At 34.2% G+C, this 1,082,851-nt stretch overlaps 92 protein-coding genes, 5 long non-coding RNA genes and 1 pseudogene across 203 annotated transcripts; 52 read left to right on the top strand and 46 right to left on the bottom strand.

Annotated features, from left to right (window-relative positions):
* Window positions 1-512: 512 nt before the first annotated feature.
* LOC119076362 (formin-binding protein 1-like) lies at window positions 513-44,524 on the bottom strand. Of its 6 annotated transcripts, none has more exons than XM_037183094.1 (11): window positions 44,282-44,524; window positions 16,012-16,127; window positions 11,538-11,588; window positions 7,857-8,292; window positions 7,615-7,793; window positions 7,358-7,550; window positions 4,402-4,431; window positions 3,064-3,410; window positions 2,934-3,002; window positions 1,035-1,192; window positions 513-965 (listed from the first exon to the last, which is right to left on the bottom strand). In XM_037183094.1, the coding sequence occupies exons 1-11, from the start codon at window positions 44,303-44,305 to the stop codon at window positions 802-804; spliced, it is 1,767 nt and encodes a 588-aa protein (XP_037038989.1). In that variant the 5' UTR covers window positions 44,306-44,524; the 3' UTR covers window positions 513-801. The 6 variants fall into 6 exon arrangements, with proteins under 6 accessions (XP_037038989.1, XP_037038980.1, XP_037038963.1 ...); XM_037183085.1 differs by having other exon boundaries at window positions 1,035-1,195; XM_037183068.1 differs by having other exon boundaries at window positions 1,035-1,195; window positions 2,868-3,002.
* On the top strand, window positions 17,302-18,300 carry LOC119078110. The gene has a single exon (XM_037185567.1). The coding sequence runs from the start codon at window positions 17,351-17,353 to the stop codon at window positions 17,765-17,767; it is 417 nt and encodes a 138-aa protein (XP_037041462.1). The 5' UTR covers window positions 17,302-17,350; the 3' UTR covers window positions 17,768-18,300.
* Window positions 23,382-24,035, top strand: LOC119078087. Its single transcript, XM_037185553.1, has 2 exons — window positions 23,382-23,523; window positions 23,580-24,035. The coding sequence occupies exons 1-2, from the start codon at window positions 23,488-23,490 to the stop codon at window positions 23,967-23,969; spliced, it is 426 nt and encodes a 141-aa protein (XP_037041448.1). The 5' UTR covers window positions 23,382-23,487; the 3' UTR covers window positions 23,970-24,035.
* Window positions 44,525-47,488: 2,964 nt separating the features above from the next.
* On the top strand, window positions 47,489-50,275 carry LOC119077174 (methyltransferase-like protein). The gene is made up of 7 exons (XM_037184358.1): window positions 47,489-47,645; window positions 47,858-48,010; window positions 48,083-48,264; window positions 48,326-48,466; window positions 48,533-48,626; window positions 48,683-48,855; window positions 50,099-50,275. The coding sequence occupies exons 1-7, from the start codon at window positions 47,560-47,562 to the stop codon at window positions 50,236-50,238; spliced, it is 969 nt and encodes a 322-aa protein (XP_037040253.1). The 5' UTR covers window positions 47,489-47,559; the 3' UTR covers window positions 50,239-50,275.
* A 441-nt stretch (window positions 50,276-50,716) lies between these two features.
* On the bottom strand, window positions 50,717-70,580 carry LOC119076254 (putative phospholipase B-like lamina ancestor). Of its 3 annotated transcripts, none has more exons than XM_037182932.1 (5): window positions 61,625-62,102; window positions 61,343-61,444; window positions 52,707-53,410; window positions 51,453-52,644; window positions 50,717-51,393 (listed from the first exon to the last, which is right to left on the bottom strand). In XM_037182932.1, the coding sequence occupies exons 3-5, from the start codon at window positions 52,964-52,966 to the stop codon at window positions 50,836-50,838; spliced, it is 2,010 nt and encodes a 669-aa protein (XP_037038827.1). In that variant the 5' UTR covers window positions 52,967-53,410; window positions 61,343-61,444; window positions 61,625-62,102; the 3' UTR covers window positions 50,717-50,835. The 3 variants fall into 3 exon arrangements, with proteins under 3 accessions (XP_037038827.1, XP_037038836.1, XP_037038819.1); XM_037182924.1 differs by lacking the exon at window positions 61,625-62,102 and adding an exon at window positions 70,102-70,580 and having other exon boundaries at window positions 50,722-51,393; XM_037182941.1 differs by lacking the exons at window positions 61,343-61,444; window positions 61,625-62,102 and adding an exon at window positions 57,774-57,921.
* LOC119077140 (nucleosome assembly protein 1-like 3) lies at window positions 53,564-54,746 on the bottom strand. The gene has a single exon (XM_037184323.1). It carries the CDS (start codon window positions 54,647-54,649, stop codon window positions 53,645-53,647), a length of 1,005 nt encoding a protein of 334 aa, XP_037040218.1. The 5' UTR covers window positions 54,650-54,746; the 3' UTR covers window positions 53,564-53,644.
* On the top strand, window positions 55,991-57,004 carry LOC119078253. Its single transcript, XR_005087961.1, has 2 exons — window positions 55,991-56,128; window positions 56,245-57,004. It is a non-coding gene; the product is annotated as an uncharacterized LOC119078253 (long non-coding RNA).
* A 1,428-nt stretch (window positions 70,581-72,008) lies between the features above and the next one.
* LOC119077095 (nucleosome assembly protein 1-like 1) lies at window positions 72,009-73,218 on the top strand. The gene has a single exon (XM_037184257.1). It carries the CDS (start codon window positions 72,148-72,150, stop codon window positions 73,177-73,179), a length of 1,032 nt encoding a protein of 343 aa, XP_037040152.1. The 5' UTR covers window positions 72,009-72,147; the 3' UTR covers window positions 73,180-73,218.
* Window positions 73,219-73,426: 208 nt separating this feature from the next.
* LOC119077106 (THO complex subunit 6) lies at window positions 73,427-74,659 on the bottom strand. Its single transcript, XM_037184269.1, has 2 exons — window positions 74,452-74,659; window positions 73,427-74,350 (listed from the first exon to the last, which is right to left on the bottom strand). Exons 1-2 carry the CDS (start codon window positions 74,562-74,564, stop codon window positions 73,444-73,446), a joined length of 1,020 nt encoding a protein of 339 aa, XP_037040164.1. The 5' UTR covers window positions 74,565-74,659; the 3' UTR covers window positions 73,427-73,443.
* Window positions 74,660-75,687: 1,028 nt separating this feature from the next.
* LOC119076038 (dynein intermediate chain 4, axonemal-like) lies at window positions 75,688-78,918 on the top strand. Its single transcript, XM_037182665.1, has 11 exons — window positions 75,688-75,779; window positions 75,838-76,011; window positions 76,251-76,469; window positions 76,529-76,777; window positions 76,836-77,050; window positions 77,108-77,414; window positions 77,470-77,686; window positions 77,749-77,920; window positions 77,980-78,393; window positions 78,458-78,527; window positions 78,589-78,918. Exons 1-11 carry the CDS (start codon window positions 75,750-75,752, stop codon window positions 78,724-78,726), a joined length of 2,205 nt encoding a protein of 734 aa, XP_037038560.1. The 5' UTR covers window positions 75,688-75,749; the 3' UTR covers window positions 78,727-78,918.
* A 1,415-nt stretch (window positions 78,919-80,333) lies between these two features.
* LOC119076222 lies at window positions 80,334-103,621 on the top strand. Its single transcript, XM_037182880.1, has 5 exons — window positions 80,334-80,517; window positions 101,278-101,538; window positions 101,608-102,515; window positions 102,617-102,843; window positions 102,901-103,621. Exons 1-5 carry the CDS (start codon window positions 80,475-80,477, stop codon window positions 103,484-103,486), a joined length of 2,025 nt encoding a protein of 674 aa, XP_037038775.1. The 5' UTR covers window positions 80,334-80,474; the 3' UTR covers window positions 103,487-103,621.
* On the bottom strand, window positions 95,538-96,283 carry LOC119078064 (general odorant-binding protein 69a-like). Its single transcript, XM_037185505.1, has 4 exons — window positions 96,150-96,283; window positions 95,930-96,091; window positions 95,720-95,856; window positions 95,538-95,660 (listed from the first exon to the last, which is right to left on the bottom strand). The coding sequence occupies exons 1-4, from the start codon at window positions 96,210-96,212 to the stop codon at window positions 95,588-95,590; spliced, it is 435 nt and encodes a 144-aa protein (XP_037041400.1). The 5' UTR covers window positions 96,213-96,283; the 3' UTR covers window positions 95,538-95,587.
* A 2,455-nt stretch (window positions 103,622-106,076) lies between the features above and the next one.
* Window positions 106,077-111,363, bottom strand: LOC119075700 (FACT complex subunit spt16). Of its 6 annotated transcripts, XM_037182235.1 has the most exons (14): window positions 111,321-111,338; window positions 111,120-111,255; window positions 110,890-110,994; window positions 110,669-110,827; window positions 109,285-110,554; window positions 109,024-109,222; window positions 108,573-108,970; window positions 108,045-108,513; window positions 107,808-107,982; window positions 107,648-107,741; window positions 107,426-107,588; window positions 107,281-107,307; window positions 106,368-106,517; window positions 106,077-106,299 (listed from the first exon to the last, which is right to left on the bottom strand). In XM_037182235.1, the coding sequence occupies exons 2-14, from the start codon at window positions 111,186-111,188 to the stop codon at window positions 106,293-106,295; spliced, it is 3,285 nt and encodes a 1,094-aa protein (XP_037038130.1). In that variant the 5' UTR covers window positions 111,189-111,255; window positions 111,321-111,338; the 3' UTR covers window positions 106,077-106,292. The 6 variants fall into 6 exon arrangements, with proteins under 6 accessions (XP_037038130.1, XP_037038124.1, XP_037038139.1 ...); XM_037182229.1 differs by having other exon boundaries at window positions 111,120-111,363; XM_037182244.1 differs by lacking the exon at window positions 107,281-107,307 and having other exon boundaries at window positions 111,120-111,363.
* A 2,379-nt stretch (window positions 111,364-113,742) lies between these two features.
* Window positions 113,743-215,319, top strand: LOC119076046 (phosphatase and actin regulator 1). Of its 11 annotated transcripts, none has more exons than XM_037182729.1 (13): window positions 113,743-114,158; window positions 116,457-116,504; window positions 150,976-151,140; window positions 155,111-155,212; window positions 156,388-156,630; window positions 206,189-206,377; window positions 206,443-206,699; window positions 206,770-206,827; window positions 207,044-207,287; window positions 207,698-207,727; window positions 210,091-210,443; window positions 210,510-210,786; window positions 211,673-215,319. In XM_037182729.1, the coding sequence occupies exons 1-13, from the start codon at window positions 114,065-114,067 to the stop codon at window positions 211,686-211,688; spliced, it is 2,076 nt and encodes a 691-aa protein (XP_037038624.1). In that variant the 5' UTR covers window positions 113,743-114,064; the 3' UTR covers window positions 211,689-215,319. The 11 variants fall into 11 exon arrangements, with proteins under 11 accessions (XP_037038624.1, XP_037038632.1, XP_037038656.1 ...); XM_037182695.1 differs by lacking the exons at window positions 113,743-114,158; window positions 116,457-116,504 and adding exons at window positions 128,644-128,956; window positions 131,678-132,527; XM_037182686.1 differs by lacking the exons at window positions 113,743-114,158; window positions 116,457-116,504 and adding exons at window positions 128,949-129,067; window positions 131,678-132,527.
* A 2,551-nt stretch (window positions 215,320-217,870) lies between these two features.
* Window positions 217,871-220,136, bottom strand: LOC119077752 (separin-like). Its single transcript, XM_037185064.1, has 6 exons — window positions 219,491-220,136; window positions 219,258-219,414; window positions 218,886-219,024; window positions 218,661-218,830; window positions 218,297-218,439; window positions 217,871-218,232 (listed from the first exon to the last, which is right to left on the bottom strand). The coding sequence occupies exons 1-5, from the start codon at window positions 219,674-219,676 to the stop codon at window positions 218,417-218,419; spliced, it is 675 nt and encodes a 224-aa protein (XP_037040959.1). The 5' UTR covers window positions 219,677-220,136; the 3' UTR covers window positions 217,871-218,232; window positions 218,297-218,416.
* Window positions 220,137-223,037: 2,901 nt separating this feature from the next.
* LOC119076409 (ceramide transfer protein) lies at window positions 223,038-238,349 on the bottom strand. 2 transcript variants are annotated; one of them, XM_037183146.1, is made up of 10 exons: window positions 237,843-238,349; window positions 236,078-236,194; window positions 235,741-236,004; window positions 235,525-235,673; window positions 235,317-235,377; window positions 224,469-224,585; window positions 224,062-224,407; window positions 223,798-224,000; window positions 223,589-223,724; window positions 223,038-223,519 (listed from the first exon to the last, which is right to left on the bottom strand). In XM_037183146.1, the coding sequence occupies exons 1-10, from the start codon at window positions 238,080-238,082 to the stop codon at window positions 223,392-223,394; spliced, it is 1,761 nt and encodes a 586-aa protein (XP_037039041.1). In that variant the 5' UTR covers window positions 238,083-238,349; the 3' UTR covers window positions 223,038-223,391. The 2 variants fall into 2 exon arrangements, with proteins under 2 accessions (XP_037039041.1, XP_037039048.1); XM_037183153.1 differs by lacking the exons at window positions 235,317-235,377; window positions 235,525-235,673; window positions 235,741-236,004; window positions 236,078-236,194; window positions 237,843-238,349 and adding an exon at window positions 228,710-229,041.
* Window positions 238,350-239,876: 1,527 nt separating this feature from the next.
* LOC119076437 (eukaryotic translation initiation factor 3 subunit L) lies at window positions 239,877-242,118 on the top strand. Its single transcript, XM_037183192.1, has 5 exons — window positions 239,877-240,038; window positions 240,197-241,131; window positions 241,242-241,361; window positions 241,433-241,598; window positions 241,659-242,118. Exons 1-5 carry the CDS (start codon window positions 240,012-240,014, stop codon window positions 242,043-242,045), a joined length of 1,635 nt encoding a protein of 544 aa, XP_037039087.1. The 5' UTR covers window positions 239,877-240,011; the 3' UTR covers window positions 242,046-242,118.
* A 3,844-nt stretch (window positions 242,119-245,962) lies between these two features.
* Window positions 245,963-255,356, bottom strand: LOC119075588 (cyclin-T). 5 transcript variants are annotated; one of them, XM_037182083.1, is made up of 10 exons: window positions 255,038-255,356; window positions 253,471-253,588; window positions 253,183-253,405; window positions 252,976-253,112; window positions 252,751-252,915; window positions 252,511-252,652; window positions 250,340-252,447; window positions 249,918-249,945; window positions 248,047-248,088; window positions 245,963-247,207 (listed from the first exon to the last, which is right to left on the bottom strand). In XM_037182083.1, exons 1-8 carry the CDS (start codon window positions 255,193-255,195, stop codon window positions 249,925-249,927), a joined length of 3,072 nt encoding a protein of 1,023 aa, XP_037037978.1. In that variant the 5' UTR covers window positions 255,196-255,356; the 3' UTR covers window positions 245,963-247,207; window positions 248,047-248,088; window positions 249,918-249,924. The 5 variants fall into 5 exon arrangements, with proteins under 5 accessions (XP_037037978.1, XP_037037955.1, XP_037037963.1 ...); XM_037182092.1 differs by lacking the exon at window positions 248,047-248,088 and having other exon boundaries at window positions 247,077-247,207; XM_037182074.1 differs by lacking the exon at window positions 249,918-249,945 and having other exon boundaries at window positions 247,083-247,207.
* A 1,039-nt stretch (window positions 255,357-256,395) lies between these two features.
* LOC119076585 (KAT8 regulatory NSL complex subunit 2) lies at window positions 256,396-259,718 on the top strand. Of its 3 annotated transcripts, none has more exons than XM_037183438.1 (5): window positions 256,396-256,599; window positions 256,905-257,428; window positions 257,494-257,662; window positions 257,737-258,304; window positions 259,099-259,711. In XM_037183438.1, exons 2-5 carry the CDS (start codon window positions 256,906-256,908, stop codon window positions 259,177-259,179), a joined length of 1,341 nt encoding a protein of 446 aa, XP_037039333.1. In that variant the 5' UTR covers window positions 256,396-256,599; window position 256,905; the 3' UTR covers window positions 259,180-259,711. The 3 variants fall into 3 exon arrangements, with proteins under 3 accessions (XP_037039333.1, XP_037039324.1, XP_037039343.1); XM_037183429.1 differs by having other exon boundaries at window positions 256,397-256,599; window positions 259,383-259,718; XM_037183448.1 differs by lacking the exon at window positions 259,099-259,711 and adding an exon at window positions 258,380-258,547 and having other exon boundaries at window positions 256,397-256,599.
* On the bottom strand, window positions 259,700-262,078 carry LOC119077889 (DAZ-associated protein 2). Its single transcript, XM_037185257.1, has 6 exons — window positions 261,933-262,078; window positions 261,747-261,859; window positions 261,382-261,636; window positions 261,204-261,259; window positions 261,064-261,130; window positions 259,700-259,963 (listed from the first exon to the last, which is right to left on the bottom strand). The coding sequence occupies exons 1-6, from the start codon at window positions 261,946-261,948 to the stop codon at window positions 259,895-259,897; spliced, it is 576 nt and encodes a 191-aa protein (XP_037041152.1). The 5' UTR covers window positions 261,949-262,078; the 3' UTR covers window positions 259,700-259,894.
* A 1,100-nt stretch (window positions 262,079-263,178) lies between these two features.
* LOC119077469 (thioredoxin-like protein 1) lies at window positions 263,179-265,357 on the top strand. The gene is made up of 5 exons (XM_037184680.1): window positions 263,179-263,370; window positions 263,447-263,603; window positions 263,673-263,786; window positions 263,847-264,130; window positions 265,037-265,357. Exons 1-5 carry the CDS (start codon window positions 263,276-263,278, stop codon window positions 265,245-265,247), a joined length of 861 nt encoding a protein of 286 aa, XP_037040575.1. The 5' UTR covers window positions 263,179-263,275; the 3' UTR covers window positions 265,248-265,357.
* Window positions 265,340-266,834, bottom strand: LOC119077162 (eukaryotic translation initiation factor 3 subunit I). The gene is made up of 3 exons (XM_037184352.1): window positions 266,699-266,834; window positions 266,276-266,502; window positions 265,340-266,219 (listed from the first exon to the last, which is right to left on the bottom strand). Exons 1-3 carry the CDS (start codon window positions 266,699-266,701, stop codon window positions 265,472-265,474), a joined length of 978 nt encoding a protein of 325 aa, XP_037040247.1. The 5' UTR covers window positions 266,702-266,834; the 3' UTR covers window positions 265,340-265,471.
* Window positions 266,835-280,927: 14,093 nt separating this feature from the next.
* On the top strand, window positions 280,928-281,746 carry LOC119077906. Its single transcript, XM_037185282.1, has 3 exons — window positions 280,928-280,993; window positions 281,052-281,445; window positions 281,512-281,746. Exons 2-3 carry the CDS (start codon window positions 281,052-281,054, stop codon window positions 281,679-281,681), a joined length of 564 nt encoding a protein of 187 aa, XP_037041177.1. The 5' UTR covers window positions 280,928-280,993; the 3' UTR covers window positions 281,682-281,746.
* A 3,618-nt stretch (window positions 281,747-285,364) lies between these two features.
* Window positions 285,365-286,627, bottom strand: LOC119077563 (ubiquitin-conjugating enzyme E2 Z-like). 2 transcript variants are annotated; one of them, XM_037184777.1, is made up of 2 exons: window positions 286,418-286,627; window positions 285,365-286,259 (listed from the first exon to the last, which is right to left on the bottom strand). In XM_037184777.1, exon 2 carries the CDS (start codon window positions 286,175-286,177, stop codon window positions 285,371-285,373), a length of 807 nt encoding a protein of 268 aa, XP_037040672.1. In that variant the 5' UTR covers window positions 286,178-286,259; window positions 286,418-286,627; the 3' UTR covers window positions 285,365-285,370. The 2 variants fall into 2 exon arrangements, with proteins under 2 accessions (XP_037040672.1, XP_037040678.1); XM_037184783.1 differs by having other exon boundaries at window positions 286,473-286,578.
* A 1,572-nt stretch (window positions 286,628-288,199) lies between these two features.
* On the top strand, window positions 288,200-289,794 carry LOC119076912 (acyl-lipid (8-3)-desaturase-like). The gene is made up of 4 exons (XM_037183933.1): window positions 288,200-288,524; window positions 288,590-288,907; window positions 288,983-289,155; window positions 289,248-289,794. The coding sequence occupies exons 1-4, from the start codon at window positions 288,269-288,271 to the stop codon at window positions 289,749-289,751; spliced, it is 1,251 nt and encodes a 416-aa protein (XP_037039828.1). The 5' UTR covers window positions 288,200-288,268; the 3' UTR covers window positions 289,752-289,794.
* Window positions 289,795-291,620: 1,826 nt separating this feature from the next.
* On the top strand, window positions 291,621-293,036 carry LOC119077415 (nudC domain-containing protein 3). The gene is made up of 6 exons (XM_037184631.1): window positions 291,621-291,812; window positions 291,873-291,954; window positions 292,015-292,249; window positions 292,310-292,498; window positions 292,636-292,791; window positions 292,867-293,036. Exons 1-6 carry the CDS (start codon window positions 291,712-291,714, stop codon window positions 292,983-292,985), a joined length of 882 nt encoding a protein of 293 aa, XP_037040526.1. The 5' UTR covers window positions 291,621-291,711; the 3' UTR covers window positions 292,986-293,036.
* Window positions 293,037-293,128: 92 nt separating this feature from the next.
* Window positions 293,129-294,323, bottom strand: LOC119077621 (nurim homolog). The gene is made up of 3 exons (XM_037184840.1): window positions 293,889-294,323; window positions 293,520-293,824; window positions 293,129-293,457 (listed from the first exon to the last, which is right to left on the bottom strand). Exons 1-3 carry the CDS (start codon window positions 294,213-294,215, stop codon window positions 293,310-293,312), a joined length of 780 nt encoding a protein of 259 aa, XP_037040735.1. The 5' UTR covers window positions 294,216-294,323; the 3' UTR covers window positions 293,129-293,309.
* Window positions 294,324-295,917: 1,594 nt separating this feature from the next.
* On the top strand, window positions 295,918-299,384 carry LOC119075981 (translocation protein SEC63 homolog). Its single transcript, XM_037182564.1, has 7 exons — window positions 295,918-296,184; window positions 296,441-297,150; window positions 297,218-297,446; window positions 297,512-297,799; window positions 297,856-297,982; window positions 298,079-298,668; window positions 298,726-299,384. The coding sequence occupies exons 1-7, from the start codon at window positions 296,061-296,063 to the stop codon at window positions 298,896-298,898; spliced, it is 2,241 nt and encodes a 746-aa protein (XP_037038459.1). The 5' UTR covers window positions 295,918-296,060; the 3' UTR covers window positions 298,899-299,384.
* A 1,953-nt stretch (window positions 299,385-301,337) lies between these two features.
* On the top strand, window positions 301,338-303,618 carry LOC119076403 (histone-lysine N-methyltransferase PRDM16-like). Its single transcript, XM_037183131.1, has 4 exons — window positions 301,338-301,976; window positions 302,039-302,233; window positions 302,289-302,446; window positions 302,509-303,618. Exons 1-4 carry the CDS (start codon window positions 301,463-301,465, stop codon window positions 303,439-303,441), a joined length of 1,800 nt encoding a protein of 599 aa, XP_037039026.1. The 5' UTR covers window positions 301,338-301,462; the 3' UTR covers window positions 303,442-303,618.
* Window positions 303,619-308,606: 4,988 nt separating this feature from the next.
* LOC119078038 lies at window positions 308,607-309,533 on the top strand. Its single transcript, XM_037185452.1, has 2 exons — window positions 308,607-308,939; window positions 309,002-309,533. Exons 1-2 carry the CDS (start codon window positions 308,879-308,881, stop codon window positions 309,418-309,420), a joined length of 480 nt encoding a protein of 159 aa, XP_037041347.1. The 5' UTR covers window positions 308,607-308,878; the 3' UTR covers window positions 309,421-309,533.
* A 227-nt stretch (window positions 309,534-309,760) lies between these two features.
* Window positions 309,761-314,997, top strand: LOC119076438 (membrane-bound alkaline phosphatase-like). Its single transcript, XM_037183206.1, has 10 exons — window positions 309,761-310,131; window positions 312,975-313,190; window positions 313,254-313,327; window positions 313,382-313,424; window positions 313,485-314,298; window positions 314,360-314,415; window positions 314,479-314,574; window positions 314,638-314,694; window positions 314,760-314,786; window positions 314,852-314,997. The coding sequence occupies exons 1-10, from the start codon at window positions 310,020-310,022 to the stop codon at window positions 314,980-314,982; spliced, it is 1,626 nt and encodes a 541-aa protein (XP_037039101.1). The 5' UTR covers window positions 309,761-310,019; the 3' UTR covers window positions 314,983-314,997.
* Window positions 314,998-315,309: 312 nt separating this feature from the next.
* Window positions 315,310-318,409, bottom strand: LOC119076138 (DDB1- and CUL4-associated factor 8). Of its 3 annotated transcripts, XM_037182826.1 has the most exons (10): window positions 318,373-318,409; window positions 318,129-318,315; window positions 317,825-317,899; window positions 317,645-317,758; window positions 317,343-317,586; window positions 317,072-317,274; window positions 316,298-317,012; window positions 316,089-316,228; window positions 315,781-316,021; window positions 315,310-315,721 (listed from the first exon to the last, which is right to left on the bottom strand). In XM_037182826.1, the coding sequence occupies exons 2-10, from the start codon at window positions 318,221-318,223 to the stop codon at window positions 315,455-315,457; spliced, it is 2,094 nt and encodes a 697-aa protein (XP_037038721.1). In that variant the 5' UTR covers window positions 318,224-318,315; window positions 318,373-318,409; the 3' UTR covers window positions 315,310-315,454. The 3 variants fall into 3 exon arrangements, with proteins under 3 accessions (XP_037038721.1, XP_037038729.1, XP_037038711.1); XM_037182834.1 differs by having other exon boundaries at window positions 317,645-317,752; window positions 318,129-318,401; XM_037182816.1 differs by having other exon boundaries at window positions 318,129-318,401.
* A 4,830-nt stretch (window positions 318,410-323,239) lies between these two features.
* LOC119076288 (epsin-2) lies at window positions 323,240-332,781 on the top strand. 9 transcript variants are annotated; one of them, XM_037182953.1, is made up of 13 exons: window positions 323,240-323,568; window positions 327,430-327,688; window positions 327,952-328,040; window positions 328,100-328,270; window positions 328,336-328,832; window positions 328,895-329,030; window positions 329,133-329,171; window positions 329,269-329,616; window positions 329,678-329,792; window positions 329,857-330,071; window positions 330,147-330,242; window positions 330,377-330,532; window positions 332,361-332,781. In XM_037182953.1, coding segments are annotated over exons 2-13 (1,950 nt in total). In that variant the 5' UTR covers window positions 323,240-323,568; window positions 327,430-327,687; the 3' UTR covers window positions 332,448-332,781. The 9 variants fall into 9 exon arrangements, with proteins under 9 accessions (XP_037038848.1, XP_037038871.1, XP_037038905.1 ...); XM_037183017.1 differs by lacking the exon at window positions 330,377-330,532 and adding an exon at window positions 331,172-331,207 and having other exon boundaries at window positions 323,243-323,568; XM_037182968.1 differs by lacking the exon at window positions 323,240-323,568 and adding an exon at window positions 327,211-327,229.
* Window positions 332,782-336,612: 3,831 nt separating this feature from the next.
* Window positions 336,613-338,443, bottom strand: LOC119076999 (ankyrin repeat domain-containing protein 18A-like). Its single transcript, XM_037184109.1, has 7 exons — window positions 338,133-338,443; window positions 337,964-338,072; window positions 337,728-337,906; window positions 337,394-337,608; window positions 337,160-337,330; window positions 336,906-337,097; window positions 336,613-336,843 (listed from the first exon to the last, which is right to left on the bottom strand). The coding sequence occupies exons 1-7, from the start codon at window positions 338,286-338,288 to the stop codon at window positions 336,699-336,701; spliced, it is 1,167 nt and encodes a 388-aa protein (XP_037040004.1). The 5' UTR covers window positions 338,289-338,443; the 3' UTR covers window positions 336,613-336,698.
* Window positions 338,444-339,205: 762 nt separating this feature from the next.
* Window positions 339,206-342,195, top strand: LOC119075845 (protein KRI1 homolog). The gene is made up of 5 exons (XM_037182401.1): window positions 339,206-339,421; window positions 339,509-339,972; window positions 340,038-341,054; window positions 341,120-341,283; window positions 341,436-342,195. The coding sequence occupies exons 1-5, from the start codon at window positions 339,298-339,300 to the stop codon at window positions 342,139-342,141; spliced, it is 2,475 nt and encodes an 824-aa protein (XP_037038296.1). The 5' UTR covers window positions 339,206-339,297; the 3' UTR covers window positions 342,142-342,195.
* Window positions 342,196-345,500: 3,305 nt separating this feature from the next.
* Window positions 345,501-352,986, top strand: LOC119076642 (probable chitinase 2). Of its 2 annotated transcripts, none has more exons than XM_037183523.1 (7): window positions 345,501-345,660; window positions 347,413-347,511; window positions 347,582-347,746; window positions 351,481-351,596; window positions 351,658-351,737; window positions 351,805-351,838; window positions 351,975-352,986. In XM_037183523.1, exons 2-7 carry the CDS (start codon window positions 347,442-347,444, stop codon window positions 352,938-352,940), a joined length of 1,431 nt encoding a protein of 476 aa, XP_037039418.1. In that variant the 5' UTR covers window positions 345,501-345,660; window positions 347,413-347,441; the 3' UTR covers window positions 352,941-352,986. The 2 variants fall into 2 exon arrangements, with proteins under 2 accessions (XP_037039418.1, XP_037039408.1); XM_037183513.1 differs by lacking the exon at window positions 345,501-345,660 and adding an exon at window positions 345,675-345,857.
* Window positions 352,987-353,356: 370 nt separating this feature from the next.
* LOC119078140 lies at window positions 353,357-354,037 on the bottom strand. The gene is made up of 2 exons (XM_037185617.1): window positions 353,625-354,037; window positions 353,357-353,531 (listed from the first exon to the last, which is right to left on the bottom strand). Exons 1-2 carry the CDS (start codon window positions 353,959-353,961, stop codon window positions 353,488-353,490), a joined length of 381 nt encoding a protein of 126 aa, XP_037041512.1. The 5' UTR covers window positions 353,962-354,037; the 3' UTR covers window positions 353,357-353,487.
* Window positions 354,038-359,883: 5,846 nt separating this feature from the next.
* On the bottom strand, window positions 359,884-436,779 carry LOC119075621. Of its 3 annotated transcripts, XM_037182102.1 has the most exons (9): window positions 436,054-436,779; window positions 416,475-417,210; window positions 415,846-416,090; window positions 392,916-393,082; window positions 365,951-366,013; window positions 365,297-365,399; window positions 364,325-364,411; window positions 362,177-362,308; window positions 359,884-362,103 (listed from the first exon to the last, which is right to left on the bottom strand). In XM_037182102.1, exons 2-9 carry the CDS (start codon window positions 417,074-417,076, stop codon window positions 360,089-360,091), a joined length of 3,414 nt encoding a protein of 1,137 aa, XP_037037997.1. In that variant the 5' UTR covers window positions 417,077-417,210; window positions 436,054-436,779; the 3' UTR covers window positions 359,884-360,088. The 3 variants fall into 3 exon arrangements, with proteins under 3 accessions (XP_037037997.1, XP_037038005.1, XP_037038013.1); XM_037182110.1 differs by lacking the exons at window positions 415,846-416,090; window positions 416,475-417,210; window positions 436,054-436,779 and adding exons at window positions 394,863-395,075; window positions 397,909-398,505; XM_037182118.1 differs by lacking the exons at window positions 415,846-416,090; window positions 416,475-417,210; window positions 436,054-436,779 and adding an exon at window positions 394,863-395,188.
* LOC119078022 lies at window positions 427,703-429,064 on the top strand. Of its 2 annotated transcripts, XM_037185418.1 has the most exons (4): window positions 427,703-427,855; window positions 427,924-427,987; window positions 428,046-428,249; window positions 428,318-429,062. In XM_037185418.1, the coding sequence occupies exons 2-4, from the start codon at window positions 427,930-427,932 to the stop codon at window positions 428,551-428,553; spliced, it is 498 nt and encodes a 165-aa protein (XP_037041313.1). In that variant the 5' UTR covers window positions 427,703-427,855; window positions 427,924-427,929; the 3' UTR covers window positions 428,554-429,062. The 2 variants fall into 2 exon arrangements, with proteins under 2 accessions (XP_037041313.1, XP_037041324.1); XM_037185429.1 differs by having other exon boundaries at window positions 427,740-427,987; window positions 428,318-429,064.
* Window positions 436,780-450,705: 13,926 nt separating the features above from the next.
* LOC119078131 (lipopolysaccharide-induced tumor necrosis factor-alpha factor homolog) lies at window positions 450,706-455,514 on the bottom strand. Its single transcript, XM_037185608.1, has 5 exons — window positions 455,496-455,514; window positions 451,407-451,492; window positions 451,199-451,348; window positions 450,962-451,141; window positions 450,706-450,776 (listed from the first exon to the last, which is right to left on the bottom strand). The coding sequence occupies exons 2-4, from the start codon at window positions 451,474-451,476 to the stop codon at window positions 450,966-450,968; spliced, it is 396 nt and encodes a 131-aa protein (XP_037041503.1). The 5' UTR covers window positions 451,477-451,492; window positions 455,496-455,514; the 3' UTR covers window positions 450,706-450,776; window positions 450,962-450,965.
* A 2,418-nt stretch (window positions 455,515-457,932) lies between these two features.
* Window positions 457,933-460,574, top strand: LOC119076860 (7-dehydrocholesterol reductase-like). Of its 4 annotated transcripts, none has more exons than XM_037183877.1 (7): window positions 457,933-458,190; window positions 458,256-458,349; window positions 458,412-458,676; window positions 459,165-459,368; window positions 459,434-459,663; window positions 459,725-459,962; window positions 460,026-460,574. In XM_037183877.1, exons 3-7 carry the CDS (start codon window positions 458,419-458,421, stop codon window positions 460,347-460,349), a joined length of 1,254 nt encoding a protein of 417 aa, XP_037039772.1. In that variant the 5' UTR covers window positions 457,933-458,190; window positions 458,256-458,349; window positions 458,412-458,418; the 3' UTR covers window positions 460,350-460,574. The 4 variants fall into 4 exon arrangements, with proteins under 4 accessions (XP_037039772.1, XP_037039763.1, XP_037039780.1 ...); XM_037183868.1 differs by having other exon boundaries at window positions 458,256-458,344; window positions 458,408-458,676; XM_037183885.1 differs by having other exon boundaries at window positions 458,256-458,342.
* Window positions 460,575-461,213: 639 nt separating this feature from the next.
* LOC119075663 lies at window positions 461,214-486,281 on the top strand. Of its 5 annotated transcripts, none has more exons than XM_037182184.1 (8): window positions 461,214-461,876; window positions 466,400-466,750; window positions 469,498-469,669; window positions 470,556-470,687; window positions 481,977-484,163; window positions 484,228-484,669; window positions 484,733-485,019; window positions 485,084-486,281. In XM_037182184.1, exons 2-8 carry the CDS (start codon window positions 466,718-466,720, stop codon window positions 485,152-485,154), a joined length of 3,324 nt encoding a protein of 1,107 aa, XP_037038079.1. In that variant the 5' UTR covers window positions 461,214-461,876; window positions 466,400-466,717; the 3' UTR covers window positions 485,155-486,281. The 5 variants fall into 5 exon arrangements, with proteins under 5 accessions (XP_037038079.1, XP_037038070.1, XP_037038087.1 ...); XM_037182175.1 differs by having other exon boundaries at window positions 461,214-461,828; window positions 466,233-466,750; XM_037182192.1 differs by having other exon boundaries at window positions 461,214-461,828.
* A 1,520-nt stretch (window positions 486,282-487,801) lies between these two features.
* On the top strand, window positions 487,802-488,879 carry LOC119077792. Of its 2 annotated transcripts, none has more exons than XM_037185104.1 (4): window positions 487,802-488,015; window positions 488,085-488,276; window positions 488,337-488,419; window positions 488,460-488,879. In XM_037185104.1, exons 1-4 carry the CDS (start codon window positions 487,913-487,915, stop codon window positions 488,718-488,720), a joined length of 639 nt encoding a protein of 212 aa, XP_037040999.1. In that variant the 5' UTR covers window positions 487,802-487,912; the 3' UTR covers window positions 488,721-488,879. The 2 variants fall into 2 exon arrangements, with proteins under 2 accessions (XP_037040999.1, XP_037041004.1); XM_037185109.1 differs by having other exon boundaries at window positions 488,331-488,419; window positions 488,478-488,878.
* A 1,865-nt stretch (window positions 488,880-490,744) lies between these two features.
* LOC119078252 lies at window positions 490,745-492,686 on the bottom strand. Its single transcript, XR_005087960.1, has 2 exons — window positions 491,540-492,686; window positions 490,745-491,374 (listed from the first exon to the last, which is right to left on the bottom strand). It is a non-coding gene; the product is annotated as an uncharacterized LOC119078252 (long non-coding RNA).
* A 42-nt stretch (window positions 492,687-492,728) lies between these two features.
* On the bottom strand, window positions 492,729-507,668 carry LOC119076108. 5 transcript variants are annotated; one of them, XM_037182773.1, is made up of 8 exons: window positions 507,059-507,668; window positions 497,824-498,106; window positions 494,703-495,048; window positions 494,347-494,647; window positions 494,041-494,290; window positions 493,802-493,979; window positions 493,602-493,736; window positions 492,729-493,539 (listed from the first exon to the last, which is right to left on the bottom strand). In XM_037182773.1, the coding sequence occupies exons 2-8, from the start codon at window positions 498,077-498,079 to the stop codon at window positions 492,879-492,881; spliced, it is 2,127 nt and encodes a 708-aa protein (XP_037038668.1). In that variant the 5' UTR covers window positions 498,080-498,106; window positions 507,059-507,668; the 3' UTR covers window positions 492,729-492,878. The 5 variants fall into 5 exon arrangements, with proteins under 5 accessions (XP_037038668.1, XP_037038699.1, XP_037038685.1 ...); XM_037182804.1 differs by having other exon boundaries at window positions 494,703-494,991; window positions 507,059-507,667; XM_037182790.1 differs by lacking the exon at window positions 507,059-507,668 and adding an exon at window positions 498,236-498,356.
* Window positions 507,669-513,210: 5,542 nt separating this feature from the next.
* LOC119075855 lies at window positions 513,211-521,326 on the bottom strand. 4 transcript variants are annotated; one of them, XM_037182411.1, is made up of 15 exons: window positions 520,999-521,324; window positions 519,892-519,989; window positions 519,602-519,816; window positions 519,312-519,544; window positions 518,883-519,246; window positions 518,489-518,692; window positions 518,370-518,435; window positions 518,254-518,307; window positions 518,065-518,187; window positions 517,892-518,002; window positions 517,661-517,835; window positions 517,412-517,602; window positions 517,229-517,328; window positions 513,681-513,805; window positions 513,211-513,617 (listed from the first exon to the last, which is right to left on the bottom strand). In XM_037182411.1, exons 1-15 carry the CDS (start codon window positions 521,221-521,223, stop codon window positions 513,436-513,438), a joined length of 2,466 nt encoding a protein of 821 aa, XP_037038306.1. In that variant the 5' UTR covers window positions 521,224-521,324; the 3' UTR covers window positions 513,211-513,435. The 4 variants fall into 4 exon arrangements, 3 of the variants coding, with proteins under 3 accessions (XP_037038306.1, XP_037038322.1, XP_037038315.1); XR_005087488.1 differs by having other exon boundaries at window positions 513,479-513,617; window positions 517,229-517,342; window positions 520,999-521,326; XM_037182427.1 differs by lacking the exons at window positions 513,211-513,617; window positions 513,681-513,805 and adding an exon at window positions 513,813-515,658 and having other exon boundaries at window positions 520,999-521,326.
* Window positions 521,327-524,084: 2,758 nt separating this feature from the next.
* LOC119078202 (bladder cancer-associated protein) lies at window positions 524,085-525,084 on the bottom strand. The gene is made up of 2 exons (XM_037185668.1): window positions 524,868-525,084; window positions 524,085-524,798 (listed from the first exon to the last, which is right to left on the bottom strand). The coding sequence occupies exons 1-2, from the start codon at window positions 524,892-524,894 to the stop codon at window positions 524,586-524,588; spliced, it is 240 nt and encodes a 79-aa protein (XP_037041563.1). The 5' UTR covers window positions 524,895-525,084; the 3' UTR covers window positions 524,085-524,585.
* Window positions 525,085-525,370: 286 nt separating this feature from the next.
* On the top strand, window positions 525,371-527,114 carry LOC119076891 (DNA primase small subunit). Its single transcript, XM_037183899.1, has 6 exons — window positions 525,371-525,594; window positions 525,662-525,818; window positions 525,885-526,060; window positions 526,133-526,742; window positions 526,803-526,881; window positions 526,953-527,114. The coding sequence occupies exons 1-6, from the start codon at window positions 525,468-525,470 to the stop codon at window positions 527,055-527,057; spliced, it is 1,254 nt and encodes a 417-aa protein (XP_037039794.1). The 5' UTR covers window positions 525,371-525,467; the 3' UTR covers window positions 527,058-527,114.
* Window positions 527,115-528,132: 1,018 nt separating this feature from the next.
* On the top strand, window positions 528,133-543,917 carry LOC119076517 (mediator of RNA polymerase II transcription subunit 15). The gene is made up of 4 exons (XM_037183306.1): window positions 528,133-528,497; window positions 534,590-534,778; window positions 542,047-543,253; window positions 543,320-543,917. The coding sequence occupies exons 1-4, from the start codon at window positions 528,402-528,404 to the stop codon at window positions 543,406-543,408; spliced, it is 1,581 nt and encodes a 526-aa protein (XP_037039201.1). The 5' UTR covers window positions 528,133-528,401; the 3' UTR covers window positions 543,409-543,917.
* Window positions 543,918-546,059: 2,142 nt separating this feature from the next.
* Window positions 546,060-546,927, bottom strand: LOC119078234 (DNA-directed RNA polymerases I, II, and III subunit RPABC5). The gene is made up of 3 exons (XM_037185696.1): window positions 546,773-546,927; window positions 546,323-546,434; window positions 546,060-546,261 (listed from the first exon to the last, which is right to left on the bottom strand). The coding sequence occupies exons 2-3, from the start codon at window positions 546,415-546,417 to the stop codon at window positions 546,153-546,155; spliced, it is 204 nt and encodes a 67-aa protein (XP_037041591.1). The 5' UTR covers window positions 546,418-546,434; window positions 546,773-546,927; the 3' UTR covers window positions 546,060-546,152.
* Window positions 546,928-549,332: 2,405 nt separating this feature from the next.
* Window positions 549,333-551,899, top strand: LOC119077045 (bifunctional D-cysteine desulfhydrase/1-aminocyclopropane-1-carboxylate deaminase, mitochondrial-like). Its single transcript, XM_037184178.1, has 3 exons — window positions 549,333-549,513; window positions 549,927-550,055; window positions 550,120-551,899. Exons 2-3 carry the CDS (start codon window positions 549,939-549,941, stop codon window positions 551,107-551,109), a joined length of 1,107 nt encoding a protein of 368 aa, XP_037040073.1. The 5' UTR covers window positions 549,333-549,513; window positions 549,927-549,938; the 3' UTR covers window positions 551,110-551,899.
* A 637-nt stretch (window positions 551,900-552,536) lies between these two features.
* Window positions 552,537-553,439, top strand: LOC119080035 (hydroxylase/desaturase CTB9-like). The gene has a single exon (XM_037188227.1). The coding sequence runs from the start codon at window positions 552,537-552,539 to the stop codon at window positions 553,437-553,439; it is 903 nt and encodes a 300-aa protein (XP_037044122.1).
* A 2,116-nt stretch (window positions 553,440-555,555) lies between these two features.
* Window positions 555,556-557,032, bottom strand: LOC119077147 (isopenicillin N synthase-like). The gene is made up of 5 exons (XM_037184334.1): window positions 556,624-557,032; window positions 556,313-556,566; window positions 556,145-556,254; window positions 555,962-556,080; window positions 555,556-555,894 (listed from the first exon to the last, which is right to left on the bottom strand). The coding sequence occupies exons 1-5, from the start codon at window positions 556,924-556,926 to the stop codon at window positions 555,697-555,699; spliced, it is 984 nt and encodes a 327-aa protein (XP_037040229.1). The 5' UTR covers window positions 556,927-557,032; the 3' UTR covers window positions 555,556-555,696.
* A 1,090-nt stretch (window positions 557,033-558,122) lies between these two features.
* On the top strand, window positions 558,123-570,718 carry LOC119075341 (N-(5-amino-5-carboxypentanoyl)-L-cysteinyl-D-valine synthase-like). The gene is made up of 5 exons (XM_037181773.1): window positions 558,123-558,381; window positions 559,401-560,644; window positions 560,729-564,729; window positions 564,795-567,940; window positions 567,998-570,718. Exons 2-5 carry the CDS (start codon window positions 559,444-559,446, stop codon window positions 570,630-570,632), a joined length of 10,983 nt encoding a protein of 3,660 aa, XP_037037668.1. The 5' UTR covers window positions 558,123-558,381; window positions 559,401-559,443; the 3' UTR covers window positions 570,633-570,718.
* Window positions 570,719-572,583: 1,865 nt separating this feature from the next.
* LOC119080039 (neoverrucotoxin subunit beta-like) lies at window positions 572,584-574,852 on the top strand. The gene is made up of 3 exons (XM_037188242.1): window positions 572,584-572,736; window positions 572,795-574,424; window positions 574,479-574,852. The coding sequence occupies exons 1-3, from the start codon at window positions 572,638-572,640 to the stop codon at window positions 574,850-574,852; spliced, it is 2,103 nt and encodes a 700-aa protein (XP_037044137.1). The 5' UTR covers window positions 572,584-572,637.
* A 3,699-nt stretch (window positions 574,853-578,551) lies between these two features.
* LOC119076276 (ras-specific guanine nucleotide-releasing factor RalGPS1) lies at window positions 578,552-581,653 on the top strand. Its single transcript, XM_037182942.1, has 2 exons — window positions 578,552-579,641; window positions 580,130-581,653. The coding sequence occupies exons 1-2, from the start codon at window positions 579,079-579,081 to the stop codon at window positions 581,556-581,558; spliced, it is 1,992 nt and encodes a 663-aa protein (XP_037038837.1). The 5' UTR covers window positions 578,552-579,078; the 3' UTR covers window positions 581,559-581,653.
* Window positions 581,654-582,015: 362 nt separating this feature from the next.
* Window positions 582,016-582,123, bottom strand: LOC119080185 (annotated as a pseudogene).
* Window positions 582,124-583,786: 1,663 nt separating this feature from the next.
* On the top strand, window positions 583,787-593,512 carry LOC119078007 (vesicle-associated membrane protein 2-like). 3 transcript variants are annotated; one of them, XR_005087926.1, is made up of 6 exons: window positions 583,788-584,080; window positions 585,116-585,245; window positions 585,338-585,496; window positions 586,814-586,865; window positions 587,280-587,389; window positions 591,822-593,512. XR_005087926.1 is itself a non-coding variant. In XM_037185399.1 (5 exons), coding segments are annotated over exons 1-5 (507 nt in total). In that variant the 5' UTR covers window positions 583,787-584,078; the 3' UTR covers window positions 591,986-593,512. The 3 variants fall into 3 exon arrangements, 1 of the variants encoding a protein (XP_037041294.1); XR_005087925.1 differs by lacking the exon at window positions 587,280-587,389 and adding an exon at window positions 591,282-591,375 and having other exon boundaries at window positions 591,822-591,924; XM_037185399.1 differs by lacking the exon at window positions 587,280-587,389 and having other exon boundaries at window positions 583,787-584,080.
* A 7,873-nt stretch (window positions 593,513-601,385) lies between these two features.
* Window positions 601,386-609,311, bottom strand: LOC119077073 (phospholipid scramblase 2-like). The gene is given in 8 exon segments (XM_037184221.1): window positions 601,386-601,777; window positions 602,436-602,594; window positions 602,660-602,683; window positions 602,685-603,082; window positions 603,154-603,222; window positions 606,859-607,015; window positions 608,444-608,633; window positions 609,159-609,311. Coding segments are annotated over 7 exon segments (1,044 nt in total). The 5' UTR covers window positions 608,621-608,633; window positions 609,159-609,311; the 3' UTR covers window positions 601,386-601,717.
* Window positions 609,312-609,665: 354 nt separating this feature from the next.
* Window positions 609,666-610,701, top strand: LOC119077497 (phosphatidylinositol N-acetylglucosaminyltransferase subunit C). The gene has a single exon (XM_037184725.1). It carries the CDS (start codon window positions 609,808-609,810, stop codon window positions 610,642-610,644), a length of 837 nt encoding a protein of 278 aa, XP_037040620.1. The 5' UTR covers window positions 609,666-609,807; the 3' UTR covers window positions 610,645-610,701.
* Window positions 610,702-618,441: 7,740 nt separating this feature from the next.
* On the bottom strand, window positions 618,442-624,446 carry LOC119077922 (protein boule). 6 transcript variants are annotated; one of them, XR_005087912.1, is made up of 9 exons: window positions 624,275-624,444; window positions 622,732-622,836; window positions 622,508-622,661; window positions 621,198-621,257; window positions 621,015-621,114; window positions 620,869-620,936; window positions 620,772-620,805; window positions 619,412-619,519; window positions 618,442-619,346 (listed from the first exon to the last, which is right to left on the bottom strand). XR_005087912.1 is itself a non-coding variant. In XM_037185316.1 (8 exons), exons 2-8 carry the CDS (start codon window positions 622,827-622,829, stop codon window positions 619,330-619,332), a joined length of 531 nt encoding a protein of 176 aa, XP_037041211.1. In that variant the 5' UTR covers window positions 622,830-622,836; window positions 624,275-624,446; the 3' UTR covers window positions 618,502-619,329. The 6 variants fall into 6 exon arrangements, 2 of the variants coding, with proteins under 2 accessions (XP_037041211.1, XP_037041208.1); XR_005087911.1 differs by having other exon boundaries at window positions 620,869-620,945; XR_005087894.1 differs by having other exon boundaries at window positions 618,805-619,346; window positions 619,412-619,514; window positions 624,275-624,446.
* Window positions 624,447-626,118: 1,672 nt separating this feature from the next.
* Window positions 626,119-627,513, top strand: LOC119077581. Of its 2 annotated transcripts, none has more exons than XM_037184792.1 (3): window positions 626,119-626,306; window positions 626,432-627,186; window positions 627,246-627,513. In XM_037184792.1, the coding sequence occupies exons 2-3, from the start codon at window positions 626,446-626,448 to the stop codon at window positions 627,306-627,308; spliced, it is 804 nt and encodes a 267-aa protein (XP_037040687.1). In that variant the 5' UTR covers window positions 626,119-626,306; window positions 626,432-626,445; the 3' UTR covers window positions 627,309-627,513. The 2 variants fall into 2 exon arrangements, with proteins under 2 accessions (XP_037040687.1, XP_037040693.1); XM_037184798.1 differs by having other exon boundaries at window positions 626,148-626,310.
* Window positions 627,514-628,840: 1,327 nt separating this feature from the next.
* LOC119077512 (ankyrin repeat domain-containing protein 54-like) lies at window positions 628,841-630,650 on the bottom strand. 2 transcript variants are annotated; one of them, XR_005087822.1, is made up of 3 exons: window positions 630,205-630,627; window positions 629,461-630,007; window positions 628,841-629,109 (listed from the first exon to the last, which is right to left on the bottom strand). XR_005087822.1 is itself a non-coding variant. In XM_037184749.1 (2 exons), exons 1-2 carry the CDS (start codon window positions 630,533-630,535, stop codon window positions 629,523-629,525), a joined length of 816 nt encoding a protein of 271 aa, XP_037040644.1. In that variant the 5' UTR covers window positions 630,536-630,650; the 3' UTR covers window positions 628,841-629,522. The 2 variants fall into 2 exon arrangements, 1 of the variants encoding a protein (XP_037040644.1); XM_037184749.1 differs by having other exon boundaries at window positions 628,841-630,007; window positions 630,205-630,650.
* LOC119075836 (flap endonuclease GEN) lies at window positions 630,622-633,875 on the top strand. Its single transcript, XM_037182388.1, has 10 exons — window positions 630,622-630,924; window positions 630,984-631,047; window positions 631,115-631,227; window positions 631,289-631,436; window positions 631,494-631,647; window positions 631,700-631,832; window positions 631,893-632,060; window positions 632,125-632,287; window positions 632,350-632,602; window positions 632,675-633,875. The coding sequence occupies exons 1-10, from the start codon at window positions 630,767-630,769 to the stop codon at window positions 633,814-633,816; spliced, it is 2,496 nt and encodes an 831-aa protein (XP_037038283.1). The 5' UTR covers window positions 630,622-630,766; the 3' UTR covers window positions 633,817-633,875.
* Window positions 633,876-636,143: 2,268 nt separating this feature from the next.
* On the bottom strand, window positions 636,144-642,788 carry LOC119080047. The gene is made up of 19 exons (XM_037188254.1): window positions 642,400-642,788; window positions 642,145-642,339; window positions 641,851-642,070; window positions 641,716-641,788; window positions 641,598-641,661; window positions 641,439-641,542; window positions 641,275-641,378; window positions 641,042-641,212; window positions 640,933-640,973; window positions 640,380-640,411; window positions 639,736-639,933; window positions 638,183-638,297; window positions 637,921-638,115; window positions 637,595-637,859; window positions 637,462-637,534; window positions 637,329-637,392; window positions 637,152-637,264; window positions 636,981-637,087; window positions 636,144-636,919 (listed from the first exon to the last, which is right to left on the bottom strand). Exons 1-19 carry the CDS (start codon window positions 642,702-642,704, stop codon window positions 636,680-636,682), a joined length of 2,679 nt encoding a protein of 892 aa, XP_037044149.1. The 5' UTR covers window positions 642,705-642,788; the 3' UTR covers window positions 636,144-636,679.
* An 8,576-nt stretch (window positions 642,789-651,364) lies between these two features.
* LOC119076665 (dendritic arbor reduction protein 1) lies at window positions 651,365-713,716 on the top strand. Of its 3 annotated transcripts, none has more exons than XM_037183562.1 (7): window positions 651,365-652,233; window positions 693,043-693,211; window positions 693,299-693,789; window positions 695,362-695,487; window positions 695,947-696,280; window positions 700,500-700,559; window positions 712,868-713,716. In XM_037183562.1, the coding sequence occupies exons 1-7, from the start codon at window positions 652,174-652,176 to the stop codon at window positions 713,053-713,055; spliced, it is 1,428 nt and encodes a 475-aa protein (XP_037039457.1). In that variant the 5' UTR covers window positions 651,365-652,173; the 3' UTR covers window positions 713,056-713,716. The 3 variants fall into 3 exon arrangements, with proteins under 3 accessions (XP_037039457.1, XP_037039465.1, XP_037039473.1); XM_037183570.1 differs by having other exon boundaries at window positions 693,314-693,789; XM_037183578.1 differs by lacking the exon at window positions 695,362-695,487.
* An 11,991-nt stretch (window positions 713,717-725,707) lies between these two features.
* On the bottom strand, window positions 725,708-727,142 carry LOC119077664 (putative inner dynein arm light chain, axonemal). The gene is made up of 6 exons (XM_037184899.1): window positions 726,943-727,142; window positions 726,700-726,816; window positions 726,508-726,640; window positions 726,237-726,430; window positions 726,028-726,177; window positions 725,708-725,969 (listed from the first exon to the last, which is right to left on the bottom strand). Exons 1-6 carry the CDS (start codon window positions 727,060-727,062, stop codon window positions 725,934-725,936), a joined length of 750 nt encoding a protein of 249 aa, XP_037040794.1. The 5' UTR covers window positions 727,063-727,142; the 3' UTR covers window positions 725,708-725,933.
* A 4,541-nt stretch (window positions 727,143-731,683) lies between these two features.
* On the top strand, window positions 731,684-736,299 carry LOC119076785 (fibrinogen-like protein 1). Its single transcript, XM_037183749.1, has 7 exons — window positions 731,684-731,902; window positions 732,641-732,771; window positions 734,155-734,318; window positions 734,376-734,878; window positions 734,939-735,086; window positions 735,330-735,456; window positions 735,522-736,299. The coding sequence occupies exons 1-7, from the start codon at window positions 731,777-731,779 to the stop codon at window positions 735,658-735,660; spliced, it is 1,338 nt and encodes a 445-aa protein (XP_037039644.1). The 5' UTR covers window positions 731,684-731,776; the 3' UTR covers window positions 735,661-736,299.
* LOC119075351 (protein furry) lies at window positions 735,861-833,979 on the bottom strand. 9 transcript variants are annotated; one of them, XM_037181785.1, is made up of 46 exons: window positions 833,847-833,979; window positions 829,074-829,283; window positions 828,422-829,010; window positions 828,009-828,354; window positions 827,708-827,942; window positions 822,842-822,947; window positions 822,541-822,776; window positions 822,317-822,481; window positions 821,939-822,255; window positions 821,423-821,878; window positions 821,238-821,364; window positions 820,742-820,934; window positions 820,501-820,677; window positions 816,491-816,634; window positions 814,778-814,945; window positions 814,531-814,680; window positions 810,991-811,160; window positions 810,667-810,833; window positions 810,492-810,578; window positions 810,409-810,432; window positions 809,017-809,171; window positions 792,575-792,735; window positions 748,385-748,507; window positions 746,652-746,785; window positions 746,020-746,115; window positions 744,889-745,023; window positions 744,546-744,714; window positions 744,323-744,425; window positions 743,660-743,935; window positions 743,433-743,598; window positions 743,241-743,364; window positions 742,676-743,178; window positions 742,332-742,608; window positions 741,347-741,471; window positions 740,966-741,181; window positions 740,842-740,909; window positions 740,502-740,770; window positions 740,272-740,441; window positions 740,065-740,208; window positions 739,699-740,004; window positions 739,501-739,530; window positions 738,083-738,124; window positions 737,675-737,998; window positions 737,236-737,607; window positions 736,313-737,171; window positions 735,861-736,238 (listed from the first exon to the last, which is right to left on the bottom strand). In XM_037181785.1, the coding sequence occupies exons 1-46, from the start codon at window positions 833,899-833,901 to the stop codon at window positions 736,066-736,068; spliced, it is 9,642 nt and encodes a 3,213-aa protein (XP_037037680.1). In that variant the 5' UTR covers window positions 833,902-833,979; the 3' UTR covers window positions 735,861-736,065. The 9 variants fall into 9 exon arrangements, with proteins under 9 accessions (XP_037037680.1, XP_037037728.1, XP_037037688.1 ...); XM_037181833.1 differs by lacking the exon at window positions 833,847-833,979 and adding an exon at window positions 831,449-831,510; XM_037181793.1 differs by lacking the exon at window positions 833,847-833,979 and adding an exon at window positions 830,771-831,013.
* On the top strand, window positions 765,115-785,022 carry LOC119076931 (thyrotropin-releasing hormone receptor). 2 transcript variants are annotated; one of them, XM_037183966.1, is made up of 7 exons: window positions 765,115-765,900; window positions 773,288-773,430; window positions 777,661-777,761; window positions 777,825-777,946; window positions 778,026-778,132; window positions 780,695-780,765; window positions 783,534-785,022. In XM_037183966.1, exons 1-7 carry the CDS (start codon window positions 765,301-765,303, stop codon window positions 783,635-783,637), a joined length of 1,248 nt encoding a protein of 415 aa, XP_037039861.1. In that variant the 5' UTR covers window positions 765,115-765,300; the 3' UTR covers window positions 783,638-785,022. The 2 variants fall into 2 exon arrangements, with proteins under 2 accessions (XP_037039861.1, XP_037039869.1); XM_037183974.1 differs by having other exon boundaries at window positions 780,695-780,758.
* LOC119078310 lies at window positions 831,391-833,996 on the top strand. The gene is made up of 3 exons (XR_005087981.1): window positions 831,391-831,509; window positions 831,577-831,770; window positions 833,870-833,996. It is a non-coding gene; the product is annotated as an uncharacterized LOC119078310 (long non-coding RNA).
* Window positions 833,997-835,319: 1,323 nt separating this feature from the next.
* Window positions 835,320-836,768, top strand: LOC119077295 (metallophosphoesterase domain-containing protein 1). The gene is made up of 4 exons (XM_037184461.1): window positions 835,320-835,589; window positions 835,657-835,779; window positions 835,851-836,124; window positions 836,189-836,768. The coding sequence occupies exons 1-4, from the start codon at window positions 835,439-835,441 to the stop codon at window positions 836,541-836,543; spliced, it is 903 nt and encodes a 300-aa protein (XP_037040356.1). The 5' UTR covers window positions 835,320-835,438; the 3' UTR covers window positions 836,544-836,768.
* A 1,894-nt stretch (window positions 836,769-838,662) lies between these two features.
* Window positions 838,663-843,344, bottom strand: LOC119080056. Its single transcript, XM_037188265.1, has 5 exons — window positions 843,233-843,344; window positions 842,912-843,025; window positions 842,717-842,842; window positions 839,524-839,617; window positions 838,663-839,455 (listed from the first exon to the last, which is right to left on the bottom strand). The coding sequence occupies exons 1-5, from the start codon at window positions 843,342-843,344 to the stop codon at window positions 838,765-838,767; spliced, it is 1,137 nt and encodes a 378-aa protein (XP_037044160.1). The 3' UTR covers window positions 838,663-838,764.
* A 1,485-nt stretch (window positions 843,345-844,829) lies between these two features.
* On the bottom strand, window positions 844,830-846,311 carry LOC119077184. The gene is made up of 3 exons (XM_037184369.1): window positions 845,990-846,311; window positions 845,454-845,933; window positions 844,830-845,384 (listed from the first exon to the last, which is right to left on the bottom strand). Exons 1-3 carry the CDS (start codon window positions 846,057-846,059, stop codon window positions 844,969-844,971), a joined length of 966 nt encoding a protein of 321 aa, XP_037040264.1. The 5' UTR covers window positions 846,060-846,311; the 3' UTR covers window positions 844,830-844,968.
* A 3,914-nt stretch (window positions 846,312-850,225) lies between these two features.
* Window positions 850,226-851,514, top strand: LOC119077692 (syntaxin-8). The gene is made up of 4 exons (XM_037184962.1): window positions 850,226-850,393; window positions 850,578-850,772; window positions 850,858-851,189; window positions 851,250-851,514. The coding sequence occupies exons 1-4, from the start codon at window positions 850,368-850,370 to the stop codon at window positions 851,408-851,410; spliced, it is 714 nt and encodes a 237-aa protein (XP_037040857.1). The 5' UTR covers window positions 850,226-850,367; the 3' UTR covers window positions 851,411-851,514.
* Window positions 851,515-852,191: 677 nt separating this feature from the next.
* Window positions 852,192-854,178, bottom strand: LOC119076810 (cytochrome b-c1 complex subunit 2, mitochondrial). Its single transcript, XM_037183797.1, has 5 exons — window positions 854,018-854,178; window positions 853,713-853,855; window positions 852,815-853,655; window positions 852,533-852,754; window positions 852,192-852,469 (listed from the first exon to the last, which is right to left on the bottom strand). The coding sequence occupies exons 1-5, from the start codon at window positions 854,060-854,062 to the stop codon at window positions 852,386-852,388; spliced, it is 1,335 nt and encodes a 444-aa protein (XP_037039692.1). The 5' UTR covers window positions 854,063-854,178; the 3' UTR covers window positions 852,192-852,385.
* A 1,281-nt stretch (window positions 854,179-855,459) lies between these two features.
* Window positions 855,460-870,559, top strand: LOC119076568 (TOM1-like protein 2). Of its 5 annotated transcripts, none has more exons than XM_037183362.1 (9): window positions 855,460-855,754; window positions 858,909-859,360; window positions 859,421-859,686; window positions 859,746-859,942; window positions 860,000-860,086; window positions 860,146-860,281; window positions 860,348-860,423; window positions 861,253-861,303; window positions 867,724-870,559. In XM_037183362.1, exons 1-9 carry the CDS (start codon window positions 855,685-855,687, stop codon window positions 867,907-867,909), a joined length of 1,521 nt encoding a protein of 506 aa, XP_037039257.1. In that variant the 5' UTR covers window positions 855,460-855,684; the 3' UTR covers window positions 867,910-870,559. The 5 variants fall into 5 exon arrangements, with proteins under 5 accessions (XP_037039257.1, XP_037039266.1, XP_037039274.1 ...); XM_037183371.1 differs by having other exon boundaries at window positions 855,462-855,754; window positions 860,348-860,408; window positions 867,724-867,971; XM_037183379.1 differs by having other exon boundaries at window positions 855,497-855,754; window positions 860,348-860,390.
* Window positions 870,560-873,002: 2,443 nt separating this feature from the next.
* LOC119077992 lies at window positions 873,003-880,549 on the bottom strand. The gene is made up of 3 exons (XM_037185374.1): window positions 879,891-880,549; window positions 875,184-875,385; window positions 873,003-873,926 (listed from the first exon to the last, which is right to left on the bottom strand). The coding sequence occupies exons 1-3, from the start codon at window positions 879,900-879,902 to the stop codon at window positions 873,619-873,621; spliced, it is 522 nt and encodes a 173-aa protein (XP_037041269.1). The 5' UTR covers window positions 879,903-880,549; the 3' UTR covers window positions 873,003-873,618.
* A 4,013-nt stretch (window positions 880,550-884,562) lies between these two features.
* LOC119077824 (nicotinamide riboside kinase 1-like) lies at window positions 884,563-885,320 on the top strand. The gene has a single exon (XM_037185135.1). It carries the CDS (start codon window positions 884,626-884,628, stop codon window positions 885,256-885,258), a length of 633 nt encoding a protein of 210 aa, XP_037041030.1. The 5' UTR covers window positions 884,563-884,625; the 3' UTR covers window positions 885,259-885,320.
* An 877-nt stretch (window positions 885,321-886,197) lies between these two features.
* On the bottom strand, window positions 886,198-894,278 carry LOC119076504 (hyccin). Of its 2 annotated transcripts, XM_037183296.1 has the most exons (6): window positions 894,161-894,278; window positions 893,554-893,717; window positions 892,732-893,479; window positions 892,548-892,664; window positions 889,883-890,317; window positions 886,198-888,368 (listed from the first exon to the last, which is right to left on the bottom strand). In XM_037183296.1, exons 1-6 carry the CDS (start codon window positions 894,162-894,164, stop codon window positions 887,791-887,793), a joined length of 2,046 nt encoding a protein of 681 aa, XP_037039191.1. In that variant the 5' UTR covers window positions 894,165-894,278; the 3' UTR covers window positions 886,198-887,790. The 2 variants fall into 2 exon arrangements, with proteins under 2 accessions (XP_037039191.1, XP_037039184.1); XM_037183289.1 differs by lacking the exon at window positions 889,883-890,317 and having other exon boundaries at window positions 886,198-888,359; window positions 894,161-894,268.
* A 2,390-nt stretch (window positions 894,279-896,668) lies between these two features.
* Window positions 896,669-897,342, top strand: LOC119078053 (NADH dehydrogenase [ubiquinone] 1 beta subcomplex subunit 11, mitochondrial). The gene has a single exon (XM_037185478.1). It carries the CDS (start codon window positions 896,757-896,759, stop codon window positions 897,204-897,206), a length of 450 nt encoding a protein of 149 aa, XP_037041373.1. The 5' UTR covers window positions 896,669-896,756; the 3' UTR covers window positions 897,207-897,342.
* A 1,551-nt stretch (window positions 897,343-898,893) lies between these two features.
* On the bottom strand, window positions 898,894-901,419 carry LOC119076625 (Golgi reassembly-stacking protein 2). Its single transcript, XM_037183495.1, has 6 exons — window positions 901,252-901,419; window positions 900,853-901,137; window positions 900,554-900,730; window positions 900,075-900,215; window positions 899,625-900,009; window positions 898,894-899,532 (listed from the first exon to the last, which is right to left on the bottom strand). The coding sequence occupies exons 1-6, from the start codon at window positions 901,312-901,314 to the stop codon at window positions 899,132-899,134; spliced, it is 1,452 nt and encodes a 483-aa protein (XP_037039390.1). The 5' UTR covers window positions 901,315-901,419; the 3' UTR covers window positions 898,894-899,131.
* Window positions 898,894-933,147, bottom strand: LOC119077281 (calcium release-activated calcium channel protein 1). 3 transcript variants are annotated; one of them, XM_037184449.1, is made up of 4 exons: window positions 924,684-925,097; window positions 920,562-920,705; window positions 919,050-919,599; window positions 898,894-898,986 (listed from the first exon to the last, which is right to left on the bottom strand). In XM_037184449.1, the coding sequence occupies exons 1-3, from the start codon at window positions 924,903-924,905 to the stop codon at window positions 919,060-919,062; spliced, it is 906 nt and encodes a 301-aa protein (XP_037040344.1). In that variant the 5' UTR covers window positions 924,906-925,097; the 3' UTR covers window positions 898,894-898,986; window positions 919,050-919,059. The 3 variants fall into 3 exon arrangements, with proteins under 3 accessions (XP_037040344.1, XP_037040326.1, XP_037040335.1); XM_037184431.1 differs by lacking the exon at window positions 898,894-898,986 and adding an exon at window positions 932,714-933,147 and having other exon boundaries at window positions 918,631-919,599; window positions 924,684-924,912; XM_037184440.1 differs by lacking the exon at window positions 898,894-898,986 and adding an exon at window positions 930,268-930,410 and having other exon boundaries at window positions 918,631-919,599; window positions 924,684-924,912.
* On the top strand, window positions 904,038-913,340 carry LOC119077016 (arf-GAP with dual PH domain-containing protein 1-like). The gene is made up of 5 exons (XM_037184132.1): window positions 904,038-904,675; window positions 909,811-909,874; window positions 910,056-910,217; window positions 912,006-912,784; window positions 912,844-913,340. Exons 1-5 carry the CDS (start codon window positions 904,594-904,596, stop codon window positions 912,906-912,908), a joined length of 1,152 nt encoding a protein of 383 aa, XP_037040027.1. The 5' UTR covers window positions 904,038-904,593; the 3' UTR covers window positions 912,909-913,340.
* Window positions 933,148-946,160: 13,013 nt separating the features above from the next.
* LOC119077674 (regulator of microtubule dynamics protein 1-like) lies at window positions 946,161-947,155 on the bottom strand. The gene has a single exon (XM_037184926.1). It carries the CDS (start codon window positions 946,948-946,950, stop codon window positions 946,216-946,218), a length of 735 nt encoding a protein of 244 aa, XP_037040821.1. The 5' UTR covers window positions 946,951-947,155; the 3' UTR covers window positions 946,161-946,215.
* A 5,058-nt stretch (window positions 947,156-952,213) lies between these two features.
* On the top strand, window positions 952,214-964,114 carry LOC119076961. Its single transcript, XM_037184055.1, has 6 exons — window positions 952,214-952,870; window positions 961,510-961,784; window positions 962,741-962,958; window positions 963,028-963,157; window positions 963,222-963,465; window positions 963,598-964,114. The coding sequence occupies exons 1-6, from the start codon at window positions 952,786-952,788 to the stop codon at window positions 963,855-963,857; spliced, it is 1,212 nt and encodes a 403-aa protein (XP_037039950.1). The 5' UTR covers window positions 952,214-952,785; the 3' UTR covers window positions 963,858-964,114.
* LOC119076213 lies at window positions 964,029-968,489 on the bottom strand. Its single transcript, XM_037182868.1, has 4 exons — window positions 967,121-968,489; window positions 964,941-965,045; window positions 964,685-964,851; window positions 964,029-964,620 (listed from the first exon to the last, which is right to left on the bottom strand). Exons 1-4 carry the CDS (start codon window positions 968,483-968,485, stop codon window positions 964,212-964,214), a joined length of 2,046 nt encoding a protein of 681 aa, XP_037038763.1. The 5' UTR covers window positions 968,486-968,489; the 3' UTR covers window positions 964,029-964,211.
* A 15,925-nt stretch (window positions 968,490-984,414) lies between these two features.
* On the top strand, window positions 984,415-986,836 carry LOC119078302. The gene is made up of 3 exons (XR_005087979.1): window positions 984,415-984,558; window positions 984,787-984,897; window positions 986,789-986,836. It is a non-coding gene; the product is annotated as an uncharacterized LOC119078302 (long non-coding RNA).
* A 1-nt stretch (window position 986,837) lies between these two features.
* LOC119078318 lies at window positions 986,838-987,824 on the top strand. Its single transcript, XR_005087985.1, has 3 exons — window positions 986,838-986,872; window positions 986,933-986,989; window positions 987,747-987,824. It is a non-coding gene; the product is annotated as an uncharacterized LOC119078318 (long non-coding RNA).
* A 2,313-nt stretch (window positions 987,825-990,137) lies between these two features.
* LOC119078079 lies at window positions 990,138-990,762 on the bottom strand. The gene is made up of 2 exons (XM_037185540.1): window positions 990,545-990,762; window positions 990,138-990,482 (listed from the first exon to the last, which is right to left on the bottom strand). The coding sequence occupies exons 1-2, from the start codon at window positions 990,644-990,646 to the stop codon at window positions 990,156-990,158; spliced, it is 429 nt and encodes a 142-aa protein (XP_037041435.1). The 5' UTR covers window positions 990,647-990,762; the 3' UTR covers window positions 990,138-990,155.
* A 4,018-nt stretch (window positions 990,763-994,780) lies between these two features.
* Window positions 994,781-1,019,162, bottom strand: LOC119077374 (cytochrome b reductase 1). 6 transcript variants are annotated; one of them, XM_037184593.1, is made up of 6 exons: window positions 1,018,908-1,019,162; window positions 1,013,199-1,013,440; window positions 998,977-999,200; window positions 998,682-998,910; window positions 998,472-998,621; window positions 994,781-998,400 (listed from the first exon to the last, which is right to left on the bottom strand). In XM_037184593.1, exons 2-6 carry the CDS (start codon window positions 1,013,321-1,013,323, stop codon window positions 998,253-998,255), a joined length of 876 nt encoding a protein of 291 aa, XP_037040488.1. In that variant the 5' UTR covers window positions 1,013,324-1,013,440; window positions 1,018,908-1,019,162; the 3' UTR covers window positions 994,781-998,252. The 6 variants fall into 6 exon arrangements, with proteins under 6 accessions (XP_037040488.1, XP_037040471.1, XP_037040464.1 ...); XM_037184576.1 differs by having other exon boundaries at window positions 998,463-998,621; window positions 1,019,009-1,019,140; XM_037184569.1 differs by having other exon boundaries at window positions 998,463-998,621; window positions 1,018,908-1,019,024.
* Window positions 1,019,163-1,023,744: 4,582 nt separating this feature from the next.
* LOC119077831 (apolipoprotein D) lies at window positions 1,023,745-1,029,606 on the top strand. Of its 2 annotated transcripts, none has more exons than XM_037185149.1 (5): window positions 1,023,745-1,023,842; window positions 1,028,334-1,028,534; window positions 1,028,806-1,029,024; window positions 1,029,085-1,029,217; window positions 1,029,280-1,029,606. In XM_037185149.1, exons 2-5 carry the CDS (start codon window positions 1,028,400-1,028,402, stop codon window positions 1,029,417-1,029,419), a joined length of 627 nt encoding a protein of 208 aa, XP_037041044.1. In that variant the 5' UTR covers window positions 1,023,745-1,023,842; window positions 1,028,334-1,028,399; the 3' UTR covers window positions 1,029,420-1,029,606. The 2 variants fall into 2 exon arrangements, with proteins under 2 accessions (XP_037041044.1, XP_037041052.1); XM_037185157.1 differs by having other exon boundaries at window positions 1,023,771-1,023,921.
* Window positions 1,029,607-1,029,694: 88 nt separating this feature from the next.
* LOC119078002 (holotricin-3-like) lies at window positions 1,029,695-1,030,284 on the bottom strand. The gene has a single exon (XM_037185385.1). It carries the CDS (start codon window positions 1,030,240-1,030,242, stop codon window positions 1,029,832-1,029,834), a length of 411 nt encoding a protein of 136 aa, XP_037041280.1. The 5' UTR covers window positions 1,030,243-1,030,284; the 3' UTR covers window positions 1,029,695-1,029,831.
* A 5,930-nt stretch (window positions 1,030,285-1,036,214) lies between these two features.
* LOC119075995 (nuclear factor 1 X-type) lies at window positions 1,036,215-1,046,269 on the bottom strand. 10 transcript variants are annotated; one of them, XM_037182588.1, is made up of 15 exons: window positions 1,045,637-1,046,269; window positions 1,041,955-1,042,578; window positions 1,039,813-1,039,938; window positions 1,039,319-1,039,348; window positions 1,039,060-1,039,251; window positions 1,038,934-1,038,997; window positions 1,038,734-1,038,853; window positions 1,038,598-1,038,681; window positions 1,038,434-1,038,529; window positions 1,038,120-1,038,287; window positions 1,037,828-1,038,043; window positions 1,037,490-1,037,764; window positions 1,037,025-1,037,396; window positions 1,036,750-1,036,957; window positions 1,036,215-1,036,597 (listed from the first exon to the last, which is right to left on the bottom strand). In XM_037182588.1, the coding sequence occupies exons 2-15, from the start codon at window positions 1,042,033-1,042,035 to the stop codon at window positions 1,036,434-1,036,436; spliced, it is 2,196 nt and encodes a 731-aa protein (XP_037038483.1). In that variant the 5' UTR covers window positions 1,042,036-1,042,578; window positions 1,045,637-1,046,269; the 3' UTR covers window positions 1,036,215-1,036,433. The 10 variants fall into 10 exon arrangements, with proteins under 10 accessions (XP_037038483.1, XP_037038529.1, XP_037038511.1 ...); XM_037182634.1 differs by having other exon boundaries at window positions 1,036,215-1,036,575; window positions 1,037,025-1,037,414; XM_037182616.1 differs by having other exon boundaries at window positions 1,036,215-1,036,593; window positions 1,037,025-1,037,414.
* Window positions 1,046,270-1,048,258: 1,989 nt separating this feature from the next.
* On the top strand, window positions 1,048,259-1,060,708 carry LOC119075488 (inactive rhomboid protein 1). The gene is made up of 8 exons (XM_037181954.1): window positions 1,048,259-1,048,942; window positions 1,050,123-1,050,755; window positions 1,050,880-1,053,231; window positions 1,056,523-1,056,802; window positions 1,056,863-1,056,976; window positions 1,057,043-1,057,297; window positions 1,059,707-1,059,964; window positions 1,060,026-1,060,708. Exons 2-8 carry the CDS (start codon window positions 1,050,166-1,050,168, stop codon window positions 1,060,254-1,060,256), a joined length of 4,080 nt encoding a protein of 1,359 aa, XP_037037849.1. The 5' UTR covers window positions 1,048,259-1,048,942; window positions 1,050,123-1,050,165; the 3' UTR covers window positions 1,060,257-1,060,708.
* LOC119077154 (aldo-keto reductase family 1 member B1-like) lies at window positions 1,057,329-1,058,932 on the bottom strand. The gene is made up of 5 exons (XM_037184346.1): window positions 1,058,716-1,058,932; window positions 1,058,506-1,058,651; window positions 1,057,965-1,058,448; window positions 1,057,533-1,057,741; window positions 1,057,329-1,057,460 (listed from the first exon to the last, which is right to left on the bottom strand). The coding sequence occupies exons 1-5, from the start codon at window positions 1,058,815-1,058,817 to the stop codon at window positions 1,057,418-1,057,420; spliced, it is 984 nt and encodes a 327-aa protein (XP_037040241.1). The 5' UTR covers window positions 1,058,818-1,058,932; the 3' UTR covers window positions 1,057,329-1,057,417.
* Window positions 1,060,709-1,065,606: 4,898 nt separating the features above from the next.
* On the bottom strand, window positions 1,065,607-1,077,634 carry LOC119075934 (mucin-5AC). Of its 6 annotated transcripts, none has more exons than XM_037182547.1 (11): window positions 1,077,538-1,077,634; window positions 1,073,266-1,073,549; window positions 1,068,749-1,068,818; window positions 1,068,355-1,068,684; window positions 1,068,176-1,068,274; window positions 1,067,663-1,067,972; window positions 1,066,919-1,067,602; window positions 1,066,602-1,066,857; window positions 1,066,205-1,066,539; window positions 1,065,944-1,066,099; window positions 1,065,607-1,065,878 (listed from the first exon to the last, which is right to left on the bottom strand). In XM_037182547.1, the coding sequence occupies exons 2-11, from the start codon at window positions 1,073,277-1,073,279 to the stop codon at window positions 1,065,817-1,065,819; spliced, it is 2,316 nt and encodes a 771-aa protein (XP_037038442.1). In that variant the 5' UTR covers window positions 1,073,280-1,073,549; window positions 1,077,538-1,077,634; the 3' UTR covers window positions 1,065,607-1,065,816. The 6 variants fall into 6 exon arrangements, with proteins under 6 accessions (XP_037038442.1, XP_037038406.1, XP_037038401.1 ...); XM_037182511.1 differs by having other exon boundaries at window positions 1,065,607-1,065,883; window positions 1,065,949-1,066,099; window positions 1,077,538-1,077,633; XM_037182506.1 differs by having other exon boundaries at window positions 1,065,607-1,065,883; window positions 1,065,949-1,066,099; window positions 1,077,482-1,077,611.
* Window positions 1,077,635-1,080,470: 2,836 nt separating this feature from the next.
* On the top strand, window positions 1,080,471-1,081,606 carry LOC119077659 (trypsin-7-like). Its single transcript, XM_037184884.1, has 2 exons — window positions 1,080,471-1,081,193; window positions 1,081,301-1,081,606. The coding sequence occupies exons 1-2, from the start codon at window positions 1,080,605-1,080,607 to the stop codon at window positions 1,081,468-1,081,470; spliced, it is 759 nt and encodes a 252-aa protein (XP_037040779.1). The 5' UTR covers window positions 1,080,471-1,080,604; the 3' UTR covers window positions 1,081,471-1,081,606.
* The last annotated feature ends 1,245 nt before the right edge of the window (window positions 1,081,607-1,082,851 follow it).

Here is a 1,082,851-nt window from a genome sequence, read left to right on the forward strand (position 1 = left end):
GACTTAAGTTCTGCAAAACAAATGAAGGACAAAATTTTTGCGAAATTTTTCATCTTCATTTTGATCGAACCAACAAAACCGTTTATCCATTATAATGGAATTCCATCGGAATTGAACGCGACGGGCGGATAAATTAATCGTCTTTTCCTCGAACACTTGACCATGTAACCATTATGGTCATTAGTATTCAAGTTGTGGTGGATCTTCTTCGGTAATTACGAGCAGTATAAGGTGGTTGTGACACAGGGTCTCAGCACCTTGCCCTTTTGACCCACCGTAATTTCACTTAACACTGGTGGAGAAATAAAACTGCAATCCCGTGTTCAAGTGACCATAAATAGACGAATATTGCGCTTATTTCAAACCAAACTGCATTTGCTACTTGACTGGCGGACAGGCTATTAGTCGACTCCATTTGACGCTAGAAAATTGCGCTAGGAAGTATTACGTGTGTGTACTACCCTTCTTAATGTAAGAACTTTACACAAGGGATGAACGAATGAAAAGAGAAATGAAAATGAAATAATTTTTTTTTGTTACCCACGATTGCAATTTGTATGCAGGAAAAATAAACTTTTCGTTTAACTATATCTTGAAGTTACATCTTATCTTATCCATCCATCTACAAATCTCCCAATTCATGAGCGCTTTGTGGTCTACTATTCAAATATCTATGAATTTCTTAACATTTCTTAAAATTAAAAATTATTTTCGCGATTACATAGTCACAGCTGGTATTACATTTCACACACACACACACATGTGCATTAGGGAGACACTAACCAAAAACGGAACACCACTTTACGCATACAGTGTACTCTCGATGTAACTTGTCGGCACAAAACCTTCTTCCCAGCCATTCGGGCCGGTGCATCGTCTTACACGTGTCCAACCATCACCTTGATCTAATTCTATGACTTGTAGCTCTTCGTTTTCAGACATTGGAATGCTTCCTTCACTTGTTGCTAAAATAAAGAATGGAAATTCGATTCGTTAAACGATTTCTTGTTCGTATAAATTGCAGGAAATGTTACCATCGAACGGGTATAATGCTTTGCATGTGCCTAACGCTTGCAGAGGCTCGGCCTCATAATACATATCTTCGTTCATCACTTGATCGTTTGCACTGCCCTGACCTGAACCTGGTAGCGATGTATGGGATGTACCCAGACCACTTTCCGGACTAGCTGAACTGCTAATGAATGGAAGTGAAAGAAAATGTTAGAACGTTTTGATTGTCCAATGTTTTGTTAGCTTTTAAAAATGTAAATTAGAAGTAAGGACAAACAACACAAAGTTCAAGCAAATGTATTAGAATATTACGCAGGCAAAAATTCAACAAAAACTGTCACAGACTCAATGCATTTAATGGCACATCCGAGCTGATATGGATCATAAATTAATTGGAAGGCTCGGAACATGTCAATTTCAGGCAGTGTGATTGTGGATGCAAATGTCATGGCTGTTAGACGGTGTTAGTTGTACATTTGTGATGTGTGTCTGCTACCATAAAAACCATCTAAGACTAAGGTCAAAACTTGATATCTCAATCTTCAGTTGATTCTCACACAGTTTTGGCCTCAGTCATAGTCTTCACGGCAGCAGATACATATTTCAACAGAAGTCGCTGATGTCGACTAACAACAATGTTATTTACATGTCGCATCACACCCTTTCACAAGAGGATAATTTACCTGTTCCGAGCTGTTAAACTAATCACTGGATGTAAATGTGGACACTTAGTTATCGTTGATAAACGGAACACGGTTGGTTTGAAACGAGATTAAATAGGGACCGCCGACCACCAATAATTTTTTTTCATATTTATAATAAGTGATGGACAAGAACTTCACACAGGAAAAAATTAGCCCAAACCCCTGAGCCGTTTCTGAGAACCAGTGGATGCGACTACCACAAGCAGTCAGGTACAGCCTGAGCACATATTTTAATTGGGATCGGTAGAGGGAACAATTCTAAGATATACCGTGTAAAAATTATTTCTTTCGATCATCTGCTCTCGGAGCAATAACAGTTGAAAGTCGAAATTTCCCCATTTTCGAAGAGTAATATATCCCTGACAAAGTGTCCAAGACAGCCAGTTAAGATTGATTCTAGACGCGGTTAGTAAGCTCTTTCGAATGGCGAAGAAAGTTTTTTGAAAACGTTCTTTTATGTTACATTTTCAGAGAAGTTACTTTTTCCGCTGCCCCCGGTGAAATTCGGCCACTTCTGTTCCTTTCTGGTAGCCTTATTTCAAACTACCTCGCTTATATTGTTGCCTGAAGAATAGACTTTTCAACGATACCAAACATGCCATACTTGATCCACAACAAGTACTGTTGATGATTCAGTTTTTCAATCGAAGTCACTCGCAAATCTGGAGCACTCGAAAACGAAATTATTAAATTTCAAGATTTTTTTGAAAAAAAGTAAACTTTCATGACTTTCTGAGTCGGTACCATCAATATACATAAGTAAAAGTCATGTAATAGTGAAATTTAATAATTTCGTTTTCGAGGGCTCCAGATTTGCGAGTAGAGGTCCCTATTTAATCTCGTTTCAAACCAACCGTGGGAAAGAAACGAAATTGTAGAAAAAATGGTCACAAACTGTTGTATTCAGTAGTAAACAGAAGGTGACCGTAGGATATGAAGTTTGATTAGATGAAGCATAATTAGTTATGTGGTAATGGACGGGTTAGGTGGACATCAACCCTTCAATTACTGCTTGAAAATGATGATAAATGCTTTTAGGAAACAATCTCAAATAAACCAAAAAACCAAATGTTAAAACATGCAACACTGCACACAGTATCAGTCAATGATGGAATGGGATGCAAACGAAATATTAGAAATCTAAAGTGGTACCCATTATTGTTAATATTAAGCCCATTTTCAATTTGCGCCTGCGCCACACTACTCTCAGATGCTGACCTGCTTAAACTTCCTGCATCGTCCGGTTGATCATCACCATCCTCATTTTCACCGCTTCCGTTGGAATGTCTGCAAACAAATTCCATGAAAATGGTACACCGAAAGTGTCAACCGATTTAAATCAATGTACCTTGACATTCGTTGTCCATTCTGTAGATTCCGATGCGATTGCGGACTATGCTGAGCTATTTGTACACTATTGGCTTGTTCTAAATATTGTTGGTATTTTCGCAATTCAACTTTTAACTTTTCTAACTTATGCGCCGACTCGTTCAACTGTCCCTCCACCGACATTGGATCGCCCAGCAGCGAATTGGCTTCGTACACGCTCTTCATTTTCATCAAACCGTCATGGGCGGCGGTTTCCTGAACAATTTTGTGTTTGAGTTCGTTGATTTTGGATGTTAGCTTTTTGCGTCGTTGATTTGGCGGTAGATCACTGTAGTCTTCCTTCATGCCGTCCGTGGATAATGTGTTCTGTTGAATTGAAATTGAATTAATGAATTTGGCTTAAAAATGCAATTTGGTTGATTGCAATTGAATGAGCATCAAACAACACACATTTTAGCGAGAAGTAGCTGTTAGTAATTAGTGGTGCCTGTGCGATAAAAATCGATGCAAGTGCTATTTTGAGTGGATAAAAGAAATGTTGAAACATTGGAAGTGGGCGGCAGGTATGGTTATAATGGTACAGTTGGCGACTTCGAAATAAGTGACTCATTTCTTTCAGCTGATAGACTCTAACAAATCATGTTTACGTCTTTAAAGGCTTTCACCACTACCACACACGAGTGTGAAACTATTTCGCTCGTATAAATTGGCACTTTTGTTTGTATGAGTGTATCAGCTGAAAAACAGCTGAAACAAAATGATTGACCTACTTCAAAGTCGCCGACTGTAGTAGACATTTTAGTCCTCGGAGGTAAATAGTTGAAATCCTCCAGCGATAAAAAAAATCAAAATTGAACTGATCACAGTTCGATGAGTCATTAGTCTTAATCAGTAATAAGCAGGAATAACGGTACGACGGTTTCCCTCATGAAGTTTGACGTTCTCTTCGCTTTAAATCAATGAACGCGATTATATGTAATAGTCACAGCACCGCCTTTTACTCCTTATGGTGATGTTCCAGTAATTTGTATTTATATAGGCCTACCATTATAGCAGTTGATGGTGGTTAGTGAGCTAAGAAATAACATGCGAAGTCGAAAGCATTTAACAGAGGCAAATATCTACATCGTGCATAATCTAAAAGGGGTAATCAAATCGACAAAACCGATAAACTCCAACAACAATTCACAAATTATATCTCACCCTGGTCAAATCATCAAAGGAATCATAGTTCTGATCAAATTAACACTACTGCTTTGTAATTTAACATCAAAAAGTAAAACAAACGAAACAACAACAACAACAAAAAAGTTGACCAAACTAATTACGAAACAATTCGATTGTAAAAGCACCATACCTTCACAGTGATGCACGCTTCGAGTAACTTCTGCACGGTCGGTATGATATTGGTAAATTATTATGGGTAGATTTATATATGGGTTCGGGTGATCAAAGAGTTTGGTTTTGATATTATAGATTGCAGCATGAAAAAATAAGCAATATACAAAGTTACACAAAGACGAAAAGCGGAGACAAATAAAAAATTATTTTCTTTTTCTATTTGCAAGAAAAATATTTTTTTTTTGAACATTGATGACAATTTCAACCTAATGATAAAAATTCATTTATTGATTAGATGTGCAGAAAGTTCAATTTTGAAAAGTTGCCTAAAAAATACTACGAATTTAGCGCTGATATAATGCTTCTTTTACAAAGATCGTAAACTACAACTTTAAGCTTCAATTGCGAAACCAATAAGAAACAGAACTGTAAATAATAAATTAAATTCCTATGAAGACATGCCATGGAAGGTCACCCCACTATTTTCATCTTCTGACTGTTTTTATTTTCAGAACTCAAATCTTAAGAGCCATGGATGAGTACGCTGAAATTATAGCCTCCATTTGTGCATATTTTATCGCATTTTTGATGACCTCTTTTTAGAAAAATCCTTTTCAATAAATTAAAACCACAATATCGATCAACGATCACAACTAGTTTGCATAGTTTGGGACAGTTTCACCAGTTTTCGTGAAAGAAAGCATTTTATGCAAATTTCGGTAAAATGCTAACTGTTATCAGAGCTCAAATGACACAATTTATGTCACACAAATAATCCTAAATAATTTCGGAGTACCATCCATTCCTCGTAAGCGAATAAGTATGGGAAATTATATTCGACCAATATTTTTTGATCGACGACCATTGGAATTTTTCCTTTTACAAATATTTTAATTCTCGCTACCGTTATTATCATCAAATTGGTACCAATTAGATGGAAATATTGGTAAATGCAATTATTTTTAACGCTCAACCCAAAACTAATAACGTTCGATTATTACCATCCGAATAAGTATTGCAGAATGGCAATATCAATTGAATTTTGTAGATTTTCGACTTCAGTATCAAACCAAATAGGCTTTTACAAGGTCTTGGCATTCCTCTCCCTTTTTGGAGAATTTATTGACTTCCATGTCCTTAAACAAAAAGAAGAGCTAGAGGTCTGTGAACCTTATAGAAATGACTAGTCATCTATAATTGAAAACGACGATTGTCGATGAGTTCTGACTTTGCATCGCTTAGTAAAATGATTGTTACAACAAATGAAGTAAAAGATTGTTATCAAACACTAGTCGAAAGTAATTTCTCTAATTCTCATCAGAGATCCATTTTCTAGCCTAAATCATTTTTCATAAATTAAGTTTTATGCTTTCTGAAAACACATATTTTTCCTGATGTGATAATGACGAATTAGGAGTTTACAAAAGTGGATCGAAGATCTTGAATGTAACGCATACAGCCGAAGCAACAATTTGGAAATATTTGACTACCATTTTTGATCTGTTAATGATCTTTACCTCCCTCCAGCAGAAACAGAAAACATTTTTGTTTCAGCATTTTACTCGCTGGAATCCAAAATTTAGCATTGGACAATGTAAATGTACGGACGCTCAAAATAAAATTAAAGCATTTAAGGCACACAGCAAACAAATTTTGCATTTTTTTTGTCTTTGATATAAAATACTTACGGGTAATCGAAAGCAAAAATCATTTTTGGCAAATTTTTGAGATGAATTGATGGATGGATGGAATGGATACAACCAAATAACCAAATTTATTTTTAACATGAAGATGAGCCACAATTTTTACCAAATCATTTTACAGTAAGTTATTTTGACGAGGAAAAGAGAAGAAAATCACAAGATTTTGTAAATAAAATGTTTGAACTAATTTGATTGGAAAGTAAAAAATAACGGTAATGACAGGAATCCTGTACTACACATCTTATTAATCAGAGTTTCGTTAAGACATTTCCTATAAAACCAAACTGCATAATTAACACGAATCTATGCTATCCATTCTAATATTAGACCAAAACCTATCCGGATATCCCAATAATTTAGGCATGTTCGATAATTCATTCGATTGATAAAATATCGATTATTTCCCTGGAATCGATTATCGATATTTTCAGAAAATCTATATCAATCGAATGTTTTGTCGATAATCGATAAATATCGACTGATAATCGGTACATAACGACTGATAATCGGCAAATATAGACTGATAATTCGATTTTCAGTGGATATTTGTTGATTATCAGTCGGTATTTATCGATTATCGATGAAACATTCGATTGATATAGTATCGATTATTTGGAAATTTTATCATCGATTGATGATATTTTTCAGTGAACATTCCTACAATAACTATGCATACACTGTCTAATACGACCGCTAAGAAGTGGAGACATACAGCGTTCGACAAGAACAATTCAATACGATCCGAGGTATAAAACAACTTTAACCTTATTGAAACGGCTAGCCATTTGGTGTCGGCAGCAATGCAAAGAATAAGTGATGAGCTCATATGCAGCGAAATGTATGTTTAAAATATTGAAGTAATAGATTTTGTATCAAACACGAGCAGATTCTTAATACAAATGAAGTAATGGACTTAATGATTTTATGGCGATACATTTGCCGTCTCTGAAAGGTGAAAAGATAGATCTCTAAGTATTGAGGATGTTCTGGTTGCAACACATATGCTCATCGGAACAACTGATGATATGTTCAGCGGAGACTCAGTGATCTTTTTTATACAGTTTATAAAGGATGCAATGATAGATTGTATGTATGCTACCGATAAATTCGTCTAAAACCAAGCAATTCACTCCTGTGTCAACAAGCGATTTTAATAAAATATTTCCGTAGCCAAATGCAAATGAAATTGATTGTGTTAATCCCTTCAAACTTGACGTATAATGGATAAGTGGTGCCTGAACCTTTAAATGGATGCCTTAAGATTTTTACCTTATTACTGCTAAATATTCCGAAAATACCGGTGCGCTTTTTCAGTTTATTTGCGCCAATTGTCCCTCTATGTGTCATGTGATTATTTACATTGGTTGCACTGTGGTATTGAGAGTGATTCGATAAATCAGGATCCATTTTTGATAGATCCTCGAATGGTATGTCACCAGGTGGCAGGAAACCAGATTGATATCTGAAGAATAGGAAACAGTTTTAGCCGATGGGGGACGTAGTCGGTCGCCAGAAAATAGTCTCACTTCTCTACAGCCTTGTGTGAGTCTTCCTTTTCATCAATTGACTCAGCCGCAATAACAACACCTTCTAAACATCTAGCTATGATTGGTGCAACTGATGACTCAGCATCCGCTGCTCCTTTAATAAATTCCTTCAGTCCTCTAGTTCTTTTCTCATCGATTTCTTGTAATCTATTAAATACCTGCAATTCAATCGAATTTTTGTTAATTTAAATCGTACACAAAACGTGCTAAAATGAACTTACATCAGGCAATGCACTTTCGTAGTGCTGTTGCTGCAATTTATTTGTTTTTTGTAATTGATTAGCGTACTCATTTTTCGCATCGTCCGACTGTTGACTCTTTATCGTCATATTATGACGTTGCTTTTCCACCTCAGCTCGACTCAAATTCAAATCCGCATCGGCCCGTTGATAGTTCTCCAAAGCTTTTTCCGAATCACGATAAGCTTTTTCATAGTTCTTTTTGGCCCGGTCCAGTGCTAACACTTGAGCCGTTAGATTTTGCGTCAGATTTGATCCTTCCGTTAAAGTTTTCTTCCGTTCCTCTCGCAAATTTTTGGACAGTAATGTTATGGCATTGGATACTTGGATTTGAAGTGATTCTGCAACAACTTCTCGTTGACCGGCTAGATCGCCGATTTCTTTCAGAACATTTTTGAATGCTTGGTAGGATGTAAACCTGGAAATAAGAAATAGATTCGAATGAACATGCTGTAAATGCACAAAAGAGTAGAAATTGTGAAATTGAGAAAAAAGGGAACGTGATAATAACTAAAAGTACCTGGTCCGCACGCTTTCACAATGGGCTAAATTGTTGGTCAAATAAAACAATAAATTATGTCTCTCATTCGCGTTAAATTACTTTACGTATAAGAGTGTCTTATATGGTCAATAGACAGTTAACAATTGCTTCGTCACATTGTGCGGGTAGTCCCTGCTGATGTAATGATCTTAACGTATAAAGTTAATTAAAAATAAACTGCGACGGATTAAACAATATAATTCTAAATGATCCGAATAAGTTATAACAACTTTATATGTGGAACCAACAAAAAGAAATAGTTAATTAATTAAAGATGTAGTCAAAAATAGACTCTGAAAGTTATTGTGTGTATTTGTTCAATGATTTAATTCCAAACAATCTTTTGTGTTCGTTTAATTATTCATAATACAAAGGCATTCATAAATAATCTGTGTATTGAATTCCTGAGCACATATAAGGAATGATGACCTCTCTCACTTTACGCTACATTTTTTGATATAATGTACAAAGACAGTACGAGTACGTAGACTTCGTAGTGATGTTACAGCTAGAGAGCTATTATAACCCCATTTACAACCAGAAAAACACATCAAACGTCTGCTTAACTTTTTCCGATAGTTTTTTTTTTTATTACAAATAAAAATCATTGCGCCACGTCCATTAAACCAGAGTAAAATGTAAGTGAATTGACGGAACAGACAATTTGTCATGATATAGCGGTATGTGGTGATGATGGAGAATAGAGTTTTAGATTGTGCATGAGGCGTGTGTCAACTCAATTTGTTATCAATTAAAGAGTTGGTTTGTCGTTTGATCCGAGCCGCGTTGTACATAATATGAATTTGAAAAAAAAATGTTTACCAGTTTATTGTTAATGTGAAATGGAATCAACTGTATCAACTATATTATTGAAATGATGGGAGAAGCTAATGGTTAATCTCTTAATGCCATACCACTGATTTTTATTGGAGATGAAAATTTGAGATCAATTTTTGGTTTTAATAAATGAGAATTTAATTTCTATATACCATGTAGGGACTGATTACTCGAGCATTTAAATTTTTTGGAGGGTTAAAACACTCGGTCTGGAATGGATCTAAATATTTCTTCGTATAAGCAAGCAATATGAAAATATCGGTCTAAGTGATGTAAAGAAACTCCAATCAACAAAAATGCGTTACTTAATGATGGCGGCATATTTACAACACAAAAACTATAATTTAATATCTCTTAACCCAGGTGGGTAATATGGTAGATAGCAAATGAGCACTAAGGCCATCCTCTGTTGGGCCCATTGTCCTCAGCCGTCTATAATTCTTACACCCGATCGTGCATCCTACTTAGACTACCTAATCTACAAATCCGCATGCTTTCCATTCAGAGTACGCAGCAGTTGTATTGATATGCCGAATGAACCTTAACATATTGTTTTGCTGTCTTGTTCCCGTCTACACTATCTATTCTCACTTAGAGAACCCTCTTGAATAGCACAACAGCGCATACACATATACGATACATCTTCTAGCTCCCGATACAACCATGCACATTCGAAAAAGCTCGTATTTCCTCTATGCGGTTTGTTTTGGAATACATGAATTCAGTACCACGTCTATAGGTTTAGCGAGCCTTCGTGTTTTTACCACATTCATCTACACTCCACACGAAATTGCCAATATTTCGATACATTTTCACTTTTCGCAATATCTGCTGGACACTTTATCTGTCAAATAGTATGGAAATTGGCAATATCATGTAGACAGTATTCATATTCCGTGGCAAAGACATTGGGATTTCTTTTGGTGTTAATTATATCTCCTACATAGCCTAAAGTCTGACTCAAATATTTGTACACAGAATTCATTCTTCTGTCTACGGTTTGTTGAAGGCTCCAAATATCCCAACTACCCAGATTGTGAAACGTGGGTGGGCTTTGGAACGTTACTTTAATAATAGATTGAAGAAAAATCCTATAGAGAAGTTGCTCTCAACGGGATTGAACCCAGGATTTCTTAGTAGAAGACTAATACGTGTGACAGAAGCCATAATTCTTTTCGAAAAAAACCTCTGCTGCTAAAAATCGATTTTTCATGCATAAAAGAGGAAATAGAAAGATGGCAGTAGACGAGAACTTCACAGTAGGTGTGAGTAAAAGGCTGGGCTCTTTGGAGTGCCACTGACCGTCTATTACCTTTACAATGCTTAAAAAGCAATCCAAAGAATTATTTCTACATAACTAAACATTTTTGAAGATCTGTGTGAAGACTAATGACCTAGCACGTAACGTATTATTTACGTATTGTTTACAATATTTTATGATAAATGAATTTTGATAAATTCAAGTAAACATAAAAACGTCAATTTTGAAACAATCACATTTTCCAGCACATTAATCAGTAATGAAGGAAAAAACATCTTAACTAAAATCGCTAAACAAAAACGAAATCTTTTTTTTAACATCGCGCCAATTAACAAATTTAAAAATAAAATCAACAAAAACACGAGTGTTAGAGCTCACCTCTAAAATCACACACCGTAAAGTCAATAGAATATGAGAGTGTGGCAGCCTCAACATTTTGAGAACAAACATATTAAAATCCATAAAAAAATGTGTAAAATATTTACGGAATAGATGAAACCATAAAAATTTAAAATAAAAAAAAATATTGGCGAAGTTCCAATCAGACAAAGAACTTTAAGCGAAGAGTAAATAAAAACGAAAATTTTAATCGGTTGGAACTGATTCTTTCTTTAGCGTTTCGACTTGTTTCAAGTATTTAATTAACGAATTGTATAAAATTGAGAAGCTATTAAATTGACATGACTTTTGAAGTGGATCCCTAGGTGTGCCCATTACACAAATAGTCGTGTGTTATTACACCTGACAAAATGTGATTTTGATTACTCGAAACATCAGAATGGAATTTTTTTTAACGAATTTCTTTTTCTCAGGAATTCACTGTGAGAAACAAAAAACTTCAATTTGCATATACTCATCTATAACAAAACAGAAAACGCATAGGTTGGAATGTAACCTCTCCAAAATAATGACAGAGAATAAAATTTCACTTAATTAGTTCGGTCAGGCCTCATGTACGCAGAAAAATTGAAATCGTAGAACTTAGTTGCTATAGTAAACTCTTTATATTATAAGTAATACTTACTCATTATCATCTTCCTCCTTCTTTTTTGGTTGATAGTTTTTAACGAGACGCCTGAAAAAAGAGAGACAAAATTGAAATTAATAAAAACCTCGTTAACAAAGAAATTGTAGCTATGAACGAAATATAATAATTAAAACTCATTTGTACAGAAAAGCATGAAATAAATCTTCAATATGTAACTAGTTCAACGCCAACAATACAAAGTGGAGATGATCAGCAGGAGGAAAAAGAAAAAAAAGCTCATAAACAATAAATCATAAAAAAATTATCTCATGATTACGAATGTGGCGTTGAATATTGTATGTGGAGTACGCAATATAATAATGGAAGTAATTTGATGAAGACTGTACGTATAGTTACAGATGAAAGCATTAAAACAAGGAAACAATTATTGTACGAATCGTATTAAAGAATTATCTAAGACGTACAGTCTTCTCATTCTTTAAAAGAAAAATATTTTCGTTCGAAATCTTTTTCCATTCCCAATTTTTTATTTTAGTTTCCAACAAGTTAAGGTCAAATCGGATGTTACCTGATCAATTAGAGTTTTTGTTAAAGATTTAATTAAAATTAATAATACAAAAAGAAATATATACTTTGGAGGCACTTGTTAACATTATGTCGTTTATAATACTGGTTGGTTGCACGAATGTATCTAGGTCGGTGCTTATACATTATTTTTTGTCTTAGCCAACCATTTGTTTTTTTGGTTTCATAAAACATACAACATGATGAATGTGTCAGGTAATTGTATTTTACTTTAATAGTTTTAATGGAAGTCGGTGTTTAATTTATCAAATTAGACAACGATCGTTGTTGTGTGTATTCAGAAATGTTATTAAAATTAGAAAGACAAACCAACATTTTCACAAATTATGATCACACAACTGATGTAAGTTTATGGAACCGAAATTGTTCTCATATAATTTAGCAATCTTCGATTTTATGCTCCACACTTTCTAACTTAGCGAATAATTTTATGGATTAAACGCATTGACTAAACAATATTTAATTGATAAAATAATAATTTTGGAGCAGATAATTTCATTTGTGAAAATCATCAGAGTGAAATGCTTCGTTTAACATCAGACTAAGAGAAACCATTGCATCGTGGGAAAATCGTCTTCATATCCCACGAATTGAAGTGATATTTCAATTGCATTTCAGCATTTCAGCGAACTATTATAACTACCTCGCTCTAATTTTAAACAAATTTTCGTTTAAGAACCATTACAATACCGCATCGGACACTTTAGCATATCAGTATCACATCACAATAAAAGCGACCTTCCTCTTCATTCATAAAAAAAACTTACGACTCATTCAGATTTCATGCGGATGTAGATGATGTGGTTGATGGCACTCAATAAAATTCTGCCGTACTGTCATGCGAACATTAAATTATTAACAAATATGACGGTGAGTAAACAAACACCAGATCGTAATCGTTTTAACGATAATAATCTGAAAATTGATGACAAATGTTCATCGGATTAAATGAGCTCACGTAAACCGTATGCCCTTTTGTGTGATGAACATCTTTTTAAGGAATTCATTTTTCCTCTTTGTTTGGCAATGAGTTAAAGCGTGAACAAAGCACATTTTGTGGCACTCGTAAATAATAAACTTAAAAATAAGTTCATTCATTCCACCATAATGATGTGGGTGCAACTTACACCAAAGGAACACAAATTCATTTAACATTCGGTCAGAATGTTGAACCGCTAATAAAGTGTTACATGAAAAATGACGACTCACATAATTTTCTTGTTTAAACAAGAACATTGTAGATATTATACTCTAGTGGTTAAAGACAAGTACTACATTGTGTTGTATTCGTATATCGTAACAAATGTCTTCTCCTCCACAAATTAAGCAAAACAAAAAATTCGTTCGGTTTGCTAAGGCGTTAAATAATCTTGTTGAAAATATGAAATTTTAATAAATGAAAATTATAATATTACGCAAGAGGTCATTGGTAATGTTATTGTTGAAAATTATGTTTCAATTGCTGTAACTTAATAACAACAAAACATCGCAGAATAAGAGAAATGTTCATGCGCCATGTAGGATTTGAAAATGCCAAAAAATAATTTCGGTGATTTATTTGTTTGAGTAGACAAAATATAGGTCAGGTGGCTTATATATGAGTTGCAATAAAATAAATGTTATTTTAAGGTTGCAATTATTTATTTATATATTTCAACGAGATCTGATTTCGTTAAGTGGGCCTGGGAATGAGACCAACCATTCAGCCAATTGGAAAATACAAATTTCAATTCGACATACTTTCGACCGCCTCTGAGGGAATTGACACATTTGCAAGTCAGATGAAAAATTTGATGAAAACATTTTGATTTTAAATGGGATGACGACAACTTGGCTAATGATTTTGTTTGCATTAATACACTCGTTGCCATGAAATAAACACAAATATAATTACATTAATACCTTGCGATCAATATAGATATACAGACAGATACAGAACCGTTACAGCGTAAATAAAAACAGTAACACTTAAGCAGTGTTAGTTTGGCTTACAGCAATATTAAACCTTTAAATCTATGATGCATCACTTAATAAATCTTCTTCTATTTTGTTCGTTTTTTTTCTATTTTCTTAAAATAAATTATCGGAAACACAATTTCTCATTTGCACAGTAATCAAGTTTCATCATCATATCGTTATGTATGCATTCTCTTCTCGATATTATAGCCGGCTGTTGCACGTATTTGAATAAAAGTGAAAAAAATAATTCTTGCAAAATGAATATACATACAGCACAGAATACAGTAGCGCCTTAATGAGAATCTGCGCCTCTACAGTTTTTCTTTTTATTGTTAGAACAACTAATAAACCAAATGAATTTTGTTTCCGAGTTGAACATACAATGCACAAGACATTTTTAATTGAACATGTTTCAATGACGATTTTTTCAAGTTAAAATTGTTTATTCTTTTGTCAATTACTCCGTTAAAATTGCACTCTCAATAATTGACACCGATTCGGCTTAACTTGCTATGCAGTTAATCAATCTGCAACTAAGGTTGTTAGTCATAGACTCAATGACCTTGATCAACATATATGCTTGTGGCATTTATAATCTAAGGTCTTACAATTTAATAAGCAAAACTTCCCGTGACAAAGCTAGTTAAGGTTAAACTGAAATTTGAAGTAAATCTACGATCAGTAAAAACATGTGGAATAATGGCGCCGAATAGTATAAACATGGAAACGTGTAGTCTCTGTAAAACAAGACCAACGAATCTTACTGGAAATCAAAACCTTATTATCTTGATCTGTAATTAGGACACCAACAAAGTAAGTTTATTTTTGCGCCGAGAGATTGATTTGCCAATTCTGATTACCTGTTCGCAGTAATGAATTGAACGAGTGGAATATGTATTTAATGAAGGTATTAATGATTCAAAAACCTTATGAACTGAGATCTTAACGTAAATAAATGAGAACTGAAAAAGTCTCGTTTTATGTGTAACCCCATCCAGAATAACTCGAATAAAATCTCAAAATAAAATTCGAATTTTTAAATGACTTTGACGTATTGAGAGACTTACAGTGACAGTATCTGGAAAATTATTATCGAAAAGTTATTTTCCGAAAATTTCTGTGAAAAAAATTGTTCATCGAAACGAAAACCACAAAAAATATTCTTTTAATAAACGCAAAGCTATAAATCCATCAATCGTACACAAACAAACACTGTCTTATGAATGAATGAATCTACAAATTAAATGTATTTGAAATGAATACAACGCGAACTGAATTTTAACTGCAAGCTTGTAGTTTTCATAAATAATTTCTTTCTTAAGATAGGCACACAGAAATATTTTTCGCACCCACGTGTCGTATTATTTAAGTGTGGCATTTTTTTCGTATTTACGCATTGCAATGTGAAGGAATGTTCTTTTTTTTCGTTCAATAAAAAAAAATGACTGGTCTCAATCACGCTTTTGACTTGAAACCTGTGGTGTGTGAAGTGATAGCTCACAAAAAACCAACAATTTATGGTTTTTTAACATAAATTATTTTTGTTTTTTTGATACATTACAAACAAACGACGTGAGGTTCGAATTTAATCATTTTTTATTATCTCAATAAATGTTTTTCTACTTGAATAATGTTCGAAGCTGCAGAACAGCAAAAAAAAAGAGAAGCCACGCGAAATTCATTTTTTTACAATAACTAATTTACCGCTTTTTACGTAATTAATTAAGATAATATGGTATATGACTCCAATCTCTATATAAAAACTAAATTAATTTTAATTATCATTTTCTCACGGAACATCTCTCGACCGAATGATGGTTTTGATTTGTGTGTGAAACGAAGAACAAAATTAGACTACATATATCACGGAGAATTATTTATTTTTTTAATTGCAACATAATGTTGTAATTGAAGTGACTGTAAAATAATTGAAAACATATTTTTGTGAAGAAAAAAAACTACTCACCGTAATTTTGCGGCGTATTCTTGTTCGATGGTACATCTGTCCCGAACAAAATTTCCATATTTATCTAAGAATTCGATCCCTCTTTGCGTGTGTGATGCTAAATTGTCGTATTGATCCTGGAATAAATGGAAAACCAAAAATTAATTAAAGTGGAATGTATGGACCATAATTAATAAATCAGTCAATAAATTGATACCATTTTTCACATGGTTAAAATTGGTGCATAAATTGGTCGACTTGTTATTTCAAATATCCGTTAAAGTTATCATCTTCATTTATTATTCATGAAAATATTTCAGAAAGTCGAGTTATCATTGCATTTAAAAACTTTGAAAGCCATTTCGCATATCTCTTACATGTGATTTATAAATTATATGTACCCTGAAAGGTTCAACGATTTGAACAATGTATGGAAGACCGGTTCAACCAGACAGACAATAAATAATTCTTTCTTTTTTCTTCATCAAATATAGTTTTATATACTAAGGTGAATCTTACGTTGTGTGATTAAATTTGTTGTCAATTTGGTCGTCGGATCGGCCATGGTTTCACTGTTTATTATACACACATGCCATCATACCATTTAAGTGTTACAGGTTTACGAAATCTTTGTAGAATATTATGCGGTGTGTAACAATGTTTGATACCTTTTAGATTCAATTCCAATCGAGAAGATTCATACGTTAGATTGTGTGATGTAAGGCTACGGTCGATTAGTTAGAAAATAAAAAAATCAAAACGGCCCTTCATAAAACCTCTAACCTCTTACCTTCTAAATCTGACGCCCTACAAGTATTAAGTAATAACAACAAATTGTTCATACCTGCACTACGTAGTGATTTACGTTTAATCTATCTTGCATTAAAGAAGTTGAAATCATGTTATAGCATTACAAAAATAAGAAATGCGAGCTTACACTGAATTTGTACATACTTGGCACTAGATCGTTGAATTTTGTATCATTTCGTTAACTACGACTAAACCTAAAACTAAAAGTTCGAATCTAACCCAATATTTGACAATATTTCAATTTTACATGTTCAATTGATATTATGTACTGAACTGAAAGTAAGCAAAACAGAAGTTTGCGGATCAGATCATATAGATACGAAACCATTGGATCATTTGAAAAATAAGGAAAAGGCAATGAGGTCAACAAAAAGCTAGTTCAGGTTAACTTTGTTGCATTCAAATGAGATAATGAGTCCTTCGCTAAATAAAATTTCACATTTTTTCCAAAAGACGATAAGCAATCTAAATAAATAGACTTCCGATGTCACACTCAGTTAGTACACATTTTGAGTTTCAGCAGTACAATGTTTAATCATAAGGTCTAAAAATGAAATATTTCGTTTTACTACTGATGGTGGCTTTGGTGAATTCCGTTCACTGTGAGGACGATTACGTGCCAAAAACCCGAACTGATGCGTCTGAAACGTTTCGAAAGTGTCTGTCTACTCTCGCAGTAACCAGGGATGTATTTAAGGATACTGAATGGAGCGTAGATAGTGACAATCCTGTGGTGCAAGCAACCATAAAATGCGTGGTCAAAGACTTTGGTTTGTTCGATGAAACTAAAGGTTTCAACCGGGATCGCATGGTGAAACAATTCGGTGGTGAAGCATTTAGGGTAGGAGTACAGAAATGCATCGATAAATATCCAATTGGCATACCAACTGTGGACCACTCGGTTCAAAGTGTTATGAACTGTTTGGAAGAGGACAACTTGAAAATGTATGATAATAATACGACATAATATCTGTGAATGTGTAGACAATTGTAAACATTTTGAACAAATTATTTCGAATTGCTGTGATGTCCTCAATAGCTCGATTTGAATCGATGATTGAAAAAAATTGGCCAAAACGTGACACCTAATTTTTTAAATAAAAATTTTCTTCTTTGTGGGAACTTCCACTAATTGTATTGTATTGTAATTCTTACTGAAATCTCATTCACGAAAACTCGTTCATAAATCAACAGTTATAGAAGCGTAAGTAGCGCTGTCAAACCCCGCTTAAAATGAAAAATTATCTCTACAGATCTATTACCTGTGCTAAGTAGTAAAAGCTTTTACAGATTGTTTTAAAGAAGACATTCTGTGCGTACATTCATCATTCGGTAACCTTTAACATAAACACAATTTCACAAAGTGAACAGGAAATACAATTTGCTTACAATAAATCACAAACGTATGTTCTTCATTAAACTCAATTCAATTCTAACAAATTATAAAAAAAATACGCGATGAACTTGTCGGACCTTTGGATTATGAGTCAATCAACATATAACAATTGTCTACAATCATCCGAAATATGCCGGCTGGAGAGACAAAAAACGGTATGTAGACGTGAGTAATACTTAACAATACACCCACACCGTCACCAGTCTCTAATTATTAGCAGTAAATAAAATTATTTTTGCTTAGTTCACAAGTCAATCGATTTGGATTTAGTGGTAAATACCCGTGACTGTAATTAATAGGCTACATCCAGTTTTTTTTATTGTGTCTTTAAGTCAGTGGAACGTGATGAAGCAAGTGCCAGTTCCCTCATTTCCATTAATCCGATAATCGGTGGACAATTTGTTATCCAATTGAATGATGGAAAGTTTATATGTTAAATTGTAACCTAATGTGCATGACACACATGCGAGTGAGGACTTAAGTTTAATTTTGTACGTCTTCTGCTGATTCTTAGGCTAATTCGTCAGATCGTTTGTTTGATTAAAACAGTATTGAATTTCACATTACATAAAAACGAAAAATGGTGAAATTTCAAGCCAATCACTTCGATGAGAGTATTTGCTAATGTCGAAAAAAGGTTCATATAATCAATGAGACTCGATCGAATTTTTTTCAAATTTAACGAATTTAACGAGTTCAAGTGTTTCTTAAATTATTTTGTTTGTTTCTAAATAAAAAGTAAAAGAGACCATGTTGGCGTAGGCTCAATAAACTCTCAAACATAAATTGAAGTTAACGCAACCGGTTTTGTCCGGACACATACCACCACAACATTTTTTTTTTATATAGAAATGTACTTGATGATGATTTGTGCGGTATCGTTAACGACATTCGCGATTCTATAACACATCTCAACACTTTGTCGCCGATGCAGCATTAGATCTTAAATGATTTGTGCTGAAAATGTCCTAACAGTCAATCAATTGAAAACAATCGGAAAATCACTTCGCTTTGCGGAATATGAAACTAAAATAACATCTCCTTGAACATTTCATATGTGTGCTCAATAATAATTGTCGGTAGAAATTACAGAGTAGCTTAATACGGATTTTAACACTTGAGAAACGTTCAAGTTTTTTGTTTTCTATTGCGAAGTCTGTAACTTTTGTAAAGACTTTATTGTTTAATGCGTTGAATTCAATTTTAATGAGGTGGTCTGCGAACATGTTTCCTTCGACTGAGATTTTGTTTGGGCTTAGTAGATACAATTTACACTTTTGTTTGGACTTGACATAAAATGAGGCAATAAATTTTGTTTTAGAATGAAAAACAACTTGATAACACTATTGGTTTTGCACTTGAATTTTTGTGACTTCATGTTCTCGTAGAGACGGGGAATATGACTTTGAAATTCGAATGTTTATTTTAAGAAGTACACAAATGCTACTATAAAATTCTCATCCAGATGGTTACACAAATTATCCAACACGCAGCGTAGTATGAAAATACTTATTGTAGCTATTTTAGGATTGCGCTGCTCGGTGTTTATTAAATTAATTTTTTATTGTTTGCTGGTGGCTCGCCAATAAATTGAAAATGAAGTGTCTCTAATAATTCAATTTTATTTTTTATTTGGCGCCAAATTAACGAACGTGAATGTTATTGTGATCGCATGGAGTGAGATATAATCTGTTGCGTATCTTCTCAAAATATACTTGAATTATAAAAATGGTTCTTTCATTTGATCTTTTCAGTTTTCAATAAACCGAAACGATTTTTCTTAAATTAGGTAACAGTTGTTCGAAACGAAAAAAAAATATGAAGCCAAACTGTGTTCCACTTGTTTGCGACAGATCAATTGAATATTTAATAAACCACATCGATTTCCGCTTCAAACTTCCTTCAAATTTATCAAAGAAACGACTCTTTGCTTTGGTGATTATTATGCTCATTTTCGTGTACATTAAACCGTTTTGTGATAACATTTACAAATATGAAACCAACATAAATATTTTGAACTCATATAGGCAGAGCAAATGAGAGAGAAAAATACAACGAAAATTTTTGTTTTTTTTTTTCATTTATTCTTAACTGCAACCATAAAACCATAAATACTCGTCCAAATTTCAATGTAAATAAACAATTTTGGTAGTGAATTTGAAACTCAATTTCATAGTTACGTTTTTTTAAAATCATTATAAAACAATAACTGTATTATATGGTTGTGGAAGGCAGGTTCATTACATGACTGTGTTATTATTGTTATATTGCAAACAAAAATATAACTTTTCCGCTGAACCAAAACATTTATTTTAGATTTTCCAGTGCACACAGTCGATTCGGTATAAGTTTTGTTGATAAATCAACAATCCCATATCCCTTGCACATTTCGGTTGTATTTTATGAAATGAATAGTAGATTAGAAACCAGCAACCATATAATTCTTGTTTCGACAAATTGGAGGATTATTTTCTCAGGCAACAGGAAAGGATTTCTTTCTATTCGTCAGAATAACGTAACTACTTGGTTTCGTAACTTTTATTTCATATGTAAGCGGAAGATAAACACAATTTCCTGCTAACATAGCAGGAATTGAAGTACGGATTAACTCCTGCTAGCACGTCAGTAGAACTTCAGTAATTTTCATTTTGAATAATGAATAAAAGCTACTATACTACACCGAGTACATGCACTTAAAAATATTAACATTCTTATGAAGGAAGTCAACAGCACCAACAACAACAAAAAACATGTGCGTTACGTAGTAAAACATTTTATTTGTTTTTCTTTTACATTTTTGCATAGAATATTCGACGTAAACGTCTCATGTTTGTTTATCACTTCAAGTATACCACTCATTTCGATATAAATACAACAATAAACTATACAGCCATTTACATTAAACCGATGTAACAGACCAGCATGGATTCGATTTAAAGAAAAAAAAAAGTTCGAAAAAGTTTCAAGATTTTATTGCAAAATTAATTGATTCACTTGAACATTGATCGTATTCAATTTGAAAATATGTATCGGAAAATGTTTTAGTGTATAGGTAAAGGTTCATTCACATCGATATACGAAGTATTTTTTTTTCACTCTCTCGAATGTTTATCTAGAAAATAATTGTTTACATTGAATGGAATGTGATTTACTTAAAATTTTTGTTTCATTAATGTGTTCAAACTGAAATAGTCAAATTCGTTAAAAATAGATAAGTTTTTTTTCCCTATATTAAATTATGTTTGCTTGAGTCGTTAATATTGTGATGACGCAAATAAATATTTTTCACGGGATTCTCTATAAATATCCATGTGTCCAACTGAAAAGTGTATCTGTTGAATATCACAATGTGTTTAAACTTACAGAAGAAATTGTATACAATCTCTAATTCTGATATCCATCTTCATTAGGTCTTTCACTTAAATTACACACACATTTCTCTCAGTTAAGTGGTTCAATACAGCATTGTCCACAATGCAAAACTAAATTCAATTCAAGATCACTTGAACAGAAAACTACATTCAATTGTAGACCGAATGCTGTGTGTAAAATATGTAACTGCCGCATAAGACCTAAAATATTTTACTCAGAAAAGTTTTATTCTCAAGACAAAAATCTTCCCACATATTATTATTATTAGGCATCTTTATGTTTATTTAAAAACAATTTCAGAAAATGAGAAATACACACCAAACAGACAGTTTTTCATCCGGTTTTTTTTCTTCATTTCTTGAATAAGAGAAACATACACATTTTGAAAAAAAATATGTAATTTAAAGCGAAATTTTTTTTAACCGTGATCCATGATCAGTGCGGCAGTTTTCAAAGTCAGGTTCATCATAAAAATGGAATGTATAAACGTAACGTTAATAAACTATCATCAGCTATGAAATATCTATTTTTGCATTTTATGGTGATTATTTACAGAGTAAAAAAATTTATTAGTTAAATTGTAGCGTACTTATTTGCGGCGGAATGTATTTCATTTTCAACTGTACTTTTAGTTTTTTCTATGAAGCAAACATAAGAACATTGTTTGAGCGAAGGAAATAGTAGTATTGGCATTCTATGGGAGTAACGAACCTAACACCAAAGCTTCGTTTAGGACTATATTGCCTACGCACAAGTCACTAAGTCAGTGAATTGGACTACGATTATTATGTCCCTCACAACTCAGCGTATTTACAACTCAGTGAATTTACAACCCAGCAAATTTACAACTCAGCGAATTTACAACTCAGCGAATTTACAACTCAGCGAATTTACAACTCAGCGAATTTACAACTCAGCGAATTTACAACTAAGCAAATTCACAAATCGACTGTGGATTGTCGCATACGTTGTGAATTCCGAACCAATTATCTACGTATCTGTTATGTACGGTAGATTTTAGGCAATTTCGCGAGCTGTAGCCGCAGAACGAAGTTATTACGTATACAAATTTCTATGCCAAGGGCTTAAATTACGAGAAAAGTTCTGAAATTTATGCCCAAATATAACTTCATGTCGATATACATTATACACTAACCGGGTGAAGGAAATTATCAATTGATACAACTATTGCGATTTTTTAATTCGACCTGAAGTTCTAAAAAAACAAGGACAGCATTCCACAACCCTACATAAGACACACTTTTCACCTGAAAACAAGAATGATTCATAGAACCTAAAAAAAATATCGGAGATGTTGCGAATATAAGCAGCACGTACTTTAGTTAAAGTTTGAATAAATCTGATGCCTTAGAAGTGTTAAGTATATTACAACAAGTTGTTTATTTACACAGTGATTTACGTTTTATGCAAAATAGATGATGTTTCAGCATTACAAAATTTAAAAGAATGCGAACTTTCACTGAATTACATACTTGTATGGCTCCGGTTTTTTTATTTTTTTTATTATATCACTGACTCCGACAACAATGTAACTGATGCAAAGAGTTTCTTACTATAGAATATCAAATTGAAGATATCAATGTTTTGAATTTGAATTATCAGTTAACTGAAAATTGGCATGCAACAAATAAAAATGAAACCTTTAGATCACGTGAATAAAAATGTATATAGTAAAGGTCAATAGGTCAATGTAGAATTTTTATTTTCGATTTGACGTCACTTCAAAACAAGACATATTATAGGAAGTCTGTCTTTATTATCAAATGAGATAATGAGTCCTTCGCAAAAGTAACATAATGCTTCAGTAAGACCGCTGATAACCGTTCTAAATAAATACTTCCGACTCAGTTCACATTTTGCATTCTAGCACTAAAGTTCAATACAAGTAAAGTCTAAAAATGAAATATTTCCTATTGCTGTTATTAGTGGGCTTGGTAAATTCAAAGTGTCTTGCAAAAGAAATTGATTTTCTAAAATTCAACCAAATTAGGTTTACAGTGATGACGATTACGTTCTAAAAACCCGAGTTGATGTGGCTCAATCGTTTCGAAAATGTTTGTCGAGTCAAGGTGTGAGTAGGGATACATTCAAGAAAACCGATTGGACTTTAAATAGCACTGATCCTTTGGTACAAACAACGATAAAATGCGTGGTCGAAGATTTCGGTTTGTTCGATGAAACTAATGGATTTAACCGGGATCGCGTTGTGAAGCAATTCGGTGGTGAAGCAGTTAGGACAAAAGTAGAGACATGCATCACTAACAATCCAATTGGCACACCAAATGTATCCCAATCGGTTCAAAATGTTATGTACTGTTTGGAAGAGAACGGCTTGAAAATGTATGAAGACCAGCCAGTTAGAGTCAGCACGAGTGACTAGAACATTGAAATTTATGGATGTAAGAGAAAAGTGAAAATGAAATAAAAGTGGCCTTGGACTTTCTGATGACAGTGTTTCAGCAGTTTTAGAGGAATGTCGAGAATTAAAATTCTGTTTCTACTAGCGAGAAAGGTCAGTTTAGCATCTATTTCTGAGACTTTACAGAAATTTTTTAAGGTCCCTGAGCCTAAAACAAATCAAACTTCAAGACTTCCATGCTCTTAGCAATATGGTAACACTAAGTTCAAATATCACACATCACTTTGAAATAAATAAATTTGAATAAAAAACTGCAACCAAAAACCACTTAAGAAGAAATCTCCCATCTTAGACAGTGTTACGTCTTTTTTCGCAAATTACTTATGTAAGAATAAAGATTTATTTTGACTCCTTCAGATGAACTGAAAACATCGATCTTAATTCCAGGAATGGAAAGTTTTTTGTTCATTAATCGAACAGAAAATCGATAAACGGTTATTGTGATTCCATGTCCATACTGACGTAAAATATTTCGTGCTCTTGTTCAGTTTAGATGGTAACGTTTTTTCCTTCTTGAAATTAAATAACTTTTATTGTGTGGAATTTTGGAATAAATTTTATAGTTTAAATACCTTTTGCATTCGTAATTAGATGAAAGTATAGACGGTATATGTATGGACACATAATAAATCGTTTAAATAATCAAAAAAATAATTGCCAAATCGAATGACAAAAATAAAAGAAAATTCCAAATTAACTGGCATATAGCCTACAATTTATCGAGACATTCCGCTATTATAGTATTGGCATATTTTCAATAAAAATTTAATCAGCGAAACAATGCCAATTTAACATGATCAGGAGTATACACATTTCATAAAATAAAAATTTAATTGAATAAATATTCAAATGTCGTACTATCCGAAATGGTAGATAAACACGTATACGTGTATGAATGTAAGTATTCGGATGTAGGTTCGCCACTGAAATAAATCATTTTTATTTCTGACTTATATTAGCAAATGGATAAAATGACAAATCAGCAAAAAATAATAATAATATTTTGAATTGACTTGAAGGTACATACACATAACATCCAATCATATCGTAAACTGTCTGATTTATAAAGATCGATATAGTTTCATCCGAAAATGGATTTCGTTTTTATTTAGCGACTCGACAATTTGCCACAAAAATCAACGACGCCACACAAATTGTGATCAGAAGAAATACACGTAACGTTTGTTAAAACATTTAATTTGCATATTATAAACCGAAACTGGTTCTAGAGACAAATTGATACAAAGTTTTAAGGTAAAACGTTTGACATAAAAAAATCACTTTCGCTTCGCCAAATATTTCAAGCAGTAAGTGTGGTCGATTGGCACTCATCAAATTCAAATGTTTTCTTACAAAATAGTTAAGTCATTTTCTGAGAAATAGGACGAGATTTCTCAGAATATTTATGCTATACTAACGCATGCAAACGTTTTCCTACACAAACTTACGTACACTCAAAGACTTAAATAACGCTAGCTATTCATTTTTCATTCATTATTTTGATAAAATATTACGATACCAACAAACGCTCTTCAGAAGAGTCGTGTTACAACAATATTCCTTTATATACACAAGAATTTTGTGCGACATACACTTCAGTTATTGTTAAAATTCACGTTGTAAAGCAAAAACCACAAACAGATGCAATAGTACATTTCATGTGTCGGGGCCGAAAATGAGGGAGTTTTGAGATTTTTCTCTGGTTTTCGACCCCTTACATGAAAATTTTTTTGAGTATCTGTTTTGGACGATTGATTTTAGGCACTTTCGCATGTAGCCCTCACTTCGTTCGGGCTACAACTCGCGAAATTGCCTAAAAACAATCGTCCAAAACAGATACACAAATAACTATTGAATGACAAGGGGCGAAAGTAAAAAAATTCAACCGTGTGCGAGAGTTGATGCCCGCGCCGAAGGCAAGGGCCTCAATCGCACAGGTTGAATTTTTTTACTTTTGCCCCGAGTCGTTCATACTATTTTTTTTGATACCAACATCGAAAGTTGATACGTATCGCAAACAGCAGAACAAAATGTTGAAATATGAAGGCATTTAGCCAGAAAATGCGGGGGTCCAGGGGGCGGCAGCCCCCTGGTATATCAAAAATTTAATTATTTAGCCATCACAACAATAACACACACAAAAATTAACAAATAACTAACAAATCATTAACAACAAAAAGTATCAACTTCGTATGTTAATTTCAATAAGAGCACTGGCGCACGCTTTATTTCAATTTTGATCGCAGTACACTTATTGACAAGAGTCGACTATTACATTATGTAGTCGACTTTCGCATTATGTATATTGACTTTCGCTTTATGTATTCTTTCTTTCTCCCCGCTCAAACACATAACTTGCATTTTTTTACTTTCGCCCCGGATTTCGAGGGCGAAAGTATCAACTTTCGATGTTGGTATCAAAAAAAATCCATTGTTTCCATTTGTTTGTGGTAAAGCAACGTTTGCATGTGATGAATCGGCTAGAATAAATCCGGAAGTTTTGGAATACAATATCTTACAGTGGGATAGTTTGCCATTTCATTTTATAGTATCTCGAAAATTATTTAGTTATTCAAGGTTTGCATTCTGAGCGGTTAACATTGATTATGCAGTTTGTTGTGCACAAATTGTGTAAAATATTATTCACTTTGTAAATTTCGATTAACAGAGGCGTAGATAACAAATAACCGGAGTAAAGGTTGACAACGATAAATACATTTATTCCGATCCGTTGGACTGTTGGATTGATAATTTTTCCTAATTCTAAAACCAAATCCATAGTTTAACACCTAAAAGTTCAACGTTAAATAAAACTCAAATCGAATTTTTTTACTCATCCACCGTGCATAATAATGTACGATATTGATCCAACAACCAAAACGATAAAAATAAAAACGACAAATATAATAAGGGTGCAATCACACTATATCGTTCGTGCTGTGTTCGCACTGTGTATGTGTATATTGTTTATCGCGCACAGAAGATGAATGGCTCGACGAATGGTTTTGTAAAACATCGAATACAATGGAATACATTGTCAAGGATTGGCAGGAGACTATAATTTAATTTACGTATCCAACAAAACGCATATTGTTCGATGCATAATGTTAATTCATAATACAATCATTTCCCACTCAAGAATTATAACTCCACTGTCTATGTTTTCTTTTTCAATTTTTTTTTCTTAAACCAATTATGATTTCTATTCAAGACTACACAAATTCTATACGCAGTTCGAGTAGAATTCTTTCTCGGTGAGGTTAAGGGTAAGGTTAATGCATCAACGTTTTAAAAAGTAATCTAAACAACTATGTACAGATGGAACGCATGACTAATTATAAACAGGTAATAAAAAGTTATTTTGGATTTAATTATAAGTTTTAATAGAAGAAGGGGAGTACACGAATCTTGCCTTTCGTTTACGTTTGTGTTTGTTCAATTAAGTAATAAAGTCATTTACGAGAGTTCATTTACGTACTATAAGCGTTAGATGATGTGCATTCACTGGTGTTTTGACAATACATTTTTGTAACGCAAGCATCATACAGTACCATTATGAAGAGCCACGATATGATATGAGTAGTACTTTCGAAAGTTTCATGCAACCGAATGACTGTAATAAAATATTGCCCTTTAAAAGCAAGTGCGTCATCGTAACGAAATACAATGAGTTTATCGACTATTATAAGCGAATACCCATAAATAGCTCAAGGTTTTTAATTTACACCGGTTGCGTAACAAAATATCCTATATGTTATCTTCTACCTTATGTTGTTTACAAAGTAAATTAATTGAACAAACCTTAAAACAATGACGATGAAACTTTGCGTGAATAAATTTTAATTTTTATGGGCAGGTTATGGGCAGAGAATTTGAATACAACAAAATTCAAGAAAATTGTCTAGTAACACTGTCAATAGTGGAGATATCTTCTAGTATAAAACACGTTCAGAATAAACACCGGAACCTTCACTACATTTATGAAATATGAAAAACGTTTTTGTAAATGGTTTTTTTTTGTATGTTCAACGTGTTTACCCTCTGCTATCAATTTACGCAAGTATGCGATCACAAAAGAATTATGTTGTTAAAGTATTTTTACACGACATTATTCGAGTTTATGGATTTCGGCATTTTAAAATGTATATGAAACGGTGTCAGTTTACAGTAATTTTATTTTCCGAACAACGACAATTCTTAATCCTATTACAAAATGCTCAGTGGAGACAAATTCACGTTTACGTTGCCAATAAAGCTTAATGCTATCTATTAGGTTACGTCCTGAAAACGATTCATTGTCAGAAGATCTATTTTTTTATAATCTTTAATTCCTTAGCATTAGAAATGGTGAGAAAAATCATTTAGTAATTGACAAGCTGTTGTCATTGAAGAAGTTTGCTAGTTTTTATTGGTCAAGGGAAAAAAACTCACGACTCAGATCATGTCTGCGAAAATAATCAGAACAGTCAAAGTCTTGTAACTGATTCAAACTTCTACAAGACAGACATGTATTGCAAGCGAAAAACATCTTCATTTCTTCTCTCCAAAACAATCTGACGATATATGAAGAAAACGAAAAAAACAAACAAACCGAACGGTCTTGCCTTGCCAACGCAAATCAACCCTCCATTAAAATAAATACAAAGATTATCCACCTTCCAGAGTTCCAGAGTGTGTAATGTTATGTGCTGGAGTAGAACGATGTTCACATTGCTTGCAAGTAAAGTTTGTACATAAGGGTACTTTACCATCACAAATACAATATGAAACTGTAAGGGATAAACAACAAGCATCGTTCATGAATCACTTTCCGTCGGATGACTCATCGTAGTTCAATATCAAAATATTATTACTCATTCAATTTGTGATAAAGGCACCGCTTACGAATATCTATGAAAATTTATCAAGACTCTAACGAACTCTATTGATTTTTCATTATAAATGCTTGTATAGCTCGTTCTGTTTGCTCCCATCATCGACACACTGTGGCTGGTCGAGGACGAACTGTTTATGGATGTAAATTTATTTATGGAACTTATTGCAACAAGTTTGCCGGATATTACATAGTTTGTTTTTCTTTATTGTTTTTCGAAATAATTTTTTTTTTCGGACAGAGGAAATGATGATGTGTTTTTCGACAACATAACGCTTAGGGTATTGGTAAAACGATTCGATCCCAACGCAACATTATTCAAGCATATTGTATTTGCCTAACATAATTTAGCTTATTCTTCAATTTAGCGCTGAACATTACAAACGTGTCAGATTATTCCGAATGTAACGCGAACCATTATCAACCTTGAATGTACAACTTGTCCGTTCAAGAGAATGTTATTGCAGCAGTAAGCTGTAAAATTGCAATTTTACGTTCTAAATGTTTAATGACACTTTCAGATATGCACGTTTACTGTGTAACACGCCCAAATTTATAAACTACATGAATTTGATCCGCAAAATAAATGAGAGAAAATACGGCAAGTCCGGAAACATTTCAAAGTCTCAAGTTGAACTTAGTGAAGTTACGAGATGCAGATTCATATTACACCAGTCGCAGATGGAAAAGTTGCGTCTAAATCAAATGTAAAATTAAAGTCTCAAACGTTGCGATTCCGAAGAATTCAAAGTTTCAATAAAATTTAAATTAAGCAATTAAGTCTTTCTCTAAACAAGTTAACTAACCATGGTCACATGCGATTACCATCTCTTGCACTAAACAATTCATTATGTGTGTACCTTAATGTCTGTAAATAATTTGTAAACGAAATTCGTTACTTTGACTTTTTTTAACACTGATTGAGTTCATGATACATGAATTTATGTGAATCATTGCAACAGTGTAGTCAAATGAATAAGGTTCTAGGTCATTTTGAATATTATTTTTTTAATTTGGTTATAATAAAGATTGATTCAATCTCATTGACGTGAAGATCGAGGTATTTTTTATAATAATTGTTATTACAACATTAAAATGTTAATAATTTTGAAAGACGATTATCTAATCTGAACGAATCTTCAATCCGATAATTGTCAATAATAGCCGCTAGCATTTCAAATTACACAAACAAGATTCACCTCAGTTAATCGTCAACTATTTAAATCATTTTAATTTCGCCATATAACGGTTAATAAGAAGAACACGTGAGATTGACCGACTTACTAAACTATTTTATTAAACTTCATCTACTTAGAGCGCACCTTGCAACTTGTTATGTAAGGCAATCAATAGCAAAGGACTATGGCTGACAGGTGTAAAAAGGAGATGAGTTAGCAATTATTGAAACTTCAAATGTCGTGACAATTCAATCAGAAAAATGAGAATGAGAACGTTTGTCTTAGAAGCATAGCCCGGCTTATCTACATTCAATCAACATTGGAAGCAACAGTCGTTAAATTTAATGTTACTATAGGGATGGAATGATAAGATCCGAAAATTTCTATTGGCATACGATGTACAATACGCAAGTATATGCATGAATGGTAACGTCGAGCATTAGGAATGAATAACATGAATTGAATTGAATTTTGAAATTCATAATCGTCCATCAATTTCCCTTCAATTTTAATTTTTAATTTCAATGATTCAGGATTCAGGTTTTTCAGGCAATGGTGGCAAAGAAAATCGATACTGCGATGAAACGAAGTAACAATCGAAATATGTATTTTTCAACTACGATGTTATGTGCAACAGTTTCATCAAACGACGATTTTTCAATTATACTGAGTCAGCGCAAAAAAATCTTTCCATTCACAAACAAAGCTTGGATTTATATTGTTATTGAAGCGAGCTTTGTTAACGAACATTAATAAATAAACAAATCTACTACGAAATACAAGAAATGTTGCGCAATTGCTGTATAGCTTGTAAATCGGTCTAAAATTTGGAAATTATGAGTCAGCTCATCATTAATTTCATTATACTTTAAGGATGACACATATATCAAGTTTTTAGTCACAAAAGGCGGCTTCTATGCATTTGAGTAATCCTTATAATACAATTTTTGCTAAGAGATAAGGTTGTAAAATATCTGATTTACAGAGTGACAACACTGGTAAGTTATTGCCATAAACTTATAGAAACAGCTAGCATATCGAGCTATATTCACTAAATCTGGTACTCCTTTTGTTTCAACTATCACTAAATGTTTAATGGCAATTTTTTTACTTCATTTGTTTTAACATCCATTTTATTATATAGCGCAATACAAGCCAGGGCTCATTGTTTAATTATGTCATCGTTGTCGATAACAGATGACTAGTGGTTCGGTTCCTAAAAAAAGAACAGGGTTCGTCATGTCCTATATCGATACCTATTTTCCGTATAACATCAATGCACTTCAAAACATTTCAATTTTATGGAATAATAATTCTACCAGACAAATGTGTAAATCTTATTAATATTTTTGCTGTTATTCATATTTTCTTGGAACTGTAGCCGAGAATTTATAAGTCTAATACAGCAAAAACCATGGACTCACACACGAACACAAAACCGATGTTTGATTATTATGTTTATGATTTGGTCAAACAGGTTTGGCTCGATAGTAAAATTCCGTTCTAAACTTTGTTATTACATTTGAGTTTGAATATTTCGGATATTTGAGTCACATATGATTTGGATATGATATGCAGGTAACGAAACGATTAAATGTTAAGTAGATTACGGCAAAAGAATGAGTTTTATAAGGCATTTTTGTTGCTGTACTGTTGTAAATTTTGAATTGATACTCAATCAGGCCAATTGTAAAGTATACCTGAACTCGTTTTGGAAATGGAATTTATTGTGGGGGATTTGGAAAAAAACGTTACCTCACTGAATGCGTTCAGCTGACGTTCCAATATAATCAGTCGACATTTTCTTTTATCAATATTACTCATCAATTTATCATCGGGTCGTAAAAAAAACTTAAACCAATTCCTCTATCTTATCAGATATTTGGCCAATTTTAATCAATCGTTGTTTATTTTAGATATGGTTATGCTTTTCACAACACTGCTTGACTGTGTATACACACTCATTCTTTGTTGGTTATCAATGGGTAAACACCAACTTAACTTTGTAATTACAACAGAATTTTTTTCTATTTATTTTATTTACAAAAAATGCATTTCGAATCTATTTTTGTGGGAGTTTCATATTTCCTGGTATACTTGATAACGCATTCTAACTTTACTGGGGTAAAGACTTAAATGAATGTCTTTTATACAGCGTCGTGAATCATAAACTTTGTTACAAGGGAAACTATCAATACCGCACCGGCACCGTTAAGTGAAACATTTAGCAATCGAATCGAGATGTTGAGCCTATAATATTGTTTTATGGAAAATACCCATATGAAGGCACTACTTGTAATAATTGCCACCTCTTTTCAACACGAAAATTCATAGGAAGTATATCACAGTACTTGAACGATAACGGTAAATTCAATTCAACCTAATTTATTTACCTAATCAGGTTGTGATAAGAGTTACAGCAGCAGCTAGATTCCGATCAATTTATGTTTTCCTAACAAATAAAACTTTGTTCAGTTCATAGACATGCAACAGGGTTGTACAGTCATACATTTCTATTAAAGATCTGCTTTCTTCGCTTCAGTCTTTACATTACTTTTTTGCTATGCAGTAATTCCTTGCAACGAAATCGATAAGAACAGATAACGGAAAAGTTAAAAGTGAAACAGAGGTCGGTCTAACAACTTAATCCTTTCTGTTTGACTCGAGTAATCGATCCGCGTCTGACATTCCATTACTATTACACAATGTCAATACAGAGAAAAAAGCGATGTTGTCATTACAATTGTCTAATTATCACAAAAGATAAGGATAGCCACTTTTTCGTTCTGTATAGTAAAAGAGTAGATACATTAAATAGTATGGGTGAATCATATTTTTCCTTAAGAATGTCATGGGCTTATCAGTCCAGTTATTTGTTGAACGTGAAGTAATTATTTCACATTTTTACTACGGTTGTTTGGTAAAAATATATCATGAAGATCTTACGGACGGATAAGATAAGATATAAAAAGAAGAAGAAATTTTAACGAAACTTGAAGGATTTAAATTCAGCTTAATTCAGATTTTTATGGCTAAAAAGTATTTTATGGAACATGCATGAAATCGTTACAAGTTTGAGAAACGGCTGAACATCTGTTATCGAAAGTAATGACAAAAATAACCGATGACCTCCGGCTAACGTGGTCTTTTATAGCGAAATGTGTTTTAAAACGAATGAAGTAATAGATTTTCTACCAAACACAAGATGTTGCAGATTTAACCGTAATGTGACGATAAGCATGACGTTTCTAAATTGCGGTTTATTGCGATGATTTTTCTGTAAGATAATTATTTACCTTACTTTTTACGACCGGTCGACAGGCCTGTATGAATTTACAGTCTTGGAATTATATGATCCACCGAATTCAGGCCAATTCCTGTCATTTGTTCTACATGCAATGTCAACGTTACCGCACATACACATAGGTACGTAGGTTACTTATGTTGCAATGCATATAGAACGAGTAGAATAGGATTGACATCGCTGTATGTTGGATCGTATAATTCCGTCCCTGCAGTTTTGTACTAGCATGCCAAAATATTATTGACTAAAAAACTATAGGATTCGCGTCGCATCAACGGAAAGAATCTTACTCGACTTCATATTTATGTCTGTATAACCATAACCAAAGCGTTCATGGTTTATTATATTCTCATTTAGGAGCGGAACAGCTATCACAAGATAGTAATATTTCGTCTGTATTTATGTGTTATGCGTATACGAATATATATCGTCTCCGGATACAATGTTTGTTATGAGTGAATATATAAAAGAAATAAATAATACGAAATTCTTAACATAAACAAAATTTGACGTGTTGATGTCACCACTTTTTGGTGACTCTTTATAACAAAAGCAATACACCAAACTACGCATATAAATACCGAAAGAAGTAACGGTCAGCTCGAAGAAGAAGAAAAAAATCAATGTCCATCACATGAAACGTATGCATGTCTTGTGATTGTTTATGATATGATTCGGAAAAAAATACGTTGTCGTAACTTGAGAAAAATTAATTAAATGATATGGCTGTCGTATGCGTTTCTTTTTCGCTTGATCAGAAAAACATATCCGAACGTCTTTAATTCCATGAAGGATCGTATCTAAACAGACGAAATTTGTCACACGCTAAGCATTAGTTTTACTGAGAACGTCACATCGCATTTATTGTCTGTTTGACCCTCGAATACATGCTAATATGGCGAAAAAAAAACAAGAATAAGAATTTTTTATTGGTATTGTGAGACCTCGCCCGCACAATTTTATTCAATTCTAAATTTAAGATTTAATATAAAAACAAATAATTCCATTACATGCACACAACAAGCGAAAAATTAAAAAAAAAACTTTTCCATTTATAAATGGCAGCATCAAACGAAATTGTTTGTTATCTAGCATCCCATTCAAGTTATATTACACATCATTCCGGGCATAATTTTCTGAAGCAATGCATGTATGACATTCTTATGCAATTATTGAAATATATACATGGAGGCAACAGCACTGTTGCCTTGTATACGTGTATTCGTGTTACCAAGTGCTGATACTTGATTCGCCAACATGTTATCTATTTTAATGTAAAATCTCTTCCTCTTCATCACACACCACACAAGTGTAAAGAAAGGAAAAAAAATAAATTCATCAGAACAGAACGAATTGAAAGATTTTTTGTTGTTGTTATTTTCTGTTTGGAGTTACTTAAAACAAAATAGAAGAAACTCGCTATTCATAGACTTATTATTATGTGAAACATTAGTTGTCACATAATAAAAGCGAAGTAGAAGTTCTGTGTACACCCAAGACTATCATCGTTTGAATATATATGTAGAACTCAACTCACATTGTTGTGTATCAAAAAATTAACACATTGCTAATAATATATGCATGGTAAATAACAATAAAATTGTAGCGATCTGTTTAAATTGAATGTTTTAATGGTAGACACGAACAATTGTTTTCAAACGTGATGAAAGCATATACTTCTGGGCAATCTTCCGTTTTGAATTCAATTCGGATCTGAAACCGTTTTACTGATATTGTAATGCTTCATCGACTCGAAATTGGCCAATGAGTTAGTACTTTGGCTTGTGAATCATTTTTCGGATAATGATTCAAGTAGAACGACAATAATAAAAGGATGTTACGTAGATTGTGTTACATGTCGATCATGTGTAATAGTCAATGTCATAAGTAAAAACTTTAATTAATGAAAAGTCACGTTGGTGGTCCAACTTCAGACTTAAACTTGATAAAAGACTTTAGCACATTCAATTACTCACCGCAATTTTCTATAAATCAGTCAAAATGAACTCCCACCCTAAACAAAAGACATTTTAGCAAGAAAATAAATGTTTCACAAGTGCGTTGACATTTAAATTACTCGCCTTCCGTAACGTATACATTTATTATGCATTTTCATGGAGAATGCTATGTTGGTTGTATAATATGCGGACATTTCTTTTGTCTGTGTATTAAAATAAGCTAACAAGACGCAATGCATTAAGAGATCTTTTATCTATTTTTCTTTGCGATGAAGTAATTGCAAAATGCAAGCAAATTGAAGGAAATTCCTTCTTTTATACGAAAAAAAAACGAAACGAAGAAAAGATTCAGTTCATTGCATAAGTCAATTAATTTCTATGCCGAGACGAGAGGAATGAGGAGACATAACGTTGTATATTTATGCACTCATGCACTCAACATAATATTGGAAAAGTTGAGGCACATGTCATAAAATGTTTGGGTTTGATATTTGCTTTGATTTGACATATCGTCTACATATTTATAAGAAATTGGCATTATTCCTCCTGCATGTACATCAACTATGTAACAAGAAAAATGTACATGACGTCAACTGAAAAGTACGAGAAAGTTTCTGAAAAGATTTTCCTCGTCTACCATATCTTTCCTATTGAATGTTATATATCTCCGCCTCCGCCTATATGTCTAGCCACTCTCTACTGCACGGAACAATTTCACCTCATTTAAGTACAAAAGCGTCACAGACTGTGTAAGAAAATAGAAAACATTTTGAACATTTAATTTGACGCAGACAAGAATATGTTCTACAAGCAGTTCGATTTCTTTGGAAATTTATTTTTGGTTAGATCAACTTTCGTCGAATTTTTTGTGCATTGAAAAACAGTCAAGGGAATTACCGACTAGTTGAGATCCGACCAACACAAAAATAATGTGTCAGGTCAGTGGGTAGAGGTTAAAGTAAGATCAGTGCCGCATATTCAGCGTCCTGGACCATTAAGCTTTCTCCTTTTTCCTTACCGGCATAATTAGGCAAGTTTTTTCTTGTAAAAATTGTATTTTACCTTTACCATCGATCATATTCCAGGCCCCATTATTCCAGCTCACCTGGATCATGGTCCGATTAGTCTCTATGAAGATGCGGCACTAATTAGATTCTAAAAGTATATATGTGAGTGGCTATCTGGAAATACTTTTGAAGATGATTGTAAACGAGCACTTCGGACTTGGACTATAGTAAGATCTACCAACGATTTTGATGCAACCTTAAGAGAAATGAATTCTATCCGCATTTTCAATCAAATAATCAAATTTATCTGTCGACACTCTAAGATCATTTCAAAGATTGATCTATTAAGTGTTACGAAACAGAATGTTGTATAAAAACAATCGTAGAAAAATCAACCAATACACAAATTATGAAACAAAAACAAAGAAAAAAAAACCTAAAATAACTATCATAATGAACTACAACAGCCTGAGATTCGTTCAACCGCCCTTTCTGTGTTCTTAAATTTGAACACTGAAAGCAGTTTTTCCATACAATACTGATTGATTTGATTGAGTCAACAATAAAACTAAAAACAAATACAAAATCAGTTAAAATATAAATCGAATTTCGTGTTGTAATAATATTAATAAATGTCTCGATTCACTACTGTTTTTATTCACGCCATACACTGAAGTTGATATTGTATAGTGTTCAATTAAACACACTGCGAACAAAAAAAAAAATTGTGTTTTGAAATGTGTCAGGCGAATGCAGTGTAAGTTTAAAATAAAGCATTTATGCTTCGTTTGTCGCATTGTGTGTATTGAAAATTTAAAAAGATATTTACACTGAATGGAACTTCTGTCTGTATAATGTGTGTGTTTCTGTCTATTTGTCTTTAAACGAGAACAATTTAATTCGACATTGATGTTTTCAAAGTCGTATTTTTACAATTAGCTAAATGGAATTCGAATTTAATAAAACTTATTTGTCTTTAATTTTTCCACACACTGTGCGAATGAACCTGTTACTGGTTTTTGTGTGTGGCTTTATTTTTTTTAGGTATTCAAATATTGCGTGGCACATTCTCGGTTGAAATTCGAAACTTTCTCGTCTATTCGTTACACTTGACCTTCGAGCAATAATCATAAATTTCGATTTCCATAAAAACGTCGATAACTGGTGCAGTTTTGATAACAACACTGTCCTAAGCACAAACACGGAAATATGTAATCCAACACCATTCCATTATGTGTACAAAGAGTGTGTTGTCAATTCTTGATACGTTTTTCAGTACACAAACATCCACAGACCACAAATTATCTTCACAATAGAGATTGCGATGGATTTTATATTTCCATGCTTGTACTGAAAGAACCAATTGGAAATAAAACGAGAAGGGCGAACACAACAAATGCATTTCCCAATACCAACTTTCCATTTATATCACTAGACTTGCAGACACAATATTGTAAGGGTGTCATTGTGATGACCACTCCAATCTTTTATTTCGAATGTATGACTGACATTCAACACCATCATGAGAATGATGAAGTCACAGCCATATTATATCGATAGACCGGTGGTTCCAATGGAATAAAGTGCATAGAGGTTATGCCCTAACCCAAACAATCTACATGACGAATAAAAACATATTTCGGCAAATAAGTTATATATGTAACAGAACGGCACACGACCTTTCTTTGTATGAAATGAAAGTTATGAAGAAGGGTGCATATTTAAGCTTAGATTCCAATATCGAGTCTCACGAAGCACAATAGCCCACCAGCGAAGTCATCATCTCGCCCCTTTTATTATTGAAATTCAATGAAATAACAACACTGAACTGGGTAAATATATCGTAAATTAAACAACGAAAAAAAAATTGTTTAGTTTTATTGTAATACCTTTTAAAAGAGAGGAGGGGTCAACGCCGTCTAATGTATACGTACGAATATATATTAGTTTTCAAGGTGTGCGTCGATTTCGGTTAACTAAATATTGTGAGGGAAACCCACCACATAAAATTTGACTCCATTCAAATTAAGACGACATAGTGGTTTCGAATTTGTTATTTCTTTACTATTTTACATCCATGAAGTTCGACCACAGAAACGCAATTATTTTTTTACTTCTACAGTTCAGTAGATGTTTGGTATGCTTGAATTGAATGAATTGCATTCGCTGTGTGTTTTGAGCATTTCGTAAAGATTTCTGTGTATTATACAATTGAACATTGAGATGTGCAATAAATTTTTTTTATTTCAGTATTGTTCAATCTGTGTGGTTTGAATTTCGATGAATGGAATCTGGTTTTTGCACAGAATTCGGTTGGATTTTCGATTGACTGATCAACGGTGTTGATTCAACACACTTTCAACATTTGAAAATATTGATACGGAATTCATGTATTTCTCTCGCTTCCCACCGCCAAATGCATAAGCTCTGAGCATAATTTTATTCTTAGCCTCAAAAACATCACAAATTTCCATAAAATATAATAAATCGTTATGTTATGCAACCTGCAACCAATATAATAACCTTATGGCATGATTACACGTATTCATAAGTACAAAACTCGTATCCACTTATTAGCCCCGTACGAAGTACGAAGGGGCTTATAGGATTACGATGCCGTGTGTAATTGATGGAATTCGAAGCAGACGGTAAGGGCAAAGTGTTTGCCTATGTTTATAGATGACGAATCTGCAATAAAAATTTGGGTCCGTCTGTCCGTCTGTCCGTCTGTCCGTCTGTCCGTCTGTCCGTCTGTCCGTCTGTCCGTCTGTCCGTCTGTCCGTCTGTCCGTCTGTCCGTCTGTCCGTCTGTCCGTCTGTCCGTCTGTCCGTCACGTCGATATCTTGAGTAAATCAAATCCGATTTCAAAAATTTTTTTTTTCCCTGAAAGATAGTCAAAATAGTGAGGCTAAGTTCGAAGATGGGCATATTCGGGTCGGCCCTTCGTGAGTTAGGGCCACCTAAGTGATTTAAGGTCTTTTGGTGATATTTATGGCAAAATAAACGATGGAAATGTAAATGACACGGCAAATGATAGGTATTGTCAATACCAATCCAGGAAAAAAAAGTTTTTTAAAATCGGGTGAGTGGACCGTGAGTTAGGGCCTTAGAAGTGAAAAGCTACTAGGGCCCTATGTGTATTTTACATATAACTCGAGCAAATTTCATCCGTTTTTCGTAATTTTTGTTTCATTTGAAAGGTAATCAAAGGCCGAATAGAATGTTGTTGAAAAAAAATTAAATTTGGGTCCTCGGACTAAGGCCGCTACTAGGGCCCTATGTGTATTTTACATATAACTCGAGCAAATTTCATCCGTTTTTCGTAATTTTTGTTTCATTTGGAAGGTAATCAAAGGCCGAATAGAATGTTGTTGAAAAAAAATTAAATTTGGGTCCTCGGACTAAGGCCGCTACTAGGGCCCTATGCGTATTTTACATACAACTCGAGTAAATTTCATCCGTTTTTCGTAATTTTTGTTTCATTTGAAAGATAATCGAACACCGAATAGAATGTTGTTGAAAAAAAATTAAATTTGGGTCCTCGGACTAAGGCCGCTACTAGGGCCCTATGTGTATTTTTACATATCAACCTCCGGAGGCCAAATTTCATCCCGTTTTTCGTAATTTTTGTTTCATTTGGAAAGGTAATCGAAAGCCGAATAGAATGTTGTTGAAAAAAAAATTAAATTTGGGTCCTCGGACTAAGGCCGCTACTAGGCCCTATGTGTATTTTACATATAACTCGAGCAAATTTCATCCGTTTTTCGTAATTTTTGTTTCATTTGGAAGGTAATCAAAGGCCGAATAGAATGTTGTTGAAAAAAAATTAAATTTGGGTCCTCGGACTAAGGCCGTACTAGGCCTATGGTATTTTACATACAACTCGAGTAAATTTCATCCGTTTTTCGTAATTTTTGTTTCATTTGAAAGATAATCGAACACCGAATAGAATGTTGTTGAAAAAAAAATTAAATTTGGGTCCTTGGACTAAGGCCGCTACTAGGGCCCTATGTGTATTTTACATACAACTCGAGCAAATTTCATCCGTTTTTCGTAATTTTTGTTTCATTTGGAAGGTAATCAAAGGCCGAATAGAATGTTGTTGAAAAAAAATTAAATTTGGGTCCTCGGACTAAGGCCGCTACTAGGGCCCTATGTGTATTTTACATATAACTCGAGCAAATTTCATCCGTTTTTCGTATTTTTTGTTTCATTTGGAAGGTAATCAAAGGCCGAATAGAATGTAGTTGAAAAAAAAAATTTGGATCCTCGGACTGAGGCCGATACTAGGCCCTATGTGTATTTATACTCAATAAATTAAAATTTTAGGGCTATTTGAAATTTTTGTTTTATTTGAAAGGAACGTCGTACGGGGCTTCGTAATTGCGCTATGCGCAATTTCTAAGATGTACACATTACATAATAATTTTACTTTAACTACTTTAACCGGCGCATAGGCTTACGGTCAAAGTAGGGTGACAGACGCACTAGGGTCACGTACGCAATAGATATACGGGTTTGTACGGGGCTCAGTCGCAGCAAACGCTCCGACTGTTCTGATGGCTCGTACAATAAACAAAGTCTAAGCAGAAAATGTTGCGCCAAGTTATCGAATATGGGATACAAAATCACGACGATACAATTACGCTATAGTTTGTAAAAGTAACATACCACATCATAGAAGCTACGTATTGCGCTTGAGATTATGAATTGCAATTATGTTATTCAATGCATTGCACAGAGCTTTGTGTGCTGTTTCACTAAGACGACAATGTAGTTTTTCTCAATTCGATATATGCATTGGGTCATTAGTATGTATGATTGATAAGAAAAAGGTGTTCGCGTTACAACAGTACGGACGGTCTGTTCGAAAACGAAATCTATTGAAAAGCATAGTTTATATTTAGCAGCCAAGATTGAATTACTATAATTAATAAATAGAAGGAAAATGTATATTACGAAAGTAGTTATTGATCTCCATACAACATCCACACCAACTGTACAGCACACTTAATTTTATAAAGAAAAGAAAATATCGGTTAAAACACACATATACTTCACTGACCAAACGTTATAGTCAGCCATGGATACATACATATATATTGATAAGAAGCATTTTAATAATAGGAAATTAGGTAATGGTGCTGAGCATTGTTGAACGTGCTCACCCACTTTTTAACTAGTCTAATTAATCACTCCTCTTCGGCAAATTAATGAACTTGCATATATGTTCGACTTCCTTATTCGCACGTACAATTACCGAGTGTCAAAATTGTGCGGAAATTATCACACCGGCTGGTTTTCTTGAGTTCAAATGCACTGTATAATGAACCGATCTACTACTAACAATTACGTGCACGCGGTGCACGCGTATGAGTGCGTAGTATGTAAACTAATAGTTAATTATGAATAAGCAATTCAGGCATTAAAATATGACTCAGCTGAGAAGAACCAGCTGCTTCATAGCTGCCTTCAATTTTGACATTCATTAAAGCTGTTAGATGTCTACTTTCCACTAACTGTGTACTACTTCAATGGCTTATAATTATCTTCGCTAGATAAAATAACGTTCCATTCTACGGTAATCGATGTTAAAGCTCAATAATGTTTGCCAAATTGTTGATTAGTTTTAAAATGTCTTATGGTCCATCCCTCGTAAAAACTACACAGAACTTTAGAATAGGTTAATCAATGAATACCAAGTTGCAATAACCAAAATTGACAAGAACTCAAACTATTTTCCGAAAGTTTTCCAAAGTCACTACCACTACAAGTGCAGACTCTCCAACAATAACTCCGATGCGTCATAAATGAAAAGACAAATAATGTTCTCATGATGATTCTAAAAGCTTTTGTTAAATTCGAACAAGTTTCATGGAAAGTTTGTCATGGGACAGTGAATTTTTACCATGTCATGCATTTTATTTACGTAATGTATAGTCGAAACCGAGACGTGATTTTTTTTTCTGTTTGTGTGTATACCCCCAGACAAATTAGAAAATAAAAATATTGAAACAACAGAAAATTCAAAACTCTGAAAAAACAATTTCCTCTTGGAATTAAACAAGAATGCAGTTCTTACATTCGATGCCAATCGGCACAATATTATTTCTATTGTGAAAAGTTTTTTTTTTTTTCTTAATAATAAGCCCAACCTTTAAAAGATAATCATTAAAAATATCTGTTATACATTGAGTGGCTCTTGAAGAAAACATTCACATAAAGCACCAATGTCAATGCTTTGAAATTTTATTTACAATTTTTTTTCTTGTAAAAATTAAAAAATTTTCTATTATGCACCATGTTACACACCAGCTATAATTTGATACAATGTACATTGATGATTTTTGTAGGTTTTTCTACTACATTCAGTTCTTTTATGTTAATGATCATCATTCGGAAAATAACAGTGTTGTTGTTGGTGGGTCTGTAATACACTATAATAATGCAGAGTGTGAATTTTATAGATGCGATGTAGTGCACGATCATTCATTTATGAATATACTTTTTTCATTATAAAAGAAAGTTTCATTCATAACCGTTACGAAGAATTTCTGATATATTTTTTCTATGTCAGTTAAATTGTACGTTTTTGATGTATGTACCATATACTTTTCCTAAATTTGGCTTCTAAGCGTACAACGAACAAATTGTAAACAAAAATTTTATGGACATGATTGATGGTCGTAATTATAAGATCCTTCAAGAACGTTGCACATAAGAAAAACTATCTACAGATGTAAAAGGTCCAACAAGTCTATCGTATTCCATTCGTTCGGTAGAATCGATTCAATCCGGAGATAAGAAAGACCGGTTGGTCTATTAGCACATGTTTATATATCGTTTTCGTTAAACGTTTGACTTCAATCTTAACATCGATTGGGTGCAAAAACTCGTTTAAATTTACCGGCCGCGTTTTATTTTCAGCCATTTATCAATTTCAAAAATGGATATGTGCGATGGAGAAAATGTTGGGCGCTTTTTGGCGGTTTTGACCGTTTTCTCATGAAAGTCTGACAGTAATATTTTTGTGCACCTTTTTTGGCATTCAAAAATATTGATTAGTCATTCCCACTCAAGGGTTTTATGGTTTCACTGGAGTGGTTTATGTCTCCGTTTTATCATTTTACAATGAAACAATCATTTAAATATGATTTCAGGTCGTTGATTCAACACTGTTGATGTGTCGATGAAAACAACAAAACAAGAATAATGTTAAAGAGCTCGTGGCAATGAAACTTTTTTTTTTCTGTTGAACTATGTGTAATATCCTGAGATTAATTGCTATGGTACGTGTGTAAATTGATGACTCATCATATCAAATCTTGATTTGCGATTGGAAACTATGCGCAATGAAATGCTGCCGATCAAAGGGAAATTGTAAACGAGTTCGAATCGTAAAATTACAACTGAACGAGCTATAAATGTGACAGGCTGCAACTAAATTTTTACATCTAAACACTGATGATGCACAATTCTGCAAGTTATGTTTTGTACCATGTTCTTTAGCACTTAAGATTAGATATGTTGAATGTATATGAAAACACGATAAAAACTATAAAAATGTTGAAAATAGTGCGCAAAACAAGTTCAGACAACACACTAACACAACAGCAAACAAAAAACGATCGCTGACTGGACAGCAGCAAAATGTTAAAAATGCAGAATTCCGAGAATATTTAATTTGCGTCGCTGTTTCGTTTACAGAATACTTTGGAAATAAAATCTTTCTAGTGTTCGATGCACGAACGTATCTTTCTTTCACAAACAAATGACAAATGGAATTTAAAACAACCAACATCTTTGCATTTTTAGCTTTAAGATAACAACGGAAAACAGCTTTGGAACAGAACGAGAATATGTATTTAAAAAAAAAAAACAACATTAAAAAGGGCGAGTCGTCGCGAGTGAGGTGTGCATTTCACAGTGGAATAATTTTGTTCGACAACTTACCCAAAGTTCTGTGCCCCAATTCATCTTTAATCCGATTTCGGGTAGTAATCCAAATAGAAGTGGTAAACACAAACACAATTTAGCATAAAAACATTTGTTTTATTCACCAGAAATATTCCGTAATAATGAAAAATGATAGAAAACTTGAGCACTGACACAATAATATTATATATTGTTAAAACATGGCGCTGCGCTTTCTTCGATAAACACACGACAACTAACACGATCTGAAGAGTACGTACAAGTACAAAATGAAAAATTTCAGTCAGAATCTATCTCCCACCGAAATGTCAAACGAAAAATTTCTACGGAATCCATCTCCGATTTCAAATCAAAATTTTACTTGCTTGGCAAGACCTGAATTTATTTTAATTTATCAATAATTGAGTCGCATTGTCTTCATAAATAATAAGTTGAGTAATTTGTTTTTGGAAAAGGTAAGGGGATTTTCATTTTTATATTTCTTTCATGATTGAAAACAATAAAAAATTATTTGAACGGGGGAGAGTTGGATAAATACTTTAGTTTTTGTCAAGAGTTCTCTGAAAAGAACGCATCCACTCATAGAAATGATAACGAATTTGTAGCGTAAATTTTTAGGTATTGAAAACGGGCCCGTCGTCAGCAAAGGGTTATGATGAGGAGAAAAGGTAATAATATTTGGGTCATTCATTTTAACTTGGTCAGGAGGATATGCCAAAAAGTTAAATGAAAATATTCAGTAGATCAAGTCCAAGGTTATTCGAAATTTCAAAAATCATCCACAGAGAACCCTAACCTGGTAGTATGAATGGCTTACACATAGAGGTAAATAATTGAGCCATTTGAAGGCTATCTTTTTAACGTTGCAATTTGGCAACGGTCTTAGGAAACAACAAGTCGGAAGTAAAGAGTAAATGTTCACAATTACCGTCCGTGCAATTAACAAACATTCGTGCGGTCCATGCACAGCTAAATCGTCTGAAAGCGAGAATTCGAGCAAACCGAGAGCGAGCCAGCCGTATGACATATCGTGAAGCACAAGGGAAAGAATTAAAGCGTCAGCTGTCCTCGCGAAACAAAACGAGCAACAATAATAAAACCGATTTGTCGTAGTCAGGTCATTCAATAGGACGGAATACTCAAGGCTGTATACTTTGGGGAGGTCACGCAGATGCAGATACGCGGGTTACACACCACGTTTCATACAAAAAATTCACCACGCCATACAAATTCAATTTTGGTGACCTCCCCAAAGTATACAGCCTTGGGAATACTTCGTTTGAGTATTCGTAATTGCGAAAAGCGCAATTTCCAAGGTCTATAATTCTCTAAGAATTCGCGTAGGGGTCGTACGGGACATTGACTGCAGAATGCTGAAAAATATACCTTCTTTATTTAGTGAATGTAAAGCGCGTGAAGCAGCATCTTGTTAGTATTTCACTAATGGCTTGAAATTTTCAAGAAATTTAAACGAAACTGATGGAAATTATGGTCGATAGTGTATCGTCTTTCGAACGAGCTGTATGAATGAAGACAAACAAAAAAAAAGTATCTGGGCTTATCGTCCATAACTTCATTCCATTCATACCTGAACAACTTCCGATGTTCGGTTGCAATTAATCGATCCGATAAATTGGACTCGAAAGCTTTGATTCTAATTTCCTCTTACTGAGCGATTAGAAGATTTAACTGAGAAATTGAGTCCTCTTTCGAAATAACAAAGAAATTTTCTACAATGATAGCACTTTTGCTGGTTTCAAAGATTGGTTTTTGGGTAAACTCGCTGAAGCGATCAGACATATCAAACAAAAACATCTGCTTTACTATAAACCTATATTCGTAGCAACCAATTGAGTTTCTGTTCATTTTGTGAAGTCAAAGAAATGAGGTTTTCCACCTACTACGAGGTAGGAGTAAAGCAAAATTTTCAAGACCAATGATCACTCGGTTTAGGACAATTTCGAACTGAACATGTAATTTTGATTTAGTTTATTTCATTTCCATCGCTCCAGCCTGTTTGAAGACCAAAAACAAGTTGAAAACACTGAAAAATATGGGTCTCCTGGAGCGACAGTTTACTTCGACTAACTTTATGGCTTGCAACAGAATTTATCTGAGGTTTATTATATGTGGAACGAAAGAGGGTAAATCCAGCTACAAAACCCTATAGTCAGTTCCGCGGATAAATTCTGTTGCAAGCCAGTAGGACTGTCCAAACATTGACCTTTTTTTTGAGTCATAAGTCCAGAACGGGTGGTGGCCCATACCGATGATTATACTCTTTATGAAGGTCTGTCAAAGGCCTACATTCCTACAAATTTTCAACTTTTAAAAACATGTCTATCTTGAGCTATCACAAAAAAACTGTTTTCACCACCCTTGGACATGCTACTATCACTTTTCACGTGTTCACTCCGAAAATGGGAAAATAACCGAAAAAGTAAAAGATCCCTATTTCTTAGAATTGAAAGACGATTCAAACGAGCTATAGCTTGCCTGGATCGCCGAACCATTGTTTTCAAATTGGTTCAAGTTTTGGCGATATCACTCTTAAGCAAAGCAAAGAGCTGAAAAACTTACGCAATACAAGAAACAATTATAATTCCGCCCCTTATACATTTGAAATCTATTAAATTTAATGTTTTTGTTGATCCGCACGAAACACAAAATTAAATGGTAGCTCAAAAATTAATTTTTTTTTTAAAGAGTTTTGAGGTTTTGACTGTCAGTATTCGGGTTAACAGTTACTGGGACTTGATCTATAACATGTAATTGACTTGTCTTCGGTATTTTCACACTATCATCAACGTTCTGAAAGATTGATCACGAAGGCGGTGGCATCAAAATTTGTATGTGGCACCAATTAGGTTTGTGAAAGTCCATATGACGATTTCAACTTGACAAAACAAACCTTTCCTTCAAGTTGTTTTCAGCTAATTTCGCATTCTCATAAAATGTCAAAGTTGCATCTGCTATCAATTTTCCTTGATTGATTCAATTCAATTGAGAAAATTTAGCAGCAAATGCAAGTTTGATATTTTAAGACAATGCGAAAAGAGCTGAAATCAAAAGAAATTTTTCGTTGCTATCTAAATCAGCTAATCAGCAGTAACTTTTCAATTTTCGTTTTGAATTTTTGAGCGCACTTACGACTTCAATTAGCTAAATCGACCAATTCCGCTACGCTTGAACAGATGTCGTTACTAGGATGCGAGTTTATAAAATTACAGTGTAAAATGTCAGTCTTTTAGGTTATATTTATTTACCAGACACACGTCGCGTTGACATTCTGCAGAATGGAAGACGATACCTGTTCAAAACGTCCACAATTCGGTAATCGATTGTTAAATGATGATGACAATGTGTTCGAGCATAATGCGTGGTAAGCAGCTTTTAATTTCATTATTATTCCTACGAACAACCACACAACAAATCGACTTCCGTTGTTGTCATGAATACACTCGATTTCGGAAGAAACCGCGACTTGGTGATTGACACTTGACCGATCAAAGTCAAACATTTTCCTTTAATGCTTGGTAATTGATTGGATTGGAATTTTGTGAGTTAATTTCGATTTCTGCTTTGCTGTCACAGGGACAATGTAGTCTGGGACGATGAACAAGAGCAGCAAGCACGAGAAAATGTGGATAAAAACTCGACCGTCACCCTTACGGATGCCGAATTGTTGAAGTACGATGAGGAAGCGGATAGGTATTGGGACTGCTTCTACGACAAACATCAAAATAAGTATGTTGACCATGTTGACCATGTTGCAAAATGAGAATCAGATCGAATCTTAATTCAGTGTGTGTTGTAAAGGTTTTTCAAAGACCGACACTGGCTATTCACTGAATTCCCAGAATTGGCTCCAAACGCTGCTAATGTACAACGGGTGTTTCCAAATACTTCAACAGACCAGGAATCGGCTAGTTCATGTAGCTTGCCTCAAGAGACTTTGCCTAATCAAAAACGTGCAATATTCGAAATTGGATGTGGTGTTGGTAATGCCATTTGCTACTGCCCGAATTCTTTTTGTTTCTTATTTTAGAAAATTATTTTCAGGCAACACAATCATACCAATACTGAAATATAGTACGGAACAGTCACTGCAAGTTTATGGTTGTGACTTCTCGTCAAATGCTATCAATATTTTGAGGCAACATGAAGACTATGATCCTAAACGATGTGATGTATTTGTTTTAGGTAAGGTTTCCTGAGACGGTTCGCTATATGATAGATTCACAAAATGTTTTTTCCTTTCCTTTGCAGATGCGACAGCTGATGAGTGGAATGTTCCGTTTGACGAGAATAGCATAGACGTTATTGTTCTCATTTTCGTACTGTCTAGCGTACATCCAGATAAGTATGTTGCTCAGTCCATTGAATTAAGGTAACTGTTTCAGAATGATTATGTTCTAGGATGCAGCACGTTGCCAATCAATGTTTTAAATATTTGAAGCCTGGAGGAATTGTAGTTCTTCGGGACTACGGACGTTATGACTTGGCCCAGTTACGATTTAAACCGGGAAAATGTTTGCAAGAAAATTTTTATGTTCGCGGCGATGGGACAAGGGTTTATTTCTTTACTCAAGGTAAGTTCTGTGCATTTTGTAGAATTGTTTGATGTTTCGCTTGGATTGTTTATTTTTTTTCCTTAGTGGTAAGGGTGTTTAAGGACATGTCAAAATGAGCCATACTCCACTCATTTCCTTACCTTTACTATTTCCTACTCATTTCCATATTACTTCTTGTTCTTCTGGTTTTCTGTCGGGATGAAATTCGAACTCCATTTTATTACGATTCGAAATGATCACTTGAAAATTTGGCTGGCACAACCTTTCAATACAAAATTTTTGAATTCCATTCTTCGTCTGCCTCAATGCTTTAACCGCAACTTCGGTTTCCCACGATGTGCGATGGCTGACATATATATTCAAGCTCAATTTTTTGTGTTGCTGTAAAACCTTAAAAAATCCTCGCATAAAATTAGAGATGAATTAAAGAATTTTCCCCCCGTTCCGTATGTTCCTTTACAACAATTGATTTTGTAAACACTCAAATTTTAGGAAAAAATGACGAGGGCAGTGAAAATTGAACCATGTTTCATTTCCAAACAGTGGTGTCCTATGATGGACCTTGACCTAATTTTTATTTCCTATGGCACCACAGGCCTTTCAATATTTAATTGAAATTTTATTCGTCCCATAGGGTCAATATGGATTTCTTATGATGGATGAGTTGCTTCTGATAAGAGATCTAAGAGATGTACAATAGGCGGCCTACCCACACGGGCTATCGTTCTATTATCGTAGTAGATTAGATCTTTACAGTTCCTGGAGGGACGTATAGTATATTAGAGGAGGACGTCGATTTGCAATTGTGGTATAATGAGCTTTTAGTACACTTTTGTCGGACATTCCTTCGTTACATCATTTCTATTAGGATTCTTACGAGTAAAATGAGATTGAATTATGTTTCTTCAAACCTTTTCGCTGTAAAGCCAAATTGTTTTTCAAAATTTCGGTAATTTTCATTGAGTTCCTCTGTCACAAAACTGTCGAACTGGTATACTTTACATCAGATCTCAAAAACATATACTGTCATGACTTTACTTACTTTAAGTACCACAATAGCAAGTAACAAATTGTAGCCTAACCAAAACGCTCATACGAGAAAACATTTTTAATCATAAGCAGACCTACTTCGTAAGAGGGAGGTTTAGAACATTCTATAGAAACGAAAATCCGATGGAATAATGTTTCTCTGTCGAAGCAATCCCGACAAGTGCTAAATGTATTATCAGAATGAAAATAGCTCAAAATCTGTAATTTTCAGATGAACTTCGCCACCTCTTCGAATCAGCTGGCCTCACAGAACAGCAAAACATTGTCGATCGTCGATTGCAGGTGAACCGTGGAAAAATGTTGAAAATGTACCGTGTGTGGGTTCAAACAAAGTATTGTAAAAAGTGTTAAAACAAAAACCGCAATAAAAACAAAAAGTTAGCAAAAATCGCTTTTCCGTTGATTTTTCGAACGGTACTTGAAGGCCGCAATGTCGTACTCGCATGACGCCATATGATATTATACACGTACAGAGAAATTAAGCATTTAAATGGTAATCCAATCCCATTTTTTATGTAATTGAATATCAAACTTGAGGCTTGTTGCGTTTGATAACACCGTCTGCGAAAATTATCTTTTGTGCTGATTTTGGGCAATTTATTTTGTAATGTGAAGCCGCGGTCGTTTTTATTGTTGTTAAGTTCATTGCATGTGAACAGTGTGTTTTTATGTTGTGCGAAACGAACCGCTGAGTTCAACTTAATTTTGTTTAAATTCGACGAAAAAGATATTGTCATTGCATGACCCATTTATCATGAGAATCGCTGCTGGGAAATTTACGTGTGCGGATAGTGGGTCAGTAACGCAAATGTTCAAAAGTAAAAGTCAATTTTTGGCTAAAAAATTCAATTCTATTCGTCTATTTGTTGTGAAAAATTGTTGCTAAAAAAATTTGAAACTAAAACAGAAAATTCATTTAAAAAAAATAATTAAACAAAATTTAACTAATTACGCGGTGTCATGTTTCCATGCCCACTTTGGTGAAACAAGTTGAAAATTCCATACATCTGGATGACCATTATGTTCTACGTCCAATTCACTTTTCGACCATTTAAATGGTCCATTCAATTTCGTCATTGCATTTGCCCGTATGTCATCGCGTACGGTACGCCGCTCGGCGAACAATTCAATTTCACCGAGCTCGTCGGCTAGTTCTTTCTCGCCGTTACTGATGTTGTTGCTGTTAGACATATCGGTATTCTCCACCTGTTGGTTTTGTTCAGTTTGCTTTTGCTGCAGTTGAGTGTGCTGTATTTTATTGTTGTAATAAAGTGGTCCGGCAATAGCGCGGAATTCCATGTCACCTACGGTCGTCGTTTGCGAGAAAAGTTTTATGTCGATGTTACCGAATGCACTGGCATTTTCACCGATCAAATCGCCTCGATAGGCTCGTGTTTGTAATGCTTTAGCAACTGTTTCGAGATCTGTGATGTTTGTACTGCTTACTGTCTGTAACGACCTGCGACTAATTTCATCCGGGTCAATCAACGAAGCTTCCTGCATTTCCTGCAAATAATCAGAACAATTTAGGGTTTTACAGCAAAAATAGTTTGCTGAGGTTTTACCTTAAAGAACGGCATTCCAACTCCCGTCCACAGACCACCGCCACCAAAAATAATTTCGTCAGTCATGTCTTCTGCGTGTAATCGACCAGGTAGCTGATCAACGATCCAAGTGATACCAGACGCATCGCTGTTCGGTTTAATCAATTCCAAGAAGTCTTCAGCTTCTTCGATCTTCTGCTCTTCGGACATGTCTTCCTCGTCTTCGTCCAAAAGATGCAATTTTTTCACCTCCGACAATGCTTCGCTTAACGTGTCAATTTCGTTTCCGGCTTCTGCGGTTTGCAGTAAACGTTTCGTGTCAAGTATCAGCCATTGTTTTGAACCAAATCCCGGACTTCGAGACATTACTTTTGCCCACGTACGACCACTATGAGCTAGACGGTTTGCACTCATAACACGAGCAGCCAGAAGTACTCCATGATCGACTTCCACATTTTTCCACAGGTCCAAATTTTGATTCTCTAACCGAATGCCGGCCACTGTCAATTTAGTTTTTCTGCCTCCAATTATGTAAAAATCGTCGGAACTAGCTAGTGATGCAGGGTAGCTGGTGAAAGCAATGTCAACGCCAGACACTTCGTTCGTTTTTTGGGCCGTGCTGAAGTGGTAATGAAATTTGTATTTTTTGAGAACCCGTAACATTGCGGCATAGCTTCCTTCCGAACTGTGGCCAATTAAAACTTTTCGAGTCGTACCATTTTCACTTTCGATTGATTTGAGCAGCATCGACGCTTTGGCAGGATGCGGTTGATACTCATATTCAGATGTTACGTTCTTAACGAAATTTTCATAATATATTCGAATGTCATGGATATCCGGTGCAGCGTTAAGTATTAAAAAATCGACAAATTCAATTTCATAGTCAGCTCTAGATCTCTTCACACCTAATTTCCATCCATGTTCCAGTCCTTCCAATTGATGAAAAAATAACCGAATCTGATACCAGTAGTGATCGACTTTGCTCTTTTCGTCGGCCATTTTTTTGATGGTTTGATAATTTGTGGCCAAATAGTCGCGCAGCCAGATGCAAAATCCTTGTGTCCCTTCGTCTTGTTCACAAAAGCCTTGAACTGTGTTCAACCATTGCTTGTGGATACTGGACCACGTCAATGCTCCTTCAAGCATTCCAGCTCCGTAGGCTTGTACCCAATCGGGGTACTCTGGCTGAGTTTCTACTTCTATTTGTGACCATCTGCAAAGACAAAATTATGATGAGTCTTGTTACTTAGAATCAATCAGATGACAAAAGCTTACCCATTTTGAAAAGTTGAGTCTTTGTAACATGTCCTAGCCGCTCCTTTTGGTACTTGCGCTAAGTCATTTCGTTGACCCCAAAATTCAACTCGAAAGCTGTATTGCCTCGACCAATATGACGTTGCGCAATATGTTCCATCGTATTGAGGCTTTTCCATTTCAGCTATAAACAGAGCACATATCGACAGTACCGCAGCACCTGCTATTATGTAGGTGGAGATACGTGTTTTGAACCAAGATGCTCCGACAACCTTCAACATTTCGACTATTTCGACTACTTCTTCTCGGGTGCGTAATTATGTTAATTTTAAATAAAAACTAGGGATGAATGCTCCGACCAGTTTCAGCTACTATTCTCTTTCTCAGTTGACGTTGTTATAATTTTCTTCAACTTTTTCCCACGACGTAGGTCTTTTCAATTCGAATTTTTTTCGCGTTTAACTTCTCGATGTTTCCAAAATTTTTATAGCAAATAATTTAGATCAACTGCATCAAATACGTCCGTTAGTGATGTGACTGGGAATGACCAAAATGCGGCTACGGACGCCAGTTTCAATGACAAATCAAATACTGTCATCGGAAGTGATTTTCACCACTGGACAATGTTTTGTAGTATTTTTGTAGTTGTTTCAGACCTGATATACCGCTAGAGGACTAGGTATGCGCTAGTTTCGATGAGACCTTTTGTTGTTATGGTTAGTTTCCTGAAAAACAAAAAAGGAAAAGTGTTGTAAAAACTATCTATAACTCGAAAGCTTAAACGATGTAATTACGTCTTAAACTTAAAGCAAATTCGTTCTGGGGTTTGAATCTCAACAAAGTCTAACAGAAAAGTGAGAAGCATTAAAAAACTCGTAAAAAATTGTTGGGGGAATTTATTGAAGATCATTCAACAACAGGCGAGTAATCACAGAGCTAACATTCGATTTACATAAATTTTAAATATTTATCACGTTCACGCCGTCGTCGTCAGTGTCTTCTCCGTCAGCCGAGTCCGAATCACAACCAAGGTTGCAACCATCATGAAATTCTCCGGTATAGTATAATGTTGCCTTGGGTATTATGTGGTCCTTAATGTAGTTACCGATTTCGAAGTCATTTTCCAAAACATTCTTTATTTCATCGTAAGTTGGATCCATGACATCAGCTGGCAGTGTGGGTGGGTCGAAAAAATCTAGGAACGAAGGTTGTACCGGTTTTTGATTACCTTTCCATTGTATTTCGCATCCGACAGTTTTAAAAATTTCCGGACCCTCGTATAGCAATAGGTCGTCGAATTTCATCTTCAACAGGTATTCCTTCGTCAAAATATTATTCTCAAAATATGGATTCGCAGAGAACTCAAACTCCAAAATGAATGCGAAATGTGGTTGTGACTGGTAAATGGCACGAATATCGATCAAATGTTTTAGAATATCGTCGTCTCCGTCGTGTATCACAAAGTCGAGCATCGGATTCGAGTATAATATATGCAACCAAAAATTTGGGATCCCTTTAATGGGATTTTCACTTCCTTCCGGTTGTCCATCAATACTCAATTGTGTAATCATCGAAATGTTTTCATCGATTCGTTGCAGCAATTCTGAATCAGGGAGATCGCATTCGTCATCATTCGGCTCGTATTTACCACAGACAATATCAAATCTTTTATTCAAAATCTGTTGATGTTTCTCATGAAATGCTTTTTCCAATTCAAATTCTTTTTCACTGAATTCCATTTCGACAGCATTTGTTTGCAATTGTAATTTTCTGAGGGCGCGTAGTCGTTTGCGGACTTCCGGTGATAGCCGGGATAGCATTTGTAGATGCGAATTTCTTTGCATAACTTTTTCCACGATAAATTTGTTTTTTATAGAATAGTCCAGATCACCATCGTTTGGATCGATAGGAGTTACGGAAAGGGTTTGCTCGATGGCATCGTTTATGATTTGAGTATCGGTCATATTTTCGTGGTTTATTGGTTGGATTTGATGTGTTGAGCTTTTTGCGATCGATTTTAAATTAAAATTTTTGTGGATGCGTAACGGATTGCTTGGTTTTTTTTTTAATTTTCAGGTCGTTTAATAAGTCCTATACGAGGTCCTATATTTGAAATTAATTACCTGAGAGATGGTTTCAAACAGCCTAATGCATAATAAGCATTTAGAGTTCGGAGAAATAAATTATCCACAAAAATCTTTGTTAAATGCGTCAATACATTTGAAAAGAAACCACCCATCGAAGGTACGTTAATACACAATTGAAAGGAAGAATTCATAAGGACAATTGAAGTGAATATTTCATCGAAAAATTATGCATTAGATATCACGTGGTACCAAATTTGAAAGGTGTACCACGGAAAATTTTTAATTGTTACGCAACGTACTTAAGTCTTAAGTACATCAGTTTTGCATTTAGAGTTTTGTTTTTGAACTAACATTACCGACTCCATTTTCACATGTACACAACCCGTGTTTGTATAGACAATTTTTTTTAGCTTTTTTGGGTAAACAGGCTACAATATATTAATTGAAATTCGATTGTAAGCAAATAGAATCGCAAAAAAATATTAGTTTCGAAACTGTGTAAATTTAATTTTATTTGTTTTTGTGCAAAAAAAAGGCGACGAATTGAATGATCGTCGTAAGAATATATTAGCGAACGGACGTCGTCTGCTGTTGGTAAATTGTATTTACTTGACGTACAAGTATAATTACTAAAATTAATAACAAATTATCGTTGCAAATATTTGGTGGCTGAGGTTGAGTTTTGTTGCTAATTGCTTAGCAAAAGAAATTTCGTTTATTATTGCCATTCAGAATTTGAAATTTGTACTTTTTTTTTTTTTTTTTTTTTTTTTTTTTCATTTCATTTCATTTATTTATTGATAAGATCTCAAATTGAACATAAAAACCGCATAGCTCCAGTATGCTCAATAACAATTCTAAGGAGCTATTTTAGGTACTTAACATAAAATCGAACAAAGTATGAATCAAAGTAACATTGAGTAATAGAAAGAAAAAATTGATAAAACAAAACAGCCGGCTCAACAAAAACTAATTAATTAAAATCAACAGCAAAATAGAATAAAATGGGCAGAAGCAAGGATAGTTAGAATAGAATAAACGATGGTAGCGTTTATAATAAAAAATTCGAAGCAAATTCAAAAAACATAATCGTAATCCAGTACTAAGTCAATCGTCCGCTCCTAGATCAATTACCGTGATCTAATGATTTATCGTGCATCATTGTTCATTAAATGCAAACTAAAGTTAAGGTTAAAAGTCACTCCGCGCTAGCAAGTACGCTTTCAGTCCACGTGTGAATTTTTCGAGTCGAGTTTCGTTCTTAAGCGTCCGAGGCAATGCATTAAAAAGCGTCGGTCCAGCATACTGCAGACTACGCTTACCATAGTTAGACGAAACTAGTGGCCTCTTAAGAAGGTAGGAGAACCTCGTACCGTAGCGATTCACATTGTCGAAAAATTCCGAAGAATGGTGTTTCGAATCGTGCAGACAACAATGCACATATTTACATACTGCGAATTCATAAGTCTTAGGAATCGTAAGCACGCGGGGGAACTCAACTTCGAAAAGCTGCTTAGTAGGGTAACGCGATGGCAGCTTGTGAGCGGCTTTGAGAGCTCTTCTATGTAGAACTTGTAACTCATCTATCACAGTTTTGTTGGCAGAACCCCAGACACCTGCGCAATATGTAAGGTGGCAATGTACAGTTGAAAAGTATATAAGACGGAGAATCTTCACCGGCAGAAAACGAAGTCTTTTCATAACACCGATACCACGGGAAATGGTACCACATATACCGGCTATGTGCTCATTCCAGTTGACAAATTCATCCAACAACAACCCCAGACACCTGGCCGAGGCACTCACCTTAATCGACACACCATTGAAAAAGAGTTCAGGCAATCCATCAATTTTGACGTGCGGCTTACGGAAGTGAACCACCTTGGTTTTCTTCAAATTCAGTGTCAGCTTGTTAACTCGAAAATACTCAGCAACAATACGAAGGTCATCTGAAAGGTTACCGACGTTGTCAGAGATCAAGGCTGAAGACACGAACATGTTGGTATCGTCGGCAAAACCGAACGGCGAAGACCTGATCGGCAGATCGAAAAAGTCATTTATAAAGATGATAAAAAGCAGCGGTGAAAGTACACCTCCTTGCGGTACACCAACCGTTACGTCAGTCATTTCGCTCCTGACCCCATTACACTCTGTACACTGCTTTCTATCGCTGAGATAGCTCCTTATTAGACTGAGCGCTACTCCACGGATCCCGGCAACCTCAAGCTTAGCTAGAAGCAATCCGTGAATAACAGTGTCAAAAGCTTTTGACAAATCAATAAACAATCCAGAGACCACTTCTTTCTCATCAATCCTCTTGTTGATCATGTTGATCAGCTCGAACAGGGCAGTATGGGTTCCACTCCCCTCCCTGAAACCGTACTGACGAGAATTGAAAAACTTACATTGATCGAGAAAGCTAAAGACGGCACGCTGAACGATAGTCTCTAAAACTTTGTTGACTGCCGGTAGAATAGAGATCGGTCGATAATTGGTTACATCAAAAGAGTCATCTTTTTTGTAAATTGGAACCACCCTAGCGACCTTCAGATCATCCGGATAGACGCCGTGGAACAAACAGAGGTTAAAAAGGTCACAGAGATAAGATGAAACGGCAGATACACAGCACTTTAGGGAAGCAGCCGAAATGCCGTCGTATCCTGTCGCTTTATCAACATCCATTGACAAAATGATGCCTGCCACTTCTTCCACCGTCACCGGTTGTAAGAAAATAGATAAAGGATTCGGATTGAGAGTACTTAACTAATTCATATTGCCTAAGAGTATTTAAGTATCGAGATTGAGGTGGTTTTTTTGTCGGTTACCAGGCAAGACTCTGACTATTCCGATAATCAGAGTTATTTCTTTCGCTGCAGGTACTATTTTGCAATCTAATCTTTTTTCTAGAATTTATGTTAACGAATGACAATGAACTTGATAAAGTTCTACATCATAATCCCTTTAAATATTGAATATTAAATCAATCAATTTATTTACTCACTTTCTTCAAAGTAGAAGAATTCTAAACAGTTCCACTTTTCCAAAATCGTTCAATCAAAGTCTGATTCTAATGAGTCTATAATTTTCAGATGGAAGTTAATAAAATCCATCGACTCACTGAAACACTTCACACGATAAAAAAAAAATAAAAAATTTTTATGAGAAAAGTTTTCATAAAAAAAATAATTTTCCTTTCAATTTTTAACGAATCGATTTTATTATAAACAAATTAAAAACGTATTATTGGCACAATAATATCCGCAATTGTTTATGGTAAAGATTTCCACTAATTTATATTCAACCCGTGTTTATATGAATCGTTTACCAGAGCAACGTTAACAACATTAAATCATCTTACGCCGATGATTTTCACTAAACAGCAACGAAAAGCTCGTTATATGCGCAATGTTCTTAATTTGTGTGTGAATTTTCATTTTAAGAACATGTCCTAACGATTCGACGATTCAATTGATACTTGTTCGTTCAATTTTTTTAAAAACTGATACTACGGTAAGCTACGAGTTTTTTAAACTCATATTCATATGTTTTTCAGATAAAAAGCTACACAAGTGAATTGGGAATGATGTTAAAGTAAGTTCGGCAGAAAATTTGAAGAAATTCGCGCATGCCAACACGGTTCTGTTTGCATGATGATATGGTGAATTTTATTTGATATTGTTTCAGTATTACGATGAAGGATACATTAAAAATTTACCGATTGAATAAACATATTTCGGCAAACACTTTGTGCCAATACAAAATAAGCTTTTTATTGACTATTATTTTTCAATTATGAATATTCAATTGAAATGATGTTTATCTGCGATTTTTTTCGGGTTTTACGCAGTTCAATGCGAAAATTACTGGTTTGACGTTAGATATAGTTTAACGGGGTGTGATGTGGAAAACAAAAGTACTTTGTTACAGTCAAAATAAATAAGCTTTGCATAATTCGACGGGATAAATGTGTGCAGTTCTGTATTTTCTGATAAAGTGTCCAATCTAAAGTCAGTCATTTATAAAGATGACATTTAAATCAAGATTGATCTCACTTATAATTCTACGATTATATGTCGCATAGGAAAAATAGATCGGAAGAAAGTACCTCCAATTGCAGGCTTAGTGTCTTAACTATTTTCAAGTACGAATCGTCATACAACGGTGCAATTTTCTTTGATTGATATGCCTTCGTCGAAGACAAAGACGAAGAGAAATCATATTTGTTACTACTAATCAATTATTTGTATGCAATTATTCATTCTCACTCCTCAGATCTATACTGTTGGGATTGGAATTACTAGAATGTTTCCGAGAGTTTACTCAACAAATATTGATATTTGTATCGATATCCGGATGCAAATATTATTTATTTAAATTTGAACTTCTATCAACACTTCTTAGTATATAAGTCGCATTTTCCTCAAATATTTACTCATGACAAGTACGCCAAATTAATATGAAAAATTGGTTATTAATAACTGGGATTCTATTTCATTCCCAGTAGTGTTCACCTTGTCGTCATTATGACCACAATTTTCTTTATGAATGAATCGAAAATGAATGTTTTTGGGTTTCTCAAATGATTTTCTGTTCAACGCATTTTGGCATTTCGATTTTGGCAATAACCAGAAATTCACACAAACCTCTTGAATCGTTTTTTATTTATAAAAATAATTGAGATTAAAGTGTCTGTATATATTCAAAAGCATGTTGCTATTTTCCATCACATGGTGCTGTGGTTTGAACAAACAAGTGAAATATTTATCTATATTTAAGTGGTCGTTTATTTAGCATTTATTGGAAAATCGACTTTGACTTTGACCATTGGAGAATTTTAATTGAAAATAAACGAAGAAAAAGAAAATAATTCGATGAATTTGTGATTTATAAACAGCACTGCCAAGAATGTAATTAAATACCGCTGAGAAAATGGGGTTTTCATTCGGTTGTGTACGCAGGTGGGATTTTCCAATTGCATAGATTTGAACATTAAATTCAACAAAAATTCAAAGTAAGAACCTAAGTTATATGGCAATTTTATCCAAAGTGTTTCTATATACAAACAACATTATCAATATTATGCCGGTATTTACACCGGAAATATTTCTCTAACTTTGAATATCGACTGTCTGTATAATCAAAAGTTCAATACCGAAATAGATTTTTCGCGCGTGGTTATTTAGACTTCAATGAACTGCTCTTATTTTAAATAAAACATTGAACACTGTCAAGGATTTATTTATATTTATTTACTTATCGTAGACATTGTTTTGATTAGAAAAATGTATTTCAATTTGTTACGGTTTTAACGATCCATTAAAAGTGATAAGAAAACGGTAAGAGGCACGTTTCACATATGCAAATCAGAAAAATTTAGCTTTTTTGTTTGACTGAACGTGTTTAATAGTAGGAAGTATTTTTTCTGTTTTGTGTGTTTTTATTTGGTACAACAAGCCAGATTACGTACAAACTGGCCCTAAGATTAAACGGGCAATGCCTGGTGGGCTTTTCCATTTTTTGTATGGAAACTTTCTAATATTTTGTCCATACACCGCCTGATAGGCCGGTGCTGAGTAGAATCAGCAGATTTTAAACAGTATGTTAAATATTGTTGAATTGTAAAACAATTGGTTTACTTTGTGGTACAGACACACCAAGTTCTAGAACTCTTTGTCTGTTTACACTGTGTGCACATGTACAACATATTTTAGTAGAATGCTTGTAACAGTGTTTGGATTTTTTTGACAATCGGAAAATCTTGAATTTTCATTAAGACGTAAAACAAACTCTTAGTACTACAGAATTTAACCATTTAAAAATGTCAACCGTAGCGTATACCTAACGATTAAATCTGTTACTTCTTGTGTTGATGTTTGACAAAATCTATCCGTTGAACATACATTTCAATACATAACACCACGTCAACCGAAGATCATCGCTTATTATTTTTGCCATTGCAGTCAATAACAGATGATTAGCAGTTTCTGTAAGGTATGTTCACTATCCCAGGGTTGAACACTCGAGCAATACTGTAAAAGGCTTGGTAAAACGGCTTGCTAAATGCTGAGACGGTAACACTAACGCTAAATGTATGAATAGCAGATATAAGTCCGATCGAAAAACTAATCACTTGTCCTGAGATCATGCACTACGCATTATGTATAATCAAAATTCGTCAAGTCAATATTTAATTTTTTTTTTAACTGACAGTCCACTCTTCATACATTTAGCGTCAGTGTTACCGTTTTAGCACTTAGCTTCGAAAATTTGATGTCCTCTAATGATTTGGAAAATTAGTAAGAACCGACCGACGACGTAAGAAAATTTCCAAACAATGCACAAAATTCGTAGACACATGAATTGTGGAATCAAAAATATTAAAATTATTAATGAAATTCTTCGAATCGAATTTGTTCACACTATTGGAAAAGAAAAACTCAACAAGAACAGATGTCAGCAATCGATTATTCAGCATTCTAAACTGACCGAGTTCCGATTATGACACCGTATTCATCATCATAAACATTTATTGCTAAAAAAATTTAAAAATAGAATTTTACAAAATCTTACCTCTATCCTGAATGTCAGGAAATGTAATTCGCTTCTCAACCCATCGAAAAATAAGGAGCGATTAGGGTGGTTGATAGCACTTTCCTATTGCGTGTCCAAGATCTGAAACAATGACATAAATTTTAGGAATTTGAATTAAATTTCATTCAGCTCATAAATTATTGATGCGGTTATGCAAGATAGTAATAGTGAGTACAATCCAAAAATGGAAATGAACGTCTGTCTTAGAATCATATGACTTGTTGTTTTTTTAACATTTGCAAATTATATTTTTATAATTACTTGTTGGTATTAATGAGTATTTCTTCATCAAATTCGCATTTACGGCTTGATATATATAGACCGATATCAGATCCGGATTTCGGTGATAATTTTCTCGTTCAAAGCCATTTTAGCGAGTTTAACACAGACTCCAGTTCGACACTTTAATTTTACAGGTTGTTTCCGGTTTCGTAAGTCAATGAATGGAAAGTTACTTTTTATAGTAAAAAAATATTTTTCTCTACTAACTGTTTGGTATCTTAGTATTTATTTCATTTCGATAACATCTTGTTGTTGACTAACTGGCTGAGTGATTAAAATAAATTAGGCTTGTGACTGGTGGCTTTCGTAAATGTTATTGTAGATTTTTAGCGAACCTGACCTCAGACAACATGTTTTCCGAGAAAAATAAGGTTAATAAAATTGTTAGACAACCGTTAATGAGGTACATCTGCATAATCAACAATCGACATACGTATGAACGTATTTGCTCAGCGTATTTGACACATTTATTTGTAGTCTGTTTTTAGACGACACAACGATAGATATAAATGTTCGGAAGAAATTGACAACAGTTTAAATGTTAAGTTCAATGATGAGTCATACTAAAAAAAAAATCTTTTTTCTGCTTAAGCAGACGGAGATGTCGTTTCACTGTTGAGATGATATTTAATTTCCAAATACCGTAAAAATTGTAATTTTGGAAAACTGTGTCAATCATGACGATATAAAAATGAAACAACCGGTGCATATTGCAAACTCGATTCCATCGAACCGAAAAAGAAACAATTTCTGCAGAAGTTTCAGAAACCTAAATTTAGGAATTCGTACCACATGAAAGGTACATTTTTGAAATGACTCAAATTATATTTTTTTACCTGCTATTTTTACATTAACTTCAAATATCTACTTCAAGAAGTATAAAGGAAAAATCATCATGCTAAAAGACCGTATGAATGTGTATGTGCTGTCTACTATCGAAGTCAATCCTCGCTACTTTATACACACTTTATTTGTTCGTTGTACCTATAAATGTATGCACACATCCAGCTGCCATCCAATTTTTCGTTACACCAATCATGCCAATTGTACAGCAACTTAACATAATAGTTCATGTATAAAGAATATGAAAACATAAGCACACGGGAATAGAATCTACCATACGATCACTTGTGAATTCTTCAAAAAATTCTCTCAAACCTAAAACCCATATATTGAAAAGGGGACTAACTATAAGCAAAGTACAGGTAATCGTCATGCGCAGTGGTGAAAGAGATGCTCTGAAGTTCTTTACTATTCAGTCTCTCACTAGTCTTTGCTTGGTACATTCATCGTTTTTAGTATTTTTTTTTTATTTGGCTAAAGTTTTGTTGTGAAGAAAATAACTTAAGTTAAAAGTGTACTAGGAACGTAGAGTGTTCATATAAATTGTCTCGAACAATCAATTGACGATCCCAAATTGAAACATTTAATGAATTCATCCTCAACGCCGAAAAAAAACCTATTTTTATAACCATTTTGTGATGTAATTGGGACTACACACAGTGCTAAATATTGTCATATCGTATCGTCGGAAAACCAAATCAAACGAAGCATATGCTATATTACAGTGCTTGTATACCGGTTAAGATGCTTCACGTTAGAGTGTGAACTGGTGTGAACGTTTCGTATGGTTGTGTTGGTCTAACACATAAATTCTATGTGTAACATCAGTTGGATTGAAATGCATTAAATCTTTGCGGGAATAGTGTATAGAAGAGACGATTGGAATTTTTTTTTCTGTAACATAACCGACGGACGCTTGATTTATACAAGGAACACTATACACACAAGTGAAATAGAAAGACGTCGTCTTTTCAACTCGAAACGAATATTCTGTGAACTTTTGTCATTGCATTGAGAATATTGTCAAAGTGAAAATAAAAATGCTTGAAGAAGGTGTTATCATTTTGAGTGAAGATGAGGCAATCGAAAATTCGTTTACTACCGATGATAAGCAGGCGAAATTCGTGGAGATACTGGAGCACGATAAAATAAAAATACTTCTCAACAAGGGCCAACAGTCCGAAGTAAAGCGGAAAAAGGAATTGGCAATGAAACTCGCCTTAGTCCAGTATGAGCAAACGTTTGGACGATCGTCGAACGAATATCAGATTCGAAAGAAAATACACAACATAAAAACTGCGCTGAAGAAAAAGGCAATGGGACAGCCTAGTGTTCTGTTGAAGCCGTGGCAAGTAAAATTCATGAATATTCTCAATGAAGTCGAAGAAGAACATTGCTCCGTTTATGGTGATTCATCGATGGATCAAGTATCATGGTCTGCATTTGCACCAGAAGTCACCGAAACAACTCCGACAATAGCATCAGTATCATCGATACACCATGACTACAACGATTCACGAAAACCGGCTTCACATCAAAATGGGTTCATCTCACAGTCGAATGATTTCAAATCCAAACAAATGGCTCATGTAAAGATCGAGGGGGGACGTAGGAGACGCACACGAACACCCGATAACGACCAGCAGAAATATTTGGATATAAATTCGACGAAAAAGTTACGGCTGGAGGAAATCGACGAAAGCTACTATGAGGATGAGGATGAAGATGATCTAAAAAATCCATTCGAATTACCCGAAACAGAAAATCTTACAACTGAAGAATTGCAGCGATTAGTTTTGGTGAAACAACTTAATTTGATTAACATACAGACCGCGAGAGAGAAGATGAAATTGCAAAAACTAATTGACAACAAAGATTGAACTTTGAAATGGTACGCAAGTTTCTCATTATGAACAAGGGCCGTTGTGTCTGCATGTATTTACGTATAATAGATTGTTCCTACAATAAAGCTTTTAGAACCCCAACAGCAATTGTTTGTTTAGTCTTTCTCTCCTGATGTATCCAACCAAAATTCAACTATCCTCTAGTCACTCAACAGATTGTTTAAGAAAAATAAATTCCTAACTACTAAACTACTGTATCGTCAACCAGCATAGTAATAGCATTCAACAGATACAATTAAACAGTTCAACGGAAACATCAAAGTGCAGCTTCATTGTGTCGTCACAGCATTTCAGTTTAATCGAAATGAGATACTCGTGCTCATCAAACTGTTCCAGAAAGAAAATATATTACGAACACACGCGAGTATCACTGATAATAATCTCTCGCTTGCGTATTTATTGGTCATTCTCGGTTATGTTCAAAAAGCAAATAAACAATTAGCTAAGAACAACTTTCAGAGACGTTTGGTATCAAGGGATATCCATAATATAAACATCAGAACTAATTTATTATGAAGATATAAGTTCAGTTCAGACTAATACTAATCTTTAAATAAATAAACAAAGAATTTCATTTTTGCTATATGAAAAAAATAATGTTCGGCCGTCAGTTTGTAAACATTTTGTTAGAACAATGAACTTCGGCGGGTCTGTTTTGTTTAAGTCAATCGTATTGAGTAGCTTTTGCTCGTCGCAATTTGATATTTCGTTCACCCCAATAAAAAGGTAAGGTAAGATCACAACGTCTCGATGTATTGGTTTTGTTGTGCAAGGTCGGGTAAGTTGATACAAAGTTGGTTTGATTGAATGAAGAGGCTCACATCAGAAAAGTAAAAAAATGAAGTTGATTTTAGTAAGAATATTGTGCAATCGCATTGTAGGCCAATTACCATATAGATGGTATTTAGAACTTTTAAAGTTATAAAGTCTACTGGAAGAAATAATTTGAAAATTCTGATTCAAAAAAGGAAAAACTAATCACTAGATTATCAGTCAGAATCACAGAAAGCGAATCGGCTTATTACACCACGCACTAGAGGAGACAAAAAGTTTACTTAAATCTGGACTTTTCTACTTTTTATTCCACACTGACAAAAAGGATTTGAAAATCTTACCTGGTGCAGGTAACGTTGTCTCCGGGTAATCTATATTGTATGATACAGCTGTATTTTTTGTATGTAGAGCTACAGCTGTAGCAGCTATTGTAGTTTACCTGGAGACAACGTTACCTGCAACAGGTAAGATTTTCAGCTCATTTTTGTCAGTGCATGTCAGATAAATGACTATTGTTATTGTCAGTCAAAATAATTTGGTGTATCGTCATTACGATTGGGGGATGATACTGAAAACCGTTGATAGATCGTCACAGCATATAAAATACAATCATGATCCTTCCCACTGGGTACAAACCTCACCCTAGTCTAAACAACAAATTTCCAAGCAAGTGCGTAATTTGATATGACCAACAGTCCTGTTAACCAGCGACAATGTATCTGCGTAATTCATGGTGGAAATACCCTAATAAGCTAAATATAAATTTAATTGTTCTGACTTATTGTACAGAACCTACGTCATAGTTGTTCCCAAGTAACCACGTACGCAGTACGCATACAACACAAACCGTATCAACGGCCCAGAGGCTACAGAGGTGATAATCACTTCTGAGTTTATTTGTTTATATTTGAATCATCGCAAAAATGTTGTGTTCCGCAAAATCAATGTTTAGAGTTACCAAACCAGCGACTAATATAAAAACAAAACCAATATAACATTGAAATGTGCTAATTGGCGAACATTTTCTAAACTCTCTATGTGATTTTTCGTTGAACATTTAAATCGAAAACATATTAACAAGCTTTTGTGGCTGGACCGTATAAAACCATAGTAAAATTTATTTAAATCAATGAATTTATATAAATGAAGTCCAATACGTCAGTAAAATGGCTACTAATTGTTTTGGTTTGAGCACACATAAAATACACATCAAACACTCATAAATGTGATGATAACTTGGTTGCTTATAATCAAATGGAGTTAATTTCGCAGATGGGAATTTTGGACCAGAAGTATAAAGTCAACACTCAGAGTCATCAATTAAATTCACCACGTAAAATGGTCAAATTGATACATTGGTTTGATGAATCACATCAAATTTGAGCTAAATGATGTGGTACATACCTGAATCATCGCTTAGGCCTGTTAACATTAAAATATCAAGAAAAATCTCAGAAATCCGGAAAGAGAAAACATATTTCAGAAAATGGTACCTATAATGCAGACCAGACACATAAATCGGAAAGAGTATAACATATAACATGCAATAACTTTCAAGTGAATTTCATTTTCATATGATAATGCAACGAGCACATAAACAATAAATGTAAAACAACGGCGTCGATCGTAAAAGTTAATCGATGATAATAATAATATAATTAAAAAAAAACTATCGCCCGTTGCAACGTTTAATAAGCTTTAATAATAGCCGTGCAGTGATTAAAATGCTGATGTTAACGCTATGAACAGATTGATCACTTGAATTGCCTTGACTTTCAGTGTATTGATAATGTTTCTAATAATAATCAGATGCTATGCAGTGATTTGCAACTAATACTCTAGAATACTTGAGTACAATCTGAAAATATTTTTATTCAATTTCCTGCATTTTTAGTGATTAAAAATGTATGAATCAGCCGATCACCTTTATACGTTTTAAATAGAATGGCATGTTCATAACTTAAACGCAATAGGTTTCATAGTGGAAACTGTAGAGCTTACTCAGTCAGTTTACACATCAGAAGACGAAATTCCAAAATTAGAAGGTAGAAAAATTTCATGTGACGACGAAAGGAAACATCCGAGGAAAGATTACCCTGTCACATACTCTGATACAATGAAAGTCTAGAACAGGTATGGTCGATCGGTGAATTCATCTTAAACACACTCACATTTTATGTCAAAATAATATGAAAATGAGTGCGTTTAAGTACGAAAATCAAATTTTTATGTCCTCCCGGCGGACAATAGACCATACCTGTTTTACACTTTCATTGCTCTGATATTCATCTGTTATCGATAACGACGACATATATAATGACAAGCTCTGGGTAATATGGTCCTTCATTATAGTAAAATGCATGTTTAAAAAAATTGAAGTAAAAGATTTGAAATCAACAGATTAAAAATACTTTGATCGATGGAAGTAATAGACCCGATAATAACACTGGTCATTGTCATATGCTTGCCGTGTGTAACAGGTTAACAATTGAAGTCAAAAGATTCACAAGAACTTGCGGAAAACGTTTGAATTATATTATATCGGTTGAAGAACATTTTGGTTACACAAAGACTAATCCAACCTCTGAAAACGTGTATTGTGTCAACGCAGTGAAAGTCTCAGTGGAATTCTCAGTTAGATTCCAATCATTCATACAATGTTTAATGTACCAAATCCAGCATTTCGCTAACATAGAGTCTATAACATGGAGAAAACACTAAGCTGGGCTAATCTCTTTTTTACCATCTCTGTCGATCACAGATGACAAAGCAAAACCTTAAGCTCATCGCAAATTATGACCATTCTGTCTCGAATCTACTAGCGAGAAAATTTGTTATTGTAATTTAATTTGGAGTTTTTTTTGGATTAAAGCTGGCAGTAAAGAACGAAAAAATGTCATTTTTTTCTACTTAGTAGACGAAACTTATCAATTCTGAATTGATTATAAGTTAAAGTCTGGGTAAATATTTAATTATTTGAATTAAAATAAGGCGCAACTCATTGATAAGGCATGTATGACTTTCGGTTATTCTTTTTTTTATCGAAATATTAACTCAGTGTATCTGTATACTAGAACATGGGCGAAAGGATCGAATGATACTGAAATTCGCATCATTACTATTCTCGGAAAGTGGTCCGTTAAATATCATTCTGTCCTAATTACAGATCTGCACAACTGCGACGTAATCTGTCGTAAGAACATATGTTTTTCATGCAAATAAATATGACGGAAATTTTAAACGTAGCTAATGGTTGTATTCGGGTAACATTTTCAGTGGAAACTGGAAATTTAATATTAGCGCGTGCATCCAAAATAAACAATACGAAGAAATAGCTAAAATGCTAATTATTATGTTAATGCTACTACTAGTTGTTAAAATAAAGCACGAGTCATAAATATTGACACATATAGATAAACTATGAGAATTGCTAACCCAAATGGCGCAGGCATATATCCATAATTAAATTATTTATATTATAGTTTTGGGCACTTTAAACATTTACTTAGTAGCTAGCAGGTGTCAATGATGAAACATGGTTTGAATGTAACGACTTCTGATAGTTTGCTATTTCGAAGATGGTTGCCTTTTAAAGCAGGATGAAATTGATTACGTAGATTTAAGCATTTTTCAGAAAAATAATCACTTTAGAACGATGTCAACTCCGTAATTAATACTTCAACCTCGATTTTAACATAAAAATGTTTGGTTCTCTTAAGATAACATTTATGAGCAGCAGAAATTTCAACAAAATTACATTTTGTTTTTCGAAATAATAAAATAGGCCAAACATTTTACAAAATAGCATCAACTAAGTGACTAACTGTTGTAGTATCCAATCCCGTTTCACATTAATTTTTATGTTTTTCAAATAAAACTTTTTGTTGACTAAACTTGAGAAACGTTTTTGTTTTCAAACTGATTTTTTTTCCTCGAAAAATTCCTCGAAATCTACATTCATGAGGCTAGACTGATGGTGTCGTTGAAAAGTAAGATGTTACCGCAATTCAAACATTTGAAAAGAAAAAGAGATAAAAATATGCTTGAAAAATGCTTGCCTGAAACTTACTCAATTGAATCAATTTCATGAAATCGCGAAATTGTTATTTTACGTCAATACAAATTTAAACTAGTGATTCAACAGAACTTTATGTACAATGTACACGTCGATATACTTCAAATTAAAAGCAAATGACACACTTCAATCATCCATACAATTCTGTATCTGCGCCTATGTTAATCTACATTTTTCATGTGTATCACATCACAGCCATCAAGTTTGTGTCTACGACCTTGTTAGAGTTTAACGTTTCTTCCAAAAGCATAATCACCTCAGAAAATTGATGAAGCACTGCGACAAACGATCAATTTGCCAAAAAAATCGCTAGCAATTCGTTGATAAGCTTAAACATTATGATAACCTAGTCCGAATTCCATTGATTTATTTTAAGTGAATGGCGCTTCGATGATTAATTAAATTTTTGTGTATATATATAGGACTTGTAGACATATGTCGGACTACAAGTTTTTCTTTTGTTGCTAGGTGGATGAAAATAAACGATGATGCGCTTTAGTTGCAATGAATGTTGTTGAATGTAGTAAATATATTTATTATTTTAAAATCAAATAATTAAATAGAATTCACTGTGTGTATTACCAGCCGTTTTATTGTATAAAAGTATATAATTAAGGAACCATACCGGTTACAATTATACGAATTGTCTATTTAAAGATTCGCGCATTGCTAAATCCTGCCGAGTGAGATTCAGAATCACATTTACCAAATGATAATATTAGGGTCAGGGTACAATAGCCACGTGTAAAAAAAATTCGAACGATTGATATGGCCGATCAGACAAAATTTCAATATGTTTGCGCAAATGTTAATGAGGCTGATAGAGTAGCATGTCCTATATGTTACACTGAAATACTTACGTTTTGTAGTTGACGGAAAAAACCTCTCAGAAACACTCAGATAACACAGCGTATTGATTAGCCACAAACTATCACAAAATATGACAATTATTTGTTGTAAAATTGTCTCAGCGATCGAATAATATTTTTATAGCAAAATAAATATTTTTTTCACAATAATGGAAATTCTTTGAAAATTATTCACTATAATTCGTACAAAAACGCACGTTTTTAATTCGGTGGCTACATTGGAAACACAAAATTTTTTTAAAGAGAGTTCAGCACGGTTTACGCTTGGCTTTACTGGTTATAAATACCTACAACGTTCGGATTTGAACTGAAAAAAATATTTCTGATATGCACACACGACGCGAACGACTTAACGTGGACAATTTCACTTTATGAATGATTGAATAACGACGATTTGTAGTCTACACAAAGAGAGATAAAAACTAGTCATTGAAAATTCATATTTTTTTAAAATTTAAGCGAGGAGACATACGTCATGAACTGAGTCTGTATGGGTGCGCCAATGAATTTATGTGTTAATAAAATCGTCATCGTTTCGAATGAATTATACTCGACTATACGTAAACTATACTATGCTGTTCGTATAGTGTAGTTTCTTTACGGCGACGATAAAATTGTATGGTGTAGTAGATCCACATGGCTTAAAGGGGAATTATATTCCTGATAAGAATGGAATTGTTCTCGTGAGTGTGAGCGCAGGATGTATGTTTTAGCAAATTGGCTTGAGTGAGATGGACGGAACAGGTAAATTTCCCAGAAGTAGTAAACCGGTATCAAGACCATAAATTGGAGTTCTTTTAATAACAGCACGTGGCATGTATGTGTATTGGTTTGGTTCTTTGTCATTTTGTTGTAAGATGCTCAAATTACGTCCCGGTTCGTCTTGTTTCAGGTAATATCATTTTCTGTCTAGCCACAGAAAAAAATGTAAATTTATGCTTTCAAGGGTTTTTATATATTTAGTAAAGTAAGAAGAACAGACATAGGAAGAATCTGCAACTGGAACATTGATCTTATATAGAGGGTTATTGATCTCACAAATTTTTAGATCTGTTTGAAGTCCTGATCTTAAATTAATTTTGTACGTAAGCTGTAAGTAGCTAAGCAAATATATTTATCGAAACGTAAAGTTCTTGAAAGAGTGTTGAATAAAAAGTTAAGACAATACTGGCTATTAAAGCGGAGTTAAGACAATACCGGTTGTAACAACATAATGTGGTCTATGTAGTCTTGTTTTATTGAGAAAATGATTCCATTTTAGAGACAACATTCACTCGAGTCGCTTCTTCGTAGCTGTTACTTCTCTTGATGTAAATAATCTTTATAGATAAATGCTTCACTAGCTGGAGCACCGAGCGTTATAGAGAAATTGATTTGAATGTATCAAATATTCTGTACATTCACCAAAACGTATAAAAATACTCAAATGTCTTTGAAGACTTAAAATGATTTTAGAAACGATGGACTTCTCGATTTAACTATTAAATCTGGTATACAAAATCTAAAGAAAATCTATTACTTCACTTTTGACATACATTTCGCTGTAGACGATCTGATATCGATCATTTTTGTTGTTGCTGTCGATAACAGATTACTAGGCGTTTTTATAGGAATGTGACCTTGCCCTATGGCTATGGACTCAGGATTTTTCGAAATCCGAACGGCCCGAGGCTAGGTGCAAATAGTACTTAAGACGTCCAAGTCCAAGTTCGATTAAATTCTTCCATAAATGTTCATCCCATTTGAAATATTTTTGAATATGTGCGAATATAATCTCTCCGATGATGCGTTAGATGTTGGGATAGCGAACACACATCAACAAATGGAACAAATCTCACATATTAGGGATTCATCTTAAATCTTGTTTTACTTTCATTGGTTTTCGGGATCTACTCAAAATTCTCATTTGAAGCCCATCATAGTAACCAAAATCTTATTCAGCAATAGAAGTGTACGAACGTTGTAAGGGCTCAAACGAACTACAAAAATAATTTGATTTAAAAAAAAGATAGAAAGACACAAAACTCGTTAACAAATATGTCAGATCATATGTCCGGGGGCGACGTTGCTGCTGGTGGTTCAGAACCTACTCATTCGTCGAACACTATTCATAAACAGCTCGATGAAATGGTCCAATGTGTAGCATCAGTTCTGGAAAAGAGTACTCAATTCCAATTGCTCTCTCGGATGCCGACTGACGTTCGCAAGCGTGTACGAGCCTTACGGAAACTCCAGATGCAGACCAGCGTTATCGACATGGAATTGCATAAGAAAGAATTTGAATTGGAAAAAGAGTTCCAAGCGAAACACGAAGAAATTTTTAAGAAAAGATTCGAAATAATTACGGGCATCTATGAACCAAATGACGAAGAATGCGACGTTCCGGATCCGGAAATTTTGAAACGAATCGATGAAAATACCGAATTATTTGCAAAATTGAAACAACGTAATATTCTAAAAGATGATGCTGATCAAACGGAAATCCGAAACATACAGACTGCTGGTATTCCACAGTTCTGGTTTCACATTTTATACTCTAATCCGACATTGGATTATCTCATTCACAAAGAGGATGAACCGATTCTCAAACATCTGATTGACATCCGAACGGTGTATAAGTTAGAGCCGCATTTCTCTTTTACATTAGAATTCGAATTTTCTCCGAATTTGTATTTTGAAAATTCGGTATTGACCAAGGAGTACCTGCTGAAAATGAACCCGGATGATCTTGTAAACTATGAAGGACCCTCAATTTACAAAACCATCGGATGTGATATTTTATGGAAGACGGGAAAAATGGTTCGTCCTTCCGTTTTCGATTTCTTCGCCCCGCCGCAACTTCCGGAAGACGTGCTGGATCCGTCATACGAGGAGATAAAGAATATGCTCGAAAATGACTTTGAAATCGGTGACTACGTTAAAGACAACATTGTTCCCAAAGCTATCTTATATTTCACTGGTGAACGCGATGACAGCGATCTGGACGAAAGTTTGGAATCGGAAGATGGGTTATCCGCAGAATCGGATGTAGAAGAACAATTTGAAGGTGAAAATACATTGTCAATGTAAATTGTAAAGTAATCAATGGAATAAATCAAATCAACCGTACAATTACTTACATTAAAATTAGTGATAGCATCAAAGCCTCTTCTGGCTGTGCTGCTGTCTGTGAAGTAGTGCTTCAATTCTTGGGATATTGATCTTTCTATACTGATTTAGCAAGTTCACCTTTTTTGTTAACACGAAATCGTCATTCTCTTATAATAATTGATATTATCTGTGTACTTCAAAGAAAGAACTTCTATCCTACTCTGAATGTGAGTAATGCAAAATTTATTTGTCGTATAAATTGAGAACAATGTCCTTATAATTGAAGTTCGTGCAGATGTCCAAATTTTTGCTCGCTCCTGCAATGGACATTATTTTGAACGGATCGTTTTGATAAACGACACTGTACACGGCTGGTCCAGACACTGGTATTTCACTGGTAGTTTCACCGTTCAGTGTGAATTGGTGCAATTTGCTTGAATCACCTGCCACATACACCGAATCTTCCAAAAATCCAGATACTTGCGCTTTGCCAGGATAATTATAAACGGTTGTACACTCCAGTGATCGCAAATGCCATAGCGAAAACTTAGCGCCCCCACCGCAAACAATCCAATCGTCTGTTGCCGAGACTGTTCCAATCCACTTTCCCAACTCCGGACGTTGTAGTTTGCTGTTTTCGTATGGTTTTATTTGATCGGTGGACTGTTCTATACGTCTGTCCCAAAATTTGACGGTTCCATCTTCAGAACCGGAAAACAGTCGATGATCTGTTGCCAAGCCGTATACAGATAGAACGTAGTCTGTGTGACCGTCAAATTCTCGTTCAACTACGCCACAGTCAAGGCGAATGGCGTAGATTTGATTGTCGCCACAACCAGCGTATAAAAGCGAATTCGCTTTATCCAGCCAAAAGCTGTTCACCTCGATCCACTTGGAATCCACCGAATCCTTATTGCTTTTGGACGACAGCTTTACCTCCCATACCTTCTTTGAAATTTCGTTTTTTATCCAAGAATAGCCAGTAACGGTAGCATTTCGAGTGCCGACAATAACGAAATTGTTGTGGAATGCCAGACTGTGTATTTGGCTACCCTTTTCAGCTGTTTCGAAAATCTGAACGGGACGAACGGAGGTCTGTCGAATTTCTTGGGATGCGGATTCATTTGGCTCAGCGCATATGTGAGAAATGCTAAAAAAAATGTGAAAAACCTGTTACCAAAATAATTCCATTGAATGATGGTTGACAACAAAAGAAATTCGTCTGCAGGAATAGCTACCCTTCGAACTTACTTGTATACGAAAATTTCACCAAAATTGTTTCCAGCAAATAAATAGCAGCCGTCCGATGATATTGTCTGACACAAAATCGTGTTGTAAAATATTTTCAATCTTTCCGGAAGCATTTCGGAACGTGATTATTTGTTTGTTTATCTCAAAGCCTCGGCAATCTTCAAAACAATACACCGACGCACTTCGCCTGTGTATACATCCCATACAACACATCCAACTGTCACATTATTAGACTTTTTGAAGTAAAGAATCGAAGTTGAAAATGGCGAAATCGATATCGAAATCGATCCGCTGCTACGAAGCGCAAAATTCAAATTTTTGTTATATTGCAGATCTGACTGTACCGTTGTATCATATCGTTTAACAAATACCTCCGGTGAATGTTTTTTTTTATTATAAATAATTAAATATTTGAATGAAAATGAAAAAGTGTTGCGAAGTGAAAATTATATCTGACAACTTAAAATACGCAAAAAAATTGAATTTTCATTTTTTAAGATAAATAAAAAGTCTGCTATCGGTGGTAGATAGATGATGCATATAAGTTCATGTAACACAACTCTCAATCCACCAAAAATCTAGTTTGAATGTTTATAAACATAGCTTGTATAGTGCAGTGCATGTAAAGCATGAACTTCGCTTGGCCGAACTAGTCATGCACATAATAAAATTTTATATTGTTGTTTTAACGAAACATTTTGCAATTGAAAGTGAGTACCGTAGGGTATTCGCAATTTTACAGTTTTATTCGTGTAAAGACAAGCACATTATAAATTGGTTTTTAATTTTATTGCAAAAATGTTTTATTTATTACGGATAATTGAATATCATTATACACAAATGATTAATTGATTCAATTTTTCACGGTATGGAACGATAAGTACCTACAGAAAACGATGATTTTGAAATGAAACCTCGGGTAAAACGTTACCCGATCAACTTTTTTCGTTTCGATGACAAATGTGCACAGCTCCATAGACTCGTCTTTAAAAATAATCGAATTGTTGGAAAATTGTAGAGTATAGTTACACCGGCAATTTATTATCATTCCCGTCATTTTTGTTTCATTTTTTTTTATTTATTGTTAGACATGATGGAAGATAAATGACGTTACACCAACGACAAGCTAACAGAGTGTAAAATTGTAAACTTTTCTTGTCCGTCACCATCAGCACTCGACGTTCAAAAATCAAGACCTTGATTTTCACAACCAGATTTTAATAGGCCGTTTGGATGTTCATTAGTTCTGCTTTTAATCAATTTGCCTTACATTTTAATCAATCAAGAAGAACGGGAAAATGAAGTCTTTCTCCAGCGTTTCCAATTCAGTAATATTTAAAAAATAATCTTTGCTTTTAGAGATATTTGAATAAGTAACTCTTTCAGCTAGATGCAATCCATCTCAAGAAAAAGTCCGTTAAAATTTCTACCATTCTGCCATTCCGCGATGCATCAGCAGTCAGCGTTGATTACGATAGAAAACGCATGTCGGCGAGGAAGAGTCTTGCTTTTCAGGATAGGGGTGTGCTTGAAGCAATCAAAACACGAGATAAAGTTAAGGTAATTCGCGAATATTCCGAGTCGTAGATCTTGTATACAAAAATCTGTATAAATATGAGTCCTGAGTAAATATCATAGTTGTACGGCTGCGCTGACACGATATTTTGTTCGTAAGACTTCTGTCATTCCTCTACCTTTATAGCAACAATTAATACCGAACGCATGCATTAGAATGAAGTTATTTGATCAATAATTGACTCGGGTTGTGCCTAACCACAAACCATTCTCATTTTATTCAGATTGTTCAGAATGGTATAGACGTAACTCCCAAACATTTTGGTAAATTTAGATTTGATTTTGATATCAGTGATACGGTTCCATCGGAGGGCATATCACTTTGGGGTGTACCAGGAGAACGACGCTCTACCACATCTACCATACATGCTGATTTGTACAAATCGTCACTGTCATTTACACGAAGAACAAGTACAATCGATATGGACACAATGTGTAACGAGGTTCGAAGAAGAGTTTTCTTGGTAAATTGGTTAGAGTTTCTAACTTTTCAGTAATTTAGATCGAAATGGGTGGAGGTGTAATGGAAGACGATCGGCAATACTTTTTCAATGATGATGTCGACGAAGAGCCAGAACAGTCGTTTCTAAAAGTTATTTTACGAGAAACTGACGATGTCGTTTTATATGAATGTAACAGTACAACTGTCCCAGCGGAATCTGAGGATGCAGCAACTGTCTTGGAAGACAATACAAAATATGAATATTTAACTGTTGGTAAGGGAAAACATCGACCGACTTTGGATGCAGAAGTACGTAGTGTTTCCGTACAAATATTATCAATGGATGACTCATCACAAATTATTTTAGACTCAAACATCTCTAGTGCTCATGAAGTCTGTGGGTGCTAATACCGAGCGAATTAAAACTGAAAATGCAGCCACGTTTGTATCAAACTTTGAAATGTACGATACGTACACTGATTTGGAACGAATTACAGAATCTGTTGATCTAGACACGGAAAATACACTTCAAATGACAACATACTCCAGAGATGGTTTCAACGTAATTGACGATATGTTACGGTAACGACTTATTTCTGTTCTTAGTGTAAATGAAACGACCACAACAACTCTTTGCAGAAGAAGTAAAAATTTCAAATTTTCTTCAATGGTCTTGCAACGACTTCTAGCTTCCAATATTTACCGCGAACAACAAAAACGTTTTCGCAACATGATCATGCCAGATCCGTTAGACTTGTCCATAAAATATCTGTACCGATTAGAACCGCTATGGACCTATAAAATGACCGAGACTATTGGCAAAGGAGTTTCTAGCCTCTCTTGGTGTCATGGCAATTCTGACATTCTAGCCGTTGGTTATGGCGTTTACGATTTCGTTCCATATATTTACAGAACTGCGGGCTATGTAGCCATTTGGAGCATTAAGGTAAGACACAATACATCCATCCATTCAGAATTTATTCTATTCGAAGCTTCTCTAGAATCCGGTGAATCCCGAACGTCGATATCGATTTGATCATCCTGTAACATCAGTTGAATTTTCAAAAGAAACTCCTCAGCTACTGGCTGTTGGATTTTTTAATGGAATGATTGAAGTACTAGATATATCCGATAGTGATACCGACTGTGTTGTCGCCAGAAGCCAGAGAAATGAATCAGCAAGCTTTGAGCCAATATGGGACATGAAATGGGTGTTAGGTAATCTGATTCTATAACACACTGATAATTTTCATATTTTGCTCACTATTAATGTTAATCAGCTGGTACGGAAGAGGAATTACTAACTGTGTCAGAAGATGGGATCGTTATGAAATATAAATTGATCAATAGCCCCTACTTACTTGGTCTGAGACAAATTAAACTAGACATGGTTTTGGGCGATGTCGAAGGGCTCGTTGTTAATAATATTCGTTCACTCGCAGTGATGGATAGGTAAAAGAAATAGTTTTTTTTTGAAAGGACATTTCCATATTCTCGTTTCACTTACTTAGGCAACCGCAAGCACTTTGCATTGAGATGCATCCAATACATAAAGACATATTCTTTATCGGCACAAACGAAGGCTGTCTTCATAGATGCTCGACATTCATTCCTAATCAGTATTCGGGAATTCTTCGCGTCCATAAAGGATCCGTATCCGGAATGGAGTTCTCGCCGTTTAGCCCGAAAATATTTCTAACGTATGGTAGTGATTGGTACGTCCGAATTTGGATCGAAGGAATTACGACACCTATCATTGAGCTGAATAGTGGCTTTAAGCCGATTCGGTCAGCACATTGGTGCCCGAACCATTCAACGATAATTGCATGCACAACGAAATCGAAATTGAATATTTGGAACCTTCGGAAGTCCATTTTGAAGCCGGCTTCCACAAAGACATTTGAGTCTCCTTTGACTATATGCAGGTATTTTTAGGATGTTTTGAAGTAACATTACTGAGTTCACGTTATTCTTTTTTTCTTTTTTAAGATTCTCAAAGTGCGGCCGTTCTTTAGTTTATGGTATGTCTGATGGCAGCACCCATTGTAGTGCACTCGAGGTATTTAAAAAAAGAAGAAGTTTTTCTTGCTCTCTCTATAAAATTCCTATTATTCTTAAAGGATATGCCATTCCCTCCGCATTTTCAATACGATGTATTAGAGGAAGTTGTACAAAGTGCTGTCAGATCGAGACCAGAACTTCAACTACAAGTCAAAATTCTCGGTTTTCTTGGTTATAACAAAGACAATAAAAAGTAAATTAATTGTTCACAATACGAGCATGTAACCAGAACTTGGTGAATTAATTGACTCCCCATGTAATTCTATTTTGAAATCTTACTAATTCGTCGGATTTAATTATCATCACGAGTTGCCGTTCTATCGATGTCTTTTCGGTTGTAAATTCATCTCAGTTCATGTTCGTTTAATTAGATTAATAATTCATTTGGATTTCGTTGGTGTTTTATTGAGGAATTTTCTTGTCACTCATTTGTCTTAGGTATTCGTTTTTTTTGGTTGAGTTTGGACGATTTGAATTACAAATCCATTTTTCATGCAACACTTTTTTGGAGAACAAAGAAGAATTTCTCATGGTAATATTGTGTTTGACGTTCTAGGCTGTAGATGGTAATTTAGTTGAACTGCCACTTCTGTTATCTCATACAAATCAACGGGTCTATTTACGATATGAATGAATCAAATGAATATGAATACCAGTAACAACAGTAGCAACGCTGTGCTGACTCTTCCTAAGTTTTATTATTTATTTTTTTACTACAACTATCAATTATGAAAAGATTCATAAACCTTGTGATCACAATCCATATCAAAGTTACATTTGAATCTCGTCATCATCATCATCATAACAATCATTATAATTATTATTTTCACTTATATCAGATTGATGAGTACTATGCCGAGGTATATGCTATATTTTATGCTTCGTTTTCCATAAAGTGTCTGCACCAGGTTCAATAAGATATATATGTGTGTGCTCACCAGCACTCACTTCCTATTTAATATTTTATCAAAATAACAACCGAGTACGTTAAGCGTACCGTACCGGTAAAAATTATCTCTTTTTTGTTTGTAAATTATGCAGAGGATCACCCAACCATTTCACATGTGTATTAAGTGGGACTTTTAAATGAGCTCTTTTACTCGGTTTTATGTTGGTTGGTTTTTATATTTTTATTCAATAACTGAAACAACGAACCATTTTTTTATAATAAAAAATTTACTTTTTGCATTTTATTGTTGAATTAGAACTCGACACATTCGGATCGGATGGGTATAGCAGGAACATTCCAATTAATGTTATAATTTAAATTGATAATAAAACTCGTGATCTTGAAAAAGAAAATATTAGGATAGGATAGGACTTCTAAACAAACAGGAGAAAGACACGTGCCGGTCTTTGGTAGTGTAGAACGACGGACGTAACGTGGAAATATGTCGTCAGCCAGTAAAGCACGTCGATAAAAAAAGACACTGATTAAGTGAAAAATTTGCAGTGAAGGAAGTCCAACCGTCGTACCCGTTTAACATATGGTGCATATATGGTTTTAAAATAATAAAAAAACAATTTTTACGAATTAACGCAGCAAAGAGGAAATAATAACATAATAAATTTCGCTGCTGTGACAATATATACTTTGAGGAGAACATTTATTTCAGTGATTACACATTTTTTCCTCGGTTCGCAAACGTTTGTGAGCACATTTTTGAAATTTATTAATGGTAATATAACTCGTCCTTGTATGGTTACAATAGTTTTGAAGAATTTTTGTGCAATTTCTTTGGTGTTATGACAGACAACATTTTTCAACGTTTTTTTGCTTGAAATCATTTTTTTTTGTACACTAATGTTTCCGTGTAAATCAATTTGAAAACGGGCATTTTAATTTATGTGACTTTATTTTTATGAGTGTTGACGCTTTTATTGGCAAAAGTGATTAAAACGAGATCTTCGAATACCGCAAATAAACACATCTGTGTTTTACATCATGTTTTCGAAATTGCGTAAGAATGCAATATTTCCAGTGCCCTGTAAGTATTGTTGTTATTTGTAACGATTTGTTAGCTATTTTAATTTCTATATGGAGATGGTCTAGTTTCTTTGGGAATAGGAGCTTTTGATTCGTTTTAAAATTTGTTGTGCTACTGAAATACTGAAAAAATAAATATTTCAGTTTTATTTTAATGTACAGACTGATACGTTTTCTCAGTTTCTGCACTCATAACTCATGTATGCTCGTGCACAACGTTCGAAACATATAAAATATGAGTTTACACTCTCAAAACTTTCAAGTGTTCAACACAAAGTTTTCACATAAAATATACTTCTTGCGATTCTCGCTACCATCTAATATTATATATGAAAGTGTGGCAAAATAGATCATCAAATAAACTTTAAAAAAATCTTTCAATTATAATTAGGAAGAGGTAAAATCTTAAAGGTAGCACTTGGTTGATTTTAATTGCAACAAAATAGAATTAATTTTAATAAAGCAGAACGTGTCTGTCTTAATATCATCCATACATTCATAAATTTAATGACATATTTTTTGGTTGCTAACTATTGAGGACTGGAAGCTCATTAGCCTATAACCACGACAAATTAACCTGTAACATACGGCTATCCACCTGTCATCGACAACGACAACAAAAATAATGACAAGCTCTGGATTATATCGTCACTTATATAGTAAAATGTTAAAAAATTGAAGTACAAGATTTGAAATCTAGATTAAAAATACGTTTATCGATGGAAGTAATAGACCCGATAATAATACTGCTCCTTGCCGTATGTAACAGGTTAAAAAGCGCTAGAAGTTCCCTAACGAGAGTGGTTAATTCTAGTGTAAATCTCAGCCGTAACATCACATACTCTAGCCCTCAAAACATGTGTACAAGAAAAAAAAATATTTCTAGTTTAATACGAACTGTTATATTGTCTTAAATATAGTTTATATAACCTCCGAATTTAATGAGCTACTCAATAGTTGAGCTCTTGATTTTGTAATATCATTCAAGGAAGTAATATATATTGCCGTTTCCAAAAGAATACAAATTTATATAGGCTTTTACATGTAAGTCATTTATTGGACTTAGGTCTAGACATGAAGTCACTCGTAATTGCTAGGCCCCACCTTTTGGGTGGGTCAGGCTCCTTGACTGAGGTAATTATTCAATAGATTTTCCTGGAGTTTTTATAAAATTCCAATTTTTACGCATTTTTGTGAGCTTTTTCTATAAATTCCATTTTTTTTGCAAATTACTGAAAGCATTTTTTAAAAACTCCCATCATTTCGAACTCAGCGTTAAGGACATTTCAATTGATTTTCTGTCATAAGACCTTGACTTTCAGTCAAGGGAATAAATATAGCGCGAATACTGAAATACTTTGGCTCGTTCTGCTCAAGATTCCAGTGGGCTACATAACACATGTTAGAGAATACTCATTTTTTTCCTCGAATTTTCTATTTTAATTTCAATGAAGTTTGATCTTAAAGCTAGATGGAAAGGGAAATGTGCTTGGCTGGAAATGATTCTGCCAGTAACATTAAAGTTAAATTCTTTTCAAGAGTAATTAAAAATAAATAGAGTTTGCAATGAGTTGATTTTCGAAATTTTTCCTATTAAAAGAAATTATATGAAAAGTCTAACAGTAAACTGCTTATTAGAATTTAAATTAATGCAAACCACTCAACATTGAAGTATGTTTTATCTACCAGAGATCTTTTGCCATCTTTTTTTTTGTTACATTGCATCATTTGTATTTTGTTCCTAATTAAAAATGTGATAGAGATCTTGATTTGTGGTTTTATTATTATGCTTCGATCGTGTCTGTATCTTCGAGTATTCACTTCTTTTTTCCGGATGTAATGTGATACTTACATTTATATACATTTGTGCATTGTACCTGACATTTTATATAAAACACACATTTGCAGAGAATATAAGTAAACAAAAGCATAATTACTTTTAACCACATCGACTTATTGCTTGACACAACAAAAAAATAAATTCCGCTAGATTACGTTCATATTTTATATGCTTTCGATAGTCTTAACCGCTTACAGACCAGTATTATTATCGGATCTATTACTTCCATAGATCAATGTCTTTTCAATCTGGTGATTTCAAATCTTGTACTTCAATCTTTTTAGCATGCATGCTACTATAAGAGGACCATATTACCCACATTTTGTCATTATTTTTGACGTCGTTATCGATAACATTTGAATAGCCTTATGTGACACTGCTTCGTTGTCGTCGTTCTATCTAAAAAAAATCTCTGCAATAAAAAAGTCGGTTCTTAGCATTAACATAGAAAAAAGGCTTAAGGTTGGAGGCTGATGTTATAAGAATATTCCTTGTATTTCTTTTGTTAGCTTAAGACAAGAATTAGGCTTTCCTGGTGCGAGTTAAAACACATGCATCCATGTTTTATAATTTCGAGGTTTTTTTGACATATGACCTCTGACACATTACTTTTGACGTATGACCTCTGACATATGAGTGTTAATGTACGGAGCATTGCTATGGTCTAACACAAAATCTGAAGGTTGAGAACCGTCAAACAACAAGTTTTTCTAATGTTTTTGTGGCTAGATGGGAGTTTCGATAAATTTTTCCCTTTTTTCTTTGGATACCACGTTCTGAATGATCTTTCAATCCCTACAACTAAATACACTGAAAACAGTCCATTTTTGGACTTCTTCAACAGCTATAACTCAAACAAAGTTTTGAAAGCTAGTATTCCTTCTACATTAAAGTAGTTTCAAAAAGCTCAAATATGTTTTAATTTAACCTTGGTTATCCTCATCCAGGGGCGCCGACTTGTGTTTTGGTTGTTGGGTGCGAGATCTATGTACAGTGATTTTCACGATAGCGAATCTAGCAACTTAATTTAATATCAAGAGAAAGTGCAAGACCTGGTTCTCAGTGATTTGTAAATCTAACAGAGAAATATGTATTCTCCCATCGTAGTAATAATATAGTCGAGAAATGTAAAGCTAAGAACAAACTATAACAAAAGGGCGCATGAGTGCGTACAGAGGTTTTCCTTTAAGAAATTGCCTGTCTAAACCGAACCAAAAACTCTAGTTTTCCAGCAGAACGTCATAAAATAAGGCTACATTCGTCCAAATAGATAGGGTTCGCCAAAAAACTAAAATGAAGTGATCGTATTGCAATCAAGATTGAGTCAATAATGTCTAAGTCGTACTTGTAGAACATACTTCTTCATGAAAATATTACGGAATAACAACATTCACTTACTTTTGTTCAAGCCTTCTTTTGACAATCTAGCTTCATTTTAAAAAATATTTTGGTGGAAAATTTGAGTTGAAATTTCCGGTTTTTCATCTCTATTCTGGACATGTATGAAAAATTGCTCGTGTGCATGTTTTCCATTATGCAACTGTCGTCTAATGGTCGGAGTGGTTCAGGTAAAGTAAAACTTGAATCGGAATCTCATTTACCTGATCTTAACAGGGTGGCTTCCGGTTAAAGAAAATGAAACTTACCTGAAAAAATCAGGTTGGCTCGAAAGTAGTTTCAGGTTGACTTCCATTTTGACAACAAGTCAAAAAGTTAACATTTCAGGTTTTAGCTTATACTTACAAGTCGGACTCGTACCCAATCCAGGTCGCCCTCGCCCTGACCAAAAGTCCTGACATACTATTTCTTTTTCATGCTTGCTATGGGAACCGAAAGTAAAAATGTCAATTTTGAGGGGCGAAAGTAAACATTTTTCTACTTTCGGTTCCCATAGCAAGCATGAAAAACTCAATACGTCACATGGAAAAGTACTTTCGGACCTTTGTCCTTGTGACGTAAATGACTATTTCTACAAAAGTATTCTTCATAGCCTTTGTCATATTCTTCGTATGATTTTATTTTTAAACATATCGTCTGTAATATAGATGACTATTTCTGCACGTTTCTTCTCGGTTCTACATTAGGAAAGTGCTGACGTGGAACACCAAGCTAAGACAAAACTAATACAAAAACTAAAATTCCAGACAACTCACACAGAAACAATAATAATTGCTTGTGAAGGTCCGAAAAATGTCTGAAGGCTTTTTTTGTTTCAATTCAGAAACAGTGGCAATAATGTTAGTTTATTTAATTAAGAAAAATATCAAATATCTGTTGGGTGCTACGCACCCAACGCCACCTAGAAGTCGGCGCCCCTGTCTCATCAAAAATCCGCTGGCATTTTTAAGGTAAACATTACAGACCTAAATTTTTATCGAAGCTATGAGCGTCAACCTTTCTGATTTTGTTTAAGTTAACAAACAAAGGATTGGCGTCATTCCTTCCTCTTTTAAGATGTTTTTGTATGATAAGCTATCGTTATTCATATAAATTTTGAATTAAATTATTAAAATAGACAATGAATACTCATTATAAACATAATATGTGGTTATGCTTGGTGCTGTGTGTTGTGTGTAGTGCTATCAAAATACAATCAATCAAACCAGTTACGGTGGGATGAATCTTTGTCTAAATGCAACAATCCTGCTGCAATTTCCTTTGTTTTGCAATTCGTTTAATCTACTCAGGTGATGCATCTGAAATAAGTCTCAATGAAAGAATTACCCTAAGGGTCGCCTTTCATGAACACCAAACTCGTATCGATACAATCTTCGAATTTTTAATAGTTATTTTTGTTATACAAAGTATTTTGCTGTTTATAATTGAACAGTAGTCCGTGTTTAGTGCTTATAATGGTCATCCTTTTTTTCAAATAAAAACCATTGTTAACAGCAACGTTATATTCATACATAATGTTTTTACAATGAGAGCTCAAAAGACTTTTGCTCCTATAGCTTAGCGATTTCATCTTTCATCTCACCAGGCTTAGCACAGTAGTTGATGATGGAACTATTTGTCAGTGCAAAATCTATGACTGATGAAGGTGTCGTTTCATCCTAAACTTCGATGATGGTCGTCTATTTAGATGACAGGTAAATACATTGTCCAAAAAATAAACCTGGGCGATTAATTAAAAAATTTGTTTGATTTAATCGTCCAGGAGTTCCATCAACTTTTACCCCTAAAGACGGAATGATGATACAGATAAAGATGATAACAGTCTTGTTTACTTACTGAGTCGTATACCCTTTTTGTACGTACACTATGAATGTTATAGATAGTTGGATACGAAAAACTAAAGTAATTCAAAACGTGTCAAACATGCGCAAAATTTTAATGAAAATCTTTTCATTTTTTCTTTGGTTTTTTCTTTATTTTGATGATAGTTTTAAAGCCTATGAAGATAGGATAACTAATTCTAAAGAATTGCTCTCGTACGAGCGTACACCTTAGGGAAAAAATGAAAAAATATTTTTTTTCCTTATGTAAACAGTCTGGGTATGTAGAATCTACACTGTAGATGATATGAGTTATTAACACCAGAGAGACGACTCGTCCATATTATGTTGCCACTTAAGTGCTGTACAGTCTATTATATCTTTCTTTTTCAAAGGCACATGGTGTTGTTGAAGAACTAATACCTAACACCTTGTTAGTGAAAATGTTGGAAAATGTGTGATATTCGGATGTCTCTGAAACCAAAAGACGAGAACCAAAAGTGTTGTAATAGTTCATTGAAGACAAACATACAGAACTTTCGTAACAACGAAAAATAATCAGTTAGGCATGTAGGGGCTTACATCACACTGCAGGTTATAGTAATTTGCATAATTAGGAAATGAAAAGAAAAAAATATGAAAAGTTGGGTGTTCGTGTGAATTTTGTTGACCTGCTGTTGACCTACTACGGTCACGATCTTCGACCCGCATATAAAATGTACGTAATTACTCCTAAATTGTTTTATTTCTGCAAAAAGAATCGCGAAACATTTCCCACAAGTCCCAGATCAAAATAAATATCTCGAATGTGATGCACTCATGTGCTATCCAGAAAATTTTCTGATTCGGTTGTTCCAATGAATGTTCAAAGTAAATTCATTTACGTAACTACTTGTCCAACATTCAACCGCATCAGATCAGATCATAAATTTAAGTAAATAAATGGAGTATCGCAACAAGTGAGGTTCAAATGCATGTGGCTTGATCATATATGTAAGGTGTATATAGTTGCAATATAATAAACATCATGCCATAGAATGAATGTTCGCTAGATTGTTGAACGATTTATTGCGTTCTCAAAAAAAAAAAAAACGTTCTGCCAACTCTTTGAGCTTAAAGTATAATGTTCCACTGAAGACCAATATAAATAAATAATTTGATAAAAAAAGATTGATCGGTTTAATAAAAGCAATAAATAAAATTGAATTAGCAGATAATTGGGAGTAATTTTGTAAAATCAGCGCATTTGCAGTAAAGGATTTCAGTTTTCAATCTCACTCACTCATTCATGCATTGTTGTTTTTCTGATTTTTGTTTTAACTTTGTGTAGGAAAATGTGTGGGATCGATAGTGTCTGTTTTATGTTTCATAGGAAAATCTTAAGCCTTTTCTATCTAAAAAAAAAACGAATTCATCAGCAAGTTATATATTTTAATCCAAAGTCGTCAATCGATATCGATCAAAATACGAGTTTATTTGACCTTGTTAACAAATTTTTCGCGTTTTGGATTCGATAGCAAAGACTTAATAAAACGTAAATCATAATTCTTCTGTCTATTCCCATATCGCACCCTGTTATTATAGCGTTCAGTCGGGTACTTAAATCGTTTCGTGGATTTATAATCCGAAAATAATGATCACAAAAATGTTTGGATTCAGTTGAGCAACATATATATGGCGAGGTAAATTGTTAACAACATTTTTCGATGCAATCGGACAGAAAAATTGTTGAAGCTTGCATTCCAAAATTTGAATGAGTAAAGAAAAATTTGTCCAATATATCGATTTGGTCGCTTAAAGGTTTTTATTATATTTTGTTCACCTCGTGCAAATCATGTCCTAAACGAAAAATCGATTTGACCCTAACCAAAAAGGTTAATCGTCGATTCGCCGCGAATCGTGTTATTTTACAAAAATTCAAGAACACAATGGAATTTAAGAAAAAAGAAGTGTTGCGTTTTATTGGTTCGTAACGTTCTGAACCAACATATATATTCTTGTTGTCGAGACGATGAATCGAATTAAAAATAACTTTCCGATCATTCAAGAATTTACCGTCCATATGGTATGAAATGATTAAATCAAATTTAATTACAATTTCATATTGCGTGAGGTCATTCAAAGAAAAATTACATTATTATCAATGTGCTGATATATTTTTTTGATTTAAACCAAAATATATTTTCGAATCTATTGGACCACCCAGCATATAAAGAACTCATCTTGCGTCACAACTATGGTGTTTATATTGTATGTTTGGTCCGTGAGAACCAAATCGAAAATAAATTAAAAATATTTTCTTTTGTGATTTTGATCACAACTACTCTTGTATTTTTCATTTATCGTTCGATAATAAAGAAGAAAAAAAATTTGGACCTTGACCATATCCACACCCTTATTTTATACGAATGAAGCGTACGTTCAGCATTGAAATAAACTCACGTACCACTGCATCCTAAGTTCAACTATAAACTTTTTATGATTAGTATACCAAAGCCACTAAAGTGAAAATTCGGAATGGGGGCTTAAATCAAGAGAATATAATGCTAAAATACATATTGCAAGGGTGATATTCTATACAGACCGTACACTGTACGGCGTACATACCTATAAATAATTGCAAATAAACTCTATCGTAACAATATGAACAATGAACATGATCCCCATTCATAATATTTGATTTTCTGGCTTTTGTATTAAATGCCGTATGGTACGGATTCAACCGCTTTTAATTTTCCCATCAGACTTTAAAAAACTCTCTTTTCAAGCACCAACAATTACACCCAGCCTCAGCAGTGAAAATATACACAATTCAAGTTTCTTCGAATTCATCTCCATCTCGTTGCAACAATTTTACATAATCGCAAAATTACATAGTCAAAACACAAGTATTTCTTGCTAAACAAACCAACAACAAATCGAAAATCATACAAGCCCAGAACATGCATTTATTCTCAGACCATATACACATATAAATATATGCTCAAAAAAACAAGCCGCAAATATGAACATCGTTTCGTACCGAAAAGTTTTATAGAAAACAAATCAAGAACCGCATAAGACGAAAACGAAGATGTGAAAACATACTGAATACTCATTTATGTATATTTCACTCCGAAAGGCCTCCAGTCACGCATCTCACGATCTAACTATTAAAAATCCTCCTCCAATGTGAACCCTTTTTTCCTTTGATGTGCTTACCATCACCAACATCTCTATAGACATATTACTAAACACGATTTTTTTATTTTAAAAAAAGTTTCTGTATTATTACATGCCATTTATGAGAAATAACAACGATATGTTTCCAATGATCCATGCCATTTAATATAGACCTCATCATTCTTTGATTTTAGTGTGAGACTTTTCAGATTGAAATGCAAGTGTTATAGAAATGGCATAACATTTATGATTAGGCTGCAAGACATTAATGATAAGTCGGCACATATTTTTCCAGTTCTTCCTACTAGAATTCCATCGATACGATGATATGATAACGTTTTAAGTGTGTGTTCAGTCTGTGGTGAAATCGATTTCGTTCAGTGTTGAATTTACACATGGAAAACATGGATTATGGACTCGGTCTTATATGTATAACATATAAAAGCAAAGTATCAAAAAACCCTCGTCTCTTACAACCATTCAATTCCAATGGATTGCATGCACACGATGCAAAGAGTAAGGTCAAAGATCATAACTTGGCTTTCATCTACTAACTGCCACACGTAGTACTTTACCGCTCTCAGACTTCGCTCGGGCTCATTAATTTTCGTATTTTATATCTGATAAATTTCGTTCATATAATACGTCAGACTTAATCGGTATAATCAAATCATGCACTTTATGCATGGTTAATAATTTTCGAAGGTAAATTTCGTAAAATAAAAGGAATTTTTATTCCAAGATGCAGAAGAATTATTTAACAACATGCGTATATCCATCTATTAAAGGCTAAAATTCGAAGTAAATAATGAAACGAAGCGAACGTAAATTGCTTTTGTTATTTACTCGTACGGCATGGAAAAGACGTTCGATGGTACAATAATCAATAACCAATGTACCAACCAAATAACTTTGCAAACTATTTCATCTGTTATCGACAGCAAAGACTAAAATGCGTCAAGACCTCCGGTTACCGTAGTCTTGCATAACGATAAGTATGTCAAAGCGATTGTAGGCCAAGATTTTATATCAAAAATGAGATGACTTCAACAAATGAAGTAACAGATTTTTTCATTTCATCGTCAATGTTCTATTCTAAAGTAAATCAATGAAGTTGACATTGACACTGCGTTACGTAAATAAATTTCAAAGTTTCGTATTGGAAGAACTATAACCGATTGGACAAAAAAATGCAAAATGTAATTGCCCAAATGAGCTGCGGAAAAAGTTTGGAATGGTAGATTTCACGAAAAGCGCCGAGGGGATTCTCTCTCTTTCGGATTTCGTCATCCTGATTTAAATATTTTGAATATTTGACGGTAGCCAAATATTTCGGATATGCAACATATACAGCAAATTAACAATTCAACTTTCCATTACAAAAAAAAAGCTCAAAATGAAAAAATTATTTCGATTCACTGCTACACATTCTCTAACGCTAAAACGGGTGAAATTTCAACATCAGTGTAAAAAGAAAAGGAAGGAAAATTTAAAGTGCATAATGCACATAAATGCAAGTAAATATCTTGATGGAAATAGTATTCCATCAGGAATCACCACAGGCAAAAATGTAACGTTTTAGCGAAAAATCGCCGGCTTTAGCATATCGCGTTGAGTAAAAAATATATATTTTAAATGCAAAAAATACGGTTTTTGTAGCCGCAAGATATTATTATTATCTCCCCGAAGAGAATATCTCATCAAAAATGAAAAATTGTGTGCTACAAAAATGTGTTCCATTTCAAAAATAGAGACCACAATAGCATAACGTAATAGGAAAGTAAAAAAAAAGAACGACGAACGTTATATGTATGTACAAATAAGTCCACAATTACTATCCAATATTATACACATATTATGCATTTATACAAACCTATTCTGGTATAGGAACAAGAAATATAGAGTTCATGCAACATTTTTACCTCCTTCTTGTTATGCTCATCTACTGATATCTAAGCACACACATACACCATTTCATTCTTGTTTTCCGCATAAAATACGCGAAATGGGAAAAAGGTACAATTTAATACATAAATGCCTGAACACTAAACGCACCATTGGCAACGAAGGATTTTCAAAGTTGAATCACAACAATCCATCGCGTACACCATGCTAGTCAGTTGGTATCAAGACTCAATAGCGGGTGGAATAAATTTTTCTCTGCTCAAAAACTCTTGCCTCATCAACATTAAACCAACGTGCTTACATTCAGTCGTACATTCATTACGGAGTGCAGTGGTGGGTTAGTTGTTGACGATGCTGGATTAATACGCAATGTTAGCATAATATCTAAGAGTCGTAAGACGACTGTCGATCGTGATACATCAATAAAATATTAAAAAATGAGACATTTAAGCCGCGTGTGATGATGATGTGATGTATTGAATGCTTTTGAAAAGACAAGTACGTATTCGGCTTGAACGGTGGAATAATAGAAAAGTGCATGGAAAATTCGTGCCATTGATGTTCAAGTGTTCTTTGCAGTTGTTGAGCATTATTTGCAACATAAAAGCTTTACAACATATTTCATCGTACATGAATAGAATAAAAAAAGTGCTGGTGGAGGGCGGAACGGTGTATAATTTCGAATACAGTTTTTGTTCGCAATTTGTTAGTGGAATATTGAGTAGTTTATTTTGATTGCAGTATATATTCGAAAACGAACTAAGACTTTTCTGTAAGTGAGAGATCGATTGAAACATTTCGTTTCGATTGAGTGCAAGACCTTTAGTATTGTTCCAGATTCGCGAGCTAGTCATTCTATTGCAGTCGTTAGCGGTATTATACAGGAATAATTACAAGGGAATTTGTATATTATTTTTCTAAGGTACGACAATGATTATATAGAGTATTAAGTGTACGTATGTGCTTGTCCGAAATTTAAGGAGTTAGTTTCTTTGACTCGTCCAGATTGGTTCAATTTACCCTGTCAGAAACGGGAAACGTATCTCTGTATTACCATTGCATTTGTTACTTATTTTACAAGTGTTAAAGTGTTTAGCACAGAATCTTTTACTTCATTTGTTTAACCAATAATTTTACTATAGTATATATACATAGAAGACACATCAACCGTAGGTCATTGCTTACTTTTGTCGTTGTTGCTGATAACAGATGATTCACTGTTTCATAATCGCTGTTGAAAGATTTTATAATCTATCCCTAATAGTAGCAGAAGATGTAGTGTAAAACGACACAGACTTTTTTCGAATTACAAGCAAGTAAATTGCTTGTCACAATCTAAAATTGATCTATTCTCTGTACACACGAAATAATACTTGCAACAAAGCTATCTTGAAGAGCTAATCAAATAGACTCATTTACATAAAAATCGAATTCAAATTTGAATTAGATGAGCACATTGCATTTGCTCTTTCGTCTTCTTGTGCGAACCTGTGTTTGGACATTGAACTAATATGTTGGAAGATTACTTTAAAGTTATAAGGCTAAAATCCGGCATCAAAATTGAAATCTTCAAGGAAAGGCTTATATGGTTGATCAACACAATCCATTTAACAAAAATTAAGCCAAGAACAATTTTTTTTGTCAGACATGTTCAGTTAGCTCGATAAAAAAGTACCTACGACCATAACGAGTCAAACATATCTTGATGTGTCTTAGAATGTGATTCAATTCACGTGGAAAAAAACTATAATTGATTTAAATATGGTTGTATCTAACGATCATCAAAAAATATAAATTGCATGTTCTCCGTAGATACACACATGATGTTGTGGCCGTATAATATATTATACATTCCCATTTTCAGTCAATAAATTAGTAATTCAAATCTGATAAAAAAATGTACATAAATGTAATAAAAACAACCTTTTTGTAACTACCAAGAAGTGAATGTCACCACATTATTTTTGATGACTTGATTACGAAGTGAAGGTTGAAGAAGAACGGTTGTCATCACTAAAGTTGGGTAAAATTTAGATCAAGTTTCTAATATTTACGTAATTCATGGTTTGAATTTAATACCATCATAGAAACAATATTCATCCACCAGTACAACTTATTGCTACCTTCATTATAACTATTTCAATAGATTGGGAGAAAATCTTTCACTTCATTGTCTTGGTCTAGTCGCTTATTTTGTTTAATAGAGATGACAAGACTGTCTCCAAATTACTTGAAAGCTCAATTAAATTTTTCTTTTGTGTTTCTATTTTTAATCGATCTTTATTCTCAGCAAAAAAACTGTAAGATGTCACATACGGCTATTCATCTGTTATCGATAACGACGACAAAAATAATGAAATGCCCTGGGTAATATGGTCATTAATGCGTGTTAAAAAAAAATTGAAAATTGAAGCCTACGCTGAAATTGTAGCCTACATTTCTGCGTTTCGAAATTTTTGATCGCTGATATCTTTTTACGAGAGCCCTTTTCGAAAAATGTACGACCACATTTTCGAGTAAAAATATGTCAGCTTTGAATAAAAAATAAAATTGTCTGTGAAAGTTCCATTTGCTTTGAGAAAACTGTACCGATGCCCCAAATTTGCATCAAAGGTACACTTTTCTCAAAGCACATGGAACTTTCACAGACAATTTTATTTTTTATTCAAAGTTGACATATTTTTACTCGAAAATGTGGTCGTACATTTTTCAAAAAGGGCTCTCGTAAAAAGATATCAGCGATCAAAAATTTCGAAACGCAGAAATATAGGCTACAATTTCAGCGTAGGCTCGGAACCTCATAATGATGAATTGCCAAGAAAAATCGATAGTGTGAAGAGAAGAAGAGAAAAATCGCCAGAGTGTGAGGAAACGCCAAAGTGTAAAAATACGTTTTTGAAATGTCTCTACATTATCTTTCGTAAAATGATAGTGTCCTCGGGATCTTTTGTTAAAGTATGAATTCCCTAGGATCGAACAAGATGCCGTTACCTGACGTAAAATAAGAGTTTCCTTAGGATCGAACCAGGCAGCATTTCGTAACTTTTATAAAAGGATAGATTCACTAGCTTCGAACAAATAACGCCTTTTAGATAAATTTCGTAAAAGGATAAATTTCCAAGGATTTGTTTAATCACCACGAAGAATCGCCAAAGTGTGAAGAAACGCAACAAAGACAAATTTATCATTCTTTGTTTTTGCCGGCGTTTCTTCATCCCTTGCCAATTTTGTATTTTTGGCGATTCTTCATGGGAATCATGATTAATGACGGCTACGAGCTTTAGCGAAAACGAATGAGATGTTCCGATCCGAATCTGCGAGCGAACTTCCGTTTCGTTAAAAAAAACCTTTAGTTGAAATGATGATGATGAAGATTTCAAATGGACGGCTCTTGGTGTTTCTCTAATTTCGATTCTATATCCTGCAAAGCATTAGTTGAAGCTATTGCGTCCAGCAACTTTTTGATCATTCTTCAGCGACAAGTTTTTTTTCCAATGGTGCTCCGCACTTTACATCGAACTGATGCAAATTCCTTTATGAAGAGAAAACAAAACCACATTAACTTCACTATTATTCACAATTATTTTAACATTTAGATCAATTTTGCCGTTGAATTTAATGATCAAAATTTTGCTGGCCAGCATTCTAGATGAGACACATCAATAAACAAACGTCTGATACAAATCATGACAAGCACACAATATGTTTTTGAAGCCAATAGAAGCGATGATGGACGTAGGGTGGCTAAATGTACAATTATATTTTACGTTCTTTTGTATGTTGAGACGTACTGAACGCTTTCCTATATCGTTCACTGATACAAAACATCTTTTTTCAAACTCAAACGGTTTATATTGCATAAAGGTACTCTTAATTTAGAAGCCTGATGTAATAATTAAAAACCAAGAGAAAATGTAACCAAAACCAAAATTTAGTTTATCCACCCTATATCACATTTTGAAATCGTGACTGCAGCGCCGTCATTGTGACCGTTGTGTTAACTAAATTTAAATTTGTGGATTCCATTGTTGTGGGATAAAGTGTGGGTTAAATAAGATTAATACCTTTGGAAAACCCGAAATCTAAATTTCCTCGACTGTAAATAAAACATCACTCTGGGAGCTTACCACAGAAGTATAGAAACAAAAATACTTATACTACACTTAGTGAAAGGTGTAGATGTTACCGTTTCACTTACTGGTAGCACTAGTGGATAATTGTGCGAAAATGTAGAAGCCTGTAAGCTTTGCAGACATTTGCAATTTAACTTTCATTAGTGGTTTCATTCCTCGTTCGCCCATTTACTGGATCAATGAATAAGTTTGACGAAAAGTGACTCTGCTCTACACTACATACCTTCCCAATTAGTTTTCATTTTCTTTATTAAAGCAATGTACTTACTTGTCAGAAAATTAGTCAAGTTTTCTCTTGTTGTAAAAGAATAAGGAGAATTTTCTCACGTAATATTTCAGAAACGGCAAATCATTCGCTATTGACGGCAACGGCAAAGATAATAAACGATGATTTCCCATTATTGCGGCCTTTATAGCAAAATTTACTGTTAATAGTATATTACGTCCGAGGTTCCAAAGTTTTATTTTGACGAGTGGGAACTTTATGGCCCGACCAGAATGGGAGGGTTGTATTCCTAGTCGTCAAAATAAAACTTTGGAACTTTGTACGTACTATGCTTTGTGCTTCTGGTCGGTAAATGAAAAAAATTTACTCAAAAAATTGCATACGATACTATAAACAAAAGGACTAACAGATTATAGTCGATAGTATAATAACAGGTTATGATTGTATCGCGATACGCTTGTAACTTCTGGAAGGTTAACATTTCGTTGTCGAATGATAACTCCTTTAATTTGCTTGACCGCATCAATTTTAGAAGAGTTTTTAGTTGGATTGTGTTTATTTCTACTGCAAATTAGTTAACAAACTTTCTAGAATTTCTCGTAGCCAGCTTCTTTTGCACCATCGTCTAAACATTTGACCAGTAATGCAGCAGTCTCACAGCTAAATAAAAAAATGTTTGAAAAGGCAATTTAGGTGAAAAGTCGACACTGTTTATATACTTATTGTCATCAGATGACTTAGTTCCAACACATTTCTTAGATACTTCGTCACACGCTGCTAACACTGTATCATTGTCGATTCCCATTCTCATTAAATTCATAAAATCCTCTTGTTGGAAATTCCCATCCTCAGTCAACTTTAAATTAAGTGGGACATTTCAAATGATTTATAACAACGTTAGGCCTCTAACAAGCTTTCTGTTTACTCACACAATTAAATAGATGCAGCACACAAAAAGTAAAGCATTTTCCCTCAGGCGTTGCGGGTAACTTTTTATTGGCCATTCTAGCGACATCTTCATCGGATGCTCCAGTTTCGTTGATGCAACCTCCAGCCACTTGCCTTAACATATTTTCTTCTTCTTCCCCTGCCTAACATTGCGAATGAAAATTTTAAACGTAAAAGCGGTGGAAAATCTTTAACACTTACATTTACTGAAACCAACAAAATTGCAACTGCGCTAACACAGATAACACATAAAATATATTTCATTTTGCGACGCTAATAAGCAAATCGAATTCCGGCGAAGATTTAAAGCGAACTGTACTGTGCTTAACTTTGGTCCATTGTTTATATAGTTGATTTATTACCATAAAAAACAGACATCAGTTTGCAGCTACCTTCAACAACTTTGTTAAGAACATACTATAAAAAAAGTGATTAGATCAGAGAAGATATGGTACATGCAAAGTGTTAATGTGCATATATTCGCACGACATTATTTTGATCCGTGATTGCTGGTTATTAATTAACAATTAATTAACGATCTTAACAGTATCAGTGGAGTATAGTTTTGAAATAGTTATTTTCATAGCATGTGCTCAAATGTTAATTTTGCGCAACAAAATTTTATGCAGAGGAGTGAGATCCCCATTTTTATAACCGTCACTTTTGTGTCTTCTAATTATATTGTCACAAGTTCTTGGCTTGTCTTTAGCTACTGGTGCACAGTAAACCCATTTATTCCTTAAACTCTCAGCAATTATTAATAATAATCAGCAATGATGGATTTTAGGCTGGCGTCGTCTCTAGTTAACAATTTACTAACTACACGTGTATCATTATAATCAACCCTTAGTCTACCTCTATGAATCAACCTGTGAATAATATGACCCTTTATACAGTAAAATGCGAGTTAAAAAAATTGAAGTACAAGATTGGAAATCAATCGATTAAAAATACTTTGATCGATGTAAGTAACAGACCCGATAACGATACTGGTCATATGCTTGCCGCCTGTAACAGGTTAATGTTTGGACGTCAATAATTGGACTGGAAGGAAATGCAATCTCACCTTTTCGCTTTGGCCTGATGGTCCGAAAATCTTTAAATTCAGCGTAAAATTCATTCATTCATCTGTTATCGATAACGACGACAAAAATCTCTGAGTAATATTTTGCTTTATACAGTAAAATGCACATGTTAAAAAAAGTTGAAGTCCAAGATTTGAAATCAACTGATTAAAAATACTTTGATCGATGGAAGTAGTAGACGCGATAATAATACTGGTCATATGCTTATCGTCTGTATCAGGTAAAATTCCCGGCGCTGAGTTATAATTTACATAAATTCAGTATATGACCGTAATACACTTGTCGTTTATTAAGATCACAATCGAAAATCTGGTTAGTAGCGTGAGATGTACCGGAAATAATTCTTTATAATTATTGGCTAGTAATGGACATAAAATATTTCGCTGTTATCCATATTAATTTTCAGTAAATTGAGATGAGATATTGGCTATGACGCCGTTCATCATCATGTTTAAGAATTAAACTCAATTCGATTGTATCGTAGCATCATGATAAATGAAACAGCTGAAGTGGGCTGCTAATATTAAATTAATTAACGATATTGTTTTGGTGATATTATTATGGTGTCGTGTTGTCTCAGTTTTACAATGAAATTGAATGATTTTTCTGTAAATGTCTGTAGTCAGGAACAACGTTCGGCAAGTAGAGTTTTATATTTACATTATCATTATTTAGTATCTAGTTGAGGAAGAGCAATTTTGACCGTGGAAACGTTTTATTCATACCAGAAAGCCATAAAATACTCACTCAAACTACTCTCTTCGACTAATAAAAACTATTGTTTGTCGTTTCACATTTACTGAAAAATTAATTGAAAGTCATTGTAAATGCTCTAACAAAGAATTATTGTTCGGGCAGAGAGAAATCTATTCTATTCTCACCTCTTCGAGAACGTATGTATCGACAAGATAACAAGTAACCATGGCAGTGGATTTTCATTTATTTACATCATTTTATGAAATTCTGTGACGGAATTGAACTGATTCTTGCCTCTTTCTAATATCGTAATGAGGAAGATGATTACACGGAAAGAAGAGTGTTGCCTTTGGAGATGACCCAAAAATAACATACATCGTTAGGGGAAAAGTGCACCAGACGTCCCATGAGCTGCTCCAACTCCCTTTTCGGTGCTTCCCGTCCTCCTCTTTTTTTTACAGTCAAAATTTAAAAAAAAATCAAAAAAGATATTTGAAGGAAGTCTTTTTGATAAATAATTAAATTTAATGATTTGTAAGATTTATCAGTTTGGCTTTATCCACTCATTCTTTCAATTAGATTCCTATATATTAAATAAAAACAATCAAAACAAACGAAAACTACAAAATTCGGATACAAAATAATTTTGAGAATGAAAGATACTCACAATCTGGTGTTTTCGCCACAGACCTGGCGTTGAAAGATCTGTTCAAATCAGTTACAGAGCTTGGCATATGTAGATCAAATACGCTTGCCTGTTTGACATTTTTTCGTACTTCAAATTGTCGCACGAAAAAACTTCAAGAATTCACAAAGCTAATTGGAGTCCAGAGTTTGGAATTTCCGAGTTATCACGACATTCGATTTGCTCCACATTTCTATAATGTACTAAAATCTGGGATTCGGGACATACCAGCTTGTCAGAAAGTGTGGTGCTCTATTACTGATTCCGTAATTTTATTTAAGCACAGTAGTCTGATTAACTGGGACCCATTAAAAATTTTAGCATGAACATAAACATCAGCATAATCAATCTCGTTGTCGAATTTAAAAATTAGATGAAAATTATAAAGTTTTGAATTTTTAAATAAAATTTTTTTAGTTTACATCGCTCGCGTTTTGAGCTTATTACATCAACTGATTTAATAAGACACCTTTTATCAACTGGAGCGTTGAATCTAAAAAAAATTTCGCCCGCTTCGCTCGCGTTACAAATCTTAAATGAATAAAACTTTGGTTCGCTTTGCTCGCGTTTTTTAACATGTATCAGAAAGCACTTTTCTACATTGAATATGGTATACCTTATACAGTCAGTCTGGCCCTGGGTTACACTGTACCGTAAGATTTAAAAAAATAAATAAATATACGCCTTTTTCCCTTAACGTGCGTGTCCTTTCAGTTTAAAATATGAGCCTTTTTGTTAAAAGTGCACCCCAGTCGAAAATCCTTACTTTACGCTCTGCTTTGGAGTGCGAAATGGTTATTTTCCTAACGCATACTAAAATGCTTTTTTTCAGCGAATGAGAGGTTTTCAGCTCGAATCAGAGAGACGAAGTCGCAATATTTCAACACTAATTAGGAGAAAAAAAAACTTTTCCTAACTAGTGTTAAAGTATCGGTACTTCTACGCTTATTTTCACGTCATTTAGGAAAAACGTTGTTCCTAACTTATGCTAAAAGGCTTTTTTAGCGAATTCGATTCCAGCGCACTCGCTTCCAGCCCAGCATACGTTATGACAATAACTATTTTCACACTAGTCTCGGGTTGACAATCGACATCTAATGCGATAATATACCTTCATACGGTTCTGGTTGCATTAATGAGTAACTGCCGTGCATAAAAGCTTCGTCTCAGGTTATCATATATTTTCACATGCGAATAAGATGTGAATCGAGACACCATAGTTCATAGTTGAATGATAGAGGTATCGTAAACGAGTAGATGTACCTTATTTCGAATCCTTTGATTACTGTTGATTAATCCGACTCAATAGTGATGTGCAAGTGCAATGCAAGTAGTTATGTCTTTTGCAGCCAACCCTATCTCGTCAACTATGTCGTCGTGAGTGACGATTTTTGTTCTAGGAAAAACAATCCATCTGTGATCGACATCGCTGACGACAATATCTACATGAAGACCCTATCTAATACCAAGCACTGGCCAAGTATTCCAAATATTCGGGAGATGCTCGAAGGGCTCATCATTTTTTGTATGAACGAAGTGCAATAAAAGGCTTTTTACAAATTCTCTTTCTCACTAAGGGCTTTTTCGAACCATCTTATCTTCTTCTATATTTATTTCAAAACGAATATTAAACAAACGAAGTAAGGGAATTCGTACTGAAGGTGATACTAAACAAAAGAAGTAATAGATTGATGATCACCATACGCTTAGTTTACAACCAAGACATCTGGTGCTTTGTTACAACTTAAAAATTATTAAGAAGAAATCGAAAGACATATCAAAGAGAATGTCGCACTTTCGGTGATATTTTATTTATTTTAAGTTTTAAAATGACAACCTGTTCAGTCGTTCACCAAAGATCAATTTATTGTAATTTTCACTTTGGTAACGAATATATTTACGTATGGTATGGTATACAAAGTAAATAATACTATTTTTGCATATCTTAAAGACATCAAGTAATTTATTTATTGCTATTTTTCGCAAATAATCCTCCTTGGGTGGTGTGCGCTTATTGAATTACAGAAAAAAAAAGTCTTGTCAATTTTAAATCATTAAGCAGTATATTAAACAAGCGTCAATTTCTGCACAGTGTTCATATCTGTTATGTTTTAACGGATTGTAAATACCATCATGGCATATATATCCTACATATAATTTGCAAATAATTATTCATTTCTCGTAACAAGAATCAGATATAGCAGCAATGCTAATACAATATACGATCCACTCGCGTACAAATAATGTTTGTGGTTTATTTTACGGCAAATTATTTAATGTTAAACACCTCTAAACATGTCTGTTTAATTTACAATATTCCTAAACGTGACAACTTTATTGGTTTTCTGGTAAATATTTTCAAAACTTATTTATGGTAAAAAGTCCTATGTTTTTTTGCAAGATAAAAGCAATACCAATAATGATTGGTTTTTATGACAAATGAAGATTATTCTCATCGCAAATTAGCTACTTGTGGGTATTTATTATGTCCATAATAAAAAGATATTTACGAACATTTCATTTTGTTTGAAGACATTTATCGTGTACCCGCTTCGTTTAATGATATTATAGAAAGGATGTCCATTTTAAGTGTAAATATTTACTTCACAGATGTTGTACAAACTGAGGAAATTTATCAACTGATTTTGATAATAAAAACGTCTACCTACAATGTGAACTATACTATAATGTGAAAAGTAAACATCAACTATTTTAGAAAAACGATTAAAAACATTGTAACTAAATGTTGTCTCCTTCAAGACGAGCAATATTTATTACCCTTTGACAATGTAATTTACTTATAATGAGATCGGTGACACCAGTCTGTATAAATTAACAGAAAAATATATTTTTGATATTTCAGCTCCAGTAAGACCGTCAATTCCACACTGTCAAGTTCCGATTCGTACATTCCAAAGGTCTCGATCAGAGCAGCGACCATTGCCAATAATTCCTTTAGAAGCTGAACCAGTGAGACGAGAACCTACCAGACAATATTCTACGTACCACAACCGTGGACATAACCGAGTACGTGTACAATCACCGGTGAATAATAATTCATCTACTACAAGCGACAGCGACAATAATGATATTGAAAGGGACCACCTCAATTCTCATTCATTAGGTAGGTCAAGAGGTGATTCTCTATGATTTTTTTGCCACAATAATGATAACTCGTCGTCTTATCCAACAGTTAAGAATCCATTCTGTCCAGATCTCTTACATTCTTGTCCAGCCCATTTAACACAATCAACTTCACCAGCCGACCCACATCAACCAAAATCCGCACAACTGCACGAAGAGGACTATGTGGAGATCGATGAAATCCGTCAAACCGTGTCGACGTTAAGCATCGACAATAATGACCCTTTCAACACAAATTCTACCAATTTTCCAAACCGTTTTGCTGAGGGAAATGCAATATGCATAGATCCGATCGAGCCGCTGAAACAGGCAATGGGACAAAGTTTGAGCCAACGTAGGCCAAAAATTTCATTAACATGGGTTCTGCGAGGTGAACAGCAACCGGCCAATCCATCGACAATATTACATGTCGATGGCCCGGAGAATCGTACACGCGAAAAGAAAAAATTTCGGAGTAAAAGTAAAGACACTGGTGAACGTTTGTTTAGTGAAAAATATGTTACTGAAGTTGAGAAGATCGGTGACTCTGGCCTGAACAATAATGGACAACGAGTTGTTAGTGAATTGTTGTATGTCTGTAGCAAAAATACCGGTGAAAGTTCGTCAATTGATGGATACACAAGTGATCGTTGTGGTAGTCGAAATGAACGGTGTCGAAGGAGTGATAAGCCGAAGATTTCGTCGAAATTTTCGATGATCAAAAATAATTTAAATCATTTTGCGCCCGAAAAAAGTGATCATTTTAAAGATAAAACAATTGCTCTGAATGGCGAAAGTGCATCTCGCGATGGAAACCGGAGCGATGTTAATATTAATGGAGAATATATCAAACCGACGTATTCAGAACCATCGCTGTGTACTGAAGGACAGAGTCGTCGACACAGACATCGGCGAAGGAGGAATAGATCACAACGGTTTGGATACGAAATCAGAAATGTAGACGATTTTTTGTCAAAGGTACAATTTCCAGCTTAGCGATTTTGAAGACTCACATTCCGATCGAATTATGGAAATAATTCCGTCGAAGTGGAGGCTAACGTCGATTAATTCCGTTTCAGTGCTCCTTGTCATCACCAGGGAACATTCCTGTCGTTTTGTCATCATCGAGCACTTTATACCAGACAAAGCCCGGTGGATATCAAATCGAAATCCCATTACCATTGGGGATGGTTGTGAATGCAGTTTTCAAAAATCAAAACTGGTTGTATGTTCAAACACCACATGCAGAAGAGGGATATGTGTGCTACAAATACATCATGCCGTTGGGGATAATACCGCATATGAGGTGATTTACAGATATTCTCTTTCACGACATCGACAACTAATTTCAAGAATTTTTCAGATCAACATCAACGGTTAAGCCTCCGTGCTGGGAGACAAGTGGATTCCCGAAACCATGTGGTAATATGACTGACAGTGAAAAAGAGATTCGATTACGCGGTGGAACCAGAAGTGAAGGTGCTCGTACTCCGCGGCTACGCCGAACTACTAAGCAGTGTGGCGAGAAGAATGTCGATCTACTGTATTTAAGAGCAGCCAGTCAGCCCAAGCTTCAGGAAAAGTCTTATGCCCAACTCAAATCAACCAGTAAAATGTGCAAATCAGCGACTGCATCCTCGGAGAAACCTAATGACGATTATGTGTTACTGCAACACAAAAAGCCGCCAATCTATCCGCAAAATAATATCAAACCAATTATCAACACACGAAACAGCACAAGATCTCTCCGGCAAACATTATTGGCCGTGACAGAGAATTTTGTTTCCACAGCTATATCAGTAAAGAAAGGAGATGTGGTCACATTGTTGGCTTGCAAGCAAATACAAGATAAGCGGTTGCAACAACCGATTCAATGGTTCTTTGTTAGGTCCAGAGACGGACAGGAAGGATTTATTCCGGCTGAAGTTGCTGGTCACGGATTCTTATAGTTGTTTTTTTTTACCAAAAAGAAGTATTACATTTAATTAACGCATGCACGAATATAACGAGTTATTTATAGGTGTTGTTAGAAAGTTTTTGCTAATAAAGTCTCGGATTAACTGAATTCCACAAATTGTAGAAATAATAAATTAATTTAATTTAACGTTGTTTTATTGCTCAGCAAGTCTGAATTGTTTGTAAATGGTCGACTGAACTGTATGTTTCTAAACATGATTCTACTACAGTGCTATTAATAATAATGCAAAAAACCGTTGTGAAGAAAAACTAAAACTTGCGTCGTTCAGTTCCTGAAACTGCAGTAAAAAGTAACACGATATCCATGCGTGAGCAGTTAGTGTTTTTTAGATGATATAAGATCGCCAATAATTTGGTACATACCTATGCTAGATGTGTATGAAATAAAATCCATCCACCACCAACAACTGCTATGTGATCTATCTGTCGCTAGTATAAAAACAAGGTAATGTATTACGTTGCGTTGGTTGTTGCTTGCACATTTATTATTTTGGCAAGTGTTAGGTGAAGTAACCTGATAAGGTAGACGCAGAGCCGTAGCTACATGGGAGCAAAGGTGAGCTGAGCTCACCATTAAAACTCTGAATCTCACTCTGAGAAAGTTTATTTACTCACAGAGCTAATACAGACTTATATTTCTGCTATATCTTTTATGAATTTTCGCCTATGCTGCAGTTCCCAATTACCTTCTTTCTTCTACATCACATGTAAGCCAGAGTGCCATGTTGATTCAAAAGCCCTTTTTTCTTCTCAGGAGTAAAGAGCAATCTTAGTAAAGATTACAGACAAATGGCTGTGACCCAGTGACAGTTTTTTCACAAAAAAATATCACGTCCATATCTAGCTGTTACCACTCTCCCTCTCCCTTCCTCTGATTTTTCTCATTTCGTACGATATTTAAAATGACAAAACCCTTGCAGAAATCAAGAAGAACAGCTCAGATACGTAGGTGGGATTTTTACGTGTGCAAAACAGTAAGAGAGGTCCTTAGCATATCCTCCGTTTTGCGACTTTAACGACCCTGGGAACTTCTTTAATTTTTTTTTTTATTTTAAATGTCAAACGTGGTAGGCACTCATACTTCTAGAGCATTCTTAAGCATTAATAGTAGATTACTACACCAGGGAAGTAATTTTTGATATCTCGTATCCAGATGAGTAAAAGTATTAGAGGTCTTCAGGCCGAGATATTTTTACACATCGTGATACGAGATATCAAATTATTTCCAGTGTGCAGTATGCTATTTTACTTTACTAGCTAAGTAAATGGCTTTCTTCATAGAGGGAATGGCCGTATTACCTCCCTAGTACAGCAAAACAATACAACACTTCAGATCAATGTTAATTCCCTTGAAGAAATTTATGGGAGCTGAGCTCACCCTGAAAATATGCTGTAGTAATGGCACTTGTAAACGGAGTAACAAGAACGTCATATCGGATTTTCAATAGTTATTTGAAAATTCTTCTACTTGCAGCACTCTGCGAAAATGAAATTTCCACGAGTGGAACACCGTTGACACGTGCTATCATTTTCACAGGGCTTCGCACGTAATTGTTTGGAAATTGTTATTTTGCCACGAGGGATTATAGCCCTTGCCTTCGGCTAAGGCTACAAACCTCCCTCTCGGCAAAATAAAAATCTCCAAAGAAGGATGTGACGTACTATTCATACCATCAGATTCAGTGATAGTGGTAGTGCCTATATTCACGAATATATTTCCATGATTTTCTCAAATTTTCACGATTTTCTCAAATTTTCGTGAATTTTCGCAAAAAGTTTTTTGTGAAAAGAGAAAATCGTAAAAATTTGAGAAAATCGTGAAAATTTGAGAAAATCGTGAAAATTTGAGAAAATTCGTGATTTTTTTTTAAGGAATATAGGCACTGGATAGTGGTAAGAACGGTTTCCTTGCTATTGATAAAAATAGGGATTTTGAGCTGGTAGCAATATCTGACCAGAACTTTAAAATTATTGTCCTGATTGCTGCTAAAACCCACTTTGAATCTCAAAATTGATATTAACCTTTCACAGACGACTAGATAGTTTATCTGTTGACGATAAAAATAAACGACTAACCTCGGCTAATGTCGACTATATAACAAATATTTGTTCGAAATTATGAAGTAAGATAATCTGTTTAAAATGTTTTAAACGTTTTCGATCAAAGGCAGTCATAGATAGGATAATTATAGTCTGGGGATATGCAGTATAATACGGTGTTGAGGAATTTCACGCCGCGTCATTCACAATAACCCACAACGTGACATTTTCCTTATACAAAATGTGTCATTTTCTCAATTATTGTGAATGATGGGGCGCGAAATTCCTAGCAGCCAAAACCGTCTGTCATAAAGTTAATGATGGGAAATAATTTTTTGATTCATGCAATTAATAGCCTTAAGGTTTCCATAATTGCGGTTAGCATTATTACTAGCCACAAATTGAATTCGTCGCGACAATATTTCTTCGCTTGAAGTGTCAGCAGACAGTCTCAATTGTGAGTCAAATTTACGTGTTCTTAAAACCGGCTTTACTGATTGCGAAAATTTACAAACGACCACGTTATGGAACATTATTTTCTTTTATTTTCTTGAAAAATTAAGAGTAATTTCTGATCATTTTCATTTCCTTTGACAATTAACAAAAATAGCAAACATAGGTGGACACATGATGTTCTGATACTAAGTTGTTTCTTAATATATTTGCAGTTTGAGTTACAATTATGGAATTAGGAGTTTTTCTTGCCTGATTAATTCAATATTGTCCAAATGATTGAATTTATTTCCTGTGAGAAAAGAATTTTGTTTTCAATCAAAAATCCATCATCAGAACAATTGCAATTCAAGTCATTACCTTGATTTCTTCGGACTTCGATGATTAGAGTCATCTTCACGGCCTCGTTTCCGATCATTATGATGTGACGAAGATGAGCGACTTTTATCTTTGTCTTTACGACTATCTTTGTGGTGTTTGTCTCTGCTGCTGTTGTGTTTGGATGGGCTACTGTAATAAATCAATTTGTCGAATTGGTTAATGTTATCGATGCCGCATAATGATTCGTATGGGATTTTGGATAAAAAGCAGTTGCGTGTAGAAATGTTTACTTATATGTCACCGAGTGATAAATGTTTTTTCTAGGACCTACGATGTGTTCATTGTGACAATACACATCGTGTGCCTAAAAAAGCATTTAGCATCGAGTTGCACACACAGTTTCCCTTAAAATAGATAACGAAAATTTTGGCTTTCGTCTTTGACTTTAAAATTTTTTTCAGAGAAATGATAACAGATGGCGTTGCTACCTCCTCGCCCTCATCTGTTATCATTTCTCTGAATTTTTTAATTTTCGGGTTCGTTTCATATTTACATTCCGTGATTACTTTAGCTATCATAGCTTCGACATATTTGCATCGTGTGTTTTCGAAACGTACAATTTCTTTTAAGGCCAGGTCAAGATGTCTTACATCGCAATGTAAACATTGTGTAATAGTAAACGCCTTAACCTGCCCTTAATTATAACATAATCAAAGTAACACAAAAAAGGGAATTTATGTCTTGCCGTCAAGCTTTGTTCTTAGAGACATTTTACTGAGTGCAAAATGCACAAAAAATTAATTCAAATTAGGGTCAAAAAATTACGACAACAGCCTGGGATTTAAGATTAATCGGTCAATTATGTAACCAAAATGATTCGCATTATTGGTAAAGGACTTCGAAGCAACACAAAGCAAACGAAAAAAGATTTCTGTTCAATGTTCAAACAAACCTTTTCTTCTTCTTGTGAGCATCACGACTATTGCCCCCATGATAAAATAGAATAAAAGAGAGAAACAAGTGTTAAGCATACGTTCGGTATTAGAAAGTGGACAAAAGACGAAAGACATTGATGCCAATTGACGACAATTCCTTACCTGTGGTTGTTTTTGCTTTTGTGTTTATCATGACGATCTCGATCGCGGTCCGACTTTTTACTTTTGTGCGAAGTGATAGCGTATTCATCTTTGTTATCTTCTTCGGCGGCCTCGCGTTCCAGATCGGACCAATCCTTTCCGGATTCTTCTTCACTTCCAAGTTCTACGAGACATACGATTTGAATGAACATGAAGTTCAAAGTTAGATTTTTTAAAACTTACCTTCACTTTCGTCACTGTCATCCTCCGAGGCTTCTGAGTATTCAGAGTCATCATCAGAATCTTCTTCGCTATCCATATCTGAGGGTTCATACGCCTGTAATGTTTCGATTTGTTAATTTATCGATCGTTGACAGCCCATCACAATAAAGAGTTTACTTACGTCATCCTCTTCAGATTCTTCACTTCCAGCATCACCGTTTTCACCATCCGATTCAGGGTCCAAAAATGTCCATCCACCACTCTCAAAAAAGCCTTTCGGATCGTCGGTAATGGTTTTCATGATTTTGGTCCAATTAAGCGATTGAACACCTTCCGAATAGCGAATGTCACATGAGCTAAAAGCAGGATTAACCAACCGTTAAACAAAAATAATCTCGAAATTAAATACCAAACTTACTTCAACCACTCCTTCACATGATCACACATATTCATTGGAATGGCATTCACCATTGCAACCTTTTGATTGTAATTCTTAAATACGAAGATCATGTCAAAATTCCTTAAATGGAATTGAACTCGCTCGAAGTGGACCAATTCCACATCTTCCAATGTGATGACGAATGGTGGCCATTCGGTCAAATTCACCAAACTGCCCGATGTCGGTTGCAACAGTACCGTACTGCGGAACGGAGCACCGGGAAATCCGAGTTCCTTGAACGGTGTATCGAATTCAACCTGTTGCTTGGTCATCGATTCCACCTTCTCGCAGAAACTTTTGAATGCGGTCTTAAGTCGATGTCTCAATTCGCGTTCAGCTTGCTCAGCAGCTAAATCGTCACGGTCATGCATGTGCTGGTGTTTACCCAAATCGGTTGTAATCTCTCCGACTTCCGTGTAGAATTGAACGTCGACGTGCTTCTTTTTACCTAGAGAAATTTCCATTCAATCGAATCTCTTTTCAGGCAAAAACCGACGAACTTCTTACCAAACATAATAGCGTGTTTCAGATGAAAGTGCAGCAAAATGATCATTTCCCCATCGCACGGTTGGAAGAACGCACTCTGAATGTTATTGTACAATATGTCGACCTTATCACCTCGAACCGATGTGTACCGGAAACCATTTGTGTGTGCTTCCAATGAACCAGTCATTCGTTTTGTCACAATGTTCGGTCGGATGAACAGATCCTTCAATTTCGGATTGCCCTTGTTTGTCGACAATACCAGCGTGTCCTGCTTGACTAAATCTTCCTTTTCTCGTTCCTCAGCCTCTCTCGTTTTGAACCGTTTCTGCACATCTTTGATCAGCCGAAATGCTGTGTTCAGATTAGCCGATGGTGGAGTTAATTCACCCGGCTCCTTTGTGTTGATGCTTCGGTACGTTCTGTAAACAGAGATTTTTAGTATTTTTTCGCTGGATTTGGATGTAGCACTTACACTTCTTTTACGAAAGTAGCGTCTGGTTGCGGATATAATCCTCCCTCATTTCTGCCCATTGTAGCTCCGGGATGGAAGAAATTTATACGCAAGTAAGTGTAGTCGCCCTCAATGGATTGCGAAATATTTTTGATTGTGGAAATGTGAAACGGAACAGGGGCGCCGAACACTGGCATTATGACTGTCTCGTATTTTTTGTCTGAAATCGAAAGTCAATTTGATGACAAAATGAAGTCGCAAAATCGCCAAAAAATCACCTACCGACATACAACTTAAGGTCCTTAACTTCTGGCTCCCTTGGCATCTGGTTCACACTTTTGTACGACACCATGTTCTTTCGCGTTTTCTCGGCCTCCTTAACATCGCCCTGTTTATCGAGTCTCTCCTTCGCCCGTTCATTCAATTGAATCGCCAGTTCCTTTTGATGTTGCTTCCGTTTCTCTTCGGTGCTGTGTTCAGATCTCAATTTACTGTCCAATACTGTTGTGCGCTTTCCACGTCCGACAATTTCCTGCGGTTTTTCCGCTTCATTTTGATCTTCATCGTCTTCTTCCTCGTCGTCCTTCACAAAAATGCCGATATTTTTGATTTTTTTCTTCGATTGGGTCAAAACAGTCGCCGCCGTGTCATCATTCACAAGAACCGTGTCACCGATGAACAATGCATAAGTTTTGCCTTCTTTGTCGGCTGCTTCTTTATTGGTTAACGGGGACAAACCGACGTAGACGTTGAAAACCATTCCTTTCTTCACAATGGCATTGCATCTGGGTCCAATGATAATTGAGCTCTCTCTGAACTCGATTCCCATTCCGAAGCCGAACATTTTCGTCAATGAATCAACCAAATCGGGTTTTTCCTTTTTAGCGAAATTCAAACCGGCATCGTAGACATCGCAAAGTTTTTTGCCTGGCACGAGCAATTTCAAAAGTTCCTCCTCCAAATTGAGTAAGAAGTTGTAATTCTCTTGGATTGCATCGGTTGGATTCACCAATAATGTGCGAGAAATATTCGAACAGTACGATTTGTACCGGGCACCCAGTGAACATACGATCGCTCCGAAATGAATGAAGTTCTTGTCACTAGTCACACTAAATTTCAACGAGTAGTTGCCACCAGATTGGATAATAACGGGATAACATGTGTCCAAGTGATTGATGTCCACACCGCTAACATATCGTTTGTCTGCTAAAATCTTCTCCACATCTTCAGACAGTTTAGAATGTTTGACTTTCTTGTCGGCATCGATAATCTCCATGATTTGGTCTTTCAAATACTTCTGGAACACATCAATCGTTACCATGCAAGCTTTCTTTATAGTGACCACTTCCGATTCCTCTTTCGCCGACATAATGTAAGCTAGGGCTGGGCTGACATCCACTTTATCAAAATTTGCATCTTTGAAAGCTGCTTTCCACGAATCACAGAAGTCTCCCGGAAAATTGTCCTTAGCAAAAACGCCAACTGTCTTTCCCTTTTTGGCCTCTTTCATGACATTTAGCAAATTTTTGAAATTTTCTTTGTCTTTGTCAGTCTGTGGAGAAAACGAGCAAGAAAAATCGAAATTACATCAAATTCGTCACACCTAACCTCACATTTTGTATGTATTCGATAATTTCATCACGGTGTGCAATGAAATGAGACTCACCCGATCGCGAACCGTCAATTTGATGGAGGGAACGTTTTCTTCTTTGTGATTTTCCAGTTGTCTCAGTAGTTCTATTTTCTTTTTGCTGGCCAGAAAATGAACTGCGTCTTCAGTAAACACGGTTATGGTGTCCGTCAATTCATAGCCAATGAGCCATTGCTTATAAAGAATGACAAGAATTGTAGATAGGCGAAATGTAAAGTCGCTATCAGGCAACTTACCTGCAAAGCAGTTGATTTACTGTACAGAATTTCCTCATCGGCTCCGACTGCACACATCAAACAATCGATTTTGGTTAGGGAATCATCATGACTTATCTCGGGGCTCTGAAAATCATTTCAATGTAAAGTAACGGTGTAATATGTTATGCAATAAGAAAGAAGTAATCGAGGAAACTTGCAGGAATACAAAGACTTTAGGGCTGCAAAGTTGCCGTCGTTAGTGCACATACCTTCCATTCAGAATATAGTCTCTTTATTCGACGGAAAAACGCCTCTTTGTCTAACACCACGTTCGCCATTTTATCGCAAAGATTACCATTCAATTTAGAACGATTTTATGTTAAATGGAATTACTGAATTCGGGAACTTCGTGGATAAAATGAACAAATAAACCATTCAAGTCGACGAATATGGCGTTATAAATACTTCACCTAAATTCACCTAAACAGAGAAAAGCGCGGTATTGACAACTCGTGTATGTTGATGCGCTTAGTGTTTCCCGATGATAACAACACTGCATAATCGTCTGAGAATCCACCAGAGAGATGCGTACGGTTTAAATGAGGAAGTTATGCCAGAGAGATGCTAATATGACGGCTGGTACGCCGTTTTAACCAATGAAAGTTTCCACTTTCATTGGTATTTTGCAAGGCTGTATACTTTGGGGAGGTCACGCAGATGCAGATACGCGGGTTACACACCACGTTTCATACAAAAATTTCACCACGCCACACAAATTCAATTTTGGTGAATTTGTTTGTATGGAAAAGGTGTGTTCCCGCGTATCTAATAAAATGGCGATCTGCGTGACCTCCCCAAAGTATACAGCCTTGGGTATTTTGTGCCACCGAGAATTGAAATACGACAGATTTCTATACCGATAACTAGATTTAAAAGTCGAAAATTTCAACATCAGTTTAATGGGACATTTCAACACTCAAAGCAGTGTTGTTATGGAATTTGTATGAGTTATTACAGCATTCTTTTAAAAAAATGCAAAGCACTGTGATCGATCAAATTTGAAGAGTGATAGATCTCTTCGTTTGGTGAAACTGATGACGGAAACGTGAGGAATGGTGGGGAAAAGTGTGCAAACTAATCGAAACCAACTTCACAATTTCACATAGTAATGAATAAGTGAGTGCGTCCAATTCTTTGAAATGAATGCAAATGAACTAAATACGGGGAATTCCCTTAGAAGCAAAGTTGGCTGTCATTAGTTTGCACACAAAACCGAACAATCGATCGTCACGCCAGCGCTCATTTTAGTGATCTATTGTTTACAATGAAAATTATGACTTTTTGGGCATTTGTCTATTTCAATTCTCGGTTGGCACAAAGCATGATGTGTTACATGTATTGTAATGAGATTTTTTCAGCACACCACCCAATTTTCTTGGGTCTAGTGCTCAAAAAATCAACATTACAATACTTGTAACACAACATACTATTAGGCACTAGATGTGTAGATCACCCTGACGTGCGAGTTTTAAGTTATTTTGTAATAAAAATGAAAATGAAACGAGTGCGTGGACTTGAAGAATGTAGATTAAAGCATTTATCATCGAGTTGTATTCAACGTTCTTCGCAATAAAGACAACGGAAAGTCCTGATTTTCGTCACTTGTTGTGAAAACATGCATTTTACCTTGAAGTCAATGTTTGGACCAGAAAAATGACGACAACAGTTTGGGATTACAGAAAATTAATCGGCCAATTATGTCACCAAAATGTATCGCATTATTAGCAAAGCTTTCGAAGCAACACAAAGCAAATAAAATAGTATTTTTCCTAACGCATGCTAAGAGGCTTTTTTTAGCGAACGAGAGGTTTTTAGCAAGAGCCGGAGGCGAGTGCTGGAATCGAGTTCGCTAAAAAAGCCTCTTAGCATAAGTTAGGAACAACGTTTTGTTTGTAGTCGCTATATTTCAACACTAGACAAACAAAAATATTTCTGTTCAATAAATATTCAAACAAACATTTTCACAGCGCAGACGAGAAAATAGGTATTTCTACAACGGCGCTGCGAAAGTGAACTTTCTCATGCCTGATATGGGAGATTTAGACGTTTGTTTGGGTTTGTTCCAAGTAACTGTAATCACGAACTTTGACAACCGAACAACGACAATTTCATCCACAGAAACGTCGCTACGTGATGTTTCATACAAATCGAGCAACGTCGCCTACGCAATTTACACAGAAATATTATTGAGGTTATGGTTCTTTTAACAGGTTCTTTCAGAACCTTGCACATTTCCAAGGTTTGGAAAGAACAGTTTAAGGCAACTCTGAGTTGATCACGAAGGCGGTGACACACAGATTTTGACAATCTAGATACATTTTGTTGAACACACTCATTACAGATTATTCGAAATGTCAACTTGATAAAAATATTTTTTTTCTTGAAGTTTTCTTTTCATACAATTGGTAATTAGTGTGTTAAACAAAATGCGAAACAACATGTGTCTACTTGTTAACATTTGTGTGTCACCCGCCTTCGTGGGTATTAACCAAAGTATATGAACACTGAAGGTAGCGCAGTCCCTCAGGGAATAGCAAGAAATACGGATCCCGACTTTAAGGTGAATTTCGTATGACGCCAATACATATATTTACAGCATGTTGTACGCATGTGTATTGATATACAATAAATTCACTTCAAAGTAGGGATTCACATGTTTTTGCGGATCTGCGCTACCTTCAGTGTTTATATACTTTGGTCTTAACCTGTTCTTTCAGAAACTTGCACATTTTTACGTTCGGATGTGTCCAATCTCTCTGGTTTCGTCGACATAGCAGTCACCGCCAGACCGCCAGACACACTCTTTGTTGTTCATTAAACGCACCCACATTTAAATAAATGACATTTCGCATTTTGTTTGACTCACTTTTATTTGCAACAATTAATCTTTTTGTTAATTTTTCTTATTATTTGTTGAAACGCAACAATCACCTAATTAAATTACCTACTTGCAACGGCAAAAGAACACTACAAGCATTTAACGGTTATAGTTTTGTACGTGAATCTTTACTTCTTAAAATCATGCCTCGAGCATCGAACAAGTGTCGGAATAAGTCATAAATCGAAAAGATTAAATTGCAAACTACATAATTAGATTCCGTGTCGTTGATGGGATTTTGTACATTTTTGTGTGTGTTCGCATTTCAACAGTAAAATGGAGAAAATTGAGGATGAGGATACAAATAATGCGAACAGAGCTAACAATACATTGCCGCATGATGAACATGACGAACAGGATGATGACGAAAGTGAGTTTTTATTAATACTTTGCAATTTATTTTTTATTTGTTGTTGCTTCCGTCCCATTTTGCATCCCTTTTTTTGGTTCGATTATTTCTAATTTGATTTTGCATGTTTTATTACAATGATTGAACGTTAGTAGGCACTCATCTCGACTGTTTCGCTAACGAAACATGGAAATTCAACAGGTGGTTGAGAGATGGTGAATGTTAATATAAGCTGTCATGATTTTTTTTGTTGTTTCTTTCTTTCCTTTTGTTTTTTTTTACAATGATTGTGTAAATTACCAGAGACTCGTACGTGAATCCAGAAAATATATCAAAATATTGGACATAAATTCATCTTTCCTCAGAGTATAGATCAACCAAGTGACTAAGATTAGGGAACCCTAGATTTGCTTGATATTTGCTCAAGTAAGGCGCGTGTTTTTTTTTTTTTTTGATGGATAACATTGAGTTCACATGGTTCACATCAACAATTTCTGAAGTTGAATTTAATTTTTTTAAATTCAATTTGTCGCATGAAACAATTTCTTTATTTATTGAAAATGACAAATGATTGTCAGCAGCGAGAACTGACCGCAAAAAATTAAAGGAAATATAACAATCGTAGAAGACTATGTTATGACTCTAGTTATTGTGTTGTTCTCGTGACAATTACACAATATTGATGTTATGAAGAATTGATAATTATCTCGTTCTCATTTTGTTTATCAGTAGTGTCAGTAACACCTACGCATTAGGTTATTGACTCTTCAAATTCAATTACGTAAGCTTTCGAATATATTTGGTCAAGCTGAGTGTTATTGACTTCAGACTCTTTTAGCGATCCGAACGCATTACCGTTTCAAATATAATGTACACACACCCTTTAGTGTGTTGTCTGAAACGTCATACAATTTCTTCCACAAACCCTTTCTAAACCAGCGTCTTCGTGCGAGTCTTCGAAGTCGATTTTTTTTTTACTTTTAATTCGTTTTATATGTGTGTTTTTAACCGCTCTTCATATCCCGAAGCCGTCTTGATGACACAGGATGTTTTATTTCAGCTGTGATGCGAGTTAAGAACCAAACTACTCCGAATATGCTACTGTTGGAAGATGGCACATTTGATGAACTTCCCACTCACATTCATCGAGCACTCGAATCTTTGCGAAAAAATCGACCGAGTAAAATGCATATTCTTAGAGCGCTTGTCTATATTGTTTCACTGGAATCCGGCTTTCACACAATTGACGACAGTGAACCGTTTAATATCGCGTCCGGATGCTTCAACATAGATAACATCAAAAAGAACATCGGATACGTTAGTGAAATCTCGCAAGATGATACGGTGTTAATGAAACTCTCTCTGACTGAATCTTCCACTGACGACAATTACAAGCTGATGACGCGAGAGATCGGTGATGCGTTGTGTATAACGTTTTCCCATCGAGGCCAACCCGGGAAAAGCATTTACTTGTCAGCTTCTCGTTATGTACTTAACGCTAAACTGATGGAACCAGCCAAATGTTTGAATAATCTCAAAGAATTGTCAATGAAATTGAAAGATTTTCTGTTCACACCGATTCGAAACCGTCACTCCGAAAGCAATAATGAATTATTTCCTAGTTTAAATGGGCTACCGCCCGAAGTTGTATGGATGATTTTTAACAAACTAAATACATCATCGTTACGCAGTTTGTCAATGACCTGCTTGCGAATGAACAGTGAAACTAAAAACTATAGACAATCTCGAGGCTATGTTTAAATTGAAAAATACTTGAAATACACACGATTTTATAATGAAAAATTACTTGAGTTTCCTATACATCGACTACCTACGGGATAAGCTACATCAACAGTAAAAATCGATCGATGTTCAAAGATAGTGTTAACTGAAGATGCTCGTTGTTTTGACTATATCGTTGTATTGTTCAAGTTGGCGATGGTGATGGCTCTACTGAAATACACACACGAATAAAATTAGCAATTGCATTCCAAACCTAACGTTTCTAACAAAAACTTTTGAATCTCGTGTTTCGCAAATGATTATACTCAGCTTTTTGCAAACAATTGTCGAATCAGCTTCAGTGGTAGTATGTGCATATATATAATTTCTGTAGATAAAAGCAAATTTGTTCTTCATAAAAAAAAAACTTATTTTATAGAAGCAAAAACAAAACTGAAATCAATAAAAGAAAAACAAAAAGCAATTTCGTTTCACCTTCAAACTATTTAAAAATTAAAAACTTTATTTGCTCCTTTTATCGCTCCATTTTAGTTATATTTCTTTTTCATTTTCTGTTTCGTTTCGATTTTATTTCAGGTGTTGCAACGGATGACTCGTCTATAAGTAATTCTACACTGCCGACAGGTAAATATCATCGTCGCTCTTTGTTTCTTAAACGAAAATTCATATTTATATTAAATACAGACCGTGTACTTGGCGGAAAAATGCCATGTAATGCAAAATTTTAATGTGAAATTGTTTGCACTCAGCAAAATACTCCTAAAACTCTAAATAGGTCAACTGAAGTCAAAAGACGGTTTGACCTGGAAGTTCAGGTCATTTATTGTTGAAAAAGAACCTGGCGTGATTTGCTGATGTTTTCTTTCAAATTTTAGAGATGAGGTCAACAATTTTCATACACATCTTTCAGGTCGCCTGTCAGGTATTTTCATCACAGATTTAGGCATAGCACTATAAACCATGAGTTACCTGATTTGTTTAGCTTTAACTTCTTGTAAACGGCAGTCACGATACAATTAAGTGTCGTGTTGCATTTTATAACAAATATTGTAACTCTTAGAGTGATTCTTTTGACTACTGAATCAGAATCATTTTCCAGTGGAATTTTTTATCAAAGCTTATGTGGCTAGTTGGAGGTGACCTGTGACCGTGACATATCAAGAGCTGGTGCCTGTGCACACACCCAGTAGAGTTTGAACGTTGAACCACTGACAGTTGGAGTTATCCACTTGGATCCCCCTTTTTACTCTCCGGTTCATCGTAAGCGTGCATTGTATATACTAAACAAATCACGTTTACCGTGAACAGCGCTGGATCGCTACTCGAGTTATGTTGAAACTTAATCTAACAACAATCACCGTCGCTCGACAAAGTGGTCGGACTAGCTACTAAATGCGGATGTTATTTCATTTTTGTCTTTTGTCAATTACCTCTTGTCTGACCACAGCGACGCATTACCTGTTTACTTGTATCTCACACATTTTCTCATTCCTTTATTTTACTCTATCCTCAATCCTCACTCATGCACAATTATCCCACCACACGAGCACAATAGCACAAGATATGTGGGCCTCCAACAGTCACTCATTCCCTCGAACGTGCTGCTCAGCTCGTACGAAGATGAAATTGGTTCAGATGAGTCCAATTGCTCGAAATCAATGAACTACCAAGTCCAAGCCACGGGTGCCTCCAATGACCGCACACAGATTTCAGATCTCTAATCGCATCTACGATGAGATATGAGAAGTTGAAATTTGTAACCGATTTCATCTGGAAATTTTTTGAAGTCATTAGAAAGGTAATTTCATGTTCTTTCATGGCAAATAGGGTCTTATTGAGATTTAGAAGCATCTAAGATGAAAGTGTTTAAACTAAACGCTCATATTTCATCGCAGGTGCTTCCAACGACCATGTACGTTTAGTGTATCTGGAGAAATTTCCATAAGAAAAGCGCAAGTTTTCAGCTTTCGGCTCCGCACAAGCTTAGAAGAATTTTTTTAAAAATTGGTTCTAGTGTCGAACACCTTTCTAGGCACATAAAAAAATTTGTAAAAGGTTAAATAATTGAATATGTTATCAGTAATAGTTACTGAATAATCTAGAACTTAGAGATTTGAAGTGAAATTATAGGAGAAATTGAATCAAGGAATTTAAATCTGAAATAAAATTTTGGTGCCACGACTGGGACCCGAACCCAGAATCTCCACTTTGCCGGGGTGTTGCTCTAACCAATTGAGCTACCGTGGACATATTAATTTCAGATCTAATTTCGAACCGTTGTTACATTACTAACCGCATGTATATGTAGCCAAATCGTGCATATTTTATGCCAGTAATACAGGCCATTGTGCACTGATATCACTTGTTTCTAGCATTTATACACGTTTCGTGCCACCTACACATACATGTGTCCGTTGTATTCTCTTATAACTCAGTGTCCATTATTTTTGTATATGTACTGAATGTCGACATCAATTCGATGCCATCTAAATGTACAGTGATACCGCTATCAACACATGAATGCATTGATCGCATAGGACAACGAGAATACCTCGAATGATTAAGATAATTGAATATGTTATCAGTAATAGTTACTGAATAATCTAGAACTTAGAGATTCGAAGTGAAATTATAGGAGAAATTGAATCAAGGAATTTAAATCTGATTTTTTTTTTTTTTTTTTTTTATTTCAGATTTAAATTCCTTGATTCATTTTCTCCTATAATTTCACTTCAAATCTAAAAGGTTAAATCTTCTCGACAGTTTCGCAGGTTTGTACACCTTCACGTTTACAAAGAAAAATACTTCCCTTTCCTTTTGTTCAATTATGAGCAAATGAACACTAAATGGCTTTGACGCCCAAATACACCCAGTAAAACTTGCGAAACTGTTGCTTCGCATTATTCCAACAACACATTAGACCAAATGAATTTGTTCCAAAACATTTGAATAATGTGAAAAATAATCTCACACATTTATCTTTAATTCATTCACCCTTAATTTGACTCATATATTTTAAACATACCTCAGAAAGCTTCTGGAAATCTTCCGACTGATATTAATTAATGAAGTTTTGAAAGTATTTAATTCTCCAGCTCTGAATAATACATTGTTCTTTGTTGGATGTTTGTTTTCACATTGTATTATTGTGGGCTTATGAACTTATATGGAAATATACATTGTTTACGAATTCCGCACACCAAGGGTTGATTTATTACAATTATTCGAGGTCACACATTAACATTATTTAAGAATTGTCTATGTTTTGAGTTATTGACATAATATGGGAATACTCTGACTTAGATACAAATCTAAAATCTTTCTTTATAAGTTTTGTGTCTTACGATTTATATCATTAACCAGCAACAACAATTACATGTTGATTTATTTCTACTTCACTTAACCACTAGATCTGTTACTTCTGTTATTCACCTAGTTTTTCTTGAACTTTCAAAATTTTAAATGATTCTTTCCATGATTTCGACGACAAAAATAATATGAGTAATATAGTCCTTTATGTAGTAAAATGGGTGTTAAAAAAATTGAAGTACAAGATTTGAAATCAACAGATTAAAAATACTTTGATCGATGAAAGTAATAGACCCAATCTTTTGTTTTTCGGTAGAATTGTCTTTCATATTTGAATCTTTTCTTTACAATATCTCGGACGGTAAACTTTCAAGTCTGTTAATTCTTCTATAAAAAGTATTGCTGTAATGTTTGGTAAATTTCCATTATTTCGTTTCTTGTAATGTATTTTACTTGCAGAACCCCGCGAGAGTGACACTAGTTTGAAAATTATTACTTTTGCCTAGTGGGATTATCCCCTTTATATAGATAGAATAAAGTTTTGGGATCCTTCCGTTGAATCAGGAACCCACATCAAAGACCCTTTGTTTCCTTCTCCCTAACCTTACTACTTCCATCAAGGCTACAAACCTTCCTTCGGCTCAGGCTACAAACCTCCCACTCAACAAAATAAAAATTCCCAAACAGGTACGTAATGTGCTATTGGTATCAGGTGATGACGATGAGTTATGTAGTTTAGGGCTTAATTTTGGCGTCATTGTTGTTAACAAATTACTTGCTATTATTAAAAGAAAAATCGATATAACACCGAATCCTTGAGAAGTATCCGAAAAGGGAACAAGCGAGAAAATCTATGTTGCGTTTAAGTTACTCACAAGTAACTATATCCATCTTTTATGTGTGAGAAAACATATTTTTCTCAAGCTAAATATCTTCCTACTTATTGTAATTCTGTGTATTAATATGTCATTTCAACAAAGACGATGATTCGAATCATGTCTATCCATCAGAAAATATATAATCTACTTGCAACTGAAATCATACGTATATAAAAACAACTAACTTCAACTAAATCCAACTAAACTTCAACTGTGTACGAAAAGCACAACATCATTCTGTATATATATAATACATAGTGTGCTGGTTGGTTCATTTTCCGCTTTTCTCGTTTATGCCCTTGTCGGATAATTCACATGGAGTCAGTTCTATCTTGATTTTCATTTCACGCAGACGTTCGCGTTGAGTATATCGAAATAATAACATTGAGTATAGTGACCGTTTTCTTGAAACAAAGGATGATACACGAATTTTAATCGATTTGAAATTCAGTGGTTTAATAGTTTTCAATTTAATATTAAATGCATTTGCTGTGTAGAGTGCAATATCAAAAATGTGTATTAGATTTATGTGATACACATTTTGTGATGAAAATTATTTATGATTGCAATTTACCAAAATTGTGTGATATCAAGTAAACAAGCTGAATAAATCACTTTCAGCCAGTGTTTGGTTAATTATTTAGTGCAAACAGAAATAAATGAATGAAAAACATAAATAAAGCGTGCAGAACCCAAAAAAAAGTAGGAAAAAAACGGGAAAATTATGCAAATTTCAGATTCGTTTTTAATTTAATTCAGCCTCAGTGGGATGTTTATTGCGAGGGCAGAGAATATAAATTCGAAATTAAATGATGAATTCATGTGATTGTCTTGGAATGGATTAAAAAACGTTTTTCAGTGGAGATACATTTTCATTAAAATATACATTTGAACTGGATTCGACGTTAGGCGCGTGGGTACCATTAGCAGCTTTATCACTTCCATCACCTCGATGTCGTAGTCCAATGTTGAGTCATAGTCATAGTGATGGAGAATTTCCTGTCAAGCAAGGTGAGGAAACTAGCAATGAAACTCTTTTGATATTTTTTACATTCGAATTTCTGGTACTCGTATATTGTAGTTTATTGTAAAGTTAGTCGACGATCTGAATAATTAGGGAAGAGATGTAGCGATTGAACATAATTTACTTCTATGTATTTAGTTGACAAAATAACAAGTGAACTGATCTAAATAATATGGTTCCAAATGTTTGAACCATCACAATTTATATTATATTATGGCATCCTCAGCAGAACATCAAAAAATGGTTCGTAAGATACCAAATTTTACAATAAATCTAAGGCTTTGAATTAGAGTGCTGCTCTAGGATATAATTATTTGTGTACGGTGATCTGTTGAAAAACAACCACTTGAAATGTACTATCGCTAATGTTTTTGCTGACTTTGTTAAAAAGGAAGTGAATTAGGGCTAGGGGAGTTTTGGATGAGCGCCAACTTGATGGGCGTATTTTCTCATAATTTTTTCAATACTTCTTTTCAGCTCAATTTCTTACAACATTAGAATTAGCATCAAAAACAAACTAACTCGTTATAACGAGTAATAACCCCCCCATTGACATTCAGAAGTCATAAATACATTTCAATTCCAGCAAAAAAAAAACCAACCGCCCAATCTGAAATCAATGCACTTAAAGAGTTGATTCCACCGAACATTGGTTCGTCGATAAAACATTTTCAAAAAGTAATTGATTCGATTGTAAGTGCTTCAAAAACATCGTTGACTAACTGTTTTATTGCCAATATCACGGCGAAGTATTTCCGATATATCAAATACAACGAAAACTATAAAATAAATCTCATTGTTTGGTGCCACCGTGTCTGACCTCGAGAAAAATCCTCTCGCATACGAAGTATATATTCACTGTTTTTAGGGATATATTTTTCCGTTGTGAATACAAAAAAAAAAAAAAAACTGGTGACCCGTTTATATTTACAAATATAACTTGTGAAACGTGTATAACTGAACCAATTTTGGTTGGAATCACATAGTTATATATTAAATTTCTATATTTATATTTGATGTGCTTGCATACATACATGTTGGACTAGACATATTAGATACACAAATAAAATATAAAATTCAGTTTTATGAAGTATTCGGAATCAATAATAGGCTCTTCCTTTATTTGTGTATCTTTGAATACAGATATGCTAAGGCCGGATATTATTTTTGGTAACGTATCCTTTTGTGTTCAGCAGAAAATATGAAAGAATTTTCTATTCCTTTTTATTTGCTTGACATAAGTAATAAAGTGTACGAAGAAATACCTTTTTAAGTGACATTTATGTTCCAGTCTGTTAAACAGATTTATGATCATTCCTACTGTCAATTTCGTTCAAACATGGGTTCCTATAAAGAGATAACCTAGTCTATTACATTACTTAACACTATCAACAGCAATCCTTTTTGGAATAGAGAAGTGTAGCGAGGTGGTTGCGGAGGAAGCGTACGTGTTTTATTATTCTCAGTTTTTATCGTATATTTCATCAACAGTTTGAAAAAATGGAAAGTTGTAGTATTGAGGAAGTGTAGATGTAGCTGGGACTTGGTTTTTGACCTTTTAGTAACGGCTAGAGGATCGTCATATTAAATCTGTTGTTCTTTTGTTGAAAGTATCTCTGAGGGGTCGTACACAAATGACGTCACGCTTTTCAGCGCTGTCATCAGATTAAAACCACTAATAACTCGGCAAGTGCACCCCCTAAACGGGAAAAAGAAGAACACTATTAACTCTAAAAAGAGCATACTTGTCGCCGACAAGTTTTCGGGATATTAAATTTTCTTCTGATGACAGCACTAAAGCAGCGTGACGTCATTTGTGTTCGATCCCTTAAGTGTAGCAGATTAAATCTTTTACTTCATTAGTTTTAACATTCATTTTAATACGTAATAGCTCATTAAAAATAAGTCATCGCTTATGTTTGTCGTAAGATTACAGATGATCAGCCGTATCTGAAAGGTTAACACAAATATTACCTCTAGTTTCACTTCATTGAGTTAATACCTGGTTCACAACCGCAAGACTTTTATAGAACTGAAAGTAAACCTTATTGCTTATGAGTTTATCCTTGGTAGTTGAAAGTATTTAACAATTCGATAATTTTGTCGAACGTTCATCTATGGGTTAGAAGTGCCCCGAAATGGCGCATAAGTAATTTAGGCCAGGTTAAAGCGGTTAACTATCGCAATGTTTACATGCGATGTAGGCGCTTGAACCGGACCTTAATTCTATAAAAAAAAATTATTAGAAATTGAGTTAGACCATAAAAATTGACCTGCCTGCCTCTCTGAAATATTGTCAAAATTGTGCAAACAATATTTAGCTTGAATAGAACTAATTTATCCGTCAAATTAAACAACAACCGAGCCAAATAACAACATGATATAACTTTTATATCATCGGGGCTCCCTTACATAAACAATTAGTGCAATAAAAGCAACTTATCTCTGAATACACATAGCAAAAATAAAACAAACTTTTTTTTTTCAATGAAAATCCATTGCTCACATGTAGAAATCTGATTCGATATGAAAGATATCAAAATGGTATATAAATAGAATGTTCATTCGTTCATATCAAAGAATTTCATTTTAGTAGATAAGATTATGATCAAAGGACCTATGTAGCTCGGCGTGTGCTGTTCGTCTCGAAACAAGACATTCTCAGCTATGGTTTTGATAAAGAGTAGTGCATTGATTCGAAATTTACCTTTTTTTTTGCTTGGTGTTATTTCTATGAATTAGACGGAAACCAATGAGCATAGTGATTAGTGTTACATTAAATAAACCTCGTTTTTGCTGCTGTGGTTGACAGATACTATAATGTACGGTCTGAAACTTTGAAAAGAAGATAATTGCCTTGTGTTCGGAGTTAACCAGAAATTTAATCAAAACACCATACAACATAAATTACTGAATGAGCGATTCATCAATATGTCCCCTAATGAATAGTATTAATAAGATCCGAGGTACTTATTTATGTTGGTTTTTATTTGGTTATAAATATATTAAGCATTGTATTAAAACGTCCTATGACGACAGGTTATACTATTAATAACATCAAAAACATAGCAGAAAAAAGCAGAGGAAAACAATTTCCTTACTCAAGGCCAATAACTCTCCGCTCTATTGAGAATTGTTCGAAGAGTGTATCTACATGCAGAGATACTGCCCATCTAACTTAGATCCATTTCAAACAAACGAAGAGTAATGTAGTTTCACATTTTCACAATTTTCCACATAAAAGATATGATTTTTTTTTGCTGTACCCTAACCATATGGAGATGTGTATACATAGAAGAAGATATGTTTCATGTGGAAGAAAGGCATATCGATCCGTTTGTTCGGTTATATTTTCCGTACATTGTGGTGGTTCATGTGGTAGAAGCTTCAGACATTTTTCGCATAACAACAAAATGAGCTTAAAGAGGATATGATTCAAATGGTTTTTTGTTGTTGAACTTTTGGTTTTTAGTGGGGAAAATTTCAAGCATTTGTTAGTATTGTATTCTATTTACATAACAGGGTGTTGCTTCCGGCAAGTTCCTAAAAATTTCCACCGCATAAATTGTTTATGATGGGTACACGTGAAAATTTGTCGACTTCTTTTTTGTTTATTTTTCTGAGAACGTTCATTCGTCCAAACAGCAGTCAAACCATTTTTAATATTTCATATAATGTCTTTGATATTTTTATTAGTTTTTCATTAAAGGATATACTTTATGACTCTTTGTCTATACATTCATAGAGACTTTCATACAATTTTCCCTCAACGAATCATCATTTATCAATTATAGTCTTATAAACGGCGACCCTGTATAGGAATAGAGTATGTATAACCTAACATTAAATCAGGATGTATAAGAATAAAAAGAATTTGAGACAGACAACGATTCTTTTTCCTCTTTTGTGCCATATTACAGTAGAATTAATTGTCAGGTTGATATAGAAAAGTTAGGTAGTCAAAACTTTTGTTTTACCAAAACATTTATTGCTTGAAGAAATCTTTCTGAGATTTAAAAAAGATTCTTTTTCTGTCTATTTTCGGAATTGGAAAAGAATACCCGCAATTTTTGTGCTGAACACAATTACACAATACATTATTGTGTTCTCTCGTATAGAATACTGTGCCAAATATTGGATTAGAAACAAAAGAAAACGACATAAAATTATTGTGCCATTACTGTTCTTTGCTTCAACATTTCATTTTATTTATTTTAACCTTTTAAAAACAACCACTGTAATCTTTGAATCTGTCACTGCTTGGCTGGCTCGAAAGCGCTTCTCAGGGCTAGTTATTCATTTAAAAAAAAACTTAAAACTTAAAAATTTTCATACAAAAATCCAGAAGGCTCTTCGGGAATCGCCCGAATACGCACAGTATTGCCAGTCTAGACCTGTATCTAAAAAATCTTTTACTTCAACCATTTTAACATACTTTTTATTTGCTATAAAAAAGACCTCTAGTTTAGTCGATAACTATTCTTGTCGTCGTTGTCGATAGCAGATGACAAGTCGTTTATGTAACCTTATTTAGATCTGTACTCGACACCCCGTACGTTGCAGTTACGAGTTCGAAAACCTATGGGTATTTTTCCATCCTGACTATAAATCCCGAAAAAATAAATTTCTAGGACGTCTGGATCAGGAGCCAGTCCTATTTTAAGGTAGATGGGAATTCAACTGGTGTGATCGAGACAAATATTGTTGTCTCTCTCACACTAGTGGAATTCTTATTTAACCGGGTCTCTCTCCTGATCCAGACGTCCTAGAAATTTGTTTTTTCTGGATTTAGAATTAGGAGGGAATTAGGAGCGAATTAGGAGGAGCTCGTAACTGCAGCAATTTTTTATTTACCATCTGTAGAGTAATTTAGTTCTAGATTCGTGTAAAAAATCAATATAGTGTGCAGCAGTTTTTTTAATTCTACTGAATTGATTCAATGAAATTGGATATCGAATCAATAATTGAAATGTTATTTATTTTGTTAACAACAAACACACACACGTATCCTAACTTCAGCTGAAACATGTACATCCCTACTATGACCTTGACTTGGAAAATTTCTAGATTTCGTATCCAAATCAAATCGAATTTTCTGTGAGACATTTCTCATTTACTTATTTTTCGTGATAACATTTCTGGGGAAGAAATGGCTTATAGAATCTTTTCCACAACAAAGGAATGCAAACACTTTTGATCTACAAATCATCCTTATAAACTAATTTATTCAAAACGCGAAATTCTCCGTACGAAATTATAAAGCAAATTTTATTTGAATCTTATTTTGGCACATTATTAAGTTTGGTTGTAGCATTGCTCCACTTTTAAATAAAGGAGACTCAGTTTTGAAGAAAAAAAAATCTTTTGTTATTGCTTCTTCCATTAAAGCGTTATGGGTGCTCGCTTAGGAATCCTTTAATATCTTGGAATTTTGTTTTGTTTCTCTGCTGAAGATATTCGTAAAAAGAATATTTTCAATTGACGATAGCATTGTATTTCTCGAGAGTAACACCGAACCGATACTAATGTGTTACAAAAAGAAACCCATTTTTTGTTTGCTAATGAAAAGGGGATGATAAATCTATTTTCGCAATTGTGTTTTTTTTTTAAATATTCATGCCGCGGAGGAAAAAATAATGTAAAAATATGTCAAAGGCTATATTAACTCATCGATTTCACGTATCTGTGAAGCGTGTTTTACACACATTATGTATATTGGCACATGTTATAGATTGAAATCATGTTTGAAAGTACGGATACTTTCCCAATCTCTGTTACACACGTTCAATGCATATTGTGACACGTTTAGTAGATTTTCATTTTCGCATAAAATACATTTGAGCTGGCAATTCAATTTGGGATTTAAATAGACGAAAGACGTATATTATACGTACACAATGGAATCGAGGTAATCAATTTCATTTAATCAAGAACTCTTAGTGGTTACAACCAATTTTTCACGGTCATAATGTTATCGAATCCAAAAGGATTTGTATTCAATACTCGGAAACCATAAAATGCATAGCTTTTATATCATCAATTAAGTTTGAGCACGAATAACGTTTTTAAAACCACAACATAATGCGGTTTTTAAACACACCCAATAAAATGTGAACAATGTGAGCGCTTCCATAGTGGAACATCCATTTTCACAATTTGCTAAATTAATCAACTTTCTTTATTATAGCGTCCAGATAAACCATCATTAATGAGCTTCTATAGTTACATTAAGCTGCCATATCCAGTGTTATATTTGCTGCTATATTATCACATTACCATTTTAGACAAGTGGATAGTGTGACAACTTTTGTCAGTTTAGATAAATTGCCAGTACAGTTTTGATGGAAATTAGCATCACAAGTGTTGAATCAATAAAAAAAAAATCTTCACAGTAAGAAGAGACTATACAATTATCACCAACGTAAAATAATTTTATGCAAAGAACTCTTTATGAATGCAATGGTAATGAAATATTATTCTACCCGTAATAAGATAAGCGCGCTATATTCATAGACTCAACGGAAAAATTGCAATTTTAAATTTATTTAAAGCGATCCTTTGTCGACCTGGAACCGCAATATGCCCCTGTTTCATTTCTCTGGAAAAAAGGGTGTACATGATTTAACACGTCAGAATGATTCAGGACGTAATCGATTTTTGAAACACGGACGATGATGCACATTACGTAAAAGACATTAATTCTGACTCGGATATTTTTCTGCGGAAGGTGAGAGAACATTTTTGGGCGATTGGTGACTATCAAGAATGGGATGGGACAGTCATTGCTAATTGAACATTCTTTTATTTCCATTTGCATACGACATGGAAATAATAAGAGAAATAGCCAAATAAAGGCAAAATTAATAAAATTAAAAACTTTTGATGGATTAACTGAAAATGTGAATTGAATGTCATATTCATTCTACACGCGAACAATAGTTCCCATTCACTGAATACGATGACTATCTATCTATTGCCACAAAAATTGTAAAGCAAATTCAATCACAAAAGCTTCACAACAAACAACAAAAAAAAGTCTTTGATTGAAGAGATGTAATTCATGTGTGATGTGTCCCATACCATTGTTCATTTCGATTTGTTAGAATTTCGACGAGTTTTACGATAAAGCGCGCAATTTTAAAACCAATACATGCTCTTCATATGAAATTCATAGATGCTTCGTTAGAGTGTACACTTACATGCATATAATCAACTTGGATGTATTGAAGTTGCAGTGTTGCATTATATTTGCACCTTACATACATGAAATAGCGATGCATCTGTACTCTAACATACAACATAACTAACTATTTTCTGAAATGCACTACTACACCTTAATTGCATCTTCGAAATTCCAAAGACTAGACCATATTAAATCTCTCTTTTCTCCACTCATAATACGATTTTTAGAGAGCCCCAACTGATTCCACTCATACTTGTATGCTGTTCGCCGTATACATGTGAATATTGTTATAAAGCAGCTTCCATGACAATATACATACCGTATATACAGCCATTATAACACAAATGAGACTGAGAATGAAAATTTTTCAGTCATTCGTGGTGTCTAACACAAGATGGTTTCGCGTTTGCGTTGATAAAATTTTATATTTTTGTTGTTTTTGCTTGAAATAATTTTTGTGTGTATTTTCTCCGAATCGAAAAGCCGCGACTATTAGAAAACACCGAAATTATTACTTGTGATATTAGTGCATATAGTGAGCAAATTGAAACAATCAATGATTCAATGACAGTGCTATAAATGTGATAAAGAAATATTTTGATTGTTGTTTCGTCCATCTGGATTATAATGGACCACAAAACGTTCGAAAAAGCCAATTCAATTCGTCGACATTCTATATACGGTAGCTTTGTTTAACAGACATTGTTAAAGACGAGGAAGGAAATTCTCATCTCCCATTTCGTCTGTGATATTTTTTTGACAGTGTATAGTAATGTTGTGTGTCAAATTTTCCGTAAACATTGCATTTATTTTGCTATTTTAACGTTCAGCGTAAGACTGGTTGTAACAAAAAAAAAGCCGATAATGAGATTATTTATTATGATGATAAACGTTATTATAAACATTGGTTATTAATTTATGAATCAGTTCTCTTCGCACTCCCAAGTACTTTATTCGCATAAACACTCCTTGATCGCATATTCCGATCATTACATCAACCATAGTAAGACCCACATAGCCTCTATATACATTTTGATACGCAAAAATTCTAGACATCAATTTGTACATAAATGTATACGTAATCGTTCGGAAAATTAATGGGCAAATCAGACAGAAATATTTTCGTTGACTTCCATTCCTTGAATTTCATCTTATTCATAAACGAATTTATAAATAGACGTATGACTGTAATTACATCACACAACATATATTAACTGATTATAATACATAAATGTGGATAAATGTGGCAATTAATTTAATTTCATGCTACACATTCATTTTGCCATAATTTCGTAAGTTAGAACTTCTCCGAAAAGATATTAATTGTGATTGTTTTTCATCGTTGTTTTATATGTATGATGGCAACCATTGATACAGGGCAAAAGAGGTTCGTGTTTAAGTTTTCCCGTCAAGTTTATTTTGTCTGCTTCATAACTGTTATGGTGCTATATCCATGGTGTTCAATGTTTCATTATTAAAATGACTAGAGAAATGACGCTTGTATGGCGCCTTACGAGTGATGCGTGACTTTTTTCAAGTTGAAATAAGTCTTTGTTGTCATCTCTCGTTGTGGTAGCTTTGCATGTGAATATTTGAAACATTTCAAGTTTACCGGTATATGATTATGGGCTCTAGTATATACATGTCAAAAGCATATTTTTATGCTATGAAAGCATGTAATCATCATACTATGTGTATGTACTTCGACGCATGACTCGGCGTAATCAGCAGTACATTCGATATTAACTCTTAATAATGTTAGAGGAATTTTTTCGGTTAAAATTCTTATCTGATTGCGGTCATAGCTTTTTCTTTGGCAATATTCCAGTCAAATCATCCATTTCGTTGCACCCATATGCATTTTATTTTCATTTCATTATTCACTTTCTTAGCCGAATTTCATTCTACACTCGTTGTTACATTAATGTCTGCCACAAGCAATTACAATTATTTTTTTTAAACGTATGATGATTCTCCCCTTACAACAGTTCATCGAAATGCCAATTTGACACTTTATAAACTCGCTTTAGACCTACGCCCATGTCAGAAAGTTGTTTAACGAACATTCATTTCGGGATTAAAATACAAAAAATTACCTGCTTTCTGTTTCCTCATGAGTGATATCAAACTATATACACATACATGATGCAATGCCGAACAAACACAATAGTTTTACAATATTCAACCCATAACCATTAGTTTCAACGACCCTTGGTTTTCAAGTCCTCTTCTCAACAAAAATGGTTTATAATCATTTACGTACACATAGATGTATGTGAATATATGTGTGCAGCAATGTACATTCAAAATATCACATCCCTATACCATTCCATCATTATACAATAGTTCGATGGCAGGTGCTTTTTATTCAGCCAAGTCTGAGCTCAAGTGCTACTGTCGTTACCCTCTCTTTGCTGGGTGGTTTCTTTTTTATTTATTTAATAAATTGAGTGAAAGGCTATTTCTCTGTAAGATCACAGTTGGTGTATGATAGGGTTTATTGGAAAGATTGCTTGCACTTATTGTCTCTTTAGTATTTTCAACGATTGAGTAAAATTAATAAAATATTCAGATGACGGAGGATATTTATTGGAAAATGAGAAAATGAGTTTTTCCCATTGCTTTCGAATATTTAAAAAAAAAAAGTATTCAGAGGATCGAAAGGTCATCTAAAAATAGTTTTAAATATTCAGCGACTGTCCGGCATGCCATTTCCCTAACAAAATGAGAATAATATAACACAAGTTAAACAACTGTTGACAAGTCGATTAGGAATTCACACTAAAAAGCGTCTTACAAATAAGAAAGAAACGATAAAGTCTACTGAAAAACCAGTGCTATAAAAACGTTTTTTTTTTTATTATAAACTTGAAGGTCAACTATCAAACATCACAATTATCTACGATTCTACACTCGTATTTTAACTCCATCGAATCATCAAAATGCTTTGCAAATATACGAAAGAATTTATGTAAAAGAAAAAAAAAATTGCAAATCGTTACGTCTTCAATACATATGCGAATAACATCATATTCAGTTGACATATATACTACCTATATATCTGGATATGAACATAAAAAATGTTTATCATCATACGAATATCATTATCTACAAGATTCTATCGTGCGATTGTTTTGAATACATGGTCTCTAACAATACATTTTTTGCTACTACTTTGAAATCGGCAACTAGTTTTTCATTCGATTATTAGTCGTTGATTGAAATTATCTTAAAAATTTGTAATAAATTTAAATGTCCGAATCGTATACATATAGAACCTTGGGTTACTAATTCAAAACCATCATCGGAATAATTGTAAACGGCACTCCGATTGAATTCAATCGGTGATATCATCCAGTGAGATGAGTTGTGTTGGCTAATTATTTTCATATTCTTTTTACAGTGTGACTGTAGTTGACTTGTTCACGTAAAAATACCAATCATACAAAAAAAAAATATTGGTCAAATTGACCTATTATCTGTGCCACTGTGTTAACCAAGTAAACGGATAGATCAAGAGAGAAGAAAAAAATTTGGTAAAATGTAAATATTGAAATTTGTGCTGTTTGCCAAGTCAAAAAAAAATGTTCGACGTTGTAATTAATAAGTGTTTTGAAGGTTTTTTGTCGTGCAAAAACAGAGTTTTTTTTTTTAATTCATTCAATATAAGTCATTAATGGGTATAATACGAAAACGTCATTTACGATTTTTTATATGTGTGGTGTGTGTGGTTTTATAATAAATATTTAAATTAAATTTTACGTGCCATATACTTACTTTACGAAAATTACGTCTCGTCCATGAATTAGTAAATAAATAAAAAAAATTATTTAAAGTATGTATCAGCCATAAGTGTGATTTACGTTTACAAATTATTTACTGTTTGTTTAAGTAATTGATACAGTGAAAATACCAAAAAGAATATGTGTGCTCAATCAATAATTTGTCCGATCAAAATGTGTGGAAATATCTCTTCAATGAATGCTATCTGAATCAATTTATTATGTCCATGCGAAATCAGCATAATCATTCGAATAGCAACGGTCATCATCATCATCATCAGGATACAACGGCTGTTGTCGCTATGCACAAATCGGTAACAATAGTGACAGCTCAGCGTAGCAATTCGCTAGATTATTTAAATTTCGAAGAAAAACGTCAGCTGATCGCATCGTCTCTGTCGCTGTCAGAGATTTTATGTGGTCCGGCTGCTGTACATGCGGCAAAAGAGGTAGCCGTTAATACTGTCATCGGTGAGTTGGGATTGTTATTCAAAATTGCGCGATGAACGTTTTCGATGGGATTGGTTAACAGTTTCGATAGTTTTTGGGTTTTATTTGGGAGGTTTTTCCTTTGTAATAGGTTTTGAAATGAAATATTTTTATGACACACAGAGACGTTTTAGGGTTATTGCATTTACAAAACTACAGACGTACCTAAATTATCAGTCAATTGAATCACATTCTGTTTATTCTAAGAATTATGACAGCTAATTGAATGTAAAGTGGCACCTACAGATACAATAATTCCGAAAGATTTTTTTATTGAAATTCCTCACCAGAAAAACTTTGTTTTTAATTAAAATCAGCTTTTAATTATACACTTCACACACAGCTATATAGTTCATGGACTACTTCAAAGAATCTCGATAAAAAATTATTTTTTAATGAAAATAGAAATTAATTAACTAAATTTCGTCAATAAATATTCTCCAATGGAGTATTATACACAATTGATTCCATTTCGTGTCGAGTTCAGTGATACGTCAGTATAGAGAATCGCAGTGTAAATTTCAAAGGAAAAGTAATAACGAAAATGCTTCCATACAATTTCATTCCTAATTGAACGTTAATAGGCCAAACATTAACCTTTAAATCGACAGCATGTAATACCATTGGTTCATTTAAAAATCGAAACTGATTTAACACAAAGACTTTAACACAAAACATTAAACTTAATTAAATAATCAATTTAATATTCATACCCAAATGAGGTTTATGAAAGTCATTTCATTATGCGGGTAAAAAAAAATCAAATTCTATAAAAATACCAATGTTAGGTATATGTAATCTTGTATATAGTCAAGGTAAACCAAACAACAACGAAAAAAAATAGCGTCTCAGATTAAGTGAGTTATCTGAAACTAATACAATTAAAGCGGTAATTTGGCTTTGATGTGCTGCACATTACGAGATTGTGAATTTGAATATAATTTTTTGTTAGATGTGAACAGCAAATACAATAATTAATCACAAATTTGTTAATTAATTGTTTGTGTGATAATATAATCAGTGTGAGAAGAATGAGGATGTAAAGGCTCTCAAAACGAAATCTCAATTCTTTCATGAGTCCACTAACTTTCTCGTTTTTAATAGACAAATTCTTTCTGAGAATGCGAAGCTCTACACTCGGACAAGGAAAACATACCGTATCCTGGTAATCCCAAAAATTTGTATACCGCGAAATCAAACCTTCACCGAACAAATTGTCTGAGAATGAATGGACCGGAAAGTCGGTTTTACTTTTCTCCGTCCAATATGAAAAATACTATTCGTACCACGAACTAATAGTACATTTCGTACCTACTACTAAAAGTCTTTTTTAGCGTGTGAGAAGTTTCCAGACAGAGCCGAAGGCGAGTCCTAGGTATGAAAAAGTCTTTTTTAGAGAATTCGATTCCAGACCTCGCCTTCGGCTCTGTCTGGAAACGTCTCACCCGCTAAAAAAGACTTTTAGTCCTAGGTACGAAATGTACTATTCTTGTTATAATAATATCGTTCGCCGGACTATAATATCGCTTTTTGAGATGAAAATATGGTTTTGTACGTAACATTTTATAAAAGGGAAAATTATTGTTTCTGTGACGATGATATCGTCCGAGTGACAATATTATCGCCTACACTCGGCGATTTTTCCCGTCACCGGAAATTTTGACTTAATTCCCGGGAAGAAAACATTATTTCCAAATTTCCATGCTCATCCACACTCTAGAAGTTCTCCAAGTTCGGACAAGAAAATATAGGAAAACTTCTAAAAGTAATTGCGTCGATTGCATCTTAAAAGCATAAGTTTTCTTGAATATCTAAATAACATCAATACACACAGGTATTCCCAGCATTCACTATTTCTTTACTTAATCACGTCGGCAGAGCTTTCGAAAAACTTTTTTTTTTAATTTTCTTTAATTACACCAAATTCTTGGAAAGTTGCCTCGACGTCGTAATGAACTACGTTATGGTTCAATATATTAATGCAGATTATTTGTATTTTTATAAGAAAAACCTGTCGTATTTTTAGCTAAACGACATTCTTTGAATGTAATCAAATACGATGGATGTGTTTTTAGTTCGAGTTCATTTTTGGAATACACAATATTTCCGCCTTCGAACCTGTAACGTTTATTTAAAAATTGTTGTCTAAGCTCGGAATTTGATGTTTTCGATGTCTAGGACATTACTAAAACTATTGGAGAACATATTTTGCCGCTTTCGACCCGTCGGTAACGTTTATTTAAAAATTGATGTCTGAGCCCAGAATTCGATGTTTTCGATGTCTAGGACATCACTACAACTATTTGATTATAGTGCTCATGAGAACCAATTTCTTTGTCTATAAAACACTCGTAAAAATCGATGTTACACGCGCATCACGTTACGACGTGTATTATATTCACTTCAGGTAGCATTTGTTTATCCATTTAACCAAACAATACACAATAGTTGTATTTACAAGTTTTTAATATACAAAAGAAAATTAAAAGAATGTGTCTGGTCACACCTTTTTCTCGTTCTAGATTATTGTTGATTTTTTTTTTTGTTTCTCTCGTCTTGCTGCAACCTATATGTACTCTCAATATAAACGTAAACAATATCAAACATACAATCTAAATCATTTAAGAAACAACAGAGATTATAGTCAGTCATTTACGACATCGTTACGTATAGAAATACCAGGGAACGATTTGAGAATGTTTTTTAAACATTTTTTTTAGTCAGTCATTTTTTACTTGGAACATATTTTTGTAGTTTGAAACCGGTTAGGTTTATGTACCAAAAAACGTATAATCTACCTATGTATATATGGAAACAAAATCATAATTCTCTTTGAATCAAATTATACTCATGCTCACATTAACAAAGCAGATAGTTCTTTTACTACAAATGAAAGAGAATTCAAAATAATGTAGTAAAAATACAAACTTTTTTTTTCTTCTTCTTCATGGTATACCTCATTTACCCACGTTTTGTCTACACTCATACCGTGTAAAAAGAGTGAATATGTATACAGACTTAAGCAGAGTGTTTGGTTATACCATAATACAATATTGGAAGAACGTAAAGAATCTTACAGGTTTTTCTTTCCATATATCGAGTTTCACATTTTATACACATTGGTGTTATACATTACAGGTAAATGTCATTGATACCAGCGCGAATCGAAATAGAGTCATGTGTGTGATCGGATTGCGTATACACCAAAAAATAAAAATATTTTAAATAATATGTTTGTGTTTCCAGCTTTGATGATAAAACATTTTCATCGTAGATGACAGTGTTAAGGCATACATTTAAGTGAAACTTTATTCATTTAATTTATCTGATGAGTGTAAATATTATGAATAAAATTTGTCTCACTTGGATGGTAATGATAATCGCTTTATTATTTCACCATAACAACGGAGCGTTTTTGGATGCTATTTTAGCATCCCGAATTAGATAAAAGTTGTTGTCAATATTTACATCCTTTTAGCATTGATTGACGTCATGAGTAATGTTAATGTATCTCTTAGCAACAGCTTCAATAAAATGAGTATATTAGGAAATGATACTTAAACATCTTGTACACTAATTTTTAGCGGCCGTTCTTCATTCTTTATATTACTGTTGTGTATCAATTTACTATCGAGCAAATGATGTAACCGCAATCGTAAATGTTACAAAAATAGGCCAGTTGAAAAGTCTAATCCGCTATTACCCTCAATTATATCCGCAAATTTATCTAAGCCTATCCTACTCAGCAAATCGGAATGTCTACTGTCTGAAGTGTGATAGAATCTATTATTGGGAGTGGTTGACTATTATTAATCGGTATTACTAGTCTTCGTTCCATCATACTGCTCTGCAACCTTAAATTAATGTCTTGATTAATTTTAGCAACTGCGAGAAAAATCGCTTGACTCGTTGTTTTAGGTGCCTACCATTCACTGAAATCAAATCATTTATTTGTTATTTCACGACTCATTTAGCTGCGTGAAATTTGTGTAATTAGCCGAGCAATAAAAAAGTTTAACGAGGAACAAGTTTTTTTTTTGTACAAATGTGTCGTGTTGATACACTTGAAAAAAAAAGTTCGTTTAAACGAATTTTATAATCGAAACGTAAAGGTGAGATTAGTAAATTGCTCAATCAAATACTGAAAAACTTTCAGAAATTGCTGATCAATTATCGATAGCAACGACTACATATGTTACACACGAAAATTTATTTGTAGAGGAGGGGGCAGCGTGTATCTCGAGCCGAAGACAGGGGATGTAATCCTCCTTAATTTTTTTTTCCCTGGGAAACATACTTTAGTCATCAAAGCAATAAATCACAAAAACAATTCAAATTATTTAATGGGTAATGATCTTTTAACGACAGTATCCAAAGGAAAAGCGATGAGCTGCGGATAGTTTGAACTTATAATAGTAAAACGATTGTTAGAACAGATGAAGTAATAGATTTATCGATCTGAATGCAATATGACTAAATATATTGCAACCATTGCAAGCTTAAATCAAGTAATTTCTTCAGTAAATTATTCATACAAAACCATGTACCCACACGTATCCATGTAACTAAAAAATTGTAATGCTTTCAAAAGGACAGGATAACAGTCTGTCATATTTTTGCACACCGCCCATTGGGGGATATAAAAAATTGATTATATTTGTAAAATGTTAAAATCATCTAGCCTAAGGTCAATGATAAAATGTCAGTTATATTTTATGTCACTAAAATATTTCTTACGAAAACATAAAACTGAATATGGTAGTTACCTTCGTCATTTTTGGAATCAATAGCCATAAATTTTCGCATTTATACGCTGTCCATTATACATGTGTTTTTATATTATAGATGGGAGATGGTACACACAGCATTTCAATATATAATATTCTAAAAATACAAGACCTCTTTGATGCGAAATATATTATACGTTTCAAGTCCTACATTTGATTTAGGAATTCAACAAAGCACTTTACAGCAACTCCATCAAAACAAAAATATCAAAAACTCGCGTTACAACAAAGGAAAACGTTTCCAAACATATTTTCATTGCGTTCATTGAATTCTTCTTGAATCAATTTATTTTCAAGCACTGTTGAAGCAGACGCGCTCCGATTCAGAATTTAATAAATTGAGTCTATCACCGCCTATGCGAGCAGAATTCTTTTCTCAGATGAAGTTAGTCGATGCAAAAAAAAATCCAACCTGTCACATATTACACAAAGTCAACCAAATCGACTTAGGTTTAATGGCAAATTACATACTTCTCTGAACGGCTCTAAAATCTAAAGCAAACAAAAACGAACATTATATCCACTTTATCTGTTTGAATTCCCTTTAGGATTATAGGTTGTTTTCTTTGAGGCTGAAAAAATTATATAGCTTTTCTGTTATGTTGCTACCGGGACTATACGTACCAAATGTATACCAGCTACCGCTTTTCGGTTCATTTATTCTTTGACCACCTCTATATTTGTGCTATAATTTGGCACAGATTACAGGTTCAAATCCCACGCAATACACATTACCTTATAAATGGTTGTTTTATAATGCAACCACAACGAATCCGTAATGGAAAACGAGAGTGAGCTTTTTACGGATTAATATGACAACGTAATGAGATTATAAAGTAGATGCTTCTTGTGTACCCGATTGATCGCTGCAAATGAAATGGCGATTTTGGGGTCCAGTTACGTGATCTAAGATTCTAAATTTTGGTAATATCCGTTCGTGCATTTGGAAACACTACGTCATAGCCAAAACAATCGTTAAATCTGTCTCTTCTTTTGTTTAAACTTTAAAGAATAAATTGACGAATCTTTTACTTCATTCGTTAAAACACATATTCTTCAATATTAGAGAACACCAGCTAGCGCTCATCGCTTATTTTTGTCGTCACCGTCGATAACAGATGACTAGTCATTTATAAAAGTGGCTGATCTTTGAATCCGCAATCTATAAACAATTTTCAAGTATGTCTGAGTGTATTACGTAGTTTCTCATCGTGGATTTTCGTACGGGTAGTGTGATAGCTACAACACAATATTGCAGCGAATGGAAAAGGTGTAGTTTCCGTAGTTAACAAAAAATAAAAAATGTTCTGTTTTCTAGTCACATAAATGGTTGTCCTGCACCTGTTACAAATCAATAACTCACCGATACATTATTTTTTCCTCGTTCCATTCAATACCGTTTTTCGGGTATTTAGAAGTTGGAATAAACGTCTCGTGTCTACATGTTTATCTCTCTGTAAAAAAAAGTGATATAGCAGACATTTTGTGATTATTAATACTTATTTCGAAATTAATTTACCCGCGCCGCAATAAGGCATTGTAACAAGTACTTTAGACGGATCATTGTGTATTATAAGAAGGATATTAATATTTGTAAATATTATATGAAAAAATTTGTGTAGCGATACAACAGCTTAAAGGCATTAAAATTTCATACTGTTTGTGTTTAGAATTTATATTCATATTTATGTTTATGAGCATAATTTTCTTTGCCATTTTCACATAATATATGAAAAAGATGAAAGAGAAAATTTATGAATTATGTGACATTTAAATGAGTCAAGTAAATAGAACGGCCTTTTAAATTTCTGTTGTTTAAAACAATTGTTTAAAGAAAGAAAAACTGATTCATAAATTACATGTCTTCCAAATTGATTGTCTATGAGTGTGAGTAACAGTCACCTGTTTCAATTTTAGTTAGCTAGCGATAAGCATTTCACACCAGCTTCGTTTATGGGTTCAAGGGTTGCCTCTAGCTCACTCGAAAATTCAGTTCAGATTAGGGTAACAATTCGTTTATTCAGAATTTGATTACTTGTCTTGTTGTTGGCTCTTCTCATAGTTCTGCAAATATTCATTAAATCTGTTACCACATGTGAGTCTATATAGCAGTTTTTTTGTACCACAAATAACGAATCAAATCCATTTGTGCTAACTTTCAACCCCATTTTCATTCTCGGCTGGCGTTTCAAGTCCCTCAATTCGGCATACATGAAATTTTCAGATGATCATTAACAAAACAAATGATCCATACAACTTCCTTCAGTCTGTTACATAGCTATCTATACGCCACATACTATATGCATATTAATTTTAATGGAAATTTGATGATAGAGAAATGATTTATTATTAATATTGAAACGGAATCGTTTTAACTGATGTAGGCGCGCTTGGGTGAATTTTGTTTTCGTATAAGATCTACTCTACTTATACTATGGGGGTATAACCTAAATTTTGAATATTTTATAGGAATAGATGTTACAGCCGGTGCGGTGTTGCATATTTTTTGCCTTGATAAATAACCGTGACCTTTCAGATTTACTAAATAGGTTATCAAGGTAATGATTACGAACACACTACTGTAGAATAATTTTCTACGATTTTGCATTGAACACTTTTTATTTTAGAATCTATTCAACCCGAAACAAATTGATTTTAATCCTGTTTGAATATGCATATTATTGGGTTAATGCACTAAGTCCATTAACCAAAAAAACATCATTAACTTTGAATTCGAAGAGGTCAATGCATCGATGGCAGCTAAATCAATCAATGCATTTTAGCTTTTATAAATCGTTTCACGAATTTAAAATTGTAGCGCTGTGTTTAAACTGAAATTTTTTGGCTCATCACCAATCGTTGGTAATATAAAACTTGAAAAGAGTTTTTCTTCTTCTAAAAATAGACCTAACACCTTAATCGTCCAATCGAAACCTGATTAGATAATAGTTACGCTCAAAATATTCTTCCATATCGAATATACCAGCAACTTGTCTGTAAAAGAATCATCTTAAATGTGCATGTGCAGACAATTTCAATTGAATACCTTGTTGACTCTAAAATAATAATTTTTTCATCGTTAACCACATGAGTTAGTCATGTAAAAATATTCGTTTGGCTACAAGCCAACAACAAATTGAGACAGGATATGTCAGAAGAGGTATTTATTAAGTGACTTAGTGTTTTGATAACATTATAATATGGGCTTGAAAGAACTTTTTCTTTATGGACTTGTCTCAATTGCTTTATGGGCTACGGTTTTTTTAATAATCTTAACTCGATAATATTTCTATTTGAGTTACGATGACTATTATTGGAAAGATTATTTTTAGAACCAAAAGTTTAAATTTTATTTTCTTAAAATTAGGGTGAATTATTTGTATTGAAACGAATGATAAATTTAGATTCCAACATCTCATTCTAAATTTGTTCATTAACAACACTCTGATCGTATAACTGAAATAGTCAATGTTTGTATCAGCTCGATAATAATTTAAAAAAAAGGCACATGCGTCCGTGTACCAACTGTCCTCCATTATCAACTAATCTATCCGTTCTCTTTCAGCAAAATTTCTTTCATAAAAACTGAACCCAATAAAAATTAATTTTCACCAACAAAACCTAACCTTCATCAGTCATCACGTTGTCATTCTATAAGACGTTTTTTTCTTCTTCTTTTAAATAATAACGAATAAACATTTTTATTTTAGTGTCATCGTGTTGTATACATTTTTCATAACATGATAAAGCATAATTCCAATTTAAATAAGAATCTTTCTGTGTAGATAGTGTCATTGATGAGACGGAAAACACTTTATTTTCTCTTATTTTTGTTGTTCATCACTCTTCAAGTCTTCAATCTTTTTCAATTCGATCTCGTCTGCAGATCAGCTCGAATAAATGGTAACGATTCTCAAACGACATTAAGTGTATGGAACAATACTTCACATGTTGCAAAATGAAATAAAAGATGAAATTGTTTAGCAAAATAACATCGCGTTATATACCAGATCCGAAACCGAACGGAGTAACTTTCTCATTCTATACATTATGTTGATATGGTTTTGTCTCGTTAACCATGCCTGATAATAAATCTTTCTGCTGGCATTGGTGAAATAATGTTGCCATCTTTACAACGAGTACAACTACAACACTATTGTGGTTTGCAATGATTGAACTAAATTGACTCTTTATGGCAAGCTGCACGGTTCTGATAAAAATGAAATTTATTGTCTATGGAATGTCATAAAGAAACAGAAAGAAAGAAGAAAAACAATACGCGATTAAGTTTCTACCAGACTTTCATGAACTTTTTAGTTTTAGTTGTGTGTTGGTGGAGGCTACGCTCGTTATTATTTTGATCAAATTGTACAAATGAGGAAAATTTATGCAATTGCGTAAGGCGTCATACACAAAAGATGTCACGATATAAGGGTGAGTGATATGTTTTAAAAGACGAGAAGTTTCTACTGTGAGAGTTTCAAATGTTCAAAGAAACAGTGAGACGTTCGGTGTGTATGACCCCTAACATCAAATGATCTGCCAATATTTGTTCAAAATAAAAACATTCTGATACTATGACTTCCACCCATAATATTCCTGTAACCATATACTATTCAACCGTATTCGACATCTCGACACTACGGAAAGCTCATTGGCAAAATCATAAAAATATCTTTTGAAAACATGAAAAATGAAAAAGTAAACTACATAACCGATTATCGTTTGCTCGTTTATCTCAAAGAAACAGTCTGTTTTTAAGGGGAGCATAGCGTATAATTGTTGTCAAGGAAATTCCAAGAATACGACATTGAAGGATATCTGTAATGTAATTTCTATTAATAGCAACGAAGCATTGATCTTTCTAAACAGTAAACATCTACTAATGTGATGGAACTAATTATAATTCATTGTTTAAGTCCATTTTAGGTGTAGATATGTGTAGCTAACTTTATTTGTTGATATCGACGGTACACTAAGTCTGTTAAAATGTATATACCTCACTATCTCTCAATTTAGTTCAAAACAAATATTGTTCACATAATACACAACATAAAATCGATAATTTCCTTTAAAGTTAGTTGGTACATGCCTAATCTAATACCCAAATGAAACGGTTTTGAGAAGGGTTGATTTCGTTCTAATTATCTTAACGAAAGCGGCTGGGTATATTAGGTGCCAGTTATGGAACCGTTTGCCTTAAAATATGAGATAGGTTATAATTAGGTAAATCATTTTGTTTTCATAATTTTAATAAGCATTTTGTTCGCTCATATCATTTACACGAGATGAGGTCGCATATGTGTGTTACAATGAGATTACATACTTTCTGTGCTTCTAGACGGCTTTTTAAATTGAATTATTTTCAGAAAGTCATTAGTGAAACTGAAACGGCTGCTTCTTCGTTCACTTATCAATGAGTTGACTAAATCTTAGGCATTGCTTGTTCGTAATGTATCCGAACATAATGATATTATGTCTGTCGTCATTTTAACGTGAATATAACAACGTGGAAAGAGACATTTTACAGTGGAATCAACAGATATTTCAAAGCCATTTTCAATTTGTTTAACCTAGCGTGCAGTCTAAACAGCATTAAAATAGGCATAACACGCTAACAGAGCCAGAAAAAATCGATATTCAAAAGTTACTCAACTCGAACTTGAACCTTTTACGCGCCCATATGTATTTTTAGCTCTATTCATCGGCATACCATTGCATAATTCTATTGATAAAATTCGAGTGACATGCAAGGCCAAGCAAGACTTTAAAATAGCGCGTTTGATTAAATGCCAAATAAATTTCTAATGTTCCTTAACACCATCCATGGCACGTGTAATTTTTCCAAACGCTACTCAACCATGCTAAAAAGAACCACGACTGCATGAGAAGACTTTTCAGGTATATTTACTGCTTCTTTAAAGTCGTTTTTATTTTACAAATAAATGTATATTTGGCATAACCTCAATGACTTTGTCTTTTTTACACGTCTGTGTAACTGTTAAATTTTTTTTTAAATTAGCAACTAAACGACAATTACTCAATCTATTCAGAGGTGGTTGTGTACCATATAATTATCTACAAAAAATGTTCCATGAATGTTTCTGGTCTGTAAAGTTTAGTTGACTTAATTTTTGTGTAACCGGAAATTCACGAAAGTCAATCCGTGACAGTATAAACATTTGAGCTAATAGTCAAAGGTATGTTCGTTACATATTATTCGCAATATGCAAATACGTTCATGCATCGTACCAGGGCCTATTTTTGGGAAATTGAATTTTCCAAATTTCCTAAAATTTGCTAATATTTTCCAAAATTTTCCAGAACTTGCCAAATTTTTTGATAGCAAATTCTAGCAAATTTTGGGAAATGTTGGAAAATTTTAGCAAATTTTGGCAAATTCTGGCAACTTGGAAAATTGAATTTCCCAAAAATAGACCCTGCATCGTACTGCACTTTCAGTTTGTTTTTTATTTGAAATTTTCGTTTCGTTGAATGTTTATACGCTAACAATTTTCAAGTTTGTAATTAACATTAGTGTGTTTAATGTTAGAAACACATAAAATTCTATCTAAAAATAATTCAATGCAAGCATTTCCTCTGTGATTTAAAAAAAAACATTCAAAAACCCCACAACTCAGAGACGTGTTCGTCTATAAAAATATCATAAATTTTCATTGTTTATTTATGAGAAAATCCGCTACAATTATTATCAATGTCAGGTTCAATGTGAATATCTAACGTCGAATTGATAACATTGTACAATTTGTCATAGTGAAGAGTGTTGTGTAGCGAGTTCTAGTTTATTTATGCGAATTGTCGTGTGTATTGGTTCAATTGTAATATAACTAATAATAAAAAATGTGTGTCGGAAACGGATGTTTCATGTCATTGTTACGCACACGAGTAGTTCGAGGGCTACATAATATTTTAAAAAAAAAATTATAAATAAAATGGCTCTGAAAACTTGATCTTGTTGCTAATAAAAGTGGTTGTGTAACGAAAACAGCTACTTTGAAAGAGCATCGACCATATACCTCGGTATCACTTTTAATTCCGAAAAGATAAATGTAAGAAATAGCTTTAAATATTCATACCGAAATGTTTATTTACATAATTTATCAATTATTTTCGTGTTGTCTACGTTTGAATTGTATATTTCCATATGAAAATAGGTAGGAGATAAAAAAAAAGAAACGTTGATCATGTTTCGAAGTCGTAGCGTAGGTTTGGGAATATATGGAAAATGTGTATTTATTTGATGAGATTGGGCCCATATAGTGCAGCAATATTAGTAAATCATAAATTAGAATGTTCAACTGTTTCTCAGTAATTAAATTTTATGGACAGTCATTTACTCTTTGAACAAGAAATGTTTGTATAATGAACTTAGTCGATTCCTCTAACACACAAGAGCGATTACATTAATAGGCAGCATAGCATAGCTCAAAGATGAATTTTCCGTTTTGGGCAAATAATTCTTTTTTCGATTTCAAAACCACCTATGAATTCGATGGAAATAGATTCTCGTAGGAATATCAACAATTTATCTGATATATACCTAAATCCCAAGTGTGAAATATGAAAAAAAAATATATTCTATGAAATAGACGGCTACATTTACACAATTTACAATTCAAAATTGTGGAGTATACTTCAGTCTATTGACTGCATGCATGCACAAAGCAAATATTCATCTAAATAAAAGTACCTTTGTGCATTGAAATGAACTTAACTTACGTAAATTGATCAAATATTTGTATTTCTTATGGAGATATTGATATCGTATCACTCAAATGGTGTGAGAATAAATATTGACCCGGTAATCATTTTGAACTAATTCATTTCTCGTGTCGGTTTTATTGTTTACAAATAAACAATAATTTTACCTGACCATACAGACGAAATATTGCCCTTCCTTATTATTGTCGTTGTTACAACTTCGAACAATCAGAAATAGTAAAGAATGCACACAATTTCCTTTAAAAGGCACTAAGGCAGCTGTCGTCCTTGAATAATGATGAGTCCGGCTGATAGAAATATAATTCCTACACAGAAATGTAGAGTTAGATTTAAACCTTTCAGAGATTAACAGTGGGTGACTCAATCCTTTTTGGGATTAAAATTTAATGCCAAAGGAATTACTTTCATTACATTTCGAGTTGGTAAAATTAAATTTTTTAGTTGAGTCGACATCTAATACGTTTAACGAGGAATTCTTTTATTTATCTGAATGTTTGAAAGTTTTTCATAATGATTTTTGAGCCCGATGAGACCTGAAGCACCCGTGTCGCCTTTTCCATATGGGTAAAATGGGCAGCTACCCGTGGCGCCCGAAGTAGATCAAAAGAAATTGGCGTTCTTGATCCCGTCGGAGTTTATTTAGAACCGTTGTTGTTGAAGAGAAAAAATTCCCCGTGAGAGTAAAATACGGTGCCTAATCCCTTACCGTCCCCAAAAAATCGAAAGCAATCCCACACGGATCTATTTTAATCCCAATTTTTTATCTGTGAATGTAAACGAGTAAACCGATTTTCATTGACATTGCCCATTATCCAAGAAAAAACTGTAAAGTCCTTGAATGATGACTGTCTAATGTCACCTTTTATACATCTGATACATATATTTTCTTCCATTCTAAGCTTATGCTTAGTAGCAACTGAGTCTCGTCTCATTTTTTATTCCACATAATCCATCCAGAACTACCATCAGCACTCTTAATGATTATCTAAAATATGCATGAAAAAAAACTTCCACTTCTATTCGTCAGTTACAAACTACTTGTATCTAAAAATTACACTGCCATGGATGCTACATATTATGTTCAAAGTGCATAAAAAGTGTATAGAGCGCTGTGTATACATTGAAAAGGATATATTATAACAAGGTGAATCAGTTAGAGAAAATATAAACATAGTATCTTTCTGGGTGCTTCATCTAAGCTAAAAGTTGTTTGTGTCAGTTCAACACATAGATAGATATATTTAATGGTTACATTTAAACGAGAATGGGAAAAATATCAAAATACATTACGATAATTTGTACAAACTTTTTCAATCGAAACAGTTTTAACTGTTTTTACGTTAACTGTGTCGATCTCATCAATTTGCTTTTTTATATAAATTATAAGTGCTGAAGCGAAATGATTCATAAATTATAAGTGATTAAATACCGTATACTTAACTTATAACCACGATCGTGCATTTTCACTTTTTTGTTCACCGAATAGCACATGTTTTTCCATCTCAAAAGTGTAACGCGCTATTATACGTTATTATGATGAATTACGAATTGCTAATTCCCTTGTCAGATAAGTCAGATTTGTGAAAATTACTTATGCTAAATGTGAACGAAAACCACAAATAATCAGATGCAGTCGTCGGGGGTGTGACCCTGAACGATGTTTCCATTATGATGTGATGACAAATTTTCCCAACTAGACTGTCTGGTCATTTAATTTTGCGGCCTCGTAACAATTATACCACATTTTTAAATGTCAGGAGACTACGTGTATATATGCACATGTTGTGAAATGAAGCAGTAATTTGTTTTGAAGACATTAAATTATCCTATTGTGTGGGTGTTTAAGAATTGAATTATTTCAATAGATATAGAGATGAGTGTAAACTGTAAACACTGTTTACTAAATAGCACTGTAATTTCGAAAAGTCCATATGGTCGATTATGATTAATTGTTTGTTTTCAAAATTCAGTGGGGGTAAGTAAGTCAATTTCTTAAACTATTGATATTTCTCCCATACATCAAATATCAAAAGTTTACGAAGTAGACTAACTTACGAACTTCACGAACCATATTAGTTTACCCCTAGTGTCTCAAATAAAAACTCCAATCTTTTCGTTCTCTCAATCCAATTTACGTTACGAAATTGTGTTATTTCTTCACTTCCACTCCAAAATCGTTTGGAAAATTCTTGGAAAATTTGGAAAAAATATGAGAAAACATTTTCTCAAAAATTGTTCCTGGGAGAAAATGGTTCGTTCACTGTTCATGGTTCAAAGTATTAATATTTGAAACACAGGAAAACCCGAGGGGCAAATATTCATAGAAAATATTTTGTCAGCGATGAACTCTCATAATGACAGTCTTTCTCTAAATTTCTTATTTCTCTTACTTCTCTCATATTTCTATATATTCGTTATGAAGTAGTGAGAGAAAAAAGAGATTTAGAAAAAGGCGGTCATTATTACCGAAAATCCTTTGAAAAGCCATCAAGAATAAGTAAAACGTTTTCTGAAAATCCTAAGAGAATTGTCTTTTTGAAAATCCTTTCTTTCACAAAACATCACAACTAAACATTGGATGTATTTGTGGTCTCGAAAAATTGAGAAATTAATATAAATTCTGTTTGTAGCACATTTAGTTAATATAGTCACATCTTGATGGTGAATGTGTCCCCATACACCATATGGTCGAAATAAGAAAAGTTTCTTTTCATAATATTAAAGTTCACCTCTTTCCAAGTATAGATAATTTCTCTTCAAAAAATCAAAGATTTTATCATCCAGTCCAATTAATTACAACCATTCTTTCAGCACGTTAAATGCTATACACAACAAAAATGTTGTAAAGCTTGGAACAAAGTTCAGGCATGATTCTTATTTGATGTTTTTTATATGAACTTCTCTCTACCTTTTAAATTATGGGTGCAATTGATGTGTAGCATAAAAAAATAAAAGCAAAGGCGAATGATGTTGTTAAAAAAATCAAATTATCATATTTCACTACTCATCACTATTAATATACAATGTTTTTCATTCGCCTTTCGTTCATCATCCATCTCTAATACTCGGCGGTGCGGCATCATATAATTAAATTTATTAATTTCTATAATAATACGATGCAAGGTAAAGTAAAAAAAAAAGTTTATTTACTTACATCATGGTAATAAAATCAATGCTGTTCAGTTTCCTGAATCTCCATAAAACTAATTCTCTTACATAATTAAAATGTAATTTCAAAAAACACTGAAACTCAATGATATATTGACTTCCAACATTATATACAGCACAAAGCAGAAATGAAATACAAATTTTCCCGTTTTCCCATAGATAAATCAATGTGAAGCTCACATCAATGTGTGTTTATTCCGATACGGTCGTTGTTGTTTGATTTTCATTTGTAGAGCTAGCAGACTCAATGATCGTAGAAAATTTTCATTCAGAACCGGAATCGGATGCACTTTTTTCTGTAAAAATTTAAATTACATTTGTGTGCATTGTACTATAGCATTCGTTCTACCTCATTGCTTACGCGCCCATAGTTCGTACATATAATGCAAAAATGTATCTACACTTTGCATGGCATAACTACTTTACCATCTTATCTGACTGAATTAACAGAAATTTGTAAACAATTGCCCGATGTGTATGTTCAATGTTCATTATGTACTGCACCCATTTCTGTATTCACATCTTACACTTACGATAGTATATGTACCTCATCAAGAAGGTAAATAGAATGCAATTTGGTTCGAAATGAGCAAAGAAAGTATTACACACACTGGAACATGAGCAAAGAAAAAAAAATGAAAACTAAAAGCATATCTAAGTAGTTCTCACATGTGGCTACGTTTACAAGATATATTCCATATGAGTTTGAGTATAGTATGTTGTTGTGTGTCAATTTTTATTTATTTTTGTTATGAACATCTTCTATATACATGAATATAATACGAGAGACAACAGCAGCGGTGCAATGAACTTTATAAATGAAATGAATTGATAATTTATTAAGATTTATTATTGGCAATGTTTTTGTTGAGTGGTCAAACTATTCGCTCGTTTATATCGGCTTTAAGGGGATAATAACTTTTCTTGTTTCACTTTTCGTTTAAGATTTTTAATTAGCAAAACAGGTGTTACAATAAAATGAGAATTTTACGATGAGTAGCACGTGCACTGTTTTAATAGGTAATTACGTGAAGTGAAGCTTACTTGTTTAGTTAAATTAGATGGTAACATGTTACAAACGGCCAACGTATCACAGTACAGTGTATTGGACAGATCTTTACTTCTGTTGTATATAGAATCGAGATACCATTTAAGAGTTCTGGTAGAATAAATAGGTTTTACTTACTAAGCAAAAAGGAAATGAGTCAGCGGTAAAAATAATTTCCTGGTGGCTTAGTGAGTAATAGTACATTACTGTCTTGCTGGGACATTTTTGTGGGAAGGTTGTATTTCGAGCCGAAGGCGAGGAATGCATCCCACACGCCTCAACAAAAAATTTCAAAACTTCGTTGTCTTGTGACCAGAAAATGAAAAAATTATTTTCCGATGTTTGATAGCAAGTCCTTTACGTCAATAGATTTAACACACTTGTGGGTTTATAAAAGGACAAAAACCAATAGTCATAGCTTATATTGGTCATCATAGTCGATGACAGATGATGAGCTGTTTCTAAAAGATTGACTACATCCAGTACATTTAGATGGTTTTGCCTTCAAATTACTGAAGTTATTAGGAGTAAAAAATCCCAAAGGATTATTTTGAAGCATTCAGAAAAAGTTTGCACTAACATTACGTCTGCGAATGGGAGTGGTTGTACCCAATGTAATGTCTGATTATGTAGCTGTTAAATCTCACTTCATCTCCATTCTATGTTTTCTTATAAGCAAATTTTCAAAATCAATTTTCAATCGATCAATCAATCAAAAACTTACTCGAACTTAAAGACGTCCTGTGAGGAAACTTTTGTGCTTTCGTACCGAAGGACAAAATTGCAAAACTTTGTGCTACATATTCGCGTATAATTATTATGATTCTACTCCAAAAGAACGACCATATTGTGAGCTTTTGAATGTTATTCATAATGTGCTCATGAACTTTACATCCATTTCAGACGAAACAAAAACAAAATTCAAAGAGCTGAATAGAACACACGTGTCAGCTATTTTCCAAATACTTTACATGAATTTCTATGAACACAGTATTTATTAAAGCTGTGTAAGTCTATTCAGAAATTGTCTTGTTCAGGTTCTTATGGATAAAACAAGTTCACGACAATATGTTATAGACATGAAGAAAGGCAAGCACATTCATTTTATCATGTAAATCAACACAGATGAACATAACCAGAAAAAACGGCGTATTTTAGAAGTTTTCTACCATTTTATAGGTGCTAATAAATGTGAAATATGTGTTGAAGAAATGTTTATGTGAAGTACCCCATTACGTCATATTTCAGTCTTGTTATTCAGATCCACGGATCGATATAAGAAAGCAATTTCAAGGGAAATCTAATGAACTCTAATTCTATGTAGATGCAAATGTGTGAGTATAGTGTATCACTATCACTCTTGTGCACTGGGTGGTGCGAGTAATTGCCTTAACCTCCTCGAACAGAATGTTAAGTTGTAAGAAGTGTAAAGAGTACCTAATGTATTTCATATATCTTTATGAACCAAAGTTAATCGCACGAATCTCCTTGTTTACCTGTTTTACCTATTCTCAACGACATTCCAAAACAAATCTGTTCGACTCCCCATGTCATTCTACTAATACTCAGCTGTCATCTTTCTTTCTAGCAAATCTATTTTATCTGAAAGCATCTGTAGCAAAGTATAATGTCGCAAATATTGCAGTATGTTGTCATTAATTTTATTCTTTTCTCTTCTTTCCAGCAAAAAAACAAAATGGTGCTGCATTACGAACAAATAGTCTAGGTACTGGTATACGAACACCACCATTAGAGCGAAAAAGCAAATTTAGTGCTTTAGGACGATTTTTCAAACCGTGGAAATGGAGAAGAAAAAAGAAAAGCGAAAAATTCGAAGCCACATCAAAGTGTAAGTGAAATAGATTGGATTAAAAAAAAACATAAACATTTTCTAATGTTCCGTACTTGTTGGGTTAATTGTTCACATAACACAATGTCACATAGTTAACATAATTATTTGAGATAAATTGTTTAAATAGTTGCCGAAGCGTTAATATAATGAATTCCTGGAAAACACTTGAGGCTGTATGCTGAACTAAAAAGAATTTAATTTGAAATATCGTTCAAATTGTATGGAAACGAACAATTTTGTTGATTATTCCACATTCTTGTTTTTTATGCATAGCTTTTCGATGTAGGTTAACATAACTATGTTAAACTATAATAACACATTATTAACTTAAACTCGTTACAGAATATGATATGCCTCGTTCGATTTTCATTAGAAGATCTCACTATTGACACCAAGAATTTATTTCCGCATTTTTAAGTTTTCAATGTTCGTACGAACACTATATTCAATCAATAGTATTTTACTTTCGAAAGCAGGCCAGTGGCCATCAACATAATCAAGCTTGATTAGTCTTTTAGAAAAGGCAAGAGGGACGTTATGTTATCATTAGGTCTGTTACTGCTTTTGTACCTTCATATTTATTTGATGAAAAATCTTCTACTTCATTTGTTTTAACATTCTTTTTACGTTATGAGTCCAGAGTAACGAGATTGCTTATTATTATCGTTATTAACGATAACATAGCGGTTTGAACGGTTTTCAGCGAAGGTGAAGGAGTAGCTCGAATTGTAAATTGCATATTAGAGCAACGCAGACTTCATATGTGTCTTGACGATGAATGAAAAAAATGCATTGAAATGAAACGATCAAAGTGTTGATGTGATTTCTTTTAGATCATATATTAAGGCGGAAACAACACTAATTGTGATTGATGAAAATGCCTGAAGTGACTTTCAAAATTTTTAAATATCAAATCAGTGAATCTTAAATATTTTGAAAATATCAAGAAAGTAAAGAATTGTGTGCATCAAACGAATTTCTAATTGAAGATGACAGTACCGTAATATACCGTAATTTACGAAGTAGGTACATGAATTAGATTTTTATCTGATCTTGAGTTAACGCTTTAAATTGTCAAAGACCATTTTGACCAGTATATCAATTGATAGTTGTGTTTCTTGTTTTGGGGCCGAAAACGAAGTTTTTTTCAAATTCGTTCTCACCTTAGCTGAAACTTTGGGAGCCTTAAAAAAGACCTCGGGAAAAAAGGAATGAAAATTCATTTTCTCAGGTAAATGAAATTTCCAGCGATAGTAATGAGGGACTAAAGTAAGGAACAAGTGTGTAGGCAATTGGCGCAGTGCCCCTCAAAGTGGCGACATTGCCATCGACATTTGCCACCATGGAAATTTCACTGTATCTTATGGCGAAACGGTTTTTCTAACTGAGGAGCATATTTAACGCGTTTGACTTCCCCCTATGGCTCCAATCACCATGCAATTAATGCTTCGACTGAACTCAAGAAATTTAACCAATAAATTACCAACAAAATTTGCGTCACAAATGGGAATTGTCCTCAACAATTTGGAGAAAATTTTAGGATAAAGTAAATTTAAAGACAAAAATCGAATCAATTGGTTAAATTTGTTGAGTTCAGACGCAGAATGCGACACCCTTAACGAGTCATGAGTTCGAAAGTTTGAATGACCATGCCAAAATTCTAACTTCAAGTTTGCAGACATAATGTACCTATCTATCTAGATATTTCCCGATCAGTTCTTACCGCTGCACTGATAGAAACCTCGTCACCAGAAAGTTTCAACCCGATGAATTATTACTACTTCTGGTCAGAAGATTCCCTGTAGGCTGAACAAATCTAGGAATTCAAAAATTTCGCATTCTGTTCATTTTTCCTTAGAGGTACTAATGGCACAAAGTGCGAATAGTCAAATAAAGACTAATCGCGCTCTGTGCGAATAGCCTTTTCGTAATTATTTGCTCGAATCAGAGATGCATTTATACTTTTAGAGTTGTGAAGTTTCCTATTTTTGCATCATCAAAAGTCAGTGTTCCTTTAAAAAAAAAAATCTGAAACTTGAGAGAATCTTTAAAATTTGAAATGAATCATAAAATGACTTCGCATTGACCCTACGGAATGATCTATCGAATTCAGAAAATTCTTTTGTCAAATCTTAGAACCATTGAGTTACACGGTGAGCTTGAAAAAACTTTTAGTCGAAAGTATTTACACATGGGATTTTTTTCCTGAAATGAGTCTATCGAGGTCCCAGCATTCTATTTATGTGGAAATTAAAATCGCCGAACCGTATCTTTTTTGATGAAGTGCTATTTTTCTGATGAAAATGTACCCCGGCGAACTTTGGCGACTTTTGCCGCCTGTGAATTAAATGTTTTTCGATACAATCAATCATTTTTAGTTAGTCCGAGGCCAGAGCTCTCCAACCATACCATGTACGACACATACCGAGTGGAAAAGGTTGATCTGATACCTCTTTAAATGTGTTGAATACGCCCTACTCGAAAGTACGAGAAAACCATCAAAATTCTAGTGTTTTCTCGGTTAAATTGTTAATGGTTTAGGTTGATTATGTGCTCTATGATTGGTTTTGAGAGACTATAGTTGAAATATGATTATATCAGGGGACGAACTCAGTTTTTAAATGAAAATTTATTGGATATGCAATGCAAACTAACAATTCAATTTCAACAAGGATAATATATTTTCCAGAAAGTAACGAAAAACAAAATATAAAAAATCATATTTCTTAACTACAAAACAAAAATCAAAGTATAACACTTTATAACATTCTTTTCAGGTAAAACAATCATTTCATTCAATTTTATTTTAGGGCTCGTTACTTGTGTAAGTTTTAAGATAATAAAATTAACAATTTAACCGAGAAAACACTAGAATTTTGATGGTTTTCTCGTACTTTCGAGTAGGGCGTATTCAACACATTTAAAGAGGTATCAGATCAACCTTTTCCACTCGGTATGTGTCGTACATGGTATGGTTGGAGAGCTCTGGCCTCGGACTAACTAAAAATGATTGATTGTATCGAAAAACATTTAATTCACAGGCGGCAAAAGTCGCCAAAGTTTACCGGGGTACATTTTCATCAGAAAAATAGCACTTCATCAAAAAAGATACAGTTCGGAGATTTTAATTTCCACATAAATAGAATGCTGGGACCTCGATAGACTCATTTCAGGAAAAAAATCCCATGTGTAAATACTTTCGACTAAAAGTTTTTTCAAGCTCACCGTGGTTAAGGAACATAATCAAAATAAAGTCTGCAACCACTTGTTTATTCGCCTAAGATGAATTATTTCAAATTTTGTGTTACAAGTTAGATTTGGCCCTTTCAGGACAAAAACATGCGCCCTGACAAGATATGGCTACACCGAAAAAAAAGTCCTTATTTGTAGAGATTTCCTGTGAATTTAGTTGATCCGAGACGAAGACGAGGTCAATGAACACACAAAAACGAGACTTTTCATTTTTATCCCGAGTGTATCTGTTTTGAGTATCTATCTTTTCGGTAAAAGTGGCTAAAATGAGTTGTCCAAAACTGATAGGCAAATAACTATTTTCTCAAATTATTTTAATATGTGAAAAGTCCAATGAGTACTTCGATCTTCCAAATATTCTCCTGAACACGAAATGAGATTCCATTTAAGTACAAAGTTGCATTTTTCTTGGTTTGTTATGCCCTATTTTTGACTGAACAAAATAATTTTTTTTTTAACTGAGTCTTTAGATAAACTCTTTAGTAGTAGTAACCTCTTATTTTAAAGTTAAAATTAAAAGCAATAAATTCTTCGGTTTGCGTAAATATTAATTTTAGCTATAGAAGCTATAGTCATTGAAGCTTTAGATAACGATTATGTAAATTTTGTGATAAAAATAATTTTGAAGAGACTACAAACTTCGTATAATAGAAATATGTTACGAAGCAAATGTCACATTTTTTTTGCTAACCAGTTTATTTTTACCTAATTGCAGCACTAGAAAGAAAAATATCAGTACGTGCCAATAGAGAAGAACTCGTCCAAAAAGGTATACTGCTTCCTGAAAGTCCAATTTCAACCATTCCTGAAATTTTTGGTAATTACTTGTTACATATTCTACATTCAAATACTTAAGTGTGTAGCCTAGATTGTATGATGATTTTCCCTGCAATTCGTAGAACTGTATTTCATTTGAAATACACATGAAATTATACCAACTTCTGAATTGTCTCTAGTTAAATCTAATAAATCACATCATTCAGTTCAATAAACAATTGTTGATGTTAACAGTCAATCTCGAGTTGTCAGAAAAGCTTCTCGAAGGAACAGTGATATGCGTTCTATATTTATGTCTGTAATGAACGTGTAGTCTCATAAAATCTTTGACTAGAACAAATATTTTGATGAGAATGGTGTGCAATAGCTGTGTAATCATTGAATCTTTTACTTCATTTGTTCAAAGAATTCCCTAGTAGTTAATACTAAAACTTTTATTTCATTCCTTTTTAACATACTTCACACTATATACTAGTTCTCATCAACCAGACATAATTGCTTTGTTTTAACGTTTCTGTCGACAACATGATTAGCTATTTCTAAAGGTTTATTTCATCCTTAAAGTTTATTATTCTGTGGACTAATCTGAAAGAATTCCCACTAAAGCTATATAAGATGAAAAAAACTTTCTCTTTGATTATTGTATGTATCAGCAAAAGATTCCTTCCTTCCTTTTCAATTAATGTAATTCGTTTTTTTTTTTACTTGCAAGTAAAATTAAGTTCACTTCCCATTAAATTTGCATGCATCAAAGAGATATATTCGCTTCAAGCTATTTTCCACATTCAAGGTATTCACAAACAACATTTCACACACAGTAGAATAACCACAGTTAATGCGCGCGCCGGCATCCCGGAATCCATCTTCCAGACTAATAAAACGTAGAATCTCTCTCCCATTTTTATTAATGCTGAGACTTCACTTTCTATGAAATCCCTAACACTAGATTCAAAATGTGTCTGGAGATCTCGTCATGCCTCAATAATGGTAGCGAAATTTAATTACTGTTCAAATGTCCGTTTAAAATTTGAAAAATAAAAATTCCGTCGTCATGCTTCGTTCACAAAGCTCAAAGCATTCTCGTTAAAAAGCTCAAACTTGATAAAATTTCAATAAGATGTCGCCATGCATCACTGAAATGTGCTTCAACAATATAACATCGAAAGCTCTGTTCACAACATTAATCGGAAAATTATTTTTGTTTTTGTTGTATAGGCGAAACGAATTTCACCGGTTTGATAAATCAGAACAATAACTCATCTAATTCCACAAATGTGTCTTCTGTCGGTACATCTGTGTCGGTACAGCAAATATGCCAATCAAATGGGAACAATAATTTGGTGCCACATTCTTTGTCCGCGCATGAAATTGGACAAGTACCTCTAACACCATTAGCGCAACATCAACAAGCTCTGCATCAACAATTACAATTGCGCTTTGCCAACAGTAATAATTCAGGTGAGTGGATTTTTATTAATGGAATTTTTTCGTCTTCTCTCCATTTCTCTTTCGATCATTTGCAATGTCAACATGGAAGTGACTAATTTATATAGCGGAAATATTTTTAATGTAGTGCACAGTGGGGTAATTTGTATAAATTACAACGTCGTATATTCTCACTAGAATTTTGATTTAGTTTCACTCGCAGTAAATTTTATTATTATTCAATTTTAAGTCTCGTTTTTAGTCAAGTGCTTATGTAAAACATAAATTTACTGAATTTTTCTTACGATAAGTTATATGTTGTTGTGTAGGTATCACTTCAATTTTTCGCTTTCATCCTGCCAGTAAAGCAAGTCTCGTGGATTCTTTGATTTGATTTTATAAAATTTATTTTTAAAACGCAGGCGAGACGTATCGCTTACCATTGTTGTGAAAAACGTTGTGTTTAACTCGGGAGAAAAGTTGGCTTTTGCATTTTATCGGGTACCCTCGTAATGAAATTTACAACTTTTCTTCCCTCGTTGAATAAACAACTATTGTTTAGTGCTTGGCGATAAAATGCCTACTCTCTGACATGGACGTGACAAGAGCGCGTTGCTATGTACATTATTTGTTCCTTTAAATCACTTGTTACCAGTCGAAAAATCAAATAATCTAAGATATGTGAATCGACTGAAGCGATCCAATTGTGTTAAGACTAGAAACGTAAAACCATTTCAATTTTGAGTGACACGATTGTCGAATAATTTTCTGATTGTATTACCGAGCTGGTATTCATTATTAGATGAAATACTTGAGAATATTTCCTGTACAGTCACAAATTACAACAAAACGATTTCCTCGTTCCAGACATTCTTGAATCGATTATTAATGTTGTTTGGTTTTTTGCTTATGATTTCATTTGCTACACGACACGTTAATTGAATTTAAAGTATTTTCCAAAAATCCACAACCATGGCCTAACCATAAAGAAAATTTATTAACAACGTACTGTGTATACGGTTCGTTCATTCAATCCATAAATACAGTTTAAGTGTGCAAAAAAAAAACAAATTCAATGAAATTCAATGAAAGAACAACAAAATACCAAAAAGAAACAGAAGCACGAGTTATTTTGAAAAATAAATAAACTTTTCTTTCTTCTCATGCACACAGTATAGATGAGGTTCTTGTTCAATGTTCATCTTATGAAATTAAGTAGTTGTGCAAAATTATGAATTTAACGCCGGTACAACGAAATTGAATTATAAACCATTCCCTGGGTGGAAAGCGGATGGTAGTTGGTGTAGATATATTAGATTCTATATTACACTAGACTATATATATTAGATTGGAGTGCACTTGTTGTTCGGAAAAGCTAACGGTACTTCGGTGTAATTTATGGCATGTTTTCAAAGAGAAAAATTGTTTGTAAATTTCCTTTTTCTACAATTTATGCTGAACAATTTTTTCCATTTTTTTCTTTAATGAGACTGTAACTGAGTCAGACCAATTTATTTATTAAATGGTGCTGATGTTTTCGATGAATTTAAGTTATGTGGATAATAATTAAAACGAGCAATTAACCTTTTAGAAGCGGTTACTTTGTCGGTTGCATAAAATGTCGGGGTGGTTTTTAGAGATACTTAAATTTTCAAATTACTTTGATTTTCCTATATTTTGAATCTGTAATCAAGACCTGGTCATTGGTTCACCTTTAATAAAAATGATTTTCGATTATTCTACACAGTCTTTCACTATATTTTGCATGAACGATATGAAACACTAGTCGAATTTTGAACAATAAAAGTAGAAGATTTGAAGATGCTGTTATATGTTGTTATACGTTTGCCGTCTGTAAAAAGAAAATTGAGACACAAAGCAAATAATATGTTAATACAATCTGCGTCCCGACTCCCGACCTTCCTATTTTAATATAAAATTTAAGATATGGTATCAGGGGTCGTACTACTCCTTATTTTCCTGATTTTCCTTATTTTTGTAAAAACCACCTTATTCCTCCTTATTTTTGAAAAAGTTCCTTTTTTTCCTTATTTTTCAATAATTTTGACGAGAAAATTACATTTTTGGATAACAGATAATAAAAAAAAATCGCTGCGCGGCAGAATACTGAGCAATAGGGTCATCGTAAATCTTCCCCCGATCTCCTACTGCTAGTAAACAAACCATAGAAATGTAGTTCCTTGTTGTCGATTTTACTGAAGAAAAATATCCACGTGGATTACAGTAATTTTGCTACCTTCCCACTCAATGGATTGAAGAATTGAAGGTAACGGACGAATGTTTGGAAAGAATTGCCTCTGTCTCACGCTAAAAAGCGCGGTCATACTAAGTCAGTTAAAACATCGACTTTACAAACAGTCAGTCTAAGAAACAATCTAACAACTTGTGTGATTTTTAATTATGAGCCTAAAAAAGCGTGCAAGGGGTTGTGCGTATAAAAAATCATCAAGATTTTTACCCAAAAATTTACTTCCAAGCTCCTTATTTTCTCCTTAATTTCAACCGAAAAATTCCTTATTTTCTCCTTATTTTTTTAAAAAACCTCCTTATTTCCTTAATAAGGCACGCCATTTTTGAGTGCGAGGTCTGTATGGTATAGATGAAACATTACTTTGCTGTATACTCGCAGTATCTACTTTTGTTTCCTTTTATCGATTCATAAGGCTGAGAATTGAATAAAGGCAACACTGAAGTTCCAACAATACTCAACAATACACATGGATTTCTATTTTTACATTTTGTTTTGTCTGCAAAAATGTAACAACAACTAAACTGAAATACATTTTCACCTAAAGCATTTTTTAAGGAAAGTCTGAAGCACAACCAAATAAACCAGTGTCGTATCGTTGCTTTCCAAAGGTTAAATGGACGACATTCAATTAACAACAAGCTGTTTATTACCTGAAAGCCTTTCAAATCTAATTGGTCACATATTGTAGAAGTTACACAATAATGCGAATGAATTGGCTTTGGTAATTGAACGAGGCAAAATATTGTCATGATAGAATGTGGGTTGAATGTATCTGATCAGGATATATCATTTGAAATGTGATAATCACATTTCATTGAGTGAAATCAGTTAAATATTTTGGATTCAGTAAGTCAAAATTGATAATGTCTTTTCTTCTGACTGAACTTAACGTATAAAAAAAGATGAAGTGTGTGCGGTCGACCGAACAAATTCCTTTTATTTTGCTCTTAATTAAAAAGAAAGTAATCCTTTCAAAGGATGGTAGGCTTAAATTTTCTGTTTGTTCATTGAACCTTAACTTGACGTTCGAGTAAACTTAGACAGTTTGTAAAGTCGATTTCAAATGAAAAATTTGACAAAGTCTGAATACCCAGTTAATCTTCCACATACAGTAAGAATATTAAGTATATCGGATCAATTACTTCATTTTATCTGAGTTTTTCAAAGAGTTTGTTGTGAAATCTATTACTTCATTTATTTAAACGTGCTTTTTGCTATATAAGACATCCATTAGTCAGAACTTGTCATGAAGTCGTTACCGATAACAGATATTTCCGTAATTCGTCTGTGTTTTTGTTCATGAAAGACTCATGATCTCAGATTTTTTTTTATTGTACAGTGATTTCACACAAATCAAAGAGTTTTTCACTCCATTATCCATCAGTTTTTTTTATGGTTTCAATTCGCATATTGAGACATTCACATGTGCGAGATTCATTGAATCGTTTCGTTGTTGTCAATATTGTGGTTCATCATTCCATTTCTCATGCGTAAAAAATCCTATACGTGTAGGTATCATTCGTGCCAAACGATTCGCATGTTTAAATAAAACGATAAAAAAATCGATAAGCTTGAAATTAGAACGATGACCTGCACTTAGGCTAATTCTTTTTCAGTTGCAATGCATTCACACTGTGTACAGTGTTTCTTTAACAAAATGTTAATGCATCAAGAAACGTAAATCATGTTAAAATAGGCTTGAGTTTCGACATATACGTTAGTAGTCCCTTTAGTTATTGTATAGCAATTTCAAAGAGCGTTTTCATAGGTACCTCTACTTGGGTACTCCAGTATTCTTAGCCTTTTCAATTAAAATATTAAACTTACCCATAAATCCAGTTTGTCAATTTGTCGACAGAATTTGTTGATATAGTAGACCAACTTTTGTTATACAAGACGGAGCAAATTCCATTTAAAGTTAATACATTCACTGAGTCATTATTTACCATCACCGCCAATTTAATTTCCTCTTTCTTTATTTGCTCAGACTGGCGAAAATTTTAGTACACAAATAAAACGCTTTCAAGTTTCCATTTACTTTTTACAAGAAAGCTATCAATTTCTCAATTATTTACTCGATCCTCTTATTGACCTAAAAGTTTCCGAAAGTACTAACCTCAAGCCTCGTTGGAATGTACAAACATTATTTATTCATTTTAGGAAGACCTTGAAACTATAACGAATACGACTTCGAAATTCAGAAATTGTTCCTAATTTATTTGCACGAGAAAGGGACATCATTTACTTAAAAGCTATACCACCCAAAATCAGTTGTTACTTAAACGACCCAAACACACCAACAAAGTACGACAGATGTTTGTCATAGTTTAATTGGCACAGAATTGTAAATGCCATAACATTTTAAATTATTCATGTAAAACCTAAATTTTCTTCGCAAACCCTTTCGAACATTGATATTGATAGACGATGTGTATTAAAACAGAACATAAGTCGAATGAATACCTCGATTTATAATACCAGACAGTGTTCCTTTCGTTATCTGTATATGTATGTACTGTATACACACTACTGGATTCTAGTACAAAACTTATCTTTGCTATTCGACGTATGCTGTAAATGTTCACATGAAACCGATACACTCTAAAATCAGAGTTCCATCAAATGCCAAACACACCAAATACTTTCAGCACCAAGTAGATATTTCACTTCGACCGGCACTCCATGCGCATGTTCCAGTAATATTGTGTATGATACACCGTAGAAAACAGTGTAGGTCAGTGAGTCTAGTCCATCGGTTGGTAGTAGTGCGTTACAGATGGAATTTTCTTTTTCGCATACAAAATATTTCCCATTTTTCATTTAAATTGCTGTAAGAATCATTTTCCATTTCCATTAAATGTTACTGTTTGTGTCACGGTACTGATTGCTGACGGTGAATAAAATCAATTCGATTGTAATCTGTCATCGCGGTGGAAAATTGCACAACGCAGTTAGTTTGTGCATCGGAAAATTATAACTTTGTTTGCTATACAAGTTAGTTGTGTTACATTTTGTTGTGGTTACGCCATCATAACCTTTATAGATCGACGTCGGTGTATCGTTCCGTCTCCGTAGTGGCGGATTATTATAAAATGTAAATTTTTTTAGTGGATATGTGTGGTGTGAAGATTGTGCGACATTGTAAACATACAGAAATCTTACGAATTTTCTGAAATTGCCTCTCTTTCATTGAACGATAAAATTTATTTTAAAAAAAGCGTTCACTTGATTCATCATATGCGAAAATATTTTATTGATCTTCAACTTATGATTATACATTTTTGTGTGCGAATGATATCAATCTATAAAAAAGCCCATTCACGCATTACATGTTATGTATTCTTCCAGTCCAGATATTATTGAAATATCCAAAATTGTAGCTAAATAACTTGTATTGTACATAGAATTCTTTTGTTTAGATTATTTGAGTGTACGGATCAATATATATGGCTTCTAGCATTGCTTGCAAAAACCATAATAAAAACATCAGACCAATGAAACCATCCCATATCCTATATCCCAGACGAATACACAATATCCATGCATACTGAAAACAAAACAAAAAAAACGTTTTTTTTCATGGTTCATGTTATATTTCCACAACCCCAGTAGAGTGTCGGTGATATTTTAGGGATTACTAGGCATGCAACACAAAATCCGTAACATATTTCGGTCTGTAAATGATGTACATAAACACATATTTAATGGCCGCAAAAACTGTGTGCTTCACACAACACAATGTGTGCTCAAATATTTTCATTGTTGGAATATGTCCATTATTTCATTTAAAAAAAAAGTCAGACGGATTACAATGCCTTTATCAACTATTCGCTAAAATAGTGGTCGCTAACAGTTTTTATCCTGAAGTAATGGTCAGTTTTAGTGAAGCCCTCCATGTACACGTGACGGCTCTTTTTTCTTTCGGTACAATACAAGAAATCGTGTGTGACTAATCGAATAATATTGTGTACCTTCAGTTTCCATCAGTGAAGCTTTCCCTATGAAGTCGGTGGGTCGGTTTTTACATCTGAAAACTCAAAAATTGCAATATTTGAAACGAACAGCAGGTCATACAAAAAATATGCCAAAACTCTAAGACACTTCATGCTGCATAACTAAATCGGGTCACAAAGTTTACATGCTTTTGTTGATATTTAGAAGCACATCTGACATAACAGACAAGCATTTTTTTTATCAAAAATTTTCCGACCGGATGCAATCAATTTGTACCGAGTGAAAATATGTTTTTATGCATTGCGTTTTAACGACAATTTTTCGTAATCAACTCTGTAATGTAACCATCACCACATACTTGTGATGTATATGCTGAGCTCATTTCTTACGTCGTCGACGTATTTCTGCGATATTTCTTTGTGTTAGATCTTTATATTTCAAGGTTCTCCATAGCTTTGTTTGTTTATTTAATTATTAATGACTTTATTAACGAGTACAGGCAGCACATGCATGTACACACAAGCTGTCGATCGTAACTCAAACGAAATACTTATTTCAAAGCGAATTCGTTGCTGCTTCAAAACGTTACGTGCTTATAAATGTAGGTACGATATTCCTCTCAAAATCTACACTTAGTTTGGATAAATATTTATGGGAAAATAGCATCAGGTGTAGTGAAAATTGACTCTATGCTTCACTTAGCAAACAACGTCCATTAGAAGCCGTTCATCAATGATTCTCAAATGTGAGTTTTCAATTAGCCAGACCATTTCCAACTCCTGCAGATGTTTGCATTGACTTGTTTTGCTTTTCCTGTTTTTCCTGGAAAATTATTCTGTACAATTTGTAAGACAGCATACTGAAAATGGTTAATATCGTAAATCGATAAGCCGGACCATGGTATCGGAGAACTTGTGTCTATATAAATGATATCGCTGCACCATTTTTCTGCTACAAGCTCATCTGCTTTTTAACAAGCTACAAATTTATTGCGAGTAATTTATGGCTAATTTTTTTTTTCGGCAGCCTGCTTGAAGATGAAAATAACTTTCTGCCATTAAACAATGCAGTGATAGACGACTCCTCGTGAAATGTCCCATAAACATTTATATAGTTTCCCATAAAATCACTCAGAAATTATTTCTTTTTCGCCAATAAAATCGATTTATGAACACAAAGTTTCGAGCGAAAAAAATCATTTACAACAACAATTTCATGCTTAATTTCCTGTATTTTACCAATTGTGCCAATAATCCCCGAATTTTCGTTATTGTTTCAAGTTATTAATTGGTTTCTTAATTACATTGGGGAAAGTTGTTTAAGAAAATTTTGGTCTGTAACTTTTCTAATATTTTTTCGGTTTCATAATTCTTGTTCGATGGGTTTTTTTCGTTACTTTGCCGGACTTCTTAAATCATAGTTTCACTTTACGATCCAATTGGCGCGTGCTTAGGAAACTGGGAAACCGCTTCATCTGTTATCGGCAGCGATTACGAAAATAAACGATGAGCTCAGTTATTCTCTTATACAGCAAAATAATGCGGTTAAACTAAAGAAGCAAAAGATGTCAACAATAGAAGTGCTAGATTTAATTTTCAATAGTTTTCATGACAAATTTTATAGTTCGTTGCCGTTTCAGAAAGGTTCCGAAAGAGGGGAAAAAAGTTTTGCAAAGATCGATAGGACTACTTACACTACTTAAAAAAAACGACGGCGGAAACAGAACTACAAAGTGAAAAGCTTTCTTTGTTTCCGTTTCACTTCTTCTACTCCAGCGAAATTTTTAAATTTTTTCTTCCAAAGTCTTTCTCGTTTTTCTACTATTCGTTCGGGAAAGCGATTTCTATTATCACATTTCAATCAATACTTCGTCTCCGTTTTAAAATTGTAATTAATTATCATAACGGTATTGTTGCTTCCTCTTGTTGAAAATGATTTCAAAAATGTCACGTCATCCAGTACCTTATTGTCATTAATAATCATAAATTCAATATTATGACATAATAATCAACGAAAATGATACAAAGAATTTAACCTAAGCATTTAAGTAGGTCAAGTAGTGGAACGTTTAACGAATCCTTTATAGCCAGAACTTGAATATTTAAAGACTACTATGGGTAGGTTTGAAAACAGCATAACCATAACATGAAGTTCTTTCTATTCATAAACTCAACGGTTTTTTTTATTTAAAGATTCATTAGATACATACGCTATACTGTATTATATTGTGGGAGGAAGTGAGAATGAACACACAGGAACTAATTATTTACTAAATTGTTTATATAAGGTGTTAACATGAATGGGAATATTATATACAATTTTTGCTAAGCAAGTTGTTACGTTGAATACGTTATTCGATGTGAGTTGGATGTCATGATGGTCTTATGTTTTATTGGTAAATAATTTCGAGCTTATTATTGTATCGGTAAGTCATCAAAAATGGAATTCGATGGAATTTTTGCAGACTAGGTAACACACGTTCGTGCTAACTGCTGTTAATTGGTTGTATACCAACATGTATCGCATTTTTATTACATGTTCATAATCGATTTCAATTGACTTACGTTAACGTATTCACTGTCCTGAGACACATCAACTCACTGAATTCCGTCGCCATAATACCCCAATTTATTCCAACTCTTTAGCAGAGGAAGAAGGACATCAACATAAATATTTTTCAGAAGTTTCTGTATGCACCTGTGACAAAACAATATTAATGTCACATTTAAATCGATCCACTATGAAATACCTGAGCGGCTCACTATATTTTATTTGTGTAATTTGTAGACAGTTGATTGATTTTCATGTTGTAAGACTTAGGGGGAAATCTCCGCAATAAGTATCAATACTTCATACTTGGGTGTGTATTTGAAAATAAGTGGAATTATTATCGTCTTGATTTGAGACATGTGTGTGGGTTATGTATAAATTGTGAACAGACTTTACGGATATTAAATATTATTGTAGCGAAATAATCACGATTTCGGAATTGAGTGTTACGATAATCTAATCGCAATTTTATAATTGAAGTATGTGCCTTATGTGCATTTATCGTGCTGTCTCACAATTATTCAGATTTAAAATCACACAATATAATTTCAAGAACAATTGAAGTTGTGTGCATATTTAACTCCTGTAACATCCCGCGATGACTTAGCCTATAGAAGAAAGTTAAGTTCAGACAATTCAAAACCCAAGTCATTGCAGAAAAGTATGTAGAACGATAGGGCAAAAAAATTATTTATTCCCGTTCCCCTGGTTAAGGTTCACAAACACACCCTTCTTAAAACAACATCACACATTTTAAATTAAATTATGGAAAACGTCATTTACATTAAATTCACGTAAATTTGTCAAAAGGTAAGCTTAAAGCTTTGAATGTATAGCAGGCAGTGATTCCTCAGTGAACAGGTAGATTTTCCTAAAGTATACAATACCAGTAAGTAAACGTTTACCAAAACAACGGGGAAATATTTAAGAAAGAATTTCCTTTATATTGTCGGTGTTACACACCCAAGCAAGAATTAAGATTTGTTTATGTATTAAAATGAAAATATTTTTTTCACGTTTGCGCTTTCCCGATTATTGGTCCGTACATGTGTTAGTGTTTCATCAGCGTAGTAGATTAATGCATAGAAAAGTTTATGTACTAGAATAGTTCACAAGTAAATATTGACGTTGTGTAATTATTAATTTTGTGTTTTGTGTACATCGTGCACATTTAACTAAGGTCGAGTACCTATTCGGATATTTGATATGATGTAATGTATCATCCGTTCACATTTTGTATCCAAGTTTGAGAAGTATAGTGAGTGAAGCTTAGAGATTATTTTTTGGTGCGGTTTTCCGTGTCTCCAAATAAAGAAGAAAAATTTGTTATCTCAGCACAGCACGTATTCAACTATTCAATTATGTGTGGTTGTGAATTGTGAAACATTGAAAGCATCTTTCAGTTTTGTCTAATGTAAACATTCTCCAATCTTTGAGAGACAATGGGCATCGATATATAGTGAAGTAACATGTTGTGAAAATATTTTTATCTCCGCTTCTTTTAAATGCTGGAAGAATATTTTATTATATTCAGGCTGTGTACATTATATACCGCATTGTTCGAAAGTATACGGAGCAATTATAAATTTTGCCAGTTAATTGGAAAACTTTAGCAATGAAAAAGCGATTTGAATGTCTATACCATGTATTATAGCATGCTTTACGCTCTAGTCATAAATTACTATGATTCACTCTATTCATACACCTTCCTATTTGTTCGGTAAACAGCCCATTAGCTATAAAAGACTTTGTATTATACTTATGTAGTCAGGTGCATAACTGGGGCAGTGAGTTGCTGACTAGATAAAAAAAGCAATAAATCGAATAATAAGGAGAACGAACGAATGTACAGTCAACTAAACCTAATTTTCGTACCACTTCTAGGTTTAGCAATCTATCTTGAATCCATAAAGTTTATAGTTCGGTTTTGCAGTTTCATTGACATATTGTTAACCGAATACACTGGCAGTTTAATATGATAACTTTGTTTCGACATCAAAATGGGGAAAATGGAATTCATAAAGTACCGAGAAAATTGTTCAGTGTTGCTGTCGTTTCGCATTCATGCAGTCTCTTCGACTCACAATTTTACGTTGCTATGCACGTACAATTCGCTGGAGCGTACTTATTCGTTCCGAGTTGAAGCAATTATGCTAAACTGAACAAAATAAAACAAAAATTTGAAAATTTATCTTCATCATTCTGGTTGACTTCCCTTTCAGCTTCGTTATGGTATTGATGAACCCATCCGAACGAAGATGCTATCACTTACACTAAAATATTTTCCAATTTTCAATTCGTAATCGTTATTCTTTAATGGAAATGTTGAGCTTGAAAGGGCTTGAAAGGGCACTATGTCACTCCTTTAAATCATAAATGCACGTAGCATTTTCCACTTTTTTGTTGGATTATAATAAACATCCACAAGCAATAAACAAACAAATAAAAAACTTCTACCACCTGGCGAAGCCGACCTGCGATTTACATAATTGTAAAAAAAATCTTAATCTAAGAAATTTTTAAAAGCCACAATTGATACGACAAACAAAAGGTATTTATTTTCCAAAAGAATGCTTTTGTGTGTTGGTGGCTTTAACTTTTACTTCCACTTCAGTAAATTGTTTTTGTGTTTATAAGAAAAAGTTTGAAAAACTTATCTTTATTTACACCGTAACTTTGAAAGCCAAGGTTGATCATACCTACTGTTCTTTATATATAAGTTTCAGTACAATTTAAATATAATCTATGTTCATACAATTAGGTTTGCTCAGCTCGGTAGAGGCATTTACGCGCTCTTCAATTTATATTCCAAAGAAAAAAAGACGGCTAATATGCGTAGGATTTGTGAGGAAAATAACTTTCCGTAAACATGTTTAAGCTGCTCATTTTTTATCGATGAAACGTTTTCTGGATAAAAGATTTGTATGCAAAATGCTGCAAAATCTTCTTCTCTATTTCATGAAACTACTTCTTGAAATCGAACACATTTAACAGAACCAATTTTCCATATTACAACACGACAATCACACACGGTTTAACAAAAAACTTAATCAACGCTCTTCGTTTATGATCATCACTTTTTTTGTAAATAAATATTAGTGATAGCGTATTATCACGCCCAGAATGACTATCACACCAAGCGAATTGAGTGTAAAACAGGGCCTTGGTAATTTGATTTACCGAAATTAGCTGAAAACTTACCGGAAATATACTGAAAATTTACTAAATTTACCGAATCTGCGCCTCCCGATCACCTAGTATGGTCAGTTCGAAACCTGCGTCACATGTTGTTATAAACTCTATTTTTGATGCTCTTGTTTTTCAAAAGATCGATTGTATTGGAAACTAAGATTAATTATCAATGACTGCACAAGAATCAAAACAAATCAATGACAATAAATTGTTAAGATAATAAAACATAATAAATTTTATTAAAAATGAAAAGTGTTGTGTAAAAAAAAGAACAATAAATGAATTTAGTTTGACGTTGACTAAATAATAAGCGAGCAAAAGAAATAATAATTTTAGTTTAATTTAACGTATGCATTGTAAAGTGCGCATTTATATGCGAGTACTGCCTATCAATCCAGTACGAACGGTTGTCGAGATAGTTGTGGTAAATTTCAATTGACAGACACGGCATACTACAGGTTTAATTCCGATGATGGGATACATCATGGGCTGTGCTTGTTTCAAAGGTAATATCATTCCTAAAAAGTAAAATTCTCTCAAAATTCTTAGATTTAGGAATTTTAAAAAATTTCTTGAGTATGAGTTTGAGTCGTTTGAGTTAAAATTTACACTGTTTTTCGTCACGTATGAAGACGATATACAAATAAGGCTCGGAACAGGTCGATTTTCGGGACTTTGAAAATAATTTCAATTATGGCATGCGACTGTAAATATATGTGCTGGTGGGAGGCAGAGGCTTTCCGTTCAGGAGTCAACAGTAAAGACTATCTGCGGTGAGACTTAAAGCTGTAAACAGGTCAACTTTAAATTGATGTGACAGATTTTGATAGAAGTTTTCAAGTTTTGAGTTTTAGTCAAGCCTCACAGATAGTCTTCACTGATACCGACTAACAACCAAGTAATTTCTGTTTGCTGTCGCACCGGTTGACAATTGAATTCACCTGAGATTCCCGAGCCTTACCCAATTATTTGTACAACCTATTACAACAAATGATGTAACAAAATAATTGATTTTTCTTACTTTCGAATATTACGTTGTTCAGAATGAATATGACTAAAAATAATATTTACCTTTATGACTTAGTATGTAAGAATGGTTCACATTTATCAAAACATGAATTAGCTACATTTACTATACTACTTCTTATTTGGAAAACTTATTTTATTGATTCAAAAATAGCATTTTTGTTGTGTGCAGTGACTGTATCGAATCGAAATAACCCCTCTGTTTCGTGTATTCGCTCAATTATTCTCGAAATAAATTTTTATATTTTCGTTTCATATTGCTGGTACACTTTTCTGACTCCAATCGAACGATATTGTACTTAAGAAATGAGTTCTGAGTTTCATTGGATCATATTTTCGTAACACACAAACGTAAATAAATAAAGGTGTCATGCATTTTTCACACGAATCCTTACGTATTCGACTAAATTGTATGTCAATATTATGTCAGATAACGTACAGAATAGACTCTTTTAACCAAAGTAGATATGAAGGCAAATCCACGAATACGCATGGAACGATTTCAATTTTTTTTCCCGCAATTTCAACATTTATGCTATCATATTCACCAAATTCCATCAACTTTATTGAAGTCATAAGCGCTTCACTGAACGAAATGTGGCACTGCACTGATTTCAATTCACTCGAAAGTACGATTCCGTATTTTTTGTGATCCGCTGAGGGTTTTCATTACCTTCAGTGTTTTGCTTTTAAGTAATAGTTATGTTGTTAAATTGCGTTGCATGAACGTGGATTTTATCGGTCGTCTTGAATTAATTTATTGGTCAAATATCCATAACCCAAACTAAATTGCTGCTTAAAAAATTTAATTTATTTCGTCTTCTTTCTCCTTCTCTCTTTCTTATTCTTAACAGAATCTAAAATCTGATATGAAAATTTATTATCTCGATTTCTGCTACATTTAAATGTTTGAGCGACAAGATTTCAACGGAGGAAATTTTTGAGAATGTTGTTGTAAAATGTTATTGTACAGAATTTACAATTATGCTGAGGTAATGTTCAATCAAAGCCAATGGTTAAATAACCGAAAAATGATAAATGTTGTTGACTCAAGGTCAATGGCCAAACAATCAGAAAAAATAGATTAGTGCTAAATTGCAAATGAAGCTAGAAAGAACTTGCCCCTATTTATGTTGCAAATTTTTTGTGCAACATTTAACTTTCTAAATTCACGTTCCCAACAAATTGCTCCGCTGAAATCTAGTTTTTCTTTGTTGCCGAAATTTAACTCACTTTCTATTATCACACTGTTCGACATGTTTATTAGTTCTAATATAATATTGCATTTTTATACAACTTCTAATTTTGAATGCTATGAAGGCGATAAAACAGTTACCCTTAATGTATATCTGAAAACCTCCCACGTTGTTGAAAATCCAAATCTGTGACAAAGTGAAGTAGTGATGTGTAGATAAGCTCTCGGTCTACCAATTTAAAGCAGCACCAAATTTACCTTAATTCGAAACAAACCTTAACGTTTCGACTTTAAAGTCAACTAGTACACGTCCCGTATCAGTGTAACAGTTACTATTCTTTTAGATTCAATTTTAGTTTTGCCAAAAAGTACCAAATCCAAATAGCATTAAAATGCGTAAGTGTGAAAGAGATGGATGCAATTCTTCAAAAAATTGTAGAAAGAGAAAGAAGTTCATTGGATTTGATACTTTTTGGAAACGATCTACTCGTTGAAGCGAGCTCTGTTTCCATTAAAAACTGGAAATAGTACAATGCCTGTCCAATGTTGTCACATCGCCATATTTTATCGTACAATAAAAATCAATCTCACATCTAGTGAGCAAAAGAATGCCATTTACCAACCAGTTAGCAAAATCATTTTCTTAACAGAAACTCACTAATTACCATTTTTACGGAGATATTTCATTTTTACTAAAATTCAATATGGCGATAAAACAGGATAAAATCTGACACGAAAAATTATTCTCTTGATTTCTGCTACATTTCAGTGTTTGTGTGACCAGATTTCAACGGAGGAAATTTTTGAGAATTAGAATCTATATTGTAAAATGTTATTGCACAGAATTTACAATATATGCAGAGGTAACGTCTATAATGAACAGACGATTAAACAACCGAATAATGAAAAATGTTGTTGACTCAAGGACTGAACTAGAAAACTATACCAATCGGAAAAATTAGAATAATGTTAAATTGCAATTGAAGCTAGAAAAAAACTTGCCTCTATTTATGTTGCAAATTTTGTGCAACATTTAACTTTCTAGATTCACGTTCCCAACAAATTGCTATGCTGAAATCGAGTCGTTTTTTGTTACCGAAATTTAACTTACTTTCTATTATCACCCTTTTTGACATGTTTTGAGCTCTATTATAAATAACAGTTTTCAATACTTGGAAACGTTTTTATCGGTTCAATATAATATCGCTTTTTTATACAACTTGTGCTTTTGAATGCTACACGAATGCGATAAAACAGTGAGACTTAATGTTATATCTCAAAACCGCACACGTTGTAGAACACCCAAATCGTTGACGAAATGAAGTGTACGTGAGCTTTCGGTCCACAAATTTAAACCAGCACCAAATTTATCTTTATTCGAAATAAACCTTAACGTTTCGACTTAAAAGTGAACTACTTCCAGTCCCATTGAAGTGTAACAGTCACTATTCTTTTAGATTTAATTTTAGTTTTGCAGTCAACAGTTGAAGCGAGCCGGAAGTAATACAATGCCTGTCCAATGTTGTCACTGCGCTATATTTTATCGTACAATAAAAATCAATTGGTTTTAATAAAAGTAAAATAAAGTTTTTTGTTGGTTTCTCTGCAACAAAAAATGTATTGATAGAAATTCCTTTTGTTAATTGTTAAATATTCTCGAAAATATCACAAAACTTTCACACTGCCTTTCCCGATACTAGTTTAGAAATTTCCCATTTAAGCAATATTAAATGAAATAGCACGTGCAGTTGGAAAACCTTTTTCCCCACTTTCTTTATTAATCTTTTTTGAATTGAGAAACTAATTGGATACACCATACGCAGCCATTTGAAAGACGTGTTCTTTTCATATTTCTATAATATTGCTACTTCTTTCTAAGCCATACTCAAAATGCTTTCACATTTTTGTTAGTTCTGGATAAGCTGCATTTTCCTACACATACTTCACGATATAGTGAATGCTATAACTCGTACCAATTTCATTTATGTGCATAATGCATGCATTAATATGCCTTCAGCCTTCCGCTGCCATTTAACATATTTGCTCATTAAAAATTTGCATCAATTTCTGAAATATGTATTCAGTCTGATTAGAGTATATATGTTCGGTAGTAGATTCATCGGAATTAAAATTTGGGTCTTGGTAGTGTAAAGGAATTTTAAATAGAGTGGTGTTTGTGGGATAATGTGGGAAATATAATTGTTTTATAACATTTGGAAACTATGAGGGTTTGTGTTAAGGTTTCACTGTACACATTCTTCAGCACCCCTGCAAATATTTATTTATTTTTTTTTCAATTTTCTTTATTACACTTAATTAGCAACATTTTCACGCACACAATTCATTGGTTCCAATTTTTATGGCTCAAATCAGAATTCTTCAAACCAGGAAAAATTGGGTAATTCATCGTTACATAAAATATACGGTTACGGTATACATAATCTCGTAGTGAAAAATATAACCGCCTTAGGGCGTAAATGAAAATCTCATATCCATATATCAATTTCCTCATAATATGTACGGCATTTTCTTTACACTCGTTTCATACATAAAATATATATAAAAATGAATTGACTTTAAATAATATGCGTTGGCGTTATACATGTGCCAAAATATCATAAATTTCTTCTTTTTTTTACATTTTGTGATATAAAAAATCGCTCTCTACAAATCATTGAAATTCCCTACAATTTTCTTTTGTTTCATGTTAATGTACACATTTTTCTGTTTGTGTTGAACATATACGAATATTGTGAAAATAAAAACGTGATTATCGTCTAGACATGGGAGCATATTTAAAAATTTGCGATTTAATACAGTATATGAGAATGGTAATGCACCATTCAAATGAATGGAATAAAAACGTTCTCGGACTATCGGATAGTTCAATAAAACCTTTTCAAATCTTTATTTACGAATATGAACGCAAAATAATAAATCATATTTTTACATCAAACTCTTTGCCATAATATAGCACATCAACACGCCACTATCTTAAAGCTATAAAATATGCATCGACTGTTTAAATATTAAATTTATTTACATTTTCCGAGAGCCGGGAATTGGTTGTTCGTATACAATTTTTGATTCCATAAAAGTAAGCACTGAAAAATCACAGACACTACCAATAAATATGAAAAGCTAAAAACGGGAAACTTATATAAATAACACATTCGATACTGTTGGATAGCCTTGGTCAAATTTTTCGCACGCAGGACTCGAAATTGCTGACATTTTACTTTGCTAGATTACAGCCATGGACACAATTGAATCATAATACCACCAAAGTTTAACGGGAAACCGATATCTGAAAACAAATCACTGATGTGCAAACATAGTCGACCCATTGATTTCCTTCTACGAAAAATTGCTTTTATTCGTTCATAAGCAATAATAAAAAGAAATTTGCCTCTTGTGTTGGTACGAGGCTGAAAAATTGAAGCTTTACTATGAAAATGGAAAAAGTTTTTACCCTTCGGGCATATTGGTCTGCATAGTGCTTGTATATGAGTGTACTAGCTACCTTCATATTCTATGTGATATTGTGGAATATTCATGCAAACTCGTTATGAAAAGAGCGGGGTCGACAAACCTTTTTTGCTTCAAGTATTACCATTGATGTCGCTTGATTTTTGATATCGTCTGGTTAGTTAAATATTTATTTGTGCCCATAAAAGTATTAAAAAAAGTGGAGCCTTTCAGTTAGTTTTATTTGAATTGAAACCGGAAAATGTTTGTTGGCTAAAAGTCACTTAAAATCATAATAATGGGCCAAAATCGTAATTTTCAAAGTGAATTTATTTTGAGAAAAACCAAATCAAAAAGTGAAAATCTACGAAATGGTTTTTTAAACGGACTGGCTATTTGTCGAAATCGTTTTTCAACGTCATACAGTGTGATGTTAATGGAAAAATGAAAATGATGAATAATTGGATTCAAATTTGTTGGTTTTGCATTGAAAAATCAATTCTAGTCAGATCGGGATCATGCAGATTATGAACATTATTTTACGTCTGTTTCTCCGACGTAACGTATTATTTTGTTGATAAGAAAAAACTAACTTTGAAACCCAGTTGAGAGCCGGAAAATAAATGCAGGTCGGAGATATGGCTTTTTTTAATCAAGTCCGGACCTGATGCTCGTTATTCACTTTTGATAAACTTTTTGTCAAAAGACCAAAATATCAACATTGGTTGAGGGTGGAAATAAATGGAATTATTTTCACCACGAGTCCTAATTGTGATTGCGAAGTTATTTTACCATACCATTCGTCCATTTATTGAAACACAGTCTCACACCACTGAAAATTTAGAAAAGCAAATACCGTTGAGTAGAAATATTTTCAACTTAGAATAATTATTCATATTCAAATGTGACGCTAATTCATCAGGGATATAATGCAGTGATGATTAAACCATCATTGTTCTAATGGATTGAGTATTTTCAATGTTCTTCCTTCTATATTTAAGTAAGTCTTGTCTTTGGATAAAATATATTTTATTTTGACGAGTGACAACTTAATGCTATGGCATTAGTGAAACATATTTACTCGGATTACACATTGCTATACGTTCTTTTATACTATAACTATGTAAATGCCATCACTGTAAGAAAATTTCGAAATGAAAAATTATTGCATTAAACTTTGTTCATTAATTTTCAGTATTCTTTCTTTCGAGTTCTTGGTGTAGAGTGTGTGCATAATTTAAACTCAATTTAAGGTTATATAACTTCTACAGCCAAGTTTAACAACTGCAAAGAGTTCGTCGTTAAAGATGGATAGTTCTTCTTCTTTTACTTTTTTCTCATTTTCGGTCTTCTTGGAATCCATTGCCATTTTACAGGAATTTATCTTTAACATAATACAGTTAAGGCACCAAGTGGCAATGACTTGTACCAGTAATCCATTTTGATTGCATAAAGCGTTTTTGTCCCTTTATCATATTCCTCTATACAATTTGAAAAGCATCACATAATCTCCATCTATACGATTCTCAAGGGAGCGATCAAATTTATCGCATGTTAGCATATTATAATGTTACCGAGAAAAATATTACACAGAAAAAAAGTAGGCTCGGTGAATTATAATGGTACAGGTGTGACAATGTTGCTTGTTGTTTTCACGTATTTATTTTTATGGTGCTGAGTGCCAACCGAAGAGGCTTGCTATTGCTCTCTGCTGAGATGAACGAAGTATGTTAATTTTCACTCGCAATCGTATTACATTCATGTACATACGGTACTGCCTAACAAACTAATATTGATTATTCTTACACGTGAAGCTTCTTCTGAATAACCCTTCAACTTATTGTACATAAAGAGAGAAAGTTTACAGATTTTCTTGCACATAGAGCAAGATTATTTTTTTTTCATTCGTTTTCTCTCCTGCTCGAATTGTGCTTTGTTCAAGGTTAAAGAAAAGCTCTTCGCACTCTCGTAAACTTGCAAAAGCTTTACGCATATTATATACATTTATATAATGGCATAAGCTTGATGGATATGGTAAATTTGACTTTAAAACGATGGAACACCGTTATTGATGTCTTCATTACTTTCGACAAAATTTTGAATGTTCGACACATTCAAATGAGTTTTATGTACGCAAATTTACCACCATTTGTTTATGTGATTTTTTTTAGTCAAAATGCTAAATTTGGTGAAGAAATATCAAATCCTCCTAGAGTAAAAGTTCGGTTTATTCTTTTCGTTCAAAAATATGCGAATTCCCAACGCACGTAGATATCACTTTCACTCTTCAAATGATTTATAGCGTTCATTCTTAAACTAAATAAAAATGAAACAAAAACAAATCGCCTAGCATAAATATTATTGTTTAACTCTTCTCAAACCAAAAATAAACATCTTAAAATTATTTATTTAGCACATACATGCCGTAATTAAACAACATTAATTCAAAAATTTCATTAAAAAAAATCGAATCGAAACAACGATAATTACACATTTTTCACTTAATTTGTTTCGTTGAATAATAACCTGATGGAGCATTGCCAACGGCCAATAGATGTGTGTGTAGTGTATGTGTAATTGTGTGCTGTTCTTTTCCCAGTTCAACATTGAAATTTGAAATAATAACAAATAATTTTCGAATAAAATCATATCACATGTTTACAAAATTGTGGAATTTTTGAAAGTAGAAGTTTAGTTTCTATTTTTAAATGGAAATTTTATTCGAAAATTTCTTCGGTCACACAGCAAATATGTAAGGATAAAATCGTTACGCGACTTATTAACGTAATACGCTTTCCTACAATTCTGCATTAAACCGGAAGCCTGTGTGCATATCAGTCCTTTATAACAAAATGATTTGAAGACTTCTATGTCAATTTGTCACAAACAATGACACACTTAAACGACCGATATTTTGGTTTACAAACCAGAGTATCGAAAAATGTTATTTGTAATAGAGCTCAAAACATATCGAAAAGCGTGATTATAGAAAGTTAGCTAAATTTCGGCTAAATCTAGAATATGAAATGTTGCACAAAAATTTTGCAACATAAAGAGAGGCAAGTTCTTTCTATCTTCATTTTCTATAGTAGTAATCTACTATGTTTCATTTTCTTTTCGATTGTTTGGTCGTTGGCCTTTTTTCACCATTTTTGAACGTCTGTCCATTTTATAGACTTACCTCTTCATATATTGTGAATTCTGTGTCCTAACATTTTGCCATATAGATTTACATTCTCAAGAATTTCCTCAGCTGAAATCTTGTCGCTCAAACTTAGAAATGTAGCAGAAATCAAGAGATTTTTCGTTATTTTAAGAACTGCGGGAAGCTTCAAAGACTGTTTGGACACTACTGTGAGACTCTTTTGATCACAGTTGCTGTTCAGCGTGAGGTCTAAGCTTTACAACGATACCAATTATGATATTCATGACTATCAACAAACATCTTTTATGAAGCAAAGCCATTCTACTGCGAATTTTAAAGGCTTCATCACACGCGTGTAATCTCTTTTTTCTCTCAAAAAGTAATTTTAGTTATTTTGGATAATTTCAGGGTAAATGACAAGAAAAAATGTGAGAAAATAGAGATGATAGGCGTATGATACAGTCGAAGAAATTTAGTTTTCGGGTTTTCCAAAGGTATTAATCTTATTTAACCCACACTTTATCCCACAACAATGGAATCCACAAATTTAAATTTAGTTAACTCAGCGGTCGCAATGACGGCGCTGCAGTCACGATTTCAAAATGTGATATAGGGTGGATAAACTAAATTTTGGTTTTGGTTACATTTTCTCTTGGTTTTTAATTATTACATCAGGCTTCTAAATTAAGAGTAAATTTATGCAATATAAACCGTTTGAGTTTGAAAAAAGATGTTTTGTATCAGTGAACGATATAGGAAAGCGTTCAGTACGTCTCAACATACAAAAGAACGTAAAATATAATTGAACATTTAGCCACCCTACGTCCGTCATCGCTTCTATTGTCTTCAAAAGCATATTGTGTGCTTGTCATGATATGTATCAGACGTTTGTTTATTTATGTGTCTCATCTAAAATGCTGGCCAGCAAAATTTTGATCATTAAATTCAACGGCAAAATTGATCAAAATGTTAAAATAATTGTGAATAATAGTGAAGTTAATGTGGTTTTGTTTTCTCTTCATAAAGGAATTTGCATCAGTTCGATGTAAAGTGCGGAGCACCATTAGAAAAAAAAACTTGTCGCTGAAGAATGATCAAAAAGTTGCTGGACGCAATAGCTTCAACTAATGCTTTGCAGGATATAGAATCAAAATTAGAGAAACACCAAGAGCCGTCCATTTGAAATCTTCATCATCATCATTTCAACTAAAGGTTTTTTTTAACGAAACGGAAGTTCGCTCACAGATTCGGATCGGAACATCTCATTCGTTTTCGCTAAAGCTCGTAGCCGTCATTAATCATGATTCCCATGAAGAATCGCCAAAAATAAAAAATTGGCAAGGGATGAAGAAACGCCGGCAAAAACAAAGATTGATAAATTTGTCTTTGTTGCGTTTCTTCACACTTTGGCGATTCTTCGTGGTGATTAAACAAATCCTTGGAAATTTATCCTTTTACGAAATTTATCTAAAAGGCGTTATTTGTTTGAAGCTAGTGAATCTATCCTTTTATAAAAGTTACGAAAAGCTGCCTGGTTCGATCCTAAGGAAACTCTTATTTTACGTCAGGTAACGGCATCTTGTTCGATCCTAGGGAATTCATACTTTAACGAAAGATCCCGAGGACACTATCATTTTACGAAAGATAATGTAGAGACATTTCAAAAACGTATTTTTACACTTTGGCGTTTCCTCACACTCTGGCGATTTTTCTCTTCACACTCTATCGATTTTTCTTGGCAATTCATCATTATGGTTGATTTGTTAAATCAACAAGAAAAATCGCCATAATGTGAAGAAAAACCAAGAAATATCGCCAAAGAGTAAAGAAACTCCAAGGATCATAGAGAATTGAAAATTTGTCTTTATGGCGTTTCTTCACACTTCTGAGACTTTTCTTGATGATTTAACAAATCAACTAAATATGATGAATTGTCAAGAAAAATCGCCAAAGTGTGAAGAAACTCCAAAATATGACAAATCGCCAAATAATACAATATTGTCGATTTGACTATAACTTTTATTTAGAAAAAGATTGTACGGGACAGTATGTACTGCATATCATATAATTCCTCTCTCTTGTGTTTATCTGTGTTCTACGAAGCCAAAATATAATTTCGGACTACAAGTAAACCGTCTCGACTGCCCAGTAGTTATTTTCCTAAGTTCCTAATGAGTGCAAAAAGGCTATTTCAACATTAGTTAGGAAAGCATAATTTTTATGTGAATGTTTCTGAGGTTTTCAATCTTAATATTTTCATGAAGTTACAAATAATCCACAGAAAATTTTATTACCCTAGAACGAGGTCGGAAATCAAATAAATCAAATAGAAAACAGACTTGGAAATTGTTATTTTGTCTAAAAGTTGATATTAAAATTCTTTGGAAATCGTAAATCGCATAATTGTATGAGCAGGCATCTCAGGATTATAAATCAGGAACTTTGAAGTTCGTCATATATTCATATTCTTATCTTATTCCTGACCAGATTCTGTTTTCATGATTGAGCTCAATCATGAGCTTCACTTATACAAAGAATTTATTTCCTATGCCAAATTGTAATTTGGCGAAAAAGAATGTTCCGAATCTGCGTTTCGTTTAAAAAAAAGCCTTTAGTCTAATTTTTATTCTATATCCTGCAAAGCATTAATTGTAGCTACTGCGTCCAGCAACTTTTTGATCATTCTTCAGCGACAAGTTTTTTTTTTCTAATGGTGCTCCGCACTTTACATCGAACTGATGCAAATTCCTTTATGAAGAGAAAACAAAACCACATTAACTTCACTATTATTCACAATTATTTTAACATTTAGATCAATTTGGCCGTTGAATTTAATGATCAAAATTTTGCTGGCCAGTATTTTAGATGAGACACATAAATAAACAAACGTCTGATACATATCATGACAAGCACACAATATGTTTTTGAAGACAATAGAAGCGATGACGGACGTAGGGTGGCTAAATGTTCAATTATATTTTACGTTCTTTTGTATGTTGAGATGTACTGAACGCTTTCCTATATCGTTCACTGATACAAAACATCTTTTTTCAAACTCAAACGGTTTATATTGCATAAATTTACTCTTAATTTAGAAGTCTGATGTAATAATTTAAAACCAAGAGAAAATGTAACCAAAACCAAAATTTAGTTTATCCACCCTATATCACATTTTGAAATCATGACTGCAGCGCCGTCATTGTGACCGTTGTGTTAACTAAATTTAAATTTGTGGATTCCATTGTTGTGGGATAAAGTGTGGGTTAAATAAGATTAATATCTTTGGAAAACCCGAAAACTAAATTTCTTCGACTGTACAACCTTTAAAATTCGCGGCGACCTAGTATAGAATAACTTTGCTTCATAAAAGATGTTTGTTGATAGTCATGAATTTGAATATCATCATTGGTATCGTTGTAAAGCTTAGACGTCAGGCTAAGCAGCAACTATATTTTTGTGATCATAAGAGTCCCACAGTAAGGTGCAAACAGTCTTTGACGCTTCCCGCAGGTCCAAAAATAACGAAAAATAGACCTAATCAAAACATTTCCGATCGAAATATTTTCTTGTTTTATTGTTCTTAGTCGTGGTACTGCACTCTACAAAAACCACTAAAAACATTTCTTGTCCTCGAGAGGTCGAAAAAATAAAGAGCTCACCGAAAATCTATTCTCTTGATTTCTGCTACATTTCAAAGTTTGAGCGACAAGATTTCAGCTGAGGAAATTCTTGAGAATATGAATCTATATTGTAAAATGTTAAGGCACAGAATTTACAATACATGAAAAGGTAACGTCTATAATGGACAGACGTTCAAAAATGGTGACATAACCCCAACGACCAAACAATCGAGAAAAAAAAAGAAAAAAATTAAACTTTTGGTAGATTGCTATTGAAAACGAAGAAGGAACTTGCCTCTGCAATTTTTTTGCACCATTTCACATTCTAGATTCACGTTCCCAACAACTTACTCTGCTGAAATCTAGTCTTGCTATGTTGCCAAAATTTAGCTAACTTTCTACTTTCACGCTTTTCGATATGTTTTGAGCTCTATTACAAATAACATTTTTCGATACTCTGGAACGTATCCATGGGTATAGTAGTTCATTACTTTTTATCAGTCCAATATAATATCCCATTGCTAGACAACTTGTTCTTTTAAATGTTATGAATACGATAAAACAGTGAGATTTTAATGTATATATCTCAAAGTAAATCCAAATCGTTGACAAAATGAAGTAGTAATGTGTGAATGTGTTCTCGGTCTACAAATTTAAACCAGCGCCAAATTTCAAGAAAATATTTTTTCTCGAAAATCGGGAAGATTTAAGGAAAATCATAAAAATACTTTCCCGAGAATTGACTCCGGAATGTATACAGCTCACTGATAAAGATTTTTTTCGTACTGTACGTCATTGATCAGAGCATTATGGTGTTATGAGACAAAGAAGCTTACATGATATTTTCATATTTTAATGATGTCACTAAACGTTTTAACTGATAGTAGAGTCGTTTGTTGAGAAAATGGTTTCTGCAGGGGATGCATTTCTTATAAAAATAGTTAATCGTCTTTCTGTCATCATAATTCAGTGTTGTATATAGTCAAATTTACCAAAAATTATTCACATTTTTGCGCTTGAAAATGACAAATAAAATATTTCGTATTCACAGAATCATGTGGGAGAATCGCATTTGTTGCAAAGAAACTATATATTAAACGTGACTCTGTACTTCTATATTGTGCACACTCGAATAGAAAAGTTGTTCAACTGAGAACGTTGAAAATACAAAAGTGACAATGTAGCTTCTGAATAGCGTTAAAAAGTAATTTATTCAGTCGCTTTATATGCATACGAATTGTAACCTTTACCCTTTTTCATTCAAACCAATTAACCGATGCAAAAAGTTTTCGATTGTAAATCTTATGCGAATATGACTTAATTTCAAGCATGTGAAGATGTATACGATACTAGTCGTTTAACGAAAGCCATGGTAGCTGTAAATCATAAATTTAAATTAGTTTGAAAGTACTTCGACACCTGTTCTGCTTTTGGTGCAAATAAATTCAGTGTGAAATACATAATATAGGGAAGACCGAGACTATGATTATTTGACTGGATAATCGACATGGAAAATACTTCCTAGAGATCTGAAATTTGATTTGGGAAGTTTTTGTATTTAAATGGAAGGACTAAAGTTGAAAAAAAAGTTTAAATTAATTTTATTTACATTGTACCCACCTAAAAATATACTTTTTTTGTGAAAGTTTAAAACTCAATGCCCAATTTTCTTTCTTTTTTCAGGTAAGCGAAAATGCATTACATTAAACATAAATAAAAGATGAACGCAATCAATCCTCGTGTATACAATAGAAAGTGGTATGTATTATAAATGTTCCAATACAAGAACAATGATATGTTACACGAAAAAAAAGTGCCCTAAAGGAATTTTGTATAGCAAATGTATTTCGGTATCATTTTTAGGATTGATGAAAAGAAAATGTTATAAATTCAATTATAAAAGTAACATACAACCTTTCATTTCCTGTAAAATGTTCGTGGGTGCAGAATGTTATGAAAATATCAAAAGCAGATATACTGGAAAAGATTATAGGATCGGACAGGACGTACATATTTTAATAATATTGGACTGGGGGTTCCTTTCTCGGCTGAAATCGGAAGAGTAACCTCAAACAATGTTTGTTTTTTACTAAACAAAATATTTTCATTCGCTTCATCTGCTTTAAACTAATTATGTTCCAACCGTACCTTTGTTGGTCTTTTACTAATTCTCTTATTTTTTACCTCGGCATTCCATAAGAAAGTCATTTATTAAAAGTACACTGCAGAGTGTCGTCAATTATTTACATTTGCACCAGTTGGGAATTATGCGATCTATTATACAACGCGAATTCATCCCGCTGACGAATTGTTTTTTTCGCATTGGGAATACGAATAATAAAAAAGTTTAAAAATGAAAAGAATTGTAGAATATTGTTAAGACTAACTTGTATTTAATACGACTGTATGTAGTCTGGCTCAGTTTGTATCAGATACGGTCGAATGTGAATTGAATGTTATAGTAAAGTAAAGCCATTAATGCAATTTAATTTATTCGATCAGTCGGTCGATTTTGTAATATTCCTTTCCACTTTCTAAATTAATTTCTTTATTATTTCATAAGTGAAAACACCGACATAGCTATATATGATGTGCCTGATGTGCTACATAGAAAATCTATCGGTCATTTTCACAACATTGCTCCATTATCACATTACCATAACGTTTTTACTTATCAGCATGTATTCCATCTGAATAAAAATCAGCACAACACTCCAATCTTTGGAATAAATCACAATTATTGTTCGTTGTAGTGTCACTGACAAGGGTCTACGTATTCGGTTCTCGAAAAGAAATAAATGGCAAATGTTATTCATTAGCGTCAACCCAATCCAAAGAATCGATTCATTTCTGAAAATGGGAAATGCCAATCCTAGCAATTTATTTGCCAACGATTGTGACAATAACAAAAGGTGGTGGCATCAGGTTGTGACGGAGCGATAGCTTACATTGTTTCAACGGTCTTAGTGTCTGAAAAATTCTGATTTTTAATTCCAATTATACATTGTGTATACTTTCACTACACGCCCTTCCATTTACTTTGTTATGGAGGTATCTTTTTTTTCCCAAAATTGTCCTTACTAAATTGCTACTGGCAGAGCTCAGAAAAAGTATATGCGAAAATCATAAAATGAAATTCTTCTCTTATTCCAAAAATTAGTTTGTATTAGGTATTCGTTGTTCCTTTCGGCTCACCCCAAACACAATGCTAGCAGCGCAACATACCATTGTACACAACCAAAATAACATTATTGCGAATTTCAAAGCTTCAGCATGACGTAATCTCAGTTAAAATATTCAACATAAAATACTTGAACTGCAGAATCCGGGTGTTATTAAACTGAATTTTACCCGTTGGGATTCGAGACAATATGCTTTTAATTTCGGTTGAACACATGTAGATGTGCGTTGGGCAAAGTACTATTTAGCAGGATCAGATACAGATTTCGATACACGAGAGTTGACTTTTCTCTACGAATGGCGAATGTGAACACTCATACTGTATTCTGATTTTTTAAATACAAATCAGTTCCAAAAACTTTATCTTCCAAACATCAAAGTCAAAGTTAATTTTGCCTAAAAATTTAACAGAACTTCCTCTTTCATCCTCATAACTAATTTACGAAATTTCCAAGATGCTCTACACATCACAACTGCATGTTTCACCCTTAAAATACATTAATGAAATCTTTCTGTTTTCAAGTGAAACCATATTAATAATGCAGTAATCTGGAATGTTACGTAGGCGAATATGTACGTGCTTTCGTACAGCATTTACCATTATTTTGGTTGAAATCTTGGCTCTGCTTCATTGTGTAAATCGGGTGACTTTTTGCTGAAATAATGCAACAAATTAAAGTAACTCAAAGTTTGAATTGATCGGAGACATGGCCTCTTTCGAACTTCAGCCATATAGTGTCGTTACTGTTGACAACAGATGAATAGCCGTTTCAGAAAAGGGCATCTTTAATCATGAACAAGTTTTTGTATTTGTAATCTTTAGTTGCCGATACCATAAATTTCCACGTACGAGTACATTTTACTACATTCAAGCCAATTTTACTATTCATCGCCATATTATACTATGCGCTTGCTTGTATAATTTTGATATTTGTAATCATTTTATTGTAATTTCAAGGAGAACATACTATCGGAGTTGCGTTTCTGTAACGTTGTCCTGCATCTGTTAGGATAATACGCTTGCGCAGTTTACATAAAATGCCTGCAAATATCACAGTTATACAGGAGAATAGTATAACATGGCCGTATTTGGTAACATATGCTGGAATGTAGTAAGATATGCTCGTAAACTAAACTCAGCATAAGTTTTTGTGTACTTCATGAATCAACAGTTTTGTTTGCTCCACACAACTTTCAAAGCTTTCAAAACTGATACAAAGACCACGCAGCGTGCACAATTGAAATTACAGTGTAGCAAAAGTCGTCGAGGTCGCCTTTTAGAAAATTCTTGTCATTTGTTGTCGACAACAAAGACAAAAGTAGGTGTTGCCTCTAGCTAGTGTCTTCTTGTATAGCAGAATGTATGTTGAACCATACGAACTAACAGATTGTGTACCGAATACGAGACGTTCATCAAAAGAAGTAGTAGATTTTTTAAATTACAATCCATACGATTACTGTTACTGTATGGTTAACAAATAACATGTAGATATTGCATCACAATTTCTAGAATCTGTAGCAGAACTGTATTATTAAAAGATTCCGAGTGTGAAGTGTGTGTAGCGACAACAGTTTATTCGTTAATCTTCACTTGGCAAAAGAACTTAAAATGAAATTCTTCAACTATTTTTTTGTTTGATACGTCGACAAGAAAGCTTAAAAAAAACAATTAAATGTTTCAAAAAGAATACGTCGGTTACATAGTCCGGTTTTAATTACCTTTTTAGCCCCGTACGAAGTACTGGGGGCTTATAAGATTAATATGCCGTTTGTAACACGTCGAATTAGAAGCAGACAGTAAGGGCAAAGCATTTGGTTGTGTTCATAGATGACGAATCCGCAATAAAAAAAATGTCCGTCCGTCCGTCTGTGACCCCTCTAGCTTGAGCAAATCACAACCTTTTTTCAAAATTCTTTTTTTCCCCGATTGGTATCGACAAAAGTAAGGTCAAGTTCGAAAATGGGCATGGTAGGGTCGGCCCTTCCAGAGCTAGGGCCCTATAGGTGTTTTTCAGTCTTTCGACGATATCTACCGAAATACGCACGCAATAGCTGCTTGTGATATGTCAAATGAAAGGTATTGACGAGTAGAACAAAGTTGCTGAACATTGTTTTTGTGTAGGATGCAACGCGAGCTTGTTGGGAGGGCTCAAAGGTCGTTACTCGGCCCTAAGTGTTTTTTGCACATAAATCGAGTAAATCTCATCCGATTTTGCTAGATTTTGTTTCATTTGAGAGATAATTGAATGCCGAATAGAATGATGGCGAAAAAAGTTTAAAATTTGGGCCCTTGGACTAAGACCGCTACTCGGCCCTAAGTGTTTTTTGCACATAAATCGAGTAAATCTCATCCGATTTTGCTAGATTTAGTTTTTTATGGAAGGTAATTGAATACCGAAAAGAACGTGGCAAAAAAAAGTTTCAAATGTGGGCCCTTGGACTAAGGCCGCTACTCGGCCCTAAGTGTTTTTTGCACAGAAATCGAGTAAATCTCATCCGATTTTGCTAGTTTTTGTTTCATTTGAGAGGTAATTGAATACCAAATGGAAAGTTGGCAAAAAATTTTGGATTTCTAAAATAATGTCGTAAATTGTTGGTTTTATTTGAGAGGTACTTCGTACGGGCTTTCGTAATTGCGCTATGCGCAATTTTAAAAATGAACACTTTCAGTAAATTTGACCATGCCCAACTTGATTTGCATTTTGGTAACAGACGCATTAGAGGGTTGTAGACGTATTAGGGTTCCGGGCGTATTACGGCTACGGACATATTATGGTTACGGACGAAATAGGATTACGGGTCGTACGGGGCTAAGTCGCAGCAAACGCTCCGACTGTTCTGATGCCTTGTTTTTATCTAAAATTATGAATTTCGTTAACTGACAATGTCGCAATGCAAGTCTGAATTAAAGCTAGCTAAGAATCGGAAAAATAATTTCCTCTTGAATTAATGCGCGAACATAAAGTGGCTCTATAAATACAAACATTAAATTAATGGTTCTATTTGTTTAACAAAACAAATGAATCCGAAAAAAAAAACAATCCGATTCCGTTTCGTTGATTTAAGACACAAAAAATATCCTCCTTTTTTCACGTCGCCGTATACACAGTCGTCATACGGTATGCGGGATTTTGGTTGATATCATCATCATAAAATATACTTCTTACATTTCTGAATAGAGTTGAACGCATCATGATGTTGCTTATATACACATTCCCATTCCGCAGAAATTTCTATATTAATTCTGTATTAGCGACCTGTTCGATCCTCTATTTCTTTGAGTATATACCGCACATAATCGCTTCTCATCAAGTTCTAGTTTAAATATATATATACATTCCTATTGGATAATATGTTCATGCGCACAGCTTGACTTTCAAAAAGTATGATCGGTGTGGCTATATCACACAGCCGATTGCGTACTTTATATACACAAAAAATTTCTAAACACATTCGCAATATGAAAATCACTTTTTCCCAAGTTCAAAGAGAGAATTTCACTGTAAATTTTTCATGCTCTTTCTCTCATGGTAAATTTGGTACTATTGACGCTGTTATGTAGTAAAACATCCGTGCATCCTTGAAATACAGCAGATTTTCGTGTATATATGAAAGCACTAATACTGTTATGTTAGCAGCATCCACATAAGAGGAAAATGTTTGGTTCCGCCACAACTTTTATTCAGTTGTTTCCCTGCCTTCGTTACGTTTTGTAGCATCAACTGAAAGATGTTGCGTGCCAATCAAATTTTGAACTTTAAATTATTTTTAACACAAGAGAAACACTTGAATATTTGAAACCTTTCCTCTTAGGTTTTTTTTTTCATTATACCACTTCGTCATGTTTTGACGAACATAATTGCTTGTCCTCCAATATTATAAAAATAAATATTAAAAACTATAAAAAGAAACTTTATAAATGAAAATAAATAAATTCTTTATTTTGAAAGTTCATTAAAATCAAAATAAATGTTTGTTAAAGTAGTGTGTAAATGTGTACAGAAAAATTAGTGTTGTTAAGCAAAAAATAAAATAAAAAAACTTTAATAATGAAATTAAAAAAGAAACTTTGCTTAATTTATTGTTATAAAAAGCTTTAATTGTTGTTAGTATCACACAAAAAATAAAATGCCACAGGAATTTGTTGAGTATTCTATAGATTCAATTTTTGAACATAAAGTAATCATTAAAAATTGCATTACAAAATATCTGCATTAATTCTGAGGTAAATTGAACGGTTATGGCTAAGGTAATACACACACCGAATACTGAATTCTTTTCTTACAACTTTATCGTTAAATCACTCGTAATTGTTTTGGGCGTTTCGATTTCCGGTCAATAAACATTCCCCAATAAACCAATTTGTATTTGTCCTGTTTGAGTGACCTTGAGATGTGTTCTGGTGTTACGATATTTTATTCAATTTATTTTTTCCTGTTTTTGTTTAGCTGTTCTTATTAGAAGACATCAGCAAACATTTATTTTCTACGTTCAATTAGAGTGGCTAATTTAATTTTATTTTTAATTAATGGTGCTTTGCCTTCCATTTAGAAGATTTTCTTTATTCGTCTCAATTGTCCTTGTTTTAATGAATTTTTATCATTCGATTCTGTTTTATTTAAAAAAACGTCTGGTTTCTGCTATTTCTTCAATAGAAAATCCTTTCTTAAATCTAAGAAAGTGCAAGCAATATAAATGAATAAAATATTGTAATGTCAGAACTTCATTCGATTCATTCGCCAGTTATTTTTATTATCTCAATATTCCTTAAGTGAAAAACTTTTACATAAATCGTTCCAAACAATAATCTCCTTTACAAAACATCGAACACATCAATGCAATGTAAATTACCATTTTATCGTAGATCATTGCAATTTATGATAAAACATTTTCTCTCGTATTTCCAACTTTTTTTTTGTCTGAATTAAATCAAATTCATTTATTTGCCCATAACGGTTCACTAAATATTTCAATTTCCAAATCGTTAACTGAACCATTTTCTGCATAATGTTTTATTCGATTCTTCAAAGGCTGTTCTACCCCGCCCTACCCATGTATACATGTTCGAACGTATTAATTTAATTTAATTCCTTTTTTCTCCTGTGAAGTATCAAGGACACATCTGAATTTTATGAGCTTCAAGTTTGTAATATCAATCGGATATTGGCTCGTGTCGGTTAGCATAATTCAATTTATACTTTTCAAACGAAAATTCATCAAAAGGATGTTAAAAGCTTTCAAAAGGTATAACACAAGTACCAGCCGTTTTCCGGGTTCGTTTTTCTTTTTCGGAATTTAAAATGTCTCTAAGGATGTGCAGAACTTTTCTTTTCGCAATCACATTATAACAGGCCCGAATAATTTTTTCTTTGTTGATTCATTCAATATCAAAAATGTTTGTATACGATAGTTCACAAAGCTTCGTCCTTTCTTTCCGACGAATTTTGGACCCCATGTCCCGATTTTTTTTTTCCACTTTCATCGCAGACGTGATTTGCGAACAAGTTTTCTAAATGGAAAAGTTTCTGTTTATGACTGGTGTTTTATTCATCTTTGTTTTCAAAATTGATAATTCATCATGTCATGTCAAGTCGACGTAACTTTTTTCAATGGGTGGGAAATCAATTAGCTACGATACAGTAAATTATAATTTTTTTCCCATGGAAATGAAAGAAGCAGTGAATGTGTTTTGACTATGGTTGGAAGTTAGCGAACACACGAGGAGATTGTGTGTTGCCAACTCCCTGAGGTACAGAAACATTGTTTCGCATACACTTTTTGCCATTATTTATTTGGAGAAGCAATGTTGAAACAATACCTCCAGTTTTCGTATGCCTAAGACATAATTTCTTAAAACCTCAGACCAAACCGCCTACAGTTAAAAAATAAAATTCTTACAGATATCGACATAAGGCTACCTGTTTTTTTATTATAATATAAGAACAAAGTCTGTCCATTAACATAAAGTTACTATTGATGCTAAATCTGAACTCATCCTAAAATTTAAAACAATAATAACTGTTAAAAATACAATTTGACTGAAATGAGCGGTGTTGGCTTTTTGGCCTCCGTTAAGACTTTAACACCGAGTATACGTCGTCGTCGACGTTGTGAAAAACATCATCTCGAACTATACCGTGATCAAAACAATGTTGTTCCTTGTTGGGATTCGATGCCAGCACCACCAATAACCCCACCGGCCGCATTTCTTCCCACTGGTTTCAAACGTTTATCGGCTCGAGGTGAGACTTTTCATAGGATTCCGTAATAATTTGGACTTTATATTTTGTTATTGTTAGACTACCATACAATATGACGCTTTTGTGTTTAAGAAAAAGAAAATATTGTTGCTTCACACTCCGGAAGTTTATGTTAGGAAGAAGAATCTTTTCAGCAGATAACGCAGCCAAAAAAAAAACTTTTCAAGAGATTGGTATAAATTCATAGTACGTCTACAAGATACACACGAACTTCGAAATTTGATGTACTTTATTTGATATTTCAACGGAAGTACATCGAGGTATATAAGTTCTTGGCCCTCTGAGACACTCTGATATATAATACGATGTTTATTTCGCTCTATATGTAAATCGAATTTTTTTGTTGTTAACGAAAATGTATTATTATCACGAACACAAAGGGATTTAACGGATCCAGTTGAGACGTGTGTAGTATATTGTCTTCAGTTGTAAAAGGTAAAAAGAGATAATAATCAGGACACAAAAAAATCGAAATGTTCCGGGTACCCCTTTCTATATCTCCCGCGCACATATAAAATGTAGTAATCCTATGTGGGTGGACCGCAAAGTTTTGTTTTATTTTACCGAATTTGTTTTCAATCGCTATTTAATTTCCAGTTGATTTGAGTGGCTTTCAAAATTTTGCAGTTGGTGAGAAAAAATTCAATAATAAACCATTTATTGATCTACGATATATGCACATTATTTGATGTCACTAGCATCATGATGATTGACCATGACCGACCAGCATGTGCGGTATTTTATGAAAGCGTTTTAAAACGCTCAATAAAAATGGTTTATTTGCACAGTGTATACCGATAGAGATGTGCACAATATATTGAATACCAGCAAGGCCATATGTTGCTGATATAGTTCTCTGCAAGCTTGTTATGGTTTAGTTTAGTTCAAACAGATTGGTATTTGGTGTCCTGTTACCCCATGTTCATTAATGAAAATATTTTGTCAGAAGTTCAAAATATACGGTAGTCTATGCTTCTTGCTCTGATGTCATATCAGTCAATATAGTCACAGTCTACATATAAATCCTTTCAATAATATGTCTGTCATCTCAAATCTATTTTCTAAACGAGACACAAATTTTACGTACGCCTAAAACTCTTCTCGTAATACTTGATTCTCTTACCATCTGTCCGAATCTTGCGTACATACCATTTACATTTCTAATTATTTCATTAACAAAATGTCTAATTTTGATATTTTTGTTTTCCTTTTGCATATTTGCATAATTACCGGAAAACGAAAAAAAATGCCGCGCTCTTATGTTTTTTTCTGTTTTGAAAGAAAAAAATGAAAATGGTTTTACAGTCAAACATTCAATAACATCATCATTATTAGCAAAATACATCTGATGGTTTCAGCCGAATGGGACGTAGGCCAAAAATGTTTTCGGCTTCGTTCTGTGATTCATAATATATTGGAATGCGCATCGCTATTCTATGGCAACTGACCAAAATTAGATTGTTTTTGTGTTTTATATTTACACGATATTTACAGGCACAATACTCCTTTTGTTTTAACAACAATTTCATTAATCACATTTTAATGGACTTTTGCTGAATCCTCATTTTTTGAATTAAAATTTTATTAGGCTGAAGAAGAAAAAAAATCTGAAAAATAAAATAATTCCTGAAATAATTACTTAACGCTTCACTTGTTAGCATAATTCACCAGTGACTACTTAATAACGCATCAAACGACAGCGAAATATTTCTCAACCGACATTTATATCGGGAAACGCCGTTTTTATTTTTAGAATCGAATATTATTTTGAATTTGGTTAAATGCTTGCAATTCTTATTGTATTATCTTTTGAGTAGTTTTACCCCATAAACACAAAAATAGCCTAGCCCGCCCATGGGAAAATTTTTCGAATTTTTCAAACTTTTTTTTGTCTTTCGTTTATTTATACATTTTGTTGACGTCTGGCTCAACAAAAATGTTGACTGAGTCATCATATTCTGTCGCAAGCACGTGCACATATTGACAATTCGTTTAGCACTTGATCGCTTGACTAAGGGTCATTAATCAATTGAACTGCACCGACAACGAAATTAAACAAACAACCTTTTGGATATAGTCTACACATCCTTTTACGAACGGAAATCGTATCATTGGTTCATCATTAATTCTATTACCTCTGTTGTTAGGATATTTGCAAACGTTCTAATTTTTCCAAAAGTTGACTTCATGCCAATTTCTAGAAAGGCGGGTACCAATGGGTGTCTCTTTCAAAAATTCGACTAAAACTCGAGACTAAGTTCGTTGTCTCAGTTCATCGGTTTATATTGATCTTAGTGATCGATAACAGATGACCAGCCGTTTCTTAAAGGTTGAAAGTTATTTTCATTTGAAACAGACACAGTTTGGAAGTTATTGACTTGACTATTAACAGTTTTGTTTCAAAATTGCGACTCCAAATTCTTTTGCCATAAAAATTGCAATATACATCAAAACCAAAAATAACTAAAAAAAAACGTCTTCGACCGGAATACAGATGTGCAATTTAAACGATGATTTAAAAAAAATAATCGCAGATCCGAGTAAATGTCCTTGGCTAAAATATATTGAACAGGACGGACGAGAGAGTATCAAAAAAGCATCCATAAAGAAAGTCGTTAAACTTTAATAAATATTAATTGCCTTCCGAAAACCAATAAAATACAAACATAAATCCCAAACAAAACCATTATTCAATTCAACTCATTGATATGTGTGACATAAAATATGCGATTAATTTTCACAATATTATATGCCAATGGAATATCTATTTGAGATTGGAGAGAGAGTGTTTGTGCTTATGTTAAGATTGTACGTATTATATTCCCTTCTGAATTTCATATAGCTACATATTGGTTTATGTATCGTTTGCATTTTAGACATAACACATTCTTTACCCAAATATTTATTACCGATTTCAGCTGAAAATATAACAAAAATCACATTTAAAACTTTTATTGGCCACGTAACTGACATAATCTTACATTTTCCTTCAATGCTCCCGTATAGTACGAGCATGAATGGATCATAAAAAAATGTGAAGAAAAAATTTAGTTATTTACTTTCGAAAGCATATAAAAACAAATGAATTATATACACCCAGAAAACATAAAAATGTGCCACAAACGACATGGGCAATCTTCGCAAACATGAGATGTGAAATTGAAAATATAAAAACTATATTTTTCCTCGAGATTTTTCTATTATTATGTTATTTATATATACATAAAAAGAGTGGAGAGCATGGTGACCGTGACACTTTGAAAATATTTGTTTTTTTCGTCAAGAAAAAGTAGAAAGAAAGAAAACTCGTGTAGTAAAGCAGCGAAACCTCTCTATTTTCAGCATATTCCGAGTTAGAAAATGTATTTGGTGAATGGATTCTCCTGGTAAATTCTTAGCAAGTAGATATGTGGCAATCAAGGTATCATATTCGAGCTTTGAAAAATATAAATAAAATAAAAATATTTCAGGTTAAGGTTAACAAAAGGGACAGTGTCATGTGAAAAGTTTTTCGTTTTGGATTTTTTGGATATTTGATTCCAAGTCACAAGTCTGAAATATTTTTATGTCGACCTTTTTCTTACTCTTTGAATATATCGTCAAATCTAATGAAAGTTAAATAGTTTTATAGTGTGGGCGGGGAAAGGTTTGAATTGAATTACGTAATAGATAAAAGTTGGGAAGGAAACATTTTTTTTTGTCATTCTATGCATGAGTTTCAGACTATTTGATAAACAAGAATAAGAATCCATTTAGTATTTACAATTTAAAAGTTATTAAGTTTCTCTTACAGTGAACGACATCTCAAATGTCTCACTGTCAAATTTTTCTGAGAATTTTATTGTGTCATTGCAAATTCACAATGACATTCTCTGAAAAAAATGACAGTGAGACATTTGAGATGTCGTTTACTGTACTCAACATTAAATTTTTGAGAATGTGTGCCTTAGCATAAATAAAAGGAAACATCCATCAAATTAAACAATAAGAACATGTCTATTAGCCGGAATGTCACTTCATCTGTCCTCAATTTTTGCACCAAAGACACTTTAATTAATTACCGAAATAACATAAAATTGCGCTCATTTATTTCAATTAAATTATTGTCCGACGGTACTATACCACACCGTTAAGATGTGTCATGTTAAATTAAAATTTATCGGTCACCTTAGCGCCATCACATACATGCACCATGCTTAAGTTGTCTCAAACTATCATAATAATATTTGTTGATTTGTTGATCTTGTTGATTTAGTCGTGATTAATTTAACTTTATTTCGGTGTGTAGTATTATGTGCGGCTCACTCGTATTATTTTTTGTGACACCATTTTTCTTTAGTCATTCAACTGAGAACATAATTTAAATTGAATGGGAGTCTTTATTCTTTGCTGAAAAAGACACCGTGACTCATGTCATTAAAACGAGCGACGGTTTTATGCTAAAAGCCAGACGATGTCTATTTTGTTCAAGAAGACAAACCTACTCATTCCATTAAAAATATTTATTAGTAATTTAAAACCATTGGCTTTCAACTAAAATGCTTATTGGTTTGCAGGTTTTAACAATTTTTTCTTCTTCTAATTTTAGAGACAGTGTGAATGACTTATGTCAACGCAGTCATTTGACTCGATTTGCATTTTCAATATTTCAATTTTTTTTCCTTTACTGTTGTGGTTTTCCTTTGACGTCGTTTTAATTTAAAAAAAAAATATTTTCGCTGTACATTCGTATCAAAAATCATTTACAAACAGAGCAAATGTTTGAAGAAAAAATCTCAATTTTAATTCTTTTACTTAAGATCCTTTTCAATCGCAAGCAAAACCGTTTTCTTATACAGTTAGCTTTTGATTAAGAATTAAATCATAACAAGTCCGATGGTAAACACTTCACACCTCTTTTCACAAGAAGAAAAAACGATCCGAAAAATACTTCAACTGATACCATAATCCTGGTAGCTGGCTGACAGACACACGCCGACGTAATCTTTATGATTAATTTAGAATTTGTGGCGATATGACAACGGCAACATATTTTGTGTAAATAAACGATTACCGACTATTCCACAATGTAATCAACAAAATGATGACCTTTTTCTATTATAATTTAAATCCACCTGTTAAAGACGAAGGTCACGTCTTCACACCCTCACACATAATAAAATTTTAATTTCTTCGTTCATAAATTCATAATTACCCTTTTCCCTCTTTCATTTCGATTTTACTTCATGTCATGTATTTTACTCGCTGCTACGGTCTCGTTGCTCCAAATTATAACTTTAAGCACAACAGACATGGCATAAGTTTATCCAGCTTTCAGAGTTTTAAAATATTAGTTAAGTAATGAGTGGGTTAGGTAATGTATGTTTAACAATTTCAACCATCTTAACCTAATCTTTCTCCCCGAAAAAAAAATAATTACTTTAAGCCTCTAGAGTCGTTTGAAGTGAATGTATAGACATAGACAAACATGAAGAATGAGTGAAAATGTGAGTGGGTGTACTTTTTCCCTTTGTAATCTAATAAGCGTGCAAAATAAACGAGGAATATCTTAGATTACACGTCTTCGTCATATTATATTATTTTGACTAAAATATTTGAATTTTCCATTTCTGGCACACAGAGGCACACACACTTTCAGTCCTAAAGAAACAACCATGAAAAGCAAAAAGACACCGTTTTACCATTCGAAACATATGCGACCCCATACTTACATTTGGTTAAAACACAATAATAAATCGAATTATTTTTGTGCGGTATTTTTTAAGAGGACCCCCAAAATTTTTTGTGTCTCCTAAGAAAAATACATTTTATTTCGGTGTTACTGTATAGCATGAACATTGAAAACAATGTATACATTACACGTTTGCTGGATAAAGAACGATAAGAAATATTTTATACTGTAGAACACTTTTGATTTATTGCCATGTTCAGAATAAATATATTTTGTACGGTCGCCTCTCTATAATGTTGATAATGTAGACATATACATTGTGTATCCGTACAGATGTATGAACCAAGCATGGTATGGAAGGAGAATAAATGTTCACTTTGTGGTTTGGTGAGGCACAATATGGGTGCTATATGCCATTAATCAAACATGTGAAGTTTTTTGAGAAGGAGGGGAGTCGGGATTTTAAGGGGCACGTGGTGAATTATATTATGGGAAAGATATATACAAACAAATTTACTGTGGGCTTACGAGAGTGCTTGGTGCATTGACCGATTGTGGCTGCTTTTCAAAAATCAAAAACTTTAAATTCAATTACCAAAGTTAATTTTCGGGAACTCTCTTGGTTTTCATTGCCACTTTATCTGAGCTGTTAGATTTCGTTGAATGATTTATTGAAGCCTATACATTCCACGTTGATTGTAGAACATTCGCAAAATAGCCGACAGCGTACATTGTGACCAACGAAGCATCTATATACGAATGTTGTGTGAATGCGTGGAAACGACAATAATGTTACGATTAAGGAGATTATTATTAATGTTTCGGGTCAGAATAATGTGGCAAGCTATAAGGTCAGGATTAAGACCAGAAAAGGATAATTTTGTAAACATATAATTTTCGTTGTTTATTTCGACGGTAAACAGGAGAACGATGTGTTTTATGCCACTGAAAAGGGTATTTTGTGGATAATGAAATTGAATTTTAAAGGTTTTTCGAACGAATTGTTGTGAATTTTAACGAGATTCGTATTGTATATGCTACAGATTTCGGATGCGGTGTTTGTTGGAAATTTGAGCCACACACATACACCGTGGGGGAAATTAAATTTCAAATGGCATTTTTATCATACCAGTCAGCATAAAATAATATTTGAATAATATCAGCATAATATTGCCAATTATTTTCATATCTTTATTCGAACACTTGCGCTGTGTAATAACATCTATGAGTTAGACTTTGTAACGATAAAATGTAATTTGATATTTTTGGGTAAATTAGCCAGAAAGAAAATATATTTTTATTACCAAAAAGCAGACGAGAAAAAAAAGTCCATTTTACACAGCAACGAATTTTCTTACATTTTTTTCTTCTTCCATATTTGGTTTTCCTTTTTGCGTGTGTGCTCACTGCTTGCTTACGGTACAAATATAATATCCTTAATGTAATCCAAATAATCGTAACAAAGGCAAAAAAATATTTATTTTTTCGCTCGCAATCCAATGTGGTTTTCGGTTAAAGTCAGTTTTAAGATGCTGAACCTGTCGGTGTTGCGTTGCAAACGATATTACATGTAATGGAGTTGGAGTAAATAGAATTCTGGGGCTTTAAAAATGTAATGATGGCGTACACTTTTAATTAGACTTTATATTCGACACACCATTATTTTTCTTTTCGTTCTATTTTTTGTGTGTATGTAATGAATACGCGGCGTGGAATTCGGTTTGGTATGTTTCCAAAAATAGCAACATGGAAACGTTATCTAAAACAAAATTTTAACGTTTTTAAGAAACTATAGCATGGGAGTGAGGTGGTTGAGCTTTTCTATTCGGAAAGAAACAAAAAAAAAACCGGACCTAAATGCTCGCTCATATAACTTTATACGTTTCATTTTATACAATCATTAATTATAAAATGTTTTTTTTTTGCGAATTATCCCCAGTCCATTAACCTTCCATTAGAAATTCTTCGAGCAAATTTTTTTTTCCAGTTTGTGAATAAATTTTAAAACATGCTAAACATGCTCAATGCCCATTCCAAACCATTCGCATTTCGACAATGTTCGCATTACGTTCAACCTTATTTCATTAGATTTTACCACAGGCAATAATCAATTTTTGTGTACGAAATTCTTCTGACAAACGATAATAAACTTCGAAAATTTGCTTGCCGAGTCTGAACAGAAAATTGTCTGTGTGTACTCTTAAACAACTAATTAAACTTCATCAAACAGAGTAAACAAAAGCACTAATAACTGCCTGGAAATATGGAAATATTGTTTTTTAACTCTATCCCAACGACTCCCCTTAAATGATTCGTATATTTTACAGTAAATATGAGATACAGCTGTAAACATCGTAAAGAAAAGCTCCTTTGTCACAGCACTGTGGCAGTTAAAAGCTTCAAAATTGCTAGGTCTGGAAACCACACATCTACCGAAAGTGTAACAGTTACAGGTTTGTAATGTGGCTATTAGCATTTGAATTGGTAGATTTTCGAGAGAAGGGCAATTTACAATGATTTATGGCATAAACACCCTTAGCAATACTTTCGCTAACAAAATGGCTCGTATTGTTGAGAAAGCCAATGAACGTTTCGTTTCATTATTTGTATATTATTAAGTGTTATGAGTCTCACGTTTAACAAAAGTCGTTGTTAACAGTGGTGTGAGAACACTGTAAGTATGTGTTAAACTTCAGTCATTGAAAATTTCATTAAGTTTTTATTTAGCTGGGGGTTGTTTGAAAAGCCATTTTTGATTCTTGAGGATGTACGAAAATGTTGCCATTTTTACATACAAAGATGTTTTTAACGACCGTCAATTTTATTACAAATAAAAGTTGTTGTCAATAAATCGTCTTCTTTGACAATCGTCTATAGAAGTATATACCAGACTAAAATTCCTAATTTTTGTTTCATTTCCAATGTGACGGTAATTGTATCTCGAATTAATTTATCGTTATGTAAGCTGCATTGTTTAGTCTTCAAAACATTAAGAACCCTGTGAAACTCAGTCATACGAATAAACACTGTGAAGGGTGTTTCTTTATGAAACACTTAAGCTGTAGTGGTTTTAAGCTTAAACTCTATCAAGTCTTAAGACGCTACGCCGTCCTAATTTAATAATCGAACGTTTTTCATAAACCAAGAAAAACTACATGTTCATGTTATCTATTGCCGACCCAAATCATGAGCTTATACTACACAAATAGATTAGATTAGATTAGATTAGATGGGAGGGTGTAAGCCCAGCACCTAAGCCTCAGATGGGCCTGTTGTGCTATTGTACAAGTCTCTTGATCATATGGACTGTGATTTTACATCATATCTCTCCCGACTTAGATTGTTCACAAATCGACCGTGTGTTAACGTCCCATACGTTGTGAATTCTCCAAGCCGTGGGTGGTATGCGAATACCACAACCATCACTAATTGACCTGTACATTTTCCCAAAGATGGCGCTATCAACATTGTCATGTTGTAGCTCTTTCTACTATTGACATTATGTCGATATGGTTTCTTTTATGGAGAAAGCGAATGTTGGGTTTTTTGATATTTCCGACTTTGTTACGGTTACGGCTATTAGTTTTAGGTAATAGCAAGTGTCTAATCACCATAGGCCATGAGTTGCCTCTTCGTATAAATCGCCATGCCACCATGTGACTGAACTCGTTCTGGCGTTGCAGGTTGTAGCGTTTGAATGATTCGTATTTCGTCATATCCCTTGACATCCATACAACGTATCAATCAATAGATCTGTTAAACCTCGCGGTCATTTTGGAGTACAAGATAGTTTCTGTATCTTGGGATTGTACCACAGCAAATTTGTAAAAATTTGCTATGTGGTTTTGGGGTGTCAAATGAGAACCCGAAGCGTTTGTACCTTACCTGCACTAAAATTGACTGCCAGATGCCATACGGCAATGTGTCATTTTCGTACATTAATCGAGCACGTAATTTAGCATTAGCTTCTGGTAGAGTCGATTGTTAATCCGTAAACCGACGCCACGAAGCACATGTTAAATAACAAAGGAAATAACACAATTGTTGATATCGCACAATGAGGCGAGAACGACTTTATTGATCAAAGAGAAAATGACCTACGAGAACAACACTTTGACTTCGTTAATAAAACCTTTAAAATAATTTCACCATTTAAACATTACAGCAAAATAAAAACACCAAAGCCGTAAAAGTTGGCACAGAAATTAGACAAAATCGAAAATGAATTCACACACAGCCACACAAAAGAAACACTTTTAGAGAGCAACGCATAAACACGTCCGTTCTCTGTGACTGCCGTTGTCCAACCATATATACTACACAAATAGTAGTAAGGTTTCACGAAAATAATGTTGAGGATTACCCATTCGCTTTGGGTTGTACACGATTCTGCTGTGTACAAAACCTCTTAAAAAAATCGTATACGATGCTTGTTGTACGAAAATTTTTATATATTCAAGGAACACTCATTCATCTTTAAATAATAGGTTGTTCAGACTATTTAAAAGTAACATCCATCTTCAAGATAGGGAAGGTTGCTCTATTTAAAAAAAAGGAAAAATAAAATAAATGGTAAACTGTCCGACCAGAAAATAAATCTAATCTTAAGACTAAGCTTTTTTACGGAAAAATGCTTGAACTTGTGCTCTGTGCTGTATTTGAATAGGTCTCATGTAAAAGCATCGATTCGATGGATTCAATTTGAATTGAATTTCCATATTTTTTGGTCATTACGTATTTGAAAGAACATATAATTGGACTGTTTTGGATCGCCTAAGGCATTGTTGTTGGTATCCATCAGACCTTCCACTTTTGTAAGCTCACATTTCTAGATAGACAATAGTCTCCGTAATAATTTTCGTTAAATTGTAGTAAAATCTCAATTTTTTAAACTTTTGTTAAGCTGAATCATTACACAAACGGTTTGTTCGGTGATTACAGTCAATATTACTTCTTAGCTCGCATTTTCCGAATGAAAAATCGATCATTTAAATTACTTATTTATTCAACCTTTTTAGTATGATAATAAACGGAACCGGAGATTTCTCAATACAAAATTGAAGCTATTGTCTAAAAGTATAATGTTGATTTATTTTCAGCAATTACCGATATACCCAAGATCCCATTGATCCCCGTCATAAAACCTACCATAAAATAGTTTTTTTTTGTTGTTGTGGTTGTTGTTGTTGTTTTTGGTTTGTAAAGCATATTGCAAAAACAGACGAAACGATATTTGTATTCGTTTGCCAACATCATCAATTTTGCAATTGGAAAACCAATATGGAAACAATATACCATTCTATGCTCCTTCGAGATGTTATCCAAAACAATTGCCCTGAAATTCATTCAACGGAATTGATTATATTTTATTGTTTGGGTTTTAACGAGCTTTTCCTAGATGAAAATTTCGATTTTTATTGTTCGATTTTGCCAATTAAGAGTGAAGACTATGAAGACGTTTCAATCAAAATACCATGTAATGAGCATCGTATCGACTGGATGTTTATTCGTACATATTGTGCATATTACACAAAACATTGTTGGTTGGAAGCACATTATGTGCAATCAACGGAACGCATGCTCCCTGCTGTGCTGCGATTGCAGTTGCGTTCGAATGCATATTTCTCTCCCTTATAAGAAATGGAATAGTTGTGGGAGTTGATTCTGATTGCGAGCTTTTTGCTTACGTAAATCATGACCAGATAATTGGACGCAACTTGCAGCAAGTTCATGGCCAAGAGATTTGACAATGACTGGGAATTTTCAATGTTGTTCGGTCGAGGACGTCTGACAAAACATGTTTATATTTCATTGATAGTTGATGGTGCAATTGCTGATAGAAAATGCTTCGCTCCAATGTCAGAGTCACAAATTAAATAATGTGTGCGGTGTTTCTTCATGTGTGTAGAACATGGTATTTTAAATCATCTGTCAGCTCCTGCTAACTGTATTGTACACCCACGGATCCGGGTCTATATAAATCGTAATGTTGATTTTTGTATCTGGTAAGAATGGCTGCAATATTAAGGGTTGGAAATTGGCGCATGTTTTGAATGTTAATTTAATATCGTATGCTCGGCAGCCTTCGAGGCAGGCATGACCATTTTTTTCTGTATATATATATATACAGATTCCTTCCCTTGGGAGAGGTGAAGGTTGCGTTAGAGGTGATTTGTTGATTGTGGGTTACATCTACTCCGTGGTTGGTTATTGAATTTTTTTTTTCGTTTTTGGTTTTGTCAGTGTGGAAGAGATGTTAAAATTTGTCGCAACACATTCAGTTGGCCTTCACAAAATTTCCACTCGAATAAACGCACAATTGAAATAATTCCAGCTTCCAATATCAACATAAGAAAATATTTTCAGATGAAAATATATCGAAGGTCCTTAGTTTCGAGCGTTCATTATTTTTTGTCATAAATATGAAAGCTTTCAGACACTTTCGACATTTATTGAAAACTCATATAAATCTTCTTAAATTTGCTTCTCCAAAAGGAATACATGCTACACGTAAATCTATGCGCATTACGTCGAAATGATTTGATTGTACGATACCATCTCTAATGCCATTGTTTGTTACAGTAAATATAACAATCTTAATCAAAATGTGATTCCGTTGAAAGATGAATTCTATGTGAATGAGATGTCATGAAAAACATGATTTTCCGAGAAATCCACGTCTTTCGGGGGGGATTATAATACAGAAAATGATGCGAATAACATTAGTGATTTGTGTGAGGTATTTTGTCTATGACAGACAATACAGTCTGTGATACAAATGGATAATAAAATGGTGATAGCAAGTCATTGAAAACATTTAGTTATCCCATGTGAAAAGGGTCCTATAAAAACGAAATGGAAATTGTATGGAAAATGTGTGGTTTCAGTGCTCGTTCGAATTCTTTTATTTATATTTTTTCTGCTGCTTTATTGGATTTTTTTCCTTACAAGACGACAGCAGAAAAAAAAATCGGAGCTCGCATAAGTGGTTTCGTTATTGAAATAACTATGTAAATCGAACGCTGATTTACATATTCTGAAAGTGAAAGGGTTTTTTCTGCTTTTCCACTCGTAATTACTTTTCTGCTATAATTTCAAAATCTGATCTTCTTGTTTGAATTGAAAATTGCTAACGTAATAAGAAATCGAAAAAGGATAATAGTATGCACGGTTACAAAAACCGTACCCGATGTAACTCTGATTTTTTCTGTGTTCATTTGGTTTACCATAACGTTTAATCTATTTCCACCCCCAACTCAATTATTCAGAAATCTTTTATTCCACAAGTGCCTGTACGCTTATGCTTACAATATATTTCTATCTTAATCTTGACACTATCAATCATTCAACATATAAAATGGAAATCATGTATTTGCGACAGCATTAGTGAAACATTTTTCCATTAAAATTGTATCGACATTTTAATTTCATAACCCTTCTACCATCATATCAAAACTCTCAACAACAACATCGACAGTGGAGAAGAAAAAAAGCGTCGAAAACTTTTACAACATGAGTTAACACTTTTCGCATAACCAATTTTCACAGCCTTTTTTTCGGAAAAAGTTTTAAATATTTTTCATGTTAAAATGCTAGTATAACTTCATCAATCTGACTGGGTATATAGCCTCAGTGTGATTTGATGTGTACACGATAAAGTGTATATGGAAATTGTTGTATATAAAATTCAATGTGCTGAAAAAGCATCAACCGTAACACATCTACATTTATTATATGTTATATGGAAATGGTCACATTTGCTTAGTGGGAACAATGAATTTGAACCCTATATATTGCTTATATCAACAAGTCAAAATCTATAGAAACCACTTGATGGCTTAACATTACAAGTTTATGTTGAATGGAAAACAGTGGGTAGTATTGTTTGGGGTAGATATAGATTTATATATAGAATTGTTTGTATTCGTTTCACTAGATGAAACTTCTAATGCTTTTCAAAAAAGTCGCCTGTGGTTTTGTTACATTCATTATCAGCAGGCACTTTTTCATGCACCACTCAATTTTCAATGTTTTCGGGCAGAATTGATTCTAGTTAGACGGAGTGGTGTCGGTTAACATTTTCGTTAACATTTAAACCCGAACAGCGATACTTACTTGAAGGGCTCAACGCTTATGATTTGCTAAATGAAAAATATTAAAAAAAAACGATTTCGTTTTTAATTATCTCGACGCCCACGTCACTCGAAGCATCGCTGTTAAACCAGCATACACCATCATATAGTTACATATAAATCTCTCGGTCAAAATTTGCGTTGTGTTATCCCAATAGTAAAAGTGTGCTGGTTACGAATGTCGGTATGATATTGTGATAGGAAAATTGTGTAGAATTAAAGTTATGAATGAAAATGCCAACGATCTCAAGTGTAAAAACTTCATTATCCAAAGTTTATTATCGGGGTGGTTGATTATAATTGTCATGCTATAATCTTACAGTCTTATCACATTCTACCTTTTTCATTGTGGTACAATCCAATCGTTTGTATTCCCTGAAGCTATAAAGCTATTGAAGTACTACACATAGTCCAAAAAAAGGTCCATCAATCATCGAGATAGTTTTCCTTTCCTATTCTTAGAGATGTGACAAAAAAGAAATGTTGTTTTGTATTTCGAATTACGTACCACATCTGAGGTTTTCTAAACGATGAATATAACAAACATGGATTAGTCAAATGCATCACCGGCCACATGTAAACAAATCGGGGCAGGTCCAGAAAAAACGAAAACATTTATTTAAATACGAAATAGCGTCACTGACTAAAATACACTGACGTCAACAGACTCTCTCTCTATCTGCTCGGAAGCAAGTATATAGAGTCATAAAGACCGAGAAAGAAAAGCCATACACTACGCCATGGAAAACTAAACGGAAAAATTTCGGAAAACATGCCAATGGCGTATGGAGAGAAAATGAAAACAAGATAAATAATAAAATAATATACAACACTGGTGAATGGGTATAAAAAGATAATATTATGTGAAGAACGACATTTTTTTATATTAAAAACGAAAAACAAAAAAAAAAAAGTGTACGGAGATCTGCACGGTTCGTGTCATATCTTCATCTGCCGATTTTTGTCTTGTTTTATTTTATTCTGTGGGATTTCTGTGTTTATATTTATACTGAAGAATACATATTTTCATTCTAGCATAGCATGGAATGTGTTATATGTGGGTATTATTACTACAGGAACAAATATATTTTTTTTTATTTTCCAATTGACTGTGGGTATGCTTGTGGTACTTTAATATGAGTGTAAAAGTTGACGAGTCAGTGAACTTATTATTATACTTTGTAGGGTGTATGTACTATACAATATATAATTTTGTGATATGAATTTTTTGTCGAGTATAAGAATATTTATTGTGATTCATGTGATGAGATGGAATGTATTTAGTGGTATTTATTGAGTTATTCCAAGAATTAAATTCGTGATAGGCTTTAAATAAATTTTGCCGGATTTACGATTTATAGTCTTAAGCGGATTTATGTGGAACGTTTTCAATTTTCGTTCATTTCGTTCATTCGGGGTCAATCTTGTGCTATCTTTATGCAGTTTGGCTTCATTGCATCTAGGAGATAATTCATTTTTTTGCTTGACGATTTCCTCTGTTTCAACTTTTTAAGTTCGGACAATTTAGCACCAAAACTAATTATGACCGCTACACAAAACTCTTCTTTGCAATTAAGATCTACTAAATTCCTCTGATTAAAAATAAGTTATTGTCTCATGTCCCGCACAAATGTATCAAAATGGCACAAGGTCAGCCGTCCGATTCGTCTAAAATGTTTCAAAAATTGTTTTTATATTTTTCACACTTAACGAATTAAGAGAAACAGAAGGATATCACAATTCAGCATCTGAGTGAAATAAATGATTTCGCTCATTTTATATTTATGTAAGAGGAATAATAATTGCGTTCATCAAAGAATGACGACGAAAAACACACACTGCCAGTGATAATATCGCAGATTTATACAACATTTCGTTGTTTTTTTTTCGATTAATGACGTTGGTTGTTTGCTTTTTTCATTTCAGAACCACGAAAAGAGAAGACTGATGTTTCGTCGGGCGGCAATGGAACGTTGTCACCGAGCAGTGAACAATCATCACAGGGTTCACTGCTGCCTCCGGGTGGAGGCAATCAAACACCCAAATTAGAAAGACCGAATTCGTTGGGACAAAATAAAGTGTCCCGACGAGTTATATGTTATCATGGTGACCATTGTACGTTCGAATGTTCATTTGTCTATTTTCGAATTTGTTCTAATTCGGGCAATTTCCAATTACAGACGAAGGTACTGGTCCGCCAGGTAGTACCCCACCGCCACATTCTTCAGATGGTCATCATATGCATCATCAAATGCCTAGCCATATATTATTGTCGGAACTTCCAGAACCACCAATACCGGTTTCAGAAATCGGACCTATTCCACCTCCGCCAATGTTTTCAACACCGAGTCCAACAATGATGACTAGTCGTCAGCAGCATGGTCCTATATTACCATCGTATAGTGCAGCTCAGCAGCAACTACAACAACAGCAACAGGTTAGTGTCGTATAAAATTGTAATCGTCTCGAAATGTATAAATTCTATTTTTACTGTCTCATTACAACAGCAACAACATCAACATATGCTACAGCAACAGATGAATTATAATGACTATGACTATGACGGTAAGTACAACCGAATCAATAGCACTTTGTTGTGTATACCACCATCGTATTTATCAATGAAATAAGTAATTTTGTTGAATACACTGAATTTGATGTCAGTAATAAACGGAAGCGGATTAGCATAGGTCGTTTGTAATTTGTTGATATTTGTATCCGTTGTGGCATCCACAGAAAAGCGTGAACGCAAATATGATACGAATTCGAAATATTTTTCAGATCAAGACGATCCCGATCAGGATGAGCTAGACTCCGAGGAAGAATATATGTTTTCAATGCAACAACCAAATCCGAACATCGATACAATGCGTGTCGAAGAGATTCCGGCTAAAGAACCAGTATTTAATGCAGTGCCGAAAAAATCGGCACTCAAAAAGAAACCTAGCTCAAATCCTGGCACGCCCACACAGGACACGATGAACCGACCGTTGATTGTACGCCAAGACAATAATTCAACATTGAAGTAAGTGAAGGAACAGTGTTTTCCCATTTTGTATAATTAATTTTTGTCTTTTGGTTTTTGTTTTCTTTACAATTTTGGTTTTAAGTGCGCGTTTTATTAGTATGAGACTGTACACATTTTGTAAAATTGATTGTCAATCATTTTCATATATTTTCTAAATTGAAATTTGGTATTTTTTTTTATTGATTCGGCCGTAATTGGTACATTGGTGGTTAGTAGTTATGTGAATTTTATCGATTTAATTTTACGCTTTCGAGCTATGTGTTCATGATGGTTTCATTGGTTATTATATGGTTAATGTGTGACTTTTCTATTATTTTCTGAGCAAAAATTCTTCTTCCGTTTCTCTATTTCTTTGTTTGGTTTTTTTTAATGCAAATTGTAAAAAAATTTGTTTCATGTAATTCTAGGCCAATTCTTCGACCGAGGATTAGAATATGGTAATTTATTGAATTTTCATGTTTGTGGATAAAAATTTAGTTTATGGATCACCTCTATGTTTTGCATGGCATACAATTTATTTAATTTTCTTTCTTTTCTGGTTTGAAAAAAAAAACGCGCTAGACTTTTCAGTTAAACAGTTCGAGAGAAAACCAACATCTATCTTTCTTACATAGGTTCTGAACCTGATTGATTGTTACTAGTGGACACTAATTTAAATTTGACCCAAATCAATTTTGTGCGAAACGCTAAATGACACTTTAAACAAAAGAAGTAGCAGATCTTCGAGTTTTTTTCTGTTAATAACTATGACGAATGACATCATCCAGAACAATCACCACTTGCACCACTAAACAAATCAATCTTTCTTGCAAGAATCATAATATCATCAGTGCTTCAATTTCGTTTTCATCGATTTCTAACCTTCCAAACGTGTAGAGTTTAAACATTCACAGTGTCTAGCTACAGTCTTAAACTTAACCCCTCTGCTCGCAAAGCCAGTGTATCGAATGCTGATGCTCGACAGGTTACCATGCGCTACGTTACAGAGCTCTAAGCAAAAGCTCTTTAAACCACCACATTTCACACATATTCCAAAGTCAATCCAATTCGATTTCGATTTTACGATTCCATGAGAAAAAAAATCTTTTCAGATTTATCCCAATCCGTTTTGGATGACGAACCGTAAACAACGAAATTTTTATCTAATTTTTTCAACACTTCAGTTAATGCGCAGGAGAAAATCCATTCTGTGTTAGGCAGGGCTTATTTTTGCAAAAATATTTCCCCAAAGTTATCAATGTTTTCGTGAAATGTTTCCACATTTTGTCAGTCTTTGGAGATCTTTAATTTTTTGAACAAAATTTAGAGCAAAAAAAAATGGAAAATTATTTCACTTGAAATAGGCCCTGTTTCGTATCAACCTGCCACATCCATTATCCCTTTTTCTCGAAAAATGAAGTTACATATTTCGCTTGTATTTTGATTTACCCACAACACTTTCGAACGTAAAAAGCTGTATTGTACATCGCTCCAATGTTGGTTACTGTTTCGTTTTAACCCAAATCAACGAAATCGTCCGCTATGTGTACAGTCGGTGTCCAAATGCCAAAAATGAACAATAAAAATCATACACAAAAATAACAAAATAATTTCCGGTCCTTCAAACGAAACTGCTCTCTTTAAAGAAGCTGGTAACGAAAATGATAAATGTTCTACGGATTGTACAACGTTACATAACTGTGTGTATATAAGTCTTAATACGTAGACAAACAAATCGACGATGGAGAAAGAAAATTCGATTTGCTGGAAATGTGAAAGCATTTTCATTATACAAATAACATCCAATGTGTATTTTACTTTCGCTTATTGCTTTACTTTTGCAAAAAAGAAAATTTCATGGATTGTATTTCGATTGACTGGACACGTTTCTGTTTTCACTTATCTCTAGTTAAACAACGATACCATTCGATGTGTAACATATTGCTGTCGATTAGTATTACAATCTAAATATTTTTTACCAAGTCCATGATGTAAGATACTCCTACGATACATCAAAAAGATGCTGGATACAATGACAACAAATATGACTTTTAATCAAAAATACTAGTCTTTGCTCAACTCGTCAACCCATCCTGAGAGATGAAATCTTGAAAAAGTCTTCCCTAAATTAACGTCTCCGTTTAGTCATTCACTTCCCACGCAAAGCAGAAACTTCCAAGACCATGCAGTAAATCGGGTCTAACGAGAACAAAAAAGTTCTGACCGAGTATTGTCTTCAAATTAATGCTGCCGAATCGAATTTTCTCTTCCCACCTTTTTCCACTTGGTTCGGATGGAAAAGTTGAAATTAATTGGTATCGTATCAGATCAGAGTCTTTTTACCGTCTGTTTCATTTAATTGTATTGGAATTCTTGACCTCGGACTTTGAATAATAAATGGTTCAGTCGAATATATCTGTTAATAACATTACTTCAGCCTATCGTCGAATAGTATTTGTGTTTGTTGAGGCTTTCAGAAAGTATGCAAATATCCGTATTGTATCCACTAGTGTTGTCTGATTATATGGGAACAAGCAACCAGTACATTGAACCTAATGAAGCATAAGACGCCGCAATCTTTTGTTCAAAACAACAAATTCAATCATTTTTATGTGATTCTTTTGCCATTTTGACAAAGGTCAATCCAAGTATGATTGCATGAGGATAAATTATCCGTTCATGTATGTATAACGTCCATTGTATCGCGGACCAATGAACTAATTTTCCTGTTGACAAATTGGCACAACTCACCCCACATATAACATCAGCCAGATAATACTTCAATTAGACACTTCAATTAAATTTCGCGATTTTTTTACAGCAATCGACCGATTCGTTTTGCCATTGGCATACCGTCAACTCTAGAAAACAAAGAAAATGCCCATCCATACGTAATACGCGAAGACAACGATAGTGATCAAAGTGATGGACCCATTTTGTACCGTGATGAAAATTCCTCCGATCGTCAGACGAAAATCGCCAGGAAGGAAAGTCTATCGCAAAAGTTAGCATTAAGACCGAACATGGATGAGCTGATCAGTCGTAATATATTGCATATGCAATCTGAAAATGAGCGGCAAGAATCGAAAGAGGCTATCGGGGCACGACTAATACGACGGTTAAGCTGTCGACCGACGCCTGAAGAACTAATAGAAAGAAACATTCTGAAAAGTAGTAAAATATCTTATCGTTTGATTTATGGTAAAGTCTAATCAATGTTGTCCAAAACCCTTTTTACAGCTACATCGCCAGCGGAAGAAAAGAAGCAAATGGAAGAAAAGAAGCGCTACCTACTGCGAAAGTTAAGCTTTCGACCGACCGTTGACGAACTCAAGGAAAAGAAAATTATCAGATTCAATGACTACATTGAAGTGACGCAGGCACACGATTACGATCGACGGGCTGATAAACCGTGGACGAGACTGACACCCAAGGATAAGGCTGCTATACGCAAAGAGCTGAATGAGTTTAAAAGTTCGGAAATGGCTGTGCACGAGGGAAGTCGACATTTAACTAGGTATGTACGGTTTGGATATGATGACCATTTTATCTTGTCTATTCTCGGCTTTTCTTGTTTTATGATAAGCTTTAAACTAATATCTGCGATTAGGATTAGAGGGCTTAAAGTCAACGACACTATAGAATTTGTTTGGAACCAATTTATCAGAGTTCTAACGCGTCTAAGTCCAAAAATATAAGTATCTGACATTACTGTTTTGCACACGTAAAAAGTCTCACTGTCGTACATAAAAAACCGAATTTATATCAGCATTTTGGACTGCTGCGTCGTGGAGCACTAATATTTAAATTCTGTTCTTTTGCCTGTTCTTCAAGTGCATTTCTCTGATTAATCCAACGCACTTCAAGCATGAGTTGTACTCAAAATAGAGTACTGAAACTTCACAGTGTGTCACACAACAAAACAATGTAAAAAACCATTTCATACAAAATAGTACTCTATTTGGCAGCTATAGACTATGATCACTTTTGCTTGAAGTGCGTTGATTACTCTCATTTGCAATGTAAGAAATCAGAGATACGTAGAGGAAAACAAAGTGGGATTTTTTACGTGGGCACTTTTTTTAAACCGATAATTTAAGCATGAGTTTCTGAGACTTCAGTTCCATTAAAGCATAACAAAACGAAACTTTACGAAAATGTGAGACATGGGAGGGTCTATTGCCAAAGTAACTCCTGGAAACTGGAGGAAAAGCGAAAAATCTTTTACGAAAAACATCTAATTAACTTGGAACTGTAGAGGCGAATACTGAATACAGGAAATACAATTATGTCCCACAAGTCTCAGAAATGGGCCAAATAAACTCGTCTGTCAGCTTAGAATTGCGATCTACTAACTTATTATCGTAAACATTACCTCAACTAAAATTGAATTCACTCAACAGGTTCCATAGACCATGACGATTGCAATGGAACAATAGATTTGCAGTAATAAAAAACAATGTGACTGTCGCAATTCATTCTTCCGCAACAAATTTCGATGACAGTAAAACTGTTTTCACGAAGCGAGCTGCTGTGATAGACCTGTTGACGTTATTAGAAATGTTACCTAAAATACTACTATTATTTACTATTTAATTACAAACAAAAAAAAAGAAAAGAAAAAAAACAACAAAGAATTACAAACAAGATAAGCAAAATCGATTTTTTATTTTGATAATTTGTTTAGTGAATTTTCAAATTTTCTTCTTTTACTACTTCATCTTTTGTTAATTTGTAAAGTTTTGTATATATTACAGTCAGGCCTTGTGTTTTTCTTTGTAGAATTCTGACATAAATTTCCCAATTGTTTTTATACTTTGTCATTCAATTTATGTTTGTAAAATAAAATTTAAATTACCAAAATCTAAAATGATATTGAAAGGAGCGTCAGCTGCATTTTGTTTCACCTTTTTTAGACTAATAAAGTTCTTGTTTCCATTTTTTTCTTTCTTTTTTATTACAGTTGATCTCTTAACCAAATTTTTTCTAATTTTTCTTCAGCTGTCTTACAAGCTGGTCCACTCATACAAACAAACTTATATGTCCTTATGCTGGTTTCATAGTCACACGCAAGAGCGTGGTAGTCATAAAACCGTATGAACATAATCATTTTGATTGTATAAGTGGACCATTAGATGGTAGAACATCTGAAGGAAATCTAGACACAAATTTGGTTGACATTGACTGTATTTTGTTTTTTTTTTCTTTATTCACCTTAATACACTTAATTCAATCAAAAAATGTGAAAGAAATTAATTAAATTTAAATCACAATTCCATGGATTAATATGTATAACCAAACATATATCCAAAATTTAAATATTAAATTAATTTAAAAGAATTAATTAAAAAACATGAAACAAGTAAATGAAAATGATAATTATTCACAGAATAAAAAGTAAATTTAAAAAAGTGGAAAAAATAATTAATTTTAATAAAATAATTTTAAAATTAAAATAAAAAAAAACTAAAAAAATATTTGAACAAAAAATAAATTTAGATTTAAATGTGTAATCAAAGAACGTTGTACATATCCCGTCAAAGTAAAGATTGTTAAAATTATAATTTTTTTGTTTTCATTTTTTCAATGTCTTATTTTGTTGATGATAAAAAATAGAGAGAAAGAGAATTGATTATCGGAATTCATTCGATTTTTTTTATGAAATTCGTATACTTTTAAGCGATCAGATGTAAACAATTTTTTTTGTTCATTTAAAAATTTTCTATTTTGTATAAAAGGTAAATTAACGCAAGGTTGCGCGCAGTTTAAACCCGTTTATTTCACCAATAAACAGAGAGCAATGAATTTGAGTATTCAGTAATCAACAAACAAAAATATTATTCAGCTTTTACATGTACAAATAAATGTTGCGGTGTAGTTTTAAAACAAACAAACAAAAAATAAATTTAAATTAAATTTTCTATTTTTACCGCCATTGATCGACAAATTTTCTTTATTCTAAAAATCAAGAAAAAAAAAACAAAAAAAAACATAAAAATTTTCATCTAAGGTTTCAGCAAAGCTATAAGACTATACCGTTTTCCAACAAAAAATATTTTCAACTTGATCAATTTGTTGTTTGAGACTCTAAAAATACCAATGTTACGTACTTACACTCAAAAGAAAGGAAGAGCTCGACATTCAGGATGCCTGGACGTTGTGATCCCTAGCTATTTGATCGGAGTCCTTATTTCAATTTAGACAAATGTTCATCTTCTTCATCATTTATTTATTACTGGAAAACGGTACCTATTCTGGCCTCATTACTTTGGAAAATTAGCTCAGTGTCAGTGACTGAACGGCGTGATTTTTAACTGTGCCGCTATTTATTTGACCTTGATGTTGCTTGGAAAAGTGATGTTGTTTATGATCGCTTTGTTCAACAGACAATGCAACCAATTCATGATTTTATGGTAATGTCAAAACTTCGATTTAAATAGAACTCGTATTTCTGAAATGATGTAGATTATCCTTCACTGGCTGTGGCATAAATCGTTTCTGTTTCGTTCACCTTCGGTTGTCTTGAGCAAAAAAATATTTGTCTCGGCCGCAGTGCCGATGGTTACCATTTTTTTTTTCTAAATTTCCAAGCACATCGATCATAAACAACATTGAGATGAGGACATATAGCGAAAAATAAACAGAAAAAATTTGGTCAATAAATTTTTTAAAGAACATTTTTCGAATAAGCAACCGCATTCCCATACTGAAACACATTAAATTTTCGTTAACCTTACAGATGGCAAGCGTATCAGGGTGTTGTGGTTCTTTTACTTTTTTTCGACTAAATTTTCAGCTAGTGTTTGATAGAAAAATAATTTACTTCATTGAGTTCACCTGCAGTTTGTTGTCTGATAGTGGTGACCGAGGAGCGGATAAATTCATGAGTGACACTGATAATTTTTTTGAAAGTGAAAACATTTTCTTTGTAGAGTTTTAAGGATTTCCTTTAACGGTTGAGGGTTTTTCTGGATATTTTTAGATTAAAAAAAAGAAGAATATTCAGCGACTTTCTTTAAAGAATTTTCTGTTTTCTTACAGTCAGAGGCGGTGAAATTCCCGCAAGAATTTTTTCCAGCTGTTTTTCAGCTGATCCACACATTCAATCTAAACGGTTTATACGGCTGAAGCTGCTACACGCACGTGCGTAAAATCGTATAGACAGTTCTTTTTTTTTGTGGAAAACAGTTGAAAAACAGTTGAAGTAAATTCATACTGAAATTTCACTGCATGCATGGACATTGTATGGACATTTTTTTGAGTGACAGGATTCTCTACGTTTATGTGCCCTCTGCGACGAGACGACAGATTTCAGCTGCTGTCTTTTACAACTAGCAAAGGTAATGTTAAAACTAACGAAGTAAAAGTTTGTAATATCAAACAGCAGCAAAACCGACAGATTTTATAAGTTCTACCGTGGTACGTTTGTGAAATATTAAATGTGTTTTCCAAAAAGATGCTAATTGCATTGTGTTCTGGAATTAGTTGTTTACAAAGGCAAAGATTAAAATTAAAAATTACAAAAATTAAATTAAATAAAAAAAAGAAAAAAACAAAAAACGCTTTGTACAGTTATATAAAGAACAAAATAAAATGTTTGAATGAAAATATGTTTTTAGTGTAAAAGTATTAATAATGCAATAGCGCTTAGATATTAAATTACAAAAGAAAAAAAACTAAATTTAAGAAATATTTAAACTTGAAGTAAAAAACAAACAGAAAAATTGCTAAACAAAAATTATAAGAAAAAAAAAGTAAATTTAAAATAGAGAATGGAAAATTATCACACAAGAACAACAACAACAACAAAAAAACATTTCAATGTAAAAATCATGAAAATTAAAATTATATTTTGTTGTTATGCACGGAACATTTTCATTTCAAGTAAGACGAGTTAAAGAATACTTTTCCGATTTGTTTCCAAAGCAAAAATACCAATCCCTCCGTAACCAACCCTCTACTTAAAGATCCCCCAACAAATCCATTTAGCAAATACACTACACGCTTTACCGTTTAAATTTGTTTAATTGGCAAACACTTGTGGATGAATTTGAAAAATAAAACTCCTTTTTTGATTTAATGTGTAATCTGTAATCAATTATTAATTACTCAAAGACAAATCTGTAATTTTTTCTACTTGATCAAAATAAAAAGTAAAATCATTGAAACGAGTTTATCATTTGCAAAATTTTGTTATCGTCATCAACGACTCAAATTAGTGATGACCTCGAGCGGGTAACCTCTGTGGATTTTTTGGAGGTCTTGGAACTTAGTGGAATTTTTGGAATTAAATGGAAATATTGGCTGACCTTGATTCCGCTTCAATTTAGTGGAATTGAAATTTTTGAGACATATTTTTTGCCAGTAGCTACCCCATCGAATGACCTCCGGTTAATATAGTCCCATTAAGCAAAACGAAGTAAAATATTTTGGGTCAACCAATAAGTAACAGATTCAATGATTTGGAAATACGTCTTCCGTTTTTAATAGGTTAAGTGTTTTAAAGGAAAACATTAAAAGTGGCAAGATCTGCTGATCGCAAAGTACCCTCCTATCACAAAGCTGTAAAGAGGAAACTACTTTAAAAAACGCTGTGCCATGACTTTGTGACTTTGCATAAAACTGAGAGTCAAGCTGAGCAAATTACTGTGCCTTTACGCGTATTTGTATAGTGTATTTCCTGAGCAGTTTTCCGCTCGTATCTCTGTGTACAATTATATCTTTTATGTACGTTGGTGTTTAGGCTTTAATACAGTTACAAAGGATTCAAAGTTGAAAAGTCCAGTTTTCGGCCTCGCCTCGGATCAACAATCACACGAATGCGTGACATGCTGTGAACTCCCAAACCACACACGATTACGATCAACGGGCTGATAAACCGTGGACGAGACTGACACCCAAGGATAAACTAAACTCAAAACTAATTTAATTTCAAAACTAACTGGAGAGAAAGCAAATGTTTCAATTATATTTTCCAAAAAAAAAATTGAATAAAAATCGGATTTGAACAACATTTTAGTGAAAAACCGAAACAATCGGTAAGTTTTCCGTACAAAATCTGCAATTTATTAGAGCCACCAGTCATCGGTGGGTTTTGATTTTTGATTTTTACAAGTGCAGTGGTACATTATACCCCCTGAAACTTCGTGCTTTCACCTACGTCATAATCACAAACTAAGCGAGCTAACCTTAATCTATTCGTATCCCACGGAAGTCGTTTTGTGTTTGGTCTATCCTGAAACTTTAATCTTGTAGAGTCCAAAAAGGTTCCAATCGCAAAAAGGTTATGCGCCCAGCATCTACAAATTGAAGAGAAATGCCAGAGAAAGAGACAACATCATCATTCAACCAATAACACCTTCCTTTTCGCCTTGTTTTGTAAGCCACGACTTGTATCAAAAATAACAATTCAGGCTCTTATGTCGACCGATAATGCTGATTCTGATTAGTCACAACCATCTGAAGCACAACGACGTTGATATTCAGCCAAGACCTTCTGTTGAACGAACGCAAAATTCAGATCATCCTCATCCCTTGCTTCCAGTGCCGTCATGAGCATATCATAGCTTTTGGACAAACTACATAGCAACATCGCGACGTTCAATGACTCTGAGGTCTCTTATTCGCCAATATCGAACAACTTTTGAAATAAATCAGACACAGAAAGACGACGTTGAATCGATAACACGTTTATTTACATTGCATTGTGATTAGGGAAAGGAAACCGGAAGGCTTTTGGCAATACCGGTTTTCGGTAATACCGGACACTGTAATACCGGTGTTACCGGTTTTTCATAGAATTTCTCTTTCTCTATAAATCTCAAATGTAGTCGAAGAATTTAATGTGTAGGATCATTTCAGACTGTTGTAATGCAGATCACTATTTTGAATACTTCATTCAGTTTGAAAAATTACTTTCATTACTGCAGAAGCGTTTACAAAATTGATAGACATTCAATGAAATCAAAACATCTCTCAATTCAAATTGGGTCTGAGTACTCATTTTTTCTTACAAAAAATAAACGAGAGAGTTTATCTCATATAATTTTCAATAAAAAAGGACTTTATCTGACACAATTTGTATCGCTACTCTAGAAACGCTTAGTTTAAATAAGATCAATGGTTTCAACTTTTCCAAAAGTCCATAATCGCTTACATTCCGCAGCTATGTATGCGGGACGAAATTTTTAGTATGTTTTTATACTTGTGAAATTTTTGGATAAATAGAAACTGTGTACTGGAAATAGTGGATCACTTTTATGTGAACGCCTCTGACGGAACTGACGAAAAGTTTTAGTGAAAGCGAGAAATAGATCTACTCTTTGTAAATGACAGCACCATAGAAGTATGTAGCTTCAGAAGACCTCTTAGACTGTTCGTCATGATAATTATTAGATATCATCAGAGATCAAATCTTTTTAGTGTAGAATTTCTAGTAAGGATTAGTTGAAGTTGAAATTACAATATCACAACGCAAAATTTTAGACATCCTAAGATTTTAGGTGACTTCATTTGAAATTAGCAAAGGGCTATCACTCTTATACACCGAAATATTGTGATACAGGTACTTCTACCAAATTGTAAAGGCAAAGTTCTTCGTTTTTATTCGTTTATTGATATTTTTCAAGAAAATTACGTTGGTTTCGACAACTTTTACTATTTCTGTAAAAAACCGGTATTCAAGCTAGTAAAACCGGTGTTCGGGATCCCGGTATTACCGGTTTTACCGAAATCGTTTTTACCGAAATCCCTTCCCTAATTGTGATGGTGATCATTATGATTCCATTTCGTTTTTCCTATTAATCCATTCGAACTGGTAAACCGCGATGACACAGTATGGCACGAAAGCAGATCGGAATGCTGCATCTCTGTCTCAACTGTGAAATAACGTTCGACAAATATGGCGAATACTTAATGAGGCCGGTTTCACCACCTGTTGTGCCTGTTAAATTCTTCTTTAAAACTGCAAAAAAAATATTTTTTTATGTTACAGCCACATACAGCGAACATTCAAAGCTCAGCCTTACCCTGTCTCCAGTAATGACTATATGTATCCCATATATCATCACTCAATTGGGTCACGTTTGAAAACGACTTTCCCAACATAAGACTTAACAGTATCGTTCCATAAATTGAGTACGTTGATGTTAAATGACCGATAACAGCTGGACTGCAAACATAGAAAAGATCTCGTCAACAATCGAAGTTCAGATCGTCATTTACGAAACGAAGGACAACATGTTTTCGCGTGAAACGAGACTCTTGATTTAGAATCCCGTGCTGACGGCACCAAAAGTAGTACTTGAAGCATGTAATGTATACGATTTTCTATGCAAGCACTGATGGAATGGATTTTCAACAATAAAGCGTCGGTCGACATTGACAATTTACCTTTTCGCAAAATGATAGTAATGAGATGTGTAACAGTCGCAAAACTGTACCCGCAGTGAGAATGGAAAGCTACCGAAGAGCATCCTATTAAAAAAACAACAGCGCTGGTGGACAGTTGACACGTCTCGTGGGAAGATATAAAGTGAAGACCGCTACCATGGCCACAGTAGCTGAAAGATTGATTTTTATGTAGTTGAATTTTCCTTTCCGACTGAAATAACTTACACATAAACATCCGAGTTGCCAAGCATCGATTTAAGATCCGAAAATGTTGGTTCTATATCGACCAAAAAATTGCAGGAGACAGTGGGTAAAATTTTCATAACTGGGACAGCCGTCGCTGCAAACTCGGGCACCGTACGATCTGTGATACAAATTAATTTGAATTTATGATTCATCTTGGATTCATTGATCAGACCAACTGTTTAGGGATCAAATATTCTAGGCAATACACATAGTACAAGATCATCCCGAGAATCATCCTTCGGATCAGAAAATTCAGTTGCAAGATACTATATGCAGTGGCCTGCTATACACTCAGCTTAATCTATGTTAGAAGCACCTCTGCAAATGGTTTTCGTGTAATATTGACTTTACCTGGATTCACAACGGCCTTCTTTCCTTTAACATTGAAGTAACCTTCAGAGATGTTTTCTTGATGGTGGAAAAATAATTTCAGCAAAAGTGTTATTGAATCAACACGAGTAAATTCTTGGTGCACGTTACACATTTCCCAGAACATGAAGTCGATGTGCTGCGAAAGATATGAGACAATTTTTGTGCATTATAGTATGATCAATCCTGAGTGGACGTAACGTTATCGAACTCACCTCGTCGACAACTAAAATCACAGGATAAGAATGCGGATTAGAATTTTTGCTGGTTCGTTTCAATTCCTCAAAGAAATCCCATAGATCCCAGTATTCGTATTTTGTTTTGGAAATGAACAGCGCAGCGTCCTTTACATTCTCCTTAGTCAACATATAGATACGACGGACGATCAAGCAAATAAGCATAGCCTCGATGAAGCGGGTTTTTCAGCGGTTGGACTAAGCCTAGCCCGTCCTTTACTTCTATATACTCAGTGAAGAGTATAACCTGAAGTGAATCACAGCGAGCTGGCGTTCCCCTTCTTCATCACACAGCTGAAATGCCTATCTAAATGAAGCTAAAAACAAATAAAATAAAATAAATTAGAAACAAACAGAGTTTAAACACTCTTCCCTTACCCTGGACTCACGTTAAGTGAATGAATTAAGAAAAAGAAGGCTGTTTCGACCTCGAGAACTAGCGGCGGTCCAAAAGCCAGAGTGGACTGACTATCTTCAGTTGTTTCCGCTAGCCTCTTACACAAGACAGCAGTAAATCTTTCAATTGAACTGTAGCGTTAGAAAGTTTACATAAGTAATTGCCATCTGCTGATGGAAAATCGGGCGTCAAAGAAAGCTACTCTGAAACATTCCCAAAAAACGTAGCACCAAAATAAGAGTAAAAATGTAAAAATCGAGAGTAAAAATTCACACAATAACACCACTCAAACAACAAAAACAAAACACATACCACCGCACAAACTCAGACTCAATCTCGTTGAAAAACTCCGTCAAGCTCCGTTCGTTACGTCAGAAAAAGAAAAAGTGAAAGCCTAAAAGGTGGCCTTCCAGCCTCCTAGGCAGAACGAACTAAACAAAATGTTTCCAGCCTTTCCAGTGAAGAGAATATATTTGCACTCTCCAAAAAGCAACTTTTCCCAAAAAGTATTCGTGGTTATATTTCACTGTGCTCCACTGGCGATTTTTTCCAATAAAAGTTCGAAGGTACAACTACAACTTCAAATCAAAATCAGAAAACAACAGATTGAGAGAGTAAAGTGAAATCATGGAATTTTTTTTTAGAAATTTGCAATTTGAAGATTATCTATCTAGAAGTTCGAAAGTTCAACTCAAGCCGTTTTGTTGGTTCCTATGGAATTCATCCTTTTACGAAAACGTAAAGGAGTTTAGTTCGTCTTTTTACGAAATGAATACCAATTTTTATTGCACATAAAAAGTGTTTTAACACGCCGAGCGATCCGGCCCATTGCCCCATTGCCCATTGCAATGCGAGCCGGGCGCCGGAACGGTGTCGGTAACTTAGGAGTTAATTTTTTTTTCTCGCCTCGTCCAATAATTAGCCTGTGTAATTTGTTTTTCATAAAAATTAAATTTACAAAACCAAATTATAGACGGCAAATATACATAAAAACAAATTGGACAATAAAAGTTCGATGGTTCAACTGAAAATGATTTTTTCCTTGCATCTAATCACTTTTATGCACTGTAGTGCGCATATGTTCATTTTGCGTGCGTAAATATGCATTCGATGAAGTGTAAAATTGCTGCAGTACATAAAATCTTGTTGCTAACTTGTGCCTAAACTGGAATTTTGCGCATACGATGTGTTGTCAACCTCGGCTTCGCCTCGGATTGACAATCGTCACATCTATTGCGCAAAATTTCCATTTAGGCACATGTTAGCAAAATAGCTATTATCTGCATTCTCAATTTTCTTTTACTTGTTATACGGAAATTATTTCCTTTTCAATTTTAGAAATCAATTTTACACAAAAAATAAAAACAAAAAATATTACATCCAATCACCGATCCATTGCTCAGACCAATCCTTTCCCTTAAAAATATTCCCTTTCATTTATTCACTTTTATCTATTTTCTCAATTTTCTTTTAGTTTTCATTTCTAAATTTCTCTTTGCAATCAATTATTACCATATTTTCTCATATGTAGAAAAAACAAGTATTTTTTAGTTACTTTTTCTTCAACCGAACTCCTTATATACTTAATCAAAACTTTTTTTTGAAAACCAAAATTCTTTATATACTTACAAAACTTTTTTTTGGAAACAAAAATATTTTTTGGAAACAAAATTTTTTTTTGAAAAGATATGCTAAAAGATATGCCAAAAAAATACCGTGAACGCCTTATAGAAATTGTATGCTTCGGAAAAACGAAAACAATCAACCACCTTACTGACATTCACCAATTATTTATTGAGAGCGAAAAGGCACTTACTTCGAATTGCTGGACCATTGACTTTACTCAGATCTTTAACATTTTCCAAACAACTGAGATCGATCTCAAAATCAACAATGTCAACGGATTTTTCGAAGGGTAGAGTGGTTAAACCTTCGCACAATGTATTTTCCAGATCGGCAAACATTTCCTCATCAGATTCTGCCATCCTGATTCGAAATGAAATTGTTGGAAAAACCAGTAAAATAAATCAGCAAAAAATAAACAGAAAGTTCGTTGGAATGGTGTTGTGATAATACGCCGACACCGCTAAATTATAGGCGCAATGAAAATGAACTCTGACATTTCAGTTTGATGTCAACAATTCGCGCCATCTGTCTGAGAATATCGTTATCGTATGCAGTCTTAGAGCACATTTTTTGAAATGAAAAACAATTTTCATATCTAGGACCCGAAAAATGCGACTTCGTCACACTTTTTCTCCGTCCAATATGATAAATACTATTCGTACCACAGACTAAAAGTCTTTCTTTTTTAGCGTCTCACACACTAAAAAAGACTTTTAGTCCTACGTACGAAATGTACTATTTTACCAATTGATTTTCGATTGAGTTGTGCAATTTTGTCAACCAAACAATGAAAGCCTAACGCACCCTTTCGGTGCTCCAAGTCTCCCAAGAGCCGGACAAACATGAAATTTTCAAGAATTTTTTCGGAATTGATTTTATCTTGTGAGCCTTACGCTTTTGAAAGTTTCGCCAGTGGCAACTCAATTCTGTCTCTGTTATCAAAGAATTGACGCCGTAAGTGTGCCTAAAATTTGAATTTTATAAATGAACGATTCGATGAAAAAGTGAACCGAAAAATACATTTCAACGCTTCATTGTGTGAAAATGACGCTACGTTAGAAAGACCTCCGCACTTTCCCAATTGGGAAGTTAAAAATAAAAATTCAAACACGACAAACCATTCGATCAATCATTGATCATAGGCTAGAGTCTAGCTGCTAGACACCGCTTGATACTTATGCCGAGGTGGGTTAACTGGATGAGTTGGTATGGTTTTATTCGAAGTAGGAAGTGATGAATTTTACAACCAGTTGAATGTCCTAACTCATTTTGATTTCTAAATAATCGATACAATATCAATCGAATGTTTTATCGATAATCGACTGAAAAAAGGATTATCAGTCAATATTTATCGAATTATCGATAAAACATTCGATTGATATTGATTTATTGAAAATATCGATAATCGATTCTAATGAAATAATCGATATTTTATCAATCGAATGAATTATCGAACATGCTCAGACGAGACGGAGCAATCGGACAACAATATTAAAACACACATTGAATTAAATCATTAAGGCATCCACTTTAATCGTCCTATAACAAAAAAAAAACTTATTTTCACATTATACTCTCCGTTTTGTTGATTTTTTTTTTGTATTTCAATAAAAAAATATTTTTGTTTTCTTAGCTACCATTTTTAAGAAGTAGAAGTTTTAACAAAAACTCAAATGGTTAAATTAGAATTTATGGCAGACACATTAACATTACTCATTTCCTTAAACATTAAAAATAATTAGGCTGTAAGGCTAAGACTGAGAAAAAGCAGTTCATCTTTATTCTCTTTCCCCATTCGGCCAAAGTTTTGATTTTGGTTTCATCTAACACTAAAACCGATTTCGTATCCATCATCGCTTAAAACAGAATCGGCTTATTTTTACATTGGTCGACAACATAGGCGGTGTATCGCTTCAGAAACTTTGGATATTCCTTTTTGTAAATGGCTCGCAGCACAGAAGCCGGTGCCCAACCACCCGGATTGACTATTACAGTAAAAGAGAAGTCATTAGACGAAATATTTCTAGGTCCTCAAACAACAAGCTAAAACTTACCGACTGAACAGTATGTAATTTTGCACGACAAATCGTTTCTGGTTATCTTATGACCATTCTGGATTGGTGCTACATAGGTTTGACAGACCAAAATTACAGTCAAAAATATCCGAACACATTTTCCAGTGTTTGCTGGCTGTGAAATACACATAACATATTCTCGTCAAACTTCTTTTATTCAACTTCCTCAAAAGCAATATTCAACTCACCGGGTAATCGTCACGTTCAATTGAATGATTACACACAATCCATGTGCTGTGGGCATCTTTGTCCACGTTATCTTGGACATTCTTCATATGCGACCAAAATAAAGCATCTCGTTGACTAGCTGGCCAAATACGTTTGTGCGTTTGCAGGAAAACCAATGTATCAGGCGATACTTTTTCCAATATTGTCATATCCTCGAGAGTAGCTGCAAATGCGATTTATGTTTTGAATGTTGACAAAATTAGCTGGTCCTAGCAGTAACTCACTTTCCCAATCATTTCGATATTCGGGCATAAAAAAGTAATGGCACATCTCTCTAGCCGACACACCCTTCACAAAGTGGCACGCTTTCAGTGGATCCACAACCATTCCATCGATTTCCTGCTCTCGACGATACATTTTCATTTCACCTTCGTCGGCAAATAATTGCCACCCATTGCCACCTTCGCCGACACCTTGCCTTGCATAATGCAACTGTTGTGTGCATATCTCATCGATTTGTGGCCAGAGGCGGTGATTGCGAGCAATGCCACCGGTTCCGAATTCATCACTTTGATTCGATGAATTTTCTTCGGTGTCTTTGGATACGCTGCTAGCTGTACTGATTTGAGACTGTAATTTAAGGCTGGTGGTCAGTGTGAAAAGAAACGGAAATTTATTTTCAATTTTTCACCTGTTGAGACTGTAATCGTAATCGGGCCCTCAACTGTCGATCTTCTTCTATTTTGTCCAGGCCAGACTCCACAGCATCGAAGAATTCATCCTCTGGAAGAGTTGAATGAGGTCCTTCCTGTAAATTGTAAGAAAAATTCAAATTATTTTTCAGGCGAAAGACAGTTAAACGATTTTTAATCTGATATATAGGCTTGACTCGAATAAATGTTGAAATTATGTGACTGAATTTCAAATCGAAAAGCAAATAAAGAGATTCGTGTCCATGAGGCAAAAAGTTCAAAATATTTGCCAATGCACTTTATACCACAAACAGTTGAATTAGTTAACAGCAAGCCAACGGCCAGTTAAAATATGTTTTTCAAAAATTCAGAAAAAGTTAACGAAACGAGATTGACTGTATTTGCTGAACTAATTATTGCCAATTTAATGTTCGCTATAAAATAAACCATTAGACGATTTAACACTATACGGTATTATGTCTATTTATTAATGAAAATTACGTGTGACAACAACAAAATCTCCTTTGGAAAAATTTCGGCCATTTGAGCACTTTGAAAACTTTTGGTCGAGTACAATATTTGCATATAGTGTATAACCACGTCAAGTAGAGGGTACATTATTTGTAGGTAAATTTTTACTAATAGAGGATTACGGGTTGCCCGAAATCTTCACACCCGAGCAAGGACGATCGGTTTGACTCCAGTTTTATATTTGTCGTGGTATTGTCCTGGATCAGTTGTTATAAACTTTGTTTATGGCTTTAGTTAAGTAGATAACGTACCTCCATGATAAATAACACTGAACACAGACCAAACTGTCTAGACTTAGCGAATTAGCGTAAAATGATGGCGAATACGCGCTTATAGTGAAACTTTCGGAATAATATTTACTGACTTCTTATAAATAACATTCCAGCAGTATGCCAAATAATAGTTCTTACTGGTTTCACAAGAAATTACATATTGTAGTTTCCGGACGATTTTGGTTTACGAAAACAAAATTTTCTGTCGAAAAAAATCATGACCCGTACATCTCTAACATTGCAATAATATGGCGTAAACGAAAAAGGACAACATACATCTTTAAACGTCCATTTCAATATGTTAATATACGCACATTTTTCTGTTGGACGGGTGTACCTTTTGAAAAGTACACAAGAAACAGGTAAAATATGAGAAAAATGTGACGATCTAAAATTTCATCCAGATGTCTTTCTCAAACTCAATTGCAAACGTTAAAACTATCGGACAACCAAAGTTGTAAAACATTAATGGACTGGACTTTCTGTGTTTCAGTTATTTTATGGTTGGCTCTCAATTTCTTTTAAGCTGTTAAGTGTCAGATAAATTGGGTTGGAACGGGTCTACTTAAATTGTGAAGGCAAATACCAGATGTTTGCCTAAAAGTTATAAATTCACAAAATCACTGTTCGCTGTTGAAGAAACAATTCAGAATCCACAGTTTTATCAAGAACCAACAAATCGTCTCATTACTTTACAAAAATGCAAGTAATTGCATCTCAATCTAATCACGAAACAACTGAATGAAAAGTTCCTCTTTATAAATTAAAACTCCATCGTAATTGATAGTGTTGCTCGTTCGGTCCGGAACGTTTGAATTTCAATATATCTATAAATTTATTATAGTATCACATCAATGGACAAGGGCAGACTTTAGAACTATGTAATTATTGTGTATGTAATACACGATCAATCATGCGATCTTTTTTAAACAACAATTGTCAATAGGAGCGAGTGATAACCTTTATGATATTAAATGATCTTGTATCGAACATAACAATGCTTCCGGAATGATTTTATTAATGAATATCCAAAAGAATTTTGGCTAGTTTGATTTATTAGTACATTACGTCCGAGTCTGGTCGGTAAATGCGAAATATGTACTATAAAAATTGCATTTACCGACCAGAATCACTTAAAATTCGATACATTCATTGTACCAGGCAACACAGGCTTTGTACAACCATGGCGACATAGTGCGTTGGTAGGTTTCCTGAGTACGAAACACGCATCCGTCGGTCCCAATGACGTCTGCGGTTCCGCTGAAGCCACTTCAGAAAAAAATTGATAAAACAATGCGAACGGTGGAACAGGAAACTGGAGTAAAGTGAGTTCAAATAACCACTCCAAATGTCTTTACTACCTCTCGTCCCGTTCCCATTATTATTTTTTTGTGAAACGGCTGCACTTTAACCTCACGTTATCGGAATCAAAGGATGCGTCAGAACTGCGGTACCTACCCAACGCATATGTCACGATGTATACATATATATTCCTAAGTCTAAGAGATTGTTAATTGACAATTGAGTGACGTTGTACCTAGTTCGTCAAACGAATAAACTCGGGTCATAAAAATTCGCTAAAATTTTGAAAAATTAAATTTTGTGTTTCAAAATAATTCAAATTTTAGCACAAAATTAGACTAACAGACGTACTATTTACATCTATAATTTACTCAACAATTCATCCATAATACTCATCTACCGATATTGCTAATTGTCATATCTCCAAACAAACAAAGAAGCGTATGTATGTATACCCATTTAGTGTGATCGTATTTGTCTTGATTGTTTGGCGAAAACCAAACTATTTGTTAGATAATAATAATTGTCTTCCACTCTACTTTGAAATATTATACTTTGACCCAATATTATGGTCAATATTATGGATTTAATGGCGATTTGTTGTCGGCAATAAATCAAGTCTGAGTTTGATGGTTACATTATAAATGCCCCCAATCTCCTGATGCTTCACAAAATATGATATTGGTAAACTTATAACTCGAAGTTAAAAAAGTTTACTTTAGTTTTTAAAGTCACATGAGCAAATCTTCTAACAATAAAATAGACAAATAAAATCGCCTCATACGATTATTTTTTGCTTATACGGTTAAATACATCCAACACATTCAACTCCTGCTTCGCAAATTATAAAAAAAACGAATTTGTTGGTTTATTTAATTATATTATTTTCAGTAGGTACTACTGTCATGTGTTAATTTCATTGAGGATGTTAAATTGTTTGGATGTGTGTTGTATAAAAGATGTGTTGGGAGAAGCAATACATAAGAACTTTTTTTTTTTAAAGAAAAATAGAAAATGTTAGTATTCGGTTGTTATCAACGCTTGGAAAATAAAATTCAATCGTATGCATATGCACAGAGCTAATATTTAATGGTTTCAACTCATAGCCCTCACTTCGAGTCATTTAACGACAAAATCAAACGACAAGGGTGGTAGCAAGTATTAGAAAATTAGAATCTTTTGTTAGAGATCGCTAAAAACGAAGTCTATATATGGCGAGACAATTCTTGTTTGTTAAGTATCAGCACTTTGATGGGCTTTTATGCCAAGAAGTGCTTGTAACTCACTCTTCCCAGTTTACTCTCGCCACTTTGGGAACCTTTTGCATTCATTGACATGCAGAGCTTAATTCATTGCTCAGAAAAAGATATTTTTGTCGATTGTAATTGTAGCCCTTTGCTGCTCAGCAACGTCTCTCACTCTCTGAACATTTACCTGAATACATAGCAGTGCAGAAATGATCTAATAAAAATTATTACAGATTCGAACATTCCGATAAGGTATAAGGTGGGTAATGAATGTTTCGCGTTCACCTTTCATGTCAACCAAAAGTGGCTATTTTTATCAATGAATAACAAGTTATATACGACCTATAATGCATTTCAATTGCACTTCAATTCAATAGCAATTTGTTCAACGTCTTGTTACATGTTTTTATAAAAATGATATAAAAATAATGTCCCGACATTACGCACCGCATTCCTATATACTCCATTTTTCGTATAATTGGAAATTCTTATCGATGTACAGTCTGTTCTCACAGGTTCTTATCATCAATAGCGGCGCGGCATGTATTTGTAAATGTTAACTAACTTTTTAAATTAAAAATATTTCGAATTTTCGGTATGAGTTATTACGATAATGCAGATCTAAACCGGTATCCGTATCCCAATGTTCAACAAGTAGAATTTGTTTGACCTCTCAGAACCATATCTAATGAATTTTCAAAGAAACACTTTGATGATATCAAATTGATAAAGCTGTTGTGACGAATCTTCAGACATTTTCATTTTTTGCAACAAAAAAAGAAGTAACAAACAACACTCGAAGCAACACTACACTGTATTTTGTAACAACAATCGTCGATTTTGTACACATTAAAATTTAAATATTTACAATCATAATCATAAACTTACAAAACGCTTCTTCACTCCTCTGTAAATCAAAGCTAATGAAGACGGCATATTTTACGGAATGAAATTCACAAAAATAAAAAAAATGGTTTACGATCGGTGTAATACACTAAATTTACATCACATTTACGACCGCACTTAAAACAATTTCTTCGGTTACGAACACAATTTTTCGCTCTAAAACTGTTTATTGATGTTCATCTACTAATCCTTACACACAACAAAAAAAAATTAAACGAAGCCTTCCCATGCGGTTTTAACCTCGACGACGAGCAAACTAATACTGAATGAAGTAATAAAATATATTTTTTTTGAAGTAATACCAATTAAACGTCTCTACAGACATTTATGTATATATAATATAAAATAGGATAGAATGTGTGCCATATACAATAACCTCTTCAGCAGAAGAGACTAACGTTACTGGTTGTAATCGTCGTTTTGAGAGAGTGTAAATAAATAGTAGAGTTGTTTAAACAAAGAAACGCATTTCAATCAATTTTTAGAAGTTTTGGAGAATGGCATGAACGTATAGAAATAACATTTACTGTTTAATGTTGGGAAAATGATTTAAATATTTGCACTATTTTCAAATGCTAAATATTTTCCACTATTTTCACTTGTTAAATGCTAAATATTTGAAAATATTAAAGAGATTTGTTAAATTCTAAATATTTGAAAATATTAAAGAGATTTCAAAATATTTTTAATATTTTCTACTGTAAGTCCTCATAAACATTTTCAAAAATCAACAAAAAAAATTAATTTTTTCCACAACTTTAATATTTTCAATTCAAATAAATAATCATGGCCCTACGTTAGTGAAGGGCCGTGACGCAAGTCCGTTCACACTGAAAAATTTGACAAAAATTTTTCCGCAGGACTGAGGAACATATATACACGAACTTTTTGACTTTTCCCCCTTTACTCCTACTACCCCCAAAGTATTCTATTCGCAATCTGGGCGTCCATACGAGTTCAACGAGCTATCACACGCCTCATAAGGTTAAGATTTGGCCGAGATATTACATTTCAAAACTTGGAAATTTGCAGAAATTTGTATGAAGAAATTAATTTTCATACATTTTGAAATTGATGAATTTTACCAACCTTTGTTACTTTGTTACTTTGTTACAACGAAACTTTTGAATTTACCGGTGAATTTGGCTGAAATTTTCAGGGTATGTTAAGGACGTAATTCTAAGAAACTAATTTTAAGGAATTTTTATAAAAGCTTATAATTTCGGAGCTATGAGCGTGTTAACCTATTGAGCTATGGGACCTATAACTCGGAAAATATGGCAGATAGAAAGTTCGTTTAAAAGACAAATTTATAGAGTTTCAGATTTCATTTGACACGTCTTTCATGGTTTTCCTAAAAGGTCGTCTATTTGGGAGCTATGAGCGTTTTAAGTGCGAGCTATGTCAGCCATAACTTGGAAAATACTGCAGATAGAAACCTCGTGTAAAAGACAAAGTTATAGAGTTTTAGATTCTAGTCGATACGTGTTTCATGGTTTTCCTAAAAAGTCGACTATTTGGGAGGTATGAGCGTTGTAAGTGCGAGCTATGTCAGCCATAACTCGGAAAATACTGCAGATAGAAACCTCGTGTAAAAGACAAAGTTATAGAGTTTTAGATTCTAGTCGATACGTGTTTCATGGTTTTCCTAAAAAGTCGACTATTTGGGAGCTATGAGCGTTTTAAGTGCGTAAAATTTTCGATTTTCGTCAAATTTTCTATTTTTATCAAAGAGATCAAATAGAAAGTTATACAATTATGTAAGAAGAATATTTTCGTTCAAACTGCACAATATGATTGTCTATTATCTGCGACCAAATTCTAAAAAAGCACAACTTACAAAAGAGCTGATATCGCCCAAAACCACTTACAGTGGAGGTGTGACGCAAGTCCTGTTATCCACTTACAAAAGAACTGATATCGGTGTAGGTGACGCTTACAGGTTCGACACGCAAAAAGGTATGCGTCACAAATGGCAGCTGATGAGGAAAGTACGCGAAAGTTTTATCAACAAAAATTTACCAGAAAAATTTTAGGAAGAAAATTCTAATAAAAAAGTTTGCGTCACAAGTGGCAGATGTTGAGGAAGGAAAATTTTAAAAATTGTGAAATATATTCCTAAAAATGGAATTCAAACGGAAGAAAGCCGAATCATCTGCCACTTTTTGACGCAAACTTTTTTATTATAATTTTCTTCCTAAAATTGTTCTGGTAAATTTTTGTTGATAAAACTTTCGCGTACTTTCCTCATCAGCTGCCATTTGTGACGCATACCTTTTTGCGTGTCGAACCTGTAAGCGTCACCTACACCGATATCAGTTCTTTTGTAAGTGGATAACAGGACTTGCGTCACACCTCCACTGTAAGTGGTTTTGGGCGATCTTACAATTATAAAATGGTATTACTGGTCGTCGACCATTTATATGAAGTGAATATTGGCTGAAAAGAACATTCTAAACATAAAATGCCCTAAATAAAAACAAAACTGAAACAAACTACCCGAAATTTAAAAGACGTCATGAATTCAACAATATATTTGAGAGATTCAGATTGATTTTCAAACAAAATTTTGAAAGTCTTACTTATTACTTACAGTCAAAGGCAGTCAATTTTCAGCATAAATTTGATTCAGCTGTTTTTCAGCTGATCCACACACACAATCAAAACTGGTTTTCCTTGTTCATACGGTTGAAGCTGCTACAAGCACGTGCATGATAGTTGTAAAACCGTATAAAGACGTATAAACGGTTGTGATTGTTTGTATGGATCAGCTGAAAAACAGCTGAAGCTAATTTATGCTGAAAATTGACTGCCTTTGACTGTAGGAGGCTGTACAAAATTTTTACAGGACATTTGTATGACATAAGTCCATACTCTATATACGAAACACAAGGACCGAAAGCGTAGTCTCATTTATAAATTATCTGCTAGGCATTTTATTGCAATGTCTTTTATTAAAGTGATGAGCATATCTTACACCTAGTTATAGTCTTTCAAGGCTTTTTTCTTTATTAAATATGTAAGATCGGGACGCCAAATCGCTGAAATAAACTCTATATGAACATGAACATTGCGTTCCCCAAAGTATATGACAAATGGCTGAAACATGTCTAACGTTGACATCGGGGTTACTGCTTTTGATATAAATTAATTTTTTTGTAAACCAAAAGATTTTTTAGGCTCATTCATCAAAACTCTCATGAAGTTAAGAATTATTAGAGAAGTAACCTCGTATAAAGGGGTCGCTTCGATCATCACGATTCGAACTTCCAGCACGGTTTTCGCTTTGCTCAAATCTTTCGTTGTCAATTCGGCCGGTCACTTCGATGCTTGGATTGCAGCCCCCCCCACTGCTTCCAAAATGGCTACCATCAATTTTCGGCATTTTCTTTACGACAGCAAAATGACTTGCCACATTGTTTCCCTTACGTTTTCGGCTTGGGCAACTCGTAGTTAGATCACTCGCACTAAAACATAAATATTTCGGCTTCTCCTCGAACCATTTACCATTTCTCGAACATAAAATACCCTTTACAGTTCTTGTAGTATAAATAACTATGAATTATTTTACTTTCTTCTCCTTTGTCTTATATTAGACCAAAAAGAGAAAATGCCTGCAACACAATATAAAGTAGTACTTTAAAAGTACATCATCCCAAAACTCTAAAGAATGGACAGCATCTTTTGCGCTATGTCGCTCATTCTCTTTTAATGTAAATATTTCCAATTTATTCGAAAAACACATTGGCGAGTAATAACAAAGTAATAAGTAAGTAAGGCCTTATGAATTTGAAATGTAATTAGATTTCTAAAATAAATAAATTTGATTATAGAAGCGAACTATAGTAGCAGAAGGACGGAAATAAAATTTAAATTCAAAAATACAATCGGCGTTCTGTGAAGAAAGCCTAAAATGGAATGAATGCTTAAATGAAACCAATGAAACGCTGATATATAAAGAATTCCTTTTTTTGAGCGTATCTCAACGAAACAGTATAGTAGGTAGAAGTTTTAGCGATAAGACAATACAATTTGTTTTATGTAAATTTGACCTTTTTTGGCATTTTGTTTTTATATCTTGGCCTTTTTGCGTAAACAAAAATGATTCACAAAAGAAATTTGGTGAAGTTTTCGTTTGCGAGTCAGAGGTGTTCGCTAGAAGAAAAAAAGAATTTTTAACGTGTTGTCTATTTTGAAGCAAAGGATGACAACGTGACTGATTTTTTACAATATTTATTTATATGCTTTTGTTTTCCCTAGAGTCGAAAGTGGCTTATTACACAACTAGGGAAAATAAGAAAACTGGTTTAGATTGCAAAAGCATGTAATACATATGAAGCACCTGTGTTTGTTGACGTCGGCTTCGCCTCAGATCGACAAAATTCACACGAAAACTCTACTTTTAAACTTTTATCCCTTGTTAAACACACTAAAACAAGACTTCTCATTTCTACCCAACTTATGTGATATATGAGGGCGTCGAAAGCAGTGCTTTAAACATGAAAAAAGCGTTTTTCGGCGCATAAATGACTACTGTTGATGCAAAGCGTTGATGCAAACAGATGTATCGTTGTGATTTTTCAAACAATAAACAAAAACAAAGAACTCTGTCGTTCGATGCAATAATATTTTTTCGTCTGCAATTTTTAGACGCAAAAACGACACCTTATCTGTCCACGATACATAAGCCAGAAGCCACTTAATATTCAAAGAATACACAAAATTTGGTTGACTTTGAACTACTAAAGTGTGCTGTTACGTTCGGAATTTCAATTTCGTATATATTTAAGCGACTTATGCGTTTCAGTTTGAGTTATTTAATTGCTCAATCGTTTGGGCAACATAAAGACACGATTTAAACGCAATATCAGACAAATTTAAATTCAAATTTTCATTGGAGACCGATTTCAATAAATTGTAATTGTGCCTGTAATTGTGTGAATATCATTTGACTCGAAACTGAACGTACTGTAACAACCTTTCTAAGAATAGTACCTATGAAGAAAAATTACATTTATTTTTGTCTTCTGATCAAAACACGTTGATTATTATTAGTGTAGCAATCTGTAATCTTTGTAAGGCTAGGTCATTCAAAGCTATTTAAAAACTAGGTCTATTTCTGTTGTTATCGATATAGTAAAGAGATATAGTACTCCGAAAACTTGTTTGAAGTTACGAAGAAGTTAGCGATAAAGTAAACGCAACAAAATACCTATCACAGTACGACAAAGTAACGAGATTATTATTAGATCCACTGAACCAACATTCGTTAATTTTCTTCCACAAATTCCCTCATAAACCATTAGACCGATCAGATGTACAATTTCGATTTTTTTTTCAGGAAAAGACTTATTGAAATTATCTCTTCGAAGAAAGGTGAATGCTCAGCCAGACCTTTTTTGATGATTTAGCGATACTAGCGATAGAACAAAATCAATAGTTCACACTAATAATCTGCATGAATAGTTTTGAATTCATTTATGTCGTGACCCGCAAATCATACATAAAGTTTCGTGTCTAGTTACAGTTTTGACATGGTTGTCGCTCAACTAAACTAAACTAAACTTTAACCTTCTAGAAACGGCCAACGGAACATTGTATAATATGATATTATTAATATCTAATTCTACTATGAATCTTCTTTTCATATAGTTTGGATACAGAATCTAGTACTTTAATGGTTTTAACAACGCGCTCACTAGCCAGAGGAATCAGCTTGTCATTGTCGCTGCTGTCGATAACATATGATTAGCCGTGTGCCGTTTCTAAATTCAGAAATGATTTAATAGCGAAACGCATGCATAATGATCGTAATAATGATGATGATGTGTACACATAATGGTAGAATGTCTAATAAAAGTGAAAGTAGTTCAATGTCCGTACGTTGTTTCCATTATAATTAAATTTGGAAGTATAATATGTGTGCTGTTTGTCGTTATACATGTGGATGTATAAATAATTGCGTGTGAATTGAGCAGTTACGGAAACAGAAACAATAGATTTCAGGAAATAGTGAATTTGAAAAGACATTTATGTGCTAACTTTCTGTCTGGTCAAAGTTTTTTGGTTTAAATATTACGGATTGTGTGTCATGACAATTTGAATGTATAATGGGTTGTGTCATTGTTTTATTTGCCCAACTGATCAGTTTGACTTCAAGAAATAAAATGTTTTTGTGAACATCTATGCCAAATTTGGGGCCATTGACACCATATTAGTGTCAAGATATACGATGAAAAGTGTGAACGAAGCCCATAAATACTTGAGAAATAAATTTAGAAAACGCGACAACTTTGGATATAAGGATCTTCATGTAAATTTACGTTTCCTCACAAAAAATGATTTCATCTTTTAGAAAAGGTCTGGCTTTTCATCTATCATTTATCGAAAGACTAACTCAAACAAAAATAAGCGATGACCTCTGTACGGCGATACGTACTCTTGTAGTTCCTAGATTCAAGACTCTAGAATCTAGAAGGTACAGACGCCGTACAGTCAATAGTGGCCGTAGTGGCAATAATATACCAGTCATATGGTACGTTCATCACAACTTGTCACTCTTATCTTTAATTTTATTTAAACGACTTACCTCCAAGTCTGGTCCAGGAAAGGAAGAATTTTGTGATTGATTCAGCTCATCTTTGTATTTCCTGAAAAGATAGGGAAAAAAATTGATCCAACGAAACTGCTTATGTGCGACTTGTGACGAAATAGGGAGAAATGCTCGAATAAATTCGATAGCCCACACCGACTTAAATTTATCAACAAAATGTTCATGGTCAACCACGTCCACTTACTTATATAGATCCTCTGTCTTTCTTCTTCGTTCGATTTCCCTGTCAAATTTCTTCTTCCAACTCTCATCTCTTTGGTGAATAATATCAAGGCAATGTTGCAATGTGGTCAAAACACCAGCTGTTGTTTCTCGAAAAGTTATCGATTCGCCCTAAAAGTAGTAAAATATTCATTAACCACAAAGAACAACGGAATGTAAATTCCATCTCCAATTGTACCTTAAAGTCAATGGGTTTCAATCCATCACCTAAGTCTAGTGTGGTGCCATTTTTCTGATTCAATTCGGCACACGCATCGAAATAGCGCTGTAACGTTTCCACCTGACCATACAAAATGTCTTTGAATGTTTCAATTTCATTGACTTTTTCCCGTAGACTTCGGTTCGCTCGCTTTAAACTGCTCGTCGACAATGTATTCGATTGTAACGACACATTGCTATCGTGGCGTCTAAGTGATGCGCCAATTGTGTTTGTATTTGATGTCTGATAAGTGGATGATTAAGTAGAAAAATTTACTGTAATGAAACAAGACCCAGATGGCCAGATAAATTCTTACATTGTATGATTGTAGCACTTCAATCCAATTATCTCGATCTTCGGTGGATTCGGTACGAAGATACCAAACGCAATTATTAACCGACACATCAAATCGACAATCGTCGAACTCGTGAGTCTGAAAAAATAAATAAATTTCAATTGGCCGAGTGTCACTATTAGATACTTTTATACAACGAATGTGGTCAGCTCGAATCAAATCGATCTAAGCTCGTTAGATTCCATCAATTAATTAATATTTATGAGATCTGTTTCAGTGTCGGATTGATGATGTAATTTAATCTACAAAAATTAATGTAACAATCAATAAGCATTTCTGAAATTCCTCAGTGTTCTCGTTATTGACCCAGCAGCCGGTACATTCCAATTCTAATATATTTGAACACTCAATTACATCATCAATTCCGACACTATCTTATAAATGAATATTTATTAATTGATGGAATGTTTCGAGCTTAAATACAATCGATTTGATTCATAAATTTAGAACTGTCAGCAAGAACGCTGATGAAAATGAACGATTGGTTCTGGGTACTGCTGATTTTTTTACAAAATTAATTTTAGGACCAATGGAATACAAGATATTGGATCAAAACACAAGTAATGGTTGCAACGATAGAAGCAAATTATTTATTAAACCGTGATGCCGATACGATTGATGTTTGTTTTATTGGAGGGCTAATTTCTCCGAGTCAGTTATGTGAGATTGTAATTAATATTCTCTAAAAAGGAACGGCTCTTGATGCTGTTTCAAAGATTTTAGACTTTAACTCGTCCGACTACTGAGAGCGAATAATCTTTGTGATAAGCAACGAAATTTTAAGTCTCAATTAACTGGTTACGACAGACAACCGCTCAAATTTCGATAAAATTGCCGTAACAACTAGCAACGGTTTTATAATAATCATACTGAGTTATTACCCAGAGAGATAAGGTAATTGAACCATCAGATAATTTTGAAATAATCATTTTGAATAGGCAACAACGACATTATTCATTGAAAAACGTCTATCGAAATCGTTGTGCAGCTCTGAATTGTGTTTAAATATTCAGAAACAATTCGTAGAACGAAATATAAGTGGAAGTTTCACGAGTTTTTCTTTTTCATTAACGGTCATTATAGTTAGTTATAGAACCGAACAATCAACCCTATTTTATGACCCTTTACACGCTAGACGTGCCTTTGTTAGCCTTCAGAATTTTTTATTTTATTTTATCTCAATGTAATGTATCTCTGAAAATAATCAAAATAAACAAATCCACAGCATTTTTATCCAACACGCAACGTTCACTGTACATTCCCATTTTAACATAAATAAGAAGTTGTTTGCATGAGAACTTATACAATTTGGTATAATAATTCGATACTAATGGATAGAGACATAATTGTACATTTGTTTATATATACGTTTCCCCTAATGTCGATTACGCGATGTTAATTTTGGGGAATATTTTCGTTAGTTGTTGGTGTTGTTGAGGAAAAAAAATGATTCATCGAAGCAAACGCCTCTATTTTAATGACAACCAAATCGGATTCACTTGAGTGCAGTAGTACCAGTATGTTTTTGTTGTAAACACAAAATAGAAAAAGAATTCAAGGCAAATCACCGATTGAAATTTATGAATAAATAATTAGTTGGTATAGTCACATTTATCAGACAATTTTATCAGACCTGTAGCACTCTGTACCCAAGATTGTAGGTTTCATAACGAAAAAGAACATTCACTAACACGTATCGATTGATATAATCAACCACTTATAATACCTTAATTACAGCTTTGTACAGGCTAATTGCACCTCTGCACCCCAATTCACTTTCTTGTTCACTTTTGTAATATGACAATTGTGCATTTTTCAAAACAATGTATCTCTGCTGCCAGCCATGGATGTAATTTGTCCATTTGCTCAAGTAGCCGCGAAGTTCGGCAATATATTCAGTGTCCGAATCGTCACTGCTGGTTGTGTGTGCATTATTTTGTACAAAATTAATTTCATTGCCAGCCATTTTAATCCGAGCTAATATCCAAGAATCACTTTTGAATAAACTTCACAAAATCGAGTGGTTAATTAATTTTCGTTTAAATGTTTAGACAACGACATTCATGTTACATTAAATTTTTTCACGGGTCTGACATGAATTATGAACTTCGTAACGTCGAAATGAATCACTCAACTTTATCGCTGCAAAAGACTCGGTCACTAATCTTATGATTTTTGTTAATAAATAAGTTCTTATTCGCATAGAACGACACAAACAATATGTTCACTGATGGGTCTGTCAATAGTTTCAGGTGAGGCAACCAAACAGAATTGTTTTGAAATCGAGAAACGCTTACAGTGTTCACAGATTTTTTTTTTTTAGATTGAATTTGGATCGAAAAAAATAGATTAAATTTTCGAACTACAACCGCTAGAACACGCAATGCAAGTATAGAGTGTTCAAGTGAGAGAGATGGCGAAACGACAACATATTGTCCATCTCGGGGTCTGCTGTCAGATGCTTTTGTATTATCGATGACAGCAGACCCCTTGTTGATTTTCCATCTCGCTCTACTTAAACACCGTATAACACAGGTATAGAGTGTTATGATGAAAGAGAAAGAAATAATTTGACAAGTACCCCAAGGCCAGTTATAATTAATCGATATTTTGTAAACACACTCATTTTTACATTGTTTTGACATAAATTGTGAGTGCGATGAGAATAAATCGACCTGCATTATACTTTTATTGATAACACGGACACAAACACTGAGAACATCTAAATCAAGATGGGACTTTCAATTAAATGTTTTCAAAAATTAATGTATGTCCTTCTATGGACTTGTATAGTTGAACCCAAGGTAAATATAGTGAGGCGGTAATACCATTTACACGCGCGGTCTAGCACATAAGTTCGATGCAACTTACATCTTTTTTGTGGATACTAAATGTATTTATGTCCTTACCCGCTCTTTTGGAATACTCATTTGCTCTGAGCTCCAGCCAGAACAAATTTTGTCATTTGGCCATAGAACAAAATTTTGACCAGTTACATGTTTTTAAGAAAACAGTTACATGGAAAATTGAATTAAACAGTTTCAATAAACAAGAAATGTTTATATTTGAAGTCAAGGAGAATAGAAGCATTGAATTGCTCGAAAAAATGTCTAAAATTTCTTGCTGTAATTGCAGAATTTAAATAATATTTCGCTTTTGTGAGATTGGCTATGATTAGTTTGCACACAAAATCGTCAAAGTAATCCACTGCACTGTGCTTTCCTGTCATCAGTTTCGTAAACCGTAAACCACAGTGCGATCCAAGGTTCTGAAAGAACAGGTTAAGACACTTCTGAGTTGATCACGAAGGCGGTGACACACAAATTATATAAAATCGCTATTTCCTCCGGTTTGTATGGACAGACCATACCTGGTTTGTACATTTATTGGTTGTCTTAACCTGTTCTTTCAGAATCTTGCAGTGATCTTTCAGAACCTTGGATCACTGCAAGATTCTGAAAGAACAGGTTAAGACACCCACGAAGGCAGGTGATATACGCATTTTGACAAAAAGATACATTTTGTTGAACAAACTCATTACAGATTCTTTGAAATGTAATTTTGAAGAATTTTTTTGTCAAGTTGACATTTCAAACAGTTTGTCATGAGTCTGTTCAATAAAAAGCATCTGTTTGTCAAAATTTGTGTGTCACTGCCTTCGTGATCAACTCAGAAGAACCTGTGCTTTCAGAACCTTGCAATGATCTACACCTAGTATAGTGCCTAGTGTATTAAATTCATTGTTAAAAATAAGGCGGCTGGCAACACTGTTCTGTTTTTTGACATTTTAATTTCGTATATCTTTTTTTTGCCGAGAAGTCACATCGACTTAGTGTGCATTGTAGGTTTTTTTAATTTTAATATTGGAGTAAAACAAGATTAGTTTTTACCGACAATGTATCAAATCGAATACGAAGATCAGGTAAATGTTAAATCGAAAAAGTTATTTCAATGCGACCAAAACTATGGCAGCAGTAACGAAGCATTTAATTTACAAGCTATTCTAACCTAAAAATTCTTCGCCATTTTGTGTCGTGGACGGTCATACAAATGTTAAATGAATTTCAATTATTTTTGTAGGACTATGCATATGACTACGATAGTCATACTGGCGATCCGCAGCTGGATGCTGAATACAATTTGTACAACAGCCATCACAGCAAGCGTGCCATACCCGATGAAGTGGAAAAGTTTATCAAGCACTTCTGCATCGCTATACAGAATGGCAATGTTTTTGAAATCCAGAACATGTACGAGAATTTGTTTCCCAGCTTGAGCGAAAAGTATTTCGAAAAGAATGATTGGCCGTCCGACAAGGATATCAAATTCATCAACGACAAAAACTTTTTGATTTTGTACAAGGAGCTGTACTTCCGCCATATTCATGCTCGATCAAAGAATCCGTCGCTGCAGATGCGCTCCAATTCGTTCCTCAACTACTGCGATCTGTTCAATTTGATTTTGTTGTCGGAGACACCGGTTCAATTGGAACTACCCGACATTTGGTTGTGGGAATTGGTCGATGAGTTTGTTTATCAGTTCCAAAATTTCGCCTACTATCGTGCACGTTTGACCGACAAATCCGAATCGGACAAACAGGATTTGAACACGAACGCTGCCAAGCACTGGAACATTTTGTGCATCCTGAATGTGCTGCACTCGCTGATCGATACGTCGAACATTAAGATTCAATTAGAGGTGGCCGAATCTGGCGGTGATCCGGAATCGGTGGCTGGGGATTTTGGACGTCATTCGTTCTACAAAATGTTGGGCTATTTCAGCTTGATTGGATTGTTGCGATTGCATTCGATTCTTGGAGATTATTATCAAGCGATTAAGGTCCTGGAACCGATCGAGATCCACAAGAAAAGTCAGTTTACGCATATTCCGGCTTGTCAGATCTCGACGTCCTATTATGTAGGTTTTGCCTACATGATGATGAGACGTTATTCGGATGCTATTCGAACATTTTCGTCGATTTTGTTGTACATTCAACGTACGAAGCAGCTTTACAGGTATGTTTGATATATAGTTGGGTTTGATGATCTTGGCGCTAACCGCTGACTTAAGACTGAACCCAAACCATAGGTCCACAGACTAAATCCATTTATGTTTCACATTGCAGCTCTCGTTCGTATCAAAACGATCAAATCAACAAGCAAACCGACCAGATGTACCATTTGTTGGCAATTTGTTTGGTTTTGCATCCACAATGCATCGATGAATCCTTACAACAAGTTTTAAGGTAAAGTTTTGGATCAATTGCTGTGCGAACCGTCAAAATGTTAATTGTGCTCGTTTCGAATTTCCTTTCAGAGAGAAGAACTACCATGAAAACATGTACAAGATGCAATGTCGCGACATGGATGTGTTCCGCAATTTCTTCATTTTTGGAGCACCAAAGTTCGTTTCACCATGTCCACCACCGTTGAACGGTGAAATTGCCGATTTCCACAAAGAGCCCATTGATCACCAAACTGAGGTTGGTTGAAATGAGACTGATCCGCATTGATGGCATTTAATTTGGCAAAATTTTGATTAGGTTTTCCTTGAAGAAGTCCGTCAACAAATCGAATTACCAACAATTCGATCCTACTTGAAGCTGTACACAACACTGCCATTGGAAAAGCTGGCTGCTTTCATGAAACCTAACATGAGTGAAGACGATGATCGATTTGTGTCGAACCTTCTGATTAATTTGCTGTGCTTCAAGCATAAAATGAAAAATATTGTTTGGACCAAGGGACCCAGCGGCTTGGCTGGCAAATTTCAATCCGGCTCCGAACTTGATTTTTACATTGACAATGAGATGATTCACATTGCCGATACGAAAGTTTCACACCGTTATGGCGACTTCTTTGTGCGAAAAATTCTGAAATTTGAGGAATTGAATCGTAGGTTGCATCAACTGCAACAACCTAAAATTTAGACGGTTTTATGTCGGTGGGTTCGATAGAAGACATTGTAATTTTTACTTGAATAAAACATCCTTTCAATATTGACATGCCTGTGTTGCACATTTCTTAAAAGAGCATGAGATGACCCGTCTGGAGAATCCTGGATTTTCCGTTTTGATCGTCGATTTATTGTCATTTGACCTATTAAATAATGGAATAAATGGGCAACACCATCCAAAGACTGAGGTAAGTTCAAATAGTATCACGTCCCCAACTTGTTTTCATTAACTTCGGCGCACTAATTTAACCAATCCACTCTGGTGCAAATAAATATAACCCTCTTAGAAACGCCAAGCCTAACAACATCATTAAAACTATCACTTCATTTGTGCAGCGTGTCGTAAGAATGAATTTGCCAAGGTATCGAACAAGAACAACTGAGATTCAAGCCACATCCGATCCGAATGATCGATGGCTCTATAGAATCGCTAGTCTCCCTTGACAATTTTGTGGAACAACTTTTTTCTTGTTGTCTTTTTATTTTTGGCAGTAAAGTTGTAAAAGTGAGCTGTGTCGCATGTTGAAAAATATTTATTAGCGAACTTAAAGTTGAATTATTTCACCAATAAACAGACGATTTATTTGGAACTGTGCAGGTTTGTAGTGCTTGGAAAGACGCTGCGATACATACTCAAAAAAGGTCGAAAGGTCCGTGTGTGGAAGCGCTAGACATTGTAAATCAGTATATGGTTTTCGGTTTCGGAATCTCTTGTACAGCAGCGACCAAACAAGTTTGACAATTGATAGTAGAGAGTAGTCCACCAGGAGTCCAACGATCCTACGGAAGCCGTTGGCCGTCGCTGTCCAAGGTTGTGGCAGGAAATTGACAAAATTTGACAACGCCGGCGAACTTCTAAGGGCTCATCTACCGCATCTATAAAGCAGCTAAAAAACGAAGAACATATCAGACCTCGTTACTACAGGTCTCTACTTTCCAACGATACCAAACACGCGTGGGTGGAGACTCGACGAATGTATTTTTTATTAGTAAATGTGACTGTTTTTACTTGCAACACTAACGACTCTTCGTAGCCAACGCAAACAGTAGATAGCTAAAACTTAGTTCCAAGGCTCAATTTGAAGAGTAATTTACTATTTAATCACGTTCAATGCGAAAAAAGTGGATTAAGACTGTCGGAATGAATTTTTTGGCATTTTTTTTTCCTCTTCACATAGACGTACTGAGTGTCACATTTAATTTTTTGAAAAATGAAGTTGTGCAGCCACACCGTGAAAAGTAAATATAGTAAACTTTGGCTCTGCAGATATATGTTCAGATAAAATAAACAGTATATTGCGGATAATTCAGCTTCGTCTGCTCCTAGCAGGATTATTACTCTTAATCACTCTTAAGTCCTTAAGTTTGTTCACGGTAATGTAGCATGTGGAATGAGAATATCCGTCACTTTGATCCTGAAGAACTGCTTTCTGTTTTCTATCGAAATTCTTTAGAATTTATTGAATTTTGAGAGTCTGAGTCTTGGATTATGTTGGTGTATCCTATTACATAACTATAACTATACTGATTCTTGAAAACTTTTACTTCTACATCATCGTCGAAGGTAATTGGCATTGGGATAGGTGTATAAGACCAGTGAAATGATTGAATATCTTCTTCAGCAACGGTGACCATCATTTTGATTGAGCAAGAAAAATGCACATTTTCAACTAACCAATACACTCCGGTTGAGTTTGTTTAATAAAAATATATATATAGGTCATTAGTGCTGTACATAATTTTACAGTTTCAACTTATGATTTTATGTTTAATGTTACAAGAATTTAAGAAGTTATACAAATTAAATTATGGTTGAACTATTTGCTTTTGTCGTGTAGCTAATGTAATGTAATTAAAAAAAAAACATTGCAACTCATTGAAATTGGTGATACAGACCACATTTTCGGAACGATTTTTTTATTGAGATTTTAAATTACAGGCTGTTTACATGATGCTGCCAAACAGCGTAACTTTCTTCCGTATGTAAAATATTATATTACGTTAATGTGTATTGGTAAACATTCGTAGTGCAACAATGTCGTAAATAGCTCATTGTGTACCTGCTTGAAGATATTTTAATGTGAGACTTCTTAAACAAGCCGAAACTGTCACATTTATTTCTAGAAAGATAAATAGATATTTACGTCAAAAAGAACGAACAGTTGAAAAGTCGAGCTTTCGTGTTAGGTCCGATGATCCAAGGCGAAGCCGAGGTCAACAATCACCCAAAAACATGACTTCATTTTTCGTCCGAGTTACGTAAAATATTTTACATGCTGAGCACACCGTAAAAAATGATTTATTGATTAAATGAACGGTTATCGGTGATGAAGCATGCAAAAAATATTCCCGAGCAGGTATACATGGATCGTAAATATCCAACTCTTGCATCAGGAATTATTGTTTTGATAGATCTTAAAATAGTTTCGATTAAATTACAACGTGTAAACCTACGCATAATGTTATGCTTAATTGTAACATCAAAACTTTCTTTTTATTCATAAAAATATGTTTTGCCTGATCATTCGCTTAAATAAAAATAGAAAACGAAAATGATTTCGCTATAGAAAAGTTTATTCACTTAATTGCGAATGCTTCATTTGACTTAATATGCATTAGCATTTAAGCAATTAACGACAGACGATGCAAATAAGTGTTGAATTCCGCTCAATGTCGTCTTATAACTTAACAACATTTTTGATTTCGTTTCGATCTCTTTAAAGTATTTAGATCAAAAGAAGTAATAGAATCGGTTATATTGATGATAAGATTGCCGTTAGTGAAAGGGTAACTTCATTGCATCTGATTTTAATCATCCAGAAACGGTTATATTCTGTTATCCATAATAGACGTTAAAAATGAGCGCGCTTTAGCTTTGACTTCGAATGTCTATAATAATAGTAATTTATGCAACCGAGCAACGCACTTCAAGCAAAAGGACTTCGAGTGAAAGCTGCCAAATAGAGTAGTACTTTGTATGAACCGAGTGATAAATGATTTTTTAGGCAAACATGTGCCTTACAAATCATTTATCACCGAGTTAAGTCACTGAGTATGTTAAACAATTGCAGACAAGATTTCGACCTTGACGATATTTATGTGAGCAAAAGAAGTCATCGACCTAATGATTACACCACTTGCCATTACTAAAAGGTTAATTTCAATCCAACATTTGTTGAGGAATAATCCGATTCTAGTAGACTCACCGAAATTACTCAAACAAAATAATCCCGAATAATAGTTCACCGAAGTATTTTAGATAAGAATGGTTAAGATTAGAGAAAACGATTTTTTTCAATTCAATTCAAACCAAGAAACAACTCAAGTACTCACCAAGTGAAATCGAAATTATACTACTGATTGAATAATCGTAGGACCGAGAACTGTTACAAAGTCTTTGAGTTCTCGATCTGCTTACGTGTCATAATAGGGTGCTATGTCTTCAGGGAAGAAGGGACGGTCGGAAGTGTAAGCTATTCAAATTATGATCTTTTCAACAAACATTGTGGCGTGCAGTCAGGTCTGATCTAAAATGACCATTTTAATGTAAATGTATGTATTGCAAATGGCTTCTCACGACGAGGTTCCCTTGAATTAATTTGTAATTTTTGGTTATCTTTATCTCCTGCTGAGAGTACAAAAATATTAATTGCACCGAAGCCTCTGATATAATCTTCAGCCTAAAATTCATAAATGTGTAGCAGGACAATCTTTCGAAGGACGAACCATGCTTCTAAAATTTTTAGCAGACAATGTCGCAGTATTCAGATGTACTTTGAAAAGGAAAATATTATTGGGCCGGGAAATGTTGTGACAAACGAAGGCGAACGGTTTGTGGAACGGCAGTTCGAAAACGTTTGGATTCTTCCCGCAGTCAAGGACAATCCTTTATGTAGTATTTATGTCGTTCAGCCCACCCTGCCCCAAAAATACCGACCTCAAACAAACTAACGAAAAATCAATAAAATTTTTTGTTTTGAATTATTGTACAAAAATACGAATTATATTTCTATAAATTTTATGTTTTTTTTGTTGTTTTCGTTTAAATGCTAAATAAATAAATAAAATCCCAATGTTGTGAGACCGCACTTTTGATAAATGAAAAGTGTGTCCAATGTGTCTAAAATTAATGCAAATTTTACATAATTCTGTTTTTAACAAAAAAATTTATAAAAACTTAATAAGAACTAACTACACAGTAAAAATTGATCGAATGTAATCCATATTATACGTTGCGATAACATTGCGAAAATTCACTTGCTTTCATCTCTTCGATGTTTTTCTTCTTTTCATTTTTGCAAATTAAAAGAAAGAAAAAAAAACTTCCTCTCTTTGAGCAATCATTTCGTATTATTTATGAAAACTCTTGTATAAAGACCGTTTATAGTTAACATCAATGTTTCTTCAATTCAATTTAAGGCTAAATATTCAACTAAAAGGATCGATTCAAGAAACGAATAATTTTTTTTTTTGTTTCTAATAAAGAGGATTGTCTTTATCCAAGAAATATTTATCTCGTTGTCCACTTAAATAGTTTTAGCGAATGATTTTTAGTTTTTTTTTATTTATTTTTTTTTTTTTATTTTTTATTTATTTTTCCATTAACTATTATGTACACAAAAGTTCAACAAAAAAAAATGAAAAAAAAAATTCTTTGAATATATCTCTCGAGTATATTCACATCCTTTCATTAAATGCGCTCAGGCAATAACATTTCAATTTTCCTTAACTAAAATAGAGAAAAAAAAAGAATTAATTCTTCTTGTTAACATTACTGTTACTACTATTGCCTCCATGGTAGAAGTAATTTGTGTTGCCTGCGAAAGGATAATGATTCGAATATTTGGTTGCATCAATCATTGATTGCTGGGATTGATTTAATTGTTGCTGCAGCTGATGCTGCTGATGCTGTTGTTGCTGTTGCTGCTGCTGTTGTTGAGGCTGTTGCTGTTGCTGAAGTGGTTGTTGCGGTAATCGATTCTGTGGCATTTGATTGACATTGCTACCGGAATTGCCCGTATTGTACAGATTCGATGTTCCCATATTGTCACTGTAAACTGGCATTTTCTGTTGCATGTACTGAGAATGTTGCATGTATTGCGTTTGTGGATGAATGTTGTTATATTGAGGTATCATCTGAAATATATTTCGATTTGTTTTCTATGGAGTTTTTCTTTTTTGTCGATATTTTTTTTGGAATTTGGAATTTTAGTTCGTTTTTTTCTATCTGAATAGAGTTTCGAAATTTACTAAAACAACAGTTAAATTGAAGTCAAACTGAATGTAATTAATGTTTTACATAGTCCATCAGTGAAATTGATTTTAATGAGTATGTTAATTAGTTTAATGTGAATACAACCCCTGTAAATTGCTAGTATTTAATGTCTTCTTCCTATTATTATATATAAATTTCCATTAACACCAATGCCAACGATATAATTTGCTTCAAATTCTACGATTTCTTTGACTTAACTACATTTTTAGTTTTGTTAAATGTTAATGTTGCATTCGAAACTATACATCGACATAGCTCAATCGATGAGAAAGCGAGTAAAATTTGATTGTTCAAAAAATATGATCGAAAATCATACGATCGTTTTTTTTAGCTCTAAAGCGGATGTGTTATACGGCCATATAAAAAGAAACCCCCGACCGACCCTTAACAGTTTTTTTAGGAGCGTCACATGCATTTATATTTTAGGTTCTGTTGAATGTAGAGCCGCGTTAAAGGAAACAAATAAAGCTGAATTGATGCATAAGTTTCCACAGTCAACATTTTAACAGAATCATCAGTTACAAACTCCCATTTCTATTGAGCTATATCGAAGCTCAATTAGTTCGTGTAAAATACAAACTTTTTCTTTTTAAATTTAAACTTTTTTTGTTTTACATTTTTTGAATAGTTTTTTTTAATTAAAAGTTTACATTTTCGTCTGTTTATCATTTCGTATTAGTTGCCTCATTCATGAACCTACCTAAATCAATATTTTTATTTATCACATATTAACCCAAATTTCCTGAAACCAAAAAGAAAAGAGAATATTTGTTCGTGAATTATATGAAATGCTGTCGATTTTAGTAACATCGATTTTAAACGCCAAAAACCATGCAAAATTGTGAACGATTCTTTTTCCAAATTTTTTTTTTTTTGAAACACTCAAGTGACAAGCAAACAAATACATAAATTCAGAAGAAAATGAAATTAAATCACTCTGTAGAACACTGGCAACACGAAGCGTAAAAACAACTTTCGCCTGAAAAAGCTATCTCGACAATTAGGTGAACACTATTGCAATTGCGGGGATGAGAAATCATGTTTTGCATGAACAAATTAACAGAGCTTTTTTTTTGGGAATTTATTTTGAAAATTCTAAAAGAATCAGAATTTCCAGAACTTAAAATAAAATTCTCAAAAAATAGGTCCTGCATATGATTGCTAGACGAAAGCTTTGGAATTTGAGATGACACCGAGCATTTCCGTTTTGTATTCTATGAAAAACAAAATAATTTCTGAAAACTGAAATCAAGATCTTATATAAACTCGGAAGTGAATGAAAAACGTCGAGTTACTTGCAAAAGGTTTGAAATTGTACCGTGATTCGGTTTGGCACGAGTTAGGAACAAAATTTTACGTAGTAGGATCTTCATTTTTGACAAATGTCACTTTTACACATTAGCGAGTTAATAAACATTTGAAATTGATCGCACTATACTGTTCATAAATGGCTTTTTAGAGAAAACGAAAAAGTAATGATACAGTCGAATTAGGATTGGCAAACTACAAATGTGGATTCGTCGTGTAATTTCTTTTTTTGTGTAAATATAACTTTCCTAACTAGTGTTAAAATATCGCGACTTCTGATGTCCTTCAGGCTTAAGGAAAAAAATCCTATTAGCATGCGTTAGGAAAATAATAATTATTACCAGTAGTGCGTGATACCACTAATCAACTTCAATCGAAGTTTTAAGATCGGTTCGGTTAAAGTTTTCTGTCTCCAAATGGATTAGGAGGCATGCAGTAAAGAAAGAAAATTACAAACAGAAATAACAAACACCGAATCGTAAGATTTATTCAAGTACACCGTGACATACTGCCCTAATCTATAGATTCTGAAAGAAGAGGTGGCGGGTGGCATCAAATTTGTTAAACGCACTCATTACATATATATGTGGAAAGTCAACTTGAAGAAATAATATTTTACATGATAAAAAGATGAAAAATGGAGTTTTCCTGTGAAGTTTGGTGATCCGAGGCGTAGCCGAGGTCAATAAACATACGAAAACGAGAAAATGTGTTTTTTTGTTTACTTGAAATTGTCATATAGATTTTGAAAAATGTAGTTGACGCCACAGATAAATGTTCATGCCACCGCCTTCGTGATCAACTCAGAAGTGTCTAAGCCTTTTCTTTCAAAACCTTCATCCATAGTCACTGATATCATGACAATGATGCCAGTGATTAATAAATATCGTTGATGAGAACAAAAGTTAAAGAAAAATTGAGAAAAATATTTACACATCAACGCTTACATTGGATTATTTCCTAACAATCTATGAACATATGTGTCCTATGTGCATCACCATACAAGGACTTTCAAACTTTTCAAATCTTCTACAATCATTGGTCATTTGAAACGAACGAAAAATAGAATTACGTGAATTAGATTAAACTTATCGGATCTTATAATTCTCACGAAATCTAAACAAAATATATAGAAAAGTCAGAGTAACACGGACACGGACAAAGCTTCCTCTAAGTGGAAAAAAAAAAGAAAATTCTAAATTCTAATTTCTCAGCATGCGAGCTACACAAAACCAAACACCGAGTACTTATCAGTAAATTTACCTTTGATCTACATGTCAATCTTGTATTTCTGTCAATTGAAGGTAGAAATATATTTACAAAATATTAGAAAAATATCCACAAAATGGAGTTAGGAATACAATTTAAAAGCTCTCCGTAGACACATTGATCGCTTTGCCATCAATATTTTGTCGCAGTAACACATCTCATATTAACGGATCGATAAGTTCATAGCAAGTTCTAAGCAAGACAACAACAACAATTAATAAAGATGGAAAAGCGATCGCGTCAAAATCATTTGCAATTTTTAATCATGCCCCATCTAATGAGAAACACCATTGGTATGCATCGGAATTGTTTTGGGATGAAAAAGCTTCAACACTTTCCATCTAACCTTACGACCGCTTACGATATATATTTTGGACCGTTACACATAAACGAAACAGTTAGCGAATTAGACATACCTTATTTGAATTGGATGATTGATTACGGCTGTTGCTGCTGTTGGCACTGGTAACCGTTGCATTGCCGCCGTTGCTATTCGAACCATTACTGCCATTATTACCGTTTTGCTTGGTAAAATCCAAATGTTTTGAATTTTTCGACTTTTCGCGATCACGATCTTTGTCCTTTTTCTTTGACGAATGCGAATGACTGTTGCTATTGTTTTCAGCGGGATTATGTTGCTGTCCACTGGCATAGTCTCCGATCAAGTCCTTGGATATTTTGATTTTTAGCGACGCCGGCGGTGGTGCTACGGGTTCAGGTTTGATACGATCACGGGGAATTGTTATTTTAAATCCACCGGGTGCTGTTTCCTGGGTCGATATTAACTTATCTCGCGGTATCGTAATTTTCAATGGATTGTGTCCATCGCTAGCCGGTAAATCAGCTGATCGTTCGCGATCCTTTTGTCGATCCTTATCCTTCTTGTGCTTTTTCCGTTCTTCGCGGTCTTTCGTTTTATCTTTGTCCTTGTCCTTGTGCTTGTGTTTGTCTTTCTTCTTTTTCTTTTCCGATTTAGTGCGCTGACCGTGCTCACTTCCAACCTCTAATTTTATTTGCGTTGGTAACATTGGAGTTTCGAATAATTGCTGTGGCAAAGTGGCCGAAGGTTCGTACGAATCGTATTTGGAAGGTTCTTGCTTGATCAGACTCTGCGGCAGCGCTTCGTGCGGCACAGTAGACAAAGATGAATGGAACTTTGTGTCGGTGCACAGGCTCTCCTTCAGCAAACTACTAACTAAATCCGGATTCGTTTCGATTCCATTAAACGACGTTGTTTTCATCGGATGGTCGTAAGTGGGAACGTTCTCGGATGGGTATATCGGCAATTTTGATATATTCGGTTTGACATCTAAACTGGGTTTGCAATCTAAACTAAATGACGGCGACAACGGTTGAACAACATCGAGTTTACGTTGTTTGGCTTCTCGAAAGTCGATTCCATTTTCTTGTTTAATCGTATCGTCGGGAAGCATCCTTTTCAGTCCAGCATTCAAATGTTTTGACATTGTTGAAGTGGAATCGAACGGTAAGGTTTGCTGTGGCACGGTCATTGCGGGCATACCGGGCTTGGCACCGTTTCCACGTTTATCTGAATGGCTTGGTGCCTTATTGCCCAATTGGCCTGTGGTTAAATCGGTTCGCTTGTCCTTTTTCGGTGTTTCAGAGCGATGCTTTTTCGGACTGTCACGATTCGATTTGATGTTGAGACCATTATTCGGCGGCCGTTGTGGCACCACATTGACACTATCATTCCATTCAGGACTGAATATTGATTTGTGTTGTTTTGGTGGTGAACTTAACTCCTGACCGTCAACCATTGGGCCACACTGATCATCTGTTAGCCTGAATGTAGACTCAGCCGTAGGGTGTTTAAGTTGATGGACGGATGCATGTTCTGGCTGTGACTGTTGTTGTGGATGATTTACCTTACGACTGGCCATAGCTTGATTGTAATTCGGTAGCTGTTGTTGATAAGGCGGCTGTCTCGATGTACTACTCATTCTCTGCTGATTTTCATTTGTAGGGTACAAATTGCCACTATTGTTACCGCTATTATGTTGCTGCTGTGGCTTTGCTTGATTCTTTGTTGGGTCAATAGGCTTCGGTTGTTGTTGGTCTTTGCCATGTTGCCTTTGCTCTTGTTTCATATTTTGACGTTGCACATCAGGAATTGGTTGTGTCATTGGATTCATTGGATTTCGATTCTTGTTTGCTTGTTGCTGATAATATTGCTGATCGTGTGATGGTTGACTTGATCGCTGCTGCTGCTGTTGTTGCAAAACTGTCGCTTGCATATTACTACCAGACTGTGTCATATTGTCGATGTTGCCTCTAGTTAATGGAGGCAAGGGACCCTTCGTACTGCCAGCTGTTCGTTGCGGCGCAGAAAAATGTGGCTCTGGTACAATCGGTCGTTCAGCACGATCTGGTCGCGGTCGACACGAATTCGATGCCATGGATGACGACGATGCTGAGGCGGACGACGATGGCGCCACGTTTGCATGAGGTTGAGGTTGTTTGGATGGCATTTGACCTGACGATGATTTTGAGGGTACATGTTCCTCTGTGAAAATCGAAATTTGATTAGCAATGGCATGATAAGGCATTGTTGTTTCGTTCAACTTACTTCCAGCTTGCCCGGCATGTGGTATCTTCTGATGGTTGGCTCTCTGATGACTAGATGATTGGGATCGGCTGTGTTCGCCGGCAGGATGAGAACGGGAACTGCTAGATGGTTGAGACATTGGCCGTTGTTGCTGCTGTTCAACCTGATGTTGAAATTGGAATGAAAGATAATTTTGGTTGCAAAACTGTACGGTAAAGCAAAGGCAATTGAGAGCGAAGAAGAGTGGAATGATCAACTCACCTTGTTAAGTACCAGTCCTTTACATGAATTTAATTTAGTCTTTAACCGTGCTGGACTTTTTTCATAAATCACAAGGAACTCTCGCGTCAATTGTTCCAATAAATCCAAATTTACATTCGTATCTACATAATGAAACCAAAATTTACCCTCCGTGGACTGTGGTATCTGCGAAAGATGGGAACATTACGGTAAACCGTGCAAACGAATAATTCGTTTTCAATTTACCTCCCAACCAGACCACTTGCACGCGAGGTATATACAAAAACAGGCTACCACTGTCGGCTTGTACTGGAGACACATTGTTGTTAAATGAAGGCTGTTTGATGCTAAAAAATACGATGTCTGTGCCAAATCCTTACAGGCTGCAACATAGAGAAAACACAAATTAATACCACCGTAAAAAAGCGAACGTCTGTCGACTGAGCATCTAACCTTTTACCAAGTGACATGTTTTGACAACATGTGTATGCGGATGATCAACGGCAACATCAAACCCTAATGTTTGCAATAAAACATTTTCGTTGAATACCAGATCCTGAGCTTGCTCCTGATAGCTCTCCTTGGATGGATCTGGCACCTCATTGAATTTCGACGATGCTGTACAAGCATTCGCAATGTGTATAACGGTCTCCAGTTTCCTTGGCTGCTCTTCGACCTGATTATGTTACAAAGCTGTGTCACATCAACGAGTAAATGCGATTAGTCGATTTACGATATTACCTTTGCTGCCAAAAATAAGCTCGCCGCTGCTATACCATTTCGGTGGAAGTAGGTAAAGGAATGATATGCATAAAACCTATGCATGTATACTATAGCTGTGTTTATACACAATTGCGATCTGAAATCAGAAAAAAATGTTTTTTTTTTTTTGTTTATTTGAAGAATAACATCAACCACGACAGTCATTTGTTCTGTGACAATGTTGCAATGTAAAAAGTAATTTTGGCGCGCAAATATGTTGGATTTAATGGCAGGCAATAATAAGTGTATCAAGACAGCAACCCAACGGTTGACTTCTTCTACTTTAATTACCAGAGAGACAAATTTTGGGAAAGTTCCGAGTCGTAGTAAACCTTGGACATCACCAATTAATATGAGACTCATTTCGGGATCATTCAGTGTTCCATGTTCCATTTGAATTCCGTGGCAAATGCATCGGTGGTCGGAGCAATTCTTTTAGATTTTACTTCAGCCTTCTTGATCATATCAAATATCGGTTTGAACGAATGCATGAGAAATTTAGGACGAATCGAAAATTTCATGTCTATTGTAATTTCAAATAAATTTGACCGGATATGTAACTCGACTATTTCCTCCTTCTAAAGTATCGGTATGAATCAAGCTGCAATTGTGAACAGATGGAAATGAACATTGTGGACTAGCTAAAATACTTGCTTCCACTGTAAAAACATCCAAAGAAATCTGAAATCTGAAATCTGAGCAGATAGAAGGAAAGAATTTCGTTTGAATAAACAGACTCTGGTATTGGACTATTAAACTCCACTTGACCTCAATATGTAAACAGTAGCAACATGTGAGAATGTTGTTAAAATCGGAATGTACAAAGAATTCGTTTTTTCTGGCAAGGTCAGTAGCCCCGCGAATCGAATAAAGAGGGACATTTATAAGTCTCCGGCAATATTCGCCAAAATGTTTTAATGAGAAAAAATCGAACGTCACTTGAAATCCAAATGTTCAATGTACAATTTTTGAACGACGTAATTAACAGTAATTAATTAAGTCGCATGAATGCTGAAACCGTCCCCGTCTGTCTGTATAGTGTAATCAGAATGTTTTATCTTTCTACCAAAAACATTTTGTTATTGGAAAATTTGCGGCCAAAACACATGAGTCAATCGTAATTCGACGAATACAACGTATTTAGAAGAAAAAAGTGCAATATATATGAGACACGGATGTGTAAGCGGCAATTGGACACACATTTTGTATGGAAATTCAACTTGACAAAAACAACGCAAAACATCGCAAAAAACAAAGATGGAGGACATGAAAACCTATTGAATAACAATTAGAAATTTTGTCTTGTTTACAGCCAAACGCAGCATTTCAGTACACAAAATTTCAATTAAACACTGCCGCCGGCACATTGGCACAATTTGGTCATAAATTTTCTCGGTTCTATTCAGCAAAAATATTTGAAAAATGGAATTTTCTGTGGTAACTGTATCACAATGACGGCATGTCGTCACTATACGAAATATTTCAGACAATTTACATCGAATGCTTCGAAATTCACTTGTTCGATAAATCAATGTTAAATACTTACACCCGAAGCCGTTGACCCATATCCTGTATCAAATAGGCTGCATTTTGTCTGTGGTTCAGTTCTTGGTCCTGGTCCATGCCACATCTTCTGCTTGGTGAATTTTGTAGTTGCTCTGCTGTTAAATACCATCGTGAATCTTGTCCACTAACACTGGCCATTTATCTAACAAACGACGCGTTTTAACGGCGACTGTATGGCAAATTAACGCCAATATTTTCTATTATTATTGATAATTTTATTCGCACAAAATTATTAATTTATTTTTTTGACAGCGCGATCAAAACACATAGCGGTCGAAACGGCACTAAACTAAAACATCGGTCTAATCGGTGTAAACAAAAATGGCCACCGTTTTTACGATGCCAAAAAATGGCTGCAAACTTAACGATACGGTTTTTGTAGGTGGCGTTTCAGTCATTAATTTCAAATGTGTGGATGGAAATTGTAAATAGCAATGGGGGATTGACGTTTTTATAAGTTATTTTTAATCGACATAAAACATTATTCCAAACGAAAAAATGTTCGACGGTATGTCTCTAAAATGCACTGATCTTCTTATAAGTTCGTCTAAACTTCGAAACGTACAGCCGCCCGTAAGATTTTACACTGTTTTTAGAAATTCTTTTGATCAGAGTTGTTGATACCCATTTAGATCTTGCTGCAGAACACCATACGCATACTTATTTTCATCGAGACTGGAAACGGCCTCAGGCACATTTTAGGCGGCTGACAAAATTGGGTCGATTTAGGGTCGTACTTTGTGCATTTGGCTTTTAGGGTCGAATAACTTTCTGGACACATCTAAAGAAAACTCCACTGAGTCCGGTGTGTTTATGACTGAACCTGTCTTGCCCGTTTCTCTTCTATATACTCATTGAAGAAATTATGGGACAAGTGGGTTGGCCGGTAGAGGCGCCACATTTTTTTCATAGTACTTCATTCTCTGCAGAGCTTATTTTCATGTGAACCAACTTCACATTTGTCATTACAGAACAAATGTCGCCATATGAAGTTGGTTCACATGAAAATAAGGGCAGTGACAGCAGTAATTTTATGACAGAATGTACTAAAATATGGGAAAACTCTATTACATTTCTTATTAGTTTCTAAACATCATTCTCCTATTCTACCCGTTACAATTTTTTATACAAAACGTATCAGATTTTAATTATTTGGAGAGCTAGACGTTAATTACGACAATGACATGGTAATGTACCATCTGCCACCGATTCGAAAACGTTTCTGTACATTCGGTATCGGTATGATCGGAAAGATAATTACCGGTACTACACAGTTTGTATATGGAATTTCAACCTAACAAAAACGAAAAAATCTGCGAATCGGTAGATACATCAAAAATTGTGTTCGAAGTGTCACAGAAAAAAATGGCTGATATTCTTTAAGGAGTCATTTCAAATATCAGTGCGAATTTGATCAATAATAAATGTAACAATTCCAATTCAATTAATATAAAAAATCAATCCATTTGAGACGACAGCATCATTGTTTAAGAAACCGAATTAAAGTTTGTCGTCTGAAAACAAATCCAAGCTACTTTAGAGGTAATTTGTTTAATTTTGAATTTCGCCATGTTCACAAATTGCTTTTTTGAATACTTGTTCTATCCCGATATTTCAAAACAAAAAATGTGAGCGCAATTTAAATTGATTTGTATGCAAAAACCAGCTCAAAACCCAAAGTCGTGGAACAAATGTTGTTGAAACGTTTAAATTTTATCGGGTGAAGACAAAATTGCATGTCTGTCTTACTTTTCACTATCCGTTGGAACTCTAGCGTTCAACGTTCTCCAAATATGCCTTTCGATTGCTCCTAATGCTGCAACTAAATGCTGATCTTTGGATTTCAGAATGACGACTGATAATTCGAAAATTCTTACGAAAAACACCAATCGCGGATTTCAAATTCGTGTACTGCCTAAAACGACTGCTGAACAGGAGAAAGCACTGCGCGAACAGCTACATGCTGAAATTGAAAATAAGACCAAAGCCTGCTCGAACATTGTGTACGACTGTACGCTACCACGAATCGAAGGTTTCGGCTACTGTCTAAAGCACATACTCCAAGATTCGAAGGCACCGTACAAACAATGCGCATATTTGTATCCAATCAATGGGAAACGATGCACCCAACCGGCACCGAAATACGATCCGAAGAAGGACGTTTTCACCAACTATTGTTTCGAGCACAGTCGCTTGTCACAGCTGACGAAAACTAGGAACACAGTCGGAAAATTCCAGAATGTCGAGACAAATGAGACATTGCTGCATGGATTGGCACATCACGTAAATGCTGGCAGAGCAAATCGATCGCATTTGCATGATGATCGAGAGAACGATGTTGATATTTCGAAGCCATATATCGATCCGTTCGGTGAGTGAGATTCGATTTATTTCATTTGATTGAGGCTAATTTAGCGTGTGCATTGCAATTTGCAGTCGACATTGAGAGTGTGCTGAAGAATGACACAAAACTTCACATCTTGGACTATGCTTCCGATAGTTCATCGGATGACGACATGCCGACCGTTTCAAATACGTGGAAAGGAGCCGACATGGAAGGGTCAGACAATGAAAGTGTCGATTCATTGAACGATGATGTTCTGAAGTGAGTATACAAATTCGGTGAGTCATTTGACGTAGAAGTCGTTTTACAACGCGGGCATTTCTTCTCGCAACTAGACATGCTGAGATCTACACCACCGAGGAGGCGACAATGATCACAAAACAGAAAATGGTTCGCCTGCAGTCCTTGTATATCGACCAGATTCACCGGTTACAATACATACTCAAAGATCGCCGACGAAAATATCTGCAAAATTTGAAAATCGAACGGGAATCACTGTGCAGCATTCACGATCAGGCTAAAGAAACGCTAGCAGAGAAACGAATGTACGAACGATTGAAGGCCATGAATAAATTCCACAAGCGCAACGGCGTCGAAGCTGTGCTACATCGTAAATTCATTGAAAAGCGGCTGAAAGCGACCGAAGGCTATACGAATCGACCGCTATCGTTCCATACCAAATGCACATACACTGAAGGCGGCGTCAAGTGTGGCGAACGCGTTTTGCCAGCATGTAAATTCTGTAAGAAGCACATCCTGGAAGACAAGAAGCAGATTCTGTTTCGGCCGTGCTATGTGGAGAAGAGTGGCGTTGTGTGTCAGGAGCCGGTGCCGAATATCTTCGAAGATTCAACATGCGTGCTGCACATTGAATTGCCGCCGATGCGTCACTACGAACAGAAGGTAAATTGGAACATTTTGTTTCCGAGTAGATTAAATAGTCGATCGAATTTACTAATAAGCACACCGTTCCCCCAGATCTCAGAGAAAATTCAATGAATCAAAAGAACAAAGTCAAGAATTTCAAATTTTGAACTTAAAAAAGAAATTATTTTCCTTTTCATTTACTTTGCTTAATTTGGATCATTGTGCATTCAATAATTATTATTGATTTATCAATCGCAACACACTGTTGACCGTTGCGCTGGCTGTTTCTTATTTTATAAGTCGAAATTGATATTGTTCGGCGTACAAATTGTTTAACAGAAATTTTTCGATGTTTTCGTTGTAATCTTAAGATTCCATTGTAAAAATATCCGAAGAATATATTGAACTGACCGAATACTGCTGATGTGAACAAGATCAAACGAAAGATCGACCACCTTTCGCACCGACTACGGCAGACCTGTAATCTGGTTTTCATTCCGTACAATTCAAACAACCCAAGTCCAAGATATTCGTCAGTCTGAAAAGCTATTCATGAAGGTTTTCCATCCGTCTCATCAACGACGAAACCGATTCCAGACTGAGCGATTATCAAATATTTTCTGATACCAGTGTACCAGGGTTACTCTACGAGGTCAGTTCAAGAAGTCCGTCAGTCTGCTAATGAAGCGAGTTTGAGACGATGCCATCCCTACATTAAATCCTACAAGGTCAGTCCGTCAGTCTGCTAATGAAACGCTGTTGAGTCAGAATTTCCAGTTTCCAAACGTCTCTTCAAGGACGAAATTACTACCGAACTGGAGCCTCGACAGTGTCGTTTCAGGTGCCATCGCTACGGTAAATACTACGAAGTCAGTTTGGATTTTGGAAGCGACTGTGGGAAGAGGTTTTGAAGAGGTCAACGCTCTGAATTCAGACCGAAAATGAATTAGAAGGGATGGTACTGACTACTGACATCCCGTGCACGGTTATTATTGTTGCATCGAACCAAATTAATCATCAGTAAAGAAAGACTATTGGCATTTAAGTGACGACAAATCAATTCCAATCACATTGAATTCATGAATTGCCATTTTTTCTCACATTTCGTTCACAGAAATTCGAATCAGATAGTGAAGAAGATGATGCAACTGTAGCATCGCCCGTGGTCCATGTGAAAGAGGAATCGTCGGCAAATGAATCCGTAACGACGAACGATGTAGAAATGTTTACAGCGGAAGACGTTGGAAACAATGTTACCATTTGTCATGACACCGATGTGAACGAGAGATCCGATGCTGAAGTTAAAGTCGAATCAACGAACAGTGACCAGAATATGGGATGATCGAAATAGGAATTGAATGTAATGTTTATAAATATCGTTCGATAAATGTGTAAAAGGTGACGAAAATACATGTAATAAAACCAATTGGATTTTGTGTCTTTTTCCGAACTTTTTTTTTTATTAAAACAACAAACTTATAAAAATAAACACAATAACTTCTGGTTTAAGACAACGAAGTAAATCTAATTTAAATTTTTATTTTCTTCAGCTTCAGCTTCTTGCGATGTATGTTGTAAATTTACTTTAATTTTTTCCATTTTATATGCACGATATTGATCGAGAAACTACCAAAAGGTGACTCCGCCTCCCTTACCGCCAGTAAAGAAGTTCTCCTCTTTTTTCTCCATCATAACCTGGAACAAAGAGAAGTCAAAAATTAAGAGTTGGTACGCCAGATTCTCTTTTAAAAAACAAATTGTCCGGTCAAAGTCGTTAGGATCGGAACAGATCGGTTTCAGGTCTTTAGGAAATAAATTCAGTTGCTGTTTACCGAGCACAACGGTGGAGTTAAAGAGATAAAGTTGTTAGTCAGCATCAATACCTCTTCATTTCATACGGTACTGGAGACTATCTATTCGAGGCTGTAACTCGAAACACGTTAACTTCAACTTTAATCTAACTTTAACCTGGAGTAAGAGGTGAGTGGGCTGCCAATAAACGTTAGCTGTCCACATCCATGGGCATGTCCCGTAATTGTTAACATACGTTCAATTGAACACTTCTAGTTCCCATTTGATTTAGTAGATGGCAATGGGTAACTGTTTCGGTCCTATTGGTCTTGGGCATGGGATGACATTCTTTCAGAAAACTTGGGCATTGCAAGGAAGCAGTTATCGCTCAGCACAAAATGACGCCTGCTCACCTGTACTGATTGTTTTGATAATCGATTTATCTCAAGAAAAGGGCACGGAAAGCTTAAGCTCTAAGAGCAATATTCGACAGCTTGTTTGTTGAATTGTTTGTGAGAACAATTTCCAGCACTTTTAACATGGCAGTCGATAAATTAGTAACTTAGTAGTATGGATTTGAATGCGATTTGATTCTCATCAGAGCCAGTGACAGTATCGCAGGAACGATTGAGAAGGTGTAAGACGTGAAAAGGAGCATGCACCCTCTGCAGAAATATCTTCTCTTGAATTTGATTTTATTTTAGAGTCGGAATCCCTGTTAGACCCATTTTAAAACCATTGTCATGACTGTTGAGATTGATATCCGGTTACTAAGGCAAGTCATAGAATAACAGGGACTGAGAAAGTGAAAATCGCCTGCGAATCTGGATTGCTCCAATGTGAGGTAATTAGAAATATTAAATTTGCTTCAGTTGAAGAGATACCAGACTTCTCACGTGTTCTAGCTCGCCTCTGTTACTTTTTAAACGCTTTCAAGAATATTCTAAAGTCAGTATAGTTGTGATGTTGCCGTTTCATTTTTTTAAAAACAAAAATTCACTTACCGTCTGTCCTTGCATAGCAGCAATCTGTGCTGCGTTTGGTAAATAGCCTGGGGGTGGGGGTGGAACGCTGGAATAAAATAGAGTTTGAAATGAGCGAAATTGTCTGTATGATGACTGTGTGTCGCTTATAACACACTTACCTCATCGAAGCTCCACCTTTTCCGTTAAATCTAGCACCAGCATCAAAAACGGCTTTCTGTGAAACCAAAAATATGAAAATGTTAATGCCAGCATCTAATGCGTTCTAACTTCAAAACAAAGACAAGCGTCAACTATCACAAAAAAAATGATCGAACGCAGTTTTAATGCGTAGCGTACCTGCATGGTGGGATCACTATACATCACATGTTGTTGCATCGGTTGAATCTGTCGCTGATATGGAGGAGCTGGACAGTATCCAGTAGGATATTGAGGGACACCATAGCTCGGTGGTGGACCCTGTTGAAAGGCTACCTGTGGTGGATAAATGTAATTTGGTAATGTTGGCGGTAACATCGGAGCACTTTGAACGTATGATGGCTGCTGCACCATTGTGTACGAAGGCGGTGGAGCCGAATGGGGACGATACAGCATCTTTGTGAAGAAAAAAAAATTTAGACAAAGGAAATTTCATTGAGGGTTGTCCTTGGAAAAAAAATGGACTGCGCTCAGGGCTAACAAAACTATTTAACATGAAATATTACTTGTGGGGCTTGTTGTGGAATTGGATAGCTTGTTGGATACATTGGCTGTGACGTCATATCGTAGTTCGATGGAGGAGCTGAAGGATGCTTTTGTTGATGATGGTTGTAATCACCTAAACGAAAGGATTTTGTTTGAAAAAAGCGTTGAATCAATGAGAAACTACGGAGTTCAGCTCCATATTTTACCATTTTTTGGATACATTCTAATGCAACAGTTTAATGTAAAATTACACGAAAAACCAACAACTTTTTCTTGATAAACTACAATATAATGTTAATCGCAATGCAGCTTATGTCAAATTTTGCACTCTACTCTGTGTGGTGTTTTACCTGGCATAAAATGCTATCACTGATGAAGACGAAACACCAAAAATACAAAAGGAAACCTTTTGTATAAATCAGAGAAATGGTCGTCTAATTGTGGTAATGTCATTTCTCTGCTTTCGGCTAGAGCGGCTGCGTTTAATGTATAACTTCTATTTATTTTTTAAAACACAATGAACACCTTAAATAAGGTAATAGTATGTTACGTCACTGTTTGTAAATATTTGTTTAGGCAAGTGTGAGGTTTGCGGAATGAGCCGAAGGCGAGTGGAGTAATCACACGTGCCTAAACAAGCATTTACAAGCAGTGACGTAACACATTTTACGTGTTACGGCATGTTTCATTTTCATTTACATTGCCTAATCACGTAAAGCATTGTACTTACGAGGTTCCAAGTTGTGTATTTGACAAGTGGGGAATACAGCCCTCCCCTTCCGGGTCGGGCTGTAACACCCCACTTATCAAATACACAACTTGGAACCTCGGAAGTAATATACTATTGGTAAGTGCATTTTCCCTGTCACAAGCAGTGATGTAAAGTGCACTTTACAGTGCATAAGCGAAGCATGTAAAAGATTGTTATTCAGATTATGGTCGCATGTGAAGTTGTGCATTTTATAGACAAGCTTTATCTCGATGGCAGATCGATAGAGAAATCAACTACCACAAAATACACGGATCTACCTTCGAGGTACATCTTGCGAAATTGCTTAAAATGTACCGTCCACCACAGATACGTCCACAACTTTACATGCTACATGTGTCGAAAACCGTACTTTTCATGTTTCAAGCACTTCTTTCGACGCCCTCAGCATGTAATATACTATTACATGCACAGCGACCAAATTATGAGAAACATTCTGTAATTTTGTCCCGTTGGCCGTGTCATGAAAATGGAAATTCACCTGTACGATACTCCACTCAGTTAACACGAAAACTCGATTTTAGATATAAGGAAAGACTGGATGTGCGGCCCTTAGAGATGTCCTATCTTAGTTTGTATACCCACTTTAGTGCTTTTTATTTTGAATCAAGTACGGTTCATGTCACGACATCACGATGACGGTTTTGAAACCAAGTTTCTGGGTGACATTTCGAACCAAACTTCACACATTCTGCATTCATTCAAATTCGCTGGTCATTCCAAGTTACATATCTCATCGCAGTGAGAAGCGATCAGAATTTTTACGATCAACGCAATACAATGAGTGTTAAATCAATCAACGACGAATCACATTTTCAAGCGGAACTTCAAGCCGCTGGCATAAAATTGGTAGTAGTGGATTTCACAGCAACATGGTAAGAAAATTAGCTTTTAACCTCGAACCACCACTGAAGACGTATTCGTAATGTCACTCCATCCATGTACGAAAAGGTGCGGGCCTTGCCAAAGAATTGCTCCTCATTTTGAGACGTTTCCCGGCAAATATCCTAGGGCGATTTTCTTGAAAGTGGATGTAGATAAGTGCCAAGATACTGCTGCCAATCAAGGCGTTCAGGCAATGCCAACATTCATATTCTACAGAAACAAGGTACCGCCGAAAAGATAACCTCTGTCCATCAACAGCGCAATTTGTCAGTAATATTTTCGAATGTTTCAGTCCAAGATCGATCGAGTACAAGGTGCATCGGTCGAAGCACTCGAGGCAAAAATTCAACAACATATTGGCTCGGGAGGTGATGATGAATCCGGCGAAGAATATGGACATGGACTGGTGTGTTTGTCGCGTACATTATTAATATGGAGCCAGATTTTGTGATTCTTCTGTTTTCAGATGGATCTGAACACCTTCATATCGAAGAATGAATGTGAATGTCTGAACGAGGCTGATGACCATCCATTGCAACATAGTTTAACTAGCGGCGGCGGTTACTTGCAGTCCGATTGCGATGAACAACTTATACTGTCGATTACATTTAACCAGGCAGTGAAGATTCATTCGATAAAGTTCAAGGCACCACCGAATTTGGGTCCGAAAAATTTGAAAATTTTCATCAATCAGCCACGAACAGTTGACTTTGATATGGCAGAGTCTTTTACATCGGTGCAGGATTTGGTGTAAGTAAACGAACGAAACGAATTAATAGAGATAAGAATATTGTCGGTGCATTACACGCTCGAAATATTATGTGTTCGCTGCACTTTAAACGAACGAATCGAAGAATCCCTTGTCTCAGCTATTGATGACCTTTCTGATTCATTTCTCGTTAGAAATTTTTTATCTGGATTTAACGTGGTCGGTGTGTGAATATTTTCGGATCAATGTTAAGTAGTGAAAGGACGAGAAGCAGTTCATTGTCCAGTGACTAACGAAACTTCAAATCGTATTTGGTGCGCGATCTATAAGGCTTTTCTTAGAGCCTCTTGGATTCTCCTCGATTCGGTTCATTAGTAAATGAGATTGAGTTCCATGAACGTTTCTATGAGTCCAAAAGTTCAATCATTTCGACCATTACGGAGACGCGACAGAGGTCATGTAATTCGCCTCAAGCTGACATGAACTTTAATAATTCCTCTAAGAAAATGTCCATATATTTTGACCATTACGGGGACGCAACATATGTCATGTAATTCGCCTAAAGCTGGCATGACTAAAAATTCAAGACTTTGAAGTTTAGGATGTCGTTCATTTTTGGTGGTATAAATCAGGACAACTAAGTTTGGACAAAGAACTCATTCAAACGCTAGCTCCTCAGGCGTTCTATTTCTAAAACCCAATATTCTGTCTAACTCTGACCATATTCTCGCTCATTGGAGGTTCATGTGTCTGATTAAGGAGCTATTTTTCATACATTGATCTAATCAAAGAATTATAACCATCGGCATCGGCTACCTCTTCTAGAAATATCAATCCTAAAATAGTGCCTATGCCCCCAGCACTACTGTCGCCATTTCGATCCTATAAACATCGAATTTGTAATCCACACAAAATACGGCCAGCTAACAAAGTCATTTCTTTTCTAGACTCGAACCAAAAGATTTGGAAGGAACTCCAGTGAACTTACGCTATGTGAAGTTCCAGAACGTGCAAAATATCCAGGTGTTCATCAAGGACAATCAGAGTGGCGGTGAAGTGACACAATTAGATTACATCGGCTTCATCGGATCACCGATCATAACCACCAAAATGGAAGATTTTAAACGCATCGCTGGAAAGAAAGGGGAAAGCCACTAAAAACTCCCCCCATCCCTTTTTCTATATTGTGTTAATTTCAACGTTTCCCGATTTGATTTTTCTGTTATTCGATAATAAAAAAAACTTGGAAATTCTTTTGATCATAAAAATCTTTTTATTTCCAAATCGGTTCATCATTGGCGTCATCCGATCAACAGGCCAGAAAAAAAACATTCTTCAAAATTGAATAAAATATTTTCGGTTTACCTTTACGCACAGCGGACTTAGTCGAACATGTAGTCAAAATAGCTTTGATCAAAACTCTGCAGTCTAATGAAACCATCTTCACCACCCGTTGCATAACTATGCCCATCTGGATGGAATGACAAACTGTTTATCGGTCCGAAATGACCCTTGACGCGGGCAAATTCTTCCTCGTAGATCAAATGGTAGAACCGCGAATCGAATTTACCGGCCTGTGTTGATGTTGTTGTTACTTCCATAGCGTCCTGTCCTCCTCCCAAAACGACGTGCTCCAATATTGGACTAATCGACGCTGAATTGACGGGTTTTTCAGTTTTGTACGTTTTCAGGCACACCAAACTTTCGGAATCGAATAATTTGGCCGACGTGTCCTTCGATGCGGTCACAAACATGGTTCCGTCCTTGGACAATTGCATATCGTTAATGGTTGACGAGTGATCTTTTACGGAATTCAACTCCTTGCCAGTTCTCAAATCGAATATGCAGATCATGCCGTTTTCGTGGCCAGTTATGATGTTATTATCTAAATTAGCCCAGAGCATCGACGTTACTTTCGACGATGAAATGGGAATTCGCAGAATGGGATCGGAAGTGGACAGATTTGAATCGGCATTTCGAACATCAATAATTGTCACTTCACACGTCTGTCCCATAGATGAATCATTCGAATAAGCAGCTTGATTGCCGGAATAACTGAATCCACATGTTCGGCCTGGCGATTTGCACGAAATCGTTGCAATTATTGAACCATATTCCAAATCCCAGAGCCTAAATGAAATTGGAATTAGTTCACAGAGTTCCAAGATGCACAGCTAGTTGCATACTTCACGCTCATGTCACCAGATGCTGTTAAGAATTTGGTTGACGTCCAGTCAACATCCAGACACCAAATAGCTCCCTGATGTCCGTTGAATGTTCCCAATCGTTCACCATTCAATGAAAACCAAACATTCGCCTTTGAATCTTTCGAACTGGAAAACAGTAGATCGCCTTCACGATTGTATTTTATGTGCGTGATGGAACGCTCATGCCCTTGCAGCATTATCGGTTTCTGCAGGGAAAAAAAATTGCACAACGAAATTGAAACATCTTGGATTGTTAAATTGTTGTTGAGTCCGGTTGAGTCGGACTATTTGAGGTTAGTATACAGAAAAATCGAAAAGTCATATTTTGTGGGGAAATATTTACTAAAACTTTGCCCACTATGGCACAGCACTGAAAGCTCCATAAAAATTGCTCTTTCTTACCATTTTTAAGCCGGTTTTATCAGATACGAGCACGATAGAAGTGAAATTATGCACACGTTTTGGTTTTTGGGTTCAACTCAAAAAAATTAATATGACGTTTAGGGCGTTTAGATGCCGTAGACGCGATCTGTCATCATGAATGACATTTTATGCGTTTGATGATAGCAGAAATAAATTGGTAAAAATTATGCGGGAAAATTTCAATGTTAACCGAACAGAATTAGGCAAATTAATCAATCATAAACATATTTTATCAACGCATTTCAAGCATGAGCACGGTGCGCCTTTAAACCAACTTTAAATAGAAGTGTCGGATAACAAAAAATTTTCTTTTGTAATATTGACGAGGGGTGAGTAAGTAATTCATTTATTTATAAATTAGCTCGAACCGCTGGGAGATTTTTGAGGTCGGGATGCAATGACTCCTCATGACCACCCATGGTCCGTCGAGTCGGCATTTGGTGACGTTGAAAATGTATATTTTTTTAAGACGTTTCGTGGTTGTTAATTGAAGATCCGGTTGATTGAAGATCCTGTACTCTATATAGAAGTGCGTTGATTTTATCAAGGTTCTGAAAGAACCAGGTTAAGACAACTCTGAGTTGATCACGAAGGCGGTGACAAATTGTATTGTTTTGTTACATGAAATGGAGAAACCTCGTTTTGCGTTCAGCAAATTGTATTGTTTTGTTACATGAAATGGAGAAACCTCGTTTTGCGTTCAGCAAATTGTATTGTTTTGTTACATGAAATGGAGAAACCTCGTTTTGCGTTCAGCAAATTGTATTGTTTTGTTACATGAAATGGAGAAACCTCGTTTTGCGTTCAGCAAATTGTATTGTTTTGTTACATGAAATGGAAAAACCTCGTTTTGCGTTCAGCAAATTGTATTGTTTTGTTACATGAAATGGAGAAACCTCGTTTTGCGTTCAGCAACTTCTTTAAATTTGTTACATGAAATAATCGGTTCAGTTCGAATCACTTTATTTATTTTGCATTTTAATTTCGGCTAATTGTGTTCGTCGTAGAAATCTGTGTCAATACTGATTTTGCCTTGTCCTATGAACCTGTTAATACAGTATTTGAAGCACGTATTTTTGTAACAGCCGAAAATTTTACCACTGTGAACAAATTGAGTTCAACGGCTACGGAGGTTATATGAAAAAGGCAACGTAACAAAAACAATATTCCGAATTTTGCTAAAATAAACATTTTCTTCAATATAATTTCACACACAATCTGTACCGAGTGCTTTTATCGATTTCAGTCTCACCCGTCTCAACCTGTTCTTTCAGAACCCTTTATTTTATATGTCTCTGTGAGGTAAGAATAACATTATGCATCCAGCTACGATAGGGAGTTTGCTCTTATCTTTGCAGAAAATGATATGCACCTTTGTCCAAATACGGCTTAGCATTACAATCACTCAATCACTTAATACTTATTACACACTGCAGTGCGTCTACGCAATGAAAGTAAATAGATAGGTATGGCCAAACGTTCAAATTTGTTCTAGCCGGAGCACATACGGATTTGCATGGCGCCACTTCAAACGAACTCATTTCTAGTGCAAATTTCCACTAGAAATGAGTTCGTTTGAGGTGGCGCCATGCAAATCCGTATGTGCTCCGACTTGTATGGACTGGCCATACCTACTTATCTACTTTCATTGCGTCTACGGAGATAATAGACATTTACGTCATGTGCATGTCACAAGGATTGAAGTCCGAAATTACTTTTCCGTGTGACGTAAAGTAAAGTAAACTTTCGCCCCTCGAAATGGACCGGAGAAGAAAATAAAATGAAGCATCAGTGCAGATACACGGGACACTGAAAACATCCACAGCTGGAATGCCTACAGATAATTTGCTGAATGAAAATCATAACAAGCGACAACAAACAGAAATCTCAATTCTCTTCCCCTCATGGCTCATGGAAAGTCAATTTTGAGGCGAAATTGGTATTTCGACCTCAAGTGCTTACATAGGTCAATGGTTTGACCATCCTCAGTTGCTATGTCCACTGTCAACACCCTTCGCAATACATTTCCGAATCTGCAAATCTTGAGCTGTAGTGGTATGTTTGGGACTAAGCCTAACTTGCCCATTTCTTTTCTATACTTTCTATAAATGGGCAAGTTAGCCTTTGTCCAAAACATATCACGGATTAGCTTGAACTTGAACACTACGTCATTCTGCCAAATTTTGTTTTGTTGGTTCTTCGTTTTGTTGCTTAAAATATCTTACGTTTCTGCAGAAAAATTCGTTTATCTTGGAGTTGGCCTTTGGAGCGGGATGGAAGCTTCCTCCTCCGCGATAAATGAATTTTTAAATACGTAATACATATTATAGCCTAGGCAAAAAACCAAACTCCTATAAATGATCGATAATTCATTGGATTGACTAGTCTCTTATATATCTTACTCGCTGCTCATGATCAAAACACTGTGGTAAACTCAAAAGGAGATACATCCGAAGCAGCTAAAGCTGCCTAACCATCCTCCTAGGTTTTCTTTATGGGACAGATAAATAGCTTTAGAAAACTTTTATTCAGACTACAGATATTCCTGTATTACTCACTCAGTGCAAAAACTGCAGTCTGTATAATCTGTTGGAATCAAAGATTGACTTTGAACATTTATTCAAAATTAATCCTCCTATATAATCTAATTTTTGTATACGACCTTTAATGATTCTACATAATAACAAAATTCATCCCGACGACGATCATCTCGGTAGGTGAATTATTTGTATTAGAATAAGCAATAATTATCATCAGATGTTGTGTGTCACTCGCGTATCTTTCGTTGGATAATCTCTCCATAATTTACACCTCTAACGAAAATGGACAACGAAGATCATAGCTCTTTCTTCGGAAGAAGTTTTACACTAATAGCCGAAGCCTATTTCAATTTTCAATGAATAACGGGAAACGTTTATTTGGTAATCATTTATTTAAGATCCGTTCGAAAGTAGCAAAAGATTTTTAAAGGCGTAACTTAAATAAATAAAAAAAACAATCACAATCGTCACGTGACAATAATCCCACGACATCGATGTTCGGCAAATTAGCGAAAAAAATGATATTTTTTACATATCAAAGTTTGCAACGTTCGAAAAATCCAAATAGTGCGTACAACAGTTGTTACTGCAACTTAAATTTATTGATTCAATGACAAAATATAACAATCAGTTTCCCTTTGCACGTGAAGTTACGAACATGAACTTTTAAAAATTTTAGCGCTCACAAAAAAGCGTACCATTTTTGACACCTTTTGATCTAGTACGTTTAGCACTACCATTTTGACGTATATCAATCAGAAACATTGTTGATGTTTACAAGCTACAAAAAGGTTCTTTGATGCAATTGGAATTTTGTAAAGTTTGAAACGAAACTCGAATATTTTAATATAAATGTTTAGTGTTTGATGACCAAATGTTGTACAATTGATAGGCCTTATCTTTTCGCAGGTAATTTAATTCATAAACATGCACTGATTCAAATTATTATTTTCGAAAAATTGTTTTAGGAAAATGATCCAGCATCAACTGCTTACATTAGATAAGATTATTGCCGGTCCGAACTTTAGAAAACAGTTTCCTTTTTATAGAATCGATGCGTTATGATGTGTCTGCGTAAACACGAAATTTAAGCGACACAAAGATCTCAACTCCAAAATGACATTTTGATGCCGCCCCTCCAGGCTCTTGGAACATCGTGTGACTCCAAATCTTAAATCGGTTTGCAGACCTCATGCATAAAAATTTTGTTCTAGGACACCCCTCAACTTTCATTTTTGAACATTTGTTCCGAAGAGACCAAAGCTCTACGACGCCATCTTGTGGGCGTACCAACATGAAAGTTGGTCCCCTTTTTTGGCACTTTCTTTCACTTTTCTCGGAAACTAAACCATGGAATCTATTGATATGCACCTTAATCGATAGGTATTTTCAGTGGCTATCTACGATTTCAGTTTCATCTAATCCTATGGACACGTTTTCGAGAAAATTGAGAAAAACCACCCAAAAAACCACTTTTTGGTAATTTGCGGTGGCTCACATGCATGTGGCCGCTCTCAAATGTTTTTGTTCGGAAGCGCCGACCTCGAAAACCCTTTAGACACAAATTTCACGCCAATCCATTAATTTTACGCGAAATGGCAGCCAGTTTTCGTTTCAAAAATTCCGACTTTGAAGCCACCTAGCGGCCAAGCGACGCATAAAAAAATTTTGTGACCCACATTTCCTGAATCAGCATCAAAAGCTCTACCGAAATCAACCGTAAAATCATTAGGTCCGAGGTACGGCCTCAGTCCTAACCTAGGTCCGAACTCGACTTTTTCCCATCTCGCCACCCTAAGAAACGCTCCTATCTACTTTTTAGATTTTTAGAAAGTACGATGCCCTGCGGGCATCGTGTAATAGATGCCGGGACAGTTACTAGTCTCTTTTATATATTTAACGCCTCCTTCAAGCATTAAGCACTAAACGTTAAAATAATTGGTATCAAACTGAAGCAGCTAAAGCTGCTTAAACAATGCTCCTAGTTTTTCTCCGATTATGACCTTTCAAATGTTGCTAATGACAGTAAATTTTAATTAGTTGAATGAAATGACTCAGGAATTACGTGTTTTGAAAAACAAAAAAAAAGGAAATTTGTGCAATCTAAGTTTTTAGCGTTGGAGTGGCCATCAACGATTTACACCGGCTTTGGACGATCACATAATGTAGACGGTATTATGTGGCTGTTTTACCACCGGGTGATTTCTGTCTTTCAAAGTATAACTACTTCATTAATTTATTTTCGTTAAATTTTTGCTCAGTTTGTTTTAACTACTGCAAAATAAAATCACCCTCAACAGCATCTCTGGTGGTAACCTTCACAAATGTTTCTGGTTTTGTTTTTTAGATGCGCTAAAAACTATTGAAAAATTTCTTTATGTACTACGTTGGGAACGAAAACATCGTCACATCCAGGTATTAATTTCCCCATCAGTGCATCCGATATAACTTGAATTAACAATCTTTCCTTTGACCGGACACGCGACAAAGCTACGTACAGTTGACCATGTGCGAATGGAGCCTTCCTCAAATACACACCTACGTAGTCGAACGTTTGACCTTGAGATTTATTTATGGTCATCGCAAACGCTAATTTGACTGGAATCTGAATTCTTTCCAGTTTACCGCTAAGATCGCTCGAGTCAGTACTCATGCGGCAACGTGATATCAAAACTTCTTTGTCTTTGTGATCTCCACTTAAAATTTTCGCGCGAATGCATGTGTCATACAACTTAGTGATAATCATTCTCGTGCCGTTACACAATCCTTCTTCAGGATTTAGGTTACATAACAGCATCACTATGCACCCGACTTTTAATTGTAATGTATGTGGCGCTAAGTTGGGCGGAGTCAACATATTTAGCGTGGCTATATCGAATGCATTGTCATCATTCGGATGTGAGTCGAGGACACTGTCAGTACTCAAGTATGTTTTTTCAGTTGAAACTTCTTCAGTAAATCGACTATAAATTGCAGCGTTTAGCATATCTACGTCCTCGTTAACGGTACTGAGTATTGCATATTTACAATAATGATCAGCATCAGCTAATGAAAAAGTTTCCCCGTAAATTCGATCAATTAACGAATGATTTTCAATACATTCTTTCGGTAACTTAACATAGCTTTTATAGTATTGGTTTCCGGGGAAGTCATGTACCTTATCTTGTCCGATATCTAGTAACCATGCAGCAAAGTCTACATCATCTGCTTTATACAATCGAACATTTGTGCGTAACTGACGCTTTTGTAGAAGTGGCCAAATGTCACTTCTTTTTACTGTAACACTTAATAGATCATATTTCGAGCCTTCCTTTACAATCGGCAAAATTTGTCGAAAATCGCCTGTGGCAACAAAGACTTTTCCACCGAATGGAAGTTTATTTCCCATAAGGTCTTGAAAGAAAACGTCAACTGCGTTAAGTGCATAACTGAGGCTCATAGAAATTTCATCCCAAACGATCACAGTAGATGAACGCAATTTGACGGCTAAGTCAGAAAGTGTACTCAAATGACATCCAACTGGACCAGTCATGTTCAATGGTAACTTAAAAGTCGAGTGAACTGTACGACCTCCTCTCAACAATGAAGCTGCTATGCCTGTCCAAGCAATAGCAGTTACATCTAAGCCATAACCAATTAACGCAGTAATGAGTGCGGAAAATAGAAACGTCTTTCCTGTACCGCCTGGCCCGTCTACAAAAAAGAGCCTGTTTTTACTTGGGTCGCCAGGATGTCTTGCGCTGTCACAAATTTCTTCAAAAATGGAACGTTGTTCACTGTTAAGCATTTGTACCAACCGTTCACCCTCAATCATAGCGTCACTCTGATTGATGTTCCGACTGTCAAACATGTCTTCCTCTTCACCAAGAGACTCATCTGCAGGTTCAGGCAAGGAATATTCCGTGTTACTTTTGCCTGCTGCTTTTAGTAATCGTGATATGTGTCTAAGAGCAAAGTTCAATGCAACGGTTTCGGAACATCCTCTGCGAACGTAGTCTTCGTACATATGTTTTTTGTACATAAGCCACAAATTAGCCGGATCAGTCGGGGTGTTAAAAAGGAGCATATTAACAAATAAACTTCGAATGCGGTAAGGCATTTCTGCATGAATAATTTCCTCAAATGTTTTTATATGCAGACTGTCATCTTGTAATAGCCCCCATGCAACAGCAGCATCACGGAAACTATCATATGGAATACCATTCACAGTTCGTAAATCTTCAAAAGACTGTCCGCCTTTTACCGTGAGCAATAACAATCGTAGCGAATATAGTTCGACATTGTTATAATTCACCGTATACATACGGCCGAGTGTTTGATTTAAACGTCTTTGACGTCTGTGCCACGCTTTCTTTTTTTTGTCATAGACATATTGTAAAGGAATGTCTGTATAAAGGTAATTTCTGGCATTTACGTCAGTTCGATTCAATTCGAAGTACGCAGTTAACATGCTGCCCGCGTGCGTCAGAGCACGTTCAGGGCAGTTCGGATCAAAGATCACGTTCTGATAATTCTCAAGGTGTACTGGTAGAGAGTAAATGGTATGTGATTGGTAAAACATTGGAAAGTCGTACAACTTCCAAATCGCTTCACCAGCACTTAAGTATCTGCAATCCAAAAAGTGTTCGAACTCATTGTAAACTTGGACATTGTCAATTACTTTGATGTTCAAGCGCGCCATATCGACACCTTTATGCAAATATTTGAACAAATATTTGATGCTTTTCAAACTCGTAGTTATTTCGACATTAATGTGACAATTGTATTTGAGCAACAGTTGAGGATTGTAAGGTACTATCCAACGATTATCTATCTCCTGGTTTTTCGTAGAAATAAATGTGCGACCGTTACGTCGTCGTCTATAAATGGGATAGCTGTTCTCAATTAATTCACTTTTGTCTGCAAACTTGCGCGGAAAATTTTTGGAGCATTTGTAGCAACTGCACTGATCTGTGCTGTCTCCCGCCCCACCCAATGGCGAGTGCCGCGGACAATGAAATTGTCCAGTTCTAGGAACTTGGCACGATTCTTTTCTTGTTGTATCATCACATCGATGGTGATACATGAATGTAGTCACACCCTTATATAATCTGGGTTGTTTAACTGGATTAGGAATTTCAGCCGACACGAAGTTGTCAATGTCGATGTGATTACCTGGTCGATCTTCAGGAGAATTGAATGTGACTAAATGACAATGAGGTAAACTTCTCTTTTGCCATTCAATCACTGCGACATAGGCCACACATTTTCCCAAGACATGCTTCTTCGAAATATCCTTTATCAGCTCTTTGACCTTTGCTCTAAATATACGCGCGACAATATCTGGATGATCAATTGCGTTCGAACCTCTCGGAATTTTTTGTTGAATTTCGTCCCACATTGGATTGCAGGTCATTGTGACGAAAAAGGTCGGTTTGCCGTATCTCGTCACAAGAGCCAGATCGTCTTGATAACGGTTTTTCATATACTGGCGAGAACCAATAATGTCGTTTGGCATAACTATCAGTTTACCTGGAATGTCAGGTTGAAAAAGTTTTTTTCTCTCAACGTAATCCCTTAACGCACCATAAGTTTCAGCTCGAATCTGAGCTTGACCTTGATCCGACTGCAAGTATTCAAATGTGTTATCCTGAGCCCTTGCATATGCGTCAATGATAAATTGTTGTGACAATTTTCCCGCATTAAGCAATGGGCTAAAGACCGACCGAAGCATTAGAATGTAGCAAAAAAATTCGCGAACTGTGATTCGCTTTCTTGGTTTCGTTTGTCTTACATGTTCTTGAGTTTCTTCTTGGTCATTTTGTTCGTTCTCGCTGACGTCACCAATTTCTTCAATAGGAACAACGTCGTCTTCATAGAAATTATTTATTTCAATATTTTGCAGTGTACGCTTACGACGCATCAAACTGTAAGACCACGTTTGTTCACTATAAGGAAAAAGAAGAGGGTACATCATTGCGTCACGATTCGGATCATGAGATGCAATCGCAATGCCATCCTCTGGTGAATGGTCGACTGGAAAAACTACAATGTTTTTAGTGTTAGATGAAGGCAAGTGCGTATAGATAGCCGCAACTTCATTAGACGTTGGTACACCAAAGTCTCCGCCATGATTTTGACGAATTTTTATTTGATCTCTATTTCTCACAATTTCTAAATGTACATTGGTGTTGGCTGCATTTGGTCGACGACTTATCTCGTCTAAAACGTCTTTCAACATCCGGTATGCATTTGCCAATGGGTTATTTGCCCGCATATAGTTTTCTAGTTGTATCAGTAAACTTCTATTCAATGTTGTACCAACGCGAGACAGTCGCTCTGAAACTGCCGCATTACTATCGATATAATAGAGCTGAGCTACTGGCATATCTGCTCCAGTGCTGTTGGTTCGGAAGTGTTCAGCAATGTGGTAAATCATACCTTCCATTGCAATAACAGGACCGATACTGCCAGTAGCTGTTAAGTGGTGAACGTTGGTAGTTCCCAGTGAAGCGAAACTCAAAACATTGTTATATTGCATAATGTTTTCCATAAAATGCCTCGACAATGGGGACTGACCCGTTAAAAGGTCACGTAGAAACTGTGGATATGTGTTGGCTTGTTGCTCTGGTAAAATACTATGTACTTCACCAAAGTTACAACATGTACGGAAAACATTTTTGGAATTACATTCCTCTTTAAAATACAGGGCACCACAATGAGGACATGTCTGATCAAATGGAGACAATTTGTATAGTTCATATATTTCATCGGTCTCTACGATATCTTCATGATTGCCGAATGCATTGAAATGCGTAGGAATTAGTGCATTATTTTGCATACGCAATTGGTTCAACTGTTCTGACTCTAAGTACTGCTCGAGAGCGCCATCTGCGGCTCGAATCAGTTCGTCATCAGAGCTGTCGTCTACTCTCAAGGAGTCAAAATACTCTTTATAACTCTTAAAGTCTGCAAACCGATTGACAGTGTGCGTACGTTTAACTTTTTTTCTGTATGCATCCCATCGCAGACGTACTTTCTGCTCGTATTGTGAACTAAGCGCAATTCGACACTGTTGTATCTCATATTGTGTTCGACGACGACGACGTTTGTCTCGCTTCGTCGCATTATTAGATTTCTTTGCAAGAATAGGCATTGATTTCATCGAAGATACATCCGAAATTTGACTAAACTCATCTCTTTTCGATTGTACAAAGTGAATAAGTGGTACGTCATCGCTTGGGCTCCACTCATCCATAATTTCATTTAATGGAATATTATCACTGGGTAGCCAGTTTGGAGATTCCGCTAAGGGAATATCATCCATACTGACTTGACTTATTTCGTTCAATCGAACTGCGTTTTGGTGTAATGTGCCATATCCTCGTGTTCGATTAGGAGCATTTCCAACATGAGTAATTTCAAATGGCAACAAAATGAATTCACTTATACTGTTGTATCCGAAAGAACATAAGCGATCGTAAAGGGAATCAATGTTGTGAAAAATAAAAATGTTTGCAGTGCCATTGAAGTGCATTACACCATCTGTCGTGCGTGCGTGTGGGTCGAAAATAATATACATATTGTTTGCTTTATGCAGCGCAATTGACAATTTGCAACAAACAAAAATACCGTCAGTGTACTCAGCAAAGAAGCGCGTGATATATATTTTTGCGAATTTTTCATAATTTCCTGAATACTCTACTTCTGTTAATGGTTTGCATTTAACGTTTACAATTCCACGATTTAAGCGATCAACACTGACGAAGATATTCTGTACAATTTCGTGAGCAGCCAGAAGTTTGTCTATTCTGTTCGGTTGACGTTCCATAGCTTCTCTATAAGACACTGTGTAGATATAATCACCAAGCTGTAGTATTGCATCAATATCACAATCTTTCCACTGATCTTTAACGACAGAAGTGAAAGCCAAAAAAACTACAGAATTGGCTGTGCACTGAACGTTTCTAGAATTCGTGTCAAAACGTAAGTCGCTCTGAGCAAATGTTCCACAAATAACTCGGGAAATGGGTCCGTTTTTGTCAGCAATCAATGTAAAAGAAACAAATTGCAATAAAAATGGATACTCATCCTCATTTTCGAGCAAAATGAAATCATGAAATTTATTCATATTTTCAAAGTATATTACAGCTGAAAAATTACCTTTCTTCGTACCGTCGTTATTTCGACCATGAACGTCAAATAGAACAACTGATCGTGAATTGGAACATTTGCATATTGCATAACTGTTACCACATATAGTTAGAAGTGCATAATTATTATCAGCAGATGAGTAGAACATTCGTAATGCTTCTTTAAGCTGTAAAAGGTTACCTTGACTACAAATATTTAGCGAAATATTGTATTGATCACCGTCCATATAAATGTCTTGAATATACTCATTGAAATTTGGAGACATTTCAGTGGTATTTTTCGACTTGTAGTAGTTGTTGCAATGGGTCTGATATTCTACTCCACAGGATAAACATTCCTCTAAGTCGCTATCAACCCAATAATCTACACCATTTTGATGTGCATAGAAGATGGCAAAAATAGAGGAAGCTACACAATCTTTATGCATGAAGCCGCTCTCTTCGATTTCTTTAAAATCAGCAGTAATGATCTTAGAAAAAGATGTTTTAACTGTAGATGTCGGTAAGACTTCACTGGTAAGCTCCACTGGAAATATGTTAAACGTAGTTCCATAACCAAGCTGTCTTATCATGAAAGTACTCAGCGTATCGAGACTGTCAAAGTAAAACACCGTTGCATACGAACCATTAGGCTCACCTGTGCCATGGGAGTCGAAAAAAACGTATGAAATAGCATTGTCCAGTTGCAATACTGTAATTCCGTACGATAAGTCATTGACAATGAAAATACTAAATGTAATATCCATCGTCTCTAAACGACAGAAACTTTCAAGAATATCTTTTTTGTTTATTCTGCCTTGAAAATCCAAGTCTACTACATCTATGGTAAACAAAAAGTTTGAATATGAAACATGTCCAGCAAGTTGTTTTGGATGCAGACTCAAAACTTGTTCAAATACACGATGTCGTCCGACCTGTTGTTCATAACGTTTTTGGTAAAACATATTTCCAAACAAAAGAATATCTTTTATACTATCTGCATTCCACATCATCATATCGTGCAATGTCGAATAGACAAATGAAAAGACCACAATCCCCGAACATTGATGTTGGGAATGTGGTGCTGGTTTCAAGTCATATTCGCAGAGGTCACCACAAACTATGTTAAATGAAATGTCATTATTAGATTCTACAGAGCCTGTTTGAACTCTGTCTGACATTCTATTCGGTTCTCTTTCATCTCTTTCTACTCTCACAACATGGAATGGAACTAAAAGGAAAGTGGAAGATTGTGAGCCTTGTACAGGAAATTTCCATTCTTTCGAAAAGAAGTCGATAAACTTATCATAATTTTCGAAAAACAAAATAGCAGTCCGCCCAACACGTCTTGGTTGTGGAATAATCTTTACACCGTCGTCATTTCTGCCATGCGAATCGAAAAACACGTAATAGTACGTATTGCTGCATGTGTTTCGATGACGTGAAATGGCGTAGGAATACGAATTGTAGGTTATTATACCATAGGCGAAGCAATTCAGCTCGAATTGCCGGAACGCTTCAGATAAAACCTCTCTGTTTTCATATCGTCCACCAAGACATTCCTCTAAATTAGCAAAAATCTCAAAGTTGTGTGACTCTATCGTCAAGTTTTCATTCAAGTTAATTGCTTCTAAGAATGTATGCGTATCGCGAGGATCAGTCAAACGTTTATGAGTAATACATTCTTCGTAGTATAATTGGCCGAAATGCATAATTTGATTCAAGTCGTTTGCATCCCAATCAACAATATCTTTCAATGAATTATATGTCAACGCTACAGCTGCCATTGCAGTGCATTGATGATGCGGTTGTGGGAAAATGGAAGAAAACTGACAGAAATCAGCTAAAACGATTTGAAAGAAAGCTTGTCGTTCAATAGTGGGCCCCATAATATTTCTTGAAGAATGACTCTGATTGTTGACGTGTTCTTCAACCGAGCGCTCATACAAAGAAATCGATGCAATGGATGCATCAGTTGAATCAATCGTTTCTGAACAAATAATTTGACTCTCAGTTTCATTTATCCCAACCGAATGCGCATCGGTTGATATTGAATCTGAAACAACTTCTGCTACAGCAGCAGTAGTTACTTTTTCGACTGTCGTTTGTTCATATACGTTGGAACAAACAGGGCTAAACCCGAAGAATGGTTCATTTTCTGAAATAGCTGCCAATTCCATATCCAGTACAGTCGAATCCGTAACAACTTCTTCTGTAGCAGAACATACTGCGGTTTCCTTAAATTTTCCATATATTGGATGTACCGGACTGAAACCAAAGAATACTTCATCGGCTGACGAAGCTATCTCTTCAACTGACTTTCGCTTAAGTGTTTTTTCAGTTCGTGGTTCTTCATTGGAAAGTGGAGAAAATGAACCGATCTCAACAACGCCACAACGTTTCTTGTTGAGGTGTTCAACCTTTTTAAGTAGTTTTTGCCTCTTCAACGCTTTCCCAAATTTACCCATTTTTATCGATACTCGAAGTAAACAATAAAATGACTAAAGAATAAAGTGTCGATTTGATTGGTTTTGTTGTGCAAGCTGCTATTTTTATTCAAGCGAGCACCAAACTGTTCAAATTATATTAAACGGTTTGACGCTCAAGCATTGACAAAAAATGCCAGCTAATTTCGGCGAAACCAAAGTCTCAAGCCAATGCTATGTCAGTGTGAGCAGACACCTGTGATGATATTTGTGAAAGCTCCAACAACAAAAGAATTAAAGAATAAAGTGTCGATTTGATTTATTTTGTTGTGCAAGCTGCTATTTTCATTCAAGCGAGCACCAAACTGTTCAAATTATATTACTTAAACGGTTTGACGCTCAAGCATTGACAGAAAATGCCAGCTAATTTCGGCGAAACCTACGTCTCAAGCCAATGTGTATTATTGTCAGTGCGAGCAGGACACCTGTGATGATTTTTGTGATAGCTCCAGCACAGCCTATAATTTCTTTGTGTAAGCAAATAACCGTTACAATTACAACAATTAAGAACTGTTTTGCACTCAAAGAAAACACGACCAAATATCGGCTGAGAGCATGATTATTTAAGACAAATGAACTCTCAGGCCAATTCGATCTTAGATGGACTGATGATGAAGAAACTCACCGAAATATAGGTCTGAAAAATTTAATGAAATTATCAAAATGTAGAGAGCTCAATATTTTGATTGTTTGCAATAATGGCGTTAATCGCGAAAAGGAAGATTTAAAATCATAAGTTTTCTTATATTGGTATCTTTGAATGTGTTGCGGACCAAATTTCTCTGGAAATCACAAAACATTGGTTTTTTGCCTTTTCTTCTTTTCATTTTCTAAATCAACAGCGATTTGTGACTAATGTAACACAAAAATGGTATTAGAGCTCCCCACAATTATATCCTTATAATGTGAATAAACTATAATCAAATAATAATAAAAGAAACCGCACGTTGAAATGCATTACCGTCATTTCTCTGCACTCTACCAAGTACTTTGACGTCTTTGACGCGTGACAGTGTTGGTGACATAAATCGTATTACATCTGCACAGGCTGCTGTCATATCATTTTCAAAGCGTCCTTCGATACAAACGTTTCTAGTGTGCATGCTGTGCTGATCTTGTCTGTTTACATTCAGAAAAGTGAGTACATCTAGTATACGAATCAGATTGCTGTGATAGTCGATGAAAATTGTTTCAGATGAACCCATATTATTGCAACCATTACGGAATGCCGCCCAACATGTTTGGGCCTCAAATGTACAGCCCATTTACGTTTCCTCCGCCGCCACCTTTTCATTCAAACATGGATCGTTTATGCCCAGACACAGTGGCATCGACAACGACTGCAGAAGTCAAAGAATCTGAAAAATCAACGAATTTGCCAGCAAAAAAGGAAATTAAGCGGCAACGCTCGACAAACCGTCGCAGATACCGCAAACGATCAGAGGACATAACAACACGAACACCACACTCAATCCATGACAAATCTCCGGTGTTGTCGAAACACAAATCGTTGCATGTGACGCAAAGTCGTGTGACTGCTTCAAAGAATGTTGAACAGAAGAACAAACGAAACCGTCGAAAGGTTAAAGGTGACGCAAAGCGATTGTTGAATTGTGAGTTGTAACCTAACCTAACTTTTGTTACGTTTATTTCAGCACCAACAAACAATCCTATAAATCAACAGCTAGGCCAGAGTACAGTTACTTCTGGATATGAAAAACAGAATCAAGACTTCGTCGTGGCGGTGATGGCCATTGCAATGGCTCTGCAGCCAGAAAAACGTTCTGGACTTAAAGCCGCTCCTGACGGCATTGAATTGGATTAACAACTCGCTGTTCTAATATTGTCTATGCACTGATGCTTGTGAAAATACATGTATGGCGTGGTATAGATGAGGATTTTTATTTTCTCGAAATAGAATTGATTCACTGAGGATTATATATGAGCAGTCTCTTAACCAAAGTCATAAGCTCCCAAAATGTCAATGAAAAACGCCGATGCCATCATTTGGCAATGAAATATTATACCCATTCATCCTAATCTTTGCAGGACAACAATTCTTGTACGCTTTCTTATCTCTCCAACGATGAAATGTTGTTAAAATGTAACAAAAATCTAAACTCTAAAACGCCATTTTGTTGCCGCACCAATATACTATATCAAGTGACTCAAAATCTTAAATCGGTTCGCTGACCTCATGCATAAAAATTTTGTTCTAGGACACCCCTCAACTTTCATTTTTGAACATTTGTTCCGAAGAGACCAAAGCTCTACGACGCCATCTTGTGGGCGTACCAACATCAAAGTTGGTCCCCTTTTTTGGCACTTTCTTTCACTTTTCTCGGAAACTAAACCATGGAATCTATTGATATGCACCTTAATCGATAGGTATTTTCAGTGGCTATCTACGATTTCAGTTTCATCTAATCCTATGGACACGTTTTCGAGAAAATTGAGAAAAACCACCCAAAAAACCACTTTTTGGTAATTTGCGGTGGCTCACATGCATGTGGCCGCTCTCAAATGTTTTTATTCGGAAGCGCCGACCTGGAAAACCCTTTAGACACAAATTTTACCCCGATCCATTAATTTTACGCGAAATGGCAGCCAGTTTTCGTTTCAAAAATTCCGACTTTGAAGCCACCTAGCGGCCAAGCGACGCATAAAAAAATTTTGTGACCCACATTTCCTGAATCAGCATCAAAAGCTCTACCGAAATCAACCGTAAAATCATTAGGTCCGAGGTACGGCCTCAGTCCTAACCCAGGTCCGAACTCGACTTTTTCCCATCTCGCCACCCTAAGAAACGCTCCTATCTACTTTTTAGATTTTTAGAAAGTACGATGCCCTGCGGGCATCGTGTAATAGATGCCGGGACAGTTATGAATTAAGGCGCAGCGCTGCGCGCTGCGCTTGCAATAAAATATCAATTATTTCCTTAGAACCGATTATCGATGTTTTCAATTGATCAATATTATTCCCTTGACTGAAAGTCAGGGTCTTATGAAAGAAAATACCCTTAAATGTCCGTAACGCTAAGTTCACTATGATATTTTGAAAATGTTCTACATTGGCAAAAAACGTTAAATACAGAAAACGTCCGTACACTTGTTCCCTCGATAACTCGAGTAATTCTTAACCGATTTGCAAAATTTTGGTTTTAATCGACGGAGAATGAAAATCATGAGGTTAAGTTCGTAGATGGGCAATATTAGAATAATGAGATGGGAGTAATTCTCAATAGAATTTTATTCCTTGTTACCGCGATAACTTCCCTAATTCTTGTCAGATTTTCAATTTTTTTATGTTATTCGACGAAGATTGAAATTCTTGAGGTTGAGTTTGCAGATAAATAATGTGAGTACAACGAGATACGAGAAATTCAACACAGACGTTTTTTCTTGTGGACTCGATAACTCGAGTAATTCTTTACCGATTTTCAAAATTTTAATTTTAATCGACGGAGAATGAAAATCATGAGGTTAAGTTCGTAGATGGGCAACATTGAAGTAGTGAGGTGAGAGTAATTGTAAACACAACATTGTTTCCTCGTAACCAATAAATTTTCACACACATAAAATTACTGAAAGACGAACAGAGATTTAGTTAATGATACAAATTGTTCGTCATATCTTTAATAAAGACATGGGCTTAGGTGGTCTGTGGTTTGGAGGTACATTGGGCTTATACCTCGTCTTTACAAACATCCGTCCTTCAGATTCATTCCTTTGAAATATTTCCGTCTTGAACGACAACTTAATTAAATTAATAATGTCACACACCTGACGTAAAGTCGTCCTCAGAAAAAAATAGCTTCCATTCCTTCTCATCAAAAGTAGTAATTCAATGCACTACACCTAATAAATGGATTTTGGTGTTACCACCCAGAATCACAGCCTTATAAAAAACAACGCACCCATAGACGTATTCCTTCTGTCTTCTCTTTTATAACTTGACAAAGTTCTTGTAAACAAACTCAAGAATTTTAAATAAAACATTTGTGCTACAGTAATTCCCTTGACTGAAAGTCAGGGTCTTATGAAAGAAAACACCCTTAAATGTCCGTAACGCTAAGTTTACTTTGATATTTTGAAAATGTTCTACATTGGCAAAAAACATTAAATACAGAAAACGTCCGTACACTTGTGGACTCGATAGCTCTTGGGACTTTATTGGACTGGTAATCTGCGATATACGACAATTTTTGCGTGAAATCCGTATTCGTAAAAGAATTTTTTTCGTTCCTAAAATGTTTGAACGAGTGTGAACTTTGCGTAATTCACACGAGTTTTATTTTTTTCAAGAGAGAGGCAAGAAATACGACACCTTTTCAGCGCATTTAGTAGACTATATAGGAGACTCATATTAGGTGTTAAACGTACCTCGCTGGACCTTCCACTCATAGCGTATGTTTTCTGTAATTTGACACTCATAGCGCTTTTTAGGAGACAATATAGGAGACTCGTAATAGAGTAAAAGAGTATAACATCGCTCGCTGGACCTTCAACTCATAGCTCTTTTTGTTTCTTCAGGAAATTAAATAAATATGAGTAAAATGAAGCATGTGATGACTGCTGTTTTCTGCACCTTTTCATGTGACTTTAATTTTGTGATCTCAAAAACACCACCTCATTTAAAAATGGTTAGAAAACTAAGACTGGAATTATAGAAAAAAAATAGCCAGTCAAGGGACCTGACCCACCCAAGAGGTGGGGCCTAGTGTCGATAAAATCGGTAAATATCGACCGATAATCGGTAAAAATCGAATTATAATCGGAAAATAACGGTAAAAATCGACTGATAATTCGATAAATATTGATTGATATTTCGATAGTCAGATCAGTCGATATCTATCGGTTATCGATAAATCATTCGATTGATCCCCTAGTGAAAATTGAAAGTCTCGAAAGTTCGAAAGGCGTATTCTCATGGTCTCAGTTCTATTGTCTTTTGAGACCATCAGAATACGTATTTCAATCTTTTGAGAATATCATTTTCACCCAGGGATGTTCGCTAAAAATAATTTTCTATAAAAACTTTTCACTCGACATTAGAGAAAAAAGAAAACGATGACGTAAGATATCCTTTATGGGTTTTAGGTTGCGGCTTAAGTTTTATTTCCTCAAAAGTTACACAAGTTAGAACAAAATTAATTCGATATCCTAGTGTCTGTAGTTTGGAGTAGACGTTCAGTTAAATGGATTTTAAAATTATTTGTCGAACAGAAAAGAAGCTAGTTCTGTTGATAAAAACCTAAAGATCATATCCATTAGTTGTCCTTTGTTCCTAGAGAGCTTGTCGAAGTTCGATGTTGGGTTAAGACAATCAAAATACAAAGAAAAAGCGTAGCTTCGACTTAAAAAAATTCTTTTATCGATTTATTGCCAGCCATATTCACTTACTTACTTCATTTACTTATCTTCTAATATAAAAATATTTCCATTGCGCTTTTTAAATTGGTCTATCTATATTTAAACGGAATTTGTTGTGTGGCACTATTTAAGTATTTTCCTCCTAATTTGATTGTTGAGCGGTGTCAGCGATATGTTGCTGTTTCAATTTTTCCATTTCTAATTTTAATTTGTTGTATTCAAATAAGCCTCTCGGCTCATTGAAAGGATCGTGCATAGATTGCCCGTCCAGATGAATATTAGCATTGATAACTTTCTCGTAGTACGTAATTTTGGTCTTGAAGTAATTTGTTACGAATTCTTTTAGCACAGATGGCATATTTCTCGTGTCAAAACTATCTTGCATCATACCGATAACGGCAACGCGAATCGTTTCGTGCAAAACTATGTCATTGTAGCTCTTCACCGGATCGATGGTTGGATACGGATATATCGATACACCTGGCTCATTGAAAAACGGTTTATCGTTCATGATCGATTGGATGGACAATAGGACGCTGGAAAGTGTACTCCCCGAAGACCACTGAGGACCCATCCATGTATTCAGGATACTCAAACAAACTTTTCCATTTTTATACAGATTCGGATTGAATCGGACGGTATTTTGATTCGTTGTCATTAGTGTGACCACGGGCGGTGAAAATGGGTAGTCGTGCGGTAGTTTGATGTAAAAATAGAAGAATCCTCCCTCGTATGGCGTTTTTTCCGGACCGATGATAATTGCATGCGAAACTAGTAGATTTTCCGGATCTGGACTGAACATGATGTCTGGTATGGGGTCGGTGAAAAATTGCCGTATGTCTTTGTATATTCTGTTTGCGTATAGAGGTTGTACATCCACTTGTTCGGATCTAGTAGGAGGCACAGACTCGGAAACCGATTCCGACGGTCCAGGCGATGCTTTTGACATTACAGTGTTTGTTTTGCCAAATCAACAATAACTTTCGCAAATTCTTTTTGTACTTATCTTTCTGTGATCGTTATTTGTATGCCTGCAATCAAATATAAATTGTTGTATAAGTATGAATCGGAGGCTATAACTCTTTAACATTTTCAAGTGTAATGTTAGTGAAGGTGAATGAAGAAAAACTTAAATTCATCAACGAAATGACTACATTGGGTGTTTTAACAATATTTAATAAGATTTTACCTGAATAACAGGCCAAATATCTAACCAAACTTCGAAAAACTTATAAAGAAATTACCAGGTAATATAAAGGGCCTGAGTGAGATTTTTGTTTACGTTCAGTTTTATCTGTACTCTTCTCTGCAATGAGTTTATGTCTATCTGGTTTTTCGCACTCACATAATATGTTCGGTTTGCCATCGGTATACCATAAATTATGCCACTACCACGACTACCAATGAAAGTAAAAGAAGTGCTTGGTGTTGTGGATTTAAACTCACTCATCTTATTTTCTGCATTTTTAAAATTGAATTTAAATTTCTGGGAAAGGGAGGTAGGTGAATGTAATAAGATACATTGTGTGCCAAAAAAAAAGAAGGTAGCCGCATACAACATTTTTCTCAAAAAAGCTTACGAAAGTTGTACTTTTCGTCACTGAGTTAAGAAAAGCTTTTTTCATCCTGGAGTACCAAAAACGTCACCAAATTTAGTACCAAAAGAGCCACTTTTCATTCCCTCATGTCATTTTCGTTAGATTGTTCGGAAAGTGTACTCTAAGATGAAAAAAAGTCAACATCACTCGGATCAAAAAGGTGTGTTTTTGACCACGGTTATGAAAACGTCAAGGGATGCGACGGAAGCCTTTTTGATGTAATATACTATTTTCGTTCTGTTGAAGATATTGAGACCAAAATGCGTAATGTATTCACCAATATATTGGCGATTGGCTTGTGTGAAAGAATATTTATTTATGACGGACACAGACGGTTAAATTTCCTCATTATTCGACTATTAAAAATTCTAATTTCTTGATTGTAATGGAATCACCAGTTGTGTATTATTGAATGTAATTTTTGTATTAATTTGTCTTTTACTTTGTTTTTATTTTCCTCATACTTTGTTGTTCATTGATGTACGACGGATATTTGAATTGCGATTTTTTTATAAATTTGAAATTATACAGCCACTCGTTAATGAACCTTTGTAAAATGCTGTGTCTACTGATTATCATTTGTCTTCCTATAAAATACATAGTTCCAAACAATTATGAACAATGGACCCTTTACAAATTTGTAGCCTACATTTTGGCGAAAAATATTCCTTTTTGATGATTACTTTGAATAGTACATTTCGTACCTAGGACTAAAACTCATTTTTAGCGTGTGAGAAGTTTCCAGACAGAGCCGAAGGCGAGGTCTGGAATCGAATAAGCTAAAAGAGACTTTTAGTCCATGGTACGAATAGTAATTTTCATATTGGACGGTCCTAGGTATGAAAAACCTTTTTTTGAACAAGTGAAACCATTAAATGCAAAAATGTGTTACTTTTAAATGAAAAATTGGTTTGTCGGTGGTAACTCACTTGGAGAAACCGAAACAGTTTATGAAAATTTTGGTAAACTGCACACTTTTCTCAGAGCTGGTCAAACGACTACAACCAATTTTTATTAAAAGCTAACACATTTGTGGTCGTTATTGCGGTCCAATATTTCATCAGAATCATAAATATCATCACAAATGAAATACAAGACACGCAAATTTAGGCTACAATTTTAGCTAAGCATCGATGCCTCTTAAGTACATAACATTATTGAGCAATGTAGAGATATTATATTAGCAAAGCCCCTAACAATTATATTATTGCCAACACGATCAGCGATATCGAGTCAGGCGCAAAAAATCTGAAATTTTTGATGATTTTGAGTAACTATAGTATATGTCACAGTGCCATTTTACGAGCGTACGGGTCTCGAAAAATAACAAACTGGATGCTCGTTTTTGTGCATGTTACGTTTGAAACAACAAGGTATAGTACTTATTGTAGAGCTCGCCGTAGAAAACGTATTCTTGTGTTCAAGTATAGCATGTCAACACGATGATGACAGAAATTAAGGAGAATCACTTCAGTGAATGCATAGAAAACGACCTTAGAAAGGAAATTTTATTTGATGGATACTTTTACGATGTAACCGAATTTGTTCAGAAGCATCCTGGTGGAAGCGTTATTGAGTATTACACGGAAAAGGGTGAAGATGCTACTCATGCCATTCAGCAGTTTCATAAACGATCTAAGGAAAAGGTCAGACTAATGATGAACAGTTTGAAGAGGCGACAACCAGCTCCGAACGAAAGTGATATTTGTTGAAACCAAATGATCGTTTTCCCATTTTACATGAAAATGTTTTCAAATTTACAGTTGCCTTGGATGCGGAGACTGTGAAAAAGAATCGTGGCCTCACTGAAGATTTTACTAAACTGTACATAGAATTGGAGTCCAAAGGATACTTCGAACCATCTTATTTACAGGCGTTTATACGTCTAGCAGAAGTGTTTGTGTGGTTCGGAATAGGATTTTATCTGGTTTGCGTTAGTCAAACGACTGCGTTCAAATTGATTGGAGTCGCTCTGATTACGTTATCGAGAGCACGAGCTTCATTTTTTGTACACGAACTAGGTCATTACTCATACAGTGGGAGCCCAAAAATAGACCGAATTGTCGATGTTACCGTCCATGGCAAGTAAACACACGGCTTGAATGCTTCGTATGATCATACGACAAAGTAAAATGTTAATATTGCCGTGAATGTAGGTCTGATCATAGGACTTTCGGCAGCACGTTGGAGGCGACAGCATAACAGACACCATGCCATGCCTCAGAGGCTACATCATGACGTTGATCTTGATACTATGCCATTACTTGCTTACAATGCAAAAGTTGCGAAGAATTCGAAACAAGGAAAGGGATTTTTGATTAAGCACCAGGTAATAACATCTTCCTTCGACTGTAAAATGCGGCGCTAAAAAAGTTGCTAGGAACGAGTTTATCATTTTGCTTAAAAATATTTTAATTTTAGGCTTCCTTGTTCGTCTTTGACACACTGTTGGTAATTTTAGTATGGACGCTGTACCAAGATCCAAAATTCATTTTTAGACGCAAAATATACCTAGAAATGGCTGCACTAGCAGGACATTGTGCAATTTTTTATCAAATCGGCTTTTGGCCATGGCTATTTTCAACCTGGGGCGCGGCATTGATTTTGTTTACTACTTTTGCAATGAACCATACATTTTTGCCGGTAACTACCGAGCCAACGCACTGGGTTGAATATTCGCTTCTTCATACCGCAGATGTGGTACACACTCCATGGGCCGACTGGACAACTGGATATCTGAACTATCAAATCGAACATCACTTATTCCCAACAATGCCAAACTTTCGACTGCCGTTTATTCAGGACAGAGTGAAAGCTTTAGCTGAAAAGCACAATTTGCCATACATTATACACTCTTATCCGGGTGCTCTTTCGAAAGTATTCGAAAATATGTCCAGTGTATCGAAAGAACTAAGTAATTCGTAAAGCGTTGAGTTGATTTAAATATAAGTTTTGTTTTTGCAAAATAGATTGTTTGGAAAATTAATGATTATTTCGTGGGCGATTGATTTCATTGTCAGCGTTAGCCGTTCACAGTAGACAAGCATATCAACAGTTTTACTATCGGGTCTATTACTTCATTTTCTTAGCAGTCGTCTTAGCTCAGAGATTGTCAACACATACAAGTGCATACGCATAAATATATCAAAATTTAGAGTTTCCTTCCCGACTGCAACGCACTTCAAGCATGAGTGGTACATACTGAAACAGGACAGTGTATCAAACAATTTTTTGCACTGTAAAAAAATATGGAAAATTTTTCATACTCTATTTGACAGCTGTCACTCGAAGCACTTTTGCTTGAAGTGCGTTGCGTATGACATACGAGTGTTAATGCTAGGAGCATTGCTATGAAAAGGGCAATATTTGAAAAGTTATAGATTCTGCAAAGCACTGTTCCATCAAACAGAATCTTATATAAATCAAATGTTACGTACTTCCCATCAGGAAAGCCTAAACAAACATCGTTTACGAGTGGAGTGGGATGCCTGCTGTTTTTAGACCCGTACGAAGTACTGGGGTCTTATAGGTTTACGCATACGTTTGTAACACGTCGAATTGGACTCCCTGAGTAAGGGGAAACCTATTGTGGTTGTCTAGAGATGCCAAATCCGCGAAAAAAAAATGTCCGTCTGTCTGTCTGTCCGTCTGTCCGTCTGTCTGTCTGCACGATAACTTGAGTAAAACGCATCCGATTTTGAAAATTCTTTTTTTTCCCGTTTGGTAATGTCAAAAGACAGGCTAAGTTCGAAGATGAGTGATTTTGGATCGACCCCTCCCGAGCTGTGGCCCAATAAGTGCTTTACGGTTTTTCGAAGATATCTCCGGACATTTAAACGTTAAACTTGTAAGTGATACGTCAAATAAAAGGTATTTACAATACCGATCGACAAAAAAAAAGTTTATGGAAATCTAATGACCGACTCGTGAGTTAGACCCCTTGGTGTGAAACAGGCACAGGGCGGCAAGCAGTTTTTGCTTGTAGGTCGGCCACATTTGACCATATTTCGTCTGTTTTAGCTTTATTAGATAGGTATTGACCGTACCAATCAGGGAAAATTTTTTATGAAATTATGTTCTCCGGAGCGTGAGCTAGGTCTCTTGGAGTGAGCTCTTATCTGGCTACTCGGAAGTACAGTGAACGTGGTGTATTTTGACAATATCTCGAGTAAATTTTGACCGAATTTCATGAATTTTTTTTTGTTTGAAAGGTATTAACGAATGTAAAGCGTCGGTACTATTTCCAGTCTCCTAACAAAATGGCTGCCGGCGGCCATATTGGATTTTAGTAAAACGATATAAAGTGGGAAAAATGATGCTTAGAGAGTTTCTGTTAACATGGAAATAATGTGTTAAGTGTGAGGGGTTTCAGGGATTCCATATATGGACATCTATATATACCTATATACAGCTATATTGAGCTATATACAGACATATAGAGCTATATAATAGCATATTACTCTGTGAAATGTTTATTTACAGTGAAATATAGGTAAATATAGCGGTATATAGCTGTTTAAATAGGAATTTATGAAATTTGACTTCGTACGGGGCTGTCTATATTGCCTCCGGCAATTTAATTGTATATGATAACAAGGCAAAGAGTGGATAATGTAAGTGATTTAAAAGGAAGAATAGTTTTTCAGCAGAGAAGAAAATGAAGTAAGAGAAATGAAGAGTTTCACATTAAAGGCTTTTGATACGAATAGGTGTTTCGTACGGGTCGGCGTTAGCTATGTCTACTTACTATCTTCCCGTTTTTTTTTTCTCTTAAATTCGGCGGTCATATTGTTTGTTTACACTAATCGCAGCAACTGTCACTTTCCACTCACCTTCGTGTTGTCAGTTGAATATTTTCTTTGAGTGTTTCCATGAAGAGGTTGAAATGAATTCTGAACGAACTGACGCTATTTTATCAGAAATTCTAAACGAACATGAATCTATAAGCGGCTTCTTCGATTCCATATTTGGATTTCTATCCAGACGGTAACTAATTTTTGTTCTTTGTGTCAGTGGGAATGTCTATAATCAAAACCATTTCGATAGAACTGACTTCTACTGTGAAATACCGTCTCCTTCCGACAAAATTGGATTCCCACCCGGCGTAAACGAGCAAATAGTTTTGAAGGTACTGGATTCCAGAAACCAAGTGATAAAGTCGAATAAAATCGAAATCTATTCCATTTAGACACTGCGGAAATGGAAGAACAATGTCATCAAAACAGCTAATGAGATTCCCGTTGCTTATGAAAAGGAAATTGCAACTTCGATCGACGATGAATTAGCCACATCCTCAGACAACAACGTGCCCGACGACAATGATATCAGAAATGACGAGTCTCGCCCGATATTCGAACCATCCGAATTTTACAACGGTGCCTGTTTTCCGAATTATTGCTGGTCGCAGACTATTAATGAAATTGGTAAGTCCATTCTTAGTATGTCGGGATTCTGGACTCCAGATTAAGTTTATGCTTTTTTAGAATTATGCATTCTTGTACCTGATCATGTCCGAACTTCAAAGCATTTACGTGTGAATATCGACCAGTCGAATGTAAAAATTATTGATCAGTCAACTCAGGCTGTTATCTTGGACGATACGTTGGCGAGAAAATGGAAGGCATCGGAAGCTAACTGGACATTGGCCCGTAACAAGTTACAAATTACTGTCGGTAAGTTTTTTTTTGTTAAAAGAGCTAATCTGATCGGTTGTTAGTCCTTCTAAGTTGAATACTTGCGTCGTTACAACAGTTATTACATATAGCCCAGATCCCAATTTGCTCAGACCGAAACTTTATTTTTTCTACAGACAAATTGGTCGAGGCATGGTGGGAGAAGTTATTTGTTAGCGAATCTCGACTAGACACTACCAAATTAAACTGCACTCGGCCCATTGAAGATCTTTCACAAGATACCCAGGCAATGATACGAAAAATGCAGTGGGACAATCAGCAGAAGCAATTAGGTGAGAGAGTAGTGAAATTAGAGCATCGTTGAGTGTTTGTAATGCTGTCTTTTGTTTGACGAATTTATTGAACAGGAAATCCAACATCAAAAGAACGAACGAACCTTGAGATGTTGCAGAGGGCCTGGAACGTTGAAGGAAGTCCATTCAAAGGCACACCGTTCGATCCAAATGTAGTGACTTTTCAGAATTAGAATTGGAGTGTTGAGAAGCAATCATTTCTATAAACGAAACTTTAAGAGACACATGTATAGTTGTCGTTTTTGTGCTATTAGTTCCATATTGCAGCTCAATGTTATTGGATGAACACTGGTAATTACATTGAGGATGCATTGGATTCGATTTAGTTTCTTTTATTATAGAAAAATGTCTCATTCCACCAGAAATAGAATTAATTACGGACGAAGGAGGTAGGACGGTTAACGTAAAACAATGAACACAATCTTATGATTAAAAAGTTAATGTTGTCGCATGCAGCTGATACACGTCCAACGGCACAAATCTATCGAACGTATGTGCTAATACCGCGAATATCTAAATTGACTTTTCAATTCCAATTTCTTTTTTGCCAATTGCGATCGATGATAAATCACGTCTTGGTCGTCTGTGTTCCAGGCTACGTACATGTAAGTAGTCCACAAGAACGCTAATATGAGACGATCCAGGCTGAAAACGAATTGCAAGTTTCGATGTAATGGAAAACTTTCAGAGAGAAATTTGCGTTGTACCTCATTAGATTAAATGCCCATAAAATGACCGTCAATGCAAGGAATGAAGGATGACGCACACGGTGTATCAGACGTCTCAGCTCGGACGATTTGTATGCTATAGGTGGTAAACAGTTGTTAACATCGTTGTAAACTTGGCTTAAACCAAGCAATTCCGGCAATTCATATAAAACGCATCCACCGCAGATAACACTCCATGCAAATATATGCAAAATGACGAATGCCCAATAAACTGATGTATTGTTCTCTACGTCTACGCTCCACAAGTTGAAAGCGGGTACTGTTTTCCAATTTTTTATCAGAATCTGGAAACGAACGGTTCGATTTTCGGTGTTCTTGAAAAAATACTTTAAACTAAAAAATGCATACCAACAACGCTCCCGATGTAGCAATGTTGTAGATACTCCGTTCAATGGTCGACAATCCAAGTTTGTTCCAAATTGACTTCACCAAATTGGATCGCATTAAACTGTGTTGAAAAATGAATAAGATTGCCAGGACCGTGTCCAACGAGATGGGTAGCAAGGAAGCCTCGAATCTCGATGGATTATCCAGTATGTTAAGCAGCCAAGTGTATTCTTTTTTGATTTTATTTGGGACCGACAAAAACCAGATTAACTGTCCCACTGCATATAATGTGTAGGCGAACGAGAACAACGATACTGGAACTGTGACCAAATGTCTAAATTTAATCATTTTTTATGATTGGAAATTCACTAAATTCGAAAAAAAAGATGTGCAATGGTTTGGTGGATTGTTTATTTTCTGTTGCTCAAGAGAAGGTTTGATGACGACATAGTCTAAATTTAATTTTTGGATGAGTACTTTCAACTGTCTTTTTGCGATATGATTTCAAATATAAAAAAGTTGTTGAGAAGAAGACAATGCGCATATGGTTAGGTGTAGATTATGAAGATTGATAAAGGTATTAAATGAATTAATTACAATGAATGTGAATTACACAGGTATGGTCATATGTCACCGTGGAGAACATAACGATCTCCAAAACCGATTCTAACTCACTCATTTTCATATTATTTTGACAAAAATAATGAGTGCATTCAAGGCAAAACGACTAATTTAACAGAATCGGCCATACCTGGTATGATAAATTGGACAGATCTTTGTATACATTGGGAGGCATTCTTTTGAAAAACAGCCGACCGAAATCTGACGCATTTTCCTGTGGAATTTCTTTATATGTTTATCAAAAAATTCTTCGACGCTTGTGTAGCTACTGTGAGGTGATCAAAAACCGAAAACATGCACTTTTTTTACAGAAATTTCTCCAGTTACACGAGCCGTACAGGGTCGTATAGGTTGTCATTAGAAAGGTACGTGCATTTACTTCCTGACAAATGGGGTCGTATTGGGTTTAGGATCCATCCACCCTGAGATATGTGCAACCTTTTTCTGTTGAAAACTTCAACACTTACACGAAACGTATACATGGTCGTGTGCGATGTCACTAGAAAGGAAATTTTATATTGTTTCAGGGCAAGTAGAGTCTACGATGAAATATGTTCACTTAAACATTTCAAGTTCTCATATTTCATCGTAGATGCTTCCAAACCCCCATAAGACCTTATTGCCCCGAAAGTACGTGCAATTACATATAAAAAAATTCCATTGGAAAATACGTCTGATTTCGGTCGGCTGTTTTTCAAAAGAATCCCTCTGGTCAGTTTCAAAAAAAAAAAATAACCTTTGAAACCAGTGAGCCAACAAAACCTACACCTAAATCTAAAGTTTCGCCTACAATCCTTCTTCCTTTTAGGTATAGTAAGCCAAAGTTCTGAACAAACTCGAATTCGAATGTGTCTTAACCAGTTATTTCAGAACCTTGTAGTGAACCCCTTTGTTCCCTTGTACGATTTGAGTAAAAGCCTAGGCAACCTTACTAAAGTATCCGGACTACAAGGAGTTCAAGTGCATGTTCTTGTTTTTTATCGAATTCCCGGGAGTTGCTCATTTTTCTTACTTTATCCTTATAAACTATTGAACTTCATGGATGATATTCTAGACGTTTCTAACATATATTACACACTTGTCACGAAGAAGTCGAGGCTTGCCGAGACTGATAGTGACAAGTGTGTACTCAATTTTATCACATAAGTGAAAACGAGACAACAACATAGGCCTGAAGTGTAATTTTTGAATTATTCTTCTAGGTAAGTAATTTTGACATCCGAACACCGCGTGTATGTGAAAAATTATGAACCGTTTCACTGTTATGATTAGTGTTGTATATTATGTGTGTTTTAATCGCCCAAGACACAACAACTTTGTTTCAGAACCTTTAACTTTTGAACCTTTGTACTGTACATATGTGCACTTCAAGTTGAGAACTCGAACCAGAAAATAGTGAAATTTAGCGTGCCTGGGATGCATTCTTTGACATTCTTTGACAGCTAATATCAACCTCAATCACCTCAATTGATGATGTGTTGAAAAAAAAAATTATTCTCCGCAAAAGAGCAAAAGTCGCAGAAGTTTTTTTTATTAAATCAAAAAGATTCAATTAAAGATCCCGAATAAACAATGGCTGGACAGAAATTCCAATACGATGAAAGCGGCGGAACATTTTTCTACTTTGTATTATCATTTTTAGCGTTAATTTTGATACCAACAACTCTTTACTATTGGCCGAGAAAGAAGAAGGAAGGTGAGGTCGAGCACTTGTGTGTTGCTGTTTGCAACGTTTGATTTAATCGTTTTCAGTGATATAGTTAAGATTTTATGGTCAAAGTCTGTTGAAACTGTTAAAAACATGGCGAAATAATCAGCAGACTAAAAAAAAATTTTTGTAGTCAGCTGAACGGTTCTTGACAGTAATTGAACCGAATCATTCGTCATACTCCACGTATGCCGTAAAAAAATGTTTTTTTTTTTTAAATGTGTTTTGTTTCTGTTCGTTTCAGATCCAGATAAGTATAAGGACGAATGTCACTGTCCTGGCTGCACGGATAAGCGTATTTTAATTGCCAATTCCGAACCATACAAGAATGTGAAGGCGGTGCTGATAAAACTGAGCATAGTCTTCGGTTGGGCGCTTCTCATATATTTGACATATCGCGTATCGCAATTCGACTATGAAATGTCCAATTTTGATCCATATGAAATCCTCGGAGTACCGTTGGGCTCGTCACAACAAGCAATTAAAAAAGCTTACAGACAATTGTCATTGCTTCTGCATCCTGACAAGGAAACCGGTGATGAAAAAGCTTTCATGAAATTGTCTAAAGCATACCAAGCGCTTACCGACGATGAAGCCAGAAAGAATTGGGAAAAATATGGCAATCCTGACGGTCCGGGTGCAATGAGCTTCGGAATTGCGCTACCATCGTGGATCGTGGAGAAAGAGAATTCCGTGTGGGTACTCGGACTGTACGCTTTAGTTTTTATGGTTGCTATGCCGGTTGCCGTCGGAACTTGGTGGTACCGATCGATCCGGTTCAGTGGTGATAAGGTGTTGCTGGACACAACACAAATGTATTTTTACTTCTTTCATAAAACGCCACAAATGGCTATGAAACGGGTCATTATGATATTGGCAGCTAGTTTAGAATTTGACAAACGACACAATTCGCAAGTGCTTGAACGTCCATCGGATAACCTTGAAGTTCCTGCTGTAAGTTACAATTTCATTGCACGTCTGATGACATTGTGCGTAACAAATTCTTTGCTTGCTTCAACAGCTTATCAATAAGCTTCCGAATTTGAACGAGAAATGTAAAGAAGTTCCGCTGAGCCGTATGTATTCGGTAAAAACTCGAGCTATCTTACACGCACACCTAGGACGAATAGCATTGAATCCGGAAACATTAGAGAAAGATCGACAACTAATCGTGCAAAAGTGTCCTTATCTTATACAAGAAATGGTGTCCTGCGTGAATCAATTAATTATGTTGGCGTACGCTCGACGAAGTGAGTTCTTTGAATAACGCAACATCGTCGATACAATTTCTTAAAATTTCTCCTTTTTAACACAGTTCCAAAATTACCGAAAATCGAGACGATTGAAAACTGCATGAAACTGTCCCCGATGATTTTGCAAGGACTGTGGGAATTCAAAAGTCCGCTCCTTCAGTTGCCATTCATCACCGATGACAATATTCGCATGTTTTCGAAAGCGAACATCAAAAATCTTCAGCAATTGGCTAAACTGAATGCAGATGAATCGAGAAAGGTCATGAAGCATTTAACCGACTTCGAACGTGAAAATCTCATAAAGGTGCTGGGTAAAATGCCACTGATAGACTTCAGCCATCGTTGTGAAGGTATAGTCATTTTAAGATGGATTTTCATGCGTCATCTTAACACCTTCGTATTTTAGTTATCGATGATGAGAACACAAATGTTGTTACCGCCGGAGCAATTGTAACTGTAACGGTGACGCTGAAACGCAACAATATGAGCAAATTGTTCGGCGACTCATTTGCCAAGCTTAAGGATGAAATTCGGTAAGTGATCGAAAGAAAATGTTTTCAAGGGCCGTTGGTCATTGATGCTTGTTAGTAATACGTTTTAACGGATCCAAAAATTTCACACATTTACAGGGAAGATATAGAAATCACAAACAACGAAAACGGCGAAGCAGTAGAGGAACCGCCTCAAGTGAAGGAAAAGAAGTCGATGTGGAAGAGTATGAAGCCTAAACGTGGAGGACCGGGAGCGAAAAATAAGCAGAAAGGTTCGAAAAAATCGCAGCCGCAACAACAAGTGGTGAAACAGGCGGAGGTTGCAAAAGAGGTGAAAGTGGCTGAAAAAGCAAAGGATGTGGCGGAAAAGGCAAAGGATTCCGAATCGGAGGCAGAAAGTGGTGACGAGAGTGACAATGAAGAGAAGGAGGAAATGTCAACGGATGATGAGAAGAAAGAACAAGTCGAATGGGAGAAAATCCAACAGAAATTGAATAAACGCGAAAAATTAGAAGGAAAATCAAAATTGTCCCATAGTGTGCACTGTCCTGGTTTCCCAGAAGACAAACAAGAATACTGGTGGACGTACATCTGTGATCGGAAATCACGAACGCTACTGACTGCCCCGTATCACGTCACCAATTTAGTGGATACCGAAGAAATTCAGCTTAAATTTACAGCACCACGATGGCCAGCGATTTACACATTTTGTGTATGCTTACGATCGGGTAAGTTCCATCAAACTTACAGCTTTGTAGTTTTGATTGTAATTCGAATTTCCGTAGACTCATACATGGGAATGGATCAACAGCAAGAACTGAAATTGGATGTGAAAGAAGCGCCGGCTGTACCGACCGATCATCCTCAATGGGATTTGAGTGAATCCGAGTCGGAAAAAGAGGATCCACAGGCCAACGAAAGTGAATTCACTACCGACACATCCGATGATGAGGAATGAATGGGGGGGGGCTCGAATCGTGAAAGAGGAACTCAATTATCATTTCGGTGTTCAAAAATTTCATTTCGTTTTCCATGGATAAACATCATCATTATCATCATTGTCATTCCTCCATTGTATGGATCGAATAGATTTCGTTTCGTTTCAAATGAATTTCTTGTTTTATTTTCCAATTAATTTTCAAAGTTGATCAAAAATATTTAGAATTTAAGTTCCAGTCTGCTTGTGGATGGATTTTCTTTTTTTATTATTATATATTTCGGTTGACCCATTCGTTTTCCAAATTAGAATTTCGAATATTTATGTTCATTGTAACCGAGACAATTTTGTTTTTCTTGTAAATATTAGATCAGGATTTATTATTAGTGTCTAGCTTAAGAATGTGGTGTAACTTTTTTTATAAATGTAGTTTTCTTCTTCTCTTCGGTTAGTACACATTTTTTTACACATAAAATTAACTGATACTAGGGCTTCGTAACGAGAGAATAAAAATTGATAAGAAAACTGGAAAATGAAAACTAAATTAGAAGCTGAATTTTATTCTTATAAAAAATCTAGAGGAAAAAATGGGGTGTATTTTTGTCAATTTGAGGTATTTTGTTAATTTATATTGAATTGGAAATAAAATGTTAAGAACATTTCGAATGAACTAAAAATACAACTCGTTTAAATTGCAAATCATCATGATAAAAAACAATCGTTAAGATTCGAGTTGATGGCTCGAAGTTGTTAAATCATTTCCGTGATCCACTTACAGATCAAAAAATATTAAAAGATTTTCCAAACATGAACCACTTGTAACCTATACCGTTTACGTTTTGTCTGTGATTATTCGTTTGACCAAAGCACCTAGCAGGGTAGTAGAAAAAAATAAAGTTGTACTTTAATCGAAGTATGCGAATATTTCCATACCTTTTTTTTCATAATGTCATTACAAAATTACCATTAGGGCTGCTAATGGTATTATTGGTATGAAAATACTACTCTATTTGACGTGGTAAAACCTCTATTACCCTGCTAGGTGCTTTGGTTTGACAATTTCAACCGAGATATTTTCCATGTTTTAGTTTAATTTTGGTAAGCCTCCAGATGCATTTTTTCTAAAGACGTCAGCACTGTTGTACATTACGCAGCGAAGCTGAACCTTCAAACATTTTCCATATTTTTGGTCCTATCCATGGCTGTCCTTACATCAAGTGGTCCCTATTCTTCACATGTTGGTTTTTTTAAGGCCGACATTCGGAGAGAATTCCAATGATTAAAATTACTTATTTCTTGCGTTTTAGTCGCGTTTTAGCCAAAAACTGTTTTCATGACACTCTCACATATCTTTACTTTTGACCACTTTACACATAAAACAATTAATTAAAAAATAAATCTACAATTGAAAGTCGAAGCCAACGAGCTTTCACTCATTTAAATCGTAGGTTTCTTGTTCCACAACCATCTGAAGATTTCTCTCCTAACAATTGAAATCAACAAAGTAAATAATTTTGACATACTATTTTGACACTATTTTGATACTATTTTGACCTGAACCTGTCACTACTTGTGCAAGTGGGATATCACTGATATAATAAAGACGAATTGAAAAAAAATTGTAAACGTAGGTTGAGCTTGCGCCTCTATCAGGACATCCACTTATCTAAAAATAAACATTCGCCAGATGCCCAGACATCACCTTTTGAAGCTCTTCAAAATTTCCGGCATTTGACTGAATCATTATTTTTTTTTATTTTCGAACATATTTTCGTATATTATAGGACATGTAAGATATCTGTGCTTGTCCCGTATCTACTGTACAATCCAATGAGCCCTCACACATGTATGTCCATAGCTTGCAGCGGCAGTGAATCACGGACAAAGAAAACCCATTTTCGACATTTGGTAGAAGTTCTCTAGCTGATAAAAGAATATTAACCTGTTACAGGCGGCTGTTATCGATAACGACAGCAACAATAAAAGACAAGCTCTGACTAATGAGCTCTTATATAGCAAAAAGCATGTTTAAAACAAATGAAGTAAAAGATTTCTGAAATCAATCTATGAAAATCTTCGATCAAATGAAGTACTAGATCAGATAGTAAAACTGTTATCATAGCCGACACTTCGACAAAAAATATATATATATGTGAAGACAAGGCAGCTCTCTAGCACTGTACGATTTTTCGCCTCCTAATTTTGTAAACAATTGGTGTGATATTGCTAGAGAGCTGCCTTGGTGAATAGAGTCACACCCGTGTAGCAACCATAGCTAGTTTCATAAAGTTGTTAGAATTTCAGCAGGATGTGATACTACTTCTTCTGCATACCAATGGTACACGATGTTTGAATTTTTTTGAGGAAGCCCGCTTTGAGCTCTAACATAATATACTGTGTGGTACGCTCACTTTATAACCAACAAAATGTCAGTGCAATGCGTGAAATGTCAAAAAAATTACCGCGGTGGACGATTTGGCAGAAGAAGAAGAAGAGAAAGTGTCGTAGGTCCGTTAAAGCGAAAAGTGAGATGTAAACAAAAATAAATTAATTGAGCTTCAAACACGAAAACACTTCTGATCAACATGTCCACCAAGTGTCTTCCAAAATCTAAATTGAAAAACGTTAATTTCAAGTCTTCGTATCGGTGTAGAATATGCAAAAATTCGTTTAAAGAGTTCATTATATTCGAGGGACATTTTGCTTTTAATGTGAGCTGTCGAGCAAGGAACGGATGGTTTATACAATGCTATATTTGTGGGCAAAAGCAAAGATATTTGGCTGAATTAAAGTATCACTTGCGACTACACGCGATTCAAAAAAGTAGCCCATCGACACAAACCGATTGCAAAATTATTAATCGAGCCATTAACAGCGAAAATGGAGATTCTTGTACTAATGGCTATCAGTGTGAAATTTGCCAAAGAAATTGTACAACAAAGTTCTACTTGAACGAGCACTTGCTATCTCATTCGAAAGAAACTACTACCAAAAAGTCTCCTAATGAAGACACGCATGCTAAAACTGTGGATCAATTGCCGTCGTCTACATTTAAAATTGCAAATCACGAAATTGTCCACGCAGACAAGGCGGAAATAGGTGAAGTTTCCAATAATTAATTTCATATTTACTGTAATTCAGAATCTAATTCATTGATTTAGATGAACAGACGACTACTCACCCACAGGGACTCAAGTGCGAAGCCTGCAACCTTCCTTTTACAACAGAAGTTTCATTGAAGTTCCACCGCAAACTCTTTCATCAGAGCGGTACTCCAAGTACTACTGGCAGCCCGAAAGAAAATAGTCTTCAATGTGATATTTGCCAGGCCAAATTTACATTCAGCGGTAATTTAAGTAAGTCTTCTTATCACAACATTTTGTACGGCTATCACCTCATGGAGCATTTCAGAACGACATAAACTCATGCACACCAACGGAGATGTGGAATGCAAAATTTGCCACATTAAGTTTACGAATAAGGCTCTGGCAGTGCATGAAAAGGCTGCACATCCTGAATTACAAGACGACGATGCGTTGATGCCCGAAGTAAATCAACCAAACGATAAGGTAGTTCGGTGTTAAAATTCATTGTGCCTTAGCAGATACACCAACTACCGATACTTTCGCAGATCAGTACACCGCCAATTACATCTCAAATTATTGCACCACCAATCGTATCTGATAGTGTTACATCGTCGAATGAATCTGAGGTTTCATCAGCACCTTCCATTTCCGCATCCGAAACACCACCAGCTGCACCTCAAATCAATTACGTTTGTGGTCAATGCGGCAAATCTGTTTCATCGTCTCATCACCTACGTGCTCACATAAAGTCACACCGTCAGTTCTCGTGCTGGATTTGTTCCAGAATATTCAAAAACAGGACTGGTCTGCGAAGTCATTCCCGATCACACCGTTTCGAATGTTACATTTGCAAGACGAATTTTCCATCGAAGAACAGATTAGTCACTCACATGGGGAAACATCAAGTGTATGAACAATGGATTGATCCAGCAACTGTGTATCTATCCAATTGGAATCCCGAAATTTCTCGAGAAATACTGCAGAATCAGCCGTTGGTACTGGTGAAACGTGTAGACGTTAACAATACAAGTCTGACTCACCCAGTCATTTTAGACAAATCAAACGAAATTGACTCGAATATGAAGGTTAAAAATGAACCTCAAATTATTGCCAATAACACTGCCGTTCCGCCAATTATGAACGGTGAATCTGAAGTCGATGTGTTCGAGGACAGAACAATTGCCGAAGTAAAATATTCCGATCAATTCAACATATTAAGGCAAATCATCAATGACAAGAGGAACGCTCAGCCCGTAAACTGTGTTGACGATCAACCAGCCTTATCATTTGACGATGACGAAATTATAATCATTGAACGAGAGCCTGATACTACAACTGATTGTGACAATGTAATAGACATTTCGTCGGAAAGTGATATTGACGAGATGGAGTTGTACCATTGCTACTTCTGTAATGAAACATATCGTTCATTAGAGTCACTCGGTGTTCATGTTAAAATATGTTCATATTGCCCGTGACATATTAGCGACTTGTGTAAACATTCAAATTTATTATTTTTATTTCGTACGACTAAGGTAGGATGCAATGAGTTAAAGACTCCTAGATTTTAAGTATTTTTCGTTCCATGACCAATGAAATTTTTGATATGAAAATGGCCTGCCGATTATTATTTTTGCCAATAAATTATGGATGAAAAAACAATTTGTTTTCCATTGGTAGCGAAAGTTAGTCTGTACCGGACCGTGGCTCAAAGTGTCTGGCAACCTCTTCTTCCGTCAAATCGTCACTTTTCACATTGTGGTGAATGGGAAGACGATATTCGATCTGTAAACAGTCTTGTAAGGACAACGTTTTCGCCCTCAGCAAACTCCTATGTGCAACTTTTAGACTAACCGGAGAGATTCGATTGAGCACTTTTGTTGTCTCGTTCGTATATGTTCTCAACTGTTTCACCATCAAAACATTTTTAGATTTTCAACATAGTTTGTTGCCAATTCAATTTTTTTTAAAACATCGAAACCCTTAGCCTGGCTTCCAGTTAGTTAGTTCAATATAAACACCGAAAATATGTTTTAGCCGAGGTAGAAAATATGTAACCGTCGCATAGTAGCCCAACGATGTTTCAGGAATAGCAAAAACCGTTCTCTCTGTAGCGACAGAATATTTTCCCAGCACGCGTTAGTTCGTACCATTGTTAAACTGTCCATAAAAGTAATAAATGGTTTATTTTATTCGCAATCACGTTCACACTCCTATATCCGTTTGTATATCCGGCAATAAAATCAGCTTCAGGCACATTTAAAATTTGTTTTATACTCACGGAATTTTGAAAACCGACACACTGTTTCGTGGTTTACTGGTTTTTTATGAATTTTGCATGTATTTTTATATGGAGAAATCAGAAACTCAAGTAAAACACAGAAACAGAAAATGTGGCGGTTTTCAAAATTCCGTGTGTGTATGTCCTTTGCGCCTTCCAATTGAACCCATAATCGGTGAATTGTTCTAGGAAGAAATATAAGTCCATTGATAAGTCACAATTCCCATACTCAAAAATTTCCATATTTATTGCGTTGAGTGTCTTCGGTCGGTTTAGTTGGACGACGCCAGGTGTTTTCGATTTATATAGTTTAACGAATTGGGATATGTTAATCGTACTAATGCATCGCTTTAACATTTTATTATTTTAGGGGATCTTAGGAACATACAGATTGATAAAATTCACCGTTTTTGTATATACCTTTTCTACGTTGCAATGTTCCTTTATACTGACAAAAGTACGAAAAGTCTAGCATTCTGCATGTCTTATTTCTCTTGATTTACAAAGAATAGATGCATCATTAAACATAATACCAGAAGAACGTCACATTCAAGAAAAGGTACAGATATTTACCGATAAAATTTAGCAGTACAGATGTTTCTGTGAGATGTCAAAATTCGTCATATTGTATGAAAAGAATAATTTATGGCGATTTTTGTACCTATTTATATAGTATAGGATTTTTCTTCGCAATGTAGACATTTAGTTAAAAAAGTAAATAACGGTCAATGATATAAGTCATCTCTTCCATTGTTAATATTCTCTCATGTTTCGACCCACTCAAAAATAGACAAAATAGACAAAGAAAAGATGTATCATTAACATAATACCAGAAGAACGCCACATTCAAAAAAAGGTACAGATATTTACGATTGTCAACGATAAAATTTAGCAGTACAGGTGTGATATGACAAAATTAGTCATATTGTGTGAAAAGAATAATTTATGGCGATTTTTTTACCTATTTTTATAGTAAGGTTTTTCTTCGCAATGTAGACATTTAGTTAAAAAAAAGTAAATAACGGTCAATGATATAAATCCGAGGGGCAACCGACTCGGGTAATTGACTACACACCCTTAACGGAATTGCCGGAGGATCCGGTAAATAATTGTAATTGATGGAAATACGAAAAATTGATGGAATTATAAGGAATTGACCGGAATTGGGTGGATATACGTTAAATTGTAAGGAATTGAAAGTAAATAAGGATAAGTAAGATGATCGGAAATTCCTCGTATTTTTTTCCGATCATCATACTTATCTGTATTTAGTCTTTAATTTACTTTCAATTCCCTTATTTACAATGTATTAATGTATAGTATATCCAGTCAATTACTTATAATTCCATCAATTTCACGTATTTCCAGGCAATTCCTCATAATTCCATCAATTTCAGGTATTTCCAGTCAATTCCTTTTAATTCCATCAATTTTACGTATTTCCAGTCAGTTCCGGTCAATCCTTATAACTCCATCAATTTCTTGTATTTCCATCAATTACAATTATTTACCGGAGTATCCGGGAAGCTGCAACATAGCTGTTCCAAATTTTAGTTTCGCAGAAAGCGTTTCAAAATAATCTGTTCAGTACAAAACGCTCCTTTAACTTTACATTAGTCCCTATTTGACAGCTATATTTATAGTGAGTCACCAACTATTTCCTACAAAAAAATATGTCGCAATGGAATTGAATAATATCGGAAAATATCGTGGAACTATTTCGAAAATTCGTGGAATTGTAGAAATTAATTGGAATTATAGGAATTGAATGTCGAATCCGGCAAGTATAGGTGTTAATCCGGTAATTGAAGTAATAAAAGGAATAATAGCAATTAAAAGGAATTAGTAATTGATTTGCCACAATTTCGGCCAATCGGTTACCCCTCGTATAAATCATCTCTTCCATTGTTAATATTTCTCATATTTCGTCCCACTCAAGTCGGGTCAAGCTTATATTCGATATTCACATATTTGATTTCACGGATAATTGTGTCACTGCATTTCGATTTTAATATTGTCTTCGCCAAATCGAAAATTTACAGTCCTGGAATTATAAGAAGTTACATTTACAATCCAATTCTCCTTATTCAATCCACATGCATTGCTAACGTTACGACATTTACGTATGTATATGTATTATAACGTGTAAATTGTATGTGGAATGAATAACGTCGATTGGATTGTAATTGTTGAAAATGTAACTTCTTATAATTTTTCCACTGTAATGACAAATTAGCGAACTACAAATTAAATATTTCATCCAACGGGGAGGGAATGTTCCCATAACAGATGCTGCATTGTTAAATGTTTTTTTTATAAATCTCGTTTATTCCTGGAATTTTTTCATGATTTTACTTTTCGTCATAAACAAATAAGGTTTTGTTTCTTAAAAAAAAAAGAAACAAGTAAGACGAAACTATATCATAAGCTATTTAATACACAGAAATTAACATGACACTCAGTCTTACTGAGTTTATGATAAGATTATCTTACTCATCACTTTAAATCGACTTCATAATACTTATATTCGTTGGCTAGACCCTTTTGACCATATCGGTTAAGTATTACAAGTAGCCCATAAAAGAGTGATTGCTTACAACATCTGGTAAACATAAGATATACTATGGAAGGCACACACTTCAATGATGCTGGCTCAGCTTAATTTTATCTCAATTCAACAATAGTTTAGGAATAAAAAGGAAAAATTAGGTAAGTTTGAACTTAATTTGGATCAGTGATAGGCATACGGACGTGGAAAGGATATTCGGCAGATAGCGATTTTGACTTATAACTACAAGTTGACTACACCCAGATAAAAATGTGAACCTAGAGCTGTTTTGAGATTAACAGCACGCGACCGAATCTTTTTAACAACTCAAAAATGATTGTTTCATCATAGTAATGTGGGTTAGTTGACCGTTAATAGTTATTTGTTAACCACTTTTCCTTGTGACGTATCAGCTAAAATAGCGCCTCTCACAGAATGACAACAAACGTCATATTCACAATGCATCGCTAGCATTAAATAGTACATTTCATACGTAGGACTAAAAGTCTTTTTTAGCGTGTGAGAAGTTTCCAGACAGAGCCGAAGGCGAACTGGTCATTCGGGTCCTAGGTATGAAAAAGTAGTTTTCTTTCAAATTTCAATCTTAAATTTCAAATATCTTTGCTATCTTTGTGATGCCTGAATTTACAAACCGACTAAAAATTATTATGCTTTGCCTGGTATCGCAAGGCGAAATAAAGCATCGGTAGTCCCATTAAAAAAATTTAACACCAAAATAATGTGCGCTTTAATCAACTATTCATACACAACAATATCTTGTTCGTAAATCGTCTTCGAATGAAATTAACACATTCGTGTGATTTCAAGCGAGACAATCAAATTTTGATGGAAAATTCTTAGCATCAGTCAGTATCATCGTTCAATTCCCAATATTATCTTTCAGTCATATTTTTAATCTCTTAAGGAATTACATTTTTTTCAATTTTTAGCAGAGATTCCAGAAAAAATTACTTTTTGAAAGTAATCCCCTCTGACCTAAAAATGTTAATCCCATATTTTTATCTGTGCAATTGGAAATTTCTAAGTATCTTGCTTGCTCTCAATATCAACTTAAGTGAAACTCGATTTATTGCATCGCAATTTGACTACAGGAAAAAATATTCCTTTAAGAGATGATTTGAGAATGGAAATGGTTTTTAGCTTAATTTATTGGACTGATGGATTTGACGGAAAAGGTGTCCGAGCTATACTGGAATTGAGAACGATTTTAACGTGTTAAAGACGGTAAGCATATGACCAGTATTATTATCGGGTCTATTACTTCCATCGATCAAAATATTTTTTAATCTGTTGATTGTACTTCAATTTTTTTAACATGCATCTTACCATATAATGCACCATATTACCCAGAGCTTGTCATTATTTTGTCCTCGTTATCGACAACAGATGAATAGCCATATGTGACAGGTTAAACTGAACTGGAGTCGAGTACTCACTTTCGATGAGCAAGTATAAGAAATGAAGTATAAAGTTGGTCAGTGCTAATTTAGCATGGGGATCGTTCACAAGGTTTGCCACGCGTGCGAAAGAGATGCAATACATGGTTGAAAATGTGTTAGAAAGAAACATATATAGTCGTCACCCGAGACATAATTTATTATTGATCCAAAAGCCCACTGTTTGATCGAAGATATGTATGTATGTATGTCGCTTAAAAGTAGAGGGCGTTGTATAAGAAAGTAATAAGTAATATAGAGTTTATTGTTTACACGTGCCGAAATTTGCGCAATCTAGGGACTTGAAGATATGATATATTTATTGCACAAAAGTTAAAAGTTATTCTGAACGAATCAAATTTTATGGATGAAGACAAACATGTAAATTTTTTGTTACAGAATATGCTGCTATTTGCTACCTTATCTTGTCTTATCAAACATGTAGTATTATTAATTGCCTAGCTTGAGACACGCAATCGTGATCGTAAACCATTCATTTATTTCCTTATAAATTCGATTGTCTTTTCTTTCAATCCCATCAGACCGTAGGCGCGACGAATAGATCGCATGTATAAGAAAAGCATCCATCCATTAGCTGGAACTTTTTCTGTTTCTTAAGTTTTGGTAAAATGACTTCGGCGAAAATATTTTTTATATTTTCTTTCTTGACCTGTACTGTACTGTCTACTCGTAAGTATAAATCAATTTGAATAAAAGAATTCATTTTTTGAACTTAACACTAAAATTCACAGCAATACCGACATACACAATCGACTACTTCCTGGTAAGAAAGGCACTGCAATATGCTCTTCAAGATGTTATCTCCTACAAAGAAGCAACCACATCAAGACTAGATCCACTTCCTAATCCACCGACAGATGCTGAGAACAATATCCTTTTTGTTTTAGACGAGATGCGAGTGGTAGCCTTTTACGCCTATAATAAGCTAATATTTTTATCCAATTCACAACTGCTGACTCTTGTTTATGCCACACAAACATTCGGATGGTACGAAAGAGCATTCTTTCATTTTGTTGGTCGGATCGAACTACTAATTCCATTGATTCCTGATGATACAGTCAAAGTGGAAGTTCAGTCGCTGTTGGATCAAATAGTTTCTCAAACTAATCTACACCATTACAATATACAACTACTGTTGACGACTCTTTAAATTGATTCAAATTGCAAACTAATGATTTATGACGATGTGAGTGTTGCATATATATTTAAAGACTTGTTGTAATATCAGTTTGAATGGAATCGCTACCAAAATCCAAATATTTGTGTTTTTGTGGCGCTAAATGCTATAGTCGAAACAAAAAGAAACTTTCGCATCCAAAACTGCACTCGGTAAGAATTTCACAACAAAAAACAAATTCGTTGTAAATACTTCGGTGTGAGAAGAGCACCGGAATACAACAGCTTTAGAAGCGCACGTAAACGATTGTATAAACAGAACGTGTCCAGAAGAGTGAAATTAAAGTTTCGCTCCCCACTTATCAATACAATACAAAAGATCGACAGAAAGAGTTCTTTACGTCCGAGTTAATGTTTTATCAATCAATCAGTTGAAAATCAACCGTCAATTTGTTCAGATTATTTTTATTCCTGTCTGTAATTTTATTAATAATTTTTCACCCAAATTCTCATTGTTCACAATTGTGTTCGTCTCTATATTGAACGGTTGATATTTTTATTGTTTTGTGATTTTAAAGTAGTACCATTTGTTACCCAAAAAAATTGTATTTCTAAACGGAACACGTGGAAAAAATGCAATTTTGGACGAAAAACTCTCTGCAAGTAATCGTTTTTATACTTCTTAATTATATCGTGTCTGGAAACACTAGGCCAGATGATGCATTTGAAATTCATTCTAATCCGTGTGAGTATAAACTCTGTTATTTCTGGTCTTATTCAAAAAACAACAATTTATTGGCCCCCTGATAGTGTAATCTGCGTGGAAATTGTAAGAAACATCATTATTCGGACTCCGAAAGCTTTTGTGTGTAATTACTAAAACGTTCATTTTATTTTTTGCAAGGAAAATTAATCGGAATTAATTGAGCTCATATTTGCACAATATTAAATTATGTATCGAAAAATAGCAGTCTCCAACAGCTGGATGAATAAATTAATATTAATATTAATTATAAATGGGAGAATGGATTCCAAATTTCTCAGGGCTGTACCGTTTTAGGGAGGTATACATATTCGCGTATTATAATACCCAATTTTTCATAATTATATGTCGGCTTTTCATACAAAAAAAATCCTCCCATTGTGATTGGTTTTGTAATTTTTTTTTATGTATGTAAAAGCCGAGGTAAAAGCATCAGGAGTGGTGTGTCACTGCGCATCTACAAAAATGGCTGTTAGCGTTACGTCTCCATACCCAATAAAGTGAAAGATTACCTTTGGGGCTATGAAAACTTTATCCGAGCAGTAACGGCATACATTCTTGAATTTTTTGAAAAGTCGTGACACGAATAAAAGAAATCCTATTCCAGCATAAGTAAAGCGAGAGGAGAGCTACTGTAAAAATAGATGTTGCTGGAATTCTCATTGTTATAGCGGATTATGATCCATAATTTCTAATCCGACAATATTGCCTCAGTGTTAATTGCAATTGATACGTGCTGAAAGTTTCGTTAGATAACCTAAATGTTCTACACTGGTCGTAGCGAATCTACCCTAAGTAGTTCCATTGACTCTGTAAATTCAAGGAATTTACGTCAGAAAATAGGTTTTAAAGGTCAGCAATGTACTTCAAGCAACGGTGATTCATAGTCGACAGTTTTTTTACAGTGCAGTTGTGTTACACACTGTCAAGTTTCAGTCCCCTATTTGTGGTACCACTCAGGCTTCAAGTGTGTTGGTTGTATCGGTTTAAAAAAATGTAGTGTTTGCGGAAAAAACGGAAAATACTGAAATGTCTGTAAAGCTAACGATAGCTAGAGTAATTCTGGACCGATTTTCAAAAATGTGACTTCAATCGACGAGAAAAAAAATTCGCGACGTTAAGTTCACAGATTCGCAGATTCACAGATTCGTTAAGTTCACTAATTATCTGGGAGAGTTTCCTAAAAGAAATTTCGACTGTTTTTTGATGCCACGATAATAACTTGATTAAAACTGAAACAATTTTGGAAATTTTTTGAGTAATGGGCATTCAAACTTATACTACCAAAGCAACTAGGCCATTTGGTTGGGTCAGGTATTTTGGCTGAAACAGTGATTTGGAATGAGTTATAAATGGCGTTTGCATTTTAAGCCATCAAATTTACGTCAGTTAACACAATGTAAAATTGTCTGTTTTACAGAAGAGTTAAAAATTCCAATTATTTTGGGATGTTGTCCTCTTCCAGTGATATTATCTCCTCACCTTTGCCGAAGATTGTACTGAAGATTGATTATTTTTGATTGTATTGTTTTTCTCTCTGCATTTGTAAAGTTTGGACTAAGTACGGCTGCTAGGAATTTCGCGCCGTGTCATTCACAATAATTGACAAATTGACACATTTTTTATAGGGAAAATGTCACTTTGTGGATTATTGTTAATGACGCGGTGTTAAATTCCTCAACGAAATTTTGATAACTTCAACAGCCAAGGGACCTGACCCACCCATAATGTGGGACCTAGTTCTGATCTGTATCTGATCAACTGTGTAAATTGAAAAGGACAAATCAGTTCATTGATATATTGCAATAGATTTTGCGTATTTAAATAAGTTTTACATGAACGTTCCAATGAAATTACGTTACGTCTGTTGAATTTATTAAACTTATTAATTACGAACGATTCATTTAGGTGTTTTGTTTGTGATTAATTTCGGCGCTTACAGAATTTTAACATTGTTATTGGTTAAAATCAAATGAAAAATCTTGATATCACGTATCATACACACATTCAACTTTTTCCGGACTATTTAAGAATTAAGTCTCGTGTTAAATATTAACTCAACTTGATATCAAACATGCAACGTAAAGACTGCATAAATTCGAGAAATGAATATTCATTAGAAAAGCGAATGATGAAATTGATAACATCACACGTAAAACGTTTATATCCCAAATTGATAAGATCAAGAAACTAAGAAAAAAAAACAAATGAAATTTTTAAACAGGATTTTGCAATAGAACATTACTTATCTCTGGGACAACTGATGGAAATGGTACCGCTTGTGAGAAGTTTACAGGTCTGAGGCGAAGCAGGGGCCAGTAAAAATACAACAAGAGGTTTCCGTCGTTTGCCCCATTTACAAGTGAGATATTTGAATCGAAAACTTGGGGTTAAGATTCTCAGCGGTGAATAAAATATCACTTTACCTCACGGTTTTGAGAAGAGGCTATTCTTAGTAGTTGAAAAGAAGCTATCCATGCTGACCGAAAAATTTTAGTTTTTTCTTAGTCTCCCTGCTGATTTTGATTGCACATTAAAATGATGGAAATGGCGCTCCTTGTGAGATATAAATAAAGTCAAGGGTAAAGTGAAATTGTATTCACGGCGGCAAAACTTTACTTTGAGTTGTTGAGGCATTACGAGACGATAACTGACTTAAAAAACTAATGAAAGTGATAGTCTTTTATTAACCATGCCAAAGTCCGGTATTACTCTTTTCTACCTAATTCGGTTGAATATCCTATCCTAAAAACTAAACAAAATCCATTTTCGCAACTGCACTTCTTACTTTCCCCAAAGGATAACTTGTAATTCTAAATTTTTAGACCGTGACAATGAAGCATCGAGCCATAGGACGAAACGATCGTCAGCACAAGATCACAACACAGAAAACGAAGAGTTCTTTTGGAATTTCGGAGCACAATTGACTTTGCAGGATCGTTTATCGATTCAGATGAATCGAAATATTGCCAAAAATATAATCTTGTTCATTGGAGACGGAATGTCTTTATCGACTGTAGCAGCTGCACGGACATATTTGGGTAATGGTTAAGTTTATCTTTGAAAATATGTAGCTTACTATAGTAAACTATCTACGACATTAGGGCAATTGCAAGGCAATACCGGAGAAGAAACCACATTATCGTTTGAGGAGTTTCCGAATATTGGTTTGTCTAAGGTGAGTGTCAACGTATAAGAAATGTTATCTTCAGTATAAAGTATTCTCCCCTAGACGTACTCTGTAGATGAGCAGATTGCTGATTCAGCTGCCACAGGTAAAAATAGTTTTCCACCATTTCGCAACTTTTATAACGTTACCTAATGTACCATTTAAGCCAATGCATATCTGTGCGGAGTAAAAACTAATTCTGCAACGATTGGTGTGACTGGTCGTGTAAAAAAGAATGACTGTTTCGCGGCGAATAATTCAAAAAATCGACTGACCTCCATAGCACGATGGGCTCAACGCTCTGGCAAATCTACTGGAATAGTGACAACGACAAGAATTACACACGCAAGTCCAGCGGCATCGTATGCAAATGTAGCGAATCGAGACTATGAATGTGATGCAGATGTGATGAAATACAATCAAGATCCTGTGGAATGTGGAGATATCGCAGCCCAACTAATCAATGGGCCAACTGGGCGTGAATTTAATGTAATTTTGGGCGGTGGTCGTTCAAAATTTTTGCCCATAGATGAGTGTGACGAAGACGGTAAACGAGGGCAAAGATTGGACGGGCTAAATTTAATCGACGAGTGGCGTATGGAAAAGGAAAGTATTGGAGGTGTATACGTTCACAATCGAAGTGGTTTGGTGAGCTGCGACTTCAACAAAACCACTTTCTTGCTGGGACTTTTCGCATCGGACCATTTGGATTATCATTTGGAAGCGAATCATGACAAACAACCGACTTTAGCCGAAATGACTGAGGCGGCCATTAAAATTCTAAGCAAAAATAAGAATGGCTTCTTTCTGTTCGTCGAAGGCGGCAGAATTGACCATGCACATCATTCGACCCAAAGTAGGAAAGCTTTGGACGAGACAGTACAATTGGCGGAAGCTGTGCGAGTCGCTACAGAACTAACAGATTCAAGTGATACACTCATTGTAACTACATCGGATCATTCTCATACTATGACAATGAGGTAAAATAATGAGGAAGGAGTCCGGTGACTGGATAAGTTTTCAACTTAACTTTCTTTCTAGTGGTTATTCGTCCAGAGGGAACGACATACTTGGATTGAGTACATCACTCGGAGGGGGTGAGTTCAAATAACGTTGAGTATTGAAATATTTAGTGTTAAAACGACTTCTGATTGATTTAGATAAATTAAAATACTCAACCCTGTCCTATGCAAATGGTCAAAGAAACTACATGACTTCATCGGGTACGCGACTGGATTTGACTAAGTTGGATATGGGTAAGACATTAGAATACCTTTTGTTACTTAATCAAAGTGAACACGTCTCTTTAATATCTTTAGAAGATCCGAACTTTCATTTTCCATCAATGGTACCTCTGAGTAGTGAGACGCATGCAGGTAAATTTTTTATTTGTTCCAAGCTCGCTGAATACTCAGTTCTTCCTCTTTCTCTCTCATTACAGGTGAAGATGTAGCAATTTACGCTTCAGGTAAGAATTCAGCAAAATTCTATCTTATAAAGCAAACTTTCACTCAAAAAATATTCTTTACACAGGACCATGGTCTCATCTTTTTAGCTGTGTTATGGAACAGAATGTGATTCCTCATATGATGGCCTATGCTTCATGCGTTGGTGATAAATTGACTGCCTGTAAAAAGAATTATAAGGAGCAACGACAGAAATAAAAACCTTTTTAAGACCAAGCGGCAATCGACTTTCATTGAATGACTGTTCTGCCTGTTCTCCATGTTGATCGGCTGGATGCATCATGTCTGTGTCAACTGAAAATTTTTTGTGATAAGCTCGAAGAATCCTAGAAGAATTCCGATCCGACAAAATTCTGTTCATCGTCAACTGGAACAAGAGATTCGCAGGGTGAAATAGTCAGTTTGCCAACTTCAGGCTTTCATCTTTATTTCGTGTCTCCAAAGTCCATCCAAAGACAAGAGACTTTTGGGAGGAATGTGCTAGGAATAGCCAACATTCGCAGAACCGATGGCATGACCATGACGTACAAAAGTATCCAATACGTTTCCATGAAAATTATTGTTTATTGGTAGAACTGTTCACATTGTACAAATTTTTGATAAAACACCTTGCATTATACTAATGGCGTGCTACATGGAACACAGTCCCAAAATGTTGCATTTTGTACGATTAGGACGCATTGCAAGTATTAAATTGACTGTGATCAAGATCACTGTCATCATCATCGCTCGTATTATTCGTCGGTTGACTGTCTGCATCGCTACCTTGACCCTGTTCCTCGTCATCCCGATTTTCAAATTGTTCCTCAGCTGTGCGCATACGCATACGCTGCAGTATAAACTGAAATATGTCAATGCCGCTGTTTCGATCTTGCCTATTCAACTGAATATTTATGTTGCGACTAACGAACTTCCTGACATCGCTCAAATTCGGGTCCTGCAAAATTGGACAGTTCATTTCTCTCTTCGATTGTTAATGACAAACCGAAAGTTTACCTCATGTTTGGACGGATGCCACAGTTTTATTTCATCAGCAAGTCCACTTGTTGCTATAATTGGTACGGATGGATGTGGCTCCAAGCAATTGACTACACCACCATTATCGGCAACTATCATTTGAACAATTGCTTCGGTTTGTTTTTCCCAGAAGAAGACATGACCTGGATTTTCACTTCCACTGACAACAAATTCAGATCTGGGACCATAGAAATTCACTCCTTTTATTGTGCGATTATTTCTGCAAATAAGACGAGAAGAAAAATAATTTTCTCTTCACTGAGACAACGGCCTCTCGAATCTCCTACCTATGACCGGAATATTTATGCAAACAATCTCCATTGCGACTGTCAAACAAGTAAACACTTTCGTTGGAATATGAGGCCAAGATTTCTGAGCCAACATAATTGTACACTGCACTTGTCACAGATCGAAATTGGTCTCGTTTCTGGAAGAAAATTGTTATGATAATGTCGTCGAAATGGTTTTGTTGCTTTCTCTTTCCAACCAAACTTACATTAACTAAATGCTCCGGACAGAGTTCTCGTATAGTCGATTTAATACTACGACGATCATAAACTCTAACGTACTGATCTTGTCCGCCAACGCAGAATTCGTTTGAATCTAGGGGATGACACGCTATACTGTACAACGAACATTTAGCGCGAACCAGTCGTCTTGCACTGCCCTCTCGTAAATCTATTAACATCACACGACTATCTTCTCCTGCTGATAATACCTCGTACGGACGATTTGATGGCAACCCAAGTTTGTGTACAGCCCGTGGACTGCCATGTAAGAGTTTATCAGAACGCACTGAACCGCAAGGTCCTACGGAATAGTGTCGTACAGCACCACTTTGATCGCTGCTTACTAATTCGAAACCGTCGTCGTAGCCATTGTGGTCGATGAATTTCGCTTGGAATATATTCGATATGTGACTAGTGTTTATCGTGGCAATTGCTTTCTTTCTCGCCCAATTCCAAATTTTTATTTTCAAGTCATCTGATCCGGAAGCCAACAGTTTACCAGTTTGATTGAAATTCAAGCAATTGATGCAGCCAAAATGTTCAGATAGTTTGCACAGTTGTTCTAAACGTTCGACTCCGTGCAGAGATCCTCGAACATTAGCCTGGAAGTTGTACGGAGTATCGGCTGTGTGTCGAAATCGTTTACCTGCACTAAATCCATTTTGACGGTACATTATCGACGAAACGGAATTCCAGGTGTATCTGAAAGAGATGGAATTGCAAAAACATCGAATGTCGGGAAGGGTTAATGCATTGATTACTTTGACTTTTGCTTCTGCATTATTGTCTCAACAACACCGTCAACTTCTTCATTCGGTTCAAACCGGAACCGGTCGTTACTTTCAAATGTTGAATCCGAATCTTCAACCATCCAATCAGAAACGGACTCACTACTTTCGGAACTTTCCGATGGTGCTGTGGGTGTACTGGGGGAGCCGAATGTTGAATTCGAATTATTTTCGTCCTAAACGAAGCCACCGAATTCGGAATTTAGCCAAAGTATTTTGTATGTGAAAAAAGGTAATAGCTTACAGCATCAACTTCCGCCGATCTAGGTGGTAATGAAGTTGGTCTTTCATTTCGATTGGTAGACTCCTCGTCTGACGACGATTCGTCCACAATTCTGCGTCGATAATTTCTTGAAAAATGTGACAGCCGAATTACACTTGGACCAGCAGGTTGAGCGTCTGTATCACTCGGTGTGTCGTCAGAATCGATTGCATTGGAAAGATTTGATTTTGTGCACGACGGCACAGGATTTTCCGAAGTAGTCTCGCTAAAAAATCCGAACAAATTTAAGAACAAAAACTCACACAGTAATTGGTGCCACCTACCAAGCCTCGACAGCTATTTCGTCTTTGTCGACTTCATGCTCTTGGTTTTGTGTAGAAGTAACTCCAGATGTTAGTACACTGTCCAACAGATCATTTTTGGGCGGCGAACTAACATTTTAAATGGAAATAATTTCCATTAGAAAATGAAACAAAGGGACGTAGGTGATGTAGGCAACTTACCTAGTGAGCGACAACAGAGTATCATCATTCTCGATAGCGTGGGACGAGGACATTGTCAGGTCCTTGTTTACATCGCTAAAAAAAAAAAGGAAACTAAATTTATTGTAAACTTTCTATCATGGGTAGCCGTAGCCTGCTGTGTTTTCCATTAGTTCATAGACTTCATTTAAATTTGAATTGAAAGAGATCTATTAGGACATTTTTTTCTTCAAATAATTGAGTCGTCACACCTTGTAGTATTACATGAACCACAAAGACAGTCAGCGGAGACAATGGATTCTGGACTATAAATGGGAAAACATACCTGTCCGAAGTATTTGTACAGTTGATTGATTCGTATTCCATATCAAATTTTACTCTCTTAGCATTACTCTGTGGCGAATCATTCGATTCTTCCATTCTTCTTAATAGTGCCTCTAACGGTCGATTTAACCTTAGCAATCCCTTCCTGATTGATTAGGTTTTGTAGTTTCAGATGTAAAAAGCTAAGTCTTAATAATTACGATATTATTCAAGTGACAAAAAAATTATTTATCTTTTCTTCTTACGTTATTCCATTTGACAAAAACAATCAAAAACAATAACATGCAGTGTCAGAGAAAAACATATGGGACAAACCGGTATACAATTTTGGCTGCAAGCTTTTCAGCAGAAATCTTTTTCGAACGATTAAGTTTTAAAATTTTGCAAAAGGTAGCAAGACCAAAAAGGCCATTAATTAAGTGTGATTCATAAAATAGTATCTTCATATGTATCTGAAAGTGATGAAAATTCAAGATTCTAACCGTTCGACACCCACGAAGACGACTGACAATTTATTGGCGTAATGTTGTTGTACATGCTTCAAATCCATAACATTTTGTAAAGTAAACAACATAACGATCAACTGGAGACAACATTTGCTTGTGAAAATAGATTTTAAAATTTGTCTTTAGAAACGTACAGTCAATGTTAGTGGAATTTAAATGCAAATTTGCGCCAGCTGTTCCACTCATACAAACAAAAATGATTATACGAGTTTCCCACTACCACAAACAAGGTTATGAAAGGACAGTGTAAGACACTTACGAAGACGGGTGAGATTGACAATTTAGACATGTATATTGTCTGAAAAGTCAACTGGTTTTTAGACCCGTACGAAGTACTGGGGTCTTATAGGTTTACGCATACGTTTGTAACACGTCGAATTGGACTCCCTGAGTAAGGGGAAACCTATTGTGGTTGTCTAGAAATGCCAAATCCGCGAAAAAAAAATGTCCGTCTGTCCGTCTGTCCGTCTGTCTGTGTGCACGATAACTTGAGTAAAACGCATCCGATTTTGAAAATTCTTTTTTTTTCCCGTTTGGTAATGTCAAAAGACAGGCTAAGTTCGAAGATGAGTGATTTTGGATCGACCCCTCCCGAGCTGTGGCCCAATAAGTGCTTTACGGTTTTTCGAAGATATCTCCGGACATTTAAACGTTAAACTTGTAAGTGATACGTCAAATAAAAGGTATTTACAATACCGATCGACAAAAAAAAGTTTATGGAAATCGGATGACCGACTCGTGAGTTAGACCCCTTAATGTGGAACAGGCACAGGGCGGCAAGCAGTTTTTGCTTGTAGGTCGGCCACATTTGAACATATTTCGTCTGTTTTAGCTTTATTAGATAGGTATTGACCGTACCAATCATGTTCTCCGGAGCGTGAGCTAGGTCTCTTGGAGTGAGCTCTTATCTGGCTACTCGGAAGTACAGTGAACGTGGTGTATTTTGACAATATCTCGAGTAAATTTTGACCGAATTTCATGAATTTTTTTTGTTTGAAAGGTATTAACGAATGTAAAGCGTCGGTACTATTTCCGGTCTCCTAACAAAATGGCTGCCGGCGGCCATATTGGATTTTAGTAAAATAGAAATATCTTGGGAAAAATGATACTTAGAGAGTTTCTGTTAACATGGAAATAATTTGTTATGTGTGTGGGGTTTCAGGGATTCCATATACGGACATCTATATATACCTATATACAGCTATATTGAGCTATATACAGGCATATAGAGCTATATAATAGCATATATTTATCTGTGAAATGTTTATTTACAGTGAAATATAGGTAAATATAGCGGTATATAGCTGTTTAAATAGGAATTTATGAAATTTGTCTTCGTACGGGGCTGTCTATATTGCCTCCGGCAATTTAGTTGTATATGATAACAAGGCAAAGAGTGGATAGTGCAAGTGATTTTAAAGGGAGAATAGTTTTTCAGGAGAGAAGAAAATGAAGTAAGAGAAATGAAGAGTTTCACATTAAAGGCTTTTGATACGAATAGGTGTTTCGTACGGGTCGGCGTTAGCTATGTTTTTTTGGTAAGTTGAAATCGTCATTAAAAATTTTCCAAACCAAGTTGGCGCTACAGGAACATTTTGATTCCACCGCCTTCGTGATTAACTCGACAGTGTCTTTCAGAACCTTGGAAGCAAATTCCCATCGAAATTTCGCTTAAATGTCCAGTGTAACAGTACATTTTTTCCTTCTTTCATTTTTTACGTGCTGATTACCATTAACACAACAATCATCACTTCTCGATCTAATGAAAATATCATATCAAAAGAGTTAACGGATTTGATATTCACTGAGGAAAAAGATTTGAAAACTACAGCTGCAGTAGGTAATAGATCAGCTGTAATTGGTAATGTTTGGAAAAATTACCCACAGAAAGTAACGTATTACCTGTGGTGAGTAATTTTGGAAAAAGTTACTCAATGACGGCTACGGCTAATGTTGGGTTTTTCGAGCAGTTCTGAATATTCAGGAAACGTTTTAAAAATAAAAAACGAAATCTTTCGAGAAAATTGGACAACAAAAATTAAGATAAAACTTTAACACGACTTATTGCATGTATTGCTTATAGAAATTATTAATTAAAAAAACGCAATTGGCGGGAGCTAGTTATTGGAATAGACTCCACGCTGCAAAATATGGAAGTCATTCGATCTGATTCTTCAGTTCAATTTTATTTCGAAAGTTCTTTTGAATTTCGACATCCCGAAATCGGTGCTATTTTTTCCGGGACTTATATTTAATTGCATTAGTGAGGTCACAGCCCTCGTCAAAGTTCACCGATGTTCCATCAATTCTGAGAAATTTTTCGGATGTCATATTTTCGACCGTTTATCATCAAACTTTACCAAGGTAATATTTGCTTCGAGGTACTCGACCTCAGATTTCCAACGAGCCCATGCACGTCCGTGTCCTCACTACCTTACGGAAATGAAATCCGGACTACGAAACCTCATTTTTCGACTTTCAGCCGCTTACCACCAGCCAGTTATGGAAGATCAAAAATATATGAGAATGGTTCTGGGGCCTAGGCACCAAAGCCTAACTAGACATATATAAAAAAGTCCAAGAAAAAATAGCGCCGATTTCGGTCAGTCGAAATTTATTTTATTGAAAAAAAAAACTTTGTCTTCCAGCCGGCTGAGGCAATCTAAGAACAACCGGCGACTCGGTTGGGTGAAAAAGTGTCGGCGGGTCTCTAGCCTGCGCTCGTTGAACTATTTTTCGAGACTTTAGTCTTAATATTTTGATTTTCAAAATGATTTTAATTTTTACGTGAATCAATGTTGTCGCAATAATTTCTTTCAATTATTAATAACACATTACGTGTTGTATACACAGTTTTCATATATGTATTTCATGTAGGTAATGTTAGACCCACAATACAGCTACTACAGGGATGTATATTACCTATCAACGGGAATATGCGTTGTGTAGCTTACATTAACATAATACATGTGTAGCATACATGTTCCGTAGCTCAGGTGGATTATTCTGGACTGGAGATCGAGAGGTCCCGGGTTCGCGCCCCAACAAGGCAAGTTTTATTTCAAATAATTATTAATAAAAAATCAATTTCGTTTCATTTCAGCTAAAATTCAGTTCAAAATTAACTCGTCGGATGTAATACAACAGAATATCAAAATACTTCTGAGTACTGTGAAATATAACTCCGAAAGGCCAGAAATATTTTCTTTATGAATTATTGAGTTAATTTTGAACTGACTTTTATCAGAAATGAAACCAAAATTATTTTTATTTATATTATTAAAAAAAAACAGGATCCGACATGATTCGAACCCGTGCCTATCGATCACAACATTTTGATTGTAGGCAATCACACAGCTATTGTAGATAATCACAACTACAGCTCTGATAGCAAGTAGAAAAATACAGCTGTGACAGCTACGGGCCGAAATATTTTCTGTGACAGCTGTATTTTCTCAAAAACTACAGCTGGAGACAGGTCGCAGCAGTAGCAGGTAACTACTTTTTCCTCAGTGTTTAGCTCGAAACCTTTTAGATTTTTCATAGAGCATTATTCACTCTTCTGAATTCGGTCCACTAATAAAAAAAGACCTGTGAACAAGAAAACAATGAAAGTATAAAGTATACTCTATAGGTATGGTCCAATGTCAAAATTTGTATGGAGCGGATGTGAAATAGTGATTTCAAATAAACAAAGTCACCTAGGTGAAAATCATTGAAAGGTGAATTTTTTTTATATGAAATCCCTATTTCCTCCGGTTTTTTTGGACAGACCATGCCTGGTTTGTACTTTCATTACAAGAAAGGTCCTTGATCATATAAAAACGAAATGAAGGTCATCGCTGTCTTTGACTTTCATTTTATATACTAGCGCACGGCACTGCTAGCATGAACACAATTAATTGACAAGTGTCAAATTTGGAGGCTTTAGTGATAAGAGCTACAACTTAAAATTGCTTGTATTGTAGGTTTTAGCTCATACAATGAAACCAAGTCATCTGTCTACGAATATTTTCTGTGTTCATGCTAGGAGCAGTGCTGTGACTTTCGTACCCCAGTCGTACCCAAATTCCTCATTACATATCTTCTCAAATTCAAATGTAAAAGCCGCTGTCTAAGGTTCTGAAAGAACAGGTTAAGACACGTACACACAAATTTTGACATAGGCGAGATGACAGTTGGATCTTATGGGAGAGAATGTAAGAGAATTGCATACAAATTCTCTCACATTCTCTCCCATAGGAGCCAGCTGTCATTCACATGTTCCTTCTATCTCGTCACAGTTGCACCAACTTATCATTTCTCTGCATATAGTATGACTCTATGGTTTCATGTGTGATCTGTAATGAGTGTCTTTAACCAAATGTATCTAAATTGTCAAAATTAGTGTGCCACCGCCTTCGTGATCGTCAGAGAAGTGTCTTAAATTGTTGTTTCACAACTTTGGTACAATCGGTTAAAGTATCCGAATTCTGTAAGTTATTTCTCAAAGATTACAATTTCAAATACCGCGCCACAAATGAATTGAAAATGAACCCATTTTCGAAACGGTTCAACACAACCGCATTTCCAAAAAAAATCATTCGTCACTTATTTTCGTCACGTAAAATTTTTTACGATATGTCATATTACTTTGTTACTTTTTTATATAAAACAATTTGTCTCAAAAATTTTAATTATTATTAGTGACTTACGCAAATTTTAAGTATCTGAACCGATAAAGAGCTACTCGCACATTCAATCTATCGATAGTAATATTATAAATTGTGCAACAGAACATCTAGGGAAAGAAATTTGAGAACTGGATTGTGATTGAATAGAAATTTTTGTGTTATAAAAGTGTAGTTACGAAGAGGGAGTGGACTCATTTAAATGCCTGTATTTTTTTTGGTAAATAAATTGAGGATTTCCTTCGGCCACTGTTGATTTTATTTGGTGAGTTCGTGTTTTCGTTTTTGTTATCAAATAACTATACCCAATGCACCCAGTGCTTGCATTTTATGCTGCTGATGGACAAATTGATGAGTCTGAGTGACCCCATAACGATTTGCCTACAAGTTTTTTTTTTCTTCTTCTACTCATAACAGTTTTGTGCAGTCCACACACAATTTGTTTTCACAACCATTTCATTGACTCGGCATATTTTTTTAGTGAATTAATTAATCAAGGGCAACAAAACAATTTCACTTTATATATTTTCTTACTCTTTCGATGCAAAGTGTTTCAAATGAAAACCGGTGTTGTTGAAGATGTTTGAGCACAAAAATATTTTTGTCTCTGATCGTTTAGTCTAGCGAATGCATTACGGTCTCGTGTATAGTTGAATCAATCTTAAATAGTCAGTTCTAAGCTCATAATCGTCTATTATTAAAACGAATAGTGCGTTGTAAAAGGTGTAAATAAATCCATTCATTTTGGTTGTGTGTATTATGAAAGAGTTTCGTTAATATCAATTAAATGAACAGGTTTGTGGGGACCGAGTGTAAAAATATTGAAATCAGTTTTACGTGAAATGTCCATAGCATTATCTACATCAATGACTCAGTCTCACGTGACAATTTTACTCCAGGATTAGAATCAAAACACTTCTTTTTTTCAGTTTAATCGAGAATTAGGTTTACATTTTCGTCAGAGGCTTTATATTTTACGGATTCTTTATGAGACGCAAAAAAATGGTTTCTCTCGTGTATAACGCAGAATTTGTTTTTCTCCGGAAAACCAAAACATTTTCGTATATAAAGAAAAACCATTTTCGCGTAGGGGTAAACGTCTTTGTATTTTAGCTGGTGTGTTTGCGGTTTGTTTTGATTGTAAATATATATGCGATATATCGAAACACTATATTGAATGTTAGAGTATTGCTTTCCTGTTCCATTCGTAAACTATTATTGGCTCGTTTAGTAAAAGTTGATCGGAAAATCGACTCGCACATAACAATAACAATTCAAAAAAGTGATAAAATGAGAAGTGTAACGTGACACAATCATCAGAATTATTTTTACTTTACATGAATAAAGCTTAGCAATGTGTACAATGCCTTCGGTAAACAGGTATATTTTATCATGCGTTAGAAAATCATACGGTGCTATTAGCCATGAAATGTCTTTATGTTTATTGTTAATATCTGTTCAATAATCATTCCTAACGAGGCAATCAGCTCTCATATGCATAATTTATTTTCCGTACTAATGTGAAAATGAATTTTTTACGTCTCGTCGTACGTTTTTATTTAATCGTAGCGTCGTCAATTGAAATATATAGAAAAAAAAATTGTTATCACTTCACTTACGATAAGAAATTTTATCTAATCGATTTATCTAACAGAGGTAGAATTTAGGAATCACTTAACTTACAACAAAACAAAATCGAATCCAGAGTTTTTGGCTTTGTCGCAATGATAACGAACTACGTTGGAATTTGCGTTAGTGACAAAAAAATCTACGAAACGAAAAATCTTTTCGCAAAAAGAATTTATCCAGCGACCGAATACCGAATTTATTTTTCTATTCAACATTTTATAATCAGTTCATTGTATTTTTAATATCGAAATCATTTTATCTTCAAACATGCTCTGTGTTGCAGACAAAGATCCATAAAATAAAGTCGTCGACGGTTCGGTATATAGTTTGTTTACTAAATAGCACACGAATCATAATCAACAAAATTTACAGACGAAAGATCACATGTTCGTTCTTTATAAATATAAAAAAGAAACTGGAAAAGAATAATGTAACTAAAGGGTCATGACCTCGGGAGTACTTTTTTTTTAAAATATATTTTTATCATAATACAGTAGGTGTTCATTTGTCGGCTTTTATTTTTCTTATGAATGAATACATTACTGACATGGTCATAGAGTTGCATTACAACAGTATTATTGTATGTGTTTCTATTGGATTAGTGGAACATTATTCTCAATCAATTTTTTCCTCGCGATGCTATAGACTATTAAATTGACAAAGTTTTTTTTTATAACGACAGGATAGGTCAGGAATTGAGTTACTCGTTTTTTCGCTCAATATTTTCCGTTTCAGTTAACACGCAACATGTCTGGATAAAGAAATTAATTATTCGCGACGTAAATTTGTGTTTTAAATGTTCAATGACATCAGTTTCATTTTTCAAATCAACACTGAATGTCTGTAGTGAGATTTGTGGTCACTGCCCGATGCGTAATTCTAATAAAATATTTTTTTTTTGTAAATGGTGGGGTGTCAGTATGGGTAGTTTTTCAAAATATGTTGCAAGGGTCTAGTGCTTTGGTGTGAAAATATTTTATGAAAATTGCATTTTACATTTTTATTCAACAAAATAAAATGCTAGTTGGGACTTGACTTGACTGTAGTCCAACTAGGGACTATTCTTGGGAAAATATTATCCACATTTTCCCGAATTTTCCTTCATTTTTCCGATTGGCCATCACCGAAATTTATATGTTGATTTACTTCAACTGGTCCACTCATACAAAGAAAACTACTTATACAGTCTTAAAAGAGCGTAAAAACAGGGGAAAAAACCAGTTAATTTAACTGCCCTCGATGGGTGATACGTCACAATTTCTACGCTCTTTTAACACTGTGTACTTGTATATAGAGATTTCAAGGAGGGAAAAAGACCACTTATTCAACTGGTCTCGATAGGTAATATGTCAAAATTTGTGTGTAGTTTACTGGGACCAAACTAGTTTATTTAACCGATGGGGGCACACTCTTTTTGACATTTTCTTTTAGCACTCTATACGTATGGAGAAGCCACAGCTGCATTCCGAAAAATATTTTTTTGGAAAATTAGAGAAAATTTAGGTAAACGTGGAAAAATCCTAGAAAACATGGGGATATGCTTTCCCAAAAATAGTCGTTGAGTATAACCATAATCTCTTCTGAAAACCTTCCCATGAGAACACTATACGTTAGGACTTCAGTAAGGTTTTTGCACTTGTCGTAATTCCCCTTTTCGTTCATTACATCTACAGAGTCGTCGCAACTTTTGTATCATGAATAAAATGAAAATCAATGGTGAGCCCACTACTTCGTCATACTATTCGAGAGACCACAAACTTATATGATCCTTTCGAGTGTCGACAGCGAATTGTTTCAAACTCAAAAAGTTTGAGCTACATTTCAACGTAGTTTATCGCACGATGAGTAATTTCAGTATAAGAGAAACTTGAAACTCATCACTTCTACGGAATATTATCGCATATCGCGAAACAGCAAAACAATACCAGCTCACAATTCATTGATTTTTTCGTGTGTGTCTATTTTGCATTTTTCAATGGCATTGTTAATCCTGTTGTATAAACAATATTGCCCTTATAGTGCAACCTTTTGACCGTCAAACACACAGCTCATTGAGTGTTCACGTATTACTACAGCCATAATATCTTTCATATTTTTAAACACTGATCGATGGATAAAAATATAAACGAAAAAGTACGACAAGCATGTGAGTGCTGTGCTTCTGTATTTAATTTTGTAATTTGTGACAGCTCTTTGGTGGCTTCTTCGGACCTGCACAAATTAAATTAAATTTACTGCTCAGCGTAGTATTATCTGGAATAACAGTTGTCATTGTTTCGCGGAAATTTGTTGTCTTTGTAAGTTTTATCAATCAATAGTTTGTCGGTCGGCCTACCGTCCTTATCTTGCGTTCACACACAAAAAAAGTTTTTTTTTTCTGCTGAATCTGTATAATACTCTTACTGCCTCTGTATGTTTCAGTGTGCGCAAAAAACTTTATTATTTAAAACAAAAATATGAAAACTAAATACGAAAAATATTTCTATTTTATTTAAAGGTGTTTTGAGATAACGTTTGTTTGATTGATTTGGCTTTGTCGTGTTAATTGTAACGAACCAGACTGCTGTATACCGTGTGTGCTATTGTAATTACTGATGCGTTATTACCTCGCCACAGAAGCTTTGTTTTAAATAGCTTATCCAACATTTTGTACACACTATCAACTGATTTACGAAAGTACCCATAAGTAACTGCATCATTGTGTGATCACTTTGTTTATTCATCGTTAGTTTGCGCATACATTGGACGAATCAAAAGTAAGTCAATTTTGTATACATTTTCTTTATCGAATTTACTTCTTTTTAACGGAAATTCGCTACAAACTTGTGGATCTAATGAATTGTCGTCATTACTGTTGTCAGCGAAATAGCGAAATAAAATCACGTCATTCATTGCTCGGTGATTCAATATAATTTCAACAACGAAATAAAGAAAAGCCCATCGCTAACCGTGCCTTTATTCACACTTTTCATTTATATTACCTCAATATGAAATTCATAAATTATTGTTTCGTTATCAGTGAAACGCCAAAAGGACGATATGCAGGTGAACGTTGCTGGATTTCGACGTAACATCAAAAATCTAGCCCACAACTATTCAGATGCTCAGGTAAAGTGAATTTGTCGATAATGCAACGAAAAACACGAAACTGATACATTTCGATATAGATAAAAGTCCGCGAAGCAACATCGAATGATCCATGGGGTCCGTCAGCAACCATAATGGCAGAGATTGCCGATCTCACATACAACGTAGTGGCATTCTCAGAAATTATGCAAATGATATGGAAACGTTTGAACGATCATGGAAAGAATTGGCGACACGTCTACAAAGCATTGGTAATCAAATAATCCGATTTGAGTACAGAGGGAAATTCTTTATCAACCATTTGGATTTGTTGCAGATACTACTTGAATATCTAATCAAAACTGGAACTGAAAAAGTGGCCCAGCAATGCAAGGAGAATATCTTTGCTATTCAAACGTTAAAAGAATTTCAGCATTTAGAGGAAGGAAACGATCAAGGACTTCGCGTGCGAGACAAGGCAAAACAATTGGTCGGTTTGCTGAAAGACGATGAACGCTTGAAAAACGAACGAACAAAAGCACTGAAAGCAAAAGAAAGATTCGCTCAAAATGCTAGTGGCTTCGGCAGTGATGGATCAATCGATGGCCCCACACACCGTGACAGTCCGTCATGGCGATCCGATGGAGCGGAGGCGCCACCAAGAACTGCATCTGAAATAGAATATGTGCGACCGCAAACAGTTGGCGAAGAAGAATTGCAATTGCAATTGGCCATGGCAATGTCGCGTGAGGAAGCGGAACAGGAGGAAGCGAAAAGACGCAGTGACGATGTACGGTTGCAATTGGCGTTGAGCCAAAGTGAGCAGGACTTCAAGTGAGTTTTGTAAAGTGATAAAGATAATTAGTGACTGGCTAACATGAAAAATTAATTGTTAGGAAAGGCACTGAGCCGGAACGACCGAAACCACAACAGAGTCATCTGATGGATTTGCTTGATATATCGCTAGGTGCAACAACAATCAGCTCACCACCCAATGATCCGTGGGGAATGTCATCGAATAGTCGGCCTCAAGTGAGTCAACTTTTTTTTTGGCTTTGTGCTCATAACACTTGATCCATAAATTTTTACTTTTTTTCTTTCGAAATGCATGCACTTTTGTTACTTTTAAATTAGACCTTGAACATTAAAGTCGAAACGTATGACGATGACACGGTAATGCTTTCGATAATCCACTTAGCTATGCTGTGTTTTCAAATCGCCTTTAGTGTCATCGATTTTTTGTTAAAAACGTTTGTTTTCATTATTTTAGCCGAATGTCGATCCTTGGTCACACACGGCTTCGCCACCTCTCGATCCATGGGCAGACACAACACCGAAATCATCATCCATTTCCAATGTTGAGGGTTGGCTGTCGCGCAATCAATCTACTCCTTCGTCGAACGATGCATGGCTGCAAAATGGAGCGTCGGCAGCAACAGCAACGAATGGCAATATGAATGCATTACCAGTGGATCCATGGTTGTCGAAACCACAACCAGCCGTCGTTGATCCTTGGCTCAGTAAATCACAACCGTTGGGTGACCCATGGCAGCTGAATTCGAATACGAGTAGCATGGAGCAGAAATCAGCTGATCCTTGGGCAGCACCGACAATTGGGGTAAATAAACAAAATGTTATTTTAAAGTTGAGTGGAACTGATCTTTTCGTTTAAATAACAGTCGAGACCATCACCAATCGGTGCCCAGACGTCTCCAAATTCGGATCTTGATGAATTTGACATTATAACAAATCGATCGAAGTCAACGCCATTGAATGGTTCCAATAATAACAATTGTAAGTATTGCATGCCCACATCCATCACACTGTACACCTAACTAAATTCTACATTTCTGTTTAGCCTCACTGCTAGACGACCTCGATCCACTGTCAACGAAAAAACCGCAGGCAAAAACACCTCAATCATTCTTAGGCGAAAATTCGTCTCTAGTTAATTTGGACAATTTAATTAAGCCAGCAGTGCCGAGTTTAGGTCAGCAACCGCAAGCCGCATACAATCCGTTTGGTGATATGCCGCAACAAAGAACGAATTTATTTCAACAGCAAACACAACCGGTTCGTCAGATTTCTGTTGAATGATAATTTCTCAATTCAAATTGACCGATCAATGCGTTTCAATGAAATTCATAGGTTCCGTCCATTAATCAGCTGAAACAATCACCATTTCCATCAACATTGAATCAAGATCCCTGGGCTCCAGTCTCCAGTAGTAATGCGGCAAATCAAGTAAGTAAAAGAATAATCTGAGCGAATTTGAATTGTAGGACGAAGTCGCGCTCTGTGACGAATTGTTTGTTCTTCGTAAAATGAAATTGATTATCTCTACTGTTTATTTCTCCTTCAATTTTATCTGCATGCAGTACGATGATAAGATGTTGTTCATGAATTACGAATCGTTTATTTCAAAAAATAATGACAACAACAACTGCAACAGCAACGAAAGCAATCTTAACAATACAAACTGTCGTATTGATTTTGATCAGTTTAGCGATTATCAAAACTTTCAAAATTGCATTGTAAGTAAAAATGGATTGGAATGACACCATTAACACTGATTGTGCGGACGTAGAGTGTTAATTTGTTCGTTTTTTGTTTTAGTTTTATATTCTTGATTTTCCGCCAGAACCTGTAGATTATTATGCATTTAATGCGTCGTCACCGTTCATTTCTAATTCATGTCACAAAACACAATTATAACGCAAATTTGTCTTTCCTAATGAATATACGGGTCATCAGACTGTTCAAGTTTGTTAATGCCAACGATTAGATTTCTTGAATTGTTTATTGTAGGTACCGAGCGAGACAACTAATCGAATGAGACAATCTGTTGTCTAATCCAATTTTTAAAAAAATATGAAACTTGAATGCTCCGTCATTTGCATCGAATTGTGCAACACGCTTTAACCATTTTTTTTCCTTCTATTAAATTTAATTGCCTGGTTTAATGTTCCTAACACTCTTATGTTCTGCCAAGTGAAATTAACATTCCTCTTCGCCTGAATTATTGCCGATGATCCGTTGTTGATCGACATGTAAACCGTAAAAAATCCTAATTTGATTCCGATTGGAAAATAAAGGCAACTTACAGTGCGCCAAAACGCGATCGCATCGCTCTAATTTAATAATAGAATTAACATTGGTTTTCGTTTTGGTAGCAATCGATGGAAGCTTGGACGCTTAAATAAAATGGGGTAAATTGAAATGTAAAATATTTATGCATGCGATTACCTGTTGCTGTTTTGATTATTTTGTTTTTATTAACAACTGACTTTATTGACTACTGACTCTGTAACTAACTTTTTTATTATTATTTAACTGCTTCTTTTGGATAACAGAAGAACTAATGATTGATTGAATGCGATTCTTTAATCCGCATAATAAGCAATTAAAAACTAACAAACGAATGCGTAGTGATTCCTGTCTCTACTACATACCTGTTTTGAAGATCAAAGGGATTTATTTTTGGTCAAAAATACGTCAAATCAAATGGAAAATAAATTCATTAACCTACAAACAGCAATCGTATCACGATATGATCATTCTACAGTCTACAACTTTGAAAGAAGTGACATATTTTGTTTCAGCTGATCCACTCTTACGAACAAAAGTGCCTTCGGCGTCGTGTCATAATTAAACATCTAGAGCCCAATAAAGTATTTTGCACTCGATGTCATAAATGATCATTTTGCAGCTCAGCATCATAATGTTTAGAGACTGCAAACCTTAGATGTCTCTATTGCATAAAACTTTGTATGCAAATCTGTGCAAAGTGCTTTATTAGGCAAACGATGTGTACGCTTTGCCACTCTGAAGTCAATGTCATAAATAACTATTTCTTGTATGAGTGGATCAGCTGAAACGAAATGAGTCACTTATTTCAAACTCGCCGACTGTAGGCTCTAAATTTTGAAGACCGTGAATTGTTTCTTTTTCTTGAAATCTACGAATTCCACGAAAGTTTCGAAACCTCCGTCAGTTATGAGGCCTCAAGAGAATTAGAAGCCGTTGAAGAAGCCGTTATGGGTTACAATAATTGGGATGGTCCCGATTACTTGGGGTAACAGAATATTTTCCCTGTCTCAGTACTTCGAGGAACTGTAGTCCACTGATTTATATGTAATGCAGTTCGAATGCTGCTACAAACATTTGCTTCCAAACTGAAGCTCACATTGCACCATTTTTGAATTTCAAATCACAATCACAACGTTTTAGATTTGCTCCATTTATTATTTATAATTTCACGTTTATAGCTGTTAGAGCATTGCTTCCCGATGCACATGTTTTTGTTTTTGTTGGATCAATTATGCCGAATCAGAAATGCTAATTTATTGTAACAAATTTCAGAATATGAACAACAACAGCAGCAACAACAATAACATTGCACCGTGGCTGAAACCAGAAGCAGCAGCATCAAATCCATTTTTGTCATAAATCGAAAATTTGAAATGATTTTTTTAGTTGACGGTGTTGAGTGAATCAAAAGAAAAAGTTTTTGAATTTTTCAGAATTAGAAAACAAACACAAAAGAACTTGTATTACACGTTAAAGTAAAACTGAAACATAAAAACAGAAAAATTATTAGATGTTACAAATAACAAGCTTTACAATATTATGTAACAAGAACAACATCAATAAGATTTTATAGCAAGACGAGGCGCAAACAATATTATAATGTTGGAGACAAAACGGAAAATAATAAACCAATTTTATGTTGACGCAATTGGTGCAAACTAATTGTAAATTGTTCGAAACAAACACCAAAAAATAAGTTTGACTCAGTTTTCCCAATACATAATCTTCTACCTCCATCGCCATACATTGCTGGGCATACTATTGGCAAATTTATTTAACGAATCTTTTGAAATTTTCCAAGGATTACTGAAATTTAGCGAAAAATTTACTGAAATATCGGTAAACTTCAGTAAATTTCGGTATACTTTCTATTACATTTTTGAAGACACATCATACCCAGTGTACGCTATGGAAATTTCGACAATTGAACAAGAAACCTTTAATCCCATCAATTTTTTCAAAAATCAGTCGCAACGAAATTATATTTAAGTGAAGAATGTGATTCGGATATTTTATTGCCACGGCACTATCAACATCGTTAGCACCTGTGGAAAAAAGTATTTATTTTGGCCTAATTTTCCCCTTTCTATTTTTCAATTAGAAACTGAAGGAAAGTCATTATCCAATATGGGAATTTTGATTTTTAATTCGTTTTTTGTGTCGACCGTATCGGTAATCTGTGCAATTCGAACCTACGGTTGAACGTACTTTGGTATCGATATTTCAATTTAATGTTTTAGATCAACGTCTACTTTCGCTAAACACAGAGGCTTGTTATGAAACGTCTGCATAAAAATACTGTCGTCAATTCATTATTTTACATAAACATTTCTGCAGGAAGTAAACTGATTATTAATATTTATAAATTATTTATTTTTGAATTGGAAACTTATGACAGGACTTTGTACTGATACTAATGCAATGATTTTATTTGAAAAAGAACGATGGATAATCGTAGTTTCGGTGTAAAAGATAACCATGAAATTACTTAAATTCGCTTTTCATGAGAATGACTGTCTGATGTTGACAGTAACGACTGATGACGAAAACATGAAGCTTTTAGATAGCAAAATGAAAGTAACAGTTTATCTATCAATCTAATTGAAATACTTGGATGACGCAATAATTACACTGGTGATATGCTGGCCCTCTGTGAAAAGGTAAAATGAAACAGAAAAATTGCTTCTTTCAATGTATCTAAAGTTACAGAAAAAAATGCCCCGCTTTAAAGCCCTTCAAACAAAGTCAATATTCCAGTTCTAATTAACATGAAAACATAGAAGATCATTATTTCTAAATTAAAATTACATTGCTCTACAACTATGGAAACGCTAAAGAATTATAAGTTTTAGTAAGAAAATGAGGAAAAATAAAAAAAAAAAATATTTATCAATTCAAAACCTTATTACCACACACATACATACATTTACTTCTTTTAAAATTAATTAATGAAAAAAAAAAATTAATTAGACGAGAGAGATACAGAGAGAAAATTAGATCTAAGTGAAAAAAAAATATATTTTTATGATGTGCGTAATATTATACATTGGGTGAAGTAAATCGTAATTGTACATTTTTTTATATTATTAAAATGATTAAATAAAATTCCATTAACATCATTTCGATGAGGCATTTTCAATCAATTAAATAATTAATTTTAAAATCAAGTTAATAAGAAAAATCCCACTGTACTGTAACCTCGCTATACACTACAGCAATACTGACGTATTAAGCCAAAACAATTTAGATTTATCAGTTTGGGACGATCATTTAAGATCTCGAAACACAGATCTGTTGATCCTTTGTTTCCATTCCCGGTCATCATGTAAATCATGGCAGTCTTCCTGTTGCCGATAGGAACCTGTCTAAGATGTCAGGTCCTATTACAGCAATTTCCGAAGGAACCACCTCATAGTCTCCGAGCATCCTGCGTCTTAGTTGAAGAAATTTGGGGCAATCACATATCAAGTGTGCACCCGTTTCTTCTTCTAGATCGCAGGAACATCTCGGAGTGCCCGAAAGCCTCAACTTATTCATGTGCCGATTCAGCTTGCAATGTCCCGTAATCGCTCCTACTGCTCTTCTAATGCGATTTCGGTCCATTTTGAGCAAATCTTTGGCCCATTTTTTGTTAGGCTTAGGGAAGAAGCATTTCGTGTGAACGCCTCCATTATACGCTTCCCAGCGTTCTGCGTGTTTACGCTTAACCCAGTCTTCCAGTGCTCTTTTACACTCTGACTGGGGAATCGGAATGTACGGTTCTGGCCCGTTTGCCTGAGTCGCCGAGCCTTCTTTGGCCAGCTTATCTGCTTCCTCATTTCACTCCACGCCGGAATGTCCTGGTACCCAGACCAAATTGATCCGATTGGTCAGACCAAGAAGGTTCAGGTATTCCTTACATTCCTTCACCAGCTTGGAGGTGACTACGGGCGATACGAGTGCCTTGATCATTCCTATATTGTCAAGACATATAAGGACCTCTTCGCCTTGCGTCCCTAAAGGCAGAGTTTCATGTGCTCCCATGAGTGCCGCATAAAGCTCCGCCAAAACAATGCAGGTCATTTGATTATTACCTTTGGAGAGCTTCATCGGAAATGTGGATTTTCTTGTTGGAATGTAAAAAGAAATTGAGCGGATATCGATTGGAATGGTTGGATTTTCAGCTCATGGCATTGAAAAGATCTTGATTTTCGGACCAAAAATAGTTTCTGATTCCGTGGTTGGAACGGACATTAAGTGCACTATCGTCCAGAATTTTTCGGTTTCGGGGAATCTCGCACACGCGATCATAGTATGCGTCCTTTTACGACATGTAACGAAAAGTCATGACTGTGCGAGATTCACCACTTAGAGGTGAATCTCGCACACCATGAATTTGTGTGGTGTGCGAGATTACCCTACCCCAATTTTTCCTTGGTGGCAGCCTGCAAGATTTATCGCAGAGCACTTTTCCACGTTCGGTCCATTACATTACTGTGTAAAGATTACGCTCATAGTGAGACACAAATGTAGTTTATAATTTCTTGAGGAGCGAGTTACTCTTAGTAGACACAACAATTTACCAAACACTTTAAGGAATATAAGTGCAGAAAAGATTGCATGTAAAATTCCTTGAATAGAGAAAATTGACGTTTTAAAACATGCCGAACTGCAGGCAAAAAATTAAATTGTTTTTAGAAATGAGAAATTTCGGTATTTCTGTTCTCTTCGAAGTTTATTTCTATGATATCTGACTGGGCCAAAAAAAAAAAAATGAATAATCAAAATCTTAATGCATTCCTCCTACCGATTCCCGACAGTTCTTTAGTGCTAATTAAATTATAGACTTAGCAGTTCAAGCAATGGCTCTAAAATTTTCATCGTTAAGCTTGACCATCAGAACTATTTTTAATAATGAAACAAAACATTCAAAACACAAACAACAATTGATGCGAGGGGAAACTACTACAAACTGTACCATGACTTTGTGATTTTGTATAAAAATTTAGAGTCAAGCTGAGCCAATAACCTTGACTTTGAATGTATTTGTATAGTGACTTTTCTATACCAAGACTTTCTGGAGCAGTTTTCCTCGTCTTGCATTTTCTTTGAGATCGTTCTAGCACATAATTCTGCCTGTCTTACTGGAACAGTTTTCTGATCGGGTTAAATATTTGAAGCTAGAATATGATGGACCTTATACATACCTCGAAATACTACGGTTTCGTTGCGTCGCACACCTGTTACTAAAATTGGTAACACTTTTTACTACTCTGTTGCTGGTTGAACCCATTAAAGCTTTACTTTTTTCCTTTGATTTCTTAAGGCAAAAATCTATGCGAGTATTTAGAGATTTTTGTGAGTATGAACTGGCCTTAAGCGTTTTCGGATTTGGGAGCAACTATGCTTGTTTAGGACGTAATATTTGAATTAGGAAATAAAGTTAAGAGAATTTAAATGGCCAATTCTCGTGAACAGTTATATTCTTCATCTGGAGGTGATGGTCTCTTATGAAGGTGTTACTCTTCAATTTTCATAAAAGATGACTGTCGATGCTTACAAATATTTATTTCACAATCTGTTCCCAACGCATGCACATTTTTTTTATTTTATCTGTTCTGTATCTTCTTCCTAAGTGTTCTTAATGTGGTCGATAACTTGAGAGCCCATTGCAATTAATTCCTTTTGAGTTGCCTTCAATTTTTCGACCTTCAGCTCTAGCATTTCGAATTTTTTCTCCAAGTCAGCGGCCGTAACTGAACCAAGTTTGCATTGACTGTAAACAATAAACAATTGTTAATCCTTTTACCGTTCACTATTGAACAACGTTGCTCATACCTTTCCATTTTCATTTGTTTGATCTGACAAGTTTCTAATACTGAGGCTAAATCGTTCCTTTTAATCGACAACTGGGCTTCCAAAGACTTGATGCTTTCTAGTAGCTCCTCACGTTTGGCAACTGTATTTTCAATTTGATTTCGGAATTCCTTAACTTTATTCGTGAGCTCGGTAAGATTTTTTATTTCTTCTCTGTAATCAGAAACGATTATCGATATACGGTGTACTAAGATGGATCACAGTCAAACACTCACCGTTCCTTTTCGATCAAGCCTTCGATGCTACTCTCATTTATATTTGCAGATAATTCATCAATTTCGCCTTTTAATCGACTCATCTCTTGAGAAAAACATTTATTTTTGGATTGGATGTCCTTCTCTATGGCATTCAGCTCAGAAATGGCAATATCGGTAGTCTGAATAGTTCTAGGGCATAGAAGAATTTCAATATAAGACAAAGTGGCAAAAAATTTGATTAAATGGTCATACTTGCTCAGGGCCATGAACTCATGCTCCGTTACAATAGCCGGCTCCGCTCCATCTATTTGGGACGTTAGATCAATATTTTCGACTCGAATATGATACACTTGTTGCTTGGCTTCTTCTGCTTCCTTGGTTAATATGACGTTTTTGGCGGTTAGATCTTCCAACTGTTGTTTGTACTGAGATATCGAGCGCGTAGTTTCCGTCAGCATTGTTTTTTTCTGCAAATTCAAACCATTTTTATGATATTGGCTATGTTTGGCATTATAAAGCAAGGAAGACGGGTCGTCAAACGTCTTTTCAAATCAAACGTATCGTCAGTTCACGTTCTTGAACGTACCAGCTCCGATTGAATTTTCGCCTCCTCCCGATGAAGTTGGAGTTGATTTTTCTTCGCTAGCCACTGATTGTACAATTCAATTTTACCGTTTGCCGTACCGACGATCTCCGTTTGAACAGCATTATGGAAGTGATGAAAATTGAGCAAAAATCGCAATATCTCCAAGACTTTTTTCGATTCTGCAAGGCAAAATTGTACAGAAATCGCCAGAGGAAGAAAAACTGTGAAGCATTTACCTGGCTTGAGCAAATCGCCATAATAAAGTGGGTAGCATTTCGGATTGCAGGTTCTGAAGAAATCATTGTAATACCTAACCAACCATATTTTAAAGTGACGTTCACCCATCTAAAGTTCCAAGCATTTCAGATGTAAATCGTGCATTGTTAGTTGGTTGAATTAACTTACCGTTGCTTTCATCTTATCACAATCGATGTGAATGGTACCCAGATAGAAATCGAGAATCCCACACAAAAATGATTGTGTCGGTTTCTTAATATCACCAACCGAAATTTTCAATTCAAACGAATCGTTCCAATCGCTCGCAAACTGATTGAGCGCCATTTTTGTAGACAAAATTTAGTTTACCTCAGTCTTCCAAACAGTAGATACTATTGAACACAAGGAGTTGAACACATAATCTAAAATTTCTTTCTGATGTTTTTCCCGTTGCTTTCGGGTCGATTTTAAAACACAATAACTTGAAAATACAATGAAGTTAGTGACAAACAGTCGATGCCGTTCCAATCATCAAGCCATTCACATCGCTGTTATGAGTCAGTCATTATCGTCATTATAGAGTGTTAAAAGCAATGAATGTTACAAACCAGGTATGGTCTGTCCATACAAACCGGAGGAAATAGCGATTTTATATAAACAACCAAATCATTGAGAGGTGAGTGTCTTTATATGAAATCGCTATTTCCTCCGCTCCATACAAATTTTAACATTAGACAATACCTACAGAGTATACTTTCATTGGTTAAAAGAGAATGTCAAAAAGAGTGTGCTCCATCGAGCTCAGATTGCATTCAAATTTAAACTGATCGTACTCTCCAGCGTTTTATGAATTCGTGAAATTTTTTACAGCTGACTTACAGAATAGATAAAAAAATAATAAAATTGAGTGACATATTTCTTGCCAAGACATTCTTCAAATCGATTTTTTACCATGAAGCCATGATGGTTCATTTTTTGCCAAATGGAGAAAAATGAAGATCTGGTTGTGTTCTACATTTTTCTCCATTTGACCAAAAATGAGCCCTCATGGCTTCATGGTAAAAAATCGATTCGAAGAATGTCTTGGCCACACATATGTCACTAAGTTTTATGATTCTTTCACTGGTTTCCGGTCACTGTGAACATTCTAATGGGTGTTTTCAATACATTGATGTTTTACCAACACGGCTTGCACGGCTTCGAGATTGTAGTATTCACATCAACAACTAGGCACCGCTGCACTTACACGATGACAGCAGTGACAGTAGCTGTCAACCAACATATTCACGTTTTTCAATATTTGCCTTCTTGAAGTAAACGTGTGTTTCTGCCTGCGAATTATCAGTTTTCATCAATGAGCAGCAAACAGTTATTTGACAATGATTCCGATTCGGATGAAAATGGATCGGGTTTCAATACCAACAAAGAATATGCCAAATCATATAACAAATTCCGGTCGAAAGAGTTACTGAAGAAAGGTATGTGCACACCTGAAACTGTTCTTAATGAGTCGACGTTCCGAATGTTTTGAGATTCAATTTGATTGAAAATTTTCGCAATTGCAGTGAAGGATCTGGCACAATCAACAAGCAACAAAACATCCAATTTTTCTGATGATTCCAGTTCCGATTCCGACAGCACTGACAACGAAACTGTCGATCCGAAATTTGATGAGGCATTTTTCCAAGCATTGGCCACATTAAAGAAAAGGGATTCGTCCACGTACGACGCCAATGTAAAATTCTTTGAAGACTTTGATGATGTAAAAATTGGTGGCGAAAAGAAAGGTCCGAAGGCATTGACTGTCAAGGATTATGAGCGAAAGATTCTGTTGGAAAAGGGAGGTATTTATGAAGATGAAGCGGACGATAATGACACAGATTTAAGGCCATCGTCACCGGCATACAACCAAGAACAAATGAACATAAAAAATGCGTTCAAGAAAGTAATAGAGGAGGATGACGACGATGATGAAGACAATGAATGGGGTGGCATTTTCCGGAAAAGAGAAAAAACAAAAGAAGAAGAGGTAAGTGCCCGTGATCCTTACTTTGCCGGGCAAAGGAAATTTTCAAAAATCCAAATTATTTCTAGGCAACCGAAGAGGAACAGTACACCAAATGGTTAGCAGGTGAAGAAGCGAATATCGGTACGAAAGCTCAAGAACTTAAGCCGCTGAAAGAGTATTGGAATAACCCGAAATTGTCCAAAGATGAAAAGTTCCTGAGAGATTACATCCTCAGCAATGGTTACAGTAAAAGTGACAAAGATGACGTTCCCACATACGATGAAATTGTTGGCGATGAAAGCCTGGAGATATCGGAAGATGAGGCCGAACTGGAACGGCAGGCCGAATTCGAGCACAAATTCAACTTCCGTTTCGAAGAGCCAGACAATGAATTTATCAAACGGTATCCGCGAACCATCGATCATTCGGTTCGAAAGCAGGACAATCGTCGTAAGGAGAAACGTGCCGAGGTCAAGGAGAGAAAATTGAATGAAAAGAAGGAGAAAATGAAGGAACTGGAAATGATCAATGCGATCAGAAAGCGAGAAATTGAAGAGAAAATAAAAAAATTGAAAGATGTCACCGGCGACGACACCATTCCATTCGACGATGACGATATTGATGGTGATTTTGATCCGGATGAATATGATCGGAAAATGAACGAGATATTCAACAACGAATACTATCAGGTGGACGAGGGTGAAACGAAACCAGATTGTCCTGACATCGAAGACCTCAAGGTGGACGATTGGGACAATTACGATCCGGTGAAAGATGATGCCGACGACATCAACGACGGACACTGTGAAGACGACGACTTCGTTATGGATTGTGACTATGATCCCGAGCAGCAGAGGAAATCTTTACAAGATGAACTGATCGAGAACAGTAGGGACAAGCGAAAGCGTCGGAAGAGGCGATCAAAGTTTGTGGAAATGTTGAAAAAAGAGAAGCCCGTTTTTGATCCGGATGATGAAAAAACGTATGGTGAATACCTGGACGAGTACTACAAACTGGATTATGAAGACATTATTGGGGATACTCCGTGTCGGTTCAAGTATGTGGAAACCGTACCGAATGATTTCGGATTAACTGTTGAAGAGGTTTGTTTTGCTAATGTTTTGCCGTTGATGGTACATTTTTGTACAAAAAAGTTTCTCTCCTTCAGATTCTGTTGGCGAAAAACAAGGAGCTTAATGCCTGGGCCAGTCTTAAAAAAGCAACACAAATCCGACCCGATCACGTTGAGCTAAATGAAGTGAAAACCTTCAAAAATAAGGCGAAAAATGAATATTTGAAAAGGAAGATTCTGCCCAGCTTGTATGGAGAAGGGTACGACAGAAGTCTTTAATTTACCTCTTATACCCTAAGGCGTTAGAATTTATTGTTGAAATTGTTCGACATTGACTCATTCTTCTGATATTTTATCCGGCGACTGACGTATTCCTTTCAGCAGAAATTAAGAGATCTCTTCTTTGTTACAGATCCGATGATGATGACGATGAGGACGGAAAAGCGGACACTGCAGCTGAGGCAACTGTTCCGAACAGAAAGAGGAAAATTTCGGAAGAAAAAATTGAGAAATCCACACCGGAAAAATCAGATGAGAAGATCTCCGCACAAAAAGAGAGGAAAAAAGCGAAAACTGAAGAAGTGTCTAATCCGACCAAAGTGACTGGTGATTCCGGTAAAACAACAAAGGGACTTAACATAGAAAAAACGCCTGATGTCGCCGTCAAACCGAAAATGAAAGAAGTTTTGAAAACTGAAAAGCCGAAGAAACAACCGGTAAAGAAAAAGGCAAATATTTTGATGCCGAAAAAGGTTGTCAGTACGAAATCGACCGTTCACAAAAAAGAAGCCGCAACCATTCCCAATCAGCAGCGAAAAACGAAAAAAGTTAACTCAGCTCTGCTCAAAAAAGGTGGAATAAAAAAGAAAACCGCAAGGCCTCAAAACAATAAATCTTCAACGTCAACCTTTTCCAAGAAACCGTCGATAAGTGACGAACGACTTCGAGCGTTCGGTCTAAATCCGAAGAAATTCCACAAAAAATTGAAATACGGCAATAAGTCAACAGGAAGTGCAACACCAACTACTTCTAAGAAGGAGGTCACTAAAAATAATAAAGTAGAGAAACTGAATCAAAAGAAAATCAAGCAAAAACTCTTGAAGGTTTTAGGAAGTTGAACATTTGTTTCGTTTTGATTTTGTATAAATAAACATGTCATCAGTTGAGCGATTTAAATTTGGCTTTTACTTATCGTGTGCGGCACTCATTCTACAGTTTCGGTCAGAGCCTGTAATTGTGAAGAGGTTCTCGCGAAATGTCATGAATTTACTCTAACTTTGGGGATCTCTAAATGTTAAAAATGCTCTCTGCATAATTTTAGGAAAATCTAAGTTAGCATTGTATTGTCAGATTGATCTAGAAAAGTATTTTCGTTCAAACTGCACGATATGATCATCTATTATCTGCGACCAAATTCTAAAAAATCACAAGTTACAAAGGAGCTGATATCGCCCAAAACCACTTACAGTGGAGGTGTGACGCAAGTCCTGGTATCCACTTACAAAAGAGCTAAAATGTCTTCTATCATCAACTGATCGTTGTGGGCGATTTAGTTTCAAAACTAATAATTTTCAAGCTCTAAAAAGTCTTCTTATTTGATAGATAGACTGATTTGTTATAAATTGTTATAAATTTAAAAATAGTGGAAATCTATGAGAATTCACAGTCGCTTTTTCACCATTGGCTCTGGTGTCTAAATGTTGGCAACGACAATATTTTCTCCGAATATTAGTCGCACATTCTAAACATAAAATAGGTTACTAGGTTACCATCGTTGAACATGTCTTCCTATTCAAATGGCAGATGCATAACTGGTTGAAGGTATTATTGTATAAAAAATCGGATTGAACCGAACCGAAAACTTTGGTTTTGTCGAAAAACAATATGAAATGAAGGCAGACTCGTCAAAATTGATTGATTTCATTATGAACTAACCAAAAAGAAGTAAATGGAGCAATTGCATGATACTTTTATTAAGAATTGAAAATCTCATAAGCTCTTGTCAAATTCGTTTTCTCACAAAAATCGCATGCAATTGCTCCATTTACTTCTTTTTGTTTAGTTCATAATGAAATCAATCAATTTTGACGAGTCTGCCTTCATTTCATATTGTTTTACGACAAAACCAAAGTTTTCGGTTCGGTTCAAACCGAACCGAAATTCTCGGTTCGGTTCAATCCGAACCGAAATTTTCGGTTTTTCGGATAACCGATCCAACTCTGATTAATTTCCGTAACGTTGAGCTCACTATGATTTTTTAGATTATTCTACCTTAGTAAATACGTTACGAGTGAATTCGTGAAATTTTCAAACAATCGAGATTCGAGACATCTGTGATCATCTTCATGAGTTCTGAGTTCTGAGACTGAAGGGACTGGAAGCACTGACAAACATATTTCGACAGCAAAGGCTATAAAAACTCGATTATATGAAATAATGGATTACGTCCTTGTTTGGAACTTTTTTATTCCGCCGGTGAGTTTGCATTAATCGCAAAGTTGTTTCCGAAGTAATGAAGTACGTAGCAGTATCCAATGTATTCTGGCTTACGACCCGTCCCCATGCAATAGTGGATTTCCACATAAGAAATTGGAAAAATTTATCGAAATTAGTCTACATAGTACTGTGACTGTGCTGATTTCGCTAGCCTCTAGAGGAAATTAACGCTAAAAATATGTGGAAATCAGCTTTAATCGACTCCAGATACACGTAATTATTGTAAGAATTGCTTCAAATAACGTAAACCACTTATTTATGAAAATTGCATAACAATTCCAATCATTCTAAAGGAATGGGTTCGGGCACTTGAAGATAAATTGAAAATTTCGTCGTAGAGTGACCTTGCTGCAAACAAAATGTCTTAACAGATACTTTTTGTGAGGTTGGTATGGCAAGTATGATATCGTTGTAAAGCTTAGACTGCAAGCTGATCAGGCGTTATTATTTTGTTGCAGAAAGGGTCAACCTGTGTATTACAGATGAGTCCAAGTTTCGCCGAGGATGGTGAAAATATTTTTTTTTTCAAATATTGTACAATTCAAACATATTTTGTAAAATACATTCTCGGCGTGTAATAGAGCATGGAATCCTCTACCAATATCGCCATTCAAAGAGTTTCAAACTTCTTCGTCTTGGACATATCAACATTCAAAGATGCCGAATTTTCGACTTTAGCTGGCTGTAGCTACGTGATCAAGTTGTCGAGGGGAGGCATTTCAACACGAATTAGCTTATAATTAGTCTCCCTATCCGTTGCGACAACAATCTTTATTCAAATGGATCCGCAAACTTAATGTGGTTCCTTATAGTACTCGAGTTCCTCAATAAGAACATGAAAAAAAAAAATCAGAGGTGGTGTCGCGACTCTATTTAAGTTTTGTTCAACCCTACCGTGCAATGCCAAAATGCAAAAAATAAAAATATTTTTTCTTAGGGAAACTTTCAGAGTTTTGAATTATGAACAAGAAGTCTCCAAAAATCTATCCGCTACGGGGAATCGTAAAAACCTCAAACTTTTTTTGGTTGCCAGCATGTGAAATACAGGGCGAGCCATAAGTTCCGCCAAAGATGACACATGTCAAGGCACTTCAAGCAAACAAGCAAAAGTACTATTAATGACACCTGCCAAATAAAGTATTATTTTGTATGAAAAAGTTGCCCGAATTTTTTTACTTTACAGTGCCAAAATTTGTTTGGTACACTGTCCAGTTTCAGTACCCTATTTAGAGAACCACTCATGCTTGAAGTGCGTTGCACATGTTAAAATTTTAGGTTTATTCAACGATTTTTGGTGTAAATTTCATTGTAGTTGAAACTATTTTTTCGTATGATCTAAATCTTTTTTGTTTTTGAAGCTTAGAGACGTTGTGGTACAAGTTGATTCAGCTAGCTGTCTATCTGTCTTGTGAATGAAAATTGATTTCGCGTGGGGCAGGTAGTAAATCAGTTTTAAAGCTCAGGCCAATGAAGTACTTGAGGGGGTGCTATGAGTAAAATAAGATTTAATTCATTCATTATTTGGATACATAAGAAAAGTCTGCGACGCTCTAATATGTGTGTTACAATTCGAAAGAGCTACTTATCATCAACACATCGATAAACAGAAAATTGGCTTCATTCGAACCGATGAAAACGTGAGCCCAACAAATCAATAAACGAAAACAATAGTATTGAATTTCATCAATCAAACGTGAAATCTTTCGACGCTGGTGGTATACCATCAACATTACATTTTCTTCCACGTTCTCACTCAACAAAGTTTCATTTTCGCTTCCGATCACCGGAACTGAGACCGACCGCAAAAATTTACTTTTCGCTCCTGATTGTTATGTGCTCCAGTAATATGGTTTTTTACGCAAACAACGAAAGCGTAATACAGAATTATAGCATCATCGGGAGTGCAAAACACAAACTCAAATACAATTTTCAACAGATATTATGTTACTCTTGCATGGGATTATACCGCCTGTTTTAAAACACAACGAACAGAAACTCTCTTTTTTAGATGTGCTACTCGACTATAAACCACTTTTGTAAACCTACAAATGTTGCATACCCGCGATGTATATGTACATATTTGTGTATCGCAACGTATATATCAATGTTGAAAGAAACGGTTTATTTTTCTTGACTTTGTGGTAAGAGGTAACAACAACGAAGACATTCACTTTAAAACAGTCACTCTTTTGAGAGCGAACGAACGCAATCAATTTATTATATTTGAACGGAAACATTTCATAATTATTGGAAAGATTTTACGTATATATCTTTCCACTAGCCTCGCAAACACTGAAGTAGTTTCTTGTGAAAGGTCATGATTCATCAGAGTGCATAAGTGAGTGGGCCTTTTGTGCATTACTTATTAAAAGTGTCATGTACACCTTGATATCGGAAGTAAAACTACTTCATGCATTAATTATTGATTGGTGGTGATCGTCACACATTAGATTATTAAGTATGGCTGTGTCTATATTGTTGTTATGTTGTCTTTTCTCATGTCTATTTTGTGCATAAAATCTGATTTAATTTAGATTCTTTTTCGTTCGTTAAAATTTTATTGTTGCTGAGCTGGCAGCAGAAGTAAAAGATTTGATATGCTTGCCGTCTGTGAAAGGTTTAGAATTGAAGACATTTTAACCTAAATACTACGAAAAAAACCACATTGAATTTTGCGTCTATATACTCAAAGACACCAGTTATTATATAGCCAGATGGTGGAACGTCCACTCACCAGTGTCATATAGATAATATCTGCTTTTATTTTCGAGTAGAACAATACAATGAGCAGCATATACGAGGATAAAGTGTAACCGACAAAATTATATTTTTTAAATGTCTGATTAAAACTGCTGACAAATTTAAAATATTCAATGAGTAAGAGCGGAATTAAAATAGCAACAGTTCAAATCGCAATCGAAATGTTATGATTAGAGTGATTCACTGAATATTATTATGATTTGCATGTGTTATGTTTATTCACTCATTATGTTAGAAAATATATAAAGCGCTTCGAAACCGCTTCGAAACAACCGTTTTTCAATTTTGTAATTCACAAACTCACTGTATCGTACAGCAGTTATAGCCTACACACCCTACGGTTTATGTAAACTCATTTTTACAATAATTGACTTAACTCGTTACAGATATGCCGGTAGTGGAATCGTCTCATTTAAATTAATTTAAACTTTCCCTTGATGAGCATTTGTACAGTTCACAGAGAAAGTAGTAGAAGAACAAATCAAACAAATTGCAAAGCCCTTCTCAGGATGTGAGTTGAATCATTCAGTAGAACAAGAATGCACTATTCGTAGTTACTCACTCATGTCTCAAGGAAGCTCTAGCTATTTAAACAGAAGGTCATAATCGGTCAGCTGACTTTAATCCGGAGGAATATTCTTTGCAAATGTTATCAGAGTAATAACTGCAGTCAAATCGACTCTGTTATTCTGTTGCTCTGTTAACAGTTACAAGGAATATTCTAGCCGGAAAATAGTTTAGTTTCAGTTTTAGCTTCATCGAAAGTCGTAAAGTTTCAAAAGTTTAAACTTAATAGCTCTGAATAAGTGGTCGGTAATCAGTAAATGAAACTTTATTCGGGTTAGCCTGTCAAAATTAATTAAACAAATGAAATATGTGGTTAAAGCTAAATCGTGATGACTGATATTTTCATCTGTTATCTACAGTGACGACAAAAATAAGGGATGAGCGTTGGCTATCGCGGTTTTTAATAGTACAATGCAAATCGAAACTAAAACTAATGAAGTAAAAGATTATGTACCTCGTTGACTGTTGAAAAAATTGTAGATAAGAAGAAGTAGATTCGATCATAAAATTAGGGATTTGGTTTTGCTTGCCCGTTAATCAATTTAAACCATAACTTGTTGTTTCAGCACCAAAAAATACCAACAAAAAAACCAAAATGTCGCTAAACCAAATTTTAAACTTCATGTGCTTTGCTGTATGTTGCATGGCTGTAGCAGCTAGAACGGGTACATACTGTTTTGTCTTAATTAAACCGTTTAGCAAATATAAATATCATGGCTTTTGCCCACATTTCAGGACCATCACACGACAAAGTCGTTGTATGTTATTTATCAACATGGGCTGTGTATCGCCCGAACCGTGGTTCTTACTCCATCGACAATTTCGATCCGAATTTGTGTACTCATGTCGTTTATGCATTTTCCGGTCTGGATTCTAAAACGGATACTATCAAATCACTTGGTAAATATAATTCTTTTATGGTTTCGTAAAATTGTTGTGTGAAATTTAACCAATGTATCTAATGGTATGGGGTTGTAGAAAGATGCTCGTCAGTGTTGGTTGTTTCTTTTATAAATAGCCAATACGAAATATTCAATCATTTATATGATAATCTTCGCTATCGGTTATATTATCCATCTTATAATGCATGCGAAAACCAATGAATTCAAAACTTTATTTATGAATCTGTTTAGAGCAGAAGATTTGATAATGTACTCTCGTGGGTGATACCTCTTTATGAAAAGTTTCTATATCGACATTTTCAACCATTATTCGGTGGAATTCAAAACTAATCTTATTCGAGCCGATGAATATACATTGTTGTGTGCCATGACATTGTTTTGTTCCAAAAATCTGATTGTTTTACAAACAAAATCAATTTAATATAGTCATAGAACTGAGTTAATTTAATTTAATTGAGTATTTTTGAATAACATTTTGCGAATGTCGACATTATGGGGGTATACGAACATGGAAAATCCATCAACAATCTTAGTGCAAATGGTAATGATAACGTTTTACCTCTAATCTCTAAATGACATATAGATTCGCTTATCTTTAGGTAGAACAATAGGAAAATGTAAAGATAAGAAAATTTCCCACGTTACGAACAGGTTTGTTTTGTTAGTCAACGCACAATGAAACGAACTAAAGACGTACATTAAAGGAAAATATTGCATTGATTGATATTTATCTGTTATCGATAACGACGACAAAAATAATGACAAACTCTGAGTAATATGGTCGTTTATATAGGAAAATACATGTTAAAGAAATTGAAGTACAATATTTGAAATCAACTGACTAAAAATACTTTGATCGATGGAAGTAACAGATCCGACAATAATACTGGTCATATGCTTGCCCTCTGTAACAGGCTAAGGAAAATATCCGTTAAAATAATCGATTTATTGTCAAAAGATTTGTAGGCTTGCGCCGTCGTCACTAAATTTTATAATGGTCCAAAATAATTGTCTCACTTCCGACTTAGGTACTAAAACTGGCAAGTTTGACCGAAAGTGTATTTGAAATTTGGTTATTTTGTCCTGTTTACTAGCGGTATTCGCTCGATGTGTTCTCAAAGAAACAATTAATCGACTAAAAACACAGAAATAGAAGAGATTATGATATGCACTGACTGAATTGAAATTAGAGAGAAACTACGTTATGAACGAAAGGATGAAATTTAAGACATTATCGTTTTGAAAGATGTAAGTCCCTAATTTATAATATGAGAGGCAATGCGGGCTACATCTGTTGGCGATAGCCACAACCAAAATAAATGATAAACTACTAAGAAATACTAGGAAGTAAAAGATTCCATAATCCCATAAAATAGATTAATTCTTCTAACTGATATGGGAAGAAATTTATATATATTACACACTTGTCACGAAGAAGTCGAGGCTTACCGACCTGCTCCTGCACCTAAGCCTCAGATGGGCGTGTTGTGCTTACCCACAGTTACTTAAATTCTCTTAGACTTTTTTATGAATTTAAGGATTTCTGTTGAAGCAATACTCCAAATTGATTTTTAATTGATTGTATACGAGCCTAGATGTGATGCTCTTGGTTTGACATACGCTGGACAATGACAGAGGAAGTGTTCTGTTGTTTCAATATCGCCGCACATATCACAGTACGGGTCAGTCGATATACCTATCGTGTGAAGATGTTTTTTCAAAGTGGTATGATCTGTTAGAACGTTTGCGAGTCTTTTTATATTAGATTTGTTGAGCGATAAAAGATACCTAGCGTTTTTGTTGTTTATTTTGATTCAGTTTCTGGCTTGTCACAGTGTTCAAAGAATTCCAATAATTCTTGAATTTTTGAGCTTTCCAGTTCGACGTTATTCGTTGGAGAGTAGAAAGTGATACTGCGGTCGCTGGTTCGGGACCGGTGAAATGAGTGCTAGAAGCTAGTAGCTAGTGCTAGTTCATCTGCTTTTTCGTTACCGGTAATTCTTGAGTGACCAGGGACCCAAGTAAGTGAGACTTGAATGGAATCCTACAGTCTTTGAATTGTGTCGCGACATTTAAGTACTATTGCAGACGAGAATTTATATCCTTTTATAGCTTTAATTCATAAGACCGCGCCGCGTATGTGATAATAAATTTTAACTCAATATATTTTCATAACCAATACTTTCATGTCAACATTCACTCCATCCATGAATCGTATTTTCACATACGGTACATAAATTACGCATAGATCACGAAACATTCAATATAGAATATTTGAAAATATTGAAATTGGTCAATTTTCTGTGGCATACAGTCAATTAAATTCATTTGAATATTTCATATTTAATTTACCACAGTTGACACAGTCCCAATGTACTGGTACACGTAATTAGTTTTCTTTCTCAACTAGTTGAATGTCGAATGCTCAATTCATGCCACATCATTATGTCGGACCATTGATTGCAATTTTCGTAATCAAAATTTGGTGAAAATCATTAGAATTGGAAAATGTTCCAAGTGAAAATGGTTATTTACGAAAAAAATTGATGCCGCTTGTCACACTCACAACGAAGAGTTGAAAATCTTACCTGTTGCAGGTAACTTAACTCCAGGTAATCTATCTACTACAGCTGTAGATTTTCTATGGAGAAGGTGAGCTACAGCTGTAGATTGTAGAAGCTATTGGAGACAAAGATACCTGCGACAAGTAAAATCTTTACACTTTTTTGCTTGCAAATTTTGCAAATTATGATGCTGAAGTGCATAATGGTTGTTTATGACATCGAGTGCAAAGTACTTTATTAGGCTCTAGTATGTGTGCAACAGAGACATCTAAAGTTTGCAAATATTTCACATTATGTAAAATAATGTGGCCTTAAATTGGACAGTGTCCGATTGCAGACTACGTTTATATTAGTGATGTGCGAAATACAGTGTAATGAAATTTTCATGCGACTTTGATAAAACGCATTGAAGGACTTTTTAATCCACTGCATTTTGAAAGGATATAAGCAAAAAATGTCAAACACACCAAAACGTAGAAAATTAAAAATCCGTTTCACTTTGGTGCATCGTTGCATATGAATGCAGATTAATTCGTTATGGTTTTGTTTGCTCTTCAAACGATTCTGATCTGCTCTATCGTTAGTCATAAAACTGCGCCTTTCTTCTGCCGCAAGTGCATTCACTGCGTTACACAAAAATTATTCAAACGAATTTAATTTCAGAGAAACGAAATTTTGCTTTATAGTTTCACAAAGTACCTATACGTACGGCGGCGCAGCGTTTTAAGGGAAATATAAATTTCTATTCGGAAATTGTGTTAGCACGATACAACCGTCACGAAATAATATAACATACGACTAAACATATTACACTACATCCACCCACAAATTGCATATTAAATAGAATCTCACTGAATATTAAAGACTGAATTCGCTAACAAAAGCCGAGGAAATAATATAGGTGACCGCTTAGGATCCAACTCAGCAGATTCGTCGAATTGTGTATGTGTGTCAGTCTTTATTAAATGATTGCCGAAAAATTAAATTTCATAAAAGATGAGCATAAATTTAATCGAGTTTGCCGCTATACAAAATTGCATCTGCGGAAAAGTTTTCGCTTTTGAATTTTGTTTTAAATTATTAATTTTGCAAACACTCAATGCAAGGCAATGATGAAAAACGGGATAATATTAATACTAACATGTCACCCAATGAAATTTAATTTTAGATCCATGGCAGGACCTAAAGGATGACTATGGCAAGGGTGGTTATGAACACTTGACATCGTTGAAAAAGAATCACCCACATTTGAAAGTTACGTTAGCCGTTGGTGGGTGGAACGAGGTATGAGAATGTGGTTTTTCGCTTTCATATTTCGTAATTATAAATAAAATTTTCAATCAAGGGCTCTAAAAACTATTCGATAATGGCTGCTGATCCGAGTCGAAGAACGAGATTTGTTAAAAGTGCGCTGGATTTCGTAAGGTAAAACTAGCAACGAACACTGAAGTCTGAAGTTGACATTAATTAATTTACTTACCTCAATTTTTAGGAAATTTAATTTCGATGGGTTGGACTTAGATTGGGTGAGTTGAAGTACACTTACAAAAATTTCAATCAAATTTCAGACTATGATATTACTCTATACATAGTGTTGTTGATGTAATCATATCTCCCAGATTTATTTGTAATTTGTTTAAAAATTAATTCACTAATTTACAGGAATACCCAACTCAGCGCGATGGCGAACCAGAGGATCGTGAAAATTTCGTTCATTTAGTAAAAGAGTTGAAAGACGCACTGAAGCCACACAATCTGTTACTAACGAGTGCCATTGGTGCATCGAAAAAAGTCATCAATGAAGCGTATAATGTCCGTGAACTATCAAAATATTTGGACTTTTTGCACATTATGTGTTACGATTATGGCGGCAACTGGGACAGAAAAATAACCGCAAATGCTCCGCTTCACAGTGACGATGAACTAAACGTTGAAACAACCATCAAACATCTGATAAAATTGGGAGCAAGTCCGTCCAAAATTGTAATGGGAGTGCCGTTCTATGGACGCACTTTCATAACGGAATCAGATGGAAATTACGGTGATCCATCTTCCGAAGTGCCATTCCAAGGACCATTTACGCGAGAGAACGGTTTCTTGGGATATAATGAAATTTGTGCGTTGCTAAGCAATCGATCGGCTAAATGGACCACCACGTGGGACTCAGCAACATCGCAGGGTATCGCTCGATTCAGAGATGAAACAACCGGTGAAACTAAGGTGGTTGTTTATGATAGTACGCGATCCATTGCCAAGAAGATGAGATTCGCAATGGAAAATAAATTGGGCGGAATTATGACATGGTCGATAGACACCGACGACTTTTTAGGTGATTGTGATATGGAAACAGAAACGTTTGACGATTTCGGTAATGCGGCTGGTGTTAAACTGACGTTCCCCAAACGAGTCAACTCCAATTATCCGTTACTGAGAACGATAAACGAAGGCATTATAATTGCATTGGATGAAATCGATCAAGAAAATGCAATCAGAGAGAGTGAAGTTGATAATGAAATTTCGCATGGTGATGAGAATGGTAATGGTGGAAATTTGTGTAGTGCTGTGCCAACAAATGTACTTGTTGTTGTTGCTTCTCTATCGTGTTTTATGTTGTGTCGCTTTTTATAAAGGAAATAGACTTTGAGAATAAATGGAAAATTTTAAACAGGGAAAAGGCTTGGCGTTTCTTTTTTGTTTGCTTTAAATTCAAATTGAAAATTATTCATCGCGTTGATGCCAACAGAATAAGTTTAACTCACTTTCGTTTTAACGTTGCGTAACTGGTTATTGCTGTGAAATAAAAATAAGTCAACCGGATTGCGACGTGCAGGCGATTAAACCGAAGATTTCCTTATGTGTTTACAAATAAATGCATTGTCTAAATACCGAACAACCTTGAGGTGCTGTCGGTTCTGGCAGAAAATCACTAAATAATCACCGTCTGTCGTCAGCAGCAGTAATGACACTATGAAACATATTCAATGGCCCTGAAAGATCAAGGTCGTATCGAAAATTCTAAATTATGAAAAGTGGTCGTTGAGACATCCAATTGAACATATAAACGATTTTATTGGCTGGTTTTACAACACCCAAGCAGCACACACTCATAATTTTGTTTACATGCAAATACGTACAATTCAATCGAAAGGTTATCAGTAAAACACTTGATAAGCCACTACACTTCAAATATCAATTTAATCCCAACACGATATTTTTCACCTAAACCAAGTAACAGCCATAGCCAGTCGGAAAAGGGAAAATCCAATTAATAATTGTGTATAAAGTGAATACTACCACCGACTTTCGATTTACCATTTTGACCGAATTCGTCAATATGTTGCTGATACTTTGCATTGCCATCGAGACGTGATCGTCCGTCAACACTTTTCCAAATGTTAGCTTCTAGTGCGGCCGTTATATCCGTTCCAGTATCGTCTTCATGATCGACCGAGAGATTGAAATCTAATTGTCGCTTTATCCGCCTATCCAATTCTTTATTTTGATCCTTGTCATGGTTGTGTTGCACGATCGCGTTATTTCTTCTGTGGCCATCGTTTTTGTGATGAATTGCGGGCAGTCCAAGTGTTAAATAAATTGATGCCAATATGACTAATAGTTGATACAGAAAGTGCAGTCGTAAACAAATCATTTTTGTGACGAAAAAATATGAGCAACTCGAGAAATGTTATCGGCAAGAATTTTGTTTGGAAACTGAAATGTACGAGAACGTAAATCATTTTATTATCACAAAACTGATGTATGAGCATAGGGTGTCAAAGATTTATATTTCCGACTCTGCTATAAATTTTCGACCAAAGCAAAGAGAAATAGTTTAAAACGACTATCACACTTCATGTATTAATTTCTGCCATTTTCCATAAACTTCCACATACTAAGCTTGAAAAAAGAATGAAGGAAACAAAAATTCTTTTAGAAAAAAATTCCGAGATCATTAGTTCAATATTGTTCAGCTCTGAACTTGAACCCAAAAATGTTATTTTGATTAAAACCAGAAGTTCCAAAATTGTTTCCGGATTTCTCAAATTATCATCGTGCCATCACAAAATCAGAAAAGAAATATTTTGGGATCCCACGAACTTGACCCCACGAATTTTATTCCTCGTCGATTGGAACCAAATTTTTGAAAATCGGTAAAGATTTACTCAAATTATCGTGCCATCAATTGAATCGAGGGAACTATTGATTTATGAATTCAGAGAGATTATCACCGAAAAAATATACTTGCAAGGATATCGATAACAGCTCTATTTTAGGTGTTTTGTAGAGAAGTTAATTGATTATCAAAATATCATTGCGTCAATCCTAGATTCAAGGTTTGAGGTCTGAAAGGCTTTAAGATTTGTTTATAGTAATCTTTGCCATATAATTTTTGTTGGGATTTCGAAGTGATTTTTTCAATGCTACTGCTACGGGGGGTCCAAAATTGTATGAAAAAGCAATCGCTTATACATTTTTTATTGTTGTGCGATAGCCCTTGGCCCACCATTTCCGAAACTTTAATTTTTAATGACAACGAAAAAAATTAGCGACGAGTTTTGACTGTTTTTCTATCATAAAACAAAACGAAGTAATAGATTTTGTATCGAACAAAATGAGATTTAATGAATATAATTATCACGCTACGCATATTGTTTCGGTAAGTTTATAATCTGTTTTTCAATTTCTAGCGAATTCGATTTGTTATGACGAAATGGACTTATCAGCAAAATGTTTTTGTTTTTGTTCACAACTCAACAGTGTAATCATTTCTCAGTATAATTTTATAATTGCCGCTGGATCGTATGGCTCGTTTGTTGCCATTTTGTTTTCAGAGTAATAATCAAATTAATGTTTTATTAATTTATGGAACGGACATTATTAAAATTGAAAAACCGTTCAAATCACTTTGAGGTACATTTTTATTTTATTTTTCCACTTCGATTATTTTAACAAAAACATGTTGAAAACAAAAATTGCTGTAAAAAAAAATTTAACTATACAATAGAGGAGCATTGATTATCTATATAATGGATGAACGGAACGTATTATATAATATATTTACGTATGTGTACTATAAAATCGAGACTAAAATGAAACAGACAGGTTCCATTGTAAGGTTGAGATTTTCTTTCTTTTTTACGATAATTTTACAATTCTTTTATTTTAATCTACTTTGCTAACTGGAAAAATTTACATGGCCTTTACAAAACACTGTTATTGAGGAAGCGGAAAATCAATCTGATCCAATATTTTCGAAAAATGAAACAAACAGACGATGTTGACATGATTTTTAATTTGCCCATTCCGGTAAACAGTAAACATCGATATTAATGGAATGGAAAAATGTGCCCATCCCATGATGCCTTCAGACATATTTTTTTAATTAGTATTCACAAAATTTGTTTGAATTTGTATTTTATAATAAAATAAATTATTAAGAAACAATCATCCAGTTAAACTAATGAAGTAAAAGATGTTGCATCCAAGCTTTGTGAGATAAACTGAACAAAATAAATAACAGATGGTATGAGGATATGGTTTCTGTTACCAAATGTTAAATTGTAGATAAAATAATTTGTGTTGATCTGATGGAAATACTTACACTGAAAAAGTAGCGAATTTGATAATTGCACTCTTAACCTTTTTGAAACTAATATGGACTACTTCCGCTTCCCACACACTCAATGAAATTCTATTTTAAGTTTTTTCTTCGTCAAACAGCTAATAAATCTCAGCTCGATAGAATTGAGTTTATATAAAGTTTCGGTTTGTTTTCTTCAATGCGTTGTCAAAGGATCGAAAATAAAGGTCAGAGTATGTAGTGCAAGCTATGATGTTCAGACGACTAAAATGAATTTCATGACAAAAAAAATGCTGAAGGTGAAATGATGGAAATGGATGCGACCGTTTTTATTTTCTATTTCTCAGACGAACCACTTATCTCATAAAGGAATTCTTACATTTGAACCTAAACGAGGAATGATTAATTTAATAAGAAACATACACATGAGTTTCAAGAGAAATATCCCATTTTTTGCTTTTTTGGGATACCTTTTTTCTGGAAATGAATTCCATTGATGATCTCTTGAGACGAAAAGAATATTATAATGAAATCGGTTGTTTATTCCGAACCCGAATATTTGTTTCATTTTTTATGAGTAATGGATCAGTGAACAACAAATTGATCTTACAACTTGCAAAAGGAAAGGTAGAAAAAAATGAGAGATACATTAACCGAGTCTGGCTAAAATTAAAATCACCGGAGAAATAATTTTTTCGTTTTTATTTCGCTTATTGTCCACTTAACATTTATAATCTCTTAACAATTTTCCTATATATCCATTTGTTTTCTTGTATTGGGTTTGCTTTATTTTTATAATTCATAAATTTCTTCTTTTTAAATAAATCAATTTACTTACATTCCATTTACTAAACATTATACTCAAATACTCATACATTTTCTTAATCATTAAACTTTTCTTTCTCCAAAATTTAAACTTACAATCTCGCGTATGCTTTAATTTATATTTTTGTTTGTTTGTTTTTTCTATGAGTTTGTTTTTTTTCTTACAGTTTGCGATTTTCATAATTATTTATAGGCCGGTTAAACTACAAAGGGTCCACTGAGGAATGGAAACATGTATACATTTTATTTAATCTTTGAATTTATTTTATTTTATTTATTTCGCTCTCTCTCTCTCTTTTTCTCTCACGTTGATTAAATTTATTTCTCGGATAGTCAGACAAATACTTTAAATGAAAATTTCACATGAAATAGGTAAAATCAAACTCATCATACAGAAAGTTCTACGCTCTAATATGCACCGAGAATTTTCAGTTAAAAGTGATACAAAAAGAAAATGCGCCTTTACATCTACCTACAGATTACAGTTATGAATTTTTCAGTTCATTTCATAGAAAATCTACAAAATGAACTTGCTTATCATTTCTTTGAACTCTGCGTGCTCTGATCTCGCAGTGAGCTGTCAAAATTTTATGTTAAATAAACCTTTCGAGTAAAACCAAATCTATATTTTAGCAACAGAACCGTCACACACACGATCAAATACTTTTATGCAACTCAGCAGTATAATGTGCATAATATGCAAGCTTTAGATGTCTCTGTTGCATAAATCGTTGCATGAATCTCGGTGCAAAGTATACTCTATTATGTTCATGATGTGTGTTATGACACATCTAGAGCCTAATAAAGCACTTTACACTCGATGTCATAGTAGTTATTTATGACATCGAGTGCGAGTGCCGCAGGCCGTGTGTCATAATACACATCTTGAGCCTAATAAACTACTTTGCACCGAGATTCATACAATGTTTTATGCCACAGAGGTATCTAAAGTTTGCACATTTTGCATATTATGATGTTGAGTGGCATAAATAACCATTTTATACCAAGTATATGAAAAAGCGTTAACAACACTGTCGGAAAGGTAATCCATAGACGAGGTAGTTTTGACATCCCTCTTCCGTCCCATTATATATTCAGCTTTGAAAAATCGCTACGACACTGTCGGAAACTGTACTTTCCTCTTTCATCCCATTATATACCGAACATTTGAAAAATCGCTAAAAACACTGTCGGAAAGGTAATCCATAGACAAGGTATTTTTGACGTTCCTCTTCCGTCCACTCTTTTTGGTAAAGAATACCGGTAAAATCGTAAAAACCATTCAATCAGTCGATTAAAATGAATTTGCTTTTATTAATTGAAAGTTCGAAAAAATTGAATCCCGGGCTGTATAAGTTTACGTTGAATGGTTATCAACTTATGCAAATCCACCAGATTACACGAACCTTCGTCGGAAAAAAAATATATCTAAAAATCCCCACTTAATAACAAATAAAACCAAAGATAATCCTCAAAACATATCGAGCTGTTCTTTGCATGAGGTTTTAAGGATAATTCGCATATAATACACGTTTTGTCACATACATATACACCATACGCCATCTAGTTATGTACACCATAATGAAAATGTATATCTTCTATATAGTATATAGGTGCTTGTGGGTATCATACAGATTAGTATATGTTTTATGGTGAAAGCCTGTAAATATTTAAGTTATCAGCAGAGCTTATATATTGTGTGCACGGCCATTGATTTTGATTGTGAAGCCGCTGATTTACCATTTCAGATCCCGTAAACAACGCAGCGATATGAATCCTTTCAATAAAATCATAAATATTCCGAACGTTCCGGCGGCTTAACCACAGACTATTCATATGTAGTATTATACTTTGATTGCAGTTTTTCAGAAATTTTATCTATTCCTTTACATACAACGGTATGATACGGTGGAAAAAAATCTCTACAGAAATGTTTGGCAAGAACGGTGAAACAGAAATGGTAATTCAAAAAGTTATTAGACTGAAAGCAATTTTCTAATTAACTTAACAAAATCCAATTCCCTTGAATCGATAATAATCACAAATGTTTCGCAAGGAGATACATTACACGCCCGTGGAACCTTGAAATCGACTGAAGTGTGCTTGAACAAAATAAAGAAGAGCAAATAAAAAAATGGAGAAGCATATGAATATACGAACAGGATATCGAATTATCATCACATTTTCGTTGAAAATTATTTTCATTTTTGTTGTTGGCGTTTTTTCAAGGAATACCTTCGCTTTTATTTACGATTCACAGCTCCACACGTAACTTTGATCATACAAGAAAAGTATTTATTATTTAATCAACCCCACGGGTTAGAAATTAAGGCATTATAGGGCAAACATATATTTACTATCTGCTCAAAATATATACCGAATATATACCGTAAAATCGTGAATCAGTTGCCATATATATATATATGTTATTATGCAGAACGATAAAATTTATATGGGAGCACAGTTTTGTGACGGTGAATTTGTGGAAAATTATTAACACCAACAAAAGGATGTTTAAACGGAAATGAATGTATTTTACATTCGTATTATTTCTACTGAGTATATTTACCATTTCCAAAAGTTTTACACTTCATGTTCGGTGGGAAAAAAGTAACCCATTTATCTATTGAAGGCAAAGGAGAAGAGATACATTCGAAGGAATATAGTATAAATATGTGGTGGATGTGCATATATGTATACACATGTGTGTGATTACGTTGAATTTAATTACTTAGAAGAGATGAAATTTATGAACCGTAGTATAATCTTACTACAAAACATTTTCATATACGTAACGTTCTAAGTGGGTAACTCATTTCTGTTGAATTTATCGCAATCCTTACGTATAACATACAACAGCATCGCTGATTTTAGAGAGAATAATTAAATTGCCAATTTCCTGGTTGTATTTTAAGTAGATTATACGGAGCCGAATCGTTGCACCGATATCAAGAAGAAAAATGAAGCTTGACTGGGAAATATAAATTGGACTTGGGAATTAGAGTGTTCCCTTTCACATCGAAAACGGAAACAACATTATTGTTGTGTGCTTTTTGGAAAAGGCTAAAATATTCATTTAAGGTTCACATATATATATTCGTTCCGACAATTTTTACATTATCCTTCTAGTGTTCTCACATCTGCTACCACTTACCCGAATTTTTCGGAACAATTTCATGGTTTCGCTCGTAATTATGAGTGTGAAACGCTGATGAATTCTGATGCTGGATTGTGTAAAATGATAAACGTGACAAAATTCTAATCTGTTGGGTTGATGTTGGTGACTTTGTTACATTCTAATAATACAAACCGAAAACATTCAGTTAAAGTCATACATTCGCCGCTATAAATTCTAAACGAAAATTTCGTCTCACAGTCGTCGATCGCTATGATCGGACCATTCGTTATCGGAAATCGTTTTACTCTTATTGCTAATACAGTCTTGTGTTTCCATAATACTATCGTTATCACGTCTGCCATCCGGATACAATAAACCACTTCCACCCAAATTTTGAATAATTGCACTAATATTGGTGCCCAGATTTTGCCGTTTAATCGGACTGCTGCCACTAGTTTTCGGTGATTTCGGTATGTGGAAGTGACTAGACTGACTGTTGAATGAAATATCATTGTCGTAGTTAATCGATGAGCTACTGTCGAATTGATTTGATTCGGTGATTATCTCGTACTGTGCATCGGGTGCGAGGAACATTTCTTGGATATTTTTGGTTGATCGTCGATGAGCCTCTTGACTTTGTTCGTTGCACGGGAATGAAGCGACAAAGTTCGAGCCACTTGGCTCGGAGAAGTCGGGTTTTTTGTAGTTGGTTGTAAAATGTGTCCTAGACTGATAATGGACTTCTTGATTTTCGACTATTGTGTAGTTCTGTCCGAATCCAGAGCCGGGTGTTGCCGGTGACAAATCGGTAAAATCCGTTTTCTCGCCTGAATCTATTGAGCACATGCTTTGTCGCGAAACATCCTTGTGTATTAGGGATGCGCGTGGAGCCACCAATGGAATATGCATTTGAGGCTTTTCATAATCCTCCGGTATCATCTGGGGAAACGGAATCCGACTCCTAATGGAAGCTTCGCGTTTGCCATACCTTTGTACTAAATAGTCCTCGCTTTCTTCCTTCCCATACTTTTCCAGTCGTCGCTGATTTGTTTCATCGTAGAAATTGTCATTTTTAATTGAATTGTTGCAGCAGCTACTGACGTCCGCAAAATAAACTTCTGATTCTGTAGGTTCTAATTTCTGGTCGTCACCAACTTCTGCCGACATAAATGCACAATTCTCAACACCGGCTTTAACACGTCTTTGTTTCGGTGGATTATGATTGCTGCTACCAGCTTCAATGCAGACATTCGTTACAGCACTATTGTTGCCAGCGTTTCTAGCGTCATGATCGTGATATTCTCGATTAGGTCCATTCGTTGCTAGCTGTTGCTGACTTGATGTAGAAAACACATTTTGCACATTGACTCTGGATGATGGCTGATTAGGTCCTATGCTTTTGGCTCCTATCTCTACTCGTTTCTTGGTTTTTCTAACTGGAAGAGTATTTGAGAATCGATCTCTCGGACCATCACTGTCTGAAGGTGTATTCTCATAGTTGTCTTTTGTTTTAAATCCTTGTCGTTTGATGATTGTTCGGTGAGTTTGTTGTTGTTGACAAAAAGGCTCAATAATATTGTGATTGTCATTGGAAGAACTATGCTGATGGCATTCCAAAAACGCCAAATTGGATTGTTGAGCCGGTATATTGTGATCGATCAACTGCTGACATTGTGACGGATGAATGTATTGATATCGTCCACGTCTAGCTGGACTGTTTGGATCACTGTATGGTGGCGGTGGACCCCAAACTCCATAATGTGGCGGTCCAATTACTGTGTATCCTCCTGGACCCGCTGTCTGCTGTAAATTGTTGGGATCTGGACCGTTTTGTGAATTGGAAAAACCATATTGGCTATCCGGGCTGGATGGTGTCTGGCGAAATCTCTGTGGATCGTTTCGTGATTGCCATGGCAGTCGTGGCCAGCTCCAGCCAGGCCTCTGATTACGAATGGGTCCACTTTGTCTGCTAGACACAGTTATATGTTCTTCTCCGCCAGGATTCGGTGAATAGAAATTTCCAGCGGCTCCCGGAGCTGGTGTCCAAAATCGATTGTCTCCATCCCATGGATATGCCGATGGTATGATGTTCCTATGCGAATGACATTGTTCACAACACCGGCAAGGACCGCCACGTGGAGTTCCAATTATCGAAGGTCCGCTAGACACTTGTGGCGGTGGCTGCGGTCCTGCGTAGAGAGATCTACATCGAAGTTCCAATTGTTCCCAATACATTTTCTTTCGCTCATGGCTCAGCAGTTGGTAGACTTGAAAATGTAAATGCGTAAACAGTAAATACAAATTGCGACATTCAACACATTTTATTCAATAGAAAAGTACCTAGCATACAGCTGAAAACGGCGACCAATACTCCAGCAACAGATAAACCAAAGACTGCCCGTAAGCATGAGTACAATGCACTGTGCACTATTTCGCATTTATCGGATGAGTCAAAGACGAAACGAACAGCAACTGAAATTGAAACAAAAAACGATGACCTTAGTGGAAAAGTTTTCATTTCATTATCCAATTTATGTATTCGGATAAATTAATAGAATAAAAATTTCTGTCGTGGAAAATAACAAAAAAAGAGGAAAACGGAAACTCCGATTATTATTTTGAAACTAACTTTTCGTCACTGTCCTCCACCTACGTTAGATTAACTACACGAACTTGCGTCATTTCCTTCCCAATAACAAAAGTTTCTTCGACTTCTACTTCTTTTCGATTTGATATTCTGAGGCAAATAATACTCTCATGTCGGTCTCCATAAATGTGATAATAACTTGAACTTTCATAATTTGATATATGTATGGGATATGGAAAAAGTGCTTCTAATATCACTCAGTCCCTTTGTTTTTGTATTCAATACATGTCTCGTAGTATTTTAACACTCAGAAACAAAATTATGTAAAAGTTCATAGCATGGTGAACCTATAAAGTTAAACAGTTTGTGGTAACCTCATCACTTAAGTAAAGTCTTCAAAACAAAGAAATGAAGCTACGTTCTGCAAGTTGATAATGATTGTCTTAAAGACACTTTAACACTTTCTACATCTCACATCAACTAAATATATTTCTCACGAAATTTCCTTCTTGTTTTTCCATAATAAAGTAACTGCAATAAAACGCAATAAAACTGATGGACCATCGAGCACAAGGTTTGAATTGAAAAATACTAAATTTTCACCATTTTGTCAACGGTTCGTATGAAACTTATGCAATCATGAAGCGAACAAATACATCTGCGGGGACATTATTTTTTGGCACGGTGCATGCTTCAATCTGCTTTTTCATCCAATTCACGTCTTTGTGTTTATCAAGGAAAAAAAGTGGTTATCTTCTCTCTCTCGAATACCTAGTCTCACGTCTGTATCAAACCAAATGGTTAAATACAATTTTCTGCACGTGATTTCGTAGCCCGCACCATACCAAAAAAAAACGAAACCAAGTCACAAAATTTAATCAGTGACCTATATTTGGGATAAAGTTTATGTCTTTTGTTTGCCCATAGCGTGAACGTTTCATCACTGGGATACAATATAACTGTTACACATATCAAGCGTACATTTACTTCGAAACTTTTAGATTTTTGCACTGAACGAACAACAAGCATAAAATAAGGAAATGATGTAAATTACGCAAATTCTCGAGATGAAAAGTTGTTACCATGCATGGTATATGTATAATGTATAAACACACCAATATAAAACAACTGTGTGACAAGCTCAAATGAGCTTTGTTAAGGATTAAAGTTTTTACTCGCCTTGGCAATGTTAAGCTAGAAACTTTGTAAATATTTGCGCAATTAAATAGGAAAAAGGGAAGTATTCTCTCGTCAAGTTTTTAACCCGCCGCGAATACTCATGCACACTGACTTTTTGTTCATTTATTATAATATCGCCATCATAAAGATAGATGATATCAAAGAAAATGTTATGCTTGTTCATCTCATCCCCCCACAGATTATAGAGAGAAATAAATAATAAAAATAGGAAAGAGAAACCCCCGAACATCATAATACATTACACATAATAATAAATAAATAAATAAAAGAAACAGACCGAATACGGGACTGGGTATCTCGAACCTAAGTCAATCATTTCCAAAACATTGAAACAGAATCCTGAAAATTTTAAATTGGCAGTAAGAAAAAAAAGGAAAATAAACTTCATGGAACTGGGAGAGTAAGAAATACCCGCAAATTAAATGACAAAAATCTTGCTTGACCTCAAAGGTATAAGTAAAATTGCTCGTAACACTAAATCAAACTGTCCTTTTCTAATTGCATTCATCAGAAATTGATAAACATTGATGCTATGAAAACCTGTGAAACCTTCCTTACTGCCAACAGTAAGGGTCTAACAATATCATTTGAAATTTGAGACAAGCAAATTTCGCTCAATACATTTATATGGTGAATGGTTAGTTATACAACTAGAAAAAAATAATAAACAGAAAATAACACAGTGATAAAAATACACTCACCCTCATCCACCCCATCGTCTGACTGGTGCGGATCATTCACAATTGGATAGCACGTACATGTTCGAGTTTTCATGGTGTATTCACACTCTGTAAAAATAAAAGAAACTTTGATGATTATTCCATTTTACCCAAAGTTGTTGGTTGGTTGATTGATTGATAATTCTGATGTCGGAAATCATTCACTGCTCCTCGTTTTTGTAAGAAAAAAATTGAAATTATTTATTCAGTTCTGCAATGATTTTAACCTTTTTTCTTGTTCAATAATTAAATACTACGAAACGGAATCTTTAAGTATTCAGAACAAAATATGAGAAGAGAAAAAAATGAACAATAGAGAACGACAATACGACGAACGTTGCTGCATAGTACTTTACGATGTAAATTTTAAATTTTTCACAGATGAGCACACAGCTGTTTCTTCTCACATTTTCTATGAATTTTTGTCAATTAGGAAATCATTTTTCAATAGAAACATTTTAATTTTTTGTTTTATCTAAGATGTAGCGCTTTTCAGTCTCAAAATGCCTGAAGTCATGTTGGACATTAGACAAATTTACAACTATTTTTCAAAAATTTGATTTTACACGTTTTGAAAAGAATAAGCTAGAACCATGAGAATGAGTGGCTGCTGCTGGACCAAACGTGAGCCTCTTGCCGATTTGGAAGAAAGAAACAAATCCACGATATATTAAGCTGTTGAGCATTAAAACAATTCCCTTCTCAACCTTTTCAAATTTTATCGCAAACAGCACTGAACTTTATACTGATCAAACCATAAAGCAATATAGTCCTTAATCAACTCTAATTCTACGGAAATTTCCATAAAAATGTATGATGTCGTACCAAACACACAAAGCTTAGTGATTTGCTTCAAGTCGAATTTCCTTCCAATCATTGGTAGTACATATAATAACCACTGACTAAATATATACATACCAGTGTGTAATTTTAGCTAATGTTTTGTTTATTTACCTTTGAGCGCTTGAAGTCGACTCATATGTAACACTGTTGTGGTAACTGTTACCAAAGCACACGTCAACGCCGATGCCAATCCACAAGCTCCGGATAATTTAATCTGAAAAATGTTTTATGTTGCATATAAATAGCACGGAACTATAGTTGTATCACCGTCATTACGTTGATTAAAACTTCTATGAAATGTGAGTAAAAGCGGAATTTTCTTTGTTCGCTTTTTTTTGATGGAATCTGGTATACTGCTGTCATGTATGATTTTGATTACAAAACCAATCGCAGGACTCAATTTGAAGAATTTCAACCGCCACAGATGAGCGTATACCATTCGTCGTAGCTCGTAAAAAGAATTCGTAATTTAGGTCATGTGAGGTTTCGGTCATTAGTTCCGAGGTATTATCAGTGATGGTATTATTGAACATAAAAGTTTAAAATTTGTAAAGACTCTGAGAAGGAGTCAATAGAACATGATTAATTCATGGTACAATTTGGATTTTTAATGAGATCAAAACATTGTAATTCTTTAGATTTCAACGGAAGTTAGCAAAGACCCGCGAAATTGATTCTTGCACCATTAAGTTTGACCGTCCCGAAAATTCTTCAACCGCCTAACAATAACGCAAAAATCGTCAATTTCAAGTTAACCCAACTCACCAAATAACTGTAACGATTTCGACGCCTTGCTAAACTCATTATGCACAGTCCAGTTAACATGAGCTGAAAAAGAAAGAAAAAGAATTATAGAAAAAACATTGAAAATATTATTATTCAAATCAGTGTACGGCATGGGGTATTATGTGTTAAGATTCATGGTATTTATCACAGATCCCCCATTGTATTTTTAGGACATGGCCAATTTTTTTTCATATTTCATAGATGAATGATGAGGAAATGAATAAATTTGGTTTGAGTAAGTTCGTTTCAATTTTTTTTTTGTTAACGTTTCCTTTTGTGATCGAAATTCAAATCCCGGATAAAAAAAAAAATTATAAAAATCCTTTTAATGCCATCGATAAGTAACAATGGTAGATAAGCATAGCGTTCTATTTATGGCGTATACATTCTATGTTCATCAGAGAGTGAAGAGAATGTTGCATACAAATCAGTACAATGGAAATTTTCAGTAGTTCGTAAAAATTGGAGAAAAAAAAAACGCAAATCGATACCACGTCTATATACCTTCGTGGTCTTGTTTGTTTTTGCATTGACAACTATTAAATTGGAACGATCCGTCCTCTCCAATTTATTTAAAACAATATGCTGAAATGCATTTCCGATGAATGTTGGCCACAATTTTTATCTTCACTTTATATTTCGAGTGATTGTATCACTGCATTCAGATAAACACATTCATATACTCTCGATTCCTACAGCCATCCAGTAACTACTTCTATACACTAATTTCCACGAATTTCCTTATCATAAACAGAAGGAACATTTGTTAATTGCAACTGACTTGCTAGACCACTATTAACGATTTATAATAAGTTTATGCAAGAACTTATTCAACGAATTCAGTTTTTTTTTCTGCATCTTTAATCCATTACCGGTTTTACTGCTTTTGATGTTCGCTAACCTTTCTCGAAACTATGTCAAAAACTTGGAAAATGCTTGCAGCAATATATTTTGGCTGGTTACTATTTGTAAAACTTCCAATATCCTGGATGGGATTAACATTAGCTTTAAATACTTTATAAATCGACTTAAACTGTAGACACATATATGTGTGTACGTGTTATTTTGTGTATATGCAACGTAATGGTTTGCCTATAATGCGCACACGACCCCATATTATCTGTAGCCCTTATGGGTAGAAACTTGAATATATATGGGAATAAGTTTAGTTCGAAACTTTTGGTTTTTCGTGAAAATTAAACGGAAAATCCTTTTCCAATATTTCTATAACGTAGAAATAATCACTTTGTTGTTACTTTACAAAGTTTGTTAATGCATTTACCAGTGTTTTGTACGGAATTGAATGAAGATTCACAAAAAATCGAACTTTAAGCAAATCTGCAAAGTATATATTGGGCGGTAGAATACGATGAAGCTTGCCGGAAATTTCTCAAGTTTCTACTGCATTGTAGACACCATAATGAAATTGAGTAAAGTGGAAATCGGCTTATCGGATTGGTCCTAATTAATTCGAGTATCCAATTATCTATCGAAGGTATACCCATGTCTAAGAACACTTAGGAGTGTGTTTATTATAACTTCCGGAAAGTTGAGAAAATAAATGTAAAACAATGGATGAAATATTCTTTAATAACTCAAGCCACTTGAGATGGACAAGTTAATACCTTTACCCGTTATATAGACGATAGAATTCTTAATCAAATTAAAACTTTCCATGAAAATTAATTTCAATCGAAAATTGTTTTAAGTATAAAATTGGCACATAGATTGAACTGGAAAAACACAAATTTACAAAATTTTGATTTCCATTTAGAAAAAGCCAGCTTACACAAACCATAATGTTTTATGGTGCTGTAAGAACTTGAAGTTTGTTTTAGTTCGGTTATTGCTTGCCGAATAGCGTTATGTGCAGCACAACTTAATATTAATAATTTAAACTTTGTTTCCGTAACTTTTCACATGTTGAAGAGAATTTAATAAATCCGATAGCTTTTTGATTGGGTTATTGAAAAACTATTTCGTATAACAACTTGTAATGCATTAAAAAAAAACAAATTTGTTGAGAAAATTATTCATTCCACTTTATTGAAAGATAACAGTATTTTGTCACTGTATTGACAGGCGAGTCGACAATTATTTTCTCTCTCCTACCGCCATCCGTTAAACATCTATTATCACAGTTAACTTAGCAGCTAAAATAATAAACCCACATCACTTCTGGCTAGTAACTTCCCACACATCAAAGGAATAATTTGAAAAAGAAAATTACGGACCATCGGTTCCCTCGAAGAGGAATGATAACAAATGAAATTAAAAAAAGAATTCCTTCATGCCCACGCAGATGATTTAATTATAAATATTTGTACAAGAGATTAATTTAATCAATATGAAATTCGGGCCCTTTCCCCCGTCGAATACGTTCCCAACAAGTGGGTTGCAACCATACGCAACACTCCACAAATTATTTACATAAAACTCGTATCTATCATTTTCATATCATTTTCACAAAAAAAAAGAAAAAAATTGTCAGTTTATGCGGGCTGCGATAACCACCGTTGTGTCACGATAATCTTGATAAAAAGCGAAAATTTAATAATCAAACTGAAACAAACCCACCATTTTCAAAATAAACAACGGAAAATTTATTCATACAGCGCACGAAAAAAAAGTGGAAGTAAAAACAGATCACTCAATGCTTAATGACATAACACAATAAACCCCATCATACCCATCAGGAATCGTGTTTATATAATATAATAATATATGAATGCGTGTTGAAGTGAAAACCACCATCAGGATAACATGAAAAATGAAAATGAAATTTTAACACAAAGTTTACTTTAATTTGAGGCAAAGATCCTGCTGGTGTGGCGCCTGGCTGGATATAATGTAAAATTTTATATTAGCAACTCAGTTAGAAGCTATTATATTTTGCATTTATTATATAAAAAACCTCAATAAATAACACATCACCAGACCATAATTAATTCACAACAAAGTAAAGTGAAAAAGAAAAACAATCCTTCATTATTCCCCATCTCCCGAATTATTCGAAAATGGTTTCTGTTCTTCAAGCACTAAAATATGTATATATAATAGCGACGGAAAAAAAAGAGAGAGGAAAGACTCACAGTGTATGCCAACATAAACCTTACCGGTAAATTGATTCCCTTGAAACAACAATACACTCATAACTGAATTTCCCTTCAGATTCCCATCTGATATAATGTTTATAAACGAAATATGATTATCATCATCATGTACCAACCTCTGTACTTTTACATTGTATTTTTTGTCTGATATAGGTACTACTTTATCTGTATTTTCCGTGGTTGTAAAATAAAATTTTAAATTAATTTCGATTGTTGTACATTGCGCTTCATTTCATCCATTTCCTTTATTTTTCATTTTCCGTTTAGTCGATCGAAAATAGAGAAAACGAAACATTGAAACCATTTCAGAATGGCAAAAATGCTTGGAATATTTGCATTCGGTTACTGAACGAGACACTATTACGATCATTTCCACACAATAGCAATTGTAGAGTTCACACTTTATTCCCAAAAATTACTATTTCCCCACACTCACCCACCGTTCGCCATCCAAAGACGTTCATATTTACTACACATGTGTATAAATAGCACAATATATCTTCCTGGCGGGTTGTGAATGATTAATGATTTATGTTGCGTTTACGCTACGTCTGTTCTATAGGCTTTCCGTTTTAACCTTTCCACCCATCCATCACACTGAACCATGTTGTTTGTGTACGTTGTACACGCCACGGCTCTCGTAGAGTATAGTAATAGATCTCAAAAAAAGTGCTCGTCGATATGTACTCCCAGGGTTTTCTTAAATGTGTATGGCTCGATGCTGGAGTGTGATTTATATGGATACATACTACGTGTAGTGTATGGAATTTCAGGACGTATTTATGAGTGAAAATCTTTTACGAGCGTACTTGAACATGAAGATGAACGAACACGGTGTGTGTAGTTCTGACTGTTTGATGTTATATGAGCCGGAAGTCGCAAATAAAGCATGTCAGTTTGACTTAACTTCTATGCGATGGCATCTGGTCGTACAAATGTGATTTATGGCTAGAACTGAGGTACTACCGCTATGACTATACGAGAACAGCCAAGCCTTTGTTTATTGTTGTCGAAACATGCAAAGTATCACTCCATTTCGAAGTTAACGATGCGACGCAGTTATCTCATTTTATGTAATCTGAAGTGGCATCACTTACACTTTACAAACTTATTAGCTTGAAATTAAAATATGTAGGTCAAGATGGGACACAAGTAAATATCGCAGCAATGTTTCACGAGTGGGTGAGACTCTTCGGTTACCTAGTTAAATTAATTTTGTGTAGCTGCTTACTTGGAAGTATTCAAACCCAGATATACCCAGATATCCTGAATGCATTGTTTTCATTCAATATACCCACACGCTATATATGTTACTGCCACTTCACAATGCACTAACTCATTGTTTCTGCACGTCATCCATACGTATAATATTCTTGATTACAAAGAGTAATTGTTTCATCAATGTATGTGGACGAACACAATGTATAATATTCCCTCAGCTGAACAAAAATAAATATGATTCCCTATCCAACTGCTATAGCAAGAGGAGAGCTAGTTTCATTCAAATATATAATTGTTTGATGGAAAAATAGCAATTAAAATAGGTCTCATCTGTATTATTTTTTGCTTCGTTTTTATTATCGGACAGTGTGAGTTGTGGGTGGTTGGTTGTGGTTATATAAAACTTTTGTTATATTTCTCAAATTATTGTGGTAGTAAACGTGATAAATATTGCGATAACAATATTAGAAATATGATGCGAAATTAATGGAAAATGTAATTTCATCTACTGAAATCAATCGTTGCATAAGCACAGGATAACAAGATATTGAATCCAAAATCTGAATTTAAACACATTGTAGGTAGGTCGTGTAATAAAATAGATATTATTCCACGAACACATATATCATGATGCACATAAAACCTCCAGTACTATTATCCAACATCCCATATGTAAATAAAATTGTCAGAATTTTTGCATCAAAAAATAATTAATAAAAAAACGCATTGAAAAGGCTCTTCCTGGCCATGGTTAAACCCACGACAAAGAGGATATTGTTCTATCTGCTGGCCTGTCACGGGAAAAGAGAATGAAATCAATTATTACCATGAAACCATTTGAACTTGTATCATAAAACCCAACCAGCTAAAATAAACCGCAATTTCATTAAAAGCGTGGTCAGCGATGAATAATTATTTGTGCATTGAAAGTGAAGGTTTTTGTGTGCAACTGAAAATGGCTCGCTTGTATAAATAAACTTTGCTAAAAGCGAAGATTTATTTTTAATTAGACGAGTATTATAGTCATAAAAATTCGCTTTTATTTTAAATTCATGGAAAAAGGTTTCGTTGATAGAGTTGCAGGTATATTTTAATATCACTGAAGCGTATATGAGCTGAAACGGAGGTATGAAAATTGTTATGGATATAATGAGTTATTTATAGTTAGTAAACACTCTCTTTGAGGGAAAGTTCAAATGTCTGCCAGGTTCAGAATAATTACTTTTTAAATAAACATTTTCGTTAGCTTGGTAACTTCGCTAAGTCTTCTACTCAAATTTTTATTCTTAAAAAAAACGTAATAACTGTCCCCTCTTTCATCTTTAAAATAATTCTTATGCGAAAACATTGAAACGCTGATTTCGATGTCGTTAAATGATAACAGAAAAAAGTCACTCACTGGATTTTTGTCGAAAGTACGATGCGCTTTTATAAACGATTATGATGTCGACCAAAAAAAAAATCCGATCACAAAAGCTCACTGCTGTAGGTATTAAAACCGTTTTATGTCTTATTACCCGAATCTCTAATCGAATTCCGTTCACATCAAATTTTAACAAGACGCGCCATAAAAATATCGACATCATCATTGACATTTATTTGATACTTAAATTGTTGTTGAATTTAATTAATTTCAACTCCATCCGATTAGCTGGCAATAAAAACATAAAAAAAGGTCTCAATTTATGATGAGAAAATTTTGATCATAAACAACATTCGGGGAGCAGCGAACGAAACAGAAAAAAAATAAATAGAAATTCTATGGGGAGTTCATCGTTAAGGCATGTGCTGCACGATACGTTTCGATTTCTTAAATAAAATTACAATTTCAGATATAATACTAGATGTGTATACGAACGTAAATATTTATATGTCATATGTACCCTTTACTCCACAACGATTTGTGTATATCGTTTATACGGAAAGCTTTTATATTTGTTCAAGAATCGAAAAAGATAACTTTTGTGTCGTATACCATCATCCAAAGGTTTGGTACACATTTTTCTTGTCGTCTGAATTTCTATAGTAGACGATCCCATGTGTATCATAAATTATACTTGAAACATTCGACATAATACAAACGTACAAGATGAACTTTTTTTTAGGTGACAAATATAGCCGTAGTCACAGCAAGTATAGGACTTCAAGCCAATTGTTTTTATTGTTGTACTCTGGCTTGTAATAGTTTTTTTTTAGGTGTGTGCACATAGAAACATCTGAAGTGGAAGAAAACTAAAATGGTAAAATTACGAAACTCTAAAACACCCCATCAGATAACCCCAATATCAACAAAACCGTCTGAAATTACCCTATTGGCAAATTCTTCCATTTCAATACCTCGAGACTTCTCTCAGCCATGTTCATTGATGCTACAACACAACAACCTAACTTATATGTAAAGTTAAAGTCTCCCTATTCTATTTCTCTAACAAACAATACACTTTACGAACTCCCATGTTGCCAATTTAAATATTCGCAGAAGGATTTTATGTGCACCGGTACTATAGCGAAGAGAATACCGTATATGAGCAAATATGGGTGTTTCGTATGGCAGACGAAATGTAATGTAAATGTGACTCTATTAAGATTAGGCTACGGTTAAATAGCCGAAAAGTAGTGAATTTTGAAAGGTATGTGCTCGAGAGTGACACTCTCAGAGTGTAAGTAAGTTGTGGATATCTGTAATTGTCGGTTAAAAAATATAAAATCGCTTGCGATCACGATTCGTAGATTGCATAACATGGGTAACAATCCCCATTTCCAATTTTTAGTTGAAACATGTTTCGCACATCGATTTAAGTATATGCCAGACTTCTTTTTAATGGCTCCGAATGTTTGGAATGTTCTTTAACGAGCCATTGAGAACACTCCAGGATGTGTCATGGAAGGTAACAATTATTTTGAAAGTCACTTTTGTGCACGTAGCCAGCATGAATTCAAATAATAAAAGGAAACCTTTTACATACAACGTCAACAATTGGACGTAAGTCCAATAAGAGTAACCATCAAAACATAATACGGGTGTGATATTGCACACGTACATGAGCATATATTTATGTAATGCGTACAACGTTGAGCTACATCTCCTGCAAGGCAGTGATTGAAGCGATGGTGTTCTTCTGTTTGATAAATGAGGGATGTCGATTTAATACTTCATTGATCTGATGAGCAATGCATATAGGTTGTTTGCTCATGTAAATCATATACCGCAGCCACTAACCTCTAACCAAGGGAAAATATGAATTTCTATGATAAATATCTTACGGTATAAACCATTTTGACAGCCTAAAGTACACAATAAATCGATGGTAAATGGAAATGTTGAATACTTATTAAGTTATGTGTGTCCCACAGCGTAAGAATGACTATAACACGTATTGATGATTGTAGAGAATACGTACTATATGAAATTCATTGTTTTGGTGTATATAATGCTGTACGTATATATATTGTGGGTATGTATGCTTAAGTATTATTAATAAAGTCCTTCCACTTTATTCCGTGTTTTCGGGGTAACACTGGGGACTGAAGTGTATGAACATAACATTTATGTATAGTATACTATGGGAACGTGCTATGTAATATGAATGAATATTGAAACCATAAATTATGTACAACTTTTAATTAAGAGATTCATTCTAGCATTCTAAAACCTTTTATAATATATAATCATGTTTTCTCTATATGTTTTCACATGATTTTCCTCACCGACATCGGAACACACGTAAAAGTTGTATAATATTCATAGTTTCACAAATAGTTGGTTTGTGGTTCCTCTCAACACTGAAACGTTAAACAACTTATAACATGGACATAAAAACGACTGAAATATATAATAAAATTGTAAGAGGTACGAGATCTATATAGAGGTAGTCGGTGGTGTACCATGCGGATGATAGTGTATGTGTCTGTGTGGGGGAGGTTAAATAAAAATGTATTTTTAAGGTTACCGACTATGATATCGAAAACTTTTCAAGTACTTATTTTCTAAGAGAACTCAGGTATAATATGAATTAAGAGCTTAATGAAAGTCATATTTCTTACAGAATGGATTTGGAAAATAAGAAAATTTTAGTTTTACACAGAGCCAGAGTATAGTATAAGGGTAGCGTACAAGGTATGTATAGCATTTCGAAACAGTCAAGTTGAACTCGAATTAATAAAGTTTTTGACAACCGTACAAATTACAGTTTATGATGATGATTAATATTTATGGTTGATTTGCTGGGTATAAGGATTGCGAATTAGGGATAAGAAATTAGGATCGTTGCGATGGAGCGTAAGTTTTGGAGATAAGTTTTATACTTTGTTTTAAAATGTTGTCAAGATCTCTGACTAATAGCATTTTGAAAATATAATTATTTTCCATTAAGTTAAATAAGAAGCACAGACAGACGCTGTTTTTGTGCATATTTTCGGTTTATTATATTTGTAAAATCATCGCAATTTATTATTGTACTTTTTGCATTTTAAGCAAACTGTTAGTGTTTGAGTTTGAGGTACCATTTCGCTTCACCATGCTTCGGAATTTAACAAAACATTCCGGACTCAGATGTTGTTGAAATCTTTATTTCCAGAAGCAAAACTTGCGACACATAAAGATTGATGGAAAATGCTTTCACTGAATTATTGAAAATAAAATATTGTGTGGTCATGGTGAGCTGTTTCGTGTATAGTATGTATATTTATAGTCTATGTATACGTATATATTCAGTAAAAAGATCAATGCTTTTTTAATCATCGTAACCTTTGTAATAGTTCTCGTCCCAGGGGGATGTCAATGCCATTGTTGTTATTTGAAAAAAAAAGAAAAAAGGAAAAGAACTAAAAATAAGCAGAGCTGTAATACTCTTCATCAACAAAAGAAGACAATGACTTAATGAAGAGTATTGCTACATTACTTATCTCAGTAATTGTATGGGAAGTAAATGGGAAAAGTTTGTAATTTGGAAAAAAAAGGGCATGCCTTCAAGGTATATAAAAGAAATAAAATTGTCAAAGTCTCATTTCATAATCAAAAGACGAATCACAACAAAATTTATTATATACATACATTGAGTGTGTCTAGATATGGTAATAGTCAAAATGTCAAAGAGGAGAACGGTGAAAATCATCTAAAGTTACGTACTTTACTTTATGAAAAATCGAGGCTATAGGCAATGTTTTTTAATGATATATACATCAAGAAGCAGAAAAATTCAGCACATTTGGGGAATCATAAAAAATATCATTCTTAAACTGAAAATAAAAAGGAAAATGTCTTGGTGTCAGTTCGTGTTTAAATTGTTAATCTTGTAAAACAAAAGATTTCTTCATTGAGACAGTCAGTGTGAAGGTAGTTAGTGGCTTCAAACCTAATAAAAAATTATAAATACGATAAGAAAGTAATTTATGTCAGAAACACTTTACAAAGTTTTGGTCGAATGTTTCGTTGTTGATTGTAGCTAGAATAAAATTAGAAACCGTAATATGTACTTTGCTTCGTTATTACTCTTCTTAACGGATTTTTGGAAAATTGTGTAATTCTTGACAAATTGTCAATGTTTAAAGTCTATATCGAGCACTAGAGTTTCATATGTTATCAACAAAAAACGAGCAATGATCTCCAAACCAGCCATATATAGCAAAATGTATGCCAGGTAAGGACTAGGGATGGGAGACGTTCAAAATTATCGATAATATCAATCGAAAGAAATTATCGATAATCGATTAATCATATCGTTACCGATAATTTGATAATTATCGATAATTATCAAAATATCGAAATTCGATAATTATCAAAATATCGATATTTTGATATTTATCTGAAAATTCATGATAATATACTGATATATCGGAAAATATCGATAAATATCGGAATTTCGGACCGAAATATCGATATATCGAATTATCGATATCTTGATAATTATCAAAATATCAATAATTATCGATTATCGACATTTTTTTGATAATTTTCGATAAAAAAAAGTCGATAATTATCATTATCGCCCATGCCTAGTAAGGACGAATTAAATAGAAGATTCTGTATCAAAATCTTTGAACAAAAGAAGTAATAGATTTGATAATTATGTTGTGATACGTTTCTAGCGAAAATAATACATTTGGTTTAAAAAATAACGAAACCCAGTGTATGATTAACAGGGCAGAAACTATCAGGACCAAATGATAGAAAATGTGCACGAGCAGTTTGTTTTTTTTTTTAAATATATGTCCAATTATTTTTGATGTATCGAAATGGAAACTTCACTCTTGTTTGGCTCATTAATTTTTATTCGATACGAAAATTCCAAAATAAAATAACTCACCCACAATATTTCGTTCACATTTTTGTGTAAAATAATGCCCGATGAATTTTTTTTCCATAGATGAATATAGTCACTTGCATGAATACGTACAAATTTTCAATAAGTCAAGTGATGCACGAATTTTTATTCAAAACTGAAAAATCTAACAAATACCGATTTTTTTCAGTTCATCTCCACACTCCAGTTGACTGTGTGGCAGTGTAACTATAAAAATTTATCGGACGCAATATTGAAACATTTCATATCAAATCTATTCCAAGTATTCCATGAACGTTTTACAGACTTTTTGAAACGGCTATTCATCCGTTATAGCCAACGGTAACATAAATAAGTGATCAGCTTTGTCTTCTGTTCTCGTACAGAAAAAAGTTCAGGCAAATGACGTTAGTGATTTTGTAACAAGACAAAAAGTCGTAAATTTAGTAATTGATAGAAATAATCCTGAATTATTCAAAATTTCAAAATATTTTCACCTTCCAAAAATAAATTTTCCGCAAAAAATATTTTCACTCGTCAAAAACATTCTTTCTTCCGTCAAAAATAAATTTTCCCTAAAATGAAGTCATTTCACGCATCAAAATTGTTTACCCTACCTACCCGATTAGAGAATGCATCTTAGACGCGACGAAAACGCACAAAAAATTTCATGCGACAGAATATTGCAATTGAAAAAAATGCGCGTTAATTATAACTTTCCCTCAGCAGTCGGTATGCCAGGTTTCAAGTCTCTAGGACATGTCGCCTGAGCTCATAGTATAGAGAGACAAACAAACATTAATCTTCATATTTATAGATATTGCTGTTCGAATAAAAACTAAGTGAGCATCAAATCTGATCTCTAATTGATACAAATAAACCATTTTTAATTTGTCGTCGCTTGAACAGGTTTTACCCTAACCTTTTCATGTCCAACAATTTGACATGACCCTGATTTCGAGTATGCATCGAATAATTAAAAATAAAAATTTAAATGTACAGCACATTAATCGAAATGCAGATAACGTAATGCCAACCGATTTATAAATTTTTATTTCCATAAATCATTAATGAAGTGGAAACTGGAAAATAATTTTATTTCAAATTTCAAATTTAGTATAGATGTTCACGGCGAGCTTGAGAAAATTTTTATTCTACGTCTCCTGGACAAGAAATGTTTTTAATGGTTTTTGTAGAGGGCAGCAGTAAAAATAGCATAACAAAAAAATATTTCGATGGTAAAATTTTTAATTAGATCGATTTTTAGTTTTTTTTGGACCTGTGGGAAGCTTCGAAGACTGTTTGGACCTTACTGATGACTCGTTTGATCACAAAAAATATAGTTGCTGTTTAGCCTGATAAGAGGTCTAAGCTTTACATAGATACCAATCATGATATTCATGACTACCAACAAACATCTTTTATGAAGCAAAGTCATTCGAATAGCTGCGAATTTGAAATACTGTATCATACGTGAACGACTTCTATTTTGTCTCAAAAAGTATTTGTAGTTAATATAAATAAATAATAAATTTCACACACATCCGTGACATCGCCAGATTCAAGGCTCTCCAATGTAACGAAGCAAATGCTTGGCTGAACGTGTATCCTTCCAAGAACATTGACACTTTGTTAGACAATAACACCATAAGAATCTGTATGGCTTTACGCCTTGGTGCACCCATTTGCCGTCCGCATATATGCCCGTGTGGTTCGTACGTTGATGAGTTCGGCACTCATGGTTTAAGCTGCCGAAAAAGCGCCGGTCGCCTTGCAAGACATGCCGAGCTGAATCGAATTCTGTGTCAGGCACTAAATGCCATCAACATTCCATCAACATTGGAACCTCCCGGATTATTTCGCAATGATGGCAAGAAGCCAGACGGGCTCACACTCGTTCCATGGTTCCGAGGTCAACATCTAATTTGGGATGCCACTTGCTGGGACACCCTTGCGGACAGTCATGTAAGAATGTCTTCTATGAAAGCCAGACGCACAGCTGAATTATCATCACAGTATAAGCACGCAAAATACAGCGAGTTGAAATCGAACAATTACATTTTCAATGCATTTGCCGTTGAGACCCTGGGTTGTTGGTCCGCCGATGCCCTCTAATTGATCAATAAAATTGGACCACTTCTAAACGTCGCAAGCGGAGACTCGCGCTCTCATAGCTATCTCGTCCAGAAGATTTCTCTAGCCATTCAACGCTCGAATGCCTCTTCAATGTTGGGGACTCTCCCACCATCAACGAAACTTGATCAAATATTTTACTTGTGATCCGGCTAAGGATCGCCTTAATTTTTGTTAAACCGTTATGTAACCTTACATTTGAATAAAAATAATTGTCAATAATAAAGGTCGAAAGATGAGGTTAGATTTCATTCTGATATTATCTTTGCTAAAAAATGTTTGTTGGTAGTCATGAATATCATGCTTGGTATCGCTGTAAAGCTTAGACCTTAGGCTAAACATCAACTATATTTTTGTGATCAAACGAATCACCAGTAGGGTTCAAACAGACTTCGAAGCTTCCCGCAGGTCCCAAAAAAACGAAAAATCGATCTAATTAAAAACATTTCTTGTCCAGAATAGGTCGAATAAATTTCTTTCAAGCTCACTGTGTGTTGTATTTAATTACTATAATCATTATTAATGAGTTCACGTACCGAATGAAACGGACCGCAATGCTTTTTAAAATATGTATTCATAATGGGAATAAAACTAGTGTTCTAATTCTCCTAACAAACGAAAAACTCGAATCATAGAATGTTAAATTAAATTCTGTATTGCGTGCAATTCGAAACATGGTTTATGTTTTCAGTTCAACATTTAGCTCAAGTCACTTAGTCACACCAGACTGTTCATCTGCGTAGAAAATTTTGTTGTGAAATTTCAGAACTTATCCCACCAATATGAAGATAAATGATATTCCTCAATGCCGTTGAGAAAAAAAAACAGAAGCTAAACTGTCTGCAAAATTATTTAATTTGAGTGAAGTGACGAGAGCCGTTAGCGGGGGTGTTGAAACTTGACATGAGTTTACACAAAAATTAAAAGATTCTAAATTTAGAAATTCGTTACGTAACCGGAGAAGAAACAGTCCATACCGTCTAGACATTGTTCAAGTAAACAATAAAAAATTCATTAATTCAATGCTTTGTCTTTGTGTTTCGTTAAGTAAGTTCTTTCGAAAAATATTGAGAAATTTGTAGAATAATCACCATAATGTCAGTAATTAAAAGGTGGCAGACGTTAAGATTTTAATATTTATTGAATCCTTCTAGGATATCAACGATATCAGGATACGTCGGTTTGGAAATTAACTTGGCAGATACTGTTGACATTGGTGGGTCGAGCAATATATACATATACATAACCAAACAGGCGTATCCTTATCGCAAGCAGATACAGAAAATCACATTAAAAATAATGCAAAGAAATAAAAATTGATTAAGCGAAAGTCCTACAAAATGATCCTTTTATTCGCTAAACCACACCTAAAATATGAAGGATCAAAACAAAACCCTTACCAAACACACAAAAATCCTAACATCATCACTCAACAAAGAATAATAACAAGAACGATAAAAGCTATAAATTACATTTTACCCTATATCACATTTGTGCGACCAAATGCTCCATATTCGCCTTTTACCTTCTTCCCGTCTCACTCCAATAATAATAAAATGTATAATCTTGTATATTGCTTACTTGTACCGTTGTATATTAAGTTACCCTTCGAAGAAAATCGGGAAACATTTTCATGAAACGATGATACAGATAATGATATTATCAACCCCTTTTTTCAGCGCAAAATGTATATAGATGGTAAACGGTTCTGATTGAATAATTCACAGAAAGAAAGTTTTTTTAGTTGAAAATTAGTTCAATTAATTATTTCGCAACCAGTCAAGATACGAGACCGGAGGTTCAATCAAAATTATTCGTAATTAATTTGATTGCCTACAACCAAATTTGATAGAATAAGCTCTTGTATGACTACGACTACTCGCATACAAAGCAGCAATTACAATACAAAATCGTTAAAATTACTTAAAATAATGAACCTCTTCAAACTATCATTAAGGGAAAAAAAATAGACGAAGCTTTAAAGGAGCGTTATTCCAGTTCAAACTACTTAAAGCGTTCCGTTCATAACATCCCAGTGCCGGTGGTTTAATAGCGAAATAGTATATTCGCAAAAATACAAATGTTAGCATCAAAAACCCCCCCTAAATGAAAAATGTTGAGTAAACGTAATGCATACATAAAAAAGATTCATTGATGTGATGATGGCTGAGTGGTGAAACTCTATAAGCATAAAGTAAATGGAAGTAGTAACCCCAACCCCAACAACAATTTTAAAAATGTATATTTTTTCACTTCTACATAACACCTTCACATGCATTTTCTGATTACATACATTTTACGCTTTTACATTGCAAAGTTGTGGGGGGATGAGTCAGTTAGCTAACTTTCGGTATTATTTTCATGATTTCAAATATTACAACGTATCTTTTCACTCACTACGTAACCTGTATACATAGCAGGGCCTACTTTTAAGAAACTTTTAGAGAAAATCGAGAAATTCAAGAAACTTTGAGAAATTCAAGAAACTTCGAGAAATTCAAGAAATTTCGAGAAATATTTCTTGAATTTCTCAAAGTTTCTTGAATTTCTCGAATTCGAGAAATTTCAAGAAATTCCAGAAAATTCAAGAAATTCGAGAAACTTCGAGAAATTCATGAAATTTCAAGAAACTAATTTCTCGAGTTTCTTGAAGTTTCTCGAATTTCTCGAATTCGAGAAATTTTAAGAAATTCGAGAAAATTTGAGAAATTTCAAGAAATTCAAGAAATTAGTTTCCAAAAAGTAGGCCCTGATACATAGCATTAAACTTACACTACACAGCGGTGTCCCGAAAGACCTGTACATGACAGAAAGTACAGAATATTTTTCTTTTGACGTTGACTGGTCTTTGAGTTGCTACAAAAAAAATCTTGGAAACAATATTTTATGTCTGGATATTAGATTTTCACAAATTATTGTTCATGGCAACATAAATGACATAATGACAAAGGGTGACATTTTTTCTCCAAATGAATCGTAGCTGTCTCTACCCACACAATTCGACACCAACCAAGGTCGTCGGGATCGTGCAAGTTTTCCCTACGTTTGACCAATCCATTTCAACTTTTCTAACATTTCAAAAAGATTTAGCTATCGGTATGGGATATATCATATGCCGTATATGTTCAATCCTCTGAACCACTTTCAATATATATAAAATGTACAACACAATGAAAGTGTAAGATGATGATGATGATGAAGGAATTAACAATGGAAATAAATAAGAGGGTGAATTTATCAGAAAAACAAATATCTTTCTTTTCGGTTATACGACGTCGTGGGTTAAACTAGGTAGCTATCTGAAGTATAAACGTGCACTACATAGGGAGCGTACCAGGTTTTTTGGTAGTCAACGTACATTATTTAACTAAATTGATGGGTTATATGCTGCACTGAATTTAAATGAATTTTGTTTATCCAATTTTTAAAGACGATTGGTCATAGACGCAAATGTGATTAAAAATAATGTCTCTTAATTTATGAGGGGTAGACTAAAGCCGAATATTGATTGGTGAGCTATTTAGTTATTCCAAAAGAGTGTTCCGATATTTCGATTTTGAAATCGTGTAACAGAAAATTGGATTAAAGGGACATTGTATGTACGTAGTATAACAGAAAACAACTCTAGAGATTGAGAAATAATAAGACGGGCAAAATGGCATGTTGTGAGCCGCGCCCACTTTCAACAGTTTCAACTGTCTAGGTTTTCAATGCTGCAGTTATGGATTTGAAATTTTGATATGTAAGTGAATATTAAATCTTATTATCACTACAGTCAACGTCAGTGAACTTTAGACAATAATTTGCATCAGCTGTTTTTCAACAAACAAAACTGTTCATATGTCTTTATAACAGGGCCTACTTTTTGGAAACTAATTTCTTGAATTTCTTGAAATTTCTCGAATTTTCTCTAATTTCTTAAAATTTCTCGAATTGGAGAAATTCAAGAAACTTCAAGAAACTCGAGAAATTAGTTTCTTGAAATTTCTTGAATTTGTCGAAGTTTCCCGAATTTCTTGAATTTTCTGGAATTTCTTGAAATTTCTCGAATTCGAGAAATTCAAGAAACTTTGAGAAATTCAAGAAATATTTCTCGAAATTTCTCGAAGTTTCTTGAATTTCTCGATTTTCTCTAAAAGTTTCTAAAAAGTAGGCCCTACATACGGTTTTATCAATATTAACCACATTTGTTGCTGGACCAACTGAAAAACAACTGACGCAAATTTATGTGTAAATTATCTTTAAATAAAAATTGAATTCGTGAAATAGTGATAGTATGACAAAGTCATAACACCCTCCAAATCATAATTCCTAATAGATATTACGAATTAACAATCTTGATTCATTCAATGAATTTCATTGTATCTTGTAACCTTTCCGCAATGAAACCATTACATAAAATCTCTTTTTAAATCTATCACAATAATTAGATAACTACAAAATGATTATGTTCGATGTCAAGATAATTTTAAACTTTCAGAAAGCCATATATGATATTATAGGATTAGATTAATGCGAAATTCCTGCGAATTTCAGCAACATTGAAAGCGGTTTACAGATAGACGTGTTATTTGAGCAGTATGAAATTTCTATAGTCTCTTAAAATAACTTGGAAATATTAACACGTTGATTTCAATGATATTCCACCTTAATAATTTTACAGAACGGAACGATCCCACAGGAATCCATTACAATAAACACAACCGTATACCATTCCGACGCAAAGCAATACCCTTTGCTAAAAGATTAGAGAGCTGAGCTGATGTTGTGTGTGTGTGTGTGTCTGTTTCATGTTAAGTTATTAATCACACGTTATGTTTATCCTCATCACGTATAATATAATACGATCACATGAATATTTTCATTTACGGTAATACACACAAGATTATGGTACCGCATGGTTTTGCCATGTAAATGTGGATGGGAAGTCCACGGAGACAGACAATATTGAACATGAACGATAATGTATTCGATTGTATTAGGTCAAGAAGGAACTACAGTTAGTGGCCATGGGGTTAGCGTAATCGATAGAATATCCACATACAATTAATTCACCTTGCTTTATCGTACCCAAAAATGTTCGTTCAATTTCGGAATACTTATCGCTGGTAAATAGTTTGAATAGCATCCTCTGAGGCATTGTTATAATGGTATGCATAAAATATATAGCTGTTGTAGGATGTTAACGAGAAACTTGGCCACAAAGGAACATTTTAAACGAGTGGTACTTCAAAAAGTTTGTAAAGTTTGCAATGAAAAATTTCATTCCATCGCTCAAAAGTCTCATAACATTTTATATTTTTTGAACATATAAAAAATCAACAAAGTAAATTTTTTTTGTCGATTTTCAATTTTATTTAAACTTTGTGTTGCACCCCCCAACCTCCCAACGACCACAATTCATCACAGTGTTGGCGCTCTCTATTGATCTTCACTTCATTTGTGCTCTCATTCATTATATGGTGAGCTAAAGTGCACAGTCCGAACCACGATATTTCAGTGGCACTTTCACACAAAAAGAAGGTGAAAGGAAGCGCATAGTGCCCATAGTGGAATAAAAATTGTAAAAGCTGCCGGAAATAATGTTAAAAGTCCATTAAAGCATCAAAACTTTATCTTTCCTACATTAACAACATTCCACCGAATCTTGAAACATCAGAGAAAACAAAAAAAAAAAAAAAAAAATAGAACGAGGACGTCAAAAGATTTAGTAATTCCTCTGTCTTTAGTGAAACAGTCACAATAACAGGAAAAAATAATCTTCTTTTTATATGAATACGGTACACCGGAAGATATTTTTTATGTCGTTATTTTTAATGATGAGACTTTTCTCTATGCCACACAGTAAAGTGGGTTAAATGGTCCACGAAAATATCGCGTTATTATGTCGATAAAAGAGATTGTATTGTCAGTTTATTACGAACATAGTCAATGGCCAATGTGTAATGAACGGGAAGATAGCATTAAAAAAAAGAAATGATTCTTTTGAGTTACGTGTGTCCTTTATTTCTTTCGAGGTTCACTGTTTTTTAACTAGTTATCTGCTATAAAATTCTACAGAAGAAAAAAAAATCTTCCTCCAGTAAAATTATGAGCTTTTTTTGTTGAATCGGCACACCTTAATACTTCCTGCGAATAAATCATTTCTTTTTTTCTATCTTTCCGTATTAAGAACATTTCCATTGTTTTTCTTTAAGATTAGCAAAAAGAGCATTTAATGCCACTCTTTTTCCGACTACTATATGTTTTGCGTTAAAAGCTTCACCTGAAAGTGGGCATTTTGCCATAAATTACTTCTGTATTTTGAGAAGACTATAATGAAATACCGGAGGCGATGTAATGTTGGATTTTAACATTTTTCGGTTTGGTTTTTCACACCTTTTTCCACTCATTTATATAAAAAAAGGAAAATGTTTAATTGCCAACATTAATGCTGTATACGTTACGTTCGTGTGTAAATAGACATTTGTGTAACTTTTTTTTTCATTCGGAATTTTGACCATATTAATCATCTAGATAATGTCTAATTGAATTTTACTGAAACAAAGCGTTTAAACAATAGCTGTGGAAGCCAATATATCTGTGAAAATTTTATCAGATTAAGCTTATAATACGCACAGCAATGCTGTTCACCAAACACATTTATTCCTCGCCATGATTAATTGATTCTCAGTGTCATTAAATTGAATCGAAAGCCTGCAGATTAAAATCGAATAAAATAAAATCAAACAAACAAAACCAATGGTCAGTGCACAAAATAAATGTTCGGCAAATGGTACGGACCATTTCACTTTTAACCACTTAATAATTTTTACAAATGGTATATTTCCAACCCAGAACCGCATATATATATATATATCTACGCCATAAACAATGAGATAGGGCCCTCATTAATGTCAATTCACGTAAATTACGGCTATTAATCATTTAATAAATTACAGGTTTTGTTTAGGTAAACTATAAATGTATTTTGGGACAAAGTAGTAATCCATTGTAATTTTAGAATCCGATTCCTGTGGAAGGGTAGTTCAGTTTTATTGATGTGATGTGAAACAAGTTATCAATGATTCACGCACTGAAGACATCTGACAACGATTACAGAGTTGCGTGTCATAGTAGTATAACTGAACACATTAACAGTCAAGGGTTACATGGCAATCGTTAAGGATATAAATTGTCGACGACGTTATTTGAAATGGAAATAATTACAGATTCTTATCAGACAAGGACTGGCTTGTTATTGGCTTCGATACTGATTGATAAACAGAAAAAATGTAATTACTTAGTCGAACTAATTGTTTATAAAGATATTTTCGAGCGCTTCAGTTACAACAGACAACTTGAACAGTCATGAAATGGAGAAGATGTCAATATGAACCACACAAATATATAATAAAATATAAAACCCTTCAGAACCGATATAATGATTAAATCTGTTACAGTTTACACTATCGCTTAGTATTGCATACTTCATTTGTTGATATTTAAGAGAATTCATGAATGATCTGATCATTTAATATTATAAATGACTAAATCTGTTACATCTATTGTTTACAGTATCGCTCAGTATTTCATTCAAAATCTTTTACTTCATTTGTTTAACAGTATGTTTTGATATTTAAGAAAATTCGTGTATTTCCGGATTGATGGCTGACAATATCAGATGACTCTCTATTTCAGAAAATTTTTAAATAATAATTTGCCTTAACATTGTTAAGTTAACAACCCAAGAACGACTTTGGGCTAGATCATTACCATGTTAGTTTCGATGCTTAACGTTAGCCTCTTTGACGCCATGTCATTACCAAAATATTTTCTTGTGCAAGCGGTGAGGTAGGGGCATCTGTGATTCACTATAATTTATAAAATTTGATCTCGCCAACGAAAACCACATGACTATGATGACTATATCTCCAAAGAATTAAAAATGTTTCCATATTTCCAAATTGCTTATCCATCCAAATAATAGAAAATTACTCGTCTAACTACCGTGAAACATGCGACAATGGAATGAGGAGCAAAAATACTTTCATTAATTGCTCCAACAAGATTAGGGTTCTATAATCTACAAAAATTCAGATATATAAATGTTTTAAAAGTGCAACCCCATGGCATTTTGCTTTTGATTTCGTATAATTTTCCTATAAAAGCCACTACTGCGGAAAATGATATCAAAATGATGTCAACCAGAATGCAATTATACACTCGACGTTTTAAAACTAGATCTAAATATCCACGGCAATCCTACGGTTTAGTATGCTATAGTTTTATATGTGTGTGTGTAAAGGCGGATTGCGGATGCATAGATGTAGTCACATAATAACATGTTTTGTTAAAATTGAAGCAGTTTTTCGCATTCACGGTATAAAACTATTTTCATTTATGTATGAATGCATATATGGTATACAACTGCACGGTAATAGTGTGTTGTGATCGAATCGAATTCAATTCGAATTGATGTACATTTCGTTCACCAAAAATCCGTTCTAAATCCGAAATGTCAATAAAATAAGCGAAAATTTCTTTCTAATTAAAATGGAAATGTAATATCGCACTGTCGTCTGCATAAATGATATGCATGTATGTACATATATTTATACATGCCAATGGAATACGTTTTTTTCATTAATACGAACGCTGAACATCATCAGGTACAGGAGGGATGTTTTTATGGATACATCGATGGTACAGAATAAAAATGGGTTAATCAAACACGATTCAATAATAATATTCGAAAATGTTTCAATTATTATTCGAAAATACTTGTTTAATTTACAGGAAAAAACAGATCACGTTACACAAACAAACATTGAACGGTTATATACACAGCAATTTAATACTGTTAACGTTAAAAAAAATCCATTTCCAATTATTTTCCATTGACATTTAGCGACAGTTATTGGTGCTGCATCAGGAGAAATAAAAATCTCGTTTTTTTTGCCTCCGTGTTCACACCTTCCTCTATTTAAATAATGGAAAATCCATTTATTGTGATGCTTTGAAATGCTTAAATGGTGACACATGTCGTAATAATTTCTTATGCATGATTGGATTAGAGATTTATTTATTCGATATGAATGGTTGTAATGACACTTTCTGTTATCATAGTAATATTCATAGGAAATATTGGATTTGCTTTTCTCACTGTAGAGTGTGGATAGGATGCAAAAAATGAAAATTAGTATATCTTATTGAATGTTTTAGCATGTGTGGTATATGGTAGACGTTGCATTCATCACTGAAAAAGTTATTGTTGATGGGTTGCCTCTTCTGTGAATACTACAACACCAGTCTAAATCCCAACTAGGACCGTGTTTACTCTGGCAAAAGGGAAATTATTCAACAGAAAATACTGAACATTTTCCCCAAACTTTTCTAATCAAAATGTAGTCAGTGCTTCATCTGGAAATCTTCACCTCTCACGTTTTCCAATAAACTTTAACAAAATATCTAATTAATCAATGTCCTTTGGCTTTGCAATAACAAATCAACAACAAACGTAAACTCAAGGGAACTACGAAAAAAAAAAAACGATTTCGTTGAACGAGAGCACCAGGTATCCAAAATCGAAATAAACAAATGTTCACTAAGAACGAATGTGTACCAACGTTCAATAAGAACGAACGTGTGTGTGATCGAATTTGTGTTTGTGGATGAATTAACATAAAACTTTCGTTGGTTCCATTTTAGGTTACACGATATGGGCGGAACTAAGAAAAGCATCGAAATGTTGCAGATTCATCGTTTTCCGGTTGCATAATAAATAAATCAGAATGACGTTACTTTGATTATGTCAAATATAGGGTTGACCGGATGATAGCATGACTTGAAGATTTTCTATTAGAAAGTCTGCAGAATGTGTCAATGAATGATTATGTTAACTTCCAATCTAGACACTGTATCTATGACATTCACCCCAAAATAATTGTGTAATAACAGTCAGCCAACAACCAGACCACAGACGTAATAATAATCTCAGACATGCATATGGGAATTGGCAATACGTGCTCTGAATTTTTCTCGTCAATTGCACGACTAACGAAATTCAAATTTTATGTTCTTTGTTTTTATTTTTAACCCTTGAACATAACACCCTCGATGTTATGATAACGTAACTTTTGATTGAAGAATTTATTTTTCTTTTGCAGGATTCTTAACTGTAGAATTTTTGTCTTTTTGTGTTTCTCTTCTCTCTTTTTTTTGCTACTTCAATACCCGCCGGCCAAAGCAAATAAAATAAAACTCTTTATTTGAAAGAGCCACCACAAATTGGTTGGGACTCGGGCTGATTTCAAATATATGTACGTATAAAAGCCGCAGGACATAATGTATATATAAACAAATAAAAAAAATCCTTTCTTCAGAGACATTTAGAACTAAACTACATAAAGAGTCGTAAAAAAAAGTTATTTCAAAAATGAAGGGTTTCGGATTCAATGAATTAGAACGGAAGTGATTTGTTCAAAACGAGAAAGATTCTAACGAGTCAATTTAAAAGGTTTTATTTTCAAGTTCATTATTCGATTTAAGCAGGACTAAACAAAAATAAATTTCCATTGAAAGTTTACCATTGATTTACGATAAAGTATGAATATATGTAGACTCCCCATACACAGTGTTGTTCATGTACTTTGTGGATAGATGCGAGATATATAGCGACAAAACTTTTAACAGAAAACAATTTCAATTTTCTTTTAAAATTTAATATGAAACAATTTGATTTGATGAAATAAGTTTTTTGTAGTGTGTTTGCTTATATACTTGCAGCACGAGCTACATTCTACCTTAACCTTAACCACAAAAAAATAAATTGAAAGAAATTTATGCATAAAAGAGGTAAATTTAAAAAATACTTAAAAACTAATAAAAAGTATTTGGAAAACCAATTCATCAAATTAAGACATTTTCATACTGATTTGTATGGGCACGTGGTGAAGTAGAAGTTCTTGAAGTACTAGAATTTGTTGAGGGAGCAAATGGGATAAAAACATTTAAACATTAAAACTGAGGATGTTTCAGCTAAAATAACCAGAAAAAATCACTAGAAAATGAAAACATTTATCGGTGGCTTGAGACAAATATACATCAGTCACATGATTTAGACGGATACAGATCGGTTAGAGGAAGGTGAGTAACCATCTTTGGTGGCGACACATCTACTGTTATCGACAGCAATGGCGAAAATAAGCTGTGACCTTGGATGATGTGGGTGGTTCTAAATAATATAATGAATGGTTATATGATTGGCCAAATGAAGTAAAGGAGTTTGAGTTCAGCAGCAAGTGATACGCTAAACAAAAGAAGTAACAGATTGCATGATTAAACCGCAATATGATTGACGGTCAAAAATTACTTGGTTTGACCATCTTCATGTCCTTGTTGCGGACGGGTTAGAAAACGATGATCATTTAGACAATATTTTACGAGTTTAGATACACTGACTACGAAAAAATTAATCAGCAGCTGAAATTGCAGCAAAGTTAAAAAAATTTAAATAAAATTTTCTCTGTGATCTGAATTTTTGAGTAGTGAAACTAGACCTCAAAACACTTCAAAGCCAGATTCATCGATACACATGCATGTTTGGTGTCATTAGAAAGCTAAGACCAACAGCAGTTACGGGAATCAGTTTTTTTTTTGTGGCTCTTCGGATGGAGAAGAACCGTCAGAAGTTCGCCCAAATAATCAAATTTTTCCCATACTCTCAACTGCTCGTAACTCGTCATTTACCCTCAAATAACCTATTTGCCCCGAAAGTACATTCAATTACCTTCTAATGAGACTTCACACGACATTGTATGTGTCGTGTCGGCGCATAAACATCGACGAATTTTCAAAAAATATTCTTGCTTTTTAGGGACATATAAAAAAGTGCACTGGAAAATGAGTCAAATTTCGGCAGTCCGTTTTTTAAAGGAATCCCTCTTTGTATTCGGATAAATCTATCCATCCATTCCGTTATGACACTAAACTAAGATATTTACAGAACCATCAACGAAAAAAACTCCATTGGTGGGGTAGTGGATATTAGAATAGACTATCGACTACCAATGGACTACATTCATTTCTCCACACGAAAGTTTTAAATGATCTGTCAGTCAAATGTTGGGAGAGGTATTTTTGAAAAGAGAATATTAGGGATTTTCACATTATCCTCATCAATAATAGATGAATTCGCAAAGGCCTCTTTCTATTTCGGATTGCAGAATAAATCGCTTTTATCAGACATGTTGTGAAGGTTTGGAAATAATTTAGTATCGGTTCTATTTTGAAGACCAAAATAATTTATTGTAAGTGGTGAATGTCGAATGTCCGAATTGTTATTCGTAAATCAAGCAATTAATTTACCGTCGCTTGTTAAAATATGTTCATGAAATTGTTTGTGAAAATTGGGGTTAGGTGTATTACATTTGATGTTGAAGGTGTGTGAAAAATAGACTCGTTGAATAGCCAATTTTAAGACAAGCAAAATTAATACGGAAAACAATTCTCGGAAACGAAACAATGCCAGGAAACGCCAACGGATCGATTGTCTATAAAAGAATGTAACCAACTTAAATACATAGTCAACCGTTCTGTGCTAATATTTACCAAAAAAAAACTTTAGATAAAGCAATTCCAAATTAAATATTCAATAAAAACTAATGAGCACTTAACGGGGGCTTTTATGTCGGGAACAAAAACTCGGAAATTAACACTATCCCTTTTTGTTATGATGATTATATTATAACACAACAGAACAACACAATTAATTTAAGGCGAAAACATGAACCGAAATACGAACCACCATGGTATCCATTCACGAATTTTTATCAATTAATTTTGGTTTTTTAATATGGCGAAGCTCCCTTTCTCGTTAACAAGATGTCATCATCATTATAATCTCTAGTTTTGAATTGAAGTGGTTCATAGGGAATGCTAAAAAGCAGTGGAAAAGAAAGTATAAGGAAAAGCCACACATAATGCAAAAGCTTTCAGAGACCATTAGTCCGTGTAAAATTTTCATAAAACATTGTCGATATCATCAGAATACGAGCGTTGTGTTTTTTAGCGTAAAAAAAGTGTTCTCTTTAATGAGATTTTAACAAAAGCCTTTAGTAGATGGATCCGTATACATTTGAAATCTCTGTCCTTGCGTTAAGGGAACATTAAACAGATTTGTTTGTCACTTGGCAACAAAATTGAATTTTAAAATTTAATTAAACATACATGAGGAATATACACTTGATGCCATACCGTGAAATGTTGGTGTAGATAATTGAATTACGAATAGAATGCTACAAGTAGTTGTCAGCTCTATCGTTTCAACTAGTAAATGTAAAGAACGACAAATTGAAGAGATGAGAATGTAATTAAGTGTATGTGGTACCGGTATGATTTTAAATTATGCATAAGATCGTATTCGCTACCAAATTTGTGTTGCATTCTTTCAACGAAACAAACGTTAAAGTGACCTGACAACCCGTCATATTTGATTTAACATCAACTGATCAGTACTGTCTCAACATTTCAAAAGTGACCCTTTAGCGTTTCCTAATAATTTCCTCTCATTTTGTAAAGTAATTGATTCTTACGACAAAATCAGTTCAAAAAAAATCTAAATTTCTCGAACGGATGTCACTACACACAACGTGCGAAAACCATATATAAAAATCATCAATCAAATTCATACACTTGTCTCGTCGGTGATGCTCTTGTCTCATCTCTTGTTTGGTATACATAATACCCATTCAACAATTTCTACAACCTGCTCGCTTTTGAATCTTCCATAACGAAATCAACAGAAAAAAGGGCTTCAGGGTTGAATAAGTTCATGTTTGCAAAAAAGAGTGTATCCGAGAATTTCATGGGGGGTTTGATTGCGTAGAACATTGCAAAGGGATGTGTTTATGCACAAGCAGGAAAAAAATGTACATTAAAATTGCTGGTTGAGAGAGGTGGGTTAAAAAAATTGTTGAACTTATTGATGAATAAAATTTGTATTTGATTTTTATGTGATTTTCAATATTTTGAACATTTTTTTTAATGGGTTCGTACCCGTAATCGGATCATCAATGTAAATAATAGAGTACATCTACGTCTGATTTATTTGTAATTCCCATTATATATTCATTAATAATTTGTTTTCCCATTAAATTTCAATTTTTTTCCAGCTCATGAATTAACAATCATAATCCGTATTTATTTTTTACTCACCAAAGTAGCTGGAACGAAAGTGGGAACCGTTTCGAAGTATCCCACCGTGCTGGTGTATGAACGAACTAGGAAATATACGCCAAGGAACATGATTCCCAATAAACAAGATATGCCACCACAAATCAGACACCATACTACATATTTCCGTACTCCAGTACTATGTGTACCTGAAAAATAATCAAAAGACACTTCATCAACTACAACGAATTCTCATGATATAACTTAATTACAATCCTAGATTCAGGAAGAAATTTATTATCTATTAATAGTCTCAGAATTATATTGGTATCGACCGGTGAGTTTATGAACAGATTCTTTTTGAAAGTTTCAAAGATCTAAATTTAAGAAATGGCTAAATTTGCAAGGCTCTGAAAGAACAGGTTAAGACAGCCACGAAGGCGGGTGACACCGAAACTGGTAGACACACTCAGTACATATTGTGTGTGAAATCCACTTGAAGAAAATGATTTTTAAGAAAATTCGAAATTTTGGTTTTGTTCAGCTTTTCACATAAACTTCGGCCGCTGACGAAATCTGTGTGTCACCGCCTTCGTGATCAACTTAGCGTTGCCTTATAATCTGTTCTTTCAGAGCCTCGAAAATTTGAAGGTCTACAATTAATCGCAAAATTGTAGCTCGTAATGTTGCTGCACATGCCAATATAACACTGATTAGAGTCAAACCACATCGAAATTTTCTGTCGTGAAGTGACAGTTTTGACATTGACATTTTTGACGTTGTCATTTTTGACATCTGAAAAATTTCGTCATAACCTCAATTTAAAACGTGAACTGAACACTAAACTTATCTTAAAACAATTAATTTTGAATAATATTACAGTATTATCGTAAATATTACAATAAGGATACGATAACACTGTAATATTATTCAAAATTAACTGTTTAAAGACAAGTTTTGTGTACAGTCCACGTTTTCAGTTGAGGTTATGACGGAATTTTTCAGGTGTCAAAAATGACAACGTCAAATATGTCAATGTCAAAACTGTCACTTCACGACAGAAAGTTTCGATGTGGTTTGGCTCTTATTTATCTATAGTGTGAGCAACATTACCGATACAGTTAGAGGCATTGAAATATCAGCATGAATTTGCTTCAGCTGTTCTTCAGCTGATCCACACAGTTTTGATTGTATTTTTGGATCTGTTAAAAAACAGCTGAAGCGAATTCATGCTGAAATTTCACTGCCTCTGACTGTATCGTGACAAATTTCATGATTTGTTTAACTTAACAAATGAGCATGTTTGCATTGCTGCCAAAGTGAAAAATTGTGGTATGCGTAGCCTGCTTATATGTCAAGGTTCTGTCAGAACAAGTTCAAAACTTTTAGGCCTTATGTTGTCATCCCTTTGAGCTTTTTGTTATTGAATCCTCTTTCCGTCTTTTTGCAAAAAATAGTTTTATGACAAATTACTTTTGCCAATTTCCAGATTTCTCGTGATTCTCAGAAGTTTTACAACTGACATGGACTTTTATTAATGTTCGACAACAACTTATTCATAAAATCTGGCCCCCATTTTTTGTCACTGAATAGATTTCAAATATGTTTTCTTATAGCTTTCGATGATAACGGAACATAAACTATAAACTTAGTCCAATTAATTTTTTATTTAGTCCAATACGTAACGTTGAACGTTGATGCCTTCAAAAAAAATCTAGAATTTCGATTAAGAGATTAGAACTTCGAAGTGGTGAAAAAGTATGCACAAAAAATCAACCTTTATTGAACCTCACATCTGAAAATCTAAATAAATTTTAGAAAGAACATCGTTAGCTACCCCAGCCAAATTTATATATTCTTTGTATTGCTACTTACAATACATAATGTAACATCCGAACGTTTAAATCAAGGAAATGTTAAAATAAACAACGAAAAACGACGTTCGGAGATAACAAATAAGTTAAATATGTAGTAAAAATAAGCTCATACCAGTTGATGGTGGACGATGTGTGTCTGTTGGTGGACCCCATGTGCATGGTGGAACACTGTATTGCACAACTTGCATTACGGGATAACCATGCATTGTTTATAAATTACTTTTTCTTTATGTGATTATCTTTAAACTACACTTTCCTTTAAGACGTTTATATAATCTCATTTATCCAACATTCGTACAAATCGAAATGCTGTCCTATTTCTTTCCTAATGTAATAGAATTAGTAAGTAAATTGCTTCTGTAGAAGGTGATACCATTACCACCACGAAATCGATTAATTTTTTTTTCTGCCTTTTAAAAATAAATAATTCATTAAACATGAAAAAGGAAGAAAAGGAAATGTGTTTTCCATCCATAGAGGTTGGGTTCGTAACGTTTTCTTTTTTCTTCTCTTTATATATTTTTTTTAAATAGAATTTTGACAAAATAATATCAAAGGTAACAGATGGTCTTCCCTGCTGGTTTGATGTAAATTTATTTGTGTGCGCCAAAAGGAAATTTATGTTCAAAAAGAAAATGTTTTCTCCGACACGACATGGATCCGGGAAAATATAAGGAATGAGTTGATATATTTTAACTTAAAAAAAAGAGTAGAAATGTATAATAGATACTCGATCCTCTTTCCACGTATACTATGGAAATCATAGGACCGGTAAAATAAAATGGAAATGTTACCTGTATGGAAATTTGTTTAGGATGTGAACGAAAGTATATTATACCCTCAGTATAGGAAGTAAAATTAAATTGTTTGTTACGTGTGAGTGGGTTTTTGTAAAACGAAATCTATCGATTTATGTTTCCAGCATTTTTCTGAAATTAATTATGGAAAACATACATTCTATGTAGTAAAGGTAATGTTTCACAGGAAACAAAATTAGACAAGCAGACAAGTAGACATTCAATTTACAAATCGACATGGTTATGAATATTGATAATCAATGGTAAATTAAAATGTCAAAACGAATTTCTCATTCAGATAACAGTTGCTGTACTTCATTGAATAATTTATTAATTTTTTGAAATGCGGAACTGAATAAATAAGAAACCCCGTACTCATTTCGCTACGGTTTTGTTCACAAGGATAATATGCTTATATCAAAGTCGATTTGCATATTAGATATGATAAATTCATCCTGGAATTTCATTTCGACTGAGTTTATGTACATTAATTTACATATAAAAAACGAAGTCTTCATTCGACCCATCAAATGCAAGATAAAGAAAAAAAAAATCTTAAAAATAGGCCATCTTGTTGTAGGACTCAATCGGATGAAAACTGTTCTGAAATTGAAATCGCCACGGTTAACATATTCTGCAAGTTATGTATATATGATGGTTTGCAGAAATGAGATTTTAACTTAAAATCTTAAAAGTTTTAAGACATCTTCTTGATGAAAGAAAATGTGAAACGTCTGAGATATTTTATTGAATGACATGACGTACTAGATTCATATCGCTATACGATTTTTTACCGTTTTTAACAATGAAAGTATACTCTATGGATATGGTCTGTTTGTATGAAATCGCTATTTCCTCCGGCTTGTATGGACAGACCATGCCTGGTTTGTACATTCATTGACTTTTAAGAGATTGTTTCAACAACAAAAATATTAAATCTTTTACTTCCTTAATTTCAACATACACCTTGCTATATAGCATGTATTGGTCAATCAAATACCTCTTTCTCAAATAACAGAACGACATAAATCGTCAACAAATAATGTTCAAGAAATATATCTTGTTCAGCATTCAACCACCTATAACTTGGGGCAAAATTCTACTAAACATGTCCCAACGTTACATGCGCCATAGGTCATGACGACGATCAAATTACAATATATACCAGAAATTAGTCTGCGGATGGAACAATGAGCATTAATCAGAAATGAAGCATACAGCACCGACGTTAACATTGCATTGTGAATAACAGGTAAACAGGGTAGTACAATCTTTCCGAGCCAAATTAAGTTAGTTCCAATTACAAGGATCACGAACAGAATTATGGCGAAGTTCAAAAGGGTAAATAAATATTCTCCTTACTTGGATTTATGTTTTGTTTCATTTTATGAATATTTTATTTAAATAAATTGGTGTTCTTAATTCGCTGAAGCCGTATAAAGGTTAGAATAGGTGAAAGTTGGTTTGTTCATAAAGAATTAGTACCCGTCGGTATAAGTTTTCTTTAAAACCGATCGATATCTACTCAGTTTCAGTTTAATTTTTTAATGAGCCCATAAAATATTTGTAATCAAAAGGATATTGTTAAACGCATCGATTCATAGAAGGAATAAATGAATATGAATCACAAACACAGACTATATGTTTTTCCCTAATTCTCTTCGATCCATTTTCGCAAACAACTAATAAATCAGATGCTTCAAAGTTTTACATTTCAATATAAAAATTTTGTCGGAAAAAAGTTTTTTTTGTCTCGTGACCGTCGTAATTCCCTCATTTATAATCCTAATCTCTGTTCCCTCTAGCAACAAAATTGATATACATAAATTCGTCTTCTCTTTGCGTCCGTATTAGATTCATAAAAATAGATAAAACAAAAAATTCCATCAGTTAATTTCCATGACTATTTTGGCGGAAAATGGAAAATGCCAATGAATTTTTGTTATATTTACAAAAATGTCGTGTTGTCAACATACGAATGTATAACGAAAAAGTTTTGATTTATTTGATGTTTGTTTATCTGTTTGTCGGATCCTTTGGATATGGAAACTTGCAGAGTGTATATTTATAAAGGAAAATATTTACAGAAAAAAGGAAGAAAAAAATGGAAAAAAGGTTGATTTAAATTGGAGTTTTTCTTATTTGGGTTGTTTGCACATAGCTAAACGAGAAAAATACGAAGATGTCCTACACATCAACGTACAAAAATGTTTCCAGTCAAATAAGATGAATATTTATTATGTGGTACACCGTACACGTCTGACCAATTATTATTATTATGTGGGTGTAAAAGACTACCACCAAGGTTGCTCTCAATCTAAACTAATTGTCGTAAAAAAAGTTATTTATTATTCGAAAGACCTTAACCACAGTCACCGTTCGGATTCATAACTTTCCCTGCTTTATATTGTTATGCTATTTCACAATAACTTTCACACATGCGTTATATGTATATTATGTACTTAAGTAGGAAAAAGTACATTTCCAATAACAAAACAGAGCAAATTATTCTCATATAGAACTGAAATTCACACACACACACAATGACTGAACAGTTTTTCCTTAGTAGAAAGCGATTAAATCCGAAAAGAAAAATCACACTCCGCAACAATAATAGTGGCTATATTCAATGCGGCTATTCTCTGTCATTTTGATTTTTCCTTTGTTAAGTTCACATTTTCACGCCTTAAGAAACATTAAAACTGAACAGGGAATTATAGCTTATTCATTGTTTTGTGCCATTTCACTGAAGGAATCAATTCTTCTCTCGACAAATATTCTAATAACAATGTTAAATACTGACGAACAATACTTTGAATATCTGTGAAACTGCTCTATTTCCCGATTACTATCATCGGTATGATTATTTATTAACTTCAACTAGCTGTCTTACGAAATTTTTACGGCATTGCCGTCTCGTGTTCAACCATCGAAATGTTAATCTAAATGTGGACTGAAGTTTATCGCTTCAAAATAAAGTTGTGTAAGGTGAATTTTATAACATTGCGAGAGAAGGGTAGCTCTGTGATGGTATTAGTGTACGGAAAAGCGCACGTTTTACTTGACAGATGAGTGTTTTGTATATGCTTTTGTGCAGAAAACTCAGCGAATGGTTAACTCAGTGAAATTTACTTTTATTTTTTTCGACATTCAGTGACATGAAAAGGAGTATTGAGACTCACAAAGACTCGAAACCGCACATCTCACAGATATTTCATAATTTCTTCATCCATAGAAACGTTTAACAGAAATTCTGTGAAAATTTTCAATTTCACACTTATCACAGATTCGCCAAAATGTAGCAAACTTTCGCTGAAAACAGTCATCATCCCTCAAATACCGATTACAAATACAAAATTCTCTCGCAAAGAGTGACTTTATCACAAATCTCCACGCATGCGTTTTCCATTTGAATCAATATATCTTTCGCAGCTGATAATTCACTGACGAATAAGGGGAAAACCATGAAAATATTTAGCTAAAACATGAACATAAAATAACTTCATACTATCGGTGTTTATAGCTATGAAACATAGTGGTTGTTATATGAACGAAACATAAAATGAATGCAAAGTGAACATAAAAAAAATAAAGCAGAAAAATCCATTACACTGTCATCGTAAACGTATTATATGTACAACATTCGAGCATTTTGGAACAATATATTATATGTGTAGCCTGCAGGAGAAGCGGAGTGAGCATTCAAGAGATTTCTGTTCATCAGATTGATCATTTCCTCATGGATTTTTGTAATATTTATTGTGTATCATAATAACCTCTATATGTTTAACAGTTGGATTCTGTAAACTATATCTGATGTTGCCTACAATTTATACTCACAATCATTTCGACAGATATTTCATCAAGCAGTAGGTTGAATTATATTAAATATAATAAAAGCAAACTGTGTATATAGCGAATAAAAGACAGTGCTCTGTGCTGCATTTGAAATACCTACGTGAAATATGGATGTCGAAAATTCCAATTGATGTGTAAGAAGGTGACATCGATGCCAATAATTGATGAATACTTCTTCGCATAATAAATTAATGGTTGGGGTATCAGTGTACATAGGAGCTGTGGGATCGGGATGCCACATGGTATGCTGTGTGTGTATACACATAATCATTAAATATACAGAAACTTTTGAAATATCGGTGGAATACATCATTTTCATGTTACACTACACTACTGTTTTATGTATCCATTGAGTGTGTTGTATATATAAAATATAAAACATTTATTTCGCTGTTGTTGTTGGGACTATTATGAGATTCTGGAGAAAAGGAATGAGATTTTATTTATGCTCGTTTGTGTATATATCCCACTAACTATACGTATCATATAATATGAGTTATAAGGACAATATTTTAAGGGTTTTCTTGTCGAGCGCATACCCCCGTTGGGAGAATTTTACTCCGGTTAAAAATATAAGTCCTTGATATCCCCGGCAGAAGGTTTCGCTTCGTCTATATAACACACGGCTATCATCATAAATGAATTAGTTTATAAAGTTTTGACGAGTCATTTTCTTTTCATTTTATATGTCGGTACAAGGGAGACTCAATGGGATATTGAAGGATACTCCTCTTCGTATGAAATGACATCAACTTTTTCAGATTTTTGAAGTTGAAAAGTTTTGACAAAACTTTTTGTCGAATATTTTTGAAACAATTTAAATAGTCATCAGTGCTTAAAAATTGTAAAGTACGTCTTAAAATTAAAACTTTGTTAGCTTTCGGAATTACGGCCGGGAAGAATGTGGTTTCAGTATTGCTGGAAAATTACTTTTATGTTGAGTGTATCATTTTTGATTAACTTCTTGCGTTTGTATTTAATAGTACATAAACAGAACAATTTTTGTGGACTTTTGAAACAAAAAGTTTGCAACAATGATGTAGGCAATGTTTTTCGCAACAAGAACAGCCAGAGCTTTAATTTTCGTTTACGGCATTTACAGCATGTATATCGCCATATACCAGCTTATTCTGCTACTGATCGCCTAATATCGAATCTATTACTTCCTTAGTTTAAATCTACTTTTTGCTTTATAAGAAAATATTGGCCAGAACCGTCCGAATATTTTTGTCACCGTTTTCGATAACATATGACTACAATCTCAAAGGTGTTACGAGTATTGTTCTGTTGATGTACTAGTGCGTTCATCTTCCAAACGATATAAGTATCTCTCCGATTGCCTTCGGGAGATGAAAAACGATTTATCGGAAATAATAATACGAATTCTGTAGATCCGACCCAATTCGACCTTAAAAGTTGAATAAATCTATTTTGAATAATTTCACACAAATCCTAAATAAAAGAAAAACCAGCTGAAGATAAATTTGCCAAACCATTGAAAATCGAGCATTCTTTCCATTCCATACAATCGTGTATTATTATGTCTGGTAAATGGCATAAGGCAATAAGAGGATGTTGAGAAGATGTGGAATGGTAGCATCAGCTTGTGTTAACATAATACATAAATATACATACACACACTCACCTCTCGAAAAGATTCCGAAGCAAAAGAAATTTATCCACACGCGTTACTTGAATATAAAATATGCAATTCAATACGCGAATAAATGGAAGCCATTGTATGTAAATTGTAAAATTCAAAGTTATTTGGTATAGTCAGAATTACCTGAGAAAGTGCTCGCTTTTATACGTTCAAAAATGTAATTTTCAGTTTTCCATCGCATAGAAAAGAAGAAATATTTTCAAATTCTTTCAACCATATTACATACCATCCATCCCTACTGTAGAATATTACATAAAAACACATACGAAACATCATCTCTGTATGGCATTTGCATGCACTAGAAATATATAGGTTGAAAATACTCAATACCTATGCTATTACTTTAGTTAGACGTATGTAGTTACTCATATTAACAGGACGCAGACATATTGCTAGAAAACCCTCGTCATATTTTTTTTTCCTTTTTCTCTTAATAAAAATGGTTTTATAAATCAAATTGAAAGTAAAGAATTTTTCCTATATATCATGTAACACAGCCATATGACAATTTCATATTTTTGTCATGGATACGACATTTAAGTTGCTTGAGTTAAAGGTTGCATATACTCACATACACTCATTCTATTGTTAAAGAGGATAAACCGTAGCTCGGACAACATTTTCTGGTTTTCCGGTATTTTGAAGTTCTACAACAATATCAGGAATGTTGTTGTTGAAAGTGTAGCACATCATTGCACAGCATTCTTGCAGCTTTTCTACTGTTAAATGTCAAAAATATTCGTGTCATAATCGGAATGAGCCATATACGCACAACGTTTTATTGGCAACATTTTGCAGCTCATTATGATTTTTTATAGCCAACCAACTATTCGGTAAAAAAGAGGCCATCTCATGGAAAATTGAATTGAGAGAGAAAAGGTTGTTCAGATTAGCACAGAAAATGGAAATTTTTTTTTTTTTTTTTTTTTTCAAAAACACCTTTTATTGGTATTAATAGTACAATCTTAACTTCCGTTAATTTATTACTACTGATGAGATGTACTGACTGTTATAGGGTAGAAGTCAGTAAGACGTGTGAGGGTTTATCAGTCCAGTGATTGATTCCCATGATTCTTCATTCTTCAGCTTTTGTGAGTTCCAGTTCCACTTTTTCCAATCGTTTTGAAAGCGTTTCGATGTTATTTTTGAATTCGGCTTGCATGTTGATGAGCATTTTTACAATATCTCCAAGAGACGGCTCGCTCGATTCTGGCAGTTGCGTGTCGTTTTTTGTCAGTTGTTTTGCATTTTTCGTAACTTGCGCATACGAAGTTCCTGTATTGTGATGAGTCGTTGAACTAGTTGAAATGTGGCAGTGTGTTTCACGAAGGCGATCCACTGCTGTTTTTGCTGGTTGATTTTGACTTTTTACCTTTTTCTGGTATATTGGACATCCCTTGTAGTTGGCTGTATGACCTTCTTGTTGGCAAAGGGCACATTTTGGAGTTGCATTTCGCTTTTTGGTACAAACGTTTGTTTCATGCTTTCCTGCACATTTGACACAGTTTGGTTCCCTAGTGCAGAAATTTTTTGTGTGGCCCAGCTGTTGACACTTTGTGCATTGTGGTATTCCTTTTATTTTCCTAGGAGGTTCCACGGTAACCTTGCAATGGAGTAGGTTTTTGACTTTATAGATATCTTTATTGTTTTCATTTTGTTTCATGTCTACGAAAAACATTGGGAATTTTCGTACTATTTTCTTCCCATCTTTATTGATAACTTTTTTTATAATGTTTGTGGTTTTCACAATTTCGTGACCAATTTTTTTTAGTTCATCAGTAATCTCTTGCTCTTCGCAAGTTGGAGGTAAACCTCTGATTACTGCTCTATAATTTTTTTCACTTTTCAGTTGATAAGTGTGGTACACTATGTCTGATAGATCATCTCCTTCTATCGAGGATAATTCCTCTAGGATCTTTTTTGTTTTTCTGTAGTCGTCTTCGTTCGCTACAGTGACTTTTATATCGTTATCTGAAGTAGCTCGAAATCTGGCTGAGTTAGCAACCGATAAGATTTTTTCACTGAATTTATTAAAATTCGTGACGTTGCTCACGTAAATTGGTGGTGGTGTTGGTGGCATTTTTATTTTTTGTTTTTTGTCGTTTTTTGGAGATTCATCTGGTATCGTGGAACCTTGGCCAACCTTTCGTCTCCGTTTTGATGATTGTTTAACCGTCTGAAATTCGTTTTCAAGTTCATCTTCATCGGTGATGTATTCTATACGGTGTTCAGTTTCCGCATTTTTTGATTGAATTGATTTGATAGAGTTTTCGAGCTCTATTATTTTTTTTGCATTGTCATCATTTAACTTTTTAAGTTGTTCATTTTCACTAACTATTGCACATATATTGTCATATTCTGTTTTGGTTAATTTATAAACATTGCTGACTGATGTCGGGCTTGTTTTTTGTTTATCTTTTTTTGTGAACATTATGTCTGTTTGTTTAATTAGTTCAAGAACATGTTCAATTTATTGTTAACTTTTTCACTGCACTGTTATGATATTACTTAATTATGTAAAACACTTGCACCTGCACTTTGAGTGTATGCATATTACATTATTGTTTTGATACTTTTTTTAAATTTTAAATTAGCTAACTGCTTAATTTTATGAGTGATTACAAAGCACGTCTGTTCACTCCGACTGTTGAATGATGAATGACAGAAAATGGAAATGGAAATATGGATCAAATGATAAAGGTTATGACTGAAATTGGGAATTGGTGTGAATGATGTAAGTATTATAAAATCCTTCTCTTTTTGAAGTGCATGCAATAGTAATACGATAGGTAATCCTCAACATTAGTTCGTGGCTTTCGAACATCCAATCTACTATCAATAGGATAATTCAACTAATTTGTTGCTTACTGGTTGAGCTGAAACTTCCCATTAAAATTATTTTAAAACATCGACAAGCGTTCAAATACATTTTACGAATAAAATCTGGTAATTTTCTGCTATCATCGGCAAAAGGATCAAATTGATGTGATGTTCATAATATTTGCTAATATATTTATATAGCAAACTGTTGTGGAAAGCTCTACTGTAAATGATGTTGATTCGAATAAAAAAGAAATTTAATATCCGCTGTAAAAGACGTTTCGTTCACAACCTGATAACGCTACACGTCTGTCAAAGGTTTATGCAAATAAATTGTAATAACATGAAAAGCAAAACTAACTAAATAAAACTGTATTCAAACTTTCAATATCATTTTGTAGACCGTATGTACGTGCATGAAATGTCCTTCCTGATGATTATATTGAATTTCAAACAATTTCATTCACATAATATAGAATAGAGCGATATTCACACACACACACAGACAGTACCTTATACACTGTGTATACTGGGGAGTAATACGTTTAACTAGAAACGTGCTGATGATTGGATGTATGACATAAATTGTGTATTCGCCATTCAAATAAATTTTCCCGGATGTCCTGTTTAAACGAAGTCGAATATTCTGAAGTTGGAAAATGTGTGTGCTGTATGTTAAATGTTTATTTGATTTTAGCACATTACGACAGATAAACATGGGCATACGAGTGGTTTTCAAGTAGCTTCGGTGTCACTGCTAAATTGATTCAATTCATGAATGGTTGGTGGGAATGCACATTACACGTGGTACGACCAACATTTTTTCACTCAAACCGTTTTGTCAGTGAGACAATAATTTCACAATTTTCTAGTTATTTTCGTTGGTACGTACAAACCACGGTATGAAAGAGTGTATGAAAGAGGAAAATTTTACTTTCAATTGCAATTCGCACTATGAAGAAATATTAGTAAGAAAAAAGTTATGGGATTTTGGGGACACAAGGAAAATTTGGTAAAAGCTTAAAGATGTGTTCGGAGCTAAAATAAATTTATTATTTTCTAGCTATGCAATACAGACATAACTGATTCATAACAATAGCAATTTTACAGGCGTTCAAAAAGTGGACAACAACAGCGAAATTTTCTATTTTCCTCCGATGTGAACACAAAGAGGGATACTTTTGAATTTCGACTGACCGAAATCGGCGCTATTTTTTCCGGTGCTTTTTTATAAATGCCTAGTTAAGCCCAAAACCAGTCTCAGATATTTTTGATCTTCCATACCTGGCTGGTTGTAAGTGGCTAAAAGTCGAAAAATGGGGTTTTGTAGACCGGACGTCATTTCGTTAAGGGGCGAGGACACAGGCGTGTATGGGCTCGTTGGTCTACTACTAAATATGGGTATCGGTGTAAAGCTGAGGTCCACATTCATAATAAGTAATAATTTAATCAAATAATTGCATTAGTCAGATCACAGCTCTCATCAAAGTTCACCGAGGTTCCCTAGATTCTGAGAAATTTTCCGGAGGTCATATTTTCGGCCGTTTATCATCAAATTTCTTGAAATTCATATTTGCCCCAGGAGTACTTTACCTCAGCTTTCCAACGAACCCATACACGCCTGTGTCCTCGCCACTTTACGGAAATGAAATCCGGACTACGAAACCCCAATTTTCGACTTTTGGCCACTCACAAAGAGCCAAGTATGGAGGATCAAAAATATGTGAGACTGTCATATATAAAAAAGTCCCGAGAAAAATAGCACCGATTTCGGTCAGTCGAAATTCAAAAGTATCCCTCAAAGTTTTTCACACCACAGACGAGAAAATACTCATTTTCTCCCCTACACTGAAACCTCATGTTTGCCACGAGAAAAAATTTGGAAATTGCATTTCCTCGGTTGACAGCACCCACGAAATGCAATTTCCAACTTTTACTCTATCAGTCAAGAAATAGCTATTTCATTTGCGCGCGGTGCGAATAACCGTTTTTCTCGACGTCAAAACATTAATTCGTTAAATAATATAGTATTTTTCGTACCAAGACAGGAAATGACGATTTTTTCAGCACCAGTCCTCGCTTCGCTCGTAAGGAAAATTAGGACGTGTGCTGAAAAAATCCATTTCCTGTCGAGGTACGAACAACGTTTTGTGCATCGGACAACTGAAATAGACAAAACACATCAATTTACTTGAAAACATACACACTTCACATTCACCATATTAAATTTAATCAATCGTATAGTCATAGAAAAATTCATGTAATTCTTTTCCCGCACTATAAATCGTAAAGAAATGAAGTTTTTTCCAGCACGATATATAGTTCGGGAAAAACTGACATTTCTTAATGAAAAATCATGGCAAAATAGGTCGTATTTCAGTTGTGGGATGCACAAACCTTATTTTCTACACTATAATTCAGTGAGAAGATGGCACTTTGATGACGATCTCTCTGATGACACTTTAGGTGAGAAATTTTTAATCTAATGTTTCTCAACTTCTAACAAAAGTTTTTTTTTATATGATCCTATATGAAAGTGGATTATTACAACCATAGGGATGTAAAGAAAACTGAATTTAAGCTCAATTACATCGCCTAGTTTTTGTTTGTTTATTGACCTCAGCTTCGTCTCGGATCAACACCAAATAGACACTTAAACTCTGCTTTTCATCGCTTTATTTAAAATGTTTTTGTTCCGTGGAAAAGTTATGGGTCCGCCCCGGGGACAAATAACAAATTCCAACTAGTATCGATCTGGCCACAAAATTTGGTTCTGTTCAAACTTTTTATTCTCTTCCTTCAGTAAACAAATAACTATTAAAAACAGAGCGACTAAGCAGGTGAGGAAATTTTTATCCATCATGACATTGCAGAGAAAGAGTTGAAAAAGAAAACATGAACAAATTACCATTTTAAATGGAGAAAATAAGGTAATTCGCATCGCACTCATACCATAATTACGTTGCTCTTTAACAAATGTAAAGAAATTCTAAAATTTGATACATTATATTCATTATACTTCAACTTCATCGTATTTTAAAAAACATCGAAAACGTTTTTGAAACACCATCATATCAAGTCGAATCGTAATATTTCTCCATCGTCGATATTTTGATTTATTCAAAGTCAATTGGATATCGTATTTATATTGATTGGAAAATATTCAACTGCCCGTGTTACATTTAATATTTCCATACTACTCTCTGTGAAAATGTATATGTAATGTGGAACATAAAACCTCCATGAAGCAATAATTCACGGAACACTTGAACTATAACAATATTGCCACTTTAAAAATCCATAAATATCATTGTATCAACTCGTAAATATTACATGAAAAAAGAAAACTCAGAAAGCGTTCTGCCATGTTTCATTTTTGGAATTTCTCTATATTTTTAACAAATCTCTGGGGTTTGGAAACGAATAAATCAAACTTGCGGTGTTGGCTATATCAATTGGATTCGATGGAGTCGTATAATAAATAAATTTGTATCTAATACTAATACTGGAATTGCTTCAATATTCTTCGTTGTATAGTGACTTACAAAGCTATGTATAACGGTAGGTGCATCTTCGTCACGAATATATAATACAACAGAGATACGTTTATGATGATCACGACAAACATCGTTAAAACGTTCTTTCAAAATTGCAAAAAAAGGAAGAGAAATGTTAGTATTATATACGCGCATCTCTATATCATCTTGTTTTGTTTATACTCGTTCTCAAATCATATTCTTAGGTACATATATCTAGTGCATCCTTTTAACGTGTTGTACAAAAATGAGCAAAAACATTTTCATTTCGAAAAATTTTCTTAGTCGATCCATGCAAATGAACGAACTCTTTCTGGAATATGAAAAAAAATGTGACACGAAAAACTTCTGCGTTACACAAACTACACTCGAAAAAGACGTACGTTTCAATGAATGGAGAAATTGTCAAAAAAGCGTACATTTTTGTGAGGCACTCATCCCTCAAATTGGGTACGTAATTTGTGAATGTCCTCATAAAATAGTACCGGATTTTCTTCTAACAATTTAACCATATGGACCACGCAAAGGAATTCTGTTACGATATATGGAAAATATGAGGCGAAAAACTGCTTAGTTAAATTTCACTGTAGCGATATATAACAGCATTTTCATCACACAAATGTTACGAAATGTCTCCAATTCCACAATTCCACAATTATTTTGTTGACAGAAAATTTATTAAATCAAAAAATGCAAACGCACACAGGAAAATAAGTTGGATTTTTAATGCGGTTGAATAAATTCATAATTTGCTGGAGGGTGTTAACGAAAGGAAAACTTTTTAATGAAGCAAAATCTGTTTTTCTTTGCACTGACACACGACCTAGAAATGCATACAATGTTCTGTTATTTACAAATAAATAAATTCTTGGACGAATTTTAAGTTAACTTTTCTGTAAACTCATTTATTATGCATTTAGTAAAATGAAAGTTGTTTGACTTCGTAAAATTCGTAAAGAAAATTTCTGTTTGAGTTGCGATAGCAAAGGAGCACATCTGTTGGTCATACATTGAGCATTATGAAAACTATCTGCTGTGTTATAGAGTTGTGTTTTTTTTATAAAGTTCCTGTTTTTTAGTATATTTAACTTGCTGGGTTGTTATGATATAACTTATTAAATAAGGAAGCGAAGTATGTTAAGGCTTTTCAATTTTCAATTTGCATTTCTATGCGCAATTCAGTTTTAACTCCACATTTTTTCTTATCTTAATCGACTGTGTTGGTAATGCTATTAAAACGGAAGAGAGAAGAATAATTCGATAACTATTTTAGTAGCTTGTGTCGTAGTTAGTCTAAATGACGTTGGGATGGAGTTTGTTTTTAATTACTTTCGTCAACTCGACATTTCCAAAGAAAATTGCTGAACAAAGTGTGTAATTTAAAATGTAATAATATTCTAATGATTTGGCTGAGGTCTGTGGTTTTAGGCAGAAATATGGAAATGTGCGCAGTGTGCCACAATAGCTAATGATACTTACACGTATTTTATGCAACTCAGCAACATAAAGCGAAAACTTTGAACTCTAGATGCCCCTACTGCATAATCGTTGAATGAATCTAGATGCAAAGTACTTTATCTGGCCTCGTGCAATACCCGCTCTAGCAACCTAACTTCATTCATTAAGGTGATAAAAATGCAACGTAACATTTTACATGTAAAATTAGAAATTAGTCTACTAACAAAGTGGAATTTTGACAGCGTCAAAACGAAGTTTGTTTGCTAGAGAAGGTATTGCCTCGTGTCATAATGTCATAAACAACCACTATTTACAGTAATACGATCAAAGTAGAGCGTAAATGGATTTTCAAATATGTATTTACGCACTAGTGCGTTAAAGTGACGTTTGTAAAAACAAGAATCCCACTACTCTACGTAAGATCTGGTTCCTAACTTGTGCTGTAATTGGAATTTTGCATACACGATGTGTTGTCAACCACGGCTTTGCCTTATATCTACTGCGCACACGTTATGAAAATAGCTATAGAAAACACAAATGCACATTACAGTAAATCGCCCCCGAGTCAATTTAGGGTTGCCATACCGTTAAGAATGTTTGCTTTCAAAACGACTTAGTCATCACAAATCCTTTCGTAGAATTTAAATATAAAATTTAATTTTATAGTAGGGAAGGGTGTCAGAAAACTGATGCACACAAAATTTATCTTTACTGTATGGAAGAAAGTAGGGAAGGATATCACAAACGTCAAGAGAGAGCCAAATTATCACTAAAGATGCTATTGGCAGGCGCCTGCCAATAAAATTTTTCCTTTTACAAAGACTATTTGCAGGTGAAATGGCCTGCCAATAGCATCTACGTAGAGTTAAAATAGACCCTCATTAGCAGAGACTATTTTTGAGAAATCGGATTTCTCAAATTTCTCAAAAATAGTCCCTACTCATTAGTGCATCTACTTTATACTGCAGGACGCGAAAATTATGGATCTTTTGTCCGAATAAAGAAATGAGGACAAATGTTCAATGAAAATAAAACGTTTTCTCAAAGTTTTAGTCCTGGTACATACGAATTTTATGTGACAATGGAGTCAATTTTAATTTTTTTGAAACTTTCATAAAACAATGATGTAAACACAGCAAATGTTTTAACATAGTTCAAGCGGACAGCTATAGTTTGTTCAATTATTGAGACTATACGTTGCTATCGTTACTACTTAATTAATTGAAAGTAAAGTCGAACACAAAATATGCAACAAAGTTTGGCCACCCAGAAAAAAGCACTTGCAATTTTTTTTAAAAGTCTTTCATTGTTTTGTGTCCCTTGTTGACTTTGTATAATTTAAAAGAGAAAACATAATCCATTCACAAAGTTGAAGCGAACCAAAAAAAATGTAAATGAGACTATAATGAACTGAACAAGGAAGCAAAAAAAAACATGAAAATATTGTTTTCCTTGTGATAAACTAACAAAAGGGAATTAAAAAATTAATTCTTTTTCATGTCGTCGTTGCTGAAATTCGAAATTTACATCTGATAATTGCTTTGCTTTAAATGTCCTGAAGGACACAATAATAAAAGAAAACCGGGAAAAAGTCTCGTTTCGCAGAGCCAAATAGCGTAGAAAAAAATATTCAGAAATATGAAAGAGCCTCGGAAAGAGCGGAACAAAAAATGTACGTAAAAATAAAGTAATTCAATCAAAACAGTCAGCGCTGTGCGCTATTAGAAGATGGGGACTATTCATATGCTAAACAAAAAGCAAAAGTTTGTAGACGCACATAAACGTATACATAAACGTATAGACGTGTACACTTGGTGACGGGATGTTGTGCGGAACGGAGATGAAGGCACTGATCTGTATTATAAGATATTGTGTTTACATAAGCTTTCGCTTTGGTTGCCGACTAGCGAGTAGGGAAAAGACTGTTAACAATCAGAAAATGTTACGAGGGGGGTTGGATTTTTGGGGTGTGAGAATACGACATTTCCAACTTATTATTAGGTCTATCCATGCTCCTGGATAACATATACATTATACATATTTTTATATGTCAATGTTATATTTCGTACACATACAACACGATTTTGTCTTGATGCTGAAAACAAAATATTTATTCAACAAAGGTTGTTTTCCACGTTCTATGTTCTATGCAGAATAGAACACAAAATTTATATGTATATTGTGCTCGTGTTTATACGTATTTTGTGTACATAAAAAGCTGTATATAAACAGTGTACATTATCCATACACAGTATGTGTTGTTGATATGTGTAACGCTTAGAATGCATTTAAAGTATAATACACAACGGGCTGTGTTAGATACCCCACCAGGCATATTTTGGGCGGATGAGATCTTTACCAAAATTTATTTTCATGTTTGTGATTTTGAGTGCAGAATAATATTCACGTCAATGCTTGCTTCCATTTCTATGTATCCAACAACATTGAATGTAATTTGATATCCTTTTGTTATGTATAATATTAAATAGATGGTTTTGTGGGAGACACCAGACAAACAGCTATACACATTATTTTATGTTTACACAGACAATTCAATGCACGAGTCATAAGAAGATTATGGGTTAAAAGAGTTAAAACAATAACTGGGAAGTTCAGAAGAGTTTAATGTGTATATGGTGCAATTGACTTTTATTGTATTACATGAGGTTAAGCGAACGATAATGATGTGTTCTGCCAAGAAATAATTGCACTCATGTAACGTATTTATGTACATTGACTATTGCAGAGGTTGCACATAAATTGGCTTGTAATTTATACTGTAGCGAATTAGAGTCTCTGCTTTAACAGCATGTCGCGGCTAGATGATCTAACACTCTTTTAGATTGTTATTTTGAGCTATGTATATTCTGAAGATCTCCTTAAATGCAAAGGTTAGACTTTACAGTAATAAGCTACATCCTCACCACTTTGAAACTTTCGCAAGTGTTTCACGATCACCATCAAATCTGTGACTTAAAAGTATCATCTAGGTTTAGATAATAGTTATTTACGTATTGCCGAAAACCCGAGATAATCTCTACAAAACCATGAAAAATCTTTTACTTCATTTGTTTTAACGTATCTTTCTCTAAAACACTTTCTCGGGTCATCAGTTATTTTTCTTGCTGCTGTCGTTAGAAGTTGAATATGTGGTTCTGAAACTTTCAGGCTTTTGATGTTAGATTAGACCTGAACCTATAAGTCAATCCTCTACAAGAAAATTAATTCTGATGACCAAATGATTTTGAAAATAAAAATTCAACCAATTTCATCAACGAAACCAATTCGTTTCACCAAAATAGCCCTCATTTACATTCAAACCCCATCATCGTTGCAAAACCATCAGACAATCAGACAATGCCAAAATTCCATTTGAAAAAATACAGGAAAAAAAAATCTCATAAAAATCAAAAATTTCACAAAAATAACCCCAGTGTCGTGTCCGTGAAACCCTCTCGCCTCAATAAACTTCCAATTTGGTTTAATTGAACCGTTTTATTGAATCCCAAACATTTTCATAGATATAAAAAGCAAAAAAAAAGGATGAACTCCACCAACCCAATTCAAACGTAGCAACATATAAAAATTCATCGTTCATCATAGAATATTACAAATTTTACGTTTATAACTATTACATGAACGATCGTTCCCAAAATAAAATTGTTCCTTTTGGTTATCTGCCAAAAATAATCTCACTCATGTGTATTATGCCCTACACGACTGTATAAACAAAATTGTTTATGAGTCCGTGTTTGGGGTATTCTTTAAGTACATTTTTGCCGAGATAGATAAAATAGCGTGTTCGCATTGGTATGCATACATGAGACTCGTTGAATAGGTGTACACGACGGCATACAAGTTACAATTCTGTTGTCCTTTTTCGCATTTATTTAAATGTAACCCATAGAGGATTATACTCGTACCGCACGTACCGTATTGTATGTAGTTATGGGCTATTGTTTTAAACTTTCTATCTACGAGCCCATTTTCCATCCACCAAAAATATTGTTTGGTAATGCTCGCTACCCACCGGATATATATAGAGAAGATGTTTCATACACAATCCGCAAAACATTAAACCTATGTTATAATCCCCATAGCATAATGGTTGGGTATATATATTGTGTGTCTACTTTAAGCGTTTTCATACAATAAGTTTTCGTTGAAAATTCAGTGTCGGGAGTGAAATTTCTCAATAAACGGCAAAGTTTTATTGTTGTAAAAGGTTGTGCGGAATTATTGAAATTGTTGGGTTGTTCTTATGTTTTTGGGGGTTTAAATTTTAATTGGCAATGTTTTTCTATATTCTTTTTTTTCTCTTGTTGTGTTACATTGGGGTGAGATATAATTGAAGTGGTAAAGAAAATTAATTAATTTGTATTTACAAAGGTATATTACGACGAGTAAACGCAAAGGCCACGGGTGGATGGGGAGATGGGGTGCGGTTTTTATGTTTGTGTAATTTAATTTCGGTGCTTTACTTTCGCACAAATAATTTTATTACAAAAAAAAGGATGCCTTGTGAATTGATGGCTCTTTTATTCAGTCTTCCTGGGGAATATAGATCCTTTTTCCAATTTTTCTCTTCTTTCTATTTGTTAAGTGATTTGTGTTTTAAGGCTATGAATTTTCTAATCAACTGAAACAAATAGAAAAGGGTAAAAGATTTATGGGCACATTGCGTCGAGACGTTAGACACTTTATGATTAAATAATTTTCTTATTCAACTTTGTAATTAAGTACAGTTGCCAGTAAAAGGCTAATGCAAGTAATTATGGCTACACCAACAGACACAAACGGTGCGTTAATTGTAGATTACGTACCGGTTTGGAGGTTTTCATATTGACGCCTGTAGCGAAACAACAATCTTCAAACCATTACGTAGTGTGTCTTGAAGCCCTGAAAAAACGAGTCAATGTCAACGTGTAATGATAAGTTTTCAAGGGATGTTGCGAGTAAAATACAATATCTATTTGCTTGGAAATTGTTGTTTTGAGTAGTGGATCACAACATTTACCTTTGGCTCGTGCACTCCCACCTCCTACTAGTCAAAAAAGTGAAGTATGACCAATTTTTGTTGAAGTAGTAAACTTAGCATAAATTCTCTCATAAATCAAGGCAAATCAATCACATTGGCACAGTAAATTTTCTGTTTAGTCGGTTTAAGTCAGTCATTGAATAAAGAACAACTTTTGTAAAGCTGCTAAAACTGCATTCCTCACCATAAATTGGAACCTCTAACAGGTTATGGGCACAGATACGGAATATGGTAGTTTAGAAGACAGGTCGAATATTTTTTGTGGATTGAGTAAATTGAATTAATATGCTGTTGTGTGGAATGAAATTGTGTTGGAAAAATAATGGCAAAAGAAAGGGGAATGAATACGGACTATGATTTGGATTTGTGAACAGGAAGAAGAAAATGCTGACGACAGGAATGAAAAAGTGACAAAGATTGGATTACGAGTATAGTAAATGCAAAAAAAAATATTCACGGCACGACCTCAGCAAAGTTTATTTGACAAAAGAACAGAAAAGAAAAGTGACGAACAAGATGAAAATATTGAAATCTTGAGGTAACGACTATGGACATTTTACGGCATCGTAACCGGCATCGTTCCATAGTAACCTTACGGCAAAGACCCTGGCAAAGTTTAACGGTCGAAAGAAAAGAACAGAAAAAGAAAAAAATAAGATGGAATAGAATTTGAGCAATAGAGCATGAGCAACAGAATTTGATTAGTACAGTTTGCAATACAACTTGAGCGGAGAGCAACAAAGTTTAAGCAGAAGAAGAAGACAAAAGAAAGGATGAGAAGAAGACAGAAGAAGGAGTAGGAACAGGAGGCGGAGAAAAATGATAAACAAAAGAATAACAAGAGGAAGAAAGAAACGTAGACGGAGAAGATGAGGGTAAACAACAGAATAAGATTCAAGGCTAAAAATGTAGGCAGAACACGATGATGACAAAGAAGAAGACTTGATATTTTCTCGATCGATTTCGATTGTCACAATTCAGAAGAAAAACGATTTTTTTAAGTGGTAGAATTTATGAGAATGAGAAGAAGGGTTGAAGTAGTAAACTTAGCATTCTCATTAATTCTATGTAAGGCAAATCAATCACATTGGCAAATGAAATTTTCTGTTTATTCGGTTTAAGTCAGTCATTGAATAAAGACCAACTTTTTTAAAACTGCCTTCATTCCTCACCATAAATTGGAACCTCTAACAATTTTCAGTATAATTCACAATCGTAATGACGCCATCTGAATCATGTAAAAACTTGTCAAACTCGTTTGACGTGACCTCAGATCAATTTGATTTTCTAGTAATTATTTTCTATAACTGGAAAGCTAATCACAGTTTAATCATTGAAACTGTACATTTTGTAGCCTTTAGAATTTTTATTTTTGATTCAAAATCTTGTACTTCACTAGTGCTAACACTAAAGTGCGCTTTGCTATAAACTAACAACACGAACTGAAACAGCAATCAACATTGCTAATTGAACGATGTGCAACAATGTACAACACTTCAACGCTAGCTCGAATCTCTATTTTGAATCGTTATAAACCGTTCCAAGTGTTTAAATTGTTAAGTCAAATAAAAGCCATAAATTAGGCCACTCTGACACTCACAGATCCGACCCGATTCCTGTACGGTTATTTACAATTACTCAATTATCAAAATTAATATGTTGAACGTATTGTAATTGTATAGTGAATGCTAATGCTAACACCATTCATTTATGTGTATGAGAGATGCGAATAACATAATTTATTTGATTCTAATTATTATCAACAAATTTTGCCTCTCGTTATCGCTCAGCAAATTAGCCAAGTAGCAGTTACGTTATGCTAATGCCTTATTATCCTTAGTTAAATTAATGCTATTGTTGTGCACGTATAATATGTTTAGTTCCAAGAATTTCGCAAAACTAATATTAATCTAACAATTACGTACCGTTGTCAGTCGGTGGAACAGTTCTGGTTCTGGGTGGTGGTCTTGGTGGCAGGGGTGGTCCAAGTTCTTCTTCGGTTAATATATCTACGTCAGTGGTTTTTATTGCAGCATCAACCATATCACTGTATCGTTCGATTCGATTGATACATTTCATTTCATCGGACCTGTTTGAGGTAATTCTGCTGGCTACACTATTTTCGATTTGTTTGTTTTCTATACCAATTCGCTGCTCATCGTTGGATATCCTGAATCAAATAATTCAAATTATTTTTAAATGACTAGAAAATATGCAGATAAGGGAAATAAATTTGGTTTGCGGCTTATTTATGCGCGGTATAAAATTGACTATGAATAAAATTACGGCATGTAATTCTTTGAAAGCGCTCGCGCGAAATTAGTTTAACGTTCAAATTATCTGCATTCCAGCAATAAACTTGTAGTAAACTTGAAAGGTGGATAAACGAATTATTTATATGCCAAGATTGTAGTCCCTTGTTTGAATGTATTTTATTACAGTCCTACTGTTTTAGATGCAAATAACTTAACCATTCAGCAGTTTTTTAACGGACAACTCTACATTGTCATTGTAATAAATCTTCGTCCTAAATTCAATCCACATTTTCACTTACTTCTTTATCCGGTTAGAACATTTTCGCCCACTGTCCTCCGACCCACTTGGATTATTTTCATCAGTGGAAACGATTCTAGAACTCCTTCCACTCTGTTCGTGAGCACCGCATTCACAACTTTGGCATACATTCTGTGAACTGGCACTCAAATTGTATGGAATATATGAATGATGACCCACATTCGAATGATGTTGAGATGCTAACATATGTGTCTCGGCGGCAGATTGATTGGGTTCATTGTTTTGTTCATGTTGTGCTGGCTGTGACATTTGATGTTGCCTGGATAGTCCAAATCCTGCATTTTGCGTACTACTGGATTGGTTGTGATGATGATGATGATGGTGATGGTAATGTTGTGGTAATACGTTGTTGGAGATATTGTGATGATGGGTACATGTGCAATTGTGTTCTGGTGTTGTTTCTATGGATGAGGTGTTTGTCAATTTAGCAGCTGGTGGTGGAACTGGTCTGGTGGTGGCTATTTTTGGCACCGGGGGTGATATTGGTCGCTGCATTTGTTGATTATGCATACAGCTATTAAATGTACTCGCTTCACCCGCGGCTGAAGCTGATTGTGAACTTCGACGATCTTGTAAAGACATTTTTATGAGCAAAAAATAGCTGTCGGATATAAATTTATGACATCATCCATCATATAAAGGGTAGTTTGCTAATGCGTGATATATCGTTTCGCTTTAGTATACCAGAATGCTAAAGATGTATATGCTTGGGTAATCTGTGAACGAGAAAAAGATGGTTTTACGTTTTTGAATATGCTGTTTTCTACAAAAAAAAATTATAAAAATTTCTCTGCTATAAGCATTACTTATGCACATGCGGAGGATAACAACAACAAAGATATGCTAGCATCAGCTCTACGATATGGTGAATGAGATCTTTTTATATTATGATAAATTTGCGTGTTTTTATTTCGGTACAAAGCACATCTTGTGTGATGCTATAAAGCATTCTTGTACGTTCGAGAGAATATGGTATGTGTAAGAGGACTTACATATATGGGAACGATAGCTTTGAATAGAATTTATTATTACAAATTCCTAGTAAGATTAAACATTTAATATTGTGGCGATATTTACTTTTGGCTCTAGAAAGGATTCGTAGTATATACGAGGCCCTTAGTGGGTCATACAAGGGTAATTGTTAAATTGAAATTCACTCAACAATTTATGATTCCTACGTCCCGTCTTCTATTTTAGCAATATTTAAATCCAAGTGAAGGAAGAGAAAGCGTCTGACAAGAATACAAAGACCCTAAGGACATTTTAGTGACATTTTTCTGGCCGTTTCTCCAAAAATGTGAATCATGGTGTCTTCTACGTCACTAAGTCCTACGTGTATTTTCGATTATGAGGCCAGGAAAATGCAGCCAATATACTCCGTATTGATATTTACATTTGAGTCTAAGACCAGTTGTTTGTATTAAAAGAGTCTCCGAAACGAGCTGGTAAAAACCTCCCAAGATCATGATTGAAGACAAGTTGAATCCATCCCAATCTAATACATGATGATTTAAAGATAAAAGATGTGATATTGAACAGACTAAATTATAAGTATTTCCAGTTCCTGAAATTCTGTAGTACGCATGCATATTAGTTGACAACTGCTTTTTTTATAAAACCCAATCCTAAGTGTTCTGATCTAGCAGTTTAAATTCCCATTGCTCACAAAATAAAACCAAAAAATTTACGGTCAGATCAACATAAAAACTTATCATTCTGTCAAATGATAAACATATTTCTCATGCTTTTCAACAATTTATATATTTGGTTTATATTTTGCTCATCATCTCGTTCTTATAAAGCAGCTATACAACGTCACGAACAGAAGAGCAGAAAAAAAATTTAAACCTAATAAAAACTCTGATCATATCAAGAATTTTGCTTGGTCGAGAAAGATATTTATCGCATCATTCTATATACGGACCACTTAAATCCGTTGATAAAATTTAGAATGAAAATAAATTCTTTACTCAAAGCGTATAAAGAGATGTGAATAAAAAAAAAATTGTTGCGTATAATATATGGTGCAGAAATGATGATTGAAATTGTAAAAATTAAACAGGTTTTCGGCATTTTCTTCTGATTTAAATAAGAACAGTCTGCTGCTGCATATTTGAATTAAGGTATTTCGTCGTTTTACATCACTGATATAATTGCTTTAATCCTCACATTTAATTCTTATCTTTTGAATTCACACTTCGCAGTCTGAAAATAATTTATTCTTTCGAGATTGGGCTAACGTAATTGATAGCTTTGAGTTTAGACAGAGCAAAAATCTGAAAGCTTAACTTAACGAAAGCTTCGGAATGGGGTGTGCTTTTCATACAATTTGGTTGATCAGACATCAGTTGTTTAGTTTATTGGTTTATTTGCTTTGTTGTAGCTTCGATATTCTCGTAATTTCTTTTTTTTTGTACCCGCAGGGTAATATGTGTAAAAACTAAAGAAGTAAAAGATTTTGTAAAAAAATTGATCAAATGGAAGTAACAGATTCAAAATTTCTAATGATACTGATAGATTCAATAGATTTCGTCAGTTTGAGCCGACCACTTCTGATCGATACTGATGCTTGCCGTCCGTAAAAAAGGTTGCTTGATATCAGAATAATGAAATTAAAATAAATTCAGCTTCCATTAATGGAATCTGCAAATAGATTTTATAAATCTTCGAAAATTTAATAATAATAAAACAATATTCCAGACGCGGTTCCATGGTATGAACAATTTTTATTATCAAATTGTGCATTTATTTCAAGTTAAATTTTATTTAACATTGTAGTTCATATAAAAGCACAAATTGAATGAATGAAAGTGCACGAATGTCGTAAAATACAACTAAACCGACGAAGAAAAAAAAACGAAACATAAAAGAAGGAAAGAAAAAATAAACTTAAAACGAAAAGATGATTGCACAAAGGTTTCGTTTCAAATCATGTAGAAAACAACTGCTTGTGCTTCTGCTTGAGATAATAAAAAAATATAATATTTACATAACCATAAAAAGTAATAATAAAGCGAGCGAATTCTCTTCTGTTGATTTTTTTAATAAACTGAAGATTCAGATATGTTTTTTAACATAACTTCGTAAATTTTTTAACTTTTTCGATCTTTTTTTCTGTTGTAACGAAGCCGTTCGGCGTATCGCATTTTTATAAATGTATAAACTGCATATGAATTTGAAAATAATTCTTCCCTTTCATTTAAGAAACTATTTTCCAGTAATTTTCTGCACGCAAACTCAAAACCACCATTGAGCAGTTGGTATTTTAGCCAACCGAAACGAAAGGAAAAATAGAAACATCAGTCAAAAACAATTACAAAACTTGTGATGTGTGTCTTCTTGCCTGCAATTATACTTTCGACTTCTTAACATTATTCAATAAATAAAGAGGAACTTAAATTACATCCTAATCTGTTTATATTTCTCGTTATAAAAAAATTTAATGCGGAACGATGAAACCTTAAATTGAACGTGTATTTAAATAAACGAGCGTGGGGTTGTCCGTCGACTATAAGTTAAGTGCTTATCTGAATTTGTTTATGAAAGTTTTAAAAGTCTTGCATTCTTGTTTCTTGTTACATCGAGATACATACATTGCATAGTTATAAGAACTTTTACTATTTTTACTTAAAATTGTAATTTTCTTCTGATTTTTTTACAGCAAATAACTGTTACTCTTCGTTTACCCTTTCAGAAACGGCAAATCATCTGTTATCAACAACTCTGATAAAAAAAGAGACAATGATCTACTGGTCTGGTGTGTTCTAATAGCAACAATTTTTGTTGAAACTAATGAAGTAAAAGATTTTATGAATTATATCGATACACTACATGTTTTAAAATGTTAAGCTTGAACATTTGAATGACTAATTAAGTATGTCTTGCTCCGGTAGGTCTACAGAATATGACGAAGAAGGACAGTTGTCAGCTCGGTTGTCTCAAGCTCGATTTAAAATGCATTTTGGAATGCGGGGAGTCTGAATGCTGATTCTGATCGATATATTTTACGAACACATCCTCATGACGGTAAGAGCTTGACGTCAAAAGGTATTCGTAGCAATAGTGCCAGATTTATAGGCCTCAATACAACCGCCACGCCTAATAACAAAGTTCCATTACCTGAATTTATTTATTATTCCATCATTTTGTTTTCTCATTTATTATTCGTCGTAAATCCATCAAATGAACTCACGTTTCTGATTCGAAGCATAATTATAACGAACACGAATTTATTTGTGTGGAAGAAAACCAACACCACCTTAGGCGCCCAATTTGCTCTCAACAAGCGCACCGTGTAACCATTTAAAATTAAATTTTTTATTATGTGTGCAATGAAATAAACGAAATTATAACGCAAAATCCCATCAAATTTCGGTTGTTATTTTATCTGCACCAATAAAATGTTGATGGATGGACATGAAGGCCAAATCAATATGTGAAAAAAATAAACGAAAAAAAAATGTTGACTGACTGAAGTTGCGAATACAAACCAAATATTCAACCGATTAAATGAATTGTTGCGATACGACTGCTAAAATATTTATGATCTTTATTAAATCTTGCAAAGTGTTGAAGTTGATAGTCAATAATTCATTCGAAAGAATTCTAAATGGATACTGTCATGTCCTGAATTTATTTTTGCTTATATAGATTGTTTTAGATGGTATGCCCATTGGGGAAATGTTTTTATACAAATTGAATATATGCTCGTTATTTTGTTTGTTTTGCTTTACCACACACTGCAAAACGTTTTTATGAAATATTCGAATTCATTTTAATGTTCGCTGGAAGAACAAGGAGAAGAAAACTTTATAAAAACAAAATTTATTCTTAGGCGTGTCGACAACGCATGTTTGCATCTATGTTAAACATTCATTTTAAACCTAATATTTATTTCACCGATATTTAACTTTTGAAAAATTGTCAATTATTCGATCGTTAAGCACGGCTATAAAGAACAGACTTTCCAAGAAAAGTTTTTCCGATTTTTTTTCCTCGTAAGTTTCATACAAAGCTGTGTACGTTTTATACCTTCAGTAGAGCACAATTTGATATTCTAAAAAAGGAAAAGAGAAACGAGCACTTCCATAGAATGTCTTCCATCGAAAGTATAAATTTCCGGATGTAATGTTGCGTGGAAAGATTTTGTAAACGCCACGACATTTTCTTGTGACAATCGAAAAGGATTTACTGGAGTAGTACAGAAGTGATGTATGTTGTGTATTTAAAAAGTAATTTTTGTATTTTTCATTTGTCGAGATCTTTAGTTAAATAGCCTGTAATGGTGATCTGTGAAGTTGCAGTCTGTTATATTGTTCATTTATGACCTGGCTTTTAAGTTCTGTGAACAATTTTTCTGCAAAACCATAGCACTCTAGCTCCAAACATCAATACTCCAATGGGAGATGTAAAATTTGGAATCTATTATACGCATTTTTAATTTAGATTTAATCAGTTAGGGTGATCATTTCTGATATTATACGCATACTTGCATACAAGGATACAAAGCTGCATGTGATCGCCGAGTATGTAAACTACAAAATTACAAAAAAATTAATTTTAACAGAAATTGTAACGAGTCATCATTTGTTATCGACAACGAAGACAAAAATAATACTTTGCTCTAAATATCATTCTCTTATATTGAAAAATGTTTGTTATAACAAATGAAGTAGAAGATCTCCTATCGAACATAATGTAATACTTTATACTTCAAACATGGAAGTAACAGATTTAAGGAATTCTTATTGCTTATTACTTATTGTGTTAAGAGGGCTCACCCCTTTTTCATAGCACAAAACCGAAAAAAGTGTCTGAAAATTGCAGTGATATATCTTAGGGTACAATACAATGAGGCTTATGGGTTCTTTACACACTTAACTTATACCTTTTTGGATGTAATAATGGTTTCTGATTTTCGGAAAAAAAATTAATTTATTGTTTTTTAGCCTTCTAAAATACCTGTTTTCAAGCGAATTATTCAATAAATTGCACATATTTCTCTTCACTTCACACAGCAATTTTCATAATACAAATGCTTACTTCACAGATTCTTGTCCATTGAATCTGTTGCTTTAATGATTTCACTTTTGCTAATTTTATTTTGTAGTTCACAGAAAACAAATAAAAATAATTGAAACTGAAGCGAACAGACAAGATTGCGGCAGCCATTTTTATCAGTTGAGCTGAAATTTGTTTTTTTTTATATTTCACCTATTCAACGTTAGGTGGCACCATGATTCGGTTCTTTAAAAAACTAAATGGATGTAAACTCTTAACAAATCTAAAATGACATGGTGAAGAAAGGCTCGTTCATAGAGTAAAATAGACATTTTTAAAGCATTCCCCAATCCTCTATCCTATTTTCTGTCTCTCACGCAAGGGAGGAACCTTGGACCATTGCCAATTTTATGAATACCCTAGTAAACTAGTTGATAGTCGCAAGAATTTAGTTTTTCATTCGAGAAGTGTTTGCGAAATTGTTTAACATAGAAAATTATCACCAACACAATTCATATGTACAAGAGTTAAGCTTGAAAATCACCTACTTACATCTTGTCAAATTGGATGGATGCTGAATTGTACTCGATTTTATGAAATAGTAAAATATAAAAATAAACGAAAAGTGAGGCACTAAAATGTACACTTCACACAACAAGAGGAAAAACTGCAGACCCATAAAACAACTTAAAGCTTCAATATTTTAAGCGACGCGCTGTGACAAGTTACACATTACAGATCTCTATCTGCTACAACATAAACACAATTTCCTTGTTTCTTTCAGTCTGTGTGTTCATTTTTTATCCTTATTTTTTTGATGCAGGTAGGTACATATTTTAAACATACCGTCATTTTGGAATTTCGTTTTATTTTATTTATTTTTTCCTTTTATACTTTTTCTAATTTACTTGCTTTTGTGTGTCACAGCTAAACAACAAACAAAAAGGTTTCTTTGAAGTTTTTATGTTAGTAAAAGAAAATCCAGTCTGAGTATAGTTGACGTCAGCTTCGAAATTCGTTCAACAATCTTTCATAAATAAAAATGAGAAACGAAAGCAGAACGGTACAGAGTACATCGTACGGTTTCATTTTTTAATCAACGACTCTGGCTAACATATTATTCCAAACAAACCCAAAGTGACAACCTTCAGGGTTATAGAAAGGTCGTTTGTGATATTCAATCAAAATGAAACAAATGGGAGTTCAAATCAACAAGTATCACTATTTGTTCTATTGAATGGATAAATGAAATTGTAATAGCGTAGTAGTGACACACTAGACCTATAAACTAAAGATCTTAATTTATATTTTGTCCACTCAGGTCACAATATTCGGGTTGAAATATTACCATCGTTGGCCCTATTACCCCATAAATAATTCATTTCTCTCTTTTGCAAAGTTTGTCTTCAATTTACTCAAAAAGGTACCATAAAGAACCAAAAGGCAATCATGAAAAGAGTAAATGAACAAACATTCAGCATATAGTCGGACAATGTATGTTCAGCATCGACAATAGCAAAAAAAAATATAATAAAAAAAAAATTCTCCCATAAATTCTATCCTTGCAATACAAAATAATGAAATATCAGTATCTATATATTCGTCACGTTTTCTAATAACATATAACAAAGTTTTATTTAACGTTGTTACGTGCATTGTTAGCCATTTCTATTATGTTTTATGTGAAATACTTCAGATTTGCTACCTTAATTGATTAATTTTTGTTCCCTTTTCACTCTTTGATCGAACAATTTATTTAGTATATTCGGTGCTATTAGTTAACGCAAGAAAAACTGCAGATAAAAAGTTATTTGAACTCTTTATGTGGCCGCTGCGGATAGTAAAATAGCTTTGAGGAACGACTAATCATTTTTACTATAGACAACAGCGACAAAAATAAGTGATGGTCTACATACCAGATGCTCTTATATATCAAATAGCCATACGAAGTAAAATATTTTGTTTAATGCATATAACAAATGAACATCACGATACGTGTCCCGTTTCTAAAAGGCATCTAAGGCATTTTAAAATTAATTTTTTAATATTTTCTTAAATTATTATCAAACGATCTTTTCGATACTTAAACTGAGAACCATCGACAACAAAAATCTACGATGAGCTTTAACTGGCATAGAACAACAAAATCCTATTTTAAGGGAATTGAAGGCATCGGGGAATGTTTCGGGGAAACTTTTGGTAGCGAAAAATCGTGTGCGAGTTCACCTTTTACGTAGTTGAAAAATGCGTTGTTTTAGCAGCGTGTGCCAAATTACCCCATGCCGAATTGAATTCCCTACATTCTCAAAAAATCCTTAAATTTCCCGAAAATTCCTAAATATATCTTAAGATAAGAAATATTATTTAAAATTAATTGTCTGGCTTACCAAGATCAAAAACAACTAAAAATCCACAGGCTCTTCAATATGAGGTGAATAAATAAATAAAAATTCTAAGCAATGATGGGATTTACTTCTCTTAAAATAGGCCCTGAGGGCAATAAAAAAAAATAATCAGCGACATTTTAAACAAAAAAAGTAACAGATTTAACTAATACGCTTGCTGGTGTTTCTTACATACCCTTCCCCCTTAAATCTGAGATAAAAATATTCATGATTCATTTTCCAACTATAACACAAACAAACCCTAAACTTCTATTTCAATTCAAATTAATCAATATAACGTTTCACTGTGGCGAAAGGTTATTTTCTATATCATTCTGCCGTAATTGATTTTCCCTGTTGAGATTAACGATAAGTTGCTATCCAGTGGAAGAGGTTAAGGGTTCGTGAAAGAATATGAATACCTAACGTATATCAATTGTGCCAATATAACCATTTCTTTGTCTCTATATTACGATATATAAAGCAAGAAATGGTTATTCGAGAACTTTTCCTTTGGTCGTTGACAACTTATCAATGACAAAATACATATAAAGTTGATTTATAATTGACTGAATAAAGCCACAAGTACCTAAAATCAACTAGACTTTAGACGAAAGTATTCAATACCGAACATTTTTAATTTGTGGTTTATGTTTCGCAAAAGACCAACTAATTGAGAATTTCACTGGCGATGCTATTCAATAAAATGAACATTTCTTTGGCTACACAAAATGAACAAAAGACAAGACGTTATCCATCTAAGTTTCGCCAGTTTCACGTTTTGCCAGCACCAGACACATGAGGTAGAAACTGGGTTATCGATCCCAGAAAAGTGAATGTGTAACATTATATCGCTTATCGCCATACTATATATAGTTTGAGCAGAACAAAAAGTTCTGATTCAAGTAAAACGAACCGAACAAAGAGATCCTGATGCTTTTCTTGCTTAATTTGAATGAATACGAAATTTCTTGCTCATTTTATCAAGATCAGATTCCTGCTTTATCCATTCTGTATTTTATATCTCAAAATTAATGTTGAAGAAAATCAGTTTCTTGTTATACTAAGTATTTTCTTTGAATCGTTCACTCGTTGTTAATGAATATAAAGCTCTGAATGTAATTATTCAATGCCGAACAATGTCTACGCCACACACGAAAATACAAAGAAAATTTTGGTAATCAAAACTTCCATATCAATGACTAAGCAAAACGTTTAAGAGTTGTTTTTCTTTCGATGTTCTTTGTAAATAATTAAATACTGTACGGTACATTAATTGGATCCATTGAGCTGTTAACGAGCTACCGTATACAGAATCGAAAAGCAACTTGAACCAAAACTTTCATTGCTCTTCAACATGAGAATTAAATTTAAATTTAAATTAATTAAAAATCGGGATCGACTATACGGAACGAAAATATATTTTTATTTAAATAAATAATTAAAAAAACTTTCACAACGAGGACATTCGATTTTACTCTTCCAGTAAAACTTTCAAAATATATATCTTAATAGGTAGTTTATAAGAAGAGTCTCCATAAAAGTTTTGATAGAAATAATTCATTTAAATCAGCAATTTGTTTAATAGAACACACCGAAAGTTTAATCAGAATTTATAATATCCATGGCAGATATTATGTAGAAGTGATTTGTTGAAGTGATCTCGATGTACATACATAAATGGGAAATATAAATTTCAGCGCTTTGGCTTAGTGCCGAATATTATTTTCCCTATTTAAAGTGGTGTTTACAACTCGTTCAAAGAGTGGAATTGAATATGAAAGGTTATTAATTTACTGATCTTCTATACCATACTACAAGTAATATAAATTTTCAAGTGTCTGGCAAATAATTTATGTTCGCATACATTGTGTATAATGTTGTGCTTGCATGTGTGCTTTATTGTTTGGTACATGCTGTCGTCTTTTTATGAGATTAAGAACATTAAGGAAGGTTACATCCTTCCACATCGACAGTTTTTCAATATTAATTTACGTTGTACATGGTACTAAGCAGCATGATAGCAGAGCTAGTCATATTTGGAGCAATGACGGCAGCAATTTGTTGATAAATCGTACTGTTCGTTCAAGTTGGAACAAGGATTTTATTTGACGTAGAAACTAATGTTTTTGCTTAACAACACCATATCAACCGAAAATCCAAAATTTTTAAAAATTAGCATGTACCGCCGCCATATCTTAGAGAAGAACATTACATATGTAGGGTAATCGTACCAATGCTCGGACAAGAATGATTCGTCGGACACATTTTATTCTCTCATTTATAAAAAGTCTTTGAATGAAAGAACATTAGGTGACCGATGAATCATTCTTGTCCGAGGATTAGTAAGCTTACCCTATCGATCGGTTATTTTTAGAATAAATTTTAAATAGAAAATATTATTCTCTAGTGCCTTTCAATAGCAGCCGGACGATAAAAATATTTCGATTTCGTGCTACTATCGCAAACATTTCGATAAATGAAAATATCAACGATGATGTTACGGCAGCTAAAGTAAAATGTACTAGAGAGTAAAAACTAGCTACCTGAATTGGTCTTCGCGAATTTTTCTGATTTCATAATTGATCATCCATAGACTAGACATATATTTACATCAATAAGCTCGCAATATTCATAATTGGTGTTTATGGCCTTCAAAACCGAAAAAAAATCTTATGGCGTGGTATACGATAGATTGTGACTGCTCACACGACAATGAAAAGTAAAGCGAATTAGATACTTACGATGTTACGTAATAACAGATGAATATTTTTACGTAGGTGCATCCAACAGTTTTGACCTCGACATTAGCATTCTTACACCTTACACAACTCCGAATTTATCAATATTATATCAGAGATGTGAATGTTTACGAACAGAAAACATTTTGTTAGAGAGACCAAAATAGCCGTCACACATTTGTGTGTTTAAATCAGTTCAAGTCTAACGTTCTAAATAAACGAACGACGTTTGGCTGGTAAAATTTATTTCGCTTGAAATTTGATGAAAATAATTGTGTTGTCGGTGTAGCAGTAGCATACATAGTTTAACATGTCAACCCAAAGTCTTGGTTTGGCTTTGTTGAGCCTGATGTTAATAGCATCGCAAGGTCGGTGATTTTCGTTAAATATTTTAAGAAGTCTTACTCTATTGTACCATCATCATAGCGTTTGCCTTAAAATGCTGGAGCTGTCACTCAGATTGGCCAGATTCAGAGTTTTGTCAAGAAAAACTGGATATGTCGTTACTAACATCACAGCAAAGACACATGATTGTTAAGGAATGTACTCCACCAAAAGAATCAGTAATTGTTTACGGCATATTTTACGCTGAAAAAATGGTGTCAAGGTGTAGGATACAAACTGTGAGTGGTAAGTATTTTTCAAGGTCAACTTTCATTCAAGTTCAATATCAATGTAATGGCTTGTATTCGATTCAGTCAATGGGGAAAAAGTGCACTCCCGTGGTTGTGTGGTTGAAGCTGAAAATGCAAGCCGTAATGACTGTGTCGGACGAAATGTTTTGCCGGGAATGAAAGTCTTAGCTTGTGAAACCTGTCAAGAAGATGTTTGTAACGAATCGTTCAGTCCGCCTTCAGTCAGTGCAGGCATTAAGACAACACTTTCAATGCAGCTCGTTTCATTTCTTTTCGTTATTGTATGTTTGTTGTTCTGATACAAGTGTAAGTGATTAAAATACTGGAAAAATGGTTATTTATGACATTGAGCGCAAAGTACTTTGTTAGGCTCTTATAAGGCCTAATAAAGTATTTTGCACCGAGATTCATACACCGATCCAACAGATGGCATTGCAGTTTACAAATTTTGCACATTATGATGCTGAGTTGCATAAAGTAACCGAATAACATTAAAATTTTGTCAGCAATATAAATACAGTGTGATACACTTAAGTGACAGTGTGATAACTAGTCAGTTGTTAACTTACGAAATTACTTTGAATAATATCCGAATTAAGACAAGTTCATAAAAGCTGGAAATTGAATAAAACTTTAATTAATAAATAAATTTAAAAATTGCTTTTCACTAAATGAAGTGCCGCAACTCAAACTAATTGGACTCATAGAGTTAGTACATCTGTCGTTCCATTTTACCTTATATTTTACAGACACCTGTATCGTCTGTTATCCACAGTAACGAGATAAATAAACTCCGACTAAGATGATTTTATATGGCAATAAGTACCATTAGTAACATAATGAAGTAAAAGATTTTTTATCAATCAGCTGAAAATATTTTGATCACACGAAGTAACAGATTCGTTAGTTATGCCTACTCAACGCACTACAAGAACTGTGTTAAGAGGTTCCGAGCGTACGCTGAAATTGTAGCCTACATTTGTGCGTTTCGAAATTTTTAATCGCTGATATCTTTTTACGAGAGCCCTTTTTGAAAAATGTACGACCACATTTTCGAGTAAAAATATGTCAGCTTTGAATAAAAAATAAAATTGTCTGTGAAAGTGTGCTTTGAGAAAACTGTACCGATGCCCCAAATTTGCATCAAAGGTACACTTTTCTCAAAGCACATGGAACTTTCCAGGGCCTACTTTTTAGAAACTTTTAGAGATAATCGAGAAATTCAAGAAACTTTGAGAAATTCAAGAAACTTCGAGAAATTCAAGAAATTTCAAGAAACTAATTTCTCGAGTTTCTTGAAGTTTCTCGAATTTCTCGAATTCGAGAAATTTTAAGAAATTCGAGAAATTTCAAGAAATTCAAGAAATTAGTTTCCAAAAAGTAGGCCCTGGAACTTTCACAGACTATTTTATTTTTTATTCAAAGCTGACATATTTTTACTCGAAAATGTGGTCGTACATTTTTCAAAAAGGGCTCTCGTAAAAAGATATCACCGATCAAAAATTTCGAAACGCACAAATGTAGGCTACAATTTCAGCGTACGCTCGGAAGCTCTTAACTGTCATTTGACTTCTTATTTTGTATTGAACGTCAGTAACGCAGTTGCTCATACCAACAAAAAAAAACTAAATTTATATCAGAATTGTGTACTTCTGCGTCTCATTTAATTTCTATTCTTTTGCATGTTCTTGGAGTGCGTCTGTAATATATGTGCTAAGTTATTATTAATACTCGTGCTGGAATTTCATTATCTCCGTGTAACGTTTATATCGAGGGGTTGCTCACTTCGCTGATTAACATGATTAACCACTTGTTAATCAAGTGATTAACCACTCAATAGTCAAGTCAAACGTCTTAAATCAGTTTCTAATCATAATATTTAAATAAACGAGGAATAGCGATTTATCAAGTGTAATCAACGAAATTTCACTGATTAGACGAGATCCAATTTTTGCGTAATCAAAGTGAGCAACCCCTCGGTTTATATAGTTAAAAAAGGAATTTAGCGCTGTACATTTTTGGTTTTACATTTTTAATTTTCTTATTTTAAAGAAAAAGTGGGCATAAGTGCGAACTCGATTTTCAGCATTTTTCGACTAACTGAGAAGGATTCTTTTGAATTTAGACTGACCGAAATCGGCGCTATTTTTTCCGTGCCTTTTTTTGTACCTTGGTGCTTAGGCCCCAAAACCAGTCTCAGATATTTTTCATCTTCCATACCTGGCTGGTGGTAGGTGGCCAAAAACGAAAAATGGCGTTTCGTAGTCCGGATTTCATTTCCGTAAGATGGCGAGGATATTGGACTGGCGTATATGAGTTCGTTAGAAAGCTGAGATCAAGTACTCCTGGGGCAAATATTAACTTTAAAAAATTTGATGATAAACGGCCTAAAATGTGACCTCCGGAAAATTTTTCAGAATCGATGGAACCTCGGTGAACTTTGATGAGGGCTGTGACCTCACTAATTCAATTATTTGATTAAATTATTATTTATTATGAATGTGGAGGACCTCAGCTTTACAGCTTTACAGCCTAACCAGGCATATCTAAAAAACTCCCGGAAAAAAAGCGCCGATTTTGGTCAGTCGAAGTTCAAAAGAATCTATCAATATTCGAATTGGGTGCGAACTCGATCTTGGGTACTTTTCCACAGACTGAAAATTGGAAATGGGTGCAAACTGCGAACTCTTTTTTTTCCATTTGTAGAGCGACAGAAAATTGGAAATAGTTTCACCTTAGTGGAGATACCTGTATCCCTGATATAAAACTGTATCCCTAGTATCTTGTAAAAGGAAAATTCATTCCTTCTATATCTTCGATACAAAGTGCTTTATTGAATAGTTCTTAAAATTTTGAGCACTTTTTGATAAACTGAAAAAAATGTAAAATCGAAATGTATGGGATCGGCACCGTATACATAAAGGCGGATACTCATAACCATCTAATGCCAGTTGAGAATACTATATTTCGTAATATTTAACGAAAGAGAAAATATGGTATTCTCATTTCATGCGAAATATGTAGAATTGCAGAATTCTGAATGTTCAGTATTTTGTCGATTCTCATGTCAATTTTTTTCATATCTTGTGCGTCATATGTTCTACACATCTAACTATCGTATCGTTCAGTTCAATATCGTCGTATTTTTTGGTGCAAAATTGTTGGGAATTGTTGGGCTACGTTCGATAATTCATTCGATTAATAAATATCGATTATTTCCTTAGAATCGATTACTGATATTTTCAAAAAGAATGTAATTGATAATCGGTAAATATCGATTGATAATTCGATTATTAGTCGATGTTTATCGACTATCGATAAAGCATTCGACTGATTTTGTATCGATTATATCGAACTATTACCATCGATTGACGATATTGTTCAGTGAACATACCTATATGAAAGGAGTTAACTTTGGGAGTACCACCTTTTTGTTTACAGTAAAGGCTCAATTGTTTTTAGAGTCTAAAGAGATGTTGATTATCATTCAATAGCTTAATTTAGAACATAGATACATGTCGAATATATCAAATCTTTTACATATCGTTGAATGAGGTGTGACTCTTTAACCATTTTTTTGTAATTTAAAGTTTTAATAGAGTGATATATCGTTTCGTTCACACATTTGGGTTTGGGTTGACCATTATTTGAAGTCAAAAAATTCATATAAAATTAAGATTTATGTGATGGCAATTAATTACATCTTTTTTTCGGTAATATTTTATTCGGTAAACTTTCAAATTCGAAATGACTTTAAAATTATTTGAAATAAATTACCAGATAGGAAGTTAATATAATGTTATATGACTTGTACTATGAGAAATTCCAGTGATTGATTTTGTAAACGATAACTTGCTGTTATAAATAACAAACGTATGTTTTAAGATATAAATCACAGACATGTTCTCAGCCGAAAAGTTTCAGTCCATATAAATAAGTCCATTCGATCTTTTTTTTACTCTGAAATATTGTACCGCTTTGATATTTACACTTTGGCTTTTTCGAAAAATCATTGCTGGCTGATAGAATTTAGATTGAAATTTACAATGACTTTTAAAAAGTGAGATTTACGAAATATTGCTTTATTGTTGAATGTATCGAAGCTTTGCTGATCGCTTTGAATAGCTAGAGTGATTGGGTAAAAGAAATGTTGAACTAAGATAGAAATAATTTGAATAAATCACGCATTTTACGCATTGTGCTATTGTGCAACGAAGCGGATGGATAAAAGGTAGTCTTAGTCACATCCATCGGACCAACGCAATTCAAGCATGAGTGGTACTCTAACAGATTTTGACATTTACCTAAGAAATTCGTTCAGATTCGTTCTTCTTAGGGATAGCACCAAATGTGTAACATAACAGCATTACGTACACGCATGACTTTTATAAACTCGTTGTTTTTAATGTGCTTTGATTGTTGATTGTATATTATACAAGTAGATTGTGTTTGATGATCACGAGAGTTAACCGACTGGCCGAAATGGTGGATTAACACCTATACTTGCGTATACTTTTTTGAAGGAAATAGTTGGTGACTCACTATAAATATAGTTGTCAAATAGAGTAAAGTCAAAGTTAAAGGAGCGTTTTGTAATGAACATATTATCTTGAAACGCTTTCGGCGAAACTAAAATTTGGAACAGCTATGTTGCAGCTTCCCGGATACTCCGGTAAATAATAGTAATTGATGGAAATACAAGAAATTGATGGAGTTATAAGGAATTGACCAGTATTGACTAGGAATATGTAAAATTGATGGAATTATGAGGAATTGACTGGAAATACGTGAACTTGATAAATTTTGAGGAATTGACCGGAATTGGCTGGAAATGAGTGAAATTGATGGAATTATAAGTAATTGACTGGAAATACATTAATACATTGTAAGGGAATTGAAAGTAAATTAGACTAAATATAGATAGGTATGATGATCGGAAAAAAGTACCAGGAAAAAAGCATATAGTCACTTTAGCGCAAACAATTTAGCGATTGTCGGGTGGAACCTCCTATTTGCGCTACAGTGCCTATTTGCTTTTTCCAGGAATTTCCGATCATCATACTTATCCTTATTTACTTTCAATTCCTTACAATTTAACGTATTTCCAGCCAATTCCGGTCAATTCCTTATAATTCCATCAATTTCTCGTATTTCCATCAATTTCTCGTATTTCCATCAATTTCTCGTATTTCCATCAATTACAATTATTTACCGGATACTCCGGCAATTCCTTTAAGGGTGTGTAGTCAATTACTCGAGTCGGTTACCCCTCGGTTGATCAGCTGTTGCTGATCAAGCACAAGCTTTACGTTTAATAATTGTATTACTTTGGTCGTACATTTTGATATAAATGATCATATTAGCCGGAGCAAAACGTTGATTTCTCATCGAAGTCTATAACAATACTATGGCTAGCAACATAGGAAATATTCGGAGGGCGATGAAATCGCAATGGGAGTGGACTCTACGCTCTACGTTTCCCATTTTAATAATAGAAATAATCAATGGGAAGAATTCAATTTGATCTGATCCCTATTAACATTTTGTAAAAGGAAAATGTCAATCGACTACAAAAAATAAAGAATTGATCACTAAATAAGTGTATACTATATATGTGCACTGTAGTCGACTGTAGTGTATACATATGGGATCAATATGTGGATCAATTCTGTATATTCTGTGATCAAATCAATCTTCATTTTCGCAGTCATTTCTTATTCTAGAATTATCGGTTTAAATTCTTGCCATTATATCAACTCATTATTATTTGAATTAACATATTTTATGCGGTAGTGAAAGCCTCCAAAGTCACTTGGTTGTTCAGTGCTAATTTTGGGAGAATGAGAGATAGGCTCTTAATGGTAAGGTCAGTATCGTATAAGAAATGGATTCAATAACTGCAAAATTATTTGATTGTGTTTTAGACGCTCGCGGGTCGATAATCTTACATCTCATCTAATTATATCAATTTTAGATTCAGGATGTTAGGTATCGTTATGATTCAGCTAAAAAATTAAATGTTTCGTCTTGAATCAAACACACAAAATCTTCATCAAACTTTGTCACCCAGGCCCGGACTGGTCATACGGTGAATTCGGGGGATTCCCGATGGGCCTTTTGGATTTTTGTATGAGAATTTTTAATTTGTGGGCCTTTTTAAATTGAGTTGCATGGAGCCCCCGATGGGCTTTTTCGAGCCAGTCCGGTACTGTTGTCACCTCCGTTATGACTACTTCTATTAATACTTATTCTACACGAAGATTAGATTAGATTAGATTAGATGGGAGGGTGTAAGCCCAGCACCTAAGCCTCAGATGGGCCTGTTGTGCTATTGTACAAGTCTCTTGATCATATGGACTGTGATCTTACATCATATCTCTCCCGACTTAGATTGTTCACAAATCGACCGTGTGTTAACGTCCCATACGTTGTGAATTCTCCAAGCCGTGGGTGGTATGCGAATACCACAACCATCACTAATTGACCTGTACATTTTCCCAAAGATGGCGCTATCAACATTGTCATGTTGTAGCTCTTTCTACTATTGACATTATGTCGATATGGTTTCTTTTATGGAGAAAGCGAATGTTGGGTTTTTTGATATTTCCGACTTTGTTACGGTTACGGCTATTAGTTTTAGGTAATAGCAAGTGTCTAATCACCATAGGCCATGAGTTGCCTCTTCGTATAAATCGCCATGCCACCATGTGACTGAACTCGTTCTGGCGTTGCAGGTTGTAGCGTTTGAATGATTCGTATTTCGTCATATCCCTTGACATCCATACAACGTATCAATCAATAGATCTGTTAAACCTCGCGGTCATTTTGGAGTACAAGATAGTTTCTGTATCTTGGGATTGTACCACAGCAAATGTGTAAAAATTTGCTATGTGGTTTTGGGGTGTCAAATGAGAACCCGAGGCGTTTGTACCTTACCTGCACTAAAATTGACTGCCAGATGCCATACGGCAATGTGTCATTTTCGTACATTAATCGAGCACGTAATTTAGCATTAGCTTCTGGTAGAGTCGATTGTTAATCCGTACACCGACGCCACGAAGCACATGTTAAATAACAAAGGAAATAACACAATTGTTGATATCGCACAATGAGGCGAGAACAACTTTATTGATCAAAGAGAAAATGACCTACGAGAACAACACTTTGACTTCGTTAATAAAACCTTTAAAATAATTTCACCATTTAACCATTACAGCAAAATAAAAACACCAAAGCCGTAAAAGTTGGCACAGAAATTAGACAAAATCGAAAATGAATTCACACACAGCCACACAAAAGAAACACTTTTAGAGAGCAACGCATAAACACGTCCGTTCTCTGTGACTGTGACTGTGACTCCTCACACGAAAGTCCTAGACTGATTATCTCGAGGACCAATATAGTACAATGCACTAGTTTTGTTAAAATCTAATAATGTAGGCCCTTCACTCTGCTGCATAAGTGAAATAGTAACGAAGGATTCCGTATGCACTATATACATGCCGTGATGCATCGACAATAATGGCAATCGCTACACAACCAGCTTAGCAATTTTTTAGTCTATTTTCTAATCCATAAATGAAATGCAGTTTCCAATACAGTTATGAATGGAGATGGAGAATTGGTACAAATAAGTCTCTTCAAATGAACGAGATAAAAGCACACAAATATTTCTTTGTCTCTCATTGAACAAGAATTCTAAGGATTATACATTGTAACATAATGATGCTCTTATTTTTGTTATGTCTTTCTGGCATTATGTTAAACTAAGTATAGTAAGAAAATGTAACATTATTTACCGCTTAAGAACTCGTTCATTAATCCAACAAAAAAATGATGAGTAATGTTGTCTTCGATCATTAATAAATCTCGTTATTCTCACTTATTGTTGCGGACATTATACACAGCATCTGCTAACAAACATAAAAACATAAAAGGAACTCACTAACAACCGTCAATTATTTATCATTTTAAAAATGACGTGTTCTGTAACCAATTTTCGTTTGAATCAAAACATCTCATTCCAATTATTAAAATCACCGAACAAATTTTTTAAATTAAATAAAAATGTTTTTCGTTTGTTCCACAACAATAGACGATGCATGTAAACGCTTCATTTGTAAATTAACATCGAATTATCACCGAATAATTTAACCATCCAACTAATAATATTCAAATTAAATCACTGAACGATCTTAAACCACATTATATGTATATTCTTCTATCAAAGCACTTTCATTTCAATTTCTATAATGCATTTCAAAACACAAGAATTTCCATGTTAACTTTCTTCATATTCGACAGCACAAAAATATTACCCGAACCAGACCACGAACCATTTCATTCAGAAATCACTTTCAAACTATTTGCTAACTTCCTCGAAGGTAAATTATACTGTGTATAGAACCTTTCATTGTAAAGATACAAAATTGTTTAACCATACACAACATGAGAAAACGTATACACATGTATATGCAAGGCTTTTTCAGTTCTTTGCACATTCACACATTTTTATAGTTTAAAATCATTGTTGATTTAGTTTTTTTTTCTCTTAGAGATCGATTCATTCGTTGGTGGTTGAAACGGAATGTAATATGCAACAGTAAAGAAGTCGATGAATTTAATACACATACAAAACAGGTACCATTTCTTCACTTAAACTACAATGCAATATCGACACACTAGAATTTATGATATCCAATTGTTGAATGTGTATGTACATTCACTATATCGATGTAGCAGGTATTTTTTTTAAATTCAGTTTATACCCGCTGTAACACAACTTAAACAGAATGCAACAACGAATATCAGCCACTGAGCTAAGCCGGTAAACCAGCATCTCACACATCATACAATTTGAGATATTTTATATTATAGCTCTAGCAACAGAAAAACGTAGAAAGAGAACCGTACGAATTGTGTATGCAATAGATACTTGTCCATCAGTCATTTGAAACAACACCGCACCTTTAAGTCACTTTAATAGTTATTTATACAACCGAGTGATAAATGCTTTTTTAGGCACTAGATGTGACAATACACATCGTGTGCCTAAAAAAGCATTTATCATCGAGTTGTATACAACGTTTTTCGAAATTGATTAATGAAAAGTCCTACTTTTCGTCACTTGTTGCGAAAATAACTATTATGTACTGTCCCACTAAGGCTAAGGAATATGGCGATCGTCGGCCATTTTGACGGTCATGGAGGTGATGAAAGTTGTAAATTTACAAGTGCAACAGCCCTGAGTAACAGTTATTTTCTTTCCTTTCTTGGGTCATTACATTTACCTTTCAAAAAATTACGACAATTTCAATAATAAACGCATGAGCCCCGAGTACTTCGTCCAGGTCTAAAAAGGTTACAAAAAATAAAAAGCATTAAACTGTCTTGCCATGTTCATGGTTGTGTAAATTTTGATTGCGCCTCATTCTTACGAAAGATCTTTTTATGAGTTTGCCGTGGTATATGTGTGTGTTTATGTGTCGGAAACGTTTAAGAAGGTAGGCTCTTCTAGAATATTTTATTTTTCTCTTCTTTTTTTTATTAAACATGAAATGGAGATATGGATGGGCTGTAGAGATTTCGTCGGTTTTTTTACAGCTTTTTTTGCGATGAGAATTATTGAGATTATTAACATGCCAAGGCATTTTAACGAAAAAAGAATTTTATGAACCTATGATATGTTGAAAGAGCAGTGTGATGGAAATTTTGGCGAAATTTAGAGCAAAGGTTGTTGAAATTATGATTCGGTTTCACTTTACATCTTCGGAAACTTGTCAGGTTGTGTGGCCTGACAATATTTATTCAACGGCTGTCTGTACAGTGCATAACATGTTAGATACAGAGTATATTATTATTTTAAGTGAAGAGGTTGCAGTCTGAGAGAACAATGGACTGACAGAATCATGTCATCTAAAATCAAACTTTACTCAAGATTTTTATTTAGGGCTTTAAAAAGTATGAACTAACCTGAAAATATCCGCTTTCACGTTAGCTGTAATTCCACTAAATTGTACTTGTCAGAAGGTGAGAATGAGAAATAAAAACACCGAAGGGAAAACTGTATTTTACTGCATCAGTCTGATAATCAGTCAAAAACAATGTCTTAACTCAGCTCAAAGTCGACTTTATTCAATAAAACACATTCTATCATGAAACTCATTAAAATTAAGGCACTGACTGTGCATCAGACATACCGTTTTCTAACTGCTGTCACTGTTGGATAGTTATATTTAGAGTGGTGAGGCATACAAAAATAAATGTATTGAGTGATTTGTTAACCTTTGAGTAATGGATCGTCTTCTGGTTTTACTGCTGACATCGATCAAAATAAACGATGGGTTCTGGTGAATGTTACTAAAAAACTACAAAATGTAAAAGTTTACAGTAAATGAAGTAAAAGATTGTGTATAATACTTATCAATAGTATATTACTCCCCTTCGGGTCGGGCTGCCCTAGTAAAAATAAAAGTCTCAAAGGATTTGAGACCGTGAGACGTCTCTTTTCGAACTTTTGAGACTTTCATTTTTACTCGGGTGTAACACCCCACTTATCGTGATTTACGTGATTAGGCAATGTAAATGAAAATGAAACATGCCGTAACACGTAAAAATGATTAAATTAAACAATTGAAGTAGCAGATTTAGTTTTTTCAATTTGATTGCTCGGAGTTTGTGAAAGGTTAGGATGGCCAATCATTGACATTAAAAATATCATAGATTCTAATTAAGACTACTCGCAGTACATCAATGTAACTTTGTCCGTAAAAATAAAAATTAATTAATTGCACTCGTCTACACCGATTGGAGCAGATATTTTAAGGAAAGAAATAATGGACAGGAGGATGACTTATTCAAATTTATTAAATTATAACACCCAAAATTATCATACCACGCAAAATTGTAGACTACAGTCATAATCAAACTTAATTAATGTGTATCACAGTGCAAAAGTGAATGAGTGATTAATGAATATAGAACCGAATCCGATGACTTGAATGGAATACCCACATCGAGTGCTTTTAATTTATTAAAATTGTCGAGCCGTGTTACAAGCATATAATTATCCGTAATTATGTTCTGCATCGTATACACTCGATCATATAATACCTTTTACTAACGAAACCAGATGGAAAAAAATGCGCCAAGCAATAAATGGAAAATTGCTGGGTCAGTCAAAGCATGGAATGAAAGAGCAAAATGAAGTACATTTTTAAATTTTAACTGTTTTTGACAAGTTTTTTTGTTGTTGTTGTTCCATGAGGAAAGAATAAAAGTAGAATTGAAAACGCAAAATGGAAAAATGGAAATTGTTTTTTTTTACAAATCACATATCAACGATTGAAACCAATTGCATTTTTTCGGTTGCGTTTCTAGCAAATAAATAGCCATTTGAAGAGGGAAAAAAAACATTGTACATGTGGAGTTTGTATTCTACACCATCATCCGCCAATGTAGCTCTAGAGAATACTAAGAAAAAACATATAAATCAGTCACTCTGCACAAATTGCGTTTATAAAACGAGACTTGAAGATTGGCATAGACAGCTAATAATAGCCCCATTTAGTCTACTAATTCAAAGTCTCTCATTTAATGCGGCATTTGTCTGGATTTATGTTGAGAAACGCAGTTACGATTCCGTATCTAAGTGATGTTTTACAATTAAAAGTTTTTTTTTTTGTACATTTCGTTTGCTACTTTAACAGATTTCAAAAACTTGACGTTGTTTAACAGTCATACTGGATGCAGGCACATAAGCAATATTTTGTCAGTAAAAAAAACCAACTCCGTTGGGGTATTTTCATTTGTTTTGCATAATATTCCTAATTAATTCTTTTGACTCGCAGTTCCTTTGATTTCATTTCGGTGAATTTTTTTTTAGAAGAGTGAAAGAGAAACATTTTTTTACAGATAATTAAGATTGGCTTTCTCCAGAAAAATGTTGTATTAGTGCAGTTGTACGTATCTACTACATAGTGCTACTGGTGCTTACACTTATAATGTTCCGAAACAAATTGGGTAAATACTGAAACGAACTTCATACATTATATTGTAGATGTTTTATTTATTATGTTTGCTTTGCGTTATGGTTTTATTTATATAGAAAACATTCATGAAACACATTCACCCAAACCCAAGCAGATTTTGTGGACAAGAGTTTATTTTCGATTTCCATAAGGCGTGTAGGAGGTCTTTCATGTTCATATATAGAAAATGTTTCTTTAACGAAATTATATCGCCTGATATAATGTTTGTGGTATGATGAAATTGCATTTTTGTTATTATGCGATTATTATGCGGGTTATTGGTACGAATTGTTTTCATTGTCTGATCGTCGTAAAATTTATTCAATGCTATTGATTAGATGATATATGGGGCGGTTTGAATATATTTTTATGTGATGCATTTTCATTTGCTGACTTGGCAACGGTTGGATTTTTTTTATTTCCATTGCATGTTCCCCGATTCACATAAATCTCTACTGATGCGAGAAAATTGGAAATTGTAGTCGTGTTATTGCTTGTGTGAAAATCAAATTATTGTGTAGCCTCGAAATGAATTTTGGCAGACAACGTAGAGAGAAAGTATGGAAAAATCGGATGCAAGGTCTACTGTCAATCACATTCGTTATTCGTTGCTCATTTCTGCGAAAAAATTATTATTTCGGTCAACGAAATATATGTTTTGTTGAAAGAGTTGCATGCGAAAAAAAGAGTTGCTGAGGAATTACATGGTAAAAAAAGAGGTGCAGAACTTGAAAAAGAATTCCATTAGAGAACAAAAAAAGAGTTGCTCACGAAATAAATAAATTCTAATGTTTTTCAAGCGATTACCAGAATCAAAGATTCTGAAAGAACAGATCAACACACCCACGTAGGGGTTCTTTCTTTTCATGCCTTGGGCATGAATTACAGAATTTTTCTCTAGATTTAGGCCATCAGCCATCATAAAAAGTTTTATACGTACCTGTTATGGACGGTTGAATTTAAGCACTTTCGCTTGTCGATCTTACTTCGTTCGGGCTACAACTCGCGAAATTGCCTAAAATCTACCGTCCACCACAGATACACGGAAAATCCTGATATGCGTGTGAGAGCTATAAGTGGACTTAGCACCCCCATTTTTTGGCATATAGCTGTGTAATGTATATTGCGAAGACTACAGTTAAAATAGCTGTGTAACTTATATTATAGCTGTGAGCCACATTTCAAATCTATCACGAGAAATAAAAAATTTTCCCAAACTTTCATGAATTTTGCGGTCACCCATCTAAGTACTAACCGCGCCGATTGATGCTTAACCTGAGAATCCGACCATCACATATGCTGCTGACGTGCTAATTTTGCTTGTGCTTTTACATGTTCTTATTTCGAAGCGTTGCTACGGCAATATAAATCCTGCAGATGTGGCACACAGCCTGATTCAAGTCTGTAGTTTTTATATTTTACTTTTGTGAGTTGTCACTGCAAGGATTGTTCTAGGTTCTGAAAGAAAGTGAATTGAAACGAGTTTGATTTTTACGATTTGGCTAATTAATTAATTCGTTTCTAATGCAGTGAAATTTCGGATATTCTCATTCGTCTGTGTTTCTACGGAATCTGACAATATTGAAAAGGTATTACTATAACCTGATCATCAAGCTTCATTACAATCAGCTAAGATATTTTAGAACAGTTTTTGTTTGTATATTAACATTGAGTCCGACCAGCACGAATCATGACTTGAATGCATGGTCCCATACATTTTCTCATATGCAGCACACAGCTTTATTTTTCATACGTCAAATATGCGTTACACAGCTATGATATAGAGTACACAGCCACAATATGCAGATCCTAGGTATAAAATGTGTCCACGGTGCATAATGTAGCTCTGTAATCCATAATATAGTTGTGTAACTCATATTGAATGTAAATAACCAATATTAACAGAATATGCGTTTAGTAGCTATATTTTTGTAAGTCTTGCAGCTATATTATACAAAATACAGCTATATTATAAGTTATACAGCCTTTATCGAAATTCACGGATTTTCCGTGTAGGTAAATGACTAATCAAGTGACACTTAACATCATAGAGTTACACTCGAGAGAGATGTCGCATGGTGGGGCTGATGCTAATCGGCACCAAAAATTTACATGGGCACCCAGACATGTTTAAATATGACAGCGCCACCATGCCATCCATCGAGTGTATCTCTATGCTTCATATAATCTGTATTGAGTGTACTTCATCGAAATCGGTAGTTTATTTTTTTGATTTACGAAAAGTTGCACGGTAAAGTTACCCCTCGGTTTTGTGAAATTCAAAAGTAAAAAATTCCAATATTTACGTGACTTCCTTCTATCGAAATGTTATCAGTTTTTTTTTTGGCGAAAGTGTTTTCTTGAAATTGTGCACATATTCGATAATCTGTCACATACTGCTACTCGTCTGTTATCGATAACGACGACAAAAAAATAATGACTATGGTCTGGATAATATAGCCGTTTAAATAGTAAAGTGCATGTTACAAAAATTGAAGTACAAGATTTGAAATTAACCGATTAAAAATACTTCGATCGATTGAAATAATTGATCTGATAATAACAATTGTCATATGCTTGCCGTCTGTAACAGGTGAATCGTAAAAGTAGCAAATTTCGTGAAAAATTGGAAAATTGGATGTATAATGGAACCCTGGTTAAGAGGTAATGAATCATTTCAGTAGGGTACTGCAAATACGTACAGCTTTACGACATATATTTTTTTTTACTCACTTTTCACTGAATGCCTGAACTTCATTAAAAAGCTGAAAAATCAAATAATCCATTTTTATACGAACACTAACAGACTAGAGTTGCCAGAGTAGTACTATCTAGATTTTATTTATAATAAAAGCGTACAATCTCCTTCTGTCACTTTATAAATCCGAAATTTAATATCCTCCTGCTTACATCACTACAATAGCATATGTAAATATAATACTTTGGTTTACCAGCAGAATGTGTGTATATATACATACAACTATGCACATCAACAATTTGATGATAAGGCATTCAATAATATTTTATTTTCTATCTCAAAAATTCAAAAAAGGTATATAAAAATATTTCTGGATAAATCCCCAAAGATATCCAACTACCCAACCAATTTCGCATCACCAATCCATATAAACCTCACGTGTTCATGTTAAACTAGAGTGAAGGCTTTTCTAAGTGATTGCTTTATCGAATATATTTCAATTTCAATCAATATCAACATTAAAGTATCTCTTGACTACCTACATTTTCCGAAAGCCTAGTAAGGAGTAGGCAGCTGCTATCTACATGTGAATATATATTTGTTATATTGACAGAACAACAACATGCACAGACACAAATCGTGCTTTCCAAGGATGTTGTAGTATGTGTAGAGCCGTAATAGCTTTATACCTCGCATTGTTACGCCGGTTTTAGATTTCAAGTTGTTTTAGACATTCCAATTTTTCAGCCCAAACCAAGAAATATATATGGCTATTTGATGAATATGTTTAGCAGAAAATTTTCCAATAAAATAACTGATTACCATATTACAAAAGGGGATTTCCGAGTCGTCGATATTGGAAAATGAAAGTCGTTTTAAGAGAAATATCGGTTTTAATGTTTTTTCCCTATAACTTGGACGATTTGCAAGCAAACTTTTGGATGGAAGAAGTGAGGACAGAGAGGTGGTGGTGTACAACACATTATGCTAAAATGCTAATGGTAAAAAAAAATTTGGAAAGCTTTTAACGAAATGTCAGAAAATATTTGTTTTCTATTTCCAAATACGAAACTCAATAATGGATTGAAACAAACTGATTTTTTATTCATATAAATTTGTTGTGTCATCAGCTAATGACGAACAAGGAGCTCAACATTCATTTTTATTCCCCTTATCGATTCTATGTACAGTCATTTCTCGAATTTACCATCCGTTCATATATTTTTACATCGACACTACTATTACTATGTGCTTTGTGCAAATGACATCTACTAAGTAAACTGCTATCGCTAGTGTTCCACATCCACACGTGCATTAAGGAACGATAATATAACTGTTGAAAACCATGATAAAAATGTTGAAGTAATAGATTTTGTATCAAACTAATATATTTTGCCGAAATGACGTAATGACAGATTTAAGGACATTCTTGTGACACGTTTGCCGTTTCTAAAATATTAATACAAACGCCTTACTGAACAGTGTAGTAAATTTGTTTATGCAACTCATAATCATAATGTTTCGAAAACTGCAAACCTCACATCCCTATGTTGCATAGAACGTTGCATGAATCTCAGCGCGAAGTACTTGATTAGACTCACGATGTGTATTATGACACGCGGCCTGCAGTCTAGTGTCATAATTACACATCTATGTGAAATCCGAGGAACTTCTGATCGTTGTAAGTTTTCAAGCCAAAAGCCATATTCCGCATATCTGGATATACTAGAGGTCATTGGTCATTGAGACACAATCTTCATGGAATTTTTGAAGTTTTTAAATGTTCACTTTGATCTTCGAGACTAACAGTTTATTGAATTTCGGTGCGTATCCTTAAGACTTTCTTTACAATTTAAAAAAAGGTGAAAATAAAGTAGTCATTTATGCAAGCAAGTGATAAATTCTTTTCTACAACTGCTGCTGAGGTGCCGTAGGCTCAGTGTGACAATATAAATCGTGTGCCTAGATAAGTATTCATCACCTACTTGCATACAATGTTCTTTTTCTATAAAGGCAACACAAATTTCACTTTTCGTCACTGATGAGTTAAGAAAATTTCATGACAAGAGTATGGAGTACGTACTCTTTAGCCTAACCTGCTGTTGCACGCTTCGTTACACACTTTCTGACCTCTCCCCTACGCTGTTTTTTGACGGCTTTTGTTCTTCATTATTTATAGCCCAATGGGAAGCTGTTGTATTCTCACTACTTTACTTCGTACAAAACGTTGCCCGATCCGTGTATGTTTCCAGTATTTTCCACGTTTTCTCGAATTTTCGTAAATTTTTCCAAACACATTTTTTGGGAAAATGAAAGAAAATATGGAAAAATATTTTTCCAAAAGTAGTCCTTGCATTTGCATTTAGGGGTCGCAAAAAGCATGAGATTCAGACTACCCTAATATTCACATTGATTTATATTTCTATTTAAGTTAAAACGTGCAATTTGAAAATTAATGCAAATTCTCATTCTCATTTCATCAGTATTTATTTTATGTTTTCAGATTGTAAAGCGACTGCGGGTACGAATGGAAAACATTCCAAAATTCTTATTTTATAAAGTTAATGGTTGAAATTTTAATGTATTTTGAATTAGCTATCCTAATTGATCGAATGTTTTCCGTCTAAACTTGTGTGCGTTAGATACAGTTTCCCAACTCCCATTAAATTATTAATTAAAATGCTTTTGAAGATGTTTTGATATCTTCAATTATTACCCATCTCGATGCATCAAAATATCGTCTCAACAAGTTGCATACCTTTTCACAAAATTTACCTATAACCAACAAACCATATGAATCGTGTGATTTAGATTTTACGGAATACGCGAGATATATGTGAAGTGTATGAATTCAACACCCAGCTAGTAGCGTTGAAAGTATGTTGATAATGCTCAGAAATTGGAAGGAGGATAAAGTCACTTCAAACAATATAATTGTAGTTTAATGGAATTATACCAGTTTCCTCGATGAATGATTGTTCACTCTTGCACGTAATGACAAGTGAAATCCCATTTGGGTGTGAGATAGAGTGCCCTCCATTGTAGAAAGGTGCATGAAGTAATATTCAAGTGTGGCTGTTACATATCGTACAATGGAGCGTGTACGGTTGTTAGACAATTTTCGAAAAATGAAAACTCATTTCGAAACTTTCGTTTTTACTCCCATTAAAAAGTAATTTATAGTCGTGAATTTTGAGTGAGTCGTTGACACAAAAAAAAAATTATAATAAAATGATGTTGTAGACCAATTCCTCTTTCCATCTTTGCTTTTGCTTCCATAAAATTGGAAAATTTTCCTTTTCCGTTATTAACATTTACGACCCTGAGGATAAAATGTTATTTTTCTTTTCGCCATGACACTAATTGGGACATTTAGTGGCTGGATTTAAATGAACCTTTTCCGTTGTTGTTGCTGAAACCATATACGTGTATGTATATTGTATATACAAACGAAAATATAATAAAATGTCAAAAACTTTTACCAAATGTCTAATCTCAAATGGGATGCGGTATTTAAATTAACTTTGTTTTCAGTAAACCGCATAACCTTTTTTGGAAACATTTTACCATAACATGATTCCTCTTTTCTAGTTGAATGTTGATGATTTTTGATTTATGTGAAATAATAAAACCATTCTGTGGGGCTGTGTACTGTACAGTGTACACAGCAAGAGGTTTCATAGTTAATCATAGTTCTACCTATGTTACATCGATCATTGCATGAAAAATTCCACAATTTGAAAATTACAAAGTCGTAATAGGTGGAAAATCACCCAGGGTTCAATTATTAAACTCACTCCATTGAAGAACTAAACTTTGCTGATTTTGACTCTCACTTGAAGCAGAAGTGGTACTTTTTCTGGCAGCTTTTACTACGATCTCCAATCTCCATGCTTACAGCGCGTTGTCACTGTTCATTTTCGGCAAGGATATCACCCGTATTACGGTATGAGAATCAGATACTTAACTTGGCTATTCATGTGTTATCGATAACGACGACTAAAATAATGACAAGTAAATGCATGTTAAAAATGAAGTACAAGATTTGAAATCAACAGATTAAAAATACTTTGGTCGATGGAAATAATACAACCGATAATAATACTGGTTAAATGCTTGCCGTCTGTAACAGGGCCTATTATGTAGAATTAATTTGCAAAATTTGCAAAAAATCACAGAAATTCACAAAAATTTGCACAAATTTACGCTTCATTTTCAGCACATTTTGCAAGTCTTTGCGTTCTTTTGTCTGTTTTAGTACAATTTAAAGTGAATAAAGCAATTAATTTGACTTTGAAGGTGTGTAGAAGTTATTTTTTGAAAATTTTTGCAAATCTGTGGAGAATTTTGTGGGAATTTTTGCAAATTTAATTCTACATAATAGGCCCTGGTCTGTAACATGTTAATCTATCTACTTTGAGTGTATATTTCTTGCTCAATAATTGTAGGTAACATTGCCAGGCCCGGACTGGCCATACGGTGAATTCGGGGGATTCTAAATGGGCCTTTTGGATGTTTGTATTAGAATTTTTAATTTGTGGGCCTTTTTAAATTGAATTGAATGGAGCCCCCGATGGGCTTTTTCGAGCCAGTCCAGTACTGCATTGCATCCAGCTAAAGTGATTCATTACACGAGGTAACAATTTTGTGATAAAATCAAAGTCCCAAGTGTTTTTTTAAGCAACAGACAAGTTGATCAAAAACACCCGAGTCTGCGAGTATCACAAAATTGTTTCTAAATTAACGAATTACGTAGCTTCTAATGTTTTCTGTGTTGTAGGCAAAAGTTGAATTTCATAAAAAATAAACCAAAAAATACCGCTTTTCTCAGAGCTGCAACCAAATCGAACTCTATTTTCTGTTGGAAGCCAGGATTCTGGTGGAAAGATATCATCAAAAGTAAACTAAAATTCAACATTTAAAAAAAAACCCAAATGTATGCTTTTCAGCGAAGTATCGATGACTCTTAAGGGCAGTTTGACCAGCTCTGAGAGCCGGGAGTCAACATTTTTGAGAATAAAGGGAACCAAAATGAAACAAGCCTTACATTTCCATTTAATGTTCTACATATTCTCTTATTTTTAAGATATAGTAATGATAGCTTCAATGCTTTGTATCATACATTATTGAAAATAAATAAGTTAATTTCCCATTTACGAAGCACGAACAGTTCATCTTTTACAGTGCAGTAAATCTAATTGTAGTTAGGCTACATTTACAGAAAAGTGAGGCTTTCCTCGCTTTGCTCTTCCATGCAAATTACCGAATTTTTTCAATTAAAATTTTCATTTTAATTAAATTTTCTTTGTGAACCATTTTTTGTTTGTTTATTCAAATTTGCGCATTAAATCATTCCAAACAAACTTAAATTTACGTTTTGTTTGCATATTATGCGCATTAAATGCAGGCTCATTATCCAAGGTGAACATTTCCCTCACTTTTCCAGAAATTGGAGTTAGTTTAAAAACAAGAAACATTCATAAAACAATGCTATATATCATGGTATACGAATAAATACAGAATAATAATGCAAACACATTAGTTGCCATATAAATAATATTTTTAATAAGAAAAATTGCATTTGAAATGAGCGCGTATTCCACTAACAAAGACGAGAAAGAACACCTTTTATATTTATTCAAAATGCATTTATAAACAACGCAACCAACACCGTATATATCTATCTACAGTACACACAGTCTCTTAATTTTCAAGAAGAGTGGCAACTTATTTTCCATTAAATAAAAATGAAAGAAAATAAAGGATTTTTTTCTGTAAATTATACGACAGTTCCACGGACAGTTCATTATAAATTATAAATTTGTTCATTTTGCAATGTAAAAAGGTGTTGATTAAACGTATATGAATTATGAGCACGTTAGCGGGCAATTGTTGTTGCTGGTGGAGGATTCAGCAAAATTGAATAATTTATTTAAAATGCATGCGAGAGCATAATAGTAGTAATGAATGAAAGATAAACTATTGTACTGGATGATGACGCTTTTGTGGAGGTAGCTTATGTTTGTTACTGTCAATTAATGTATAAATTCATATTTTGTGCCGGGCAATTGTAAAACCTGCATATGTTTACGGATCGCTCGTTGCTTACTAACTGAATTTAACGAGTCCATTAAATTGTCTGCAATTATTGTGGATTACTGCATAGCCCGGTTGTAAATTAGCTTCAATAACTTATATGCATTGTTTGCGTTGCAATTTTTCTTAACCACACCATCAATTTTTCGAAAGGCCATTCAACGCGAATATACAGCAGTTGATCAATTAATTAATTTAATTCAATGAAAATAAATTAATTTACAGTCAATCATTTCCTTCTGTTTATGTCGTTTATTATGTCATTTGTACGAAACAACATCCATACATCAATATTCTATCACAATAATTGTCCTTGTATGAATTTATTGATCCAACGATTCCACAATAAATAAAACCAACGCAAACCGGACAAATGTTATTTTACAAACAAAAATAATTTGAATTTTCACAAAATTCCAAGCAATTTACAATTTACAACAACCCAGCCGTTGTTAATATGCATGTTTTTGCCGGCGTTTTTTGTGTAAAAAAAAGATCCGAAATGTAATTACTCATGTTTATATTGCAACGACCGGTTGCAAATAACATGCTGCAAACTTTTAAAATACTTTTTTTCTTCTCTTTATTCGCTATAAGAAATTCAAGTTGCGAATATCAACTGAACGTGATGTACGGAGAGAAGTTGTTGGGAATAAGGATTGTAGCAAAACCTAAATTTTATAAACAAAATTGACTTGTCGTTTCAAATATGCTCGCAATGCCGTTTCAAGGAAGGCAAAAATTTATTTGATGAGCTTTGGCCTCATAACCGGATGTGTCTGTATGTGCAAACAAATCGTATTTTTTTTATTAATTTTATGTGTCTGATGTAGTTTCAACTAGTAAATACGATTTTTATTCATTTCCACCAAAACTTTACTTTTTACAGTCAACTTTTGAGTAGTACTCGTAGGGAATATGCTTATGTGGTATCAATAGAAAGGTTACTCTCCAAAAAATCTATGTTTTGCTGGTGAATCAGTTTCACGAGGGCCCAAATTTTATGAAAAAAATATGTATCTCAAAAACCACAGTACAAGCGATTTTAATTTTTATTGGCAAATAATGAGGGGTAGTCCTCTACCATAAACAGCAATAACAATTTGATAGATCATTCCGTAGGCTCAATGCGAAGTCATTTCAAATTTTTAAGATTCTCTTAAGTTTCAGAATTTTTCCTAAAGGAAAAGAAATAGCGAGCGGAGCGAGCAAAATATTTTTTTATTGACTTTTGATGGTCAAAAATAGGAAACTGCACAACTCTTAAATGAATCTCTGATTTGAGCAAATAATTATTTAAAAACATTTAAAGGAAAAATGCGTTGCAGGCGAAATTTTTGAATTTCTTAGTTTGTACAGGGAATCTTCTGACTGGAAGTAGATATAATTCATCGGGTTAAAACTTCTAACGAAGAAATGACCGGTAAATATCTAGATAGATCTGTATATTATGTCTGCAAACATGAAGTTAGAATGTTTGCGTGGTAGTTCAAACTTTCATGACCGCTAATGGTGTCGCATTCTGCGTCTGAACTCCATAAATTTAACGAATGATTCGGTTTTCGTCTTTAAAGTTATTTTATTTTATCCTAAAATTTTCTGGTGATTTTCTTTTGTAATCAATTCAACTTGGCCTGTAATTCTTTTCAAATTTATTTCAGATATCACATTAGCAAACCTAAACATTAATAAATAATCTCTACGTGCTTCTGGTCAGTAAATGCAGTTTTTTGAGTAAATGTTTCGCATTTACGGACCAGAAGCACGTAAAGAACTGTACGTACGAGGTTCCAAATTTTTATGTTGACGAGTGGAATACAGTCCCCACTCGTCAAAATAAAAATTTGCAACCTCGGACGTAATGTACTCTAAGTGTACTATGTATTAATCAGGGCTCAAACTTTCCTAAGTATGCGTGGCATTGCGGACAATAATGATGAGCATCTTTGATTGAATTGGATCCGCAGTAGAGCCAAAGGCAAGAAGGAGGGTTGGATCCGTGCTCGTAAACGACTTTGGTCTTGTTTGTGGCGAAGCACGACGGGCAGGTGATGACGGTTGGGTCTGAAATATTTTGGGAATTCGTAGGACGAATTTGGGATGAAAGTGAACTGAAATTACCCGATCCAAGATAGTAAATCGCCTCCTGGAACTCAACGAAACTCGCAGGTTGTTGCTTCTGATATTTCTCGTTTTGCGGCTGCTGTGTTTGAATCGGGAAACTGTTTGCTTGCATTCTCGGTGCGTAGTTTGGCATTGGACCGCTAATACCTATACAAAACAAGTATAAATTAGAGCCTTTTCGATTCGGATGTGACAGAGAGTTTACCCGCGTTGGTCATCGTTCCTGACACAGTGTCAAAACCCACTTTTGTCACCACAGCTGCTAGGACAAACATCTCGCTTCTCTGTAAGCTTCAAATAAACTGGATGTCAGTTTTTTGAACAATCAACTTTCATATCTTATCACGTGATTCGTTATCGCTGATAAGTATTCAGCAAAATAATTTTTCTGAGCGCTTCACTGTCGAAACAACGCAGCTCAATGATTGAAATTTTCTAGTTGTTTATACAACTCAGGGCCGGACTGACTACTCAAAGCCTCACCGGGCGATGTATGGGAAAAATTTGAAAAAGTCCTGAAATGTAAAATTTGCATACAAAATTGAAAAAATCCCACAGGGCATGACCAGTCCGGGCCTGGTACAGCTTGATGAAAAGTGTTTTAGTAAACACTGATTAGCTGGTAGGTGAAATAGTTGGTAGGTGAAATAGTTGGTAGGTGAAGATAAATTTTATGTCTTTACCCCCAAAAGAGCTATCATCTGTTGAGAACGGTCATCTGTTGTCGTAGGCGGTCCAACTAATGAGCCATTATAAAGCAAAACATTTGTTGAAATTAATGACGTACTAGATTTACATCTTTGATAATACTTAGATCAACTGAATTAACCGATTCAATAATTTCCAAGGTCGAAGGTTAACACATTAATGCTATTTATAACGAGATATGTTAATAATACGTCTTTAAATTGGCATTCGAAAAACTTAAATCTCAAATCAACTAATTAACAGGTTCAAAAAACTAATCGCATACAAATTAGAACAATGAATTTCGACGCAAGAATAAACTCGTATTTTCGAAAATTAAATAATCAAAGCCTCATGCACTCAATACAAACAACCGTTCCAAATAAATAGGCGCCATCGGGTTTGTGAACTAATTGAAAAATTAAGTTGTTCAAAGTATCTCGAGAAAAGTTTTTACAAACGTTCGACTCGGTGTTGTTTTATAATGTGTACGGTTGTGTGTTAGCTAAACTTTTATCGAAACTGAACTCGTAATGTGAAGTGTAGTCATTAGATTTGAAGTTTTAAAATATTTATAGTGTTAAGTTTATGTTTGGCATGGTTATAAAGTTCCTTCGAGCTTTGAAAGACAAATTAATTCTGCTCGACGTAATTGAGTTCAGTGCAGTTCAGAGTGTAACGATTTTTTTTCTTGTTGTGACCATTACCAGTATTTTTGAACCAGGTTTTAAATTTTAAAAATTTAATTATAAAATACCTTTCCATTGATGCCGCCCAGCGGCGGAGCGGCGTCATGATTTCCGTTTTTAATGAGTATTGCTTTACATTCAACGCATACGAGAATACGTTACTGAAATTGGAAACTCAACACACAAAACATCTTTCCACAATCTAACCATCAACAATAAAAAATCTTTAAATCAGAATTTCTTTCCACATTACAACTTCGTAACATCCCAATAATTTATTACATAAATACCATCAACATAAAACAACCATAATTACTAAAATACACAGTGCGAAGAATCACGCAGAGATAACATTTCAAATAGCCCTGTTAAAAGTGTTGGTGTTCGGTTGGTGTTAATATCACACAAAAAAACCAACAAATGTTTAATCATCGGTTCAAACATTCTGCACGCAACCACCAACAAATGAAACGTACAGCAAAAAAATAGTATGGATGAAATACCACAATTTTGCATCCAATTTAATAACAAACATAAAATATGCTAGATGGTCCTTTTATGTGTATAATATGCTACAATACTGTTTAAACTATATACACACAAAATGAAATTGCACATTATCTTCAGTACCAGAACAAGAGACGTGATATGATACGACGTTACCGCACAAAACGTGAAATGGTAATCACAGTTCATAAATTTAGCAGTATAACAACTGCAAAAAAAATAGCGCACCCGGTATTATAAAAGACAACGAAAACCAACTTTCTTTTTTTTTCTTCTCTCAACTTCTACACCATTTGTGTTTGTTAAAATAATCACGTAGTTTTTCATTCTTAAAACCATGATCACATTATGTGTATACAGCGCCCTACCTATGAATTCAGATTTTCGGAAGTTATCACATATCCCCCAATATATCTCATGCCATTTTGGAACAATATCTGGTCATGCAAAGATAAGCGGCTGCAATGCGGCCTATGAATCAATTCTGTTCTTTTCCAGATTTCATGTGGTTGGTATTACTTACGAAGGGCCACTGGACGATAAATTCTAAATATCTGTTTATCCTCTAAAGTACTAAAACAGCTAGAATTAACTCGGCTGTTACATCTATTATCGGGATTAAATAAATCATTTTCTTTGATTTATGATTTTACGTAGATAATATTGTAATTTTATTCCAGATCTATATCAACTTCTCAATAAGTTGAGTCAAATTTGTCACTAACAGCTGATCAATTTAATATGTTCATCAACATGCAACTAGTATTTTAATCAAAATGTTTGAAGGTTCTGAGTGTTACCGTCTATGTCTTCCAACAAATTTATAAAAAGAAACGTTATTTCAAATAATACCAAATTCTATCATAGAAACATGATTAGTTTAGTGGTCTCACCGCATTTGGTGAAAAGCACAAAGCTTTTAGCTGCTCAATGTTTTGGTTCGAGACTCAGCTAAGCATATTTATCTACTCAGCGAAAAATACGTCGGTTATGTATCGGTATAATACCATAGAACGTATGGTATATAGGAATATGCATGCAGAATATCTTCAGTTTTATTTTTCCAATGTTGGAATGATGGAATGTAGTGTGCTTGTGGACATGCAATCAAAAATCTTCACCTTAACTTTTTATAGTAAATAAGTCAAAGATCTTGACGATGATCAATCTCCAAAGATTTCATGTGGAATAAAACTACGGTAGAAGCAATATTTCTTTCACAAAATTACGTTCTTCAACTGTTTGGAGAACTTGCACTTAATCAGGATTCTTCACAAATTTCAGTTTAATTTATAAGTTGGCAAAACCTTGCCTCTCGCTATTGCATAATAGGAGTTCTATTGTAGGACATTACCTACCTGCTTCCATATTTTTATTTTGATCAGTGGGAAGTTTATAGCCTGAGTCGAAGGTAAGAGCTATTATCCTACGTGCCAAAAGAACAATTTGGAAGTAGTTAGGTACTATATTTTATCTGCGTGTGCGAAAAATGACTTTACCGCCCTAAAAACTAATAGGTAAGGGAGCCATTACCTATCTGATTTTCGCACTAGCAGATAAAATACATTTCAATGCATTATGTGAACACATGACAGCTTTTATCAAACCTTCATAAGTTCAAACATATCTATGTGCCGTGAGTTTTGATTCTTATATAGATTTCAACGCAATGGTACAAATGATAGAAAATGCCAATAATGAAATTATTGGCCAAGCTTTCACATCAGATCAAGGAATATCACACAATTACCTCTATTTCCATTATTTGTCCCATTGATGTGTAATACATACTGCTACTGAATAAAACTGATAATAAAACTAAATTCAATGATAAATCAATGAAACCCGTAATAATTAAAGACACAACATCACCATCTGATGGAACAGAACGCATCATGATTGTAGGCTTTCATGCAAACCAACATACATATATGCAGATGTAGCTCCACAAGTGGAATTGTTTTTCTCGTTTCAAAAGTAATTTATTGCGAATTATTATAGCTTGACGGTTGACATTCTACACAAATCCGTTATTTCTTGCAAAATAATACAAATTCAAAACTCATAAAAAAATGTCATTATTCAATGCGGAATGACAACAACGAACGAAACGAAATACCATGACAAAAATCGCATGCATTCGTATACGCATATAGATTGAATGGCATATTATAAGAAATTTCCTCGAACTACTCAAACTCTATTTGAATAAAATTACGACCGTTTTATAACCATACATTCACCAAACGTTCACCTAATACCGCAAATGTCTTCTTATTAGCATTCTCTTATCGCATAATGAATGAAAAATCTGGTAACATGTACCATTGATATTGTAATATGAAATGATGCGACAGAAAAGACAGATAAAAATGATGATTATTCCTTGACGATCAACTACGTCCATTTACCTGATATCATTACCCGCTCTTATTTCTCTCTTCCAATCAAAACGTTATAGTCTCGTTCAAATTACCTTTATATTGCCGCAGTGTGGTAAAACCGCATAACTGACCGAACACTCGTTGACAAAAGATGCGAAACATCCACAATATCCCCCAAACGATTTTAGCATTCATGTTGAAATGCAAGTCAACATCATCAATAACATAACTATGCAAAACAAATAATCGCAAAATATATAAATAATAAATGATACACGATTGATCTGCAAAGGCAAGCACTGCGTCGTGTCGTGTGCATGGTATAAAATCTAATGTCTATTCAATGTTAAGGCCATCATCAATCGTCCTATATTGTTTATATTATGTGATGTTGTCATACGTTTAGTATTTATGATATGCGTGAATATTTGCCGAAGAGAAATGCCATTTACATTACCTTTACTTGGGTATAAATATATATACCACTTATTCTGTGAATTTCTTTGAGATTTGTTTGCAAGTTGTGTATCATAGCGCAGGGGAAATGATTTGTGAAAATTTTCTTCGTTTTTTACTTTTTTTTAAATTGATATAGATAAATGCTCGGGATTTACCTTTCCGTTGTAGATCTGAATTTAATGCTGACAACTATCATTTTCTCATATTGAGAACATGAAAACGAAACATTTGTTGAGATGCGTACATACGTATATATAAATAGTATGTATACACAATGTCGAGAATATAACTTATCGTATTTATTAACAATCGCTCTTCACTTGAATTGTATGAAATATTTAACTAAATTGTTTGAAATGTGTTTTATTCAATCATGTGGCTAGTTTATTATTTTAGCATTCTATCGAAGTTTATTTTTCCCATCGATCAATTCACATTAATTGTCTCTAAATTCAAGCAAGGGACTCTTTTGAAAAACAGCCAACCAGAAATCGGACGCATTTTCTTTAAAAGGTATTCAACACTAGGAGCACTAAGACCACTATAAAAAAATCTTCGTAGTTTGCGCAACTAGTGGGAGGTGATTAAAAACCGTAAATGGGACTACTTTTCTTATTGAAATTTCGAAAGGTAATCGGAATTTAAGGGTCGTGCGGGGTGGGGTGTCATTGCAAGTACTTTCAGGGCAAATAGGGTCTTAGGTACTTTTCGTGTACCTCGAAAGCCACACAAGCTTCGGAGAATTTTTCAAAAGTGGTTTTGAATTCTTGGGTCGAACATCTTTTGAGGCACATTCCACTGGAAAATGTGTTCAATTTTGATAGGCTGTTTTTCAAAAGAATCCCTCTAAGTGTTTGCAAAACCAATCATCAATAAATAGTCCAAACGCAATATTTAGAATTAAACCGTTTCACAAACGACTTGTGGAAGCACAAAGCACAGAATTCATTAGTTATGGCATGCATGACCAGAGGAGCACTCGCATTGCAACACACTCTGTCATCATTTGCTATCGACAGCGATGACAAAAAATAATAAATGGTTGATTTCGTCTTTATAGTTTACATGACATGTAATACATGTATGTTAAAACGAATGATCATTGATCGAATACAAAGTGATACTTTGAACCAAAGAAGTATCAGATTCAGAACGCTTGTTTGTCTTAAAAGGCTACAAAAATATAAAGAAAATTCCGCAGATAACAAGTCAATAAGTCCGCATATTTCACAGGGCGATCATCATCAAAATTTCCCTAATTTTACAGGAAAAAATACGGGATCCAAAGTCCCTAAAATAAAATTTATTCTGATAACTGCTCGACTTTACAGCTACTCTAATCGCTCAATTTCCAAACAATGACCTCGCTTTCCAAGAATTCTGCGTAAATGCGATTTTTTTTACAAAAATATCTGTCGAAAAAAATATGAATAAATAACAATTAAAAAGCATGATAACTGAATGACTGACTAAGACTTACAGAAGCGTTTGCATCGCTGATACTTCGTACTTATAGTAAACGCAAAATGAGTACATTAACGAGTTCAGTGTATTTGCGATCAGTTGAAGGTTAATTTGTAATAAATGAATACTAATTCTCTCTCTATCTAGTTATTGTTAATGTTATATGAAAACTCGCTTATTGTCGTCTATAATAAATATAGTTTCAAAACCACGACACGACATACCCGATCGTACTTCACTGTGTTGGAGTACCACAATTTTTCCTTGATAGTGAAATATGGTGTCTTGTTGTAAGGTATAACAAATTGTTGCGGAAAATTACAACCCCAGCAGGCACCCGTTGATCAATAATAATTTTCGGTATTTTCTATTACAATGTGGTTCATTCAGAAAAGTAAATTTTGATTTGAGAAACTTTGTGTCATTCAAATTTAATTCAAATACGTACGGGCATTGTATAGCTGACAAAGTTACGACTAAGTCTTATTTCCCACATTTATCTGGCGAAAAGAAAACAACTATTTCATTGAAATTTTAGTTCTAATTCACTTTTCAAGCGATAATTGCTATGACGAGATTATAACATCGGATTTAAGTGAATAAGTAGAACAATTTTATTTGCGAATATTACTAGTTTTATTGTTAACATCGCTATAATTCGTGTGGTATGTGCTCACAGTAGCAACAGTTATAGTATAGTAAGATTAGAAAATAAATTTGTGTTTTATCGATTGACAATTGACTCTGTGTTTTGTACACCTGTTTGCTTTATATGTTCAAATGTACTCACATTCAAGAGGTGTTATCTTTTTTTTTGAACTTTTCAAGTGTTTCCAATTTAAAATCGATTGTTTATTGTTTCAGAAATTAGTTAACGTCCATTACTCTACGGTACTGTACTGCTGTATGATTAGTGCCACGGTATCTCAATTTGTCAGTGCAGTGAAACAGGTTGAAAGTCTGTTTGATATTTTAGTAATCTGCAATTTAAATTTACAAAACAATATGTATTCCTCTTAGACACAACATGCCAAACAATTGGATAGAGTCGGTTAATCACAACATAATATCACCATTATTTTTGTTGATATTTCCCGTCGCTGTTCAATATCTAAGTGCCGCAGGAAATCCCGACAAACCGTTTCAAACGTCGTTTTTATTCGGAAATCTGTTAGCATGGAAACTTATAGGAGCAATGATAGTGTGGGCTCTGGTGTGGATGTTAATTCCATCGAAAGTGTTTTATGGACCGACCACAACTTTTGGATACACTCCTAAGTATCAGGTAAAATCAGTGACTATTTTTAAGCGAGCATTTTCCCACGTTTCCCAATTTTTTTTCCCAATTTTCACTTAATTTCAAAAAAAAAATTCTGGGGAAACCTGGAAAACTTCGGAAAATTTAAGAAAATATGAGGAAATGTTTTCCCAAAAATAGCCCCTGGGTAAAGTAACACAATGACTGTTCAAAATACAAGTACACCTGGAAAGTACATAAGGTAATCTTCAATGTAAATCTCAATATTTTCCGTCGCTACAATCTCTTTTATGATATAATTAGATTTCATTACCTAATTCAACATTTTTTGATTGTTCTGATTAAATTTGCACTTGTAGAAAATGTCGTGCGATATCTGGTTTGAAGAAAGCGCGAATTATTCGCTTTTATCTTAGTGCAATTTCAAATTTAGAATTTTTTTATCAACACAAACAAATGCAGTGCAGAATTGCCGATTAAAATTATTTTTACTGAATTTACTAAATTTATTCCAGGCAAATGGTGAACTTTACTATTTTGCATCAATGATAGCATTTGGAATAGTTACCTATGTCAGCCCGCAGCTCTGGGTATCGGTCTATGACAATTTCGGGCCCATTCTCGGTGGATTGAACGTGTTAGCTCTAGCTTTGTGTTTGTATCTTTTAGTACAAGCGAAAATGAAGGAAACCGAAGAAGATCCATACTTAGTAAACAACGTAGGTTAAAACACCATCTAAGACACATTTGAATCAATTACTAACAATATTTCATTTACGTACAGAAATTTCCGATTCTACACGAGTTTTATCGAGGAATGGAACTGCATCCGACAATATTCGGAGTCCAAGTGAAACAACTTGTGAATTGTCGAATAGGTCTGATGATATGGCAACTGTTAATTTTGATCTTCTTTTCGGCTTCATACCAAACGCGAGGATTCGATTCTGGCCATTTAGTTAATGTTTTATTGCAAACCATTTACCTGTACAAGTTTTACCGATGGGAGACGGGGTGGGACTTTAGCAATTCTCTGTTCAATAACCATATTTTCTGAGAAAAATATTTGCTTCAGATACTTCGACACATTGGACATTACCTTAGATCGTGCTGGATATTACATTTGCTGGGGATGCTTAGTATGGGTGCCTGCATTCTACACATTCAGTTCGTACTATTTCGTGTATTATCAACCGAACTATGGACCGTTCATCTCAACAGTATTTCTAATTCTTGGAGTGCTGTGTATTTATCTGAATTATGAAGTGGACAGACAAAAGGAAGTATTCCGGGCCAATAATGGTAAAGTGAAAGTAAGTTGTCCTTCGAACCATTCCAATTAGCGTCACCATTCTGTAATCGTGATATATATTCAGATCTGGGGAAAACAAGCAAAATTCGTCCAAGCATCTTATACAGCAGTAACCGGAGAGAAAAGGGAAACACGTCTGATGATTTCCGGTTGGTGGGGCATTGCCCGGAAAATAAACTACACATTTGAACTGGCTGCAGCATTTTTCTGGTCAGCTAGTGCAGGCCTTCAGTATGGCGTTTGGCCGTATCTTTATTTCATTTTTCTAGTGTGTTTGTTAGTGCATCGAGTATTCCGAGATGAGACTAAGTGTCGTGATAAGTATGGAAAATATTGGACTGAATATTGTAAAATTGTTCCTTACAGACTAATTCCATACGTTTTTTAATTAATGTTTAAGTTTCTTGTAAATAAAAAAAAAACAACAAAAATTTTAATCCAATTAGCCTACATTTTACTGCAACGAACGTCTTGTCGACTTTTCCAATGTAAATTATGCTCACATGTTCGAATTGTCTTTCCTTTTTCTTATCACTAACCTACATCTAATTCTAAATTACCATAGCAGATCAATCAATATAAATTGATAGGTAGAAATGACGAGAGAGAAAAAACGTCAATGAATTACTTTCTCATTAAAAGGAACAAAATTCCAACTATTTCTAGCATCGTTATTTTGTCCACACAAAAACAAACACTTGCGCACAGCATCCAGTAGAATGTATATATCAAATAAAACGTCATACATGTATATATATCTAGTGCACAAATAATAAATAATAACGAAAACAGTTCAGTTCCGAACCATAAGCTAGAATGCAAGGGGATCTTCTAATTTCGAACTTAATTTTGTAACATTTCTTTGCATTATACCATGCATATACCTGTAAAGATGATTCCAGATAGAAAACATTTTACGAACGGATCTACACCTGTTGTGGACAATGATGAACAAGAGTAAACCTTTTGCTACGCTGCTTATAAAATAAAACTTCGACTCAACAAATGAAGTAAAAGATTTTTTATAACTTTGTTGAATTTGGTCAGCTCAAAAAAAGAAGTAATAGATTCGATAATAATACTCATACAAACAGTATAATTCCCTTTTTGCAGAGCTGACAACCTATATCATGATAAAAGTATAGTTGAAAACAATCCATGATCTAAATTGGAAATTTGTAATATTTATCTGCTCCATTATCCTTCACATACTGCATGTAGATCACCACAAGTCTGTTTATTTATACACATTTTCATACATTGATACAAAATCTTTTACTTCATTCGTTTTAACACATATTTAGCGATATAAGAAAATCATCGTCAATTCTTCCCGACAACGGCGATAACAGATGAAATAGCTATCAACGCATATGGTTGACAATTTCATCTTCTATGTTCACGTTAATATGCGGAAAAGAATATTCCGCGCGTCGAGTATATTATTTGAGAAAGAGGTTACACCATTCAGTCAGAACTTCTTTATACCTTCTCTGTACTGTTCGCATCGTGTACATTGGCTGTATGAAACGGCATGGATGAAAAGTATTTATATTCCGATATATATACACATACGGGATGGATGATGGTAAAAATATATAACTAAAGTACGGTATTATTCCTCATGAGTGTTTAGTTTTGATTTGACCAGCGACCAAGATGAACGTACTATAAATAAAAACTGTGTCTTTGAACAAAAATATAAAAGTTTTCCCGATATATCCACACACAGTTTTGGAATTGAAAACGTTTACCGGTTTTTGTCGTTTATTATTTTTTTTTATTTAATTTTTTCTTTCCTACAAAAATTATGTGTATTGATGAAGTGAATTCGAGAGAACACTACACAGTTGCCCATATATAGATGGTACTGAATTGATTTTGAAATTAACCGTTATTGTGGAAATTATTTTTGGTATTGTTATGTGATTTGTTGTTAATGGTACGGGATGAATTGAACATTTAGCATTGATCTTGATATTGTGATGGTCAATTGTTCAATTGCATCTGTTTGATGGTTTTCTATCGTTTGTGAACGGAAAATATTATACCGAGCAGACAAAAGTGATTTTTTTTGTCATTTAACCTTATTTTTGTTATTGATTTGGGTGTAATGAAGCCGAACGTCGCTTCATTGTAGAGAGAGAAAAAAAAACCGTTGAATTGTCTGATTCAATAAAATTTTATGAATGAAAATTTTCGGCAGACTGAATATTTTTGCATACAAAATTGATTGAGAAATTTATGGTGTGTTGTGTGTAATTTTTTATTTAAATTAATTTTTCGCGCTTCATCAAAATGATGATGATTTTTTTCTTCTTCAGTAAACGACCATCAATGTAATGTGAAAGATAACGGTTGAGATTTATGTGAGATTCTTCTCGCTGTTAATTTATTTCAGCGTGAAATAAAAGTGAAATATGAGAAATGAATTCGTTTTTTCTTTCGTTCTCAACGTTTAACACTTTTACACTTCGATTATTGAAATTTCATGATAATATCGGCGACCCATAATCCAATTATTATGCAATGAATTTTGCTAGACATTTTTTTCTGTTCAGATTCTTATTCGTGAGAATTTAATTAGTCTACCGTTATGTAGCTTGGTGATGTATTGTGGATTATGAATAATTCGCTAGATACAGTTAGAGGACTGTAATGTGATGTTAGTTTAGTTTCGTTTTTAGTTTGAGTCGCAGAACCTTAAATATGGTATAATTACCTGTTATAGACGGCAAGCATGTGACCAGTATTATTATCGCGTCTATTACTTCCATCGATCAAAGTATTTTTAATCGGTTGATTTCAAATCTTGTACTTCAATTTTGTTAACATGTATCTTAGTATGTAAGAGACCATATTTACCCAGAGTTTATCATTATTTTTGTCGTCGTTATCGATAACAGATGAATACCCGTATGTAGTTAAGTAATTCTGATCGATAGAATATAGTTTTTGGCTTATCATTTCAAAATTATATTCTTTAGGTATATTTAGGTAAAAGCCGTGCTAATAAACCGACAATCAAAAACTACGTAAGTCTACCGGTCGATGTTCTTATAACTGCATTCAATATTATATTCCCACCTCCCTGTGTCGAAACTTTTGTACGAAAAAAGTTTATCTGAAGATTGTTTCGGCTCAATTTTTTCTCTATATGCAGTCAAACAAGGATTTTCTACTAAGTCTGTTACAGAGTTCATTTTTGTTACACTAATCGGACAGATTATTTTAGGGGACATCTTTAACCAATAGATATTTGAAGAGAAATGCCTTGTCATAGATGTTAAAAGCTTTCTTGATTGAAGGTTTTTACTAACGACATTTTTTTGCGAAGTCGATTAATTAGTTACTTGTGGAAATTCTATAGGTAATAAATTTGTCATTTTCCACGACTCCACTAACTGTTCGAAGTTCATTGATTTTCCATTAATAGCTAATTTAACGAACAACGGAGGAAAAATTTCCTATTTCCGTTTCGGGTAAATTCAGATTGACAATTCCTTTTTAAAATTGTCGATTTTAATTCAGTTTATGTGTCTCGTCTAATTGAGTCAATAAATTGGTTTAATGCAGGTCTAATGGAAAAATCATTAGTTTAATTTGTGTTCTTCATTTGACCCACGCTAGACATTAGACAGCATCGATTTTTGTTATTATGTGTCATACAGGATATAAGAGGGCATCAATGAACAATTTATGTAAAAAGAAATCGGTTCCTTTTTGGGGGGATGCTGCAAAATGTGGGTGGTTATTTTCTACCGCTGTGCTACTTTTCATTAGTCTATAGAGTACTTATGTTGAAAAAAGTATATTGCGCGACCGTACATCCCGTTTTTGTCTTAATTGCCAAATGTTAGCATTTTACATATTCTCAAGCTCTTAAGTTCTTCATTAATTTAGTCCTCCAGTTCTTGAGATTTCTTACTGTTCCTATTTCCAGCTTCCAGCAATTTAACTCACTTCACATCAAAAATGAAGGAAGTGTTGAAAAATCAGTGAAGGAATTCGTAAGGAATTAAATAGAAAAAATAATGAAAAAATAAAAACTAAAAAAAGGACAAATTAATGACGAAGGAGAGAACATGATAGGTTAAATTACTTACAGAGTAAATAATCGATTTTTTTTGTATCAAAGAATTGTAACCTAATTGTATATATCATTCATTATTATGATCGTAAATAAATTAGCCTTAACTTTATTCTTCAATGAGCCAGGACCGATGTTTTTCTTCTTTTTTTGCAGTGTATAGAAATGTACCATTTATTTTATATCGATCCACAAAGTCTAGTCCTTCTAAATACAAATCTTCGAATTTTATCGTTTTCAATTTTTTATCGACAACAATTTTAATCTGAGCAAAACATTGTTCTATTGTAGTGCTCAAAACGTTACTTCTTTTTACGTCAAATAAGAAAATATTAAGGGAATTCACGAAGCTGAAATAAGCAGAAACATACGCTGTATATTCCGTATATCTTGTATATCTCGTATATTTCTGTATATTTCTGTATATCTCGCTTATTTTGACAACTGTCAACAGAAAAATAATTCAATTTCAACTCGACGGATTTTGCTCAAACAAACTGCCATTGCGTAGCGCGCGATCTCAGGAACCTGGAAACGTAATTAGTTTTTCAATCGGTCTAATATTTACCGAGCGATAAGACTTTGGAAAAGTTTTTTTTTGATACTGATCACATCATGATTTCAAAGTCTTATCGCTCGGTAAATATTAAACCGATTGAAAAACTAATTACGATTCCAGGTTCCTGAGATCGCGCGCTAAGCAATGGCAGTTTGTTTGAGTAAAATCCATCGAGTTGAAATTGAATTATTTTTCTGTTGACAGTTGTCAAAATAAGCGAGATATACAGAAATATACGAGATATACAATATATACGGAATATACAGCGTATATTTCTGCTTATTTCAGCTTCGTGAATTCCCTTATTAAAAAAAACGGTTTCTTGGTCCATTGTTCATACAATAAATTTTGTTCGGAGAATCCAACTCCTTTTGCTTCCACATGTCTAGAGAAACGAGATGACTCTCTCAGAAACGGCAAGCTTATTGCAACAAAATCATTAAATCTGTTACTTCATTTGTATAAGAGATCTTCTCGTTTTAAATCTATTACTTCTATATTTTAAAGTAAAATTTGGATATATAGTTATTACAAACCAGCGCCCATCGTTTATTCTTTTTGTCGTTGTCAACAGCAGATGATATCTTGATGTTCATCTGCTGTTGATTGACAACGATTGTTTTCTAGATGGTTTTCTAATTGGAGTTCCCATTTCAAGACCAAACATTAATGGTGACATATCTTCAAGAAATCTTATCTTTGAAATACATCATTCAGAGCTAGTACTACTCGTAGGTAAAGTTATAAAAAAATAATTAAATGAACATACATAGTAACCTACTCCACCTTACCTAAATATTTCACCTGATTAATATGCATTTAGTGAATAAAAAAAAACGAACATAAACTAGTTCCCGAAAAACATAAAATATACATAAATTATCAGACGAAAATACTGGGCCAAACGCGTCTCATTATTAATAAAAAAAAAAATAATAAATTTACCTTCAAAATACATCTGTCAAAATGTCAATATTAAATAAAAAGATAAGAGACAATTCGAAAACCGAAAGAAGTGGAAAAAAAATGTTACTGGTTAATCGGCACAGAAATGTATATTAGAACATTAAGTCGAAATATAACCAAATTTCTCCAATATATGCATTTTAAATGCATTCGGTTGACAATAATTTATTCAAAAATATATTTTCACGTGCGCTCTTTTTTTCCATAAATTTTGTGGAAAGAAAAAGTTCAGCAGCATAACACCTTAATTATCATAATTTATGATTTTATTAAAAAAAACTCCATTTATTTTAATATTATTATCATTTTAAAAGTTACAACAGAAAGTTCATTAACCAGAGAATTCTGGTAAAGAAAATAATAAAAAAAAATTATTCATTGCACAGTCAGTACTCGTTTCTTGGTGCGCCTAATATCAGATATTCTTGTAAAGTAATTCTACGTGTACCTGCCGTGGTGCTTTGGTTAATTCGAGACATTGCACCGAGCAAATAAATGCCAACCAAACCAATATGTATGTAGCATATAAATGTGTACATACATGTACAGGCTGCAGACGTATATAATTTCTTTCTCTCAATGTTTTTTATAAAATTCTTATGCTAATTTGTCGAAATCATTTGGAAAAAAAATATTTTTTTTTCTTTTAATATTAGTTTCACCTTACACTCTGCATATTTTGAATTATTTTTTATGAGCATAGAGTGATGATGATACGTAGACGTTTATTGCTAACAATCATAGAAGACCATCAAACGAAAAGTGTTTTATAATAGACGGAATAATAGTTGCAATATAACTATTTCGTAATATAATTTTCAAGTGAAGTTGTGAGCTGAATTGATTATTTATTTGCCTGGATAAAAAAAATAAGACGGAACATTATTTAAGTTTAAGGCCTCACCTCACCACAGGCATACACTCGATGCTATATAGTAATTTCATTGCCCGAAGAAGATTGATGCGTTTTCAACAAATTGTAATTCCACTTTTTTATGGACGTATGTGAAAAATAATTTATTTTAAGTGCTTTCGACTTGTTGACTTGTGAGTGAAGATCGGAATAATTTCACGTGGAAAATTCGATATTTTTTTGGTATAGCCGTGTTGCTGTGAATACTGTTCGAGGAAATTTATTAAAATGGCTTCAGTTTGGAAGGTGTTAATTATGGTGGTGAGTACAGAGCAAGTTAGTTTATATTTCTAAGAATATCTTACTGTCCGGTCATACGAAACCTTTAAGAACGCTAACGGAAAACTAGAAAATAAATTAATTTCGGACCTTATCAAAACGGATAAAATCAAAAACACTGCATTGAATCCAAGACACAACTCGTCCCCCCAATAAAACACCGAAGAACTAGAATTCTCTGAAAAGGACATAACAAAACCTACGCGATAAAATTATCTATTGCAATAAAAGCATCCTTTTCTACGCAATAAAATAAAAATTGATATGAAAAAAACATGAGCCACACGCTTTGATTAAGCTGTTCACAACACCATACATAATCACAACTAACGCCGACTGCCGTATCATCGGAAAATTTTCGTTTTATATTCAATTGTCATAAAAAATCATAAAAGTCACCTCAACATTTATTTTTTTCGAGTGCACACTCTTGCGTGCTATGCGTACACGATATCCTCTCATCTCAACGTTTGTCATAAACATAACTTTTTCCATTTACATTCATTAGGCAGATCTCTGTTTGTGAACAGTAAATTTTTATGACTTCTCATTTTCTAGGAACAGAATGTGGATTTGTTTATGGAAATATGAGTTTAATGATGCTTGTAATAGAGGTTCATCATCCTTCCTTATTTTATGATTATATGCACACTGTACACCAATTAGATTTTGCCCTTTAAATATGGCTTTATTACGAGAATATTGTTGGCTGGTTCCACGAGTGGTTAGAAAAGATTTTCAGTAGCTTAATAGTGTAAGTTGTCTGAGCGACATGAAACTTTCGATTTTGGCTTAGAAAAAGGAGCAATACTCACACTTCTCACCTGAAGATACATTCAGCACGATTTAAAAAAAAACCTGCACCAGTAACATCTACTACCCGCCTTATATTCTCGTAGTAGTAAAATGTAACAATTTCAACAAAACAAAAAAGGTGATCTGCTTTTTCCTACAGTGAACTGTTACAAAGTTCAGTTGAATTTAAATACTTTGCTTGTTATTAGTTTCTCAATGCAGAATAATCCAAAAGTCGTAGCGATTAAACTCTATTCAATTCGCTTATCCACACTATAATCTCCCCTTACACTCACGTGCCATGCAAGGAAATATGCTCCAGAAGTCATTATACATAAACATCGTGTATGCTTCGCTTAGCACACCTTAGCCATGAGGCGATAATAAGAGGAAAGAATTTCGATTCTCCCATTAAGAAATACACATTATCTCGTGATTGACCTAATTTCTGTCGATTACAAAATATTGTTGTATTCATTTGGCGAAATATCTCGGTATGTGTTTTTCTCGTTTTTCTGCTTATCTCAAATCGCCGAATGCAGTGCTCGTTTTCAAGCACAGAACAGGTAAAAAACGACTGAACAGAATTCTGGCCGTTTGATTACATCAATGAGTTACATTGCAAATTCATTTTTTTCCTGTATTTCTGTTATTAAAGGTTAAGATAATGAAATGTTTGCACGCTTCACTGCTAATAATTATGTTGAAAAATTTTTACCGTACCAAAACAAACGAAACCACAACAAGAAAACAATTAATCTTTTTCACATTGATCGTCCCTCAGTCATGATCTGTGTGATCCAATGCACCTTATACTATGTACATTTTCTCATTTAATCTTTCAATTCAATTTGAATCAATATTTTCATTGCTGCTCCATTGCTCTAGAAAATAAATCGAATTACTTTAATGGCATGGTATGGAGATTAACATGCTTGAGCGTTCTGTACACCATTGTATGGTTGATTCTTTCATTTGTTTTTTTTCTTGCACGTGGTGGATTTATTTTCAATTACACACGAGCTTTGGAATTAGACGAAAAATAACTGTGACAGTATACAATTGTATTTCTGGCTGCAAATTTGTAGTACTTTGCGTGAAGTTTACGTGGTTGAGAAATAGGAAACAATCTTATGTTGTCTACAACAATGACAAAAATTAACGATGACCTATGCTTGACTTTGTATTAAATAGTAAAATATATTGTAAAATTAATGAAGTAATAGATTTTGCGCTCTAGCATTAACACTCGTTTGCCAGACACGTCAAAAATCTTCCAAATTTTGATACATGTATGTGTTCTGTGCTTTAATCAAGGACTATTTTCGGGAACATAAACAATAGTGTAGTTAACCGGCAACCCCAAAAAATAGTCGTTTGACTGTTCCAATTAGTTAAAAATGACTGAAAAATGGATAATCAGCTAAAAAACCGGCGCGGAAAACCAAAATAACAAAAAATCCCATTTATAAAAAAATTGACTTTGCCTTTATGCACCATCGACACCGGAAAGGGGATTCTACCGAAATATATTTTACCGTACTTTTTCCGACATTTTTCAAATTTTCCTAAAGGTATTTTTGGGGCATATTAGGGAAAATCTAGGAAAATGTGTTAAAATATGGGAAAATGTCTTCCCAAAAACAGTCACTGATTTTAACTCACACCAAAAAAGCATGACTTCCGTCGTAACGAAAGAAATGCAAAGCCTAATCTGATACCATCATCCTCCAAATATTTTGTATGTTAATGATAGGAGCAGTGCTATGGCCAAATACTAGGCTTTACTTTGAACAAAAGAATTACGTAAATACTTGTCGTTTCTTAAAGGTTAAAGAGTATGTTAGACAGGTGACAAAAATTATGCCAATTTTTACACTCACTCCATAGAATGTTTTTGTTAATACTCAAAATATGAACAATTAAACTTACAGATAGTCTCGGTGAGTCGAATAGCACAATCTCAACTAACAGTGGAGCTCGGCGCACGATGTAACCATGACATGGACTGTACAGATTTTGTGAAAGGAAGCGTTTGCTCAATGGCTGGATACTGTGAATGTGCACCGTATTTTGTCCGTTTGAACGAATCGACATGTTTACAATGTAAGTATCTAAACGAAATAATAAATATTTGCATTGGCTCAATATGCAACCAAAAAAAAAAATTGTAATCCTTGATCATTGCCGCCTTTCAACGACTTGGATATAAATTTTCACTTTTTTTGTTTACAAAAATCTTACTATAAACAATCACCTGAGCTAAGAAAAGGATACCACTTTGCATTTTAGTCAAGTGTGGTGGTTGCATTTTTAAATGTGGAAATATACTTAAAATATAAATGATAAGTTCTTGTCCGTTTTTCACATCATTTGGATCAAATCTGAGTTTATTTACTCAAAAATAAATATTTATTTTAAAATGCGTCGAGAATTGTTTGCTTGAGAGACGCTCAGAATTACCTGGTTCGTATTTGGTTTCAAAACAAAACAGTGATTATCATTTTATGTTTACCGGCCAATGGCTTTTCCTTTGTAGTTTAACGTTCAGCAACACTACTACTTTTTCGAGTGGATTATATGGGAAGAATAGTCCAGGATTCGGGGGCTATCTTTGGTTAGCTAGATCGGTTGTTAAATATGTCTAGGCTGAACACCCACTAAAAGTTGAAAAATACTTCAACCTTTCGTAATCGGCAAGTCATTGGATGCCATTGAATTAAAGTAACGTCTCGAGATTGCTACAAAATCTTTTACTTCGTTTAATTTAATATATAATTTGCTATTTAAAAAGACACTACAACTAGAGCTCATTGTTTGATTTAGTCGTCGTTGTTAATAACAGATGCCTGACCGTTTCTAAGTGGTTTATTTACTAGCTTTTCTTGCCGGCAATTTAACCACCTGATTCATAAGGCTCTCAAATTATCAACAATAAAATTCTACTTTTTAGTTACATAATGTGTATTGATTGGTTAATTCTCGTTTTTAGCCCAACTACTTGGCAACGACTGTATTCTACCGGAACAGTGTTCATTGAGAGTAGCCAACAGTAGCTGTTTAGCTGGTGCATGCCGATGTGTCGAAGGATTTCTACAGTTCCGTAAACACACATGTCTGCAACGTAAGTGTTTAATTAATTTAAATTTGAAAAAAAAAAAAAAATTCAATTAAACAATCTCATCTGCACGATCGTCAATGAAAATTAACTTGTTATTTATAACGTCTTAACATCAATAAATAAGTCCAACTGAATTGACCGTATCCGATATCATACGTATACACATGCGACCGTTCTTACAACCAATTTAATTATATGGTCGTCCATGTGCAGCGTATACACGTAAATGTTTTAAACAATCTACATCTAAAATCTGCCATAGGGACTTCGATTTTGACTTCGATGGCTGGTTTTCATGCATATTTCATACGCCAATCGAATTTCATTATCATAATCTTGCCATAGAGGACTTAGTTTAATGCAAATAAATCACATCATTTGCTTAAAAGAAATAAATAATTTAATTGGCGCCATCAAGTGCACCATTGAATTAATAAATATTTTCAGAGGCGAATGATAGGCTTGCACGGTGCTTCGGTCTGAATGAAGAATTAAATAAAATGCTTACGCGACAGGTTCAGGGGACAGTTTAAGACTATTGCGTTTCAGCATTACATTCGCATCGATGTTTGTTAAGACCGATCTTATAGAAAACGTTTAAAAATTTGTAGGGATACGTAAATAGCTTATGGCAAAATTTAAATAGAAAAGCGAGATCTTGTTGCCACCTATCTAGTAAAACCTGAACGCAATATTTACTTTCAATTTTTGTATAAATAATATTTGTAAATCCTCCTTCAGGGCCATTTTCATATACATACTGCAGAAAGTAAATTAAATAGGAAAGTTCTGTGTCGGTGGCTGCTAAAGTTTTGCAATTAAAAATGAAAAGTAATTTAAACATTTATAACGACTAATCTTATAAGCGCTTCATTTACAACTTTATTCTTCCGTACAATGTTGCTTTATATCATCCGAAAGCTGGCAAGACACATAATGTACAATGTATGTGCAGTGTGTGCACTATACAAGTAAATTGCATTCTTTCAAACTTTATAATCATTTGCAATAAAAAAACCAGTGTCTTGACTTGTAAAAAAAGGCATTTTACGACCATCATATTTGATGTTACATCTTCGCGTACACTGTACAACCGACTCACATTTATTATGTTGTATTACATTAGTTCCAAGATCAAGACCTCACACAAGATGTAATTTAATTTTTCTTTCATATTTTCATATCATAAATATGCTCGAATATATTGTATGAAAGCTTTAAGATAATAATTTAAACAACAAAAGGACCATCAAATCATTATAATAAACCGTAAAGTCGCAAAGTATTTAAAATACCAAAGAAAATAACCAAACAAGAGAAACAGTTAACCTTTTCTGAACAGATAAGACCATGTGATAATCTGTCCGATCACATAAGAAATCAGATTTTTAGGTCATTTATCTTTTTTTATTGAAATTTTTAGAAGAATGTTGATCTATTTGGTCTGTCTCTGACAACAAAAGAACGAAAAACTAGTACATGAACTGAACATGACGAATAATATTCTTGCAGAATTTTAAATGAAAATAATTAATTTGGTAATGAAACGGTCCCATATCACTGACATTATTTTTTTTTCTGTCCACATCATTCATTCGGTTAACGGTTTATTTTAATGAAATTTATTTTTAAAATCGAAAATCAAAATGCGTTCCATTAGAAGCGAAATATATATCAAATTCGATTGACTAAATATACGCTTTGCATTTTAGTTGGCCAATATACAATGTTGTTAACTAAAAATTGTGGTTCAAGAGTGTGATCAATATAAAAAGAATTGAAAAAAAAAAGAAATTTATTATTCTGGTCATGGATGGCACAATCTTTATCTCTGCATACGGTCTGACCAAATTATTTTTATTTTGTTAAAAAAAAACGTATTATATGCCCATGAAGTGTATGATGATGTATTGAAGACACGACCGCTCTCTATACATTGTATTCGGTGTAATAATATTTATTCCATTCTAGAATTTCATGGGAAAGTTTTGAATATTTTCAAAAGAATTTTAATGTTTTTTTATGCAAAATATGTTAAAATGCATCTCCAAAATTATGGAAATGGTTTTCGTCTTTTTTTTTCTACCAAAAACATTAGTGACTACACATTAAAATGTACGTTGGGTCCTAAATCTAGGTTAGATGTTATATTATTCATAAGTTTAACTATATGTGGGTTAAGAAGATTTCTTTTCAACCGAAAGACAAATGACATTGAAGTATTTAAGATCAATCTACGGAATTTTAAACAACTTTCTCCTTTGTCCAAAAAGATGCACAAATCAACGAATTATAAATTACCGAAATTATCATAATATAAATTCGGTCAGCACATTAATCAAACCGGACTACACAATTAAATGGTCAATTTGTTGCTTTTTAAAACTATGTATTCGTAATGGATGTGTTAAGAACACATGTGTAATGTGTATGTTATATGCCATTATATACATCCCTCGCTCATAAATTATAGCCTTGACTTGGCACACATTTTCATTAGAAAATGCCTGCATATGAACGTATAATATTCCGTCGTACAACCATAATCAGAAAACCGACATAATTCACTATTCAATCTATTCAATTAAGGTTCGTAGCTCAATTGAAGTCTTTCGTTCTAACAATTTTACCGTGCCGCCACTATATGGTTACATGTAAACACACATATCAATTTTACCAAACAAGCTAACCATCAAATTCAAATTAAGAAATATAATTTTCTCTGTCAACGATTTTCACGCTTTAAATCACTCACGACAAGCCTGAACAAAACAAAAAAAAGTAAAAGCATTATTGCCCAAATAAGTGTTTTGTTATTATTCAACACATCGCATTAGATACACTGTGCTGCACACGATCTTCAAATCTTCCTAAACCGTATGCAGTCATGTTGATAAGATTCACTGTTGTTTAGTCGCGTGCACGCTCTCATGTCGGTAATAATTTTTTGTCGTTGTTGTTGTTTTATAATAATCATTTTGGTTCTATATTATGTATTATATCATCTATGCACGGCTGATATTCTGGTTGAATTTGCTGTTTATACAAAATATATAAATTCTTATCGAATCTTACTTCTGCCGCATAAATAAATTTATAAATTTAAAATCGAATTTTCTTTGATATCGTAATTTCAACAGAATAAACCTCCTCGTATACGAACCGCACCAATACACCATGGTTATGTGGTACATTTCGTTTCGTTGTGATGTGAAAATTTATTTCGTTTAAAAATATTATGGGTTTTATAGGACATGTGGATGGGTGTACATGTACAAATAAAATGTGCGAGTATGTACCCGGTTCGAGGGAACCGACTTTAACAACTTAACAGAAACCGTTATGTTGCCGCTATTTTACACAAGCCGAAAGAAACTTCTTTTGTTGTGTATAATGTGTGTATAATAATTTTGTTTGGTTTGATAAGTAAAAGACTGACTTTGGAATTCACTTTGCACGTAATGACAAATTTGTGAAGACATTGTACGAAATCAATATTTGTTTAATTATCATCTTTTTTGTCCATTCTGAATGTAAAGTCATTCAAACGAAATGAGTACTAATTTTTTGTTAGAGATAGACGTAGGTAAGCATGGAGTGGCTGACTGGATAATGACAGTCGTGCTAGAACCTAGTACAAATATTGATTTCATTTACATCGAACATCAGAACCGAAAAAGACCTGAAGCATCGAGTCAGGCAAATTCATAAAGACAAACCTGACTTGACCTGACCCCGAACCTGATTTATACAAAACTGACATACTGACAGATAATATTTCAGTTTTACCTTACGTTTTCAGGTAAGCCAAAAAGCCAAGAAGGATTCTTTTGAAAAACAGCCTGCCGAAATCGGGCGCATTTTCCAGTGGACTTTTTTGTATGTGCCTAGAAAGGACTTCGACCCTAGAAACCAAAACCACTTTCAAAAAAATTCTTCGAAGTTTTTGTGGCTTGTGAAAGGTGACCAAAAACCGGAAACTTTCACTTTTCTTACAAAAATTTCTCCAGTTACACGAGGCGTACAAGGTCGTGTAGGGCGTCATTAGAAAGGTAATCACATGTACTGTTGAGCCGAATAAGGAGTTACACTGTTCTTACCGAAATTTCTCGAGTTACATGAAAGACCATGTACGTTTACTGTAACTCGAGAAATGTCTGTAAAAACAGTGTAACTCTTCGGTTGAAAACTTCAACTGCACATATTTCAGTGTGGATGAATTTTAAACCCAAGAAGTCCCTATTCGGCTCAATAGTACATGTGATTACCTTTCTAATGACACCCACACGACCCTGTACGGCTCGTGTAACTGGAGAAATTTTTGTAAGAAAAGTGCAAGTTTTCGGTCACCTTTCACCAGCCACAAAAACTTCGAAGAATTTTTTTGAAAGTGGTTTTGGTTTCTAGGGTTGAAGTCCTTCCTAGGCACATATAAAAAATTCCACTGGAAAATGCGTCCGATTTCGGTAGGCTGTTTTTCAAAAGAATCCCTCCAAAGATTTAATCTTAGATTTTGATTAATTCAGGTCAGATCCCAATTAATCAGATCAGGCTCAGCGCTAAGCAGGTTCAGGAGTTTCCGGGTCAGGTTCAAGTTCAGTTGTTCCAAGTATTACTTAACAGTTGATGAATTCATCATGATTCGGTTTAAACTCGCAGGAAGTATTTGCACAAAGAGTACAATTTTGATAACATTTCTTCTCGAGATTAGTAGAGAATATGGTTTTAATATTGTTCTGGTTCAATTCGGTGACCACTTTTTGTGGCTCAGGCCCTAAGAGTTTCTTATTTTTGGTCATTTCATCTAAATGAAGTCCAATGATAGACGTTTTACGAAGAATCATAAAACTTACTGACTTATTTCTGGCCAAGACATTCTTTAAATCGATTTTTCACCATAAGGCCATGATGGCTCATTTTTGGCCAAATAAAGAAAAGTGTAGATCTGGTTGTGGTCTACATTTTTCTCCATTTGACCAAAAATGAGCCATCATGGCTGCATGGTGAAAAATCGTTTTAAAGAATGTCTTGGCCAGAAATATGTCAGTAAGTTTTATGATTCCATACAACGCCCGAAGGGTTTTTTCGAGCCAGTACGAACCTGCTGTGGCTTCCGTGTCTGTTAGTAATGAAGCTATTTATAAGATCCCTTTGTTGAAGCAACTAGAGATGTGCGGGCCGACCTATTTTCAAAACCCGACCCAGCCCGGCCCAGACTAATTTTTAATGCCCGAGCCCGACCCGACCCGAGAATTTTGTGGTGAAACCCGGCCCGGCCCGACTCGGCCCGTATATTTTTTATTGAGCGAAAAAACCTAAAATTGGCGCGCCTAACAAGTGGAAATCGTTCGGTTAGCTATCGTTATAATAATGTAGTCTCACAAATCTATCGAACACTTGAAAGGAAGCTTACTATCGGACTGTACTATAAATTTTCTTTAAATCTTCAAGTTTTCACATTTTTTTAAAAGACGAACAAAGTCGGACCGGCCCGAATCTTTGTTTTTGAAACCCGAACCCGCCCGAGCCCGACTAATTTTTGAAATAGGTAGGTGAATTTCGGGCGGCCCGCACATCTCTAGAAGCAACCATTTTCCTAAATGTATTTACTTTAACTGTTCTCCAGTTTTCTAAGAATTTTCTTCAAGAAAGAATGACAAAAAATAAAAAAAAAGTAAGTTAAGAAAGTTTTTAAAAAATCATCGAGAACTGCGAGAAAACGAACTTTTTATAAACGACAAACATAGGTCGGTAATAGGCATATTTATAATCTAATAGCCTTGAATACTAATTTTAGTAGCTTGGGTCTTAGTCACAGCTCTTTTAAAAGACCACAAACAAAATTACCATTAATCACCCATGTACGGTTCTTGTGCTGACAAAAGATACACACCATTCTTAGCAAATCGAATTCACGATTGATGACAAAAGTCCATCACTTCTCTAATCACAAATTCCTGTTAAAGTTGAATGACACATTTGTGTACAATGCATATACACACATTTTACCTTTAAGTATAAAACAAAGTTAAATAACTAAAATCAAATAAAACTAGATGTTATCTGCACTCTGTACGTATTCATTATATATCATAAACGTTAATTAGCAAAATTGCAAATTTGCGATCATTAACGGCCAGAGAAGAGATGAGGAAAAAAAAAGTGATGATGAAAATAAAGTTAATGAACTTGCCGCGCTTTACATAAAAATAGAAACTAAATCAACAGGTGATTTTTCATTTAAAGAAAAATGTAAAATAATCTTCAATGTCAAGTTGATGTGTTGTTAAATAAGCGAAATGTTATAATTTTTGTTGGCTTTCTCATTATGTAACTTCCACAGAAATGATGACTTTCATATTAACGATATGGTGTTAATTTGTGAACTAGGTACAGTTTGGGTGAGTCAGTTGATCTGTTCGTTTGACTAAAACATTTACGACAAGAACTGCATCAATAGGTAATTGCATTTTTGTTGATATAATGATAACAAGTTGTATAAGCTCATGACGAGAAAAATTCTTGGTTGGGCGTGTCCGGTCAGGCGTTAGAGTTACTGTTCAGATTTTGTTTATTTTTTAATGTACGCCTCTTCGATTGATTGATGAACTAGACGACGCCACTCAGTTATAATACAGAAATATTTTCTTCAATAGAAGCTTGTACGATCAATTTGCACATCAAAAAGGAGTTTACATAAATTACATGTCGTCGTACAGTCTCAATAATTTCCCATTATTAATTTCACCAATTTGTATCTTTTCAAATTCATACATACGAAAGTGCTACTTTCACACAATGTGCGATCTATCAATGTAACGAATTAGATTCGGTATCATATTTTCACAAAGCACTAAGTGCGATGCAACCCACTAAATTTTAATTAGAATAAATTTATTTCATGGTCCACATATATAACATTTCAAGTAGGTAACGCGCCGCATTCATCAAACAGCTAATATAAATTTACGTCAAGCAAATGTACCGTTCGACAAAACGTCTGCGGTTAATATCCATAAAATGAATTAAGTCAAAACAATCAGCAGCTGAGTTAAGTGTTCTGATGCAAAAAAAAAGGTACCACCAACTGTGCGTGGGTATCTCTTACATCAACAATGATTGCGAATAGAATGGCTGTACGGAATGAACAAACGAAATGTTCTTTCGAATTTTTATTCCCATTTAAATAGTACAGTCTATACCATTAGAGAAACGCCATTCAGTAGTAAATGTTCATTACCCATCCTCTCGCATCCACATAAAGCCATTGATAATGCTGCGAGATAATACCGTTGATAATTCACAAACGAAAGAAGAAGAAAAAATGGGAAAACCTGTGGCATTATCATTCCATTTGTATGTTATATGTTTAACTTCATACCGGGCGAAGCATAAAGCCATTTCATATATATATATATTGTTTAACTACGGTTACAGTGTGCACACAGATTTATTGCATATTATACTTTGCGGCTATATATATTGCGCACAATATGGACAATCTAAATTTCATATTATTCTATTTAAATCCACGTAGATGATGTATATGTTGATGCTGCTCCACCGTTTGGTGCATTTTCAGATAAACTAATGTGACACACAACCACAAATAATTCACGAGCATTTTACCAAAGTATTGTTTCACATAAGACGGATGGTAACGTAAATGCGCTTTTGTTCCATTTGCAGCGTGTTATCGGAAATATGTGTAACGATGGGAATTTCTTGAATGGGCCGAACGAATATATCTACTTATAGAAATATGTAATGGATGCGTGTAAATATTTCACTCATACAGCATTTTGAACCATCTGATCTATATACTATGATGCTTAGCGGCGATGCGAGAGGAGAACATTGTCACGGTTAAGTGCGCATTTATGTATGTTTGTTTAACATGTTGTAATGTTCATGTTCATTAAAGTTGTTATGGTGATGATGATAATGATGATGATGACGATGCTGCGGTAAAACAATCTAGCTTCTTGGCTTGATATCTTGATTGAATGCATTTTCGATCAATTCTACTGTGTGAAAAAATGAAAAGAAATTAATTTTAATGAAGATTGCGGATAGAGAGGAACTAATGAATAACAACAATTACGAGGACTTCAGAGGTAATTGTGTGAAGGTAAATCAGTGCAGCTAATAATGATGATATTGTCATGATTAACGTAGATTTTAACGAGATTTAAAAGAATTCTTGATAAAAACAAACTAATTTGCTGTTGATTGGCACCTGCAGAGTAATGGAATATAATTAAATTAAAGCGCCTGGCTACATAAAATAAGTCATTTATTAGAACACTTGCATGAGATGAGATCGTATAGATTCCCTTCCTTGATCTAGGCATTCTTTTCAAGTTCAATGGAAGGTTTAAATCGTGTCAAATACGAGTCTCATAAAACGACGGGAACTCAATACGATATCCTAGTTAGCAATCACATTTTATGGATACAGAAAACAGTATAACATACTTCCAGCAAAATTGTAATAAAATTTCGCTGACTACATCCTGCTATATACTTACAAATTACAGCCTCAGAGTCCAGTTTAATCCTCAAAAATTACGACTTGCTATATCGGAATAACATTAATCATATGTAAGCGGCTTATAAATCCATTAAATTTAATAGGCGAATTAATGTGTACCACTAAATCTGATTTAATTATACACTCACCTTTTCCGATTCGGGTGGATCAATTTTGTAACTACGTATTGAATCGAATGAACATTATTAATGGCAAAAAGCATGCATTGCGAGATACAATCGGTACGGTATACGTTTTTCAAATAAATATATACTTGCAATTAATTTACGGCTGTTCGGCCACATGCGTGCAATTTTACATTGTTGGCCTAGCCAATTGAATTCGGTGGTCTTATAGTTAAATACAAAATAAATTTAAGGTTTTAACAGCTAGAGATACAAATCAAGTGTACGAATTATGAAATTGAATTTAATTTTTTTTTGTGAATAACGACTCGGAAGCGCTACCTCTAAATTGTTATCACATTTTCGTGGTATGATTAACAATTTATTAGCTAACAAATATGCGTGATTCAATGAAACGGTACTATGGTAATATGCAATTTCATATATGTGCGATGTGCGTTTAATTTCCGTTCATTCATCGCTATTCTTATGCTTTTATAATTCTGCCATAAAATATATTCTATAGAGAAAAACCGTCATTGTTTTGATGGTTAGCATGCATGCATTCAATTATATACATTTCAATTTGATAGTTTTAATTAAAAATTATTATTTTTTTAAATGCAAAGCTAATAGAGAAGTTATAATTAGAACGTGGAAATGAAATGAAAATTGAACAGAATGCCATAAAAATGTCAATGAGTCTCATAGGTATGCATGACATTATGTGGAAATGATAATACGAGTATAGATTTAACTTGTTGCTATCATATGTTATCAATAACGACGTCAAAAATAAACGACTAAGATATGCCTAATGTGGTCTTTTATAGCAAAAAAAATCATGTTTAAACATTGAAGTAAAAGATTCAAAATAAATCTATCGAAAAAACTCAGATCAAATGAAGTAATAGATCCGATAGTAAAACTGGTGTGCTACGTGAAGACTTGCAAATTGTCAAGGTTAATTACATTTTGGAATCAATGTTGGAGTTAATAGCGTGAGTAGATCTCAGAGAACTTCCCACTTTCTTGTTACTGCCCGATAAATTGTCGATTTTTAAATATTTTAATTAGTCTTTCTTGTATCGAAGAAACAAGCCCACTGAAAGGGTCGTGAGAAACATCTCAGCACAGTTTCCTTTAAATTAAGATTAAAATGTTTCATTTATGAAACTAACTTTGTTTGGTTTGGATTCATTTAACATGAACAACAATTAGTCTTTAGGTAACCCACTTACAATTTAGCGAAACTGTTGTTCAAACAAATTGGTATGTTAAAGCGAAGCGATAGGCACAATTATACACGCTGTTCCATGGCTTGATCCAATTTTGCTATTCTCTTTTTTGCATGTTATGTGTGTAAAATCAATGTCACTGACCTCCATCTCGTAGCGATAACATAAAATAATGTTTAAAACATTTACCGATATAATACAAATTAATACACTTGTACGTCCGATATTATATTTGCAACGAATTCTCTTGGCAAGACGCACGTTTTTTATTATTAATAGACGCTCATCATCAATTGAGTATAAAACGATTGATATTAAGAACCTTAAACAATCCAATTTGTTTGGTCTGCATAAATTACGTTTTCATTAAATGAAGATTGTAAACGAAGATTGGCTTTTTTTATGGAAAGAATAACGTATAATATACACAACACTCTACGATATGATGTTATTGCTTTATGAATACGGTACAGTAAGTTTAATTGATTGATTTGATTAATGATATATAATATGTTTCGCTGTTTGGCTAGAATACGCAAAACGCATATCTAAATACTCGAGCCAGTATAGCGTAAATTTCACGATTTGATAAGCAGATGAACTTATTTATACTTAACTCATTACTGGACACTTTATACGATAGAATCATTCATTTCCTCATAGATTTTTTGTGGGAAGAATATTGTATTGGGTTTCCATACAGCTAAACTAAAAAAGACTAAACCGCCAATGTGTAGCATATAACGTTGAACTGTATGCTTATCTGGAAATTATATACAGATTTATTGTAACGGCTCAGCAAAGCCGATTTAAACTATTCAGAGAACTTTAATCGTTGGTAAAATGGGAAAAGAAAACTCAAAACCTGAACATGTGACAACTAACTTTCTACGTTCTTCGTGGGTGCAAATTAATTCAATGTCGTAAAATCTCATTAAAGAATTTAATTCGTAGGCTATTACCATACCATTACCATACTCAGTAATATTCAATAATAAAAGTAGAGCTTATAAACCAGTCAAAATTGGCTAGATCTTTCCTGTATTTCCCGAAGTATGTTATGTGGAGTGTGTACGACATAGCAACTTTAATAATAGATGACTCTTTAATGATAAAACTTATAAACACTTTTCATCGAAGCAGTCGAACAAGTCCATCCGGATTATCTTTACGATAAGATTAGACCTCATATTCGTTTCTTTTCAATGTATCTTTTAGCTTAATGTACTAATTTACAACTATCGCGTTATGGCTGTAGTAGAAATGCAATTAAGATGCCAATTTGCTAATAGAGTTGAGGTTCATTTATGAAAAGTTATCAAAGAATTTTTCCGACTACAAACAGAATTATTAGTTAAATTTTAAGAAAGTAATGGATATCATTTTATCATTTCAGCCGCTCGTCCAGGTATGGTTTGCTACAGTAATCAACAATGTCGCATGTGGAATGGTCTCAGTCACTGCGACTTTCTGATACCAAATCTATTCGGCCGATGTCAATGTTCAGCCCCAGCACGACAGGTGGGAGCCTCATGCGTTGTGGAAGATGTAGACTTCGAAATGGTTGATGATGTTGTACCTATATTCGAGAAGCCACATCAACAAGAACCATTACCAGCTAGCGATTCGTCTCGAGTTACAGAAAATGATTCAGTAATTGTAGAAAGTGTTACAACTGAAGCTCCGAGTATTGTCACGGAAGTGCATAGTGCAACTGAAACCATCCATGTTACAGAAGGGGCTACTACAGAACCACCAAATGAAATATCTGTAACCACTCAGGTCATACCTGTGGAAACTCATCGTCCAGAACCGAATTTATTGAGTACGGTCAATGCTGTAGATATGACAACGGAAATGATTTCGCCTAACGGGGAAGAAACCCTAGTAATCGAGCAAGAGTTAACGCAGACGGATGATAGTGAAAACGAACATGAAGCAACGGAAAATGTGATTGCATCGAATGAAGAGAATAATGATGTTGATGTCAGCGAGGATGTGACTACGAATGCAATTATTGATATCGAGCCGGATGCTGACAAGCACGGCGAACTTGATAGTGAAAATGAAGGCGTCGAGGACACTAACAGGAAAGACTCGGAAGAGAATCAGACCACTGTAAAATATGAAGCTGTTCAAGAAACACAAGACGGTGGAAGTGACGATGAAAGTATAACAAATAATGAAGAAACGTTGAATGAGTCCAATGAAGAAACATTGAATGAGTCCAATGAAGTTTTTGAAGAACAGCCTAATGAATCTACCACTCAAAGCCATGTTAATCCTGTTGTGTTCGTTGAAGACAACAAAAGTGAAGATTTTTCAAACATTAGTGAGGACAGCGACAGCGAAGAAAACTCCTCTCCAATTTATTCTACTGAGGAAGATAGTAGCGATAAAGACTCTGATGAAGAAATTAGCAACGAGAAAGAGTATGACGAAGATACTAGTAGCGAGGTAGAATCTGGTGAAGAAACTTCAAGCGAAACAAGTGATGCCGACTCAGATGTTACCGGAAACCAATCGTCAACACAAGAGGTCAATGATGTTGAAAAAGTAGAGGAACAGCCGGTGAACGAAAAGGAACCTGAAGTTTTATCGAATGAAATACACTCAGTAGACACCATTCCATCTAAAGAAAGTGGTGAACAGATCGAGCAGGAAACTGTAGTTCCATCAACAATTGAAGAATTTGAGGTTCCACCGTCAGTGATTACTATTCCACAAGAACAGCCTGATGTGTTGAATCAAATTAAAAACGAGCCGGTTATTGTTCAGGCTACAGATGACACGGCGAAACCTGTTGAGTTATCTAGCGTAGATCAGAATCAGAAGCAGGACGAGATAACAACAGAAATTGAAGAAAATCATGACACAATTAATTTGATTGATTCCGATTCTAAGATTATTGAAGATACATCAGTCATTGTACCATTGTTTAACAGACAACCAACACCTCAGGAAATGATTGTACAAAGTGCAACAGAGAACATTGATGATTCTAAAACTGTTACTATGGTAGAGGTGCCATCGACAGAAGCGGAACTACTATATACGACAACAAATGATCCGCAAAAATTCGAGTACCCAACAACGAATAGTAATGAAAACATTGAAGATATCTCTACTACATTAGACGAGGAACATCTACCACACACCACGGAGCTGGAAAACGTAATAACCACGGATGCTGGTTTTTCCACTAACTCTTATATTGACTCGACTGACGGAAAAACTGAGGAATATACAACACAGACGGAGGAGGTTCAAGTGTTATCTACGGAAAGTGCTACTCGTGAAGATGATGTTCAAGTAACTGAAGATGATTTATTAAAACACCACCACCCATATCATACAACTACCGATGTTCCCATTGAGACTACAACACTGCAAGCACTAGCTAGTCGAACAACTGCCATGGAACCGAACGCTCCAATTTCTACAAGACTTCCGGTTGATTTTACTGAAACACAAACTGTTACCGAGCCCTATACAACGCCGTTCGTGGATAGGAGCGAAGTGCCAACAACTACTGAATCTGTCCGAAGTTCTACAGTCATGAACCTCAGAGCTCAAATACAAGGTAAATTGGTCTTATATCGTGAGTCTTGAAATCAAACATTTTTTAATTCCATTCTTTCTCTCAGGAATTCGTACACGTGTCGACCTTGGCCATGGACCAATATCTTTGGGACTAAAATGCGAATCGGACAAACATTGTCAATTGGCCGATCCGTACACTTACTGTAATGCAAACAAACGATGTGACTGCGCGCACTCAAGTGATAAAGATAGCAAAATATGCAATGCCGAGCACACAGGATGTTCACCCGGAACATTTCAATGTCGATCGAGTGGAGTCTGCATCAGCTGGTACTTTGTTTGCGATGGACGACCAGACTGTAGTGACGGATCTGACGAAGAGTGTAATTTCAATCGCATTCGTGATAGTTCAAAAGAATGTCCGAAAGAAGCTTTCAAATGCCAAATGAGCGGCCGATGCGTGTCGAGGGCAGCCCTATGCGATGGTAAGAAACAGTGTTCTCACGGAGAAGATGAAATGGGATGCAATTCGTTACGCTCGGGAAGGTAAACTGATGATAATTTCGCTCTTAACTAGCATTTAATTCTGAAATAATTTGTCCGATTTAGATGTCCAGAACATACATTCCGATGCAAAAGTGGCGAATGTCTTCCGGAATATGAATTTTGCAACGCTATCATTTCCTGTCCGGACGGAAGTGACGAGCCACCACATCTATGCGGATCAAAGTCGGTACCGAATTTCTTTTTACGTTTGCTAACCGAACCGGGTCAACGTGGAAATCGCTATTGTCCGCTGAGATGTGGAAACGGGCGGTGTCGATCAACGGCTATCATTTGTTCCGGACGAGATGGATGTGGTGATGGTAGTGACGAAGAAACTTGTGGAGTGTGTCGTAAGAATATTGACCAAAAAAAGGGTTGGAATTGAAGTTATTTACAAAGTTTTTTTTACGCTAGGTTGTCCAGCGCCAGTGTACAATGATCAACGATCTCATGAAATTCACAGACAATCATTAACAGTCTGGTAAATGGCAGCGACGACACGTTTAGTACAATTTTGGTTGAAGATAAATCTCAAACGGCATAACAACTTCAAGTTCATTTATCTTGATGAATAAGTGAACAGAGAAAACGATAAAATAATTGAACTTAATAGCTGTGCACCGTATCTCACCAGTGTATCAATATTCTCACTCATCGTTCAATTATTGGAAAGCGTAATTTGACGTTTTCCTTTAGTCAGATTCCCTAGTGCACTATATCTCACTCATTGTTCGTATTTTTTTTTGGAAAGCTTGGTCTAACGTTTTCCTTTTGTCAAACTATATCTAATCTTAACAAGTAAAGGCCCAGTGTGCAGAGGTTGCTTTTGGTAACTTCTCAACTATTTTTTTTTTAATCAGTAAGAGTTAAAAAACAAGCTAACTCGAAAACTGGTGTTCAACCAACGCAGTACATTCTGAGGAGTGTTGGTCGACTATTAAACTGTTCTTAAAAAACAACAGCTAACAAACAACGTATTGTCCATACTTTAATAACAGGGATTGCTTCTGAAAAGGTATTTCCTCAAGCTTCCTTACATTTTCGAAATTTTCTCAATTTTTGCTGAGCTTTGAATGATTTTAATGAGCTTGTGAAAACAATTTCTCAAATATATTTTCTGCTCTAAAATTGCTATCCATTCGACGATGTCAAGGAATCAATAATTTATTAATTTTATCGTAATTGGTGCCTTGTTCGCAAAGGGGTGTGACTAGTAAATGTTTGAGTGAATCATTTTATATATTGCAGCACTAATAATAATAATAATGCTGATGTATAAAACCTGGAGATTAATTTAGTAGTAACATGGAATTTTATTATCGATGATAATATGAGTAGTTTAGGTAAATCTCTCTTCCAATTTTTTTTTTACTATGTCACCCCTTTGGTCTAATAATGCTGCCAATTGCTAAAATATAATTTTTATTTATATTTTCATTTTTTTTTATTGAAAGCATTTAGTACTAAGTGTAATAGGATTGTAAGGATACAGCATAAGATTTCCGATGACGACAATTTTGTGAAATTGTATTTTTGTACTTTTATAACCAATTTCTAACAAAATATGGGACAAAAATATTAATGTGTAAATATAAGCCACTTAAATTATAAATTGTGTTTGTGTTTCTATACTGTCTGCCTAATGGGGAAAAGTCCAATGAAACTATACATAATTTTGTTTAACCTGTTACAGACGGTTGTCATGTGTTATCGTCAACGACAGCAAGAATACACGACAAGCACTGACTAATGAGGTCTTATAGCAAAAAGCATGTTCAAAACAAATGAAGTAAAAGATTTCTAAAATCTTTCTCTGAAAATCTTCGATCAAATGAAGTAATAGATCAGATGGTAAAACTGTTAAACATTTTCTTTAATTCACGCCTAAAATTTGAATTTCGATGAAAAAGTGAATCAAAAAATACAAAGATACAGTACTTTAAGACGTAGCCTCACTTAATTTTCGTTAAATGTTTCGTTCATTCATTCATTTGTATTAGTTATTTGTGTATCTGTTTTGGACGATTGTTTTTAGGCAATTTCGCGAGTTGTAGCACGAACGAAGTGAGGGCTACATGCGAAAGTGCCTAAAATCCGCGAAATTGCCTTAAATCAATCGTCCAAAACAGGTACACAAATGACTATTTTTTAACGTGGATGGCATTTTCTAACGTGTATGGCATTTCAAACGGCCTTGATGATCTATTTGATGTCAAATGTTTCATTTTCGAAACATCAAATAGGAAACCTAATACACTGGATGAAAATGAACTCAAATGAACACTGACATAAATTAGAAAATTTTGTTCGCAAAAAATATAGGGCTACTAGATCAATCAGGTCCCTTGTCAAATCAGCGCTCCTGCCTAGTTAACTTTACTCTGTCGTGTCGTGGTTTTAGCATGCTCTAATTAAACAAATGTTTAAAGTTTCCAATTTTCTGCGAGTGAGGTTTCGTTAAATGCATTTGTTGAACTCGATAAATTTGATGAAATTTAATCGAAAACTGAGTTCGTCTAAGGGTGAAATAAGAGAAGTCGCTATTTCCTCCCGTTAGTATGGACAGACAATACCTGGTTTATAATATCATGACAAGTCAACCTTACAATATCGGTTAGACATCTGCTATCGACAACGACGACGTCAAAATGAAGTAAGAGATTGAATGATTTCTTCTTGCGATACGATCGCAAGTTGTAAGAGGTTAAGAAGAATCAGAAAGCTTATATTCTTAGACCATAACACGGGTAGCAAGTAAAAGACGAAATATTCAAATTGCGCAAATACAGGCGTTCTGAAAAAAAAAATGTTTTTTCTGATTGGGTTATCAAAGCTATATAATTGAGTGTAGAATCAAATGTTCATGAATATTCGCTTAGATTTATTTTTCTATGTTTTCCAAAAAAAATACTGAAATCGGAAAGTTCCTGTTCCGGTTGAAACGATGCAGATACATTGTCATTGCAAATTATAAAACAATCGGAGACTATTTACTCGAAGTGTATTCAAGAAATGAAGCAAAAGTACAACTCAATTTCAAAATTTGGCGCTAAAAACACAACCGTGATGGTAATGTAGTCGCCCCATTTTTTTTTTAGAATATGTCAAAGTGACAACCAGAATTTAATTTTGTTTTGTTTACATTATTAAATGTCGATCTAAGATGTACTGGTATGCACGTAAAAAGCCTGTAAAAAGTATGTAAAAGTCGTTTCAAACAGATTTGTCAACAAATCGAAGAAAATGGAAATTGATGTGATGTATCAGTTTCACTCGGTCAAAAAGGAAATTCTGGACCCACCTTCGGATATTGCTTATGAAACAATTAAAACGGAACCAATAAAAGGTATAGACACCGAATGGAAAAACTATCAAAGCGGCTACTTTGTGTTTGGTTTTGTTAACTTATTTTTAGAAAAACTTTTGATTGATTCAGGTCATATCGTACCAGTCGACTTCGATAAACCCGAGCTAACTGCTGAGAAACAAAGTCAAACTTATGTGAAAGAACCATCATATATGTGCCACTTGATTCCGATAAAGAATGAATGTATAGAACCGCCATTAGATATAAAACCTGAATTTGTTGAAGAAGAGCCCCGTATCGGTAAGACCTTAGAGATATTATCGTTTTAGCATTAATCTTCAAACGCAAACGCTGGCATAGACATGAATGGGACTGAAATTGACCCCTTAAACACCGCAGAATATGAGATCGTTGAGATTGTGGAAAACAAGAAATGTCGAGCCGTAAGTAAATTGTTATTCAGATTCTAAATTATGACTTTAGATGGATCCAAATGTAAAGGTACGATCAGACTATGGCAGGACCCGGTTCACATCATATAATCTTTGGAGCAACGAAAAGCGACAAGAATTGCTATCGACTCATCCTCATTTAAACTTCGGCGGCATTTCTAGTAAATTGGCGGAGATGTGGAAGAATGAAAAACCAAATATAAAATACAATTTTAAGCGACGAGCTAAACGACTAAATATAAATATTAAAAAAATTTGGACGAATTGTGAGGATGTACATGCTGAAAACTGAACAATTTGATTTCATTTTCTATATTGGTAAAGTCACTAAAACGGATTTATGAAACCGAGAGATAAATGAACAATTTGAATACATAAATCATTAAATTCGTGACGAGCCTGTTAAATATACATACTTAAGTTGCTTGAATAACAAGAGGATGTGTTTCGAATTAAAAAGAACTTCAGCCAAAAGGAACGGTTTAGAGGGATTCTTCTGAAAAACAGAAGACCTAAATCGGACGCATTTTCTATTGGAATTTTTTATATGTGCCCAGTAAGGTATTCGACCCCAGAAACCAAAACCACTTTCAAAAAAATTCTTCGCAGCTTGTGTGGCTGGTAAAAGGTCTTTAAAAACCGAAAACTTGCACTTTTATACAAAAATTTCTCCAGTTCCAATTCCTTGTGGGAAATGTTAAAAAGATGAGTTCTTGAAGAATCGGCGACTACTCACTGCTTATTCAGTAACTTATCATTTCTTCAGAGAGTTGTCGTTTCTCTGCCGTCGACTTTTCAGTGCAATTTTCGACTGATGCAGTTTTTCGGATGAAAATTATACTTGTAATGAAGGGGCGAAAGTGAATGCTTAACCTGTCACATACGGCTATTCATCTGTTATCGATGACGACGAAAAAAATAGTGATAAGGTCTGGGTAATATGGTCCTTTATGGTCCTTTAAAAGCATATTAAAAAATTGAAGTACAAGATTTGAACTCAAACGTTTAAACGTTTTAAACTCAAACGTTAATAACACTCATATGCTTGCCGTACCTATGTAACAGGAGGGATGATAAGCAACGGCGAACTGAATTTTGAAACACGACACATTTTCAGTTTTGTGGTTTACCGTTTTTTTGTGAATTTTGCTCTTGTTTTCACACATGAAGAAGTCAAAAACCCAAGTAAAACACAGAACAGAAAATTTGTTGGTTTTCAAATTCCATGCGTGTACCGCGAGACCTGTTTGATCTGTAGCGCTCGGTAGAACAATATGGCCAGTCCGAAGTAAAGTGGCATCCGATTAACAGTCAGGACGGAAATAAAACAAATTGACAAATCGATCATAAATAGATGAAATGGAAACCAGGTATGGTCTATCCATACAAACCGGAGGAAATAGCGATTTCATATAAACAAACTGACAGTACCTGCTCAATGAACCTCCTAACGTGTGTCCTTCGACTGTGACGAATCTTCACCACTAGCCAATATGAAAATTAAGTTGTTTTAGACTATTCAGGTCCTGGGATGTTTGGGCACTCACCTTTAAAAATAGCTCCGACGGGACTACGTCTACTTTCAAAAAAAACCCCACCTAGGTTGTCAATTATGCGAAGAACATAAATGTCTTTGTGGTAAAAACGTTAAGAAGGATGGCTTACATGGTTTATCTTGCAATAAAAGCGGAGGATGGATTCCTGGACATGATGAAGTTAACAAAATCTTTTCTCATGCATTTTCTTCTGCAGGGTTTCCGAATTTAGTACAGCCTCCGGGAATTTCAAGATATGACGGGAAGAGACCGGATGGTATACTCTAATTCCATGGAGTCATGGTAGATGGTAGACCTATTTTGTGGGATGTAACCATTAGAGACACCCTAGCCCCTTCTTATGTTAATCAGTCATCCAAAAAAGCTGGTTCGATTGCTGATAATGCCGAAAGATTTAAGCACAATCATTACATTTGTTTAAAAGATAATTATTGTTCACAACTATTGCTTTTGAATCACTAGGTAGCGTGGGTCCTGAGACAAAGACATTTATAAAGAAATTGGGACCATTAATGCAAAAGGCTTCTGGGGAACCGCGCTCTATGGACTACCTGCTACAGAAGGTTTCCATTGCGATTCAACGAAGAAATTCTAGTTGCATTTTAGGGACCTTGGGACGTAATAGAATTGATGATTTTTATTTATTGTAAATATTTGTTTTTTTACTGGTTGCACTTTGCAGCCCTTTTTTCGCTTTTAATAAAGAAAATTCATTACCCCACCTTGAATTTGATAAAAACTAATTTGGTTTGCTTTTTAAATTTAATATAATATTCCGACTTACAAGTCAAATGGCTAGAAAAAAATCAATGCTCAATATGTTTACGAAAAGGAAACTAAATGTTGAAACTTAAATCTTTAGCATCACAGAATATAACAATATTTTTTCTTCATATTAAAGAGTAGTTTTGTTTAGGTATATATATAGTTTCTCTAGGATCTAATTATCTAGGATTACAAGTTGTTGTTTATAGTACATTCTAATAAAATATACTCATTTCTAGCACAATAATAATATCAGGTTCAAGTTTTTTTCTTTTCTTTTTAAAAAATAAAAGTTTTTTCATTATTTTTTTAGCACTTCCTATGTTATTTTTATTGTCTCTCGCAACTTTGTTTATAGTGCTTTTAAGGGACATTTTATTGATCTTTCATTTACTCACAATTTAGCAATTATTATAGTTCTTTCAATATGTTTTTGTCTTTTCGTTTATAAAATTTATGTTGTTCTGGGTTTCATTAACCTTTTAGAAACGTCTTGTCTTATATGGTAGGACAGTGAAGATAAAAAATAGGCTCTAGCTAGAATTCTTTTAGATAGCGTTCGTTAAAACTAATGAATTAATTGTCATTTAAATGCGTTGGTTTCTCGTAGGGTCGAAAATGGCATCTTATATACTACATGCGTCGAAAACTGTACTTTTCATGTTTCATGACTTGGAAATAAAAATGAAAAATTTCATTTTCGTATGTTTATTGACATCGGCTACGCCTCGGATCAACGCAATTCACACAAAAACTTTTTCACCTTTTCCACTCTAGTCATGTAAAGTACTATAACAACACCAGAGACAACAAGACGAATTGAGTTAGGAAAATAAATCGAAATGTAGTAATGTTTTTGCGTGATTATCAAGTTTGGCTCAACATACTTGTCGCGGAAATAGGACTTTTTCAAAAATTTCCAGTTTTGTATGCCTCCAAAGGCGAAGTCAATCACACGGGAACATGACTTCATTTTTACATGCTAAGTGCGTCGAAACAATTATGAAAAATACTGTTTTCAACGCATGCATGTAGCAATGTAGCATGTAAAATGCTTAACACATTACATGCGTTGAAAACAGTACTTTTCTCAACCCAGTGACGAAAAGTGACATTTTCGTTGCGTTTTTTAAGAAAAATGTTGTATGCAACTTGGTGATAAATGCTTTTCTAGGCACAAGATATGTGTAGTCACACTCGGCCTCAAGTGACAACCCACAAATAACTATTTTTTGTTTCGACCACTTTTCTCGATACATAACTCGCGATAAAAATGAAATGTCTCGTTTTCGTGTTTATATTGTCATCGGCTTCACCTCGGATCAACAAAATTAACACGACAACTCTACTTTCTATGCGTTTATCGCTTATTATTTACACTATTATCAATTCTAGAGATACTTTAACACAAAATACAGAAGAAGTTAACAGATTTCATATTTATATCTCGATAGAGCTTTGTCGTTTTTCAATTATGGCACATTTTCGATCGGTATTTTAGATGGACACCATTGAGGTGGTAGTGGCAATAAAAAATCGAAGAGGAGAATTCAAACTCAAAACAGTTTTAGTTGTTTAATGTTCCCGAGGGGCATTAACTAACTGACTTAACTCTTTGAAACTTCATATTTTCCCTTGTATGATTGCAGCTCTTACCTTCGGTTCGGGCTGCACCCTCATACTCGGCAAAATAAACGTTCCCAACTAGTACGTAATCTACTATTAATCACACAAGCATCACAAAGTAAGGAACCAAGTTTTTAACCGAGATTCCACGACGCATTGTTCAAAAATTAAATTTTAATGCAGCGCTTGCGGTTCAGTTATATGTGACAATTCTGACCATTTCCCAGTTAATTTTGTAATAATTTTTGGTACTATGAGATTGCTTTGCACAAATGCTTCATTAATATTCATTGAACTACGGACGCAAGAAAAATGGGCAGAGAAATTGTTTTTGTCAGTGGACAGTATATAACGAAAGAAATTTATTTACCAAACGGTCGTCTTGTCAAATCAAAAAAGCGTTCGCTTGCGCTACAAATATGTTTAAAGAAATTTTTGGCAGAGTCACATTTCCTAAGTCGCGTTACATGACTGGCAACAGATCGACTGAATTTAATTGTAAATCACCCCCCTTTCGATGGTTTGAGACAGTAACAAAATTTTTTCAAATTATCCTTTTTGATGCAATTACTTTGACTAGCGTACATATTCAGGCGACTTACCGACCCGGTTAGTTCGAATGCCTTACTCTTGATTGTGTATTTAACAGTCGCTTCGAATATTCCGCCACTGGGCGATGCTTCAAAAACGAACATGTACACATCGTACGGACTATGAGCGTGCTGGTATTCCGCTTTACGTGCGTAAGATATTTTTTTCAATTTCAATTCAGCACACAGCCGATACGATCCATTCGTATATTCGTTCAGGTCACTGTTCATCAAATCAATCACGAATTTCACGCCCCTTTTTACGACATCATCATTTTTGTCATTTGTTTTGTACGGTGAACATGTGCACCAATGTTCCGTGATGGCCGAACTTTTACACGACCGGTTCCATGGCATTTCTTGGAATAGACTTTGGCACGATTCACAGCTCGTCGCTGGTGGTAATTTCGTTGTTCGATCAGACAATTCCAGTATGTGCTTCAAGGTCATATGCAAATCGTACGGATTGGTCAAACGATTTCGGTTGATCTTCAGAGCTTGGACAATTTCGGGGTGATCCTCTTTAAACCATTCGGGTAACCAAATAAAAATGAATGGCAAACGCTCTTCCAACCTGCGTATGAACCCGCAATTAATTTATATTTGAAAGGCAAATTTTTCACTCAAAACACTTACCAACCGGTGACCAAGTGTCTAACGGGACCGAATCGCAGTCCGTGATCGCTAAAGAAGACGACCATGCTGTTGTTCAGTATTCCTCTTGTCTCTAGTTCAACCAAATATGATTTCACTTTAGCATCCATGGATGACCTAATGATACAACAGTTGAAGTGTTAACGATTTCGCTTATGTTAACCTTTTCTAATTTAACTCACGGGTCACTGATGTCGTTGTGGCTGAAAGTGTTGGTCCAGAATAAACCGAATGAAGGGTCGTCTTTATATGTTGTGGCGAAATCTAATGCATAGTCATACACATGATCTGCAGAATGTTTGTAGCCAAGACACAGTGTTAAAGAATGTTTGTGTTTCACGTGGAGGTTCTTTTCAGCAGCTAATTAACGAAACAGTTAGTTGTCACGAATTTAATCAGGTCAATCAGTCAATTGCCTCACCTAGCATATATGGACGAAGATAGAAATCTGTTGGAGGGACTACGAATCCAGTTTTGTGATAATTAAATGTACTTATATCGGCCTCGTCTTCACCGTACGCAGTAACATAGCCAGCGTCACGGAAATTTTTCCATATGAATGGACACGATTCCAGTTTTCCAGGTACAGTAGGTTGACAGTCATTGTAGGCCAAGGAGCTGTTATAACCGACCAATATAGCCATCAAATTCGGAAATGTGTTGTCATCGATCTATAAATTACAACTTTCCAAGAAATGTTCCACCATTCGATTTAGTCACACAAAACCTTATTGTATCCTTGAAGTTCAAACCAACCAGTATCGTAAACGTGCTGAGCGGTCATAGGCATTGCCCGAATCAAATTCAGTCTCGAAATACTGTCAATAGACAACATAAGTACACTTAGAGGTCGCTTTTCGCTTTCTGATTCGTATTGGTCTAGTGTTTCGCGTATCTCTGGGCGATCACGAACGATGGCATGGGTATTTGTGTAAGTAGCCTTCCCACCACTTTTACATCGAACCAAAAGAAATTCAATCTTTGGTGGCAACTCAATGGTTTTGTCGAAGTCGATGCAACGCGATAGGCTGGAAATATAAACAGTTTAACATCTGTAGCACATCCTGACGCATTTAAACTCACTTAAACTTCTCGTCAGCTTTTTTGTCGGTTCCAGATCGGATAATCTCCTGATAGCAACAATCTAATTTGTTATTTTTGTTGCCCTTGTAATAAAATGAATCCCGACGTTTTTCGTCCAAAACCAAATAGGCAGTGTCCGTTGTTCGTTTCCGGCTGATTCGAGTCAGCGGCTTCACATTCGAACATTCCTCATACTTTTCTTTATTGAATAATTTCATCACATCGGCTGCAAGTGGTTCCAGCGATGGCATTTGGCACTCGGGACTCCATACCAAGAATCCCGGTGGGACTGATTCATTATATGTGGGTCGTAGGGTGGTTATATTATTTAGTTGTGCTTGGAAACCTAATTTGTTTGTCATCAAAGTTGGAAGTTGTACATGGATTATGAATATTTTTTGTGGGATATTCTATTTTGTAACAATTTTTTTATGTTTCTTATTGAGTATAACCATGTGTTATGTTTTTTTCTGTTTGATATTAGACCATCTCCATAATAATAGTATGTTACTTCTAGGGAAAAGAAGAGACCAACTTCCGACTTTCACTCCAAAGAATTTCCTAAAAATATTTTGCAAATCCAAAATTTAAAAACAAAACACGTGCGAGTAGGGTGAGAGTGTAGCGGAAAAAGCTCAAAATCGAATTAGTGACCGCACGTATACCTAGAACTGCAAACTAAATGCGTTTTGGAGGCGAATAAAGTTTGGCAAGTCATGCAACATACAATTTGTAAAATGATTGAAAGCTTCCAATTGCGGTGGTGGTGGTACGTTTGTTACTATTACATGTCGTATTAATGCGCGTACAAGAAAGTCTTTGCGGTTTTTCATTTATATCAAAAGTACTGTATAAGGAGTACTTAGTAAGGACATGTGAATAACGTTGCATTCGTAACTATTATAGTTAAACTATATCGTACACGATAATGTCGCATTTATAATGCTGAATTTGTCGTCGTTACTGAATACCATTGCCCTATTTTGCTAGAACGACTTTACGAGTGCATATAGTGCTATAATGACGATTATCATAATGTCATACCAACTTGTAGTAAAAGTTTTCTCTTTGTCTTCCAGTTGTGAAAGACTAGGAAAAGTTTGTCTAACTAATTCAAGAAATTAAAGCAGACGTTAAATGTACAACTTGGGAAACGATATTAAGTAAAAACTTGAAAAGTGGCATATGTAGGAAATGGCATGTCTGGATCTGTAATTCATTTTAACAAAAGCAATGGCAACAAATTGTAAATTTAAATGTTGTATCGAGTGTGTGGTAAGGTATTGATGGGTGGAATAAATTTTCAGTTTCAATTATTGTGGCATTTAATTCTTAGCAAATTTGTCATTACAATTTGTTCATAGTTTTTTTAGACTTTTAGAGGTCCACAATGTTCCTAGTCAATTGAGTGCTTCGCATTCCATGATAATTTGGCGCAAAATTTGAATTCGTTGAGGCGTACTCAAATTTTGCGCAAAAATATAATAGAATGCGAAGCACTCATGTGAACAAGGGAACATTGGGGACTTTTAAAAATTCTAAAAAAACTGAAAGATGTTCAGAGCTAAAAAGCCGCTCTTTAGTTAGAAATGGAATTAAATTTTCGAGAAAAAAAAATGCTTCTTGGACACAGAAAAGCCTTACTCTCTCAATCCGAATCGGGCAAGATAGGTTTAGTCCGAGAATTGATTTAGCTTAAAGGGTGTAATTCACGAGTTCTTACTGGCTAGTATTAGTATATATAGAAGTGTTTAGTGGAAGCTGGCTGTATATTTGCATTTTTCAAACCTCTAAGAATTTTAGTTATCGTACGCCTAGATTAAGGCATTAATGATTAATCATCCCGGATTAATGACATAGCAAAGCTGACATTCAAGTAACGTCTTTTTTACAATGACAACAGCTTTGATAACATCCATTTGAAGCAGTGAAATATCAACAAACGCCCTGCTACTTTTCCAGAAATTAACAAAAAATTGATTTGAAGAATGAAAGCGATAGCAGTTTTTCGGTTTGCATCGTTGCAATGACTTTCCCTTCCTGGCTTTCCCATCATTTTTCAAAGTCAAAGCCGGCAGAAAGTTTTTTTTAAATATAATATTCAAGAAAATCTGTTCCCACATTTCTAGATTAACTCGCAAAATACGTGGAAGTGACTGTCAGCGTGAGCAAATTGATTTTTTTTTTTGAAAAATATTAGTAGCTTTAATCAAACAAACTGCGAAAGTGATTGTGTGTTAAATATTTTAATTTGTGGTGAGGAAAAACAATCAAAACCAAAAGATAAAATCAAACAAATCATAGAGTAAGGTTGGAAAATGTGGAACGGTTTGCTAATGTGGCATACCATCAATTTTTCGTAAATGGTTTTACGTGTTACGGCATGTTTCATTTTCATTTACATTGCCTAATCACGTAAAGCATTGTACTTACGAGGTTCCAAGTTGTTATTTGACAAGTGGGGAATACAGCCCTCCCCTTCGGGTCGGGCTGTAACACCCCACTTATCAAATACACAACTTGGAACCTCGGAAGCAGGGGCTATTTAGTTGAATTATTAGCGAATTTTGACGAATTTTGGCGAACTTTGACGAATTTTTGCGAATTTTTGTGAATTTATACATGATTTTAAAAAATTTCAAAGAATCGTAGAACTTAGTTACATATTTTTGGCCAAGACATTCTAAAAATCTATTTTTAACCGGGAAGCCATGAAGGTTTTTTTTTTGGCCAAACGATGAAAAATGTCCTAATTTTGTGAATTTTACATATATTTGTGAATTTGGTAGATTCTTGCATATTTTTGTTATGCTATATCACAAAACTAGCAAAATATTCCAAAAAACATAAATTTGGAAGAAAATTTTCAAAATTTGAATTTTTTAATTTGGGAGAATTTTGGCGAATTTCGACGAATTTCGGCGAATTTTGGCGAATTTCGGCAAATTAATTCGGCTAAATAGCCCCTGCTCGGAAGTAATATACTATTACTAATATGATGGAAATGTTAAGAGTAATATTACGCAATTGCTATTACTGTACAACCCAATGGTGTTCCACATTATAAAATCGTTCCATATTTGCCAACCTTACTCTATAAAACCAGTAAAAATATACACACCCATAGGTCCAGGCAACGATTCGTCATTTGGCGGTATATTAACAACAATTTGCGGCCGTTGTTCGGGCCACGTACCCATGGCAAAGCAAACGTAAATGACGAAAAACAGACATATTGAAATGATGCCGAGCCTGATGCGTCCCCATTTCTCAGCATGTATTATGCGCTGTTCACGTCGATTGATAGCAATTCCTTTGGCACGTGTTGTTGGTCTGATTAATGGATCCAAGTCGGGATCATGGGCGGAATTTGTCATAGTGTTTCATTGGTTGATTAACCATGTCTGCAAATGAAAGAAGAAAAAATCGTTATTCGAACTTCTAAATAATCGAAGGAAATATATCAATACGCTGAGTCAGCAACAAGAAAAGTGTGAGTGCAAGCAGAATTAGTGCTGTACAAAATTACTTACAAGCAGTTTTGATTGGGATATTAGACACCGACTATAACTCAGTAACAATACACTGTTATGAGCTTTACTCGCATCGCTCACTTGATAAATTGCACATTTTTTGTTTGTTTATAAGTAGAAGTTTACAGTAGGTATGGGAATCGCTTGATACCGAGAATAAAGTTAGCCATTTTCCTTATCAAATTGCAATTTCACTCTGAACCTTATCATAACTGAATTTTAATCTACACATTTATATCACCTACCATTGTAAAACAACAGAACATTCCATTAACAATTTAAATATAAAAAATTTAATTCATTAAAATTTTTATCATGAATTTAGCGGATGTTATACGATAAACTGAGGAAATTTTCAACGCTCATATTCTCGCATAAAACTATAAGTAACTATACAAAAACGACAATGAATTGAAAAATCTAAATTAACGAATTATTATGACTGCAAGAACACAGCAGTAGAAAATAGAGCAACATTCAAGTCGGTTCGTGTGTTAGATTAGAATTGACATATGACTTGCCTGTTTCATTATTGATTTGTCATTTAGTGCTCTTTGACAATAAATGTAAATCAATTGAGATCAATAATGCAAATTGCTAAGTTACATTTTTGCATACAATGGGAGAGGAAAGAGTTTCATCATTTTTGCACAGTATTGTTGTAATATATAGTAATGCTGTTATTACAGTATATATGAGTTTACTGTAACTTCCTCTTCGCACTATTTTTGCTTAACAGTAAGAAAAAAGTTGGATGCTCGGATCAGGTTGAGGGGAAATTTGTTTCTGAAAAATACTGAAAATTCCGAATAATTCAGGGGGAAAATTCCGAAAGAGAAATTCAGCATATTTTCCGAATAATTCGAAATCTTTAAAAACAGTCAATGTAATTATAATTTTCCAGATGTGAGGTCAAAGCGTTATGCATTGCTAATGTTTATTTTGTATGTAAAAGCGCCTTAACCTGGTAGTGTTGAAACTTGTGTTGAAATATCACGACTTCGTCGCATACTTTCATCGTCGTTTTTGAAAAACGTCGTTCCTAACTGATACTAAAAGCTAATAGTATTTTGTGCCACCGAGAATTGAAATACGACTCTTTTCAGCACTCATTTTAGTGTTGTAAAGTGACTTATTTCAGCACCCGTTTGATGTGATATTACAACACTCAAAGCAGTGTTGAAATGGAATTTGTATGAGTTGTTACAGCATTCGTTTGAGAAAATGCAAAGCAATGTGATCGATCAAATATGAAGAGTGATTGTTTACAATGAAAATTATGATTTTTTGTGCTCTTGTCTATTTCAATTCTCGGTTGGCACAAAGCATGATGTGTTACACGTATTGTAATGAGATTTTTTCAGCACACGACCCAATTTTCCTTACTCGCTCCGCTCGTAAGGAAAACTTGGGTCTAGTGCTGAAAAAATCAACATTACAATACTTGTAACACAACATACTATTTCGTTACGAGTGATGAAAAGTTGAATTTTTCAGGACTAGTCGTAAGCATGTCCTAACAAAGCGAAGCCGACCTCGTAGCATTTTCCTTTTTCTCTGTCGGTATTCGTTTTTTGATCGAAACATTGGGAAAAGCAGAAAAGCTCAACTCAATTTTTTTGCTACGACCGAGAAACTTACCACGATTTATAAATTTTGGGTACCAGTATTGCTGACAATGGTACTGGTACTGGTACTGATACTTATTTCAACAGTTTAAAATGTTAAGTGTCAGTAGTTTCGTTACTGGTTGGTTTTCCTACTCATACGCGAGCGCATTTAACGAGGGCAGCCGTGTTCAATGAATGATATTTTGATGTTTTTACTTCTGTCGATCTAAGTATTTTTTATCTATTGATTTCAAATCTTGTACTTCAATTTTTTTTAACATGCATACTATATAAAGGACCATACTACCCAGAGCTTGTCATTGTCTTTGTCGTCGTTATCCATAACAGATGAGTGACAAATTAAAACGCTGGGAAATGTCAAAATTATTAAAAACTTTTTCTTAAATTGGCTGGTTTTAGAATGTTAGTTACTGTATGTATATTAAGGAGGTTGTGTTGAATTTAACGTAATGACTCACTAAAATTAGCCGAAATGAGTTAAGTAGACAAACTTGACATACCATCGGAAACGAATTATTTTTTCGTCACCCTTCTAACATTGGTAATTTTTCAGTTATTGATGGTATAATACCCATGAAATGTGTTAATTTAACCGATGACAACAGCCAAACCAAGCCGCACTTTTATAGGCGTTTAACTCAGAATATTGAATGCAGGAAGTATAAATCTGCCCTCGCACCATAAATAAAATTAGTGCCACAAAAAACGAGAATTCCGATGAAGATTGTACCTCATCAACTTCTGTAAAATTAAGTTGTGATTGTCAGTTTATAATGATTTGTGTAAACATCAATCTTCGTATTATGATATCCATCGAAGGAGGTATATCATCACCTCATCTATTGATTTTTTTTTGGTTTTGTATATATACGACATGAATTGGAAAGATGTACAAAATGAAGGGGAAAAAAATTACGAACAATATTTTTGCATTGAGGTATCGCTAATAATTTTCACACATCCATTTCCTTGGTTATATCGATTTTAGATTTTATTAATCTTTCGTCTGATTTGATGGGCGGTATGATGACTAAGGTGTTAATTTGTGTAAATATATCAACCGAAGAAAAATTCAACGAACAACGATGTATTAATGACTGGGCGATAAGCTGACGAATTTCAGTGTTCGGATATATTTCAAAAATAAATTAGTGCAGAAGGTGAATCTATAATTACAACTCCCCATGCGAACGACATCGATTACATAAACATCTTTTCGCTTAAAACAGTTCACCTAACTACATCACAATATAGACGCAACTCTAACAGGTGACTATATAAATATCACATGGGAATTACTGTTTCGTGCTGCCATTCGTTAAATGGACTGTGTGTAGGTTTATGTATCAGTATCACGTTATTTAACTATGACGATTTGTTTTTTCACTTGAAATTAGTTTGTTAAATATTACATTAGACGATGTAGAGACGAATTAACCACTAATTGTACTTAATATAGACTTTAATGCAATTCTTGTTCAGTCAACGGATGAATTTGTTTGTTAGGATTAGGAGTGACACAGATACGCTTTACTTAAATACTGTGGCATTGTTGGGTGTCACACCCTTATCGTCGACCTCAACAAGCAAAAATAATCAGCAAATGGATTGCTTCTTTATTGCTTGTGGAGAGGTTTCAATTTCGTTGTGTGTGAAAGTTGTTTCGCATATCAAAATTAATCGATATGTTTGCGCTAATGTTCACGACACAACCCTTTTTTTGGTTCAAAAGCATCCACGTCACCGATTAATACGCCAGTGTTGTAATAAAACAACGTCTTTATGGTAACATCCTTTGGTTTACGTTTAATTATATTTTCATACTACTCGACCTAGGGGGTTAGTTTATTAAAAGCTGCGGGAACCGGAACACTGTATGCAGTGCCACTTATATATTAGTCTTGTGGATTTATGCGTGCAATTTATTGATTTTAGCGTTCTATATTCTATGTGTACATACATTATGAGAGAATTTGGTTTTATTAATAATTTAATCATACTTTCAGAATCACACCCAAAATTAAACAGAGGAGTGTTTTATGTGGTCAGTGGTGCACGCTTTTTTCTAAGTTAACAATGTAAATAAATAGTCTGTGATAATTGGTGTTAATTCAATTTGAAAAGCTTTTTGCAATATTGTGAGACCAATGACATTGGACATTTGGAGAAAGTTGAGCAAATTTTGTAGGTTACGGAGGAGCATGTAGATCTCATTTCTAAGCTATTTGGAAATAATCAATAATCAATATTTATGATCTCTAATTCCACACTGGTCACAGACTTGTGTTAGACCACAATACACTAGACTAACAAATGTTAAATGTTGCTATTATATTTCAACCTCTGCAAACAGCGATCGTGAATATCCATAAAACCCGTTCCTTTTTTCACATGTATTGACCATTTTATTAGATTTAGGTAGCACACATTTTACTATAAGATAACATTAGCCAGAGCTCGACGATTTGTTTTTTAAATCGTCGTTGTCAATTTAGAGATGTTTTGAAAAGGTAAAGTTTCATTTATTCTCTTTGCCATAATAGTCAACGAGACGCATATTTTTCTTAACAAGACTTGGACCCCTTTTTGCAGATTGTGGAATGTGATAACAACAATTACAGGCAAAAAAGTGAAATTCGACATGTTTTCTATATTGGGAGTTGTTGTGGTTTTTAATTGATTCCACTTGTGGAATTTCGTTGAACAAATGAAAACCTAGATTTTTTTTCTGAATTTATACAAATTTTGCGGGGAATCATTTAAAAAACGACCAAAACTTCCAAAACAGAAAACATGTCGAATTTCACATTTATTCGCATGCAATAGAAGGTTGTTGTAATGGTTAGTGTATCTGGTCAAGAAAAAAACTTGCCCTACCAATGTAAAAGTCAAATTTTATGCTCTTCCGAGCGCGTTCCATAGTACATTAGCTATTGGCCTAAGCGGGTAAATTAACATTCTCGCACCCGGCTGACTATTCAACGTACCACAAAAAATACAAATTTCATTCAACTCCTGTTGAAAACGAACTTAAAAAACCAAATGTATTTTAATAAAAAAAATGATCACATTATGTCTTGAAAAGAAGTTTATTTAGGTACATACCATTGAAGAGCCGAAACACAAAGACTATGATATTGATCTTCAAATTTTACACATTCCAAATCGTGCCAATTAAAAACATTAGTTATGGCTTTTTGGTTGGTTTCTTTTTTTTACATTTGACATTGAATGGATCATATTTGTGTACTTAATTGCACCATTATCTTATGCTGCTATGCTTCTTGTTTAACACAAAAAGATTTATGTACATTGTACAATGAGCTAAAATGGTATGTCTGTTCACTAACAAATTACGTAATTACTTTTTTTATTATTTACCTACAACATTTAGCACCGACTATAATATAATCGTAAAATAAAAACATGGGAAATCAAAAATGTTATGTGCACAGTTACCACCATACAAAAGCCACTGCGATATTCTTCGATTAGCATTTTACTGATGTTAACACGAACGGAAGACTTCATTGATCATTCATTGATTTGAGAAAGATTTTAAAAACACAAAAGATAATTACCTTAACCCAGTCAACGTCGTAATGGAATAATAATAGCACGATGTAAGCGAGTTGAAAGTTAGAATAATTTACGATCCACACAGCTGCATAGTGTATCGATTGAGCAATGAGAGATAAAAATTGAAATTTATTCATTCGTTCAACGAATTTCGTTGGATAATCTTCAATGAAATCGAGCGTATAATAACTTGCATTTTCAAAACGTAGATCATGTGCTTGCACGTCATCTCTTAATGCTAGTATATAAGCAGTAAGCATAATCCATTTTTGGGATCTCAATGAAAGATTGAAGAATTTAGTTAATACAAGTTAATACAATTCATTGAAAGACATATTTTCGGTCTAGACAAAAACCTTAGAGTACTCTAAGACAAAAACAGTAAAGTGCATTATTGTAGTTACAACAAGTTCTAGCGTCTAAATACGAAGCTCTGAAAAGAATCGGATAAAACGTTCGGATCATTTGTTATCGACATCGACGACAAAAGTAGGAAGTCAACTCGAGCTAGAGACTTCTTAAATAACAAAATTTTTGTTAAAGTAAGTTGAGTAGAAGATCTTGTATCAAATATATTAAACAACACTTTAAACAAAAGAAGAAATAGATTTAATGAATAAATCGCGATACGATGCTAAAAAGTTGAATAATAATCTAGGTTGTAAGTCTTGCGTTAGAAAACATTATTGGGTCTCAGTGACTGCACAAAATTTAAATTTTTAGCTTTTTAGTGAAATTGCAGAGATTACCAAAGAAGATTGTTATTATTATTGTCTATTATTGATTCTACTTAGTCATGTATAGTATCAAGACTATACTGCTGAATTATTGATGGGTTTAGCCATAGGAAATAATCCATAAACGATTATTCCACACAACAAGACAACCTTGAAAACTTCCTTCGTTAATTATTTAAAATTCAATGTTCTCCTTTCGTATTCTATATTCGTTTTTCAAGTAAAACTTTCTGTTGTGTTGATGCATACCCCCATCAGTGTATTTTCACTCAAAATCGATAGTTCTACGAAGACTATTCATACGAATGGAAAAATTGATTTTTTATTTAAAAAAAACTTTTTTGCTTTAATATCTCTGAGGAAATTGTTAAAAATACAATCTGAATGTCGTTCGTGGATTTATTTGGATTTTCTTTTAAAGTTTTGAACGAAAATGACTTTGGGGATTTCAATAGAAAGATTTTCAAATTATTTTCGATTTATCTTCTTATAAATTTGAACATTGAACGATAAATTGGGATTTGGTTAAAATTGGCTCAGATGTTATTGAACACAGCTACTGGAAAAACCTACGAACTATCTATATCTGACTTAAGCTAAATATAATTTTCGGTACTAGCAACATTAATACAAACCTATGTTCAAAATTTTTGCGTTACTAAGATTCTTCCTGCAATAGCATGATGTAATTCAAGGTACTTATGTCACGTTGGATTAGTCATAATATTATTTACTTAAAATATTCTTACGATAGACAGATACCTTCCTGCAATTAAATTATGCAAGAAATCTCAGTCGTAAAAATAGAAACATGAAATAAACGTGAGAAAAACGAAGAAACAATTCGTCAACTGGGGGTCACAACTTTTAACACTAACTATCAATTTCCCTTGGAAATTCTATGTTATGCGAAATGACTATGTTTCCCTCGACAATTACTTTTGGTTGGTCTCTTGAGTTAACCAGACTGCGTAACAAAAAACATGCGTTGAAAAACCGGCTTTACATTCACGCTCTACGCATCAAATTATCTCCCATTCAATATTGATGTGATTTTTCTAAGTTCAATAGATTACTACACGGAGAGTAAACTCTTATTTGCGAATTTAATATGTAGAAAAACTAAATCCATCAATGATCTGATCACATTGCATGACTAAAAGTAATTTTATGTTATTAACTCTTCAATGAGTGTGATTAATAGCAAATTATCAGAATGGTTCTAGAATCCTATATCATTGTGTCATTCACATTATTCTATCATAGTTTTGAATGTTGTCAGCCAGTGTAGAAAAAGTGATGAAAATATTTTCTGACATTTATTGAACGTTACCTGTAAAAAGCTTGAGATCTGCAAGTTTAACATTTGGTAATGATAAATATTTGGAAACGAGGTGTTAAGGTTTAAATCCTGGATCAACTTGGTTCAATGCATCAAGGGGAATGGATGTTTTGTTGAAAAGCCTACATTAGGGCGTTCTTTAAGTATTGTATTTTCTTACAAAAATCTCATTTGAAAAATCTAAGACGACAATAACCACAACAAATGCTTAAGCTTTTAATAAAAAATAGATTTGTTTGTAACAGTTTGTAACCATCTCTGAGAAAACACTAAAGTTTATGCAAATTAAGGCAAACTGTTGACTTTAGTCAGAACTGATCAAACTACTACACTCAATTTTTTAAAGGTATCTTTAGTGTATCCTTTACAGGACGTGTTGAATTGAACTGTCCTGTGTCTGTTACCTTTAATCGTAGAATTAGTAACTTATTTTTGGCAGAGGTTCTTCAAACTTAATTGCGATGATGGTACCTTTTTGGCCAAAATGAAGAAAAGTATAGATTATTTCGTAAGCTACGTTTTTTCTCATAATGGCTTCACGGTAAAAAATACCAAAATACCAAAATGAAAAATCTAGATTTTCATTTGTTAAACATATTTTGTGTGGAATCATTTACAAACCGAAACCACTCCCAAAACAGAAAACATGTAGAATTTCACGATTTCAAAAATAGGTCACTAAATATTATGATTGTTTCTTAAACTTCCACAGCAAGAATTAACAGTAATTTTCTAAGATTCACTAGATGTTAATGACGTTTTTCACTCAACTTTACCTGTTCCAGATCTTGTACTTCAATTTTTTTAACATGCATTTTACTTTATAAAGGAATATATATATTAACCAGAGCTTGTCATTACTTTTGTTGTCGTTTTCGAGATAACATATGAATAGCCTAATGTGAACTCATTACCTTAGCCAGTCATTTCCTTATTTTGTTTAAGACAGAATGGTGTTCATTTAAAAAAACACGTAAAAAATATAGACAAGCTTCTATAGATCTACCGAAATGTTCTAACTACCTTCTTAAAGAACAAAAATGAAACATTGCGCAAATATGGCAAACCGTGATAATAGGTCAGTAATACTCTGAAATTCTCTTTTATTTACGTTCAATATTTGCCATCATCTTCAATACAACTCCAAAATGTGGTAATTTTTTTGTGTATTACACCCGAAAACATTCATGATGGTTTTAATCCGAAATTTAAACGAAAAATATTGATTTACTATAAATACCAAATACAGAGAATTATTTATTTGGTTGAATTAATTTGAATAACATTTTTAAATATACTAACACCGGAGCTTCCGTGAAAAATGTTTCGTTAAAATGTTAAAAAACATGCGTATCTACAGACCATAAAAAATAATGTTGTCATAGGTATCAATGAAGCACACAAGAAGGTAAACATCATTTATAATAATAATAAATATTTTCATTTCCTATAAAATACGGTAGTAGTGTCCGATTACTATTGCTGCAAAAGTTCAAAAATCAAAATGCTCGTTAAAATTTCTTATCCGACTTACCATTTATAGAAAGTGTTTGATGATTTTCGTTTATTTGGAAACACAGTCTGAACACCCAGCTTTTTTTAATTAAAATTTCTTATTCTATGTCCATGCTGTATTGTCTAGTTGTCATCACACAAAAAGTGGCTTGTATTCACATCAGGAGCTTAATCATGGAGCACTTTTAGCATTTTTTTTTATCTATTTTCATCACAAAATTTTCATCTCAGTTCTCAATGGGTTGATGTTATGTATACCAATATAGTGCGAACAACAAATAATCGATAAAGTGAGATACCAGTCGCTTTAATGCATTCAACACTTAATCACAATTAATTCAATATTTTTTTATAATTCATTCAAAGATAAATAACGCAGAACAATTAGAAACATATGCTTATTTTCCTTGAATATCACAAAGCTATCGGCGAAATATAACCAATGATCCATTCACATTATCTCAATATATTTGGAGTTTATTATTTTTTTAAATGTTATTCAAGAAAGGCTGTTTATTTTTCTCAATCAATTTTAATTCACTGATTTCCAAAAACAGACCTATTAATAGGATCGAGATGTTGCCATCTTATCCAACAATGTGAACATCTCAAATGAAACTGATAGACTATATACGAATCCTCATTGCTCTGAAAATGCTATTGATCAACAATAGAGTGGGATTCTTATAACGAGTAAAAGCAACACAGTGAGCATGTCTCAGAAAATAGAATTTAAATTTTCATTATTATGCGAACCAACAACGAGAGACTAAAGGCAAATATATATTCGGTAAGTTCTAAAAAATTTCAAGTGGGGAATTATTCTGTGACGCAATGATTATTATTTGGCGCTAGACATTTTGAAGGTTTCAATGAAAGTAAAAAAAAAAATTTTAAACAATTATTGCCGATGATGCGGTGGTTTTGCGCGGTTTCAAATTTATTACAGTAATTATGATTCTAATGAGGCTGGTTTTTTTAGTGCAACAATATTTGTTTTAAGGTTTTCGACGAGATTCAAATTATTGAATGGTTTCGGTACATGCAAAAAATTTTCGGCTTTGAAGCACTTCAAATTGGAATCCATGCACCGAGTATACAGAGCGTCTGCGCTTGGAATTGGAGAACACATTTCATTCACAGTGCTTGTACACTTCGACGTGGAATGTACTGGTAGTTCATAACTTCTTGCGATATCAGCTAAAATGTTATGTGTGTTTATAGTCAGCATTTATATAATGAGCAATTTTTACTATCTCTTCTTCTCGCTGATATTTAAACTCTGCGTTGCATAATGTCTACTGTCTGCACTGTACTGTTTCATGATGTGTTCCACGAAATCAAAAGAAATTTCCCTTTCAAAATTGTTACAGCTCAGGATTGATAGTAATAGGTTACGTTTTGATTATCCTTTCACAGATGGCAAGCATTTACCATTTTACTTATTTTGGTCTTAGTATTTTCAACGGATTCGATAGATACAAAATCTTTTACTTCATTAGTTTTACCATTTTTTTGATAATAAGGCGACAATAGCAAGAGGTGAAATACTGGTCTGGATTTTTTTTTTTAAATTGAGTTCGTACATAACACTTCTTTAAGATTAAAATGAAAAATTCATGGAGTATGGCTGCACAGTAATCCTAAACACAAACCAACATTTCTTTAAGTTTGTTATATTCCGCAGACAACTAAATGAATCTTGCGCGCCCCTAAATATTTAAGACAATACTAAACAGATGTTTTCACACTTTCTCAGCAATTTTAAGTATTTCAATTTTACTTTACTTGTCAATTAAAAGAATTTCAAACACAAAATTAATGGACTCCTAAGCCTTCCTACTGGTTGTTTTAACCGAACAATACCATTTACTTATAAAAAGAGATGATACATAACGAAAATTATTAGTTTTTGATTGAGCGTTAAAAATAATTCAATTTACCAATATTTTCATCGAGTCGGTACTAAGGATACGTGCATGTTTCCCATATCAACGAACGGAAATTAATCCTTAAATCGTGACACCCATCGAATATGTCAGACAATCTTCACTTACTCCATTTTCATTTTACTTGAACAAGCCTGTAACTAAAGTAGTCCCAACACCCATAAAAATCATTAATTTTTAGTAATCAGTAACTTCTCTACAAAACATTCCGATAAGTGCGAATGGCACCGGAAAGAATCATTTTGTTTTAAAACTGTTTAACATCTTAGAGAAGAGAGACATTGTCACAAAATCATCAAGAAAGCATAACTTTGATTTATTTTAGATAGTTGAATGAAAAAACCGGATTTGCACAGTTCGAAACCACCACAACCAACACCGAACCGGCTTTATACCTAAATTTTTGTATTTATCATAGGGGATCAGAATATCAGAAAGTCTACGTATAAAATGTCATGTGTACGTTCGTTCCGTCGCACGGCAGCGTTTAAAGTAGCTGTTGTGTTTATAGTTAAGTTTTCTTTAGCGATTTATAATTCGCTTTGCTGAATGCAAAAAGTAAAAACCAATACAATGGTCAGTTTGATAATTATTGTGTTTACTACCTGCATGTCACTCACATCTCAACCCAGCAACAGAACCGTCTGAAATGAACTTTACGAATAGAAAATCATAACTGAAGAGAAGATACTTTTTCGTTCAAGTGCGGCAAGCACCATCAAATAAAATAGGGTACTGAGTGTTTCCACAGTGTTTGCATATTGAAATTCGCTGTTACGATTCTTATTCGACTTCGTTGATAGGAAGAGGAGTGCAACTTTATCATAAGGCTGGGACTACTAACTAAACAATGCGAAAAACTTGTGTTCTGAAATATGATGTCAGTGTTGTCCCAGACGACACAAAAACATTATTCCATTTGATGTGCGATTATAATTTCTAATAGTGATTGGGACAATGTTGTAGACCCACTGGTGAAACCATCATTTCTCCAGTCTAGATCGTTCACATTATTTTACGGCGTACCAAACGCTTATGTCAAGCAAAAAATCGACCATACCGAAAAACTTTAAAATGCTATTGGAATTAAACGAAACACAACTTGGGAATAAAATTTCACACAGCCGTATGCGGCAAGCATAAACATTGAAAAAAGTTGAATATACTTCCCCATACGTTCTGAATGTGATGTGTCTTCGGTTTATAGCGAGAAATGTTTATTATGAACATTTTTTACACCGATTTATCGGGAATTCATACTTTGCTAATGTCCACTCTGAGTCAACGTTCAATCGTAATCAAAATGTCCGTTATGCCATCAACAAAAATATCATTTTCACACCGAAATCATAGGGATTCAGAATAATGTTTGGTCACACTTACAGGCAGATGATTGTATAGGTTTCAATACATAGAGATTCAACTTCCTATTGTACGGGAACAGGATATTATTTTTAGTCCTTTTCCTTTCCATTCCATCCATTAAACGGTTTAGACCAAAACACAGATAGTTATGCCATGTTTGCAATATTGTGGATATATAATTTCCTTCCGAAATCGCAACGGCGTGAGCGGCTCTATAAAAAGAAGTTCGGAACTGTTCACACCACCATCCAACTAACAATATTTACACACCATTCCTACCAGGACTGCATAGCATTTGCCCGCTTCCTAAGGTTGAACTAAACACTCGCATTAAACGTCTTAAATTCTCCTTCTTGTTCCACCACATCCATAAAACAGTTTATTTAATTTCCCTAAAATATATTTACACATCGTGGTAACAGAATAGCAGAAAAGCGAGAAGGGCATTGCTAATACTAATGTTAGTGAATAGGAACACTAAGAAGTACCCGACGGTTTTTTCGAATTGCAGATGAGAGCTGCTCACGCACATTCTCTTTTATCTATTCGCAGTACTATTAAAACGATAAGTGCTCCCAATCCTTCATCATTACCTTCATCTATAAGCGATTAACTCATGGATTGATTATAAGTTAGAGATATGTTCGATAAAGTACGAACAAATGCAATGGTAAATTTAAAACTCACACTCTTTATGCGCTTCACGTTAGCGGTAATCAAAATCGTATTCCACTCTACTTTCCAGACGGAACAAATTCGAATAAATCCCAACTCATCACGAACAAAGGAATCGAATCAACATTTTCTCGATGAAATACCAGGCTTCGATAACTCTGTTAGAGGTATATAAAAAGAGTATTTTTTACTGTGTAGTGTCGCATGGTGTGTAATGTATCCGTCGTATACCAACGCAACACATTTCTATCTCTTCTTTTTCAATGTTTTGAAGGAACGTAACAGTCGCACAGTATAAAATGCAGTTTGTGTTGTAAATATGAGAATGACTCAGGTTGTATCTCAGGCGCTTGAAAATTAATACAGAATAGCAAGTCTTTCACCTACAAAATGGGCTCACTTAACGAATGGAAAAACAACCTTTTATTCAAATGTTGTATTATTACCAAATAATCGGCATCCAAAAGTTCGCATTGAAAAATTACGGGGAAACTTACCTCAAGCTGTTACAACGACAAATCTCTCCATCATGAACCGACTTATATGTAAACATAAAAAAGTCACTAAGTGTCAATTCGGTCAACTCTCGACTTAATCTAACAAGAGTGCATAGAGTGAACATTATTTTAATGAATTTCTTTTCGTAATTTCAATAATTTATATCGAAACGAATCGCATCGTTTATGACTGCCTGATCGAATACTCTAAGCGAGTATACTTTCGACTCGATACAACCCGAAAAGCAACTTTTTTGTTGTAAAAGTGGGTATTTCTCTGATTTATCTTTCGGTTATTTTAATTGCAATTTTTGTTTATTTTTTGAGTAATCAATCTGAAATATGGTATGCATTCCGTATGATCTTAGTAAAAAATCGAATGTACCTAATAAAAAGTATGAAATTCAATTGGTTGGTTTGTTATCACGACTGTAGAATGTGTTACTATCAACAAAATAGGTAAACTGTACACAACGAATTCCCCGATCGAGGCCTCGAGCGACGTCTTGGAACATTTTATAATACCAGATATCATTATTATTGCATGGCAACGATTTTTGTTCACATTTCAGCAGCTTCTGAATCCCTGTTCAAATAATAAATTTTTTGGTACCACCGTTAACTTGTTAAATTCGAACGATTTGCAATTTAATTCGTTTCGTCGCAACTAACATCCTTTTGTTGGATAGCCCTAACACATATATTTTAGACTCGTAACTTACTTACCATACTTGCATTCCAGTAAAGGTTGTTTGTTTCATTACGAATTTCCTTGGTTGAGGAAGTGAGTAGCGCTAAGCTGAGCAACTGTTACAGTTACACAATATTTCGTTGAATTTAAGCATAGCCTCTAAAGAACAAAAATTGTGCTTTTTGATAACATTTCCAGCCGACGAAAAACCTGCATATAAGTTGTTTTACATTGACGTAGTGTGACGGCAATGCGCGTGACAGGTTTTCTGTCTGTTCCATGACAATGAGAAATGGAACGAAATTTTACTAGGCGCACAGAATGCTTGAGATGACAAAATACTGTATGCGAAACAGTATAATGACGATTGTTCCGGTCTCGGAGGCATAATAGAGGAGCGTTCGCCATTTTAATTCATTTTCATCATTTCGATTTTACTTTAAAAACAAAGCATGTGAGTTCGATGTTGGTAAGTGGTTTTTTTTCCCACAGACGAGAATCAACGTTTTCACTTTTAATTACCAGGAACCGAGAATCGGTATGAATGTACGAATCATTTTTATGCGGGATGTACAAGTTGGGCGCGATTTATCAATGCAAAGTTTATTTATCGTCAGTTGAAAGAGAGTTGTTGTTAGTTTCATTTTTTGTTACTGTCTTTATAACCACGATATTTACACAGAAATAATAAGACTTCAGAAACGTAGGTAGTATAAATCTGCTAGAAAAGAAATGTTTTATTTCTATGGGCTACAGACATGAGTGTTTATCGGTAGGTGCATACACATCGGAAATATTTTTGTATAAACATCTTGTCGGTTAATGTCTGGACATTACGTTTACAACAGGAACTTGAAGATTGTATTTTTCATGAAACCATTTTCAGTCCGACCAAAGAATACTTCTTGTCCTCATGCAATCACTATTTTCCAGATTTGGAGCAGAAAAAGCCTTAAATTAAATGATTTTCTGGTAGAAACAGCACAACGAGCAATTTTTGTTATATTATTTATTTGGATTACATTGACTTTTCTTTATCTACATATATATGTCTTCAAATTTACTAAAACTTTGCATATTCGCAATCATAACCTTTTATTCACAGACGGAAAGCATTATCATCGCTAATCGAAATTATTATTTCTTGTTAGGAAAGAGATTGATGCAACATCTACTACTACAATACTTTTAACATAAGTTTTACTGCATAAGCCGTATCTTATCTTTTATCTACGTCGTCGCTAACGGATAGCATATTCGTCCGCAAACAGTTAATCTCTTGAAAAGAACTGTCCGATACCTCACCCGATTCGTCATAATTGAAATTCAGCCATAGTCTACGAACCCGAACCCTCTCATTCCATAAATGTTGTTGTGATAGATCTCGCGGAGAACCAATTTCTGTAAATCGTAAATGAATTTTATATTGAAACTATGCATATGCACAATTATTTGAGGAAAGACCTGTTACAATTGATGGACACAAAACGGAGGAAGTTTCCATTGCAGTGTCATCTCGAAAATTTTCTATCGAGTCTGCTTCGAATATTGGAATAAGTTGACCTGCTATTTCCGATTGGTTGAACGTCCTTAGAAAAGGAGAAACTTGAAAAAATGCAATGCCCAAGAAAATCTAGATATTTCGTTAATAAGATTGCTGGCGAAACGTCTTTAACGAAAAATTTCCGTTGTATTTATCGCATTCATAACATTTCATGAAGTTTTATGGCACATTGTTTCCATACTTTTCTTGGCATTTCAAATACGCCACTATCAAGAGCTCAGCATTTTATCTCATTGCGAACAATTTTGTTTCCATTCCATGCATACCTCCCATAGCTGCCATAGCTTTGATAGAATGTTATTGGAATGTGATACAAAAGAAATGTTTTGACTCAAAAAAGGCGATCAACAATTTTAAACCATTTTCTTCTCTAGCAGAAGTGTGTCCTGGACGTCCTGGATCTCAGACCAGGTAGGTTAATAAAATGTGTGTCAATATGACTGTTTAAATATTTACCACAGATGAAATTATGGATAAACGGACTTGAAATGATGCTATTATAGCTGAGGCTCAAACATTTGTGAGCTTCGAATTCACCTGAATTTAATGACCAAAATTCATTTACAAAATGAAGTGCTGTACCTATTACTTAATGTAGCTCCAATGATAAATCTTAATTATCCGGTTAATTCGCTGTGTAAACTCAAACAACAACCAAGATATACCACTTTTCATTATGATCGGAATTACCCCATTTTAGTGAATCCGATTGCGCCATACTTTTCTTGGCATTTCAAATATACAATTAATAGGAGCACATATTTACAGCAAGGTGGAAAAACCGAATTGTTGAAATTCCTTTCATTCGAAATTTCTGTTCTATTTGCGAGCCCGGTCAATGTTGCATCCAATTTTTTACGTAATTATCAGGGTAGAAGAACTTTTAGGAATAGTTCACATTTATAAAATTGTTACACATAAATTTTATGGTAGTCATCCGCATAGCATAATCAAATATAACGTAATTATACAATATTTGTCGTCAGCTCTTTGTTCAACGGAAAGTTGAATATACTAAATCGGTCTGTGTTCTCTATTTCAGTGATTGGATTCCATAAATGTTACAAGACGGTTGCTCCGGCTTTGATAGAAACAATTTTCTTGTGATAGGACTTGCTTCGTCAGTAGCATGCGCTGGCGAGGGAGTTCATAAAAATGAGAAATTCCGAAAGTACGGTTGGTTAATGGTGTACGTTCAATTTATAAATTACGGTACGTGTACTTCAGTGTACATTGCTGTCAATCACATCACTTTTCTTTTGGAAAACCAGTACGATTTTACGAAATAGTTATCGTTAATTTCGATGAGAAAGATGTGCTTCTATTGCAAGAATATGAACATTTACCCACTTTAGACTGAACCGAACAATACATCTTTTTCTAGTAAATTTTGAAGTGCACCCGAGTAATGAGATTAAGTAATGAGATTTTGGAGATGATAAATAATAGTGTAAGATCAAAGGCAATCCGGTGGTTGTGATATTAATTCGGAAATTCGGTAGTAGACTGGGAAGAACATTCAGGCCATAAATTTTTTAAATTTTTGTATCCATGCGTTCCTGTTCATAAAATAAATTGTTTGGTACAACAACGGTACTCAGATAGGAACATAAGGTGGACGTGTACACAATTTTGTACTTTTTTGATTATCACAAACAATTTCTTCGGAGAATGTTGCAGATATTCAAGAACACATTTGGATTATTTATCCTTTGATCTAGAATTTGCCGAAAACCCCTGCTCATAATTTTTTGAAACCTCGGAGCCCAGAGGGTTCCTATTTGTAGACATTTCCAAATTGTACCAACGTTTTTCCACCTAATCTATACGAATGTCTCGGTACATTCCATTCCAATAACTGTCGATGTTTCTGGTTTCCTAGTAAAAAGTAGTGTGGTAACGAAATGTGGTAGCTTTCCAAGTACAAAATAACAAAAATTTCTCTCGTTAGAAAAACGAGTATGTACTTTTCAACTTGAACATTGTCTGTGTTCAATTAATTGCTTCAGTGAAAATGAAGAAAATTGTATAGTTAGCCCAGTGAAAAATTACACACAACAATGCGAAATATGTACGAAATTATAACCAAAGAATTCATAGAATTCGAATCAAGTTCCTACAACATTTTACATTACGCGGCTTACAGCAAAGTTTGCGCATCGAATGTATACACGGTCTGGTGATTGTTTGAATGACTTTTTGCCGCTAAAATAAAAATAAAAATTATCATCAACACTACACCGATGTTATGAGTTACTGGTATAATATAACGTTGCGTTTAAATTTCGTGTCCCACATTCAAAAATTTGTTCAACTTCAGTTACTGGGGATTATGTCATATGGATGCAACGACGATGTTATTTAAATGCCTATCTGGAAATTATGTCACAGATTTTTGACTTAATTTAAAGACGCTGTTAAATAAGATTTGTTTTGGTGCCGTTGCTGTGTTATGACGTGTCTGCTTAAAAGCTCATTCAATAGAAAAAGATCGCTGAATTTTGACCATTTAAATAAAAAAAAAGTAAAAATTTCTTGACGTAAAAGCTTAGCGTAATATTTTCGGCCATGAACAGAATCTTTATTTTTGTTACGACAGCAAGTTGCGGACTCTTTTTTTTTCAATTTGTATCCTGAACGACCGACGAGTGGAACGAAATTTTTATCATTAGTGCGGTATTTTTGAATTTTGTGAATTCGCTCTGGACACAATGATAGGAAAATAATTTTGTGACAATAAAAATCGAACGAACAAGAAAGATGTGTATAGGTTGGCCGTCACGTCGTTTTTGCACAAATTATTCTGTATTTTAACAGGAGATCATAAAATGTTGGACTGTAATGAACATGGTATCTCTACATTCATTGTACAGAAGAATATTATCGGTCTGGTAATAATGTATACGTAACGAAACAAACGAAAATAATTCAATGTTTTGATTGAAATAAGTAAAATTATCGCTTATGTAAATTGTCGGATCGGTTTGATCATCAAAATTACAGACGTCGCTGTTTAAATCAATTCAATTCAATCTTAAATATTCAGAATATTCTGAACAAATTAATTTTATAAATATTGAATGAAGACCAAATATAACTAACCCCAATATAATAAACAGACATAGCCAAGTGTTACCAACCAATTGTATGGATTGGTTTCTGAAATAGTAAAAATTTTTGTACTTACGTCTTTCTTGCACAATCAATTTTAATATAGGACAGGCGCACAGAATTGGTCAGAATATAAAACTGTTGAATTATTTTCGAATAACACTTCATGACTGTTGTGCGATAGAGTGTGCTATGGAAACCCTCAGCTCGCTTTGGATTTCGTTTAAGATAATAGACGAAGAAATTTAAAAATGTTCGACAGTGTTAGACGTTTGCTAGTAGCGCAATTTCTCGATGCCTAGTTTAAATCAAACTTAAATTAGGAACCAGTCCTTACCCGGTCGGCTCGTTCGAACTCTGTTGATTTGTCGTATTCTGGGCGACACACCGTGTCTGATATTCGTTCGAGTTTGGATTCTGATTTTCCGTTGCATTCTCTGTAAACAAACGTCTACAATTTAATTAGTTAATGAATGCCAGACACACTTGCACTTTATAAGCAATAAAAAAGAGACCGTACCCAATATGCATGCTGCAATTAATTCGCCCTCAAGTCGACTTAAATATGTGTCCGAATTCATTGGATGTGGATAATGCTCTGGATTCGGAGATGCGCTTGCACTTGGTAGCAATCCCGTTGATGATGTCGGAGTTTCTGGAGGTAGAATGACTTCCGAATGTGTGTTGAGCTCATAATTAGGATTCGAAGTGCTTTGAAAGAAGTATTTTGTATCTCAAATGGAAAATGACGTAACTAATCGAATCGAACTTAGGATTTGTTGATCGACCTTTACTTTTCCGCCTGCAAGATTTTCTACGAGCTTCCTTTTTATTCATCTGATCATCCATTACTCCCTTGATAATTTCATCATAACTGGGTGGACCGTATGGCTCATATGGCGGTGGTGTTTCCGGAGCGATTTCTTCTTGACGCGATGTATTGTCTTTGGAGAAATAAATACTTAATTTGTGATGTACATTTGGATCTGCTAATTGTCACCTAAAAGTTCACTAATCGTCTGAAGATGGTTTTGTAGTTCCCGTTGATGTCTTACTCTTGTACTGGTTCTATATAGCAAGACGACCAGAGCTGATATCAATCCAATAAGTCCTTTGAAGTAGAAGGAACTGGGTTGGGTATATTTCCTCAGAAAAAGGCTGATTTTCTATTACCTAAACTGCTAGCAAAAAACACAATGGTAGCAGTTTTCAGGTCTGGATACCTTTCTATTTTCGGAAAATAATAATTTGGTGTATGGGAATACCATTTCCGATCATAGTCTTCGTTCGATAGTTCTACAAATTAAAGTTTCCATTGAGTTTAATCATATTCCTTGAGAGACATTGCAGATTTGCAATTACCCATTATGCATGAATCAGGTTCGTCAGATTTGTCACCACAATGGTCGAATCCATCTGTGAAACATCACAAAAATCAATAAACATCCTCCAAGATCGAAAAATGCGATTAGAATTACCGCATTGTAACTGAACAGGAATACAACGGTGATTTTGACAAAGAAACTCTGAACCCACGTAACAGTCTGAATGACAAAAATGGTTACGTTATGCTAGTGTATCGTATGTAACAACTAACTCATGTAACTGAACGTAGTATAGACCAAAGCCAGCACAGACTCGTGGCTAAACGCACCACGAAGACTAACATAAAATCCGGATGTGATCGGTACAAGAAATGTTTTTGCTGGTAAAGAAGTTGACTGATGTGATGATATTACGGTTTCCATATCTGGGCGATCAGAAGTCATTCCTTGTTTTATTGTAAGAATTGACTTGGATCCTAGGCAAAATATATTTTTATCTCGACGAATTGTCTGTTATATGGATAGTATAGCCTTCAAGCGCCTTTGGCAACTAAATGTAAGTGACATAATGATATAATGTATAGCTTCCAACAGACTCTGAATCATTTCATGATCATTTCATGGCATGATTAGCGAAGCATATTACTAGTCACTACAATAAGCTACCCATCTTATCGAATGATTCCACTCTTAACGAAATGTGTGTTTTCAAATGGGAATAAATAATGGGTGGCCGGATCAACCAAATACAATCGTATAGTCGCGGTAGACTGTCGTTAGACACCATCTTCATCATGGTAATAGCACCACCCATCATTTCAACATGTCCACCACAATCTGTATCTGGCTGTATTTGAGCGTTATTTGCCTGTGATTCTGTCAAAAAATGTACTAGCGCTCGGTATCCCATGCCGGATGCTCCATTAGCATTGAAGCGCAACAGCAAAGTCGGTCCATGACTAATAAGTATCGGTGGTCGAAAAAGGGTCCCAGTGAATACATCAAGTTGTTCACCATTGTAATCTTGGATCTATTGTGAAGTAGTAAATTGTTAAACGATTTACACTGCTTAAATCATCCGGAAGTGATACGTACTTCGAGAGTAGAGTCTAGAGCAATCTGGAAATCTGTGAAAATAACGCGGATACGACATTTTTCGTCTGTTCCATTATTCCCTACATTGCAATGAATGGAATGTTCAGTTGCATAGTCTCTAGGATATAAAGCTGGGAAAAATGGCGATGACAATGTGTGGATAGAATTGGTAGGTTGCTCAAACGGATTGAAATTCGATTGATTCAAAGTTCCAGCAATTTCCTCTTGGTTTCCTTTGATATTATAAATTTAAAAATTTGATATTTGGCACACATGACATTTGAATGTACTTTCAGAAGTGTAGGTCAATTCGAAGACATTGTTATTATTCGTCCGATAAAAATACTTTATCGATAGGGTTCGCGTTCTTGTGGCGTAATGGTTAGGCTGACCACAAATTACTTTTCCAGATGCTTCGTATGGTGGTTCGGATAGGTGTAAATAGTCACACTTGCAGGCAAAATTGGGATCCATTGCGTTACAACTTCGTGAAAAGTTCATTGAACTGAATATGGTTAATCATAGGGATTGGATTAAAGTAAATTAAAAGAAAGAAATTATCTTAATCATAGAGACGCACCGGATTTCCACTTTTATAATACAGGATGGACATGTGACGACATCTAAAGTACATTGAAACTGAATCAATGCTTGATTCGTGTCATTCTTCGAAGTTTTCTGAAAAAGGTGAATTAAAACCTTTGTTAGAAACGGTTAATCATGAATTTCTCCTAAGTAAAATTTCTCAATAATTCATGTAATCAAACTGTCAGGTAATAATTGACGGGAATAACTAGTCATCAAGTCTTAAGTAGGTAACTCATCAGCATTCCTTCTCATTGAATTTTAGTGACCAGTGATTATTGGGGCTTTATAGTTCTTGCTTTAGATTTATTGTTGTATTGCTTGTGTTCGACCTTTTGTTGGTAAAACAGCCGAAGGCAAAGGTGACAAAAGCGTATATACTTAAACCAGGGCCTATTTTAGTGAATTAAATTCCATTCAAAGCCTAAAAACGTAAAAACAGGCCATAAAACAACAGGGACACCTCGATCTTTCGGTTCTCTTTCGGTTAGCATTTCTCTCATTTTCCGACATTTTTCCATAAAATTTTTGTGGAAAAATATGTGAAAGTTGGAAAAAAAATTAAAAAGCTATCTTAAAAGTAGTGCCTGGTAACAGGGTGAACGACGACCATCCGCCGGAACCGGAAATAATGGTGTAAAGTTTTGGAACAAATGCGACCCACTGAAAAATATCGAAGGACCCTCTTGGCTTGACCTCTAAAACTGCAGAGCTTTGACTCTCGCAATATTTTGCAGGTCAGACATACATCTATTTGACGCCACAGAAGAAAGATTAACCTAAAGTCTGAACTACAGTTCTTTCTCAAATAACGAGCATTGTAATTTCCCACGAGATTTCCGACGCAACAAGGCAGGAAACGTGCCTAAATAATGGTTAGAGTAAATCACTAAACCATAAACCCACTCTTCGTAATAATTTCACTTGCACTAGAAACCCAATGCCAATGGCATATTGGTATGAAAAGTAAAAAATCAATATAAACGTCTAAGCACGTATGTTAATTTAATCCAATTACTTTCTCTCATGAATAATAAAAATGTTGACTCAGCGAACCTGATGTTTTCAATGTAAATTGAAAATTGCGACAAAATTGACTTACGTTGTTCGTAAAAATTGGAGTGGTGATATTTGTGGCTTTTAGGACCCCTTTGTCGCCTAGTTCCAAATAAATCCTTTTTCCGTTATTAGCACTACAAATTTCATTGCTTCTTAAGTATTTAGTGATAGCATGAGCTTCATGCGCCACATTTATTAATAACAAAAAGCACAGCGCTGTATACACCCCGGATTGATCACACATTGCGCAAAGGTATTTCATTTTCATTACAAATTACAGAACCTCCGTATTTGTAATCGACAGGCAACTGTCTTCGACTGACAATATCTATGTTTAAGGAACCGCGATTCATATTCAACTGAGTCGGTGAATTTAACAGTTTAAAATATGCAACAGCGTTCTGAAGCCATACAAAATAGAATTATATTGCCAACCTGTGTCACAGAAACTTTGACTATTATTTTGTATAATATGGTTTCGAAGCAACTGTCTTATATGCATATTTTAGTTTTAACGTTTATAGGAAATGAAAGTTTTGCACTCTGAACTAAATAAGTGAAAACGGTTGAAAGTGGTAATGAAAATTATCAGGTATACAAGCGACATAGCTTTTCTTTCGATACAATTCCTTTTATACACCAAATAATTCACACTTAGCACGAATACGGCACTAGTTGGCAGAGGAGATAACATGAGATTCGAAAACGATAAGAAATTACGATAACTCCATTCAAGGTCTAATCATCCAAAAAGTACATAAATCTCCATTTCATGTGTACGTCCACTGCAGATGATGTCGTTGACTGTAACTCTATATATATTCTTCCATCAGAACAAACCAGGCCAAATTAAAATTTGTAGCAAAACTCGGTGATATTTTATCGTATTAATTTCATTTTATTATCAATCGATTCGTAACAATAATTAAATTTATTATCATCGTGTTTTGATTTGTAACTTATAACACTAGTTTTTCGTTGAGTTTTCTTTTTATTATTTTAAAATATTTACAGGAGCAATTTAAAAGCACTAAATGTTTTAGGTTTAATTGCAAAATATAATCAAAAATTCAATATTAAATGGAAACAGTTTGACCGTAGTTGGAACTTTATTCTCTCCTAGAGCTTTGAAGTGAAGGTATTGGAAAGTCGGTTTGGCATTTTATTGGGAAAAAGGTTTTTCCAGTTAGATTAGCTCGATGATTGTCTAATACGTTTGTTGCGCAATGGATGAAATCGTTGGATACATTTTGTTTGAGCTTCATAGAATGGTATGTTTTAGTGATTTACTAAAATTAAGACATAACACGAGTAATGGATTAACAAACATTTTTTATTCAGTATTTAGAAGGGACTTTTTTTTAAGATACCAGTTTCTCAGTTTTCTCAAATTTTCCAATGTTTTTCTCAATTTATTAAAAAAAAAATTTTAGAACAATTTAGGAAAGTGTAGAAAAATCTAGAAAACATGAGATAATTTGGTTACAACGCTTTTGGATTTTTCTTTAATTTTTTTGATAGATTTTTAATGCAATGTACAGTACATGTAGAATGCACATAGGACTTATATCCAAGAAAATTATCTTAGACACTTCAATTTTCTCTTTTAAAGGATCGGAACCGGTCAGGTCCAACTGAAACTTGACGCTCAGATTACCTGAATCTGGTTAACTGAACCTGAATTGAAAATTTTTACTTGACCTGAATTTACCTGAAATCTGAGACCAATAAAAATGAAGATTTCAGGTAAATATGTGCGATTTTTTCAGGTATACCTGAAAACTGACTTGATTTACCTGAATTACGTTTTATTTCAGATTTCAGATAAATTTAGGTCAGTTCAGCTCAGACTAAGATATTTTAATTGCGACTAGAATTTCAGTTTCAGATCAAGTGATGCCTGACCTTTTCCTGTTCAATATTCACTTGGCTTCAAAGAACTAGATTTGGTGAAAATATGTTGTTGCGCCATTTGTGCCTTTGTTCTAAGGTGAATCTAGTCCTTCAAAGTCTTAAAACACATAACTAAATACTGGAGTTGAGTGATACTTGTGGAATTTATTGAAAATTAAAAAGGTTCAGTTAGTCGTGTTATTCTTAATTTTAACACTGAAAATTCTGATAATTCGTCACAGAGAAAATTCTTCAAATTCCAAAGATATGTTCGAAGAATTTCAAGGGCGATTTTTTATGAATTTTCAGATGTTTTGAGAATTTTATGAATTAAAATTCTTGACTAATGAGTTACAAAGTTCAGAGTTCACCATTTTTACTGACATTTTCTAGACCCTAATGTTTGTGATGCCTTTAAACTAATCCGCTTTACATGACAATTAAACGTTGGAATATTATGTAGCACAAGATTACAGTGTGAGAAATTGAAAAAGTAATCGTATCACCGTTATCAGTACGAATTGTTCCATATGCGATGTTCTCGTTATTAAGTCTTTGTTTTGTATAGAAATACGGACATTGCATGTGGAATGAGTAATATAAATTGGGTGAATTTGGTCCGTTCATATAACTCTCACTACTCTCACTCAGGGTCTATTTTTGGAAAAAAAATTCAAAAAATTAATTTCCAAAAACTCCGAACTTAAAAAAAATGAATTTTTCCATCATTTCGAACGGTTTTGGCAACTCCAAAGCTCAGCCTTGTGTTTTAGCCCTCTCATCTTTCAAATTAATCATGCTCGACTTCATTTGAAAGCTGATAGTGTCAAGAAATAATCAAGAGTCAGCTAAGACGCAACGCTGAGTTCAGGAGTTGCCAAAACTGTTCGAAATGGTGGAAAAATCTGGTTTTTGGACGTTTGCAGCTTTTGGAAAATTTTGGCAATTTTTTGGAAATTTTGGAAAAAAATTTCCAAATATAGGTCATGCTTCACTATTACAAATCTTTGAGATACAAATCCGTGGAGTACGGAGCATTAGGTGAAACTTTTTTTACCTAACCCTGGAATGGTTCACACATCCAAACCCATAAAGTTTAGACAAGGTCAAACTGTTTACATTTAAAATTCGATAACTACAATTAATCGATTTGATGGACTTAGTAAACTACCGCTACTTTTAATTGGCTTGGGCACAAATATTATACCACAGTGTAAAACGTGAGAAAGATTTTTGTTTACCATTTTTTATATGCATAATTCATAACATTAGGATTTTCCTTTTTTTGTTCTAAAAAAAAGGAATTTGGTGCGTCTACAAATTTTTGGTAACTCAAAGTACGTTAACTTTAAAAGAAAAAGCATTAACAGTCAAGTTCTTAATTTTAACCGAATTTATGTTCAGTAATACACCATTGCATTGGTGTACAGTTTAGCTGAACATCTTGGACAAAATTATATATCTTATCGACGACAGACGACACATGTATGGGACTATATGCGTCGAACTAAAATCAATAGAGCAAATTTATTTCAAATAATAAATGCAAACATCAAACGAAAAAAAAAACTCATTCTTCAATGATTAGTCATTGGAGCATCACTGAAAATTTACGACCTTACCGATTTAAGATTACAAATTTTAATATTATTCTGTTCTGATAAATATTCATTATAACCACACGCATATATTGAGTTCACAAACACGGATTCAATCCGAATTAATTAAAACAATTCACTATCCATTCTCGCAGATGTGTCCTTCGCAATTGCCCCAAAATAAACAATTTCCAACACCACTGTAACATACTAGGAACACTGCCGTCAGAAATACCAAACTACAGATCGGACATGGTTTTCGTTCCAGGAAGAATCCGATTAGGTATAAGACGATGAACAGAACGTGCGTCTGTTGTGAAGCTGGATTGTTGGGCTTTGGAAGTAGTAGTACCTTTGGAAAATTGAACGGAATTAGTATTTTCTTTGCGATCTCGAAACATGCACTTTAGTAAATACGTACGGGAATCAAACACTGTAAACAATACATGTCTCGGGGGGTCGGTTATCTTTGATAAATTTTGAAGAATCTGCTTCCCGTTTTCCTATTTAATTGGCAGCTGACGGGATACTCGTTCTGTACGATACACTAGCATTTCTGTCGCGTTTTATTCTGAAGTTTTTATTGTTCGTGCGTAATTTTGCCAACAAATTTAGAATTTTTATGACATCTGTCATTTCAGTACTACCAACACCATAGTTTTGAATGACAGACAAACAAACGGCAGACAGTGCTGAAATCACTCAGCCAATAATTTCAAAATCAAAGCTGGAGGCAAATATTTGGAAGTGTAGTTTTTACCGTCAATTTTTACTCAAATTTATATTTACAATGAAATGCACTGATTGTACGAAATATCCAAAAGATTTGTTCTGAATTTCCATCAGCAGCTGAGGCTGTGAAAATCTATGTTTACAACACTGACTAATCTATGCAATTTCGACAAAATATTTCTTCATCACTGCTATTCACAAGAAAATCGCGCCAACTTAAATGTCACAGTCAATCCGTTGTTTACTTTCTACACTTTGAACAAGAGAATTTTTTAAAAACCTGATAGAAATGAAGGAAAAAGAGTGCCCAGTTCAACAAGCCTACGATCCGGAAATACTTCCCGATTTGCTGCCCTTGTATTATAAGCGATTGTTTCCTCATGCACCATACTATCGGTGGTTGTCTTATGGGAATGGTTCGTTACATTGCACCAATACCTGATGTTGAACAAATACTTTACTTTGCTCTATTTACCTTCATAGTTGACTCGTCTGTTTTCACACATCGAGAGTTTTCATTTACGCTGCTGGGAGACATTTATCTGAGATATCAATCGTTCGAAAATCAATCCGAATTTATGGAAGAATTATGTTCAAAGAATCCTACAAAATTTGACATAGGTCCTGTGATGACTGTTCGGTACATATAATAAATGGAATCAATACTTGACAACAATTTAACTTTTGTAATTCTTTTAAATTGTAGTCCACGTGATCATAGATCCGTGCCGACGATGACACCAACCCAACGTGAACTGGTTTTCGATATTGACATGACTGATTATGATGAAGTACGAACGTGCTGTTCTGGTGCTAATGTCTGTGCAAAATGCTGGAAATTTATGAGTATTGCTTGTCGAATATTGGACATTGCTTTAAGAGGTAACCCAAATCACAATATTCCCTATCACCTCACCTAATCACCATTTTGTTCCCTCGTTTCCTTTGAAATAGAGGATTTTGGATTCGAGCACATTCTGTGGGTGTTCAGTGGTCGACGAGGTATTCACTGTTGGGTCTGCGATGAAACCGCACGACGCCTAGACAACAAAGGAAGATCGGCTGTAGCCGAATATCTAACATTGGTGAATTCGGGAGAAGTGTCACGGGTGAACATTGGCGAGAAGATGCATCATAGCGTCCGTCGGGCATATCGGATCGTCGAATCACTGTTTGACGAGGTGATCCTACACGAACAAAACTTCTTCGCAACGGAGAAAGGACTCGCATTTCTGGTGAAAAGTGTAACGGACGACGAAATACGAAAAGATTTGGATGTGAAATTGAAAGCGCAGGAAAATAATTCGCCGGCGATTTGGAATTGTTTCGCAAATTACATGTCTGGATTGAAACATCGTGGCTCTCTACCGCGTAAACTGCAAAATATCGTGGAAGAAATACAAATTGCGCTGCTGTATCCGCGTTTGGACGTCAACGTTACCAAAGGGATGAACCATTTGTTGAAGTCACCGTTCTGTGTCCATCCTGGAACTGGTAAAGTCTGTGTTCCCATCAATCCGGCTGCGGTCAGCAAATTTGATCCGACCAATGCTCCAACGATAACGTAAGCTATTTGCACCGATTGTCAGCAGTTGGAGTTAAAATTGATTTTTATTTTCGGCAGACAAATTCTTGAAGAAATTAGTGCCTTCGATGAGAAAAACACACAAACGCAAGGAGCAGCGGAAGCAAATAAAATCAAGGTAGAATTTCCCTTTCAAAGCTGTTTCCTCTAATCATTTGTTAAATTCACCCAACATTGACATTATTTCAGGACTATAAAAAAACCAGCTTGTCAAAGGGCCTGTTTGTTTTTGAAGAATTTGTGAGAAAATTGGAAGCGTCTGTGAAACCAAGAACTGCTCAAGAAGAGTTTTGAATTTGTATTGGATTCTGTCACATCTGCTGAAATAAATGCAAAGTTTTTCTGTCTCAATTTCTTAAAATTTTTATTTTAACTCAATATCATTGATACCTTTACAACAAACCGATGATCTCCAAAACGTTCAACTTTTAACAGACGGTAATTAACAAAAAAAAAATTTGGTCACACTGATCACACTGATACTACAGGTATGTCGGGTTTCTTTAACGTTACGACTTGGTCAAGGACCAATTAGACAAAATTGGAAAACCGTATAGCCGTGGCTTCCCTTGCCCTTCTCTCTAGCTACGTTTAGTGAATTTTGATAGATATTAAAATCGAAACGAAGAGGTCGGCCTTGGTATACTACGGCGGCCCAAGGACAGTATAGGACTGTCCATCATCAGTTGTTCCGTAATATACTTTCGCAAGATAGAATGAATGCTCTCGATTGAAGAACTGATGCAATCTATTAACAGAGGAAGCCACAAAAGCCCATATTCACAACAAAAGTCTTACAACTGAAGGGAAAGAAGAAAGAAAAAGATCTGATTTAGTCAACAGAAAAAAAAGGAAATTTTGAAACGAAAATACAAAAAAAAAATATCCGAGGAAGGAGCCAGCAACGAATTCACATACGCGTTGGTGTTTCAAAGGTAATTTTCAACCAAAGCTCAGTCTCAACTTGTCCAAATGTTCTTGGAAAAGGACTACAATGGCAGCACGATGAACCTCAGCCGTCGGAGTACAACGGGGCTTATCAAGGTCTGTTCCTTCATTTTCAACAGATGGATTAATTGAATTTTCCCTTCCACTATATAAGACCGTATCAGTCATAACTCATCACTAATGAAAAGCCGCCGCCGACGACGTCATGATTCAGTATCACTCCCTAATAACACCTCAATAAAATGAAATTACAATGCATCACAAACGTCTGCCCTTCTGTTTACAAGTTGTATTCACATCGACCACATCTTCATTAAAATCGAAAGAAATAAAAACTCTCCCACTTGTCCATTTAAACGTCCCCACCACATCAGCACTTGAATGAATATATTTGAATACAAATTTTATATATTCAATCCATCAGAAAATCTTTCTAAAAAATAACATAAAATTTATACTCAACAGTTGATACCTTTCAGTAAGTGTACAGACGTTGAACGACTACACACTTCTGGTCGGACTGAATATTTTAATTTAATATTTTTTTTTAAGTTTTCATTTAATTGCTTCTTTATTTCGGTTGTTGTGAATATTATATTGCGCGTCCGTTGCATATCCCCGTTGTTTTGATTTATTTTTAAAAATAAATACAGCCAGTGTGAAGTACTAACTGTTTGGATTTATTAAACTATGGAAAAGGAGCCAGATTCAATGGCAACAGTACAAATGAAGGGCGACTATGCAGCCAGTGAAGTTTACAGCACAGCTGGTAGTGAAGCACCTCCGGTAGGTTTTTTATTTTATTTTATTGCAAATTAAAATAAATACAAAATCAGAAACCATCAATGCACTTTCACAAAATTATATTCAAAATATGGTTGGGTGATGATCCCAATTCGTTGGAAATCTTCTTTTTCTTCTGTCACGACAATAAATGTATATAAATACACGGTAGAGAAGATTGTTAATTCTGTTTTTAAAGTGTATTACAGTTGAGCAAACATTTTATTTTCGAGGTGCCTTTTAATGATCTCACATTATGTGACCATCATCCAAAATTTTCATTTTTCGCTTTAAGCTGCTTTGCATGTATACACAAAAACTATAGTCATCATCTCGAACAAAAACAGAAACAGAATTAATTTAACAATAACACAAAATAACGTCTTCAACACAACACAATCAACTTTTAAAGAAAAAGCAAAACAAGATATTCAGGTCAAAATAGAGTGGCAACTGTAGAGCTACTCAATTGATGGTTGATGATTTTGAACCAAGTTTCATGTTTTGAATTTCGCTTTTACTTTTCTTGGTATTAGTTGGAGTTGCTTCTGAATATATATCAAGACTGCAGTCTACGAACGCAGAGAAAATATATTTTCCACTCACCATTTGAAAAGGCTCAATACAACAAAGTTTAAAAGTTAAAACAAACCAATTAAGTCAGTTTACAGTACGATGTATGTGCTGAAAGATAAAATTCACGAACCACGAACAACGACATCATCAACAAAAATTTAATGTACTTTTCACATATACCGAAAGTTCAAAACGTCAATAACCCCTACCTCACAGTCATATGCTGTATATTTCAATAATTTTCTTTTTCTAAAAAAAATTTTTAAAGAAAGGTTCGGTTTGGTGCCATTAAATTCAGCCGTACGTATAGATCATTATGGTACACATCGTAATAAACGCAACTCTTGCGGCATTTGAGTAAATAGCTCTTTTTTCGATTGCAGAAAAACTACCAATGCGGTTATATAAACAATCTAATGACAAAGTCTAATGTCCATGTGTGGTATATTTCTGTAACCAATTTTGATGATTTATACGTGCCTAATCGATTTAATCATTTGAATTTTCTAAAAATAAAAAATAAATTGAGATTTTAACTGTCGATTTGTACGATGTAGCATAATTGGAGTCGATTTCAAAATTGGCATTATTTTCCCATTGTATTAGAATTTGAAATGAGACCGTATCTTCATTTCGAAAGCATTTTGAATCTAGAACACGATTCACCATTTTAATTTAGCGTTTCTTTCGTCTTAACCATTTACATAACACATAATTTTCTTGTCTTCTGCAACTGATTAGCTTAAGACAAAACTCAACAACAATTATGCTTCATCTATGAATGGAAATATTTTTTCCAAACGAAACCATCTTGCTTGCAAAATGCAGAAATTTTAAAGTCTTTCATTTTGGAACTTGTAATTTATAACTTTATATTGTCATCTGCATGTGTAGTCACTGTATGAAATTCGACTTATGTCACAGTTAGCTTCGGTGCTAGAGAGAATATTGGCGATACACATATCTGTTGAAATAAACCCTTTTGTTCACAGTTCTCGAGGTTAAGCTGTTATTTTGTTAAATCCGATGAATATTCCTAAGTCTAAAGACTTACCGTCACGTAATAGACTCGTAAAATATAGTCGTGATATGCTATCCGCCTGTGAAAGGTTAAAATCCAGTCACGGAAATACATGTAATATATGAAACTTTTCAGGAACTGCCAGTCATCTGTTATCGCTAACGACGACAAAAATTATATGACCTCCGGCTAGTGTACTCTTACATAACGAAAAGTAAATTAAAAATGAAGAAGTAAAAGACTGTCCAAGACAATGCATTAAACAGAAGAAGAAATAGTCTCAATCATAAGATACGCATAGGCTCGCTTACCATTTTTGAAATGGTAAAGGGTTGAAATATGAGAATGACGATCCTAAGATTCAGTGGACGTTCTATTTTTTTACCGAAAACTTTGAACGCTTGAACACACCTAAAGTCATTGTTGACAAATGACTATACAATTTGTAAAATGATGATCATAAAAACCGAAAAAAGTGTCTCAAAAACCAGTTGTTTGAAAATTTTTAAAACCGCACAAAAAAACGTTGTCTTAGCTTGGAAATACGCCATGAATTACATAATTGTATTATTGTGTGTAAACAAACGTACATACATTATAATGCCGTCCTGTGCATATATAATATAGCGATACAATCTATTCAATTTTTGAAGGTGTGTAAACTTAAGTTCTCCATCTTGCCATTTTTTTTTTTATTTCTTTACTTCAATTTGAAATTCTCGTCACGCGCATTTATAATAATTAATTGTGCGATTTTTAAAATTAAAGATTTTGTCACGACGTTTTTTTGATTATACTTTTGAATTTTGAAGATTAAATTAAAAAACGTGCGCATTATGCTACCATCATACATACCATCAGAATTCTACGACCTGGATTCGGATCCGGGATTCAAGTTTAGATGTAATAATTGCCAATCGTGAAGACGTTTCCCGTAAATTGCTTGATTAAGTGCAATTAACCATAAGTCAGATTAACTACCTAGTTGTATCATGTTAAATGTCTATAATTCATGATTCAGCCATAATAATGAATTTTCAATATTCACAGAAAAGTGTGTGATCTCAAGGTTAGACAGAGTTCATACAATGTAATTTCCAACAACCTACGATTCTCATTGAATATTGCATGTGTTTTGCTGATAGATAGCTTCCCATTCTATTATCTAGTTAGATTCGAATGATAATAATTATTTTCTGATTTAATGACGGGGGAATGTTGTAAAACATTCAGTTTAACGATCATATTTTTAGTATGGCTATCTATTCAACAATATATCCGTACATCACATAAATTACGGTTTTTGTATTATCTGACAAAGAAACTGATTCCGTAGCGTACAATCAAACCGCATTCACGTACTTCGATCATTGTCCACCGATTTACTCATTTTACAAAGGTGCGAAAAGAAAATCAAGAACAGATGTTAGAACTGGAAATTGACATGAACCGTGGCATCGAAAGTCTTTCTTTTATTATTCAATACCGATTCGTTCAAACATAAAATGTCCGTTGGTTAAAATCATATCTCTTGCAAATAAGAAATTACATAAATGCGATTCAGACCTATCGAACCATTACAAAATATTGCAAATAATTCAAATATAATGACAAGCATACGTTATTTTTGCCAGTTTCATATGAACAAATATTTAAATGAACATCCGCTGTGTCCGGTCAAAACGAATAATAAATTTCCCATTATTGGCCTATGAAAGATTAAAATAAAAAAAATAATGTCGCTTCAAACAATGTACATTACATGCTATTAGCGATAATTTCGAGAATGTTTTTATAATATGTTTCGATTGTAAAATGTTTTTACAATTAGAATGTTATGGACAAGCAAAGTAATGTAGTTTTCTATCCATTTATCAGACACACGAGTCAAATAGTTTTCCATCCATTTATCAGACACACGAATCAAATCTACATTTTCCGAAGCAGTACAGTGAACGACATCTCAAATGTCTCACTGTCAAATTTTTCTGAGAAATTTATTGTGTCATTGCAAATTCACAATGACATTCTTTGAAAAAAATGACAGGAGACATTTGAGATGTCGTTCACTGTAGCATTGCGTTTTCAATCTTTTAGAAACGGCAAGCTTATGAAAAAAAAATCAATCTGTTTCTTCATTTGTGTAAAGTATACCCTAGTGGCTAACACAAAATCTATTACTTCCATATTCTATCATCATACATTTCCCTATATCAGATGCCACTAACTAGAGTTCATTGCTTATTTTTGTCTTCTTTGTCGATAACAGATGAAGATTCGTATTTGATTATTAGGGTGCTGCAGTTTTCCCGTTTCTTGGAGATGATATAATCCTTTAGAATTCAATACAACACAAGAACAACGACACAAAAGACAAAACTTATGCTTCGAGTAGGTACTTCCGATATGATTTCTACTTCCTATCGGAATAATTAAAATTAAAGTTAAAATTGAATTTAGGAGTAATGATCTATATCACAACATCGTTGGTGCACAGCACACGTTTAAATAATTCAATCATGTCGCTATGCTCTAGAGGAAATATTCATTTCTGCGAGTACTTTCCACAATATCAGTTTTATTTTTAATTTTAAATTAGCTTTTTATTTTAAATTGCTCATCTACGACTTGATTATCAATCATGTAACTCAATCACGCATACGTATTTAAATTTTCCTCCTTTAATTTCACCAAGGAAATGTATATGTGTGTGCAGATACAAGATCTTTAGATGTATATTTGAACATTCGAAACCAGTTTTTTTTTCTTACGAAATGATTAATATTTTTAGTATGTCAGATGATGATTCAATACAATAATAAACAAAACCCAGCACAAAAATATTGTTGAAGGTATGGTGTCAATCAGCAAATAAATATCAGTTTTTGCGTTGCGGTTTATTTGCAACCGAAAGGAACATCTTTTTATCGCTTAAATATTGATCTTTGTCGTTTGATTTAAGTTAATTTATTAACAGCTTTTTTTGTGTAAAGTTTATGAATAGATTTCATTTAAATGAGCAAGGAACAAAAAACTAATTTCTCAATTTGCTGAATCTAGCAACAAAAAAGAAAAAGAAATTGTTTTGACATCGTTTTTGAATATGAATTTTCGGTTAGAAAAAACTGCATTGATACGAAGAAATGGAAAGTTTAATCGGAAAGCAGCTTCACATTTAATCTAGGATAAAATTAGAAATTTACATAAACTCAAAATATTGAGTAAAAGAACAAAAAATATTAAAATTTGAGCCGAATGGCGGGATTTCGCAATTTTCCATAGTCCAGCTTCGGCCGAGTGTTGTAGTGAAACTAACAACAAACTGTCAATTTAAAAATTGATAATAAAATAAAGCTGATGCTGGTAAGCTTTCACAAATGTCTCTTTCATCTGTTAACGACAGTGACGACAAAAATGAGAAATAGCCTCTGGTTAATGCCGTCCTATTAAACAGATTAAATACTAAAATTACTAAAGTAATAGACTTTACATCAATTTATGAAATACTTCAAACAAAAGAAGTAAAAGATTCGATAATTTTAGTGGCTACATGCTCCGAAATCTTGAGGGAATTGTACACTGCAAATAAAAATTGTTGCAATAAATGCATAACTAAATGTAGATCTTCAACGCGATAAATAAAATGAAGAGAAAACCAAAACTGATGATTTCAATTTAAAATTCCAAAACACTCTTGTGCTGGTCAATTCTGATAATACATCAAAGTCAGTTTGCTCATGTCACAATCTTCAACTCAGAGGTTGATAACCCAAAACACAGCAAATACTTTAAGTAGATTAAGGTCGAATTAATTTTGTTTTGTTTTCAAAATAAAATTCAACAGATTCATTTTGATGGTCAACTGAAAATTTCAGCACAATAGCAGCTTCGCAACTGAAAAATACGTGCATAAATTGTAGTCACAATAAACTTTAAAGTGATAACATGAATTAAGTGTGGTTCTCGTTGATTGCCCGAAGAAAAAGAAAAAACGCGCTTGTTTAACGACTTTAAGTTTATATATCACCTTAAACGATCGTGACATGCTAAAACAAATAGTAAATATTCCATCAAATTAGCAAAAATTTAGACACGAAACTTTTCCAAAGAATTATTCTCTTTAACAAAGCCATTCTTATTGTTTGAATTTAACATTTTCTCAAGGTTAAGACATTAGCTGGTTTGTTTACGACAATCGATGTAGTTTTGCTGTGTCAGGCGAATTATATCTTTTCATTTACTTAAGTATCAGCACTTGAATGCGAAGATGACGTGAACGTGTCTTTTTTTTCGTGTTGCAGAGATTTCTCTTTGTAATTTAAAAGCAAGAAAAAAATTATTTCAAAATTTAATAAACTTTTTTTTAGAAATCCATTTTTATTATTAACTAACGAACGTAAACTATTATAGATTGTGCATTCACTCACGCAATTAAAAATACTTATCATTATTGTTCTCATAATAACGAAAAAAAAAACTATCTTCCAATTATACACAGGCGTACCGACATCATTCGAGCTCTGTTAAAATTGCAAAAATAATTGCACTCACCGTGATTGCATCATCCTTCATTATTGGATCGTTTATTTTGGCATCGACTTACTTACAAGCTAGAGCAACATGCGATCAAATGCAAACATTGGACTCCGTTTTGGAAAGAGAACTGATGTTGGAAGCGTTGCAACAGGTGAGACATTTTGTTTATTGATAATTATATTGAGTGGTTTCGATAAGATTCAGGATTCTAGTAAAAGACAATCAAAGGAGGAAGAACATAACGTTCTACAGAGTAAAAGTATTCGCGGTCCATGCAGACATTTTTCTCATTAAAAAAAGTATTGCCAAACTGTGCCCGTTCTTACATAGTGGGTTATTGTAGTTAAAATTCGTGGTACTTACACTAATCATTATTTTCTATCATTGAGTTGGTCTTGTTCCAATGAATGATTCGATTAATAGAATGATTGTCGGTATTGTAGCATTGCTGCAATTATAAATCACATCCAACACATTCCACGGAAATGTAGCGCACATGAGCACACCAACTTGAAACAATGTTTCTATTGTTTTTTTAGCATTCCGTTTTGTTTAGCAGAGACGTTTACTGGATGTTGATGTCACTATTATTAACGTAATATTCTATTGCAAGTGAATATCTTAATCCAAGATAAAAAAAACAACCAACTCAGCTCGTAAAACAATATTTTTCTTTACATAAATTGACTTCATGCATGTCGAATTTGATGATTATAAATGCAAACATGTGTTTAGCTTCAGTGGGTGATATAGATGTTGCAATTAAGAGACAGTAATGTAATACTTCGTGTTTAATGACTCCTGTGCGTTATACAGGCTGTTATATTCAATATTGTCATGTTATATTATAAAAAAACCACGGTGCAGTAAAACAAAGTACAGCTATTGACACGACGAGTTGGAATTTTTTATATGACACCGTACAGCTTCCTAGGTTCTTAGAAACACATCTTTAAAAGATATAGATCTGAAGATGAGGCTTCCTACTTACTTTCCTTTTCATGAATCATCATTTAAATATCCGTTCAATATTTAGTTTAAGAAAATAAATGCAAATGAGCGCAGTGAATGAATCGACTCAATTAATTGCTACAGTACGCACGATAATAAATGCTGCGTAGTGCTGCATAAAGCATAATTTGATAAAAGAAAATGTTTCAGTGAATTATTATCGATTATTATCGTTTAAACTGAACTGCCGCCTTTAATAGACTTTTCTCACAATTGAATAACATATGCCAACCAAAAACCGGCCAATAATACGAAAAACCTTTCACATAGAGTAATAGTAATTTAATAACACCATTGCCATAAATAGACGGGCGCATTACTCTATGGTATAACAGCATTATTCGAAAACTAGTTTTTCTTCTGTCTGAACCCATAGTCCAACAATATTGTCTCTATCCTGAATTTTAATCATGATCATGTTGTAACCGAGCATTATTCTATTCACACTATAAAATTAATCGTTTGACTGAACAAAAAAAAATCGTGAGTTTCTTTTCAAACACGCTCGATTCATTAAAGTCTTGATACATTTCAAAGAGCAATGCTCAAACTCAAGCCACTACAATGCTTCATTTCTCTAGTCTGACAAATGTGAAAAATTATATTGTCTATAACCGCTTAAGGTTTGATAAATCTTTATTTTATTAGAGCAACTCATTCAAATCAATTCACATTTCACTCGTAGCGAATAATTTCTAAAATGACTTTGATATGTTTGAAAAATGATGAAAACTTTTCAATCTTATCACTTTTCTGCCGCAGTTTGTATTCCTTTTAGTTTAACCTTTCACATTGCATTTAGATTACGGGTACAGTAAATGATTGGTTCGTGATTGAAAACTTATGACGTTGTTGATTGGTACGGTCTTTAAAAATTTCTAATGAACACTCGATTAACACCTAATCGTAATCTGTGATGATCAAGAGATTGCAGAAATCAAAGTTGTGGAAAATGATTTTATTGGAATGCATTTCAACATTTGTGTGTCCTATTGATGTCTTTTGTAGGCGTTAAAAATGGATGTCTGCTAAAATATTGCTAGTACGACCATAGGCCTGACGAACTATTTAACTTTCAAATTGAATATTTCTTATCTGGCAACATCACAACAATTACATTAAAGTAACAATTTGTTTGTCGACCTTTGTTGAATGAATTTCGGTGACTTATATCACTATCCATTACGATTGTTGGTGACAATCGATTTTTTACAGTAGCTAAGTAGCTGTAAGACACATTTTATTTCTAATAAGAAAAGCATTGTCGAAATTTGTGTGTGTACAAACGGAAATTAGTAAATTGTGTGTAAGCAATGGGAATTATGCATATTCTATGGTTCCATCATGAAAACATGAAATGCAAATTGAGCTCCTACACACGAAGCAATTGTTTCACATTATCTTCTTTTAAATTTTACACCTTTTACCAAATACATTGTGTACATATCATATGTATGTTTTGCAATTAAACGTATGCCAATAAGTGTACTTTACGTGAAAAACACTTTAATATTCATAAAATTCTTACTGAAGTGAAGATCCCATTGTATTGTAATATGCACAGAAAAAGTGCGGTATAATTATTATTCCACTCTTTTGCTGTGCCAGTCAAATAAGTCATATAAGAAACAAAGCTTTCACTTTTCTTGAGTTATAAATTTCCACTATGAAACATAACCAACCGACGATGGTTATTTTTTTCTACGTTGAACGGAATACAAACAGTAATGGTGAATGTTTCTTTCGAGAGATTGTGAGTGTGAGTAATAAGTTACTAACCTCTTACATATTGCTCGTTAACCGAAACTTTAATGCACTTTTGACTGTTTGTGGAGATAAACAAATTTACGGAAAGTTCAATGAACCGGAGAAATTTCATACGACCATAGTTTGTTGAACTTGTTATGTGGCGACAACATTTTGGAAAGGTTTCGTGTTTAAAAAAAAACAACTCAACTATATCTACAGTTTGAATAATTCTACACCAAGTTAGTCGACCTTTAATTTATCATCTGTGCGACGAGCTCTTTCTTATCGATCAAAATTTATGTCAAAACTGACGAAATAAATGATTTTGTGTCAATCTCTTTTAATACAAATAACTAAGTTCAAAAGAAGTAATAGATTAGGCCTTCATACGGGTGATATGTGAAAGAATTATTGCCTGTTCGGTGTGGCATCGTCACATGGCTGTTATTTCTAATTTATGTATGAAAACTACAGAAACAGCAAACAGTAGTCTTGAAGGGTGAACTATCGAATTGGTGATGATTTAGTTAGCAATATTTATCAAAAGCTTATTAAGATGAGTATACTACCAATTCAGTAGTTCTAATCTAAGGATTGAAGCAAATTGTACCTAACAACCAGCGCCAGATAATCATCTGCTATCGAAAGAAACGACAGAATGGATGATCTCTGGTTAACTTGGTCTTATACTATGGTAAAATTCATGTTTAGGCTAGAGAAGTAATAGATTTGTCATCAAGACATAACAGATTTAATATTAATTTAGCGAAATGACATTCGAAAAGGTTAATATATCTCTTTTAAATTGGTGAAAATAAATTCAGATATTTAATGTTACTAAACTCTCAGTTATTGGCTAACTGAAACTTCAGGTCAACGTCATTAGCTTGAGTCACGGTATTTTCCCAAAGTTAATGTAGAAAATCAATAGCGTCCTTACTCTAAATTACAGCCAATAATTCACCGCTGAAACGTGAAAATAATTCACAATTTGTTTCTTCAATTTCTTTTCCACCGTTTTATTTAAATTAAAAATTTTAAATACTTCGGTATGATAATTTGTTGATTTTTGTTTTTATGAAATCGTATTGAATCGAAATTATTTCCATTGAATCCGAATGCGTGCACTCGAACATTTTAATGGACGTGGGCAAGTAATTTGCTTAACAGTATTAAACCACATTTCTTTTCTATTTTTTTTCAATTTAATTTTTATTTACAATTATGTGCTCGAGTAATTACAAGAAATGTTTCCACTTGGAATAACTAATAATCACAAAAAAGTCTTATACATACAATACACAAATTGTTACATTTTCGCATAGCATAAACACTGAAACAATAACATAAAATTAAATTAAAAAGTGAAATAATTGCGGCAAATAAATTCAAACAACGAGATAATTTCAATTTGTTTTCGTCGAAAAATTTCTTATTCGACGAATTTCTGTTGTTTCATTCAAAATAAAAAGATCATCCCATCATCAGCAACTGTGTACCTTTCAGAGATTATTATCAATGGTGGAAATCAACATTTCTAAATTACTAACATTAAAATCAACCGTCAACTACTGTCCAAATATTCATCGTTTTTTTTTGTTTGTTATTTTTGGAGGTATAATTTTCAGTAAATTATCACACCATTCAGCTTGCGAAATTAACCATGAATCACTGCTTTGGAGCACTTTAAAGAGGCACATCAGAAATGGTGAAAATATTGCAGTGAGAAACATGCGAAAGTTTAATTAAACTGAGTTTTATTGTTGGCTTAACAAATCTCACATTAATTTTTGGATATGAATATTAAAAAGAAAGTAATTTCGGAAAAGGTGACAAATGGTGTGATGCCATGTTAAGTACACACTGTGTATTACACAGTAACGCTCGTATTACATGGTATTGTTACCAGCAACGAAATTGATACGAACTTTTAACAACGCATTTTCACATAACGAATGGTAGAAAAATATTTAATTGCTTTGCCATTCACACTTTTCAATAGTTTAATCACATTTTCGAGTGATCAAGTTTCAATGTTTTATAGGGCTGTCCGTCGGTCATCTTTAGGATTTTAGAATTTAGGATTAGGATTTTAGGATCAAAGTAATCTGATGTGACCTCTAACAGTGTTCTCAAATATTATTCTTTGTTTCCTTGTATTGTTAACAATTCCTGCTATTTTAAATTTGCGATTCACTGAAAGAAAGACCTCTAAAATTTCTTGATTAAATTTCTTTTAGCATTCGAACGTTAATTTGATTTAGATTGTTAAATTGGTAATTTGATAGAAACAAATTTGCGACGTAGAAAATGTTATTTACAATAATTGGGAACCAATATTACAAGAAAAAAGCTGATAAAAGTAAAAAAAAGTAGAAATTTTTTTGGTAGCTGAATTGCTCATTAAAATAAAATTACCGGCCAACAGGTGAGTGATGGGTGATATTTATATTGTAGATATGAAAACGTTGGCCATAACGACTCTCATTTCAAAATGTTATTTTTGTAAATACAGCAGTTTCTCAGACGTTTCAAATTTTAGTAATTGCTAAAAGGAATGGTCGTAATGATAAAATATAATTGTCTCGTCAGCTACAATATCATGTTAATTACTAGCTTACTTCATGTTACTTATCGCTTTCAATGTACATCCCTGTAATTATTATCAAACCTCTAAAACAACTTCAAGATTCGGGTTCGATAATTGAATTATTTATTTTGTTCACAAAAAAGAACCTCTGACTCAAAATGCTGTAAACTCCAATAATTTGAAGGTGACCCTACGTTTATTAGTACATTGTTGTTCACACCAATTTTTTTCCTCTTGAATTTTATTTCTAAAATTTATGTTTTTTTAAGTGATCAAATTGAATAGAGCTTAATTTTCATAGGTACAACAGCTATACAGGTTTTTTTTTTCTTTCGAAAAATTATTTATCTCGTTGAAGGCTACATTCGATAGAATTTTATACCAAGTTGTTGTTCAAGAGAATATTTATATTGGTTTTGTTCGGTTAACGTGAAAAATATCATAATTTTTGTGCCGTTGATGAATGAAACACTGTGTTATTGTGTTAAAACAACACAGGCACAAAAATTGTTATTTTTAATGCAACGCAATTTTTTTTTGTGGATTATAAGCATGTCAAAATCATATTTTGAAATCATTCTTTTAATGATCTGTGTACATATGTTGTTTTGTGATGTAGCATGAAGCAACAGTTTTTTTAGACATTGTTATTACAAGTGAGTTTGTTGCATTATTAACCTTTCGCTATCTATTGAATCTGTTACTTCGTTTGTTTAAAGTATAGTCCAGACTGAAAATCATCTACTTCTTTACTATGCGTTTTGGTATATTTTAGAGAACACTAGCAAGACCTCATCACCCTGTCGTCGTAGTCGATAACAGAGGGCAAGCCGTTTCTAAAACGTTATAAATGTTTTTGTTTTAAGGTCTTACTCACAGCCTTTTTAGGTTGTTAAAGGTATATTCTTTGAATATTCTGTATTTTTTAAATGTTCTCTACAAATTCAAAGAAACCAATGACTCACTCTCAGTTTCTTATTTGGTTTGATGTCATCGAAAAAGACATTTCACTTCGCACTTTCCTACTTGTACAGAACCACATAGCCCCAGACTTAACAATGTTTTCGACGAATGTTGCAGAGGTATTTTTCTTATTTCTTTTTATTTTCTACCGAGAACTCAATTGTTGCAGTAATCAATAAAGTTACTTTTTGTTTCATTTTTCTTTCGCCAAAGTTATAATTAGATATTGTGGTTCAGTGAACTGCTTCTGCGGTTTTAAAAATTTATTGAGCAACACATTCGTTACAATTTCACAATAAGTAACGCACAGAACCGACTCGAATTCAGAGTCAGTAAGATATAAATTGACAGAATTATTTTTTAAATTCAAAATATCTCTCATTCCAACGTTGTAAACACTCTTGGCATAATATAAATGCCGTGGTTTGTGCATACGACTTTTAGCTACCAAGATATACCAATATAGTATGTGATAACATTGCGAAGATAAACCTAGTTAGGTACTTCCATTTTTGGTGGTCAATCGAATGCTTTATGGATAAACTAAACGATATAATATACATAGATTATAACATGATTTCACAATTACGAAACAGATTATTGTAGTTTCCATTAAATTGAGTAGATCTCTCTGCGCCACACATCTTGAAATAAAATGAAAAATCCATGAAATTTATGAAAACAATTTTTTTTGCCTTCCGTCTCAGACTTTCTATACGTATTATAACTGTGGATGAGTTGATAAATAAGGCACTGGGTATCGTGCTTACATTAATCAATCGCTAAATGGTTATGCCAATCTCATTACACAATATTGAGGTTTATGACAAAAAAAGAGGAAATTCGAGAATGTGTTAACTAATTGATTATTTACGCGAACCTCGTACGCAACTAATTAGACCGGCATGAAAATAATGTGTAATCAGGTATATCGTTTAGTCACATCGAAACGATTTAAACAATTTATGTCCTATGTTTATAAACAAGTTCTACTTCAGATGCTCTACAAAGATTTTCGTGATTGATTAGAAGACCTGAGTCATTATAGATATAGTTAGGTGGTGATAACGATAATTAAAGGTTTTTTTTTATTTTCAAATTTCCAGGAATTACCAAACGCTGAAGCTCTTCTACAATCCAAAACTGAAATTCACGACAACGACATCAGCAAAGATCAAAAAGATGAGACTGAAAAGAAAGACGAAAAAATGACGGAAGCACCACAAACATCTGACAATGAATCGGAAAGCGATTCGTCATTCTCAGATAGCGATGAAAGTGGTGAAATGAATCGTGTCCATATCAAATTGCCTCTGGAGCTAGACCTTAGCGAATTGGCTAATGCTATTTTGGAGAACAATCAAAAGTCCAGAATGAACTGTGTTGTTGAACGTCGTCGTGCTGAGGAATTTATCGACGCACCATCGAAAACTATGCAATTACCATTCGGTGTAAACTTAACGACTGACCCAAAACGTAAACGAGTTACAGGAGAACGTATGGCTATTTTCTGCGAGAGTGGTGTTGAGCCGAGACAAGAGCAACAAGCCGAACAAATCCCACAGTTTATGATGCCACCTCCTCAACGCTATCCGATTTCTTTCGGAGCAATCCCACAACAAGTACCATTGACACACATGCCACACCAAATGCCACCCCATATGCAACAACAACAACAATTACCACAATTCGCTCCTCCCCAGTTCATGATCCGTCAAATGCCTCCACAACAGCAACAACAACAACAACAACGTCCACCACAGCCAATGGTACACCAAATGCCACCTCCAATCCATCAGATGCCACCCAATCTACCAGTACCAGATCAAGTTATGCAAGCACCACGACCAGAGCAGCCAGAAGTTCGCATTCAATTGCAACGTATTCCATTCCCGATTCGTGGTGAAGTATCAGAACCAATTCAACTTCGTGAAATTTTAACTGGACGCGATATGCCAAACATGAGTCCTCAAGTACAGGTCCAACGAGTCCCCTTATCGGTGGCCCTACAACGAGCTGGTATCACTCCAGATGATTTACGAAACATTCAACGCATGGCTGAAGAACGTATCCAACAAGAATTGCGTCATTTGGCCGCCGAAGATAGTAGCAACCAAAGTAGCGGAGACTCTGCTGATAGTTCCGACGACGAAGAGGAGTCAAATTCACAAGACGAATCCGAACAACAACCACAAATCTTACAGATTGGACGCGGTCCATTCGCTCGTAATTTAATTACACCAGTCCGAATTCCAGTCAATATGATGCAACAAGAAACACCAGAAGAACCAGCCCCATCAGACAGACCACACTGTAAGTAGTCCTTATATGCTTGTTTCAATGAATGAGGAAAATTAATAAGTTTTATTCCCGAAACAGTCGTTCAACCACGTTCGGTACGAAGCGTTGACAGTGTCCTAACTGGAGAAAAGCGTGTCAAACGTTGCGCATGTGACTGTGCTTGCTAGTCACCATAAATTCGTAAATTAAACAGCCAATAAAAGCATCAATCTTCTAGCAATAAAATCCTATGATGCTACCCTCTCTCAGCAACAAGAGACGCGCAAAATTGTGGCCAGTGAAATTCATATACTTGTCACGTCCAAATGGTTTTTGCTTGTGTATAAAAATTTACCGAATAAAATTTTTGTTTAGATTTATTTTTTAGAATGTCCCAAACGTACATATACAGAAAAAGGAGTCTTTTAATTGAAAAATCTTGTAAAGTTATAGAAAATTCTATTCCTAAATGAGAATAAATTGTGATTTTCGTTGTTTTCAAACAAACCGAACCGAGTTATAGAGGAACTCAACTTTTTTTTTTGTTAAATAAATGTGAAGTCCACTTTTATGTTTTTGTTTTGAGTATTTTTAGCATTGTACTTTCATTCACATAAGATACTTATGTGAGTTAACATTTTTTTTGCTATAATTATTATTGTATTGGGCCCGAACAGTAATAAAATTATATTTTTTTTGTCAATTATTACGAGTTTCATTACATTTCCCTTTCAGGAACGACTAATTATTTGTTTTATCGAAAACAAAAATACAAAAAACATTGATAACTGCATGTATGATCTCAGACGTATGAAATAAAAGAATTTCTATCAAATAGTACTTTGAACAAAAGAAGTAGAAGATTCAATGATTAATATTCATTGATCAGACGCCAAACGTCTGCCGCTTCCAAAAGACGCTTTGTCTTAGCATGGAAAATCGTAGGTAAAGACACGTTTTCAACACTCATTATCAAAGGACAAAGTTATAGTACTCATAGCATTTAATTCACACCAAACATCTACTGCCTATATGTTTGAGGTCGCTGAATTAACTAGGAATGGTTTTTCTCGTAAGTTATATCGAAGTTCGAAGACAGTAGTCTAGTTTTATTTCATAGACTTAGACTAATCATACCCAGACCGGTATTCCGTATGATAAAATGTGGGCCCGACGCCAATCTGTGTAAGTTTTACATTTCTTCCAATTTTACATAGAGTTTTTCACTAATACCTGTAGGCGTTGAAAATTTTTATGGTTGTCAGGTTAGTACGAGCTTCAATTTTGGGATACCAAAGTAAAGAGGTCAAGAGCAATACATTTTCATTTTCCCGGTAATTTTATGCTCATAATAATTATCAAATCTATTACTTCCTTCCTTTGATGCAAGTATTTGTAAGACATATGGAAAATCTCTTCGTTGTTACAATGTACAATGAATTTGCGGGTCAATTTCGCTTATTTTTGTTGTGTTTGTTGATATCAGATGAATTAAAAATCATTGAGGCACATTTTCGTGTGTTATATGACCTCGGCTACGCCTCGAATCAACAAAATTCACGAGAAAACTATACTTTTCATATTTTTATCCCTAGTCATGTAATAGTTATTTGTGTACTTGGTTTGATCACCCCGTTCGGGCTACAACTCTCGAAAATAGCTTAAATACATCGTCCAAACCAAGTACTCAAAAAAAAATTCATGCACAGGGGGAAAAATCGAAATAAATTTTCCAAAATTGACCTTGACCTTGGTTTTGGCCCCAAAGCATGAAAGATACTATGAGGCACCCAAGGTGCACTCTCGATTCGATTATGAATGTTTGTTTTTGTGTGACGGTTCGTCTCTGTCAATAACAGATGACCAGTCACATCTAAAAGGTTGGCCTTTATATGTGTGCAGCTACCGGAGGCAGCTACACACAGGCCACCTGACGTATACAATGTGCAATGTAACGTCAAGTTGGAATGTGTTGACTGAAAATCAAATTGCCATTTGTATCACTTGCACCAGATAACACTTAGTGAATTTTAAATTTTATGAAATTTTTATGATGATTTTTTGTTGGATTTTGGAGAGTGAATGTGTGAATGTCAGAAGGAGGAATTCACTTAACGTCAGAAATATTTTCATTTTATGTTCTCTCAGTCAATCACTTCATATTTCTTTAGTGATCTTTAGTTACTCAGTAGGTTAAAGCTTTAGGTGTAAATGTAATACATTACTGCCTGCACATAAAAAGAAAAATAAGAGGAACTGCAACTTCCAACGGATTCTTGTTGGACAACGCACTCCAAGAACAGGCAAAGATTTTTTAACTGTAATAGTCGTTTTTCACGTTTCACGCGATGACGATGTGCATTCGATCGTCGTTTTATTTGTAGAGCGTAGATTGACCATGTGTTGAATTTTTATAGTAGATCTGAGATCTGATATGATCAGTAATTGGAAGTTGCAGATAATTAACGACATTGTCTTGCCTAGATATCTGGATACAAGACTTGGTAGTTGGTTCGACTGTAGGTCCGAGCATCGACCTAACGTCAGAGCGGATCTGAAGGTAGTTTGTCATGAAGAGCATTTAGACAAGTTCACCAAAAACTCAACGGACAATACATTCAGCTGAATGGAAATGATGCAACCAGTTCTGAGATGTAAAGTCTGCTCTTGAGACTAGCCGTGAAACATTTTTTGATTTGGATTTAATATACCTCACCTCACGTCAAATGGCCTAAAAACGTTGATGTTGTAAGTACTTACCGCCAACAATCTTATTATGACAAGACATAGCAACTTCGTTGAAAATTCTTTGAGATTTCAAAATGACCAAAAGACTTTCTATGGCTTCAGTTCGTCAATGTTCTTCCATAGTTTTATTCAAATTTTTTCTTTGTACACAACATAATCACACCGGTCGAAACGTTAAATATTCTTATTTCTCCAATGGGGCATAATTGAGCAGCTTTTCAATCAAATCAACGTGTCCCAAAAGCATTCTTCGGCAACAGTATCGTTTCAATCCGAGTGCATCGAGAGCGTCACTGTAAATAATTGTTAACTTACAATTTCATCTGGCCCTTAATTGTTTGATCGGTATCTTACCCTTCTGTGTATTCAGCTTGTAGTAATCCGAGATATGCTTCCCATTTGTTTCCAATAACTTTTCCACATGTGAAACAACGAATTGGAATAATCATTTTGTGTTTGTTGGATTCTGCAAAAGAAATAGAGAAAACGGTCAAGTGGTGCGTAGTTTAACTATTGCACAAGAAAGTCAATCCGACGAAATAGCACCATTCACTTAAAGACCTGGATCACAATTGGATTTGCAATGTCAAAGTGAAATTGTTTACATCCCAAAGAGATTAAAATCAGGTTTCAGCTTTTACAATTGATTCCAGATATTTACGTTGACCGATGTTTATTCCAACCAATTAAAAGTTGGGTTATATGCATCAAACTCGAACTAAACTTCAGATCTAAATGGTATTTCAATACAATGTGCAATATTGCAACATTAATGTTCTCAAACCCGCAACAATTAATACTTACTGTGTAACGATTCTTCTTATAGATATTTCTTAAAATAATTCACTTAAATGAATATACTCGGCACTCGGTTACTATTTTATTTGTTGTTTGACTTTCCTTGCTTCCCTTGCTTCTGTCACTGATGACACATCAGTGTTGCCATAAAAAACCAAGTTGTACTAGATTCTGTTATTTTTCAAAAGTGACAGTTAAAAAAGGTAATGTCGGACTTTCTTTAGTTAACTTCCTCTCTTCTGAAGATAGTATTTTCTGCTTTAAGTATTAAAGCACATCCACCACCTGCTGAACTGAAAACTGCTAAACTGTTGCTGAATGTTAGGGCTGTTTTATATATAATTTCGTTTATTGAAGACTTGTTTTTATAATGTTTACAAAGTTGGATTATGTAACAAGCTTGGTCAGCAAAATAATGTTGCTTTTGAAAAAGAAAAAGAAAAAATGTTAGGCTTACGGCTTGATTTCAACTTACAAAAATTCGTTATAACTTCGTGAAGGATTTTCATTGGTTAAACAACGATATAGACTAATTTCAACCAGTGGAAACCGTGCAGGGTAGTGCTCTCGTACGAGCAACATTTCTAAGTAAAAACCAGACTTTAACTTTACACTAAAAATTTGTCCAGAACGAAATTCATTAAATCTTATCTTCCACTATAGGAAAAGGTCGTTTTGAAATTAATATACTGAAAAGTAATAGGAGTTTCTCTCAAACTATTACATTTTAGTACGTTTTGTTATGTGTCACTGAATTATATTTTCATGAACGAACTTCACTGCTGTGAAATTTCATGGGAATGAATCAATGTGAAGTTGTTACACAAAAAAAGTACAGTGCGAATGAAGTAAACATGATATAAAAAATGTGGCGCCTCTACAAGCGAACCGACTTGGCAAATAGGAAAACAACTAATTCGGCAGTAGTTTCAGTATTTTCAGTTTGATGTAGTAAACAATAGGTAAAATTTACTGGAACTGAAAGTAAATGAAAAGTCTCCTGCCACAAGGGGCTGTCTTTCGAAAAGTGTGAGTTGTTGCTTCGCAATCCCTGAGTTTAGCTTCTCTAAATAGATAGTCGAAAATGAGATGTACACTTGATCCGTACACTGCTGTACGATTGATCTGTACTTGTCAGGTAACAGTTGTGATTTCTATATTTGACACGTGAGACGCCTACGACACTGTATATCATCAAACAAGTTAACTTTGATGTGGTTAGCCAATGCTTAGATTTGTTAAGTAAAAACTATTTGCTGGCGGAGCCAAAACGATTCATAGTGTCGTGTCAGTTACCAATACAAAAGTTCCTTTTTATAGTTTTGGCCGACCTCGATCGGTAATTATACGTTTGATTAGTTGGGAAAAATTCAATTGCAGAATAAAACTTTAATAAAATTTAAAAAAATCGAAAAACAATTTGATAGAAACTGAAACTTAAAAAACACAACCATGTTACTGGAGCAATCAATGGCTCACTTTGCTTTTCAACCGTACATTATAAGGTGTTCGAAATTACATTCACTCTTCTCAGCAGCCCGTTAGTTCAGCTAGTACGTCTGAGCCTGGCAAGTAAGAGGTGCAAGGTTCAAATCTAGTGCAAACTTTTTAATTTTTTTTAATTTTTGCTTGTTTTCTCATCAAAAACCATAAAAGCAGATGATATGATTGTACCATTACGAATCATCAATTAAGTTGAATTTATTTTTTAATACACATTTAAACGTCTGACATTTACTGTACGTTTTAAATGTACATTACGGAACGGATAAGTAAACCATTGGTCTTATCGTGTTTTTGGGCGATTGAATCGTAGAACTTTTTTTTTGGGTGTATGTGAGTGACAAGTGAAATATTTGATTTTTGTAGGTTGAACCAATTCTACCTCTATACCAATTTCAGCATTTCTTTCTAATCTTACGGTTCATGTATTAACGTTTGCTTATGACGAAGTGACCATATCGTAAAAACGGAGTCACTTCGAGGACATTTTTACCATAGTGGAGTGGCGCCTCTACAGAACAACGGAGTTTTTCAATTTTCAACGACGATGAATGTTATATGCCATATATCAAGACATATAGCACAAACAAATGAATTAAGAGACATAACTTATTTTAAGCAAAGAAAGAAACATCTGAAATACTCTAACTTTGCTACTACCCGTCGATGAATACTAGGTAGATTCAGCAGATGGCTCATTGGCCAAATAAAGAAAATTGTAGATCTGGTTGTGGTCTACATTTTTCTTTTATGATTCTTTCTGGGAATTTTCAACTTCCGGAATAACGTTCATTTTTTGAGTCCGAATGTTATGTTAGTTCACAGAACGATATTTTCCTAACTAATTTAGTCACAACTTCGCGCAAATCTAGCTCTCAATAATATACTACTGTAATCGAAGTATGAGCAGAGCACAGATACACAAATATTTCCTTACAACGAAACGAAAGAAATACGACAATATTTAAGATTTCGTTTACAACACACCATGAAGATCTTAGAAAAGGTAATTCCCGCGAAGATATATTCATAGCTTTACTTATAATACATATTATATTATACACACATGTTGTACCGCTTACGTTGTATTGCAACGTCTATTCTATCTGTTATGTTTCTGCTTTTTTTTCAAAGTTATTTACAAAATTTCGCTCATAAGTTACGGACGGTGCTATATCACACAAGTTGTACTATAAAGTGTGTAGTATATCAATTCTGAAATAGTGAAAATTGTAATCATCGAGGTGAGATACTCTTTGTTTGTCAACACTAATGAAACGATGCCCGAAGTTCATTGAAATTTAAAATTACTAAAAGTAAAACTGTAAAGTGAAGTGAAACTATCCATACAAAATGTTATTTTATACGGCGCTTGTAATGTTAGAGAAAAGATTCAAATTAAGATCACTTCTTTCAACTAGTATAGTTATCTTTAAAACTCTCGAAAAGTTTCTACCTAACGGCAATTTGTTGAAAATTCCTAGGTCAAAGAAGTAGTAGACTCTATAATTACATGATATGATTGGTAACTGTGAACGTTGCCGGTGGTCAATACAATGATTTAAATATTCTAAAGGAATTTTATTTTAATGAACAAACTGGACATCGAATTCGATCAACCATTTTCGGACGTGTATTTAACATCCCATTTTTCTAGTTACTTAAACACATGATGCAGGGAGCAGTTGCCCATAGTGTCTCTTTCAATCACCTTTTGCAACCATATGACCATTCGTTGAATTCACAAGCAAAGGATCTGAGCTGTGTTCCAAAACAGAGACTAATGGTAACTCATCGTTTGATGATTTTTACATCATACTAGCTAAAATGGGAATTTTCTCCTTTCGCAGTTTGGTAACTACCCTACGCCTCTGCAAAGTTGGAGATTTTCTTGGAAAAATCAGCATTACAATTTTTGGATAAAACGGGATGATTTAACTGATATGGCAGCTAGCGGCAATAAAATACGAAAATTGGAATTCATTCTTCCGGAAGTGATGAAAGGAAATTACGATTATGTTCTTTCGCTGGGGCCGTTGCAATCAAACTCCTGTCGTGTTCTGTCCGCGATAGCACCTAGACTCGGACTGAAGAGTGCCCATGTTCTCGTCAAAACATCTGAAAAAGATGCCGGTTCATCCGAAGGCAATTTATTCTTTCATAATCTGTTCGGTTCGGAGTTGTTCTTTGTAACAAGAGAAGAGTACCGACTGAAGGGCCAGGAAACGATATTACGGGAGACCAGAGACAAAATGATCGCATCGAAAATGGCAACCAATCCGTATATTCTACCAATGGGTGGCAGTGTAATTCAAGGCATTTTCGGCTATGTCGAAGCTTTCAAAGAAATCGAAGATCAAGTCCTTGATGGTGATTTAGAAATCGACGAAATTATTTTTGCGTGTGGAAGTGGCGGTACAGCTGCCGGTTTATGTGTTGGTAAATACTTGTCTACCAAATTGAGACATGTTCAACTAACAGGGTATATTGTATGGGATTCGGGAGTCGATCACTTTTATGATTATGTTAACGATGTACTGGCTCAACTGGGACTGCAGACAAAAGTTAAGGCTCAAGAACTAATCACGTTCGTCGAAGCTTACAGCAAAGGCTATGGTGAGTCTACTGATGATGAATTAGATCTGATGAGATCTGTGGCGAGATCATCGGGTATTGTACTGGATGGCACCTACACCGTAAAAGCACTAAAGAGTTGTTTAGAATTAAAGAATGAAAAGGATTTAGCCAATGTAAATTGCTTGTTCTTGCATACTGGAGGTATGTTTTCGTTAATGGGACGAAATGAATATCTAGAACTTAAGTGCTCGAACAGTACTTAGGACACTTATACAAAAAACAAGTTTTTATTATTGAAATAAAGTTTACATCGAAATTCAAACGATTCTTTCAATTGTTAAAGAATTTTAAAAACTCCGTCTTTCAACTGAGGACAGGTATTTGAATAGAGCGAGTCCAATAGCATCAAATCAGAAAACGCTCGCAAATTAAACTGTAACGTCTTGGGACTATACCTCCTCCACATAGGCATCGTGTCCTCAATTACAAAGTAATCGCCTGTCTTAATGATATCGCTAACAATTGCGCACTTTAAAACATTGAACGTGTTGCAATGGGCGTCATCAATGAACAAAATTGGATGCTCCAATTTTCCGAAATTAATGTTTTCCGGAAAATTGCAGTCACCCGTTATCAACTTAATGCCACTCATGTCGTCTTCCTGAATTTGACATCTACTCAAGTCAATATCAACTCCGACCACCGTACAACTAAATCCGAATGCTTTGGCTAGATCTCGAAACCACACTAATGAACCGCCAGAATAAACACCCAGTTCAACAATTGTTTTCGGTTTCAATTCCCACAATAGGTTATGATATGTCGCCTGTGTCTCAGGGTCTTTTAGTAGCCTCAATCCTTTCCAGCTCACTGCGAAGAAGTCATTGTAACCCATCGTGTCTGGAAATGGTTGAAATCGGTTTTCCAAGATCTGTTGATGATAAACTGGATCTTCTCCAAGGCCTCGAAATCGATGCAGGTCCGTGAAATTTGTATCTGATAGTTTTTGAACGACTCGTTCTCGCGATGTTTGGGAATCCATTTAAAGAGTTTGAAAAATGAAATTGAAATAAGACCAACAATACTACGCACTCTAGTCTTCTTCAGTAGCGACGATACAACTAATTTGTAAGACTTATCTGTGGCTCTATTTATTTAAGTTTTCGCATAAATCTTCTACCTTTTACATTATCAATCTTGCACTCATATCAATAAATTATGCGGAAAAATCCCCTAACTTATTATACCGTTTGCGGACTAAATTTTGTAAACAACTTAAAGAGGTACTTTCCACACGAAAAATCAAAACAACTTACATGGATGTTTTATTCAAACGTCGTACAACGGAAAAGTCCCCTTTCATGGTTTCGTTTCCACATAAAGTTGTTTTATTTGTGATTCAATGCTTATTAATTAGACGAGATAGCGTTCAGCAAAACTTTACGTAAATTCAGACCAAGATTTGAATACTTTGCAACAAGCTTCTAGTGGGTAAAACAAAACAAATATTTTGTGAGAGAAGCAAACGATTGATTGCAAGAGTCGAAAATCTGAAACTCTGAACGGCCTCTTACTACTGACGAGAGTACATAAAGAGATTGGGAACATAGGTCACAGACTCATTTCAATTTTCATAAAGATCGGGTGATAAGTTCAGTGAAAATTTTCGATTCTTTTCTGCTAAACTATAATGTCGGAGCAAAAACCACTTGACGTTGCAGCAACATTAAACTACAGCCGATCTGTGAACAATCATTCGAACGAACGTTGGTACATTGACACTATTACCTGTCCAAATGGAACGAAACAGTCGAATTTTGAAAATCATACGGTCACAGTACCGGTAACCGATTTAAGAGCACGTGAAAATCTAGCAAATTTGGATACTACAGGATTCCAAACTCTTGTCGCACCCACTTCATTCAATACTGAATGCTTTCTTTCCGATGACAACGAAGAGGTCATTGCATCGTATTACGAAGAAGTGGAAAGTCTTTTACGGGACCTAACTGGTGCTGATGAAATAGTTATATTCGATCACACATTTCGCAAACATAATCCAGCGTGTATCGAAACGCCATTGCAAAGAGAACCGGTATTAAGAGTTCATGTTGACCAAACACCTGTCAGCTCGCATGATCGAATTCGTTACCATGTTAACGACGAATTCAGAAACTTTAAAAGATTTCAAATAATAAACGTTTGGCGACCGATTAAAGACATCGTCTACGATTATCCTCTCGCTATGGCCGATTTTCGAACTGTAAATGTAGCTGAGGATCTTGTTGCTACCGAAGTTAGATATCCTCCTTGGCTCAAAGACCGGGAAACGTTTGCGGTGAAGTACAACCCAATGCATAAGTGGTACTATTGGTCTCATATGCAGCCCGACGAAGTAATTCTGTTCAAGTGTTACGACAGCTTCAGCTCAAAGTTGGCTAGAGCTAGGAAAAATTATATGACAGTGAAGGAGAACTGTTTACAGGACGTTGCTGGATTCGCACTACACACGGCATTTTTAAACGAAAGTGAGGCTGACTTAAATATTAAGCGACAATCCATTGAAGTTCGCGCTATTGTTCTGCACATGTAAGGTGTTACAAACTACTATCTCTGAATCATAAACGATTTCGTAATAATTGATAGAAAATTTAGAAATATAATAAAATTATTGAAGAGTATTTACAAGTATTTAATTTGCGTTAATCAGATGCGAAGGATACGACTGGAAAAGAAAATGATAGACAGCCGAAATTTCAGTTTAATTCCACTTTTCGGGAAGGAAAGAAATTTATAAATTCCTTGACGTGACTATTGCTAGGTTTATTCTCAGGCCCGTAGCTACGGGGGGGCTAGTGGGGGCTGAGCCCCCTCTGGAATTTCCAAAAAACCGTTTTTTTTATTTTTCCCATACAAAACATTTTTTAACGTCGTTCAGCCCCCTCTGGGATGTCTGAGAAATGGTTTCTAGCTACGGGCCTGTTTATTCTTGCGTCCCAATTTGCATCCCGAAAGACTAAAAGTAAACGGTTCTGCTAAAATCCAGCAGTACGAAACATGTTCGAAACAAACTGTCTTATCTCTAGTTATAATCTCTTCAAATTTTCAGATGCTTACGATGTTGAGCAAACAAACATGAAATGATATGATTCATTCATGTTATCATAAACATCTTAAAACGTCGACTTTTAACAGCTCCCACACTCAGAGTTTATTTACTCAGATCAAATTAAATATTTATATTTATCGTCTTATATGATTAGAGAGGTGGAGAAAATCATTTTTCCGATCACATTTTTCCATTTTGGTCATAAGACAACCACATACCATGAAAGATGAACTAGTTTATTATACTAAAAATTGACATTCTGTCTCCGGCTTTTGCACAGAACATCATGAAATCTGTAAGTTCCTGTACAAATTGATGCTGCATTCATTGTGTATTGACAATCCCCTCTCTAGCAACCAAACTAGAGAGAGTATTGGTATTGATCAAATCTAAAATTCTACTATGCCTATTACTGAGAATCTGCCTTTGCGCCTGGAGCACTAGACTTAAGCGGACATAACATACCTAACTTTTTCTACCACAGTCCAAGGCCCAGCCCGAATTATAGATGCCCACTATTAGATTAAATGACCAATTTTAGAAAAGCCTGGACCACAAACTGTTGCTAACAACCCCCAACAAACAATTAATGCGATACTCTTTGCTGTGATATCGTTATTGTTAAAAATTGATTGATTGGCTGGAAGGAATCTCGCGCCGGCTTATATTACAAGAATTTTTTTTAGCAAACAATAAATTTTATTGAATAAAATAAATGTAAAATCGAACTATATGGACATTAAGATCAAAGGCTCACACAACACAGTTGTGACCTTTTGTCCCCTATAGTCACAATAGCACAGAATTAACAAACGCGTCCCTTGAAGCGAAGGGTTGGGCCATCTATCACTCAGCTCAACGTTGAGACGGCATCATACCTATTTGATTGTTTATTTATTCCAACATCTAACTTGATGATGTTGTTCAACAAATAAACAATCAAATACAATGCCATGCCGCATCAAGGTTGGGCTGAGTGATGTGTCGTAAATTCTGAAGTTATCTAGCTGCTCAGAATCCACGAGACCAAAACGAAACAAAATATTTTCCTTTATGGAAAAAATCCATCGAATTTTACGCAATTCATTTAAAATCACGCGTATGAATTAAAGAGCGAAATTCCTAGAACCGTGGAAAAGTTTAATTTTGAAAGGAATTTTTAGTTGAGTTGATTGATTATAATTGTCACCAACGAAGTGATAACGCATAAATGCAAATGATAAAAACGTTCTGGTGTTGTCGTCATGTAAACAACTCACATTCTCTATGGTAGGATTGGTCTTTTGATGCGTAGCTTCCATGATACCTATAAATAGAGATGGAACGTCTCGGTAATTATAGTTCGGCTTTTACCATTTAACTCTACCTTTGTTGTGGTTTTTGCAGTGTATTGCTCATTTGAAAGAAAAACTTACTCTCAAAGATCAGTTATAAAATCAACAGAATTAACTCGCGAAAAAATTCAACTCCATACTATCAAGGTATTTATAGTGTCTAACATTATTTACAAAGCTGTATGCCTCATCACACAGTAAAGTTTCAATTCGTATTGTGTAGAGTGTTGTGGTGATAGAGCTATAAATGTGAATTAATAGCAGGATTTTCAGTTTTTATTTCTTTATTTCATTGCAATACTTCAAAGTTAACGTTGCCTTAATATTACGAATAAGGTGCATCGATTCAGGAATTTTAGTCGAATTTATTTATTTACTGGTACACAGTCTTCACAATCGAAGAGTTCTTACGTCTGACCATTGCTAACTACTAGATCAACCCGCGCTTTTGAGAAATAATCTCCATAAGATAGAGCTGGTCTCTTTGGTTTTTCATCCGGCTTGTGAGGCACAAAAGGCTCAACGGTACTATCGTAGCCCAACATTACGAAATATGGTAATGAAAGTCGCTCAGCATTGACCCATTTAACTCGATGAATCGGTGCCTGTGTAAATGTTGGTGTTGTTTATTGTCAATTCGCGAGTTTGTTTTTGCTTAAATGCACGATTTACCCTGTAATAATTATCGGTTATCCAAGCCATGTATCCACCAGCATTGACAAGGAAGCAATCATCTGACGACGGAATGCTTTTGTAACCGTCTGGCATCTCAACTTGTAAGTTAGCCACAACTGTATAACAATTGAATGAATCGTGAGTCATTTGAAAAAGAAAAATCTGATGAAAATCACTTACATGGTTGATACAAAACTGTTATAAGGGATGCGTCTTCGTGACTTTCGAAACTAACTTTTGTTCCATCTTTTGCCGTTTTTACTGGAGGATAGTTCTCTAAGTACGGGTACCTGAGACCATTAAAATGATTAGTTGTACAGTTTCAACGAAAATTCCTAGGTTTTCAACCTAATGAGACGAACTGATGACAATGTATCTTCCTTCCTGAAATGCTCATCGAAAAAGGTTTCTTCTTTACCCAAGGCTAAAGCATAACCCCGAAGTATAGCTGCAGAGACATCAAACAATTTCCAGTAGAAAGATTCATTGAATTCCTTAAAGCCTTGATGCTTCTTCGAGTCTGGCCAAATATTTACCTCGTGGCATGGTACTTTTGCCTTAATTTTTGGATGTTCGGATGTAAATGACGGATTCAAGTAGCACTACATACATTGCATTAAATGAAATATTTTCTTTAAAATTTAACTAAAAGCACTAACGTATGATTCGACAGCTTTCTTTCCCTCGATCGGCAAGTAGTATCCATTCCGTTTTTGCTCAACATTCTCCTTGTTGTAAGCTACAATGGCTAGATTCCATTTCTCTTCTTCGCTAAGACTCTGATGGAATTTTCTTGTAGTTTTGACCAGCTCGTCCAAAACATCGACACCATGGTTCGAAGCGAAGAAAAATCCCGAAGATCTGCTTGCCTTATCAATTTCTGCGGCAACTTTCCGTTTTGCTGGAAGATCGTTACCGAATAGGGGTGAAATATCGATCGTTGGCACAAGGTCGTCTTTCATGTTGCCACTTTTTATAACAATAATTTGCAGATAAATTCGAGAAAAAATATTATGAGTCTTGCTCGGAACACCTTCTAAAACCAACTGTGCTGTTGTGGTGATATTTACCACTATTTATATTGAGTGTTTAAAGTGGAGTTTGGATTACGTTCAACGTGTTCAGAAAAAAAAAATCCTCGCTCAAGTGTTATCTCTTCTTTATGTGTTTAAATATGTAAAGTGAGATGAATCATTGATTTGTTCGTGTTGGGTTTAATAACTTTGTATTTTATCACATTTTGTTTTCTGTAGCAAGAAACAAATTGTAACAATTTTGGCATACACCGAATCTATCGTGAGTTACTATACGTAAGACACCAACAAACGTGATGTAGGCAGAACGTTCTCTTTTTATCAATCGTTTATTAGCAACGAAAAAAAAAAATGAAAACAAACACAAATGCTAATCGTAACTCGGGGATTTTTAGCATCTATTATGTGTTGCGTTGCAGTCATATACAGATTTATTGACTGAGTAACCAATATATAACTTTTAGAAATATAACAAATTAACGACACCAAGCCAATGGTTTTGGGACCCGTACACTTGTAATGTTTTAATCGACGAGCTTTTAGATGGACTGGACAACGATGATTGAATCAATAGTAATTACCTCAGTTAAGACTCTTTGTCACCGTCCACATTATTCTTCAAAAATTTGGCAACGTAATTATCCTGAAAATACTTAAAAATGTCTACTTGAATGAGACGTGAGAGCTTTTGAAATAATTCTGGTATAAATTGTCAATGAAAAGGATTCAATTTTCGAACAATAGCTCTTCATCGTTTCGCTTGGGATATACGTATGGGTGGCTGCCGTTGATTTCAGCATGAGGATTCACCTCAAAATTTTCCACAATAATACAGTCTTACTAAAAAAATGTACATTTGCGTAAACAATGTTATTTTTGGACTATTAATATTAGAAAAACTAATAGACTTCATAACACGCAAAGACTTGGGGTATTTTTTGCTAGAAGAAATGAGTATTTTTTTGTTATTTGAATTAAATGATAAGAATTCAGCTGTTCTTCCCGGTGTATACAGTCAAATACGACAGAAGTCAGTTGTTTGCAAGGTTCTTTTTTTTGTTTTTTTATCGAAAACAAATTAATGTTATGGAAGCTCGGGGGTTTACTTTACTCTTCATTCTTTTAAAAACAGACGACAAATATTGTATAACTCAAAACGTGTAGTCTTACTGGTGCAAATACGCGATTATTTTTTTATTTGTGGGGTCGACGTGAAACACATAAATAGAGATGGAGGCCGCAATAACGAAATAGTTCATTTTCTATCGTCGAGCGTTAAATCAGTTTTATAGGAAAACGGAATCAGTGAAGGAAGATAATAATCAATTGCGTACATAAAGAAAGTTTTAACTGTTTTGTTTTATAAATTAAATCCATTAAAAGGTAACCACCGCAAGAGATTTTGAAAGAAATTTGTAAGATTTAGTTGCATAACAAACTACAAAAGAAATAGTGTTCCATAACTCTTTCGTTAAAATTCCTTGTCCGTTTTATTTAAAAAAAGAAAAAAATGAATTTGAACAATGTTCAGATAAGATCTAAACTTAATTATTACTTGAGGGTTTACACGATGTGATGTTCTTGAATGGACTTTATTTAAGCGTTTTGCGACAAAAATTATATTTTTAATTTCGACCACTTACCCGCAGCATAAGTGCTATGCAAACACCTGCAGCGGAAAAAATTCAAAAATTTTAAAAATCTCCTCAATATTAATTAAAATAATCAGACTCGAGATCCAATGTGTCTAGCATCAAATACTTAACGTTCGAATGTTTGTTATGCGTATAATGAATAAATTGACTGGCATTCTGATAATTGGTCAATAATGATATGCGAACAAATTGATCGGTACGAGCATCGTACAGTTCGCCGATTTTAGCCACTCTCCCAAGAGCCGAAACGGTAACCGGCTCCACCTAAACGGACGGAACGAGAATAAAGAAACAATTTCAATAAACCTAGTTCTTTTAACAGATCAACAGATCTAAGCTCTGTGATGAAGACAAAATGAGGAAACTCCCGAACAGCGAAATCACTAGTAACATTTTCACTTTCACTTTAATGTAAACACCGAAGGTTATCCATTTCAAAAAGCGTTTTTATACCAATTCTATAAACAAAAAATTGTAAATTAAACTTATCAAATTATTATCCATCTCAACAAGTTGCTACAACCTGATCTTAAGATCTTAAGCCGGAAATCAGTCGGTCAAGTGCTTGCATATTGTTCTAATTCGCTTACGATTTGATTAAATTTTAGATTAAAAATCTATTTCCTGCTAACTACGACATCCAATCACAGACTTGAACACCCAATCTCTTATTTTTTAGGATTTCTCAAACCTAATATTTCCCATCCAAAATTACCATTTTCGTTTAACTGTTTTCTTGACTTTCAGAATTATATCGTCGAGTGACTGAACAAACACTAAAATAAAAAAAATGGAATACTGGAAATCGAAATGGGAAGAATACACCGAAAGGTGTGATTTTAAAGGACTATCGAAGCCAGTTAATAAACCTAACGAAAGTATGAAAGATCAATTTTCGTATGGTCACCGAAATGCTGTGATCAACGGTTCCACCTTTAAGCAACTTTCTATCATTACCAATAAATCTTACTTAAGGCTACCGGCTTTTATAAGCTTGGCTTGGCACAAAACGTTACATGTGTATGGAAACGGTACTCATACCATCACGGCAACGAATCTAGCATCGTATAGTCGGCAGTTGGTGCCGCATATTTTGGATCATTCGAAACAAGAACGGGATACATTGAAAGAAATTGAGATGGAACTAAAGAATTCGTTTGCTGAGAATTTAAGCTTGGATCCATCAGAATTATGGGATAGTTTCTGCGATAGTCTAATTCTTTGGGGTGATGCAGACTATCAGATCAACTCGAATGTTCCACTGATTTTGAATTTGAGAATGGGACATAAGAACGAAGCGTTCGACATAAAGATTTCGTATCAGTTCAATTTATTTGAAACCACTATCATTGATGGAATCTTGGATTACTTTCGAACAGTCGTTGAAAGACTGGTATACGGAGAGGTCGATAATTATTTGAAAGTATCATCAATCGATTTCTTACCGAAACTGCAGAAAGATCAAATCGATAAATGGAATGAAGAAACAACTGGTGATTTTGCAGAAACAAAAAGGCTGCATCATTTAGTCGAGGAAGCTGCAGAAGCGACACCAGAAAAATTGGCTGTAATTTGTCAACAAACTTGTATATCGTACAAGGAACTTAATGAGAGATCTAACCAATTGGGTCATTTGCTTCACGTGAAGCAAGAGGTCAAAGCAGAACAATTCATTGCTTTGTTCTTAGATAAAACTGAAACTCTGCTAATGACATTACTGGCTATTTGGAAATGTGGTGCAGCCTACATACCTATCGATCCAGCTTATCCAGATGAAAGAGTCAAATTTATTTTGGAGGACACAAATGCCCAAATGATCATCACCAATGGGCGCCATAAAGACAGACTGTTGAGTGTTTTTGCTGATGAAAAATTCCAATTGAAGATCATGGATGTGGAGAATCTACTAGCGATTGCTGAGAAAGAACCAGTCTGCAATTTAAATATATCATTGAAGAGTACCCAATTGGCATATATCACTTACACCTCAGGTAATTGTTAAACATTATTTCACGTAGTCTTCTCAACAAACCAATTCAATCATCAGCAATATATAAATTCTGTTCCCTTTACAGGCACGACGGGAGTTCCGAAAGCAGTTTACAAGGAGCACAAAGGGGTAGTTAACAGCATTACTGATCTTTCGATACGCTACGAGATGCGACAAAAGCCCGAAGTTGTAGTTTTGTTCTCCGCATATGTCTTCGAACCTTTCATACGACAAACATTGATTGCTTTAGTAAATTCTCAACTACTGGTCATAGCGGATGATAATGAGAAACTGGATCAGACCAAATTTGTTGAATTTTTAAACACACATCAAGTAACCTATTTAAATGGAACCGCTTCAGTGCTCCAAGAATACGACCTCAGCAAATGTGAAACATTAACAAAACTCATTCTAGTGGGTGAAGAATTGACGAAAAGCCGATACGATAATCTGCGGAAAAAGTACAAGGGACGAATAATCTGTGAATATGGCTTCACCGAATCGGCACTAGTAAGTTGTATGAATAGTTTCGACCTTGGAGACGAAAGAACCGATCGGAGTATTGGACGTCCGTTGAGAAACGTGAAGGCGTATATTGTTAACAACAACCTGCAACCGTTGCCGATTGGTGCAATTGGCGAACTATATATCGGCGGTGTCGGTATTTCCAGAGGCTACATGAATCGGGATTCCTTGACAAAGGAAAGATTTTTGGTCAATCCTTTCCAAACTGAAATGGAAAAAGTGAAGGGTATCAATCGCGTAATGTATAAAACCGGCGATTTGGCACGTTGGCTCGATAATGGTCACATCGAATACATTGGACGAAACGATTTTCAGATTAAGTTGCGCGGAAACAGAATAGAACCTGCCGAAATCGAATCTGTCGTGCTTCAGTACGAAAATGTTACGAAATGCACTGTGGCAGTGAAGGAATCCAAACTCGGTGAAGAGTTATCCTCAGCCTCATCCAGACATCTGGTGGGATACTTTGTGGCAACTGAAAACATCACAGAGGATCAACTAATCACTTATTTGGAAAAGAAACTTCCAAGATATATGATACCCGTCAGAATGGTGCAAGTGGACAAAATTAAAACGAATATCAATGGGAAAGTGGATTTGAAGGCTCTGCCGGACATAGAATTCATTCGTCAATCGACTACCGATCCAGTTTGTGCAGCAAGAAATGAAGTGGATTTAAAGTTAATTGACATATGGAGCGATGCATTGGGAATTTGTAAAAAGATGATTGGTATAGAAGACGATTTTTTCCGGCTCGGTGGTCACAGCATAACATGCATTCAGCTAATTGCAAGAATTCGACAAAACTTTGGCTGCGAAGTAACAATCGAGCACATTTTTTCTCTGAGAAGCATTCAAAAGTTGTCGGATTATATTTCGAAGCAAAACGGCAGACAAACTGATCAGAAGCAAAATTCATGGAAAAATCAACAGCCAGACATGTACGAAGAAATTCGTGCTAACAGCCTTCATCAAGGTCTTGTTTATCACTACTTAAAACAAGGTCAAAATGATGATGCATACGTAATGCAGTCCCATTATCAATATTGTGAAGCCATCGATAGCTCAATCTACAAGCGAGCATGGGAAGCCGCTCGTACTAAATTTCCAAGTTTGAGGCTGAACTTTAAAGTACTGAAAGAGGTTTACCAAGTCTTTCAGTCTTCATCGTCACCATTGGATTGGAACTTTGTTGATATATGCAGCAAAAACGACAAGCAAATGGAAGTCGATAACATCATCAAAGCCGATAGAGAAAGACGTTACGACTTGGAAAGTGGAAACCTATTTCGGGTGTATTTGGTGAAAGAAGAAGAGTACAAATATTCCATGGTGTTCAGCTATCACCACATTATTTTCGATGGTTGGAGCATTCCTATTCTATTCGACTTCGTTCATCACGCATATGAAGTTCTATTAAAGGGAACGACAATCAATAATTTACTGACATCAACTGATACAGCCTACATGCTCTCTCAAAAGCATCTTGAACTCCATCGCAACGACCACCTTGATTATTGGACATCACAAATCGAACGAATCGATCAACGAGTGAATCTTTCAGGACTGCTCAAAGATGAAATCAAATATAAAGTGCAGCTTAACAGTTACGATCACATCGAAGATCAAAAGCAATCCACTCAAGAGATAAATTCCGAATTGGTGAAAAAGCTCCATAATTTTGGGATGGACAATGGAGTAACATTGCACTCCATTTTACAATTTGTCTGGCATAAAGTTCTGTTTGCATACGGTGGTGGAAAGAATACTGTGGTGGGAACTACAGTATTAGGACGTAATATTCCCGTCGATGGTGTGGAAAATTCAGTTGGTCTTTTTATCAACACACTTCCATTGGTTGTGGATCATTTGAACGGAAATGAATTGTCATGTGTTGAGGCAGTAAAAAGAATCCAAAGGGAAATGAACGTTATGAATTGCAAGAGTAATGTGGAACTTGGCAAATTGGGCAGCGGAAATGGTGAATTGAAACACTCCTTGTTTGATAGTTTATTCGTATTGGAGCCGAAAATGGACTGTGAAAAATGTCTCGGGTTTACCTTGGTAAAAGACTACGAAAAATTGGACTATCCACTTGCAGTTATTGCCAGAGAGCAGATGGGAATTTTAAAATTTACACTTTGCTACGCTGGAGAATTATTTGAGGACCAAATCATTACTGATATTCTTGACTTGGTGGAACACGTGTTAAATCAACTTGTTTCCGATCCTGGACAAACTGTGAAAAACCTGCATTTAGTTCTACCTAAGCAAGTGGGTCTAATGGAAAAATGGAACGAAACGAAGAAACCGTTTCCTGTCGATAAAACTCTCCATGAAGTATTTGAAGAGGCTGCAATGTCAAACGCAAATAAAATTGCCCTAATTTACGAGGACATAAAGTGGAGATACGTCGACGTTAATAAGAAGGCAAACCAGTTAGCAAATCATCTTCGGGCGTTAGTCCATATTAAACCGGATGACAAAATTGCATTGATTTTGGAGAAAAATGATTTGCTCATTTTAAGCATTGTTGGAGTGTGGAAATCCGGAGCCGCTTTTGTACCAATTGACCCAAGCTATCCAGATGAAAGGATCCAATTCATGTTGGAAGACACTGAGGCAAAGGTCGTTATTGTGAATAGTCGGAACAGAAATAGATTGGAGAAAATAGTACCGGAAACAATCAAGTTTGTGAACATTGACGACACTGTTGCGAACGATTTAGCTAAATATGACGATTCCAGCCTGGCGAGAATTTCATGTAGCACAAACCTTTGCTACGTAATCTATACGTCTGGAACGTCTGGCCGACCAAAAGGTGTAATGACTGAACATCGAGGAGTCGTAAATTTGCATGACTCATTGTCGACAATTTTCGCCTTAAGATCCGGCAAAGACGAGGTGCTATTATCATTTTCGAATTTCGTCTTTGACCATTTCGTTGAGCAAATGACTGATGCCATACTGAGCGGTCAAACACTGGTGATTTTGAATGATGACATGCGAAGTGATAAGAAACGGTTGTACAAGTACATCAAAGACAATAAAGTCACCTATTTGTCCGGTACTCCGTCCGTGCTATCTCTGTATGAGTACGAAGATTTGAAGACCATTACACGAATAGATGCGGTTGGTGAAGACTTTACCGAAGCACTTTTTAACAAGATTCGCTCTAATTTCAAATCCGGAATCGTGATCAACGGATACGGGCCGACCGAAGTCTCGATCACAACGCATAAACGAATTTATAGAGAAGGTGAAAACAGAAAGAATAAGAGCATCGGACATCAGGTTCACAACTCAACGTGTTATATCCTGAACGATTTTGGGCAAAGAGTACCCATTGGTGCTGTTGGCGAACTGTATCTTGGTGGCATTGGAGTTGGCCGGGGATACTTGAATAGAGACGATCTGACAACAAAAGCATTTGTACAGAATCCATTTGCTACTGACGAGGACAAAGATCAAGGAAGAAACTTAAGGATGTACAAAACAGGAGATTTGGCCAGATTTTTACCAAACGGAGAAGTTGAGTGTCTCGGCAGAAACGATTTCCAGGTAAATTTCATTGTAATCTGATATCTAATTGAAAAAGCAATGCTTACCATGGATATCATTTTTAGGTCAAAGTTCGTGGCTTACGTATAGAACTAAGCGAAATCGAAGCGGTTATTTTGTCATATCCACAAATTACTCACGCTGTAGTAGTTGCACAGAATCATGAAGAGTCTTCTGCCAAATTTCTCGTTGGATATTACACATCGAATGCAACTCTAAACGAAAAGAGCATTCTAAGCTTTCTGCAGAATAAATTACCAGCATTCATGATGCCAAACAGAGTGGTCCAAGTGGATGTCATTCCCGTAACCATTAACGGAAAATGCGACACTAAGAAATTGCCCAAAGTACAACAGTTCGTAAAAGATCGAAATCTGAAAGATAGTGGAAACCTCAACGAAATTGAAACCAAATTGAGATACATCTGGTCGGAACTACTACGATTGCCTGCAGAGCTCATTGGAGGTGACGATGACTTCTTCAGCTTAGGAGGCGATTCGCTTTCTGTAATATCTATGACATTCATGATCAACAAAGTTTTTGGCAAGGTGGTTGGCGTTCCGCAAGTATTTCTTAATAAATCGATAAAGGCGCTGGGCCATTTGATCAACACAAGTGAACATCAAGGTGAATTATTAAAAATTGAGTCTAATATGGCACCTGCATCTCTGGCACAAGAACGATTATTGTTCATCGACGAAATGGAAAACGGCAGTGCAGCATTCAACATACCTTTCGTTTATAAATTGAGGAGTTCCAGCGACGTGGAAATGTTAATGGAATCGTTAAAGTTAGTAGCAGTGAGACACCAATCCTTGAGAACGCTTCTAATCAGGTACCAAGATTCGTGTGTACAGAAAATTGTTAGCGGCAATGAGTTTGAATACCTGTGGTCATCCTGCAATGCCACCAAAGAAGTTCGATCAACAGACGAATGCAACAAAGAAATTTGGTCATCAGAAAACCGCATCTTCCTGCTGGACAAACAACTTCCTTTCCGAGCGCTGTTTTTGAAGAACGTTGCAACATTGGAAACACTCGTCAGCATAGTTTTTCATCACACATGTTTCGATGGATGGTCTTTCGCTATCTTCCAGAGGGATTGGTTATCCTTCTTCAACCATCTTCAGAAGGGCGATACCGAATCTTTCAATTTACCGGAGTTGAACTACCAGTACAAAGAATATGCATCGTTGCAGAAACGCATCTTAAGAGGAAACACACTTGATACCTTAAAATCGTATTGGCTCGAAAAACTTGCGAATGCTGAACAATTGAATCTGCCAGCAGATTTCGAGAGACCGTTAACATTTTCATATTCAGGTTATGAAATTATCCGCAACTTGGATCGGAATATTGCGATGTCTTTGAAAACTACTGCGAAATCTTTGAAGACCAGCTTGTTCAGCATCTTAACATCAGCATTCGCCCTAACTTTAAACATCTACTCAGGTCAGGAAGACATATTGATTGGAACACCGGTATCTAACAGAATGAGATCGGAATTCGAAAATGTTATCGGATTTTTTGTGAACATATTGCCATTGAGAGTTGCAGTGAATCAAGAACTCAGCGTAGCCGAATTTGTAGAATCTGTTGGAGATGAAGTCGTTGCATCACACGTGAACCAGGATATGCCTCTTGAAAAAATGGTTAAGGACCTGAAAATCGAAAAAGATTCATCACGTCATCCGTTGGTACAAGTTGTGCTGAATTTTAATCCTCTTGTCGGCTCAATGACCGAAAGAAAAGAAAGCGAGCTCGTTTTGGAAAAGGTTGACCAGGAGTGTAGCAAAGCGACAACTGCAAAGTACGATCTATCAGTGACTGTGACGGAAACGAAAGAAGGATTGAACATCAATTTCACATTTGCTAAGACATTGTACCGTGAAAGTACTGTTGAAGGATACATGGGAACCTTTATGCAAATTTTGTCTCTGTTGTCGAAACCTGATACAATGAAGAAGAAAATTAAACAGTTGGATTTGCTTAGCAACAATACTCATGCCAGCAGCAGTTTATCATATCCGGTTATCAATGGTTTTCACACGAGTGACGCAAATGAAGACACTACTCTGCCGAATATGTTCCAAAATATTGCTGCACAATGTGGAACGGAGACTTGTATCGCTTACAAGGATCTTCATCTAACATACGAAGAGCTTAACATCAGATCAAATCAGTTCGCACGAATGCTTCGAAACATGGGACGCAAGAGCTTAGTTGCAATTTGTATGGAGAAAACTGACTGGATGGTCAGTAGTGTTCTCGGAGTTTGGAAGGCTGGCAGTGCGTATGTACCGATTGATCCAAATTATCCCATCGAAAGGATAAAATTTATATTAGAGGATACAGAAGTGGAAGTCATCGTGACAAATCAAGCAAATGAAACACGTTTTAATCAAATTTGCAAAGACAATGACAAAGTTCAAATAATTGTGGTCGACTCGATAAAAACTGTGGAGAATCTGAAACAATTATCGAAGGCTAACTTGGATATTGATTGTAACGAAAATGATTTATGTTACATAATCTACACGTCTGGGAGTAGCGGAACACCTAAGGCGGTAATGGTCAGCCACAAAAATGTTGTTTCATTCAGAGAATCTCTATTACAATACCACAAAAGGAAAGAGACTGTACTCCTGTTGTCCAATTTCGTTTTTGATTTCTCCATCGAACAACTGATGCTTTCGATTTTCAATTGGGGAAAACTGATAATAATTGATGAACTGCATTCAATCGATGACCAATTTTACCAATATCTCAACCAAGAATACCTTACTTATCTGAGTGGCACACCAAGTGTGATAACTGCGCTAGATTTGTCGAGATTAAAATATGTGAAAACCATCACTGTAGCGGGAGAGAAGTTCCAGCAGTCTCATTTCATGAAAATCCGAAAAGAATTCAATGGAAAACTTATCAACGCTTACGGAGTCACTGAAACAACCGTTTATAATTCGATCTACATTTTTGGAGCTACGGACCCGTACAAGAACTCACTCGGACAGTTTTTCAGCAACACAACTCATTACGTTTTGGACAAAAACCTGCGACGCTTACCGAAAGGAGCTGTTGGTGAACTATACCTATCAGGCTCTTGTATTTCTCATGGATATCTTAATCGAAAGGAAATGATGAGAAAAAATTTCTTGGCCAATCCGTTTTACTCTAAGCGCTCCGACGATGATTCTCCAGTGCTGTACAGGTATAGCCTCTCTATATATTCAAATGAATTAAAAATGTAAATGCATAATCTTTATAGGACTGGCGATTTGGTTCGTTTGAATTCCACCGGTGACCTGGAATATCTTGGACGTAATGACAATCAAATAAAGATTCGTGGCTATCGTATAGAGCTTGAAGAAATCGAGTGCGCCGTTCTAAAATACCAGATGGTCGAACAATGTTGTGTAATCTTCGAAAACAATGCCTTAGTCTGCATCTTCGTGAAAAAGGTACCTGAAACTGCAGGCGAGTTCAGCATTGGAAAATTGAAATTATTTTTGGAATCCGTTTTGCCAATGTTTATGATACCACATTTAATGCAATATAATGGACCATCTCTACCAGTGACCAGTAACGGAAAACTTGACGTAAAAGCTTTAAGAGACCTTTACCGAACTTCAAATTGTTCGTTTGAAATCAAATATTCTGCACCTGAGGACAACCTTCAGAACGATCTATGCAAAATATTCAGCTCTGTGTTAAATATTCCAATCAAAACCGTTGGAATCGATCATGATTTCTTTAATCTTGGCGGTGATAGTATATCGTCACTTCTATTGGCTGGAAAAATTCGAAATCAGCTTGGCATACAATGTAGTGTGAAGAATATCTTCGACAGCAGAACCGTCAGACGATTATCTGCTGAGTTTCGGTCCAAATGTGAGACAATCGTAAAAGTAAATGGAAGTTTCACAAATGACCAAGCCAGACTTAGTGGAGTAGTGGAATTGCTACCAATTCAAAAGTGGTTCTTCGCAAAGAATTTAAAATATCCTCATCAATGGAATCAAACCTTTACGATTGAAGTGCCATCGAAATTGGATGTCAATACGTTAACCGAATCATTGCGCAGCTTGGTCAACCATCATGACGCTTTTCGACTCAGATTTCGAAGAGATGCTGATGGATACACTCAATATTACGCGGAGATGATTGATAATTCGAACATTAACTTCCACACACTAGATACAACTGGACTCAGCGAAAATGAAATCAACCAGAAACTTTCCGAGTGGACAGACTTGAATATTTCGGAAGGACCTATGTATACGGTGGTTTACTTATACGGCAACAATTCGCCATGCAAAATATGGTGGTCAATTCATCATTTAATAGTGGACTCAGTAAGTTGGCGCATTTTAAAAGATGATTTGAAGACACTATACGAAGGAAGCAGTTTAAGCAACAAGGGAACTAGTTACAAAGAATTTTCCTCGGCTTTGGCTGATCAGTTTTTGCCTGAGAAAACGTATTGGGATCCTATAATCGACAACGTTCGTTTGTACAATGCACGCGTTCCGAAATCGCATAAAGTAACACGTAAATTCAAATTCACTCTGGATAAAGATGAAACCCAGCGGTTGATCTGTGGAATTCAAAGAGGGGCATCAAAAATCAACCGGATCAACCTTCAAGACGTCCTACTAACTGCAGTGGGTTTCTCCTTGAAGAAACTAACAAATTCTGTCACCAACTACGTGACACTTGAAGGACATGGTCGGGAACAAATCAGCTCACATTTTGATATCAGCAACACAGTTGGATGGTTTACCACAATGTATCCAGTGGAAATACACACGGATTCTTTGGAAAATCTTACATCGACTGTTAGACAATTGAGTCAATCACTTAATTCAGTTCCCAACAAAGGTATTGGCTACGGAGCTATTTATGGATACAATGATCCGCCAATGCCATGTGTCGCATTCAACTACTTAGGAAGTTTTGGGAAAACTGCTGCAATCGATTCAGACTGGAATTTTGGTGATTTGTCGCTAGACCTTAGTTCGGACGAAAATGAAAAAATTAACAGCACAGTCGTAGATATTACTGGCGCCTATAATCAAGGATGTCTAACATTCTCCATAGACGCTAGCCTGGATCCAGAACAAAGCAAAGAGTTCGTCAATGCCTTCCACGGTACGCTGAAACTGATTTCAAAAAATATTGAGAACATCGTTCCGCCGCTTCCTTTCGGCGACTATGAAACCCTCTATGAATTCCCTTCCAACAAAAATGCAACAGAGACGTTATTCATCTTTCCACCGGGAGAAGGTGGTGCTGAAAGTTACTTCAACAATTTAGTGCCCAATTTAAACCAATTCAATCTTGTGGTGTTCAATAACTTTTATCTGGATCGGCAGCCAATGGAAATCAGTTTCGAACAACTGGCATCAATGTATATCACATACATAAAGACGATTCAAGGACCCTATAATTTCCTCGGTTGGAGCTTTGGAGGCGTATTGGCACTAGAGATCTGTCGTCAGTTGAGTAACGCTGGGGATTGCATCAATAACTTGTTTTTCATCGACAGCTACTTAGATGTTACTAAAGCTCTGAAAGATCTCAATATTGGTGAGGATACCGAAATCATTGATAGAATCAACCACAAATACAACCCTACATCGATAGACTTTGAGAGGATGTGTTCCGAACTGAAAAACATTGTTCTATTCAAGGCAAAATTACTAAATGAAATGCATAAATCAATAGATCAACGCCGATTTTATGAGTATTACCAGAATTCGTCATTCAATAATTTGGATAATTTAATTCATTCACAATTAGTGCAAGTCATCGAGTTGAAAAAACACTCTCACAATACCTGGGTGAAAGATAAGGAACAAGTGAGGTCTATTGCAAATTTTGTGGCAGATAAATTACTGTGAATATATTCCCACGAATAGGCTTAGTATTAACTTTATCATTTTAAATCATAATTTACAAAATAAATGTTCTAATCATTTGAATCGAAGATGGTGTTTTCTTTGAAATTAAGCTTTTGCTTGAACTGAAAAAAGCTTCGTTTTTCTATCTCCTCTTGATATATTATTCTTCTCATGGCTCTATCACATTAGTGATATGTCTGAGAACTAGACTTGTAAACTCATGTGCAACCTTCAACGGTATTTTCTCTGTATCTTTGTTTAGTGAAGAAAAAAATCGAGGTAATTTGATGGTGTGAGGAGTGGGTAGCACAAAAAAAACGGTTGTCGACCTTTCATTCAAGATCAAGTCCCTTATAAATCAGCGGATCAAAACCTATACCAAATTGTTATAGCCTGATACGAAAATACTTTGTTTAGATTTGTTTAGAAGATGAAGTAAGCCATTTTTCTTCTTCAATTTTATAATTTTAATTGCGACAAAAAAGACTGCTCACAATAGTGGCGCAGCCAGTAAACAATCGATCTTTTCATAAATATTTTGTGTCATCACAAAAACTCGCATCACAATCTATGATATTTTTGTTACAACTACAAAAATCTATTGAGAAAATTTAGTCCACCAAGAGGTGGGGCCTACTTAATTTAAAATTTACAACTAATAAATTGTAATAACTTATACTACTCATCAAGGCAGTGTCAATCCAAAAAAGCACAAAAACGACGACAAAACCAACTCAACACCATGGGTCCGCGGATGACTTAGTAGTATACTTTCAGGTGTAATTAAGTAGTCGGTTAAACCATCTAAATATCCTAATATTCCAGATGATTCGGCTTTCTTCCGCTTGAATTCCATTCTTTAAATAAACATATTTTACAATTATAAAAATTTTCCTTCCTCAACATCTGCCGCTTGTGACGCATTTTTTTGTTATAATTTTCTTCCTAAAATTATTCGGATAAAATTTTTGTTTATAAAACTTTCCCTTACTTTCCTCATCAGCTGCCATTTGTGACGCATAACGTTTTGCGTCTCGAATCTGTAAGCGTCACCTACACCGACTGATATTTTTTGTAAGTGGATAACAGGACTTGCGTCACACCTCCACTGTAAGTGGTTTTGGGCGATAAGTTGTGATCTTTTGTAAGTTGTGATTTTTTAGAATTTGGTCGCAGATAATATTGTGCAGTTTGAACGAAAATATTCTTCTTACAAAACTGTATAACTTTTTCTTTGATCTGAACCTTCCAGCTTTCATTTTACGAAAAACGAATATTTGACGAAAATCGAAAATTTGACGAAAATCAAAAAGTTGATAAAAATCTAAAATTTGATGAAAATCAAAAATTTGACGAAAATCGAAAATTTGACGAAATTTAAAAATTTGACGCGCTTAAAACGCTCATAGCTCCCAAATAAGCGACTTTTTAGGGATAACATGAAACACGCATCGACTAGAATCTAAAACTCTATAACCTTGTCTTTTACACGAGGTTTCTATCTGCCGTATATCCCGAGTTATGGCTGACATAGCTCGAACTTAAAACACTCATAGCTCACAAATAAGCGACTTTTTAGGGAAACCATGACGAAAACTAGAACTAATGCGGTAATGCGAAAAATTCTACTATTTAAGCAATTTTGAGCAAAGACTTTTATATTTATCATTTGTTGAAATCTGCTTGTATCTGTCGTGAAATCTGCTTTTCAATGGCTCTTTTGAAAACATTTGCAACGACCTAATTTCAAAAAACCAAATTTCTCCGTAGATTATTTATTTATGATAAATGGAATGATATCTACCGTATTTACGAATTTTAATAATCAATAAAGTCATTGTTCTGTTAATCTTTGCAATAAAAGCACAAGAGATCATCTTCTGCGATGGACCGGAAATAGTACTTCTAATGATAACATTAACCATATAAAACCGAAGATATTAAAACAATTCACTTAATAACCTGCTCAGCTCACGTTCAGCAGTAACGCGAATCAATAAAAAAAATGAAATTGTCTGTAATTTTGTTCTGTTGTGTTATAACCATATCATCATCAAAGGAACTGGCTCTGTACTCAAAATTGGGCGAATCCTTACAGAGACAGGTAATGTTTTTTGGATGAATCGATATCATATTTCATTGTTCAAATTTTGTATTTTCAGATCAATGTAGATCCAATTATATTGGCAGCAGTGGGCCGGGTAGCTACATTGGGTGAACTATACGACGCTCGAACTGACCAATTCTTTCGCATGTCGTTGATCGATGGCAATTACTCATCGCTTATTCAGTCAACAGATAACAAATATTCGAACCTCAAATATTTGAAATTGAATACTCTAAACGAAAAACTACAAAATTTGAACGTTCAAGCTGGATTCAAGCTTAGTGTGTTATTTGGCCTAATTGAAGTGAGTGGGTCAGGCAAATTTTTTAGTGACAAACAGCAAAGTACCAGAAGTGCAAAAGTTTCTGTAGCTAATTTTGTGACTACTCAATTTGAAAAAATTGAGATTAGTGGTGAAGCTGGGAGAAAATTTATTAATCAGGATATACTAAAGAAAATTGACGCTACTCATGTGGTAGTCGGTATCGAATGGGGAGGTAATGTGATCGTTTCTGTTGAGGACTATAATTCGGAGAATAAAGACAAACAAACTGTGCAAGGTAGTCTTGGTGGCAAACTTGAAATGCTAGTGGGATCAATTAGTGTAAATGGTGAAGTAAGCATTGATGAGCAGGAGTTGAAGCAGTTTAGTCAGTTCAGTTTCGAGTTATACGGAGATGTTTTGCCGACTGAACTGCCAACAACTCTTGTTGAAGCAATTGTTATGATGAAATCAGTACCAAAATTACTGACACAAGGTAATGATGGCAAGGGAAAAGCATTGGCGTACCATCTGCTACCCATATCGGTATATAGGCAGTTGCTCAGCCTCGAAGCTGAAATGAACTCTTTGGTGGCGTCTATTGATGAATCCACTATTAATTCCTGCGTAAAATTGTTTGAGGAAATTGACATTATTGGACTCAAAATTAAAGATTTATCGATCGAGGCGAATAATTTCCAAAACTACATTAGTAAAGACAAAATGGACAAAGTGAATATGTTTGAGAACAGCTACCAAATTTATCAGATTGAATTAAAGCGTCGATTATCGGAGCATTTAATTCTTGTTAAATCAGGAAATGAAACTGTAAACCAAATTATTAACATTCTAAATGAAGCATACATCCATGACCTGTCCCCATACAATATTGATTTCGATCAATTTTTATCCATGCAAACAGAATTCAAATTCATAAAGCTCCTATTTGATCTCGAAGTTAAGGTACTGGATAAGAGCACCAGCATTAATGAATTTATGTCAATGAATTTGAACAAAAACGTTTATGCATTTTTCTATACAGTGGAGTTTCCTAACTTAGCTGATGAACCGATGATTGCGTTCAGAACCATACTGGAAACTAGAGAAGAGTTTGATTCGGAAGGAATTTTCGTTGCTATAAAATTTGATGTCCTCAGAGATATCGAACGTGAGACTTACTTTAATTTTGCTGCACCAACTAGATTACGCATGTATCGAAATGGTATTTGCCTCATTGACGATTATTCAATTTATTCCCATCCACCCAACGAGTCTGAATCGCCCTTATGGTCATTGCCTTATATACAGGCCCAAATTGTTCAGTTGCAAACTGATACGATACAGCTGAAATCCGATACGATACAGTTGAAAACCGATACGACACAGTTGAAATCCAATACGACACGAATGGAAAAAAATCCAGGTAAGAAAATGTTATTATCAGACTCAGACAAATTTAACAGAATTTCGCTTACAGTTCCAATTTATTACACCTACGTGCAGTACCCCGACATGCCTGAACCAAATCAGTTATGGCCCACAGTTACTTGGTTAGAAATTACGTCACGATATGCAGGCTTATTTTTTAGAGCAGTAGGTGGTAGTTCGAAATGCTTTAACTGTGGAATACAAAATGATATGTCGCCGAGGATAACTTCAGTTGCAAGAACTAATGTAGACCAGACACAACAGGCATCGCTCAGTCTTTCTTATAACGATAATCCATGGACTACCCCTTGGTTGGGTTCAGGTGGTACACAAAATGGATGGACGTCAATTAGATTCACTACTCAATACAAAGAAGTCATACCAAAAAATAAATCAATTCGAATTTGGGAAAGATCTCCATGATTCTGAATCTAGAGATTGACCAATATTTTGTGTAAAAATTAAACAGAGTACTAGAAAACAATCCAAAAAATCCGATGTAAATCCACTAAACACATAGGTTCTAGAACCGGGAAGAATGTGGATCATCAGGAAATGACTGTTAATTTATTACAATTCATGTTGTGCAAATATTAAAACGATTTTAACACAGAAACCACGGCATTGACAAGTTTTTTTAGCAACAAACCAGTATATGAAGGTAAAACTGGCTCAATTGCAACATTGTTCACGCCAACAATGCTAAGAACAATTTGGAACCGCTTTTTGCAAATTCTGTGAAAAATAAAAATTTTTGGTTTTTCTCGTACCATTTTCAACACATTGGAAGGTCAATGAATCTGCAACCCTTGAAATTCCCTTTAAAATGAGCTACGACACGACTATTTTGCTTCCTAGTCACAGATTTTATAAAGCTTTAACTCCAAAAAATTTCTGGAAAAGTGATGGTCGGGAACACTTTTTGTAATTTTTCATCGGTGAGTCGATTTTTTTTAAATTTTATCTGTCTAGAACGATAATCTCGAGCTTATCCCTCTAGGGAGTTTTTGTTTATCTCGATATATCTATTCTCGACAGATAAAATATGATATGCACCTATTGCCAACTGTTATTTTGACGTGTAGGCATTATGGCCCACGCCTTCGGCTAGGGCAATAATGTCCCACACGTCAAAATATCAATCATGGCAACAGGTGCATAATATATATTAAAGTATGCCAAATTGAAGTCACAGTCTCTACGATTTAAAGTTGACCTAGTGGAAAAGTGATCTTAAGTTGTCCGTGTAAATTTGTATGGAGAAAAAATTATCGGTCAACTCAACATTCAATAAATCGTGATATGTCCTATGACTTTTGTATAGATAGGACAACTCACGATTCAATGTGTTTAAATGTGAAACAGGACCACTCACGATTCATATAGGTCAACTCTGCATTTTAGTTAATTCATTAACTTTGTTAGACGAAATCGGCAATAATTAATAAAATTTATATTAATTAAGTAAACAAAAGATAAATCTTTAAAATAAAAGTGGTTCCATGTGACATAGTTCCAAAATAGGTCAACTTTCAATCAGTTACCTTACACTCAACAAATTCGTTTCAACACAAGCGGCAGAACAGCTCTCACTATGGCTCTGTGACCAAGCTTCGAACTTTATTTTTTTTTTGATATTTTCGTGATCAGTGGACTATTCTACATCGAGCCTACCCGCAGGCCTTAATAGTAGATTATTCACCTCTGTCCACATGTCGCCTTCGGCCCATGCAATAACTCCCCAAGTGTCTAAATAAACATGTGGACAGAGGTGAATACGCTATTTTATCTACCGACGGCGAAATAATAGCACTTTTTCACTGCTATTATTTCACCTAGGTAGATAAAAAAATTAAAAAAAAGACTACAAAACGCTACACCCTAATATGTACATAATAAGTAATTCTCGATTTGTCTCACATAGCAGTAAAATACTATTATCTGTCTAGAACGATAATCTCGAGCTTATCCCTCTAGGGAGTTTTTGTTTATCTCGATATATCTGTTCTCGACAGATAAAATATGATATGCACCTATTGCCAGACTGTTATTTTGACGTGTAGGCATTATGACCCACGCCTTCGGCTAGGGCAATAATGTCCTACACGTCAAAATACCAATCTTGGCAACAGGTGCATAATATATATTACCAACGCACTGTCAGTGCTATGTTTTTACGTTATTTTTCAGAATTGAATCACTCTAATTAACACAAAAGTAAAATTTCGAAAAAGTCATTTGCATCACGATATATTCCTTTATTGCATTGCTATATATCGACATTAAACACTGTTTTTCAGAGTATTATACCAAACATTATTTCTCTCAATTATTCCATTGATATGACGTCATTATTATTTATCTAGGTAAATATATCCTACATTAATATGTCGACAAGTTGGTCGTTTCCGCAATACAATAAAAGAAAATATGATACCGGAGAATATTTCACGCGTAATACTCTCTTGTATATTACACAAATACTCGTTGCACTCGTACTTTGTGTAATATACACGAGTGTATAACGCTGAAAATATTCTCCGGTATCATAATCTACTATTAAGTTTTTAATACAAATGGCTTTTCCTGCCGGAAAATCGATTGCCATTTCACAGAAAAAAAATTAGTTACAGTTTGTTCAAAAATGAAATGCACAGTTTTTAGTATTTCGAGACATTTCAAAATTGCAATCTGTCAGATAGTAAAGGATGCGTTTAATTACCCGGCGCATTAAAAGATTTGAAATTTGAATGATTTTTTCCACAGCTACATATTTTTGCATGTTAAGTTTCTTACATTTTTTGCAGATAGCATTTTAATAGTAGGAAACTTAGATTTCGTAGGAAGAATTCGCGGACGGAAAAGTGTAAATTTATTTTTAGTCTGAGTATTGTTCTACATCTATGATTTCTCTTAGATCGTGTTTCTATTCAAACAAATCGATGGTCTTTGAATACTCAAATCTGTAAAAAGACCGTCTGCTTCATACATTTAGCAAATTTTTTACAAGCACTTGAAGTGACGATATTGGAAACACGAATAAGCATCAGGGAAAAAAATTGTCAACAATTATTTTCTACAAATATATAAATATTTGGCACAAATATGTAAATATTTGTAACAAATAAATTCGCAATTTATTTGTGACAAATATATAAAATATAAAATAATTTTAAATTATTTGTTATAAATATTTTAAATTATTTGTTATAAATATTTTAAATTATTTGTTATAAATATTTTAAATATTTGTGACAAATAAATTCCAAATTTATTGTGACAAATATTTAAATTATTTGTGACACATATTTTATAAATTTGCAACAAATATTTAAATTATTTATTAGAAATAAATTCAAAATTATTTGTCATAAATATTTTAAAAAAATTGTGACAAATAATTTAAAATATTTGTCACAAATAATTTTGAATTTATTTCTCATAAATATTTGAAATATTTGTGACAAATATTTAAATATTCGAACCAAATTTTCAAATTTGCTTCGAATAATTGAATTTTTTTCCGTGATGATTTTTTGCTGCTAATTGAAGTTGAACAGTTAGCCGCTGTACACACCATCGATTTCTTTGAATAAAGACACGATCTAAGAGAAATTATAGATGTAGAACAATACTCAGACTAAAAATAAATTTACATATTTCCGTTCGCAAATTCTTCTGACGAAATCTAAGTTTCCTACTATTAAAATGCTATTTGCAAAAAATGTAAGAAACTTAACATGCAAAAATCTGTAGCTGTGGAAAAAACCATTCAAATTTCAAATCTGTTAATGCGCCGGTTAATTAAACGCATCCTTTACTATCTGACAGATTGTAATTTTGAAATGTCTCGAAATACTAAAAACTGTGCATTTCATTTTTGAACAAACTGTACACAGTTTTTCATTACAAATAACATGGGATATAAAAAAATCGGAAATCTAAACGCAAGCGGAGCCTTTTTTCTGACACAAGCCCCTGGACTAAAATGTAGATTCATGTTTTTCATTGTATCTGACGATAAGTCAGTTTTTCATCGCAACCATCACCATCACAACCTTTCAATACACCACTACATACCTTGCAAAAGAAACTAAGGAATTTTTTTGTTTCTGAAGTTGGCATAACTGCTCGTCAGCTGTCAGCGTTTTTTTTTTATCTACTCCATTTCATTCAGTAATCTACACTACACACATCAGTTTGTTCGATCAAATATTTACATAATGAAATTAATTAGATTTAGCTATTTATGGTCTAATTAATGTGCAGTGAATTATTGGTATCGACATTATCAGTATTTTGAGTTTGACTTAGCACGCAAACACATCAAGTGCTTTACGACGAAATTTAGTGAAACGTAAACTACAGTGGCCACCCAAATTCCACCCACACATAAGAATTGTGATTATTTTTGAAAATTTAAATTGATTGCAAAATGAACAATCTTTGATAAGATCTTGTGAGTTGAACAAAGAAAATTTATCAATTCAGTTGCTCGTTTCGTCCAATTGCCACGCAGTGTAACAGCATAAAGTGAGTTGTTATTGAACACAAACTACTGAAAAAACAACAACAACAACATCGTTTTCGCACCTGGCTTTTTGTTGGAGTGTTTTATCGAACTGCACCTGGCGAATATTTCTTTTTGTATGGGAAATGAGTTCAACAATGCATTCATTGCCATGATGCGGTACTCTGAAATTCCTCGTGATTTCTCGTCGGACAGTCTTCGATTTGTCGAAATCTCCGAAGATCAGCTCTGTCACAACCTCATTGACGAAACACCGTCGCCAAGCAGCGAAACTTCATCATGTGGACCTGGCCTACCACTGATCGCCGACACCAAACATCAGAACTATGCAAAACCGAATGACATCAAGAGCAAAAGGAAAAATTCGGATGGAGCGCAATTTGTGGGCACAGTGCATTCAGCGAATGGAAGCTACTACAACGACTCTATGACTGACTCAGTACCACCGAATAAAACCCAAAGTTTACCCATTAATGCAACGATCAACGGCCTAGATTCGATTATACTCAGTGCTCTGCGAGTATCGGCTGAAGAGCTGGCAGGACAGATTACGTTGCTGGACTTTCCGGAATTCGCTGCAATTCAACCAGATGAGTTGACCAGTTGTGCCTGGACGAAAAAGAACAAACATGTGGTCGCACCGAATATCGTCGCCTTCACCAAAAGATTCAATCACACGAGGTAAAGACATTTTTCCTCTAAATTTTACATTTGCGTAGACAATCGAATCATCGACACTACGTCGTACGATCGAACATTTGGAGTATACGTTACACGTTTCGATGCATATGGCTTATCGCTTAAAATTAATTCATTAATAAATAGCTATGATGATTTCCCTCTTACACATGTCTCGTTATGAAATATGATATTCAGCATCACAGCTGATGAATAATTGTTTACACAGTCTGGCTTGATTGACGTTGTTGTTTTTTTGGAAAATTGAAAGTTTTTATTCAGCCCAAAGATAGACTGAGTTTGAGTTTATTTTCAGAATAGATATTGAAGGCAATTCCGTTGAATCGACGTTGATAAATTCGATTTTCTAGAGCACACAAAAAATGCAAACAATGTAGTGTCGATTAGTCTCGTAGGCGGAACATGTAAAATTCTTATGCTTGACTGTGACACATTTTTTGATAAATTATTTTTGTTCTTATCAATTACAGCTTCTGGACGGTACAGGAAATACTCAGCGGAAGTACACCAAAGCATCGAGCAGAAATTATTGCTCATTTCATCAAGGTCGCCAAAAAGTTGTTCGAATTCAACAATCTCCATTCACTGTTCGCAATTGTCTCAGCAATGCAAACAGCCAGCATTTTCCGACTCAGCAAAACGTGGACATGTCTGTCCAAAAAAGATAAGCAAACGTTCGATCGCCTTGCCGATATATTCAACGAAAAGGATAATTGGGCAAATCTGCGAAAATATTTGGAATCTCTGAAGCTACCGTGCATACCGTATTTGGGTCTGTTTTTGACCGATCTGGTGTACATTGATTTGGCACATCCGTACACATCTGGCTGTGGCCTTGAATCAGAGCAGCGTCGCACTCAAATGAACAACATTTTGCGAGTCATTTCCAGTTATCAGGGATCGAATTACACTCACATACCGAACATCCCAACGACACAGAAATATCTTCAATCAGTTCGATACATCGAAGAGTTGCAGAACATTTTTGAAGACGATCAATACAAGAAATCTCTGAAATTGGAACCTCAAACAGTTCCATCATCATCATCTTGCAGTTCCAAAGAATCGGTGGTTGCACCACAGCACAACAGCTATCTGGATCCGTCATCTTTAGCTTCATTGAACCTATCGCCGGTGAAATTATCAGGATCTGTACGACTGTCAGCGACCACTGCTGCAAAGTTTATTCCGTGCCACCGGAAAAGTCGCTCTCTTGGCTCCAATTTTCGGAGCATTAGTCTACCCAGAAACTTTCATAAAAAATGTCATTGTTCTCCTGCTGCGGGATCCTCAGTGCCGATAACCCGGTGCAAGTGTAGCATTTTTGGCAAAAATCACTCACAAGTCGGCGCAATCGAAAGCTACGATAATCCGCTTCATCAGTCAAGACATTTGTTAGACGATTCGGTTATCGAAGATAAGTGCGGAGCGGGTGCTGCCGGACCTGCGGACGGATTTACGATTCATCAAGCTAGCGGCGATCACTCTCTATCAACTCCCGTCGGATTCCAAGGATGTGTCCGTCGGAAGACCATGCTGAAGGACGGTCGAAAACCAGCGGTAGCATCATGGCAACGATATTGGTTGCAGATCTGGGCAAATTCGTTGGTTTATTTTGCACCAAAATCATTCAAGGGTACAGAACGATCTGATTTTAAGCGTGAACCGTGTAAAGTAAGCTCGTTGGATGGATGGTCGGCACAATTGATGGACAATTCACAGCAAATGAATACATTTCAATTGATTAATACGTCACTTGGCACCGTCTACAAGTTCCGTACGGGTTCAGCGAACATGACATCGTTGTGGTTAGAATCATTGGGACAAGACAAATCGGATAAGACTCAACTAGGCAATACCAAAAAGCAATTACCAATCAATTTAATGACATTCGAATAAGTCCCCTTGCTAAAATATATTTGTACTTTGCTAAATTAATGGAAAAATAAGTCACAAAAATTATTAATTGAAATAAAATTACTCGGTCTACAGATGTTCCTTGTTTTACTTCATCGATCATGGTCTAGGGTGGTAACAAATAAAACTAATTTGCCGAAAAATATTCTAACTGGCTTCACGATAAAACTTATCCATGGAACCGCCTTCCACGGCGTCACCCAGAGCAAAATAGCAGAAAAATCCTGAAAAACCGTTTTCTACAAGGAGTGAAGTCTACCACCTTTGTTTCTTTCCCGGACATCACTTAAATCACGGTAACCTTCCACTCGCCATTAGGAACTTATCCAGAATGACAGTTCACAAGGCATCGGAAGAATTTTTCTAAGTCAGCTAGCGTATGCTCGAAGCATTCTTCTCGAAACGGTTATGTGGCAGGACATATAACCAGTATCTGAATATGTGTATCTTGAATACAGCTTCAAAAACTCACGAAACGAATTTTTCCACGGAAATCTTTAGTAAAAGGCGAAAGATTTATTCGATATCTGAAGAGACGCCAGAGTGATTATTATGCTTCATTTAATTATAATCCGGTATATTAAGCGAATTTTGAGATGATTGGCTGGACCTTTATATTTATGGGAAACCCTAAGCGTAATTCTTAATTTTAAGTTCTATCTAGTGACGAAAATCATTTGATTAAATAAATAAAAAGGTAGAAAGCCATGTCGTCAGAGGTTTCAGATTTTTCCACGACTATTTTTTCTAACATAGACTCTAGTGGAACTAGGGTGTAGCGGTTTTTACAAAATGTTTTATTTCTTTTAAGGCTCAGCCAGAAATCCACTCAGCCGGTCCATCTGATCATTTTATGGAAGAAAAAAAACTTTCAAACTTTAATTTTGTGCTGCCGCCAGATCGATCTTTGAAAATTTCGTCAGTTTCAGTCCACGTCACATATATCGACTTTTTACATAAAAAGTGTCGATATGGTAATAGGTTTGTTCCAAGGCGATATGAATTGTCAAATTTCATCCACAGAACCATAACCTCAATAATATTTCTGTGTAAATCGCGTAGGCGACGTTGCACGATTTGTATGAAATATCACGTAAGCGACGTTGCTGTGGATGAAATTGTCGTTGCTCGGGTTGTCAAAGTTCGTGTTTACAGTTACTTGGAACAAACCTATCTAATCTCCAGACTTCACAGATTATTTTACAAGAAAGATCGAACCGGATCGAACCAAAAAAATATTTTTTTAATTCGTGGCTGACTGCCAAAGTTCCCCGATGGTGATTTTTAGACTTTAATCTCGCTACAAAATTTGATGAAAATGTGCGAAAATGTAAATTAAACGTTTTTTGCTAAATGGACCGCTGTGAGTCAAACAGAACATCTGATTTGATTTGGGATATCCGAGTTATTTCCGGCTTAGCCCTAAAAGAAATAAGACATTTTGTAAAAACCACTACCCCATAATAATTACTGCTGTGCATAATTATGGATCTTATAATCTTTCGAAAACTTTAATCCTAAGTCCTATAGATTGCTACTTCTAATGGTTAGCGATCAGACAGCAAGCATCTATTGAAGACATTAACATTAAACATAAGCGTTGAGTTCTGGCTAGCATTTTCTTATACATCCAAGCCAAACGTATACATGTACGATCCACAGAAGAAATAATATTACTACGATGAAATCCGTTAAGTAGAACCAACAAAAGTCGGTCTAATCCATTTTGATTTTTTGTTTCATTTTTGTCAATCCACCCAACGTAATAAAAAGAGACAACGCCCTCTCTTGAGTTTTGACGGCTATTATTTATAAAGTTTTTGTACGACTAACTCGATCGTCTGATCGTGATTCAAAGCAAATCTCTCGACCTAAGTCTCGAGGAAAGATAAGAGAAATAACAGAACAACTATACCAATAATACGGTACCCGAACTAACATACAAAGCTGATTAGTTGAACGATTTATCTTTTACAAGAGAAAATTTTAACAAAGGAAGTAACAGATTTCATGATTATAACGCGATATGCCCAGTACTTCTAAAAGGTTAATACAACCTCCACCACCGACGCCGCGCTTTTACATTTGGTAATATGTCTACACAGAAAAAGCTCAACCTCGAATACATATACCAACTGGTTTCACACCCAGCTAAATTTTAATCAATGAACACAGCGCATGCCTTCTATAGATTTTTCACATTTTCCAAAACTTCATTTTCTCGGTGGTTGTGGGCCGTATAGTTCAGTTATACGACATTTTCTCCCTTAGAAAAAGTCGTGTTCGAACCACTTCTTGGGCAGAATAATTGCATTCAATTTTAACCGATCTGCCGAGAAAACTGGCTGGAAATTAAATTCCATTTCGAGTGAATATTCAAACGCCAACGTATCTGTGGAATTATTCAGTGGTTCAGTGTTTGAACAGCCGTGTTTTTTCGATCGAAGAGAAATTTCTAAATTATCACTTTAGTTTTCGCACGGGGCGGTAGAAACATTCGAAATGTAAGTGCAAAAATGAAAAATTAACCAAATAAAATTGTGACGAAACATTTTGCGTATTAGGACATTCCGATTGGATTTTCTTTTGTGCTATTAATATTGATTTACTGTCCCACAAAACGAGCAAGTTGTTAGTTATGGAAAAGAACAGTTCACCAATTTTGAGATCGATTTTTCAAACCTTTTTTTTCATATTCAATTGTTCAATTGGCTGTGTATTGTTAGAGTCGATTGGCTGAAAATGGCCAATAAGACAGTAGCTAACATCCATTATTTATCGATAATTTCATCAATTTTTCAAATACAGTACGGATTCGATCGAAATGGAATGAACTTTTGGTTTATTATCGATTTTCATACATTGCAATTTTTTCTCTCGTCATTATGCATGAAAATGTGGCGCTACCGTCTCTCAAAGTTTATTATAGTAGTTTAGTTTCTGTAACAAAAAAATGTACATTCACTTCCTACATGTATATCGACACAGACACATAATATTATATTCGAGAGCATAAGCACATCTTTGATTTACGATCCATAAATTTTTGCATTACTCGAATCGCAGGACTAATTACTTTATTGGAATAATGATAGATAAAAACAATATATCAACATCAAAAAGTAGAGTGTAATTTATTCACTCAGATCTCAGATGTTTCCAGCCTATAACTTTTCGATGAAACAAATTCATTTACTTTTGCATCTGTCTATTTGATTACCACCGATAAACCGATGTCGTTTGCCGTACAGCATCTCACATTTTTAAATGTAATTTCAGAGAAATGAAGTTTTCCAAATAATTCGATTTAAAAAACAATTTGTTCTTGTACATAGTATCCAGAAAGGTGCTAGTTCGTCAAGCAAATTTAAAGATTTTAGATTCTCATCAGATTCCTTTAATTTGTAATTGTTTCGAGATGTCTTAAATTTTACTTGAATCTTTTGAAAATGTTGATTTGACTGCGACAATTTGTTCATTGAATGAGCTGGATAAAATGAGGTAGGAAAAGCTCTAATAGATGAAAATATAAATTGTAGGGCTGATGGACTTGCTCCGAATGCGCCAGGTGGCGAACCTAACGAAGATGGAATTGTTGGCGGTCCACGAACCCCTCAGCAAATTGCTGCACAAAAACGATTGCAGCAAACACAGGCCCAAGTCGATGAGGTAAAATATATCTGAGAGAAGTTGACTCCCTTACCATAGTACTGTTGTTGTTCCTTTATCCTTTTATCAATTAATTTCATTTTGGTGTGCAGGTGGTGGACATTATGAAAACAAATGTAGAAAAAGTACTAGAAAGAGATCAAAAGCTATCTGAATTGGACGATAGAGCTGATGCATTACAACAAGGTGCATCACAGTTCGAACAACAGGCAGGAAAACTAAAGAGAAAATTTTGGCTACAGAATTTAAAGGTAAGAAACCCGATATTATATCAAAATTATTTGCTTTGAAACATTTTCGAACATGAAATTTAATCGAATCGTTAAATTACTGTGTGTGTTTATATACACACACCGATGGTTGCATTTGTAAAAAGCGTTGGAGTAAAGATCAAAGGTCAAAGTTTCAAATGAAATTGCCATTGAAGCGTTCATAAACTGAGCCATGTTTATTTACCGTTAAGAAGCTATATTGCAAATCCACCCACATACGTTCAGAAAATAAACATTTTTCTGCTTTAATTTCCACATAAATTGAGGAAAAGTTATGTTGAGTGAATCAAATTTTTACTGGGGTGACTGTTATCGGTACGGGATCATCGTTATGACTTTCGGATCTTCATTGAATTTAAAATCCTTTTACGGTCCAGGTGCAACGAAACAACGAAAACAAAATTAACAATGAGCTGCAGCTAACGTCTTTTTTTAAATATAATGTAATATAATGTTTAAACAAATGAAGTACAAGATTTTATTACAATTGGTCGAACTTGTTTCGTTCAAATCAAGTCATATCGAACCTTTCCTCATTGATATGATTTCTCGTATGTGGTAAATGGAATAATACGGTCTGATAAACTGCCGAGTTATCTGATATTCAAAGACAATAGAAAAATTTCTTCGTTTTGCATAAAGTTAAATTTTACCTTTGTCTATCAAATATAGAGTCTTTTTCTCGTTCTGCAAGTTTGTTGTGCTAACGTTGTGTTACTAGCTTTTACTAACTTTTCATATAAAGTCAGACTCCTAACTTGTTACACGAATTAGTTCTTCAAACTTGTAGGACGAGAAAAAGACTATATTACGCAGAGCCCTATTTCTTTGTAAATAGCGTCAAACATTCACCATCACGTTCCCTCTCCCAACCGTTAAAGGAAACGACAGAGACACTAGATTTCAATATTAATACAGGATAGTCAGTGCACCGAAAAATGAATTTGAAGTTACATTTTACGACGATCGTTAATCATCAATGTTAACAGACAATATCGATGGAAAATACAAATACATTACAAGTAGGGTAAGCGTACCAATCCTCGAACAAGAATAAGTCTTCAGATAGGGGGTTCTTTCATTCAAAAACTTTTTTATGGATAAGAGAACAGTAGGTGTCCGACGACTCATTCTTGTTCGAGGATTGGTACGCTTACCCTATATTATGATTAAAAGCGACTTAATTATGCAAAATTGAACGTCAAATCGAAATTGTTAATTGAAGCATAAAAACTATACAATTAATGTGTTCGGACATGTTGGTTCAATTATAATTGAAAATGATAATTTTTTCAGATGATGATAATTATGGGCGTCATTTTCATCGTAATAGTCGGGATAATCGTATGTAAGTAAACGATGCATTTATAACAGTTAATTTATTTTGTGAACGAATTTATTTATTTTTTTAAACTAAACAAAAATTTAACTCTTTCATAATTTTATACTGATGCCAAATATATATTCTTTAAACAAGAGAAACTATATAACTTTTATGAGAAACGCATAAATAAATATATACCAACTGTACTATGAAATATTTTACACCATCCATTCAGATATGCTCAAAAATATAAATCATCACAAAATCCCTCCAGAAATTCAGTTCAGTTACATGAAATATTCCGTAGAAAATGCACCAATTTAACAAAAAAAATTGACACACGATTTTTCTTTCGTTTTGAGACTAAAAATGTTTGACCAATTTGATTTTCAGAAAATTTATCTTAATTTATTTGTATTTTTTTCAATCCCATTTTAGCAAACTTCATGTAGACAACTAACATAAAATTCGCCAGTTATCGCCTAAAAAATTGATTCTCAATAAAAATAAAAAAAAATTCTTTAACAAAAATAACAAAAAAGTAAAAGGTTCGACGCTTTACGTAAATAGAGTTTATATATATATATGAACAAAATTAGAGAGTAACTATAAATGTCGTAATTTTGTTATATATATTTTTACAATTATTTATTTAACCTTTTCATTTCTTTTTAACGATGTTTTCACTGTATAATTGGACATTTTTGACTGTTTAATTGGCTTCAAACCGATTTGTTTTGGTGTTTTCTATTTATTTCTTATAATCTTCTAGAGACAAAACATAACTTTTATGAAGACGTCTTCTTCTTTCTGTCTGTCATATCTACAACAAAAAAGCTATAATTGAATTAAGGCTAAACATTTGAATCATTGAACTCTAGCTTCAAAATTGTCTATATTTAAGAGATTGCTAAACAAATTTGATTCACCCAAAAACAAGAAGTAAATTGAAATTTTAATACAACAGCGAAAATTTACCTCAAGTTTTTGAATTAAATACATCACTTATTATTACGACAAATGATGATTGTGTGATGATCGAACTCGCATAAGATGTACTACGTCCATTATTTATACCATCGATAAGTAGTGTATTATTGCCTCAAAGTGAATAATAATTGTTGATGTACCATGAACTGTAAATGGGTATATTCTATGTTTATTAGGACTTAGGGCTTAGGATCATTTAAAAGGAGGCTAAGAAATTTCTGCTTGGATTATTATGTTAGGGATGTGGCATTTAATTGCCGGATCATAAAGAAAATTTTACTCAGCCCAGTGACGAAAAGTAAAACTTTCGTTCCTTTATTGAGAGAAATGTTGTATGCAACTCGATGATAAATGGTTTGTTAGGCACACGATGAATTTTGTTACACTCTGCCTAAAAATTATTTATCGCTCGGTGACTATATAATAGTTATTTATGACATCGAGTGCGAAGTACTTTATTAGGCTGTGTAATTGTAGATAGATAGATAGATGTGCCGCAGGCCGTATGTCATAATTCACGCCGTAAGTGCGGTCGAAATTCAAAATGGAAAGTGCGGAGGTCTTTCTAACGTAGCGTCATTTTCATATAATGAAGCGTTGAAATGTATTTTTCGGTTCATTTTTTCATCGAATCGGTCACATAAAATTCAAACTTTAGGCACACTTATGGTGTGAATACACATCGTGAGCCTAATCAAATACTTCGCACCAAGATTCATACAAATTTTATGCAACAGAGTGATCTAAAGTTTGCAGTTTCCGAACATTATGATCTCGAGTTGCATAAATGACTATTACAGAGTCAACGTCAAAGAAACACACTAAAAAAAACGTATAATTAAAAGAAATGGGCGGCGGTTCTCTTCGTTTGTTTATTCTGTAATTTCTAAAGTTTTTATCGAACTATCTTTTCTGAAAAGCATTCAAGTAAACCAAAGTAACAGTGACAGGTTTTGTTAGACACTCCAACTCAACCACTGGTTGGCAATTTTTGAAAAACGAAAGGCGTTTTGTAATAAGTTTGTGCAGTCTTATATATAGCAAAATGAGGGTTAAAACAAATGAAGTAGAAGATTTTGTAAGTGACTTATGCAATATGACTTCTAGAAGAAATAGATTTAAAATTGCGAGGAGATTGTCGAAATATACTAGTCAATTCAAGCAAAAACATAAACCAAAGAACCAAAAATATTTTAAATTGACGCTTTTTAATGCCCAAAATTAAAACTCTAATTAATATAAGATCGCCTTGAAAAACTGATTCACTAGGTGACACACTATCAAATTTTAAAAGGAACCAACTTTTCTCTATCACCTCGAACATTTCATACTCAGATCGACTCATTTTGAGAATTATCTCTAATCTCTTCCATCCTTGAAAAACTGATTCACTAGTTGACACACTATCACATTTTGAAAGGAACCAACTTTTCTTCTATCACATCGAACATCTCATACTCAGATCGACTGACTCATTTTGAGAATAATCTCTTCCATTCGCTTAATTATTTTTTATTTTCTTTTGTTGTTTAAGCATGATTTATATTAAGTAGGCACCTCACCAGCACTTAGTATTATTTCTTTTATGGCTTCGATTTGAATTAGTTAACATAATTTTCGGTATATCTTGAGCTATTGATCGTGTAGAGATTGTTTTTAAAAACATATATAAAATATTTTGCTATAGATGAGCACGGTGATCATGCATGTGATCATTGGCGATATATATAAACAATTGCTAGTTGTGTAAAAGAATCACCAAACAGCACAGTTGTCTTATTTTTTTTACATATTTCTTTGCAATCAACATTTTCTCTTATATCACTGTTTATCTATGAATTTTGGATCTCAATTTTGTGTGGAGTTGAGATTTTGGTTCAGCTGGTCTCAAGGTTTGATCCTAAAAAATACTATTTTCCTTATCTTTATGAACTGATGGAAATTGTTTATGAGTTTATATGACTTGAGTTTATGTAAATAAAGAAGTTATGCAGCCGTGAAATTATAACATTTGACGCGTTCAATCCAATTATGATTTCACATGCATAGACATTCAGATGAATCGTAACGTTGTACTTATGTCGTAGCTCATTTGGAATGCATAGAATTAGAAATAATGCAATTATAATACACGGTGATAAGTGCAAAGATACCTCATTTCTCATGCACATATGTACGTACGAAGAAAATCACAGGTTTTGATGAGAATCTGATGAGCAACTGCTGAGTGTCACTAATTTAAGGAAGTCATAAAGAGCGTCTCCCCTTTTCAACCTTTCAGAAAGGGATAGCTGTTATCGTTGATGATGACAAAAAAAAGCCATGAGCTTTGGCTTATAAAAGACGTTATAACAAAATATGTGCTTATAAGTGAACGAAGTAAAAGATGCTGGGTTACATATTAGGTATTGAATAAAATAAGACAAAGAAATTTTTTTTTCGAGTACGAATGAGTCGTAAAAGTTCAAAACAACGGCACCCTTTAAAATGAATTTTGCTATAAAAAAATATTTAGGAATGAAAAATTTACATATTTTCCATAGATTCTACACACTAGGAAATTAAATTCAAAATTTAGTAAAATAAAGCTCCTTTCGGTGAGATTCGATTAGCTACTGAAGTTCCCTTGAATGTTGCTCACTAATTTAATTTCTACGAGTGAATTTTGTTCCCAATTAACGTTGCAAAAAGACCGATCGATTATGTGAATGTATGAACAAAGCCAATGCTTCAGTATGAACAAACGTTTGAAGTGTGGACGTCGGTTACTCATAGCACCGAAATGTTTTAAGAAACCATTTTTTTTGGAGGCAAGAAGATAAAGGGCTAATTGTTCGGAATTTTCTTTCTCAAATTAAAAACAAAATCTAAAAAATTCACTTAGTTCTTAAATTTCAGAAATTTTCAAAACTTCTTTAAATTCTTAGGATTTCTTAGAATTCTTAAATATTCCCAAAAATTCTTAAATTTAAGATTTTTTAAGTTTAATTCTGAGAATTTCTAAAAATTCTTGAAACCTAACCTTTTTTAAAAATCCTTCAAATTCCTCAAATTCTTAAAAATTTTCGAAAAAAAATCCTAATAATAAGCCCTGGTCTCACTATTAGGCATAACTTTATTAGGTACTTTTGTAATCTATCCTATTTCTTATACCTTAAACTGTCCAACTATTTACAAATTTTCAAACTTTTTTTTTTAAAAGATTGAAAGTCCATTTTGCAAAAGTGCACTTAAATATTTAAAAAAAAAATCAATCAATTTATTTAAAGAAAAAAAAAACTTAAGTTGGTTGGTACTCTATTGTATCGACGAATTCAAGGAAGAACAATTTTATTAATTGGAAATAAACAAAACAGAAAAAAAAACTTTTTTATAATATAATTTTTAATCAGCAAAATTGTTTTCATTTTATTTTAATAAATTCAATTTATTATTATTCTTCCAATTCAGCAAAATACCAATAAAAAATATAATATCAACCAACGAGAATCAACACATCTATACAATATCAATGGATACCTTCTAACTCAACAAAATTGAAAAGGTTTTCTATTTTAACCAAAAACTATCTTTATTAGTAGGTGTACTTTTGGGTAGAACAAAGTATTTGAAATAAACAAAAAACAAGCACCGTGTGTATTTTTTATAATTTTAGAATTCTATATAACGATGTATGTGCGAATACGTATGCTAAAGATGTAAATTTTCACACTATTTCAATTTATGACCATGTTTTTGTACCCTCAATTCCATACGACAACTTCTACATAGATTTAACCACCTATCTCAATAGATTGATAACTTTTGATGTGCTTTAGAAGTCTATTAAAGTAAATTTGTTTTTATGGATGTGTGTGGGTGCGAGTGCGGATATGTGTGTGTGTGGGCTAGTAATATTATTAGAGTGTTTGCTGGTAATCGATTGTAATTGTTAATTGAATACTCACAATTTATTTTTCTTATCTTTTCTTTCTTCTTCAACAATTAAAGTAAAATTCATGCCGGAGGAAAAAGCGCAACCACAAGAGAAAATTGTTTATGCCCCTGCCCCATTACCAGATCAATCAGGAGGACCACCACAAGCACCAGCAGCACCTGCAAAGGGCAGTAATTCTGCATTCGTACAGGACTCATTTTGGAATCATAAACTTTAAATTAAAACAAAAATAAAATAAATAAATATTATTTTAACGGAACAGAAGTAAAAAATTTGAATTATTATTAAACACATTAATCCCAACATAATACAAGACACAACGGACAGATATTTAGTGAAAGATATCAATAACAAAGATATTATTGAACGTATTTATAACAAAAGAAATGGGAAATTTTCATTTCTTTTTCACATCATCGAAATGTGTTGAATGAAAAATTTTCCGTAGTTTATCAATGGATATCACATTGGATACAAATGATCGAACATATTGGTTGTTTTTTTTGTCATTCGAAAATATAAGTCGAATGATCTTTCTCCAAAAAGGATAACATTTTCCAAGTCCTTCGTATCGTAGTTTATATTCATAAAAAAATTCCCTCAATTACTTTTTAGACCGAATTGTAAGAGTGTAGCGAAGCAAAAAAAAAATTATTTCAAAATTAGGCTCTCTCTGTGTGTCTCACATAAAATATTATAAAATAATAACACCAACATCTCCACATTTTAAATTTAAATTTCGATTGCAAAACATATAAAAAGAATTATGTCAACTAACAAAAAGAAACCGAGTTAAAATTAAATTAAACGAGTAAATTTTGAAACAATCTCTTGGACCTGCGGCCAGGAAGTTATAATAAAGAAGAAAAAAACATAAAATAAAACAACTATTTTGCCTAAGTAAATGATTTTTTAGATAGCAATCACAATTGATTTTTTTTTTCATTTTTGTTGAACCAATCCCCCAATTAATGTCAAGAATTTCTCTTTTTTGCAATACAAGAAATTTTCAGAATCTCCTATTTCGAATGGTTTTATTTTTATATAATGGTTGTCATTACATAAACAGAATAGTTAAGTAGTAAATACCGGAAACTCTTTTTGTTGTTGTTATACTTTACTGTAAATGGTTTCTACTGAGGAATGATACCCACTTTGTCTCAATTCCCGTATAACATTCCGAAGTGTATTTTTGTTCGTCAATTTGCCCAATATAATCAACGACAAAGCATGAACATGGTAAAATGGAATTATGAGTAGAATTTGTTGGATAATGGAAAATGGGAAATTAATTTAAAAAAATAATAAAGAAAAAAATGAATAAAACACAATAATGAAAATATTGAAAAATTGATCATATAAACCGTAAGGCTTTTCATTATTCAAAACTATTAAATATGTAAAGAAATATATATAAATTGAGAAAGAAAAAAACAAACCAATTAAAAATTGTTATTAAAACCTTGTTTTCATTATAGGAAATGTTATAAAAAGAAATTCATTAGGTCAGTTTTGTTAATTCATTTTAATTTGAATCGCTTTTATTAACCGAAACTTGCTGTCAACAACAACAAAAATGACGAAATTTGACAAAAGAAATGTTTTCCAGCAAAAGAAATAGTCACTTTGTTATTGTGAATCGACTTCGAGACGATTAAACTTAAAAAGAAAATTTGAAAGGAAAATCATATACGAAATATTTGAATATCATGAGTTACAGAAAATTAAATTTAATTAATTAAAATCTAGAAGAAAAGACAAAAGTAAACCGTAAAACAATAAATATTTTTTAAATTTAATGAAAAGTAACTAAAATGAGATTTAAAAAAAGGAAAACAATTGTAAAGTTCTTAAACAGAAAACAATATTCAAAAAAATAGATTAAATTAATGAATATAAATAATTATAAATTAAAAACCAAAAAACCAAAAACTTTAAATTTATTTCTTAATTTTGAAATTATATTATTCTACACGTAAGTAAATGTGTATAGTATAATGTATTGGGAAAATAAATAAAGTTTAGACAACAACAAAAAAAAATAATTTTGCGAAATAATATATTACTAAAAATAATAAATAAAAAAAAAACAAAATAAATAAAAAATACATTTTAATTATAATTATTTAAATATAACATGATTGTATATGTGTTGGGCTAATAGTATATATTGTATGTAAAAATGAAACATATATACGATAAATAAAATTGAAAATTTGCTGCACCAACACAATATGGTTTTTTACTTTTACTTTAGTTTTTAAATCAAGCACTTCGTAATCAGTATAAAGTATAAAGCTCTATCCGCTCTTCACTCCGTTTCACTGTTTTCAAAAATACAACGAAAACTTCTCGATCTCTCTATTTTTCTATAGATCGATGCAAAGAGAGGATTCGTTCAGTTCCTATATATATTTAATCCACGCCATTAGTCGTATAAATTTATACGTCAGAGAGAGCTTTTTTCTCCTTTGGTGCGATCTGTCAGTTTTTCTATTTTGCGATTTAGTATGGAAATGAAAACAAAAATTGATTGTGATAAAAACACATTTTAAAACATTTTGATCCAAAAAATATGAAAAACCACTTAAAACAGCAAAGATATCTCAGTTTTAGTTTTCATTTCCATACTAAATCGCAAAATAGAAAAACTGACAGATCGTGACAAAGAAGAAAAAAGCTCTATCTGACGTATAAATTTATACTACTAATGGCGTGGATAGGAAAGAATGAAACACACGAATATTATTTTTACCGTACATCGGCAAACGAAAATTACGAAAATAGCTCTATCCCGGCAAAAACTCTTTCAGAGCAAAGTTGGACGCAGTCTAGAGTCTATATGTGTGATAACTTCTAAAACAAGTGATATCGCTAGAGGTGACGCTGTCAGCGTCGTTACGCAAAATTGAATTTCACAGCCAATAAATTAAGATTGGCTCACCTAGTTTGTGTATATTACGTAGGTGGAAGCACGGGGTTTCAGGGGGTTTCGAACATTTAGTTTTTTCATGTTGCAGATATTGCAGTGTCAAATTCTGTCCAAGATGTGACATATTTGCAAGGTATTGCCCTTTTTCACAAAGTATAATCAGCGTAACCTTCGTAAAAAGAATCTTAAATCTGACAAGAGCACGTGTGCCAACGTGTAAAAAACAAATGTTCAAAACCCCCTGCTGAACTGTGGCGATCCTCTTGTCAAACGGACAGTACATAAACAAATTCCATCATTTATTAATTGAAATTAGGTGGCCTAGTTTTTAAACTATTCGACAATCAATTTTTTCAGAAAAAATTTTAACCCACAGAATTTTGACCGAAAAATTTTCAACAGAAAATTTACCAAAAAAATTCTGCGTCGCATGTGGCAGATTAAAGTTCTCGTAGGTTTGTCGTGAGCATATGCCGCTTTGCGACGATTTGAAAATTTGACGAAAACCGAAAATTTGACGAAATTCGAAAATTTGACGAGAAAAAATCTACGAAATTTGAAAATTTGACGAAATTTGAAAATTTGACGAAATTTGAAAATTTGACGAAATCAAAAAATTTGACGAAGAGAGTAACTATCTGCAACCATTCAAGAAATAGCTCTAAAACCCTAATTGACTCATCCATTTCTAATTTTTGACATTTTTCACATATGCCAATCTGTTCTACTCGTAAAACTCTGAGACTTTGCCGAAGAAAGTAGCTCTTTATCGCTCAATCATCACTGTCAGTATAGGCAATGAAAGTGTAAAACAACGCACTTATTTTCATATTATTTTGACATAAAATGTGAGTGCGTTTAAGACGAATTCGGCGATCGACCACACCTGTTCTCTACTTTCATTGAGTATAGGTTTCTTCCAAGGTCGTTCAAAATGTCAATCGTCATCCACAGAGAAGCCAACACAGCCTCACTTTGAAGTTTTAACGAACAAATTTGTTTAAGTTGCTTCTGTGGATGACGGTCGGTTGTTTTCGGCCTGTCAAAATTCGTTTTTACCGTACGATGGAAGAAACCTATACCGATCGATTTACTGGATCGCATGATCATCATTCGAACGGTTCCATATTCCGAGAAGGAGGTCAAAGAAATTTTGAAAATTCGTTGCGAAGAGGAGGACTGCACGATGAATGCTGATGCGTTGACTGTATTGACACGGATTGCAACAGAGACCAGTTTGAGGTAAATTTTGATTTAAAATTGTCATTCTGAGATAGGCACTAACTTTGCATATTTTCCCGCACAGATATGCCATTCAATTGATCACAACTTCCAATTTGGTCAGTCGACGACGTAAGAGTACGGCTGATGGATGAAAGTCGTTCCAGTCGCATTCTCAAAGAATTCCAGGACGAGTTTATGTTCAGCCAAGTGACCGACAACAAATCAGCAGCTATGGATTGCGATGAGAATTAATTTTAAATTAAAATGTACGAAGTTCTTGGTCAGTTTATTCAATAAATGTTAGATTCATACAAATTCTAGAACTGCGAGGGTAAAGGAACTAGTAAGTTTCATCAACTATATCTTCGGCTCGATTGTGTTTCCTTCCACACCATTTTTACTGCATCTTATGCGATACTTGTCCAAGAGCTGATTTTCAATGCTTTCTGAACTCCATTTGATTTTGGCTATTTTTATATTGGCAGCTTCTTGAATATTTTTCTTGTCAATCTCTGCTTTTTCCTTTTCAGCTTCAATTACCATATCGATCACACGTTTGTCTATTTCAGCTTTTTTTTGGCAGCGTCCAATAATGCCTCTCTTCGGGATATGGCGTGTTGGTCACGTAGTCTTTTTATTCGTCTTACTAGTTGCTCGCTCAGATATTTCCCGATAGTATCGGAAGACAAACCTTCGTTTTCAAATGAATTCGCTGGTGTATGGTTGGTGTGGCTGGCTTCGTTCCGTAGTGTTAGCAATGCTGCTGCAGCAGATGTTTCGGGTGATTGTGGAATCCCAATTTCGCCCTGCTGGCTTCCATCGACTCGCTCAATCGGATCACCCCCCGAAATTTCTTTACATTTAATTTCATCTCGTACCTCAGACGCAGAAGAGCGCTGCGGGTCAATCGTACTGCCGGTGGAATCACTAAAATCTTCAATTCGGGCTTTCTTTTGGTTGGTACACAGGGTTTCATTGGACTCCTCCACTTCATCACTGCCTAAACTATACTTTCTGTCCCCATACTTTGGGTGGACTTTGGCTGTAGGTCGTAGTGGTCCTGGTTTACTGTTCATTCGATTTGACCGGTTTATTTCTGCGGAATGATCCACTGTAGGATTTGGCGGCACGTATTCGTCGTCGCTTTCATAGCGCTTTGTTCTGTTGCTTTTCCTTGCTGTCTTTCTTGGCTGTTGTGTATTTTTTTTCGTTGCTTTTCTGTTCATTGTGTTTTTGTTGTGGTTTTTGTTGTGGTTTTTGTTGTGGTTTTTGTTTTTGTTGTAATTTATTTGTTGTGTTTGTCGTACAGTTTTGATATGACAGGGATTGCGGACGCAAGGGACGTAAGGGACTGACATTGGTAGCATTGTAATTACCTTTTGGAGAAATAAGTTAGATGGCACTGTATGCAAAACTACCAGCATTTTGAATAAAAGCAGCAAACTTATTGCAGAAAATTTGGTTTATTTTGATTGGTCATTGGTCTTTGATAACCAACACAACCAACCAACCACAGCAACTTCGTATCCAAAAGATGAAGCCATTCAATTGACTGTATCCTGTTTGGTGTTAAGGAATCTCGCGCTGCGTCATTCACAATAATTCACAAAGTGACATCTTCCTTATACAAAATGTGTCAAAATGTGAATAATTGTGAATGACGCGGCGCGAGATTCCTAGCAACCTCCTGTTTGTCGACCGTGTTGACCGCTGATTTAAAACCGTCGAAAATTGGAATAGGAATCTTTATGTCTTTCGGGTACTCACTGAGCGTAGACTTTGTCGATTGTTTTTAAAAGAATCAAAGTATTCTGTTTAGGCTTAGATAGAACTTTGAATGTATTTCAAGAAGGTGTTCATTCTTTCTCATTTTAAATTTGGTGTAAGAAATCGTTCGGGTACCATTAAAACATCCAATTAATTGTATACATAATTATATTTTATTGAATAGCACTCGTATTATTATTAAAATATATAATTTTACATGTTTGCACGTTCAGAAGCAATAAAAACATTTCTTAAGTTTGTTGGAAGATAAGTGAAGGCAGTTAAACTTAAACATTTGTTGAATATATTTCATTTTTCGAAATCATTTTACAAATAATCATTTCTATTAGGCATGAAATCTTCTGTATATTGATTGCGGTTGCAGTAAGATAATTTTCTTTAACAAATAACCTCAATACAAAAACAAGACTCTATGGATAATGAGCGTAAGTAAAATAAAGCCCAAAATTACAATGGACCGAAATAACCTTCTTGGGCGCCCAAAAATCTAGTAAAATTTTGACTCGTTCGGTCTGCTGAAGAGTCAGTTTTTGCATTGAGGCTTAAATAAATTTTAAGAACATAACATTGGTTAAACTTGAAAAAATTAATTGTTCAACTGGTTATCAAAAACACACTGAAAATGAGATAAAATCTTAAATAGTTAACATCAAAATCGTTTAAAAGTTCGATGAAAAGACAAATTCTACATTAATTTATTTATTCATACTAGGTATAAAGAAGCGACATAAAATTCTCCCAATTTTCAATTATGAATAAAATGTATTCAGTTTTATCATTAAAAGGCATTGTTTACAGCAATAGGCTGTTACCTAAAATTATTCATTTATTTAATATAATTGTTCGTAAATAAAGCAATAAATTCAAGACACTGTAAAATTTTGATTTAAGAAATTGGCAGGAATTTAATAAAAGAGAAGGACAGATTTTTAATATACCATCATCACTTTGATTGCCTTTTACAAAGTAATTGGTTGTTGCCTGAGCTTTGATTGGGTTTTACGTGAATTGAAAGATTTGTTTAAAAACAGTTTCAAGGCTAAAATAGAGCCCAATCATGGAACTTATGATGGAAGGAAGGCTAATCAGTTGTTGAAGATGTGAGAGGTTTTTTAAGTAACTTTATCAACCCCTTATTGTCATTGACATCAGAAAAACTTGATCGGAACAATTTCTGTAATAGGTTATGGTCTCCATTTCTGTTGAGATTAGTTGCCGTTAATTTGCCTGATTTATCGACAAAACCGAAATGCCCAATAATTCCCTTGACTGAAAGTCAGGGTCTTATGAAAGAAAATACCCTTAAATGTCCGTAACGCTAAGTTCACTTTGATATTTTGAAAATGTTCTACATTGGCAAAAAACGTTAAATACAGAAAACGTCCGTACACTTGTGGACTCGATAACTCAAGTAATTCTTTACCGATTTGCAAAATTTTGGTTTTAATCGACGGAGAATGAAAATCATGAGGTTAAGTTCGTAGATGGGCAATATTGGGGTAATGAGATGGGAGTAATTCTAAAGGGAATTTTATTCCTTGTTACCGCGATAACTTCCCTAATTCCTATCAGATTTTCAAATTTTTTGTATTATTCGACGAAGATTGAAATTCTTGAGGTTGAGTTTGCAGATGGATAATGTTAGAACAACGAGATGGGAGAAATTCTACACAGACGCTTTTCCTTGTGGACTCGATAACTCAAGTAATTCTTTACCGATTTTCAAAATTTTGGTTTTAATCGACGGAGAATGAAAATCATGAGGTTAAGTTCGTAGATGGGCAATATTGGGGTAATGAGATGGGAGTAATTCTAAAGGGAATTTTTAACTTGGTACCGCGATAGCTTCCATAATTCTTATCCGATTTTCAAAGATTTTGTCTAAATCGACGAAGATTGAAACTCTTGAGGCTGAGTTTGCAGATGGATAATGTTCGAACAACGATATGGGAGAAATTCTACACAGACGCTTTCTCTTGTTACCACGCGATAACTTGAGTAATTTTTACCCGATTTTCAATTTTTTTGTTTTAATTGACAGAGAATGATATTGAAGTAGTGAGTTTGGAGTAATTGTAAACATAACTTGTTATACCACGACATTTTTGCAACGGATTTCCAGAAAAATTTCTTATCTGACGAGTTGTGAAATTCTGGATTTCTGGTCTAACAATTAAAAGGTACTTCCCAAAAGAGTTTTTGCTTGCTTGCTTGAGAAACCGATAGCTCGAGTAATTCTCAGAGGCTTCAAAAATCAATTTCGACCAGTAGCATAATTCATGTGGTTAAACTCGAACATTGGAATTTAATTGGACTAGTAATCTGGGATATACGACAATTTGTGCGTGAAATCCGTATTCTTAAAAGAATTTTTTCGTTCCTAAAATGTTTGAACGAGTGTGAACAAGTCACACGAGTTATATTTTTTCAAGAGGTAGGCAGGAAATACGCCAATTTTAGTAGACTGTAAGTTTATAGGAGACTCATATTAGCTGTTAAACGTACCTCGCTGGACCTTCCACTCATAGCGCATGTTTTGTATGTTTTCTGTTATTTGACACTCATAGCGCTTTTTAGGAGACAATATAAAAGACTCGTAATAGAGTAAAATAGTAAAACATCGCCCGCTGGGCCAGCAACTCATAGCTCTTTTTTTTCTGCAGAAAATTAAATTAAATTTGAGTAAAATGAAGCATGTGATGGCTGCTGTTTTCTAAATAAAAGAGACATTGATTTTTCATGTGAATATAATTTTGTGATCGTTGTTACAAGATATGGGAGAAATTATACTCAGACGCTTTTCCTTGTTATCGTGATAACTTCAGTAATTTCTACCCGATTTTAAGTTTGTAGATGGATAATATTGGAGTAGTGAGGTTGGATTATAATTGTAAAAAAAAAAGTGTTTTCGACCAGTATCGTAATTCATGTGGTTAAATTCGTACATTGGACCTTATTGGATTGGTAATCTGCGATATACGACAATTTTTGCGTGAAATCGTGTTCTTAAAAGAAATTTTTTCGTTCCTAAAGTGTTTGCACGAGTGTGAATTTTGCCAGAGCGAAGCGAGGGCCGTAATTCACATGAGTTATTTTTTTTTCAAGAGGTAGGCAAGAAATGCGCCACCTGTTCAGCGCTTTTAGTAGACTATATAGGAGACTCATATTAGGAGTAAAACATCGCTCGCTGGACCTTCAACTCATAGCTCTTTTTGTTTCTTCAGGAAATTAAATAAATATAAGTAAAATGAAGCATGTGATGACTGATGTTTTCTTAATAAAAGAGACATCACCTTTTCGTGTGACTTTAATTTTGTGATCTCAAAAACACCACCTCATTTTAAAATGGTTAGAAAACTAAGACTGGAATTATAGAAGAAAAAAACAGTCAAGGGACCTGACCCACCCAAGAGGTGGGGCCTAGTAGACCCTGGTACCCAGAATGATAAGCTCGCTTTTATCCCTATAGTGCAAAACAGTTTATCTCAATATATCTGTTCACCTTCGGCTCGGTCCATAACTTTTAAATCGTCAAAACGAACATTTTAGACAGATGTGCTACTATTATTTTCCACAAATTTGCTTAAAAATCAAGAAACATCTGGATCCTCAAATAAGAGGAAAGAAGTTGTTTGTATATGTTTGTTAATAAAAAAGAAAATATGAAAATACATCGACTTTACTTATTTAATTCAAAGAGAACACTCCATCACAAAACAATCCCAAAATTGCATTTTAAATGTAAATATTTTGTGTTCCTAATCATACTTTGTAACGAACAAAAAAAAAGAATAAAAAAATAATGAACACAGACACACTACTTGACCACCAACAACGAACCCATATTTGACTATAAATAGACTACTTCTTACGTTTTACAAAGACATGGAGGTACTCATATAAGACATATAGGTTATTGTTGTTTCAACTTCGGCTTTCTTGAAAGCTCAATTCGTAAGTGTAAATATAAAGAATGAATATTTGGCGCCGATTAAAAATAAATTTTTAGAACATTCCTGGTCTGTCGTTTTCCTGGTTTCCAGATTTCTCGAAGAACATGGCATCCTATTGAAGGAAAATGTTATTAGTAGGGATAACACCCAAATGTAAACACGTAATACATTCGACGACTATTCTAATGAAAAAGTGAGGAGCTTTCTTTCAATATAAAGCACCAACCTAACCGTATTTGTAAACGAACTTTGCTAAATTTACAGCCGGCTATTTTTACATCACTGTCTAGTCTAGTAAAAGCGAATGTGCTATATTCAAAGATGGCAATGTCGCTAGGTATATTTGTAGCCTAACGAATGTTAAACAATTTTCAGACGGAAATCTGTTTCATATTTCAACAGACGTCCATAGCCATCATAGACAAATAGCGTTCTTTTGAATATAGCCCAAAAGAATTCGTCTAAAATATTAGACGTTGCAACAACATCGAAATTCGAAGAAAATATAAAGTGAAAACCTTCACTGACACACCAGCACTAACGAAATACAAAATAAAGTTGAAAATAATACTCTTAGAATAACATGAAGTAAGAGGTAAAACTAATGCTTGTGCATGTGCAACAGGCATTTCTTCGTTTAGCTTTCGCGAAGGCACTCTTAAATAATGAATAATAAAAGAAAAGAGAAAATGTTTATAAGGATTAGTAGTACGGAATGCGTTAACTTCATGCAGAAAATGAATTTTAGAGTTCAAAAACAATAAACTTACGATTAAGAAACATGCTCCAAGCATGGTAGCTTTCATGTTAACATCTAAATCCATCGGAAAAGTGATGCCAAAGAAATCAGCATCGGTGAACATTTCTCTCACCAGTCCACTCCATTGTTTGGAAATTTTTCCCACTTGATCACCATTTAGTGTGACGATCTAATCGATCCAAATTAATGTGAAATCAATGGCCAAATGGTTTTAAAATGTTCAAAAAATTGTACCTTAAATTCAATTCAATTCGCACAATGAAAACGTACAGAATGGTCCTTCAATACGTAGCACAACTTCACCAGCAGCATTCTTAATCCGAAACGACGGACTGCATATCGACCATTCTTGTTCAATCGTACCAATGTGGCTTCCCGGTGGTGCAGACACTTCCATCGTTTGCAGGCAACACGGGAAGCAACATTTATCGCAAGCCAGCGGTCTGTTTAAACTGATAACGGTATTTTTGTACGTGTCCATAACTTTCATTTCGAATGGACGTGCTGGACCACAACAATTTCGAGTGCAGCAATCATTTTCTTCGACAGCCCAATAAACTTTCTGTCCCAAACTATTTTTTATTGTAAATTTGTTATTGGTTTCAAAACCAGTAAATGCTTCGAGCAGTTCGACTTTTTGCTTGACAAGCAATTGATCTGTGAATACAGGTTTTGATATTGATTGATGAAAGATGTTCGCTTTGTTCATTAATGATTTCAGTTCATACCAATAGTAGTAAGATATTCCAGGCCCGGTGGACAATTGGGGATGCCGTGCGGAATACTCATCCAACCACCTTAAAATAAAAGAAATATTTTCGTTAAAAATCTTGCAAAATCATCCAGAAATATTATTTTCAAATTGTTTTCTTATGAGTATTTCACCCATAAAACCTAAGTCTTACTGGTTGGTTAGAGCAACACCCCGGCAAGGTGGAGATTCTTGGTTCGGGTCGCAGTCGTGGCACCAAAATTATATTTCAGATTTCTCTTATAATTTCACTTCAAATTCTAAGTTCTAGATTATTTCAGTCACTATTACTGATAAAAATATTCGATTATCTAAGTCTTATTGGTTCTATAAATACTAATTTCTCTATTAGTTTTAACCTCACAGAGTTTATGTTCCGAAGAGTTTCAATATTTGAACTTAAATTTCCCAGAATTTCCAGAATAACTTTCTCCTTACTTTTCAAGAGACACTAGAACGTGAATTTGTCAGGGTTTACATAATTGACCGACTGCTGAAATTTTACTGGGCTCTCAAAATTCTATTATCGAAGGATTTTTAACTAAAAAATTTTTTATCTCCTAAAGTATTGACTTAACATTTGTAATCCTACAGAGTCTCTCAAACTTATAATCTATCATAGCACACTTATGTTAGATATGAACAGATCAAGGATTTTCGAAACTCGATAACCCACAAGTCCGGCAAAATTAAATCGGGTTGGGTTAAGGTCTGGCAAGTTTTTTTACCAAGTTCGAGTCAAACGCGCTCATCTATCAGCTATGTCTATATTTCCAAAACATTCCTATGTTTATATTGCATCTGCATCTGCATGCAAACCATCACAAATGCATCTCTTCATATCGTCACTAACATATTCGATATCAATTCTTTTTACGTACAGTTTTTATTATCCGATTTTCTCGGTAAGATCTTCAGGAATTCGCGAATGTGGCTTCAACATGTGTACAAAAAGAGTTGAAAAGCGTTACCTGTACCCACAAAAGGGATTTTTTTATTGGACATCTTAATATTACACTAGGCAAAAGATGTCATGTACACGGGTGGTGACATAATGCGTTGGATAGGTCTCGTTGCCCTGAATATGGAACACAACTCCGTCCGTCCCACTCTCGTCTGTGTGGAGAGGTAGTCCACTCGAATATAAGACAATGAAAGTGCACCGATCCGGTCGGCCGTTCGTGTGGTAAGGTATTCGGACCTCCTGAGTTCAAATAACAACTCCATTGGTCTAGATCGCCGATCTGTGGTTCAGACCAGAAAAAATTTCACCCACACAGTCAAAAAAATGGCCGTTGCTAATCGCACCAGGTGTAAATTTTTGTAAAATTTGTAATAATTCTTGGGAATTTTGGTAATTTTTGAGAAATTGTGAAAATTTTTGGAGAATTTAAATTATCGAAAATAGACCATGTCTTCTATCGTTTCCAGTTTCGTTCGATTTTATTTACCTTTTCTCCTCATCGGTTATTAATTTTCCATATCCTTTGTTCTTTGGCGATTTGCCAAATCCTAATTTTCTTCTAACTGTTTTTGCACACAGTCTCACATCGTTATATTTGATGCGCTTGCACTTAAGTTGATTGATTTTACATTCTATGAAATTAAAAAGACTTTCAAGTCGACTTTCTTTACTTGGTTCCTTTTTCGGAAATTTCACTTCGAACTCGTCGGGTGACTTTGCAGCTTTCGCTTTTCCTTTCATTTTATCCGAGCAATTAATTTTTTTGTTTTATAATTCATTCACAATAGCGATTCTAGAACACAGTCTCATATCACGGTTACTATTATCTTTTAATTTGTCTGATAGCGACTGATTTGATTTCTAAATGCTTGATTAAAGTTTACAGAGTTTGTAGGAGTAACTGAACGGAACGCTATCAATGTGTACATAAAATCTCTGGATATCACGACTTCTCGTGTCGTTATCTATACGTTAAGTTTTAAATTTCAATTTATTGACACTAAATCACTCACGATTTGAATCGAACGTTTATTGTGAAACAAATGAGTTGGGCTTTACACACCACATAACAACATACGATTCAAAGCCGCACACGCAAACCCTCACAAAGAGTGCTTAACTTCGTCTGATCCAGAATTGAAAAACAATGGAAAGTTTATCAAATGTCCGAAAGTCAAGTAAATAAAAACACAAACAAATATATGTTATTGGTCACAACCATTGACCATGTATGTACAGCAATGTCAACATTCAATAAACTGATATCTGTAGCCTTCTTCTCAAGTGAATTGTATATAGAACAATTTGAACGGTTTTCGTTTGCACTGAAGTCATAATCGCACAACCTAATAAAGCGTACACAGTAAACTGATCTCACAAATTTTAATTGAATTTAAGTAGACCCCATTTCCGAAACTAAATTTACAATGGTTTAAGGTACAGTAGAGCACACTAAACAAGTAGCTCTCTGCTACTCATTGATGAGTTAGTAAAATTTAAAAACAAATTACGTTGATCATACTGTGTACATTTGCAGTATTGTTGCTGTTGGATGCGGTTAGTATTGAGTCAATCTAACATAATATTCGAATGCATTTTTCACCTTTTTATCTCGTCATTCGTAGACGCAATGTATAATATTGTAACAAATTCGGGAAAATGTTTTTTTAAAATGATAACCATATGTAACTTATCATTGTTGCATGTGCCCTTCTTACAATTATTGCTTTTCGGAATCGGTTCGATAAGCGTTTGTTCAATTTGGTTTAAATTTACAGCACCTCGAATTTTCAACAATGCGCAAATTTGTTATCGTTTTATTGTAGCTCTTGTGAAAATTATGTAAGTTCAAATTTTTCCTTTCTAGTCAGATATTGCTTGAGTTCGAAGTATATAAAAACGCTTTCTTAAGAGTATGTTACTCGTATAGTAACTCATTCATTAAATCAACGACCTATATCACTATATAGCGATGCATAACACTATAAATCATTAATGTAGACAGTTTTGTTGTCTTGCTTGGACGTTAACATCATCATTCAGTTATTTAAAATGAAATATCTCAGTGTTGAAAATAGTATCCTTCACGAACTACTATCGTCAATGGAATATCCTTTTTATCATTAAGGCGGAAACTGCTCATGAAAGTCATGTAACGCGGTACAGGGCCCCTGCAGGGGTGACTACAAAAGTCACTATACAATTACATGTAAGGTCACAGTCCTTGGCTCAGCTTGACACTAAGCTCCATATAAAGTCACACAGTCATGGTACACGGTTTTTCGAATGAGAAACCGAACATTTCTTAAATGTTGTGGTACAGATAATAACCGGTTAATTTATTGGTTTGTGTAGGAGACTTGTTATGCTTGTTTATGTAATGCCCATCGAGCTCATTGAGATTGAGGTTCAATAATGCTGTGAACAACATCATTACAAATTTTAAGAATTTAAAAATTTTAGGCGACTTTGATCTACTGTTACCCTGTTATCCAACAACCAATCTGTGGATTTGGCTAAACTTTTTTTTGTCAAAGTTTCGATTTATTTCAAAGCACGCGCAAGAAAAAAAAGTTGAAATTTCGGCAACCGACTGTATCAAATTATCCGAATGTCTAAACAGATCTTCCAATTCATTTGTTTTGCCAATTAACACAAAATTAGCACTCGTACTTCGAGTCCCGCACGACTCAACACCATGTATTCAATTTTACTCACCATCGCCCATTTGTGGTTGAGAAACAATTGGTTGTCCAGGCTGCTGTCCTGGATGGCCGAAGCCTCCTCCATAGGCCATTGGTCCCTGTGTCTGTGGTGGAGGATAACCAGGTGGAACATATGATGGTGGTTGTTGTGGCGGTTGATAGCCGTGATCCTAACATTGAAAAACAAAACCATTATATTGCGTTGTTAGAGTAGCGAATTCATTTTAGTTAAACACTTTATTCATGTCTGCTGTAGAGGAGCGGAGCACTGCTTTCGTTTGATTGAGCACAGCAATTTACCAACCAACGTTTTAATGTGTTATCGAATTCGAATTTTTGTTATCATCAGATCGTCAGTAATCAAATTTAGTTTTATAGATCCAGTTGGTAATTGAGTTGAGTGTGGACTGTTATTTAGGAATCTTCGTTTCTGAGAAATTTGAGTCAGTAAAGTTTCTCGTACGACTATATTTGGAAGTTAAAAATCTTCGATCTTGGAACAATCCACACTTTTATCGGCACAACACATGTACTATTTCGTAGTTATTTTTTTACTGGGTAAAAAGTCGGGTGTCTGATTATTTACTAAAAAATTTACCATCGACTCGGCCGTTATAATAAATTATGGCACAAGCTATGACAACATTGGAGCATTATATGAAACAAAAATACCGCGAAATCGTATTCGATAAGATAAAAATGCGTGTAACGATATCAATTCGGGGTATAATTAGGCCGATAAACTTATTCGTTTAATTCGTATGACTGTCAACTACTAAAGGCTTAGAGGAGTTAATCTTTTAATTCAGTTATCGGTTCAACAGTAATTTAATCGTTTGTGGATAGACTCGAGAAAGAACAATAACTGACGAACGAAAAGGGGAAACCGTTCCTCTACTTATCTAATCCATTATCAAATACATGTATAGACTAAGTGTGTCAACCGAATCCAAACAACGAAATTTGGGTGCAATAGGTTCACTTCATCGAGAACACACACTTGCACAATTCTGCAACATCCTCATAAAAGATTTTAACAAAATTGTAGTTTAACTGGTTTAACTGCCTCAAACCTTGAATACAAATAAAATGGACATCGACAACTTTATGTTGCATGGATGATGATATAAGTGTCTGCCAATAATTAATCGGATTGCCTAGTTTCGTATGGAACCTGTATAGAACCTGTGCGTGTGTTTTAATATATAAGTTGATAGACGCGTTGCACAATGAATTAGGACTCATCAAACGGTGAACATTAATGAAGACATCCCGAATAGAAAAGTGGAATTCGAGAGTTCACTACGGTTAACTGACTGTGCAAATATTTAGTCTCAATTTAGATATACTATGCAGATTAACATTTCGTATTTGAACTTCTTGAACTGCTTTCTGATATTTAACAGAGTTTAACAGAAAAAAATGATAAGAAACTCTATGTGAGAATGGTGAATTATTAAAAGATGTCGGGGAAAACATTGAGCTAGTAAACTGTAAGCACGTCTTTCTTCAGTAAACAAAATATGAATCGAAAAGTTCCGCAAAGATTTTCTGATCCAGCTATGAGATAAGTCTATCAATGACCTTGAAATACTTACACCACTTTGATGAGGGCTATAGCCACCCGGTTGCGGTTGCGGATAAAGTGAAGCATTCGGATTAGGCGGTGGATAGCCTCCGGCTGGTGGAAAATTCGGTGTATATGCATTCGTCCCTGGATTAAAACCATACGGAGTATATCCGCCAGGCTGCGGCTGCATTTGCTTATTGTCCATTGCAATGTATTTTCTATGAAGAAAAATAGAGAATACATTTCGTTGCACCCAACATGACCACACACAACATTTAACTGTTTATCTTGGGCGTTACAGGAAATTGTTTTAACATTTTGATTACTGTTCAATGTGAATCACCTTTTTATGTGAGCATTTTTCTATATTTATATTGAATGTGTTCAACTACAAGCACTTAGAATGAGAAAGAATGTGCCTCACCATTTTGACCTAATATTATTGAAATGAAAAATCCGAAGAATGTCAAATGTACGGTTCAAATTACTTAATTTTACGACTCAATTCATTCGCCGATTCGACTTTCCTGACTATCGACAACAAACTAATTACCAAATTCTTTGTGATGCATAATATATTTACCAAAACAAGAAACTATCTGAGATATAAGTATATACGTCTGGACTTCGGAAACTAGTTCTGTAAAATTAGTCTTGACATTGCCACAACAAAATGTTGTCAAGTCAAAGGAAAGGAAAAAGACGAACACAATTCATTTGACTTTTTGTCCAATTACACTTACAGCTGATGTATTTGCTGGTAATTTCTTTTTTATTATCACATGTAACACAGAGGCCGAAAAATTTTATGATCGCCCAAATTACGTCAATCGCGGTGTGCGTACGAACACATAAATGTTGTTATGATGTCACACGTTATATTTTGGTAGTTCGATACAATATGATCCATATATGCAACGTCTGCAGCAAAAAAAAATTACAAAAACACGAAAACCTCCAGAGATCGTTAAACATCGAACGCATACATTTTCGTTTTATGAAAAAAGGGGATGTGTCGTAAAAATGTGACTTGAAGGTCGCCTCAGGGCATTATTTTTTTTTGAACGCTCGCCCTGCCGCTAACTTGTTCAAATAAATTTTAGATAAAAGACTCACCAAATATTTGAATTTGCGTTGTTTTTCCAGATTTTGAGTAGGTAAATGCTATTGAATATTCAATAGATTTATACGGAATATTCTTCTTTACACCCTGTACTATACATACTGTCATGTGTCATACTATCATTGACAGTACACATGACATTTTGATGAATTTGTATACATTCAGTCAGGTACAGCCGTTCCTTACGAGAAAATGTAGTGTACGAGTACCTAGCTTTGTAAATAAACCTTGCTTCCTTCGCAAACCGAACAGGACTTACAGTATTCAACATGGCATCAGAAGAACGAGTTCCATGGAAAAAAGTTCTTTATGGCAACAAAGGATACCCTGACAATTACACGGACCCGTCATTCCTAAAAGAACTCCAAAAGAACAAGAACGTTAAAATATTTGAATTCACAGAGGCTTTCCTGGGTATAACAAAATTAAATTATCAACTATCAACGGTCACAGCGTTCCTGTTAATATTCCATGCAATGTATAACGAACACATAGAACCTAATGTGGTTCTCATCTATTCATCCATGGCAACTTTACTCGGCTACATTCTCTACATTCGAAAAGAATTTTCGTTAAGAGCATTTAGTGATCATATCAAAACTGTCCTGAGCGTTATAGTGTTTGGCTACATCAGCTCACCGTTGTTGCACACTTTAACCCAAAGCATCAGTACGGATACCATTTTCACAATGACATTTTTCGTAATGTTCATTCATCTGATATTCTTCGACTATGGTGTTCCGGCTTTTATGGTGTCTACGGCGATATCATTCAATGCAGCTATCTTTGGTGCCATATGCTTGTCGTCCCGGCTGTCATCATCATTCCACGCTTTCACATTGCTTATTGTGTCGTCAGAGTTTTTCGCATTACTACCATTGTTTATGGAACGCTTCTGGTCACCGTTGTGGATGCTAATGATAGCAATTCTGTCGTCGTATTTCTTGTTAAATCTATCCTTATCATTGTGGTTAACGTACATTTTGATTTCGTTTTTTGTAAATATAATTTGTCCGTACGTTTTTGTTGACCAGCAAAAACATAAGAATAATATACATGGACCGTGGGACGAGGCTATTGTTAAGGAAGATATGGAACCATTTTAGAATACCAAAAAGAATTGTTGAATTTATTAGATTAAATAAATTTTTTATCTTGTGAAATATCTCGTACATTTTTTGATATTTACGGTACACTGTCCCTTTTGGATGTCTTATTTCTTACGTGAAAGGATAAGAGGGATTCTTTTGAAAATCCACCTATCAAGATCGGACCTATTGCGTCTGGGATGGATATATACATGGTTTGAAACACTATTTTTCCAACTTCGGAGATCTTCCACCAGCAACCAGGTGTGGCTCGAGACTGTGTGAGGCCTGTTTTGAGGTCTACTGGCAAAGACCTTTCAAACCATGTATATATCCATCCCAGACGAAATAGGTCCGATCTTGATAGGTGGATTTTCACGCACGTAAGTTCTGTAAAGCTTTCAATATTCAATTAGAAATGTTTTACTAGATTTTCATGTTTCGTATATGCATCGTTGAATTTATCTTGTCGTGAGTGAAGTCTTTGAAGTGTACAAAGAAAATCCGTATTTGGTACCCTGAACTGCATGAGGCCATAGCGTTACTGATAATACACTCTTCTTGGCAAAGAAACAGATTTGCAACAGCGTTAAAAAAAGGATTGTAATATTTAGCGGCCTATTTTAGGCCGAGACATTCTTTCAATCGACTTTTCACCGTGAAGTCATGATGGTCCATTTTTGTCAAATAAAGAAGAGTGTCGTTCATATGTTGTCTGATACAACTTTCTTCATTTGACCAAAATGTGCCATCATGGCTTCACAGGGAAAAGTCGATTTAAAGATTGCCTTCATCAAATAAAAGCAGTGACTTATTTTCCCGAGTTTCCTTATGTTTTCCCTCAGTTTTCCATATTTTCACCATTAATTTTTATTCGGAAAATTATTGTGAAATGTGAGAAAATTGAGGAAAACTGTTTCATAGAGGTAAAAGTTCTTGAACATGTTAAATTTGAAGGTGACTTAAGCCAACCGCACAGTCTTTCCTATTCATGGACTACACAGACTCGTTGAACAGAAAAACACCAGAAATTATCTTTTTGATTTATTCGTAATTTTATTATTTTCAATTATAATTCTAACAATTTTCTTTTATTGTTCAATCTTTTTCTTTTTTTTTTTCATTTAATAAATATGTCTTTTTATTAGTTCTCTTTCATTTCGTTATTTACTTGCCTTGTTGAAATTCTTTATTATGTGTAATTGACTATAGCTAATAAAGAGTTAACAATGTTTCTTGTTTTCTTGTTCACATTAGTTTTTTTTTATTGATCGGAGTGTTCACTATATTTTTTTTTGAGTTGTTAGAGCCATTTTTCATTTCACAAGTGGTTTTGTTGTTCACTTAAATATCAAACTTTTTTATCTTTCGTTAATGAAGTGTTTTTTTTTGTTTTGTTTAGATTTTATGTTATAATTAATTAATTTAATTTTTTTTATATATCTTAGACCTTAGGTTACTAGATAATATTGTGTATAATTTATATTTAATAGCTATCACATATATTTAATTTTTTTTATTTTCTTTTTATCTTAATAACATTTCTTTCAAATGGACGAAAACAAAAAACAAATTGACGTTTCCCTTATTCAAAATTAAAATATAAAAATGAAACAAACGAGAAACTATCATCAATTGACATATAAATTGAAATTATCGACTGAAGAGATGGAGATGAAGAGTATGGACGAAAAATGATCAATCAAAACTGATTTTCCTACGATGAATTGAATGGCAAGTCAAAGGTAATACATAAAAAAACCAACACTATTTCCTAACGCATACTAGAATACTTTTTCATCGAGTAAGAAGTTCCCAGCAAGTTTTGGAATCGAATTCTCTGAAAGAAAGTGTTCTAGCATATTTTAGGAACAAAATTTTCTCGAACGGTAAGCACCGTAAGCACTTAGAGTTCCAGTTTTTGAGTAAAATAAGCTACAATATCAATGGACCTACGATGGTATTGATAATAGGAAAATTGCGATTTTCACTTATAAGTTGATGTAAAACTACTGATTCCTAAGTGGACTCCTATACATTTTGTATGGAGAAGTCACTTATAAATTCCGACTTTCAGTGCAGTGTCTAACCTTCTGAGCGCCCTGGACCATCGTAAGTTTCTTTTAAGAATTCTGAGCGCTCTATTTCTGCTAGCGCCCTGGACTATGGTTCATATCGTGGGTAACATGACTTAAGGGCGTCATACCATTTTATAAACGACCATATCTTTAGAACCATTGGTCGGATTTCGATAACCTTTTTTTTCTGGAAGCTGTCAACATTTGTAAGATTTTGAGCCCTGTATAAAGTCAATCCAACTAATGGTTCGAAAGATATAGTCGTTTAAAAAATGGTAGTCATGTTGCCCAATTAGTGTCCCGATATAAAGGCTGCACTGCTGCCTTAACACAAACTCAATAAAAAATCGCAATATCCCTAATGCATCTTGTGAGATTTACTGGCCTCACTTACACGGCCGGCGAGAAATAACAAATTTCAACCTCAATGCTTGATTTTCATCATTTTGTCCAACAGATATGTAGGAGCAATGTTATCTACCTAGAGAGAAAGCATTGGTAGAAGTCTAAAATTTGATTAAAAAAATATCGTGTTAACTGTTACATCAATTGTTTTTCGTACAAATGAAAGAAGGATAACAATTTTTGTCGGTTTTTTGTTCTCTTTTACTTCACTTAATGTTTCACTCGTGTGCGAAATGACACCTCAACAATAAACAACGTTTTTTTTTCTCTTTTAGTTTCTTAAAAATATTTAATTTCGTTTTATTGATTTTTCTTTTATGTTTTTAATTAATCCTTACATCTTACAGCAATGCTGGATTGATTTTTATTATCGTTGGATAAAGACCAAAAGTTTGTGTGTATGTGTGTATCAACATTCTTATGGTTTGAGGAGAAAAGAATTTTTTAGAAGCTTGTCTGTTAATTTGGGACCAGAAGTTAATTAAACGAAAAAAGGAATTGTTGAGTCTGTGCTAGGGCAAAAAAATTCAGTTTAATACAGTCCCAACTTACGTTCGAAAAAAAAATAGAAATCGTTACAACTAATTGGCAATTTTCATCAATAGACCGAGATAATATAAAAAAGGAGTAAAGATCTAAATTATCAAGTAGCGGTAACATAAACAAACAGTCGAGGTGTCACCACTCTTAAAGAAATTTAAGTTACCAGTGTGGTAACTTACCATTACTTTATTATACCAACAATGGCCTATTAGTGTCTAAGCACCGATTCGATGTAACTTCAACACTAACTTTGAAAATTTGAATGTGTTGCCTCGATAAAAGGATTTCAGAAATGGCATATGGTAAGAAATTCTTTGATAGATAAAAAAAAAATCCAGAAGAGTTGAGGATCCACTGTCTTGAAAGTGAAGAACAATGGCAATATTTATAGTAAAGTTGAGTTTCGTACACGAATTCAAAAAATGATAATTTTACAGGTCTGGCAAGGTGGAATTATGTTTATGTTTATTTCGTTTATAATATTCATTCAATTGCTTAAATAATATATTATTATGTAATGTGTAGTCATTTTTGTTGTTGTTGTTGTTAATAACTGTGTAATATTTAGGTAAATATATTTTTATATTATGTGTGTATCATTAGGTCTTTAGTTTTATGTATCGATTATAATAGTTTCAATCAATTTTCTTGGGTCACCGTTTGTCTGTGTATTTCTGTATGTGTGTCTCTCTCTATTTAATAAAGTTTACCTTATGTTATTCGAAACCATTTTGTTTTCTCTACAAGTATGTGCAAAGTCGATTTTTGTTTGTCATTAAAATTCTTATCACATTTTCACTAATGCACAACTTTTATTTAAAAACACTTTTGGAAGGGTTTTATGGTAATGTGAAGCTCTTACGAAAAGCGAAGGAATTTTTCTACAACTTAACAAAACTCATCGAAACGTAGTACATATAAAAAATGGTTTGTTACAGGTGTTATCACATTTGATATTGAAATATTTATAATTTCAATAAATAAAAACAAACTACTGTTTCACAAGGTTACTGATGACACGAGAAGCATTTCTACTAAATATTTCTATTACAATGACTTCACAAAAAAAGAAGATATTTTCAATAGGGGTGTTAGATTCAACTGACGGTGACAAGAATTTGCGAACTGTATTTTGTTAAATATTTCAATCAGTAGAATAAATAAAAAATCTGAGAACAAATCGATCGGAACAAAACCAAAATTTAATAGAAAAAAATTTCACTTTTCCTCAATAATGGAGGACAATTGTTTCAGCTGCTCCATGGTACTTTAAAACATTTATTGTGCTTTCTACCCATCTATTATGAGGCCGATGCTTTAATAGTCGTAGTTTCTCTTTCATTTTGTTTAAGTTAAACACGTGAGAGTAACTATACACGCACAATTAAACAAACAAGGAGAATCTATGGACATTGGATGTATAATACCTCAGGTATTATGTAATGTTATTGAAATTAGGTACAGTAAATTTTTATAAATGATATTGTGATGAAACCAATACAGATTTAAAAAGAAATGCAATGGGTAACCGTAAGGAATTTGTTCGAATCAAAATCTAAAACTACAACTTTACAATTCAAATTCTTATCACCCAGAGTGTACGCAAATGAAATGTTAAAATATTTTGTTGTCCCAGTTTGACGGATAAAGGGGTATTTGAGCCGTAAATAGTTTCCCAAAAAACTTGATTAAAACCACAAAAAATTTCTACAAAAGAAATGATCAATGTCTAAAAATATTTCATTTTATATTTTGCTAAGCTGTCCTTAATTTCATTTTAATTACGTTTTTATTCCCTTAATATTAATATATACGTTTTTTTTTGTTGAAATTTTAATTAATTTTCTTTTCATTTTTTCTCTTTAATTATTATTTTAAATTATTTTTTTTAATTAATTTAATTATTCAGTGTCATTATTATATCTAAAAAATAATAACAATCTCTTGTCATTGATTTAAATTTTACGTTTATTTCCTCTTCTTCTTCTTGTTTTTTTATTACTTTATTTTATATAATTTATCTAATCGTAATTTGACACAACCGTATTTTCTAAGTAAAAATATTTTGAGAGAGTTGCATTTTATGTATGAGTTTGACAATGACTTTAAAAATAAAATTCTATTTAATGATTTCTTTTTAGTTGTGCGATTTGTTTTTATGAAGAAATTATAACAATAAATAATTTTAATTTTAAAAATAATAATTTAATTTAAAATTCAATAACGTGTCAACAAAAATGTTTTTTTTTTTTGTGTAAATAATTTCGATTAATTTACTAATTTTGTAACCACAATAAATAATAAATAATTATTTTGTTGAAAAGAAACGAAAATCTTTTTAAATAAATAAATTATATAATCTGAAACAAGGGTATAAAATAACAATCGTATAAATTCTCTTAATTTTCTTTTGTCACTAAATTAAGTCTTTTTATTTAAAATATACAAATAATTGTTTTAAAAAAATCAAATTTTCTTTAGTAATTTGGCAGTATTTATTTTAAAATATTTCTTTTTGAATATAGAGATAGTGATTTGATTGAGGCCTATTTTCGATAAGTAATTTGCCTAATTTGGTTGACATTTCCAAGAGTAGATTACGTGTTTCTTTTAACTTGGACTTTCCTATTTTGACCATTGCATTATTATCCCACTAATCAAAACAACAAATGTCCATTGTCCAAACAATTACGTAAGCTATCGCGAAATCCCCCGTAAATTTCATCAGATTACCGAATCATTTTCGTGGGGTGGTGCGAGAAAATTTATATGTGACTTCTTACATAAGTGTCAGTTTTGAACAAATTTGGAAAACATTTCTTGAAATGCTACATGCGTTAAAAACCGTACTTTTCATTTTTCAAGCACTACTTACGACGCCCTTCAGCACGATACATAACTCTGGATAAAAATAAAAAGTCTCGTTTTCGTCTGTTTATTAACCTCGGCTACTCCTCAAATCAACAAAATTTACACGAAAACTCTACTTTTCAACTTTTTATCAGTCATGTAAAATGCTAAGATGTTATTATAGAATGTGAAGTGCGCTTTTAAAATTGTGCAGTCCGACAGTTTTCTTTTCTTTTGTCAAATGTCAGAAAATGCAGTTTTAAAAGCATAGAGATTCAGGAGACTATTTTTGAAAATGTAAACCATTTCAGCGTTCTTCAATATTGATTTTTGAGATAACAGTATTATTTAACTAAAATTTCTATTATTGAAAAGAGAAATGTCAAGCAGGTAATCCATGTAAACGTTTCAAATCAAAGTTAACAACCGCTGAGGAAATTAGATCGATTCCTTTCAAATGATTGGACCGACTATATCTATTTATTGCTCAGAACTTAGGTGATCAATTAAATATAGACTAGGGATTTGATTGGTTGTTTGGTGAAAGTTATGAAAATTATTTCGGACATTGCTTTAGAGTTCAACATTCAATCATAAATAATCGGCAAATGAAATTCTTAGAACAAGGAGTCGGATTAACAGAATTTCTTCTCTTTTTTTCACTTTATCTAAATGTAGAAAATCTAAATAAATTCACTGATTTATAAAAAACAACATAATTTTCACAATTATATTTTTCCCCGTATTTCTCATCTACCATTTTATCTCGTTTCATCACCGTAATAATATAGAAAGAGAGCCCACATGCATATCAGTCCTCCATAAGGTCACCGTCTGACACCTATTTCACATTATTTCACTACATGACACTAAGAACATTATTTCTCTAAGACTGTCATTTTTAAGTCCTAGAAGGCTCCTATCGAATGTGGGTCTAGTGTATATCTCGGCTGTCACATGTGGTAGAAAATGAAAACTTCTATCAAAATTATGGGTAACGAGAGATCATTGTCAATGTCGTAAATGTTTGAAAAATTTATTTTTTGAGGTTAGCTGGATGAATTTTACAACTAATTTGAGAAGAAACCACTATTATAATGATCTATTGAAAAAAATCATTTGGTTTTGTTATTGTTGTCTTCCTGTCATGCCTGACAAATCCAATGTTTGAAGTTTCGACTTGTCATCGTAAATTTTATTTTCCAATTTCATTCGTCATTTTGATCGAATGTCTTTATTTTGATACTATTTTGGATAATTTTTTGTGTGATGAGTTTTTGACTGAGACATGCCCGAGAGTTACCCCGTTCCGTTAGGACACAATGTAAGAATATGACGTTGGTTTCAAATCGTGTCCTTATGAGAGACTGATATGCATGTGGGCTCTCGGTCTACCAGTTAATTCAATTTTTTTGTTTTATTTTATTTATTTTTTTATGATTTATTTATATGAGAAGATCATTTTTTTCACTTGTGTTTTTAATTTCTTTTCTTTCTTTTTTTTTGTTTTGTTTATTACTTTAGTTAAGATAATATATATTGTTCTATTAGTTATTCTTATTTCCATTTTATTGTTTAATTTATTTTTTTTGTTTTTTTAATAATTTATTAAATATTTTTAGAACTAATTAATAGTTTCATTTTCATTTTTTTAATAATATATAATATAATAATATAGTCGTCAACAATTTTTTAGTTTTTTTTTATATTTTATTTATATTTTCCCAAAATATCACCGACTTTTTTTTAAATATTTACTTGTTTTTTATTATTATATGCATTGTATTGCTTATGTTTTAAATATTACATAATTGTATTTTAATATATTTTTTATGCATTTTTTACGTTTTTTTTATTTTATTATTTATTTTCACTCTCAATAGAGAATCTACAATTTTTTTGTTTTTTATTTTTAATGTTTTTTTTTCTTCTTCCTTCAATCTTATTAAATGTCACATTTTAGTTGAGGCTCTGTTGACAAGAAAGTCAATAAATTGTGTTTTTTCATTCGTGTGTATTTATCGTTTTGAAAGATGATTTTTTTTCTCAATTTTATAACAACGAATTACAGTAATAACAGAGTATATAAAATGGTTTTCCTAATAAATTAAAAAAAATGATTCAATTTTTGGTAATTAAAAAAAAATTGGAATAAGTACATAAAAAATGGTCACTAATTTGTTACAAACAAATGAAACTTTACGAATAAAATTCTTCGCTACATTATCGCCGTTTTTTTCTCACTTTCCCATTTCTTTTTCTTCTTCTTTTAAATTGGGAAATTTTAATTAGTAGCCCCACTATTTAATATCGTTTCTCATTTAAGTCATCTTTCATTTTTTTCTAATTATATAAATTAGTCTATTTGATTATTTTCGTTACATTTCTGTATAATATAGTTTGAATCGTACAAGTAAAATAGTTGCAATCAATCTGAATAAAATAAAATAAATGATACAGAACCGGTCTTCTTGTTGTCATAGTTAAAAAAATTGTTAATTTTAACCACAAATTTGTTCGCGTTTTCATTTTTTGCTGTTAATTATACTAATTTATGCACGCTATGAGTACGAATAATTGTGTTTTCCTCGTGTTTCTTTTACGTTGTGTGATAAATATTTAATTTTTTCCTATCCATTAGTTTTGTTTTACATATTTTTTAATTGTGTTTTTTAATTTAAATAATTTAAAAATTAAGTTCTGCTTCGTAATGAACAAAAACCAATTACACTCTTTGGTGTAAGCCTCGTTTGCTTTAATAATTTTTTTTATTTATCATTTTAATTGAATAGAAGTTTTTGTTTTTGTTTGTTTATATTTTGTTGATCTAACATGGGTAAATTCCTGCAACAGAAAAAAATCATTTCCTTCAAAAACTATTGGCTAAATTGATATCAAGAAATGGTTACCAAAAATTTGTGTTTGTTTTATCTTGTCCTAATCAGTTAGTTTATCTTAAGACTTTACCGTAAATTCCTACAGCAGTTTATATAGCGTTAGAGGCATTTTCGTCTAAACTAAAATAAATAAAATAAATAAACGAAAGAAAAGAAATAAAATTTAATAAATATAAAACTAAAGTAAATAAAAAATGGGGGGAACTCTGCCAGTTATGTTACGCTGCTTGATGGCAGATTCGATTTCATTCGAAGGAAAAGTTTAATTAAAAGAAAAATTGGACCTGAATTGTTACTAAACGTGAGAATTACAATAGTCGGATAAGTGCCAAGGAAATGGCAGGTTTACTGGCCAAATTCTAAGAAATATCGAGTAAATTTAGAGAAAATGTGGGATTAACAGTCGCATCGGACTTATGGAACAAAGACACATTATAAAGATAACGAGGCGATAATGAAACTTGACAAAAATTTCGAAAATCTGATCGGGCATCGTTATATTGCTGAGTAAGGCCACTCCGGACCTGCATGTATAGTAGTGAATAAACGGAGCAAATACAGCATAGACCACCAGCTTAACGTGACTTCCAAACCACGCCTCGAAGTATGCAAATATTCTATGAGTGAAGTTAGGTGCTAAATTGATGTCTCGCCTAAATGTAGGCTAGACGTCATACGAGTCATTTAGTGTGTACATCGTTGCAGCCACTAAACACACTGCAACTACCTATATAATGAAGTTTGAGTGAACTTTAGGACGTTACGAATGCGACATAATCGCTAGAAAAATTCCATGTGGAATTGTCTGACACTGGATTCGAACTCGGATAATTTTTGTGTAGGGCTAGTACGTAGCCACTGAAGAGCAAACGATCAAGAAAATTTAGGACATTGTGGTTTCAAACACAATTAAACACGAAAAGTAGATTCGCATCTTGAGTTGTACTGAATTCGGACCGCTAGTAGATGGGATAAAGATTCATGATTCATGAAATTTCGTTCATCACAGGACAATGCTCATGTAATTGCCATATTCCGATGTAGATTATTGTAAACAACAGAGACTCTAGGTCTTAGATTCAAAAATTTACAATTGATTTCATGAAGGAGATTAAGTTCAAGAACATTGAAACAAAAATTAAATTAGTTCGAGCATTCTGCACAAAATTAAAAGAAAAGTAAAATTATTGAATTCTAAATATTAAAAGTGAGGCAGCCTTAAAAGTCGACGACTTAATCAATAAGTTATTGCGAATCAAATGACACAAATAAAATTTCACCAAAACAAAATTCTCCTCCAAAAACTGATTTTTGTGCGGTGAACTCAGTATTTTTTCGAAAAAAGGACGATTTTTATATTAGAATAACTCACCTTGATAATTTTGAGGCCAGATGGTGGGTACATTCTGCAACAATAATAAAATATTTTCAATATTAAGCAATCTGTAAATTCCACAGAAAAATCTTACCATTGGCACACTGTAATATTGATAGTATGGCTGATACGGCATAGTAGGTGGGTATATTGTTGGCACACCTTTAAAAACTTAAATAAATTAAATCAAATTTTACAATTTAGGACGGGACTGGACATAGTCTTATTGAAAACACAAACCTGGTGGATAAACGGCTGCAAACTGATCAATTGGAATATTGCTCATTGGAGTTTGTGGAGTGGACGCATAATATACAGCGCTGTTAGTTGGACATACCGCCTAGGATTCAGAGATGTGGGCCAGAGTTTATTAAAAAAAAAAATCACAAGAAAAAGCAAAGTGGGTAGGCGGAGAGGCATTACCTGTTTTTTAATGGCCGGTGCGATATTCAGCTTTCGATCACGCAAAACGACGCATTCACCCTAAATGAACGAAAAATGTAAGAGGAAATTAAACGAAAGCTCTAACACGTTTGGGTTAAAAAAAACGTTTCAACGATTGCAACCAGTTAAAAGGACGAGCTATGAAAACGTGGCAACGAAATCAAAAAGAAAATTAAAAAGAAATTAATCAACAATATCAAATTGAATTCATAATTTTAATTGTAAACGCTAAACGCCGTTTTATAAACTCACTCAAAGTGCGATAACAAAAAGAATTGGCATCCATACACATATCCAAGGAATAAAGCTTTCAACGTTTTTCTTATCAATCAATTGAAGTTTGGATAATTTTCTGGAATCTAAGCTCTCAACTCACTTGCATATGTATGGGCGCCAATAAGAAAATCTAACAATTCGGTTCTATGAAGGACAACAAAATAAAATCAGAAAAAAAGGGAAAACGAAATGTCTACATAAAAAAGAATAAAGAAAAACAGCGAAGTGCGAAATAAACAATTTTCGTTTGAAATTCCAAAAACAATGAAGTCGGAGCGCATTTGTCTTCGAATTTTTTCTTCGAATTTAGTAAATGATTAGTGATAACTACTTTCAGATTAACTAACATCTGTTCAGCAGACTCAATAACTGGAAATTCATATTTTATGTTACAGTAAGAAGGTTGCGCTTATCTCGTACACTTATGTTTATCTAATGTAGTTACTGTATGGTATTTGGCACATTTCATAGTTGGCCTAACTCGCATTCGCAAATTTTTTTGACGAATAAAAGATTTAAACCGACTTAAAGTTCTGTAAGAAATATAAAACACACAAGCTTTACAATCCGCTCCAGATTATCTCAGATAGGATTACCTGTCGATATCAAGTTCAAAAGCAAACGAAAGGCTAAGTCCATGACAGGACCACTTGAAGATTATTTTTGTTTCTTTATACAAAATAAAATCCCTCTGTCAAAAGCTCATCAAAATTGGCGAAAATTTTGAATAAATCAAAACAAATCTGAACAAATGCGCTCTACAACCAACGAAAAGAAACAAAAGTAAAATTAAAAATTAAAAGAAAAATGGAAATGAAACAACGAAAATAGAATTCTTCCCTGAGACATCGTCATCTCGCACTTGAGAACTTATAACCAACCTTCCTGAATAAGACAAATTAGTCACGGTTAATAAACATGTTTTGTTGATGTTTTTTTTTAGTTTTTGGCTGTTGTTTTTTTTACATTTTCGTGTGTTTACGGTATAAAAGCGAAATTCAGATTGCACTCACCTCACTCTGCAGCCGTTGTGCTTCCTGTTCCGTTTCAAAGGTCACAAATCCGTAACCCTTGCTAACACCAGCCCGATCCACAATGATTTTCGTCGATTTTACATTGCCATATGCTGAAAATACGCGACAGAGTTCTGATTCCGTTGTGTCGCCGCTGTTTTAAATTGAGAAAACCGAATTATTGGCAAATGCTGAAATAGGGCGATGGCCAAATTGATTTTTACCTGATACCACCTACAAAAATCCTATTTGGTATGAGGGTTCCATATTTCGGGGCAGATAACGGAGCTTCCAGTTGGCCAGCAACATTAGGAATAGACATTTTGAATCTGCAAAAATGTTACGAATTAATTCAGTTTTTGTCGTTGCACCAAATAAAACATTTTCATTGAGTCACAAGATACTCATTGGGCGCCTATCACACATTCATGTACCGATTGTATGGGGTCTTAACCGATGACGACGATTCCTATCAATTTCTTTAACAGTTACATGCTGTAATCAGTACAGTCACGAGGGCAAGAGATGATTTTATTTAGCCTAGTTATTCGAAGTGAATTTGGCGATTTGGCATGTTTATTGGGATAGGTCTAGTGAGAATAATGGAAATGACCTTTTTCGTTCGACGCGATTTCATAACGGACTTTGACAATGTTCTGCTTCTGCACAAGAGAACGAACGATGACACAAAGATAATTTTCTGATGTGTACAATGCATGGCATTTCTGACCATACTCTAAACATGACCGAATAAAGAATTCACTTTCTTTCACTCCAAATACGATTCACATTAGTTAACACGGTTCAGTAGTTAATTGAACGGACATACGAATACGACACAGGTGCATGTCTAAGTCCAATACATTAACCATGCAATTCTAATTTTCCTCGTTTGTCTTTAATGAAATTCATGCTAATAATGACGTTCGATATTATTATGTACCGTTTCAAGTAGAATCTAAGGTCTAGGTGAGAGAGAAAATAAAAACAATCGATTTTGCAGGAAAAAAACAATATATTACAATCAATGACGCGTAATTATTGGAAAATATGAAAAATCTAATTAAGAATTGTCATCACCAGAATCATTAGGTGTATACAACACAAATTTCAATAATTGCAGCCTTTGTCGTTGCATTGTATTAAATGTATAAACGTGCGAAAAACGAACTGAATTAAAAACAAAATCTTTTCCTCACAGTTTTTTGTGCTAAAAAAATGCAATAGTTATTTGTGTATCTGTTTTGGACGATTGTTTTTAGGCAATTTCGCTTGTTGTAGCCCGAACGAAGTGAGGGCTACATGCGAAAGTGCCTAAAATCAATCGTCCAAAACAGATACTCAAAAAATTTTTCATGTAAGGGGTCGAAAACCTGAGAAAAATATCGAAACTCCCTCATTTTCGGCCCCGACACATGAAATTTATATTTTTGGCACAACATCAACATGAAAAAGACTATACCAAATATAGGTTAAAAATAAATTGCAAATTTTCTTTTGCCTGCATTGATTTCGTGTTTTTTTTTTGGAGGCACACAAATTCGTCGAAAAAACTTTTAATTAGCTAATCACATCACAGTCACATCAATTGAAACAACCGAAATCGGGTTGTAATTTGATCAGGGCACAAGAGTTTCGATTTTTTTTTTCATTCGTACTTTTTTTCTTCTGCTCTTTGACTATTTGCAGATGATTTCAACTTTGCGAACAAAACGGAAATGTCACAAAAAAACGATTTTACCTACTTACGATTCGCACTGCACTCACCTGAAATTATTTCGTTAACAAATTCGAAGCACTATTCCGTTGCAATTAGTGGTTGATTTTTTAGTTTTTCAGGTTTTTTTTTAATGTTTTATGGTGAAAACAAATTTTCATTGACTTAGTTAATCTCCCTCTCCTGCGAAACAACTGAAAACTGGTTGCATTGTGAATTGGTCTTTTGTGTAAAATTATCTCCCGAGACCCGAATGATAATCGAATGAAAATGAGTGCGTTCGTTGTTTTGTTGAGTGTGTAGTGTAAGTAGTGTATACAAACAGAGAGACACCAAATATTTGAAATATTAAAATAATCTGAAAATTGTTATGTTTCTTAGCAACGATTTTTTAAATTGTAGTTGGTAGTAACTGTCACTACGGATGATAATTAGAATTTGAATGGATTTTGAATTATATTTCCTTTTGATAATTTTTCTTGACGAATTGGTCACTTCACTAAACAAATAATAACAATCGTTGTCGTCGTCGGTTTTTTTTTCGAACAATAGAAGAATAGTCTGGCCATATACGGTGTTTAAGTAGAGCGAGATGGAAAATCAGCTCGGGGTCTGCCGTCATCGATAATACAAAAGAATCTGACAGCAGACCCCGAGATGGAACAATAGGTTGTCATCTCGCCATCTCTCTCACTTAAACACTCTATTGGCATAGCTAGATGATTATAAATTACAAATATCGTACACGCATTCGTGTGTATACTTCTAAAGGCGACGAAACTCGAATTGTATAGTTTTCATTTGCTAGCAGTTACGTCAGTTACGTTCCTTTTATGTTAATTCAAAATACATTTGATGTGAGAGGCTTGGGCTGCTTATTCGGTAATATCTTGTCATATTTCGAGCGAAAATTTTGGAAAGCTGTTGCTTATGACTTCAATAACATTTTACAAACTCGCGCCATGTTGTGACGTGTGTCCAGAAAGGAAAAATGTAGAACACAACCAGATGTACATTTTTCTACATTTGGCCAAAAATGAGCCATGATAAAAAATGAATGTCTTGTCACTAAGTTTTATAATTCTTTGACATATCGAAATGACCTTGCAACAAACCTATACTTACATTACTGCAATAGGTTTGTTCCAAGGCCATATGAATTGTCAAATTTCATCCACAGAACCATTACCTCAATAATATTTCTGTGTAAATCGCGTAGGCGACGTTGCTCGATTTGTATGAAATATCACGTAAGCGACGTTGCTGTGGATGAAATTGTCGTTGCTCGGGTTGTCAAAGTTCGTGTTTACAGTTACTTGGAACAAACCTATAAGGATGAGTCGTGTTGTCATACGAGCGCTTGCGAAAGGCTCTCTTTAGCACACAAGTGTAAATTTGTCTCCTCTCATATACGTCACATAATTTGGGATAAAAATTAAAAGTCTCGTTTTCGTGTGTTTATTGATCTCGGCTTGGGCTCGGATCAACAAAATTTACATGAAAACTCTACTACTCTTAATTATGCCTTGTTATATAAAATACTTTTTATTTAATTCTAAGACGACAGCTTTGAGTACTCGCTGAAACGAGTTCATTAATCTGACCCTAATAGCAGTTAGAGTTCGTTGCGCTATTTCGATTTTAATCAGACTAGTGCAGCCACTCGTACAACTGAATCAATCCATTTTATTATAGAATTCATTTAATTAGGTTTTTGATGTGGGAGATTACAATTTTTATTGGTGTAACATCTTTATTTATTAAGAGTAATGACTTACTGGAGTGTGAAAGTTTTTGAGCACTAGTTCGGGAAAAACTGAGGGGCAAACCACTCGATTTGCAACTCATTTTGAGCGTGCAACTCTGGTGCAACTCTTTTTTTTCGCACTTTTGCACCCTGTGAATCTAGTGGACGGTTTCATTCAAATCGTATTATTGTGAGATCTGCGTTTGGGTCGACCATTACATTTTAGTAATATTTTGAGTACTGTGGTGTCGCCGTTAAATTTATATAATTTTTTATATAACAAAACGAAGCTTTCTCATCGACCATCACTTGAGAAAAAAATTGTGATTATTTACGTAGGTGAAATTCTATTCTAAACGATTTTGTTGAGTTATTTTCTCACCCATGCGGTTAGACATAACCATACCATTTTCATTGCGGTTTTGCATCGAATTAACACAAATCCAAAAATTTGTTTCAGATAAATTGATCAATATGCCGCATTTAGTTCATTCACACAAAGGGAAGCATTCCGATTCTCTAAAGCGGAAGGCGGATAGGAAGAAAAAATTCAATGTGATTATTCAGGATATTGTCATTGATTACAACCATCCGAAAAATCAAACAACCAAACCAAAGTCGGTACAGAAAAGAAAACTACTGAACGATGATTGGGACTGGGCGCCATATCCCAGAAGATTCAAAACACAACGAGACGATGTGTTCGAAAACAGCGGTTATTTGTCAGATGGGTTGGACGATTCGCGAATTGTTCCCGGCTGGGAAGATAATGAACAGGACAGCAACGATCTATTGTTCTGTGCAGATGACGAACCTACGGGCTCAAAGTCTGCAGACATTCATATAGTAACAATAGATGAAATCATTGAATTCGAAAACTCAAAATCACCTGATCATGGCTTTGAAGAAGCACCAATTTCTTTCGATATGGAAGAGTTCTGTGAAATCGTTGCAACTGAAGAAGGGAACGGAAATGACATAAAAATCGCTAGACAGGATGAAGCTTTAAATATGTTACTGGCATTTACCAACAACCCTCGACTGGTGGTTTTTGATGAAAGTCCTCCAACATTGAAAGGAATCAAACAAATGGAACCAACCGCGGATTTGTGCGACTCAAATGAACCTGCCCAGGTTGAAGTTACAAATGAATTGGAAAATGATTGCCAGATTGAAGAGTTTAAATTCGCTCGATGTTTTAAATGTAGACGAAAGGTTTGTGATCGCATTAATAGTTCTTGAATTGAACGAAACTAACGAAATCGTTCTTATAGGTCTACGTCATGCAAGATTGTCCACGCCATATTATGAAAGGAGCAATTGTTAAAAATAAGTGATTATCTAGGCTGATAGTGCTGATCAGACTGTTTGTAGACAAAATGGTGTATTCTATGTCGCCGTGAATTTCGTTGATAGTTCCTGCCGTATGTATTTATGTAATTTATTTAAAGGAAACGCTTTGATTGATATTTTAGTATTTATGTGAATGAATTTTAATTTCTTAGTTAAGATATTAGCGAATAAAGAAAAAATCTTTGGAAATGACAGTCTTTACATTTCAAAGAAAATCTATAATATGTATACACGAATACGAGTAGGTATGGAATGCGAGTGAATGTAGTTTTGTGTTCGCATACATAAATCGCACATTTTTGGCAAAATGGAAATATAAGGCGTGCCAGTTTCCAGTCAAGGTGAAATTGGAACACAATGCTAAAACAAAGGATTTTTAGACCACTTAAAAAGAGAGCTCGTACATAATTTCAACTTTCGGAAATTTTGCAAATGGACAAATCAAGTGTGACAGTACTAGCAGAGATATTTGAAATTTACTAAATGATCTACATCCAAATTGAATGTGCAACTTTGTGAAAATTTGTTTCAAAAATGCATATCTTTTTGTTTGATATTTTAGAATGCAGACAAAAACTACTCAGAAAATGTAAAAAAATAATCTAGCGAACCGTAAGTGACTACCTAGTAACGAAGTAACGTAGCATTTTCATTTCATTCAAAATACAAAGTACTTAAATCCAAGGTTGTGAAAGAACAGGTCAGAACAGGTGAGTTGATCACGAAGGCGGTGGAAAAGGCAACTTAACAAACAAAAAATTCAAAATTTTTCTTTAAAATTTTTTCTTCAGGTTGATTTCACACACAATCCTGTACTGAATGCGTTTATCAATTTCGGTGCCACCCTCCTTTGTGGCTGTCTTAACCTGGTCTTTCAGACCCTTGCTTAATTCGACTAACATCCATGTAAATTCTCTAGTTTGAAAGACCCAGAATTACTGACAATTTACTGCTAACTTAGACAATTTCGAAGTTTACCGCATATGTTTCCGATTTTCGATGATATCTTTTCACCAGAATCCATTAAACGGCTACAAATGTGTTTGACCAGCCCTGACAAAACTTAACGTACATCAAGACATCGTTAGTATGCTAACTTTTCTCAGAGCTGGTCAAACTGTGTCAGCAAATCAATTTTCTATTGAAAGCTAAACAATTCGTAATCGTTATTGCGGCCGGCCATACATTTTTCAAAAAGGATTCTGGAGAAATAATGAAAAATAAAATGCGAAACATTAGTACAAACGTAGGCTATAATTTTAGCTAAACATCCAACACATTTAAAAAAATGTCAGTCAAGGAACCTAAACCATCCAAAAGGTGAGACATATTACAGCAGAATGATTGCTAAAACTACTGAAGTAAAAGATTTCGTATCAGATAGTAGTCAATACATCAAACGAATGAAGTAATAGATTTAATATTTTGGTTGTTATCCCCTTGGCGTTTCTAAAAGGTTAAATTAAACATACACCACTTCTTGTCGATCAGAGGGCACAGCAAAACATTGAGGGTGTAGAGTAGTTATATGATAATTTATTACACCATTTTGTTGATTATATTTTATACAAACTCTTTATACAGTACACATTGTTACAAAATTGGCAAAAAACACGATTTACGACCATTTATTTTGCAATTGATGCACTTATATGTATAAATCACTAAACTTAATTCTAATTTTTTCGGTTTTAAATTCTTTCTTAGAAAGTATAATGCAGTTAGTAGCATCATCATGATGATGCTAAGGACCTGTGCGGTCCACGGGATTGCAACTAAGAATGTCCAAAAAAATTTATTTTCCAATCAATGAGGAAATAAATCGATAAGAGATAAAATTTGATGCATATCGACGATGAGATTATGTAAACAGTTGAAAATAAAAGGATGGGAAAAAACCGGTCAATTGGAAGTCCTAGTCATTCTAATCAGGTATTACTAAGAAACCAAACAACTGTGGCATCTACTAATTACTCTCATTTCATCGGTAATGAACTCATGCAGAAACCGCATCTGGGTGAGCCCGAATATTCGAAAGATAAAATCCTACTAATCATCTGTACCATCAATGTGCATCAAATTTTCGTCATACGATTCGTTAAACGATACAATGAGAAGCATTAATTGTATACTCACCGTTACTGCAAACAGTAATCAATCCACTCGCACTAACAAATCAATCCAGTAAAGAAAAAAAATTAATTTTGCAATTTCAGCATTTCGACTTTCGCTAACAGTTTGTCGGCCTCGTTCTCCACTTCCTGTGTGCTCAAATTCTGTAAACGTTGCTCCAACGAATTTATTTCGAAATCGTCTTGTTGCTCGCGCTGATAATGCCACAACAGAAACGCGGTTAGTATTGACATGTCCCGTAAAATTTTATCCGATTCCGGATAATCGCATCGTCGACGGCGCATCAAACTAAGTTTACTGTTGGCCAGATCCAGTGGATTTCGTCCCATTTTGTCGGTGCAACGAACACTCGATCCGTGATTCAACAGAATTCGTACGGTCATGTTGAAATTGATGGAGCTGGCTGAACAGACGGCCAGATGAAGTGGAGTATTGCCCAGTAAATCCTTCTGATTCGGATTGGCACCGTATTTAAGTAGTTGAGCGACGATGTCAGTGAAGCCACGACTGGCCGCTAGATGCAAAGCAGTACGTTGAAGTTCGTCACAACCTGTGAATGATTAGAACAAGTTAGTATTCGTTCGGTGATGGCAATGAGACGAAAATTTTGATGAATATTCTCATGGACGTTTCAAGGCAGCAGAAAGGTCAAAGAATTAGTTAAAAAGTTCACTGCTCTATGACTGGTGGATGGATAATCGATCAGACAATGAATCAGACGTGAAAAGAGTATTGATCAGAACATACCATTCGGATTGACTCCAGTTTCAAGGTATTTGGTCAATAATTCCACATTCGAAATGGAAGCGGCTACACGCAGTTTTCTTTCGTTTAGTCGAGCCCGAAAGTACGGCAACGATGCCAGTTTAATATTCTGTTTCGACATTTTCATCTTTCCCGATGATTGCTGCCGAAATTGACTGAGCATGCTATGTGGTTGTTGGCTGGATGTTGACGAGTTTGGGTTCAATTCGATGGGACTTGTAAAATCTTTAAAGTCTTTGAAAGCAGCAGGAAATGTCAACGTAAAATCATTGCTATCGTTGCTGTTCTCAATTCCAGAATCGTTGGCTGACATTTTGGATTCGTTTCTTGATTCTTGAACCCCTTTCGATTTGCGTTGATTTGTTTATTTTTTTTCTTCTCTTCTTCACAGAAAACAAATACAAATTGACATTGACATATTCTGCAGCAAATGAAAACGTTTGATGCCACCAGAGTGAAAGTACTCGGCTCACTCGGCTGGCTTTTATATTCGAGAGAGTTGTCAGTTTGTTTTGAAGAATTTTAAAAGTGGACGGTATAGACGATGGGTATCAAGGAATTATGGCCAATCTTACAACCATTCGCTGAAAGAAAACCTTTGTACGAACTTGAGGGTAAAATTGTGGCCATCGATCTAGCTGGATGGGTTTGTGAAAGCCTCTGTGTTGTTGATTATGTTGTTCAACCAAGGTTTTACCTTCGGTGAGTATTGTTATGAATTCTCCTATTGATTCGTCGTCTATAAAATCCAAAATTCTCAGAAACTTGTTCTTTCGAACGTGTTATCTTCTGTTGTCCGGTGTGACTCCCGTATTTGTACTCGAGGTAATGGAATGCATTGGCCTGTCTCGTACACACAATGAATTCAACAAGTTTTTAATTTAACGGTTAGGGAGACGCTCCACCTTTGAAGTACGGCGTAATATGCAAACGTAATGAACTGCAGTTCAGAGGAGCAAAACCGAGAAATGCAGTAACACAGACTGAATCGTCACAGAAAGCCAGGTAATGTCTTCCGAACGGAATTATAGGAAATCGATCAAATCCACTACTCTTACATTGACAGCCAAGCCATCAAGAAGCCAGACAAAGGACGAAGTCGTTTCAATTACGTCTTGAAACAATGCGAAGAGCTAATTGCTAGTATGGGATTGCAGTGCGTTCAGGGTCCTGGTGAAGCGGAACAATTTTGTGCATTTCTCAACGAAGACAAGGTTTGAACATTTTTATCGGTTGTTGATGGCACAATCTAAAAGTCTGCGTCACTTCAGATGGTCGATGGTGTTATCAGTCAAGACTCTGATTGTTTTGCATATGGTGCCCGTCGAGTGTATCGTAACTTTTCGGTATCTACACAAGGTGCATCAGCCGCACAAGGTGGTGCTGTCGACGTTTATGATATTGATAACGTTCAAAAATCGATGGGTAAATTACGTCAAGTATTTGAATTGCCGAAGCTAATTCATTTCCTGAACAGATTTCGGACGGAACAAGATGATTGTTTTGGCTTTGCTGTGTGGTTGTGATTATTGCCCTGGAGTAAATGGTGTGGGTAAAGATGCTGCTATGAAATTGTTGAATCGATACAGTGAGAAGGAGATACTGACAAGGTAAAATGTTTCCGTCTTCTTTGACTTCGATGAAAGAAATCCATTTTTTTCAAATTGCAGAGTAAAGTCATGGCGTTCCATTGATCATAAATATACGTCCCTTGAGGTCAAGGTTGATGATAAAAGTTACTGTGTCAATTGCGGTCATCTTGGCCGAGCACAAAATCATTCGAAAAAGGGTTGTGGTGATTGCCGATCACAGCAAGGATGTGATGCTACACTTTGGAAGTAATGCGGAAAAATCGTTCAGTGTAAAGAAGATGACCGTTGAACAAATCTATTTCATTTTCAGGGAACAGCGGTTAGCTCTCAAGTCCGAGCTTCAAATAAGAAAGAAAGCAATGACCGATCCAGAGTTTCCATCACAAAAACTTATCGACGAATTCTTAAATCGACCTGTCACTCTACCCAAATTAGACTTGAATTGGAAACAGCCAAGTGTTGTCAAATTTTTGGTAAGATCTTTGTGTAGCATTCACATCATCCGTGTGATCAACTAAATGTCTATCACTTGCAGAAATTCATGAGTCATCTGTTGCAATGGGAAGAAATTTATTGTTTTCAAAAGTTCCTACCACTGTTGACGAGATGGCAATTATTTCACTATGGCAGCGGCAGTAAAAGTGTACCGCTGAATGGGAATGTTTGTCCAGATTACATTAAAAAGAAGAGAACACCAAAAGGAATTGCCAGCTATGAAATCATTTGGAAGGATGAACATAAGTGCTTCGAGGGATTGATACCAGAGGAACAAGCGAAAGTATTCATGGGTGAGTTTTACCGGCGGTTTCGGGGTTTCCTTCACCTTTCGATTAACTGATTATTTATTTCATTTTCCCCAGAACAAAACTCAACTTTAGAGGTACTATGGAGTACTGTTGAACCAGTCGATCTTGTTCAAAAAGCGTATCCAGACCTTGTTAGCACCTACTTAGACACTACAAGTGCAAAGACTAAAAAATCATCAAAGAAATCGAAAGCCAAAGCGAAAGAGCCGATAGTCAGCGACAAAAATAAGGAAAACGACAAGCCGATCAGAGCGAAGAAGATATTAAAGACTAAAGAGGACGGACAAGCCAAACAGATTGATGAATATTTCAAGAAAGTAAAAAATGTACCAGCGAAAGTCACACCGAAAACCAAACCAAATCCCCAGCCACCGAAAAATAATCCGCGAACACAGTCACCGAAGATAGAAACCTGTTCAACACCACTTGGATTAGTCGAATTGTCGTTCGACTTCAATGACTCGAGTGATAATATTCACGACCTATCGGACATCATCCAACATATCGTCTCAACTTCACCCAATATCACCAACATATGTGGAAGGAAACTTTACTACGACTGTGGTAACAAACAGCCAGAACAGCGTGAGTCGATTCCAACCATAGATGATGAGAAAGATGAAACAACGGATGAATTTGATATGATTGTCGCTGGAATGAAACCACTTTCTCGTGAGAATATCACACCAACAACTTCACGTAAGAAACCTAAGAAGCGGCCAAGTCAGACCATCTCAAAGTCTCAAGATGAAAGGAATAAAAGCCCATCAACAACTCCTATTATAATCAAGAAATTTTTCAAACGTAACCAAATTACGCCCAAAACATCCGCACTAGCATCATCGACACCTACAATCTCACCTGAAAGTCCACCCGTACTGACATCATCCACACCAACACATTCACCTGGACGCAATGAAAGCTTTGCGTCGATTTCATCGCCTAAAGAAGGCAAGGAAGCGAACGTAAGCTATTTCTTTGGTGATTTCACCGAGGAAAATGACATTTTCGAGAAACTGACCGATTTCCGGAACATGGACGATGAATCCAACGGCGAAGAAGACAACGATGCTGTTCGCCAAGGTGATGAATTGCAGGATATCAATGACTCGCCGCCGATTGAATTGAGTGAAACATTTGATTTGGACGACTATGTACCGGTAGGTGCAAATTTAAGAAAACGAATAGCTTCTTAGGTGTTTGTTGTACTCAAAATAATTTAGTTTAAAGTTGAATAAATTGGTGATAATTACAATTTTCCGTCCTTTGTATTTTACTTATTAACACAGACGTAGGACACAGAAAACCAACGGACCCATCTAGGGAATGTAAACCGATTTGAACCGGTTAACAGGTCATGAAAATCCGCGGCGTTTTAGTCAGTAAAACCGGTTTAACAATTATGTTTGTTCTGAAAGGGTTTATTTTAGAATCGATTGAATTTATTGGCAATTTAATTAAGTGTCACGGAGATGAACGCTTTTCTTACCCATTGCTTTCATGTTATACTACAATTAGAAATGTTGTGGCGCTTCAACTACTGTCGAAGCAGGACACAACTCGTTGATTCTCTGTTCCCTAATTACAAGTGCTCAATTAGTGCACTCCTAGCAGGGATCAAGATTTTCAAAATGTCGAAATAAGAGACTGAAATCGGTAAATGACATCAATAAATTATCAGAAAGTTGACAACTCCATACAAATTGCACTTTATTTTTCATCATTTAGTATCATTCTATGATCGTTCCGGGAATGTCAGTGAGAGGGATTTTTTTGAAAGTGGACCAGGCTCCGTCGGGGCTATTTTTTTGCGACGGTTTGTTCATATGCGCAGATAGCCCTTGGTCCCAATAGTCCAAAACCGCAGTCGTTTAATTTACATGTTTGCGTCTTGGCTGGTGGTGAAGGTGCAAAAGTCGAAAAAGGGTGTTTTTTATACGTGATTTACTGCCGCTGCAGACGATGGACACACATGTGTGGCGGCGTGTTGGATAGGTACTGTCCAGGAGACCCAGGGCAAAGACAGATATCAAATGTGTACTCAAGCACTATTCAAAAATAACAAAAAGTATGTATCAGTCAAAGGCCGGAAATTTTGATGAGCTTTATTAGGTGATATTTTGTACCTGGTGACTGTTGTTGTACAGATCAGTGGTTGCCCTGATAGAGGCTTAACCCAGCTCTCCAATTATACCTCAATTGCCATAGAAGTGAAAGGTTTCAGGATACTTTTTTGGGTATAAAGCACATGTCTTCCTTCACTCGAAAGCAAAATATTGATTTTAGAAAAATACACGAGTTATGCTGTTTTTGATGTCTACATCCAATGATCTAACCATAAACATTCTCCAGGTGCGAGATATCACCTAATAAAGTTCATCAAAATTTACGGCCTTTGACTGACACAATATTTTTGTTATTTTCGAACAATGGCACAGAACATGTAAGATATCTATGCTTGCCCCGGTTCTCCTGGACAGTACCTATCCAACGAGCCGCCACACATGTGTGTCCATTGTCTGTAGCGGCAGTAAATCACGTATAAAAACACCCTTTTTTCGACTTTTGCACCTTCACCACTAGCCAAGACGCAAATATGAAAATTAAACGATAGCGGTTTTGGACTATTGGGGCCAAGGACTATCTGGGCATATGAACCGCCGCGAAAAAATAGCTCCGACGGAGCCTGGTCCACTTTCAAAAAAATCCCTCTGAAACGTTTCTACGTTTCCTATAACTTGTGCTTAAAAGGACAAAAAGTTCACATAAAAATCGGAGAGACTAGCAGAGACTAGAGACTAACAGAAAGATTTCATTCTTAGACATCTCTGGGCACATTACACTGACATAAATATCAAAGAAGAAATTTCAACATATAAAACTCTTAAGTTTAGTGATTTTGAAATCGTTCCGGATACCCGCGGTTTTTGAACGAGAAAGAATCGAAACCGTGGTTTCTCAATTCGGCCCCAGTTTGCATTCCCTATACCGATACATTTCGCTGCATAATTTTCTTTCAAAGACTGATTACTGTAGCCAACGCACTTCAAGCAAAAGTGATCATAGTCGATAGCTGCCAAGTAGAGTACTATTTTGTATGAAATTGTTTTTGTTGTATGCCACACTGTCCAGTTTAGGTACCCTATTCAGAGTACCACTCATGCTTGAAGTGCGTTGTACCTCATTATGAACGGTGAATAATTGAAACAACAGTTACGGTTAGCTTAAAAAATGTATTTAAAAAAATCAATTTTAGTGAGCAAAAACTGTTTCAAAAGAAAAACTTTTCTGTTAATACGTTTGTGTACGTTTATGTTCCGAAACTTAAAAGATTGTACCAAACAGTTTTGTATTTTATATGATCAAGTCGTGATTATTCCAAACAAAAGTAAAGAATAACGTCCATTACACAAGTACCGTAAATTGTCTTCAGTTCCAACATAAATTTTCGATTTCAATCGAACAAGTACAAATTTGTTAATTTATTTTCTCAACTAAAAAGAAATGCTGTGTATAATTGTGATAGGGTAGTAGTTAATGTGTATTTTTGCTAGATAACGTCTGTTTAGTAGCCTTCGATTCGTAAAGTCTCAGATAACGTTTCAGAGTTGGGTTTATTTGTAGTCGGGTAAGTTATTTGTTCGTTCAGTTTGTTATGCTGTGAAAAATAAACGTTTTTTGATTATCAGTAGAAAAACGCGTGTATCAGGAACTCTTTTGCTTCACTTTAAAACTTGTTAGTACGACAGGCAAAAAGTAAAAAAGTCAAAAAATTAAAATTAAAAACAGAAGCTTTAAGGTATGAGTTACATCTGAGGGTGTTTCTGTAATTACCGGAACGAATATATGTTTAATAAAATGACGGCATAGATGAATTTAATAAAAGTGACAACAAAGGTGAAACCAAACACCCTCAGTATGTAGCATAAAAAGAAAATAATAGCACCGTAACCCACCAATGCCAAGTGAAAAACGAAAGCAATCCCAAATCGAACGTGAAGTCTCTGAAATTCGAATTAAAAAAAAACAGACGCCAGATGTGCTCAAACTTACGTTCCATTAAGACGAATCCAGATTATCGTCGTATCGTTTTCGCTTAGCGTCTCGGGGCTCTTCGGCTTCCATGACCTTCAATTTAACGCCGCAGATCTCGGCACCATTCAATACTTTAATTGCATTCGATGCACTCTCTTCACTAGCATACTTGGCGTAACCACAGTTTTTGTTTTGTAACATATAAACGTCCAACAGATCACCGAAACGACAGAAGATGTTGCTCAACATTTTCGATGGCAGGGCCTGTACGAGAAGGTATTTCTTGTTTGATTTGTTCAATGTCTGAGCAATAATAATCGGTTACCTTAGGCACACAAACAATGAAGCATCGCTGGGCACATGGTGTATCAGTTTTTGCTAGCGGTGCCACTGACGGAAGTGACACACTACAGAACAAGTCTTTTGATGGTCCTATAAAAGTTAGTCATTCTCGTTAGTCGTCAATACCATTCCTGTCAGGCACAAGTTGTTTTACCTTCGAAGGGAAATAACTTTTCCTGGTTTTCTTTCTTCGCGGTTGTTACTGGAGCTACGGGTCGGATTATTATTCGTTCACCGGGTGGATATTCGAGTCCATGTAATTTTTCTCTGTAAAATGTCATTCGAAATTCGTTGGAACGTTCCGAAGAATTTAGAATTCTGAGTAACTAACCTTGCATATATGGCAGCTTCATTGTTATTATAGACAGCTGTGGCATAATTGCTATTTCGACCACCTGAGACGAACAATGAAAAATTTAATTTAATCCATCGGTTTGGACTAAGACTACATGGTTACAACTTACAATCTCCTGTGATCTGACAGAAATCAAGCCCTGGAATGATGTCGAACAAACGCCACAATTGATCTTGATTGATCTGAACACAAACAACGATATCAACCAATCATGTCAACTATGTCTTAATGAATGATCTTACCGATGAACTGCAAATAATGTTCAATTGAGCTTCGGATGAAGTTGGGGCAACACTTGCCACTATAGGCATAACAAACGATCCATGAGATTCATTTCGACCGAAATTGAAACTGGAATAGTCATCATAGCGCGATGATCTTGCTTCACGGGAATCAGATCGATCCGGAAAACTGCCTTGCGTACTGCGCGATGACGATTTCGGTTCGGCAAACACTGCTTTGAACTTTGATCCACAGCTTTCAAAAGCTTCGGCCGCATGTGAAAATCTTGAATGGAAGTAAAAGTGAAACTAATGATCATGAAGGCAGACACTTCCACACAACTGACTTTGTGTATTTGATGTATGCGAATCCTTTTCTTTCCTTTGTTACTTTGTCTTTGATTACTGAAATATTTTCAATTTCTCCGTATTTGTCGAATTCGGCACGAAGATCGTCCTCGGACATATCTTTCGGAACAATTACGAAGAGGCGAACGTATTTCTCTTGTTCATTTTCTTGACGACCAGATCCTTGATTGCGACTGAAATTTCAAAAAGTGATTGTTGCAAATTCGTATGCATCGACATATTGAAAACTTTGGAATATACCTCGACGCAACTAACACCTTAATCGGTCTGCTGGAGTTTGGTAAAACTTTGCCATTCATTTCTTCAAGAGCAAGAGCAGCTGACGAAGTTTTGTTGAATTTAATGTAAACAATCCCTAAAAAATCACGAAAAATTAATTAACCCGTTACCGACGACTGTACATCTGTGATCGATAACAAACTACAAAAGTAAATGATAATCTCAACACGGTCTTATATGAAACGAGCCGTCAGAACAGTCGGAGCGTTTGCTGCGACTGAGCCCCGTACAAACCCGTACATCTATTGCGCACGTGACCCTACTTCGTCCGTCGCCCTACTCTTACCGTAAGCCTATTGCGCCCGTAAACGTCGTAAAATTCTTATGCAATGTGTACGTCTTAAAAATTGCGCATAGCGCAATTACGAAGCCCCGTACGACGTTCCTTTCAAAAGTAACACAAACTACACTTCCCACTGATCAGTGATTTTGGAATTATCATTTTCACCTATTTATATTGATTTTACAAAAATCCAAAATAGCGGCCGACGGCCATTTTGTTAGGAGGTGGAAAGTACAACGGCTGCTTTACATTCGTTAGTACCTTTCAAACAAAAAAAAAAATTCATGAAATTCGGTTAAATTTTGCTCGAGATATTAACAAAAAACACCACCTTCACTGTACGGCCGAGTAGCCACATATAAGCTCACTCCAAGAGACCTAGCTCACGCTCCGGTAAACCGAATTTCATAAACTTTTTTTCCCCTGATTGGTACGGTCAATACCTATCTAATAAATCAAAATCCATCTAAATCCGTTCAAATATGACTAACCTACAAGCAAAAACGGCTTGCCGCCCTGTACCTAGTTCACACCAAGGGGTCTAACTCACGAGTCGGTCATCCAATTTCCATAAACTTTTTTTTTGTGGAGTAAATACCTTTCATTTGATGTATCACTTACAAGTGTAGCCTTTAAATGGCCAGAGAAATCTTTGGAAAACGTTAAAGCACTTATGGGGCCCCAGCTCTGGAGGGGTCGACCCAAAATCGCCCATCTTCGAACTTAGCCTCACTATTTCAACTACCTTTCAGGGAAAAAAAAAATTTTTGAAATCGGATTTGATTTACTCAAGATATTGACGTGACAGACGGACAGACGGACAGACAAAATTTTTATTGCGGATTCGTTATCTATGAACATAGGCAAACACTTTGCCCTTACCGTCTGCTTCGAATTCCATCAATTACACACGGCATCGTAATCCTATAAGCCCCTTCGTACTTCGTACGGGGCTAAAAAGCATGTTCAAACAATTGAAGTAAAAGACTCGAAATCAATCTATCGAAAATACTTTGGTAGTTTGGAAGTAGTAGCCCCGATAATGACTGTCGTCTGTGACAGGTTAATTGTACGTTTAAGTCTAAGTGAGAAAGAGAATGGCGAAACATCATTCATTTCTGCATCAAAACACTTGTTGTGACGTTAAACACCCAAGAACATAATGCAATTGTTTGATCTAGATCTCATTCACCACAATAACATTTCATGTAAACAAATCGAGAACACGAACCCTTATTATCGCCTGTTGTTTTATCACGAACCACCCAAACCTCTTCGATAGTGCCAAACTTCTCGAATGCATCTCTGAAATCGTCTTCGTTTTGATTTTTGTTGCAAATAATAAATAATCTTGACATTGGCGGATCATCGGCCCGTTTGTCATCATCACGATTCGAGTGAGATCGATGGGAGGACATAGTTGCCTGAACTTAACTAATTGATATCGTTAGTGCACTAAACAAGTCTTACGATTGGAATGGCTGCTTTACAATTAGTGTTGGCAAATATTTGACAACCAGACAATAATAATAGTTGAGCCGTTGCCGCTATTTGCAGAAGAGTTACCTTGGATTTAATACGTTTAATAATACCGGTCTGCTATAAACATTAATAAAAATGAAACAATTCTTATGTTCAAATCCCTTTATTAATTGAAGGTAATGAGGTGAATCAAATGAAGTATTGAAGACGAAACCCAAAATTTATTCACAAAAATGATTTAATGAAGCCCAGAAAAATCACAATTGTCTTAGAGACAAGAATTTCACTAAGTCCTCTATACCATTCAGTCGTTCCGTAGTCTGTTTGAAGAAGCTTCAAGTCATATAATATAATACACATAGATTTCGGGGTGGTCGATCGTGTTGTCGGTACATTTGTCCTTTAGTCCGATTTTCTTTACTGAGCTGTGGAAAATACATTTTTGATTAAATGATCTGACCAAGTTCTAATACTCTTCACCTGTGACCATTGCTACAGAAGTACAGAACACAGAATTTAATTTAATCGAAATATTTTGAAGTGAAAATAACTTTCATGAGTAGGTCAATTTTGAGTGGAAGCTTCCACCACAAGATCTTGACATTTTTGACTTAATTTGTGATATTATTACTGTGAGATCTTATGTTCCCACTCAGCTATTGTTAGGCGGTATGATTTGATCGTCGGCTTTCCGTTACATATTTTTTTACCACCGTAATACTATCAGTGGGGAATTAAAACTGTAAACAGGCCTTTGGCCTCCAGTGACAATCTACACTACACATCGTGTGCCTATAAAAGCATCAACTCATTCAGGTGTATGTATATACACAATGCATAGGTTCCGAAACCAATCCAATTCTCACTGCACATCCAACTCATCAAGTCGCAGCAGCTCATAATCTAAACTTGACTCACCTATTACAAGAGCTAATCATCCGAGTACCGTCGCTTAAAGCCTTGCTGCTGTTCCTCTGCTTCCATTACCTTAAATGTTCACAAAAGCTAATTTTAGTTCACGTAAAATAGAAATGTAAAACATCCAACACACGCACCTTTAACTTAACACCACAAACTTCGGCTCCATTGAGTGTCTGTATGGCATTTTGAGCGCTTTCCGAATTTGCATATTTGGCATACCCACAACTTTTATTCGGTAACATGTATACGTCTAATAAGCTTCCGAACCGACTGAAGACATTGGTCAGTATGTTCGACGGAAGTGGCTGATGGATATGGAGAAACAGAATTGTGAACAAAAAACTATGTTCAAGGTTTCAAACTAAACCTTTTGCATGCAAACGATGAAACAACGTTGAACACATGAGCTACCAGGTTCAGCTTGTGGCATCGGAGCTGGCAAAGACACTGAACATACCAGTGGTCTAGTTCCTGGAAAAAAAAGCAACGAGATTTCAAAATTGAATTTTAGTTTAGGATTCTTCCTCCTACCTTCGAAAGGAAAAATATTTTCGAGATTCGGTTTGATGTTAGCTACTAGTGGTCTAATCATTATTTGGTCGTCTAAAGGATACTCGAAGCCATGTAACTTATTTCTGTAAATAACAAGTTGAATAAGGAAAAGCGTAGGTTAATCTGGTACATGACTACCTGGCATATAAAGCAGCTTCATGAGTTGTATATTCGGCAATAGCAAAATTTCGATTGTCGTCACCTGAAAAAAGATTTACGTCTCAATTGGCAAACCCAGTTTTGAGGCAAGACATACATTCTCCTGTGATTTCACAATGTACTAGGCCTGGAATGATGTCGAATAAACGCCATAATTGTTCGTAGCCAATCTGGAAGAGATCCACTGATCTAACGTTTTTCATACTTAAATAAGGTAAAGCCAAAGAACTACCAAATGACTGCAGGTAATGTTCAACGTAGGCTTCGATGACCCAGATCTATGATTTCTTCCTCTTGATTCAAAACGGTTATTGTAGGAATAATCATCAGAGCGTGAGAGGCGAGTATCTGAACGGTCCGATGTGGCACCACGTCCGGACGATTTTGGTTCGGCAAACACCGCTTTGAACTTTAAGCCACAGTTCTCAAATGCGTTGGCTGCATGTGAAAACCTGTGTTCCAAATGGGTATTCAAAATATCAATTGTTGTTAATTTGGAGTTAACTTGTGTGGTCGGTTCACGTACTTTCTGTATTTAACATAGGCAAATCCTTTTGGTTCCTTTGTTGCTTTGTCTGTTAACATGTCGACATTGTCTACCTCGCCGTAATTTCCGAATTCTGTCTTTAGATCATTTTCTGTCATATCCTTAGGAACAATTACGAAAAGGCGAACGTATTTTTCATGTTCATTTTCGTGACGACCAGATCCTTGATTACGACTGAAAGTACCTCTACTAGTCAAGTCTCAGTGTCAATTGGACATCAGAATGATATTCTACCTTGAGGCAACGATAACTTTAATTGGCCGGGAAGATCCATTTATGACTTTCCCGTTCATCTCTTCTAAAGCATTTGCAGCTGATGACGTCCTGTTGTATTTTATGTATGCAATTCCTTTATTTTCACCGCTGTACTTATCCTGAACCACCCAAATTTCTTCGATCGTGCCAAACTTTGAAAATGCTCTACGAAAATCGTTTTCGTCTTGTTTTTTATTGCATATTACAAATAATCTAGACATGGGCGGATTTTCTGCAGTACTATGTTGTTTGTGGTCATCTCTACCATCTCTACGAACTGACATTATTGTCTATTTTGCTTGATAAAAATGAAAATTTGAATAAACTATTAAACAACAGCCAAACAGTCTGAGTGAAATTAGTAATGACAATAACAATAACAATCTGTCACCGCCCGTACACACAACACACACAACTGCTGCTATAGCTGCTATAGTACGTTTCAAGTTTGGTGCTGTTTGAGACATGGTATGGTAAGGCGTAAAATTTTAAAAATTTACTTAAATGTTTGATGTGAATAGTTTCAGCCATAGCAAGGAAATGTGTTTTTACGTTCTACCCGAATGTTATTAGGAGTTGAACATCAACCTGTCACAGACGGAAAGCATATTAACAGTTTACTATCTGATCTATTACTTCATTTGTTTTCAACATGTTTTTGCTAAGACCTAATTAGTCTAAGCTTGTCGTTTTTTATTGCTGACGTTGTCAATAACAGAAGAAAGCCGTCTGTAACAGGTTAAGGAATTACAGCTACTGATAGTATAGCTGACGATAGCACTACTTTCTGCTATCACCAAAATTCATCTTTTTATCGCTAGTTATGTAAACACTAGTGGTGGGGCGAATCACCGAATTGAATGGAGCAATTGCATGTACCGAACTGACCGGAGGAACTGTAATATCCGAATTGACTGGTGGAACTGCAATCGTCGAATTCACTCGTGTACCGTCGACATAATTGACTGGCTCAACTTCATCCATTTGTCCAACCACCGAATTCTTTGATATCGACATTTTCCTTAATCATCAATGTTCCACGCAGCATTGAATACGTTGACCATGCAGTGGACGATTTTAACGCTCCCAATTTCTTCGAAAAATACAAGGTAAATATATGGGCGGAGGTAATGCCATATACAAATGAATCAGATGTGCAGTGGCACGAAAGTTTGCTATAAACGCCATCTCTCTCTGTCTTTAAAATAACAAAATTGCTTAGAAACCTGGGCCATCTGTTTTGTGATAGGCACAACATTTTGTGAAACACAAGTAAATCATAGTCAACCATTTTAAAAAAAGATGTCAGTGGCAACGAACTATTGTGCTAGGTCGCGCGTCTGAATGGCATTACCTCCTCACTATATTTACCTTGGAAAAATACACTAAAAGCGTCTTTTCATCGACCACAGACAGTGTGTTATTCTATTAACACCAGTCTTTCAAATTTTTGTACACTTTTTCGTAAATTGGTGCTGATTTTTCAGGTAAAATGTTCCGAATTACTATCTCAGCCTCCATCTCAATATCGAAAAAGTCGTCTTCGGTCTCGGATCCGCTCATTTTGCTTTTTTTTGCAACACTAAATTATTTTACGTAGCCTTGAGTCGACTCGACACTCAAAATTGAACTAGAGTGTTCATGCGTCATTTACAATTATTTGGTTTCTGTGCAACATTGATTTTTACATGACGGCCATTTTTATTTCCGTGGTGATTTTCATTTTTATTTATTTTTATTTAAATTTGTGTTTCGTCTCATTATGATCGTCACATTCGTTTGGTACTCGTTTTATCATGTTCGTATTACTGACGTCTTTTAACACTTGTGTGTATTCTCTGTGATTTCGGAAGCGCCTTTCCAGAAGCAGAAAACCTTTCGACGTTCGAAACAACCGATTACTAACTCAGAAAGAAGGATTGACTCGACTTGACTTGACTCGAGTAACCAAACTTGCTCCTTCGGCAAAGTGTTTATCCTGTGCAAATGATACCTCACAAAACACGTCCGTTGGCTGTTCATAGGCGAATCGACTAGCAGTCATTCAAGATCAACGCAAAACCCAGTTTGGGATCAATATCCAAATAATGGTAGACGCGGAGACTCCAAACATGGCACTTCATAACCGAGGTGACCCAACTGGATGGATCCCATTCTAGGTTGCAGTGGGGAAATGAACCGACTGCTTAATGCCGTTACTGTTATAGGAGAATGGAGTTTAGAAACTAAGGGTAAAATCTACTACAATTTAGTACTTTTCTTCATAAAAAGACTGCTTTCACTGAATTATTTTTTCATGAACAAACTTCAGTGCTGTGATATTTCATGGGAATGAATAAATGTGAAGTTGTTACACAAAAAAATAGTACAGTGAGATTGAAGTACTATAAAAAAAATGTGGCGCCTCTGCAGGCCAACCGACTAGGCGAATTGTTTGAAATGTCAACTGTCATGTACACGGAGGCAAAACGGAGTGAAGATGAATGCATGTGAGGCCCACTTAATTAAATATCAATTTACCAAGCAATCATGAACTTAAAATTTAGACTCCTAATTACCACTGTTTCAGGCGCGTGATTGATTTGGCACAGTAATCACCAAGTGATTTAGAGCATTTACAAATTTTAAAAACATCTTCCGTTGTCAGCTACAATAGTTCAAAAAATTCCATCTAAATTAAAGAGCAAATAAGTCTGTGAAAGTCCTTCTTTGTAGGAAACCCTCTACCGGCCAAAGTCTAGGCAGAATGAAATACTAATAAAATAATGGGTGAGAATAAAGTATATCGATTTTTCATGTTCATCAAAATAGTATAGTTAAATGAGTTAAAGCCATTTAAAGTAACACCGACGCTCATAAAAAAGCAACATCTAACTTCTATATATTTATGAATGAAACTATACTCTCTACGCATAAAATACACAACTGAATGGTTCGTACGCAAGTATATCAAAGAGTTTACATCTAATATAAATACAACAATCCATTTGCACCATGCGTGTAAAAGAGAAAATTCTATGAACCATGTTATGCATAACAAACATTAACAAAATAAAGTTGCACTCAGTAGAAACCGACTTGATTCCGAAAGAGACAATCAACATTTGTGTTGAAGAAGAAATGCTATTGGTTCCACGAATCTACCAATGAAAGTCGGCGTTGGAAAATGGTGTGTGTATGGTAGTGTTCTTGGTTATTTTGTGGATGTAAGGTTAACTAAAATAATTCAAATCAAAACGCATGACTTTACGCGAATGTTAGACATGTAAATGAAATTACATTTGCTTGATTAGTTATTTATATTGGTACAGTAAAAATGTTGAAAAGGGAAACTTATGTCATGGGAACTTGCGGAACTAGATGGATGGTAAATTGGGTGATTATGATAATTACATTAAAAATGTAGATGACTTAACAAGTACTTCAAATTATGTTTATATGAAAGTGAACAAATAGAAAGGCTCGCATAATTTTGTTTCTCGACCGCACGTTCTTCTTCGTCTGTCATTCCTGCCGCGGAGAGTCTGAAGAACACAGTGTTCTTTATAATATTTTGCATAATGGCTTTATGAGTTCCGAATGTACCTTTAGAATCTACTTGTAGAATTTACTGGAAAATTGAAAGTAATAAGAGAGTGTACTGTACTATTTACAAGCACAGTGAGTATCATCATTACCGACTAATGTTGCATTTAACATAAAAGCGATATTTCATCAGTAGAAGACACTTTATTCGACTCATTTCACTTACATCAAACCAGAGCCTAATGTTTGGGAATTATTTCCCTAAAATTCTCAAAAAAATTTCTTTGCTTGGTCATAGTTTTTGAACTTTTCCTGATGTTTTACGGGAAAAAATTTGGGAATTTTAGGGAATTTTTGGAAATTAATTCCCAAATATTAGGCTCTGCATCTAACGGTTTTTTTTTTACATAAAACATAAAGGCTGTGCTCCAATTCTAGTTGAAACCGTACGCATGTGTCAATCTGTTTCGCAATTTTTTTGACTTTACTAAGCGGAAATGTTTTTTAATCTTCAAGCAGCAAATTTTTGAAGTTACAAATATGGTGGCTTGATTCAATTAGACATTCGAAATTGGTCGGTGGGTTGCTATGTAGGAGTGATACACCTCAAAATGTTCTACAATTTTATGTAAAATCCTAAACTAACTGTGATCCTTTCTGCCTTAACATGTTACAAACGGAAAGAAGACGGTCTATTACTTCTATCTATCAAAGTATTTTCAATCTGTTGATTTCAAATCTTGTACTTCAATTTTTTAACATGAATTTTATTCTATAAAGAACCATATTACCCAGAGCTTGTGATTATTTTTGTCGTCGCTATCGATAACAGATGAAAAAAAAACCTGGAGGAAATATTCTGTCATCCATCCGGGGTAAGCCGCTCAAGTACTGATCATGCAGATCATTACATACATTCCCGAGTAGCATTTCTCGGATATGAAATGCTGCTCGAGTTATGTTAGTTGAAAAAGGAAAATGTTAAGCAAGCATAAATTGCATCTTACGAAGGTCCAAGTGACCTTCATTTTCTTATTCGGAAAATTTTTGGCACTAATTGGCACCGTTGGCATGGTCGCCTTAACCTGTCACAGATGGCAAGCATATTAACAGTTTTACTTCATTTGATCGAAGATTTTCATAGATTGATTTCAGAAATCTCTTACTTCATTTGTTTTTAACATGGTTTTTGCAATATAAGACCACATTAGTCAGAGCTTGTCGTTTAAATTTGCTGTCGTTGTCGATAACAGATGACAGCCGCATGTAACAGGTTAATATCGGACGCATGCATCCATTGTAGCCACTTCGTTTCTATGTTTTTTTTTGTAGCCAGTGGCTACAATGGTTTACAAACTTTGCTGAAAAAAAGAAAATTTGAATTAATGTTTCAACAACTTACACTGACCAAATCTTGAATCACCACATACTGTCGGTATGGTGGGAGAATTTTTTTACGTTCACTAATGTTTAAAGAATTGGACCTCATTTTTATATATAATCATCCATTGTTTCAATGAAAAGGGAATTACCAACGCACTTCAGTGGTAAATAAAGTATACTGAAACGGACGAGTGCTATTACAAACATTCACAAGTAAATTAACTTTTAGGAAACAACAGCGTCAAATTGAATCTTTTACTTTATTTGTGTTAAGTATAACATCATACTTACCGTCCTCAAATTTTTTTTAAAAAAACATTTTTGGTAGTGGGCTTGCGTCACGCCCGCTTACTAACGTGCATGATCAATAATTGTGTCATGTCTTATGCAATATAATGGAACACTAACCGGAATTCATTGCTTATTCTTATCAACTTTGTTAATAACAGATGACTGGCCATTTCTATAAAGTTTACTGACTCGTTCTACCTTTCGAAGCTTAGTGAATTTCTGGCCTACATTAAGTTTAAATATGGGCAAAGACCGAGCCTGAAACAAGATTTTATCTGATCCGATCAGACCTGTTTTATAGGTTTAAAAATTTAATTGGAAAATTAAATGCAAAATTGAAAATTATGCCTGTAACTACAGGTCAGGTCAATATTATAAAATCAGGTTTCAGGTCAAGTCCAAATCAGATCAATCTAAAGTCAGATTTGAGGTTGACCTGACCTCTTTCGTGCCTTAGCCTTTTCTTAAAATTTTGTTAATTTCAAAAATTTCCCTAGATTCATAAATTCCTAATTTTTTAAAGTGTCCACTAATTTGATAGATCAAGGCAGGTTTTATAGATTTATTTACGAAGCTTTACGGAAATTAAAAAAAGAGAAAATAATCAAGAAGTAAAAATTGTCATCCCATATTGTACAATTCATAGAACTGTAAATGCATACAATCAATTATTTACTGTCCAGTATCAAAGCCGCAATTTTCATTCAATTTACAATTTTCAATAACCAAATCCAATAACAATCAAAGAACAAATTTCAATTTCATTCTATTTCCGGACAGAAATATATTGAATTAACTCAAAGTAAACATTCTTCGTTACCATTCATAAAAAATATATGAGAAAAAAAACCGTATTGGTTTATCGATCGTGTGTCTTCAGTAGCATATATACTAATAACGAAACATCAATTTTAAAGATAATAGAAACCTCATTTTCATAATCTTATTAATATGTTAAAATCAAAAATCTCAATTCCAACTTGTCTAAGTAAAACCTATTGTTACATCTGACAAAAAGATATGAAATCTAAAAAAAGGCACACACAGGAAAAAATGTCAAACGCAATATTAACATTGCAACAATAAAAATGACAGACATCAGTCTTAAAACGAGTAAACAAATAAAACTAAAATTTGTGACAAATCGATCTAAATAAATCACAAGTAAAAATTGATTTATAAACAGAGATATAAGTGCAGTCATACGGCGATTCTTCAATTCTATGAACCACACCGAGAGCTACCTGATGTTGATTTAGTCATGTAATTCATATATAAATATTTTTCAAAACGCTCATATATATACACAAATTAAATGATCTTTTTATAAGGGGTATAATGTACACGAGCTACTGTCACTCAGTAACTTATAACTTACAAGAAGAAAAGCTTCATCTCGTCAATTCTTCAGACCGTCGTGTTGCGTGTTATTGAGCTTATAGAGTCTACGTTCTATATACTTATACTATACAAGTACAGTCATATGAACTGAAGAAATAAGAGAAAAAAATGAAGAAAAATGTATGATACTTGAATTACAATAACAGAAGTTCAAATCATTCAATTTTAATATGGGTGATAACATCTCCCAAGACTTCAGCTTATTTATGTTTTTTTAATAGGATTTGAATCTTTTTCTTATTAATATTTTCTGTCATTTTCAATTTGATGGATGAAGACTTAAAGGATAACATAAAATTAATCACTTTTATATTGGATGGTATAATGATATTGTTATTGTTAAATTGCAGTTTTATCGAGGGGCAAAGCAATGTCGTTCATCAATGTTTCGAAGCTAGAGAGATTTTTGGAATATAAATGTTGAATTTGTCTATTTACACTTGACTATTGATTTACCTCGAATTTTTACTCACTAAATTGTCCATAAATTTTTTAATGAAAATGTTTATTTCGTTACGGGACCCAAAACTAGTCCAACGGAAATTGTACAACCTACAAAAGTCTGAGCTTGACTTCACACACTTCTTTTATTTTTGAAATTTAATTGTGGACATAGATTTAACTAGTGTCTTCCCCCCGTATCGTATAAATACTTACTTGAGACTTACAATAAATATTTCGATTATTAAAGCAGATAAATTGCATGCAATAATATTAATGCTGTAAGCCGTGCATTTGTTATTTATATTCACTTGGACGGTGTGGATTGTTGTCGTATTGAATATTGTTTTCGTTAATTTAACTGCTTTGGGCGCCTTCAGATAAATTGTCTCTTTTAGCATAGAGTTAGGCTGGTTAGGAGTGAAACTATTACGTTCGGAGTTTGGCACAACTTTCTTCTGATGATGAAAGTGTACTATTGCAAATTGTGAACAAAGGTTTGGGTAAGTCCAATTTGCGATACTTAGGTCTATCATCTGTACAAAACTTTTAATAATCTGCTAATGACAACGATGACAAAAATATCCAATTATCTGTAGCCAACTTCATCATATATAGCAAATTTTGAGTGTTAATCCAGAGGAAGTAAAAGATTTCGATGTGTAGAAAATACTTCGAATAAATGAAGTACAAGAAAAAGATTCGATTTTCAAAGTTCTGTGTGTGTAATCAAGGCTGTAAACGTGGGGCCTCAAGTATACAGCCTTGCGTGTAGTAGATTCGATAACTATCCTGATGCGATAACTTGTCGTCTTTGAAAGATTAAATTATAGCCGGTCCTACTTCCTCTGATATTTCCCATTAAACTTTAAGTTCTTATCTAGGATCAAGTGTTTCGTGCTTTAAGAAGCCTTTGCAATTTTATAAAAGTTTCTTCTCATCCAGCACTGCTCATGTTCGCTGGAAAAATGATCGAAAGTGTGAAATTTGTTAATCCGGGCCGAGAGCGAAGCCATTAATATCAAAAGGTATATTTTTGTCAAAGTCAAAATTTAACTTTCGTCCCGATAAGTTATCACAATAACCGCTACTCTATTTGATTTTTTATCAAGCTAAGAACGTTGTTCGGTCAAAAATATTCGACACACGTCGATTTAATAGTACGTCCACCAATCAAGGTAAAGTAACGCTTATTTTGCTCTGAAATATACCAGAATCTATTACAACACTTGAAAACAGTTAAGTTTCGTTGGTGGTATCTTCCTTTTTCTAGCTAACACAATGCATGTCTTATATTTGGTATACGAAGTTCCTTATTCTTATGCTGTCCCTATTGAACGGCATGATTTGTTAATGACCCCATCACATTTCACTGTGATGCGAGTCAATCTATAATTATTCCTCGCAACACAGTCTTTGTTCGTGTCGCGATTTTCTACATTTTCGCGTTTGAGTTTGAATAATAAAGGCATTTTTAGTCGAGTTCTATGCAACGTAATATTTTCAAAAACCAGATCTAATTTTTTTTTTGTAGGATCTTCGTGATACACACACGAATATGAGCTCCAGTCATGACTCGCGTTAACAATTCATGCATCATGATCAATGAAAAGTAAAAATTAAAAAAAAAACCATTCAGGTGTTTGTACATTCAACAAATATGACCACGATTATAAACCATATTGTACCTTGTCACATGTAATCACATAAAACATTTAATTCATTAATCAAAAAAAAAGAATAGTAAAAAAAATTAAATTCGCTCCCACCTCTTTCCAACCAATCCATTTGTCCCGCTTTAATTTTTACCTGTCTTTCACTATATCTTCTAAAGTTTATCCATTCAGGTGTTTCTCTCATGAGCACAGACCGCGAAGAAATCAATCAGTCTCGTTATGGCTATCAGAGAGTCAGCATTAAACGAAAAGGCCCCTATATAAAAAAAATATTAAAAATAAATTCGTGAAGCGTATCAATAACGTAAAAAAAGTATTGGTGTATGTTCATTTAAATGCGATTACGCATGTGTAGTACATCGGGGCATTGCAAGAGCATTTTGTTTGATTATCAGTTGTTGTAGAGGTTTTTTTTTTTTGATGAAATTGTTATCAAAAATGTCATTTATGACATAATTAATTACTGGATTTTTGTAATCATTTAATCGGTTTTCAGTGATGAAAAATGAAATCAGACTTTTGTTGTGATTAGTTTCCATTTGAAAATTAGATTTCGATTGAAGATTGTTAATTCGAAAATTAATTTCTAGTAGCGTTACCCGGGTGGAAGAAGGTGAAATATAAGTGACTATTACATGATTATAACTTGAATGATAGATTTGCGCGATTGATTTTCATGGAATGGTAATACTGATTAAACTTGTTATACCGTAAAATAACAATCAGATATAATAATCTGAGTAGATTCTTGCGTGTAATAATGTTCAGTGATTGATTGATATTTGGCATGATGTTATATGGATTAAAGTTCAATAAAACGACTACGTTATCAAAGTAACAAAAAGAATTTTGTTAGTTTTAATTCAATTATTCGGATTTGTGATCAATTTGAAATCGGTGTTTCAGACTAATAAATAATGCGACCGATTTAGTTCATTCGATAAAAGTGATATAGTAAATTGAAGGAATTCGACAAATCACGGACTCTTTTTATCGGAAAAGATTGTTTGGTTGATTTTTTTTTTCTTTATTTCTAATGTATACGGATACTATAGGCGATCAAATTGTGCCGTCATCAAACTTTTGGGTAATGCAGGTAAGCAATTAGTGATTATGTTGTCATAGTTAAATATAGTTAAGTCTTATCCTGAAATCTAACGGCCTATAGTTGGGGTCACGCACTTCCAAGAGTAAATGTATTTAGTGGAAGCTAGGTATCAACCAATTTCCGTTGTGTTATGTTCCAACGATAAAAAGTTGGTAATATTCATCAAAGACTATTAATATGCAACTGTCTGTATTTCGGAGCCTCTACACAAACAGATATGGGGTTTCAGACTTTGTATTCAATGAGGAACGGAAACTTTTCTGTGCCTTAATTCAAATTCCCCTAGTAATTACTTGCAACTCTACGCCTAAGTCCTGAATTTAAATTGTTAGGTGTAATGACAGTTTACTTGTTCTGAAGCAAAGGGAGAGATAAGAACCATTTACGTAGAATACATACAAAAATCATCAGAGACGTAAGGTGAATCGCTTCAAGAGATCGAAAGCTTGACAGTAAATAGTGATTGTACGAACGGTTCGGTCTAGTGTAATCTAATAGGCATATTGAATAAAATACGTCGCTCGTTGGTTATAGTGAATTTGTAGTCGAATCTCCACACTGAGCTGCGGCGTTATAATTTCTGTCTGAGCTTATTTCACTTGAGTTTCTGACAGATTCGAATATCTCAAATCTCTAGCAAAGAGTTTCAATGGAACAATTCATTTGGAACATAACGTTCATATTTGAAATAAATTCCACGAACACCTAAAATTACGGTATCACATGTGTAACTGAACCCTCATAAGAGATTTGCTACAAACAACCGACTCTCATGAGTTTTTTTGTACTTACGTTTGTTGACTTCCAAACTTCTTTCCTTGAGTTCCTTAGTGTCAGTACATTCCACATGAAAAACATCATCGTTATCGAAACTCGCTATTAGACGACGAACTGCAGAAAACAGATCATTGTCTTTGGTTAATCATTTTTATCTCGACTTACAATCTCCAAGTTCTCCAAGACATTTAACATTTTAATCTTAACATAATTCTTTAATAGAAATAAATAATGTCTCAACAGCCACACATTGCAAATTGTCATGTTTTTCAACGGAAATAATTCTGCCTCTTCAACAGCACCAAATGTCTTTGGCTTTTCGTATACGACTTTAACATCACATTTTTAAGTCCATCTTCATGTTATTTCAAATAATTTTGTGAAATAAATCTTTATCTAGACACCATTCAGATAGTGTTGCTTGAATACGAACACCATGAGCACCGTCAATTAGTGACCATACTTATGTTAACCATTCAAATTGATAAAAATTAAACTCTCGAAAACATATCGTATATATCGTCTAATAGATTCGCACAGATTAAAATTGAATTGATAATGTTGCAGATTTGTGTATTTCCTGTAATTGTAAATGATAGAATTCAGATATTCATATCAATGTGTATAGTCAAGGCCCTTGTGTCAGAAAAAATGGCTCCGTTCGCCAAAATTGTACTGAACGAGTAGATTTTCGAAAAAGAATATGTGTAACTGTTAATTTTTTGGCATGTAAGTTAACTGGAAAGCTTGAAAAAGGGACGCCACTATTAGGAGGTCTCTCCTAAAGAAATTAGTGACTAAAATTAACTACATAAATAGTTGATAATCTGAATTTTTGTCCATTAACCACATCACAAAAACGACAGCAGCATTCAATATCACCATTGTTAGTTATTTAGTTGAAAGTAATGCCTAGTGTTTGATAGAAAAATGTTTTGCATCATTCGTTTAAATAGGAAGTCATTGCTTACTTGAAATTTCCGTCGATATCTATTATCTAATTCTATCTAATTATCTACTCCGTTTCTAAAAGGTTCCATTGTTCAAATTCTAACCGTTTTGGAATATACCACTTAGTACGTACCAGCTTGTCTTGAGACAGTACTGAGAATTCAAAGTTAATCCTTTATGTATTTGCGATGGCAAGACGATAACATAAAACAAGCATTAAATTTAGATGGCCTATGCGCAATTACGACCAAAGTAGTATAATGTGGTGCAGTTTCTATCGTTGTTTACATCTATTTACATCTTAGAATCGCTATAGGTGGTACAGTCTGACTAATTTGCCATCAGTACAATTATATTTGACCATAAATATTGTTTAACGAAACACTTCAAGCATACAAGTAATAAAGAAGACGAAACAAACGACGAAGTAATTTTATTTTATAGGTCAATCAATATCCTTAAAACTAAACTTCAGTTTATTTTCCGAAATAAATTATATTAATGGACAAGCACACACAGCGTTTATTCAAGAGCGAGAGAGAGACTTTTAAATAAAATCGATTGAAACCTGGGTAAAACAACATAAATTTTGAAATGAAAAGAATAACAAAAAGTGGAAGAAAAAGTAAAACTAAAGCAAACAAATCTATAACTCTATAACTCTTAGTGTGGTGTTTTTTAAGTGTAAATATAAACTTTTCGATAAAATTTATTATCCTTTTAAGACTGACTTACGGGTTGTTTGACTACAACTTAAACAACATTTTTATTATCGAATCCTTCATGTTAATTCTTTACATGTTTATAAATGTATATTCGCGTAGCTTTAATTCAAGTTTGGCATGAATCGTTGTTGTTTTATTACAAAAAAATTAAATAAAAAGAATTGGCAAAATATCAAATTAGATTACTTTTTGAGTTTTAGATGTGTTTTCGAACTTGTTTTTATGTTGCGGCGGTAATAAAATTGTCTGGCAAATTGATGTTCGATGGACACTTTTTTATCTGTTCTTACAAACTTATAGATTGACGATAAAGACCTTATTTTCATTTCCATTTACTGAAATTCAATTCAACCAAAAATCAGTGTTTACATTCTCGGATCCAAATGTTTTAAAATGCTCTTACATTCAATCCAATAAAAAAATCTCTGAACGGTAAAAATGGTATCTAAAATATTAAAAACCATAAGTACTTAACACTAGGCAACAAAATAGTAGTTTTTGGAATGCGTGGATATGGTAGAATGGAGTAAGACAGTCACACACGTGAACTTCGCCTCGAATGTGTTTCAGAATCAACTAGTCATCTGTTATAGACTATGACTAAAAAAATAAAATTTGAGCCTTAGCTACAGTGGGTTCATTTTAGTTCGGAACATATTTGACATTTTTGAGAGTTCTAAAAGTCATCGATGTTCCCAGTCAATAAAGCGTTTCCAGGTTATGATATTTTGGCACAAAATTTGAAAATCCCATAGCGAATTCAAATTTCGCGCCAAAATATCATAGACCGGGAAGAACTTAATTGACTGGGAACCTCGATGACTTTTAAAACTCTGATAAATCTGAAATTGTTCTTTCTAAAGATGAACACACTGTAGTGTTCTCTTATATGTAAAAACGTATAATAAAGCTAAAGAAGTAAAAGATTTTCAGAAACAAACAAAAACATTGAACATATAATCATTCCCATCGCATCAGAAATTGAAATTTGAAAGGTGGAAGTACTAGATTTAGCATTTACCAACGCGGACATGTCATATCCTCTTCATATCGGCATGAGGGATTGAAACATCTAAATATAACAATTTCTCAATACAACAATCCGAAAAGCTATGTTCATTGTTTTAAACAATAATAACGCTACAAGCAAATCAACAATTTAATTTCCGGCCGAAAGAAATTTAAATTATCACACACTACACTGAACAAAAACGCAATTTCATGATATTTATGAGTAACCAGAATAATCGAAATGAGAGAATAATTTTATTGTAATTAACTTGCTTTTTTTTACTACGTCGATTGCTGTAGACCAATACGCAGCATTTGTATATAATTTATATCAATAAAGCTATCAACAATGGCGAATACAACCAATAACGTATATAATACCTACTCGGAGTTATTCGGTCATAACATTCCGTCTACTCATACTCTGTAGAAATGTAAAAAAATCTATTATTTCTATTGGTTCCATGGAAAACATTAAAATGAGTGGATTCGGTTTTTTTTAGTATGTTGTTGTGAACAACACAAACGTGAACCACGTACCGGAAAACGCAGAACCATTAATTTATGAAATGAAATCAAAACTGAATTTCGTAATTTGCGGGGCTACAATAGAAGTATTAGAGTATTGCCTCGACAGTTTACAATGGGAAGTAACCATCACGTAGGTCTTAACACTTAAATTCGGCACATCTTGGCGCTGTTTTCATCTATCGCTTGTGTCTCTGCATATTTAACTCATAAATTCGACAATCCTCTTTTTACGAGGCACTCTTGTGAGAATGATAAAGTAAATCTGCAAAGGAACCTAACATTTCCTATTCGATTTTACAGAATTTCAAAGAACATCCTAAAGTCGCCTGAAGTAGTTCTAAAAGAGGTTGCAAAATTTGTAAAGGGGCAATCTTTCCTGGAATTTTTTACAACAAATTTTGGAATTACAAAAGGCACTTTGTGCAATGAACTTGCTCTGTGTAATTTCTCAGTATTCCCTGTAGCCTATGAAAGCCTTTAAGATTGAACTTATGTTTATCCAAACTTGCAATGTATAAAAAATGTTTTATTCTTCTCGAGTCATCAAGTCGCGGTTCCGATACGCAGCATTATATATAATTCATCTATAAAGCTTTTAACAATGGCGAATATATATGTATAATAATACCCAGAGTCATTCGTTCATAACATTCCGTATATATGTACTTACTCATGAAGATATAGATACTATGTAGAAATTTAAAAAAAATCTATTATTTCTATTGGTTCCATGGAAAACATCAAAATGGCTGGATTTTAATGATTTGCGCATGAGCGATGATTCTGTATTTTTTTTGTACGTAATAAAAATCGATTTACATTTTTTTTTTCATCCAATGGAAGTAATTACGGTTGTAAATAAGACGATGTAAATAATGTACAACATCAGTGCATGTATTATAGTTCCCTCAAGTCTGTACGATCAATGAATTTAATATTTTTATTTGAATAAATTTGATTAGAAAATATGGAATGATGGAATGTATTAATCATTCAACCGAAGCTCTACTATTCCACAGCGTCTCACAGCAATGACAGAACAAAACAGAAAAATTTGAACTCAATAATTTACGTTCAAATTTTCCTTATTTGCTTTAGACAAACTAGTTGTCATATTGTTTCTTTTTATGTAAATCAAATATTTGAAGCAATATCCTCATTATTATGAATGAACCACGGCACTTTTGTATGAAACATCATGCTTACCTTACGATACTAAGAGTCGCATTGTTTATACAACTATTTGAACTGTAACTAACAGTTTTAAATAAATGCCCAGGAAATCAGATAAAAAGAGTGCAATAAATTGTAGTTTCTAGTAACAAAAATGACTAATAATTTTTATGTTTCCTGGAAATGATTTTTTATGTGACAAATATAAACATAATTTTGATTTCGTTGATGATTTTTTCGGCTACAAAGACGAAAATCCGATTAGAAGATAACGCACATGGAAGATGATAAGACGAGGTTTTTTTTTATTGTTTTATTGATTTTTTAAATTTAATTTTTTCTTCTGGATTATCCCAATCGTTAAATCTTTTACAAAGTCATTAACCAAATGCACAATTTTATGAGTTAATGTTTAATAGAAACAATAAGACTGATGTAGAGAGAAAAATAGAATAAACAAGCGAATCAAGCAATGCTTACGGGAGAGAGTGTGAACCAATCAGATGATAGTATTTACCTTACATGAGAGAAATTTCTCGAGTGTTCATTAGTCTTCGCGACTTGAAACTCTTGAGAATTGGTAGATATGAAGAACTTTTTACTCTGGAAGGCGCAAACTTCTCCAGAAATTACTCGGTTAGGCTCGTACTATGAGCCTCATCGCCTTGGAGGATTTATAAATGTTCGGAAATCATAAGTTTCGGACATTCGTAACGCTCCACGGATCGTAGCTTGCAAGAACTAAAATCAGTAGATATGGAAACTGCACTGTACGTGAATGAATGTTGTTAATAAAAATGGAAAAATGGATAAAAGAGATATGGAAACTACATATATGGCTAATGAGGTCTTATGTAAATACATGTTCAAATAATTTAAGTAAAACATCGATTAGTTGAACATACCCCGATCAAATGAAGTAGTAGATGCGAAATTTGATAGAAAAATTTGAAAAAACCTAAAAATATCCTTTAAAACGTTAAGACAAGCATCTGGCGACAAACTTTGTCAAACAATCTCTTACACAGACAAGACGTATTTAGCATCAAACATCGGGAGATAATTTAAACAAAGCATGTAACAGACTTAGTAATTATAATGGTAATGCTTTTGCCGTTTGTAAAAGAATAAGACGTTCGAAAAACAGGTTCGACTTACATACACTTTCAATTCCAATGGATAAGTAGTGACACACAAATTTTGCTCAGTTGTTATCGTCTTACATCGAAAAGCTCCCCAGTGGCAAAATTTAGAAATAACATTTTGTAATAAATTAGAACTGCAATTAATACACTACACATAAATCGCTTTAAATTCCATTTAATCCAACTATTAGCTATCAATTAAACTCTGTGTGTCGATTAACAATTCGAAAAATGTGTGTGTAATCAACTGTTAATTAAAAAGGAAATTCCAACAGCTTTTCAAAGATGACGAGAAAAAAAATCAACAAAATAATTTAATTAAAATAATTTATAAATTCTATGTTCCGAATTGGGTCATTAAATAATACCTTAAGTATTATATTGGAATTTCATGTAATCAACGAATCTTGCTGGTTTTTTATTATTTGTTGTGAGGCACTTCAATAGACTCAATGACTACTCGTCACAACAAAGCGCATATGTGAGATTCTTTTTTTTTACATCAACAGTAATGGTGTTATCATTTATTGTGTAAATAAAATTTAATTGTGTTTGCATTTTCATGATGAAATAAAAATGCGTGAACAAATTTTTTTCCGAATGCGTCTATTATTAGATATACTTTCTAATCAAATAAACGAATGAGAGAGATTTCTGTTAGTAAGATGCGAGATGCTGTTCGCTAGGTGTTGCAGTGATTGTAAAGTTATCATAGGGAGTATACATCAGTCTGACGAGTCTTCTTGTATTTTTTTAAATATTTTTTCTACAAAATAGTTCAACATTTTTTTATCAGATAGAAACCGGCAAAAAATCTAGTTCTTCACTCTTTGTTAACTTGCTTAACTTTATAAGGCAAAATACTGGTGGCATATGCACAAAAACCACATCACATGGATTACATTCTCCGATTGTTTCTACACTATTTATTCTTTCAACACAGACTGATCAGTTTGTAATGCGTTATAGCATATCTTTTAGCCTTTTAGAAGCTTTCTGTAAACTATCTTGTAATGCTTAATGAAAAATCTATTACTTCAATATTTTTTAACATTAATTTCGCTGATATAAGGGAACACTTGCTCTTATTTTTGTCGTCGATAGCAGATGACTAGCCGTTACTGTAAAACATAAATTCGAAACTAAGTATTATGAAATGTGGTCACAATCTGGTCAAGAACTAACTAGATGTAACCAAAACCATACAATACTGTCATAGCAGCCACTCTTTATTTTGTACATAATAAAACCATAATAAAACTGTTGAAATTATAAAATTATTTGATTAACACACAATTGAATGATTGTGCCGCTTGGAATACTATAAAACTGACAATTATTTACCTTAAGTATGAAGACTAAAGCACTATACACATTTTGTGATTTTGTTAGCTGCAACTTTGTTAACTTTAACAATCATTTCAGCATCTCAGAGTGGATGTATAACAGATCTTATCTATCCCTCACTATCGATTGTATTGTGGAAAGTAGTTAATATTTAGCACATAACTACTAAATCATTTAATTTACTAATTTTCGTGACTTTTCGTTTCACGTCAACAGTCTAAGGGGACATGCACCGTACATTTAGTATCATTTAACCCCTCTATATTCCGATGATAACCATCGGAAAGTGTGTAATCTATTTCACAGCAGAAATATGAAATAATATTAAACTTTTCCACTATACAGACAATTCGTACCTCTAATGATTGCGTGATAAATTTCGATTTGAAAACGGTAACACCATTAGTCAAAATTTGATGTTAATTCTTTTTTTTTCTCTTCTTTTCTTTTTGACTCATCCATACCGCATTATGGAGTATAATAAAGAAATATGGTCAAAACATAACGTGTAAATTTGCTGATTATTTATAACATGTCTACGGGGTGAAATGTTACGTATTATATTTTATGTACGTTCATGAAACAGATGGTTTACACTTTAATTAGTACTAATGGATGAGTAGAATTGATTTTTTTCTTTTATTACTTTGGATCGGTGATTCTCGTTTCGTATCACATTTGTTATAGTTGATTAAAATAAACAAAAAGTTTTGACAATGACTTATACCGAATTATTTTATTCATAGTTTATTTCGCAGAATTTGCATGCGTTCCTGCCATTTTCTTTAATTTCATCAGAATCATATTCAATCAGTCTGTCGAAAATTTATGAATCAAAAATTAATATGAATCTCTATCGGCATTATAGATTGATAATGCTCTCTCGCCCATCTATTACAATTAGTACCACATGGTAAATATATCTCATTTTTTGTATAGAATAATTAACTAAATGCGATCGCTTGTGTCAAAACGCTTGACATAATGTTTTTTATGGTAATTTTCTAAAGCCAAACATTTACCTTCAATTACACATAATAACTTTAATAAATGCAACATGTCATAAGCGTAAGCATTACAACAAAATGCTCTTTGAAAATATGTGATACACACAGACCTCCAGACCATTTAAGATTTTTTTTTCTGTTATTTAATATTTTAATTTGTATTCAATTATACTTCATTTCAGGAATTAAGTTAATTACAATGTTATTATTACTATATTATTATACACATATATGCGTACATGGTATGGTATACATATATAGATACAATGCATTGTGAAGAGAATGTTAACGCATTGACACAGCTTTCATTAAAATACAAATCTAATATGCGTTGATGTTGTAATTGACAACATTAACAGACATTGTGTTTTGATTTATTTGAGTTAATATTGGGCATCAAGACCTTAAATATTGATGTCATTTGTTATACATATATGAGATTTGGTTAATCATGTGCATAATTTGTTTTTAATAAATGGCAGGATGTAGGTTTTGTATCGTTTGAGGTTACTGGAAATATGGTTTAGCAAACTTTGGATGACAACGTAGACCTGTTTGCAATGAGCGATGAATTCAGTAGATGAAGTAGTAAATAAAGTCTATGACTTTGCTCACAAAACAACTTGCAACTTAAACAGTTTTTAAACCTTTCATAAGCTGCAAGCAGAGTTGGATTGGTTATCCGAAAAACCGAAAATTTCGGTTCGGATAGAACCGAACCGAGAATTTCGGTTCGGATTGAACCGAACCGAAATTTTCGGTTCGGTTTGAACCGAACCGAATACTTTGGTTTTGTCGTAAAACAATATGAAATGAAGGCAGACTCGTCAAAATTGATTGATTTCATTATGAACTAAACAAAAGGAAGTAAATGGAGCAATTGCATGCGATTTTTGTGAGAAAACGAATTTGACAAGAACTTATGAGATTTTCAATTCTCAATAAAAGTATCATGCATTTGCTCCATTTACTTCTTTTTGGTTAGTTCATAATGAAATCAATCAATTTTGACGAGTCTGCCTTCATTTCATATTGTTTTTCGACAAAACCAAAGTTTTCGGTTCGGTTCAATCCGAACCGAAATTCTCGGTTCGGTTCAATCCGAACCGAAATTCTCGGTTTTTCGGATAACCGATCCAACTCTGGCTGCAAGTGTACATTTTGCTATTAGCATTAAATCTGTTACTTCTTATGGTTACAGTAACGCTTATTGGAAATTCCAAATCTTTTACTTCATTAGTTTTAGCAACATTTTGCTGTAAACCGAGACTCGTCAGATCTATATGCTTATTAATGTCGTTAATGTCGATAACAGATGACCATCACTCCCACTCCCACTACTACTCCCACTCCCATATCAAAATAAGAAGTTTCAGTAAAAAAATAAAAAAAAATCTTTCCAGAAAAACGTAACTCAGAGAATTGTATACGAACGAAATTAGAGGGTTTGGGAGAAGTGTACTGTTTAAAGAGGAGGAAACCTTTACTTATCGAAACTTAATCACTAATAGATCGTAAAAACTATATGAAAACTAGTGGATGATTGAAAAATTACCACACACGAACAATATCCTCTAGCTTTTTGTTTAAAGATTTTTCTATTCCGAGATTTCCTTTAAGACACACCGTGCGTACACGCGAAATGAAGTAAGAAATAATTAGTCGACCTCCACTTTGGACACATTTTTTTCACGGATAATTACGCTCGATTTCGCTTGATACTCGAAAGCAAGGTGTTCTGCTGCAGTATTATATATATTTCTCGGTATATTTATATTTTGTATGTATAATAAACTATAAAAATAGCGAAAAGTGTGCCTATAGTCAATCAAAGCAAAATATTAAATATTAAAATTCAACAATGGCTGGCAGAACGTATTGTAAAAAAAAGAAATAATTTATAATATTCATAATATAAAAATTTATCAGCATGAACTTGCACATACATTTGTAATATGAAAATTTATTCAATGAAAATTGGTTTTTTATTAATTCAATTTGTGTGTCCGTTTCGTCATATAACCGCAGGTATAATTTTGATAAAGATAAAAATCTCCAATTTATGTGTATGTTCATATTAAAATAAAATTTCAAAAAAAATAAGAGTTCGCTGAAGAATATTGAAAACGAAAAAAAAGAAGACAAAAAAAAGAAGACGACAAGATTGCATCCATTCCATATGAATGTTTTTGTGGATATCGTTTGTTCTTTTTCGTTATTGTTGTTGCTTTTTTATATCTTTTATTTTCGTGGTTTGATTGTGTCGTGAGTTTTTTATTTTAATTCAATAAAATTTACGATTTGTTCCTCAAAGTCAATTAGAAAAACCAGAGAGACCTAACACCTTCATTCGGAGATAACAAAATTAAATTTATTGTTTCTCAGCTTTCATTATTAAAATTGGTTTTTATGGCATGTTGGAATTCCTAAATGGCATTTTGTTGGTAATAAATTACTTAATAAGCATTTGAGTTAGAGCTCGATTTATTTCGAAGCAAATAAATATATTCACACCGGCTACAAAACTGAGTTGTCAAATGTGATATTGGGGAGGCTGTGTGTCCTCTTAGTTAAAATAGGAAAATTATTAGGATGATCACCAAATTGTTAATTGGGATTTCACATAGAAATTAACTGTACAGAAAACAATAACGAAAAACATGAGACAGGAAATTGCCTTTTTCGTTAAAATTGTAAAATTACTCAATACACAAACCTTAAAACATCTATATTTTGTAAATTGATTACAAAACGCGTTTTAATACTTCAGCAAACATCATAAATACGTTGATGTCGAATATTAAGATATCGAGGAGTTAAATGTAATAAAAGCTGTACGAAGATATTAACTCGCACAATATAATATGAAATTTAAAAATAAATAAAAAGCTAAGTGTAGATAGTAATAAATTGTATGTACGGTTTTTTTAGAAACAAGTCTATATGCATGCATGTACGTATCATCACATATACGCAGGGATATAATGTGTATAAATTGGCATGTGAAATGAATATACCGCATTCAATTCGTATTTTCGTATTCGTAATCTAAATATAAATAATTTAATTTTTTTTTTAAATATTTAAAATTTTGTTATCAGAAAATCAATAAATTTAGCTAGTTTCTGAAATCATATCTGCAAACATGACAATGTTTACAAAAAAAAAATTGTATTTTTAACACAGAGATATTTAATTTGTCATCGACCAATTTATGGAACATGAAGGTACAGGTAATTTTAAATTGTCGATAAAAAAAGCAATGAGCAAAAATTTTCTTAAACGAAAAATCACCTTACTTTATGCCAATGTTTATTATCAATGTGTAAATAAGACTTCGATGCATTTTATCAATGAATAAACAAGTTTTTTTTTCTGTTTAAATCCAAGAAAATATCCGATGTTTGTTTCGTTCAAAAATACACCGCAATGTGAAATCATATTCAACTTGTTTGCATGAAATTTTTTTTATGAATCGAAAAAAAACCGATTCTACTCGTACTCATATCTTATTTATTTACAATTTAAATTTTACGTCGAAATTGCGAAATAAGTAATGGCTTTGGAAGAGCTTAAATTATTTTAAACTTTTTTTTTGCTGATTAAAGAAATTTTCCATGTTTTACATTGAACACAAAATGAGACTAAATATCTTTCCAGTAAATTTCTTATTGGAGAAAAAAACCTTAATTTACATACAATTGAATTACGAATTGAACAGAGAAAAAAAAAATTGAAAAAAAAATCTGGTGCTTACTCTTTATGACACACATGTATTGTAAGGTGAAATTATAATAATTGTTTAATGAAGACTTTTTAAAGACTTTTTTTTCTGCAGACAGATTAAAATGACATGTGTCATAAAAATTGATTTATTTATGATGTTAAACGTCAAATATATTAAAATTTAAATAATTTTTTATTTCGAAATTGGGTTAAAAAATGAACAGTTACAATTTTTGTAGCTAATCTCTTGCTACAATTCGATAAAATCGTATATAGACAGCTGAGACAACAGTAAAGAGATTTTTCTCCACCAGGCTCTGATTCATATAAACACCGAAGGTGTACATCTGATAATTACAGTCAGCACTAGTTAAGCAAACTCTCTGACATTGAGAAACGGCGAGCGTAATGATTAAATCTGTCTTTGCTTCTTTTGTTTACGGTATAGTCTAATCTTTTACTTCATTTGTTTAAACATAATAAGAGAATATCACCACCATGTCCAGGAAAGAAATACAAGTCGCCAATAAGGTTTGAAACATGTTTCACATTATTACACTAACCGACATGAACAGCATGATTGTTGCATGATTTCTGCTTTTAAGCGCTAGAAGTTCCTCGTCAAGAATATAACTTAGCAATTTAGAATTTGGAGATAACATTTCTACTCATGAGTCATGGACATGATCATTAAAACTCATTTGCTGGGGCCTTCGGCTGCATACCCTCATAATTAAAAAAACAAAACAAAAATTGCAGACAGTTTCCTATTACACTCAAAGGTCGATCGCCTCAGACAAATTAAATTTGCAACTCGTCTGGCACGACAGACCTTTTACCAAAATTTTTATTTTTAAATATCATTCGTCATTTGGGATCAATACCATATTTTAATACATTTAGCACTAATTTGAATATCCGTGGCCTTTTGAGGGAGTTATATGCACACGTTTATCGGTCTATAAAGGAACATTCGCACTTTTGTCAACTTTTATTTGAAAAGTTCTGATTGTACACAATAACAACAAATCAATGAATGATACCATTATATTGCACTCTTTTTTAAAATAATAAAAACTTATCTATAACACCATATACAAGCATACTCCTTCATTTCTTTCAAGAAATTTAAACTGTAATAAACTGTAAAATGGTAAGATAACTGCAAACCATATAACCGTAATTTTTCTACCATAGATTATGATTCCAACATCACATACAATCAAAACAACAATTTTTTATGTAAAAAAATGAGACACCAAAAACAAATTCAGTTGTGATTCGAATATTAATTTCGACATGACGAGAACAACTTGTGTATAACCGAACAATTTATAATGTATTACACACATGAATGTTACGCTTTATAATGTTCACGTAGATTGAATACTCAAATGTTTGTCAACAAAATTTTCAGTTAATTGAGATCGCAAGGTAATGAGGAAAAAAAATGTTTATTAGAGACAATGTCGAGTCAACGCTGTACATACGGTGTTTATGATGCTCAAATTGAGTTGCAATCGGTCTACAAAAAAAAATATATTTCGTTTCATTATCGAATAGTTTGAAAAAATTTTCATGGAAAAATACTTACCTTCAAGTCGATCAATATTTCACAAATGTGGATGGATAAATAATGATGTCACTATGAGACGTTACAGAAGCACTTCACAACCCAGCTGTAAATAGATGAATCGAAAATTGGATGACAAAGATGTCGTGAAAATAGTACAGGTGAAGAGATGCTGGACAACGATATCCAATTAGTAACGTATAGTCGAAAGAAACTCTGCTAACATCCAATCGTGTTAAATTTAACAGTTGTTAGCACGTTACCATTCTGATTGTAAAACCAACTAATTAATTTGAAATACTGTCATATTTAACAGTATTTTACAAACCTTTAATGTTCGTAGGATATGTTTTTTCTTCAAATTACCGATTAGAATGTAAATAACATCGAATGCCCATGTGATAATCATCAAATATTCTCTCTCGATAACAGCTCTTTAATAACAAATACTTATAGTGCTACGAGGCACTAATATTGTTAATTTACTATGGTTCTTTTTTCGTCGACTTCATAAAAAGAAACGATTTTAAGTGGTCAACCATATAGAATTTTTTACCCACAACATGGAATATAAGAGTCGACTAGCTGTGTAAAGTTGGCTTTTTTTTTGTGTGGGCGAAGAAAGGTAGTTTACAATAAAATAAATTCACATTTAAAATATGCAATAAAAGATAGCGTAATGTTAGTAATGCGGTAATGTTTAATAAAATTGAAATTATATTATTTGTAATGTGGTTGTGCATTTTGCGGTGGAAGGAAAATGTTTCATTAAATGTCCGAACATTATGATGCGCTATAAAATTTTCAACAGAACGAATTAGCCATTGAAAGTTTTCTCATATATGTGAAATTATTCGTTTTTTCTTCTTCTATTTTTAATGAAAGAAAAAACTTTTTTAATTTAAAATATGAGTGATAAATATAGATGAGCGTAAATTGTGAATTTATAAAAATTCCGATGTAATTTAATGATGATCGATTTCAATAATTTCTCGAACATAACGATGCCGATTGAAACAAAAATTAAATGCCTCTTCTAACAATTAATTAAAAATGTTAATCATTTGATTATAGCCCGACTGATCAGCAAATGTCTTTCATAGATAACTGTCTTAGAGTATAGTCAGAAAACACACAGATGTATTCATAGGAAAACACCAGTCCAACTCTCTAATAAAATTAATTTTTTAATTTGGGAATTAATGTTGTCTTCAATGGAAAGACACACTTTTTTTTTAAATATATTGTACTTAACATAAAAAGCTCCTAACTAATATAAATGATCTATCGAATTTGTCATACAACATTACTAAATACAATCACCAACTCATTTCTCTCGACAGTTTTTTATATTTTCTTATTTTTTGGTTTTTATACGATTTCCAAAACATATATCTAAACACAGAAAACGGTTCGAATGTTCAGACTCAGTATAGTGCTACCGGAAACCAAAACTAATTCATCTTCTTTCCTTTTGGTCAGAGAATCGTGTTAAATATTTTTTTTTATGTGTTTCTCCGATCATGACTTGTTTTCTTTTATTCAAATAATTTAAGTCTATTTTTTATCTTTTTATTATTAATAATGGTTGTCTTATTGACCAATCATTTATATTATTGTTAAAGAGACTTTTTCGAAAAAATAAAAAAAAACAACAACAACAACAATAAAACCATATAAGTAAATGAATTTTTTCGGCCCGAATGTACAGAATGTTGTACGTAATTTATTACGAAAACGAAAATGTATAAGCATATATTTGGGTGCTATATACCACTTTTATATATGATTTATTGACATATCCAATGGAAAAGAGTTTGCAAAATTGTTTATTTTAAAGGTTAATGGACCCCCAGACAATTATGTTGGCATTTTTGTAATTCTTAAGGAAAAGATTTATTACTCTTTATAGATCAACAAAGATGTTTTTACGTATCATCGTGTAATCTTTTTGAGAATAAAAGAAAAGTGTACTCGATCGTTCATTTGTCAGATTTTATGGGGCGGTTTTTTGATCTGATAAACGAAAGTCAATTTTTTAGCATTAAACGACTGAATTTAGACTGAAACTTGACATTGCTGATTTACATTATTATTTGTTGTACTGACATTTCTTGGAATTTTAAAATGTATGCTACTATCCAAGGCGTTTCTAGCAGTAATCTAGACTAATCTAGACTAATCAAAACATTCATGAGGCTTCGCTTAACTAACTACATTTTCATTGTCAAATCATACGATTTCTATAACTTGCTTTAACAACTCAGCTGACATGTCTAATAATTACCTAGGAGTGCTAGGAGTGCGTTGACACAAGCAGTGTCCAATAAAACTAATTTTAAATGTATCACGGAGACTGTGATGTAAATTTAAAATTATACGTTGACGTCAAAGTAATAATCCGGAAGTAGATTTACCACTCAATTTTCATCGACTAAAGAATAAAAATTCTCAAAAGTGGGCCCTGCTTGATCATGTTCCCATTCTGAAATTATTTATGAGAAAGTGATTCTTTTTTAAACTTTCATGTTGCTTGTATTGGACATGACCAAGAGCCATAAAATACATCGATTAAATGCATAAACCATGCATTAAAATGCATCTGAAAATAATGCTCTTTTAAACTGTGATCATTCATATCGACGTTTAATGATTTTATTTCAATTTTTAAAACGAAAAATTATTTCCAAATTACCACAAAGTCTGTAACGTTTGCAATTATTTATTACCTCACATTCAGATGTTTAATCTTGAACGAAATGGCACAACATCCCATATCAGCATTAATGATGTAAAGCATAATATGTTTATACAAAAATACAATGTAACATTTAAGCGACATTAAAAATTCCAGAATAACATACATTTATTATAATAATGTTTAACATGTGAAATCAAGACCTATGGTTTAACATTTAACGTCTTTAATTTTACATAATCGAGGAAAATATTATATGCATTTTAAGCTGGTGTTATCTGAACACCAACTTCTGCAAGCAATAGCAATAATTTCAATGAAATAACAATAATAATGAATTACCAAAACAGAATGTAAATAGCTTTAATAGTTTAAGCCAATTAATTTTAATATTTTATCTGATGGTCGCAAAGCTCAAGAATGTTTCTCACCATTTGTTCTGCCGATATATATTGAAATTGAATTAGAGTAGATCACAACATTAAAAATTGCTCAGTTTCATAACATCTAACTCTAACATAAAGAAAGTTTGCATAAGACCTGCATTTTCCAAACAGTAACCCATCTAACTTTTCATAAAATCTATTACTTCATTTGTTATCGCATTTTTTGCAATATAAGACCACACACTGAAAATTCGGCAAATTCGACATTTGTTGTGTGCTGCATATATTTGCTGCAGACTGAATAATGTTCCCGTGTGTTGTATTACAATAAACATGTAATATGAATATTTTCAAAATATAGTTCCGGCAACAATATTATTCAGCTCGTAGGAATATTGTGAGGTTCCCAGGTATATATTTGCTGTGTGCTGAATTATATCTTCAAATTAGTTGTGGGATGTATTACTTAACTTTACCTGCATGCCGAATATTGACTAAATGGTACTATCGAACTATACCTGCATGCTGAATATTGACTAAATGAATAAAGTCGTCTGTATTTAGAATGGACTATGCAACAATAAATTTATTGTTTTAATGAAATAAAAGGAAGATCTCAAGAACATACGCATAAAGATGATTATCAAATCTAATTTTATTCCTTCATTTAAAGTTATTTCTATTTTTACCGAATTAATATGCAATGATAATGTTACATTTATGTATTTCAATAGAAATTTTGACGAACGAACTTTTAAATCCATTTTCGGTGTTAAAGGCTTTTGAAATGTTAACAGAAATAGTTGGTGGTATTCAGCGTAATAGATGCTCACTATTAATGTGAACAGTTTTTTTGTAGAACGATTGAAAAAACCTCTAATTCAGAACCAGGCTCAGAATTAAAATAATAATATCCGATGACATTGCTTAGTGGGGAGAAGTACTACATTTCATAGAAAATAAATTCAATTAAATGTTGTTGCATAACCCATTCTAAATACGGACGACTTTATTCATTTAGTCAATATTCAGCATGCAGGTATAAATATGCCTGTGTGCTGCATAAAGCAAAGTAACAACGGTTCGAAATAAGACTGCCACCATATGCAAGCAGTATAGCAGCAGTGGTAAAGTCGTTGGCAGTCAGAAACTGAGGTTAAGCATCGATGGTCGCGGTCCGTACTTGGGTGGGTGACCGGAAAAAACGTAAGCAAAAAAATTCTGTTAGCAATTTAATATGATGAATTTAAATATAAATCTACGGCTAATAACAAATAATAATAATAAAATTGAAAATAAAAAAAAATAAAAATTTGAAAAAGTTTTTTTGTTTTTTTTTACTAACGCAAATAAAATTGATAAAGTTAATTAAATCAATTTCTTCTATTAAACGATAAATTAGGTTGTTTATTGAATTGAAAAAAATTGAAAATACAGCTAAGACCTGCACGCTGAAAAATAATATCCAGCACACAACAACAATATTCATTAGGCGGGCATTGTATGATCCTCAGATCAATATGCAGCACACAACTAATGTTCTATAATCGTGAAGCTGTTCCCGATTTCTTCGTCTGGGGTGCATATATGAGTTTTCCGTGCACAGTGAGAGTTTTTTGATTATCTTCGTCGTTGCTGTTGATAGAGCCTAGTCCCCTTTTTTCATATTTAAAAGACTATTGCCATTGCATCTAGACGAGCTCAGATCTTTTTTGACGCAATCTTTTCTTGAGTACATTGATGAAAATAATTTTTAGAGAATTTGAAACAGCAACTGATTTTTATTCATCAGTATAAAAAAAGTTCACAATTCTAAAGAAGAAGCACAGGAATTAATGAATGAACAAAAAATAAATATTGAAAGACATGAAAACCAATTATTTTCGGATATTAAAAATTATGTTGTCAAAAAACATAATCAAATTTATTTCTGAATGATTTCAAGCGAATCTTTTAAATTGTAATTTCCTTTATGCTTTCAATTTCAAAGGGCAATAATTATTTAAACATTTTTTTCCTATCAAATCGCTGAAATTAACCTAAATGCTCGTGCAATAAAAAAAAATCTTCCCAAATAACCATAATATTAGGTATAAATGTTACAATTCAAAGCAGTCAAGTCAATGGGTCCCCAACTTTGCTATATCATATTCAATTCTAATAAAGTGTGAATCCGTTTCTACTATAGAAATTTATTATATTTCATGGTTCATGTAGTTCACGGATACGAATATTTAATATATTTGAAATAAATATATTTTTAGTCTTAGGCAATAACTTGCAACTTGAATGATTTCAGTATAATATTAATAAATGCCCCCTTTTTTCAATATAAAATAAAATAAAATTCTCATACATTTTTCGTTAGTTGTGTGTAGTAATATGCTTATGAGATGTAACCTATAGGATAAGCATAGAGACAAAAAAAAAACGAAAATGTATGTTCAATGTGTGGAAACCATTTAAATTATTTTATTTTACTATTTCGTTTTCATTCATTTATTATTAAAAGTTGAAGATATTGGTTTTTATGTCGTCTTTCAAAATGCAAAATAATGCAACACACTTGGAACTATACTCGAATTTTCAAAGATTATATTCCTACCAACATTTTATTTACACAAAATTATTCAATTCCATAAATTATAAATAAATTTATTATTTTAATACGTAAAATGCCATAAATCCATTACAAACAATTACAATAATTAGCGCATATATCATCCTTTTAACGATTTCGATTTCGAACCACGCGATTCAGCTCTTGGATTTCGTAACACAGAATAAATATAAAAAAAACCTATCCACACTGGCAGCGGTTTAGTGTAAAAAGTTTGCGATTTTACGAGAAAATGAATTGTTTCAAGTTGATCGAAAGACATGTATGTGTACTTCTGCTTCAAGAAAATTGTCTGCATCATGCTGGTTCTATTGTACACTTTGAACAGATACATCAAGGAAAATTGAACATTTTAAAGCCCCCGATGCAAACAAATTTTGCAACAATTGATTTAAGTGTGAGTTATACGATGTTGGTTTAGTATTATAAAAATAATTTAATGCTGTGTTTCCATGCATAATTACTGACTGTATATTTTCAATCAATTTTCATACACCAACGTTTGAAAAAAATATTTTTTTTTTCGAATTTCATTTTTTATATTTTAAAGAGACAGTATGGTTTTTAGTCATGCCATTTTGTTCATATATACATATTCCATCACAAACGATATTATGAATAAATTTCTTGATATTAGGTCTTCAGAAAAGGTGTCTGGATATTGTACAACTATTTTAATATTATGTGGGAAATTGATTTCATTTCGTATATAAATATAAGCAATTAAATTATCCATTTCGTTTTACATATCAATTATAATTTTGATGTTTGGCAATATAATAAAGTCGATTTTCGTTTGTTAATGAATATAAATATAAATTTTACCGTGAAATATATTTATATGTAGGATAAAACCATAGGCTTTCGGAGAGAGATTTATTGAATAATAGATTTTAATTCAACATAATGTAGACGTTTAATTTATTTAATTTGATTATTTCATTTTCCACGAGATGATTCAGTCATCAAATTGAGTAATTTTCCGATGGAATTGCATCATTTCATTTTTTAATGAGTCGTTTAGTGGCATGGGAGTGAAGAATATTAATAAAATTTAGAAAGCTTACGTAGCATTAGCGTACATTTAAAAATATTCTATTCAACAGAGATTCAATTTCAATTTTAATTACATTTTAGTCAAAGAGACAACGACAACAGTCTAGCCTTGTATTAACGACCACATCATCTGTTATCAAAAAAGTAGACAAAAATAAAGATAATCTCTGCCTAACTTCGTCTTATAAATATTAAATAAATAAAAAAAAAACAAATGAAGTACAAGATTTTACTGCCACATGTCGAAAATATACTTAGATCGAATGAAGTAGTAGATAACGATAACTACCCCACCACAATTGGTATGTTTCCCATCTGTGAATAGTTAAAAACTGCATCCAAGAATGATTCCAACAAACCGTTCGTAACAGCATGTGAACACTGTGAATTTATTCAATAATATATAGTGGTCTAACTCGAGTGCCTGTCACTTCCTTATGACATGCTGACAACAAGTGCTGAGTGAATATTCCTCAGAGAAGAAAAAACCATTTCCTTGATGAATTTCCTTACATTATCTGATGGCATGGAATAAAATGCATGGCAGAATTATCTATTTCATATTGTTACGCATACACGTTGCATAAACGAAAACAATTTGTAAAACAACATCAAAAAAACGAGTTTAAACATATAAAATTAACTTGATCAAAATCATGGAGAATTATAATATTAAAATGTTTCGTTTATCGTATTATGCTCAACGGAAGTTCGTTTTTTTTTCTCTGCCATTTAAATGGTCTTTTTCATGCTCAATGAACATTTAACGAATAAACGATGTATAGGGTCCTAATTAACAACAATATATGTAGAAAAACATACTTACACAAATATATTGCAAGTAATTTGATATTAAATTGTTGTTTATTAGTGACATGGAATAGCAATAATGTAATTGTTTGCTTGTTGAATGTAACAAACAAAATATTCTTCAGAAATTGGATTGATTTATGAACTAATTTTCTAGTTTACACAATAACTAAATGAAAATAGAAAGAAACCATACAGCCATAGCAGTAGGAAAACCGACAAATTTTTTTGTAATACAGTTTTGGACGATTAGTGCGTTACGTATTTCTGGTTAATAATCCACCTATTATCATTACGCATAATTATTCGAATCTCTTTAAAATATTAGTAGATTATAGTAGAGTTTGCATATCCGAGCCGAAGGCGAATCTATCATAGTCTATCACTTCAATCATTTTGGCTTACATCTCATATAAGAAAATCCTAGCCAGAACTCTTATTTTGGTCATCGTTGTCGATAGCAGATGACCAGACCAGCCGTTTCTATATAGTTAATGAGATGTTATATCATTTTTTATCTCCTTTTGCAAGTCATTTACAAGTTTTTTAAGCTACGACCCCGTGCTTAGTTTGCGTAAAATTTTACCTGGAATTCCCAAATGAAACCAGCAAGCATTGTAAACGACAATTCCTGAAAGTAATAATCATTTTTTCGAATTTTATTTAAAGAACCATACAATTTTTATGTTAAATAATAACCAACAGTTTTCTGAACCAAATTTCATTAGCTAATTGGTTTCCATCCATCCAATCCTCCCCCACATAGCCTCCACACATAATATTGAGACATGGAAAATCCCTATAAACCACAATATATTAAGTATAGTATATAAAAAAACCAGAGAAATATTACTATCCAAATTGTTAAAGTCACGGAATGGTAATGTGTTTTTACGGGATTATAATGTGGAATGGGTACATTTTCGTGTGATGGGTTGTTAAAGAGGTTAAAGTGTTTAATTATTGAATTAAGGGTAATAGATGTTCGATGTTAGTATTTTCGTATTTTTCCTTCACTTGAATAATGAGCATGGAGTAGGTGAAGTTATGCAAATTATACATCTGTAATAAATCTCTTTGAATTTTCGGACATGCAATAGTCTATATATTTATCATCCTATATAGAATCAATATGAATGTATATATATTACGTCATGAATGGGTCATATAACGTTGGGAATGTGAAATATTTGAGTTAATTAATAACTGCGGTATGGTATATCCCGTGAAGAATGTGGTAAAATATTTGACTATTTTATCACACTTTATTTAAACAATTTCTTTGATTGAACATGATGACTCTTCGCTTCTTACATTTATTCGGAATATGTATTCATATAGGGAAAAGAAATTAAATATGTGATGTGTAAAGCCCTTTTTCTGTGAAACTGTATTATTGTTTTCATTTCATAAAATGCGGTACTTTGTTTACGCTATGCGATAGATTAATATTGACACAATTTTTTTTTAATTTCAATTTTTGTTTGCTGTCGTATAATTTTCTCTTCCATATAGGTTGTACGTACGTATATTTGTGGGAACTACAAATAACATTGAAACTAGAGTATTTATCATTGTTTTTTCATCTGAAATATTGGGGCAATAAATTAAGGAATTTTTAATTGAAATAAAGGTAAAAAAAACATTTTCTCATTGATTCATTCAACGGAGATGCAAATCTATTTTTTAATGTTATTTGTCGACTCAGATATGAAATTAACTTAATAAATGAAAGTGACCTGACCTGTAACTTCTGAACCTATCGTTATAATTTTGAAATTTAACATATTTTCTATTTCAATTCCAATATGTTTTGAGTTATGTCTCAAAGAAAAGAATGGTCACTTAATTCCAGACAGATTTTATGAGCCCTGATGTATCCGATAGATAAATTTATCTCTGAAAATGTACTGTCCTGAGCGAGGTCCCGAGTCAGTTAAATTTAACAACTATCAAATTCTAAAGTTGTTAGACAGTTTGCGCAAATGACGAATAATTTATGAGTCAACTTATAAGTTGGATATTATAAGTAACCTTCCAGAACTTCTTGTATGAAGACGTTACTTACATTTTCCAACTTATAAGTTGACCTTTAAATTATACGTCATTTGCGTAAACTGTCTATTTACTAGCCATTCACAGATGGTAAGCGCATCATCAGCACTATTACTATCGCTCTATTATTTCGTTTGATCAAACCATTTTTAAGTTCTAATCTTTTACTTCACTTTTTCTAACATGCATTTTGCTATATAAGACTCTTATAATAAGAGCGCATTTTGTCAAAGCTTATCGTTTATTTTTGTCCTCTTTATCGATAACAGATGACTACGGGTTAGGCTCTAACATTTTTTGAGATGTATGATGGTTTTTCATATATTACAAGTCTAGGGAAGTGATGGATTTCTTGTTCTGTATTTTATACTCATTTCGAAAAAAGTTAGGCGACAATTCTCTTGCTAAAATATGTCAGTATTTAACTAATCAGCTTATAATTTGACCACAAATTCAGATAATTAAAAACTTTCTAATCAAATTATTTCTGATTAGAAACTTTGTCACAAAAAAGGTTTCTCACCGCAAGTACAAAAACATCAGTCCCCAAATTTAAAGTAATGTACAACATAACGCTATTTACCTCAAAGAGAATATTGATCATGCTTCTAATAGAAAATATTGATCTTGCTTCCGGTCGTATTTTCGTTTAATACTAAAACTAACAGTATTCTTCAATCAAAAATAATTACCCAAAGAAAGTCCGTCCAAAAACACCCATCCGACTGAGAAAAATATTGAACTAATTCATTCATGATAGCTAGCAGTGAAACAATTAATCTTTTTCTGTGAAGACAATACACAAACATCGGTTCATCACCCTGAAGAATCAATTTGCTATAGTTATGATCTCACAAATAAGAAAATAAATTTCTTGTTAAAAGGTTTAAGAGTTTGGTTATATTTTCATTGATCACTTCTTTCTCGTCAAAGATCGGTATCATTACTTTATGGCTGTGTTGTGCACGTTTTTACATACTATCTCTTCGATTGTAGAACTCTTGTTCCATATATAACATAAACAAATTTTTGTTGTTGTTGTTGTATTATATTGAACCTTTATGTACATACTTTTAGCATTTTGATATGAAAAAAAAAATCTGAAACTGAAAAGCCCCATACTAATATAAGATACACTGAATGTGGATGACTTTGAAAAAAATCAATTTGACGTGGGCGTTGAATACAAAATACTTGCTACATTGAAATACATGTTTTTATCTGATTAAAAATTAATTCAAAAACAATTTAACATGGCTGTATTATGACTATTGATGATGTGAAATAAACATAATTTTTTGTTTTGTTTTGTACATCGGAGATAGGCTCTGGATGTTTCTTTTAATTTAATAAACATAAAAGGACACGAAATGTTGAAATTAATTATTCCTATCATCATCTGGATTTCTTGATCTGGTAACCGAGACAATGACTTTTCATATTGAATAGAGGTTCAATTAGTTCTAATTATAATAATTGCTAGTGTGTTACGCATTTTTTTGACTATACAACGTAGAAAAATTAGTTGAATGTGATATTGTATTGGTTCAGTTGATGGGGAGACCTTCCGATGGTAAGATTATGAAAAATGGCGAAATGATGTCAATTCGAATAAATTACAACGATATAATCTTGCAAAATTAATTTAATTTATTAACGAAAAGCTATTTAATTCAAGAAATCTTTGTCTTAGTCAGAGGTATCTGTTGAATTTGCATTTCGGTCGAAACATCGAACATTCAATGTCAGGAAGAACTTTTGTTTCCGTGATCAAGAGTTTGGAGAAAAAAACAGGAAAAGATCTACGCGACAGTGGTCCAAGTACGAAAGGCAAGATGGTCTCTCAGCTCTCACATATGCTTCGTCCACTTTGCGCTTCGATAGCATAGGCAGTCAATAGATCTGTTACTTCTGTTGTCTCTATGGTTACTAGTGGTACACCAGATGCTTGGAGATGTGAGGAGATTATTTTTTTTATAGAAAGTTGGATGTAATCATCTCCAAGCATCTACCTACCATCATCTATAATCTCACTATCCTGTGTCCAAAGACTTTCTATACTTTCTAGTGTATCAAACAAAGCCATTTCTTCATCAGTTTTACATAAATTTGTCCATGTGACAATTATTTTTGACGTCTTTCTAGATAACGGATGAGTTCGCAAAAGGTTAAATTAAGAAACATATTGCACAGTTGACCTATGCACTGGCTGATAAACATCAGAAGTAATAGATCTACTGCTTTGCGATATTTAGTTCCATGATAATTCTCAACAATTAGAGCAACTAATGCATTTAATAATATAAAATCAAACAACCACTAGGGTCAATGTGACTTTCTCATACATTCTACAATGCAGTAAAATTACATTAAATAGCGTCAAATCTTTACAATAAATCAATCTCTTATTTTACCTGAAATTTCTTCCCTTACTTAAAAACGTGATCGTAACATGCGATAAACTTTTAACACCAAACATCTATACCACAAAAAAGCGCTCTTCATTCGCTTTCACAATTACATTATTAATCAGCCCCAAATATCAATAAACTACACACAGCACATTACATCCCATTATGATAGATAGATGTTTACCTTTTAATTCCATTTTCGTTATGTGACTTTTAACCCCTGTATGTTAAACCCCTCTTCATATATTGAGGTGATGTTTCGTAATATGACGTTGCAGTAATTTGATAACGAGCTGCGCGTGTTTGTAACACGTTAGACTTAGAATGGGCTGAAATGAATTTATTGTTCATGAGCAAAGGGGTTTGAATGCATTTAAAATAGGAATTTGAATAATGTTGGTTGCGACTGTGATGGTTAGATTGTCCGCGTGTTCTGACCGCGACCTTATGAAGAAAGGGAGAAAATGTAAATTAAAAAAAAAAGAAACGAAATCCAGATGCGAGGCTTACCTGGATAATTTATGACTTTATTCGTGTTTTCTATGAAGTTAAAATATTTACAATCAAAAATTCTAAACATCATTTTATACCGACAACAGTGCTGATCGATTAATTTGATTATTTTTGCCATTTCATCTAGCTCTGTAATCAATACATGAATGGAGATGATGATGATTGGTAATTGAACAAAATGACTAACAAGAAATAAATGTTCATTAAAAATTAATCAATAAATTAATAGCTGAAATCTTATTTTCACTTATTGGCTTTTTTTCTTGACATTTCCAAATTCGTGATCTTCTATTTCCACGACTAGGTGGTAAATAATCTTACAAATAACATTCGGGCACTTGCATGTATTTACATTAAATTTTAAGAAAACGGAAATGTGCTTACTCATCGGGTTTTTCTTCAATTTTGAAAACATTGAACAGTTGATTTTATGCGTCAACGCTTAATTTGTAAGTCAACTTGAAATTGACAATGAAAACGAATTGACTCGATTAACTAATGAACATTTTCAAAAGCGAACTTTCTCAGTACTTTCGTCATGTAAAACGTAAAGTATTGATACATAACTAAAAAAGAGCCGTTGGTGTCACTCCGGACTTTGTAGTACCATACAACCGAAATGATGGAATTCAGATCATTTAGTTCATTTCGTTTATTCATTTTTAAAGTAATTATAATTGACTGATTGAAAAAGCCATTATTTGCCAGTATTATTATGAATTCGATAATCGAATCTACTACTTCTTTCAATTATCGATATTTTTGTTACTAAAACTGTAAAACTCGACCTTCATCTCAAACCGGGATACCGTCCTACAATTCTAGTAGTCCACTTTACTTCAAATCTATTACTTAATTAGTTTTCACATACATTCAATTATAAAGTACCAGAACAGATGGAGCTCATCGCTCATTTTCGTCAGCGTCGTTGTCGATAACAAATGACATAGTCGTCCGTAATAGGTTGCGTTAAGGCGCTTGAGGCTGAACCCGAAATTTATAAATGATGGTTGAATTGGCTAAGTTTGTTTCGAATCATCAGGTTCAGATCGACCTGAAATTGAAGAACAGAAACGTCAACCTGAACTTAATCTGACCTGAATTGATCAAAAACATGCAATGATAAATTTCAAGTTCCGATTTATCCAGGTTGAACCGTACCTGAGCCGAATTGGGTTTTATTATTTCAGGTTTAGGTCAAGTCGCACCCGAATCGATATGGGATTACAAAATTTTACCAAAGTCACGCTCAGATGATATGTCACACATTGTAAATTTATAGCTGTTAAAGGTCCTACGCTAGAACGAGGTGTGATATTTGATGTGAGCAAAAATTTAAATTAAAAAATCATAAAATTGATGACAACATTAATTTTATGAAATTATTGACGGCTGAAAACTGTTAAAATTATGATGACGGCTTTTATTACATAAAGGAAAAAAAAAACTTTAGCCACCCGATACTGTTTTTTTTTCGTCAGTTTTATAATTATAGTGGAAAACACCTAAACGAGAAAAACAAGAACGTATCGGCTTCTTTGGAGGTCGCTGTTGCAATTAGAAAAAGAATCGTTGATGTTCGATTTGAATTATTAAATTGATAAAAAGCGCTGTTTGTGTACCAAAAATTTAATTGAAATTTTATGAAACTTGAAGAAATTTCGATAAGATAATCATTAATTAAAATAAATGTGTGAAAGTAAAATTGCCAAAAAAATAATAATGAAAAAAAAAACCAAAAAAACAAAATAATCAAAAACAAACTTGTTTTTGTTTTAAAAATATGCCCGCAGGTCCATTTATCGGCGACAGATATTGATGATTGAAATTTCAAATTACAATATTTATGAGCAATAAACTAGAGAATTTTACAAAGATTTTCATAGTCTTGTCCGAATGCTATTAGTGAAAAAAAAATTGACAATATTTTGAATTGTAAAAATAAAACTTCACTTCGAAATTGAATAATATTTAGGTGTTAATGGTGTTTTATAATGAATGAAATTCATGTATTTGATTAATATATTGGATCCAATAAAAGCCAATTTCGATAACAAAATTACCATTTTATCGTATATGTTAATGTCAAGCCAATATCTCTACATAAATTCGATTTCTTATAAAACACCAGATATTTTCCAACAAGACTATTCGATTTTTGTCTACTCTTCCCCAAGTATTCTTATATTTTATATGTATTGAGACAGCATTACTATTGGCATCTACAATATTATAAATAAGCTGAAAATGTCGATTTTAATGATATGCATATTGACGCGTGAGTAAACTATGCAAGTGTTCTTGAGCCGCAGGCTATTTTATCGATCAAGGTCTGTATCTATCAACACAAGAAACGGCTATAAAGAAACATTTGTATTTATATCAATAACAAAATGTGGAATATCGAATTATACATCCTTAATGTTTCAGCTAATTTTGACCTTTGTTAGCAGATAAGATATTGAGTCACAAATAACTATAAAACAGTATCCATTCAAACGTAAAATAGGCGTCGATAATCTGATATTTTCAGCTCAGCGATGTATTTTCATTTCAGGTATCGGGTAACTTATTCTATTTGGTGTCTTGGGCTGTCTTAAAGATGGAACTATTTACGATTTGAAAAAATAAAATTTTAGCGACTTTTATCGTAAAAATCAAGAAGTAGATGACGACTTTTTGCTCAGATATTACGTCTTCACAAATATCATTTCTTTACCATAGAAACTATGTTCAGAAGACCAAAATCTGTTGATTTCTTATAATGACTTACTGTCTGATATTTCTATATAATGTGTGTACACATTACGAAACAATTTCTCTTCATTTGCAGTAGAATGAAATGATCCTCGACACATCCACCATATAGTCAAACCATAGTAATTTGAAAATTAGTTTGAATAAAAAAAACCTCACAGTTCATTGTGCAATTGTGCGCGATTCCTGTGCATTAAATTATTACATTTCTGTGTAAACTAACCATTTATCTGCCATAAAAGTTAAATAAAAAAAAAATTATGCATTCAATGTGTTCTCTTTTTTTCCACAACGATTCCCCATAACACATCTAATAGGTATACGCTTTGAATGAAATTATATGTGGAACACTTTGTACACTTTTACAAAGCAATAAATTTTATGTGAACTGGAAGCTTATAAGGGACAATATAATAACAAAATAAAATTAAAAGGTTCACTGACCATTAATATACTACGGTTATAACAATTGAATGAGCATTAAGAATATGAATTGAATATATTAATAAATTTATTTTATTTGTTGACTTTAATGAGTTAGGACTGGAAGTTTTAGCGCTCACTTCTTTTTGCACATACCTGGTTAATGATCAGTGAAAATATTTGCCTAAAATTTAGTCTGAAAATTTGTGGGATCATTTAGTTCATGTCGTTGATCATTTTATTATTAATTATAATTGACTAATTGAAAACCACCCTTTCTGACGGAGTCTAACGTATTATTTCCAGTATTATTATGAATTCGATAATCGAATCTACTACTTCTTTCAATTATCGATATTTTTGTTACTGTAAAAATCTACTTCGTCTCGAACCTAGATACCGTTTTACAGTTCTAGTAGTGCACTTTCCTTCAAATCTATTATTTAATTAGTTTTTACCTGCATTAAGGACCACAACAGACAGGCTCATAGCTCATTTTCGTCATAGTTGTCGATAACAAATGACATAATAACCATTACACTATTGAAACAAATGTATTAATTATACAACCGTAAAGGAATCATCAGTATTCGTCAAGAATAAGCAATTATTGAACATTCAAAAATTATCATTACTACTTACGTTAAGTGGAAAGAAATCAAATGACTTCAATGACATTGGCAAATGTCACACAATTTATGCATGTTTTATTGACGAAACATCTTGCGAATCACGCAATCTGGCTGGCAGCCACGTATACATGACAAAGAAATCGATAGGCTAGGAAATGCTGTGCAGTTCTATTTTGATTGTTGTGGTTAAAATTATCTTTCTCTCCATCCATGCTGTGCAGCATCACACAATTGTGATGATTTACTTTGTGATTACGTGTGTATCTCGCTTAGTTAATCGTAACAACATGTAATGTCCACACGAAGTCAACTTTCATAAAGCAATCGATTTTATTACACAACAATTCTATTATATTTTCAGAAAAAGTAATTTTACTTTTCAGTTTGTTTTTTTCTTGCTCTCTCGATGTTGTTGGAATACTGTTTTCAAATAGAATGTACATTTGCCAAATGGAACATTGTCAACAGAACATTAAATATTATACTCCTTTCCTTAATCTGAATCAGAAACTTTTGCTAACTAGGCTATATAGACGTTATTGTGTAAGTGTTTCATTTTTTACACTCTTCGTGTAACCTATCGAGATACAATGGAGGATCATTAGGTCACGATTTGTCACGATATTCCTAATGCAAAAAGTGAAATATATTTATAAAAAAAATATCTTCTACGAACATATACATTTTAGATACACCACTTATTCGATTACCTTACCATGGAATTCGTATATAACAATTTCTATCAATTTTCAATGCTGACTTTTAATTCCTAATATTATATTAAAACCATTAAATCGATTTGCACCCGTGAGCTATAATATCTAATAATGAAATAAAAAAAAAACTATACCGCGATTTCATGACTATAAACGATAAAAATAATCATATTATTTATGAGTCTACAAATAAATGTTAAACTTAAAGAAAAAAAAAACACTCAAAGTATCAAAAAAAAAAACATTCAAACAACAATTAATATCTCTGTTGAACACCATACTAATAATTACCCAATTATTTTCGATTTATTTTATAAATAAAAAAAAAAGATTTTGTAATATAATTAAATTTAAATGATTCACATAACATGATGACGTTGTTTATTCGTATTCAATTAACCACTATAAAGTCGTTCATGTTTAAAATGTGTATGTTGAATTGGTCACGAATTTGATATTTTGTTTGAAAACATAAAGTAAATGAACTTTTTTTCCGCGCTTAACAACGAGTCTGATATAGCTAAGAGAATATATTCCTCAGCTTATGCAATGGACCACTTTTTTTCTTTCTTTGAATGGACCGAAGGTTATCCATAACATAAAAGGAAGATGGTACACATATAGAAATATCGACTACATTACGTTTACTACATTGTCCTTATTCGACTAAAAGCGAGGCTAAAATTAATAACGGTAATAGATTCTAATTGAAATTTCCATCAGACTAGCAGCACGCTTGGTATATTTAGTAGGAGAAGGTCAAAGTATATTTCTGCCACTGTTCAATTCGCTTTTTATTAAGACAAACCGATCTCAATATTACTACTTCCTAAAGAATCACTAACTTTTGACTCTTCGACCATTTTTAGGCTCTTTCTCATGCATGTTGAGATGTACTAGAAGGATAATAGAACTTAGTGACATATTTTTGACCGAAATCATTTTTTTTTACTATGAAGTAATTTTTGGCTCTGCCAATTTTTGTGCAGGTGGAAAAAATGTAGAATACACAAAAATGAGCCATCATTGCTTCTTGGCAAGAAAAAGTTTTGAAGAAAGTCTAGGCCAAAAATATGTCACTAATTTTTATAGGGCTTGTGTTCCACTCAGGAATTAGTAGGAACGATTAATAAGGGTTTATTTAAAAAAGGGGTTTTTGTAAAAAATGTCACCTCCATATGTACACCTAAATGCAATGGCTGAAATTGAAAATATATGCAACGTAATCTGTTGTGTGCCCTGCTCCCCTGAAAATCTTGCATACAATTAGAACGATTTCTTTAAAAACTTTGATACTTTTTTCCAAATAAGGTAAAAGCAAAATAAAATGATCGAGTCTGGTTTTTGACAATTGAATTTCAATTGTCAAAAACCAGTCTCGATCATTTTATTTTGCTTTCATTTTATTATTATTTGTTCGTCGCATGATGCCAAAGATATACTAAGCTTTCGTCATTATGCTAGTATAAAACTTAACATTTAATAAACGACAAGCGTACCGCTATTGATTCATTGAATCTGTTACTTTTTTCACTCAACATATGATACAAAATCTTTTACTTCTTTAGATTTAACATACACCTTGGTTTTTAAGAGAACACTATCCAGAGCTCATCGTTGATTTTTGTGTCGTTGGCGTCGATGATAACTGCCAGCCGTTTCAATTTGGTATCTTTGTTCAAATTCTGCGCGATCCAACCGCAAAAGAACCACTCTAATTTTCCGTTTCGTAATTTATGGGTAGATAAGTAATAATTTACATGAGTCATGTACATATACAAAGTTAAATTAAGTAATTACTTTCTGTACTGCGTTAGCAATATTTTATTTAAAAAAAAAATTGCTTGCTATTCGAAGCAACATAGATGAAACGCAATTTAATTCGCTGGAATATACACATAATACATACAATGCACACAATTTTGACTCATGAACAAGATATTAAACATGTTCGAAAATTCATTTTCCAAACGAAATGTATTAGTGAACACGTGTGACTTGATCTGGTTAGGAGTTTATGTCGATATACGAAAATGCAATAAGATTTGTATTATTTATTCGTAATCTTGAAGTGATCATGCCATATTTTCGCACCACATAACATCAATGTAAATATGTAAATTATATACCTATTGCATGATTAAGATCGTAGAGCGTTTTTGATCATTTTATTAGATTATTATTGTGTGTACCAGGAATGAGACACTGGTGATTCATTTTACCGCATAATATGGTGATACACTCGCGGAATTTTGAAAACCGACACATTTTCTGTTTCTGTGTTTTACTTGAGTTTATGATTTCTCCATATCAAAATACATGCAAAATTCACAAAATACGAGTAAACCACGAAACAGAAAATGTGTCGGTTTTCAAAGTTCCGCGAGTGTAGTTAGATAGAAAATGATTTTTTTTTTGATACGATTACACGGCTGGTTTCGTTTTTCGTAGAGCGAAATCAATTCATTTTGTCTTTGCTCGTTGTTTTTATGGAATATAATGTAGCAAATATAGAAATGAATTTGAATTAAAGTAAGGAATAAAATAATATGCAGAAATAATAATAATACATAATTCGATGCTCATATTATATGTATTTAGCGGCCTATACATTTTTGTATAGGCATTTACTAGCCATTAAGAATATAATTTACAACAATGTACAATGGCCTTTCTTCGGGTTGAGTTCAGAAATTTTATAAATATCTCTTTTTTTCCTTTACGGTATTATGTATGCGATCAAGTTTACTAATAATAATATTTTAAACAAAGTCAAAATATAAAAAATATATTTACCATATAACATTCATTGAAGAAAATTTTAAACGCCTACAAATGTGCATTGTTGTCTTATGCAAATTTACAGGTAATTTGAAAAATATTGTTTAATGCCATTTTTATTTTATACATTTTGGATGCATATACGTCAATTGCATTTACAAAAAAAAAATTATTTGCATCAATTTAAAAAAAAATTATTTAAAATTCTGAAAGAGTATGGGTGAAATTGTTTACAAATTAACTGAAAGTTTACAACGAAATTTCTTAAATGAGCCATTTAAAGAACGTATTATGACTAATATCTGAAGCCTTCGAACAGAGATGAGGTCTGAAACTGACTCATGAGCGCCTGAAAAAATTGACAATGTGGACCCAATAGACAATGGGGAGAACATCTAAAACACTCTTTAACACCCGAAACAAATCAGTGATGAGTCCGACAACATAATTGCAATTTTCCACATGTAGGACATCAGGATCCAAAGATATACATATTAAGATTGCAAACGAATACAACGAGGAGTTAGGCTGCAAGATTATTTCACTATACATATTTGAGATACCAAACTACAGTTTATGCTCCCTATTCTATATCGAGAAAGCAAAGGGACAGATGTTCGTCGTGTGTTATCAGTCCAAGGAAAATCCTTTGGAAACTAGAAAATCGTTTCATCAGAAAATCCTCAAAATCATAAAAGATCCTCAGAGGAAGTTTACAAATATCCGCCCCTCGGAGAAAGTCTTAAAAAGTGAATACTGAACATCCGAATGATAAAAGTTTAAAGCGCGTTTTGATAAAACACTCTTTCGTACTTATAATTATAATCTCGTATTTTCTACGCATATTTCCTAAACTCGTTGCATCTACTTTTCTCAGGCCCGGACTGACCATTCTAAATTCGGGTGATTCCCAAAATGCTTATAGGATTTTTGTATTTTTATCCTGAATTTCCTCACGATAAAAGTCTTCTTTTGTGTTACAAAACTGAAAGCAGAAAGTTTACTTTGGTGATGAGCAAAAGAACCGTAAGGATTGTACCCGCCGGAGGTATTTATTGCGATAAAGGGATATTTACAGTTACCGTAGAATAAGGGGAAGGGCCACCACAGTTACGTTAACATTATTTCTGAATTCTATTTAACCTGTTACAGACGGCAAGCATTTGACAAGTATTATTATCGGTTCTATTACTTTCACCGATCAAAGTATTTTTAATCTATTGATTTCAAATCTTGTACTTCAATTTTTTAACATGCATTTTCCTGTATGTATGACCATATTACCCAGAGCCTGTTATTATTTTTGTCGTGGTTATCAATAACAGATGAATAGATGTATATGACAAGTATTGTATTTGACAGGTTACTATCGTAAGCCATCAACCATCAATATTAACTTACTTGACCAAGCTATGTCATAGATGAGGATGGACTATGACTTTTTTTAAACAAAAAATTACAAATTTTATTGATTGAGTCGTGGTTGTCAAAATGATTTATTCAAATGATCTTGATCTAGTCCATTTTTCATATCTAATCAAAACTAATAGCAACAAAAAAATCTTTTCCCGTCTAATTCGTAATAGCCCAAATGCTATACGTTCTTAATTACCAACTCTTACATTAATTATTTTTTAATTTAAAAAAGAAGCAAGTCAATTTATCACAACAGAGAAAAAACTTATTTAATTGACGCATGGCAGGTATAAATAAATAAAAACATAAATATCTTAATTATATATTAGCGTTTTATATGTAGTTTAGAGACTTTGTCATGCATACACTATACACACATATATAGGTGTAGAGAGAGATGTGTACTCCAGTTCTTGTAGCTAATAAAATGTAAGCGTAACAATTTGTCTCTAAAGAAGGTTAATTCATTGTTATGTCTGCCACGTTACTTTAATGCCTATCTAATATTGGTATTAATTTATTGTTACATTTATTATTAGATTAATTTGTTAAAGCATACAAATTGTAATTTTATGCTCAATTGGATGCAATTTTTCGGTTTGAATTGGACTTCGTTTTTTATGAGTCTCTTACAGTTGATAGTTGATAGGTGCATTTGATTTAAAAAGGTGGATGGTATTTATAGAAAAACAGATCCGATCTTTTAGAATCGGCTAGTCATTATGTGCCTTTGGCTTTTCATACGTAGCAAAACATGTAATGTTAAAACTGATGAAGTAAAAGATTATTTTTAAAAACAATCGCCACCCGATACCATATTGAATAACAGAATGCCATGTCAGCAGGATTAAACCTCCAACATTATATTTCCAACTCAACCTCATTCGGAATGTCAATTCAATGCAGTTCCATTCCAACTTATAGCAAAAAATACATACATACATGAATCATTTAACTTTCGGTAGAATATATGAATTTTGTAAAAGTTAAAGATTTACAAACAACAAATTGGAAACATTAACAAAACTATGAATATTTATAATCAAAGTTAAATATTTCTTCTGTTTCGATAAATAATAGCGTACTGTTCACTGTTGTATGGAAAACGATGCAGAGTGCGATAGGTTGTTGTTTTTTTTAATAAGATAACCTTAAGGTTCACAAAAGGCTAAACCGGAGAAATTTCATTATTAACTTAAGTAAAAAACCTTCACTTTTCACTAGGACTGGTTTATGATTATAGGTAGTCAGATCCAGCAACTTCTCTTGATTCATGTTTCAGGGTAATTGACAATTTACTTGAATATGAGCGCACAATTGACACAATGAAATATGTGCAAAAATTCTTTTTTCTTTAGGTCCAATTTGCATGATATTATTCAAGCAAAAAATATCTAGAAAAATGTATAAAACTAAAATGTCCAAAAAATCGTGATATGATGCTCTCTTTCTCAGCGTACCTCCCACACATATTCTTAAAAGAACATCCCGACAACTAAAATTCAATAAAATTTGATGGAACATCAAAGACAAAGAAAAAAAAACTGACAACATTGTCTAAGCTTAGTATAGTAACAAATTTGTGTTTTTAACTTTCATTTGTTCGTTATTTGAAAAATGTTATGACTCTTTTCACCATTAACAAGTCAAGTCAAACGGAGGCACCTAAAAAAGTAAGCTGAAAACCAATGAATAGCAAATATTTTCTCATCACTTTATGGGTTCCATTATTCATATACATATTCTACATATATATCGCACACATATTTTTCCACAAAATTGTTTATGTTTTAATAATATGTTTGTTTAATTTTTTTTTTTTTTTCCTCAACGCGTGTGCTTATACCTACTGTATTTTTTTTGTTAAAAAAAAAAACTTATTTATTTCAAACAATTTAACCGTCCATCAATTTGAGTTATAAATGCGATATATGAGTAAAGAAATCGAAGATGAATCAACACACGTGACCGTATTACATGCAACCGTTCTCAGACCGTTTATTTTATAGAATTAAATTACGTTAAAAAGTGGATGAATATAGTTGGTTGATTGCATCGAAGTGAAGTTATTAAATTCAAGTGATTTATGTCTTTCGATGTTGCATAATGTGTCAATTTAATAGAGAAGCGCATGACATCGTTGAACAATATACGTTTAATTATTTCCACGACGGTTTCCGTGGTATACTTTTTTGTGTCCTATCATATGCCTTTTAACGGTAATTTTTCACATAGAAACTCAAAAGAGTAAAATAGTTTTGTGTTAGATTAACCTTTGTAAACGACAATTCTACCACAATAAAATAATCGAATCTATTACTTCTTTAGTTTCATAGATTTCTTATCTTTCGATGCCAAATCTTGTACTTCTTTAGTTTTGCAATACATTTTAAATATAAAGATAACAATTATCTGTCCTCTACGCTTATTTTTGTCCTAGTTGTCCAGAATTTCGTATTTATTCGTAGCCTAAGACAATTAGTGAAGTTAATGTGATAGAAAGTTCTATCAACATACGATACTAAAAAGAACAGTTTCATATTCTTGAAGAGAATAGAATTGTGATACTACAGCAAAAGATTCGGTGACTATCACATTTTTATTCATAGAAATACAGTTGACAATACTCTCATTGAATTGATTTTAAGTCTGATTTTTACATTGTTTCACTGTACACAGGATATCTTATTTATAAAAAGCCGTAGATAGGTTTTATCGGGTACTTTGTCCGACATATGTAGTGTCCATCTACTATCCTTTCGTTTTTGTGACCTGATTTTGAATAAATTCTTTTTTGCGGTTTGAAACTTTTTCTCTAAAACCTCGTCGACAACAAATACGGAATATTTACAGACACAATAATTGCTTCTAAAAATAGATGCTTGCTTATCTGATGTGAGCAATACGAGTAAATAATCTTATAAATTCTTGCACCGAGCTGCAATATTGCACATAATATAATACCTAAATGTGTATGGTTATTTCGAAAAGTGAAAAACACAAACAAAACATTATCGTTTACGATATGCCTAGTATTAGTACTAGGATATACAATGTTTATCAATTGAATATATCCAATGTTAAGCATTGTATGCATGTGCAATTCACACATTTTCCAAACGCTTATTATTCGCCTACAAATTGTCAATAAATAATAAATGAGATTATTATTAATCATAAAAAGCAAACGCACAAACAAAAAAAAAGTAGGTATACCTCACTGTTATACGGTTCGGTATGTGGCTATAAACAATATTGCACGTTAAATTAGTTGGATACACAGAAAAAAATTGTGTAGCTATGCATTTTCAACGAGTTTTCACTTTGTATCAAGATTTTCAACGCTAATAATAAATATAAATTTTAAAAATCCCACACTTAGACATCGCGGCTGAAAAGTTGCAGATATAATTAATGTTTTATCGAGTGACAAATATTATTAAATTATTTTAATTATTTATGTGAATTTAATGCAACTTATAATTGAAATTATGTGCAAGCGCAATTTTAGGATTTTTCAATTTCGTTTAATTAACCGTTTTCTAATCGCTTTTGTGTGGGACGATGAAGTTATTATTAGTCAATTTATGAAACGATTTGTATTCATTTAGCATGGATGAAAAATCGATTGCAACTAGCAGACTGTAAGACTGTTACACATCACTTGTCTTGAAATTTTTTATTGCAGAATGAGTTATGAATCAATTCGTAGGTAATTGGAAATAAATTAAATGAAACGTGAATTTTAATCAACAATCTTAGAGATGGTCGGAGGAAGTTTAATGAATTTCAATAAAAGGCAGAGATTTTTGTAAATATTTTTTTTTTAAACTAGTCAAACATCCTAATCACTAAGACCAAGACATTTTCCCATAATTTCTTAATTGTTCCCAGATTTCCACATATTTTCCTTAATCTTCCCAAAAAGTATTTTCAGGAAAATTTGAAAAAATGTAGAAATATTCTGGAAAATTTCGAAAAATTTGGGAAATGAAAATGCTTTCCCATCCGTTATCGACAACGAAATAATTATTTTCCTAATACATGCTTGAAGGCTTTAGCGAATGGGAGGTTTTCAGCACGAGCTGGAGGCGCAGGCTAGTTATGGAATCGAATTCACTAAAAAATGCCTTTTAGCATAAGATTAGAACAACGATTTTCCTAAACGACAACATTCGCCAGAGTTGGTGGACTTATGCCAAAATGTTTAAACTAATGAAGTAATAGACTTTGTGTCGATTTGTCGAAAAAACTTAAATCGAAAAGGTGAAAATATATCACATATTTAAATAGCCTGACTATCACGAGTTGATTATATTTAACGGGCCTAAAAGCTACCAGCAACTGTTGATCACGTTTTAATCACTATCAACTTTTAAATAGAAAATACATTTGCAGGTTCACCAGAGTTTACATTTAGGATTAGTGGAAAAATATGTAAAAAGCATAAATTAAAAAAATAATAATTATTAGATATCGTCTATGCCAGAAATTACTCATTTGCATTATATCTTCCAAACGCAAACATGCTGTTTCTCTGTTTATATTTGATGATATCCCATCAGTATATGAACGTTTTTTTTTTTTGGGGAATTAGAAATAATACCAAAAATAATCAACTTAAGAGGCTTTTACAAAATAAAAAAAAATTGTACAACGACATCTAATTCATCAAAAGGGCTTCATTTATCATCACACAGTCTGGAATATATAAACGAAATCTTGAATGCTCTCGGAGAAGTGAAAAAACATTAACATTATACGCTTACATGTATTTTTATTTAGTGGACAGTAGCGTAAGTGGTCATTAATTTAACAGTTTGCCTGAAATTTATTTGAAAAATTGTTCATCTCTTCAATTTTTTGAATGTTTCTTGTCATAAGTTTGGTGTAGATGGTGTCTATATGCCTTTTAATACTGTGAACCTTACTCTTTTTTACGAACAACAATTTATAATATGCGTGTGATGATGTGAATTATTTATAGCTGCCAAAGATTTCACACTTCTATACCAGTTTTTTTCCCTTCTTATTTCACTTTTTTTCGGATATTATTTTATTTCGTTGATAATTTAAATTTTAAATGTTTGTTGAAGATTTTTTTTCTTCTTCTTAATTTCGTTTATTTAAATAACATTTTTTTTATTATTAATCTGAAGACGTATCAATATTCGAAATTTATCTTATCTTGTTATGTGTGAAACTTGTGAAAAAAATGAAAATATTTAGCAAGCAATCATCATCAATTATAGACGGATAGTATAGTAATTTGAAGAAAAAAAGGGTCATCAACTTATGTGTGTACTTCTGCATATATGCTAATTACAATACGATTTATGAGTCATTGAGTCCATAGACCTGAACCGTGAGTTCTGCGTATACGCTCCAAAAGAATTATTTGTTCAATAAAAATAAACGCTGTCGCTGGGTCGTTTAGAGAAAACATTGATTGTAATTAGCAGACGGTGATCTGTTCATTCACATATAATTATATGAACTAAAATATTGTTGAGCTTGATAATTCGTGATACTTATTTGTGTTTATCTTCTCTTCCAGTCACCAGAATTGGAGTATCGAAATGAGCTGATGGGGCGACTTCACAAACTAGACACGGAAGTAGAACTAGAAATCATACAACATCAACCCTCACATTCACCGTCAATATTAGGGTGTGGTTATACCAATAATCATGTCTACGATGGCTATGGCAAAGAATATTATTTCGGTAATGACAGGAAAATTAATTTTTAATTTTATTAACCAAAAAACCAAAACCAAAAAATCCTTTTTTTGAAACTACTATCACATTTAGGTTCCAAACATAAAGAACTTCTATGCTCAGACGTCGATGACACATTTATGCGGCCGCCACTTTGGGAAGATATCACGAGCTCAATACAAAACATTGACCCGGAGAATGCAATTATGTTGGGCACAATAGCAACGCAAGTGAAACTAGAGGCTTCCGATGAGAATCTACTCGAACCGCTATCATCGCCACTACTCAGTCCACTCGAAATAAAAACGGAAAAATGTCATCTATCATCGTCACATGCGACGCTACATCACAATTCGAATGCATTACACCAAAACAATAACAATAGCAGTAGTAGTAATAATAACAATAATTCATACCACATGTCGGGAGGCAATTATCAACATCAGCATCAAAATAGTTTGAATGGCTATTTGGGTGGAACGAATGGCAGTGGATGTATGACAATTCATCACGGTCAACATCAAATGCAGAATAATGGAGGCAATTCTAGTTACTATAATAATAGCTGGCAGAATCATTCGCAGGTAAGAGAAAATGATGGCTGAGAATAGTGTATAAACAATGTATCTGTTAGGATACCGAAGATAGTGCCGTGTAGAGTAGAAATCCAAATTCTATTGTCTGGAGAGATTGCTTACCGAGAACAAGAAGCCTAGTGCAGGACATTGTTTCCCACCTACATTTTTAATTAAATCGATTTATTAGCCGAAATCAAGATGTATCCAACCGATCAAACTTTTTCATCTGTTATCGAGAGTGACAACAAAAATAAATGTTGGGCTCCGGCTATGCTGTCTCTAATAGTAAAATATGTGGTCAAACTAATGAAGTAAAAGATTACGTTTCCATTTGTCACAAATACTTCGATCAAAAGAAGTAACAGTTTGGATAATTATGGCCATGCGTGCAATTCGTAAAAGATTAATTGTGAAATGTACCACTGATTATCCAGTGCCCAGCTTACGTTAGGCCGATTTAATATTTCTATTCCGGTTTACATTTCTTGATGTTATTGCCTCTGCCGCGCCGTAACTAACTATTTTCATTGATAAATCGATCAAGTAAAAAAATCAATCTAAAAAAGAATGAAACCAGAACGTGACTGCTTACTCCATAGATAGCTAAGCATTCGAAACTCCTTTATTTAACAAATTTCAATCAAAATGCAGAATTTTCTATCATTGACTAAGCAGGTCACTTCAAAAACGATTTCGCAGACACTAACCTTTAAATGCAAGTTATTCTGCAGCTATTCCGTGTTGTCCGACACCTTTTCAGTCGAAAAATTTTTTTGAGCACAGGGACGAACAATATTGGTCGAAAACGCTTTCAACTGGAAGGAGCTATAAATCGTTTTATTTAATAATGTCAAAAGAATTTTATTATTATTTATCATTGAGGCGACATTTTCGAAAGTTTCGTCATCGACGCTGAATGTTCAAGTAGTTTAATATTGTTTAAAGTCTACAGTTTTGCGCGTCTGTATAGAGAGATGGTATCTGTATGTCTGTATGGAATATTTGATTTTATTTTTATGTTTGTTTCTTTTATTACTTTATGTATACTATTTTTATGAATGAAATTTGTGAATACCAAGATTCTGGTCCATCGCTATTTGATTAATAAATTAATACACTAGCTGATTAAATATTTAAAGGCAATAATGAAATAGAGAAAAAAAAATTATATTTCTTTTATGTCAACATTAATTTCGAAACTAGCTGATTTAGTAAATCATGACGATATTGAACACAACGCTAAAAATAAATGTTTATGAAAAAAAAATCCACAACGATCTACCGCATAGAATTCTAATTCTTTTTTTTTTTTTAGAAAAATTTGTAAAGAAAACAAATTTGCATTCAAATGTTTTAACATTCAGATATTTGTTGATTTATTTATATATTTTTCGAGCAAACGTTTTATCGAATTTATTACTCTATAACAATTTATCAATCGTTTGAATCACACTCGATAATTTATGCGACACTTTAGCAGCGATTATATCACTAGAAACATTTTTTAATACAAAAATTCAACTTTTTTTTTGTTTGTTTTTACTAAATTGAGAAATTTATTTCTAAAAAATATTCCAGAGTTACCATTCAAAATTCCAGTCACAAAATTCCAATTTATGTCCACAAATGGCGTCTAGATTAATGTATGTACCACCGTTAACCCCACCTAGTTCCGATCCAGGAAGTCCGAGTAATTCTCTACAGGTAAAATAAATATTTATTTCTTATAATTTGTGCCAGTCCTTATGAAAAAAATGTAACAAAACATCATCATCCGATTGACGTATCATTACTTTTTGATCAAGAAATAGTCAAGTTTGTAAGCTCTAAACAAACTGAAAGAAAAACTAATTTTCCAACGTTCTGAAAAAAAAAATCAAAGTTTTTGAAAAGGATCTACGATGGAGGTGGGCCCTATTGATATTTAAATCATCTGACACTCAATTAATAATTCTTCATTTTCCCAAAGATTTTCTTCAACTTTCATATTTATTTCGATAATTTTTGAGTTTTATTATCATCTTAAGAAATTAAAGATACAAACGATTGGTTAAAATTGCCTTCAGAACACACAAGCGTGCAAGTTTGATCTTTAGTAAATTACAATCGCTTCATATAATCATCATAGTCAACAATAAAAGCATTAAAAAAAACATTTTCCAGGGACCACCGAGACGAACACCGCCGCCACCATACCATCATCAACAACAACAACAGCAGCAGCAACAACAACAACAACCTCCTCCACACAGTTCATTAACTTGCTCTACAATATCGATTCATTCGAATAGTAATAATAGTCATCATCAAAACCAAAATATCTCCATTACAACATTAAGTAATAACAATAACAATTTAAATAATAGCAACAATAACAGTAATAGTAGTTCGGTGGTATTATCCAATACGTCGACGGTTAAAAATATGTTGGCTCGATATAATCGAAGAAATAATCCAGAATTGGAGAAACGAAGGATACACCATTGTGATTTCTTAGGTGAGTCTATGAACTTTTACTATTTTTCGTTATATTACATTACAGACGAGACTTTAACTTAAGTTTTTGAGTAAAATACATCACTTGTGGGACATGAGATGGAAATCATTTCTTAAGTGTTTCACACAAGAAATACCATTTTCATCATTTTTCCCATTTGACAAATAATGTACTATTACTATTCATCTCGTTATGTAACAACTCAATCATTGAAGACCAGGTGACCCATTTTTTTAAAAGTAAAAACCAAAGTAATATCGTTCGTACTGATCTATTTTTCAAATTAGACTTAAGTGTACAGGTCTCAAACATTTTATGCAAAAAGCCACATTTTCCGAACGATTTCTTCAGAAGTGAAGATCGATGATGCGCACAAGCGACACACGCTATAAATAATAGCGTTCTCTGTTTCCAATATTGATCATCAGTGCACCAGACTTACTTTATTCTATGTAGGAAGTAATGTTGTGAATATGGCGAATAAATCGATTCACGACAATATAAACGGAATGAAAAAGAAAAGAAAAATTAAATTAAGTCGACAATGAATCCAGATAGGTGAAACACTGTAAATTCTTATTAAAATCTTTCAAACGTACATAAAAGCTATCTCACTATGACCACTGCACGAATTTTATTACGATGAGCACGGATTGTGTTTTTGTGTTTGTGGCCTAGCAGTTTGATTGGAAATTTTTTACTTTTTCAAATGTGTAATCAATTCGATCAATTTATTAGAAGTAATTTTCTCTTCGGATATTATTGTATATGTTAGTTGGTTGAAGCTGGTGTCTAGTGTAGAGCTTGTGTGTTACATAAAATTAAATTAGAAGTAAAGGTAAATTTAAAAAAAAAACATTTTTTTTAGTTTAAAGCTCAGAAAAAACTTCCAATGTTACATAAATGACAAAATGTCAATGATTTTTTGAAACAGAAATGTACACCCGTCATCGTCAATCCAAATAACACAGAAAATGCTTCCGTAATGTCAATGTGATACTGTTAACGAGTTTGGATATTTTTTTTACGATTATTGACATTACGATGTCTGACAAACGGTTTCTCCAAATACAGCATTGAAATGTTTCATTTAACTTTTTTTTTTATTATATTAATCAATACTAATAATGTAGACATACTCGCCGATCGGTCATCAACTTTAATGAATGAGATCTCGTTTTATGCTTTGACTTATCTATCACCGGTCGTGTGAAATACTTGTTGATGGGTGGAATGAAATGGAGGATGAATGGAATGAAATTCTCAACAGAGTTGATGTTTTTAAGACGTTTTTATAATTAAAATAATAGATTACAGAGTAGCTACACATTCAACTGACCTATAATTTCCCATCGTCACGGCCATCATCTTATATGTTCCTCATAGCAAGATATAAATTTTACTCGAGGATTTACTTCTACAGCAAGTAAACGAAATGCTAAGTCTTCCATTGAGGACAGTTCATCGTGATCTTATTTTATTTCTCTTTTTCTCATTTTTTGCAAAGCGATCGTTCACGATCTATATTTGCACCATATTGATTGCAATATGCTTATCTCTTCGCACAGAACATTCAATTAAAAGTTAGATACTTAAAGCCACCTACATACAAATATAAATTGTGATGGACAAGATAAGTGATCTGCGTTCATTATATATCATGTCACCGAACCGTAAAACTGCGATAACTTCGACTGCACACAGAAGTTGACAATAAAATAATGTAAGAAATTGTGTGTATGGTTTTTTCGTTTCCCGGTGTATCGACAACTTATTGGCTTTCATATAGCAAATTGCCCTAGAACTGTTATTTCACGATACACATTTATAGTCTTAAAGAGTTGAGACTACTCGAAACAAAAACATACGTACGCGAAATTCCATAATCGATGCAGACAAAAAGCCATATATATTGGAAGAAAAATTCCGCGTTAAGCTATGCCGCGCCGCTTATTAATGCAAAAAGGCATAATAAGGTAATAACAACTAATATACATGTCAATATACACCGAGTTTTGTATACTGTTATACATTTAATCATAATATTGAATACATATGTAACCCAGGTTTTGTTGTTGTATCATACGCGTTGTATTGATTTTATAAACAACTGAATATTTACGACGATTCGTACAGGCAGAATTTAAAAAAAATTACTGCCTTGTTTCATATTCGGTGCACGTTCCTCTTAAAGAATTAAAATATTGTTTCATATAATATAAATGTACTGTACGTACACCTTCTCGTGAAGAAATTTCTAGTTATTTTTAGTTTAAATGCATTGCAATTTTCAGTATTGATAATTTTAATTGTTTTTAAGAAGAAATATTGAGAAAAAGTGTGAAATAATGGCTCGATGGTGATGTGGCGGAATGGCGCAGATCCGTATATTACTATTGAATGGAAAATGTGTGTCAATACTCAAAACATGAGGAATAATAAATTATTGTATATTATTGAGCAAGACACTTGTACTTATCTTGATCTTTGGTTTGTCTAGTAATTATTATTGATTGATATTTCATGCAGTTCGACAATGGTATTCGATATTATAACTAATGTGTCTTTTTTCGACTTTTACCAAGGCAGCTTTCTAGCAAAATCACACAAATTGTTTACAAAATTCGTACAGTGTCCGCTTGTAAATTTCATTACACTTCTAAAATAACGAAATTTACAAGCGGACACTGTACGATTTTTGGCCTCCAAATTTTGTAAGCAATTGCTAGAGAGCTGCCGTGCTTTTACATAATGGAACAAAATGTGATACTTTAGTGAAGTTATTATGGTCGATTAACAATATCCACGATCTTTGTTTCAAATATAACTTCAAAATACGACGCAGGTTTGAGATAATTATCAAAGATTTCTCTAAATTCTGCTTACTATTCCAATTTAATACTCGGAGCAACCCATAGACATCAGAGATTCAATTCAGATATCCAATGGATTGTATTGTTTCTTTAACCTGTTACATACGGCACGGCAATCATATAACCAGTATTAACCGATTTCAAATTTTGTACTTCATTTTTTTAAACATGCATTTTACTTTATGAAGGACCATATTACTCATAGTTTGTCATTATTTTTGTCGTCGTTATTGATAACAGATGATTAGCCGTATGATCTTGTTAGCTTCATTAGTAATGTTCAACAATCACTTTCTACTCTAAAAGACAAATATTGCTTCATTTCTGTTTAGTTTTTTTCTCACCTGCAACAATGGGAACAGTTACAGATTTTTCTTAGGAGATTTTAATGGGAGGTTTTAGGTGGTAATAACACTTCGGATCGGAACCTACGGCTTTGCCATCGTCCAGCAGTGTCAAATTAACCTGTTAGAGACGGCAAGCATATGACAAGTATTATTATCGGATCTATTACTTCCTTCAATCAAAGTATTTTTAATCTGTTGATTTCAAATCTTGTACTTCAATTTTTTAATATGCATTTTACTATATAAATGACCATATTACCCATAGCTTGTCATTAATTTTGTCGTCGTTATCAATAACAGATGTGACAGAATCTGATCACAGTTTCCTTTGTTGATGGTCGTCTTCAAAACCAACAACAAACTAAATTTTGAAACAGTCAATTTTAATAGTGAATAACCTTCAGGATTCAAGTTTCTTGAAGGTTAAAATTCAGTTCAGATGATAATCGTGTTAAAGATCTGTTCAATCTTTAAACCAGCATCACTAATCAAATCTGTTATATCTAATATTTAACGCATCACCTAGCAAGTGATGGGTACAAAATCCTTTACCTCATTAGTTTTACCAGAATGCTGGAGAAAGCTAATCTCATATTTTTAATGCCATCGTCGTCGATAACAGATGCCATGTCTACAAAGGTTAATGTTAATATCTGTTTATCTGTTTTTGCGATAATTTCGAGCAAATGTAAGTCACCAGTATATTATGGTAATCACAAACAAATATACTAGGCTCGAAACAAACAATAAGAATTCGTGTCGGATTTCCGTTCCGGGAATTGTTGACAGTAATTATGAAACATAGTCTACATTACAACGCATTGTTTAACCAATTGCAGCAGTATGTGGAGAGTGATTGCTTAAGGAACGTTGACTAAAGATTTATTAACATAATTTGCTTAAGAAAAGTAACAACAACAGACGTACTTCACTGACCTTTAGCTTACCTGACACGTTTTTTACGTACGGATAATAATTTAGATTTTTCATGTTTTACAGGTTGTAGTAAGGTGTACACAAAAAGTTCGCATCTAAAAGCCCATCAGCGGATACACACAGGTAGGTTTTCATTTCATTTTACCTTAAAATTAATTTAAAATATTTGCAAACGAAAAGCGAATTAACAATTTCTTTTTTGTCGTATTATTAACTGCTCTTATTCTCCTGGATTTATGCACAATGATGAATACGTACAAGTATAGATAAACTGTGGCAAAAAACCTTTTTTTTGTGAGTAAATGTTAAGAGTCTGATGGAATGATGAATGAAATTTGAGAATACGAAAAATGTAATTTAAAAATCTCAAACCGGTTCTTATGTTGACTGACCTCATCCAGGCATACGATGAATGTATATTTGAAAAATGTCGCACAAACATTTTTTTATCCGATGCGAGTGAGATAGTCTGATTCGAAATAATTACCAAAGGTTTATTAATAAATGGCAATGTCTATTGAAGCGAGATCTCACATGGACCATTATATTTTCACCTTACACATAAAGACTTTACAACACGAACTGTAAAATTAATCTTTTACTTATTTAACGCACATAATTATACACATACCTAATGTACCTTGAAAAATAAAAATAATAAAAAAAAAACTAAAATTCAAAATCTGCAGGTCCATCAATCATCTGCACATGAGACATGTAATAAAAACGAAATCATGCTATGTCAAAAATGTTAAACATTAAGTTTTTATGATTTATTTTTTAACACAAATATTGATAAAATTCGAAAGTCGACTACTTCACGTTCGTATACAATATGTGAAGAACGCATATATGTGTTACTGGTGTTGCTTCTATTTTTTTCATCTTTGAATGGACTGTCCATAAGACGTCAAGTAGCAAGTTTATACAATGTGAAACAAATGTGCGTACAGAAGAAAAAAAAATTAACTGTGTACTTGGTGTAACCTAACCGGTACGTTAAATATATTCATTTGTGAAATTTATTCTTTTCCATTCATTGTGCAAATTTCGGATCAGTAAAAAATACGCGTTTTTCGGGGTCAGGTTATTATCATATTAATGAAAAATTATTTTCACTTTACGATGAAATCTGAAAGTTTCGTGTCGATGGGTCTTTGATAAGATTGGCGACTAATTTTGTTGTCAACGAATCTCAAGATTTTAGATTATGTAAAAAGAAGATATTTGACCATCTAACCACCACGACTCGTCAACGCCACTTTTTGAAACGGCTCTACATACATGTCTAAAGCTCGAAAGATTACACTCATAAACTGCTCTAAATTTAAATTTTTTACAAGATCAGGTCAGCTTGAAATCTGGTTTCAGGTTAGGTTAAAAAAATAATGTCAATATCAAGGTTTAGGTACGACATGTCCAGACAATCAACAAATCTGTTACTTCTGCTGTTTAAAACATTTTTTGATCGTTTATACAACTCTTTTACTTCATCTGGTGCGACATACATTTCGATATATAGAAAACTCCAGCCAGGCATTATTGCTTAGTTTGGTCGTCGTTGTCGATAACAAATGTCCTCTTAGGTCAATATTTTATTTGATTATTGACTTTGTCAAATCTAGACATAATCTGTCTGTTTGTAGACCATGCAGTAAAAAAAATCCACCTACGGCGCTATACAAGCTTGCCAATGATTTTATTTTTAATTTACAATCTGCAATAAAATCGCTTTGTTGTATTCAGCGATGTGATTTCTAGCCAGATGAAACTTTTGATCAAAGTGCGAAATTTTATAACGCCTTTCACATCACGATAAACCTTAGAGGTCCACCATTTTATAATTAATAGTCAGTGGTTATTTGAATCTGGAGATTTCTGTGACAAGCTTTCCAAAGCAATATTCTGTTTAAAAAAAATTGTGGACAAGAATGATTATGATTGCTTATAAAATGAAACCTGAGTTAAAATTTGAATAACATTATGAGGTTGTGTAGTTAATCGGTTAACACCTCTTGAGATTCTTGATCCTTTACATCATTTGCTAATAAAAACGACTTCGTGTCTCTGCTTCTTTTCTTAATTTAATATATGATCCGATCACGTACACAACAAGCAAACAAATGCGAAAATTACATGTGTCCTTTCCACAATTATTATTTTTTATTGTAACTTCGAAGTGTCTCATAAATTACACTATAAAATGTCAAGTGTTTTACAACGAAAATTGCATAAATTGAAAAAAATAAAACCTTTTCTTTTGTGACATATCATTTATAATAAGGCAAAGAAATATTACCTGGCATACATATAACACCGGAATAATGGTAAAGACAAACTTAAAGCCACTTGGAAATGTAAAAACCTTTTTGAAATGATATGCTACTTCTCTCTTGAATGATGCGTGACTTTACAAAAGAAATTGCATTCTTTGGCAAACTTGTTGAAATCACTTTATGCAAATATATTGCTTAACAATTTTCACGAATTGGCAAACTCTTGGGTATATAACCGCTTGAAAAATGATTTCTTATTAAGTCATCTTAATGAGATGATGAGCATCTGACTCATGACATATTCAATGTATATGAGTATTGTACAATGTATATGAAGCATGCATTTATACGTTCTACAATTTTAGCCAATGAGTTGTCATTTCAATTCAACTATGATAGATATTGTTAATTTCCATAAATTAAATAATATGCCCGAGATGGTAAAAAGCTATTATACTAACAGCAACAGCACAGAGACGCATTTATATGTGGTAATACTCGTTTGTTAAGAAGTCAAACCATTTACTAGACAATAAATCATCTTTTATAGTAAAAACAAAATTGCATCACCTACCCAAAACGCCCTCAAACCAAAATCCATATCCTCGGAACATGCATCGCAACATATTGCAATTACATTTATATCCGTGTGGCAGAATATTTATATATTTATACGAAACCATCATAATGCGGCTGCTTTTTTTCGTTTCGTCGTTGTCTAACTGTTTTTATTCAATTTTGTTTATATAAATTTTAATAAAATCATATTTTCACATAATATCCAGCCAACCATAACAAACGAACCTAGCGAATTTAATTTAAACAGAAATTTTCTATTTAAAATTTCAATTACCACTATGCGATACCACACTAAGCGTCAATTGACAAAGTGGCAGAATGATAGATTTTTTCATATTTGTAAAGTTTTTCTTGAATCGAAAGAGACGCACACTTGGAAAGTCGAACGCAATGGGTTCTTTACATTTTCGTTTTACATTTGTATTATTGTAATACTTGATTGTCGGACGAGGCAAAAACTTTTTTTTGGAAAATTAGTTGTTGTTGAGAATACAGAGTCCGATGCCATTTAAAAAAATACATTTTTCACATTATTTTTTGAAATTTTCGCGCATTTTTCTAGATATCTAGATTTTTTATAAAAAAAATGAAAATTTGGAAAATTTTGAAAAATGTATGGAATTTTGGGAAGATTTAAAAAATGGGAAAATGTTTTCACAACATTAGTACTTGGCCCAGGCCCAAGTACACTAAAAACCTTAAAATATATATTAAAAAGACTTCATAATAACAGTTCCATTTTGTTATTAATTTTCATTGATCATTTGCAGACTGTATTCCGAGTCCGAAAAATCGTTAGGGCTAACCAAACGTCGCTCCTCTAACGTTTTTTTTTTCCTCTTTTGTTTATTTATTTATTTTATTTCGTTTTTAAATGATTTTCTCAAATATTGAAATTAATTAATAAGATGGTGTTATCTTAAAGTGGGCTACGAAGAATATTATGCTTATGCATAAAAAAAGATGAGTTACTAATTTGTGTGCATACAGTTTCCATACAATAATAAGATATGAGAATTTGTCAATTGGAAATTTACTTTTCCCACAAGTTAAACGGACACACATCACCTTGTTATTGTTCGGAATTATTGATATATCAGTTAAAAAAAGATGAGCTAGTCCGATAGTAGCATGATTGCCTTTGTATGTATGGCTATCGAACTCAATAAAGTGAAGTGTGAGGATTTCATGTCCCCCGTTTCACTGTGATACTGAACCCAATTAAAATTAAGAATATTTAAGCAGCTACAGGGTCAGAACAGTGAAACGAGTGAAAATCAACATGTTTTCTGGTTTAGTATTTGTCATTAGTTTAAAAAAGAGAATCTAGATGCGTGGTAACCAAAATTTAGAAAAAATCTAGGTTCTCATTTGTTCAACGAAATTCTTGTAGAACCAATTACAAACCACAACAATCTGACTGTCGGTGACACTGCTTGTAACTTGTGAGTTAATATAATTTGTTTTTTTTTTTTTAAATATTAATCAATGATCTCGACGTCTCCAGCAAAGCAAATTCGGTTATCTTGTCGAATTTAAATTTTCACAGTACAAAGAAACAGTAAACCTTTGCCATGTAACCTCGCATGTAACGTATCGTTCATCAGATTTTATTTTTAGCTCGGCATATCATATATTTTAACATGTGTAAGGTAATGATAAAAATAAAATAAAAGAAGGGAAAAAAAATTGTCCACCGAACAAATTATCATTGATTCACAATGAAGTGTAAATTTTCTCGTCTTCATTCATTTAATCAACATAGCCAAAATGCATTAGCACATTTATCTATAAAGACCATTCATAAAACGTGTGTGTCACTTCAGACTTATTGACTTCTATTGGATTCAACGTCAAAAGACGAAGTGAACAAAACGAAGAAAAAAAAAGTAATAATAAGAGAAGAGAGACTCGATAACACTTAACATATAACACCACACGATTGTATTTTGAAGATAGTATACTTAGCCGGTTATATGAAATACATACTATGTACTCGTATAATACGGCGATGATGTCCTACATATTTACATATATTTAATTTAAAATAAACAAATCTTCCGAAGAATATGTATATATATAAAAATGACGGAGAAAAAAACAACCGTCTTCTTAAAAACATTTTTCATCTCTTACTGAACCTGAAAACGATCCAAAGGAACAAACAGGTTTTTAGTGAATAATAAAATTATTTAAATTTTATTCAATATAAATTGTTGAGTAAACAGAAATTGATGTAACTCTTTTTTCCAGTTTATTGTTGGAGTAAATTTTAAGTACTTAAATCAGTTATTAAATTCAACTTAAGTACGTGTTCAGAGTCTGTATCAGGGGGTATCGCTATCATTAATTCAACATAAAATTGAAAAAATTAAATAAAAAAAAATCATTACGTACAACAGGTTAATGTGTGGCAATGACCAAATACCAACAGTCAAGCCACGCTAGTCAGGATCGTTCTGCTATGCTTGCGCTTTGAAACGTTATAGACCTTCGTCTGGAGTTAACCCAGACAATCCTTCAAATCACAACCGAAACATTTACATGCTCACAACTTCTAACTACAGTGAGGATTTTGCATGTAGGCGTCTTGTATCCGGTAAGCTTCATTGCTTTCTGTCAATGAGCATCGAATGTTGTATTACCTTGTGCGCTTGTATATTGTCAGTGCAAAGCGAATGCGACGACTTGTAACTTATCGAAGGGTCGATTACCTAAGCAGTTTGTGGCGACATAAAATTGTAAATAATTTCGAGTAATTGCACTCAGACCCATCGATGCTTTCCTTTGAAAACGAAAACAGTTTTTCATAATGACAATAATATTTCGATTGAGGAACAGCGAATATTAGGACAGATGAAAGAAATATCTCTCTGTGTATACCATACATGGTCATCAATGCCAGAGTCGGAATGCATTTTATAAATACTGACTGCCTGCAGTGATTAACCTTTGTAGCTAAACAATCCACTTATTATTTAATAGCCGCGTTAGCGTACCGTGTTGTTTAGTTGCAGTTTAATATTACAGTTGCAGGAACGTTAAATCGAGTTCAAGTACACAGCATATAAACAGTCAACACACTCTGCCGTACTCTATGATTTATGATAATTGCCTCATCGTTACATGAGTATTGATTACCTTTAAATAGCATATGTCAAACTAAACAACTGTAAGCATAAAATTCATAAGCACAGTGTGGCTGTGTATTGTGTGTATGTTGTACCACGGCTTACATACTCTAATTCTAATTATTTTCATTGTAATTTTATAATAGGAAAAAGACGATCGGTATTGATTATATTGCGAAATGAATACCGAATTGTTATTAGCTAAAATGTTGCAAAAGCAAGCGAATTTCACTTCGATACAACAAACAGAAATTTCGTGCTGCATCCATTCAACTGGTGACTACAGCCACATATAACGTAAATCTTGTGCGTAACTTATTTCAATCAATTTCATCGGATCTGCCGTGTCTGGTTGTTTTAAAAACGTATAAGCTACACCTATAATTTATTTTCATTTTTTTTTTTCATTCACATCGTTCATTCATGTTTTCTTCTTGTGTAGCTTTCATTGACAAAGAGTCTCGCTATACTATATATACAAATTTGTTGCATCGAGATGTATCATTAAAGTGTATAATATATACCTCTTCCTCTTCGGCACTTATGTATACAGAAACATTGCTATATCAAAGCTTGTATTTTATTCTGATTCTATTTCTCATGTATCCGTCCATACATTTTACACGATCAACATTAAGTCTAGTATTAAGCCTAGTTGATATTTCATGGAACTACTTTTATACTCAATATATTTTTAAAACCATTTTCACTTACAGTATAATAGAATTAATTTATTGGCCACTTGTGTGAGTGTTAAAATATGTTCTTGGTCGGTTTTGTAAGTGTTCTTATATTCTTTGCCTTAATCGCTTCAGGAAAGAAACACATAAATTGTGGAGTATTGTACGATCATATGGAAAAGAAAATAATAAAAAAAAATCGAGAAAAAACAAGACGCGTGCTGACCCGTTAAACTGGTTCTAATATGGGGGTTTATTATGAGTGCGTATATATTATGGTAACCATGCTGTCGTGATCAGTTTTTCTACAACCGAATAACACGTGCGATCTAATTGGAATTTCATTTACTTTCGTTTCGGAAAATATATTAAAATAAATTGACGGATAGCAATTGGACGAACTTATTTTCCTTCATTAGGCGATCGTTAGATCCATTAAAATTGCTTCAATAGCTTTAACGTTTGACAAGCGTAGATCTGTAGACAGCAATGACGGCAGAAATAAGCGGATGGTGTTCTGTTATTATAGGAAAATTCAAATTCAAATATTTTGGATGAAATACAAAGAAGCAACGGGAGAATTCGAGGCCAGTTCGGGCCGGACCTGAATTGGTTCGACCTGAATTTTTACTTTCGGGTTTGACCCAAACCTGACGTGAACCTGAAATTTCCAGTCAGGTTCGGGTAACTTAAGATTTTTGAATAAAAAATCACAAATTTCCAGGTTCAGGACCTAAAAGTAGACGTTCATGTTCGGGTATATAAGCAATTCAGGAACCCAAAATCGAAAACAGGTCAAGTCAAGTTCGGTCAAAGCTGAAATCTTATATCAGGTTAGAGTTCTGGTCTTCAATCTCTTTTAAATCACTTTTTCAATAGCGAGTGAAGTTGTCTATAAATACTGTGTACCAACACTGTTGGCCCAACAGTTTCGAAAGAGATCTATTACGATTTCGAATCCAACGCATTAAATGCATTGCATCAAGAGCAAGTGTAGAATTCTGTAATTTTTATGAACATTATATATTGGACTTGGTCGTTGGAGATATTTTCATATTTTTATTCATATTTATTTATTGTACAAGAACTTGCTACTATTCAAGATTTTTTTAACCATAGGTGGCACAAGACGTCATTGTAAATTAGAGGATTTAATAAATAAACGAGCGATTCTGAAAAGTTTTATTAAAAAATTTGAATAATAAAATTATATTTTTAATGCTATTCAGGGTTTCTTCTGTGATGTTTATTATAAAAATGATTTTTTTTCTTTTTCTCCATTTTTTTTCTTTTTTTCTGTGCATTAGTCCAGAAGCGTTTTTTTTCGATTATTTTTATTTGAACATAATTTATGGCTTTTTATTGGTTGTGACATTTTAAATAAAAATCAGATTTTTATTATTATTTAATGGCATTAAACTGTAATATTAATAATTTGATCAGAATTTATTCATTTTCATTTAATAATGCGTTTGGTGCAGTATAAATATTATATGCTCCACAATCGTTTATTTCTTACGATAAACTATACGAGCAGAGCTTCCGCTGAAGTTTTCATCTTGATGCACACATTGTTGACTTTGAATAATAAAGTGCCTCTTACGCTTCTGGTAGTTGTGTGCAATCGATCTCTAAAGTTTACAGACACTTGTGTTTTGAAATATGGTGATGTGGTAGAATTCAAAAATTATGACGCGATGAAGCATTTTTCATTTTCAAAAGGAGACTTATAGATAACTTAGGCAGAACACCTACTACATTGTCTATTATTAGATAGTTATATTTCTTGCCTAAAGTTTTTTTAAATAAAAAAAACCTGTTCAACAACAATGAACTTGCAGATTCCAGTTATTACACAAAATATTTCAATTTGCGTCATGATTGTTCCTATAGTTATTTATGATGTGACGTTCGAACATCAAAATAAACCAGTAAGCACGCCAGAGTGAAATAAACCAGGAACGAGAATTTTAATTTTTGAAACGTCGAAGAAAGGACCTAATACACTGTCACTGCCGTAGACTTGGTCATTAAAAAAGATAGAATGAAAAAGCCCACTTCTCACCAAGATATCACACTTCATGCATATAATAACATTCAAAATTCAGATAAATACAGAGAAAATTTATTTTCATCAGACATGGAAATGGTAATTATAAAAGTGATTTTCAAATTAGTCATGCTCCAACATGATCTGTGTTGCTTGTTACAACACATTTTTTCCATCGTCATAATTTACGTAAAAGCAACAATTCTAATACATTAATTCAGTCTATTAACCGGTCGCATAAATACCTTCAATTTTAATTTATTTTACCAATCTACATATAATTTAATAAAAATCCCATAAACATACGGAACGATTGAGTCACGTTGATCCATTCAAAACAAAAAATGTTCGCAGCTAAAAACCATTTTCTAACAGTTTGTCAATAGACTTTTCCAATATAAATGCAAAATTGCTGTTGAAATCCTTCTTTACTTCTTTATATGTAAATCAATTTAAATATTTGTCTCGCACTTTGGCTAATAGACATAAATAAAGTCACATACAAAATAAAACGATCAATCCAATATATGTGTAGAATGGTGAAGCATAGGTTAATATAATATAATACACACGGAGAGCGTCATGTATTTTATAATATGGTTGGTTGGTTGGTATATATATATGCACATCGATATTCGATCAATATAAATATTCACCAACGCAAAGAAATAGAATCAAAATTTGAATTGTGAAAGGTGCCTGGTGTTTCACATTATAATACGAGTTACTCTGGCGGCTGTTTTAAAATTGACTTTAACATTAATGGTATAATACCATCGATACCGAAAACTATCGAGGATATCCACATTCCGCATGTGGTAAAAGATCAAAGTAATATTAAATGAATTTCCATTATGTGAAAATAATGAATTTTTGTATTATTCGTGTATTTCAATACACGTTACAATTTACCGCGTTTTGTACTGTATGTATCTGTATCTGTATCGATCGATCAATAAAGCGAAATAAACTTGATCTTCAATTATATGGATTTTATAAAAATATTTAAGAAATAATGGCCACGGAAATCCTTGAACACTCGGGGTAGTTCAAGGGTGTATCAACGGGATAATTTCCTCAATAATTATGTTCAGTTGTAACAATACTTATGAAGTAGATAAACCTTTCACAGATGACAAGCATATAATCGATAAGACGACAAGCATAGAATAGATAAAGAATACATTGCTTGATTGCATCTAAGTTCTAAGTTGAAATGAAATCTATTACTTCATTTGTTTACAACACACACATATTGAGCTATATATGACGAGGTTGAAACTGTGTGAAGAGTTGCTTGACGCATTGCAGATTCATCAAAAAGAAACCTTATAGTCCTCATCGATCGCTAGAAAAAATTAACGATCCGTGAACCATTGATTTCAAATTTCGGTAATAAAATCGCTTATCAACATTGTTGTAAACAGCACACTCCACTTCTTGTTTCTCTGCTCTTTTAATTCGTTATGACCGAGTTGTCCAGCATATATATAGACAAAAAGCACCGCACCGCTAATAAAATCTTAAACTAAATGATAATCACGATGTTTACATTATAAAATGCCTTCGATTTATAACTTTAAGTGAGTTAACAAGAAAATTATGTTATCAACAATCAAATTATTCATTTTTCCATGATCGCTTTTTTCCAAACCATTTTTAAGTGTTTGCTCTTGCTGTGTAACGTGTAATTTTGTATTTTAAAATATTATTAAACCAATTGAATCATGTAATCAATCATTTCCTTAAGATTATAACATTTTGTGTATTAGAATGTTATATGATGATGTTTTTATGGTCATTTAATTTGGCATTTTGAAGCATAATTTTATGTTGCGATGGAATAATGGAACGATAATGAAGACTGGGTTTTAGAATGTGCTTCAAGACTTTAAGTATATACCGTGCATACATATACTCAGTCGTGATTGACATTGAACGGATGTAATTGCTCTTTTAAAATTTTCACTATCACTTCAGATTTCAGATTTTATTTCAATGAACAGTATTCAGCTATGGAATTAATTAGATACGAGAAATGAAACAATTTTGTCGTGTCTATGTTGGATAAATTAGCGGAGCCTTAATGGTATTAAGGGTCAAACTAACAAGGACATAAATATTATGGGGAATCGGATCCATTCATGAATAATAGTCCGATGAGAATCTGTTGCTAGTTCTATTCCAAAATATAGGACGTGTGCTATTAATATCACCTTATGCAACGATGTGCGGCAGGGTCTCTAATTGGTAAATTTATTTACCAAAATTTACCAAATATTTACTGAGTTTATCGAATTTATCTTATTCGAATTTTCGGTGAATTTTAATAGATTTTGGTAAATTCGTTAAAAAATTTTACCAACAAATGACCTTGGTGCACACAACATATTTTGCAATTGACAAATACAATAGAGAAACGCTAAAAAACAAGATCGGAATGCAGTTAACCCAAATGTCTTTCATTTCGATACAAGTGCTGAAAAGTATGTGACCATTTCGTTACAAGTCCAAAAAAGTTTTTCAAATAATTGGTACTTACCAATAGGTGCCATTGGTACCAGCATCATCTAATGTTGAAATGATCAATAGTAAAATAGACGTAAAAAATTTAGAATAACCTTTTAGTTGCACACTAGAGACAAAGATTGCCTCGCACAAAAGCCAACATTTGCAAACCGCATGTTTAATGAAAATTCCTCACACCGCAGTTATATTCAAATATAAACGTTCACATACCATGTGTAATAACACAAATAAAAAAATCCTGTCGCGCTAATAATTATTACCTCAAATAAACTTTAGCACACATAAAACTACTTGGCTATTAATACATGACACCAAACAATTGCAAACTTACTTGAGAATTCAAGAAATGCAATTTTGTGGTCAAGAAATAGAAAAAGTACAATTACCTTCTATTATCATATAAATTTTGTGTGGTATTCAAGTACTACAGTATGTTTATTCAAATTCAATAAGTAAACGGCTTACAGTTCAAAAGTGGAACAAGCATTACTCGCATTTATTGTCGGGTCCGAAGTGACACGTATTTTATGCAAAGAAAAACGATTTATATCTAAATGAATTTGAGGCCATATTGGTGATAAATTTTACTCAAAAATATTATGTTTTTTAACAGTCAAATGGACAATGTTTATGGTTTATTATAAATATAGTACAATGTACATATAGATGTGAGTGTATATGGCAATGAGAGTATAAACAAATTTTCATAGTTTCCTAATCCTCTTAACGATCATTTGAGTACTTAAAAACATTGATCATTACTACCTATTCATGTAGGAATTTTAGTAGGCAAACAGTCACACAATAATTATTTACAATAATATTTTAATGGCAACAAGAAGCTAATGCAGTGTCAGTGGCCTGAGAAAGGCTGTGAGCTGTTTAATTTTGAATTGAAAATCGTATTCAATTAAGAATTTTCACGGATAAAAAAGCTCACATTTAAGACCTAGTTTTACAATCAATAATAATATTAACATCAACTTCCGCTAATGAACCTTGGTCAAGGTTCCACCTTGACTCCTTAGTTATTTTGGGTTCATTAAGGAACGTCACATCCAGAAATCACATCTTGAAATCTCTAAAATCTTATGATTTAAACTGACCAAATTATTAAAGTTTTGCTGAATTGAATCAACAATCGCTACCACGTAAATTAATATTCGAAATTCTATTTATTTTACAGGCGAGAAACCATATACATGTCAATGGCCGGATTGTGAATGGAGATTTGCACGCTCAGATGAATTGACACGGCATTATCGTAAACATACTGGCGCTAAGCCATTTAAGTGCATTGTTTGCGATCGTAGTTTTGCACGGAGTGATCATTTAGCGTTGCACATGAAACGACATTTACCCAAAAATAAGTAAAGAAATTTTGTTTTTTGTTAATTTTTTTTTCTTCTTTTTGTTTCTACATTTTACAATAAATATATTCCAATGACGCTGTATAAGGCATATTAGGTTTATGAGATAACCAAATAAGTTTTGAATTTATATATAGGAATTTAGCATTTACAATTTCAACAATATGACAAAAAAAAACAATCTCTCTGTAAATAAATTATATTGAAACGACTATACAGCACTATTGACAAGATATTTTCGTATTAAATCGTAAAGAAAATGGAAAACAATTAAACAAACTTAGCTACACCTAGCAATTGCGACAAAACCTAAATCTATTTTCGCGCCTGAGACAAATCCGTTTTATGACTCATTGGACATGAGTTATTGAGAGCAAAGATTTTGTACTCTCTCGATTGATTATGTTGCTTCGTTGAGAAATTATTCTATCTTCTTGTTTCTCTTTCTATTTATTTATTTATTTATTGTGCACAAATATACTAGTTTGTTAGTGGTTCCAGGTTTCAGTTTAAAAAAATATATATTTGGTTCGTCACTAATCCGTTGCAATATACAAATTAAAACTAGCATGATTCCTCAAAGGCATCCGGTTAAAGATTACAAGCCTGAAATTTTCAAATTTCTCATCAATTATCGACAATGAAGACAAAAAAACATAGCTAACGCCGACCCGTACGAAACACCTATTCGTATCAAAAGCCTTTAATGTGAAACTCTTCATTTCTCTTACTTCATTTTCTTCTCCGCTGAAAAACTATTCTTCCTTTTAAATCACTTACATTATCCACTCTTAGCCTTGTTATCATATACAATTAAATTGCCGGAGGCAATATAGACAGCCCCGTACGAAGTCAAATTTCATAAACTCCTATTTAAACAGCTATATACCGCTATATTTACCTATATTTCACTGTAAATAAACATTTCACAGAGGAATATGCTATTATATAGCTCTATATGTCTGTATATAGCTCAATATAGCTGTATATAGGTATATATAGATGTCCATATATGGAATCCCTGAAACCCCTCACACTTAACACATTATTTCCATGTTAATCCAATATGGCCGCCGCCAGCCATTTTGTTAGGAAACCGAAAATAGTACCGACGCTTTACATTCGTTAATACCTTTCAAACAAAAAAAAATTCATGAAATTCGGTCAAAATTTACTCGAGATATTGACAAAATACTCCACGTTCACTGTACGGCCGAGTAGCCAGATAAGAGCTCACTCCAAGAGACCTAGCTCACGCTCCGGAGAACATAATTTCATAAACTTTTTTTTCCCTGATTGGTACGGTCAATACCGATCTAATAAAGCTAAAACGAACGAAATATGTTCAAATTTGGCCGACCTACAAGCAAAAACTGCTTGCCGCCCTGTGCCTGTTTCACACCAAGGGGTCTAACTCACAAGTCGGTCATCCGATTTCCATAAACTTCTTTTTTGTCGATCGGTATAGTAAATATCTTTCATTCGATGTATCATTTACGAGTATAGCGTTTAAATGTCCGGAGATATCTTCGAAAAACCGTAAAGCACTTATTGGGCCCAGCTCAGGAGGGGTCGATCCAAAATCACTCTTCTTCGAACTTAGCCTGTCTTTTGACATTACCAAACGGGGAAAAAAAGAATTTTCAAAATCGGATGCGTTTTACTCAAGTTATCGTGCAGACAGACAGACGGACAGACGGACATTTTTTTTCTTGCTGATTTGGCATCTCTGGACAACCACAATAGGTTTCCCCTTACTCAGGGAGTCCAATTCGACGTGTTACAAACGTATGCGTAAACCTATAAGACCCCAGTACTTCGTACGGGTCTAATAAACGATTAGAACAGTCTTATGCGGTCTTTTGTAGACAAATCCATGATGAAAGAATTGAAGTAACCGATTTCTCATCTTCAAAATTAATAGATCAAAAGGAGTAATACATTCCATAAATTATGAGATTTTCTCAATTTCTTCTAAGATTTGATTTGATTCGGCTTCTGACATACCCTCAAAATATTAAAACACAAACTCTATAAGTCCACATATTATACAGTTTGCGCTAATAACGTATAATTTATAAGTCAACTTATAAGTTGGAATTTATCTATACAATAAAACCGAAAGCCCGGGTGACAGTGCTAGTAAGTAATATTGCAGAACTTCTTGTATGAAGATATGACTTGTAATTTCCATCTTATTAGTTGACTTATTACTTATAAGACATTTGCGCACACTGTCTATTGTACATACCTGCCATTTCAAATCCGTCCATAGAACCATTACGTTTCCTCAGCAAAAATATAGATATTTGATTTGTCACAGCTTCGAAGTTTTCCTTTTTTCACACATTCAATTGCACTTTTATTCGCATAAAATGTATAATACTGAACGATGTAGTTTAACAGTTTTGAATGAAACGAAGCAAAAATGGTTACCAAGCTATTTTAACTTAAAGTCTCAAATTTAATAAATGAAAATTGAAAAGAAAATATAAAAAAATTTAAAATGAATAAAAACGGAATATAGTTATTTAAACGTAACTATTAAAATCTGTAGGTTATTTATAGTTAATAAGCATAATTAAATTGAATATAAAATTGAACATAATTAATAATTAAAATGTAATTTATTTCAAAATTCGCATATTTCGTGAAATTTATTTTATAATTTTTTTATTTATTTTTTTTTTACATAAAAGACACCCAAGTGTGAGTGTAGAGTTTGTTTATTTTAAAATAAAACTAACGTCGCAATTTTTATTTTTATCTTACGTTAGGTCTTTTTAATTTTTCGTTAAAACTTTTTATAAAAAACAGCAAAAAACGTGTTCTTAGTTGCCATTAAGTTGTAATTTTTATATCACAAAATAATAATAAAATTGAAATAAAAAGTATTATTTTATCGTTAAGTTCGTTTAAAAGAAAAATTTTTTTGTTTAAATTTTTTCCCCGTATTTTTTATGCATATATTTAACAAAAAACCTATATAATGTAATATTTGTGTAGCCAAATAAGGAGTTTTTTTTCTTGAAAAGTATTGTAAATTCTGATAAATTTAAATTTTTATCAATTATATAGTGTTAACGAGAGCATAAATCTTAATCAAAACACCATCAAAAATATAAATTTCTTTCCTTTTAATTTTTAATTTCAACAAAACAAATTGTATAACAATTATGTCCTATGCAATTGAAAATATTTTTTTAAATTATAGATGTGTCCTTTCCAGTATTGATTTAATAGTGAATGAGAATTCAATGTGTGTTTTGTAAATTTAAATAAGTTTTGTTCTTCTTTATAAAAAACATTATAATCTCTTGTGAAAAATAAACAAAAACAAATATTTACGAAAATTCCAATGAAAAGCAAAATATAACAAAAAATTGTTCAATAAATTTACAGCTTTCGTGTTTCTATTTCCGCCACACAGACATTTAGAACTCAGCAAGGGCATGGTCAAGATTCCTTACAGAAACAACTAATCGACAAAGATAACCAAACGATTTTTGATGGCTGGGGTTATCGTATATAGCCAAGAGTGGTCTAAATCTAATGAAGTAGAAGATTCATTGATGGTACCGTGGTATGTTTGCCGTTCCTAAAAAGATAAGTTGATCATCACCATTACGGTACTTATAAAATGCAAACTCGGGTATGAGGGTAACAATTTTGGGATTAATTTCGTGTACTCATAAGGATTCATAGGTGCACAAACGATCATTTTACTTTAAAAGAACATCTAGCGTTAGTCTTTTTGTATCCAGCCAATATTAAGGGAAAATGGTAATGTGAGATTCACGAGATCCGTCAAAGGCAACCAAAACAAAAGATGGTTGATGGCTGGTGTTCTCTTATATAGACAAGTGTGTGGTAAATCTAATGAAGTAAAAGATTTTACATCAAACACTGAAAAATACTTTGCACAAACCGCGGTACGTTTGCCGTTCCTAAAAAGGTATGCTGATCATAATCATGATGTTCAATATAAAATGTAAACTCGGGTATGAGGGTAACAATTTTGGAATTACTTCTGTGGACGCATAAGGATTCATAGGTACACAAACGCTCATTTTAGTTTAACGGAAAAACTGAGGTTACACTTTTTGTATCCAGTTAATATTGAGGGAAAATTGAAATGTGAATAGTTTCATCAAGCATTACTTCCTTATTCTTAAGCATATTCATCCAATTTGCTATTGAATCTGCTGTCCTCTTTCTCTTGTTTTGTTTTTTTTTTTTTTTTATCGTGTATTTGGTCATCGTTGGTCGTTGCTTGAATTGTATCTAATTACATGCATGAGGTAGATCCATTCATGAATTCATCGTTTTATTTTGTATTTTGTATACTTCCTATTCAATCTACGCACAGAAGTTCATTCAGCCAATCAAGTTCTCATCAAACAATTCGCACAATTAAGTTCTTGAATAAACTAGATTTTGCTGGTAGTCATTCAGGCTGGCATCGCAAAGAATGTTCACCAGTAGTCAAGAAATTAACAAAATCTTCGAATAAATCATTTTGCTGTAGGCATTGATTCATGTCGTTAATTATGAATATCAGAAATAATTTTTGCTCTTTTATCGGGGACTAGTTCGAATTGCCTTCATTTATTTCCTACACTTGAAAGCGAGCAAAGTGATTACGATGCCAATAAATAAGTCGAAATGTCAATTTGAATAATATACGAGAAGCAAATGTGTAGCATTGCAAATATAATTAATCGACATAATGTGTCCCGAGTATGCAAGTAGTTTAATACTCGAAATATATTATCAGTCTGTTTACAATGTGAACGGGAAATGCCGAAACACTTTGTAGCATTCTACGAGCTCATGCTGAAAAGTCAGCTGTTTCGGACAGCGGCGCAAAAAAAAAAGAATTAAGCTGTGAAAGCCTCTTAAGAATATTTTGAGTAAATGAAGTAATAGATCCTGTAGGTAAACTGCTGATATGTCTGCCGTCTGTGAAAAGTTAGGCCTGGTGTGTTTTTTTAATAGTTAGAATACTGTTAAAACCAATGAAGAATGAGATCGAACATAGAATCACACTTAAAACAAAAGAAGTAACAGATTTCACAATCACAATGCCGTTTAAAGTTCAATACAAAAAACGTTTACTTGAAGAAACGATTTTTTTTTCTAAACATGATCGAGTCGATCTTAGATACAATGCCAGAATCATTTTATTCAGTGGTCCAAGGTGAGACGAAAACAATCTTTATACCGAATGCACACTTCAGTTACGAAATGTTTGGTTCGTTTACTAATGGCTCTGATCGCTTTCGGAATATTCGTCAATGGTCTTAGATACCACAAAATATTCCATTCAAAAATATTAGCATCTTTGCAACGAATCATTCGTTCAATACAAAGACAAAAATTTACATTTTTCGGTACTCCAATAGATAAGAAAAACCATCAACAAACAAGTTAATAAAATTCTAAAGTCGAAATGCACCGATAAACGAATAACCGAAAACCCGCGCAAATCTTCTAGAATTTGAATAACAATAAACAGGAAAGAGAATTAAAAATCGATGAAGAGAAGAAAAAAAAAACGATTTTCAGATTAAGTTCCACATTTTGTGTATTATTTGTTCGGTGACACAATTAATGATCGTTTTCCATGCTGAGATGCTGTCAAATAAAAGTCAGTCAATATTCGAATTTTTTTCCTATGGTGCGTTCCTCATTTAGGAGGATGATTAATTAATATGGTGATGAACTTTGAAATGATAAAAAAAAGTTTTTTTTTTATATTTCCATATATACGAAGTGCCGCTATAAATGATAAATAAAATTATTTAAGTGAAGAAAAAAAAAAGCATAAATGTTGTGACTAACACTGTTCGTATTATTATATTATAAATGGTATGGTAGATATATGTATGGTGTAGATCACTAAACAAAACAATAATAAACATATTTTTGAAAGCCACCATAAAGAAGAAAGATGAAAACGTGAGACTTGACACCGCAAACGTAGAATTGCGTCATGTTAATTTATGATGTTCTATAAAAATATTTTCTCATTTCTTCTGATTTTACAATTTTAATTTTTTCTTTTTTGTTTTTACCGAAAAACAAAGTATGATTTCATCGCCATACCGAATAGGTTACCGAGTCATTTCGAAAAGGAAATTACAAGTTTGCACTTCCAAACATACAATTATGTGCAAAAAAAAAATGTCAGTTCGTCTCTTACCGAATTTCAAAACTCCTTTTTGTGGAACTAAAACAATTTGGTGTTAGACCACACAGCAACGAACATCGTGAGAATTACCATGTTGAAACGTAACACCAATAAGGAACGATAATGATACACCAACCACCCCAACAAAAATCTTAGATTCTGAATTATTCATCAAATTGAGACACTTTCGTTCCAGCGAAATTGAAGTTACTTTGTCATAGAACAAGACAGAGCCTTTTCTAATTCCGTATGCACAAGCGAATTTTTCTTCTGCCAGTGTCCCTTTGGATTCATTTCAAGAAACTAACTCAAGCGAGATAATTGACTAATTCTACACTACGCGAGATAATATCCAACGGCGCCTCCGCTAAATACCATATAAGTTTATAATACTCATGCATTAAGTCATTAAGTTTTCCTTTGTAATATATTGTGGACGTACGACATTCTGAATTTATAAACGAACAGCAACAAAAAAAAAATTGTCTAAAATCTCTCAACTTTTTATGATTGTCCATAGCATCAATGTACAATATTATTGTGCTCACATACTTAAAGTCGGATACAATAATTTGTAAAATAAATAATTCACGAAAATTATACGTGTGTATATCTGAACAATTTTGTACAATCGAAGGGAGAATTTGACGATGATATTTGAAGTAGGTCCACTAAACTTCTTATGTTTCACAATTCCTTTTACGATCAAACCGAGATGATGAAGACGACACGATATTCGTTTTTCATAAATTCAAGACAATTTTGAGGAGATATATATATATATATAATAATAATAACATGCATTGGCTGTCATCAACCATCGAAAGCATACAATTTTGCATGCGTAAAAGCAACGTTTGCCAATGATGATAGTTATACGGTTTTTTTTTTCTCTTCATATTCTTCTTGCAGATTGTTGGTTTATGCACAATGAATGTTTATTTTATGCAGTATAAAGTGTTTCGGGGAATTGATTGTGGGATGCACATTTAGTTACAGATAATAATTTTAACGAGTGGGCAACTAATATTGAGTGTATCAGCTTTATAGCAATACGGAACGTTCCGTAGCAAATTTTCGACGTTTAAAATCGAGATAGGCGATTCTAATACTAGGGGGAATTCAATTAAAACGATAGGAAATCGTGGCGATCAATGACAAGATCAGCAACTTTATCTGACTCGTGTTGGTGTTATAGGTGACTTACAATGTGAAAAATTGAGAGAAGCGAAAAGTTAGCAAACGCAACTTATTTTCAATCCAATTCTAAATACCCGATATATCCATTTCAGAATAGTTTCACATTACGTTCAAACACAACTTGTTTAAATCTCATTAAAGGAACTGTATTAATATACCAAAGATCATAATCAACAACAACAATGGTCACTAATCATCTGGTGCATTAGAAAATCTATAGGCAAAATGGAAATGCTACACACACTGGAAATGATTAATGGAATGTATATACTCTCGGTATAACATGCTTAAGTCAGTGTAATGTAAGACCCGTAAAGTAAAACGGCAATTATACCAAAGTACACACGGGATCATTAAAAATTAACGTGCAATTCACTTTATAATCATAATTTAATGTTTTGATCGAATAAATATTCTCAACATTCATTATAATACCAGGCCACTTATAAACAACTTGATATTGTAGTCCGTTTACAAACGAAAGGAAAACAAAGAAAACGGTGAGAAAGTTAGGAAATGCAGAAATCCGGAGAGTGAATCAGAAAATAAAGAAAAGAGCTGATAGGTAATAGTCATTTTATCACTTCAGCTCAAACTTCGGGAGCCTTTGTTGTGAAAAATGTGCTGCTTTAAAAAAAAGTTTGAAATTTCATTTTCTCGGATGACTCGTGGGCCCTTTGCGCTGGCAACACCACAGAAATGAAATTCCAATTTTTTTCTACTCAGTGAACAAATAATTCCCAAGTAGCATTTCAGAAAAAATAACTTATTCGTTAAAATAACGTTGTAGCAACGTTGCCACAACGATTGTGCAACCGTTGTTGCCCGGTTATAGTTTAACCTACGTCAATTAACCGTTGGATAACCGTTAAACAACGAAAAAGTTAAAAATTATAGTTGCTCTACCTTAAATTTTTAACTTTTTCGTTGTTTAACTGTTATCCAACGGTTAATTGACCTAGGTTAAACTATAACCGGGCAACAACGGTTGCAAAACCGTTGTGACAACGTTGCTACAACGTTATTCTAACGAATAAGTTATTTTTTCTGAAATGCTACTTGGGAACTATTGAATTGGACCAACACATTGTCGTACTTGACAGTGCTATGATTGGACACTTAAGACAGATGTTGTGGTCTCAAGTCCTAGTGTTGCTCACTGTTCTCGACCAACAACTTTTGTGTTTGTTGTGTTTATTGTCTGCCTTGTATTCGAATCACCTGAGTCATCTTCAACTATTGAAGATATTGATGCCAAATCTGTTACTTCACTTGTTTTAATACACAATTTGCTAACATTTCATTTACCGAAATTGGTTATTGTTGTCGTCGGTGTCGACAACAAATGAGACAATTTCCTTGCAAGTTGTATTTTTCTCCGCACTATGTATTGCAGTTTTCTATCATGTATAACCCACAGAATTAATTTAGAAAATGTTGAACCAGTGCTAGACTATTTATCAGCAACAACGAATTAACAACAATACATAATACCATCGAACATAGATAAAAGGTAAGATACTTCATGGAAGAAAAAAAAATGGTATAAAGAATGGTGTGGGTGAACATTAAACTAGTAGTCCTTGAAATAGAATTGCTTCCAATCATTTAAAAAATAGAGTAATTTAAAAGTCAACGTTACACTGTATGCACACAAGAATATGCTACACTCAATCACATTCTTATTGTATGTATATTGTATAAGCCACACATTTTGAATTCTTGGCTATTTTACCTTTTGTTGCGGAGAAGTGACTTTTCCAAGTGGTCTACTCCACACTTAACTTATTTCTTTAAGAAAATTGAATTAATTTTAGATGCAATAGTCGTACCCGTTTCTGTAGTATAGTAAGTATCAGCTGTGATAAATATATGTAATAAACTCGTTGTCAATGTACGGCGAGCAATCAACCTATTGATGGAACGTAAAAGTCATGTTAATGATCGACAGTGTGTATAAATTTTATTTTATGCAATTTATTGAATAAAAGTTTGTGTCCAAAGATTTATGGGAAATATAGAAAACGAAAATTAATTGACACATTCAAACGCAATGCACACGAACGTTTATCATATTCGATTCTTTTGGTTTCAGATTTAATGACTGCGTTTTAATGGCTTAGTTATACAGATTTTTCGAGTGTGTAATGTGAAATTGGTTTCGCCGTTTCATTTCGAATGCAGGCAATAACCGCTTGCGCTGGTAATCATTTTTATTTTTTTATTCAGTGAATTGGTGTTTTTTAATGAGTTTCAGTTGGTCGAAGTGGTTTTGATTTGATTTGATTCTGGTACAAATTAATTGACACGTCATGCAGTCGGTATGATGAATAATAAACAACACTTCGTAATAGGTGGTTGTAATACGAAATACGATTTTTTTCTTACTTTCAAAGTTCTTAGCGTATATTCTTATTGATTGGAACGAGTTGAAGTAAGTGTAAGTAAGATTTTATGTAGGAGTAACCGTTGTCAGCAAAATTGTTTTTGTCGACCGCGGTCAAAAATTGTATGAACGGAAATTTCACGTCAGGTCAGATTTTTGCTATGAAGCAACCTGACCTGACCTGACCTGAACCTAAATTTATCAAACCAGGTCAGGTTTCAGGAGGACCTGAAAGTTTTAGTTCATAACGTCCGAAGTTCCAAATTTTTATTTTGACGTAACAAAGGGCAGAAAATTTTAACATTTAACGTTTTTTCATCACATTTCCATTCATTTTTTATCATTATGGGAGGGCTGTATTCCCACTCGTCAAAATACAAATTTAGAACCTCGTACGTACAGTGATTTCCGTTTCATATGAGTGAAGCGCCAATTTGCATTGCCGTATCACGTAAAATTAATTTCCATACAAATTGGTCACAGATTCTGGCTCCTGATCATTAAGATCAGGTCAAAATTAATTTAATCCGATTTCAGATTTAATAAGGTAAAATTCAGGTTGTCCTAACCTGTTCCAAGCCTTATTTAAAAAAAAAAATTGAGCAATTTTTAATGCTAAACGAGAAGGAGAAATTGTTTCCTTATTACCTTCAATGATTTCTTAACAAAACTTTCCGAATACACGGCACACAATGATCATGATAAAGATATGATGGTCAAAAACAAATCGACAATAATTTACCTTACAGACCTAGTTCCATATTTGGTAGATATAATATAGTATCAGTAAAGGAAACGAGTTTCGAATCAGTGAACGCAACATTTTAATTGAAAACCAAAAAAGAAATGAAAACTCATAAAATTGTAAACCATATTCCCCAGTCATCCCTGTAGGTCTTTCTGTAATATTCAATCACATTTTACACAAAATTACGATTTGCATTGTATTTTATATAACATCAGCGAAAAGACAAAGGAAAATCTATCGATTCCGCCTTTATAACGACACCTTTATGTAAATTCTATATGGAATATTACCTAAGATCGCTTATAACTTTGTTGAGCAGAGTGTACGAGATGATGTTGGTCGCTGCAGGGGCTAAGAATTATTTTAATTTTTTAAATGCAAAGAAAAACGAATGAAACAAATTGTATTAACAATTGACTACATTAGCTTTCATTTTGTATAAATTACTTTTCGTTTATTTTTGTGTTAATTTTTTTTTTTTTATTATTTGCTTCATTCAACTTCAACAACTTTGAATTTCTCAAGAAATTGGTTATTTATTGTGTTTTTGTGATGTTATAGTGCATTGTTATCAAAATTAATGTTTATTTGGTAAATTATACGTTCGTACACACACTCTTTTTTTGTATTTTACAATAAAAGCAAACCATCCACACAAGTCCTTTACATTTATTGATGGTATAATATATACTATCCTTACAGAGTCGCATTTGATTGTCCTTTCTATTGTAACATCATCAACAATATGCTAAAATTTAAGATTCTCAAAATATACCTCATCTGTACAGTATTATATACACCACGAAAGTTATATGCGATGTTTAATGTAAATAAAGCGAACCATAAATTCGAAACACATCATTACCTAAAAAGTCATGTCATGTTATTGTTTATAGTTAAAGATGGAACAATGGGGAATGTGTTTATTTATAATTCTCTTTTTTTTTCAAGTCTTCGTAAAATTCAAATTAACTTTCATGAATAAAATTATGTTTGGTACCATGTCGGGTTGAGTGGGTGTTGAGTTCAAAAATTAACCTCATATATTCGAAGTTTCATACAATTATAATATGAGAGGATGATTGAGCGTTAGAAGATGTTACTCATTTTTATAATTTGTCATCATGTGCACATATTAATGTACTCTTGTGACGCAAAATGTCAAAATGAAAGTCAGAAGAATCGATCGTTATCGCGTCAGAGACTTTCTTTTGTTCATCGCAAGTGTGGAAATAATAAGCACTACTTGATAGGACGCTGCCCTATATCAAATGAATCGTATCAAATTGACGTTATATGAATATCTCATCTGTTATCAACGACGACAACAAGAATTAATAATAAGCTTTAGTTAAGATTGTCTTAAATAGCGCACAAACTGAATTTCAGTGACTGAAACAAATGAAGTAAAAGATTTTATTTCAGTACGTCGAAAGTACTTAGATCAAATGAAGTAATAGATTCGATAAAAATTATAAATCATATATGCTTGTCGTCTGCGAAAGGTCATAAGGCTTCGTTTAAATTGTCAATGAAAGACTAAATCCAGTAAGTAGTTTGTATAAATATTTTCAGTGGAAATGTCGACAGAATCTACTTCGAAATAACTGCAATTTGTTGGATCATTTCTCAAACAAGGGACAGACACTAACTTTCGATCAAGTGAACAATAACATTTTTATTGACTCGTCGATATTCTGTGAATTTCTATGTCTGCGGTGGGTACACATTATTATACTTAATCATCCTCATAATCGACTCCATTCTATCCCATTATTGTGAGTCCTTATTGAATTCAATTTGTTTAGAACACACTTAGGACATCCATTGTAAATTTTATTACTTTGTTCCGTAAGCAATAAATCTACACGAGAAAAATCATCACAAAATCAATTTATCAAAATATAATTCTCTCTGGTTTTCGTGTTCATGTTGCATTCATGTTTTGTTGGGACGTTTTTCTATTGTTAATGAATTGAATATGCCTGCCTACACAATGGAAAGGACTTTTTAAACGAAATCTCATTTTGATGTAAATTTGATTGACAATGTTTGTTGCTTGGAAGATAGGTTGGTTAATTCGGAATTATGATAGTCAATTAAATAAACAATCGGAACGTTGCTCCTGATTAATACGCCAGTTTTACAGATTTTATTTGGATTAAATTCAGACAGATTATGAATGTGAACTAATTCATTGCATCGCGATAGGATTGAGAATTTAATTTGTAAACAATGAACAAACGACAGAACTAAAATTTCTTGCTCAAATGCTGAAATTGTCGAAAGGCTTTTGTTTTACATCAATTTCTTCAACTGATAACTGAATGAATTACACTGCAAATTTGAAATATTTCATTTTTTCGGTGCAATAATTCCTTCCAATTGAGACTGAAAAAGAAAAAAATTCTAAATTCTCCCGGAACAAAGCTACACATATCTCGACTACCTTCAACTGAGCGTTGGTTTTCTTTAGGAATGCAACTTCCTCTGTGTGTTTGCGTTCCTCGGAAGTTTTTTCTTCCTCATATCGACGTTCAGTTTGACCAAATGAATATTTCATATCGGTGATCTCTTGTTTCAACGCGGCACATTGACTCTAACAAAATAGAGAATTGAAAAGCTACAAAGACACTAGATTGGCCTGTCTCGTAGTACCTCAAGTTCCTTAACCTTTGCATATAATTGTTCCTTACCCTCTTGAGATTGCAATGCTTTTCTAATGCCGAATGCTGCGGAGCTACAGTATAAAGTCTCGTATGCTTCGATAGTCATTGCTATTTCGTCACGGATTCGAGATAGAATAAACCCACGCTCAGCACAAACTATGGTCACTTGTCTGATTATTTCATCTGTGATTTAACGAAAGTTGAAAATGAATATATGGATGAACTAACTGTTTGTAACGATGGACGACGGATAAACTTACCAAAACACTGACTGAAAAGTTCGCGACGCATTGGACAAATACCAGTCTCTCGGGCTTGAGTTTCTTGTAGTCGAGCGTCGAGTAATTCTTGTAAGTTAGTCACATCCTGACGAGTGGCTGGCACACTAGACACCTGAGAGAAACACGGTTAACAGTTGCAATCTACTATCTACGCAAACATTATCAGTCTACCATCTGAATCCACAGTTGTCCGTCCTCTTCCCAGGATCTCGGTGGAAGTATTTCATTTAAAATTTCTTCAGTTTCCTTTCGCGCATCGCTTCCATCGACAGATTTTCCACTGGTTGCCTGTTAGAAATTTGAGGAGAATAAGGATCATCATTATGTTTACCGACAGATAGACTATTATATTGAGATCCGAATACCCTTCTACAATTCTATTAGTTAAATAATTACAAAGCAGAAAAAACAGACCTTTCCGGCGTTGCTTGATGAAGGTTTTTCCGGATTTTTAACTACTAACACTGGATTACTGTATTTGACCAAGGTGGTCTCATCGATTGCATTTTCCTCACAGTCCATCTGTTCTGACATTTTAAGGTTTTTATTTTACTTAATTTTATTGATTAATCTTGTTAGATTTTGCAAAATTGATGTATTCTCTACTTGATTTGCAAGGAGTACTATGCTTTGTATGTTTGTAGTCATATAACATAACAATCAACAATATTGTACAGACTATGTCATTTGCTACCAACAACGACGACACAAATAAGTGATGAGCTTTAATGTTTTGTTATTATAGCAAACTTCGTGCTAAAGCATGAAGTAACAGATTTTGTATCGATTTGCTAAAAATATTTCGATCAAAATGAGTAATAGACTTGATAACAATTTATACTGTGGTAAAATGTCAATTAATCTAAAGCTAATTTAGATACAGCGAAGCACTGCAAGCATGAGTGATCGTAGCAACTACCAAATAGAGTTGCTATTCTATATGAAACATTTTTCCAAACTTTTTACATTGCCAAAACTTGTATAATTTGCTGTCCAGTTATAGAACTCTATTAGAGTACCACCAGTACCACTTATGCTTGAAGTACGCTCGGGTTGGATATAGATTCCCAGTTAATGGACAGCAAGCCTAGAAAGTGTGTATCCCCTATTAAAAACAGGCGACGAATACAAAATATCCGACTCTTTATCTATAATCGTGTGAAGAGTGTGGTAATTTTCTTAATGAATGTCTCCACCTAACAAGATAGATGTCTTAATATTTTACGTTCAACGCGATAAACGATCATGTGTGTAATTATATCAGACACATAAAGAGAAATTGCAACATCGTAAATAGAAAAAAATTTCTTTTCAGTTCAAAGTTCATCTAAACAGTTTTTCGATATTTTTTATGGAAATTTACTTTAATCAAAAAATCATAACAATAAAACGCATAATAAAATAAATTAAATTATAATTTAAAATAATAATAAAAAAAATGTTATTAGCTTAAATGCCATATATATCATGATAGACAGAGACACAGTTTCTGAATAAAATATCTCTTTTAAAATTTTAATTTATTATTTCCAATGATGTAGGAGTTGTGGAATGTGAATTTTCATTATTCATATTCACTCAATTCAATTTATGCATGCGCAAAGATATTAATAAAGTCGGAGGTATCAATCAGTGACCGCTACAATTAAAATTTACCCGAACGAAAAATGGTTCGCGATCTGATCTCAATAAATTAGATAGATCTGCGCACATATTCTGATGCGTTAACGAGAGAAAAAAAATCAAATATTGACACACAATGCTAGTAACAAGTCATCTGTTATCGTCAACATGAACAAATATAAGAGATGATATCGAGAAAGTGTTATCTTATAAAGCAAGCATTATAGAATAATTAAAGAAGTACAAGATTTACAGTCAGATACTAGAGGATGCTTTAAACAAAAGCGTAACAGATTTAATCGTAACGTTGCGAAGCCTTGTATAAAGAGGAAAACTAACTGTTCTTAATAGATTGTACTATATTAGGTGTATGTCAGTCAATATTATGTTAATATAATCATGGATGCCACAACCAGTGACAATCTCCAGTTGTATGTGCATCCTTATATTAACCCATATGCTACACTATGGCATGTGCACCATTACCTGATGCAAGTTGATGGAAGGCACGATTACCGATTAGCTGCAGAATGCTTAATATGTTCAACACATTTCACAAATGTTGTGTAAAACTCAATTAATCAAATCCAACTCGCCGGTCTTCACTTATGAGAACTGTGTCGTTTCTGTTGAGTTGTTTAATTATTAATAAATGTGTTATCGGTGACGGACGTCGATACTAAATGGAACAAATTAGATATTGATTTATGAATTTTATGAGACTTAATGTCTTCAAATCGATTTCAAGTAAAATTGTTGTTTGATATGTTGGCAGTTCGATCGAAAGTGTGATGTGTTATAACATTGAAAACTAGTCACAAACAAATCACAGTCAGACTAAATTGTCCTTCAATATTTTTGCTGTGAGGGGTGGTCACTTCGTAGCTAACGCCCAATATTGTGTATAGTTTTATTAGCTATAATCACACTGACTGAGCCAGTGATATAACAAGAATACTTAATGAGCAATTAGCAAAGAATTTATAAAAAGTTCAGTTTCTTGACAATTTAATAGCCAGCTTGTTCACAGATCTGACTATCACATTGAAATGAAGACACATAAAATGACAAAAGAAGTTTTTCTCACAATTATGATAAAAGATTACGATATGGATATATTCGTCCCATGTCCCATCGTCGGACGTAACTAGCCCAATCGTAAAGCAAATACAATGTCTCCGATTTGAAGTCAACATTACACATACATTTTGAACTGTTTTATGTGTCTAATAAAATTAAACATTAAAATTTTGCACACTTTCCGGAAAAAACATAAAATATTTTATATTTTTCAGCTATAAACACTGTTCATACGTTCTCGCAGGCAATAAAAATGCGTGAATGCGAATCTTCAATCAACAGTGGTAAATCAAGCATATCTTTATTCTTGTCGTGATACCACTGAGTTATAAGATCACAGTTCAGTGATAAGCTCATTTGATTAACACAGAGTAATGGGTCAAATTGTTTAACTACTTTTTTTGGTTGCATTTTTAAAGACAAATTGTACAACGAAAATGGTTCTCATAAACCGACTTTTTAACGAGTTTTTTATTTGTTTTAAAATAATTTGCAAGACTTTAAGACAATATGAAGCCAGGCATTGAACTTATAAAAAAAGTGAACGGGGAAGATGAGATAGTAAATATTTTGGTGTTTCGAGTAGGTGTATAAAATGACCGAAATGCCTAAATAACGAAGTGTTCTAAAAAAAATCCTGGGTTGACAAAATCTGTGCATTGAATTACTCGTTATGAGCAAAATATTTTTGACTTTTAGTTGTTTTAAATCCAACAAGTTTTAAGAAATTGATACGAAGTCTTTAACTTCATTGGTTGCACCAGGCAGTTCAGTTTGATACAGGGAGATAAAAGTGAAAGTTGTTTAGCAAATGAAAATCTGGATTGGCTAACAAATATAAAATAGAAATCTAGATTTTCATTTATTCAACGAAATACTATTATCTGTCAGTATAAAAAATCTCTCATAAATCAGGGGCTGATGTTTATTTTGTCGTCGTTATCGATAACAGGTGAACCTGGGTAGCCTTTAGATAAAGGTTCACCATCGTAACTAGTAACTCCTGAATTGTAAAGTTCATGAAAATCTCGCAAAATTACCCACAATAGTCCAAATATATATTTTTCAATCATCACCTAGGGGGCCATCTATTAACGAATATATGTAGGAGGTTGGTATAACAAGAGTCTTCGATACCGCTTTCGTCTGTTCAGCATCGAGTATATTACCTACGAAAGCTTTCTCAGGTAAGAATTCGTTTTGCAATGAAATTTATACAATGATATCGAGGTGAAGAGAGTAATCATAAAACGTTAGTACTCATATGTGTAAGTTGTAAAGCATAAAGTCTGTATGAGACTATCTGCAATAAAAAATTTATTTATTCTTTATGCCGTGTCCCTTCAATGAACCCCTTCTTGGAGTTGATTTATTTTTAAACTTCTTGTGGAAAAAGATTCGCCTTTCACAACTTTACATCCAACCGGTTATAGAAGGAAGCTTTTGTTGACATAAATAAATTTATATGCAGTTCCATCGGCTATCGCTTAATTTCCTCTAAATTTAAATAATAAAGCGATTCGAAGCTGTGCATATAAATAATCTCAATGTAACCAAGCATCATAGACGGAAATCCCAGCATTAAAATGTGTAAATTTTCACTGCAATTAATCAAATAATTTTTGTTATAATGACCGGAGCACTATCGCCAAATTTCACTATTTTCAATTAATCGTGTTACACAACATTATATGCTTTGAAAGCATCGCTTTCCGACGCTCTCCATAGGTCATAACTCATTACAGCAACAATAGCACCAGCTGATCAACAATTTTGATTTCGAGTGATTCATGTGGCTCAATTTAATAAGAAACGCATACCAACGTAAAATGTACGATAAAAGTTCATTGATGAGAGCCTCTTCATCTGTATACGTATATTGTATATGCCAACCTATGTGGAAGATCAAGAAGTCATAATAACAGCGGAAGATACGAACCATTCTTGGAGAGAGATAAACGTAAAATTTGTTTCTTCGACTTGTCAAGTATGAGTAGCTCGCAAGATCATTATGAAAATACAAATAACTCGAAAAAGTTGTGCTGGAAGTGCTGGATGCTGAGCCTAATATATAATTGAAGTAATATAAATACTTAAACAATTATCCTATCCAGGACTTAGTGATACATTGGTTGTGTATCTGAATTTCTGACACTGAATGATTTTTTTTTACTTCCGTCCGATGAGAATAGATCTGCAAAAATTGGTTTTATAGACGGATACCACATACAAAACTGGGTAAACTTATAGTGTAGTTGTAGTTAAATGAATGCCCACATGATGCATGTCTGGCTAAAACCAATAAACTTTATTTATGGACTGCACACAAGATCTTGCGGTTGTGTGCGGTTCACATTTTTTTTTTACAGAAAAATTATTTATTTTTGCAAAGAATATAGTTATACCTAACTAAAATTTTGTTGTGTATATGAGGATTCCGTATGAGTACGGAAGACGCAAGGCAGCCAGTCACATTTAAAACACCGGTAAACGAAGTTCGTTTTCATTTCGTGTGCTTTGTTTTGGCTGAAGAAATTAATGTAAAATGTTAATTATGCATTCAGTATCATTGATAACGTTAACATTAGTATTTTTTGTGATAAATGTTGAAGGCCAGGTGGAACAAGTCGTTCAACATAGAAATCGTATACACCAACATTCAGAGCCAAGGGTAAATTCTACAATGATTTTTGAAAAAGAAACTTGAATTGACAATATTATGTTATTGAAGAAATGTGAATGTTTATCTGAAAAAAGATGAAACAAATGCTAACATGTCGATCGATTTGAAATTGTTGTGGGTGGGAGCTCTCAGTCGAATTTCTATCAGATGAAAGAAAATGTTAGTTGGATGTGTCGAGTTATTTCTTTGTGAATAAAACTGGATTTTATCGTTAGAATAGAAATTCGTTGCATGTGAAGATTTACTGAGAATAGAAATTTTTTCATGCAAATCAATGCATAGTTGAAGAGTAAACAAACATGTTTGTCGGGATTTGATAAATTAACAATTTTCCGCTATTGATTTCAATTTTAAATAGAGAACACCTCGGAGAACACTTCACGCAAATATTTATTATTATTTCCTATTGTGCAAGACAATTAAAATTACAATAAAATTGCGCAAAATTTGTTAATTACTTAATTAGACTCTGGAGGTTCCACAAACTTTACCGGATCGTACGCGTAGATATGTCTTTGAAAAACACTTTTTTTCAAATATCTATTCTCATCTAAGTCCATAGAAAGCAGCAAGTTTGATTACGTAATTTCAAATGTTAATTTAACTGAAAAAAATACTTAGCGAATTTAACATAATCGCACTTTCGTTAACTGCCGACTGCCCATCTAACCATACAAGTGATGTCTCACGATTTTTTTTATTTCTATTGTTTTCTACATTAAACAGGTAGCGTTAAGTGCACAGTCAACGGACAACAAATCAATTGAACATGCACTGGAAAGTATCAATGACAAATTATCAATATTGCAATCTCGGGACGAAGAACACATTAAACGATTAGATTCCATTGAATTGAGGTAAGCATTCGGTTTGCATGTCGAAATAAGACAAAAATTTCTGTTTACTGCTGAAGTGTACGCGGACGGTTTGAATAAACAATCTGTTCAAAAATAACTCTTTTATGCTCGTGTGTAGTTAGACTGTAATGTAGCGTAGAATTAGAATTGATTGAATATTATTTAATAAACAGCTAATTTAGCAGTAAGTATCTTCGAGTGCCACATCAGTACGAGGTTACACGTACGTGTAAAATAAAAATTATTCAATAAAATGAAGAGATTTTCCACATTCTATCCTAATTATTCCTCACGATTAGTCGGGTCGATCATTTCAAGTTTCCGATGATCATTCAATTTGGATGCGCCTCTTGTTGATCATTATTAATTAAAATGTTAATCTGTCCACGTTTGTCCTTCATACGTAAAGTTTTAACAACAATGTTTGGACTAGTGATCAAGTATTACATTGAACTGTTTTTTTTATCGTACATCAAACAACACATTCATTTCAGCAACATCTCCATACACGATAGAAAAATAGATAAAATGAAAATTTAAAAAACAACACCTCCACCCATACATAGTTAGAATATTCAGCTTTTTGATTGATGGGCTTTGAGTCATGCGTGTTCAATTGAACAGAACTTTTTTTTTGTCGGGTTAACATGACTAAAATCAAACAATTTCAGCAAAAAAGACATTTTGAAGACACGTTTTTGCTATGCTTATTTGCTTAAACGAAATTGTTACGTTTCTTTGACGAGCAGAACTAAGCACTACATAGCACATATTACCACACCTCGTCTTGTGTGGGGTGTGAACCACGATGTAATATGTAACTGTGCTGGTTAGTGTACACGGGCGAAAGGTGTCGAAAGTTTTAACTGTAGAAGGTAGCTTTGTCTCCAGGTAATCAACATCATCCACAACTGTACCTCCACATACAGAAAGTTCAGTTGTGTCAAGATTACTTGTAGAGAGAGTAATATCAAGAATCTCAACTCGTAGCTAACAGTTTTTTAGGAATCATCTGTTATCGACAACAACGATAAAAATAAACGATGAGCCATAGCTGGTGATCTTTCATATAACAAAACGAATGTTAAAATTATTGAAGTAAAGGACATAAAACATGAAAAAGTAGATTAAACAGAAGAAGTAACAGATGAAGCGATCATTCATGTAGATGGTGCTTCTAAGCGTAAAGTCTATTGTGCCAGACTAAACCGACGAATCGCTAGAAACCATTTCTATCAGTTATCGCTTTGAAATTTGAAGTATTTTAGTCGAAGACGAGTAGTAAAGCTCTTTCGCGGTGAATTAATTTAATGTTTATCTCACTTTAGAGTAAAGGCCTAAAGCTAGGCACGACAATTAAGCCCACGCAATTTTATTTTACAGAATAAATCGAGTTCAGGCTGCAAATAATGAAAAGACAGAAAGCATCCGGTCGGAGCTACGAAATTTCGTTAGTAAATTCGAGGCCGTTGCGTCGGTTATAGGTAATATTGACGCAACGCTAAATCAAATCAAGTTAGGTGCCGATGATGGAACTATAAGCTCTGGTAACGAACGTTTAAACAAAAAAAAAGTGATCTCAGACTAAGTATCTTCGATTGTAGATTCTCATAAATTGAAGTCACGATCGGTACCATCAGATGATTTGGATCAAAAACTCGAAGCACTGGCCACGCTTCTAGCGTCAACACGAGCAGCTGTTGCCCGTGTTGAAAAAGGAGTCGCACAGTTACAAGGGAATTTTACTCACCTTCAAGCATCGACAAAGACAATCCATCATTTCCAGCGTCACATACCAACCAAACAATTCCTAAATAACATTCTTCAAAATGCCCGATCTCAGCTTCTTCCATCAAACAACGACGATACTATCGCTTCCAGTTGCCATGATATTGAAGACCCACAAACTGGAATTTACCAGATTCAGTTACATAGCGGAATGAAACCATTCTATGTTCGATGCGAGGAAACTAGCGAAGATAAGTGGACCGTGATCTTGAATCGATTCAATGGAGCCACCAGTTTTTACCGAAATTGGGTGGAATACAAAAATGGTTTTGGTAATATTGCAACGGAATTCTGGATCGGTTTGGACAAATTGTACGAGGTGAGTGGTGGGTTTTTTTTTGGGTTGAATTAGTGTTGAAAAGGTCCAATATATTTGCAGATAACAAATTCGAAACTTCACGAACTGTACATTGTGTTGGAAGACTTTGATGGTGACATAAAACACGCAAGATATTCTCAATTTTCCATTGGCAGTGAAAAGGAAGGTTATCCTTTGAATGTCCTGGGAGAATATACCGGAACAGCTGGTACTAATCAAAAGCACTGTCAGAGGCAGTGAAATTTCACCATGAATTTGTTTCAGCTGTTTTTCATCTGATCCACGCATACAATCAAAACTGTTTGCACGGTTGAAGCTGCCACACGGAACAGTTCTGATTGTTTGTGTGGATCAACCGAAAATCAGCTGATGCAAATTTGTGCTGAAATTTTACTGCCTCTGACGGTTTCCAACTTTGGTTTAACCTCCATGAATACTTTCTCTTGACCAGGCGATTCATTGTCATATCACGCTGGTAGTAAATTCTCGACTTTCGACGTTGACAATGATGTATGGCTTGAAGGAAACTGTGCTCAATCGCATACTGGGGGATGGTGGTACAACTCATGCGATACGTCGTAAGTGTCTTCGATGTGCTTTACGTGAACTAAGTGCCGTAATATTTGATAAATCTTTCAACCAGAAATTTGAACGGGAAATATTTCAATGGAACCGTCTCTGAGCTGGCCAGATTTCAAGGCATTTATTGGAACGATTTTCGTGGACCGACTTATTCACTGAGAGCTGTTAAAATGTTGATCAAGGCTATTCAATATCAGTAGACCAAGTCGGGTGTGTCGAATGTTAAAACGTAGTTCTTTGTAATCAAAACATAAATATTGCCTGGACTCCTGTAGAAAAGAGTCAGGCTTTCGAACGCTATGATCTCTTCTTCTTCCATCTCTTGTTATAATTTCGAATAACTGGAAGTAACTACATTCTCTCGTTTGCATTAACCTTCCAATCAAAATACCAAATTTTTTTACATTTAAGTCTTTAATTTGAAAAATTCTTACTTCTTAGTATTGTATACAATGTATAATAGCTTCACGTACACAATATTCTATAGAAAAACTATTTTTTTCACATGCTACAAGTATACGCATTATGCATTCAGTTAATTAACTCAATTTGCTAAATTATAAATGTAAATCGTGGCATAGCAACTGTCGCTAACGCTGACGATCTTAAAGTGTAGTAATTATGTCGACTATGTCTTTCGAAGCCACTGGCTGAGAGTTTCCTCCTTTCAGCGACATCTCCATGTTAGTTAATGCACCGGAAACGTGGTACACATTTTCCATCAATATCGTTTGCGTCTCAATGAGATCATATTCGGTGCGTGAGGAAATGAAGACGTCTTCAATTGACAATAAATTTGAATTTTAACAAAAATTTGACGAAATAAAAATTTGCTAAACGAAAAACACTTACCGATTCTGTCTTTGATCAATCTTTGCGAGTAACAGGTCAAAATTAACGATAAATCGTCGGTTAATCCCAGCGTGTGTTCATGAGTTGAAGTTACTCCCAATAGGGACGACGGTCCGACGAGTAAATTTAACGATGACATGCTGGACAACTTCTTATGCTGGCGAACGTGCGAAATGGCGGCTGACCACTTTTGGCCGTCAATCAATTCGATTAAAACGTTCTCGTATTCTGATTTCGACATCGGAATACCGGGCGACGGAGTTGGTGTTACTTCGCCTTCCGTAGAGGTAGACGTGTCTAGAGATTCGACGTCTACATCATCGATGCATCGTAAAAGTGCACCACGAACAGCCAAATAGTTCATGGATAAATCTTCCATTCTGTCATTGTTCTGCAGGGTGTTTATGACGCTAATTGCTAGTTTGTGATTTGACTCAATAAGCAGCAACAACTGGAACATCAATTTATAGACACTTCGACCTAGCTCAATTAGAACTTCGGACGATGTTGGGTCGAATGGATTGGTTGTTAGGTTGCTCGTTCCTTCGTGAGCTGACTCAGTATCACTGAATAAAGCCAATTTCGTGGACGATTTGATCGTTTCCAAGCATTCCAGCACATGATCTTTACGATCAAAGTAAGTTTCCAGATGCTCTTGAATTTCTAACACACCAAAACGAAGTGTTTCCGACAGTCGAGGCGTTGTAGGAATCGCCTGATTGTACCATATGCGAGGCGGTTCTTCCTTCGATGATAGTAGGTCTGATAAAACGGAGATTCGATTACCAATGAGTATACCGGCACCGGTAAAGTATTTCATTGATTCTTTAGAGATTGAAATGGACTTCGCGGTAACGTCCTGTGGATGAAGAAGTGTAAACGTTATGCAAAATCAGTTAACACAACTTTCCAGTCCAAATTACCTTAATCAATTTATACAATTGGAATAACAGATCCGGTGCATGTCCAGTGGGCTGATCGACAAGCAAACTCTGCAAGTTACGTCTCCAGATCTCTTCACTTTCATCACGAATCGGTGGAGGACGAAATGAAATCATGCCAGGCAAATGGGGCGACGCATTACATGGAGTGATGTCGCCCAAATCACCAGCACTTGAACCACTGGTGTCACTGCGAGAAACAGAATCTCGACGTTGTCGACGTTCACGAATACTTAGTGTATTCGGAGGTCCACCCAAGTAAATCGACTTGGAGAAAATTGGTTTCTGATACTCATCCAGCGGGGACTCAGATTCGATATCTTCGTCGGACGAATCTTCTGGATTGTGACGAGGCTGAAAGGGAAAAAATTGTTTGTTTTTTTCAACAAATCTTTCTCGGTAATTTGTTAACAGAATTTACCCGTCTCTTGGTCAGAATCGGAGTTTTCTCACTTAAGCTTTCCTCTAAAGCTGAATGACCTTTCGATCCAGTTAACGGTTCACTATCGCCCTCAGATAACGGTCGACGACGAACTCCCCAATTGAAGTTATCGGTCGATTCACCCTCGATGCTCTCACTTTCATATTCCAAGAAATCAAAGTCTTTGAATACACCAAAATCTGGCTGTCCATCGTCGCGACGAGAACCACCGCTAATGTCTTGTTGTGCACCAGACGTTTCTTCGGTACTCGAAGCGGCCGACGATTGTCGTTCCATTAGATCGGACGATTGGCTGAATATTACCTGCATTTGTGAAATGAACGTTGCATATTTAGAATGAGTTTAGCGAGACAAACGATCGAAATGAATATATGGTTAGTGTCTTACAGTGTGTAACGTGTGTACTGATCCTGTGGACATGCAAAACGACTATAACCATGCAAACAAAAAAAGTAAATACAATTTTTTGAGACATTAGACAATGTCTTTAACCGGTGCACTGCAAAGAATTCTAAGCTAAGAAAATTTTGAAACGAAGTCATGAAGTGATCCCTTCCGTCTGTGTCTGAAATTTTTAGTTCTACTCTACAAATAATAACACCTGCAATACACTAAAATACTAGTCTTTGTGTGAATGTTTGCCATCTTTGAGCTACGGTAGTTTTTTTTATAAGATGAAACTGTAACCTTTCATATAAAATCAGATTATCAGCGATGACCAGCAGAGAATTAGTTATTATGCAGCAACATATGTGACTCAAGTTCGAAATTCATGAATGTGCGAAGATATATAGTTTGCACAGGAGAGATTCTTTTCGAAAACCGAATACCGAAGTTGAACGCATTTCCCGTTGGACTTTTTTATACCTGCCTAGAAAAATATTCGATCCTAGAAGCCAAAAACACTTTTTAAAAAATTTCTCGAGCTTCCGTGGCTTCTGTGGGAGGTGATCCAAAACCGAAAAAACTCGTATCTCGAACTGAAACACGAAACATACAAGGTGGTGTGAAGTGTCATTAGGTACTTGCGGGACCTTTATAGGGGTCTAAACACAACTTCGATGAGATGGGAGCAGTTGAAGTTTTCGGTTTGTAAATTTCTCGAGGTGCATGAAACGTACAAGGTCGTGTGGGGTGTCATTAGTAAGGTAATTTCACACACTTTTAGGACAAATAGGATTTTAGGGGGGCTTGGAAGCATCTACGATGAACTATGAGAGTTTAAAGTGTAGATACTTACAAGTTCCCAAAAGTTCGAATTGCCCTGAAAGTACCTGAAGTACCTTTCTAATGACACCCCACACGACTTTGTACGTTTCGCGTAAATCAATCAATTTCCACATAAAAAGTGTGTGTTTGTTTGAAAGTGGTTTTTTGGCTTCGAGGGTCAAATACCATTCTAGGCACGTGTGAAAAAGTCCAATGGGAAAAGCGTTCGATTTCGGTAGGGGTTTTTTGAAAGGAATCTCTCCAGTAAATTGATGGAAAGTTAATATAAGTGACATTCAGGCTGACAACCAAACATGTACAGTAATCCTCATCGACACATTTTGACCGATTGAGTTACTTGAAGACTTGATTTCTATTCTGTAAGTTCTCCGAACATTTGTGCTGAGAAATTCATTGTTACTATCATCATGCCGTCCAATTGTTTTCGTTAATATTTCACATTAAGCATGAAAATGGTCAGTGAAAGATGTGTCACCAATTCCATTGGTCTAATTCTAACACGCTGTGCGTGGTCACAATATGATGAAGATCACAATTTCAAATGCTTATTGATGAATACTCAAAAAACCGTTTACCTTAGTGCAAATAGGGCATGTTAATTGGTCCTTAAAAACAATGCAAAAATTAATTTCTGGTTCAACACTAAAAACTTATTCTTTCATGAATTAAAAAACTGTCACAACTTAACCCGGCTACGATTTTACAACAAACATGCATCAAATTTCTTATCCTACAATCAGCGTATACGAAACGAACTAGAACGATAAACTTACCGATGGACTCTTCGGCAGTCCTACTCTTTGGCCACATGTCGTTAGTAGATTTACCAAGCATTCACGAACGCGTCCCTGTGACATCCATGGTCGTTTCCATCCACTCAGTGTAGCTGCATCAGCCGGTGACAGGCTAGCGCTTCGTCGTGGTGAATTGGGCGTACCGTGATGGCTTAAGTAGATTGTCTGACCGCCACGATTTAGATTTTGATTGGAGCTCGAATCTGACTTCAATAGAATTCGACGGCCGATTAATGGTGTTTGAGACACATCGAATGTAAAGTCCATGGTTCGGCCAGCTAGTTCCTGTTAAATTTTCCGTTTCAACCATTTTTCTTAACTCTCAGAAGTAAATCCGTTGAATACCTTTTTACAAAACACTTCGGAATCACTAAAACTGCCATGGTAGTTTTGAGATGTTCCGCTGGTTCCTTGTGGTACAACTTGTAAACTGGAACTTCGAGTAACGACCAATTTCAAAATTTTAAGAGCTTCTTTCCAGTAAGAGTTCTAAAAGAATCAAATCGTTCGATTGTAAATCGTTAAACCTAACCAAACCGTTGCTCCACTTACATCTAAGTATTTGGCAATGACCCTGAGTAAATCACCGCTTATCGGTTGGGCTTGTGGAGACGACAAATCGATGTAATGCAGCATACAATGTAACACGTTCAAGACGGGAACTTGAACTTGTTGCATGCCTTTTTCGAGCACCTCAATCAAAAAGGCCAACATGCGCAGTCCTGGGACATAAAAATTTGTTTAAAAAGGAAAAGCCATTTCGGGAGAAGCCATAAACATACCCATGAACGCGTACGTGTCGTGTAAATATTTGACAACACATTTAGTCCACTGAAACGATTCCTTGCTAAACGTTTTACGACTGTACAATGTCATCACTGTACCGAGATTTTCCAGTTTCGATCCCAATTCCGACGAGACTTGTGCGATATTTTCGGCGCTCCGAATGCATACTTCATTTGCATCCTCGTAGTGAAGAAGCATGTACGGGAGCAATGCAATTACATTCATCGGAAAAGCACACGTTCCCGTTGGATCGCATACTGGAAGACTGCAATCGATTGGAATTGTGTGTTTCATTAGAATACTTTCTTTCATCTCTAAATATCAAATTTGTCATACCTCAAAAGCGGTGCCAGTTGCGACAACAACGTGATTGTCGGTTCATACGTCACGGAATGTGTACAACCCTAAAAATGAAACAATTCATACAACGGTTCATTGAGAGAATAAGCACAAAATGTACCTTCAACAGTAGCGAATGGACACCCGGATAACCAATCCATTTCAATTGTTGCTGCAACTTTTCCACTTTATCTCTTGCATCCGGTCGATCGAGAGGTAAGCGATGCAGAACTCGAGTTAATAGACGACACGCCAACAGAAATTCATGCTCATAATCACTTTCCAATAAAGAAACAGCCAACCAGAATAGTTGCGCCAGTATAGTCATTTTATCATCCTATGGACGTACGGTATTTATAATAGCAGATAATTGAAACTTTTACGATTAAAACTTTTCAACCAGAAGTTGGTGTAATAAGTTTGCAAAAGTTATGCTTTCGGTTTAAAGCATTAGAGGTATAAGATATGTACATAAATGAAATAAATTGCTGTGTAAAATCACCTGAGTAGCAGTGTCACCAAGTAATTTTAAACTTTGTGCACTTCTTGAACGAGATAGTGCGGCCGGTCCAAACTTTGTTGTATTTCGTTCCAATTCTATGGCCGTTGCTCTGTTTCTCAGCTCCACTGAAAAATCCAACACATAAATTATTTATGAATATGCTGAAAGTGTGGAATGTGCCTGCAGTCTCTTCCACTGTAATGCCATCTCACAATAATTAGATTCTCATTGCATAGTGAAATATTGTCAATGATGGCGAGGAGGAATTCATGAATTCGAAAAGTTGAAATTGAATATTTTTAGCCAGGAAAGTTGGTTTTCATTTTCACTTAAAATTGTAAAATGGGTGCGCATAAAATGAATGGATTAAAGAAACTGCATTTAAAACTTTTGTTCAAATTGCCAGTTATGGCTGGAAGGTACGGTTTTGTCCTTTATAAAAAAAATTCTCATCCTTCATGCAACGACGAGCTATTTAATGAGGGGGGTAAAAATTAATGATAATAAGATGAAATGAATGAAGTCTTCGCCTGATTGTAAAGATACCGACGACCGGTTATTTTAAATACATTCTTTTGGTTTTTTATGCCAGTCCCGTGAACGGAGGTATTTAGAAATAAAACGGTAATCTCCTCTTTATAACAGTAATTCAACGTCTATATAGATTACTGTTTGTGTGTAATTTAAGGTAGCATTAAAAACCTTCGTCTTTGCAATACTTAGCAATGTTAACATTTTACGTGTCTCTGAAACGCGGACATCTAAAGGTGAACGGATAATAAAATATTTAAATCTGAATTCAGTCGAGACGAAAGGACCGAATCGATAAAATGAAAAGGAAATTTTCATCAACTGGAAACGTTTTTATTTTACAGGAAATCCTGAATCAACAATCATTGAAGCAAATTTGAAACACATGCCGTGCTAAATTGGACAGTTTGATATAGAAGAATAGCGGTCAGTAGACCTTTATTTCGAAACTCACCTTGTTTGTCAATAGGTGAATTACTTGTCTTCCTGGTGCAGTACGAAACTGAATAGCTCGTACTTCTAGCATGCTTATTGGAGACCATGTGGCTCGGAGCTAACGGAGCAATTCCCGAAGGTGATTTTTTGCAACCACTGGAGACATTTGCTCCGTCTTTGTTGTTCAAATTCGGCGTACTTTTAAAAATATCCTTCATTACATCGAGAGGACGGAAGTCTGAATCCAGACTGTCGACAGCTGCTTCAAGTGTTAGCAATAGTTCCGTAACATAGCCCTGTCAAAACAGTTACATTTATTACGTATATAATGAGAGACCGACTGACTGGATGAACTGTACTTACTTGCATATCTTCACCCTGTTCCGCCACAGTTTCCACAAGTCGTGATAGAATATCTGACAGCATTCTTGAATTGATCGGAACATTGAGCGCTCGAAATACTTGCAAGCTCCGTCCAGCATAATGTCGAGACGAGCAACTTAGACCTAGTTGTAATGCAGTCTGAGCCCAACGTTCCGTCAATTTCGCATTCGAATAACTGTCCGAATACACTTTCAGAATGTGATGAAGGAAACATGTCAATTGGTCGGCCGACTTGATGGTCCACACTTTCGCCGTAATGTCTTCGTAATTCCACAACGGTTGGCCAGTTTCTTGTGACAAGAAACGTATTAAACTTTTGATGACATGGGCGGTAGGCATAGCAGGCCCAGGCTGAGGTGCTGCATTTTCTTCGGTTACAATCACAGGCACTTCAGTGAATTCGTTTGTTCCATTGCCAGGAATCGTATTGGGAACGATCGAGGCGGGACCGTAAAGATAGCTATCGAATTCTTGATCTGGTTCTATTGGAATATGAATACGAAATGAACGAACAAATCACAAATGAAATGCAATCTTAGCCTACCAGTAAAATTATGGACAATTACAGCCAATTGGGGAATGGTTAGTCCTAAGTCTAATTTAGATGTATCACTGTGTAGGATTATTCGAGCCACAGTCAAATGATCATTGTGTTCAGTCAATGCGATCTATTTGGAAATTCATTCAGTTTAAAATACAAGTTTGTGATCTGGTAAGACTGTTAAGACGGCCATACCAATAAATTGATCAGTAATTGTTTGCAGTGATCTCGTACAATAGGTCTCGTATGATCTAGTCCGACGAATAAAATGTGCAACATTAACGGAATATGAAGTGTCCAGTCCAAATCAGGAATTCCATCAACCACGATATCGGTTAGCAACATAACAGCAACGTTGCACCTAACATTTTTTTGCCATTATTTACCTAGAAAACTCGTCAATTATAGTTGCAAGTACTCACCGATGAAATCCGCTAATCGGTAAACTGATGTCGGGAAGATATTCCGTTAAAGGTGCGAAATAACCACCATATTCTGGCATCGGCAGTGGATGTGGTGCCAATGGTGGGTCGGTTCTCATTTCAAACGAATCATCCGGTTGATCTGATTCATTACGAATCATATCTTCTGTTCGTGGAAATACTGACGGACCAGACGAGGCCCGGATTTTATCACTACCTCTTGGTGGCCGGAAATTGGAATTTATTGACCGTAAACCACTGTCTGATTTACACGTGCTGCAATGAGAAACATTTGGCAATTTGATTTATTTATCTGGTTTGTATTCCTTTCGTTTAAGTGGTTAAAGTGGTTTCCCTGCGAAAATGTTTGCATATTATATTCTATCAATTCAATATTCTTGACTGAAAGCGAAAATTATAAACGAAAAGTAAAAGGAAGAGGAACACAGAATGCGCAATGATTAATATATATTTTACCCACGTAAAACCGACCTTGAAGACATACTTAATTAATTATCATCATTCCAACAAAAAGGTTTCGGAATTAATTGTGCATCAGTTGAGGACTTGATTTTATTACAGTCATTAATTTGTCATATCTTTTTGTTTCCTTTTTTAAAAGCAAACACAATCAACGCTTTTCCTCAAGCCAAACACACTTACCCAGTCTTAATTGGATCTTCTCCGCTATGTCGTTTTGTGTGTATTGTTCCTTTTTCAACGGTTAAATCCTGTAAACGCGAATCATTTACACCCGTCGCTGGACCTATATAGATATGATTGCAATATATATTTAGAAAATTTTACCCACAGCAAAAGAAAGTAAACAAAAAGCTATTTTAAATTATTCACGGAAATGTTAATCAAATTTATTATTCGCTCATACCATCCGAATGACTTGAAGCTTTCCGCATGCTGGTGAGACGATAAAAAGGTGGTGTTTCGGTGCGTTCGATAAGACAATTCAACGTTTCCACCGTCTGCAGTTCATTCATTAGTTCGTCGATGAGTCTATCGGGACACGTTCGTGCCATATACAAAGCGACCCTTTTCGCCTGAGAAAAAAGATTTTCATTTTTTTTTCTCTATTCTTTTCCATCGGTAATTAAATTCTTTAAACGTAATTAAAACGTTTTCATCGAACCTTTTAATTGATTCGAAACACGCGATCAAACTTTTATGTTTTTAAAATCACACTATTTGTAATTTATTATGTAAATGGTACTTACATAGGGCAACAGCTCGTTCGGTGCCATACCAGCAAGTATAACAAGATATCTCAAAATAACTTTCAGATTGTTTGGCCAGCATCGGCATAATACACCCCATAATTCCTCAACTTCTCGTGGGTGCAGATCGGCGAACTAAATTAATGATGTTGAACTATTAAGTCTGTATACGGAATACGGAATGTTTATCATGCATACAGGCAAGACGATTATGTATAGTTAAATAGGAAAGTTAAATAATAATACATTTTTCTCGGAAATATCAGTCAGTGGCACAGTTAAATCCAAACTTCATAATGAATTTCAGATCAAATAATTTAGCATGTTGTTTGTGCTCCTGTGATTAATGGCTTACTATTTCTTCATAAAATGCAGTTGAATGAGATTTTGAAACTTAATTATTTATTAAGGCACGCGTTTTCGACGGTCTTTTAATTAATGTACATTTGTACAGTGCATCTCATGTTTAAGACCAAACAATATTATGCGCAGCGTAAAAACCCATTATAAGGCTAACAGTTTTTCTTAATTGGTGCTTGGTACGACTTCTTGAATGTTGTACCTCGAGCCCGATTACTTCTGCAATGTGAAGATTGACTTTTTATAGCTCTTAAGTAAGCTAAGAAGATACGCGTGAGTTTATGTTAAAATGATGATTTGTTAAATGTTAAAAAGTAACGAATAAAAACACAAAGAAAACTGTTACGAACAACCTATTTCAAAGAAACAGTCCGCTTAATATAGGGTAAAGGGTTATTAAAGAAACCCGTTTATTGCAGTTCTGAATGAAAAATATTTTTTTTCCAAAAAACTAAATATTTTCAAATTCTTTCCTTTACGGATTATTAATATTTGAGCATAAAATGTGCATAATATTTTTGGCCAGAGGGAGGGTTTTCCTTTTTTTTGTCTTCCATCCAGTAAAAACACACACAAAAAACGAACCAAGACAACTTTAATATTTTTCCTTCCTCGAAGGCATAAAAGGTTTATCGTTGTACGAGAAATGAAAATCTGAAAATCATTCGGTGCTGATGTAGTCACAAATTCCAATAATAACCGACATTCCGACATAAAATTCTAATCTATATTCAAACCCCGGTACGTTTTCTTCAAAAAAAAAGTTTTTACCTTTGTGGTGATATAAAATAAATTATTTAATATCATTTCGGTTGCCTCCGTTGAACCACATCCTTCACGTCGACCTCTGGCTACACTTTCCGGATACTGCACATAAAACAAAAAATTGAAAATATTACCCAGGTGTGCTTAAATATTGCAATGAAAAATAGATGAAATTCCATCCTTCGAAAATGATTTTTCAGATTCTCGGAAACTGAATAAACTATATGAAATTACCCATGCAACTGCAACATTATTTCATGTATTTGCAACGCAAATATTTTCATTTTATTTCATCAACTAACGAATGAATGAATTTTTCTCTTAAGTTGTTTGTTCCATTCTGATAATAAGCAATTTTAGGACAACTCTGAACAACAAGCTGTTCTTTAGGATAAAGTAAATTGACATAAAGTTATAACATAAGTTCATAATCCATCTTAATTAAGAAGAAAACAACAAAGGGATGCTGGAAGAATATTATCTAATGGATAAAAACTGGGCTATGTGTAATACCATGTAATTCAGCAAACACTGGTCATGTTACTAATTTCCTCCTTTTTTTCTAACTAGCAATTCAGCCCATTAAGTGTTTCGTTTCTTTGTATTACCTTTTTTCAGTAAATGTATTATCGACTCACCGTTATGTATGATAATGGTGTAGGGGGTGGTACGCTTGCTGCAACTAATTCCATATTTTCCAACCACGGTAATAGACATTGTAATAAAAGTGCCCGAACATCTACTCTAGCGGTTTGAAAGCGGTGCGTTATTTCTGTGGGATGAAATTAATTTATTATGGAGAGAATGAAACGATTATGAATGAAAAAAAAACGGTTGGGTTTCGGGTTGGTATGATAACTTTTTTGTGGTTCAAGGTACAGTCATTCGTAATTATTCTTGTGGAAATCACGGTAACTGAATTTAATGCGTAGATTGTATAAAATACTTCAGATTAAACATTTGATTATGAGATAAACTTTCAGCGATACAAACTAAGAAGATGAATTCTCTGAAGGGAAATTCTTTTCTCTAATTACATCTCTAGCGGTTGTAAGGGCAACACCATTAAATGCTTGTATTGGCGGGACAAAAACAGCTTTAAAGTAAATGTGAGATTCTCAGAAGTGATTAAGCTTGAAGTTGATGTAATTCACAAATTGAATTTTTTGTTATAAAATAGTGAAACAACAAAATGAAACTAAAAGCCACGGACCTTTTTGAAATGAATTGAATGTTTAATTAAATATAAACCCGGCTATATTGACAAGCATACGTAATACTTTAGCTGAGTTTACATATAAAGAGCAAGTTCCGTCTAATGAGTCTGATTAAAAAATATATTTGATTAAAATTCTCGGAAACTTGTTCACCCGTACGTTCCATTGCAACGAATCGTTATCGTAATATTGGGTAAATACTTGCAAAGAGGATCGTCGTTTCATATTAGGTTATACGAATTATCGTTCCATAGCGTAAAACCATTCCAGTCTAATATCGTTAATTTTAACATGGAACGACCGTTGACGACAATTTTATCAGTGTGACCTATCAAGAATAAACGTTACGTGTTGGACATTATTTCTACGGATCTCTTTGCATCAGCAATTCCGTAACCCAAGCTCCATTGTGGAGTGAAAAAACTTCAGATAAGTTCCAGTTGTGTATGTTCCATACAATTTCAGAGAGAAGCATATTCGTTCAAAGAACTTTAAATTGCATTCGAATTAGAAATTACTGCATTCTATGTTCTATAAAAATCTTAATGATGAAACCATTTGCAACCATGTACATTTGAAACCATGGACATCTAATTTTTACCATATGCTAAGTACTTTATAGAGAAAAATATGGACAGAATGCGATGAGACCAATAATATCAAATGCATTGCCATATGATTCGCATCACGTTTCCATAATTCGCTTCGACTTTATGCTCTTCTGCACTCATATAGCTATTGCAACAAATATTAAACATGCATGCTTCACTTTCCCCTGTAACTATTACAGCTGTATATTCTCTCATAGATACAACTATAACTATTATCTTAACTGACACACAACCAGTTTTCTGCATTAACAAGAGTGAAACTATACTACAGCTGTGTAACATAATGGAGCACATTGTTTTTAGCAGCCTGTGACTTGCTACTTAAGTTACGTTGCCAAAAAAAAGGAAACCCGTGTCCACAAAACAAAGCTAATGGCTTTTCGGAAATAAATAACGAGCATAGAATATGCTGACATTAAAAATTTAGATATAGATCATAAATCCAATGGGTTTTTTCGGCTTATGAGTTACGAGTCTATAGAATTATTTTACCATTGTAGTGTTAATACGAAAAATAAGCTAAACTACATCATTCTTATTTACCTGAAAACATCGGCATCGTTAATTCTGGCCGTAATTTGGCCATTTGTTTTGACAAAAACATATGAGATCGACAATATGCGTCACTCAATACAGCATCTAAAGTTGTCTCCACTTTGTCTTCAACTGAAATGTAAAGATAAAACAAAATATTAAAATGCGAATATAGTACGACCAAAGTAAAAAAAGGGAAAATCACGAAAATATCATAGAGCTGAACATAAATATTTCTGCGAAGAACATTTCACGTCGGCAGCAGGAAAACAACTAAAGCTGTATTCCATTGAAAGCGTTAAAATACGAATAAAATAGAAGCTGAAGAGAAAATAGCAACTTTCTCTCATTTTCCTTCGACAACCACGTGCTTTCCATGAGAAAATAAATGCATCCAATCGTTTTTGTGAATGAAAATCAGAAAACGAAAGTGTGTTGTGAGAGATTCGAGCAAGCAAAGGGATGAGACCACAGCTATTGGGAAAATATTACTTGTATGCTTGGTATTTTCTTGCTTTAAAATAGAAATGCAATTTTCTTGTACGTTAGTCGGTCGGGAAATGCTATAAAGGCTGGTAACAGATAAACCAATGCGTACCAAAGTTTATGAAAATTGTTTATGAATAATTTCTCTTTTGATAAAAACAACTTGTTTGTGCATATCGCGAAAATAATACTGTGATGATTGACTTTGATATTACTTTGATAATTTTTATAAAATAGAAAAAATTTATTGATTTATGAAATGGATTATAAGTGTGCAACCGGTGATTGATAACGTGATAAAAAAAAATTAATAATAAAAAATAGTTTCCGTTTTGTATGCATACAAAAATAAAGTTTGTGGCGAAAGTGTTGCTACTGAAAGCATTTATGAGATAATTTGATATTAATCTTTATTTCTGAAAGTACATCCATCTAAAATTGAAACGACAAGTCTTCACCCCAACAAGTGAAGAGGAAAATGTGGTGATATATTGAGCTCATGCTATAATGTAAAATTATTGAAAAATATTTCTTATGCATAGGAGTCTGAAACATTCACTGGAAAGACAATCTAACATTTCTGTGCTAACCCTTGAGTCTCAAACCGAGTTTATTGAAATATTTAGTTCATCTTCTGTTCACAATTAAAAATAGTTGCAAAACAACAACAACAAACTTAATGAAGATGCAAAGTTTTGCTTGCAGTAAATATTTACAATCGAAAATTCCACTTTATCGGAACATTTCTGCGTAAAGACTGGAAATTTAATTATGACCTGACAACCCACATAACTTAGTTTGTACCCATATAACTCTTTCAAACTTTTTTTATTTTTTTTTCTACGTAAAAGACATATTGCATGAGGTCATCCGTGTTGTTAAATTTAATTATTTTTATTAACTGCACCCCCCGGAAACTCGTTTTCCGTTCTATCAATGACGCGTTATATTTCCAGGGGTGATCGCGAATAGAATATACTAAGAAATGGTTTGGAGATTAATACTTTGACTTGTGCTGTTGTATGCTTTCCTAGACTCGTTAAAAAATTAACTCCAAACCTGCATTCACCAACGTTAGGTAGAGTTAATTTTTATTCAAGGCAGTCTGCTTCCCTCGAGATTTTTTTTTTAAATATCTTAATTGAACAAATGACGGAAATGTCTAATTGTGTATTTAATGACCTAATCTTCGGCTCGGATCAGTGTTTCACTAAACATGCCATTTCCATTATGAGCTCCATTGATTTAGAAGGAACTATGTTTCGCGTATAAATTTTTTTTAAAGACGTCATTGTGTCCTAAATGTCAGATATGATATATCATTTCAAATTATTCCAGAAAAATTGTTGTTTCCCCTTTTTTATAGATTCTGAAGAATAAAAGAAGTGATTTAGTGGAGGTGACAAAGAATCATAAGATCGTTGATAGATTGCAAAGGAATTTCATTGTTTGGTTTTGATTATATATTTGACAGAAATTATATGTTCTTGACAGTTTTAACAAATTGAGACGGTTCAGTGCACTGCAAAAAAAAATTCGATGAGACAATATTCTTCACAAACAAATCAATTCAACTATAATAAGAAATGACGTGTGGAATTTAGTGGACAAGAAAATATTAAGAAAAAGCGAAACTTTCGAAAGGGGGTGGGGGTTGAAGTTGAGAGAGGGTAAAAAACATGAAAAAAACGTTATTGAATCTGCTCTGATAAATTTACTGAATCACATCAAGTGATTTACTTTCGGCACGTCTACCAAGTTTTTTTTGTCAAACTTTGAAAATTGTAAATTATCAATGTCATCCATAATAAGAAACATCTCCATTCAGGCATTCAGATAAGCTGTCGGTATAAATCAGAATAAATTATTTTATTTAAACAGGCGACTCCAAAGAACTTTTTCAAGAACTCTGATGTGCTGGGAAATTATGATAATTTTGGAAAGCAAATTAGTTAATTCCATTCGGATGTCAATGGAAACAGATCAATGAAATAATAGAAACACCACCTGTGTTTCACGAAATCTGTAATTTTAATAAGAACAACATTTAATGAATTTTCGTCACCACCTCACTACGGCTAACACTAATCAGAATCATAATTATACTTCTTCAAAGTGTTAAGGAAGTTGAATGAAGACATGATTAACTAAATTAAAATTCTGTAATTGAGAAACTTTTTACCCTTCCTATGGGAATTCGAATAACTTTAAAATCAAAACGCTTGTGGCAACTGAGTTTTGAGTTTACTGCCAGAGAGAAGTTGTGTTTCGTGCACACACAAAAGAAATAATCCAGATTTTATATACACCACGAAAGTGATAACAAGTTTAAGTGGATTACAGCTTATGCTGTGCTTTCAACAATATACTACCAGGCTATAGCATAAACACTTAAGGACTGAATGGATTATACATTTAAGTTTAGTTTATCGAACTAACAATTAAGCTCAATTAACGAAAATTCAGTTTCCTTGAACACAACTCATACTGCAAGCAATAAACAACAAAAATGCGATCAATAATCCCAGAGGTGCATCAGGTGTAAACGATTATTCGCTTCAGATAGCATACCAGGCAGAAATGCAATTTATTATTGAGTGGATAATGAAAGATCAAACTTTTTCATCTCGTTTACTTGTTTGTTGTTGCTCAAATTAATTGCATTCGAACATTCTTTGCCTTTTACAACAAATATTAGAACGTTTTAATTTGTAGTCGCTAGCGGCTCTGATTAAATTTTATATAAAGTACATAAATAGCCGTGCCAATCGATGTGCTTTTTATTTGAAAATCGTAACGAACGTTAGGGATAAATCTGTTCAATGATAATTTATGTCTGCATTCACAGTAGTCTGCAATTTTACCGAGGATGGTGAAAATAAAATTTTCAAATATTGTACAATCCAGACAAATTTTGTAACATCCATTCTCGGCGTGTAATAGAGCATGGAATTTTCTACAAATATCACCATTCAAAGCGTTTCAAACTCTCTTCATCTTGGACATATCACGATTTAAAAACGTCGAAATTTCGACTTTAGCTGGCTGTGGTAACGTGGTCAAGTTGTCGAGGGAAGCCATTTTAACACGAATTAGCTTAGAATTAGACCCTCTATCCGTTATGATAACAATCTGTATTCAAATTGACTCGTCGGTCCTGCACGGCCATGAGTGCCGGTTCTCCGAAACGGCTGGATGGATCCTCCAACTGAATGTGGTTCCTTATAGTACTCGAGTCCCTGAATAAGACCATTAAGAAAAATCAGAGGTGTTATCGCGACTCCATTTAAGTTTTGTTCAACCCCACCGTGCACTTCTATTATAATTAGTTAGAAATTAGACTGTTGATTAAAATCCTATCCGAAATTCATAAGGCAAGAATAACAATCAATAATTTTGATCGTCTCTCACTAGCTTTATTCGTGGATCAATATATGGATTGTGAGATAAAATGTTCGCTCAACATTATGAATTATTATCAATTGTATTGAGTTTGTTTGAGTTTTTTTCTTATGTGAAAAAGGAGTGCTCTTACGGATTTTGTACATTGGGCATTTATTATGAAGAATAACTTAACAAAAAGAAATTTTAGAATTAGATATACTCGAAATATTATATGGATATTCGAGATTCGAATGCAATCGAAATACTTCTACCGTACATTTTTCGTAAGTAGCAGAAAAATAAAAAGTAGAGTTCTGAAACTTCCAGCTGACCCCCTCAACAATATGTTTATGCATTACAAACAAAAAATACAAGGTTATCTTAAAAAAAAAAATGAAAAATTGGTTCTGATTTTTTACGACTTATGTCTGCATTTTAAAAATTATTTGCTTGTTATCTAATTTTTTTTTGCAGTAGTGAAAGCATAGTTATTATTCCACCAAATTGTTCTCAATCCCTCTCAAAATGCATTATATGAAACTATCAATAAACACCTGTGAATGCATCACATTTCACATTTCAACGTCAAGGAGAAGAAATATTCATTGGAAATTTATTTCAAATATGTCTTCTCCTCGGCACTGTTCCCATTGACAATTTGCAGGGAAAGACGTGACCGGAAAAAATTACATCACCAAAAAAATACAAACTGTACTTAGACATTGGGGACATAAGTGAATAAAAATGTATAATGAAGTGGTACACTAGGGGGGTCCAAAAAATAAAAGTGTCGATGAAGTTGGCGGACCCCTGGGAAAATAAACCTTTATGGCCTCCTGATAAAAATTGTCTATGGGGCCGATGCGATCCGAGTTGGTTTATGGGTCGCTCAAGGACGAAATGTGTGAAAAAACACTGAAATTCTCCATACATTTTTTCCATTACTTTGTATGAGAAATTTTTTTTAACGACAATATCAAACTTTTTTGGTCCAGACAACTTAGATTAGATGCAAAAGCAACAAAAATGCGTTGGTTCCACTTTTTGGAATTTTTATATCGTCTGGGCACACCTAACAATATCGATATAGACAAAAATCGACATATAATTTCCAAGTAATACAAAGTCAGGCGAGGTCACTATTTAAATTAAGTGTTAGGTGTCGTTGTAAAGATAATGACAGTGGCTTTCTAACGAGCCCACACACAATAAGTTTCAAGTTGGTGTCTTGACGTAACAGTCATTTGAAAATTGCCTGAGTTCACGACCCTGACATTTTTGCACCAAAATCGATTTCTATATAGCTTCAAAAAATTGTTTTCGAAAAAATTTCTTTTTGCAATGAAAGCTTATGCCATAAGCTCTCGTTAGACATGAATATATCCGATGCACATCCCATAAATGTTTTGGAAGAACCCAAAGACTGGGTGAACAGATTACGAATCTATGACTGACTTGGGAGCTGCGTATGCACTTACAAATCATTAAATCTGTCTCTTTGGATTATTCTGAAGTGAAATAATCCAACTCACCTTAAGAAGTGACCTCAGCATCTGTTAGTTACGTTCAATTTTTCATTAACCCTCATTTTCGTGGTTTTTCACATATTTCGTCATTGCGCGACCCATAAACCAACTCGGATCGCATCGGCCCCATATATATTTTTTATCAGTGGGTCATATAGGTTCGTTTTCCCCGGGGTCCGCCAACTTTCTCGAAACTTTTATTTTCCCATACGATTCTGGACCCCCCTAGTACACACACAAGTTGGCAATAAAAAGAATTCAACGTTTGAAAATAATCGGTGCATTTTAGAGGTTTATTATCCTAGAACAATTTCCTGCTTAGTTGTACGCGCACAAAATTTTTAAAACCACCTGTTTTGTGGTTTACTGGTTACAGAAAATGTGTCGGTTTACAATATTCCGTGCAGGCACGTTTATCAAAAATAAATTATCAAAATTACAAACCTCCATTGGACATTTCCACACTCAACATTATTGTTTTCCGCTTATCAAGACAAACGATTGAGCCTACTGTCTATGTACACTGTACGTTGTACATACAGTAGGGAGTTTTCCTTTGTGGGGATAATGGTTATTTGTTCACGAAGAAGAGAAAATATTAAATTCGCTTGAGTTAGAATTTCCTATTTACCGTTTCTATCCACGAAACAACACATCAATTGGTTTTTTAAATCAAAGTTACAGTTGCAACGAAGAAAAGCCCCATTGGATGAAGAACAGTTGAAAAAATAAAAAATTTCTCACCTGAACCGTCATCAGAGAGGGAGATAGAGCGTGAACAAAACGCCATATTCTCAGCGCATTTGAGTTAAGAAAGTAAGGTTTTTCACGTCGCACGGATGACAAAACAAATTTAACCGCTCTAACCAGCGTATTACAATAAATAATTGAACGAATACCTTACTCGAAGGTGCTACAATATTTTTGAAAATTATAACGAAATACGTGTCCGGTCCATTTGAACCATGTCAGGTTAATTTTTTGATTTTTCTCAAGAAAAAATCTCAAACAGCTTGTTTGATGATGTTACTTTTTCCAATCATAAGAAATATTACCAATTGAGAAAGTGCATCAACACGAAACGTATTAAAGACACAAAACTTTCGAACTGATAACGATACAATCTATATTTAGATGTTGATGCCATAAATTATGTTTGCGAAAATGCCAAGCTTTATTTTTTGTTATATCTCCGAAAGACGAAAGAAAAACACGACTAGTTTATTCAAGTAAATTCAACTAAGAAGTGGCAATCCACCCATGCATGAACATCAACGTTTACATAATAAACAAGCAACTTCCATCTCCTTTTCAAACTTAAAATGTCGAAAAATAAATAAAAGTAGATCTACCTATACCATTTCATTCAACTGTACGAGAAAAGAAACTTTTTAAGAATACCATTCAGATATTGGCTACTCTAACTTTAAATATTGAATTAATGATTGCAGACAGAAATTTTCTGGGCATCTCCCATTAAAAAATAATAAAATCTCATAAGGAGGACAAAGAAAATTATGTTTCATTAGGGAAATTTTCTAAAATATAGCTTCTAAAAAGGCCTCTGTGTAGTTAACATATTACTTTTTACCAATTTATCCTACAGAGCAATTTTAATTCGCAATGTGGCGCCCTTCTATGATATTACAAATCCGATAACTCGATTAATTTCAATTTTTATTAAATATCAGACAACATAAACTTAACAGAAACGTAGTGAACAAAAAATAATTTATCAGACAAACATTTTTACCTGAAAACGTGTACATTATTACCACACGCCACACATTTATAATTTTCCAAATAAAAAACAAATGGCTTCACACAAAAAATTCCGAAGGAAATAAAGGAAAAAATGTAGGGTCAAGGTAAAAAAAGGGCAATTCGGTGTCGAAGATCTAATCTCAAGTTCATAAATTAAAGCTCTGCGTTCTATACGAACAAGTACGTAACATTAGCAAACGTTTCTATCCCAGAAAAGATATGCGAAACAAAATAAATGATGATGCGTCGTAAAAGCTAAAATACCAATAATCCTTTGTAAATAATGACATTACGAAAAGCGAAAATGAAACACGAAAATAAGAATGGACACAAAAAAAAAATTGTACAGAAGTTTGTAATTTAACTCTCTGAAACAAAACCATCCTTTGGCTACACAAACACGCTCTAATTTTTTTTTTCGCTTTCGATTTGTGAACATTTATACACAAATATTTTTAAAACATGTGCCACCACTTATGTATTATACGACAATGCTAAAAGCACCCACATAAAAATGTGAAGAGCCACATGATACAAAATGATTTCAATCAAGACTTTTGTAGGTTTTTTTTCCAACATGAATTCTATTGTGATGAACATAGTGTAATATCATGTGTATTTCGTCAAAGGAATTTACAGAACGAAATACACATTTAAATGATTTTGCCTTACATGTAAGCTTCTGGAAATCATTTTTTTCCCATAATTGAATAAGTGAATTTCATTTGAGATATTGTCAGAAAATTTCAACAAAAATATTGTAAATGCAAATTAAAGGAGAATGCGGATAGATAGCAGTATATTTTATAGGGGTGTTCTTCGTTGTGTCATATCGCTATGCATGGCATAGGGATGTATATTTAATGTTCAGTTACAGAATGTACAGAATTAAAGTTCAGCAGACTGATAAAAATCGAAAACGTTTCAAGCGTACTTAGCGGAACAGTACAAATTGTCCAAACAGTCTATAGTTTTATGCAACAACAAGGTACTTACAACACTTTAAGTTGCACAATATAAGCCCTTGTACTTATAGCATTACGGTCGCTCTAACGTATAAAGACGGGACAGTACTAATCTTAAACGAGATTGTTTACCATATATGCTAAATTATGTCGTATAATATAAGGATAAACTCTGACGTTGACAATGTTCTGCAGAAAAGAAAACTCTTTTTCCAGTGCAACATTCCGAAAACAGGATTTCTTCCTAACTTGGTTCTGGTATACTTGACCTTACGGTTTACCCACAAATCCCAACCATCCCGTTTATTTCCACTGTTTTAACATGAATTCAAAAACAGTAGCAAAAACATTGTCGTCTTTGTCAATAGCAGATGGCTTGCCCTTATTCTTTTGATCTGAAATTTGTTTATTGGACGTACCACATAAGTTCATTATTAACGGCTGAAAACGTTTGCTTTGATATGCGTAAGCATTCCACATTCAAAGGAAATTGTCTCCAAAAGACCAGTAATTTAACAAGAAGTGAGAGTTAATGTCGCGCAACTTTATTTCTATTATAATAAAAAGGCAATTTTTGTAGCATGGAAGAGCACCTTATTCGCCAAATTGAAATACACAAAAAAATCATTTTGTAATTTGAAAGGAACGGAGAAGAAAACAAATGGCAAGTTCCTAGTAGGATGACTTTGTACATTTTGTGACACACAGCAAAAGCATTAGAAAATTTGTACGACAAATTTTTCCACCATGAATCATAAGAATTTTTTATGAAAAGAAATAAATCTACTAAACAAATGGCTATATGTATAAACATAATAGGATTTTCTTAACAGCTTTGAGAGCATTTTTTGTATTATTTTCCTAAGTCAATTATTTGTTTTTTCCTTAAGAAGGTAAAACATGGTACAAAAGACATATACGAACAAAGACATAGCTGAGTAGAAAAGTAGATCTACCCAAGAAATTGCAATGGTGCTATAAGTCATCTGCATAACCCTTCAAATTAGATAACGGCCGTCAGCGATTTTTAAAATACATCAGTGTTTTCCATGTATTTTAAAGAGTCTCTTTCGAAAACTTTGACTTTCACTTCAAACTTCAAAGAGTAGTATTCGTCTTAACTTTTGTTTCTATTTTGTAAGAATCTGTCATTTCCAATAACTGTTATACATTGAAACGATTCGGAAACTTTTCATGTTTCGAAAAATTACGGAAAAAAATGTTTGTGTGGGACGAAGCAAGAAGCTATTTTGAGATGAACAAATGAACATTTTCCGACTAACTTATTATAATGCTCCAGCTCCCGTGGCACGACAATACATAATGTTTGTATACCTAAAGTAACAACAGTAATTTTTGATCAATTTTTTTTACATTCTTTTCGAAGTACTGCATGCTGTTCATATGAAATTACGTTCAATTTTAAGGTCTCAGTCGTTGTGAATTAAGACCAGAATGGGTTGAAAATTGAAACGACATGATTAGATATTGTTGAAGTTTTGGTAAAATGACTATTAATTATTAACGGCGACAATACACAGATAAAAATTCGGGACTAAAATTTTAGGTCCGGGTGGGATTACTTTCGATTTCTTAGGGACGGTTCAAGATTAAAACGCGTATTTTAATCCCACTGGGATTAATTTCTCTGTAACAACGGTTCGAAATAAACTTCGCAGAAATTAAGAATGCAATGGCTCAGTGTGAAGATGCTTGGCTGGTGTGCAGTTAGGTCCCGGGTTCATATCTCGTCAGGTACATTAAAAACAATTTCTACATAACATTTAAACATTTCTTATTACAGATAAATGAAAAAATGTCTCCTTCATTACCCTTATCCTTATTCTTACCCTTATGCGGATAAGATGTCGACACATCTAAACAATTTAATTTTACCCGATAGAAAAAAAAGTAATTTATGGGGAATTAAATTTAAATTCCACAAAAGATTCGGTCGCGTACTGTTAATCCTGAAAAGATTTAAATCTAGGTTCATATTTCTATCTGTGAGTACCTTCAATTCACCAAATAAAATATGTGTCAGAATACCAAAGAATTCAAATCATAAGCATAAGTATTGCAGTGTAGTTAGGTACAGTGCTTTATTATATGTATGTAACGAGTTGTGGATATAAATCTTTCTCACGAGTGGTGCTGAGCATTATACATGTACTGTACCTACATTGAAATTTCGGGAAATAACCTCCTTTTCAGAGTAAAATATTAGCTTGCAAGTTACTGCAAAAAAATCTACGTTTTTCATTCTTGTAGACATACTCAGATTGACTTTAATCTACCTTAGAAGCAAAGTCCAAGTTGTAAAACTGGCAACGTTTCTCAACAGGCAAAATAATACTTGAATTTAAGGTAGTAAAATGTTAGTCCGTGTGGAAATGTTTATCACAGATAACTCATATCTCATACGTTTAAATTGTTACGACAAATGTGAAGAAGAGGTCAGGGTACATTAAATAATTTCACGAACGTAACTATAACTATTAAACTATCCAATGAATTACAGGTATAAACAATTTAATATGATTTCCCTTTATACAATATTTGTTCAACATTCCCTAACATGAACATATTTGAGATACCGAAACGCTTCCGGGCGAATAGTTTCAGGTCGTCTGAATCTTCAGTTCAACTCACTATAAGTGGAGGATGTATAGAAGGAATGACTATCACAACATACTTATGAAAATGTCGGTACAAAGTCCGTCCGCACAATTTAATTTCTTATTTATGTGGATTGTAAGTAACTGATGGCGATTATAATGGTAAATTGATGGAGATTAAAGTTTTGTCCGCACAACATATACTTTAAATCAGTCTGTATAATAAATGTATAAAAGAGACGGAGTCCTGTAGCGATAAATCGTTTCGATAAATTAACCCCGCAGTGAGAGGTCAAGTAGATGAGTCTTATAATATGTGTACTCATGATTCATAGTCTCATTATTGAAAAGTTCCAGCTGACTGGCGATTTTCAAATAGGAAAACAATTGAGTTGGAAAATTTTCAATACGAAGAAAGCATTTACAGCTGAACCATTATTTTGATGACCACAGATTAAATTCACAAAATTTCATAAAAATATCGTTTGACTCAAGAATGAAATTTTCATTGTGACTAATGTTATAATTCTTCAGAAAGAAGAAGAATTTATCCGGATAAAAACAGAAATTCTTCCAATTTTTCTGTGGCGTGCGGTGGGTGCCTTTACAATATCTTTTGCATCGGATAATACTTGTGCTCATTTAAGACAATTATCAATTTAATTGACAGTATGACGGACTTCGTAGCGAAAAATACTATTTTGATAGAGGTAGATACAAAATAGTGTGCCGAGAAGAGATAAACAGTTTTGGTTTGTACAAGGGGTATAAATGTGAGATTATCGTTCTAGGAATATAAAAAGGTTTATAGCTTCACGTAAGACGAGTATACATTATCGATTGTTATTGCTTCTTGGAAAGGAAGGGAGTCGTCATGTAGTTATAGTTACGGTGCCCGTAATATTGATATTGGTTGTTTTTACAATCATTTGCAAAGTTTTCTATGCGGAGCAATGAGAACTGGTAAACAACTTACAAAATATTGTTGTCAATATTTTTATTACACGCATGAACTCCAAGTCAATAATAATAATCACTCACAACACTGGTCTTTTGTAAGAGAACAATGCAACATAATTAGTTGTAAAACTTTACATTGTTAAAGTTTTTGTAATTTTTCCACTTCTTCTCTTGCTTTAGACTTACTAATGAATTGCTATTTTATGACAATATGGTGACAAAATTGTACGAGTAGAGACGCTTCGAAATGAATAGTAAACAAATTATGAATGTAACGTTATCATAGTATAGATTCTCATCGGATCAATGCATACCTAATATCATGAATATGTGATGAAGTTTAAAATGAATGTAGTAAAATATTGGGGAGGAGATAGCAAAAAATATCAGAAAAAAATCGGACGTCCTCAACTAACAACCGTTTCGCCATTTTTACTTAAGACGCTGGAGCTTGGAAATGTGCCAAATCCTGACATTTGACAAAGGCAAAAAATCTACTCTCCAATTGATCGCCTAAAGGTAAAATACTTGTCTTAAGTATCAAATTCTCGAATGTCAATATCATAACCCATAGTACCTTTTTTCTAAAATTAATGTTTGCACTCCTACAGTCGAAGAAATTTAGTTTTCGGGTTTTCCAAAGGTATTAATCTTATTTAACCCACACTTTATCCCACAACAATGGAATCCACAAATTTAAATTTAGTTAACTCAGCGGTCGCAATGACGGCGCTGCAGTCACGATTTCAAAATGTGATATAGGGTGGATAAACTAAATTTTGGTTTTGGTTACATTTTCTCTTGGTTTTTAATTATTACATCCGGCTTCTAAATTAAGAGTACCTTTATGCAATATAAACCGTTTGAGTTTGAAAAAAGATGTTTTGTATCAGTGAACGATATAGGAAAGCGTTCAGTACGTCTCAACATACAAAAGAACGTAAAATATAATTGTACATTTAGCCACCCTACGTCCATCATCGCTTCTATTGTCTTCAAAAACATATTGTGTGCTTGTCATGATATGTATCAGACGTTTGTTTATTTATGTGTCTCATCTAAAATGCTGGCCAGCAAAATTTTGATCATTAAATTCAACGGCAAAATTGATCTAAATGTTAAAATAATTGTGAATAATAGTGAAATTAATGTGGTTTTGTTTTCTCTTCATAAAGGAATTTGCATCAGTTCGATGTAAAGTGCGGAACACCATTAGAAAAAAAAAACTTGTCGCTGAAGAATGATCAAAAAGTTGCTGGACGCAGTAGCTACAATTAATGCTTTGCAGGATATAGAATAAAAATTAGAGAAACACCAAGAGCCGTCCATTTGAAATCTTCACAATCATCATTTCAACTAAAGGTTTTTTTTTAACGAAACGGAAGTTCGCTCGCAGATTCGGAACATTCTTTTTCGCCAAATTACAATTTGGCATAGGAAATAAATTCAACTCTTTGTATAAGTGACGCTCATGATTGAGCTCAATCATGAAAACAGAATCTGGTCAGGAATAAGATAAGAATATGAATATATGACGAACTTCAAAGTTCCTGATTTATAATCCTGAGATGCCTGCTCATGCAATTATGCGATTTACGATTTCCAAAGAATTTTAATATCAACTTTTAGACAAAATAACAATTTCCAAGTCGGTTTTCTATTTGATTTATTTGATGTATTTCCGACCTCGTTCTAGGGTAATAAAATTTTCTGTGGATTATTTGTAACTTCATGAAAATATTAAGATGGAAAACCTCAGAAACATTCACATAAAAATTATGCTTTCCTAACTAATGTTGAAATAGCCTTTTTGCACTCATTAGGAACTTAGGAAAATAACTACTGGGCAGTCGAGACGGTTTACTTGTAGTCCGAAATTATATTTTGGCTTCGTAGAACACAGATAAACACAAGAGAGAGGAATTATATGATATGCAGTACATACTGTCCCGTACAATCTTTTTCTAAATAAAAGTTATAGTCAAATCGACAATATTGTATTATTTGGCGATTTGTCATATTTTGGAGTTTCTTCACACTTTGGCGATTTTTCTTGACAATTCATCATATTTAGTTGATTTGTTAAATCATCAAGAAAAGTCTCAGAAGTGTGAAGAAACGCCATAAAGACAAATTTTCAATTCTCTATGATCCTTGGAGTTTCTTTACTCTTTGGCGATATTTCTTGGTTTTTCTTCACATTATGGCGATTTTTCTTGTTGATTTAACAAATCAACCATAATGATGAATTGCCAAGAAAAATCGATAGAGTGTGAAGAGAAGCAGAGAAAAATCGCCAGAGTGTGAGGAAACGCCAAAGTGTAAAAATACGTTTTTGAAATGTCTCTACATTATCTTTCGTAAAATGATAGTGTCCTCGGGATCTTTCGTTAAAGTATGAATTCCCTGGGATCGAACAAGATGCCGTTACCTGACGTAAAATAAGAGTTTCCTTAGGATCGAACCAGGCAGCATTTCGTAACTTTTATAAAAGGATAGATTCACTAGCTTCGAACAAATAACGCCTTTTAGATAAATTTCGTAAAAGGATAAATTTCAAAGGATTTGTTTAATCACCACGAAGAATCGCCAAAGTGTGAAGAAACGCAACAAAGACAAATTTATCATTCTATGTTTTTGCCGGCGTTTCTTCATCCCTTGCCAATTTTTTATTTTTGGCGATTCTTCATGGGAATCATGATTAATGACGGCTACGAGCTTTAGCGAAAACGAATGAGATGTTCCGAACCGAATCTGCGAGCGAACTTCCGTTTCGTTAAAAAAAACCTTTAGTTGAAATGATGATGATGAAGATTTCAAATGGACGGCTCTTGGTGTTTCTCTAATTTTGATTCTATATCCTGCAAAGCATTAGTTGAAGCTATTGCGTCCAGCAACTTTTTGATCATTCTTCAGCGACAAGTTTTTTTTCTAATGGTGCTCCGCACTTTACATCGAACTGATGCAAATTCCTTTATGAAGAGAAAACAAAACCACATTAATTTCACTATTATTCACAATTATTTTAACATTTAGATCAATTTTGCCGTTGAATTTAATGATCAAAATTTTGCTGGCCAGCATTTTAGATGAGACACATCAATAAACAAACGTCTGATACATATCATGACAAGCACACAATATGTTTTTGAAGACAATAGAAGCGATGATGGACGTAGGGTGGCTAAATGTACAATTATATTTTACGTTCTTTTGTATGTTGAGACGTACTGAACGCTTTCCTATATCGTTCACTGATACAAAACATCTTTTTTCAAACTCAAACGGTTTATATTGCATAAAGGTACTCTTAATTTAGAAGCCTAATATAATAATTAAAAACCCTGAGAAAATGTAGCTAAAACCAAAATTTAATTAGCCACCCTATATCACATTTTGAAATCGTGACTGCAGCGCCGTCATTGTGACCGTTGTGTTAACTAAATTTAAATTTGTGGATTCCATTGTTGTGGGATAAAGTGTGGGTTAAATAAGATTAATACCTTTGGAAAACCCGAAATCTAAATTTCCTCGACTGTAAAGAAAATAAAAACCAAAAAAAAGTACATCAAACTTATTTAATATTTATTTCTTTGCGACACGATAAAATACTTTAAAAATTGGCAGATGTCTTGAAAATTATTCTCCACTTTTCAGTGTGACACAGATCAATTTTCACATAGAGCAAAGTTTTGTATAAAATTTTATCACTCTTCAAAACGTGAGGTTCTATATTTCGATTTCAATTCACTCGAAACACGTGCTATAATACATATTTAACGAAACATATGGATAGGTGGAAATTGGACTCGCAGCACAACTTTTTGTTTTCCGTTACTCCGTTGGATTAATGTATTATGCATTGTTGGGATGTTGGGAAATGAAGGAAGTGATACACACATAAAATTGCATTGAAAATTGTGATAACATGTGGTCGTCAGGTTTGGGATGTGCAAAAAAAAAGACAAAACATTTTTTTGTAATAAAAATTTGAATTGAGAAATTTATGTTCGAAATGTTTTTGAAAAAATGTCCACGAGTAAGTATTTTAATTTGGACGCTCAGATTTATACGGTAACAAAACGTATCGTACCCCACGCATAAAGCAACACAGCAAGGATCAAATAAAACAAAAGTTATAATGAAATTTTTCAGACACCATTGGCATTGAGAATAGAATAGATAGACCCGTTATATATATATATAGGAGAAATAAAATGAATAAAAAAAGTCAATAAACACAAAAAATATGAAAAAACTTTTTTTAGGAACAGAAAAACCAGAAAACAAATACTCGAACGAAATGGAATAGGAATCTGTTATGAATCAAAAGTATTATTCTGTTTTCTTCATACTAACATATTAAAATCCCAAATAATTTATACGATTTTTTTAGTAATCCGTCTCGTAAAAAGCATAGGAAGTATTTGGATAGCAGATATCTACAACAATGATTTTTTTTTCTTTATTTATTATTACTTTTGGAGGAAGCGCGATGGACGAAGAATAAATATAATTCATATTAAACACAGAGTCCCACGGGCTCCATTGTATGGTTGCGGATGTAGATTAGTCTAAGATTATTAGATTTTGCAAAGGCACGACTTTTGTTTTCGAGCGGTAGAAGTGCTCTAACGAGGGTAGTCTTAGTGTGTACAAAACATAGATTGGTATCAAAATAAAGGCAATAGAACCAAAATGAAGAATGGAACTCAAAAATAAATTTTTTGTTGGAAGGTTGCCATACATAGCTGTAACTCAAAAAGTATACATTTAGGGGGATTTCGGGAGTTGGTCCTACATTTTACATCTCAGAAGCGCATATTTATGAACTTATAAATAATTTGAAACCTGTATGTCCCCATAATTGACTTTGATCTAGTAAAATCTAACAATATTACACCAATCTCTATCCGAGATCCCACAAAGCACAATCGAAGAGCTCGGAGAGACAATATTTAACCTTTTAGAAACAGTAAGAGTCTTACTCAATTTTCAAGCAATTTAAAGAACCCATTACGTTAAACTAGTGCACATTACTTCCATTGAACAGACAATCCAATAAGCTTAAGAGAATAAGCTCTAAAATCTAATTAATAAACATCATCGATGCAAGCATAATACGATACATGAACTAATCATATCAATCGAACAATGTTATTAAAGATCTAAATGGTAAAGTGTAATGTTAGTAAACCGAAAGTGTTGTGAAAACAGTAACAATGAATGAAACAGTGGAAAAAATTACGGATTCACCAGCGGAGCTGACTACATTTAACTATGAAACGACGACGAACCAATCAATAGCGAGCAATGAGACATGGGTGACGCTGTCGGAGAGAATAATAGATACGGTTATGTTTTACTATTTGCCATTGCTGGTGCTGGGAGGAAGCATTGGCAACATATTATCGGTGATGGTGTTCTATAAAACAAAATTGAGGAAACTATCGTCGAGTTACTATCTAGCTGCGCTCGGTGTCAGTGATACATGTTTTCTTTTGACATCATTTTGTCAATGGTTCAATTTTGTCAATAATTACAACTTGTATAATCAGAATATATTTTGCCAATTTTTTACGTACTTGAGCTACTTGAGTAATTTTCTGTCGGTATGGTATGTGGTAGCTTTTACAGTGGAACGATTTATAGCCGTACTGTATCCATTAAAACGGCAAACAATGTGTACGGTTCGTCGTGCGAAAATTGTTTTGTGCGGATTAACAGTGGTTGGGAGTGTAATTAATTTTCCCATGATTGTCTATTCAAATGTGGTGTACACGGAGAACTCTACTACATGCGGTCTAATGGACGAGTATAAGGTGAGTACACTTAATATATGGAAAATTTTGTTGGAACAGTTATTACTGCAATTCGCTTTAATTTAAATTGGTTCAAGCAATGAATTTACATATAGATAGTGTAGCGTGTGTTTGATCAAAGATTATGTATTGAATGACATAGCTTTATGTTCATGTTTCAGCTATAATCTCTCTTTATTCACTTCGGTTCAGGTAGACAATTTATTTCGGGGATTTTGTAGGTGAATCTGAGATCAGTAGTTTTATTGATGCGTCTTGTTTGAACAAGTGTATGAGGCGAGATATAAGGAAAATATCAGTCATCTAAATCGTATGTCTTCCCCCTTTAATAATTTCAAATGTCGTGGGCTGATCTAACTTTTCATAGATTAAAAACGTACGACTAGACATGCTTACCAAACAGATTCTACTGGAATGAATTTCCTTCGGTATTTTTATATTAAAATCAATTTGTTGCTCACGACGGCACAGCAAATTAATAAAACAAACAATCAGCCCCGAAATTGCAGCGAGGATGTTAAATTGAGAAAAAAGTATTTTTTGAAGAATTTTCCCCGCATTCTTTTGTACGTTGATTGAATTACGTACGGAAACAGTGTACTTACGGAATTATTGAAGACGTAATAAAACGTAACAAATGCGCTCTGTTCACCAAAACGAAACAGGAGTATTTTTCAAGAGCGTACGCAAGCTATGCATATAAATAAACAGCATAATGCTTCGTGGCACATACAAACGAAAATAAACATAAAACGCAATGTGGAGATTGAGGGGAGGCAGAACGGTGATATAAAATGATAAATTTATTAATGATGTAGAGATCAAAGTACATAATTCGAGTGCCAACATAGTACAAATATACGACCATTTTCTTGAAGCTTCTCTACTGAGAAGATTTCATCAAAAAGAATTTAATCGAAAATCTTATATTATGTGAAAGAGGTAGTGAAGTAAACCGTACTCAATTTAAATCACATGTACTTTGATCAATATACAAACGTACAATAGTACTCTAGTACACCTAGTGTAATTTTGTCTCAACACGTTTCGAACGAAATTTTTCCCCCTAACTAGCCAAAAAATAACGCGACTTCGTCGCATTTTTCCAGTGTGCTTTAAGAGAAATATTGTTCTTCGATTCCAATAGTCATTTCGTGCTAGAAATCTCCCATCCGTTTAATCTTATGCTTACGAAAATAACTATTGGTTAAAACCGAAAAAATCGAATCATAAATCACCGAAGAAATTAATATTTTAGAGCTTTTCTTTCAAACAAACGAGTACTACTACTGATTCGAACGAAATTCAACCAAACCATGGTTAATAATTCCTCTTATTCGACCGCATAAATAAGATGAAAACAAATAGAATTAGATTAGCTGTCATAAAATATTTTTGTTGAAGCGCTCCCTCAATCTAATAACGAAAATTAAATGAATTACCCCTCGAGGCAGACGGTAAGATTAAATACCAACTTTGTGTTTTGTTTCACATGCCACGTCTAACATAATAAGTGTTTATTAGCAAAAAGGTGTATGCGATTTACGTCTATTCTTAGCTTGAAAGTGTCTGCAAAATCCCTTCAAACTGACTGATACACAAATAATGAGACTTTCTTGTCCAATTTTTCAGTCATCTGAAAGGAATTGACGATTAATTACACAAACTAATAAAGATTGAAACGTTTCGTAGGTAATAGGATTCAATGACCCTTCTGGCTTTCTGAATGGTATATACACAGGGAATTTTTGACTTTTTCGCTTTAGTGCTGACTTCCATATTAAGTATTTTCCTTAATGATAAATCGAACACAGGAGCTGTATTTGTCACATGAGAAGAACACTTTAATTTGAAGAGAATTGTAAAGCTAAGACGTTATGAAGTTATTCAAGTTAAACTTTTGATCTTTTCTTGGTAGAGTTGAAATACCAAAAACCATGCCATAATAGATGCACTTACAACAATATAAACCCTTAAATGAAAACTATGAAAACTAATCATTTGGTTTCTTGCTTCAGTTCACTAAAACGTTACACAACGTTAAATATACACAAACTTGTCTCAAAGCTTATTGAGGAAAACCAGCAACAGAGACTGAATAATAATGAGTGCAATGAAAGGAACACAGATGTCCTTAACGTAATTACGCTTATTGAAGTATCAAAGTTTTATTCATACCCTCCGGCCATTTTTAGTATAATTAAAGTGGGATACACTTCACAGAAGAGAAATTTGGCGCTTGAAAAATACTTTGTCTGAATAACTGTTGCACCTCAGATGGTTTGTGTGAGTCTACGAATTGAGAACCAATTTAAAGGAATATTTTACTGTTCCCTATGTAAACGTTTTTCTATTTTTTTTCTTTCATTCCTGTCATCATCATTAAAAACTTATTGAACATCTCAGCGAAGAAAAAATCACTTAGATACAATACAAAAATACAAAAACCATTTCGTACGCTGTTGTAAAAAAAGCCTTAATTACTGCACGTTTGTGTAGGAAAAAGTGTGTAATCGACGCTTTGGGGAAGTGGATCGCCTTGCATGAGAAAGGTATTATTCACAATCGTCTGATCTACAACAGTTAGCATGCGAAACAGTTAATGTGATTGTTTCCAGCCGCTTCACAAAAGTACCGCAGTGTTTAAGTAGTGTTATGTGCTCTTCAATTGAGTTACAAACAATTTTTTTTTATCGATGAAGAACCTAATTATAAGACACTTTGTCTCGTATCATATGCCAAAAAAAGTTACAACTTTTTTTTATAAATCATTTTGAAAGTCACTGAAAACACGAAAATTCGAATCGAAATACAAAAATTTTTGATGACATACTGTATTTCTATTCGAATTTTCGTGTTTTTAGTGACTTTCAAAATGATTTATAAAAAAAGTTTTAACTTTTTTTGGCATATGATACGAGACAAAGTGTCTTGTAATTAGGTTCTCCATCGATAAAAAATAAAAAAAAATTGTTTTGAACTTACTTGAGTGAATAAATACCTTCATAAATGGTCGGTCACACCCGCACCCGCGAACGAAATATAAATTATAAGAATGACATCCCAGTTCAATTTAACACTTGGAGTCACATAATACTCACCTGTACAAGAGAAGAACTGAAAATTGTCGAAAGAATTCCCAAATTGGTCTTACCTGAAAAAGAAGAAGAATAATAATATAGAAATACATGTGGGTTGGTGTTGGAAATTATTTTAATATTATAGAGAATCGTTGTAGTGAATGTCGCTTCACTTTAAAGGAAATATTCCTTTCCGTTTGATTTAACAAATATGTTTTCGAGGAATGTTTATATTTACCATATGAAACATTATTATTGTTCATACCATAACATATACCGTTACAGTGGAACTTTAATAATAGTCGACTTCAATTTAAAGCTTTAAAACGAATTGTTCTCCAAATTAATATCATTAAATTAAATTAATGTTGAAAAGGTAAAACTTTTTAGGTTATTCAAAAAGCAAATTGGAAGGGGTATACTCGAAAAGTTATCGTTCGAAATTTCACTGGAAATAAACTTGCAAAATACCCGGCGTTAAGTGATATTCGTTCACAACATTAATGGTATCGCAAAGAGGTCGTTCAAATAGTGTGCTCGGTACAAATTTTTAAGATAAAATATTTTTTAAAAAAAATCACATTTTAATGATAGCATTTGTCTGTACATCATAATGATTTTTTAGGATCAGTGAACACTTCCCACCAATTTTTAAACGTTCGAAATCAATGAAAGTAGAGAACAGGTATGGTCGATCGCCAAATTCGTCTTAAACGCACTCACATTTTATGTCAAAATAATATGAAAATGAGTGCGTTTAAGTACCAAATTTTTATGTCCTCCGGGCGGACAATAGACCATATCTGTTTTACACTTTCATTGTTCGAAATTACCCGCCGCGCCAGTTAAGAAGAAAATATAAATAATGTCAAAAAGCCAAGAGTGAACCGAGTGAAGCACTACTTGAAATGGGAATGACAGTTAACATTAACACATATTATGCAATAGTGACATTATAGTGAAGTGATCTTGAAGAAACTAACTTAATCTGAGCCAGTCTTTGTTACACAACAATAATTGACACAAGTACAAATTAAGTCGACGACTCAAGTGCCTGTGCTGATGGTTTTACATTGCGAAATGGCTAAAATCATGAATACAGAGCTGATAGAAGTTAAAGTGAAATGTGAAGATCCATTTGAAGACGATCTCATTGATGAGCCCCAAATGCCAAGCAGAACAATTATTTGCAGAACGGAGGAAATCAACAAATCTGAAATAACCATCGAAGACACCGAACTCATCGAATCGAAGGGATGGATGCTACCATCGATTGTAAATGAAAACATTATCAGAACACACGATTGCAAGGAATGCTCGAAAACGTTCAAAACGGGTCTCATCCTAAAGCGACACATGTTGACAGAGACTTTGAATGCTGGGAACATCCATTCAAAGCAATGAAAAAACTAAAGCACCATATGATGGTTCACGCCGATAGCAGTCCGTTTGACTGCGACCATTGCAGGAAAAAATTCTTTTCACTTGACACGCTTAAGAAACATATTCTTGTTCACAAGGTATGGAAACCATTCAATTGTACGGACTGTTCAAAAAAATTCAGGAAAAGGTCGCATTTAAGACATCATAGGTTTGCCCATATCAGCCTAAAAGCCATCGACTGCGATCAATGTCCCAAAAAATTCAAATCACATGAACACCTTCAAAAGCATATTTCGTCCGTCCATGCTGTTCGTGAACGATTCGCTTGCATGAAATGTCCGAAGATCTTTAAGTCAAGCAATGGGCTAAAGTGGCACAGTAGTATAGTATAGTAGTAGTATAGTAGTAGTATAGTAAGCATTCAGACAGTAGACCCTTTAAATGTAAAGAATGTGACTTTAAATGTTGGACTGATGTAGGTCTATAAGCTCATATACGCGTGCACAAGGAAAGTAAAGCATTTATATGCAATGTTCACGTCAATTTAGTTCCAGATCCAATCTAAACAATCATCTTCGTGTTCATACAACAGAACAACGTTTTGCTTGCACTGAATGTCCAAAAAAATACAAATATGGCGAGTCTTTGAAGAGACACTTGATGACCCACACTGACACCAAGCCATTTCACTGTGACATTTGTTCGTCTAGGTGTGCAACGAAGCGTGATATCGGGCTGCACATGGGCGTACATATGAAAAATGAGAAACGTTTGAAATGTACGATTTGTTCGTATAAATGTTTTACCAATGAAAGGCTAAAGACTCATTTTCGGGTCCATACGGGAGAGCGACCATTTGCCTGCAAGGAATGTCCATATCAATCAAAAACGAGAAGTTGTCGATTGAAACACATGAAGAACGTGCATGAACGTAAAGAAAGACTGTTTGAATGTAACGAATGTTTAAAGAAATTCACAACATCCTGCATTCTAAAGCTTAAAACGTTTTTCTACTAAAGGAAATTTGATGCGACACCTGTCGATACATTCTACAACATCAAATGGGAGGCCTGCTAGGCCGTATATGAGATACATTTCTGGCTTGTATGTGATTGCTGTTCTGAGAAGCATAAAACGAAAGCAGGTTTGAAGAAGCATATGAAAATGCACTCGTGCACTATTGTATTGAATAAAATTAAAACTTTCTAGTCAATAAATCATATAAGTAAGTGAAACCGCGTGTGGAAATTCACGCTATCCGCGGTATCCTGGATACCGGGAAGTTTTCAGAAAAATTCTTTAGATACCGGGAAATCGAAAAAATCGCGAAAAATATGTGGCGAAAAATGAAATTTACGATTTTAGATACCGGGAAATTTTACTCGGATACCGGGAAGAAAACAAAATTTCCACACGCGAGTGAAACCATCCACAGTTTTTTGCAGATACATTCTTCATACGGAAAATAAAGCAATGGTGGATGGCAAAATTCGTAACCTAAAGTCATTCACTGTGTCCCTTTCCGCCGAAGTCCAATTTCATTCTATTCATTTTCATCCAGTCCAACACTGTTACTGTCACCAGTCTAAATAATCTTCCTGTCTAATATTATCCAATCCACTCCATACTCGTATTCAACTGGTCTGTCATTATTTATTCGAACATCAATCATTTCAATATCGTCCATAATATATGATTGAGTGCAATATTATTGTCGATCCAATAACATTTTTCTGAATATCAGTATGGTCTAGTCCAACATCATTCAGTCCAATATCGTCCACTTCAATTTTATCCAAGTCATTTGTGCTAAAGCATTTATGCTTTTACGAAATGTTACGCAAAGATGTTCCGGTCGTTAACTTCGTAAGGATGGCGCAGGTTGTGAAACCTTAGAGTAATTATACCTAGAGAGGAAATTTGTACGACGAAATATGGTCCCAACATCAGTTTGTATAAGATAATTCAATTTGCCATCTTAATTAAGAGGGCAAACACACATACCAATAAGAATTTCGTATTTGATGTTGGGACCACATATTTTACGTAATTTTGTTCGAAATTTACTCTCTAGGTATAATTACTCTTAGCGTGAAACACTGTTTCACTGAAACAGACAAATAAACAAGCGAGGTAGGTTGAGGGCCAGGGCGGCACATTGGATTGGACGATATTGGAAGGGACAATATAAAACTAAATGAAATTTCATTGACCAATCATTCACAACATCAGTGAGTACAACTAAAACATGAATGTGAAACAAAAGCCCGTCGAATTCAATATCCGTTTAATGGAAAGTATTGAACACATCAATGGCATATTTTGCACAATAAAATTGCGTAGGTCTAGAACCGCAATTTGTTCCAAGCTACTTTTACCTTCACATAAAGGAAATATGAAATTGTTCAATATGTTGGTGTAATGGGCCATATCTTACGCCATTGCGAGTCTTCTCGGTTCGTGTATTTAATACAATCTATTTGTAAAAAGATATGGAAGACACGTGGTAATAATGTGGCGGAAATAAACATTGATGACGAGACACTTGAGCGTTGGCATATTCTTCAATGAAAAGACATTTTGTACTAAAGGACATCACAAACATCAGTTAACCGCCTACATAGAACTACAATATTTTGCTTTGTCGTTCAACCTTCTTTCCCCATTCAAAACAATATCATTCTGAAAATTACAACCCATGAACGTAGAATAATAATAATAAATTCTCTGCGTCACGCATATTAAGAATCACACTTTTCATGCGATAACTTTATGAATGAAAATATTTACTTTGGCAAAGCTTTATTTGGCAAGTTCAACACAAAGTTCAATTTATTTAAATCAGAACAATGATTCGAACTGTAATAGCAATTTATCAAATAAGATAATTATTTTAACATTACGTTCCTTTCTTTCGATTTCAGGATGACATGAAAATTTTCAATTATGTGGATACAGCTGTAGTATTCGTTATTCCTTTGACGTCCATAATCATTTTAAACACATTTACGGGCTATACCGTGTGGCGCGTCGCTGGAGTAAGAAGAACAATGACAACACACAAAAGGTAAAGTATCAATAGGTCCGTTCATAAACGCCTCTCTTTTCCAAAGGCAACGAATTAATGATGAAAAGTTTTGGAATGTCGAAGTAGATGCTTTCATTTAACCTTTGAATTATTTATTTTCCATTTGGTTTTTGAATAATCGGTACGTAGAGAATTCAAGTTTAAATTTTTGACCGAAAAGTAAACTCATCAAATTTTAGAAAATAGTTCGCAACGTATCTTGTTGGATAGAAAAGGATATCGAATTTTTGAATATTTCGGACGACAAACAGTGATCTACTTCGATTTCTTTATTCGTTTCGCCAAACATGATACCTGTTTCTCATCCCCTAAATATATTTTCAATTTAACCTAGCAAAATATTCTCGGAAAAAACTTTCTATTTCCAATCTATTCAAACTTTCTTTTGAAAAGTTTAAATACAAATCGTCTGCTCGACTTTGAATGTTGGAGCCGATGTATTCAATAGAAATAAAAGAATAATACGATTTCGAGACACATTTGTAGTTATAACCGAATGTCTCACATTTTTTTTCCCTATCTACGATAGAAAAGAAATGTAAAATTCTTGATAAAAACCACACAGATGAAGAATCAAACATAACAAACGAAACACCTTTCAGAATAATTTATTATTTCAAAAGCTTGGAATTGAAAAGCCGTTGTTGTAAAATGCACATCGGAAACGTTTTTCAAAGAAAAAGCGACCACTTTATATACTCAATTTCAACTAAAACCATACAATTGAACAAGTGTACGATGGAGTGTATGCAATATGCACTTTGCAGCAAAGACAATGAAAACCAATAATTGGGTGACCGGTACATTTATGTGAACTCAATAAAATCCGAGTATGTGGTCTGTTTGAAATTAGGCTTAATTTAATGTTAGTGAAAACATCCGTTGACGAAAATTGAATGCAAACGAAAATTTATGTCGATATGAAATATTTACCGTGTAAAGTGCCTCAAGTTACGAGATGTGTATGTAGAGATGCAACTTATTGACATATCGTATTTGATTGAGGGATAGGAAATGACATAGAACATGGCACGGAAATATTTATTGATGCTTGCTTACATCAATAAATATTTCCGCTCCATCTACGTTTGACAACTACGAAATTATTTTTCGATCTATTGTACACAACGAGAATTTCGTTTTCAAATCTGCTCTGCTAGATTCATTTCAATGAATATTGACTTTTCATATAGGTAGCATAGCTGTTACGAGCACAAGTTCTTTTCCATAATATCATGAAATCATCTCAAAATATATGCAAGCATCTACTGTAATATAAATCGACTTACTTATAGTATTGGTTTACAATGAGCATGCAAAAAAGATTATTGTCAGGTGGAAAGTGATGTACTCGTCTAAGGCGTAATAGCATTATTGTGAACTAAAAATGTTCACCTGGTAGAGTGGAAGCAAATAATGTTACAAATATCTCTCTTTAATATTCCTACTTTTACAAAAGCAGAGTACTTTGCCCATTCTATTTTTAGACCCGTACGAAGTACTGGGGTCTTATAGGTTTACGCATACGTTTGTAACACGTCGAATTGGACTCCCTGAGTAAGGGGAAACCTATTGTGGTTGTCTAGAGATGCCAAATCCGCGAAAAAAAATGTCCGTCTGTCCGTCTGTCTGTCTGCACGATAACTTGAGTAAAACGCATCCGATTTTGAAAATTCTTTTTTTTCCCGTTTGGTAATGTCAAAAGACAGGCTAAGTTCGAAGATGAGTGATTTTGGATCGACCCCTCCCGAGCTGTGGCCCAATAAGTGCTTTACGGTTTTTCGACGATATCTCCGGACATTTAAACGTTAAACTTGTAAGTGATACGTCAAATAAAAGGTATTTACAATACCGATCGACAAAAAAAAAGTTTATGGAAATCGGATGACCGACTCGTGAGTTAGACCCCTTGGTGTGGAACAGGCACAGGGCGGCAAGCAGTTTTTGCTTGTAGGTCGGCCACATTTGAACATATTTCGTCTGTTTTAGCTTTATTAGATAGGTATTGACCGTACCAATCAGGGAAAAAAAAATTTATGAAATTATGTTCTCCGGAGCGTGAGCTAGGTCTCTTGGAGTGAGCTCTTATCTGGCTACTCGGAAGTACAGTGAACGTGGTGTATTTTGACAATATCTCGAGTACATTTTGACCGAATTTCATGATTTTTTTTTTGTTTGAAAGGTATTAACGAATGTAAAGCGTCGGTACTATTTCCGGTCTCCTAACAAAATGGCTGCCGGCGGCCATATTGGATTTTAGTAAAACGATATAAAGTGGGAAAATTTGTACTTAGATAGTTTCTGTTAACATGGAAATAATGTGTTAAGTGTGAGGGGTTTCAGGGATTCCATATATGGACATCTATATATACCTATATACAGCTATATTGAGCTATATACAGGCATATAGAGCTATATAATAGCATATATTTATCTGTGAAATGTTTATTTATAGTGAAATATAGGTAAATATAGGTATATAGCTGTTTAAATAGGAATTTATGAAATTTGTCTTCGTACGGGGCTGTCTATATTGCCTCCGGCAATTTAGTTGTATATGATAACAAGGCAAAGAGTGGATAATGTAAGTGATTTTAAAGGGAGAATAGTTTTTCAGCAGAGAAGAAAATGAAGTAAGAGAAATGAAGAGTTTCACATTAAAGGCTTTTGATACGAATAGGTGTTTCGTACGGGTCGGCGTTAGCTATGTTTTTATTTTGATTCAGTTGGGCTGTTGGAATTATGATTTTCAGAAATAAATGCAAAAGTGAAAAATACCTAAACTAAGATAATGCGTGTTTCATTTTATCCGTTCACATTTATGCAACACGTTCAAATTGTAAGTCATATCTTTGGCATTGTTTCAATAAAAAATGTTTTCGGTAAACAATTTTTGTTGAAATTGAATGAAATTAAATCACGTTCAAGTGAATCTCAACGTTACATGCTTATGTACAAAATGAAAATGTCTACAAAATCAAGCAAGTCTTTCCAGACTTCAAATAATTTCGTATATAAATTTGCCTGTTCCTCTAGTCGAGCATGTACTTATATTCTACCATACAAAGATTAATATATCGTCAAAAGACAGATTATCAAAGATGTACATCCAGGCCAGTGAATGTGAAATAAGATATATTTCGAATGAAATATGAACTGAAAATTTGACTTTAATGAAACACTATTGTTCTACATCTACTAAACAATTCGGTACGAATGACTATTAAATTACGTAAAGCATTAACAATGATGATCAATTTGCATATTAGGTAAGTTCAGTAAATGCATTATCATCTTATTAGTCAGGTGAAAGTGGTACTGTTATAATAGCCAGTATAATAGGTGGAATTATAATGTATTAAGGAAGCTTTTAAAATTTAGATCCATACGCTGTCAAGTCTGAAAATAAACTGAGCTTGAACAGATAATAACACTTTCCCTCAGTCTTTGTCAGAAAGGGAATGATAATAAACATTTTGATAACAATTTGTGATGCTTAGTATGATGCGGTTAGTCAAGAATAGCAAAAACGACAAATATACAATTATTCCTGCAGTTTTCCATTTATGTATCATTAGTCATTCCATAACAAAGGTCTTACTGTAACTAAGTCAAAATCGAAATAGGTCTTGAGAAAATATTTTCTTGAATTTTCTTACATTTTCTTGGTTTCCTAAAAATTACTTGAAAATGCTCTTTGAAAAATTCAACATAAAGTCGGAGCATTATAATTTGATCGATTCTACTCATTCAATTCATTTTTAAATAATTGTAGTTTTCGAAGAAATCATTTCGAAAACATTACAGTATAAAAGCTTAGACACGTGCATTTGAACGGATTACCCGCAGGTATACCGCGAGTAAACAGCTCTAATGCGCATGTGTAAGCTTTTATACTGTAATGTTTTCGAAATGATTTTTTGAAAAACTACAATTATTTAAAAATGAATAGAATCGATCAAATTATAATGCTTCCACTTTATTTTGAGAAAATAGATACATTTTAAGAAAATATTTATAAAAACAGGCTCCCCATATCCAGTTCGTTTCGAATTATAATTACTCAAATTTAAATAATTCGAATTTATTTCATCGGAATATTTCCACGAATTTTTATTATTATTTTTTTTAAATTATGTTGATATTATGAACCGACGACTTGGGTAAATATGTTGTTGGATTTAATTAATTTTTTTCTATTATTTACAGAAAAACAACCAGCATACGTGAAAATAAATTGCATCCTTCGATTCAAAAATGCACCCACCCGAATGGAAATCATAGCACGAAACAATCGTGTCCAAAAACAGGTAAAAATTGAATGGATAGTGTTATATGCATCTGGAACTTATTAATGTACGATTTTGTTGCAGTTCGACAGAAAATTACCAATTCTTCGCAGATGAAAGTGACAAAAATGCTGTTGATAATTTCGTCGGTATTTGTTTGTCTCAATTTGCCGAGCTATGTGGCGAGAATGTTGGTATTTCTAGAGGTAAGAGATAGGATGTCTGTCTAAAGGGACTCAAATACCATAATTCAATGTTTTCTTCTTATTTTATTTTTACAAACAGAAAGACTCTAAACCATTCATCGTTCTGCAATACTTTGCTTACATACCATACTTAACGAACTTTGGCATAAATTTTATATTATACTGTGTGAGCGGCCAAAACTTTAGGTGAGTAAATAAAATAACAATCGCAGCACATTGAAACTACACCTAATCGTTACCATTATCTTGGTAAAGTGTTCCTATCTCGTTCATTAATAGTCTCCCACAAAGTGTTTTAACGTCTTTCAAATGTTGGAAAAGAAAATTAAATTTGAAGAGTAAAGTCTCATCAAATACAACACCAAGGGCTTTTCATGTAAGACCACGAATGGTTTTGAAACTTTTCAATTGTTTGCTTTAACAAACATTTTCTTAGTATTTCGAGTCTTCCTTCAGAATCAAGAAGAATATTTTTTTTTTTGTGATTCGATGAAACAAAACTTTGTTGAACTCTTAACGTTTCAACATTGGACAACGAAAATGGGAAGTCTTGAATTTAATGTTACAGAACAATTGCTGGTTCTGTGGATATACGATGCTAAAGATACTAAAGATAAATATGGAAGGGGTCAAAGGTGGTAGAAACTTTGTATTTAACTTGAAATTTTCGTTTATTATGTTTCATTGCTTTATGCCGATTATGCGATGTATTACGGAACATGTGAATACACAATCCTTCAAGATTGCAGATGTCTGCTTATTCCTAAAATAGAGCATGTACGAAAAGTACTTTAAAGATTTAAAAGTTTGTAACTCCGATATTATTTTAACTAAAAATATAAAATATTGGTGGAGAGATGGTTTGAAAAATGAATTCTTGTGAGCTTAAAAGTATTTGAAGTATTTATCTAATATGCACTTTCGTAACTTAAAAGATTAAATTGGGAAAGTTTTTTTTTGCTATGAACATGATTTTTCTTTTTGAACTAATGTCGATAGTATTACGTAGCGGTATGCTACGTTGTTGAATCGGTGAGGATGCCTCTGTCTGCAACCGTTCTCACAACAAAAATATTCTTAGCAGATATTTCATGAGTTCTGCCCGAAATTTGATTTGATAAATCATCGAGTGCTCTAAGTCTTCCAGAGTAACTCACCGAGAGCTATAATCATTTGATTGTAACTAATTTTTCAGAACTATCTATGAAAGGGGCCTAAGAGTCTCTACTATTCCAGAGATACGAGAATCTTGAAGTTTTATTAATGCTCGAAATATATGAATCCTTGGTAATTATGTATTGAACACGCAAATTATTCCATAACAATCATTAATAAAAGCTCACGAAAAAAATTACGATACTTTCATGTACCACCATAACTTAACGAAATGAACTTCTGTTGTTGAAACCTTTCAAAAAACTTCCGCTGATGATTACACGCTTTTATTTGTCACAAATATCACAAATTCCATAAAAATTTTATTTAAAATCTATAATATGCAAATTTAAGACGTTATTCTCACTCTTCTCTCGTTTAGTCTGTCTTATTCCGATTTTTGTATTTTTTTTAGAATGTTTCGGTATTTTTATCGCTTTAGCAACGGACTTTTACAGTACATATGAGGGCGTATGTCAATGTAGGTTTATGACTGTCTTAAGATGATGAGGAGTGTGCTAATGGACATGTAACTTGAAATGAAAAATTGGTGCACGAGTGTGACCCGAACCCACGACCTTCACCTTGCCGGGGATGCTCTAACCATTTGAAATTATGTAGAGTCATATTGTTTTTACCATTTCCGTTTGATTTGTTATCCCCCGTCGGAATAAGACAGGCTAAACGGGAGATGTGTGAGAGAAAAGCAAAAAATGTTTTTGAGGAAATCGCTTGTTGTGTGATTATCGACATCGATTTCGCTCGCATTAAAACAAAGGTTCATTCCATCGTTCTATAACTCACATTAACATACTTTAAATTTCTAAGTTCTTATTATCAGGCCATTGAAACACAATAATAATTTGTTTACATGAAACATTTGCGAAGTATAACTATAATCAATTTACCGTTAATGTCATCGTCGTCGTCTCACCAGCGTACCGTAACATTTTAACAAAATAGATCCATTCAATCCAAATTATCATTCAATTACTCGCACAAATGCCAAAAAAAACTAATTAAGCAGAACTCAGGAACCTTTTCGCTAAAAGCATAATCATAACATTGATGAAGCCGACGATAAAACTTTTATGCCGAAATATCGAAAATTTATGGGAAATAAATAAGTTTGTCTGGATCGTTCGACAGCGCTTGTTTTCAATTCTGTAGACCAGAAATATGTGTAAGGATGAATGAGAAAGTTTAACGAATATGATGGCTAACATATGCAACACTTATTTTAATGAATTAACTTGATTATTGGGATGTTTTTATGAATCAGACATTTTTATATAGATAATAAGACTCGATTTTGGTGCACTTGACTCTATAGAATCTATGGTCTATCAAAATTGGCGTGTAAAAATAGGAGTACGAGCGAACGTGTCTGTTGTGCAGCTTCAACAGTTTACATAGTGAATAAAGTCTTATTATCTGAACTGTCTCTCATAAATTAAACTTTGCTAATTCCGTTAATTATTGAACTGAACATTAAATTCCGATAAAATGAACTCAAACTGAGAATATATTATGCCCCCTTCGCTTTACAATTGCTTACATTTCGTTAATCATTCACTTTCAATTTATTTGCAGAAAAGCAATTCTAAGCATGTTCAGGAAATCAACGACGCAGAGACAGCAAGAGGGTGTGACGCAGGTAACAGGTATCAAAATTTAAAATATTTATGTTGTCGACATAAAGCATGTATTTTAGGTAGTTTTTCACGGATATTAAATGGTTTTTAAACTAGAAGCCTTATCTGTTCGAAATTGTCAACACGAAAACATAGAAGAAAATGTGATAATTTTTCCACTTAGAAAGCTAATTTAAATTTTAACTCTACAAACACCATAGAGGTGTGAAATGGAGCCACAATGAAAATATAATGGTGGAAAATGTGTTTTAATGGGGGAAACACATGTTAGGGAAAATCAAGAAAATTACAAAATGGGTCTTGCTTGAAAATGTCAATTTCAAAGCAATTTTCAGCCAATTTTCAAGTTCTTTCACGCTATTTGGATCCTCTTTCAAGCAGAATAACCTAATTTACTTAAAGTTCTTCATCAAGCCCAGCCCATGAACCCATCGTAGAAAACACTTGTCCTATACTCATTTTTATTTATTTTATTTCTCTACCGAAGGAGTCATTAATTTGTCACCCGAAAACCGCACGAGACAAAATATAAAGCTCTTGCTTCTGTAGAAAATTAATGATTAACATTGTATCCAATGAGTTCTTGTAAGAGAAAAATACAACAAACGGTACAACACAATAAATATACAGAAATTTACGAAAACTGTTGGTAAAATAATGTTGAAAATGTGTGCTGTGTATACCATGAAGTTGTACCGAAAACCTGTTATGATTGATTGGCGTGGGATGAGGTGTGTTTAATGAAATTTATTAAAAGAACGTAAGGAATCTGTATCTTCTTAATTCTGTAAGCTTAAGACTTTGATATCCATCATATTTCGCAACACAACTTTCTATTGCCACAAGTTGTGTGTGTATGTGTGTAAAAATCTCATTAAAATGATATGGCTACCGAAAGTTTTGAAATAGAAGTTAAATTTATAATGGTAAATAGTCGGTGTGCTTTGTGCAAACCATTCATTAACATAATGTGCAAATTAGCGTAATAAATCTTCAGACCGACAGTCATTCGCCAATTAATACATTTGAGTTAGATTATGATCGGCTACAAATACAAATTGATGACAAATTACAATTTCTTTTCGGTTTTAACTCAATTGGTTTCACAATTAGTGCCGTTTTCTTGTATTTAGAATCAATTTCAGTGACAACCATCCATCCATAAATTATACAATTTCACAATCAATCGAACTCAATTACTCAATATCGCTATCAATTATCTCAAAGTCAAGGTAATATTTACACTAAGCCACTAACAAATCAATTGGTAGTGGTGGCGGTGGTGTAGTTCACACCGCAAACATTGGATATCGCTTTAAAAAGAAATGTTCTGGTTCTTTATGGATTGTTTGGTTAGAAATTTTATATTTCTGGTCGCGTTACATTGAAAACTCGTTTGAGCAAACAAAAATTTAATTGAATCATTCAACGCAAACAAAATGGGTTTGATAATACGGTATATTGATAGAATTACGATATTCATTTCTGTTATGTTTTATCGCGAAAATATATTCAATTTAAGTTCATGCCTAGAATGTATGGTAAATAATAGTTAATTGCAGACATAATCTAGTGTAAACGTAGACAATGTAATTAAGTTTAAAAGGACCTCACCAGCGAAGAAGACGAGATCAGCAATAATTATTCATACACAGTATGAACTGTTTGCTCAGCAGATTACAATTAGCAATTCAAAAGAAAAATCAGTAGACAAGAGACTAGAAACTAGACAAGAAACAGGTATCTACATCGTCCATATGTATGAGAAACATGTAAGAGAAGTGATAAATTGAGTTCATTATTCTGGTCGAGACGGGAGTTCGTTAGCAAAAAGACGGCAACGTTGTTCAAGTTTTTTTTTTGGTATACCTTAAACATTTGGTGCGACTCTTCTATGCAATTATAGCTCCGGGAAATTCGTACACCTACAAAAAATGTAATATATGCAACGATTTTGAGTTGTTCATGTGGAGGGAAAATTATACAAAGCTTTGCTGGAAAAGGGGGTAACTCTGTATAAATAAGTGACCACGTAAATACAAATGACCAACAATTAACATCACGAACTCTAATTGCAAAGAACATGTTTTAAATTAATAAAGCAACAAAGCGAAACGATTAGGATAAGCATTTGACCGAACATTTTCCACATTGCGTTTATTATTTTCCTTTCACCTTCGCATCCCATATACACCTTTTCCATTACGTACAAATTTGTTTTATTTCGCATCAATATATTATTACTTTCCTGAGTGTATCCATGTTGTGTAGATTAGATCTAAATGTAAATAATTTTTTTTTGTTTTTTTTTTCTAAACCGCATAAATTAGCGTAAAAACCGAAACGTTGAATAGAATTTAATTTTACAATGCTCCACGCTTTATTTTAAACACACACAAAAAAGTAATCACCATACACATGAGGGAAGCATAAAAAGTGTTTCGAGTGGAACGAAAACTTTTACCTTAATAATTTTCTAGAAAAATATAACTCTGAGCAAGAGCGTGTGCATCACATCACATGAATATAAATTAGATTTTCTGCACGAGCTTAATGTTGTTTTCCATTTATTCGAATCCACCCATACATGATACAAACAAAATTACATTAAATCGATTCAGTAAAATGTATGTCATCATACCCAATCGTACACTTTCGAGATATATCATACTATAACCCTGTCTTCGGTTTATCACACTTTTAATGAGTGAAAATCCAATATATTCCGCAAAACCACGTTCTATATATAAAAAAAAGCTGAATCCCATTATCAATAGTTTCAGAATACATACGAAGCACCGGATCGAACGCATCTCGCCGACGAACGGTCACTAGAAACGGATCGTGGAACGAAGTGCACGAGTTACATCCGATGAAATGAAAACCAGACGTGGATGACGATGAAGGACTATTGATTGTGTTATAAAGTAGCCGTGGTTCAAAAAGGTGTATGTTTGTTAACAGCAAATATATTGGAATCGGACGATTTTCTGCAACCACTTTATCTGAGTTTAAAGGCAGTCACCCGTCGGTCGCATCACAGCTTTTATATGTTTCCAAATATTATTTTATAGCGTAATAATAAAATGGGACGTTTGTATTTCATTTAAAATTATAAAAAAAGAAACATCGAATTAAAGATAGGAGTTCATTGCAATATAACATCGCACAAAACGAATGCATTGTGACGGTTGAATCAATGGTTTATGTTTGGTTATTTATATATCACAACATTAAAAGTCTGCAACAGAGTTTATATCCATCGCATATCATTTCGTTTCTATCTGATACAATAACATTTTTCGATCTCAAAATGTATCAATAAAAAGTATCGAGTTCAGCAATTTGATTTCATCTGAAGCTACTTCATCGTCCAGAGAGTATCCAATTTTTTGATCATAGACCTTATTTTATTGTGCATAGCTTGCGAATGGAATGCATAATCGAGTTAGTTGGTCGTGTATCGAACGTTTTATTGTCGACTATGTGTTTTGCAAATCGTTTGCAAATTTTCAAATACTTATAGTCGAATAGGTCTGAAGTTTTGTGAATAACGGTCTAACGAATCAAAGGGGAAAACGGTGAAATTTCACAGATGTAAGTTTCTGAATAAGCCACTAACTAATGAACGTAGAAAACGATGAAATTTCACAGATGTGGAAGGAATTATTATTCAAATAAATTTTGAAGTAAAACTTACGAACGCTCTGTTCGAAACATAGTAGAAAACTTTATGAAATTCTGTATTTGATTCGATTTGAATATACATAAAATAATGTTGATTTCCATGTCATATTTTCCACAAGAATATAAAATGTCAATAGTCATCATCAGACAAACATAAAAATAATTCAGTTGGACGAATCGACGAGGTTCGTATTGCACACAGAATCATCAATATAGTGAGAAATAAATTGAAGTATCAGTGTCGTATAGTGATTGTTTCACTGTTATAGCAATGAATTGGAAATAAATGAGAGTATACAACCTGTTGACCTATGATACCGATATTCAGCAGTTTTCGTTCAATATAGACATTATAGCATACATGCATGTACAGACAAATCCATCTCAAAAGTTGGGAAAGGTGAAGGACGGAAAAGTTTTCGGTATACAAAAAGGCTCAGAAACATATATTCAAATATCAAACAATTCAGAAGAAATAATTTTGTATCTTTGATGGGATGCTGTTTTTGTTTTCCAACAAAAAAACAATTCGATAACTCTCAGCAACTTCAACCGGCTCAAGAGACAAACGGGAAAAAAATAAATCTGTTGGATTGACATTATTGCAGGGCATTATTTAAAATGTATTTCGATTTGTTGAAATAAGCAAAGAACAAAATTGATAGAAAGAAAACGAGTGGCAAAAAAAAAACGGGGAAGGAACCATTGAAAGTCAATTGAAATTTTAATGTTACATTTTAAAAATAATTGTAATTGCTACACATATTTTCTGTCACGTAGTACTGTAGTGTTGAATAAGAGTAAATTAAACAATAGTTCGTAATTCCAGTTAATTTGGCAGGTCAGACACAGATTGATATCAGAACGACGTCCAATAAATGCCATTGACAATGTAATAACACATAATAAACGAGTGAAAGGACTATGTGTTGTTAGCTTTGATAACCATAAAAATATATTTGTGATGTTCTTTAAGTGATAGTTTGTAATAAGAAATAAATATAATGTTGACAATGTCATTGTTTAAGAGATAAAAATACAATTTACGTTATACAATAGCATTTCAAAGAAAATTTTATGTTTTTATAGTAAAAGGTTTCATTATTTGAAATAAATATAATCATAAAATAAACAACGAATTTTCTCTTGTTATTATACATTTTAAAGCAAAATGGTTTTAAATTTGAGAACTAAAACTACACAATAACCGACAATAACGAATTGAGCTTATTTCTACATGAGACACAAACGGATTTTTATTTCAGAAAATATTTCTATTGCTAAATCCCAGACGATGATAAATTAAATTTTAGTTTTCTTTTCGAATGCGTTCTTTGAAGCGAAAACAACCGGTTAAAGAAACTTATATAGACTTTACCGGTACTTCTACTAAATCTTTGAAATGAGATTTTGAAAACGTTCATTAAACCCATCTAATTTGCTTTGAAGATACCTATTAGCACTCAGATTTTAACGATATTATCCTATATAAGAAGCCAAGTTTTTATTCGTGAAAGTAGAATATCTACTAAAACCTTAAAGAAGTTTTTTTCATTATCCTACAGCTTTCGTATGCACAATGCAACTGTGCGCAGTCGAGACGGAAAAGTTTGCCTTATCTCTTTTTTTTACTTTTCACGTACCATTTGGTAAGCCTGTACATTTATTAGCATTATACATTCATACTCAAATTTAAATTCCGAAAACGTCCAACGAAATGTAAGACACCATCAGTTGGAAAATATTTTCATGAACAAACGAAAAATATTTAATGGCAAAAATATTCAAAATATTTATCAAAAATCATACCAAGAATTTTGATATTTCCAAAATTAATGTACACCCATGATACGGCGTCCTAGTGCATAGATCTATATTACATAGCATTCAAAAAATGGTCCGATAAGGAATTTCGAATTTAATATTACCGAAAAAAAAAATATCGCGAACCGAGCGGATAAATTCAATTATTTAAGTAAAACAGAATAAAAAACAAGGGAGTGGATTTTATTACGTCGTACCTGCGTTTTTTTAAAATGATAGTAATAAATTGAAGATATTGCCCATAAAAGAACTTGATGTTATTGCTTTCAGATTTATTTTGTTATTTTGATCTGGAGACAGAAGATTGTATACGTCTACCGTCTGGTACAGATAAAAAACATTTTTAATTTCGTTTGGTCAAGTGGGGGGGATGTTTGTTTTACGCCATGATATAAGTATATTTTTCGACTGCATGCACTGCATGCATGCATACCCATCCCATATAAAATATACACATCGCATTAAATCATTTTTTGCCAATTAAATTTTATCAGCGAAAACCTGGATGCTATAAATGAAAATTTATTTCGAAAAATTCATAGTTCACATAAATTGTTTTGCACTATCAACCAGCTGTGCGATTCAGACTGAAAGATATAATTGAATTATATCGATACTCCTGAAACCGGTGAAAGTTTTAATTGCAACAATGTTTGGAATATAATTTCAAATTTTGGTTAAAGCACATCGTCTCATTATCATAAATAAACTGAAGCTTGCGTCGATTAGGCAGCTAATCAAACATTTGTTATTTCAGTTATAGAAAATTGGAAAATATCTTGATCACACTAATAAATAATTTTACTCTACCAGCTTTATGGTGTGGATTAAATTCGACAGATGAAAACGTAGTTAATCTCTGAAATTCATACATAATTTTCACTTAACTCAAGATTTTTTGTTGTATACAAAAGATTATTTCCCATTTAGTCTTACTCGTTCAATAATGTAACACAAGTTGATTTTCAATCAATGCATACGAATAAAAGTGGAGGAGAGATTTGCATAATATCAACTGTGGTAAGTCATCTGCTAGAAACGTCGCTATCGCAATTTTAAATTTAGTAGCGATACCGAGAAGCGAAGTATTACAAAAAGTAAATATGAGTAAGGATCAGACGTTAGGCTTCCTCTTTCCAAGGCTTAATATTTTCACTGATGCGGTATGCGGCCTAAGCAGATTAGGTCAAGGTGACGACAAAAGTTTAAAACTTCAGCACATCAGTCCATTAACGGAAGTTGGAATGAATAAAGACGTTTTTGATGTGATGAGAAACTCAAACTTCTTATTGTTTCAAGCACATCAACTATTTATAGTGGAAAATACAGAAACCATTAAAATAGACTACAGTGACTAACATTTTGAAATCAGACCCTATTTGCAATTTTTTTTTCAATGTTTTTGATGTTCCCAGTATTTGACATGTCTAATGTCAGTTGTATGTTTATTGGTTTTCCGACCCATACTCCTTCGTCTGTGAAATGGACATTGAACAACCGTATTGAATTAATGTGCGTTGACGAAATGTCAAAATGATTGGCTGATTTTAGAAGGTTAGTCACTGCAATAAACATTCCATATAATTTTTGAAATGTGCAATATTTCAGTGATAAAGGCATCTTTCTGAAAGTTGTGAAAATTATTGCATTCACTGTATATTATAGCAGTTTTCAATCGCAAATAACTACATCAGGTGTGAAATCAAGTAACACCCCGACTAAAAAGCCCTTTTGAGTTTATCTGAATGTAACAGCGGCAAAAATCCATCTCGTAAAAATATTTCCGTGCATTCTTCGAAAGAAACATTTTAAATATTTAAAAGGAATTCTTGTCCTTGTGTAGTTGTAGTTGTGACAAGCTACAGTATAAGATGAAATGGTAAATATTTGTACCCATAATGTTTCCTTGGTTCGGAGCTGATATAGTGGGAATAATCTCCTGGGAATTCGAAATAAAATTACTTTATCTTGATATGCTTTACTCGGAAATTGTTACAATTGAAAATAATTTCCAAGGGAACGAAATGTCTGTAGTCGAGATCGAGCAAGGGTATACGAACATATGGACAAACGTGAAATTTCCATAATGCGACGAAGTAATTTTAATTATCTTTTAGTTATAATTACAGGAATTTATTAATTTATCAGTCAAAACTAATATTTATAGTAGGCAAAAGGTTTCAAATTAATCATATTCGAACCCAACGAAAATGAATTGAACACACGAATTCACAAAGCAAAATATATTGCAATAAACTGTTCGTTCAGCGCGAGTTCAGTTATAGTTATACGAATACTCTTTGTTGATTCGAGCTAATGGTTGGATAATGGCAAAATAAATCGGATAATCAAAATTTGAATGCAATTGCTGCTGGTCCATTAAAAATGACCAATAATAAACGGCATCATTCACTGACCCGTTTGAGCTTTTAATTATGTTTCCATTAGGATATTATTGATTAGAAATGTTCGGTATTATTAATTTTATTTGAATAATAAATTCACCGTTTACGTGTAATATGATGACTTTTTGATTTTTTTAAAATAATTAGTAGAGGAAACATTGTATCAAACGGATAAATAGTTGAACGCACAACAAGTTCAACAATACCAAATACAACAATGGCATCATAATCGGCTTAAAAGTTAATTTCTCTCCAATCAAATTTAAGAAAAGTATTGTATGAAAGATTCCTAATTAGTAATGTGACAATATTGTAACTACGAAACATCAAAGTAAGACATAGTCATAGACTCGTAGAAGGTAATTTACTTTCTGTGTCTATGTTGCTTTCATGAAAGAGGAATGTTCAATTGACTGAAAACAAACTGCTTACACAGCTCATATTGTTTGATGATTAAATACGAAAAGCACTTTCTTATTCACAATGTCTTTAGAATTACGTTTTCTTCAATTATACGTACCAAACAAAATGCACTAAACTTTGAAAAATAGGCTTGAGATAGCTATAAAGCTGTTGCCATTATATATTTTAAAATAAAGATGGAAGTAAAATTTATTGAAATCCTTTTTATGTCACTTTTAACCTTTTACCAACGCAAACATACCACGATAAATAATCCTCTGTTAAATCTGTTGTTCAAGCAATATTCTAAAGTATGGTACAAAACGAGAGCAAGATAAACTTAGAAAATCGTTTGTCAAAATGAAAATATTGTTGAATAGTTTTGGAAACTAGCAAATCATCCTCAAAAAGTTCCTTAAAGGTCCTTAAATCCGTCAAATATAGGACCGATTGAAAAACTGATTACGGACCTCCCACGCCAAAAATGAGCTCCTTAATTCAGGAATAAGGAGGAAATTTTTTAAAAATCAGGAGGATTCAGGAGGTTTTCATAGTCATAAAATAAGGAGATTCGTGACTGTTATCAAAGAAATGAACGGCAAAACTATTTAAAAATTTAAAGAATTTTCGAATGACAAACGATACAGTTATGCATTAATATGCTAAAGGTAAATTGTTTTGTAGAGTCGTAAAGAAGAAGGACTAAAACAATAATCTTATTCTCTTATTAAACGTTCTAGCTTGGCGACAAGCGACTAATAATCTGTTTCATTAGACGACATTTTTAGAAAGTTTACTCATATTCAGCTTGAGTCGTAAAATTTGTATGCCCGTTTTTAAAACAATCATTATTAGAGTGGTTTTGACAATAGTTTTCTTAAAGTCTATGTAGGAATGTAAGGAATAATGAGGAATTTTGAAAAAGAAGGATGTGAATTAAGAAGGTTTTGATTGTCGTGAAAAAGTAGGTTCAGAAATACTGAACAGCTACTTATGCTAGAGATGAGTGGGCCGCCCGCAAAGGCAGTTCATACTTCTTTCTGTACACATACTTTGTGGTCTGGGCCAGCGCCCATGAGCATTTATCTTGCGGGCATTGGGCCGGGTATTGGGCTTTTTTCTCAAATGATGGGCATAGTGGGCATGTGGGCACAAAAATTTGCTATGCCCACTCATCTCTAACTTATGCTAAAAAATGCACAAAATATTTAAGGCTCAATTGTGAAAAAATCGAATGACTTGTGTTCACTTTATTCTTAGTTGTCTTCGTCCGAGCTTCATGTATGTGTCCACAGCCCGTTGCCAAATCGAAACGTGAAAAAAAAACAGAATCTGATTTAATCTGCGAATCTTTGTAAAATATGAGATTGAAATGCGATTCTATCGGGTAATACAGTCTTACATATAGTGTTAGATCTAACCGAGGCGAAAATCGCGATTTACATGATTTACGTGATTTACATGATTTACGTGATTTACACGTTAATGTAAATCAGTTGATTTCACTACAATTACCTGGTAGCTTCTGTTAATTTGAACGTGTTTTATTTTCTCCTTGTTGGTCTGAACATAATCGACATGATAATTATGAAAAATCCTTGATAAATGTAGAGAAATTCAGTGATTTGCAATTCGTGTAGATCACGTAAATCATGTAAATCGTGTGCAAATCGCGTGTAAATCAAAAGAGTGATTTCCCCCTCGGATCTAACACTTATAAGCTGAAAGATCGCTTCCCACTTGGAAGAATTAATCATGCTACTCTGTATAAGGGGCCATTCATAAAGTGCGCACGCAGTGTGCGGTCATTTTTTTACCCCCTCCTTCCCGTTTCGCACGCGATTTTCCATATAAAAAGTTCCAATTTCAGACCCCCCCCTCCCCCCTTAAGTGCGTGCGCACTATTTGAATGGCCTCAACTAGAACACTGTTGTATGGAGTTGCATGCTAAATATTTTTTCAGATACAAGATCAATTATTTGAATCATTGAGTTACACATTGAAGTCCAGCGGTTGAACTCCTTGCATTTAATAATTCATTCGCCTCGATAGAACTATTCATATCACAATGATTCTCTCTAGGTCTAGCTGATACAACGACATTGAAAGTGTTCTACTGTTCTAATCAATAATTGGTACCTGTTTGGTACAAGTTCCAGCCAATAAATATGCATAAGCTTGTGTCGATAATGAGGTAATTTTCCTATGTTCATTTGTTTCTTGTAAAATAGGACAATTTACTAAAAAATAAGGAGGATTAAGGAGGGTTCATCAAAAATAAGGAGAATAAGGAAAATAAGGAGAAGTGGGAGGTCTGTGATTACTGTTCCGGAGTCCTGAGGGTATGGGCTATACGACGAAAAGTATTTGTCTCTTCTCTCCTGTAAACTGTCCCTTTTCTGTAACTGTTGAAGGTCTAAAAATTACAGATCTATTTCTTAATTCACAATAAAACTGGCATTTTGATACGCACAGTAAAGTTTTGGTGAATTTCAGTAATTTCACAAAAGGGCCTAGCTATTATGCTCGATTATGCTAAATACAATCGAGCATCTAAAAATCTGATTCGCCCAAAAAAAAAAAGAAGCGTAACTTTGAACAGTATCACAACTGTGAACTTATTCACCATCTTGTCTCATTAATATGTGAGAGCGACAAGGAAGTAAATATGTTCAAAGTATACAAAGTATACAAAGAAATGTTTAATCGAAACAGATTCTCAATTTCTTGTACCTATGTATTGAGCATAAGAAAACACGGCATCGACCCGAGGTAATTACATGGCTAATGTTTGTCACCATTGCCGATAACAGATTGATCTAAATTGGTTTTATCTTCAAAATATTTAAACAACACTTCCCCTACGTAAACTAATTCCAATTGAATTCATCGACCGAAACACTTTAGAAATCTGTGCAAAAAATATATTGTCAAAATGAAATTGAATTTACCAATTTTCAAATTCAATTTCAATATTTCTTTACCGTAATGTAACTTATTTGTATACAAAAATCTTAAATGTATGTGCATATATTATCCCCTCATGATATCTTGAAGAAATGTTAGATATGCTTATGCTTGAATACGCATCACATCATAAGAATTATTTAAGATGAAATTTGTGAGGTGGATACACAAGTTATTGTCGATAGATTCGTTCGAAGAAAAGAAATCGTGTTTATGTTAAAAAAGACGACATTACAATTTATGGAAATTGATATATTGTTTTGTTATTCAAAACAATTTCATTAGGTACTAGAGCCCCATTGATCGCCAGGGAAACCATTCCAATGAGTAACTTTTTATTAAGCTTTTATAAATGGCAACCGTATCGCCACATATCGATTAAATCTGTTAGGGTTGTAGTATAGCTGTGTGTGATATCAAATGTTTTACTTAGTTTAACTAAATTTTAGCGAACGCTGATCGAAGATAATCACTTATATTTGTCATCGTTTCTAGCCGTTTCTAAAAAAAATCACACACAATGGGTAACATACCTTTTTCACCCTCAGCATGCAACGGTCCAACAGTACCGAAGAAACGTTTATCCAATACTTGAAGCAATTGAATGGCTGTTGAATGTACTCCAACCCGTGGACATCCAGTCATTAAAAGTGTAACATTAATCACTGATGTGTAATGATCGCAGGGATATTCTCTGAAAAAAAGGTAAAATAAGAAATATGAGAAAAATAATGTTGAACAATTCGCTTCTTCGAACAGTAATTAATCCGGACGACTGGTAGTAAATATTAAGATGAAAAATATGTGTAATTTCTGTTAACAAGATGTGAATTAGTTGATATTGTTTTTCAAAAGTTATTTACTGAGAAATGTCTAATTATATATAGTTACCATGCTAACCGAATAAAGCAAATCTGTAGTCGCAATGTTATTACAATTTTCTTCTGTAGCAATTAATACCGATGAACTGATAGTAAATAAGAAAAATTGTGAGTAAGATGTGAATCAGAGCGATGCCTTTCAGACGTTATTGAAAAGTAATTATACAGTTTCTATGCTGACAGATTTTTAAATGTAGTTGATTTTGGTCTGAGAATGGTTGAGAAATCATAGAAATCATTTTTCCATTTTGTCACCAAATTATCAAAACAGAAAATCTTACTACATTTTCATAGCCTTTGGTGCTTGAAAGGAAAAGTTTTTTTTTCTTTCGATAACTTCGTAACTGAATACCTAATTAAAGCCTACAAGAGGTTTATTATTACAAAACCCTCAATTCGAATTCATTCGGCTAAGATGCCTAGAAGCAATTAATTTAAATGAAAACCCCCGATTGATGTTTAATGCATAAATATTTTTTTTTAATATAGGAACTCCATCGCCAAGTCAACGTTTTCATTGTGATTTCACTTGTAATTATCTTTTCCCCAGTGCTTAACCGAAAAGGCATAAATCATTATTTTCGTTATGCGGTTCATAAATTGCTTATTAAGTAACAATAACATAATTTTAATCCATCACGTGCAAATTTAATACTTTTACATCAAATGATTTATATATCACCGCAATATATTATGATACATCACCAAACATCGCCTAACTTTGGCAATAAACACAGCAGAAAAATGTTCAACAGAAGTCGACAACAAAAATAACAGAAACAGCAGAGTCGCAAAAACTCTGTTACGGTTATACCACAACACAAAATTGTCTGAGTTAGTATTTGGTTTTGAATTACTTTCGGCGAAAGTTCGTAAAACAGCAAAGAAACGGAGCCACTTTTATTTAAAGCGAATTTGGGGTGGGTGGTTTTTTTTAAAGCGGGCGTTTTTCAATGTCATTATAATCCAATATGATGAATTATCGCATCAACAAAAATTGATGTCCTTATTCGTTATAACTTTGAAGTTTAAAGACATTTCAAGGCAAGTACTATGCCATTATCTGTGAATTCGTAAGAAGTATAGTCATGTACAAGTAATACAGTAGATATTATCATTGATCCTTCGTATAATTTTTATATTGTCTCGCGGTGGTACATTATTAAGGAAACTAATCTTAACTCCATGATTGCTAATGATGAGAATTCAATTAGTTGAAAGGATGCATGAAATAGGTTCATTCAATCAATAACGTTCTGAAATTATAGCTGAGAGACATCGCCTTGATAAACGTATTTATTGATTCTAACCCCGGTCTATTTAAGAAAATGTCTTCGCTTAAATCCACATCCGCCTCAATCGGATATCATTTCACGATATTGCTAGGTAGAAATTACCTTGGCAGTAGTTCTAACTTCCGTTTAACGATAATAAGATTTCCCATTCATCCAAATAGTGTGAGTCAACAAGTGCTCGAGTATAATGTGATAAAGGAAATCTAAAAGAAACACAAAATCCACTAACAAGACAACCTCGCAAACTTAAATAAACGATAGAGACGATGTACTTTATTCGGAAACTTTCTCTGTAATAACAATATCGATTATGGTTGGTCGTATAATAAAATGAAAGCCAAAAGTAGTCAATGCGAACTCTTTTTATTACTGCTGTGGTACTATTGTTGAAGATTTAAGTAGTTTTAGAATTATTGATCAGATTGAAAAGTGAGCTTCGAATATACATTTTTCACGGTAAGCCTAAAACATTTTGTAAGAAAACATTTTGACAAAATATCAATAAGTCGACTGAAGGAATATATATTGGAAATTTAAACGTATTTGTGTAACACACGGGAATGGTTTGGGGATTTACATAATGTTATGTCAAGTGATGTGAATATTTATTTAATGTAACATGCCAATTTCGTATTTTGCTGCGGATTTAGCGGGCTGCTAAAAAAAATGTTGTGTTGATGTGTAAACTAACTTCTATGACCTTTTGAGTTATCGTTGTGATTTTACGTAAAGGATTTCTCTAGTCTTTGAATAGTTCAAAAGAAGAGCGGATGACATTTAGACATTCTTTTCATTCTCAGACAGTGGCATTTCAAGCGACGAAATAAAAAATAAAAACTAAGGAGAGACAAAAGGCAAAATATTAGACACACACAGATTCCGAGATTTTTGAAAATCATAAATCGTGTTAATCCTTCTTGTCAAAGAAGTCAAAAAGTCCTTTTAACTTCTTTGTTAGTTGCCTTCTTTTGTTTTTCATCATTTTTTTCTTCTTTTACAACTGTTTTAACACTGACACTTGTGTGCAAGACATGGTAAAAACAAAAATCTGTCTCGTCTGCTGTGTAAATAAACGTACGCAATACAATAATGTCGTTTGGAAAACGAGCTCAGAAAATTCATAAAATTCAACTTCAGACTCAGGTTTATTCAATTCATTAATCAAATTTGAAACGCTGAAGTGTTTGCATTGCATATAATGGACGAATCATTGAGTGCTATTTATCAATTTCGTATGCCTAAAGATATCAGAAACTCAATATATAATATTGAAAGCGATGATTGCCAACATCCAATTCCATTAGCTGTCGATTTCAGACTCCTTCCAATTTTTATAATATAAAATATTATCGACAAACAAAACAATCCTTTATTGGAATACGAAATGCAAAGAAAAAAGATATAAAATTTATTTTAATAAATCACACGACCGCCTGTCGTCATGCTTTTGCTTGCTTGATTGATTGCCTATATTATTTGTAATAAATGTAATAATATTAGCAACAAATTTACTGTGTGTACAAAAATGAAAATGTTTTCCGGTAGCTTTTTTTCACAAAGAAATCAGATACAATTTCCGATGTTTTACTTTACAACAATAAAGAAAAATCGGAGAAAGAAAAAATCTCTCTGCCGTAGGTAGCTTTATAACAGGAGCGTATACACATTTAAGCAATTTTGTTATACTTGGTTGAATGCGCGACAAAGCGAACGAAATTTCGGTAATTGTACTATTTACGTGGATTATTTTGCGGAACAATATTTTCTCAGCGCGTGTTCAAAAAAGGATACCTGTCAATTTGACTCATATTGTTATTGCGTCCTAAACGATCGATTGCTTATTTGTGCCATTCATGCGATTAAGAAGATTTTCTTTTTTACATTCATCTTACACAAAAGATTTGAAGATAAAATTTAATCCGATTTGATATTTCCAACCATGTATGGATAAGAGTTCATCCATCAACTTTTTACGAGTTTACCGTTCAAAATCAATAAACTTTAAGGAAATTATTTCAAGCATGAATTTCGTACATAAAAACATCAGAGCGGCATGTAGAGCAATTGAGTTAAAATTCGTTTAACGAAAAATAAAACTTCCGTAAGCTTAAATGTTGTATTTCCATGCAAAAGAAATTTGAAATTGAGATATCTCGGCACTTGCGTCCAAACAAAATTGAAACTCTTTGCGATTCTGTTTTTTATTGCTCTACAAATTTTACATGTAATTTGAAAGGTACCCGAGGAAATAGCACAGACAGCTAGTGTGTAGCGCATGATCTCAAGAATAATCCAGTAAAATAATTAGTTTTTCAATCGGACAGTGAGCTGTTGAGCGATAAGACTTTGAAAAATTACATGTTGCTGTTGTTTTTTATACGAATTACATCCTTGATACACTCGAATATAAAATCGAAACAAGCGTTATTAAATGAGTACCGCAACCACTGGCATCTTAATCATCAATTTTCACATAATTCCGGATAATTCGGATTTTTAATCAACCATTCGAATCTGAGTATTCTTATCCCAACTACCAACCACCTTTTCAGAAGAAACGCCACTTAATTGACATCATGCTCGGGACAGACTGCTGTATTATGCAGAATTTCCCATTGTCTTCACTATTTGCAAGTTTTTATAATTCAAAATCTTCAAGATTCGAGTAATTCCTTAAATGCAATATCTTTATACCAAAAATAAGAGACCAAATAAAATGAAAAATAGCAAACGCAAACGTTGCAAATTTATGTGTTGTTTTTGTCCTTGTAAATTTAATTGGTCTTAATGATATTTATAGAACAAAATGAAATAATTTCGCCCTTTCTCTATTTGCCCGTTAAAGCAATAAATGCAATTTGCTGTAACACTCATTCGTATAGATATAGTGAGCTAAAGCACGATATATATAAGCAGCACACACAAAAAAAATTAATTCGCAATGTAGAGAAAACAATGTGAAAGTAGTTGCAGAGTACAGGTGCAATATACGCGATAATGGGCGAAAGATTACATGAGATAACCAAGTGATTTTTTTATGTTTATTACCCTCTTGACACACGCTAAAATGAAATTAAAAAAAACTGTGATATTAGAGAAACGCAGATAGTTAAAAAAGAAAACAGACACAAAAGCAATAATTACTTGTGGAAAATTAATTGATAGCAACGTTGAAGTATATCCATGAAATTTGTACCAAATTGATTTTCATTTTACCTAAGCCAATAAAGTATCAAGACGAATATCAGAAGTGAAAATGATTTTCTGAGAGAAACGGAGCAAAACTTTAATCCAATCACAAGCTCAATGGAATTTAGTTTGTTAATTTTTCAATATTTTAACATGCATAAACATCGTTTGCTTTGATAGCTGGTCGAGAATTTCAGATAGTTTCGGTAATCCGTTTTGGATTTTAGTGCAACTCTTGCTATATCTTTTGAAACCACTCTCGTCCAACAGGGATATTTGTTATGTCTGCAAAGACTGCGACAAATTTTAATATCATCATCGACAATGTACATACCATATACTATCTATATACATCTTGTTGAAATGTGATGTCATGTATTAAGAAGACCGCAGGATGAATCCTCCTGGAAGTCATTATGATTTATTGGGTGAAACATAGAGAGAAATTGAAACTTCGTGTCCTTGTTCCCTTGACTGAAAGTCATGGGTTTTACAAAAGAAAATACATCGTACGTAACACGTTCACTATGATTATTAATCATTGATTAAGAATGTATGGAAATGTGATGAAAAAATGTTAAATCTTAAAACTTTGTGCCCTTTGTCAACACGATAACTTGAGTAAATCTCAACGGATTTTCAAAAACCTTTTTTATCCGATGAAGTATTGAAATCCTCAGGTCAAGTTCGAAAATGGGCGGTCCCGGTTCAACTATCTGGTAGTAGTTCTCGAAAGAAGCCTTTTCTGCTCTTTGTTAACACGATAACTGGAGCAAAGTTCAACAGATTTTCAAAAACTTTTTTTTATGAAATCCTCAGGTCAAGTTCGAAAATGGGCGGTATCGGTTCAACCATCTCGTGGTAGTTCTCGAAAGAAGCCTTTTCTGCTCTTTGTTAACACGATAACTGGAGCAAAGTTCAACAGATTTTCAAAAACTTTTTTTTATTTGACGATTGAAATCCTCAGGTCAATTTCGAACATGGGTGGTATAGGTTCAACCATCTGGGAGTAGTTCTCGAAAGAAGCATGTTCTGCTTTTTGTTAACACGACAGTTGGAGTAATTCTCAAACGATTTAAAAGAAAATGTTTGGTGGAGAATGGAATTAATTCCTGAGGTTAGGTTCTAAGATAGATTATGTTGGTCTAACGAACAAGCTGATGTTGCTAACAGAATTTTTGTATCTATTTCAATAGTATTTTTCTTGTTATATGACTTTGCCTTGCAAACAAAACCGAATAAATAGAGCAAAAATTAACGAGTGTGAGTTTAACGAGTTTAATTTTCATTGAAAACATGTCTCATTTTAACAAATAGATGTACTACTTTGTTGAAAACATTTATTACAGTTTGTTTGAAATGTCAACTTGGAGAAAAACAAAAGTTTTTATCAGGGAGCTGCGGGGATTCGGTAAAATACCAATTTTGTGTAAAATTATTGAATTCACCGACGTTTAATTAGAATAATTAATTCTTTACTACTGTTACAATCAATTAATAAATTTCAAATCAAAAATAACCAAAATCCCATTTTAATCGTTAAATGACTGTAGTTTCCCGGGAAATAAATGTAAGTTCTTCGGTTTGAATACTTTTCTTTTGTCTTTTTTTGAACAAAAACAAAATGTTTCGGTTACCACAACACAATAATCGAAAACTAATTTCGACCAAATTATGATTTATGTTTTTACACACAATCGAATTACCAAATACTTAATTTTACATTGAACCCGAATACATTATTTCATCTGAGACGATTTCGTCGTTCGAAAATATTCAAACATTGCGCTAGTAGCCTTTGCCTCGTAAATCTAATCATAAATTGAGTATATTGAGAAACCTGAACCTAATTTGTAAACCATGTGCAAAACGACAATGTTGGCAACGTTGACAAAAATGAATTTCTTTTGTTTCTGTGAAATGACAAAATGTTTCAAATTGAAGTTTTCAGCGAATATGCTAATGTTTTAAATCATTGTTCCAGATATCGATCGGAACTTAAACGTTTCGTCGATTTCCGCATAAAATTTATCGGCGTTCTGTCAGTAATTCGCGAAAAATATTGTTTGAAAACCTTGAATTCAGGTAGAATTCCGGCAGTAATTCAAGGTTTTCAAACAATATTTTTCGCGAATTACTGACAGAACGCTGATAAATTTTAAGCGAAAATGGACGAAACGTTTGATTTATAATCGATATCCAGAGCGATGTTTCGAAATATTTCCTTATTCGTTGCAAAACTCAATTTGAATTATGTTGTCACGGCAGAAACACGAAAGAAACGTTTCAAACGATTCTGCGACGTCTTGAATTTCGCATGGTTTACAATTTTTTTTTCTCAATGCGTTCAATGCTCTCAAAATGTGCGAAGTGTGAATTTCTTACAGGACACATTGACTACGAGCGCAATGTTTGAATGTTTATTTCATCGTGCATTAATTAATAGTTTCGTCGAAATTAATTTTCGATTATTATTTTGTGGTGATCTAGAAAGTAGATTTTTGTTTTGAAGAAATAAATCGAAGAAAATAAATTCAACAGAAGAACTTACATTTCTTTTTTTGACAACTGCTCAATTAACGATTAAAATTGGATTTCGTCTCTTGTTGATCTGAAATCCATCGATTAATAATTAAAGTAGTAAAACATAAATTATTTTTTCTGTATGTCCGTGAATTAAAAACTTTCACAAGAAATTGAAATTTTATCGAATTCCCGCACCTCCCAGGTTGACATTTCAAACAATCTGTAATGAGTCTGTTCAATAAAAAGCATATGCGTGCCACCGTTTTAGTGATCAACTTAGAAGTGTCTTAACCTGTTCTTTCAGAACCTTGCGAAAATGGTTGGTATCGGTTCAACCATCTGGTAGTAGTTCTCAAAAGAAGCCTTTTCTACTCTTTGTTAAAACGATCTGGAAACTTGTTATTTGATTTTGCCTTGTAAACAAAACCGAATAAATCATTGCCAATAAAAATACTATTGAGAAGCTCAGACATCCAAGGGATCTGACCCACCCAACAGGTATACTATAACACCTTTACTTGCCGGATTCGACATTCAATTCCTATAATTCCAAATAATTTCTACAATTCCACGAATTTTCGAAATAGTTCCACGATATTTTCCGATATTATTCAATTCCATTGCGACATATTTTTTTGTAGGAAATAGTTGGTGACTCCTATAAATATAGCTGTCAAATAGAGACTAATGTAAAGTTAAAGGAGCGTTTTGTAATGAACAGATTATTTTGAAACGCTTTCGGCGAAACTAAAATTTGGAACAGCTTTGTTGCAGCTTCCCGGATACTCCGGTAAATAATTGTAATTGATGGAAATACAAGAAATTGATGGAGTTATAAGGAATTGAGCGGAATCAGACTGGAAATACGTAAAATTGATGGAATTCAAAGGAATTGACTGAAAATACCTGAAATTGATGGAATTATGAGGAATTGACCGGAAATACGTGAAATTGATGGACTTATAAGTAATTGACTGGATATACATTAATACGTTGTAAATAAGGGAATTGAAAGTAAATTAGACTAAATACAGATAAGTATGATGATCGGAAAAAAGTGCCAGGAATTTCCGATCATCATACTTATCCTTATTTTCTTTCAATTCCTTACAATTTAACGTATTTCCAGCCCATTCCGGTCAATTCCTTATAATTCCATCAATTTCTCGTATTTCCATCAATTACAATTATTTACCGGATACTCCGGCAATTCCTTTATGAGGGTGTGTAGTCAATTATCCGAGTCGGTTACCCCTCGGTTTCACCGAGGAGTTCTAAGAAAAAAGCGTAACCCCGACACAACAAAATTATTTAAAAATCCCTTAAGCTTTGGCCACTAAAAAAACTTACAACGAACTCTTTTATTCATTTAGTTTTTATTTTCTGTAGAATGTAACGTCTGATTTTGTAATACCTAGAAGCAAAACTTTTTAATTTATCTTATGTTTTGTTGTTGTGTCAAATAGTAGTTAAAGTATTTTCTAACTGTATATCTCTTTGTTCCATTTAAAAATCTTCAAAAACTTTAAACTCCATCAGTTCGAAGAACATAGTAAAACTTCAAGAAGATTAAAAATTAATTAAAGACATAAGATATAAGAGAAGGCAAATTGTACAGATGAAATTTTTGCTATTTGTCGTTAATGTTAAAATCCCAGTTGTACAAATAATGGACAGTGCAGGTGCGACCTGAAAGAACAAACTTTCTTGCACATTTGCAAAACACCATTTTAAAGAAATGAACATACCGAACTAACCTAACACAATAACGGAAAATTACATTTGTACAAGATTGTCATGCTCACATAGCCACCACATGACTATAATGGTAGTTGAAATGTGAGACAAAAGTTACTCTACTCCACCCAGCCCAACGGTGTATTATAGCTAGAAAGCGTATTGTTCACGTTCACGACATCCAAAGTTGTTCATAAAATATATTCGAACAAACCAATAGAATATTAAGTAATGTGTACGCAAATGAATGTAATTTATCTCTTCCATTCTTGATAACATAGAACCTATAAAATATAATAAATCTCCTTCCGTGTTTTCCAAATGACGAAAAGCTTTTTCCGTGGTGACGAAAGTAGCAAGAAAGAGGAAAGAAGACGACAAAACAGAACTTCTGTATAACAATGATATATTGCTTGAAAAATGCGCCCTTGACCCTAAAATCTTTTGCATTAGTCCATCGTGATTGCGTTCTTCATTGTAACACTTTCTCTTAGTTGGACTATATTCAATTAATTATGGAGCCATAATGAGTCAAGCGATATGGAGTAACGAATATGCTTGCGAATCATTTAATTAAACTGAATTGTGTCAGCCAATTATTGTTAGCAGGGAGTTCCACGTTCTGGCTTTTTTACAGAATTATTCTTTTTTTCTTTTGCTTAAATCAAATTGGAAGATAATTTTGATGAATTGATTTTTCTAAGAAAATTTTTGTTACTTGAGAATACTGTTAAGGCAAAAATACCTTTGACCAAAAATATTATGGTGAACTGATTGAGTTAAAACGTATTGAATTTCAAACTTGATACTCTCTGTAATAAATGGTTACAAAGTCAGCGATGGATTGGTTTCGTTCGTAAATTTAATATAGACATTACTAATAGGGCTATTAGGCAGATTGGCATTGTTAATTATTTAATTATTAAAATTTCATATCAGAAAAATAACAGAAAATAATTTATGGTAAAATATTTGTTGAAGATTTGATATTGTTGGGTGAGAGCTTCAGGTCTTTAAAAATAATTCAATGAATGAATATGTCGTCTATTTCAAATAAATCCAAACAGCTAATTTTACTTGAGTGAGACAAAAAATTTAAAAACTTTCAGTTTTACTTCAGTAGTTTTAACAACATGTCCGATCAACTAAATGTTAGGCACTTGTGCTAAGAAGATTTCAAGAAAAAAATCGATTGGGAGTTGAAATGCAAGAATATCAATGGGAAACGATTTGAAGAATGCCATCAATTTAGATCTCAACAACAATGAAGCATTTGAATTTCCTACACCAGCATGTTTAGCAAGATATTGGCTTCATTGGTTAAATTCCATTCCGACGAAGCGTATTGATATAATGTTTGACAATACCAAATGTTTTTCGAACTTCAACACCTGCAGCTATTAAATTGGCATCAGAAATATGTTACATATTATAAGTATGTCTTTCAACAGCAAACACAATAACTTCTCTTCAACCATGTTACCTATCTTAAGGTAACAGAAGGGGTTCAGATAGAGCTAAATTAAGTAAAGGTCAATGGATGGTTCGGGGTGTGATTTGTGTCAATACGCCAGCAAATTCATATATCAATTCACAACGAGTCAAGAATTACATGAGGAGCAGGTAAAATGAAAGCAAACAAATGCGAAAAGTTGGAAGAGAAAAATAATTTGATTATAGTATTTGCCGTTGTAACTCTTGTAACTCTTGAACAAATTACATTTCTTTTTGTGTGGAAAATGTAAGCATTGCAATTAGTGTAGTAATGCTCTCAGTGAAATTGTATCCTTGCAGCGAATTTTTGAATCATTGAATAAATTCTCATTATAAGGTTTGTTTTATGCATTTAACATTTTTCATTCAATTTTCTTTGCTTAAAAACATCAGAAAAATTTTATGAAAAGGAAAATATTTGGTTCATTCTATTGATGCAAGTTCGTAATTTATAGTGAGGTCTGTCCTTTGATATTCAGTTTTAATTAGTTAATCCAAATTGAAAGAACAATGTTCACTGGACATATAATTTAATTAGTATCCATGTACGTTCATCAATGTCACAGATTCATGTATTGTCAAATGTTTTCCGGGAAATAGTTTTAATTTAATTATAATTAAATTGGATTGGACTAAAAACAAAAGTTACAATTGGAATGGCAGCATAAATTTGTCAAAAAAAATCCTTAAACTGAACTCAGTGTAGGAAAGTAAATTTTTTGCTGTATTTACTGATACAAACGTTTTATGCAAATCTGTGATAAATTCTTTTATGGCACAGTATTGTTATAGGCACTAGATATGTATTTTCTACCTAAAGCCGTAGTTCGAGTGTGACAAATTGTTGCATAAATAATTATTTCACAAATACAGTGGCGAAAAGTAACCCTTTTAGGCTTAATTGTGAAAAAGCTTGGTAAAAAATGCTTCTTAGGCACAATATGTGTATTGTCGCACGAAAACGCAAAGCTTATATCTCTTGCTTGTAATATGAAATTCAAGATCAGACACCCATGGATAGCTGAAGCGAAAAAAAATTTAAAATAGAAATCAAAATTCTTATTTTGTAGATTAGGGATTGGGTCTGTTCTGCACCCAACACCTCAAACAGAAGTCAGTTTATAACACACTATGAACCCCATTTCGTCTCCTGTTCAGCATTTGATATCCTCTATTGTTTTATTGTCGAATACCATGTTCCATAAATAACTATTTTTTTTTGTATTATCAATTTATCAAGGTAAGCCGGGACTGAGTTTTGAAAATTAAATTTTTTATTTCGTGATTCGATTCCAGTGAGCTAACGTTGAGAAAACAATAAGAGAAATTTACTTATAGCTACCGAGATAAATGTTCGTCTGGTGGAATATTCTATTGCATCAAAAACGCAATTTAAAATTGAAAACTTCAAAGTTCATTCAGCAAATAATTCTGGTAAGATCAAGTACTTAACTTTGCTGATAAATTTCACGAGTTAAATTAGTTTCATGAGGGAGGCATCTTTCTTATCTTTTCATGGTATAAGGGATATATCGTCGAAGCCATATGATATTCATATTACATTCTTATTAAGCGATATGATCCACGGAGTATTATACCCTTTATCTGGCTTGTAGAGCGTTTATAATAACAATATTTTGCGTATAACATACCGATAATATTGGTGAAAAGAGACGGAATTGAATACACACACAATATTATTTGTAAGAGATGAGTTTATTGGGTATAATAGAAAATTTTAGCGAGTGCTCATGTTCGGGACATTGATAAAATAATGATATTCGTTAAACAAATTGGAAATTAGAATTTGAAATGAATACGTCTATGGTAGAATGTACGGGAAGCGTCGGAAGGAAGTAAATATATATAATTATTAGGCATAAATATTTTAATTTCCGAGCGAAGATAACGTATTTTATTTATTAAATTATGAAGCCTGTCACGTAAGGGAATTATTTTAGGCCTAATACTACAGTCTTGTAAAACAAACAATCAGGAGCCGAAAGCAGTCACTAGATATTATTTATGCCAATATCTTTCAGTATTTGTTTAATTTAATGTGATTAGTAAATATCAAAATCCGAAGATTCAAAAGAAACTATGCAGCTGGACAGCTATGACCCTTTAAATTTTATGTTCTTCTCATTTTCAAACTGTCAGAGTCAGATGCTCGGTGTCAGGTGATTCAAGGAATATAACTAAGAAAATCTTCGCTATTCTGTGTTTCAGACGATAATACCTCAATATTCACAAGACATGTCTCATGTCCCAGTCCTACAGTTTTGAAGCTATAGCGACTGATTGGACAATAAGACCCAGTGGCGCCGACTTCAGTGGTGCCCAGAGGCTCGGGCACCACCCTCAGCAAATTCATCGAGGCTGAGCGAGCACCACCCTAAATCTCCAACACTTTTTTCAGTAAAACGGTCTTTTTGTCCTTTTTTTCATGCAAATATTTAGTTTTCAGCAAATCTTTACAGATTCGGTATAAAAAAAAAAAATCGCTGCGCGGCCATATATTTGTCGATACTTTTATGAAATAATAAAATGATTCAAATGAATCATCAGCGAAGTGGTTGAAAACTATTACAAAATTGTATACTTTCTTGGAAATTTTCAAAGTTCAGCTCTAGTGCTTTCTTGAAATGTAGATATTTTTAGAAACTATCCAGACGTTAAAACGCACGCTACAAATTGAGAAAAAAAATGTGCTCGCTTCGCTTCGCTACATTATTCGCTATCATTCCGATTGCAATTTTCTGTAGCACCTGAGAAAATACCTGAGAAGTACGTTCATGAACCCTATGTGCATTCATCAAAATACAGTCAACTTGTGTATGTGTAGATCTTGTCTAAAATCATTTTTCCTTAAAAAATAAATATTTCTAAAACATGAAAAATTCGTGTATCGTAAAATCTTACAGTGAACGACATCTCAAATGTCTCACTGTCATTTTTTTCAGAGAATGTCATTGTGAATTTGCAATGACACAATAAAATTCTCAGAAAAATTTGACAGTGAGACATTTGAGATGTCGTTCACTGTAGATCAACAATATTTTCTTTTTCTTAAATTTTTTCAAAAATTTAAGTCGGCGCCACTGATAAGACCTACTCAAAATAATGAGTAAGATTGAAGATTTTAAGATTTTACCGTTTGTTTTTACAAAATTCTCCATTTTCCACTTGAGGGATTCTTTTGAAAAACAGCCTACCGAAATCGGACGCATTTTCTTGTGGATTTTTTTTTAAATATACCTAGAAGAGACTTCAACCCTAGACACCAAAACCACTTCCAAAAAAATTCTTTGAAGCTTGTGTGGTTAATGGGAGGTGATCCAAAACCGAAAATTAGCACTTTTATTGAAGAAATTTCTCTAGTTGCACGAGCCGTACAGGGTCGTGTGGGGTGTCATTAGAAAGGTATTCGCATGTACTATCCGAATAGGCACTTATTGGTTTTAAAATTCATCCACACTGAAATATGTGCAGTTAAAGTTTTCAACCGAAAAAAGACTGAAAACCTACACTTTTCTTACAGAAATTTCTCGAGGACACAAAACATGCATGGTCGTGTGGGTATCATTTAAAAGGTAATTTTATGTGATTTTGTGCCAAATAGAGTCTTATGTGGTTTGGATGCATTTACGATGAAATAGAAATGAAATGAAATGTTTAAGTTGAAATTTTTTTGAAAGTGGTTTTGGCTTCTAGGGTCGAATACCTTTCAAGGCGCTTATCGAAAAGTCCACTGGAAAATGCGTCCGATTGCGGTCGGCTATTTTCAAAAGAATCCATCCTTGTCTTGCATTTTTGAAATTTGAAATTTAGCTTAGCGAGAACTTCTTGTGTACTGATGGGACATCAACCTTTTGCTCGATTCGAATTACAATATTCGCTTTATACATCAGCAAAACATTTTATCATCGATTGTACGTGATGAGCGAAAAATGATTTTTCTTTAAATAGACATTTCATGTTTTCATGGAATTAAATGTTTCTATACAAAAGTTTTCTAAAATCCTGGTATGACTAAAGGAAGTCAACAAAATTTAAAGCAAACATGAACAAGGAAATGTATTGATGATTCCGTAATTTCTTTTCTTCTTTTCTTTTTTTGCATTAGTTCGAAATAAATATAGACACAGCATAGGAGAGAGCGAAATACTTTTTTTAATCAAAAATATCGAGACTTATGTTCATAATTCGCATTCAATCAATTTTGATAATGCCCTGTATCATTTAGAAAGCAAATCATTTCACAGGAATATGACATCATACGTTGATTTATCAATTAGAATTATTATTGGGCAAAATATTATTATTCGCATTATAGGCAACATAATGATGCTTGTAAGCTAATGATATTATAAAATGTAATTACTAATATTGAAAATAACGAAGGTTTGGCATTGCATAGGATTACACAAAATGAATGAAATTATTTAGAATCCCTGGTCAAATTGTTATTAGATTGTGTCATATTCTATTATTTCATTTCCAGTGTCATTAATGCGGTATATGCATAACTGCGTGTGTTAAAATTGTGCATATTCTGATTTGATTTATTTGTTTTAAAGTTATCCAGAAAACTGTTCACATCTGCAGCAAAATTGTTATGCGGAAAATATAATCACAGAATTAATCTGAATAAATTTGAAGGTACACTAACAGAACAATCGATTAATTTATGGCTTTAAATACCAGTAGTGAATTTGAGTGAAAAAAGTTATTTGTTTAACGAGGGAAGAAAATAGAAAATTCCAGTTTAACAGGGTTACACAATTTTATCAAAGCAAAAGGCGACAGTTCAGGGAGAGAAAATGTCTATTTTCTCCTCTCTAGTGTTGACAGTGGAGAATCCTTTGTTTTTGTTCGGTGTAGAAAATATCTATTTTCTCACCTGTCAAAACAAGAGGGAAGAAAATAGAAAATTCCAGTTTAACAGTGTTACACAATTTTATCAAAGCAAAAGGTGACAGTTCAGGTAGAGAAAATGTCTATTTTCTCCTCTCTAGTGTTGACAGCGGAGAATCCTTTGTTTTTGTTCGGTGTAGAAAATATCTAGAGGGAAGAAAATCGACATTTTCTCTACAGAAAAATCATCAGAGAAATCGTAAACAGAGCCTCATTTTACCGTTGAAGTGAAGGAAATGAGGTTCATCACACCGCACATATTAACAGTATATTGTTTTGTCTCCGCAATTTATAGCCTTTTATTATGTGGGATGGTATGTTTCACAATATAACAATTGTATTTCTTTCGTACATTTGAACTACCGCCTACAGTGTTGATGTAACTTTTATTTACTAGACCCTAAATATGTTCAACACAATTTCATTTGATTTCTCGTACCAGATAAAGCTCACAAGGACGGTATACTATACATGTATGTCTTTTGACTAACTGTCATCATCTTTCGTTTTTGTTTTCAAATTTACGTAATACGTTCATACTCAGGATAGCTATACATTCATAACGAAATGGAAAAAAGGAAAATTGTTTTTTGCTGGTTAAAATAAATCCGATCAATCAAAGTATTATGCTCCCTGTGACAGTTTCCGACTATGAATTTTATTTTCGGTTTTCCCTTCATATGGTTGTGTCATTCCACTTTCACATAAAGAAATGCTTGTTAGAATTTCAGAGAATATCCGATTAACCTTTGAGAAACGGCTAGCACATATACAATGTAATAATAAGTCTCTTTAGTGCTTTTGGTACGATAGTAGATTACGTATTGGTGTTGGGTTGGAGATTTTAATTTGAGGAAATGGAGTTTCCGGCAGGTGCAAAACCATGTAACCAGCCGTTTCTAATACGTTTGAGAGATGAATGAAAATGAAACTTACCTTGCACTGAATATAGCTGCTAATGCCAGAAAGCATGCATCTGCTTCACGTGGTGCAGCAGTATAGCACCGATCGATTACCCATTCCAGTAATTGTCCAATGTCTGGATTAGATTCCAATAGCAAAACAACAGTATCCCTGGCTAATTCATAAATCTGCAAGGAAAAAAATGGAAAAATAAATTCTCTTTTGACAGAAAGCAATTTCCCTGCTTTTGAGATAAACGACACACAAAATGGCTCTTCATTCCGTTTCTGTACTTCAAAATAAAATGTGAGGCTAAAAAAATATAAATATTTTTGAATGGTAAACTCTCGGATTGGTCTTAATAGGAACGCTTCGATTATATTTGATTTTTCTTCTTTGTGTGCACCACGAGCATTCCTCGGTACCTTAACACATTCAAGCGGTAATCTAAATGATAAATTTACCCAAAAATATCAAAATTCTGATTTATGGATTCTCTTTTTCGTATGAACATTACGTTATTGTGTATAACAGAACAACAATGGGAAATTGTGTTATGGTTTGAAAACTGAATTTCTCTTGATCGTCTTCTACACTCTTTTCGGTTGAAAAAGGAAAACCATTGTATGCATTGCTATTGAAATCGTCCATATGTTTGTAGTCTAGATTTCATGCTTGTATTTTACTGGCAGAACTTTTCCTATAAATAAAACATTCTTCTTCGGTTGTTTGCAGAAAATATGCAATTCAATTAGAAGTGAAAATTTATTTTTTCAATCTCCTCCGACGAGAATGTTACCTTTTTGAATAAAACATTGGTGTAAAAGTCATGCAAAAACTATGCTGTTGAGCTTAATTAGTACATAAAGTGTATACGTCTGCATTGAAACAGTTTAATTTTTTTTTTCTATGTTACGGCATCATCTGTTTAAACGATAATATCGTCTGAGAGGCTTTCAATTTTACGAAAATTATTCTGTTAGCCGAAAACCATTTACCGGACCATAAAGAATTTTTTTTTATCAGAAACCTCTATGCAATAACCGTAACTCTAAAAGAGAATCTGATATTCGTTGGCCGAATCGTTTGGACCACCATTTTTTCTCGTTACTTTGCAATGAGGTGAAATAATAAAAAAATATATAAAAAAACAGAATGGAATTTACAGCAGATTTATTGGTGAATTTGGTAACCCACTCAAAGCTATCATACGACCGAACAAATATGTTGTTGTGGCGATATATCGGAATATATTTAACACATTTTCGGTCGAGATTTTGAGAGTGTTTGATGCTGTAAATCATTCAGCTTTGTGGTGAAGATGGGAAAACCGAATCAAGTGAACGTATTTCTATAAGACATTCTACTTTAAATTGTTATTGTTGAGAAACATAAGGTTAATATTAACAAAGGTTTTGTACTTACATTGTCTTGAGTTGAGGTTAGCATCTGAAAACAAAATTTATTTATTTTATCTAAAAAAGAAAATTTTGTTCAATTGAATTTACCAAATCCAACCATGGATAAATGATGCCTTCTTCCGACAAATAATGTGGATCAAAACACGGTCCACAGCACAGTAATGCTGACATTGCCTGGAAATTTACACATAAATAGTTACACTATCGAAAACAAGATAATTGCCATGTTCTTTTAATAGAAGAAAAGAAAAGAATATCGTACCATAAGTGCCCCAAACTGTAACTTTCCCTCTTCAACGGAATTATTTGTACCACCCGCATGATATGATCCAATGCCCAACGGTTTAGTAAAAGGTAATCCCCACGACGCAAAAAGATTGAACAAATTACTTTTCAGATCTCGTGATAGCAATGTAGCACAACTTTCCACTAATGTTTACGACGTATATCATAAGTAGGTATAGAAAGAAAAGATAAATTGATTATGGTTAATATAATTATTTCTGATTTACCATAAAAAGCATAAGTGTGGTGGTCCTTTTCATACACAGAAAATCATTTGATGAAGAAAATGTTATTTACTTACAAGAGAAACTTTTTATCATAATTCGTATGAAGTCGCAAAAGTGCTTTTTCACCTCACGAATACTGGTGTTGTCTTTATCTGTTTCGGTTTCCAGATACAACCGAGCGCCTTCTATGTATTCACATAAAATCGGATGTAGTGCCATTGTTTCCCTTTCGATAACACATGAGCTAATTAAAAAGGAAACGTAATTTGTCATTAGTGTTACTACGGACGATAACAATTTTATTGTTTTAGGAGGGAAAATAGAATTCATTCGTGCATAGCGAAAAGTTAGTGATGTAACCGAAAAGACCGTATGTAAATTTAGATAGCCAATTGTATGAAAGATTTCTGGTCGAATTACGGAAAACATAAAGAGGGACGAATATGTCATTTGCTGCTGGAACATTTGATAACATTTCCTATTAACTCGAAATAAGTATTGTAAATGTTAGGTCTGTTCAGTATTCTCATTTAAGTTAAATTACTCGGACAATATAAAAATGTAACTTGTTTGAATGATACAATAAGAATGAAATTCTCCGAACGCCGATGCTTTGTTGCTATTACATATCTATTACGTGTCTAAGCTATTCTAGCTGTTATTCTCAATTTCTCTGATTTCTCTCAATTGTCAGTTGAACTCATTACGAATGAGAGAAACCGGTGAAATAGTAAGAATTAGACTCGAAAGTGTCAGTATTTACGTGTCCAAAACAGTAAACAACAACAAAATTCCCAGCACACAGTATAGTGTACGTCTCGTTGTCGATTTTTACAGTACACGTCCTCAAATATAGAACTCCTAATTTATTGACGAGTGCTACAAACGTCGACTTTATGAAGCACAATAGATTATTTCATAATTTGGGTCTCAATGATTGCCGTGTACACAAGATGTATTATCAAGCTCGGCGCCGTTTCGGACTTACAATTTTCACATTTTATCTTTCCGTTATCCACATGTTGGGAAAACAGCCAGTTTATTGAATTTTGGTTCACACGGTATTGTGCGAAAATGTGAAATGACACTGATACACTGTCACTATTTGGTCCACTATTATTTTCTATATATTACGATGCGATGCTGTAACGATATTGCTATTCAACACGAATAAAAAGGAGAAAGAAAGATTGTAAGTATTAAAAAGGTATACGATTCAACGTAAAAATGTTATGCGAATAAGCGAAAAAAACGTTGAATCGTTTTTCATCTGATTACAACGTGCTAATCTACAAAAGAAAAAAAAATTAGCAAAAGGACCATTTTCTCTGAAAATAAAAATTCATTCAACAGAATTATGCACAAACGTTATACATTATGAATGGCTAGATATCTCCTTCATTATCAGTTATTATATTGGGCTCAAGTATTAAGACTCATATCGCGAATTCTTTGAACAATTTGTATGGAGGATAAATTTAAACGTATCCAGCTATCCAGATTTTTGAAGAGTATGGTACCCATCGAATCCTTGCTTCATTACGAGTTCAACGAGGTACATCTGGTCTCTCGCAGAATTGTCATTTTCGTGATAGAGCTGTTGGAAATATCGGTGGGTCTCAGGTGGAAATTTTTTCACCCTAATTATCTCGGGTAATAAAGGGTCGACCTCGTTCAAATTTTAGGGAATTGTAGTGCTTAGGCCGATCACACAAGACATCAAATACGTCGAACCGTTGGCTGTACTGGCTTCAGTGACTGTATTGACAAAAACGTTTCTCTGACTAGTGACGCCTGCGCGCATCAGCGAACCCGACGGTTGAGGGTTTCATTGAGAGTGGGTGACCAAAGTTCCCGATGGTCACTTTCTACAAGAAATTTTCGTTTACTACTTGTATAAATGGAGAATTAAAATGAAAAATATTGTTTTTCCGATTTTTACAACTAAACAATCGGAAAAACAATATTTTTCGTTTTAATTCTTCATGTACAAGTAGTAAACGAAAATTTCTCGTAATAAGTGACCATCGGGTACTTTGGTGAACCGCTCTCATGTGAACTTAGTTTTCTTGGTACAGCAAACTGTTTCATAATGTATCCCAAGGTCTGAGGACGTTATCGCACGCATCTAACCATCCCGAAAACTCGGCTGTTTCAGAAAAGTAAACCAAAATCTCATTTCTTGTAAGTAGTAAAGTCGGGAAAATCATCGTTGGAAAGCTGAGGTATCAAGAAAGTAAGTGGTCAACAAACCGGTCGAAATTTCTTCGGAGTACTAAGTGACATTTTAGAAATTGCCATATCTCTTACAGCCAATAGTCCCTCCAGCACAGTAGCGAGTCTTTGCCTTCCAATGAAACCCTCAACCGTCAGGTTCGCCGATGCGTGCAGGCGTCACTGGTCAGAGAAACGTTTTTGTCAATACAGTCACTGAAGCCAGTACAGTCAACGGTTCGACGTAATTGATGTATTGTGTGATCGGCCTAGTCTAACACTACAATCCCTTAAAATTTGAACGAAGTCAACCCCGTATTACCCGAGATAATTAGGGTGAAAAAATTTCCACCTGAAAACCACCGATATTTCCAACAGCTCTAGCACGAAAACGACAATTTCATGAGAGGCGAGATGCACCTCGTTGAACTCGTAATGAAGCAAGGAGTCGATAGGTACCATACTCTTCAAAAATCAGAATGGCATGGCAAGCCGATTGTTCGAAGATTTCGCGATATGACTCTTAAAGATTTAATAAGCCAGGAAAGCGTTTGGATTTGTCCTACTTGACATATAAACGTTGAGGTTGAGAGTCTGTAGGGAGCTGACTGTGCATGTTCATCGGAAGTAAAAGCTCACTTCATCACACATTTAATTTGATTTATATTGATTGCGTCGTCGGTTAGTTTTCAAGTTTATCATAGTCAAACTCCCTATTCAACTTAGAGCATTGTAATGTCCCTGTTAAAGGGTTATTAAAATAAATGTAATTATGAGAAGATGTATGGTTTCTTGTTTAAGTTGAATGTTCATTCGTGACGGTAGGAAGGGCATCCCTGAATTTATAAATATTCTTCAGAATTTTGCTTTTATATTTTGTCTTGAAAAGGAAGTTAAACGAGTGGTGCATAATTTTGTATAACAAGTCATAGTATCGAGCCACACGTTTTTTTTTTTTTTTAAATAGAACAAAGTACAAATGGATGAAATATTACAACGCTTCAAATTGTATGGTATCAGTCATCACGAACTGATTTTATTTAATGCATCAACAAAGTAAATTGCTGTGCACAGTATTCCAGCAATATATTATAGGGAAACCATTAGAAATGAAAAACTAACGTAAAACAGGCTTGTAATTTAGCAGAAAAAAAATTCATTATTTGATAAATATGTATCCACAATGTACATAATCATAGATAAATGCAGAAAAACCCGAAGACAAATGTTGGTTTTCTTGAAAATTTAAGCAGTTTTACAGAGCGTGTAATATTGTTTGCTCACATTGTCGTGCAAACAGTAAAACAAAAGCACATCAAAATTGTTATTTTTGTTTCTCTAAATATATTCACATTCATGAAAAACCATCTCAAAAGTTCAGTATAAATTTACGAACTTACCTTATGCCAAACGTACAATTTGCTGCAATATTTTCCAACACTTTAACCAATTGCAAACGTAAAGCATCCCTGCGACGCCTTCGTCTCATATTTTCTTGTTTACGATCCACAGCTTCTCGGATATATATAACAAGCTCATCCATTAAGTCTCTGGAAAAAGAGCAAAACACCAAGAAAAATATTTATTTTATTTTAAACAAGAGGATAACGGTCTCTCGCCATGCAATATAGAAAATGTTGTACTCACTTCAAAGCATCATGATTAATTAATCCCAGTGCATTGACGGCAGCGTCGCGTACATCAGCTACTTCACACCGTAGTAATGGTACAATCAATTTATACAAAGCCACTGGTGATGCTGCAGCCGCTGATGATTTGTCACTTCGGTCGGCTGTTAATGAATCGGGAGAGGAGCTGTGGAAAATTGGTATATTAATTAGACGTGAACAATTTGGTAAATGTAACGGTGCTGAAGGCGATTTGTTACAACGGTTGATTTTAATTACAATATGGTTGGGACAGAACAATTTCTTTTATGTACAGCCTTTCGTTTGCATTTTTAGTTCTCGAAAGTGAAAGCGAAACTCAGACGCACCGAATGCTGATTTGTAATTAAACTAAGCGGTGTGCAGCCTGAAAATGGCGTACGTGTACTTTTTCTTAAACTGTAAATAATACGACAGTACGCTTTACATTCACGTAGAAAACGTTACGTACACCCGTGAAGATAGCTTAAGGAAAATGCTGATGAAGCGTCGAAATGATATTTACAAATGGACTTTAAAGAACATAAGAACATAATGGCAAAATGGCATTTTCACTTTGTTCAAGTCAATTTAAATTGCAGCGAATTTTGTGACCTGAATTTTAATGAATGCAGAGGAAAACATGAACTCCATTAATTCAACAACAGACGCTGAAAAATAAGCAAGAGAAAAGCTTGGTTTTACTTAACGGTTTTATAAGAACATCGATGCTATCCCAGCCTTTAATGAATTAAAAGCTCGTTAAATCTCTCCGTGAATTGCGCATTAAAAAAAGGGTCAACCGATTCTATCGGAATGGCATTATTATCACTGGTTAGGATAAAATAATTATTTTGGCAAGTTTGATTTTAATTGTACAACTTCACGCACGTTCAAACTTCCTGCATTCCATGCAAAACATATTTTTCAACGCCACAGTTATTCGTTAGGGTGAAATAGTTTTAGTTGTGAATAAGTTATTCCCAAAAAAATTCGATCCCTTTTTTTGCTGTCAATGCAAACCTAAAAGGCAAGTTTTAAGTCCTAGAAAAAAAAACACTGCGACTGCTAAAATGTGATTAAGATATTTTCCCGTTCACCATATAGAAGTGCTGTTGTGAATATTGAAACCGATAGAGATAAAGTTACATTTTATTTATCAATATATATCAACCTAACGTATGCTTTCGAACATTTCGTAGTTCCTTAATATTATTTTCTAACTTACCTGGTATATACACCTTATTGTAATTCATAGTACAGTCAACCTAACCAATTTAAATTGATTTTGAGTGACGATTTGAATTTTAATTTTTTAATCCAATGTTTGTGTCCATTTTATGGAATCATGCGACACTGACTGGATAATAACTGAGGGAAAGTTGGAGAAAAAAACTCAACTCAAAACGTTTTACATGCTGAGCAATACGTAATATTGGTTCGACTTGAAAAGTCCGTTTGTACGCTATACGACGATTGGTTGACTGAACTATCAAATGTTTGTTTTGTAATAAATAAAATAAGTTTCTAGTTAGCACACATAATAACGTTTACCTATATCCCACATTGACATACACCAGATAGATTGTGCGTCTAGTTCTATTATGCTTAAAGACAGAAGATCTTAAGTAAATGAAACACTAAACTATATGACATACAAAACACTCTAGCTCTAAGTTTGTGTTGTTTTTTATAAAACTTTATTTGCATTTACCCAACTCGCTTTTGTCGAGCATCTTTGCGGCCATACGAAAGTGGCAAGGTGAATCTGGTCACAATTCCTTCGGGTCCAAATACATTCGACGGTATATTGTCCAATGAATCGGACAACGAACGTGAATCCGAGTTGTCATGCATACTAAAAGTGTTTTTTTGTTTTGTTTTGTTTTCGATTTTATATTTAAATTTTCATAAAAACAATGGGAAAGAAAAAAAAAACATTTAGAAATTGTTGATTTAACTAGAAAATAAGATATATGCATGCGACGATAGATCGATATGAATGTGTAATGAAAATGTAGTAACAAAAGTTGATTGAATTTATGAAGAAAATCGACCAGAACATCTATATCGTTATCTGACTTTCACTCCAAATTTACATTATGATCATTGAACTGTAAAATAACCTCGCCTTGCACTTATCAATAAGTCCTCGTTTAAGCCCATTTCTCGTCGCATTTTTTTAAAATTTATTATTCTTTCAGTCTCTACAACAAAGGAAAACTTACTCCTACGTATTATTGAACAATTCAATAGAGCTCTTAAGAATTAAACGGGGTTGAAAGCTTAAATACCAATTTCTTGGAATATCATTACTTTTTCTCTTCTTGTGATAGAAATGCGAATAACCATTAACCAGTGGAAGGGGTTAGTTTCTATTTCAAGCGGATTTATTGAGTAATAAATTAAAGCGGTAACACTGTGGGTATGGGAAGCATAAATGTAGTTTTAAACATGAATAAAATTATATTTCGTGTCTAAAAATATTTTTAATCGACGGAGCGTATAATACCCGATTTATTTTCAGATTTGTAGGCAGACAAAAGAGTTTTTAAAAATTCATCAATTATGGAAGGATTTAATCCGACAAAACAGCAACAAAAACGTTTTTTGATGAATGGAGTCAACTTTGTGTTTCTTATTTTTCCGATGAGGTGATTTCAGTTTTAAATTGCTCATCTGCATTGAAAGTAAATTACGGATGGACGGTAAAATGTAAATTGTAGAATAATAACAAAAACGGTGATGGTGTTCTATTAATCAATTGGTACAATTTTTCATGAACTCATTTCCGTTAAGTGTAATAAATTTGATTAAAGTTATAGCCGGACCTGAGTGATGAGTTGCTGAGCATTACTGTCCATTTGATAAAGATTTGTTAGCCTTTCGGTAACAGCTAATCATCTGTAATCGACAGCAACCACAGAAATAAAGGTGGACCGACGATTACAGAAAAATAAATGGTTAAACAAATGATGTACAAGATTTTGGGGTAAACACCTAACTATATTTTATGAAACGGCTCATGTAAATAAATTGACTTAATTTTTACATATAATCGCAGCCGTAAGTTTGAGCCAGCGATGAGTTTCGGTACCACTCGGCCACTGATACCAATAGGTATTTGTTTACCAAGGGTAGAAAATAGAAGGTTACAAGAAGATCGAAGTTTGCGACCAGAGTGAATTGAGTGCCACAATTCGTTTGAGTTGGAATTTCCAATTTCTCACACGAGATGAACATATAGTTTTTCATCATTGCGTGGTGTAAATAACCGTTTCTATCCACGAAATTAACACATCAATTCGTTACACCATTTTTCTAAACCAGAGCAAAGTGACAGTAAACAAGATAGAAAATAAAAAATTTTCCGCACCTTAACTGTCATCTGAGACAGAGCATTTGAGTGGTGAAAATAGTATTACTCACGCCGGACGGATGAAAAATTGATTTCATTTTAGCTCGTTAGCTCGACTCATAATCAAGAGGCAGTGGATGGTTTCAGCCACTATTCACGGTATTCACATATATTTTTTGTTGAAGTGTCTAGGGAGCCAACTTCCCGGCGATCGCCTTAGACACGAGATACAAGCTTACCCTTTGTAGACAACGAAATTTTCCCTCAGATGTGTAATGTACTATTATTTAAGTTTAAATTCGTGTATCGCTTCATGTTATTCGCACTCGACTAATAAAGTCAAAAACACAATTTAGCTTCCAGTAAAAAAAAAATTTAAACCACAAAATAATCCCGACTAACAATGCGAATTGATTGAATGGCAGGTTTTTTAAAGCTTTTATCGCAATCCATACAACCCAGGGAGAGTTTATTAGCTTTTCAGTTTTTGTTATTTTTAATCCATTTCCATTTTCCCGCTAGCGGAAGAGTTTAAATAATAAACCCACTAAAAATAATATTTGCTCTCACTGCAGTCAATGTTGATCCATCAATGTGTTTACAAACAAAATTAAACCTGTAATTTTACATGAAGTGTTTTCCATTTAAATTATTATTTTCCCCGTCGAAACCAAAAAGTAGAAGTTTCGGTTGTTGTTTTTTTCTCTGTCTCACTGTCTGTCATTTTGGTTATCCCACGCTTAAAGTGGTAGGTTAAATAAAGCTTTCAGGATTATAGTCAGAATGTTTTTGACAATTTAATATTGTGAGATACAATTTGATAAAGGTAACATTATAATTGACACAAATGAAAAAAGCGAATTAAGTTTTTTTTCTGTTGGAAAATTGATCGGATTTTTCACAACTATCAACAGCTCAATTCAATGCATTTTTATACAAAATCAGGACAAATGAATTTCGTTTAATTCCATAGCAATTTAAAACGAATCTTTCCACCGATAAATCAATAACTGTAGCATTATAAGAACGAATCAATCAAAAGAGTCGCAGACCGTTACCGACATTTTACACCGAAGCGAGTATGAGTGCTATTTTATCGTTAATCTTGTCGCCTATACCCATTTTCCAATGGAAAGTCTCCTCATGTTTTTCTTCTTCTTTAGCAACCAAAACTGGCAATTAAATGTTGAAGGTAAATTGGAACTGGTTGGATTTATTTATATCAGACTTTAGTGTCTTTATGCCAAGATTCAACGATAACCTTTGTATTATGTTTTGTTCCAAGTCTATCGACTAGTTTTTACTTGCGAATCTGCGACTATCTCGAGTAGAAATCGTCTGTGACTGTAATACAATTCCTCAACGGATGTTTTTATTGAACACCGTACACACCCGAATCTATTGTTCGATAGGTTACACATTTGTGGCTAATGATATTATCGGTGGTCGAAGTAATCAGCTGTCACATGTTCATGGAGCATATAAAAGCTACTTTTCGAAAATATTTTTCCTCTACAAATTTCTTTGAACGGAAGCAGTGATGAAGAAACCTAGTGAAAACGTGTAATCTTTCCGTCGGTTTCACATTATATTCACAATGGTGATATAACCACTTTACACACGAATGTGCCTTGTGCGAATATGAACTGTAAGTAGAACAAGTCAACCAAATTCACGTTCGAGACTCGTATAATGTTTCTTGAAGGAAATTTTACAGTAAATATTGAACATGCTATCAGACGATGTGAGGAAATAACCGTCATCGTCTGTAATATAATGCGGTTATTATATTGTGTATATGGTTGTAAGAAACTATAAACGAAGTACATTATTTATCTGCTGCGTTAAAGGGAAACTGAGCCGACTAACCGGGAGGAAAAATCTATGTCAGCATGTGGTTTATATTTCACTTTAAACACTAACACAGGACAACATCCACGTATTTATATGGTAAGTATCCGAGCAAAAGAATGACACAGAAATTGGTAGCGTAGTGCAGAAAAACAAAAATAAAAACTTTCATCCGTACAGCCAATACGTTAAAAACCATTATTCGTAGCCTTAATCATGCGACACAGATATATTAAATTTTGCAACAAATAAAAATTATTCCATTAACAGTGAGTGATAAGAATGACCTTAATTTTGCGGAATCAACAAAAAAATTAGATTTAAAATGTTCAAATGGTTGATCGGAACAATCCCAATGAAGTTGACTATGGCTAATGTAATTTATTGAATTTGAAACGATGAAAATGATAAAATACGACAGCCATTTACGACTTTTAAATTGTTTACGAATTATGGTGAGTCCACAATGGATGTTTAGAAAAATCAGTTTATCGGATTCATAAAGCTCCACGTACCTGAGACTCAAATCTGGCGATGCGCATCGTATAGCCACACTCGGAATCTGCGGCACCAATCTCATTATCATCGCCACTTGATTTCGCCACAACTTAGACAAAGCGTCTCGTTGCGCTTCGGATGGCGTTTTCTTTGGTGGCGCTCGGAGCAACGATGCTCGGTTGTCCGAGACGGGTCTGCAATGTCGAAACAATTCTTAAGTAAATTGACAAACAATCGACAAACCATTAATAAACTTACGTTGGATCAATGATGTTGAACAGAGTAGTTACGCGATGGTAACAGATCGGCCATGCTTGCGTTACTACCGCTGGACATTGGCGCAGTACACGGCTTCGTTCCATGAAGCCGAACAGACAAACTGCCCATGGATCACAGGATTGTCCAGACGTTTGAAATAGATTTAAAGTGGATGTAGACGATTTCGTTGAATCTGTGAATAAAAAAAATTGAAATTCGTAACGAGCTCAAGCGATACATATCGACATTATGGAAACGGCTAGTCATCTGATATCGACAGCAATGACAAAAGTAAGCTTTGAGCTTTGACTAGCGTGCCCTTGTATAGCAAAACGTTTGATAAAATTATCGAAGTGATAGATTCGCATTTTGTACCACTCATTATTAGGAGATTTAAACAAATGAAGTAACAGATTTAACGACTTTGCTACGATACGATTGCCGTTTTTCACACTTCGAAACAGGAAAATACTAAAAAATAATAGAAAATACGCACCATCCATATGACTGGTCGTCCAAATTCCACTCGTTCTATCAGTTATCCACTGCAAGTCAATGACATTAGCATTAAGCATCGCCACTTTTTCAGCTTGCGGTAGCATAGGAAGACATTTTTCCAAAACCTGCGAAACATTTCGATGTGTACCTTACAGTGTACAAAATCAAATCTAAATTTATTACCTGAGGACAACACTTGTCAATAACATCAATCAGAGGTGGTTCAGTCTCTGGCAGCCCTAAAGCTTTTATCAAATTTTTCACTTCCTTAAGAATATTTACAGCCAATTTCCGCGGATATGATCGACAATTGCATAACATGACCAGTGCGAAGCCTTGCACATAGTGCATTGTCGTAGCAAGCGGCTGCTCGTTCTTCTTCGGTATTTCTGGTACATGTACCGTAGTCGCTTGAGTGATGCTAGAGATTCCACTTGAGTTAATACTAGATGTGCCACTGGAATTGGAATTGATTGTTGATGATGGTTGGGTGGGAATGTTTGGCGTTATTCCTGAGTCCATTGTCGAAGTGGCTGTCGTTTGAGATTTGAGGATGACAGATTGCGGAGGATTGTTTGCCAAAGCGCTCCGCCATATATTGATAAAAACAAGTAGCAAACGAGTACCTCCATCCACCAGCTGAAGCGTAATTTAGGATCAGTAAAAGTTGAATCAGATAAATGGAGTTTAATCGCATACCTGTGGGAACGTATCAATGACGTCACGCACCAAGAACTGGGTATATCCCTGAATGATCTCTTGGCGCCAATCAGGAAAATCAACCACCAACGTTTGCAACGACTGATGTGCTAACGTTCTAAGTTCTTCATCCATGTGAACAGTTAAACGTGACAACATGTCCACTAATTCATGCATTGTCATTGTGTCAGGTACCAGCCGTGGTACCGCAGCCACACAAGTACGAAATAAGTCGATTCTCGGCTTTCGTTCACCTGTTAACATTTCATCTGGCTCTTTATTCAAATTCTGCATGTTCGTCAGCATCAGTGGACGACCTATGGATTGACAATCAATTTTAAAAACGAAATTCAATTTCTACTTCCCATTCAACTGTACCGTAGTGTACATCCAGCGCACGCAAAATGTCAACGAACACCCTTCTCACATGAGGAAAATAGCTCGATAACCCAATGCTACGAGCTGTGTCATTTGTTAACATTTTATTGATGTAAGTCTTCTTCACGCGTAGTGTGTTTCCTGACGGTAGCACTCCGACGGTACCTACAGATAAAAACCATATGAAAACATATAACCCAACAGCACTGCATGCCTTAACATACGTGGCATTGGTGGTTCTCCGTCTTTTTGTTGAAGTGAATCGGCAACAACCAAGAAAGCTCTTAATCCAATGCTCATTCGCTCTGGTGTCATAATGATTTTGATCGGACGGCCCACACACAATAGCTCGAAAACGATTTCTCTCATCGCAAAGTCTAACCTTTCTTGAGCGATGAATTGTATGATTTTTACGAAAATATTTAGTGGTGTGTCACGTGGTACAACGGCTTTTGAACCTCTGTGGGAATCAATGCAAGGAAAAATTAGTAACTGATGGCGATGACAATTTTGTAATTGACGTACTTTGGAAACAGCGAATTGACGATACTTTGAAGTCTCGATTGCGTTGCAGAATTCGATTCGCATTTTATACGGATCATGTACACCCATAACAGACGATAAAGTGATTCTGGAAATGAAAATAGAAATTGAATAATAAATTAGAAACGGCAAGCTCATAGCAAATTGAGTATAATATAGAATTCAAGGATATTTAAAGGATTCTTTCATTTATTTAAAGATGTCATTGAAGTGGAATGTTGTGCCATTTAGTTTATTGAAGCACGTTTCTATTTGAATACCGCTTTTAAAATAGAACACCTTTGAGTGGTTTGCATCTCGTGAATTCTGTTTACTTTCTCCGGGCATATTATCACCAAATTAACAAGATAATGCAATTAGACATCAAAACCAATTTCAATAATTTATTTAAATGCGATGTGATTTCCAATCGTACTCATCAAATACAATATATTATGCAAATAATTTGATTGGGATAGGGTCTAAGAATTCTTTACTAAAATCGATTTTTGTTTGAAATTCTTTGATAGAAACATTGAATTCAGCGGTTTTAACCATGACTGTTAACGACAGTGACAACGACAGTGATATTGATATTGACGATTTGCAACAAAGGGCGAGACACAAAGTGAGCGACATGGTGGTGAGAAAAACGCGTAGCATTATACTAAGAAGTACAAATCATATATAGAAAGCACAGACATCTGTTCATCGTGATCACCAATAGATCGTGGATTTGACTCTAACTTTAAGATACTATCACTGCGAGGCGCTCAAAGTCGGTCTTCTGCCACTTTGATTAAAAAGCTTTTGATGTTGTTTTTGCTATATTTTTAAGGTTTGAAGCTCATCTTATGAAATACCAACTAGCCGACAACGACGTCACCGCAATTGGCGTTTAAAACTTTGAATTTCTTTACAGAAAGTAAAATTTTGACTTGGTTGAGTTAAAATTGCTGCCAATTTGTTGTTGCTATTTAACTTGCTTAGGATTTATAATAATCAAATAAATCTCGACTCTAGAAAAAGAAAAATGTGAAATCGTAGGTCAATGACCTTCGCTAATACTGCGAAAGTACGTCTATTCTGGTAAACGACAACATGATATTGTGCCGTAAGAACAAACGAAGAGATAAGTTTAAATTTTTATGACTCTGCGAATGGGAGCCTATCAAACTACCAAACCGATGCTCTGTATTTTTTGGACAAAATGCTCAGTTTGTCATTGTCTCAACTGTCGGATTTTCGCAACACGTCTTCGAATGTTTTGGATTTGGTTTTTGTCAAAAATTCAAACGAATTCAGACTCAGCAAGGACAACTTCACTATCATCGAACAAAATCAACAAGATCCAAGCCACGTACCTTACGAAATAATGGTGGATTACTATGCTAATTCCTCTGTAAAGACCGAAGACGTTACTGTGTATCAATATGCACGCGACCACTATGATAGAATGGAATGCCAACTGAATGCGATCAATTTCCAACACGAATTTAATATCAGAGATGTTGACGCAGCATACGAGTTCTTCGTTCAGACCATTAAATCTCTAATCGAACAAAACGTGCCAAAGAAAACAGTCAGAAAATACTCGAACGGTGGTCTCCAGAGTTACAGCGTCTTAAGAATCGTCGTGACAAGTTGTTTAAACGAAAAGCCAGAAACGAATCAACAACGTTGGAATATGAAGAGGCACATAAATTATTCAGTGAGGAAAGCGACCGTCGATACAACGAATATATCCGCCAGACACAAGAAAATATCAAATCGAATCCAGCTGAATTTTGGAAGTTTGCGAAAATGAATGGTGGCATCGAAAAGTACCCTGACAGACTAAAATTCGGTGATAAAATTGGCAATACAACGGAAGAAGTGGTAGACTTGTTTGCTGATTACTTCGAATCGATTTACGTACCTGATGAAGAGAATTGGGATTTTGACGATATTTACGTTCCGATAAGTAGTGCTGAAGAAATTAATGTCTCGTTGTTTGACATTGAAGCAGCGATTCATACACTGGAATGGAAGAGTGGAGCTGGACCAGACGAGATAAAACCATCGGTTTTGAAAATGTGTGCATCATCAGTTGCATGGCCAATATGGTTGCTGTATCAAAAATCTTTCAATATTGGTAAAATAGCAGCCACATCGAAAATATCACGAATCGTTCCGGTATGCAAAAGAAAGGGTGACAAAGCAGACGTAAAGAACTATAGAGTCGTAGCCATCCAAACGATCGTACTAAAAATCCATGATATTGCAGTGAAGAAGAAGATTAGTGAAATTATTCAACCTCAACTGAAAAGCGCGCAACATGGATTCAGGAATGAGAGATCAGTTGTCACCAATCTGCTAGGTCTATCAATTATGGCTCACAATGCGTTCGAACGATCATGTCAACTCGACTTGTGTTACGGTGATTACAAAACTGCCTTCGACAAAGTGATAATACGTTTGTTAATTGTGAAATTTGCGAGATTTGGTATTGGGAAGAAAACAGCAAGGTGGATGTGTCAATATCTGGTTGGGAGGACCAATTACGTTCAAATCAGCATTTTTAAGTCAAGATTGTACGAATCTACATCTGGAGTACCGGCCGGAAGTTCTCTTGGCCCACAAATGTTCACAGTGTTTATCGATGATGTAGTCGACGTTCTTGAATTTGTGTGCCCTCTACTATTTGCGGATGACATCAAGTTGGCGTCCATTATCTTCGATCACAGCGATATACATCGAATGCAGCGAGATATCAATAACGTTAATAGATGGAACACAGAGAATCGTCTTCAATTCAACAAGGACAAATGTTACATATTCAGCATTTACCGAAGTGAATCATCGTTCATCAAAGCCGATTACACAATGGGTGATCACGTCATAGAGAGAGTCGAAGAAATGAACGATTTGGGATTTTTGGTCAACAGGTGGTTTCACCCGGGCAGTCACATTGAGCATATGGGAATGAAGTGTCGCCAGATGATTGGATGCATTAAACATTTTTCCAACGGCAATTTTACCAAAGAGACACAACGTATACTCTATTTGGCTTATGTACGTCCAAGGCTGGAATTTGCATCAACAATTTGGAATCCTGCGGCGCAAATCTACAAAGACGATATTGAATCTATACAGAAACAGTTCGTTATCTATTTGCTAGAAAGCCGTAGTAACGCAACGACATACAGGTTGGCTCCTTACGAGGATCGATGCAAGCAACTGAAGTTACAAAGTTTGGATACTCGTCGAACAATAACTGATGCAATGCTTGCTTTTGATTTGTATAAAGGAAACGTGACTGATGATATTATCTCGCCTAGATTTGTTCGAAGTGAAAGTGTTTACGGTTTTCGAGAGACTACTATGAAATTGCTGGTTGAGCCACGGTTTTCGAATGTGTATTTATCAGAACAACCGATCGTTCGGCTGATTAGACTTATTAATAAGCATAAAGCGGTTGTGTCTAAGTGTGAGAATAGAACGACGTTTAAAAGTTTAATTTTAGAGGAGCTTGGTTTTTAGTGTTTGACGGAAGTAGTCTTAAGTATTTATGTTATCTACGTTTGTATATTTTGTATATTTTGTACATTTTTATATTCAGCCAGTTTTTTGGCGGTGTCAATAAATTCAATTCAATTCAAATAAATCTCGACTCTAGAAAAAGAAAAATGTGAAATCGTAGGTCAATGACCTTCGCTAATACTGCGAAAGTACGTCTATTCTGGTAAACGACAACATGATATTGTGCCGTAAGAACAAACGGAGAGATAAGTTTAAATTTTTATGACTCACGATCATGGAAAATCATCAGTGTCTCCCTAGGTAGTTACTCTTAACTCCTGTTCGGTTTAAACTGGCTTTGACATTTATCCTTAACTTACGATCAAAATTATAGAACTTCTAGCCTGGAAGTAATGAGATACCGAGCAAATGAACAAAAAAAATCTCGAATTTTTAATGCAAATAGGTATTGGTCATTCAGATAAGATCTAAGTAAAATCTGCAAAAATATTTTTGGTCATCTAATACACATTGGTCTTACTAGTCATCAATCAATTCAAAATTTTTTAACATCTTCATCGGTTTTGTGCAACCAAAATTAATTTCAAACATATTCAAGTACCGATCTAGTTTCTAGCTGACCTAAAAAGTGGTTGCGGATCTGCAATGTAAACATCATAACAACTCGTATCAAACACGTTTCACTGAACATGTTTCATTAAAAGACTTGTGCATTGAACGAACACGTTCACCGTTGACAGTAACCTTGATCATCCTACTTTTGTTCCGATTGCTATTAAAGGTTACTTATGATTATCACAACTGATATTAATCAAAACTTTTCGTGAATCAATCGTTTTAGTATAAAAAATCCAGCACCAAAGGTTACACAAGATGGCCCTCTTCAAGACATTCTTCTTTTTAGGTAATAATAGTTTGTTGAGGTTGTCGATTACGTTCGAGATTTTTAAAGTAAAGTAGAGTTACGACATTCACTTTGTTAAACCGTTGCAGCTCTCTTCTTTGTCTATGTCACAGCAGCTGAAAATAGGCCACCATGCAGATACAATTGTCCTGATAGTGAAAAACTTATTTGTGGAACGCTTAATGGAGAAAATCGTACTTTCTTTAACCGATGTCAATTGGAATTGTTGAATTGCACGACACGGACGAGTGAGTTTAGAGATCTCGAATAAATCATTATTGATTCACCGAGTCAGTTACGACAATTTTGCGTTCATTTTTTTTTTCTCGTACAGATTGGCAAATTGTTAAACGAGGCGCATGTGACATACAACAGTGACGTGTTCAGCATCCGAATATCGATTTTTGTAAAATAAAAATTTCAATTAAAAATTTTAGACTTACCTAAAGCAACACGGCTCATTTTCGAATCGCGATTCTTTAAATTGCTCAAACACATCGCCAAAAAGTAGTGCCAATTGTTCAAGAAAAATGTTTTCTGCGATACGCATAGCAAACACGTAACCAGTGGAAATAATGCCAAGCGATGTTTTGACTTAGCACATGCGTCCAACGTTTGTGCATACAGAAGATCGACAAAATTCTTCACGCATGGAACGTTGACTTCGTTTTTCACTGCCTAGATTCGAGCAAACACAGATCGCTGAGTTTTTGTTCTTCAACGTAAAATATTTTGAGAACCTACCGCTGCGACTGGAACTAATATTTCCACAAACAATCCAGCCAATGCGTGTTTGATGTCCTTATCTTTTACTTCTAAGAAATATTGAGCACATTCGTGCATGAATTGGAATGACGCTTCGAACTCTTCGATTGGCACCATTTTAATGCGAAAGAACTTCATTCCCATGAGTAAGCTAATAATACTTTGCGTTGTGTGTGGGCTGGCCTCCTTCAGACGCAGTTCCTTCAATTCGCTCATAAAACGTTTTCGTACAGAACTGAAACGACTATGTGCCAGTACGCCAGTAACTTCGGCATATAAGTCGGCGATCATGTGAATGTTGTGAGCATTAGGATTCGTTTGAAGTCTGTAAGAATTGTCGAAAGATTTCGTAAAATATGTCCACCGGATACAGGATAGCAAAGAGAACTCACCCGTCACGATATTTAAAATGTTTAAATGCCAAATTTTCGAAATTCTTAATAATGTCCTCGTGTCCTGGATGAAACTGTAGTTGTTTGAGTATTTCAATTAACGCCAAACAAAATATGAATTCAACAGCCGATTCACGACGTTGCAGTTGAAGCTCTAAATCCACATTTGACTTGGTAGCCATTTTTTCCATTCTCTTAAGGTCGACTTTTATCTCATTATCGGATAATTGTCTCTTGTGCCATGCCAACAGTGTCAATAGCAATGACGGCAAACAGTGTTCAGCAACAGTGCCGAAAGCACAAAGAAGTTGATCGAATTGAGGATCTTCGCCACGTTGCAAGAGCTTCGAAAGATTTTTGTCGGACGGCTCCAACATAACACCTTCGATTTTCTTCTCTGCTTGTTTGGTGAAATCGGCAAACAAGGTTCGCATAACTATTTCTCCGGGTCTAAGGTTTCCGTCCGTCAGTGACTGCATGTCGATTAATCCAGCTGCTGCAGCCATTGATGTACGTGTCTGTATTCCCCACGGTAAGAAAGCTGATCTTGTTGACGTAGCCACCACACTTGGACGATTTGTTTCCAGATCTTAAAGATTTATGAATCATTGATACATGTTTGCTGATATAGAGTTTGTATCGCATTGCTTACCTAAATTGATTGCCGTTTGCGATTCGCCAAATGAATCAGCCGACATCGGTCCACATTCGGGTGATGATTCCGATTTCGATATATGCCGTGAATTGCGATCATTTGGTGAACTGGTTAGGTTGGTTGAATGTCTGAAACTGGGTGATGTTTGTCGACTATCGACAATCGGTTCGGATATGTTGATGGAATGATCACTGTGTTGTGGGTGATCTGAATTGAAAATAACATTTTATTGAAAGAAGTTATCAGGAAATTGTAAAAAAAAAATAAAAACAAACAGACGTGTGCAGTGTCTTCATTGAAACTTCAGAATAGGCTTCAAGGCGTTGCTTTGAAAACTTCAAATTTTTCTTGAAAAAGTTAGCAACCGAAACGATTTATACCAATCAGCTTCAGCCTAGCTAGCATCTGTTATTGACAATGACTTCAAAACTGAACAATGATCTCAGATTAGTCACATAACGCATGTATGTTAAAACTAACGAAGTAGAAGAATTTCAACCGAACGCTATACTTTAAACAGAAGAAGTAATAGATTTTATGATCACATGACCGCTAAAAGTGTTAGATCTGTAAAAAGATATGAAATTTGTGGAGGGGTTAAACTTCTGAGATTGACTTGAAGGATGGAACCTAGATAATCCTTTTATTCATTATTGACATATATATGCAGCAAAAATGTGAATCGTCCACAAAGTGACAGAAATGCATCGAGAAAATGAAAATTAGCTCGGTCAGAATGTACACGTAACTTATTTTTTGAAAATGAGAATAGTATCTGACAAGCGTATGATTAAAACTACCACCTTGCCTGTTGTGTGAGTACAGCGTATGACAACGTATATCAGAACCGACACGTTCTGATGATGATTATAGTGTGTTAGCAAGGCACAATCAATATTGTCCTACAAAACCGTCGCATTAATTTGTTTCTTGATATAAATATCGGTTAGAATTGCTTTTTTTAGCAAGGAAAATGAAGCATGAAAAACTATTATAAACCTGTTGAAACCGGTTTCCAAAGTTGGGAAAAGTGATTTCGATTTAAAAGAAAATCAGATTCGATACTGGTTGCTGTATGTTGTGTAGGTGAACATTTTTTATTTGTTTTCAACTCCGATCAATTCAATTTTGATTCCATTACTAATGATATAACAAATACGCCATAAATCGCATGAAAGGTGATGATCGAATAGGTTAGCGATTGCTAATGAATAGGCCAAAGGTGTAAAGTTTAATTTAGTAGAAATTAATAAATGTTCAACCATTCAACGATGACGTTAACAAAATATTTAAGAAAAGAAAAAAAAAAACGGCATGTCACATGTTATTTTTATTAATTTGTTAATTTGTATATATACAACATCAATCAAAACGAACGCTCCAAACATCTTTGCTTCAAAATCAACAAGAAAAAATTCCAATTTTTTTTTAATTCGTCATTTACTTCGATGAATATGAAAAACTCTTGACCACATCACAAAATAATTTTTTTTTATTAATCGAACAGCGCTGAACGACCAATTATAAACATTTCTAATTTACAACTAACATGAAAAATTATGAAAAAAATTCTATTTTGGCAAAATTGAAAAATATTTATTTTACATAAAACATTTTTTTGAGAGCACACCGATCACAACATGTCATTTTTTAAAGGAAATGAACAAAAAAAAAAGTTTTAAAATACTAATTACGGGTAAGTGTAAGTATACGGCATAGGTCCATCCATTTTTCATCTGTTTAGACAAAAATTTTCACAGTGAACTTCTATAGACATATAGACGTAGTAACACAATCCAACACATCGTAATAATCTTGGCTCCGTAACAAAACAATATTTTGGTTTAAATATATACAAGAGAAAAATATTGAAAATATAGTTTTTCAATTTTCTTGTCTTAACACAAACAGTCAATTTTATCTATCACATTTTCTTTCACTAAAATTGTGTGCTTTTTTTACGACGAAAAGTGGTTTTATATTAGTCTTTTTCCATTCAACCCGGTTGTCGGTCAAATCACAATGTGTGTGAAAAACTAATGTGTTAAATTTTCACTGTATGATAAGTCGAAACGTCGTGTGTTATTCCCGCTCTATGTGTATTAGAAAATATATATTTATGAATGTACAATTTCATACGAAACGTTACCTACGCGTAAGAAAATATATTTTTAATGAAAATTCAAACGAAATATAATTTCAAAAGAAAATTTTTTTTCTTTTAACAAAAACATTGAATAAAAACTGAATGAGTGTGTTGGAGCATTGATCGTAATAAAAAGAATTTGTTTATTATTGCAAGCACAAAAGCCGAAAAAAAGAACTGTGATGTTGAATCGATTAAAATTTCTTATTCGCTTGCTTTTATTTACCTCAACGATATGTTTATGCATGAAAAATTATGAACATATTGTACTTTGTACAACTATAACAGTAAGTGTTAGTATATCTAATAGCCAAACGACTGACTGAACTAGAACTAATAATATTCACTACACAGAAGGCATTTCAGTGTTGTAAAACACACAAAAAAAACGAGTCAAAGAGTCAGTCAAAAAGCGCAGTTCATGTTATATTATTGAGTACACACACTACCGAACTTACACACCATACACCGTTTACAGTTAATATGATTTTAAAATTATTATTCTAAATGGGATTATATTGTTGAAAATGTGAAGTGTTGATGTCATGGTTTGTAATATTTTATGTTTTATGCATAAATTAATGATTTGTTTGTTCAACATCGCAGAAGACGATTTGAAAATTGGCTCTTTTTGGTACAAAATAAAAAAATAATTTTTTTGAGACACTTCGGTCGTGACTTCATTACCCAATCGGCTTGATATAATCGAGTTGTTTTCGTGAAAAAAAGCTTTAGTCAGAATTTAAATGTTAAAAATGAAAAGTCTTGTTCTTTTCGATTTAGTCTCTCACAAAATATGGATGTGTTGATCATTTTTATGAAAGTCGAAGCGTTCGAAGTGTGTAAAAAAACCAAGTCATTTTTAAGATGCACTATTATGCACTATTATGCTGTAAAGATGAGGTTCTCCACATTCATAAAAATAATAATTTGATCATAATTTGAGCATTAGTGAGATCACAGCCTTCGTCAAAGTTCCATCGATTCTGAGAAATTTTCCGGAGTTTATCATCAAATTTTTTGAAAGTAATATTCGCCCCGGTAGTACTTGACCTCAGCTTTCCGACGAACCTCATGTTCTCATAACCTTACGGAAATGAAATCCAGACTACGAAACCCCATTTTTCGACTTCGACCTTGGGACGCTTACCACCAGCCAAGTATGGAAGATCAAAAATATCTGAGACTGGTCTTGGGGCCTAGGCATCAAGGCTTAACTAAACATATATATAAAAAGTCACGGAAAAAATAGCGCCGATTTCGGTCAGTCGAAATTCAAAAGAATCCCTCAAAATAAGAGTCTCAAAAGTTCGAAAATCGTATACTCACGGTCCTTCGTCTTTTGCGTCTTTTGAAACGTGAGTATACGTTTTACGATTTTTTTCCCGGGTTTCAGGAAGTAAGTAATGTCTATCCCAGTCCTCTTTTTCTGACACCAACCACTCTTGTTCCCAACTTTTCAATTTATTAATACGACAAAGTCGACATATTTCTTTATGTAGAGACGACCTCTAGTCAACACGTACAAATATCTGCTGACATCAAAATGACCCTGGTCTATTGGATTAGCATCAAGTAACGTTTCAAAATCATTTTAGTTCAAACTGATTTGAGTTGTAGTGATACACCGTCGAAAATTTGACCTCAAGTAACGTTTCAAATTCATTTTAGTTCAAACTGATTTGAGTTGTAGTGATACACCGTCGAAAATTCGACCTCAAAAGGACTATATGGGTTTTGAGTACGATATAAATAAAAGGAAATTTATGTATTTTCTCCCGATACCGCCACCTTGTTTACGAATTTTCTAAGCATTTCGGCTTAGATCATATCATTTTGACCTAATTGAAGGAGTAGATATGAGGAACTGAATAAACTTTCTGGTAACTAAGGAGGTAGGCAGCAAAATCTGCGAATCGTGGTTTCTATTAATGTAGATTCATCTATCAAGTCAATCTCTAACAACTGGTAAAATACGACGAACTTTATGAAATTATACCACTTATCATTGAGGCTGTCAAAATTGTGTATATCGGTGGAACTATACGCTACGCTATTGCAATACATTGTTTGGTGTAAGAAAATTCACCCATTAAATAACAACAAACTCCTCTTGCTCATAATAATTTCGAAATAACAATCGATTTGTTAGATTTTAGAACTCTCTGGCAAAGGAAGGCGTACCATGATAGAAAAAGTAAGTTAACTACTTCTGTCGTTTGAAGTATTTGGATGTATTTGTTGATTCAAAGTCTTGCAGTTCAAGCCCTAAATAATAGAACAATAACCAGAATTCATCGCTTGTTATTGTCGATGTTGTCGACAACTGTTGATTAGCCAATTAACGTTTACTAGAGAGCCATGTAACTTCGCACAACGTCTCATTATCATTGTAATTAAGAACGGACGCGAAGAACTAGACCGCACCCAGAATAACGACGAACATTGTGCGGTACTTCTATTCATCTAAAATATTTGATATGCATCATTCGTCATACAACACTGAATTTTGACCCGTTTTCGCAACAGAAGTTCAATGAATTTCCGAATTAACATAAAATAATTAATTCTACTACGCAAACCTAACCTCCATTTTAATGTTATCGAATAAAACAGTTACTCACCGACAAAATTTTCATTTTCACAGGGATCGTCTGGCACTTCGTCTACATTTTCCATATTTGCCGCGTCTTGTGACACGGATTTATAGTTTATATCAATGTTTTTAGTTAATTTGTTTCTCTGTCGTCTTTGCAATCAATAAAATTTCTTCGAAAAATATAATCTTTGTTTGACATTTCATTCGCCAGGATTGTATTCAGTAAGTTGCTTCAGTGGAAACCGTACAAACAAAACTATAAATTATTTCAATGATATTCGTATCAAAATTGTTTATCAATCAAATTCAGTAGTTCATAAAGATGAAGAGTACAAGACACCAACGTTTAGTAGTTTCCTTTCAACGTAATTGTTGTTATTCGAATTTATTCAAGTAAATCATTATTTTGTGTAACTTTTTCTATGAATGCGTCCCTGAACTTAGTGAAACATATGTTTTGGATCGTTGTCTTTTGTTGATAAATAAATCAAAATCAGCTGAGTGCAGCATTCAATTTTACGCTGGTGCCGTTGGTACTATTTGTTAGCGATTTTCAGACCCGTACAAAGTAATTTAAATTGTTAGGATCAATATGTCGTTTGTTACACATGGAATTCGAAGCAGACGGTATAAGGACGAGGTATATTTTTCTACGGTTTTGGTTATATTATAGACGTTTGTCCGTCGGTGAAGATGAAGAGCATATCTTGAACTATGACTAATGTAGCCTAAGTGTCTTTTACGAGTTTCTGTTTTATTTGAGAGGAGCTTTGCATCTTCATGATGACTACTTTTTGAGACTTTCGGTTAAAGTTTCACGTTTCAAAGGTAGTAGGGCTACGGTACCAATAGGTTAATGCAAACCACCTTGGTATGTTTAGGACTGAACCTATCTTGCCTGTTTCTCTTCTTTATACTCATTGAAGAGTATAACTGGTATAACCTGAAGTGAATCATAACTCGCCAATCAACAAAATAATCGTCTTTTCTACCTCTTTACACATTCATTCCAGGACCCAATACCACATAGGGGTTTACCTGGAATAAGTCCGTTTTCCAGATTAAGAGGTTCCGAGCCTACGCTGAAATTGTAGCCTACATTTCTGCGTTTCGAAATTTTTGATCGCTGATATCTTTTTACGAGAGCCCTTTTTGAAAAATGTACGACCACATTTTGGAGTAAAAATATGTCAGCTTTGAATAAAAAATAAAATTGTCTGTGAAAGTTCCATGTGCTTTGAGAAAAGTGTACCTTTGATGCAAATTTGGGGCATCGGTACAGTTTTCTCAAAGCACATGGAACTTTCACAGACAATTTTATTTTTTATTCAAAGCTCTCGTAAAAAGATGTCAGCGATCAAAAATTTCGAAACGCAGAAATGTAGGCTACAATTTCAGCGTAGGCTCGAAACCTCTTAAATAAAATTTTGTACTACCGCTCGACAAAAAGGTGTTTTTGGTTCGTGCGGGCCTTATGTCTCAGCGTCTGCTATGTTCTCCACTAATTTTTACAGAAAAACGTCGCTCAATTTGACACTCAAAGAAGAGTAAACTCTCGTAACCACAGCATTGGAATAATTATTCGAAAATTGAGGATTTAATCGACAATTCAAATCAATGCCAATTGAAGTACACCATCTATCGCAAGATCCGACTGCGGCATGGAAGGCCATCACTACCGAAAAGTCCCAACGTGTCATAAAAATAGCAATGAGATCACCGAATGCTGAGATACCGGACAACAAAGTGAGGATTGTCTGTATGTCGGGTAAGGCTGGTACATTTTTGAGTCATTACACAAAATGTAAATGAAAATCTTCGTTGTACCGTTGCAGACACTCATAGTTTAACGCCATACATTAAATTCGATGTGCCAGATGGAGATATATTTATTCACGCGGGTGATTTCACAAAATGCGGAAAAATGGAAGAGGTTCAAGAGTTTAACAATTGGATTGGTTAGTAAAATCTATACCCAAAACGTATCCCTTATCAACAATGAAATACTTCTAAACTTCGTACCACACAGCACAACTACCCCATCGATACAAAGTCGTTATAGCTGGAAATCACGAGCTTAGTTTCGACAAAACATTCACTCATCCGTTCCAAAGCAATTCGAATGAACGTTGCGTACACACAGGAACCTCAATTCTGGATAAAATACCAACGTTGGGAAATACAAAAGAGAGTATGACGGAAGCGGTTCAAGTAGAAAATGTACGTCAGTATTTGACGAATTGCATTTATTTGGAGGATGAGAGCATCGAACTCTTCGGTTTGAAAATTTATGGAACTCCATGGTAAGGACCCCATGAATATAATTTTGTTATCCTTCGGTATATCTGACAAGCATTACTCTTGCAGGCAACCAGAATTTTGTAATTGGGCGTTTAATGTACCTCGTGGAGAGCAATGTCTAGCGAAGTGGAATCAAATACCCGACGGTATTGATATTCTGATAACACATACACCTCCTGTCGGCCATGGAGATCTGTGCTGTTCTGGAGTCCGAGCCGGCTGTGTGGAACTATTAGCCACAGTTCAGGAACGGGTCAAACCGAAGTATCATGTTTTTGGACACGTCCACGAAGGCTACGGTATCACATCGGATGGCAGAATTATTTTTGTGAATGCATCGACGTGTGACATCAACTATTTACCGCTAAATCCACCCGTTGTGTTTGATGTAACATTGCCGAAGGGTAAAACTAAAACATAAAAATGTTTCTGGGGCGTTCTATAATCTGGATCTGGTCAATACTCAACTTTGCAGGAAGGGGACGGACATCACCGACATCAATACCATCGAATCAAACATTAAAAATACACTTGCGATCGACTTACCAAGTGTATAAATCAATACTTTGTAAATTTTGTAGCTCGTAGGCATAGCCGAGGACATAACAATTTGTGATTTCTAGTTAAACAAAGCTTTCCCGCACAATTCTCAGTTTTTTTTATTGATATACAAATGAGGTCAGGATTCTATTTAGACTCAAAAAATGTCCAATATAACAGAAAATTGTTAGCACGACATAATGTACGGCAGCATGGACTGGACATGGAACATCACAGTTTTTTGTGTTGTTTTTCTTGGACTTAATCACAGTGTCCGTAGGAATTTGGCATTAACGTTCGTTTCCAATTATAGAACAATGGTTTTACATCACCTGAAGGAGGCCATTAAAATGTTATTTATATAATTTGCGTTCCCATTAGTGAGGCTGCTCCTTCCTTATAAAAGTTCAAAAGTGATACTTTGATTGTAATCAGTTTGCGAAGGTCTATTATGCTGTAGATGAGCTTTTGTAAAAAGACTACTTTTAGGCTGTAACAGAAGGTTTTTGTTGAAGATACGTAAAAAATTTGAACCTTGTAGAAACGGCAACTGTTACATCATTTGCTAAGAGTATCTCCTAATGACGTAATGAGTGATACAAAATCTATCACTTTATTTTTGTCTTACGTTCCGCTTAAATAGTCTCAGGAGAAGCAACACACTCTACAAACGCACTTCAAGCAAAGTGATTATAGTCGATAGCTACCAAATAGAGTACTATTCTGTATGAAATGGGTTTTTTCGCAATTCCGGTCCATAATCATCACCTTTCCATGCATCCATTTAATGTCGTTTTGAAGGTATTTATTTCACTGTATTCCCGGACACAGCGCAATATGAACTTTTTTTCGCACGCAGTGCGTTTTCAACTTTTTTTTCGCACGCAGTGCGATATCAATTTTTTTTTCGCACGCTAAAGAGCCTATTACCTTCAACGAAGGCTAAATTTTTATAAATAAAAATCTTGCATTGACCAGAAATCGAACCCCCGACACCAAAAGGTTTTTGAGCACAAAGCAGCGACTATAGCCATTCGGCTATAGAGTCACACAATTATACCGAACGTATTGTTGAAGCGTATATACTAAGCATTGACTACTCGATTTCATTCAACGCGTCCCTTTACATCACATTGCAATGTGTATGATAATGCAGCCTTCTTGATCGTTCAAATGAATTTCTGTATACACAAGAATTTTGGATGTTTTGCATTGGAAAGGTGATTATGGCCCGAAATTGCGAAAAACGTTGTATCTACCACGGTAGGTATGCCGGTATTTTTTCGCACACGACGTCTTGTCGACCTCGGCTTCGCCTCGGGTCGAGAATCGACATCTAGTGCGAAAAAATACCTTTATACCTACCTTGGTAGATAAATAACTATTACAGTGCCTTACAATTGTATCACACTGTCAAGTTTCAGTACCCTATTTAGAGCTTGAAGTGCGTTGACTCTACGCATAATAGCGGTCATTTTTGGTAGATTTTGACAAATAGTTCAGTGAGCCGGTGGGCCTAAATGTGACGCATGAAAGGTACCAGTTTTTGCATTTCACTAATGCAATTTTATCAAATTTTTAATGATCCATCAGATATCAATGCAGAATGCATTTATGGAAAGTCCAATACTCGAGTTCAAAAAGTGGAGAGTCAATGTTTATGATAAGCCTAAGCTGTCGTTACAACTTTTTACGAAGTTGCCAGCAATAAACGCCGTAAGTGCGCCTTCTATTTTAAAACATACCACATAGCGGGTCATTTTAACGCTTAGTTTTAGACATTTATTATATGGCGTCAGCGTTGTTTTGTCCCACTGTCAGTTGTAAATATATACATTTTTAGCCCAATTATGGCGTGAATTTTTAGGGACGAATCTGTAATTTGTTGACGTAATTGAAACGACAGCAACATCAGTTAAGCAATATTTTATTAAGATTTTATTCGTCTCATTTACATTATAATTCAAACGAAATTTGGCAACATTATGGCACAGTAATAAATTTTACAAAAAAAAAGAAAGTAGCAGCGCAGCTCAAATAAAAAATTTCAACCCGTGACCACTAGCTCTGAAATGATTTCGCTGGTTTTGCTGTCTTCAATACTAAGTAAATAGGTACTCTTTAAGATGTAAAAAATTAGGTATGATGGGTGGTACCGGAACAGTGGCTAGATATCTGTTCAAATGCAAACATTTCAAATTTTTAATCGATTTTAAATGATGAAAAGTCTTATCACCGGTTTCAATGTAATCAATTTTTAATGAATTTAATGTATCAATTTCAGTGAGAGTAGCTAAAAGTGAATCGATATTCTGAAATCGTTTCGCCCGATTCATTTTACTGTAATAAATTCCACTTTTTCGAATTTCTAAATTGGTAATATTCTTCAAAAGAGGCAAGTACTTTCCAAATGGCATTGAATTTAAAATGTTTGATGAATCGATCAGTTTTAGCTCAGTCAAATTTGGGCAACACTTTAGCAAACAGTCCAGCATTCGAACATTTAGCCCAGATATCACTACAGATCGTACATCGTCTCCGATTTCTTCCAGAACCAATGGCAGTTCGGACACATCGACTGACGATTCACCAAATGAAATATGAGAAAATCTGATGTAGCTCTGCTTTGCAATTGACTTCATTAGTCTGCTTGTTTTGGCCAAATTTATTGTGTCCAGCACATCCAAGAACGATATAATATGCAACCAGGAATGAACATATAATTCCTTCAATTTAGTTGGCATTGTAGTATATTTCGCTCCGACATCCGCAGACTGAAGTTCGGTGCTGGTTCTGCAACACAAAGGATTCCATTTTTATCATCACTGGAAATACAAATGTTTTTGTAACCTGAATCATACCCAACAGACTCGCCAAAAAATTGGTTTTCCAATACGATAACATTTTTTGGTCGATCGTTCTCCACAAAGGATCTCCAAACCTTAACCATGTCGACTCAGGATTTGGAAATTTATCGAAATTAGTGATTAGCACGCGCGTGTAAGCAAACGTCTCAATAGAACAATTATTAGGGGTAGACCATTATGCCTCGTAAAGTTTGTAAGTAAAGTGAGTGAAATTAATTTCACGAGATTTCGTAAAATTCTATCTTTATTCACATATAAATTTTCACTCACAATTACCCTTTACTGTTCTTGTGGCATAAATAAATATTACGAATCCAAAAATATTTACGCAAGTCTTGAGCTGCGTAAATGTTGTAAAACGGAATTCGTATGATGAAATTTAGAAGTTGGATGAATGAAAACTTGAGCTTTGAAGTTGGCTTGGGTCATCGTAGCAAATTCTCGAAAACATTCACATAACAGCAGATGGGTATTTTCACACAAGCTTTACGAAATGTAAACAAGTGTGCACCATTCGCTCTGGTTTTTTACACACAAGCCGTTTACATGATTCACTTACGAATCAGGATACGTACGAAATTTACAAATCATATTGGTTTACCCCTATTAACATTTCGATCGTCTCATTTAACGAAGTGACTATTCGCAGTCATCTGCATATAGTCAATATTGATGCTATTCGCAGTCAACTACCAATAGTCAATATTGATGCTATTCGCAGTCAACTGCCAATAGTCAATATTGATGCTATTCGCAGTTACTAATTTGAAAAATTGTAAATAACTAAAAATATCTTCTAAAATAAAAGTAGAGCAGGTTGGGAAGATTGTTGATTTGTTACTTAAATCAAAACAAAGAAAATTCGTTCAGTCAAAAAATTAGAATTATTCGATAATTTGTAAAGTACGAGACCCTACATATATTTTAAAAAATACAACGAAAGAAGCTGATTATCCATTGTATACGCTTTGGAGACTGTTGGTGACATATACAAACTGTAACACTAGGGATTGGTCATCCCTTTTACTAACTGTATCATTACGGATTGTTGATCCCTTTTACAAACTGTGACATTACAGAATGATGCTAGTTTTTAGAAACTGTAACATTACAGACTGTCGCTCTATTTTACAAACTGTAACATTACATAGTGCAGGTACCTTTTAAAAACTTTGACGACATTACAAAGTGTTGCTTCCTATAACAAACTGTAACATTTCAGAGTTCATATCCCCTTTGCAAACTGTGACATTACAGACTGTCGCTATCTTTTTACAAACTGTAACATTATATAGCAGGGCCTACTTTTTAGAAACTTCTAGAGAAATTCGAGAAACTTCGAGAAATTCAAGAAATTTCAAGAAACTAATTTCTCGAGTTTCTTGAAGTTTATCGAATTTCTCGAATTCGAGAAATTTTAAGAAATTCGAGAAAATTCAAGAAATTTCAAGAAATTCAAGAAATTAGTTTCCAAAAAGTAGGCCCTGTTATATAGTGTTGCTCATATTTACAAACTGTAACATTACAGACTGTTGATCCCTTGTACAAACTGTGACATTACATACTGTTGGTCACTTTCGCAAACTGTGACATTATAAAGTGTTACAGGTAAACGGTACAAACGGCAACATGGCAGAGTATATATCCCTTTTACAAGCTGTGAGATTACATAGTGTTGATCCCTTTTACAAATTGTGACATTACTTAGTGTTGATCCCTTTTACAAACTATGACATTGCGTAGAGTTGCTCGCTTTTACAAACTGTAACATTACAGACTGTCGATCCATTTTACAAACTGTTACTTTACAGACTTTTGATCTCTTTTAGAAACTCTGACATTACAGAGTGTTTTTCCATATAACAATAGTCATTTGTGTACCTGTTTTGGACGATTGATTTTAGGCAATTTCGCGGATTGTAGGCCGAACGAAGTGAGGTCTACAAGCGAAAGTGCCTTAAATCAACCGTCCCAAACAGGTACACATGTGAATTTTCATGCGAAGGGCAGAAAACCCGAGAAAATTTGAAAAATTTGAAAAATTGCCCTCATTTTCGTGAAATGGTTATTTATCCTAAGTAAATTAAGATGCAAAAAATTCGGTAGCGATGGGTGGTATCGGAGCTGTGGCTAGATATCTGTTCAAAAGCAACCACGAAAAATCTTGTATCACGGTCCACATTCGCAACTCGTCGCTCATACTCTCTACCACGGCAAAGCAAAATAAACTTTACTTTAGTTAACTTAGTTAACTTTACTCTGTCGTGTCTCTACTCGTTCGGTCATTTTCTTCCTCCGTTCCTTAATTCGCTTCATTCATTTAATCACAGTTTCTCTTCATTCTTTGATATTTTCAGTTCGTTCGGTCATATTTTTCTGTCGTTTGTTCAACTCATTCGCTCATATTTCCCTTCATTCGCTCTAAATTCGAACTATGCCTGTCCCACCATTTGCTCTTATTATTTTCTCTTCGTTGCCGGGATAATTCAAAGTTTTTAAATAAAACTTGGGTTCACAGTTCAAAAGTCTTTATTTTAGTGGCCGTGGACATTGATATTCTTACAAATAATTAATAGAATTGTTAAGTATTAGCATATAGACAGGATCAATAAGTTTTAGTTTTAAATTGATGCTTTACAGTTTTAGCAGAAATAATGTTTAGATTTTTGTGTAAATTCTTGTAAAAATGGTTTTTCATAATTGTTTTCGCCACAAAACGTTTTGCACTAAGAGGGCAAAAATGATTGATGGCTCTATGAATTCGGTTACTTTCTTCCATCATATTTGTTAGAAGAAATACTCAACGAATCCAATCAAATCTTTCAACCATTTTTTTTGTTGCTATTTACTCAGCTTTTGCCATACCAAGACAAAAAAACTTGAGTGATTGATGTTTCAAAATATAGAAAGCGATTTCAATTAATTTATCTTGAAATGCAATGTATGGACTAAACATTGGCAGGTACTTCCGTAGACCTAGATTTCCATTTAACCATGCAGAATGCACAAGCTTTGACAAAGAAAATTAAAAGAATTGTCACTAAGATCACGGCAACAGTTAAATATACGGATGTAACCATCCAAAAAGCGAATAGGTACAAAGTTTTATTGCAATCTCTCCCATAATTCGGTTCGTAGATGTTGTATATCCAATAAGAACCAATGACAAACCAACACAACAAAAAACAGTTGATGAGTGACGCAGATTTCGATGAATTGGCCATCAGAGCTTGACGCAAAACGGTTTGCTCACTCGGATCGCTAGGCACTCCAGTACGAAGACTTAGTAGAGCTTTCAAAAGTCCCATTAGACCTAAAACACTCAAAGAAATAAGGAAAATGTTCGTGAAATATGTAAAAGACCGAGGTAAACGACACATACCTGTTACTAGTAAATAGACCGGAATGTATGCTCCAACAGGACACTGTTTCATGTACATTGATCCTATCACTATCAAGCTGACGGATACTATTGTTAGTAAAACGATTTTGGCAACTGGAAAATGAAGGGCAAAATTTTTGATTACAATTACGTTCAGACTTAAAAAAAAGCAAATAGAAAATTCCTCCTCGGAAAAATGTAATAATTAATCATTAGTGTCCTGGAGTTGTTAATATACCAAATTTGACTATCGTTTTCATTCGAAGAATACACAACAAATCTATTTACTACGATGAGAGTATAAAATCGAAAAAAAATTACTCTGTTTCGTTGAGATATTGTCTGTTTCACTATTCGCATGTGATAATCTGTCTTTCGTATCGGATGTACTGGGAAGACTTAAATTTGATCTATTCGATTGGTTGATCGACATTGTAGAAAAACAAAAGAAATAAACGAAACAATGAACCAAAGCAACAAAAATATTTAAATATTCAACTACACTACAGCTACTTTTCTGCAAAACAATTCCGAATAGAGTGAACCACGAAGAAAGATTTTGTAAATATAAACATTCTGGAAAACCACACATCTTTTCTGCGCATTGTTTTCATCAATAGAGATCGCCAGAACGACGCCACTGTATCGAATCATATTTTTATTTTACATTCCCACAATATATGAGTGTAACTAGTTGACGGTAGGTCGTAGGTCGCTCACTAAAATATATGCAAAATATAGAAGTATAGATTTTCGTTAGATCATTTACTGTAACGAGAGATATCCATCACTGTTGACCAAATTTTTATTTTTACTCATTTCGGAGTTGTACCTTGTGCTCTGAACAAAAAATTGTCAATCAGTTTAGACATGAGTAAAATTGTCGGGCTAAAGCCCTCGGACACTTTTACTCATCGTGATACGAAATAACAAATTACTTCCCGAGTGTAGTATGACGTTTTTTTTTACGAAGGAGGGAAAGGCTTTTCCCTAGAGATGGAAAGTCCATTTTCCCTCCTTAGTAAAGGAAACGATTGATTTTAGGTATAACTTTGTGTGTAATGGCTTTGCTCGTGTTATTTTCCCACTTAAAAATATTCAAAATTAATTTTCACTTCAGAAGTAATACTTTCCCTTCGGTTGGGGACTTTCAATTAATTTTTAATTGCAGTCGAATACTTAGTGGAACAATTTTGGATTCTGTAAATCTTAATTAACAATACTGCACTATTGAAAACATGCCGAATTTCAAGCTTTCCTCAGGGTTAAAAGAATTTGTTAAGCTTTATTTTCATGTTTTTATTCTGTAGATACAAAATACTTGATACAAGTAGAGTAATACTGATGGGAATATTGTTCCATCGACTTTACACACATGTAAAAGGTGGATCCGGATTCCTAAACAAAATCAAGTAAAGTAAAATTGTGATGTGTTAAAGCATAGCCCTTCCCCCTTCTCCTAGCATTAACATAGCAAACATTTAGAAGCTCATGGTATCAGAATAGCCTTTGCATTTCTTCGTGTGATTTAAAACACACCACACATGCAAGTGTACATGTATCAAAATCTGTGTACTTTTTGACGTCTGACATACGAGTGTTCATGCTAGGAGCCGTGCCATGGTTTAAAAATACCTAAATTAGTGTAGAATCTACGTTAACTAAACCAGAAGTAAAGAAGAAATCTCAGAAATACGAAACTTCAGATTAAGTGGCTTCATTCAAATTCCTCTTCAAGTCATCAATGTCCCCTTTCCGGGCCGTCTGTATGCTATAATGATGATGCCTTGTTTCCAATTACATTGTTAGGCAAAAAGATCAGGAAAAGAATTTAAGCGATGCTTAATAAGCGTTACTGGGTGCTTAGGTCTAGTTGCTGGTGATTCAATTGTACGAAGACCGATAAAAGAAATTCTCAGTTCATATTCGTTGTAAAGTTTTTTTTAATTATAAATTTCAATTAAAAGAAGAGCATATGCGATGCCACAAACTTTGGCGTTAAAATAAATTTCTAATAATTAGTCGCAGTCATCAGAAGTATTTTACAAGGCCTACGGTTACTTAAACAAAGAGTCATACGTTGGCGGACTGTCCGTGCTGCTTCCAGCTTCACCATGTGTATTATCAGTCGTAGGTGTCGTAGGTGGAACATAAACATTTTGATACTCGACAGTAGGACCAAGAAAAGCATTTTCGGTAGCCATTCCGATACCAAAATATCGATAACAACGCTCATATGCCTTCAAGAAATACCATGACATTGAAATGAAGAAAATTGCCAATATCAACGCGGAACCAATAAATAAGATGTGTCCCTTTGGTTGGATAATTGCAGGACTCGTGCCGCATTTCCTGTAGAATCTCGGTTCGTCTGTACAAAATGGTGGAATGCAATTGATGACTAAATCGTTATACAGGTTATCCGATATGCATTTGCTGTTGGTACAACGAAATTTGTAGGATCCGGTACAATCTATTCGAAAAACAAGAATGAATTACTTAATGCGCTGAACATCACCAGTATTGTCGATAGATTGCATACCCTCAAATGCAGTAAATGATAGTTTCATATTGATTTTATTCGGTTGCGTAGTGTGCGGGCCAATGTGGACGACGACCTTAAGAGAATCGCCTGGTATTTCAAAATAATTTTTTTCGTCTAGAAAGTCATCGTCCTCGTATACTGTACCACAGATTTTGTGGCTCGTCGGCGCTGTCAGGGTATTCACTTCGAAGATAACATAATCAATGCATTCACCGTCTGTATTTTGGCGGAAATTTAGTTGTCTAATTGCTGCGAATAATCCACTGTTTGCTTCCTGCAGCCATTTACTACGTGCTCTAATGTTAAACTCGCAATGATGAAAATGTTTGTATGACGAATTGTCCCATACATGTTCGATGAGAACGGAAGACTTTAAGGGTTGGTCGTGCAAATCAATCGTAGTTGCATCTTTATCGTGGTAAACACTTTCAATCCATGTGTTGGACTTTTCTGGTGAACATAATGTGTGAAGGCTGACTAAAAGTTTACAAAATGCAGTCATTTGCGCCAAATTCGTGTACGGTTAAACTTACATATTCTGTACTGAGCCGTATACGATTGATTGGGCAGCAAAAACAACAAAAGAGCAATGAAGAATGCCATTTCTAATTCCGAGAAGCAAGAAACAAATTTGGAGAACTCTTTAACGTTTTAGATTAATTGAGTTGAAGTTCATTCCTTTCCGGTATTATTTCTCCAAATTAAATTGTGTGTAATGTGACTGTTAAAATTACTTGTCGATATCAGTCTCAACACAGACGAACAAAAAATACAAAAACAAAAACCGTTGCGTGAGTAACTGAAATCTAACCCTTTTTCGTAGTATCTACTGCACACGGTATTGTAGTCAATATAAAAAGCAAACAAATGACAAAATTTTGCGTTCAATGGATAGGTGTGCCGAAAAAACAGTGTTGCATGATGATAAGAAAGCATCGATAGATAAAGATAGATTAGATGTAGATAATGAGACACGAAGAACGAAATTCCGGAAATATAGCACACATACAAGTGCAAAAAATACGAATCACAACACAAAACGAAGAGAAAAAGGAAATTGAGAAATGCAGAGTTTCGATTATTTTCAAATATTTCTATGACATTATTTCGCGCGCATTCTCAAAGCGTAAGTTACGTTACACATACATCTATGTGATCTTTCCACATAAAGTTACTTTGACATTACTTATCTACCCTATATTATATCCCACAAAAACCTCAAAAGAGGAAAAGGTGACGCTAGTGTAGTAAAAATTAAACTTCCAAAACATTTGATATCGGTTTTGGTGACGCATTCTGCGCCTCAACGTAATCAATTTTTACCAAGAAAATTTTAACAAGAACATTTTCAACGAGAAATTTACCGATGAGATTTTAAAACGAAAGCTTTTACAAAAAAAATGCGTCACAAAGTGGCAGATGATTATTGTCGTATGAGGGGTAAAACTTTCGTTGTAAAATCTCATCGGTAAACTACTCGTTGACATATTTTCTTGTTAAAATTTTCTTGGTTAAAATTGATTACGTTGAGGCGCAGAATGCGTCACCAAAACCGATATCAAATGTTTTGGAAGTTTAATTTTTACTACACTAGCGTCACCTTTTCCTCTTTGAGGTTTTTGTGGGATATCAGTTGTTTTGGAAGTTTTGGGTAATACATAGAGTTAAGCAAGCTCTACAAGTGACAATTTATTCCAAGTCTACATACCGTACAATTACAGTGGGCTATTTTTGGTTCGGAACATTTTGAGACATTTTCGAATTTTAACAGTCATCGATGTTCCCAGTCAATTACAATTGCTAAATTTTTCTCATATGCAGAATGACCACCAGCTGAATATCACCAGCTGGTGTACAAACAAAAACACTTTGTATTGTATACAATTCAAAGATAACCTACACACAGTGCATTTCTACGTTAACGTCATCTACGCGCACATAATACGTATGAATGAAGTAAACACATTGTTAAGAATGTGTTTTGATTGTTTATCATACAATAAGTGCGTGTTAGCGGATCCAGCTGATGATATTCAGCTGGTGCTCATTCTGCATATGAAAAATATTTACAGGCTGTAAGTTGTTTCCACTTATGATATTTTGCGCCAAGTTATCAAACACTGGAAATCACTTAATGCACTGGGTGCGTCGATGGACATTAAAACTCTGATAAATGATCTAAAATTGTGTTTTCTTAAGTTGAACATGCAGTATCGCCGAAAATATTTCAAAAATATGAAATTTCAAGATAACCGCCGTATTCTTGAAATGTCGATAAAAGTTTACCGTCAACGAAACTGTACAAGTGACACTTTATCCCAACTCTCTACATGCCGTACAGTCGGAAATATCTCAAAAATACGAAATTTCAAGATGGCCGCCATTTTCTTGAAATATCGAAAAAAATGTTTTCCACCAACGAAACTGTACAATCGACACTTTATCCTAACTCTCTACATGCCGTACAGCAGGAAATATCTCAAAAATACGAAATTTCAAGATGGCCGCCATGATCTTGAAATATCGAAAAAAGTCTTCCGTCAACGAAACTGTACAAGCGATACTTTTCCCAACTCTCCATAGCCGAAAATATCTAAGAAATACGAAATTTCAAGATGGCCGCTATTTTCTTGAAATGCCGGAAAAAGTTATCCGTCAACAAAACTCTATGTTTATCAATTTACTGCAACTATGTATGTGCCATATAGGCCTAAATACAAAAAATTCAAAGAATTTCCAAGATGGCTGCTTTCCACCATTTTGTTGGACATTCTAACCCTAAAACAAATTCCACATTGAAACCTGAAACCTGAAATTCCATAATGATCCAAAAATTTTGCGAACAAACAAATTTTTCAAATTCATAATTTCGCGCACCTTTTATATGAAGCACGGCAACACCTAACTACTACACAATCATTACAATAGAAATGTAGCTGTCATATGAATGAAATAATGGCTTTCATATAAGTGTGTTTTTTGGTTTTTTGCATGAAAATGTTTTAATTAAATTTACAGAAATTAAAGTCGAAGCATTATAATTTGATCGATTCTATTAATTTTTAAATAATTGTAGTTTTCGAAGAAATCATTTCGAAAACATTCCAGAATAAAAGCTTACACATGCGCATTAGAGCTGTTTACTCGCGGTATACCTGCGGGTAATCCGTTCAAATGCACGTGTCTAAGCTTTTATACTGTAATGTTTTCGAAATGATTTCTTCGAAAACTACAATTATTTAAAAATGAATTAAATGAGTAGAATCGATCAAATTATAATGCTCCGGCTTTAAGTAAAGAACTTCAATAAAATTTATTGATTTGCCGATGAAAAAGTGTTAAGATTGAATTAATATAATTTTTAGCAAAAGTGCGAGCGCAGTTTTCGCAAACAGATGTAGTGGTTCGATACGTATATCAAACCCACATGAAACATTTCTATTAACTCGAATATGGAAAATGTGCTGAAAATGTATGAAGATGCTTCATTTCAAGTGATTTTCAAGTGGTGTTTTCTCCGGATGTAGACCACTGTTTTTAATGATCTATAGCTCGTTGAACTCGTATTGACGAGAACTTTCGTTTGAACATAATTTTTTTTTTAACTTGGTTCAGTATGGAAAAGTTAAAATGTTCGCCTATATATAGGTTCCTTAGTCTCCCGTTGGTTGTTTTCTTTTCTTAGGGAGTCGACTAGCGTCACGAACCTCCGCTATCGCTTCGGTTCATGATCGATGTAAGAAAGAGATATTTTCATGTGTCGGGGTCGAAAGTTGAGTGAGTTTTGAGATTTTTCTCGGGTTTTCGGCCCGAATCTCAAAATATCTGATGCGAGTCGCCTTTTGGGAATTAAACACAAAGTGTCTTTGTGTCCAAATCTCATAACATCTGATACGGGTCGCTACATATGATCATGTTTACTTACATTGAAATATAATTGTTTCTCTACCAACTTGTGTACAAGTCCCAAAAAGCGACTGGTATCAGGTATCAGATATTTTGAGATTTGGACACAAAGACACGGTGTGCTTAATTCCCGAAAAACGACTAGCATCATATATTTAGAGATGTGGACACAAAGATACTTTGTGTTTAATTCCCAAAAAGCGAGTCAAGAAGAGACTCCCACAAAGTTATTTCTGATTTGGACTATCTTTTAGTACCATTCGTATGGTGCGAGGGGGACCGCACTGAATTTGCAACTCTTTTTTCTTGTGCAACTCTGTTGCAACTCTTTATTTTTGCGTGCAACTCTTTTTTTCAGATTGCAACTCTATGCAACTCTTTTCAGAGCTGGTCCCCCTCGGTAAGGTGGTCATTAAGCAACTTTTAATGAGTTATTTGACGCTCATGATATTTAGATGTATAAATGAACCTCATGTAAAGGTCTGACTTTGATCATGTGAAAGAACTGGGTTTTTTGTGCCGATTAATCAGTAACACCATGCTAGCTTTCGAGTATAAAGTATAAAGTACTCAATGAAAAGTACTCCGTGAGAGCAGTGGGAGAGCGAGCTGTCAAGTAAACAAAGCAAAAATTGAAAAAAAAAAATTTATCTCTCACACGGAGTACTTTTGGTAAGTGGAAATCAGCCCTAACTATATAAGTTAAGAATAGAAATACTTTCAGTTCTTCACTTTCTACTTTCAAAAAAAAAAAAATATTGTAAGATAAGCGAAAAAAAGACTGCTCAAATTGCACAGCCAGTAAAAAATCGATCTTTTCAAAAACAGTAATTACAATAAATAATTGCGGCAATGTAAAAAGCTGACATCGCTGTTCATGGTTGACAGCTAAAGTTTGTGTGTTGGTGTACAATGTACATAATATACTATACTCTGGTCTAAACAAAATATAATATTTCTCAAATATTTACTTTAATTGAACGAATTGTGCAAAATTACTACAAAATGTCATTGGTAGATATTGATACTTGGTGCGTATTTTTACCACTTTCATCACAAAGAAAAGGGGTTGAATCGAAATTGCAATCTAAGACAACGCAATTTTGTTTGCTCCCATCGTTGATAATAATTTTTATCTACTGATTTGAAGCTCTAAATATTTGAATGTTATCATCATGTGAGTCATGGAATGTATTCATGTCATTTCCGTTACAGGATTACTGAATTTGAGGCTTCGGAGAGACTCAGTCGGGATGTTCAAGCACAGATTGTCTACAGAAATAGTCAGGCAAAACTATCTGCAGAATATGCCAAGCTGTCAGCAACAATCCGTATCCGTTTGAAGCAGCTATCGGGCGAACTGGAGCAGTTGGACCAGAAACTTGAACAAAATTCAGTTACTGGAAAGATGTATGCACATCGTACCTAGCATAAGACATAACTCCTTTTCAAAACATAGGCAAACTCAATTCCTTTTTACTTTAACCGAATACAGGACGGTGGGTGAATCAAAACGACGTAAATTTCAACTAGAAACCTTACAATCCAAACTGATTGGATTGGAAACACAATTTCGAAACGTTGATGGTCCGTCCAGTCGCTCTCAATTGCTTCAAGGTACTTCGAGTCTGTGGGACGACGATGATGATGATGTTCCAATCATTAATTCAAACCCGTCGACCAATCCACAATCGGTTCAAAGTTTGCGCCAACAACAGATTCGTATTCTCGACGATCAGAACCAAGGCCTCGAATCGTTGTCCAAAATCATTACACGCCAGAAAGATTTAGCGCTGAAAATTGGCGATGAAGTCGATCTTCAAAACGGTTGGTAACAAAAAACGTGCAAAATGTTCAATTGGCGTCAATTGTGTATGTAAATTGCAGATATAATTGATGACTTGGCTGTTGATATGGAACGTACTGATGCGCGTGTAAATAGCGAAACAAGGCACGTTGGTGTGGTGACTCGAACCGACTCTACTTGGGGCTATTGGCTTACAATCATTCTTTTATTTGTTGCCATTATAATCGTTGCATTTTTGTAGTCGCATTGGCAAGTTCTTTTGTTCCAGTGGTACAGGTATAATTATCGTTATTTTGTCAACCCAAAGTTACATTTTTTAACAATTAAAATTGAGATTAAAATCTATGTGTTGGTTCTTACCCTGACAGATGTCTATCCTATATTCTGTTATCGATATGTTAACGATAAGCTCTGACTAATACGGTCTTATATAGCAAGAAGAATGTTAGATGTTTAAAAATATGAAAAGGTTAATTCAATTGAAGTAATAGATCCGACAGTAAACCTGCTGATGTCCTTGCAGTTTGTGAAAGTTTAGGTTCGTATTTTTTAAATTTAATCAACCGGAGCCTGGTTGCATTAAAATACATCACTAAAAGAATTGGTGAAGCTTCAACCGCCATTGCGAATATCGAAAGGGGAACGTTGCACGAAATTTCAACTCAACTTCAACTCATGCAATGCCGGTCTGGCCATACTGGGAGTGCGGGCGTCTCCTGAAGGGATTTTTCCATTATTGTATGAAAAACTTTGATTTATGGACTTTTCGTTGACTTCACGAGCCTTTCTCCGATGGGCCTTTTGATAGCCGTTCGGCACTGAGTTCATGTATTACTAATTATAGGCGTCGGTAGGCGATACTGAGGCAATTCGCGATACCATTAGTACAGTTTAAAGAGGAAAGAACACCAGCTACCGACTGAGTCACAAAAAAAACATATCTTCCACTGTCTTCGTGTACATTATGGAATTACTCCGAATTTCACGATCACACTTTGAAGCGTAAAGCTAAAATAAAATTGAATTTACACAATGTACGACTGGTGTAATTTATTGAACGTTTCATTTTCTCTACAGATTTTTTTTTTAAATCAATTAATTCAAAAACGCATAAAAAAACCATACCAGCGCCTCGTCGTCATACACTTCCAAGTTATGTTGCATTTATCGATCGATGGTAGTTTATAATTAAATTTAATTTAAAGAAACAAAACATTTACAGCTGATTGGCGTATGGTACATTTGCCAGATATCCCACTGCTCCGACAGACCAATTGCCTGATGCAACTTTCTTAGCGGCCTAAACAAAATTTGTTCGGTCAATTATTTGAAAAACTTGAAACTGAATATGTTTGATACTCACCGCGTTAACATCGCTTGATGTGATGGAATCGAGTAGTGAAATCACACCGGATGGACTTGTGACGCTTCCTGCTAGCAAAGCTTGTTGACCAAGGTCGGATAGAATGCCACTATCTGTGTCGTATACCGATAGATAAGCTGATCTCAGTTGTTCTTTAGCCCTGGTCACATCAGAATTCGATACTGAGCCTTGTTTCAATGCCTTAACGGCAGCTTCAATAGCCTACAATCAATCGGTCGATTAAAGTCACGAATAAATTCGAGTCATGCGTCAAGTGAATACCTTTCCGATATCGCGACCATCAGCTGTTAAAACGAAACCGAACAATCCATCGTCCGAATACGAAGCATTCAATGCGGTGAATCCGAATGGCTTGTCTCCCAAAGCGGACGAAACGAGTTTTCCCAAAGCGCCACCATAATTGCCACGCTTAGTTGCTGGTCCTGTTCCAGCTACTTGTTGCAAAACTGCAAATGCTAAAGCTTCCTTTGGATTAGCCCAACCAGCTCCCTGGGTACCAACAGCAACATGAGCTAAATCGCCTGACTTGTCTACGCGCAAATCGCCTCCGTAATATTTGGAAGCATTTTGATTTCCAGCGCCAGAATCAACACCCAAATTCTTAGCGTATCCAACCAATAACTGATGGTCGACGCCCACACCAACAACAGCAGCCCGGTTAGTTGTGTAGTTTGATGCTACGTAATGTTGCAATGTTTCCGGTGAAATTTTGCCGATATGATGTTTAGCACAGAAAATTGAATTTCCCAATCCAGATCGGAATGCAGCCCGATGTAATAGATCAACGGCACGGACTTGTGGTGTCACTCTAGCTAAGTCTTCTTTGACACGATATAAATTGTCGGAGATTTCCCACGGCTTGAAAATTGTGTGGCTTGACACATCGTTCAAATATTTGAGACCAGTGTCGAGCTTATCTCTTGTCAATTCAACGTTGTATTCAATGGTTTCACGGTCAGAAGTGACAGACAGATTTCCGCCAACTTGCTGAATGTTTCGGGTTAAAGAGAACCCACTGGAATTGCTAGTGGATAGCCCAGCTGTAACTCGAAGCAAATGGGTTGCGCCAAGATTATCGTAATTTTCATTACGTGAGCCAGCACTAAAATGATACAATTTTGAGAAGCAACTCTAAAGTGTAATGTAATCGATTACCAACCGAAAGAGAACTGATACACGCGAAATTGGTGAGTTGGATTCAACGGATGCAACAACTAGCTTATTTGGTAAAGTTGTCGTTTCAACCTCGTAATTCTTCTTTGAGGCGACCTTAGCACCAGCTTGGGCAGCATATCCACGAGCCTGAAATCACAAAACACGGCAAATTGTAATTCTGTTGAAAAGATACTGCTGCATGCAGATTTGACAAGAGGGACCTTTACGTAACATCTTATGTACAGTACTTTGAAATCGTTTTCTGAGACGGTTCTTTGATAACAATTCACTGACAACAAAGATACTTACAGCAACTGTTCGTAGAAGTGGAGTTTTATGAGCAGTGCATGCCATTTTTCCGCAGTTTTAATCCAAAAAAATCTTTTTTTATCGATGGGCACAAAATCGAAAAAGATGTGATAGAACACTCTTTTCACAACGAAAAGCGCTGACAACTTGACGGATATAATGTCAGATCAGTGTTGACGGTGTCGCCGGTAAAAAATTTAAAAAAAATAATCGAGTAACGCATCTCTACAAAATAATTAAAATGATGACATGATCACAAAGCATAGTTTTGACATTAGACTCAACCGTACCGTTTATTAACACTCGTCGCAGCTTCATCCTTCTCTCCAATCAACGTCAATCAACGAATACAACAGACTTAATTCCGAGCTGCGACAGTGCAATAACATTGAGATTTTTCGATCAAAGGTGAAGCTTAAAGTGATGAGTGAAACTGATTAGTGAAAGTGATGATTTTGCAGGCCCGAACTGGCCATACGGTGAATTTATGGGATTCCCGATATGCCTTTTGGATTTTTGCATGAGAATTTTTAATTTGTGGGCCTTTTTAAATTGAGTTGCATGGAACACCCGATGGGCTTTTTCGAGCCAGTCCGGCACTGTGAGTTTGGACCGGTGTCGCCCTATTATTTTATAAACTGAGAACGATGACTTAAACTGTGATGTCTAACTGTGATGTGACCCCAGTCACAATGCTTCTTTCTTTTTTGTTTCTGTTAAACCTATTTAATCTTATATGACCTGTGATATCATCATCAATTGAGTAATGACGTAATGTAATCTTTCTATTGTAAGAAAATTTGTTAATCTGAGCCCTTTTTTGTACTTCAATTTTGTAGTGATAATAAAGAATTATTTATGGATGTAATGTTATGATGGTAGTGACTTATGGCCACTAAACACTAGAAATGTAGAGACTACAATTTCATTGAATCAATCCTCAAAACAAAAGGATATTGTCATTGTTACTTGTTTTTAGAAGATCCGAATGAAGATGATTTCAACTACTCGTTTGAGATTGGTGCCTCTAGAGTAATGTTAGTAACATGTGACTATTGTAGACTTTTAGTTTTAGCGAGTTTCCTTTTCGATCTGGCTTAGTGAAACTAAACTGAAATTACGAGATCATTGAAGTTGGTCACGAAGGCAGTGACAACCAAATTTTCTAGTGGCGCCTTTGAGGATTAGGATTAGAAAAACTAAAATTAAAATTAAAAGTTCGAAACACAAATCAAATCAGCGTCATGTATGGGTAATTCACGATGATCTCATATCAGAATGAGTTGAAATTTGTTTTTCAATTCACTTGTTCATCCACTGATTCAGGTGATTCACTCAAAATTTTCTTTTAGAACCAATTTATCTACGAATGAGTTAATTTATCAGCTGCTGATAACTCGATTTGAACACAGTTGACTGGGTTCACTTTAGCAAATTCAGTTGTAGCCAACTTGACGAAAATATCTATGTCATCCAGACTGAAACGTCTCTGAATTATTATAATTTTCATGTTTGACAGCGAAAAAACAAGATATTGCGGTCTGACGTTCAACTGTGTAAAAAAAGTTAAATAAAAGATATTTGTAAAGTGCATTTTAACCGGAGACTTAGTGGAAATAACATAAAAAAATTATCAGAAAATTAAAACAACAAAGTGACTAATCGAAATGTCCTCATTCTTCAATGTTAGTGCATTGGGGGGTAATCCATTTTCAACCCCCGTTGGACAAAGAATTGGTAATTATTGAAAATATGCTACCTAGTATCGTTGTCAATGTGGATGTTAATACTACGTATTACTTTAGGGTATAATGAGATGACTAAAAAATGTTGAGTTGTGAAAAATTATAGTCCCTAATCCACAGATAATGTTTTTTTTTCTCGTATACTGTCACAAGATAATAAAAAAATGTTATGATTCAGCCAGTTTCAAAGGTGTATCGTCGGTCGCCTGGTTTGCGCTTTGACTTCTTTTTTTTGTGATTATTTATTTGGTGTTATTGCCTTGCTATCTTCTGTTTTAATTTAGATAAAAAATACAAAAAAAGATATTCAGGTTCATTAGAGGTTGATGTATTGTTTGTTCGTGCAAATAATCGTTAATGCAAAAGAAAGAAACCCTCCAATGTAATTGATATAAATATGTAGCCAATAAAATGTAAACGAAAATAAATTGGAAAATTATAACTGATTGGTATAGTAGAATGTGTATAAGCCATATCGATGAGTAGTTTAGTAGACGAATTTAAAGCATGACTCAGCAGGTAAACAATTCCACACGTACATTGCGTTATAATTTTAAAATTGTTGTCATTCGTAATTTTAGGATGGGTTATTTTCGTAGGAGGATTTACATGTGCACGTCTGTTGATCTGTAATTTTCCATTTCTTGGGCAGACAGTTACAAATTGAAACGTTCAAAAGCTGGATTTACATTGTCATTATCAGCAACAACGGGTATATAACGAGATTCAAAATGTTCTCGCCGTTCTCATATTAGATAACAACTTTGAAATTTCTCCCACAACTACGTAGTTTATACCTATTTGAAGCAATAAACACTAGTTTTAATTGATGACAATATCTCATATATCAATTCATTACTGTAGCAATTGGAGAATCTATTTTACATAATATTATGTTCTAACGATTAGTCATTCATTTCGACGTAGAATAACTAAAACAGAGATGAGAAGTCCGAGATGAGAAGATAAAGAAACTTCATATTAGCATATTTAAACCCACTTCAACATTTATTGCGTATGGTCATGAAATTTCAGCTAAGTCTCATTTTATATGTATGTATGCATGTAAGTACGTATGTACAATCAAAACAAACATTTTCCATACAGTAAAACCGGTTGGTTAATAAAATATTGTTTTGATTTTGTTATGATCATCATGCCATCATGCTCCATTTATTCACTATAATTTAAAGAAAAATGTATTCTTTTGTCTCTCTTGAAGAAACGTAATTGAAGTGAAGAAAATTGTTTTTGTTATTATTGTTGTTGTGGTTGTTTTGTTGTTACAATTCACAATTTTCGATTTCACCAACGGAACGATAATTGGAAAGATTGCACAACAAACACTTAAATGAATTTCTTTCGATTCGGTGTAAGACAATGTTAATTAAACGTTTGTTTGGATTCATTATCACAAAAAAAGAATGATGAAAATATATATTCTCGAGTGGTTTCCATAAACTTAAATATTTACATGGCATGTGGACGTTCCATTGTTTTTTTCCCTAGCTATCCACACTTTAAATGAAAACAGAAAGAAATGCTGTCGATCCATAGATACAAAGCTGTAAATTGTGTTGTTAGTTTTTCAATGATTGTCTTAAGTTGTTTCAATAATTTAAAAAAAACCCTGAAGCGTACCACGGCATAATTATTATAAATCTGCGACTTCTTTTGTTTAAAGTATCACCTAGTGTTCGATACAAAATCTTTTACTTCATTCGCTTTAACACTTATCTTACTTCTATAATACGACATATATACCCATAGGTCATTGCTTAGTTTTGACGTTGCTCTTGATAACAGACGTTTAGTCGTTTCTGAAAGGTTAGATGCATGACTCCTTGAATAAGCTAACTTTCCTTATCCTATATTACAGAAGCGGAAATCTGAAATTTATTACAAAGGAAATTAGATTAATAATAAATTATAGATTAATTGTGCCGTTCTTTTCGAAAAAGCTTCTTTCGATTTATTTGCAAGTCGTAACTAGTTTATCCTAGATATATGCAGTAAAGGCTCACCTTTTTGGTTTAAAATACATATTTGGTCACAAAATTTTGGTGATAATTATTAGGTCAAATATCATTCTTGTCATAATTGATGATTTTATCAAGTGTTCCCTCTTGGTAGTTATGCCAGTACTATCTTCAAGATATTTCAGTCTGCGTTTTAACTAAAAATGAGAATAAAAGCTCCATTCAAAAACTTTATTTTTCGTTGTTAAGAACGGCAAGCATCGTCCATGCATGCTTCGTAAATTATCACATGAACAGAAATAGTTATCGAGGGGAAAACTACGCGAGCAAACTCTGTCCCACCTGCTTCTATTGGCATACTGTTTCCTTATTTTGGTGTACTTTTTTTCTTCTATTGACGTACTATTTCCGTGTATTGGTCACCAATAGCAAATAGTACCTGTCCAGTATTTGCTCGCGTAGTTTCCCCCTCGAGAGTTCTCATATTTTACTCCGAAATGTATTTGGTTCGTGAATTTTTATCACGTTGAATACATCTAACAAAAATCAAATATTTCCGATTCTTTAGTTATGGCGCTAGGTACTTGTTTGCCGCAAAGTTTTTGATCGGTTTATTGGAGATAATTGTTTTTTATTGCAGTACTTTAATTGGATGTTTGTTTGTTGTTGATCTGTTGCGTTATTTTTTCAAGAGCCTGACTCCTCAATACAAAGATATAAATACATGGTCTTTTGGGCATTGTACGTTTGACCTTATAACCACGAACGTCGAACTATGTTAAGTAAACGTCCTGAGAATTAATTCGTACTTTGTTGGCAGGTCATTTCTTCTCATTTCATTTATATAAAATCAATATAAAATAATTAATGCAAACCGCCGTTGAAATGTCTGACAATGTTGCCGCGTAAGGCTTTTGAGAGACTATGAGTTGATTACAAATTTAAGAGTGGCGTGTACAGTAGAAATAAGTGAAAATTATTTACGGCTGGAGGTTGTTGTTAACTACAATTTAGTAAAATTGACTTTTTAATTATAAATCGATTAATTTTATGTCCACTCGTGTCAACGTAATACTTATACATATATTTCCAAACCATTGAACAGAAACACACCCATCTAACGTAGATGTATTGAAATAATTGATGAATTTATTTTCGTGTTAACAGAACAAGCAACAGATGCATCGTTGGCGTCTGAAAACTGGGCCTTGAATATGGAAATATGCGACATGATCAATGAATCTTCCGACTCAGCCAGGGATGCAATGAAAGCGATCCGAAAGCGATTGACACAAAACGCGGGGAAAAACTACTCAGTCATCATGTACACGTTGACCGTTTTGGAGACATGCGTTAAAAATTGCGGCAAAGCGTTTCACACTCTAGTCGCCAACAAGGAGTTCATTCAAGAATTGGTTAAACTAATTGGTCCGAAAAATGATCCACCGACAGCTGTCCAAGAAAAAGTTTTAAATTTAATTCAAATATGGGCTGATGCATTCAGAGCACAACCTGATCTGAACGGTGTTGTTCAGGTGTATCAAGAACTCAAAAACAAAGGTATCGAGTTTCCAGTAACAGACTTAGATGCGATGGCTCCTATTTATACACCACAACGGGTGAGATAACATAACATTTTCGTTTTCAATTCAATGGTCAACGGTTTTTGGTTTTGTCAGAGTGTGCCTGAAGCAACGCCAACACCACCAATTCTTCTACCGACATCACCTCAACACCAACCAATTTCGCTGCCACCGGGATCTCCTGCAATCGCTGCTACAGGACCGATTGCCACAACACCTGAACAAATTGCTAAACTTCAATCTGAATTGGACATTGTTTCGATGAATATGTCGGTGTTAGGAGAAATGCTAACCGAATTAAAACCAGGACAGGAAGATCCATCTGACTACAAGTTACTCAATGATCTGACTCAGACATGCAAGTGAGTTTTTCCATCGAAATAGATAATGTTTAGAGAATCTCATTCGTCATTGATTTCAGGGAAATGCAAGGACGAATCGTTGAGTTGATCGGGCGTATAAATCACGATGAAGTGACAGCTGAATTATTGCGCTTAAATGACGAACTAAATAATCTGTTTCTGCGTCATCAGAGATACGAAAAAAATCGTGATCCACAACATGCTACCACACCATCAGCGATTTTAGGCGTTGCAATGGGCGTACCGATTTCAAATGGTGAGTTTTCTGAGTTCTTTGAACAGAACAGACATTATTCAATCGCTAATGTTTTAGGCGAACGAGGCAAGGACTCCTTAATTGATTTAAGTGATGAAGCTGTTGGCGTGTCTGACGGACTACCAGCGAAATTCTCTGGATTAGGTTCGATGCAAAACAATTTCCTGGAAATTAGCCCGATTTTAATAGTAAATTTTCCACAGGCATTGGAACTGCATCATCTCAATTATCCAGTATTAATTCGGTGTCAGTTCAATCCGGCGCCCAGGCCAAAGACGTTGACGAATTCGATATGTTGGCCCAATCAAGAAATACAAATATCGATGCAGCAAAACCGTCGTAAGATTATTAACATTCAAATTGATAGTCAGTGTCGTTTTTAAGTCAAATTTTCTTTCTTCCCAGACTCATCAAAGACCATACGCCCGGAGCATCGGCACAGAAAAAAGTAAATTCATCGTCTGAGGTAGTTAGTATTCTAGTAAGTTTCCTATGGCTTGGGTCCATTTCATTTGTAAATATTTTTTCGTTTTTTTCTTTTACGTTTTTATTCAATTTTGTGTGCGTGTGTCGCAAAAGTAGAGTGTGTCGTGGTTTGCAGTATACATTTTTTAAGTTGCAAGCACTCCACTCCAACAGGTTTTTCACATGCTATCGACAGCAGCGACAAAAGTAAGCGATAACTTCTGGTTAACGTGGTCTGATAGCTAAATGTGTACTAAAACGAATAAATTAAAAGATTTTGTATCAAGCACTGTGTGGTGATACATTCAAGTAACCGATTATATATCTTAATACGCTTGCCAATTCTTTCATAAATGACGATCGTTTTTCTTCGTGAATTTATTCGCTTTATTCTACTACCATGCCGATCCACCTCTTAAGACGAGCTTCATTTATGAATGATTCCTTTGAGCTGAAGAATTTCAAACGGAAATATGTTTTGCAAAAAAATTATGTTTTCAATACGGAGAAACTCGCATTATATAAACTGACTGCATCTAAGTTGTGCAATTTTTTTTTCCGGAATGAATCGTTCGAATGACCCATCCTCTTTCTTATCACACTTCTCAAACTACGTGTGGCTGCAAACTAAAGAATATTAAACGAAAAGAAAATCAATTCATGGCTGGCTACTTCCTTAAACCCTTTCCATTGCTATATGTACAAAAAAGGTGGCGTTATAAGGTGCTATTTAAAGGTGCTGTGACATTGTAGTATTTTTGTAATCTTATTTATATTTTTCTTTACATTTTTGTATCTGTTTTCACTTTTATTATTTTGTGTTTTTTTTGTGACTTGTCCCGCAGAATGCCAATGAATCTGATTTCGACGAAATGGCTGCATGGCTCGATAAAGACGTAAGTAATCGATGTTTCCATATTATTTTTTTAGTAGTTTTGTTCGTTAGTTTCAGAATGTTTTTCTCTCCCTATTTTGACTGTCATTGTGTTGTAGATTTAGGTCAGCTAATCACTTAGAAACGTCTAGATGCCAAACGATAGGTTAAACAAAAAAGTAATAGAATGAATAAATCGCCTGCCGTTTCTAAAAGGCTATACTAGGGGTGATCGATTTCACAGGACGCGAAAGAAACCGGTCCACCAAAAATTCTAGTTGCCCATAGAATCTGAAAAACCCATTTTCAGACTTTGGTCCGGAACAACTTCAGGTAGCAATAAATCGATTACTGAAAATTTGCTAGTAGGGGCACATTGGACCATTCTCGACTTTACGAAAAAAAAGCTTTACGATATTTTTGGCCGGTTTTTTGTTTTTTCTACTATATAAAGATATAATAATAAAATAAAAAGAAAATAAAAAAGTGAAAATCTGACTATGGCATGTAGCCAAAGTTCGCTGACGTCGATTTTCAGAGAAAATTGTAAACTTCAATAATTCCAAATTACACTAAAAAATCGGTCGATTTTGTGTTGTGATGGCTCATTTTAAAGTTAGTTAGATAAGAAAAAAAGATTTTGGAATTTTTTGTATTTTGATCGAGTTATTACATTTTTACTAGCAAACTTTCAGTAATCGATTTATTGCTACCCGAAGTTGTTCCGGACCAAAGTCTGAAAATGGGTTTTTCGGATTCTATGGGCAATAGGCCTGTTCATTTTAGAGAAATAGTCTCAAATTCATCTGGCATGGTGTCCATCTGGTCCGGAAGGCTAAAATATTGGACCCGTATTTTTTTTAGAATTTTAAAAAATAGTTTAGATCTGGGGAGCGAAGCATTTGTTCAAATGCACGAATGCGTTGATTAGAAGAGTAAAAAAGATATACACCATCATTCTCCTCTCTTCTAACCAATGCTTTCGTACATTTGAACAAATGCTTCGCTCCCCAGATCTAAATTATTTTTTTAAATTCTAAAAAAAATACGAGTCCAATATTTTAACCTTCCGGACCAGATAGACACCATGCCAGATGAATTTGAGACTATTTCTCTAAAATGAACAGGCCTAATGGGCAACTAGAATTTTTTGTTGACCGGTTTCTTTTGCGTCCCGCGAAATCGATCACCCCTAGTCTATACTTATAAATAAATAGTGCTGTGTTTACGTAATTGAGAGTAAATCTAGACCTCTACGATCAATTGATTCCTGAGGAGTTTTAGGTTTACTTTCTACTTCGCAGTATACTACACTAACTTTGCTTGGTAAGACAAATCGGTAGTTGCAGATATATTATTTCCGACCCCCGCATTTCGTTTTTTTTTTTGATTTTTAATTGTCATTTTCGCTTTGTGGAAGCGTGCTGGGCCCATAACCTGTTAGAAGTAGATATTAAACACTCGATGGTTTATGCTGAACTTATAAGGTCGGTTTACTCTTCAGCAGGCACTCTATTTGAATTAACTTGACCTTTAGACTTAATAGTTATTTATGTGCTCATGGTCTGGATTGGTCTGGAGTGTTGATATCATGTCGTGTTTTCTGTTTTAAATATCATTCAACAGGTGCGGCAATTAATTACCTTTGGTTTCTCACGACCGAGATTAATTTCATTCGACTATCGGCATGAGATACTTCATTCTCTTTTAGGGTTTTTTTTCGTTCACGCATGTATCGTTACCTTTAGAACAAAAAATTTAAAGTTACGGCCGGTAACCAGTAACGTTATTTGTGCTTGTAACTATGTAAAAGCGTACTGAATGATTTTTAGAAATAGATTCGTAGCGTTTTCTTGTAACGTTAAGAATTGTAACGAACAGACAAACATCTAAACAATAACGTCACAACTTGGAACTTTTTGTTTAAAGTTATAACGTTAAGGATGCCTGCTCTTTCAGCAAACAATTCTGTAACCTTATGAACTTCGGTTACAACCAGCGGCGCCGACTATGGGGGGGCAAAGGGGGCGATTGCCCCCCATGGGAAAGTTTGTGATTAACAAAAAAATAAAACGTTAAAAAATTATGAAAATAATCTTCACAAATTTCTGAAACACACATTTCAATGAACGCAATTCTGATTGGATGATTTAACTCCTGCCAATTACGAGGGGGAAACCACTGGGCAAAAATCTGCCACAACAATTCCAATTTGGCAATTCCTAAAATACCATTTACTTCCAAAAATTTTCATTCAATTCCAAAACTTCATCAATTTAAAAATTCCAATTTTAAAAATTGTAACAAAACTTTCGAAAATCAGCTTAATTTTGTCTAAACTCCAAAAGTACAGTGAGCTAAACTCAGAAATTCTCATATTTCCATTCAATTCCACTCGAAACACCAATATTTCCATTTAATTCCAGAATTTCCATTCTATTCCAGAAATTCCATTTATTTCCAACAATTCCATTTCTTATTTAAAAAATTCCATCGGCCTGTCCCAACAATTACACTAATGGTTTCCCCCTATAATCTTTTTTAGTTAATAAATTCAAATCTGAAACGCCGACCCGAATGTATATCGGAATTTTGATAACAGATAGCTCTTTCGTCGCATTGTATTCACAACACCGTTTAAAACTACAATAGACTAGAAAACAATAGAAAAGAATTTATGAAATCTAATCAGATCACAATCACAATCGACACAGTGATTTGACGTGCATTCGGGACATTTTACTGAAAAACATATTTTTTCGTAGTTTTGTGTAATTGAACGGTTGTGAAAGTGACACTGTAATTGAATGTGTTCGCGAGTACCTAAATTAAATTCGGCCTCTTGGTAAATATGGACAAATTTGTCGAACAGTGGCGCAAAAGGTCTGGAAAAGTTTCAGATTCATGTCAACCTTTAGAAGGTATTTTTGTTTACTTTGAACTTCAAATTATTATTCGGATTAGGAAATGAAATCAATCTTGCCTTTAGTCGCGACTGAGATAGTTACTGGAACAACTTCGCCGATTCACGAAATAGATTCAACCAACACCGTGGTATCAGTCGTAGTCGATGATTTGAACGAGGCATCTTCAGAAGTTCAAGGTCTGTGAAAATCGACATAAAAATAACCAACGAAGAAATGAAACACTTTTTGTTTTCTGTAAAACCGGAGCAACAGAGCTTGAATGTATTTTTTAAACACTTTTACAGTTTCCTCTGCGTCGGCAGCATCCGGAAGAAAATTTTTACCTCGGTGGATCAGTACATATCCATGGCTACAATACAATGAGCGTTTGGAAAAAGCTTTTTGCTCGACGTGCACAGAGTGTTACCAGCAATTAAAAATAACACTTCCAACTACAGGCGTAGCTGATCGAAATGCATACAATGCGTTTGTCGACGAAGGATTTGCTAATTGGAAAAAAGCAACCGAGAAGTATAAAGCTCATGAAAAGTCCCCTATTCACCGGCACGCTATTCAGTCAGTCGTGTTTCAAAAAACGAAGAATGTTTCGGTTATGCTATCAAAGCAGACTGCACAGTCCCGCATCGATGCTAGAGTTTGCCTAACGAAAATTTTCGAATCGATTAGATTTTTGGCTACACAAGGCCTTCCGTTAAGAGGACACACAGAAGCCCGCTCAAATTTCGTCCGATTATTGCATTTACGCGCAACTGATTGTCCGCTTTTAAAGTCCTGGTTGGAGAGTACAAAAAAGTATAAGTGGACCAGTCACGACATAATGAATGAAATGTTGACACTCATGTCGTTAAAAGTTCAGAGGCAGCTATTAGCAAACATATCTAAACAACCTTTTTATGCAGTTATGTCTGATGAAACGACCGATGTTTCTCGTAAGGAACAAATGTCGGTGAATTTTCGTCACGTTGATGATGAACTTGTAATTCATGAAACATTTCTTGGCTTTTACGACACTCCACTCGCGGATGCTGACACATTGTTTAACGTTATGAAGGACGTTTTGCTGAGATTTGAATTGCCATACAATAAGTGTCGTGGACAATGTTATGATGGAGCAAGTTGTGTGAGTGGAGCAATTACAGGATTACAGACTCGTTTCAGAAAGCTCGAACCAAGAGCATTGTATACACATTGTGCTGGCCACAATATAAGTCTCGTATCACAGGACGCAATGAGTAAAATCCCTGAGATCGCAGATTTTTTATCGGTTATGCGGGAATTAATAACTTTTGTTCGTGCGTCGGCTAAGAGACTTAATATTTTTAAAGAAATAAAATTTCAATTCGAAAACGACGAGGAGCAGGACGAAAGAGATGAAGATCAAGACGAAACTCCAAAAAGAAAATGTTCCCTAAAATCGTTTTGTTCAACGAGGTGGTGTGCTCGAGTTTCATCATTAAAATCTGTAAAAGAAAATTATCCAGTCATTTTGGAATTTTGTGACCGTGTTGGGTTGGAAACTGGAGATGCTGGGATAAAAGCAAGAGGTTTTTCAAAATATCTCCGGAAATTTGAAACTCTTATTTTGCTAAATATCTCAATAGTGACATTGGAAAGAGTCGAAGCTTTAAATGAAGCCATCCAAGCAACATCGATTAACTTCAAGAGCATCTTGCGACGAGTAAACATTCTTAAATCTACTTTAAATTCACTTCGTTCAAGTGAAAAATTTGATGAAATTTACAAAGATACTGACATTACTGCAGCAGCTTACGGTTTGGATGAGCCATTTCTTCCACGACAACGCGTCCCACCGAAACGTCTTGATTTAAATACAGCTACTGCATATTTTCCTGCAACGCCGAACGAGAAGTATAGAAAAATTTATTACGCCGTCATAGACCAAATTTTGACCAGCCTTGATACGCGTTTCGATTCCGAAACTTACGAAAAACTATCGATGATGGAGGATTTCGCTACGAACAATTGTGAACTCGAAGAAATCCGAGACTTTTTGGTTTATAACTCGGAATGTGATTTTGACTTGGACCGGCTTGAGTTGCATCGCCAGATGTTTTACGAATTGAATGAAGTAAAAGAACGGAAATTTAAAAACTTAACGGATATTCAAATTTTCTTGCAAAAGGAAGTCGACATTCGTGAATTTTGTTCAGAATACACTAAGTTCATTCGGCTTCTTCTCACGTATCCTCAAACCGTTTGTATTGCGGAGAGGTCTTTCTCATCATTGAAACGTTTAAAAAGCTATCTGCAGGCGAATCTGGGACAAAAAAAGTTGAACGATTTGGCAATTTTGTATGTCCATCGGGAAATTGCATACACCATTGACATGGAAGTGATAGTCGACGAATTTATTAGTCGAGGTGGAGCTGTTCGATCAAATACTTTCGCTTTTATGAATGAATGTAAATAAATTGGTGTAATTTTAAAAATACGAAAAATGAATGAAATAAAAATTTAAAAATTTTGAAGATCTGGACGACTTTGACAAATTATTATAATTTTCGCGAGATGAGTTTAGAAATCTTTAATAAATGACTGCGCAAAGAGGAATAAAAGTCTGTACAAAATGAAAAAAATTTAGTATTTTCAAATTCACAAACTAAGAATGCTAACACATGAATAGGAAGTTTTAGAATATTTAGGATAGGGTTTTGAGTTTGAAAAAGCAAATCCGTTTAGATTGCACCAACAAAATCCTAAATATTATAAAGATTGTACGTGTTTAGCTAAAAAAAACCTCAGTCTAAAGTTTTTTACAATTAAGTTTTAGAAAACGAATATTGGCTAGCGAAATTCACCCCTTTCAATGAAGGAAATTCATACGGAAAATTTCGCAGGGATTCGATACTTTCAATGGTACTGTTGGCTATTAGTATCGATTTAAAGGTGGGACTCATGTTCTGTGATTGAGGTATAAAAATATGAAAAAACTTAAAATCCATCACTGGCATGCGAGAAAATTGCGTGTTGAGGACGAGAGAAGAATATGGGGCTTGAGGACAATTTAGTTCATGACAATCAATATGAAAAAAAAAATATTCTGGAGGAAACTCAACTCATCTCTTCAAGTATTTCTGGAATATACACAGATGAAGAAAATGTTCGGAAGTTTTTGGCGAGACAGAATTAGGTACAGACTTTAGATTAATGGTAAATTTCCATACATTTTTGTGCAAGATAAAATTAAGGGCGCTGGAAATTCTACACACAACATCATTGATTTGATCTGATTTACTATATAATTTAACGAATTGAACATCAAAACAAAAAATAATCTTGCCCCCCATGCGAAAAACACAAGTCGGCGCCTCTGGTTACAACAATTCAAATTATTGTGACTATTCACACTAATACTTCATTAGGCTTAAGAGTACTAAAACTTGGTTATTAGCGTTTACTGTTTGTTATAGTCATACTTACGAAATGTAAATACAATCGAGACAATAGGTCATGCCAGTGGAGACTAATTACTTTCCTTTCATTTTTTGAACCAGAATGAAGATGGACCGGAAGAAAGTTTAACAAGCAAAGAATTCGATCGTTTCTTAGCTGAGCGAGCTGCATTTTCCGAAACATTACCCACAATAACCAGTCAGACAGGTTCAACCAATAGTAGCAGTGGCACACCCAGGCATAAAACGTCGAAAAAAGACGAAGAAGCCAGTCTAATGGCACTGTGAGTGGGAACGATAGAATGATGAGACAATGGATATACATAGAATAGAACTTAGGTCTTGTTTGGGGTAAGAGATGTTGTTTGTTAATTAATTATTGATGAATAGTCTGGCATGAAAATTTACATTTTATCGAGCGTATTGCGGATTTGTAGTATTTTTTATGGATTTATTGATGGAAAAAGTCGGTTTTTTTTACAGACAAGAAAACTAATAATTATTGAAATTAAGCCATAATAACATATATTTGTATTGTACGTGTGTACCGTTATAATATTTATGATTTGTTATGATTTTTCAAATTTTATCAGCAAAATTATTTTACGAAAAAAGAAAAAAAAAAATTTTTGGCTATGTCGTAAACTTCAAAATGATCCTGAAAAAAAGCAGCTTAACTTTCTCTCGGAACATAATTCAAATTTTGCGTCTTACTTCACTTCCTCATTAAATATACTCCATTAAGAAGCTGCTTCTTAGAAGCAAGGTCTTGCATTCCTGTTTTAGATTTTCTGCCGTAATTTGCATAAGACACTTAACTTTGTTGAGATTTGAGAACAATAGAAATTCTTTTGTTATAAAAAAACACGTTAACTTTCTTATGTAAATTACGGCAGTTTTTGGGAAATTTTCAAAATTGTCACACTTCGTATTCAGGGAGAGAAACACAAAAACCGAGTATTTCGATCCAATTCATACTGTTGGCTATTCATTCCATTTGCGACGTCGATGTGACTATTACTATAACATAAACATAGACGTGTGTCGTAACTGTAATACAGACCGTAATATAGTTATCACATGGCAGGTCATGTGTAAACAGAAAAAATGGCTTTGCAATATTCCTACTCCCATGGATAAATCTCTGTCATCATCGAAGTCATTTTTCAAAAACTTTCTTTAAAATGCTTGTCTTTACATAAAACCCATCCCACCCTTGTCCCTTAAAGGAGTCAGTCGACTAATCCTAACACCCGTCCCTTCATCTAATGAATTTCATTCTATAAGTCGGCTTATAAAATGGATTTACGCAATCGTCGAGTCGATCCTTCCTTCCTTTACCTCGATATAGCACTCTTATAGTTTTTTTTCTTCTGCTGGCAGATTCAAACAATATTATTTGATTGTAAGATAACAGAAAATTTATGTGTCCTCCTATTCTTTAACAAACCTTCTCACCATTATAAATCATGTAAAGAAAAATTGAAAAAGTTATTTCGGGAAATTTTTGTTATGAAATCGAAACGCTATACCAATAATAATTTAAAGAAAAATAAAATCAGAAATTCAAAATTACGAAAGAAAAAATTATATTTTCTGTGATTAAAATATTTTATTAAAAATTAAGTAATTTAAAGTAATCTTAACGACTTTCATAACCATATATGCAACAAACAAAAACACTTTCGACAGAATTATTATTATTATTATTATACACATTTCCCTATTAAAGTGTGGTTTGGTTGATAGCTATGATAAAATCGGGGCTTATAAATAGAAAAAGAAAAGAAAACAAATATTTTTAGACCTAAAATTTTGTAAACAACAAAAATTGTAACTAAGTTTAGTGAGACAGATATTGAGCTTAAACCAAAGTCCATATATCTTGCAATTTTTTTCAATGTGTAGATAGTGGAAAAACGGATTCCAAATTAAAGAAGTGTTTAATCAGTGAAGAATGATGTCCCTGTAAACACCAACCAAATGCACTTTTCTTGTTGAACGTTTCAAAAATTTGTTTAAAACATTTGTGATTAAAATGGACTATACTTTCTCACACAACTTACCATTGTGCAGCTATTTTAAATGCTTCCAAGCAAGCAGCTGGACATTTTTCGTAATTCCATAATTTTATTCGAGTTCTTTTATTCTCGCTTTGAATGTAAAATTTGTCTGAATGTTCGGTTGGTATATCTTATTGCCATTGCAAATGTTAATCAATATTTTACATTCTCTACACGTCATTGCTCAATCAAATATTTTAATTGTACAACGTTTTTAACAAGCTCTTCAGTATAATAACAGATGTGAAAGCTTTTCCGCAAACTTTTGATTGTCGCTGATATCCGTCCGGTCGGATACAACGATGATATTTTCCTCGTAATGCTTTCGTTACCGTTTTGTTTTATCTTAAATGAAAGTCAGACACGCAGAACACATGTTACCAAAAATTCAGTCGATCTTAAAGTTTCATTTCCTGAAAATGACGCACTGGAACATTTCAAGATGAACAATTAAATGTGCCGATCCATTTGAATAAATTTTCTAGTCGATGTCGACAAATAATTGTTTACAAATCAACGGTACAATTGGAAATGAATTGTGAAACAATCATAATATAAACTTTGTGGATAGTTTTCCTTACGGTGAATGTAACTTACGACTTTAGTCCCACTTTTGTTTTGACATTATTGTATTTTTGGTCGGCACAAAGACTTTGATGAAACATTTTCTTCCTTACGATACACTTTGATTTGTCAACCAATATTTTATTCATTTGATTACCAATAAATCGATTAAGTTCAACCTAAAATTCTGCATACTTTTAATGTAACATTCACAAGATGTAATTGTGCACGCAAAAAAAAACATTAAGAAAAATTATAAAAATAAACTACTTGTTCATACAATAAACTATACTTGTATATATACATCTTAACAAGCAGATATGTTTTTATTCTCCTCGTCAACTCCTGACAGCCTGATAAATATCTAACCAACTGTGAACTGCGAGTCCAGCAAAAATCTTTCAATATTGGTAAAATAGCAGCCACATCGAAAATATCACGAATCGTTCCGGTATACAAAAGAAAGGGTGACAAAGCAGACGTAAAGAACTATAGAGTCGTAGCCATCCAAACGATCGTACTAAAAATCCATGATATTGCAGTGAAGAAGAAGATTAGTGAAATTATTCAACCTCAACTGAAAAGCGCGCAACATGGATTCAGGAATAAGAGATCAGTTGTCACCAATCTGCTAGGTCTATCAATTTTGGCTCACAATGCGTTCGAACGATCATGTCAACTCGACTTATGTTATGGTGATTACAAAAATGCCTTCGACAAAGTGATAATACGTTTGTTAATTGTGAAATTTGCGAGATTTGCTATTGGGAAGAAAACAGCAAGGTGGATGTGTCAATATCTGGTTGGGAGGACAAGTTACGTTCAAATCAGCATTTTTAAGTCAAGACTGTACGAATCTACATCTGGAGTACCGGCCGGAAGTTCTCTTGGCCCACAAATGTTCACAGTGTTTATCGATGATGTAGTCGACATTCTTGAATTTATGTGCCCTCTACTATTTGCGGATGACATCAAGTTGGCGTCCATTATCTTCGATCACAGCGATATACATCGAATGCATCGAGATATCAATAACGTTAATAGATGGAACACAGAGAATCGTCTTCAATTCAACAAGGACAAATGTTACATATTCAGCATTTACCGAAGTGAATCATCGTTCATCAAAGCCGATTACACAATGGGTGATCACGTCATAGAGAGAGTCGAAGAAATGAACGATTTGGGATTTTTGGTCAACAGGTGGTTTCACCCGGGCAGTCACATTGAGCATATGGGAATGAAGTGTCGCCAGATGATTGGATGCATTAAACATTTTTCCAACGGCAATTTTACCAAAGAGACACAACGTATACTCTATTTGGCTTATGTACGTCCAAGGCTGGAATTTGCATCAACAATTTGGAATCCTGCAGCGCAAATCTACAAAGACGATATTGAATCTATACAGAAACAGTTCGTTATCTATTTGCTAGAAAGCCGTAGCAACGCAACGACATACAGGTTGGCTCCGTACGAGGATCGATGCAAGTAACTGAAGTTACAAAGTTTGGATACTCGTCGAACAATAGCTGATGCAATGCTTGCTTTTGATTTGTATAAAGGAAACGTGACTGATGATATTATCTCGCCTAGATTTGTTCGAAATGAAAGTGTTTACGGTTTTCGAGAGACTACTATGAAATTGCTGGTTGAGCCGCGGTTTTCGAATGTGTATTTATCAGAACAACGGGTCGTTCGGCTGATTAGACTTATTAATAAGCTTAAAGCGGTTGTGACTAGGTGTGAGAATAGAACGACGTTTAAAAGTTTAATTTTAGAGGAGCTTGGTTTGTAGTGTTTGATGGAAGTAGTCTTAAGTATTTATGTTATCTACGTTTGTATATTTTGTACATTTTTATATTCAGCCAGTTTTTTGGCGGTGTCAATAAATTCAATTCAATTCAACTGCGAACTGCGAGTCCAGCAAATTTGAATTTCCCAATTTACCTGATTTACCGACGAAATTACCTAATTTACTGATAAAATTACCGAAATTATTTTTTAGCAATTTTGCTAGTAGATAATTGATAATTTCGGTAATTTCATCAGTAAATCGGATATATTTGGTAATTGAATTACAGGCTCTGAGTGGGTCTTCGACCTTTAAATCTACTACTTCATTGGAGTTTTTCGAAAAGAAAGTCAACAATCAGCGAATCTTTTTTTTGAAATCAACTAAAGATGCTTAGGGTCACATTTAGATTTTTAAATAAACCAGGAATACACTGAGTTCCTCGCTATCGTTTTTTTAAGTTTTTTTTCGGCGTCGGCGTCGTCCATAACAGATACACAGCCGTCCATAAAGGGTGTACCGACAATGTTTATTACTTCGTTAATGAATTACAAACCTTTCTGAATACGTTAAGGAGTTAAAGAGTAAATTCGCTTTTGGTATACACGGAGATCATTGTGACGCGGAATCAAGATTTTCATATTCATTTTCGAGATCTGTTGTCAGAATCTCCAAGGAGGATTTTACAAACCTAATGTAATAATATTCGGTAGTATAAGTTTCAGGTTATCACATCATGATATCAGTTTACCATAGAGTTGCTGGTAATTGTTAGAGCTGTGAGAAAATTATAATTTTTTCCTCTAAAAATGCATCTGTAGCCATCCGGTAGGATATTTTTAGACGCTATATAACTGGAAAATATGCAGTATTTTCACAAGTCACTAGCGCCAACTTTAAAGACTAAAGGTTCCACGAATTTACTCTTCCGGAACTTGTGAGTATAGAAAAACAAATTATTTTTGTTTAATGAAAAATAGAATGTTTATATCCAAATCGCAAACAAAACAGAATTTAATTAGTTTATTAAACAATTTACTAGCTAATAATACAAAATGTGCAGTAGATTAATTTATGATCAGTAAAATCATTCAAAAATATTTTACAAATTTTCAAAAATCATTCCTACTTAATACCTAAAAAAATTCGTAAATTTATTTGTCATTTTTTATTGCTACATACCTAAATCCTAAACTAATGTGAGCAGTTGCAGTTTGAGTGATGGATTCTCTTTTTGTTATGGATGTGATGATTTCAAATAAATAATTTTTTTTTAAATACTAAATACTACATTCGAACAATAAAATTATCTATCTAGGACACGAAACTCTATGGCAGTAACATTGATCGGTCGCTCGATTGTTTTTTTTTTTTTTTGGACGGCTTAGTACTTTCGACGCAATTCATTCTTGATGATGTTTGAATAATAAGAAAAGAATGTTCTGCGACAATCAACACTCCAACACTAAAAATAATTTATTTTCAGTAAACGAATTTCATATTCGCAATTAATTCAATGGTCTCACGAAATAAAATCTAAATTTCGACTAACTGATCCATAAGTCCGATAAGTTTTCAGAACTCACACAAATCGTACGCTCTACAATGGTTCGAACAACAATAAGTAAAATTAATGGTTTTCTTATTATCCGGTTGATCATCATGGTGACGTTTGCGTCTCCTATTTATTATTTCGTTGTTCATAGTGTTATTATCCGCTTCATGTGGATAGTGTCTCTTTGGAATTCGGCGGTACATTGATGGATAAGAATGCCGCAATATTTTTGCATACAGTTGATCGACGACTATGTAGCCACTATCAGGGAAATTGATGGTCTTAATTTTTAGATGAGTAGGACGAACGTGACGACTTTCATCATAATCTGTAAAGTTACAATAATATATTAAAAATTGTCCATTAGCATACAGCAGATCGATGAGTGAACAACAAAATTACAATTATTTTAATACGAATAGAGTAACGGATGCTACAACGGATGTTAAATGCAACATTTTATTTCCTTAATTAGAATTGGAAATTTTTGCAAAAAAATCTTAAGGACATTCCTATATTGCTGATCGTTTCGTTTCACTACCGGCATAATCGGAACATAAATATTTGAAATTTAAAAATCAAAACAAAATAAATTTGAATTTATAATCGCTGACATTGTATGAGGTCGTAACTGATCAATGCCTCTTTCACTTATAAAACGATGCTTTTCGATTATAATTATGAAACCAGCGCGAAACATTTGAATTCTTATGAATTAACGTATCAATTCATCTAGCTGACACTTTTATTTTATATTCATTCATGCACATAATTGTCTGTTATCAATAAAAAAAAGTCCACTTTACACGTAAAAGTTCGTGATTAATATTATTCAAGAGTCAAGACCAATATCGATTAATATTTACATCACAGACCCTGAATCGATCTGATTTTCGTTGATTTCCTTATTTTGATTTCCAATTTAATGTGAATATAGTTAAAGATAACATGAACAGTAAGTGCACGTGGCTAGTACGTTAGATTTACTGCAAAAGTTGTACCCGACAAAAATGACCAAACACTGACTAAATTAATGTTAATTTTATTTACTTACTATCCCCGGGAAATCAGTCATTGCTTCATTGACATGAGCGTTAAAACTCATTCCCCGCGGATTTAGTGAGTAAAATAACTTATGTAATGGTTTGGTACTTTGTATTCTCTTGGGATTGTAGCTCAATCCGAAGGCAAAATAAGAAGTTCCAAACAAGGACGTAGTCTACTGTTACATGTCCAGTAGTTCAACATTATAACATTACAATGAACGATGAAGTAACGATGATTAAAGGACAAATTCGGTCATCGATACTGGTTGTAAATTTAATTGTAAATAAACAAGAGTGGTCCTTGGATTAAAAAACTACTTTTTTCGAAATTGTGTATTCATCGGATGACTAACAATAACGAAAAGTTTTAAATTTTTACAAAAAATAGCAACAACATTTTAGTGGTCAGGTTGAACTTCACATTTGTTTTTAACGGAAGAAATGGGTAAAAAAAAATCTGTTTTTATTATTAAGTTCAAGGAGTTCGTTTCAACGTCTTTTTAATCTTTCAAGTTTTGTTAAATTAATCTTATACTTACGGCTATTGTTTCTTTGATTACGATATTCAAAGATTTCTCTCTTGAGCCGTTCATTGTGCGGATTCAAATCACTTTTCAATGCATCGATCAGTAATTCACACGAATTCAAAGCAAAATGTTTCATGTGATCTAAGTGGCATGATTCCGTTTCGTAGATCTGGATGCAGAGAAGATATATCGCAGATAAAATGACGAATTTGAGCTGAAAAGGAAAAAAAAAAAAGATTTTTTATGGTGGTCACGCAACTAGAAAATAATTGTAAGATTTAGAGGTTAAAAATCTTCTTAATTTACACATACAAATATTGCACGACATTGGATATATAGGTACATTTATTTGCCTAACATGTGAGTTCAATAAAACATGTGAACAAGATATACAAAAAAAAATCTGCCAACATACGCAAAACACATCGGCCACGTTCATGCAGGTGTTCATTAAAATATCACTATGTCATAATACCTGGAGACATACGATAATTTTTTTTAATAAATAGAGTGTAAATTCAATAGTGTCTAACGAGTCTAACCGTTCTCAACTTAAACCCGACTTATATAATCTCTCTTCTATAGTTTACTGCCAGGTAGTCTAATCTAATATTTTTTGAGACAAAAATAAGGTGTTTCTCAATTAAAATTATTTTTGTACAGTCAAGAAAAGTCTAGCAAGACCAAGACTACTGTCGATTCTGAGACGAAACAGATTATTTACTTTTTATGTCGTCAGTATGCAGATTTTTTGTTTTGTAATTCAAATTTTCATTAATTTGATTTCACTTCGTTTTCAGAAACACATCTGTTCTACATACTAAATATACGTATTTAAAAAAAATCCGTCTCTGATGCACTGCGAAATCTACTATTGTTGTGTGACGCTTTGTAGACTTATGATATAATAAATTCGCTGGGATACATGTTGGTTCAACCAACTTGGCTGGTATATGAAAAACTGAGATTAGGAAAAAATTTAAAGAAATCGATGATAACAACGGATGAAAGAACTACAAACTGGAAGTATGACAATAGCAGTGTTATTACACTCCACTCGAACTCCACTTCAAAATGACACAAAAATTTGATTGATGACGTAATATTCGCAGTCCAAATTATCGTTGTTTTCACTCGCAAAATTACTGTTAATCGCTTTTTGGCTCACATTTATCAAAGATGTGACGTGCTCCTCATTCAAAACACTTAAACTATATCGATTGCATAAAACTCTGATAAGGCCTAAATTGCTCCACGAGGGCTAAGGCGTGATTGATAATTATTTTGTGGAATCTAATTAATGATTTAAAAGTAAACAAACTTTGCAAGATGGAGCAGAGTTTATCCAGTACATGGCGACGTAAAGGGATAATTCAACCTTGCTGTGCTTACAGTTTCCGAAATATTCTATTTGTAGCTTCTATTACAGATTACATTTGCTTGGTCGTAAGTTCAATTTTATTATGCGACCTGTTAGACTCTTAAACAGTAGACAATCCATCTAGATAGTAAGAAAAGAAAACAATTTCTGATTTATATTAAAATTTTGTTGTGAGTCTAAAGTTGAGAAAAACAATATTTTAGATAAACCTTTCCTAGACTAAATTCGTCGATAACCACTACAACAGAAAACAAAAATTAATCTTCAGGTTCTCTTACGTAAAAAATAAAACATCGTTGCGCGCGTCAGCTTGATCGACGATTGGAATTTGACCGTATGACAAAGTACAATCAACTTAGTTTCTACGTCATTTTATTTATCAATTCTCGGAAAAATGTTTCCTTCAATTTCAACATAATGATGAAAAGTGTATGTTGTTTCCGAGATGTCTTCTCTTCATTCATTTTTTTTCCTGTTAAACAATTACTCAGAGAAAATTTACTGACAGCCATGAATTTTGGATGAAATTAATTACATTAAAGTGTCATTGCATCCATTTTTCAAGAGTTTTCTAAACACCAATTTACTATTTTGAATATTTGCCAATGTCGACACATGAGTAATGTGACAATTTAATGACGTAAAGTTGTCGTTTTTTTTCTCAAGAACAAAGCGTATTTTTGTACATCCGTAGCATATACATCCAGTTCATTCATAAAATCATTCATTTTTACAAACGTTATCGACACTTCAATTGTGTAACTTTTCACGTCTTCTCATATAAAGTGTGGCGTACGTGCGTGCCAATCATTGGGCAAAAAAAAATTATTGAATTTAACAAGGAGATAATGCTACCATTATGATGATGAATTCTGAGAAACTTCAGAAAATGATTTGATAGACGTTCTTTTACCGGGGACAGCGTACTCATCCATTTGATTGCGCGAGAATATGAAGCGTGAGCTATTTAGAAGATAAATTTAGCTTCCGTATTTAAGTCGGCCAGCAAACGTTACCTTTATCAAAAAAATCGCATCTCTTGACAACTCACGTGAGAAATGTCATGACATCTTGACCAATATTCTGTTCCTAGTTTTTTTTTGTTTTAAATAATTTAAATTTGAAAAATCCCAACCACACAATTCAGTACAAAATTTATCACGTTTCCTGCTTGGAAAATTTATTTTGAGATTTTTAATAAATTCGACAAAACAATTCGTGGAAAAACTTGATGTTGATAAATGGAACATCAAAAAAACAATGATACATGCGGACTATATGTATTGAACATAAAATAGTTGTGACCTATTTAAAAAGAATTCGAGACGGATACGTGAGACACATTATTACGATAAAAAAAATAAATTAATGGATCTAAGAAATATGGTTTTAGCATTAATATCGTCATCGGAATATTAAATTAGGCATACAAAATGACGAAAACACAAGAAAAATTTAAAAAATTTGAAAATTCCCAATAAAGGAAAATGAGCAAGAAAATCAAGCAATTTGTCTTAAGTGAAAGAGCTTAATGACAGTAATAGCCTTACATTATAGAAATTAACTGTTATTTGCATACGCTTCCTTTTCGTCCGTGCAGCGTAAATAAACACCGACTTCTTAAACTTTCCATTGTGTCTTAATGACCTTGAATGGTAAAACCATTTAATGGATATATCTGCTGAACTTGAACCTTCTACTTCAATATGAGATAAACATTCAATTTATAGCTGATAGATAAACTTTTATGGAACTAACAATAATAGACTCTACATTGTAGCAAAAAGCTAAAAGAAGAACCGTTAAAACCGTTTATTATTTAACGATTCCTCTAATCTGCAATTATGCACATTGTTTAATCTACCATTTTTCCACCAGTTGACACCTATATCGTTTGCACATATATGTGTATAAATGTACTTCCGAATAAATTATTTCAAAGTCACACGAATCTATTTATAAATAGAAATTGTAATTTGATTGCGCTATACTATGGCAATATATTTATGTTCCATTTGATAATTTATTGTTCATTTCATTAACAAGTTGATATGTCTAACACCAAAACGTGTTGATCAAGTTATCAGACAATCAGTTAAATCAATACCAAAAAACTACAAAAATAAATCAATTCAGAAAAAAAACGATTGAAAATACATCTTCCCAAGCATTTACAGAATAATCGATTTCACATGATTTTTTGATAAGATGAGTCGGTCTTATTAACTCACTATTTTATTAAAGCAACTTATCTTGTAAGCTTAACGTGCGATAATATAAATGTTTTGAAGGTTCTAAGTGTAGGAATGTAGGAAATTGTATTGTAATGTGGTACGATTTTGTTTTTATCTGAGTTACCACTTGAGCTGAAGGTAGAAAAACCCAGAAAAAAAAACAAAATTCACTTATTGTAACATCACATGGAGTCAAGCATTCATCAGTGCTGTAGATGAGGAGAGCCATGTGGCTAGATTTTTATCAGTGATTGTTTTGCAATCAGTGACACGCCTTCAATTTTAACATTTTTGTACCGGCACACGTATTGCCATATATAATCATTAAATCTGTCACTTCTTTTGTTAAAAGTATCACCTAGTGTTTGATACAAAATCTTGACTTCTTTTGTTTTACTATACGTTTTGCTATTTATAAGGGTATGCTAACAGAAGATCATCGTGTATTTTTGTCGGTGCTGTTGGCAACAGATGTAACAGATGATATAAACTGTATGACTGAAGAATGGTGGTTATGTTTAGAACATTCTAATCAATATGTATAAAAAAAAATCTCGATTCACTATGACTTTGATGTACCAAACGAAAAAAAATTTCACTTCAATTAAATTGAAAGTGATCTATCGCTCCGGTCTGAGAGGTAAAACTAAAAGAAATTTAAAAAAAAAAGGTACATCCAACTGACCTCTACCAACAATCGGCACAAAGTTGAATCACACCAATATAATCCACCAATCCTAAGCTAGCTTGCAGTTTAAAAATAATCGAAATTTTGGAAACATTATTAAGTCCGAAGGTTCATAAAAAAAAGTTTTCTTTTTTTACATTTTTGATAATTCTACATTGATATGAAATAAAAAAAAATTTCACGCTTTGACACCGTGGCCCGTTAAAAATCGGAGTCTTTTATGGACGATTATAGGTGTATTACTTTATTACAGTGATATATTGTATGTAATTTTGAATCAGAATGGTATAACAACTTTTATGGCCGATTATTTCATTAATTTTTATCAAAAATTCACTGATATTTTGGGCAAGATATATAAGGATAACAATTTATGTCTTCTTAAAGGAATCAAGAAAAAACAATGTTTAACTCACCTTTAGTGTCATAGTTCTTAGTTTTTCACTCTTTCAGTTCCAGCCAAGATAATATCGAATCCAGATAGTCAATTCACTTTTAAAACTTTTTATTAATAAATTATTCTTTGGTTTATATTCGTTTATTAAACAATTGTAACAGCCACGGACACAGCATGCATTTAGTACCTTCCCGATGCATAAGTACTAAATCGCGATGAGCACTCAAAAAGTTAATGTTTCACACGTTGTTTTCGTTCAACTGAAAAAGCACTATTGAACACTATTGAATAAGCGTAACGCATCAACCACCCGAAAATAAGATTTAAAATTAAGAACAAAAAAAAACTCTTGAAAAAAATAAATAAGATAAAACCAAGTAAATCCGTAACGATTTACCAAAAATAATCTTTCAACTATTTTTAAATTTGCATATGCGAATCGATATATGCAGTATATTGACCAACTCATTCATATCTGAAGACGAGAAATGAGAGCGGTAAGTAATTGATACGCGTTTATATAGCACAGCGCACAGCGTGTCATTTCGGTAGACCAATATTATTATATATATATATGGAATTCAAATTGAATGTAGAGGTAAACACTACACAGTGTGTACATAGATCGTAAAATATAACGATATTTTATTTATATTCAGCGTTCTTTTTTTTTAATTCTCCACAATTCTTAATTCGTTTATTTTTACGTTGATATCACTCTGCAAGCTTTGACCTCAAGATACTGAATGCTACAGTGGCGGTATATGTACCTGAGAGGTCTTTAATTTTCAATTGATAAAAGGAATCGAAATCGAATGTCGAGTATAGTAGACAAATGTAAATATATGTAAAATTGTCGCACGTTCCAGAGTGACTATGAATGAATGAACAAACAATATTTTTGATACTTACATTGAGAAGAGAAAAATATATTTCAGACAACGACTAATTTGTATTCTTTTCGATTTAATTTATTTTTTTGTCTTGAGACTGTTCGAAAATAAATAAATAAATACTTTTGATGTTTACATAACTATAGAAGTCGTCGTTATAGGTAAAACTTATAATCGTAATCGAAAGTAGAACAATTGAGTTATTAAAATACGTTCTACGCTAAACATATCATTGGGGCACTCCTTTCGTCCTCTCACTGTATTTAATAGTAGATTACGTAACTGTGCGGACATTTTTATTTTGACTATAGGTATTATGGGCTCTGCATTCGGAGCCGGCAACAATCTTTCCACTAGGTGAGCTACTAAATTTCCAAAAATTTAACATAATCTACTAATACATACAGTCTGTGACTAAGGTTTTTATTTCGTAGCAGCTGATCCACTCACTCAAACGAAACAGATGATTCCACCACAATACGCGGGGCTGCAACTTTTTCACCTGAATAAAAACTTTTACGTGTTACGGCATGTTTCATTTTCATTTACATTGCCTAATCACGTAAAGCATTGTACTTACGAGGTTCCAAGTTGTTATTTCACAAGTGGGGAATACAGCCCTCCCCTTCGGGTCGGGCTGTAACACCCCACTTATCAAATACACAACTTGGAACCTCGGAAGTAATATACTATTGTTTGTGTGCATGGAACAGCTGAAATTGATAACTGATTTAAAAGTTCATAGCTGTAAGTCAGGATAAAAGGTAAAAATCAGATTATCTTGCGTTTGTTGACTGCGGATTCGTGTCGGATCAACAAAATTCTAATGAAAACTGGACTTTTTAGCTCTACTTACGTAATAGTTATTAAAACAGTAGAATTTTCGTGTGAATTTTGTTGATCTGAGGCGAAGTGGAGATCAAAAAACACACGAAAACAAGATTTTTTACCTTTATTGCGAGTTATGCGAGCGCAACCTGTCACACACGGCTATTCATCTGTTATCGATAATAAAATCGATAATATGGTCCCTTATATAGTAAAATGCATACGTTAAAAAATTGAAGTACAAGATTTGAAATCAACAGATTAAATAGTACATTAGTATACAAGGGAAGGAATTTGATATTTCGAATCCAGACTCATCGTGATACGAAATATCAAATTATTTCCCGAGTGTAGTGTAACCTTTTTCTTTTCCTTTAAGAAATAGGGATAGACTTTTCCATAGGGACGGAAAGTCCATTTTCCCTCCCTAGTGAAGGAAAATACTTTACTATGCTGGTGCATGTAATAAGGCTATTACATGTATAGGCAATAACCTTTACATCACTCGCATAGTAAAACGCCGTACTACACACGGAAAATAAAGTGATATCTCGTATCACGATGAGTAAATGTACCTCGGGCTAAAGCCCTCGGTTACTTTTACTCATCTGGATACGAGATATCACTTTACTTCCCTTGCATAGTAATGTACTATTGATCGATGGAAGTAATAGACCCGAAAACAATACTGGTCATATGCTTGCCGTCTGTAACAGGTTAAAACTTAAACCAATTTTCTGGGGAAAACAAAAGCATGTATCCGAATCCAAATACAAGACATCTTACGCATGTACAAAACTTTTGCATGCAGCCTAAATAGAGGCAATCTGGGAATACCTGGTATCTATAAATCTTATCAGCTGTTTTTACCTACTTTTCGTTGAATTGTGGAAGTCCCCTTTAATTTGTCATTTTGAATCAGAATTAGGCTAAATTTACTAGTGTACTAGTAAAGGTGATTTGCAGAACGACAACATGTGTGGTGATTTGCAGAATAATACCATGTGTATAATGATTTGCAGAATGATAACGCGCGTATGTGTAAATCGATTTATGAGTGGATGCTAGTCGATATCTATTTTGACCACATGACTCATGTCGTCACATTGACGATCAGATTTACTGAAAATAGTTGCTCGCTTTAATTACATTCATGTAAACACAGAATACGTTGTTGTAAGCTTTTTTTTTCTCGAGTGAATACATCGCGGTAATTGCATCCATGGTAACATTTTCGTAGGCGGATTGAAATAAATTCGCGTCATTGTCGTTGAAAACTTTTAACTTAAAAAAAAATGAAAATGTAGAACGATTTAACGACCTTCTCATCTCTCAGTATACAAATTTTGTTGCAAGGTAAACCTAGCGAACCAAAATTGTCTAACAATATTTTACTTTGTTTATTACGAAATTGTAATGAAAAGATTTTCATTAGAAGTGGCATTTATAATCTATATTGTACACACATAACTCTCCTCCCATACATACATTCTCATTTTATTCAATTATCGGCAAAGATTTATGTTAAAGCTGCGTTTGGTGTACAAACGTTACAGAAAAATGCTTTACTATTTACTTAAAACCACGATCGGGTCATTACGAGATTATGTGAAACAAAATTATCTGAATTATTGCACAGCAAAGACAGCAATGTATTTCAAAATTGACAAATAAATTTCTGATTTTATGCTTTAATCGACGTTGCTTCATGCTAACATAAATATTATAAAATATTTTTGTTTGGCGTCCGTCGTCTGTACCAGTGTATATTCTCCTACAAATTACTTCAAATTCTATCAGATAACATAGTGTACTTTCCAAAGAAGCCATTCATAATCAATGAATAATCGATAAATTCCATAAAGATTAAAGTTTTACTAAGAAAACCACCTTTTACACAAACTAACAAGAATCAGTCGAAGGCGAGCAGTATCTAACAGCTACATTTGGATTTTTGGTATAATTCATCAACCTGGAATCCTCTTTGATGATCAGTCACATGCTCTATATCGTATACCATGTGAGTCGTGCCAGCGGCTAGACTTCGCGTTTTTTCTTTCAAATAAATAAATTTTAGTTTGTTGACTCACGTATAATTATAACAGGGAATTATACTCGATTTTTTTTTTGAACTAAGTTTTTCGGCTGCGAATTTGGATTCGAGGAATAAATCAAGAAAACAATTAGAAATCGATGCAAAAATGCGCTTTGGTTGTTGACCGGAAATTACCACAGAGATATCGAATTAAATTGGTTTTTCTTTCGATGTGTCCGTTTACACGCAATCCATTAGATAGTGAAGAGGATTTCGGGCAATGAACTGTAATTTTTTTTACGAAGATGATTCTGTGTAGGAAAGAAAAAGTTGTTGGTGGTCAAGATACACGATGAATGTATCAATCTATAATTAGCTAAAAAGAAGAAGATTTTTCGCCTATTTCTCAGAACATATAAAACCATGAGAAACTAACACAGATAATGTACTGCCTATATAGCTATCCTATAACTACTAATGTCGAGGATGACATGCGTACATTTTGCATAAAAGCAAAGAGTTTTACTAATTTGTCTTATGTACAACTTTGAATGATTCGCTAGGTCGTTGGTTCATATCTCGTCAGATAATTTACTCTGCAACAACCATAAAAGTAAGTCTTAAGATAAGGTTAATCGAATATTTGCTAAGATCTCCTTTCAAATGCGGTTACTAATAAAAAATCTTCTCTTTCATTTAAAGCGAATCGATAATTATTACCCAAGATCTATAATTTATTATGGCTCCTGCAATACTGTGTTTCAACAGGTTCGTCACATATTTTCACAATAAAGATTTCTATTTTAAATGAAACTGCTGACAATGAGTCATATCTTGTCTTGCCATGAAACACGAGCTTCACGTTTTTTTTTCATGATCTCTGCATTTTAATCATAATGTAAATATGCGGACCATCCTGTTGTTCGATGTGACAGTGTTTGTCACTTCTACTCTTTTTTTTAATCAGAATTGAAGCTGTTATCAGTTTAAGAAAAAAAATGTCTTGGCTTGTAATCGGCGTATCGGGTGTTTCTTGCTCCGGAAAAACTAGTCTGGCTCAATCAATTGCAAATGTATTCAGTGATTCAGCTTTAACCGAAAAGTTTTATCCAAACCTTAAAGTTGGACAAGTGAAATTGGTTTGTCAAGATGACTACTTCTGGCCGATTGATCATCCGAAACATGAGTGGGTCCAAGTTAACGGAGTTGACCATATCAATCGTGAACAGCTAAGTGCAATGGACATGGATAAAATGAGCGATGATTTGATGCGTATAATTGGAAATGGGAATGTTGTCTCAAAGGGTTCAATTACCGCGGCGGCAGCATCAAATCCGCTAAACATTCTGATAATTGAAGGATTTATGATTTTCAATCACAAACTAACTGCTGAACTGTGCCAAGTGAAAATTTGTTTGAGCATTTCGTTCGAAAAGTGCTTCGATCGACGAAAAGTGCGTGTATACAAACAACGAACCCCGCCTGGCTATTTCGAGAATTATACATGGCCGTTGTATGAAAGTCACTTCAATGAATTCAAAAATATGGAAGGCTTAATCATAATTAATGGAGGTGATACCATGGAATCTTGTACCGATAAGGCTTTGTCGTTTATCAAAATGTATTTATAAAACAAAGAGGTCAACGAACCGTGAAATTAAAACTTTATTAAATTTCGTTTATTCGGAACAAATTCTGTTTTCTTTTCCCAAGTGTTCGGTAGACTTTGTGCCAAAAAAAAATTCAAAAAAGCGAATGAACCATTCGAAAACATCAATATCACTCTTGGATATTCCGACGGCTGAACAAATTTCATCGCATTCGCCGTATTCACATTATCACTTTGTTTATCCGAAATACAGCAACAATGCAGTCATTTAACAAACAAAATTGTGAAAACATTTCCATTAGGTATACCTTTTTCAATGCGCTATTTCCATACATCCGAGTTTGTTCAGCCAATTATTTGGTTTCCCTACATGTCGGAATGCACAATGCATAAGTGTTGTTTTGACAAATAAACTGCATTTAATCACAAATTCTTGATATTACCTGTGCGTTCTGTTGTTTTTATAACGCCTGTCGTAAATTCTTTGATAATCTGGTAGCCCGTTGAATCAAAACAAATAAATAGAATAGAACGCAATTCGTGTTCTAACAACTCATTCGCAGAACTCAGTTTGGATGTTGTCGTCTGGAATCTTCCAACTGACTTGCAGACCCCAGTTTTGATTAAGTCGCATATAATTTCATATTTGTATTGCTTAGAGACGGCAAGCCAGTGCCGCACTGGTCATACTGTGAGTTCGGGCGTTTCCCTTTGGCATTTTTTTATGAACATCTTTTATTTATTCCCCAATGGGCCTTTTCGTAGTCGGTCTGACACTACGGTAAGTCAATACTATGAACTGAGATCTGTTAGCCGGCATTTTACCAAAAAAAACCACTCAAATTGACTGTAATTAATTCTGAACCACAGGAATCACTATAACGTAATGTTGACTGAGAAGATCTTCTCACAATTTTCTGACATTCATTGCAAAAGACTTCCAATAATAAAAACTCATCAATTTCAACTGTCAATATATTAATTTAATTCATTTCTCAATAATTACTTATTTACATTCCTCTTTAAGTTCCATTTCCATATCCTATTTACACATAAATAAATTCAAATGTTTTAAATTGCTTTGTGTATAAGACGATAAACCAAATGCTCCATGATGACTTAAAAAGCCACAGGACATATCAGAATGCGTAAAAGAGCTTTTCTTTTTCTAGCAATTAATTTAATTGAATGTTTTACAATGCAAAAATGAGACCAAAGTTTATTAGTAATTTTGTCATATGTATCTGTTCGCTAATTGCAAAAATTGTATCCTTAACTCGCTAATAACCAACGTGACGATCGAATAAAATAAATTCTTATTCTAGTAAAATATACCGTGCTGTATAACAAACAAAAAATCTGCGACATTTTCTTCGAAAGGAACCAATTCATTAATAATATCCCTAGCATTATAATGACCAAGCGTATAAGATGCAAAATTAAAAAAAAACTTAAAGTTTATTGGCGGTAATTTTGATAGTGTTGGAAGACCACAGGTACAGAAGCCGAATAACAATAATTTACAATCACAAACGAAAATAAATTTAGAAAAAACGCAAAACTTTTTCACTTCCCTGTTGATATATTATTGCAGAAGTGATCAACGCATAATGCTAACGAATTGCTGATAATGACTTTAAAGCTCAGAATAAATGTCACCGCGGTCAAAAACCAGTCTGACCTGAAACTTCTGGTCAGGTCGGGTATTTAAAAAAAAAATTGCCAGGACTCTGAAAAGCGTTAAGCTGACTTCCCAGTACATACATTCCCTACTGATTTGTTCGATTTCCCGGTTACTATGTTTACCGAATTATATCCAGCCCCGATTGACCCAACCACACCTTCAGCTAACCCCTCACGTTTGATCTCAATATATTCACGTTCAAAACAGGTTAAGTTAAAGGTGACCTGTTTCGATCTTTAACTTCTTAATTGAATATACAGGCGACTTGTCGTTTGTCAAAACTTGGCAAATATACAAAGACCGTTCATTTTGTAAAGGGAAACTGTTTCGTAAGCAAGGATTGCATATCACTTTCACTACTGTATTATCAATCTTTTAGAAACGGCAATTGAATCTGTTATTTACTTCATTAGTGTAAAGCATAACCTAGGGTACAGAATCTATCACTTCAAAAATTTTTATCATTTTTACTATATAAGGAGAACTCTTGCCAGATCTCATGGCTTATTCTTGTCGTCATTATCGATAGCTGATGACTAGCCGTTTCTATAAAGCTAATAACGCCAAATTAGCTGTCGGATAATTATTTATTAACTGCGACAGCTCGGACATAAGTCCACATAATTTTCACACCAAAACATTTTATGATAAACCAATTTGAAAATGAAATTATGATAAAACCAGAGTTAAGTCACAGTGACAAGACGGATCACTATTCCACCAACCATATTAATATCTTGACTCATTTAGAACTAGTTATGTATAGGTTGAACAATATATTATATACCAGATATACACACACACGGAATACTTATTTTGTTGTTTCAATCCAAACAATAATTTTACCGAAATCTATTGAAATATCATCAATTAAACTTGGCTAACCTGCATATGCAATTGCTTAAATTCAACTGTGAGCGAATTACGCTGAGTACCGATTGACTCGTCTGGACTGGTCGTTTCAACGGAATCCGATGTATCTAAACTGGTATTATGAGATTCTGTTTGCATTTTATCATCAGCATTCGCACCACCATTTGTTAATGATTGCATTGGAACTATTTCACCTACTAGTGCACCATTGATGATGTCATTGCTGCTGTTCTTCTGTTTCAACGGCGGCAGCTGCCGGTCCAATCCATCGCCAACATCAGCACTCACTTGATTCGAAACGCGATTGGTCAGTTTGTTGATTAGACTTTTGCTCGGTTCTTTTGTCATCGATTCGGGTATCGAACCATTTCTGGTGGTAACATTTTTCGCTTCTTTGTCCTTGGACTTTTTGAATCCGGGGAATGGGACCTTGTGTAGTTTTGGGTTTTCTTTACTGCCACGATGGGTTGTGTTACGGTTAGCGAGTGTCGGTTCCGTTTCCAATTCTTCGGTGATGGCGAGTAATTGAGACGGATCGTCTTTAGCTCCTTGAATTGGAATATCATCTGGAATGGGGATTGAAACGGTTCGGTTTAATAAGGGAATATGATCTTAAGCATTTTACTAAAATCAAAATTGAAGATAACAGACACACACGCTCACTCACACTCACGCATTCATATTATGTAAAATAATTTCCTTTGGAAGTGTGGTCGTTCACGATAAGGGCTTAGAATTTTCGTATAGTCCGTAGCTATACATTAAGTCATTCATTAGAGACACTTTATCCATTTAACCATTTAACCGTTTTATTCATGTGACTCAATACAAACTCTATTTATGGATGAACATCAATTGGAATCCCAATTTACTTCTTGCTAATTATATTACGTCGGTAAATGATTAGTGCAATTCATGGTGTGATTTAACGCTTGCAATATTCTGAAAATTGCAGCTCCAATGTTAAAATAAGAATCAATATTTGAATTTAACTGGACCGCATTCGGCTAGACAAGCAGTATTAGATGTAGCGCTTTTCAATCATTCATTGTTTTATCGGAAAATTCATTTTAATTTTCGCTTTTCTGCAACTATTTTCGTAGTCTAAAGGAAGTATCGACTAATTGTCCCGAATGGCTTATTAGTAGTTTGTTTATGAAATGAATTTTAAATTTAGCGTTGATGAAACTAAGCAAACAAAATGTAAACCGTGAAATGACGATGAATTGTGAGAAGGTGTACCATTCCAGTAAAACTAACAAGTCGAACATTATCCCCACATCAATCGCATGAGAAGAGCGAAATTCTTCGAAATTAAAATCCCATTATTAGACTTAATTGCAAACAATCGTGTTTTATTGTGTATTAACTTAGAACAATACGGAAACAAAAACACAAGAACATTCTCTCGCATACCTGTTGCGTTTACAAACGTTTCGAAAGTTACAGTGAATTGTCTTCCGCAGAATAATATTGAACGAGATAAATTGACTATATTCTTAGTTAAAATAGTTAAGCGTTTTCAGATTAATTTCTTTTTTTGTTTAAGTGTGTACCCGCACGAGGCATTATTTAACTATACAATTTAGTTGGTTTGTTTTCAAATTATTTTATTATTGAATTGATTTTATAAACATTCTTATGTTGCGGTGCTTTTGCTTTTACAGTAAATTCAAGCTTGTCGTTTTAACCTTGACCGACTGATGGTCGCTTGATATAAGGAACAAGCATAGAAGTAAAGAAGAACAGATAGAGAATATATAACACAATATCAATGTACCACAGAGTACAGTATATTTGGATGCAGTTGAAGGAGTTAATTATTATGAAATCATGCAGATGTAGTGTGTATGTTATATTGCAATATTTGGTTGGGACAAACTCGTTCTTACCACCAAGTAGCTCACTATTTTATACAAATAAAATGAGAAAAAAATCTATTTGAATAGTTGATGAGGGAAATAGCTTTTGATTTCCCTGAGGAAAAAAAAAGTTCGTGCGGGTATGACTTGACAGGTACTTTCGAAAATAAATAAGCTTCGATTCATAATGAATTTATCTCTTCACATTTCGTTTTTCAACAATGGCTTCGAAGGCGACATTTGTACAATGTGTACACTAGCTGGTCGTCCATTCACAAGCAATGCTTGCAATTCATCCGCACAATCGTCCTGACTTTCGTCTAACAATTGACACAAACGAGCACCGGCACTCGACCGGATATCGGTCCGATTGTGTGCCGTATCGTTCGGTGATTGTGACAATTTGCGACGCAACGGCGATGACAAAAAATCCGATTTCTTGTGTTTCGGTGAACTGTTCGGACTTGAATGGCGCGATGTGTTCTGCTTGGGTGAATCCGGTTCCTCTTCAATACTGGATGTTTTACCGCCGGGACTGTACTTCCAACCCCAATTCTTCCAACGTTTCTTTTGATCATTTTTTCGATTCTCTTTCGGGCTAGCGCCATTTTCAATGGGACCATTTTCATGCTGAACATCAATGGTGGCCACTTCGATATCGTCTAATATAAACCGATTATGACACAAGTTTGAGTGTTATATGGTGTTTTGTTTTGTCTTTTTTTTTTAAACAAAATTATTGGAAGAAACGTTAGCGATCAGAGGAAAAAAGTGGCTAAGCGAGAAAACAATTCAGCGAAAATTAAGAAAGTAGTTTGTGTGTTCTTATGTTGGTGATGGAAAATTGATGCATTTTCAATTTCATAGAAAAATTGTTTAGTGAGAGGTGTGTACGGTATGCAATAGAGAATGTGTTTGTGCGCTTAAACTAAAATCACTACAGAAAAATTTGGCGCATTTGAAGCGAACTTCACTTAGACGTATTAAATACAGTCAATGTCAACCAAATTTGTATCTCAATTTACTTCACCCATACAAGCACACTGCGTACGGCTTACAAGGCTTTATACGGTATTCAAAGTCCTACGAACGCGCGTGGTAGTGGTGGAACCATGTAAGCACGCATAAGCATAAAACAGCTGAAGCAAACTTAGACACAAATTTGATTGGCATTAACTGTGAGAACACAAAATTTAAACTCTATAAAGCACTAAGTGAAACAATGAGTTATCATTCAGTCTAAGTCTGAGTTATCTATAACTCTGGAAATGAGAGAGATAGATAGAGAGGGAGAGTACTTTACTACTAATGAATAACTAATTACGTCTTAAATTACTGCGTTTACTAGACCACAAAGATATTGCTTTGTTAGAGGACTCTGCGCACTTACTACATTTAGTTCTCCGTTAACTTGACAGTTCGTTTAAAGAAAACTCCGTCTCTTTTCTCAAGTTTAAACAAACTGTCACGTAAACTATTATAGCTATACGGTGCAAGTGCGCGGAAGTTACTTAACAATGGAACTCATGATCAGTACCAAATTTTAGATCAAACTGTCTAACATCTATAAAAAACGTTATGTTCAACAAACATAATAGTTTCCGAAATGAAAGTTTTCATAAAACACCTTCGAATGTTCTATTTACGTTTCACTTTCTAAAACAAGCTAATTCAGCTCAGTTAAACAAGTACCAACAGCTCCAAGACACACCTACAATCTACAAAAAAGAAAGGCTAAACCAATGTACTAGAATAACTAGACAGTAGAAATTAATATAGAAATTAAATCGGTTTGTTTCACTTCGTCTATAATTTCCAAACATTTTTCGATTTTTTTTAAATAAAATTGGTAACTTTTTCATGCATTGGATAATTGGAAGATGGTTTGTACATCGTTAGACTCTAGGATTTGCTCTGTAAAATTTGTGAATTTAAAAAAATTAATATGGTTTTGAAAAGCAAATGAAATTTCTATTTCAATGATTTGAATGTTGCAGAGCACTACGTCTTTAAGGATAAAGTTGAAAAAGATGAGAAATAATTTTCGTAAGCGATGACATAACATATGACCATTCAAAAAATGATTCCGATGCAGCAATTTCTCCCCGTTCAAAAAATATTTTCAAATTTAATTCAGAATTTTAGTCTGAGTAAAATCGGTGGTGTAGTGAAAACTGATAATCATATTTTCCCATTCCCTTCCGTTTATAGATGTTGCAAATAAAAATCCAAGTAGTTTTATTATACTCCGTCACGCGATGTATTGATCCGCCGATTGTTAACCTTTCGCAGACAGCAAGCATATTAATCAAATCTATTACCATCCCTTGATCGAAGTGTTTTGAACAGGTACCGAATCTTTTACTTCACTTGTTTCAAAACTTATTTTTGTCATCACTGTCTATAAAACCGATGACATGCTATAAAGCCGTGTGCAAAAGGTTAAACTCATCATAAGATTTAAAGGAAATCGCAAAAAAAAACTAAAGAAAATTTACAAAACAGCCTTCCATTAATGATATTCAGGTTAACTCAACAAAAAATTAAACGGTGTTTGTCCACCCATCACACAAAATTTCAGAGCTTTTTGTTGTTCACAAATTTTGTACCAAAAACCTTAGATAAGCAGCAAACGATTCGAAAGACTTTTAACAAACTGGACATCATTGATGGAAAACGTGAAACAGTTGGTGCGAAGAAAGGCACATTATGTCGCAATTACAAATTAGTAAAAGCTCGAAAATTCATTTAGAATTAGTGAAGTTCTTAGGAAAGACTTTCAATAAACTAAATCATTGCACAAAATTACCTACTCTGAAAGCACACAATTGGCGCTCAAATTCGTAAGCGTGTGAATTTCATTAAAAAATCTAATAACAAAGACCAACTTACCGGGCAGCTTTTTCGTTCGAAATGATGCATTTGTAATCATCGATTTTGATACAGTAACTGTTGATGTAGTTGGTGTCAATGCAACACTAATGCCCATCGGACCATCGCTTGGTTGACCTATTTACAGAAATAAATTTAAAAGATTTTTCATGAAAAAAAAGCCACCAAACAGTCAGTCACGTACCTGATGGATTAGCGTGCAACGAATTCTTAATCGCATTCGTGACCAAAATTACCTCCGGAAACAATTCATAGCAAGCCCGATTGTGTATGTCATCAACGCTTTGAATGGCTATCGATCCGAATTCATTGAACATGGCAAAATAGACCGCATGCAGTAGCTCCAGCAGAAATTGCGCTGACATCGGAATCCTACACAGTGGTTTCGGCACAATTGCATTGTTCGGATCACTTCCATACGACGAACGATGAGCGTGTCCCATTTTCGAGAATCCCTGGTTAGCCAGTTGCGATGAAACGCGACACAGATGCGATAGAGCCGATTTGGGCACCAGGCTCAATTGCTGATTGTAGACAAACATTAGTGCGGTCACCACTTTGAGCCGATTTTGTGCATTTATCGATTCGACTTGTTGCAAGGGACCCCAATTCACATCTTTGTTGCTGTTTTCTTCCCAGCGCTTTAAATCACTTGCGTGCAAACTCTTCTCTTCATGATAAATTGAGGCTTGTGCTAGCACTGGCATTCGGAACGAAACGGTTTTGGCTTGTCCATCATCGTTTGTGATTTCGATATTATAGACACTAATTAGAAGTGTTTCGACGCTGCGACAACTCTTTTTATCCCCTTGTGCAACCGAATTCAGATAAATGTAAATTAAAGTTGGCACAAATTGCAATGTGAATTTCCGTAGAACTGTTTCTGTTGACCGATAAAAGCTGTGGAATTGATTACAGATTGAGTGCAGTAGCTGGAAACAGAACAACAACGAAATCATCATTTTAGCTTTATCTCAGTTCCATTTCAATGCTAAACATTGCTTACATCTGGATACTTTAGTCGTTCATTTAAAATCGTAAACAAAGCGTGTGCAATTTCATGGTTGTGTTCATGTTGCGAGGCAAACGAACGAATTTCAAATTGTTGCAATGATGCATAGTCTGATAACCAATCGGTAACTATTGATTCGGCCATAGCTCTTGTTTTAACTGAAAAGAAAAAAAATTCCAAATGTTCATTCAAATCGGCCATGTCTGCGGCATTCAGAGTCATTTTTGAATTTATTTTTCTTGTTGAACTTGAAATTTTAAATGATTTTAAATGACCGAGCTACTTTTCTGTTGCTTGAATGCGTCATATATCCACCCGCTTTATACCGAAGACATTAAAACTCTCTGCATCTGTCTTCCTTCCATATTTACATTTCCAATTTAACCTGTTACAGACGTCTAGACGGCAAGCATATGACCAGTATTATTATCGGGTCTATTACTTCCATCGATCAACGTATCTGTTGATTTGAAATCTTGTACTTCAACATTTTAACATGCATTTTACCATATAAACGACCATATTACCCAGATCTTGTCATTATTTTTGTAGTCGTTATCGATAACAGATGAATAATTTACAATTATTTGGCACGTCTTACTCATGATCAACCTCCATAAACTTTGTCATTTTCTCTGAGTAATTTAAGCGGAGATGACTTCACCACATCAACACCTTACATCTTCGACTCGTTAATGATAAGTGAAACTTACAGAAAAGTCAAGTAATTTGAAACACGTCCCGCCCTGATAACACGTTTCAGATCAAATGTGACAACTACCATAACAATTTATGATAAGATGTACGAGAGATAACATAGAAATACAACGTTGTATAAAGACTACGAAGACTAATAAAAATCGTAAAACTTGTCTAGAGGCAATTTGTACAAAACGTTGCATGGAATATCATACCGAATAAACTACATATTCCACTTATTCACAATCAATTAAAAGGCACAATTAAATCCAATTACAAAACACCAAGTTGAGGTTGAATAATGATTTTGCAAAACATTAAAAGAAAACTTTGTAGGTCACAAAAATTGCAAAAAAACGAAGAGCGCAAGCACTTTTCAGTTCTACATTTCCATGCTAATTTTGAAGTCCACACTTGCAATTGGATCTGGTTAATTTAGCTCACCTAAAGTTGTTGTTTTCAGTTGTTTTTACACATTTTGCAAATTTTGTGAGCTCCTCGAACATTTGAGTTTATCGAAATTTATTTTGTAAAATTGTATTGCTGGATGAAGGTTCTATGACATTTAATGGTTGTCACTTTATGCTTTATCTGCTACATTTTTCTGTGGCGAAATTGTACTAGCAAACTAAAGTTTTGTGGGTTATCATTTAAAAATACTTATTTACGCAACGAAGAGGTAGGCCGAAAGTATAGTTTAGACATCACGACTAAGTTGTGTATTCAATGTTTCATGCCTTCCGAATTTTTCCCGTAACCCAAACCCTTGACATGAAAGGTGTAAGTAACTGTTGTGGACGGTTGATTTTAGCACGGCAGAGTAATGTAAACAATGTAAACCAGGCAGTAGCGCTTGATTTGACTAGGGACCTGAATTATCTAGTAGCCTTACTTTTTTACGAATAAAATTTTTTAACTTACGTCAGTGTTCATTTGAGATTTGAGTTCATTTTCATAGGGTTTATTAGGTCCCTTATTTGACGTTTCAAAAATGAACCGCTCGCCTGGTTTATTTTACTCTGCCGTGATTTTAGGCACTTACGCTTGTCGCTCTCACTTTGTTAGGGCTGCAACTCGCAAATTTTCCTCAAATCTACCGTCCACCACAGATACGTAAATAACTATTACGTCACAAGGACGATTGAAAAGTCCAGTTTTCGCTTGAAGTTTGTTGATCCGATCCGAGGCGAGGCCGAAAACTCGAGTTACGTACAATATTTCTTATGCTGAGAGCACCGAAAAAATTCTTCATTGATGAAATGAATGGTTTTCGGTGGAGAAACATGTAAAATATCGGTGCTCGACTCTAACATAATAGGGTTGTGTGAATACTAGCGCCAAATAGTCTAACCTTCTCACATATATTTTGCTACAAAAAAAGAAGTCAAACTCTAAATAAACGTGGACGTAACATTACAAAAACGATTCAAATGTAACGTTATTATCATAACGAAAAATTTAATGGTACATATGTTACAGTTACACAATCTAAAACCGTTTTTGCTAACGAAATGTTTTACGGTACATCTCGTAACGTTACGAGAAAACGAAAATTTTTCCGGTACATCTCGTAACGTTACAAGAAAACGTAAATTTTTCCGGTACATATCGTAACGTTAAAAGAAAACGAAATTCTTTCCGTTACATTCCGTAACGTTACCATGAAACGGAATATTTTTCGAGAAATGAAATAACGTTAAGACAATTAACTGTACCAACACAGTCTCTTGAAAATGACAGTAATAACATTGTCTAAATGAAGGTTTATACGAATATTTTCTATCGTAAATGTTTTTTTATTGAATTTTGAAGTAATTTAATTATAAAACGAAGCATTTATCATGAAATTTTTGTATTTTTATTATTTACAGCTCCGGAAACCGCAACTTTTTTGTCACCAATTCTTTGTTATTTCTGTAACGTTACAATCTTTCCAAAAACGATTTCGTTTCTCTATGTAACGTTAAGCCATACCGGAAATAAATTCGTTTTACTTCGTAACGTTAAGGCATACCGGAAAAAAATTCGTCTTACTTCGTAACGTTAAGCCACACCGGAAAATATTTCATTTCTCTTTGTAACGTTATGCTATACCGGAAAAAATTTCGTTTCTCTTTATAACGATACCGAAATAATTTTTCGTTACATCAATTTCGTTATGAACTGTACCCAAAAAGCAAAAGTTCTATTTCGAAACGGTACGAAGTGAAACTTTTATGATAAAGTTTTAACGTTAAGGAACCCTGGTTTTTCAAGCTTCTCTGTGAGCTTGTACATTGCTTTGAAGATATAACAGATAGATGATATAAATTTAAAAAAAAAGATCAAAAACACGGTGCAAGTTTACTGGGACTGCTGGGGCTCCTACGACTGCTAAACTATAGCAGATTTCGTTCAGTGGCTGTCATTTTGACAATATTACGTTTCTTTGACAGCGAAGAAAAAAAAATATTTTTTTCACAATATCGGAGGTGCAATTTTGTTAAAAATATCATCAAATGGCTTCGATAATTCGCCTTCAAAACTCGATATTATCAAGATGCATTCTAGCCAACGCTAGTAAGAATTATCGTCTCATTTCAACATCACCGAAAAATCGAGAAACAGCATCCATAGCACCGAATGCAGTGAAAGAGGAGGCTAAAGTTGAAACGAAAAGTAAAAATTGGGTAAGCTATGGCTTCAGCTACACCGACAAGAAAGAGGATCGAGATACCACGCGATCGTCGTTTTTCTTTGCGGTCACTATGTGCATAGTGTGGGGTTCATTCGTTTGGGCATATTTACCCGATACACTAATGCGTGATTGGGCTCAACGACAAGGCTACTTGACACTGAGACAGCGTGAAGCCGCAGGTGTGGAACCGATAAGCCGTGACTTAATTGATCCCAGCCTGATAACACTGCCATCCGATGAAGAGCTCGGTGATACGGAAATCATTATCTAAAGATCGGTTTCTGCTCCAGTAAAATTTAAAAACAAAAGTTTCGGGTTATGTAATGTCGTTTATGAATACCGATTCTGTAAATACATTTAAAAGTGTGAACATCAAGATGAAAATAAACGATGATTTGATTGATTAACAGACTGTATATTGCTGATTGGGGTCAGAAATGTCCTGCTTGCAATGCAAAAATTTTTCCTCTTGAATTTAATGTGAATAATGAGTATATGCCGGCCGATTTAATCGATTCTGAATTCGCTAAGAGACATTTCGTAATCTTCCAACACTGAGCGCCTGTTTTGGTTGTGAGGTAACGCTGAGAAAGTGTTAATGCAAAAACTTGACTGCGTGAGACAAATAAATTATTTCTGAGATCTGAGGATTCAGTATTTTTAGTATCACTTTCCCTAAAAAGTCACGTCGCTTCGCACTCGTTTGGAGTTGAGTGGTATTTACAACACAGAATAGGTCAACCTCGCTTAATTTTAAAATCACTTTTGTTTGTAAAACGACTTTCGGAAAATTTTCTTGTGTGTTGTATATGAATTGGTGACCTAGTGAACACCAGCATATGAAGAGATCCATGACCTGTCCAAGTGACCAACTAAACATGAAACGAAATTGTCTCGAAATCTGATAGACTTTTCTTAGATTATTTTGGACTTTCTGAATTGAGTCTACTAGTAGATGGAGTTCAAATTTCGTTCATCATGGGACAGGTCATGGAATCCGCCATATAAGCTGCAACATGTAATTCTCATGGATAGATCAGATTAAGTGGATGATGGAAGGTGATGTACAACTTTTATGTTTCGTTTGCGAATTTCTCTTGGATCTTGGTTATTAGCGTCTCGTCTGGACAGTGTCGCCTTCTTCATTTGGGCGACCTTCGATCGATGGAGAATTTTAGTGTCTGTAAAACATTGTTATTACTGCTGTTGAAGAATAGAGTTGATGATGGGTGTCAGTAGAATCAAAACTTCGTTAGAGCATCACATAATGGAAGGGGATAAGGCGTGGCAGAGCCTGACGTCTTTTAAGTAGCTTACTCCTAGATTAAAAATATGTTGTGAGTCATGACCCAAACAATATTGAAATTGAATATTTGCTTTCAGTTTACCTAATTAATTCATTTAGGCTAACATTAGTTGAATGTAAAAATAGTTGTTTTAGGTCTCTTCTGTTATAGCAACGCACTGTCTAGCACCGAAGCTGACTTTGACGTCACTCAAATAGAGGACTGAACCAATCTAAGTTGGCTATTCTTTTTCATACAATGGCTATCAAAAAATTTAAAAAAATAGTCAACAGGTGCGTTTTTGGCCTTCTAATTGAGTGATGTCAAAGTCAGCTTCGGTGCTTGACAGTGCTCTGGTTATAGGAAATTTGACGACGATTGAAAAAAGTGAGGAAGTGTGTTAGATGAAGATTTGACAATTGAAATTAAACAAACAGTTTCACTCAACAAATCGAAAATTCAATGACATAAATAACGCCATCTTTGAGAAGATCTAAATACTATTCATCTGACGAGAAATTGTGGAATTAAATTTTAGCCATGAGTCTACAAATGTGAAAATTCCAAGAAGCATACCCGAGCACTTAAAGATTTGCCCTTTTTTTTCCTTCCATGGCTCGAAAAAGCTGATCTTCCAATTTCTCATCAAACAATTCCAAACAAGGCGTCGGCTTTCTCTTTAGTTAATATTGAAATAATTTATTTTAAAGTCGCAGAACAATGATGGCTCGACAACACGAAACACGTAAATTAGAATAAATTTCAACAAAAGAAAATACATACAGCAGGTTCATGATCGTAAATGCTTATTTACACATTGAAAGAAAAAATCATTCCTTGCCTATCAACGCATATATGAATCGACCAGCACCATTTCCCGTCTCATTATGAACCTCGAAATCATTTCATTTCAATTATGATGCGAAGTTAATGGATTGAATTGCATTCCCTCCAATTGTTGAGGCGGTATGGTTGTATTTACTGTAATTGGTGGCATACCCGGCAACGAAATCGGCGTTGTTATCGAACTGGATTGAACTTGCGGAAATGAAGTGAAAGTCGGCGGCGATTGATATGAAGCCGTGGCACCGGGCGGTTGCGGTTGAATTTGAGAGGATTGTGTGACTGTTGGTTGCGCGAATGGATTCGATGGATAAGCACTCGTATTGTACGTTGGTATCATAAAATGATTCGGATCGGCACCGGCCGTCTGATAAGGTTGGTATTGTTGAAATGCAGGCAGACTCGATGGCGGTGGTACGTTGGTAAATTGTTGTGTTGTGTTGTACATCATTGGCTGCTCGCTTGGAACTATAATTAAGCAAGAAATTCAATTATCTTCATTGAGTCAGGCAATTCGGTGAGAGATTTTCATTTGTAAATTGAGGACAGCAAAATCATACCCGATACATGCTGCTGAACACCTGCTGCGTATTGGCCATACGATGTTGATGGTGTTTGAAACGATTCAATCATACTGGGTGAAGCTTTTGGCGCAGGAACTGATTGAAATAATTCGTTCACGTTCGATTGCACCGCTTCAGGCTTTTGAACGTCCTGGGATGCAAGCGGCGTCGATGTAGTTGTAACAGCCGATGGATCATAACTGTTAGCATTTGGTGTTTGATCCAATGTAACTTGAGAGAGACCAGCTGTTACGTCAGCGATTGGCTGTGTGGGTGGCGCTTGAGGAGTTTGCGTTGGTAGCGGAATATTCGGTACGAAAGTCAAAGGTGGTGTATAAGGAAATATTGGATTAGCCGGCACAGTTGGTGCTGCTTGTTGCATCTGCAAATGAATTAATTGAGTTGAAACCTAAAAACAACAAAATTTCGACCCAACTGACGACTTACATTTGGTGTCTGCGATGAACTGATTAACGGTTTCTTCTCGTCCGGTAATAAACGAACGGGTATACGATGTAAATAACCATATCCAATACCACAACCTAAACTGCCTTCACCGCCCCATTTCGAATAGGGCTTAATGTTCACCTGAAATATCCAATCAGAAAACGATGTAGCAAAGTCAGCCAATTCATCAACATGCATTGAAATCGACTCATTTTACGTCAACATTAATCTTCAAAGTTTCAAGATTACAACATTTACAAAATTAGCTACGTAGACGCAAAGCTATGCATCGTTTGCGCAATCTCTTCATTGCGTCATAGTTCTTACTTAAAACAATTGAACGTTGAAATATTTCAACGTTAAATGCTACGCAAATTACAATTTCGATCGGAGAGTTACTAATTATCACTAAATCACAATTTAAACACTAATTTTCACAGTCATTAAGAGCTAGAGTAGAATAATGCATTCATAATTACCTCTCTGCATGTGTCATCATCTGTATTGTACACGTACATTTTCAACGGTCTGTCTTCGTGTGATTCAATCAACGTAAACAGATCCTCACTCTCATGCAAAATCGAATCAGCACCAATGATATAATCGGTAAATGATCTCAAACCTGCGGTTTCTGCTGGAGAAGATGGATGCACTTCCTACAAAATTATGTCACGTAATCAATGTCGACAAAAAATGTTGAACTGAACCGTAGCACTGCTCCGAATATTTTCTATGTTTAAATGCTAGGAGCAGTGCTATGACTGGACTATAGACGAACCAAAACATGCCAAACATTTTCATTGGCTCCTTCAAATGAACAAAACCGAATACTGACACCCAACAATCCCTGACCACCCCAGGTTTGTGACGGTGTTATGTTTACTTCGCGAACGGTTTGTGTTTTGCTACTGTAGATTGTCATCTTGATTGAATTCTCTACATTCTTCTTTAACAATTCCTTCAACGTGTCATTGTCCTGATCCAGTCTTGTATTACCAATAGCGACGATAAAATCGAAAAACGCCTCTAAACCAGCTCGCTGACCGGGAGAATTATCTTGGACCTGTAAAATGAAACATTTTTATTCGATTTGTTGTGGTTCGTATTGTGTACTAAAAAAAACACGTCAGCTGATACGGTGAAATTTGCCGACAATTATTTATTTGTTAATAATCACCCTCAAGACATGGTATCCCTCACACCCGCCTCCAGGTACTTCGATGCTTGTTGCAGATCCCATCACGACGAAAAGTGAATTATTTTTTAATAAAAATCTTAGTTTTGTTGCCCAAGTTACGTGGCACGTTACTTATATTATTATAGCAATTTTCTAGCAGTGTCGGTCTGGTAAACAAATTCGTTATTTGACAGTTAGCAATATAGGGTATTGTAGTCAGCACATTACTTTGAAAATTGTTGTAGAGTGAAAGATCCTTGCTGGGCTTGTTGTCGCATCAGTTTATAATTGACAGAAATTTTTGTTTTCTGAGTTTTTCCTGTAGTTAGGGGGCATTTCGTCAAAAAAAAAGCGATTTGCGTTTCTATTGATTTTAATTAACAAAAAAACTTTTATAGGATATTGCGCGGATCAACAAGCTTTTTTAACGAACAAAATTTTGAACGCCAATATAAAATCACTGGTACAATGTAAACAATCCGTTTCTTCGGCAACTTACCATTATTTTCAATGGTGATTCTATATAAAATGTAAAACCCACTAAATAAACGCGACACATAAGTGTAATCACCACCGAAAAGTGAACATTCGCGCAAATTGTTAACGTAAGTACAAGATGAGCCAAATACGATTTCTTCTTCTTTTTCTATACGTCCAAAACAGATACTCAAAAATCTAAATGTGGTTTCTTCGGCAAAGTTGTGACGAACTTACTCCTACATAATAAATTTCAATTTCTAGAATATATTTTAAAAGATATTTAGGTTTAGACTTAAATTTAAGAGCAATGGACCCTTTGCAAATTTGAAGCCGGAAAAATATTCGTTTTTCCATTAAAGGGGACGCTAAAAATGTTACTTTTAAAGGGAAAAAATTGTTTGAACACACTTGGAGAAACCTGTGCAGATTATATAAAATTACACAATCTGCAAAGGTTTCTTCAAGTTGGATCATTAGAATATAATATGAGTGTGAATGAATAAAAATCATCTTGCCCAGACGCTAATTTGAACAAAGGACCTCTAGATTATGAGTCGAGAGCTCTAGCGCTAAAGCCACGGGTTCAGGTAAAATGATATTCACTTAGAACGCTGTAAGTGAATAAGCTCGGGCTGCCGCCCTCGGATACTTTTTCTCATCTGGATACGAGATATCACTTTACTTCCCTTGCATAGTAATGTACTATTACGTGTTACGGCATGTTTCATTTTCATTTACATTGCCTAATCACGTAAGCATTGTATTTACGAGGTTCCAAGTTGTGTAATTGACAAGTATGGAATACAGCCCTTCCCTTCGGGTCGGGCTGTAACACCCCACTTATCAAATACACAACTTGGAACCTCGGAAGTAATATACTATAGAATGCTAGATTGAATGTGTAGTGTATGTGGTCTTTAAGTTAAGAGGCATCGGTGCTTTGCTGAAAAGCATAAATTTGGGCGTTTCTTAATACTGGATTTTCGTTTACTTTTGATGATATCTTTCCATCAGAATCCTTTTTGAAAAATTAACTACCGCAATCCCGGCCACGAATGTGGTAGCTTTCAACAGAAAATACATTTGGTTGTAGCAATTTGACCGGCTCTGAGAAACGTGAGCAGTTTATGAAAATTTCGTTAGACTGCTCACTTTTCTCAGAGCTGGTCAAACGACTCAACCAAATGTATTTTCTGTTGAAAGCTACCACATTCGTGGTCGGAATTGCGGTAGTTAATTTTTCAAAAAAGATTCTGATGGAAAGATATCATCAAAAATGAAATATGAGGCACACAAATGTAGGCTACAATTTTATCTAAGTACCGGTGCCTCTTAAGTTAAAAATATCGAATGTCCTAAATTCGCTCTTCTCGTATCACACGAAGTTCTTAGAATGATATGGATCCGTTTATTCTTCAACTGTGAATTAAACGTTGCTATCATATGCGTTGAATACTTCGTTCACATTTTCACTTCGTTATTTGGTACAGCAGTTATGATGTCATCAACAAACCGTACAAAAAGCGATAATTTGTATCCTAATCTCTTGATGACGCCATCTTCCAGAATTTCCAAAATTAGATTAGCGGATGTAGGTGATAATGGCGAGTGTCGAAAAATTGCTGGCAAATAAATAAATGATTACTGAGCAACATCGATCAATATTTGAAATATAATCTTATACGAATAATAATTAATTCGTTGATTACTTTCTCTACAAAGCAACATCATTTTTACTTGTTCTCCGTACGATCATCGCACTACGATGTATTTGCTAAATTGACAAGTCGGACCTCAGGACCCTAGTACAAGAGTTCTGCTTGCTCCCTAATAACATTTTGGGGATAGACTTTCTTTCAAAGGTATCGGCTAGTACTTGTCCAGGAGGAGTGAAAGGTTGAAATTTCGCTCTTCAAGCTACGAAAATATTGTCAAGAGTAGGAAAATGTCTATTTTGTTATAATTTATAGTGACTTTATAGTTACGAATTCTTGAAGTTACGAATGTTACGAGAACCGTCGCTGTTATATGGAAAACAACCTAATAATTTTATAACAAAACAGTGTTTTGAATGTGGCCGCGAAAAATTTGAACGTGAAACCTTTTCTCGTTATATTTTAACCTTTTAATGTTGTCAACATTTATATTATGAACTGAGTTCTAATATGAGAGACAAGAGCTGAAGAGAGAGTTTCCATTGAGTGTTGAGTGTAACGTACTCAAACAAATAGTAGAAATTAAATCAAAATACAAAATCGTCAATGAAAGTGATGATTATTTTCGTATTCAGTATTATTGTTCAGTTTTAATTTAAAGACAATGGAATCAATAGAAAAATGATATCGTTTACTTCACTTGCTGAAAACTAAATCCATAAGACATCTAGCGGATGTTAAATTAACTGATTATTTTGGGTATTTATGGTAGACATGCATGCAAGATTCGTACGATGCAGTTACCTAATATCGTTAAGTTACATAAGTTAGAAAATTGGACTCCGACTCGATTTACTTAAGTTATGCTAGAAAAGGGACGGACATCAGAATCGTCATTTTTAAATATTTGTGACTGTTTTAATCAATCATCCTTACTCTGGTGTCAAAATTCCTCTGGTTACGTTACTATAAGTTATGCTATGAGACCCAGGTACTTTGTACGGGTCTAAAAACAAAGTGTCATAGTACGAAAAGAAAAGAGAGCAGAGGTTTTAGTAGTCATTCAAAAGTTGTATCGTCAAAAAGTGAAATAAGTTTTGTGTGATTTTCGGTTTCGTTTGGAAAAAAAGTCAGCATGTGAAAAGGTTTATTTATTTCGGTGGAATATATTGGAAATAGGATAAATTGAAAACATTAAAACAATACAATGGCTGATGAAAATGAAAAGTTATTGATGACTTTATTGAAGAAGAGTGGAAATAATGTGTGTGCGGATTGTAACAGTAAATGTGAGTGATTTTTCAAAACAATATTTTTACCAATAAATTTCAAAACATCTTCTGAGTCAAAATTTGAATCGTAGAAGAATTGATAAAAAAAATGTGTGTAGTTCATTAGAATAGCCTTATTTCGTATTTACGCATCAATATTCAACCTTGGGGGGCAACAAAATTCGTCACGGAGATTGCTAATAATAAAGTATTTTCATTCTTTTACGCATCGAAACCATCAACACGAATCCGAATACTTCGTATATATATGTGTGTTGTGTGTATAGTTTTTTTTACGTCTACGCTGAAAACAGGGTGAATGACACTTTGTACACACTCAAATTTTGATAGAACTTGGGACAAAACATAGAATTTTTATTTTCAAACCAAGTTGGTTTTTCTTGTACATTATTGTGGTCTCAGAAGTTGTTGCTCTGTGGAAGTTAAGCGACCATTAATTCGGACAACAATGTTTTGTCAATAAGGGATCTGTCTCGGGATTTTTATTTCAAATATTTTAATATTTTGTTGCTATTTGCCAAAAAGACAATTTATTTTAAAACTGATCAGATGATAAATCGTTACGTGTCCCAGAACGAAATTGTAAAATCGAGTTAATTGTGGCTCAATGAATTCAGAACATGAACAATTTGTATAGCATTAGAAGTGTGAATGACACAAGAAGTCTTGTCAATATAGGCTCTCGCGTCGTCGTCGTCGTTCAGGGAATATTGTACTTTATATACCTATTCATAATATATGGCTCGATATATGTACACTCACCTACTTGTTATATAAATTTTCTATATATATTTATATACGAAAAGTGTAGGATAGTGTACGTTTTGTGTATTTTATCGTATATATTTATACACCTCTCGTACGTACGATGAAATTGCTGAAAAGGTGTAGCGAATACATTGCCGTCAAAACAAATCCACGACCTCGTCTTCTGTGCTATATAAACAAAATATTTTTGTGTTTAGATAGTACAATCTACCTACACTACACGGACATGTTTTTCAGATCAAAATAGAGGAAAAAGAACACCGTCGTATTATTTTTATCAATTTTTTCTTCTTCTTCCTTTTTAACGTTTGTTTTGTTTCGTTATAATAATTTCTTTTTCATCAATTTTTTCTCTTATGAATTAACATTGGGAGGATTGCATAATGTAACCGTATTTTATTATTCTGATGCCGAATTTAAATGATATTCGTATTGTAAAATTAACTTTTTTTTTTGCTGTTCTGGCTTAATGGTTTCAAAACGGTTTCTCTGGTTTATTGGCTTTTAGAATGAAATAGATTTATCGATGTGAGAAAGAGCACATTCTCCGTTATTATATAGTAAATTTAGATTTTGTACGTTGCACGACCCATAGTAAAAATGTTTCGCAAACGTAGGTTAGAATATTTTCATTCAAGTATAATTGAGACATGGTTTTCTGCTATTGATTTTTAGTGGTTTTCGAAATGGGTAATTTGGGTTGGAGTGTTATGTGTGAAATTATTTTTTTTATAATTCTCTGAGTGTAAATGTTAAAGTAGGTCAAACTTTGGCACATTGTGTCTGGCGTAAAAATAGAATTTTCATTCCATTCATTTTTTTAAATTTCTCTAATAGTTTGTCTCGTTTGTTACTTTTGACATTATTTATAGTCTCGGTCTATAATTATCGAAAAACTAATTACACTTCTGTGAACATTTTTTTAAACAAATCTGAGAAAATTGTCTACTTGATTCCGTAGATACTATTTATTTTAGATAAGTTTTTAATTTGGTCAGTGGTATTCCCACCTGCCAAAATAAAAGTTTGGAAGCAGTTAGGTACTACATATTATCTGCGTTTGAGAGAACCCACTTTACCTGTCTAAAAATCTGTTTTTCGCATTATCAGATAAAAATCATTTCTTCCTAATAACGGTGAAATTTGGTTAAGACCATACAATTGTCTAAGTTAACCTTCATAGAAGCAGTTGGATATTTTCTTCGACTTTAAGAAACGGCAAACGTATTACGGTACAGCTCTGTTAATTCTGATGTTGAAAGTATCACTTATTGTTTGATAAAAATCTTGTACTTCAATTGTTTTAACATTTATTTTATTATAAGATCACGTTAACCGGAAAGCTAATCTTTGAACGATCGTCATGACAAAAATAAGGTATTACCACCTGTACTATCGTTAACATTGAAACTTCGGTATCCTTCTTTCTTCCACTGTTGGACCTGAAATGTCATAAATTTAAAATCAGTGACCTCACCATTTTTGTTATTTTGATCTCGACCGAATATTTTAGTTATAAACAGCGCTAAGCCTCGAAAAAAGTCAAATTTTGCTCATTTAAGATTAACTCAAGCGCCTTGCAGAGACATATAGGCAATAGATTGTTGTTAGTAATGTTGGTAGTCGACCGAACTATTGTTTCGGCTGGACATGTTGTATCCTGGTATCCTGTATACCGGGAAATCTAAAAAATAAGTAGGAAACGTATGGACCGAAAAGTATGTTCCATGTTTTTGGTTACCGGGAAGAAAACATTATTTCCATACCCGTTAGGTGGCCCCGTAAGTGTTTTACTAGGCAACACATAAAAAAGGTCTAATCTCCAAACAGGTTAAGTTGAAACCTCAACCTGAAATGTACCTGCTTCGATATTTATTCAATACAGCACCACGGATTTTGACATGTTCCTCACCTTAATCAGGACCGTATTAAAAATTTGCAAAACAATTAACCATGCAGTGCATACCGCTGTGTGTTTTGTCAGCTTCAGATTTAGAATCCCTTGCACTTTTGACTCTTAACCAAGTATGAAAATATTTCCAAAGAAATATGCTTGTACCCTGTGCTCTAAGATACCAATTCATTCATAGAAAATTGTAAATATTTATGAGAGCCCTACACACATCTTTTTTTATCTATTTTTTATTTAAAAAAATATAGAAATCAGTAAGCAGTAAGCTAAATACAAAACACAAATTTATTAAAACAAGTTGTAGCTGATAAAAATGCGTAAAAAATATTTTTTTACGATTAGTGGACCAATAATATTTTCCCGAAGATAAAGATATCAATGACCAGTCCGGTTAAAACCAAATTTTCGGAATTTCCATCAACTCAGTTGACTTTTTTGTTGTTGAATTAATGTGAAAATTAAGTGAAACATGTCTGTGTTCAAAGACCCATACGCACAGAATATGTACTGTGCTAACATAAACTTTCCACGAAGTTGATAAGATTCTCTAAAATAAACACTTTGTGCATGTCGTCGTCACTCGAAAGTTTAAAAAAAATGTCACTACTTATATTATGTCTTGTTGTTAATAGCCATACATACATCTTACGTATGTACACATAACGTTTTACAACATATTTTTATTTCTCATGGTCGAAGTAACACAAGGCGCCATACATAACATTCTACAATTTCATTCATTGATAAGATAAGCCAAAAGAATTTATGATCGATCAAAATTACTTATTATTGTTTCATGTCAACCCATTTGGATGAATTTGATGGACGCATGATTCATCAAAATTCAACGATTTTATGACAATGATATTGAGATTTAAGAGTATGTTTCTGTTACGTAACGGTGTGTGGATTGGGTTAGCATAAAACTCATTTTCATGGATGTAACAATAGTGATTTTATGACTAATAAAAAAAGTTAGTGACAGCTGCAACTATAGTAGGATGTGTTTTTAATTTCCCCGTATTGGCTCGCTTAAATTTGTTTTTGGTGGACTGGCCTATCATCAGTAGAAATACTGTAGATTTGGAGGCTATTGTACACATATCGTCATCGTTTACAATAAATCTGTTACTTCTTTTGTTTAGTTCGCGGTATATTACGTCACTCGTAACTCGTTTGAACATCTAGTTTGGTGTATTACCCAAGATCAACGACTACTTTTGTCAAAACTGTCGATAGCAGAAGAGTCCGTTAAAATTGACACAATACAATGTGTAAGTCTTCTAGGTTTTCCTTTCCAAAAAATTAATTTCGTCAAGCACCAACGTATACAATTATTTAACAAAACAAAACTGTTCTGAAAAGAAAGAAAAAACATTTGCGCGGTTTCTTTTTTGTAGGTAATTTTACACTCTCATTCGAAGAAAATTACACTGACCTTTGTTGTATATTATACAACAATGAGTGTATTAGAATATGCGCAAATTGTTTTGTTTATTGTATGATTGTGAAACGTCATAAAAGCTGAATTACGCTTGTGGAATCTCATTAACCTTTTTGAAATTTGTTTTTGTTTATTCGCTCTCTGTTAGGGACGGGTGAAAAACTATATTTACGTAACGTATTACGTCTGGAAATACCGGTCGGGCCACATAGGGAATTGGACATAAAGTTTCAGAGTGTCTATCATCCTTGTAAAATTACATTTTTAGTGCATGACCTAGCCTCTACCACTCATAAAATGGGCGGTAAATTTTAATGGTTAATAATAGTTAGGAATAAGTTTTTATTATACTTTTTGAGCACAGTTTTATCCGAATATAAAAAGTCGAAAAAAAATAGGAAGTACATGTAACTCCAGCCCGTGTGAAGCTCTATGTAATATGCCGAAAAATAATTCCCAATGGACTAGAAACAAACCGAAAACGAAATCTACTCAGCAACGTCTTCTGGTGAAATACAAAATTTAATCAGAATTTCGATGTGACGCAGAAAGGAATAAATGTAGATATAAATTGACGTAGTTGGAAATGAGAATTTATTTTCTTTTGTATTTTCAATTGTATAACGGCAAACATTCTTCCGGTATCCAGACTGAATTGGATTTTTTTAGTTTCATTTGTTGTGTGCCACATTTTTAATTACTTTTTGTTTTAATATCTTATTTTGTATATGTGTAGTTAGTTGATTCAGTCGTATGATTTAGGATAATGTTTAACCGTTTAGCAAGCACAGTAAAATCATTATGTCGGTCTATTCATCTATTCATTTAACAAAATCTATTACTTCAGTATTTTTATCATATCGCTCATTCCTGTCATAGTCGATACTAATTCGTTACATACGACTGAAACTTCATTTTTATGAGTCTAATGATGAGTAACTGCTTAAGTAACAAAATCTTATCGTTCCATTGCCATAATTTGACAAAATCAATTTTTTTTATTTGCAGACATCGAATGGGCATCGTACAACATTGGCATTTTTCTTTGCACCAGATGTGCAACAGTTCACCGGTATGTTCAAATGAATAGAGAATATTCTTTAGCACACATTACTTGTTTTGGGAGATTACGAAAAGTTGAAATTTTCAGTCAGATGAGAACTAAACGAAATTTGTTATCTCCCAAACAGTGAATGCATTTGTTAGATAATTATGCTGAGCCAATCAATGGTAACGTAAAAAATTAATTACAGTGCAATGGGATCGCACATATCAAAAGTCAAACACCTGAAAATGGATAAATGGGAAGACAGTCAATTAGAACGAATGAAAGATATTGGAAATCTTAAAGCCAAAATAACGTACGAGAAAAAGGTGCCAGCTTGCTACAGACGACCTTGCGAATACGATCCACAGTAAGTAGAGACAAATTTTATTGGAAATATTAGAATAATCATCGATCAGGATCATCACTAAAGTAGAAAATTATTTAGACGAAATAATCTAAAATCGGTAAGGAAGCACCCAAACTCTGATAACATTCCGAGTTTATCTTTTGTTTGTATTTCGATTTTTTTTCCCGTATCGCTCATGTAATTGAATAGACTCACAATGCAACAATGTTCTGATGATTATTCCAACGATCAACAACATCAATGACATTTTCGTATGCCTCATATTCCAACAATCACACAAATTGTTGTTTATTTATTCCATCGAAGTGTTGTTATGGTTCAATTAGTTCAATTAATCTTCACGACAATCATTACACATTATGAACGGAATGTTATGAATGAACGTTGCGATACGTTCAAATATAGAGAGCGTTGCTTGTGTGTGATATGTATAGATATACTTTCAGGCTGGTTTTATGTGTGTGACAAAAGGTCATAACCGAACCGGATGAAATGAAAAGTATGAATGGGTGAGATGCTGTTGCTATATATCATTGTGCCGTTTTAAATACATTTTGAAGATGTTTATGACTTTTTTTCGTGTAAGATTTGTGGGCTGTTATTTAAAAAAAAAAGCAAAAGAAAAAACAATGATAACGAATTCAATAACAGCCAATGTCACTCATTATTTCGATGATTATTCATTTTGTTTTGAAAGATATTTTTCTCAATAAAAACTTAAAAATAGAGTTTGAAGAATGTCGATCATGTTGTTTGAGAGCGTATATTTAACGACGAATAGCTTTTTTATGACCATCAATGGAGGAACACGATTCTTGACATTATTTCAAAATAGACACACTGAAAGGTTTAGTTTCTATTCATAGTTAGCACTGTAACCAGGCTACTAACGCATAAATTATCGCTTTTGGCGTCATATATTCAGAATGTTCTTCATGTTTTTTTGAAAGCTTATATCCTAGTTTTATAATAGGTCAAGCTTCAATTTCATTGTTTGAACAAGAATATTATAAAAATCCAGTGCGGCGAACTGTTTTAGACCATGTACTGAGGACGACAAGAAACCTACCCTTCTTCACGTTTTTTTTAAAGATATTTAGCTAAAAACCTTCTGCTGGCGTCACATGACAGTAAGACAATTACTTGCAAATTTCAACCCAAAACTTTCCATTTTACAGTTCACTTAATAACAAACGATAATAAATCAAATGTCTTCTAAAGACGGTAGGCGTGTTTCAATATAATCAGTGAATCTATTACGTCTTTTGTTAAGCATGAGCAAGTGTTTGATACAAATCTACTACGTCATTCGTGTCACCATACATTTATCTATATGACACCGAGCACATTAATCGGTGTCATCATTGATTTATGTCGTTGCTATCGATAACAGATGATCATCCATTTTTCAAAGGAAAATATAGTTGCTTTTGCACTTGTACTTCGGTAGAAGGCGCGATATTCCTCCTGATTAACCTGTTACATACGGCGTCATCTGTTATCTACAACGTCAACAAGAATAATCGACAAGCTTTGACTAATGCGGTCTTATATGATAAAAAGCATGTTCAAAACAAATGAAGTAAAAGATTGCTGAAATCAATCTATGAAAACCTTCGATCAAACGAAGTAATAGTGTGAATAGTAAAACTGTTAATATGCTTGTCGTCTGTGACAGGTTAATACCCGAATAAAGTCGAACTTCGATTTTCTGTCCTGTTCAAAAATCCATTCATCCGTCATATCATCCATATTCAAACGTATTATTTATATTTTATTTTTTTTCAGAGTTCTCATCGAACAGTGGATTCGAGCAAAGTATGAACGTCTAGAATTCTCTCAACACGAACGACCCAGCTACACATCCGGTCAGATGGAAGGTTTTTTAATGAAAAAGGGAAAAGAAGACAGTCGCTACCAGCCCCGTAAATTTGTGTTATCAGAAACCGAAGACACTCTTAAGTATCACGTCAAAGAAAGTCGCGAACCGAAAGCAGTTCTCCGTTTATCCGAGTTAAATGTAGCGTTTGCACCACAAAAAATTGAGCACAGCAATTCGATGCAATTGACCTACATGAAGGACGGCTCTACGCGACACATTTACGTCTATCACGATGATCCGGAATGCATAAACAATTGGTATATGGCGATAAGATGCGCCAAATTGCACCGGCTTCAGATTGCATTTCCCACCGCACACGAATCAGAACTGGTGAGTCTGTTGACTCGAGATTTTGCTCGCGAAGGTTGGCTATATAAAACTGGACCGCGTCCTTCTGACGGATACAAACGGCGATGGTTCACATTGGACAATCGTAAACTTATGTACCACGATGATCCTCTGGATGCGTACCCCAAGGGGGAAATATTTTTGGGACATCAATTGGAGAATTATAGTGTTCGAGTTGGTGCTCCCACTGGAGCCAAGGATCAAGGCTATAGTTTTACATTGTTCACACCGGAAAGGGTTTACAACTTATCAGCTAGCAGTGAGCAGGACAGAGACGATTGGATGAATTTAATACAAAATGTGTTAGAAAGACCATTAACGCCTCAGGATAATTCGAGTAAGTGACCGATTTCAGTAAAATATTGTACGTTGACTAATTGAAATTCTTGTTTACAGTATCTGCAAAACTAATACGAAAACGAACCGGTACCAACGCTATAAATATTTTCACAGGTAGATAATAGATAATTTGGATTTGTTCGGTTTTTAGACAAATGAAGAGAATATTTTAGTGACAATTTTATGGAGAAAAAAAAATTAATTGAAAATTTGTGTAGAAAAAGAGTTTTTCTTTTCTTTAGTCTATTTTGATGTTAATTTAGTTAACAATTATTTCGAACCAGACGTATTCACGATGAATTCCCACTCGGGCGAAGAAGAAACAAAAATCAACTCACAATGACAACGAACGATTAAAAGCTTAACGCACTTTAACCGATTTGTTTTCTGTAAGTTTTGATTTATAGTCGACGGAAATTATCGATGAATGTTTTACTAAAAATAGAATTAAACGAAATCCCAATTGATTTCATTTAAAAACAAAAAGTTTCATTGGAAATAACAAAAAATGAAGAACGAAAAACTGTTGACGAAATGTTAAATAAATTATTTTTAATAAATAAATTAAATGAAGAAATTAAGTTAAAAATTAAAAACAAAAAAAAATTCAAACACAAAATAACATATCAGAAATAAAATGAAAGTAATAACGGACCTTGCCAAAAATATTTAATTATTAATTGAATTTGAACAATACATATATATATATATATTTATGTAAATAAAAACAAGTGAAATGTAAATAAAAATTCAACATACAGTTAAGACTAATACTTACGTTTGTGTGTTTTCTTTTCTCCTTCACCTGATCGCATATACAATCGTCAATTCTAATATTCATTCGTCTCGAGTGGCGCTTGGTTTAGATTGCTTCCGTTTCATCGTCTACCGATTGAACTGCGCAAGGAGATCGAGAGGTTGTTTAATTAGAAGTAGGCTAATTTCTCTATACCGTGAGTGGAATGAACGAACACTCGATACTAAAAAAAGTGAAAGTCTGACAAGGTCGATAATAGGACCAGAATGTATCGAAAAACTTGTGTGTTCTGTATATATTACCCTAGGGATGTTCCAATTGCAATTGGTAAATTTATTGTCTCGAGAGATTTGATAGAGATGTATTCCTAATAGCCAGTTTGTGTAGGATGTGACCTGGGTTTCTGCAAACCCATTAGATAGCTACATACAAAATCGTATCCCGTTCTACTGACGAATTGACAAAGCTAAAGAATTGTTCAGCTTTGTTCAGCAACAAACATTAATTTCTTCATACAAAACTTTTAACTAGGTCTTGCACTTAGAGGAAATCATAATCCTAGGGGGAACGAGAAGACTTCTTTGAACGCTTGAATTGATCTCTGCTGTTGTGCAGTGGCTAAAAAATAGATGCATGAAATCATAGCATCTGAACCAAGCACTAGAACAGATTTTTTTAACGGAAATTTAGCCTCTCTAATATGATCTGCCACAAAATAAACAACATTTTTTGAACCGCCACAAATATAAATTTAATGAGAGCCTCCAAAGTGGCACAAATTTAAAACCTTTAGTTCATTTTAAATCATAGACAAGTAGGTAGAAATTCGCACAAATAATTGTCAAATGTTGTTCTTTGATGAAAATAGGTCAATAAACCAATGAAAGTCTAGAACAGGTATGGTCGATCGGCGAATTTGTCTTAAACGCACGCACATTTTATGTCAAAATAATATGAAAATGAGTGCGTTTAATTACGAAAATCAAATTTTTATGTCCTCCGGGCGGACAATAGACCATACCTGTTTTACACTTTCATTGCAATAAATAACAGATGCAACATTTATTTATCGAAACCAAAATACTGTCAACAACTAGAGCATGTGTGTCCAATATATAGTAAACCGGCAACTCTGCAGGCCCCTCTCGGAAAATCTGTTCTGCTGCTTGGTTCAGATGTTATGATGGAATTCGTTTCTTCTTCGTTTATGTTGAAGATACAAGGGCAACGAAGTGAAAATTCAAAAGTGTGTCGTAGTGTCTACCAAAAACAAAAGGAAAAAGTTTCACTGAACTATTCTGTGTATAAATTAAGGGTTTGGTAATTTTTTTTTTTGTCTAATAGCGGCTTTTCGACAAATAATGACTCGATAATTTGTTAAATTTCATTTAAGATTTCTCTGCTTTCCCAGGTTTGGAAATTTTGACGAAGTTATTGAAGCTAGTTGACGAAATATGCTATCCTAATGAAACTATGAAGGTATACAACAGTTGTCTTCATCTATGATTTCATAACTTAAAGTACTAATCAGCAATATGGTCTACCTTAATGTTTAATTAGAACAAACAATGAACGTTAGAAACTTTGTTCCTTTCCTTCAAATTCTACCTTTCGGAAGTTTCTGCCCTACTACGCTCTCCTACCATATTTAGTCACTTCTCAATAAGAATGCACCGAATTCGGCGGTTAGTTTAAAAAAGCGGTCATCATGTCCATCTAAATTCTTTTGGTTAACAAACCTTCATCTATATCTACAGGGAACAAATAATTTCGGTGTAACAGCTGGTTTTGTAGCTGGTACCGATTTCATTGATAGTACGAACTCCATTTATCGTTTGTTACCCGTAACACAAACGCATATAAATAAATAAATAGAACAGCATGATAAACACAAAGTAAACAATCGCTACAATGTTCATCAACTGATACAAAACCAGGTGTTGCTAGATAGGCAAACCGAAATCATTTATTCACTGTAGTTCAAGGTTAGTGAAGTTTCTGAAAAAGCACGAGTTAGAAACGTAATTTCGAAAGAGGTTCAGTGTTTTCTGTAATATGATTTGAGTAACAATCCTCTCAACTCGGGCCACTGCTCGGATTTATTCCGAGGAATTGTATGGTTGAATCATTTGATGACTCGTGAGAAATTCCCAAGATTTTGATTCTGTCCAAAAATAATTTTTTATTCAAGCTGCTATTCCAGTTAGTATTATCTGCACTCTTCGGTTCTTATCTTCATCGGTACTCGTCACATCCACACCACACGTATATAAGGAGATTATCTGGGTAAACTCAATATAAGTTAGATAAACGTTACTATTTTGAGCAAATGAAGCAAAAGCAGCTGTTACATGAAAATCATTTTAGGAAAAGGCAAATTAAATCAATACATGCTGAGGTACTGTGCCATTACTAGCTTTTCTGCTTTGAATTTAGGCAGGTTCACTGAAAAATATCATCAGTCGATGATAAAATTTCCAAATAATCGATACTATATCAATCGAATATTTTATCGATAATCGAATTGTCAGTCACTATTTGTCGATTTATCAGTCGATCTTTTCCGATTGTCGGTCGATATTTACCGATTGTCGGTCGATATTTACCGATTGTCGGTCGATATTTATCGATTGTCGGTCGATATTTATCGATTATCAATAAAACATTCGATTGATATTGATTTTTTGAAAATATCGATAATCAATTCTAAGGAAATAATCGATATTTTACCAATCGAATGAATTATCGAACATGCCTATTTGAAATTAGTTGAATGATTGGATGTCAATTATTTATGAGACTTTCGACTAATAGAACAACTACATCTTCGAAGACGGGAAGTAGACAGGTCTTTGTACGGTTTTCCCTTTTTTGGGATTTTAGATTCAGTGAAAGCGAAACCAAGCCATTCAAGCAGGATGATTTTACGATCTCACTTGATTTAACCTCATATTCGCAAAGAATGTTTTTTTTATAAACTTTAACTATTTGACTTAGAACCTTTGGGTTTGATTTTTGCGAGCGTAAGAAAATCTTGAATTTACCTAGTTTCAGCCTGTGAAGAAGTTATTTAGAGGTTATTGGGTGAGTATATTGATTCAGAAATTTTACAGTAATGGAGGTGACAAGAAGGAAAATTCCGTATACGGTCTTGGTATATGGTCTTGGTCTATGGTCCGTACTAATTCTGACTAATGAGAATACTAACCTGGTCGTGGTCATATTACTCAAATTTCTGGATTACTTTCATAGATTAGATAGACTATCTGCTGAGTCGTACATGAATGACATCACGTTTTTTCAGTGCTGTTATCAGGTTGAAATTACTAATAAATCGGCAAGGATTTAGACAATAGTAAGTTCTTTCACATCATTTAAGGGATGTATATGGGGTTAGGACTAACTATTGACATAAACACTTACATCCCTGTCGAATTATTACTGATTTCAAACTGACGACAACCCTGAAAAACGTGATGTAACTCTTGTACAACCGCTAAATTGATTGATAATCAATAATATCAAACAATTCCAGCCAAATGGTCCAAATAGCAGGCCTCTCACACCTCCTTATTTCCTTATTTTTCCTTTATTTTTATAAAAGCCTCCTTATTCCTCCTTATTTCATTAAAAAATCCTTATTTTTTGCAAATTTCATCGACGGAAATCCAAATTTAAAAAAAAATCACTGCGCGGCAAAAAAAAACAATTTTTAATATTTAACACAAAGAACTCTAATAAAGAGGTGGTGTCGTAGCTCATGATCGTTCCAACATGACTGGTTTAACATATATTTTTGTGGTTGTCTCAGACAATTCAAACAATTCAAGGTTTTAGCCTTATTTGCACTTACTTCTTTCAAATTTATAATTTTATACTTTCACCCGAGGGGTAACTCACTTCTAGATTAAATGGATTAAATGGATTAAATGGTATTAAATGGATTTAATGGATTAAATGGATTAAATGATTAAATGGATTTAATGGATTAAATGATTAAATGGATTTAATGGATTAAATGGAATAAAAATTGGATTAAATGGATTAAATACGAAAAAACTTCATCTTACAAAATACTGTAAAAGTCTTAAAAATTGTTGATTTTGATCAAACCACGTACTACAACTCATACTACAATGTTAAAAAGCGAAAAAAATCCACTTTTAGGAGTTTTTGGTGTAAAGTGGATTAAATGGATTAAATAAATTTAATACCATTTTTAACAAAAAAAAAATTTCCTTTACCTCACGAGTACTTAAACGAGCTGGGGATCGTGCAAATCTATTTTTCGCAATTACTTTACAAATTTTTCAGGTGGGTAGCCTAATTATTTCGGTAAAACTAAAAATTTTTTTTTGGATTAAATGGATTAAATGGATTTAATGGATTAAATGGATTAAATGGAAGTGCGTCACCCCTCGCTTTCACCAATTTATTATTTTTTCGAAATTCCAACGGGATAACAGACAACAGTGAGATCAAAATCTAATCCAGCAAGTTTTAAACTTGAGGGTGGGTTCAAGTAAGAATTGACGCCGTAAGTACGTCTTAAATTTCAAAAATTTTGTCGCATCGAAAACTGATTGAAAACTGCCACCCCACAAAAACGATAGATATGTCAAAATAAACAGTGATGCGTTTTATTTTGAATTTTGAAGCGCACTTACAGTGATAAGTGGTAAAGCTAAGCTTTGCTAAGAATCTAATTCAAGCCTTAAACGCTCCCAAAATATTCAAATTTTCATAGTGATAAAAGTGAATTGCACGATACAACTTTACAAAAACGATGCGTCAATAATAAACAATAATGCGTTTTATTTTAAAGTTGAGGCGGACTTGCGATGTTAATTGCTGTGTCTTAGTCTTAGAATAATTTTGATTTTTATCGAAAAATTTCTCGTCATTTTTCCTTAACTTCAATCAACAATTTCCTTATTACTCCTTATTTTTGTGCGAAATCCTCCTTAATTCCTTAATAAGGAGTCCAAATTTAGAGTGAGAGGGCCTGTCCAAATAGACTAATTTATTGAAAGTCGCTAATGAGATTCTTTATGACGAGATTTTCATTTAGAAAAACGTTCTTCTCATCAGTTGAATTCATTTTTTTTGTTTATTTTATCTAGTTAATTGGAATTTTTTTCATTAAGAAATATTTTTATATTAATTATTATGTTTATGTTACATTGTATTGTCTCAATAAATTGCTTCTTATGAAAATAATCATTTTTTACCTTTCTCATCAACAATGCAATATTAGAGTACATAGATCGTTCTTATCGTTTTTTTTATATCAATTAAGAGAAACAAAGAGATAAAATTAATTATAAAAATAAATAAATTGTACAAATATGAAGTAAACGTATCCGCCATTAAGTGGTTGATTTAAAAAAAAATCATTAAAAATTCATCCACTTTTTCTTTTAAGATCACATTATTAAGATTGTTAAGACAACGTATAATATGGTGTCAAGGGAACAAAAACAAATTTGCATTTAATTCATTACAATTCGATTCGGTTACACAATTTCACTGCCCGAAAAATTCATACCATTCCGATGATGTGAGTTAAGGTTATGATGTTCCATATGATCGTGTTCCATTTGTTCCTTTAATATTTCCAATTCTCTTATACCGGACACCGTCACTTCATATTTGTGTGTCACCAACGAGCGATAGAAATGAATGGCAAATGCCAAAAACACAATTAATACTGGTATCAGCACTATACATGCTGACCATGCAGCCTCTTTGCTTAAATCGTAAAATTTAACCCAACATAAAATGGCTATCTCTAACAAAAACAATATCAATCCCAAGAGTGTTGAAAATGCCCATGCAGTTTCTATGTACCAGTGTAGTCGTTCGTGCGGAGATTCGTGAACCAATGAAATGCTGTGGAGATTACACACCGTTTCGATATTCGGCAGTATGCAGGTACTTATCATAAGCGCTAACATATGGACGGCTACGAGCAATGTTGTGCAAATGGCGAATGCTATTAACATGCCCGGTGGCACCTGTGTGTCATTGTTCAATTGTACTTCAACCATTGCTACCTAAAAAAACATTTTAATAATCGAAATTAATTCTTTCCTCGAGACATTCGGTGATCTGATGATATTATCGGGCAGACACATTACTAACGGCCCGACGCATTGATTCACAGCCATCAGTCAGGGGCTTTATGTTCTAATTAAAAAAAGCAGTTGGCACTCATGTGCTAAACAGTTAAAATAGTTGTTGTACTATGAGTAAGTATTGTTGAGCTAGAGTTTATTCTTCGACGATACCATCATTGGCGTTGGTTGATTTTTGTGATCAAAGTCTCGAAATCTGCATTAAGCACAATAAACAAGCAAGAATGTTCATCAACACGTTCATTTTTTACGTGACATACACAACGAACTTCGAAAGACACGTCTGGTTCATTCATAATTTATCGAAATTGTCTGTGCCGTTTTGGCAATAAAACCAAAACATTCTGATGTGAATTTTTTATGCGACACGACACCAACAACAACCGACCAACATCAGTTCGTAATATACAAATTAAAATAATCACCGGTCGTCGTAGATTTATAAAAACGACGAATATTTAACATCAATAAAATAGCCATACTGTAGTGTAACAACAACGACTATGAGTATAGTGTGGTGCATGTAGTATACACCAATGTGTATACCTTTTTCAATGAAAATATTTAAATTATTTTATAATAAAATTGGCGATGTGCAAATGAGTGTTTAAATAACAGAATTTTCATGAACGAAAAAATTATTTATAAAAATTCCCAGGGCATCGCACATTAATTTCCTTTGTGCTTTCAAATAGAATGAACGCTGTTTGGTTGTATTTATTACAAAACAAAAATGCTTTAATCATTCTGGTCATTTGAATAATATTGAAAAAAAAATCTTCTCTTTGTGATAAGCCATTTGAACACAAATTTGATCAATGATTCGTCGGAACAAATTAACATTTTTGTTTTGCTTGTAAATTACTAATAACTACACTTACCATGGCAAATCCTGATAACAAAGCCGATGTTTTGCTTGATGCTTTCAATTTGGCCCGACTCAGCTGCAATTTTCTCCATGACAAATAGCTGGGGGAATGTAAATCTTCACCGGATTGTGACATACTGCTGGCTCCTGATCGTCTCTGGTTATGAAAGAATCTTCGGTTATTTCGGATTGATCTTGTACAATAATCACAATATTTATGGTCGGCTGGCACTGGCACGTAGTCACGTGAATTTATGTGTAAATTCGATCGCGAACAGCCAAGACTAAAATGCATCTTCAGAAAATGTGTTTGAGATTGCCGATTATTTACGTTTAGGTTTTTTATTGCTCAATTTGCTTAGAAAGTGGTTAAATTCTGTAGTTGTGTTGCTGTCTCGGTTCTCTAACACACATTTGCGTTATGTTATGATGTTTATCGAAATTATTAAAATTTTGTGTATATTTGCATGAACGATGTACACAATTATAATATTTTGGTGTTTGCACAATAAACGAGTCGATAGCAAATAACCGAAATTCGAAGCCGGCTTTAATTCGCTGATTTTATCGCGAACACAGTTAAAAGATTTTTCGATTAGATTTTAGAGTCGTTTAGTCGCTTGCAAGAAACGTACTAAGAGCATCACACTTCACTCTGCGTTATTCTTCACCAACTTTATTATGCCATCGTTAAATTTAATTATAAGCAAAAAAAATGAGGAATTTGAACTATGAACATAAAACCGAAAGGAAATTTTGATTTTGAACAGTGAATATTGTTTGAACAGGAACTTGAAGCGTATGGTGTCTATCACAGTAATAGCCATAAAACGACTGAACGATAACAAGTTGTTGAATTCATTTGAAAATGTGTTATTTATAAACGATTCGCGTTAGAAAAAGTGTTTCACTCATGTAACGGTGTGTATCAATAAACATAAACTGTTTCATTCGAAATGATTTTTCTGATTTTTTTTTCTTGTTTGTTGAATTAAATTCAATTTACATGAAAAGTAAATTGTTCAGCCGTGACAAAAATACCCGACGACGAATTTTCACGAATTCTTCATTATATTGTATTCATATACTTTGCGCTTGCTATACAATCAACCAACGACGGTTTGTTGGTTTGTTGTTTTTTTGTATTTATTTTTGTATCAACAAAGTTGATTCAACATGTTCGGTTTCCTAATAAATTTGGTTCTTATCGCCAGCAACAGATAAAAATAAAAATTCGGTATATTATGCATAGTTAAGTGACTGTTATATCAGCAATCGCAACAAGTTGAAACCAATTTATTTTAGGCCGAGAGCCGGCGTGCATATTAGTCGCTCATCACGACGTGAAACCTACGAAATATGGTCAGCATAGCTGAGACAAATAATGTTTAGGCAATGCAATGTTGACTGAGACATACAATAGGCCTACCCATGTCAGGAGTACCTAGCGTTTGGCAACAAAAATCGTTGAGTAAACATGATTCGGCTTAGGTAGTGTTAACGATGTATACATACTGAATGATGATGAATGACGTAACCCAACCACGATAAACACATAATAAATCTAGCCTATATTTAGGCGACGTATCAAATTAAGCATTTAAATTTCGTCAGAGAGTATTTGCCTACTTCAAGGCGTGATTCTGAAGTGACGTCAAGCCCGTCGCCCTAACTGAATTTGTTATTGTCCGGAAAAAGCTGTTATTGAGGTCACTAATTAAGCTAATTAAGCAAATATGGCAAATTTTGCTAACAGTAACCTTATAAGGAGGAGAAATAAATGTGGTCTCTCGCTCTCAGTCTATTTTTTGTGTCAATATGCAAACTTTGACTCATATTAAGGACCGGTAGATGGTACAGAATTGGTAGAGAAATATAAGAGATAAAACGAAGCCACTTAATACTCCTTCTACAATTGTATCAAGTACTCTAAATACATTCTCAAAATTGCTGTAAATCCACTTCTTTATGTAGGTTGAGAGATGTTTATATTTCACAGCGGAAATACTTCCATCTAATTTCTTGTATATTGTCACTGTTGTATGCAAATCGGAGGTATACTCAAAACAACATAAAACATTTCATAGTTCAATTATAGTGATATAGATGATGTTCTTTGTTCAAAGGGTAAATCATGTCGTCATTATGAATGATTATTAATAAATGAATTATTAAAATAAAACGAGTTGACATACAGCAAATACAATAAGCATGAATCCATCCGTTGAATATGTAACAATATATCCGAGTCATGCATATTGTACGGTTTTTTTTATATAAAAACGTGACAGATTTTCTTCGGCAAAAATAACCCACTAAGCCAATTTTATGTGTGTTTTCTCGGCGCTATATAGTTTATAAATGTGCTTGTTCAGAGGATGAGTCAGTAAAAGAACAATAAGTAATGTTGACAAGAATATTGACTTTATAGGTTTTCGTATCAATTCCCGAGTAGCATTATTGGAAACAAAATTGTTCAAAGTAGTTTGTCGTCAAGTATCTTCGTTAGAAACATTGACATAGTTATTTAAAGTAAGGAATAGAGAAATTGTTCCTGACTGAACTTTTACGGACCAGCTGTTGTAGGTTTGTTCCAAGGCCATACGAATTGTCAAATTACTGTCAAGTTGCATCCATATGGACATAACCTCATCAACATTTGTATTCAAAATCGCGTAGTTTATGTTTCTGTGGATGCTGTTTAAAAAAAAAATTAAGGAAGTACTAGACTCGATGTTCATAGTTCATACTGATGATAAACTTGGTCTTTGGGAAAGTTTAAATTTCAAAGTAGGACATGCCATCCTACTATCTTAGGTCATATATTTGTATGTTATGTATATCGTTAATCTGATATACCAGATTCGGGGAGCAATGTTATTGGTAAAAATTGAATGGTCACAATTGAATGCGTAATTTTGACTGTTTATAATTATAACAAAGAGTAAAAATCAACATACAAGCACCACGTTCACGGGCTGACTGTTAAAAGCAAGTATCTTTTCTCAACAATACAATGTGATGTGTGTAATCTTAGCTATTATGGCATCTTATACCAAATCAGCAAAACATGCTGTATAAAATCCAAACACAAAGATAACGCGTCACTCAGACTAGTTCACACGAATATGCCGGGTATATTATTTGTTAGTAATGTGACGGTAAAGTGGAGTACACCGGTAAATCAATTAGCTTATCAATTGGACCAATATTGTTTAACATATTGATCACCACATGATTTCAAAGTGTTATCGCTCGGAAGATATTAGTCCCATTGAAAAACTAATTACTTTACCGGAGTCATGAGATCATGCACTATACACTAGCAGTTTGTTTGACCAAAAACTGTCGAGTCGAAATGTAACAATTTTTCAGTCGATGTGTTTGTCAAAATCTGACTATTTTAGTCTTTTGATAGTTTATACTCGAGAATAAAAAATAAGACTCTGGTCGGGAATACCCTTGATAAAAGAGACTCCAGCATCAAGAGTATGTTTTCTATTCCACGACTATTTTTAATCAAGGATTTCAAAGATGTTACCATTTGTGGTGAAAATATAAAGAAATCTAATTATTAGATTCGTCTAACGCACTTCAAGCATGAGTGTTACTCTAAATAGTCCGTTAACAACCATTTCATTAAAAATAGTACTCTACTTTGGCAGCTGTCGTCTATGATCACTTTTGCTGGAAGTGCGTTGATTCAACATTTAATTTAAATTAATTTGGGGATTGGGGATACCAATTGGACATATGTTTCCGGAGCTCACACAACATAAATAGGTTGTTACGGATTATCGATTGTGTACTTGTATCTGAAAAATGTTATTTGCTCAGTATTTTAATTGAGTAAACAACAATATACCATTTAACAGCGACTGAAACTTATTGAATTGCAAACGAATTTAATTGAAACGTAAACTGCTCGTATTGCGATAATGTAACCATGAAAGTCTATCTCACTTCAATTTACGTAATAAAACCGAAAAGAAAACTTGAGATTGGACATAAGTTTTAAGTGTCATACCATATGCTTTACATAACAACTTCACAATCAAATATAATGTCAACTTTAACACCAAAAATGGCATGCAATCATTTTCTAAAATTTCAAAAAAAAACAAGTCGAAATTACCTTCTGCTGATAACCTGCTCCTGAACTGGGTTTGTAAACAAATTGTGGTGCTGTCGGATTTATATAAGTATGATGTCCTAAGTGTGTACTGCCGCCAAATAAATTGTGTCCAGGTTGTGTGGAAACAATGGAACTTGACTGCGATCCTTTAGATTGAATACTTGTTCCAAGTGTGGCTAAGACGGTTTCTAGACCAGACGTGCCAGTGGTCCACACCGACATTCTTGAGCTGAAACATTTTGCGACGTCATTTTAGACAAATTCAATGCAAAAACAGAACGTATCACAGAATTTTTAAGTTTTTTGGCAAATTGTCAGTGTAAATGGAAAAAACAACTATTAATCAACTCGAATGTGCTTAGAACAATAATTTCATTCTCTATGTAAAACGACTACAACAATTCGTAAAATGAAAATAAACACAAGAAAAGTGACTACGAACTGTCACACAGCCAAAGCTTTTATTAGTTCCATCTATGCGAATAAAAGCGAACTTACCAAAATAATCGCGCGGCAATATTTCGAATTTCTTAACTTTTTGTTTTATATAATATGAGAATATACATACTTATAAAGACGTTCGAACGTTTAAATTCTAACAATCATCACAAACTGCAACAAGAATCGTCATTTTATAGGATAGGTATTTTAATGAACGTAATGTGTCGAATATTTTTAGCGGCGATAAAACAGTAACGTTCATACGCCTTTCAATCGTTCGTTTAATTTCATTCAGAATCATCAGCTTAAATCGCACCTAAAAATGCATCCTACTTTATTCTAACAATGAGACACATAGGAGAATTCGGACTTCGATATTTGTAGTCTCAGTGTTTGAAAACTTACATTTTTAGAAAAATTGTTGAGTGTGTTTCACTTTCAGGCACTTGTCGTACTAAATATTGTGTTATCAACCACTACTAAACCTTAATCTGTGCATTTATCAGTGGGTAATATCACATAGAACTGCTCGATAGACACAAATGAAACTAACATCAGTAACGATAAAAATAAGCGATGAACTCCGGGTAAAGGTTACGAAATGTATACCCTCTGTTAAACGTTAAATTTTCACATTATGCCCATTAATATAGATTTATTAGCTTAAAATGCCCCAACGAGCTGCAATGTGACAATCGAAGGCATTGATAGCTAGATAATATCGCAGGAAATGGACCAACATCTACATCGGTATTTTTAACCCCTCAGTGAAACGTTAAATCTCCACATTGTGCCTATTAATATAGATTTATTTGCTTTAAATGCTTTAGTTCCAACTTTGGCGAAGTGTAGCAGGGGACAGGGTTCGCTGGAACCGGATTCTCGATCAGGCCAAGGCCCACAGGTGGCTGTAGCGCCGGAGAAGAAGAAGAAGAAGTTCCAACTTCCACCGCGCTGCAACAAATTAAAAACGACTATAACGGCTGACATAGGATTTAGCCTGTCACATACAGCTATTCACCTGTGACGGATAACGATGACAAAAATAATAACAAGATCTGGGCAATATGGTCCTTTATATAGTAAAATGCATGTTAAAATGTTGAAGTACAAGACTTGAAATCAAACGATTAAAAATACTTTGATCGATGGAAGTCATAGACCCGATAATAATCGAGTGGTTTCTCACTCTTTGTGATTAGCCTGATTTACCAGTGATTAACCATTGATTAACCAAGTCAAACATCGTAAGTTAGCTAGAAATTGTTATAACTCAATGTAATACAATCATTTAGCTCAGTAGATCACGGTAAATCTTCGTCTTAATTTTTGGTAAATCAAAGTGAGCAGTCGATAATAATACTGGTCATATGCTTGCCGTCTGTAACAGGTTAAAGCATAGGTTGGGAGATAATATCAGTGTCCAAACAATAAAATAATAGTTATTTTTAGCATTTTGCGGAACCTTAAATTTATACATTTGGATTTATTTGCTTAAAATGCATAAGCCCAAACGCGCAATGAATTTAAGACCCAAAAAAAACTATGCAATCGAAGGCATACAGAATCTGATCTAGTACTATTTTAACATTCCTTGAGCAGATCCATTCGTCCAGTATAACATTCGTGAAAAAATGGATTTTGCAACTTCAAATTAAGAAAGTTGATAAAAAATTGATTAATAAAATGAAAGAAAGTCTCGTCCGTCCAGTGACCCAACCCACCCAAATATTGGGACATGGTGGTCTTACATAGCAAAATATAGTGTCACTAAAGTAATACCCGTTCCTTCAATATGTGGATCTATGATAAAATAAGTGAAAGGTTCGATCCGGCGTTGGTGATATGCTCGTAGTCTGTTGAAGGGTTGAAAGGTTGAAGTAGTATAGCCCTTTAACACCAAAATGTTTGAAGTAAATATTACGATGTAAACATAAATACATTCGCGACTACACGTTAGTAGAGGTCCTTGTAGAACAAAAGTCATAAAAATAGTTCACTTTATAGTAGAATGGTGAGCTTTGGACCAGTGATTAATATTGGTAGCCTGAGTCCAAAAAGATTAACACCCCTCAAAAAACCCCACCCCACACCCCAACACCCCTCACCAAAGATTTTAGTGTAAGGGTCACTTCAATGAATTATTGTGAAGCGCCTGTCAATGCTAGACTGTCGATATGGGGCTTAAACGAAAGGTAAAGGTTCATACTGTTTTTATATGACCAAACGCTTTTCAATTTTCCATTTTCCACAACAATTTTCCGAGTTTTCCATGAAAATCTATGAAATCTCAAATATAAAGGGTGGTGAATAAGTTAAAAAAGTTTTTGTGCATACTTCCTTCTGCAATATGGTTCTTCAATGACTTCTTCGCTAATTTGACGAAAAAAAATTAAATAATGTGTCATAGACTTGGAGATAAGCTCAGTTTTCCACCGCCGGAAAATTTCATTGAAATACTTTTTTACATATAACTGATGAAATATGCGAGCTGTGTCATTGAATTTGCGAGATTATCATAGGATAGTTTATTGACGCATTTATTGAACTCTAGGAGAAGCCAATACACCATTAACCTCAAGTCACCCACCTCCCACTCTCCTATTATTGAACAAATTGTAGAAAAATTTTAAAATAGAGAGCAGACTATTTTTGAACTTACAAATTTACGCTGTAAATGTTTGGGATATTGCCTGCAATACCTTTTTCAAGTGGACAGTGGAAATAATTAAGAGTAAGTATGTAAGATACTACATTTTCAAATGAATATTTGATTACACTGCAAAAATGCTGCAGTGGCAGTTTCTGTCTAGGCCGATGCAATTCGACACCGTTGCATGCATGTTGTGTGGCTGTTCGACACCGGATGCGAATAGCCAAGCAACACAGTGCATCCTATTTGACACCGGTGACGAATAACCAGACAACACAGTGCATGCTATTTGCATCTGGTGTCGATTAGCCACGTAACACAGTAGATGCTAATTGACACTGGTGTCGATTAGCTAGGCAACACAGCTGATGCTATTCGACACCAACCTTTGAGACGCAGAAATAAATACCACATTATCTGGTTTAATTATTTTGATATCTTTTGTAAATGAAGCTTCTGGTAGCACTACTGCAATTTAGTGGCGGTGAGCCTAGCTCCCTTTCTATTCTCTTCAAGAATTAGGAAGTGTTTGCGTCTAAAAGATTCATATGTCGAGAGCTCACGTTTAATTTTTAAGTTTTTTAATTATAAGTATTAATAACATCCTCTTTATTTTATTTACAACTGACGTATTGGAACATTACCATTGAGAAGCTCGTTACTATCTGATTTGCTCTACAATCAAAAATACTCGTCTGATACCCATCGTAATAAAAGTATCTACATTTTCATAACAAAATACGTTAGATTATCTTGATTCTGGACACTCTGTCACTCTCTCGCCAGTGGCTTTTGTGCCAGGCTTCGGCTGTTATGTTGGTTCAATGCAGAGAAACGTTACGTTCGGACAGGCTAGTTTTTGAAATATAAGACTGGACTAAATGTTACAGGCTGTGTCAATTTCAATGATAGGGACAATCTTGTCTTACCAGCTATCAATAGTGAAGACCTAAGCCGTCAGCCATCGCCTTAGGACTGCGAGGTATGCTTTTAAGGTCCTATAGATTAGCTAGTCATAGTATGACTGTCATACGTACCCATTTGCTCGCCTGGAGTAAGGCAATGGTTTTAGTTTGAGATGAGCTGTGGGTACTAGTGGTACACCAGATGTTTGGAGATGCGAGTAGATTATTTTGTTCATAGAAAGTTTGATGGAATCATCTCCATGGTTGGTTTTGTTTATTGGTCTGATGCGGCAAAATTTAAAAGAAAGTTGATTGTTCTACTTCGCTATAATCATCTCCAAGCATCTACCATTTTCAAAAGCAGTTAAGTCCACTGCCCATATAGACCGTGAGACAGAAAGGGACAACTATATTTCCTCTACCTACGTTAGAAGAGTTAAGAGAATGGTGGACTTTACTGCTTTTGATAAAACACTCTTCCTATAATCTCACTATCTAATGTCCAACGGATTCAAGATTTTTAGGATGACAGGGTAGTACAAAAGATCACAAGATCTGTGTGCATCGATCAAAAATGATTGGTAAATCTAACATATTGACTCATAAATGATATCAAAATAATTAAACCACATAATGTGGAATGTGAGTGATAATTGCTGAATGTGGGACATTTAAATCATTTTTACTACGTAGACAGAAACTGCCTCTGGAGCATTTTTGCAGTGTAATCGCACAACAATATTTATTTGAAAATGTAGTATCTTACCTTACATACTTACTCTTAATTATTTCCACTGTCCACTTGAAAAAGGTATTGCAGGCAATATTCCAAACATTTACAGCGTAAATTTGTAAGTTCAAAAATAGTCTGCTTTCTATTTTAAAATTTTTCTACAATTTGTTCAATAATAGGAGAGTGGGAGGTGGGTGACTTGAGGTTAATGGTGTATTGACTTCTCCTAGAGTTCAATAAATGCGTCAATAAACTATCCTATGATAATCTCGCAAATTCAATGACACAGCTCGCATATCTCATCAGTTATATGTAAAAAAGTATTTCAATGAAATTTTCCGGCGGTGGAAAACTGAGCTTATCTCCAAGTCTATGACACATTATTTAATTCTTTTTCGTCAAATTAGCGAAGAAGTCTTTGGATAACCATATTGCAGAAGGAAGTATGCACAAAAACTTTTTTAACTTATTCACCACCCTTTATATTTGAGATTTCATAGATTTTCATGGAAAGCTCGGAAAATTGATGTGGAAAATGAAAAATTGAAAAGCGTTTGGTCATATAAAAAAAGTATGAACCTTTACCTTTCGTTTAAGCCCCATATCGACAGTCTAGCATTGACAGGCGCTTCACAATAATTCATTGAAGTGACCCTTACACTAAAATCTTTGGTGAGGGGTGTTGGGGTGTGGGGTGGGGTTTTTTGAGGGGTGTTAATCTTTTTGGACTCAGGCTACCAATATCAATCACTGGTCCAAAGCTCACCATTCTACTATAAAGTGAACTATTTTTATGCTAAGGACCTCTACTACGTTAGTTGTCTAACTTGATGCTTTTAGGATTTAATTTACCATTTTATTACGTTATTCCATTTATCACGTTTTTTGCGGTTATTAGAATAAAACAATCAATGCACTTTTCTCACAATTATTGAAAAGTTGTTAGAACTGTTACTGCTACACTTTGAATGGGAACTTTGTGTATGAAATTGGAAAATTTTCAGTATTACACAAAATGCATTTTCACGCTCACGTGACATTATCTGCAACTCTTATTTGATATTTGATGCATCAATCATGCAATTACCGATTTTTAATTATACAGGAAAATTATTTGAAAAGACCTTCTAAAAATTAATGTAGTTTTTCTGTATCACGGATTTTGTTATTGTTACAACACTATTCTTTGTACAAAAAAAGCGAAATCTCTATTTAATACAAATGCATTGTTGTGGTTTTTCATTATTTATTGACTGCACATTAGTATCATTGTAATGTCACCAAAATGGACCTTTTTTGCATTCCGGATACGGAAAATTTGTCGGATAATAATTTATGTGTACATTTTGAACAGGTGTAAATCATTTTCCTTTTTGATGCGGAAGGAATGTAACAGCTTCAATGCATAAAGTTTCATTTTACATGCCGTACTTTTCATCATTCAAGCATATCACTTGTTTCGATTCGCTTAGCATGAAAAATTTCTCAATTCAATACTTACTTGATGACATTTCAGGTATTTTTTATTTACGTGTGGCTTCACGAGTCAAAATGATTCAATACCTGAAGACGTTCGCGGTACTTTTTATTTCCGTGGGGCTTCACGGGTAAAATAACTTACGTAATTCATTGGACGTTGTTATTTCGACTGGTGTGGGATTACCATTGCCTTCGCAACGATCATATAATACCAGATTCGTTCATACAACGTTATTAAAACAATGAGTAAATTGAGCTTAGGAAGACGCAAGGAAGATGATCCGCCATTTTTTTTCGTCTTCACCAGTTTATAAAGGTTTTAGAAGCGGCTAGTCATTTGTTATCGACAACGACGATAAGAATAAACGATATGAGACACTCTTAACAAAGGGAGTTACAGATTCAATAATTTTATTGTGGCAAATGTCCATTATTAGATGAAAATTGTGTATATTTAGGATTTTTGAAATAAAACCATTTCAAGCGTAGGTAGTTCACAGTTTAGATTGTATTCGTTTATAAAGCATATAGAAATGGCCAGTCATTTGTTATCGACAACGACGATTAGAATAAACGATAAACTCATGTAAACGTTATATCATATAGTGATCTACCAAAAAGTGAATGTGAAATGTATACTTAAACAAATGAAGTAAAAGATTATGTTTTAAAAACTATGAGGCGCTTTGAACAAATGAAGTAACAGATTCAATAATTTTGTTGCGGCAAGCGTCCATTTATTAGTGTCCGTGGGAGTTTTGAAATGGAACCATTTCAAGCATAGGTTTACAGATTACAGTTACATAAATCAAATTCGAAGCTCATATCAACAATTGAAAAACTACTAGACTGAAGAATAAATTACTATGAATCTATTATATCCGCTAAAATATCAATATCGATCGCCCGATTGAAATTTAAAAAAAATCTGTTTGAAAATGGCATATAAAACAACAGTAGAGAGACTCTTTAATGTATGAAAAATAACTTAAATTCATGACAACAGACGATTCCCATGTAAATATCTTGTCTAGTCTACACCTACGACAACGAAGGTTTTCAAATGCACAAAAGTCTTCGTGCATTTTAAGTTTAAAAAAATATAATAATCAAAACAAGGTATGATGCGCATAAAAAGATGTGGGTGAATTTGATTTCCCTGCTAATATATGCAAAAAAAATTAGCAAAAACATTATTGAAAATTTGCAATTTACTGAATAAGACTTTGTTTTATTATAATGAGCTTATAATAGAGAATTTAAAGAATTTTTTGAATAAAATGTAGACGCTCAAGAAGGGCTTTTGTTTCGTTTAGAAGTTTTTTTTGTTTATGATCGCGAAAAACTGGTTTGTTGTTGTTCACAAGTCGACGAACTTAAAGTGTGTAGACTTCCATTGACTCAAAAGAAATTAATTTTTCATTTATTTCTAGTAGAATAGATGTCGAAATATTCATCCCGAATTGTCTCAAGTAAATAGATAATTAAACCTAAAATATTTGACGAGTTTCACTGAGTCAGATAAATTATCAGATATAAACAAAAAACAGACTAATGTTCATATCGAATTCACTGACAAACTGGTGACTCAGATAATAGGAACAACATTACATTTGAATTTTAGTAATTCCTAACTGAACTATTTGTCTTCTTAATTTAGTCACAGTCAAGGTATCAAATCCATAAAAATTTAATACAAAGCGATAGTTAAGCTCAATTCAAATATTGACATTTCTGATATAATATGTGTCTAGTCTAGTCAGACAACAAGAACAAATAATTTTCATAGCACTTTAAGTAGAAACTATACTGAAATTACCTTCAGCAATTTTTCGTTTCACAAATCTTGAATTAAGAATTGGTAATGATTATCCAACTGTCTGTAGCTTTAAATGCAGATTGTTTTAAACAATTCACTTCATATGGTCCACATCTAATTTATTATAAATGTAACGAAAAACTGTTCACTGATGATCCGCTCTTGTATAGACATCACGTTGACTTTATAATATTTCGAAATTAAATGAAAATTCACTTATAAAATTGGTCTTTGAAATTATTCTGAATTTCACTACAAAAGTCTTATTGGATGAAACCAATATTGTGTTTCAATAAACCGCCAATACACAACCGCATCGTAAACTATCCATTATATTTGTAAAGCGCGAAGTATATTCTGCCGAGTCTAAACAACGTTTAAATTTTAAAAGTTTACTTAACGATCGTCGTATGTTCAGCAACACTAAAAAATAAACGATAATTTTACGTTGATCGTCGTGCTTACAGAAAAAGAACCTATTTATATATTTTGTTGTTATATTTTATTGCATATAATTTGTATATGTGTCATATTTTGATCGCAATAGATGTATGTATGGAGCTTAAGTAGATATATGATTATGATAAGAGCAAATTTGTCGACGAATTTGACTCTCATCTGTCTGCAGTTTCTTTAAAAAAAATTGATTCTCAATTTAATAAACCTTGCAAAGGTGCGAAATCGTTGGTAAATGTTTGTAAACTTCTTGTGAATCTGAGCAGTGACCAGATGTAAATATGGAATTATTTAGAGTAACCAATACTCTCTCTAGCAAACAAACTCTCAGCTCTCTGTGTCAAATTGACACCTTGTATTCTACAAACATTATTCTACGTTTTGACTGACTCCACTGTTATTTACATGTAAATTCCAACGGTTACTTGATACTTTCACCACCTTAAAAAAAGTAGTTTGATTGCTAGAGAGAGTATTGGAGTAACTTATTATGATCTGTAGGATGTTCTGGTTTTGAGTAAGTAGAGTAGAGTAAGTAATTAGTCTTCTAAGTGATAAATAAATAGTACAGCACCTTGAATGAAACACTGTGTCAGGGCCTATTTGTTGGATTAAATTTACTTAAAATTTCCAAAAAAATCGCATAAAAGTTAGAAAATATTCATACAAATTTTTGTGAATTTACATAAGTCGTCAGTGAAATTCAGTGAAAACGTAAAAGCAGTTTTGTGCAAGTGGACCAGCTAAAAAAGAGGTGCTTCATGTCTAGATTTTACTGACGTTCCCTGTATTTTTTGTAAATTTCTTTCTACATAATAAGCCCTGGTTTTCGGCGCATAGGTGATAACACATCGTACAATAACCTACATAACAATATCGACAAACAAAATACAAAATATCCATGGAATATGATTCTAAAAGTGTCCATGACCACTTCTGCGAAAACTTTTGTTATTTTTACTTTAAAATAAAACCTATCGCTGAGAAATCGATAAATAAATAGGTCGTGAAGAGTTGAAGGAAAAATCCCAAAATATCAACATGTGCAGCATGTTTATAATGTTGCGTCAACACGTGAGAATTAGAGCAACGAAATTTTTATTTCAAAAATCTACATCAACGGATCCGTTGATGTGCTATGACTAACTTTTGTCACTCATATCAGACAAGATGATGATTAAACCACCAGCAAAACTTTAGGCAAAGAGAGTACCGAAAATTATTGGTGTAATTGCGATTATTCAGTCAGTACAGTTAATAGTACGTAAGTACTGAATTGACACACTGTTGGCTCAAACAATGAAATGGAAATTTTTCGATAATGGTAGTACTATAGCGTCAAACAACAGTGTAATTCGTATCTTGTAAAGTCTGAGCTCAGTTATGTTTTATATCGTCAAATAACCATTAAATCTATCACTTCATTTGTTGAAAAAAGTGAGATTACTTCATCAGTCATAATGTACGTTTTGCTACATAAGAGATCATAGTCTATAGCTCATCTGTTATTATTGCTTCTTCAAAGTCATTACTTATAGCGAGCGTATTATGATAGGAGAATGAGAGTCAAAAGAACATTTTATCAAAGACATGTTGCGATATGTCGACCCTCAAAATTTGTATTTTTAAGCGCTACAACTAACACAAACCGATTGACTCTTCCTAAATTTATTTTTATTTCACTAAGTAGAACTGTAGATAATAGATCGAACTGTTCCCAAAATTAAACGAAATTGGCGTGTTTGCATTTATATTTAGAAAATACAACAATCGATGATCACAATAGACACGCCGTGATATACTGGCTAGATGTAAATCGTTCATTGAATATTGCTGTACCGTTCTGAATTGCATCTGATGAGTGATGATTAAGGGTCAGTTGTATGTTGCATTGTTGCATGCAGCATGCCACACAATTTCACATCACGCTAACATTCTAGTTCGACAGATTTATAAGTTTGTCATTAATTGTTATGAATTAGAAATGCATTTTGAATGCAAGTTATTGCTGTTAAGGAATTAAAATGTGTTGCAATATAATAGGAAATTGTTGACAATTAAAAAAGAATACATATTTGAATAGCTCGACAGAAATCTGTTCGATTTTTACGAGTCGCGACTCTATAAGTCTCTCTGCTATCAAAAATCACATCTCATTTCATTAATTAAGTAATAAAGATATAATTAGCGACTATTTTATCACATAATTTAATTGCATTTAAGTATGCACTTAATTATACTTAATCGAAATTTTGATACTTATCATGCTATCAGCACCCAATCAACAATATTTTCCACAATTTCAGCAAATTTTTAAGATTTAGGAAATTACGTTATCCATCGATCTAACTACTTCTTTTGCGAATTATTAGTGGAATTTACATAAATTTATATTTCTGTCACCAATTGTTTGTCATTAAAAAATTTTTAATTGAATTTTTTCTAGCAAATGAAGTCAAGAATCGTCTTTATTGATTTATTGAGTTATCGAGTGCAATCCATTTTACAGACTGTTTAGTCGAGTTGGCAATGTTATGGCTGAGCACGTTTCAATTTCTTTGAATCTTTATCGAGAATTTCATGTTTTGCACGACTAGCACAGAGTTTTTTATTGTTCAAGAATAAAGTTAATTGAGTAACTCAAAGTAATTTTATTACCTACTTACCTATTTGCATTATAGCTTTTATTATGATGAAGTGCAGTGACAGTGTTTAGTGTGAAGTTTTATAATTGCTAGTCTATATGCTATGCAAGCTGTCTTCAATTAACAGTCGTGAGAAAATGATTTACATTATCTACTTGAATATAATTCTTAGCGCTCTCTTCAAATACAAATGTATAATAAACTTAACGCATAGATATAGTAAGTACAAACTCCTCGAAATGTTAAAACGAATAACACATTAGCGTATACTGAAGAAACAATGGAAAAAACAATGTACAGCAAAAAATCACTGTCTATTTTCAAAAAAAAAAAAATCAAGACGTTCTTATTGATACGGTTTAATTGTAGACACTGTGCAATGAAAAACATTTTCTTACAATCTGAAACAAACTTCCCTTACGATAAAATTATCGGTAAAATAAAACAAGCATAGCTTCATTCGGCTTAGAACACAATCAACGTGAAAAGCTAATTAAACTTTATCTTCGTGGTAAATATTGATTTTGAGCTTTATTTATCGGATCACACTGTGGTAGTATTGTAGTTGAAGAATTTGTATTATAAAATTACGCACCAGTACAAAAAATTTTGACTAAGAAGTAACATCCTCATCCTCGTTGTGTCTAGTGCAGTGTAGTGTATACATAAAACATAATATATACATGAAGATAGCTCTTAGAATTACATTAAATTGAGCCATGATGACATATCACTTTAAGTTCATTTGCATTTTTATTTTCGGTAAATCCCAATTTATTTTTAAATATCTATGTTGATGGTATAAGTATATGTGATGTGCAGAAACAAAACGGCAAGCGTTATTTTACTTTCATTAATTTTAACAAATAGTTTGTTGTATAAGAGAATAGTAATAAGTTCATCGTTTTTCTTGTCGCCGTCGTTGTTCTTGTTGACAACAGACCAGAATTTTTCTGATGCTACCGCATGTTATTTTCATACAGTATAATGGTTAAGATTATTATTTATGTAAATCACAAAATGTGAGTGCTAAAATATCATTAGCATAATATCACTGCTGATAAATTTTCGAAAACATTTTCTTAAATAAACGTTGATATGTAATTGAAATGTAGCAATGCCAAGCTTTCAAAGCAGCAAAGCTCTAGTTATCGAAACCTAGCAATTGTTTTATTCGTCTCAAGTATTTATAATGTATGAATTTTAAATCAACATTTGCAGGTGGTAGTGGTATACTTAGCTTTTCTTTATCTTTTACGTTGCAACCGGGGATGAAATAAATTCAAATGAATTTTAATAATGGTTGCACAGTAGTAAGCACTGCAGCCTTGTTACTGCCACAATTATAGCCATTCACATTACGAGAAAAAAGAAGAATTTAAACTGATAACACTAAAAATAATTTGGATATCTGCGTTTCACTGATATAAATCCTTGAAACAATATTTGATGTCCTTGTTCCAACAAAATATTTTGATATATATATTTGGAATAACTAGTAGACCGCCCGCTGCGGTATTCCCCTGAAACGTTAATACCAGTATTAACTAGAAAAGGTCTACGAATTATAGTGAAGTCGAACCTGTATTTATACCTCTCGACGTCATCGTTTTCGCAACGTAAAATCATAATTTAATTCAATTCTGACAATGAACGCACAAAATCTCCACACGACGATTACAACGCATAGAACCAGAGATATCGGCCCATCAGTTCGACTGTTACAAGTAAATGTGGAAGGCATATGTATGAGTAAAAGCGACTTCCTTTCACGCCTGGCAACAAGTCATAAGGTGGACCTGATAGCAGTACAAGAATCGCACACGGCTGATGAACTACAACTGGCACGGAGAGGAACCATTAAAGGCTTTGTCATCGCCGGAGCTACGTACCACGGTAGTTATGGAAATGTGACTTATGTTAGAGAAAATATCGACAACTGGCTGCACGTGAACAGTACCATTTGCAACGACATTCACATAGTTACCGTCAAACTGAATGATTTAACTGTCGTCAATGTATATAAACCTCCTAGGATCGAATGGCCAGACACGGTACTCCCAGACATGACCCACAACACAATTTTCATCGGGGACTTCAACAGTCACCACACTGCCTGGGGCTACAACAACGTGAATAATGACGGTGAGAAACTAATTAACTGGATGGATCAGCGTAACTTGTTCCTGGTATACGATGCGAAAGACCGTAGGACGTTCAGATCGGCCCGATGGAACCAAGACTACAATCCGGACCTTTGTTTCACAACGAAAAATTCAGACGATCAAACTCCACATATTAACAGAAAGGTGCTCGAAGGTTTTCCGCGAAGTCAACACAGGCCTGTTATCATCACGTGCGGTATTCAAATTCCTATCATTGAGTCAATCCCCAAAGCCCGTTGGAACTTCAGAAAGGCGGACTGGAAAACGTTCGCGAAAAATTTAGACTCCAATGTGAGGTGGATAGCACCAAAAACTGAAAACTACAGCAGATTTCTTAACGTCGTCAAGAGCACGGCTAAAAAGAGCATTCCGCGCGGATTTAGGAGAGAATATATCCCATGCTGGACCCAAGAAAGTACTCGGCTGTATGAAGAATTCGAAGCGAGTGGTGACACAGAAGTTGCTGCAGAGCTCCTCGATTCACTAGACAATGCCAGGAAACAGCGGTGGATAGAATCGGTCGAGAACATGGATTTTAAAAAATCTAGCAGGAAAGCCTGGTCTCTTTTGAGGAAAATCGGCGCCAGCGCAACTCCGAATGGACATAAACCGAATATAAATCCGAACCGCATCGCCAACCGAATAATGAATCTCTCCAGGCCTGCAATTGACAAGAATTTAAAAAACAAAATTAGGAAGCAGCTCAAAGTACTAATGTCCAATGCAACAGTAAGAAACGAACTAAGCAGACGATTTAGCACCGATGAGATAAATTCGGTCCTTTCCCACATCAGCAACGGTAAAGCAGCTGGTCCGGACGAGATGTTTCCTGAATTCTTAATCAACTGTGGACCGAACACAAAGTTGTGGCTGGCCCGTTTTTACACCGACATTCTTAACAAAGGAAGAATACCTAAAGAACTTAGGAAGACAAGAGTCATCGCTTTGTTAAAGCCTGGAAAAAAGGACGACAAGGTTGAAAACTTCCGCCCCATTGCACTACTCAGCGTATGCTACAAATTCCTGGAAAGACTCATTTATAATAGAATATTGCCAATAATAGACGAAGTCATCCCGGTTGGACAGGCTGGATTCAGGCCGAACAGGAGTTGTTGTGATCAGGTGTTGGCACTAACAACCCATATCGAAACGGGATTCGAAAAAGGACTGAAAACAGCCGTGGTGTACATAGATCTTACAGCAGCATATGATTCGGTTTGGAGAGTGGGGCTTATGTTCAAACTCGCCCAAATCATTCCTTGTACATCGCTCTTACGACTGATAAACGACATGCTGTGTAACCGACAACTGACGGTGTATATTAACAATGAGAAGAGTCGTACGATAATGTTGAACAATGCCTTGCCACAAGGATCTGCTCTCGCTCCGATTTTTTTCAACGTGTACACAAGTGATATTCCAACGACAGTCTCACGTAAATTCGGCTACGCGGACGACAATGCGATTGCATTCCAAGGAAAAACCTTCAACGAATGCGAGAATGTACTCACGAATGACCTCATAATCCTCGAAAAGTATTTCAAGACGTGGGGGCTTACTCCGAATCCAGACAAAACCGAATGCACCGCTTATCACCTGGTAAATCAATTAGCAAATTATAAGCTACAGATCCAGTTTTGCGGCAGGCTCATCGAAAATAACGCTCATCCGAAATATCTTGGTATTCCACTCGACAGATCACTTACGTACAAAGAGAGTCTGAAACGATTGGCGGCGAAGGTCAAGACTCGCAATAACATTTTGATGAGACTCAGTGGAACTACATGGGGTGCTGACACAACAACTCTCCGAACGTCAGCACTGGCATTAGTCTACTCAGCAGCGGAATACTGCTCACCTGTATGGCTGAACAGCGCCCACACTAAACTGGTAGATACGGAACTGAACAGGACGATGCGGATGATTTCTGGAACGATACAGTCAACTCCAACAAACTGGTTACCTACACTGTGCAATATAGCCCCGCCCCATCTACGTAGACAAGCGGCACTAATGAGAGAGCATCGGAAGTACTCTAGCAACCCTGAGCTTCCCATCAATAACGATATCGGTCACGATCTGAGATTATCCTCGAGAAAGCCAGCATGGAAATCCGCAGATAATTTGCACATTGCGAACTACAATGTTACCGATAGTTGGAACTACGAATGGGAACAAAACAATCCGGACCGTAATAACTTAATTGACCGAGCATCAAACAAACCTCCGGGTTTCGAACTCCCTCGAAAACTATGGGTCAAATTAAACCGTCTCCGGACTGGACACGGCAGATCTGGTCAATTTTTGCACCACTGGGGTGCTAATGACGACCCGGCTTGTGATTGCGGCCATCCAGTACAGTCCATCCAACACATAGTCGAGGACTGTAGCCTGAGAGCATTCAATGGCGGGTTTAAAGACATTCACGAAGTTACACCTGCAGCAATCAGATGGATGGAATGCTTGGACATTGCTATTTAGTCGAACCGAATTATTTTATTTTTTTTTAACTGTGAAAACTTTGTAAATAATCACATACGATAAATAAATAAATAAATTTTGATATTCTGGCAAATTATATTCCAAAGAACAAATTTTGATTTCACAAAATTTGATATTGTCGAAATAGAAATTTCAAAACAAAGAAATGAAAAGTGAAATTACTAATCCCTAAAATTACGGAATAGTTATTGGTTTTCATGAGGAGAGAATAGAAAATTCCAACAAAAGTTTCCGACAAGAGCAAAGCGACGGTGCTTATCTATTTTTCGATGTCTTTTTGTTCGTGCGAAAATTATGAAAAACCAAATTACAAAAGAATGACGATCTTTAGTCATTTAAGAGAGTTTCATAATTCAGATGGAAAAATGTTTATTTTCCACCGCTCTTCTTTTCTGAATTGTCGAATTTATATATTTAGAGGAAAACATTTAGGACAAAATAAGAATTTTTAGAGAATTTTCGAATAAAAATTACAATTAAGACGAATCGACACATGGCTAAATTGTTGCCTACATTTCCGGGCAAAATTATTATTATTATGATGATAATTTTGGACTCGCATCCTTTTTGGAAAAAGTACGACCATCGTTTGGTATTAAAATGTGTTAGCTTTCACTAAAAATTTAAATGTTTATGGTGATGATCCGAGAAAGCTTAAAATATGTGTTAATTTTCGCGAAACATTGAGTTTTCTCAGACTGAGGTTACATCACCACAAACATTTAAATTTTAACTGAAACCTAACACATTTTAACACCAAACGATGGTCGTACTTTTTCCAAAAAGAATACGAATCCAAAATTATCATCAAAATAATAATAATTTTGCCCGGAAATGTAGGCAACAATTTAGCCATGTGTCGATTCGTCTTAAGGTAAAAGCAAAATAAAATGATCGTGTCAGTTTTTTGACAATTGAAATTCAATTGTCAAAAACCAGAATCGATCATTTTATTTAAAGATTTGGATGTGCAGAACTAGCACCAGCTGATCTACTAACACACATTTCTTGTATAATAAACAATCGAAACACATGCTTAACAAACAGTGTGTTTACTTCAATCATACGTGTTATGTGCGCGCATAGATGAAGTTAACGTAGATATGCACTGTGTGTAGGTTGTCTTTGAATTGTTTACAATACAAAGTGTTTTTGTTTGTACACCAAATGGTGATTTTCAACTGGTGCTTATTCTGCACGGCCAAATCTTTTAATAATTGTAATAAATAGTAGGGAAAAAAGAAGAAAATTTTCTTCATCCGAGGCGAGCCGAGCAAGCGAGTTAAGGCCAGGTTAAGACGCCTTACATGTAAACATTTGCGATAGTAAACCGGCCTAATCTGGCCTTAAATAAACAACTTTTAATTTTTATCCCGAGTTATGTATTGGATTTTACACGCTAAAATAATGCTAAAAACATGAAAACGCATGGACATGGATCATGTAAAATAGGTATTTGTGTATCTGTTTTGTACGATTGATTTTAGGCAATTTCGCAAGTTTTTCATCCGAAAATGCCTAAAATCAATCGTCCAAAACCGATACTAAAATAAAATTTCATGTCGAAAACCTGAGAAAAATCTCAAAACTCACTCATTTTTTGCCCCGACAAAAAAAATTGATAGTCCTAGCATATAGTATTTTATCTTTTACACAATCACTTGTCTAGAAAATACGATACGATTTTCTCTTTGGAGGGTTGTATTTCAGTTGTGAATTTGTTTTTCGTAACGTCTGACCCTTCATTCACGCAAAATAACCGAAAAAATCTATTACAATAAAAATAAACGTCTCTAAAATACCTACGTTTCTTATTGTGAGAGATAATAATCAAAAATGATTTAGACTACCCCAGTTTGAACCAATTTTTGACCAGTTCCAGCATGAAATATTCCAGAATTTGTCTTCTAACTTACATTACTCAGAAAAGTCCCCTGACTCATTTGATGCCTAGCTTTTAAAAATCGCCAATGGCTTGTTTTCAAGATGTTTGAAGTCATTTTTTCCATGCCTCCAGAGCATTTAAATGTCATTCTTCAAAAATGTTGCCGTTGCGAATTTTCTAATAAAAAATGTTTATTTATCAATTTCACAATCGCCAACAAAATTACTAGGAGCATTATGATTCAATAGCGTAACTCACGTAAAACTCTTTTAATTGTTTTATGGTTTTCTGATATTATCCACTTGTAACCAGTTACACTCTTGTATTTTTACCTTTTAAATAAGAAAGGGATTGAATTACAAATAAAAAAAATGTGGCAAAAATTGCAAGCTTTTTGGAACTTCAACGACTGAAGCAAGAAAATGATGAGCATAGGGCTCATGAGCAATCTGAGTAATTATATTAGAATCAGGGTGATAAATTGCCGTTTATTAAAGATTAAAAACCAAACCTATTGTGACATTACCATTACATCTGCTACTTCTTTTGTTTAAGATATTGCTTCGTGTTTGATATCAAATCCTTTACTTTATTTGGTTATGCATACATTTTGTTATATAAGAGGATACTACTTAGAGCACATCATTTGTCATCATCGTCGATAACGGATGACTTAGTCATCATGACTGCTTAGCAACCTAAAATTTTCATACGTATTTATATGTTATCCTATGTGTAAAATGTATGACCGACCCTCAAGTACCCTCCTCGCGTTATAACTCTGTCTGACAACACTAAATTGCGGACGTCCATTATGAAAGTTGGTCATGACAAGGCCAAGTAGGGCCCTTATCTAAGTAAAATCTAGCCGTCATACTACTTCACCTAAGCTGTAGATCACTGGTTATTACGATCAATAGAGTTTTTTTTGGGCGAATTAGATCTGGAGTTGTGTTCTAGGAAGTAGGAAGAGAGTTCGGTAAGAAAACCCTTTATCGTAAATTTTGAATGAGATTTCTTTAACGGATGTCTTCAGCTCATCTAGGAATCCTATCGTATTTAATGAACCCAAAATGTCATCAATCTTAAGCAAACGCTCCCTGGTTATCAGAATGCCATACTTGAAAATTATTTGCGTGTGGAGAGCTTCAAATGATGACAATATTTATATCGAGACAAGATAACAAGAATCAATTGAATGTCTGTGAATACGTGACTGTCTTACGACTGTAGTGACGTGCATTCGATTTCTCTTTGATTGAAAGGTGATATAAAAGTTAAATTTAGAATGACGTCTACAAAAATTTCTTTCGAATGACCTGATAATCAAAGTTAAATTTAGAGTCATTGCTAAAAATAATTATTTTCGAATACCCTTCCATTAAAGCGATCAATCCATTTATTTGTTTCTAGATAACGGTAGGATGATTCGTATACAATTAAGTTGACCCATTCATCAATAAAATTAGAAATAACAGAAAAGTGATTCGGAAAAGTATGAAATTTTGAAATAATTTAGAGTGTGAATGAATGGTGCTTACGTCATTGTTTGGAACGCAACACTTATCAAAATAAAAAGTTCCAAACAAGTGTACGTAAGTTATTTTACTCTCAAAGCCACCCGGGAAATGATATCTACCGCTAATGTCATCGAAATAATAACTCATTTCCGGGGTTTAGTGAGTAAATAGCACATTACTGTCTTACTGGGACATTTTTTGTTGAGTGGTGTGCACCCCACACGCCTCAACAAAAAATTTCCCAGCAAGACAGTACGGTACTTTGTTGTATTGTGACCAGAAAATGCGAAAAACCAGTTTTGAGCAAGGCAGTAATGATATATTTTCTGACCGCGAGACAACAAAAGATTTTTCGATTCCTCCATAATTAATTTATAAGTAGTCTAGGACCTATGTACGGAGCATCTTTCAATAGAATTCTGGATAAATAGCTTTACTGAGCGTGTTTGTGCAGAGTTTGATGTTCTATTCCAGAAGAAAGTTTTCTTCTATTACTACTGGTTCTCTCCATATAAGTAAAAATGTGTATAGAAGCATGGGTTTTGAGATGGGAGCGGTGCTTTCGCGAAATTGACCTATGTACATACTGAACATTTCAGTCTATTAGCTGAGCTTTTATTTATCTGGAAGTCGAATACTAGTAAAATATGCTTTCATATGTTTCATGTGTATTGGAATCGAAGTACTAGATTTAGATGTGTGGATGCGTGCAGACAGCGTATGTGTTGTTCTAGTACTTCAAAGTTATACTTTCGAACAAATTTCCTAAGAGCTTCTCGAATTAAATTTTTAATCAAATAATCAAACTAGAAATTAAGAATATTCGTGAACATTAAAAAAAATCTCGAAAATAGGTCCTTAAGGAGCATTGGTCAATGTGGGTTGAATTTGATAGACAAAAAAATCTACCGAAGTATTTCTAGGAGTATTACCATGTATTACAAATCTAATCATGGATTGAATATTGAATCTGATGCGATAAACAATGACTTGAAATCTAAATAATCCATCAGCGAGAACAGCAAATAACAACACTTTAACGCAACTGATTGAAGATCTTCATCACGCGGATTTGCGTTGCAACCAAAAAATGATTTACGATCTTCCAAATTAGATTTATTTATTTTGGTTTTTCCTAATCAAAATTCAAGATTCAAAATACACTATCTCTCCTCATTTTGTAAAAGATCTGACGTGCATGATACTAGATTCTACCACTTGCGGTTAGTACCGTTATAGTATGTAAAGCGTAATTAGCGATAAAGCCTATTTAATCAATAGCCATAAATTGTTCGAATGACTTCAAAGTTTATCATCAATTTACAAAGTGATTATAATTTCAAATCTATTTCGCATGTCGCGGTTCGATTTTCAATGTATTAAATGCGAAAAAAATTCACTGCAGAAATTAGAAAACCAGAAAAAACTAGTACTGCAGAACGATTTAAGTTATCAGTATTGTACTTTGGAAATGAATGATAAAAAAAATTGCGAACGGTCTTCGTTAATGTTTTTAAGCGAATTTTTTCATTAGCTTCAAAATTATGCGAGTGTTCTGATATATCGGAAAGTGTAGAGCATATTGAAAACATTGAAAAAGAAGACCAAGTGTAATGCATAGGATTCATAGGATTAATGTCGCGAATCTTCGAAAGACTTCTTTGCTAATGTGTCCATTTCATTTCAATTTTCAACCAAAAATATTTTTCTTCTTTCAAACATCAAGATGAAATAAATTATAAATGCAAGTAATCAGTGCACTATTTCGCAATTTTATTACATCCGTCTCCTCCTTATCTACCTTCGAATCAATTAGGAAGAGTTCTATCGAGTGCTATGATGAAACCGATAAAGCATTTCAGACTTCCTGACTTCGCATATAAGTCGTCATCTTTGTTGTTATTCTTTTTTCTTTTGAGTGGGTTCGAGGCTTAACGTAGGCGGCAGTAAACCCTTATCTGGCTTGAAAAGTAAATAGTACTTACAATTGTACGAGTTAACGTTTTAACCTTTGTTTGTTATTCTCTTATCTACAACTTTCACGAAATCTTTCTTTGGTGAAGTTTCTAATATTACTACTGGTGGTGCTTTATGTCACTAATAATGAGAAAAGTCGATTCGTTTATCGCTTCCATTGTATGTTAATTTTTATTTGTATACGTACAGGATTTTATCAATATTTCCTCGAATAGCCATATAAAGAAAGTAATAATTCTCACATTTCGACGTTACTAATACTTTTGGCTGAATGCTTCACTTTAAAAATAGACAACCATTCGTAATTAAACATTTATTTATAATTCATATTTAATTGCACAGCTGCAGTTATCTATCTGTACTTTGCATACTTTTTCTCCAATTCAACAAGCTCGTCCGACACTATATAATCTTCATCCACCTCGTTCGGCAGTTTCATGGCTTTGTCTAAATACTCTACTGCTTCTTTGTACTTCTTCAATTCGATTAATGTTTTTGCGATGTAAAAGTAGTTTATCTTCCAGTTCTCCTTTAGCTCTTCACCTTTTTTAAAATTACGCAGCGCATCATCATTAGTTGCCTCAGGCGGTGTACCAAACACAAGTTTAGCAATATTTCTTTCCACCCAAGATAGTTTGGCAACTTCAAAACACCAACGTCCGTAAACGTGATACAGATACGCTTCGTCCGGTTGAAGTCCAATGGCCAGCTCAAGATGCTTTTTGACATCTTTACCTTTCTCAATCCGTTCTTTTGTACTGACAAAGTCAGCAACTTTACCCAGTATCATAGCCATCCATTTATGAGCTTCAAAACAATTCGGATTTTTTTCAATTGCTTTGTTGCACCATTCTTCAGCTTCGAACAAAAGTTTCTTCTGAGTTTCCTTATCTTTTTTCCGTTCGGCCAAGCAACCGGCTAGGAAGACAGCTCTTGCAATTCTCCACAGTAACTCTACATCCTCATCGCCGTTGAATTTCTTAAATCCGTCTCTCGTTTTTTCCAAAAGTATCTCTTTGTCGAAGGAAATGTCTTTGGCACAATTATCGTTTTCAATTTTCCAATTTTCCAACTCTTCGTTTGTCATTTTGTCACTCAATGTTTTTCTTAACACGTATACAATAAGTTCGAAACACAACTGTTTTCATTAATCGTGACCCAGCGATGCTACTGTATTTCTTGATATTCTGAATGTGTCTGATAAGCTGTTGATAGTAATAAACAGACCGATTAAAATAACCAGTCGGTACTTTTCGGTACTATCGGATTTATGTTGTAACAGCTTGAAAACCAAATCGATCTTATTATGCCGGCTGCTTTCGAGAAAATCCGAATTTTACAATCTGAGTCGATTTGAGTAAATATTTAAAAAACGAGATGACACACGAACAGGCACGTAATTCGATGTTGCATTCCAAGAAAATATTCTCTGTGATACTGCGCGAGCTATATCGTCTAGTGAAAATATTTGGTTGTTTTTGGACTGTGTCGTTCACTGTAAAGTCATAGATGTTTTCCATTCTCAAAAGTCGAAATGTGACTGACACAAGTCTTTACGTTGCGTGTGGATTAATGTATTTTTAAATGTTTAAAATCACACGGTCGAGTAATAAATTTTCTTTTTATAGCTCACTGTGCATTACCCAGATAAGATAGATTGGTATTTTAAGCATACCATTTCGAAAGTATACAACTGCATCGTAGTATTTTGTTATTATCAGTGACACACATTCAAATAACCGCCTTCGATCATTTATGTTGACGTTGACACATAGGGTAACTTAACTTTTTCCATACACGTTACCAATGCGTAATGGCGTCATTACGGCCAGGGAGTGGTACTGTAGGAAGATTTCCTCAGCATTTAATAGTACATTACGTCGGTGGGTCCAAATTTTTAATTTTTATTTCGATGAATTGGGACATTATAGCTCGACCCGAAGGGGAGGGCAGTATTCTTACTTGTCAAAATAAACATTTGGACTCTGTGAGTACGACTCACGCTCGTACTTTACGTGATTAGGCAATGTATAAATGCATATTTCATGTGAGCGAAGCGAATTTAGATTGCCGTAATATGATAAGTACTTGTTTGGGAAATGAATGTGGTTTTTTTAGTAGATTATGGCCCTTTTCTACGGCTAAGGCCAATATCCCACCCAACAACCAATTTCAAAACAAGATGAGTGTCCTCCAAAGATCACTTTAGTACAGTTTATTTGTTTAAATATTCAATCTGCTAGTGCAAGGAAGCGAAAAACTGATTTTTTGCTTACAGTGAACGTCAGAGAGCTGTTTTTCAGCTGGGCCACATAGTCCACGACCGTTGTAGTTTTTAAAATTTCCCTGTTTAGCCACTATTTTGTAAGAATTAATAGTGAACATAAATAGTTCTTTACCTTATTATTTAGAGCGGTCCAAGAGCTACTAGAATCAGTAAATTTGACCCACCCTATACTTAAGCTACTATTAACAGAGACCTTTAAAAAAAAACCTCTACATCGTAATAAAGTTCAATGTGAGTTGTGATTGTGAGGTGCTGTTGTTGTCTGCAAATCTCATTTGAGAATTTCAAGGAAGACGATGTGACGCCAAATTTCTATTCTCATTTATTGATTCCGTGTGTATGAAAACATTGACCACCCAGCAGCAGGTCGGAACTATTTCGTTTTCTGCTTAAGTCTTAAGTTCGAAATATTTGAATTCATTCGATGGCATTTATCAGAGGATAAAATGCAAGCTTAATTATTGGAAATTGGTTGTGTCTATCTCTGAAATGATTAGTCGAATCACAGATCATCAGATTAGAGTGACGCAATAATAAGCCAAAATGTGCGAAGAAAAATATCTGAAGTGATACAAAATCAATTTTTGCACTTGTTACCATACCATTCTATATCAATAAACACAACAAACCGAGTGAAATGTTTACGTTACGTGCGGTACGGAAATATTATTCCATTATTTGCAGGCTAATAAAAAGATAAGAAGTGAATGGCCATCGCCATCATGCCTCTGCCCTCAATAATCAAGCAGAAAGTGAAAAAAGTAATAGCCAGCGTGGGACTACATATTATCTGTTATCGATAGCGACAAAAACAAGCGTTGAGCTCTGGCTAATTCATTCTGTTATAACAAAAATGTATGCTAAATCTTTTGAAGTAATGGGTTTTGTTTCAACACTGTCTGAGAATGGAAATAAACTAAGAAAAAAAAATTCATTGCTCCCTTACAAGGAACAATTTAGTTCTAATCATTTGTTATGATTTTCAACTAAATTTTAAGCCAGTTCTCGATCTGATAATGCAGACATTGATTGCATAGGTGTTATACCACCGATGGAATTGTTTTTACATTTTACCTTCGTATAAAAAATAAGTAAACAATAGAAATGATGACTTAATGGCTTTATATATTATGTTCCCAAGGTATGGGGCTTTCCATGACTAAGGCTGACTTGCCGAATCGGTTAATCGGTAGAAATTCAACAAGAAAATCCAAATTTAATCGGATTGTGATTAATTATTTTGACTCAGTTTCAGTATTTTGTGCATGATGCCGAGAACAGAAGCTTTCAACTCCTGTCCATTCGCATGTACACACCTTTAAATCTTATCTTCTCTTCGATCAGATAAGCTTCGTTGACAACACCTATAGCATATATGTCTGTTACTTATTTTACTATCGTCACGCTTTTTATTCTTATCATTTATCCACAATATCCACGGCATATAAGCTGAATTTTATCAATTATTATTAATAAGAGTACGTAAATTCGAAGAACTTTATTTCTAGTATATCTGTGGACGGTGAATGGTCGACATTTAAAATACGCAAACAGTAGTGATGTGCGGTCTGATAATAAATATCAAAACTCGAGCCATACCTACTCTGCAGTAAAATTATTTGTTCTAAATCATGTACCTCATATAGGTGAGCCTAACATTTCAACAGCAAAAATATAAATTTAACATTTGAGCTATGATTTCATTAAATATTTACTTATTTATTTGGCAGACACATCCAAAAGTAAACTGACAATTATGGACATTCTAACAGTCGTTTGGTATTTTTCAACTTTTCTGGTTTTGGTTGCGTTTTTTGCTGTTATGGCCTGCTCAGATAGTCATTGTGGCCGTACAAGAAAGCCAGAAGTACCAGCAGTGACACCACCCCCAACACCAGCGCCCAGTTATAGGGAATTCGCACCTCCTAGCTACGATAGTGTTGCAAATGGAATTTTTATTATCTCAATAGACGAGAAAGCGAACATCGAAACATCTTCCGAAATTATCAGCAGCCAGCCGCCAACAAGTGGTCAAAGTGATATTTTTGTGCAAAGAGTGTGATGAACTTAAGCAGAAAAATGTGAAATTTAACTAATCAAATATGAAATAATCAATAGACGAACATTCCAATAAATTGTTTTGATGAATGTGTGGTAAATGGGCCGTAAGAAAATGCCAACAGACAAATCGGTAGGGGTTTTCTTACGGCCGGAACTTATCAAATTCAAATAACGGCGATTGATTAATATTCTGACAATCTGGAGTACACGCTCAGTGTTATTAATAGTTATAAGCATAGTTAAACGAAAGTGTTTGCTACATTGTGATTTGTTGAGTCGTAAGAAGACTCAATTCAAGACGCATATAAGTCGATTATTTTCGACCCGTAAGTTAATTATTTATTTTTTTTTTTGTAATTATAATTGTACAAAGATAATGATAATGATAAGAAAATTATATTTGATAAAACAAAAACCTACAAGTGTTTGCAATATATTTGTGCAGGAAAAAGAGAATTATGATTTAATACAGCGTTTAGCCGATGGTGAGTTTACACTTTTGTTTTCTTTGCAAATTAATTTGATTTCCCATAAAATTATTAAGTCTATTGACTGACCGATACTAGTAAAATTTAGGTTCATATAAAGCGGTTATTATCCTTATGTATAACAAGCCGAAAACAAAAAGATGTCATTCCAATTATATTCGTCGATACGTTCGACTTTCCTGCTTCACTTATGGAACAACGTTTGTATTTATTATCTGTTGTGTTAGTGCTAGTGCCCGAGTAGCTCGAAAATTGGTTTTGTGTTAGAATTTTCGAATAATACTTTCTGATTGAATTTAAAATTCATTTGTTCGCCATGATGCCCTGAACGAACAGTTACTATATTTTCCAGTTAAAATTCTCCAAAAATGATCCACTGAGCAATTTTTTAAAAACTTTCTCGAAATTCTCTCGAGTCTTACCAACAGCATTATTGGACGCGAACACACTTCAAAAAAGTAATTTTATGTCAACCACACTAGACCTTGCGCAAATGTTAACCAGTCAGACAACTTTGTTGTCAGGATCACATTCCTTGACCTGAGATTAACAGAGACTGCAACATGACAGTCTGCTCGTCACTGATTCAGTGCATTCTTATATTTCGAATGATAAGCTCGTCTGAGTGCAAGCTTTCTCTGTAGTTAGCCAATACAGAAGCCGAAGAAGCCCTAAATACCACTAGCACCCGATGAAACCCGTTCTTATACAAACTTATACAAACGTTTACAAAAACTTCGGAGCACAGAGTTTTCATATTCTGATTACAAAAAATCAGGAGTAAAGACTAGAGCCTCTTCAATCATCTTACAACAAAAAGTTAAACGAATTCTTCACCAGGTAACTATTAGATCATCAAATGGAAGAAAATCGAAAAATATCCAGTATTAACATCGGATCAATGTATAAGCAGACATTTCAATAGTAATATATTAAAATTAAAACAACAATAACATCAGCGGACTATTAAAATGCGCTATTTCAAATACCCACAATAACAAACAAACACACATCTCATTACACCTAAACTACTGTAATGGGCACCGCCGCTGATTGTATAACAACAAAAGTAAACGAGAAAATTCATCTCAAGTTCATCTGAATTCTCTCTTTCTCGTTAGAGGTGTGCACGTCGCCCGAAATCAATAGACCCGGAACTACGAAAGCCTTTTCCAACTATAAGTTGCGGAAATATAAGATACGTTATTAGATGTCTTATGATTCTCATGATGAGCTTAGGGTAAACTCTTCCACATTCACAAAGATTACACGAGAATGAGAATTGAATGCATACCAACTTACACCCGTTCTGAAATTGATTAAAAGAAAATTAATAAAATTGTGAAGACCCGACATTTTTCTTGAGTTACAAAATCCCGATTCTAAGAAATGATCCAGACTTATAGAATTTGAAAGGATTATGATGAAACCGACAAAATCTCGACCAGCACATCTCTACAACGAGTTGAGATATTAGATTACTTCACTAAATTGTGTGTGTGTTGGTATGTGTTCATGCCGTTGAAAAAACACATGGAAGACACCTATTCAGTGAGAGAAGAGCATTATAATGCTGCGACTCTTCTATCGTTTGGTTCGGTATTAAACACATTGTTGAGACCTCATAACAGTATAGTAAGCGTAGTCATCAGATACAAAGCAGTGTTGAAGAATTTAGTCTTCGTTTGGATGTTATATGGTATTCCATATTGAATTCGGTAACAAAAAAAAACGATTTCGTTAGAAGTTTTATTGTTTAATATGACTGACACAAATCAGTCAAATATTTTAGTAAAAGTTTAACATTCATATGACACAGCGACATAAATCAGAAACTGATTTCAAGTGACAAAAAATTGTGGAAAAAAAATCGTAAAAAAATTTGCTGATATAGCCGAACATTTTGTTGAACAAAATTTGATAAAAAATTTAACAAATTTTTTCCATTTGTGAATCTAACTGTAATTATATCGATTTTGTGATAAGTTCTTTTTCAAGGAAAGAGAAGAACTTAGTTTTGCTCAAGTTTTGTCATCAGTTTGTCACAAACAATAGTAAAATTAGAGTAATCACTGCTAGACCAACAATGGATATGTACAAATTGATGGTAGTGCATTGGTCTATATTCACATTATCCATACAATTGATTTACTGTGCATCAGTTTACTCAAGTAAGTACTAGATTCATTCAATTTTGCCAATAAAAATGTTCTTCTTTTTTGAACAATTATTGTTAGAAAAAAGAACAAAAAGGTAGGAAAACATGTTCTGCTGTTTTCAGCAAAAAATCATGGTAATACAATTTGTTGGTATTATTTAAGCGGTAACTGTGAATTCAAGTTTTTTGTTACAAGCACTCGTCTTTCTATTGCATACATGAAATAACATGAAAAACCTTAAAACCGTTTTTCAACGCTGTAACCTCTATTTTAAAGTTACAAGTAGAATGTTTTATTTATTGTTTGTCCAACGATTTATTTTTTATGCCGTATACTTAAGTACACTACACACAATTGCATGAATGTGGAAATAACATAATTTCAAATACTTAAAATTTTATTTTCGGTATGAATTTATGACACACATTTTATAATATGGAATGTATTCAAATAATATCGCATTGTTCTACTTTAATTTTACTAAATTACCGAATTGACTGGTCGCTTTAATTGTGCCGGAATTGAAAAACTATGACTGTGGGACATTAAAAACTTTATTCGGTGTTGGATTGGTACATTTATTGTATGCGTGAATAACTTTTCTCTCTGAGGGCTCAATACCGTGCCCATTTTTTTCTATTCCGTATTAAATGAATTGTACGTTGGCTGGCATAGTGTAACATATTTAGATATCGGATCAACACAAAGCAAATTTTTCTTTAAAGTAATGTGACTGCACAGCACATTCAAATGAACTTGAATTTTCATGTTCGAAGCATTAAATGCAATACAATACTTTTTGTCTAAGAACACAATGAGGCTTTATATTGTAACTTTTCTCTGTAACCTTTGTTTGTGACATCGCCATCAGTCACAGTATTGATACGGCAAATTATTATCATCATTCGTAATGCAAATTGATAAATGAAATTATTTTCCAAATAAAGGAAATAGTTAGTCAGGTCTTTATAACAGAGCTGACTCAGCAATTCTCTGTGAAAGTTCAGTTCGAGAAGTAGCGAAAAAAATCATAAAAATTACCGTTAACGTCAGTATTGTAGTAAAACCACATGCTTTATGAGTGCTGTCTCCTTTTATAATGAATGAATGGTTTTTATGGCTGCTATATTGTGCCCCTGAGAAATACTGGTGCATGGTTCTCATGCTAATATAGTGTGTTGTTATGAGATAACTTATTGGTGTCGACATAGATGTTTAGGTTCAACCTATTTACGTTCCTTCTAATCTAAACGTGTTGCAAAGCAATGACCGGTATTTCGTGCACTGTAAAATATTGTCACTGCATTTTATTCATATCAGAAATATATTATCCTTCACAATGTCGACGGCACGAAATATTTTTTTTTTGCATTTTTCTTTAAAAACCTGCGTGTATACGATAACAATATTGATACCTGATAACAGGCATACTCATTTCAACTTACATCCTTAAATGATATTTTTTGTTTAAATTTTACATTTCCTTTGTTATTCCCAACAGTTGTTTTCTTAATCTTTTTTGTGTTGATAAAATATTTGTTAATTTTGTGGTTGACACGGACTAACAATAAATTTTAGGTTCTTACGTTTTGACTCATTTATATCTGTCCGTTCAATAAATAATTTTCGTTATTTTAAGTAGCACAGCCGACCAACAAAAATTAACGAAGACGAAAAAATTTGCCCCAAAATTTATTCCAATAAATTGTTTCCAATTAAACCAAGTTGAATTGTACATAATTTGAGTTATGGCGACAATCTTCTTTTTTCTTCTTCGTGTGTCATTCAGTATTACTATGGGTGAAAATACAGGAGATTGAGCGAAAAGAGAAGATCTTACTACAGTGTGTAGTGTCTTTTTACACATTAATTTCATTTATTAAAACAATATTGATGAACAAGGAAATGAATTATAATTCCATGAATGAGTGTCTCATCTACCCATATCGAGCTATAAAATCGTTAAGTTGAAATTAATTGCTCTGACGATAAAGAAGACTCTTTGTAATCAGAAGTGGCACACATTATCAATATTCATTCTTTATTAGCACTTGATGCCATAAAATTACGAAGCAACTTTCAGTTTAAGATTAAGTTATGTGTTTCGGGAGTGCAATTTTTGCTGGATATTTTCAATGCTGAAATATCGGAAATCAATTTGAAATGTGTGTGCACTGTGTGTATACCTACTCACTTTTCCATCAATGACTTTCGGTAAAGTTTTATAGGCCCGATAAGTTTTGTTGCTAATGTTTCGTCATGCTACTCATAAAAACTTGTTCGTGGGAATTTACGTGTGTATTCGTTGTTGTTGTTTACTTTTGTTCAGTCCTTCAAAGTGTGATATGGTGATACTAACTTACCTTCTTGAAGGTGTATTATTGCATCATATTCTTGAAATTATTAATTTCAAACGAGTCTTTAGTGTTTGAATTAGTCGGTACGATTGTTTGTAGGTTTGTTGTGTTTGCAGTGGATTAGCACAGAGGGAAAAGAAATTGTTATTTCTGTATTGAGCAAGCTAATTAATTAATCAAAAACTGCAATTGTTTGCGTTACATTGCATTAAGCTTACACGGCATAATATTTAATTGCCGACTTTGATACTGGTGCATGTAACTGATGACTTTGTTTGAAACTTTTCTACGTTTGTCATTACTACTGATTTAATCCACATGATTTCTGTGATGAGCTCATCGGAGTTTAATTGGTCGTTAATTGTCATCAGCCTTATTTAGCCCCTTTTTCTAATTTATTTTTCATTAAAAAAGTCTGTCATATTCAACATTTGCATATTATACGGCTAACAACGAATTAAGTAAAGAATTCCTTTTAATTTACATTTTCAAAGTGTAATGCAATGTATACGCGTAACAAGTGAATATCCAAAGTGCATTAACCCTGTGTGTACACATCCAACCAGTTTTTCTCTTCTTTCTAATTATAGCATAGAAATAATCTTGACTCTATCGCTTGTCGAGCCATAAAATTTACCTTAGTTTTGTTATGGTTTTTTTATCAATTCTCTGTGCACAACCACATTACAGATTATAGCAAGAAGTAAGTAGTGTAACGAAAACAAAATGCTTATAAGACACACATTTGTTTACGTATGTTCCCATACATACAATGCGGCCATCACTCACAGACGGTACACACACCCATCCTTTAAATTGGCTATTGAAATGTCTTCACTCCTTCATTTTTCTTGAATTATGTTTAATAACCTCTAGTCGAGTATTGCGGCCGGTATACGGTCTATCTAGATTGATTTGATGGGTTGTTGTCTTTTTTCGCTGGTTGTTTTGAACGACAAAACAACTGATATATTCTTTGCTCTGTTGCTTAGGAACCTATTTTGCAAGTAGCGTTAGTGAATTGTATCTATGTTAACTGATGATTCAAGAAATTAACAGAAAATGTTTTCTTGTTATGCAGTTATCCAGTTGTGACGTTGAGAAATTCTGTCAAACTTTAAATGGTAAGAGAAAAGTGACGATGTCCAAATCAAATTAATTTTAATAAAAGAAAAAACATCATCTCTTTCGAACGAGTTCCATGACTCATACGGTGTTTTTTCCGATGTTAATAAAGTACGGATTTCTCCTGCTATATGGTCAGGTTTCGTTAATTCAATCTGAAGATTCTGTATATTTGTCATCACCTAAATAATTGATTTATCCGCTTGGACATCACCCATGACTAATAAAATCCATGTGTGACGTCACAAGACAATCAGAATGAATTTAAAAATTAATCTCTTGGGTGTTCAAATTTTACGCGTCGTCATCGTGGGGTCTGTATTGACAATATTTTAGAGATCTGGAACCGACTGGTAACAAACGATAATTTGAATGAAATTTCTTATTACAAAATTAGTCACAGCATATTTATAGGTTTGCATATATATGTAGACCATCGCGGATGGTAGGTGTTGTGTTTGTTACTTTTGTGCGTTGATACCACTTTCATTTTCACAACTGTAAAACCATCTGTTTGTATTTCGGTATGACTCGAGACGAGATAGGTATTCGATTTATAACTTGTTTCCAATATTGTTAACTTTCGAGTTCACTCAGAGTAACACCAAATAGCAGGGTCATTAATGATTGACTTTTCAAAATACCGACTCTTACACTCTGTATAAATCAAACAAATTTCAGCTGTTGCATTGACATAGAGTGAAAGAAATTGATTGTAAAATTGAATTATTTAGATTGAATGCAAGGAGAAAATATTTCAATAATAAATGCAGATTCAAATAACCTAAGTCTTATAAAGCAATATTGCCTCGTCTATTGTGGAAGTCATGGACATCGTATTCGTAACAGTCAAGAGCTCATATTGATTTATTAGTTCTGGACATAAAATCAGAGATGACGCGACACCTAGACCTACAGGAAATGTAAAATAAATAGATGAAAGAGTAGAGACTTCCTTCAGGGATTTTTATAACGTTCAGGATTTTATTGAATTGTCTTACACAGTCCATCGATTATACTTGTAAATGGATTCATTGTATATATAGTACGTAATGTAACATAAGACTGAGTGACGTTTCTTCTTCGTGTTAATTTTAAACGTAAACAAATTTGACCTTGATGCTACAGTTTAGTTTTAAGTTGGCGGGCATTTTCCTATATAAATTTACAATTTACAATGAATTACTAAAAGCTTTAAAAAAATTGCTGCTGTTGATAACTTGACTTTGCCATTATTGCTCGACTGTTTTCTAATGAATATTTTTGTAATTTATTGGAAATGCTAAAACCCAAGAAAATATATAATTTGCGTAGCTGTTTTTTCCTCAAATAGTCGTCAGTTGTTGTTTACCTGGCGTCTTGTTTACTTGATGTAAATGATGCTTTCGTCATCGTTAAGATATTACTTAATTATTTACATTCGATCTTGCTGGAAATAATAATCAGTTGGAGGTGTGTCGGTGTTTAGATGAAATGATTTGCAGGTTTTTTGTTGAAGATCCCATCCTCATCACAAGTAACAAAAATGTTATCGTGATATCCAATAATACCGTCAAGGTCAAATCAGGTGATGAGACTTCTAGCTACCCAAATTTGTCTTCATTAAAAATCTAGTTTTCAGCTCATGGAATGAATTAAATTTCGGTGAGCTCGTGTAAACTATGTGACGAAACGCGTCGTATGTTATTTGTTATTTTAATTAGAACTACATGAGCGACTGCACGTACCTCTATTGAGGTGGTTTGAGGTCAACATCTCGTTTTTTTTTTGTTAAAAAAATTGATCATATATAACGAAGTCCTACAACAACGAAATGAATCGTTACGAAGATTGTTACACTATTTTTAGACATTGGGGAAAAATGTCTTTTGCAAAATGATGATATTAAAATAACATTAGAGAAACCAGTCTCGGCGATTTCTTCTGTTTTTAGTGACTTTAGTTTTTTTTTTTTGCCAGAAAAAAACTGAATCCAAACGACAGTGGAATATTTTGAATTTTTTTGTCATTCAAATAAAACAGAGATCACATTCTCACGTTATATTGCAAAAATCAAATATTTATCCGCAGAATATCTTATTTCACAGAAATACATTGGAAAAGTTTTTGTTAATATAAACGGTGAATAAGCGGTACATTTGAGTGAATCAATTTCATTATTATCAGTTCAATCGTTGTGAGCTCATTTGATGAATGAAAATTGTGTTGCTTTTTCTAGCATATGAGATCCCAGATCCATACATCACATCATGGACGAAAAAAGAAACAACAATACTTATGTTGCATGTCGAATATGTTCATTATTGTCTATTCACGTTCAAGATATTAATTTAAATAAATTTATAAAGTGTAATATCAATTTAAACGGGTCACCTACTAATGACCCGACGATATTTTTATTTGTATCTATCAATGTTCGTATATGAACGAATACGTTTGTGAATCGTTTGTGTTGAGGTTTGCGTATTTATTTTGGATGAATCGATTTACATCAATCATTGTTACATTGTTTGTTAAGCTTTACAACACTGAGTATGAAGACGATCCGATAGTTTTGAGAGTCAGGTTTTTAGCGAAATAAATTTATTGATTGTTTACCCTAATTAATCTATTTTTCTTTCAATTTACAATTTTTATTGTTGATACAGTGAACACCATACAATATTAGCTGTTGACAGATGAGCAAAGAATGGATACGTTCATTTATCTTCAAATATTGCCCTGGAACAAATCTTTGATTTATTAGGCCAGTGGAGGTATTTTGTTATTAGAAAATTAGAATAAAATCTTTCGATTTTAGAAAGCATCTCTTCCTTAGTCCAGTTTTGTTTCCCATATTTGATGTCCGAACAGTTAGAGGGAGTGAAATTTCAGCATTAATTTGCTTCAGCTGTTTTTTTTAACAATTTTACCACTATAACGCGCGTGTATGTAGCAGCTTCAACCGTATAAACCAGTATAAACAGTTTGTATGTTTGCTTGCATGTGTCAACTGGAACAAATTTATGCTGAAATTTCACTGTCTGTGACTGTAGATATGACAGAGTGAATTAAGTCTCACTCTATTGAGTTTTAAGAGTGTGAAGCCTAGTGGGATCATAACGTTAAACGTATCGCTACACAATTTGCAAAATCTTTTGTTAATATTTTACTTCTTTTGTTTAAAGTATTACCCAGGACTTGGTAAATAGTATATTTCAACATACCCCAATACACACAAGATGTGTGTGCACGCGCGGGCGAAGCCCAAGCGAAAACACACATCGAGTGTGTATTGGGGTATTTTGAAAGTTATTTTTCTGTAATAGTGAGAGTGTGTTGGTGCATTCCTTCCCAACCGTTACTTTCCTTCTCGACCGTTTACTTTCCCTACCAACCGATTCATATCATAGCTCACCAATACACTCTCACGTATACAGAAAAATCTATTACTTCATTCGTTTTAACATACGATTTGCTATACGTACAAGACCACATTACCCAGAGAAGAACGCTTATTTTTATTGTCGCCGCAGGCAACAAATGCTTAGTGGCTAGCTGTAGCTGTAGACAGCTGTTTATTCTCACACTTTTGCTTTAAAATTTTATCTGAATTGTAATCGCTGGTGGAAAAACCTTTTTTCTTCCCGCGAGCCAAAAAACTAAGAAAACTTTCCGCTTGTTATCTTGTTAATAAAGACAAGATTTCCTGATTTAAAGGGTTTAAAATGAAAACATTGCTTTGGTCGAAATATATCAATATTGGGAAATCTTCATAAATAAAAAGAATTGGTCGGGAAAGAAGACAGAGATATACGGCCCGACTGACGATCTAGTTGGCTCAAAAAATTTCCCGCGAGCTTAGCGCCAAAAAGGTAGGTTTTTCCACCAGCGTATGTTATGTTTAAAATTCAGAACCACTGACACCACTCGTCTATAAAATTGATATTAGATAGAGCACGTTGAACATTTCCGGAGCATAATGGTTCGATATATTTTTACATAACTTGTTCCAAGAATATCAAATAGAATATTTAGAAGTAGAAAAAACTCGATTTATTTTATGTACTGTTTCCATTCACATGTTTCGTCGCTGGCGTGTACGTTGATTTAAGGATTGTCTACGTCTATCACACACAATGTATTTAGCGTCGAGCTGCAGCCAATTTAATAACCATATTTGATTGTAATATTGTGGCGATAATTTTTTTGACTACAGTGATTTGTGGTTTTCACAATGCCAATATTTTGTTAGTTAATTAAACGAAGTACATGTTTGTGGCAAATCACTTACAATATATCGATAAAAGTATTCTAATTTCTATAACATGAAAAATGTAATATATTTCACAGCTGACCGATAATTGACGGCGTAAAGAATTGACGATATATTTATAGCATTTAAAATTATAACCTATTAGCGCTCGTCTATTAGCGAATAAATTCGATTTGATCAGAATCATTAATAATTTAAGTCGTGCGAGATATTGTAGCATTGACACAATAAATTTTATATGTAGATGTCAGATATTCAAGCACATTTTTTCTACTCTGAGTTAGATCATGCCCCTTTTTTTCAACAGATAATTTGATTTGATTAAAAGCTCGATCGCTGCTTTTTGCTACACATTGACTTTTGCACATTGTGTGATTATTAACAAATTAAAAATTGTACGAAACGAACTTAGAAATGTTTACGTGTTACGGCGTAAATAGCGCTTCTCTCATATGAAATATGGATTTACATTTGCCGGGCTATAACTCGGCAAAAAAAATTGAAACCACTGACGTTATGTACTAATTTTGTGTTCAGGAAGAGCTAGCGTAGTGCAATATGATAGCAAAATCAAAATCTGTTACTTCTTTTGATAAAAGTAACGTCTCGTATTTGGTACAATCTTTTACTTCGTTTGTTTGAACATAAAATTTGACTATATAAGAGATCAGATCAATGGCTAGAACTCATTGCTTCTTTTTGTCGTCGTTGTCAACAACAGATGACGAACCGTTCTTTCAACGGCTGTAAAGAAATTCATCATTGTTTGGTCTAAAATTGGAGTTTTAAAATTCTGAACCAACTGACTTTCTTCACCCAATATTTCACCTTTTGCTAATCAACATTGTGACCATTACAAATAAACCAAAATTTTTCGATGGCGTCATTCAACTATTTCTTTATTCAATTTTCAGATGTCGATGTACATGCACAACCAACGGAATCAATATGTAAAACAGATCTAAAACAATATGTGCAAGAACGAGAAGTTGAATCTAGTCTAATATACGATCTACATCCTGGAGATGTGCCATTACCATGCAGATCAGTTCTATCTGCGCCGGAATCCAATGGCTTTATCGTTCGATTGCATAAGCCGAAAGTGAAAAAGACGTACGAAACCACTCACAAAAGTAGTGGTGAATCAGGACGGCGGATATGGAACGATACTAGTTGCCCATTAGAAATTGTAAGTTAATATTTACTTGGTTGCTTGTAAAACTGTTGTTGGCTTATGATATCAACATCAATTGTTAGAGTTTGTGTTCAGAAATAATTTTTCCTGTTGGGAGATCTATCAGATGTCGTTAGCCTCGTTTCGATATCATTTACGGTTTGAAAACAGTGACTGCAATAATGAGAAAGAAACATTTTCTTTTGTATGCATTACCATTCCATTCAACGCAACATTAGCTCAACTGAATAATTATAAAACAATCAAGGGAGTGTTATCTGTCGAAACTCAATTAAGGTAGACGAAAAGGTAATTTTAAAAACCAACTGTAAATTCAAGTTGCGCTACCGAAAATCTTGACTGTTACTCACATTACGAGATTGATTTCTCGACCTATATTCACTTATCTCTTTAGGGAATGTGGTGGTTATCTCACTGTGTCAAGTAATGGGCTCAAGACCAGAAGTTTGTTATTAAAAACGAGCATAATTATTGAGATTAGCTCAATAGTGTTCCAAGTAAGTGCGCAGTGTACACCATATTGTCGTTAAATTCAAATTAAATATTCTCACGACAAACTTTTATTCGTTCCGTATGTTAACTACAGCAGAAGTTAGTATACTGTGTATTCTATTCATGAAAACGATACAATTAAAATTCTCAGCAAGTAACCACTTGAAACCACTGAATTATGCATGACTTGAATTTTCAATAATTTTCGTGAATTGAAGTCTCATCTGGTATGAACACCAATTTTAATTTTACATATAAATCAGCGCTACAACCGACAAAGTCACATTTTATTGTACAAAGACGATGAAATGGCATTTAAAAAAAAACCATTCATGATTAGTCGACCTATTTCACAGCATAAGTCTGCATATGATGCACTTTGCGAATGAGGATTGATCTTAATTGATCATCACCATTACATTAAGTAATTTCTCTTCAATTTTCAAATTTAATTTCAGATTTCAACAAATGATCAGCTCATTGCACCTTGGAAAATTGATCCATGCCAATTGGAAACACATAGAATGGTAGACGAACCGGTGCGTTTACTGCCCGGTCGATTGAAGATTACCTGGAATCATTATGGAAATGTGCCTGCTTACAAATTAATTATAACCGTATTAGGGAAGGGATATCATTGCAATCAAAAAGGAAAACATCCTTGCCTACGTTTCGGGTAAAAAGAAAAAAATTGGAGGAGATATTGGTTCAATTGGAAAACTTTGTATTTTATTTTCATTTACAGGAGTGAAGTTATGCTTTGTGTGTCAGATACATTAGTTTGCGATGGAATTAGACATTGTCCCAATGGGAATGAATATGATAGTGACGAGGATCCAGAATTGTGCTTGAAGCACAAAAACAACATGGATTTTGTAAGTGTAACTGTAATTAAAGGCTAGAAAAATTGAAGTAATAACTCAGGTTCCAAATTCACAGAGAAAAAGTGGAAACGTTTTCCAACACATCGCAAAAGAAATTCGAAAAATTTTCCCACAAGAAGAGAATGTATCAGTTCTGACACCGCCACCAAAAATGACAATTATCACAACGACCGAATTAGATCCGAAACGAGAAAATCGTCCGTCATTAACGCGTGGCCTGTCACGATATGGACCGTGGGGCTATTTAATGCTGGGAATGCTGCTGTGCGGCGGTGCTTTGTTAATTTGTGGACTATGGGGTAAGTTTCAATTGCATTAATTACAGTCAGTCGACTCAAAAATTGAACAGGCTTTAGCGATGTAGTCAGTGCATCCTTTAATCTTGGCTTTGGCTGTCTAATGAACGTTCGATCTAACCCAAATTTTTATAGAATGCTGTTGTCGCCATAAAAAACCATCAGTGCCCCCAGACTTTGATGCTTCAGCGAATGCATATTCAACGTCAGATTTTACAACCACAAATTCATCACCAGTTGACCAACAATCAGCCCCACAAATCAATTATGATGAAATCGATCCACCACCCAGTTATGCAGCTTTATTTCCAAACCAAAAAACTACAAACGAATCAAATGGTATAAGTTCATCTGCAACAGGGGATGGACCGCCAGCCACGCTACCGACAAACTAAAATATTCGACTGATTAAATTAGTTTTAAGGAGGGTCTTATTATATAGATTTCCGTTAAGTTTAGCTTTAATCGATAGAAAACGACACTTTGAAAATGATGAATTTGTGAGTCAGTATGTATATAGGATAAGTACCAGCAATGCTAACAAAAATGTAGAAAAAAGCCGTTCATCATGTTTCAATTCAAATGTGATATATTTTGTGTTCGTTTGTAATTTACGAGCATTTTGTAATAATAATTTTTTTATGAATTAGGACGAATATTGAGTTTTACTGGCGGAGGTGCATCGAAAATAAATTAAAATTTCGTAACAACGAAAACAGGGAAAAAATCCATCCAACCCCCCGACCGTGTTAAACAAGAAATGTGCGCAAATGCGGGAACGTTTCCCATGCCATTTGTTCCTTGAACTTCAATGCAGCGTAAATTAAAAACGGCAAATCGGGATACGTTTCGAGAACAACACTAGTCTGTTCACAGAACAAATACGGATAGTCCTCCCGCGATGCGACCAAAAATCTCAGCAAATCAATCGGCGAATCGGCTCGAGCTCCTTTCGAAATGGCAGTGCAGGGAAAGTTCATGAACATTTGCGAAATCCAATAAGTTTTCACATTCTGATGATGCCATATGGTTTCCAAGTAATGGGACAGAGAATACTTTTGACGCACTGAATAGTCCAATGACGATTCATAACTTATGGTTGCAATGCAAGCCAACAGAAATTGCCATTTCCGTTCTTTCGGCCAAAAGAAAATGTGTCTGTCGATTTGAAATTTTTTTTTAAAGTTTTAAACAAATGCTTCGATAAGTTCGCTAAATTTACTTGTGTATTTCGCTAACGGTAGGTCTCTGCACCGGATCGTGATGAATCATTTGTTGCAGTAATTGCAGTAATTCAATATTAAAGACATTATCGAAAATTTTGATATCTTTCGAATCTTTCGGAACCATTCCGTTGGAGTAAATAAAAAATGTGAGAAGGCCAAGACTCTGGAAACATTCGTTATTCGTTAGGATAAGATGTCTCCGATTTTTTTGGCGCGAAACACTTATGGGAACGTAAATGAATCTCTACTCACGTATATATCCGACATGGAATTACAATTTTTTTGCAATGAATCAACTTCATTCGGTCTCCATATCTTATCGGCTTCATTGATTTGTCTGTCGTTATCGTATAAAAACTGTGAAAATCAAAATAGTAGTTCATTAATCGGCCAGTCATCGGTTCGATAATCGGAGAGACATTACACGTTTAAATCGATCGATTTTGGGTAACAACAAGATGATTTCGGTCGATAACTCTTAATTATAGGTTGAATACCTGTTCAGTTCACATACGAGTCGTACTTCCTCAACTCATTCAATGTGATTGATCTTTAAGCAAAAATTTAAAAAAATGGAACGAGATTGACGTTATTTATAGCTCGACATGTCGTCATTGTATCAATGAGGTAAAGGTACAATTTCTTCTGTATTAGAGCATTTTCAGGCTAAATTTTGTCGCGGATCTATATACTAGGACGATTATTCCGCTATTGTTCAAATTACTGCAAATAAAAGCTGATATCAATACTCTCTCTAGCAAACAAATTACAATTATTAAGGTGGTACAAGTGTCAAATTTGGAGGTTTCAGTGATAAGAGCTACCGCTTAGGATTGTGTGTTTTGCATGTTTTAACTCATACAACGAAAATAAGTCTTATCCTCACAAAAGAAACCTCAGCCTCCAAATATTTTCTATGTTAATGGTAGAAGCAGTGCTGTGTGTAAAGACGTTTGTGAATCTTGGCTACGGTTTTTCACACTTTGTTGAGAAGCAGAGTTTCTCGAACTCATACTGCCCCCTAATTCGATTTTCTCAGATAGTTTATTTTCTAGAGAGTATTGTCGTCAGACTCTTAAAAGTCGTGCGACGAACCATTGCGAAAAAGTGCGCTAAATTGCGATTTCTTTATTAATGTTAAATTATCAGGCGATGAATGAATGGAAAGATTCGACTATCCAACGAATGTTTAAAGACGAAAAAGTAATGACAATTGCGGCCGTAGCGCATTTTTTCGCATTTTTTTTTTCAAATGTTCCAGTCGCGGAAATTTAGAGTGTATATAAAACCATGTACCGAAAGAAAAGTCGTAGTAGGAACGCTTAGGCCATGCCATCTGTAAATACCTAAATTTTCCAGATAATAACAGACTCGATAAAATTGTACTACTGTTAGCCGTCTGTTCAATGTTCACCAATTTTTTTTTTTTTTTTTTGAATGCGTTTAACCAATGTTGTTATTGTGGTTGCTAATACCAAAACCTTATCGAGGTTAAAATTGTGAGTCGCAGTACCCGTATTAACATAGAAATTACAAACAGCGACACACAACCGACTCTTATAATAATGTCTCAGCCAATCTTACCATTTTCAATGAAGTTAAGAATGATTTAAATAACCAGCCTTAAGAACGACCCAATTTCACCGACCTTAATCGCAAATCTTCTATTGTATAATAGTCCTTGAAATACTGACAGTCACTTTAATCTAATCAATCATCGTACCCGAGGAAATGAAGCTATCCACAATTATTCCGTTAATGCATAATAATGTAAGCGAAAGCATCATAAGCTCAGTATAGTGATTATTGTTTGGGGGGCGTTTAGGTAGATTTTCAGAACTTAAAAGAGTACGTCAATCAATTGTTGTCCCGCTTAAAGCCTGATTATTGTAATACAAATCTTATCGCGGCTTTGGACAAATATTTTATTCACAATTTGTGTAGACTAGACAGATTGTGTGACGTTATTTGTATAATCTCCATACTAAATCTAATAGCAGCTCTAAGTTTAAGCCCAGATTTTCATTTGTTATGGTTTTTTTCCATAAATTATTTGAATACGAAACACAATTTCAGTCGGGTGTAAAGTCAACGACTCAACAATATGAATCACACATTGAACCGTAAGGTGGACGTTGGCCTAAATCAATCATGTTTTGGAGTATTAAAAATCAGAAATGCGACTCAGACGAAAGACTCTAATTTAAAGATACCCCCATCAATAAACCGGTTTTATCCAGGAAAAGGCGTGTTACGTATTAGTTAAGACGGTTAAGACCTTAACTCTCGGATATCTTTGTCAACAGAAAGACATGTAGACTGTAGAGTAGAGCCAGTCGGTGCTATAAATTTTGGTTCCTGATTGAAATTTGGATTGCAGTCGCAGATCTACAATACGACTTGTAAGCTCAAATTTAATTAATTTCACTTACCGCAAATATTCCAAATTCAGCCAGTTTAACCACACCATTTTCGTCTATTAGAACATTCGAGGGTTTCAAATTGCCATGTACAATGATTGGAACATTCAGATGTAACGCAGTCAATCCTTTAACAATTTGCAGAAAGGTGGATAGCTTTCGTTGCGCATTCCATTCAGTGATGTTGCTTTTCATGTGCTCAATATAATCGCAAAGATTATATTCACAAATACGGGACGATAAGAACACATAGCCCGCCATGTCTTGAAACAAACGACTCTTGTGCAGATTTTCGCAGGTCAATTCACTGAAGCGACTGAGAACCGATTGCAGCTCGTCATATCGACTCGAGCAGAAACCGTTCTCGGTTAATCGTTTCAAAGCGATACCATGATACGTTCTGGACAATCCAAATTCTACATCGCCAAAGCTTCCTCTTCCAATAACGAATTCCTTTCGGTAGATTGGAAAAACAACGTACATTCCGTTTGACTCCATGACACCTCTCTGGATGAGCCGTTGTTTTACAGTTGACCATCGACTTTCTTTCCAAAGTTTCGAAAAGTTGATGTAGCATATTTGATTGTTGTGCAATGGAATAGCAGTGGGCGATGTTATGCTCAATGAGTCAATGTTGTCCAAGTCTTTGAAACTTTTATCGATCACTTTTAAATTGGAGATACTGGCATTAAATGGAGGAAGTTCCAGGCTGGTAGGCTTTGATTTATTGTTCATTTGAGGAACGTTTTTGGTGTGAAACAGGAAATCGACGGAACAAATGCTGTTTAGTTGATTGTTAAGCTTTTCGTCATTCATATCGTAATTGACAAATATATAAAAATTTGTCAATGAATTCAGGACGTCTGGATTGTTGTTCAATGTGCACAGTGAATTCGAAACAGAATTGGCTTCACATTCATTTAATTTGAGATTCAATTCAAAATCCTCTTCGCGCAAACCAAATTCAAATGGAATTGTTTCTTCGGGACAAGAGTTATCCGAACAACTTTCAGTTGCAGTACTTTCAGGATAATCAGAAATTGGAGTCAGTTGTTTTTCAATTCCTCTCAAAATGCCAAATAACTTTGAATCAACGTCCGGTTGAAAGTCCCAATTCAATGTTTCCAATTTGTCTTCAATTCTGCGCCAATGAATTTCCAAACAATTTAAAATATAACTTTCATGTTTCGGCAAAAGTTTACATAATTTCTTTCCGATACCACACTGTTTTACGCTTGTTTTTACATAGTTAGAGTCTCTGTCTTCTTTCCATTTAGCCTCGTATCCATTAATGATTTTAATTACCAATTTTCTTAAAAGTTCGATTCTCGTTTCGTTCAAGAAACTGAAACTAGTGGCCTCCTTTTCTTTGTTCATCGTATTTCTTAGGACAAATTTAGTAAACGATTTCTGTGGTAAATCTGATTTAAGAGTGATATCGCCAAAACTTGAACCAATTTTGGTGAAAATAAATACAATGGTTCGGCGATCCAGGCAAGCTATAGCTCGTTAGAATCGTCTTTCAATTCTAAGAAATATGGATCTTTTAGTTTTTCTGTTAGTTTCCCATTTTCGGAGTGAACTCTTGAAAAGTCATAGCATGTCAAGGGGTGGTGAAAACAGTTTTTTTGTGATAGCTCAAGATAGACATGTTTCTAAAAGTTGAAAATTTGTAGGAATATAGGCCTTTGGCAGACCTTCATAAAGAGTATAATCATCGGTATGGGCCGCCACCCGTTCTAGACTTATGACTCAAAATATGGTCAATGTTTGGTCAGTGCTACTGGCTTGCAACAGAATTTATCCGCGGAACTGACTATAGGGTGTTGTAGCTGGACTTACCCTCTTTCATTCCACGTATAAAAAACCCCAGATAAATTCTGTTGCAAGCCATAAAGTTAGTTGAAGTAAAATGTCGCTCCAGGAGACCCATATTTTTCAGTGTTTTCAACTTGTTTTTGGTCTTCAAACAGGCTGGAGCGATGGGAATGAAATAAACTAAATCAAAATTACATGTTCAGCTCGAAATTGTCCTGAACCGCGCGATCATTGGTCTTGAAAATGTTGCTTTCCTCCTTCTTCGTAGAAGGTGTGGAAAACCTCATTTCTTTTCCTTCACAAAATGAACAGAAACTCAATTGCTTGCTACGAATATAGGTTTATTGTAAAGCAGAGATGCGCAGCGACTCTTAAGTCATTGTCGAATCAACCGTTCAGAAGAAATCTGTATTTCTAACCGGATGAGACTCTAAAAGTAATTCTTGCAGTTGCGATCAGCGTTAGACTCTGCGTTCATAGACCAAATTATTATATGTCTTGGCATATTAAATTTCTGAATTTTGCATTACCTGCGTTCAATGCAATGGAAAAATTTAGATGAATATAATGTCTCGTCAGTGCAGCGTGAATATTAGTAGATTATTCACCTCTGTCCACATGTTTATTTAGACACTTGGGGAGTTATTGCATGAGCCGAAGGCGAATGGTATAACCCCAAGTGTCTAAATAAACATTTGGACAGAGGTGAATACGCTATTTTATCTACCGACGGCGAAATAATAGCACTTTTTCACTGCTATTATTTCACCTAGGTAGATAAAATCTCTTTACCCTTGGTAAACAAATAACCATTGAAGAGCAAGCTTAATGTGTTTAATACAATGTGTAATAGAACTTTTCACAAGTTTTTAATAGACGCAAAACATCATGCCCGCACGTTAGTAAGGGGGCGTGATGCAAGTCTACTACCAAAAATGTTTTAAAAAAATGTGGCGACGGCGAAGCATTTTTACAGCAACTATTTGATTTCCCCTCCTAAACTTCATTTTGGGATGACATATGATTCCTCTGGCACTATCTAACTTCCATCGGATTTTTCAATTGATTTGGGTTATTTTCGATATAAAAGTGAGGTGTTCCAAGATTGGTTTCTAGATTTTGAGATTCAGACTGATTTCTCTTGAATTTTTTAATTTCCATAAGGTTTTTTGATGTTGTCTAAATGACACACTTACAAAAGTGGTGATATCAGTCAAAAAATCCTTAAAGGGTAAAGTGACGCAAGTCCCTTATCTTGCTTACATAATAACTGATATCGCTGACGGTGACCCTTTAAGGGTGTTTTGACTGATTGTTGTAAGCATAAAATTGCCAGACTATTTTACAAACTTATTTGAAAAAAAAAAAATATCCAAAATGTAGCTAAAATCGAAATATCAAAACAGGGACGGTAAAAATTGCAGTTTTCCAAGTGAACATCTTTCAATTTTATATTTTAAGCTAAAAGGCAACTTGTAAGAGCCTAGAAGTTTGTTGATAATACATTTGGCCTCCGTAAAATATTTGGCGGCTGTTCGTTCCAGGTAACGTTAATTTTATCAATTAGTTTTATAAAAAGATAGGTGCATTTTAGAGTACAACAATTCTTTTACCTAGAACAATAATTTACGTTGATTAAAAGCAACTTGTAACTTGATTGGTTACATGTCCCCTTGAACACTATCATTATAAAAACTTCATTTCAGCAGTACGACAAGTACAAAGACATCATTTTTAATCTACTGACAAAAAATAATTGTAACTACAGTTTATGTCTATGGATATTATAGGAGTATAAAGAAGGTACGTGTCGAATCGGCTATTTTATCGTTTTGTCTTATACACACACTAAATTTTGAAAGCCGACACATTTTCTGTGTTTTACTTGAGTTTCTGATTTCTCCATATAAAAACACATGCAAAATTGTTGTATACTTTATTAATAGCTCTAGACCTCATTAGTTGGCGGCAGCACATGACACATACGTATACGTATTCAGAAGGGTTGTGTTTTCTTTAATCATTAGGTTTTTAAAATTTGTCAATAATTTTACACAGAGTCTAATTTAGACCTTTTCATTGGCTCTGTCAATACCCTCTCTAGCTAACAAACCTCGTTTTGACGCTGTTATTCCTTTGTTTGTAGAATCATATACTGTTGACGTTGTATTTTGGAATGAATGTAAACCTTAATAAATGTAGTTAGCTTGCTAGAGAGGGTATTGCTTGTGTCTTAATTGCAAACATTACGTTATCTTTCGCGTAAGAAACGAAGATTGTCGAAGAACTACGGATTTTTCCGAAAGTTCTTAGTCACCTCGGCATTGATTGACAAATCACATAACAAATGGCCCATTGAAACCAGTTAGATCGCATCAATCGTGGCTATAGTTTTATGGAAAAACCTTTTCTTTTCTCGTTAACATTCCATTTTCTTTTTTAACAAAAATTTAAGACACAAAAATGAATGCATTTATCAAGGCATGCAGTGATGGTGATTTTGATGAAGTTATGTTGATCTTGAAGAGACATAAAATTAGTGCTCCGTGGCTTCTACGTGTAACTGATGCAAACCGTGGTTGGACTTGCTTACAATGGGCAGCGTGGCATAACAACATAAAGTGTTTGAAATTTTTGCTGAAATATAAAAACGTAAGCGTTGATGTTAGAGACAGCTCTGGACAAACGGCTCTGCATCTATCACTGCAGTCACGAGGAGACCTTATGGAACGAGACGAACGGGGACGTATTGTCTACCCGCTTGAACCGACTTTCGAAATAATCAAATTGTTGCTGCAAATTAATAACAACTTTTTTGTCGGTTGTTATAAAACACAATGTGCGAGAAATATTGCTTCATCTTTAATGTGCCATCAGCTTGAAGTTATAAAATTGTTAATAAACTGCGAGTCGTTCGTAAACTTCTGCAAACATATTTTATGGCACACAGCCGCATTGTACCAGCGAGTAGATTGCATGCGTTACCTACTTTGTAGACCTGAATATGATCTGAAAGTACGAGATAATTTTGGGTTTCAACCGTACTTTATATTCTTTCAAAGAATTGTTAGAGACACTGTGGTACCACCACAAGAAGATATTGAATTTCTCTTTGAACTGCTGTTAAAAACGGTTGAATCACAGGCCGACTCAGTTGAACTGTATTTTATGTTAATCGATTGTTTCCGATTTAGAGGCCACAGATTCCATAACAAAGCTCACGAAATTTTTACAGAAGTAGTGAAAATAATATTACAGCATAATCACCCGAAAAAACAACTTGTGGAAAAAATATTGTGCGCAAAACTGAACAGCGATTACAGCCTTGTAATATTGATTTTATACGACGGTATCAAAAATTACTTTGAAACTTGTAAATTAGCCGCTACTGTTAGGGAATCATACTTGGGGTATCTGGAATATGCAAAGGATGGTTTCTTCCTAGAATTGTTCACGCTATACTCGCTGAATCAACCGCTTTTCAAAGAATACATCACTGATGCAGTCGAAACGAAGTGGACTTTCGATAAATTGGAACTGTGTTCGCTGGCACCCGTCATTCCCAGCTATTTGATCACTGAACTGACAATGCAACATTTATTCAACTTCACAAAAACATTGATTTTTAATAGATTTGATTTCGTATTAACTTCAACCCCTCCGCCAACTCGTAATATGAATATTATTTTCGACTATTTATTGAATATTTTTGTGCCGCTATGGAAATGTGTGAATGTTCCAATCGAGTTAATGGCATTACTTCGATTCGTGAAACCTGATTGTCATTATAATTTTAATGAAACTGGAAACTGTATTAGCGATTACCAAAAGCTGTTGGAGAGAGATGCCAATCAATTTGAAGTAGTTTCACTGAAGAATCTATCTCGAATGTCTCTCAGAAAGCACCTGTTCGATAATTTGAGTCACTATGATGCTCTGTCAACGATGTATTCTTTAAATGTACCACCGTTAATTAAACGGTTCATATGCTACAACCACGCAAACTTAAAATTTTAAAAAAATGTCAGTGTTTGCATCGTTTGCATGCTTTTAATTGTATTATAATTGTATTTTAATTGCATTGCAATATAATAAAATCAGTAAATCGATTACCGTTAGGTTCTTGATACGATATCTTTTATTTGGTACACCTATAAAAAAAATATTTCGGTATGGTAACTGTGCAGTTCTTTTTACAACACAGCTGAACATTAGTTTTCAGCATATCTGTATATTGTACGTAATTGCTGAATGTTGAACGTAATGAAAGTACTATGCACAGCTAAGATGAACTACTGTTCTGTTACGTTAACAAATGTACTGCTACGTTAACAAATGTACTTGTCCCGAATTTGTACAGCAGCGCAGTACATGATTTGTGACAGATTCAAAATACCATGCAGATGTACAACGTACAATATAGCTGAATGAATGCCAGCTTGAATGTAGAAGTCGTGAACCATAATATTAAGATATACTGAGAGACTAAACACAATATGCAATTTTGAGACAATTCAAGAACTATACGTAATTCAACTGATCAATTTGATTGATTCAACTAATTCAACTTGGGATAAAAGTGAATCATGAAAAATATTCAGTTGTGAAGCTCATTCCAATTCTTCTGCTTGGTGACAACTTAGGATTGAACACGATGATGGGCTTCGTGCAATGTTTTGTAGCCAATTTCTATTGCCGAATATGCAGAATGAACAAGTGTGAAATGGGAAAAGCTGTTTTGTCGTTTTGTGCGAACTCTTACATGCCTTCATTTATCGACACAAATACTTCACATTGGCCCAATTCAATAGACGGTTAAAACAGCACAAATTCGGACCAATCAACAAAAATACAAACATTGCACCGGTTACCGAGGAAAGAATTGCACAACGGAAGTTGAATACTTCCGCTTCTGAAATGTTGGTGCTTTTTACAAGTTTCAGTTTCATGCTTCAGAATGGAGTGTTTACTTAATAATGCGAGAAATCATAAGCATTGTGTTGCAAAAAAAAGTTCACAAAAACACTCATTGCTTGTTGAGAGACCTTGTTGCTGAACACCATACATTGTTCCAAAAAGTTTTCAACAAGGAGTTGACCCCAAAACTTCACTTTATGGTTCACTATTTGAATATAATGAGGCAGATCGGACCCATAAGTGGCATATCTTCAATGAGATTTGAGTCGTTTCATCGAATCTTCAAAAACATAATTAAAAGCCTGTTACAGTCATGTTTCTTCAAAATAAAAATGAGATACGCCAGCATTTTTTTAAAATTTCAATCTATGGCCACATCAACGGTGACTGGTAAAAAAATAAAGGTAGCTTCTGCAGAATTGCTTAAAACATTTGAGTACGACTTTCCGCCGAACGAATTTGTATTCACCACCAATTACGTTGAAACAAGTTTTATTAAAGTAAAAGTTGGTTACGTTTGCCGTATCCAGAATGAAGCTGACGAAAGTCCAGTTTTCGGGTTGATTAATAAAATAATTGTAAATGAATATAAATTCTATTTTGGATATCAACAACTTAATTCAATTGGCTTTCTCAAGCCCTATAATGCCTATAAAGTTGTTCTTGACGATGTATTTCTTATTGAGCATGCAAACTTTAATCGAAAATTTTCATACATTTTTGAAGGTGTTAAAAATTTACAATTAGTAACATGGAATTGAATAAAGTATTTGTAACGTTTCATTTATTGATTATTTTTTCTTGAAAGACTTCTTTCTTGATCCTCCAATAACATTTGGAAATTACAATACTACACCTCAGTATAAGAATATGAGAACTTTTGAAGTTTAATTTCACAATACTGTTCATCTGAACATTAATGTTCAGCAAAACAGTACAACAGAAACGTACGACGTAATAAGATCTCCTTCACATAATATCTTCTAAAACGCAAGTACTGAGTTAGCACATAGGTAAGTTGGTGGATTGGAACGTCGGAGGTCGTGAGTTCAAATCGCGGTCGGCCCATTTTTTTATTTTTTTTATTTTAGTTAACGTAAATAAACGTACTAAATAGAATAACCATGAAAATGTGTGAATTTTTAATAATATTTTCTGTACAACTTTTATTTTTCGATTAGACAACCAATGTTCGCCAAACTGTACATTGATACAGCTGTACTGTAAATATTACTGCTACGTTAACATAATGTACTTGTCCCGATTTTGTACAGTACATTCGTAAAACGACTACAGCTGAGCTGGACAAAATTTTTATAGGTGTACGTATATAAGAAGACACTAGATGAGCTTATTGTTTTATTTTGTCGTTGATGTCGACAACAGATGATTAGCCGTTCCTGAAAGATCGATAGCAGTGTCAATTGTTAAGGACTTTGTCACATACCTTTGTAACAAATAGGTAAATAGTTTTTTAATTGTAACAACCAAGGTACATATAATGGGCGGAGGTAATGCCATAATAACCGAATCAGATGTGCAGTGGCACAAAAGTTCGCTATAAACGCCATCTCTCACTTTCTTTAAAAAACAAAATTGCATAGAAACCGGGGCCATCTGTTTTGTGATAGGCACAACATTTTGTGAAACACAAGTAAATCCAAGGTGAATGTATGGGCGGAGGTAATGCCATACAGACGCGCGGCCTAGCACAATAGTTCGATGCAAGTGACACCTTTTTTTAAAATGGTTGACTATGTTTTGCTTGTGTTTCACAAAATATTGCTCCTATCACAAAACAGATGGCCCAGGTTATTTCTTGGGACGGTTCCCGTTTTACCCTACCATGCGACTAGAAAATTATTTCGACAGTTTTGTTTCGACTTCAGAAACAGTTTTTTTTTATTTTGAACTTGTCCAAAAAACGTTATTGAGCCGCACCGTGTGTAACACACGGAGCTCCATGCTCCCTTTTACAAAATGTGTAACACAAGAAGCTATTGCTGCCTTTTACAAAATGTGACACAAGAAGCTATTGCTCCCTTTTACAAAATATGACAAGAAGCTATTACTGCCTTTCACAAAATGTGACAGAAGGAGCTATTGCTCCCTTTTACAAAATGTGACACAAGAAGCTATTGCTACCTTTTACAAAATGTGACACATTGAGCTATTGCTGCCTTTTACAAAATGTGACACATGGAGCTATTGCTACCTTTTACAAAATGTGACAGAAGAAGCTATTGCTGCCTTTTACAAAATGTGACACAAGAAGTTATTGCTACATTTTACAAACTATGACACAAGAAGCTATTACTGCCTTTTACAAAATGTGACAGAAGGAGCTATTGCTCCCTTTTACAAAATGTGACACAAGAAGCTATTGCTCCCTTTTACAAAATGTGACACAAGAAGCTATTGCCACCTTTTACAAAATGTGACACATGGAGCTATTGCTGCCTTTTAGAAAATGTGTAACACAAGGAGCTAATGCTCCCTTTTACAAAATGTGTAACACAAGGAGCTAATGCTCCCTTTTACAAAATGTGTAACACAAGGAGCTAATGCTCCGTATTACACTGTAGAACTCCTTTCCAAACTTCGATCTCATCAGATATGCAACTACATTTTGTAATAATGCTATTGGTTTATAATTGCAACTGTAAAAATCAATGTTATATAAAACAATCTGATTCGATTTTGCCGTAAAACCTACATACTAAGGCGACACCTATCAGATCTGGTAAGACTATATGATTGATCAGGTGAAGTGCCCTGCAAAGTACTGGAGAAGCAAATCTAGTACTGTCACCTGACCAATTTTGACACTGTAGCAAGTTGTTTGTGATTTTATTGAATGCTTGTGGTTTGAAATAAAATTCATTATGGATCATCGAAAACATCGCGAAATAATAGTCATTCAACAAAAAATTATGGAAGTATTGGATGTGGATATCAAATGCCAACGACAAACCATCGAAGATTTGACGAACAAATTGACAAATCACCCATCCATTGCCGGCCCGTCTATAAGCAGCTTCAGCTCGTCCATACGGCTATTCATCTGTTGTCGATAACGACGACAAAAATAATGACAAGCTCTGGGTAATATGGTCCTTTATATACAGTAAAATGCATGTTAAATAATTGAAGCACAAGATTTGAAATCAACGTTTTTTTTTAAATGACTGTAACTAATAAATCGTGCTCTTGACTTGTTTCTTATATCAAAGGCAGTAAAAAAACGAATCTTTTCAAACGCTTTTCAACGCTACAAAATTGCATTAAATTGGTGTATGTTAACAGCGCTTTGTGCTCTACTTTACATTAAAAACAAAAGATTAATAACGCGAAATACCGGTAGCAACCAAAAATGTGCTACAAATGTAGATTTGTAAGTTCTCACTCAGCGTGGAAATTGCCGAGGAAAATGTTCTTGTGAGGGATTCTTTTGAAAAACAGCCCACCGAAATCGGACGCATTTTCTATTGGAATTTTTTATATGTGCCTAGAAAGGTCTTCGACCCTATAAGCCACAACCACTTTCAAAAAAATTCTTCGAAGCTTGTGTGGCTGGTGAAAGGTGAGCAAAAACCGAAAACTTGCAATTTTCTTACAAAAATTTCTCCAGTTACACGTGCCGTACAGTGTCATGAGAAAGGTAATCACATGTACTATTGAGCTGAATAGGGACTTGATGGTTTTAAAATTCATCCAAACTGAAATATGTGCAGTTGAAGTTTTCAACCGAAGACTTACACTGTTCTTACAGAAATTTCTCGAGGTACACAAAACGTACATGGTCGTGTGTGGTATCGGTGTGTGAGAGATTTCTGTAAGAACAGTGTAAGTCTTCGGTTGAAAACTTCAACTGCCCATATTTCAGTGTGGATGAATTTTAAAACCATCAAATACCTATTCGGCTCAATAGAACATGTGATTGCGTTTCTAATGACACCCCACACGACCCTGTACGGTGGGGAACGTATTGTTAGGAAAAAGGTTGGAAAATGTACTAAAAAGAATTTAAACGAAAGAAAACCGAATCATCTGCCACTTGTGACTCAAATTTCTTGTTGTAAAATTTTCTTTCACAAATTTTTTGAGTCAATTTTTTGTTGATTAAACTTTTGCGTACGACGCACAATGCGTCACCCTCAGCGATATCAGTTATTTTGTAAGTAAGATAAAGGACTGGCGTCACATTTACTCTTTAAGGGTTTTTTAACTGATCAATTTATACGTAAAATCATTGAGTAGTGAACATCTTTCATTCCCCGGGTAAAAAAAAAGTGAATGTGAGACCCCTTTCGAGACCGTTTTTTTTGTATGGAGGTGAGACGTCTCTTTTCGAACCTTTGAGACTGGTTTCTTCTCATATACTGATGAATTGATGATGATGATGATAGCGAAACCGATGTTTTAAATGTTTTAATAGACTGTATGAGACTGACTGAGTGGTCTCTTCTTCTGTATTTTACGAGACTGACCGAGTGGTCTCTTCTCCTGTATTTTACGAGACCGACCGAGTGGTCTCTTCTTCTGTATTTTACGAGACCGACCGAGTGGACTCTTCTTCTTTATTTTACGAGACTGACCGAATGGTCTCTTCTCCTGTATTTTACGAGACCTACCGAGTGGTCTCTTCTTCTGTATTTTACGAGACCAACCGAGTGGTCTCTTCTTCTGTATTTTACGAGACTGACCGAGTGATCTCTTCTTCTGTATTTTACGAGACTGACCGAGTGGTCTCTTCTTCTGTATTTTACGAGACTGTCCGAGTAGTCTCTTCTTCTGTATTTTACGAGACCGACCGAGTGGTCTCTTTTTTAATAATTTGCGAGACCGACTGAGTGGTCTCTTTTCAAAATAGTTTACGAGACCGACTGAGTGGTCTCTTTTTTAGATTTGACTATGTGTGAGACTCAAAATATTTTTGAGACTCTTTGAGAAGTCTCATTTCAGTTTTTTCTAGATCCTTTTAGAGGCCATCTGAGAACTCTCACTTTCTTTTCGACGTCTTTTGAGACTATCTGAGAACTCTCACTTTCTTTTCGATATTTCTTGATGTTATTTGAGAAGTCTCATTTTAATTTTTTTTCTAGATCCTTTTGAGGCCATCTGAGAACTATCACTTTCTTTTCGACATTTTCTGAGACCATCTGAGAACTCTCATTTCCATTTTCCATTGTCTTTAGGCTGTAGTTTCTTCCCGCATTCACAGATGGCACTGTTTTTTATTTTTTATTTCTTGAAATGAGACCACTCGGTCAGTCTCCCAAAGTCCAACGAAAAATAATCCAGGAAAGACCACTCGGTCGGTCTCTTTCATTCTCGTAAAATGTTCAAAAACGAGACTTCTCGGTCAGTCTCCCAAAGTCCAACGAAAAATAATCCAGGAAAGACCACTCGGTCGGTCTCTTTCATTCTCGTAAAATGTTCAAAAACGAGACTTCTCGGTCAGTCTCCCAAAGTCCAACGAAAAATAATCCGAGAAAGACCACTCGGTCGGTCTCTTACATTCTCGTAAAATATTCAAAACGAGACCACTCGGTCAGCCTCCCAAAGTCCAACGAAAAATAATCCAGGAAAGACCACTCGGTCGGTCTCTTTCATTCTCGTAAAATGTTCAAAAACGAGACTTCTCGGTCAGTCTCCCAAAGTCCAACGAAAAATAATCCGAGAAAGACCACTCGGTCGGTCTCTTTCATTCGCGTAAAATGTTCAAAAACGAGACTTCTCGGTCAGTCTCCCAAAGTCCAACGAAAAATAATCCAGGAAAGACCACTCGGTCGGTCTCTTTCATTCTCGTAAAATGTTCAAAAACGAGACTTCTCGGTAAGTCTCCCAAAGTCCAACGAAAAATAATCCGAGAAAGACCACTCGGTCGGTCTCTTAAATTCTCGTAAAATATTCAAAACGAGACTTCTCGGTCAGTCTCCCAAAGTCCAACGAAAAATAATCCAGGAAAGACCACTCGGTCGGTCTCTTACATTCTCGTAAAATATTCAAAACGAGACTTCTCGGTCAGTCTCCCAAAGTCCAACGAAAAATAATCCAGGAAAGACCACTCGGTCGGTCTCTTTCATTCTCGTAAAATGTTCAAAAACGAGACTTCTCGGTCAGTCTCCCAAAGTCCAACGAAAAATAATCCAGGAAAGACCACTCGGTCGGTCTCTTACATTCTCGTAAAATATTCAAAACGAGACTTCTCGGTCAGTCTCCCAAAGTCCAACGAAAAATAATCCAGGAAAGACCACTCGGTCGGTCTCTTAAATTCTCGTAAAATATTCAAAACGAGACTTCTCGGTCAGTCTCCCAAAGTCCAACGAAAAATAATCCAGAAAAGACCACTCGGTCGGTCTCTTACATTCTCGTAAAATATTCAAAACGAGACTTCTCGGTCAGTCTCCCAAAGTCCAACGAAAAATAATCCAGGAAAGACCACTCGGTCGGTCTCTTACATTCTCGTAAAATATTCAAAACGAGACTTCTCGGTCAGTCTCCCAAAGTCCAACGAAAAATAATCCGAGAAAGACCACTCGGTCGGTCTCTTAAATTCTCGTAAAATATTCAAAACGAGACTTCTCGGTCAGTCTCCCAAAGTCCAACGAAAAATAATCCAGGAAAGACCACTCGGTCGGTCTCTTACATTCTCGTAAAATATTCAAAACGAGACTTCTCGGTCAGTCTCCCAAAGTCCAACGAAAAATAATCCAGGAAAGACCACTCGGTCGGTCTCTTTCATTCTCGTAAAATATTCAAAACGAGACTTCTCGGTCAGTCTCCCAAAGTCCAACGAAAAATAATCCAGGAAAGACCACTCGGTCGGTCTCTTAAATTCTCGTAAAATATTCAAAACGAGACTTCTCGGTCAGTCTCCCAAAGTCCAACGAAAAATAATCCAGGAAAGACCACTCGGTCGGTCTCTTACATTCTCGTAAAATATTCAAAACGAGACTTCTCGGTCAGTCTCCCAAAGTCCAACGAAAAATAATCCAGGAAAGACCACTCGGTCGGTCTCTTAAATTCTCGTAAAATATTCAAAACGAGACTTCTCGGTCAGTCTCCCAAAGTCCAACGAAAAATAATCCAGAAAAGACCACTCGGTCGGTCTCTTACATTCTCGTAAAATATTCAAAACGAGACTTCTCGGTCAGTCTCCCAAAGTCCAACGAAAAATAATCCAGGAAAGACCACTCGGTCGGTCTCTTACATTCTCGTAAAATATTCAAAACGAGACTTCTCGGTCAGTCTCCCAAAGTCCAACGAAAAATAATCCGAGAAAGACCACTCGGTCGGTCTCTTAAATTCTCGTAAAATATTCAAAACGAGACTTCTCGGTCAGTCTCCCAAAGTCCAACGAAAAATAATCCAGGAAAGACCACTCGGTCGGTCTCTTACATTCTCGTAAAATATTCAAAACGAGACTTCTCGGTCAGTCTCCCAAAGTCCAACGAAAAATAATCCAGGAAAGACCACTCGGTCGGTCTCTTTCATTCTCGTAAAATGTTCAAAAACGAGACTTCTCGGTCAGTCTCCCAAAGTCCAACGAAAAATAATCCAGGAAAGACCACTCGGTCGGTCTCTTACATTCTCGTAAAATATTCAAAACGAGACTTCTCGGTCAGTCTCCCAAAGTCCAACGAAAAATAATCCAGGAAAGACCACTCGGTCGGTCTCTTAAATTCTCGTAAAATATTCAAAACGAGACTTCTCGGTCAGTCTCCCAAAGTCCAACGAAAAATAATCCAGAAAAGACCACTCGGTCGGTCTCTTACATTCTCGTAAAATATTCAAAACGAGACTTCTCGGTCAGTCTCCCAAAGTCCAACGAAAAATAATCCGAGAAAGACCACTCGGACGGTCTCTTACATTCTCGTAAAATATTCAAAACGAGACCACTCGGTCAGCCTCCCAAAGTCCAACGAAAAATAATCCAGGAAAGACCACTCGGTCGGTCTCTTTCATTCTCGTAAAATGTTCAAAAACGAGACTTCTCGGTCAGTCTCCCAAAGTCCAACGAAAAATAATCCGAGAAAGACCACTCGGACGGTCTCTTACATTCTCGTAAAATATTCAAAACGAGACCACTCGGTCAGCCTCCCAAAGTCCAACGAAAAATAATCCAGGAAAGACCACTCGGTCGGTCTCTTTCATTCTCGTAAAATGTTCAAAAACGAGACTTCTCGGTCAGTCTCCCAAAGTCCAACGAAAAATAATCCGAGAAAGACCACTCGGTCGGTCTCTTACATTCTCGTAAAATATTCAAAACGAGACCACTCGGTCAGCCTCCCAAAGTCCAACGAAAAATAATCCAGGAAAGACCACTCGGTCGGTCTCTTACATTCTCGTAAAATATTCAAAACGAGACTTCTCGGTCAGTCTCCCAAAGTCCAACGAAAAATAATCCAGGAAAGACCACTCGGTCGGTCTCTTAAATTCTCGTAAAATATTCAAAACGAGACTTCTCGGTCAGTCTCCCAAAGTCCAACGAAAAATAATCCAGGAAAGACCACTCGGTCGGTCTCTTTCATTCTCGTAAAATGTTCAAAAACGAGACTTCTCGGTAAGTCTCCCAAAGTCCAACGAAAAATAATCCGAGAAAGACCACTCGGTCGGTCTCTTAAATTCTCGTAAAATATTCAAAACGAGACTTCTCGGTCAGTCTCCCAAAGTCCAACGAAAAATAATCCAGGAAAGACCACTCGGTCGGTCTCTTTCATTCTCGTAAAATGTTCAAAAACGAGACTTCTCGGTAAGTCTCCCAAAGTCCAACGAAAAATAATCCGAGAAAGACCACTCGGTCGGTCTCTTAAATTCTCGTAAAATATTCAAAACGAGACTTCTCGGTCAGTCTCCCAAAGTCCAACGAAAAATAATCCAGGAAAGACCACTCGGTCGGTCTCTTACATTCTCGTAAAATATTCAAAACGAGACTTCTCGGTCAGTCTCCCAAAGTCCAACGAAAAATAATCCAGGAAAGACCACTCGGTCGGTCTCTTAAATTCTCGTAAAATATTCAAAACGAGACTTCTCGGTCAGTCTCCCAAAGTCCAACGAAAAATAATCCAGGAAAGACCACTCGGTCGGTCTCTTTCATTCTCGTAAAATGTTCAAAAACGAGACTTCTCGGTAAGTCTCCCAAAGTCCAACGAAAAATAATCCGAGAAAGACCACTCGGTCGGTCTCTTAAATTCTCGTAAAATATTCAAAACGAGACTTCTCGGTCAGTCTCCCAAAGTCCAACGAAAAATAATCCAGGAAAGACCACTCGGTCGGTCTCTTACATTCTCGTAAAATATTCAAAACGAGACTTCTCGGTCAGTCTCCCAAAGTCCAACGAAAAATAATCCGAGAAAGACCACTCGGTCGGTCTCTTAAATTCTCGTAAAATATTCAAAACGAGACTTCTCGGTCAGTCTCCCAAAGTCCAACGAAAAATAATCCAGGAAAGACCACTCGGTCGGTCTCTTACATTCTCGTAAAATATTCAAAACGAGACTTCTCGGTCAGTCTCCCAAAGTCCAACGAAAAATAATCCGAGAAAGACCACTCGGTCGGTCTCTTACATTCTCGTAAAATATTCAAAACGAGACTTCTCGGTCAGTCTCCCAAAGTCCAACGAAAAATAATCCAGGAAAGACCACTCGGTCGGTCTCTTTCATTCTCGTAAAATGTTCAAAAACGAGACTTCTCGGTCAGTCTCCCAAAGTCCAACGAAAAATAATCCGAGAAAGACCACTCGGTCGGTCTCTTTCATTCGCGTAAAATGTTCAAAAACGAGACTTCTCGGTCAGTCTCCCAAAGTCCAACGAAAAATAATCCAGGAAAGACCACTCGGTCGGTCTCTTTCATTCTCGTAAACTGTTCAAAAACGAGACTTCTCGGTAAGTCTCCCAAGGTCCAACGAAAAATAATCCGAGAAAGACCACTCGGTCGGTCTCTTAAATTCTCGTAAAATATTCAAAACGAGACTTCTCGGTCAGTCTCCCAAAGTCCAACGAAAAATAATCCAGGAAAGACCACTCGGTCGGTCTCTTTCATTCTCGTAAAATATTCAAAACGAGACCACTCGGTCAGTCTCCTAAAGTCCTACGAAAAATAATCCAGGAAAGACCACTCGGTCGCTCTCTTACATTCTCGTAAAATGTTCATAAACGAGACTTCTCGGTCAGTCTCCTAAAGTCCTACGAAAAATAATCCAGGAAAGACCACTCGGTCGCTCTCTTACATTCTCGTAAAATATTCAAAACGAGACTTCTCGGTCAGTCTCCTAAAGTCCTACGAAAAATAATCCAAGGAAGACCACTCGGTCGGTCTCAAAAATCTCATAAAATATTGAAAAAGAGACCACTCGGTCAGTCTCGTTCAGCCAAAGTTCAACAATCATCAAAGAAATAAAATATTGAGAATGAAATGAGACTGAAAACGTAATGAGACTGAAATGAGACCGTTGATCATGCTCATTTTACAGTCTCACTGAGACCTTAATTTTCACCCGGGTCTTTACACTTAAGCCTTGTAACAGTTTAAAAACTTAATGTTTTATAATTAATTTGTAGAGATATCTAACGAATATGACCGATTCTTCTAGCTCGCCGATGCAAAAGTTGAAAAACTGAAAAAACTGAGGGTCGATGAAGTCCGACAATTAAAAGAACAAATCGACGCTTTGGAGGGTTCAAGAATATTTTACCTGAAAATTTACAATGGTGAGTAACATTCGAATGCTATTTTGTTTTAGGACGGGAAATTAGAACGTTTGAGTTTTCTTATCTCTGTATAAACAAATTTTTCTGCAACAATGAGAAACAGATCAAACCGGCAGAATAGTAAAATTTGTATAATAAAGTGGTCTACCGCCGAAGTTCACATTATTGTTGCAGAAAAGTTTTGAGTTGTTCTTAGTTCGCCTTTTACTGTTTTCATTTAACAAACAGATGCAAGGAAGCAATTGTCACTGAAGCCGATCATCGTCGGTGAGGAGCAATCGGTGAAAATAAGTGCAAACATGTCAGTGGTTGATGAAGGTGACTGTGATTTTGATGACGGTGAGTGCAATGTTGAAAACATGTTTTTTCTGTATTGATCTAATTTGCTCGGAACAAGTCAGGTCTGACCTGACCTGAAACCTAAACTTGAAAAACCTGTACCAAAATTTCAGGTTGAATCTGACATGAATTGACCTGAATTAATTTAAAATGGATATTCGTCGTGAAATGATGGTGGTTTAGTTTAAATTATTTTTTTTACCTCGTTTTCGCAAATTTAAAATCTATCGGAAAGATAGAGTTTTACTGTAATGCAACTCAGTATCATAATCTCCTCAAACATTGAATGCATCTGTTGCAATATGTTATAGCACGGGCCCTTAAAATGAAAAATCATATATTTGAATGAGTGTGTGACAGTTCGTGTACAGACAGTAAAAAGGGACTCTTTATGTCAAAAGTAGAGGGAGAAAATAAAGCAAAGTTGACGTTTTCGTGTTAGTGGTGTGTGTGACAATGAATGTACAAACCAGGTATGGTCTATTCACACAAGCCGGAGGAAATAGCGAATTCATATAACAAACTCACCTTTCAATGAAAATCATTCTCTAGCATTGAAAAGAGCTTAATTCGAATTTAGAATTGATGAAGAAAATTCTGGTCATCTTTTGTAGCAACACTCAGATTCCTTCTTTAACTTATGAAACATATATTAAACATCTATTTTTTCTAACATTTGTAGAAACTCAAAACGCATCGATCGGCACTCCGGTAGCACAACCTATGCACACTGTCCATGGTAAGATTTGTTTTACTTTTATTCTTAACTTAGATTTAAATTTTGCTGTATTGATCAAATTTTGCGATTGTTCGTGACATTTTTGCAATTCTTATCTAAAAATTTCTTCAAATTTATTCAAAACTAGCACTGTTACCCGGCCTTCCGCCGGGTTTTACTGATTATATTAATGCTAATTTGATTTATTGACATTTATTAACTGCTTGGATTTTCAGTTTTACATTTTTCTGCTTGAAATTAAAGTCCCTCTTTTCCATTGGTAAGCGTTAAAAAATTTAGAGCGAACAAAAAATATAAGGTTGATTTTTTTAGAATATAGGATTAGTACGTAACAATTCACGCCGTAAGTGTGCCTAAAATTTGAATTTTAAGTGAACGATTCGATGAAAAAGTGAACCGAAAAATACATTTCAACGCTTCATTGTATGAAAATGACGCTACGTTAGAAAGACCTCCGCACTTTTCATTTTGAATTTCGACCGCACTTACGGCGTGAATTGGAGCTCAAAAACGATTTGTCTGTTGTACGTCTGTGCATCCATATGTATATACGATAAGTTATGTGAAACGCATCAGATTTTACATACTTTTGTTTTCCCTAGAGTCGAAAGTGGCGAATTACATCACTAGGGAAAACAAGAAAATTGGTTTAGGTTTCAAAGGCTTTACCGGCGGATTCCAAGTAGGCCGTTTCTGAAAAACATCCTCGGGGATCAGCTCCGCTAATACGTCTGAGGTCGATTCTGGAAAACACCATCGGATGGATGGCCTTCAGAGGCCGTACTGCACAGAGGTGATGCGTGGTGCATCGAGATGGCGCGTGGTGCACCAAGGTGACGCGTGGTGCACCGAGATGAAGCGTGGTGCACCGAGGTGAGATGAATTGTGTTTGTGTTTTATATTATAGAGTTTTATATTATAGACAAGTGTACGGTAGTTTGACAACATATATCTAACAATGTCATTTACAAGAAAATCTTCGAAAAATGTAAGACAAAAATTAACAAATCCAATTGGTTTGAAGCGAATTCATTTTTAATCGTTCACTTAATTCGAATTTAAAATTGATGAAGAAAATGCTCGACAGACTCTAATTCCTTCTTTAACTTACGAAAGAAGTATATTAAACATCTATTTTTCTAACATTTGTAGAAACGCAAAACGGTTCGAACCATTCGATCGGCAATTCAATTAGAAATCCGATGGCCTCGTCGACACAGATGATGAATGATGACGGTAAGATCTATTTTACTTTTATGTATATTCAACGTTAAATGAAATGAAATTAACCCACAGATAATAATGACAGCATCGTTGATCTGACGAATGATACTGTGTTGCAGGATGATGAAGGTATGCACAACTACGTTAGAAAATAAGGCTTTGTTTAGTATTATTTTTTCAGCACACGTCCTAACTGTCCATGAAAAATTGTAAAATCAACATGGGTAAATCCAAAAAAAAAAAAAACAGTTTTATACACTTGAATCTTTCTCGATTTTATCAGCGTATACTGTAGTGTGTGCAATAAATAATAACTTAGTAACAACCATTTTACATTACATTGTCTAGGTCCATTTTCCACACAAAATACTTGCCGATAAACGTTGATTCCATTGTGATTTAAGCTTCTTTTTACGAACTTTTTACGAATATTTTGATGAATTGATTGCGTTTTAAATTAATTTGAATATTTTTAATTCATTTGACTGAAATGCGTAGCGATAAAAAATAGAGTTTTAGCAAAAGAAAAAACTGCAAATTTGTGTTTAGTTTGAATACAGTCGGAGAAAGATAAGTTTCGACATACTCCACGTACTCAGCGATGTCATCGTTTCTCCAGTTCTCTCAATTGCTATTTGAAATAACACTCAAAATGAGAGAATACAGAAACGATGATATTGTTGGAAATGTCGAAAGTTATATTTCTCAAAGAACTTATTTTTCACTGACTGTAAGAGAAAAATTGACTGTGACGTACTATCATTTCGCTTCGACACACACAATGATCTCTTCCGCTAAAAAAGACTGTTTTTACTTAGAACTTATCCCTGAATCGGTATGAACATCCATGTGTTGCTAACAGGGTTTTTGCTTTTCATTTGTACAGATGAAAATCAATCGGGCAGTGGATTGGATGCAACTGGTGCCAACAACAATCCCGTTGAAAACGAGTTATCAGATTCCGGTAACCTAATATTTATAATTTAAAATTTTGTTGTACAATTCACACTTTCACCATTGCAATATTGCATTGTTCTGATGTGCAAATTATTTTCACAAAACCCCAAAGTTAATTAGTTATTTTTGGGTCGAATAAAGTGAATAGTCAGGATATATATACACAATCCCACTAGTCCAACCACAGAAGAAACACTGTGTTTGCACGCTAAAAAAAGGGTTGGAAAAAAATTTGCATGTAATTAGACAAGATCGAAGTAAAAAGAAAGAATCTTCCTTGCTTCTTGAAAAGTCTTCCTTTTGAAAACACCCTTTCCTCTTAGCTGTCGTGATTCATGGATGTCTCATGCATGTTCAAGAAATTTTTTTTTTCATTGTATTTATCACAAACAATTCTATAAATTTTTAAGACACTCCAAATATGTCATTTATGCCGGTCAAAATTCCTAGAGAAGGTAAACATCTCACAACATATTCGTTTTTCCTTGTCACTATAATTAAAACTCATTGTTTTCAGCATTTAACGTTCCCGTGGTTAGGGTCGACGGATTCTTGAAAGACGGTGACGGCTACATTTACACGAAATCAAATAAAAGCTCGTTTGCAGGAAAGAACGGGCGACGATGGCAGTGTTTAGGCCAAGACAATATTTATTGTCCAACACGGGCCTACACTAGACCGAACATAAAAGATATGGCGTACATTTCAGTGAGAAGAAAACATAATCACAAAGCTCCAGCTGCAGCGCCGGAAGAAGGAGGAGGGAATGATTTAAATTAATTTGCGTATTTGTGTTTTGTAAAAAAGCGTGCGAGAGACAACTCGGCTGGACCGATGCTAATTGTGATGTTTTTATGTATTTATTCTCGCACGTTTTTCAGTTTTCATTGTTTATTTGTTTTAATTTTTGTTTACAAAACTTTTTTTTTACAAGAAATAAAGCGTTTACAAAATATAAAATATCTCGGACGTATCGTTTTCATTGTCATTTCACTAATTTTGTAATTGTAATGTTTGAGGACGTACAGAAATTAAATTGTATTTGTTTCACTGGCGTTAACTTTTTTCGCTCAGTTAAATCTGTCAAAGTTAACTGTGAGGTTAGATTCTTCACGGCCTATTTTGTTCGTGAAGAATTAACTTGTCAGTGAAACTTGACATTTTTGATGTAAAAAGGAGTTTGGTTGTCGTATTGATGCAAAATAATTATTTTTGAGCGGTGACATTGTGTTTAATTAAATAAAATCAATGAAATAATTTGTGCATTAACCGAGCGACGAAAAAATTGATTTTCTGTACGGCACGGCCTCTTTAATTGTAATTGACAAAGTGTTGTATTGCTTTGACTTGTATTGACCAAAATTATTGAAAAAATTTCTTTTATTCAACGAAGAGCGACGAAACGTGTTACCGTTTACGATTCGTGACGAAACATTTTACCGTTTACAAACATAGTGCGGACGAACAACAGGACAAACAATGCTAATTTCGGCGTATCACGCCATCATCAGTGCACCCATGTCTTGCGATGACTATGTGCATATCAGCACGACACAAACTGAAGTGAGCAATCACTTCAATTGTACGAGCATTATATACACTATTTCGTCATTTGTAAAAACTCTTTGAGTGATTCTTTTGAAAATCCACCTATCAAAATCGGACCTATTTCGTCTGTGATGGATATATACATGGTTTGAAAGGTCTTTGCCAGTAGACCTCAATACAGGTCTCACACAGTCTCGAGCCACACCTGGTTGCTGGTGGAAGATCTCCGAAGTTGGGAAAATAGTGTTTTTTATCCGAATTTTTTGGCCGTTATAAATGATCGTTCCGGGTGAGAGTGGGCTCGTTGGAAAGCTGAGCTTAAGTACTTTCGGGTCATGTCTAGTTTGATTAGATTCATTGATATATGTATGCAACAATTTGCAAGAAAAATTTTCAAAATCTGTGTGAACTTTAGACAGGTCTGGGCTGGTACTTATGACGCTTCCGTTGATACCTCATTTGCAGTGCTGGTGATTGCCGACATAACATAATTTTATGTTAGTACAACCGCTACTTGTAAAACTCGCCAGCAATCACCAGCACTGCAAATCAGGTATCAACGGAAAGCTTATGATAATTGGGAAATGAGTTAAATAATTTAACTACGATCGTGACCATTTTTGGATGTTAGAGATAGTATTATTATTTCCCAGAGAGCCAGAGAAATAATGCCACTAGAGGATAATCAGCCCGCGATCTCCTAGTGCTGTTACCATAGACTGTTACAAATACAAAATATAATGCTCTTTGAGTGGATTTTAAGTTTCAAATATGGACTCACAACTTTTATTTATTTATTTAAGGTGAATTTAATGTCTTCACAAATTGTGTCTGCTTTGTATGTAACGTTTTTGCATTCGCCTTTCTTTAACGTTTCATCGCAATAGTCTTTAGACATAACGTTCAGCAATCCTTGGTAGTATTTTTCCTGTTTTTTATTGTACTCTTTGCATGGATGTGGATCGCCACCATAAATGCATGATGTATCCCAGACGACAACTGAAACTTTCTTTTTCTTCTTTTTCTCGATAACCTCTTTGATCTCCGTTTTCTTACAAATTAGACGAAATTCCCTTTGCGTTCGATTGTCCTTTATTTCAACGCCTTTACATTCACACTATAAAAAATAAATTACAATTTAACAGAATAACATGGTTATTTAAAAATAAATGTTCTTACGTTTCCATGTGTAATTGGTCCAACTTTTATACCTGTGGCAGCTGATGACACCTTGACAAGTGCCAGTATAAAAACCGCAGCGATCATAATTATTAACTTCATTTTTAGGATTTAGGATTAGGTATAGGAATCGAAAGGCAGTTATAAGGTTGACGATTAATTTCCTTAGAAAAGTTATAACGTTTTTCCTTGCTGATGATAAATGGATAAAGCTTTGTTTAAAATACAAACTGAGGTGAAGTAAAATCTTGGTGTTGTATTTATACTCAATTTATTTGTTTGTTTAATCTCATTGAACAACATTCGTTTATAAAATTGAGAGTGTATCTGCTATCATTGAAAATTCATTTTACAAGCTGAAACAATATTTTTAGTCTCACATATAGGTCAGTTGGATATCTATATGTATGTATCTCATCTTATCATCTGTTGAGTTATATGTTGGTGATGTCACATGCATAATTATGTAGAACCACGGAATGAATGACTCAATCTGCTTGAATAGGATGGGAACAGTCCACACGTGTAGCTATATGGTGCAGTGGTTGAAACATTCTACTACCCGTCAGCGGACTGTTACCTATACATACCCTAAGCAAAGAAAGCAGAAATCGAAACCAAATCAATATCCACGTCTTGACGAGGATGATGAAGGCGATAAGAATGATGAGGAAGAGGATGATGAGGACGGTGAAAGCGACAATGATGAATGATTTTAGATCTTGCGGTTTTCTGTTGTTTTTTGTTTCGTTTCTTTTTTCCTTTCCCTGTTGAATTATTTGTGGTAAATAAACTTCAAAAAAAATGTCTTCATTCGGTCGTTAGATTGGAACTACCTGACATTTAGCCTCCAGATTCGGATACTTAGAAAAACTTTTAAAATTTTGTCTGTTGTAACGCAGCAGCAATAAGATTCTAGTACAACAGTAGTTAGACTGTAGTAAAACTATAGTCCGACTGTAGTAAAACTGTAGTACGACCGCAATGAAGCTGCGGTACAGCGATTGTAGCTCAGCGGTTATACAACAAGCGGTAGTACAACAGTAGTACACCAGCTGTAATGTAACTATAGGGCAGCGGTGGGACAACTGCTGTACAGAGATGTACAACTGCAGTACAGAGGTGGTACAACTGCAGTACAGAGATAGTGCGACTTTTGAAAAGCGGTAGTGCGACTGTAGTACAGAAGTAGCATATACGTTGCATCCATTTCCTGAGTTGTTCAACTTTGATTTACTTGCGGTTGTGAAGCAGTTGAAATACCAGAGATTGTTACTTGGGACACGAAATCGCGGTGAATAATTTTCAATGAAACCAAGAAATCTTACCTGAGCCTATGCGTTTTTTCGGATTTCTTTTAAATGACATACCTTTTAAAGAGTGGTCCCTCAGTTATTAAAGTTTAAATTTTGTATTTGGGAAATGTCTTTTTGTGACGGTTAGTGCATAACTCTCCACACTATATTCACAAATACCGACAATTGGCACAAAGATAAGGTAAAATTCTTGTCTATCCATTGTCTGATCCGAAATCCAATTTCTGCGAGTTCACTGGCTTCTGATATTCCATCACTTCGTACAAGGTTTTCTTCGATATCAAGAGCAGTGATTCGATAGTATCATGGCCAGCGCTTTCAAGTCGCGCTACATCAACTGCTCATCACAGCACAACAACACAAAAAATCTAATCCTATTGTATTTTGCACAAAAAATGTAACAAAAAAATTACAATTAGCCTACGCCAGTGACGTCACTCAGATCTTGCGAACGCGCCGCTATCTTTGATGTCACTGGACTGTGTACAGTTTTTCCGGCTCTTCAAAATCTGTATCTCCTCAGAGGGAGATTGTCCGATGCTCCTTTCATAATTTTCTTCAAAGTTCTAATAGTTCGATTTTTTATGCCTCTAAATAGTTCGCCTTTTGACGCCTAATGTACCTTTTAGTATTTGCCATTCCGGATATATGCCCGTTACAGCAATTTCCATGACGTCTTTGACGCCACCGACCGTCTAGATTTCAATTTCATCCCCAATTGCAATTTAACAATCAATCCATCCAACAGAGCATATATATACATACTAATACCCTATTCAACTGTACATCCATAAATTCAAGGTTCGTTGATTTTCGTAAAAGAGACCATCATTGTCGAAGTTTTACGAACCCTAATTGACATGGACCGATAACGTTACCTCAACAGTTATATTTCGTCAACCAACACGGAAGTACAAGAAATTTGTTTTCTTCTAAATAGGACCGTAAAGTTTGTGAAAGAATGAATTCTTTTTCGAGTGCTTGTAGCGCGGGCAATTTTAGCGATGTTATGGCTACGTTGAAGGCCAATCCAACAAATACGTCTTCACTGCTGAAATTAGCCGGCGATAATGGATGGAATTGTTTACAATGGGCAGCATGGCACAGTCACATTGAGTGTATGAAATTCTTGTTAAAATTGAAGGAGTTGGACATTAATGCAAAAGAAACTGGTGAAAGGACAGTTCTGCACATAGCATTGTTACCCAAAATACAGCAAGTGTTTAATTATGTAAGTGGACGTTTTGAATACCCGCGCCATCCGTCGTATGAAATTGTGAAAATGGTACTAGAAGCAGTAGTAAAGAGCAATGATGTTAGTTGTTTTGATGGAGAATGTCCTCGCATCCTAGCTATTGCTCTAATGAGGCATCACCTTGATGTTGTGAAATTGTTGATCGATTGCACTGCTTTTCTAAGGTTTAGTAAAGAGGTTTTCTGGCACACGGCTGCAATATTTCAGCGAGTTGATTGCATGCGTTACCTACTTCGTAAACCAGAAAACGATCTAAAAATACGAAATACTGTTGGCTGGCAACCATGCTTTTTATTCATCCAGAGCCTTCTAACTTCCGATGATATACCATCGAAAGAAGACATCGAGTTTTGTGTTGACCTATTGTTACTAACAGTTGAATCACCGGTAGACACGGTGGAGGTGTACTTTATGATACTGGATTGTTTTAGATATAAAGATAGAAACGTTGACGACCGAGCTCGCATTATATGTACGGAAATAGTGAAAATTTTAATGCCACATCTTCCGATAGCGGAACTCATTGAAAAGATATTACACACAAAGCTACAAAGCTTCTACACTGTTGTTACCCTCATTTTGTTTGAAAAAATTAAAGGGAACATTCAAAACTGTAAGTTGACCAAGCCAGTTGTGAACAGTTACCTTCGAAATTTGCAAGACATGAAACTCTTCTTTTTGCAAGAATTATTTATGCTTTATACGGCGAATGAATCACTATTCAACGAATATATCGCAGAGTCAGTAGAGATGGGATTGACTTTCGATAAATTTGAACTAGATTCACTATTTCGTGTGGCTTGGACGCAGCAAACTACTAAGCAGGATTTATTCAATTTCATGAAAAGTCTGATTTCAAATAAATTCACTTTCATAACTTCAAGACCGTTACCACCACCACCGCCATTCCTTTCATCATTACCGCAGTCAGTGCTAAAATATCGTCTACGAGTAATGCACGAATTTTTATTGGATGTATTCGTGCCGCTATCGAACTTTGTGAATGCGCCAATCCACCTGATGAAAATTCTTCGATGGGTGAAAAGTGATCGTCGATTTAATTTCAATGAATCTGAAAACTGTGTGGAAGACTATGTTAGGCTTATTTCAGAGAGAAATGCCACTCAATCTGAAGTGGTTTCATTAAAGAATTTATCTCGAATGTCCGTCAGGAAGATGTTGTTCGAAAATTTGTCTCACTATGAGGCTTTGTCAACGATGTATTCTTTAGATATACCGATGATGCTTAAACAATTTCTTTGTTACAATCACTCGAAGTTAATGTTTTGAGAAGATTTCGTTTATCATCAGATGTGGGAAGTTTTAGTAATTTTTCTGTCTTTAAAATTGTATCTTTCATAGAAAGTCTGAAAAGGGAAAAAAAGTTTTTGGATTGAAAATCCATGCTTTTAAAGATAGCTGTAGATAACAAGTATGGCCTTTGGAAATAGCAAATCATTAAACTTGTCATTTATTTTAGTAAAGTGTTTCAACAAAAAATCTATCACTTCAATATTGTCAACATATTGTCGTATCTGTATTTTGAGAAATTGATGTAATTGAAATTTAAATATATGGTGTTTGTTAAAATGGTGAGATTGCTCGAGAAATTGATTTAATTGAAATTTATGTAGTGTTTCATGGTTAAATAAGGAACATAGTCAATTTATCTCTACTAATAATGAATTTTATTTTTAATCTTTTTTTTGTTTGTAAGCTACATCCACTACACACATTGCTACTTAATTTTCTTTTTTTTATGAAATTTTTTCCCTTACTTTAATTTTGTGAAACATTCTACGTCGTTATTACAATATTTGTCGGTAGAAATATTTCGATTTTCTTATAAAATACATTTTTCTTGGCATTTTGCTATTTTCTTGATTCAATTTCAATTTTTTTTTCAATTTTTACATTAAACAAATATTTTTACTTTTATAAGTAGTAGATTGGTTACACGACATTCCACATTGTACAAATTACCGATTTATTCGAAAAGTTTCATTTTCTTTTAGTAAATTTTTATTTTTGATTGAATATATCAGAGTATCATATTTTATCGGCAATCTTTTAAGTTTACTTATTAATCTGGATATTTTAATCAGATTATTTGATTTAATTGTTTTTTATTATAAGTTATGATTGAACATGAACACTTGATAATAGATAATTTTATAGCATTATACGCATTTGTAAATAATTAATTAATAAAATTTGAAAAAGGAATAATTTTGATTTAATTAATTTAATTTTTTTTTGATTATTTATCTATTCAATTTTTTGATTAAATATTTGAATTAAACAACAGTTAATTAATGATTTACAAATAGAAAAGCATTTTTTGTATGTAAAAATTTATATATAACATTTGAAAATATATTATTACCTAAAATTGTACATTTATTCTTATTCATTTTCTATCAATGTAATTTGAATGAGAAATCAAAATGAGACAAAACTGAAAAAAACGAAAATAAAAAAATTCAAAAAATGATCTCCTACGAAAACGTTTTACTTTTACGTATTTTCTTTTCGATTAATAATTTGGATTTTACGATATACAAATAGTCTACAAAGAATATGAACACATTTAAAAGACAAATTGAATTTTTCTTTTGTCAATACAACTTTGCTTTTGATATAATATCGAATTAACCACCGGGCATCCTTATAAGCTTGAGTTTCTTTCAAAAAATATCCTTTTTATCAACTCAATTCCACCAACTCTTTTATCGTGAATATCTGTGAGCACTAATTGAATTTGAAGGAAATGAATTGCATTCTGAATATTAAGTCCGATTCAAATTTTAATGTTTCGAAGAACGATGGTATCGATGGTATCAATAAAACCTCAGTGAGTTCTCCTATTAACCTCGAGTTTAACATTCATGTCAATAAAGTAATTACTCGAAATTATTCCTGGAAATGATTCATTACCAACAATTATAGATTCTTTCATTCTAATAGTCTATAATATAGTTTTAAAGACCAGCAACGCTGCCTTTTGTTACCTTCACCTGCGGTTCCGTTCATAATCTCTAACAAAAATGTACTTGCAGTTTCATTTTGTGAAAGAGCCATACAATTTACAACTGACTTATTTGCCTGTCACATCTCAGTTGCAATTGTGTGCTTTGTTTCAAGGTTTCAAGACAGGTGTTCTTTTAGACAGTAGTCAGATTATAAATGCAAATTCGCACTGAAATCTACCTGACTTTCCGAAGGTAATTTGGAGAAATTACCTCAATGAATACTTACAGGTGTACCATTCCTTATATTTGTAGATTTTCGAAGATAAATGGGCGCTAAAGAAATATCGTAGAGCTAACGTTTAATTTTGAATTTCTACTGAAATAAATAAAAGAAAATGTGATGAATGAGTTGACGAAGACTTTTTTTTATAAAATTTCAGTGTAAAAAGTGTTTCTATCAAAATTCATTCATATTTTGTTTTCGTTTCGTTTGTATAAAGTCTCATTAATTTGTGTGTTTAAGGTCTGCTTGATGTATAACTAAATCGGTTTGAGTTTCATGCAGTCTATCAGACATTGTTTTGTATGAGTTTTTTTGTATGAATTTGTATTTTGTTTAAACTTCATTTACATGCTACGCGCATCGAACAATGTATTTTTCATAAATTATGCACTTCTTTCGACGCCCCTAGCGTGTAAAATCCATTACTTAAGTAGGGATAAAAACGAAAAGTCACGTTTTCGGCTGTTTTTTTTAATCTCAGCTTCGCCTCGAATCAAAACAGTTGACACGAGCACACGAATTTTTAACTTTTTGTCCCTTGTTATGTAAATGACTATTTGTTTCTTTTGATGTTGTTTCTTCAACAATGGTCTATGTTTTGCATATGTGTGTGGTGAGGGGACACATCAGCAGATCAACATGTCCTAATTGTATATATCTCCTTCTGCATCCTCAATAGCCCTTTCACTTAAGCAAATAGGTTTATTTCAAGGCCATAGGAATTGTCAAATTTCACCCACAGAGACATGACCTCATAAATATTTATATGAAAACCGATGTCTATGGATGAAATCTTGTTCGTTCGGCCAGTGAAAATTCGTGTTTACAGTTATTTGGAACAAACCTGTAGAGCCCAAATACAGTGCAAAAACGCATCTATTCCTTTCCATTTCTATCTATTTCTATAGCCTGACTTTTCGTTAGATCATTGGGTTCCAGAGGCGTAAGGGCGGATCTGCTTGATAGGTGCCTAACGGCTCAAATTTTCGTTGGATAAGAATCGCTAAAACAGCTATTTGAATTTGAACCCGAACGGCGTATAGGCAGTGCGGACCTCATTCTGTTGTTGTTGCTTGCTCTGCTCGCGCTGTGTCCACCTCAGTGTGTGTTTTGTTGAAATATATACTTTTGTTAAATAATCAATCATTTACTTCTGCTGGTGCTACGTCTACATTTCTATGATGGTCGAAATTGGTTTAAAGATATCTATTTAATCATTCATTTGCATTAAACGACTGAGTACATTTCTCTGGTATTTATAATTAATTTTATATTTTAAAATGGCAAAAATTCGACTTAATTTCTTTAAGTTCTCGAGAATTAGTTTTTGTTTTGTCTTAATAAATTTATCATCAAAATACAAACTGCTTTTCCATGAAAATGTATCAGCTACTTAGCGCATCCTACTTGCTTGTTGTTTCTCTTTTTTAAACAAAAATTAAAATCGTTTTGATAAATCATACAATTGTTAAATAGAAATATTGTACAAAACATTACATTGCGCACATTCAATTTTGGTCATTAGTTAAACAAAGATTTTTCATCATTTTCATTTACTTTAATTTCTTTCGTTCTTTTGTTTCAGGTGTAAGATTGAACCTGTTAAAAACTCTTTTTAGCTTCTTAAGTTTACATATAATAATTTATATCAAATAGTACTAATTAAAGTAAATTCATACAAAGTTCTTTTTTCTTCTTGTAAAGTTTATTCTCCCGTCGCTTCGGGTTCTCCATTCATAATTTTTTGTTGTTGTTGTTAAAAAGTAATTTTAATAATTTATAAAATTATTTTCAATTTTTTTCGTCTATTTATTGCGTCGTTTGATGTATATTTTATCGTGTATTTTTTTGTTGCGTTGATCGACTGATTGATACGATTTACTTAAAGACGTTCGGTCACATAAACTTTAGCTGTCGCTGGTGCATTCGATCTTCGAACAGCGAATGAAATGATAATGCCGAGTGCAACAATCGTAGCACCGAGTGCATTGATGACAATACCCTCTTCTGTCCATTCGGCATAAGCAGTACTATAAAACACAATTGATAAACCCAGAGTCATTAAACGGTCGAAATCTTTCGCATTTCTTACTATTCATACCCAAGTTTCCATATTGCTTTTTGTGTCAGTCCCGTCAAGCATGCTGCACAAGCGAGCATAAATGTGACCAAGCCGAAGCTGGCGTGTATCGGAACCATGGCCGCACGGCAAGAGTAGGTGCCATTCTCACAGCATAAGCAGACAAGGAATCTGAGAATTTTAAGATTTTTGGTATTAGTTTCTCTTTCATATAATCGGTTTGTGTCTTACGTGAAAAATCCGAACACGAATTGCAAAACAAACAGGCCCATGGTCACCAAACCGATCCATGAGTGAAGTGTGTAAAAGTTTGGAATTGGTGGATTTGCCAGATTGTGCGAGTCAAACACAGCCAAGAAACCGATCACAACACACGGTATGGTGCATGCATGGAAAAATGTATGGGCCAGCTTAACATAAATATGTTTCAAGCATCTACAGAGTCTGTAGAACAGAATGGCTGCAACATACAGTATTATTCAAATCATTTTTGTCCACAAAACCTATAATCCGTTTTGCAACTTACAAAAGCCAGATAGTGTGATAAATCCACCGACCATCAGTACAGGATGAAGGTTAAACTGAATCTCTGGTTTTTCCGACCATGCAAATCCACCTCTGTAGTAGATTACCCAGAATAAGGTGAGCACCAATGCGCCGATCAACAAAATTGTTGAGAGTATAACTACGACCAAATATTCGAACCATGATGCACATCCCCATGAGTTGTCTCCCTCGTCTTCATACCTCCTGCAATAGAAATTACCATAAGTTATTTGATTACACTGCGAATGTCTTCTTAGGCCTAGATAGTCAACCAATTGATGTTAATGTGAGCACCCTTTAAGGGTTATAATAACATCATGAAGGGGAGGAGGAAATCGAAACTGTGAGACTGTTGAACGGTTTTTACCCTTTTTGACCTAAACTATCAATAGATCTTATAAAACTTGATTAAACTTAAAAATCATATTCGTCTTGTCCCTGTCGTTTCGTTCAAGTGAAAAAAGTTCATTTGCCATTTATCAAATTAATATCAAATCAAGATCGTTGGTAGGCTAATTGTGACTAAGATCTCATTCGTCGAATGATTAATGGAATAATAATGAGCGGTAAGAAGAACTTGTTCCTAAATTTCATTAATGGAACTAGCCGTACGGTCTTACGACATTAACTCATTCGTACACAAGACAAAGAATCATTCTTAGACGAACACAAAAAGTAAGCAAATTAACTTGTTAATTAAGTTTAAGTGCCTTGTTTAAGAGTTCAATAGGTTAGTTAAATATTTTTATTAAAACATACGCCGATAAGATCTTCTGTTTGAGAAAGTACAGTTTACCTTTTTTCATAATGTGTTCGCTGACTTACGAGTATTTAGTTAAACGTTAGATGAGCTAATAAATGCATCATCCCATCCAGCCAGGCCAGACGTTATTTTCCTCAAGCTAATTTATAATTTTCCTATAACATTTTTTCTCTCTCATTCGTTTGCATTTCACCATAATTACAGTTCCATCCTGTCATTTATATGTCCACTTTCATGAAATTTATCACAACACATAGTTGCAAAACTTTGTTATTCAAATCTTTCAACGTAACAAGAGTGAACTTCATAACTTTATAATTACATTGCCTACAACGGAAGCAAGAAAATTAAAGTTTTCCTGCATCGTCTATGCGTATCCACTGAAGAAGGAAAAAAAATCAAAAAAATTATATTTGCTCATAGATCATCATTGAGAAGTAAAAACCACTTCATATGTTTATTACATTAAATAACTGCTACATCAAGATATAATGCCAACAAATGATATGATTTGAGCTGTCGTTGAGCAATGGCCATTAATTGAATCTTTGACTAGCTTTATTAATTTACATTTTCATATTTTGATTTCGCTATAAAATGATGTGAAGACAAGCCATTAATACAGAGAACTTATTCGATGGTAAAATGTGGTATAATTGTTTTTTGTTTAATGTTGTGTGTCATCTTGTGTTTCATACAAATTCTTTAATCGCATTAGTGTTAACGTACATATATTTGCTTAAAATGCGAACACTCTTTTGTCTTTGTTTTCATCATTTTTTTCGCTTATAGCTACCAAGCTAAGATCTGCATATTTGTTAACATCATTATAACACAAATTATTATTGATATAATTGCGAATACATCGAAACCAGAGCCTCTATATCTCTGGGGCCCGAAGCAGCAATGAGAAAATAATTTCTTGGCATGACTAACCATGACCAATCATCATGCAAAATGTTTCATATAATTTTGCTACCTGCCCCATACGAAAGATGATTATTACATGTTAATGTACCCCCTGCGAAAATGATCCATTACCTGTGGACTATTTACGGTTCTTTTTTTTTTAATTTTCCTTTGTGGACATCAACTTTTGCATGGGTCAGGTAGTAAACCAGAATACATTGAATGCTTCCACATTCTTCGTTTCTTCGAAAAAACTATGTGATAAAAGCAAACTCACACGTGTGTTGTTGAGCAACAAGCTTCAGTAACTGTTTTTCGACAAGTGAAGTTGTATATCCGAGTCGAAGGCGACTTGTCAATAAGACCGAAGTTTTATGCTTAACAATACACTTGTGAGTTTGCTTTTATCACGAAATTGTTTCCTCATGTAATGAAATACTTTCGCAGCAAAGGCCTTGAGGTAGAACTACTAAATATAACAAAAAGTTCTACTCCATTTCCAACTATAGTAACAACATAAGTTGGGCGAACATATTGAAATTGTTACTGGTTTGTTGTAAAATTTCGGAGACGGGCTCTGGTACTAAACAATTACTTATTTTGTATGTTCATATAAGTCAAGATTAGTCTTATTATTCTCTAAGTTAATTGCCAATTTTCGTCGATTAAATCGTTAAATTAACAGTTTTCACTGTCAAATTTTTCTATTTTCGAAAACGAATTTTATTCGTTCATTGGTAGAAAATAATAAATTTTCGTTTTATTTCAGCTTTCTTTTGCAATTATCATAACAATTTAATTGAAAAAGTTTTATATTTTGAGATGCATTCAATAAAAAAAAACAACCAACCAACCAACATAAGAGCACAAGGTGAGCGATGCAAAATTTTATGTGAAACTAAAATTTTAATAATGGAATTTTCAATTGACCATATCCGTTGCATGTGTAATTAAACAGAAATGCGTTTTGTTGGTAATGAAACCATTTTTATTCCCCGGGTTTGTTGACGATAATTTATCAAGGTTTTAATTGGGCGCACCTTTGAATGTTTAGCTCGTTAAGAACAATACGGTTGACATGAACCTGGAGTGATATTTACGCTAGTAAATCTTGTCACAAGATATGAATGGGAATCTAAACAAAATGGTAAATAGGTTGAGCAAACGAACAAAAAGCTTGCACGGACGATTTCACTTAGAGAGTCACTTCTAAATGAATTTATTGGGTCGCTTATTTTTATCTAAATCTTTCGGTACTTTCGTGTTGATCTTAACGAGTTAAACTTTTCCGACAATCAGCTCGTGATTTCATATTTTTAAATTTATTGTTAAGATTTGGTAAAGAAAAATTGATTAACGAACCGAAGCCATTATTATACCAGACAGATTCAATGTAGTTTCCATCTGGTAATTATCTATTTTTTGTTGTCGTTGATGTCATAAAGATTGATAATTAAAAATTGATTACAGCTAAAAGTAAATGAACAAAGAAATCCTGAAGAATGATCACATCTTAAAAGTATTTTTTGTGTATGTTGAAGTACACTTTAATGTTTGTTTAGAGATTACTTTCTAATTATTTGCGCACCGCAGCATCGTTATTCGTGTATCTTTGCCATTACACAGATATTTATGATGGATTGAAACGTAAAACGATCCGGAGATCGATTAACCGCGAATATATATTGAATCCAACAATTATGTGCTCAATCACTTATTCACCGTTTACGCTGAAGGTATCATATATATATGTGATTATAGGTTTATAACTTGATATTGTCGTGTAAAGTGCAGAGCCCATTAGCAATAATATGCAAGAAGGAGACGAAGAAGTTTTAATGGTTCAGATTGGTTCGTGTGTGTGAAACATGTAGTAACAAGTGGATGATGTGCGGTGTGCATTTCTTGGGCTGTACTTTTAGGTTTCTTCAATGAAGTAAAAGTGATTTTTAGTTGTGATACAAAGTGAAATTTCTAAACGTCGAAATTTGAATGCACATTAAGGTTGCCGCAAGATTCACGTCTGCCGGCAATGTAATATATATAAGTTACAGTATTCATAACAACAAGTCATACAATTAATGAACGTAATAAATAATCAAAAGCGAACACCACGAAATCGAATTATGTGTAGACACCGCTTTTCGATAAACCTGACACGACTAGAACGTAATAATAAAATTGATTTCTATTATATGTATAATACACGTTCAGTTCAGTTAGAGAGTGTATTTGAAACAACGATATACTTACTGTATCATGTTGATCTTTTAAGAATGAAATGGTATTTCAATTAATAATAATGAGTGAATTGATTTATTGACAGTGTAATTCAACAAAAATTCTGACTGAATATGCCACCACAACTATTCGTTTATTACCAATGGCTCAGTTATTTTTCATTTCTTTTTATTTAGATCTTCTGAATGTTACGGTGTTTTTTTCATTTCGGGTGATGCGGTTTTCTTTTTAATATTTTTTAGTTGTTTTTGTTGACGTACATGTATGCAGCAGCAAGCAGCATATAATATGAACAACATGCATATTAACGATAAAATATGAAACGACAACATGTGAATGTTTGATCTTATGATGTGAGAATGGTATGAAAATGTATAAGAAGAGTCATTCACCCGACGACGTTTCGGAATTAGTGATAATTAAAGAACGTATCGTATCTTAAAATTATATCCAAATCAGGTTTATGTTGTTGATTCAATGTTTTTTTTTCTCTTTTAAAACATTTCCATACGGTTGCACTGGAGAGGCAAGAAATTGTGGGAGTTCGAGTGCCTCATTATAACGTGGCAACTAATTTCGTTGATAGACACTCACTTCAATCGATTTACCGTAAAGAAGTCGACTAGATAAACTAAGGTAATATGATACCTCTCAAGAAAAGCAGGATTTTTCCTTTCGAAAAACAATTCATTTTGATATTTTATAGCAGTCATAATGATGCTCATCCAACGCAGTTAAAAAGCAAAACATTATTACGTCTTAATTACTATTAGCCAAGTGTAAATGTGAGATGTTTTGTACAAGTTTCAAATGCACGTACTTATTCCCATAAACCGATAACAACATCATCACAGAGATATTTTCGAAAGTGTATCAAGTGAAAATACTTAGAGCTAACAACAGCAAATAACTGTTTAGGTATTGTGCAACATGCTCCCAAATGTAATTGTGATTCGACTTCTTTAATTTCTTTCTGAAAACCCTATTTGTGACTTCTGTCCGCCGCTTTCTATGCTGAGCATTCTGAAGAAATTGTATTTGTAGAAAACTCAATTGCATTTAGTACACAAAGGAAAAGTTTTACAGTTAAATAAAATGTTCGGAAATGTTGTTGGAAACTATGTAGAGTCTTTTAACGTTACGAATATGTATAGTATGTACAGTACATTAGATATATCATACGAAAAATCTAGACATCCTCCTCAACCTGGACACAAAAAGTCATAAAATATGTTTCCGTAACATTTTGTTAAACATCAGAAAATGAATTACGTTACAGAGTTGCGTGTTTCTTCTCCGTTTGCCGGGACTATTGATAAATGATAAAAATGGTTGATTATAATTATAGAAATGGTATAGATAGACAGGCAAACATATTTTATAGTACTGATGTAATCATCAGTTTGCATATTTTTTTGTGAAGATTCCGAACCAAACTTTACATTTAAACCAATTATTTAACTTTGCAAAGTTTCTTTAAAAAAAAAAGTTCTAAGTTTGAGCCGGTTGAATCATTTTTGCTACAACTACCATCTAAATGAACACAGAACCGAATAGAGTTCTTCCATAAAATTTATTAACAACAGGTAAATTTATAGGCAAATTTGTGGGTATATAGGTCGTTTGATGTGCTTTAATCATCTTAATAGGAAAAACTTTTCGGGCTATTAGAATTTTCTGTGTATTTTTTTATGAAATTGATAAAACCGCTCCTATTTACCATAGAAAACGTATACATGCGGGCGGAGTGTATATACATGTTTAATATCCTGAAATGCTCCGATATTCGTTGGACTGTATTATCTATGCGCTGCTCAGCATTTTTCTGTATATCCACGCAAATATAGAGTAAAGAGAATTTGTGCAATTTTAATCGGCTTGTTGACCTAGTCTCCGTTGTGAGGAATATTTAGCGAATTTTAATTAAAAGAAAATAAAAGTTTAGTTCACGGGAAAAACGTTTCTTTCAAGTGCATGAGAGCTTTTTTTGCACTGACATATTTTTTTATTAACGAGTGTCTAACGACTTTTTAATTAAATCTTTTGTTGTTATGAATTTTCTGGTCGATGTTAACATTTAGGTCCTTTAAATAAACGTGTATGCCTTTTCCTTATTCCGATCTGTTCATAGTCCGTTTAACACTGACACACGAAAACATCCGATGGTTTTTGTGTGAATTTGACGTCATAAAAGCTACATGATCATTGACCTTTACTTGTTACACAAGAGTTTTAACTTACGCAAATAGTGAGAATCATCAAATCTACTACTTCTACTGTTAAAAGCATCTGTCAATGTTTAATGAAAAATCTTCTACTTCATTTTTTTAACGTTTTACTACATAAGATCACAAGAACATTAGCTGATCGTCTATTTCTGTCCGTGCTATCGTTAACAGATGACCAGTCGTTTCGAAAAGATTACTAAATAGTTTGTCGATTGACTCGGCTCCGAAACACTGCCAAACTCAGGTTTATGCTCATGTGGCAGTGTTTTTTCGATATTTGAATTTTAAACAAATCAAACATCTTTGTACTGGGTCGTTTCGCCAATAGATTTTGTAAACCAAACCTTTTTTTAATTTCATTTTTTATTTGTTCAGAACGTTAATTCGTACATTAAAACGGTTTGACATTGCATGCATCGTAAAATGCATCATGAAAGCAGTCGTTAAAATGTAGTTCAAAGTTCGACAATTTCAAATACATTTCCTCAACGGAAATAACGACAAAAAAAGTCACTTCGTTTATTGAGAGTATTTAACGCAGCAAAACATGTGGGTGCCTTATGTATCACTTAATTTCGTCAGACATATATTGTACATTGCCTTTTTCGTTTAATCATGTACGAAGCGATCATTATAATTAATGTAATTAACCATGATGACACATTATGCTCGCAATGAAAGCACTCATCGTTCAGAAAATATTTTTCACATAAAATATTATAAATGAGTTGCTAATGTGCTGCTAATGCTGAGCTGGTGTGCAATTGAATTGTCTATTTGAAAAATTGTTTCCAGCTAAATGCAGCTACGTCAAATCAAACACAAAAGTACAGTCGATCGTACATAGTTAAGATCGCAAATTTCAGAGAAACATATTACTGCAGCGGTGATCGTTGAAAATAATCAATTTACATAATCCGTACAGTATGCCCTCATAAATGTTTAAAACTTTAATTTCCTAGATTTAGGTATACCTGTTGAACTAATTCTAACTTTGCAGCACCATATCCAAATGACTGTTGAATTAGTCATTTCAGAGTCTTTAAAAATCATAAACATGAGCTCTAGCTATCGTACAAGTGACTAACACACAAAAATTGTCAAAATTTACGCATTGCAGATGACTAGTCAAGGAATAATGTATTAGTTTGGTCTATACACAGTGCACGTATGTGTAAGCTTATTAAAAATGGATTATTTTACGCAGCAGGTCAAATAATATTTTTGAAATGGTGACCATAGTTAATTATATGCTGGATAGGACATTTTAAAGATTTGTGTGCGGCAATAAATTACTTTTTATGGAACTATATAGCAGTAGCTGCACTCGATCACATTTCTCTGAATTATATGAGTATTATTTTGGAGACAACACGAGAATGATAACCCCTCAGCTTTACAATCATTTTTGGTAAAGTAACAGCCGCTCAACACATTTAATTCAAAAACATCTGTTTAAAGAATTAGATTACGTGGACCTCTGTATTTTTGGTACACAGCAAAAGAATGTGAAATTGAGAATGTAGTCCGATCAAAAATATCAGAAATATTTTCGTTGTGTAGTCATTTCTCTTTTTAAATGGTATACAAATTCACCGAAAAATTTCACTATCAAATTCTCTGTCTAAGTCGCGGTAAATCCATTTTGCAAATTAAAAAAAAATTAAATTAAAATATTTTTCTATAGAATCGTTATGTATTTGTGTCATATATGGTTGTTGTGACTTTTTTTTATAATAAAATGTTAACAAAAGACAATATCGTCACATTAAATTTTTCCGTATGAGATGATAGAGACATAATGGGTAAATTTATCACAATTATGTGCTTTGGAAAGTGTTGCAATCAAAAGCATATGATTTCAGGGTCATGTTTGTGGAAAACATTTCTCCTCTGTTGGGTGACAGACAAGCGGAGACTTTCTAATTAAATTTCGAAAATTAATTAATTAATTTCATAAATTTAGAACTCGTTTCAATTCCCAGAAAGACAGATTTAATCTGAAGATGTTATCACCTCTTATTACAACTATGTCTTTTATTATCATCTCCATCATCATCATCCATTAATTTAGTCATTGTCATAGTTCTATTTGCTCATTTTTATTATACCTTTTATCTTGATCATTGCTTCAGATACCATTGTAACAGTCTTCTTTCAGTATACAATTTTGTTATTTGCGCTAATTTAATTTGTTACATAAGAAACACATCTTTTATTATTCTGCCCTACAATGAATAGAATGTGATTCAGTCACACCTACAGTCATCACGCGCAATTTATCTATATATGTAATATACTCTCTAGCGTTCGTCTTGATCAATGAATATTATTCGCAAATTTGCATGTGTTTAAGAGATAATTGACCGTGTTTTTTTTCTGTTTTGCTAACTTACGTTGCACTTGATCCCCTGGGCATGTTTGATGAATAAGTTTTGTGCATTGATTCGTAATCCAATAAAAATGCAATCACACTATACAACTAATGTTCCACAATGCACTGTGTAATGTAATTAAATATCGTCACGATTCTTATTTATATTTTCAATGCAAAATTATTATTTATCCAACGTGCATACAAAACACATAATTTTCTAGATTTTTTTTTTTAAACAAAAATATTATTTCTCTTGCTCTCTTCACAACTATAAACTAAACTAAACAATCAACGGAAGAGCATCCAACAAGTGTGTATTCGATTGAAGGTCTCGTATCAAACTAATTGAACGATATGGAGAAACACAGTCTGGAACAACACACCGCGGCTTTAATATCTTTCTCAAGTAAAACCACCACACAACACTTGATTGAACACACAGACTATATGAAAATGAGAATGAAACACGAGAATTTATCATTTTGATAATTGATAGTGCGGGGAAAGCTCCGCTACATGAGTTGTATATCGGGAGGCATTATAATATTGTCTCTTTTTATCGCGTATTAGAGATCTTCATTTTTTCACTAAGTTTTTTTTTCCATGAATTGTTTTTTCGTTGTTTTTTTTTTCATATTCGCCGCATTGGCTGCTTGTTTATGTTCAAACCTGTATTTATTTACCTTTTTATCAGAAATTATAATCACTTTAATATGGTTTAGTGTATGCAGTCGGTCAATAAAGCAGGATTTTTTCCTTTTCGAGCATTTTATTTATTTTGTGGAAATATGTTTGTAACCAGTTTGGAAGGTACTACTACTACTGTTGATTTAACACAGGGTGTAGGCATAGCACTCGAGGGTGTGGGACACATTGTAATATATAGAATTCTATTCCTGCGGGAAATCTATACAATTAGGCTGAAATGTATAGACTAGACATTGAACAATGGAACAGTAGGGTCAATAGCCGAGTAAGGAATGAATATGGTAAAATTGGTTATTGCAACTTGCAACATGGATTGTGCATTTTGTGCAATAAGTGAATGTTCTGCCTTTCTATATACCCAACCATTAATTAATCCATATTGTGATTTGAAGGGTGACTTTTTTCAATATTAATAATTGAGTGCTCTGCAAAGTTTTCTATTTCATTGTAGTTGTGCAAAATTGTTAGGTATGAGTAATGTTGTATCAGGGAAAAATTTGATTTACGGATACAACAATTTACATCGTCAATGTTTCCTGAATAGACTGTGCTTCTTTAAGTTCCTACGTAAGAAAGCAAAAATTGATAAACAAAACTTTGCTGTTCTAAAACTTCTAATTTGATGGGATGTGGGTCACCACATATCAATACACAGTAAAACATCACGTCTGAAAGCTTTTCACATTCAAAAGTTTATTTCATCATTGGCGATTATAGCGCATTCTGTGTTCATCTTGAGGTCTTTTATAAAACTTTCGAGTATAATGTTGAATGTCTTGAAAATAAAATTTGAACGGTATACTCGACTCAAGATATGTTTCGTCTGGTATTCGTATCTGATGGAATTTAATTATATTCTAGAGTGAAAGAAAAATGTTATGGGCACCTTATACGCGCGCCTTACATTATTTATGTCTTAACGACAATGTAAATATTTATATGAAAATCGAACACCACATATAGTAAAATGTCATCGAATTAATAGCGTAATTTGAGCTTCGGTGCGACATTAACGCTTCCGTGTAACCCTAACGATAAAAATCGGAAAACCAATTAAGTAAAATGACAGGTGGTGAAGAATTGGGCGCAATAGAAAAAGTGAGCTATATTTACTTCATAACGTAATTTAGAGGCATGATATTGTGCTTGGCGGGAAAAACTTTTTCGTGTAATATCTCTTCAAAGGGTACGCTTTAAATATTAATAATGAAAGAAAAGGCTCGATTCTAAAAATAGAAACAATCTAAACTTGTAGGGCAGATCCTTACCACAAATAAGCTTTCTGCTTTTGTTGGAATTATGCAATCGTTGTCTATTTTGTTCTAAAACAGTATTTCTTTTCCATATTATTCACATTAGCGTACAATCTACTCTTTGTAAGGACAAATATCAATTAGTATTACGCAAAACTGTTTTTTTTTTGCCATCTCGATTAATTGGATTGCTCCGGCACCTATTTTATTCATTACTCTCTTCATCATTCAATAAACAAATATTCGACTTTTCCGTCAAAGAAAGTCGCAATGCATGCAGTCTGTTGTTCAGTAAATTATTCAAACGTAAACCATTTTGCAAGCGAATTGTATTTCTGAAGTATTTCGTAACGGATGTTGATTTAAATAGTTCAACGAATGTAATTCAACTTCTGCAAACTCCACGGAAAATGTATTACATAAACAATGTTTCCAGCAATTTTACCATTACGGGCTATATTTACCTCTACTAATAATAAAACTGTGTTGGCTCAGACAAAAGCTTCTTTCAAACTTCTTTGTTCGAAAATTGTGTAAAATTGAGTTCCTCTTAATATTTAACCAACGTTAGGCAATGAAAACCTGTTGTGGAAGTTCCCACGATCCATTTCATTTTCCATTTTCATAAATAAATGAGTTACTACCCTGCGAATGTGTTCATCACAAGGTAATATTTTGAAGCAAAAGGTGGGTGAAACGAGTGAATGCAAACCAGCCATCAATAATACATATTGCTTGTACTTAATAATTCACATAAAAGCATTTTTTTCATTAGAATAAAAATAGAAACCGAAAAAAAAATCTTTTATGTGGTCATTCACTCCACAATCTTAATTAAATATTCAAAACACCTTATCCTGTTGTGGATGTCGTGGGAGTATTGTATGATTAGTCATTGGTAGTTTGTGGTCTATTTCGATATTAACACATGCTCTAAGTCAATACATTGAACAGTCAAATAAGGATGGTAAGGATGGCTGAATACCGATCTTGAAAGTGAATTGTTTCGAGGGTCAATCAATGTATTTTGAGGATTGTCGGTGGGTGAGTGAAATATTGCAGGATTTACGATTAATTTAGTATGTAGTTGATTGTCATTTTTTCCGTTTTGTCGTTTGTTCACTGTCATTAAAACAACCTACAATGACATCTCTCTGTCAACCTATTTATTTATGACCATTTAGCACGCACGATTTAATTGCAATTCTAATTGAATTGAATAATTTAATGTGAACTCTTTCGGTTACCTCTTTGACTCTGCAATTACTCAGAGAGACCTTTAACAATATAACTTTAAATCATTTGTTTCAGGAGAAACCCATAAAATTTTAATCTTTCTATGACTTTGGTGACTTGAGCCCCTAAAATATAGGGTTCAAGCCCCGGCCCTTAAAACACCAAGACACGACACGTTTTCAAACCATATCGATTAAAATAAGCAAGTTGATTATAACTATGCATATTACAGTCCCGAGCGAGACAAATTTAATTTGGAAAATGAGAAAACAACCAACAAACGACGCAATTGATTTTTGATTGTACCCTATGGATGGCAAATTTATTTATCTTATACCAGCAATGCCCGACCGTAAGTGTATGCATTGTATAGCCGCAATACATAAACAAATTTACACAAAATATTATCCAGGGGGTGAAATTACTGTTATTGGTTATTGTCATGGTATTTAATGTTGTGATAGTAATGGGAACACGTATATATATGCATAATAACAGTGTGCGAGAACGTTTTTTTTATTCTTGCGACTATTTCCGGAAAAAAAACATCTAATTGTGAGTTAGGCGTCATTAGTAATTAATCAGTCGTGTAGTATTATTTTTGCTTCAATTTAAAAAAAAATAATCGATATTTGTATGTTGTCCGCACGATAAGTTCACCAAAGCGATTATTTTTTATTGCGCTCAAAGTTTAAGGACATTCGTTGCATAAAACTGTAGGGTTAAATGCATAGTTATAATACCACTTTCTACTTGCAATATGAGTACAGTATAATACAAATTGAATAAAGAACGGATGAGAGTAAGTGTGTAAACGGACTAACGGTTATACAACATGATTCTTTTATAAAGTTTCTCTGCACATATATAATGTAATAGAAAGAAAAAGAAATTGCTATTTACTGCATATGAAGTACCATAAGAACACTGAGTGTATAGCTATGTAGTGTGTACTTCATTGTGAAATTGGTACTTTTGCTGCTTGTGTTTGGCAAATCCCTTTTTTAAGAGAAGAAAATTCAAATTTGAGTCAAGACGTCGTTGCATAATCTGAATCAATATTTATTAGAAGCTGATCTCGACTCAACAAGAATTAGTGTCTTCAATCAAATAAATTTGTAATCACATCATCACCATGTAAGTCACCATAGCGCCGAATAAAATAATCGGAGAGAATTAAATTAATCAATTGAATAATTTTTGTCGTGCGACTGCTAGGTAGGTACTAGGTTAATATATACCACATTATTCATTATAGAGTTCTGATGACTGAAAAAATGTTGATATTTGCCATGCAAGACCTTTTCAATTTGATTGTAAATTCAGTTGAATCCCTTTTCATGTTGTTTAATTTTTGTTTGTAGATTAGGGTGTGTCTCAAATCTATGGAGATAATTACGACCTCAAAATTTGTAGGTCTTACCGACTCTAATGGTTTTCTGATACGAAAAAAGGTTTTTCTTTTTTTTTTTACAAAACCCTTTTGTAGTCGATTTAGGGTAGTCGAAAAATCGTCGAAGCGAAGAATCACAAATTTTTTTTGCGTCATTTGAAATGTTCCATTACTATGCAGTTCAAAAATCGTATTTCTCATCAGGTCGTGGCGACAGTGGTTTTTCGGACTTACTCCAAGCCACACAACCGTACTTTGCGACACTCTTACCAACACAATTTCACTCTTGCTCCACATAAACGCATTTTAAAAAACTTGTTTTTCGTCTCAAAGGACCGTCTGAGAGGGTACGACCTAACAAATTCAGACTTTCTTGTTTGAGACACACCCTAGTAATATACAAATATACATCAAAGCCTCTACATTCTCTCAAAATAATGACACCGACCGAAAATGAAAAACGATTCCAGACCGGACGGGAATGGATTATGAAACGAATATAAGGGACTTAGCACGTTTTAATAAAAGTTATTTTTATTGGATTTCTCTGCAGGAATTTGATAATTTCAAACGAATAAAAACATCGCCTTTATAAGCGCAACTCTTTATTTAAATTTGAAAGCTTTTTTGTTAGAACTTTTTCATACTGCCATAACAACATAAATTCCCTCAAAGCCATTATATCACTTGACACCTATCTATATCTAGCGGGTATAAGCATGGCAGAGCTACGATTTATGACACTTCATAAATAACAAATTACTCACATCCCATTTGATTTCTTCCAACATGGATGTGCTATATTATGTGGTGTGCTAACAGAACAGCAGTGAAAATTTGCTCGTACAAAGTGCATTATTTTACACTACTTATAAAATGTGTATGCACAATACAAATCGTTTGAGATACCTACTTCATTTTAATGTGTACACTTTTATCAGTAAGTGCATAAAGTGCGACAAACATTACGCGATCTTACAAGTATATAGTTTAAAGGGTTTGCTTTAAAAAAAAAACGTCCCCTTAACATGACAAACAATTTTTGTTGGAAATAATTGTACGCATAATGTTATGTTTGAATAAATTGTACTTACTTTTCATCTGGTGGTGGTGGCATATCATGGCCTGAAGGACTTCTAGGTGGAGTTTTTTCATTGACTTCCATCATAGCGAGCGGCGCTTCCGGCGGTGGAAGGGGACTAACACTATTGCTATCCATTTTTGATTTAATTTTGGCGGTTTTTTTTTATTACAGTTAAACGAATTAAAGTTTTTTTTTGTTATTTATTTCGTTGAAGCACGACGCGGTATGCGTTTATTATTGAATAAATTGCTTCTGTAATTTAATTAGTTAATTAAAAAAAAAAATGGACTTGATTGTCGGCTTCGTATTGTATTTTTAATGAAATTACATATTCAGCATTGGATGGTATTACGGAAATTTGACATTTTATTGTCGATAAACATGTGTGGATATGCAAAATATTTGGCTGTAACATGACTACAAATAACTGTGTGATTTCATTTTAAATCAACCTCCATTCAAACTTTTCACATCAATAATTACTGTAGCCGAGAGGATTCCATTTATTAAAATTGGGTGTAAAAAAACATAGTGGAAATCAGATAACACGTAAATAGTATCTATTCAACCTCAAACTCAGTCTGCAAATCTTCAAAATTAAAATCGATTAAGATACTATCAATGTTTTTATTTCCTTTAAATTGAATTATTGATTTGGGGCGGTAAAAATATGTCAAAGATGAACATCTACACTCCTACCATGAATCTTTTTCCGGTATTCTAACCATTTTTTTCATATCATGATTCTACTTTCATGGATCGTCGACATTGAAGCGTTTGAGGACATGTAGCTGATTCCTAAAATATTTCATTTTGAAAATAGAAAAATGTAACAGACGAACATGGTTGTCCAAATTCACATGTTTTCTGCTTCAAATTGCAATTCCACTCAAGACTATTTCATATAATAAGAGAGAAAGGGATGGAATGATTTAACACAAAAACACAACTGGTCGGCCCAGGGATAAAGTGTTTTCGTGTTTCTGAAAGTGTGACAGGAAAAAGTTTTCAACAGCAGGAAAATATAAGAAAGTGATAAGCTTTCTCTGATTTATTATGATACACAAACCGTCACTGTGACTAAATATGAGTTTTCAGATTATTTTCTGTTATAAAGAACTGAACTTTTCGAGAAACTTTTTCAAAACAAAAATAAGTTCTTATGTTCATCCAAATCCAAGCTACTTAATTAGGGAAGTGAGTATTCATCAGCATAACATTGTTGAACGTTGTTGTCGAGTATATTCTTTCCATATTTACCTAAATTATATACAGGGACTATTTTTTGAAAAAACATTTTCCCATATTTTCCTACATTTCACAAGTTTTCTAAAAATTTATCAAAAGTTTATATCAAAAATATTTTTTTGGAAAATTCAAGAAAATATTGGAAAATGTTTTCCCAAAAATAGTCCCTGATTATAATGCTAAACAGAAAATTATTTATAACTCACGAAGTGGAAAATTTTATCAAAAATTTAAAGCTTGAAAAGTTGTCGGAGTCGAACATAAAAATAAAGAACGTGCACTTGCTAACTATACAAAATCGCTCCCAGTCAAATTGTTAGAGATTCCAAGTACCGTACCTGTAACAGTCAATGAAAGTGTAATTCGCAAGTATACTCAAGAGATCCGGTGATTTGCAGAAAATATTGATATTCATTGCCAATTATTTTCCTTATCATTGATAAGTGCCATTTTGAGTTCTTTTTAATTTCATTTCTTTGCATTGTGGAGTGTAAAGTAAACTCTCAACGGCAACTTGAAAAAATTCTGTTTGGAATGCATTTTGAATTCCTAAATCGAGTAAAAATAATTCACAAGTACCATCAAATTGGTCACTTCAAACGAAATTTGGAAAAGCTTTCCATCCGAATTCCGGAAAACCAATTTTAATGAGAAAATTTTAATTGAATTTTCCATTCAATTTAACAATTTCAGATTTAAAAAAAAAACATTGAATCGAACTAAATGTAGCAAAACATATAATTTCAGTTACAGAGAGACGAGACTCTCGTCACGAGAGATGACTACAGGAAAAAAAGAAACATTTTTCTTCATTGACGTACAATAAACACGTTTCAACCTGCCGAACGAAATAACCATTTCTGTTTTTTTATACATTTTTTTTCGCATAATATCCATTGTTTCGTCTTTGTTTTCCTTAGTTTCTGGAGTGTAATATTCAGATGTATAACAAGAAAAAGGTAATGAAAATTATGTCACTCTTGGCCTCTAGGGAAATGAGTAAAAATGACAATAATCTGTTCTGCATATTATATTATGTAGTGTAAGTATATAGCTGCGTTATTTGTTTTCATTTTTGCAAAAGTCGCTATGTGTATCAACTCTTTTCGTATTGTTTCTTACAATTTTTTTTAATTATGTGTATTTACACTGACGACTTAGGCTAAAAAGATTTTCGTTCGTAAGAGTTTTATTATAATCTTTGTAATTTATAAGGGATTGTGTAATGATTAATACCTATCCTGAGGCACTGTACACGTAAATGTGAAGGTATACTGATAAAGGTGAGTGGGCCGACCAAATTTTTGTTCCCGCCCGTCCCGATGTTCCATTTTTTTTGCTGATAAAAATACAGACATGCCTAAGGACTGGAACAGTTTTACTCCTATCCTAAAAAAAATTCTGATCTGTGGATACTCGCGCTTGCTCTATCTCCGAAATTTTGAGCTGCCCCGCAAATCTTTAAGATATACAAAAATTTGGACGTTTTAAGAACAATCTTGAAATGTTCTTCTACTGTAATTACTGTACCCGTAAAGGTGTACTGGTGTGTTCATATTTAAAAGACAAAAATATTGATTCTATTTTGTACATGTCGTTTTTTCATCAGACACTTCAAAACAGTTGAATCACCGAACTGAATTATTGGCTTACTTGACTCGCAGGTAGTCGATGCAAATTTAGTGATTTATTGACCTGACACCTAATTTGTTCAGATATATTACTGTCGCTACACTCTAAATTTTCGCGACTGGAACATTTGAAAAAATTGCGAAAAATTGCGAAAACGAACGTTTAAGGACAAAAGAATAATAAAAATTACGGTCGTAGCGCAATTTTTTCAAATGTTCCAGTCGCGGAAATTTAGAGTGTAGCGACAGTATTGTTCCGAATTTTTTTATTGTCGGCACAAATTCTGGATGGTGTTTTCTACCTCGCTTTAAACAGAAGGTGTAACGGATTCATCGGCTATATCGAAACACATTTGCCTCTTGTAACAAGTGGTGATGTAATGTTTAAAATCCGAAATCATAAAACTCAAAACTGAGGTAATAAATCACTGTTATGTACACATTTCTGACAAGATTTTCAGATGCGTCAAATATTTATCTAAATACAAATCATCGCGCCTAATATGATACACATGTATGCAAAAAAACAAAAGTTTAAGTAGATAATCCACAGTAATTAAAATTCGACAAGACGCATAGCGTATAAATTAAATTACTCTAGAAAAAAATGGAATCTAATCAAACAAAAGTGATGTATTTAAATTACACTTCGGAATACCTCTCGTTTTACATGAAAAGCACGTAAAGTAAATATGATTCAATACAATTATGTATCATGCGGCTTTTATAGCGTATTATAGTAGCTATAACTACAACATCTTTTATCTGAAATACGTACAACGACGGTAAACAAATTACCACATCTCAATAATCTAGCTCTTCTGCTTTCAACACAATGACAAAATCAGCAATACCGTGAACAAAATGTTACCCGGCATGAAAGTAATTTCTCACCTGAATTCTTATCTTACACTGGTGACACATTTATTAATGTTTCGTTCTTCGAGATAAGATTTGTAATTTTAGATGATTTTTAATTAAATTATTATGTTAACCTTCCCGGGACTACAAAATTCGCTTGGTTAAATATTCTAGAACAAGTCAGTAAAGGCACTGTTTCCTGGAGTATCTATCATCTTTTTGAAATATTCGGTTTTAATATAAACTAAGCATTGTTGGTCATTCGAAGACTCGACCATTTATATGAATACCAAGTATTTAATTGACAAATATAAGTCTTTCTTTGCTAGTTTTCCACTTTAATTTGTTAACAACGACGACAAAAGTTTCTAATAAGATTAAAGATTCCTGTATAAAGACCGAATTAATTGAATGTAACGTACTCTTGAACAAGAACAATGAAATATTCTGTTTTTCTTTGTGTGGGGGAAAGAAGTCAGATTTTTGTTGTTTAATTGATACTAATGAATCTAACAATAAAATGTTAAAAATAGCGGATTCACGTTGCGTTCAAGTATTAGAGATGATTGATTTACTTGTTGAGTAAGTGACTTTGGTCTTTTGTAATGGAAACACTGACCTGCCCTTTTTTGATATTAGGAAATGAACTCAGTCTACAATGTACCGACGGTGACAGTGTGAGATATTTAGAGAAGTATAGAAGATGATATGATTCTTCTTTGTAAGAGAAAAACAACATTTTAGAAGATTAATTAGCTAAACAGACATCGTCGAGATTCGGATCGCAAGTATGCATCAGCAATTAAACTTTTAGAAACGAGAAATGCCGATATTATAATTGAATCTATTACTTTAGTTGATTAGCATTGAAACGTATCGAATTTGATACAAGATCTTTTACTTCATTTAATTTAACGTTCTATTTTGCTAATCCTACTTCTCGTACTATTTCTAACATCTATTTTAATCTAACACCGGTAGACAGGTAAAACAATACAAAAAAATGAATGTCTTAATTTCGTCTGCTCAATACTTAATTTATGTTCGAGTTCGTTGTTTGCGTGTTTAGTATTATATTGCTTTCGTATCGGTTTTATGACACCCCTCATTAGTCACTTCATATAACTATTTCATCAAATAGCCGCCAATTAGTTACTTGATCAAATCAGAACACAATCTGAATAGTCAATTGACAAAGGAGAAGGAGAACGATGATGGTAGCTTTACCATGCTAACATGAGTTTTTTTTCATTTTCCATCTAACAAAATCGCATCTCTATTTTATCTTCTATTACTATAGCAAGCGTGTTTCGCGCACGCCTGCGGACATCTCAACCGCCCTAAATTTACTATATGCAATTTGTAGGAAGAAAATCACAAAAAATTATTTTGAATATTAAGAGGAAAAGTTAGAAGATTTGGCGTTAAATGCTTTTTCTCCTAAATTATAATTGTAACGGGAAATTGATTACAGTCTTAGGGTTACCGAATTGAGTTCATCGCACTTATTTCCGTAGAACTTCTAAAGAATTATCTGAGCATTGCAATTGTTTTCTTTGAATTCAAAGTAAACACACCCCAAAACAAAGCGTATCTATTGTACTACCACTATATGGTTGATGAAAATGCACAGCATCAAATTCATTGAATTACATACGTACTACATGTGAACTCAACCCCATTTAGTATCTATTATATAACTTAACCTACAGCTACAGTTAAGTATATGAGTATATCGTATCAAGGATGCTGTGAATACCATAGTCATTTAAGCTTTGTAAAGGGTTCGCTTGTTTTTTCAACCATAAGTAAATTGCACTTTTTATACTGAAAGAGGTATTCAGATAAAACCACCACCAAACCAAAATCATGTAATTTATTAAAAACGAACGCAACGAATCGAAATCGAATTAGCCGAATTTACAGATTTTGATCTTAAAAGTTAATAACATAAAAGCTTTTTTCACAGAAGAAAAAACCTGTTTTTGTTGTTTGAATATAAATTAAGGGTGCTATCGAAACAAAATCAATTTTATAATTGATCAACGCGATTGTCGGTGAACAGCTTCAATTCACTCACAGAAAACGCAGTTGATGAATAAATTCAATCACAATTTTGAATCACAAAATATTTTCAGAAAAATTTAATTTTTTTCACACAAAGTTCTTTACTAAAAACGCCCGTCTGTTTGATGAAAAGATTTGATAGCACACATACGATGAGCGGAAAACTTGTACTGAATCGAATGAAATTATACCCTCTCTTAACACCCACATATAATACAATATATGCCACAAAATCATACATAATAACACAAAGCTCTATAGTGAATCAAGAGCAAGTGGAAACCGTTCATAGAGAAAGTAAAACTGAACTAAATTCTCTTTTATCACTGCGCTCTTTCTCTATTTTATCAATGAATAGAAAATGTTACAATGAACTCTCGGCTGCTGGGTGGTAAAAAACAATTTTTTTTGTCATCGTTGCGACTGTTCGTAATGATCTGATTTGTTTCGAGTATTTAGGAGAAATGGATGCTGTGTAGATTCGGGTTGATTGGTGGTTGAGTTACACGAAGTTTTAAGATAAGAAAAGCTTTGTTGTTTTGATGCTGAACGTGTGCTTCACATTTTCCTCTCTGTAAAATGATGTGGGTTAACTGCTGAGTGGCATTTTCGTTACTAACGAAGAAAATTGGAAAGTGGAAATGTTTAAATCCATGTAAATATACAGACCTGATACCGTAATCATACAACTTTATTTGCCGTTGAAAATCACATAAATATTTTTAAGCTTTCGTTGACAGCGTTGGCAAATTACGGACATCATCTTTAATATGTTTATAATTTGTGTAAATTAGAAAATACGAAGCATAATACGAGCAGAGAGATTGACCTGACTCTGTTTGCAAATTTTAGAGACACATGAAGAGCATCTTTATAATATCCGTGAAAGAGATTTTCCTTTGAAAATAAACGATGTAAAATCATCACGGTTTCGTTCTGATTAATTTTTGGGATGCTAATAAACCTTCCAGTAAATAATTAAACATCTTCGAACAAAAGTAATAAATAGCCAACAAATATCATGTCCAATAAATAATTAAACAATTTTCGAGACCACCGTATCGAGCATCTGCCTTCCTCACCGCCTTGCGCTTGTAAGATGAGTAAAAGTGTCAGAGGGCTTTAGCCCAAGGTACTTTTACTTATCGTGATACGAAATATCAAATTATTTCCCTAGTGTAATATGACGTTTGCCTTTACAAAGAAGGGAAAGACTTTTTCCTAGGGACGGAAAGTCCATTTTTCCTACCTAGTAAAGGAAAAATATTTCTTCATGGTATTTCTGTTGGAACAACGCTTGAATTTTTCTACAGTGTCTCTACTGGTTGTTGGTCTATTACATAATATTTAGAGACGAATGAGTCGCTGAAGAGCGCTCACCCCTTGGCAAATTTCTAGCCTACATTTTTAAGCAAAAATCTTCGTTTTTTGATGATTGATTTGATGATTTCTTTGAACGAAAATGTTTTACTTTTTCAAAAAAAGATTTTCGTTCAGAGAAATCATCAAAAAATGAAGATTTTTGCATACAAATGTAGGCTAGAAATTTGCCAAGGGGTGAGCGCTCTAAAGTCGAGATCCCAAATTCAACAATATCAATTTAATTTTTTTCGACTATTTCTGAATCAATTTTCTTTCTTATTTTGTAGAAAAATGAATCCAAACTAAGGAATTTCAAATGGCCTACAGTTGTCCAATTGCCACAAACAAGGTTTTTGGATTTGAATTATGACTGTCTTCTCCATTATCTTAATGTTCAGGATCTGACCAGAGCATCAGAATCATGTCAAACTATTAAATACGTAGCATGTGAAGCATTCAAATATGAGTGGAAAGATAAAATGATATCCCTGAGCACCGATTGGTTCGACTATCAAAAAGCAACTCCGGAAATTTTACGCAACTTCGGCAACCAATTGCAGAAAATTCACATACTTTTCAGCGAAAATTGGAACGATAATTTCGGATGATAGTGGAAAAATGCAGTAGTGTTCAGTTAACCTGTCTATATCGAATGAAAAAGTAGAACAGAATTCGATATGGGTGGATATGACACATGACAGTGACGTAGCGGATTTTATTTGTCATTACAAGGAAGTGAAAAAATTGGCACTCCATCACATCGATCAGCCATTGGACTACAAAGATCTGTTAAAATTGAGCGAACATTTACCGAAATTGAAGGAGTTCGAGATCAGCAGTAGTCGCTCCAATCTTAATCATCAGGCGATCGTTAAATTTTTAATGGGCAGTAAGCAGTTGGTAACACTAATCATTGACCGTAAATTGGAAAATGTTTTAGAAGTAAGTGAAAAAATACAGAGGAAGCTGGCACATCAAAATGGATTGTTGATTGTAATTTTTCGAGAAAGAAACTTTTAATTCAAAAAAAAATTTAATCAAACATGAATTGAAATGGTGAGTCTCACTACATCTAAGGCAATTATTGTAGAGTAAATTTGAAATAAAAATTTTAATCTAAATGTCTCTGCGTTTATAATAGCTGAAAGAAATAGCCACACCATGGATTAGGTTATGGGCTCAAAAACGCTTGAATCCGAATCTTCCGGAAACGCAGGAACGGTACGAACTGCGTACGAATTTGTTGTTTCACTAACTTTACAAGCCTCACTCCTCATTTCGACAAATTAAGGATTTTTTTTGAGTTAAAACAATTTTATTTTTTTTATTTGATTATTTTTCTTTATCACAGAACATATTTCATATAATAGTTATTTTCGCAATTCCTTTCCATAATCATCACCTTTCCATGTATCCATTTAATTTCGTTTTGAAGGTATTTATTTCGCTGTATTCCCAGAACAGAGCAATATGAACTTTTTTTTTCGCACGCTAAAGAACTTGATTGAGATGCGTTGCAGTAGGAAGTCACTAGATCTTACCTCGCCCGTTTTCCTTTTCATAATTTTGCCCAGCTTCCTTATAAAAATTTCAGTCACCGGACCAATAGTACCAAAGGTCTCAAAAGCGAGCGGTGTTAATTCGTACTAGCGTTTCAGCTCAATGTAATTGTTGTGCTTTGACCGTTCAGCCTGATCTGCCGCCGCTCTGCATTTGATCGAGATTAGTTTTAGATAAGAGCTAGTGGTTGTGTTGACTACCGTTTCATCCCATATGATCCTTGAGACCATAAGGCTCAAAACAATGGGTTCGACAATATCAATAAGGAAAGAAAATTAGCGTACCAGTGCCTTTTGATTGTAATAACAGTGGGTGCTGCGAAAGTCCTTCGTTACATGAGGGATCAATTTTTATACTATTTTTGATATTATTTTGCAAAGGTAAAGTCTACATAGCCTAAAATCTACCGTTCAAAACGTAATAGTAATTTGCGTGTCTGTCTTGGGCAGCGGGTTTTATACTTTTTTGTGTGTTGTAGCCCGAACAAAGTACCATTGGACCAAATTACAAAATTTTTCTCGTAATTTGTTCACTCACGAAAAGTTGTATACGCACCTGTTGTGGACTGTAGGTCTTATTCACATTGGGCTACAACTCGCGAAATTACCTAAAATCTACCGTCCACAACTGATACGTAAATAACTAATGTGTTACCATCGAAGAGAAATATGACGGTCAAGAGAACCACAATATCCTTCACAACCTACTCACCTTTTATTATTTCTAAGGTAATATTCAGCCGTCCTGTAAAATAGTTGTGCCCAGTTAACATCCTAAAAAAATCCATGTATTAAGTGTTTCAGTGCATTGAGCTTGCGCGCGCACGTTTATAATACGAAGTCGAGCTTATGCATGTGCATGGTAATTGTTTACAGATAATAGTAAATTATTCACCTTTGTCAACATGTTTATTTAGACACTTGGGGAGTTATTGCATGAGCCGAAGGCGAATGTTATAACCCCAAGTGTCTAAATAAACATTTGGACAGAGGTGAATACGCTATTTTATCTACCGACGGCGAAATAATACCACTTCTTCACTGCTATTATTTCACCTAGGTAGATAAAAACCCTTACAAATGTAATAACAACAGTTCAAATCGTCGCATCGGTATGTAAGACTTTACTGGCTTTCAAATCACGTTACACTTGATCATTTTAATATAAATTTATTGTAAACTATTTGATGATTATTTTAATTATTGGACAGAATATAATACAGTCTTTAACATTTAAAATGTCTCACATAGAATTCAATTGTGTTATTGCGAATTCTCGATGACATTCTCTAAAAAAATGACAGTGAGACATTTCAAATGTTAAAGACTGTAACCCTTAAATTTTGTAAAAATGGAAATCCCACTTATTGCCACTGATATAAAATACCAAAAAACCTGTCATATCCTTTCAAGGTAACAATTTTTTTCCAATCGCCATTTAAATCAACAGCAAAATACAAAGTCTTCCAACACTCAACCTATTATCATTCGCAAGGAAATATTTATTTTGAATGCAAATGCGTATATACCACCGAACCGGAAGTTCAATTAAGAGTTCAACATGACACACTTAAATGAAGCTAAAACAACAACTTAACTTTTAGCATATCGAAAATATATGCCAAATTTCTCTATCTCTCTCACTTCCGAAGAGTGCCGATTTCGGCATGAAACTTTCAAAGAAATGGCATGTACTCGTTGTCATTTCATACTAAGATATAATATACATGCACATATAATATCAGAATATAATCGTTTTATCGTTAAGCAGCTGTACAAAACACTGACTAAGTTTGCTTTGGAAAAAAATTTAAAAAAATAAAAATAAAAATTGTATAATTTTCCAGCTTTGTAGTTCAGTACGGTTGAGGTCGTCGACGTGAATGCATAACCACTAAGCCATCCATAAGTTCGATAAAATCGGAGGTAAACATTTTAAAAATTTAAAGTGTCGCGCGCAGTCGTTGTAAAATTTATGAACGCTAATTAGTCTGATCAGTGAATGGTACGAGTGTTTGAAAACGAATTGCTGCGGTTATAATTAAACATTATCATAAAATTGATATTCAATGCTCAATATCATTGACTTCATTTCGATGATTTATGGTAGTACGAATCGAAAGTGTGGACAGTTAATGTTTACGAGATAGGTTTGCGAAACGTACTATGCAAATCAGTGCATGAATGCATCCACCATTATTTTCATCGAATGAGAAAGACATTTAATCGGCTTTATGTAACTTATCCGTAGATGCTCATGTTAAATGAAAACAGTAGCCGAATGCAACTGGCTTTGTTAAAACATTTGTATAAAGAAGATAAAACCTTAAATGTCATCACAAAGATTGAATAAGAGTTAATAAATGTTGAACATGGCGCTATCTAACCAATCAAATATTATGTTCATCTCATAAATACGCAACTTGATAAAATATTGAAATTTATTGACAAACATCCTCTTACTGAAGAAATATTTTATTTCTGAATGAGTTGCGCAATTTAGTACAATTTAAATCTGTCTGTTTTTGAAACCTATTATCGTACTGTTTATAACTGAATTTTAACGGTGTCTTTCAACATTTCGCATCAACATAATATTGGTATAGCCAACAAATGAGTAATTTTTACATTTTTAACTGATTGGTCGAAGCAAATTGCACACCCAATTGTATGTACAAAGTACATTGAACATCTAGATGTCTAACCGGTAGTTCAATACAATTAAGTGACTATAGTAACTCTGATTCAAATGTTCTTATAAAGGTCACAGTCATAAATATAATAGCAAGAAAAGGACCCATACGGAATATGATGATGCATTTATGTACCAAAAATTGCCTTCGACTTATGCATTAAACTTTCGAAACAGCAAGCGAATCGGATCGTTTACATCTTTTTTTGAATGTATTGGCTAGTGTTCTACTTCTATACAAATTCTTTTAGCTCGTTCGCTTTAACATTCACTTTGATATAACAAGAACACACTGACGTGGACTCATTGCTTCTTTTATATTCTGTTGGTAACTGGTCACAAGCCGTAAAGAAATAATCTCCATTGGGACTATTTTCTGGTCATGTTCCTAATTTATTTATTGACTATTCTAATTAGTCGACAGTCGGACTTTTAGAGGTCACGTGAAAAGTTTCAAAAAATGAACTGGGTATAATACACTCAAATCATTTGTAATTACTTCCTGTTTGGAAACGTTTTGGTTGAAAGTAACAATGGATAAAACGTGAAATTATGATGTGACATGTTCTTCTTTGTACCTGAAACATTGAGTGTCAGAGAATAATAACAATCAAATCGCACCTCAACTTAACGTCATTAAAATCATTAAACCCACTGAGCAAAAAAGTTGTTGAATTTTTGCTCAATTTTTAAGTTGTTAAAATTAATGACTCGATAATATCTAGAACACCTAAAATCCCTGGAGTGTTTGTATTATACTAATTGGAAGAAATTCAAATGCTCTTTCCAGTATGGTACGGAATATTGAATTTTTTTGTGTATAATGTTGTTGGGTACACGATAATACAATCATGTTATATATGCAGTATTCAATAACCAGTACAATACATAAATAATAAAGACGTTGAATTACTTTTCGTTCATTGATTTCAATTTAAATATTAATATAACATTTTTTTGTAATCATTTCTTAATTATTAATGTTGCGTTTTTGTTTCTTCAAGCATTTCCATTGTAGCTTGCTGATAAACGTAAACATATCACGTCATATTTACTAAATCTGCTACTTCTTCTGTTTAATGTATCGCCCAAAACCACTTACAGTGGAGGTGTAACGCAAGTCACAAAGTGGCAGATGATTCGGCTTTTTCCGGTTTTCCTTTGTTTCAGGACGAATTTTTCCCTATTTTAACAATTTTCTTAACAGTACTTTCCTCAGCATCTGCCAACATTTTTTTGTTTTTTTTTTTCTAGAATTTTTTCGGTAAAAATTTTGCTTTTCTTTTTGCGAGTCGAAGCTGTAAGCGTCACTCCACCGATATCAGTTCTTTTGTAAGTGGATAACAGGACTTGCATCGCACCTCCACTGTAAGTGGTTTTGGACGATATCAGTTCTTTTGTAAGAAGAATTTTTTGAGAACTTGGTATAATCCAAAACTATAACTTTATCTTTAAACCGAACTGTATAACTGGCATATTTGCCATGATATAGATCACATAGCTTACGGTTAAAATGCTCATAGCTTCCAAATAAGCGACTTTTTAGTAAAACCCTGAAACAGTGTCGACTAGAATCTAAGACTCTATAACTTTGTCTTTTACACTAGGTTTCCGTCTGCTGTATTTTCCGAGTTATGGCTGACATAGCTTGCACTTAAAACGTTCATAGCTCCCAAATAGACGACTTTTTAGGAAAACCATGAAACACGTGTCGACTGAAATGTGAAACTCTATAAATTTGTTTTTTAAATGAACTTTCTATCTGCCATATTTTCTGATTTATGGGTCCTATAGCTCAATAGCTTAACACGCTCATAGCTCCGAAGTTATAAGCTTTTATAAAAATTCCTTCAAATTTGTTTCTTAGAATTACGTCATTTATATACCCTGAAAATTTCAGCCAAATTCACCGGTAACGGTAAATTCAAAAGTTTTGTTGTAACAGAGTAACAAAGGTTGGTAAAATTCATCAATTTCAAAATGTATGAAAATCCATTTCTTCATAGAAATTTCTTCAAATTTCCAAGTTTTGAAATTTTATATCTCGGCCAAATCTTAACCTTATGAGGCGTGTTGAACTCGTATGGACGCCCAGATTACGAGTAAAATACTTTGGGGTAGTAAGAGCAAAGAGGTAAAAGTCAAAAAGTTCAGTCCTGCGGAAAAAATTTTTGTCAAATTTTTCAGTGTGAACGGACTTGCGTCACGGCCCTTCACTAACGTAGGGCCATGATTTAGTGTTGGAAGCAGGTGGTTTCTTTATTTTTGTCACAGCTTCCAAAAATTTCAGAAAATGGTTCTGCAATATAATGTCAATACAACATGTGTGAGTTACTGTCACCTTTGAACTTTTGAATTGAAAGGAAGGTTAAAAGCTAGGCTTAATTGCTCACACTCTTTTGAAGTCCGACTTCTATTTACCAATATCCTTCGGGGGGAAATAGATACATCACGTTATAATATAGCTATACTAAACTTGGTTGGCTATGAGTACACAATTAGTTCGGTATTCTAAATTGTAGCAATAAAATAATATTAATTATTATTACTGTAACAATAAACTGTAGCCATATATTAAAGACCTTCAGTTCATTAAAAATAGTGTGCATTGTCAAGAGACATTCGCACGACAAAAATTCTATACAATGTTATTACGGAGTATAATCTAGTCAGATTAGGTTTAAATTCAGCCAGTTAGATGCATCAAAATAATACTGAACTACGAGAAGTTCACGAATTATTTTATTGGAAGTAGAAATGTAATGTATGAAGAGAAAATTTTCACTTAGAATTTGCTAGTCATCTGTTACAGTGACTAAATATTCCAAAGGCAATTTATTCTGAGATTTCACCGCGTTTAAACCAAACCAATCAAAGCACATGTTATTCACTAACCGTCACAAAAAGATATTTCCCAAATGAAAATTTATCGGTTTATGCATATCTCTCCTCATTTAACCTGTCACATACGGCTATTCATCTGTTATCGATAACGACGGCAAAAATAATGGGTATTACGGTCCTTTATATAATAAAATTCATGTTAAAAAAAATGAAGTACAAGATTTGAAATCAACAGATTTAAAATACTTTGATCGATGGAAGTACTAGACCCGACCATAATACTGGTCATAAGCTTTCAGTCTATAACAGATTAAGATGGAGTAGGTTTCAAAATTTATGTGCCACCGTTTTCATGATCAACTCAGAAGTCTGTCTTAACCTCCTTCAGAACCTTCTGCGTATCAGTAAGATAAAACACACTAAGCACTGACAATTTCCATTTCAACACTGAGAGCATCAAAAATATTGAAAAATAGTAGGAAGTAATTTGCTATCTCGTTTCTAGATGAGTAAAATTGTCCAAGGACCTCAGCCCGAGTTACTTTTACTCATCGTGATACAAGATATAAAAGATATACTAGGGTCTTCCCTAGGGGCGGAAGAGTCGTATTACCTAGTAAGGTAAAATTTCATAGTCTGTGACTGATTTTAGTACGTTAGTCGCTGTATCAACTTCGACGCCAAGATCTAAAGAAGTAAAATATTTCCCTTCAAACAATTAATGACATTCTAAACAATAGAAGTACCAGATTTAGTAATCATAGCTTAATATAAACGTTGGCCGGAAGTTTTACATTTTTAAAATCCGTTTTAGTAACTAGAATCTCTTATAACTCTTATATCTCAATCTGTCAACTATAGTTTTATTATTAATTTTTCAGTACACAAGGAAAGCAGACCTATGTTCTGTTTGAGTGGATTAAAACGTGGACACATAAAAAGCGAACATGAAAAGAACTTATAGCAACGGTTGTTTTTCAGTATGTTTGGTGATCATAGCCACCGTACACTTTGCCTATTCTTCTGGTTTCGGACGATTATGTCCTAAGTATCCATCGATGCCAAAATTCAATATTACAATGGTACGTAATGTTTGCTAACGCTTCAAAGTTTCTTTTTGTTTTAATCGCAACAATTTAAGTAAATTGAAAAAGTTTAGAATTTTGAAACGCAATTTCGTAGAACATATTAACACATTCAATCAAAACCGCTTTAATGTAGTGTTATTCAAGTAATTTTCAGCGACCTTTTGAATAATTTATTGATTTTCTTTTCTGATTGAACTCACGTAAAAATTATCATAATTTATCGTGTGAGTTTTAAGTGATCGTTTTGCTTTTGTATTTTGTACAGTTCTTAGGAAAATGGTACGAGGTCGAGCGTACATTTTACTTACCTGAAATCGCGTCTAGCTGCACAACTCTCACATTTGATCAGGATAATGAACGTTCCGACTCTGACAGAACATTGGATATTTCAATTGATTCGATAAATCAATGGACAGGCAGTCCCTCTCAAAACATTGGCCACGCATCACGTGAATCGGAAAATTCTTCGATTATGGACTTTCAGGTTACCATTGTATGAAATAGAAGTTTAAGATAGAGAAATGATAAGATTTTGTCTTTGTAGTTTACATCACGATTACCAAATGCCATATCACGGTTTTTGCCTGGTGCAGGACGCTATCAAGTTCTATTTACGGATTATGACAACTTTGCAATATTATGGTCTTGTTCATCGTTCGGGTCATTAGGATATACCGGTAATGAAAACGGACTAATGAATTTTAAAAAGATTTGGTTTTTAATTTGAAATTGTACACAGATCAAATTTGGCTATTGGGCAGAAATCGAACCGATTTTGTTCTGGATACAAGAACGACGATACACGATTCTTTGATCCAGTTAGGATTGGATCCGGAGAGATTAGTGTTAAGTAAAAATGATTACTGCCCCGAATTGTAGGAGCAATAATTGACAAACAAACCGCTGAAAGCCTAATTTGCTCACTTTGGAAATTTTGTGTGTGAAACGTTAGAATTTCATAATGAACTGTGATAGAAATTGTAAAATCAATTTCTCAATCAAATGAAATGTAAGTAGAAAATTTAAATAAAAATCTGAATTAATTATAAACTACACAGCCCAGTCACAGACCTCAGTGTTTTGCTTTCAGTCGACTTCAAAAACTACGACTCACCATCACCACTCACTATCAAAATGTATTGTCAAAGCACCGATTAGTCGAAAAACTATTTATTGTAAAGTTTGAATGATCAAATAACACTTAAACAGAACATTTTTCAACCTTATGTTGTATGTTGTATGTCAACTTTGCCCTGAGACATCGATAACAACTGACCACATTAGTCGATTTTTAGTGATGTCCATGACCTCCATGACCTGACGATCCATGACCAGACGATCCATGACCAGACGATCCATGACCAGACGATCCATGACCAGACGATCCATGACCAGACGATCCATGACCAGACGATCCATGACCAGACGATCCATGACCAGACGATCCATGACCTGACGATCCATGACCAGACGATCCATGACCTGACGATCCATGACCATGTGTTTCGTGTCCATGTCCATGTGATTCGATTTCGTGACCATGACCATGGGATTCAACTCCATGACCGTGAGATTCACGTCCATGACCATGGGATTCACGTCCATGACCGTGAGATTCACGTCCATGTCCATCGTGTCCAGGAGCACCAAAGACTCCAACGATAGCAAAAATGCACAGAAGTAATACGGTGAATAGATTCATTGTTAACTTATTGACACTTGAACTGTGTATAATTAACAACAGAAAATGCATTCGGCTTTTATACAATGCAAAAACAATTACCGATTTGCATGAAGCTCTGGGGCCTATCATGCACCATCTATAAATCAGGTTTGTTCGTTTAGGTAAATTTGGTAATTAGTTTTCGTTGAATTTATCATCGCACCTGTAATCTGGATTTTTGAGTTAGTAATTTTTGGTTGTTTTTCCCAGCCAAACTTGATTTTAAATTTCGACGCGACTGCTATTTTCGTCGCTGATAAACGTATTTAATTACGTTACACATCGCGTTTAACATTTATTTTTAGTTGTTGTCAGATTAATTTCTGAGCTGAAAACAGAATTTTTTTTTGAATCATATGCCTATAAAGTTTCGGGTTATTTTTATCATTTTGAAAACATCCGAACCTTCTATCTATTCTAAAACCTGTTATTTAAAACATTCTCTTATTTTATCTGCAAAGCTACCTTCTCCATTCAAAACGACTGTAGATTAGATTAGATCTCGGATTAGATTCGGGGTGTGGGGAGGTTTATTCAAGTGGAGGCGGAAACCCAGATCCTTTATTTCCTACTCCTAAGCACTACTACTTCTGTTTCTTACTACCGGTTCTTCACCAGAATTCGTTAAGGCGCTTTTCATCTAAAGATGACAAATGCTCATGGCAAAGTTTGCAATATCAGTAATATTGTTAAATGTGTACAATAGCAAGCTTGTACATTGTGTTTGCTGACATGAACTTAAAATGTATTCAAAATAACAATTCAGCACCTGACCCACCCAAGAGGCCTAATTACAATAATTTAGTAAACTTTAGAAATAAATACCCGTTGCCATGAATCGAAATATTTCATTAGTTCGATATTGCCCATCTACGAATTTGTCCTTAGAAATCTTATTACTCGTGGATTCAAACCGAATTGTTTCCGATTTACTCAAGTTATTGTCAGGTTAATATCCAAATCCAAATCGGTTCAGAATTACTCAAGGTATGATGCCATCAAGCGTTACAGACATTTCAGTATTGTCATTTTTCCGACATATTTTTGACCGAGAAATTCTTCAAATCTCTTTTTTACCATGAAGCCACGATGACTCATTTCTGTAAAAATATACAAAAATGTTGAGCACAGTTTCATGTTGAAAAAAATTATTAAAAGAATGTCTCAGCACTCAGCCAAAAAAACTTCACTGAGTTCTATGGATCGTTCAGTCATTAATGACTTAACTCGTTAAGAAAGCATGTTGACCGTGCATCGATATCGATTAAGCTATAAGTTGAGCTAATTGAAATTAATTATATCCAGCAATAAGTAAAACACGGTCATGGTTCTATGTAAAAAAAAAACAAAATTTATTTTCCATTTTTTTCAAAAACTTTAAATTCAAACTAAGCACTTACAGTTGACCAGACTTGTTTATGGTTAGTTAAAATTAAAAATTTTTCTTTCATGAAATCGCATGAAATCATTCGTATTAATTATTAATTTGCATTTATGGTGCATGTGACCATTACATGTTTTTTAATGACAAATTTCTGCATGGAACAAAAATGGGATGGAAAATAGTTATCAGAGTAGAAAGGGTTTAAGATGTTCGTTAAGATTTTGAAAAGCAGTTGCAAAAGAGAATGAACCTTCAACTTAGATGGACGGTAAGTCCGAGTACAGTTTGCTTATCAAAACGGAAATATTTTTGATTTATAGCACTCCAACAAATAGTCGCAAATTCTTGCATCGGTGGTATGATTGATGAGCGTGTCATTATTCTTGTTTCAACATTTTTTAAAAGTATTTTCACATACATTCAACAAATGTCAAAAATGGCAGTCTTCTGCCTTATTCGTAGAATTCTTTATTCAAATAGAAAAACGCTCTAGAGTAAAATTTCGGAAAACTTAATTTTATGACCAGCACAACCAACAACAAGAAAATCCATCTAGGACTTAAAGCCTGTTGAACTTTGTATGCCACAATTATGAGTAAGAACAATTATTTTGTATAAAAGAAATGTGGAATATGTGGAAGAAACAACTTTGGGACGTCAGAGACATAAAAAGTTTTATTGCGATGATTGTAATAATTTCGCTGATAATTTTCTCCGCCATTTCATTCCATGCTAGCTTTTTCAAACATCAGTTCCATCGATTTTAAATTAAACAAAAACAAAAATTTCGTTCACAATATGTGTGAGATTACAAGTGAATTTGTTGACCGAAAAATTCTACAAGGCAATATTTGGCTATATTTATAATTAATAATCAATGCTTTTTTTTAATTATATATGTAATTATATATGTATTATATGCATATATAAAATATCACTATTTTATTACTTATTTATTTATTCAACTGGTATTCAACAAACTGGTGTGTGTGTGTGTAATTATTGTTTCAAATGAATTTGATTTCGTTTTGTCATGTCCGTTCTTCTTAATTTTTTATCTTGTGTTAGTGCGATAAAATTTTTAAATTAAATTTTTTTAGAAAATCATTTAGTCTGTCCAATTTAACGACTATACTATTATTATTTTGTATTCTAAAAAGCTTTGGACTTGCGTTTCAGTTTCACTGATACTTTTCACTAAACGAGATAAATCAACTAGAAGTTTTTATGACTAACTCAACATAAAAATAAAAAACCTAAATGTGCGTGATTTCCCTCTCAGCTCTTTTTCTAACTACCTTTTTCTGATATTTTATTGTTCGATTCTATAGATAAGTAGTGTTTGAGAACAATTAACAATTCTCAGACGACAAGCCTACCATTACAACAACTATCGAATCTATTACTTGATTTGTTCTAAGTATTTTCAACACATTGAAATAATAGAAATTACTTCCGAGGTTCCAAGTTGTGTATTTGATAAGTGGGGTGTTACAGCCCGACCCGAAGGGGAGGGCTGTATTCCCCACTTGTCAAATAACAACTTGAAACCTCGTAAGTACAATGCTTTACGTGATTAGGCAATGTAAATGAAACATGCCGTAACACGTAAAATCTATTACTTCATTTGTTTTAACATGTATAAAAAGGTGTTAAGTGCAGACTTTGCTACTCATTAGATCCTAGTTGTCGATAACAGATGATTAGCCGGCCGTAAAAGGGCAACTTGTGCTTTTGTTACTGTGCATGATTCTATGTTAAATATGTAGAGAATCATATTACATTTTTTAATAAATGTGATTTCGACATTGTTTAACAATGAGTGGTAACATAACTGTATGCCTATTGAGAATGTAGTGATAAGACCAAATGTATAGTTGGACCTAGGCCTATCCATTGTAACTATAAATAAATAAAAGATCTAGTTGTTTGAAAGTAGCAGTTTGGTAGTATCGTCTTTCTATTCCTTTTGTACGAAGTTCTGAATTTTTCCCTCAAATTAACTAATGTAACAGCTGAAGAAGAACGCCAAAAATTTTCATGGTTATTAGTTCATAATTTAGATTCTTAAAAAATGTACCTATTTATGCTGCTAGAACCGAAGGGTGACGCACTACTTCATTTATTCCATTTAATTTCATACGATTCAGTCGATTTGGTACATGCAGTCCAAGCAATACGTCACCCCTTAATTGGAACTGTAAAATGGTATCACGGATTAAGGTGGAGTACGTTCTACCACTCCCAAATCCAAGATACCATTGAACAATTCAAGTAGCGTAAATATACGTTCTATGGACCGGACGACTGAAAATTCACTGAATCAACAGTAAAGCACATTTTACAGGCGAGAGGCATTATAAAGACAATTTTTACTATCACGTCAACTAAAGTGGTTCAACCAAAAGCAGTAAGATTTTGTTTCTTCCTATTTTCAGTAAATTTTATTTCGTAACTAATGTCATCACTCTGCATTATAGTAGTTTTAGTTCGTACCAGGGAAACTCGTTAAATTAGAAAATAGTTAGCTTGTTGAAAGAAAATTTGCTGTTTTTTTGTTTGTTTTAAATAGAATAAATAAAAATAAATTAATTAACTTAGCTAATTACAAAAGTATCACTAAGTTCTTTTTGTACAAATTAGTGAAAATGAAAACTTTTTGTGCAAATTATTTAATGTTCTCGTATTCTTTTGGTTTTAAGTTTATTTTACTGGTTTTTTTACCTCTAAATATAAGTTTTGTATATATAAATATATAATTCTTCAATAGTTTTCTCACTTTTTTTATTCCACTTTTTAATTTATTATTGCGTTTATAGGACTGACTTAATTTTTATTTACTACTGCTAAACGTTTTTTCGGTAAACGACCAATTTACTTATTTTGTTTTGCCGTAACTGTATTTTTTTTTCATTTTGTATACGTCTCATATTTTAATCTATTTATTGTTAAATAGTAACTATCTATTGATTCTAATTTTCAGTTGTGACCATTTTAAAGAATTCTTCAAGATTTTGTATATAAAAGTTGAAACGAAAAAGTGCATCGATTTCTGAAATATTTGTTTATTTGTTGCTCGAAAAATCTCCCATTTCATACTACAGGCACTCTGACCTTGAGCTGAGTGTAGTACGAAATTCTGTTGCACGTTTGTAAAATTTAAATTTGGTTACACTACAAAAAAAAATAATTGAAAATTAAAGACTGACTTCTTTCATCAAGTGCACTCGCTAAGCAGACAATAATTAAATCATCTTTCATCAGCCCACAAAAGAAGCAGACAATGATTAATTTGAGTAAATGAATCCATTCCGAAGTTTAGTTACAGCTCATTTTCGTTTGTATTTAGCATCTTAGATCAACTGGTATTCGCACTGTAGTAAAAATAATTTTGTAAAAAAAAATTGCTACCCTAAAAACAACCATCCTAATCTACTGGTAAAATGAAATGACCAAATAATAACAGAAATACTTGACGTTGCTTTCAATCTAAATCGAGCTGTACGGCATGAAGTAAAATTTGATGGATACCTGATCTGGCTCATGAATTTCGCACCCAAAAATGGATTCAGAAAACGTTTTTCGTAAAGAAAATGACCAGTCTTCTTAACTAAACGAGTTCGTTAACTATGTTGTTACGACCATATGACTTCATGCACGGCAGAGTTAAGTAGACTAGGCAGGAGCGCTTGATTTGACTAGGGACCTGAATTATCTAGTAGCCATTGTGTTTTGCGAATGAAATTTTTCATTTTATGTCAGTGTTCATTTGAGTTCATTTTCATACAGTGTATTTGTTCCTTATTTGTCGTTTAAAAAATGAACCACTCCTGCCTGGTTTATTTTACTCTGCCGTGCTTCAAGCGGTTGGTGCACATAAAATATCTAAGAAAATTGTAGAAATTTTTGTCGAGATTATTCGAGCTTTTAAGGTATTGTCGAAGAAATAATCAACACATTTTCCTCGTAATGTTTTCTGACCATCGAAAACAACAACGAACTTAGGTAATGTGATTTTTTTTCTTCGATTAATTATCATTGTTTCTTTTAAAACTCAATTTTACATTCGACCAAAAACGTAAAATTAGAGTTTGGTATTTAAGACCTGTCGACCTGTATAAAACGTCGAAAAATTCTTCAAAACAGTTTTTTCTCTAACATAATTTGGCTTTTCGAAACAAATGAACAAAATAAATTCACGTTTAAATTCATGTTGTCGTTTTTTTAATGTAAGTTTGATTTTAATGGCGCATTTCGTTTATTAAATATTTATTATTATCATTATTGTGACTGTTTAACGACCCTAACTTTCTTAAATAACGATTTTCTTCATCTCATATTTTATTTTATGCATACTAAGGCACATTACCTTAGGCTCAGTATAAGTTTTATTTAGATTTTTTTTTAGCATCACTAAAGTATATGTTTCCTACCTATCTACAAATAAAAAATAAAACTTTCAACTTAGAATGTACAAATACAAATTCACTACTTTTTATCTACAATTTGATACAAGTTTTAAAAATTACGATTTTAATTTTCTTCTTCAGTTTATTTGGCCTTTTTTTGTAATTCGATCACATCGAATTTCATCTAAATTAGAGTGTACTCCGTTCGAATTAATTTATATAATTTACACGAAATTTACAATCGGTTTCCATTTTCCATGGATCTGCTGTTATCGTCGCTTTACAATATAATAAGTTTAGTAAAATGGGCGGGAGAGGAAAACGAACGAAAGAAAATCACACAACCTTTTTCTCTATGAATTTGTCCAACACAAAGATTACAGAACCTCCGATTTACATGAAATGATTAAATTATCCGATGACTTATTGGCTAATGTTCCACTTTCCGGATTTATTACGGATACGTGGTCACGTGATACAATTCCATGGGAAATGTCCATTGTGGTGTCCTGTGGTGCGCTGTTTTGGTGGAAATATCTATCTGAATGAAAAAATATAAAATAAAAAGATGGGAAAATAATAAACAAAGAGTAACAGTCAAGGGTACGCCATTTGATACTAATGAATTGCAAACAAAAAACAATATGGGAAGACTTGCTGAGAACCCACCCTAACCCAGTTATATAAACTTACCTTCTTCCATTAGAATTACGGAACTTGTGTCTGGGTAATTGTTGGACACAGGATGTGTAATCATGTTGTTAAAATCGTCCTCGAGTATAAATGGTGGGTTCCACCTCGACCGCGGCGTTGTACGAGATGTGGTAACAGGAGATGAGTATAAACTTAAATTTGTTGGACTTATGACACCGGACATGGTTGAGCTAGAGTAACTAAATAACTGTTTCGCAAACAAACGAGCATAAGTTAACACATCCGATTCAATTGCTTCGATTGAATTCAATTACCTGAGCAGGTTGCGTATGGAAATGATTAAATGTATACTCCCGGCCCGTCGAATACGGGCTCGAAATCCTTGTCAACGATTTTCGATTAACAACCATCTGGGCTTGCGGACTCATCGGTGGTGATGTATTCATTTCACTTCCAGGTTGACTCATACTATTCGGATCGCTAGCATGTTCTTGGTGCGGGGAAGACATTGCTGAACCGGATGGTGGTGTTATGGATGACGCAGGCGAGTTTACCATTGTTGTTAAATCGGTAGTTGAGCGAATGATAGCCACTGGTCGAGCCATTGGAGGTAACGGAGGTGGTGGAAGCATTGTACTATATTGTGGATATTGAGATTTTGGACTTCGTGACAGGCCAGGCTGCACCTGTAATGCATACAAGTTCTTTGAAATTGGATTTAACCGAATTCCAAATTGATATCAACTACAACAATTCATGGGATTTGAGCTTATATGTACTTGTGAGTTCTGTGGACCGTTGTCAGCTTCTTGGCATACGAATGTTACGAAATCGGAGAGCGTATCGTGACCATTTACAGTATCGGTGTATTTAGGATTATGATGATGGGAATGGGTGTGATGTTGTTGTTGCTGCTGCTGTTGTTGCTGTTGCTGTGATTGTTGCTCTGTGGCTTGTGATGTCTGTGAATAGTCGCCAGTGGGACTCTGCTGATATAGCACAGTATTCGGACTCACAGTTTGCGATGACAAGCTAGAGTGCTGTTGCATAAGCACTAAAATTCGATTCAATTGATAAAATTGTCCTATTTTCTTCCTTGTCAACGAAAGCGACTCACCATCATCAGATCGCGAAACTAATCTCGTTGCTGGATGGGATGAGTATCTTTGCAAGGACAAAGTGTCTTGACCCGGATTATTCAGTTCTCCAGGCCGCAAAATTACCGAAAACCCACTGCCTGAGTCTGGGGGTGATGGACATGAATCTGATTTAATTTGCCCACGAAGCAGTGGAGAGCTAGATAGATGCATTGTCCGAGGATCTACGAGATCAACTAGGGGTTTGGAATGAGAATTTAACCGAAGAAATTTCATATCGAGACCGAGACTAAGTGAAACGGCGTAACTTACTGTAATTACTCGATACCACCATAGAGCCGACTGTAGGACGGTCAGTAATAATTCCAGATGAAGCAGACGTCAACGGATAACTATTGCAATAATAGGCCGAACCGGCATTTTCCATTTTTATTGTACCCGAATTACTCTGCATATCACCAGATTCGTCTAGAATTGAAGCTGTTAAAAATGCTTTGTTAGAAAATAAATTTCAGCAAAAAACGTGACGGGTATTGAAAATTATTTCGCTAAGCTATATAGGAGGGTACTTTATCAAAGGAACTAAGTAGATTTAGCAAATTTTGTTTTTGTTTATGTTAGAAAACCTTTTGATAATTTCCACAGTTCTTTTGAGGAAAAGCATCCGGTAGCGAGGATTATATCATTACACACGACTCCATTGTAAGGATTGTGAGTGTATCCTTGAAGATTAAGTTTCAGTTAATAAGTAAATTTGTGATGAGAATTACGGTAGCCGAATCAATTATACCTTTGTTCTTTCGTTCATCGTCTTTTCTGTTATTGTACAACGGCGGGCTTAAGGTATCTGAGAATAGTGTCATAGAATCACCATCTAGTAATAATAGTTTCATAGAGGACACAAGTAAATAAACCAATTTCCTTACCGTGCGTGTTTATAAAGTTTGCAAGATACAGATCGAGTTCTCGAACGGAAACATTTATGTGATACGGATTAACGCAGAGCCCAGGCTGTGAACAATCCGGATTTTTTTCTAACCGTTCACCTTTAAAACGGGAAAAATAGTTGAGCGTTGGTAGAGTCTATGTATCTCGCTATATCTAATGAATTCTTCAAATATATTACCATCTGTACTCTCCAAAGGTATTGCTTTAAATAGAATAACCATAACCAAGTCTAGTCGCCAAACCTTTATAAAAATTGGTAAATTAAATAAGTTAAGTTCGAAAATCTGCATGAATAGCAATTCACCTTGTCTGCTTGCCGTAAACAGTCGATTCGTCTCATTTTACCCTTTTGATCTGGATTTGATAAGACACATATGGATTGCCGTTTTCCAGTTATGCTCTGCACAAAATCTTCACGACATTCTTGTGTGATGTCTTTCCGTAGTTTTCCCAACAGTCTCGAAGCCCATTTTTGTTTTACTTCCGCCTTTTCGTTCTATGTATAGGAATGTCAGAGGTATAACGAAATCTGAACTTACAATTAATTTTTGACTCATCAATACCTGTAATTCATCTTTGCAATGCCGTTCCTCCTATTATTTATGAATAAATTATTATTTTCGCAAAACACTTTTTTTTAGTTCTAAACAACAACGTTCACAACACTTGCGTTGGTTGTACTCTCCAAGAACTATTTACCTACGGAGAATTAAGGGTATACAGTCTATATTTTGTGAATTTATGAATGGCCAGCCGATGGTCATTGCAAGAGTAGATAGTAGCTAGGTACAAAGCGAACAACTCCTGAATGAACCTCATATTCAGCACCTAGGCACCTTTAAGATTTTCTTCGTCGCAACAGTTAGTTATTGGAATCGACTTATTACCTATTGTCGCTTCTGAACAATTAATGCTGACATTCAACGATGCCTACCCTTGCCTTTTGCCTACCCATGATTGTCCGTAGGTAAATAGTTCTTGTAGAGCGCAACTATGTACGCAAGTGTGCTGTGAACATTGTTGTTAAGAACTAGAAAAAATGTATTGTGTTACTTTCCTCCAACGACATTCGCTTTTCGTGCTTTTTGTAGTATTTCCGTTTAGCCGCCTGTAGGTTGAACCATGTGTACGAGAACGATTTGACAAATGGTAGCAGTGCTTCGATGAATGGATGAAATTCATCCTGTACAATATTAACCAGCGACCGATCCAATATAAAAGTAAAATGGAAATACCAAAAAACAATTTGTTTTTGGTTTTGAATAATTTGAATTAGTTTCTTGATTTAAGATGAAGCATGAATTTAAACAATTTTATCTACGAAAGCGAAAAGCGTGGTATTGGGTAATCAAAATGAAAGAAAATGAAACTTTTAAAACTAAACCAAAATAAAAATGTTAAAAGAAAAAGACATGAAAATTCATTCACATCGAATTTATGATGCCCAGTAACCAAGTACTATTTTGGGAAAACCTTTTCCCATGTTATCTTGAATTTTTCCTAGATTATACCACATTTTTCTTAATTTTCCCAAAAAATTTATGAAAGCTTGGAAAAATGAAGGAAAATTCGAGAAAATCTTGGAAAATATGTAGAAATGTTTTACCAAAAAAGCCACAGCCAGTAGAGCGTAACGTTAGAAAGTCGCCAAAATGTAGTTTAAATTGCTCACTACCTTTTTTTGAGAGTGATTATTATTGAAGTATTCGATTAGCTCCTTGAAACGTTCTGAAGAATCTAATTACAAAATTTAAACGTAAATTTCGCCACATTGTATTTTATTTAAAATACAAATTTTAGTGGAACGTTACACAAGTAAAAAAAGTGACACCAGACACAGACCAGATTAAAAAAATTAATTAAATTCTTCGTTAAATTCCATATTACAGCTTCCGATATTCCACATTTCCGACGATTTTACCGGATCGTTTTGTTTGAGAACGAATTAATTAGTATCGTGTGAAGCTAATATTAAAAATCTAAACAAAATTGAAATTGAAACATCGAATGCAACTGATTTTTTAAGCATCAGATCGATTGTGTAGCCAAACACATTAACGTTAAATTTTCTGTTAGTAATGTTCAACAAAAAAATATGTTTTTTTTTCATTTCGTTATTTAACAACATGTATTAGTAAGAAAACCACTCATAAAATGTCCCCCTTTTTGTTGTTATTCAAAAGTATACGGGAAACTGAACGTAGGCGTTCGATGTATAAAAGCCGAAGAAAAATCGAAATTTAATTTCGATTTAAATGTCCGTTTTGTACTCTTACAACAACTGTATTTGTGTAAATATTTTGGATATTCAACTTTTAGAGTGCTACCAGTGGTCTTTTTCTCCATAGAGATTTTCGTGTACTACATGACTGAATTTTAGTAGTCCATTCCTCATTAACCGTCTGAATTTAAAGAAACTAAAAAGAGAACTGAAGAACGAAAACAAAGTGTCGGTATTTCATGCAAATTTGGCATTGCAATATCAAAGATCGAACGACTACCACGACAACTAATGGTTACAAAAACAACTAATGAAAACACTTTCTTTACCTGTAATCAGAGAAAAAGAGCTTTTTCAGATGAGCAAAATTAATGATCGAAATTCGTTTTTTATTTTAAAGGGGTTTAATAGCATGCGACCCTTGATTTGATTTTGATATTTTTCGTAAATGGGATTGTAACCAGAAGTGTCGTAAACGGAAAATTATCTAACTATTGCGTTATAAAATGTTTACGGGTAAATGAAAAGCTATGGAAAAGGAAAACCTAGATACAATAAGTTTTTCTAATGAAAAGCAGTGACTATAATAGATAGAAAACCACATCAAAACATCGATATTGACATCAATAAATGTGTAGGTGCGTGTTATAAAAAGAAATTTGTTTCAAAAATCGAACGAAAAATAAATAAATTTCTTTTTCAATGAAATTATAAAGACGAATAACTAAAACGAAGAGTGGAAAAACTCTTTCTCAACTTTCTGAAAATTCAAGATTTTTTTGGAACTAAAAACCGAACAAGATTGTGATTTTGTTCGTTTGAAAAATGATAAAGAAACTGTGGAGGAATGGGAAAACTTTGAATTAAAAACGAAAAGATAGGGACGTACACACACGTACAACATCATATTGTTAATGACATATGTTAATTACATATGATATGGATTTCGGCTGGTTGGTAGCAGAAGAGCACAAGCACCTGTCCTGACGATGGTGTCTGTAGGTATGAAGATACGTCCGTCTCAATCATGCAGCTTTGTCCTGATCCGGGAATAAACATGCCTTTCTGGACGTCAAGATAATGGCTGTGTGATCCGGACCACAGCTGAATATAACTTCTGCTTTTCGTCGTTTTATTGACTGCTGTGTTGTATGTGTAATGGAAAAAAGTGTCGACCTCGCTACTTAGCTTATCTTTCTTCTTTCTTTAAAAACAAAATTAAGGTAGTACGATCTCCGTTCCAATAAGCTTACGTTGAATTATTATGTACAAATAAAAGTTAATTTTCGGTGTGGCACATCTTGGCATCGCATTTGGTTTCACAGTCGTGGTTGGATGTAAGTTTACATGTTATGATTTTCACGTTGTTTGTAATCATCCTATTAAGTCAGTTGTGATGCGGAAAAAAATCAACTGATAAGTTGACTAACATAAAAATGAAACTTCGGAACTTGGTGCAGTTGGATTGACGTAGTTTTTTCTCTGTCAATCAATAGTTCCATTTTAAATGGTCTTGCAAATATTTTTAATGTTTGCACGGACCATACATGAATTTAGTCTTCGAACAGCTTAATTGTTTGGTCTTTAATTTACGCCAAGTTTCTGAAAAAGTTAGAAAACTAAAATCAAAAGAGAAATTCCACTGAAATTTAAAGTAGTAGTAGCTTTTTCTCAAATGTTCTGGTTGGTGTGATCACATCACATCCTCACTATATATCATTATATCATACTGTTTTGTACTTTGTGATTACCTTCATAATGGACCCAAAATGGTGATCCCGTGAGGTGATTGTATGATTTTATTAAATTAAAAAAGAGCTGAAGATAGCAGATAACTGAAACAAGCCATCTGTTATCAATAGCGACGACAAGAATATACAATAATGTGTCTACTGTTGTCTTTATAGCTAAATGTTTGGTGAAACTAATGAAGTAAAAGACTTTGTATCAAGCTCTGTGTGATTCTTTTAACGAAAGAAGTAGCAGACCTAATGCATCTGACCGTTTCCGCATGAAATTCCAACAGAACAAAAAAAGTTGCGTTGTTATCCCAAACAAAATCAGGTAATCCACATAACATTTCCAAAAGCTGGCAAATTTGTTCCACTGTTACTATTAAAATGCATTCGTTAATCTAGTTGGTGTTGAACTAAATCACAGACCATATGTTACACACATCAGTTTTCGTATAGCGTCCACACTTATCCTCGCAATTCGTTGTGCATGTATTTTTTCCCGAACAAATTGAACATTGAGAGAAATGAATTTGAAAGTTGCGCAATGTTAATCTCTAAATTTTCCGAGTTTTACACAATGACACAAGTAAAAATCAGCAGAAAGAATCGTATGCAGAAAATGCATGTACATTTTGTATATAATGTCGCATGTATAACGTTCGAATTGGTGCCTTTTTGAATTAATGAGAGAAAAAAAAGCGTCTCGGCGTCGTCTCTGCCGTCTATTTGTGATATCGTCATTTTTGGTGTAATAACAAAAATGCTCGTGGATGCTTACGATGCTTACTAAAATACAAGCAATAAATAATATGATTTTATGAAACTATACTGCCGAAACACTAGAATGATTCGTCGATGTTTATGTATTATTTTGTTTTCGAATGCTAATATCATTGATTTATGTGAAAAATACGTGGGGAACTGAATTTATGTCTTGAAATCGTAATTTCCAACCACGTAATGAGTTTACTTAGTGGAATCGTATTTTATCATTTATCTCATTGGAATTTCGCTGGCGAAATGATAATCCGAAAATTTCATCGTTAGTAAAATGCAAAACAAAAATTGTTTCATTTTGATTGTACAGCGAGCTTTAGATCGACCAGACTCATCGAGGGTGTGTTAGGTCGGAGAGAATGGAATGATGACGATTTTGGTGAGTTGTCTTGTTGGAGTCGAATAGTGAAATAGAGATAAAGGCACATATAGAGACCATATTAACGTTTTACAAACGCCAAGCGAATCGAAAATTATTTGCTACAAGACCTTTATTTCATTAGTTTTGACCTCGGTTTTGACGTTACATTCTGTCCTCCGAGAAAGCACAAGCTGGAGGTCTTAGCTAGTTTTCCTAATAGACTGTCCTATACAATTTATAACAATGATTTAGAGTTCGACAGTCCTTTAACGATGCATTGCAATGCGTTCAAGTCACATTTCGTCGTGCAAATTTCCTCTCTAGGATAATTACTCTTAGGTTCAAGTATTGGACATTTTTCGCGATTTTTTTTTAATTTAATTTCGCGGGTCTCGAATATATTTTCAAATTACATTGACGTGTCCCAGTATGTCATGTTAGAGGTGTTACCTTTTTACTAATTAAATTAATTTAGGATAAAAATGACGCTAAAAAATTTAAATAATTTGTTATTTCAAAACCTAGGTCGTTGTCATATCGTGGGTGTATGTCATTCAACGGACATTTGATAATCTAGCTGATATGAATATACCGGTTCCATAACCATAATCATCTGTGCTTATTGGTGGGCTGTATGGGTTGTTCTAACGCCAGTTGCTTCAGTGGTTAGTTGTTTTATTAAATTATCTTAATTATCTAGTGTATATTACATATAATAAAACTAATGGTAGACACACCGGAGGCTTCACCGTCACTGATGTGCCTCTATACATTTTCTTCCTATTACATCTATGTTTTCAAGCCTTTTAGAAACGGCAAACGTGTTGGCCGTATTGTCATTTTATTTTTTTGTTCAGGGTTTGATAGAAAATCTTTTACTTCATTCGTTTGAATATACTAATATAATAAGAGATCATTAACCCCAACCCCTTCCGTTTTTTGTTTGAACAGATGATTACTAAATTCGAAATTAGGTGTCTTTTTTTATAAAGATTTATTTAAGAAATTCACATATACCAATAAAAGGTGGTCAGGTTAATCTTTCATCCCAACCTGTAAAAACTTAGTTTTTATAACTTATGCAAAGAAATAGTAGTAAAACGTCGGGCTAATTTGTTACACTATTTCAATCATAAATGGCACGTTGTGCCTCAGATAAAAAATGTTCACAATCAATGCTTTCCTTCAAGACTTAGAAGAAATTGGTTTTGACCTTCATAAAATAATTGAACATTGCATTTTATGATGTAAATGAAATCTGAATGTTGCGCGTAAAAACGAAAATTGTTAAATTAAAGGACTTGCAGTGAAAATGGCTGACTAAACTTAAAATATGATTTCAATTATTAGTTGAAATTTTGCTGAAAAATTATTTTAATATCAAGAAATCCAAGAATGTCATCTGAATTTACGAACGTCGTCATAGGTTTTTTTTAAATATTCGAAATCAGTAGGAAGATGTTCACACTATGTAATGTTGATGGTATGAAAAAGCACATCAATAAATGCCTCGACATGAAATGCATTTTCATTTCGACAGTAAAGATGCGTTATACATATGTTCGTTTATATTCAATACCCATCCACACAAAAATGTAAGTGTGGTTGTGTGTGATAACCAGACACTGGGCAATATTTCATTCTGCGACGTTAAACAGAAAAAGGAAAAAAAATATACTGAAATCTGTCTGGAGTAAATGAGAGACGATCGCTTTTAAGTTTTTTTTTTTATTTTAGTTTTCTAGCCATTACTTCTACTAACAAAAAAAGAAAATCTGAAACTCACCTTACAATGAAACGAATATTACGAACGATGAAATGTTACGTATGCATGGTTGGTTGTATAATAAATTATTGCCAAAAATAAGTTACATTTATTCCATGATAGATACACAAAATCAGCATCTTAGCACCCTAAAATCTTTATATTTTTTTGAGCGTGTTGAAAGACTGTACTCACTACTTTCAAACGATTTTTAAATCAAACTCATCCCACGTCTTCAATTTTGGCACAGAGTCGCACAAAACAAAAGTCCTAAAATTCACGTAATAATCACAACAAAAACGATTTACTTTTTCCCTTTTCGTGCACACATTTTCCGATCAATTTACATCATTCTACTATGGTCCAGCACTTTAGTTGTTTTAAATTACACCAAACACAATTTATTGAAATGAAAATCCGTCTTTGATTATCAAAATTGAAGAAATAATGTGAACACACGATGAATCTCCTATTTGAGAATTAAATCAAAAATGTTCACGACGTCCGTCGCGATGCCTTCAAATAGAAAATGTGTATGAAGTGCGGTCTGTGCCGATGCGATGCGATTTTCCGTTTTGCTTATTTTATTCTCGTTTCATGTTGTATTCGTGTGTAGTATTTGACTTTTTTTTATTTTATTTTGTGTGTTTCATCACAATATGATGTGGTTGTGTCTAGTGTGAGTAAGCGAGTGAAGTATGTTTTGTAACCACGACGCTTGCGTTCTGAAAATCGAAAGGAAAATGTGTGTATGTGTGTATGTGTATGTGTGATCGAGAAAATTCAGCAGTGAAATCATTTTCTCTTTACTGTTCGCTGTTTGCTTTATTTTGAACAATTTTTTTGGGACAAATAATATTACTTAGTAGATCTGTTGGGTATGTGTTGGTTAACGAGATGCTGGTTGTTTATTTGGATGGTGTCGATATTTTGGATTGCATTTCTGTATTGGATGGTGAAATGTTTTTTTTTTTTTTAATTAGCATGAAGGATGCGTTCCACACTCGACAGTAAATGCATTTTATCAACTTATAGATTGTCAGTGAAATGAAATTGAATTGAATTGAATATTATCCCGAAATACTTAAATTTCAATTGGAGGAATCTTTTGATTCGAACAACCAACAGCGTAGTGGTATGGCACATTGTAACAAAATATTACGGTATAATAAGTATGGTATCAATTGCTTTGGAGGATTTCTAATGTACCACGAGTAATTTAACAATACTCTAGTAAAATCTGGTTTATCAGTACCCTTTAGAAACGATAGTCGTATTGAGATGCTATCAGTAAATCTTTTACTTCATTCGTTGTGATATACATTTTTCCATATAGTGTCACACTAACCGGAGGTCATCGCTTATTTTGGCAATGAAATAATAAAATTGGTATGACCCATTGGCCGATTCATCTTCAACGAACCATTTATGTAAAAATGATATAAATGTGACCCTCCTGGCCAACATTAGACCTGTTTTATGATTTCATTGCATTTTAGTCGTTGCACTCGATAACAGATGGTTAGCCGTTTCTCTACAGCATTATTGATTTTTATTGTAAACATTTCTGTTTTCCTAATATTGAGGTCAAACGCATTCAAATGCGTTTTTCAAATTCACAGAAAGACAAAAAAACAAACAAAGAAATTCATTAGGTGAAAAGATTTGAAAAAAATTATTTCTTGACGATGACTTGAATGCTTAATCAATCAAGATTAAACCATAAGTGCTATTGTAACGGACAGTTAAATGTAACTTTTTTTTTGCAATATCTGATTACGTGACTCTGTCCATCGACATTATTTGAGTTTTAAACAAAATTTACTAAACAAATAATAATTTCACACTGAAGGTTGCGATTACTTTATAAGAAATGCGTGTTGTGATTTATTTAAATACCAATACTGGATGGTATCCTCTTTCATTGGTACACTTAATGCTTAGAGAGTAAAAAAGTCGATAGATTTAAGACACTTTCCCAATTGACTGTTTCGTTGGTTGCTCATGAAGCTACGCGAGCAAATACTGGGACTGGTGCTATTTTCTATTAAAGCCCAATAAAAAGAAATAGTTCGCCAATAGAACGAAATAGTACGTCCATAGGCGCCAATGGAACTTGACGGGACACCGTTTGCTCGCTTAGTTCTCCCTCGTTGTGAAGAGTTTCATTACGAAATATTTTTGTTCAATTTCATAAAATGTACTCACAATGAATATACTCACGACCGAGTAAAGTTATTTTACTCTGCCGTGATATACTTTAAAAAGATATTTTACTTTCCGTGGCTTTCACAACGGATTGGATCTACATACATACTCTACTCATATAGAAGAGCCTTACCTCAAAAAAATATGCTAAATTATCACTTTATGAAATGTTACACTTCATTGGCATCCAGTAAATTACTGACAATAGTCCGGTTAATATACGAACAAACAACCAAATCCAGTTTGAATTACACCGCCACAAAACCCTTTTACGACACAATATTATGCCAAAAAACGAAATATTGAACTAAGTTTCACCCCATATTCATGAAATATATTCTCCAGCCAATGCTTCGCACACTTGCCACCATTGCACAATGAAAGTAATTCCCATCTATACCAACCGTTCCATTTCAATATAATGAAGGGGAAAGTAAAATTTCCTTTGACAAAAAAAGAGGAAACGTTGAACGTGCGAACAACGAAGAAAAAATAATGTTATACCATCTCGACATTGTTTAATATTTTCCGTATTTTCTCAATGAAATTGCAATTTTAAAGTTATTATCTCGCTAAAAAACGCAAAACAATGTTCTGCTAATAGTTTTAAAGGTGGTGATAATCGTTGATTCGCATTTTAGTGGGTAGCGTTGGTGAAATTGTGCAAAGAAAAAGGGAGAAAAAATTCAGCTAACAACAGGACATAGAAATGGATGAAAATTTTCATTTCTGGTTGGTGATGTGTTCTGCAATATAAAATGTGTGTGTTGTGGATGTTTTGAAATGGACGACAGTGCAATTTAATCGTAAATACAAATGTTTCGGTGCTATTCCGTTTAACCATTTTTAAAAGTTTTCATTGCGAATGATTCGTTTAATGGTTCTGTTGCGATGTCATATTCCTTGATTGAAAATTATTTTTTCGATTTTCCGTCATGTTGAAAATTTCGACATTTTTTGCGTTGACTTTTTGATGTTTGTTTGTCGCGTGAACGGGGTTACATTTTTCGGATAATCTAATTAATGCTGGCAGTATTACCGAGTACCAATTAGGAAATTGATGTGACAACCTTCATTTATCAGAGGATTTATCATGCTTTTCGTAGAATTATAGAGTGGGTATGTATCTAGCGATAAAGGTGTTTTGCATAGCGAAGAAGGTGGTAGTGGCGCGCGTGTGTGAAGGCCATCATAAAAATATATTCTAATGAAAAATTATAATGGAGAATTTCTTCTGTTCCAACAAAGAAATTTCCTTGAATTTATGAATTTTGAATTATGATTCGGCTAATTAGTGCATGTAATTTTCACGAAATATGAAATGGATATAGCAATCATTTACGTAGGCACGTACACTTTTCCAACTTTTTTTTTTACAAAGTTTCATCTACCCACTAAGTGCCTATTTATTGGTAGAGAAAACACACTCCCATTCCGTCTGCTTTTTTTGTCAAAACTTTCCTTCGAAATTTATAATAATTAAGAGTTTTGTACAAGTACGACTGCTGAGAAATGTCGTCTGAAACTTTACAGCAATTTATTCATTAGGGAATTGGAAAATTGGCTAAATTTTAACCGAGTAAATGTTTAATGTAGGAAGCAAGATGAATCCGAACGAAGTTTTCAATGTTTCAATACATTAAATTTTCTAGAGGAAATATTCCGAAGAAACTAAATTATGGCCGGAAATTACTTCTTCATATGGTGGACAAAAGAAATGGGAATTAAATGTCATGTCCAAATCCTTTTTGTGTTATTTTTCGCATATTAGATATAATATCTAGAGCTGTTGAGGCGTTCATTTTTATGTACTAAATGTTAAAGTTCATATATGAACATATGTTTCGCAGCAGGAATGCGACTCGTACGTACAGGCCGAAAATGACACGTTTACCTAATTTTTGTAACAAATTTCTGAGACAATTTTGTGAACTGGTCAAAGGCAAAATAATAGGTGTCTATGACTGAGGTATTTCGGCATAAAAGAAGTAAAATCCGTAAGACTTTTTGAAGAACTGGGTCTTCTTCCAACTTAGACTATTAAATTGCCATAGCTTTTTTTGAAGGTGTTACCTCTCAAATCAAGGCCACGTACAGACGGAACCCTTTTTTTTAACTTGACTTTAAGAGTAGGATTATTAGCCCCTATGTGTCGTACGAGTCTAAAAATGACAATTTCTTCAAACTTTGTCAGGGGTATCCATATCTACATTATTGATAATAAATATTTTTTATCTTCAACCAAAAGTCGTTTTTATTTCGATAAAAAAAAATTAATTTCCGTTTATGTATTTTGCAGAGCAAAAATTCGCTATCGTGGCGGAACCAGATAATTTGCCTGAATGTCATCGGACGACGGCATCGAATACCATCCCAATTTAAACCATCAAATTCCAGCTCAACAACAACATCCTTTAAATCTAACGAACACGTCCACAGCATCGTCAACATCTACAGCTGTATCATTAACGGCTGGAACTCAAACATCAAATAACAGCTCCAATCACAAAGGGAGTAGCACAAACACTCGCAGAAAATCGTCGATCACTTATTCTCAGTTGCACAACCAGAACTTTGGAATCATTAAGGACAATAACAATGATCTGCTATCGACATCAACAAACGGATCAATTGATCATGCATCAAAGTCTATGCATAGTTTGGCATCTGCTTGCTCTGGCAACAGCGCGTATGGAAGCAATCCTTCGCCGAGTCGGTTCAGCCAAAGTGGTGACCTTCATTTGGGAAATCGGCTGTCGATTCATTCTGATCGGTATGAAGAGAATATTACGTGCTGTCTGCCACCTCCATCACCAGCGCCAAATAATGATCGGTATGTTATGGGAATGCCATCACCATCTTTGTCGGCACATCATTACCAAGAACATACCAAGTTTGCAGTACATCATCGATCAATGTCTCCAAGTTCTAGGTAATTGTTTTTATACTTCTATCTATCATAGGCCCTATGGCATAAGGAGATGTTTTTAATGTCTTTAGCATCATATCTCAGTGCTTTAATTCGTTCACCCTATGGCCCATTCTCTATTTCGTAGGTACAGAAGCTCGCTGCCAGACCGTTACAGAGACGTTTCACCGAAATGTGAACGATTCATTCCTCCCCCTCATTACCTTGCCAACAGTACACCATTAGCCTCAAGTGATAGCTACGCTTACTTATCAGCTAACGTTCATACACCCGTCAAACGTTATGTTCCGACTCCACCGACTCCAACCGAAATTTATTCAGAACCATCATCGACGAGCTCCAATTACCATGGTGGCTCGCATCTACCTCAGCAGCAATCCCAACAGTCGCAGTCGCAAGCACAACAACAACAACAACAATCGATGACTCGAAACGCTCAAAATAGCACACTTCCATACCGATACCGAATGAAATGTTGTGCCAATGATCCATCTAGTAATCTTCAATCACAGCATCAACAAACAACAAGCACTGCCGATCACTATGCGACGCCGCCCCGTGTACGACCAGTCAAATGTACACAACAACCCTCGGGACTCGCACATTCGTCAAGTACTGTATGTGGTAATTCAGTGGGAAGTAACACAAATAATGGAAGTACCAGTAACAATGGCCGACAATCCACATCGTCGTCATCGTCATCTACGAGGAATAATTGTTCAAATGAATACATTCAGCGCACTCCTAGCATGGAATATATTGGGCCATCTTCTGCACGTGTAGCAACACCAGTTAATTCAGGCAACGAAGCAACTAACGGAACATGTTTACACTGCAGCAATGCATCAACAATGCGTCGAACCACTGGTGTTCATCAAACAACCCAAACAACAGGTCCAATCAGTCCTGTGCCCTCACAACCATTATCAATATCCTCTACCTCCAACAACTTATCCTCTTCTTCATCAGCTTCATCTACGTCATCTACAGCCTCAGCACAATGTTCAGATGCTTCCGAGCAGTTAACAGTTCCTTCATCATCCCCAAGTCCACCTGCATCTTCATCGGTCATATCATTGCAACAACAACAGCAGCAATCGCAACCATTATCACCAATTCCTCATTCTTCTGTTGATGATCACATCATTACGAAGCAAGCTAAACCGAATGCAGCATCTCAGCTACAATCCACACAAACTAATACTTCAGTAGTTCCCCGATCAATGCATCAACAAACTCCGCAAAGCCAACCGCCACCATCATCCGTCAATCAGCAATCTCAAAGTTTGCATTTATCCAACAACAATTTAATGATCGGATCAACATTGACACTACAGCGAACTTCTGGGCTGCCCCTTCGACAACAGATTCAGCAGCACCAACAACGTATGTCCCGCAAACAACGTGTAAAAGAATATCTTCGGCGTGAAATAGCCAAGTTTTTCGGGGTTGACTGTTGCAGTGAAGAAATTGAACGAACAATTTGGGCAGATAGACAAAAGCGTTTAGCTGTAAGACGATTCGGTCAACTGAAACCAGATGCTGATTTAATTGGTCATATGGGTCATCAACAACGTCGAGAACAGCACGGTGATAGACCGGATATTCTACCAGCTCAAACAAACGATGAAACTGATATTCGTCGATTGGAAACAGATCACCGAAATCGGCTATTGATTGAACGCAAGGCTACAGTTCCGACAATGATTTGGAATGGAATGTCATACATCATTCAGTTGTTGAGTAAAAATCATCCGAGACCACAAAGACAATGGTCCCGCAGCTTTGCACCTTGCCATGTATCACAAAATGATGATACGCCAGGTGATATGTTCGATGGTTTATCTCCGTTGCAAGACGACGAAGTATTTTTTGGATCGCCAAATAATATTGGTAATGCTGCCATGGGTGGTAATGGAAACAGACAACAAAACCATCAAATGATTGAACAGTCTCGTCAGATGTATATGGGTGAAAGAGTACATGGATGGCGTACGAGTGCGACGGAACCGCAAATAAATAATCAGATTCAAGGTCATCGTGGCACGCGGATATCCTCGCAAATTCTTGATGGAGTATTGGAAAATTCTAGACGCCCGTTGGCTCGAGAAGTGAAGTTACTCAGACCGAATGAACTAGATGATCGATACGATCACCGGCCATTTTTCACATACTGGATCAATGCGGTCCAGATCATCGTTTTAATCATTTCATTGGTGTGTTATGGCATTGGACCTATCGGTATTGGAATGGAACAAAAAAGTGGTCAGGTTTTGGTTACAAGTTTAAGCTTGCAACAAGTTCAACATCAGGAACCAAGGAATGTGTGGATCGGTCCTCGTGGTGACGATCTCGTACATTTAGGCGCGAATTTTGCAGCCTGTATGCGACGAGACACAAAAATATTGGATGTAATTTCAAAGACAAGAAGACAGGAAAGAGAAACTGCATGTTGCATTAGGAATGATGATTCGGGATGGTTTGTACTAATCCACCTATTTTTTTTCTTTTTTTTTTGGTGTTCGGGCATTTTATAATTTGTCGGGAATTTGCACCGAGATTTTTTAAGGTCGATTCTTACAGCAGACGTAAGTAATATCTCTTCAGGCATGAGCGCTCGTTTGACTAGGGACCTGAATAATCTAGTAGCCTTATTTTTTTTGCGAATTAAATTTTTCAACTTATGCCAGTGTTCATGTGAGTTCATTTTCATATGGTGTATTAAGTACTTCATTTGACGTTTCAAAAATGAACCGCTCCTGCCTGGTTTATTTTACTCTGTCGTGGTTTCATATCAATTAAAAGAGATGCCATAATATTCGGTTTTTGTCTGAAGCTAAGCCCCTAAAGCTAAGCCCTTGTACGCTCTTAAAAGCTATGACAATTGCAGAACATCGCAGAGTGCTCCGGTGTGCACCTCGATCCTCATTGCTTCTCGCGGACTGAAATTTCTCGTTTTCATTGACTTCCATTTGCTGTAAGAATTGACCGTAATAAATCTCGGTGCAAATTCCCGTCAAATTCTAAGATTTTATCTTTGGTATCAAAGCAAATTGTATGCAAGAGAGGGACTCTTACCTCTCCATTATATCACGCACGCAGAGACTAGTTATTTTCTGCTGCTTTAAATCACTCAACCTTTTGAAGATTGTCAAAAAACATCATTTCAAACCAGAACTTCTTTCTATTCGGCCAATTTTTTTTCTTTAAAGTTTCTTTTAAACTCTTTAAACTTTTTAACCTTTTTAAACTTAACGAGGTTGACTACACGAATTTCTACACAACATTTTCAGTGTAGAAATTCACACTGAGATTTATTAAGGTTGATTCTTACAGTAAATCGAAGTAATAGAAAATGTTTATTTCAGTGAATTGTAATGGTCTCTAAAATTTTAAATGTACCGTCAGGTAGGTAACGGATAATTTTGTCGAGCGAATTACGAGTGAAAACGTATGCGTCGAACGGTGCTGCCATTTTGGTTGCCACAGCTTTCCACTTAGCATGATTTATCTCCCGCCAAAAGTCGTAGCGACCATCTCCGTCATACGTGTAAGTAGATTTAACTTCATACCATCGCATATGACCAGGTGTGTTTACCAACACATCCGGGAAGTAACACCGAAGCTCCCCATCGAACATATATCGAAAGTATACCGGATGCTGGAGGTTCGCATTTGTGTCAATATAAGCCGAATGGAATCGTAAGAATAGAATGTTCAGCAGGCGATTTTCGTATCCCTGATACCGGTAGAGCTGCAAATTGAAAAAAAAAAAATTAGTCCCAAGTACAGCGGCCGAAGGGGACCTTGTACCTTGTGGTTGTGCCGAAGTACTTTGTAGTCAGTTCCCGCCTGAAATTGACGATATGCGAAACATTCTTTAACCGGACATCCTCCTCCTCTAGTGATATGTACTGCGCGAACCAACGTTTTATGGTTCTTGTTGCATTCAATCAGTGTGTCCTTGTCACACCAACTACCAACGTTGAGCAACTTGTACGAACTGTACTTGCGCGGTTCCGCTCTCCACGCAGCTTCGATCCGAGCTTTCGTTTCTTCTTTGGTAATACAATTATGACGTGGATGATTGGAATGGGAGCATCTGTGAAATGTCTTGCCATCGAATGCAGCAAAGTTTACTTCGCGTATGTGTCCTGCCGAACATTTGTATTCAATGTGCCAACGTTCTCTCGCAAAGTACACGCGAATCAATTCATATCCTACAAAAGCGGAAACGGTTTGTGATACTCCCAACTGTATATATAATTCGTGAGTATTTTAGCTTACCAATGAATTCCGGACGTTGATCCCACGCTTCCAGTACTTTCTGTCGTATATGCGTCTCGGAATGTCGCAAATAAGTGCCACATTGTCCACAGCGACGTAATGCGCTTAATGTCGTTTTAATGGTGTGGCCCATTCTGCACATGATCTCAACTTGTTCAGCCCCATTCGACCGAATAAATGTGTAACCATCGAAAGCGGCAGAGTCACTGTCCCAAACTGCTTGCACTCTCTGCTTCACTTCGCTCTCCGACATCAGAAAGTTACCAAAGCATTGTCCACAGCGATTTCCAATCTCCAGTTTGTGAAGTCTTGTGGTGTACTCATGTCCAACATTACATCTAATTGTTACTTCGGATGTATTCACTCCACGTACATAAACGTACTCCTTGAAGCATTCAGCTTTTAATGCAGCTTCAACTCTCTGTTTCAGTTGGGCAGGGGTCAATTTATTTGGGATTGTACCATGGCATTGTCCACAGCGATTTCCACGCTCCAGTCTGCTAAGCCTTGTCATGAATTCATGCCCAACAGCACATCTAATTTTTATCTCATGTGTATTCACTCCACGTACATAAACGTACTCCTTGAAACCGTCAGCTTTTAATGCTCCTTCAACTCTTTGTTTCAGTTGGGCAGTTCGCCATTATTTTAACGATTTCGTTTAAATTTCAAATTACTCAGCTCGCTCGTACAGCTCGCTTCACTTAGAACAATTAATTAAGTACAGTTAGCACAGTGATCACTATACATTCCTACGCAACCAGAAGTTGGTATGAGTTTACATTGTTATGCAAAGTATATGATAGTTATAGTTTAACACTAACTCATGTGAGTAGAATGAATATACAGGGTGCGTCACGTTTGCACGCTATGTTTATGGAGGGAAGAGTGCATGATACTTTATTACAGAGTGCTTCAGTTTTGTACGTGATAGTGTACAGAGTGCTAAATTATGTAAAGATTTACTTAACCGAACCGAGATCACGACATTGGTATCTGCCAAACGGATGTATATGTATAATATTGAAGTCGGTAGTTTTACTCTGCCTTATGAAATCCCTGAAAGAGCCGTTAACACTTTTCCTATCTGACGAGAATGCATGAAATTTCGCAACACATTACAATCAGAAATATCTGCGAGTATGTGTAAGTTTTTGGGAAATATGTTGACTTCCATTTGCTGTAAGAATTGACAGATCAGATTGAAAAAATTCAGATTTTCAGATTTCAGTTTTAATTCAGATTGAATCTGAATTTTCAGATTCAGATCAGATAAATTTCAAATCAATCTGATCTGAATCTGAAAATTTCAGATCGTCTTTTTTCAGTTTCAGATCAGCTAAAAGTGATCTGTTCCGAACTTTATAAAAAGACATTATTTCAAACCAGAACTTCGTTCTAATACTTGACCTAATAGGCCTTTTTTTTTTCTTTAAATTTTATTTTAAACTCTTTAAACTTTTTAACCTTTTTAAACTTTTAGTGTGCAGACTTCACAAGCTGATTGTTCCGTAGTACGAGGCCTGTGGCCGCAGAAGTCCATATCAACATGGAAAAAATGGTCACCTGGCGAGTCTGGTCCTGGTGGACGAATATCCGGCTCTGTGTGTGGCCTTGACCCAAAATACTGTGATGCACCTGCTTCTGTAGCGCCATATGAATGGCCAGATGACATAACTAAATGGCCGATATGCCGCAAAACTAATTCATTTTCGCAAAGATTTAGATTTAAGGATCACACGGCTGAGCATATGGTTTGTGAGGTAAATAGTAAATTGAATTAGTCAAGCATCCGCCAATATTTCATACCACGTCTTTTACAGGTAATTGGACATCCTTGCTGTATAGGAGTATATGGAGAATGTCGTATAACAACTAAAGAGTTTTGTGATTTTGTAAACGGATACTTCCACGAGGAAGCTTCACTCTGTTCACAGGTAAAATTCTTTTCATTCTTCTGATTAGACTGAGCTGATTACACCGCTTTGCTATAAATATTTTAGGTATCTTGTCTGAACGACGTGTGTGGAATGTTTCCGTTTATATCTTTGGATGTGCCAGATCAATTTTATCGATTGTTCACATCACTGTGCTTACATGCTGGCGTTCTGCATTTAGCAATCACGATTGCCTTTCAACATATATATTTAGCCGATTTGGAACGCTTGATTGGACCGATACGTACAGCTATTGTTTACATTGGCTCTGGTATAGCGGGAAATTTAACGAGTGCAATATTTGTGCCATACAAGCCAGAGGTGAGTCTTGAAAATATTTTTCTTTTTTTGATATTCTTTAGTCATCAAATTTATTCATAAAATGAACTAGAATCAATTACATATTCAAATGTGAGATCTGACCCTCTCGCTTCCGAACTTCTAGTATTCATCGTTGAATGGATAGTCTGGGTGGCTGGCATTACTAAATTAACAGAGTTATCCCATTTTAGAATAAAATGTAGAAACAGGCGTTAGTAAAATATCTCCAACTTACACGTCATTCAAAAAGTATCGCTTGTCTTTGTTCAGTTTGTTCAGTTCCACCAACTCGTCCTCATTTAAGTTGAAGTCGAAAATTGAAATGTTCTCAGACAATCGAACTTTATTTGATGATTTTGGAATTGCAATGTGTCCTCTCTCAATTTGGTAGCGTAGAGCTATTTGAGCTGGTGTTTTATTGTACTTGGCAGCTATTTGCAAGATCTGTAAAAATTTCGAAACGATTAAACATGTCAATCTGTTATCAGCAGTGACGATAGAAATAAGGGATGAGCCCTAACTTCCGTCCGTCTTTAATAGCAAAATAGATGCTGAACCAAATGAAGTAAAAGATTTTATTCTAATCTGTTAAAAATACTTGCATTAAATCAAGTAGTAGATTCGCTGTCGACTGTGTGAAAGGTTAAAATTAATAATATTTACGTACCGTCGGTTCTTCGAGTAAAACTGGTTCCACAGATTCAAGCCAAGGTCTAGCTGGCGATCCCAAGGGGGCATAAGCAGTTATAGTAATTCCTTTCGATCGAAGATAGTCACTCAATTTTGTTTGAGTCAAATATGCATGACATTCAACTTGATTTGTGACTGGTTTTATCCGTGCACTAGATAGTAGTCGTTCAGTTTGTGCCTTGGAAAAGTTCGAAATTCCGATACTTTTAACATATCCATCATCTACTAGTTTTTCCATTTCCTTCCAAGTATCCACAAAATCGACAAACGAATATGAAGTGTTACCTTGGTCGTCAACTGGAAAGAGGCCTTGATCCTCTTTGTGCGCTAACGGCCAATGAACTAGGTACAAATCCAAATAGGGTGTATTCAAGTTCTTCAGTGACTGTAACAAAGCCCCTCGCACTAAATCTGGACGGTGGAATGTGTTCCATAACTTGCTGACGATATACAAATCCTCCCTAAAGTCAATTGATTGTTGATGTCAGATAAATTTCCCTTCAAATCTACGAATTTACCTTTTCACAACACCATCCTGAATTTTAGAATTTATTGCGCTACCGACTTCCTTTTCTGTGTCATAAACAAGTGCTGTATCGATATGTAAATATCCCAGATCGATAGCATCTTTAACTGCCTGTTCAATGGCTCCTCTTTCTCGTTGCTGTAATCAATCAAATCAAAATCATAAAATGCAAATGAAACGAATCCAAAAGATTTATGCTTACACCAAATGTGACTCCCCAGTCAGAACCCCAAGTTCCTAAACCAATACTGGGCATATACGTTCCATCGTTCAGAAGTACTTTCGGCACTTTGACTGCAGACATTTCACTTGTAATATGAACTGTTAACGACTCACGAAACGTAATAAAGTAGTTTACGCTTGTGATGTGATAACTTTGGCAGTAATGGCTTTTATATACCGCACCGTCTGCGAAAAGCTATGATAAAGAAACATTATGAATCGGTTATCATTGGTTATCCGTTCAAAACTTATCAGCACTTGAAAAACAGCGGTGAGCGCCGCATTTCAATCATTATCGAAATGATTTGGTTGGATTTGGATACTTCATCAGAGGGATAACAGTACCTACCGATTGGTTAAGGTTAATTGCAAACATTTTTGATTCAACCTTTCACAAATTCGAGTTAGTATTTTATAGGAGAACAAATCATACGTTTCATACCATGGAAAGCGCAACGTAAAGTGGCTGCAGGGTCTATATAATTATCAAGATTAGTTTCCAAATTTTTGATTCAATGACTTCACAAATTTTGATTATCTAACTTGACTGAGTACATATCCGCGTAATATAATGATTAAACATATGCAAAATCTAGAAGATTCTAACGCATCGGATAACCAAAGTTTAAATATGAACAAACAAGGTCTGCTGACATCTAAAATTTAGCAAAGACTTCGGCAAGAGGTCTATTTTATAGCTAAATGCATGTAAAGACAAATGAAGTAAAAGATTTTTCACAACGCAGGTCATTTTCTCACCTCAAGTTGAAACTTCTGGAGCCTTTGTTGTGTTCACCTCGGGAAAACAATTCCTACTTTTTCCCCTCTGTTAACAATTATCTATTAGGTATTTCAATCACTTTAATCAACAGAAGTAACAGATTCAATGAATACATGTCGTGTGAAAAAGAAATTTTCTGTAAAACAGACAACAAAATCTCAATGCCTTTCCCATTACTACTCAATACTAGGTTGGACCACTGGCTTCTCTGGCTGGCGTCGTCTCATCACTAACGGTGCTACTAATGCTTATCCATTGGAAACAATTAAAAAAGCCGCACATGGCTTTGATCAAATTAATTTTTATAGCTGGTTCTTTATTCGGTATGGGTACCCTACCTTGGCAACAGAATTTTATTGGATTATTCGCTGGAATTTCGTTCGGCACATTATTAACCGTTGCCTTGGTGCCATTCGTTAGTATAACTAAGTATGGTAGACAGAAGAAGGTAATATTTTCACACCATTTGCAAGCATCGGCGGCAACATAATTATACCCTTATCCGATAGATCAATTTAATTTGGACGTGTTTGATATTCCACCTGATCGTTTATATCGCCATGTTCATCATATTTTATCTATTCCCAATGGCATTTGTATCGCTTGGTTTAGGCGGTGAGGGATTCGGTCTGAACAACGGATACACAAACGGTGGATACAGTGTTGGCGGTAATCCTGTTTCATGTGCCAAAGGCACTTGTACGGGTATCGATGGTGGAGGTGCACGGATAAATGCATGACGTCAACGTATTGGGTTTATGTTACATATTTATATTAAATTAATGTTAAGACGATATTAGATATTCAACAATTAAAAAAAAACAATAAAAATAATTTATCACTCAAAACTAAACACACATTCACACACACAAAAAAAGATGATATTTTCAAAACACAAATACAAAATAAATGAAAAAGGAAAACGATTGAAGCATAATAATAATTAAATTTAAAATCAATTCGAGGTACTGACTTGAAATGGAATGGAATCGTTTTGTTGATTTGTACCGTTTCAGGAGGAAAATAAAAAAAAATGGAAATAAAAATAAACTCAAAGTAAAACAAAGAAAAAAAACAAGTGTAATATTTAAATTAAATTTAAAAAAAAGCAAAAAAAACAAGACCTTCGATATGATTCTATATAAATTAAATGTATAAAAATAATAATTGAAAAATAAATTATATAACGAGATCCAACTTGTTTTGTTCGAGCAACCGGTGAGACGAAATTTTATATTTTTATCGTGTTTGCGATTGTAGTAGTTGATTAACTTCTTTCTGGTTTTAGTTTTTAGTAGTGGTAATCACGATCAGAAGGCAGAAAAATGATAACAGATGTCGCGCGCAAAAAAATGAAATTTAATGAAATGGTATTGTATAGTTAATGGAATTGTCTTCTAATCAAGCAAATAGTATGTTATACCATGCCCTAGCAAAATTATGGAAGCGAATAGTATTTTATACTAGAACATGGCAACATTATACAACAAATGAGTATCACTATCAGTGCGGAGGTATTTTATTCAACGAAATGACAAAAAAGGTGACAAGATCTCTGGTCACCTTTTTTACCATTTGGTACCTCCGCACTGTATAATAATATTTGTTTGTTATATAATTTTGGTATGGTATAACATACTATTTCACGGTAGGGTTGAACAAAACTTAAAAGAGTCGCGATACCACCTCTGATTTTTTCATGTTATTATTGAGGGACTCGAGTACTATAAGGAACCACATTCTGTTCGCAGATCCATTATGCCATTATTATAGGGACTAATTCGAAGCTAATTCGTGTTAAAATGGCTTCCCTCAACAACCTGACCACGTAGCTACAGCCACCTAAAGTCGAAAATTCGACATTTTTAAATTGTGATATGTCCAAGATGAAGAGAGTTTGAAACTCTTTGAATGGCGATGTTGGTAGAGGATTCCATGCTCTATTAAACGCCGAGAATGGATTTTACAAAATTTGTCTGAATTGTACAATATTTGAAAAAGTTTATTTTCACCATCCTCGGCGAAACTTGAACTCATCTGTAATACACAGATGCAACAAAACAGTAATGCCTGATCAGCCTGCAGTTTAAGCTTTACAATGATACCACACTTGCCATACCAGCCTCACAACAAATATCTGTTACAACATTTTGTTTGCAGCAAGGTCACTCTCCGACAAAATTTTCAATTTATCATCTATCTTCAAGTGCCCGTTCCTTCAGGATGAGTGAAATTGTTATACATTCTTCATAAAGAAGTGGTTTAAGTGATTTGAAGCAATTCTGCCATTAATTACGTGCATCCGGAGTCGGTTAAAGCTGATTTCCACATATTTTTGTGGTAAATTTCCTCTAACGGCTACCTTTAACCGACTCCAGATACAGTTCATTAACTATAAAATACCATTTCATTAAATTTCATTTTTTGCGTGTACGGAGCGGAAGCAATGCCATCTGTTATCATTTCTCTGTTAGAAGGCCATTACCATATTATCTGAAGCATGTAAAATAAAAAATGTTAAAAATTTATGACTTCACGAAATTCAGTATATTACATGGCTCACCAATAGGATAAACTATGAAAATTGTACTTCTTGTCCAATTACAAAAAGAGGTAAAATTCCTCAAATAAAACTTTACGTCTCGCTTTTGAGACTATTTTTGGGAAAACACTTTCCCGTATTTTCTTCATATTTCCCATATTTTCCTTAATTTTCCCCAAAAATATTTTTGGAAAAATTAGGAAAATTAGGAAAAGATGGTGAAAGTTTTCACTAAAAATAGTCTCTGAGTTTTCTTACAACTGATTATCAAAATTGACCTGTCAAGTCAACATATTAATTTCATATTAAGTTCAGGTTAATCAGTCGTCGAAAATCTTGCACAACAATCTAGTTTAGTTACATGTTATAAAAAAAATCAGAAGGAGGAGTAAATTGTTTTTTGTTGACGCAGGAATCGATCCTTATGTACTGAGTATCATCGATTTTCTTAAGAAACGGAGAGGTCCTGAAGGAATGACTTGTTGTCCTTGTTGAATGTCCTTTTGTCCTCTAAAAAACTTTATCCTTGATCTTAAGGTAGTCTCTCATCACCGACACGTTTTTCGCGATAAGACCAATAACAGTTTTTTTTTTAATCTGGAAAGAAAAAGCTTTGAGCTCACTACCTTTCCAGAGAATTTTTGATCGTGATTTGATCATGAGAATGTGAAAAGATTTTGCTCCGAGTTTCAAAAAGCCTGGTAGCCTAAAGATTTTACTAGACACTGCCCACTGCCCTTGGTAGACGTGACTAGCACATTGACGTATAGAATGCAGATCATTACCACGACAGAGTAAAGTTAACCAGGCAGGAGCGCTTGTTTGACTAGGGACCTGAATAATCTAGTAGCCCTACATTTTCTGCGAATAAAATTTTTCAATTTATGTCAGTGTTCATTTAAGTTCATTTTAATCCAGTGTATTAGGTCCCTTATTTGACGTTTCGAAAATGAACCGCTCCTGCCTGGTTTATTTTACTCTGCCGTGCAATTACTCAATGTGTAGGTTGTTGTAATGAATGACTTTCAAAATTACATCTTTTGGTCTGACAATTTTCAAGAAATTCATGCTAAATCTTCTGCTACATTTCTCTTAAAATGCATTTCGTTTTAAAATCACAAAAGTCAGAGTTCTTTGTTTATTCTTGCCGTGTCGTTGTCGGTAACAGATGGATATACCGGATATACCTGTCAGCAACTAGTCTCGCTTTCCATACTGTTTTTTTCACAAAATGCTGAAACTTCGACCAAGTCTGTCCATATTCCAATCTTCTCTCATATATTCATTTTATAAAAACTAGTTACGGTCAGCATGATGTAAAATCCATTAAAAAATCATTAAAAACAAAGAGATAATGCAACTAAATTCTATTTGTGCCACAAACACAAAAATATTATGGAATAAATTTACATTTTGCTTTTAATTGTAATTCTTCTACTTTCAAAGTTGCGATCGAGCCATATTTGAAATTAAAATATCTTTTTCGTCGACTACACTTTCAATTTCGTTCTTTTCTCCATGGTTTGCATACATATTTCTGCACGATTTGTATTGAACTCTACATTTATACCTATCTACGCTAACTACCGTGAATTTGTGATTAAATTTTTAATTTTTCATTCTCGTACATTTGTATCAGATCACATGTTCATTTTACTCTGAATTTCACAGGTGAGTTAATTGAATCAAAAGTTAATGATTTTGCAAATATGTAGAGTATTGATGGGAAAAGCTTGGCAAAAATGATTGAGTCACTGATGATTTTGTGAATTTCAATTACATTTCTCTTCCCATAGATATGGAAGCAAAAATGCAACTTCTCGTTATAATGCTCTTGTGCTGGTACGGTGTTCGCTGCGAAGATTTTCTAGACCAATTTAAAGCCGAAATCGATCAACTTCCAAACGATTTAGATACGTTGATTTTGCATATTGAGCGAAATTTGAATCCAAAATCAGAAGAGTCTACAACAATACAACCAATAAGGCTCTGCGTTCGAACCTCGGAAGAGTATCTAGAATTTTGGAGCATTGCCAATAACTTTGATGAAAACGTTGACAATCCATCCGTATCAATAGTTCAATCAACGGAATGCCATGAAAATGACGAAATCGATAAGCTAAAGTTGTGGATTTTGCAAATTAAGAATGATTTCTATGACTTACTTAAAGAGCCAGCTTGGTCTAACGCTTACATAGACTTGAAAATATCGTACGAACATAAACTGACTAAATATTCAAAATATATTGATGAGGTCGCTAAGAAAGTTGTATCTGATAATGGGAAAACATCCATGAGTGCATTGAGAACTGAGTACAAATCGCTGGATGAGAAAATTCGATCTTTTTTCAACAGACTACAAAGTAAGAAAAGAGAAGAAAACGATAAATCAGCTGTTCTTTGTGCGGCTGAACTCATAGCTAACCGAATTGATAATGCAATAAAGATTTTCAATCACATCGCTGAAGAACGGCTAGCAAGGTCAATTATATTAAAGGCATACCAAAACGACGACTTATTCCAGAGGTTATTTGACTTCATACAACTATTAGGCGATTCTTCAGCAACCCAATATGCATATCAAGGACTGTTTATGCGAATGGCTTCCAAAGTTAGTTGGTATCACATGAATTCACTGATCTTTCTGAGCGGCATTGAAAAGCACAAAGGGTCGGAGTTCAAGACTATGCGCAGTACTCTTCAAAAAAAGCTGAAACCATTTTTTGAAGCTGGCGACTACGCTGATCTCATTTCTGCTGTTAATACTCGAATATCTGGACCTAGTGACTTTGGCCAAGGCATAATGCCTACGTTTGTGCATGGTGCCTACAATAGCGATGTTAAAAATGTCGTTAAAATTTTAGACATGACAAACAAGTTCTACTACATGCGACACAAATTATATCTAATTGACTCGTTGATAACAGAAATGACGATCCAAGACCATACCAACAAACCAGAATTTCTAATGGTTTTATCAGACTTGATGGATTTAAAGACGATCGTCTCTAAAGAATCAAATAAAAACGACAAAAAAATCGTCAGTCAAGTTTATGACAACGTACCCAACAATTTACTAGCTTTGCTGAAGTCAAACTTATGCATTCAAAATTCACAGACTGGTGAATACATGTATGCTGCTGCCTCGGATAATGCAGAAACCACCAGTTTACGACAAATATTTACTTCAAATCAGATTGACGAAGCCTTTAACTTTGAAGCTGAGTTTCGAGACCGAGGCGGTAGAATTCTTTTGAAGAACATTCGATTCGGAGGATATTTATACGCAATTGATGATAAGGCAAGTAGACAATTGGTGTTGATGTCAGACGACCCCAAAACTGATAAGCGAGCTGGATTCATAATTGAGGCGAAGGATTCTATTTACGTTCGCATCAAGTCCCTTCAATACAACGAGTATCTGTTTGAACCAGTCGGTGAAAAGAAATCATTTGTACAGTTGGGTAGCGAACCATCGGAAAACGGTTTGTGGAAGTTGGTATCGTGTTCGGATGTTCAATAAATTCACTTGCCGAAAAGCATTTTTAGTTCAAGTTTTAGACTTTTGTTTATTTTCTCATAGGTCCAGATGTACAGACACATTGGGCAAATTGTGTGGCACAGTGTTCAATATCCTAATTTTACACCAGAAGACTATTTTTTTCAGTATCAGAAGAAGCGGTCAGAAAAACATTTATTTTTCTGTCGCAGCGTAGTCTCTCATCTCCTCTCTCGTTATACATTCAGTTGAGTAGAATTTAATTTGACGCTAGCGTTCCCGGTCGACGGATTTGTAGTCTTTTACGATTACCCAATAGACCTGGAAAGCAATTTTAAGTATTAGTGGCGAATTAACAGGTCGAAAACTTAAATATTTCTACATACCCAAGCCTCGTGGTTGTTCCGACGATGTTTCTGCAACGTCAGTGGTACTGTTTTTCGATTCTTTGCTATTTTCATAATCGTCAGCTTCTTTAGCATCATTCTGTTCATCTTGAGAGTTGCTAATTTGTCCATCGACTTCTTCTTCCGATGTTGGATCTAAGAACCAAATTCACAATCAGTTCAATTAAATTTAAGTGACACGACTGTTTCAAGCTTTTGTTTCTATAAACAGCTACGACCTGTAGTTCAGTTACAAATTACCTTGCGTTGTGGATGAGCCTAATTTGCGTCTAGCGATCAAAGGGTTTACTTTTCGATTAATTGCTACAGCTGGTGCCTTGGTTCGTGCAGTGCTAGCGGCGATTTGAATTCTTGGACGGTTGCGTAAACGGTTCAATCCTGATTCAGGTGTTGATGATTCCGATAAAGTCACTCCATCGTTACTGTTTGATTCATCATCAGATTTAGTTGATTCACTTTCGCCAGACGCAGAAGGTCCAACATCGGACTCTGCATTAGCTCCTGGTGATTTTAAATTATTTAGTGCTGGTGTTCGACTGCGTCCAAGTAATCTGTTGGGTCTACCAACGTTGAATCTGCGAAAAATTCAATTTATTTTCAGAATTCTAAAATTTCTCTTTCTCCGTTTCGATCTCACCGTGACGGTCTGGTGGGTGCTGCTTTTTCTTCAACTTTATCTTCTGGTCGTTCATCTGTTGAGGGTTGTTCTGCTGTTCCGCTTTCATTTTGTACAGTTGCAGCTGGCTGAGTAGTTGGACGACCTCTACCTCTCAATTGGAATGATGGGCGCAAACGCAATGAGGATCGCTGCGTTGTACTAGCAGAATTATCCACTGCGTTTTCATCTGTAGCTTCTGTTGTTGTTGATCCACGCAAGTTGAATCGGTTTCGGTCTGGTAAAAGCAGTCCTTTAATACAAATTTTTAACAGAAAATTGTGATCAAGTTTTCTTACTTTTACCGCGTAGTGATCCTGCATTGGATACAGGTTTGGCCACCTCCTTTGCCGCTTGTTCATCTACTACAGGAGCAACGGTCGTTGTTCGACTAGCTCTGTTTCCACCGTTAAACGTTGGCCTTGAAAATCGGTTCGGTTTTGGATGACTTTGCTCGACTGGAGCAGCTGGTTCACTACTTTCTGTTGAGCTTGCTTGAGTACGCAATCGGAAACGGTTTCGTCCGGCTCCAAACGGAGATTTTCGGCCTCCAATCAGTGGTGCTTCAGTTGTGGTCGTAGTTGTAGTTGTTGTAGTAGTAGTTGTAGTGGTCGTTGTGGTTGGTGCTTCAGTCGTAGTAGTTGTTGTGGTGGGTAAAGTGCTATCAATGGTAGTTAAATCATCGTCTGTGGTTATATCGCTCTCGGTGACATCAGTCATTAATTCGTCATCACTGGTAGTAACATCTGTGTCAACGTTCGAGTTCTCATTGGCCAAGATTGCGTACAGATCAAAGGCTACCTTTTCCATAAAAGGAGTTGTTGAATCCACAATTTCGTTGATATCAGTCGACTCATCGACAGTCACTTTTTTCGGAATTTCTTTCACATCTGTAGACTTAGAGAATTCATTTTCCAAATTTCGTGTGCCTTTCGAACCTTTGTCATCCCGGTTAAAAGTCTGGCTGTCCACTAAGGCGATACCTATTACGAACGAACGAATTATATCCAATTGTGCTTAGGATAAATTCATTTATCACTTACTGGGACGTTTGACGCTGATTTTCTTTGTTGTCTCGTCAGAAACAGCTGCAGGCGTAACATTTCCGCTAGTATTAGCACCATTACCTGCATTTCTTGGCGGAAAACGTGTGATCAACGGTAAACGTTCTTCGCTTACTTCTTCTACAACTGGTATGCTGTGTCGTTGTTTTCCGCCGCGAGATACCACCTCATTTTGCTCTGGCACTGATGCACTATTGGCAGATCGATCTACTGTAGTGTAACGGCTTTTGTTACCACTAGGAGATCGGCTAGGCTGTTCTGTTGTACTTGACGTTGGACGTTTTTCATTCTGCAAATCGGAACGAAAATATTACTTCATTACGAGGGTTCCACTTTGAATTTTCTATTGATATGGAGATGCAAGTTTATCATATCCTATTGATAATCACGTCTTGCCAAAAATGCAGTTCGAAAGTAGTACTTCCTACCGACAACAATAGGGAGAAGTCCAAGGAATCACACGACCCTGAATAGTATCCCAATAGTACTTACATTTGCCGAACTTTTCTCGTCATCATCGTAATAATAGTAAACATATTCATACTCGTAGTCTACACCGTTGGGACCCTTCTTGATTTGGATGCGAGAAGTCTGAGAAAGAAACCAATTTTTACACGATTTAGTCGTTTTCTCGACAAATACATTGTGCATGGCTATTATATGATATTTACCTGCTTATTTTCGCTACCAGCTTCATCAAGCGAAAATGATTGATCAACCAAACCATTGTTAACCAATTGAGCCGATGAAGATAGTGGACGAGCGGTAGTGGTCAAAATCGGTTTAAATGTAGTTGGCTGCCAGTCGAGTTCAACTTGTCGCTTTGCCTCGATACTTTTCTTCACATCCTCGTTGATCAACGCACTCAACACCGGATTCAATTCGGGTCGTTCTTTGGACGACGAAAACTGTTGCGGTAGGTCATAGCTATCAGACAACTTATTATCTTTGGTTCCGATTCCTTTATCTAAAATATCTTGTGGTATATTGGATTTTTCCTCCTGTGTCAATCGGGGATATAGAGATTATCGACGGGAATGTGAATGGGAGTTTTTTCAATTTTACCTGATCAAATAACGATTGTGATTTAACGTCTGTCTGACATGTGGCCAATGTAGACAATGCTAATATTACTCTGAAAAGAAATTAAAAATCAATCTCAACAAACTTAATATATAGGAAATATTTCCATCGTTCTGAAGGCCGTTCATAAATGAACACTTAGATGCTATCTAGCAATTTAGGAGAGTGTTTCATGATGAAACACTTTCGATTAAATATTGCAACTTATCTCTGTAATATAACCCACATTTGATCATTTGATCATCACATCAGATGTATGCAAAAGTCACTGACTCAACGTCCAATAAAAAAAAATAATCTTTAACTGACTGATCGATTATGTCGATTGATATGAATATTACAAAATCATATTTTTCACCCATTAATTTGAATTCATTAATTGTTTTGCACGCATACACATGGTGTTTGTATTGAACTAGTTTATAGTTTTATGCGACACTTAAATATTTATATTTTGCATATATCTCGTTGATGACCGCAATATGAGAATGATATAAAAAAGTGATTAAAATTGCTTTTCGAAAAACGTGTTTTTTTTGTGTGGACCTCCTAAAAGATAACATATTAATTGAAACAAAGAAGAAAATGTTTCAAATCATCTGTGATTAAGATACTGACCAAATCTCTAACAAGACATTTAATTTATTAGACATTTAAGTATCAATAAAATATCTTCTAGACATCGACGTCATGTGAGAGTCAAAAAAAAAATTTAATCTAAGCTTTGTTGTGTTGATTGATATCGAGGCGGAAACTACGCAAGCAAACTCTTTCCCACCCTGCCTACTTCCACTGCCGTAGTATTTCCTTCTATAGAAAATATCATCTGTCCTAGTATTTGCCAGTATTAACGACCAAATTGCAGTTTCTATTGCTCCAGTCCAAGCGAAACATCTTCGAACCAAAAAATACAATTTTTGGCAATATCAAATCGACCTCATCAGTACGCATTTAGTATTTTCCCAAACTATTAACTTGTTACAGACGGCAAGCATGTGATCAGTATTATTATCGAGTCTATTACTTCCATCGACCAAAGTATTTTTAATCTGTTGATTTCAAATCTTGTACTTCACTTCTTTTTAATATGAATTTTACTGTATAAAGGACCATATTACCCAGAGCTTGTCATTATTTTTGTCGTTGTTATCGATAACATGTTAACTTTGCTATCTGAGTAAGAAACACATTGGTTAAAGGCCTAATATTTCAGAAGTTCAATTGATTAGCATTAACCAGCGGCAATAAATACGTATTTTCCCGTCTTATGTACGCTTATACTGTAAATTTATTTTTGTTTTTGCTTTTGCTCGCTACCACTCATAGGGACTCAATGAAAAATTTAAACAAATCTACTAAGTTCACTAGGATGCAAGTGAAATGCACCCGAATCCAACAGGTTCAATTTCCGATCAGGCCGAGTTCAACTTTCAATGACTTCACTTTTTCTATGGCACATTTACCATTGAAAAACTATGTAAAAAAACATCGAGAAAATTGAGTCAAGATTTTGTATTAATTTTTTTCCGGTATAAGGAAATGGTATTTGCGAACTTGAAACACTTACTACTTCGTTTGTAATTACTGCCGCGCCTGATCTAAATATATTACTTGTGGCTGTTTCATAAAATAAATGCTAATTAAGTTGCCGTTTGTAAATGTGAACTGTTTAACAATGGCTTAATAATTGCAGTCCTTCATGTATTACTTAATATGGTCTTAACTTAACAGTCACTTAAAATCATATTCCGTTCTTTTGGATGACGAACAGATAAACTAAACAATGGCTGTTAAATACAAATTTTTAGCAACTTCCGGTAGTAACCGTCGGTGTTAAGTGCACTAACGTTTTTAAAGTTTTCTGGATATTATGCTGATATGTCTTTATAAGTAGTCAACAAAGTACAAACTTAATATAGCCTTGCTAATTGAACTAACCATCAATAGTTCATCCAATTAACGAATTATTGATCATTTGATTCGATATTTTATTCGGAGATCTTTAAACTTGATAATTGTCTAAATAAATGCCCGTTCTGTGTTAAGGTCAACAAAAATAAAAAAAGCGCCATCGACAAAAAATGCCTTTCACTGATACAAAACATGATTTTTTTCTCGATTAACTTGGTTAATCGTTGCACACTCACAAAAAAATAATTAAATAAACCGCATCCAGCCGTCATTCGAAATTACAAAATCAATCGAAAAATACGTTACCAATTCTTTGATCTCTATCATATTTCGCGTTTTATCGGTCACCATCTAACATTTTCGTTTGCGCTATTGATACACAATATGCACTCTCGCTGTTTCTCATAGTGTTCAGTTATGATTGATCTTGCCCAATTTTTTTTGTTTCATTTCTTGAATATCAACGGTTAGGTCATATATAATTTGAATTGGGTCGAAATTAACAGAAACTTTTTTTTAGATTTTATCGCCCGTGAAATCTTAGTTGTAAAAATAGTCTTTATCTATACACGCAGTTGTGCACGGTCTACATGATTATTTCGTCTATTGACACACCAAATAAATTATTTAGACACAATAAAATGTAAAATAGGTGCGTACAGAGATGAAGATATGTAAATGTGCATTTTATTAGAATTTATTTATAAATCCAAGTAATTAAATACTTATTACCGAAATTGGAGTCAAGTACGAGTCAATTTTATGTACATATGTACTGATTTCGGAAAATAAAAGGTGTAGTCGACCTTATGCTAGAAAAAAAAAATTGGCCGAAATAATGACTTGGTGTAGTTAAGCAGTTCACCCGCATAAAACGAAAGTATAATTTTATGTTACAACTAAGGATTAAGTCTCTGCACTTAATTTAATGTAATTGTTTCCCACCGCTTTCCAATATTTTTCTTCAAAAATATCAGATTTCTTAACCATCACAAATAATTCTGAGTATCAATTTTAAATACTTAGATATCGAGAGCAGATTAGCTACAGAAGAAAGGAAATCCGAAAAATTTGCACGTTCAAATATTTATAAATAAATCCATTCATTGAGAACAAGAGAGTTGAGATATTAAATGGTATTAAACTAGCACCTATTATTTCTGGGCGGGGCTGAATGCTTTCGAAACAAAACAATAATTGTTCATTGTTGGCTGATTGATCTAACCTTTTACAGATTTTGTATTTACCGAATCTGTTACTTTTTCTTTGAGAGATTGGTGAACAAAATCTTTTACTTCATGAGCTTTAGCTACACTTAGGATAAATAGAAGCACCTTTGTTAGATAACAGATGATACCTTTGCCATAGTTTGTTTTTCCTCAAAGGTTTTTAACTCAATTGATGTTATTCGTTCAGCATGATATCTACTTTATACATTACGTAAATGATTTAACATTAGTAGTTCATGTGGACACATTGTGGAATGAATAAATAGTATTGGATTGTAATTTTAACTCTTTCCTCGGTCCGTAATCGATTTTTTCTATATTTAAAAAGAAAATCTTTCCAACAAAAAGACAACTATCAGATTCATTGTATTGTCGGAATTATTAAGTTTAAAACATAATGGTCCATTATTTTGGAACAGGAAAGGTGGGTGGATTAAAATAAATGTTTTCCATCATCGACAGCGAATACGTGAAAGTGTTAATTTATCATAAAAATAGCAAAGTCTCATCGAATGTTCATCGAATAAAAAAAACAAACAAAAAAAATAATCGAAATGTACAACAAAGTACAAGGATGGGCAATAAAATTAATTGCCATTATTGTGCATTTTTGGGTGTTATATGAGTTGAATGTCAACTTTGAGGTCTCTATATAGGAATATGCTTTGCGCACGAGTCAAATTACGAGGAAATACCAGACCATAGAAAACCGGTTCAAACTTGATTTTGATTATTATCTTGTAAGTCTGAGAAATTTTTTTTATTAATTCATTTTTGTAATGAAAATTTCAGAGAAAAACCATTTATTCACTCTCCACTTCGATTAGCTTGTACGTTATACTTATTGGTTTTAATATACAGTTCGCAATTTGCTATAATATCCATCCATCTAAATCACCTAAATTGGAATGTTGAAACCGAAATACTTAGTAATAAGTTTGTTATGCAAAATGACATTGAATTTTTGGATTTTTAAGACCGGGTTGGTTAATGCAATATGATTATGACGATGACTGTTATGTCTCGCCAATCATAATTTATGAAAAAAAACAACGATAAATGAACTAATGAACTAAGACGTCCTTCGTGACAAAGCACTGCATAATAAGTGTAATCATTGTAACATTCATGATGAGATACGCATCGAGAAAAGGGGGATAGCGCACACAGCATTATTACAAAATTTATACAAAGTTTGAAGCAGTAAATTTATATTCAGTAATTTTTTGACTAAACAATATCACGTGACAGTATAAATGCCAACGAAAAAATAATTTACTTTCAATGTACACACCCATAAAATCAATCGATTTACAATGAAAATGAAGAAAAAAAATAATATTAAAAACTGATACTTACATGAAACACAGCATCTTTGCACTTTCACTTTCGTGTTTATATATTAAATATCACTTGGATTGAGAATGAATTTTTGTCAGTCCCTCTTTTTGAGTATTTATTTATTTTTGAGTGTTTGTTTGTTTAATTTAATTAATTGTTAGCCTTATGATTTATTAACGAGACGTTTAAATATTCATTTTCCAAATAGTTTGTTTTTTTCTACTTATTTTTAAAACACTAATTTTTACTGTTTGCTTAACTTGGTAATTACTATCTCAAGTTCATATTGATGGTTTATGTTCCTTGATGATGGATAATAAAATGGTTATTATTAGTGTTGTTGTCACACGAATTAATTGGCTCAAAATTAGCTCATGGTAGATTATTTAAAAAAAAAAATTGTGTTCTGGCTTGTGGGATGTCTGTATACTTCTGGCATTTTCCGTTACATTTGATATCTCGCATCCAGATGAGTAAAAGAATCCAAGGACTTTAGCCCGAGGTACTTTTACTCATTGTAACACGATATATCAAATTATTTCTCGCGTATCGTACGGAGTTTTACTTTAAGAGCGAGGGAAAGACTTTTCCCTAGTGACGGAAAAGGCATATTCCCTCACTAGTAAAGTATTAAATATTATGCATGTATGACAAAGCGGTCGAGGCTTGCCGAGACGGCTTGTCATACGTGCATATTCTTTTTTATCGCATAAGCGAAAACGAGACAACAAGATATGCGAATGACACTTTGACAATTTACAGAAGTATAATGTTTGTTTATATATCCTAGGTGAATAATTTTTTCGGAGAATCACACCGCGTATGCGATAAAAGAATATATGGAATTTCTGTCGTAAGTACGTGAATCCAAAGAAGGCGATCACATTCGTCTAATTTTCCAGGCACATTTTCCGAATTAAAAGTGAAGCAAGGCAATTTATAATTAGTGCCCATCTCAACTAGAATTTATCGAGGTAAACAGAACCGTTAAATTTACATTCGCAATGGTTCTTTACGAACGTACTTCGTTACATTAAATCTTTCATTTGCAATAACGAGCAACCATAATTTAGGCTAGACGACTTGGTTTAGGTATTTTTTTGCATTGCTGCATAATAACACTAATTCATAATTTATATAGAAAATGCAAGCGATTATTAATGATTATATTAGCTCACTTTTAAAGAATATAAAATTAAGATAAAGTCACGTAAATAAACATCGAAAATTGGTTTAAAATCGGAGAATCACTGCAAGACAAAATTATGTAGTGACAAACACCGCTACTATGGAGTATCGACCAGATAACTTCACCTTCTCAACGGAAAACGTATTGCAATATAATCATTAGACCTAATCCCTTTCGATTAAAGTACACTTTAACATGTACTTTGTAAAAGGTCGCCAGGTCATCATTTTTGCGATCATTTCCCATGTAGCCAGCTTCTGTTATCTTTTACTCGAAGGCTTTAAGTTGACTACTATTGGTATGGTGAAAATTCACTTGAAAACGTCCTAATACCCTTGCGCAATGTATAATTTCCGTTCCCATGAGTGTTTCGACCTGAGAGATATTTACAAAAATTACTCATGATTTGCCTTCATACACCGCATTTCAATGACGGCAACCCATGTAATTTAAGTACAAAAAATATTCTTTCTGACTTGAATCCTTCCAAAAAAAAAACATTTTTATTTTCCATTATTCCATGTCAATACCCTCTTGGAAGAACCTCATCGTCGAAATGGAATTAATTTTTTTACAAAAAGAAGAGAAAAAAGTGCTCGTGTGTAAATGGCCAACGGCTTTACCGTCTCGTTTTGTTTGCTTTGGTTTTGTAACGTTAAACAATTTATTGACTAAATATCATGTAAATGAGGTGCTAGTGTCGGTATGTACCTGAATATTATGGGTTTAATTAAGTCATGTTGGAAGGTCAATATTGAACTTAATTACGTATGGACATATGCAAGTCAATTTATTTTTCTTTTCTTTGAAATTCAAGTTTATGATACAAATGTTCATGGGATGGAATTAACTAATTCAATTTTTCATTGCTGGTACTTTTCTTAACTACAGTTCGATTCGTGATCAGACAGAATGTACAATTTATTTAATTTAAAAAAAAATGTCCCTCTTGTTGCCCATTGGACAGACGGACACGTACATATATATATTTACTTTGAGGTCTGACTTGTAACTTAAACATTCAGAGAAAAAAGAAACAAAACCGCATTTTATGCTGATGTTTATGCAAACGAAGGCCGTTTTCGTATGTTATTATATTGGTGGTAAGAACTACTATGTATTCGACCTGCGAAGTGAATTCAGTTAATCTGTTTAAACAAAATATCAAACAAAAACCAGTGAAAGTGATTGAAAATATGCGCACCATGGTGTGTACTTTTTACACAAAAAAAATGAATAAAAAAAATACAAAAACGCAGACTGAGAATACCGGACGCAAACAAAAAAGTATTTATATATGTTTTTATGTATATCACGGTGGAAGCTGTTTATGTATTTCGATTAAGCAGTTATCAAACTGTGATACCTGTACAGCTCATAATTAATTGTATCGTCGGTCATTCAGGAAGTTAATTACTCTTGAAGCCAGTCATTTTCTACAGGGTTTAGCCTTGCTGATATTTACAGTCCACGTTTTCAATCTTAATTCGATAGGTTTTATAGGGTTGAAATTAGGATCATTGTAAGAATTTCATTATAATCATTCATAGAGCATTTGAATCTGGCATCAATATTACTAACTGTACTATGTTGTCAAGGCTGTATCAAAAAGTAAAGCTTTCGTTGACTTTATTGAGAAGAACGAAGCACTGGGTAAACAGCATAAACGCTTTTTTGGCATATGATGTGTCACGTGTATTGTAACACTCGGTCAGCGGCGTCGTGTGACAGTTATACATCTAGTGCCGAAATAGTTATTTATACAACCGAGTGTTAAATGCTTTTTTAGGCACTAGACGTGAAGATTGTCACTCGAGGCCGTAGGGATTTATCATCGAGTTGTATACAACGTTTTTCGCAATAAAGGCAACGGAAAGCCCTACTTTTCGTCACTTGTTGCGAAAAAAGTATTTTCCCAACTGAGTGACATAAAGAAAATTTTTCGTTGCCATAATTGAGGAAAACGGTTGTAACGGTGATAAATGATATTTTAGGCACAAGATGCGGCCTCGAGTGAAAATATCGGCATATTGTCTCTTAGAAAGCAGTCTATTGTGAACAACTATTAAGAAATCCTTTCTAAGGAACATTTTACAAAATTGAAGGAATTGCGGAGATAATTTCATTTAAGTGAGAATTTAACTCAAAACAAGATGTGCCGGAATCCGAATAACATCTTCCGTGATGTAGGTTTGGTAGTATGGACATTTACTTTTGAAAGTAATTATTCAAAAATTTATGTTATGGAACAATCTAACTCTAATTAAAGTAAAACAATGTTTCCGCGGGGCGTCAACTGAACATCTATTTAGTTTCTAATTACATTATAAAAAACGTGCTCGTGTTATGGACCATGCAAAAATTTCTAAATCATTATCTGTATGTACAATCCGATTTACCAAACATTTTCTTTTAAAAGAAAGGAAAGATAAACGTAAAGTTCAAAGTTGAAGTGTATCGAAGTGTATCAACTGGAAAATATATTCAGGATTCTCGATATGAAAAAAAAATTCACTGTGTCGACATATCACAAGGCATTTCTTCAATTCAAGCTGTATTTAATTCACAAAACCCAATTGAAAGCGAATCTCAGTTGAATACTAAAAAAAACATTCATGGTATGCCATGTGCTGAAACACTCCGGAGATATTAATTATTCACTGACGTGATGTTATATCAAAAAAAAATCACTTTTGTTTTCAATGAAATGGTGTACAAAAATTTATCTTTCAGTCGGCATAGGTATAATTTGAGGTGCGTCAAAGACAGGTTCTTCTTTCACTTTTCTTTTCTTAAATTACATTAGGCATTTATGTATACGGCAAATGTGTTGTTATTTCTTTGTACGCTCTTTTATACGATCCTGATTTAATTGTTACAATTCTTATGACACTTTTTCATCACCAAGGAATATTTTTCCAATAACTGTTTCGATATAATTCTACGAGCGAAAAAGGATATTTTGAAAAAAAAAATTTAACGAATTTGTTTCATACGGACAACACCCCACAAGCCAAACCAAAATGTAAGTCAACGAAATTGAACCACTAAACAGCGTCGTTGCACAATTGACAAAGAAGAGAAAAATGGTTTAAACGAACCAAACGCGCCGAACCAAATGATATAGATATTATTCTCCTTTCACTTGAAACCACGGAATGATAGACAAAAACAAAGTGGGGCTTTATGTATGCAGAGCCCCCACGCTTAACAGTTATGGATTAACGAAAATTATTAAATAAAAAAATAAATTAAATTAAAAAATAAAAAAAATTAAAAATAACAAAATAATGACAGAGCATCAGTATGGTCAGTAGGTATTTTGAGTCAATGGATGTGCTGCACGAGTATCGTCTGCCTGTTGTTGAGGAGGGCGATGATGACGATATTTGCGTCTTAACCTGTATCATAAAAATGATAACTTTACAAAAAAAAATGTTTTTATAAATATGCATATCTACTGCATACACAACACGATTCACGACTCTTTTTTTTCTGAATGCGGTGGTGTTGTTTGCGGTTGAGTAAACTGATATTTACTTTATAGTTCGGCGTGATATAAATGACATTTTCGCGGAAAAAAATTATGCCAATGTTGGAGTTGGGTTCGTTATTTAGAACGCATATATGAAAATCAATATTAATCAATGGAACGTTTGCATTTATTTCAACAAAGAATTTGAGTTCACCAGTTAATTTCAGTTGTACGTTAGTAAATACAATAGGTACAGAAATCATGGTACGTAATGAATTTATCATTATTTAATTAGCGAAGACAAAGAAGAAAAATATAAAATTGAACCCATTCTGTAGAAAATTTCGAATAAAGATAACCGGCGCGGCGCTGATAAATTTTACTCTCATAATCTCAGTTGTTGGAGTAGTCCTAGCCTTTGTTATCCTAGTATTGAATCTTTTACTTGATTTGTTTTAATGCATTTGTAAAAAAATAACATTTTTGTCGTCGTTGTTGACAACGAATGAAATCGGATAGCCCTAAAATTTCAATGACCATGTTCCCATGAGCAGAATAGTTATTTGTACAACCGAGTGGCAAATGCTTTTTCAGATAGTAGATGTGCAGATTGCCACCCGCCGCAGGTTTGGTGTGATAATATACATCGTTTGCCTAAAAAAATGATTTAATAGGTTGCATAAAACGTTTTGCTAATAAAAGGCTGTGAATCTTACAAGTAGGAAGCAGGGCCTATTAAAAGATAATAAATTTCTAAAAATTCCCTAAAAATCCTGAATTCTGGTTTCAATCTGGAACCAATCTGAACGTAATCGATTTATCTCAAAAGGTAAAAAAAAGAATAAGAAGTCACAACAACGGATGCACTTCGACTTGTTGTTATTTTAGAAAAACAGATAAAATGTGATTGAAAAATAAGGGAATTTTCGGGAATTTAATTCTTCTCAAATAGTAAGAAGTAATCAAGAGCCAAGCTTATCATTAAGGCAGTGGCAGAAAGGCGGTTTCTTGCAGCCCCTCCATCGACTAAGAAGAGAATATTTCGCTTACAAACAAATTTACCGTTAAAAACGTTAGTGCCAGAGGCCTTCTTGAGTGTCTCTTAACTCTTAACTGTTTCGCTTACCTAAGAGTTTACTGTAAAACTACTGCCTAGCGTTATTGGTCTCAAAATATTTTGTAGGAGCAAGTTGAAAATACGGTGAACAAGTTAACTAACAGATTCGACAAAAACGAAATACTGAAGTCGGAAGTAGCAAATTGGTAACAGTGTATCAAAAACCCTACTGAACTTTGGTGAACCATTTATTTAAAAATGTTCGCAGTAAAATCTTACGTAGAAGTCTTAGCTGTACCAAAATGACATAATTTTCACTCGTCTTCACACTTTTTCGTGTAAATAATTTCATACTGACCTTGGCATCCCATCTTTCTTGGAGAAATTCGTAGATTCCAACGAAAATGATATCATGTCATATAATGTTGCATAACGCATTCATCTGAAAACCTGTTCCACTCCCCAGTCCACATACACCATTGCGAAAACTTGTCTACACCATACGTTAAAATGTACTACATTGTTATGCAAGTCAAGGAGAATGACTTTCGTCTCAGGAAGAAAGCAGTACATTTAAATGAAATGGTCGAATCAAATTATTTATTTTATTACTTAACGACCAAGCAATGCACTTTCTGATTTCGCACAATTCTTCCGATTGGTAGGATTAAGTGATGAATAAGCCTGATAATAAAGATTGCATTCGAAATCATTCTGTTTATGATTAACTTACATTTTCATTAATTAAATCAATTTTAGTTTCGACGGGACCGGTTTGGTTGATTTGATATCAGATTTAAAATGATGGTAATGAAATCTGTGGTCACAGGTATTTATAAGTTTTCGTAGAGTTCGTATAAGTAAGAATGTAAGTTGACCGTTTGTGGTTTTGGAAGTAAGGAAGCAATAAATGTAACATTTGCAAGTGATCAATGTCGATAGGCAACAATAGAATGCAGTTTAAGAAAAATAGAAAATTCTGAATCAAGTAACCCTTTCTCGTAAAAACTTTCTCGATTTATCGTTTCCGGTATTTTTCTAGTTATTAATCTAAGATTGGATTGATCTTAATTTTAGTCAATAAATAACAAAACAAATTCACGCAAATTCATAAGTTGAAGTTATTTGTGTCCCTGCATTGAACCTGAAAGAACGTTGTTTACAACTTTATTTGAATGTAAAAAAATGTGAATTAGCAATAGTAATAACCCATTAGGTCTGATCTGACTCTGGTGGAATGACAAGCCTCTATTAGCCAGACGTGAAAAGTTCGATAGCTAGATAGATACAATGTCTGATATTCAAATGATGATAAAATTGAGTAAAAATATCACGCGATTGTTTGGAACTCCATTGTCCTGTGCTGCAACCCTCACACTTTTAAAAATTTGATGTGGACCATCAATGACCAATCAATGAATTATTGTCAACGGCAATAGTAATTAAGTGGTATTAGTGAGAGAGTGACTATGTCAAGTAAATTCAGTAAATTCTCTCACAACTGATCTAGTTAGTATTTACCTCGATTAGGTAATAGGTATGCGATTATTCACAGTTTAATTTTTAAAGTTTATAAAAAACGTATCTTGTCGTTTGTGTTCATACATTCTGTTTGGAACTTTTATTTGACATCAGTATGTGCCGCACAATTTGTTTTTTCATCGTTTTATATGTTACAAGGAGTGTGAAAACAGTATTCAATGGAGAAACAGTTACAATTTCGCACAGGCCGTACCAGGTAGCATTAAACTACGATTGGCTTTGGATGGCATTTCATCAATGCGGTGGTGTTATTATTAGTCCAAAGTATACAATTACAGCGGGTCACTGCTTCGACACGGAAAGAGATTATTATGTTAGAGCAGGAAGCGAGAAAAGTACAAATCTTGGTGTAATATACCAAATAGCAGCGACGTACAAGCACCCTAATTATACGGCAAAGCCATACACTAATGACTTGGCCCTTCTGGAACTCAAAGAAGAAGTGAAATTCATGGAAACTATCAAAGCGATAAAAATGGCATGGATCAACCGAAATTTCTATAACCAGACGGCCAACGCTTCGGGATATGGTCGCACATGTTTAACTTGTAGTGTAAGCGAAACTCTGTTGCTTGCCACACTAAGCACTATCAGCATGGAAGATTGTCGATCTGCTTGGGGCAAGACAAAAATCTTAGACAGTATGATATGTGCTATTGACCAAAGGAAAAGCAAATCTACAAGTAAGTTGAATGATTCATTGACTTGATACGGTTTTCAAAATTCAAATCATTTGCTCATCTCATTATTGTCAATTATTTTTTAAATAAAATTTTGTTTTCATTTCCAGTTTGTAGAGGAGATTCAGGTGGTCCAGTTACCATAATTGATAGATTCTGGAAAGATCCAGTTTTAGTTGGAGTCGTCAGCTATGGAGATGATTGCATACCTGCCAATCCAGCTATATTTTCGTTCATACCAGCTTTTCGAGGGTGGATAAAAAACGTGACGGGACATTAATCCTTCACCAAGCGTGTTATGTTGAATATTCTGCTCGAAATTCGTCAAAACATTAAGTTTGAAAGTGTATGTTTTAAAGGAAAATTTAAGTTGACTTTTTTATACCCCGTGCGAACGCAATAAATGAATATTTGAAACAGGGTAAAATTACCAGTTATTGCTCAACAACATAAGGAATATGACTACTATCAACGCACTTCAAGCAAAAGTGCTTCGAGTGACAGCTGCCAAATAGAGTACTATTTCGTATGAATATTTTTACAGATTTTTTAACAGTGCCAAAGTTTGTTTGAAGCACTGTCCAGTTTCAGTTTCTATTTAGAGTACCCCTCATGCTTGAAGTGCGTTGTCACTATGCTACTGTAATATTTTCTAAGGCAAGTCCATTTTTCCTTCTAAGTTTCTAAGTTTTCACGAGAGAGAAGCGAACATGTGCATGTGAAAGTTAGAATGTGCACCGAGACCATTTTCCTATTTAGGTAACAAGATTTTTTCTACATCGGACGAAATACATCGATGAGTTGAAAGTAGTGTAGTCATATTCGCCATATTGAATTTGTACAAACGTTGCTTCTCTCATTCATTTCATTCAATTATTTGGGCGGATCGCGAATAAAACAAGGCTATATACTTTGGGGAGGTCACGCAGATGCAGATACGCGGGTTACACACCACGTTTCATACAAAAAATTCACCACGCCATACAAATTCAATTTTGGTGAATTTGTTTGTATGGAAAAGGTGTGTTCCCGCGTATCTAATAAAATGGCGATCTCCCGGTCATGCAGATGCAGATACGCGGGTTACACACCACGTTTCATACAAAAAATTCACCACGCCATACAAATTCAATTTTGGTGAATTTGTTTGTATGGAAAAGGTGTGTTCCCGCGTATCTAATAAAATGGCGATCTCCGTGACCTCCTTAGGATACAATTATAAAATGACGAAGAAATTCGTTTAAAATTTATTTGCCATGTTTGCATAAAAAAGTTACATACAGGTACAATACTTACGATATTTAATTTAACACACGAAAAACACACATATAAAAAACTGCTAGGTTCTGAAAGAACAGGTTAGTACTCTTACAAAGGCTGTTAGGTCCCAAATTTAAATAGTTCAGTGAATATTTTAGTGGAAATTTGAATCTTGAAAACTTGTTTGTAATCAGCTCAGAGGTGTCTTAACATATCCTTTCAAAACCTCGCCAATCTTTCACCAATAGATCCAATATTTAAACAATGTCAACGGTATTGGGTAATCTGGCACACGCGATCATGGTATGCGTCCTTTTACGACATGTAACGAAAAGTCGTGACTGTGCCAGATTCGCTCCCTAGAGGTGAATCTGGCACATCATCAATTTGTATTGTGAGCC

This window comes from Bradysia coprophila, chromosome III (genome assembly GCF_014529535.1).
Source record: "Bradysia coprophila strain Holo2 chromosome III, BU_Bcop_v1, whole genome shotgun sequence".
Lineage (NCBI taxonomy): Eukaryota > Metazoa > Arthropoda > Insecta > Diptera > Sciaridae > Bradysia > Bradysia coprophila.

Excerpts from the sequence above, each read along its gene's own strand:
- LOC119075981 (XM_037182564.1), top strand. The coding sequence starts at position 296,061 with ATGGCTGGACAGAAATTCCAATACGATGAAAGCGGCGGAACATTTTTC. Across the intron at positions 297,151-297,217 it reads ATAACCTTGAAGTTCCTGCT|CTTATCAATAAGCTTCCGAA; the intron begins GTAAGTTACAAT and ends TTGCTTCAACAG. Across the intron at positions 298,669-298,725 it reads TTGTGTATGCTTACGATCGG|ACTCATACATGGGAATGGAT; the intron begins GTAAGTTCCATC and ends GAATTTCCGTAG.
- LOC119078131 (XM_037185608.1), bottom strand. The coding sequence starts at position 451,476 with ATGTTTGTCCTAGCAGCTGTGGTGACAAAAGTGGGTTTTGACACTGTG. Across the intron at positions 451,349-451,406 it reads AGGAACGATGACCAACGCGG|GTATTAGCGGTCCAATGCCA; the intron begins GTAAACTCTCTG and ends TGTTTTGTATAG. Across the intron at positions 451,142-451,198 it reads GATTTACTATCTTGGATCGG|ACCCAACCGTCATCACCTGC; the intron begins GTAATTTCAGTT and ends AAAATATTTCAG.
- LOC119076810 (XM_037183797.1), bottom strand. The coding sequence starts at position 854,062 with ATGGCATGCACTGCTCATAAAACTCCACTTCTACGAACAGTTGCT. Across the intron at positions 853,856-854,017 it reads CACTTCTACGAACAGTTGCT|GCTCGTGGATATGCTGCCCA; the intron begins GTAAGTATCTTT and ends TTGTGATTTCAG. Across the intron at positions 853,656-853,712 it reads CGTGTATCAGTTCTCTTTCG|TGCTGGCTCACGTAATGAAA; the intron begins GTTGGTAATCGA and ends GTATCATTTTAG.
- LOC119076222 (XM_037182880.1), top strand. The coding sequence starts at position 80,475 with ATGTTTTCGAAATTGCGTAAGAATGCAATATTTCCAGTGCCCT. Across the intron at positions 80,518-101,277 it reads TGCAATATTTCCAGTGCCCT|CTCCAGTAAGACCGTCAATT; the intron begins GTAAGTATTGTT and ends TTGATATTTCAG. Across the intron at positions 102,516-102,616 it reads TAGACGATTTTTTGTCAAAG|TGCTCCTTGTCATCACCAGG; the intron begins GTACAATTTCCA and ends ATTCCGTTTCAG.
- LOC119076642 (XM_037183523.1), top strand. The coding sequence starts at position 347,442 with ATGTCGCTAAACCAAATTTTAAACTTCATGTGCTTTGCTGTATGTTGC. Across the intron at positions 347,512-347,581 it reads GGCTGTAGCAGCTAGAACGG|GACCATCACACGACAAAGTC; the intron begins GTACATACTGTT and ends CCCACATTTCAG. Across the intron at positions 351,738-351,804 it reads AGTGCGCTGGATTTCGTAAG|GAAATTTAATTTCGATGGGT; the intron begins GTAAAACTAGCA and ends CTCAATTTTTAG.
- LOC119077581 (XM_037184792.1), top strand. The coding sequence starts at position 626,446 with ATGCCGCATTTAGTTCATTCACACAAAGGGAAGCATTCCGATTCTCTA. Across the intron at positions 627,187-627,245 it reads GTTTTAAATGTAGACGAAAG|GTCTACGTCATGCAAGATTG; the intron begins GTTTGTGATCGC and ends TCGTTCTTATAG.
- LOC119076891 (XM_037183899.1), top strand. The coding sequence starts at position 525,468 with ATGAAGGAAAAAGAGTGCCCAGTTCAACAAGCCTACGATCCGGAAATA. Across the intron at positions 525,819-525,884 it reads GGTCCTGTGATGACTGTTCG|TCCACGTGATCATAGATCCG; the intron begins GTACATATAATA and ends TTTAAATTGTAG. Across the intron at positions 526,743-526,802 it reads ACCAATGCTCCAACGATAAC|ACAAATTCTTGAAGAAATTA; the intron begins GTAAGCTATTTG and ends TATTTTCGGCAG.
- LOC119075855 (XM_037182411.1), bottom strand. The coding sequence starts at position 521,223 with ATGAAAATGAAATACCTTTGCGCAATGTGTGATCAATCCGGGGTGTAT. Across the intron at positions 518,308-518,369 it reads TCCTGTTCAGTTACAATGCG|ATGGATTCGACCATTGTGGT; the intron begins GTAATTCTAATC and ends GATGTTTCACAG. Across the intron at positions 517,836-517,891 it reads GACGATTAGTGAACTTTTAG|ACAATACATCGCGTCAAGAA; the intron begins GTGACAATTAGC and ends ATTTCTCCAAAG.
- LOC119080035 (XM_037188227.1), top strand. The coding sequence starts at position 552,537 with ATGTCGGAGCAAAAACCACTTGACGTTGCAGCAACATTAAACTACAGC.
- LOC119077831 (XM_037185149.1), top strand. The coding sequence starts at position 1,028,400 with ATGAAAAGAACTTATAGCAACGGTTGTTTTTCAGTATGTTTGGTGATC. Across the intron at positions 1,029,025-1,029,084 it reads CTTCGATTATGGACTTTCAG|TTTACATCACGATTACCAAA; the intron begins GTTACCATTGTA and ends TTGTCTTTGTAG. Across the intron at positions 1,029,218-1,029,279 it reads CGGGTCATTAGGATATACCG|ATCAAATTTGGCTATTGGGC; the intron begins GTAATGAAAACG and ends AATTGTACACAG.
- LOC119077140 (XM_037184323.1), bottom strand. The coding sequence starts at position 54,649 with ATGACCGATACTCAAATCATAAACGATGCCATCGAGCAAACCCTTTCC.
- LOC119075588 (XM_037182060.1), bottom strand. The coding sequence starts at position 255,195 with ATGGCCAGTGTTAGTGGACAAGATTCACGATGGTATTTAACAGCAGAG. Across the intron at positions 253,589-255,037 it reads ATGGGTCAACGGCTTCGGGT|ATCGCAATTGTGTATAAACA; the intron begins GTAAGTATTTAA and ends TTCTGATTTCAG. Across the intron at positions 252,653-252,750 it reads AAGGACTGGTACTTAACAAG|GTTGAACAGCAGCAACAACG; the intron begins GTGAGTTGATCA and ends TTTCAACATCAG.
- LOC119077174 (XM_037184358.1), top strand. The coding sequence starts at position 47,560 with ATGGAAGACGATACCTGTTCAAAACGTCCACAATTCGGTAATCGATTG. Across the intron at positions 48,265-48,325 it reads CGAAATTGGATGTGGTGTTG|GCAACACAATCATACCAATA; the intron begins GTAATGCCATTT and ends AATTATTTTCAG. Across the intron at positions 48,467-48,532 it reads ATGTGATGTATTTGTTTTAG|ATGCGACAGCTGATGAGTGG; the intron begins GTAAGGTTTCCT and ends TTTCCTTTGCAG.
- LOC119076409 (XM_037183146.1), bottom strand. The coding sequence starts at position 238,082 with ATGGCTGGCAATGAAATTAATTTTGTACAAAATAATGCACACACAACC. Across the intron at positions 236,005-236,077 it reads AAGTGCTACAATCATACAAT|ACATCAAATACAAACACAAT; the intron begins GTAAGAATTTAT and ends TCCACTTATCAG. Across the intron at positions 223,725-223,797 it reads TTGAACGTGACGATTACCCG|CCAGCAAACACTGGAAAATG; the intron begins GTGAGTTGAATA and ends TGTATTTCACAG.
- LOC119076438 (XM_037183206.1), top strand. The coding sequence starts at position 310,020 with ATGCAATTTTGGACGAAAAACTCTCTGCAAGTAATCGTTTTTATACTT. Across the intron at positions 313,191-313,253 it reads AGCTGCACGGACATATTTGG|GGCAATTGCAAGGCAATACC; the intron begins GTAATGGTTAAG and ends CTACGACATTAG. Across the intron at positions 314,575-314,637 it reads TTTGACTAAGTTGGATATGG|AAGATCCGAACTTTCATTTT; the intron begins GTAAGACATTAG and ends TAATATCTTTAG.
- LOC119076931 (XM_037183966.1), top strand. The coding sequence starts at position 765,301 with ATGAATGAAACAGTGGAAAAAATTACGGATTCACCAGCGGAGCTGACT. Across the intron at positions 777,947-778,025 it reads GAATGTTGGTATTTCTAGAG|AAAGACTCTAAACCATTCAT; the intron begins GTAAGAGATAGG and ends TTTTACAAACAG. Across the intron at positions 780,766-783,533 it reads GGGTGTGACGCAGGTAACAG|TTTCAGAATACATACGAAGC; the intron begins GTATCAAAATTT and ends CATTATCAATAG.
- LOC119076046 (XM_037182695.1), top strand. The coding sequence starts at position 132,278 with ATGTCCATGCGAAATCAGCATAATCATTCGAATAGCAACGGTCATCAT. Across the intron at positions 206,378-206,442 it reads ATGTTATCATGGTGACCATT|ACGAAGGTACTGGTCCGCCA; the intron begins GTACGTTCGAAT and ends TTCCAATTACAG. Across the intron at positions 206,828-207,043 it reads TAATGACTATGACTATGACG|ATCAAGACGATCCCGATCAG; the intron begins GTAAGTACAACC and ends AATATTTTTCAG.
- LOC119075836 (XM_037182388.1), top strand. The coding sequence starts at position 630,767 with ATGGGTATCAAGGAATTATGGCCAATCTTACAACCATTCGCTGAAAGA. Across the intron at positions 631,648-631,699 it reads TAACGTTCAAAAATCGATGG|ATTTCGGACGGAACAAGATG; the intron begins GTAAATTACGTC and ends TTTCCTGAACAG. Across the intron at positions 632,603-632,674 it reads ACAAGCGAAAGTATTCATGG|AACAAAACTCAACTTTAGAG; the intron begins GTGAGTTTTACC and ends CATTTTCCCCAG.
- LOC119076665 (XM_037183562.1), top strand. The coding sequence starts at position 652,174 with ATGTATACGGATACTATAGGCGATCAAATTGTGCCGTCATCAAACTTT. Across the intron at positions 652,234-693,042 it reads CAAACTTTTGGGTAATGCAG|TCACCAGAATTGGAGTATCG; the intron begins GTAAGCAATTAG and ends CTTCTCTTCCAG. Across the intron at positions 700,560-712,867 it reads CCATCAGCGGATACACACAG|GCGAGAAACCATATACATGT; the intron begins GTAGGTTTTCAT and ends TTTATTTTACAG.
- LOC119078234 (XM_037185696.1), bottom strand. The coding sequence starts at position 546,417 with ATGATTATTCCAATTCGTTGTTTCACATGTGGAAAAGTTATTGGAAAC. Across the intron at positions 546,262-546,322 it reads CAAGCTGAATACACAGAAGG|TGACGCTCTCGATGCACTCG; the intron begins GTAAGATACCGA and ends AATTATTTACAG.
- LOC119076138 (XM_037182826.1), bottom strand. The coding sequence starts at position 318,223 with ATGGAAGAATCGAATGATTCGCCACAGAGTAATGCTAAGAGAGTAAAA. Across the intron at positions 317,275-317,342 it reads GATCGGCGGAAGTTGATGCT|GACGAAAATAATTCGAATTC; the intron begins GTAAGCTATTAC and ends GGCTTCGTTTAG. Across the intron at positions 315,722-315,780 it reads GGCATCCGTCCAAACATGAG|GACCCGAATTTGAGCGATGT; the intron begins GTAAACTTTCGG and ends CCAATTTTGCAG.
- LOC119076785 (XM_037183749.1), top strand. The coding sequence starts at position 731,777 with ATGTTAATTATGCATTCAGTATCATTGATAACGTTAACATTAGTATTT. Across the intron at positions 734,879-734,938 it reads GTTTGGACAAATTGTACGAG|ATAACAAATTCGAAACTTCA; the intron begins GTGAGTGGTGGG and ends ATATATTTGCAG. Across the intron at positions 735,457-735,521 it reads TACAACTCATGCGATACGTC|AAATTTGAACGGGAAATATT; the intron begins GTAAGTGTCTTC and ends TCTTTCAACCAG.
- LOC119077824 (XM_037185135.1), top strand. The coding sequence starts at position 884,626 with ATGTCTTGGCTTGTAATCGGCGTATCGGGTGTTTCTTGCTCCGGAAAA.
- LOC119076961 (XM_037184055.1), top strand. The coding sequence starts at position 952,786 with ATGGATATGTACAAATTGATGGTAGTGCATTGGTCTATATTCACATTA. Across the intron at positions 963,158-963,221 it reads ACAAAAACAACATGGATTTT|AGAAAAAGTGGAAACGTTTT; the intron begins GTAAGTGTAACT and ends CCAAATTCACAG. Across the intron at positions 963,466-963,597 it reads GTTAATTTGTGGACTATGGG|AATGCTGTTGTCGCCATAAA; the intron begins GTAAGTTTCAAT and ends AAATTTTTATAG.
- LOC119077281 (XM_037184449.1), bottom strand. The coding sequence starts at position 924,905 with ATGTCGGTGTGGACCACTGGCACGTCTGGTCTAGAAACCGTCTTAGCC. Across the intron at positions 920,706-924,683 it reads GAGCAGGTTATCAGCAGAAG|AGACGATCAGGAGCCAGCAG; the intron begins GTAATTTCGACT and ends TTTCATAACCAG. Across the intron at positions 919,600-920,561 it reads TGTTATCAGGATTTGCCATG|GTAGCAATGGTTGAAGTACA; the intron begins GTAAGTGTAGTT and ends ATGTTTTTTTAG.
- LOC119077147 (XM_037184334.1), bottom strand. The coding sequence starts at position 556,926 with ATGAAAGACGACCTTGTGCCAACGATCGATATTTCACCCCTATTCGGT. Across the intron at positions 556,567-556,623 it reads AGAAAGCTGTCGAATCATAC|TGCTACTTGAATCCGTCATT; the intron begins GTTAGTGCTTTT and ends CAATGTATGTAG. Across the intron at positions 556,081-556,144 it reads AACAGTTTTGTATCAACCAT|TTGTGGCTAACTTACAAGTT; the intron begins GTAAGTGATTTT and ends ATTGTTATACAG.
- LOC119077906 (XM_037185282.1), top strand. The coding sequence starts at position 281,052 with ATGAACCCATATTATTGCAACCATTACGGAATGCCGCCCAACATGTTT. Across the intron at positions 281,446-281,511 it reads AAACCGTCGAAAGGTTAAAG|CACCAACAAACAATCCTATA; the intron begins GTGACGCAAAGC and ends CGTTTATTTCAG.
- LOC119077184 (XM_037184369.1), bottom strand. The coding sequence starts at position 846,059 with ATGGCATTCTTCATTGCTCTTTTGTTGTTTTTGCTGCCCAATCAATCG. Across the intron at positions 845,934-845,989 it reads TACGGCTCAGTACAGAATAT|TCAGCCTTCACACATTATGT; the intron begins GTAAGTTTAACC and ends GTAAACTTTTAG. Across the intron at positions 845,385-845,453 it reads ATCATTTACTGCATTTGAGG|ATTGTACCGGATCCTACAAA; the intron begins GTATGCAATCTA and ends TTTTTCGAATAG.
- LOC119075621 (XM_037182102.1), bottom strand. The coding sequence starts at position 417,076 with ATGTCTTTACAAGATCGTCGAAGTTCACAATCAGCTTCAGCCGCGGGT. Across the intron at positions 365,400-365,950 it reads GAAATCGTTACAGTTATTTG|ATTAAATTATCCGGAGCTTG; the intron begins GTGAGTTGGGTT and ends AACATTTTTCAG. Across the intron at positions 362,309-364,324 it reads AGACGATGGGGTGGATGAGG|TTGCTGTTCGTTTCGTCTTT; the intron begins GTGAGTGTATTT and ends TTTCAATTTCAG.
- LOC119078064 (XM_037185505.1), bottom strand. The coding sequence starts at position 96,212 with ATGAAATATATTTTATGTGTTATCTGTGTTAGCGCAGTTGCAATTTTG. Across the intron at positions 96,092-96,149 it reads TTTTGTTGGTTTCAGTAAAT|GCAGGGGAAGAAGAAGAAAA; the intron begins GTAAGTGTTAAA and ends TCGCAATGTTAG. Across the intron at positions 95,857-95,929 it reads TGCTGCATCTATTTAATTGT|TTGACTGAGGATGGGAATTT; the intron begins GTGAGTAAACAG and ends CTTAATTTAAAG.
- LOC119077415 (XM_037184631.1), top strand. The coding sequence starts at position 291,712 with ATGAATTCTGAACGAACTGACGCTATTTTATCAGAAATTCTAAACGAA. Across the intron at positions 291,813-291,872 it reads TTTGGATTTCTATCCAGACG|AACTGACTTCTACTGTGAAA; the intron begins GTAACTAATTTT and ends CCATTTCGATAG. Across the intron at positions 291,955-292,014 it reads ACGAGCAAATAGTTTTGAAG|ACACTGCGGAAATGGAAGAA; the intron begins GTACTGGATTCC and ends TATTCCATTTAG.
- LOC119080056 (XM_037188265.1), bottom strand. The coding sequence starts at position 843,344 with ATGTCGATCAACCAATCGAATAGATCAAATTTAAGTCTTCCCAGTACA. Across the intron at positions 842,843-842,911 it reads GGTCTATTTACTAGTAACAG|GTCTAATGGGACTTTTGAAA; the intron begins GTATGTGTCGTT and ends TGAGTGTTTTAG. Across the intron at positions 839,456-839,523 it reads TTTTTTGGCGAGTCTGTTGG|AACCAGCACCGAACTTCAGT; the intron begins GTATGATTCAGG and ends TTTGTGTTGCAG.
- LOC119077497 (XM_037184725.1), top strand. The coding sequence starts at position 609,808 with ATGGCATCAGAAGAACGAGTTCCATGGAAAAAAGTTCTTTATGGCAAC.
- LOC119075341 (XM_037181773.1), top strand. The coding sequence starts at position 559,444 with ATGGAATACTGGAAATCGAAATGGGAAGAATACACCGAAAGGTGTGAT. Across the intron at positions 560,645-560,728 it reads ATATATCACTTACACCTCAG|GCACGACGGGAGTTCCGAAA; the intron begins GTAATTGTTAAA and ends TTCCCTTTACAG. Across the intron at positions 567,941-567,997 it reads GATTCTCCAGTGCTGTACAG|GACTGGCGATTTGGTTCGTT; the intron begins GTATAGCCTCTC and ends TAATCTTTATAG.
- LOC119076403 (XM_037183131.1), top strand. The coding sequence starts at position 301,463 with ATGTCCACCAAGTGTCTTCCAAAATCTAAATTGAAAAACGTTAATTTC. Across the intron at positions 301,977-302,038 it reads CGCAGACAAGGCGGAAATAG|ATGAACAGACGACTACTCAC; the intron begins GTGAAGTTTCCA and ends TCATTGATTTAG. Across the intron at positions 302,234-302,288 it reads TACATTCAGCGGTAATTTAA|AACGACATAAACTCATGCAC; the intron begins GTAAGTCTTCTT and ends GGAGCATTTCAG.
- LOC119076517 (XM_037183306.1), top strand. The coding sequence starts at position 528,402 with ATGGAAAAGGAGCCAGATTCAATGGCAACAGTACAAATGAAGGGCGAC. Across the intron at positions 534,779-542,046 it reads TGTTGGAAGCGTTGCAACAG|GAATTACCAAACGCTGAAGC; the intron begins GTGAGACATTTT and ends TCAAATTTCCAG. Across the intron at positions 543,254-543,319 it reads CCCATCAGACAGACCACACT|TCGTTCAACCACGTTCGGTA; the intron begins GTAAGTAGTCCT and ends TTCCCGAAACAG.
- LOC119076860 (XM_037183877.1), top strand. The coding sequence starts at position 458,419 with ATGCCAAACAATTGGATAGAGTCGGTTAATCACAACATAATATCACCA. Across the intron at positions 459,369-459,433 it reads ATCCATACTTAGTAAACAAC|AAATTTCCGATTCTACACGA; the intron begins GTAGGTTAAAAC and ends ATTTACGTACAG. Across the intron at positions 459,664-459,724 it reads TTTTACCGATGGGAGACGGG|ATACTTCGACACATTGGACA; the intron begins GTGGGACTTTAG and ends TATTTGCTTCAG.
- LOC119077045 (XM_037184178.1), top strand. The coding sequence starts at position 549,939 with ATGATGCAGGGAGCAGTTGCCCATAGTGTCTCTTTCAATCACCTTTTG. Across the intron at positions 550,056-550,119 it reads TTCCAAAACAGAGACTAATG|TTTGGTAACTACCCTACGCC; the intron begins GTAACTCATCGT and ends CTCCTTTCGCAG.
- LOC119076362 (XM_037183068.1), bottom strand. The coding sequence starts at position 44,305 with ATGAATTGGGGCACAGAACTTTGG. Across the intron at positions 7,794-7,856 it reads ACGAAAGTGCATTGCCTGAT|GTATTTAATAGATTACAAGA; the intron begins GTAAGTTCATTT and ends ATTGAATTGCAG. Across the intron at positions 4,432-7,357 it reads GAATATTTAGCAGTAATAAG|AAGTTACTCGAAGCGTGCAT; the intron begins GTAAAAATCTTA and ends CCGACCGTGCAG.
- LOC119076276 (XM_037182942.1), top strand. The coding sequence starts at position 579,079 with ATGGGAAATGAGTTCAACAATGCATTCATTGCCATGATGCGGTACTCT. Across the intron at positions 579,642-580,129 it reads AAAAGATTCAATCACACGAG|CTTCTGGACGGTACAGGAAA; the intron begins GTAAAGACATTT and ends TATCAATTACAG.
- LOC119075700 (XM_037182229.1), bottom strand. The coding sequence starts at position 111,188 with ATGGCGAACGTGGTGTTAGACAAAGAGGCGTTTTTCCGTCGAATAAAG. Across the intron at positions 110,828-110,889 it reads GTAAATCAACTGCTTTGCAG|CAATGGCTCATTGGCTATGA; the intron begins GTAAGTTGCCTG and ends ATTCTTTATAAG. Across the intron at positions 108,514-108,572 it reads GAAACACGCTATTATGTTTG|GTAAAAAGAAGCACGTCGAC; the intron begins GTAAGAAGTTCG and ends AAATTTCTCTAG.
- LOC119075934 (XM_037182547.1), bottom strand. Across the intron at positions 1,067,973-1,068,175 it reads ACGAGAAAAGTTCGGCAAAT|AATGAAAAACGTCCAACGTC; the intron begins GTAAGTACTATT and ends TCCGATTTGCAG. Across the intron at positions 1,065,879-1,065,943 it reads GGAACAACCACGAGGCTTGG|GTCTATTGGGTAATCGTAAA; the intron begins GTATGTAGAAAT and ends ATTGCTTTCCAG.
- LOC119078110 (XM_037185567.1), top strand. The coding sequence starts at position 17,351 with ATGAAATATTTCGTTTTACTACTGATGGTGGCTTTGGTGAATTCCGTT.
- LOC119077992 (XM_037185374.1), bottom strand. Across the intron at positions 873,927-875,183 it reads TAATCAAAGAAACAATAGCC|ATTATGATGAAAGTCGTCAC; the intron begins GTAAGTATAAGA and ends GTAACTTTACAG.
- LOC119077563 (XM_037184777.1), bottom strand. The coding sequence starts at position 286,177 with ATGTCAAAAGCATCGCCTGGACCGTCGGAATCGGTTTCCGAGTCTGTG.
- LOC119077106 (XM_037184269.1), bottom strand. The coding sequence starts at position 74,564 with ATGCTTCCGGAAAGATTGAAAATATTTTACAACACGATTTTGTGTCAG. Across the intron at positions 74,351-74,451 it reads GGTGAAATTTTCGTATACAA|CATTTCTCACATATGCGCTG; the intron begins GTAAGTTCGAAG and ends CATTTTTTTTAG.
- LOC119077016 (XM_037184132.1), top strand. The coding sequence starts at position 904,594 with ATGGCTGATGAAAATGAAAAGTTATTGATGACTTTATTGAAGAAGAGT. Across the intron at positions 910,218-912,005 it reads CCTTGCGAATACGATCCACA|AGTTCTCATCGAACAGTGGA; the intron begins GTAAGTAGAGAC and ends ATTTTTTTTCAG. Across the intron at positions 912,785-912,843 it reads AACGCCTCAGGATAATTCGA|TATCTGCAAAACTAATACGA; the intron begins GTAAGTGACCGA and ends TCTTGTTTACAG.
- LOC119077295 (XM_037184461.1), top strand. The coding sequence starts at position 835,439 with ATGCCAATTGAAGTACACCATCTATCGCAAGATCCGACTGCGGCATGG. Across the intron at positions 835,590-835,656 it reads GAGGATTGTCTGTATGTCGG|ACACTCATAGTTTAACGCCA; the intron begins GTAAGGCTGGTA and ends GTACCGTTGCAG. Across the intron at positions 835,780-835,850 it reads AGAGTTTAACAATTGGATTG|CACAACTACCCCATCGATAC; the intron begins GTTAGTAAAATC and ends CGTACCACACAG.
- LOC119077752 (XM_037185064.1), bottom strand. The coding sequence starts at position 219,676 with ATGCTTATTTGCTTGATCGTCCGTCGTATCTATATGTTGACTAAGGAG. Across the intron at positions 218,831-218,885 it reads GGCAACTCGGATGTTTATGT|CTACTGTGGCCATGGTAGCG; the intron begins GTAAGTTATTTC and ends TCAATCTTTCAG. Across the intron at positions 218,440-218,660 it reads TACTATCATTTTGCGAAAAG|TCCAGCTGTTATCGGTCATT; the intron begins GTAAATTGTCAA and ends CTATGTTTGCAG.
- LOC119076585 (XM_037183429.1), top strand. The coding sequence starts at position 256,906 with ATGACGACTGATAATTCGAAAATTCTTACGAAAAACACCAATCGCGGA. Across the intron at positions 257,429-257,493 it reads GCCATATATCGATCCGTTCG|TCGACATTGAGAGTGTGCTG; the intron begins GTGAGTGAGATT and ends TGCAATTTGCAG. Across the intron at positions 258,305-259,382 it reads TGCGTCACTACGAACAGAAG|AAATTCGAATCAGATAGTGA; the intron begins GTAAATTGGAAC and ends TTTCGTTCACAG.
- LOC119076254 (XM_037182932.1), bottom strand. The coding sequence starts at position 52,966 with ATGTTGAAGGTTGTCGGAGCATCTTGGTTCAAAACACGTATCTCCACC. Across the intron at positions 52,645-52,706 it reads GACTCAACTTTTCAAAATGG|ATGGTCACAAATAGAAGTAG; the intron begins GTAAGCTTTTGT and ends TTGTCTTTGCAG. Across the intron at positions 51,394-51,452 it reads TTGGAATGCCGTTCTTTAAG|GAAATGCAGGAAGCTTCGTT; the intron begins GTAAAACCTCAG and ends GATTATTTGCAG.
- LOC119078140 (XM_037185617.1), bottom strand. The coding sequence starts at position 353,961 with ATGATTTGTTTACGACTGCACTTTCTGTATCAACTATTAGTCATATTG. Across the intron at positions 353,532-353,624 it reads TGACGAATTCGGTCAAAATG|GTGAAAAATATCGTGTTGGG; the intron begins GTAAATCGAAAG and ends TACTTGGTTTAG.
- LOC119078079 (XM_037185540.1), bottom strand. The coding sequence starts at position 990,646 with ATGAAGTTAATAATTATGATCGCTGCGGTTTTTATACTGGCACTTGTC. Across the intron at positions 990,483-990,544 it reads GACCAATTACACATGGAAAC|TGTGAATGTAAAGGCGTTGA; the intron begins GTAAGAACATTT and ends TATTTTTTATAG.
- LOC119078007 (XM_037185399.1), top strand. Across the intron at positions 585,246-585,337 it reads CACAGGCCCAAGTCGATGAG|GTGGTGGACATTATGAAAAC; the intron begins GTAAAATATATC and ends TTTGGTGTGCAG. Across the intron at positions 585,497-586,813 it reads TTTGGCTACAGAATTTAAAG|ATGATGATAATTATGGGCGT; the intron begins GTAAGAAACCCG and ends TAATTTTTTCAG.
- LOC119075845 (XM_037182401.1), top strand. The coding sequence starts at position 339,298 with ATGAGCAGCAAACAGTTATTTGACAATGATTCCGATTCGGATGAAAAT. Across the intron at positions 341,055-341,119 it reads TCGGATTAACTGTTGAAGAG|ATTCTGTTGGCGAAAAACAA; the intron begins GTTTGTTTTGCT and ends TCTCTCCTTCAG. Across the intron at positions 341,284-341,435 it reads CCCAGCTTGTATGGAGAAGG|ATCCGATGATGATGACGATG; the intron begins GTACGACAGAAG and ends TCTTTGTTACAG.
- LOC119077922 (XM_037185313.1), bottom strand. The coding sequence starts at position 622,829 with ATGTCTATTCCTAATGTTGCTGGCCAACTGGAAGCTCCGTTATCTGCC. Across the intron at positions 621,258-622,507 it reads CACAACGGCTGCAGAGTGAG|GGTGAATGCGTCGTTTTGCG; the intron begins GTGAGTGCAATC and ends TCGTTCATTTAG. Across the intron at positions 621,115-621,197 it reads CACCGGCCATTAAAAAACAG|GCGGTATGTCCAACTAACAG; the intron begins GTAATGCCTCTC and ends TCTGAATCCTAG.
- LOC119077659 (XM_037184884.1), top strand. The coding sequence starts at position 1,080,605 with ATGTGCCGCACAATTTGTTTTTTCATCGTTTTATATGTTACAAGGAGT. Across the intron at positions 1,081,194-1,081,300 it reads AAGGAAAAGCAAATCTACAA|TTTGTAGAGGAGATTCAGGT; the intron begins GTAAGTTGAATG and ends TTTCATTTCCAG.
- LOC119077162 (XM_037184352.1), bottom strand. Across the intron at positions 266,220-266,275 it reads TCTGGTGACATGAGCGTGAA|GCTCTGGGATTTGGAATATG; the intron begins GTATGCAACTAG and ends AATTTCATTTAG.
- LOC119078038 (XM_037185452.1), top strand. The coding sequence starts at position 308,879 with ATGACTTCGGCGAAAATATTTTTTATATTTTCTTTCTTGACCTGTACT. Across the intron at positions 308,940-309,001 it reads CTGTACTGTACTGTCTACTC|CAATACCGACATACACAATC; the intron begins GTAAGTATAAAT and ends TAAAATTCACAG.
- LOC119076625 (XM_037183495.1), bottom strand. The coding sequence starts at position 901,314 with ATGGGATCTGCAACAAGCATCGAAGTACCTGGAGGCGGGTGTGAGGGA. Across the intron at positions 901,138-901,251 it reads AGGGATACCATGTCTTGAGG|GTCCAAGATAATTCTCCCGG; the intron begins GTGATTATTAAC and ends TTCATTTTACAG. Across the intron at positions 900,216-900,553 it reads ATGATGACACATGCAGAGAG|GTGAACATTAAGCCCTATTC; the intron begins GTAATTATGAAT and ends TGGATATTTCAG.
- LOC119075488 (XM_037181954.1), top strand. The coding sequence starts at position 1,050,166 with ATGTCATCGGACGACGGCATCGAATACCATCCCAATTTAAACCATCAA. Across the intron at positions 1,053,232-1,056,522 it reads AGGAATGATGATTCGGGATG|TGTGCAGACTTCACAAGCTG; the intron begins GTTTGTACTAAT and ends TTAAACTTTTAG. Across the intron at positions 1,056,977-1,057,042 it reads AAGCTTCACTCTGTTCACAG|GTATCTTGTCTGAACGACGT; the intron begins GTAAAATTCTTT and ends TAAATATTTTAG.
- LOC119078053 (XM_037185478.1), top strand. The coding sequence starts at position 896,757 with ATGGCTTCGATAATTCGCCTTCAAAACTCGATATTATCAAGATGCATT.
- LOC119080047 (XM_037188254.1), bottom strand. The coding sequence starts at position 642,704 with ATGTCAGTTCGTAGAGATGGTAGAGATGACCACAAACAACATAGTACT. Across the intron at positions 639,934-640,379 it reads AATCGGACTAAAGGACAAAT|TTCAGGCAACTATGTCCTCC; the intron begins GTACCGACAACA and ends CAATTAGTTAAG. Across the intron at positions 638,298-639,735 it reads AACAACAGGCGATAATAAGG|GGATTGTTTACATTAAATTC; the intron begins GTTCGTGTTCTC and ends GTGATTTTTTAG.
- LOC119080039 (XM_037188242.1), top strand. The coding sequence starts at position 572,638 with ATGAAATTGTCTGTAATTTTGTTCTGTTGTGTTATAACCATATCATCA. Across the intron at positions 572,737-572,794 it reads GCGAATCCTTACAGAGACAG|ATCAATGTAGATCCAATTAT; the intron begins GTAATGTTTTTT and ends TTGTATTTTCAG. Across the intron at positions 574,425-574,478 it reads ACGAATGGAAAAAAATCCAG|TTCCAATTTATTACACCTAC; the intron begins GTAAGAAAATGT and ends TTTCGCTTACAG.
- LOC119076288 (XM_037182953.1), top strand. Across the intron at positions 328,271-328,335 it reads GACACGTCTACAAAGCATTG|ATACTACTTGAATATCTAAT; the intron begins GTAATCAAATAA and ends GATTTGTTGCAG. Across the intron at positions 330,533-332,360 it reads AAAACTTTCAAAATTGCATT|AATATGAACAACAACAGCAG; the intron begins GTAAGTAAAAAT and ends AACAAATTTCAG.
- LOC119078002 (XM_037185385.1), bottom strand. The coding sequence starts at position 1,030,242 with ATGAATCTATTCACCGTATTACTTCTGTGCATTTTTGCTATCGTTGGA.
- LOC119078202 (XM_037185668.1), bottom strand. The coding sequence starts at position 524,894 with ATGTATTGTTTACAGTGTTTGATTCCC. Across the intron at positions 524,799-524,867 it reads GTTTACAGTGTTTGATTCCC|GTACTACTACTTCCAAAGCC; the intron begins GTACGTATTTAC and ends AATTTTCCAAAG.
- LOC119077792 (XM_037185104.1), top strand. The coding sequence starts at position 487,913 with ATGGAAATTGATGTGATGTATCAGTTTCACTCGGTCAAAAAGGAAATT. Across the intron at positions 488,277-488,336 it reads TGAAGAAGAGCCCCGTATCG|ACATGAATGGGACTGAAATT; the intron begins GTAAGACCTTAG and ends ACGCTGGCATAG. Across the intron at positions 488,420-488,459 it reads AAAACAAGAAATGTCGAGCC|ATGGATCCAAATGTAAAGGT; the intron begins GTAAGTAAATTG and ends TTATGACTTTAG.
- LOC119077621 (XM_037184840.1), bottom strand. The coding sequence starts at position 294,215 with ATGATTAAATTTAGACATTTGGTCACAGTTCCAGTATCGTTGTTCTCG. Across the intron at positions 293,825-293,888 it reads CTACATCGGGAGCGTTGTTG|ATTCTGATAAAAAATTGGAA; the intron begins GTATGCATTTTT and ends GTTCGTTTCCAG. Across the intron at positions 293,458-293,519 it reads TGGGCATTTAATCTAATGAG|CCTGGATCGTCTCATATTAG; the intron begins GTACAACGCAAA and ends ATTCGTTTTCAG.
- LOC119076038 (XM_037182665.1), top strand. The coding sequence starts at position 75,750 with ATGAAGTCTTTCTCCAGCGTTTCCAATTCA. Across the intron at positions 77,051-77,107 it reads GTAATTGACGATATGTTACG|AAGAAGTAAAAATTTCAAAT; the intron begins GTAACGACTTAT and ends AACTCTTTGCAG. Across the intron at positions 77,921-77,979 it reads TCACTCGCAGTGATGGATAG|GCAACCGCAAGCACTTTGCA; the intron begins GTAAAAGAAATA and ends TCACTTACTTAG.
- LOC119077674 (XM_037184926.1), bottom strand. The coding sequence starts at position 946,950 with ATGACAAACGAAGAGTTGGAAAATTGGAAAATTGAAAACGATAATTGT.
- LOC119076999 (XM_037184109.1), bottom strand. The coding sequence starts at position 338,288 with ATGGCGCTCAATCAGTTTGCGAGCGATTGGAACGATTCGTTTGAATTG. Across the intron at positions 337,331-337,393 it reads GAGTTCATGGCCCTGAGCAA|AACTATTCAGACTACCGATA; the intron begins GTATGACCATTT and ends TCTATGCCCTAG. Across the intron at positions 336,844-336,905 it reads AAACAAATGAAAATGGAAAG|TCAATGCAAACTTGGTTCAG; the intron begins GTATGAGCAACG and ends TATTGTTTACAG.
- LOC119076437 (XM_037183192.1), top strand. The coding sequence starts at position 240,012 with ATGTATCAAATCGAATACGAAGATCAG. Across the intron at positions 241,362-241,432 it reads TCCTTACAACAAGTTTTAAG|AGAGAAGAACTACCATGAAA; the intron begins GTAAAGTTTTGG and ends ATTTCCTTTCAG. Across the intron at positions 241,599-241,658 it reads CCATTGATCACCAAACTGAG|GTTTTCCTTGAAGAAGTCCG; the intron begins GTTGGTTGAAAT and ends AATTTTGATTAG.
- LOC119076213 (XM_037182868.1), bottom strand. The coding sequence starts at position 968,485 with ATGAACAAAGAAAAGGAGGCCACTAGTTTCAGTTTCTTGAACGAAACG. Across the intron at positions 965,046-967,120 it reads CTGAATTTGGAATATTTGCG|TTTTTATACGATAACGACAG; the intron begins GTAAGTGAAATT and ends TGATTTTCACAG. Across the intron at positions 964,621-964,684 it reads ACCGTTAGCGAAATACACAA|ACACATTTTCTTTTGGCCGA; the intron begins GTAAATTTAGCG and ends TCAAATCGACAG.
- LOC119076568 (XM_037183362.1), top strand. The coding sequence starts at position 855,685 with ATGTCCTCATTCTTCAATGTTAGTGCATTGGGGGGTAATCCATTTTCA. Across the intron at positions 855,755-858,908 it reads CCCCGTTGGACAAAGAATTG|AACAAGCAACAGATGCATCG; the intron begins GTAATTATTGAA and ends TCGTGTTAACAG. Across the intron at positions 859,943-859,999 it reads GGGCGTACCGATTTCAAATG|GCGAACGAGGCAAGGACTCC; the intron begins GTGAGTTTTCTG and ends CTAATGTTTTAG.
- LOC119075663 (XM_037182184.1), top strand. The coding sequence starts at position 466,718 with ATGGCTTCAGTTTGGAAGGTGTTAATTATGGTG. Across the intron at positions 484,670-484,732 it reads AATTCGTTACGCTCGGGAAG|ATGTCCAGAACATACATTCC; the intron begins GTAAACTGATGA and ends TGTCCGATTTAG. Across the intron at positions 485,020-485,083 it reads AGAAACTTGTGGAGTGTGTC|GTTGTCCAGCGCCAGTGTAC; the intron begins GTAAGAATATTG and ends TTTTTACGCTAG.
- LOC119077664 (XM_037184899.1), bottom strand. The coding sequence starts at position 727,062 with ATGTCAGAACAGATGGACTGTGAGGAAAATGCAATCGATGAGACCACC. Across the intron at positions 726,641-726,699 it reads GACAACTGTGGATTCAGATG|GTGTCTAGTGTGCCAGCCAC; the intron begins GTAGACTGATAA and ends TGTTTCTCTCAG. Across the intron at positions 726,431-726,507 it reads ACTTTTCAGTCAGTGTTTTG|ATGAAATAATCAGACAAGTG; the intron begins GTAAGTTTATCC and ends GTTAAATCACAG.
- LOC119078022 (XM_037185418.1), top strand. The coding sequence starts at position 427,930 with ATGTCAACCCAAAGTCTTGGTTTGGCTTTGTTGAGCCTGATGTTAATA. Across the intron at positions 427,988-428,045 it reads GATGTTAATAGCATCGCAAG|CGTTTGCCTTAAAATGCTGG; the intron begins GTCGGTGATTTT and ends CCATCATCATAG. Across the intron at positions 428,250-428,317 it reads TAGGATACAAACTGTGAGTG|TCAATGGGGAAAAAGTGCAC; the intron begins GTAAGTATTTTT and ends TATTCGATTCAG.
- LOC119077692 (XM_037184962.1), top strand. The coding sequence starts at position 850,368 with ATGTCATTGGTAGATATTGATACTTG. Across the intron at positions 850,394-850,577 it reads TTGGTAGATATTGATACTTG|GATTACTGAATTTGAGGCTT; the intron begins GTGCGTATTTTT and ends TTTCCGTTACAG. Across the intron at positions 850,773-850,857 it reads AATTCAGTTACTGGAAAGAT|GACGGTGGGTGAATCAAAAC; the intron begins GTATGCACATCG and ends AACCGAATACAG.
- LOC119078087 (XM_037185553.1), top strand. The coding sequence starts at position 23,488 with ATGAAATATTTCCTATTGCTGTTATTAGTGGGCTTG. Across the intron at positions 23,524-23,579 it reads TGCTGTTATTAGTGGGCTTG|GTTTACAGTGATGACGATTA; the intron begins GTAAATTCAAAG and ends CAACCAAATTAG.
- LOC119076912 (XM_037183933.1), top strand. The coding sequence starts at position 288,269 with ATGATGACAGAAATTAAGGAGAATCACTTCAGTGAATGCATAGAAAAC. Across the intron at positions 288,908-288,982 it reads TGTCGATGTTACCGTCCATG|GTCTGATCATAGGACTTTCG; the intron begins GCAAGTAAACAC and ends CCGTGAATGTAG. Across the intron at positions 289,156-289,247 it reads GATTTTTGATTAAGCACCAG|GCTTCCTTGTTCGTCTTTGA; the intron begins GTAATAACATCT and ends TTTTAATTTTAG.
- LOC119077469 (XM_037184680.1), top strand. The coding sequence starts at position 263,276 with ATGAGTGTTAAATCAATCAACGACGAATCACATTTTCAAGCGGAACTT. Across the intron at positions 263,371-263,446 it reads GTGGATTTCACAGCAACATG|GTGCGGGCCTTGCCAAAGAA; the intron begins GTAAGAAAATTA and ends ATGTACGAAAAG. Across the intron at positions 263,787-263,846 it reads AAGAATATGGACATGGACTG|ATGGATCTGAACACCTTCAT; the intron begins GTGTGTTTGTCG and ends TTCTGTTTTCAG.
- LOC119077512 (XM_037184749.1), bottom strand. The coding sequence starts at position 630,535 with ATGTCAGCCAACGATTCTGGAATTGAGAACAGCAACGATAGCAATGAT. Across the intron at positions 630,008-630,204 it reads AACTGGAGTCAATCCGAATG|GTTGTGACGAACTTCAACGT; the intron begins GTATGTTCTGAT and ends AATCATTCACAG.
- LOC119075351 (XM_037181785.1), bottom strand. The coding sequence starts at position 833,901 with ATGGAAAATGTAGACGAAGTGCCAGACGATCCCTGTGAAAATGAAAAT. Across the intron at positions 827,943-828,008 it reads TATTAGTTCCAGTCGCAGCG|GCAGTGAAAAACGAAGTCAA; the intron begins GTAGGTTCTCAA and ends GCTCGAATCTAG. Across the intron at positions 822,256-822,316 it reads TGCGCTGGATGTACACTACG|GTCGTCCACTGATGCTGACG; the intron begins GTACAGTTGAAT and ends GTCAATCCATAG.
- LOC119077889 (XM_037185257.1), bottom strand. Across the intron at positions 261,637-261,746 it reads TTCCACAACAAGCCCCACAA|ATGCTGTATCGTCCCCATTC; the intron begins GTAATATTTCAT and ends TTCTTCACAAAG. Across the intron at positions 261,260-261,381 it reads ATAGTGATCCCACCATGCAG|AAAGCCGTTTTTGATGCTGG; the intron begins GTACGCTACGCA and ends TTGGTTTCACAG.
- LOC119075995 (XM_037182570.1), bottom strand. The coding sequence starts at position 1,042,035 with ATGTTTATTCCCGGATCAGGACAAAGCTGCATGATTGAGACGGACGTA. Across the intron at positions 1,039,349-1,039,812 it reads AAAAGCGAATGTCGTTGGAG|GAGGAACGGCATTGCAAAGA; the intron begins GAAAGTAACACA and ends CATAAATAATAG. Across the intron at positions 1,036,958-1,037,024 it reads TCCATACGCAACCTGCTCAG|TTATTTAGTTACTCTAGCTC; the intron begins GTAATTGAATTC and ends TTTGCGAAACAG.
- LOC119076504 (XM_037183296.1), bottom strand. Across the intron at positions 893,480-893,553 it reads AACGACTAAAGTATCCAGAT|CTACTGCACTCAATCTGTAA; the intron begins GTAAGCAATGTT and ends TTCTGTTTCCAG. Across the intron at positions 888,369-889,882 it reads TGTACAAATGTCGCCTTCGA|CCATTCCAGATGATATTCCA; the intron begins AGCCATTGTTGA and ends CCGTTTCAATCC.
- LOC119077095 (XM_037184257.1), top strand. The coding sequence starts at position 72,148 with ATGTCAGATCATATGTCCGGGGGCGACGTTGCTGCTGGTGGTTCAGAA.
- LOC119077154 (XM_037184346.1), bottom strand. The coding sequence starts at position 1,058,817 with ATGTCTGCAGTCAAAGTGCCGAAAGTACTTCTGAACGATGGAACGTAT. Across the intron at positions 1,058,652-1,058,715 it reads ACTGGGGAGTCACATTTGGT|CAACGAGAAAGAGGAGCCAT; the intron begins GTAAGCATAAAT and ends GATTGATTACAG. Across the intron at positions 1,057,742-1,057,964 it reads TTTTACTCGAAGAACCGACG|ATCTTGCAAATAGCTGCCAA; the intron begins GTACGTAAATAT and ends AAATTTTTACAG.
- LOC119077374 (XM_037184576.1), bottom strand. The coding sequence starts at position 1,013,323 with ATGGATAGCAATAGTGTTAGTCCCCTTCCACCGCCGGAAGCGCCGCTC. Across the intron at positions 998,622-998,681 it reads TTCGTGTTCGGATTTTTCAC|ATTCCTTGTCTGCTTATGCT; the intron begins GTAAGACACAAA and ends TAAAATTCTCAG. Across the intron at positions 998,401-998,462 it reads TGGAAACTTGGGTATGAATA|TACTGCTTATGCCGAATGGA; the intron begins GTAAGAAATGCG and ends TGTGTTTTATAG.
- LOC119076108 (XM_037182773.1), bottom strand. The coding sequence starts at position 498,079 with ATGACAAATTCCGCCCATGATCCCGACTTGGATCCATTAATCAGACCA. Across the intron at positions 494,648-494,702 it reads AAAGCTGACGAGAAGTTTAA|CCTATCGCGTTGCATCGACT; the intron begins GTGAGTTTAAAT and ends TTATATTTCCAG. Across the intron at positions 493,980-494,040 it reads TCTTCGTCCATATATGCTAG|CTGCTGAAAAGAACCTCCAC; the intron begins GTGAGGCAATTG and ends TTCGTTAATTAG.